Source organism: Schistocerca piceifrons, chromosome 7 (genome assembly GCF_021461385.2).
Source record: "Schistocerca piceifrons isolate TAMUIC-IGC-003096 chromosome 7, iqSchPice1.1, whole genome shotgun sequence".
Classification (NCBI taxonomy): domain Eukaryota; kingdom Metazoa; phylum Arthropoda; class Insecta; order Orthoptera; family Acrididae; genus Schistocerca; species Schistocerca piceifrons.
The window spans coordinates 61,444,774-62,533,432 of record NC_060144.1 but is presented as its reverse complement, the minus strand read 5'-3'; the positions used below and the strand labels follow the sequence as shown (position 1 = coordinate 62,533,432).

Sequence of the window (1,088,659 nt, the reverse complement as noted above, 5' to 3'; positions counted from 1 at the left end):
TGTACTCTCCGGTAGTTACTCCCAGTGTCCATTGCATGCTTATCTATATAATTTGACATGTGAGACCGATCAGTGGAATGACTCAGCAGTGTGTTCTCTACTAGGGTGTCATTCTTCCACCCACCGTAGCCAGTCTCATCTACACGCAAATTCTAGTTAATCTCGTCTTTCACCTGTTATATCGGTAACATTGTGCAGCTTCGACAAATTCAGCGACTTATCAATCGTTTTCACGGCCATCTTCTTTTATAGCAGCCTTGTACTCTCGGTAGTTACTCCCAGTGTCCATTGCATGCTTATCTATATAATTTGACATGTGAGACCGATCAGTGGAATGACTCAGCAGTGTGTTCTCTACTAGGGTGTCATTCTTCCACCCACCGTAGCCAGTCTCATCTACACGCAAATTCTAGTTAATCTCGTCTTTCACCTGTTATATCGGTAACATTGTGCAGCTTCGACAAATTCAGCGACTTATCAATCGTTTTCACGGCCATCTTCTTTTTATAGCAGCCTTGTACTCTCGGTAGTTACTCCCAGTGTCCATTGCATGCTTATCTATATAATTTGACATGTGAGACCGATCAGTGGAATGACTCAGCAGTGTGTTCTCTACTAGGGTGTCATTCTTCCACCCACCGTAGCCAGTCTCATCTACACGCAAATTCTAGTTAATCTCGTCTTTCACCTGTTATATCGGTAACATTGTGCAGCTTCGACAAATTCAGCGACTTATCAATCGTTTTCACGGCCATCTCTTTTTTATAGCAGCCTTGTACTCTCGGTAGTTACTCCCAGTGTCCATTGCATGCTTATCTATAATTTGACATGTGAGACCGATCAGTGGAATGACTCAGCAGTGTGTTCTCTACTAGGGTGTCATTCTTCCACCCACCGTAGCCAGTCTCATCTACACGCAAATTCTAGTTAATCTCGTCTTTCACCTGTTATATCGGTAACATTGTGCAGCTTCGACAATTCAGCGACTTATCAATCGTTTTCACGGCCATCTTCTTTTTATAGCAGCCTTGTACTCTCGGTAGTTACTCCCAGTGTCCATTGCATGCTTATCTATATAATTTGACATGTGAGACCGATCAGTGGAATGACTCAGCAGTGTGTTCTCTACTAGGGTGTCATTCTTCCACCCACCGTAGCCAGTCTCATCTACACGCAAATTCTAGTTAATCTCGTCTTTCACCTGTTATATCGGTAACATTGTGCAGCTTCGACAAATTCAGCGACTTATCAATCGTTTTCACGGCCATCTTCTTTTTATAGCAGCCTTGTACTCTCGGTAGTTACTCCCAGTGTCCATTGCATGCTTATCTATAATTTGACACGTGAGACCGATCAGTGGAATGATTCAGCAGTGTGTTCTCTACTAGGGTGTCATTCTTCCACCCACCGTAGCCAGTCTCATCTACACGCAAATTCTAGTTAATCTCGTCTTTCACCTGTTATATCGGTAACATTGTGCAGCTTCGACAAATTCAGCGACTTATCAATCGTTTTCACGGCCATCTTCTTTTTATAGCAGCCTTGTACTCTCGGTAGTTACTCCCAGTGTCCATTGCATGCTTATCTATATAATTTGACATGTGAGACCGATCAGTGGAATGACTCAGCAGTGTGTTCTCTACTAGGGTGTCATTCTTCCACCCACCGTAGCCAGTCTCATCTACACGCAAATTCTAGTTAATCTCGTCTTTCACCTGTTATATCGGTAACATTGTGCAGCTTCGACAAATTCAGCGACTTATCAATCGTTTTCACGGCCATCTTCTTTTTATAGCAGCCTTGTACTCTCGGTAGTTACTCCCAGTGTCCATTGCATGCTTATCTATAATTTGACACGTGAGACCGATCAGTGGAATGATTCAGCAGTGTGTTCTCTACTAGGGTGTCATTCTTCCACCCACCGTAGCCAGTCTCATCTACACGCAAATTCTAGTTAATCTCGTCTTTCACCTGTTATATCGGTAACATTGTGCAGCTTCGACAAATTCAGCGACTTATCAATCGTTTTCACGGCCATCTTCTTTTTATAGCAGCCTTGTACTCTCGGTAGTTACTCCCAGTGTCCATTGCATGCTTATCTATATAATTTGACATGTGAGACCGATCAGTGGAATGACTCAGCAGTGTGTTCTCTACTAGGGTGTCATTCTTCCACCCACCGTAGCCAGTCTCATCTACACGCAAATTCTAGTTAATCTCGTCTTTCACCTGTTATATCGGTAACATTGTGCAGCTTCGACAAATTCAGCGACTTATCAATCGTTTTCACGGCCATCTTCTTTTTATAGCAGCCTTGTACTCTCGGTAGTTACTCCCAGTGTCCATTGCATGCTTATCTATATAATTTGACATGTGAGACCGATCAGTGGAATGACTCAGCAGTGTGTTCTCTACTAGGGTGTCATTCTTCACCCACCGTAGCCAGTCTCATCTACACGCAAATTCTAGTTAATCTCGTCTTTCACCTGTTATATCGGTAACATTGTGCAGCTTCGACAAATTCAGCGACTTATCAATCGTTTTCACGGCCATCTTCTTTTTATAGCAGCCTTGTACTCTCGGTAGTTACTCCCAGTGTCCATTGCATGCTTATCTATATAATTTGACATGTGAGACCGATCAGTGGAATGACTCAGCAGTGTGTTCTCTACTAGGGTGTCATTCTTCCACCCACCGTAGCCAGTCTCATCTACACGCAAATTCTAGTTAATCTCGTCTTTCACCTGTTATATCGGTAACATTGTGCAGCTTCGACAAATTCAGCGACTTATCAATCGTTTTCACGGCCATCTTCTTTTTATAGCAGCCTTGTACTCTCGGTAGTTACTCCCAGTGTCCATTGCATGCTTATCTATATAATTTGACATGTGAGACCGATCAGTGGAATGACTCAGCAGTGTGTTCTCTACTAGGGTGTCATTCTTCCACCCACCGTAGCCAGTCTCATCTACACGCAAATTCTAGTTAATCTCGTCTTTCACCTGTTATATCGGTAACATTGTGCAGCTTCGACAAATTCAGCGACTTATCAATCGTTTTTCACGGCCATCTTCTTTTTATAGCAGCCTTGTACTCTCGGTAGTTACTCCCAGTGTCCATTGCATGCTTATCTATAATTTGACACGTGAGACCGATCAGTGGAATGATTCAGCAGTGTGTTCTCTACTAGGGTGTCATTCTTCCACCCACCGTAGCCAGTCTCATCTACACGCAAATTCTAGTTAATCTCGTCTTTCACCTGTTATATCGGTAACATTGTGCAGCTTCGACAAATTCAGCGACTTATCAATCGTTTTCACGGCCATCTTCTTTTTATAGCAGCCTTGTACTCTCGGTAGTTACTCCCAGTGTCCATTGCATGCTTATCTATATAATTTGACATGTGAGACCGATCAGTGGAATGACTCAGCAGTGTGTTCTCTACTAGGGTGTCATTCTTCCACCCACCGTAGCCAGTCTCATCTACACGCAAATTCTAGTTAATCTCGTCTTTCACCTGTTATATCGGTAACATTGTGCAGCTTCGACAAATTCAGCGACTTATCAATCGTTTTCACGGCCATCTTCTTTTTATAGCAGCCTTGTACTCTCGGTAGTTACTCCCAGTGTCCATTGCATGCTTATCTATAATTTGACATGTGAGACCGATCAGTGGAATGACTCAGCAGTGTGTTCTCTACTAGGGTGTCATTCTTCCACCCACCGTAGCCAGTCTCATCTACACGCAAATTCTAGTTAATCTCGTCTTTCACCTGTTATATCGGTAACATTGTGCAGCTTCGACAAATTCAGCGACTTATCAATCGTTTTCACGGCCATCTTCTTTTTATAGCAGCCTTGTACTCTCGGTAGTTACTCCCAGTGTCCATTGCATGCTTATCTATATAATTTGACATGTGAGACCGATCAGTGGAATGACTCAGCAGTGTGTTCTCTACTAGGGTGTCATTCTTCCACCCACCGTAGCCAGTCTCATCTACACGCAAATTCTAGTTAATCTCGTCTTTCACCTGTTATATCGGTAACATTGTGCAGCTTCGACAAATTCAGCGACTTATCAATCGTTTTCACGGCCATCTTCTTTTTATAGCAGCCTTGTACTCTCGGTAGTTACTCCCAGTGTCCATTGCATGCTTATCTATATAATTTGACATGTGAGACCGATCAGTGGAATGACTCAGCAGTGTGTTCTCTACTAGGGTGTCATTCTTCCACCCACCGTAGCCAGTCTCATCTACACGCAAATTCTAGTTAATCTCGTCTTTCACCTGTTATATCGGTAACATTGTGCAGCTTCGACAAATTCAGCGACTTATCAATCGTTTTCACGGCCATCTTCTTTTTATAGCAGCCTTGTACTCTCGGTAGTTACTCCCAGTGTCCATTGCATGCTTATCTATATAATTTGACATGTGAGACCGATCAGTGGAATGACTCAGCAGTGTGTTCTCTACTAGGGTGTCATTCTTCCACCCACCGTAGCCAGTCTCATCTACACGCAAATTCTAGTTAATCTCGTCTTTCACCTGTTATATCGGTAACATTGTGCAGCTTCGACAAATTCAGCGACTTATCAATCGTTTTCACGGCCATCTTCTTTTTATAGCAGCCTTGTACTCTCGGTAGTTACTCCCAGTGTCCATTGCATGCTTATCTATATAATTTGACATGTGAGACCGATCAGTGGAATGACTCAGCAGTGTGTTCTCTACTAGGGTGTCATTCTTCCACCCACCGTAGCCAGTCTCATCTACACGCAAATTCTAGTTAATCTCGTCTTTCACCTGTTATATCGGTAACATTGTGCAGCTTCGACAAATTCAGCGACTTATCAATCGTTTTCACGGCCATCTTCTTTTTATAGCAGCCTTGTACTCTCGGTAGTTACTCCCAGTGTCCATTGCATGCTTATCTATATAATTTGACATGTGAGACCGATCAGTGGAATGACTCAGCAGTGTGTTCTCTACTAGGGTGTCATTCTTCCACCCACCGTAGCCAGTCTCATCTACACGCAAATTCTAGTTAATCTCGTCTTTCACCTGTTATATCGGTAACATTGTGCAGCTTCGACAAATTCAGCGACTTATCAATCGTTTTCACGGCCATCTTCTTTTTATAGCAGCCTTGTACTCTCGGTAGTTACTCCCAGTGTCCATTGCATGCTTATCTATATAATTTGACATGTGAGACCGATCAGTGGAATGACTCAGCAGTGTGTTCTCTACTAGGGTGTCATTCTTCCACCCACCGTAGCCAGTCTCATCTACACGCAAATTCTAGTTAATCTCGTCTTTCACCTGTTATATCGGTAACATTGTGCAGCTTCGACAAATTCAGCGACTTATCAATCGTTTTCACGGCCATCTTCTTTTTATAGCAGCCTTGTACTCTCGGTAGTTACTCCCAGTGTCCATTGCATGCTTAGCTATAATTTGACATGTGAGACCGATCAGTGGAATGATTCAGCAGTGTGTTCTCTACTAGGGTGTCATTCTTCCACCCACCGTAGCCAGTCTCATCTACACGCAAATTCTAGTTAATCTCGTCTTTCACCTGTTATATCGGTAACATTGTGCAGCTTCGACAAATTCAGCGACTTATCAATCGTTTTCACGGCCATCTTCTTTTTATAGCAGCCTTGTACTCTCGGTAGTTACTCCCAGTGTCCATTGCATGCTTATCTATAATTTGACACGTGAGACCGATCAGTGGAATGATTCAGCAGTGTGTTCTCTACTAGGGTGTCATTCTTCCACCCACCGTAGCCAGTCTCATCTACACGCAAATTCTAGTTAATCTCGTCTTTCACCTGTTATATCGGTAACATTGTGCAGCTTCGACAAATTCAGCGACTTATCAATCGTTTTCACGGCCATCTTCTTTTTATAGCAGCCTTGTACTCTCGGTAGTTACTCCCAGTGTCCATTGCATGCTTATCTATATAATTTGACATGTGAGACCGATCAGTGGAATGATTCAGCAGTGTGTTCTCTACTAGGGTGTCATTCTTCCACCCACCGTAGCCAGTCTCATCTACACGCAAATTCTAGTTAATCTCGTCTTTCACCTGTTATATCGGTAACATTGTGCAGCTTCGACAAATTCAGCGACTTATCAATCGTTTTCACGGCCATCTTCTTTTTATAGCAGCCTTGTACTCTCGGTAGTTACTCCCAGTGTCCATTGCATGCTTATCTATAATTTGACACGTGAGACCGATCAGTGGAATGATTCAGCAGTGTGTTCTCTACTAGGGTGTCATTCTTCCACCCACCGTAGCCAGTCTCATCTACACGCAAATTCTAGTTAATCTCGTCTTTCACCTGTTATATCGGTAACATTGTGCAGCTTCGACAAATTCAGCGACTTATCAATCGTTTTCACGGCCATCTTCTTCTTATAGCAGCCTTGTACTCTCGGTAGTTACTCCCAGTGTCCATTGCATGCTTATCTATATAATTTGACATGTGAGACCGATCAGTGGAATGATTCAGCAGTGTGTTCTCTACTAGGGTGTCATTCTTCCACCCACCGTAGCCAGTCTCATCTACACGCAAATTCTAGTTAATCTCGTCTTTCACCTGTTATATCGGTAACATTGTGCAGCTTCGACAAATTCAGCGACTTATCAATCGTTTTCACGGCCATCTTCTTTTTATAGCAGCCTTGTACTCTCGGTAGTTACTCCCAGTGTCCATTGCATGCTTATCTATATAATTTGACATGTGAGACCGATCAGTGGAATGATTCAGCAGTGTGTTCTCTACTAGGGTGTCATTCTTCCACCCACCGTAGCCAGTCTCATCTACACGCAAATTCTAGTTAATCTCGTCTTTCACCTGTTATATCGGTAACATTGTGCAGCTTCGACAAATTCAGCGACTTATCAATCGTTTTCACGGCCATCTTCTTTTTATAGCAGCCTTGTACTCTCGGTAGTTACTCCCAGTGTCCATTGCATGCTTATCTATATAATTTGACATGTGAGACCGATCAGTGGAATGATTCAGCAGTGTGTTCTCTACTAGGGTGTCATTCTTCCACCCACCGTAGCCAGTCTCATCTACACGCAAATTCTAGTTAATCTCGTCTTTCACCTGTTATATCGGTAACATTGTGCAGCTTCGACAAATTCAGCGACTTATCAATCGTTTTCACGGCCATCTTCTTTTTATAGCAGCCTTGTACTCTCGGTAGTTACTCCCAGTGTCCATTGCATGCTTATCTATAATTTGACACGTGAGACCGATCAGTGGAATGATTCAGCAGTGTGTTCTCTACTAGGGTGTCATTCTTCCACCCACCGTAGCCAGTCTCATCTACACGCAAATTCTAGTTAATCTCGTCTTTCACCTGTTATATCGGTAACATTGTGCAGCTTCGACAAATTCAGCGACTTATCAATCGTTTTCACGGCCATCTTCTTTTTATAGCAGCCTTGTACTCTCGGTAGTTACTCCCAGTGTCCATTGCATGCTTATCTATATAATTTGACATGTGAGACCGATCAGTGGAATGATTCAGCAGTGTGTTCTCTACTAGGGTGTCATTCTTCCACCCACCGTAGCCAGTCTCATCTACACGCAAATTCTAGTTAATCTCGTCTTTCACCTGTTATATCGGTAACATTGTGCAGCTTCGACAAATTCAGCGACTTATCAATCGTTTTCACGGCCATCTTCTTTTTATAGCAGCCTTGTACTCTCGGTAGTTACTCCCAGTGTCCATTGCATGCTTATCTATATAATTTGACACGTGAGACCGATCAGTGGAATGATTCAGCAGTGTGTTCTCTACTAGGGTGTCATTCTTCCACCCACCGTAGCCAGTCTCATCTACACGCAAATTCTAGTTAATCTCGTCTTTCACCTGTTATATCGGTAACATTGTGCAGCTTCGACAAATTCAGCGACTTATCAATCGTTTTCACGGCCATCTTCTTTTTATAGCAGCCTTGTACTCTCGGTAGTTACTCCCAGTGTCCATTGCATGCTTATCTATATAATTTGACATGTGAGACCGATCAGTGGAATGATTCAGCAGTGTGTTCTCTACTAGGGTGTCATTCTTCCACCCACCGTAGCCAGTCTCATCTACACGCAAATTCTAGTTAATCTCGTCTTTCACCTGTTATATCGGTAACATTGTGCAGCTTCGACAAATTCAGCGACTTATCAATCGTTTTCACGGCCATCTTCTTTTTATAGCAGCCTTGTACTCTCGGTAGTTACTCCCAGTGTCCATTGCATGCTTATCTATAATTTGACACGTGAGACCGATCAGTGGAATGATTCAGCAGTGTGTTCTCTACTAGGGTGTCATTCTTCCACCCACCGTAGCCAGTCTCATCTACACGCAAATTCTAGTTAATCTCGTCTTTCACCTGTTATATCGGTAACATTGTGCAGCTTCGACAAATTCAGCGACTTATCAATCGTTTTCACGGCCATCTTCTTCTTATAGCAGCCTTGTACTCTCGGTAGTTACTCCCAGTGTCCATTGCATGCTTATCTATATAATTTGACATGTGAGACCGATCAGTGGAATGATTCAGCAGTGTGTTCTCTACTAGGGTGTCATTCTTCCACCCACCGTAGCCAGTCTCATCTACACGCAAATTCTAGTTAATCTCGTCTTTCACCTGTTATATCGGTAACATTGTGCAGCTTCGACAAATTCAGCGACTTATCAATCGTTTTCACGGCCATCTTCTTTTTATAGCAGCCTTGTACTCTCGGTAGTTACTCCCAGTGTCCATTGCATGCTTATCTATATAATTTGACATGTGAGACCGATCAGTGGAATGACTCAGCAGTGTGTTCTCTACTAGGGTGTCATTCTTCCACCCACCGTAGCCAGTCTCATCTACACGCAAATTCTAGTTAATCTCGTCTTTCACCTGTTATATCGGTAACATTGTGCAGCTTCGACAAATTCAGCGACTTATCAATCGTTTTCACGGCCATCTTCTTTTTATAGCAGCCTTGTACTCTCGGTAGTTACTCCCAGTGTCCATTGCATGCTTATCTATATAATTTGACATGTGAGACCGATCAGTGGAATGATTCAGCAGTGTGTTCTCTACTAGGGTGTCATTCTTCCACCCACCGTAGCCAGTCTCATCTACACGCAAATTCTAGTTAATCTCGTCTTTCACCTGTTATATCGGTAACATTGTGCAGCTTCGACAAATTCAGCGACTTATCAATCGTTTTCACGGCCATCTTCTTTTTATAGCAGCCTTGTACTCTCGGTAGTTACTCCCAGTGTCCATTGCATGCTTAGCTATAATTTGACATGTGAGACCGATCAGTGGAATGATTCAGCAGTGTGTTCTCTACTAGGGTGTCATTCTTCCACCCACCGTAGCCAGTCTCATCTACACGCAAATTCTAGTTAATCTCGTCTTTCACCTGTTATATCGGTAACATTGTGCAGCTTCGACAAATTCAGCGACTTATCAATCGTTTTCACGGCCATCTTCTTTTTATAGCAGCCTTGTACTCTCGGTAGTTACTCCCAGTGTCCATTGCATGCTTATCTATATAATTTGACATGTGAGACCGATCAGTGGAATGACTCAGCAGTGTGTTCTCTACTAGGGTGTCATTCTTCCACCCACCGTAGCCAGTCTCATCTACACGCAAATTCTAGTTAATCTCGTCTTTCACCTGTTATATCGGTAACATTGTGCAGCTTCGACAAATTCAGCGACTTATCAATCGTTTTCACGGCCATCTTCTTTTTATAGCAGCCTTGTACTCTCGGTAGTTACTCCCAGTGTCCATTGCATGCTTATCTATATAATTTGACATGTGAGACCGATCAGTGGAATGATTCAGCAGTGTGTTCTCTACTAGGGTGTCATTCTTCCACCCACCGTAGCCAGTCTCATCTACACGCAAATTCTAGTTAATCTCGTCTTTCACCTGTTATATCGGTAACATTGTGCAGCTTCGACAAATTCAGCGACTTATCAATCGTTTTCACGGCCATCTTCTTTTTATAGCAGCCTTGTACTCTCGGTAGTTACTCCCAGTGTCCATTGCATGCTTATCTATATAATTTGACATGTGAGACCGATCAGTGGAATGATTCAGCAGTGTGTTCTCTACTAGGGTGTCATTCTTCCACCCACCGTAGCCAGTCTCATCTACACGCAAATTCTAGTTAATCTCGTCTTTCACCTGTTATATCGGTAACATTGTGCAGCTTCGACAAATTCAGCGACTTATCAATCGTTTTCACGGCCATCTTCTTTTTATAGCAGCCTTGTACTCTCGGTAGTTACTCCCAGTGTCCATTGCATGCTTATCTATATAATTTGACATGTGAGACCGATCAGTGGAATGATTCAGCAGTGTGTTCTCTACTAGGGTGTCATTCTTCCACCCACCGTAGCCAGTCTCATCTACACGCAAATTCTAGTTAATCTCGTCTTTCACCTGTTATATCGGTAACATTGTGCAGCTTCGACAAATTCAGCGACTTATCAATCGTTTTCACGGCCATCTTCTTTTTATAGCAGCCTTGTACTCTCGGTAGTTACTCCCAGTGTCCATTGCATGCTTATCTATATAATTTGACATGTGAGACCGATCAGTGGAATGATTCAGCAGTGTGTTCTCTACTAGGGTGTCATTCTTCCACCCACCGTAGCCAGTCTCATCTACACGCAAATTCTAGTTAATCTCGTCTTTCACCTGTTATATCGGTAACATTGTGCAGCTTCGACAAATTCAGCGACTTATCAATCGTTTTCACGGCCATCTTCTTTTTATAGCAGCCTTGTACTCTCGGTAGTTACTCCCAGTGTCCATTGCATGCTTATCTATATAATTTGACATGTGAGACCGATCAGTGGAATGACTCAGCAGTGTGTTCTCTACTAGGGTGTCATTCTTCCACCCACCGTAGCCAGTCTCATCTACACGCAAATTCTAGTTAATCTCGTCTTTCACCTGTTATATCGGTAACATTGTGCAGCTTCGACAAATTCAGCGACTTATCAATCGTTTTCACGGCCATCTTCTTTTTATAGCAGCCTTGTACTCTCGGTAGTTACTCCCAGTGTCCATTGCATGCTTATCTATATAATTTGACATGTGAGACCGATCAGTGGAATGATTCAGCAGTGTGTTCTCTACTAGGGTGTCATTCTTCCACCCACCGTAGCCAGTCTCATCTACACGCAAATTCTAGTTAATCTCGTCTTTCACCTGTTATATCGGTAACATTGTGCAGCTTCGACAAATTCAGCGACTTATCAATCGTTTTCACGGCCATCTTCTTTTTATAGCAGCCTTGTACTCTCGGTAGTTACTCCCAGTGTCCATTGCATGCTTATCTATATAATTTGACATGTGAGACCGATCAGTGGAATGATTCAGCAGTGTGTTCTCTACTAGGGTGTCATTCTTCCACCCACCGTAGCCAGTCTCATCTACACGCAAATTCTAGTTAATCTCGTCTTTCACCTGTTATATCGGTAACATTGTGCAGCTTCGACAAATTCAGCGACTTATCAATCGTTTTCACGGCCATCTTCTTCTTATAGCAGCCTTGTACTCTCGGTAGTTACTCCCAGTGTCCATTGCATGCTTATCTATATAATTTGACATGTGAGACCGATCAGTGGAATGATTCAGCAGTGTGTTCTCTACTAGGGTGTCATTCTTCCACCCACCGTAGCCAGTCTCATCTACACGCAAATTCTAGTTAATCTCGTCTTTCACCTGTTATATCGGTAACATTGTGCAGCTTCGACAAATTCAGCGACTTATCAATCGTTTTCACGGCCATCTTCTTCTTATAGCAGCCTTGTACTCTCGGTAGTTACTCCCAGTGTCCATTGCATGCTTATCTATATAATTTGACATGTGAGACCGATCAGTGGAATGACTCAGCAGTGTGTTCTCTACTAGGGTGTCATTCTTCCACCCACCGTAGCCAGTCTCATCTACACGCAAATTCTAGTTAATCTCGTCTTTGACCTGTTATATCGGTAACATTGTGCAGCTTCGACAAATTCAGCGACTTATCAATCGTTTTCACGGCCATCTTCTTTTTATAGCAGCCTTGTACTCTCGGTAGTTACTCCCAGTGTCCATTGCATGCTTATCTATATAATTTGACATGTGAGACCGATCAGTGGAATGACTCAGCAGTGTGTTCTCTACTAGGGTGTCATTCTTCCACCCACCGTAGCCAGTCTCATCTACACGCAAATTCTAGTTAATCTCGTCTTTCACCTGTTATATCGGTAACATTGTGCAGCTTCGACAAATTCAGCGACTTATCAATCGTTTTCACGGCCATCTTCTTTTTATAGCAGCCTTGTACTCTCGGTAGTTACTCCCAGTGTCCATTGCATGCTTATCTATATAATTTGACATGTGAGACCGATCAGTGGAATGACTCAGCAGTGTGTTCTCTACTAGGGTGTCATTCTTCCACCCACCGTAGCCAGTCTCATCTACACGCAAATTCTAGTTAATCTCGTCTTTCACCTGTTATATCGGTAACATTGTGCAGCTTCGACAAATTCAGCGACTTATCAATCGTTTTCACGGCCATCTTCTTCTTATAGCAGCCTTGTACTCTCGGTAGTTACTCCCAGTGTCCATTGCATGCTTAGCTATAATTTGACATGTGAGACCGATCAGTGGAATGACTCAGCAGTGTGTTCTCTACTAGGGTGTCATTCTTCCACCCGCCGTAGCCAGTCTCATCTACACGCAAATTCTAGTTAATCTCGTCTTTCACCTGTTATATCGGTAACATTGTGCAGCTTCGACAAATTCAGCGACTTATCAATCGTTTTCACGGCCATCTTCTTTTTATAGCAGCCTTGTACTCTCGGTAGTTACTCCCAGTGTCCATTGCATGCTTATCTATATAATTTGACATGTGAGACCGATCAGTGGAATGATTCAGCAGTGTGTTCTCTACTAGGGTGTCATTCTTCCACCCACCGTAGCCAGTCTCATCTACACGCAAATTCTAGTTAATCTCGTCTTTCACCTGTTATATCGGTAACATTGTGCAGCTTCGACAAATTCAGCGACTTATCAATCGTTTTCACGGCCATCTTCTTTTTATAGCAGCCTTGTACTCTCGGTAGTTACTCCCAGTGTCCATTGCATGCTTATCTATATAATTTGACATGTGAGACCGATCAGTGGAATGATTCAGCAGTGTGTTCTCTACTAGGGTGTCATTCTTCCACCCACCGTAGCCAGTCTCATCTACACGCAAATTCTAGTTAGGTTCCCCAAGTCTATTCCCAACCAACCTGACTTCGTGTTAATGAAATGTTATACAGTTGAAGTTTCTGTTTATGTGTTTGTCCTCTCTTGACCTTGATATTAGTTGATAAATCTCTTTGTGATGGCGTAGGTCCTTGTTATCAATTTTTCAACAGCACCCATTCTCATTCCCTATTATGTCATTTATTTTGTTGTGGGTTTGAAGGAATTAGGGGTGATCCACACTGGGGTCACTAGCAGATTTCCTTGCGTTATTGATAAACTTGGCCCCTCTTGGGTGTGGTGGTTACGACTTTTTAGTCATTTGGAAGACGGAGAACTACCGCCACCATAGTCTAGCTTGCAAAATACGAGCTATGAGTTGATGAGACGTTTGGTGCTACCTATTTCTAAGTCTTTTTTTTTTATATAGAATGATGAAGCGGTTATAAGTACATCGCGAGTGAAACCTACAAGTTCTTCTCAGAAAAGAAAGTGAGAGTAGACACTTGTTACAAAACATGCTTCCTCTACATCACTCATCTTCCGAGTGCCCCTTGCTTCGCCCACAAGGTGCACCTCCATTTAAATCAGCCAAGTAAAATGTGTGCACTATACTTAGTGTTTGTAAAGTACTTAATTGCTGGACTCGTTACTTCTGAAATGGCAGAAATTAGATGACTTCAGCCAGCCAAGCCATTGTGTCTCGCCACTGTGTGAGGTAGCAGGTTAATAATGAGGAGGCGGCGCGTGAGCTGGCGTTTGACTGACGCGGACTGTATGATAGCTGGATGCCAAGTGGTGAGATTATTTTCCAATTTTGTGGCGAGCAATTGACTTGGATTACTAGAAGTCCAGGTGAAAGACCAGTTATCAGGAACTTGCCATAGAGGTCGCCTCTGAGCTGCTCATAGTGCTGTTTATGATAGAGACTTTATTATTATTATTATTATCATAAATATTACTGTGTTGTGTTTGTGAAATTTTCTTAAATATAGTTCAATCAGTTTTTTATTTATAATTGTACTTCCTGACTCTGCTAAGTGAACAAAAGAAGGATGTAGACTTGCAGACTGGAAAGAATGTTCTCCATCGCTTTCTGGCTGACCACAAAATTAGTTTCCAGCAGATTGTAGAAGACGGTGAACAATATTTCTTACTTCTTATTACTAACCGGCCGCCCCACAACTGCTATTAATAATAGTAATAGTAATACACCGTTAGCAGTGTTGTAGCCATTACAAAGTAACTGTTGTCTTGTGCAGTAAATCATTTTGTTCGTTGTTGTGGAGTGAATAATGAAGCAATTTCTGGTCTATTGCTGGAACTACATACAACTCCCAGAAGGCATTTTCATAATCTATTTAAGCATATGTTATATATATGCATCAATTTTACTGTCATGCTGAGAAAGATGTTCATATATTCTCGTTGTAAGCTATACCATCCACCATGTTTTGTCACACCTTAATGTTAATATTTAAAAGATATAATTATTGGTAATTTATGTTGAGAGAGGACAAATTAGTCTCTCATCTATTTTTCATATACACAAAATTATTAAAGATTTATTACAACCTGACACATCTTGAGCGGGACTCTAGATAATTAACAGCCAGAGCATATTTTGAGGGAGCCTGGTAGGGCGCTAAAAGCATGAGGTATTTTTATGGTTCTTGGCTCATAGAAACGGCATGTTGGGAGTTGGAAGCAATTGGCGGCGAGCTCATCCCTCAGTAAATCTTGCCGGACAGTCCCACAGCTGTAGAGGGCAGACAGAGCAGCCCATTGTCGAGACAGGGCTCCAGCAGAACAATGCCACTATACCTGCATTGGCACCAACTGACGGCTGGGTTTGGGGCAATGGACTGAAGGGACGCATCCACACGGTGTCCAGACAGTTGCCACGCCGGACATTTGCCACGGTTTTACCTGCTCCGAAGGGTCGGTTCCCTTGTCTCCCCCCCCCCCCCCCGTCCTCCTCCTCCTCCTCCTCCTCACCCGCCCGCCCAGTTTGCTTTCGAAGTTCTTAACGTGACCATCAGTATGGAAGTTATTGCAACGAACAAGGGCAGGCATCCTGCTAATTAGAAAGGTTACGCGTAACTTAAACAGGGGGAATCTAAAGAAGGTGTTGTTTCATGGATGAGCTTACACCGAAAAGCGGATCATTGCAAGGGAAAGCTGCTTTTGAGGAACGGAGAAGTGTTGAGTGTATTAGAACATCTCTGTGGACCACCTGACGATGCAGCTCTGAAAGTGAGAAAGCAAGTGGAAAGAGTGAAGAGAAGGTCTTGAGAAGAAACTACACAGTTATCGGAGATATACGCGGATGAAATGGGAAATCTACATAATAAAGTTTATGACTTTGTTACAGTGATGCCTAATTCACTCTATGAAGAGAACCATGCGTCGCGGATGGAGTTAAGAGTGGGGGAACCAACAAGAGCCTAAGAACTCTTATGAAATTGATCTTCATGAAGATCTATTAAAAATGGGAGATGGCAGTAGTTTTCTTCTGGAAGGCGATAGATTAGAGGTGAGAATAATGATTTTTAGTGGAAGCAAAGAAAAAGAAAGTTTAAAAACATGTTCCCATTTTTTTATGGATGGAATATTTAAGAGATGCAGCAAGCAGTTTGCACAGATCTACACCATACACGTAGACTTAGGAGTCCCGATTAAAGAAACAAACATTATTCCTACTGTATTTTTACTGCTGCCTAATAAGAAGAAAGACACATATGTTCGTCTGTTTCGTCTGATAAAACAGGCAGTCTGTGAGTGGTGTCCTAAACAAGTAAAGGTGGACTTTGAGGCAGCTGCGATATCGGCCATTCGTCAAGTTTTCCCACAACTGAAATAAATGGATTCTATTTCCATATAAAGAAGAGTTTATGGAGAAGAATTCGAGTTCTCGGTCTAACTGAGGAGTACCGCTAGAACGAGGATTTAAAACTTTACGTCACAGCATGTGTGCAGCGCTGGCAGTTGTAAAACAGAAGGACGTAAGCAATGGATGGATTGAGATTCATGCAGAAGCTCCTGATAACGGAAGGTTCTCCCAATTTTTTGACTACTTTGTGGATAACTGGCTAGAGAATGAGGATATTGCAATAGAAATGTGGGACTGTTACGGAAAAAGGCACCGAACGACGAATTCTATTGAAGGGTGGCACAACAAAATAAATAGTATTATTGGAAACCCTCACCCTAAATCACCTATTTGGTGGGGTGCTTGAAAAAGGAAGCAGAGCTCACAAACTGCATGTACATGAAATTGGAAATGAATCTTGAAGGTAAGAAAAGGAAGAAGAAGTACTTGAAGCTGGACGACAGGATAGAGAGAATCGTAAAGAATTATGAAGAGACTGGTAACATTAGGCCTTGCTTGAAAGCCATTGCCCATATTCAGAAACTGGACTATAATACGTTAAAAATGATGTATTTAAAACTATGAAGACCACTGAGTCCTCGCAGGTTACTGAGATAAAATTATTAAAACATTGAAGCAGCATTATCGGAACTAATATTAAGTTGTAGTTGTAAATAGAGTGTACATTAGTTCAGCGTGTTTAGGCTGATTTTACACACGCCAGAATGGTAGATGGTCATTTATCATTTTCACGGTCCAAAGCCCGTCCAAAGTGTGATGCAAGTCAGCCTTTAATGTAAAAATTAAGAAGTGTTTCAAGCCTCGCAAAAGTATCCCTATTATTTTCACGTTAAGATAACTTTTTTCTACCTTCCAGTATTATGGCCATACTATTAAATAATTGTGAGTTCTAAAATAGTTTTCTGAAGCTTCAGAATCGCAATATCACCTAAAATATCATGGTTTGTTAAACTGATAGTATACGCTTTTGTAAAAGAAAATGGGAACTGAACCTTTGAATTGCACCTAAAATTGACATCCCAAAACTGATCTGATCCTAAGGTTGACAATTTTGGCACCTCAAATATTTTTTATTTAAGTTTAGCTGCAAACATTTGTAGTAGATGTAAATCTACTTAAGTACATTTAGATATAGTCCATTAAAAATTAAAATTTCTTACTAAATTGTTGATTATCTTTAAACAGGTCAGTAAAGGCAAGGAGCTTACGACTGAAAATTGTTACTAAAGAACATCAGAAACAAATGTATTAGACCTACTTTTCTTATACATTAGAGACTTTTTGAAAATGATCATTTCCTCTGTCACTGACAGTGTAATTTCAATTGCTTTGCAACACCACGGATATCTACTTCTAAATTATGTGTGCAGCTGTTCCCATTGCGAATTCTGGAATATTTAATTCGTCTTCTTTGGTGAAGGAATTTCGGAAAATGCATTTACTGAATGGTTCAAATGGCTCTGAGCACTATGGGACGTAACATCCATGGTCATCAGTCCGCTAGAACTTAGAACTACTTAAACCTAACTAACCTATGGACAGCACACAACACCCAGTCATCACGAGGCAGAGAAAATCCCTGGCCCCGCCGGGAATCGAACCCGGGAACTGCATTTACTAACTCCACTTTAGTGGCACTGTCATCAGTAACATTACCGTCGCTGTCGCGCGTTAAAGGTACTTATTGATCCTTTCCGCTGGTTTCCTTAACATGGGACCAGTACCTCTTTGGATTTTCCGCCACATTTCTAGAGCGAGTTTCGTTGTGGAAACTATTAAATGCATCTCGCATTGAAATCCGCACCAAATTTTGAGCCTCAGTAAAACTTCACCAATCTTGGAGATTTTGCGTTCGCCTAAATTATACATGCCTTTTGCGGTGCTCCTGCAATGTCTTTCTGTCGTGTTTTGTGTACCATGGGGAATCAGTTCCGTCTCTTATTAATTTATTTGGTATGAATATTTCGAGTGCTGTTGATACTATTTCTTTGAACTTAAGCCACATATGGTCTTCTTTTACATAGTTTGGAAGGATTGGAGACTATCTCTTAGAAAGACGTCACCCGAATTTTTAGCTGCTTTTATAAATAGATATATTTCGCATAATCAGTAAACACTTCCGGGCTAAGTTGCCGTGGTCGATCTGTAGAACTTCTTCTCCCTGAAGTTCTACAGATCGACCACGGCAACTTAGCCCGGAAGTGTTTACTGATGAAGACGCCGGCCGTGAAAGCCTGCCTACATGGGATGAGATATATTTCGCGTTTAGTTTTGGCGAATTTCTTTGTTACGGGAGTGAGCCTCGCTACGACTGCGTGTTCACTAATCCCTGTATCCGTCGTGATGCTCAGGATTATTTGTGGCTAAGAGGTCAAATGTGTTTTCGTAACCATTTACAATTTGAAAGGCCTCGTCAACTGTTAAAAATAATTTAAAAAAAGCATTTATAACAATTACGGAAGTTGTTTTCTATTTTCAATAGGGTATGAAAATGTAGAAGGTAGACTGAAGTAACTGCCAACTATAATTGTATGAGTAGGGTACCTATTTGTGATGAGGCTCAAGTTTTCATTTCTTTGAACTGTTCAGCAACTGTTTCATCTGAGACAGGGGGTCGGTAAAAGGAGCTAGTTATTAATTTATTCCGGTTGTCGAATATAACTTCTGCCCATACTAAGTCACAGGAACTATTTACTTCAAAGTCGATTGTGAGCTTACATTATTTTTCCTTAAGTTGTCCTTCTTGTTTCTGTTGTAGTGCAGATTATTACAATTACTGCTTTTCCCTCCAGAACCAAAGATGCTTTCTCTGTGAGCCTGTAAATACCAGAGCTAAACAATGTAGAACAACAACGTACGTTACAAGCGTAGCATTCTGTATTACTTCATTTCCTTATTTCTAACATTTTAAAATTGTAAGTCGACTTTAGATGACATGTCAATCATAGATGTTCTTATCCCTACTTACTGAACGTGTTTTCAGTTATGTTTTGAACATTGTCCCGCTACACTTCATTAACTAATGTTTTTAGAGAGTAAATTAATATGGAGTATGTCGTTCTTCTTTTTAAACATTCACAAACCCATTTATTCTTTCCCTATTGTCTTTTGGGTATGCAGTTGTAGTAATTAAAGTAGGCACAAATGCAGTGATCAAATAGTAATGATTAGCGTACATTCACATTCTCGTTTCATCGTTCCTTTCTTGTTGCTCCCACGCCGGCGGACTGTTTCTATCACAATCAGTAAGTGTGAAAGGAAGCTACCGTACAGACAGAGGAATCTATATTTATACTTGGCAGAACTAATTACATACTGACATAATCGTCGGTATTGCTTTCGTTTCCCAAAAGTTATAAATATTTCGATTTCGGAAAAGAAGCTCTGTATTTCGTCAAGATATCGACGAAGAAGGTCCCTTAGGTACTGGTTGTATCGAGTAAGATGTGGAGACGGCGGTTTGAAAGCGGACAGAGGTAGTACGGGGAAGGGCGTCCCTTACCTGAGGGATCGCTACTCAAGCTACCTGGCGAAGGGGCAAGTGTGGCAAATGTCCGGCGTGGCAAATGTCCGGCGTGGCAAATTTCCGGCATTCCATCTACACAGTGGAGTCATAAACCGGCCATTGTGTGCAAAGCCACGCGTAATAAAAATTCACAAGTTCTCGTGTTCACCGATACTGCAAATAGGCCTGTGTCCACATCCATCGCCCGCCTCGGTTGTACGAGGGTCGGTCAAAAAGTAATGCCTCCCATTTTTTTTCTACTTAAAGAAATTAAGTTAAGTGAAAAATTTGAATTTGGCGCCATTCCTCAAACCTTCTTCTGCAATCCACTGCAGTAGTAACTTTCTGTGTCAACAGGTGGCAGCACAGCAGAAGTTTGTAAGATGGCCGACATCGATGTTCGTTTGAGACAGCGTTGTGTGATTGAATTCTTGAATGCAGAAGGTGAAACGCCCATACGCATTCATGAAAGACTGAAGAAGGTGTATGGTGTTGTGACAGTGGATGTCAGCACTGTTAGACGATGGGTTCGTCGTTGTAAGGAAGCTGAAGGGCAAACACCGTTGACTGACGAAAAGCGGAGCGGCAGGCCGGTGAGTGCAGTGACTCCACACAACATTCAGCAAGTTGATGACATCATTCGTGGTGACCGTCGGGTGACTGCAGATGAAGTGTGTCGCATTATTTCTCTTAGTAAAGGCAGTGTGATCACGATTATTAAACAATTGGGGTACTCAAAAGTTTGTGCACGGTGGGTTCCAAGAATGTTAACCGATCAGAATAAAGAGGCAAGGAAAACAATAGCCTCCCAACACTTGCAGCGCTTCCGTTTGGAGGGAGATGAGTTTCTGAAAAAAATTGTGACCGGGGACGAAACATGGGTGCATTTTTTTGAACCCGAATCAAAGAGGCAGTCAATGGAGTGGCGTCACACAAGCTCGCCGAGGAAGAAAAAATTCAAAACTGTGCGATCGGCAGGGAAAGTTATGGCAACAGTTTTCTGGGATACAGAGGGTGTGATTCTGGTTGATTTTTTTGAGCAGGGATGCACAATAAATTCTGTTCAATACGTCACAACCCTCAACAAACTTAAAGCACGTCTTCAGCGAGTTCGCCCAACAAAATCAATGGCAGATGTTCTTCTTTTGCATGACAATGCAAGACCACACACCAGTCGTCACACCTCTGACGAGATTGTCAAAATTGGATGGGAAGTTTTGCCTCATCCCCCATACAGCCCTGACCTGGCACCATCAGACTTCCATCTGTTCGGGCCACTAAAAGAAGCTCATCGTGGGATTCATTTTGAAGATGAGGAGGCCATCAAAACATCAGTGCGTCAATGGCTTAGGAAGCAGAGCTGTGATTTTTACCGTGCTGGGATACATGCCCTTGTTCAAAGATGGACCAAAACTGTAGAGATGGGCGGAGATTACATTGAAAAATGACAAAATGATCCTCAATGTTGTGGTTTTCAACCTATGTAATTGCATTTAAATTTCCTGACAATTAAACGTAGAAAAAAAAAATAGGAGGCATTACTTTTTGACTGACCCTCGTATAACAAACTCCGGCATCTGAGAAACGTTCAGAGATACAATCATTATTACACCTCATAGGTAAGACTGACAAGCTCCAAGCCACAGGCGATTTAGATAATTATCTTTAAGATTGTATCTGTTAGCTAGTTGCCGTGGGAAGTGACGCGACTTCGGAGAAAAACATCTTCCCCCTTTGTGAAAACTTAAAAAAAGTCAGTAATTGGCGGTTTCTTCTTTTTCCAGATACGCAGGTTTCTTAACTCTTGCCCTGGTTCGACAGGAGTTTGTGCTGTCGTGTGGGAGGGGAGATTTAACGCCTCTAGAACCCTATGATTGGCTCATGACGGCGAGAAAATGGTGTCGTCCGTGCACCTTGCGGGAAAACGGATTTTTTTTTTTTTTTTTTTCTTCCGGAGGAGGTGTGAAGCACTCGGGTGCTGGACTTTGGTCTGGTATGAGGATTTCTAGTCGACGCTCTGGCATGTGTGGTTGATGCTTGGGACCTGTCCTGAGACGGACTTCGCTTGCAAGTAATTTAGACTGGGGAGCCTGTGGTGAAGTTCTTACTGTAGTAACAGTGTGACTTCAAATGTTTCGGACTACTCATTTGCCAAGGGCACACTTATTCGTTTTTGGTTTACGAGTCTTGACGTTTGGTATCCTTGCGACTGTCGTATAAATAAGCCAAATTGGTCTTTGGAATGACCAACGAATGGGTGTGCCACACACTGAAGTCTACCGTGATTTCAGGGCTCTGGTAGAGAGTAAATAGCGAGCCGTCTGCCTGGTCGCTAGACCGTGAGATTTTTGCATTTCTTTCATGGTGGCGATCGATTCACAGGTGCCGCCTCACGTCTCGCCTCCACCACACACATCTCGCCAGCTGCGAAGTCTGGTCTGGAACCGCAAGACCGCTACGGTCGCAGGTTCGAATCCTGCCTCGGGCATGAATGTTTGTGATGTCCTTAGGTTAGTTAGGTTTAACTAGTTCTCAGTTCTAGGGGACTAATGACCTGAGCAGTTGAGTCCGATAGTGCTCAGAGCTGCGAAGTTACATCGCTGCACGAAGCAAACAGGGGAACATATTGCCGCTCTGGCCTTGTCACATTGCACAGATCTCAACTGCCACTTGCTCTCAGCTGCTCCTATATAGAGAAAATTCTGTAGATTTATCAATCAAGTCTGCTCAGTGTCAGATCAATTCAGATTGCGTTGCCCACATTTTTAGGGACAGAGTACTTGACTCACTTCTGCCACCCAGGATTCTTGTCCACTGCGGTTTTAAACCAACTGTTAGTTGTTTACGGTATTCAACCAAAACTTGTTTAGTATAATTTATGTCTGTCTTTGTTTTGGGAAAATAAATGTTGTCAGTAAACTAGATTTTGCACACGTTCTCGATCATTTTGTATAGTCAGCCCCACAGTTTAACTTCCATTATGGTGTCGCCTGCCGGGATATCAAATTGATAGCACCTTCTGTGATCGTCAGATCGGGTTGCCTAGCATAGTCATTCAGTTTGACGTCCCTTGCGCAGAAATTTCAACTGATGGCACCTTCTGTGACCGTCAGATCGTGGATATTGTTGCCTAGTGAAGTTTCTGTTCCCCATGTTTAATGTGGTGCACTGGATAGAATATATTCGTGTTGCTGGCGCCTAGGCATAGTACTAATATTTCCAGAATGAGATTTTCACTCTGCAGCGGAGTGTGCACTGATGTGAAACTTCTGGAAACATCCCCCAGGCTGTGGCTAAGCCATGTCTCCGCAATATCCTTTCTTCCAGGAGTGCTAGTTCTGCAAGGTTCACAGAAGAGCTTCTGTGAAGTTTGGAAGGTAGGAGACGAGGTACTGGCAGAATTGAAGCTGTGAGGAGGGGTCGTGAGTTGTGCTTGGGTAGCTCAGTCGGTAGAGCACTTGCCTGCGAAAGGCAAAGGTCCCGAGTTCGAGTCTCGGTCTGGCACACAGTTTTAATCTGCCAGGAAGTTTCAGTACTAATATTTAATTATTGTATGTGTGTTTTGGTTGTGACTTCTGTGTCACTTGATTGTTTCTGTCCGCAGCTCGTGGTCGTGCGGTAGCGTTCTCGCTTCCCACGCCCGTGTTCCCGGGTTCGATTCCCGGCGGGGTCAGGGATTTTCTCTGCCTCGTGATGACTGGGTGTTGTGTGATGTGCTTAGGTTAGTTAGGTTTAAGTAGTTCTAAGTTCTAGGGGACTGATGCCCATAGATGTTAAGTCCCATAGTGCTCAGAGCCATTTGAACCAGCCATTTTTTTGATTGTTTCTGACGGCGAACGGCCTTGTGCTGATTTGTTAGGATGGATTGAGATTTTCATTTGTGAGCATAGACAAACGTGCTGTTATTGGAATTCGTTGTCAGGAACTAGGAATCAGTAGCTCACGGGAGCGTAATTTAGAGCAGAATCTGCATGGCATAGGAATGTGTAGTGATTACATTCGTTTGGGTCAGAATTAGAGTGCATGCTTACAAGAAGCAAGGAACGTTTGCTACAGAGTTGCGCTCTGAATGTCGAGATGACTGGATACAGTCGAGTACAGTGCTATATTACGCCTCCCGATCAGTGCATTTCGGTTAGGTGTTGGCAGTTGTGCTACATTTACAAGCAGTTTTAGAACACAGAACGAAAGGTTATGTCGTGATCGCATGGATAGATCGGACATAAAATCGATAGAATTTTGAAAAATGACGAGTGATTAGGTATAAATCGACCGAATATATACCGAAACGCGGGGAAATTGAGGAAGTATTTTTGTATCTTCTGGTTCGTGCCAAACAATTTGTACATGGGAACGAGTATGCGGCAATAAGAGGAATCCGAGAAAACGTCGACATCGAAAAGAAGGGAATCAGAGAGGCAGTCAATTTTTTTCCGACGAGGCAGCATTATACTGTACGTATATTGAGGTACTAGTGATACACGCGCATTGACTACTGTATTTGATGCTTTTCAGGAGGACGGAGAACCATTCACCTCTAAACTCACTTGCATCTGCGTTAAAGGATAACAGAGAGTGGACGGGGTGATCGATTCAGATGGAGCTGTAACGAGGTACGAAATGATTGACTGATGCATTCTAGAGAAGGAGAAGTTGCTGCAGATCAATTTTTCCAGTGTCAGTGTTCTGTCCTGATGCATCAGTCGCGTGACATAGCCTGCGTTCTACTCGCATGCAGCCACGTGTTCTGTGTGTAGTTTAAGGCACTGTCTACTTGCGATCTTTAACGGTAAACCTGTCGGTCATCAGAGGACTTCCACCTCATGTGTGGTGAAACGTGACACATTTCTCTAAACGAACTTTGATTTATGCGATGTACTCCATCCACCGCCCCCCCCCCCCCTCCCCCGCCCCTGTCACATCTTGGGTGTAAAATCGAGACTTCAGCGTCATAAATAAGTTAGCGATAGGAGCTTGTCAGGCGCTGCAATCCACGTGTACACATTTGCCCGACAGATGTGCTGTTTACAGAGTTAGTGACGGAACGACTTGTAATTTTCACATGTCGGACGCTGCTGCTATGAGTTTATCTGTTCCCTTGTAGGAGTATCCCCCGCTACTAACTATCATTTTATATAGGCCTGATGCAGGCATCGTATAATTTCTAAACTGTGATCGGATGTGAACAGTGGACACTATATGTCTCCGGAAAGCTATATTGTGCTCGTATCACGCAAAGCAAATGTTTTGCGGAAGTAGTTTTTTTCGTTTTACGGTTCGATAACATAGTTTATCGTAGAGAAACCGGGAAGAAGGATGTATGTCATGCGCTTGAAATATATTTCTCGCAATGGAATATTAACAACTCTACATTCCATACGGCCGGTAGGTCGGAAACGCAGGCGATCTAACATTATGGCCTGTTTTAAGTGCAGAACGTTGTAGCCTTAGGAGTGCGTGTGTTTATGTTCTCTCTTACCGATACCTTCCAGGTATTGATCCTAGGCTCTAGAACACTACTTTAGAGTTGATAGCGTGACTGATTTACGTAACAATGCGTCGAACTCCATCCGTCTGGAGCTCCATCGCGCATAAGAATCATTCGTTTCTTGTTCTTCGTAACTGCCTGCTATTACATCATGGCACTTTGAAACCTGTTACTATACATCGATAAGGACTGCTAAGCTCCTCGACATGGACGCACCTCGAGATGGGTGAGGACTCGGAAAGCTCCATTCATTCAGGATACGTTGAGTGTAGCGGTCTTCTTCTGGTCGATTGCAGATTAATTCGCTAACAGTGCTGCAGGGTGGGTTGGTCAATGACAGTGTGAGGAGAGTCTTTCAGTCTCTAAATTTACCCTAAGACAGCGAAAATGCTCTGTGACTCCCCTACGCAGAGAGGTAGATCGTAAATTAAACACTATGCTTGAGGTGACAGAAATATGTGAAGCGCTCTCTGGTATACTATGATGATTTATGTGTTCGAGAATTAACAATGAATTGACGTACTGTACAGTCATCTATCCATGATCGAAGTGATACTCGCAAAGTGGAGAAGGGGTGGTTCAGTTATCATACTGAAATTGGGGAAACACGCTCTCACATCATTGGCCAGCGTTGAAGTTACTGTAAAATTGCTAAAATTGTTCACGCTATCAACTGTGAGGCTTATTATTAGAGTACATCGGTGGTGTCTTTTCCATCCCATCCGTGCACTGGCACGCTGTTGGTTACCACATAATGATTGACTGATATCGCTTGTTTGAGTTGGGGAAAGAGTTTTGGTGGATGGACAGCACCTTCTGGGGTGGATAGCACCAAAACACTGATCGCATACATGAGTGCAATATGAGGAATCAGTCGAAAGGGAACGCAGAGCCATCAGCCATTTCATCAGTGTGAGAGACGACTCTAAATGTAGAGCTCGTGAATCACCTTCAGACTGTAGTTTGGAAACCTACGCCAATGCCGTAAAACTCTTCCAGTTCGCTTATGTTGTAACTGTCTTCTATTTAAAATCAACCGATGTGTGGCGTGTTATGCTATCTGCCGTAAGAACATGATTTACACTGTGCAACATCTAGTTTCCTATGAAAGACCACGGATCAGAACTTCTTAATGTCATTTTAGAACTTAGCATAGGTCTCGAAGTCGTGGCAAAAAAAAAAAAAAAAAAAAAAAAACAGAATTTATGTCATTGTACAAAATCGTGTTGGAAAACTGTGTTTCAAACAACTAAACAGGACCAGAGGGAGCGTCTCCTGCAATTTAGTATAGTCTGTGGGACACGATCATTCACCTAGAGTAAAGGTGATCAAACTTTAAAGTGGCCTCTGCAGTGCCTGTATATTTAATAGGGTCGTGCCACAAGGCAGTAGTAGCAGCAGCAGTCTGAGCTTTAAATTCAGTGAGGGGCGGGGCATACCGTTAGGAATGCTTGGAGGGCTGCAAGCTGCGCTATTCTGGGAAGCATTGTGAAATCTCCCTCTGCACACTGGAGCCCCACCGCAGCTTTGCGTGGTTGCGCCAGCATCGGTGCCTGGGTGACTTCTGTATAGAATGAAGTTAGTGAAGCTTTTATAGTTCGTAATTTTTCTCTGTTGGGGGGTAGAGAATAACGATGATAGCATATTGGACTGATTGATTTGAATGCACGCAGGTCTGCTCCGGACTGTAGGATCTGTATCTAGTTTGGAGACGTACCACCTTGCGAACATTTCCACCGAATGGTCAAAACATGGTCATGTTGCAGTAACTCAGGTCGTTCTGTTTCTACATGGGTTGCAGAAGGTGGTGGACATGTCTTTCCCCGACTTCTGCTCAGTTCCGACTTAAATTGGAACGATCACATGTGGAAGGTTGTAGAAATGGGAGCAGTTGCAAGATGCGTATGGGGTGACTAAAACCACATTGGAATTTTACTGTAGCTGCTAGGTTCGGGAAAGGTGACTCGTTTCGAGATATGAGAGTGCCAGAAATATGACTGAGCAGTGATTGTAATCATTAAAGCAATTGTCAATAGGATCCTGCTTGAATGGAACGACCTGATTCCAATCATGGACATCATTTCCAGCAGATAGCGTAACAATAGAGATTAAGAAGCTAGTGTACATTTATTCTCTTACGACATCAATCAGCATATCATCTACTACTGCTGTTTGTGTCCCTTCTTAATCAGCCATCGTCTATAGCTCAGTGAATATATCGCAGAACCTCTGATATGGTATCGAGACAGAATACGCTACAAATACTGTAGAATTATCTAGCTGGGGTGGTGTGAAGGAGTCGCAAATACCACTTACATACCATGTTCCTTAGCTGAATCACTTTTAAAATGCGGTAATTTTATCACGTCGGCTACATGTTGGTCTGAAAATATACATTCCTATGATCACCGTCACAGTATTTGTCCAGAAACAACCACCTTATTCAGAGGTAATGTCGTACCTCGATTTGTAAAGCAGGTATAGCTTTTAACATGGATACTTGTGTGCACCTGTAAAACCAAGATCGCTTGTGACAGAAACATACAGTAGTTGTTGCGATTTTTTTTTTTTTTTTTTTTTTTTACATCTGGCCGATTACGTCTCTCTTTCTAAGACACAGTGGTAGCATTCGCAATAAAAACCTAAGAGACATGCCCACCCATCGTTGATTTTCGATCAGTATTATTTTGCATTGTGTGGAATCACTTATTGGTCAAGTATTATACTTAGTAATAGTGGGAGGGGGAAGGGGTGCGTGATATGTTCGCATTTGAGTATCAGGCTTATAACGTATGTGTTTGTGTTCTGACATGAATAAGGCAAATGACTATGTCCAGTCGTAAGGAAGGTACAGGTATTTCCATTTCCAGAGCTTCAGTAGGGTGTATTTCCGATACTTCGCTCATTGTCGAATGCCGTTCAATTGAGACCACGATCGTAACGTTTAATTGTAAATCAGAGGCCTGTTCGAGTGTAGTAATGCATCTGAGTTAACTTTGCCGTTCTCTAGACGACAGAATAGCGAACTAATATTTAGTATCTGTTGGACTGCTTTCGTGATCAAGTGGAAATTTTAGAAGATTGTCTAAGGATGTGCATTTGCGCTGGACCGTTATTCCCTTCCACGTAAATTGTTTGGTTGACTGCTTCTGCACATTTCGCGCCTTTAGTTAGTTGAGAGAAGATCGATTCTGGTGTGTGCATCTAGCATGTGGAAGACACGTTTGCCTTTTCTCTAGAAATGGGAAAGACCTTAGTTGACTTGTAAATTATAGGGATGATTTGAAAACTGTTACATCACCGACATCGGTGTTCGAGAGTCGAAATATCAGTTTCCTCTATTTGTATCTAGTTACTCAGTGGTTTACAGCATGCTGCAGTTCGCTTAAGTCTGGGGTTTGTAGAGAAATAAATTCCAGTCTATATCTTGGGAATTACATTGCGCTAGCGATCGGTAGGATGTTGCCTAGTGCTTGATATCGAGAAGTACCGCGTAAATGGTATAATATTATGGCGAACCATGCGAAAAAATACATGTGTTCATGTAATCCCCAGTCTGGAGATGTGTGTAGAAAAGAAAGCAAGAAAGCAGGTTCGTAGCAGAAACATTACCGTATTTGTGCTGATGGGAAATAATCCCGAATTTGTAGAACAGTTCTGAGAGCGACTTCGGTCCGCTGAGGGTTCTCTGCTAACGCGTTGGGGGGGGGGGGGGGGGGGGGAGGAGGGTGATTTCTTCTGATCGTCAGCTGCAGGAAAATATCTAGTGCTAAGAGGAGTGTACAGGGTGGTCCATTGATCGTGACTGGGCCAAATACGAAATAAGCGTCAAACGAAAAAACTACAAACAACGAAACTTGTCTAGCTTGAAGGGGGAAATCAGATGGCGCTATGATTGGCCAGCCAGATGGCACTGCCATAGGTCAAGCGGATATCAACTGCGTTTTTTAAAATAGGAACCCCCATTTTTATTACATATTCGTGTAGTACATAAAGAAATATGAATGTTTTAGTTGGACCACTTTTTTTGCTTTGTGAAAGATGGCGCTGTAAAAGTCACAAACACATGGCTCACAATTTTAGACGAACATTTGGTAACAGGTAGGTTTCTTTAAATTAAAATACAGAATGTAGGTACGATTGAACATTTTATTTCGGTTGTTCCAATGTGATACATATACCTTTGTGAAATTTTCATTTCTGAGAACGCTTTCTGTTACAGCGTGATTACCTGTAAATACCACATTAATGCAATAAATGGTCAAAATGATGTCTCTCAATCTCAATGCATTTGGCAATACGTGTAATGACATTCCGCTCAACGGCAAGTAGTTCACCTTCCGTAATGTTCGCACATGCATTGACAATGCGCTGACGCATGTTGTCAGGCGTTATCAGTGGATCACAATAGCAAATATCCTTCATCTTTCCCCACAGAAAGAAATCCGGGGACGTCAGAACCAGTGAACGTGCTGGCCATGGTATGGTGCTTCAACGACCAATCCACCTGTCATGAAATATGCTATTCAATACCACTTCAACCGCACACGACCTATGTGCCAGATATCCATCATGCAGTGAAACACCTTGTAGTAACATCGGTAGAACATTATGTAGGAAATCAGCATACATTGCACCATTTAGATTGCCGTCGATAAAATGGAGGCCAATTATCCTTCCTCACATAATGCTGCACCATACATTAACCCGCCAAGGTCGCTGATGTTCCACATGTCACAGCCATCGTGGATTTTCTGTTGCCCAGTAGTGCATATTATGCCAGTTTACGTTCCGCTGTTGGTGAATGACACTTTGTCACTAAATAGAACACATGCAAAAAAACCTATCATCGTCCCGTAATTTCTCTTGTGCCCTGTGCAGAACTGCACGCAACGTTCAAAGTCGTCGCCATGCAATTCCTGGTGCATAGAAATATGGTACAGGTGGAATCGATTTTGATGTACCATTCTCAACACCGAAATTTTTGAGATTCCCGATTCTCGCGCAATTTGTCTGCTACTGACGTGCAGATTAGCCACGACAGCAGCTAAAACACCTATTTGGGCGTCATCATTTGTTGCAGGTCGTGGTTGATGTTTCACATGTGGCTGAACACTTCCTGTTTCCTTAAATAACGTAACTATCCAGTGAACGGTTCAGACACTTGGATGATGTCGTCCAGGATACCGAGCAGCCTACATAGCACATGCCTGTTGGGCATTTTGATCACAATAGCCATACATCAACACAATATCGACATTTTCCGCAATTGGTAAATGGTCCATTTTAACACGGGTAATGTATCATGAAGCAAATACCTTCCGCACTGGCGGAATGTTACGTGATACCACGTACTTATACATTTGTGACTATTACAGCGCCATCTATCATCACAAAGCGAAAAAAGTGGTCCAACTAAAACATTCATATTTCTTTACATACTACACGAATATATAATAAAAATGGGGGTTCCTATTTAAAAAAACGCAGTTGATATCCATTTGACCTATAGCAGCGCCATCTAGCGGGCCAACCGTAGCGCCAACTGTTTTCCCCCTTCAAACTAGATGAGTTTCATTTTTTGCATTTTTTCGTTTGATGCTTATTTCGTGTGATATTTGGTTCGGTCACTATCAATGGACCACCCTGTATATATGGTACTGTCTGTCTTCGCAGTATATGTACGAATGCTGTAAAAGGGATGATTTTGTTTGGTACTGGATACAAAATTTATGTTTACTACATCGACACGGTATGCGGTGATATATAGCTGGGTTGGAGATAAGTTTCGTGCACTAATATTCAAGCTCCTATCCTCTGTGGAAGAGCAGTGTAATTGAGTAGGAATCTTTGCATATTTGACGTTATGTAGGGTATGCGGTGATGTATTGATGGGTCACAGGTCAGTTTCATGTTCTAATATTCAAGCTCCTGTCATCAGTGGGAGAGCAGAGTAAATGAGTAAGGGTCTTTCCGTATTTGACGATATGTATGGTAGTTTGTAAGATTTAATTGCCAATGCAACATGGCGATATGTGTAAAATAACCATTGTAAGTCTCATCTGCAGAAGGAAAAAAGGCAGACGGTGCTTCAATACCGGCGGCAACGGTAGTTCGGCGGGTAAATTCGATAAGAGCCAATCATAATGCTCCATTCATTCACATCCTTTGTGCTGGGGTATAGGAGCCTCTACATAGTGGATGGAACCTTTGTGTGTGTTAAAAGCAGGAAGGGTAACACGTGATGGAGGGGGTACCATGTTAGGTCCATGAGGAAGACTACATTCGACGTTATTCTGCGCTATTTTCGTAAAAAGGTTCTCTTAGGGCAAGAATTTTCGTGCATACAAGCTGAGACATAAGAAAGCGAGTGTCAACTATTTCTGGGACACAATACAATTTCCACGAGTTCAACACGGTTCTTATTTTTACATAGTATAAGATTGAGAACCTTGCTGGATGCACTCGAAAAGGTTTGTAGTTATGCGCATGCACTTCACGGCAAGCGTCAGTCATGTTGTGTGGTTAAGTGCAGTTAGACGCATCTCTAATGTCGCACTAGGCACAATGCACCCTGTGTCATCAATGGTAAACACACATGCTGCCCAGAGGCGTGTCGCATATGAGACCAGCGTTAGCATGCCATGGAGTTCTGTGACGTCAGTATAACACTGACTGTATACTCGCAAATAGAGGCATCTTTCACCTGCATCCGGTGGTGACTTGCGGCTGTGACAGCGTGAGCGCCCCTGGAGCATCTGCACTCCTGCCCGGTCACATCAGCACCGGTGTCTAGGTGAACACGTACTTCGAGAGGAATTTCTCAGGTGTCAAGTATGAAAGGGATGCCACCACCTCATGCATGGCCGGCCACGGTGGCCGTGCTGTTCTAGGCGCATCAGTCCGGAACCGCATGACCGCTACAGCTGCAGGTTCGAATCCTGCCTCGGGCATGGATGTGTGTGATGTCCTTAGGTTAGTTAGGTTTAAGTAGTTCTAAGTTCTAGGGGACTGATTACCTCAGATGTTAAGTCCCATAGTGCTCAGAGCCATTTGAACCATTTGAACCTCATGCATGCGGGACTGTAATGGGCGTCTGTGTGTGGTTTGACAACTGACAACCGTGTCTCTTCATGGGGGCTGCTGCTAACCTCCTGTGTGGTCCAGTGGACATGGTGGGGGGGGGGGGTGTCTGTTGCATTATTTTGCGAGTGGGCCTGTAGGCTGTGCTATGCACTATTTGGACTGTTTACCAGTCGGTTTTGTGTCTGCACATCTGTGTACTGCATTATTTAGGAGCAGTTTTGCAGGTCTGTACTGAAATTATTTCAGAAAATTAGGAGTTTTTTTGGTGTCTGGAGAATGTTATTTAGAAGTAGTTTACAGGTCTGCAGACTGTGTATTGTGACCCCAAGCACATCAGGGCGAGTGTTTTGCGTCAGTGTGATAAATATATTCCATCCATAAATAAAATGTCCCAAAATAAATAGAGTACACTCCTTCCTCACTCTCCCCACCAGCCCTGCGCAGGCTGAGTAATTTTTGTGCCATTTTCCACATCTAGACCACCATCTCTGATTACATCACAGGAGGGATGAGAGCACCCTCTGGTGGCAGTACTGTGTACTAGGTCAGTTGGACTCTAGATCTTGTGGTGGAGAGACTGCCTGTAAAATAGAGTCATGTCCAGTACATGCAGAGTCCTTTTCTCGCCATTCCCCCACCCCAGACCATCATGTTGGATTACACCACAGGATGAATGACAGCACCCTCTGGTGGCAGTACTGTGTGCTAGGTCTAGACCTCGTGGTGAACACACTGTTTGCCCCCATCTTGGATAACGTTACTTGCGTCATCAGCTGACATCATCGCTGCCATCTTGGACTACGTCACAGAATGGACGACAGCACCTTCTGGTGGTAGTACTGTGTACTATGTCAGTTGGAGTGCAGACCTCGTGGTGAACACATTGGATGGTGGAGCTGCCTCGAATTGTTTAAATAATGACTGGTGCATGATTTCGACAGTTGGCGATTAGCAAGCATGTGTGCAGAGTCTTTTAGATGGATTATTATTTTGACAATCTACGAGTTGTTTGGCTCTCTGAACGTAAATGTATTGCATTATTTACGAGTGGTTTGGATGTCTGAAGGCTGTGCAATGCGTTATTTTAAAAGTTTACAAATAGCAAGTACATGTGTAGAGCATTATACATGAGTTATGTAGGAGTAGTTTGGTTCAAATGGCTCTGAGCACTATGGGACTTAACTTCTGAGGTCATCAGTCCCCTAGAACTTAGAGCTACTTAAACCGAACTAACCTAAGGACACCACACACATCCATGCCCGAGGCAGGATTCGAACCTGCAACTGTAGCAGTCGCGCGGTTCCAGAATGTAGCGCCTAGAACCGCTCGGCCACTCCGGCCGGCCTAGGAGTAGTTTGCAGGTCCGTAGACTTTGTGGCATGTCAGAGAGTGTGTTCTGTATCACAGTGATAAATATACTTCATCCCTAAATAAATTGTTCCAAAATAAATAAAGTACACTCCTTCCTCTCTCCACCAGTGCAGGCTGAGTCCTTTTGCCACCAGCCCCTAGCAAGAGGTGGCGGACGGGTGACTTAGGTTAGTGGAGGTGAGCTTTGTTTCCCGCAATTTTCTTAGGTTGGTAGAGAAACCCCAAGTGACCTTTCTTTACAGCTAAAATTCAAACTTGGCGCCAGTTCCTAGGAAGAGGTGGCAGTTGGGTGACTTAGGTTAGTGGAAGTAGCCCAAGTGACCTATCTTCCCGTGATTTTCTTAGCTTAGCAGAGGTGTGATAGTGGTGTGCATTATCATGTAGGAATTTGAACTTCCTGCCATTTTTATAGGGGTGGGGAGGGGGGTTAAGTTAGTGGAGGTAGCCCAATTGACCTATCTTCCCGCCAAAATCCGCCATCTTGGATGACGTCACAGCTGCCGTCTTGGATGCATCTGACAACAATGGAGAGTGGGGTGGCTCTCTCCTACGCCCACTACTGTCGGCAGCACCTATATAAGATGACTAGGGTCTGGTGGAGTTGTTAGATTGGTTACTGCTGCTTCAATAGCAGGTTATCAAGATTTAAGTGAGTTTGAACATGGTGCTATAGTCGTCGCACGAACGATGGGACACAGCATCTCCGAGGTAATGATGAAGAAGGGATTTTCCCATACAACCATGTCATGAGTGTACCGTGAATATCAGGAATCCAGGAAAACATCAAATCTCCGACATCGCTGCAGCCAGAAAAAGAACCTGCAAGAATGGGACCAACAGCGGCTGAAGAGAATCGTTCAACATGACAGAAGTGCAACCCACCTGCAAATTGCTGCAGATTTCAACACTGGGCCATCAACAAGCCTCAGCATGAGAACCATTCAACGAAACACCATCGTTACAGGCTTTCGGAGCCGAAAGCCCACTCGTGTACCCTTGATGACTGCATGACACAAAGCTTGCCTGGGCTCATCAACACTGACGTTGGACTGTTGATGGCTGGAAACATGTTGCCTGGTCGGGTGAATCTCGTTTCAAATTGTATGGACGCGTACGGGTATGAAGACTACCTCATAAATCCATGGACCCTGCATGTCAGCAGGGGCTGTTTAAGCTGGTGGAGGCTGTGTAATGGTGTGGGGCGTGTGCAGTTGGTGTGATATGGGATCCATGATAGTCTAGATACGACACTGACAGCTGACACGTACGTAAGTATCCTGCGTCCATTCATGTACATTGTGCATTCCGACGAACTTGGGCAATTCCGGCAGGACAATGCGACACCCTACAAGTCGAGAATTACTACAGAGTTGCTCCAGGAAAACTCTTCTGAGTTTAAACACTTCCGCTTGGCCACCATACTCCTCAGACATGAACATTATTGAGCATATCTGGGATGCCTGACAACGTGCTGCTCAGAAGAGATCTCCACCCCCTCGAAGTCTTACGGATTTATGGACAGTTCTGCAGGATTCATGGCGTCAGTTCCCTCCAGCACTACTTTTACTCGAGGCCACGCGACGTCGTGTTGCGGCACTTCTTTGTGCTGGCGGGGGCCCTGCACGATATTAGGCAGGTGTACCAGTTTCATTGACTCTTCAGTGTAGTTCTGCTTTAAGCTTCTCGCAGGAATTCGTCTCCGGGCCAGCAGTGATGACGTCTTTCATCTCAGCAGCGATGTGGTGATGCAGTTAGCTCGCTACGAGGGGGAAATTTGTTGTGTCGCCCATGATTCCGGCGTAGCAGAAACTTGCTTTCACCTGTGTAAGCCACAGGACTGTATTATTGGGCCAAAACGGACGCAAGCTGACTGCTAGTCTTGACACTGTTGGTTTTTCTGACATCCCGTAAATTCTACATAAATCAGCTGTGGTTCAGCTTCTTCCCTTTCCGGATCACGTCAGGGTCATCACTTGTCACTTGTCGATTTCGGCTCGACTTCGGCTGACCGATTTTTGCTTGGACGTGCTCGTAACCAATACTGGCAATCAGACAAATGATGGCCTTGCAAGTCGGTAGAGGAAAAATATGGTACTTAAATGCATAAAACATTAGCAGACTATTGTTTGCGATTGCTTCTTGTTCATTATTTCTGTCGCGTGCACGCCACAACTGTTTTAAATACTCAAAGTTATAGAGCTTACATGAATAATATAGCGTAAGGAAGGCAATTCTGAACGTTTCTCTGTTCTTGAATGCATATTTGTTCTAGTAATATGACACATTTAACCTCGTTAACGTAACTTGGTTTTTCCGATAGCCGGAAACAGATGGAAGTGACGTAAAAAGCGTGCTTTCGTAGTCGATTTGATTCCACTTTTACTGTATTTGTACCGATAGCAAACGATACTGGAACTCCGAAACCCGTGCTTGTTTGCTTACTGGATCGCTACTGGTTCTTGTTCGTTACTCTTTCAGCCTTCAGCTCGTATGCACAACATTTTTAGTGTTCACTTTCAAAAAAAAAAAAGATTTACCTGCGTGTTCTTCGCCGGCCCATAAACATGTGCAATAAAGAAGGAAGCAAGGCATGCTATCGTATCTTGTGCGCCAGTCGGAGTGGCTGTGAGGTTCTAGGCGCTGCAGTCTGGAGCCGGGCGACAGCTACGGTCGCAGGTTCGAATCCTGCCTTGGGCATGCATGGATGTGTGTGATGTCCTTAGGTCAGTTAGGTTTAATTAGTTCTAAGTTCTAGGCGACTGATGACTTCAGAAGTTAAGTCGCATAGTGCTCAGAGCCATTTGAACCATTTTTTCGTATCTTGTGCACGTCAACAAAATGATTAATTGATTAATTATTGACATGTCAAAGAAACAGAACTGCATAGATGTATACCTCCATGCAAAACAGAGATCTTGTTTTATTAGATTGTCAGTGCATTAGTCTCACTGGAGTTTACCCATCTTCTCACTCTGAAATCTTATGTATGATGCGTCATTCAGTATGCGGCCCGTAATAGCAAAGTACAGGGTGAAAAATGATATAATTTTTTAAACATCTTCCAGCATTGTTGAATGCCATAAATTTGATTAAAGGGATGGTCTCAAACGCTTAAGAACCCGTAAAAATGGATATTTTGCTTTAACACATATGTGAGTAACTTTTTATTAATGATAGCCTAACCTGAGTAAGATGTAGGTCTACTTTGCCAAGAGCAGCCTATTTGCTTCTTTTCCCGAAATATCTCTCGCCAGTAACTCTGCCAGTTTTTCAGGAATAACCAAATTGGGATGTACGTATATTCTGATCATCTTCTTGATTTTACTTTTGAATTTCGTTTTGAGGTTTTCAGAGTATGTAGGTCTGTACCATGCTTTGTGATATACCAATAGTTAGTTACTTAGTTTCATGTTCCATGTATTTGTACGGTACATCGTAATGATATGGAACGAGTCGTTAAGTATTGATTTCTTTTCTTTTTGTAAATATGCTTCCAATGCCGATAATTTATTAGTTTTTACGTTTCATAATTAAATACAGACAAATGTTAGTACCTGATACCCATGTAGGGAAGCAGCCTACACACACCTTATAAAATTCACATCAGTCTTTCCATTGTGTGCCAGCCTAGTCCGCTGTAACTAGCTCTGACGTCATAAATGTTGCGCAATACTTTAAAAATCAAGTAAATAACCTGAAACGTTTCTAGCATGTCAGGAGTAATACTAAATCAATATGTGTTGAATATCAGTTCAATAACTTTAACCATTTTCGAAATTTGGACATTTTTCTGTAAAAATCATTGGCGCAACAGAAAAGAGATAGAAACTTAAAAATTTATATTTAGATTCCTTTTTCATAATAATTTAATAGAAACAGTATTTTGGATCTCACAAATTAAAATTTTAGTTGAAATTTATGATTTTCTGTTTTTTGTCTTAGAAATTAAGGAGGCAAGATAGATTAAGTAGGCGAATAAATAAAGCTAGGATGTTTAATTTTAGTAGAAGGGAGATCCGATATAATCATAAAGATGTGAGAAGTTTCAACAGAACAACTATAAAACTACAGCTATAGCGTATCTCCAAAGAGCAAGTTCAGAGCTTGTCTACTGCGTGTAGTGTAATTAAATTAATTCTCTCGCCCAAAGTATTTGACTTAGCCACGCCAGACTTTTATTATGATTACTTACCTGTGTGCTGATTGCACATTTAAATTGAGAGCTTCATCGGCCATCAGCAAAGGAAGCAATGATTTATTCGATAACTTAAAGTGGTGCATTACTAGCCCAGCGGCTAGTCGGGAGAGCGGATTTGATCAGGCGTTCCCTTAGCCGTCCGCACCGCGGCTTTATATATAAGAACGCTGCGCGAGAGAGAAAAGGCCCCGCCGACGCACGCGACGCGACTCCGCTGCTCGACTCGCTGCGGCTCGCACCGTTTACACCGTCGCTCGCTCGCCACTAGCCCATCGCCATGTCCGGACGCGGAAAGGGAGGCAAACTTGCTGCTGTGGCAAAGCTTCTGCTCACGCTGGCAGGAGACGGCCGCGGCAGCAACAAGAAGAAGAAGCGCAGCCGACCGCAGCACAAGAGGCAGTGCTACCGCTGCCAGAAGATGGGACACGTCGCCAGGACGTGCAGGGACGTAGTCGCGTGTCTGAAATGTGCAAAGGCACATGATACACGCGACTGCGACAAGCCGCCACACGTCGCACCATCGTGCGTTAACTGTGGCGGCGCGCACGCTGCAAACGCACGCAGCTGCACATACCTGAAGCAGCGGACACCAACAACCGCCAAGAAAACGGTCCATGAAGAAGAGGCAGCCGTCCCGCCACCCCCGCACAAGGGGGGAAACGGGGCGGCCGCAGTCCCGCCCAGCGCCGCCACCGACGACGCCGTGGCCGCCCTCAAAGCCGCGATGGCGGCAGAGAGAGCGGCAATGCAGAAGGAGGTCTTCGGTCTCCATCGGCAGCTGCAAGAGTTGCGGGAAGAAATCCGGCTGATGCAAAAGAAGACACCCGCCCCCGTTGCCACCCCCACGGTGGTACGACGGGCTGGATGTGTCCACTCAAACGGATTTGTCCACGCAGACGGATGTACCCGCGCAAACGGACGTCGCCCTGGAACCTGTAGCAATACAGGAGACCGGGGAGACGCCCATGGACGTGGTACAGTCCGTCTGGCCGCCGCCGCTGGAAGTGGTGAAGCAGCACCTGAGGACATACAAGCAGTCGTCACTCCTGTCTCTGCGGAAACGCAGACGACACAGGAAGTGCCGATGGAGTCCGAGGGAGAAGAAGAAGACGAGCCGTTCGAGTGCCTCCCCCTCCCTAACCAGAACTGTGTGAGGGAGGTGCTCACCTTAAGATCGCCGATTCCCTGCGAGACGGAAGCTACCCCCATCATGACCATCCCTACCCTTTCACGGCGGACAACATCCCTCCCCTTCCTCACAAACCTTACGATTTCCACTGGGGGTGCGAACCCTTAAACCAGAAGCTGCGCGGGAGGGCAATCGTCAGCCGTGGAGATCTGGAGCTCATAAACAAGCATCCGATCTTCACGGACGAGGACTGGAAATACATGACTGAGGAAGCAGTCAAGTATATCCGGACACAGACGCCGCCAGTGGACTGGTCCCGCCTGAAGAGAATAGAATTCGGAGAATTCGGGCAGCCAGGAAACAGTAATAATAATAATAAGAAGAAGAACAAGAAGCCGCTGGATACAGCCGGTAGGTAAGCCGCTGCAACCAGAGAAAGCAGAGGACAGACCAACACGCGAAGAAAAACCATTCCAAACCGAGAGGACTTCAGGAGGAACAGCTCAAACAGCTTAAACTCCGCTACCTCGGGCCAAGGAAGGCCCGTCTGTAAAGCGTAAGCGTAAGAGAAAAGGCCCCAGTTCTCTCCAGACGCTGATTAGCGCACCACCTGTGCCTGGAGTCGCGTCGCGTCGGTATCATTGCTATAAACAGCCTCGGATGCCATAATAAGTTACTCGGGATCGCGTAACCATGAAATCGTTTTCGAGTGAAGTGTTAATTCTGGGATGACTTTAATGATCTATCTTCAGTTTGCGTATGTCGTATTTTCAAATGCCGCCACGGGACAGACATTCTACCATTATTTAGCGTGGCGTTTGATGAACATTGTCATCAAATTATGGCGAGCATTCACTTAAACATTTAATTTGAACAGTTATAGTTGCATCAGCGCATTAGACTCTGAACTGCTCTGGTGGTTGGATTGGGTGGATTCTTTTTGGTCTGTGACTTTCAGAATATAGTGAACATTTTAGAGAGAATGTTTTTTTTTTTTATTATGAATCCCAGACAATCTCCTAATTCCTCAGAGCTATAAGCTGTAGCTATAAATATATTTCTCAGATGAAGTGGGCACTAGGAATTCTAATTACAGGCTTCACATTTTGCTAATCACTTTCTGGTCGCCAATATTGTAGTTAGAGAGCCAGTGTTGAGAACGGCAAATAACACCAGCATTAAATAAATAAATAATAGGAACATTTAATAACAATTATTCCACCCGCTGCCCCTCACCCATCACCATTTACAAATTACAGTAATAGATAATTTTCTGCGAAAGAGGAGGAGTTACCAAAGAGAAACGTTTTCAGTTTAGTTTCAAATTTTACTTTGCTGTGTGCCAGGCATTTTATATCAATGGATAAGAGATTAAAACTTGTGGTTGCAGCATTGTGAATCTCTGTTTGTGCTACAGACAACCTTAATGTACCATAACGAATGTCATTTTTTCTTTTGGCATTGTAATTATGTACATCATTGTTCCTGTTGAAGTGCAGTGGATTATTTACAACAAACTTCATGAAGGAATAACTATACTGTGAAAGGAACAGATCACACGCCGAGCAGCAGGCAGGCACGACGAAAAGTGTGTTCACAGAAATTTTCAACCAAAGCCTTCTTCAGAAAGAAAGCACAGCACACGCACACATTCATATAAACATACAAAACTCACACACACATGGCCATAGCCAGAATCTTTTTTAAAGGGGGAGGAAATGTGAACAATGAATAATAATTATCGGCGAGAGAAATTTAGGGCATCAGATGCTGCCCCAAAAATTAGCGTGGGGACTCAGATGTAGGAGCGTTTGCGATTTGGAAAGCACTGAAAACCACAGGAAAGAAGAGAAAGAAGGGAAATTGAATAAAGTATGGCAAATCTAAAGTCAAATGACAGAAATAAAATCATTACAATAAAAGTAAACGGTGCAACAATAATTCATGTATAAAAAAGAAAATATTGCTTGAATTGCTTCACTTACGAATGACACGTGATTACTTTAAACTTTAGATTACCATCGCATTGATTAGTACACCCGTAAACAAAGCAAGCTGGCATTTGTGATGAAACAACTACGTCACCACACAATCAACGCACCCAACACGGTCGAAACTGGGCACGGACACGTCAGTAGGCCTCGGGCACGTCCCTTCCCAAACGAAATTGTTTCCAGTTTTTCCGCAAAAGCTGTGTCATATCACTTCCTTTCACTACTAATTTAATTGAGCCACTAAATGTCACACATTAGGTGACGGATATTAACATTCCGAGTCTTATGTCTCCTGAAAACCTCGCACAAGTAACCACAGTCGTCTGTAGCTTGAATATCACGTTACATCACAAACAAAACAAGAGAAAGTCTCTGAAGGGATTCGAAGCAACTGTCAGTGACACGAATTTGTATTTTGTTCATCATGTCGATGACAGACAAGATGGGATAAATCACGGAAGCAATGAACATGCTTGTTAGTATGCATTACCTATGGTAGATTTGGAGGTGAAAAAGTGTGAAAGTGGACAACTGCATATTTGCGAGTTTTGTTTCTGCTTTAGTATTCATACGTTCAATTTTTTGCTGTGAATCCACGTTTTCATTTATTATTCTGTGGCGCCTATGTATTAAGCAGGGTTCCCAAGGCCGTGAGCACGAATGAGTGCCACACTTTCGTGCTTGATTTCATGCCATGACCAGGAGCGGATCCAAGGGGAGCGCGGCAATGGGGGCGCTTGCTCCCCCCCCCCCCCCCCCCCCCCCCCCCCCCCTAGTGCTTGACCGATCTTTTTTTCCGACTGCTTTATGGGCTGATTACGTCGGCCTATCTAGTATGTTTTACTTGAAGTCGAAGATGTAAACAATGGCACGCAGTTTGATGTAACGATTCAAAAAGAGACCTTGAAGCCTCTTCCATTTAGCGAATAAACTACAGAAGAAACAACTATACTTGCGAATAAAATGATAATATTCGCTGAGGCATGAGCGATGTGTGTCCCTTTTTAGCACTTTCCCTGCAGTGCTTATGTAAGATTTTGTTTTCTGGTGGCAATTTGCAAAGAGATGGTGTTGATAATTAGGCAATGAGCACTGAAGGAATACCTGAAAAATATTCTCATTAGTTGCAAATAGTGAGAACCTTACGACAGTCCCTTTTATTCTGCAATTGCACGTTTCGATTTGGATGAACGCTTCTCCCCCATTTTGGCTTTCTTCTCACTTTTGACGTGGAATGCGAACAAACATTAATTAGCCAAATGTAATAATGTACACGAAAATAACGTCTGTGGATTCATTCACAATCCATTCTCTCATTTTATTTCTTATTTTGTCCAGTAAGAATATAAACGTTACGGTCAGCAGATTCAAACAGATACTGAAATCTAGAAAACTCCGATTCATTTCTCTTTCTCCAGAGTGCAGAGGACAACTCTGCCAAAGACTGAGGAAGATGCGTTTTCCTCTTTTTTTTTTTTTTTTGCCATCAGTCTACTGAGTGGTTTGATGCGGCCCGCCACGAATTCCTTTCCTGTGCTAACCTCTTCATCTAATTATTTGCTTGACATATTCCAATCTCTGTCTTCCTCTACAGTTTTTGCCCTCTACAGCTCCCTCTAGTACCATGGAAGTCATTCCCTCATGTCTTAGCAGATGTCCTATCATCCTGTCCCTTCTCCTTATCACTGTTTTCCACATATTCCTTTCCTCTCCGATTCTGCGTAGAACCTCCTCATTCCTTACCTTATCAGTCCACCTAATTTTCAACATTCGTCTATAGCACCACACCTCAATGCTCGATTCTCTTCTGTTCCGGTTTTCCCACAGTCCATGTTTCACTACCATACAATGCTGTACTCCAGATGTACATCCTCACAAATTTCCTCCTCAAATTAAGGCCGGTATTTGATATTAGTAGACTTCTCTTGCCAGAAATGCCTCTTTTGCCATAGCGAGTCTGCTTTTGATGTCCTCCTTGCTCCGTCCGTCATTGATTATTTTACTGCCTAGGTAGCAGAATTCCTTAACTTCATTGACTTCATGACCATCAATCCTGATGTTCTCGCTGTTCTCATTTCTACTACTTCTCATTACCTTCGTCTTTCTCCGATTTACTGTCAAACCATACTGTGTACTCATTAGACTGTTCATTCCGTTCAGCAGATCATTTAATTCTTCATCAATTTCACTCAGGATAGCAATGTCATCAGCGAATCGTATCATTGATATCTTTTCACCTTGTATTTTAATTCCACTCCTGAACCTTTCTTTTATTTCCATCAATGCTTCCTCGATGTACAGATTGAAGAGTAGGGGCGAAAGGCTACAGCCTTGTCTTACACCCTTCTTAATACGAGCACTTCGATCCTGATCGTCCACTCTTATTATTCCCTCTTGGTTGTTGTACAGTCTTAGACAAAAAAGCTGACCGCAGGCCGGCCGCCACATAGACTAAGTCCGAGTCGTTCACTTAAGGTGGCCAATAAAACTGACCGCCCCTGACAAGTCCGGCCATCTGCACAATCTGGCAACACTGTAAGATGCGGAAGTGTTAGGAGGAAGTGTTGTCTACTTCCGACATGATATGGTTGGAGTGAGCCCGTGGTCTTGCGGTAATCGTCGTGCATTCTAAAGTTAGACTCGCGTGTTCGCGTCCAACAGATTTTTTTTTTTTTTTTTTTTTTTACCACATTTCGGTCTAAACTTATGAGTCTGATTGAACATCGAAGACAATTCGCTTAACATTCTACCCACCTGCAATAACAAGTATTTCTGAAACAATTCCGCAGGACAGCTCGTGGCTGCGTCGCGATCATAACAGCTTACGCTCGGGCGTTTCCTCTCGCTACAGCGGCTACCGGCCACCGGCCGGACGCCACCCGCCGCCTGAAATCCGGCGCCGCCCAGGTGAACGCGGCGCCATGCTGCCAGTGTATGTATCAATGCCATTTTCGAATTTGAAGTTCTAGTTAGTATCTTGCAGTTAAGCATTGGATTTTGCATACCTGAACATCATGCACTACGGTTAAGCATTGTAAAACTGAGTCGCAAGTGGAAAAAGATGTAACATCTGCACCACAATATTTACTTTGGTATAACAGATGGGTGAATGTAGAGGAGGCAGCTAGAAAGATTTGAACTGTGTTTGGAGCGAGTGATTTTGGGAAAAATACGCCAGAAAAAGATATTCTTGTTTCAACAAAGATCGTTCTGGCATGAATGATTTTCCACATTAAGGAAGTCTCGACTGCTGATATATGTGACAGATTACCATTTTACCATCATGCTACATTTGCATTCAACAGGCAAAGTTCAGAAGTCTGGTGTAGGAGTACTGCATGCTCTAATTCGAAACAACATAAAATCAACGGAGTGACTATTATTGAACGTCATCAGGTCGCTCATTGAGCATTCCTTTGCAGTACTGGTACTGGTGACGTGTTGTGATGCCTTTATAGCTAACTTCCTAAGAAGAAATGAAAGCCAGAGCCCCACCAAAAGACGTAGACTAAAGCAGAGAGTAGTGTGAACATAATATTTTACATTTGATAGCTCCAAAAGTGTGTTTTGGACTACAAATTCTGCCCCAAGGGGTGTGTGCAACACAGCTGGAATTTGTTGTCAACAATTGAGACATCTTTCGGTCGCAGTGTAAGAAAGTCGAGCAACAAAACTACATCACCTTTGCTACTGCATGATAACTCACTCTGTTGATTTTGAGAAACAAAACTATCCAGGAGATTGATAGGAAAGTAGACTCTCAGACACTCGTATTGTTAGGGAAGTCCTCTCTCAAGCATTGTCCCTCTCGTCATGTATTCGTAAAATATTGCCTTTCCCGCTCTTGATCGATCAACCGTCAAGGCAATTCATTTCTAGACGAAAATACACTTAAAACTACTATGGTTTAACGAGCTCGTTAAAACAAGTAGGTTTCTACGGGCGCAGAATTTGTAAATAACTGTAGCATTGTCAGATTGTTTTAGATATCGCGAAAGAAAATTCAGCTGCTGATTAATTTCTCTTTGATGATTACTGTTGGGTTTAGAAAACTAATGGAAAATGCAAATAAAATATTCATTTTACTAATACAAATTAAATTCAGCTTACTGCAGAAATATCACGACAGCAGTCCATCTTAATAAAGCATTAAGTTCAAAAATGGTTCAAAGGGCTCTGAGCACTATGGGACTTAACTTCTGAGGTCATCAGTCCCCTAGAACTTAGAACTAGTTAAACCTAACTAACCTAAAGACATCACACATATCCATGCCCGAGGCAGGATTCGAACCTGCAACCGTAGTGGTCGCGCGGTTCCAGACTGTAGCGATGCATTAAGTGTCTGTAAGACGATTGATCCTATTTTAACATGAATTAGTAGGATATTACCGACATTTGACTTCGAAAAGATCTGTATTTACTTCATTTCCTGTATCATTCGCAAGTCTTATGAAAATGTGGCATTTCATAGATAAAATTATGTATTAACAACAACAAAAAATATGTCGGCAGAAAACAAAAGTGGCATTATGAAATTGGCAGTACCGTGAGGTTTTCGCTCTGACACTAAGGGTTACTGTAAGTAGCAAGACGAATTTTGCTCGAGCGTTATCTTACGATTCCCTTATTGAGTTTGTATCTGCCTGCTTGTAGCTCTACTACAAAAAATTAAAAATCTGGCTTTCAGCGAGTCTAGAAAGGCGAACGACAGCAGCTTGCACCTGGTAGCCAAGCATGTTACCTGAGAAATGGTATTTTCCTAAAGTGGGAAGACATTCTTTTGTGGTTGAATTGTTGGCAAATATCAGTCAGACGTTTGCCGTTGGTCTAAGCGTTTCCGTGTGTTGAATTTGTACCAATGATTTTTCTACAGGCTTTTTCTGTCCCAAATAGAGAGCTGAAGTCTCCCATTAGTATTTTCACGTCATCTTGGTGAATTTTGCTCATAGTATTTTGGAGTGTGTTCCATAATTTTTCGACATTTTTGGTGTTTTTCTTATTTTCGATGTTGGTGGGGGCATGTGCATTGATGGGTGTATATTTTTTACTGGGGCTCTGAATGAGCATAGTCCTAAGTCGATTGTTGATGGCTGTGATTTCTTTGACTGAGTTTATGATAGATCTGTGTTCGAGAAAAGCAAATGCCGAAGATTGGTACGCCTTTCGCTACCTTTTGTTGTATTTCGCTCTTGAAGATGAAATGGTTTCCGTAATGCAAGGTTTCATTGTCAGTTAGTTGTGGTTCTTGAAGAGCAATGATGAGAATTTTTTGTCGGTCGATTTATTATGTGAGATTATTTAGTTTTCGTATTTGGACCAATGTATCGACGTTTAGATATAAAAAAAAAGTTCTTATGTGTGTGAAATCTTATGGGACTTAACTGCGCAGGTCATCAGTCCCTAAGCTTACACACTACTTAACCTAAATTATCCTAAGGACAAACACACACACACCCATGCCCGAGGGAGGACTCGAACCCCCGCCGGGACCAGCGAACAGTCCATGACTGCTGCGCCCCTGACCGCTCGGCTAATCCCGCGCGGCGTGTAGTTTTCAAATGCATGTTTTCTGCTTGTAGGGAAATTTACAGGAGATCTTCATTATTCTCTGCCGTGCTAACCTGGACTCCCTAGAATCCGAAATTCCAGTTGCCGCCTGTCGACAGCCGGGTTGTGTACCACCTGGGGTAAAGTTGACTTTGCTTGCACAGTTCATGTTTGCTTGTGTTTCATTGGTTTGGCCTGGGTGATTCCAGGACCGGACAGGACCAGAGGGTGTTGAAGCCTTTGGAAGCAAATATTTTCAGCCGAGATCATTGAGCTAACAGACGGTGACCAGAGTAGCGGTGGTTTTCACTCAGACGTGTCTGGATTTTGAGTTCAACGGATTGAGTAGCCGTTCAGGATTGTGTTAGTATTTGGTTCACCCCAAGTATTTGATTTCCTCGGTACCACCCATATGGGGGAAGGTTTCCCCTATCGGCCCCACGGGATTTTTATTATTATTATTATTGTCATGTCATCAGCAAATCCGATATAGTGCATCTTCCCACCACTGAAATAGATGTGCATTGTTCGATTCAGTATTTCCGTCACATAAATATGGGTTTTAATTACGTGACATTGCTGCTAGTAGACATATTTCTCACTTTTTCTTAGGCAGTTCCTGCCTGTTACTCCATCATAGGAATTTATGTGCGCAGCATTGTTGCAATACAGACGTTCAAATTATCCGATTTCTGTAATTTCATTTCGATACCAGATCGTTCTAATCGGATGCAGCCAGTCAGGCTTAATGTGGATATCCGAATACGACTCTCATCATTTGATAGACTGGATAAACCACATTCTTAATCGGACGGTTGAATCCAGATCACTTATTTATGACAGGGCCTGAATTCTTAAACACTGTGGAAAATAATAATACAATGTGCTTATTACTAATATGTTATTTAAATATAAATATATGAACGAACGAGATAACAGTTTATTTACAGGAGCAGAGCCCCATCCATCATAGCAAAGCAGTGCGAGACTGGTTTCAGGGCCAAGAGAGGATAAAGCTGTTGCGGTTTGTTCCACGATCACCGAACATCAACCAGATAGAGAATATGTGGGCAGAGGTAACAAGGTCATTGCCATGTGGACCTACAAATGCAAGCGACCTTTGGACGAATATAGAAAACGTATGGTGGGAAGTAAACCATCACGCTACACTGTCGACGTCTTGATGAAATCAATGCCCCTCCGCCTTCGAGAAATCTGACGTAATGATCGTGGGTGGGTTGGTTACTAAAAGTATACTCGTCCACAAAACCCATGTGGACAATTATCTGATAGTCTGTCAAGCTTCGCTTTGTCGCAGTTCTTTAGATACAAGTCCATTTGCTTTCAGTCTCCTCCTTACAATTCTTGCAATGCAAGGTAATTGAAAAATATCACCCACTCGACGCCAACTGAGGAATTGACTGGTGCATGTGTTGTTCAACACACAGTAGTTGTCACCCTCACTGGAATCAATGACTGTGTGTGTGTGTGTGTGTGTGTGTGTGTGTGTGTGTGTGTGTGTGTGTGTGTGTGTGTATGTGTGTGTGAGTGTTTTCGTGTTCACGCACAAGCTGAATCAATACCATTAACGTTAGAGAGACAACCAACAATAAATATTGCATCAAAAATGACTAAAGTATTTTAATGCGATGTGATGTGACAAACTGAATTTTTACCCAACCCACGACCTGCATATTACGTTAAGTAAGATGTATTAACCCCACAGTATCGTTAGCAGAGACAGTGCGCTCGTGTTTCGAGGCTCGCGACAAGTGCAGCGATTAGCAGTGCCCAATGCCGCCGCGATTTGTTTAAGTTGGCTGAGCGTGGACGCTGCAGCAGACGCTTCGCCATAAACAGAAAGAAATCGCCTTGGCTCTGACTGCAGTGAGCGGATATCACTGCCTGCGTGTTCTTATAGTAACCAACGTGAGACTCTACTCACAGGTGCCATGGAGCAATTGCAACGGGTATCATGTCATTAGTCATCAGAATATTAACCAGTGATGAAATGTCCACTCTATCTGAATCCCAAGAAAATAGGAACCTTCTCACAAAGGAAGGTGAGGTGATACCAAAATTTATCCAACATACAAAAATTAACTGCAGGGCTTTCATGTATGCAGTAGTAGCACACAAGGAAATATTATGTCTTTGAAGCGTATATTTCATTTCCTCTTCTCATATTAACGCCCTTGTTTTAGTATGAAGTGAGAAAATAAACACGAAAAACTAAAGTTCCTGAGAAGCATATCAGTCATTTCCTCTTCTCATATCATAACTTTTATTTTAGTATGAAGTAAAAAAATAAACAGTTTAAGGTTGTGAAGCATAATATGACACCAGATTCTTATCGTAGGCGCTATCGGAAACGCAAAAAGCAGGGAGCTGTCCATTCTTTTGTCCAACAGTCTGTCTCCTTGCATGCATTACTCCCGCTAGGAGATTCTTATTTAAGGACTTGTGGGCATCAAGTTCTTCAGCAGAACAAGCCTTATGTTATTGTGATAATTACGGCATGGAAAAAATGCAACAAAGACGATTTCCCCTAAAGCAGTGGGGATATTTGCAAATGTCTGTATTCAGCAATGACTGCCAGCTGCCACAACACTTCACAGAATCCATGCGGCAGGCAACACAACTGTGCGTGCACTTCAGACTTCATTCAGTAAGACGTCAGGAGATGGATGGAAACGTCGCTTTCCGAGTCGTATTCAATCCAGAATGAGGTGTTATTAAAGTAGTTGAGCGTTCTAGCAATTACACTTTTGTAATTCGCATATGAGTATTCCGATAGCCAAAAGAACCCGTTAGTGTGAAACTATCGGGAACTGCATTAATATCAAACTGCAAGAACCTGAGACAATACGTGGACTCTTCTCTTCGCTGGGTGATCTATTACTGTTATTTAGGATTCTCTCCGTCCTAGACGTAATGCAAATGGAACTTCAGAGGCGCTTTCCGCTATTCTTGACAAACATCAGCAACTTGTAATCACTGCGAGTTACAACTGCGTGATGATATGGCTCAGGTTGTCAGTAGTTGTGGTGGTGTCATGCTGTCAAACTGCTTACAGTAACGTTAATGGTGTCCCACATAATTTCGCGCTGACTACCTACTTAAGTAAAGATAGTGTTGTGGCGTCGTCGCTTCTCTTTATTTGGCCTCAGCTTGAGTAATCCGATGTAAAGAACATAGTACTCCATTCGCGGGCTGCTAATGATACAGTATGACTACAGAGATCATCGTGCGGCTATTACATTAATTCTGCAATGAATTGCTATGCAGCTGGAATGACTCATTACACAGGTACTCTATGTTTCACTTGGTTAAGGGATCAGTTCGCTGCAATCCTGCTTCTACTGTTCGTAAATACTTGTATGGTTCAAATGGCTCTGAGCACTATGGGACTTAACTTCTGAGGTCATCAGTCCACTATAACTTAGAACTACTTACCCCTAGCTAACCTAATGACATCAGACACATCCATGCCCGAGACAGGATTCGAACCTGCGACCGTAGCGGTCGCGTGGTTCCAGACTAGCGCCTAGAACCGCTCGGCTACCCAACCCAGCCGGCATACTTGTATACTGACCATTCGTTATGTGACTAAATATGAACTACAATCTGATTCGCATATATATATATATGACACGGGTTAGCGCCGGCACAGAGCAATGACTAAGGGTTGGATGCCGTTGAAGTCCCGATACACTGATGGCAAGACAAATGTTCGCAAATCACCTCTACTGCCTCAAAAAACAATTGCATCTTAAATATCGAATGACCAACGTCCACACTATCACAGCGCGTTGAAATACAGCTAAGACGGCAGATGAATATTTGTGACCGACTGGGCTTCGAACCTGGACCTCCTGCTTACTAGACAGACATGCTGATCACTGCACTGTTATTTTTTTTTTTTAAGTTTGAGAGACTTTCAGCACCAGGTAGGCGGAGTCAAAGAGGGCAGGGGTCGAAGATCCGAGGCCTGGGGTCAATGCCTCCCCCATACCTGTCACTGAGCAGCTGCATTATTCCCATGTATTCCATGTTTGCACCTATATATATATATATATATATATATATATATATATATATATATATATATATATATATATATATATATATTGGCTACAGTTGCAGCAGCACGTCCAGTGAGATTTCAGGAATGTGAGCAATCACTCATTGCTATAGTATAGGCTAGGGCAGAGAGAAGCAGGTTTCCGACAAAGTAAATGATGAGAGACACTGTCGCTATCACTTATTAAACAGGAATTGTTCAGAAAAGTACAACTATATCTTGTGAAGTGAGGAGGTTGATGCAGCTCCAGTCCGGCACTATCACTGAGTTGCCAAACATTTTCCGAATAGCACTTAGGATAAAAATGTGTGTGTGTGTGTGTGTGTGTGTGTTCATTCGGACATTCCCGAAAGAACAGACACCACACATATAGCCATATACAGGAGGTTATATGGCATTTTTTCTGCAATTTGTCTATACCACCACCTCCTACAATATTTACTATTCCTCCTCAAACACCCTGTATAATTATTTGGGTGTAGACGGGTCATCGAAAGTTTTCAGTGCTAGACGCACAACATCGTCCGAACCGTAGCGGGAATATAGTGTGGCCGCGAGCGAGTGGAATAATGGCCCCGGTGAGGGTGTGGGGGGGGGGGGGGGGGGTTATGGGGGGGGGGAGGTACCGCGTGTGTAGATAGGTGCTGAAGAGAGGTTGGCTGCTGTATCCCGACAGTGCCCACCGTCGGAGGTTCGAGTCCTCCCTCCGGCATGGGCGTGTGTGTTGTCCATAGCGTAAGTTACACTGCTGGCCAGCGTAAATGCAACACCAAGAAAGACAAGAGGTAGCACAACAAAATTTATTTTGTAGATAACATGTTGACCAAGTATCAAATGATTACGTTTACAGACGTCTGTGACATGTGGTTCCTGCCAGAATCAGTAGCCAGAGTAGCCGCCATTGTTGGAGATCACCGCTGCCACACGTCTCGGCATTGGGTCAAAGAGACGATGGATGTGTTCCTGGGGTACAGCATCCCAAGCCGCTTCCACACGTTGCCAAAGATCATCTGGTGTGGCAGCTGGGGATGTAATCTGGGTCACTCGTTGAGCAACCATGGACACATGTTTTCTATCGGCGAAAGATCCGGAGAGCGAGCCGGCCAGGGAAGCAATTCAATCTGGTTATTGACGAAGAACCTTTGGACAATGCGTGCCACGTGTGGTCGCGCATTATCCTGTTGAAATATGGCTGTGGCCGAGCCCTGAAGGTAAGGAAGGACAACTGGCTCCAGCACCTCGGATATGAAGCGCCGGCTATTTAAAGTACCGGCAACGCGTACTAGAGGCGTGCGAGAGTAATATCCAATACCGCCCCATACCATAATACCCGGTGCAAGACCAGTGTGGCGGTGCATAATGCAGCTGTCCAGCATCCTCTCTCCACGGTGTCTCCACACTCAAATCCGACCATCGTGGTGCTGCAGACAGAAGCGTGCCTCGCCAGTAAAGACAACGTCATTCCATTCTGCCGTTCACATCCGTCTGTCATCACACCATTGGCGACGGAGACGTCTGTGGTTCTGCGTCAATGGTAGACGAAGCAATGGACGTCTTGTGGACAGACCACTCTGCTGTAAACGGCGTCGACTGGTACGCGCAGACACTGGATGATGCGTTACAGACGCAATGTGCTGTGCTATGGTTCGGGATGTCACTGAGCGATCCGTCACTGCCATGCGCACAATTTGCCTATCAGCACGTGCAGTGGTGCACCGAGGTGAATGCGATCGACCACGTCGGTCCGTCGTATCCTCCTGCATCCAACGGTTACATATCCGCATTACAGTTGTTTGGTTTCGTCCAACACGACTAGCGATTTCTCTGTATGATAATCCACAATCTCGGTAAGCCAATATCCTTCCTCTGTCGAACTCGGATACTTGATCAAACGATGTTCGCTGCTGTCTACGAGGCATAACTGATCGTCTTGTGAAACAACCACAAGGTAAACATACGTGCCGAACGTACACTCGTCGAAATCGCCAAGCCTTAAATGGCGCTATGAGGTGGCGCCACAGGCGCGCGTGATGTGCGTCTGCGCTGAAATTCTAATCAGTTGCATATCTCATCGCTGCAAACCCACGGTGTAAATTTCACTCGATTCGGATGCTTCCTTCAGGGTGTTGCATTTACGGTGGCCAGCAGTATAGTTCAAGTTAGGTTAAGTAGGCTGCGCACTGGTTAGCTGTAACTGAAGAGAGACTCCCACTCGGATTGTGGTTAATGGCATAATAACTTAAATTGTGAATATATTACTGAATAAATGTTTGTTATGTATTTTTCCGTCACCCTTTTCACTGGTATAAGTTATGTCCTACAAGGAACGCACGCCATTGGAGGTGGCAATCTGTAATTTATTTTACCTTAATTACTACCTCAATTTAGTTCCACAATTTAAAGGTATACAAGGGTGCAAACATGGAATACATGGGAATAATGCAGCTGCTCAGTGACAGGTATGAGGGATGCATTGACCCCAGGCCTCGGATCTTCGACCCCTGCCCTCTTTGCCTCCGCCTACCTGGTGCTGAAAGTCTCTCAAACTTAAAAAAAAAAATAACAGTGCAGTGATCAGCATGTCTGTCTAGTAAGCAGGAGGTCCAGGTTCGAAGCCCAGTCGGTCACAAATATTCATCTGCCGTCTTAGCTGTATTTCAACGCGCTGTGATAGTGTGGACGTTGGTCATTCGATATTTAAGATGCAATTGTTTTTTGAGGCAGTAGAGGTGATTTGCGAACATTTGTCTTGCCATCAGTGTATCGGGACTTCAACGGCATCCAACCCTTAGTCATTGCTCTGTGCCGGCGCTAACCCATGTCATATATATATATATGCGTATCAGATTGTAGTTCATATTTAGTCACATAACGAATGGTCAGTATACAAGTATGCCGGCTGGGTTGGGTAGCCGAGCGGTTCTAGGCGCTAGTCTGGAACCACGCGACCGCTACGGTCGCAGGTTCGAATCCTGTCTCGGGCATGGATGTGTCTGATGTCATTAGGTTAGCTAGGGGTAAGTAGTTCTAAGTTATAGTGGACTGATGACCTCAGAAGTTAAGTCCCATAGTGCTCAGAGCCATTTGAACCATACAAGTATTTACGAACAGTAGAAGCAGGATTGCAGCGAACTGATCCCTTAACCAAGTGAAACATAGAGTACCTGTGTAATGAGTCATTCCAGCTGCATAGCAATTCATTGCAGAATTAATGTAATAGCCGCACGATGATCTCTGTAGTCATACTGTATCATTAGCAGCCCGCGAATGGAGTACTATGTTCTTTACATCGGATTACTCAAGCTGAGGCCAAATAAAGAGAAGCGACGACGCCACAACACTATCTTTACTTAAGTAGGTAGTCAGCGCGAAATTATGTGGGACACCATTAACGTTACTGTAAGCAGTTTGACAGCATGACACCACCACAACTACTGACAACCTGAGCCATATCATCACGCAGTTGTAACTCGCAGTGATTACAAGTTGCTGATGTTTGTCAAGAATAGCGGAAAGCGCCTCTGAAGTTCCATTTGCATTACGTCTAGGACGGAGAGAATCCTAAATAACAGTAATAGATCACCCAGCGAAGAGAAGAGTCCACGTATTGTCTCAGGTTCTTGCAGTTTGATATTAATGCAGTTCCCGATAGTTTCACACTAACGGGTTCTTTTGGCTATCGGAATACTCATATGCGAATTACAAAAGTGTAATTGCTAGAACGCTCAACTACTTTAATAACACCTCATTCTGGATTGAATACGACTCGGAAAGCGACGTTTCCATCCATCTCCTGACGTCTTACTGAATGAAGTCTGAAGTGCACGCACAGTTGTGTTGCCTGCCGCATGGATTCTGTGAAGTGTTGTGGCAGCTGGCAGTCATTGCTGAATACAGACATTTGCAAATATCCCCACTGCTTTAGGGGAAATCGTCTTTGTTGCATTTTTTCCATGCCGTAATTATCACAATAACATAAGGCTTGTTCTGCTGAAGAACTTGATGCCCACAAGTCCTTAAATAAGAATCTCCTAACGGGAGTAATGCATGCAAGGAGACAGACTGTTGGACAAAAGAATGGACAGCTCCCTGCTTTTTGCGTTTCCGATAGCGCCTACGATAAGAATCTGGTGTCATATTATGCTTCACAACCTTAAACTGTTTATTTTTTTACTTCATACTAAAATAAAAGTTATGATATGAGAAGAGGAAATGACTGATATGCTTCTCAGGAACTTTAGTTTTTCGTGTTTATTTTCTCACTTCATACTAAAACAAGGGCGTTAATATGAGAAGAGGAAATGAAATATACGCTTCAAAGACATAATATTTCCTTGTGTGCTACTACTGCATACATGAAAGCCCTGCAGTTAATTTTTGTATGTTGGATAAATTTTGGTGCCGGCCGCGGTGGTCTCGCGGTTCTAGGCGCGCAGTCCGGAACCGTGCGACTGCTACGGTCGCAGGTTCGAATCCTGCCTCGGGCATGGATGTGTGTGATGTCCTTAGGTTAGTTAGGTTTAAGTAGTTCTAAGTTCTAGGGGACTGATAACCACAGCAGTTGAGTCCCATAGTGCTCAGAGCCATTTTTTTAAATTTTGGTATCACCTCACCTTCCTTTGTGAGAAGGTTCCTATTTTCTTGGGATTCAGATAGAGTGGACATTTCATCACTGGTTAATATTCTGATGACTAATGACATGATACCCGTTGCAATTGCTCCATGGCACCTGTGAGTAGAGTCTCACGTTGGTTACTATAAGAACACGCAGGCAGTGATATCCGCTCACTGCAGTCAGAGCCAAGACGATTTCTTTCTGTTTATGGCGAAGCGTCTGCTGCAGCGTCCACGCTCAGCCAACTTAAACAAATCGCGGCGGCATTGGGCACTGCTAATCGCTGCACTTGTCGCGAGCCTCGAAACACGAGCGCACTGTCTCTGCTAACGATACTGTGGGGTTAATACATCTTACTTAACGTAATATGCAGGTCGTGGGTTGGGTAAAAATTCAGTTTGTCACATCACATCGCATTAAAATACTTTAGTCATTTTTGATGCAATATTTATTGTTGGTTGTCTCTCTAACGTTAATGGTATTGATTCAGCTTGTGCGTGAACACGAAAACACTCACACACACATACACACACACACACACACACACACACACACACACACACACACACACACACACACAGTCATTGATTCCAGTGAGGGTGACAACTACTGTGTGTTGAACAACACATGCACCAGTCAATTCCTCAGTTGGCGTCGAGTGGGTGATATTTTTCAATTACCTTGCATTGCAAGAATTGTAAGGAGGAGACTGAAAGCAAATGGACTTGTATCTAAAGAACTGCGACAAAGCAAAGCTTGACAGACTATCAGATAATTGTCCACATGGGTTTTGTGGACGAGTATACTTTTAGTAACCAACCCACCCACGATCATTACGTCAGATTTCTCGAAGGCGGAGGGGCATTGATTTCATCAAGACGTCGACAGTGTAGCGTGATGGTTTACTTCCCACCATACGTTTTCTATATTCGTCCAAAGGTCGCTTGCATTTGTAGGTCCACATGGCAATGACCTTGTTACCTCTGCCCACATATTCTCTATCTGGTTGATGTTCGATGATCGTGGAACAAACCGCAACAGCTTTATCCTCTCTTGGCCCTGAAACCAGTCTCGCACTGCTTTGCTATGATGGATGGGGCTCTGCTCCTGTAAATAAACTGTTATCTCGTTCGTTCATATATTTATATTTAAATAACATATTAGTAATAAGCACATTGTATTATTATTTTCCACAGTGTTTAAGAATTCAGGCCCTGTCATAAATAAGTGATCTGGATTCAACCGTCCGATTAAGAATGTGGTTTATCCAGTCTATCAAATGATGAGAGTCGTATTCGGATATCCACATTAAGCCTGACTGGCTGCATCCGATTAGAACGATCTGGTATCGAAATGAAATTACAGAAATCGGATAATTTGAACGTCTGTATTGCAACAATGCTGCGCACATAAATTCCTATGATGGAGTAACAGGCAGGAACTGCCTAAGAAAAAGTGAGAAATATGTCTACTAGCAGCAATGTCACGTAATTAAAACCCATATTTATGTGACGGAAATACTGAATCGAACAATGCACATCTATTTCAGTGGTGGGAAGATGCACTATATCGGATTTGCTGATGACATGACAATAATAATAATAATAAAAATCCCGTGGGGCCGATAGGGGAAACCTTCCCCCATATGGGTGGTACCGAGGAAATCAAATACTTGGGGTGAACCAGATACTAACACAATCCTGAACGGCTACTCAATCCGTTGAACTCAAAATCCAGACACGTCTGAGTGAAAACCACCGCTACTCTGGTCACCGTCTGTTAGCTCAATGATCTCGGCTGAAAATATTTGCTTCCAAAGGCTTCAACACCCTCTGGTCCTGTCCGGTCCTGGAATCACCCAGGCCAAACCAATGAAACACAAGCAAACATGAACTGTGCAAGCAAAGTCAACTTTACCCCAGGTGGTACACAACCCGGCTGTCGACAGGCGGCAACTGGAATTTCGGATTCTAGGGAGTCCAGGTTAGCACGGCAGAGAATAATGAAGATCTCCTGTAAATTTCCCTACAAGCAGAAAACATGCATTTGAAAACTACACGCCGCGCGGGATTAGCCGAGCGGTCAGGGGCGCAGCAGTCATGGACTGTTCGCTGGTCCCGGCGGGGGTTCGAGTCCTCCCTCGGGCATGGGTGTGTGTGTGTTTGTCCTTAGGATAATTTAGGTTAAGTAGTGTGTAAGCTTAGGGACTGATGACCTGCGCAGTTAAGTCCCATAAGATTTCACACACATAAGAACTTTTTTTTTATAATTAAACATCGATACATTGGTCCAAATACGAAAACTAAATAATCTCACATAATAAATCGACCGACAAAAAATTCTCATCATTGCTCTTCAAGAACCACAACTAACTGACAATGAAACCTTGCATTACGGAAACCATTTCATCTTCAAGAGCGAAATACAACAAAAGGTAGCGAAAGGCGTACCAATCTTCGGCATTTGCTTTTCTCGAACACAGATCTATCATAAACTCAGTCAAAGAAATCACAGCCATCAACAATCGACTTAGGACTATGCTCATTCAGAGCCCCAGTAAAAAATATACACCCATCAATGCACATGCCCCCACCAACATCGAAAATAAGAAAAACACCAAAAATGTCGAAAAATTATGGAACACACTCCAAAATACTATGAGCAAAATTCACCAAGATGACGTGAAAATACTAATGGGAGACTTCAGCTCTCTATTTGGGACAGAAAAAGCCTGTAGAAAAATCATTGGTACAAATTCAACACACGGAAACGCTTAGACCAACGGCAAACGTCTGACTGATATTTGCCAACAATTCAACCACAAAAGAATGTCTTCCCACTTTAGGAAAATACCATTTCTCAGGTAACATGCTTGGCTACCAGGTGCAAGCTGCTGTCGTTCGCCTTTCTAGACTCGCTGAAAGCCAGATTTTTAATTTTTTGTAGTAGAGCTACAAGCAGGCAGATACAAACTCAATAAGGGAATCGTAAGATAACGCTCGAGCAAAATTCGTCTTGCTACTTACAGTAACCCTTAGTGTCAGAGCGAAAACCTCACGGTACTGCCAATTTCATAATGCCACTTTTGTTTTCTGCCGACATATTTTTTGTTGTTGTTAATACATAATTTTATCTATGAAATGCCACATTTTCATAAGACTTGCGAATGATACAGGAAATGAAGTAAATACAGATCTTTTCGAAGTCAAATGTCGGTAATATCCTACTAATTCATGTTAAAATAGGATCAATCGTCTTACAGACACTTAATGCATCGCTACAGTCTGGAACCGCGCGACCACTACGGTTGCAGGTTCGAATCCTGCCTCGGGCATGGATATGTGTGATGTCTTTAGGTTAGTTAGGTTTAACTAGTTCTAAGTTCTAGGGGACTGATGACCTCAGAAGTTAAGTCCCATAGTGCTCAGAGCCCTTTGAACCATTTTTGAACTTAATGCTTTATTAAGATGGACTGCTGTCGTGATATTTCTGCAGTAAGCTGAATTTAATTTGTATTAGTAAAATGAATATTTTATTTGCATTTTCCATTAGTTTTCTAAACCCAACAGTAATCATCAAAGAGAAATTAATCAGCAGCTGAATTTTCTTTCGCGATATCTAAAACAATCTGACAATGCTACAGTTATTTACAAATTCTGCGCCCGTAGAAACCTACTTGTTTTAACGAGCTCGTTAAACCATAGTAGTTTTAAGTGTATTTTCGTCTAGAAATGAATTGCCTTGACGGTTGATCGATCAAGAGCGGGAAAGGCAATATTTTACGAATACATGACGAGAGGGACAATGCTTGAGAGAGGACTTCCCTAACAATACGAGTGTCTGAGAGTCTACTTTCCTATCAATCTCCTGGATAGTTTTGTTTCTCAAAATCAACAGAGTGAGTTATCATGCAGTAGCAAAGGTGATGTAGTTTTGTTGCTCGACTTTCTTACACTGCGACCGAAAGGTGTCTCAATTGTTGACAACAAATTCCAGCTGTGTTGCACACACCCCTTGGGGCAGAATTTGTAGTCCAAAACACACTTTTGGAGCTATCAAATGTAAAATATTATGTTCACACTACTCTCTGCTTTAGTCTACGTCTTTTGGTGGGGCTCTGGCTTTCATTTCTTCTTAGGAAGTTAACTATAAAGGCATCACAACACGTCACCAGTACCAGTACTGCAAAGGAATGCTCAACGAGCGACCTGATGACGTTCAATAATAGTCACTCCGTTGATTTTATGTTGTTTCGAATTAGAGCATGCAGTACTCCTACACCAGACTTCTGAACTTTGCCTGTTGAATGCAAATGTAGCATGATGGTAAAATGGTAATCTGTCACATATATCAGCAGTCGAGACTTCCTTAATGTGGAAAATCATTCATGCCAGAACGATCTCTGTTGAAACAAGAATATCTTTTTCTGGCTTATTTTTCCCAAAAGCACTCGCTCCAAACACAGTTCAAATCTTTCTAGCTGCCTCCTCTACATTCACCCATCTGTTATACCAAAGTAAATATTGTGGTGCAGATGTTACACCTTTTTCCACTTGCGACTCAGTTTTACAATGCTTAACCGTAGTGCATGATGTTCAGGTATGCAAAATCCAATGCTTAACTGCAAGATACTAACTAGAACTTCAAATTCGAAAATGGCATTGATACATACACTGACAGCATGGCGCCGTTTTCACGTGGGCGGCGCCGGATTTCAGGCGGCGGGTGGCGTCCGGCCAGTGGCCGGTAGCCGCTGCAGCGAGAGGAAACGCCCGAGCGTAAGCTGTTATGATCGCGACGCAGCCACGAGCTGTCCTGCGGAATTGTTTCAGAAATACTTGTTATTGCAGGTGGGTAGAATGTTAAGCGAATTGTCTTCGATGTTCAATCAGACTCATAAGTTTAGACCGAAATGTGGTAAAAAAAAAAAAAAAAAAATCTGTTGGACGCGAACACGCGAGTCTAACTTTAGAATGCACGACGATTACCGCAAGACCACGGGCTCACTCCAACCATATCATGTCGGAAGTAGACAACACTTCCTCCTAACACTTCCGCATCTTACAGTGTTGCCAGATTGTGCAGATGGCCGGACTTGTCAGGGGCGGTCAGTTTTATTGGCCACCTTAAGTGAACGACTCGGACTTAGTCTATGTGGCGGCCGGCCTGCGGTCAGTTTTTTTGTCTAAGACTGTACATATTGTATACTACTCGTCTCTCCCTATAGCTTACCACTACTTTTTTCAGAATCTCGAACAGCTTGCACCATTTTATATTGTCGAACGCTTTTTCCAGGTCGACAAATCCTATGAAAGTGTCTTGATGTTTCTTTAGCCTTGCTTCCATTATTAGCCGTAACGTCAGAATTGCCTCTCTCGTCCCTTTACTTTTCCTAAAGCCAAACTGATCGTCACCTAGCGCATTCTCAATTTTCTTTTCCATTCTTCTGTATATTATTCTTGTAAGCAGCTTCGCTACATGAGCTGTTAAGCTGATTGTGCGATAATTCTCGCACTTGTCAGCTCTTGTCTTCGGAATTGTGTGGATGATGCTTTTCCGAAAGTCAGATGGTATATCGCCAGACTCATATATTCTACACACCAACGTGAATAGTCGTTTTGTTGCCACTTCCCCCAATGATTTTAGAAATTCTGATGGAATGTTATCTATCCCTTCTGCCTTATTTGACCGTAAGTCCTCCAAAGCTCTTTTAAATTCCGATTCTAATACTGGATCCCCTATCTCTTCTAAATCGACTCCTGTTTCTTCTTCTATCACATCAGACAAATCTTCACCCTCATAGAGGCTTTCAATGTATTCTTCCCATCTCTCCTCTGCATTTAACAGTGGAATTCCCGTTGCACTCTTAATGTTACCACCGTTGCTTTTAATGTCACCAAAGGTTGTTTTGACTTTCCTGTATGCTGAGTCTGTCCTTCCGACAATCATATCTTTTTCGAAGTCTTCACATTTTTCCTGCAGCCATTTCGTCTTAGCTTCCCTGCACTTCCTATTTATTTCATTCCTCAGCGACTTGTATTTCTGTATTCCTGATTTTCCCGGAACATGTTTGTACTTCCTCCTTTCATCAATCAACTGAAGTATTTCTTCCGTTACCCATGGTCTCTTCGCAGCTACCTTCTTTGTACCTATGTACCTTTGTACCTATGTACTTCTGTGATGGCCCTTTTTAGAGATGTCCATTCCTCTTCAACTGTACTGCCTACTGCGCTATTCCTTATTGCTGTATCTCATCAATATAATTTATTCTGAGGTACTAAGCGTATGCTTCTGCCGCAATCTGAAAAAAGCATGAATTTCATAACAGTGTTAGAACTTAGAGCTGTGGCTTTGTTCTAAACTGTTTGCTTATTTCGGAAGTCAAATCTTGAAGAAACGAACTGGTGTTTGCAAATAGCCAAGGAAACTGCCGGAGTGGAAGAAAGAATCTGCTCTCGAGCTTTCTAAACTGTCATAACTGTTTTTAAAGAAAAAATGAGCCCCTGTTGCTAGTTCATGAATTTTTATTGTTTACGTCCTGTTTCCGAATCCTATAATGCCATCATTCCCCACCTGCTTTCCTCCCACATGATTTTATTATAATATATATTTCGCCATCAGATCGTAAGTATTTCACAGTACTCTGAAAACCCAATGGTACTCGGTCGCTGTAGCGGAACAGCTTCAGGCGTTGTCATGAGCCGCGCGTACGCGAAGACTGGGTTCGTGTCCCCCCTTGGGTATCGGTGTTAGTGATGTCTGTAGATTAAGCTACAATAAGTTATCACTAAGCTGTCTCAAATGACCACATTGTCAACAGGACGTAAAACAACAACGTAAAAAAACGTAGGCTTCGCATTTTTTGCTTCTCAAATTCAGTGAAACACGATAGTGATAATCTAAGTCACCACTGTAGTAGGCCTAGAAGCGTGATTTGACAGAAAAAAATATCATATATTAGAAACTACTGCGAACCGCTGAAGTCAAGAAGGTTGTGTTGAGGTGCGGTTTGACTGTTAAGAAACTGACAGCGTGAGAACACTATGGGTGGCCACCGGCATCGAGCTCAATATCCCTCGCATACCTCGCCACGAGTCGTGTGAAGTTAGCACCCCTTTTTCGAGAAATATACATTTTTTTCACAGTTCTTGATAGATGTAGCATAGTTCTAGAGTTCTTTGTACAAAATTTCAATAGTTCTGCAGAATTTAGCGACGAAAACAACAATACTCGAAAAAATTTTCGTATCGAAAATGTTCTTTGGCAGTTTCCGCAAAATGTAAATAAGTACAAGAGTTCTGAGCACAGTTCTGAACAGAGCTCCAAGATTTCTTTCGAAAATCCAAGTAACATTTTTTTGTGCAGCTAATAGTTTACGAGATAATTGCATTTTAATGAGAAAATCTTTTCACTTACTGTGAAGTTGGCACCCTTTTTTTCAGAAATATATATTTTTTTCAGAGTTCTTGATAGATATGGCATAGTTCTAGAGTTCTTTGCACAAAATTTCAATAGTTCTGCAGAATTTAGCGAAGAAAACAACAATACTCGAAAAAATGTTTCTATCGAAAACATTTTTTGTCAATTTTCGCAAAAATTAAACTTGTACAACAGTTCTGAGGACAGTTCTGAACAGAACCCCAAGAGCTCTATCGAAAATCCCAACAACATTTTTCTATGGCGATAATGGTTTGAGAAAAATTGATTTAATATGGGACACACTTTCTTTACGGATAATATAAATATATTCGTACAACAGTTCTGATGAGAGTTCTGGACACCACGTGAAGAGTTCTATCGAAAATCCTACTGAAATTTTTTTGTGCAGGTAATAGTTTAAGAGGTAACTGCAACTTAAATAAGAATTCCATAAGAGCTCCTACTGTGAAGCTGGCACCCTTTTTTTCAGAAATATATATTTTTTTCAGAGCTCTTGATAGATAAGTCATAGTTCTAGAGTTGTTTGTACAAAATTTCAATAGTTCTGCAGAATTTAGCGACGAAAACAACAATACTCGGAAAAATTTTCGTATTGAAAATGTTCTTTGGCAATTTCCGCAAAATATAAATAAGTACAAGAGTTCTGAGCACAGTTCTGAACAGAGCTCCAAGAGTTCTTCCGAAAATCCAAGTAACACTTTTTTGTGCAGCTAATAGTTTACGAGATAATTGCAATTTAATGAGAAAATCTTTTCACCTACTGTGAAGTTGGCACCCTTTTTTTCAGAAATATATATTTTTTCAGAGTTTTTGATAGATATGGCATAGTCCTAGAGTTCTTTGTACAAAATTTCAATAGTTCTGCAGAATTTAGCGACGAAAACAATATTCGAAAAAATTTTCGAATCGAAAACATTCTTCGTCAGTTCTCGCAAATTGTAAATAAGTACAACAGTTCTGAGCACAGTTCTGAACAGAACTCCAAGAGTTCTATCGAAAACCCAAGTAACATTTTTTTGTGCAGCTAATAGTTTACGAGATAATTGCAATTTAGGGAGAAAATCTTTTCACTTACTGTGAAGTTGGCACCCTTTTTTTCACAAATGTATATTATTTTCAGAGTTCTTGATAGATATGCCATAGATCTAGAGTTCTTTGTACAAAATTTCAATAGTTCTGCAGAATTTAGCGACGAAAACAATATTCGAAAAATTTTTCGTATCGAAAACATTTTTTTGTAAATTTTCCCAAAAATTAAACTTGTAAAACAGTTCTGAGGACAGTTCTGAACAGAACCCCAAGAGCTCTATCGAAAATCCCAACATTTTTCTATGGCGATAATGGTTTGAGATAAATTGATTTAATGTGGGACACACTTTCTTTACGGAAAATATAAATATATTCGTACAACAGTTCTGATGACAGTTCTGGACAGAACCCCAATAGTTCTATCTAATATCCTAATTACAATTTTTTGTGCAGCTAACACGTTACGAGATAATTGCAATTTAAGGAGGGAATCTCTTCACTTACTGTGAAGCTGGAATCCTTTTCTTCAGAAAGATATATTTTTTCAGAGTTCTTGATAGAAATGTCATAGTTCTAGAGTTATTTGTACAAAATTGGAATAGTCCTGCAGAATTTAGCGAGAAAAACAACAATACTCGAAAAATTTTTCTTATCGAATACATTCTTTGTCAATTTTCGCAAAAAGTAAATTCGTACAACAGTTCTGAACAGAACACCAAGAGCTCTATCGAAAATCCTAATAATATCTTTTTGTTGCGTTGGTAGTTTATACGGTAACTGCTTTGATGTTAGACCCACTTTCTCCACAGAAAAAGTAAATTCGTTCAACAGTTTTGATGAACAGTTCTGGTTAACACCTGAAGACTTCTATCAATAATCATAATAACATTTTTTGTGGTTATAATAGTTTGTATGGTAATTGATTAATTGTGGGGCACTCTTACTAAAAAAAAATTATGTCTGTTCGTATGCTCTGATGCCAGCTCTGGATAGCATTGTAAGAGTTCTATCGAAAATACTAGTAACATATTCTGTGCAGGTAATTGTTTACGTAGTAACTGCCTTTATTAAGGAATGCTTATGAGCATTTCCCGTGAAGTTTGAACCCCTTTTACGATAAATATAAATTTTTTCACAGTTCTTGATTTATATGCAATAATTCTAGATTTCCCTGCTCAAAACACGAATAGTTCTACAGAATTTCGGGAAGAAAACATTAACTCGGCAAAATTTTGGTATGGTAAAAAATTATTTGTCAGTTTCGAAAAAATAAATTTGTATAACAGTTCTGTTGGCAGTTCTGGATAGCACCGGAAGAGTTGCATTGAAAATGATAAGAACATTTTTGTGGCGATAATAGTTTATACAATAATTGTTTTAATCTGATACTCACTTTATCTAATATAGCAAAATTCGTAGAATAGTTCTGATGACAGTTCTGAATATCACCCACAGAATTCTACCAAAAACTATAATAACATTATTTGTGACGATGACATTATATGAGATAATTAATGTGGGACTCACTTTTGTCATGTAAAAGTAATAAATTCGTACAAAAGATCTGATGGCATTTCTTAATACGACCCTAAGAGTTCTAGCGACAACTGTAATAACATTTTTTGTGGGGATAACAGTTAATGAGATAATGGCATTTTCGAGAGACCCACTTGGTCTACATTATAATAAATTGGCACAACCCTTTTGCTGACAGTCCTGGATAGCACCGAAAGAGTTCTTTTAAAAACCCTCATAACATTTTTATGGTGCCAGTAGATTATGAAATAGATTGTGTGTTCACTCTGCAGTGGGTGTGCGCCGATGTGAAACTTACTGGCAGATAAAAACTGTGTGCCGGACCGGGTCTCTAACACCAGACTGTGACGAAAGAATATCGTCACAATATCCTTTCGTCCAGGAGTGCTTCTTCTGCAGTTTTCGTAGGACAACTTCTACGAAATTGGGAACGCAGGAGTTAAAGTACTGCTGGAAGTACAGCTATGAGTACGATCGTAAATTCTCACTTTTATTTTGGAAAACCGAAAATCGATGTATATTCTACTAAATACAAAAAGTCTAAATGTTCAGCACTATACAAATGCCAGTACACCTTCTTAAGACTGACTGTAGTAACTGTAGGTGAAAGCGTGGGATGTGCACGCTTAGATGATTCAAGGAGAGAAGGCTCGTCAGTGCAAAACAAACTGATGGCTGAGAGAGCAGATACATTCACACGCACCACTAACCAGATGGTGTCACACCTGTCGAGAATCGCACCAGAGGTACAATGAGCTGTGGTGGAGTGCTGTTGGCGTGGTTACTATGCAACTTACTTGATGGGCATCAATACACCGTTATATTAATGTACAATACTTGAGAAACAATGTCATTCACACACTCCGAGTTCCTTATCACTCAGTACTAGACTAAATTACCGGCCTAGTGATAAGCAGCCTATGTACCTCACCGACTACACATCTTCGTGTTATAAGAAAAAAAGAGAAAAATACCAAGGGACACAAAATATGAATCCGGATAAACCGGAAATCCGGATTACTGAGGACCAAATAAGCGAGGTTCTTATTTACAAATTTCGAACTTCTTATTAACTTTAATACTGTATCCCCTCAACATTATAACACCTCTATCAGTCATGTATTGAATTATGATTTAAACATACTACTTAGTTCGTTTGTACGATATATTCAGTAAATATACTTACATTTCTATACATTGTAAAGACTTTTAACTCTCTCTGTAGTGTAACTCATCAAACTTCCACACTTCCTTTCTAACTAGAACAAATGTTTGCAACAATATTAACGACAGCAATTTCAAATTTATTCGTTACACACAGCACATATTTTTATGTATCCTAGCGGCTGGTGATGTTGCCACATAACTGTCATCCATGAGGGTCCTGGGCATATTTTTAGCTGTTAGTGGGTCCTGGATGTCATTAGAGCTCAAAACAATTACTGTTTTACGTAATAAAATTCACCTGGTTCTTCCTGATTCTAAAAGTATACACTTCATGTGTGCCTTTCATTGTTGTATGATTCAGTATCGACGCTAATGCTCTCTTGATGAGATATGAGCCGATTGCTCGTTTTTATCCACTGTGCCCTTTCATATTTCATTTCAGCGATTAATTTATTAGTTTATCACCGTAGTAAGTAGTACAAAGCTAATCCAGAATGTAAACTGCACTTAAATTCTGTTTGAACTGTTTAATAGTCAGTGTCCGCTGTCTGAACGTCAAATTTCAGATCAATACACTGCGCGTGGTTGCGTTATTTTATAGAAATTTTATTATTGTAAGTGGGAAGTACTAGATAGTGTTGAAGAAATCCAAAGCATATTGTTCGAAGAGCATAATATTATTCGAAATTTACCTGTACCAATGGGTGCAGCCAAAGCAGCATTTGTGATGCTGTAATTACCTCATAGATAACGATATTTGTCTATTGTAATTTTGTATTCCAATCAGAATTTTGAGAGCATCAAAGCCTCATTTCAACGTGAGAGAGGGGTAAAATCAATAGATGATATTGAATTGAAAGCCTTCATGAGTCTCTTGTTTTTAATTGTTGTTAACAAAAGTAACAGATAAAGCCTGGAAGATCTGTGTGGAACTGATGGTGATGGCATTGAAAAATTTCACCTCGCAAATGAACATAAAACGTTTCAAATTTATTCTGGAGAGCCTTAGATTTTACAGTCGCGCTATTCGTGATGAAAGGAGACAATTAGACAAGCTAACAGCTATTCGGGAAATATTTACTGTGTTTGTACGCAACTACCACAAATCTTACATCCTTGGAGAAAATGTTACAGTAGACAAGAAGCTGGAAGGATTCTGTGAAAGGTACAGTTTTCGCCAATATGTATCAATCAAAACAAACGAGTATGGATTCTTAAGTGTGGATTCTTAAGTATTTTACCTGTACAATTTGGAAATATACGCTGTGTTGCAACCAGAAGGATTTACCAACTGAGCAATAAACATTTTGATGTTGTTCTGTGACTGTGTAAACCTATATATCAGTCAGGTCGAAATGTGAAAGCGGACAACTGGTTTACTAGTACTGGAATGATAATAGAGCTATGAAGGGAGAATTTTTCTTTTGTTGGCATGATGAAGAAAAACAAGCGTGGAGATTTCTCTAGAGTTTGCTATCAGTAAAAGAAGGGATGCCCACATTTCCTTTTTTGGCTTCCACAAGACTGAACTCTAGTTTCCTACGTACCTAAAAAGGGGACGTGTGTGATCCAGGCATCACGTTTGCATGAAGATAATTCGATAGATGCTGACATTGTAGATAAACGGGAGCCATCCACCGTAAATTTTAAAATAGCGTTAAGCGTGGTATTTTCACAGCGGATAAGCCGAATGCTTTGTACAACGCTGCAAGAAATGTGCGCCGCTGGTCAATGGTTGTATTTTTGTAATGATCAGTACCGTTGGAATCTATGCACAAGTGATTTATTGTGGCAACAGTAAGAATTGCATCAGAAGGAAAGGGTTCCTGACTCAGCTATGTTATACAATGTTGTTTTCTTCGCTAAATTCTGCATAACTATTGAAATTTTGTACAGAGAACTCTATAACTATGACTTATCTATCAAGAAATCTGAAAAAAATATATATTTCTGAAAAAAAGGGTGCCAGCTTCACAGTAGGAGCTCTTATGGGGTTCTTAATTAAGTTGCAATTACCTCTTCAACTATTACCTGCACTAACAAATTCTACTAGGAATTTCGATAGAACTCTTCACGTGGTGTCCAGAACTGTCATCAGAACTGTTGTACGAATATATTTATATTTTCTTTAGAGAAAGTGTGTCCCACATTAAATCAATTTATCACAAACTATTATCGCCATAGAAAAATGTTATTAGGATTTTCGATAGAGCTCTTGGGGTTCTGTTCAGAACTGTCCTCAGAACTGTTGTACAAGTTTAATTTTTGCGAAAGTTGACAAAAAATGTTTTCGATAGAAACATTTTTTCGAGTATTGTTGTTTTCTTCGCTAAATTCTGCAGAACTATTGAAATTTTGTACAAAGAACTCTAGAACTATGGTATACCTGTCAAGAACTGTGAAAGAAATATACATTTCTGAAAAAAAGGGCGCCAACTTCACAGTAAGTGAAAAGATTTTCTTCTTAAATTGCAATTATCTCGTAAGCTGTTAGCTGCACAAAAAAATGTTACTTGGGTTTTCGATAGAACTCTTGGAGTTCTGTTCAGAACTGTACTCAGAACTGTTGTACTTATTTACAATTTGCGAAAATTGACGAAGAATGTTTTCGATACGAAAATTTTTTCGAATATTGTTTTCTTCGCTAAATTCTGCAGAACTATTGAAATTTTGTACAAAGAACTCTAGAACTATGGCATATCTATCAAGGAATCTGAAAAAAGTATACATTTCTGAAAAAACGGGTGCCAACTTCACAGTAAGTGAAAAGATTTTCTCTTAAATTGCAATTATCTCGTAAACTATTAGCTGCACAAAAAAATGTTACTTGGATTTTCGAAAGAACTCTTGGAGCTCTGTTCAGAACTGTGCTCAGAACTCTTGTACTTATTTACATTTTGCGGAAATTGTCAGAGAATATTTTCGATACGAAAATTTTTTCGAGTATTGTTGTTTTCTTCGTTACATTTTGCAGAACTATTGAAATTTTGTGGAAAGAACTCTAGAACTATGGCACATCTAACAAGAACTGTGAAAAAAATGTATATTTCTCGAAAAAGGGGTGCTAACTTCACACGACTCTCGCCACAGTCGACGCCAAGTTTATCGTGACAACCCTCAAACAGATTCGGCAGAAGAATATTATAGAGTAACAGTCTATGCTCCCCTACTGGACTTCATTATAACTGATTTACGAGAAAGATTCTCTGCTGAAACTTTGGATGTGTTCGACCTTTCTGTTTCCAGTCCAGAAAGTATTGTGAAGCTCTCTGCAGGTGAAACTTAAAAAATTGCAGAGTCCCTCACCAACCGCTTCGGTTGGTTGCTTGACGTAGACAAAGGCATTGCTTCTCTTATGTTACGGGATGAAATGATGTTGTGGCGAGAGAAATGGAATCAAGAAAAGAAACAACAAAAAGAGCTTCCAACCATCGCCCTTGATATATTGGCTAGATGTGATAAGGATGTATATCCTGTAATACGTAAGCTTTTATTGGTCCTGGCAACGCTTCCAGAGACAACTGCATCGTTTTCGTCGTTGCGGCGCCTGAAAACTTATTTAAGAACATCGATGAATGAAAACCGCCTACTTGGTCTTCCACTTATGCATATCTATTACCAGAATCCTGTAGATGTAGAAAAAGTAATGACAAGATTTTAAAAAGGTGGGCGTAGAAGGAGATTAGAATTTAATATTTAAGAGCAGTATTTTGAATATACATATTTAATATTAAATTTCATTTTATTTATACTTTTGCATTTTTATTTTATTTCTTTTTTTTTACAAGAAGAAAGAAAGAAATTTCTTATTATTAATATTTACATTCATGAGGAAAAACAGGTTATTATGAGCATAAAATGACGTAATGAACAATATAAGACGATTTCCTGAACACAGTCAAATATCCTATCATAACTTTTCGCAGTCGTATCGTCATTGCTGCGTATAAACAAATGCGCGAATTCTATGGCAACAGTCTGTCAAATGAAAGAAATTGGTGAACTAATTTCGAAGATTTCAGAATGGAAACAAATGAACATTAGCATTTTTATAAATTATTTTACATTAGCAGACAAACACAGAGTTTTCCAAGTGCAGGTGTCGTATTTGAAGAATATTTTTTAGGTAATGCAGTAAGTTATTTCATTAAACACACTTAACACATAGCGATACACAATTAAACTAAAAACAGAATTATATATATACATATATATATATATATATATATATATATATATATATTTGTGTGTGTGTGTGTGTGTGTGAGCGCGCGCGCGCGCGCTTATAGAGTATTAATGGTTTTATTTGGAATTAATTTTTTATAAGGCAGGTACCAAAAAATTTGCCCCCCCTCCCCCCCCCCCGACCGAGATCCTGGATTCACCCCTGGCCACGACAGGAGTGAAACCATCAGTCGTGGGGCGTGGGCAGTTCACACGGAGTGGAGTTTCAACGAAAGCGTGATTCAGTTGATCGCGCGAAGCCGGCCATGAACGAGCTCCTTATCGAGAGTTGTGCAGTGGTGAGTTCGGTTTTTCCTACTGTTTTGGCACAGAGAATGAATCGGTTGGTGGAATCTCACGAAAAACGGAAGAAAATACGATGGTGGGTTAGGAATTGGATACTTCAAAGAACATCGAGGGCACATAATTTGGTTGACATGGAACTAAGAAACCATTACCCTGAAGATTTCAAAAACTTATTACGAATGTCTCAGGCGCAGTTTGACTACCTTTTGGAACGCGTTTCACCTATGATTTCAAAATCAGATACTAATATGAATCAAGCAGTAAAAGCAAACATTAAATTTCAAGTAACTTTAAGCTATTTAGCAACAGGGGACTCTTTTAAAAGTCTGGAATATTTATTTCGTGTTCCAAAGAACACAATTAGTAAATTTATACCTGAAACCTGCGAAGCAGTCCACAAGGCACTTATCGAATACATACAGGTAATTACAATAACATATAGTATACAACTTTTTCGTTTATTATTTTATTTGAATTTTCAACATAGTAATGTACGAGTATTCTAGGTCTAAGTATTTAAGGAATAGAAAGAAACAATAATACGAAAATGGTTGATCAGTATAATAATATTGATCATTAAAAATGTTAGCAGCATAGAAAGGAAGTAATTGTTTGAGTAATAAAATAAGATCGACCTATAAATTTGTAAATAAATAATCATCTGAGAAATCAGCACTCATATTTGATCCTCTCTCACTTGGTAGTGTTGATTGGTTGGCGGGAGTGGGTGGTGGACACATCGCATTTGTTATTTGTGACGTAATTGATTCTTGAAGCCTCATGGCAATTGGAGGCCCAATACTGCGTAGCATTGACGCAGCATACTTTCCGAAATAGTTGCAGGAGTCCTCTTGGTTCATTACTGCAGCACGATTTGAAATAGCTTGTAATTTCTCAATCGCATATGACAAAAAAAAAAAAAAAGATTTGGGAGTCGTGCAGAACTTTTTCGCCGAATTTTGATGTGAAGGCTGCCATGGAGTTGAAGGCACTTTTCGTTTTAGTACTGCCCTGGGTGTCTCAGTTTCTGCTGGAATCTGATGTGCTTGGCGTGGTCTCGTTGACATCGTCAACAGCACTTAAATCTACAGATAGGGATTGTGGCTTCTCCAGTTGTGATTGTTCATTTGTGTTTATTGGTGACACCTGCAATCAAAACATTAATTCTGTTTCAGGCGCCGGCAACTTCAGATGAACGGAAAAATATAGAGTATGCATTTAGAAAACGATGGAACTTTCCAGGCTATGCAGGAGCTCTGGACGGAAAACACATTGTCATTCGTGCCCCTCCTGCTACTGGATCTGATTATTACAATTACAAAAGTGGTTTCAACATTGTATTGCTGGCTTTAGCTGATTCCGATTATTGTTTCCTGTATGTTGATGTGGGAGCTAAAGGAAGAAATTGTGATGGTGGTATATTTCAAAACAGTTCATTGTACAACGCTCTGGAGACAAATTCCCTTGCAATGCCAAGTGATTTTGTTATTGCAGGGGATGATTCGTTTCCGCTAAAGACTTATCCGATGAAACCTTACAGTCGGCGTAACATGTTTCTACAGGAAATAATCTACAACTATCGAATTTCAAGGGCTCGAAGAGTTGTGGAAAATACTTTCGGCATACTTGTGAGTAAATTTAGAGTATTTGAAAAACCAATATCTTTAAAAATACAGTTGGCGGACAAAGTAGAACTAGTCAGCTGCTCGTTGCACAACTGGCTGCGGAAAACGAATCCCGCCTACATCTCACGAGGTTTATTTGACTTCGAGGATGAAAGCCATCGTATTTTACCTGGATCGTTACGTCAAGAGGAAATTACTGGCCTACAGAACCTTCCGCAAACTGCTAACAGACATCCACATCGACAGGCACAACAAATTCGGGATAAATACCCTCATTACTTAAAATAACGAAGGTGCTGTGTCCTGGCAAAATGTACTACTCGGCGGCGATCCAAATACAGAACCATAGAGCACATCAGTGTCAATACTGTGCTCAGTTATTTTTTACCTGGTTGTCTTCAATTATTATATGTCACAATCATAAGAATGTATTGTTACAGTGCTAGATATTGTTGTATTAAAAGAAGCTGGTACAGTTCCTATGATATACCTACTATTCTGTATAATCATTATAAAAACTGTTGTAATAATGTAAATGTAAGGAACAATTTTGAAAATGTATAAAATTTCAAATATGGAAACAAACTTTTATTTCACTTACCAGATGTGATAGTGTGGGTCGTTGTTGAACGAATGGGCGAATGAAAGAATTCGTCTTGTCAAACCAGAAGATTTTTGGTTTATAAATCTCGTCAGTGCCAGCTCCAGACCGTTCGCTTTCGATTATTTTCTTCAGTTCCTGACAATACGAACTCTTCAAGTTTTTAAATTTCGCAATTACTTCTTTTGGTCCGAATCCTGGAATTTGGAGCGCATCACTAATTCTTTTGGCAGCAGCCATTCTTGCACCTCGGGCTCTGCATTCTTCCCTGCTTACATGATACAAGACCTGCTCAGTAGCGTAAAGTTCCAGAAATTCTAAAGTTTCACTGTCTTGCAGCTTGCTCACACGACCTTTAACGGCACTAAAGTGCGCGTCATTTATGTTGGCGGCTGATTTTAGGTTCGTTCTGCGCAACTGACGTCACAAAACACAGTCAGCCAATGAACAGAGAACGAAGTTGCCACATCTCGACTGCAGTGCAGAGCATGGACTAGTGTCTTCAGTTTTAGAAACGTTCAGTCATAAATAAAGTAATAGAACAAAAGCAATGTCTTGGTAGCAGTCTTTCTTTTATAGAAAGTTTGGAAAAAGCATTCTTTATACCAATTGCTTCATATTCTATTAATTAATTAAACCAAACAAGCAATAAGACTCCTAATTCAGGCGATAGCAAGGAAAGGTGTTTGTATCAATCTCACGAACTGCTTTTTCGCAATAAAGAACAGCGGTAATTGTTTATTTCCTATTGTACTTCGACGAAGCGTGAGTAATTCATAGACATACCAACAGTGTTTATCAGTATTTTGCGTAAGGTGTTAGAGTCCTCATAGAGTTATAGTGTCCGACTAGCTGCAGTAGCGTAATGGTTTTGGTGTTGGGCTGCCTAGTGAATGGTTATGAGTTCAGACCTTGTGTGTTGCTTACTATTTACTTTTTTAAAAACAATATTTAAGTGCTTTACTTCACGAATTTTATTCGTTTGAATCCAATATTTTGAAATTTCTAGTGCTTTGTCTCTTCATTAACCCTTTCGCTGCTGCAGACACGTGCTCCCCGCATTCCGCGCTGTGCGCGATTTTGTCATCCCGCACTGCTCGCCTGTGCACACACATGGTGTTCTCACTGCTTTGACACACTTATCATTCGATTTCACAAAAACTATTTGGCCCAAAAATTAGATTTTTACACGTCTTCTTGACTGATACCTTCCCCCCATAAATCACTTAATTTTGTTTCGATGTCCAACGCAGTTATTGAGCAGCATTAAATGTAGTAAACCATTGCACGAAATTTTGAAGAGTTTGCAGAGGTAAAAGTCCATAGCGTATACTTTCCGTATGGTCGATTTTAGTTGCCACAATGTTGAGAATGAAATGTGGACAAGATACCTAAATTTCATATAAAATTTACTGTATAACAATATCTCATTTAATTTAAATAGCACATAGGTGTCGTATGTAATATTGAGAAATTCCGTCTTTCGCAACTGTAATAAAAGTTTCATTTAGACCGGACGCGTTTGGCTTTATTTTAAAGCACTTCAGTCAATGAAAGGTATGGCACATACACAATGGTACTCATGTTCTCTTTCCTGTTTTTGTTCCACAGTCGCAGTTTTACCAATGGTATTAAAATATATTCCTCTTCTGCAACTGTAATAAGCGACTTATTTAGACCAGACGCGGTTGTCTCTTTTGAAGCATCATAAGTGGACTGTATTTTGTTTCCTCCATTGCCAAGTCACCTTTCGTAGTTTTGTGCTGCGGTAGCACAATATTCAACGTTTGTGTTGGCTGACCAGTGTTTTAGCAAATAAATGCTGTTTGTGTGTGCCACACACAAAAATTATATTTGACATAGCTCTGAGCACTTCACTGATAGACAGTGTATTCAAGTCCTAATGTTTTTGTAAGTCCACAGTTTTGTTTAATGTATTTTGTCTACTTCCTTTTGATTGATTGAAGTGCTTTAAAATAAAGCCAAACGTGCCCAGTGTAAGTAACACTTTTGTTACAGTGGCGAAAGATGGAATATTTCTCAATATTACATACGACACCTATGTGGTACTTAAATTAAATGAGAAATTGTTATACAGTAAATTTTATATGAAATTTAGGTATCTTGTCCACATTTCATTCTCAACATTGTGGCAACTAAAATCGACCATACGGAAAGTATACTCTATGGACTTTTACTTCTGCAAACTCTTCAAAATTTCGTGCAATGGTTTACTATATTTAATGCTGCATAATAACTGCGTTGAAGATCGAAACAAAATTAAGTCATTTATGGGGGGAAGGTATCAGTCAAGAAGATGGGTAAAAATCTAATTTTTGGGCCAAATAGTTTTTGTGGAATCGAATGATAAGAGTGTCAATGCAGTGGGAACACCATGTGTCTGCACAGGCGAGCAGTGCAGTGACAAAATCGCGTACAGCGCGGAATGCGGGGAGCACGTCTCTGTACCAGCGAAAGGGTTAATGCGGCCGTGGTGGTTTTACTTCATGAGCTGCGCGCTCCCCCCTAAACGCAAGCTTGCGAACTATGCTATACTATGGCGCTGCTTCTCTTGGAGCGTGCGTCGTGTGCAACTGGCATCGCAGCGCTCTCCCGCGTCTGGGCGGGCATGCGCGAGCCGCCAAGACAAAAGAATTGAACTATAGTTGCCATCTTGTGGTTCGTAGCACTAGATGTAATCTGACACAGCCACAGTCGAGGCAAACTGACGACTGAAAATCAAACACGTTTGATACGAAGCTTGAGCCCTCACGCCTGCCCGTGACGGCACAGTCAAACTCACGTCTCTTCGCTCACACGGGTAGTGTTCCACGACAGCATGTCTCACGCTAGCGAGTCACGCCCCGTGGGAACCCGGCTTTAGACTGCTGTCGATTAATACCTCCACGCCTTGTATGCGTCTCGCCTGTTGTGCTGCTTGCGACCGAGAGCGCGTTTGTTTACTTCCACGTAGTAGCTTGTCTTCTTGTCTATTTCAGCGACCATCATGGTTTTCCCACTCGTCAAGGCACGATCAAATTAACGTTTCCTTTGGATGATGAAATACCAAGGCGTATGAAGTAGAACGGTTTATACGGGCCGAAATGGGTCTCCCGCCACAAGATGTTTCCGGACTCCATTATTCGATCCTTAGTCCACTGTGTACATAAAGCAGGCGAATGAAAAGCTGCGCGCTGACGTTGTGCGGCGCCGTGTTAACGATCTCAAGTTCCGATATCCTGACGGCCATGTAGGGGCCGTCGTGGTTGACCATGTTGGTTTTGTCCTCCGAACGTTGTGGATTTCGAACGCCCATTTGAAGTGCCGTCGGACGCTATGGTGGCCGCCTTTAAACCTTACGGCAACGTCAGTCATTTTTCTGAAACGTGGAAGACATTCGGAACATACTGTGTCCCCAACAGTGTCTGTCAAATAAAAACCGAGCTGAAGAAACCTTCTTAGTTGGTTATTGTCGGCTGCACGGTTGCCGGCCGGAGTGGCCGAGCGGTTCTAGGCGCTACAGTCTGGAGCCGCGCGACCGCTACTTCGCAGGTTCGAATCCTGCCTCGTACATGGATGTGTGTGTGATGTCCTTAGGTTAGTTAGGTTTAAGTAGTTCTAGGGGACTGATGATCTCAGATGTTAAGTCCTATAGTGTTCAGAGCCATTTGAACCAATTTTTTTTCCGGCTGCACGGCTGTCGTCAAGTACGACTCAGTCGTTCAGTTGTGGTTCAAATGGTTCAAATGGCTCTGAGCACTATGGGACTTAACATCTGAGGTCGTTAGTCCCCTAGAACTTAGAACTACTTAAACCTAACTAACCTAAGGACATCACACACACATCCATGCCCGAGGCAAGATTCGAACCTGCGACCGTAGCGGTCGCGCGGTTCCAGACTGTAGCGCCTAGAACCGCTCGGCCACTCTGGCCGGCTCAGTTGTGGTCAGGAGGTCATGTCTGTTCGAAATGTCGGTAATTTCCAAGAATGATTGCCAATCGAAGTCGAGGGGTCCAAACGATAAATATCGAGCATGAAATCGTAAATCGATCATGCGACTCCGCTGGCGGGCGTTGTGATCAATTATTTGTGATTGTCATTTTTATCTGTTTTGCATCGTTCCCTTAGCTGCTCTAAATTACATACCACCGCCAATTATTCGCGAGTTGCTAGGTAAACCCAGACGATTTATATCGTTAGTGAGTTGGATGTCCGTTGTACTTGACGTTTCTTCGGCTGATTCGCTCACATGCAAGTATTTAATTCCATGTTCCAGTGTAGAAAATTGTTCCACTTTTTGTCGCAAATATGGAGTACTACCAGACGAGGAAAGAAGGGACTGTGTAGACTGTGGTGGTGCGAAGTGTGTAAAACTTCGTAAGAACAGTTTCGATGCTGAAATACCGTTACACTTCCATTGCGGACAGTGCGAAAAACGAACGAGTTTCAGGAAGAATACATGGTTCGACTCATCCAAATTATCCATCCAGACCACCGTAATGGACTTTCACATGACGACAACACCGACGACGAGTAGGGTAAGTCGTCTCCTCTGCAGTGACAAGTATTTTTGTAACAGATTTCTTTTGTCGTTATTGTAGTGACGAACGTCAACATACTCATAACGCCCGCCACCAGAATCGTACAATCGATTCACAATCTTACGCTCGATATGTATCGTTTGGACCCCTCGACTTCGATAGGCAATCATTCTTGGACCGGAATGTCTCTGACGTAGACCAGCTCAGATGCCGATCGGAGACGTCGCTCTCACTGCGGCATCCACTGTGTCATCTCTATCTTACGCCCGCTGCCTCCTCTGAACCAATCGGCGACGGCATTGACTCCTGTCCACGACACGATGGACGTTTTGCCTGTCTCTCCTACACTGGTGCCGGAGGCAGTACCAACGGACGATGGCCATCAACAGACATTAACCGTCAGTCTCGAACTCATGGTTGTTGATCATGTAGCTGTACCGACCTCAACTTTACTGCCGTCTGACCGCATATCGGATGACAGTCATACGCCATCAGACATGGAACAACACGTTAGGAAGCAACGGTCGCCGAGGATGAGGGAAAACAGAGCTGTGCTCCTTCTGATGACTGCCACCATCGGATGTGTGCGTAGGATGATGACCCTTCCTACTGGTGATGCACTGTCTTCCGACGCCGTGGCAGCATCCACCTACGGACACCGTCGACCTTCCCCACCTGCGTCTAATGCGGTTTCCCCCCTTTCTGTGCCTGACGCTACCTGTGGGCGCACCTCTGATAGTGTTCCACTGAACTGGACCAGTAAGACGTTTATCTCATGGGCAGACGACGTCGATGCTGAGAATGGACGTTCTGGAGTTGTACAGGGCGATGGGACCCCCATAGTAGTGCTGGCTCTCTCCCCATCACAGTGATGTGCCCTACGGCAGTGGCCTAAAAGAGATCTCCCTGTGCTTGCCCCTTATCTGCTATGCCCATCCTCCTGGTGATGGCAGCTTTTCAAACTTACTGCGTAGCCAAGGTCAATGTCAATTTCATCTGCGTGCACCATAAACTAGCATTACTCCGTGACATGCTCCTTTTCCTGACTCGTTAGTTGGACAAACTTCCCCGATGCTCCGATCGTCCAATGCCGGTGTTCCTTTGCCCACATTATTCACAGTGCCCTGTGACAAGTGGTTATCCTGCGTCCTCTCAGTCCCGTGGTGAGGGGTGGTTCTCGATGGTGTGGTCATCCAGCAATAAATTGGCGAACACTACTACGCTGCTGATCTTTTCTTAGTGTTTGCTGTTTGATGGATACAGCCTCAAATCTATGAGGGTCATTCAGTAATTAAAGAGACAAATTAGTCTCGAGAAAAAAAAGCGTTTATTTTTACAAAACAAAACTTTTTCTACACTCCTAGCCATTAAAATTGCTGCACCACGAAGATGACGTTCTACAGACGCGAAACTTAACCGACAGGAAGAAGATGCTGTGATATGCAAATGATCAGCTTTGCAGAGCATTGACACAAGGTTCGCGCCGGTGGCGACACCTACAACCTGCTGACATGACGAAAGTTTCCAACCGATTTCTCATACACAAACAGCAGTCGACCGGCGTTGCCTGTTGAAGCGTTGTTGTGATGCCTCGTGTAAGGAGGAGAAATGGGTACCACCACGTTTCCGACTTTGATAAAGATCGGATTGTAGCCTATCGCTATTGCGGTTTATCGTATCGCGACATTGCTGCTCGCGTTGGTCGAGATCCAATGACTGTTAGCAGAATATGGAATCGGTGGGTCTAGGAGAGTAATACGGAACGCCGTGCTGGATCCCAAGGGCCTCGTATCACTAGCAGTCGAGATGACAGGCTGTAACGGATCGTGCAGCCACGTCTCGATCCCTCAGTCAACAGATGGGGACGTTTGCAAGACAACAACCATCTGCTCTAACAGTTCGACGACGTTTGCAGCAGCATGGACTAGCAGCTCGAAGACCATGGCTGCGGTTACCCTTGACGCTGCATCACAGACAGGAGCTCCTGCGATGGTGTACTCAAGGACGATGAATCCAGGTTCTGTTAACAGCATCATGATGGTCGCATCCGTGTTTGGCGCCATCGCGGTGAACACTCATTAGAAGCTTGTATACGTCATCGCCATACTGGCGTATCACCCGGCTTGATGGTATGGGGTGCCATTGGTTACACGTCTCGATCACCTCTTGTTTGCATTGACGGCACTTTGAACAGTGGACATTACATTTCAGATGTGTTACGACCCGTGGCTCTACCCTTCATTCTATCCCTGTGAAACCCTACATTTCAGCAGGATAATGCATGACCGCATGCTGCAGGTCCTGTGCGGGGCTTTCTGGATACAGAAAATGTTCGACTGCTGCCCTGGCCAGCACATTCTCCAGATCTCTCACCAATTGAATACGTCTGGTCAACGGTGGCCGAGCAACTGCATCGTCACAATATGCCAGTCACTACTCATGATGAACTGTGGTATCGTGTTGAAGCTGCATGGGCAACTGTACCTGTACACGCCATCCAAACTCTGTTTGACTCAATGCCCAGGTGTATTAAGGCCGCTATTACGGCCAGAGGTGGTTGTTCTGGGTACTGATTTCTCAGGATCTATGCACCCAAATTGCGTGAAAATGTAATCACATGTCAGTTCTAGTATAATATATTTGTCCAATGAATACCCGTTTATCATCTGCATTTCTTCTTGGTGTAGCAATTCTAATGCCCTGTAGTGTACTTTTCAACATAATGCCCTTGAACATTCATGCGCTTTTTCCAACAGTCTACAACCTTTTTTATTCTGGCTGCAAACAACTCTTTAACTTGATGTTTGAACCAATTTACCACCAGCTTTTTCATGTCCTCGTTCTCCTGGACCCTCTTTGCACATAGTGCCTCCTTCAGTGCATCAAAAACAAATGGAAATCACTAAGTGCCAAATCAGGACTGTAAGGGGGATGAGGCAGTACACCCCAGCACATTTTATCTATTGGTTTCACGGGTTAGTTGAGCAATATGAGGAAGTGCATTGTCTTGCTGGAGAATCACATCTCTCCTCTGAGATCGACGACATCTCTCTCTCGCATGGCTGGCTTCACCTTGTTTAAAAGCAAACCCGAGTAGTATTGGCTGTTCATTGCATGCTGCTCTTCCAGATAATCACAAAAACTGGGACTTCAGCATTCCAAACACCGTCAACATTACTTTTCCTGTTGATGCTTGACCCTTGAATTTTTTCTTTACAGGTGGGTTGGTGTGCTTCCACCTCATGCTTTGTCCTTTTGATTCTGGCTCATAATAGTGAACCCAAGATTCATCACAAGTTAAATTTTTTTTTCAGGAAGTACTAACCCTCTCTTTCATAATACTCCTATAGCTATGTGCTCACTTTCAATCTTGTTTCCTTGTGTAGCCATTGTGTAGCCTTGTGTAGACATTGAAGAAATGTATGATGAAATAAAAGAAATTATTCAGATTGTGAAGGGAGACGAAAATTTAATAGTCATGGGTGACTGGAATTCGAGTGTAGGAAAAGGGAGAGAAGGAAACATAGTAGGTGAATATGGATTGGGGGACAGAAATGAAAGAGGAAGCCGCCTGGTAGAATTTTGCACAGAGCACAACATAATCATAACTAACACTTGGTTTAAGAATCATGAAAGAAGGTTGTATACATGGAAGAACCCTGGAGATACTAAAAGGTATCAGATAGATTATATAATGGTAAGACAGAGATTTAGGAACCAGGTTTTAAATTGTAAGACATTTCCAGGGGCAGATGTGGACTCTGACCACAATCTATTGGTTATGACCTGTAGATTAAAACTGAAGAAACTGCAAAAAGGTGGGAATTTAAGGAGATGGGACCTAGATAAACTGAAAGAACCAGAGGTGGTACAGAGATTCAGGGAGAGCATAAGGGAGCAATTGACAGGAATGGGGGAAATAAATACAGTAGAAGAAGAATGGGTAGCTTTGAGGGATGAAGTAGTGAAGGCAGCAGAGGATCAAGTAGGTAAAAAGACGAGGGCTAGTAGAAATCCTTGGGTAACAGAAGAAATATTGAATTTAATTGATGAAAGGAGAAAATATAAAAATGCAGTAAGTGAAACAGGCAAAAAGGAATACAAACGTCTCAAAAATGAGATCGACAGGAAGTGCAAAATGGCTAAGCAGGGATGGCTAGAGGACAAATGTAAGGATGTAGAGGCCTATCTCACTAGGGGTAAGATAGATACCGCCTACAGGAAAATTAAAGGGACCTTTGGAGATAAGAGAACGACTTGTATGAATATCAAGAGCTCAGATGGAAACCCAGTTCTAAGCAAAGAAGGGAAAGCAGAAAGGTGGAAGGAGTATATAGAGGGTCTATACAAGGGCGATGTACTTGAGGACAATATTATGGAAATGGAAGAGGATGTAGATGAAGATGAAATGGGAGATATGATACTGCGTGAAGAGTTTGACAGAGCACTGAAAGACCTGAGTCGAAACAAAGCCCCCGGAGTAGACAATATTCCATTGGAACTACTGACGGCCGTGGGAGAGCCAGTCCTGACAAAACTCTACCATCTGGTGAGGAAGATGTATGAGACAGGCGAAATACCCTCAGACTTCAAGAAGAATATAATAATTCCAATCCCAAAGAAAGCAGGTGTTGACAGATGTGAAAATTACCGAACTATCAGCTTAATAAGTCACAGCTGCAAAATACTAACACGAATTCTTTACAGACGAATGGAAAAACTAGTAGAAGCCAACCTCGGGGAAGATCAGTTTGGATTCCGTAGAAACACTGGAACACGTGAGGCAATACTGACCTTACGACTTATCTTAGAAGAAAGATTAAGGAAAGGCAAACCTACGTTTCTAGCATTTGCAGACTTAGAGAAAGCTTTTGACAATGTTGACTGGAATACTCTCTTTCAAATTCTAAAGGTGGCAGGGGTAAAATACAGGGAGCGAAAGGCTATTTACAATTTGTACAGAAACCAGATGGCAGTTATAAGAGTCGAGGGACATGAAAGGGAAGCAGTGGTTGGGAAGGGAGTAAGACAGGGTTGTAGCCTCTCCCCGATGTTGTTCAATCTGTATATTGAGCAAGCAGTAAAGGAAACAAAAGAAAAATTCGGAGTAGGTATTAAAATTCATGGAGAAGAAATAAAAGCTTTGAGGTTCGCCGATGACATTGTAATTCTGTCCGAGACAGCAAAGGACTTGGAAGAGCAGTCGAATGGAATGGACAGTGTCTTGAAAGGAGGATATAAGATGAACATCAACAAAAGCAAAACAAGGATAATGGAATGTAGCCTAATTAAGTCGGGTGATGCTGAGGGAATTAGATTAGGAAATGAGGCACTTAAAGTAGTAAAGGAGTTTTGCTATTTGGGGAGCAAAATAACTGATAATGGTCGAAGTAGAGAGGATATAAAATGTAGGCTGGCAATGGCAAGGAAAGCGTTTCTGAAGAAGAGAAATTTGTTAACATCCAGTATTGATTTAAGTGTCAGGAAGTCATTTCTGAAAGTATTCGTATGGAGTGTAGCCATGTATGGAAGTGAAACATGGACGATAAATAGTTTGGACAAGAAGAGAATAGAAGCTTTCGAAATGTGGTGCTACAGAAGAATGCTGAAGATTAGATGGGTAGATCACATAACTAATGAGGAAGTATTGAATAGGATTGGGGAGAAGAGAAGTTTGTGGCACAACTTGACCAGAAGAAGGGATCGGTTGGTAGGACATGTTCTGAGGCATCAAGGGATCACCAATTTAGTATTGGAGGGCAGCGTGGAGGGTAAAAATCGTAGAGGGAGACCAAGAGATGAATACACTAAGCAGATTCAGAAGGATGTAGGTTACAGTAGGTACTGGGAGATGAAAAAGCTTGCACAGGATAGAGTAGCATGGAGAGCTGCATCAAACCAGTCTCAGGACTGAAGACCACAACAACAACATGTGTAGCCACGTCAAATCCTTTGGGACTCATCTTGCACATGTTTCACGGTATTTCAGCTTGTTACAGGTAATGTTATGAATTGTACCAGTACTAACTTGAACCTTATGAACTATCATTTCCACTGTCACACAGCAGTCGCATTGAATAATGTAACCAATTCGACTTTCATGTGAGGGAACTGAAACTGCAAATAGTCGGTCAGAACGGTGTTCGGCTGTCACTGAGTCGTGACCATATTTGAACTGCTCTGTCCACTTGTAAAAATTTGCACGATTCATACAGCCTTCACCATAAACTTTAGACATTCTACAGTATGTATTCACGGGCTTCACGCCCTCAGCAAGTGAAAAACGAATAAGAGAACGCTGTTCAACTAACGTGTGGACGTTTCAAGCAGGCCCGCCATCTTGAAATGTATTTTTGAGATTGTAAAAAAATTATGTTGATACACAGGCTGATCAGGGCTCATCCCAGTAATGCCAGCTTAAAACCATCAAACTATCCCTACTAACAGTTTTTCCCCAGACCAATTTCTCTGTTTAATTATTGAATGACCCTCATATGATACTCCAAAACTGTGGCAAAAACTTGATAATGGCGCCCCCTCCCCTCGAGCGTTTGAGATAGGTCGTCAAAATTTTAAAAAAATAATAATTGTTTCAAAAATATGTTCATTTTGTATCGCACATCTTTCTAAGGATTTTGATATATAAAACATATATGTTTGAGGAAATGTAAGACATGTTATTTGCTCTTAAGTGTGCCAAAGTGCAATGTCACACGTCTGTGCATAGCCTTCTTCTATCGCACATCACAGTATTGCATTCTGTGGAATTCAAGCGAATATACTTTGTAATGGAAGCCATCAAGCCTATATTTGGGACAGTGGAAATTAAAATGTCCTTTTGTGTCTTGCTTGCTCCTAGTCGGGCAGTTTTAAACTCACAATTAATACTGGGTGGGATTATTTGTGACCGGGAGATAAGAACTCTCCAGAAAATTTGCGCTCTAGATTGCCTATCAACTAATAACTTTCTCTTTTCTGTGACATAAGATTCAGTGTAGGAAACATAAAACCTGTAGGGACAAGAGACAAGAAAGACACTACACATTTCTTCAATCCTTATACCCGGCATTATTTTCTCTCTAATCTTGCTACAGCTTTACATTGCTTGCTTTCCATTCTGTGAAAGTATCTTTTACCACATCAAAGTTCGTCAAACGTTATGCTACATGAAAAATCGAAATGTCGTTGTCTAATACTGAAAAAGCTGTTAAAACGTATAATACCCAAGACTGGTGTGTTTCCCGATTTGATTTGTCTGTTTTATCACTACAAAAAACGAAATAGGCGTTTCTCACATTGCAACAGTTGTAACACAGGCCAAATAACAGAGACTTTTTTGGCTCAAATGGTCATTTTACGTACTTCATTTACATAAATGACAGAATATAATTCACTAAGTGCAAAAATCAAATGCCTAGTAGGCCTGGTACAAGCAAAAAGTTTTGTGTTATCAACTATTTTCACATTTCATTCATACGCTCCAGTTTCTGAAGCATGAGATCTAGAAGTAGAAGTACGAAATTTGTATATAAATTTGGAATCGTCACATTCTTCCAAATAATTTCTGTGATGTTCTCGTTTCTTCTCCTTCCTCGTTCTAACAAACAACATTGTCATCATTAATTCTGTAACTATTCCCGTCGCTGTCGAAACTTATTCTCTGGTTAACTTCACTAGCCCTGCCAGAATCACCAGTACAGCTATCCTGCGTTTTTTCTTCAGTTAGGCATTATTATGTGTTCTTACAACGCGTTTTCCGCACTATTCTGAGAATAACTTACGCAGCTGCTAACCAGTGACTGTACAACTGGCCCTTTCTAGCAGTGGTTATATGGCAAAAATTTTCTCTCAAAATTTCATTTTCTTGAATACAGCGAGAAGATAATATGTGATCTTTCTTACCTGTTTTTCCTGTTAGTAGTTTATTTCCACTCTGGTGGTCTGAATCTAGGGATTTCGCTAATAATTACGACAGTGCTTATCATTCATGCACCCAGTTAACCACATAAACAAACAGCGATTGACATTCACCCGTTCGGGTTTATTCGACTTAGCTCTTATAGCCCCATCCCCTTTTGTCCGCGGGAAAATTGTTTATTTCTAGGTGCTATAACAATATGTTTACGTAATGTGTATACATAAACATACAGTTATAAATGTCCCCGTTCGTAGTCGCTAATTATAACAATATGTTTACTTTTGTGCTGTAACATACAGCTATAATCAGCGGTGGAAACGTATTTGCGAACGCCGACCGTGTGCGGCTGTTTCTTGTTTGATCGTCTGATCAGTCGGAAGTTGCATTGCAGAGGAGAATAAATGCCTATTCAAAATATAATTATTTTTGGATAGCTCAACATGAATTTCCTAAGGGACCGTAGTTTATCATGCATTTACCAGTAGAATATGGCGCGGAGAAAATATTTCGCCGCATACAACTTCCGTCCGATTTCGACGAAAGAATTCGTGACTGTGAACTCTCTATTTGGCAGAAACATAAAGAAAATTAAATAACTTCATGAAGGAGTGAGACATAGATTCTATATTAAATAAATAGTCCATACACCAGTTCCATTTAACTCTGAATTTATGGCAATTAATAGATGAACTTACCCTGCAATGAAGGATTTAACATGGATGCCGTTTTGACTGGCACTTCTCTTCTCGTAATGAAAATAATTCCTTTGACGTTTTCACATACACGTCGCACAATAAATCTACTGCTAGGCACTTTTAGTATTACACATTTACTTTACACTAAAACAATATTACTTTTAACGATAATAATACGGCGGCAAGACATGCGCGTCCGACACAAGTTACAAGAGACAAGAGAAGAATAACTGTTCATCGAGAATATCTCGTACATAAAAAAAAAATGTGTAAAAGTGTTCTTCTGTCCGTTTTTCGCGCCGCGGTTTTCAAAGTCAATAACTCACTGCATCTCTGACGGCGCTTCGACAATAAACAAGTTACGTCACAGGTCGTTCACCTTTTACATTCTCGCAACATTATTTGCTAACTGTAGCTGTTGCCGAGCGACTGCTCGATTAGTGAATGATTTAAAATGATAAGGCAATCACATAATGTTACATTGCCTTCCATGGGAATCTTGGAAATCAAGGAGATTACCAAGATTCACATGTCGCCGTTAACATTATGGGATTGAGTACTTTACAGATTTACATTGATCAAACACAGTATTCCTGTCATTTGATTATTAGGATTACACAAATATGGTGATCTCTCATTATTGACAAAGACAGTTTTTAAGGTAAATATACACAAAAAATTTAAAAACTAAGACAGTAAATCTACGAAGTTTACAATGGACATTATACATTATACTCATTTCAGTCCTTTTTTTACAGAGTTCATACCGACAATCTTTGTGGCCTCAAGTTATTGTCCAGTGCTCATAGGCTCTTTGCTCCTGAAAGAAAACACATAGGATTCATCTTTTTATACACACATAATTCTCACACATGGAATTTCTCACACGTGTCCATTTTTATACACATATAATTCTCACACATGGAATTTCTCACACGTGTCCATTTTCCATTGCTCACTAGTTGTCATGATTTTTACGCTTTCATTGTTTGTGTATTTGACAGGTAAGTTAAAATTTGATTCTTCTCCAGGTGAAGCTTATCCCTTGAGAAGTTGGAGCGCTACTTTGCGGTCTCCGAGTAGAAAACTTTTCATCAGCTCTGGCGGGCGAGTCTCACTCGCACGTTACGTACACACGTTGCATGTAACAAAAAAATATAAATACCCATTAGCCAAAAATCTAAGCTTAAATCTAATTTTAGGACTTGGGACTCATAGGAATTTGACTTTGTCACTATTCGCGTGTGGTATGGCTGTTCGCATTTCATTCACGGGATATAACATTAGCATAATATGTGATATGTTGTGAACTCATATAAGAGTCTTTTATTTTGGGAGCGGCTTTCATGGAAAGTCCGTTTCGTCGAACTGCAGCGGGAGTGCTGTGCTAGTACATTACTTTAAATTTAACGCGTTTGTTGCGTCGATGGACGTTGACACAGGCTGACTGTTAAAGCTGAATCGCAACTCGAGGCGCTCACTAGCCTCCACGCGGTACTTCAGCTTTTCCGCGCACGGTTCAGCGAACACATTGCGTCGATGGTGTTGTTGTTTGCTGAGCTGGTGCAGAGGGACGAGGATTACCAGGGACAGAGACTCCATTGAAACCATCCCTGTCTCCACATTTTCCAGCCGATTTTGAAGATTTTAAGGTAGGCTAGCGCTCGCACTTTGCAAAGCAGCTAACACACTTGGTTTCAGATGCACTGCACGTAATCATATCACCGCCTTCGGTTACACAACCGGACTATCATTGTCCGTCGGCCTATGTGCACGTTTAACACTTTTTATCTTCATCATGAATGAAATTATCACTTACTTATAACAACGATGCATTGCTTCGTGTCTGTGGCAGACTTCCACACCATTTTAAGCCTTCACTTATACACTACTATGTACACAATTTTTTTTACAGTTTATAATCAAATAGTTTGTCTCACTTTGAAGCTTGCTAATTCAGAGCTTTGATTATCATGTCCATTTCAATTTCTGTTACTTTGTTGGTAACTATCTTTAACATTTCGCTTTACATTGTTCATCAACTTTCTCTAAGACTAATTATGCTTTTAGTTCACAGTCACAATACATTAGTTTCTCCGATCTGTTAGCAATTATTATTATTATTATTTTAATTCATTTGAATCGTTCTTTTTATTTATTAGATTCATTTAAGTTATCACTGTCATTTCAACAAAAATTTCCTCTTTACTAGATGTGAGGATCAGTCAGTCACATTTGATCGCCCTCTCACATGAGAACAGAACACCATTCAAGAAAATATTCAAATTCCTTATCGCGATCTCGGTTTGCGTCTCGGATTGACTTTAAAAGGAAAAATAAAGACATTTCAAAACTAGCTTTTCCCGATTTCGTTCACGCGTTTCCTTTTCAAAATCGTATGCCAAACCAGCCTTCCACGGCAACCGCATTTCTCAATCTGTGACGTCAAGTCTACGGGACGGGTTTAGGCGGGTTAGGGTATTTAAACAAATTCAGAAGAAAGACATAGATATAATAGTACATAGAAGAAGAAATCTAGCAAACAACTCCTTGTTCCTTATGACTTAGAAATTAATTTTCCTTTGCGCAGTACGTCTGCGTACGCGCTCCAATTAAGAACTAGCTACTTCGTTTTGCCGGCTGTTTCATTGCCATTTTATTCTCGCCTTGACGCCTGCTTGCGCTACACTGCATTGACCTCTATATATGATCTTAAGTCATCATTGCTTTGTCCTTGCCACTTACGCTCTTATACTTGGTATTTATTTCACTTATGGCTTTGAATGTATCTGACCTGCGTATTGCAATTACAATTAATGCTACTTTGTTTATCTAGCTGAAGGATAGCGCTTTCGTGGCCATGTTGGTACTTACAAGTAACTCACATGCTTCGTAAACATTACGTTATTTTAATGCAGACATGAACCTGTTCCAGATTTCTATGCACATTAGAACTTAATCTAGACATAGCTGACTTAGAAACTAGTTACTTGTTTTCCTTTTTAGTGGGATCAGGAACCAATAATTGTCCATCGACCATTGTCCTTGACGAAAATAAATTTCATTTCTCGATCATTGCTCCTTGAACTAAAAAAAAAAAAAAAATTCTTACGTACTATGTTTTATTTTCACTTCTTTAGCATTTCATATCGCAGAAACCGGCTTGTTAGGCACATCCTTCGCGTTATATTTCATTTTTCTCTCTTAAATATTATCTCCTTAAAACTAAATCATGAACTAGAGTTCTTGGAGTTGATCACTTTCTTTGTTAAACATGAATTATTTTTTTTATTATTTATCAGTTTGTCTGTACTTAAATTATGGCTCAAGATAACATATTTTAAATTCTCTGCTGTATAGCAAGATAGACTCACTGTCGTAATTTATTCTAAGCATTTTTTTTTATTTTTTTTTTACGAAGTTAGATCAGTTGTCACTTAGTCACTAGCGGCTAACCTTCTCTTGCCATTATAAAGCTTTCCTTTTGACTTATTCTGTAGCATGATATTTTTTAAGATCAGAGTGATGGTATAACCCTTTTATTTTTCCATTTGCGGGTTCAGAAATCAGATAACAACCTGTATGCGGTATACGAAGGATCTCGTAAGGTCCCTCAAAAAGACTTCGCCATTTTCGATTTTTGCGTAAGAGCAACGATGGTTTAAAGTGTGTTTTTAGCAAGACCTTTTCGCCTACTTTATAAGTTAACACCTTATTAATATGTTTGTCATACGCCTTCTTGCGTAAATTGGGTTGGGTGGTCAACGTTGTTAGAGCTTGTATTATTCTGGCGTCTAAACTAGCACTTGTGTTGTTACACTTAGGAACTGAATTGACCCATTCATTTTTCTCTTGGTCAGAAGACATCAACTCACTTGGAGTGAAACCAGTAGACAGGTGTGGTAGATTATTCACAATTTCCTCGAAAGGTGACACAAAGTCAACCCAGCGAGTCTGCTGATTTGGTATATTAAGTACGAATAAAACGATTAAACTCCTTGAACACCCGCTCAGTCGGGTTCAACTGCGGTCTAAACTTGGAGATAAGGATTTGCCTAATTTGATGACTAGCAAGGAAAAGTCTCCATCTTTTGCAGACAAAGTTAGACCCATTGTCTGAGAGAATTGATTCAGGTTTTCCGAATCTAGGAAAGTAGTCACGTTCTAAACGATTGATGATTAGTTAAGTATTTGCAGATCTCATAGAGTACAATCTCAAATGTTTGGTAAATAGATCAATGACAGCTACAAGGTACCTTAGTCCTCCACGACCTCGTGGGAGGGGTCCTGCCAAATCTATGCCTAGGATTTGTCTAGGTTTCTCTGTGATAATAGGATTCAAAGGCAGTATATTCGAAAGATTAAAAGGTTTTGCCTTTTGACAAATGATAGTGTTTCAAGAGCTTGTGAATTCTGCTATGAAGGTTAGGGATGTAGCAGTACTTTGCTATTTTACGCTTACTCTTTTCAGGACCAAAGTGTCCCCATGAAATATGTGTATACCAGGGTAAGTGTTCTACATATTCCTGCGGAATGCATACTAGCCAATTTTCTGATGACAGTGATGTTCGGTGGAAAAGAACTTGATTATGCAATTTGTAGTATTTGCACATGCGATGGGTAGGATTAGTTTCGAGGATCTGTTTCACACCTCTCCATTTTGGATCAGTTTCCTGCAATTGGACAATCTGGTTACAAAGATCAAGAAAATATTTCCGATGTATTGGATCCTTCATCAAAAGAATTCTGTAATTTGACATTTGTTCCAAAAGTTCAGTACTGTCCGAAGAGCCTTCAGGCATGCGAGATAGAGCATCCGCAATAATGTTATCTTTGCCTTTTATGTAGATTATTTCGAAGTCATATTCCTGTAAGAAAAGACACCACCTCGTTAAGCGAGGGTGTAGGAGTTTACACGTCAGAAGAAAACTAAGAGCCTGATGATCAGAATAGACTTTGATTTTCTTGCCATTGTTGTAGTAGTTGAATCTCTTGAAAGCCCAAACTACTGCAAGAGCTTCCAACTCAGTAACAGAATAGGATCGTTCAGTTTCTGTAAGAAACCTACTAGCAAAACTAATTACTCTGATGTCTGGTTTTCCATTGGTTTCATGGATCTGGAAGAGACATGCGCCTAATCCCTGAAAACTTGCGTCAGATGACACACAAAATTCTTATCCATATCTGGATGATAAAGAATGTTGCTATTTAACAAAGCTTCTTTGATATCGAGGAATGCCTTTTGACAGTCGTCAGTCCAATTCCACTGAGTATTTTTCTTTAACAATTTCAATAAATCAGGGTTGTTCATTACTTGCTTTGGTAAAAATCTTCTGAAGAATGAAGCGAGTCCAAGATAACCTTTAAGTTGTCGTTTTGAAGATGGGATAGGAAAATTTTTAATTGCACTTAGCTTAGCCGGATCAGGACGGATTCCGTCAGATGAAATGACGTGTCCTAAGAATTTGATTTCGGCTCGGCCAAAGTGTGACTTTTGCAAGTTGGCAGTGACTCCGTATTCCAGGAATCGCTGAAACACTTTCTGTATTAGTTCAACGTGGCCTTCCCAGGTTTTAGTGGCAATTAAAAGATCATCAACGTAGAGAGTGACTTCATCAATAAGATCTGGACCAAGAACATGATCTAAGGCAGAGATGAATACTCCAGAACTAACATTCAATCCAAAAGGCATGACCTGAGATTGATAGGATCTGCCGGCGAAGATAAATGCCGTATATTTTCGTGAGTTAGGATTTAGTCTCCCTTGCCAAAATGACATTTTCAAATCTATGCTACTCAAATATTTAATTCCATAAAATCTCTGGAGGTGTTCTTCAATCGCTTCAGGTCTCGTTCGTACTGGCACAAGAATTTTATTTATGTTTCGTGCGTCAAGTATGAATCGTACGGTGTTATCCTGTTTCAAAATTGCCAACAAGGGGCTACTATATGGTGAATTAGAATACTCTATGACTTTCCAGTTCAACATTTTCTTAATTTCATTACGAACTGCTTCGCTTCTTGCATACGGTATGGGATATGTCGTGCGACAGAAAGTTTGGTGCAGCACCACTTCCATAGTATATTCATAGTCTTTTATAATACCGGGTCGTTTTGAAAACACGTTGATATTGTGTGACAACCAACTTAATAATACCTGTCGCTGAGGTTCGGATAACTCTGTTGATTCTGTAGTCTTATTGGTTATTTCCTGCTGAGAGGGTAAGTCACTGACTGTTATTGTATCATTAAATGTATCACAGTTGCCATAAAACAAATTGAAATGATTACGACAAGGAGGTTTTCTGCCTATCCTTTGTAATCTAATGCTATTACAAGTGCCAAAGTTTTTTACTCTTTCTTTCACTAACTCCAGTGCAACTTCTGTTTGCTGTACTAACAGTGTGCAAATGCCTATATAAAGATCTATTCGGGCTCTATATCGTCGTAGAAAATCCATTCCCAAGAGACATGGCACTGCCAAATTCTTGACAACGAGGAAAATACATTTTATGGGTATTGATTGAATCTCCAGTGGTACCCAAGCTTGTATACTGACCTTTTGTGTCTGGGAGCCGATGGCTCCTGTTATTGAACATCCTTGGACGGGTAATGTTGGAATTTTAATTAATGTACTAATTTGCTTATAGAAACATAAGGACATAGCATTAATATTTGCACCTGTATCTAGGATTACAGTCGTCAAAATTCCGGCTATAGGAAGTTTTGTGATAGCTTGCACTTGGTCATCTATCGGTTCATCACCGTCAGTCGTCTCTTTCTCTTGTAATAATTCTTGCTCATGTCAATCCCGTCATTGTATCTCAGTACAAGTACGTCATGGTTAGTCTCTCCGTCGAAGTGGTCGCCCCCATTCTGTCTCACAGCATCACTTAGGGAGCTTTCAGATGCTGAACTTAGTTTTCCTGTTTGTGTGGTTTTGATTGGCCTTCATCATTAGAAAGTTCGACCAATCTGACATTATGAGAACACTGAGGAACAAAATTACTGTTTTGTACAAACCTTGTGTCAAAATGTTGCTGCGTTTGTTCTGGTGTCCAATACGTGTTACTGTCTTCCGCGTTTGCGAAAAATACAGGGGGATTGTAATGCCTTCGCGGGGTCTGATGATTTTTATTACTATTATGATTTCCGGAATTGTTACTGTGAAATCTACCTTCACACTGTGGTTTGCCGTTAAACTGTGTGTTTCTGTGCATTCCCTGCGCTTGATTTTTACTAGGCGCGGAGTTGTGTTGGTATGATTGGGCGTTATCAGCTGTTTGTTGCTGCCCGTAATTTGAGTGTTGGCTGTGCGAGTACGGTGCATTCCATTGCGATCCGCTCTGCTGTTGCCAACCTTTTTGACTGAAACCGTTTCCAAACTTCTGCTTGTACGATTGATTGCCGTACTGGTTACCAGTCGTGTTATACACGGGATTGAATCGGTTGTGTTGATTATGTCTATTCCTTTTGTGCGGATACCCATTGCCTTTATTTCCGTTTTGCCAAACGTTACTATTTTTGTAACCGTTCCCTGGCTTTTCATAGTCGTTACTCTCGTAATGTTGTGGCCAAGAATTATGCGGAGTATTCCGCGGTTTGTTAGCTCTCATGTCCTCATAGATCAGGTCTAGGGAATCTAATATCGACAGAAAGGTATCTGGATCATCATCTGGTATGGCTATCAGCTTTTCACGAATCGAAATGGGTAATTTAGACTTAAGAATCATAATTACATCTTTACTATTGATAGGGTTATCCCAATACCTGATTTTGCCAAGATATTTTTCGAAGTACTTTCTCAGGCTACTATTCCTGGGGTCAAATTGTTCTGCATTATAGACTTCTTTACGAAGGCGCTTCTGAACACCTTCGCTCCAAAATTTGCTAAGGAAACAGTGCTCAAACTCCTCATATGTTCGACACTTATCAACCATTTCGGTTCCCCATATTGCCGATTCGCCACCTATATATCCGGTAGCAAATTGGATACGCTGTCTATCAGTCCACAAATTTGGAAAAATGCCAGAGAATCCACGAAGAAAAACAATTGGGTGGATATTTCGTTTTTCCGGGTTAAAGGTTTGAAAAACTAGATGCTTTATCATGCTTTCTTCCTTCATCATTTTTACTACTGAGTCAGATTCTTGGTTCCGGTGACTAACTGGAATATGTGGTGGTGAAGTGTGTTCATTAGATGCAACAGGTATTCGGAATTGCTGAAATAATTCATCTTCTTCCTCTGAGGCTAAAGAGTTAGGATAATTCGGTCTCTGTATTCGGGAACTACTACTCACTTGTGCCTTCAGGTTATTTAGCTGTTCCGTTACCTCTTGCTTCCAATTTGGTAATTCTTGCTGAAGGGTACGCCTAATGCTACCGAGTTCAGACATTACGGTATCTCCGGAGCTTCCAGGAGCTGACAAGATACCAAGAGTGGTTGCATTCACAGTCTCTACTAGGTCTTTGTTAATTTTATCTACGACAAATTTGTCCTTTCCAGCAATCCAGTTCTCATACTTTTCGCTAAATTCTCTCTCATGACTATCTAGCCTCTCCTTTACTTTCGTTTCCGTTTCCAGAGTCAAGTCTGACATTCCCTCGGTTAGTTTTTCTACCTGCGTAGTTACTCTGTCTAATCTGTGATTAACCGTGGTTACGGTGGAGTCAAGATTCTTGGTTGCGTTTCGGATGTCAGCTGTCTCGCTTTGCATGGTAGCTAAAGTGTCATTCAGTTCGAAAATTATTCCACTTCGCATTTGAGAAACAGCATCCTTAACTTGCTTTGCTACTTCTTTGGCTACGTTTTCTGTAACAGTTTTTATTTCTTCGCTTACTGTAGAAAGTTTATCTTCAAGCGAGGCTAACATTTGTCTATTTTTGTCTTTCACATCATTTTTAATGGAATTCACCATTTGGCGATTTTCCTCTTTCAATTGGCGATTTCCGTCCTGCATCATTTGACTTATTTGACTCAGTAGCTGTTTGAATACATCGTCTGTCACTACCCCTGGATTGCTTTCACCTGCCTCCCTTGTAACTGGTATATGGCTACGACTACTAGTGGCAGAAACTATGCTGGCATTGTCTATCTAGTTCAGTACCAGTAACATTATGGTATGAGGCACTAAAGTCCGTAAGATTTCCCACTTCACTTTCTACAATTGTTTCGATTGGTGTCTCAGCCCTACTAATTACCCTGCGGGACCGTAAGCGACGCGACACTTCACTCGTTTCATTCTGTTCATTTGAATCTAGTGATGACATTTTATGGTTTGCCATAGCTCACTTATTTACAAACAGTAAGACAATGAAGTTCGTTTGAGCTACGGCCGTCAGCTGTCGACAGAGATGTAATTTATCGGTTGCGAGTCAGTTGTCACTGCTACGTCACAAGATCGGAATGTCACGAGATGCACGTCACGAGAACAAGAGGCTATTCTGGACCGTAAAGAAAGTATGGCTGCACACTGTTCAAAACAAATGAAAACTAAGGCTGGTCAGCTCCGTGAACAGGCAGCGGACATTTAAAAACAAATGATATGCAAAACACAACAATGGAATTGAAACAATACTTGAAGAAATTACTAATCTACTAAATGGAATCTACTGAATTCAAAGCAAATTTTACTGCAACTACTAAAGATCGTCACAAATTGATTAATGTCGGCTGAAATTAAGGAAGCTTGGCTACGGCTAACGAAATTTTAACTTACGTTACTGATGACTGCCTTGGGCGTTGCAACTAGATTTTCGCACAAATTCGGTTCCAAAAAAAAATCTCTCTTCCGTAATTTACTCTGAATATCTCGTTTCTTTCGCTCAATGGAAATTTTATTGGATGGTGTTTGATGCCATGTAACAAATAAAAAGCACAAGATTAGCTACAATTCTTTATGAATATTCCCACAATGCGTATCTTATCTAAGTTTTTATTCCTTTCAGTTTTTTATTTTTTTAATTCATGTCCCTGTTCGGGCGCCAATTATAACGATATGTTTACGTAATGTGTATACATAAACATACAGTTATAAATGTCTCCGTTCGTAGTCGCTAATTATAACAATATGTTTACTTTTGTGCTGTAACATACAGCTATAATCAGCGGTGGAAACATATTTGCGAACGCCGACCGTGTGCGGCTGTTTCTTGTTTGATCGTCTGATCAGTCGGAAGTTGCATTGCAGAGGAGAGTAAATGCCTATTCAAAATATAATTATTTTTGGATAGCTCAACATGAATTTCTTAAGGGACCGTAGTTTATCATGCATTTACCAGTAGAATATGGCGCGGAGAAAATATTTCGCCGCATACAACTTCCGTCCGATTTCGACGAAAGAATTCGTGACTGTGAACTCTCTATTTGGCAGAAACATAAAGAAAATTGAATAACTTCATGAAGGAGTGAGACATAGATTCTATATTAAATAAATAGTCCATACACCAGTTCCATTTAACTCTGAATTTATGGCAATTAATAGATGAACTTACACTGCAATGAAGGATTTAACATGTATGCCGTTTTGACTGGCACTTCTCTTCTCGTAATGAAAATAATTCCTTTGACGTTTTCACATACACGTCGCACAATAAATCTACTGCTAGGCACTTTTAGTATTACACATTTACTTTACACTGAAACAATATTACTTTTAACGATAATAATACGGCGGCAAAACATGCGCGTCCGACACAAGTTACAAGAGACAAGAGAAGAATAACTGTTCATCGAGAATATCTCGTACATAAAAAAAAAATGTGTAAAAGTGTTCTTCTGTCCGTTTTTCGCGCCGCGGTTTTCAAAGTCAATAACTCACTGCATCTCTGACGGCGCTTCAACAATAAACAAGTTACGTCACAGGTCGTTCACCTTTTACATTCTCGCAACATTATTTGCTAACTGTAGCTGTTGCCGAGCGACTGCTCGATTAGTGAATGATTTAAAATGATAAGGCAATCACATAATGTTACAGTGCGATGGGGATTCCCCTAGCAGACACATCACATGCACTACACACGCATTTAAAAATCAGCTTATGATTCGTTCATAAATCAACTTCGAATGTGTTCAAAAATGTTCAAAAACCAACAGGGCTGCGTTTCAAAATCATATGAAAATCGATAGACCGACGTGAGGTGAATGCTAGGTACCTTGCGAAACAAGGCTGTTTTCTTCATGAATATGAATTTGGCGACCCTGAAATTGCCCCCGGGCCAGATATCCCGGTTTACGCTCCCCCCCAAGCCTCTACATCTGGGCCTGGTTGATTAGCCACAGTCAAAGTCTGCATTTTATATCCTCTCTAGTTCTTCTATCATCCTCTTATTTTTCTGCCCAAATAACGAAACTCATCTGCTACTTTTATTGCCTATTTCCCTAATCTCATTCCCTTAACATAACCTGATCTAACTGGACTACATTCCATCAACTGTGCATTACTTTTGTTGAAATTAGTCTTATAATCTCCTTCGAGACACTTTCCAATCGGTCATCTGCTCTTCCAAGTCTTTCTCTGACTGAACAACAGTAGCATTGTCAGACCTAAAAGTTTTTCTTTCTTCTCCTTCAACTTTAACGTCCTATCCAAATTTCTGCCTGGTTTCCTTCAAAACTTACACAGTGTACAGAAAGAAAAAACTGGGGATAAATTAGAACCCTGTCTCACACCCTTCCCAGCTAATGCTTCCCTTTTATCCCATGAAGCTCCTGTAATTGCAGTTTGCTTCTGTATGACTTGTAGATAACTTTTCGCTCCATTTGTTTTACTTACCTTGAAAATTTGAAAGTGTGTAGTCCAGCCAAAATCATCAAATCTTCAAATGCTGTAAACATATATTTGTCTTTCTTCAGACTGTCTTCTAAGTTAGTCATAGTGCCAGTATTGCTTGCATGTTATTTGATCTTCCCTGGGGCCCTAACTAATGTTCCTTGAGGTTCGTACCAGATTTTCAGTTTCTCTGTAAATAATTTGCAACCATGAGTTACTCAGTAATAATTCAATAATAATCACATATGTCTGCTCTTTCTTTTTTTGAAAACGTAACATTCTTCTTAAAATCTGAGTGTCTACGGTTCAAATACATTATCATTCATGCACCCAGTTAACCACATAAACAAACAGCGATTGACATTCACCCGTTCGGGTTTATTCGACTTAGCTCTTATAGCCCCATCCCCTTTTGTCCGTGGGAAAATTGTTTATTTCTAGGTGCGATGGGGATTCCCCTAACAGAGACATCACATAAAATACACACGCATTTAAAAATCTGCTTATGATTCGTTCATAAATCAACTTCGAATGCGTTCAAAAATGTTCAAAAACCAACAGGGCTGTGTTTCAAAATCATATGAAAATCGATAGACCGACACACCTATGTAATACGGAACTGACCACTAGATGTCAAGAGATGTGAACCCACCAGTACAGAAGCAGGGTGAGGTGTGTTATCAGTAGAGCATCACTAGCAGCTGAGTGGGTCAGTTAACAGACTCGTGACTTCTAACATCGACTAGTCCCTGGATGTCACCCGAGTAACAAATCCATCAGGGTTATTTCAGAATTTCTAAACCTGCACATGTTCACCATTGACAATGTGATTGTGCCTCTCGCCATTCATAGTTACTAGCACAAGTTGCCCACAATTCATAGTTCCTACCAAAAGTTGCTCACAAGTCCTAGTTAGTCTGAAACTGTGAAACTCTCACATGTTGGTCGCAAGTCTTTGTTACACCTGAAAGCTGCTCACATATCAAAAGTTATGCAAGGAAGTTGCTCTAATGCCATAGTTACTTCCACATATTGCCCATAAGTCACAGCTACCCCCACAAGTTGTTCACTACATCTACATCTACATGATTACTCTGCAATTCACATTTAGGTGCTTGGCAGAGGGTTCATCGAACCACAATCATACTATCTCTCTACCATTCCACTCCCGAACAGCGCGCGGGAAAAACGAACACCTAAACCTTTCTGTTCGAGCTCTGATTTCTCTTATTTTATTTTGATGATCATTCCTACCTATGTAGGTTGGGCTCAACAAAATATTTTCGCATTCGGAAGGGAAACTTGGTGACTGAAATTTCGTAAATAGATCTCGCCGCGACGAAAAACGTCTTTGCTTCAATGACTTCCATCCCAACTCGCGTATCATATCTGACACACTCTCTCCTCTATTACGTGATAATACAAAACGAGCTGCCCTTTTTTGCTCCCTTTCGATGTCCTCTGTCAATCCCACCTGGTAAGGATCCCACACCGCGCAGCAATAGAGGACGAACGAGTGTAGTGTAAGCTGTCTCTTTAGTGGACTTGTTGCATCTTCTAAGTGTCCTGCCAATGAAACGCAACCTTTGGCTCGCCTTCCCCACAATATTGTCTATGTGGCCTTTCCAACTGAAGTTGTTCGTAATTTTAACACCCAGGTACTTAGTTGAATTGACAGCCTTGAGAATTGTACTATTTATCAGGTAGTCGAATTCCAACGGATTTCTTTTGGAACTCATGTGGATCACCTCACACTTTTCGTTATTTAGCGTCAACTGCCACCTGCCACACCATACAGCAATCTTTTCTAAATCGCTTTGCAACTGATACTGGTTTTCGGATGACCTTAATAGACGGTAAATTACAGCATCATCTGCGAACAACCTAAGAGAACTGCTCAGATTGTCACCCAGGTCATTTATATAGATCAGGAACAGCAGAGGTCCCAGGACGCTTCCCTGGGGAACACCTGATATCACTTCAGTTTTACTCGATGATTTGCCGTCTATTACTACGAACTGCGACCTTCCTGACAGGAAATCACGAATCCAGTCACACAACTGAGACGATACCCCATAGGCCCGCAGCTTGATTAGAAGTCGCTTGTGAGGAACGGTGTCAAAAACTTTCCGGAAATCCAGAAATATGGAATCAACCTGAGATCCCCTGTCGACAGCGGCCGTTACTTCGTGCGAATAAAGAGCTAGCTGCATTGCACAAGAACGATGTTTTCTGAAACCATGCTGATTACGTATCAATAGATCGTTCCCTTCGAGGTGATTCGTAATGTTTGAATACAGTATATGCTCCAAAACCCTACTGCAAACCAACGTCAATGATATAGGTCTGTAGTTCGATGGATTACTCCTACTACCCTTCATAAACACTGGTGCGACCTGCGCAATTTTCCAATCTGTAGGTACAGATCTATCGGTGAGCGAGTGGTTGTATATAATTGCTAAGTAGGGAGCTATTGTATCAGCGTAATCTGAAAGGAACCTAATCGGTATACAGTCTGGACCCGTATCAAGCGATTTGAGTTGCTTCACAACCCCTAAGGTATCTACTTCTAAGAAACTCATGCTAGCAGCTGTTCGTGTTTCAAATGCTGGAATATTCCATTCGTCTTCCCTGGTGAAGGAATTTCGGAAAACTGCATTCAATAACTCCGCTTTAGCGGCACAGTCGTCGGTAACAGTACCATCGGCACTGCGCAGATGTAGCTAATCCAAGAAGCTGCTCACAAGTCATAGTTAACCCCACAAACTCCTCGCAAGTCATAGCTACTCTCACAAGTTGCACGTGATTCAGAGTTGTTCGTACGAGTTGCTTGCATGTTATTGTTACCACCAAAAGTTGCTTGCAAGTCATAGTTATTCCCCCAAGTTCCTTACAAGTCATAGTTACTAAAACAAAATGCTTGCAAGCTATAGTTAGTCTTGCTAGTTGCTCTCAACTCCTAGTTCTTCCCACAAGTTCATTGCAAATCATAGTCACTTCTGCAATTTGCACAAAAGTCATGTAGTGCAGCCAAGTCATAGTTACTCCAGGAAACTGCTCGCAAGTCATTGTTATTTCCACAAATCGCTCGCTGTTCAGAGTGACTAACACAAGTTGCTCACACATCATTGTTACTAGCAAAAGCTACTTGCAAGTCATAGTTACTCCTGCAGGTTTTTCACAAGTCATAGTTATACCAACAATATGTTCACAAGTCATAGGTATTTCCACCAGTTGCTCCTAAGTCATAGTCACTCCTGTAAGTTGTTCACAATTCATACTTACTCCTACAAGTAGCTCACAATTCATTGTTACTACAACAAGTTGCTCGCAAATCAATGTTACAGTCAAAAGCTGCTCATAACTTTCTGTTATCCTTGTGAGTTGCTCTCAAGTCATATTTACTCCCAGAAGAATAATTATTCAGAGTCACTTTGGTAAGTTTCTCGCAAGTCACTGTTACCACCAAAAGCTGCTCACAAAATAGCTACTCCACAAAGTTTTTCGCAAGTAATAGTTACTACAACAGGATTCTCACAAGTCATAGTTATTCTTGCAAGTTGCTCACAAGTCATAGTCACTACCACAAGTTTCTTATAAGTCACATTTAGTCCTTCAAGTTGGTCACAAATCATACTTACTCCCAAAAGTTGCTTGTTAGTTATAGATACTCCCACTAGATGCTTGAAAGTCATAGATACCTTCGGAAGTTGCTGGCATTTCATAGACACTACTGCCAGTTGTTTGCTGTTTAGAGTAACTCCCACAAGTTGCTCACATTTCTTTGATACTCCCGCAAGTTGCTTGCTAGTCATAATTACTCCCACGAGTTGCTTGCAAGTCATTGTTACTCCTTCAAGTGCTTGCAATTCGTAGCTATCTCTGCAAGTTCCTGTAATTTCATTGATACTCACACAAGTAGCTCACAAATCATAGTTACACTCACAAGTTGCTCTAGTCCTCTTGAATTCTGAGAGTATTTTCCCCATCTCTTGCATATTCCCTACCAAGTGGAATAGTTTTATCTTCCAAGGACCTCAACAGTTCTGAGGTAATGTTTTCTGCTCCTGAGGCCATGATTTGACTTATTAAGTACATGTTCCAGGCCTCTGTCAAATTCCTCTCACAGTATAATATACTATCCAATATTCAAAGATAGATATGGACTCGGTAGTACTTTCCTTTAGCAGGTATAACTTCCAATAAAACCCATAACATTCTAAATTTTTAAACAAAGTGAGTCATTAGTGTTGAGAAAAGAGGAAGTTGCCAGAGGAGGTGGGAGTGGTGGGGGAGTACTTCTCCCACCCTGTCCCAAAATTTACTCTCTCTCTCTCTCTCTCTCTCTCTCTCTCTCTCTCTCTCTCTCCCTCCCTCTCTGCTTTATTTTTTGGGGGGGGGGGGGTGGAAGGGGGAATGGGGGAGGGGGGGGGGGGTCTGGAAACCACCAGTGTGTCAGCCCAGTACCAAGGTAAAAAACCAACACACTTATTAGCAAAGCATTCCAAAATATGCTTCATGTCTAGGATCCGACCCCTCGTCATGAGGTCTGTCACCTCATGCTTCAGGCTCCATCTTCCTAGATGGTCTTCACTTGCACCATGCTTACTCATAACTGACTAAGAATTGTCTTAGTTGTAAGTTGGTTCATCTTCTTCAAGTGGGTACCAGCTTGTAAGTTCTGTACTAAACTGTGATACAAGACTCCTTGAATTTTGTAAATAGGTGATTTTGCACCCCATTTGCTGCACATAAATTTTCTATGGATGCACTTGCTGCATCTTTTGTAGCTAGATATTCTCCATGTTTCCTGTTAGTGAGAGACATGTTTAACGTATTGTTTAGATATATGCATGCATGTGCATAGTTTAGCACTTGGTGTACAACCAAGCTCTTGGACAAGAACGAAGAAACAGATGGCAAGAGACAGTATCCTCTCTTAACTTTACACGTTGTAGTCATAAGGGATGGAATTTACTATGAAAACTGAGAGGAGCAAACCAGATGAAATATGGAGCTATCAGTGTCTTGCCAAGCCAGATTGCTTTCACACATCAAAAATAAAAATTAGCAGTTCAGAAAAAAAGTAAATCAGAAAGCTTAAGATCTATTTAGAAAATGCTCTGAAAAAATAGAAATTGCACATGTGACTGATACTGATGACATAGATAACTGCTCTGAAACAAGTGAAAAATATAGCAGTACTTAAACCTGGAAAAACAGGAGACTATCTGAAGAACTGAAGACCTATCCCTCTACTATACCCTATCTACAAACTGTTTTAGAGGATATTGGACCACTCAGCGGAAAGGTACTGCCAGTAAAACAAGACGGTTTCCATAAACTAGCAACTTCTGTGAGAAAGTATTGACGCTGTCCACATACATAGAAAGAGGTGTCCAAGATGCAGTGAAGACAGTAGTATTGCTACTGGATTTATCATCAGCATGTGATACAGTCTGGAACTCACAGAAGTCACAAAATGCAAGCAAATACTGGAGATCATGAAGCCTATGCTAGTAGACAGAATGTAAGAATTATTTTGAGAGATAAAATAAGCAGTGTCAGAACATTTCACAGTGGCCTAGCGCAACATTGAGTGCTCATCCCCTTGCGTTTCAAGTTACCCATTACACAGTCACATGAATTTGCCTGTACCAATTATGTAGCAATTGCCACACAATAAAAGAAGCTACTTCGAATAATGATCTACATATTCTTCATGAGCATTATACCAAATGGCACCTCAAAAAGAGTCCTTACAAATCTATAAGTATCGCTAGGCATTTCAACAATAAAGAAGCTATCACAAAGATGCCCCTAAAACTCAGTAGAGAGCCAATTCAACATGAAAACACCCATAAATACTTTGGAGTTAACTTGACCGTTCACTTTCCTACAGGCACTACACAGTAAAAACTGAAATCCAGAAACTCTATACTAGCCAGACTAGCAGGCAGCCCAGCGGGAAGCAACACAAATATATTTCACACATCAGCATTGGTGCTGCTTTTTGACCTTCCAAAAAGTTTCTGGACATCAAATTGAATAAGAACTGGAATGGATCACTGTAAAAACTTAGTAACAAAGTGTGATCTTGCAAATTATGCTTTCCATGAGTATGGTGAATTTCAAATTATGGATAATATTTTAAATTGCATAATTTTTGGTTTCAAAGGAGGAGGACGAGGAGTTAAAGACATCCACAATGTCTCACGAGAAGCCCTCCAGTCGGTGAGTGACCTTTAGTGTGCTGCACTGAAGAGCCAAAGAAGCTAGTACATCTGCTTAATATCACGTAGGGCCCCCGTGAGCACATGACATGGCACGGACTTGACTAATGTCTGAAGTGGTGCTGAAGCGAATTGACATCATAAATCCTGCAGGGCTGTCCATAAATCTGTAAGAGTATGAGGGGGTGGAAATCTCTTCTTAACACCATGTTGCAAGGCATCACAGATAAGCTCAATAATGTTTATGTCTGGGGAGTTTGGTGGCCAGCGAAAGTGTTTAAACTCAGAAGAGTGTTCCTGGAGCCTCTCTGTAGCAATTCTGGACGTGTGGGGTATCACATTGTCATGCTGGAATTGTCCAAGTCCACTGGAAAGCACAACGGACATGAATGGATGCAGGTGACCAGACAAGATGCTTACGTATGTGTCACCTGTCAGAGTCATATCTATACATATCAGGCATCTCGTATCACTCCAACTGCACCTGCCCCACACTATGACAGAGCCTCCACCAGCTTGAACGGTTCCCAGCTGACACGCAGGGTCTATAGATTGATGAGGTTGTCTCCATACCCGTACACATCCACCTGCTTGATACACTTTGAAATGAGACTGATCCAACCATGCAACATGTTTCCAGTCCTCAACAGTCCAATGTCAGTGTTGACGGGCACAGGCAAGGCATAAAGCTTTGCATCATGCAATCATAAAGGGCACACCAGTGAGCCTTCGGCACCGAAAGCCGATATTGGTGATGTTTCATTGAATGGCTCACACACTGACACTTGTGGATGACCCAACATTGAAATCTACAGCAATTTGCAGACGGGTCGCACTTCTTTCACATTGAGTGATTCTCTTCAGTTACACATTGACTGATTCTCTTCGGTTATCACTGGCCATTTACCGGATTCCTGGTATTCACAGTACACGCGAAAAATGGTAGTAAGGGAAAAACACCACTTCTTCCCTATCTGAGATGCTGTGTCCCATTGCTTGTGCACCAACTATAAAACCACGTTCAAACTCACTTAAATCTCGATAACCTGCCATTGTAGCAGCAGTAACCAATGTAACAACTGTGCCAAACACTTGTTGTTTTATATAGGCATTGCCGACCACAGCATTGTATTCTGCCAGTTTACATCTCACTGTACATACAAACATACATATGTACATACATTAACCCTTGTTCCATAGATCATGAATACAACATTTCGTAACGATGTGGAATGTGTCACTTTAACATAAATTTTCTTTACACAAAATAATTAATTAATTCATCAATTAATTTTTTTTACAGTTACTACTTCATATCTAAGAATTCAGCTATTGAGTAGAAGGAGCTGTCATTTGGAAAATCTTTTAATTTGCTTTTAAATGTTGGTTGGCTATCTGTCAGACTTTTAATACTACTTGGCAAATGACCAAAGATTTTTGTGGCAGTATAATTTACCCATTTCAGTGGCAAAGTGAGATATAATCCAGGATAGTGAATATCATCCTTTCTTCTAGTGTTGTAGATATGCACTTCGCTGTTATTTTTGAATTGGGATGGGTTATTAATGACAAATTTCATTAGTGAATAAATGTATTGTGAAGGCACTGTGAATATCCTGAGTTCCTTAAATAAATGTCTGCAAAGGTCATCTTGGGTGGGCTCCAGCTATTATTCTGATTACACGCTTTTGTGCAATGAATAGTTTCTCTCTTAATGACGAACTGCCGCAAAATATGATGCCATATGAAAGCAGTGAATGAAAATAGGCATAGTAGGCTAATTTACTGATATGTTTATCACAAAAATTTGCAATAACCCTAATAGCATAAGTAGCTGAACCTAACCATTTCAGCAGATCATCAATGAGTTTCTTCAAATTCAATTTCTCATCAAATCACACACCCAGAAATTTTGTGTATTCTGCCTTAGCAACAGACTTCCTTTCATAGTCTATATTTATCAATGATCTTATGCCATATACAGAACTGTATAAACTGTGTTTTTTCAAAATTTAGTGAGAGTCCATTTGCAGAGAACCACTTAATAACTTTCTAAAAGACATTATTTGCAATATCCTCAACTGATTCTTGCTTCTTGGGTATGATTACTATACTTGTATCATCAACAAAAAGAACTAGCTTTGCATTTTCATGAATACAGAGTGGCAAGTCATTAATATATTAACAACAATAAGGGACCCAAGATTGAACCCTGTGTGACACCATTCTTGATATAAAACTTCCTGGCAGATTAAAACTGTGTGCCCGACCGAGACTCGAACTCGGGACCTTTGCCTTTCGCGGGCAAGTGCTCTACCATCTTCTTTTAGATTAATGATTTTTGTGCTTTTCAGTTCAGGTGTGCTACCTGTTTGCAGTGTGTATAGTGTATTTTACTACCTGCTTAATATTTATTTCTCATTTCTTATTTGGTTTATTATGATTCATGCTTTTTTAGTAGCTGATCACCAAATGACACTTTATTAAGTTTCTGTCATGTCACTCTCAGGTTCACATGATGTGCACATATCATATTTTGAAAAATTTAGTCTGAGCACATCATCATAAGAGCCAGAATTTTTGTGGTTTTACATTCAATCAGTTTCAATGTTTGACCTGTGACAAGGGCAAGATCATCTACATTAGAACATAGCAGACATTCCGGGGCAGTTGTATGCAAATTGACTCTTGGTACCACCTACTGTGTCATGGTAAACAGTCCTTGAGGATTCTCCTTTTGCTTTTTTGCCATCATATCAGGCATAAAATTGTCTTTTAGTAGGACTGGAATGAGTTATTCAAACAGAATGATAGTTCAAGGAAGTTCTATTTAGCTTTGGAAAGTAAACATTGTGGTTTACAGTGTCATATGTGGTCTTCATGTCCACCATCACATCAGCAGCAACAAGTACCTTCTTCTGAAATGCCTGCCTTGTGTTCTTTGAGGATAAGGATCTGATCAGAGATGACAGACTATTTAGACTGAAAAAAGAACCTGCAGGTTAAAAAGATAGCAATATTGATTTTTCTATCAACTTATCAACTACACAGAAAATTGAATCACCCGACTGGATACAATGGCCATCCCATCTGCTTCTATATTGAAGTAACATACAGAAACAAAGCAAGAAAGTATTAAGAAGCCGAGAAACAACGTACCTAAATGACTTCTTAATTATTGATGATTCACTATTTAAAAACTTTGTGGTACTGGATACTAAAACGTGTCAGCACAGGGATATGTACACATCAGTTACATAATCACTTTAGGAAATTGCAGACAGTGAAACAAAATGCATTCCCATGTATAAATCACAATGGTATTTTCATCCATGTTTGGGCAAACTCTAATTGAAACAGCAATGAAGATGAGATCGCAAATGAAGCACCAAATCTGATCCAGATGGTGAAAAACATGTACCTAGCATCAAAGTTAACTTAACATAGTATGTGCACAGATCAATGAGTGATAAATACACAGACAGAATAAATGACTGTATCAGAGAGTAATGGAACAGACATGGTGCAATTTTTGTAGACTCTAACACATTTATTAGTAATAAATGTTTAGGATGAGATGGGATACATGTCACTAGGTTAGGCTCAGTGACATTCACATTTGTGCAGTGATATTTGTAATATCATACTTGATAAGGGAAACTAGCCTTGAGAGATGGGGGTACAAAAATTAAAAACAGAGTTGAAACAAAAATACATACACAACTTTTTCCCAATTCATTTGAACATAAATGAGTTACGTTCAAACCATCCAAATGGCAGAAAAACAATAGTAATGACTTGCTAATCATTCTATCAGAAAGAGCAAATATCAGTTGTTTGTTTGAATGAACAGTGGCTTACAAAGGCCAATATCAAAATCCTAAATAACCTTGGAGATTTACGTGTTACAAGTAGCTTTGTTAGGAGTAACGTAACATTAAGAGAGTTCTGTATGTTTGTGGATGAGTCAATGGAGTATAAAACAAGATACGATTTTGATTCTTTTAATGAAGAATGTGTATTCGAAAGCTGCTGTGTGTAGGCCAAAACATTGCAATTTTACCTGTGTATAGAATTCCATATAGAGAAAAAATGAAACTATTTGTTGAAATTCCAGTGACTATTGCAAAAAAGGAAAAAAAACTATGAAAAGAATCATAACATCTGTTAATCTCAACAACGAATTAGCTAGTGAAGCCAAAAGCCTGACAGTTCATTGATGTGACTCAAAAATCAGGTTTCAGTACTAATTTTTCTGGAGTAAATAAATGCCCAGCAACATGTACAAGGTATGTTAAAAAAAAATCCGGAATATTCGTAATTTCGCACGCCAATAGTGTGTTGAAGCGAAATGCCGTTGGCATTCCTGCACACATCTGTGTTTAATGTGTAACTGGCATAAGTTTCATTGTTGTATGTCTGTTACTTATTGTTAAGTGCTGTATTGAGTAGGATTTTGTGTCACTCAGTTTGCGAGTTTCGAGGTGGCACAGTTAGAGGAGCAACACATGTGCATTAAATTTTGCTTGAAACTCACAAAAGTCTTTACAGAGACACACCAAATGATGCAGGAAGCCTATGGTAATGAGTGCTTAAGCTATACTTGCTGTTACGAATGATTCATACAGTTTAAAAGTGGCTGGACGGAAGTTAAATTATGACCGTCATTCAGGAAGCCCTTCGGTGTCCACCAACACCACTCATGTTAGGAATATCAATGAAACAGTGCACGGCAATCGAAGACTGGCTGTCGAGAGATTGCAGAAGATGGTGGACCATGTCATAAAACCCTGACACATCATCTTCGAATACATCATGATGCTGCCAAGTTTGTCTCATGGCCTATTAGTCAAGACCAGTAAGACCTTTGCCTCGCCATCTGTGAAGAGCTTTTGCTCATGCAAATGAGAATGAGATGTTCTTAAGAGAATCATAGTTGCCAATGAGACATGAGTCTACAGTTATGATGTTGTGAGCAAGATTCAATGTTCACAATGAGTCGCGAAAGGTTCTCAGAGATCAAAAAAAGCTCATCAGGTCAGATTAAATGTCAAAGCCATGCTAACAGTTTTATTTGACTCAGATAGATTAGTTCACAATTCGTGCCACAGTGACAAACTGTTAATCAATGTTACTATTGGGACATATTGCAGTGCATGTGAGGAAATGTGAGAAGAAACTGTGTGAAATGTGACGAGTCAATTTGTGGCTCTTCCATCATGATAACGCACCTGCATATTCATCCCTATTGGTGCGTGACTATTGCACAAAAAACCAAATCACTGTGCTGTCCTATCCTCTGTACTCTCAAGACCTCACCCCTTGGACTTCTTTTTCTTTATTTCAAAAGTTGAAAACCCCCATTGAAAGGACGAAGATTTGCAACAATAGATAACATAAAAGAAAATTCACAGATGGTGCTTCACACAATCCAGCAAGAGGCAGGCGCACCAAAACTGCTTCTGGAAGTGGGAAGGGCATTGGGAGCATTATCTCAATTATGGAGGAGAGTATTTCGAAGGACACCATTGCAATAAGTAAAAAATAAGCACAGAAGAATTTTGTGGAGAAAGTTCTGGAATTTTTTGATCATATCTCATATAGATAATATTTTAACCAATTATGGTTATAATGAGGCAAATAAATTTTGTTCATATTTAGCACTTAATGATCTTTTTTTTTAGTTTGTTTATGCCATTACCAAAAACATTAGATGCTTTAAACCAAATGGCAGTTCAGCACAAAAAATATGAACTTTTTCCACCATAGATTAAATAACATAGGATTTCTAGTTCTTAAAATGTTCTATATTCTTTGATAACTTGCTGCACATTTTTAATCAAACTTTCTCACTTACTGTATACAGTAAAAAAAGGTAGGAAATAAAATAATGCTGATTGCTGAAGGAATAAAAATATCTAGTGCAAGAATAAGACAGCTAAATAGGGAATTAACACGCAAAAAAGTCCTGATTTTGCTATCTATGTAAAAAAATTACAATTTTTTTAAAAGTTGTAAAGGCAGCAAAAGAATTGGCAAATAATACATTCATTTATGCATAGGGAAAAAAAGAAAAGGCACTATAATCAGCGATCGAAACTGAAACAGGCACTAGATGACATGATATTTCCGAAATCAAAAGTGAGGACAAAAGAACTGTAAATCCTGCTCAAATTTCAGAACTGTTTAATGAATTCTTTATAAATGTAAACAAATCAATCATTAATGCAGAAAATTATATACATATGCAAATTTCTTTGCCACTGTGGAATTTGAAGGTGAACCATTCAGTAAACTCAGCAAAAGAACTGCAAAAGGTATATGAAATGCTAAAAAAAGTAAAACATCAGCAGGATGGGATGGAATACCAACAAAACTATTGAAGACAGTCTCTAAAATAATTGTGCAGCCACTATGTACAATATTATCTATTCAGTTCTTTGAAAAAAGCTATTTCCCAAGTACCCTGAAGTACGCAATAGTTGAACTGCTATGGGAATGGTTGTACATTCCATAAATTAATCTGCTCCAAATAGATGCTACATAGGAATGGATTATATGGAATGGCCCAAGACACACGTCACGTGCAACAGCTACAAATTTTTTTAGGAAAAAACATTTACTGAATTACAAAATGAATCTCATTGACAAATTATAGTGGTCACTTTGTGATAATATTTTGCCCCTTACTCTGAAAAGCAGATGTATGGCACTGTATGATAGCGATACATAACTCGAAAATCCCATTAATACTGAAATCAGCAGTAATGTGGAACAGCTAAGTCTCAAGCTAAAACTAAAAATATTAATAATACTGCGGACTGCACATGTTGGATAATGGTTTCCTGCAAAGTCTATAGAAACTGATCTCTTTGTTTTCAGGTTCAGTGTAGTTAATTGACCTTAATTCACATATTACTGAAAACTGTTCACAGAATATTATTATTTAATGGATAGTGTCCATCAAATCACTCTGTTATTAATTATTCCTAGTCTGTAACTTTCCAATACCATCATTGTCCAGTGCAATTCTAATGGGGTCTACTTAGTACAATGGGCGCACACGTGTGTTACCATGTCAACTGCCAACTGACACCAGGTTTAGAATGCAATTTCCACCATCAGTTCAGTTCAGTACACACTGATAATTGTACACTCTGTGCACATAATCTTTAGTCCTCAGCGAGTGTGTTTTTGCACACATAAATCACTTATAGCCCTTTGTTTATCTACCGCCAACTCTCCATAGGCAAATGTTGTGCACCACTTATGTTGCTATGCATTACAAAACTGACTTACCCACTCATTGTCTTCTGGCTTGAACCTAATCTTATCACTCATCAAGCTGTTAAATGTCTGATATTACACAAGCAAACCTGTTTTTACAATCCCTAACAAAACTCGAGAGAACACATTCCATCATGCGCGTTCATAGGCATCTCTGAAAAAAGTGCTGCCAAGAACAATGCCTGCTGCTGTATGGATTTTTGGGAAAACCCCATACTCAGCAAAGAGGCGCGTGTGATATATACTACTACTTCATGTTACGAGTGGTCTGTGATGCTGTGTGCACCAGTTGATATGTGATCTGTTAGGTGCTAGCCCGTCTATCACAGCAGGTGGGTGGCAAGCATGAAAATGGATTTGTGCTTCACCACAGATATTCAAAAAAGGCACAAAGGACATATGGGAAACTATCACCCTCTCTCTCTTCTTTCACCACCATCAAAAATTTTTGAAAGGTTGTCAGAATACAAATTTAGAATTTCATACAAAAGTTTAATAAGATTTCAAAAAATCAATATGGGTTTCATAGACGCTTAAGCACATTACCTGCTGTCAACCAGTTTGTATACAAAATTATCTCCTCTCTAGACAACTTCTTGCAAGCCACAATAATTTTTGGGGCTATCAAAGGTTTCTGATAGTGTGAATCACTGCTTGCTATTGTCTAAACTGGAAAAATATGGAATTATGGGCAACGAGCTGAAAACAAAGAGTGATTATAACATCAGAGAGAGGAAATTGTGCTTCAGAATGGAAAACCATTTCACAAGGAGTACCCTGATGTTCAGTCTTGGGTCCCATTCTCTTTCTATTTTACATAATGGCCTACCACTTAATAGTGAGTGTCACTCAGTTTTATTTGCAGATGTCACATCATTAAAACTGAGTACTGGCCAAGTTCCTCAAACTAACAGATACCTTAGAAAAATTAGATGCTGGTTCAATTTAAATAGGTTAAAATTAAAGACAGAAAAAACTCAATAAATGCAGTTTAAAATGAAACAAGCAAAGTTAAATTACGTCCAGGTCCATCACAAAAACAAGGATTTGCAGGAAGATAGTTGTGTGAAATTCCTAGGAATGGAACTAGATAAAATTTATTATGGGGCTCACATATACAGTGCCTTGCAAATAAATTAAATAGCCTAGCATTTGCAGTGATGATATACAATGCTAACAGCATGAATATAAGCAAAGTAGTAACCACAGCTACTTCAAATCAGTAACATGGTACAGAATCATATTTTGGGAAATCTCAAACCATGTCTCTAACATAAAACTTCAAAAAACTATCGTTAGCATATGCACAATGTAATGTGAAGAGAATCATTTCACCCACTCCTAAGAAATCCAAGTATACGAAGTGTTCACTCACACTACATCTATGAACTGATTATCTTTGTATATAGTAATGGTGATTTATTTGTAGCAAATCAATTTCAGAATGATTACAAAACCAAGAATCAAAATAATTTTATGCTGCCCATCCACCATTTAAAACTTTATGCCCGAACTCCACAGTATATGGGTATGAAAATTTGCAAGAAAGTAAAATAAAATGAGGTGCTCAGTAGAAACACTGAAAAAACTTTACATAAGAAACTAGTGCAGAAAAGTTAGTATTCAACAGAAGAGTTCACGAAGAATGATTTGGAAATTTGAGCAAAAGAGAACACACAATTAGGGTGTTACAGACAATTATTAAAAAAAACTAATCATCAGTTTTGTATCAATTATGTATTTGATATAGTATAATATATTAATGATATTTTAAGAAAAACTGTAAACAAATTTTTGTGTTTTGAAGAGACTCCTGCACATTAATTTGATGACTTGAAATTGTATGTCATGAGACAAACTTCTGTTCTTTTGTATTCTTTTCTATGGATTCAACAAAATTTTCCATGAATTGTTTTCTTATACAATCATTGTGTAATTTGTATTTTTCTCCCGATCACACTGAAACATGAAATGAACAGAGCAGCTACAATACAGTATCCAAAATGGAACTTTCAGTTGAGTTTCACAGTGATACTCATGGCATTCATTTGGAATTTGTTGTCACTTGCTTTGCCCAGAAAACCTTACTGCATATGGAAATTTCTGAATGTTTTTTCAACATAATTTAAGGTTTCAAATTGCTCATATAGTGTAAGACAAACTGAGTTTGCATTCTGGTTGGATAGTGTGAGTAAACAAGAAAGAAGGGAAAAAAACACTAAAGATAAATCTTTCAACGGAACAGTACTTTATTTTGTTTTAATGTAGCACATGTAACAAATATGAAATAACAGTTTATATAAATATCTCTCCTATGCTGCACATGTAACTTTGTACATATAAATACAGGATTATGTAATTCAAGAGAAGAGTTAAAATGTAGGTGACAGATGAAAATGATTAACTGTATAACTGCCTCTATTCTTAATCATCCTCTTGTGGAAAAAATTTACAGGGGTAATAAAAGGAATTAGAAAGATGATAAAAGTTGTCTGGATATGTATAAACCCGTTCAAAGAGCTCATGTTCCAGTTGAATGGTGTATCATAACACAAGTTGCAGGATAGTGATATGAGTATTTCAATCTTATATGCATATTAAATATATGAACACTATAAATAAGCTTTACTTACAACATACTGGACATAACGATCTTCAATTACAAGTATTTTTATTTTTATTATTATTATTATTCTTACTTAACCTATAGCTGTACAGTGGCTGCCTGTACAAAAACGAGGTATGATTACACTTTACATTTCACTAAAGAATCCTATAAATTCATCTGTAAATGTTTACATGCACCTTAACTTTTTACATCACAATGATAATCTCTTTGGTTTCACTGTTGTGGAGAGCAAAAACATAGCTCTCAAGTTACATACAATTAATTTACACATTATCTATTAACATAAGATTGATTATGATGATAATGCTAGGCCCAGTCTTGCAAGAACCATCTCTTTTCGAAGTCTTGTTATCTCCCAGTATATATCATGCACTGTAACAGAGAGAATGTCAACTATTTAAATTGTGTGTGCATTTAGTAATGTGAATCCAACTATTGCAAGCCATTTATTAGGCCAGAACACACACACACACACACACACACACACACACACAAGTATATATTTATAATCACACACAAGTATATATTTATAATCTCAACATAAAAGTTGAAGCATTTTACTTGCATCTAGTCAAAAATATTCAGAAAGGTACAAAAAGTGTAACTAACAATTAGCACATCCCTTTAGTCACACAAAAGTTTTGTGCAAATACAAAGCAGACTAGTTAAAAAAATTGGGTACATAAAACTGTAATGAGCAGCAGGGAATGATAACACTTAATGTGGCAAAATGAATGTCATGCTAAAAATAACAGTTTCACTGACGCTGCACAGCAAGTGAATAAATCATATAGTGACTGACACATGGAAGATAGAAATATGCTGCCTGACAAAAAATGTGAGGTATCCAGAAGGGAGGGGCAAAATGAAATAAAACTTCACAAATTGAGAGGGTATGTGATGTTATTTCAATGCTTACGAAACTGAGTTACATTTGCATAAAACTTGGCAGTATGAGCACACCCTCTGGCCTGGGTGCTTATACTGATTTTGTTGGGAAGAGCGTCATAAAGCAATTGCATCCTCTCCTTAGACAAGCTAGTTCCCAGCTGTCTTAACTGGTCATCAATATCCTAGATATTGACACTGAGACCGAGCTGATGTCCGAACTAGTTTCACAAATGTTCTATTGGGGACAGTTCTGGGGATCTTGCTGGCCATAGGAGTATCCCAGCATCATGTGGACAGTTCATAGATGTATGGACAAGCATTGTCCTACTGAAAAATCGGACTATGATACTGTCACATGAGTGGCAACACATGAAGATATAGAATGTTTGTGAAGTATAGTTGTGCCATGAGAGTTCCCTTAGTCACTGCCAACCATGACCTGAAGTCATACCCAATGGTTCCCCACACAATGACACCATTTGTAAGGGCCCTTGTAAACAGTCACACTTGTTTGTCGAATTTACTCTTACCTAGCCACAGATTTGTCAAACAAGTTTGTATATGTACAATCAAAGTTTATCAATTTAACCTCACTTTTGAAGCAGATACTGTTCATGTATGCTGTATTTGGACAACACTGGGAATGGCTTCAAATGCAGATAAAGCATTTTTTTAACACTGACTGTGGCACTGTGTTTAACCCTCCACCGGGTGTGCCTATGTATAAAGTGCCACAATCAACACTGTATTGTGCTGTTCCATTGTTGGTTTACAATTGCAAGCCCGTACCTATTCCTTCATTATTACTTCAGCTAACACAGCACTAAGTTGTGCTTGTTGTATGTTCAAGTGACCAGCAGTAATATAAAATGAACAGTGAGCTAAGTTAAAAATATTTACAATTGATGCAAGAAAATGATCCAGATTTCGCACTAGCGGCACAATCTCGCAATGACACATTTGTGTATGGGGTAATTAGCAATCAAATAAGTGGTTTGCTGGGATCTGATGTAATTACACTGTTCAATACTTCAAGAGGGTCATTACTGTAGCGTAACATTTGTACAGAGCAACAGAGTGATGTAATGAAAGTTCATTTTATTATTGTTTGATTAGACTGTAATTTATCTCATATAATGTTTGTTTATTGTATTATTGTTTAATTAAAGTAAGCATAAAATGTAATTTTGTTCCTACATGTTTACTTTGGTACCATAAAGACAGCTATTTTATTGGCACAGTGTTACACTGTCCAGGTTATCTGGATACTTCCCACTAACACCAACCTATCAGAACTCAAGAGATGGGAACTTGCCCTTCAATATATCCTCTCTTCCCGTCACCCACCAGGCCTCAACCTCTGCTAATTTCAAGTTGCCGCCGCTCATACCTCACCTGTCATTCAACAACATCTTTGCCTCTGTACTTCTGCCTTGACTGACATCCCTGTCCAAACTCTTGCCTTTACAAATGTCTTAAAAAAAGAGAGAGAGAGAGAGAGAGAGAGAAGGTATATGTGCAGATCGATATGTGTGTGTGTGTGTGTGTGTGTGTGTGTGTGTGTGTGTGTGTGTGTGCACGCGAGTGTATACCTGTCCCTTTTTCCCCCTAAGTTACCTTTCCACTCCCAGGATTGGAATGACTCCTTACCCTCTCCCTTAAAACCCACATCCCTTCGTCTTCCCCTCTCCTTCCCTCCTTCCTGGTGAAGCAACCGTGGGGGGTTGCGAAAGCATGAATTTTGTGTGTATGTTTGTGTTGGTTAGTGTCTTTATCAACATACCAACACTTTCGTTTGGTAAGTTACATCATCTTTGTTTTTAGATATATGAACTAAACTTGATTTACAGATAAATGACAAGAAACATGCAAGTCAGATACAAATGCTGAATAAGCAGAAATGACATCTAATGACTTAAAATTAATTATATAAGAGAAAAGCAGAAACGTTTTATGAAATTAAATATTCTAAAAGTTTGAAAAACATCCAGAAAATCTGTGGTTAAGAAAGCAATCTGTATGGATTACCAGAAGGATCTTCCACTTCCTAATGTTTCAACCACTGAAGCATGCTACCATTCACAGCCATCATTAAATTCATCCAATTTGTGTCTACTTTATTCTGGGAAAGCTATATTATACATATATGACAAAACATTTTCCAACAAAGGATGAGCAAAATGACTAGTACACCCCCACATGAGGCCAGCTAGCATTATTGATCAAACAATTTTCATGACTTAAAACAATCAAAACATCTGAAGATTATGTTTTGGGGTAACTAAGGTGGCGGACATTGGCTTTGAGTTTTTGATGTCATGACAAATCCCTTATTTTGACCTCCATGAATTAAACATCTGTGAGATTAAATTTTTATGGGATTAAACTCCCAGACTGCCAAAACCTCAAATGCACACACCTACTTTTTACCAGTGGAATGAAAATTGTGGGCAACACAAAATTTTTAAAATCTCCCACACAAAATATTAGCTAGTCATTATGCATCCAGTCACTACCAATGTCATGAAATATTCTATATAGTCAAAATTAAAAGCAGACTGACTGACAAAACAGGCTAAGTGCAGAGTTCAAACAATCCATAAAGTTTAAAAATATGATTACTTTCTAGTTGATGTAACTGTGCAGAACTAAAAAATATTTTAAAATGTGGCTATAGTTTTCACTCTTATATAGCTAGAGAGGAGTTCAATTTACAATTAAACACAGAAGGTGAAAATGGGCGCGTTCACTACAAGATTAAACTATGTAACCACCAGCCTTCTCACGTAATACATTTATGAGCTGAAACCTTATGATGATCTCCTTAATAGCTTGTTTGTCTATCTTTGGAATGAAATAGATCACTGATTCTGTGTATTACATATTTGACAGTTTGTTGGTAGATTTGTGGAAGTTTGTGGCATTAGATGTCTATGGACTCATCATGTAATTCATGTAAATAACAGGCCACTGATCTGCGTATGTGGTGATGGCACCCGACAGTGACCCAGATGGGTTTCATAGGATTTACAGCAGGTGAATTTGGGTTGCCAAGACACCAACGTGAGCTCACTATAATGCTCATCAAACCACTGCAACATGGTTCCAGCTCCAAGCCATGGACAATTATACTGCTGAAAGATGACATCGCCATTGGGGAAGACGTCAAGCATGAAGGGACGCAGGTGGTTTGCAGCTGTCAGTGTGTCTTTGAATACTAGCGCAGATTCCAAGGAAGCACAGGAGAATGTCACCCATAGCTTAATACTGCTCCCATCAGCCTGTGTCCATGGTACACTGCACAATTCAAGCTGCCGTTCACCTCAGTGATGGTAGTTGTGGAGATAACCGGCCAACTAGTGTAGCAAAAATTTGATTCACCGAAAGAGCCAACATGTTTCCATTGATTGACAGTCAAATTCCAATGGCATCCTGCCCACTACAATCATAACTGATGATGCCGTTGGGTCAACATGTGAAAATGAAAAGGTGGTCTGCTGTGGAGTTCCATTTTCAACAATGTACGATGAACGGTGTGCTCTGAAACACTTGTGCGTGTGCTCTGAAACACTTGTGTGTGCACCAGAATTGTGCTCTTTCAGCAGAGATGCCCTACTTTACAAAGCAGACAAGACTCTTAAGCCCATGTTCTGTGAAGAGTCATGGACATGCAAGTGTTTAGTGCATAGTGGTTTTTTCAATGTCCTCCTATCTCTTTACATACATGCTCACAACCATAGATACTCATTCAAAGTAACTTATTTCAATGGATGTCCCCATTTGCAGCCCATATGTTTGCTAGGGTGACCCCCGTCGGTGACTGTTCCACTTACATACTTTTGCAACCACTTACTTGCTCGCAGTGCCACCAGGCAGCATCCAGTGTCGCGATGGGCAGTGGTCATAACGTTTTGGCTGATCGGTGAATACCAAGAGCCAAAAAAATGACTGGTATAGCTTTTTTTTCATTGAAAACATCTTTTTCAAAACCTTTTGCCAAAAGGGAATTATTGTATAACAGAGGCAAAATTAAACTTTTGTTCTCAGTGCAGCAGAATACACTATGTTTCCCATCATGAACAGGACAATGTAGGTGGCTGCACTGTTCACTCTGCCAACATGCCTCTAAGGATCATTCCAAGCTCGAACTGCAAGAGCATTTTCACTTTATTATAAGAAGGATCATCAGACTGGAAAGTTGTGACCAAACTAGTCTGCCTCGAAATGGTCACCCATAGTCAACCCTCTCTGCTGACAACCACTACAAATTCTTGTACCTGTCCCAAGCAGAAACCAAAAGAATTTTTGGTCGTCTTTTTTAAGGCAATTGGGAAGGACATTTTGACACAGACAGTACACAACCATCTTCACATGACCAATTTCACCTTTATACATCTGTTACAAACAGCAGTACAAACCCCAATTGGGACATAGTAGATACAGCATCAAAAAACCACCCAAAAAACTGAGAACGAAACAAATGTTATACTAGCTGGAGATCTTAAATGTCAATCTGATAAGCAGAACACCAAGGTACACATACTGATAGAAGCACTATCAAGGGAATGTATCATACTACTAAATAAATGACGAAACTTAAAGTGAGAAAAGAAGCAGCTGGACCAAATATCTACTCCTGAAAAATACAGCAAGAAAGAATAAAGCAAAACAAAGCTAACATCAAAAGAGTAAGGGCACTATTAGAGGGAGCCAAACTTGAAGAAACCCTGAAAATATCCATGGCATCAAAATCAAAAGAAGATGACTAATGCAAAAATGGTTTAAATTAGAATACTACTGAGAAAGAAAAGAAACTCAACATCCACACCTACATCAACATACATACTCCACAAGCTACCATATGGTGCATGGCAGAGGGTACATTGTACCACTGATAGTCATTTCCATTCCTGTTCCATTTGCAAACAGTGTGCATGAAAAATGACTGTCTATATGCCCCCAGTGAACCCTATTTTCTTTTATCTGCATGGTCCTTACACAACATGTCCATACAGGAACCATATGACAGTCAAACAATGGTATGTTCATACTGTCCTCCTGTGTGAATGATTTCTTAAAAGCAATCTTAACACTTTGGTTTTCCTTTTTCAGTCTTTGTTTGCCACACCACACTGGTCAATAAGTAACTGGATAGAAGCCTTCAACTTGTTTAGCAATTTTAAGTAGAACTACAATTTTCTTGGGTTCTTGGTAAGAACTTTTGTTAAGGTACGACTTTTATGAGTAGTTCTATGCTTTGCACATCAATCTTTTTACAGATACATGAATTTCTACTAACTTTTGCCTGTCATATGCACATTCATTTTCGAACTGAGAATGCGAGAGTCTCTGCTTTCTCAGCAGTTTCTGAATATGGTTATTTAACTATGGTGGGTCTTTTCTAACCTCAGTCTACTTACTCAGCACATACTTCTCCCAGTTATGATTTACAATCAGTTTAAACTTGCCAGTAATTCCATTATTCTCAAACTAAATGATGTCTATTCATTTTTTATGTGGGACCCTAACAACTGCTTATCTGCTCTTTCTAGCAAAAATATTCTCCTGGCTTTCTTCATGGATTTACTAACTTTAGTAAGCATTGTCACCATGATGGCATAATGCTCATTAATCTGTATCGCTATAGTGATACCACTGATAAGGTCAGGTGTGTCTGAAGCAACAAGGTCTAAAATATTTCCACTGTGTGTGGGCCATTGAACTGACATTTTTTTGGAAAACTAGTTCAAAATTACTTCACAAGACTGCCTGTCCGTCCACTGCAATGAATCAATAGATGTCCTGGTCTATACTTGTCACGTTAAAGTTAGCTCCAAATAATATTGCATGATCTGGGCATTTTCTCACTACTGAGCAAAATTGTCATGGCAAAATCAGGGAGCCAGTAGAACATCCAGTAACTGACTTGTGTTCTCCTAGACTTGTGAGATGTATTCAGGTGGCTTCAAGACGGGCTCAGTTTTGATCTCAATAGGCAAAGTGCTTCTTTTGACTGCAATGAACACCCTCACTCCTATGGTGTCTAAACTGTCTTTTCAATATACGTTCCAAACCTTGCTAAATATTTCAGAGCTTTTTACTTCAGGTTTCAGCCAGGTCTCAGTTTGCGAATAATTTCAGTGTGACAACTTTCCTGGAGGGCAGGAAATTTAGGAGCTTTGTTATGAATACTTCAACAATTTACTATTGAAATTTTGACAGTCTAAGCATTTACACTTTGTACATTGTCGATTTTGCTTTTTGCATACTGACTGGTGGACATCAAACCATAACCTAGCCTAAAAAGAACCTCACGTGCACCCCAGAAGCACTCTGCTACTCGAGTAATAGCTTCCTTTGTGTAGTGAACCCCTGACTTGCCATGGGGAGTCCCACAATTCTCCACCCTTTCATTGAGACCTTCCACTCGGTTCCAGACGAAAGTGCCCTCATCAATTCTGGGAACTACACTGCTAATTGTGAGTTCTGGTTGCACCCCATATATGAGAACATGAGTCATTACTTTCACCAGCTACCTGTATGAACTGAGGATGACCTTTTAACCCAAGCGACAGACATCATCTGTGCTGACATGAGCCACAACTTGCAGATGGCTGCACCCTACATGCTCGATATCTACAAGCAGGGCCGCCTCCGCATCTCAGATGAGGCTGCCTGGCAGATATACTGAATGCATATTACATTTCTTTCTGGCCCCGGGTTGGTATTTCCCTAAGGGGCTCCATGACACACCTAACGTTGGAACTATCATGAACTAGCAAACCCTGACACCCCCCCCCCCCAAAACGTCTGCTCAGACCCTGCTAAATGGGTGGCTACCTGTCCACCCACAGTGTGAATGGGTGAGGCCAGATAGGTAGCCTCACACTGGCACTCCGCCTGCCACTCACCCCTACGGTGATGGTGGATCCATTGCATCAGGTATACTGCAAGATGCCTCCACAGAGCCTGTGGACAGAACAAGCAACACCTGAGGTGTCCCATACAATGTGCCTGACACTCCACCACTACTACACCCTGAAGCAGCAGCCTAAAGACAGCTGACCATTGCCAAAAGCACCTTCTGCTGTTCACGAATCGCAGCCAGCTTGTAGCGTAACATGTCGTAGATCAAGTCCTGTTCCACTACATGAAAAACTGTTACATGTTTAAGTAAAGTAGGGGGTCAAATATCAACACACCTGTTGTGTGTACCGTGTCTGTTCCTGCAGATAGGACATATGAGAATGGAGCCGCAGTGCATGGAAGCCAGGAGAATGCTAACTACTTGCTGGGCATCTCGTATGCTCAGACCCAGAAGATGCACACAGAATAAATGGGGTTATGGAATCTCTTAGGGCAAAAATAAATGATGTTTTTGATTATAATTAATAAAGCTTTGTAATACTGTCAAATCGGTGCCACTCCTGTTTGAGTTCTCATAGAAAAGAATGTATTAGCATCATGTTAATGGACTGAACTGTAACTGCAGTTATTGCAATGTCGGAAAGCTTTAGCAGTTTCCTGCAGCAGACAAGAAGCTTCGGTAAAGACCACATGAGTATGGCACAGCATAGCTGGTCCACAAAATTCTACACAGTGAACGGGATTACATACACGCCAGATTCATAAAAAAAGAGGTAATCTTTTAACAGAATATTGTGATGCTTGGTACAAGACACAAGTCAAATAGTACCAGGCAATACCAAACTGAACTGAACCCACCAACATGACCAAAACCCAAATCCATATTTTCCCCCCTTATGGCGATAGTGTTCTTGGAAAAAATTGCGAAAGAAGCACATTAACAACTTAGAATTTGCACAAATACAGAAAGAGCATGTATATCAAGAAGACAGAGTTGCTATGGGCAACAAGAAAACAAAATACAGAGCTATGCAATTAGTTGCAAATTTAAATTGAAAATTGCTTCCAGTATCAGTGATATTACAGTATCAATTGATACAAAAAATGTACAAATCTTGTTCATATTACTGACTAAGAACAATTTTGACAGAGATCTTATCTGCACAACACTGAAATCATCGATCTGGCAGCACGCTACTGATGCATCTCAACACAACAACCCGGGTCAATCTTCAACTGCTGATGGCACATAGCCGTATAATTGCAGTCTACTAGCACCAATGGCACACTGCCATCAGCTGACACAAGCAGTCGCCATTCGGCAAGATACTACATGCAGTAAGCAGTAAATTTTGTCATACTGTGTGATTGGGTGTTTTATAGCGTGTGATATATATATATGATAATTGAATATAATAGAGGGAAACATTCCACGCGGGAAAAATATATTTAAAAACAAAGATGATGTGACTTACCATACGAAAGCGCTGGCAGGTCGATAGAAACACAAACAAACACATACATACACACAAAATTCTAGCTTTCGCAACCAATGGTTCCTTGGTCAGGAAAGAGGGAAGGAGAGGGAACGACGAAAGGGGGAAAAAAGGACAGGTACACACACACACACACACACACACACACACACACACACACACACACACACACACACACATCCATCCCCATGGTATGTGCGGATATGTGTGTGTGTGTGTGTGTGTGTGTGTGTGTGTGTGTGTGTGTGTGTGTGTGTTATACCTGTCCTTTTTTCCCCCTAAGGTAAGTGTGGTGTCACCGCCAGACACCACACTTGCTAGGTGGTAGCCTTTAAATCGGCCACGGTCCATTAGTATACGTCGGACCCGCGTGTCGCCACTGTCAGTGATTGCAGACCGAGCGCCACCACACGGCAGGTCTACAGAGACGTCCTGGCACTCGCCCCAGTTGTACAGCCGACTTAGCCAGAGATGGATCACTGACAACTACGCTCTCATTTGCCGAGACGATAGTTAGCATAGCCTTCAGCTACATCATTTGCTACGACCTAGCAAGGTGCCATAGCATTTGATATTATTTTATATTGTGGTTATAACATGTACCGTCAAGAGAGATGTTCTACAATTGTGGATTAAAGTTAAGTATTACATCAACTACGTACTTTATTTGCTACTATTAATTCCTTTAACTGTTCCAGACCAATCTGCGTGAGCTTAATGCGTGCCTTTCGGCTTCCTCTCATTGTGACTTGGCTGTCTTGCAAAGTCACAACAGTATGTCTTTCCGCTCCCGGGATTGGAATGACTCCTTACCCTCTCCCTTAAAAAAAACCACATCCTTTCGTCTTTCCCTCTCCTTCCCTCTTTCCTGACCAAGCAACCATTGGTTGCGAAAGCTAGAATTTTGTGTGTATGTATGTGTTTGTTTGTGTTTCTATCGACCTGCCAGCGCTTTCGTATGGTAAGTCACATCATCTTTGTTTTTTTATATATATATATAACTTGCCAAACGAAAGTGCTGGCAGGTCGATAGACACACAAACATACACACAAAATTCAAGCTTTCGCAACAAACGGTTGCTTCATCAGGAAAGAGGGAAGGAGAGGGAAAGGCGAAAGGATGTGGGTTTTTTTAAGGGAGAGGGTAAGGAGTCATTCCAATCCTGGGAGCGGAAAGACTTACCTTAGGGGGAAAAAAGGACAGGTATACACGCGCGCGCGCACGCGCACGCACGCACGCACGCACGCACACACACACACACACACACACACACACACACACACACACACACACACACCTTTCCATTATCTTTGACCTTACACAGCTCTGAGGAATATATTAAAACCTGAACAGACAAACTGGATACTATAAATACGGCAATAGAAGATACTGTAAATATTAATTTAATGCAAAACTGGTTATCATACAAGACAGTATTACTAGTAAGGTAAATGAAGCAATAGAAGAGGACTTCACAGTTCAAATAACAGAGCAGGCAACAAGTTAACAGATACTGACTCAAAGGTTAACAGTCTCACAGAAAAATTACCTGATGAAGTACATCAAGTAGTAAATATGGAGCTTTAGCAATATTTTCATAATGCTAGAGATAAGTTCCACAAATTACAACTCAAAATTTCCAATATGAATATATGGGTAGACTCTTTATAGCATAACAAGCTCTTAAATAATGAAGAAACACTTAACTCTTTAGAAACCAAACTTCAAAATTTTATTTACAGAATAGCTCCACCATCTTGGAGGGTAATACTACACTCTGCCAAGAATATTACTAAAGCTTTGGACTGCAATTACAGAGACTCGAAATAGCTTGCAAAACACACAAATTTGAAATGGTGCAGGGTTACCTGTGGATCTGGAAGAAGATTTATAATTGGGCAGCGGCTTAAATTTGGCAAAACAGTTCGCCAAGTCTAAGCAGGAAGTTCACCCAATCTAATTCTTAAGAGTATTTAAGTGAGGTGATCACTAGAAAATAGATTTCACATTAGGATATTTATCCAAGAGATGCAGCAGAATGGGGTAATGCTTATTATGAAGATTTTAAAACATGGGAGGATTTCCAGGAGAAGTTTAAAAGGACATATCTTCTTTACAGCAAGTAGCAAATCTGTCTTTTCCTACATTGTTGATATTCCTACCTCAAGTATTGTGAGGTTTAGATTAGTTACTGAAATATCTTTTAATACTTGACTTTTCCAACAGAACTTTAAGATGTAGTCTGGATAACTACAAGGCAGAAGTACCTTTTAAGCCAAGTTCACCTGTAATACAGAAATTTTTAATTCAAATAAAATGTGCACACTAACTAGTGCTAACATTTTAATGGAGTACTGAAGAAGTTCAGGATCAATCCAGAAAAGATATTCAGATAAAAGCATTCCAACCCAATTTATTGACTGATACACAGAAACAAGAGCTGCATGACATTTTAAGTGAATATAGTGATGTCTTCTAAGACAAACCACATGGAATTAGCAGTTGTGCTTTCAGTTTTAAAATGAAAAATATAGAACCTTTCTTTTGTAAACTATATCCAGTACCAATTTGTCTCAAGAATGCTGTCCAGGAGGAGAAAATAAAATGATAGACCACATAGAAACAAGCATAGTATTAGTGCACATAATAATCCACTGTTGTGGATCACATCAAACTACTCCTTTTACAGTTTAGGCACTTAGTACTTCACTTTTTTTCTACTTTAACACACTTTTCATTTACCTGAACTTTTGACCAAGCCTCGTTCAATGTATCTCAAGTAATTCAAGAAATCGCAGACAGCTATGATCTGAAACAGAATTGTAACAAACGTCACTTTATAAGAAAGTTAAATTTAGGAGAATATATTGCCACATGTAGAACTGTCACCTTACCCTGTTCCTGCAGATCTGGGAGATATAATGCCATTGCTCCTGGTCACCTAGTTTCATTCTGTAATGACACTGCCTCGGAGTTTCAAGTAGGGCACATTTTCTAAAACCAGAAAATACTGTATCACATTCTCTAGAAATTTTACAGTTACTGGAAGGTAAAGATTGATCACTACCACAGTTACAATCAAGGTTGCATTCCACCAGCTGAATCCAGTTACATGTTAGCACAAATCAGAACACTCAGCAAAAATTACACATGGTTTATTGTCAATATAATGTAACTGGATAGATAAAAAATCTACTCACCAAGTGGTGGCTGAACACATATATGAAAAGAGGTCATAATTAGGCGAGCTTTTTCAGCCAGTAGCTCCTTCTTTTGGCAGAAACGTTGAAGAGGAAGGAAGATAGGTGAAGGAAAAGTACTGGAGAGGTCTAACAAAAGGGGTAGATTTTGGAAAAGTCACCCGGAACTACAGGTTGGGGGAGACTTATCAGACGGGATCAGAAGGAAAGATTGATTGTTGGGGACCATGCCAGATGAGACTTGAAAACCTGAGAACCTACAGACAAGAGACAGGGTAATATGCAAGACAGGGATTATTGCTAAAACATCCTGTAGGGCTTAATAAGAGTGAGAAGCTAAGTGCACTGTACATAACAGAGGTGGGGAAGTGGATGCCAAAAAATAGATATGAAAATGAAAAGATAGAAAACAAAACTGGAGTGAAGAAAGGAGCAGTTACTGTGAAAAAGTGCTTGGATGGAAGAAATTAACATAAATTAAGGCTAGGCGGGTGGTGAGAACTAGTTCCCACCTGCGGAGTTCTGAGAAATTCGTGTCTGGGAGAAGAATCCAGATGGCATGTGTGGTAAAACAGGCACTGAGGTCAGGGCTGTCGTGTTGTAGAGCATGCTGTGCAACAGGATATTATGTGTTGCCTGGATGTACCCTCTGCTATGCCCATTCATCCTGATTGATAATTTGGTGGTAGTCATTTCGATGTAAAAGGCCAAACAGAGTCTACTTAACAGCTGCTATATGACGTGTTGTTCCACAGGCGGCTATCCCTTTGATAGTATATGTTTTTCCAGTTACAGGGCTGGTGTAGGTGGTGGTAGGAGGGTGCATAGAGTAAGTCTTGCAGCAGGTAAGGTCTCAAGGGTAGGAGCCATAGTATATGGATGTGAATGCAGGAGGAGCATAAGGTCTGACAAGAATATTGCAGAGACTGGGAGGATGATAAAAAGCTATTCTAGATGAGGTTCCAGGTGACTTTTCCAAAATTTACCCCTTTTCCTAGACTTTCCACTCCTTTTGCTTCACCCCTCCTCTTTCCCCTTCAATCCTTTTGCCAGAAGAAGGAGTCACTGGCTCCAAATGCTTGCCTAATTATAACCTCCTTTTATGTGTGTGTTCTGCCACTGCTTGGTGAGTGGATATTTTATCTATCCAATTACACTATATTGTCAACAACGGATTGCGTTTGTTGTTATATTAGCACGTGGTTTATTATGGATTTTGTGATGCAATTTGTATTGGACATCACAACAGATGTTTGTATGGATGTTGACAAGTCATTAGTAACAATCCTCGCTGGTTCCAAAATGATGTGTATATGATCTTCAACACTGCAATCATGAGTGCCTCTCCTCCTTAACCAGAATTTGGCTGTAAGGGTTAAGTGTCACACCCAGCTCTAATCTCCATGGTCAATATGGTTAAAGATCTTAAAACCTGCATCATAGTATTCGGTCATTAGTCCAATACTGCAGTCTACATTTCGCTTTCTTCGAGAGTTAACGGCACAGTAGAATTAATTACATGGTCCCTACAAACTGGTAAGTAAGTGTTGTCATCATGAAGCACACATTACATGCAATTGCAATTTAAGCTCCCGAAACATATCTTTCATAGTGTGCAATCAAAATTAAAAGTCCAAATCTGATACTTATTACCATAAATTATATATCATTTCTCTAAAACTTAGCATTCACTCATGCTTACTATGGCTTTGATCACTAAGGTTTGGCTGGACATAAAACACAAGTAACCTGAAGGCAATCTGACTTCTAGCATTTCAGAACCAAGGAGTTAAACATCAAAGAAAACGTTGCCACACTTTTGGCAATTTAATAAAGTTGCTGAAGTAGTAATCAATTGAAAGGCTTGTGCTGGGCAATGGACCACATGAAAAGTAGGTAAGTAATAAATACAAAATTATCTCTCAGATATACCATTTAGTGGCATCCTTTATAAAATCGCAGCTGTATAACAATGTTGCCAACATTCAAAAAAGGAACTAACTCTTTAAAGTAAGTACTGTAAAATACAAATAAAGAAATATAGTCGGTAAAAGAGACATGGATAATAGTTTATGCTTCTTGTCACCCACGGTTCAGTTGTGTTGATGATTCTTTCCACAGTTTGAATTCTTTTAGTCCTGTATCAATAGTTATAACATTATGATGAAAAATAATTTAAACTGCAGTAGCTTAAAAGAAAAATGCTGCACATTATGTTTTTTTTATTTAACTTGCACACCCAAAAACGTTTTGCCTTATTTACAGGAAGCAACTTCAGTGGGTGTTATGAAATATCACAGGATTTTTTCATTTGCACATATAGCTTATTGTTTGTGCTGTAGGTTATAGGTTTAGAACAGTTCATTGAAGTTTTTATAATGAAATTCATAGGTACTTAGAGATTAGCTTGTAAACCAAACATTGTTTGTAAACAAAACAATAACCTATATTTGCAAACGAAAAAATCTGTAATATTTCAGGATATCCATTGGAGGTATGTCATAAGCAAGACATAACACATCTGGATACACATGTAGCGTGCAAAAGGCATTTTTTAAACTACTGCAATTCATATATAGCTGTTGTGAAAATGGCCACCACAAGAGACTCATTAAAATATTTTAGGCTTTTTATAACCTCATTAAAGAACAGAAGAACACTGCATATCTTGATGGCAAAGTTTTATTCAATGAGTAGAACCAGTGAATGAAAATTCTACAGTTTTTGCAGTAATTCATTCGTTCTTATAGCTGGGCATGTAGCACAATATATGTGCACAGTTTTTGAGAGCTATTGAGTAATAACAGTGTTACAACTTTAGTAATCTTATGGAGTTAATGTGTTTCCTTTGTAGCAGAATATGATATCCATTCTATGACAGAATATATTAGCATTACCATTCAACAGTAGGGAGGGTTTTGCAATACTGGAGTATGATAATGTGCTTCTGCATGCATAGTAATTCCACAGCCAAAAGCTGATGTAATAAGAATAATTAAATGATATTCTTTATTATTAGTTTGTAGGGAAAGGAAGCCAAAAATGTATGAAGTGGAATGGCTGTAATAAATACCAATAAGACTGCAGCAGCAGACTTAACCATGTTAATAAAGATATGGATAAAGTATTGATGTACCTGCTGTAAACTGTTGTATAGGGGGTGCAATGACTGAAGGTGGGGACAGCAGATGAAGACAGATTTAGAGGGAAAGGAACAAAGTGTGAACAGTCTGAGACTGATCTGCAGAATGCAATGTCAACCCAAGAAATTATGATCAGAGGCGACTGCCATTGTGTAGAGTAATGCAATAGCATAATGAGGTAATGGCACACACTGATTAAAACATACATCTAACACAATTAAAAATCCAAAGCAATAATATTCTGACAGAGTGCAAAAGATACAGCCAGTATCAAAGAGGTTTCACTGATAGAATAAGAGGTTAAGAAAACAAAATTATTACTAAACACAATGTATGTGAGTTGAATGGCTGCACCATGGCAATACATAAATATCGAAAGGAGAAGGAAGACCTGAAGGTCAGAGCGAAAGACTCAAAGATTACACCAAGTACAGCATAGTGTACAGGAGTGGCAACAGATGAGCTCTAATATTTTAAAAGTGATGATAAAGACAAAAATTTCACAATTCTACAAATGGCAGTTTGTCTTAGTAGTGTGATTATAAATGATCGACAAGATACAATGAATAAACTTCATGGATATGTTAATTTTTTAAATACCTATTCATTTTCAGAAGTTGGAAAAGACTGTTGCTACATGTTTCTTCATGACCTAAGTCTGTTAGGTGTGGTCATCTATAAGCATCTCTTTTTTTTTTTGTCTATACCTGTCACTCCCATTGCACACGAACTGCTTACAATAATTAGGGTTCACAGTTAACTGCTGAGTAACATAACATTTGATTGGTCATACTTTTGAAATGTATAGATTGCTTGAGAGAATTTTCTGACAAAACAGCTTGCACTACAACATAATCTATGGATGACTATAGTTAGATATCGAGTGGTATGCAGTTTCATGCAGTACTGTGTTTACTGATTGGTTTGTTATGCAATTTATCACTGCTGTACTTACTTAGGAAATATGGTTTTGCTTTTGTCACTGACTGCTTCAATAAAAATATTTCCTTCTTCAACAGCATCCCGTACTTTGGCAGCCAGTTCTCCATTTGGAAAATCAAGACACAGATTTATGTCTTCATTATATATCCTTGCAATGAATGGATCTGATTTGTCCAGCTTGGGGTTCTGTTTCCATGCAACAAATTCTTTGTGAATATTTGGATCAACCTGCAATATTGTTAAATTAAATTATCACTTGAAGAAAACATGGAAAGGGAGATTAAATCATTCATTCTAATTTCTGGGTTGACAATAATAACAAAATTGTGTCAGTCATTAATGTACATCAACAGATATTGGTTGATTGGTTGGTTGATTTGAGGGAGGGGACCAAACAATGAGGTCATCGGTCCCATTGGATTATGGAACGATAGGGAAGGAAGTTGAAGATGCCCTTTCAAAGGAACCATCCTAGCATTTGCCAGAAGTGGTTTAGGGAAATCATGGAAGACCTAAATCAGGATGGCTGGACACGGGACGTCATCCTCCCAAATGCGTGTACAGTGTGCTAATCACTGCACCACCTCGCTTGGTCAACAAATGTTATTTATATTATATCACAGTCAATGAAAAGTTATGACAATGTATGAAAATGATATTTCAATTAAACTCTGTTAATATTCCTCTTTTTTACAGGCCTTAACCCATATCTTCATGGGGTTGGCAAGTTAATCTTTATTTGGCAATGTTAGTGGTAGAAGGTGGCTGGATTCCCTTCCTGTCATCACCAATCCCCCCTCCCCCCCTTTGATGAAGATTATGCACCCTATCTGTTTGCATCTAGTGCTACCCACATGAAAGTGTTACAGTGCATAAAATACCTGCAAATTGGGAATCTGAGGTGAGACATAAGTACCATCCCAGTATTCACTTACTCTGATACTGGAAACCACACAAAAACCACATCCAGACCGGCCAGGACACCAGCCCTCACTGTTAGTCTGCCACATGGAATCAATCTGGGGACAGCATGCCTTCCTGAGTCTCGGAAGTGGGAAAATAATGTTCCGGCTGTCTGGGCGGGTATATAAGCTCTGTTAATATTCCATGGAATAAGGGCAGACACACTTCATGTTATGAAGTGAGTACTACAAGACAACTGAATGGAAAAATTGTGACCAGGTGGCAAATGTGGGGAAGTTTGAAGCTGACGACAATATGTCAATCAATTTACTCATATCTTTCATACATTCAAAATCTGATAGATAAAAAGCAAAAGATAAAATAGAGGGTGTCCCAGAAATATTGCAGCAAACTTTGAGGGGTTGTAGGGAGTGTGTTGGTGACCAATTCAACGATAGGGACCTGTGTTGCGAAATGTCATCCTATGATGCTATAGAGTGTTAAAGTTATAGGTGCTGACGCCTGCAACTATGCCACCCCCTTGGCAGCATATGTGACTTTATACACTGGTGGACCATGTGTGGAACATCTCACAATGTTACTTGTTACTGAATGATCACAACTGACTGCCATGATCACCAGTGGAGAAGATGGAGTTAGCTGCTGTGTAGACAGGCTTTGTCTACTGTGAGTGAAATGCTCTGTTGCCTCTGTGGATAACAGTTTAACCACAGGTTTCTATCTGCAGTTTATTTTTCTCCTGTTTACCAAAAAATATTGGAGATTTTAGAAGGTTCCAGGAGAAAAATAAATTGTGTGTGGAAAATCGTGCCTGAAACCATCATCCATCGAAGTACTTATAGGAGAGGAGGCCTTTCTACCCAGTAGCTTGCTCCATCTTTTCCAGTGAGATTTGTGGCAATCATTGATGATCACTGAATAACAAACAACATTTTGAAACAATATAAATGAATAGATAAAAAATCTTCTCACAAGTGGCAGCAGGAGAACACACAGACAAAAAGGTTCAACTTCTTTTACAAGCTTTCAGAGCCAATGCTCCTCTTTCTGACAGAAGAGTTCAATGGGCAGGGAGAGAGGAGAAGGAAAAGGACTGGAGAGTTTTAGGGAAAGGGATACAGTTCAGAAAAGTCACCCAGAACCCTGGGTCAGGAAAGACTTACTAGATGGAATGAGATGGAGCGACTGATTGTCGGGGACTGCACAGGATGAGATTTGGAAACCTGAGAGCTTAAAGGTAGACAGAGATCGTGCATGAGTTAATAAGAGTGAGACATTCCACCTATGGTCTTTCAGCGTACAAAGCCACATTTACTGCCAGAAGGGTGGCCTAGTGGCAGGCACCAATGCCTATAACTTTGATGCTCTGTAACATCATTGTGTGGTGTTTCTGAACACGGGTTCCCATCCTTGATCCATTCCTCAAAACACCCTCTACAAGCCCTTGCAGTTTGTCACAACATTTCTGGGACACCTTGTTTAGCTGCCCTAAATAGGAATTTCATACTGTACTTGTGACATAAAGATATTTTTAACTACCATTTTATCTTTTGAAATGTGAATGAAAACCTGTATTAAACATCCTGCTCACAATAAGTCATAATTATTTCATCAAATTTCCTCTTTTACTTACTTCCCATCCATCTTTGTTGTCACTTGGTTCGGGGGGTATCACTTGTTGTTCTTTTACTGGAGACTCTGGTGGAGAATTTTCTCTGCCATATTTCAAATTATAATGTGATGGAGATCTCCTATGTTTTTTGTTGAACAACCCAACACCTGTTATGAAATGTGCAATAGTCCATAAATAAGATCAACAGAGTGTTTACTTTTTTTTTTCAATTATGTACTGACATATTTTTCTAAAAATTTCATAAAACTAAGAATGTTAACCCTGTGGAGCAATTGTCCACTGCAGTGGACACCTGTTAATGTTGCTTCTTTGGTGTTTTTAATCAGTCAAGAGGCTGCAAATGCATGCAGTCCATGCGGTGGATATTCCCCAATGCATTTGCAGCCTCATGACTGATTAAAAACACCTAAGAAGCGACATTAATAGCTGTCTGTTGCAGTGACAACTGCACCACAGGGTTAATTATTTAGAAGCGATCATTGATGATATATTTAGTTTCTAGTAGTTAAAGTAGTTACTTTACTTTTAACAGACATACACATATCATTAAGAATTATTCTTCCCCCATCACTTACCCGTTGGGGTAGCATCATCCTTACTCCTGCTTGCTCTATTGTCTATTTGAGGATGAAGGTGAGGGTTGGGTCTGCTAGGTGTGGAGGTGAGGACCAAAGTTTTCAAAGCTGCTACTTCAGCCATCAAAACTTCCACTTGCATTTGACTCTCTTTCAGTGATCTTTCAGCTGCTGCTTGTTTTACATTTGCTGCACGAACCATATTGTGTGCTTCCTGTAAAAGAAATTCAGTGAAAAAAAGAACACATACAAAAATAATTAAGATGCATCACTTACATAATAAATTTACTGTTAGTATACATGAAATGTTTGTATCATAAAAACAAAGTACTGCATTTCCATTTTTCTTTGTAGCTTCCACGATAATGAGTTTAGGTCAATAGTTATGTGGTGCCTGATAGAGCTGTGGAAGTACACATATTAATCTCAACAAATCCACTGAATTTAAAAAGCAGTTAACTTCACTTGCCTCTATAAAGATGATAAAAAACATATGAGAGTCTTTTTGTGTTATCATAGATCAATACCACCCTCACCCGTATCTCACAGTTGGTAACAGAAACACACGTTTCCAACAGACGCCAATAGCAGTTGTGCAGGGACCTAGTGGATCCAGTGAAGTGTGCATGCTGAACCATGTCTTCAATGGCTCTGACATTGAGCACCCTCTGCCACCACAAGATAGGATGGCCGGTGGCAGCTACACAGCCCAGGCTCAGTCGCAATCTTTGACAGTTCATTTGTGCATTAATAGTGGGAAACTCACACTGCGTGATGCTCTTTAGTAGCTGGACTTTATTGCTGTTTGTTCTTTTGTAGAGTTTCTTTGCAACACTTGGAGAAAGCATTAAGTAAAACTTCTGTTTACTGTATTTACATGTTTGCTAATCATTTCCATTTCTGTTTAGCTTTCCTACAATGACAGCTGCTGCACCACTCTGTGGTCCACCTCTCCTTACTGTTGTGTATGAAGTGGTACAAAACACTTATTACACACCAAACCACAAATATCTCGCTTTGGGTATAAGATGATCACCTCAGCAGTTTTAAGAAAGACAATATCATTGGTAATTGTTATCATGTTTTGTTTTTACTGTGACTGAGTTAGTGATGACTGACTTTGATCTTTGGAGAAGACTAGAGCAAACCAATGTTTGTCAGATTCTGAGTGTTTTCATTTGCATTAATTCTTCAGTATACACACTGAAAACATACAGCAACTAACAATTTGTGAGGTCAGACAGTCACGAGTTGCATAGGTGTGTCAAGAAATCTAGAGGTAGCTTCAATCTTTGCTATACAAAAATATAGCTTTACGAAAAGAAGTATTGTACTGATGCAGGAACCAAGTGCAATTATTACACAAAAAAGACTTTCTTACAAAAGTTGTTTGTAACACCCTACATGTCACAGCTTTTCATTTTGCCACTGTTTGCCTCTGTAGCTGAGTAGTCAATGTGGCAAAATGCCGTGCTCGTGGCCCAGGTTCAATTCCCAGCCAACTCAGAGATTTTCTCTGCTCAGGGACTTAGATGTTGTGTTGTATTCATCATCATTTCATCCTCATCGATATACAAGTCACCAAAATGGCAGAAACTAGAAAGACTTGCACAAGGTGACTGGTCTATTTGACAGGGGGGCCTAGTCACATTTAACTTAATTTAATTTAATTTTGCCACTCGTCCTCTAGTAAGCTGCTTCTAGCTTCCATTTACCTGTTCTTTAGTCTGCCTAGTATCTTTCTCTTCGTACTCTTCCTAGTTATTTGTGACAGTACTCTTGTAGTAACCTTCCTTACATGACCATTTCACAGTAACTGCTTCTTCACTATAGCTCCACAAAGATTTTTTTTCTATTTGCATTTTTCTATAATTTCAGCCAACCTATTTTTTTCTTTTAAAGTCACCCCATAGGATCATCTTCAAAAATCATTTCCTATGCAGTGCATTCTTGATTTTTTTGTGTTGAAAATCTATTCTTATAATGTACAGCTAGCAGTACTCTACGCAAGTGACTTGAACATTTGGATCCTAGTCTTTTTCTGATGTTAGTGCTCCAAAAGGTGTAGTGTAATTGTTTTCTTAATAGCTACTTTCATTACAGAAGCTACACATAGGAACTAAGCCATTAACTGGATACCTGTATGGTATCTAGTCTCTGCATGGATATCCAAAGACAGCAAAGAAACTAACATTCTCTCTATCAGAATAATCAAATATGTGAAGAGAGTTAGTAACTTAATTTCATGTTCTGTTGCACAATAATGGAAATTTGAAAATGATTAATGAGGTAACAACATGTAGAAGAGAGACAAAGGTAAGTAAAGGTGTGATGATGTGCATTTATAGTTTGCTCATTATTACAATTAGTAATGTGAATAGAAAATAGTCATGAATGTTCATTATGACAGGATGACAACATCACAAAGACAAAATTAATTAAAACTGAAGAAGTAAACACAGACATGGAAAATGGCAAGTGATAAGGGAACCTTCTGCTGCTTTTATCTGTTACATTTAGCCTGAGTAAGCACAAATAGTGTTTAGCAGTTTAACAATACTTACTTATTAATGCAGTTTATACAACCATTTCTATTTCTTTAAAATACTTTTTCTTGGTGTGCACCTGAAGGTTTTTTTCCTTCATCTTAGGATGTATAGAATGTGATTAATGACTCAATAAATAAAAAATTGGATTTGGTAACTAATTAGTTGCCAACTAGTAACTAGTTAGAACCATTCAAAGAATAAATGATTAAATAATACACAATGATTCAAGATAAAACAAAGCTTTAAGAAAATGAGCAAAAATATCAGTGCAAGTATATGAAGATCATGGGTGAAAAATCACGTAAAAAAGGAAAGAGAAGGATACTCAGATTAGATGACAAGTGCAACAGGAAGGTTAGAAATTAGTTTTGACTGAGTGAGTGGAACATAAATCACCACATCATCAATAAATTATTTAACAGGAGCAGAAAACATTATGAACAGAAAAACAATTGCCAGAGAAAGTCATTAACATGCACAAAGCTAGTATTATTCTACTCAGAACAGACACCAAATACATACTAACTATTATTACATGAACACACAATGCAAAATCTGGTGATGCACTGTGATTGTACAACTTTAATGTTGTTGAGGCTCTCAAATATATTGGTGGACAATGAGTAGAGGCTATATCACCACCTTAAGATTACAGTCAAGTGCTCTACAAAAACATTTAGAGGCTTCAGAAACACAAAAGCCTCAGAAAAAAAGATGTATAGAGTCTCATCAACAGTTCGGACTTCAGCTACCTTTAATATGGTATTCATAGTGTTTCATATGGACTTACTGATGGTACAAACTGAAATTAATGTAGACAAGCAGGTCAACATTTTGTGGGCAGACACTTTTCGACATTGCAACACCACTAGACAAACTACTGACTCAACTACAGCGCTACCTGATGATGGAAAAATTCAACCAACAACGTTTTTCATTAATAAAAGTAGTTTAAAATCCTTCAATGTATTTGGATAAAAAATCGTTTCACTACTGCTAATACGCTGGGAACAATTACTTTTGAAACACCAATTACTTGTCACAATACACGTCACCTTTATTGTTTACTCACAGAGTTGTGTTTGAGCATGACAGATATTTAAAGATCCTAGGTGACCATTTTATAAGCGTTACTTTAACACCCCTAATTAGTACAAAAATTTTGTCTTCTGTTCTGCACTCAGTTTTCATTCATCACTCCAGTCTGCAAATACACATCATGGGTGTTTGAGACTTAAAAAGTCTCTGGAACTGTATGGTTTCATTTGCTTGCTCCAGCTACATACATACCTACACATATATACATTCAGTGACCATAGGCTCTGCAGACTATGCACTGCTTCCAAAGACTGCCATCATTCCTTTCAGTTTTGTGCTCGGTTCCTCCAGGTGTCTTCAACTCCAGGGCTACCATCTAGCATTGCCCTGGTCATCCTATGAGGTGACTAGTGTTTGGTTTCCACTGAAGTGCCTTCCTTACCCGTCTTTCTGGCATATGGGCTACAAGGCCTGTCCACTGGATTCTTCTGCTCTTTAGCTCCTGTAGAATTGACAGTTGTTGCATCAAGAAGTAGATTTCCTCATTCTTCCTCTTCCTCCCCCATTCTGCACTACTGAAGATTGTTCCCCATATTTTCATTTCTCTTCTTTCAAATATTAATACGTTTTTCCTTTTCTCATTTAGCCATGCTCCAAGTTACTGAACAACGTGTTACTGCTGCCCATATCACGGCATTATAGGTTCTCATCTTAATGTTCACTGACATTGATTCTGGGCTGTGTGTTTCCCTGAGGGAATATGTGCATTTCATTCTCACTGCTATTCTTTCCTTGATGTCCATTCCTATGCTGTTGTCACTGGTCAACCAAGACTCCAAATATTTGAACCTAACTCTTTTACACTTCATACAATCCATCTCAAGAAATTATTCCTCATCATTTTCTTCCCGACTGCATGAAGTCCATTTTGTCTTTATTCATCTTTAGCCCAATCTACTGCACATAGTTATCCATTTTCTAGCACATTTCTTTCAACTCGTGGCTCAATTCATTTAGTATAATGTGTAATCAAAAACCTTCTGTTTCAGGGATTGCTGCAGCGTATAAACAATGTAATGCAACTATGATATGGGTATATAAGCACCAACATGTAGGCAAGGGATTAGCATGGCATCTATGTCTTTCTGATAAGCATGTGATAAACACAGAAACATGAACCATGGCAATGTTATTACCAAATGCATCCCAACAGGACCAACATGCTGTTATTCTTATCTCGGCTGCTGAAGGACAAACACCAGTAGACATCCACTGGAGAATGAAGAATGTGTATGGGCACAATGTACATTGGAAACCACCATCATGGAATGGTGCACCAAGGAGTGCTGTGCTTCATGTTAACACATGCCTCATAGTGCAAATGTCGTAATGCAGAAGTTATGCCCACTCAAGTTCTGATCTCTTTTCATGCAAGTATCATGCTTTTGGTCCTTAAAAAAGGCCCTGAAGGGTCAATGATTCCTGTCAGATGAGGATGTGTAGCAGGCAGGAATGGACTTATTCATACAACAAGACACTGTGTTTCACCAAACAGGTATCATGAACCTGGTGCTTCAGAGATATTATTGCCTCATTGCTGACAGCAATTTTGCCTCATTGGCATAATGATTATGGACTGTACAGCCTTTGAATGGAAACTTCTTGTCCTCACCTGGGATTTGCTGTTTCCATGTCTTTTGATTGGAATCTTCACATCTTCAGTCACTTCCCGTTCTTCTTCATCTGTCCTTTCCTCTGTGGCGTCTGCAGATAACATCTTGTCTCAGTCTAGTTGAGTCAAGAGTTCTGACAAATTTCTTTACATCTTTCTACGATATTTGGAGAAAAAAAAAGAGAAATTCTCTGATATTGCAATGACAAACATGACGTCAAACTGTTTGGAATATGTCAGTAGTGATGGCAACTTGATATAACCAAATGCACACATACATCACTGAATACTTGCCCCCACATTTCACTCTCTAAATGTTTAACAGATATTCAGTTAAAAATCTGCTTACAGTTTGCAAAGAATACAACAATAGAAAATGTCATGGTGCTACAAACATAAAATGATGAAAGTGGTAAAAAACAAAATGCTTACTTGAAACAGGCTAGCTGTGAGTTCTTCCAGTTCTCCTTCAACCTCCTGACGAATACGGCTCAACCTGCTGACTTCTTCATCCCGGAGCTTCAGTTCTTGATGGGCCTTGTGCAGTTCTTCTTGAAGTCGTGCTATTGCCTGCTCCTTCACTTCAGATACAGCACGATCCCACTGTGAAGTTGGAGATTCAGATCCAGAAAGTGTAATTTCATCATTGCCCTTGGCATAATCAGTCTCATCCTCACACCCATTACTGATTGGTTTGTCACAAATTACACCAAGGTCATTTTCAGGAAGACTTTGTCTCTTTTTTGTGTAAGACTCATTACGTATCTCACTTCCACAAATAACATCAGGCATTCTGGCACCTAAATTGTCGTTTTTCGTATCTCTTTCTACCTGGTCATGAGATTCATTTGTATCTGTCTTGTGTTTTATATCAAGGGCATCATCAGAGAGACTAGGGTCCTTTTGTCCTGTAGCTGTAAGCTCATCATTCTGCAAGTGGTCCTCTGGTGAGGCATCTCCATTGATGAAACCATTTTTCAGTTCAATATCTGCTGCATTTCCATTCACTATCTTACTTTCCGCCAGCCTGCCAAGAAGACTGTCACCATTCAAATAACCAGTTTCATGAGTATTCAGTTTATTACTTGTAAGTGAAATCATTACATAATCATCATCATTTTTGAACTCAAATATATCCTTTGGAACTTGTATCTTTCTTCGTGCCTGAATAACAGAAGAAAGGCTCTGTGCTTGCTCTGTACTTAGTTTACCATTCATTATATTCTCTCTGCCAGAAACTTTGCTTTCAGGTATATCAGGTTCACTGCAGTTAGCAAGTTTGAGATTCGAATTTTTAAGGTACTCCTTTGAGATTTCTCCTCTGTACTTTTCACTCGCAGGCCTAACCACTTCCACAGTTGGGCATGCTTCTCCGTTAACTAGGTATCCACCTGATGAAGAAGCAGCATTGTACTTTCGGATTTTGCCTTGGGAGGTATAGGCAGTTCCATTAGCAGAAGCACGGCTCTGTTCTGACCCACATGACACTGTATCAGCAATCTGAAAAACAAATAAAAATAACTGAAGTGATCCTTTTCATAGGAATTGCTTAGTGAACAATGGTAACAAAATTTAGACAATCACAGTGGGGCAGTGAAAAAGCTATGAGTTCATTGGAAAGTGGCAGATGGTAGTATTATTATTTTTGTTTACATACTATCCATCTTAAACATATAAAGCAATAAACGTCATAATTTTGTGTACAAGTATGCATAAAAATTCATATGAAGAGTATATACATAGAGGTACATCCAAACGTAAATGTAAACATAAATGTAAATGTGAACAAAGATGTTAATATTGATATACACTGTGAAAAAGAGGTAGTAAGATACAACAGGAGTTTACTATTGTTGATCACAATACAATTTGTCCAACAAATAAGACAAAACATGTTCACTATGTATACACATGTGAGAGGGAGTCAAAGTTTAAACCATCAGAATTAAAAAAAAAAAAAATTAGGTAATTAACTTTCTGTTTGATTGCAGGTACATGTCTGCATCCCTCATACTCGTGGCAATTCTCACACAACAGCACCATAGCACAACACTAGAGAAGCCAAAACAGAACGGTGCAGCCCACTGATATACTAGAGACAGACTGTCCTATTTTGTGGTATGCTATGGTGCCTCTGTGTGGGGATTTCAGTGTGTCCCAGGGTTGCACACATGTACCTGCAATAAAACAAAAAGCTATGTAGTTAACTTTATATTCCGAGGTGATAATTAAAACTTCATGAGTACCTACTGTCCATGCAAAACATAAATGGTATAACATTAGTACTTAATTCACACATCAAAAAAAGTTTTGCATCACGCTGGTTCCCAAAACTTCTGGAGATGGTTGTTGACTGTGGATACTGTATCACAGACACAGTCCAGTTCAGTCCCTTTGACTATTCGGAGATGTCACTAAATCCACCCAAAGGTGTAAACAAGGTGTTCGCAACACCTGTTAGACAGAGGGGGTCCAACAGCCGATCAGTTCCAGGCATTCCACCAGGAAGGAGGTACATGGCTCATGTTGTATGTAGTTCTACCGTGCCTAGATGGCCAATACTGCAGTTCAATCACATCCGCATTGTTACTTCAATTGCATCTGCATTGTACTTTGTGCCAGGAAGGGCTCTCAACAGGGAAGTGTCCAGACGTCTTCGAGGGAACCAAAGCAATGTTGTTCAGACATGGAGGAGATACACAGAGACAGGAATTGTCAACATCCCTCGCTCAGGCCGCCCAAGGACTACAACTGCAGTGTATGACCGCTACCTGTGGATTATGGCTCGGAGGAACCCTGACAGCAACGCCACCATGTTGAACAAGGCTTTCGTGCAGCCACAGGACGTAGTGTTATGACTAAAACTGTGCACAATAGGCTGCATGTTGCACAACTACGCTCCCAATATCTATCAATACTATGCAGTGAGGTACAGATAGGCTCAACGACATGCCGAATGGACCGTTCAGTATTGGCATCATGTTCTCTTCACCAATGAGTGTCGCACATGTCTTCAACCAGACAATTGTTGGAGACGTGTTTGGAAGCAACCCAGTCAGGCTGAACACCTTAGACACACTGCCCATCAAGTGCAGCAAGGTGGAGGTTCCCTGCTGTTTTTGGGTAGCATTATGTTGGGCAACGTACGCCATTGGTCATCATGGAAAGTGCCGTAATGGCTGTATGATACACAAATGCCATACTCCGACCGATAGTGCAACTATATTGGCAGCATATTGGCATGGCATTCATCTTCATGGATAACAATTCACGCACCCAACGTGCACATCTTGTGAATGACTTCCTTCAGGATAACAACATCGCTTGACTTGAGTGGCTAGCATATTTTCCAGACATGAACTCTATCAAACATGCCTGGGATAGATTGAAAAGGGCTGTTTATGGATGACATGACCCACCAACCACTCTGAGGGATCTCCACTGAGTTGCCGTTGAGGAGTGGGACAATCTGGATCAACAGTGGTTTGACGAACTTGTGGATAGTATGCCACAATGAATACAGGCATGCATCAATGCAAGAGGACATGCTATTGGGTATTAGAGGTACCGCTGTGTACAGCAATATGGACCACCACCTCTGAAGTTCTCGCTGTATGGTGGAACAATATGCAATGTGTGGTTTTCATGAGCAATAAAAAGGGTGGAAATGATGTTTATGTTGATCTCTGTTCCAATTTTCTGCATAGGTTCTAGAACTCTCGGAACCAAGGTGATGCAAAACTGTAGAACACATTTACCATTAAATATATTTTAATGTGTTTCTTCTTCTTCTTCTTCTTCTTGTCTTCTCCTGTCCACTTCTTTCCTGTTTTCTTCTCCTTGGACGTTTTCTGAAATTTCTGTTTGTTTTTTCCTTTTTTTTTCCTGCCTGCCATGTCTTCTGTGGAGATGTTTGATTTCTTGAGGTTTTCCATGGTTTCCTTTACCCAACTGCTTTTCACTATAATAGTTATCACTATTTGAAGATATTCTTAGTCAGTATGTCTTCATTTATCCCATGTATTTGTGTGTAGAACTTTGCCCTTCTTTTCCTGATGTTTGTAATCATCCCCCTGTTGTTATAGCTCTTTTGTTGGTCTCTTTATCCAGAGGCCCTTTTTCTGAAATGGCCAGTATAGATCTTTCTCAGCATTTTCCGATCTTGTTCTTCCATCTCCCTGATTTTCATTCTTCCCTTGATTACTGTTGTTTCTGAGGCATAACAGATCTCTGGTAGAATTACTGTACTACAGTGTCTTAATTTGGCATTGATGAAAACACTTCTTTTGTTGTAATGGTTCTATGTAAGTCTGTATGCTTTCTATAATTTTGTGATCCTCTCTTCATCGGATGTCAAATTCAGTCCTGTTTCTCTATAGTCTCTCCCAGGCACCTACTGTGTTTTTTCATATGAGATGTGTAGTCCTCTTTGATTGACATTTTGTGTAGTGGCTCTAGAGCCTCTTTGCCTTCTTTTCTGATATTTGTTATGATGTCTATATCACCATCAAAGGTCAGATATTTAGTGTTTACAGTTCTATCCTTGTGTCTCCCCATCTTTGCCCCATTGACTCCTTTGTCCCGGGTCATCATTATTTTCTCCAAAACTGGATCGAATAGAATGGGTGACACGCCATCTCTTTGTCTCAGTCATTTCTTGATTTTAAATGGTTTCAAGATCTGTCCTATGAACTTTACTTTGGATATTGTATGTGTTGATGTTTCCTGGATTAGCTTTCTGCTCTTGTTGTCCACCTACATTTCTTGCAGTGTGCTGAAGACCGTTTTTCTATCTATGGAGTTGTAGGCCTTCTTAACGTCAGTGAATGTTGTTGTGGTGTTCCTGCACTTTCTCATTGTTAATATTGTTCTTATGCACCATATCTGTTCACTGAATGACCTTCTCTTTCTGAATTTTCCTTGGTATTCTCCTCTCTGGGGATCTATCTCAGGTTCTTGCCAATTTAACAGGGCTTTGGATAGGATTTTGTATGTCACAGGCAGTAATGGAATTCCTATGTAATTATTAAGGTCTGTATTGTCTCCTTTCTTGTGGAATGGACGTACTAAGGCCCATTTTGATTTATCTGGGACCTTTTCTGCTCCTCAGATGTTTCTAATGATTCGGTGTATTTTGGGTGTAATGTTTCTGTTGTCCAATTTCCAGAATTTCAAAATCAATCAATCTTCTCCAGGTGCTTTGTTATTCTTCAATTATTTTATTATTTTCATGTTCTTCTTATGTGTTGGAGGTCTGGAATCCAAGCTAGGTTCTGGCTAATCGAACTGTAGACTCTGTCACTTTATCACAGCTTAGTAGTGTGTCAAACTATTGCACTAATATTTTACAGTTCTTTTTCAGGTTTGTCTCCAGTGGTCCATCTTATCTTTCTACATCTCCATCTACACTTATAATCTGCAAACCACTGTGAAGTGCATGGCGGAGGGTACAACTGATTGTACCAGTTATTAGGGTTTCTTCCTGTTCCATTCATGTATGGAGCATGGGAAGAATGATTGTCTGAATGCCTGTGGGTGTGCAGTAATTATTCTAATCTTATCCTCATGATCCCAGTGAGAGTGATACATAGGGAACTGAAGTAAGTTCCTAGAGTAATCATTTAAAGCTGGTTCTTGAAACTTGTTAATGACTTTACGCCTGTCTTCCAGAGTCTGCCATTTCAGTTCCTTCAGTATTTCTCCGACTCTCTCCCATGGATTAAACAAGCCTGTGACCATTTGTGCTGCCCTTCTCTGTATATGTTCAATTTCCCATGTTAGTCCTACCCAGTGGCGGATACATATAGGGGGCACACTGGGCGCGCCCCCTCCCTTGCGGGGCCACCCGCACTGCCACCCCCGCCAGTTAGCCTGAACACTATTCATTCGTTTCTTTCATCAGTTGACATGACTGAATAAAGTTATCGAGTAGTTGTACTTTTCTATGTAGCATGCGTGTCCACGTCATTGTATTATATACGTTTCTGTCTGCCATATAGATAGCTAACACATAGCTACGAGAAAAGTCGCTTCCATTCTAGCAGTCTCAATACATTATTCTGTCTGGCATCTGTATGAGAAAAGTTGTGACCATTCTACCTTTTACTTGTACAGAAAGCCTTCGATATGTAGAGTTATAAATACAGACTATTTGCCGAATAGGAGGAAATTTACATTCAGAAGCAGAAATATTAAGACTGAAGAATGAATAAGAAAGAAGTCATAGTTGTAGCAAGTGCAAATGTGAAGATTAGTCAAGACTGATCAGTTGATTGTGAATTGTTATAATAGTAATTCATAGTAATTTCTCAGTAAAAATATTGTTACAAGACTTAATAATATTTTTACTAATAATGTAACAATAGTTTAAATAAAACTTTCTTAAACTTTGCATGTGACTTGATTATTTTTTAATTACAGTGAAAGTAAAGGTAGCTCAAGATACCTTTAGCACCTCCTCCTTGAGATTTCTCTGTCTCTGCCACTGGTCCTATTTGGTATGGGTCCCACACACTTGAGCAATATTCTAGGATGGATTGCACAAGTGATTTGCAAGCAATCTCATTGCACTTCCCCAGTATTCTACCAATAAACCAAAAACTGCCACCTGCTTTACCCAAGACTGAACCTATGTTATCATTCCATTTGATATCCGTACAAAGTGTTAACCCAGGTATTTGTGCAAGTTGGCTGATTCCAACAGTGACTCACTGATATTATAGTCATGGGATACTACATTTTCTCCTTTTGTGAAGAGCACATTTCTGAATATTTAGAGCAAGTTGCCACTCTCAGCACAAGTTGAAATCTTGTTAAGATCTGACTGAATATTTCTGCAGCTTCTCTCAGATAGTATTTCATTATAGATATCTGCATCATCTGCAAAAAGCCTGATTTTACTGTTAATATTGTCTGCAGGGTCATTAATATACGACAAGAACAGCAAGGACCCCAACAGACTTCCCTGGGGCACACCCAAAGTTACTTCTACATCTGGCGATAACTCTCCATCCAAGATAATATGCTGTGTACTCCCTACAAAACGTCCTCAATCCAATTACATATTTCACTTGAGATCCCTATGATCATACTTTTGCTGATAAGTGTAGGTATAGTACTCAGCCAAAGGCTTTTCAGAAATTGAGAAACACTGCATCTACCTGGTTGCCTTGATCCAAAGTTTTCAGTATGTCATGTGAGAAAAGTGAGAGTTTGGTTTCACATGATCAATGTTTTCGAAAACCATGCTGGTTGATATTGAGGAGGTCATTCTGTTCAAGATCTCTCATTATGTTTGAGCTCGGAATATGTTCCAAGATTCTACATAAATTTATGAGAAAGGACATTGGACAGTAGTTTTGTGGATCACTTCTACAGCCCTTCTCATAGACAGGTGTGACTTGTGCCTTTTCCAAGAACTGGGCATGGTCTTTTGTTTGAGGGATCTAATCAGCCACAAATTCAGAATAGAAATTGACAAGGATTCCATCAGGACCTGGAACTTTGTTCAATTTTAATGATTTCAATTGTTTCTGAACACCACTGACACTAATACTAATTTCATTAATCTTTTCAGTGGTATGAGGATTAAATCAAGGCATTTCTCCTGAGTTTTCCTTTGTAAAGGTACATTTGAAAATGGAGTTCAGCGTATCAGCAGTTCCTGTCTCATTTGCTAGGGGCTGTATGCTAACTTTGGTGCCACTAACATCCCTTACATATGACCAGAATTTTTTTGGGATTTGTGAAATGTCATTTGACAATATTCTGCTACAGTAGTCACTGAAGGTATCACACATTGCTCTCTTGACAGTCAAATGCTTTTCATTCAGCATTTGTCTATCTATAGCCCTATGCTTTGTTTTACAATTATTACACAATAATTTCTGTTTCTTTAGAGTGTCTGTACACTATGGAGGTTCTCCTGGTCTATGCTGGATGTTTCAAGTAACTTATAGAGGTAAGACATTACCGAGTTTTTATCTAGTTTACTGAACATATATATCTTTCTGCGTGTTTTAGTTGTCCTTTTTACTTAGGTAATCATTGTTGCCACAATCTCGTCATGGTCATTGATGCTAGTTTCAATGTGAAACTCCTCAAAGAGGTCAGGTCTATTTGCTGTTATTACATCCAATACATTTCCATCATGAGTGGGGTTCCTAACAATCTGTTCTAGGTAGTTTTCAGAGAAGGCAATCAGTAAAGTTTTACAGGATGTCTTATCACATCCACCACTAACAATATTGCAATTTTTCCAATTAATTGTTGGCTCATTAAAGTCTCCACTAATGATTACTGTATAACTGGGAACTTATGTACAAGTTAATTGAGGTTTTCTCTGAAGTTTTCAGTTACACGAGGAGATTGGTCAGGTAGGCGACTGGAGGATCCATACTGAGTCTTTTCCAAACAATCTCACATGCAGCTTCCATTTCTATCTTAGTGGATTTGAGTTTTTTTTCTACTGCTACACATACAGCACCTCCATTTCCCATTTGCTTATCCTTTTGATATACACTTCAATTTCCCCAAAAATCTCATTGCTACTAATCGCTTTTGAAGCATAAACTTGGTGGTTTATCTCGCGTCATATTTTCTGGTCTGTTCTGTAAAAATTTCTTTTTGACTTTTCTGTTGAAGTCCTCTTCTATGTCTTTCAATCTGTTGTTTTCATAACCTCTTTTTTTTTTCCCCTACCAATTATTTTTGAAAGGGTTTTCTGTATCCTGTCAAATTATTCCCATTTTTTAGATGTTCTGTGCCTTAATCTTCTTTTAGGCTTGTATTCTTTCTTCTATGATTCTTTTGTGTGTCATGTTCCTCCACCCGTATTTCATTTTTCTCAGTGGATGCGCCAATTTTATTTCTTTCTTATTTACCTGTAGACACTGTAGGTCTGTTCCGAAAGTTCTGTCGTTTTCTTAATCTGCCTGTTCACTTTGAGCTGTTGTAGATGGTGATTAGATTCGAAAAATCCTTTACTTCTCTAGTGTATTTCATGGACATTGCTATGTGGTCTATCCAAAATTCTCCTATGGGAGTGTTGGGGGATTTACAATTTTGTAGTTTCTTATGTGATTTCTGGAATGTGTTGACATGATTTTAAGCTCGAAATTCCTGCAGGGGTTGGTCATGTTCTGTTCACTCTTGTTTGTCCTCTTGTGGCCCATTTCTTTCCTTTCCTAACTGTACATTAAATCCTCCTAGTAACACTTTCTTATGCTTCGAGTGGATTTTGTTGGTGGTTTCTTCCAGATACTCCAAAATTCTTCTACCATCTGTGGGTTTTTCTTGTTGCTGTTATTTGTGGGTTCAAAAATGATTCAAATGGCTCTGAGCTCTATGGGACTTAACATCTGAGGTCATCTGTCCCCTAGAACTTAGAACTGTTTAAACCTAACTGACCTAAGAACATCACACACATCCATGCCCATCACACACATCCAGGATTCGAACCTGCGACCATAGCAGTCTCGCGGTTCCGGACTGAAGCACCTAGAACCGCTCAGCCACAGTGGCCAGCTGTTATTTGTGGAGACATGTGCAATAATTAGTGTATAGGATTTGTTTCTAGATCGTATCATGAGTGTTGATATTTTTCCTGATTTTTGAAGTGAAATATATTGCAGAACGCAACAAACAAATCCTGTTCTGAATACATATAGTGCCACACCATATGCCCATGCAGGCAACAGGTCAGATAATAATAAATTCACGTGTCCTCAGAGTCTTTCATGCTGGCATGCTTCAATAAAATCTCTAGGATTACAAACCACATCAGTTCAAATAAAATACTCGAGATTGCAATAGTTGTCACCACCACCACCACCATCACCAGGAGTTAAAAATCACTGACTGCTGGGGCTGGCACAGTGTTCCTTTTATATAGATGCAACAGCAGTGCCTGGAATCTTCCAGAGAGGAATGAAGTGACGCACATGCAGAAGGCAAGTTGGGCAGCTCACAGCAGCTCCATCCCGACACGGGACAGAGTGACATGAGGTGGCAGTTTGAAACTGCAGCACCTACATCCCTACAGGCACCAAGCCTTGGTCTCTGCTTTCAATCAATGTGTTTAATTGTCTTGAGTTTCCTTTTGAGTGGCAGTGGGATATCAATGTTGTTCCTTCAGCACAGTACATGGTTCTGTTTTTATTTTTATTTTTTTATTTGAAATCAAGAGGGGCATGTGATTGGTTTCTTTTGCCAAATAAGACTTCCTCTTTCTTTTTCTGTCACCAGACAAATTGTCTCAGATCAGGTCTTTATATGTCAAGTGGGAGGGGTCAATAGGCATACACCACATTGTATTGAGCAACAGCACATTACTGACACAAGATCTAAGTTTACTTAAGAAATCTGAAACATTTGTAAATTGTGCACACAGATATTTAATATGACTTCCCCATATTAGTTTTGAATCATAAGAAGTTTAATATAAGCACAGCCATTGTTTCATCTTTAGTACATAAACTAAACAGAATATTTACATATTTTTCATGATTAACATCCAGTTCTTTGGTTCGAATTATATATTGACTGCTCTGAGATGATCCTAACTTTTATGCTTTAATACAGCAAGTCTTTTTAACTGTAGCAAATGTATAAGTCCACACAATATGCAGATGATACCACAAAATAATACTAGCAAGTCATTTACATATATAGTGAACAACAAAGGCCCAAACAAGTAACCTTATGGCACAACCAGTCTGACAGCCAAAACTCACAATCTGTCATTGTTAAACTGTGTTCTTTGTTTTTATCACCAGGTATGATGTAATTGAAGAGAACATTTGTTATCTCTTGTCTGTAACCCCCCCCCCTTACCCCTCCTTGCATCATAAAGGATCCATCCTACCATGTTTAAGGTAATTTCTGCTCTGTGGATTCTCTCTACCTATTTACACCAAGGATTTGGCAGTATTTCTACTATATTTGATGCCCAATGCTTCCAAAACATCCAGTTTCCTTGTTACACCATCACTGAAGCATAAAATTGCGTCATAAACACCAAATTTGAGGGCTGTAATCTGATCAAATACAGTTTTTTGTAACCAGGTCCAAATGACACAATTTACACATTCATTTTAATTTTTATTTTCCCATGAAGACATTTCTTCAACAAAGTATAATACAGTATTAATTTCATTCATTATTGCAGCAGGTAAAGAATGTTGGGACTTGCGCCAAGTGCCAGAATCATTCCAGCAAAGAAATTGCTGAGGATCTTCATTTGTGGAAAGCTTATGGAAAAGGGTAGCTCACGCAGCTTTCTTCAAGTTTTCTAAATTCCCAACATTTTTTCTTATGGCCAAGCCATAATAATTCTTTAATCTACCTATTTCAACATTTCTCTGGCGACCCTTACCACCTATCTTCTTACCATCTTCCAGTACTCTTTTTTACTTTTCCTTTAATAGTCTTCTCAAATGCCAGGACAGTTCCTTTGAAAGGGCACAACCACTTTCCTTCTCCATCCTTCCCTAATCCAAGATTGTGCTCTGTCTCTAATGACATCATTGCTGACAGAATGTTAACACCAATCTCCTCCTCCTCCAGTCTTCTCAACCTGGACCCCCTTCTATTCTGCACATGCTCAATGCATTCTGATTTGGAAATTGTGACACTAGGACCACAGGATTCTTTTACACATATTCAGTCATAAGCCCTGCTGTCATCGTCCCTAAACACTGTTTGCATCTAACACCTCTATTTGCCACTAATGATTAAAATCCTGAGAACTCCTGCCACTTCCATCCCATTACTAGAACCAGTATAATTTTTCTGACTGTTGTGTTCATTGTCTTTCTCAGCTTCACCACCAGAAGTTATACAGTACTTGCTTAGAATCTCTATATCAGTATGAATTGATGTATCCATCACAGCATCATTTAGTGAAGTACGCCCATGTTTCTGCCAGATGCCATTGAAACATGTACAAATATCACCACTTTCATTGTCATTACTCTCACTGAGTGCTTCTTCGGCTGCTTCCTTCATTGAGAGATTACACACTTCAGTAATGGCGGTTCCAATAATTTCATTGTAAGTCATAAATTTTGAAGGTGGATTTGGAATGTCAAGCAATGTACAGAAGAGTTTGCCTGCCCCTTTACCATTTGATATGAGACCATAAACTAGCCTTATGTTATTCTCATACAGATTATTCTTTGCCATCTGTGATGTTATTGTTAAAGCATTTGCTTCACTTTGCACATTTCAATGTCAGTTTTGAAACAGTCCATTTGCAAAGACACTGTTTCTCTCCCAAAGGCACACAGTATTTTTGGAAATAAAAGCACAGAGCATGCTGAAGTTCACTACAATATTTCCAAATAAGTGTTCATCTCCACAAGCTGACTGCAAGGAAATACCCTGTAGATAATGCAGTTTCTTTCTTGATGTACTAATTTCCTTTACATCTAACATTCTTGGTCCCTTTGACCTTACCTCATTTACTTTTACATATTTATTTCCTCTGAATTTTACTGTAAATGAAAATTCTTTATTCGTGGCAGTTTTATAAAAATGTAGGAAATCAGAGAAAATATAAAACAACATTCACTTCACTTGCAATGAACTTCACTAATTGCAAACATTAGTGCTTTGAAACAATAAAAAACATGATTGAAATGAAGAGTACCTTGTCATGATGAAACAGCAGAAGCAGCAAATGGTGAGAAAGAATATCAAAATCAGTGCAATTTTCTCTGCATGGTGCAAAAAAGAAGGCATGGCATTTACATGCCACAGCACACAGAGCATCAGGGAAACAGTTATAGCTCATGAACAAATTATGATATTCATATGAAACAAAAACTATTTCACACAGGAATAATGGGTTTTTCAAATACGTAAAAACCTATAGATCAATTTTTTGAGCACCTTTGCCTTCTGTCTCCCACTAAGCTATAGATGTGTGAGACTGGACATTATTTTTACCCCAGTCTTCACAAATGGAAGTCCAGTACTTAGATCACTATGCCAACTTTCTCAGTCTTATACTGTCAGTGCAGTACCAATTGAGCTAATTGTACACACATCACGGACTTGCGTGAAAAATTCAAATTTTCACTTCAAAAGACCAAACAAGTTTTCTTTCTTCACTGGTGGACTGAACTATGGATCTATGGTAAATTACACAATGAAGAATTCAACTTAACCACAGGCTTCAAGGGTGTCATTACTCTCTACAGTGTATAGTCTGCTGAAGAGTAGAACAATACCTTACTGTTACATTATTCTCTTAGCACAGAATGTATGAACTTACTGACAACATGAGGGAAAGTATAAAATCCAAACTGTCTTTGTCCAGGTTTTAGAAATGGAGTTGGTACTATGTTCACAATGAAAAGGAAGGTACAGTAACTGGTAAAGTCTATAAAACAATTACAGTTGGCCAGTCTGTTTAGTGTTGGAGACATTATATGCAGCAAGGAACAGAATTTTCCACAATAATAGCCCTTCACACCCATAGCTGAGGAAGTCCAAGTTTGGGATGGGGAAAAAGTGCCTTCCATGGTCTCCAATATTGCGGAAGTTGTATACCGTATTGGTAAATCAATTTAGGGTCCACTACTCTTCTTCAACATCTCTCACAGAACTATAGAAGTCTCTCTGAGGAAAAGTGCCAATCATTCACGATTCATACACAATGTTTCACAGGTGGGTTCATCATCATGCATCGGTAGGTGGTCTTATTCTGTACTTTAACAGTACACAACATGTGACATTGCCAATGGTTTTGTGCTCAATGTGCCTTGACAGCGCCATGATATGTCTGCTGTCAGAGGGGCCAGACGAGTGGGGGAAGAGTACGATAAAGTATCTTTTGCCTATGTGCAACACATTAGTGAAGTCCAATCACAGAGGATAAGCTGCCTGATCTATATTACCAAACGGCAACCACCATCCATTCCCTCTTGCGGGTTGCCTATGTAATGGCTTACATGGGCAAAAAAATTTGATTTTCAGTATTTCATATAATCACTGACCAAATTTAAAAATTTAAACTGCTGTTATAATCTACTCATTAAGTGGTACAATCTTATACAGGGTGTTACAAAAAGGTACGGCCAAACTTTCAGGAAACATTCCTCACACACAAAGAAAGAAAATATGTTATGTGGACATGTGTCCGGAAACGCTTAATTTCCATGTTAGAGCTCATTTTATTACTTCTCTTCAAATCACATTAATCATGGAATGGAAACACACAGCAACAGAACGTACCAGCGTGACTTCAAACACTTTGTTACAGGGAATGTTCAAAATGTCCTCCGTTAGCCAGGATACATGCATCCACCCTCCATCGCATGGAATCCCTGATGTGCTGATGCAGCCCTGGAGAATGGCGTATTGTATTACAGCCATCCACAATACGAGCACGAAGAGTCTCTACATTTGGTACCGGGGTTGCGTAGACAAGAGCTTTCAAATACCCCCATAAATGAAAGTCAAGAGGGTTGAGGTCAGGAGAGCGTGGAGGCCACGGAATTGATCCGCCTCTACCAATCCATCGGTAACCAAATCTGTTGTTGAGAAGCGTATGAACACTTCGACTGAAATGTGCAGGAGCTCCATCGTGCATGAACCACATGTTGTGTCATACTTGTAAAGGCATATGTTCTAGCAGCACACGTAGAGTATCCCGTAGGTGGAAGAACATGGGGCCCAATCAAGACATCACCAATAATGCCTGCTCAAATCTGTGTTTATGACGTGATTGCACAATTGCGTGCGCATTCTCATCAGCCCACACATGTTGATTGTGAAAATTTACAATTTGATCACGTTGGAATGAAGCCTCATCCGTAAAGAGAACATTTGCACTGAAATGAGGATTGACACATTGTTGGATGAACCATTCGCAGAAGTGTACCCGTGGAGGCCAATAAGCTGCTGATAGTGCCTGCACACGCTGTACATGGTACGGAAACAACTGGTTCTCCCGTAGCACTCTCCATACAGTAACGTGGTCAACGTTACCTTGTACAGCAGCAACTTCTCTGACGCTGACATTAAGGTTATCGTCAACTGCACGAAGGATTGCCTTGTCCATTGCAGGTGTCCTCGTCATTCTAGGTCTTCCTCAGTCGCGAGTCATAGGCTGGAATGTTCTCTGCCCCTAAGATGCCGATCAATTGCTTCGAATGTCTCCCTGTCGGGACACCTTCATTCTGGAAATCTGTCTCGATACAAAAGTACCGCGCCACGGCTATTGCCCCATGCTAATCCATACATCAAATGGGCATCTGCCAACTCCGCATTTGTAAACATTGCACTGACTCCAAAACCACGTTCGTGATGAACACTAACCTGTTGATGCTACATACTGATGTGCTTGATGCTGGTACTGTAGAGCAATGAGTCGCATGTCAACACAAGCACCGAAGTCAACATTACCTTCCTTCAATTGGGCCAACTGGCGGTGAATCGAGGAAGTACAGTACATACTGACAAAACTAAAATGAGCTCTAACATGGAAATTAAGCATTTCCGGACACATGTCCACATAACATCTTTTCTTTATTTGTGTGTGAGGAATGTTTCCTAAAAGTTTGGCCGTACCTTTTTGTAACACCCTGTATATTAAAGGTTTCACAATACGTATTAAATTTGGAACTGCATATACGTTTTGTGGCACAGATAACTCACAGCATGCAAATTACCCAGACTATATTCATGAATTATCTGAGAATAGGAGCATTTTCACAAACATTACACATAATTTCTCACCTTTTCAAAACTTTTTATCACTGATCTTCCCCCACAAAATAATAAAAGGAAATAAGTTTATCCCTTACATGTTTGCTGTTCAAGCAGTAAAACTTTCCCTTTCTGCTCAGCTTGGATTCAGACCCACAACTGTAGCCACAACACTGACGTGAATGTGCTTTGTTCCAGGCACTTATTGCCTTGCATATAGTCTCAGTTCACCTACTCATTATTTTGGCAAAGCTTCATAGTGTCGCTTCACCTTTTTTGATCTTGTTCAGCATCTCACAGTTCTCGTACTCTTCTTTCCAACATGGTAGAAATTATTCATGTGTCATCTGCATAGCACAGTACCAGTGTTAGTTTGGTTTAAGTAACTTTGTGTTTGGTTACATCATTGTTATTAACTTTTGGTTAATGTCTTTATCAATATACCCTGTTTGTATTCATGTCGGGTCTCCAGCTGCAACATATTGTCATCGTGTCCAGATGACGATATGTTACGGCAGGAGACCTGACAAAAATATAATCAATTATTATGCTGGAAAGTTTACGGAGCCACAATATAACCTGTGTTTCTTACAATGGTCAGTTAGAAAGTAATGCTGTTTTAAAGTATGTTTGGTCAGTTGAGAGTTCATTAACCATCAGATGTACTGGATATTACCCATCAGTGACATATGAAAATTTGTGCCAAACTGGTCCTTGAACCCGGATTTACTGCTCATTGTGAGCACTCACCTTACCATGCAAGCTATCTGAATACATCTCTTGGACTGACCCAAACTTCCATCTGTCACGTTATCTACCTTCTCATGTGACAGTCTAATCTACTCATTCTGATGTGGGAACACAAATGCTGTAACGATGTGAGCACTAACAGATGAAGAGCACACTAGAGTATGAAATAATAGTGACGTCAGATATAGAAGTTTGGACTGATCCAGGAAGCATGCTTGGATAACCTAAGTGGTAAAGTAGCACCTCGTGATAAATGGAAATCCAGGTCTGAGTCGCAGTCTGGCACCAATTTTCACGTGCCACTGATGGGTGGTATCACATACCCACTACAGCTGAAGCTAAAAGACTTTGTAGTTCACCAAATATACACTGACAGAAAAAAAATTAGTAATACTGGAAAGACAACGTCGATTTTGATATAATGATGGCGTATGCCACCTGGCGGATAGGAGATTTACTGATAATGGCTTCAGTGTCTTCCCACAACAGATAGCGTAGTAGCACAGCTACCAGAGTAACCTCTGTATGTACCCTTTAATATGGAATGCCTACAGCCAGAAGAATCAGTGTGGTGCAAGTGTGTGAAGCTAGCAGTCAACCATGCTATGGGGATGCACTCTTGCTTGCTATAGACAAATGAGCGAGACTAAAAGGGGTCAAATTGAGGTCTTCTGAGTGGCGAAGTGTGCCTTTTAGAGAACAGCCACACATGTTGGACATGCTGCATCAGTTGTGCAAAGATGTTGGTATGAGTGGTCACGTGAACATTCTCACATGCGTAGGCCAGATTCTTGACGTCCACACATTACAGACATCAGTCAGGATCATTAAACTGTAAGGGCAGCAGTGGCAAGTCATACAGCACAGATAAGAGGGCTTATGAGCTCAGATGTGTCGACACGGACTGCTGCGAACCATTTCTTAGCAGTGGGACTATGTTCGTGCAGACCACTAGCCTGTCTTCCACTCACACCACAGCATCAACAAGCACGGATTGAGTGGTGCCATCAGAGGATCACTCGGAAGATGGAATGGTGCGCTGTCGTCTCCAGAAGATTATGCAACTGATGGTCATTTGTGCACACAATGTAGACTGAGTGAGTTCTATCCCTTAGAGTGCATTTGTTCAAGACTCACTGGCCTCTCCCCAGGCCTTATAGTCTGGGGTGCGATAAGCTACAACTCTCATTCACCTTTGGAATTTCTTGTGTGGACGCTAACCAGTAATCGGTATGTGCAGCATGTTGTCAGACCCATTCTTGCAATGGGAAGGTGAGTGTTGTTGCAACAGGACAGTGCTCGCCCACACACTGTCCATGAAATTCTACATGCTCTGCAAGATGTGAACCAACTTTCCTGGCCAGCACGATCTTCGGACTTGCCTTCAACCGAACATGTGAGAGATATGGTGGGACAAGATGTGACCCGTGCAGCTCTTCAACCAACAAATCTTACAAAACTATGTGGATATGTACATTGAGCAGGCATGACATATAGTACCCCAGGAAAGTATTCAATGTTTGTACGAGCAACTCGATGCCAGAGTCAGAACCTACATTGCCACCCATGGAGGCTGTACCACGTATTAACATGGGTGTTTCAGGATGCATTGATATCTGGTGCCTCAGAACTGCCTTTCATGTACTCCATACGCAGCGTTGCAACAATAAATCTTGAGTGAACTGAGAACCTCTAAAAAGGTGCACTATTTCTTCCAACAGCATATTTCGAAAAATATTTCATGGCTGTACGATCGGCAAGTAAAATATGTAAGAAGTAATGTCTCCTTTTCTTTATTTTACAGGAAACGTAAATGCCATACATACAGGATAACTGGTACACATTCACGATTAATTTGTCACTTTTTAATATAATCAGCATTTTGTTATGTTCTTTTTTAACCTTGAAACAAGAGCATGTAGACTGAGAGGACAGAAGTCATAGGATAGTGAAATTGACGTATAAAGATGGAGTTAGTATCGCGTACAAGGTATGAAAGGGCAGTGTATTGACGGAGCTGTCATTTGTACTTGGGAGATTCATGAGAAAAGGTATCCGACTTGATTACGGCCACACAACGAGAAATCAACACGCTCTCAACGCAGAGTGGTAGTTGGAGCTAGACACATGGGACATTCCATTTCGAAAATCAATTGCGAATTTCGACCCACAGTGCTGAGAGTGTACCAAAGGATACCAAATTTCTGTGTTAACTCTCACCACGAACGACGCAGTGGCCGACGAAATTCACTGATCGACTGAGAGCAGCAGCGTTTGTGTAAAGTTGTCAGTGCTAACAGACAAGCAACAATCTCAGAAATGAATGTGGGACGCATGATGAACGTATCCGTTAGCAAAGAGCGGCGAAATTCGGAGCTAATGGGATTTGGCGGCAAACGGCCCATGCGAGTGCTTTTGCCAACAGCCTTTCCTCGGCTCGTGACCATATCGTTTCGACCCTCGACGACTGGAAAACTGTGCTCTGGTCAGCTGAGTCTCGATTTCAGTTGGTAATGCTGATGGTAGGGATCGAGTGTGGCGCAGATCCCACAAAGCCATGAACCAAGATTGTCAAAAAGGCACTGTGCAAGCTGTTGATGGCTCCTTAATGATGTGCGCTGTCTTTACGTGGAATGCACTGGATTTTCTGGTCCAACTGAACCAGACTGCGCGTACGCAAGATTTGGAGGACCAGGTTCTACAGGATGTTGAGACGAATCCTAATACACGTTCTAAATCTGGTGTACGCACAGTTCGCCACCTCCCTGCATGTTCGTCCGTCTGGAAGTACCCACGATCACACCAACGCACAAAGAGGGCTTGAAATGTTGTGTGATGTGGCTGGTGTCTCTCATGATACTTGTTTTGCTGTAGTCGTGCTGCCTCTCGACCGTTTCCATCTGCTTGGCCGTTCACAAACGCCATCTCGGCTTGTTCCCGACACGAATACCGGGCCATTCTGCTTCTTACAGTACGCCGTGTCAGTCACACAGCCCACAACACGCGGTCAGAGGAACTGTCATTCGTAAGCGCCATCTAACGTGGCAGCGATCCATTTCCGGACACGTGTTCATAGGACCTTTTTTACTCCATTTCCAGTCACGAAGCGATACCTGTGGTTTTGTCAGTTTTATTTAAGTTCACCATGAATATATTTTTAAGACAATTACTATCGTTTCCAGAATGAGATTTTCACTCTGCAGCGCAGTGTGCGCTGATATGAAACTTCCTGGCAGATTAAAACTGTGTGCCGGACCGAGACTCGAACTGGGGACCTTTGCCTTTCGCGGGCAAGTGCTCTATTATTCAGGAAGTGAACTGAGGGACACAAATTTGTGTCGTGATCAGCAGTTGCGGTTTCATTTACTGCAGAGCTAACAAGTTTTGGTGAAAGTACATAGCACTTGTTACGTTGTTTCTGAATTCACACACACAACACTTCGCCACCTGTTGAGAGCAATCGTTAGCAGAAAAGAGTAGGCACGAAGTGTCCCAAGTGCCGATGTTCCGCGATCAGTACTAGGGGAAAATTCGACATATTTCCGTAATAGAGTCCGCAGCTCGTGGTCAAGTGGCTAGCATTGCTGCCTCTGGATCACGGGGTCCCAGGTTCGATTCCCGGGGAGTGAGTGTTCGTGTTGTCCTCATCATATCATCATCATCATCATCATCATCATCATCACCAGCAGCCATGACACTGAACAGATTGGACTGCGTACAAAAAATTGGACTTTGAAAAAATTGGGGCGCTTATGACCGTGCAGTCGAGCGCCCCACAGATGAAACATCACCACCACCATTATTCGTAATCGAGCTGCAGACAGAAAGTCAACACTCAGGCGTCTTTTAAACAGAAAAGAAAAATTGAAATAATTAATCGTAAGAATAATCGTTTATGTAAAATTAACTGAATTATCGGCTAGTCCATAATCGACTAGCAGAATAATTGCAAGTAATGGGGCGCGGTGTGCGACCTACTTGGCCAGCTTCCGCCCCCACGGCCGGGGGCTCGCCGCTGCGGGCCTTGCCCGGCGCTTGTCGTGGGGCGACCGGGGGCGGCTGCGCCTCCACCTCCGCCCCCGCCTGCGCGCCGTCCACCGCCTTCATGGCGCCCACTGACGTCACCACGCTCGGAGGAGCCAGGTTGACTGCAGCATCACCACCTGCGCAGCGAAGCAATTCAAACTTTAGTCGAGCAGAACATTCTACAAACATTTAGAAACGAACAGAGCTATCTACACTCCTCGAAATGGAAAAAAGAACACATTGACACCGGTGTGTCAGACCCACCATACTTGCTCCGGACACTGCGAGAGGGCTGTACAAGCAATGATCACACGCACGGCACAGCGGACACACCAGGAACCGCGGTGTTGGCCGTCGAATGGCGCTAGCTGCGCAGCATTTGTGCACCGCCGCCGTCAGTGTCAGCCAGTTTGCCGTGGCATACGGAGCTCCATCGCAGTCTTTAACACTGGTAGCATGCCGCGACAGCGTGGACGTGAACCGTATGTGTAGTTGACGGACTTTGAGCGAGGGCGTATAGTGGGCATGCGGGAGGCCGGGTGGACGTACCGCCGAATTGCTCAACACGTGGGGCGTGAGGTCTCCACAGTACATCGATGTTGTCGCCAGTGGTCGGCGGAAGGTGCACGTGCCCGTCGACCTGGGACCGGACCGCAGCGACGCACGGATGCACGCCAAGACCGTAGGATCCTACGCAGTGCCGTAGGGGACCGCACCGCCACTTCCCAGCAAATTTGGGACACTGTTGCTCCTGGGGTATCGGCGAGGACCATTCGCAACCGTCTCCATGAAGCTGGGCTACGGGCCCGCACACCGTTAGGCCGTCTTCCGCTCACGCCCCAACATCGTGCAGCCCGCCTCCAGTGGTGTCGCGACAGGCGTGAATGGAAGGACGAATGGAGACGTGTCGTCTTCAGCGATGAGAGTCGCTTCTGCCTTGGTGCCAATGATGGTCGTATGCGTGTTTGGCGCCGTGCAGGTGAGCGCCACAATCAGGACTGCATACGACCGAGGCACACAGGGCCAACACCCGGCATCATGGTGTGGGGAGCGATCTCCTACACTGGCCGCACACCACTGGTGATCGTCGAGGGGACACTGAATAGTGCACGGTACATCCAAACCGTCATCGAACCCATCGTTCTACCATTCCTAGACCGGCAAGGGAACTTGCTGTTCCAACAGGACAATGCACGTCCGCATGTATCCCGTGCCACCCAACGTGCTCTAGAAGGTGTAAGTCAACTACCCTGGCCAGCAAGATCTCCGGATCTGTCCCCCATTGAGCATGTTTGGGACTGGATGAAGCGTCGTCTCACGCGGTCTGCACGTCCAGCACGAACGCTGGTCCAACTGAGGCGCCAGGTGGAAATGGCATGGCAAGCCGTTCCACAGGACTACATCCAGCATCTCTACGATCGTCTCCATGGGAGAATAGCAGCCTGCATTGCTGCGAAAGGTGGATATACACTGTACTAGTGCCGACATTGTGCATGCTCTGTTGCCTGTGTCTATGTGCCTGTGGTTCTGTCAGTGTGATAATGTGATGTATCTGACCCCAGGAATGTGTCAATAAAGTTTCCCCTTCCTGGGACAATGAATTCACGGTGTTCTTATTTCAATTTCCAGGAGTGTATAATCTTGTATGAGCAACTGAAATCCAAGACACTGTTTCACCTCATTAGGTTTGAGAAATCATTCATCTCCCTATGCATGTACAAACATAAGTGAACATAATATTTGTTAACTATAACCAAATTCATCAGACATTATGCTGAACTTGTCTAGGAAAACTTCAGACATTATCTTCAACTTGTTGAGTGATTGTGAGCATAGAAAATTAATTAGTTGCAATTTACTAATATTGCACTTCACACTTTGGATGGTGGATGATGATAACCGCGGCGCAAACACGGAATTTTGAATGTGAAATACACATTGCAACTGAAATGAAATGTCGTGTGGCTAGGGCCTCCCGTCGGGTAGACCGTTTGCCTGGTACAGGTCTTTCGAGTTGACGCCACTTCGGCGACCTGCGCGTCGATGGGGGTGAAATGATGATGATTAGGACAACACAACACCCAGTCCCTGAGCGGAGAAAATCTCCGACCCAGCCGGGAATCGAACCCGGGACCTTAGGATTGACATTCTGTCACGCTGACCACTCAGCTACCGGGGCCGGACACATTGCAACTGACAGTACTTTTGATTATACACCCAACATATCGAAAGCAATGGAGACCGATTATAGCAGAACTGACATAGGTAAATTGTTATTTATCTTTCGCTGAACACTCGTACTAACTTAGTACAATTTTATCTTTGTTTGTAGTTACATAGCATCTTGAAGGTAGGGTATTTAACTACATAAAAGGCCACAAATAAGCGAGTTGATTGTAATGAACAGAAATGGGAAAAAGAGACACTTTCCTGTACTTAGTGGAGTTCTTGAGTGTTCATTCGAGTCTTTTTAGTTCTGGGGATCCCTTGTAGTTCTCCGTTTTGCCCATCTGTACTTACAAGGGAACCTCCCCATCCCACCCCCCTCAGATTTAGTTATAAGTTGGCACAGTGGATAGGCCTTGAAAAACTGAACACAGATCAATCGAGAAAACAGGGAGAAGTTGTGTGGAACTATGAAAAAAATAAGCAAAATATACAAACTGAGTAGTCCATATGAAAGATAAACATCAAGGACATTGTGCGCTCAGGATCGCCGTGGTCTCGTGGTTAGAGTGAGCAGCTGCGGAACGAGAGGTCCTTGGTTCAAGTCTTCCCTCGAGTGAAAAGTTTACTTTCTTTATTTTCGCAAAGTTATGATGCGTCCTTTAGTTCATTGACGTCTCTGTTCACTGTAATAAGTTTAGTGTCTGTGTATTGCGACCGCACCACAAAACCGTGCGAGTAGTAGACTAAAGGACGTGCCTCTCCAATGGGAACCGAAAACATTTGATCGCAAGGTCATAGTGTAGTGTTGGCTCAAGAGCCAACACCGTGTCGCTACTGGAGGCCGAAATGCACGCGTCTAAATACACGCAGACCGGCGTGAGGTCTGGAACAGGACAATGTCTTGAGAATTGCAATAAAGTACGAAAATCTTGTAATACTTAACTTTAATCCATAATCGGTGTACATCGCTCTTGTACAGGTATAATCTCCATTTTACTATACACTGGTAATGGCGCCTTGCTAGGTCGTAGCCAATGACTTAGCTTAAGGCTATGCTAACTGTCGTTTCGGCAAATGAGAGCGTATTGGTCAGTGTAGCTTCGCTAGCAAAGTCGGCTGTACAACTGGGGCGAGTGCTAGTACGTCTCTCTAGACCTGCCGTGTGGTGGCGCTCGGTCTGCTATCACTGACGCTGGTCCGCCGTATACTAACGGACCGCGGACGATTTAAAGGCTACCACCTAGCAAGTGTGGTGTCTGGCGGTGAAACACATAGGTCAACCGATTCCTCCACAGGAAAACACATCTGATATATTCTATACGACACTGGTGACGGCATGTGCGTCATGACAGGAATATGTTGTCGACCCACCTAACTTGTACACTTGGCGAATGGGTAAAAAGATTCTTCTACCTTGCCCGATTTAGGTTTTCTTGTGGATGTGACAATCACTCCCAAAAATGCGATGAACACATAAGAGTTTGTCACATAACTGCAACAAATGAATGCAACAGTTTCACAGTCGCACAGCTTTCCCTGTGCTCTGTCAAAACGTATGTTGTTAACGTTTTCAAATTTTTCCGTGTGTAGACCGTCAAATCCTGCATATATCAAAGCAAATCTGAACATGTCCTGGAATTTTGGAGAGCGAAGTTGATTATGTGTGAGTGCCTGAACTTTGATAATTGACATACGATCACGTAAACAATACTGCTCTGTGTACCTATGCAGCTTCGCAAAATAATTGTCTGAAAATAAAAAATTAAACTCTTCACTCGAGAGAAGAGCTGAACCAAGGTCCTCTCGTTCAGCAGCTCTCCACACTAACCATGGGACCACGGCGTTCCTGAGCTCACATTCTCCTTGATGCTGCTTATCTTGCCCATGGACTACTAAGTTTATATATTTTGCTTATTTTTTTTCATAGTTCCACACAACTTCTTCCTGTTTTCTCGAGTGATCTGTGTTCAGTTTTTCAAAGCCAACTTATAACTAAATCTAAGGGGGATGCGATGGGGAGGTTCCCTTGTTAGGATTAGCATTATGCTGACACGCCAGGGCGTGTAAGACATCGGTAAAATATAATACTAGATGCACAGAAACCCGTGCAAAATCCCTTTGACTGCGCTGTTTTGTGTAACAAGAACCCTTTCAGCACGGCCGGATTTACACGTAGACTAGATCAGCCCGAGCCTACAGACTCATTTACGCAATCGACTTTCTTCTGTCAGGTGACGCTAGAGTCTGCTGCAGCGCCCCTGGCGTTTTGTTCCTGTACTAAATCTCGTCAGTCGTCTGTCATCTGTGGTCGTTTTCGTTTTTCCATTTACACGAAAGCGCCAAAATTGCGTGTCTTGTGCAATCTGTTGACAGTGAGGTTATGATGGGTGATCTATTATACAAAAAAAAAAAAAAAAAAAAAATCGAAATGTGGTGACACCGTAGAAACAAGCAATGATAATGCAGTTTGTTTTTTATCAAAACGTAATTCATATTTGATACTCTTCACAAAGGGCATATGGTAAATTCTCCACACTCCAGAAAAATGAAAGAATAACAAACGTGTAGTCCAAACAAGAAAAAATACTGATGGAAAAAAATTGCAACATCGACAAATAATTAATGTTGAGTAGTGAAATTTTGGGAATACATTTGTGTAGGTAACATATGTACGTGATTAACATTGTAAGATCACAGGTAAACATACGCGCGAGATAAGTCATTGCAAATGAGAAATGATGGTACAGTAATAACGGCGAGAATGTTGACTGCAGAACATGCATACATTGTGTTGTTGGGGTCTACAGGTGTCGGATGTTTGTGTGTGGGATTGAGTTTCATGCCTGTTGTACTTGGTCGTTCAATATGGGGACGTTTAATGCTGTTTGCCGATGGCGCTGAAGTTGTCGTCTGATGATATTTCGTTTGTGCTCGATTGGAGACAGATCTGGTGGTCGAGCAGGAGAGCATAATGGGTTACTTCAACGGTATCTGGGCGAGCAGTTATCCAGCCTCCTTTAATGTTATTCATGAATGGCAGCACAACCGGTCGAACCACCAGATTGCCGAATAAATTTGAAGAGTTTGTGGGCTAACCACGAGAGTGCTCCTGCTGTCATACGAAATCGCACCTCACACCATAACTCCAGGTGTAGATCCGGCGTGTCTAGCACACAGACACGTTGGTTGCAGGCGCTCAGCTGGCCTCCTCCAAACCATCACACGGCCATCACTTTCACCGGGGCAGAACCAACTTTCTTCATAAAACACAACAGTCCTCACCGTCCCTTCCAATGACTCTCGTTTGACACCACTGAAGTCGCAGATGGAGGTGGTTTGGAGTCCGCGGAATACACACTACAGGGCGCCTGGCTAGGAGCTATACTTGAAGTAACCGATTTATAACAGTTTGTTGTTTCACTGTGACGCAAACTGCTGCTCAAATTGCTGCTGCAGGTGCAGTACGATGCGTCAGAGCCATATACCGAATATGATGGTCTTCCCTCTTCGTAGTGCCACGTGGCTGTCCAGAGAGCGGTCTTCTTGCGACCGTTCATTCTCGTGACCCCCTGTGCCAGCGTTTATATACAGTGGGTTTCTGCAATCTTGCAGAAGGAACATCCAGCTTCTCGTAGCCCTATTATACCTCGTACAAACTCACTGAGGTGTTGATAAGAGCGTCTTCATCGCCTCAAAGGCATTCTCGACTAACATCAACTCACCACGTCCAGTCTCAAAGGTAACTAACGATGGCGACCGTTACAGTTTGTATTTAAAGTTACCCTGATTTGCATCCTCGTGGCGCTACTAGCGCCACTCTTACACAAGTGGCGCGAAATTTTAACAGACATCACCTTTCAGCTGTAGAAACATGCCTACCACCTTTGGTTTATGTCGCACAACTACTCCTTGGTGCTGCAATTCTTTTCAGTCAGTGCATGTATGGGAATGGACGTATGTCGTAATGTCCATCTCTCTTGTCTCTCTGACCATCTCTCCCTCACCCTTTCTCTGTCACCTTCTTCCCCTCTCTGTTATTATTCTCCTCCTCCTCCTCCTCCTCCTGCCTCTGTCCATTCCTCCCCTCCCCCCCCTTCACCTCTTCTACCAATCTCCTCTTCCCCCCCTCTCTGACTTTGAGTCTTGTCGATTGTTGTTGCAAGGAAAACCGTGATTGGGAAACTGAGTCGCTTAAAATGAATTGGTAAATTGGTTGGGATCATTGGTATATGGGGTATAAGAGAGACATATCAAGCTTCAGTGACAGTATTTCGCATGGTTTTAATCTACAAATGGGTAGGATTACAAAGGTTCGGACTTTTCAGATTCCATAGCAGTATTCTGACCATGAGCTGTTAAGCAGTACATACACCTTCTCCGTTTTTTGTTAAAACTACTCTGAGGAATAAAACGAAACAGCATATTGTTGTGTTTAAAACTGTATGACAGGAGGAAGAATATCTAGACAGGAGAAACAATTTGTCTAATGATTTCAAAAATGGCTCTGAGCACTATGGGACTTAACATCTATGGTCATCAGTCCCCTAGAACTTAGAACTACTTAAACCTAACTAACCTAAGGACATCATACAACACCCAGTCATCACGAGGCAGAGAAAATCCCTGATCCCGCCGGGAATCGAACCCGGGACCCCGTGCTCGGGAAGCGAGAACTCTAATGATTTAAACACTCTGATTTTGTAGCTAAAACTACCTGTGAGAAAGAAAACTGAACTGCACATTTTCACAGCACAGCATTTTCTTTCTCTAAGTCAGTTTTATAAGAAAACCTCTATATATTGTTTCTCCGTCTAGATATTCTTTCTCCTAACATACAATTTTAAACAAAAAACAGGAAAGGTGTATGTACGGCTTATCAGCTTGTGGTTAGAATACTACTACGGAATTTGGAAAGTCCGAAACTTTGTAATCCGCCCCTTCGCAGATTAAAAACCATGCGAAATACTGTCATTGAAGCTTCTATCCTTACAGAGCCAGCAGCTGGATATATCTCTCTTATACACCACTTACTAGTGGTCCCAGCCGATTTACCAATTCATTTTAAGGGACTCAGACTCTCAATCAAAGTTTTCTTTGCAACAACAATAAACAAGGCTCAAACTCAGAGAGAAGGGAAAGAAGAAATGAGTAGTGGTGGTAGTGGGGGGGGGGGGGGGGACAGAGATGACGCAGGAGGGGAGGAGAATAGCGGAGAGGAGGAGAAAGTGATAAGACCACCTATCTGAATGTGTGTCAGACTATTATGGTGTAATCTGAAGTAAACCGATGAACTTTTCGCGGTTTTTGCTAACAATGTTTGCCTACTATGTTTAACAGATTCGTATATTAATACGTTGTTCTTGCTGTTGTTGTGGTCTTCAGTCCTGAGACTGGTTTGATGCAGCTCTCCATGCTACTCGATCCTGTGCAAGCTTCTTCATCTCTCAGTACGTACTGCAGCCTACATCCTTCTGAATCTCCTTAGTGTATTCATCTCTTGGTCTCCCTCTACGATTTTTACCCTCCATGCTGCCCTCCAGTACTAAATTGGTGATCCCTTGATGCCTCAGAACATGTCCTACCAACCGATCCCTTCTTCTAGTCAAGTTGTGCCACAAACTCCTCTTCTCCCCAATTCTGTTCAATACCTCCTCATTAGTTACGTGATCTACCCATCTAATCTTCAGCATTCTTCTGTAGCACCACATTTCGAAAGCTTCTATTCTCTTCTTGTCTAAACTATATATCGTCCACGTTTCACTTCCATACATGGCTATACTCCATACAAACACTTTCAGAAACGACTTCCTGACACTTAAATCTATACTCAATGTTAACAAATTTTTCTTCTTCAGAAACGCTTTCCTTGCCATTGTCAGTCTACATTTTATATCCTCTCTACTTCGACCATCATCGGTTATTTTGCTTCCCAAATAGCAAAAACTCCTTTACTACTTTAAGTGTCTCATTTCCTAATCTAACTCCCACAGCATCACCCGTCTTAATTCGACTACATTCCATTATCCTCGTTTTGCTTTTTTTGATGTTCATCTTTGTTATGTCCTGGCCAGTAATGCCAACCGAGCCCGCTGCCAAAAGGTTGGCAGCATCAAAGTCCGGACGCCGTCCGTATAAGCAGCGCCAGCGAGACAGCAAATCGCCGCAAGTCTGCGCGCGCCACCGCTGGCTTCTGGCTTCTTAAGCGCTGGAGTCGCGAGCGCTAGGAGAACAGCTTAATTCCCGTCGCTCCGCCATCTTCCTCTCCCTTGACCTCGAACGCGCTTATGACCGCGTCTGGCATTCCGGTCTCCTCTTCAAGCTCCAAACCTTTGCCCTTCCCATTAACTACGTCCGTCTGATCGGTTCCTTTCTCTCCCGCCGTCCTTCCTATGTCACCATCCATAACACAGATTCCTACACTTTTTTTCCCTCCGCCGGTGTGCCCCAAGGCTCCGTCCTCTCCCCCCTTCTGTACCTTTTGTACACGGCGGACATGCCGCCGCCGTCACCCCCCGTCCACCTTCTCCAGTTTGCCGATGACACTGCCTTCCTTGCTCTTGCCCCCACCCTACAACGCTCCCAACGCCTTCTCCAATCCCATCTTGACCGCTTCACTGCTTGGTGCAACCAGTGGTTGCTTAAGGTCAATCCCTCCAAAACCCAGGCGATCATTGTCGGCAAAACCACCCCTTCCTTCCGCCTCCTTGATTTTTATCTCACCGTCTATGGCCGTCCTATCGCCCTCACTCCCACCCTTCAGTACCTTGGCGTCACCCTCGACCGTCGACTCTCCTGGACTCCCCATCTCCGGACAATCCAAGCCAAGGCACGTTCCCGACTCCGTCTCCTCAAGCTCCTTTCCGGCCGAACGTGGGGTCTGGACCCCTCCACCATCCTCCACACCTATAAGTCCCTCATCCGCCCTATCCTCTGTTACGCCCATCCAGCCTGGATCTCCGCCCCCCCTTCCTTTTATAAATCCCTCCAAATCCTTGAACGCCATGCTCTCCGCCTTGCCTATCGCATCCGTCTCCCCTCCCCCACGCGGATCCTGTATGATCTTATCCCCTTCCCTCACCTCCTCCTCTTCCTCGAAAGGATACGAATCCTCTACACCTCCCGTAAACTCGATCCTCCCCACCCGCTCGTCTCCCCGATCCTCTCCCACCCCCGCCCGCTGCCGCGCCTGTACTCTCATGTCCCACCCGGTCTCCATCTCTCCACCCTCCTTACCCTCTCCCAAGGTGGCTTCCGCCAGCTCCCCCTCCCTGATGATGCCCTCCTCCCCTCCATCTACCCCTCCTACCAACTTTGATCCTCCCGCCCTCCTCCCGTGCTTGCTCCTCCGGGCACCCTCCCTCCCTTCTCTTCCTTTTTCCTCCCTCCTCCTTTTCTCTCCCCTTCTCCCCCGGGCCTCCCCTCCCCTGTACCTCTCCCTCTTGCCCCCGTCTCCCCCGCCGTTGGCGTCCTATTCTCCCCTCTCCCCCCACCTCCCCCCTGTTCCACTCTTGGCAGGTCCCCGGACTCGCACACGCTACGTGGACTTTCGCGCGCCGGAGATCGCCGCCATCAGTGTCTTGTGTGTGCCGTCGTGTTTCGTGTTCAGTGTTTCCCGTCACGCTCCGTTGTTCACCAGTGCCATCGTCTTCTTCAGTGTCTGTGCGTCGTCTCCACAGTTTGAAGTGTGGTTTATCGTCAAGTGTGAACGGCTCCGTGTTTGTCTCTTTGTGTCTCCTATTTTATCGCCCACCGTTTTGTGACTTTTCTGTTTTTCTCCTGTTTCTTGTGATTCTGTCGCATTTGGCTGAAGAGCAGCGTAGTGTGCTGCTGCCAGCCTGCTTATTGTATAGGCATTAAAATGACAATAAAGTAAAAAAAAAAAAAAGAGCGCTAGGACAGTTCTGTATTCGCCGCTCAGTAGTATACTCGCCTCCGAATTGTGTACTTGGTAGTCAGTTGTGTGTTCATCGCAGCAGAGTTGTTGTTGTCGTCAGCCGACGCTGACCTAGCCGCTCCGACTCGAACTAGACAGATTTCTGTAGACACCGAGTTCGCTATTGTGTTTCTGTATCTTCATCAATAAAGCTAAGTACCGACTTTTATTTAATCAGAGTGTTTGGGGTTTCATCTTTCTGTTTACTGTTCCAGCGGACCGGTCGGCCCGCTATTAAAAGTGTGGCGGTGACTTCGTAAGCCATTTCTACAGCCAAGTGTTTGTCGCTACGAACACCGCCACAAAAATCTTATACCCTCCTTTCAAGACACTGCCCATTCCGTTCAACTGCTCTTACAAGTCCTTTGCTGTCTCTGACAGAATTACAATGTCATCGGCGAACCTCAAAGTTTTCATTTCTTCTCCATGGATTTTAATACCTACTCCGAACTTTCCTTTTGTTTCCTTTACTGATTGCTCAATATACAGACTGAATAGCATCAGGGAGAGGCTACAACCCTGTCTCACTCCCTTCCCAACCACTGCTTCCCTTTCATGTCCCTCGACTCTTATAACTGCCATCTGATTTCTGGACAAATTGTAAATAGCCTTTCGCTCCCTGTATTTTATCCCTGCCACCTTCTGAATTTGAAAGAGAGTATTCCAGTCAACATTGTCAAAAGCTTTCTCTAAGTCTACAAATGCTAGAAACGTAGGTTTGCCTTTCCTTAATCTTTCTTCTAAGATACGTCGTAGGGTCAGTATAGCCTCACGTGTTCCAACATTTCTACGGAATCCAAACTGATCTTCCCCGAGGTCGGCTTCTACCAGTTGCTCCATTCGTCTGTAAAGAATTCGCGTTAGTATTTTGCAGCTGTGACTTATTAAACTGATAGTTCGGTAATTTTCACATCTGTCAACACCTGCTTTCTTTGGGATTGGAATTATTATATTCTTCTTGAAGTGTGAGGGAATTTCGCCTGTCTCATACATCTTGCTCACCAGGTGGTAGAGTTTTGTCAGGACTGGCTCTCCCAAGGCCATCAGTAGTTCTAATGGAACGTTGTCTACTCCCGGAGCCTTGTTTCTACTTAGGTCTTTCAGTGCTCTGTCAAACTCTTCACGCAGTATCATATCTCCCATTTCATCTTCATCTACATCCTCTTCCATTTCCATAATATTGTCCTCAAGAACATCGCCCCTGTATAGACCCTCTATATACTCCTTCCACCTTTCTGCTTTCGCTTCTTTGCTTGGAACTGGGTTTCCATCTGAGCTCTTGATATTCATGCAAGTGGTTCTCTTTTCTCCAAAGGTCTCTTTAATTTTCCTGTAGGCAGTATCTATCTTACCCCTCGTGAGATAAGCCTCTACATCCTTACATTTGTCCTCTGGCCATCCCTGCTTAGCCATTTTGCACTTCCTGTCGATCTCATTTTTGAGACTTTTGTATTCCTTTTTGCCTGCTTCACTTACTGCATTTTTATATTTTCTCCTTTCTTCAATTAAGTTCAATATTTCTTCTGTTACCCAAGGATTGCTAGTAGCCCTCGTCTTTTTAACTACTTGATCCTCTGCTGCCTTCACTACTTCATCCCTCAGAGCTACCCATTCTTCTTCTACTGTATTTCTTTCCCCCATTCCTGTCAATTGTTCCCTTATGCTCTCCTTGAAACTCTGTACAACCTCTGGTTTAGTCAGTTTATCCAGGTCCCATCTCTATAAATTACCACCTTTTTGCAGTTTCTTCAGTTTTAACCTACAGTTCATAACCAATAGATTGTGGTCAGAGTCCGCATCTGCCCCTGGAAATGTCTTATAATTTAAAACCTTGTTCCTGAATCTCTGTCTTATCTATCTGAAACCTTCCAGTATCTCCAGGGTTCTTCCATGTATACAATCTTCTTTCATGATTCGTATATTAATATATGTTTATAAATTTAAAATGTATGGCCATCCAACTTTATTGGAGTAGGTACCGGGTAAAAATCTGAAGTAAATCGGTCAAGAACTTTTCTGGACTGTTGGTAGCAACGTTAAATTAAGACTTGTCTTCATATTGTAGAATGGACATGCTTTGATGAGCTTTTGCTTCATCCAGTACGGAACCGGAACAGTATTAACATACGGATGAACATATAGTAGGAAACGATGGTAATGTTTGGTTTGTGGGGCGCTCAACTGCTCGGTTATCAGCGAAACGATGGTAATAATGAAAACCCTTGCAGTAAATTAAATGTTAGTATTTCGTCGTCTCAACATCTCCTTTATTCATCCAGTTTTAGCTTTTAGATCTGAGGAGAAATGTATTTTTAAGAGAGATATACCGGGTGATTCTGTGAAGATGTTTGTAACACGAAGGGAGGTTGATGAAGTAGGGTAAAGTATGTCTGTCTGAGGTAAGGGACGCTTGTTCGGAACTACGGAGTCGAAAGCTGTAAGCGAAAATCGTACTGATACCTCCGACAGTGAAATACGTGTACCGGTACTTTTGGAGCTAAGATTGTAGGGTAGGCAGCTTTCAGACGTGGTAATACGAAGCAAAGCAAGAAACAAATGTCTGGTAAAGAAGGGCTCTAAAATGCAAACCGTAAGAGCTATGGGCACTTCCTCAGAAAAAGTGAGGCGTTTCACAATAGCGAAGATGAAGAAGTGCTCATAACTCTTAAAAGTATGCATTTAGGGCACACGTTTACTGGAAATTTTGTTCTTGTTTTAGTTCAAACTACCACCTCTGAAAATTGCCTACCCTTCAGTTTTAGCCGTAACAGCACGTTCATGCACATCCGAGGTATCAGAACGACGTCGCTTAATAACTTTCGACTCTATCGTTTCCGGAGCAAGGTCTTCTACCTCAAACTGATACATTTACCCTTCTCCATCATTCCTCAAAATTTGTATCATCTCCACTGGATCACAGATATGGAACAACCAATCGTGTCGCTAAATTTAAATACCTGGCGAACAGATTACGTCGAATGGAATTGCATAAGGGGACTTCGACGGTAAGAGGAGAAAAGTGGAAATAGCACTATAAACCAACCGGAATATACAGAAAATAAATGCTTTTCCGAAAGTAAAAAATAATCACTATCATAAATACACCAAGGTTACGAAAGTGATGGGTTAGCGATATGCACACATACAGATGGTGGCAGCAACACGTATACGAGGTACAAAAGGGCAGTGCATTGGTGGAGCTGTCATTTGAACTCGGGTGATTCATGTGAAAAGGCTCCCGACGTGATTATGGGCGCACGACGAGAGTTAACAGACTTAAAACGCTGAACGGTAGTTGGAGCTAGACGCATGGGACTTTCCATTTCGGAAACTGTTGGGGAATTCAGTATTTCGACATCCATTGGGTCAAGAAAATGGCAAAAATATCAAATTTCATGCATTACCTCTCACCACGGACACCACAATGGCCGACGGCCTTCATTTAACGACCGTGAGCAGCGGCATCTGCGTGGAGTTTTCAGCGTCAACAGAAAAGCACCAGTACGTGAAACACTAGCAAAAATCAATTTGAGACGTACTACAAACGTATCCTTTCGGACAGTGTGGTGAAACTTGGTGTTAATGGGGGATGGCAGCAGACGAGCGACACGAATAGCCTGACGTGGCATGCAGCGCCTCTGCCGGGGTCGAGGCCATATCCGTTGGACACTAGACGACTGGAAATGGGTCCCAATTTGAGTTCGTAAAAGCTGATGGCTGGGTTTGAGTGTGGCACACACCCTACGGAGCCATAGCAAGGCAGTGTGCAAGATGGTGGTGGCTGCATAGTGATGATGTGGGCTATGTTTACATGGCATAAACTGGATCCCCTAGTCCAAATGCACCGATCATTGACTGAAAATGGATATCTTCGGCCATTTGCAGCCATTCAAGGACCTCATGTACACAAACAAAGATGGGATTTTTATGGACGACAATACGCCATGTCACTAGGCCGCAATTGTTCGCATTTGGTTTGAAGAACATTCTGGACAATTCGGTTGGTTGATTTGGGAGAGGGGACCGAGCAGCGAGGTCATCGGTCCCATCGGACAATTCGGGTAAATGATTTGGCCACACAGATCGCCCGACATGAATCCGATCTAACATTTATGAAACGTTATCGACAGGTCAATTCGTGCACGATATCTTGCACCGGCAATACTTTCTTAATTATGGGCGGCAATAGAGGCAGCATGGTTCAATATTTCTGCAGGGGAGTTCCAAAGACTTGTTGAGTTCATGCCACTAGCTGTACTTAGGGTTGCAAAATCGCACTTAAAAATATCGATGTTGAGACATCAATGTTCACATGAAAAATTAACGATGTTAAAAACCATAATTCTTAAAAACGGCCATCGATGTTTTTAGATGTTTCTATATACCTCAGAAATATTTGAATAGCACGCCGTAATGATAACTAACGTTAACTTACACTCTGTGCAATTAATTATACCGACTGATATGATGATCAACAATCTTCATAAAAGTCTGATCATGTATCCTGTAAAGAAAATTCACTGTTTTTGTCGTTGAAACAATTTAACTTTTTGAATTTAATAATTTATATACAAAATTTAGGAGAAGAATGTTAGATAGTATAGTGCCTAGCACTCTGTTTCTTTCCTGGGTGATGCTTGCCCCTGTCTCGTGAACAATCGCTCGCTTGGAACAGATATGGTGGTGATGGGGAGATACATCTTTGCAATTTTTCCAAATTTCGGGAAAAGTAATTTCACGTGTTCTCATATGTCGACAGTCTCTCTTTTTACAAAGGTGACAGGAGACGACAAGTATATCTGAAACTCAGTTTCAGTAATGTTTCCTGCAGGTATTGACTTATGTCTCATGTTTTTGTGTGCTAACTGATGCTGGTATATTCAGATGTCGAGCTCTGAACCTTCTTTTCAAACTCATCGGATGTATCATTCATCGTCGTACGTATGTTAAATTCCCTTGTGTATTTAATTACCTCTCATTGAGCCACAGCATCTCTGAAGTGCATAACTCGAATCTTGAGTCAAAAGACGTTGAAACCGTCAAAATGGCGGAATGTTCTAAGCTGTCAGACCGTCTTGCCTGTTTGTGTTTATTTCCCTTTTGAACTGAACACTATTTCATTTCTTGGTTTCATGTTTACGACTGCGTCCTGAACATATTTGACTAACGGGGTCACTTTGCTTACTAAGTGTCCCCTGAAATTTCTTTTGTTAATTTTTGAAATGGTCGAAGCAATACCGCCCTTTCTTCGGCACAGTCTAACTCACAATTGGAAACCATTCGGGGGTAGTGCCTGCCGAGTTCAACATCCGTTCATATTACATTAGCTGGCCAAACTTTAGTATTAGTCCAGGCAGAAGGAAAATTGATCAACCTATCTCGTATTTTGCATATTTTTCTTAAAAATCATTTCCAACTTACGGTATGATAAGTAATGCGATTTCAAATACTATACAGCCTCTTCTCTACAAAATACGGGAGTATGTCTATGCACTGCAATTGCTTCCACGTTTTGTATGGAAGTGTTACCCACGAATTTCTCTTCTCCATCTTTACGACAAAATTGTTCTTGTACGATCGAGTTGCTAGTTCGTGTGTATTGGATTCTGGGATCAACAAAAATTTAATTTTCAGTAATTCATGTAGTTATTGTTCCAAATTCAAAATTTAAACTGTCGTCAAAATCATTAAGAAGTATAACCTTCTACTGAAGGTTTAACGCAGTAACTCAAGTTTTAAAGTTAGGTTCAAATGGTTCAAATGGCTCTGAGCCCTATGGGACTCAACTGCTGAGGTCGTAAGTCTCCTAGAACTTAGAACTACTTAAACCTAACTAACCTAAGGACATCACACACATCCATGCCCAAGGCAGGATTCGAACCTACGATCGTAGCGGTCGCGCGGTTCCAGACTGTAGCGCCTAGAACCGCTAGGCCGCTCCGACCGGCGTTAAAGTTAGGAACTGTATGTTTGTCTCGCGCCAGCGTATCTCACTTGCAAATTACTTAAACTAGATTCATCTACGAGGGCAGTTCAATAAGTAATGCAACACTTTTTTTTCTGAAACAGGGGTTGTTTTATTCAGCATTGAAATACACCAGGTTATTCCCCAATCTTTTAGCTACACAACACTGTTTTTCAGCGTAATCTCCATTCAATGCTACGGCCTTACGCCACCTTGAAATGAGGGCCTGTATGCCTGCACGGTACCAACGTCGTACTGCATCAATAACTACTTCATCATCCGCGTAGTGCCTCCCACGGATTGCGTCCTTCATTGGGCCAAACATATGGAAATCCGACGGTGCGAGATCGGGGCTGTAGGGTGCATGAGGAAGAACAGTCCACTGAAGTTTTGTGAGCTCCTCTCGGGTGCGAAGACTTGTGTGAGGTCTTGCGTTGTCATGAAGAAGGAGAAGTTCGTTCAGATTTTTGTGCCTACGAACACGCTGAAGTCGTTTCTTCAATTTCTGAAGAGTAGCACAATACACTTCAGAGTCGATCGTTTGACCATGGGGAAGGACATCGAACAGAATAACCCCTTCAGCGTCCCAGAAGACTGTAACCATGACTTTACCGGCTGAGGGTATGGCTTTAAACTTTTTCTTGGTAGGGGAGTGGGTGTGGCGCCACTCCATTGATTGCCGTTTTGTTTCAGGTTCGAAGTGATGAACCCATGTTTCATCGCCTGTAACAATCTTTGACAAGAAATTGTGACCCTCAGCCACATGACGAGCAAGCAATTCCGCACAGATGGTTCTCCTTTGCTCTTTATGGTGTTCGGTTAGACAACGAGGGACCCAGCGGGAACAAACCTTTGAGTATCCCAACTGGTGAACAATTGTGACAGCACTACCAACAGAGATGTCAAGTTGAGCACTGAGTTGTTTGATGGTGATCCGTCGATCATCTCGAACGAGTGTGTTCGCACGCTCCGCCATTGCAGGAGTCACAGCTGTGCACGGCCGGCCCGCACGCGGGAGATCAGACAGTCTTGCTTGACCTTGCGGCGATGATGACACACGCATTGCCCAACGACTCACCGTGCTTTTGTCCACTCCCAGATCACCGTAGACATTCTGCAAGCGCCTATGAATATCTGAGATGCCCTGGTTTTCCGCCAAAAGAAACTCGATCACTGCCCGTTGTTTGCAACGCACATCCGTTACAGACGCCATTTTAACAGCCCCATACAGCGCTGCCACCAGTCGGAAGTCAATGAAACTATACGAGACGAAGCGGGACTGTTTGAAAATGTTCCACAAGAAATTTCCGGTTTTTTCAACCAAAATTGGCCGAGAAAAAAAATGTGTTGCATTACTTATTGAACTGCCCTCGTACTATTTGAGACTGAGAGCATTAAAGGAGTATCAACAAACTTTACACGTAATATCAAACCTCGAAACTTCTGAACGTTAACACCCCAACAAAGTAAAGAAAAAAATGTTTATCGCTGACTACATTTTTACTATTCGTGCAGTAAAACTTCGGTATCAGGGATGAAGTTTTAATTTATTACTTCTTTACTGGTAACTCTATTCGCAACGCATTTTTCGGAGAGTATTTAGATATACCAACGAATGAACCCGCAAAATTATACCACTGTACGACACATAGTTCAGGAGATCCGTCAAAAACAGAGCTATGTGAAAAACTAGCTTCTGCTTAAAACGGAACTATTCGATTCGTTAAATAATGGAGAATCGGGATAGAAGTGGGTTGGAGGAGGGTTACTGGTAATAGCTAATATGCTATTGTTATATCTAAAGAATAGTTTACTATTTCTTTTTAATGTCAATGAATTTTTCGCAGTAATTATCCTTTGAAGCACGGAAGCTGCTATAACTTTTAATATTACATCGCAGATTGTATTTCGTGTATCATTTGTCTTACCGCCGATGTGGAGTTTTTAGTCTGCTGTCTTCACCTTATTCTAAGGCAACCTTTTCTCAGCGTTGATAGTAGCAGCACGTAATTAAAGACTGCTCTCATTAAGTACGATTTTGTGTATAAAAAATGGCTCTGAGCACTATGGGACTTAATATCTGTGGTCATCAGTCCCCTAGAACTTAGAACTACTTAAACCTAACTAACCTAAGGACATCACACACATCCATGCCCGAGGCAGGATTCGAACCTGCGACCGTAGCGGTCACGCGGTTCCAGAGTGAAGCGCCTAGAACCGCACGGCCACGCCGGCCGGCTGATTTTGTGTATAATATATGTATATCGAGAATGGTGTACGACACTCAGGGACATAGCAATTCATGTGGACGGATTTTTATAGACATTAAAAATTAAGGTAAGCAAACTTGTACGCATTTCTCATTTGTATACTGTTCATTGTACAAAGATATCTCTTTCTGTCGAAGTTACTATTCCGAGCATTGTGGTGTCCATGAGTTTGCACTCTGAGCAACTGCGACAGCAAATAATTGAAGGTAAACTGATGCAGCATTTTGTTCTCGCGGACGCCAGCAGTTGTTTTAAGGAGAAAAGTGGCTGCAACACGGTTTGAATGTTATTTATGTTTTAATACCACAAAATTTTCCTTCACAGTTTTTAAGATACCTCATATGCTTCATATTTCATTGAGCTATTTTTGTGAAGATCGTAGATATCATTTTTATTACACGTACGCTGCGCTGTAAACACGTATATTATTTTGCTTATAATACTACTGAGTAATAATGAAGTCAGTTTGTTCTAGAGAGAGATATCGATGTCTTAAAAGTCACTCACCAGGACTCAGAAACGGCAGGCTGGCAGACGCTTCCTGTGTAGATGGCCCCGTCGTACTGAGTCACGTACCTCTGCGCGGGCGCATCTTATCCCACTCAATGGCCCCAGGCACCACGTGGGAACTGCTGGGAGCATGTGAAGGGTCACGGATAGGTCACCTGCCGCTCGTGCTTCATTAAACGTCATCACTGTGACACACTTCCTTCCAACCGGACTAGACAGCACGTGGCCGTGAACTAACCCGAGCAGCGTAACTAAATTGAACGCTTCTAAGCGGCCGAGGTATGGTCAGGATGTCAGGCCTTCACCTGTATCGTGGCTTCGCCAGCAAGGCTATCGTGCCCAATACGGAATACATGGCAGTTGACTCAGGTCAAGAGCTATCTCGAATAATGCAAGGTCCGAATCTGCGCGTTAAGTAGATCGGCAGATGGTCCAGTCGCTAGTTGGTCGTAGACACCACGTTTCCCGATTGCTTATTCCCCTGTGTGCTGTTTCTTCCTGCAGGGTTCAACGAGTAAAAAGCTTAAATCATTCCACTTCCAACGAAGTTTTCAGAATTGGGAAGGTGCGTTGTGTAGTCCTTGAGAGCATCTCGTCAGTTCTGCCTGTGGTGGCTTGATAAGAATGACACCACTCTGCCTGCATTTTTTTTATTTTCTTAACGTAGTTCGATTTAACATAGGACCAGGGCTCTCTCCACATATGAAAAACGTGCACTATTAAAAAGTTTTACTTAAATAATTATAATACTATACATACACAATAAAACGTATCATCAGCTTGGGGAAAGTCGAACGGTCTTTAGAAAAGGAAGATCCTGTGTGAAGTTGGTGCCTCAAAAGAGTACTGGAAAGTTACGACTGCAAAGATCTTGTCACACAATTTAGAGATTTCAAAAAAGCGTACGATTCGGTGAATACGAGAGGGCTATTCGACGTACGGATAGAATTCGGAGTGTACGCCAAGAAACTGAAGTCATCAAGCAGACGTTACCGGTGACCTGTTTGGAGGAAAAATTGATGGAGTTTTCCAATATTTAACCTGCGGTCGGACAGGGTGATGGTCTGTCTCTGTTATCCTTAGCTGTGTTTTGGAGAAGACCACACGCGAAAGCGAAAAAGAACTGGACAGGAAAATGTTGCTAAACCAAGTATGAACTGGAGGGTCCAGAAGCGAAACAACATTACAGTTAAACACAGAAAAATAGCACGCAGAAAAAGCCAGTCTCCAAATTTATTTTTATAAACACAAAATATGACACACATCAAAGCATTCCTTATCATCTCTAGACACACTATGCTAATATGGAAGGCGATGAAAATATCTCTAGGAAATCTTACAACTTAAAATAGCGAAGGAGATACCAAAACACCTAACGAGACATGATGGCCAGGCCAGCCGGTGTGGCCAAGCGGTTCTGGCGCTTCAGTCTGGAACCGTGCGACCGCTACGGTCGCAGGTTCGAATCCTGCGTCGGGTATGGATGCGTGTGATCTTAGGTTAGTTAGTTTTAAGTAGTTCTAAGTTCTAGGGGTCTGATGACCTCAGATGTTAAGTCCCATAGTGCTCAGAACCATTTGAACCATTTTTTGAACATGATGGCCACTGATTATCGCAAGATACATCCTTTATACGAGGGTGAATCAAATATAAACGGAATTTTTGTTCCTGAACGTCGACAGTCGGTAGGACCGGACGTGCGTTTCTAGTACTGTTGCGCGGGATCGTTAGAAGTGGGGAGAGCCGGCCGTTACTTCGAACAACTTGGTCAGTAAAGTTCACCCACTCGCGACGTCGAAGCAACACTGCACAGTTATAATATTTCTTGCCCGCGAAGGAGTTGAAGCGACGGAAATTGTCCAGAGAGTGACTGCACACTTCGGTGATCAAATATTGTCAAGGATGGGTGTGTCTGCCTGACAAAGAGCTTTTCAAATATCGACTGTATGATCGCCGTCCTCGGACTAGCGTTATAGACCATGGGTCTCCAAACGTTTTAGTCTGCGGGCCACATTGATTCCGCCACGAAGTCAGAAGGGCCAAGATCTACCTAGTGGGATTAAAGAACCCTAGCACTCCATGATCATCGTAATGTAAGGCTAAAGGAAAGATGAAATCGCAAAAATCTAAGGTTGTGGGAATAGCTAGCACTGAAACGAACTACGATTTTTATTTATTTACATAATTTTGATTGGTGGACGTACCTGACAGAATTTCTGGCATATTTTAATCTGGCGAATTTCACCGACAAAAAAGTATGTCACTGCACATTCTTCACGAAAGCGTCCTGCAAAGTTAACGAAATCTCAAAATCATTGTTATCAACACTATTACTACAAGACGTAACAGAGGTAGTGTATGTCAACGCATTGTTATTTCAAGCAGCGCAATAATAAATTTAGTTATGTAGTCCTGTAGCGAGTAGCAGAGCCAGAGCATATATTTGATAGTTCTGTTGCGTGACTGTGTCTATGTTGCGAGTGTCTCACAAGTTTTTTAGTGTCTTATGCGCTTTACTAGTAGGTGTGGGACAATTCCAAGTTTGAATTCGAAGAGATAAGGAAAATCTGAAAATCGAAATACGTAAAGAAAGTGAAACCTTGCTTAGGAAGCATCTTCCGTAATGATTGATTACTAAGGCTAGTCGTCGAAGTAGCGTCCATTTGAAAGACTTGCATCAGACTAGTGGTTCAAATGGCTCTGAGCACTATGGGTCATCAGTCCCCTAGAACTTAGAACTACTTAAACCTAACTAACCTAAGGACATCACACACATCCATGCCCGAGGCAGGATTCGAACCTGCGACCGTAGCGGTCGCGCGGTTCCAGACTGTAGCGCCTAGAACCGCTCGGCCACCCCGGACGGCCCAGACTCGTGAGTAGAATAAATTGCAAAGAATTTTTTTTACTTCAAATGTTTTCGCCAAACTAGTCTGTTAACCTTTTTTTTTCATTATCGCACGGAGAATGGTCTGTCTGTTTATTGTGGATAGCCACAAGTTTAACCGTGACCTTCCGCTTTGTAAAGATAGAGCTCCGACAATGTCGCGGTGTATTGATCACGATAGGCCTAGAGACTCAATTGCTTGCAGTATAGGCACCACCTCAAATATTTGGCGGGCCGGATACCAGGGATGTCCGGCCAGCTAACGCGGGCCGGTTTGCCGGCCCTCGCAAGCCGATTTCGGCCCGCGTTCCGTAGTTTGGAGACCCCTGTTATAGACGAATACATTCGTACAGTTCGAGAAATCTTTGAAGGCGATTTGACGGGCGAGAGTATTAGAAATTGCAGAACAGGTCGGAATAAGTTATGGAAACTGTCAACTGACCATCACAAACTATAACACTGTTCAATCATTCATCTAGATTTATAAAAAAATTTAGCACTTAAAATATGCCATAATGTAAGTGTGATATGTAAAGACTTTTTGAAAAGTGTGATATATATGTGATGTTAAAGCGCTTTGCTAATGTATATTTGTCACTCGTTTAAAGAAATTTGTGAAATGTATAATTTACTAAATAATATTTTGTCATGGGTGAATGAAATGAAAATGTTTGTAGTTTTATATATTTGTGCAAGTTGTCATTTGTATAAAGTAATACATGCTTAGGGTCAGAGGTTCGTGATCGACTGCTTACAGCCTTCTACGATGAAGAGAAACTGCCCAGCGGATAGACAGTTACTTGCCGTTTAATGTCCGTTGTCGGACATAAAAAATAAAATAATAATAATAGAGAAACTGCGGTTTGAACGCGATTTCCATATACCTAATGCAGAAACAGTTCTAGCAATGCTACTATCAGTGTAATAATTGCAATGATCAACACAATTTGCAGTAACAGTACTAAGGATAAATGCTTCAAGGATTTCCTGTAGCGTCAAAATTATGTGTAATCTCAAGCTTTCGACGACTTCCTCTGTCTTCATCGTTAGAAGACTTCAGTAGGCCGTGTGGTACTTTATTCAGTTCGCCGAATAATGCCATGGAGACGTCACGAAGTCAGGAAACTTTCCTGTTCTATAACGGATTATGTCGGTGTCTGAGATGAAAGAATATCATTACCGATGCCGATTTTGTAAGGTTGTGGATAATACAGCTTATTTCTTTGTAGCTTTTCAGCGTTAAGTTCGCATTTCCGTTCACTGCTAACGATATAGCTGCTTCCGGATTAAAGCAGTCGTAACAGATCTTCTTTGATGAGGGAATCCCAGCAAACAAATGTACGGTAATACATTTTCGTTTCATCGAACATAATCTTACGTTTGTTTATGAGGCTTTATTCGGCAATAGCACATTTCTCGATATCGTGATGTTTAACGTGGCCTTGGTGATATATGCAGCATTCTGAAATCGCACGAATTGACGGACCAATGGAACTGCTGTCACATTCAGAAGGTGTCGTGTGAATCTCATAGGCGCACGCATGATTACGCAATGTTCTAAAACTCATTTTACTATTTTGTCTGACGAAATATAAAAATAAAAAGCTGGTAACCCTATAAACTGCCAATTTCATTATGTAGAAGAGGTAAAAGAATTAGTCAGTTTCACTGTAATTCCATGACAAACTCTCATCAAAGGCAACGGACTTAAAGACCCTCGTGTCACTTCAATGTTGTGACGACGATGGAGCACGAAGCTGCCTGGTTGGTGGAAATATTAGAACTTTGCTGCCTCGTTCTGATGTGACAAGACATAGCTCAGTCCCTTACACGTCCTGCAACTCCAGTACAAAGGGAGACAATTACGGGCTGACTGTGCTAACAGGGAGAAAGGAATAGCACACTGGTTCTATAACCATGTGCCATTTACTACCTGCAAGTTTAATCCATGTTGGGAAGTGGTGTGCTATGTACTCTAATTTTGCCGTAATGGCTTAAGAACACTTTTGTGCTATACATGGGAATTGTAAAAACTGCGTCCATGCTATGAACAACTTCATACTCCTCCTTTTGACATGGTAATCTCGTTTATTTGTAGTGTTGAGGAGGTGCGAAATCTTTTTTTCTGCTTCTTTTCTTCTACAGAATTGCAAAAACGCAACGATGAAAATTATAGTCATCAGTCTAGTAAGCATGCTTAAAAGCGTGCCTGCAAATACATTAAATGAGGTAACGAAGCCTTTTTACTAGCGAGGTAGGCACTACAAGACACTATTCGTTCCATCAAAATACCAACTGAAAAAAAGACAAACATCTCAAGAAAAGGCCTCCATCCAGAGTTGATCTTGAAAAAGATTTCGGCCGAGTGGCAACGGAGCTTACATGGCAAGCTCTTCGCGCTCATCTACACTGAAGCGCCAAAGGAACTGGTACAGCCACGTGTACTCAGATACAGAGATATGTAAAAAGGCAGAACACGGTGCTGCGGTCTGCAACGCCTACATAACAAGTGTCTGGCGCAGTTGTTAGATCGGTTACTGCTGGTACAATGGCAGGTTATCAAGATTTAAGTGAGTTTGGACGTGGTGTTTATGACAGGAACGATTCCATGCTGCGTTATGGTCGTGGATGAAAGTACTTCACACAAAATAAAATGAACGTCAAAAAGTTAACTACAGCTAACCTCCATGTGGCAGCTTAACGCAGCGGTTCCTGTTGTGCAACTTGACATCAACGGCTTACTAGATTTACTGGAATTGCTTGCCGGAGGACGAGAGACTGTGGGGGAGGTTTGTAAGACGAGCAGGTGTCGAGTTGTTCTGTCACTTATTATTTTTATTTTTCTACAAAACGCACAATTCCTCAAACGTCTTAGCAGCAATCCAAGTATATACTCTTCTTCATTTAAAAAAAATGCGAACTTGACAACTTAAGAGCGATACTCTCTGCTCTTTGGAGGCAATCCTGAGTACCGTTCGCTATTTATGTAGCGACACCACTATTTTTACTACGGGTAGTGATTACCAAGCGTTCTGGAAATGAAACATTCTACAGGGGCACCTATCAGTTTCACTTCTTTCCTTGCGATAAAAACAGTCACCAGTTTCGCTTTAATCCGCGGGCCATGGATAGTTAGTCAAAATTCTTAGGAAGATTCACACGTTCAGTAAAGCAGATAAAGACTCAGTTGTGTCGTATCTCAAGGAGGAGCTAGAAATCCTTAACTCTTGGCTTCAGCATGTACAAGGACCGTGGCTCAGGTGTAGAAAAACAGTTGGTCAAGGATTGGATAGGCGGGTAACTGTCGGAACGGTTCATAATAGAAGTGACCATCCATGGTATACAGCCTCTGTAAAGAAACGTCCAAAGAAATGACATTACTACACAATAGCAGTAAAAAAGCGTAGGGCAACATAAAGACGGAGTTGTATGGCGTAAACGAGAGTTGGTAGGCGTCTTTCTACATCTTAAACATGCTATAGCGCCTGTATGAGGATGCAAATCACGTTTGCTTTAAATACATGTGGTTATCCCACGCACCCTGACTGCAAATTTGTACGTCAGTCTGGTGATTCGATCTGTTACGTTGCCATTCATGAACAGCATTCCAAGAGTGTGTTTCCCAGCAGAATAACACTCGCCCACATACCGCTGTTGTATCCCAACGTGCTCTGCAGAGTACTGACATGTTGCTTTGGCTTGCTCGATCACCAGATCTGTCTCCAATCGAGAACATACGAGACATCATGGGACGACAACTCCAGCGTCATCCACGAACAGCATTAACCATCCCTGTATTGACCGACAAAGTGCAACAGGAATGGAACTCCATCCCATAAACTGACATCCAGCACGAGTACAACACAATTCTTATAGCCTTGCATTCTTGTATTCAACATTCTGGCGGTTACACCAATTATTAATGCAATAGTATTTCACAGTCGCAACGGCTTGCCTCGCGCTTACATTAACCTGTGATCTTGCAGTGTTAATCATCTAAATGCACTACTGGCCATTAAAATTGCTACACCACGAACATGACGTGCTACAGACGCGAAATTTAACCAACAGGAGGAAGATGCTGTGATATGCAAATGATTAGCTTTTCAGAGCATTCACACAAGGTTGGCGCCGGTGGCGACACCTACAACGTGCTGACATGAGGAAAGTTTCCAACCGACTTCTCATACAAAAACAGCAGTTGACCGGCGTTGCCTGGTGAAACGTTGTTGTGATGCCTCGTGTAAGGAAGAGAAATGCGTACCATCACGTTTCCGACTTTGATAAAGGTCGGATTGTAGCCCATCGCGATTGCGGTTTATCGCATCGCGACATTGCTGCTCGCGTTGGTCGAGATCCAACGACTGTTAGCAGAACATGGAATCGGTGGGTTCAGGAGGGTAATAAGGAACGCGGCGCTCGATCCCAACGGCCTCGTATCACTAACAGTCGAGATGACAGGCATCTTATCCGCATGGCTGTAACGGATCGTGCAGCCACGTCTCGATCTCTGAGTCAACAGATGGGGACGTTTGCAAGACAACAACAATCTGCACGAACAGTTCGACGACGTTTGCAGCAGCATGGGCTATCAGCTCGGAGACCATGGCTACGGTTAGCAAGGTTCTGTTTACAGCATCATGATGGTCGCATCCGTGTTTGGCGACATCGCGGTGAACGCACATTGGAAGCGTGTATTCGTCATCGCTATACTGGCGTATCACCCGGCGTGATGGTATGAGGTGCCATTCGTTACATGTCTCGGTCACCTCTTGTTCGCATTGACGGCACTTTTAACAGTCGACGTTACATTTCAGATGTGTTCCGACCCTTGGCTCTACCCTCCATTCGATACTTGCGAAACCCTACATTTCAGCAGGATAATGCACGACCGCATGTTGCAGGTCCTATACGGGCCTTTCTGGATACAGAAAATGTTCGACTGCTGCCCTGGCCAATACTGATCTCTCACCAATTGAAAACGTCTGGTCAATGGTGGCCGAGCAACTGGCTCGTCACAATACGTCAGTCACTACTCTTGATGAACCGTAGTATCGTGTTGAAGCTGCATGGGCAGCTGTACCTGTACACGCCATTCAAGCTCTGTTTGACTCAATGCCCAGGCGTATCATGGCTCTTATTACGGCCAGGGGTGGTTATTCTGGGTACTGATTTCTCAGGATCTATGCACCCAAATTGCGTGAAAATGTAATCACATGTCAGTTCTAGTATAATATATTTGACCAATGAATACCCGTTTATCATCTGCATTTCTTCTCGGTGTAACAATTTTAATTGCCAGTAGTGTATGTTACCTAGGCAAATGTACTCCCTAAATTCCATTACTCTATATTAATCATTTTTCGGCGGTGATTTTTCCCTTCCGTTAGCAGTGTGTATTACACGATTCGAATGCGACGCGCTTTGTTGGAGGACGCTTTAGAACCATATTAGTTCTCGAATATTGGAATGGTTCCCTGTCCTGCTGCACTGCGATGTCCTTCGTTGGTATCTCACTGTGGTTAGCTCAGCGAAGCGTTCACACCACCAAAATACACCATTCGCAAATCGCGCAGCTCATCTGTGAACATCCTGAAAGTCTTCGCCCTATTTGCCCTAATACAGAATCGAGACACGCGAACACAGTTTGGGGATACGTCGCATGAAGGCCTGATAATCGACTTACTTTGCAAAGTTTGCACTCATCAAGTTGGAGGCTGCCATCCGGCAAACTTGTATCTCACAGCCAGAATCCACCGGTAACGGGAGCAAAACGATAACTACACCAGCCCGTCTCCACGCTATTTTCGACGCCCAGGAAGCACGTCGTCAGAGGCGTTGATTAAATCCGACGCTACGAAAAGCGCCCCCAAGTTAAACGGTCGGCAAGCCGGTGGGAAGGGGGATCAGCGCTCGCGCCCCAGTTTCCCCACGGCGGCACGAGTTAAGCCAGAAAGGGATTAGGGTGCGCTCCCTTCTAGCCACCTCTGAAACCGCCGGCACACTCGTCTCTTAGCCCTCTTAGTGCCAACGTCCGGGCAAAGGAGCCGCCGTAAAACTTGATCCAAGTATCAGAGTACAGGCGCAGTAGCGAGAGTATTTAGTTTCCTGCTGCAGACAAGGTAACGTGAGCTGCAGTTCTTAATTTCTAGTATATCGTGAAAGGATAGACAATAACTTCAACAGCATTTATCGAGGAAGAATCGCTCGTATCAACAGCACAGTCGAGCTGGTCCCGGAAGGATGAAGGTTCGTATGTGCGCTCTAGACTGTTTGCTAGATCTGATGTGTCTTGCAGCATTTCATCGTCACCGTAACATATTCTCCTGTCTTTGGCTATCTGACTACGCAACATTACTCTCTCGAAGCAACTTTATTTCTGAAACTTCCTGGCAGATTAAAACTGTGTGCCGGACCGAGACTCGAACTCGGGACCTTTGCCTTTCGCAGGCAAATGCTCTACCAACCGAGCTACCCAAGTACGACTCACGCCCCGTCCTCACAGCTTTACTTCTGCCAGTAGAGCACTTGCCCGGGAAAGACAAAGGTCCCGAGTTCGAGTCCCGGTCCGGCACACAGTTTTAATCTGCCAGAAAGTTTCATATCAGCGCACACTCCGCTGCCGAGTGAAAATCTCATTCTGGAAACTTTATTTCTATTTATAAGCATTAATAAAGACAAATTCTCAAAAAAAAAGTCACCATGAAGTGCATTTCAGCGGCTCACTACAGAGAAGCCAGTAATGACGTGTGTACCGTGATACCTTTGTCAAATGGTAACAGAGGTAAGTAGAAATAGCAGCAGACCGTTCCAACAATTACCCGTCTATCCAATCCTTGTAGCAACACGAGCCAAATGATCGTTAAGTCATTAAGTTGACACAGGACACCTACGATATTGGCACAACCGTTGCAACCATTATCAATGTGACCGTGTTCATTCACCCACAAGTCTCGCCGAAATTGCACTATTCTTCACTATCGTATGTATTTTAGCAATAAACCTTTTTTTAGAAGTAAAGAAAGAATGCCATGGCACAGAAGAAGGGATTTCTGCATAGCATTGTGACCGAGGACGAAAAATGGGTTCATTACGACAACCCTAAAGGCAAAACGTCATGGTCCCGGCCATGCTTCCACGTCGACGGCCAAACCGAATATTTGCGGCTCCAAGATCATGCTCTGCTTTTGGTGTGACCAGCTCGTCGTCGTATACTACGAGGTGTTGACATCAAGTGAAACAATGACAGGTGCTCGTTATCGAACGCAATTAATGCGTTTGAGCAGAGCGTTAAAAGACAAACGGCCGCAATACAGCGAGAGGCACGATAAAGTGATTTTGCAGCACGACAATGCTCGATCTCACGTTGCAAAAAAAGAGGTCAAAACGTACTTGGAAACAAAATGGGAAGTTCTACCCGCTGTAGTCTCCAGCCATCGCCGCCTCCGACTATCACATGTTTAGATCAATGGCGCATGGCCTGGCTGACCAACACTTCCGATCTCATGAAGAAGTCACAAACTGAATCGATTCGTGGATCGCTTCAAAAGATGAACAATTTTTTCGACGAGGGATTCGTACACTCCCCGAAAGATGGGAGAAAGTAGTGGCCAGCATTGGAAAATACTTTGAATGATACATGTGTACCAATTTGCTTCATTAAAGCCTCAAATGTTGGGGGGGGGGGGGGGGGGGGAAGGCGGGCGAAAAGTTGTACACCTTGTACAATTCTTAGCGTGTACAGATTAATACGATTTTTAAATAGAGCACACAACAAGGATATCAAAATGAAACAAAAAACTGAGTTACAGCGGAGTATGGTACTGTTAGCAAAGATAATGTAATCGGAAACGGGGAGGTGCAAACACCAAATTCCTAGCGCACTGCGCTGAAGTCATAGGACAGCGATATGCACATATATAGATGGCAGTAGATTCGCGTACACGAGGTATAAAAGGCAGGCGCATTGGTGCATCTTTCATTCGTACTCAGATAAGTTGAAAGGTTCCCGACGTGATTAATGTTGCATGAGGGAATTAAACAGACTGTGAACGCGGAATGGTGTTGGAGCTAGACGTACGGGACAGTCAACTTAGGAAATCGTTAAGGGAGTTGAATATCCTGAGATCCTCAGTGTCCAGAGTGTGCCGACAACACCAGACCTCAGGCGTTACCTCTCACTTTCCACGGACAATGAAGTGGCCGACGGCCTTCACTTAATAACCGAGAGCATTGGCGTTTGTATACAGTTGTCAGTGCTAACAGACAAGCAACACTGATATAACCGCAGAAATCAATATGGGACGTACGACGAACGTATCTCTTAGGGAAGTGTGGCGAAATTTGGTGTTAATGGGTTATGGTAGCGGGGTAGCAGGCTACCGACGCAAATGTCTTTGCTAATAGCACGGCATCGTCTGCAGCGCCTCTTCTGGGCTTGTAACCAAATCGGTTGGACCCTAGACTACTGGAAAACCGTGGCCTGGTCAGATGAATCCTCATTTCAGTTGATACGAGCCGATGGCAGAGTTCGAGTGTAGCGCAGACCTCACGACGCCATGGACCCAAGTTGTCAAAAAGGCACTGTGCAAGCTGGTCATCATTTTGCTGCCGTCATTTTAAGAGGTGTTAATATATTACTGAAGATGGGCGGCAACAGATAAAAATTACTCGAGTTTTAAACAGACGTTTTATTGCTCTTAGAAGGAATAACGATAGTGGGAGAACCGCCATTCCGACGGTTGGGAATGCGTCGGTTTGGGAAAGCCCTGTGAGAAAAGGAACGTGGTCAGTGACTACGTATCAGCACGCAGGCTTTGGCTCTCCGACCCCCCCCCCACCCCCCCCCCCCCCCTCACAGTTGGTAACGGCACTGTTACTAGTAGTCTCAAGATGCAGGTACAAAAGGTCTGGCCGATGCCCTGTCTGATACATTCAATTTGAACTTCGAGACGGACTAGAAACTGCAACCATCGCCACTATTTGCGAGCGCGTCTTGCTATACGCATTTACCACCATGTCGTAGCACCAGTTTAGCCGTCCGTAATTTTTTAAGAGACGACAGAAACGGCGTTTAAACACGCACGCCAGTTTCTACAGGTGGTGAGTGCGACGAGCTGCGACTGCAACCGAGCGGCGCCAGTCGTGCAGAAAGAGTCATCGAAATCTCCCCCATATGTCATCATCATCATCATCATCTGCTGCTCTGTGATTCAGCACTCTCTCTCTGATTTGGTCTTAGTTGTATGTGTCTGATTCAACAGTTTTTAACGAAATATTTGGAAGAAACAGCGATCTAAATCCAACTGTAAAAAAAAAAATCAGTCTTCATCGCAAAAAAGAGATGATCTTTCATTAATGGTGACCACTTTCAATCTATGCAGACCATTTAAGTGAACCGCTCTGCTTCTCCGAGGATGGTCTGAAGACTATACGTATACAATGAAACCGGAGACTATTAAAAAAAAAAATTTCATTCGTGCGATCAAGACTGACTATTTTACTACAGAGTTATTCAGCACATGTTATCTATGTCCTTTGTCACTGTGTAACGTCTGTGAAGGCTGCCCTCCGCTTAAATCCTTCCGTTACATTCTAATTTCAGACTCTTGTTATTCGTGCTGTGATATCGTATCCCGTTTTGCCAGTATCCAAACAAGTAAGGGACCGGTTGCAAGAAGGAATGTCAACGCTATAAACATTTACTCAATTTCAAATCCAGGTGACCCATTAATATTTACCGCTTTCGCAAATTGGTGCGAATTCTTTTCATTCAAGTCGCCTGGGATTGCGAGAGCTGTGGAATACGCCGGGCGAGGTAGGTCAGGTTGTAATTTTGAGCCGTCTTCCACGGGTCATCGCTAACGAAATATGGCCGGGTTTGAAAACAGTCACCCAGTTCTCAACTGTCGAAAATGAAGGGCAGATTCCTTTTCAATCGTCACCAGACTGTAAAGAAATATACGTTAGCTATGAACTGCGCAAAAAAAATATTAATAATAATAATTACTACACAGCAATCGAGTTTCTCCATTTGAACGACACTCACCAAACACATACTTTATACATGTGGCGTCTGTTCTTTCGAACCAGCCTTTACGAATCAAGACACAAATGAACTAATGACATTTAGGTGGCAGTGGGCACTGATTTACATCAATGGAGAAAGTTGAAAGTTTGTACCAGACTCTTTAGTGTAGATGAACTTCACGTTCGAAGTCGAGGATATCGCCGAAAAGCGGCGAGGAATGAGGATAATGGGCAGCGGCACTACGTCAGTAGTGTGTGGATGAAGTTGAGAATTTGTGTCTATTGATGTTAATCAATCCCCACTAGCAGCTGAACGTCATTATTCCTTTGTGTCTTGACATATCTTTTAATTGGATACTTCAATACATTTCGCTACATATGAAATAGCTACAGCAAATTCAACTTAAATATTTGCTAACGCAGCTCCCTTACATACACTCAAGAGCCAAAGAAACTGGTACACCTACCTCATATCGTGTAGGGCCCCCGCGACATCTCAGAAGTGCCACAGCAGGGACGTGGCATGGACTCGACTAATGTCTGAAGTAGTGCTGAAGGGAACTGACACCATGAATCCTGCAACGATATTCATAAATCTGTAAGAGTGCGAGGGGGTGGAGATCTCTTCTGAACAGCACGTTGCAAGGCATCCCAGATAAGCTCAATAATGTCAATTTCTGGGGAGTTTGGTGGACAGCGGAAGAGATTAAACTCAGAAGAGTGTTTCTGCAGCCACTCCGTAGCAATTCTGGACGGCTGGGGTGTCGCATTGTACTGTTGGCATTGCCCAAATCCATCGTAATGCACAGTCAATGGACATGAATGGATGCAGGTGATCAGACAGGATGCTTAGGTACGAGTCACCTGTCAGAGTGGTATCTAGAAGTATCAGGGGTCCCGTATCACTCCAAGTGCACATGCCGTACACCATTACAGAGCCTCCACCAGCTTCAGCAGTCCCCTGCTCACATGCTGGGTCCATGGATTCATGAGGTTGTCTCCATACCCGTACAGGTCCATCGCTCGATACAATTTGAAACGAGACTCGTCCGACCAGGCAAAACTTTTCCAATCCAATGTCCGTGTCGACGGGCCCAGGCGATGCGTAAGGCTTTGTGTCGTGCACTCATCAAGGGCACAGGTGTGGGCCTTTGGCTCCGAAAGCCCATATCGATGTTGTTTCGTTGAATGACTCGCACGCTGACACTTGTTGATGGCCTAGCATTGAAATCTGCAGGAAATTGCGGAAGGGTTGCATTTCTGTCACCTTGAACGATTCTATTCAGTCGTCATCGGTCTTTTACTGGATTCCTGATGTTCACGCTACACTCGTGAAATAGTCGTACGGAAAAATCCCCTCTTCATCGCTACCTCTGAGATTCTGTGTCCCATCGCTCATGCGCCAACTATAACACCACGGCGAAACTCACTTAAATCTTGATAACCTGCCATAACCGATCTATCTACTGCGCCAGACACTTGTCTTGTATACACACTTCAGTGTATGAACGTTGTGACACTTGGAACATTATTATAAATTAGTAAGATTACCATAATCAGCCAGCACCGGTAATATTCTTGTACCAGTGCCTATCAGATTGTGTTTTCGTGACTGACTCAAAACTTTGTCAGTTTTAGTGTTCTGATATACTGTCATATATAGTACAACAACTGTCAGTGTTTTGTGCTGAGCGTGATTGGCTCGTGTGCCTTTAGATTTCCCCACGTCCTGTGTCAGATTGCATGATGCCAGGCAAGTTATTTTGCGAAAGCGAACACACTTTGCCGAAAGGGAGTAGCCTCAATATCCGACAGAAAACAAGAGGTTATCTCTCTTGTTTCGCGCGCTCAAATGCCCCCGCCACCCCCCCCCCCCCCCTCCCCCCGCGTTACGGGAGCACCATGATGTGTTGGCAGAAGAGCCAACACCGTGTAGCTAGAGGAGGCCGAAATGCACGCGTTTAAGCTCACGCAAACTGGCGTGAGGTCTGGAACAGGACAATGTAATTAATATAGCCAATAAGGAACGTTGCTGCTGGAATACTTAACTTTAATCCATAATTGGTGTACATCGCTCTTGACGGTACATGTTTTACAATCTCAATATTAACTGGTAATGGCGCCTTGCTAGGTCGTAGCAAATGACGTAGCTGAAGGCTATGCTAACTATCGTCTCGGCAAATGAGAGCGTATTTGTCAGTGTAGCATCGCTAGCAAAGTCGTCTGTACAACTGGGGCGAGTGCTAGGAAGTCTCTCTAGACCTGCCGTGTGGCGGCGCTCGGTCTGCAATCACTGACAGTGGCGACACGCGGGTCCGACGTATACTAACGGACCGCGGCCGATTTAAAGGCTACCATCTAGCAAGTGTGGTGTCTGGCGGTGACACCACACACCAGGATTATTTTCTCTAGCTTAAAGGACTGCCTACAAGCCTAACGGCTACGCAGAGCTCATTAAGATCATGCGCATCAACGCTGGGGCACGCCGCGTCCAGATACGACTCCCATCTACACTGAAGCGCCAAAGTAACTGGTATAGGCATGCGTATTCAAATACAGGGATATGTATACGGCGCTGCGGTCGGCAACGCCTACATAAGACAAGAAGTGTCTGGCGCAGTTGTTGGATGGGTTACTGCTGCTACAATGGCAGGTTATCAAGATTTAAATGAGTTTCAGCGTGCTGTTATAGTTGGCGCTCGAGCGACGGGACACAGCATCTCCGAGATTGCGATGAGTGGGGATTTTCCCGTACGACCATTTCACGAGTGTACCATGACTATCACGGGGCCATCAACAAGTGTCAGCGTGCGAATCATTCAACGAAACATCATCGATATGGGCTTTCGGAACCGAAGGCCCACTCGTGTATCCCTGATGGCTGCACGACATAAAGCTTTACGCCTCGCCTGGGCCCGTCAACGTCGATATCGGACTGGAAACATTTTGTCTGGTCGGACGAGTCTCGTTTCAAATTGTGTCGAGCGGATGGACCTGTACGGGTATGGAGACAACCTCGTGAATCCATGGACCCTGCATGTGAGCAGTGGACTGTTCAAGCTGGTGGGTAATGGCGTGCGGCGTATGCACTTGGAGTGATATCATACCCCTGATACGTCTAGATACGACTCTGACAGGTGAGCCATACGTAAACATCCCGTCTGATCACCTGCATCCCTTCATGCCCATTGTGCATTCCGATGGACTTGGGCAATTCCAGCACGACAATGTGACATTCCACACGTCCAGAATTGCTGCAGAGTGGCTCCTGGAACACTCATCTATGTTTAAACACATCCGCTGTCTACCAAACTCGCCAGACATGAACATTATTGAGCATATTTGGGATACTTGCAATGTGCTGTTCAGAAGAGATAACAACCATCTCGTACTCTGTCGGATTTGTGGACAGCCCTGCAGGATTAAAAATGGTTCAAATGGCTCTGAACACTATGGGACTTAACATCTGAGGTCATCATTCCCCTAGAACTTAGAACTACTTAAACCTAACTAACCTAAGGACATCACACACAGCCATGCCCGAGGCAGGATTCGAACCTGCGACCGCAGCGGCTGCGCGGTTCCAGACTGAAGCGCCTAGAACCGCTCGGCCACAGCGACCCTGCAGGATTCAAGGTGTCAGTTGCCTCCAGCACTACTTCAGACATTATTCGAGTCCATGCCACGTCGTGTTGTGGCACTTCTGCGTGCTCCCGGGTGCCCTACACGTTATTAGGCAGGTGAAACAGTTTGTTTGGCTCTTCAGTGTATACAGCATTGCACACTTTTTGGCGACGTCCCAGGCTGATATGTAGAGGTATTTACCGTCGCCATATCGATCTCAGTGATGATGATGATGATGATGATGTCCCATACTCCGAGGAGCGTAGGGAACGATGCGGATGCGTCACAATACAGGCGCCTTATAGCTCCTGCGCCCTCGCCGGTTCTCAGAATAGCGCCGCGTGCCCGTTGCGACGCTGTGCGTATATTGCTCATCCTTTAATACCGCAGCACAAACACCAGTCTGCATGCTTACAGTGTGCTAGTCTAACACAGGCAGGCGCAGTAGCGGCCATCTTTGTAATGTGCCGGCGACCTACGGGATACAGTGCACCGATTTGCTCGTCGGTCCTAGTATCAGTGCACGGGGGTAGATTAAGGATTTAGTAAAATTTGTGGAGAACACCATTTTTGGAAACAAGAAAAAAAGATAAGAGTGGTGTTCGGTAAAGGAACGGCGTATCTTCACTGTTTAACTGTCTTCTAGGACAGTTGTGGGAAACTGTAATACGGAACACAAAATGAAGCACAAATTCTGCGAAGAAAAGCAAATGCGGTCAACGTAACATGCCTGGTTTCTGTAGACGATTTTGCAATACTTTCACAAAATCTGGTAGAAGCAGTTACTCAGATCTTCTGAAAAAATGCGCGGATACAATAGTCTCAAAATTTCAGGTGACAACCAAAATTCATAACAAATATGAAACGCACAAAATACATAGAAACACACACAGGTAAAATTGAGTGAGTAAGTAAGTAATTTTTAATTACTTAGAGACACCACACAGCACAATGGACTGAATAAATTTGCAATAGATGTAAGAGTTAATTAATGCGGATCGGCGTATGGTTCAAATGGCTCTGAGCACTATGGGACTTAACAGCTGAGGTCATTAGTCCCCTAGAACTATTTAAACCTAACTAACCTAAGGACATCACACACATCCATGCTCGAGGCAGGATTCGAACCTGCGACCGTAGCGACCGTAACGGTCGCGCGGTTACAGACTGAAGCGCCTAGAACCGCTCGGCCACAACGCCCGGCCGGATCGGCGTATGACATGACAAAAAATCTACAGCAATAAATGCAAATGTCTAGACGAACAAAATTAAATACCATAGTGGTAAGCCCAGAATGTTTATATCCATTTGAAGGCTTAACGATGATCTTTAAGCTGGTCAGAATGGAGCTACTTGAAAATCGGATTATTAGAAAAATAACGGGTGGAATGTAAACTACAGATGGTTGGAAAATGAGAAATAACCAGGAAATCACCGAAAACGTAGACAAAGTATCAGAAGTAATGGCAAGGTGAGCATTAATCTGCTATTGATACCTCTATCGAGTGAATGAGAACTGACTAACGAAACAAATATTCTGTATTTCTGTAAAAAGAAATCGACAGTTCCATAGGTTATAGACATAAGGAAAGAACTAGAAAGAAACGACGTCAAAGAATCGGAAATAACAAAAAAACAACTTTCGGAATAAACTACTAAGATTAGAAGGCTTTCAAGGCAGAAGAAATAAGGAACTGGGAACGACAAGGACAAAAGAAAAGAAAATATAATATGGGGATAATATGAAGGAATACTGGACAGCTAGGAACAAAGATAAAAGAGGGACGGAGCTGTTACGTGGTCCTAGTCGGTCAATACGAATATAAAAACACTACGTTGATGTCGATTCATTTCATCCTTCGATATTCCATTCTGTTTTGTGTGGTTCCTTACGGATTCGATTGTGAATAAATTAGCGATAATTTCATTATCATGTCGTCGGCACAGAAAAGCCAGATCACTAAATGATCTACCTCCTCTACCTCGCAAATTCTCCATTATTCATGGTATCGAATATGTATCTAACCCATAAGAGCGTTTTATGCCAGTCTGCAGGTTTTCGTAGCCGTTGTCATTGAAGGGGTAACATTATAGGTTGTTAGGTCGCATCATGCTACTCTTCGAACTTTCTCCACAATCGATGTTTCGATTCCTCAGGATCGCCTGGCGACCCTCGACAGCTAAACGCTGTCGAAGCCCCGTGTAGCAATCCATTCTGGATAACCTGTTCTACACGTGTTACAAATTAAAGTCCCCCGTCCGCAGTTTCTGTCTGTATGTGAAGGCTATCTCAGGAAATACTCAAGGCATTTTGATACGTTTTTCGCGTAACAGACCGGTTCACGAGGAATGTTTATGCATACAATTTGTTACCGATAACTAGTGATGATCCTATAATATATGCATTGTTATCTGTTCCACATTTAATTGGTGTCTGGAGTGACATCTTGTGGCAATGATGGGAGTTACATGCGGAGGACGTGCGATCTGGCGGGAAAAGCTGTGAAGCCAACAGCCGCCACACTCCACAGACGGAACACACATTGGCCAGATATACGAGACAACTGAAGCGCTGCCGGTTCAAGAGGCCATCACTACAGTACTGCATAACTCATTGACGTCATCCGTGCCCATTGCACATCCACCTCACCCAAACGCAGCTTGGAGGTACATTTCAACGAGCTTGAACTCGACCACAGCTCGGGATGTGGAGAAATCCCATTATTTGCGACGCCGAAAGGGCAGCGGAAGCTTGAGCAGAATCTATGTAGGGTCTGTTGGTCTAGCGATGAAGAGCGTGTCACAAATCGAAGGTTGCGGGATGAATTTTTCAGTCCGTCTTTTAACACAGCATTCCTCTCTCTGTGCTGTGGAGATTGGGCGGAAACGACAAGTGCTTCGGATTCAGCTTTCAAATGAGGATAACAGGGGTAGGTGGCGTCCAACTGAAAAACTTGCACCAGGTCACTGTGCCACACAAAATTATCAGAATATTCTTCTCCACAAATTTCAAATTGAAGTATGTGAAGGCTAATGTTAGGATCTACAGTAGGGATTTTGACACGTTTTTCATTCAAAGCTAGACTGATACACGAGCAAGGTTTGTGTATGTAAAGTATTACCACCACGCCAGAGAAGTCGACCGACCCTACATACTTCGTGTTCTACGTGAGAAGCCGGAGCGGATCGGTAGTGGGGAGGTTCCCCTTGGGGATACAGAATGAAATTTTTCCGTCTGCTGTTGGTGGATCACCGGCATTTGATTGGTAGTGTAAGAAGCAGAGAAAGTGGGGGGGGGGGGGGGGGAATCGTCATTTTATGTTTTCCGTCGTTCCTCAGTTGCTTCTACGAGATCGTGCTGAAAACTAAGGCCTCCGAATATTTTATATGAAACCTCTTAGGGATTTTTAAATAAAACAAACTTCACTAGCATTCTACACTTTTATTCTTCATGTCTACATACATGCAGCCCTCTTCCGCTAGAGGGCTCCGAACTGTAGCGTATTGCACGGCGGAGTGTAACGTACGTACGTCGCTGCATGCGAAACACGACGCTGTAACCGGACTTCGAATGAAGAGTTCGTCCACGCATGGAGCACTCTCTTCTTCTACAAGACCACACACGAGCGCTGCCACATCTGCGACAATCCGACGCCTTTGGGTTCACTGTCAGCGATCGTCCTCCATACAATCCCGACTTGTGATTACGTAAGCTTTCCCGGCGTAGTAAGTCTTGAAAGTCTCTTCGGGTTTGCTGCCTGATCCTAATATCAACTTGACTCGATATTTCGGCGATCCAGCTGGTCGCCATCTTCAGGAAAATGCTGCTTCTGCTGATGAGTCCCGCTGAGAACTGACGCCAGACTGCAAATCGACGTCCTATATGGGCCACCGTTCAGTACACGGCGCATGCGCCGCCCATCACAGTTGGTGCCCTCCAAGACAGGGAGGTGGCGCCTCCCTTAGTGGAACACTGCTGGCAACGATACATGGCACTCAGGGCCGCACCGAAGAACGTTCAGTATTGATGCCAGACAATACAGGATTCCAAGTCTTGCTAAGAGGAAGCCCATTGTCTCTAGTTGATTAAATTATCCGCCAACCTAATTTCAATCGCCTCTTTGTAGACACTGTTCCAAAAAACGGAAATGTTGGCAACTACCACAGTTTCATCAAATTTCATACCGTGTCCCTCATTTAAACAGTGTTCTGCTACTGCCGATTTTTCCGGCTGTAGCCTCGTATGTCGGCGATGTTCCACACACCTGTCATGCACTGTGCGAATCGAACGGCCAACGTAAGCTTTCCCAAACTGACACGGAATTTTGTACACACCGGTTTTCCTAAGCCCCAAATCATCTTTCACAGAGCCGAGTAGTGCCCTAATCTTACAAGGTGGACGGAACACACTCTTAATGTTAAAATTCCTTAAAATTCGTCCAATCTTAAACGATATACCTCCAGCATAAGGAAGAAACGCCACCGACTTATGTTCCTCTTCATGCACTTCCGGAGATGTTCCAAATTCCATAACCCCACGAATCTGCTTCTCGGAGTATCCATTTTCCTTAAAAACAGCCATCAAATGCACAAGTTCTTGGGTTAAGCTATCCGGGTCGGAAATGGCATATGTTCTCCGTACCAAAGTCCAAAGGACGACTTGGCCCCACACGATTTTCGTCTGTTCCCGAAACTTAATGAACATCTTTGATCACTTTGATAGTAATGAAGCGGCGCAAGCAGAGGCGAGGTTTTGGATCCGTCAACAAAGTCAACGAAATGGACGCTGCTTTGGAGGAATGTGTTCGTCGCCAGTTTTACTATGGAAATAAATAAATAGGAAGACATGAAGAATAAATATGTAGAATATTGATAACTTTTGTTTAAAAATCGTGAAGAGTTTTCACATAATAAATTCGGAGGCATTACTTTTTACTACGCCCTCGTATATTTTTGGAGATGCGGTCCGTCTACGCAACTAAATAAAAGGCTGCACGTTTTGTGACGTAAGCGTTTCGACTCTTTATTTGTGAAGCAACTTCAGTGGCCTGTAATATATGTTTGTTTTATGTAAATAGTAACTGCGTTGTACAACAGATCTGTTACTATATTATGATTTTTTGTTGTTCTTAGTGATTAACAGTTTTTTGCCGCACAGGTTCCGTGAAGTTAAATTACGGTTTAGTTCTTAGGATATGTGAACTACATAATCCGTATCTACCGGCCTGGGGTTGCACTTAATCGGTCTGCGTGCAGCGCGATGGCCGATTATCGGCATTTTTTGAACACATTTCAATTAAACACTCCACTTGCACTGTTCACTTTGTGTTTCGTGTATCTAGTGTTGTGTTGCCAACTGTCGCGTGTTTTTGTTCGTCTTTTGTGTTGTGGTATCTGTACGTACTTTGATACTGATGTGTTTGTTATGTGTGTGCGTATGTTAATTGTGTGTGTGTGCGCGTGTTTTCTACATCTTTGTTATTGTTTTAGTGGCTCACCTGGTCAATATGTTGTTACTTATGCTGATTTGGTCATGTATTTGTCTTGTTCATTGAAAGGGCTCTTTGTTTGTGAAAATTTTCCTGTAATGTTACGAGTTTTCTGTTGTGATTGTTCATTCTAACAAAATGGAACATTATTAGACTGAACAATCACAACACAGAACACTTAAGATTAGAGAAAACTTTCACAAACAAAGAGCTCTTGCAATGAAGAAGAAAGTAATACATGACCAAATGAATGTAAGTTACAAATCACTGACCACATTAGGCACCAATATAACAACAGGGGCTATTAACATATTATAAAAAACGCGCAACAACATATGCATACATGTAGTCATCTATGAAACTACATGCAGATACTACAACATAAACAAAAAAAAAGAAAGAAAAAAAGGATACACACACACACACACACACACACACACACACACACACACACACACACACACACACACAGAGAGAGAGAGAGAGAGAGAGAGAGAGAGAGAGAGAGAGAGTTCGCAACAATAGACGAAGTATGCACTCACAACCAATACACGATGAACAGTATGAGATGTTCAGCAGTAATGTCATCAAAAACGCAGAAAACAGGACACCCTGGAATACGCAGCCAACTAAGTACAATACGAGGACGGCACATATGAATCAATAGGATCACAAATGGAAAGCAGAAGTAAATACACTGACGGAGAAAAATGTTAATACCAAGACATAATTGACGTAGAATAATGAAATTTCATGAATAGATTTGTTCAGGTAAAATCAAACAATGAAAATCCAGGATGGAATAATGACAATATTATGAAAAGGATAGTTGCTACTCACTAAATAGCGGAGATGCTGAGTCGCAGATAGGCACAACGAGAAGACTGTCAAGCAAAGCTTTCGGCAACAGAGGCCTTCATCAGAATTAGACACACACACACACACACACACACACACACACACACACAGTCTCTGGCTGCCAACGCCGGACTGCGAGCAGCAAGGTAAAATATTTAAGGGATTAACACTGCTAGATCACAGGCTAATGAGAGCGAGCACGCACACACACACACACACACACACACACACACACACACACACAGTTAATGTGAGCGCAAGATAAGCCGTTGCAGATGCGAATGCTGATACGTGTACATTAATAACAGGTGTAACCGCCAGAATGTTGAATACAAGCACGCTAATGTGCACGTACTGTGCTGCACAGCCGCTGTATGTCAGTTTGTGGGATGGAGTTTCATGCTTGTTGCACTTGGTCGCCCATTATAGGGACGGTTAATGATCTTAGTGGATGACGCTGACGTTGTCGTCCGATTATGTGCGATATGTCCTCGGTTGGGGAAAGATCTGATGGTCGAGTAGGAGAACATGATTGGTTACAACAGAGGTATGTGGGCGAGCATTACCTTGTGGGAAAACATCCGACACATGGAACGCTGTTCATAAATGACAGCAAAAGAATCGAATCACAAGACTAACGTATAATTTTGCAGTTCAGGTTGTGTTAAGTAACCTCGAGACCGCTCCTGCTGTCATTCGAAGTCGCACCACAGTCCACAAGTCCACGTGTAGGTTCCAGTGTATTTGGCACGCAGACGGGTTGGTTGCAAGCCCTAAACTGGCCTCTTCCCAACTAAAACATGGCCATCACTGGCACCGAGGCAGAACCAGCTTCCATCAGAAAACACAACAGACCTCCACCCTGCCCTCCAGTGAACTCTCGCTTGACATCACTGACGTCACAAATGGCGGTAGTCTGGGGGTCAGTCGAGTGCGCGCTACAGGGCGTCTGGTTCGGACCTGTCCTTGAAGTATGCGATTTGTAACAGTTCGTTGAGTCACTGTGGTGCCAGTTGCTGCTCAAATCGCCGCAGCAGATGCAGTACAATGCGCGGGAGACATACGACGAAAACAATGGTCTTCCCTCTTGGTAGTGTGGCGTGACCGTTCGGAGCCCAGTCTTCTTGCGACTGTACATTGTTGTGACCATCGCTGCCAGAAATTATGTGCAGTTGCTACATTCCTGCCCAGTCTTTCGACAATATCGCAGAAGAGACATCCAACTTCTCGTAGCCCTGTTACACGATCTCGTTTGAGGTGTTGATAAGGGCGTCATTGTCGCCTAAAAGGAATTCTCGATCAACATCAGCTCACCACGTCCAGTCTCAAAGGATACTAACGCTCACAGCCGTTACAGCTTGTTCTTAAAGCAAACCTGATTTGCATCCTCATAACGGCGCTCTAGTGTCACCATTACGCGAAATTTGAATAGCAGTCATCTTTCAGATGTAGAAACACACCTACCAACATTCATTTATGTCGCATATCTTCTTCGTTTGTGTTGCGACTGGCTTTCCGTCAGTGTAGTAATTTAATTTTACCGATGTAGTAATATACCTAAATATTATAAAACATGCATTACTGAAGATGCTTCATAATTTTTAAATAAGTAAAGGCTGGGTATTCACTCCCTTGACGTCGAGAGGCAACGAAACAAAGTCTACAGCTGTTATTTCTCTTGAAATTGCTATCGTTCTTAGATATATCAACTGCCTCTCCGATTGTACTTTGATAAAAGCTACTTTCTTCGGTCAGGATTAACACGCTGTCGAAATCTACAGGGTGAACCTGAACTCCGCCAACCAACTTATTATTATTATATTCCTTTCTCAGACGTTATGTCTGGTTGAAAATGGAAAGTGACGCGGATCTTGATCAAGAGTGACTTCCTCTTAACTGTACAGTATATGTTACATTGCATTTAGGAACTTTCGGGTAATTGAACATGTATCAATAATTACGGATTTCTGTAGTTGTATATATAAGTTTGGATGCAGCTGTATTGCATTGATGTACTGGTGGATATTGTGTGGTATGACTCCTATAGTTGATAGTATAATTGGTACGATGTCAACTTTATCCTGATGCCACATGTCCTTGACTTCCTCAGCCAGTTGGATGTATTTTTCAATTTTTTCTCCTGTTTTCTTTTGTATATTTGTTGTATTGGGTATGGATATTTCGATTAGTTGTGTTAATTTCTTCTTTTTATTGGTGAGTATGATGTCAGGTTTGTCATGTGGTGTTGTTTTATCTGTTATAATGGTTCTGTTTCAGTATACTTTGTATTCATCGTTCTCCAGTACATTTTGTGGTGTATACTTGCTTGTGGGAACGTGTTGTTTTATTAGTTTATGTTGTAAGGCAAGTTGTTGATGTATTATTTTTGCTATATTGTCATGTCTTCTGGGGTATTCTGTATTTGCTAGTATTGTACATCCACTTGTGATGTGATCTACTGTTTCTATTTGTTGTTTGCAAAGTCTGCATTTATCTGTTGTGGTACTGGGATCTTTAATAATATGCTTGCTGTAATACCTGGTGTTTATTGTTTGATCCTGTATTGCAATCATGAATCCTTCCGTCTCACTGTATATATTGCCTTTTCTTAGCCATGTGTTGGATGCGTCTTGATCGATGTGTGGCCGTGTTAGATGATACGGGTGCTTGCCATGTAGTGTTTTCTTTTTCCAATTTACTTTCTTCGTATCTGTTGATGTTATGTGATCTAAAGGGTTGTAGAAGTGGTTATGGAATTGCAGTGGTGAAGCCGATGTATTATATGAGTGATTGCTTTGTGTATTTTGCTAGTTTCTGCTCGTTCTAGAAAGAATTTTCTTAAATTGTCTACCTGTCCATAATGTAGGTTTTTTATGTCGATAAATCCCCTTCCTCCTTCCTTTCTGCTTAATGTGAATCTTTCAGTTGCTGAATGTATGTGATGTATTCTATATTTGTGGAATTGTGATCGTGTAAGTGTATTGAGTGCTTCTAGGTCTGTGTTACTCCATTTCACTACTCCAAATGAGTAGGTCAATATTGGTATAGCATAAGTATTTATAGCTTTTGTCTTGTTTCTTGCTGTCAATTCTGTTTTCAGTATTTTTGTTAGTCTTTGTCTATATTTTTCTTTTTGTTCTTCTTTAATATTTGTATTATCTATTCCTATTTTTTGTCTGTATCCTAGATATTTATAGGCATCTGTTTTTTCCATCGCTTCTATGCAGTCGCTGTGGTTATCCAATATGTAATCTTCTTGTTTAGTGTGTTTTCCCTTGACTATGCTATTTTTCTTACATTTGTCTGTTCCAAAAGCCATATTTATATCATTGCTGAATACTTCTGTTATCTTTAGTAATTGGTTGAGTTGTTGATTTGTTGCTGCCAGTAGTTTTAGATCATCCATGTATAATAGATGTGTGATTTTGTGTGGGTATGTTCCAGTAATATTGTATCCATAATTTGTATTATTTAGCATGTTGGATAGTGGGTTCAGAGCAAGGCAGAACCAGAAAGGACTTAATGAGTCTCCTTGATATATTCCATGCCTAATCTGTATTGGCTGTGATGTGATATTATTTGAATTTGTTTGGATATTAAGTGTGGTTTTCCAATTTTTCATTACTATGTTTAGGAACTGTATCAATTTAGGATCTACTTTGTATATTTCCAATATTTATAGTAACCATGAGTGGGGTGCACTATCAAAAGCCTTTTGGTAACCCATGTATGCATAGTGTAGTGACTTTTGTTTAGTTTTAGCTTGATAGGTCACCTCTGCATCTATTATCAGTTGCTCTTTACATCCTCGTGCTCCTTTGCTTGTATGTGTCATTAATTTCTGTGTAATGACTGAAGTTAATATTTTGTATATTGTTGGTAGGCATGTTATAGGGCGATATTTAGCTGGGTTTGCTGTGTCTGCTTGATCTTTAGGTTTCAGATAAGTTATTCCATGTGTAAGTGTATCAGGGAATGTGTATGGGTCTGCAATGTAACTGTTAAATAATTTAGTTAGATGTGAATGTGTTGAGATGAATTTATTTAGCCAGAAATTTGCTATTTTATCTTTTCCCGGGGCTTTCCAATTGTGAGTAGAATTAATTGCTTGGGTGACTTCATGTTGCAAAATTATCACTTCAGGCATTTGTGGTATCATCTTGTACGTATCTGTTTCTGCTTGTAGTTGTAACTCTTCCATAGTTGTGTTTTCATTTATTTTGTTGTGTATGATTGTGCTGATAGTTTTTATTGTTGTTTCGACTTGTGGGTTATTTGGCGATCTATGCAAGAATGGTCTAATGTCTGTATTTGTGTCTTTGTGTTCTATATATGTCAGCTGAAATTTTTCTTCTATATCTAACATGTGTGTCACTTCGTGTTCTATTTGTGCTTGTTCTGGTGGCTGTCTTAAGATTTGGTTTTCCTCTGACTGTTTAATTGATGCGTGTTGTTCTTTGTTTGTTTGCTCTGGGATGTTTGAGTCCATTACTGTATTTTATTCTTCTTCTGATTGCACATTATTTTGTTCCAGTATTTGTTGTACTTGTTGTTTGATGTTTTCTAATTCTGACTGGGATATCCTGTTATTTTTGATTATTACACGGATCTGATCAGCTAGTCGTTGTTCTGTTAAAAATTTTAATTCTGGGTATCTGGTAATAAATGTTGTGTATACTTGTGATCTGTATCCAGTTGTGTTGGTTCCTAGGTTTGTTGCTTGGTAATAACAGAACATGAGGTGTTGATTAACTTCATCTGACCATCTCATCCTCTGTCTTTGTTTTCCTTCTAGGGTGGTTGCAGGAAGCATATCCCGCAATACACCTCTATTTGGATTTGAATCATTTTCCAGTTGGCTAGCAGTGTCGTTACAATTGTGGGCGGGCATAGGGTTCAAGCGTCGTCCCCGACCATGACGGCGCATGTCCGGGGCTTCTTTAGTTCTGTCCTGAACCAACTAATCACACTAAAAGGGGGGTTAGCCCTATTAGTGGTTTGTTCTTTTCGTCGCCTTTTACGACTGGCAGAACATACCGGAGGCATATTCTTTTCCCGGGCCTCCACGAGATTTATTATTATATTATTATTATTATTATTATTATTATTATTATTCGGAATCCTCATGTCTTTAATTGTTTTGACTAGAACAACAGAATTGCTATTGGTATAACTAGCTTCAAAAGTATGAAATTTGTTAAGTAAAGAATTAACCTCTTGACCAAAAAGCAATGTGAACTGTCAACACCGTTATTAATCGGACGGATGGGATTCAGTTTCAGTATGTTGCTCATATGAAAAAAAAATTCACCTATCTTCTTTTCATAATCTGCTTTACCAGATTTTACGGCAAGGCACTATGTGCTTTAAGCTTATCGTTAATACCACGTACAATGTTATTCGGTCTCAGTACCGCTTTATTTATTCGGAGATAAAACGAGATACTTTACTCGTGATCTTGTTTTGTTCTACTACTGGTAGCTGGACGATATCCAATGGTATCTTTGTGTATGCTATGAAATTTTTAATGACACTACCATGTAATTTAGATTCTAACTTAAATTTCAACCCATGTTAAGAACGTCTACCTCAGCGGCTGTTAACTCTATGCCCGCTAGATTAGGCACAATCTGAAAAAAATTGGAATTACTGTTTTTGAGCATTCAGATAAGCACAATCAGGAATATACAACATTAACTGCAGTAACTGTAATAAGTTCTACGTAATTCTGCGTAGGACAAATGGGGCGGAACTTCTTCAGGGTACGAATATAAGGTATACACTTTGCCAAGTGAAAACAACACATTTGCCTTCAGCGCTCATTTACGCACTGAAAATCGTACTTCTCGGGACACTGACAGCACACTTACGTTCTACGAACGGTCGATAAGGGGAGAATAATGAATATACTCGAAGAAATAGAGGTATGCAGTCATTTACATAAACATCCTGACAGGATCTTTAGTGAACAAACTGAACTGATGAACAGATTTCGAATAGTGATCAGAGCTCGATCTATTGATCATGGCCGGTCCGGGTGGCCGAGCGGTTCTAGGTGCTACAGTCTGGAACCGCGCGACCGCTACGGTCGCAGGTTCGAATCCTGCCTCCGGCATGGATGTGTGTGATGTCCTTAGGTTAGTTAGGTTTAAGTAGTTCTAAGTTCTGGGGGACTGATGACCTCAAAAGTTAAACCCCATAGTGCTCAGAGCCATATTGGTCATGGACTGTATTTTGTACTTGCGCTATGACGCCGCATTTGATGAGGCCATAATGTTTTATTTTTACCCTCTGTGCCCTGTACTAGTAATATGTTCAGAGCCAACATATGTAATCTGCGTTACTTTATGTCTCTTAAACTTTATCCTATCACCGTGTTTCACTGTATCCATTCATTTTGTACTAGTACTATGTTATTACTCTGGCACAGTATGTTCTTTTATACTTTCATTTTTATTATACCACTCAGAGATACAAGTTTAATTTGTTTCGTATTAAATGTATTCGCCAGGTGGCCGGATTTCTTAGAAATAACATAGCGTACGAGACGATTGTGCTGTGTGATCAACAACCATGAATAATTACACACAAGCCCACAGACACATGCTGCGCAGTAAAAGATATATTTCATTAACATCATCGTATACAGAATAACGTCGTAATGTTGTATGTTTTCATCTTATATATACTGTTACTAATTTGTCTTAATTTTTGTGTGTTCGGGTACGGACATTTGTGACACGCCACAAGCTTGTTTTGCCCATAACTGAATGCTAACGTGGTTTCTCCATGTTTGTCACATGCTGTAATTGTGAGCACCCTGTTTTACACTAAAGATGTGGTCATATTTTCACATATTTTTCTACTTTACGTACTAACACACCGCATTGGAGATTCGGGATTATGTTACATCGATCCCGATACTGCATATATACGATGTAAACTGTTTTTGTTCAGTCCACGAAATATTTCTCGACATATCTACTAAAGATTCTGCAACGGTGCTTATATACGAAATCGATTTATTTGTATAACCGTTTTTCATATAACTGTTCCTAAAAGACAGAGAGATTTTTGAAATCTTATCTACAGTTGTAAGATGCCTGTTCTGTTATTCTCTAACTGACCGTTCAAAATGTCCCTCGAAAATTGCACACGTGACAGTTCGTTGAGTGAGTATATACAGTGTGTTTCGTAGGAAATATTGCAAAATTTGTTTTCTTGGTGTTTCTGGCTGGATGTGACGTTTCAATAACGTGATAATGTTTTTGTTCCCATAAGTACTTTCATGTCAAGCACTTTTATACCGGGTGATCAAAAAGTCAGTGTAAATTTGAAAACTGAATAAATCACGGAATAATGTAGATAGAGAGGTACAAATTGACACACATGCTTTGAATGACATGGGGCTTTATTAGAACCAAAAAAATACAAAAGTTCAGAAATGTCCGACAGATGGCGCTTCATCTGATCAGAATAGCAATAATTAGCGTAAGAAAAAGCAAAGATAATGCTCTTTACAGGAAATGCTCAATATGTCCACCATCATTCCTCAACAATGGCTGTAGTCGTGGAATAATGTTGCGAACACCACTGTAAAGCATGTCCGGAGTTATGGTGAGGCATTGGCGTCGGATGTTGTCTTTCAGCATCGCTAGAGATGTCGGTCGATCACGATACACTTGCGACTTCAGGTAACCCCACAGCCAATAATCGCACGGACTGAGGTCTGGGGGCTGGCCGCTGTGGCCGAGCGGTTCTACGCGCTTCAGTCTGAAACCGCGCTGCTGCTACGGTCGCAGGTTCGAATCCTGCTTCGGGTATGGATGTGTGTGACGTTCTTAGGTCAGTTAGGTTTGAGTAGTTCTAAGTCTAGGGGACTGATGACCTCAGATGTTAAGTCCCATAGTGCTCAGAGCCATTTGAGGTCTGGGGACCTGGGAGGCCAAGCATGACGAAAGTGGCGGCTGAGCACACGATCATCACCAAATGACGCGCGCAAGAGATCTTTCACGCGGCTAGCAATACTTTTTTTTTTTTGTTCTAATAAAACCCCATGTCATTCCAAGCGTGTGTGTCGATTTTTACCTCTCTATCTACATTATTCCGCGGTTTATTAAGTTTTCAAATGTATACTGAGTTTTTGATCACCCGGTATATTAGACGAGGACGTGTGACGTCAGTTCTTTGCACAATTACGCAGGGCGTGCGACTTTAAAAATAATGACGACGATGTAACTACATATGTTCTAGAGGTAAATATTATCGTTCTGTGGTTGGTACGTCCAATTAGTTACGTGTTTTGTGTTTACCTGTATTTTTGGTACATAGAATTAGAGACACGATTTCCGTGTATTTGGTTTTTGGTATGCCGCATTGCTATGTTTTCAGACACATTTGAGAATGGGCAAAAGCGGCTGTACGAAAAGTAAAAAATTATTACACGCAGGCTGAAGGAAAATTGTCGTTCTTCCATTTAATGAGGCTGTGGGCCCACACAGAAGAATATGGTCCCGCAGCCTCTTGAGAAGAAAGTACAGGAAAGAGGGAATACTGATGTGTATATGAGTCTCCAAGAGTAGCCAGTTGGTGGCACAGGTGCAAACCGCTGCCCCTGAATGCTGCTCAGAGGCGCCCCGCCCTGTACTACGACGTCGGCAGCAGGGGGGGGGGGGGGGGGGGTGGAGGCGGCGCCTGCGATCCGGGTGCACACGGCTGGACCGCACCATCGATCCGGCGCTGCAGACGGCGGCGGCGGAGGCGGCTTAAAGCCGCGCTGCCGCTGCCGCTGCCGCCCCCAGCGGCCACTGGCCGGGACCGCCCCCGGCAGGTGCCGACGCGGGGGCCACGCCCTGTGCAGTGCCGGGCGGCCGAAATGCAGAGGCCGTCTCGTCAGAAAGAGCTGAGGCGAGGCAGAGTGCCCCAATGACGCGAAAGGATTTTCTTAAGAAGTGTTATAGGCCCTCTATTGTTCCTGATCTATATTAACGACGTAGGAGACAATCTGAGTAGCCGTCTTAGATTGTTTTCCAGATGATGCTGTCTTTTATCGTCTTGTAAAGTCATGAGATGACCAAAACGACTTGCAAAATGGTTATGAACTGTAAACTGAAGAAACTGCAAAAAGGTGGGAATTTAAGGAGATGGGACCTGGATAAACTGAAAGAACCAGAGGTTGTTCAGAGTTTCAGGGAGTGAATAAGGGAACAATTCGCAGGAATGACGGAAAGAAATACAGTAGAAGAAGAGTGGGTAGCTTTGAGGGATGAAATAGTAAGGCAGCAGAGGATCAAGTAGGTAAAAAGACGAGGGCTAGTAGAAATCCTTGGGTAACAGAAGAGATCCTGAATTTAACTGATGGAAGGAAAAAATACAAAAATGTAGTAACTGAAGCAGGCAAAAAGGAATATAAACGTCTCAAAAATGAGATCGACAGGAAGTGCAAAATGGCTAAGCAGGGATGGATAGAGAACAAATGTAAGGATGTAGAGGCTTATCTCGCTAGGGGTAAGATAGATACTGCCGACAGGAAAATTAAATAGACCTTTGGAGAAAGGATAACCACTTGCATGAATATCAAGAGCTTTAATGGAAACCCAGTTCTAAGCAAAGAAGGGAAAACAGAAAGGTGGAAGGAGTATATAGAGGGTCTATACAAGGGCGATGTACTTGACGACAATATTATGGAAATGGAAGAGAATGTAGATGAAGATGAAATGGGAGATATGATACTGCGTGAAGAGTTTGACAGAGCACTGAAAGACCTAAGTCGAAACAAGGCCCCCGGGGTAGACAACATTCCATTAGAACTACTGACAGCCTTGGAAGAGCCAGTCCTGACAGAACTCTACCATCTGGTGAGCAAGATGTATGAGACAGGCGAAATACCCTCAGACTTCAATAAGAATATAATAATTCCAATCCCAAAGAAAGCAGGTGTTTACAGCTGTGAAAATTAGCGAACTATCAGTTTAATAAGTCACAGCTGCAAAAACACTAACGGGAATTCTTTACAGACGAATGGAAAAATTGATAGAAGCCGACCTCGGGGAAGATCAGTTTGGATTCCGTAGAAGTGTTGGAACACGTGAGGCAATACTGACCCTACGACTTACCTTAAAAGAAATATTAAGGAAAGGCAAACCTACGTTTCTAGCATTTGTAGACTTAGAGCAAGCTTTTGACAATGTTGATTGGAATTTGTACAGAAACCAGATGGCAGTTATAAGAGTCGGGGGACATGAAAGGGAAGCAGCGGTTGGGAAGGGAGTGAGACAGGGTTGTAGCCTCTCCCAGATGTTATTCAATCTCTATATTGAGCAAGCAGTGAAGGAAACAAAACGAAAATTCGGAGTATGTATTAAAATCCATGGAGAAGAAATGTCGAATGAAGTCGGGTGATGTTGAGGGAATTAGATTAGGAAATGAGACACTTAAAGTAGTAAAGGAGTTTTGCTATTTGGGAAGCAAAATAACTGATGATGGTCGAAGTAGAGAGGATATAAAATGTAGACTGGCAATGGCAAGGAAAGCGTTTCTGAAGAAGAGAAATTTGTTAACATCGAGTGTAGATTTAAGTGTCAGCAAGTCGTTTCTGAAAGTATTTGTATGGAGTGTAGCCACGTATGGAAGTGAAACGTGGACGGTAAATAGTTTGGACAAGAAGAGAATAGAAGCTTTCGAAATGTCGTGCTACAGAAAAATGCTGAAGATTAGATGTGTAGATCACATAACTAATGAGGAAGTATTGAATAGAATTGGGGAGAAGAGGAGTTTGTGGCACAACTTGACTAGAAGAAGGGATCGGTTGGTAGGACATGTTCTGAGGCATCAAAGGATCACCAATTTAGTATTGGAGGGCATCGTGGAGGGAAAAAATCGTAGAGGGAGACCAAGAGATGAATACAGTAAGCAGATTCAGAAGGATATAGGTTGCAGTAGGTACTGCGAGATGAAGCTTGCACAGGATAGAGTAGCATGGAGAGCTGCATCAAACCAGTCTCAGGACTCAAGACCACAACAACGCCAAAAACAACAACAACAACAACAACAACAACAACAACATTGTGCCTGATCTATATTAACGACGTAGGAGACAATCTGAGTAGCCGTCTAAGATCGTTTGCAGATGAGGCTGTCATTTACCGTCTTGTAAAGTCGACTTGCAATATGATTTAGATATGATATCTGTATGGTGCGAAAAGTGGCAATTGACCCTGAATAAAGAAAAGTGCGAAGTAATTCACATGAGTACTAAAAGAAATCAGCTAAATTTCGACTACACGATAAGACACACAAATGTGAGGGCTGGAAATTCAACTAAATACTTAGGGATTACAATCACATAGATCGTATTGTGGATAGAGCAAACCAAAGCCTGCGATTCATTGGCAGAACACTTAGAAGGTGCAACAGGTCTACCAAAGAGACTGCTTACACTATACTTGTCCGCCCTGTTCTGGAGTATTGCTGTGCGGCGTGGGATCTGCATCAGGTGGGACCGACGGATGACATCGAAAAAGTACAAATAAAGGCAGCTCGTTTAGTATTATGGCGAAACAGGGGAGATAGTGTCACACACATGATACGTGAATTGTAGTGGCAATCATTAAAACAAAGGCGTTTTTCGTTGCGACGGGATCTTCTCATGAAATTTCAATCACCAGCTTCCTCCTCCCAATGCGAAAAAATTCTGTTGGCACCGACCTACATAGGGAGAAATGATCATCACGATAAAATAAGATAAATCAAGGCTCGCACGGAAAAATTTAAGTGCTCGTTTTTCCCTAGTGCCGTTCGAGAGTGGAACGGTAGAGAGACAGCATGGAGGAGGTTCATTGAACCCTCTGCCACGCACTTTATTGTGAATAGCAGAGTAATCACGTAGATGTAGATGGATTCAAGAAGACAATCTCGACCGTGTGTGGCATGAAACACGAGAGCACCAACAGATATTGCACATAAAAATGAGACAGTAAACGAGGTAGAATGCTCCAACTTTTCGCTTGTACATACTGATGAAAACTCTGACTGTGTAATTGTCCACTTACAATCTCTTTCTGTAATTCCCAGGTGAAATACAAGGGTTGCACAAAAGTATGAAAACAAGCGATAAATGCACACTTCGCAGTAAATGGAGATGCTACTCAACGGCGGCAGTTTGCGCTGTTCTTTTTGACAACAAACGGCACCCGTGCTATGTCCTCAACATGTCGCACCTGTCAGTCGCGGACAGAACAGTGTCCTGTGCAGTTGTGAGTGTACTATGTTGCAGCCAACTGAATTCGAACATAGGCATATTGTTCGAATGGTTGATGCTTCACGAACCAAGGTACCCAAAGTGTTCGCCGTTTCAAGAGTCATCGTATCTGAAATTTATACCGCATACAGAGAAAACGGAAATACCGGATAAACAAAAAGTCAGTATAAATTTGAAAACTGAATAAATCACGGAATAATGTAGATAGAGAGGTACAAATTGACACACATGCTTGGAATGACATGGGGTTTTATTAGAACCAAAAAAATACAAAAGTTCAAAAAATGTCCGACAGATGGCGCTTCAACTGATCAGAATAGCAATAATTAGCATAACAAAGTAAGAAAAAGCAAAGATAATGTTCTTTACAGGAAATGCTCAATATGTCCACCATCATTCCTCAACAATAGCTGTAGTCGAGGAATAATGTTGCGAACAGCACTGTAAAGCAAGTCCGGAGTTATGGTGAGGCACTGGCGTCGGATGTAGTCTTTCAGCATCGCTAGAGATGTCGGTCGATCACGATACACTTGCGACTTCAGGTAACCCCATAGCCAATAATCGCACGGACTGAGGTCTGGGGACCTGGGAGGCCAAGCATGACGAAAGTGGCGGCTGAACACACGATCATCACCAAACGACGCGCGCAAGAGATCTTTCACGCGTCTAGCAATATGGGGTGGAGCGCCATTCTGCATAAACATCGTACGTTCCGGCAGGTGTTTATCAGCCAGGATAGGGATGATGCGATTCTGTAACATATCGACGTACCTCTCACCCGTCACGGTAGCAGTTACAAAACCAGTAACACGCATTTCCTCGAAGAAAAAAGGACCGATAACGGTAGATGTGGTAAATACAACCCATACCGTGACTTTCTCGTCGTTCAATGGAGTTTCCACGACAGTTCTAGGATTTTCGGTAGCCCAAATTCTGCAGTTGTGGGCGTTGACAGAACCTCGGAGCGTGACATGAGCTTCGTCGGTCCACAACACGTTACTCAGCCAGTCGTCATCTTCCGCCATCTTTTGAAACGCCCACACCCCAAATGCCCTCCGCTTCACTAAATCGCCAGGTAACAGTTCATGATGCCGATGGATTTTGTACGGATAGCATCGGAGGGTACGCCTCAGTGCCAACCAAACTGTAGTGTATGGAATGCCGGTGCGACGTGCGATTGCACGAGCGCTGATTTCCCCGTGCATAGACGAACCCGCTACAGTCTCCATTTCTTCCTGAACTGCCTCAGCAGCATTACGCCTTGTGCTCGGTCGGCCACTACGGGGTCTATCGTCTAAACAACCCGTGGCCTCGAACTTCGAAATCATTCTCGCCTCAGCTGCATTTGTCAACGGACCTTTACCCGTTCGAATCCCCTTCCTATGGCGATAGGATCGTAACGCTGAACTAGCACATTCCCCATTCTGATAATACAGCTTCACCAAAAGCGCCTTTTCAGGTAACGTCAACATGCTGCGACTGCTGGCGCATCTGATTCTCTCTCTCATTACAGCTCCTTTTATACACGATTGTCATGCGCAGTCAATGGCGTTTTGATGTCCAGCGACATCTGTCGGAAATTTTGTGAACTTTGTTTTTTTCCTAATAAAACCCCATGTCATTCCAAGCATGTGTGTCAATTTTTAACTCTATCTACATTACTCCGTTGTTAAGTTTTCAAATTTATACTGACTTTTTGATCACCCGGTACATCATTCGCTAAGTCACAAAACGGACGAAAGTGTGTGTTGAATGATCCTGATGGACGCACACTGAGGACTGTGACGAAAAATAAGAGGCGACAGCTGCTAAAGCCACTGCAGAAATGAATTTCGCACTCGCGAAGCCCGTCAGCACAAAAATATCAGTAAGGGAGCTCCATAAACCGGAAATTGCAGGACTAGTTGGAATTCCAACAGAACTCACGACTGATACAAATAGCCGTAAGAGAAAGCCATAAAACCTGGACCCTGGAGCAGTGGAAGAAAATCATTTGGTCGGGTGAGACTTTGGTTCACAGTTTCTCCAACTTACGGCCGAGTTTACGCCCCAGTAGTGAAACATGGCGAGGGTTCGGCGACGATTTGGGCATCCATGTTGTACTATTGCACGGGCCACATGGTTAATCTGCAAGGTCGCATTACTACCAAGTACACTACTGCCCATTAAAATTTCTACACCACGAAGATGACGTGCTAGAGACGCGAAATTTAACCGACAGGAAGAAGATGCTGTGATATGCAAATGATTAGCTTTTCAGAGCATTCACACAAGGTTGGCGCCGGTGGCGACACCTATAACGTGCTAACATGAGGAAAGTTTCCAACCGATTTCTCATACACAAACAGCAGTTGACCGGCGTTGCCTGGTGATGCGTACCATCACGTTTCCGACTTGGATAAAGGTCGGATTGTAGCCTATCGCTATTGCCGTTTATCGTATCGCGACATTGCTGCTCGCGTTGGTCGAGATCCAATGACTGTTAGCAGAATATGGAATCGGTGGGTTCAGGAGGGTAATACGGAACGCCGTGCTGGATCCCAACGGCCTCGTATCACTAGCAGTCGAGATGACAGGCATCTTATCCGCACGGCTGTAACGGATCGTGCAGCCGCGTCTCGATTCCTGAGTCAACAGATGGGGACGTTTACAAGACAACAACCATCTGCACGAACAGTTGGACGACGTTTGCAGCAGCATGGACTATCAGCTGGGGGACCGTGGCTGCTGTTACCTTTGACGCTGCATCACAGACAGGAGCGCCTGCGATGGTGTACTCAACGACGAACCTGGATGCACGAATGGCAGAACGTAATTTTTTCGGATTAATCCAGGTTCTGTTTACAGCATGATGATGGTCGCATCACTGTTTGGCGACATCGCGTTGAACGCACATTGGAAGCGTGTATTCGTCATCGGCATACTGGCGTATCACCCGGCGTGATGGTATGGGGTGCCATTGGTTGCACGTTTCGGTCACCTCTTGTTCGCATTGACAGCACTTTGAACAGTGGACATTACATTTCAGATGTGTTACGACCCGTGGCTCTACCCTTCATTCGATCCCTACGAAACCCTACATTTCTGCAGGATAATGCATGACCGCATGTTCCAGGTCCTGTATGGGCCTTTCTGGATACAGAAAATGTTAGACTGCTGCCCTGGTCAGCACATTCTCCAGATCTCTCACCAACTGAAAACGTCTGGTCAATGATGGCCGAGCAACTGGCTCGTCAAAATACGCCAGTCACTACAGTTGATGAACTGTGGTATCGTGTTGAAGCTGTATGGGCAGCTGTACCTGTACACGCCATCCAAGCTCTGTTTCACTCAATGCCCAGGGGTATCAAGGACGTTATTACGGCCCGAGGTGGTTGTTCTGGGTACTGATTTCTCAAGATCTATGCAACCAAATTGCGTGAAAATGTAATCACATGTCAGTTCTAGTATAATATATTTGTCCAATGAATACCCGTTTATCATCTGCATTTCTTCTTGGTGTAGCAATTTTAATGGCCAGTACTGTACTACCTGACCATTCTAGCCTGATCAGGTCCATCCCGTGGCCCAATGTTTGCACCTCAATTGCAATGGTGCATTCCAAGGCGACAGGGGCCCCACACACAGAGCTCCCATCGTCCAGGACGGGTTTTGTGAGCCCGGGGAAGAATCCTCGCGTCTCCCACTGACCACCACAGTTAACCAGACCTCAAAATTATTGAGCCTTTGTGATCTACTTTGGGGAGAATGGTGCGTTATTCCTATCCACCTCCATCATCGTTAGCTGTACCTCTCACTATTTTGCAAGAAGAATGGTGCAAGATTCCCCTCCATACAGGACCAGTATTTCTCCATTCCGAGACGACTGGAAACTGTTATGAATATCAACGGGTTTCTTAGTCACAGTAATGTGTCTGTCTTTTTTTTATGTTTCCAGATTCTTAGCCACCCCCCTGTAAGTTCTGCTACTTTTGCTTTTCGTAGAATTTCCAGTCTTGAAAACAAACAGTCAACCTGTTAACATATTTTCCACATTTTCACTGAATAACGTCCCATGGAGTAATTTTCGGTGATAAATGGAAATGCCGTGTGGCTAGGGCCTTCCGTCGGGTAGACCGTTCGCCTGGTACAAGTCTTTCCAGTTGGCGCCACTTCGGCGACTTGCGTGTCGATTGGGATGAAATGGAAGAGAGTTGGGGTTGGGTTCTTGGGGAAGAAGACCAGACATCGACGTCATCGGTCTCATCGGATGAGGGAAGGAGGGGGAAGGAAATCGGCCGTGCCCTTTCAAATGAACCATCTCGGCATTTGCCTAGAGCGATTTAGGGAAATCACGGAAAACTTAAATCAGGATGGCCGGACGCGATATTGAACCGTCGTCCTGCCGAATGCGAGTCCAGTGTCTAACCACTTGAAATGGAAGATAAGGGCAACACAACACGCAGTCCCTGAGCGCAGAAAATCTCCGACCCAGCCGGGAATCGAACCCGGGACATTAGGAAGCGATAGTTCATCTCTTGGTGAGAAAGTATTGATTGCACAAAACGAGCTGTAAGGATATTATATGGCGTTCACCCTCAGTGATCTTGTACGTACCTTTGTGAGGAGCTAGGTATTTTAACTCCACCTTCAAAATCTACGTATTCGCTGGTGAAATTCTTTATAAATAACGAGTCATAATTTGGGAAGAATGGTGGTGTCTATACCAACAACGCTAGAAGAAAAACTGACTTATTATTATTATTATTATTATTATTATTATTATTATTATTATTATTTTATTTATCAGTGGCTCAGCAAGGCATTTAGCGGTGAATTGATGTTCTGCGCTACACCGGATAATCATCGACGCCATTCGTCAACAGTTCATGCTTCCCGTTAATGGCACCGCTCCAAAAACAGCCATTTGTTTGTGGTATTAACAACAGTGTAAGCAAGAGACATTAATTCTCTAGTCCGGTTCTTGTCAGTACCTGACCAATGGTGCGGGATGACACGGAATATCACAGGGATTCCATTACTTATTCTGGATGACAGGCGAAGACGTGAAGTGTTTAAATTCTGCTTGGTGCACAATACGACGATTCTAGCTGATCGTGGACAGACGTGGTCACAGCAACCTTCGGAAGGGTATGTCTGCCCTCACGTACCCATAAGCCCAATATCGGTCCACTGTCACATCCAAATCCACAACAAATCTGGATGTAGCACCATTCTTCCAGCTGGCCAAATGGATACCCGCAATGAGGTTCCTTTGTAACTTTCAGGTGCTGAAAACGCTGTCTCACACGGGTGTGCGACATCTCCCTGTCCTTCAGAGACAGCACTCCGACGCTCCTTACATTCCCTACCACGCATGGTAACACTAGCCACAAAAAGCTTTAACGGATTCTGGCAGTCGCTCTACCTGTTACGGAGGAGTGCACATCTACTGTATATCCATTTACATATACGCCGATGGTATGTTCCTGTACGACGTTACCATGTCTTCTGGGTGCTTCAGTTTTTTTGTCAGGCAATATTTCTTTCCGGAATGGACTCTCTACAAAGAGCAGAAACCTGCTTGTAGTCTAAGGAGAAACACTGCGCTGTTTTCGACTGCAGTAGCGGTGAAATCATGTGACAACTTCACAGTATCTATTGCGGATGTTCAACTGCAACTGTAATTTAAATTTGCGACTTACAAAATTAAGCCAGAACATAATGACCACTGACCACGACGACGCTGGATGCCGCTTGGGGGCGTTGCGGGCACATGACACAGTAACAAAAGAATGTAAGCTGAGCAGAAACGGACGGTGAAACATCCTAGCGAAGATATGGGCCACAAATGTAAAATACATTGAGATAAGCAACTTTCACAAAGGGCAAATTATTATTATTATTATTATTATTATTACTGTTATTATTATCTTTCTTTTCTCAGACGTTATGTCTGGTCAAAAATGGAAAGTGACGCGGATCTTGATTAAGCGTGACTTCCTTTCAACTGTACGGTATATGTTATATTGCATTTAGGAACTTTCGGGTAATTGAACATGTATCAATAATTACGGATTTCTGTAGTTGTATATATAAGTTTGGATGTAGCTGTATTGCATTGATGTACTGGTGGATATTGTGTGATATGACTCCTGTAGTTGATAGTATAATTGGTACAATGTCAACTTTATCCTGATGCCACATGTCCTTGACTTCCTCGGCCAGTTGGATGTATTTTTCAATTTTTTCTCCGGTTTTCTTTTGTATATTTGTTGTATTGGGTATGGATATTTCAAATAGTTGTGTTAATTTCTTCTTTTTATTGGTGAGTATGATTTCAGGTTTGTTATGTGGTGGTGTTTTATCTGTTATAATGGTTCTGTTCCAGTATAATTTGTATTCATCATTCTCCAGTACATTTTGTGGTGCATACTTATATGTGGGAACGTGTTGTTTCGTAAGTTTATGTTGTAAGGCAAGCGGTTGATGTATTATTTTTGCTACATTGTCATGTCTTCTGGGATATTCTGTATTTGATAGTATTGTACATCCGCTTGTGATGTGATCTACTGTTTCTATTTGTTGTTTGCAAAGTCTGCATTTATCTGTTGTGGTAGTGGGATCTTTAATAATATGCTTGCTGTAATACCTGGTGTTTATTGTTTGATCCTGTATTGCAATCATGAATCCTTCCGTCTCACTGTATATATTGCCTTTTCTTAGCCATGTGTTGGATACGTCTTGATCGATGTGTGGCTGTGTTAGATGATACGGGTGCTTGCCATGTAGTGTTTTCTTTTTCCAATTTACTTTCTTCGTATCTGTTGATGTTATGTGATCTAAAGGGTTGTACAGGTGGTTATGAAACTGTAGTGGTGTAGCCGATGTATTTATATGAGTGATTGTTTGTGTATTTTGCTAGTTTCTGTTCGTTCTAGAAAGAATTTTCTTAAATTGTCTACCTGTCCATAGTGTATATTTTTTATGTCGATAAATCCCCTTCCTCCTTCCTTTCTGCTTAATGTGAATCTTCCTGTTGCTGAATGTATGTCATGTATTCTATATTTGTGGCATTGTGATCGTGTAAGTGTATTGAGTGCTTCTAGGTCTGTGTTACTCCATTTCACTACTCCAAATGAGTAGGTCAATATTGGTATAGCATAAGTATTTATAGCTTTTGTCTTGTTTCTTGCTGTCAATTCTGTTTTCAGTATTTTTGTTAGTCTTTGTCTATATTTTTCTTTTAGTTCTTCTTTAATATTTGTATTATCTATTCCTATTTTTTGTCTGTATCCTAGATATTTATAGGCATCTGTTTTTTCCATCGCTTCTATGCAGTCGCTGTGGTTATCCAATATGTAATCTTCTTGCTTAGTGTGTTTTCCCTTGACTATGCTATTTTTCTTACATTTGTCTGTTCCAAAAGCCATATTTATATCATTACTGAATACTTCTGTTATCTTTAGTAATTGGTTGAGTTGTTGATTTGTTGCTGCCATTAGTTTTAGATCATCCATGTATAGCAAATGTGTGATTTTGTGTGGGTATGTTCCAGTAATATTGTATCCAAATTTGTATTATTTAGCATGTTGGATAGTGGGTTCAGAGCAAGGCAGAACCAGAAAGGACTTAATGAGTCTCCTTGATATATTCCATGCTTAATCTGTATTGGCTGTGATGTGATATTATTTGAATTTGTTTGGATATTAAGTGTGGTTTTCCAATCTTTCATTACTATGTTTAGGAACTGTATCAATTTAGGATCTACTTTGTATATTTCCAATATTTATAGTAACCATGAGTGAGGTGCACTATCAAAAGCTTTTTGGTAATCAATGTATGCGTAGTGTAGCGACCTTTGTTTAGTTTTAGCTTGATATGTCACCTCTGCATCTGTTATCAGATGCTCCTTACATCCTCGTGCTCCTTTGCAACAGACTTTTTGTTCTTCATTTACAATTTTGTTCTGTGTTGTATGTGTCATTAATTTCTGTGTAATGACTGAAGTTAATATTTTGTATATTGTTGGTAGGCATGTTATGGGGCGATATTTAGCTGAGTTTGCTGTGTCTGCTTGATCTTTAGGTTTCAGATAAGTTATTCCTTGTGTAAGTGTATCAGGGAATGTGTATGGGACTGCAATGTAGCTGTTAAATAATTTAGTTAAGATGTGAATGTGTTGAGGTGAACTTCATTATTCTTATTATTATTATTATTATTATTATTATTATTATTATGCAGTGCCTGTGAACGAGTATCCGGAAATGGCGAAATTGGTCGAATGTTGACGTGCTACTATCGTGAGCATCTACGGAATGAGGTAGGACGACAGTGACACTACCACTAGGCGCTAAATGGTTGGACGTCCACGACTTTTCACAGAACGTGGGGCTCGGAGGCTTGTCTGCTCTGTAAAGTAGGACAGACGGTGATCTGTGTTATTACTGCCGAAAGAGCACAATGCTGGTGCACTCACAGGTGTTTCGGAACAAACCGTTCATCATCCGTTGTTAAACATGGAACTCCGCAGCAAGCCACCCCCATCTCCTCACACGTTGATCCAACGACATCGTCAGTTAGGATTGCAGTGGACACGGGACCACCGGGATTCGACCGTCGATCAATGGAAACGTGTCAGCTCTTCGGATGAATCACAGTTTTGCTACTCTAGTTCGCTGGCCGTCTCCACAAACACGGTCATCGAAGTGAACGGCGGCTGGAAACGTGCAGCGTGCTACGGACGGAGGCTGTTTGGAACACTTCTATACTAAGAGAGCCATTCCACTGCGCTTACATGGGATCTGTGCTAACAATCAAAAACGCGCAGACAGCTGCGAACCTTCACGCTAGATGTCTTGCCCGACGGCGATGTCATCTATCAGCAGTGTAATTGTCCGTGTCTCGGAGCCAGAACCGCGCTACTGTGGTTTGACGAGCATTATAATGAACTTGCGATTATGTCTTTGCGATGAATTTCGCCTGATATAAATCCTACGGAACTCATCTGTGTTGTTATCGGGAACCATTAGCGCGTACGCAAATCAGCGGCCCGTTATTTACTCGAATTACATGATCTGTACGTAGACTTATAATGCCACATACATCCACAAACCTACCAACTTACTGTCTGATCCCTGATGCGGGGGACCAGTAATGTATTTCAGTCTAAAGCTTGACAAACAAGCTATTAAGCAGGTGATCATAATGTTTTGACTCATCAGTGCATGCAATAAATGCAACCAGTAGGCCGGCCGCTGTGGCCGAGCGGTTCTAGGCGCTTCAGTCCGGAACCGCACTGCTGCTACGGTCGCAGGTTCGAATCGTACCTCGGGCATGGATGCGTGTGAAGTCCTTAGGTTAGTTAGGTTTGAGTAGTTCTAAGTCTAGGGGACTGATGACGTCAGATGTTAAGTCCCATAGTGCTCAGAGCCATTGGATTTTACAACCAGTGGGGTTTCTTTAATTTTAATACGATTTGTTTTCTGTACCATTAACTACTTTTCGAGCCACTGCAGGTTCATCATCAGGTACAGGTATCACATTAACATTGCCTGGACTATGTGTAGCTGGGTTACACTGTACTGCCTCGTGATATGAGAGACACTGCATTACAGAATAATGCAAAATAAAGACAATGGATGTAAATGAGAAATTGAGCATTGCAAGGTGCAGGTGTGCTAGTACTGGGTGATCAAAAAGTCAGCATAAATTTGAAAACTGAATAAATCACGGAATAATGTAGATAGAGAGGTACAAACTGACACACATGGTTTGAATGACATGGGGTTTTATTAGAGCCAAAAAAATACAAAAGTTAAAAAAATGTACCGACAGATGGCGCTTCATCTGATCAGAATAGCAATAATTAGCATAACAAAGTAAGAAAAAGCAAAGATAATGTTCTTTACAGGAAATGCTCAATATGTCCACCATCATTCCTCAACAATAGCTGTAGTCGAGGAATAATGTTGTGAACAGCACTGTAAAGCATGTCCGGAGTTATGGTGAGGCATTGGCGTCGGATGTTGTCTTTCAGCATCCCTAGAGATGTCGGTCGATCACGACACACTTGCGACTTCAGGTAAACCCAAAGGCAATAATCGCACGGACTGAGGTCTGGGGACCTGGGAGGCCAAGCATGACGAAAGTGGCGGCTGAGCACACGATCATCACCAAACGATGCGCACAAGAGATCTTTCACGCTTCCAGCAATATGGGGTGGAACATTGCATTTTTTTGGTTCTAATAAAACCCCATGTCATTCCAAGCATGTGTGTTAATTTTTACCTCCCTATCTACATTATTCCGTGGTTTATTAAGTTTTCAAATTTAAACTGACTTTTTGATCACCCGGTATATTTTCAATGTATATCTTAATATGGATCAAAAGCTACAAAAGAAGTAAATATAGTGGAATATTTAATACATGACTGAACAGTGACTGAGTTACTACCATATGTGACACAGGTGTTCTTCGTGGAACCAGGGCAATATAAATAATAAATAGCAATACAGTCATGAGTATACAGAGCGCCACAGTTGTTACGCTAACAAGAAAGTAGTGATTTATGCAGGCGTGAATACGTCAAAAAAATCAAAAAAGTAACTCGTTGTACATTAGACCCAAATAAATCGCCAGTATCTGACACCTCTCATTTGGCGACAAGGAAAGTATAATCCGTTCTTGTTGCTGCTACAGACTTTATTTTAAATTCGAATATACAGTCTCGTAACTTGCTGCCTAGGAGCTAGGTAGATCGCTTTTCGCTTTTACCGACTCAGAACTATGTTTTCTGAGGTCAGCCATTAAGAATAATTCTATAATTAGTTCGTCTGTCATGTCGCCTTTGAAAGAGCGTAAAAAACTGCGATCGAACGGAAGCGGTGCCGGGTTGGACCACAAGCTTCAACTACTACAACGTCATATTTGTGCCACTGATAAGCAAGAGTGTTATCTTGCGTAACCTACGTCACACGGTATAGCTGTGTTATCACAGTCTTTACACAAGTGCAAATTCCAGAGCACCTAAAATCAGGCACATCTCTCTCTTTATCAATGGAACAGTTGATCTCGAGTTTTCCTACATGACTAGCAGCAGCACGTGAAGCGCAGCAAGCCGGGGCTAGAAGACCGCTAATGGCATGCTTTACCCGACATCAAACTTATCAATGCACATTGTCTTTCGTTAGTGAAACATACCAGTAGAACGTTATGAAAGTGTTCGAACACTGCCCGAATAAGCGAGGTAATTTTATTTCTTTTTTTTAACTACGTTAGGGTCCGCCCACGGAATCTGAGTGGTCAGCGCGACAGAACGTCAATCTTAAGGGCCCGGGTTCGATTCCCGACTGGGTCGGAGATTTTCTCCGCTCAGGGACTGGATGTTGTTTTGTCCTAATCATCAGAATTTCATCCCCATCGACGCGCAAGTCGCCGAAGTGGCATCAAATCGTAAGACTTGCACCCGGCGAACGGTCTACGGCTACCCCCTAGTCACACGACATTTATTAACTATGTGAGGGTAATTGGTTTAGACTGAATCGATGGTTTAAGGAAATTTCCAAACTTCCAAAAATTTGGCAAGATAGAGAGGCAAACAAGACGAGAGTCTGACATGTGAATCATCGATTTTGATCAAGTTTTGCAAGGACACACTGTATTGAAAATAATGAGACACGTGTTTCGGCATTTTGCTAGACACACTGTACTTTTTGAAATAAATCTAGGTCAAAAATGATGACGGAGAATCACATTTTCAATGCTACACATCGAAAGAGCGTCTAAAAACAAACATTTTCTATTAACATAATATGGTGTCAAAATTAATAATGTTCGTATTATTGATGTTTTTGTGTTTTCATGGTGTAGATGGGGTACCCACTGTTCTACGCGTTTAGCTGAGCAAGGTCTGTGATCGAGCGGCCAAGGCGTTAGACTACCAAATCGTTGGTCCGTATTCGATTCTTGATCGTGTCGTTCCTTTCGCTCGATATCTTTTTCGGTGTATTTGATAAATGCCAGTCCATTCTTTGACTTTTTTATGTAAAAGGTCGGGGGGTGTGATTATTAAATCAAATGAGTGTGTATAATATACTGAAAGATATCGTACTACGATAGGAGCTTCGTAGATGATGACGCTCAACCGAGCTGGACTTGAAAGTGACACGACCGAAATGTACCTCTCTTCGTCAACGACGTTTACTTTATCAGACAAGTAATGAATTTCGTCGCACGATTTCAAAATCATGCGACATCACAGAAGAACAGATAATTACAAGACAGGGCAGATGCCATCAAAACTTACTCCTTGATTCATAACCAGCTGTTCACGTCTGTCTTTCTAGATATGCATGGTTTGTTTTTGGTTCAAATGGCTCTGAGCGCTATGGGACTTAACATCTGAGGTCATCAGTCCCCTATAACTTAGAACTACTTAAACCTAACTAAGCTAAGGACATCACACACATCCATGCCCGAGGCAGGATTCGAACCTGCGACCGCAGCGGTCGCGCGGTGCCAGACTGTAGCGCCTAGAACCGCTCGGCCACCCCGGCCGGCTACGTGTCCAAGCCAAAACTATAGAACACGAACACAAAGAGGAGTTAAACGACTATACGTCAGTCCCAATGGACAGAATAGGGGAGAGCTGAAAACAAGCACGTGGAAAAAGGTCTAAAAAAAAGAAAAAAGACACCATACAGAAATGGAGGTCCAAAACTAAAAATTAAATGGCCTTCGCCATATTGCTTCGGCGGCTAGAAAGCAAAACACTGTCGACAGCCCGCATTTGCTAAAACGGCTGACAAATCAGACGGCAAACACAAGCTGGAACGTAAATTGTTAAAAATAGGGCATTCCAGCATGAAGGGGCAGACAGTTACAATTTGGGCGCAATGTGTACAAAGTGGCGGGGTAGCGCCACTTAGCAAATGACGATGGCTAAAAAGACAGTGCCAATACGCCGCCGAGTTATAATCATCTCCTCCCGGCGGGCGGGCCGAGAGGAGGTCGTCCAAGGCACTGGGGGAGGCTTAATAAGCCGAAGCTTATTCCCGTGAAGGGGGGGACTATTGGCGATGCCAAAGGGACACCACCTCCTGACAGACGGCAACGCAGCGATCATCGCTGGGAATATAGGTACTCGCGGGCTGAGGTACGAGGACTGCAGCCTTGGCAGCAGCGTCAGCAGCCTCGTTTCCTAGCAGACCGACATGACCAGGAACCCACAGAAACACGACACTGGCTCCACAAAGAGTGAGCAAGTGACAGCTTTCGTAGACTCGCTGCACTAAGGGATGAGCAGTGTATAGCGCACATAGACTTTGGAGAGCACTGAGTGAGTCTGAGCAGAGGACACAATTGGAAAGACTGTGTCGCCGGATGTACTGCGTGGCCTGGTACAAGGCAAAGAACTCGGCTGTAAATACTGAGGAGTGTGTCGGACGCCGATATCGAAAGACACGGGTGGCAATGACGAAGGCACACCCGTCACCATGGTCAGTCCGAGAGCCATCAGTGTAGACAAAGGTACTATCACCAAGTTCCATGTGAAGGTCGTGAAACTGGAGGCGATAGACCGAGGCTGGAGTAGTGTCCTTAGGAAGCGAATGAAGGCCAAGGTTAACATGGGCCGCTTCACGAAGCCAAGGTGGTGACGGGTTCACACCCACCGGGTAAGTTGCAGGTAGCCGCCGTAGCAAGTGGTGAAAGCGGACTCCAGGAGGTAACAGAAGAGGGTCGAGCCCCTTACTGACGATCAAAGGGATCATCAAAGAAGTAGGCATAGGAGGGATGGCCACGCATGCGAGACAAACGGCATGCATAGCTGATGAGGAGAAAGTCATGGCGGTAGGAGTTCAGCAGCTTCAGCATACAGACTCTCAACCGGGCTGGTGTAAAAGGCAGCCGGACGCCATGATGGTAGACAGTGAGACGGCGTAAGAGGGATGGACGTGCAGACGCATAAACAAAGCACCCATAGTCGAGTTTCGAACGGACAAGGGGCCGGTACAAACGGAGGAGGAGGGTGGTCGGCAGCACCCCAGGAAGTACCATTGAGGACACGTAGGAGATTGAGAGGCCGTGTACAGACACATGGAAGAACCAAGAGTGTTTCCTGAGCCCCAGAAATTTCGTAGTTTCAACGAACGGAAGGGAAACAGGCCCAAGATGTAGAGATGGTGAGAGAAACCATTGCGCCGCCAGAAATTTATACAGACGGTTTTGACAGGGGAAAAGCGAAACCCATTGTCGATGCTCCAGGGGCAAAGACGATCAAGACAGTGCTGAAGACGCCGCTCAGTGAGACAGGTCCGTGGAGGTTTCCATGCTGTGCAAAATTCATCGAAGAATTTTCCTTACTTACGAAGAAAAATGTACCTATAGCAACAAATGCAGCCAATAGTAAGTGAAAAAAATGATGTTATTTCACATGTGAAAAATTATTTTTTTATGTTTTTGAACTTCCACTGCTATGAGTGTGAATCCCTCCTCGTCATGCTGACAAAGTTTTATGAATTATTTGTAAAAGAAATTAAAATGTCGTGTGGTGCCTCTCCTGCTCCAAGTCGGCCCGTTTGACGTCCTACTGCCTTTAATTTATGTAACGAACTTATCTTTGTACTTCACACTTTTGACATTGTTGTGATGTGAAAATTGTACTGGTGTTAACTTTGCGCTGTTGCAACGACTGCTAGCTGTATGGTGTTCGTCATTTAGTGTGTGTATTTTCGATTAAGAACTCACGTTTGCACATCGAACTCTTTATTCATCTACTGTGGAAACTGCAGTTATGTTAACACCGCACTTCGGCAATTTTTAACTACTGTTGGCTATATGGTCTTTGCTGCCCAAAACTGAAAATAAAATTAAAAAAAGAAACAAAAAAGCGAGGTGACGAGACTTGTTTGTAGGCTGTTTAGGTTTTTATGTTGGCAACGCCACGTAGCGCCCTGTATGAAAATCACTGGCTGTGCTGTGTGCAGTCTGTGGCTGGTTGGCATTGTTGGAATATTAACTATCGCAGTGTTGGGCAGCTGGATGTTAACAGCGCGTAGCGTTGTGCAGTTGGAGGTGAGCCGCCAGCAGTGGTGGATGTGGGGAGAGAGATTGCAGAGTTTTGAGAGCGGACGATCTGGACGTGTGTCCGTCGGAAAAAGGAAATCTGTAAGACTGGGCCGCGCGGGATTAGCCGAGCGGTCTAAGGTTGCTGCAGTCATGGACTGTGCAGCTGGTCCCGGCAGAGTTTCGAGTCCTCCCTCGGGCATGGGTGTGTGTGTTTATCCTTACGATAATTTAGGTTAAGTAGTATATAAGCTTAGAGACTGATGACCTTAGCAGTCAAGTCCCGTATGATTTCACACACACATTTGTAAGACTGGACGTCATGAACTGATATGTATATTATGACTTTTGAACACTATTAAGACAAATACATTGTTTGTTCTCCATCAAAATCTTTCATTTACTATACCTATCAGTAGTTAGTGCCTTCAGTAGTTTGAATCTTTTATTTAGCTGGGAGTATTGGTGCTCGCTGTATTGGCAGTAGTTTGAGTAAGGAAGATTTTTGGGAGGTAAGTCAGGGCCATTCTTTTGTAGGGATTATTGAAAGTCAGATTGCGTTGCGCTAAAAAATATTGTGAGTCAGTTTAGTGTTGATCAGAATGAGTAAAGAGAGAAATGTCTGAGTACGTTCAGTTTTGCTCAGCTGTTTGAAAATGAAATAACGCAGAGGTTTTCCAGCACTGTCATTTATAAATTTTTCTAAGGAGACGTTTCAAACTTTGCACGTGATTTTCTCGGGAACTATGGAGTGTTTACGCCTGAGGCAAAAGTTTGGAATGTGTCAGGCAGCGACCTGGGGAGGGTCAACGTGTCACGCAGGTGGCTGTGCGCGCTCTAGCGGCAGTCGGGAAGCGAACAGTGCGGCGGGACCCAGAGGAGTCTGGACGGCTGCCAGGGCAGCGTGCCGGGCCCCGGCTGGGCTTGCGCAACGAGCCGGCGCAGCCTGGTACAGCTACAGCCGTGACCTGCCGCCAGCTGCCGGCGCGCTTTCCGGGAACTTGCGAGCTCGCCAGGGGGCGGGGCGCCTCGCCACAGTGCACAGTGGTTGCCCCCCCCCCCCACGTAAATCAGTCGGCAGCCTCATTCCGCGAACTCCTCGGCGTGAGCCAAGACACATTTCTCGTTACTGACCCTCACGTTACTCTAGGCTGCATCTACACATGTTTTTGGGCGTTGTGTTGATAAACAAGGCTGAACAGTAATACTCGTTTTGTAAATAAAACTGCCTTTTCTTGCTGCAGTGTCCTAAGAAATAGCTATATCGACTGGCAAAAGAATAAAACACTACTGACCATTAAAATTGTTACACGAAGAACAAATGCAGACGATAAACGGGCATTCATTGGACAAGTATATTACACTAGAACTGACATGTGGTTACGTTTTCCCGCAATTTGGGTGCATTGATCCTGAGAAATCAGTACCCAGATCAAACCACCTCTGGCCGTAATAACGGCCTTGATACGCCTGGGAATTGAGTCAAACAGAGCTTGGATGGCGTGTACAGGTACAGCTGCCCATGCAGCTTCAACACGATACCACAGTTCATCAAGAGTAGTGACTGGCGTATTGTGACGAGCCAGTTGCTCGGCCACCATCGACCAGACGTTTTCAGTTGGTGAGAGATCTGGAGAATGTGCTGGCCAAGGCAGCAGTCCAACATTTTCTGTATCCAGAAAAGCCTGTACAGGACCTGCAACATGCGGTCGTGCATTATCCGCTGAAATGAAAGGGTTTCGCAGGAATCGAATGAAGGGTAGAGCCACGGGTCGTAACACATCTAAAATGTAACGTCCACTGTTCAAAGTGCCGTCAATACGAACGAGAAGTCACCGAGACGTGTAACCAGTGGCACCCCACACCATCACGCCGGGTGACACGCCAGTATGGTGATGACGAATACACGCTTCCAATGTGCGTGTCGCCAAACACGGATGCGACCATCATGATACTGTAAACAGAACTTGGATTCATCCGAAAAAATGACGTTTTGCCATTCGTACTCCCAGGTTCGTCGTTGAGTACACCATCGCAGGCGCTCCTGTCTGTGATGCAGCGTCAAGGAAAACCGCAGCCATGCTCTCCGAGCTGATAGTCCATGCTGCTGCAAACGTCATCGAACTGTTCGTGCAGACGGTTATTGTATTGCAAACGACCTTATCTGTTGACTCAGGGATCGAGACGTGGCTGCACGATCCTTTACAGCCATGCGGATAAGATGCCTGTCATCTCGACCGCTAGTGATACGAGGCCGTTGGGATCCAGCACGGCGTTACCCACCGATTCCATATTCTGCTAACAGTCATTGGATCTCGACCAACGCGAGCAGCAATGTCGCGATACGATAAACCGCAATCGCGGTAGGCTACAATCCGACCTTTATCAAAGTCGGAAACGTCATGGTACACATTTCTCCTCCTTACACGAGGCATCACAACAACGTTTCACCAGGCAACGCCGGTCAACTGCTGTTTGTGTATGAGATGTCGGTTGGAAACTTTCCTCATGTCAGCACGTTGTAGGTGTCGCCACCGGCGCCGACCTTGTGTGAATGCTCTGAAAAGCTTATCATTTGCATATCACAGCATCTTTTTCCTGTAGGTTAAATTTCGCGTCTGTAGCACGTCATCTTTGTGGTGTAGCAATTTTAATGGCCTGTAGAGTAGTACACCAGAAGAAAGAGGAAACATGGCGAACAGTGTCAAAAAATTCGGAACACAAAATTGTGCTTATGTGTCGGTAATAAAGTGCTAGTGCGACCTCCAGACCAGACGAGAGTAAACGCAGATCACAGCAAACCATCCCACTGATGATGCCTTAGGGCTCAGAGCAACAAAAAAGTGCCGGCCGGAGTGGCCGTGCGGTTCTAGGCGCTACAGTCTGGAACCGCGCGACTGCTACGGTCGCAGTTTCAAATCCTGCCTCGGGCATGGATGTGTGTGTTAGTTAGTTAGTTAGTTAGGTTAGTTAGGTTTAAGTAGTTCTAAGTTCTAGGGGACTGATGACCACAGCAGTTAAGTTCTATAGCGCTCAGAGCCATTTGAACCATTTGAAGAAAAAAGTGAAACGCGTCTGCGAAAAATAAGTTGCAGCAAGAAAAGGCGGTTTTTCTTGCAAAACAAGTATTTCTGTGCTAGCTGCGGAGGATGGCCAAGCAAACAAATTTGTTATTAGTGAACAGTACCGGCACAGTGTTAAGCTGGGTACACACTAGGCCGACGAAGACCAGCGAACGACAGCCAACCCTTTCGTTGAACTATATTTGCGTAGGCCGGTATTACACTATCGTATATCTTTGACAAAGAAGTATGAGCAAATATTCGTCAAATTTCCTTGACAATGATCTTTCACATGGTGCTAGAAAGGGGTATTACTCTGTCGTCATATTTTTCGTCAAATTTCTAGATGGCGGACGACAACTTGCTATTATGCGCTGCAGTTGCTAGTACCACAACTGCATTGGGTGTGTATTTGGATGAAAAGCGAGTGGCGGAAAAAAAAAGGAAACGTACGAAGGCCTAGGTATTACGTTGAGAGCCGGCTGGTGTGGCCGAGCGGTTCTAGGCGCTTCAGTCTGGAACCGCGCGACCGCTACGGTTGCAGGTTCGAATCCTGCCTCGGGCATGGATTAGTTAGGTTTAAGTCGTTCTAAGTTGTAGGGGACTGATGACCTCAGATGTTAAGTCCAATAGAGCTCAGAGCCATATTACGTGGAGATAATAAAAGCATTCAATAAAATTTGTTACGAGATCTGCGAGTGGAGGAAGTCAAGTCTTTATACACAAATTACTTACGAATGGATGAGAGTGTATTTCAGTATTTCCTCAGTCAAGTGGCTTCTTATATTACGAAACAGTGTACTCTTTTGAGAAATGCTATATGTTTAGTACACGATATGAGCAATAATAATTATTTTTAGTTCTGAATAATTAAATTATTAGTGTTCCAACAACTACAAAATTAATTTAAAAAATACGAAACAGATGAAGCACTTCTTAACTTGTGGCATCCAGAGTTCAAAAATAGACAAAATAGGACGGAAAGCTAAGAAAGAATTTTTTATTTTAAAGTGCGACCACATCTTCCATTCCGTCTTGCTCAAAAGCTCCCTGGATATTCCCAGATGTAGAGGTGGATGGTTACAGCTGTGATTGTGGACATGAAGTCGCCTGGAAGACGTTTCACCTGCCCATTAATACACAATTAATAGCATGCACTGTGGCCCTTGCTCGCTTCCCCCCCCCCCCCCCCCCCCCCCCCCGTACCCCCGCCTATCTTGGTCGAAGCAAGTTTATAAAAGGAAAAGAGACGAAGCAACAAACCAACTTTGGAGTCAACACACTAGAGAGACGTCATATAGCTGTAGGGAGGCTAGCGCTCGAAGCGGTTACATTTCATACTGCAGTGAACAAAAGACGAACGACTTTTATGATGAAATCCACGGCGAGGGTCCTAGATTTGATCATATTTAGTTATTTGACGACAGGCGAGATTTGACGAAGTTTCCTATTACACCATCAAATTTGTTTGACATGAATATTTGACATATCAACTTTGACAAAGAAATGTGGTAGTGTAATACCGGCCTTAGTGTGTACGGTTGACCTTCGTTGCGGTCCGGTCTTCTGGCTGTAACATCAAAGTGTTGCCTGTTGGTTGACCTTCGGAACCCTCACCTAGTGTGGACGCCGAGACGAATGTTGGTTGGTTCACTAGCGATTTGCTGTGTCTCTAGAATGGGTGTGTACTGAATTTTTTCAGGACAATCAGAAGTCCCACTTAGTTTGTTTTATTGGCCGGTTTCGCCCTTTAATTTAACAAGGGCATGAACACGAACACGAATTTACAGTTTAAAGTGCTGGCTCTTAAATGAAATAGCGAAACCGGTCAACAGAACATACCGAATGTGACTTCTGGCTGTCCCGAAAAACGTTAATTTCAACAGTCGTTGTTTCCCCTGCAGGCAGTGCCTGCTCTCGCTACGGGTGTGCATTTACTGTGTTTAAAAATAATGGCGTATGGGGTGGAATACGTAGAGGGCGTTAATCTGAAAGCGTTTTATCGGGAACGCAAATGGTTATGGACACCTACCTACTGCGACTATCAAAACAAACTGAAAGATTAGATGCTTAGAGGGAAATAAGTGAGCCGTTAGCAAGAAATGTGCAACATGTGAAAAAGAAAATGGAGTCTTTATTGAATTTTTTTCGCCGCGAACGACAAACAGAAAAACAAAACTGGGTGTGGCCATTAATCTTTCTTGCTGCAGATACAGCTCTCCTAAAAGAGATGTCATCTTTCGCAATTTTTATGGCCCACACAATTCAATAACAATTCGAAATCTGTAGCTTGTATCCGGAAAAAATTATTAAATAACCTATATTCCATTTCAGACAATTTTGTCCAACAACACTGCTCCCTACTTTTTAAAAGGAAGTCGTCCACCAGCGTCTTTTCTTCTCCTTCTCTTTCTGATGATCAGATTCTTGCGGTAAAATAAATGCTGCACATGCGACGACTGCTAAACCTCTTCTTTCCTCATAATAGTGGCCGGTGAAGTTGGTATTAAAGTGCTACTTTTTAACAACAACAAAACGGGAACAATGTTGGCAAGTTATACGAGTCAACTGCGATTCCACATGGCCGAGTCCCTGGGACCCAAGCCCGCCCTAAGATAAGGATGAGAATCCGAATGCCAATGCATCGGCGATCAACGTTCGGCGGAATCCAGTGTCTGTCATTCGTTAGCCTTGTGTGTACGCGCCTTTAGAAGCAAGCAAGCGAAACATAGCAAAGCAAACCTAACCTAACAAAACCAAATCTCCACTTTCCGGCCCTGATGGGCCAATCGAGAGCGACCGACCGCCGCGTCTTCCTCAGCCAAAGGCGTCATTGGTACGGAGGCACGCGAGGTGAGCACACCTCATCCCTGTCCATTGTCGGCTTTCCCGATCCTGCGAGTTCTCACTCAAGTAGTTCCTCGACTGGCCTCAACGAGGCTGACTGCACGCCGTACCAGTCCTCCCACCAGGGTGTAGTTGCTGGCAGTATCTGCAATCGAACCCGCGTCCTCCGCATAGAGGAGAGAGACGCTGACCACTGAGCAGCAGAGGCGGGCTATAGTGTGTTAGCCACGTCGGATATTCAGTCCGTTGACAGGTGTCAAAGATGTTACCTGTGCAGTGGTAGTAGCGACGATCATTTATCTTATATAAAAGTGGATCAAAGAATTCGTTTTAAATTTTGCCATAAGAATGGAATAAATGGCACAAGAGCTTTAGAAACGTTAAATACTGCTTTTCGTGAGTCTGCTATGATTAAAATAAAGGTTCACGAGTGTATAAGCACTTCAAAAAAGGCCGTGAAGCTTTTCAAACTGTCAAGTGCTCTGGAAAAAGTCATGGAAAAAGTGTAAGAAATTATTATGAACCATCGACGAATCGCAAGCAGAGAAGTCACTAATGATGTTGGCATATCAGTTCGGTCTTCCCATGAAATTTTCTTCGGATACTTCGTGTACGAATCGTGTTACAGCAAAATTTGTTCTAAAATTGTATACGTAATAACTACCGACGTTTCGGCTGTTATTGTAGAGCGTCTTGATCCATTGTTTCAGAGTGACTGGGACTTTTGCAAGACTATATTTTTATTCGGTGACAGGATCATGGGGGAGAGAGATCACACGATTTTCTGTTTACTTGTGTCCACAGGCTAGTAATGTTTTAGGGACGATAAAGTTCTCCACATTGACTATTATTAAATTAACAAATTCCCATAGCGAATTTGGCTCTTGTGCCATTGTGAAGTGAGAGCTCTTTACGGAGTGCGTCACTGCATAATCGCTCCTTTTATCAGGACACTTTCCTCGTGTCAACCATGCTTACCTATTTCGCCGTGAGCATAATAAGACAGGAGCGTTCGTCATCTATATAAATGGACGAATCACTTTGTGTAATAATTCCTAGCGAAATCATGCCATGTTACACTCATTAAATTTTCACTATGCCTGCGTCAGGTGTGCTGGTGCAGGCATCACTGAAGTTGAGTACTCAATTGATTCCTGTAATAAAGTGTATTTTAACCACGTGTGTATTTTGTGTTGTAGTGAGAGAAAACGGATCATCCACCCATCATATCACCCTCTCCTCATCCACCCAGGAACATCAGAACACTACAGGGGGGCAAAGCCACAACATCTACAATTAGAGAAAGCTGCCATTCATCACACCAAGTAGAAATGTTATCTAAGTCACCTTGAATTTTCCTGCAGTTACTCAGTGGTGACACCTTCCCGTACACGACAGCATCACCAGGAAATATCGGCAGAATTGCTGCTCAGCCTGTGCACTTTCACCTGGGCGCGCTATTGTCGTCGACTCCGAGCTGGTGGCAGCCTGCGTTTTGAAGCAAAGCACACCGCGCATTTCGTGTCGCAGCGCGACTGCTTCAAAACGCTCGTTGTGAAACGCTAACTGCGACCTGAGCGGTGGGAAGAATGAAATTACCCGGCTGCGGAGATGAAGCACGGATAAGCAGGTATGTCACGCCTCCAGCATAGAACTCTGCGGTGCTTCTTGGGCACATCAGAGTACGCTTTACCTCGTACATAAACAGCGTAGATATTCAAACATGGAGCTACCGATTGATGTCGCTTATTAGACTGAAAATGTCACATTAATTACAAAAGTTTAGAGCCTAGACTGCAGCCTGTCACTCACTGGCCGTGTCGATATGCTGGACTTGTGGCTACTGTGCATCCGAGAATCGCTTTCCAGTGATCAGGTGAAGGGGGCTTTCTCCAGGCTGGAGATGACGGGTCTCTCTCTCCCTGGTCCCCCTAAGTGAGTTGTGGAGGCCTACCAAGTGGACTCAAGGGCGAGTTACTCCTCGCGTTGGCGGGTGATTCCCAGCACTTCCTGCTGCGTTTTTCAGTGTAATGTTATCAGCGCGAGCGGGAATTCATCAATGGGACTGCTCAGTCAGATTTGTCGAAATCACTGAATATTCAGCCTACTTCGTGGTGCCGCTTGGGACACACGAAATCTATGGAGGGTTGGGCGAGAGCTCTCGCGAAGTTTAGGTGGCAAGTTGTGGATCTCGTAGTGCGGAACTGGTGTTCTTACGTGTTTAACCGGGGCTGGGAGCCAGCGAGTAATCCTCCATGATCAACAGAGCTATTTTTCAAATATTGGAATGCCCCAAGAATCGGACTTACGTTCGCGTGATCGGGCGTGGTTTTCTGTTTAGTTCTATTCCAGTTTTTCTACGCGAGTGTTACTTTTTAGTGACCGAACAAGGACCTGACTGGAAGAGGCATTTTACACCACAGCGTGGACCCATTAGTTAGTTGGAGGTAGTGTTCACTGAACAAAGCAAACTTAGCGAAGTCGCAACAGATATTGACAGTGACCTTGGAATTGCAGGTGGTAGGGTCAAGCAGGACACACATTATCATACTTTGGCTTACACCTTATTGGCGGGCCACTTGACTGGGTATTGTACTAGGCTTCGTATCAATATCCTGCAGACGCCGGTCCTCCATATTTGGTATACGCTCAGTCCGCCACCTCCTCGTATGTTTGTCAGTCTGAAATGACCCATGGCCACACAAACGCCCAAAAAGGGCTTGAAATGTTATGTGATGTGGCCGGTGTCCGTGAAGGTAATTGTTTTGGTACAGCCGTTCTGCTTCTCGACTGTTTCTACCTGCTAGGCCGTACGCAAACACCATCTCTGCTTGTTCCCGAAAAAATACCGGACCCACCCAACCATGCATGAGCAACATCTATCAGACAGAGGGGGTCCGACAGCCGATGAGTTCCAGTCATTCCACCAGGAAGGAGGTAGACGGCTCGTGTTGTGTGCAGTTTAACCATACCGCGGTTGATCGCGTCCGCGTTGTTACTTTGTGCCAGGAAGGGTCCTCAACAAGGGAAGTGTCCAGGCGTCTCGGAGTGAACCAAAGCGATGTTGTTCGGACATGGAGGAGATACAGAGAGAGACAGGATATGTCGATGACATGCTTTGCTCAGGCCGCCCAAGGATTACTACTGCAGTGGTTGACCGCTACATATCGATTATGGCTCGCAGGAACCCTGACAGCAACGACCATCATGTTGAATAATGCTTTTTGTGCAGCCACAGGACGTCGTGTTACGACTCAAACTGTGCGCAATAGGTTGCATGATGCGCACCTTCACTCCCGATATCCATGGCAATGTCCATTTTTGCAACCACGACACCATGCAGCGCGATACAGATAAGCCCAACAACGTGCCGAATGGACCACTCAGGATTGCCATGTCCTCTTCACTGATGAGTGTCGCTTATGCCTTCAACCAGGGCCTATGCCAGATGATGCAGTTATCTATAATGAAGTACTGTCTGAGAGAAGTTTCCTAAATATACAGTCAGATCTTGATAAGATTTCGAAGTCGTACAAAGACTGGCAACTTGCTTGACACGTTCAAAAATGTAAAACTGTGCACTTAACAAAACGAAAAAAACGTAGTACCCTACGACTATAATATCAGTGGGTCACTGTTGGGGTCGGCCAACTCACACACATACCTGGGTGCAACACTTTAAGGAATATGAAGGGGAGTGATTACACAGGCTCAGTCGTGGATAAAGCATGTGGCAGACTACTGGGGAAGTGCAGTCAGTATACAAAGACTGCTTACAAATCGCTCGTGCGACCGGTTCTAGAGTAACAGGGGATGTTGAACGTTTACAGAGAAGGGCAGGCACACAAACACTGAAGGAACTGAACTGGAAGACTGTCAAATATATACGTAAACTATCCCGAGAAAGTCTATTAACAAAATTTCAAGAACCGGCTTTAAATAATGACCTATGAATATTCGCGTACTACAACCCCCAACTTATCCCCCACATAGGGATCCTGAAGGTAAGATTAGAATAATTGCGGCCACATAGGCATTCCCGCGAAAAGGGAAGAAACCCTAATAACTGGTACAATCGGACGTATCCTCCGCCATACAGTTCACGGTGGCCTGCCGAGTACAGATGTAGGTGAGCGACAGTACGCGAATTCTGCCGCGGTCGCAAGTACGAAGCAAGCCAGCGGAGCTCTGAGGCACGGACGCCAGGAGCGTTCCCCAAAAGGAGAAAACAGCCCGTCTCCCGATTACTCTTACAATTTCCTTTCTTTGAACGTAAATAAACAGTACGCACATGGCCAAAAAACTGAACTTCGTGTAACTCACAAACTTTACAGTCTCATCCTGTAAAACAACTGTAACAGGCACAATCACAAATCATTTGCTACAGAAGATGTCTTAGCCGTATAGACTGCGTGGCTGAGAGACCTCGATGGGTATATTTAGCCACCTACCTGGAAACAGCTTATTTCCCTCGCAGTCTCCCCCCCCCCCCCCCGCTCCCTTTTTCTGCGCGACATGTGAGCTTTTAACCTCGGTCCTATGTGTGTAATAAAGGTGACTGTCGTGAGAGTGAGTGTGTTTGTAGTTTAGTGTCATATTCTTGTTTTGCTTACGTCCGCAGCGCGTCGCCTCGCGGTAGCGTTCTCGCTTCCCGAGCATGGGGTCCCGCGTTCGATTCCCGTCGGGGTCAGGGATTTTCAGCTGCCTCTAGATGACTGGGTGTTGTTGTGTCGTCTTCATCATCATCCTCATTACGGTTGGAGGAAGGCAATGGCAAAACATCTCCGCTAGGACCTTGCCTAGTACGGCAGTGCGGGTCTCCCGCATCGTCCCCTACACTGTGTCAAGGAATATGGGACATCGTCATCAACCCATCATCATCATCTTGTTTTGCTTACGTGTGACGCGAAAATCTGTGAAGGCGCTGCCGTGCCGACAGAGGGGGCGTGTCTTTTTCAGCCGCCGGCCAGTGTGGCCACGCGGTTAAAGGCTCTTCAGTCTGGAACCGCGCGACCGCTACGGCCGCAGGTTCGAATCCTGCCTCGGGCATGGATGTGTGTGATGTCCTTAGGTTAGTTAGGTTTAAATAGTTCTAGGGGACTGATGACCTCAGCAGTTGAGTCCCATAGTGCTCAGAGCCATTTGAACCATTTGAATCTTTTTCAGCCTCTCCCTTCCGTCGTTGTGGATTGCAGCAAGGTATCGCCAGTGTCTATGTTATCGTTGCACGTTGTCGTCTGTGGTGTGGCACTGCCATATTTGGACGATACTACACTATTTACGGAGAACTAGGAGAGTCATACGTTTGTCGGCATAATTACTTTCAATCTTAATGGCAATATCATAGAGTGCCACGAGACAGCAAAATTTTTTTAGATTTCGTTGTATCAGGTATATAACGTCAAGTGCCACACCTCAGACTGTTACCAAAGTCAAGTAAAGTTTTGCATCATAACTATAATCTAAGTTATTGATTATTTCTTATTGCATTGCCACAATTCTTTACCGGGGACCTGTGAAGCAAGTGTTAGTTACCAATAACTAGTGTGCAAACTGCCTCCCGTTTTACTGAACCGTAATAGAAATAACTTTTCTGCTACCGTGGAGGTTAGGGCTCAATTGATGGTAACATTCAGTTACAACATCCCGACAACGGTCATCTCCTTTTCCTCCTGTTCTGATCTGGCTCTGTAGATTTTTATATCTTCTGATATTCGCTTAGCACCAGTTGTACCGTATGAAATCTACAAAAAAAATTGGATGATTACCAATTACCAAAATACCTTCCCCCCCTCCCCCCCGTCTCTCTCTCTCTCTCTCTCTCTCTCTCTCTCTCTCTCTCTCTTCCTCCGCGTGCGCAATAGCTCCCTAATAGGAGCCAGCAGCGAGCAGTGCCGACGCAGCCTCACTGCGGCGAATGTATAACGGGAACCGATAGCGGCAGAAAAGTAAACACAGCACAGCGGGCGAACGTTCAGCCCTGTTAGCAATTCCTCCGTAATGAGTGTACGGTGGCGCAACCGTAGCAGCGCAATGGGCGACTCCCGCACGCCTAATCCGACCGTTATTGCGCGCGGTAGCGGCCCCGGCAATGCGTACGTTAGTTCTCTGCTCTGCAAATCCGACATCCTTTGCTTCCCTCTGTTCGCCGCGACGCAGAGTCCAACATTTCCATATTTTCTAATGAAACACCCGATTAGCCTACAAAATTTCTTTCCCCAGGAAAGTTCTTTGTTACCATTTCACCTTAATTATATTTATGTGCATCACGGTAGCGGCTTGTATGGGTCTGACTGAATTATTTCGACTATTTACGAAGCTCACTGGCCGGCTTGGACGAATGACTCCATTCTGTTTGAGTGCTCCTATTTCTTAAACCACAAATACTTTACGTACAGCGTCTACCTTCTAGAGACAAATAGAGATGTGGAAGATGTAATATAGTCAAGTTTCCAGAATAATATTTTCACTCTGCAGCGGAGTGTGCGCTGATACGAAACTTCCTGGCATGTTAAAACTGTGTGCCGGACCGATACTCGAACTCGGGACCTTTGCCATTCGCGGGCAAGTGCTCTACTGAGCTACTCAAGCACGACTCACGCCGCGTCCTCACAGCTTTACTTCTGCCAGTACCTCGTCTACTACTTTCCAAACTTCACAGAAGCTCTCCTGCGAACCTTGCAGAACTAGCACTCCTCGAAGAAACGATATTACGCAGTCATGGCTTAGCCACAGCCTGGGGGATGTTTCCAGAATAAGATTTTCACTCTGCAGCGGAGTGTGCGCTGATATGAAACTTCCTGGCAGATTAAGAGACAAGGTACTGGCAGAAGTATAGCTGTGAGGACGGGGCGTGAGTCATGCTTGGGTAGCTCAGATGGTAGAGCACTTGCCCGCAAATGGCAAAGGTCCCGAGTTAGAGACTCTGTCCGGTACACAGTTTTAATCTGCCAGGAAGTTTCATAGTCAAGTTTATTAAAACAGCGACCAAAGGCGGAAAATTATAACAGAAGTGCAAGCGGAGTTAAGATAGTGTCGGAGAATACTCCCAACTGATGAAACAATACGCTGCCTCTCAGATTTCTTACGTCTTTTATTGGTCTTTCATTCTTGTTCCGGCATTTATTTTCCTTTCATCACTGCTCGAATTAAGTTTGTAACTTCCAGTAGGTGACAAGAAGATTTCTGATAACCGACTGTATGCGCTATGAGTGACGTCACACTAAATTTACCCTATTCAGATACAACTCTTAAACACCGTTCAAGTGATTTCAATCAGAATGACTCATTTCGTCAGGGAGAATTTAGGGGACCTACAAACTTCCAAGAGCGCTCCTGGTCATCTTATTGTGACTAAAAATACCAACGAAGCGATGAAGCCAAACATTGCACTGCTGGTACTAAGGTAGGGACGACACATCCTAAGCCGTACTGATTAAAATCTCCATCAGCCATTCTTATAAACTTTTGAGACAGACTTATTTGGTAGCTCCTACAGACCAAGCAAAAAAACCTGTCATAAAGTAACAGGATCCAATTTTGCGAACAAGTTACGTTATTTGAAATGCAAGTTGTAATATTTCTGCCCGGTCACCGGGAATGAACAAGTTGACTTCGTGTTGTGCAGCACATTAATGTCACATAAATTTTGTATTTCTCGTCCAAGCTCGGCTTTTTCTTGTGACTTGTTGTGTCACAAGAGTGATCGCCTTTGGCAATTTTTTCTTCTGGCGTGGCTAGATGTGAGAAATAGTTTCACTTTATTGTGTATTCGCTTGCAAAGGAGACTTGGGCTCTCTGTGGGTCCTTGAGTCCTTTGAGGGTGTTGGTTATGTAGTCGTACGAGTGATTGACAGGAACTATTTGCATGTAAGACACCGAATAACTGAAAATTGCATGATCTTTCATGGTCCTGTGGGGGTGCTATAATAGCTCTAAGCACATTGTATTTGCGCCAATGTCATGGTAGGGTCTACATTCGCAAGTTAGCGAACATTTCCCCGATATCCGTCTAATTTGGCAAAAAGACGAGATGCCTAGTCTTATCTTCTCAGCGACGTATTTTTCCTCAAGTCAGCTCGTGTATTTTCTCGTCCTAGTCCACCTTGGGGTGCCTAGGCTCCACTTCAAACAACTGTTTTGTAGTGGTTGCAAACTGCGTGTATTAGAGTCACATTTTGTTCCCAAAGACGTCGAGCCGTACACCAGGGAGGGTTGTACCGTTTTAATTTCGTTGATGGGCTTAGATTCCTGCTCGTGAACAACGGCGTGAGTGACCGGATCGTCTTCATAGTATTCAATTTTTTGTCTTCTATGTGTGGGGTCCCCTTTATCTAATATCACTCCCAGATATTTCGTCGCCGTAGTCAAGGGTATTGGCTGTCCATTGGTGGCAACAAGCTCGGCTCGCTTTGTAAGCATGGTACCTTACTTAGACGTCAGTTGCTAGATACACGTCACTGAAAGCACGGAGCGTGCAACCGTACGCGCCCTGCGCTGCACCGTCTTTGTGACGTCACGCGGGCCACCTTCCACTCGTCTCCCACTGTGTACACCCCGTCGGCTGCAGCACAATTCGTAAGTGGGGTGGCCCTGGCGGACGGTTCGGCGTGGGTGAGGAGAGGAGGAGGAGGAGGAGGAGGAGGAGGAGGACGAGGAGGAGGAGAGGGAAGAGCGTGAGCTGATTAAGGTCGACGCTCCGTCCCGCGATTGCCCGAACATCTACATCTACATTTATACTCCGCAAGCCACCCAACGGTGTGTGGCGGAGGGCACTTTACGTGCCACTGTCATTACCTCCTTTTCCTGTTCCAGTCGCGTATGGTTCGCGGGAAGAATGACTGTCTGAAAGCCTCCGTGCGCGCTCGAATCTCTCTAAATTTACATTTGTGATCTCCTCGGGAGGTATAAGTAGGGGGAAGCAATATATTCGATACCTCATCCAGAAACGCACCCTCTCGAAACCTGGCGAGCAAGCTACACCGCGATGCAGAGCGCCTCTTTTGCAGAGTCTGCCACTTGAGTTTGCTAAACATCTCCGTAACGCTATCACGGTTACCAAATAACCCTGTGACGAAACGCGCCGCTCTTCTTTGGATCTTCTCTATCTCCTCCGTCAACCCGATCTGGTACGGATCCCACACTGATGAGCAATACTCAAGTATAGGTCGAACGAGTGTTTTGTAAGCCACCTCCTTTGTTGATGGACTACATTTTCTAAGGACTCTCCCAATGAATCTCAACCTGGTACCCGCTTTACCAACAATTAATTTTATATGATCGTTCCGCTTCAAATCGTTCCGCACGCATACTCCCAGATATTTTACAGAAGTAACTGCTACCAGTGTTTGTTCCGAACCTGACGTCATTTCGTCTACCGTGCACCCCTGTCCGGCGTACTTTTCCACGCAACCGTGCGGGTCTCTTCGCAAACCGGAGCTCCTTCTGAATTCGCAGTATCGCAGTTTTCCTGTGCAAATGTGACGGCGAATTACTTCCGTATGTGGTAAAGTGAAATGACGCAGGAACTTTTTCGTCATTAGTGGGGTCCAAGCCTGAACCTTTTACACTAGAGGAAAGTGGAAAACGTTAAAGACTGAGCCCCACTAGTGACGTTCTCTCCCGGGAATTAGATTAGGAAATGAGACACTTAAAATAGTACATCAGTTTCGCTGTTTGGAGAACGAAATAACTGATGATGGCCGAAGAATGCAGTTCCAGTGTATGGAGTCCTTAGCAAGAACGCTTGATGAAAGAGGAAGGATGCACATGAAACCAGGGAACACAGAGGAAATTCTAGAGTTCGGCTCCGTTTCTCGATAAAAATCCTCTTGTTCGCACACCATAAATACTTTACCTCTATTTTCGAATTACAGTATTGCTGAATCAATGGCACACCTTCCTCGTGACGGGACATCCACACCCTGTTATTCATCATCAATTGTCAGACCTTCTATAGTTATAAAAATTATTTATTTGTAAAACAGAAAGTACAACCCATTTTCAGGACATGGACCCCATCCTCAGGTGGATTTATAGACGTTGTGTGAAGTGTATGGCGATGCTGCAGTTGATAGTACAGTTGGACGATGGGTAGAGTAATATAAAGCCTCAGGAAATGCAGAAACAGAGCTCCATGATCAGCCACGCTCGGGACGTCCTGCCACAGCCACTGCTCCAGACATGCTGAATCGTGCGGATGCCATTATTCGTGTCGACCGGCGCATCACAACTCGACAACTGGCTCTGGTTGTCACCACTGGAAGTGCGTCTGCAATGATCGAGACTCTGGGGTATTTAAAGAAGTGCTCACGAAGTGTTCCACAAATGCTCATAACGGACCACAAGGTTCAAAGAAAGGCCATTTCATCTGAATTGTTAGAGCGTTTTGAGACCGACGGAGAGGCTTTTCTGTCTCGTATTCTCTACGGGGCACACACTTTGAAGATAACGAGAGTGTCAGTCATGCAGTGAAAACATGGCTACGCCTACTGGACAAGAGCTTTTACCAGCAGGGAATACATGCTCTTCCACAATGTTGGCGTACGGCCATAGAACGTGATGAAGACTACGTAGAAAAATAGGACATCGACAAGACATGTTGATGTATATTGTCGCCAAATTGTGACTTAACAATAAATATGTTCTGCGAAAAAAAAGTGGGGCATTACTTACTGAACGACCCTCGTATTACTATTGCTTTATATATCTGCAGATGCTCCTGAAGGTGAGATACATGTCCTGAAACTGGACTGAGCTTACCTTTTTAAGGAATTTTTACAACTGCAGCGGATTTCATCAGTGATGATTGCTGAATCAGGCGAAGCAAATGTTCTTTACAAGCTTTAACGGCGCTGCGAACTGCAGCATCACAATGAGGTCACTTCAGGTATAAGACGAAAATTAGCTATGATTCAACAGTCGACTGTTATTGAACTTCAGGTAGTCTCAGCCATCTTTCTCCTCATTTCCTGAACCAGGTGTTACAGAGGTGCATCGCGTGGCTGAAATACGGAGAGAATGAATGAAAGTTGGGGTATGCTGGAGTCCAGAGCTATTACTGTTTGCGCCCGCCCGGGACGTGCTCCAATCGCAGCGCTCGCAGTGTGGCAGTAATCGACAAGCCGCCGCAGGCTATTACCAGCCCAGCTGGCGTTACTTCGCTGTAGCATGGGTAGGAAGCTTAGCGCCTGAGCAACTTCTAGCTATACTTACATTACTGGCCATTAAAATTGCTACACCACGAGATGACGTGCTACAGACGCGAAATTTAACCGAACGGAAGAAACTGCTGTGATATGCAAATGATTAGTTTTCAGAGCATTCACACAAGATTGGCGCCGGTGGCGTCACCTACAACGTGCTGATGTGACGAAAGTTTCCACCGATTTCTCACACAAACAGCAGTTGACCGGCGTTGCCTGGTGAAACGTTGTTGTGATGCCTCGTGTAAGGAGGAGAAATGCGTACCATCACGTTTCCGACTTTCATAAAGGTGGGATTGTAGCCTATCGCGATTGCGGTTTATCGTATCGCGACATTGCTGCTCGCGTTGGTCGAGATCCAATGACTGTTAGCAGAATATGGAATCGGGGGGTTCAGGAGGGTAATACGGAACGCCGTGCTGGATCCCAACGGCCTCGTATCACTAGCAGTCGATATGACAGGCATCTTATCCGCATGGCTGTAGCGGATCGTGCAGCCACGTCTCGAACCCCGATTCAACAGATGGGGACGTTAACAACCATCTGCACGAACAGTTCGACGACGTTTGCAGCTGCGGTTACCCATGACGCTGCATCACAGACAGAAGTGCTTGCAATGGTGTACTCGACGACGAACCTGGGAACACGAATGGCAAAACGTCATTTTTTTGGATGAATCCAGGTTCTGTTTACAGCATCATGATGGTCGCATCCGTGTTTGGGGACATCGCGGTGAACGCACATTGGAAGCGTGTATTCGTCATCGGCATACTGGCGTATCGCCCGGCGTGATGGTACGGGGTGCCATTGGTTACACGTCTCGGTCAACTCTTGTTCGCATTGACGGCACTTTGAACAGTGGACGTTACATTTCAGATGTGTTACGACACGTGGCTCTACCCTTCATTCGATCCCTGCGAAACCCTACATTTCAGCAGGATAATGCACGACCGCATGTTGCAGGTCCTGTACGGGATTTCCTGGATACAGAAAATGTTCGACTGCTGCCCTGGCCAGCATATTCTCCAGAACTCTCACCAACTGAAAACGTCTGGTCAATGGTGGTCGAGCAACTGCCTCGTCACAATGCGCCAGTCACTATTCTTGATGAACTGTGGTATCGTGTTGAAGCTGCATGGGCAGTTGTACCTGTACACGCCATCCGAGCTCTGACTCAATGCCCAGGCGTATCAAGGGCATTATTATGGCCAGAGGTGGTTGTTCTGGGTACTGATTTCTCGCCAACTATGTACCAAAACTGCGTGAAAATGTAATCACATGTCAGTTCTAGTATAATATTTTTGTCCAATGAATACCCGTTTATCGTCTGCATTTCTTCTTGGTGTAGCAATTTTAATGGCAGGTAGTGTATTATACAAATTTTACTGTTAGGTTTTCCGATTCGTTTTCGAAATCATTCCGTGATTATTGTCATTGGAAGAATTCGACCAAAAAGCCACTGAAGCTCGCCCACATGTGGACGACATACGGCGGACCAGGTTTACAGGGGGGCCAGAGGCCCACTTGTCGATGCCTACCTGCCAGTTGACGGCACTAAAATCGATAGCCCATTTCACTTAGGACCGGCGTCGTCAGTTGAGCCCGGCTCTACGAAGCTAATGGGAGCACAAAGGCTTTCCGGCCGGGAATTAGCATCGAGTGGAGGGCGCGGTGCAGCTACGGCGCAAGCAGTCTAGTTGGGGCGGGGCTGTGTCTGCGATATGAATATTCATCCAGTGGCGGCCCCGGCGCAGACGAGAGCCGCAGCACGGCGCAGCTGCCGCCAAGCGCTAGGCGGCTGCCTGCCTGCCTGCAAGTCAATATTTGGCGCTGGAGGCGGAGAGTAGCAGCGAGTCCTCTGGCCGAGCGCTCCATTGTCCGGCGTAAGCAGCGCTCAGAGAGCCTCCTCAACAAGGCAGGTCTGCTCTCCAAGAGTCTAGACTCTAGAGGGTCACCGCGGCAGGCACCAACTGTTGCTGTCGTCCCGATGAGCGAATCAGCTTCATTATTTCTACACTGAGCAGCCAGAACACTATTACCACCTACCTAACAGCCGTTATGTCCACTTTTGGCACGGATACCAACGGCGAGGCGTCGTGGCATGGAAGCAGTGAGACCTTGGTAGATGGCTGGAGAGAGTTGGCTCCACATCTGCATACAAAAGTCACCTGTTGCCCGTAAATTCCGGTGAGAAGACGATGAGCCCTGACGCCAAGCTCAATCACATTCCAGGTGTGGTCGATCAGGTTTAGAGCTGGCAAGTTAGGGTGCCAGCACATCAATTGGAACTCGCCACTGTATTCCTCAAACCACTCCCGGCCTTATGACATGGCGCATTACCTTGTTGAAAAATGCCACTGCCGTCGGGAAACATGTTCGTCATGAAAGGGTGTTGTGGTCTGCAACCAGTGTACGATACTCCTTGGTCGTTGTGGTGCCTTCCAAGAGCTCCAATGGCCTCATGTATGCCTACTAGAATGTTCCAAATGGTTTAAATGGCTCTAAGCACTGTCGGACTTAACATCTGAGGTCGTCAGTCCCCTAGACTTAGAACTACTTAAACCTAACCAACCTAAGGACATCACACACATTAATGCCCGAGGCAGGATTCGAGTCTGCGACCGTAGCAGCAGAGCGGTTCCGGACTGAAGCGCCTAGAACCTCTCGGCCAGAGCGTACAATGTTTCCCAGAGCATACTGGAGCCGCCGCCAGCTTGTCTCCGTCCCGCAGTACAGGTGTCAAGGAGCTGTTGCCCTGGAAGGCAACGGATTCACGCCCTCTCATTGGCGTGATGAAGAAGGTATCGGGATTCATCAGACCATGTGCCGATGGTCACATGCTCATTTCAGTCGTAGTTTCCGAGGTTGTGGTGTTAATGTTGGCACATGCATGGATCGTGGACTGAGGAGATCCATCGTCAGGAGTGTTCGGTGCACAGTGTGTTCACACACATTGTACTGGTGTTAGGCCCGCCACAGTTCGCCTCCTGTCCTGTTTTACAAGTCTGCCCAGCCTACGACGTCCGACATCTGTAACGTGGGGTGGCCGCCCAAACCCACGACATTTGGACGTGATTTCACCATGGTTTCGCCACGTGTTGAACTCACCACAGCACTCCTCGAACAGCCGATAAGTCATACAGTGTCCAAAACGCTCGTGCCGAGCCTCCGGGTCGTCACAATCTGCCCTCGGTCAAACTCACACATATCGGGCGCAGTCCCAATTTCACACACGGACAGCACGCTTGCTATACTACATGCACCGTGCTTGTGTCTGACCAGCAGTCATTCCTCGCCAGGTGACGCTGCTGTCGCCTGGCCGGGTTAATATCGAAAGTAGGCAGGTAATCATAATGTCCTGGCTGATCATTGAATATTATCCCGCACGAGAAGCAGTCTACATCCACATGATTACTCTGCAATTCACATTTAAGTGCTTGGCAGAGGGTTCATCGAAGCACAATCATACTATCTGTGGTGTCACCGCCAGACACCACACTTGCTAGGTGGTAGCATTTAAATCGGCCGCGGTCCGGTAGTATACGTCGGACCCGCGTGTCGCCACTGTCAGTAATTGCAGACCGAGCGCCACCACACGGCAGGTCTAGAGAGACGTACTGGCACTCGCCCCAGTTGTACAGCCGACTTTGGAAGGAAAGGTTCACTGACAACTACGCTCTCATTTGCCGAGACGATAGTTAGCATAGCCTTCAGCTACATTTGCTACGACCTAGCAAGGCGCCGTATTCAATTGATATTGAGATTCTATTAATGTATCATCAAGAGCGATGTTCTACAAATGTGGAATAAAGTTAAGTATTCCAGAAGCTACGTACTTTCCTTTATAGCATTCATTACGTATCCTGTTTCAGACCTCACGCCAACCTGCGTGAGTTTAAGCGCGTGCCTTTCGGCTTCCTCTCATTGTGTCTAGGCTGTCTTGTCTAGACACAACACTATCTCTCTACCATTCCACTCCCGAACAGCGCGCGGGAGGAACGAACACCTAAACCTTTCTGTTCGAGCCCTGATTTCTCTTATTTTATTTTGATGATCATTCCTACCTATGTAGGTTGGGCTCAACAAAATATTTTCGCATTCGGAAGAGAAAGTTGGTGACTGAAATTTCGTAAATAGATCTCGCCGCGACGAAAAAGTACTTTGCTTTAATGACTTCCATCGCAGCTCGCGTATCTTATCTGCCACACTCTCTCCCCTATTACGTGATAATACAAAACGAGCTGCCCTTTTTTGCACCCTTTCGATGTCCAGTGTTTGTTTCCTTTTGAGTGCGAGCGTTCACAGTATCTTTTCGAGAGAATTAGCTGCCCACATAGCGTTCCATCGTCGCTTATGTATTTCACTTTTACGAGGGTGAGAGGAAAGTCCTTCCCACACTACAAAAAATTATTTCTAAGAAACAATGCTAGACTAGCGATCTGACTTCGCATAGGTAGTAGCCAGGCCACCTGTGTGCAGTAGCGTATTTTATTTTCGGGCCACTGCGTAAACCTCATAGAACTACGTTAACTAACTGATTATTATAACTTTGAAATAACTCACGCGATTTAAGCAGCGCACGGCAGCAAATTTGACTGGAGGCCCGAGTGTTTCTGTGTTTCATACTGAACTGGCGTCAGGAGTGACCTCTCATGGAAATGATGGGAGCATCGTAATGTAAGTAACACAGGGGAACGCAAATAAATGGGCACGGGGAACAGAGTTCCAGGGTACAAAGGAATACAGTAGAGGAAAGGAAATACAGTACTAACCTGACTACAACAGATATTGGAAGTGACTGCCATTCATCTCTTGGCACTTTTGGGCCCTTGTCAGCAAGTTGCTGAAGATGGATCGACGCTGGACTGCTGGAATTGCTGCAAACTCATTCGAAATGTTCCGCTCAAGTTTTTGAGACTGTGAGGGGTGTTGCGATACGCCTTAGACTTGAGGGCTCTGCACACAAAGTAATCGCACGCTGGCAGATCAGCTAGAGCCGCGACCGGACTGACCTCTGCTAACAGCTCTGTCAGGTGTGAAGATGTGCTCCAAGGTTTCGCCTGCTGTATCTACAGTTGCTCCATCCTGTTGGAACTGTAGGTCTTTTCTTGTTCCGTTAATGCTGCGACGAATTCACGTCCAATCTTATCCACCCTCCTGGGCCACTTCTATCTGCCTCACCCTGTATGTTTACAACCAATGTAATTATTGTATGCACGCGCGTGCGTGCGTGTGTGTGTGTGTGTGGGGGGGGGGGGGGGCTGATGCATTGTTGAGACTCATTGCCGCAGTTCTCTGTCGTGGGCTCTTTGTGGCAAACTTTTTTGTCGTATCACGAATAGAATTGTGTCCGCGCATAGGTGATTCAAGAAAAGCAGAAAGTTTGAAGTTGAGTCACCTGCTGTGATGCTAAAAGAACGTACTGTATGTTGACGAAGCGAAATTGGTGAAGTTAATGAAGCAATTTTTTGAAAAACGTTTTACTTGTTGCACGAAAATAGAAACAAACACAGGTATTGCAGTTGCAAGTTTTTTAACAATGCATTTGCTCTCAAAAGATTACAGGGAAACTACTGGTTAAAATATTTGATTCTCTTTCATTTGACGAATCACATCACAACTTGATAACGAAGTGATTATCTTTTCGTTACTAACTGTCCATTGCTCGAAGAATTTGCAGTGAATTAAGAGTGCGAGTTACTATTACTAATCTGAGGGAAGCACAAATCGGCAGTCTGAAATTGTCATATTTCGAAATGCATACCTCCATTTCACCGAGAGGTGAATAATAAGTTAAATGGCAAATTGAAAGGATGTGAACCAGCCGGGAACCGATGCCACAATCTTTCGCATTTTAGCCACTCGCTGTATCGCTTGCCCACCACGTCAGATGCAAATTCGATCCCCCTCAGTGTGTTTTCGAGCCATTGCTGCTCTCTCGACTTATGGTGACTTTTAGATAGGTGGCAATGGGTCATTTTCACAATATTAATTCATAATAATTAAGATAATTTGTACGAAATATTTACAAACTATACACACAAATCCTCCTCGTTAATTAGCGGATCTGTTAGTCAAAACCGGATCAAAATAAGTACAGCGGCACCTGACATTAGCCTGCGTATATAGACAAATGCAATAAACCGATTTCGAGAGAGAGAGAGAGAGAGAGAGAGAGAGAGAGAGAGATGTTTCTGGCAGCATCAATTAAAGGAATTTCAACTACGGGTAGCGTTTCGTGCAGATGATTGCACAGCCAAATTGGGAGTTATTTTCTTCTTCAGTTCGAGGATTAAACCTCTCCGGACAGACGGAACAGTACAGACTGTTCAACATCACGACCACTGCGTACAGCACACACAATTCTGATTGATTTTTTGTGAGGTTACGTTATGGATAAAGTATTTAATTCACCAGTTACTGATGTGCGAACTCTTACGGCACGAATGCGAGATGATGTACAAACGCTACCGGAATGGATGTTGGTGGAGGCATGGGGAGAAACTAAGTTTTGCCTAGACTGTCTATGTGCGGTGAACTAAGTACATGTAGAAGTGTATCCACAAAAAAATATCATGAACTAAGCCATAATTTGCAACAAACCGCGTAACTGTATCTAGCATAGGACCTTAGAAATGAACTGTTTTTTAATTTTATAAATGTTTGCGGTTGTGAACGGCACTGGCACTGTATGCATGATACAGGATTTATGAACAACAACGCTCTCAGTCACGAATTTTTCGTGTTTTATTGAATCACACAATGCATCTCCGACACTTTCGGTCCCTCGTCAGGTGCAAATCGTTTTAATGCATTGTTTCCGTCAGCTGTTTGGAGTGGTGAGGCGAAACGTGTGTTCCTGTTATGAGATTTCATGTTAGGTTCTATATTTCTCGAACCAAATGACGAAAAATATGATAAAAAACAGCGAAAAACTTACTGAAAAATGTAAAGAAGAATATTTATATTGTTTTAATGCCAGCAGATATTGGTTTAGCCAGTCTCTACAACACATCATGCCAATCACGGCGCACACTTTTTTATTCGTTTTAAAACACAGATGCAGTTTAACTTGAGTGACCGAAGATAAAGTTTATAATGTATTTCACATATCAGATCTATTAAAATAATTTGGCATACGCAAGAATATGAATTTAAAATAAGTCTTTGAATTTACTGAAATAATTATTTTGTCCGCTATAGCACAACACTGCCCCGACGAGGCTGCGGCGGCGGCGCGGCGCATGTCTCCAGCAGCCTCGGCTGGGCCGACCGAAGTGGCCGTGCGGTTAAAGGCGCTGCAGTCTGGAACCGCAAGACTGCTACGGTCGCAGGTTCGAATCCTGCCTCGGGCATGGATGTTTGTGATGTCCTTAGGTTAGTTAGGTTTAACTAGTTCTAAGTTCTAGGGGACTAATGGCCTCAGAAGTTGAGTCCCATAGTGCTCAGAGCCATTTGAACCATTTGAACCTCGGTTGGACAGTAGACAACTCGAAAAAAATGTTCAAATGTGTGTGAAATCTTATGGGACTTAACTGCTAAGGTCATCAGTCCCTAAGCTTACACACTACTTAACCTAAATTATCCTAAGGACAAACACACACACCCATGCCCGAGGGAGGAGGCGAACCTCCGCCGGGACCAGCCGCACAGTCCAAGACTGCAGCGCCTCAGACCGTTCGGCTAATCCCGCGCGGCCTAGACAACTCGAATAACGTGGCGTGGTCACACGAGTCCCGATTTCACTTGGTAAGAGCCGATAGTGGAGTTCAGGTCTGACGCAGACCCAACGACGCCATGGACCCAAGTTGTCAACAAGGCACTGTACGAGCTGGTGGTGGATCCATAAGGGTGTGGACTCTGTTTACATGGAACAGACTACGTCCTCTGCTCCAAACGAACCGATCACTGATTGTCAATGGTTATGACCGGCTACTTGAAGACCATTTGCAGCCATTCATGGACTTTATGTTGCCAAACAATGATGAAATTCTTATGAATAATCAGCCATGTCACCTGTTCGAAGAGCATTTTAGACAATTCGAGTGAACGATTTGGTCACACAGGTCGCCCCTCGAACATTTCTGGGACGTGATCGAGAGGTCAGTTCGTCCACAAAATCCTGCACCGGCGACACTTTCGCAATTACGGATGGCTGAAGTAGCAACCTGGCCCAAGATTTCTGCTGGGGATCTCCAACGACTTGTTGAGTCCCTGCGACGTCGTGCTGCTCCTCTGCGCCGGGAAAAAGGAGGACCGACACGATATTAGAAGCTACCCCATGATCTTTGTCACTTCACTGTATACTAACATAGAATGCAGAGCAAATACACGTGCTGGCAAGTATATCCGACGTATCGCGACACTGCCGGCATGTATCTATGTTCGTATGTAAAGCGGTTGGACAAAAAACTAAAATTTGGATACAGCTCGAGAAAAGCATGCTTGAACACACAGAGTACGCGAAGGAACTTGCCCCCCTTTTTGCAGCGGTGTACCGTAGGTCTCTAGAAGAGCGTAGCGTTCCAAAAGATTGGAAAAGGGCACAGGTCATCCCCGTCTTCAAGAAGGGACGTCGAACAGATGTGCAGAACTGTAGACCTATGCCTCTAATGTCGATCAGTTTTACAATTTTGGAACACGTATTATGTTCGAGTATAATGACTTTTCTGGAAACTAGAAATCTACTCTGTAGGAATCAGCATGGATTTCGAAAAAGACGATCGTGTGAAACCCAGCTCGCGCTATTCGTCCACGAGACTCAGAGGGCCATAGACACGGGTTCACAGGTAATGCCGTGTTTCTCGACTTCCGCAAGGCGTTTGATACAGTTCCCCACAGTTGTTTAATGAACGAAGTAAGAGCATATGGACTGTCAGATCAATTGTGTGATTGGACTGAAGAGTTCCTAAATAACAGAACGCAGCATGTCATTCTCAATGGTGAGAAGTCTTCCGAAGTAAGAGTGATTTCAGTTGTGCCGCAGGGGAGTGTTGTAGGGCCATTGCTATTCACAATATATATAAATAGCCTTGTGGATAACATCGGAAGTTCACTGAGGATTTTTGCGGATGATGCGGTAGTATATAGAGAGGTTGTAACAATGGAAAATTGTACTGAAATGCAGGAGGATCTGCAACGAATTGATGCATGGTGCAGGGAATGTCAATTGAATCTAAATGTAGACTAGTGTAATGTGCTGCGAATACATGGAAAGATCCTTTATCATTTAGCTACGATATAGCAGGTCAGCAACTGGAAGCACCTAATTCCATAAATCATCTGGGAGTAGCCATTAGGAGTAATTTAAAATGGAATGACCATATAAAATCAATCGTTGGTAAAGCTGATACCAGACAGATTCATTGGAAGAATCCTAAGGAAATGCAGTCCGAAAACAAAGTAAGTAGGTTACAGTACACTTGTTCGCCCACTGCTTGAATACTGCTCACCGGTGTGAGATCCGTGCCAGATAGGGTTGATAGAAGAGAGAGAGAAGATCCAACGGAGGGCAGGGTCATTCAGTAATCGCGAAAGCGTTACGGAGATGACAGATAAAGTCCAGTGGAAGACTCTCAAGAGAGACGCTCAGTAGCTCTGTACGGGCTTTTGTTGATGTTTTGAGAACATACTTTCACCGAGGAATCAAGCAGTATATTGCTCCCTCCTACATATATCTCGCGAAGAGAGCATGAGGATAAAATCAGAGAAATTAGAGCCTACACAGAGGCATACCGACAATATTTCTTTCCACGAACAATACGAAACTGGGATAGAAGGGAGAACCGATAGAGGTACTCAAGGTACCCTCCGCCACACACCATCAGGTGGCTTGCGGAGTATGAATGTAGATGTAGAACACAGATGCAGATGCTTGCCACGCCTGCAAGTTGCACTGTTCTACTTGGCCACGAGCAAGAGATGTGCCATTTTGTCAACACGCTGCAAGTATCAAGTCATGACAGAACAGCTTTCTGTGTACTTCCCGCATTACATCGGAGCTAAGTGTCTTCGAACGTGGGCAAATTGTTGGTGTTCGCATAGTGCGTGCTTCAATAACCAAGCGTTTGTTGTTCCGAGACACCGTATCGAAGGTTTATCCCGTACACGGAGAAAGCGGAAAACATCATCCGCTAAGTCACGACGCAGAGCAAAGCGTGTTTGACCGATCGTGACAGACGGACACTGAAGAGGATTGCGACGAAAAATCATAGGGCGATAGCTGCAAAAGTCAATGCAGAACTGAATGTCGCTCTGGGGAACCCCGTCAGCGCCAAAACAACGAGAAGGGAGCTGCGTAAGCAAGTAAATCCAGTAAAAGACCGCCGACAACTGTAGAGAATTGTTCAAGGTAACAGAAGTGCAACCCTTCGCAATTTCCGGCAGATTTCAATGCTGGGCCATCAACAAGTGTCAGCATGCGAGTCTATCAAAGAAACATCATCGATATTGGTTTAGGAAGCCGAAGGCCCAATCGTGTACCCTTGATGACTGCACGACACAAAACTTTACGCCTCACCTTTGCCTGTCAGCACCGACATTCGATTGTCGATGACTGGAAACATCTCGCCCGGTCGGACGAGTCTCGTTTCAAACTGCATCGAGCGGATGGACGTGTACGGGTATGGAGACTGCCTTATGAATCCATGGATCCTGCATGTCAGCAGGGGACTAAGCTAGTGAAGGCTCTGTAATGGTGTGGGGCATGTGCAGTTTGAGTGATACGGGACCCCTGATGCGTCTAGATTCGGCTCTGACAGGTGACCCCGACGTAAGCATCCTGTCTGATTACCTGCAAACATTCATGTCCATTGTGTATTCCGATGGACTTGGGCAAATCCAGCAGGACAATGCGACAGCCCACACGTCCGGAATTTCTACAGAGTGGCTCCAGGAATACTCCTCTGAGTTTACTCTTCCGCTGGCCACCAAACTCCCCAGAAATGAACATTATTGAGCTTAGCTGGGATGCCTTGTAACGTGCTGTTCAGAAGAGATCTCCACCCCCTCATACTGTTACGTATTTATGGACTGCGCTGCACGATTCATGGTGTCAGTTTCCTCCAGTACTACTTCTGACATTAGTGGAGTCCAAGCCACGTCGTGTTGCGGCTCTTCCGTGTGCTCGCGGGTGCCCTACACGATATTAGGCAGTGTACCAGTTTTTTGGTTCTCTAGTGTATATTCAGAGAATGTCGAACAATTATCCGACCGCGGTGGCCGAGTGGTTCTAGGCACTTCAGTCCGGAACCGCGCTGCTGCTACGGTCGCAGGTTCGAATCCTCCCTCGGGCGTGGATGTGTGTGATGTCCTTACGTTAGTTAGGTTTAAGTAGTTCTAAGTCTATGGGAATGATGACTTCAGCTGTTAAGTCCCCTAGTGCTTAGAGCCATTTTTTTTCGAACAATGACCTTGACGTATACGAGCTCTCGACACGTTAACTGGTCTGTGACGACAGCGGAAGAAAACCGGACACGAGGACGACGTGTATTCACTAAATGGTGGTTCATTACCATAAAAAAAATTTTACAGCAGACGTCGGAAAAATTACAGAAATAAGTGATGAGTTACAAAACCTGCTATTAGCCGATACACGCAAGTTGCAATGCCCAAAAGAATACACGAATTGCGCGCTTTCTTGGTCGTTGGGACATAGCTGTGACACTGGTCTTCATCATTTTGTTCGCACTGGACGTGCTTTTTATGTTTCTCGTCTGAAGCAGGTACTGCACACCGAACCTTTTCCAAGCATCACTGTTCTTCTACTGGAGCAGTTGTGTTGTTGCATATAATTCATCACTTAATTTTCGTGTTACACCTTCGACAATGTATTAACATATAGCTTTGTTAGAAGCCACATGAACCCGAGAATCACTCTTTTCTTTTTTTACCTTATCAGTGCTTCTTTTCAACGCTAGGATCGTGCACTCAGTTTCCATACTAAGCTACGACTAGCCTCACACTCCTGTTCTCAGACTCGTCATACTCGCCGAAATGCAGCGGAAAGGAGCGAACAGCGGCGCCTTGATTTCCAATGTATGCAACCCTCAGCATCATACTCGTACTCGCCACGCTTGTGGTCTCCACAGTATCCAGTGTGTACTCACCCGCGCCGTGATCCAGGCCCCGCGGCCGCTGTGGCACGAGGATGGGACTGAGGCGGCGTTCCTGGAAGGCGGCCTTCACATTGGCGGCGGTTGCTGCGTGGGCGGTGGCGGCAGGGACAGGGGCAGGAGATAGCAGCGGCAGGAAGCCGGGGCGATACCACAAGCCTGCAACACCAGGCGCCGTGTCTGCTGGGGAGACACACACACACACACACACACACACACACACACACACACACACACACACACACACCTTTCACGCACTGATTGCCACTTATTAACTGCGTGGTCCACAGATACTAAACCAGAATGAAAAATGCTCCTATCCTAGCATAAAAAAAGGCGAATACGTCCTGAGGAGAGTTACGGAAATACCAGAAGGGAACTAGCTTTTCGCCTTATCTGGCACCTTCAAAGACATTTAAATCAAAACATCTTGACATTTCCGCTTTTCTACACTACTGCACATTAAAATTGCTACACCAAGAAGAAATGCAGATGATAAACGGGTATTCATTGGACAAATATACTATACTAGAACTCACATGTGATTACATTTTCACGCAATTCGGGTGCATAGATCCTGTGAAATGAGTACCCAGAACAACCACCTCTGGCCGCAATAGCAGCCTTGATACGCCTGGGCATTGAGTCAAACAGAGCTTGGATGGCGTGTACACGTACAGCTGCCCATGAAGCTCCAACACGACACCACAGTTCATCAAGAGTAGTGACTGGCGTATTGGGAAGAGCCAGTTGCTCGGCCACCATTGACCACCCTTTTTCAATTGGTGAGACTTCTGGAGAATGTGCTGGCCAGGGCAGCAGTCTAACATTTTTTGTATCCAGAAAGGCCGGTACAGGACCTGCAACATGCGGTCGTACATTATCCTGCTGAAATGTAGGGTTTCGCAGGGATCGAATGAAGGGTACAGCCACGGGTCGCAACGCATCTGAAATGTAGCGTTCACTGTTCAAAGTACCGTCAATGCGAACAAGAGGTGACCGAGACGTGTAACCAATGGCACCCCATACCATCACGGCGGATGATACGACAGTATGGCGATGACGAATACACGCTTCCAATGTGCGTTCACCGCGATGTCGCCAAACACGGATGCGACCATCATGATGCTGTAACCAGAACCTGGATTCATCCGAAAAAATGACGTTTTGCCATTCGTGCACCCAGGTTCGTCGTTGAGTACAGCCATGGTCTCCGAGCTGATAGTCCATGCTGCTGCGAACGTCGTCGAACTGTTCGTGCAGATGGTTGCTGTCTTGCAAACGTCTCCATCTGTTGACTCAGGGATCGAGACGTGGCTGCACGATCCGTTACAGCCATGCGAATAAGATGCCTGTCATCTCGACTGCTAGTGATACGAGGCCGCTGGGATCCAGCACGGCGTTCCGTATTACCCTCCTGAACCCACCGATTCCATATTCTGCTAACACTCATTGGATCTCGACCAACGCGAGAAGCAATGTCGCGATACGATAAACCGCAATCGTGATAGGCTACAATCCGACCTTTATCAAAGCCGGAAATGTGATGGTACGCATTTCCCCACCTTACACGAGGCATCACAACAACGTTTCACCAGGCAACGCCGGTCAACTGCTGTTTTTGTTGTAAGTAGGCTGTTTAGGTTTTTATATTGGTAACGCCACGTAGCGCTCTGTATGAAAATCACTGGCCGTGCTGTGTGCAGTCTGTGGCTGGTTTGCATTGTTGTTGGCCATTGTAGTGTTGGGCAGTTGGCTGTTAACAGCGCGTAGCGTTGCACAGTTGGAGGTGAGCCGCCGGCAGTGGTGGATGTGGGGGAGAGAGATGAAGTTTCGAAATTTGTAAGACTGGATGTCATGAACTGCTAGATAAATTATGACTTTTGAACACTATTAAGGTAAATACATTGTTTGTTCTCTATCAAAATCTTTCATTTGCTAACTATGCCTATCAGTAGTTAGTGCCTTCAGTAGTTTGAATCTTTTATTTAGCTGGCAGTAGTGGCGCTCGCTGTATTGCAGATTTTTGTGAGGTAAGCGATTTGTGAAACGCATAGGTTAATGTTAGTCAGGGCCATTCTTTTGTAGGGATTTTTGAAAGTCAGATTGCGTTGCGCTAAAAATATTGTGTGTCAGTTTAAGCACAGTCATGTATAATTGTTCAAAGGGGACGTTTCATATTGTATGAGATCGGTTGGAAACTTTCCTCATGTTAGCACGTTGTAGGTGTCGCCACTGGCGCCAACCTTGTGTGAATGCTCTGAAAAGCTAATCATTTGCATATCACAGTATCTTCTTCCTGTCGGTTAAATTTCGCTTCTGTAGCACGCCATCTTCGTGGTGTAGCAATTTTAATGGCCAGTAGTGTATTTCTTAGTATTAGTACCCATATCGTATAATATAAAGCATCGTCGCAAGTAATGTTACATGATGCCATCATGTCATCCAACACTGAATTTCTCATTTCGTGCAATATGGAACCACCTGTCATTACAGTATAGGATGCATGGATCCCCAGTCTGAGATACTTCGTATTATTGATCCACACCCACTCTTAGACATTTCCTATTGCAAATCCATGCTGATTCTCGGATACTTTCTACTGTAGATGCATCCCTCTCTCTAAAAGCACATAAGGTTGTTTATTTGTTCCTACAACCCTCACCATGCATGTAACAGGGGTTGGGTCAAAGAGCGCTCACTGCGCTGGGGGAGTAGGTTTAACTCACACAAAAGCGAGATGTTCTGATTTGAATGTCCCAGACGTTGCCAGATAAGTCCAAAAACTAGTTCTCTTTTTCCACATCCCAAACTCTGCCCAGGACATATTCACCTTTTTTGTGCTACGACAGTAGCATTTTTTATTCTGGCTCCCAACTTCTACTCTACCATAATCTTCACATCAGACCGTCATACCTTGGCAACCGACGTCGTTTTTCTTGACTCAGGCGACGATTGATCCGATGTGCGTTTTTTTTATTGTTTTTCTAACCACGTAGCTTATCTCGTGGCAACGGATAAAACTTTCACAAAACAAAGACCATTAATTACATATATTTGTCTAACTTACTACAAAATTTGAACTGACTCGCACAAGTCAACATAGAAGTAGTGCGCGCAAAAAATAAACCTCACAAAAAACTCTTATTTATTTGATTCATTTTACGTCATTTGCGTGCATTCAACTCACAAGAACGAATTTTACGTCTTACATTTAGCTCTGCTTTATATCATCGTATATCGACAACGGATAAGGATTACTGGATTTGAAAAAATTCGTTTTGAATTTATCCATTTGTCTACGTGATCTATTCGAGATTCGGTTTTGCGCTCTTTAAGGATGACTGTTTTTGCATGTAAAATCCGAACGGTGCACACTCAAATGGTGCCATCACTTAAGCATTAATTTTAGTCCAGTTAAAATCTCTTGCAAAAGTAACTAGTCGATTCGCACAATTTTCCTGGGCGCCAGCTAAGTTTGTCGTTCAAACCTTGCTTAATATACCGAAACATAGCTGCAGTAAGACAAGACGATCGAATGGCTATACAAATGACTGCTGATCCGGGCTAAACCAAAAACATAGCCATTATGGCCGAGAATAACAGAAGCTTTTCACCCAATGTTCCTAGCTGAAATAGGAACCGAGCACCAAGACTCTCCCAGACCGCGATTCTGCGCTCGTCCTTCTTCAGTATGTAACGATAAGGGCCAGTCGCATGAAAACGAGACAGATGGAGAAAAAGAACTAAACGGTTCATTATTTCAAAAGTGGTCTCCAAAACTTTTAATACATTTGTCCGACTGTGAGACAAAACGATCAACGCCTTCATGGAAAAATGTCTGCACTTGTTTACGGAACCATGATTGTATCCAAGTGTGCAGCTCTTCAAGCGAATCAAATCAATGGCTACGAATATCTTTCTTTGGGACTCCAAAAATTCGGAAATTGCACGTTAAGAGATCGGTGTTCCACGGAGGATGTGTACAGCGTTTTCCAGCGAAAGTTCTGCATGGCCGTGCGGTTCTAGGCGCTTCAGTCCGGGACCGCGGGACTGCTACGGTCGCAGGTTCGAATCCTGCCTCGGGCATGGATGTGTGTGATGTCCTTAGGTTAGTTAGGTTTCAGTAGTTCTAAGTTATAGGGGACTGATGACCTAAGATGTTAAGTCCCATAGTGCTCAGAGCCATTTTTTTTTTTTTTTTTTTGAAAGTTCTGCAGCGTAATCTAAACAACCTTGCCAACATATCGGCCCTCCCACTTCGGCCGAAGAGCTGCACTCGTGGGTACGACCACGGTGTTCCGTAGACAGCCGCAAACATTTTCCAGGAAGCCATTTTCCGTCGTGTATGAAAGTGTGACAGATGTATTAACAGTTATGGCGCTTACTTTTGAAATAATAAACAGTATGCTTACTTTTTTTCTGTCTGTCTCGTTTCCATTTGACTGCACCTCACACTTGCAGAACTCCTCGTGATATGAGAAGTGCTATAGATTTACAAATACTATACGGTGTCTGACAGTGGATGCGTACACCGCAGATGCATCAATTATGCTCGTTTTTCGCGCGACTGCAGTACATATGTTGCTTTCTTCGAGAAACCGAGGTCCAAAGTTTCACGAACGGAGTGTTGAATGTCGTACGAGAGCGACATCTGTCGAATAGTGGCGTTACCGCAATCGGCTAACGTACTTTTAGTCTCATCCTATTTTATCCGAGTCACTTTTTTTTCTGATCTACCAAACACAGGTACCGCTACAATGAATCAAGTCTCTTCTCAGACTAATAATAATAATAGCAATAATAATAACAATGACAATTATTAATGCAGTACATTCGTAGTGAGGGATAATCGAGATGTAATAAGGAATTATACTGAAATGACCATGTATTTACGGACACACTGATGCTCATATCGAAAATACAGTGTATGTTATGCTAAGTAGGTGTATCCCTGTATGTCTTCCCGCGATACACACACTTTTCTTCTATTTTAGCCATCTATGTCCCATGTAAATTAATTTACTCGTGATTTCGGCTTATTTTCTGATTTTCAGTCCTTCCGCTATTTCTTCATAATTTCGCGCTGCTACTTTCTTCTTTCATTTGTCCATACAATAATGCGCTTTATGAACTTTTCCTGAAAACTCCAAACTTCCCAACACTGTTTCGAAAAATTGGTCCGCCTGAAGTTCATTTCCGCTTAGTCCTTTTTCGCTTTAACTGATTTGTGCCTTGGGATTTTTGTCGAAATGGTCAATTTTATTTTTTAAGATTGTCTTTCCGGGTCCATTCGAACCAAATAACCATAAAACGAAATTCTCCTTTTCTTGAAAGGTTCAGATAGTTTTTCAGTTTGGGTGTGGATTTCTTCAATTATTACTTCTCGTGCAGCACTCCCAACTTTTCTTGCGTATTCCTTTCTTTCTCGGTCATTCAGGTAGCAGAAGTAGATTTAGTTCTTAGACGCATTATGTGAATGAACTGATCACACAGTGGAAGCGATTTCGCTACGGAGATAAAAAATTTAAGCGTGAGAAGCATTTTGCGCGTTATTCGTTAGCGTCGCATTTCTGGTGCGTTCCACTGACGACAGAGGTCGCGAAAGTTCAGCGGAGGCCTCCATGGGCCGTGACTCGAATCAAGAAACAGCAGAAAAGCGTCGCGTGAATGCTGAACAGTCAAATACAACGAGTTCCATTACGACGGCGTTGTTCGTCTTGCAAGGAGAAAAACCGATTAAGAGATTCCGACAGCGACTGGAGTGGTTCGCCGGAGTCACCCCTTAATTCCAAATGGTATGCGCAGTCGTGCTTCTGCAAATACGCATTAAGCCCCCTTTTACCCGGAATCGAATGCACGCGGACGTGCAACGCCGAAAAAGAATTCTATCTGGTGTAAACGCCAGGCGCGCGCGTTCAGCAAACGACATTCGGCCGTGCCCAGTTTGCCTTCACTTGTGTGCCCCAGTGTTACGCTGGTTACCGACCTTTTAGCGTACCATCAAAGACAGTTCGCGTACTCTCCCCCAGCCGCACGGAAATCTTTCGTATGCTTTCTTGCCAGCTTCTGTTGTTGTTGTTGTCGTCATTTTCGTCGTCGTTGTTGTTGTTGTTGTTATGTGTTGCATGAGGGACGTTGTGGTCACCGAACAAAATGTATTGTTGCTGGTAGAAGAATATAGACACCTTACGTGCTTCTGGAATCCGAGAGATTCATAGCACGAATGCGGCAGGAAAAGCAATACAATTGGCAGAAAATTGCCAAAGCACTGAAGGGGATTACTGGAGACGTCAGACTATGAATGCATTAGACGCTTGCAATAGCGGGAAGGGGGTGAACAAGCACAAGCTTTGTAATTCTTTTTACAGAATATGTACAGCACAATTAATTTCCTTGAACGTAAACCAGCACGAATATGCTATTATGCTGATTAAAATCTGAACTACACGAAAGAACTGATCATTATGGTTGCTTACATCCGCGGTACATCGTTGATGTTTCGCTGTTATGTTTAAGGCTTTTGATGATACATAAAAATGGTTTACCTGGGATCACGCAATCTGTCTTTTAACAACCGAAACAGCAAATTTTATCAAGAAGTCTATGTGACAGGTCGTATTTCCGGTAATCCCTACCAGACAAAACAGAACGGATTGCCAGACAATTCGCCCATTACAGATAATCTGGTCAGACATGTTTGTGACAACGTACTGATGATAGTCCATCAAGTTATCCCGCCGCTACAGCTTACGACCTCTACATTTGGAACAAGTATCAAAGAAATCTTTCTTTCAACGCTCACTTCATCCTCTGTCCTTATTGGCTAACGGTTGTTAAACGTCTATTACAGTGGAATGCGCGCTCGCTGAGATCAAATAAAGACAGTTTGCTTGGCTTCCCCAAAACACGCGACATATTAGTTCAAATGATTCAATGGCTCTGAGTACTATGGGATTTAACATCTGAGGTCATCAGTCCCCTAGACTTAGAACTACTTAAACCTAACTAACCTAAGGACATCACACACATCCATGCCCGAGGCAGGATTCGAACCTGCGACCATAGCAGTAAAGCGGTTCCGGACTGAAGCGCCTAGAACCGCTCGGCCGGCACGACATATCAGTCTGCGTTGGTGCTACATCCGACTCAGCATATTTCAATTCCGGGCTATCATTTCCCGCGAAGAGATCGCGATGATGGATATGGCGATACTGCTATCTTGATTAAACATGGAACTGACTACACGCCCCTGCATGTAGATCTGTGCGAAACTGGTGATGCAGTAGGAGTGACTTGAAAGGCTACTGGACATAACACACTGAAGTGCCACAATAAACTGATATAGGCATGCGTATTCAAATACAGAGGTACGAAACAGCCAGAATACGGCGCTGCGGTCGGCAACGCCTACGTAAGACAAAAAGTGTCTGGCGCAGTTGTTAGATCGGTTAGTGCTGCTGCAATGGCAGGTTATCAAGATTTAAGTGAGTTTGAACGTGGTGTTATAGTCGGCGCACGAGCGATGGGACACATTATCTCCGAGGTGGCGAGGAAATAGGGACTTTCCCGAACGACCATTTCACGAGTGTGTCGTGAATATCAGTAATCCGGTAAAACATCAAATCTCCGACATCGCTGCAGCCGAAAAAATATCCCGCAAGAACGGGGCCAATGACGACTGAAGAGAATCGTTCAACATGACAGAAGTGCAACCCTTCCGCAAATTGCTCGAGATTCCAATGGTGGCCCATCAACAAGTGTCAGCATGCGAGCCATTCAACGAAACATCAGCGATATGGGCTTTCGGAGCCGACGGCCCACTCGTGTAGCCTTGATGACGCACGACATTAAGCTTTACGCCCTGCCTGGGCCCATCAAAACCGACATTTGACTGTTGATGGCTTGAAACATGTTTCCTGGGTGGGTGAGTATCGTTTAAAGTATATCGAACGGTTGGACGTGTGCGGCTGTGAAGACAACCTTATGAATCCATGGACCCTGCATGTCAGCAGGTGACTGTTCAAGGTGGTGGAGGCTCTGTAATGGTGTGCAGTTGGAGTGATATGGGTCCCTGATACGTCTAGGTACGACTCTGATAGGTGACACGTACTTAAGCATCCTGTCTGTTTACCTGCGTCCATTCATGCCCATTGTGCATTCCGACGGACTTGGGCAATTCCAGCAGAACAATGCGACACCACACACGTCCAGAATTGCTACAGAGTGGCTCCAAGGACACTCTTCTGAGTTTAAATACTTCCGCTGGCCCCAAAACCTTCCAGAAATGAACATTATTGAGCATATCTAGGATGACTTGGAACGTGATGTTCCAAAGAGATCTCCACCCCCTTCGTATTCTTATGGATTTATGGACAGCACTGCAGGATTCATGGTGTCAGTTCCCCCCAGCACTACCTCAGACATCAGTCGAGTCCATGACACATCGTGTTGCGGCGCTTCTGCGTGCTCGCGTGGGCCCTATAAGATATTAGGAAGGTGTACCAGTCTCTTTAGCTCTTCGGTATATAAATCTCTTATCAGTACACCGAGCACCAGATGCGAATATAAATTGTGAAAGATTGTGTGATTTGATCGGCGCTAATGAGCAACCAAAGATAATAATAGGTGATGTCATTGTGGATTATTCAGCTTGGGATCCGTCACGTAGAGACAGAATAGGAACACTGATAGCGGAGGTAACAGAACAGGACAACCTTACAATACTAAATGATTGTACACCTATTCGGCTCACCAGGTCAATGCAACAACCCAGTTCTGTGAACATTTGTTTCTCATCGCCTACCACTGCGATAGCCGCCATGTGGGGGGTACCGGTACTGCATGAAACTGCATGGACCACCAACCAATTTTGATAATACTACCATATTGCGCGCATGCCGGTACTCTTCCACTGTAGAAATGGAATACTAGCAAGGTCAACTGGCGATCATGTCAAGTGAAGATTGCGGAGGAACTGACCAACTATGCTGAACGCAACAACGCCTGCGAAAACTATGATAATTTACTACAAATGATGGATCACGATGTCGATACCGCGCTACCACGCTGTAGTTCGTTCCGCGCGGACAGTACATAGTGCACTTTCACCAGTTTGGTAGGATGAAGATTGTACTACTGCTATTGCAGAAATGCGGGTAGCTTTGGAAGCTTATAGGCGACGCCCAACGTCTGAACATTATGTGCAATTCAATCGTGTACAGGCGAAAGCCAAGTACCTATTGAAAAGAAAGGAAAGGACCAGCTGGTAAATCCTTTGTGACAGTCTGAACCAATCCACAATAATTTACAATAATATAAATCGTATTCTCAGAACGTCCGCTAGGTGTGATACATTCGTCATGCGCTCGCCACCCGTTCTGACTGCAATTTCACACTCCGTCGCGCCGAACGGGCAGTGATACACGGTATGGAAAACGTCCAACTGGAGGATGACCAGCTTCATCATCTCAGTGAACCATTCTGCGACAAGAATCTTCACAGGACACTGGCACAAGATACGAATACCGCTCCCAGACCGGACAACATATATTATGATGCGGCTGGTTCCAGAGGTGGGAAAACGGTAACTGTTCAGATTTAGTCATGCAGCATCGTACACTCACATTGATATTCCGGAGCTGAAAACTGGTCGTATTGTCCCCATTTACAAGACAAGAGTGGGAGGCAGCCACATCATATACGCTACTAACATTATCGTCATGTTTTTACAAATCTTTAGAGCGTATAATTGTAATAGTGAGTAGAAATCAGTATCTTCCTCCAAACGGGCAATAGAGTTTTAGAAAAGGTCGAGGCACTTCTGCTGACATCGCTTTAGTAACTGACATGCAGATTTCACTTAGTGACAAGTAGTATCTGCTAGCAGTTTATAGGACCTTTCCAAAGCCTATGACTGTGTTCTGCTCCCACTGTCAGCGTTGAAAAACCTTGACGTGCCTAGTATGTCTATTCGCAGTCTATACCATTTACTGAGCAATAGAGCATTGAATATACAACAAGATGAGGGATACATAGAGCCCCGGCACACGAGCAGAGGTTCGGTCCTATCGACGCTATTATTTAATCTATACGCTGCGGAACTTTCAAAGGAACTATCCCGGCATTTGCCTGGAGCGATTCAGGGGAATCACGGGAAACCTAAATCAGGATGGCCGGACGCGGGATTGAACCGTCTTCCTCCCGAAAGCGAGTCCAGTGCGCTAATCACTGCGCCACCTCGCTTGGTACACCGGAGAGAGTGGAGGCGAACACAAGGGAATGCGCATTCGCCAGTGTTCACTGTCAGTCGCAGTCGCTTTTATCTGCCGACAAGCGTTTACACTAGAGGGAGCGAAAGAACAGCAGATAACGAATATAGCCTATGAACGCTGCATTTTTATGTCCTGTTCATAATAATCAGCACACACGCCACGCTACAACACTACTTACAAGGAACCCTTTGACTGCGAGGTCACAAGTTCACATTTGAAAGTGTTGTATTGACAGTTGACAAGAAAAATAGTAGATGCTAATGACTCACCATGTCCATCAAGTGGACGACAGAAAATGAGCAATCCGGAACCGCGCGACGGTCGCAGGTTCGAATTCTGCCTCGGGCATGGATGTGTTTGATGTCCTTAGCTTTGTTAAGTTTAAGTAGTTCTTAAGTTCTAGGGGACTGATGACATCAGATGTAAAGTGCCATATTGCTCGGAGCCATTTGAACAGAAATGAGTGTCCAGGAGGTGCAGTGATCAACCTTATACGGGATGTTTGTATTACACTTCACAAAATGGACATCGTCGACTTTCAAGAAATGTTCAAAACAAACCATTAACTTGCACGAACACCGAATCAAAAATGGCGCGCTACAGTGATGACAAAGGTTCGCACCATCAGGGTCGAAGGTGAAGTCCTTGGAAGTTACAAACCGTACACGACGCTGAAGTATGTATTCACTCTCAAATAATGCATATAGAATCATACTGGTCCAACGGAGCGATGAGAACTTAAGGAATGTGATGGCATGCAACCGAATGCGAAACAGTCTGTGATGGAGCTTATCAAGAAAGCAGGCGTAGCTGCAGACAGTACGATAAAATGTTTTACAGGTACCGAAAAAACAAGCATCCAGAGGCTGAATTTATCCAGTGGTTCCACACGTGGCATAAGTTGAAATGTCACTCTTTTAAGGACGGATAGTTTGCTCTACCGAATATGATTTTTATGCGCAGACTAGGAATCAACCAACAGCCAGTTACTTTGACCAAAAGCAGTATTCATACCATAGCTGCAGTTCTCTTACGCCCGTTTTCCAGCTCTTGCTTGCTGTGACGTAAATATTCACTACTGCCCTTGAAAAGATCAGGAACACGACAAAGAGTCGTAACGGGGCAGGGCACCTCCAACTTCTCGCAGCCCAACAAACAACTTTCCAGCCAATTTACCATCCAATCGCCGTAACTGTACACTAATGCGTTAAGGCACTGATGTTAGTTGATCTTGATAAACTCTCTCGGCTTCTCTAGTTTCCACGGTTTCTTTCATATTCACTTCCTCTTCAAATTCTGATTGGTCGGAGTAGAAAACAGATAAAACAGATTCCTTACTTAACAAAGGGATAAGTTTGCTGTTTCCGTAATTTGCTGTGCATCGTCAATTGAAGTTTTGTTTGAAACTTCCGTATCTTCTTATCTTAGGTCTTCTGCAGCCCTGTTTGAAGTTACGCAGCCGTCCACTGTCTCCCTTGGAATCACTGTGATCCATGTCCCGCGCAGTTTGCTGTGCGTAATGTAGTAGGTCACAATCATGCGCATCCTGTAAACTGTATCGAGCGTCCTCGAAAAGTACAAACGTCAGTTTTTGTAAAACGTGCGCCATGCCCTCCCTTGAATATACGTACTTTTTCTTATGCACTACACGGTCATATTGCTGCGGACTTAATTCGAAATCTGTCCGTAATTTCTTTTTTACAAAGCTGTGAATGATCTTGCATGTACGTAATCATGTTTAGCACGCGCCCCTTGGACAACGGTTGCCCTTCACTACGTTTCACTCGAGACGAGATTTGTGGCTCCCTGTCTGACAAGGCTGATGAACTTCGTGGTTCGACACCTATTTCAGTATCAAATGGCTTTGAGCACTATGGGACTCAACTGCTGTGGTCATTAGTCCCCCAGAACTTAGAACTACTTAAACCTAACTAACCTAAGGACATCACACACACCCATGCCCGAGGCAGGATTCGAACCTGTGACTGTAGCAGCAGCGCGGCTCCGGATTCGAGCGCCTACAACCGCACGGCCACCGCGGCCGGCTATTTCAGTATCACCTTCACTTGTTAAGCACGTATCGTAATCATTGTACTTCTCATATACATTGTCCGCGCAGTCGAGCGTATACGATACCACACATTTCACTGGCTCATCTTGCAGAAACGCTAATATTACCTCTGCCTCTCCCTTATCACTCTGCGGAATCCCTTGGGTTCTTTTCCGACGACATGCCAACTTCGGCAACTATTGTTGTACGAGGCGTGTTTTTTTTAAGTAAGTACCGTTTTGAAATTAAAAAAAGACGTGCTAAGATATCTCAATAATTTTATTTTTACTTGAAAGCCTGTACCTTAATCTACGCACTGACGCCATTACAGTCTGATTCTTCATTCTTTACGTTGTGTACTGAATGTTTAAGATGCCTCCGATAATCTTGAGTCCCGCCGACTGTGAAGTACGGGCTGTTATAAGATTTCTTAGTGCTAAAGGCCTAAAAACGATCTACACTGCTGGCCACCGTAAATGCAACACCAAGAAAGACAAGAGGTAGCACAACAAAATTTATTTTGTAGATAACATGTTGACCAAGTATCAAATGATTACGTTTACAGACGTCTGCGACATGTGGTTCCTGCCAGAATCAGTAGCCAGAGTAGCCGCCATTGTTGGAGATCACCGCTGCCACACGTCTCGGCATTGAGTCAAAGAGACGTTGGATGTGTTGCTGGGGTACAGCAGCCCAAGCAGCTTCCACACGTTGCCAAAGATCATCTGGTGTGGCAGCTGGGGATGTAATCTGGGTCACTCGTTGAGCAACCATGGACTACATGTTTTCTATCGGCGAAAGATCCGGAGAGCGAGCCGGCCAGGGCAGAAATTCAATCTGGTTGTTGACGAAGAACCTTTGGACAATGCGTGCGTGCCACGTGAGGTCGCGCATTATCCTGTTGAAATACGGCTGTGGCCGAGCCCTGAAGGTAAGGAAGGACAACTGGCTCCAGCACCTCGGATATGAAGCGCCGACTATTTAAAGTACCGGCAACGCGTACTAGAGGCGTGCGAGAGTAATATCCAATACCGCCCCATACCATAATACCCGGTGCAAGACCAGTGTGGCGGTGCATAATGCAGCTGTCCAGCACGCTCTCTCCACGGTGTCTCCACACTCGAATCCGACCATCGTGGTGCTGCAGACAGAAGCGTGCCTCGTCAGTAAAGACAACGTCATTCCATTCTGCCGTCCACATCCGTCTGTCATCACACCATTGGCGACGGAGACGTCTGTGGTTCTGCGTCAGTGATAGACGAAGCAATGGACGTCCTGCGGACAGACCACTCTGCTGTAAACGGCGTCGAATGGTACGCGCAGACACTGGATGATGCGTTACAGACGCAATGTGCTGTGCTATGGTTCGGGATGTCACTGAGCGATCCGTCACTGCCATGCGCACAATTTGCCTATCAGCACGTGCAGTGGAGCACCGAGGTGAATGCGATCGACCACGTCGGTCCGTCGTACCCTCCTGCATCCAACGGTCACATATCCGCATTACAGTTGTTTGGTTTCGTCCAACACGACTAGCGATTTCTCTGTATGACAATCCACAATCTCGGTAAGCCACTATCCTTCCTCTGTCGAACTCGGATACTTGATCAAAAGATGTTCGCTGCTGTCTACGAGGCATAACTGATCGTCTTGTGAAACAACCACAAGGTAAACACACGTGCCGAACGTACACTCGTCGAAATCGCCAAGCCTTAAATGGCGCTATGAGGTGGCGCCACAGGCGCGCGTGATGTGCGTCTGCGCTGAAATTCTAATCAGTTGCATATCTCATCGCTGCAAACTCATGGTGTAAATTTCACTTTATTAGGATGCTTCCTTCAGGGTGTTGCATTTACGGTGGCCAGCAGTGTATATTCATTGTGAGATCTTGCAGTTTACGGAGAAAACATTATGAGTGATTGAATGGTAAGAAACTGAGTGAGAGCATTTAAGGATGGCAGCACAAATGCGCATGATGAACAACGGAGTGGGCGTCCTTCGGTCCTTAATGAAAGTTTGGTGCAGGAAGTGGACAATAACGTGAGAGAAAACAGACGCTTTACGATTTCCTCCTTGCGGGATGACTTTCCTAATGTTTCTCGTAGTGTTTTGTATGGCATTGTGACCGAGCACTTGAATTACCGAAAATTGTGCGCACGTTGGGTACCGAAAGTGTTGACGGATGAGCACAAAACCAAACGTTTAGACAGTGCATATAGACTTTCCTTGAGCGGTACCACAACAACGGTGATGATTTCTTAACCCAAAATGTTACGGGCGATGAAACATGGGTGCCCTACGTCACACCAGAATCAAAGCAACAGTCCATGGAAGTTGAGCAAGGGCATCGTTTTGCTGCAAGACAATGCCCGTCCGCATGTGGCGAATCAGACAAAACATCTCATCACATCTTTTCGATGGGAAACACTAGATCGTACAGCCCCGATCTTGCGCCCAGTGACTACCATCTGTTCCTGCACTTGAAGAAACACCTGGGCGGTCAGCGTCTTCAAGACGATGACGAAGTCAAAACAGTGGTGATGCAGTGGTTAACAAGTCAGGCGGCAGGCTTCTGTGAGGAGGGTATTCAAAAACTGGTACAACGTTATGACAAGTGCCTCAATATTGACGGAAATTATGTAGAAAAGTAGATTAAGGTACAGGCTTTCATGTAACAATAAAATTATTGAGATATCTTAGCACGTCTTTTTTTAATTTCAAAACGGTACTTTCTTGAAAAATACGTCTCGTAGATACAATGCAGTGTTTGCTTTGTTTATCGTTGCCATTGCTGTGCTTTCTATCAACGCCACTAACACGGTAGCACTATCGCGAGTTACTCGACTAAGCAGTTCAATACGCTCCGTAGCATCATGGCTTTAGCAGGCAATGTTGTGGTTGCATGTATGAAACGTCCCCTTACAAAAATTTATGAATGACTGTGCTGATAAACCTCCTACATTATTTGCTTTTCAAACAGCTGAGCAAAACTGAACGTACTCAGACATTTCTCTCTTTGCCTATTCGGATCAACACTAAACTGACACCCAATATTTTTAGCGCAACGCAATCTGACTTCCAAAAATCCCTACAAAAGAATGGCCCTGACTAACAATAACCTATACCTTTCGTGAATAACTTACCTCACAAGAATCTTCATTACTCGAACTACTGCAATACAGCGAGCGCCACTACTGCCAGCTAAATAAAAGATTCTAACTACTGAAGGCACTAACTACCGATAGGCATAGTTAGCAAACGAAAGGTTTTGATATATATATATATATATATATATATATATATATATATATATATATATATATATATTTCATGACATCCAGTCTTACAAATTTACTGTGTCTGATGGACATGTCCAGATCATCCGCCCTCAAAACTCCGCCATCTCTCTCCCCTCATACACCACTGCTGGCGGCTCACCTCCAATTGCGCAACGCTACGCGCTGGTAACAGCCAACTGCCCAACACTACAATAGCAAACAACAATGCAAACCAGCCACATACTGCACACAGCACAGCCAGTGATTTTCATACAGAGCGCTACGTGGCGTTACCAATAAAAAAAACCTAAACAGCCTACTTACACATTGTATACACTATGTGGGGCTTCGTCGAGTGCCGTACACATCATCCGCCTTTTGCGACCTCGCACACACATGTTGCTTGCCAGACACTTACAGAAAGTACTCGCAGGGAACTATCAGACAGCAACTATGAGCGAATATTCGCCCAAAGTGTAAACAATTCTGCGAGTACTGTCTAGGAGTACCTAACTGTCTGGGAGCAAAAAAACGCTCACATGTACCCCAACTATACCGTCTTTCTTTCTGTTTTTTCTTTTTTTCGATCAGTTTTTGAGCCCGTCTGTGCCTGCTCCCCTGGTACGGCCCTGGAGAAGGGCTGACAAGGGTCCAGAGGGCGCAGCCGCCAGGCCAGATTTCCGCGGCCCCTAGGGCAGCGCAAGCAGAGCACAGGGCCGGCTGCTGCGGCAGACACGTGCTGGGAAACCTGACCCGCGCAGCTCGGCGCACTTGCGGGGATTCCGGCGACCGCCTAATTATTCACGTGGCGTCACAGCGCTTTGACGCACGAACCGTGTACGGCCGAGCCGAGGGGGGTCGGGGAGCGACTCCAGCGCAGCTAACCGAGCACCGCGTCCTCTGTCAGGCAACGCGGGGGCTGAAGGGAGCAGGACCGAAGCCACTGACAGTGCCACCACGTACACAGCCTGCAAGCTACCGAGTAATACACGCTGGAGGTGACTCCTTATTATCTGTATTCCTATCCCGTCAACAGAGATGAAGTATCATAGCGGCAGTCACCAGTGAGCCAAAGGCCCCAAATGCACTGTTTACTGTGTACGACATAAAAGAAGACTGGCACACGAAAAGATAGATATACAGGATGGTCCATTGATCGGGACTGGGCGAAATATCTTACGAAATAAGCGTCAAACGAAAAAACTACAAAGAACGAAACTTGTCTAGCTTGAAGGGGGAAACCAGATGGCGCTATGGTTGGTCCGCTAGATGGCGCTGCCATAGGTCAAACGGATATCAACTGCGATTTTTAAAATAGGAACCCCCATTTTTATTACATATTCGTGTAGTACGTAAAGAAATATGAATTTTTTAGTTGGACCACTCCTTTCGTTTTGTGATAGATGGCGCTGTAATAGTCACAAACGTATAAGTACGTGGTATCACGTAACATTCCGCCAGAGCGGACGATATTTGCTTCGTGATACATTACCCGTGTTAAAATGGGCCGTTTACCAATTGCGGAAAAGGTAGATATCGTGTTGATGTATGGCTATTGTCATCAAAATGCCCAACGGGTGTGTGCTATGTGTGCTGCTCGGTATCCTGGACGGCATCATCCAAGTGTCCGGAGCGTTCGCCGGATAGTTACGTCATTTAAGGAAACAGGAAGTGTTCAGCCACATGTGAAACGTCAACCACGACCTGCAACAAATTATGATGCCCAAGTAGGTGTTTCAGCTGCTGCCGCGGCTAATCCGCACATCAGTAGCTGACAAATTGAGCGAGAAACAGGAATCTCAAAAAGTCGGTGTTGAGAATGCTACATCAACATCGATTGCACCCGTACCAAATTTTTATGCACCAGGAATTGCATGGCGACGACTTTGAATGTCGTGTACACTTCTGGCACTGGGCACATGAGAAATTACGGGCGATGACAGATTTTTTGCACGCGTTCTATTTAGCGACGAAGAGTCACTCACCAACAGCGGTAACGTAAACCAGCCAGCTTTGGGAAAATCCTGCTTGCTGTGTTACCATAGTGCCATGTGCACGATTGGGCAACGGAAAATCCACGATGGTTACGACAAGTAGAACATCAGCGACCTTGGCGGGTTAATGTATGGTGCGCCATTATGGGAGGAAGGATAACTGGCCCCCATTTTATCGATGCAAAGAAAGCATGCCAAATTTAAAAGAACGCCAATCCCCGAACATTTTCGAAGTTTTACAGACAGTTAGCATGAACTTCAGTGTGAAATGCTTTCAGTAGTTTCCACAACGAAACTCTGTCCCCATATGTGGCAGAAAACCCAAAGCAATTCTGGTCGTATGTAAAGTACAACAATGGCAAGACGCAATAGTATCTTACACGATAGCAATGGTGGTGATGAAGTTCCTCACAAGCGACTATGACGTGTCGCCTCAGTTGTGTTGCCTAAGATGGCATACTGTCGTGTTGAAATACATAATTTATAACACTTAAAACACTTAATAATCGTACTTTAAAGCCGAATTCATGATTGGGTAAGTGTAAATGTAACACTGTAAATAAACACCAGTCTAATGGCGGTACCGACTTTAAAGAAATATATTATGACTGTGGCCCCGTATTATGAAAAAGTTACTACATTAATGGTTGGTTGGTTGGTGTGGGGAAGGAGACCAGACAGCGTGGTCATCGGTCTCATCGGATTAGGGAAGGATTGGGAAGGAAGTCGGCCGTGCCCTTTCAGAGGAACCATCCCGGCATTTGCCTGGAGCGATTTAGGGAAATCACGGAAAACCTAAATCAGGATGGCCGGACGCGGGATTGAACCGTCGTCCTCCCGAATGCGAGTCCAGTGTCTAACCACTGCGCCACCCCGCTCGGTACTACATTAATGTCTTCCACTCAAAAAGAAAAGGTAATCAAAGGGATAATATAGCTGCAACTGGGATTGCCAGGTGTCTAGATCGAGGCAGCAGGTCCGGCATTTTACGATCGTGTCAGGCTACATGCATGCAGGTCCAGGCCTGGCCGGCTTTTGTTAAGTCTTCCAGCGATGAGGTAGAGTAAGCACAAACGCGGCCTGTTCAAAGATGATGAAGTAAGCACGAGGAATAAGTATAAGGATGAATATGGAGACTCATCATAAGGACGTACAGATATACCACCCACTACTATTCGTTTTTCTGTGTCCTATGTTTTTTTCACTAGGCTGAATGAGTCTGACACACAATTAATTAACGACTGAAAATACCCAACTGACTATTTCTTTTTAGGGGAAGAAAACAGTCTTAGTTGCTATGTTGAAATTACTGCTTACTTGTTCATCAATGCCGCGCGTTTCGCGTAATTCAAGGTGCCTTCAATTGGCTTACATTAAAAAGCAATCTAATTCGAAAGGCTTGACGCTATCTTGGGATTTGACGAAATTAGCGAAATCAAAAATTTGACTTACAGATAAATTCGATAAGGGCAGAAGCTGAAGTAACGAATTGAAATTTGTGCCAAGGTCGGGACTCGAACGCCGGTCTCCTGCCTACTAGGCAGATGTATTATCCACTACATCGCCCTGGCATTGTGGCTAACGCAGCTGCACGAATTACCCTAGTGCAGTGCCCTCCCCTAACACAAACTTCAGTTCACACCTGAGCCCATCTTGATTTTGCCTCCTTAAATCGTCAGTATTGCCGAGGTTCTCCCTTAATGGAATAGCACGCCAGCTTTGGGAAAATCCTGCTTGTTGTGTTACCCACAGTGCCACGGTGGTGTAGTGGCTAAAACATCTGCCTAGTAAGCAGAAGACGTAGATCCAAGTCCCAGCCGTGGCACAAATGTCGACTCATTGCTTCAGCTTCTGTCCTTATCGAAGATAAAACTGACGCGAAGTATGTCTCCTTCCCCCCATGAACCATGGACCTTGCCGCTGGTGGGGCGGCTTGCGTGCCTCAGCGACACAGATAGCCGTACCGTAGCTGCAACCACAACGGAGGGGTATCTGTTGAGAGGCCAGACAAACGTGTCGTTCCTGAAGGGGGGCAGCAGCCTTTTCAGTAGTTGCAGGGGCAACAGTTCGGATGATTGACTGATCTGGCCTTGTAACACTAACCAAAACGGCCTTGCTGTGCTGGTACTGCGAACGGCAGAAAGCAAGGGGAAACTACGGCCGTAATTTTTCCCGAGGGCATGCAGCTTTACTGTATGGTTAAATGATGATGGCGTCCTCTTGGGTAAAATGTTCCGGAGATAAAATAGTCCCCCATTCGGATCTCCGGGCGGGGACTATTCAAGAGGATTTCGTTATTAGGAGAAAGAAAACTGGCGTTCTACGGATCGGAGCGTGGAATGTCAGATCCCTTAATCGGGCAGGTAGGTTAGAAAATTTAAAAATGGAAATGGATAGCTTAAAGTTAAATATAGTGGGAACTAGTGAAGTTCGGTGGAAGGAGGAACAAGACTTCTGGTCAGGTGACTACAGTATTATAAGCACAAAATCAAATAGGGGTAATGCAGGAGTAGGTTTAATAATGAATAGGAAAATAGGAATGCGGGTAAGCTACTACAAACAGCATAGTGAACGCATTATTGTGGCCAAGATAGACACGAAGCCCACGCCTACCACAGTAGTACAAGAGGATTTCGTTATCAGGAGAAAGAAAACTGGCGTTCTACGGATCGGAGCGTGGAATGTCAGATCCCTTAATCGGGCAGGTAGTTTAGAAAATTTTAAAATGGAAATGGATAGCTTAAAGTTAAATATAGTGGGAACTAGTGAAGTTCGGTGGAAGGAGGAACAAGACTTCTGGTCAGGTGACTACAGTGTTATAAGCACAAAATCAAATAGGGGTAATGCAGGAGTAGGTTTAATAATGAATAGGAAAATAGGAATGCGGATAAGCTACTACAAACAGCATAGTGAACGCATTATTGTGGCCAAGATAGACACGAAGCCCACGCCTACTACAGTAGTACAAGTTTATATGCCAACTAGCTCTGCAGATGACGAAGAAATTGAAGAATGTATGATGAAATAAAAGAAATTATTCAGATAGTGAAAGGAGACGAAAATTTAATAGTCATGGGTGACTGGAATTCGGTAGTAGGAAAAGGGAAGAAGGAAACGTAGTAGGTGAATATGGACTGGGGGGAAGAAATGAAACAGGAAGCCGCCTGGTAGAATTTTGCACAGAGCACAACTTAATCATACCTAACACTTGGTTCAAGAATCATAAAAGAAGGTCGTATACATGGAAGAACCCTGGAGATACTAAAAGGTATCAGATAGATTATATAAGGGCAAGACAGAGATTTAGGAACCAGGTTTTGAATTGTAAGACATTTCCAGGGGCAGATGTGGACTCTGACCACAATCTATTGGTTATGAACTGTAGATTAAAACTGAAGAAATTCCAAAAAGGTGCGAATTTAAGGAGATGGGACCTGGATAAACTGAAAGAACCAGAGGTTGTACAGAGTTTCAAGGAGAGCATAAGGGAACAATTGACAGGAATGGGGGAAAGAAGTACAGTAGAAGAAGAATGGGTAGCTTTGAGGAATGAAGTAGTGAAGGCAGCAGAGGATAAAGTAGGTAAAAAGACGAGGGCTGCTAGAAATCCTTGGGTAACAGAAGAAATATTGAACTTAATTGATGAAAGGAGAAAATATAAAAATGCAGTAAATGAAACAGGCAAAATGGAATACAAACTTCTCAAAAATGAGATCGACAGGAAGTGCAAAATGGCTAAGCAGGGATGGCTAGAGGATAAATGTAAGCATGTAGAAGCTTGTCTCACCAGGGGTAAGATAGATACTGCCTACAGGAAAATTAAAGAGACCTTTGGAGAAAAGAGAACCACTTGTATGAATATCAAGAGCTCAGATGGAAACCCAGTTCTAAGCAAAGAAGGGAAAGCACAAAGCTGGAAGGAATATATAGAGGGTCTATACAAGGGCGATGTACTTGAGGACAATATTATGGAAATGGAAGAGAATGTAGATGAAGATGAAATGGGAGATACGATACTGCGTGAAGAGTTTGATAGAGCACTGAAACATCTGAGTCGAAATAAGGCCCCGGGAGTAGACAACATTCCATTAGAACTACTGACAGCCTCGGGAGAGCCAGTCCTGACAAAACTCTACCATCTGGTGAGCAAGATGTATGAGACAGGCGAAATACCCTCAGACTTCAAGAAGAATATAATAATTCCAATCCCAAAGAAAGCAGGTGTTGACAGATGTGAAAATTACCGAACTATCAGTTTAATAAGTCACCGCTGCAAAATACTAACGCGAATTCTTTACAGACGAATGGAAAAACTGGTAGAAGCGGACCTCGGGGAAGATCAGTTTGGATTCCGTAGAAATATTGGAACACGTGAGGCAATACTGACCCTACGAAACCTACGTTTCTAGCATTTGTAGACTTAGAGAAAGCTTTTGACAATGTTGACTGGAATACTCTCTTTCAAATTCTGAAGGTGGCAGGGGTAAAATACAGGGAGCGAAAAGCTATTTACAATTTGTACAGAAACCAGATGGCAGTTATAAGAGTCTAGGGACATGAAAGGGAAGCAGTGGTTGGGAAGGAAGTGAGACAGGGTTGTAGCCTCTCCCCGATGTTATTCAATCTGTATATTGAGCAAGCAGTAAAGGAAACAAAAGAAAAATTCGGAGTAGGTATTAAAATCCATGGAGAAGAAATAAAAACTTTGAGGTTTGCCGAGGACATCGTAATTCTGTCAGAGACAGCAAAGGACTTGGAAGAGCAGTTGAATGGAATGGATAGTGTCTTGAAAGGAGGATATAAGATGAACATCAACAAAAGCAAAACGAGGATAATGGAATTTAGTCGAATTAAGTCGGGTGATGCTGAGGGATTTAGATTAGGAAATGAGACACATAAAGTAGTAAAGGAGTTTTGCTATTTGGGGAGCAAAATAACTGATGATGGTCGAAGTAGAGAGGATATAAAATGTAGACTGGCAATGGCAAGGAAAGCGTTTCTGAAGAAGAGAAATTTGTTAACATCAAGTATAGATTTAAGTGTCAGGAAGTCGTTTCTGAAAGTATTTGTATGGAGTGTAGCCATGTATGGAAGTGAAACATGGACGATAAATAGTTTGGACAAGAAGAGAATAGAAGCTTTTGAAATGTGGTGCTACAGAAGAATGCTGAAGATTAGATGGGTAGATCACATAACTAATGGGGAGGTATTGAATAGAATTGGGGAGAAGAGGAGCTCGTGGCACAACTTGACTAGAAGAAGGGATCGGTTGGTAGGACATGTTCTGAGATATCGAGGGATCACCAATTTAGTATTGGAGGGCAGCGTGGAGGGTGAAAACCGTAGAGCAGATTCAGAAGGATGTAGGCTGCAGTAGTTACTGGGAGATAAAGAAGCTTGCACAGGACAGAGTAGTATGGAAAGCTGCATCAAACCAGTCTCAGGACTGAAGACCACAACAAGTATGTCTCCATGAAAATGTAATTCCACCACATCAACAAAGTACCCAGAAATGTTGATACGCAAATAAGGATATCGATGATGAAACATACCCAAAAATAAATTGCCCTCGTCCCGTGCAAGAAAAATGGTCGAGACAGATATATATGCTCCCGTCATTATTAAGAGGACAATGGGGAACACATATTTGCCGCTATTATTTTTCTTGCACATGACGAGAGCAATTTATTTTTATGGATGTTTCTTTAATGATGTCCATAACTTGCTTCCGATAAGTAAGTCTTATTTCTAATTTCCCTAATTTCGTCCAGTCCCACGGTTAGGTCAAGCCTATTAAATTCAACTGTAGACTGAAGCGCCAAAGAAACTGGTATAGGCACGCGTATGCTAATACATAGATACGTAAACAGGCAGAATACGGCGCTGCGGTCGGCAACCCCTATATAATACAAAAAGTGTCCGGTGCAGTTGTTAGATCGGTTACCGCTGCTACAATGGCAGATTATCAAGATTTGAGTTTGGACGTGGTGTTATAGTCGGCGGCCGAGCGATGGGACACAGCATCTCCGAGGAAGCGATGAAGTGGGGATTTTCTAGTAAGGCCACTTCACGAGTGTACCGCGAATATCAGGAATCCGGTAAAACGTCAAATCTCCGACATCCCTGCGGCCGGAAAAAGAGCCTGCGAGATCAGTATCAACGACGACTGAAGAGAATCGTTCAACGTGACGGAAGTTCAACCCTTTCGCAAACTGCTGCAGATTTCAATGCTGGGGCCATCATCAACAATCAGCTTGCGAAACATTCAACGAAACATCATCGATGTGGGCTTACGGAGCCCAAGGTCCACTCGCGAACCGTTGGTGACTGCACGATACAAAGCTTAGCGCCTCGTCTGGGCCCGTCGACAACGATTTTGGACTGCTGATGACTGGAAACATGTTGCCTGGTCAGGCGAACCCGTTTCAAATTGTATCGAGCGGACGGAAGTGTACGGGTATGGAGACAAGCTCACAAATCCATGGACCCTGCATGTCAGCACGGGACTGTTCAAGCTGGAAGCTCTGTAATGGTGTGGGGCGTGTGCAGTTGGAGTGATAATGGCACCCCTGACACGTCTAGCTACAGCTCTGACAGGTGACACGTACATAAGCATCCTGTCTGATCACCTGCATCCATTCATGTCCATTGTGTATTCCGAAAGGGTTGGGCAATTCTAGCAGGACAACGACACGCCACAGGTCCAGAATTGCTACAGACTGGCTCCAGGAACACTTTTCTGAGTTTAAACACTTCCGCTGGCCACCAAACTCCCCACACATGAATATTATTGAGCTTTTCTGGGATGCCTTGCAACGTGCTCTTCAGAAGAGATCTCCACCCCCTCGTACTCTTATGGATTCATGGAGAGCCCTGCAAGATTCAAGATGTCAATTCCCTCCAGCTCTACTCCAGCTTACCTGTTAGTCGAGTCTATGCCGCGTCGTGTTGGGACACTTCTGCGTTCACGCGGGGGCGCTACACAATATTTGGCAGGTGTAGCAGTTTCTTTGGCTTTTCAGTGTATTTTAGTGTAGGCCAATCCGAAGGTGCCTTGAATTAGTTGAAGTGCACTTAACTGACGAATAAATACACAGTAATTTCAATATCGCAACCAAGACCACCTTTCTCCTCCTCTTTCTACATATTGGGTGTTTTACCACCACGCCAATGAGTGGAAGACCTTTCATTTCCATTAATAATAAGTAGTCTGGCTTTTAGTGCAAAACATAACGCCGAGCCCTTGTTTTCTATTGTTGGATCTGTGCCAACCCTTGTCGGAACAGAGATGTGATGGTGAAGTGGGAGAGAGAAAAGCAGCTACCTAGGACTGAGCTCCTGCACACAGGCAGAAGCAGTAGCAGTGTGTTGGGCGCCGTGTGGTCCCAGGGCTTCTAGCTCCTCTGTGGGCCAGCCACCGTTTACGATCCTCTAGGGGAGCAGGCGCGGCCTGGTGGGAGCAGTTCTGTGGAGAGCAGGGAGGCAGGCATTAATGTTTCAGGAAGCCTGGGACGCGCTGCAAGTGGCGCGCGCCAAAACTCACATTATTTATCGAGCATGCGCCACGTCGGGCTTCTAGAGCATTCTCAAGGGTGACGTCTGGCAGGACCAGAGAACAGTCATATGTCGCGCATACTTCGTCGTACTGCGTGAGCACAGTGTCTTTGACACTTGTGCTCTCTGGCTTAGCGTGCAGTAGCCGGTGAGTCTTACCTCGTGTATGGTACAGGGTGTTTCAGAAAGGAATTTACAACTTTCAAAATTCATATACATTATAGTTCAATTCTTTTATCCTGGCGGCTCGCGCACGCTCGCCCAGACGCGGGAAACTGCTGCGTTGCCAGTTTCAAACGACGCACGCTCCATGAGAAGCAGTGCCATAGTATAGTATAGTTCGCAAACTTAACGCGCAGTTTATGAAGTAAAGCCACCACGGCCGCATTAACCCTTTCGCTGCTACAGAAACGTGCTCCCCGCATTCCACGCTGTGCGCGATTTTGTCATCACTGCACTGCTCGCCTGTGCAGACACATGGTGTTCCGACTGCTTTGACACACTTATCATTCGATTTCACAGAAACTATTTTGCCAAAAAATTTGATTTTTACACATGTTCTTGGTTGATACCTTCCCCCCATAAATGACTTAATTTTGTTTCGATGTTCAGCGCAGTTATTGTGCAACATTAAATGTAGTAAACCACTGCACGAAATTTTGAAGAGCTTGCAGAGGTAAAAGTCCATAGCGTATACTTTCCGTATGGTCGATTTTAGTTGCCACAATGTTCAGAATGAAATGTGGAGAAGATACCTAAGTTTCATATAAAATTTACTGCAAAACAATATCTCATTTAATTTAAGTACCAGATAGGTGTCGTATGTAATATTGAGAAATATTCCGTCTTTCGCGACTGTAATAAAACTTTTATTTAGACCAGAGTCATTTCGCTTTTTTCTAAAACGTTCTGATTAAAACAGAGTTGGCGAAGTACACAAAAGTGAATTGTGGACGTAATAAAACATAGAAACTAAAATATATTGTCAGTGAGGCGCAGTGCGCAAACAATTTGTGTTTGTCACAACGGACAGCAAATACTGGCCAAAACATAGGTAGACGAAAACATTGAAATGATGCTGCCAAAGCAGCGAAGCAAAGAATTGCGTCAGACAATCAAGTCGCTCTGCAACATACGAGCCGAAATTCTGCTCTAAATAATACTTTTAATACTGTCGCAAAAGAATATATCTCAATATGAATAGTAAAACAGCGACTGCGTAGATAACATGAATGTTGTATGTGTGCCTTTTCATTGTTTTCAATTGCTGTGAAAAGAAATCTTGGAGGAGAAAATTAGAAAAACCGAAAACTTATTATGTTTATAATGAAGAGACAAAGCACTAGAAATTTCAAAAAATTACATTCAAACGAATAGACACTTCGATATTGTCTTTAAATGAAGAAAATATGAAGCACCGAACAAGCTTTGAATTCTGAACCTTGCACTTGGCAGCCAAACACCTTACCATTACGCTAACGCAGATCGTCGTTCAACCGAACTCCTGGAGCACTATAAACCATCACGCAAAATACCGACAAACACTGTTGGTAGGACTATGAATTACTGAAGTTTCGTCGAAGTACAATAGGAAATAAACAATTATCGCTGTTCTTTATTGCAAAAAAAGCGGTTCGTGAGAATGATGCAAACACCTTTCCTTGCTATCGCCTGAATTAGGAGGCTTATTGCTTGTTTGGTTTAATTAATTAATGGAATATGAAGCAACTGGTATAAAGAATGCTTTTTCCAAACTTTCTATGAAAGAAAGTCTGCTATCAAGACATTGCTTTTGTTCAATTACTTTATTTATGACTGAACGTTTCTAAAACGGAAGACACTCGTCCGTGCTCTGCACTGCAATCGAGCTCTGGCAACGTCGTTCTCTGTCCATTGGCTGACTGTTTTGCGACGTCAGATGCGCGGAACGAACCTAAACTCGGCCGCCGTCGTAAATGACGCGCACTATAATTCATAATACCTACGGAGGTGAATGCAGTGTCAATTTGTAGGGAAATGCACCAAGTTTTGTCTCGCGTAGTTCGCTAGTGCCGAATCGCACGGTAAGGAGCGCTAGCGTCACTTGCGTTAAAGATGGCTGCCTTCAATGGACCCAAACGTGTTTTGGTTTGAAGAATCGAAGTCAGCATCTAGTAATGGGGATTCATCAAGGATATCGTGTTTGTACCTCTTGTGCCGGCTTCTCTACCTGAAATTAGAGCAAGAACTTAGCCGTTACTGTTCAAGTTGCACCTGTAATGCTACAGCGAGTTTGGGAAGAAACTGACTTTCGATGGGACGTGTGCAGGATAACCAACGGAAAACACATCATTTTTAGTTAAAGGTAAAAAAACTTGATGTGTTTCCCTACAAAATAACACTAAACTCAGCTTTATATCTTTTTTCAATAAGTTTATGTGAATTTTTACGGATGTAAAGTCCTTTGTGAAAAACATCGTATTTTATGTTCTGTTGTTACACGTCACTGCTAGTGGCTGGAACATTTCTCGTGTCGCGCCGACAATGCTTGCAGTAGCCAGCACAAGGAGTCAGTAGTGGTTCTGGAGTTAGACATTGGGGTCGAGTTAGTTAATAGCTGGAGGCAAGAGTCACGAGGAAATGGACACGTGCAGATAAGCTGGGAAGTATTCAAGCAGTTGATACATCAAGTTTAACTAGAAGATATTAATTGGAGAAACTTTCGCGTCGCAATGAGTAAATTAACCAGCGTAGATGTCAGCTTAGGCGAAACGTGTGAATACCTGTGGTTAGTGTGAACATTGGCATGTGGAATAATTTATTGACGACCTTATTTCATTTGTAACCTCAGTAGCTGGCAACAAACCCGGCATTGCCCAAACACTGTTTTTACCATTTCTCTATTAAAAAATAAAAGAAAAAATGAACTGTCTCTGTAGTGTAGTACAAAAAAAAAATCATTTGCATGTATTCGTGAAAACATCTTTGAAATTATAAAAGAATCGTACACAGAAATGTGCATAATGTAAAAATGCGTGATACAGTATCCAAATTTGATTGTAAACGTCTCTATGGCAACGCCTTGCCATACCTTTACCGACGGCTGTTGTTTTCGCCTACAGCTACTTGCGCTTCGCGCTTGAAAGCTGTCAGAAACGCTGCCAGCTCTCAAGGATTTCATTAAGTTGAATCGACTGTAGGAGTAGGAAAGAACAAATCAATTAAAACTTTATGCATGATGCAGCATTTTTTCACACATCTCAGTTTATGACGTTAATTCTCTTGAACCGTGGGCCTCGTCTTGAACTGTGTGTCTTACAACGATATATTTGAGTAGGTACATTCAGCAGCATACGTGGGTACTGTCTGCGAAATACGTTGCAAATAGAGTTAGTAGCAGAGAAGTAACACATTTAAAAATCATGCTTGATTTCTTAGGAATCTCACTGTTCACGACGTCATCACTCCTGAATTATGATAAGTAGATTGGTTTTTACCACCATAGCGATTTTTGCCTGACAGTAAGGTACCTAGTACAGCGAGCCGCATCCTGGTTGCTATGGTATGAGCTGGACTATAATTCTCGCAGCATTGTTTGTGATGTGTCGCTATACATTTGGAGAAGTACGAGTACATGTACACACGGTTACCACTGTGCACCCACCGCTTGTTCACACAAGGGTGCCCCTTGCTGCCGACCCATGACAAGGGCGACTTTCCACGAATGTTACAGAGGCAAGCTGGGGTGTGGCTTTAGCTGGGATAACTTCAAACTACTAGTTGTCCAATTTAATTAGGAATTTGCATCATATTGTTGTGCCCTGGCGAATCCATAGTCGTCCGGCCATAACTGTAGGACCCAGCGACCGGCGAGCTCCATGTGCGCGCTGGCCGCCTATATTTGCGTTACTTCAATAATTACTCTAACATTAGGAATGGAGGCCCTATGCTTCGTTGTGACTACCAATTCTTCCCCCTTTCTCAAAAAATGAAAACAATTTTTAGGAAGACTTCATACGCCTAACACTGATCAGAAAGTACTGACAGACACATGCATTCAACAAGTTTCCAGAACAAAATACATGTCTTCTAGGCTAATATGTTGGCGTTCACCAATGAATTACATATTTGGAATCCTCGTACTCAAATTAAGTGTGCCTTCAGAGAAACAAATTTAATGCATTAGGTTATAATCTAATTAATTATCCCTGAGGACGCGATCCACCCCTAGCTTTTTTATTAGCATAATACGAGAAACTGCACAATTGTAGTCCACTTTCAGTGTCAGAAATAATTTCCATTCTTCGCACTTTCACAGACAATAATCAAAATAATGATTTGCGGAATTACTATCAGACTATTGACAATTACATGTCCAAATAACCAGAGATTGCTAATTAAGTTCTTAACCGATACTGGCCACAGACAACATATCTGTTCTCAGAGATTGCTGAGCCAGCTCTGATCTTATAGCCGAATCACTTTTCCCGCCATCCAATTTAGGTGCGACCGGAAAATCTACGAAGTGCTTCGTCTGCCTTTTTGTTTAGCAGCTGTATTATTTTACTAGTGCTTTACACTTTTGAAATAACGAAATGATAGCCGCTATTGAGTTTTTGTTTTAAATATGAAATGCAGTTAATTCAATGTTTAGTTTTTTTAATACTAATAACAGAAGTCTATCATTTAGTCGCGCTGCTTCCGAACACAGCAGCCAGTCGCGGGGAAGGGTCACATATTAGGCGGTCATACAGGTGCCGAGTAAACCATCTGTCACCGGTACTGCACACCACATTACTCCATCTTCCCTGTGCTGACTTCTCAACTGTCCTAAGAAGAGCTTCTCGTAGCTGGATATGATATTACACTTTTCTCCCTTAATATAGATCTTATTTCTTGCGAGATAACGTCCATCCAGTCACAGAATTAAAATAAAATAAACTGGAAGAAGCCGACTGTGGGCAACAGCAGTTGAGGTTCCCGAGAAATGTTTGAATACTCCAGACAATACTGACCCAACGAATTGTGCTAGGAGAAAAGCAAACCTACGTACTTAGCTTTTGTACATGTAGGATAAGGTTTTGACGATGTTTACAGAAATTACCTCTTTCGAATTCTGAAAGTACGAGGGGTGAAACAGAATGAGCGAAAAGTTGTCTACAGTTTGTAAAGTTATAAGACCTGAAGGACATGAAAGGGAAGTAGTTGTTGGGGGAGAGACGTTGTGGCTATTCCCGACGATATTTAAGCTGTATATTGAGAAAGCAATAAACCAAACGAAGGGAATTATAGTTCACGAAGTAGAAACAAAAACTTTGGGATTTGCCGATGACACTGTAATTTTGTCAGAAACAATAAAGGACTTGGAACAGCGGTTGAACGGAATAGACAACGTCTTGTAAAGACGATGTAAAATGAACATCAACAAAAGCGAAACAAGAGTAATGGTTCAAACGGCTCTGAGCACTATGGGACTTAACTTAAACTTAGAACTACTTAAACCTAACTAACCTAAGGGCATCACACACATCCATGCCCGAGGCAGGATTCGAACCTGCGACCGTTGCGGTCGAGCGGTTCCAGACTGTAGCGCCTAGAACCGCCCGGCCACTCCGGCCGGCATGAGAGTGATCCAGTGTCGTCTAAGTGAATCGGGGAACTCGAAGTGAGACATTAAAAACAATATAGTTGAGTCAACGATGGAAAATTAGCGGGAAAAGTTTGTGTACTCGCAAATTTTTGTACAGTGGTAGAAGAACAACACTAAAACACCTGACCGATGGGCGGTGAGCGGATGTGGTGGGGTACCCGAAGGTCATATTTTAAAGTTTTCTTTGAATAACTCTAAAATCGCCGTTTCTAGTGAAAATGTTTCTCAGTAAAATATTAAACTACATTAAATATCCCAGAAAAAAGGTTTCATTCTTTTTCGTCTAGGACTATTAGTTCCTGCGTTGCAGAGGATGGAATTATCGCAGTTTGTTAAAAATATTGCTTTAATGATATAAAATTGTTTATCTTTAACTGAGAGAGGCTAAAAAGAAATATTGCATGAGTGTACCACGTTAATGTGCTGCAGTGCGATGTTAAAGGACGAATTACGTTCCAGTGCTGTAATAGGGCGGTGAAGGGAGGGGAAGGGGGGAGGATGTGTGACGTAGAAGCGCAAGGGACGGTAGGTCCTCCGATTATACTCATCCACTTCTCCTTCACAGGACTACCAACTGCCAAGATCGACCAGGTCATTCCCCATTACGTCACAAGACGCAACTAAATGCATACTTTTCTACACTGCTAGAGGAGAAATTGATTCTTAATCATTCTGCGCGACAGCTGTACGCTGCAGCCAAACGAACGGGTTGTCAACGTGCTACACAATCAGGCAAGAAGCGCGGCGCGGCATGGCATGGCACGGCACAGTCAGTGAAAAGCTGGCCAAACGGGCGCTCCATTCCCGCAGCGTGAAGTCCCAGGAAATTCCATCAGTAGTGTGTCGGTGCATGCTGCGACGAATTTACTGCGCCCAGTTAGTGTCAACTATGAGAGTACTTTCATTAAATAAGATAGCTGTCCTTGCATTAAATCGCTGCGATAGTTGTTCACAAAGGTCGGAAAGAATGGCGTGGGAAGAAATGCTGGATTCATCTGATATAAAGCGAGAGATCTACGAAGGGAAAGTTATTAATTAAAATAGTTTCTGACAATGTTAAAACACTCTGAACAAAATAGTTTACAAAATTTATAATCACAAGTAAAAAAGCGTGACCAATAGTTCTTCACTTTATTCGGTGCACTGTGGTGCACTGCTTTGATAGTATCGGTACAGAAGGCTGAGTAATTGTGCTGCCACTTGGTGAAGACGATGAAAGTGTGAGAACTGTACTTCGTACTAGGACTGTTGATGCTTTTAATAATATCGGGAATCAGATATATCGATACTTAAAAAATGTATCATTATCGTGCCTCGCTACATCGCAATAAGTAACGAAATATCGATAGTGAGAGTACCGCCGTCCCGGCCTATAAAAACATTGGCTGCACATTGTAAATATACCGCCGATTTTAGAGCTGTATATTTAAGTACTGATTTATTATTAGACACACTGTACATCAACAAGCTGGCAGCCTGCTTATCCCCCTCAGAGCAAGAATGGAAAGAGAAACGATGCACGTTCACGCTTGGCAATAACCACTTTGCTAAGAACGAGAATTGCATGCAAGTGCCACAATAAAAGGTGTCCGATGGGTCTGTCGTTCGCTTTCGTCACACATCGGATTTGTCCGGAACACTTCATGTCGACGTCCCTTTTTTTTCCATTTCAGCCCCAACGCCACCGACCGACCGAGCAGCTGTAGTGTCAAAATTGCGTGGTGAAGCTAAACGTTGCAGTTTCTTATGGCAGCGTGGTACGTCAGCATTTCCCATCACTCGTCTCTGCCCACCGCAAAGACCAGTTTACTGATTTAGATTTTTGTTCATCATTTTCAGCAACTGTTTCTGAAGAATGCCGATGTGAACAAATAACACACTAGTTGCGTTAAAAACTTTATTTTTTCCTTTAGCACAACTGGTGTGCTATTTCTTTTACAACGCAAATCTGGTTATTCCATTCCATGAATTATTGATAGTAAATTAAAAAAAGTATCAGGATATTTACCTTTCTTGAGGGACAAACTCATTTGGCAATTTCCAAAATTCTATCGCATATGACCAAAGAAAGCTGTTGCGTAATATTCACGTTCAGTTAAATGACTTTTGAAAAGTAACATTCACTCACCAGATGGAGGCAAAAGATCACGATATTACACATACAATTTTAATCGAAACGCAACAGTTGAATTAATATTAATAAAATATAAGTCGGAATGTTAAATTCACCATAACACTGAAAATACTTCAGATTCACGAAATCTGAGGTTTTTGAATCGCTACGTAATTTCTTTTAAGGTCATACAATTTGTATATAAATTCTCTGCTCTTTCAAATTCGTAAAAATTAACTTAATTTGTTAGATAGCACTCAGGTTTTATTATGGGTACTACAACATTATTTTACATTCAAATAAATTTCATATGTAGTATAATAATTCTTTTAACTTAATACTGACATAATAAAGCTACCCTTCAGACAGCGTAACTCTATCATTGTTATATACGGTGTTACATTTCGTTCTGAGGCATTAAACTGGTCGGGACGGTGAGGTCTTTAAATACATTTTGTATGGACGCCGAACGTCATTTTAGACCGAGTTAATGTTGATATGGTCACGTAGATCTACAATGCCCTTATTCTGCGAAATCCAACCAAATGTAAGTCGTCAACGACGTATAAACTTTATGGATGACAGTCTTACGCGACTTCCATCAGTTGTTGCGGAATCTTTTATTTACCGACATTCACTTGGCGCATACCTAAAAAACACGATATTACAAAGACCCGGAATCAACTGCAGCCTTCAAAGTCGTCATATTTCACTCACGAAATCCGTAACTTGGATTTGTGGAGTACTGTCGCTATACTGAACGGCGGCTCGACCTCATCAATCGACTCCAAGCACACATGATGCCACTGTTTCCAAAGAAGCACGCTGGAATTCAGTTGCGATAGTCTGGTGTAACCGCAAAGTAAAATATCTACGTAGTTATTATCCGAATGCGCAGAACTAGAATTCTGTATGCAACATCTCCTGCAGCCCAAGTCACGTGGTTCTGGGTTCAAATGGCTCTGAGCACTATGGGACTTAACATCAGACGTCATCAGTCCCCTAGAACTTAGAACTACGTAAACCCAACTATCCTAAGAACATCACACGCATCCATGCCCGAGGCAGGATTCGAACTTACGACCGCAGCGGCCGCGCGGGTCTCACACTGAAGCGCCTAAAACCGCTCGGCCACACGGCCGGCCGTGATTTTGGGACGGCACATTTTAACCCATATAGCGCTTAGCGTATTTTGAGTGTTTACTTCGCTGCTACAGACAGATCACCCTCAGAATTACTGTGAAACTTTTTATATGCGTTTTACAGACATCTTAACAATTTAATACCAGAAACTGAAGTTGGCTTAAAGATACGAAGAGCCATTGCGGTTCTTCGCCCAAGTATCATAGCTCAGATTCCACTTTATTTACGTTTCTTCGCTAAAGGATAAATAGTAACAGCCAACAATTTTTTTACGTTTTCTGTTGCACTTATTCAAATTGTCGAATCTGTCTTCTCACTAATTACGTTACAATGACACCGTCGACGGCGCCGAAGCGTCACGAAAAAACAACGCATTTGGAACTATGAAATTGTCACAGCAAACACGGTAAGCTATGATAAGCGATTTTCATCACCACCTTGTCCATTACTGTTTCCAAGTTTTCTTTATTTATCCTTCGGCTTTTCAAAGGAAACATTTCTTTTGCCATATCATCAGGATAGTAAAACCAAGCACTATGCTCAAAAAAATACATCATCAAAGCACGAATTTCGGAATAATAAATAACTGACAGCCAACAACATGTTTTTAACTTTTTCTGTTACACTGATTCATATTCTAGAATCTGTTCTTATTAATTACGCTACGATGACAATCTACAGGAAACTGTCTCGTACAGAAATACTTACAAGGGAACCTCCCCATCGCACCCCCCTCAGATTTAGTTATAATTTGGCACAGTGGATAGGCCTTGAAAAACTAAACACAGATCAATCGAGAAAACAGGAAGAAGTTGTGTGGAACTATGAAAAAATAAGCAAAATATACAAACTGAGTAGTCCATGAGCAAGATAAGCAACATCAAAGGAGAGTCTGACGTCAGGAGCGCCGTGTCCCGTGGTTAGCGTGAGCAACTGCAGAGTGAGAGGTCCTTGGATCAAGCCTTCCCTCGGGTGAAAAGTTTACTTTCTTTATTTTTGCAAAGTTATGATCTGTCCGTTCGTTCATTGACGTCTCTGTTCACTGCAATAAGTTTAGTGTCTGTGTTTTGCAACCGCACCGCAAAACTGTGCGATTAGTAGACGAAAGGACGTGCCTCTCCAATGGGAACCGAAAACATTTGATCGCAAGGTCATAGGTCAACCGATTCCTCCACAGGAAAACACGTCTGATATATTCTATACGACACTGGTGACGGCATGTGCGTCACATGACAGGAATATGTTGTCGACCCACCTAACTTGTACACTTGGCGAATGGGTAAAAAAATTCTTCTACCTTGCCCGATTTAGGTTTTCTTGTGGATGTGATAATCACTCCCAAAAAAGTGATGAAAACATAAGCGTTTGTCACATAAACTGAAATAAAAGTTAAACTTTTCACCCGAGGGAAGGCTTGAATCAAGGACCTCTCGTTCCGCAGCTGCTCACGCTAACCACAGGGCCACGGCACTCCTGAGCTGTTGTTGCCTATCTTGCGCATGGACTACTCAGTTTGTATATTTTGCTTATTTTTTCATAGTTCCACACAACTTCTTCCTGTTTTCTCGATTGATCTGTGTTCAGTTTTATAAGGCCTATCCACTGTGCCCACTTATAACTAAATCTGAGGGGGGTGCGATGGGGAGGTTCCCTTGTTAGATACGAAGAAGGGTTTGAGGACCTACATAAAATGGAGGAAATTAATCGGGCTGTCATGTATAAATTTTATTTACAAATGAACATAACACCTGTATATACACAATAACAGGCAGTTTACTCTAACAAACTTGCGAATTTATCTAGTATTTGTCTCGTACACACATGGCCGTAAAATCTCAGAAATCATCTCTACAATACTTTATAATACCGTATACAGATATGTTGACATATATGTGCCTCATATGAATATAATATTTACAATTACACATTTGTTGAACCTGCCTATGAAAAGTAATTGGTCCTTCTTTCACATACTTCTCTTCACATCCGTAGCACCGTCAGTACTGTACCATAGCTGCTGCCAAAACTGAAACGCTCAGAATGGTGTATTAAAAAAGTCAAATACAGGTAATATTCAAGTTCCGCTATTACCGCAAGTGGTAGGCAAGCAACGTCGCCCGAAAATCACGTGACTATCCCCGATTGACGTTAAGAACATGTACAGTAGGCCACAGCGAAGGACCGCTGATTTATCGTTGTAACGTAGCGATAACATTACGTTCCGAACCATTAACTACGTGTAGACAGTGTTCAATCAAACGGCAGATCGTAGCCTCGCGCGGGGGGCCACAGCCTGGTATTGATTACGAGAGAGACTGCCGATGGCCGAAAGAGACCTGCAGATGCGACCCACATCCACCCACTCACTCACTCACCATCTGGCTTTGCGTGACACTTCCAAGCCGCTAACAGGTGTTTTCTACAACAGATTCTCGCGAACAGATACACACCTCATCTCTTTTGTCTATCTCCTTTTCACTTTAACCCGTACTCGAGGATCATCGTGAAATACACTGCATATCAGTGTTAATATTCTCCATACAGTATATTCCGATGCACCGACGACAACTCAGTGCAGCACTATTTCTAATGTGACGATGCAGTCGGATAATATGATACCAACGAATTCTAATTTTTATTTTGGCGGACGGAAATAACAAGTTTTGTTCCACATCTGTTTGAAACTTATCTACAATGTTGCAGCATACCAAGCGTTCGAACACTAGCACACACTGTAGGTGACGTTAAAACTGATCGCTGTATTAAGTAAAGTCTGCGACTGTCGTGCAGTTACATAAAAGAAATAAGGAAAGAAGGGTGATTACCCGCCGAACATGACATCACTAGAGAGGGAGCGCAAGCTCCAACTACGGAAGAATGAAAGAAATGGGCCGTGCCCTTTTCAAAGGAAACATCCTGGCATTCACCTTGAGGGATTTATGGAAATCACGGAAAATATACACACTGTGCATTAAAATTGCTACACCAAGAAGAAATGCAAATGATAAACGGGTATTAATTGGACAAATATATTATACTAGAACTGACATATGATTACATTTCCACGCAATTTGGGTGCATAGATCCTGAGAAATCAGTACCCAGAACAACCACACCTCTGGCCGTAATAACGACCTTGATACGCCTGGGCATTGAGTCAAACAGAACTCCGTACCACAGATCATCAAGAGTAGTGACTGGCATATTGTGACGAGCCAGTTGTAATATCGTGTTTTTTAGGTATGCGCCAAATGAATGTCGGTAAATAAAAGATTCCGCAACAACTGATGGAAGTCGCGTAAGACCATTGACCAGACGTTTTCAGTTGGTGAGAGATCTGGACAATGTGCTGGGCAGGGAAGCAGTCGAACATTTTCTGTATCCAGAAAGGCCCGTACAGGACCTGCAACATGCGGTCGTGCATTATGCTCGTGAAATGTTAGGGTTTCGCAGAGATCGAATGAAGGGTAGAGCCACGCGTCGTAACGCATCTGAAATGTAACGTCCACTGTTCAAAGTGCCGTCAATGCGAACCGAGACGTGTAACCAATGGCACCCCATACCATCACGCCGGGTGATACGCCAGTATAGCGATGACGAATACACGCTTCCAATGTGCGTTCACCGCGATGTCGCCAGACACGGATGCGACCATCATGATGCTGTAAACAGAACCTGGATTCATTCGAAAAAATGACGTTTTGCCATTGGTGCACCCAGGTTCGTCGTTGAGTACACCATCGCAGGCGCTCCTGTCTGTGATGCAGCGTCAAGGGTAACCGCAGACATGGTCCCCGAGTTGACAGTCCGTGTTACTGCAAACATCGTCGAACTGTTCGTGTAGATGGTTGTTGTCTTGCAAACGTCCCCATCTGTTGACTCAGGGATCGAGACCTGGCTGCACGATCCGTTACAGCCATTCGGATAAGATGCCTGTCATCTCGACTGCTAGTGATACGAGGCCGTTGGGATCCAGCACAGCGTTCCGAATTATCCTCCTGAACCCACCGATTCCACATCCTGCTAACAGTCATTGGATCTCGACCATACGATAAACCGCAATCGCGATAGGCTAATAATCCGACCTTTATCAAAGTGGGAAACATGATGGTACGCATTTCTCCTCCTTACACGAGGCATCACAACAACGTTTTACCAGGCAACGCCGGTCAACTGCTGTTTGTGCATGAGAAATCGGTTGGAAACTTTCCTCATATCAGCACGTTGTAGGTGTCGCCACCGGTGCCAACCTTGTGTGAATGCTCTGAAAAGCTAATCATTTTCATATCACAGCATCTTCTTCCTGCCGGTTAAATTTCGCGCCTGTAGCACATCATCTTCGTGGTGCAGCAGTTTTAATGGCCAGTAGTGTATATCTGTCAACCGCTGTACTACGCATGTTAACTATAAAAGAAAACCTACCTCAGGAAGGCCGGACGCGCGTTTGTACGGTCGTCCTCCCAAATACGAGTCCAGTGTGCTAACCATTGTGCTACGCCGCTCGGTACATAGCGCTTCAAAGCACGGCTGAGCTCATTAAGCATAGACAGGTGTAGCACAGAAAGTATACGATATAAAGCTCTGTAGGGTGAAGAAGCTCTTTGGAGCTAGCGGAGTACGAAATTATAGTGGGACTGTGATTTAACTGGAGAAGAAGAAAATGAAAGCACTAGGAATATATTGCTATACACATTTTTTTTAAAAAGTGTACTGCTAAACTATGAAGTAAAGACATAGGGGAAACAACAGGCGCGCATGAAAGTTCCGAAAGTACAGTGCTAGAGGAGGGAGTAAGATGATGGGATGGGGACTTAGGAACTAGAAACCACAAAAATGTACGGAAAATAAAACTAGAAAACATGAAACAGATTACAGATCATGACAAACGTAAATATGTTGATACAGAGTAAAGGATTTAATGTAGAACAGGAAGAGAAAGCCGAGTGCGTCAATTTACTCCTATGACTGGCGACATACAAAGGATCAACATTGACTCTTTCCGCTTTAACAGTCTCTATGAAAAGCACAACGTTCTGAAGTAAATTTTCAAACCGTAGAAACCGCCATGCAGGGGGGTGCCCTCTATATTCTTGAGCTATTAACCAGGAAAAAAAGATACAGGTGGTTAAGAAACGAGATCTTGTAGAGGTGCATTCATATACTCGTTACGTCAATCCAGTTGGCCAATACGAAGCTAAGCTAAGACAGAACAAAAATGGGAGTGGTTTCCTAATTATCATTTAATACTTGCTACGCTTCCAATTTCAAACAAACATTGTCTGCATATTAAGACATTCTTTTACAGTTTTTCCTCTCAGAAATTTGCAACTTAAAAACATGGCTTTGGAAGAACTCAGTTGTTTCTAGATGCTTCCACTATATTTTAACATTGCGTGTTTTCGTTATGTACTGTGTTTGATAATACGTACCTTATAAATTGATTTTAATACTATAGTTTAACGTATTTGATGCATAGCATGACTGATGAGCGCGCGATTTGACGTTTCTCTCCTAACGTCACAACAAGTGTGTGTTGTGGCGCTTGTCAGTCCTTTGCTGACGATTCCCTAACGGCCGCCATGCACGAGCGACGGATCGCAGCGATTCGTCACCACGTCGCGACGTGAGGCGATTTGTCCGTGGCTCCTACGAAAATAAGTACTTTGCGATAGAATTTATAGTTACTCAGGCGCCACCAACCAGTGTGAGAATTAAGCTGAGGCCCAAGTTGTCATTTATATTCAAAAGTAATACGAACACAAACAAAGGACTTGCAAGAGCAGCTGAACGGAGTGGACGGTATCTTGAAAGCAGGATATAAGTTGAACATGAACGAAAGCAAACGAGTATAATGGGATGTAGTCGAATTAAATCAGGTGACGTTGAGGGAATTAGATTAGGAAATGACACACTTAAAGTAGTAAATGAGTTTTGCTATTTGGGAAGTAAAATAAATTAAGAAAAACGAGAATTGTAATTTATTAAACTTGTTTTGAAACCCCTTTCTTGAGAACTGTAGATAACTTTACAGAATATATTACACTTTTTACTGGGGCCAAGCGGGTTACGTACAGGTGTATTATAGATCCACCCTGAACGTTCTTTTAAATTAAAATGTCCACTTAATATTACAGTACGTCTAGAAGTTAAAACTATTAATAATGTGTGTGTAGTTTCATTTTATAAATACTAAAAATCATCAGACTATTACTGCGAACTTGTCCATCAAATCTGCTTTCACGGCCCAAGCTTAAAAATGTAGGGAGGATATTAAGTGTAGACTGGCAATGGCAAGAAAAGCGTTTCTGAAAAAGAGAGTATAGATTTACGTGCCAGGAAGTCCTCTCTGGAAGTATTTGTATGGAGAGTAGCGATTATGGACGTGGAACACTTTAGACAAGAAGAGTTAGAAGCTTTAGAAATGTAGGGGTACAGAAGACTGCTGAAGATTAGGTGGGTAGATCACGTATCTAATGAGGTACTAAATAAAATTGGGGGAAAAAAGAAATTTGTGGAGCAACCTAACTAAAAGAGGGGATCGATTAGTAGGACACATTCGGAGGGTAAAAAGTGTCGAGGGAGACCAGGAGATGAATATAATAAGCAGATTCAGAAGGATGTAGGATGCAGCAGTTTCTTGGAGATGAAGAGGCCTGCACAGGACAAAGTAGCGTGGAGAGCTGCATCAAGCCAGTCTTTGGACTGAAAACAACAACAACAAGAAGACAAATATAAAACGCCGACACGGTGCGATCTGGCAGTTGTTAGCAATTTGAAGCTTATGCCGTGGAAGTAGATTTGATGGGAGGTTCGTAGTAATAGTCACGATATATTGGGCTCAATCTGATGATTTTGGATTATTAATAAAAAAAAGGCTACACACACATATTATTAAAACTTTTACCTTCTGGGCGTACTGTGGTACTAAGTGGACATTTTAATTTAAATGAAGGTTCAAGGGTAATCTATTATACAGCTATACTGAAGTGCCGTGTCATTTCATATAACCTATCTCTGCCTCATGTGACATGCTATTGACAACATTTTTATGGACACATCGAGACTGAAAAAGCAAATTGTATTGGCACACTGGATAGATATACACAACCCACTTGGCTTCAGTAAAAACTGTAATATATTCTGTAAAGTTATCTATAGTTCTCAAGAAAGGTGTTCAAAAAAAGTTTAATAAATCACAATTCTCGTTTTTCTAAATTTATTTTTTGCAAATATTTGTGGAGCTACGGAGATCAAGTGCAACTGCAGCTGAACATAGCTGTTTATTTACCATACTAGAATTTTTCAGCACAGTGGCGTTCGTAATACTTATTGAAATTGCTTCGTAAATCGCTCGTGTTCAAATCAAATGGCACTAAGCACTATGGGACTTAACATCTGAGGTCATCAGTCCCCTAGACTTGGAACTACTTAAACCTAACTAACCTAAGGACATCACACACATCCATGCTCGAGGCAGGATTCGAACCTGCGACCGTAGCAGCAGCGCGGTTCCCCGTCTGAAGCGCCTAGAACCGCTCGGCCACAGCGGCCGATCGCTCGTGTGCGGCAGGGCCTGACGAGCGGCCGATGGCAGCGATATTGCGAGCCACACGTAGCCCGTGTCTGGTGCCTTTAAGAAACCGAAAACTGATTCGAAATAAACAGATATCTGTTGAACAGAAACGCAGTTTGGTTTCCAATCTCGAATAAAACAATTTCTTTCTTTGTTTTGGTAAACACTCTTAGAGACGGCCTTCGTACCTTTTCCCCTTTGTGGAGGGACAGTGAATACGTACCTTTCAAAAAGGTATGCGACGGCTGAGAGCGCGGTGCAGTCTTGGCGCTGGGGCCAGCTAGCCTCCAGACGCAGCAGGCGGACTCTAACCGAGTTGGCGCTGCTCGGCGAAGGTCGAATCACTCTGGGGGCACAGCCGGCCGCCCGTGCGACGTGAATAGGGCAGAGCGGGCCGACCAGCGGGATGTGGCATGAGGGCCGAGCGACGTGGGGCGGCGGCTGACTCACTACTCTACTGCGGTATGACGCAACGCTGGCCCTGCGGATGGGGTACAGGGCGGCGCGACGGCACAAACGGGGGATTTCCACTCTGCTCTAGGGCGGCGCTGCCTCAGGCAGATGCGGTGTCTTCCAAACATTGTCCGGTAATAACTTGACTTAAATTATTAATACGAGAACTGAATTTCTGTTGGCCAATGTTTTCTTGACTTTTCAATCTCGACTACATTAACAAACAACAAAGCAGTAAGTAACAAGAGATGTACCCAAGGTGGAACGACTGAAACCGATTAAAAATGACTTTAAAATGCGGAGATATCTCTGTTCTACCATTCATTGTCGTTGTTGTGGTCTTCAGTCCAGAGACTGGTTTGATGTAGCTCTCGATGATACTCTATCCTGTGCAAGCTTCTCCATCTCCCAGTATGTACTGCAGCCTACATCTTTCCGAATCTCCTTGGTGTATTCATCTCTTGGTCTCCCTCTACGATTTGTACCCTCCACACTGCCCTCCAATACTAAATTGGTGATCCCTTGATGCCTCATAACATGTCCTACCAACCGATCCCTTCTTCTAGTCAAGTTGTGCCACAAACTTCTCCACAATTCTACTCAATACCTCCTCATTAGTTATGTGATCTACCCATCTAATCTTCTGCAGTCTTCTGTAGCACCACATTTCGAAAGCTTCTATTCTCTTCTTGTCTAAACTACACTCCTGGAAATGGAAAAAAGAACACATTGACACCGGTGTGTCAGACCCACCATACTTGCTCCGGACACTGCGAGAGGGCTGTACAAGCAATGATCACACGCACAGCGGACACACCAGGAACCGCGGTGTTGGCCGTCGAATAGCGCTAGCTGCGCAGCATTTGTGCACCGCCGCTGTCAGTGTTAGCCAGTTTTCCGTGGCATACGGAGCTCCATCGCAGTCTTTAACACTGGTAGCATGCCGCGACAGCGTGGACGTGAACCGTATGTGCAGTTGACGGACTTTGAGCGAGGGCGTATAGTGGACATGCGGGAGGCCGGGTGGACGTACCGCCGAATTGCTCAACACGTGGGATGTGAGGTCTCCACAGTACACCGATGTTGTCGCCAGTGGTCGGCGGAAGGTGCACGTGCCCGTCGACCTGGGACCGGACCGCAGCGACGCACGGATGCACGCCAAGACCGTAGGATCCTACGCAGTGCCGTAGGGGACCGCACCGCCACTTCCCAGCAAATTAAGGACACTGTTGCTCCTGGGGTATCGGCGAGGACCATACGCAACCGTCTCCATGAAGCTGGGCTACGGTCCCGCACACCATTAGGCTGTCTTCCACTCACGCCCCAACATCGTGCAGCCCGCCTCCAGTGGTGTCGCGACAGGCGTGAATGGAGGGACGAATGGAGACGTGTCGTCTTCAGCGATGAGAGTCGCTTCTGCCTTGGTGTCAATGATGGTCGTATGCGTGTTTGGCGCCGTGCAGGTGAGCGCCACAATCAGGACTGCATACGACCGAGGCACACAGGGCCAACACCCGGCATCATGGTGTGGGGAGCGATCTCCTACACTGGCCGTACACCACTGGTGATCGTCGAGGGGACACTGAATAGTGCACGTTACATCCAAACCGTCATCGAACCCATCGTTCTACCATTCCTAGACCGGCAAGGGAACTTGCTGTTCCAACAGGACAATGCACGTCCGCATGTATCTCGTGCCACCCAACGTGCTCTAGAAGGTGTAAGTCAACTACCCTGGCCAGCAAGATCTCCGGATCTGTCCCCCACTGAGCATGTTTGGGACTGGATGAAGCGTCGTCTCACGCAGTCTGCACGTCCAGCATGAACGCTGGTCCAGCTGAGGCGCCAGGTGGAAATGGCATGACAAGCCGTTCCACAGGACTACATCCAGCATCTCTACGATCGTCTCCATGGGAGAATAGCAGCCTGCATTGCTGCGAAAGGTGGATATACACTGTACTAGTGCCGACATTGTGCATGCTCTGTTGCCTGTGTCTATGTGCCTGTGGTTCTGTCATTGTGATCATGTGATGTATCTGACCCCAGGAATGTGTCAATAAAGTTTCCCCTTCCTGGGACAATGAATTCACGGTGTTCTTATTTCAATTTCCAGGAGTGTATTTATCGTCCATGTTACACCTCCATACATGGGTACACTCCATACAAATACTTTCAGAAACGACTTCCTGACACTTAAATCTATACTCGATGTTAACAAATTTCTCTTCTTCAGAAACGCTTTCGACCAGCTGGTGTGGCCGTGCGGTTCTACGCGCTTCAGTCTGGAACCGCGTGACCGCTCCGGTTGCAGGTTCGAATCCTGCCTCGGGCAGTGATGTGTGTGCTGTCCTTAGTTTAGTTAGGTTTAAGTAGTTCTAAGTTCTAGGGGACTGATAACCACAGATGTTAAGTCCCATTGTGCTCAGAGCCATTTGAACCATTTGAAACGCTTTTCTTGCCTTTGCCAGTCTACATTTTTCTACTTCGACCATCATCAGTTATTTTGCTCCCCACATAGCAACATTACTTTACTGTTTTAGCCTCTCATTTCCTAATCTAATCCCCTCAGCATCGCCCGACTTAATTCGACTACATTCCATTATCCTCATTTTGCTTTTCTTGGTGTTCATCTTATATCTTCCTTTCAAGACACTGTCCTTTCCGTTCAACCGCTCTTCCAAGTCCTTTGCTGTCTCTGACAGAATTACAATGTCATCGGCAAACCTCAAAGTTTTTATTTCTTCTCCGTGGATTTTAATACCTACTCCGAATTTTTCTTTTGTTCCCTTTACTGCTTGGTCAATATACAGATTGAATAACATCGGGGATAGGCTACAACCCTGTCTCACTCCTTTCCCAACCACTGCTTCCCTTTCATGTCCCTCGACTCTTATAACTGACATCTGGTTTCTGTACAAATTGTAAATAGCCTTTCGCTCCCTGTATTTTACCCCTGCCACCTTCAGAATTTGAAAGAGAGTATTCCAGTCCACATTGTCAAAAGCTTTTTCTAAGTCTACAAATGCTAGAAACGTAGGTTTTGACTTAAATTATTAATACGGGAACTGAATTTCAGTTGGCCTACGTTTCCTGAACTTTTCACCCTCGACTACACTAACAAATAACAAAGCAGTAATTAAAAAGAGAAGTACCCTAGGTGGAACTGCTGAAACCGATTAAAAATTACTTTAAAATGCGGAGGTCTTTCTGTTCTACCACCCATAAATGTTGTTTGATCTGTTTATAATCTTCATTCAGGTGAATAAAGTCAGGGGAGAGAGATATGCACACATACAAATGGCAGTAGTTTCGCGTACACAAGGTATTGGTGGACCTGTTATTTGAACTCGGGTGATTCATGTTAAAAGGTTTCCGACGTGATTTGGCCGCGCGACAAGAATTAATAGATTCTGAACGCGAACATTAGTTGGAGCTAGACGCATGGGACTTTCCATTTCAATAAACGTTAGAGAACTCAATATTCCGACATCTACAGCGTCAAGAGTATGCGGAGAATACCAAATTTGGTCCTTTTCATACAAATTTTCGTCCCTCGTTTCACCCCCTTGGGGGCTGAACGTTGAAAAACAGTGAAACACACATTTTCTTTTACTTCTAACTGAGAAGTCACATTTAAATTTTCACAGATTTAGTTTCAAAAATGTTTTCAAAACAAAATATTTTCATGAAAAATCTTATCACCTGTCTCAGCCCCTTAGGGGTTCAATTTCTAAAAATACTGAGACACGTATTTTTGTATTTGTAAGCGAGAAGTCGAATATCAGTGTTTATAGATGTCACTTTAAAAATACTGTAGTATTTCTTTAATAATGATACATTTAAAAAAAGCTTTCACTCACTATTTTACCCCCAAAGCGTTAGTTTCCAAAAAATGCTGATACACGGTTTTTTATTTCTGTCCAAGGACCCAAAAACCAATTTTCGTAGATCTAGATTCAAAATTGCCTTTTGCTTTTTTTTTTCAAAAAAGTGTTCATCCCCTATTTCACCCTCTCAGGGTTGGAATTTCGAAAAATCCGTTCTTAAACGACGCCTACACTGTAAGAGATCCATTACTTCTCCAAATTTCAAATTTCTGTCCTTAGCGGTTATGGCTGGGCAATGAAGAGTCAGTCAGTCAGGACATTGTCGTTCCACCTAGGGTACTTCTCTTGTTAATTACTGCTTTGCTGTTTGTTAATGTAGTTAAGAGATTAACTGCCGCGAGGGGTTAGCCGATCGGTCTAAGGCGCTGCAGTCATGGACTGTGCGGCGGGTCCCGGCGGAGGGTCGAGTCCTCCCTCGGGCATGGGTGTGTGTGTGTTTGTCCTTAGGATAATTTAGGTTAAGTAGTGTGTAAGCTTAGGGACTGATGACCTTAGCAGTTAAGTCCCATAAGATTTCACACACATTTTTTTAAGAGATTAACTCAAGTAAAGATTCCAGGCGGACAAGTGACTGACGAAAAAAAAAATACCGTGTAGCAGACAATTATGAACAAGAGATTCGGAAGAGCAGCAATTAAGGCACTATGCAACAAAAAAACTGAACATTTATTTGAGTCAGTGTACCCTGATGAGCATTGCGCAACGCGAGACTGACTGCCGCTTGGATGCCGTTGCGGGCGCGAGGCGCGATAAGGAAAGTGTATTTGCGGAGCAGAGACGAATGCGGAATCGTTCTAGCGACGACGAGATGCGCAAATGGGGAAACCCGCTGACATAACAGAGCAAAGAGCAGGTTGTTGCGGCCAGGCGCCTGGGAACGGGGATCTCGGAAACTGCCAAGCAGTCGGCTGGTCACGTGCTACTGTCGTCAGCATCTATGGAAAGTCGTTGGAGGGTGGTAAAACCGCGAGTAGGCGATAAGGTATTGATCGTTAATGCCTCGTCACACAACGTCGACATTAGAAGCTTACCTGCTCTGTAAAGCAGAATAAGCGGCGATACATACATATATATATATATATATATATATATATATATATATATATATATATATATATATATATGTGTGTGTGTGTGTGTGTGTGTGTGTGTGTGTAGCGTGCGCGCCAGACCTGAGACATAAGTGTTCCGAAGCAGACCGTTCGGCGCACATTGTTGAAGTCAGGGCTGCCATCAACAACTACTATTAATGTGGACATGGGATCACCAAGTTCGGACCGCGGATCAATGTAAACGCATCGCCTGGTCGGATAAATCACGTTTCTTGTTACACCAAGTGGGCGGATGGTGTCAGAATACGCTATAATACAGGAGACCATTTCTTCGAAATGTCCACCACTCCAAGGACGGCACTACGATGCTTTAGGGGCATCCACTTGGAGTTAAATGGGACCTGTGGCAGCAGTCGCAAGCGCCGTGGACTATGCATATTTATTTTATCTTTAAACTATTCCAATTATCCGTTAAAATGGCTCTGAGCACTATGGGACTTAACATCTGAGGTCACCAGTCCCCTAGAACTCGGAGCTACTTAAACCTAACTAACCTAAGGACATCACACACATCCATGCCCGAGGCAGGATTCGAACCTGCGACCGTAGTGCTCGCGCGGTTCCAGACTGAAGCGCCTAGAACCGCTCGGCGACTCCGGCCGGCCCAATTGTCCGTGTTTGCATAAAAACAACAATATGGGACTGTAGCCGGCCGGAGTGGCCGAGCGGTTCTAGGCGCTACAGTCTGGAACCGCGCGACCGCTACGGTCGCAGGTTCGAATCCTGCCTCGGGCATGGAAGTGTGTGATGTCCTTAGGTTAGTTAGGTTGTAGTGCTTCTAAGTTCTAGGGGACTGATGACCTCAGATATTAAGTCCCATAGTGCTCAGAGCCATTTGAACCATTTTTTGGGATTGTGGGTCCGTCTTTATGCAAAACTAGCAACAGAAGAAAATTACGAAAGGCTACAGAGGAAGAGAAGAGCGTAATAAACAAAAACAAAACACTTCGCGATAACAAGAGAACTGACACAGGTCGCAGGACAGGGACACACACACACACACACACACACACACACACACACACACACACACACACACACACACACACACCTCCATTGCGCAGAGAAACATAAAGAGCAGAAGTCGTCAGAACTCCCGCTATAGTTTATAAAACCTTCTCACAATATGCGACACACGCGTAACGGCAAGATAGCGTAAAGTCTTGGATTATGATCAAGGTACATCAGTTATGTTTATTCTGTGTTTAAAAACTGCTGCAAGCCGACCAACGAACGTGACAACATAGTCTGCGTAACAGCCCAGTGCACACCAAAACTTTATCGACACTACCGCAATCCCAATAGTATAAAGCTGATGTATATAAGTTTTTCATACTTTTTTTACTAACAGCCATTCATACGGTTGCAGATGAGATGCTGTATACTAAATAAACGGCAAGAAAACACGGAAAATATGATGGAAACAGCGGCAACAAGCGTAAAAACATGCTGTGACTTTAACAGTAAGTATTACGAAACTATTCACATAACACAATATTTTGAACCAAACAGTTCACATGTAATAATGTTTTATAATGTTTATACTACTTTTTGCATGTTTTAGAATTAAAGAACCCACTACTGATAGCGACAGAGTCGCTGAAACTAGTGTTTTGAATCAAGGTGGGCTCACAATCCAATATTGTTGTACGTGTATATTATGTCAGACCCCCTGCATCCCTTCACTCTTAAAGTCCTCTCACACACAGATGACATGTTCCAGCACGATAACTGTCCGTGTCGTACGGTCAGAACCGTGCTACTGTGATTTCAGGAGCACGATGGTGAAATCGCGCTAATGTCTTGGTCAAGAAATTCGCCTCATCTGAACCCGGATGGAACACATGTGGGACGCTATCGGCAGTAGCTCATCGGCCCCGTAGTATCTGCCGGTAGTTCAAGGCAACTGCACGGAACGGTGCCATATACCTCGTTACATTGTAGAAGCAACACTGAATGTACGGCAAAACATGAGAGGCATTGCTAAAAATCTGCCAAAGGTGCAGTCAGATCGGAAGACAGTCGCAGAGGGGAAGTCGACCACACGACGTGAACTGCAGTATAGGGAGACACTTTGTGTGTGTGTGTGTGTCTGTGTGTGTGTGTGTGTGTGTGTGTGTGCGTGCGCATCCGGCGCGCGTCCCCCCCCCCACCCACACACACACACACACACACACACACACACACACACACACACACTTCACAAGGGCCGCCGCTATTTTAAGGTCGAGTTTCCGCCCGGCCGCTTGTCGGTAACCAGAGATGCTAATCTTCCAGATGGAGGGCGCGGGAAACACAGAGAGAGAGAGATAGAACGATTTAGGACTGGCCAGAGAAGGATTGCTGTGCGTTATGAGGTCAAGCTGCAGCCTTCCGTGCTTTCTGCAGAGTGATGAAACATAAAAAGAGTGCCTTAAACGAAACTCTGGTGGCCGGCCGCGGTGGTCTAGCGGTTCTAGGCGCTCCGTCCGGAACCGCGCGACTGCTACGGTCGCAGGTTCGAATCCTGCCTCGGGCATGGATGTGTGTGATGTCCTTAGGTTAGGTAGGTTTAAGTAGTTCTAAGTTCTAGGGGACTTATGACCTAAGATGTTAAGTCCCATAGTGCCATTTGAAACTCTGGTAACATGTAGCATTACTCTTCTTCTTCTTCTTCTTCTTCTTCTTCTTCCTCAGCGTCTCTCTGGCACGCCGACGGGGTCCACTGTTTGCTCTCTGTCGCTATTTTATCCGCCGTTGTGCTGAAGAGGGCGGAGGCCTGCGATGTGAATGGATATCTTCGTGCAGGGTTTTAAGCCACCGCTGTCTATGTCGTCCTACTGAACGTTTGGAATTTATTCACGAAAGTAAAACCAGTCTCTGTCAGTGCTGCTTCGTCTGCCCTACGAACCTGTCAGTGCAGCTTCGTCTGCCCTAAGAACACGGCCGTACCATCGTCTTTGTCTATTGTTGGTGCTACCCCGTACAAGTTAAGGACTTCATCATTTGTTACACGATTGTGCACAGTTAACGCAAATGCCCATACGGGCATCTTTGATTCCATGACAGTATGTCGTCGCCCACTTCTTTCGCTGAACGTACACTACTGGCCATTAAATTGCTACACCACTAAGATGACGTGCTACAGACGCGAAATTTAACAGACAGGAAGAAGATGCTGTGATATGCAAATGATTAGCTTTTCAGAGCATTCACACAAGGTTGGCGCCGATGGCGACACCTACAACGTGCTGACATGAGGAAAGTTTCCAACCGATTTCTCATACACAAGCAGCAGTTGACCGGCGTTGCCTGGTGAAACGTTGTTGTGATGCCTCGTGTAAGGAGGAGAAATGCGTACCATCACGTTTCCGACTTTGATAAAGGTCGGATTGTAGCCTATCGCGATTGCGGTTTATCGTATCGCGACATTGCTGCTCGCGTTGGTCGAGATCTAATGCCTGTTAGCAGAATATGGAATCGGTGGGTTCAGGAGGGTAATACGGAACGCCGTGCTGGATCCCAACGGGCTCGTATCACTAGCAATCGAGATGACAGGCATCTTATCCGCTTCGCTGTAACGGATCGCGCAGCCACGTCTCGATCCTTGAGTCAACAGATGGGGAGTATTCGGCGGTCGGTCGGGCGCGATTGGCGCGTTTCGGGCCAGAATGCGGAAGTTTGCCGTACATACTTTATACCATCTACTGATCAATGTATCAAGTAAACTGAATTCTGTACTTTTTTATAACATCCGGAAACTTTGAAACAATTTTGATACCAAGACACTTTTTTGAGTTCAAAATGAATCAACGTTGGTACGATTTAAGAACAGTCTCATGAAATACAACGTCTCTCTGAGGTAGTACAAGTGAGCTATGAATGAAGTACGATCACGATTTACCCTTGTGATCGAAAATTTGAAGGAGATTCTTGATTTCACACGTCGCTCGCGTCAATAGCGACACTGTCGATTCGGTGTTTAGGCCTCGCTGCGAGGGGGGGGGGGGCGAGAGTTTAGAAAAATTCAGGAAGAATATCGCCGCCTAAAGTAATTTCAACACTTTGCACTCGCTGTGATGAACGGGCGCGGTACGCAACAGTTAGAAGTGTTACAAATTGTCTGTCTGGGCACAGAGGTCGTAAGGATAAGGGGGAAGTTCAACATTTACAGACGCAGGACACAGACTTCTCAGTGAGAAGTCAATACGAGCTGGGGGGGGGGGGGGGGGGTGGACTGGAGCGTTGATTAAGAGAGTGCTGAGGCGTGAGGCGTCAGCCGGGGTGTGGCCGAGCCACAGGTAGGCGGCAGGTGGTGGGTGGATGGGAGCCACACGCGACCTGGCGTGTCCTGCCGCACGCTATTATAATCACTAATGGCGGCACGGGTGTGCTGGGGCGCTAGAACTGCGCCGGCCAGCCCGCCCCGCTGATGGAAGATAAGCTGCGAGCGTAAACTGACGCGATGACAGACTGTCGGATTCACGATCAACTGGCTGAGCCCAACCGGCCAGTACGTACACGAGCGCCTCACTGGTAACCAATCACGTGCGGCACTGTGCTCTGTAGATGTCTCGACTGCTCTGGCACGTCGAGGTTATTAGACTTTGTGCAGTCTCCAATTTTGGAGAGAGATGCAAGACGGAAACTGATGCGATTTGGCGTGCCAGGGCAAAACTAGATGTAATTCCCCACCGATAAAGGTCCTAAGTGCGATCTGGTGAAGCTGGAATGGCTAGACGAGAAGTGCAAGGATACATAGGAAAGAGAGATGGCATCTGCGGGAAAATTAAAAAGCGACATTTGGAGTGTCATTCTCAAAGGAGAGAAGTCTTCCGAAGTAAGAGTGATTTCAGGTGTGCCGCACGGGAGTGTTGTAAGACCGTTGCTATTCGCAATATATATAAATGACCTTGTGGATAACATCGGAAGTTCACTGAGGCTTTTTTCGGATGGTTGTGTAGTTTATAGAGAGGGTATAACAATGGACAATTGTACTGAAATGCAGGAGGATCTGAAATGAATTGACGCATGGTGCAGGGAATGGGAATTGAATCTCAATGTAGACAAGTGTAATGTGCTGCGAATACATAGAAAGAGAGATCCTTTATCATTGAGCTACAATATATCAGGTCAGCAACTGGAAGCAGTTAATTCCATAAATTATCTGGGACTAGGCATTAGGAGTGATTTAAAATGGAATGACCATATAAAATTAATCCTCGGTAAAGCAGATGCCAGACAGTTTCATTGGAAGAGACCTAAGGAAATGCAATCCGAAAACAAAGGAAGTAAAATATGGCGTTTCGGTCTTCGATCGCTATTCTTTATTTTCAATTACCGGTTTCGGGTTAGCTGCCCATCTTCAGATCTGTTAGACAAAGTTAAAAATGTAATTAATAAGAGAGATACAGTTAGTGATAGAAATATCTTAGTTTACAAAAAGAAATTTAGGAACGTAAACTAAGATATTTCTATCACTAACTGTATCTCTCTTATTAATTACATTTTTAACTTTGTCTAACAGATCTGAAGATGGGCAGATAACCCGAAACCGGTAATTGAAAATAAAGAATAGCGATCGAAGACCGAAACGCCATATTTAACTTAACTAACGATCGCGGAATTCCCATTGAGACAATCATATCTAGTTTTGATAAACAAAGGAAGTAGGTTACAGTACACTTGTTCGCCCACTGCTTGAATACGGCTCACCAGTGTGGGATCCGTACCAGATAGGGTTGACAGAAGAGATAGAGAAGATCCAACGGAGAGCAGCGCGCTTCGCTACAGGATCATTTAGTAATCGCGAAAACGTTACGGAGACGATAGATTAACTCCAGTGGAAGACTCTGCAAGAGACACGCTCAGTAGCTCGGTAGCGGCTTTTGTTGCAGTTTCGAGAACATACCTTAACCAAGGAGTCAAGCAGTATATTGCTCCCTCCTACGTGTATCTCGCGAAGAGACCATGAGGATAAAATCAGAGAGATTACAGCCCACACAGAGCCATACCACGAACAATACGAGACTGGAATAGAAGGGAGAACTGATAGAGATACTCAAAGTACCCTCCACCACACACCGTCAGATGGCTTGCGGAGTATGGATGTAGATGTAGATGGAGTAAAGAGAAGCAGCTGTGTCAAGAGCTCGGATGACTAGCAAATACTGGTCTAAGCAAAGAAGGAAAAGGGAATAAACTCGAGAATAACGTTGTAAGAAGAGACGAGCAAGTAAGTGAAAATAAGGTGGGAGACATGATAATGCGAAAAGGATTTGACAGGGTTCCAAAAAACTGAAACAATGCAATAAACTAAATCACATACCCTCAGAATTACCGGGATTCTCACAAGTGTCACGATGACAAAACTATTCCATCCGTTGGGCTAGGATGTATGAGACACGCGAAATATCCTGAGACTTCAAAATGAATGCATAAATTATAATTCCAAAAAAGGCAGATGCTGACAGGTGTGAACAGTACCAGACCATCAGTTTAATAAGTCATGGTTGCAGAAAATTAACAGTAATTATATATAGAACAACGGGAAAATTGGTAGAAGCCGACCTCAGGGGAGATCAGTTTGGGTTCCGGAGAAATGCAGGAACACGCCAGGTAATACTATTCGTTAGAAGAAAGTCAAACCTACAGTTTAGAGTGCGTAGATTTTGATGATGTCGAATGTAGAAAGGATAAAATATAGGAAGTGACACGTTATTTAAAATTTGTACAGAAGCCAGATTTCAGTTAGAAGTGTTGAACGACACGAATCGAAGACAGTGGTTAGGAAGCGTGTGTGAGAGGGTTGTAGTCTATACCAGACGTTACTCAAACTCTATACTGAGCAAGGAGTAAAGAAAGGAAACGAACGAGAAATTTGGAAAGGGAGTCAAATCTGAGGCAGAAGAAATAAAAATTTTAAGGTTTGCCTATGGCATTGTAATTCTGTCAGAGATAGAAAAGCACTTGGGAGAATAGTTGAACGTAATGGATAGTGTCTTGAAAAAAGATTATAGAATTAAAATTAACAGAAGTGTGAAGGGGTAATACGTTATAGTCGCGTTAAATTATGTGACGCTGAGGAAATTAAATTTGCAAATAAAGAATTAAAAGTAGTAGATCAGTTTTACTATTTGGACAGCAAAGTAACATGATCTAAAATTCTGACTGCAATAGAAAAAAGCATTTCTCAAAAAGAGCGCTTTACATTAAGAGTTAGGAAGTGTTTTTGTAAAGGTATTTGTATGGAGTGTAGCTTTCAATCTAAGTGGAACGTGCACGATCAACAGTTTAGATAAAAAGGGAACAGAAGCTTCCGAAATGTGGTGCTGGAGAATAACGGGTTGCTGAATGGCATGAGTAAAAAAAATTGTGTCAAAACTTGACTAGAAGAAGGGATCGGTTAATAGCATACATCCTGAGGCACCGAGCAGTAGTCATTTTGGTAGTGAAATGAAATGGTGAAGAGGGCGGAGGGGTGGGGGTGGGGGAGGGGGGAAGGGAAGAGTAGAAGGACACTTGGGCATGGATACAGTTAGGAAGTTCAAACAGATGTAGGCTGTACCAGTTATTCAGAGAGATGAAGAGGCTTGCATAGTATACACTGCCACGGAGTGTTGTATTAAAAAATGGTTCAAATGGCTCTGAGCACTATGGGACTTAACTGCTGAGGTCATCAGTCCCCTAGAACTTAGAACTACTTAAACTTATCTAACCTACGGACATCACACACATCCATGCCCGAGGCAGGATTCGAACCTGCGACCGTAGCGGTCACGCGGTTCCAGACTGAAGCGCCTAGAACCGCTCGGCCACACCGGGCCGGCCTCCGAGGTCACTCAAGGCATTACCGGAAATAAATTTTCCTCTTTCCCTTCTTACACATATTCACATTTTGTTTATGTCCGTTTAAGCATCTCATCGCTCTGTAGCAAATAGCCAGTGTGCCTTATAAGAATCGTCTTTCGGTTACTTGTCATGCACTTTTCCTCCAGAACCACAGACAAGCCTAGGAAATCTGTAATGAGGGGGGCTGAAGACTTATTAACAGGCTGCTTTCCGAAATTTAATAACCTACTGATTTTGTAAAGGAGATATTGTTCATCGTTAGGTCAGTGCTGTCTCTAGCGAACGTAAGAACGCAGAAAAAACAAATGCCATAAATGCAAAATGCCACTCCAAAACTCTAAATAAATACGAATGAAGATAGAAATGTGATGATACACTGCTGCGAAGTCGTTGCAGAAGGAGAGCTAAATGGGTGGAAGTGGCAGCGTGTGTGGAAAACTATTATTAATATTTGTGTTCGTTCTGTTTTGAACCTAATCAAGAGTGCTACATTATCTTTTCTTTGACTTTAATTGATCAATATTTTAAGAGATTGAATACAGTTAAACTAGTTTCATTTATACTAATATGTACTTTCATAACTATGCCAGACATCCTCAATATGTGTTATACATTTTAATCTTTGACCAACTAAAATTATTGGCATCTGCTGCTCCCACCGGTACCGGTTTAAGTGCTCTGAGTGATGTACTAATCTCGCAATTACTATATTCTTTTTCTGGTGAAGATTGTCCACGCACTTCTTTCCTGGATTATTTTTTCTAGTATCTCCTCATTTTGTATCTTTTCTGTCCACAATATTTTAAGATCGTTCTGTAGCATAACACTTCAAATCCTAACAGTTTCATCCTCTCTGTAATTCCCACTAACTTTTTACTTATAATATTGTTATCTAGTCGTACTAATTCAGGAATAATCTCCTCGCTTCCATGGCAATATTTGGCATAAGTAGAGGTAGTTCGCTGAAGAAAGCTTTCTTCACGTGTGCCATGCACATCTGCTGGCGTTCTTATTTCAAAGACAGAAGAATAATTTCAGCTTTTCGACAGATTTTAATCAAGTTGCTATTTTGCTCTGTAATTGTGTCACTCAGTTGCGTCTCTTCGCTTTGTTTATCTTTCCTCCAAATCCTGTGCAAACTAAACTACACTGCCCCCTTCTATACTCCTATTTCATCCTTGATCTTTTATCCTTATTCCCTAATTTTCTACTACCTCTTTCGTTTTCTGTTCGACACGAAACTTAAAGAACGAAGACGATAAGTTTTTACTCTGGTTACACCCTCATAAATACGAAACAGTCGGTCTCGAGTTGAAACTTTGTGAATCCCACTTGATTACGATTACTTCATCCTCAAGATTGGTGCCAAAGAAACTGGTACACCTGCCTAATATTGTGTAGGGCTCCCGCGACCACACAGAAGTGCTTCAACATGACGTGACATGGACTCGACTGATGTCTGAAGTAGTCCTGGAGGGAAATGACACCATGAACCCTGCTAGGCTGTCCATAAATCCGTTAAGGGTAGGAGGGTGTGGAGATCTTTTCTGAGCAGCACTTTGCAAGGCATCCCAGATATGCTCAATAATGTTCATGTCTGGGGAGTTTGGTGGACAGCGGAAGTGTTTAAACTCAGAAGAGTGTTCCTGGAGCCACTCTGTACCAATTCTGGACGTGAGGGGTGTCGCATCGTGCTGCTGGAATTACTCAAGTCCGTCGGAATGCACAATGGACATGAACGGATGCAGGTGATCCGACAGTTTGCTTGCGTATATGTCACCTGTCAGAGTCGTATCTAGACGTATCAGAGGTCCCATATCACTCCGATCACTCCAATGGCACACGCTCTGCACCATTACAGAGCCTCCACCTGCTTGAACAGTCCCCTGCTGACATGCAGGGTCCATGGGTTCATGAGGTTGTCTCCTTAGCCGTGCACGTTCATCCGCTCGATGCAATTTGAGACGACACTCGTCCGACCAGACAACATATTTCTAGTCATCAACAGTCCAGTGTCGGTGTTGACGGGTCCAGGCGAGGTGTAAAACTTCGTGTCGTGCAGTCATCAAGGGTACACGAGCCCATATCGATGATTTTTCGTTGAATGGTTCGCACTCTGACACTTGTTGATGGCCCAGCATTGAAATCTGCAGGAATTTTCGGAAGGGTTGCACTTATGTCACGTTGAACGGTTCTCTTCAGTCGTCTTTGGTTCCGTTATAGCATGATCTTTTTCTGGGCACAAAGATGTCAGAGATTTGATGTTTTTACCGGATTCCTGATATTCGCGGTACACTCGTGAAATGGCCGTACGGGAAAATCCCCACTTCATCGCTTCCTTAGAGATGCTGTGTCCCATCGCTCGGACGCCGACTATAACACCACGTTCAAAATTCACTTAAATCTTGATAATCTGCCATTATAGCAGCAGTAACCGATCTAACAACTGCGCCAGAGGCTTGTTGCCGACCGCAGCGCCGAATTCTGCATGTTTACAAATCTCTTTATTTGAATACGCATGCGTATGCCAGTTTCTTTGGCGGTTCAGTGTATGATAGGCAGTCAAATAAAAACTGAAACACCCGGCACAGTAGCACCGTGGAATGGTTCCACTCAAAAGCAATCACCACACGCGCTAACACATTTATCACACTGTTTCGCAGAAAGCGGTCGGCGGCTGTCGGATCCACAACCGCATCCACTCTTGCGTTTTCTCGTCCGATTGAAACGATGTTCACGCAGGTGTTTCTTCAGGTCGCCGAAGGGGTGAAAAATGCCAACGGTGATAGACCTGGTCTGTACGGAGGCTGCTGCGGTGTTTGCTAACCAAATTTCGGAAGCGTAGTCTTCGTGCGATTGGCAGTGTGGGGGTGGGCGTTATTCTGCAACAGGGTGCATCCGTTAGCATTCCGACAACCCGACGACAAACGGCAAAGCCAACAGTGGAAACATCCCGTATCTATCTTGAAGCCCTTGCTTTCTAATGTACAATAACTTCATCATAAGTTGCAATTCTGACAACTGTAGCAGATGAAAATGTGTTTTTAGGGCATCGTTTGCACATGAGTGAATTTAGAGACTCATTTGGATTTTGGGTTTTGCCATGAACACACTTTTTGAGAAATGCAGGATCGGCCAAAGATGATCTATAAAACCAAATAGTATGTATCACGGCCTTCTAGATGCATCCCCCACATATTTGGTTGAAAGTAATACACAGAATCGTTGTTCACTGAGCCGGTATTGAAGTGCTGCTTCGAAACGTGGGCATGGCATGGAGGCCGCGTCACACTTTTAATTTATTTTCAGACACTTCGGATGCGATTTCAACATTGAAACTTTGGGAACTTAATGTCCATGAGTTGCACTAACAAATAAAAAATAAATCGGAAAGTGACATTTTCATCAATGTCCCCCCCCCCCCCCCCCTAACGCGTGTGGTGATTAATTTTGATTGGAACCGTTCCATTGTCCCTTTCTGGCGGATGTTCGGTTTTCATTTGACCGTCCCAAATACCATGATGTCATACTGGTTTTCTACAACTTGAAATACCATATTCTATGTACCACGTGCAGTTTCGTTTGAAATGAGCGAAGTAACAAAACACGGAACGTTAACCCACGCAGCGTCAGGAAGAATGCATTGAACTACGTCGTCCTTTGTCCCTAATGTCTCGCGCCTGTGTAGAGTCAGCTGAGATGACAACGTGCTTGTTCCACAGAAAGACATCTGAATCATCCGAGGATCACAAAGCGGAGCTGACGCTGCTAAATGAACTCGCGGAAGCCTTTGTCAACAATAGGCGCACACCTGTGACGACGACCCACGCCGGTGGATGTGCTCTGCAACTTATCTGTCGCAGCGTCAGCAAGGCTCTGTGAATCATTTTAGTACCTGCTCAACTGCAATGGCAAATGCCGTACAGACGTTCTGTACATGCGTCAGACAAGAGGAGATTAATTAAACCAGCAGCAGAGTGACAGCTATCGAGTGTCTCTTATCGACTTGCCCCTAGGAGCGTATGTGACGGGTACTGGAACGGAAGGCTTTACTTGTCGCGATAACGGATGGAGTTCTGTACGTTGCTACATTTCTCCTAAGCAAACAGGTACACGTAAAAAACCCTGTTTCACTGGCAGATGGTAAGTGGACCTAGTCTTGATGTGGATATAAACAGAGTTACCCAGAGTGATTTTACAGTGGCACCGTATCGAAGAGTTATACCGTATTTTAGTACCCTCCAGGGAGACATTTAAAAACTTAGCATGTCTTTCCTACAGTTGATAGAACGACAAGTGACAGAAACGAGCGGAAGAACATCATCCACTAAGTCACAACGTGGACGAATGTGTGTAATGAGTGATCGTGACAGACGATAATTGAAGAGGACTCTCTCTTAAGATAAAGAGGACGACAGCTGAAAAACTCAGTGAAAGCCTGAACGTCGCACTTGCGAGCCCTGTTAGCAACAAAACAACACACAGGAAGCTGCACAAGCAGAGAATTACACGAAGAGCTGGAATCCCCAAAGCACTCATCAGTGACGTAAATATTTGTAACAGGAGAACGTGGTCCCGAAGCCATAACATTTGCGCTATGGACCAATGGAAGAAAGTCATTTGCTCGGCTGATCCTTGTTTTAGACTGTTTACAACTCTCCGGACAGGTTCCCCCCCCCCCCCCCCCCCCCCCCCCCCCCAAGAGTGAAACATGGCGAGAGCGATGATGATTTGGGTTGCCATATTCTGATATTCAATGGGCCCTATGGTTACTCTGCAAGGTCGAATTATGGGCCCTATGGTTACTCTGCGTAGCATGGAGAGCTGCATCAAATCAGTCTCAGGGCTGAAGACCACAACAACAACAACGGTTACTCTGCAAGGTCGACTTACTGCCAAGGATTTCGTGACCATTTTGGCTGATCAGGTCCATCCCATGGTAGAACTGTTTCCCAACGTTCATGATGTGTTAAAGACGACAGAGCCCCTGGTCACACAGCTCACATAGTCCAAAATTGCTTTTGTGAGCTCGAGGGTGAACTGTCGCATCTTCCCAGGGCACTACAGTCACCAGCTGTCAGTATTAAAGAAGTTTTGTGGCCTATCTTGCAAACAATGAAAGTTCTCTTTAAATACTAAAAATATAGTCTGGAGTATTCTTTATCTCATTGTAGGCCTGAGCTGTAATAACGAATGAACTGTCGTAATGAAACTACTGTTGTGGTCTTCAGTCCAGAGACTGGTTCGATGCAGCTCTCCATTCTACTCTATCCTGTGCAAGCTTCTTCATCTCCCAGTATCCACTGCAACCTACATCCTTCTGAATCTGTTAAGTGTATTCATCTCTTGGTCTCCCGCTTCGATTTTTACCCTCCACGCTGCCCTCCAATACTAAATTGGTGATCACTTGATGCCTCAGAATATGCTCTACCAACTGATCCCTTCTTCTAATCAAGTTGTGCCACCAATTTCTCTTCCCTCCAATTCTAATCAATACCTCCTCATTAGTTATGTGGTCTACCCATCTAATCTTCAGCATTCTTCTGTAGCACCACATTTCGAAAGCTTCTATTCTCTTCTTGCCCAAACTATTTATCGTCCACGTTTCACTTCCATATATGGCTACACTCCATACAAATACTTTCAGAAACGACTTCCTGACACTTAAATCTATACTCGATGTTAACAAATTTCTCTTCTTCAGAAACGCTTTTCTTACCATTGCCAGTCTACATTTTATATCCTCTCTACTTCGACCATCATCAATTATTTTGCTCCCCAAATAGCGAAACTCCTTTACTACTTTAAGTGTCTCATTTCCTACTCTAATTCCCTCAGCATCACCCGACTTAATTCGACTACATTCCATTATCCTCGTTTTGCTTTTGTTGATGTTCATCTTATATCCTCCTTTCAAGACACTGTCCATTCCGTTCAGCTGCTCTTCCAGGTCCTTTGCTGTCTCTGAGGTTCGCCGATGACATTGTAATTCTGTCAAAGTTTTTATTTCTTCTACATGGATTTGAATACCTACTCTGAATTTTTCTTTTGTTTCCTTTACTGCTTGCTCAGTCTACAGATTGAATAACATCGGGGATAGGCTACAACCCTGTCTCACTCCCTTCCCAACCACTGCTTCCCTTTCACGCCCCTCGACTCTTATAATTGCCATCTGGTTTCTGTACAAACTGTAAATAGCCTTTTGCTCCCTGTATTTTACCCCTGCCACCTTCAGAATTTGAAAGAGAGTATTCCAGTCAACATTGTCGAAAGCTTTCTCTAAGTCTTCAAATGCTACAAACATAGGTTTTCCTTTCATTAATCTATTATCTAAGATAAGTCGTAGTGTCAGTAATGAAACTAATATTGTCGTAATGTGCAAGCAAAGCTGCGCTGTAACAATCAATTATTTGTCATAGTGAAAAGGGAAGTATTTCATTTTGCAAAGTTAGCAATCTGACTGCAAGAATTTTGAGTAATTAACCTGTACATGAAACCTAGAGTAATTGGCTTTGCAACATTTGATCACAAAACTGCCTCTGAATAACGCAGCTCAAAGATACTCGCTGAACTTCTGCGATACAACTTATAACATCGCTGCTCGCTCATAGAAATCTATAAAAAGGGTCGAAAAACGGATGCACATAATTACCGGCCAATTTCACTGACATCGATTTGTTGTAGAATCATGGAACATATTTCAGACATAATGACCTATTTAGACTCTGAGAAGCTCATCTCCAGAAACCAGCACGGTTTTAGGAAACAGCCGACATGCGAGACACAGCAAGCCCTCTTTGTACTTGATATACAACAGGCTCTAGATACCGGCTCCCATGTTGATGCCATATTCCTCGACTTTCGAGAGGCGTTCGACTCAGTTTCGCACTGTCGCTTGATCCAAAAAGTGCGCGCTTACGGTATATCCGATGACATATGCGGTTGGATAGGAAGTTTTCTAACAGACAGAGAGCAGTATGTCGTCCTGAATGGGGAGACTTCAACAGAAACAAGCGTAACATCAGGTGTGCCCCAAGGGCAGCGTAATAGGTCCGCTGCTTTTTACGATTTACATAAACGATCTGGTTGATGTTATCGACCGCGGCATTACACTGTTTGCCGATGATGCTGTAGTCTACAGGAAAGTAGTATCACACGAAAGTTGTGAACAAATCAATGAGGATTTGTAGAAAATAAATGCGTGGTGTAATGACAGGCAAATCCCCATTAATGTATGAATACAAAATAAATGCCCAGTCTTCGGAAGCGGTAACATCCGTCAAGCATCTGGGTATGACTATTCGAAATGATCTCAAATGGAATGATCAGATTACACAAGAAACGGGTTTATTGGTAGAATCCTGAAGCGATGCAGTCCTTCAACAAAGGAAATTGCTTACAATACGTTAGTTCGTCCAGTCTTAGCGTACTGTTCGTCTGTATGGGGCCCTGACCAGTTGAGCCTGATTCAAGAGATTGTGAAGGTCCAAAGAACAGCGGAAAGATTCGTGACTAGTACATTTAGCCATCGCGAGAGCGTTACAAATATCATAGGAAGTTTGAAGTGGATACACTTGCAGATACAGACATACAGACGACGCGTTAAACGGAAGGGGCTGCTCACCAAATTCCAAAATCCGATCTTCGCCGAGGATGTACAGCATATATTATTACCACCAACTTCCAAATCGCGCAATGATCACCATTCAAAAATAAGGGAAATTAGAGATCGTTCTTAGGTGTTCAGACAGTCGTTTTTGTCTCGCGCAATCCGCGAGTGGAACAGAGGGGGTGGGGTTTCGGGGGGGGGGGGCGGGAATTATGACTTTGGCGCGAATAGTGGCTCTGGCTCTGAGCACTATGGGACTCAACTTCTGAGGTCATTAGTTCCCTAGAACTTAGAACTACTTAAACCTAACTAACCTAAGGACATCACACACATCCATGCCCGAGGCAGGATTCGAACCTGCGACCGTAGCGGTCTCGCGGTTCCAGACTGCAGCGCCTAGAAGCGCACGGCCACTTCGGCCGGCGGCGCGAATAGTGCCTTCCGCCACACACCATATAGTTGCTAGCGGAGTATATATATAGATGTAGATACCAAAATTGTACATGACACCTATCACTGCCATCATTGTTACCTGAACGTATCTATTTTGCAGGATGAATGGTGTAAGATTTATCCATCCAGAGACGACTGGAAGCTGTTTTGGATATCAACGAGTGTCCTGTATCATATTAGACAAGGCAAAGTGTTGTGTTTCTGTGTTTCCTTATAAATGTCCAGCCCCTGTACTTCACAAAACAGCGTAAGGAACCTTTTACTACTACTAGTGTCGTATCTTTGTGAAATATCTTTTGGTGGCAGTAGGATCCAAGCACTGAGTCACAAATGCGTATTCCGTAAATTTTCTCAATAGTGTTTCGCGAAAAAGAAGTCTTCTTCCATCCAGTAAGTTCACGTGCCATTTCTGTTATACTCGCGTGTTGATAGAACCTCCCGGTAACAAATCTAGTAGGTGTCATTGTCCTCACAGATTCAGTGACAAAGTGTCAAACACTGATTTACACACTTCGGCCAGCAGTAAGATGACGTTCCTTCTTTGACGACATTTTTGCCAGTCTCACACTTTCCATCTCTACTTGGAACAACAGTTAATGACCTAATTTGTTCTAATACTCTCTTACTAAGACCACAAAGCGTTCCAGAAGTATTTAAAAGTAGGATGCTCAATAATCTCGAACACTATTATTTTGCAGACGCGTTCGACTTTCTCCCAGTTCTCCCAATAAGTCAGAATCGTGCATTAGTGTCCCTACAAGATATTTATTCTCTCCATTTCCTTGTACTGTTTCGCTGGGAAACTGCTAGTATTCACAAGAAACCGGTTATATCCCAAAATGTGAATTTGCCCATAATTGTTCGAAGGCACTTCGCTGTACAGAGATGTATGGTCAACAAACAGTGAGTTTGCTGCTCACATCTTTTATGTACACTAATGCGCAACAGAAGAGATAACTCCGTTCTCCAGCTGCCACAGCTGATGAAGTAATTTGGCGCGTCATGTGACTGGGAAACCGTCGGATTTTACTGGCGATCCGCGATATAGTCCTCCACCGCCGGACGGGCCAGACGCATTGTATTACTTCAATTGATTGGGACCATATGAGCGGAGCCTACGGAGCGAAGGACGCAGTGGTCAGCACACTGGACTCGCATTCGGGAGGTCGACGTTTCAAATCCGCGTCCAGCCATCCTGAGTTAGGTTTTCCGTGATTTCCCTAAAATCGTTTCAGGCAGGTATGGTTCCTTTGAAAGGGCACGGTCGACTTCCTTCTGCATCCTTCCCTTATTCGATGGGACCGATGAACTCGCTGTTTTGTCCACTCCCCCAAATCAACCAACTAACCAACCAATCAACCAGGCGGAACCACTTCAAGATACACATTCAAATACGTTTCTCAATCATGTATTACAGAACTTATCAGGGCGCATTTCCCACAGCTGATACTGAATGTTGTTTTTTGAACAGGTGGTATCTACTCGTAAGGCTGCCAGCTCTAAGCAGTAAAGGTTTAGCGGCTAGGCTTCTACGGAGCACGGCTCTTAAGGGCGTCCCAAAGGCGTCGTTCGTTCAACCTAAGAGTGTCCTATCAACATCTACATGATCTTTACGTTCCATTGTTTGCAACGAAAGTGGATCAAGTGAGTGACTGCACCTTCGCTGCCGAATCTATTATGCTTTACCGCGTCGTTAATCGACCATTAATATCAATATTTTGATAGTATAAAGTTAGTTTTTTGTTTCTGGCTTTGGTAACTCTACCCGCTGTAGGAAAAGCATGGTAAGTTTATAAATGTCTCCCTGAGTGCAGAAATACGGTAACGCAAGTGTCACACCTAGCAGGACTTCCACGAAGACTGATGAAGGAATAAGGGCGCAAAACATTTGCTGATACCTTCAGGTGCTAAGAATTTACTTGCTATCTTTGTGAGAGAATGTGAGTTATCAGCAACTTTCTTTCCATTAATTTATTGTGGCAACTTCTTGTGAATTTTATTTTCTTGTGAATAACTACAGCATACCGCGGGCCTGAAAACAGCACAATATGAGGTAACATGTTTAGATAATGACATATTTTCCGACAATTTAGTATAAAAAACCTTACTAAAAATGACACCTCTTGGGGCGATCTTTAATGCGGAACGTCACTTAGACTGCATACTTTTGTTCTACGTAAATATAAATACGAAAACCAAGAAATAAGGCACGTTAGCTTCGCTAACGCTTAAATCAACATGGCGGCTGCTCAGTCGGCCTCTGTCAGCCTATCACAGTACAGGATCCGGGACGCCAAGGTAACATCGCTATTTCGTCGATGGAAATTAAACGCTGTGCACTGAATATACACGATTAACAATAAACGTCTCAGGTTCGGAACTGGAAACATGAAAAACATTATGCACGCAACAAAGCATTACATATCTCTCCAAAACGCATCGTTTTTGGTATAGTCTGCTCCGATTAGCTGTAGGCAAATATGACTATCTTGGAGTTAGCTTTTGGTGTCGTTTAGCAGTTAATTATGGGAAGGAAAGGAGTTACAGCATGGAAACTTAAAGTCTTGGCATCACAGTTCCAGTCGATGAATGGATCAGTCTTGTACAGTGTGGAAAACATGAACCGCGCCAGGATCAAACTTCCGGTGACCGGCGCATGGGGCAATCCATCTCCAAGGTTGTGCGGGCACCCCCTTTGTCACATGCCATCATGTCAACGGTGTATCCTGACAGTCACGGTTCTGGGAAGAACACCACCACCAGAGTCAACTGTTGTGGAAAACAACTTGTTGGTAACAGGCGTCGCTGTTGACTATCGCGTATTGTAACAGCAGGTAGACGGTCCACAGTCCAACAAAAATCTCTTCTGTTCTTTGCAGACGTCATAAGACAATTTTCTGCAGAATCAAATTTTTGTTTACCGTCAGATCCGGAGCAGTCAGGGAATCAGTTTTGATGGGACTCGGACGAACACAGCGTCTAGAGCTTGTTGGCTTGTTCTGGCAGACATATTGAACGGTTATTTCAATTACTATTGAAATCAAGAGGTTTGGACCGGATTGGCCAAGTCTCCAACAGAAAACATCTTTAACTGCTTGCCCTCCTTGCCTATGAATTTTAAGAGCCGCAGGAGACACACAACATTGTTTCATCTACAGCCAAACCATCAAGCACAAATTATATGAACGCAGTGTTATTCAATGGCTACTGGTTAACGTGTCTGTAAACCTCAGACTATGTTTCCTGCACCAGTACGAAATGTTCAGTGTATCCCGTCACAAAACGCGTATTTTTAGTTACAGTGTTCTCGCCAACTCGTAGTGCGCTTGCCAACGTCTTTTTCATGCCATCACACTGACTTCCCATCCCGATGCTACGCTGATATTCACTTACAGTAATTTACTTTGTACATTTAAAAAAATTTTCTGACTGTGCCATTTAATCGCTGACAGAAATTCGCTTCACGGTAAGCGTTGTCCGCCCGCAGCTATGTTCCGTGCCAATCAGACCCACCACTGCAGAAGTGGTGGCTTTGTTCGGTTTAATCAACAGTCTGAAACGAAGGTGGTATTTTTAGCCAACGTCATCAACGATGCTTCGCCGAGAGCACATTTTTATTTTCCAGTGGAATGACTAGGGAGCCTGTGTCATTTCGCCGAATTCGAAAAGCAATTTCCCGTGTCAGACGAGTCAATTATAGACCTCCTCACCACCAAAAACGCCATACTGTTTTTTTCACAGCCTCTCCATTATGTTCACTTTTATTGTTATTTCGAAGTTTTTTATCAACAGCAGCACCCACGTACGAGAAAACGACTTGCGAAAGTTGAAAAAACCGTCGGGTAAGTAACTGCTACCGGCTTTTCCCTGAATTAATTCGATTATATACTTATATGGATTAAGCAGACGGTATTAATATAATTCTAATTTAGTTCTACACGGCTGCAGGTCATCAATGGTGTCTGTTCTTTCGGACATGTCCGAAAGAACAGACACCATATCCATTGTTTTTGTTGTGGTCTTCAGTCCTGAGACTGGTTTGATGCAGCTCTCCATGCTACTCTATCCTGTGCAAGTTTCTTCATCTCCCAGTACCTACCGCAGCCTACATCCTTCTGAATCAGCTTAATGTATTCATCTCTTGGTCTTCCTCTACGATTTTTACCCTCCAAGCTGCCCTCCAGTACTGAATTGGTGATCCCTTGACGCCTCAGAGCCCGCCGAAGTGGCCGTGCGGTTAAAGGCGCTGCAGTCTGGAACCGCAAGACAGCTACGGTCGCAGGTTCGAATCCTGCCTCGGGCATGGATGTTTGTGTTGTCCTTAGGTTAGTTAGGTTTAACTAGTTCTAAGTTCTAGGGGACTAATGACCTCAGCAGTTGAGTCCCATAGTGCTCAGAGCCATTTGAACCATTTGACGCTTCAGAACATGTCCTACCAACCGATCCCTTCTTCCAGTCAAGTTGTGCCACAAACTCCTCTTCTCCCCAATTCTATTCAATACCTCCTCATTAGTTATGTGATCTACCCATCTAATCTTCAGCATTCTTCTGTAGCACCACATTTCGAAAGCTTCTATTCTCTTCTTGTCTACACTATTTATCGTCCATGTTTCACTTCCATACATGGCTATAATCCATACAAATACTTTCAGAAACGACTTCCTGACACTTAAGAATGAATACTCAATGTTAACAAATTTCTCTTCTGCAGAAGCGCTTTCCATATAAGTATACAGGGTGTTACAAAAAGGTACGGCCAAACTTTCAGGAAACATTCCTCACACACAAATAAAGAAATGATGTTATGCGGACATGTGTCCGGAAACGTTTAATTTCCATGTTAGAGCTCATTTTAGTTTCGTCAGTATGTACTGTACTTCCTCGGTTCACCGCCAGTTGGCCCAGTTGAAGGAAGGTAATGTTGACTTCGGTGCTAGTGTTGACATGCGACTCATTGCTCTACACTGCTAGCATCAAGCACATCAGAACGCAGCATCAACAGGTTAGTGTTCATCACGACCGTGGTTTTGCAGTCAGTGTAATGTTTACAAATGCGGAGTTGGCAGATGCCCATTAATTGATCGGCGTCTTAGGGAGCACGGAACATTCCAGCCTATGACTCGCGACTGGGGAAGACCTAGAATGACGAGGACACCTCTTTGTGCAGTTGACGATAAACCTAATGTCAGCGTCAGAGAAGTTGCTGCTGTACAAGGTAACGTTGACCACGTCACTGTATGGAGAGTGCTACGGGAGAACCAGTTGTTTCCGTACCATGTACAGCGTGTGCAGGCACTATCAGCAGCTGATTGGCCTCGACGGGTACTCTTCTGCGAATGGTTCATCCAACAATGTGTCAATCCTCATTTCAGTACAAACGCTCTCTTTACGGATGAGGCTTCATTCCAACGTGATCAAATTGTAAATTTTCACAATCAACACGTATGGGCTGACGAGAATCCGCACGCAATTGTGCAATCACGTCATCAACACAGATTTTCTGTGAACGTTTGGGCAGGCATTGTTGGTGATGTCTTGATTGGTCCCCATGTTCTTCTACCTACGCTCAATGGAGCACGTTATCATGATTTCATACGGAATGCTCTACGTATGCTGCTAGAACATGTGCCTTTACAAGTACGACACATGTGGTTCATGCACGATGGAGCTCCTGCACATTTCAGTCGAAGTGTTCGTACGCTTCTCAACAACAGATTCGGTGGCCGATGGATTGGTGGAGGCGGACCAATTCCATGGCCTCCACCCTCTCCTGACCTTAACCCTCTTGACTTTTATTTATGGGGGCATTTGAAAGCTCTTGTCTACGCAACCCCGGTACCAAATGTAGAGACTCTTCGTGCTCGTATTGTGGATGGCTGTGATACAATACGCCATTCTCCAGGGCTGCATCAGCGCACCAGGGATTCCATGCGAAGGAGCGTGGATGCATGTATCCTCGCTAACGGAGGACATTTTGAACATTTCCTGTAACAAAGTGTTTGGAGTCACGCTGGTACGTTCTGTTGCTGTGTGTTTCCATTCCATGATTAATGTGATTTGAAGAGAAGTAATAAAATGAGCTCTAACATGGTAAGAGTTTCCGGACACATGTCCACATAACATATTTTCTTTATTTGTGTGTAAGGAATGTTTCCTGAAAGTTTGGCCGTACCTTTTTGTAACACCCTGTATATTTGTAACACCCTGTATATATCTGGCAATACCAGCCATGACTTTCTTCTTCTGTGCGGATGCACACACATTCCGCGAACTCCTACGGGACTTGGTAAGAATGTCTTCCACGAGTAATGAATGTGTTAGGGTGGGACACTACGAATGTAGTGTGTGGACATACAAGGTGAGAATGTGGGTCTCGCGAGAGGTGTGCGCGAGATAGTCCCTGCAGTCGCGCTATCCTCTGTGCCCTCGGTGGCTCAGATGGGTCCTCTGTAATAAAAAAAACTGAGTGGAAGGATCAACAAACGAACTTTAGCGGATGTCATGTGACGTCCGCAACGACCAAACCCAACGGGAAAAAAAGATGGATAGAGCGTCTGCCATGTAAGTAGGAGATCCCGGGTTCGAGTCCCGGTCGGGGCACGCATTTTCACCTGTCCCCGTTGATATATATCAACGCCCGTGAGCAGCTGACGGTATTAATATAATTCTAATTTAATTCGATTATAGTAGTTTACAGAAAAACTGAAAAATTTTAAGCACGGTAGCACTTGTGTATTAGGTCACCAATTAACCGAACACACACAACTAAATGCGTCGATATTGTGATGAGCCACCTCGATGACAGAGACACCTACAACGTCCATACAGGGCATGCATGTGAAAATCCTTTCAAATCGTCCTTGGATAGGAGCACTTATACTGACGCGGCGCGGCGGTAACGCACTGGACTCCCGTTGCTATTTAAATCCGCATCCGGGCGTCCAAATTTACGTTTCCCGTTGTTCCTCTACATTTCTTAAGGCAAATGGTGTGCTGGCTCTTTTCAAAAGGATATGGCTGATTATCTCCTTACAAAAGGGCACGGCTGATTTCCTCCCCCATCTTCCTCCAATCCTTAATAACTTTGTCATCCACGGGATCCTAATACCCTTTTTTTGTCTGTAAATACTATGAAAAGTAACTTTATGTAATACTGGTGACAATGATTTCTGGTTTCTGCAGAAGAACGACGAAGGACAAACCTAAGTTTGCTGTGTGTGTGTGTGTGTGTGCTTCTTCAGTGGTCTGTAATGTGCAATATGCTGTCTTGTTATTAAACTGTAAGCATTTTGATAATAGGTATGTAGTGGTTCTTGGAACCTCATATAAATTACCTATTTACGTATATAACGTTGTGTTTTATTAGACTTAAATTCATTGTTATGTCTTGATGTATCTACGTGTTGTGACGTATGTGTTAGATGTAGATACTTACTTTTAACATTTCACTAGGCATAACCTGTAGTGTAGGATACCGGTGTTTCCCAAGTGCTTTAGGGCTGATTGATGGATCATGGGAGTTGTAGAGTGAGAGAGCAAAACGGCTACTGGTGAGGGGTATGGGTGAGGGTAGATGGTCCGGCACTGTGTGTGTGTGTGTGTGTGTGTGTGTGTGTGTGTGTGTGTGTGTGTGTGTGTGTGTGTGTGAGAGAGAGAGAGAGAGAGAGATTGTGTATATACAGGGTGATTCAAAAAGAATACCACAACTTTAAAAATGTGTATTTAATGAAAGAAACATAATATAACCTTCTGTTATACATCATTACAAAGAGTATTTAAAAAGGTTTTTTTTTCACTCAAAAACAAGTTCAGAGATGTTCAATATGGCCCCCTCCAGACACACGAGCAATATCAACCCGATACTCCAACTCGTTCCACACTCTCTGTAGCATATCAGGCGTAACAGTTTGGATAGCTGCTGTTATTTCTCGTTTCAAATCATCAATGGTGGCTGGGAGAGGTGGCCGAAACACCATATCCTTAACATACCCCCATAAGAAAAAATCGCAGGGGGTAAGATCAGGGCTTCTTGGAGGCCAGTGATGAAGTGCTCTGTCACAGGCTGCCTGGCGGCCGATCCATCGCCTCGGGTAGTTGACTTATCCGCTGCAGACAGTGCTTGAACCAATTTCAGACGATAAGGTTTCATAACTAACCTTTTTCGTAGGACTCTCCGTACAGTTGATTGTGGAATTTGCAGCTCTCTGCTAGCTCTGCGAGTCGATTTTCCTGGGCTGCGATCAAATGCTTGCTGGATGCGTGCTACATTTTCATCACTCGTTCTCGGCCGTCCAGAACTTTTCCCTTTGCACAAACACCCATTCTCTGTAAACTGTTTATACCAACCTTTAATACCGAGCGAGGTGGCGCAGTGGTTAGACACTGGACTCGCATTCGGGAGGACGACGGTTCAATCCCGCGTCCGGCCATCCTGATTTAGGTTTTCCGTGATTTCCCTAAATCGCTCCAGGCAAATGCCGGGATGGTTCCTCTGAAAGGGCACGGCCGACTTCCTTCCCCATCCTTCCCTAATTCGATGAGACCGATGACCACGCTGTCTGGTCTCCTTCCCCAAACAACCAACCAACCTTTAATACACCACCTATCAGAAGGTTTAACACCATACTTCGTTCGAAATGCACGCTGAACAACTGTCGTCGATTCACTTCTGCCGTACTCAATAACACAAAAAGCTTTCTGTTGAGCGGTCGCCATCTTAGCATCAACTGACGCTGACGCCTAGTCAACAGCGCCTCAAGCGAACAAATGTACAACTAAATGAAACTTTATAGCTCCCTTAATTCGCCGACAGATAGTGCTTAGCTCTGCCTTTTGTCGTTGCAGAGTTTTAAATTCCTAAAGTTGTGGTATTCTTTTTGAATCACCGTGTAGACTTCAGAAATGTTGAATTTCGCTTACTATTCGACGAAATATAAATTACGTATGAAGCAATCAACAGTACTATAGAAAGGCGCTGGATATTTGATGTAAGTAACACAACACGAACTCTGCTCGTATTACTCTTATTTACTCCAAATCTTGAGAAAATGTTGTAGGTATTATGCAAATCAGCAAGTGCTAAGTATGATTAGATCGCTGTAGAATTCTAGAGGGCAAGTTTTTGGAGATCCTAGTGGCACAAATGGTTCAAATGGCTCTGAGCACTATGGGACTTAACTTCTGAGGTCATCAGTCCCCTAGAACTTAGAACTACTTAAACCTAACTAACCTAAGGACATCACACACATTCATGCCCGAGGCAGGATTCGAACCTGCGACCGTAGGGGTCGCGCGATTCCAGACTGTGGCGCCTAGAACCGCTCGGCCACAACGGCCGGCTCCTAGTGGCACACAAAATGAGGAAATGTATTACGCTTAAAGTACAGATTGATTGTTGTACTTCTTTTTTTTATAGAGTTTTCGTACGCTGCGATGTACCATTGTCGAACGCTACATCCGTAGAAGTACCGAGTACTGTCATCTGATGAACACGTTGTCACATCTCTGCACAAAACGTGACGAGTTTGTAAGAGCTGTAGCTGTTATAAAGTGAGCCCGACCATCATGGCTAGGGAGAATCTATTAAAATAACTTGGCGACCCTCATACAAAATTGAACTTTGCGCTCTCCCAGTTAGGCGTGAATACCACAACTGTTCCATTCGCATAGGTGATTTATGACATCACTTGCTGCACTCGAATTTGCTTAAAACTTTTGATTGCGAGGGTGCAGTCAGCCAACTTGTACCACGTCAAGGAGACGTCGTATTTAATGGAAACATCTACACACATACTCCGGAAGCCACCGTACGGTGCGTGGCGGAGGGTACCCTTTACCACAGCTAGTCGTCCCCTTTCCTGTTGTACTCGCAGATAGCGAGGAAAAAACGTCTTAACGTCTCCGCATGAGCCATCATTGTTCTGCGTCAAATCGAAAATTCGGTTTCCACGTTTAATTTTCTTTTGTTTCATAGCTATTCTCCTGGCAGTTATTAGTAACTTTCACCTGCGCGATTTCATCAACTTGTACAGAGTTCACACGATTACTCATCGGAATGGAAGTGCCTTGATGAACCAGACGTAATAAAAAAAAAAAAATGCGTAAAATGTTAGTTTACTTCATAAGTTAATTACTAGACGGACCTAGATTGAAACAAAAATCAACGTACATCTTTTAGAAATTATTATTAATTAGAAAATATAGCTTTTTTTACATTTTTCGCATGTAAATAAATAAAACCTGCGATACAATTTTCACGCCTTAGATCAATACCCAGATTTCAGTCTTTCCTACCGCCATTTAGATTTCTAAAAGCCCACACATCATCATTCCTTCACAAATATTCCTTAATCCCACCGTTGTTCTGCATAAAATTGAAAATTCAGCATCCAAGTTCAATTTTCTTTTGTTCCATAGCTGCTCCGCTGGCAGTTATTAGTAACTCCTGCCTGTGGTGTTTCATCAACTGTAAGACGTGTATATTTCTATTGTCAAACCACAATTTATGAAAGATGTTTATATTTTATTAATAGGATTAAGTAGGAATAATTAATATTTGTCATGTTGGAAATAACTGTGGTAGCCGGGAAAGTCTGCACCAAAGTACTGTTGGCGGGAGAGACCGCACATTGATATAATTTTCAAGAGGGCGGGAGAGACCGCGTATGGATACATTTTAAGAAAAGTGCGGGAAAGACCGCGCATTGATACATTTTGTAATGGTAGCAGGTATTGTCTGCACCAGAAAGCACTGTTGGCGGGAGAGGCCGCACTTTAGCGTTCGTAGGAAGTCAGTAGTAAGCGAGAAGTGAAGCGAGTCGGTAGCAGGTCTGAAGCGAGAGGTTGAGAGGAGCGGTGTGCCTGCCAGCCACCAGCTATGATTTGCAAGAGATTATAAACGGATGTACAGAGACATCAGCTAACTATTATCATAAGAAGAACTAATATTATTGAATTATTTTTTTGAGAAACTCGAGACTACTTAAGGTATGTTTGCGCAATGCTAGTTGTAAGTGTATTGTAAAAAGTAAGTCGCATTTGAACGTTTATGACAGCCCACCAGCAGCTAATAGAGTATAGTAAAACAGAGTAAGTATATTGATGTAGCAGTCAGATGGTGATCCAATAACAGTAAAAGAGGTAAGGAACAGTTTTGGGTTATTGCAGGTAACGACTGAGGGCCACGACGACGACACATTCTATGTTTCGTCGAAATAATCAGAAAATCACTTTTAATAAGCAGAATTTAAATTTGTATGCGAAGATTGAGAAAGAGAATTAATTTCAAAGGGAAGATTTCATTTTTTATTATTAAGCAAGAGATAGAAATCCGAAGGGAAGGTTTCATAGGTTATTGTAGAAGGAAAGGTTGCGTAACTAAAGAGATATAGAGGAGACGGGAAGGTTTCACAACTTGTTCACGGAGCGCGGCTGCATCATCTAATCAAAGCACCTTTCGACAATCCATGCTTTCAAAGGAAAAAATAATTTTTGAATGTTATATCTTTGGATAATCACTCTTAACTCATTCCCGTTACGCTACAAATTACTGTGAACAAAAGAAAAATGAAAGGAAAAAATTACCTTTTGTCTAGTTATGTTTAGCGCAAAGTTGCTACTTCATCGTTTCACGTATGGCACCACGTAACATGTGACAGCCTCGAGGTACAACGTGGTGGGTCTGTAACTACGGCTCTGCGCAGACGTCAGCCACGAAGTCTGTTCGTAGCACAAGTCGCGAGGCATGTTGTGTCTGCTCGGCGTTGCGTCACTGCTGCTGAAGCGGCGCGAGTGTGGGAAGGCGTAAGTCGGAAAACTGCGTTGCTTAAACGGCTTAGCACACCCTTCTGTGGGAGGAGTACATGTCTGTTGCATCACCAGCAGTGATATTCGCGCTGTTCAACCACACTTGCTTACTTCGGGTTACCTTCACTTTTATTTTCACATTTTGACAAATGGCATTCTTGGCCAGAAGATTCTTTTGTTCGTCTTATTACTAGAAGGTATCAGATACATTATATAATGGTAAGACAGAGATTTAGGAACCAGGTTTTAAATTGTAAGACATTTCCAGGGGCAGATGTGGACTCGGACCACAATCTACTGGCAAAAAGCTGGGAATTTAAGGAGATGGGACCTGGATAAACTGACTAAACCAGAGGTTGTACAGAGTTTCAGGTAGAGCATAAGGGAACAATTGACAGAAATGGGGGAAAGAAATACAGTAGAAGAAGAATGGGTAGCTTTGAGGGATGAAGTAGTGAAGGCAGCAGCGGATCAAGTAGGTAAAAAGACGAGGGTTAGTAGAAATCCTTGGGTAACAGAAGAAATATTGAATTTAATTAATGAAAGGAGAAAATATAAAAATGCAGTAAATGAAGCAGGCAAAATGATTACAAACGTCTCAAAAATGAGATCGACAGGAAGTGCAAAATGGCTAAGCAGGCATGGCTAGAGGACAAATGTAAGGATGTAGAGGCTTATCTCACTAGGGGCAAGATAGATACTGCCTACAGGAAAATTAAAGAAACCTTTGGAGAAAAGAGAGCCACTTGTATCAATGTATCAAGAGCTCAGTTGGAAACCCAGTTCTAAGCAAAGAAGGGAAAGCAGAAAGGTGGAAGGAGCATATAGAGGGTCTATACAAGGGCAATGTACTTGAGGACAATATTATGGAAACGGAAGAGGATGAAGATGAAATGGGAAATACGATACTGCATGAAGAGTTTGACAGAGCACTGAAAGACCTGAGTCGAAACAAGGCCCCCGGATTAGACAACATTCCATTAGAACTACTGACGGCCTTGGGAGAGCCAGTCCTGACAAAATTCTACCATCTGGTGTGCAAGATGTATGAGACAGGTGAAATACCCTCAGACCTCAAGAAGAATATAATAATTCCAATCCCAAAGAAAGCGGGTGTTGATAGATGTGAAAATTACCGAACTATCAGTTTAATAAGTCACAGCTGCAAAATACTAACGCGAATTCTTTACATACGAATGGAAAAACTGGTAGAAGCCGACCTCGGGGAAGATCAGAAATGTTGGAACACATGAGGCAATACTGACCTTACAACTTATCTTAGAAAATAGATTAAGGAAAGGAAAACCTACGTTTCTAGCATATGTAGACTTAGAGAAAGCTTTTGACAATGCTGACTGGAATACTCTCCTTCAAATTCTAAAGGTGGCAGGGGTAAAATACAAGAAGTGAAAGGCTATTTACAATTTTGTACAGAAACCAGATGTCAGTTATAAGAGTCGAGGGGCACGAAAGGGAAGCAGTGGTTGGGAAGGGAGTGAGACAGGGTTGTAGCCTCTCGCCGATGTTATTCAGCAAGCAGTAAAGGAAACAAAAGAAAAATTCGGAGTAGGTATTAAAATCCATGGAGAAGAAAACCAAATTTGAGGTTCGTCGAAGACATTGTAATTCTGTCAGAGACAGCAAAGGACTTGGAAGAGCAGTTGAACGGAATGGACAGTGTCTTGAGAGGAGGATATAAGATGAACATCAACAAAAGCAAAACGAGGATAATGGAATGTAGTCGAATTAAGCCGGGTGATGCTGAGGGAATTTGATTAGGAAATGAGACACTTAAAGTAGTAAAGGAGTTTTGCTATTTGGGGAGCAAAATAACTGATGATGGTCGAAGTACAGGGGATATAAAATATCGACTGGCAATGGCAAGGAAAGCGTTTCTGAAGAAGAGAAATTTGTTAACATCGAGTATAGATTTAAGTGTCAGGAAGTCGTTTCTGAAAGTATTTGTATGGAGTGTAGCGATGTATGGAAGTGACACATGGACGATAAATAGTTTGGACAAGAAGAGAATAGAAGTTTTCGAAATGTGGTGCTACAGAAGAATGCTGAAGATTAGATGTGTAGATCACAAAACTAATGAGGAGGTATTGAATAGAATTGGGGAGAAGAGGAGTTTGTGGCACAACTTGACAAGAAGAAGGGACCGGTTGGTAGGACATGTTCTGATGCATCAGGGGATCACAAATTTAGCATTGGAGGGCAGCTTGGAGGGTAAAAGTCGCAGAGGGAGACCAAGAGATGAATACACTAAGCAGATTCAGAAGGATGTAGGTTGCAGTAAGTACTGGGAGATGAAGAAGCTTGCACAGGATAGAGTAGCATGGAGAGCTGCATCAAACCAGTCTCAGGACTGAAGATCACAACAACAATTGCTATTCACCATCCACTCCATCGTCGCCTTATATGGCGACAGTAAATACAACAAAAGATAGTGTGTGCATAGGTAGTACAGCTGGTAATAATTCATATTAAATTTACGTGAAAAATAAGTGAAAAGAACAGAAAAAAGTTCCAACGGACACATTTTAACATATTACAGACTTTTTTCGTACGATAACGATTGTCACAAGTGGTCCGCAATATAAAAACAATGTGTTTACGCGGTATCTTCTTCATAACCGAATTTAAATCAGAACCATCTGAATCAAATAGAAGCCCAATGATTTTTGACTTCACAGCTCTGGGAGGTGAATCAAAACGACTTTTTCCTTTATGTTGTAATATTTATTAAGACTGCTTCTTTCTTACACATCTAGTTGCACGGTTTATACAGTCGTTTCCGAGTTTTTCCACCAAAGCAAGGTGTTACATGCAAACATGAAAATGGCAGCGAACTCACACGATGTATGATGTTCGTGATGAACTAGCAACAGGCACTGCCTCTGCGAGGAAGATAAACATCACAGCAGCAGCAGCAGCAGCAGCGATGGAGTTCGACGTGGCGCAGGAGTCGAAAAATTATGCGCTCATCACTTGCAAGAGCATGCGGCGAAAGTACGTATACCGAGGGGGGAGTGGAGGTAGGAGTCAGCAGCACGTATGACGCACAATACGTTATCGTTTCCGATATTTTCACCGCAAATCAATTAAGTGCAATATCTTGTACTATTTTACTGGATTGTCGGAGTTATTATAAATATTGCAAATGCATTAATTTGTGGATAGTCTGTGTTACGTCTATGACCTTTCTTCCCGAGACATTCGTCGCAACACTAATTACAAAATACAAACTCAGTTACTACTTGAGAACTATTGTTAATATGTGATTCTTCAGTTTCTCCCGGCGTATTTGTTGCTCGAACAGTCCACGGGTATACTGCTGGTTCATAGTGTCCTATGAACCGACAGTATACCTCATAGTGTCCTATGAACCGACAGTATACCCGTGGACTGTATTGTTAATATGTTAGACATGTTGCTGAACTTTCAGACGGAGTTCATTCACCTACATCGTCGAAATGGACGAAAAATGCTGAAAACATAATGTCTCCGACAGTGAGGGGAAATCACTTGTTAGTAATCAAGTCTTGGGCAGATGAAGGAGTATTTTCTCTCGTTGTTGTTGTTGTTGTTGGTGTTGGTGGTGGTGGAGGTGGTGGTCATCGTCTAGCCTTGGTTGGAAGTGAGGTCGTTTTCTGTTCCCCCGCCGTTCGTATTTGGGTGCAGAAATTTGCTGAGAAGCTCCACGTATTTTAAATCACCAACGTTGCAACGCAGATAGCAGCTCAGTCTATCTACTTAGAACCACAGAGGAAGCAAAATAGCCTCTCTTCATTTGTACTTACAGCATCCTTCATTTCTCTACGAACGCCATGCTGAGGACTGTTTCAGTCTGCCATGTGAAACGTGTCATCGTGACTCAACTGATTATTTGTCAAACATTCATCGTTAATCCTCAGTTTTTACCCAACCACGTCAACTTCCTAGTCTCATAAACATTCATACCTAAGCTACCGCTTCTACCATTGGCATAATCGCAATATGAATTAGCGCTCTAACTGGCGCCTAGTTCGACGCATAACTGACCGAAAAGGCAGTCTGCGTAATCTGTGTCTCTCCTAAAGCGTGCAATTATTTGAGGATCAGAAGTATCGTTTACCCTATCATTCAACGCTCCAAATCTGCACGAGGCTTCGTAATTAGAGCTGAAGGACAAATGTTTCAGACATTTGAAGACAGATGTGTTCTCACCTTCGATAAGACGAACATTTATAGTCGAACAAGTTACACCTGCCGCTGTGATACTAACGGTACCTTATCTGTGGCATGGAAACAGGCAGTACACCTCTACATCGATGTCACAACTGCTAGCGAACTCATCGAAGAAATGATAAAATAACTGGAAAGCGGTGAGCTACTTTGTAGCGTCATGCGAGCCGAAAATCAAAGTAAGGAAGCAGGTTCGTCTGTACACTAATGAAACGTATTTCTCAAAACATGCAGATCGTGACAGATGAGCGTGAGTATTCTGTAATTTACTCATTGATGATAGTGCTAAGAAACCACTTACTACGCAAAAAATTCGTTGTGCCAGATATCATGACCGTGACAAAAAAGTTTATGCAAGACCTACTGAATCGTCGGAAAAGGTGTCTTCGTATTGCCTTACATTTTTTCAGCTGAATATTACTGAATGCGCACGTAAATGTATAAGAACAATCGCACAGTTACTTTCATGGCACTCTGCACAAGCTGTAAAACATGTGCTGTAGAAGAGTAGAGACACCCCGTGATGAGAGAAATTATTACCTGAACATCGGTTACTGTCTCAACCTTAAAAATCCATCCGAATACGCCCTCCCCCTCCCCACCCCGTGACCCCCCCCCCCCCAAGCAGGTGGATCAGCCTCAGCGAAGGCACTGCATGTTAGGTAGGCAGGGTTCTAATCCGGAGTTGCGGCGTCTCCCCCCTGTGCGACCGGTCGCGGCCGCGCAGCACAGCTTCGCGCAGATCCTCGCGGTACCAGCAGCGTAGCATCAGAGGCTAGAAGCACGGAGGCTGCCGCGTGGAATGCGGGCTTGTTTACGCGTGGGCGGTGGGCGCGCCATTACCCACCCCCTTGCCCCTGCCCCCTCCCTCTCCTCTATCTGTGCCCCCTCCCACATTCGCATACCACGGACGCCGCAGCTAACGGCCCCTGGTACGCCGGGTTACGGGCTCTCGCCTCGCGCTCCGCAACAACAACCGGGCACAGCAAGTGTCTGTACTAGCAACGCCCTAACGGCGCCTCCTGCTCTCTTCCCAATCACACTGCAGTACTCCCGGGTCGCAGTTCTCAATCTGTAAGCAAGTCTGTCAATGTATTTCGGTAAAAGTGAGGCTTGATTCTAAACGGTATTACGAGGCGTGTTTTTTAAGTAAGTACCGTTTCGAAATTAAAAATAATGTGCAGAGATATCTCCATAATTTTATTTTTACATGCAAGCCTGTACCTTAATCTACTTTTCTACAAATATCCGTCAAAATTGTGGCACTTGTCATAACGTTGTACCAGTTTTTGAATACCCTCCTCATAGAAGTCTGCCGCCTGACTTGTTAACCACTGCATCACCACTGTTTTGACTTCGTCATCGTCTTGAAGACGCTGACCGCCCAGGTGTCTCTTCAAGTGCAGGAACAGATGGTAATCACTGGGCGCAAGATCGGGGCTGTACGGAGGATGATCTAGAGTTTCCCATCGAAAAGATGTGATGAGATCTTTGATCTGATTCGCCACATACGGACGGGTATTGTCTTGTTCAAATTCCATGGACTGTTGCTTTGATTCTGGTGTGACGTAGGCCACCCATGTTCCATCGCCGGTAACAATTTGGCTTATGAAATCATCACCGTTGTTGTGGTACCGCTCGAGGAAAGTCTATGCACTGTCTAAACGTTTGGTTTTGTGCTCATCCGTCAACATTTTCGGTACCCAACGTGCGCACAATTTTCGGTAATTCAAGTGCTCGGTCACAATGCCATACAAAACACTACAAGAAACATTAGGAAAGTCATCCCGCAAGGAGGAAATCGTAAAGCATCTGTTTTCTCTCACGTTATTGTCCACTTACTGCACCAAACTTTCGTTAAGGACCGAACGACGCCCACTCCGTTGTTCATCATGCACATTTGTGCGGTCATCTTTAAATGCTCTCACCCACTTTCTTACCATTCCATGACTCATAATGTTTTCTCCGTAAACTGCACAGATCTCGAGACGAATATCGATCGTTTTTAGGCCTTTAGCACTAAGAAATCTTATAACAGCCCGTACTTCACAGTCGGCGGGACTCACGATTATCGGAGGCATCTTAAACACTCAGTACTCAACGTAAATAAGGAAGAATCAGACTGTAATGGCGTCAGTGCGTAGATTAAGGTACAGGCTTTCATGTAAAAATAAAATTATTGAGATATCTTAGCACGTCTTTTTTTAATTTCAAAACGGTACTTACTTAAAAAAACACGCCTCGTACAATCCTTGATGACTCTCCGTCCAACGTAACGTACTGTGTCTCCCCTATAAAGACGTCTTCAAACACAAATTTTGCTTGATATCCGTTACGATCGTACTTTAGATAGTACAAGTAATCGTAGGGTTAGTCCAGAGTGAAATGCTTTTCAGAAGTCAAGAAATGTTACGTGTCTGCCGTCATCGATGGCTTTCATAAAGTCACGTGAGAAATGGGCGAGATTGGTTCGCATGACCAATGTTTACGGAATCTATACAGGTAGAATGAAGAAAGGTAAACCTACATTTATACCGTTTGCAGATTTCGTGGAAGCTTTTGACAGAGTGAACTGGACCACATATTATTGAAATGTCGACTGTAGCAGGGACAATACCGAGACGCGCAATGTTATTTAAAACTTGTACAGAAACCAAACTGCAGTTATAAAGAGTCGACGGACATGAAAGGGATGTCTTGGTTGAGGAAGGAATGAGACCGATCTGTAGCCTGTCGCCAATGACAGTCTTTCAGTCTATACAATACATTGAGGAAGCTGTGAAGGAAAGCAAGGAGAAATTTGGAAAAGGGATTAGAGTTCATGGAGAAGAAATAGTAAGTTTAAGGTTTGCCGATGACATTGTAATTCGGCCAGAGACAGTAAAGGACTTGGATAAGCAGTTGAACGGAATGAGTAGTGTCTTCAGAAGTGATTACATGATAAGCATGAACAAAAGTAACGAAGTACGAATCGCATGATTCTGAGGCAATTAAATTAGGAAATGAGGCACTATGTAAAGTAGATGACTTTTGCTATTTTGACAGCAAAATTGCTGGTGATCCCCAAAGTAAAGAGAATATAAAATGCAAGTTGGCAATAGCAAGATAAGCGCTGCTAAAATAAGACGAACTTGCTAACATCTAATATCAATCTGAGTGTTACAAAATCTGCTATGAATTTATTTGTCTGGAGTGCGGACGAGGTGGACGATAAACAGTTCCATCAACAAGCGAGTAGAATCTTTCGAAATTTGTTGCTACAAAAGAAATCTAAAGCTTACACGGGTAGATTGAGTAATTAATGATGAGAGACTAAATCGAATTAGGGGAAAAATAAATTACTGAAACAATGGATCGACTGATGGAACACAAGCTGAGACACGAAGGACTCGTCAGTTTGGTGATGAAGGAAAGCGTGTGTGTGTGTGTGTGTGTGTGTGTGTGTGTGTGTGTGTGTGTGTGTTGTCAGGGGAGGGGGTGTTAAAGTTGTAGATGAACTTCAAGCAATGGCTACAGTAAGTGTTTTCAGATTGATATGGCTGCAGTAGTTATTCGGAGACTAAGTGGGTGGCAGGGGATAGAGCAACGTGGGGACCGGCATATCAAACCAGTCTTTGGACTGCAGACGAGAACAAGAACAATAACAACAATACAACAATAACAACAACAATTGGTTGGCACAGAAGAGATCATTTTGTTCGAGAGTTACTTCCAAGAAGCGCTTCCCTCTCCCTCCCCCTCTCCACTTATTCTAAACCCCCAGAAATGTCTGTTTAGCCAGTGAGTGTGTAGAGGATGATTTAAGAAACGTACACTATAATTATATGAATGAAGATAGTAACTGTTCTCGAAAGAACAGATCCCATTCATGAGCGTGCAGCTTCTCTAGAATAAATGATAATTAATTGAAACCCTCGGCTGCCGACAGGTATTGTTGATATACCTCGATGGGGACAGCTGAAATGTGTGCCCCCGACTGGGACTCGAACCCGGGATCTCCTGCTTACATGGCAGACGCTCTATCCATCTGAGCCACCGAGGACACAGATGAACAGCGCGACTGCAGCACACCTCCCGTGAGACCCATATTCCCAACTATCCACAATCTACATACTTCATGTACCTAATATACTTTGCTCATCCACTCATTACTTGCGCACACACAAAGGTGACGATTCTCGTACGAGTTCGGGCATCCTGTGCGCATTCGCACAGACAAGGTCAATTGCTGGGTAGCCTTTAACTACATACAGGATGTTACAAAAAGGTACGGCCAAACTTTCAGGAAACATTCCTCACACAGAAATAAAGAAAAGATGTTATGTGGACATGTGTCCGGAAACGCTCAATTTTCGTGTTAGACCTCATTTTAGTTTCGTCAGTATGTACTGTACTTCCTCGATTCACCACCAGTTGGCCCGATTGAAGGAAGGTAATGTTGACTTCGGTGCTTGTGTTGACATGCGACGCATTGCTCTACAGTACTAGCATCAAGCACATCAGTACGTAGCATCAACAGGTTAGTGTTCATCACGACCGTGGTTTTGCAATGTTCACAGATGCGGAGTTGGCAGTTGCCCATTGGATGTATGGATTAGCACTGGGCAATACCCGTGGCGCGGTACGTTTGTATCGGGACAGTTTCCAGAACGAAGGTGTCCCGACAGGAAGACGTTCGAAGCAATTGATAGGCGTCTTAGGGAGCACGGAACATTCCAGCCTATGACTCGCGACTGGGGAAGACCTAGAACGACGAGGACACCTGCAATGGACGAGGCAATTCTTCGTGCAGTTGACGATAACCCTAATGTCAGCGTCAGAGATGTTCCTGCTTTACAAGGTAACGTAGACCACGTCACTGTATGGAGAGTGCTACGGCAGAACCAGTTGTTTCCGTACCATGTACAGTGTGTGCAGGCACTATCAGCAGCTGATTGGCCTCCACGGGTACACTTCTGCGAATGGTTCATCCAACAATGTGTCAATCCTCATTTCAGTGCAAATGTTCTCTTTACGGATGAGGCTTCATTCCAACGTAATCAAATTGTAAATTTTCACAATCAACATGTGTGGGCTGACGAGAATCCGCACGCAATTGTGCAATCACGTCATCAACACAGATTTTCTGTGAACGTTTGGGCAGGCATTGTTGGTGATGTCTTGATTGTGCCCCATGTTCTTCCACCCACGCTCAATGGAGCACGTTATCTTGATATCATACGGGATATTCTACCTGTGCTGCTGGAACATGTGCCTTTACAAGTACGACACAACATGTGGTTCATGCACGATGGAGCTCCTGCACATTTCAGTCGAAGTGTTCGTACGCTTCTCAGCAACAGATTCATGACCGATGGATTGGTAGAGGCGGACCAATTCAATGGCCTCCACGCTCTCCTGACCTCAACCCTCTTGACTTTCATTTATGGGGGCATTTGAAAGCTCTTGTCTACGCAACCCCGGTACCAAATGTAGAGACTCTCTTCGTGCTCGTATTGTGGACGGCTGTGATACAATAGGCCATTCTCCAGGGCTGCATCAGCGCACCAGGGATTCCATGTGACGGAGGGTGGATGCATGTATCCTCGCTAACGGAGGACATTTTGAACATTTCCTGTAACAAAGTGTTTGGAGTCACGCTGGTAAGTTCTGTTGCTGTGTGTTTCCATTCCATGATTAATGTGATTTGAAGAGAAGTAATAAAATGAGCTCTAACATGGAAAGTAAGCGTTTCCGGACACATATCCACATAAGATATTTTATTTCGTTGTGTGTGAGGAATGTTTCCTGAAATTTTCGCCGTACCTTTTTGTAACACCCTGTATATGAAGATAGCAACTGTTCTCGTGCAGCTGCCATGTAAGCAGGAGATTCCGGGTTCGAGTCCCGGTCGGGGCACACATTTTCAGCTGTCCCCACCATCGAGGTATATGCCGAGAATTTCTCTAAGTTTACATTCCGCCTAGAAGCAGAATCAGCACCGTCGGGTACTCTGTTGTTGTTGTTGTTGTTGTTGTCGTCGTCGTCGTTTGATGTAGCTCTCTATGCTACGCTGCTCCGTGCAAGCCTCTTCATCTCCGAATAACTATTGCAACTTACATCCTTCTGAATCTGCTTACCGTATCCGTATTCAATTATTCCTCCTCCCCCCTCCTCCCCCGACACTTCTCTCCAATACCAAGTTGGTGATCCCTTGATGTCTCAAAATGCGTCATCAACTCATCCCTTCTTCTTGTCTAGCGACGGTATAGTAAGACGAGTGTCAGACTTCAATTGAGGGATATTGGTTTATCGGACTTAGCCTTCGTGCTCATGAACATTTGGGAATGTGGGTCTCACGGGAGGCGTGCAAGGGATAAGTCCCTGCAGTCGCGCTAAAGATTAACTATCATCAGTCGCGGTAAAGATTAACTTCCATCAGTCGAATGACTGAGCAATACTTCAGTCTCTACCTCACGAAGTATCAAACTTCGAAAACTGAAACAATCTAATAGCGTTTGCGTCCAGGCAACAATGGCAAAAGTACTCTAGAGCGACTCAAGAGCAACTAACTAACTGAACATTTCGGTATCAGAGTTGCATCGTAGTCGCATTGAATTTCCTTTTCGATGCGGCTACAACTCTCTTCCATGGTAAATGTTATCTCTGACTGAATTGCTTTCTTGGATTTAACCTTGGTTCATATGATTTTGAATTTATTCTGTAGATGTTTGATAAAGAATCTATGACAATCCTTTCCTTTTATCTCCCCTTTTTGTATGGTATTCTCAGTATTTGAATAATATAGGTGTTAATCAAAATATTACCGGTGTAGATTTTATCGTCAATTGTTGCCGTGACTGTCAGGATGGCTCACTTCCCTACTTTAAATTTCCACAAAGATTGTTAATTGGGGTTTTCTGTTCTTGGGGCGTTACAAAGTGTATCCGTAAGAAACGTTGTGAGTTTAGCAACCATTTGTAATAGACTGCACAAATGTATCTACCATAGTTCCCTGGAAATAATTTTTCGAAATGCGGGGAGGATTTTATGCTCACCCTGTACTTTAGAGCTAACAGATAATAACCACACTGGGCACGTACAGCTGGCGAAGACCGACCGCGGCGGCGGCCGCCACAGGCGGGAACTACGGCCCTTTTCCGGAGAGAATCCTCGTGGAGCCGAGGGAGAAAGGACCGGCTGCTGCGTGCGCGCCAGAGTCGTTGACCTGCTTCTCTGCTCTTCCCTTCCCCGTAATGTGCGCTTCCCAGAAGAGGCGCACGCTCTCTTCGCAAACCGCGGTGGAGGAGTCCGCCGCGTTGCGTCAATCATGGCTGCTCAGTCTTTCTTCAAACTACTTCTGGTTCCTGTGACATCAGCGCAGTACTTAAGTTGCCGCTTTTTTTGTACTGCGGGGGAAACTTCGATGGGGTATCTTTGATGAAAAAGAAAGAAAGAAAGAAAGAAAATTGGCGAGTACGACCCGCGCTCTAATCGTTCCGCAGAAACCTAACTATGTTAACAGAGACAGTTCATCTATCCCAGGAATCCAGAATTTCGACGATTTTTGCCTGTTTTTCACATTGGTATTGGCAAAATATCGGTCCCGGAAATTCCGAGTCTTTCGAGAATGCTTTAATTTTACATCACAGTTTAGTTACCATCTTTTTTAGACCAGACCCGTTTCGCTTTTTTGTAAAGCATCTTCAGTGATCATTATGACAATATGGTTTTTTTTCCTCTTACAATTTTGTTCGATAGGATCACGAACTGATCGCATGCTTCACTTGCTTGAATATATATAAAAAAAGCACTCCGTCTTCAGCCCACGAGTGGCCTACCGGGACCATCCGACCGCCATGTCATCCTCAGTGGAGGATGCGGATAGGAGGGGCGTGGGTTCAGCACACCGCTTTCCCGGTCGTTATGATGGTATTCTTGACCGAAGCCTCTACTATTCGATCGAGTAGCTCCTCAATTGGCATCGGGTGGCTGAGTGCACCCCGAAAAATGGCAACAGTTCATGGCGCCCTGGATTGTCACCCATCCAAGTGCCGACCACGCCCGACAGCGCTTATCTTCGGTGATCTCACGGGAATCGGTGTATCCACTGCGACAAGGCCGTTGCCTCCACTTGCTTGTATAAACAATTTTAATTCTTATAGCTACTCGCCGCTTTTTCACTGTGTAATTCACTCTTGCTGTTTTTCCATGTGTGTGTTTTGGCTATTCAACAGACATCACTTTCACGGCACTAAATATTCGCGTCTTGTGTTGAGAAGAACTACTGTCATGTCGCCATTTCGTGAGTTTTGTTTTCGTATCGCAGGACTCGTTCATATTTTGTTTGTTTTGGCAGTGGTGGAACCGTCCTCTGTCACTCTGTGTATATATTTTCCAACTAGAAAGACTGTGTGTGTGTGTGTGTGTGTGTGTGTATGTGTGTGTGTGTGTGTGTGTGTGTGTGTGTGTGTGTGTGTGTAGGAGTAAACATGTCTTTACTACTGTGTGCGTGAGTTATGACTTGTCTTGACTACTGTGTGCATGAATTATTACAGTGGTGGATAATCTGCCGTGGGGATACACGAAATGGCGAGATAATAGTTCTTCTCAACACAGAAACGTCAATATTTACTGCAGTGAAAGTACTGTGTCCTGAATACCCTAAATATACGCATGGAAGAACAACAAGAATGAAGCAAACAATAAAAAAACCGCGAGGAACGATAAGAATTAAAACTGTTTTTGGTAGTAAGTAAAGCATACGAACTGATCACGATCCTATCGAACAAAGTTCTTCGAGAGAGAAAAAACCATATTGTTACAATGGCCACTGAAGATGCTCCAGAATAAAGCGAAACTCGTTTGGTTTTAAAAAGATTTCATAACATTTTCAAGAGGCGGTAATTAAACTACACAACTTGTGTATTTGCAACTGTGGAAAAAAAAGAGACCGAAAAACAAGGAAGACAACTTGTTTTAATTTTACGTTTGAATTCGGATAACAAACGATAAAAGAAATATTTTTGTGTCATATAGTTACGAATTACAGTTTACTGACATTTTTCATTACCTGTACGGAGAAAACTTGCTTCTTGCCAAATTTCACGATTCCGGATCAACGGGAACTACCCTATACATTTTGATGAGGGAGCTTGCGGGTATCATAATATAGGGCCTAAATTGCGGTATCTTTTGGTCGGTTGGTTGTTTTGGGGAAGGAGACCAGACAGCGTGGTCATCGGTCTCATCGGATTAGGGAAGGATGGGGAAGGAAGTCGGCCGTGTCCTTTCAGAGGAACCATCCCGGCATTTGCCTGGAGTGATTTAGGGAAATCACGGAAAACCTAAATCAGGATGGCCGGACGCGGAATTGAACCGTCGTCCTCCCGAATGCGAGTCGAGTGTCTAACCACTGCGCCACCTCGCTCGGTGGTATCTTTTGGTTGTATTGTTTTAGAATCTTCAGTTTTTTACAGCGCCAAGGGACCGTAGATCTTAGTATGTGGTATAAATTGCAACTTTATACGTCCACCCGTTCCTGAGAAAAGGAAATTTAAACAGTCGGACAGACACACGGATAAGAAAGTGATCCTATTGGCCTTCCATCGTCGTGATTTGATACGCGACTGATCACCACCAAGTTCGTTCAATTTTCGTTCTTTCTTACGTATGCATGACTGAAAAGCTAAAATGATCCAGTTCCGGTTGCGAGTTGCCCTCTAACTGTTTACACGGGCAACACAAATTCGAGTTTTCAGCATTTCATATAATTACTGACCGAATAAAAAATTTTAAATGCTATCATAATCTAGTCATCAAGACGTACAGTCTTAACACTAAAGGTTTAACACAGCAAGTAAAGCATTGTACTAGGAGTTAGAACTATGTGTATTGAGGCAGTCTAAGTTACGGCGTGCAAATTACCCAGACTATATTCATGCAGTATTTAAGAACACCTTTTCACAACTGTTTATAGCTGACACTCCCCGGAAACAATGAAAGGAAAATATCTTTAACTTTAGTAGTCCTATTGTCCTCAGTTGCGTGTAATATTACTATATGTTAATAATTTTTACTTTTGGAAGTCTAATTACAACTGAATGAAACACAGTTTTCGTGCCATACCCATTTCGCCTTCTTTTTTTTGTGCGGCATTTTCATTGGCCTGGAATAAGTACATATTTATACTATTTATTTTGCATTCTAGGACAATGTAGATATAGGTTATAAACAGTTCTGGTGATTGGCTTTGCTGACGTAATAATTTAAAATTCTGCTTAGGCCTACAAGGTTTCGTAGATGTTGTTCTACATATTGCTTTTTTTCCCAGTTTTGACGCTGTCCTTTTTATAATTGCAATTTGAAATTTTTGTTTTCCAGACTTTACAACACAAGGAACCGTTAGACACACACACACACACACACACACACACACACACACACACACACACACACACACACAAATAGCTGGCAATAACATTCGTGAAGTCTGCAGAACAAAAGTTTTGAAATGGCAATTATGAAGAGAACAGTGTCAAAAGTAGAACAAAAACACAATATGTGGAACAACATCCCCGGAAACTGTAAGCAGAATTTTAAATTATTACTGCATCATAGAAAAGCCAGCCAGCAGAAGTGTTTATAACCTATATGCACATTGCTCCAAAATGTAAACTAAATAGGATAAACAAAAATATGTACATATTCCAGGCCACTGAAGATGCCTTACAAAAAACAAAGCGAAACGCATATGGCACGAAAACTGTGTTTCATTCAGTTGTAATTAGACGGCCCAAATGTAAAAAATATCAGCGTACCGGAAAGGAAAATAGTTAATGTCTGACTACATTTCCGCTGATCATGCAGTAAAACTGCAGAATCGGGGATGAGGTTTTAATTTATTACTTCTTTGCTACTCTATTCGCAACACATGCTGCCGGCACTATCCACGTATACCACTGATTGTAGCTGGCACATTACGCCAGTGTACGACATGCACTTATGACGAAATAAACACGGAGATGGGCGAAAAACCAGCTTTTCTTAAAACGGAGCGCAAATTAGCACAGGCTATGGTTATCCAGCGTAATTAGCGACTTCCAACAAACTGTGAACATATTTTCATGCTTTTCTGAACTTTTTCTCGATTACAACGCCACAAACTAATGTCAGGAAAACTTTTATCGATTACTAAATGTTCGTTGTTGACGCTCAACGTCAAATATTTAACTCATTCGTAACGTAATGAGATGTTTAAAGCTACTTTATAAGCGGGAGTTCAGTTCTTTAAAGGATCAAGGGGTGGGGTTTCTAGTCTACGTTTACAGCTGTAGGTCTGTCTACACGTGGATATCCGCGGCAGATACACTATGTGATCAAAAGTATCCGAACACCCCAAAAAACATACGTTTTTCATATTAGGGGCATTGTGCTGCCACCTACTGCCAGATACTCCATATGAGCGACCTCAGTATTCATTAGACATCATAAGAGAGCAGAATGGGCACTCCGCGGAACTCACGGACTTCGAACGTGGTCACATGATTGGGTGTCACTTGTGTCATACGTCTGTGCGCGAGATTTCCACACTCCTAAACATCCCTAGGTCCATTGTTTCCGATGTGATAGTGAAGGGACACGTACAGCACAAAACTGCACACGGCGACCTCGTCTGTTGACTGACAGAGACCGCCAGCAGTTGAAGAGGGTCGTCATGTGTAATAAGCAGACATCAGTCCTGACCATGACACAGGAATACTGGATCAGAATCCACTCCAAGTACCAAGACAGTTAGGCGTGAGGTGAGAAAACTTGGATTTCATGGTCGAGCGGCTGCTCATAAGCCACACATCACGCCGGTAAATGCCAAGCGACGCCTCGCTTGGTGTAAAGAGCGTAACCATTGGACGATTGAGCAGTGGAAAAACGTGTGGAGTGACGAATCACGGTACACAATGTGACGATACGATGGCAGGGTGTGGGTATGGCGAATGCCCGGTGAACGTCATCTGCCAGCGTGATAGCGCCAACAGTAACATTCGGAGGCAGTGGTGTTATGGTACGGTCGTGTTTTTCATGGAGGGGCTTGCACCCTTTGTTGTTTTGCGTGTCAATATCACAGCACAGGCCTACATTGATGTTTGAAGCACCTTCTTGCTTCCGACTGTTGAAGAGCAATTCAACACGATTGAGTACCTGTTCATAATGCACGGCCTGTGACGGAGTGGTTACACGACAATAACTTCCCTGTAATTGATGGCCTGTACAGAGTCCTGACCTGAATCCTATAGAACGCTTTTGGGATGTTTTGGAACGCCGACTTCCTGCCAGGCCTCACCGACCGACATCGATACCTCTCCTCAGTGCAGCACTCCGTGAAGAACGTGCTGCCATTCCCCAAGAAACCTTCCAGCACCTGATGGAACGTATGCCTGCGAGAGTGGAAGCCATCTTCAAGACTAAGGGTGAGCCCACACCATATTGAATTCCAGCATTACCGATTGAGGGCGCCACGAGCTTGTAAGTCATTTTCAGCCAGGCGTACGGATACTTTAAAATCACGTAGTGTATGTCCGCAGTAACAGCTTGTCTGCGAGCAAAAGCCTGCGACAATGCTGATATATCTACCGATACTCGCAGTAATAATTACTTTGCGATAAAAAATTACCGGACAGTGTAATTATTAAGATTTTCGACTATGTGCATTACAGTCGATCAATGATGATGATTATTATTATTATTGCTGTAAGCCACTGTTGTTACTCAGTGGTGCCAGAGTGCCACTATTTTGAGTTGGACGTAACGTCTCTGAGAAAAAGGATGTCGTAAGGGTTAATGATGGTGAGATGGCCTCCTCCCTAGTTTACTGCGCTCCACACATCCATCCTGTTCCCTTCATACTAACCTTACACGTACCCTCGTTCGTTCGCAATAACAGAGGTTGCTTACGAGATTATCGAAAACTACCACAAAAGGGAGATTTAGGAAACGTCAGAGACTAATTTCGATAGCAGACGCTGCAAATCACATCACATGTGTCGAGAGACGGCCACGATGAAACACAGGCAGTGACTGCTGTATCTCTGAAGTCACGGCACCTCCATGAACTGCCCGCTTTACTGTCGCTAATATAAAGGCTGCGCGCTTTCACCTCTTCTAGCGGTCGCTTTACGCCATCGTTACTTCCGTCGCTGGAGTCACAGTTAACGGAAGACACTATAATAAGGTACATAAAACACAGGGATAAGATACTGCAAGATTGTGCGCACTACAGAAAGATAGGGCGTAACGCTTCCTGCTTTGGAGTGCAAAGATTACAAATGAGAGTCAAAGAAGATCGAAATACCTTGTGTAATGTTTGTTTACGGTATACGTGAAGGCAGATAACCAGAAATTGTCTTTTCCGAAACACTGTTACAAAAAAAAAGAGCAGTTTTTCCGTTCTTTACTTTCTGAGTGTCTACTATATCTGAGACGTAATAATTACTAGTGTCTCATAACCACGTGCCTTGAGATTTAGTATTAAAATGTGCACCACACGCCATTAAAAAAAAAAGGACAAAAAGAAAATTGTGGACCAACTAAGTGCCGAATGGAAAAAATGACATTAGAATGACAAGAAGGTACACAGAATTGTTCTATCCCAATCGTAACTTCCAAGTAGAAAGTTATAATGCATCATCATGAGTTAGCAAGAGACATTGAAATACTGAGATATAATGAATCTGCTGTTGAATCCATTGCGGAAGGAACGATTACGACATAGGCAGTGAACGCCTCCTTCGACATTAAATAATTGTCGACGTACTGTCTTTTGCTCTAATAATAAGGCTGTAGCAACCTGCGATTAACAAAAACAGAATCCTCTTATTTAGAGCTGAATTTTTTATCACTTCATCGTCTACATGTGGTGGTTGCAAAATGTCATCAGATATGCGACTACATGTAGACTAACTGCCGTTTTGTTTCTCCAACTTATCTTGCTAACTCGTCAAGATAAAACGCGAAATAATTATCTGTTCGCACTTAGTAGTCCCTTAACTGATTGCTTTCAGAGTTAATCTCTGCGTTGTGCTGCTGGTCTCTTTATCACTAATTTGTCTTAATGGTCGCCAATAGCGATGTGCACGAGCACAGCAAACCACGCACGCTGCGTACTGTGACGCTGTCCGGCCGTTTTCTTTGGAAACCCCATCAGAAAGTTCAGTCATAAAATTCATCCAAATTCCCGTTTGAGTAAGGATGAGTTGCCTACAATTCGTACACAGAGTTCTTAGTGCAAACCATATCTAACTGATGTTTAGTCTTGCTTCTTAAGATCTCTGAATAATGCGATGACACACTTTACGAAACTGGCACATTATACACTACTGGCCATAAAAATTGCTACACCACGAAGATGACGTGCTACAGACGCGAAATTTAACCGACAGGAAGAAGATGCTGTCATATGCAAATGATTAGCTTTTCAGAGCATTCCCACAAGGTTGGCGCCGGGGGCGACACCTACAACCTGCTGACATGAGGGAAGTTTCCAACCGATTTCTCATACACAAGCAGTAGTTGACCGGCGTTGCCTGGTAAAACGTTGTTGTGACGCCTCGTGTAAGGAGGCGAAATGCGTACCATCACGTTCCCGACTTTGAAAATGGTCGGATTGTATCCTGTCGCTATTGCGGTTTATCATACCGCGGCATTGCTGCTCGAGTTGGTCGAGATCCAATGACTGTTAGCAGAATATGGAATCGATGGGTTCAGGAGGGTAATACGGAACGGCGTGCTGGATCCCAACGGCCTCGTATCACTAGCAGTCGAAATGACGGGCATCTTATCCGCATGGCTGTAACGGATCGTGCAGCCACATCTCGATCCCTGAGTCAACAGATGGGGCCGTTTGCAAGACAACAACCATCTGCACGAACAGTTCGACGACGTTTGCAGCAGCATGGACTATCAGCTCGGAGACCATGGCTGCGGTTACCCTTTACGCTGCATCACAGACAGGAGAGCCTGCGATGGTGTACACACTGACGAACCTGGGAGCACGAATGGCAAAACGTCATATTTTCGGATGAATCCAGGTTCTGTTTACAACATCATGATGGTCGCATCCACGTTTGGCGACATCGCGGTGAACGCACATTGAAATCGTGTATTCGTCATCGCCATACTGGCTTATCAGCCGGCGTGGTGGTATGGGGTGCCATTGGTTACACGTCTCGGTCACCTCTTGTTCGCATGGACGGCACTTAGAACAGTGGATGTTACATTTCAGAGGTGTTAAGACCCGTAGCTCTACCCTTCATTCGATCCCTGCGAAACGCTACATTTCAGCAGGTAATGCACGACCGCATGATGCAGGTCCTGTACGGGCCTTGCTGGATACAGAAAATGTTAGACTGCTGCCCTGTCCAGCACATTCTCCGGTACTCTCACCAATTGAAAACGTCTGGTCAATGATGGCCGAGCAACTGGCTCGTCACAATACGCCAGTCACTACTCTTGATGAACTGTGGTATTGAGTTGAAGCTGCATGGGCAGCTGTACCTGTACACGCCATCCAAGCTCTGTTTGACTCAATGCCCAGGCGTATCAAGGCCGTTATTATGGCCAGATGTGGTTGTTCTGGGTACTGATTTCTCAGGATCTATGCACCCCAACTGCGTGAAAATGTAATCACATGTCAGTTCCAATAAAATGTATTTGTCCAATGAATACCCGTTTATCATCTGCATTTCTTCTTGGTGTAGTAATTTTAATGGCCAGTAATGTGTTATATCGGTAGAGATATTAGTTGATCAGGTTGTACAGGGAAATGATGCGGCAAATTTTGAGTTGTAGAGGGTATCTTGAGCCACAAATCGAGCACTGGAGCCACCTTTCTGGAAAGGTCATGCAATGACGCCACAGAGCGTCTATGTTTAGGCGCGAGCGCCTGCCACTAGGCCACCGCTTCGGCAGCAAACTTGACACTGTACGTTGACAGACAGCAGGCTGGACCCCTCGCAGTGTTGTTTGTTATACAGTCATCGCGATTGACTACCACAGACGCCAGTGAAGAAGGTGGAGCTAGCTACTGCGTAGAAAGGCCATGTCGCCTATGATGTAATGCTCTGTTGCCTCGGCGGATAACTATAGTTGTGTGTGGGGAGATGGTGTTTCATCGTATGCGATAAGATTCATCAATAAACGCCCGTCAGCTGCTGTAAATACTTTGTGCCCAGCAGTGTGATAACGTTTCACAAGCACTCTTTGTAGGACAACGACTGCGGCATAAACCCTACCGACTGCACTCGCCACGGTCTGCGACACACGAAGACAAAGGCAGTCGCGTCGAATTTTCAACACGAATGCTACAGCACGTGGCGGGCGGCGGTTCTCGTGGCAAAATTCTTCAATGTGGAAGCAGCATTCCTCTTCCTTTGTGAATAGCTTAGTGGCAGGTAATATCTCCGCATTATGGTGGAGTACGTTCGTGACTTACTGAAAACTAATGTTCCCTGTGTCGCAGCACAGTTAAAAAGCTCCCGGCAGGACGGATTTGTCATTTAGAACAGGGCGCTAGAGAACAGCTGGTAGTGGTACACGCTGCAGCTGTAGACAGAACGTGTGGATTTCATCTGTTATCACAACTATTCATGAAATTTCAAACACGGTGCTGTGGGACTTAGCCGTGATTGGCACCATCTGCTGTCTCCGCGTACACGGTGGTTATGGGAAAGATTCAGTACTTACTTCTAACCTGGGAGAAATCGCCTGTGGAATTCCCCAAGGCTCAACCTTTGGTCCGCCATTGTTCCTCATGCATGTAAACGGTCTTCCGTCTAACGTGCAACAAGCAGATTTAGTTCTCTTTGCGGAAGACAGTAGTATTTTAATCAGTCAAAGCATATATACGGCAACAGAAGAAATGGTAAGCAACGTTCTTTAAAGTGCCATTGACTACTTATCTATGAATGGTCTCAACATCAATTTTTAAAAGACACAGCGTATAGATACTACAGCGATGACAAGTTGAACACATCATAAGGACAAATAACTAGGCTGTAAGCTTTAAAAATTTTTGGCGTCCATACAGATGAGAATTTAATATGGGAAAAGCAAGTTTTGGAGCTCCTGAAACAACTTAGTTCAGCCACATTTGCACTTAGAATCACTGTAAATCTTGGGGAGACAGAAATAAGTAAGCTGACAGTTTGTATATTTTCATTCGGTAATGTCATATAAAATAATGTTCTGGAGTAACTCATTCTTCAGAAAGCTTCATTGCTCAAAAACGTGCTATAAAAATAATATCCGGTTCTCACCCACGATCGTCTAGCATACATCTGCTTATCGAATTGCGGATTTTGACTATTGCTTCACAGTATATTTATACCCTCATGAAATTTGTTGTAAAGAATCACTGCAGTTCATAAGGAACAATAATGTATATAATTACAATACAAGAAGAAAAACATTACATTCACTACTACAGATAAACGGCTTAAATTAGCACAAAAACGGATTAACAATGCTGCAACCATAATTTTTGTTCACTTTTCCAGTGACATAAAATGTCTGACAGACAGCAATATAAAATATGAAACGACCCTGACAAAGTTCCTCCATGACAGCTGCTTCTATTCCTTAGAAGAATTCCTATTATTGTAATGTACAAAACATGCTGGGCAGGAATTACTAACACATATCAAAAAACACAGTTTACATGTTTAACATGTAGCCATATTTAAAAATTAATTTGTGACGTGAATGTAAAATGGATTGTTCCACATCATTATGATTTGTCGTGCACATCATCTGTGGAAAATGGAACTAACTATCTGGCTAACTAACTAAGCAAGTCTAACTAACTAACTGCAACGAACTTACATCAAGACTACCTTTGATTAGATTGATGTGAAACTCTCATAATTATCGTCGTGGGATGAACTTGAATACAGGCTTGACACCTGCGGAATCGAGAAATGGAAACACTTTAAGTAGTCTTCTTGTAACTTCACGAGTTTCCTAGCAAGACTATAAAGTTGCGCAAAATTACTTCACGGAGCTCACCCACGGAGCATTACTGGAAACGCTTCGATCACTTGTAATAATCTTGTACACGTACATGCTTTTTGAGACTCGTGCCAGATAGCTGACATGCCTCTTAAAAGTTTAATATTGGTTTACTGACACAGATACTTCAATAAATACGTATTTGTATTCCATCTCAAGCTTCTGACGACTACCGCCAACGCTATCGCCAGTAGATTTCAGTGGACCAATAGGTACTTTATTTAGTTGGCCAAATTATGCCACGGAGACGCCGCGAAGCCGGGCAATTTCTGTATGCTATGAGAGATTGTGTCAATGTCTAAGACTGAAGGACATTAATAGCGATATTGGTTTCGTTAGACGGTATATGACCGTTGCCTTTCGACCTCAAAGTCAGAGGAATCAGCTGTCATCCACCATCTAACGAAAACAGCATTACTACTAATGTTCTTCAGTCACAGTCATAGACGTAATCTCTGGTAACACATCCAAGTTACCTGACTTCGTGATGCCTCCATGGCAGAATCTGGTCAGCTAAATGAAGTATCTAACTACGCACTGAAATCTCCAGAAGAAGGCGACGACGAAAGCTCGAAACTGAATACAAATCTGAAGCGGCAAGAACGCCACGAATCGATTACTCAACAACGGCGACGCGGGGAAACTACGTTGCCACATGAGACAGATACTGCCTTCTAAAGGTAAGGAGCAGGCGAACGTACCTACTACTTCTGGCTGTAATCTCTGCCCGTCACAGATGTGTATCCGTGTTGGATTCTGAAACAGACAGAAAGAAGATTCATTAACATTTATGTTAAGATGAGAAATGTACTCATCCTGTATCTACAGCGAAACTACTAATGCTACCGTAGACAAAGACATTCTACAGTCCAAGTTGCAAGCAGTAACTTCAAATAGTTCAAATGGCTCTGAGCACTGTGGGACTTAACATCTGAGGTCACCAGTCCCGTAGAACTTAGAACTACTTAAACCTAACTAATCTAAGGACATCACACACATCCATGCCCGAAGCAGGATTCGTAGCTGCGACCGTATCGGTCGCGCGGTTCCAGACTGTAGCGCCTAGAACCGCTTAGTCACACCAGCCGGCCAAGCAGTAACTGCTCACTCATATGAGACAATTCGTCACACGATGAGCATTATCAAAAAATTCAGTATTGAGATATGCTGGCGTGATCTCCCCAATACTACATGATATGACAGTCATATGAGTTCTAGAAAAGTACAATGGAAGCTTTTATTTACACCTACATTCATGCTCCGGAAGCCAGTATACGATGCGGGCAGAGGGTGCCCTGTAGCACTGTTAGCCATTGTCCTTCCCGTTGCAATCGCTAATTGAATGAGGTGAAAATGGCTGTCTGTACCACTCACTACGAGCCCTGATTTATCTTGCCCTCGCGGTCCTTACACGAAGTGTACGTTGGTGGCAGTAGGATCGTTCTGCAGTAAGCTGCAAATGTTGATTCTCTAAACTTTGTGAAGAGTGTTTCAAGAGAAGAACCTCGTCTTTAATCCGACCTAGTGAGGATAATAAAAACTCGCAAGCAGTACTCTTCAGGAAGGGGTCGCGTAATTTTTCTACACCCGGTTTTCTGTATAGGTGAGCTACTCTTTCCTATAATTCTCCCAATAAACTCAAGTCGATCACTCGCCTTCCCTACAACCGACCTTGCGCGCTCGATGTATTTCTTGTCGCTTTGCAATAGTAAGGCTACATATTTAGTCGACGTGACTATCCCAAGCAACACACTACTAACGCTGTATTCGAACGTTACGGGATTGTTCCTCCTACTCATCCGCATTAACAGACATTTTTCTACTGGGTCTACAAATTTGCTTCCGCCGTTTTTTCTCGAAGTTCGGGGGCTTTATCATGAGAAACGTACAAAGAAAATTATGATTCATAGTATTGCCCATCGCTGGCCACTATATTCTCCCATCTTTCGGATAGCATACGAATCGAGTGGTGGAAGAACTGGGAGTCTTTTGTGGGGATCCATGAATCAATTCAATTTTGCACTTGTTAGTATGATCGGAAGTGCTGGTCAGCCAGAGTGTACGCCACTGATCGAAAAAGGTGGTAGTCAGAGAGAGCAACGTATGGAGAATACGGCGGGAGGGACAGGACTTTTAATTTCAACGTTTCCATGTATATTTTGACGGGTTTTGCGACAGGGAGTCGAGCAGAGACCTGCTGCAAAATTACCTTTACGTGTCTATCGCTGTATTGTGGCCGTTTGTGTTCCAGTGCTGGGCTCGAACGCATCAACTGCTTTCGATAATTATGTCCTGCGACTATCTTCGTCTGTTTCAGTAGCTACGAATGCGTTCTGTCTTCCACCGCCCTGGCGATCTTCGACAGCAAAATCACCGTTCTTAAGGCGTTGAAAACATTTTCTGCACGTTATTCCACTAATACTTCAAAAATGGTTCAAATGACTCTGAGCACTATGGGACTTAACATCTGAGGTCATCAGTCCCTTAGAACTTAGAACTACTTAAACGCAACTAACCTAAGGACATCACACACATCCATGCCCGAGGCAGGATTCAAACCTGCGACCGCAGCGGTCACGCGGTTCCAGTCTGAAGCGCCTAGAACCGCTCGGCCACAACGGCCGGCCACTAATACTTTCCTCGCGATTGGTCTTACCCAGCATTGTAAGAGCCACAGCCGCAGATTTCTTAATGTTAAAGCAGAAAATTAAAACTTCACGCAAATGGCGAGATGCAATCACAAATCGACTAATATTTTTATGGTATTATGTTTACAGATGCCTAAGCTTATTGTATTACACCTATTACCAACCACCCGAAATCCACTTGCCGCTACTGCCGTCTATTGCAAAACGGCGGAAGCAAAGTTGTAGACCTAATACATTTAGATAAAGCTGCCACTCCTATTTACAAGTAAAAGTTCCAGCCAAGTGGTCTTGACTCCTCCCGCAGTAACTCAACCACGACACCTCCCCGTACGCCACAGCGTCAACAGGCAACAGTCGCAGATCGCTGCTCACGCTATCTTTCACATCGTTTATTCACGTAGACAATGAGAGCGGTCCTGTTACCCCAGAGCACATACGAACCGTGTTCTGGGCTATCCCACTTCCCTGCGGCACCCCTGACGAACCCCTATCTCCGATGAATCCCCGCCGTACAGGACAACGTACTGAGTTCTATTACTCTAAAACTCCTCGAACCACTAACACACCTGAGAACTTATTTCGTACGCGCGGACCTCTGGTAACAGCCTGCAGTGGAGCACCGTGTCAAACGCTTTCCGGGAATCTATCAGTATGTAATCTATCTGTTGCCCTTCACCCGTGGTCGCAGGCTGACAAAAGGTCACGTTGAGTATCGCACCAGCGATCCTTCCAAAATCCTGACCTAATTTGTGTTCGAAACGTTTCATTCTAGTTTCATTATGTTTTGAATTATGTGTGTGTGTGTATCTTGCGTAACCACAAAAAACTGTGCTTTTCTTCGCGTAAGAAGACGCCAGTGCAGTTGCTGCCGTGCCGCGTGCGTAATGTAGATGCGTTGAAGGCCACCATTCCTCGGAGAAACTCTAGTGTATTGTCCCTGCAATCACCGATCAGTGATTAGTACCAAAACTTAAACTGTAGAATTTCCTTTTTCTGGTGGATAAATTTGTTCAGTTATTACTGAGATGTGCACGTACAACCCGATTTTTCGAGCCCTCCCTCGGGCAGGTGTGTGTGTGTGTGTGTGTGTGTGTGTGTGTGTGTGTGTGTTTTGTTCTCATCATAAGTTAGTTTAAGCAGTGTTTAAGTCCAGGGAACGATGACGTCAGCAGATTGGTCTCCCCCCCCCCCCCCCCCCTCTCTCTCTCTCTCTCTCTCTCTCTCTCTCTCTCTCTCACACACACACACACACACACACACACACACACACACACACACAAATGTCTGAGAGCAGTCGAATGTTGAATGACTTCTTAACATGATGAAGATTATTTTTATCAATTGATGTAATTTATTTTAGCGAGTGAGATGACAGAGGAAGTGGTTACAGGATATTTAAAACGGGAAGTTTTTGGAAGAATTAGATGCATTTTACGTGAGGGAGGGACTTTATTTGCGGTGATTTTTTTAGAATTTTATACTCTCTTCGACGCTCTGTGGAAAACTTTTATTTGACGTTAGTTCAAATTAAAGAAGTTAATCGCTGTCTTCATCCTTGCTATTTCCTACCAGTTATGTTTTTCTCCTGTGTTGGTCAAAACTTCTTTATGGACGGAGATGATTTTTTTTCTATGTTGGTTAGAAAACACCATCTAACATCCGAATTCACATTCAATAATTAAATAAGCTCAGCGCCACAGTGCGTCACGTTATGCTCACACATTGCGTCGATTCGCCCGCGTGAGTGGCAGTCACCTGTAACTTCCCATCAAGCTCCATACACATGAAGTAGACTGTACGTCAGCAAGTGTTACCATTCAGCTGTCAGTCCAGTTACAGAACTTTTTGACGGTGTTCGCTCTGATGCACAGTACATGTGGCACCCATGACGTGAACAGGGGAGTGGAGTGTTATAAGGCGTCCTTAACGCGGGGCGGTTGATGCGGAAGCGGACTGTACATCCTACCTCAGAAGAGACAGTGCCGGAATCAAACGAGGTGTTCTAGTTGCCGGAATCAAACGAGGTGTTCTAGTTACCCCGATTTGCGACTGTAGCCCTCTCCACCGGCACCTGCCTTCCAATTTGTTTACGAAAATGCCTGTGTCAGCTCTATTAAAATGCACATTTCCTCCCTTACCCGTCTGCTAGTCATGTTGTTCTGTTTGTAATAAACATAATAAAAACCTTCAATACCCATGAACATGTTACAAGACGAAATGGAAAGTTGTCTAGTCAGTAAGCACATTTTGGAAATTTGTGGGAAGGTCTTATGGGACCAAATTATTTAGGTCATCGGTCCCAAAGCCTACACACTTCTTAATCTAACTTAAACTAACTTACGCTATGGACAACACACACACCCATGCCCGAGGGAGGACTCGCACGGACCGTGACAAGACGCCTTAGACGGCGCGGCTGTCCCGCGCGGCAGTAAGCACATTAGCTTACAGAATTTCAAAAAATCGGACAACTCACTCCTAAGAGAGAGAGAGAGAGAGAGAGAGAGAGAGAGAGAGCACTTATATTTACACGACATCGAATATCATAGTAACTATTCCTATTAATATAATAAGGAAGTCCCTTAACCTTTTGGAATACGCGAATTTCCGGAAAAAAAGAGAAAGAAAACGGATACGGCCTGACACGAACACCCTACACTTTGCTTCGTAGCTCGGCTCCTCTACCAACTACGCTACATTTAAAGTCTACATAGATCTTTTGACGGATTTCATCGCTGATATTTTATTAACTTACATTTAATGATAATGAACCCTACCAAGAACAATGCGTTTTTGATGAGTGTTCAAAGTGTAATTGCCTTAAAACGGCTTACTTTCATTCAATATATGGTGTTGCGCACTGAAGCGCCAAAGAAACTTGTATAGCCATGTGTATTCAAATACACAGAGATGTAAACAGGCAGAAGATGGCGTTGCGGTCGGCAACGCCTATACAAGACAAGTGTCTGGCGCAGTTTTCAGATAGGTTACTGCTGCTAAAAAGGCAGGTTATCAAGATTTAAGTGAATTTGAACGTGGTGTTACAGTCGGCACACGAGTGATGGGACACAACATTTCCGAGGTAGCGACGAAGTGAGGATTTTCGTGTACGACCATTGCACGAGTGTACCGTAAATGTCCGGATCCGGTAAAACATCAAATCTCTGACATCGCTGCGGTCGGGAAAAGATCCTGCAAGAATGGGACCAACAACGACTAAAGGGAATCGCTCAACGTGACAGAAGTGCAACTCTTCCGCAAATTGCTGCACATTTCAATGCTGGTCCATCAACAAGTCTCAGTGTGCGAACCATTCCACGAAACATCATCGATATGGGCTTTCGGAGCCGAATTCCTTGACGACTGCACAATACAAAGCTTTACACCTCGCCTGGGCCTGTCAACACCGACACTGGACTGGAAACTTGTTGCCTGATTGAACGAGTGTCGTTTCAAATTCTATAGAGGAATATACGGGTACGGAGACAACCTCATGAATCGATGGACCCTGGATGTCAGCAAGGGATGTTCAAACTGGCGAAGGTTCCGTAATGGTGTGGGGCGTGTGCAGCCGTTTCAATGCTTCCATGCAATAATAATTTATGAAAAGTCTGTCTTTTTTGGCACAATTTGCGTATTGAATATCAAATAGCTTTTTTTTTTTTTAAAAAAAATAAAACCACCTTTTCTTGCTGCACTGCAGTTTATTTCTCCCAGACGTGTTTCGCCTTTTATGCTCTAAGGCATCTTTAGTGCGATCTAGGACGATACAGTTTTGTTTTGATACGTGTTACTTCTATAATGTCAAACAATTCACGTCGCGTTTTTATATGTAAATAAGTGATATTACTTACAGTTTATTGGCATCTGTGTTTCCTCTCATCTGGTCTGAAGATCGTACTACCACTTCATTTCCGTAATATTGGCACATTTTTATATTCTGAAAAAGTTCGGAATATAAAAAATATGCTCATGTTTCGGACATAAAGTGGTAGGGCGACCTCCAGACCAGATGAGAGGAAACGCAAATGCCAACGAACTGTAAGTAATATCACTTGTAAAAACGCGACGTGAATTGTTTGACAGTATAAAAGTAAGACATATCGAAACAAAATTGTATCGTTCTAGATCGCACTGAAGATGCCTTAGAGCATAAAAGGCGAAACACGTCTGGGAGAAATAAACTGCAGTGCAGCAAGAAAAAGTGGTTTTATTTTAAAGAAAAGCTATTTGATATTCAATACGCAAATTGTGCCAAAAAAAAGACAGACTTTTCATAAATTATTATTGCGTGGAAGCATTGAAACGGCTACTTTCGTCGCACAAGTTATAACAGAAAAACATCAACTACAGGGAACCTTTTACACGTCCTTTCCTGTGATTTTATTACAATAAATCGCAGAAATTCTTCCAATCCATATGTGGCATACAGCAAACCAGTGCTTAACAGTATTCGTTAAAAACAGTCTTGAATGCAATTTTAGTTTTTTTATTTTTCAACGACGCGTTTCGCCTTATTTAGGCATCTTCAGGTTATCTTTTCTAGATGGACGCGAGAGGCACCAAGATCTGCATAACGCGTTCCCGTTCACAGGAGCGAGTAACAGTAAGATGGGGGCTCAGGTAGTAAGCATAATGCGCCACAGCGCAGTGTGCCAGTACTGTTATGCAGATCTTGGTGCCTCTTGCGTCCATCTAGAAAAGTAAACCTGAAGATGTCTAAATAAGGCGAAACGCGTCGTTGAAAAATAAAAAAACTAAAATTGCAACCAAGACTGTTTTTAACGAATACTAATAAATCGCAGCTAAAATGAAGCGTTTTAGACAGATCCTCAATTTTTCTGATGCTCTGAAATAGCTTATTTTTAAGAGAGAAAACCCACCAAATACGACGTTTAACGCCATACATTATGGCGGTATCTAGGTTCTGCTTGTAAAGTAAAAAGGTGCTGCATCTCACTTGCCACGTTACTCTCCAGGTGGCAAAAAATCTGGCCAAGCCAGATTTTTTCTTTCACGCTCCGCAGCATGGTGGAAAGTGGATTTACACGCTGCGCCGTCGCCAGCTCCTGTGAGATGACGGCTTTACAAACAGCATACATTCGTAGCGTGTAGGCTGCAATAGTCAAGCCGCCGAATGCGGGCTTCAACTGAAAACGATAAACAAAATATGGCGTTCTTGCCTCTTATTGGTCGAACCTTTCGTAGCACGTTGCGGAAGTTATATTGTGTCTGACGGAAGGCAATATGTCCTCAACGTGAGGTAACAGAAAGCGACGTCACGAAACTGTTACAGCTCCACGTCAAGGTCGGCTGACACGCCCCTGTACTGGACGTACTGCGCTGCGTCCACCCACGGCACAGTGGAGTGGACCAGCAGCTGGGTGCCGCCCCTGCTGCCCCTCCACCCCACCCCAAGCTCCGCCAGGCCTCCGTGCCGAGTCGATGACCGCAGGAGCGGCCGCGTCCGACCCCGGCACTCTGCCGGCTGACTCCCCATATCTGCGTGCCGCCGGCCCACGCCTGTAGTCTGGGAGACGAGTCTTCGGTACTGACAGTTGAGTGGCGCCTTTTAGTCGCCCAGCTATCACATCAAACTGGCCGATCACAGACAGTACTCGAGCGGGTACCACTATCCACGTTGCCGAGATGCAAAACGAAGACGCAGGCGTGTTTAAAGTAACTCTCGAGTTTCTCGGGTGTAACTAGTGTACATTGAGATCTCGTTCGTATCTTTTCAGGATTTTTAATATATCTAGTGCCTATTCGCTGCCAGTACGACGACTGGTGGCGGGCCATCGTGATCATAGATTAAGGGTCGACCTGCGACAGCAAACGCACAACTTGCGTACGGGCCGATAGACGCCGCCGCGAGCTTGAAGAGTGCATTGTGATCGCAGGCGCGCGTGTTGCGTGCGGGCCGCGAGGTGCCGCCACGAGCGCAACCGTACACAAGTGCCGACGGAGTTCGGGCAGGCTCATTTTTGCCTATTCTCTTATTTGCTTAGCTATTATTCGTTTATGGCTCATGTTACTGTGCTCTCTTTCAGCCATTCTGATTGTTTTGATTTACTCCAAATTGAGAAGTGCTCATTTTGGCATTTCACTTTTGCTAATACACTCCTGGAAATTGAAATAAGAACACCGTGAATTCATTGTCCCAGGAAGGGGAAACTTTATTGACACATTCCTGGGGTCAGATACATCACATGATCACACTGACAGAACCACAGGCACATAGACACAGGCAACAGAGCATGCACAATGTCGGCACTAGTACAGTGTATATCCACATTTCGCAGCAATGCAGGCTGCTATTCTCCCATGGAGACGATCGTAGAGATGCTGGATGTAGTCCTGTGGAACGGCTTGCCATGCCATTTCCACCTGGCGCCTCAGTTGGACCAGCGTTCGTGCTGGACGTGCAGACCGCGTGAGACGACGCTTCATCCAGTCCCAAACATGCTCAATGGGGGACAGATCCGGAGATCTTGCTGGCCAGGGTAGTTGACTTACACCTTCTAGTGCACGTAGGGTGGCACGGGATACATGCGGACGTGCATTGTCCTGTTGGAACAGCAAGTTCCCTTGCCGGTCTAGGAATGGTAGAACGATGGGTTCGATGACGGTTTGGATGTACCGTGCATTATTCAGTGTCCCCTCGACGATCACCAGTGGTGTACGGCCAGTGTAGGAGATCGCTCCCCACACCATGATGCCGGGTGTTGGCCCTGTGTGCCTCGGTCGTATGCAGTCCTGATTGTGGCGCTCACCTGCACGGCGCCAAACACGCATACGACCATCATTGGCACCAAGGCAGAAGCGACTCTCATCGCTGAAGACGACACGTCTCCATTCGTCCCTCCATTCGCGCCTGTCGCGACACCACTGGAGGCGGGCTGCACGATGTTGGGGCGTGAGCGGAAGACGGCCTAACGGTGTGCGGGACCGTAGCCCAGCTTCATGGAGACGGTTGCGAATGGTCCTCGCCGATACCCCAGGAGCAACAGTGTCCCTAATTTGCTGGGAAGTGGCGGTGCGGTCCCCTACGGCACTGCGTAGGATCCTACGGTCTTGGCGTGCATCCGTGCGTCGCTGCAGTCCGGTCCCAGGTCGACGGGCACGTGCACCTTCCGCCGACCACTGGCGACAACATCGATGTACTGTGGAGACCTCACGCCCCACGTGTTGAGCAATTCGGCGGTACGTCCACCCGGCCTCCCGCATGCCCACTATACGCCCTCGCTCAAAGTCCGTCAACTGCACATACGGTTCACGTCCACGCTGTCGCGGCATGCTACCAGTGTTAAAGACTGCGATGGAGCTCCGTATGCCACGGCAAATTGGCTGACACTGGCGGCGGCGGTGAACAAATGCTGCGCAGGTAGCGCCATTCGACGGCCAACACCGCGGTTCCTGGTGTGTCCGCTGTGCCGTGCGTGTGATCATTGCTTGTACAGCCCTCTCGCAGTGTCCGGAGCAAGTATGGTGGGTCTGACACACCGGTGTCAATGTGTTCTTTTTTCCATTTCCAGGAGTGTAATATGCTCCTTAGCTTTTTACAGTTGAATTGATTAACACAGTCTCATGTACTGTTTGTTCATTTCAGCCTGTTCATATTTCGATGTTCTTTAAATACTGTAATAATTATCGGAAGCATTTCTTCCCTTAAACTCGTGTAAAGTATTCTCGATGTAGGATTTGTTCTGTGACACAGGTGTAAGGTTTTGAATATAAATTATATACGATAGAGTGCTTTAAAAGGAATTTATTTTTTCAGTTTGTACTGCATCAGACGACAATTTTGTGATATGAGGGAGAAATTTGAGGGGCGAAACCATGGAAATAGTCTGTGATCCGCTTTAAAAATAAAAATTTGTGTGACACTAAAAGACGTGACACTGTAGGCACCGAAAATTTATATATATATATATATATATATATATATATATATATATATATATATATATATATATAATTATGCGTCACACCCTCCCTTCTTTGTTGTTGTTAATGTCCATTACGGTAAAGTCTTTTCAGAAGATTCGAGAGGGGTAAGATTTACAGTAAACTTTTTACTTATCTTTTCTCCCGCAGTTGGCTCCAGTTCTTTATGTCTAGGGGTCTGATTGTTGAAGCTGAAATTCTCACATTTTAGGCTCTCATAGTTCAATTGATTTTATAATTCTGAAGAATTATTGCATTATTTTTGTTTGTACGATAATTTATTGTCTTACATTATACTATATCACACAGTCTTTTGAATTTTCACATTAACGAAGTCATAATTACATTGTTCGCCCAAAGTACAAAAAAATACGTCCGGTCATATCAGAGGCACGTTTACTACTACTTACCTCAGCGGTAATAACAATATTCCAAAGGGTTTAAAATTTTTCTTGACAAATGAATTTCTGTTAGGTTCAATTATTATTTCATAAATGCATCCAGAAGTAAACGTAATAAGCAGTACTACATGGCGCAATTAATAATAGAAATTTTAAGTGTGCCAAATATTTCGTAATTTCAAATGTTTCTAAAAGAAAGTTTAACTGTACATTCCGAGCTAGTACACGATTGTAGCGAGGAAAATAAAGTAAATCTTTTTCATAAATTTTAGCTTGAAAAGGAAGATCTTGTGTATAAAATTGTATGAAAGTTCCAGAAAAACAGCGCAGATAATACTGACCCCTCCAAAATACGAAAAATGTTTGTGGTATCGACTACTACTGTTGAGGAAAAGTAGTGCTAGAGGAGGATGTCCCGTACACCGTCACGTGAAGGAAAAGCAGCCAGGCCTAAGAATGTGTGTGATCGGCAAGGGAGAAAGAAAAAGGGAAATGATAGTGAGCTCTTGTTTCTTTTTCTTCAGCCTGCAAAGGCGACCGTCACAGCTTTGGAAGTAAATAAAAACACAGGGAGAGAAATAACAGTAGAACTATAATTCCAAGTACGCTGCCAAGTTCGATTGATTTTATTTTTCAGTAGACTTATTTCGGCTGCATTGTCACTATCAGGTTACCTGTAAGTAAATGTTGCATAATTTTGTTCCAATATTTCTAATTTGACGTGTAATTATTAAATGGATTTCATTATAGTACATTTTTACATAGACTGATGGTTCTGACATGCACGCGATGTCGGCGGTTCTGTCACTGTCGATATGCTTGTTGATTACGTTCCTTTGGTGTTACTGTGGTAATAATGATTGGTTTTTTGGGTTGTTTTTGGGAGAGACCCAACAGCGAGGTCATCGCTCTCATCGGATTAGGGAATGACGGGGAAGGAAGTCGGCCGTGCCCTTTCAAAGGAACCATTCCGGCATTAGCCTGGAACGATTTAGGGAAATCACGGAAAACCTAAATCAGGGTGGCCGGACGCGTGATTGAACCGTCGTCCTCCCGAATGCGAGTCCAGTGTGCTAACCGCTGCGCCACCTCGCTCGGTAATAATGATTGGTTATCGCTTTATCTGCTTTAGTACTTTATCTAGTTGTCAGACTGCATTCTTTATACCAGTATTTTCGTGGCAGTATGACAGATAACCCAGCGATATTCTAAGGGTTACAGCAGTTCTGTTTATCATGGTTGTTATTTAGATATTGATGTTTGCCACTGTTACACTTTTTCTTTTACAGTGTGCTGTATCTACATCTGTAGATTTTCTTTTTTATAATCCCAGGTATTATTTACAAGATTGGGTAGTCTTATTTGTTTAGTTATTACTTACTATTTTCATGTCCATTTGAGATCGCTGGAGACTGCCACTGTAATCTATTTCCGTAGACGAATTTCGGTATAGGTTGTCTTTGGTCCACTGTACTCGTTTGTATTCAATTATAAATGGAATTTAAACATTTCTTTGCTGTTATTTCTCTTCTAAAAGTAAGATAAGTAATAACTAAGACTACCAAATTTTGTAAATAATACTAAAGGCTAAAAAATACCTACAATTATAAAAAAACCAAATGTACATATACAGACATAACACACCGTAAAACAAAAAGCAATACCTCAATAATAGCATGATAAACAGGACTGCCTTTAACTATGCAATATCGATGGATTAGCTGTCAAAGTGTCATGAAAATACTGGTATAAATACCGTAATCTGACAATTATTTGAAGTAATAAGTCAAAGGAACGTAACTAACAACCAAGTAGACAGTGACAGAAACATAGATATAGCATTGATGTCGATACCGTCACAAGTATATACAAATATAAAATAATTAAATCCATTTAATAATTACCAATGTACAAAAACTATGCACCATTTAGTTACAGATAACCTGATGATGACAATTCAGCCGAAACAGACCTATTGTAAAAAGAAAGACAATCTAACTTAGCAGCGTACTTGGAATTATAATTACAGAATGTCCTTAAAAGACATATACTGCGCAGCGGGCCCAGAATATAAAAATGACACCAAGAAGAAACAAGTGGCTAAGGATCTTCGCTTCTCCAAGGCTTTCAGATACAGTCGTTTACCCGTTCTTGCAACAGTCCCAGAAAATATCGCGGCTGTCACACGACTTTTATGAAAAGCATGCGTTACAAAATCCACACATCTTTAATGTATTGATACAGTCAACCTTCCTAGACTTCGATCCTCGTTTTTGTTCACACGACCGCCGAGCAAACGATTATACTCTTGGGGTACGCTACTGTGCTCCACTATTAACACACCGAAAACCTCATTTAAAGCACCGTGGATTTTTCGCTTTTCTTCAAATGTTCAAATGTGTTTGAAGTCTTATGGGACTTAACTGCTAAGGTCGTCAGTCCCTAAGCTTACACTCTACTTGACCTAAATTATCGTAAGGACAAACACACACACACACACACACACACACACACACACACACACACACACACACACACGGTGACAATTATTGAACTATATGAAATAAAATCGTTCAAACTGCACGGTTGGCCGCGGGGCATGATTGGAATTTGTATGGTTTGGTTTAGCGACGAAGCCCACTTTCATTCTGATGGGTTCGTCAATAGGCAAAATTGGCGCATTTTGGGGACTGGGAATCCGCATTTCGCCATCCAGAAGTCTCTTCACCCCCAGCGCGTGACTGTGTGGTGTGCAGTGTCCAGTCAGGGAATAATCGGAGCGATATTCCTTGATGGCACGGTGGATAATGAACGTTCGAACTGTTCAAATGTGTGTGAATTCTTAAGGGACCAAACAGCTGAGGTCATCGGTCCTTAAGCTTACACACTACTTAACCTAAATTATCTTAAGGACAAACACACACACTCATGTCCGAGGGAGGACTCGAACGTCCGACAGGGGGAGCCGCCCGGACCGTGACAAGACGACTGCGACTGCGCGGCGATAATGAACGGTACGTGAAGGTTTTGGACGATGATTTCATCCCCATTATTCAAATTGAGCCTGACTTCGACAAGATGGTGGTTCATGCAAGACGGAGCTCGACCTCATCGAAGCAGGAGAATGTTTGATGTCCTGGAGAAGCACTTTGGGGACCACATTCTTGCTCTGGGGTACCCAGAGGCCACTAGCATGGGCCTCGACTGGCTGTCACATTCTCCGGATCTGGGTCTGTAATAAAGACAATGTGTACAGTAATAACCCCGAAACCGTTTCTGAGCCCAAAACAGCCATTCAGGAGGTCATCGACAGCATCGATGTTCCGACATTTCGGCGGGTCATGCAGAATTTTGCTATTCGTCTGCGCCACATCAACGCCAATGATGGCAGTCATATCGAACATGTCATAACCTAAATCCGAATATCTGTAGTGAAGTTTACATGTTCAATCAAAGTGTGTGTACGTCGTAGTTTTCACCAATTTACTTGATTTTTCATATACTTCAATAGCTGTCACCCCGTACATATTATAAAAATGTCTGTATATTTGTACTTATGTAAGTCCGTGTGTATGATCCACATCTCCTCCTAAACCACAGGACAGATTTCAAACACATTTTGCACACATGTCTCTTACTGTCAGACAACAATCGCTGTGGGGGTAAGAGCAGTTTACCTACCATGGTTCACGAGATACGACGTCATTAACACTGACATGCGTTAAAAATGCCGCGTCATGCATGAATTTAAATCCATTTATTCTTTACTACCAAAACACTCCCACAGTCGAGTCAGCTTAAGGAAATCCCTGAAACCTGGCAGCGTTTTCGACAGCGTTCAACTGCGAAGCGCAAACGGCTGTACACGTATACAATAGCCTTTCATAGCCATAGAGACGTTTATAAAATCGCATTGTATACATGCGTAGCAGCTTTGCCCACTATACGGAAAGTGTGTCCGAGATCTTTGTGCAATTGTTGGTATTACGCTACAAAAACAGTTCATTTTCTGTTTTTCTTTTTAATAGAAAATAGGGAAACGAACACTCTGACAATGCCGGGTTTGTCCGCTAGTTAATAATGAGATGATCCACCCACAGCCTCTAGTATGCGTTTATAGGCAAATGTCACAGCTTATGAGTACCTCAGCTTTTGAGTACCTCAGCTTTTGGGTACCTCAGCTTTTGGGTACCTCAGCTTTTGGGTACCTCAGCTTTTGGGTACCTCAGCTTTTGGGTACCTCAGCTTTTGGGTACCTCAGCTTTTGGGTACCTCAGCTTTTGGGTACCTCAGCTTTTGGGTACCTCAGCTTTTGGGTACCTCAGCTTTTGAGTACCTCAGCTTTTGAGTACCTCAGCTTTTGAGTACCTCAGCTTTTGAGTACCTCAGCTTTTGAGTACCTCAGCTTTTGAGTACCTAAGTGAAATAATAAACAAGAGGCAAATATCGGTGAAGGCTTGTGGAAGAAACAGCGAACATGCAAGAAACAGAATGTATTTTTCACGCCAACTTCTGTTAATTTTCGTAATACTACACCTGTCCCGCTCCACCAAGTGCAACTAGCTTTCGACCATGATGAAGACTCAGAACGTAGTGCCTCTCGTCTGTGTGGGAAAGCAGTGCGGTACAGTGCTTGCAGTTGTGCAGGTGAAACATCATCTTCTAAGCATTCACCAGACAAGAAGTTGCTGCCACAGGCAAAGGAACGTCCTGGCCGGACGCCCACTTTTACGGTGGTGCTTAAAGTAAGGGGACGCAAAACGGCATTCTAACGGCGCCTGCAAGTAGCGATAAACTGAGCGCGGCGCTTACGGGCACCAACTTAACAATGTTATCGGCAGCTACACCGTGAGGCCGATAGTGGAAATGTTACTCGAAAACGTAAAACGGAACTCTTGTACACTATTAATCATCGTTGCTGACTGATGTAGACGATTACGAAGGAAGTGAAAACAACGATAATGCAAACTCTAATTACGAAAAAGAAAATATGCTTGTTTCACGCGGCGCTTATGGGAACTTTTTGCTCCTCGAATTCCGCCCATGGCGGTAGAGGGCGGGTGCGTGCAGAGTCTGATATACTGGTTGACGCCTTATATTAGCTTATGTTTTGATATCCTGGCTCCATTTATTTGCGATTTTTATTGTTCTTGTTTTTGCTATATTTCTCCATTTTTATATATGCATATCTCTCTTCACTAATTTCAATTATAATGGAATTCATTCTTTGTTTCGTCGTCCACATATTCTGTCAATACGCTTCGTATTACCCTTCTCTCCTCCTCGTGCTCCGTGTACTCTTTTCTGCCTACCTTTCTTCTCCTTTTTCCTTTTTTCTTCTCCTTTGTTCATGTGTGTATGAGTTTAGATTGCTATGGTTATTTGTACGGTTACTTGAATGCTGGGTAGTTATGTACATGTTATGTAAATTGAAAGGGATCACTGCTGTCAGCTGCAGCAGGACATTACGAGGAATCAGCACCGACGAGTGAAAATGTGTATTGGACCGCGATTCGAACCAAGGATCTCCTACTTACTACGTGGCTGCGTTAACCACTGCGCCATCGGGACATGGCTTTATCGCACTTGCGCGGACTGTCTCGGCAAGCCTCACGGCCGATCCACGTTCCCACCGGGCTCCAGCTACCCACAGTCCCTGTCCATTTTAATGGCGTTCGCTACTCTGAGATTCCCACAGTAGTTCTGACGTATTTTTGCAGTCGCACTGAAGAAGGTTGATCCATTGCTGAGCTAGGCGTATCAATTATATGAATGCGTGGTGTCTGTTCTTTAGAACATTCATATAACCGGTGTACATTTTCGGTGACACGATCTGACTAACAGCAACAAAAAATTTACACTGTTGGCCATTAGAATTGGTACACCACGAAGATGACGTGCTATAGACGCGAAATTTAACCGACAGGAAGAAGATGCTGTGATATGCAAATGATTATCTTTTCAGAGCATTCAGACAAGGTTGGCACCGGTGACACCTACAACGTGCTGACATGAGGAACGTTTTCAACCGATTTCTCATACACAAACAGCAGTTGACCGGCGTTGCCTGATGAAACGTTGTTGTGATGGTACGGGGTGCCATTGGTTACACGTCTCGGTCAGCTCTTGTTCGCACTGACGGCACTTTGAACAGTGGACGTTACATTTCAGATGTATTACGACCCGTGGCTCTACCCTTCATTCGATCACTGCGAAAACCTACATTCCAGCAGGATAATGCACGACCGCATGTTGCAGGTCCTGTACGGGTCTTTCTGGACACAGAAAATGTTTGACTGCTTCCCTGGCCTGCACATTGTCCAGATCTCTCACCAAGTGAAAACGTCTGGTCAATGGTGGCCGAGCAACTGGCTCGTCACAATACGCCAGTCGTTACTCTTGATGAACTGTGGTATGGTGTTGAAGCTGCATGGGCAGCAGGTAACTGTGGACGCCATCCAAGCTCTGTTTGACTCAATGCCCAGGCGTATCAAGGCCGTTATTTCGGCCAGAGGTGGTTGTTCTGGGTACTGATTTCTCATGATCTATGCACTCAATTTGCGTGAAAATGTAATCACATGTCAGTTCTAGTATAATACATTTGTCCAATGAATACCCGATTATCATTTGCATTTCTTCTTGGTGTAGCAATTTTAATGGCCAGTAGTGTAAATATGGTATGCCCAAGAGGGTCCACAGGGCCTGTCTGCTTACGCAGTGCTACGGGAGAGAGGGAATGTGCCGTACGTGGTCAGTATTGAGCGCGGCTGAATCCCAAGCACGTGTGACGGGCCGCGCCCGTTTGCAGGAGAGTGCAGTCCGGCGGCCTATACGGGCCGGAGGGGAATCTGCGAGGCAGCCTTGGGCCTGTTACATTGTTTGCCGCCCCACCGAGCGCCTTGTACACACCTGTGCTCCCACGCGCCGCGCTGCGCAGGGAAGGAACTCAGTTTAGGCGCCGGACCATCCACAGCACTACGTTCTTGAATCGATCAGCATCTGCAATTTCTTAAGCCTGTTTCTAAACCTCCCTCTGATACGTGGAATACTTACCCCCACTCGGCGATATTTTACTGAGTATGTGAGTGGCGGGAAAATTGCGCCTGGAGTAAAGAAAGTGGATTTTAATGTGATATTGGAAACAGTTTTGAACATGGCTGTTTCTCAGCAACCGTATTCAATTTTTAAACATAGGAATTTAACAGCCAACCGGTTGCAAATAACTGTTTGGTGCAATTTACGTAGGTTTCGATACCTACTAAGGGTGTCTTATTCAGAATGCTTCCGGTATGCCTCTTGAGAAACCAGACACTTTCGCTATCTTGGTTACGAAATCACTCACCATTCGAGTACCAACAATCTGCCCACGTCTCAAAAGCTCCGACATAACGCACTCACGACTACACGGAACACTTTTGTGATTACGACTGACACTTGCAATATGTGGACGGCATTGTGCAGGAGCCGTTCGTGGTCAAATACAGCAGCAGAATCCGCAGACTTGTATTTAGTTTGGAAGTAAGTAGTACTGGTAAGTCTTCCGCGTGTATTGGTAGCTCCCATCATCAGACAAAATTACGTTATTCTGTTCCTGATGACTCCTTCCAGTAAGGGTGTAAGTGGTCCTTGACTAAGGGATTTATTGCTAGCGCACTCGAGCAGATGTAATTTCGATGGATTGCTCACGCGCTGCCTGCGATATGTAAGCAATAAGAGAATCTCAGACCAGAGAGCAGTGTTGTATGCAGTAGGAACTGTGTAGCAGTAGGAGTTTGTAGTTGCTAGCAGTCTTGTGTATGAAGTAGGCTGGGCCGGTCGTGGGTAGCGATGGCGGAGCCTGAGCGATATAATATAAGGTAAAAGCAGCCTAGCGCATATGTAGTATTGTTATATCAAGTCCCACGTACATATTTAAAAAATCTCTTAATAACAATCTTTTTTATAAAAATTAGCTTTTGACAATCATTCATCTCACAGAATGTACTAATTTCTCCAATCCATGGTCATCCCGATTATTGTAAAGAAAAATCAGTTGTTTCTTTTTATGCATGACAAATCTATCGGCCAGCATTGCACTGACAAGGGGGCGGCCTCAGACACGGCCAACCGATTCGGCTCAAATTTCGCAGGTGGCTTGTGTACAACCTAAAACTAAGGACCCTAAGATATTTTGGGTCAACACACCCGCAATTTTGAGAAAATCACCCCTGAAAGTTATGACGAGCAATCGACTCAAAATTGGTGGGATCGATAGGTAATTGTAAATAGAGCATTTTTCATCATCAGATATGGGGTCCGAAAACGCATACTTTTCGAGAAATCGAGGTAAGAAACTTATATAACTGCCGTTCTGTAACCACATGGTAAACGCTATTCGCCGACAGCACCGATATCACCGGCATGGTAGCTCAGCGTGTTCGGTCAGAAGGTTAGCTGCCCTCTGTAATAAAAAAAAAAAAAAAAAAAAAACTGAGTTAATCGATCAACAACGAACTTAAACGGATGTCTTATGACGTCCGCCCCGAGCAGATGCAACGAACGAAAGCGAACAAAATGAGATTAAAGAAAAAGAAAAAAAAAAAAAGATAGCGCAACGGCCAAGGTAAGTGGCTGGGAATCGAAGAACGCGCGCTCGAATCTCCAAGAAACCTAGCGCATGTTCTTCTTTTCGTTTGTATTTTTCATATCTCAATTGTTAGGGATAGGAGGGTTAATAAGGTAAGTAAATCAATAAGGAATGTTAACAATAAGGTAGACAAATAAATTTCTCAATCCTCTTGGGATAGTCATCAACTAAAATGTTACTCCAGGTCACTTTACAATGGTTCTTCCAGTCACTGTTACGTGTCCTCACTTTTCTTCGAACAACTAGATGGATGGTACTTAAAAATGGAAACGAAGTCCCATGCTTCTTTACAGAGCGTAGGGGAACGATGCGGGAGACCAGCACCGCCTTACTAGGCAAGGTCCTAATGGAGGTGGTTTGCCGTTGCCTTCCTCCGACCGTAATGGGGATGAATGACGATGATGAAGACGACACAACACCCAGTCATCTCGAGGCAGGAAAAATCCCTGACCCCGCCGGGAATCGAACCCGGGGCGCCGTGCTCGAGAAGCGAGAACGCTACCGCGAAACCACGAGAGCCGGACGGATGGTACTTGTCATATAAATATTCGAAACAAATATACTCACGGCACCAAGAACATGTAATGAATGCAATCTTTCGACAGCTACACTGTTCCTTCCGAAGACTCGGCGAAAAGCGTTTACCATGTGGTTACAGAAGCGGCAGTTGTAAAAGTTTCTTTCCTAGATTTCTGGAAAAGTTTGCCTTTGCGGACCCCATACCTGACGATGAAAAATGCTCTATTTACAATTATCTAGATCCCTCCAATTTTGATTCGATTGCTCATCATAACCTTTAGGGGTGATTTTCTCAAAAACGCGGGGGTGTTGACCCAAAATATCTTACAAGGGAACATCCCCATCGCACCCCCCTCAGATTTAGTTATAAGTTGGCACAGTGGATAGGCCTTGAAAAACTGAACACAGATCAATCGAGAAAACAGGAAGAAGTTGTGTGGAACTATGAAAAAATAAGCAAAATATACAAAGTGGGTCGTCCATGCGTAAGATATGCAATATTAAGGGCAACGTCATGCGAGGAGCGCCGTGGTCCCGTGGTTAGCGTGAACAGCTGCGGAACGAGAGGGCCTTGGTTCAAATCTGCCCTCGACTGAAAATTTTGCTTTCTTTATTTTCGCAAAGTTATGATCTGTCCGTTCGTTCATTGACGTCTCTGTTCACTGTAATAAGTTTAGTGTCTGTGTTTTGCGACCGCACCGCAAAACCGTGTGATTAGTTGACGAAAGGACGTGCCTCTCCAATGGGAACCGAAAACATTTGATCGCAAGGTCATAGGTCAACCGATTCCTCCACAGGAAAACACGTCTGATATATTCTATACGACACTGGTGGCAGCATGTGCGTCGCATGACAGGAATATGTTGTCGACCCACCTAACTTGTACACTTGGCGAATGGGTGAAAAGATTCTTCTACCTTGCCCGATTTAGGTTTTCTTGTGGATGTAATAATCACTCCATAAAAGTGATGAAAACATAACAGTTTTTCACATAAACTGAAAATAAAAAGTTAAAATTTTCGGTCGAGGTAAGATTTGAACTGAAGACCTCTCGTCCTGCAGCTGTTCACACTAACCACGGGACCACGGCGCTGCTCGTCTCATACTGCCCTTAATATTGCCTATATTACACATGGACGACCCAGTTTGCATATTTTGCTTATTTTTTCATAGTTCCACACAACTTCTTCCTGTTTTCTCGATCGATCTGTGTTCAGTTTTTCAAGGCCTATCCACTGTGCCAACTTATAAATAAATCTGAGGGGGGGGGGGGGGGGTGCGATGAGGATGTTCCCTTGTTAGAGTCCTTGGTTTTAGGTTGTACACAAGCCACCTGCCAAATTTGAGCCGAATCGGTTGGCCGTGTCTGAGGCCTTCCCCTTGTCAGCTGTGCCAGAAAAATTTCTTATAGGAGCAGATATATACCTTATAGGAGCAGATATATATCTTATTGAGGTAAGAATTTTCTATTTATTCAGGGCCGGCCGGAGTGGCCGTGCGGTTGTAGGCGCTACAGTCTGGAACCGAGCGACCGCTACGGTCGCAGGTTCGGATCCTGCCTCGGGCGCGGATGTGTGTGATGTCCTTAGGTTAGTTAGGTTTAATTAGTTCTAAGTTCTAGGCGACTGATGACCTCAGAAGTTAAGTCGCATAGTGCACAGAGCCATTTGAAGCCATTTATTCAGAATGATCTTTCAGGACCATGACGCAGTACTGCTGACGTCCAAAATTTACCAGTTTAAATCCACAGTCAATTATTGAAAGGTTATAAGTGAGCCACAATTCTGTTGAGAGATTAGTCACATTTTATTGTTCCAAGGTTACGGAATTTATCTGTGGGAGGTTACGCTGAATGTGAATTATAGAATTATACTTTTTACTGTTCGGAGGTTATTATATAATTATCTTTGGGAGGTTACAAGGGCTTTTCCCTTCTTTCTTTCATGGTACCAAAACTTAGCCTGGACGAGCAGACCGTACCGACAAGCCTGTATCCGCGGGTCGGCTGCTCAGCGGCTGCTTGGTGTGAGAGGGGGAGGGGGAGGGGGAGGGGGAAGGCCGAGGACGGCACGGCGGCAGAGTGCCAACTGCCCGGCCGCCTCTGCCCCACTGGCCTCATCCGAGACGCGAGGGCCGTAGGTTCCGGCAGCCGCACTCCCTGGGCCTTTGCCCTAAGTCCTGTATCACACACCTTTCCATAACTGCCAACACGGCGCGAGCCTATTCCTCTCTGCACACTTACCGCACTCTACATCCATTTCAATCTGCTTACTTAACTGCAGCCCGCCCACACTTCCTTGCAGTAGCACTAACTTCAGTACCTCTTGATGCCTCAGGGTGCGTCGCATCTGGCTATGAGTTCTCTTAGTCAAATTTCACAAATAAGATCTTTTCATTCCGACTCGGTACAGTTCTTATATACACGGTGTTTCAAAAGGAATATACAGTTTTCAAGGCTTTTATGAGAGGTGGCATGAGCCCCCTCTCATATTTCTATCTTACTCTGAGTAATTCGATTTTCCTCTCTAATTGCATGCGGTGAAAAGTTGCTATTCCTTCACACGCGGACTTCCCAGGCGGGGTCTGCTGATCTTGAAAGGGTTATTCCCACGGTGTGAGGGAGTCGAGTGGATGCTTTCCAGACGCTGATATTGTCGTAAGAGCGGGGGTGACACGCCCACAGGGGCCTGACGGAGTGGCTGGGCTAGAAATTCCGTTACTTCGCAGAAACTTAGTGAAAACACTTTCTGACGGGCTACCAGTGAGGCGTGGGAATGTGTTCCCAGGCAGTCTTGGCGGGCAAATTCCCGCGTTTTCTGCAAAATCATAACTGTGATTGGCATGTCCAGGGGATAGCTCCGTGACGTAGCAAAATCGGCGCAGAAATTGGCGCCAAGTATCTCCATTGGTGGAATAGTAGTGCGTCGGCTATAGAGTGGAATTTTCCGACGGTTGTCGAGTTGCTGATTGGAATGTTTAACCACGACCACTGTCGTGGGGGCGGGAATGTTCTGTGTTCGGCTTGTACGGGTGCTCTTGAGAGTCGGCTCTCGCCTTTCGGTCGGAGTACGTTTCAAGACTGAGCTCTCGCTGCTCTGGCCAGCATGCCTTCCGTCGGCTGTCTAATATACTTTCATTTAATTGTAACTGCTTGACGAAGTTGCTGAAGTTCCGACTTCAACGTAACTTTCCGGGTACAGTTGGGAATTGAGCGGTCTGCATACAAGCGGCCTATGTTGTCCGTCCTGAGCAGTTTTGGCTAAAGTTGACTGTATCGGAGTTACTGTGTGACTTCTCTTGTCAAAATCAATCACTGTAGCGTCAGTGATTGTGTGGCGGGCCTTCGTCTCCCTCAGAGGTGCATTTGTATTGCTAGGAAGTCTTTAGTCTGGAACAACCAGACCAGGATAATTTGTTTCGGGCTATACTCGCGACATTATCATCACCACGACGGGACGTCGAAGCAATCAGCCATCGCCTCCAGTACGCCAGATCGTGTCCTTGCAGTTAAGAAGACAGCTTGGTAATGTATGTCCGCAGCACCGGCAGATTAGGGAATTTTGCTATGTGACAATCAGAGCTCAGCAGAGCGCACCTGTTCCCGTCTTTTCTTATGTGGTTCTGTCTTGGGTCTTCATTGTCTGAGTTCTCACTACTCTAACAGCAATTAATGATGGGTTGGCTGGGTGTTTCTCTTAAGATTTGAATTGCAAGGAATTGGCTCCATATACCACTTGGTCATAAACGTCACAAGCTAGTTTAAGGACAACTTCACCTTCACAGCATTTATTTGAGTATCCAATTTGACGTATTGTAAATGTTTCATGTGTTGTGTTTATTATTTTGAGTTTAGTCATACTAAATCAAATTGTTATTTTGGACAGTACTGTCATTCTGTAGATCGGTAGAGCAACCATTTCATTTCTCACCACGTTAATGAAACTTATTTATCAAATTAATTTTTATCAAACTAAATTATTGCAGGTGCCAAACTCTTTTCTACTCCACTTGCAGGGTCGATTTCAGTCAGTTCGCGTTTCTTCTTAATCCATGTGCAACAAAAGTCGGAGTTAAAAAAGGAGGGGCTGAGACCATCATTTCCATATGAAGATTCTAGAAGAATTTAGTGTTAAATACACCGCTAGCCCCGGCACCTCGCACCTATAGACACGGTGTTTCAAAAGGAATATACAGTTTTCAAGGCTTTGTAGCATTTATTACAGTCACCTTACACTTAAACGTTGAAGAGCCAAAAGAAACTTTCTAACATCGAGAACGCAGAAGTGCCGCAACAAGACGTGCATGAAGTCTAATAATGTCTGAAGTAATGCTGCAAGGAACTGACACCACGAATCCTGCAGACTCTCCATAAATCTGTAAGAGTACGAGGGGGTGGAGATCAATTCTGAACAGCACGTTGCAAGGCATCCCACATATGTTCAATAATGTTCATGTCTGGGGAGTTTGGTGGCCAGTGGAGGTGTTTAAACTCAGAAGAGTCTTCCTAGAGCTACGTTGTAGCAATACTCGACGTGTGGGTTGTTGCATTGTCCTTTTGGCATTGCCCAAGCCCGTCGGAATCCACAATGGACATGAACGTTTGCAGGTGCTCAGACAGGATGCTTACCTACGTATCACCTGTCAGAGTCGTATCTAGACGATTCAGTGATCCCATATCACTCCAATTGCACACGCCCCACACCATCACAGAGCCTCCACGAGTTTGAACAGTCCCCTGCTGACATGCGGGACCCATGGAGTCATGAGGTTGTCTCCATATCCGTACACGTCCACGCGTTCGATACAATCTGAAACGAGACTCGACCGACCAGGCAACACGTTTCCAGTCGAATATCGGCGTTGACGGGCCCAGGCGAGGCGTAAATCTTTGTGTCGTGCAGTCATCAAGAGTACACAAGTAGGCCTTCGCCTCCGAAAGCCCGTATCGATGATGTTTCGTTGAATGGTACGCACTTTGACACTTGTTAATGACCCAGCAAGGAAGTCTGCAGCAATTTGCGGAAGGGTTGCACTTCTGTGGCGTTGAACGATTCTCTTAAGTCGTCGTTGGTCCTGTTCTTGCAGGACCTTTTTCCGGCCGCAACGATGTCGGAAATTTGATGTTTTACCGGATTTCTGTTATTGACGGTACACTCATGAAATGGTAGTACGGGAAAATCACCACTTCATCGCTACCTCGGAGATGCTGTGTCCCTTCGCTCGTGCGCCGACCGTAACACACGTTCAGACTCACTTAAATGTTGATAAACAGCCATTGTAGCACGAGCAACCGATCTAACAACTGTGCCAAACACTTGTTCTCTTATATAGACGTTACCGACCGCAGCGCCGAGTTTTGTCTGTTTATAAAACTTTGTGTTTGGATACGCATTCCTATACCAGTTACTCTTGCGCTTCAGAGGAAATAACATGAGGATCATCCGGGAAGTACAGAACATTTTGACGCGTGAGACCGTTCCCATCCGCATATGTTTGGCGGCAACTACGATTCAACACGGTTGCTTACTGCTTAGCTGTGCGAATTTAAATTGTGTGGCAAAATTGACAATCACACCTAGTGCGAGATGCCCAGTGTTTTTGTTTTTTTGTTTTTTGTTTTTTTTTTTTTGTCATCAGTCTACTGACTGGTTTGATGCGGCCCGCCACGAATTCCTTTCCTGTGCTAACCTCTCCACCTCAGAGTAGCACTTGCAACCTACGTCCTCAATTATTTGCTTGACGTATTCCAATCTCTGTCTTCCTCTACGGTTTTTGCCCTCTACAGCTCCCTCTAGTACCATGGAAGTCATTCCCTCAGGTCTTAGCAGATGTCCTATCATCCTGTCCTTTCTCCTTATCAGTGTTTTCCACATATTCCTTTCCTCTCCGATTCTGCGTAGAACCACCTCATTCCTTACCTTATCAGTCCACCTAATTTTCAACATTCGTCTATAGCACCACATCTCAAATGCTTCGATTCTCTTCTGTTCCGGTTTTCCCACAGTCCATGTTTCACTACCATACAATGCTGTACTCCAGACGTACATCCTCAGAAATTTCTTCCTCAAATTAAGGCCGATATTTGATATTAGTAGACGTCTCTCGGCCAGAAATGCCTTTTTTGCCATAGCGAGTCTGCTTTTGATGTCCTCCTTGCTCCGTCCGTCATTGGTTATTTTACTGCCTAGGTAGCAGAATTCCTTAACTTCATTGACTTCGTGACCATCAATTCTGATGTTAAGTTTCTCGCTGTTCTCATTTCTACTACTTCTCATTACCTTTGTCTTTCTCCGATTTACTCCCAAACCATACTGTGTACTCATTAGACTGTTCATTCCGTTCAGCAGATCATTTAATTCTTCTTCACTTTCACTCAGGATAGTAATGTCATCAGCGAATCGTATCATTGATATCCTTTCACCTTGTATTTTAATTCCACTCCTGAACCTTTCTTTTATTTCCATCATTGCTTCCTCGATGTACAGATTGAAGAGTAGGGGCGAAAGGCTACAGCCTTGTCTTACACCCTTCTTAATACGAGCACTTCGTTCTTGATCGTCCACTCTTATTATTCCCTCTTGGATGTTGTACATATTGTATATGACCCGTCTCTCCCTATAGCTTACCCCTACTTTTTTCAAAATCTCGAACAGCTTGCACCATTTTATTTGTCGAACGCTTTTCCCAGGTCGACAAATCCTATGAAAGTGTCTTGATTTTTCTTTAGCCTTGCTTCCATTATTAGCCGTAACGTCAGAATTGGCTCTCTCGTCCCTTTAGTTTTCCTAAAGCCAAACTGATCGTCACCTAGCGCATTCTCAATTTTCTTTTCCATTCTTCTGTATATTATTCTTGTAAGCAGCTTCGATGCATGAGTTGTTAAGCTGATTGTGCGATAATTCTCGCACTTGTCAGCTCTTGCCGTCTTCGGAATTGTGTGGATGATGCTTTTCCGAAAGTCAGATGGTATGTCGCCAGACTCATATTCTACACACCAACGTAAATAGTCGTTTTGTTGCCACTTCCCCCAATGATTTTAGAAATTCCGATGGAATGTTATATATCCCTTCTGCCTTATTTGACCGTAAGTTCTCCAAAGCTCTTTTAAATTCCGATTCTAATACTGGATCCCCTATCTCTTCTAAATCGACTCCTGTTTCTTCTTCTATCACATCAGACAAATCTTCACCCTCATAGAGGCTTTCAATGTATTCTTTCCACCTATCTGCTCTCTCCTCTGCATTTAACAGTGGAATTCCCGTTGCATTCTTAATGTTACCACCGTTGCTTTTAATGTCACCAAAGGTTGTTTTGACATTCCTGTATGCTGAGTCTGTCCTTCCGACAATCATATTTCTGTATTCCTGATTTTCCCGGAACATGTTTGTACTTCCTCCTTTCATCAATCAACTGAAGTATTTCTTCTGTTACCCATGGTTTCTTCGCAGCTACCTTCTTTGTACCTATGTTTTCCTTCCCAACTTCTCTGATGGCCCTTTTTAGAGATGTCCATTCCTCTTCAACTGTACAGCCTACTGCGCTATTCCTTATTGCTGTATCTATAGCGTTAGTGAACTTCAAACGTATCTCGTCATTCCTTAGTACTTCCGTATCCCACTTCTTTGCGTATTGATTCTTCCTGACTAATGTCTTGAACTTCAGCCTACTCTTCATCACTACTATATTGTGATCTGAGCCTATATCTGCTCCTGGGTACGCCTTACAATCCAGTATCTGATTTCGGAATCTCTGTCTGACCATGATGTAATCTAATTGAAATCTTCCCGTATCTCCCGGCCTTTTCCAAGTATACCTCCTCCTCTTGTGATTCTTGAACAGGGTATTCGCTATTACTAGCTGAAACTTGTTACACAACTCAATTAGTCTTTCTCCTCTTTCATTCCTTGTCCCAAGGCCATATTCTCCTGTAACCTTTTCTTCTTCTACTCCTTCCCCAACAACTGCACTCCAGTCGCCCATGACTATTAGATTTTCGTCCCCCTTTACATACTGCATTACCCTTTCAATATCCTCATGCACTTTCTCCGTCTGTTCATCTTCAGCTTGCGACGTCGGCATGTATACCTGAACTATCGTTGTCGGTGTTGGTCTGCTGTCGATTCTGATTAGAACGACCCGGTCACTGAACTGATCACAGTAACACACCCTCTGCCCTACCTTCCTATTCATAACGAATCCTACACCTATTATACCATTTTCTGCTGCTGTTGATATTACCCGATACTCATCTGACCAGAAATCCTTGTCTTCCTTCCACTTCACTTCACTGACCCCTACTATATCTAGATTGAGCCTTTGCATTTCCCTTTTCAGATTTTCTAGTTTCCCTACCACGTTCAAGCTTCTGACATTCCACGCCCCGACTCGTAGAACGTTATCCTTTCGTAGATTATTCAATATTTTTCTCATGGTAACCTTCCCCCTTGGCAGTCCCCTCCCGGAGATCCGAATGGGGGATTATTCCGGAATCTTTTGCCAATGGAGAGATCATCATGACACTTCTTCAATTACAGGCCACATGTCCTGTGGATACCCGTTACGTGTCTTTAATGCAGTGGTTTCCATTGCCTCCTGCATCCTCATGTCGTTGATCATTGCTGATTCTTCCGCCTTTAGGGGCAATTTCCCACCCCTAGGACAAGAGAGTGCCCTGAACCTCTATCCTCTCTTCCGCCCTCTTTGACAAGGCCGTTGGCAGAATGAGGCTGACTTCTTATGCCGGAAGTCTTCGGCCGCCAATGCTGATTATTTATCAAAATTTAGGCAGTGGCGGGGATCGAACCCGGGACAGAAAGACGTTTTGATTATGAATCAAAGACGATACCCCTAGACCACGGTTATCCGCTTTTTAAACATGTAAAATTCCCACCCATCGAAACTTAGACAGATGGGTGAGGTTTACAGTAATATGATGAACGAAGCGTCAGTTCGGAAGTGGTGTATCATGTTTAACGGCTTGGTTGGTTGATTCGGGGGAGGCGACCAAATAGCTAGGTCATCGGTCCCATCGGATTAGGCAAGGATGGGAGAGAAAGTCGGCAGTGCCCTATCACAGGAACCACTCCAGCATTTGCCCGAAACGATTTGGTTCGTGCATTTGCCCGAAACGATTTAGGGTAATCACGGAAAACCTGAATCAGAAGAACCGGACGCGGGATTGAACGTCGTCCTGCCGAATGCGAGCCCAGTGTATCAACCACTGCGCCACGTCACTCGGTTGTTTAATGGCGGGCGGAAGAAAAGATCATTCGGGCCGGCCTTCAGAGCTGACTGACGGACTCAAAGCAAGGATTGAAACAAAAATCCAAGAAGATAACCGTTTGGACTGCACTCATTCTTTTCAGACATTTCAGGAACTATGTTTTAAGTGACTGTTAGTGTAGATTTGAGCTATAAACAGACAAACACACAACCAAATGAACGGCAGCTGCATTGACATTTCTCAGCCGCTAGGAGCAGAATTTTCACAGATGCAGAGCAATTCGATGGGCGCCAACCTCAACACTATGGTGTGCCGAAACGCGGAATCGAACTACGGACCTTTAGATCTTCAGTCTAAAGCTCTCCCAAACGGGCTATTTAGGCTGACATGGATGTTTGCTCTTTTGCATGTCGTCGTTTCTACCTGCTTCGTTCGTAATTTGACAGTCATCTTCGTCCGATCAGACACAAGACGCTGAAAATCGTGCAGATAGTGGTGAGTTTGTGAATCAGATTGTCACTGGTGATGAGATTTGGATATCAAGTTTCACAACAGATACAAAGCGCTGATGAATGGAATGGCATCATTAGCAATCCCCGACGAAACCGAAAAAAGCAAAACAAATCTGGAGCATCAGAGAGATTGTCTCTATTGTGTTTTGAGATCGTAAGGGGTGTCCTGGTCGCCAACTCCATGCCTAGAAGTGAGACCATAAACGGAGCGGGCTACTGTCACACGCTTCACCGACTCCGCCCAACACCGACTCAAAGGAAGGCCTCGGCGCTTGTTGGTGACGTCACGTCAGCTAGGCACGGCGAACGCCAGGTCTGTTGCAGGCAGAAATGCCTGGGCGTGCTTATCACTATAAATCTCTTATTTTTGGACAAACTGTTTGGTATTGTTTTGGATTCTGCAGTTTTAATTAGATGAAAGATTTTCTTACTATCGTAAAGCTACAAATGAAGATCGTAGTTCTGTGTTACTGAATCCTGTCGAAACAAACGTAGATCAATATGAGAAGACGCTTTACCCCATTGCAAGCTTCGGATATTTTACATTCAAGTAACTATATTTACTTGATCCATTTTTTTTTATCGAAACTTACCCCAACCCCCTTAGAATGGACTCGTTTCTTTTATTTATTTATTTATTCATTTATTTATTTTCGTTTGACATCGTCACTGGAAATGTGAACTAATTTACATGTGTCAATGTCCAACTGTTTCCAGTCATTAGATTACAGTCGTTTTCAACGAAAGGAATTCTAAACAGGAAACAAAATAGTTTAATACATCGAAAATACTGCTGAGCTAAAACTTTTTTAAACATGCACATTAGAAAAGATAAATATTCCCCTCTTGCAACTTTATAAGATAAAAAAATTTTATTTGATAAAACAAGTATCTCTCTTTTGCCTCTTCTTCTGTCCCCCACCCCCTCCCCCAACGTGTACAATCCCAAGATATTTCATTAACATTTGGTACTCCTCACCCCATAGTCAACCAAGATACCTAAAGAAGAGGACCAATATGTTCACAGTTTCTTGTAAAAGCAACCCAGTACAAACGTAACTTCCTCAGATTTACAAATAAGGTAAAGAAGCACGAATTCTGTTGCTGCTGGACCATTGTTTTTGTATGTCAATCCTTAAAACAGGTGGAAATTTAAGTTCAGGAGTACACTACTTGTTAAGAAGTGCAAAATGGTTCAAATGGCTCTGAGCACTATGGGACTTAACGTCTGAGGTCATCAGTCCCCTAGAACTTAGAACTGCTTAAACCTAACTAACCTAAGGACATCACACACATCCATGCCCGAGGCAGGATTCGAACCTGCGACGTAGCGGACGCGCGGTTCCAGACTGTAGCCCCTAGAACCGCTCGGCCAACCCGGCCGGGGTTAAGAAGTGTAATGAATTGCACAATTAATTGATTCTAGAAATCTCTCAGAACAATGTGTGTTGGTCAACTACCGCCAAGTTTCACATTTTCCTGTGTCAGGGAGGGAGACACCACCATTACGAGTATGCCTGCAACGGACCTGGCGTTCGCCGTGCCTAGTTGACGTGACGTCACGAACAAGCGCCGAGGCCTTCCTTTGAGTCGGTGTTGCTCCGCCGGGGCTGCTCGTCCGCATACATCGGGAGTGACACAGGATTGCTCCAGCGGTTTCAGTGGGAAATATTACAAAAACCGCCATACAGTCCAGACTTAGCCCCAAGTGACTATCACTTATTGCTCAAATTATAAGTGATATTTAAGTGGACAACGCTACGGAAACGGTCATGAACTTAAAGACGTCATTAATCAGTGGCTCAACAACTTGGCGGCAACTGATAACATGGAAGGCATAGAAAAGCTGGTGAAATGGTGCCTAAATTCGAACTGTGACTGCGCAGAAAAGTAGCTTAGGTATCAAATTGTATGTAAAATACAAATCGTTCAAATGGGACTTAACATCTGAGGCCATCAGTCCCCTAGAACTTAGAACTACTCAAACCTAACTAACCCAAGGACATCACTCACATCCATGCCCGAGGCAGGATTTGTACCACAGATCCTGTCTAGCTTGCTTATCAGGTTCAGTAGCTTTGACACGGAATTTTCTCACTAGGATATCAATAGTTCTGATGGAATGTCGTTTACTCCAAGCGCGTGTATCGACTTAAGTCTTTCAGGCCTCTGTTAGATTCTTCTACCAATGTCACCTTTCCCACCTCATCTTTATCTACTTCCTCTTTATCTCCACGATTTTGTCCCCAATTTTTTCCACCCATTTAATTTTTGTATTGCTGTCCCACATCCATCAGTGTCACTGAGAATCGATGTTGTGCAGTTCTACAGTTACGAAACGTTTCCTAATCTCTGTCACGACGGTGGGTTGCATAAGCTGGATAAATTCTGTAGTGGATGAACTATCAGTCAGATCGTGCTACATTTTTCTCCTCATTTTTTTCGGCTGGTTTGATGCCATCTGCTAACTCTTCTTATATTGTGCTTATCATTTCAACTTTACATTCCCGATAACTTACGACGCTTGTTCGAATTTTAGTTTGCCTCGGCAATGTGTATTTCTTACCCGTGGCTACCCAACTTTTCTGGAATGATGTACGAGATCGCTCTAATCCACGCCTTTATTCGATATCAGATGGGGTCTTACGTTGAGGGAAAGGTTAGTTGTAACTATATACTTCTCAAGCCAGTCTTGCTACCGTTATTTTGTCTAAACTTGTTCCCATGTAGCAGTAGTGCCATTTCTTAAACTGTGTCTTTTATAATCAGGAAGTTTAATAAACCTCCATTCAACTTTATACTGGTCTTTTGAGTGGGGACTCAATCAGGAGTTGCGTCCACCACGAACACCACAACAGTGTTACTAACAAAAGGAAGGTCAGCATCGGTCGTTGAAGTAGAAATCTTTATTTCTGCTGCAGATCGATTTCAATCACTGCGTGATTACCATCTGTGATAGTAATAAAGTCCTGTGCACTGATAAATACAAGCAGTACATCTGCAGTATCAATTAAGAGTACTTGTCAGACCGAAGAAACAAATGCAACTGGCCAGACCTCCCCACTGTCGAGCCCGGGATCCTTCAGGCTCACCAGTTTTAACCAGCTACAACCGACTTGCGTTTCTAGCTTCGGTCTGACAAGTAATCTTCAGTTATACGTGAAGATATTGCAGATTTACTGCTTATTTTTATGAGTCCACAGGACTTTAATGCCAGCACTGATGATGAACATACAGTGATTGAAGTCAGTTTGCAGCAGAAATAAAGATTTCTACTTCAGCGACCAATGCTGACCCTCCTTGTGTTATTTCTACTATTCATTACTTCATCTCTGGTTTCTTTACTCTTATCCTGCAATAAGTGTTAAGTAAGTTCTCCGTTACATTCTACTTATATTTTACGTTTCATTTACTTCCTGACCGAAAATCTATGTTGTCAGCTGATGTTATCAGTGATGTCCGTTACCCCTTATATTTTTATTCAGATTCTGAAATCTGCTTCAGGAAGCTTCGGTATACAAATTCAAGAACTTTTACAATAAGCTGCTACGTTGCTTTACTGAAAACCTACTTGTTTTACTTTCCACTTTCATTGCTTCGTTTTGGCCTCTTTGAGATATTATGAATTACTTTTCTGTCTCTCTACTTGCATCCAGCTGTTGTCGGGATTCACAGATTCACACTTCATTTTATATTACCACGAGATTCTCTAGGCCACGAATGACGTCAAGATACTCTTCATCGCAGACGTAGTGATTAAAAAAAAAGAAGCTATTTACTTCTCCAGCCACTTTTCACCACCATCTTCGGCTAAGTAGCAGTAACGAAACTCCCTAGATCAGCCTGCAGATTACATTACAACGTTTTCCTCACACCGTTTTTTCGAACATCGAAACCATGTAACACACGTTAGGTGCCAATCGTTAAGTGTTTAATCACAAGGATACAGTTTGCAAGTCTCTGACAGAAACAGCCATTTATTTTTGTTGAGTTGTCAAGTTAGCACATTTATTTTTAAAATTAGCGAGTTCAAAATGGTTCAAATGGCTCTGAGCACTATGGGACTTCTCAGGTCATCAGTCCCCTAGAACTTATAACTACTTAAACCTAACTAACCGAAGGACATCACACACACCCATACCCGAGGCAGGATTCGAACCTGCGACCGTAGCGGTCACGCGGTTCCAGACTGTAGCGCCTAGAACCACTCGGCCATCCCGACCGGCAATTAGCGAGTGTATGGATTCTGAATCTTTTTTTTTCTGACGGATCCTTCAAGCAACATTAACAATGTAGGAGCAAGAGAAAATAAATACCGCTAGTAATTTTTGTTGCAGATTTAGTGCATTACTTATTAATGCTGTTGTCGGCCCCAAAGCAGTAAGCGTGCCAAGGAAGGTGTGTCTAGCTTTTACCGGCGCGAGAGGACAAGCACTAAACCTTACAGCCACATTCTGCGAGACGTGTACGATTGCAGGTTCCCGCTGGTAACTGGTTCCACGAGGAAGGTCGGCGTCTCGTGCCGTTCCTGCACAGACTGCACTGCGTGGCTCTGCTGCTTAGGAACTTGGCTGGTTAATCCTACTCTTTGTGCTAATATCTGACAGGACAAGGGAAACTGAAGTAAAAGAATTCTTTCTATCCAATGGCTTAGCACAAGCTTCACACCGCGGAGGAATCCAAGTTCTGATCTTTAGAGTGCGTGCAATACTCGGAGGTGGGGATACAGGTATGCAGAAACTACACTACTGGCCATTAAAATTGCTACACCACGAAGATGACGTGCTACAGACGCGAAATTTAACCGACAGGAAGAAGATGCTGTGATACGCAAAAGATTAGCTTTTCAGAGCATTCACACTAGGTTAGCGCCGGTGGCGACACCTACAACGTGCTGACATGAGGAACGTTTCCAACCGATTTCCCATAGACAAACAGCAGTTGACCGGCGTTGCCTGGTGAAACGTTGTTGTGATGCCTCGAGTAAGGAGGAGAAATGCGTACCATCACGTTTCCGACTTTGATAAAGGTCGGATTGAAGCCTATCGCGATTGCGGTTTATCGTTCCGCGACATTGCTGCTCGCGGTGGTAGAGATTCAATGACTGTTAGCAGAATATGGAATCCGTGGGTTCAGGAGGGTAATACGTAACGCCGTGCTGGATCCCAACGGCCTCGTATCACTAGCAGTCGAGATGACAGCCATCTTACCCGCATGGCTGTAACGGATCATCCCTGAGTCAACAGATGGGGATGTTTGCAAGACAACAACGATCTGCACGGATAGTTCGACGACGTTTGCAGCAGCACGGACTATCAGCTCGGAGACCAAGGCTGCGGTTACCCTTGACGCTGCATCTCAGACAGAAGCGCCTGCGATGGTGTACTCAACGACGAACCTGGGTACACGAATGGCAAAACGTCATTTTTTCGGACGAATCCAGGTTCTGTGTACAGCATCATGATGGTCGCATCCGTGTTTGGCGACATCGCGGTGAAAGCATATTGGAAGCGTGTATTCGTCAGCGCCATACTGGCGTATCGCCCTGGGTGATGGTATGGGGTGCCATTTGTTACACGTCTTGGTCACCTCTTGTTCGCACTTTGAACAGTGGACGTTACATTTCAGATGTGTTACGACCCGTGGTTCTACCCTTCATTCGGTCCCTGAGAAACTCTTCATTTCAGCAGGATAATGCACGACCGCATGTTTCAGGTCCTGTACGGGCCTTTCTGGATACGGAAAATGTTCGACTGCTGCCCTGGCCAGCACATTAACCAGATATCTCACCAATTGAAAACGTTTGGTCTTACTCAATGCCCAGACGTATCAAGGCCGTCATTACGGCCAGGGGTGGTTGTTCTGGGTACTGATTTCTCAGGCTCTATGCACCCAAATTGCGTGAAAATGAAATCACATGTCAGTTCTAGTATAACATATTTGTCCAATGGATACCCGTTTATCATCTGCTTTTCCTCTTTGTGTAGCAATTTTAATGGCCAGTAGTGTATATCTCGCGTGCGCAAACCTGTCACGTATCCATTGTCCATCTTGGGAGGAAGACAAAGTTTGCAAAGTTCCAGCGAACGACAGGTGGGGGTCCGAGCGCATACATGAATATATCAGACAAAGGAAAGAAGATTAGGGTTCAACAGCCCGTCGACGGACGGGGTGATTGGAAACGGAACACGCGCTCGGTTACGGAAGGAACAAAAAGTAAATAAGGCGTGTGCTTTCCAAAGGAACCATCACGACCTTCGCCTAAAGCGATATAGAGAAATCACGCCAAGTGATGATAACAGTTGAACATTGCGACTGGGCATCGTTCATATAGTGAGAATTGAAGGCAGCTGGGAACAAGATTTCAGCACTTTTCAGAGTCAAGGAGGAGGATCATCGGGGCTGAAAGACTGTACTCTGCTAAGTGGGATGTCTTTCCAGAGGCAGCAACTGCCAGCCGCTACAAGTGTTTGGCCAGCACCCTGTCACAATCTGTACTGCACATAGCAAACTTTGAAACTTCTTTGTGTAAGTGAAACTGAACCTACTGTCTCGTTACTTGTTTTTATCATTTCAACACTAACCACGGAATTTTCCCTGACAATGTCAACTGAAACTTAAGCTATTCATTTATTACCCACATTATACAGGGTGTTATAAAAAGGTACGGCCAAACTTTCAGGAAACATTCCTCACACACAAATAAAGAAAAGATGTTATGTGGACATGTGTCCGAAAACGCTTAATTTCCATGTTAGAGCTCATTTTAGTTTCGTCCACCTACGCTCAATGGGGCACGTTATCATGATTTCATACGGGATACTCTACCTGTGCTGCTAGAACATGTGCCTTTACAAGTACGACACAACATGTGGTTCATGCACGATGGAGCTCCTGCACATTTCAGTCGAAGTGTTCGTACGCTTCTCAACAACAGATTCGGTGACCGATGGATTGGTAGAGGCGGACCAATTCCATGGCGTCCGCAGCTCGTGGTCGTGCGGTAGCGTTCTCGCTTCCCACGCCCGGGTTCCCGGGTTCGATTCCCGGCGGGGTCAGGGATTTTCTATGCCTCGTGATGACTGGGTGTTGTGTGATGTCCTTAGGTTAGTTAGGTTTAAGTAGTTCTACGTTCTAGGGGACTGATGACCATAGATGTTAAGTCCCATAGTGCTCAGAGCCAGCCAATTCCATGGCCTCCACGCTCTCCTGACCTCAACCCTCTTGACTTTCATTCATGGGGGCATTTGAAAGCTCTTGTCTACGCAACCCCGGTACCAAATGTAGAGACTCTTCGTGCTCGTATTGCGGACGGCTGTGATACAATACGCCATTCTCCAGGGCTGCATCAGCGCATCAGGGATTCCATGCGACGGAGGGTGGATGCATGTATCCCCGCTAACGGAGAACATTTTGAACACTTACTGTAACAAAGTGTTTGAAGTCACGCTGGTACGTTGTGTTGCTGTGTGTTTCCATTCCATGATTAATGTGATTTGAAGAGAAGTAATAAAATGAGCTCTAACATGGAAAGTAACCGTTTCCGGACACATGTCCACACAACATATTTTCTTTCTTTGTGTGTGAGGAATGTTTCCTGAAAGTTTGGCCGTACCTTTTTGTAACACCCTGTATAAGCCCAACGCAATCTCACTGCAATAGAATGACAACATGGCGTCAAATAATTAACACAAAAGAATGGCCCTGAATTGCAAGAAATCCTAACAATAACCCATGCTTTTTCATAAGTCATTTGCCTCACAGAAAATCTTCATACCACGTACTACAGCAATTACAGCAAGCAGCAACTACAGCCAGCTAAATAATAGGATTCTAACTACTACAGGCTCTAACTACTAGGAGGCATATGGTTAGCAAAAGACAGGTTTTGTTGAAGAGCAAACAATGCATTTAACATATTTTACCTTATTCATGTGACATCCAGTTCCTGCTGTCAGCGATATTAATTACAATGTGTAGCGCTGCCAACATACAAACATATAAACAAGCTACTTGCAAGTACTGTCTGTTGTGAAATTCAGCCACGTGTGTCACCCATTGCACAGTGGAAAGCTTTAAATGTATAGGACTGATAAGATCTATACTGCACTGTGAAACTGAAGCAAAGGTCCTTCAAAAGAGACGTTTTATAAAGCGACAGTTTATTCGGTTACTTTTATGATTGATTTTATGAAAATTTGGTCCGACCTAAGCAACCGCTCTGCTTAAGTCCCAGCTTCCTTCGGGTAATTTTTATCCATTTACGAGTAGTAAATTAATGAATACACTAATCAGTCATAAACAAATTATTTAATAATGTCCGTTTGGGACTGTAGTTGACGTTTTATGGCCTACGAAACAATTATTATTACGAAACATTTTGAAACGCACAAGCAAGCTAGCAGGAACTGAATCTGATGCCTGGCTCAAATGGCTCTGAGCACTATGGGACTTAACTTCTGAGGTCATCAGTCCCCTAGAACTGAGAACTACTTAAACCTAACTAACCTAAGGACATCAAACACATCCATGTCCGAGGCAGGATTCGAAACTGCGACCGTAGCAGTTGCGCGGTTCCGGACTGTAGCGCCTAGAACCGCTCGTCCACCCCGGCCGGCGCAGCTTCTGGGTCTGTGGGGATAATGTGTCAGGATCTTAACTCATAAGTTTTACCTGCAAACGGGTGGAATTGGAGAGTTTCGAACGATTCAGATTACGTAGTAGCTTTGTAATCATTACATAATAATCTATAAATACAACTTCAAAAAATGTTCAAATGTGTATGAAATCTTATGGGACTTAAGTGCTAAGGTCATCAGTCCCTAAGCTTACACACTATTTAACTTAAATTATCCTAAGGATAAACACACACACATGCTCGAGGGAGGACTCGAACCTCCGCCGGGACCAGCCGCACAGTCCATGACTGCAGCGCCTCAGACCGCTCGGCTAGTACCGCGCGGCAAATACAACTTCCCAGTTTTCTTTTAGAACCAACTGCGAGGAGGCAACATATAGTCCTCTATACAATTTTTATTTGAAATTGTATATAAAGGGAAAGTATATCTGTGAGAGAGAATTTGTCTCATGGTTTAAATGCTCTACTGTCGTAGTTAAAAATGACTGCAAGAAGGAAAACAAAACTGCACAGCAGAGCATATATATCTGCCCAAATGATTATTACGCGGGTCACTCCAAAAGAAATGCACACAATTTTGTAAAAATACAGTTTTCATTCTGTATGTGTGAAAGTTTTACAGTGTGTAGATACATCCTTCCCGCTTGTTTTCAAAGTTAGTTCAAGCTGTTACCGTGAGTAGCGCCGTCACAGCATGTCTTCAAGATGGCTGCTACACTTGACGTTCGTCAGAAGCAACGTGCTGTCATAGAATTCCTGTGCTGCGAAAACGACACAGTGCGAAACATCCACCAGAGGTTGAAAAAGGAGTATGGACATGCTGCTGTCGATCGCAGTACAGTTAGTCGGTGGGCAAGCAGGTTACGTCATGAAAGCGGGCACGGCAATATTGAGGACTGTCCTCGCAGCGGCAGGCCTCCTACTGCACACAGTCCAGACAATGTGCAGAGAGTTAACGAATTGGTGACTGCAGACAGACGCATCACAGTGAACGAATTGTCATGCTACGTTGGGATAGAGGAAGGAAGTGTTTGCAGAATATTGAAAGTGTTGGTATTAAAAAAGGTTTGTGCCAGGTGGGTTCCCAGGATGTTGACAGTGGCTCACAAAGAAACAAGAAAAACGGTATGCAGTGAACTTTTGGAACAGTACGAGAATGGTGGAAATGAATTTCTTGGAAGAACTGTGAAAGGTGATGAAACGTGGCTCCATCATTTTTCACCAGAGACGAAGAGGCAATCAATGGAGTGGCATCATGCAAATTCGCCCAAGACAAAAAAAATTCAAAACCACACCTTCTGCTGGAAAAGTTATGGCTACGGTGTTTTTCGATTCCGAAGGACTCTTGCTTGTGGACATCATGCCAAGTGGAACCACCATAAATTCTGATGCATACGTGACGACACTGAAGAAACTTCAAGCTCCACTGAGTCGTGTTCGACCACATCGGCAAAAACAGGATGTTTTGCTGCTGCACGACAATGCACGGCGCAGTCAAAAAACCATGGAAGAGATCACAAAACTCGGATGGACAACACTGAAACACTCGCCTTACAGTCCTGACCTGGCTCCATGTGACTATCATCTCTTTGGGAAGCTGAAAGACACTCTTCGTGGAACAAGGTTGTGCACGCTGCCAAACAGTGGCTCCAACAGGTTGGTCCAGAATTTTACCGTGCGGGTATACAGGCGCTGGTTCCAAGATGGCGTAAGGCAGTTGAGAGGGATAGAAATTATGTGGAGAAATGAAAATATTGTTCCTAAAGGATGTATCTACACACAGTAAGACTTTCAAACATGTAGGATAAAAGATGGATTTAAAAAAAAAATAGTGTACATTTCTTTTGGAGTGACCCTCGTAGAATATCGTGTAAAACTTTGAAGCAAATCGGTCAGTAACGTTTCGGTAACAACGTTTCCCAAATAGTGTGCAGTTTTGTTTTCCTTCTCTCTGCGATAGCAGGGCATTGAAACCATGAGACAAATATTGTCTCTCTCCACGAATGTTTATCAGAATCATGTAAGAATTTCGAGTTAATCAGTGAAGAACTTAGAGATTCTTGGTTGTTGTTGTTGTCTTCAATCCAGTGACTGGTTTGATGCAGCTCTCCATGCTACTCTATCCTGTGCAAGCTTCTTCATCTCCCAACACTTACTGCATCCTACATCCTTCTGAATGTGCTTAGTGTATTCATCTCTTGGTCTCCCTCTACAATTTTTACCCTCCACGCTGTCCTCCAATACTAAATTGGTGATCCCTCCAATACTAAATTGGTGATCCCTTGATGCCTCAGAACATGTCCTAACAAACCGGTCCCTTCTTGTTGTCAAGTTGTGCCACGAACTCCTCTTCTCCCCAATTCTATTCAATACCTTCTCATTAGTTATGTGATCTACACATCTAATCTTCAGCATTCTTCTGTAGCACCACATTTCGAAAGCTTCTATCTCTTCTTGTGCAAACTATTTATCGCCCATGTTTCATACAAATACTTTCAGAAACGACTTCCTAACACTTAAATCTATACTCGATGTTAACAAATTTCTCTTCTTCAGAAACGCTTTCCTTGCAATTGATAGTCTACATTTTATATCCTCTGTACTTCGACCATCATCAGTTATTTTGCTCAGCAAATACGAAAACTCTTTTACTACTTTAAGTGTCCCATTTCCTAATCTAATTTCCTCAGCATCGCCCGACTTAATTTGACTACATTCCATTATCCTCGTTTTGCTTTTTTTGATGTTCATCTTATATCCTCCTTTCAAGACACTGTCCATTCCGTTCAACTGCTCTTCCAAGTCCTTTGCTGTCTCTGACAGAATTGCAATGTCATCGGCGAACCTCAAAGTTTTTATTTCTTCTCCATGGATTTTAATACCTACTCCGAATTTTTCTTTTGTTCCCTTTACTGCTTGGTCAATATACGGATTGAATAACATCGGGGATAGGCTACAACCCTGTCTCACCCCCTTCTCAACCACTGCTTCCCTTTCATGTCCCTCGACTCTTATAACTGCCATCTGGTTTCTGTACAAATTGTAAATAGCCTTTCGCTCCCTGTATTTTACCCCTGCCACCTTCAGAATTTGAAAGAGAGTATTCCAGTCAACACTGTCAAAAGATTTCTCTAAGTCTACCAATGCTAGAAACGTAGGTCTGCCTTTCCTTAATCTTTCTTCTAAGATAAGTCGTAGGGTCAGTATTGCCTCACGTGTTCCAACATTTTTGCGGAATCCAAACTGATCTACCGGGGCCTTGTTTTTGGTAACTAGTTGTTTTGTACAGATTACTGATTTCAGCTCACAATGGCCATCGTCAGATGCTACAATTGTCGCAAAGGAGAAAAAGCATATATTAAGGCCCTGTGCCAAGGAAAAATTTTTTTGCTTGGTCTACTTGTGAATGGTGCACGCACGTGAAGTGTGCAGTGGGTTGGTGCCTTCTGCGGGCAGCGGCGGATGTAAATAAAACATCACGCCTCCCCCCCCCCCCCCCCCACTGTGCTGTGGGCAGGCAGCTGAGTATGCGCATGCGCAGCGCGGCAGGTCCTTGGGGGAGCTAACCGGTTGCAGGACACAGAGGCGGCAGGTGAGCGGCGCGCTGCGCCTGTATCTGTGTGTTGTGCTGAGCCGCGTTGCGCTGCGCTCCCTGGCTGGCTGGCTGACTGGCTGTCCTTGACCCCAGCCGGGCGCCACGCTCCGCCGCTGTTTACATTCTCCAACAGCTGCGGCTGCCACACCGGAGTCGCTCTGACCCCACTCTTCGTTTACTTCTTTGCATCAACTACGTCATTACCGGGCGCTGCAAGCCTAGCAATTTTCGCCAATCTTGTTCCACAAATAATACAATTTAAACTCCTTCACGTGGTCCATTGTTATGCTTCCATGTCGCCACTTCTCACAGTACCCTCGCCCCAAATGATGTCAATGTGACGTCTCCAAACAGCCTAGCAAACGCGAAAACGAGCTGCTCTCGTAAGCGCCAAAACAGCAGTTTCATTCAAGTTTGGAACCGATCCATAAATGTGAAGTTTCATTCTAACATCCACTTTATTCTGGAAGGCTTTTAACATCTACGTATATTCTCTTTCATACAGACATAAAAATAAGACGAAATAGACAATAAAACATGAATAACAGAAAAATAAAAACATTAGTGTGGTAGAGGTCCCATCATGTTACCCAAATCATATACGCTAACAATAAAACATAATGATATGAGAACATTTACACAGAGTTACTAGAAGACGCAGTGGCCGAGCGGTTCTAGGCGCTTCAGTCTGGAACCGCGCGACCGCTAAGGTCGCAGGTTCGAATCCTGCCTACGGCATGGATGTGTGTGATGTCCTTAGGTTAGGTAGGTGTAAGTAGTTCCAAGTTCTAGAGGACTGATGACCTTAGATGTTAAGTCCCATAGTGCTTAGAGCCATTTGAACCATTTTGTACTGTGGTGGGAGGGACAGCCGTGAAAACATAGTAAATACCAATATCAGTGTTCCGTGGTGTTAGCGGAAGGGTGCATTTGAAGCTCACTTTTTCTCTTGAAAATTTCGGAAACCGCGGCCTCTACTTAAAACGTCTCCCAGTACAAAATTATACTGCAGCAAATTTCCTAAAAAAAGTCCTATGCATCGTTTTCCCTAGACATAATTGTTTGCGATGTGGTACTGGGACCAAAATCTACTGGCAGTGGTTGATTCCAACAATTCATTTTAGAAGAAAGAACCAACTTTTTTTTCTTTGGAGTACAACAACACTTGCTGAATTTACTATAGTACATTAATTTACATTTTACTGTCCCAGATTCACTGAACTAAGTTTAACAAGGAACTCTACTGAAACCTAACCTGATACGGTAACCAAGAACACTTTTCTAATGAGCATGTGAGATTTTCTTTCTTTTCTTATTTTTTTTTTTTTTAAAGAAGTTAAATCATTTACAATTTACCATTAAGTTATTTATGCTGACTGGCCCCTTTTAAATTAAACCTTTTAATTAAAACTCAACCATCGAGAAGAAATTTAAAACCCCAGTATTTAAAACATAATACACGAAGAATTAAACCGCATCAGTATCCAATCCGTAGTTGCTGCTTGTTACTGACACTGCTACGAATTTTTCTTTGGAAGCTGAACAGTTAAGAATATATCACCTTCAGTTATCTACAGCGACAAGAAATTGGGTCCGTGGACATGTTCCCTACACACACAAACATGACAATTTTATTACTTAAGCGCAGTGTGTCCTCTGAAACACAAGTACTTTTAGGAACAATTCAAATGGTTGGTTTACACACAGTCACAACACACGTCTCACAATCGATACCTTCAGCAAATATCACAGGCCACTGACTCCTCGCCATTGCGTGAGCGAAGTCAGAAAGGTAATGAAACTATCGCATTATATTTAAAAAAATCGTAATTCAAATCTGACATTTGTAATCTTTCCTCCTTTGATCTTCCATCTATTGGCCACATTAAACAATGCCCAGTCCAAGCAATTAATAAGCATAGTCTTTTATGAAGATTTGAAAGGAGCGAAGATTACAATAAACTTTCAAGTTTACTTAGCGTATCATGCTGAGATGGCTCCAGTTCTTCGTGTCTAGGAGCCTGATTAAGATTGTTGTTGCAGAATTTTTTACGTAAATAAATGTTCTCACATTTTAGTATATCATACTGATTTTTCACAATAACGAAGCCGAATTAACATTGTTCGTACCTATTATACAAAAATACGTCGGATCACATCAAAGGCAAGCTTAGTACTCTCACACACTGCGGAAATCACAATATTCCAAAGAGTTTACAATTTTTCTTAACAAATGTAATCCTACTAGTTTTAGTTACGCAATAATTTCGATTATTCTTTCATAAATGAATCCAACAATAAGCATAGTAAACAGTACAGGATTGCGTAATTAGTAGTAGAAATTTTAAGTATGCACATAATTCGTAATTTTAAATATTGCTAAAAAAATAACTTTAACTGTACATTCAGAACTTGTACTTGTCGAAACTAAAATATTTTATAAAGCATACTGTGTATAAAATTATACGAAAGTTTTCAGAAAAGCAACTGAGATAATACTGAACTGTCAAAAATTCGAAAAATAATACTGGTATCGAGAACTACTGTTGAGGAAAAGTAATGCTAGAGGAGGATGTCCCGTTACACAGTGTAATGTCCATGTAGAAAGAAATCACAACCACTCCCCTACATACACCCATTAGCCGCCAATGTTCAACATACATAATGTACCACGAAAAAATACAGAGTCACGTGGATTCCACTTACAAGATGCATACGTATGGAGCGAGCCACACCAGTCACACGGCGCTGAATACGGCCTTTACGTGTCCCTCCACCCAGAAGAACTGGTACTCCGTATCACAGTCGCTTCTAAAACATAGGCGACTCACGTAAACAACTGCATAGCCATCGCAGGCGAGCGCGTCATCCGTACCGCCCAACTGCCCGTCAGTAACTCCTTTGAGCACGAGGAATTATCACTTTTTTCCACCCAGACACCTCCGAACATAGATGACTCAACTCTTACACTACTTTTAAAATAATTGAAAAGCGACTATCGCTTCAATATCGTTTACTAGATGACCGGTTTCAGCACTCTGAAGGTGCCATCATCGGATCTGTGAAGGTATAACATAATAGGTTTGAGGGAGGGCTTACATGAGTTAACTATATACATTACAATTATTACAGAACCACATACCTGAAACATGGATTAACATTTATAGAACCATATGGACAGCATGGCACATGAGGCAGACCATCTGATAAAAATCATTGTCACAAACAATAAAAAATAACAAAGAACTGCTCTCATGGTCGTTCTTTCCATAAAATATAAAACTGAAGCCACCAGATGATGCTCCAACTGCTGGCCTAGCACCGGTCGGCATCATCACTGCCGCCGGCCGGAGTGGCCGAGCGGTTCTAGGCGCTTCAGTCTGGAACCGCGTGACCGCTACCGTCGCAGGTTCGAATCCTGCCTCGGGCATGGATGGGTGTGATGTCCCTAGGTTAGTTAGGTTTCAGTAGTTCTAAGTTCTAGGGGACTGATGACCACAGATGTTAAGTACCATAGTGCTCAGAGCTATTTGACCCTAGACAGGTAAAGCCCAGCATACAGATTTTAATCTCTAGTCACAATGTACGTAAGTCGTGTTATGAACAGCTTTCTGTGTGCATATTCCTCACGTCCTTATATGAATAAAGGTAAATTGTAATATGTAGTTTTGTAAAGCGCTAATGGATAATGTCTGTGCCTGAGATGCTTTTACTTTGTAATTGACGTACTTTATAGTGATTATCGTATGTACAGGAAATGTATGCGCAAATGTGGGCTTTGCATGGGTATGTGACAAGCAGTTATAGTAAATTTGTGTTTTAGTAGTAATGAGTGGTTACACCGTGGGACTGTGCGCGCGCTGCTTGGACAGCGCTGTGAACCGCTGTGCGGAGTAGGGCAGTGATGATGCCCACCGGTGTTAGGCGAGCAGTGGTAGCATCATCTGGTGACTTCAGTTTTATGTTTTTTGGAAAGAACGACCATGAGAGCAGTTTTTTGTTATTTTTTATTGGTTGTGACAATGACTTGTATCAGATGGTCTGCCTCATGTGCCATATGGTCCATATGGTTTTATAAATGTTAATCCACATTTCTGCTATGAGGCTTCTGCAGTAATTGTAATGTATATAGTTAACTCATGTAAGCCCTCTCTCAAACCTTTTCTGTTATACCTTCACAGATCCGATGATGGCACCTTCAGAGTGCTGAAACCGGTCATCTAGTAAACGATATTGAAGCGATCGTCGCTTTTCAATTATTTTAAAAACAGAGTGATCACCGCACGACACACCACGTGTTCACAGTGAAATCTTACACTACTACTCAGCCGCGGCAGTAGAGGGAGACATTCGTGCCATGCAACTTCCCTTCACTCCACACGCGGGCGCACGCACGAACGCACGCGCACACACACACACACACACACACACACACACACACACACACAGTGGCCCATTCCGCACCCCTGATTGAGTGATCCTGCCGCACGATAGTTCCAAACTTTGACACTCTAACTTAGGTGGTTTCTGTAGACCAATCTCGATAACACCACAGGTGTCCTATATAAAATTGTTCGTCTCACTTTCTGTACACCTCTGTAGGTCGTTGTAAACAACTATCTAGACGTAGGAACACCTCGAATACACTTCAGCGGTACATCCCGCTGCGGCCACTCATCCGAGTTCCAGATGCAACAGCCTGAGATCGTGTGTTGCAGGACACTTAAGTAGAGGTTGCGGGCCAGTCTCTTCCGCAGCGGCACTTGTTCAGTATCAGGTGGCACGGCCGGGCCAGGGAACTGCACCGCCGCGTGTCTCAGGCCTCCAGCAAGGGATGGACCGGGTGTGTCATGTTTCAGCGGGCCGTGGGAGCGAAGCCCCAGCCGATCGCTCACTGCCTGTTGCTCCCCTCTGGCTGTGGAACAAACACTGGCCGCTGGTGTGGGTGGCAGCGCTGTCTGGGGTACGCAGCGAGCCTAGGCCTCACCGTATGCTGCACTTTGACGGCGCGGTCAACAGCCCAGCAGGCCTCTACTGCACTACAAAGGCAACGAGGTTATCTAGACAGGATGTTCCAATCCAGTAGGGTCAAAATCATACATACGGTAAAGGAGTCTACCTGGAATTGACGGGATTCCCTCAGAATTACTGAGGTTCTTGGGAGACGATACCATAACAAAAATACACTACTGGCCATTAAAATCGCTACACGACGAAGATGACGTGCTACAGACGCGAAATTTAACCGACAGGAAGAAGAAGCTGTGATATGCAAATGATTAGCTTTCAAGAGCATTCACACAAGGTTTGGCGCCGGTGGTGACACCTACAACGTGCTGACATGAGGAAAGTTTCCAACCGATTTCTCATACACAAACAGCAGTTGACCGGCGTAGCCTAGTGAAACGTTGTTGTGATTCCCTCGTGTAAATGCGTACCACCACGTTTCCGACTTAGGTAAAGGTCGGATTGTAGCCTATCGCGATTGCGGTTTATCGTATCGCGACGTTGCTGCTCGCGTTGGTCGAGATCCAATGACTGTTAGCAGAATATGGAATCCGTGGGTTCTGGATGGGAATACGGAACGCCGTGCTGGATCCCAACGGCCTCGTATCTCTAGCAGTCGAGATGACATGCAGCTTATCCGCATGGCTGTGCAGGCACGTCTAGATCCCTGAGTCAACAGATGGGGACGTTTGCAAGACAACAACCATCTGCACGAACAGTTCGACGACGTTTGCAGCAGCATGGACTATCAGCTCGGAGACCATGGCTGTGGTTACCCTTGACGCTGCATCACAGACAGGAGTGCCGGCAAGCCTGTGGATGGTTTTTAAGTCGGCTTACCATCTGCCTCGGCGAATGCGGGCTGGTTCCCCTTATTCCGCCTCAGTTACGCTATTTCGCCGATTGCTGCGCAAACACTGTCTCCACGCAGGCATAATAATTCTTCTAGGACGCAAAAATTTGGGGTTACACTCGTCTGGTATGAGACGTTCCCCGAGGGGAGGGGTGTCCACTGGGGTCCGAACCGCACAGTAACCCTGGGTTCGATGTGGGGCGGCGGTGGGGCGGGTGGACTGCTGTGGCCTGTTGTGGGGTTGTGAACCACTGAGGGCTACGCCGGGGACGAAGCCTCTCCGTCGTTTCTAGGTCCCCGGCTCAATAAACACACACACACACACACAATACACAACGATCACGTAACTGGCAGGTATCGTGCAGCCTTCGATTACCGCCACAGGTCCCACGCAAACGCCTATGAATGTCCTCCTTCCACAGCTTGAAAGTGCTCCCACCGGTCTGTGTCCGCGATGTGGTGCTTGTTCCCGTCACTACCGTCTGCTTGCTGTAAAAACAAATGTGATTCGTACGGCCTAGATCAACAGTCCAATCTTAATGATACCGTGCCCACTGCAATCGTTAACTGGCGGCATCATTGCGTCCACGAAGGAATATATTCAGATCCTCTGCTGCAAAGCCCCAAGTTCAGCACTGTGCGCTCAACGGTGAGTTCCGAATCACTTGTCGGTGCATGCCAGGGGCGTTTATACAGGGTTTATCCTGCCACAGTAAAAAAAAAACTATCGTATGTTGGTTTTTACTACAATTGTATTTCCCTATTTTTTTACTGTGCTGTACAGTCTTGTAGCAGCAAGCGTGTGTTTCTGACCTTGCGATCTGATGTACCCTTCCTTTCTCGCAGCTCAACCTCATGAGCGGAACCACAAGTCCAGCATATGTGTATGGTTTCTGTAACAACCGTGACGTAACCTGCTTTAGTTTCTCTGTCGAGGGGGCATGTTATGAGGTAGATCGAAATTTTATTCCCAGCTACTTCGAGTTACAGACTGTAAAGCATGGAACGCGCTTAGTGCGTTTAGCGCTCTCTCTTTAATATGAATCTGCTTGTGATATAGCTTTTATTTTACTGGAAACACCATTTTCGCGTTGGAATATTAAGATGGAAGTTTTAAACTGTCTGTGCACTACTGAATCTCTACAAAAGTAGCTGGTTTCCAATACCTACTATTTTACTTTACACAAATTTTAAAGGCAACATTTTATTTTAGACCAGTAAAAACAGTAGGTTTTGAAAAAAATAGTTCGAATTTTAGAGAGTAGTTTTAACATCATATTTTAAGGATTGCCGACAATTTGCTCGCTACTGAATTCACATGTCGCAAATGCATAAAGTAATAACAAAAAATCGACCCTTTTCGAAAATTGAAGGTTTTGGAAATAAGCGACTCCAAGATTCACATAAATGCTCCCAGATATGCGACTGGCTCGAAGACTTCTTAAGTAATAAAACCCAGTATGCTGTCCTCGACGGCGAGTGTTCATCGAAGACAGGGGTAACATCAGGAGTGGCCCAGGTAAGTGTGATAGGACCGTTGCTATTTTCTATATATATAAATGATCTGGCTGACAGGATGGGCAGCAACGTGCGGTTGTTCGTTGATGACCCTGTGATGTGCAGGAAGGTGTCGAAGATGAGTGACTGCAGGTCGATAGAAGACGACCTAGGTAAAATTTCTAGTTGGTGTGATGAATGGCAGCTAGCTCCTAGTGTAGAAAAATGTAAGTTAATGCGGATGAGCAGGAAAAACAAACCTGTAATGTTCGGATACAAGATTAGAAATGTCCTGCTTGACACAGTCATGTCTTTCAAACATCTGGGTGTAACGATGCGAAGCGAGATGAAATGGAAAGAGCATGTGAGGATCGTGGTAGGGAAGACGACTGGTCGACTTAGATTTATTGGGATAATTTTACGAAAGTGTGATTCATCTGTAAAGGAGACCGCATGTATAGGATACTAGTGTGACCTATTCTTGAGTACTGTTCGAGTGTTTGGGATCCGTACCAGGTCGGACTGAAAGAAGACATCGAAGCAATTCAGAGGCGAGCTGCTAGATCTGTTACCGGCAGATTCTATCAGCATGGAAGTGTTGCCGATGTGCTTCGGGAACTCAAGTGGGATTGCCCGGAGGGAAGAAGACATTCATTTCGAATAACAGTACTGAGAAAGTTTAGAGAACCGGCATTTGAAGCTGACTGCAGAACGATCCTATTGCCGCCAACGTACATTCGCGTAGTGACGACGAAGATAAGACACAAGAAATTGGGGCTCATACCGAGGCGTATAGGCCGTCGTTTTTCCCTTGCTCTATCTGCGAGTCAAACAGGAAAGGAAACGGCCAGTCCTGATACAGAGTACCCTCCGCCACTCACCGTACGGTGGCTGGAGAAGTATAAATGTAGATGTAGATGCAGACGAATGAACACTCTTAGTTTCAAACGATTGTGGTTTACAGAATTCCCCTGGTTGTGCTCCTCTCCAACTCTGCAGAAATTGTTTTATTAGCCGTGCTTCCTTTTTAGAAATAAAAGCAACATCTGAATTACAGGATCCTTATGCAAATTCTCAGATTCGGCAGAGCATTTAAAGTGCCAGTTTAATTTTAGAAGTTTAGAAACATATTGGAACACAATTTCAGATGCTCTAAACGAAAATGCTAGACTGCATACCGTGCTGTTCAATCAAAACTTACGATTGAATAGGCTTTTCCCACAAATTACTGACTGATACAGTACTCCATTTAAGTAACGAAGAATTATCACTTTGCAGTCTCGATGAATCGATAGATTCAAAAATTAGTGGGAATTTTAAGAAATGTTTACGTTGTTAATATCAAGGAGTCCTGCAGAAGTGTCGAATCAATATTCGAAGATTAAAAAAAAAGTGTTCAGTATACAAAATGAACTAATCGACTGCATTTCAGATTACATCAGTGGTTCTGTAAAAAGTGAATTGGAAATTGCTGGATTTTTTTCTGTCTACGTAGATGACACAACAGATATTCCACAGGAGTCTCAGTGTTCTGTAACAGTGAGGTTCGGTATAGTTAAAGTATCTACAGTGAAGTTTTTCTTAGCTTTCTATGATGTAAGTATCGACAGAGCTTTGGAACTCCCTGGTAGGTAAAAACTTTGTGTCGGATAGAAACTCGAATTTGGGACCTTAATGCAGAAGAGCTTCTGTGAAGTTTGGAAGGTAGGAGACGAAGTACTGGCAGAAGTACAGCTGTGAGGACGGGTGGTGAGTCGTGCTTGGGTAGCTCAGTCCTCGAGTGAAAAGTTTACTTTCTTTCCCGGTTAGTACTTGGATGGGTGACCGCCTGGGAACACCGGGTGCTGTTGGTTCTATTTCATTTTGCCGGCACGGTAGCTCAGTTGTTTTGTTACAGAGGGCAGCTAACCCTCTGACCGAACAGGCTGAGTCAACGGCTCAACACTGAACTTAAACGGGTGTCATGGGACATCCGCACCGAACAAATGCAACAAACAATATCGAACAAAATGAGAACAATTTAAAAAAAGTCAGTAGAGCATTAGCCCGCAAAAGAGAAAGGTCCCGAGTTCGAGTCTCGATCCGACACATAGTTTAAATCGTCAGGAAGTTTCGTATCAGCACATATTCCGCTGCAGAGTGGAAATTTCACTATCAGAAACTTTTTTGTCTTGTTGAACAACATCTGGGGACCACTGAGCTACAAGCACAAACTAGTGCGGCAATGTTATGATGGTGTAAACGTTATGTCTTGCTATTTAAACGGACTCCAGAAAAAGATAATGGAAAAAGCTTCTTTCGCAGTATTTGTAAACTGTTTAAGATACCGAATAGATCTAGTCTTGCTACAGAGTTTTAGAAAAAAATACGGAAGTATATATTTTTTGTTTATTACTGGCATTCCTAACTTTTTCCATTACTCAGCACACAGAGCCAACGCAACTACTTTTGCATCGGGACCACGCATTCCATCTTAACAAATGTCCGTTGGAGTTCACACTGGATATCTTTGCGTGTAATTGTGGATGACTGGAAAGAGTTGAAACATGCTTTCGAAACCACAGTTTGCTGTTAACAACCTGATGATAATCCTGGTCAACTTGCCAGAGGTTTTCTGAACTTCACGGAAATAATGATTTTATATTTCTGGCAGCAGCAGTTCATGACAAATTTTGTTTGACAGATATACTGTTCGATGTTTTTCGGAAGAGGTCATTGGCCGTTAACTACTGCATAGCTAAAGTAAGGAATACTTTTGATATGCTAAGAAACAAGAGCAATGAACAGAATGTTTCATTTATCTTTCAAAATGACAATGTGTTTCCCAAGGGAGTTCAGTTGCCTTTCTTAGAATTAATGAATTCAAATGTATTGAGCCCTGTATTACGAAATTTTGGATCATGGGAATGGATGAGAGAGGAAAAAATTCAGTTTGTTTGCATTGCTGAGACCACCAAATTTATAGAATATCATACATGTGTTCCCTCTGGTGCACTTGAAAACTTGCAAAATTTCTTTGGGCCAATATTCTGCAAGTCACAACGCTTAAAAAACGAACCAATATTGTGTATGCCGATGAGAAGTACAGAAAAATGTTCACTGGAAAGATGTTAGAAATGATTAATCAGGATAAGGACGTTTTTACGGATACTTATAAACTGTTCTCCTTATTTTGTGCATTTCTTCTCCTACAGCATCTGTGGAACGAAGCTTTTCTTCCTAAAACGTAAACGTAAACGTATCTGAAGAATGCAATTTGAGAAGGAGACTTTCTTCTTTAGCGGTAATATCTATTCCTAAAGAACTTCTAGCGCAGTTAATGAAAACACACTCATTCTATGAAGACATCACGGACGAGTTAGTAGCTTTAAAGGAACGAAGAGTGGATTCGGTGTACAAGAAATAGGTAAGTTCAGTTATTAAGATAAACTTGTGTAAAGAAAGGTATATTTTTCCTTCTCGCTAGCGCATCAGCTAACTTGGCGAGAGCGTTACGGAGATGCTCAGTGGACTACAGTGGCTACAAGAGAGGCGTTGTGCTGCAGGGAAAAGTTTGTTATTGCAGTTTCGAGAGATAAAGTTCCGCAGAAAGTCGAACAAAATAGTACGCCCTGAAAGGCAACGTCCAATTTGATTCGATGACGGTAAAAGCCACCTGAGGGATATCAGATGTACTGATAATGGTTTCGACGTCATCCGCCAGCAGACAGCGTACTAGCATAGCTGCCAGAGCGCCATCTCTGTTTATCCTTTAAGTGGAATTTTACTATCTTTGGCCCCAAAAAAAGCATGTCCTTTGAGAATTTTTTCTCGGGATGTGCTATAGATAACTATGTCAAATTTGGTCAAAATGTTTATTGATATTTCCTCTACAAACTAGAATTTTTTCGACCGGAAATGTCGAAGAGCAAAGGCGGACGTGCCGTCGGAACGAAACAAAATTTCGATGTAGACCTCTACGCGCGGTATGTCAGATGTCAGCCGGCTCGTCTGAAATCAAAATTGAGTTGACGTTAGCGAAGTATGAGATTCTTTAGGAGTTGCACCTCGCTTAAGTTATTTGGACCATAGGAAACAAAATGGCGGCGATTTGAAAAAAAATAGTGTTTTTTCATAGATTTTTCGAATTCGTCGGCCAAGTAAAAATATTTATAATTGACGGATAGGAATAAAAGTGGTACACCTCCTAGGCAATTGAATTAGCTTCGTCGGAAACAAAGAATCATGCCAATCGGTTCAGTAGATTTGATGCTACCATACCGTGCGATTAAAAAAAAAAAAAAGTCATTTCGAGAAAAACGCGTTTGATGCTTTGATTACATATACAGGGTGTTTCAAAAATGACCGGTATATTTGAAACGGCAATAAAAACTAAACGAGCAGCGATAGAAATACACCGTTTGTTGCAATATGCTTGGGACAACAGTACATTTTCAGGCAGACAAACTTTCGAAATTACAGTAGTTACAATTTTCAACAACAGATGGCGCTGCGGTCTGGGAAACTCTATAGTACGATATTTTCCACATATCCACCATGCGTAGCAATAATATGGCGTAGTCTCTGGATGAAATTACCCGAAACCTTTGACAACGTGTCTGGCGGAATGGCTTCACATGCAGATGAGATGTACTGCTTCAGCTGTTCAATTGTTTCTGGATTCTGGCGGTACACCTGGTCTTTCAAGTGTCCCCACAGAAAGAAGTCACAGGGGTTCATGTCTGGCGAATAGGGAGGCCAATCCACGCCGCCTCCCGTATGTTTCGGATAGCCCAAAGCAATCACACGATCATCGAAATATTCATTCAGGAAATTAAAGACGTCGGCCGTGCGATGTGGCCGGGCACCATCTTGCATAAACCACGAGGTGTTCGCAGTGTCGTCTAAGGCAGTTTGTACCGCCACAAATTCACGAAGAATGTCCAGATAGCGTGATGCAGTAATCGTTTCGGATCTGAAAAATGGGCCAATGATTCCTTTGGAAGAAATGGCGGCCCAGACCAGTACTTTTTGAGGATGCAGGGACGATGGGACTGCAACATGGGGCTTTTCGGTTCCCCATATGCGCCAGTTCTGTTTATTGACGAAGCCGTCCAGGTAAAAATAAGCTTCGTCAGTAAACCAAATGCTGCCCACATGCATATCGCCGTCATCAATCCTGTGCACTATATCGTTAGCGAATGTCTCTCGTGCAGCAATGGTAGCGGCGCTGAGGGGTTGCCGCGTTTGAATTTTGTATGGATAGAGGTGTAAACTCTGGCGCATGAGACGATACGTGGACGTTGGCGTCGTTTGGACCGCAGCTGCAACACGGCGAACGGAAACCCGAGGCCGCTGTTGGATCACCTGCTACACTAGCTGCGCGTTGCCCTCTGTGATTGCCGTACGCGGTTGCCCTACCTTTCCAGCACGTTCATCCGTCACGTTCCCAGTCCGTTGAAATTTTTCAAACAGATCCTTTATTGTATCGCTTTTCGGTCCTTTGGTTACATTAAACCTCCGTTGAAAACTTCGTCTTGTTGCAACAACACTGTGTTCTAGGCGGTGGAATTCCAACACCAGAAAAATCCTCTGTTCTAAGGAATAAACCATGTTGTCTACAGCACACCTGCACGTTGTGAACAGCACACGCTTACAGCAGAAAGACGACGTACAGAATGGCGCACCCACAGACTGCGTTGTCTTCTATATCTTTCACATCACTTGCAGCGCCATCTGTTGTTGAAAATTGTAACTACTGTAATTTCGAAAGTTTGTCCGCCTGAAAATGTACTGTTGTCCCAAGCATATTGCAACAAACGGTGTATTTCTATCGCTGCTCGTTTAGTTTTTATTGCCGTTTCAAATATATCGGTCATTTTTGAAACACCCTGTAGATGCAATATTATGCAACGTACGTTGAATCTGCTATAGTGGGTCCTTAAACTAGTCCTTCCTTTTCCTGACAGAGGGGGTTCTACTCGATCTGGGCCATCCTGCGCTGCACCAGAGCCGCTCGTACGGCCGGTGACAAGCGGTTTTCCGGCCGCTTGAATCCGGTGGTCGTCCGAATGCTTGGCGAACTGTGTCGATTAGAGTCCCATCGTTGTCATGGTCTTCAGAATTGAATAAACTTCGTTGAAGCTGCTCACTGCCAGGAAAGTCGCAGTCTCCACAGTCTTCGCACCAGAATTCAAATGCTTGGGAGCTAACTTCCAAACGTACGCGTTCAAACTTTCATTTGAATTTTGTGTGTTTGCTCCCAAGCACCAGTACAATAGCTCGTCCTCCGAAAGAAAAAAAAAACTGGTGCGTGAAAAAGCCCGATTTCAGGCAGGTGTATTTTTTGTTCAACCGCGAATAACAAACATTTCCGTTCCGTATTCGGAAAAACCGTTTCAGGGGTGGATTCTAAATGCAATTTAAAAAAAATCGATTTTTTGAACCAAAAGATGGTAAACCTCGCCTTCATACGGCGTGCTCGCTGCTAGAAGGCGCAGTGTGGTGCAAACGTGCGGAGTAAGCAGGCAAACGTGCCATGGAGATGCACTCCTGCTTCCTACAGCCAGTTGAGCGGGTTTGCAAAGGGTGAAATTACGGCCTTCCGAGTGGCGGGATGGCCCTTTCGCAGAACTGCCGCGCACGTTGGAAGCGCTGCGTCAGTTGTGCAACGACGCTGGTACCAGTGGTCACGTGAACACTCATACCCATAAGACGAGGTTCTGGACGTCCATGCTGTACAGACGTCCGTCGGGCATCAGTGGTCACGTGAACACTCATACCCATAAGACAAGGTTCTGGACGTCCACACTGTACAGACGGCCGTCGGGCATCAGTGGTCAAGTGAACACTCATACTCATAAGCAAAGGTTCTGGACGTCCACACTGTACAGACGGCCGTCCGGCATCGGTGGTCACGTGAACACTCATACCCATAAGACGAGGTTCTGGACGTCCATGCTGTACAGAGGTCCGTCGGGCGTCAGTGGTCACGTGAACACTCATACCCATAAGACGAGGTTCTGGACGTCCACGCTGTACAGACGTCCGTCGGGCATCAGTGGTCACATGAACACTCATACCCATAAGACGAAGTTCTGGACGCCCATGCTGTACAGACGTCCGTCGGGCATCAGTGGTCACGTGAACACTCATACCCATAAGACGAGGTTCTGGACGTCCACACTGTACAGACGTCCGTCGGGCATCAGTGGTCAAGTGAACACTCATACTCATAAGCAAAGTTTCTGGACGTCCACACTGTACAGACGGCCGTCGGGCATCAGTGGTCACGTGAACACTCATACCCATAAGACGAGGTTCTGGACGTCCATGCTGTACAGAGGTCCGTCGGGCATCAGTGGTCACATGAACACTCATACCCATAAGACGAGCTTCTGGACGTCCACGCTGTACAGACGTCCGTCGGGCATCAGTGGACACGTGAACACTCATACCCGTAAGACGAGGTTCTGGACGTCCATGCTGTACAGACGTCCATCGGGCATCAGTGGTCACGTGAACACTCATACCCATAACACGAGGTTCTGGACGTCCACACTGTACAGACGTCCGTCGGGCATCAGTGGTCAAGTGAACACTCATACTCATAAGCAAAGGTTCTGGACGTCCACACTGTACAGACAGCCGTCGGGCATCAGTGGTCACGTGAACACTCATACCCATAAGACGAGGTTCTGGACGTCCATGCTGTACAGAGGTCCGTCGGGCGTCAGTGGTCACGTGAACACCCATACCCATAAGACGAGGTTCTGGACGTCCACACTGTACAGACGTCCGTCGGGCATCAGTTGTCAAGTGAACACTCATACTCATAAGCAAAGGTTCTGGACGTCCACACTGTAAAGACGGCCGTCGGGCATCAGTGGTCACGTGAACACTCATACCCATAAGACGAGGTTCTGGACGTCCATGCTGTACAGAGGTCCGTCGGGCGGCAGTGGTCACGTGAACACTCATGCCCATAAGACGAGGTTCTGGACGTCCACACTGTACAGACGTCCGTCGGGCATCAGTGGTCACGTGAACACTCATACTCATAAGCAAAGGTTCTGGACGTCCACACTGTACAGACGGCCGTCGGGCATCAGTGGTCACGTGAACACTCATACCCATAAGACGAGGTTCTGGACGTCCACGCTGTACAGAGGTCCGTCGGGCGTCAGTGGTCACGTGAACACTCATACTCATAAGCAAAGGTTCTGGACGTCCACACTGTACAGACGGCCGTCGGGCATCAGTGGTCACGTGAACACTCATACCCATAAGCAAAGGTTCTGCACGTCCACACTGTACAGACGGCCATCGGGCATCAGTGGTCACATGAACACTCATACCCATAAGACGAGGTTCTGGATGTCCATGCTGTACAGAGGTCCGTCGGGCATCAGTGGTCACGTGAACACTCATACCCATAAGACGAGGTTCTGGACGTCCACACTGCACAGACGTCCGTCGGGCATCAGTGGTCAAGTGAACACTCATACTCATAAGCAAAGGTTCTGGACGTCCACACTGTACAGACGGCCGTCGGGCATCAGTGGTCACGTGAACACTCATACCCATAAGACGTGGTTCTGGACGTCCATGCTGTACAGAGGTCCGTCGGGCGTCAGTGGTCACGTGAACACTCATACCCATAAGACGAGGTTCTGGACGTCCACACTGTACAGACGTCCGTCGGGCATCAGTGGTCAAGTGAACACTCATACTCATAAGCAAAGGTTCTGGACGTCCACACTGTACAGACGGCCGTCGGCCATCAGTGGTCACGTGAACACTCATACCCATAAGACGAGGTTCTGGACGTCCATGCTGTACAGAGGTCCGTCGGGCGTCAGTGGTCACGTGAACAATCATACCCATAAGACGAGGTTCTGGACGTCCACGCTGTACAGACGTCCGTCGGGCATCAGTGGTCACGTGAACACTCACACCCATAAGACGAGGTTCTGGACGTCCATGCTGTACAGACGTCCGTCGGGCATCAGTGGTCACGTGAACAGTCATACCCATAAGACGAGGTTCTGGACGTCCATGCTGTACAGATGTCCGTCGGGCGTCAGTGGTCACGTGAACACTCATACCCATAAGACGAGGTTCTGGACATCCACGCTGTACAGAAGTCCATCGGGCATCAGTGGTCACGTGAACACTCATACTCATAAGCAAAGGTTCTGGATGTCCACACTGTACAGACGGCCGTCGGGCATCAGTGGTCACGTGAACACTCATACCCATAAGCAAAGGTTCTGGACGTCCACACTGTACAGACGGCCGTCGGGCATCAGTGGTCACGTGAACACTCATACCCATAAGACGAGGTTCTGGACGTCCACGCTGTACAGACGTTCGCCGGAACCGTCGTATTGTAAGGACAGCAGTGGCAGTTCGTACAGTTACCACAGAACAGGTAAGACGGCTTGTGGAGCCCGGATATGTTAACACGGGTTGTTGCAGTGTTCCGGTAATTATCAGTGGGACTATCGGCACGCACACCTCTAACCCGTCTTCCACTCATGCCGTAGTGTCGACCTGCACGGCTCGACTGTTGCCATCAGAGAATTACTTGGATGATGGAGTGGCGTGCCGTGGTCTTCAGCGATGAAAGCAGATACTGTCTGCACGCAAGCAATGCTCCTTTGTGAGTACAACGTACACCGGGTGAGTGCTGTCTCGTAGAGCGCATTCGTCCAAGACTCGCTGACCCCTATCCCACGCCTTAAGCCGTCGGCACACGGACCATGCATCCGAACGTTGAGCGTGCAGAGTTTCTGACGTCATAGCGTGGAATAGCACGTTCGGGAGACTTTCCGAATGTGCAGAGCAATATCTGGCATGTCAGATATTCTGAGCGTGCGTCTGAGCGTTGACCAATGAGATGGCACAACGCCACCTACGTCACACGCACGCCGTCTCCCTTCAGTGCAGAGTTGTGAGGCGCCATATTGGCATTCATTTCAAGCCTATATGTATACTTGCCGTTTCGAGCACCAAAAATTGAGAATTACTGGAAAACCCGTTGTTAACTGTGTGATTCGTTCCAATAAAATAATGAGAAAAATCATATTCGTGGGCAAAAGAATTATTGTAATCTGTGTATTATGAGATGAGGCTATTTGAAGGCAGCAACACACTGAAGATCCACCCAAAACGCATTGTTCTCGGTACAATTTGTTATAGCTAAATTTCAATTAGTAACATATCTACTATTAAGGTTTTCAGGAAGGGGTAACATAATATGATTAGATGCAATACGTCTTATGTTGGTTTAGCGTAATGAATAGCGTCGCTGTCGTATAAAAAGTATTTTGTTGGGGTGGTGGTTCGCGTTTTGACACTCCCATTTTTTCCTAACATTCGCGTTTTTATTAGGTTCTGATACTTTATTATTAGTATAATATAAGTATATACTATAATATCTGATGTTATGTAAATATAAGTTCACCTTTTCCTTTGAGAGGGACTTTGTTCGATTGACTTAATCTACTGGACAGCTTGCACTACTTGTATAAAGATATTTTGCTCCTTTTTCTTTTACGCTTCGTAATTCACATGTAAAGATTCTGCTGCTGGGCAGGAATAGCGATCAAGTAAGACTGACCTTGGGGTTTTACTAAAATGTAGGAATGACGAAATAATGTTTATCTTATGCGGAGAAGCATTCCAAATTTGTACCGAACTATTTGTAATGGCACTTTTACAAGCCTGTGTCCTTATTGATTGGACATGGTATTTTCCTTTTCGTGGACGATGGAAGAAATGTGCGTTTTAATGGAGCTAACGTGGGAATTTTACGCGCGCCCGTTGAATAAACGGTCTGATTTACGAACTAGAAACTTCCCTCAACTGCCGCTGGAGTGCGTTGCGATCGCGTATACCACGTTGGGGCCCACGTACCGCTTGCACGAGTCGCATCGTTCCTAAGCGTTCAGCAGCAAGTTGAACTTGGCACGCTCAACGTTAACGTTCGACAGCACGGTCCGTGTGCCGACGGCTTTACGGTCTGCGATGAGATAAGCCACAACGCTCGTTCACCTTTGGTGTTTATGGAGGAAACGCTAACCAGCGCTAGGTACGTGCATAATGTTGTTAGACCCGTTCTTTTGCCGGTCTGGCAGCAGGAAGGTGATGTTTGTTCCAACAGGATAATGCCGCCCATACATTACCGGTGTAACTCAATGTGTTCTGCTATAGTGCAGTGACTTTCCTGGTGATTACCAAATCCGGACTTGTCTCCAATCGCGCACGTGTGGGAGATGATGAAACGAGGAGTGACTCGCGCGACCCGTCAACCAACAATTCTCTCAGAACTATGTGAAAAGGTCGAGCAGGCGTGGCGTAACGTATCACAGGACAGTAGACTGGATGCCATAGTCAGCGCTTGCATTGGCGCCCTTGAAGGCTACACCACGAAATAATAGGGATGTTACAGGATGAGTGGCAATCAGGTAACTCAGAACCGATTGTCCTACTGATCTGTTAATGTATGCCGTATGCACTGCTGCAACACTAAATCTTGCCTGAACTGGAAACCTCTAAAAAGGTGTACTAATTTTTTTCTGGCACTGTATTATTTCCTCTCTTGAATAGTCCAGTCAAATGACGTATGCGCCTGAAGATGGAGTAACACTGAGCCGTGTTTGTGCTTCGGATAGAAGCACATCACGTTGTTCCTTTATTTACGAAAAATGAAAAGACTAGCTTTATAGCAACCTATATAGTATGTATTATTCTCGTCTCCGGAGAAGAAAAACAGAGTAATAATGAACATACAGTACTTCGATATCCCATGATTTGACGACCAGTCTGTACAAAATACGATGCTGTGGAAAGTGTATAAATGTGTATCACATTCTCATGCAGCGAGATCAGTGTTGTTTAAAACTAGATGGCCCTGTTGACATTTCATCGTAAGAGATCAATCGCAAATATTGTACTACATATTTAGCTTTAAATGGCTCTGAGCACTATTGGACTTAACATCTGAGGTCATCAGTCCCCTAGAACTTAGAACTACTTAAACCTAACTAACCTAAGGACATCACACACATCCATGCCCGAGGCAGGATTCGAACCTGCGACCGTAGCGGTCTCGCGGTTCCAGACTGTAGCGCCTAGAACCGCTCGGCCATGTACTACATATGATCAATAGAACTGATGATATGAATATCAGATTCGTTTGAATGGACGCCTATTACACTATGCACGAAGTTCCTAAAGGTATATTTCTCTTCGTGAGTGACAGTAGCCTGTACTAAAATCTTTACTGAAAAAGGCTTTCATTTTGGAGTGTCATTTGACATAGTGTCACAGGTTAACGGTGGATAGTTTTTAGACTCACTCCTATGTTTACTGAGAAAGTTTATTCTTTCACAACAGACACTGACAATCGTGAATTGACTTTCATTACACTAAAATATTGTGAATGGCTTAGTTTAAAGCTTGAAAATTTCTTGAAATTGGAGCTAATACGGAGGTTTGCCGACAGTAATGTTTTTCCCATGTGGCATTCGCGAAAGGAACAGAGAAGGGGTGGAGGATCAGATAGCGGTACCAGAAGTATTCTCCGCCATACACCGTGAGGTGGCTTGCGGAGCGTTATAATTGATGTGCAGCTACTGAGGGAGGTCTTTCAAAAGGCAAGTGACATAAGGTGTTGCCCCATCTTGCATAAAAAACAGTGGTTTCCACACGGTTGTGCTCTTGCGAAGCAGGAATCACATGCTGTACAAGGTGGTCTCGATAACACGTAGACGTTAGGGTACATGTGACAGGCCCTCTGGGTGCATTCTCTTCAGAGGAGGAGGACAGAGAATAAAGGTGCTAGTGATTCCTGATCGCACTGTCCATACGACGAGTCCAATGACTCAACACGCAGTTTAAGGGGAGCCGGAACGATGAAAATGACAAAATTAACGTTTTTTGTGTTTTTTCGTTATAAAATTATTTGGAGTTTTCTGAATAAAACAAATCAAGTTTCTCCTTTCTAAGTGAATTCTAAGTGTGTTTTTTATCGCTGCAAAGTTGACGCGCCGCGTAAACGGTTGTAGACTTGGTGAGTCGCCTCTGACGCCGCCGCTCGCTGGCTGCAAGCAGGGCATCTTTGAGGTATTGGACAGTGTTTTGTTTTCCACCGTTGTATGGCTTTATCTCTGCAATAAGTGGCTGTTCATATCGGTAAACATAAACGCTATACCGTGTGTCTTGACTTGTGGAGTTTGCTTTGTGTTGCTTAGCTGTTCAATTTTGCGTATTTGACGAATTTTGCTCGTAGCTGTTTTCCGTATTTGGTTTTTGGATGTCAATATGCCCCGTTTCAGCAATCGAGTGTTTAAGAAAAGGCACAATGAATGGAAGAAGAAATCTTTTCTTGATTCGAAGCGAGATGCTGCTCAGACTGCTCCACCGACTACTCCAAATGAATGTGATAAGAGCTTCTTCCAGCAAGAAACTTTGTGACAGCAAAGAAAAATTTGAAAACTATGAAAGTGACAGTAATGATGTGAATGAAAGAATTAACATTTCCTTGCTCTCTAATATTTTGAAACATAAACGTATTGTGCCAAGTTTGTAAACAAAGAGGACTGGAATTGAAAATAACCTCACACATTGGTTTCGCATGTAAAATGTTATTGAAGTGTAACAAATGTCCTGCAGAAGTTTCGTTTTCTAATTCTAACAGTATTCCTCGTAGTGGTAATAGTGGAAAGAAGGCGTATGATATAAATGTTAGGCTAGTGTATGGCTTGCATTGCATTGGCAAGGGCAGTGCTGCAGGGATAATGTTATGTGGAATTATGAACTTGCCAAAACCACAAACCAAGTCTGGATTTTATACTGAATTGGTGGGATCTTCTGCTGAAGATATTGCTCAAGCAACAATGAAGAAAGCAGATGAAGAAGCTGTAACAGATAATGGGAATTGTAGAGATTTAACTGTTGCTTTAGATGGATCAGCCAACGTAGAGTTCATAAATCTCTAAATGAAGTTGTGACATCTATCAGTGGAGACACTTGCAAAGTAATTGATGTTGCTATTCTCTCAAAACATTGTAGATGTAAGTGCAATACCAAGGACGAACATAGTGAAAGTTGTGAAGCAAATTTTCACAGCGCGAGTTGACCGATGGAAGTTGAGGGAGTGAAAGCAATTTCTTCCAGATCACAGGGGTGGTATAATGTACGAAACGCTGACTATCTAGGAGATGATGATTCTAAGGAATATAAAGCTATAGAGGAACTCAGACCTTATGGCAATGAAATTCAAATTAAAAAACAGGAGTGCATTGGACATGTGCACAAACGCATGGGGCCTCGCTTGCGGAAACTAAAGCAGACATTAGGATCCCAGAAGCTTAGTGATGGTAAGACCCTTGGAGGAAGAGGATGATTGACAGATGAAGCAATTGGCAGGTTGCAGAGGTATTTTGGGTGTGCAATTAGTCAAAATACAAAAAGCATTGAGCATATGAGGAGAGCAGTATGGGCATTATTTTTTCATACTGCATCAACAAGTGAGCAACCACTACATGCACTGTGCTCCACAGGTGATGACTCGTGGCGTGAGTACCAATCATGACAGGAATATGCCCATAAAAACAGTTTGCCAAATGCTGTCATTGATCTAATTACGCCCATATTCAGAGATTTATCACAGCCAAGTTTATTGGGCCCCGCGGGATTAGCTGAGCGGTCTCAGGCGCTGCAGTCATGGACTGTGCGGCTGGTCCCGGCGGAGGTTCGAGTCCTCCCTCGGGCATGGGTGTGTGTGTTTGTCCTTAGGATAATTTAGGTTAAGTAGTGTGTAAGCTTAGGGACTGATGACCATAGCAGTTAAGTCCCATAAGATTTCACACCCGTTTCCAAGTTTATTGGAAAAGTGTTTACATGGGAAACACAAAATCCAAATGAAAGTATAAATAATTTAATTTGGATTAGGATTCCCAGAAGAGTGTTTGTACAGATAAAAACATTACATTTTGGAGTGTATGATGCAGTGGCGACATACAATGAAGGAAACATTATCAAATGTGATATGCTGAAACGTTCAGGTTTGCAACCAGGACACACCATTTCCACAATGCTCTTAATTAATGAAGAAAGACTAAGATGTGTAGGAAGAAAAGACAAAAGCCTACAACATGCAGCAAAAGGGAAGAAAAGACCAGTGAAAAGGAAACTAACACTGGAAAAAGAAGAGGATGCTGATGATCCATCATATGGGGCAGGAATGTATTAAAAAACTTTGGAAGCCATTTACCGTAACTTTTAAAATTTTCATCTTTGAGGAACATTTTTTTAAACACTGCTAACAGGGTATCAATGAAATTTATACAGAATATTGTTTACTTCTTTTCCTTCATTTTTATAAGAAACTGTAATAAAATATTGTATAATTCAAGAGTTACAGAAGAAAAAGTGCAAAATTTTTGAGAAAAAAATAAGCATCTGTTTAAAAAAATTATAAAACAAAAACCAATAAATATTTCTTAACATGACATTATAACTTTGTAGAGAAATATTCACTGAACATATAATCCAAATTTCAGAGCAATATGTTGCATGGTTTTAGAAAAAATGTTCCTTCTATTTGCTGAAATTAACATGGTGGAGGTGGATCGCTCCGGCTCCCCTTAACGTGCTCAAAATTCGGCAGTTCTGTGTATTCACTGCACCGCGTAGCGTAAAATGGTGCTCGTCACTCGACAGAATATTGGCCGGACACACATTAGCGTCGATCCGTGCCAGGAAGCGAAAAGCAAATTCAGAGCGTCGCTGTAGATTATGAGGTTTCAGTCGCTGCGCTCACTGGATCTTGTACGGGGCCAGTATAAAACAGACCGCAAAAAATTTCCCTTCTGTTGACTATTGGATAGACAATTCTCGTGACACTGCCCGGGCCAAGCGCTGCATAGTCAGTTTCAGCAACAGCAGCCTCGTCAATAAGAATGCCTTCCTCTTCCAGGTGCCACGCCAAGCTCACCTGTGTTTCCGAATTCCATTATCAGCTTTTTTAAACCGTTTAATGATATCGGACTTCCGCTCAGACCTTTCAGTCGGCGATACTCTCTCAATGCTGTTGCTGCCGTTCACATAAAACAGTTTCACTAATCATGCACGGTCTCTCTTCTCGGTAGCCACACTATCCACTCACGTTATGGCTTGACAAATGTCAGCGTGGATGTCATACCGTCAAGCAAAGTGTACAGTGCCCGGTTTGCACCTGGTGACCAGTCCACTAACTTTTCCGGCGTAAATCTGTTCTGGCTTATCGCGTTAGCACTCCTTCCAAGTTGCCATACTGTAATTACAGCCCACACTTTAACTATAACCACCCAGTGGATCAGGTCTAACACCGTAGATTGCACAGGCTGACAGGCCAAGATTTATTTTTTTCCTGTTCCCGTCTTGGTAGCCTGCCAACTCTAGGCGAGCGTGCAGCGGCGAGAACGTCCCACACAAGCAGTGGTAGCCAGCCGAGCCGGCGTGAAATGCAGCGACCTTGGCGCGTTGCGAGAGCTGCAGCTACTGCCGGCTGTGCTGCATAACGGGTCTGCCTTTCGAAACGCCGCGGCGCACTAGGAGGTCCATTCAGCGTGCGTGTACATCTCCCAGAGCTGGCGATCGCTCTCGTGGTTCAAAGAAGTCCTCCGTTGTCAGGGTCGGTATGCGTTTTACTCAACCCGATTGCGTTACGAGCTGCAGGAAATGGAATCTCGAAGATGTCGACACCAGGCATATTTCAAGCTGCGTGACGGGATCCAGGTGTTCTAACACGTGATACCTGGCTCGCACATTTTTTTTTTTTTTTTAGCGAGTTACTGAGAGTCGCTTCAGTGGGGCTGTCCTACAGTTTTCCACGCGATAACGGAGGTCGAGAAATCAGCATGCAAGATAGTCATAGAATCGTCTGGGTCTCCGGTTTACACATTCCATTCGGTTCTAAACCACAGGTCCGTGATTGGTTCTGGGAACCATGCTCCAAAATGCTGCTTCCATCCCCCGGGCGAGGCTAGCTGTCTTCGCAAAACCAGCAAGCTGCCTGGACGAACCGAGGATGGCCTCTAACCCAGGTGGCAGGCGTTATTCGTGGCGGCATGAGCCACGATTTGCAGCAGGGTGCACCCACTACGGTCAATCGCCGCCCGCAGAGCCTCCTCCACATCCCAGACGAGACCCTCAAACAGAGTGGACACCGGCTTTCCTTATCGACCTCCCGCAATTTCCCTGAGGGGTTCCATCGCCCACCTAAGGTTCGAGCTCCCAACGACAAACAGTCCCAACCTCTGCGCTCGTTGGGACCTTCCAGAAAGATAGGATCCAGTGCCAACAGACGAGACGCTCCGTGGTGCCTCAGTGGATAATGCATCACCTCTGTTTTTGACGCGTAAGTGCGAACCACGAGGCCATTACCCACTGTGATCTTCTGTCCAGGAATCCGCGACCCCACCGCTGGCATTCAACGTCAGGTGAGCGTCGACACGCCAGGACAGACAGATCAGAAGGCACTGCGACATCAGCGGTTCCAGCTCACACTACGGGCGCCACAGGTACCAAAACAACCTCACAGCAGCTCAGGGGAGTAGACTGAAGCCCATCTACCATGGCCAATGCAGCGTTCAGTTATTTTCGGACAGCGACCAATTTCCCCTGCGTCTGTACAGAACAGCTGTAGAGCCTATCCTGCTTTATTCGATGTTGATCTGTACCACAAGGAATGTGAAACTACCCCAAGGTGTCACTGGTTGCTATCTACATACTGCTGTTACGCTACTTTTGGTTTTCTTTACACTCCAAAGCCAGCTCACACAATGACAACGGCACTACCTCGTTGAATATAACAGTTCTCGTCAGATCGCCCCAAGTTAAGCAACGTCGGACGCGACCAGTACTTGGATTGGTAATCGCCTGTGTACGTCACATACTGCTTTCCCTTTACCTTTACGGCAAAGAGGAGTGTGTGTGTGTGTGTGTGTGTGTGTGTGTGTGTGTGTGTGTGTGTATGTGGGTGTGGGTGTGGGTGTGGGTGTGTGTGTGTGTGTGTGTGTGTGTGTGTGTGTGTGTGTGTGTGTGTGTGTGGGTGGGGGGGGTGGGGGGGGGGGAGTAGGGGAGTTGGGAGGGTGAGGATCTAGAGTCTCTTATCAACGGTTTCTACGCTAGTGTCCACAATTAAATTCCAAGCCCCTCTGCAACGTGTCAAGTAGCGTTGGCATGTGTCACTGTTAATGGTGATCCATTCATCGGATGGGGACGTTACACTCGGCGGCCTTCACGGTGCTACTGGCTGACTACATCACGTATCCTACGCTAGAAGATCCGCTGTCATCGGCTGGAAAGATCACGTGACGAGCTATGACTGGCTACCGAAGCGCAATGCAATCTTGATTTCAATGCTTCGGAAAGTAACATGTGGCGTTTGGAGGAATTTAAATTTCTACTTTCATAATAGGAAAATATGCAGCGTACATGTTGCTGCACATCAAAGATCTTTACAAAACGTGTTTTACTGAGTTTGGTTTTCTAAAGATCCGGGAAGTTTTACGCCGGTGTATAAAACCATAACCATTCAAAGGATTGATAAGTTGTACAGTTCCGAGGAAAAGTATACTGTGCCAACACCGGATTTGACCCTCTCCACCTCCACCATCCACCATCCTCCAACACACACACACACACACACACACACACACACACACACACACACACACAGCCATTACCGTCACCTACAGTTGACAGATACACCTAAAACATAACAGTCAAACTTTGCAGAGGAAAGGTGGCATTGTGCGCAGAGGATAGGAAAAACCTTTCCAATCAGGCGTCTAAAGCTGCCCTTCAGGGTCTACCAGCCAACAACGCCATACAACTTTACTTTTTATTTTGGCTCACAAAATACGAATGCATTAAAACTTACGCAAACACTTGGAATGAGTTACTCGAACACTCGTCAACACAGTTAAATACACTTCTTCCCAGACGCATGTGAGAAGGCTATAGTAAATCTTGCGTGTAAAGAGAAACAGCTGCTGTTGCAACTCAGCCCTTGAGATTGTCCCACCCGGTATAACTGCACAATGATGTGTCAGAATATGTGCACGATAGTTGTAACACATTTATCCTGTAGTTTAAGCATACCACACGCTCTTGTGCTCACTGATGTGCACAATTGTTAAGTAAACAGACGAGGGGAACATTCCTGCCGAATGAAAGTTGCGCGAAAGACAGGAAACGAAACGTAGGAAGCAGTCCAGTGTTGGCGTACGTACCGTATTGGCCCCAGTACAAGCTGGACACTTTCCCCTAAGTTCGTCGCCGTCCAGAGGCGCGCACTCCAAACGAGACAGCCGCAGTCTCACTCTCTACACTCGAACGGCAGGTCGCCCCTGTTTTGGGACATTGGCCTACAGGGGGCCAGAAGTATTTCACTAGTAACAAACGTAAACGGAAAACAAAGATTCGCCGCGACATTAGTAGCTACTGCAAGAGGGGGAAAACTAGCCGTCTCTGTTAATCTGAAACGGAAGTCTTTGTCTAAGGAAAACTTCACAGACGGGCTAGTGATTCGTTGCCAAGAAAAAAGCTGAATGATAATGGAGTCGAAGATGAGTTGTCTGGCTACTGTTTGAAATCGCAGACCTGGTGCCCTATGCAAGTGCTGAGTGCCTTCGAAGGTGTGCTCACACCGAAAGTAGAGGATAAAATTTCTGCACTGAAGGCAGCCTTAGCCATCGTACCTGCAAATATAACTTCAAAACTGCTTGATATCGTCGTAAAGAAGCCCTTTAGAGAAAGACTCCGAAAACTCTATTCTAGTAGAATTTCAGGCACTCACATCATCTTGCGAGATTAAGAAGCCTTATGCTCGAGTGGGTTCTCTCTTCCTGGAGCGCAATATCAGTACACTGATCAAAAAAATGTTCAAATGTGTGTGAAATCTTATGGGACTTAACTGCTAAACTATCCCAAGGACAAACACACACACCCATGCCCGAGGGAGGACTCGAACCTCCGTCAGGATCAGCAGCACAGTCCATGACTGCAGCGCCTGAGACCGCTCGGCTAATCCCGCGCGGCTACACTGATCAGCCAGAACATTATGACCATCTACCATCTATCTATATAAACGCGTCCAGGCGTCACCTGGCGATAAATGACTACTAGTCAGACACGATGCATGTAGCATCCGTGAGCGTGCTGTCCGTGTGTAGAATGGGGAAGGCGCGCGATCTGAGTTGGGCCGACGGCAGATGGAGGTGGACCAGAGGCTCGGCACCAGCATTTAGAAAACCCCACGGCTTGTCGGGTGTTCGAGGACTGCTGCGATATCTTCACCACGTTGCGAAACTATGGCGAAACCACGTCCAGATGTCGTGGTGTTGGGAGGCCAACCCTCATTACAGATGTCGGACGTCGTCGGCTGGGCAGACAGGTAAAACAGGGCAGGCGGCGCAACTAACATCAGACTTTAATACTGGGCGGAGTGCAAATGTGTCCGAAGGCTCGACGGACCTTTAAAGCTCTCCTAGGACGTCCCCCAGTGCACAACCTGGAAATACGGATGCGAAGTATGGGCTAATATTAACAACCCATTTCTGCCGTCGGACATCAGTTCCTTGTGGTACCGAGTCGTAGGTGACACCTTTCCAACTAAGCAGCGTCTAGCAGACATTCACCTCAGCCAGACGAACGAGTGCAGCCAGTGCGGAGATGCCAACACTGGATTCTCCTTCTTGACTTTAAAATCCACCCAAAAACAAAGTGCAACGCCGTGGCCTGGCTACTGGGACATATTATCTACGCCATTCTTGAGTTACAACTCAGTGACGCCGTGCAGTACATGGCCTACCTGTAGGAATGTCATCAACGACTGCACCGTTCACCGCAGTACCGCGATCATTTTGTCAACACTTTATCAGTTTCGTCATTGTACGGATATCATAGGATGCTTCACTTGCAGTGAATAGTTTCGCTAGAAGTATCCCCTTTGTTTCTCTTTCCTCATTTGTTCAAATAGCTCTGAGCAATATGGGACTTAACTTCTGAAGTCATCAGTCCCCTAGAACTTAGAACTACTTAAACCTAACTAACCTAACGACATCACACACATCCATGCCCCAGGCAGGATTCGAACCTGCGACCGTAGCGATCGCGTGGTTCCAGACTGTAGCGCCTAGAACCGCTCGGCCACCCCGGCCGCCCCCTCATTTGTGTTTTCCATTTTCTACTAGTTTCTTACCTGATGAACTTATTTACCTTTATGTTTACATTTCGCAACACGTAATGAGTTTTTTTAATTGTTACAAAAGCTCTCTGGAAATAACTTGTCACACATGTCAGTTGTACTTCTTTCTGCTCTTAAAGGATTTCGATTATGTGAAATACTGACCAGCTATTCACAATGACATTTTTCTGTACATGTATTGTTGTACTGATTTTATGTTCATAAATCAATAAATGCAAAAAAAAAAAAAAAAAAAAAAAAACAGTGTCCGGCACTCCTGGCGACGGAGCACATGTTACTGCTGTATTACACTATGTTGCATTACTGGATCACAAGTTTTATATTTTATATTCTGGACCTCGCTACTATACACCACTACTGCACATTGTACCAGAACCAAGCTAGATTCCTCATTTGTGTGGATACTTAGACCCAGGCGCGCTGAGGTAAACTCAGAATTCACAGCAGCTGTGATACTGTACCACCCAAGGTGTACAGATTGGGAGAGGGCACTCAGGGTCTGTGGAAATCCTTCCTGGTCCTACCCGAGGCTCATCTCCTCACTGCTTCCGGAAGGTGGTTGTAGGGTGATGTTCTACCTGGTGCGTCTCATTGTCATGATGTATGGCCTCTTCATGGTTGCCTCTCAGCCATGTAGGCCTGCAGTTCATAAGCTGATACACTACCTATTGGCGAGTTCAGCTTATTCCACAGTTCCTCATTCCTTATCATCTTACAGACTGTTGTATTACCATAGGCGTTCCTGTGCTGGTCTGTAACATCTTGTCTAATGGCACATTCCCAGATCATGCCGTCCAGAGTGCCGATTGCTCCACATTCACAAGTGTCTGTGGTGCGCTGTCGTATTTTCAGCAAGTAGCTAGGACATGTTGTCCCGATAGGTAGTGTACATTGAGTTGCACAGGTCATGGAATGGCGAGATACACATATACAAATGGCGATGTTATCACGTACAAAAGGTATTAAAGGGCAGTGCATTAGTGGAGCTGTCATTTGTACTCATGTGATTCATGTGAAAAGGTGTCCGACGAGAATATGGACGCACGACTGAAATTAAGACTTTGAACGCGACATGGTCACTGGAGCTGGACGTATGGGGCATTCCGTTTCAGAAATCGTTACGGTATTCAGTATTCTGGGATCCACAGTGACATCTCATGAGAATACCACATTCCAGGGGTTATCTTTCACCGCGGACAACGCAGCGCCCGACGGCCTTCACTTAACGACCGACATCAGCGGCGTTTGTGTAGTGTGGTCACTGCTGACAGACAAATAACATTGCGTGAAATAACCGCACAAATCGATGAGAGATGTACGACGAACGTCTGTTTTAGGACAGTGAGGCGAAATTTGGCGTTAATGGGCTATAGCAGCAGACGACCGATGCGAGTGCTTTTGCTGACAGAACAACATCGCTTGCAGCACCTCTGATGGGCTCGTGACGTTATCGCTTGGACCCTAGACGACTGAAAAACCGTGGCCTGGTCAGATGAATCCCGATTTCACTTGGTAAGAGCTGACGGTAGGGTCTGAGTGGCGCAGACCCCACGAAGTCCTGGACAAGATTTGTCAGCAAGGCACTGTGCAAGTTGGTGGTGCCTCCATAGTGGTGCGGACTGTGTGTACATGGAATAGACTGAGTCCTCTGATCCAGCTGAACCGATAATTGACTGGAAACGGTAATGTTCGGCTACCTGGAGACCATTTACAGCCAGCAATTCGTGGAGTTCATGTTCCCAAACGACAGGATTTTTATCGATGACAAAGCGCCATGCCACCGGTCCACAACCGCCCTTGACTGGTTTCTACAAAACACTGGACGATTCGAGCGAATGATTTGGCCTGCCGTCGAATATTTATCGGACATAACAGAGAGGTCAGTTCGTAGCACGAAATGCTGCACCGGCAACACTTTCGCGATTATGGATGGCTGTATAGGCAGTATGGTTAAATATTTATGCAAGAGGCTTGCAACGACTTGCTGAGACCATGCCACGTCGAGTTACTGCGCAACGCCGGGAAAAAAAGGTGGTCCTGGCACCTAGTGTAGAGCTTCATTGGTCGGCATCTTTTTGATCTTTCTTCAATTTTAGGAAGAAACTGGTAAATTCTTCCCCGTGATTCTGTTCTGTGCCGGATTACTTGTCATTCTCTACCAATGCACGCCTTTATTTCGTTATTCGATGTGTGCCCAATATCGCCTTTATCTTAATATTCGTCCTTTTTCAGCCAGTATTGTGCACCTCTCTTGATGATACCAGGGAAGAAAAAATATCATAGTGCACTGATAGAATGATGAACCGAGGCAAGAGAATAAACTTGCAAACTGAATTAACAAATTCGCTAAATGTTCCTGGTGTGCCTCCGCAATAAAAAAAAAGGTTTAAAATCAAAGAGGCGGAAATACTTCCTGTAAAAGGAAAAGGTAATTGAGTATTAATGCTAGAATGAAATTTTCCGCCTGCAGCGGAGTGTGCGCTCATATGAAACTTCCTGGCAGAGTAAAAGTGTGTGCCGGATTGAGGCTCGAACTCGGGACCTTTGCCTTTCGCGGGAAAGTGCTATACCGTCTGAGCTAGCCAAGCACGGCTCACGACCCGTCGTCACAGCTTTAATTTCACCAGTACCTCGTCTCATACGTTCCAAACTTCACAGAAGCTCTTCCTTTGTTCCGGATTGAAAGGTCTGGAGGAGAGCTTCTGTGAAGTTTGGAAGGTAGGAGACGAGGTACTGGAGGAATTAAAGCTGCGAGGATGGCTCACGAGTCGTGCGTGGGTAACTAAGATGGTAGAGCACTCGCCCGCGAAAGGCAAAGGTCCCCAGTTCGAGTCTCGGTCCGGCACACAGTTTTAATCTGCCAGGAAGTTTCATATGAGCGCACACTCCGCTGCAGAGTGAAAATCTGATTCTGGAAACATCCGTCAGGCTGTGGCTAAGCCATGTCTCCGCAATATCCTTTCTTTCAAGAGTGCTAGTTCTGCAAGGTCCGCAGGAGAACTACTTTGAAATTTGGAAGGTAGGGGACGAGGAACTGGCGGAATTAAAGCTGTGAGGACGGGTCGTGAGCCGTGCTTGCGTAGCTCATACGGTAGAGCACTTGCCCGCGAAAGGCAAACGTCCGAGTTCGAGTCTCGGTCCAGCACACAGTTTTAATCTTTAAATGGCTCTGATCACTATGGGACTTAACTGCTGTGGTCATCAGTCCCCTAGAACTTAGAACTATTTAAACCTAACTAACCTGAGAAGATCACACACATCCATGCCCGAGGCAGGATTCGAACCTGCGACCGTAGCGGTAGCGCGGCTCCGGACTGTAGCGCCTAGAACCGCTCGGCCACTCCGGCCGGCTGTTTTAATCTCCCAGGAAGTTTAGTATTAATGCCACTCATTTCAAGTAACTTACCATTCATCTTTCGGGGATTCCAATTTCCCATAAGGTTAGCGTGCAATGCGAATATCAATGAAACACAAGGGGGGAAAATCCATAGTTTCGAGGATAGTTTAAGAAGACTGTTAGTTCCACTTTTACAATTAAGAAAACAAACGAAATAATGACCAAGTGAAGTGGATCCTCTTTAAAGTTGGTTTATTGCAGTAGAATGTAAAAAGATGATTAAACGTGTCGATACTGTGAACAGTTTCTGCATGTAAATACGTAATGTGATCCTGTGTTTCTCTCTTTCCTCACCCCGCCCCACCCCATCAAAATTAGAGGAACAGCTTACACTCGCGTCAATACAGTAGCTGCAATGGCGACGTCGTCGTTGGCGCCTGCCCTATATGTGCACCTGCGCAACAGAGGAGCTCCGAACAACAGGTGTGCGTCTAAAAATAGCGCTAGGGGGGCGGCGCAGTGGTGCTGGACCCCACCTAGCGGAGTGACGATGGGAGGGGTGCGGGGGGGGGAAGACCCTGAGAGACAGAAAATCGGCGAGGAGGGGGTGCAGCGCAGCACCTTTAGGCGGGCAAAGGTCAGCGACGGCGGCGCGCTTACACAAGCCGAAGCGGCGGGTGAAACTCCTGTGTCGCTCCGTACCTGGCGAGCCGGCCGGATGTCGCCGCGGTCAGAAAGCACGGGCACGACCACCGCCTGTCACGCGGCGCTGGTTTCACTCGCCAGAGACGCGCGCTCCTCAGCCCAAAGCGGACGGCCACCACTGTGCACGGTTAGAGCGTAGCGTGTCCGAGGCGTCGAAATCGTTACAGACGAAGCGCTTTTTTCAATTGGACCAATATGCAGAGCGGCCAGAATGTCTCTTTACACGGATGAGCCAAAAAATTGTGACCGCCTGCTTAATAGCTTGTTTGTCCACCTTTGGAACGAAATACGTGATGATTCTTCGTATCAGGGATCCTACAGTTTGTTGGTAGGTTTGTGGAGGTATGTGGCATTAGCTGTGTACGAACAGCTCATGTATTTACGAGGGGCGTTTGAAAAGTCCGTGCAAAATAAAAACTACTTATGTGTTTAGGGTAAACATTTTTTATTTTTCGACATAGTCTCCTTTTACACTTCGTCCACCACTGTTCTAATTTGTTGATCCCTTCCGAATAATAGGAGTTGTCCAAGTTTGCAACCGCGCGACCGGTACGGTCGCATGTTCGAATCCTGCCTCGGGCATGGATGTGTGTGTTGTCCTTAAGTTAGTTAGGTTTAAGTAGTTCTCAGTTCTAGGCGACTGATGACCTCAGATGTTAAGTCTCATAATGCTCAGAGCCATTTGAACCAAGTCTGCAATACAGCTATTAGTTGCTGCAATATACCTCCTCGTTTGAACGAAATCTTTGTCCCGCCAGCCATTTCTTCAAATTGGGGAACAAATAGTAGTCCAAGGGAGCCAAGTCTGGAGAATAGGGGGGGGGGGGGGGGTTGTGAAACGGGTTGGAATCCTATTTCCAGTAATTTTCCTACCACAACTGCTGAGGGGTGTGCTGCTGCATTGTCGTGATGGAAAAGGACTTTTTTGCGGTCCAATCCCCGGCGTTTTTCTTCTTGCAGCTCGGTTTGAAACGGTCCAATAACGATGAAGATTATTCACCTGTAATAGTTTTACCCTTTTCCAGATAGTCAATAAGGATTATCCCTTGCGAATCCCAAAAGACAAAAAAAAATGGCTCTGAGTACTATGCGACTTAACTTCTGAGGTCATCAGTCGCCTAGAACGTAGAACTAATTAAACCTAACTAACCTGAGGACATCACACACATCCATGCCCGAGGCAGGATTCGAACCTGCGACCGTAGCGGTCTCTCTGCTCCAGACAGTAGCGCCTAGAACCGCACGGCCACTCTGGCTAGCCCCAAAAGACAGTCGCCATAACCTTCCCTGCCGAAGGAATGGTCTTCGCCTTTTTTGGTGCAGATTCTCCCTTGGTAACCCATTGTTTAGATTGTTGTTTGGTCTGAAGAGTATAGTAATGTGTCCATGTTTCATCCACAGTGAAGAAACGACGCTTAAAGTCCGGCAGAGTCTTCCTGAACAGCTGCAAACCATCCTTGCAACACTTCACACGACTCCGTTTTAGGTCAAGCGTGAGCAACCGCGGAACCCATCTTGCGGATAGCTTTCCCATGTCCACATATTTATGCAAAATGTTATGTACCCGTTCATTCGATACGCTCACACCACTAGCAGTGTCACGCACCTTAACTCTTCTGTCATCCATCACCATATCACGGATTTTATCAATCATTTTTGGAGTTGTAACCTCCACAGGGCGATCACAACGTTCAGCATCACTTGTGCCCATATGGCCACACCGAAAATTTTGAAACCACTTATAAACTGTTCTAATCGAAAGTGCAGAGTCATCGTAATGTTTATCAAGCTTCTCTTTAGTCTCCTGAGGCGTCTTGCCTTTCATAAAGTAATGTTTAATCACCACACGAAATTCTTTTTCGTTCATTTTTTGAGAATCACTAGGCTTCCTTGATTCACACGAATGCCAAACACAAAGAAATAGACCAATATGGCTGAAATTTGGTGTATGTTCTTTCCAAAGATGCTACTAACTAAACATGACCTCGATACGCGCCGGTGGTGCCATCTCCCGGACTTTGCACGGACTTTTCAAACGCCCCTCGTAGTGGAAATAACGGGCCGAGCAATGGGTTCCATAGGATTTTCATCGGGCGAATCCGGTTCGCCAAGACATCAACGCGAGTTCACTGGAGTGCTCCTCAAACCACTGTAGCACGGTTCTGGCTCCGAAACACGGTCGGTTATACTGCTGAAACATCACATTGCTGTCGTGGAAGGCATGAAGCACGAACGGATGCAGGTTGTTCGCAGCTGTGAGAACGTCTTCGATTACTGCCGCATGTCCAGGCAAGCGCAGTAGAATGTCTCCCGTAGCATAATGCTGCTCCTATCAGCCGTGGCGCGCTGCACTTTTCGAGCCGCCGTTCATATCTATGACTGCGTTTATCGAGACGACCGTCGATCTAGTGAAGCAGAAATATGATTCGCCCGAAGAGCCGATACTTTCCCACTGATTGACGGTCGAATCCCGATGGTCCCGGGCCCACTGCACTCCTAATTGACGACGGTGTTGGGTCCAAAAGTGAACACGTAGGGGTGGTCTGCTGCGTAGCTACATGTTCAACAATGTTCAATGAACGGTGTGCTACGAAACACCTGTGCCTGCGTGAACAACGTGCTCTTGCGGCAGAGATGCCACAGATCACCATCTATCCTATTTTACAGAACAGACAAGCCTCCGAACCCCACATTCTGTGAACTGTCGTGGACGTCCAACCACTTAGCGCCTAGTGTACATCTTTCCGTGGATGTTCACGACGACAGTAGAACGTGGTCATTCGACCAACTTCTCCGTTTTCGAGGTACTCGTTCACAGTCTCCGTGTAATAATAATCTGTCCTTTGACAAAGTCGTTTATTTCAGTAGATTTCTCCATTTGCGGCATATCTTCGCTAAGGTGACCCCCATCCGTCACCTCTAAATTTAAAAAAAAATCAAATATTTATTAATGTACAGGTGACAGTTATCGAACTCCATGAAAAACGATGTAAATTATTTACAAACTGCGTCGTGCACACACTTTATGCAATTTGTAAACGTCGCTACAGGTATTTGGATTTATCTTATTACTTGTTCGGTAAGCCTGCTATCACTGGCTATGCTGCGGCGTAGACAAATAGCGAAATTTTCCATGAGCCGCTGAAGTGTCGAAACATCGTTGCTGAATGGCTGTTTTCAGCTCAGCACTGGTTTTGAGGTTATTGCCGTACACCTTGACTTTAATGTAGCCCCACAAAAAGGAATCGCATGTGTTCAGCATATGGAGAATATGGCACCAGTAGACTCTGGGTACCCCAGAGGCGGAATGCGTCCCCCCAAAGTGCTCCTCCAGGACATTAAACACTCTCCTGCTTCGATGGGGTCGAGTTCCGTCTTGCATGAACCACATCTTGTCGAAAATCAGAGTCACTGTGGATAATGGGGATGAAATCATCGTCCAAAACCTTCACCTACCGTTCGTGATCCACCGTGCCATCAAGGAATATCGCGTTGATCATTCCGTGACTGGATATTTGCACACCACACAGTCACCTGTTGAGGGTGAACACACTTCTCGATCGCGAAATGCGGATTCCCAGTCCCCCAAATGCGCCAATTTTGTTTATTGACGAACCTATGCAAATGAAAATCGGCGTCGTCGCTAAACCAAACTATATTCACACCAATGTTCTGCTCGTCAGTTCTGTGGACAATAATGTTAGCGGAACACAACCGCTGTTCCATGACCCTAGGGCTTAATGGCTGATGATTTTGAATTTTGCATGGGAAGAGATACATTTCTTCAACAACGATTTGTCGCAGTGTCTCCAGGTTGATTCCCACCTGTTGTGCAGCTCGTCTGCTCGATTTCCTGGGGCTGGTTTTAAACGCAGCGCGTGCCTTATCTATGTTTTCAGGCGGTTTCACCGTTTTTGGACGACCGACATTGCCAACACTGTCATCACGAACTGTGCCCGTTCTCTCAAACTTGCGAATCATATTCTTTGTTGTTAGCACACTTGGATCGGTTGTCTTCACTTTGAACTCGGTCGCAAACTTCCTTTCAGCCGTAGTTGCGTAATTATTGCTCGCATAGTGACCTTCACAAGCGCTATACGCTCAGGCACGCTCTACCGTGACATTTTCACACGCAAACATCCAACAACATGGCGCGAGCGCATGCGCATATTAATTCCCATCATGCTCTGCGGCCAGCCGTGCAGTTTGAACGGAAACCGTTCAGAGATTATGAGGATTTTATTTCATATAGCTCAATAATTGTCATCAATTTGTGAACTCACAATACGTATCTTCTGCTAATAGATGCTGGAAATGTCATCCAACTGCTGCAACACACACCTCAACACTTTTCTTGATATTAGTTACTAGTTTTTGAATGGTCGCTACACTTATCCGGCTATTCCGTTTTCGAAGTTGTACTTCAATAGGTCAGTTGTAAGAGGATTGTTCTTATACAAGTTATCCTTCGGATGTCCCCAAAGAAAAAAGTCGGGGGGAGACAAATATGGGGAGTTAGGCGGCCACAGGTCATGGTACTGTGTGTCCCCCAAAGAACACATGCAAACATTACCATTGTGCCATGTGCGCTCTTGCACCATCTTGCTGCAGCCAGCAGTGTCGTTCATCAGACTAACTGTGGTATCGATAGCTACGATGCCACGGCGTAGGTGCAAGTTCTTAAGTTGGCACTACGGCACACACACCGACGACAGCGCCCTCTAGCCGGCGCTGTGCAGCTGCACGAGCTCCGCTCCAGATCTTCGACCATGGATACTAGTAGACTGGCCTTGCTGTGCAGAAGCTATAGGGCTGGTGTGGCTCCAACATAAACCACGTGACTGTTGGCAAAACGTGGTGGGATTTCAAATGAGCGATATGCCATCCTGTGTTTGTATCGTATTTTACTCACATTTCTCAATTGACTGCCAAACGCTTCCAACAAAAATTACTTTTTTATTTGCGAAAAATTATGTCAGAACTACATTTGACCTTGATTTGTTCACAGTACCATTTATAAAATCTAAAAAATATATCGAACGCCCCTCTGGTGGGCAGCGGGACTAAATTACTATAAACTATCAGTTAAAGTAAAATGTCGTTAAAATTCTTTTAAACAGTAAGAGTGGCCTCGTGTCAAAACTTTAAAGATTGGATTCGCCGCGTTTTGAGCTCTAGTCACTTATAAAAGAAAATGGGATATGGGAATTATGTCAACTATAGGTCCCAAAATTGTCGACTTTAGGAGCAGGTCCATTTTAGAGTATCAATTTTAGGTGCACTTCAAAGGTTCAGTTCCTACTATTTTTACAAAAGTTTAAACTATCAGTTTTAAAAAAATGATATTTTAGATGAAAGGTGAGACTCTGAAGTTTCAGAAAATAATTTTGGAACCTACATTTATTTAATAGTATTACAAGGCAGAAAAAAATGCTCTTCATGTGTCGACTATAGGTGCTCTTACCTTATTATAATCTCGTATATACAAAAAGGCGCGTATGTGCAGATGGCTTAAAGTTTTTCCGTTTCAGGGCCTGTATCCAAAGCTGTCTTCGGTTTTCATCCTTAGGGAACCTATGAGTAGGAACGAGAAACACTTATACTTACTTCTGTAACCGAATTATCACAGATACTTTCCAAAATGTAATATGAGTCTGACTTTACAGGCATCACTTTCAACACTTTAATTTACGTGATACTATATTTCAAGTGTAAAATTCATATAAAAGTCACTTCAGCAGATTTCAATAAACGCATCTGCATTATCATAGAAACACACGTGAAATGTAATGCCATTTCCCCCGACAAAACGCTGAGTACAGCCATAAGCGCAACACGAAACAACCATGTTTTGCCAACATTCACGTGACTTTAGCCCAGAGATGTTGGAGCCACGAAAATGACGTCAGGGCCAGTCTATTATATTTATGGTCGAGGCTCCAGATTCACCCCATTTGATCAAGAGCAGACGGTCGGGACACTTCGTTTCAGCTTCGCTTCATATAGAGACTTTGCACTACGTACGACGGGTCTAAGGCTTCGCACCTACGTACGAAGTTATGTATGCCTCTGTATATATTTATGCACCAGTAAACCACTTTTACTTACATGCAGTACCGACGTGTTTTACCTCACGTGCTCCTACTCGCTTCCTTCGTTCGGCCAACCTTTCAGTTTTCAGGAGCAGACCCACGCGCCGCTTTCCAGGCGGGACACAAAACAAACAGTACTGCGAACTGCTTGATGGTATTCTGGTAACGTTTAGTTCTTTTAGATTCCGGTAAAAAAAATTGGGGCTACAATTCTTTTACGCGAAACTGTAGAACGAACTCCAACCTTTTGCGAATGTAATAGGCTCCCTTTGCAGATGTGATGGTTTTCTGAACTCCAGACACTCTTGTTCTGGCTGTTTACATAGCCACTTCCATGAAATCATGCCTCATCAGAGTATAAAACATAATCCAACACCGGAACACTGTTGTGAATAAAAAGCAAAAACCGTTGACAGTAATGTACGTTTCCATCTGTCAGCGTCTTGGAGCTCATGCACAACGTCAATGCGATACGGATAGAGTTTCAGTTATTTTGTGGCTCTGCGAACACTCCCGTAAGACATTCCGATTTACTGACACAGTTTTCGTATAGACTTTTTTGGCGAACCTAGCGGATATTTTCCAATGTGGCATTACTTAACGTCGAAGGTCGGAAAGCTCAATACTGACATCAAAAGGACGGGCAATAGCTCGTATATCACGTGCTATGCGTCTCCCACAATATCAGCCCTTGCCAACACAAACATTTCCGTCGGGAAGAAACTCATTTCCCACCACACAATTTTTTTTTAAATTTAGGATTGCGTAGCTTCTGGTTCACCCCGTACATCATTTTATTAACACGGTTATTTATCCAAAATGTCCGTATGTGCACCGCCGTTATTCCCCGCTGCGCTCCTATTAATTGCAAATTCTTTATCACGCTAGATAGCGACTTGTAGCGTGAATGTATCACTGACGCACTACCTTCACCACGTTTCCCTTCAGGCTGACGGACGACCAGGGCGGGGGGACATCCAAAATGCTTCCCACCGCAAAAGCTTTCTGCTCCCACATGATCAAACGCTGACAAATCGGTGGGCCCTTGCCTAACCATTCACGTAATCTGCCCATAACCTGCATCACATTTTCGTTGTTGTGCTTCCGTTAATGGAACTTCGCACTTGTCACTAACCTGTCCTAGAATGTGTAGCCTCAGATATCTGACATTGTCCTTCACCAAACACGGAAAGGCGAGAAACTGGTCAACGCACAGACTTTGTTCTCCTTTCCTGGCAATAATGTGTCAGTTATGCCGTAATCACGTTGCAATTCACGTCATGATCATTGCTGCTATATCAGTGGTCAGGATGGGAGGTTAAAATCTAAGTATCATTGTACACTGTTACACACATTTATTTCCCATGTAAAGGCACTATCTAGCTATCTGCAGAAGCGGTCGTAGTCTGCGCGAGAAATACGAGAAGGAGGAGGTGGAGGATTAGGGTTTAAAGTTCCGTCGACGATGGTGTGGCTACTGACGACGTACGAGCTCGGATTCGCAAATGAGGCGGAGGAAACAACGACTCGTCTTACAAAATAGGTTGAAAAAATGTAAACCTACATTTTCAACGTTTGTAAATTTAGAGAAACCATTTGACAATGCTGATTCGAATACTGCTTGAATACAAGGAGCGAAGGGTTATTTATGACTTGTTCCGTAAGTTTCGGGTGTGCAGTCCCAAGAAATCTCCTTCTTCTAATATTGTACAGACTGCAGTTCCAAGAGTCGAGGGCATGTAAGGGAGCCAGTGGTTGAGAAGAAAGTGCGGCAGTGTTGTAGCCTCTCCGCTGTGTTATTCAATCTGTACAATGAGAAAACAGTGAAAGAAACCGAAGAGCAATTTGGAAAGGGAATTTAAGTTCAGGGAGAAGAAACAAAAATTTTGAGGTTTGCTGATGATATCGTAGTTCTGTCACTTGGAAGAGCAGTAGGACAGAATGGATTGTGTCTTGAAAAGCGGTTATAATATGAACGCCAACAAAAATGAAATAAGGATAATTAAATTAGTTTTTCCCGAGGGAATTAGATCAAGGAATCATTTTAAGTAGTAGACGGGTTTTGCTATTTTGGGAGCAAAGTAACTGATGATGGCTGAAATAGGAAAGATATAAAATGCAAATTGGCAACAGCAAGAAAAGCATTTTTGGAAAAGAGGAATTTGTTAACAGAGAATTTAAATTAAAGCGTTACTTTTTTCTGAAGTATTTGTCTGGAGTATCTGTATGGAAGTGAAAAATGGGTGATAGGAAATTCAGACAAAAAGAGAATAGAAACTTTTGAATTGCACTGTTACAGAATAACGTTGAAGATTAGATGGCTATTTCGAATAACAAATGAGGAGCTACTGAATCGAATTGGAGAGAAAAATTTATGGCACAACTTGACCAAAAAAAGAAATGGTTGATGGGACACGTCCTGCGGCATCAAGGAATCGTAAGTTTGGTAATAGGGGTAAGTGTGGGGGGGGGGGGGGTTTATAAATTACAGAGGGAGGCAAAGTCTTGAACACACTTAGCAAGTTCAAGTGGACGCATGTTGCAGCAATTATGCAGAGATAAAGAGGCCAGCACAAGCCAGACGAGTGTAGGGAGTTGGATTAAACCAGTTCTTTGTCCTTTGGACGACAACAACATTGGATGAATTTATAATGAGAGTTACAAAGAAGTGCAAGCACTCATCACATGGTTTTGAGCTCTAGAAACAGCCGTGTTTGCATAGTAAAATATGAGAATTCAGATCCGCCTATTACGAAAACAACTGTTAATTAAGAATCTGTGAAATCCAAAACAGTCTTTGATTGGAATTTGCAGCTAGTTTTCTGATGATGTAATCATACACTGTTGCCAGATCTCTCCCACCCTTCTCCCTCTGACATAGGCCAACAGCTCTATGTATAAAATGACAGCACAACAGCTGTATTGCTCTGGGGCTGCCCAGTGTTTCAAATGGCTCTAAGCACCATAGGACTTAACATCTGAGGTCATCAGTACCCTAGACTTAGACCTAATTAAACCTAACTAACCTAAGGACATCACACACATCCATGCCCGAGGCAGGATTCGAACCTGCGACCGTAGCAGTAGCGCGGTTCCGGACTAAAGCGCCTAGAACCGCTCGGCCACAGAGGCCAGCCCCAGTGTTTCCCCCCCCCCCCCCCCAACTGTATGTCACTGACTCACTGTGTAAGTAGGGTACTAGTCGTAAGTGTAAACTGATGGGAAATTCAACAAATCCAAGGCATACAACTATCCTAAAATCCAAGATACTGGGTACATGGTTGTCAGTTTTCGTGTGTTCTGAGCTCAAAATTTTGTACTTAGCATGGAATTCTACACTTAAAACACATCAAATCTGACAACCATGCAGGCTGCACCAGTACCCAGGGTTCGCCGTCTCTAAATTCAACTAATAGGAAAATTGAGGATCTAGGATTTTTTTAAACTGTCCAACATTTAACACTTCGGAGAACTGCCCTTTCTCCATAGCAGCATCAGAGGGATGAGTGAAAGCCCTATATTCTTTTAATTTTCCAAAAACTTTTGATTATCATTCCATTTTGTACATAGGGCAATAGGTCTGTCTCAGAGTGGTGGGGGAGGGGGAGACATCTGGCAACAGCACATGATTATGTCACCAGAAATCTGGCAACAGTGCATATTGTGTACCAAAACCCCCATATGCACACTACTGTTCTGCTTGTTGTCAGCTTCATCACACAGGTGCTGTGACATTCTGAGCCCACCATTTCGCTCATTAGAGGGCAGTGCAGAACAGTAACACCTAACTGAAGTCAACGAACACAGTATTAACCTAGACGCAAGTATCTACTACCTACTACTCCTCGTGGGCGAACAGAAAGAGCTGCAATTTAGACGATCATTGTTTTCGGAGCCCATGTCGATTCCTACAGCCCAGTGACTGGCCTGATGCAGCTCTCCAAGCTAGTCTATTCTGTGCCAACCTATTTATCTTCGCACAGCTACAGAAACATACATGCATCTGAATGAGCTCGCCAACTGTAGTCAAAGTTTTGGTATCCTCTACAATTTTTACCTGCATACGTCACTCCATAACCAAATTGGCGATTCCACTATGTCTCTCACGATGTGTCTTATTGCTTTTTGTATAACTGCTTTGCCTTGCACATTTCAGTTCCACACAACACTCCCTACAAATACCTTCAGGAAAGGCTTGCAACATTTAATTTACGTTCGATTCTAATACATTTCTCTTTTTCAGAAACGATTTTCTTGCTATAGACAGTCTGTTGTTTGTGCCCACTCTACCTCGCCGATTGTCAATTTTGCTCCCCAAATACCAAAACTCGTCTACTACTTCAAGTGTCCCATTTCCTAATCTTAATTCCTCGAGCAATGCCTGATTAAATGGAACATTCATAGCGGTTTATACTTCTGATAAGAATTCCTGAGATCAATAGCAGAGTCGCTACCGGAGGGATGCGGAAACAGGGGGAGGGGGAGGGGGTAAATGACGACTGAGGCTTGCTGAGGATGCGGTGAGGAAGTCACTTGGCGGGTAGTGTTTCAGGGTGGGGGTACGCTCCTGGAGATGGATGTACGCTGGATGTCCACTGCATTCCGCCACATTACGGCGCCGTACTCCACGACCGCTCGGGGCAGTGACTTTGTGATGAATCACCTAGGACGACCTTCACTACGTTATTTGAAACCTCGAGCACATCAAGAAAACAGGCGATTTTATCGATAAATACTGCTGAGCGGCCACACGAACTACAAGTAGGGGGATGTATTTGTGATAATGTTGGTGAAAAAACTGTTTCAGAAAGCAGTATCCCTAGAGACAGGAGGAGACGAAATTAGCCGGCACGCAGCTGGGTGAGCAACAACAGGGCGACAATACTGCCTGCTGAAGGATGTCTAAGCGCCATTGCTGCTGAAAGAAAAATAGCAAAAAAAAAAAAAAATCCAGTTTTGTACGTTTGTCCCTTGCATCGCATTCTGGGTCTATCATTCATTTTGCAGCAGACCAGTTCTAATTGGATGTATACTGAACTTGAATGATTCGAATTACTTAATGGCAATTACGGACATACGAGGCGTATGCTTTGTGGAAGCATTGTACCAGCCTGAGATACAGTAGTTTAACTTTTTTGTGGTAATTGGAAGTGACTGTGTATTGAATCAGAACTGTGACTTTAATTTCTTGTTGAACTTTCTCGTATGCAATTGATTTTGCTGAGAAGTAATCGCGAACAGCGCAAGACGTTTATTCCTTGAATTCAATAATTATTCACAGAAATCTGAAAATTTTACGGGTCGAGTGCAACGACGAATATTTTAACTTTTATGCAGTCAGATGAACACTTTAGTCCAGGTTAATGACATCTAGTGACCGCACCTGAGTCGGATTTAACGGTGTTTGCGCGTCCAGGTTCGAGAAGGTGTGAAATTAGGCAAATTCCATACCACCACTCAATAAATCACCTCCCGATAGCCAGACCGCCTCAGCATGTACATCATGACGTTGAGATGCGACTGTAGGCATAAGATTTCAAGTTTGTACCTTTCTTTATTTAACACTCTAACCAAGGCCAGATGATCCGACGAACTCAGATCGTGAGTATACAGCACTAAAAGCAGAAGAACAGTCCGTTGAACAGAAAAATTAATGAAAGATTAATTGAAAATACGAGCTGAAACCTATGATCTTGATGGCATAGTCGAACCAAAAGGAACAAGGAAAAAGCCACGTGAATACCGCGGCGAACAGACGCGGTCGGCGGCGGGCGAGGTGTTGTGACGTCACAGCCAGTGGGCAGACAGCGTGGCCGCTCCGGATGCGGCCGTCACACCTCGCTTGGTAGCGGTCGCACGCCAGACGCTGCCCTGCAATCCCGCCGCTGAGCCACCTGCCACCTGCGTGCGTTAGCACACGGCGCGGCGGCCTTGGACCGTGGGAACACTTGCTGCAGGTGTTCGCGCTGCGCCTCGCGTTGTTTCAGCAATATCACGGCTGGTTACTTGCTACAATGAGCCCGTGTTGCAGAATTACACTACTGGACATTAAAATTGCTACACCACGAAGATGACGTGCTACAGACGCGAAATTTAACCGACAGGAAGAAGATGCTGTTACATGCAAATGATTAGCTTTTCAGAGCATTCACACAAGGTTGGCGCCGGTGGCGACACCTACAACGTGCTGACATGAGGAAAGTTTCCAACCGATTTCTCATACACAAACAGCAGTTGACCGGCGTTGCCTGGTGAAACGGTGTTGTGATGCCTCCTGTAAATGCTTACCTTCACGTTTCCGACTTTGATAAAGCTCGGATTGTATCCTGTCGCGATTGCGGTTTATCGTATCGCGACATTGCTGCTCGCGTTGGTCGAGATCCAATGAGTGTTGGCAGAATATGGAATCGGTGGGTTCGGGAGGGTAATACGGAACGCCGTGCTGGATCCCAACGGCCTCGTCTCACTAGCAGTCGAGATGACATGCAGCTCATCCGCATGGCTGTAACAGATCGTGTAGCCACGTCTCGATCCCTGAGTCAACAGATGGGAAGCTTTGCAAGACAACAACCATCTGCACGAACAGTTCGACGACGTTCGCAGCAGCATGGACCATCAGCTCGGAGACCGTGGCTCCGGTTACCCTTGACGCTGCATCACAGACAGGAGCGTCTGCGTTGCTGTACTCGACGACGAACCTGGCAAAACCTCATTTTTTCGGATGAATCCAGGTTCTGTTTACAGAATCGTGATGGTCGCACCCGTGTTTGGCGACATCGCGGTGAACGCACATTGGAAGCGTGTATTCGTCATCGCCATACTGGCGTATCACCCGGTGTGATGGTATGGGGTGCCATTGGTTACACGTCTCGGTCACCTCTTGTTCGCATTGACGGCACTTTGAACGGTGGACGTTACATTTCAGATGTGTTACAACCCGTGGCTCTACCCTTCATTCGATCCCTGCGAAACCCTACATTTCAGCAGGATAATGCACGACCGCATGTTGCAGGTCATGTACGGGCCTTTCTGGACACAGAAAATGTTCGACTGCTGACTTGGCCAGTACATTCTCCAGATCTCTCACTAACTGAAAACGTCTGGTCAATGGTGGCCGAACAACTGGCTCGTCACAATATGCCAGTCACTACTCTTGATGAACTGTGGTATGTTGTAGAAGCTGCAAGGGCAACTGTACCTGTACACGCCATCCAAACTCTGTTTGACTCAGTGCCCAGACGTATCATGGCCGTTATTACGGCCAGAGGTGGTCGTTCTGGGTACTGATTTCTCAGGATCTATGCACCCAAATGGCGTGAAAATGTAATCACATGTCAGTTCTAGTATAATATATTTGTCCAATGAAAGGGGAGGGGCAGGTGGTAAATCATGACTACCAACCACAAAATGCACTGCGGTGTTGCAGTGGCGATAGTTGATAATTTCTATCGGACCTGGACACCAACCCAGGCGCTCTGTTCCTCTAGAACGGTCGCCTTAACGGCCCTGTCCGCGCAGACACGCTTCCCAGCTAATCCAAATTCTCAACTTCCCGCACGCTGCATTTCAGCGTACCTCGTCCATTGCACTCCTACAAGCAAATTCTTCATTCCCGTAGAGTTACGAACTAGGGCTGTTGACAATATATCGATATATCGTTATTCCTTCCAGAAGTATCGATATATATCGGCGGTTCTCTTTCAAAAAAATATAAATGTAACGATATCGAAATGGCACTATCGAGCACCGACATTTTTATTTTATATTACATTTTTTCGCTATTTGCGGTATTTATTTGTTATAATGAATGTACCCTCAGACTTCAAGAAGAATGTAATAATTCTAATCCCAAAGAAAGCAGGTGTTGACAGGTGTGAAAATTACCGAACTATCAGTTTTATAAGTCACGGCTGCAAAATACTAACGCGAATTCCTTACAGGCGAATGGAAAAACTGGTAGAGGCCGACCTCGGGGAAGATCAGTTTGGATTCCGTAGAAATATTGGAACACGTGAGGCAATACTGACCCTGCGACTTATCTTGGAAGCTAGATTGAGGAAAGGCAAACCTACGTTTCTAGCATTTGTGGACTTAGAGAAAGCTTTTGACATGAAGATGGATTTTGTACGGATAGCATCAGAGGGTACGCCGAAGTGCCAACCAAACTGTAGTGTATGGAATGCCGGTGCGACGTGCGACTGCACGAGCGCTGACTTCCCCGTGCATAGCCGAACCCGCTACGGTCTCCATTTCTTCCTGAATTGTCTCAGCAGCATTACGGCTTGTGCTCGGTCGGCCACTATGGCGTCTATCGTCCAAACAACCCGTGGATTCGAACTTCGAAATCATTCTCGCCACAGCTGCATTTGTCAACGGACCTTTACCCGTTCGAATCCCCTTCCTATGGCGATAGGATCGTAACGCTGAACTAGCACGTTCCCCATTCTGATAATACAGCTTCACTAAAAGCGCCTTTTCAGGTAACTTCAACATGCTGCGACTTCTGACGCATCTGATTCTCTATCTCATTACAGCTCCTTTTATACACAATTGTCTTGCGCAGTCACTGACGTTTCGCTGTCCAGCGCCATCTGTCGGACATTTTGTGAACTTTTTTTTTCTAATAAAACCCCATGTCATTCCAAGCATGTGTGTCAATTTTTACCCCTCTATGTACATTATTCCGTGTTTTATTAAGTTTTCAAATTTATACTGACTTTTTTTACCACCCGGTAGATTCAACCGATTTCACGAGACTACATGTATAAAAACGAGAACTTGCGGTGAATTTGAACCAACGCTCCGAACCTAGAAATTTTTTTTGGCGTAAGCTGTAAGTTGGCGGGTAGTGTGGTTTCTAGTAGATGTCTCCCCTGAGCAGGGAGGGACGGGAAAAACCCACCGTGGTTCAACAACAAAGTCAGGAAACTACTGCGAAAGCAAAGAGAGCTTCACTGCAAATTTAAACGCGACCAAAACCTCTCAGACAAACGGAAGCTAAACGATGTCAAAGTTAGCGTAAGGAGGGCTATGTTTGAAGCGTTCAGTGAATTCGAAAGTAAAATTCTAGGAAGTTCTGGTCTTACGTTAAATCAGTTAAGTGGCTCGAAACAGCATATCCAGACAGTCCGGGATGATGATGGCATTGAAACAGAGGATGACACGCGTAAAGCTGAAATACTAAACACCTTTTTCCAAAGCTGTTTCACAGAGGAAGGCCGCACTGCAGTTCCTTCTTTAAATCCTCGCACGAACGAAAAAATGGCTGACATCGAAATAAGTGTCCAAGGAATAGAGAAGCAACTGAAATCACTCAACAGAGGAAAGTCCACTGGACCTTACGGGATACCAGTTCGATTCTACATACAGTACGCGAAAGAACTTTCTTCCCTTCTAACAGCCGTGTACCGCAAGTATGTAGAGGAACGGAAGGTTCCAAATGATTGGAAAAGAGCACAGGTAGTTCCAGTTTTCAAAAAGGGTCGTCGAGCAGATGCGTAAAACTATAGGCCTGTATCTCTGACATTGATCTGTTGTAGAATTTTAGAACATATTTTTTGCTCGCGTATCATGTCATTTCTGGAAACCCAGAATCTGCTCTGTAGGAATCAACATGGATTCCGGAAACAGCGATCATGTGAGACCCAACTCGCTTCAGCGGATAGGCACTTGGTGCAGAGAGTGGCAACTGACCCTTAACATAGACAAGTGTAATGTATTGCGAATACATAGGAAGAAGGATGCTTTATTGTATGATTATATGATAGCGGAACAAACACTGGTAGCAGTTACTTCTGTAAAATATCTGCGAGTATGCGTACGGAACGATTTGAAGTGGAACGATCATATAAAATTAATTGTTGGTAAGGCGGGTGCCAGGTTGAGATTCGTTGGGAGAATCCTTAGAGAATGTAGTCCATCAACAAAGGAGGTGGCTTACAAAACACTCGTTTGATCTATACTTGAGTATTGCTCATCAGTGTGGGATCCGTACCAGGTCGGGTTGACAGAGGAGATAGATAAGATCCAAAGAAGAGCGGCGCGTTTCGTCACTGGGTTATTTGGTAAGCGTGATAGCGTTACGGAGATGTTTAGCAAACTCAAGTGGCAGACTGCAAGAGAGGCGCTCTGCATCGCGGTGTAGCTTGCTGTCCAGGTCTCGAGAGGGTGCGTTTCTGGATGAGGTACCGAATATATTGCTTCCCCCTACTTATACCTCCCCAGGAGATCACGAATGTAAAATTAGAGAGATTCGAGCGCGCACGGAGGCTTTCCGGCAGTCGTTCCTCCTGCGAACCTTACGCGACTGGAACAGGAAAGGGACGTAATGCAGTGGCACGTAAAGTTCCCTCCGCCACACACCACTGGGTGGCTTCCGGAGTATAAATGTAGATGTAGATGTAGCAGGTAGCTACGTCTGTCTCTTTATGTGTACTGCGTAAGCACCATATGGTGTATCGCGGGTCCACTGTCTTTTTCCTCACCAAATAGGAAAGATTCCATTCAAGAATGGCGTGCGGACAGGATGATTGTCAGTTAAGTTGCATATGATGTCTGATTTCTCTGATTTTCTCGTCGTGCTCAATTTCCGAGACATTTGAGAAAGTAATATGTTTTCCGGTCTTTTCTTGGAACATATGGTCTCGGAATTTCCACATTAAACTTCTCCATGATGCACAACACGTCTCTTGTATTAATTGAACACATTTCAGTCTTCTTATCGTGAGTTTTTATCGTAACATTTCACGAGGACATGCTGAAATATTCCATAGAGTATATATAACGGTCTTGAAATGATTCACAGTGTAATGCGTTTCTGTTTGTTGTCACGACGTACTGAATTTTCATGCAGTAATAATCCCTTGAATATGTATGTATTATGAAACAAAAAAATCTGAGCTATGTACACAAATTATGCACTTAAACTGTCTGTGTAACATTACATAAAAAGTAAATTGGCATCGATTCAGTACAAAAAGCATTTACGTAAATGCCTGTGAATCATTCACAAAGAAACTTAATAACACATGCAAGAAAAGTTGTAATTTATACAAGGTGTACAGCTTTGCTTCCCCCGTTTTTTCCCCAACATTTGAGGCTTTAATGAAAAAAATAGGTTACACATGTATCATTCAAAGTATTTTCCATCGCTGGCCACTACTTTCTCCCATCTTTCGGGCAGTGTACGAATCCCGCGTCGAAAAAATTGTTCGGCTTTTGAAGCGATCCACGAATCGATCCAATTTGTGACTTCTTCATGAGATCGGAAGTGTTGGTCAGCCAGGCCGTGCGCCATTGATCTAAACAGGTGATAGTCAGAGGGAGCAATGTCTGAAGAATACGGCGGGTGGGGTAGGACTTCCCATTTTAACGTTTCCAAGTACGTTTTGACTTCTTTTGCAACGTGGGGTCAAGCGTTGTCGTGCTGCAAAATCACTTTATCGTGCATCTCGCTGTATTGCGGCCGTTTGTCTTTTAATGATCTGCTCAAACGCATTAATTGCGTTAGATAACTATCACCTGTGATTGTTCCACTTGGTTTTAACACCTCATGGTACACGACGCCGAGCTGGTCCCACCAAATGCAGAACATGATCTTGGAGCCGTGAATATTCGGTTTGACCGTCGACGTGGAAGCATGGCCGGGATATCCTCATCATTTCTTGCGTTTAGGATTATCGTAATGAACCCATTTCTCGTCCCCGGTCACAATGAGATGCAGAAATCCCTTCCGGTTTTGCCTCTGAAGCAACTGTTCACAACACACGAACGTCGCTCAACGTCTCTTGGTTTCTGCTCTCACGGGACCAAAGTTCCTTCTTTCTGAATCATGTCCATAGCCTTGGGACATTTGGAAATGGCTTGCTGTGTCACTCCCACTAATCGTGCCAATTCTTCTTGAGTTTGACGCGAGTCTTCACTTAGCAATGTCCACAATTCTGCATCTTCGAAAACATTCTCTCTTCCACCACTATGCCAGTCTACAACGTTAAAATCACCATACTTGAAGCGTTGAAACCACTCACGACACATTCTTTCCCTAAAAGCGTCCTTACCATACGTACTTCAGAGCATCCGATGAGACTCAGCCGCTGTTTTCATCATATTGAAACAAAACAGTAACACCTCCGGCAAATGACGAGAATTAGAGTCGTAAACTGACATTTTCAATCAAGAACATCTATATGATGCAGACGCAAATCGACTAATGTTTGAATGAGGTTATGTTCACCGAGGTCCAAGCTAACTGCCTGACGTCTGCGGTCTGTTTCTTTCGACCGCTACTTAGGCCGGTATTACACTATCAAATTTCTTTGTCAAATATCTTTGTCCAATGTCTTTGTCAAAGATATTTGACGGTGTAATAGGGACTTTGTCAAATGTCGTCCAATATTTGATCAAATCTAGGGCCTCGCTGTAGATTTGATCAGAGAAGTCGCTTGTCTTCTGTTCACTACAATGTGACACGTTACCACATGGAGCGCTAGCATCCCTGCAGCGTTCTGTCGTCTGTAGTGTTTTTATAAACATTGCCGGTAAATGCAATTGGTGTGTGCCGACAACTACAAAATTAATAGAGATGTATGAAGCTGATGAGGCGCTTTACAACGTGAGGCACCCTGAATACAAAAATAGATTAAGAAGATTAGAGACCTGACCTGACCTGACCTAACCTAACCTAACCTAACCCTCTCCTGTAGCAAGGAATCGGAGTGTTACAGTGAGCCTGTCCTTTGAAGATGTAGCAGTTCTTAAGTGAATATTGTGCTTTGTGATATGAGGATACACTTCACTGAGCACAGACAGAAATGTATGCTCATCCATTCTTAAGTAATTGATGTACGACTTGACGTCTTCCACTGTAAGCTCACGTAACAAGTTTTGTTGAATGCTTTTATCGTGTCGTCGTAAAACCCACGGCTTCACCCAGATTAGATTAGTTTTTCGTTCCATAGATCCGTGCTGAGGAGATCCTCGTGGATATGGAACATGTCAATTTTTTAAAGCTGAAATAACAATACTAATAGCATGAATAAATCCAATACATCATTTGTTTCTATTAAAAATTTCGTTAATGGAGTAGAAGGAGTTGGCCACTAGTAAGTCTTTCAGGCTCCTTCTAAACTGATCTTTATTTGTAACGAAATTTTTTATGTTTGCTGGCAAATTATTGAAGATGAGTGTTCCTGAGTAGTGGACCCCTTTTTGCACTAAAGTGCTTTTAAGTCCTTGTGCAGATCATTTTTGTTCCTGGTATTGTATGTATGAACTGAGTTGTTTGTTGGAAAAAGAGATATATTATTTAGGACAAATTTAATTAAGGAGTAAATATACTGAGAGGCAGTAGTTAGTATACTCAGTTCTTTGAAGAGGTTTCTGCAGGACGTCCGTGAATTTACTCCACAAATAATACGTATTACACGCTTTTGGACTCTGAAAACTTTTGGTTGACGAAAATTTACCCCAAAATATTATCCCATACGACATGAAAGAAAACTGGCGTTCTACGGATCGGAGCGTGGAATGTCAGATCCCTTAATCGGGCAGGTACGTTAGAAAGTTTAAAAAGCGAAATAGATAGGTTAAAGTTAGATATAGTGGGAATTAGTGAAGTTCGGTGGCAGGAGGAACAAGACTTTTGGTCAGGTGATTACAGAGTTATAAATACAAAATCAAATAGGGGTAATGCAGGAGTAGGTTTAATAACGAATAAAAAAATAGGAGTGCGGGTTAGCTACTACAAACAGCATAGTGAACGCATAATTGTGGCCAAGATAGACACAAAGCCCATGCCTACTACAGTAGTACAAGTTTATATGCCAACTAGCTCTGCAGATGATGAAGAAATTGATGAAATGTATGACGAGATAAAAGAAATTATTCAGGTAGTGAAGGGAGACGAAAATTTAATAGTCATGGGTGACTGGAATTCGTCAGTAGGAAAAGGGAGAGAAGGAAACATAGTAGGTGAATATGGATTGGGGGGAAGAAATGAAAGAGGAAGCTGCCTTGTAGAATTTTGCACAGAGCATAACTTAATCATAGCTAACACTTGGTTCAAGAATCATGATAGAAGGTTGTATACATGGAAGAATCCTGGAGATAGTAAAAGGTATCAGATAGATTATATAATGGTAAGACAGAGATTTAGGAACCAGGTTTTAAACTGTAAGACATTTCCAGGGGCAGATGTGGATTCTGACCACAATCTATTGGTTATGAACTGCAGATTGAAACTGAAGAAACTGCAAAAACGTGGGAATTTAAGGAGATGGGACCTGGATAAACTGAAAGAACCAGAGGTTGTACAGAGTTTCAGGGAGAGCATAAGGGAACAATTGACAGGAATGGGGGAAAGAAACACAGTAGAAGAGGAATGGGTATGTCTGAGGGATGAAGTAGTGAAGGCAGCAGAGGATCAAGTAGGTAAAAAGACGAGGGCTAATAGAAATCCTTGGGTAACAGAAGAAATATTGAATTTAATTGATGAAAGGAGAAAATGTAAAAATGCAGTAAATGAAACAGGCAAAAAGGAATACAAACGTCTCAAAAATGAGATCGACAGGAAGTGCAAAATGGCTAAGCAGGGATGGCTAGAGGACAAATGTAAGGATGTAGAGGCTTGTCTCACTAGAGGTAAGATAGATACTGCCTACAGGAAAATTAGAGAGACCTTTGGAGAGAAGAGAACCACTTGTATGAATATCAAGAGCTCAGATGGCAAGCCAGTTCTAAGCAAAGAAGGGAAGGCAGAAAGGTGGAAGGAGTATATCGAGGGTCTATACAGGGGCGATGTACTTGAGGACAATATTATGGAAATGGAAGAGGATGTAGATGAAGATGTAATGGGAGATAAGATACTGCGTGTAGAGTTTGACAGAGCACTGAAAGACCTGAGTCGAAACAAGGCCCCGGGAGTAGACAACATTCCATTAGAACTACTGATGGCCTTGGGAGAGCCAGTCATGACAAAACTCTACCATCTGGTGAGCAAGATCTATGAGACAGGCGAAATACCCACAGACTTCAAGAAGAATATAATAATTCCAATCCCAAAGAAAGCAGGTGTTGACAGATGTGAAAATTACCGAACTATCAGTTTAATAAGTCACAGCTGCAAAATACTAACGCGAATTCTTTACAGACGAATGGAAAAACTAGTAGAAGCGGACCTCGGGGAAGATCAGTTTGGATTCCGTAGAAATGTTGGAACACGTGAGGCAATACTAACCTTACGACTTATCTTAGAAGAAAGATTAAGAAAAGGCAAACCTACGTTTGTAGCATTTGTAGACTTAGAGAAAGCTTTTGGCGACGTTAACTGGAATACTCTCTTTCAAATTCTGAAGGTGGCAGGGGTAAAATACAGGGAGCGAAAGGCTATTTACAATTTGTACAGAAACCAGATGGCAGTTATAAGAGTCGAGGGACATGAAAGGGAAGCAGTGGTTGGGAAAGGAGTGAGACAGGGTTGTAGCCTCTCCCCGATGTTATTCAATCTGTATATTGAGCAAGCAGTAAAGGAAACAAAAGAAAAATTCGGAGTAGGTATTATAATTCATGGAGAAGAAGTAAAAACTTTGAGGTTCGCCGATGACATTGTAATTCTGTCAGAGACAGCAAAGGACTTGGAAGAGCAGTTGAACGGAATGGACAGTGTCTTGAAAGGAGGATATAAGATGAACATCAACAAAAGCAAAACGAGGATAATGGAATGTAGTCATATTAAATCGGGTGATGCTGAGGGGATTAGATTAGGTAATGAGACACTTAAAGTAGTAAAGGAGTTTTGCTATTTAGGGAGTAAAATAACTGATGATGGTCGATGTAGAGAGGATATAAAATGTAGACTAGCAATGGCAAGGAAATCGTTTCTGAAGAAGAGAAATTTGTTAACATCGAGTATAGATTTAATTGTCAGGAAGTCGTTTCTGAAAGTATTTGTATGGAGTGTAGCCATGTATGGAAGTGAAACATGGACGATAACCAGTTTGGACAAGAAGAGAATAGAAGCTTTCGAAATGTGGTGCTACAGAAGAATGCTGAAGATAAGGTGGGTAGATCACGTAACTAATGAGGTATTGAACAGGATTGGGGAGAAGAGAAGTTTGTGGCACAACTTGACTAGAAGAAGGGATCGGTTGGTAGGACATGTTTTGAGGCATCAAGGGATCACAAATTTAGCATTGGAGGGCAGCGTGGAGGGTAAAAATCGTAGAGGGAGACCAAGAGATCAATACACTAAGCAGATTCAGAAGGATGTAGGTTTCAGTAGGTACTGGGAGATGAAGAAGCTTGCACAGGATAGAGTAGCATGGAGAGCTGCATCAAACCAGTCTCAGGACTGAAGATCACAACAACAAATACGACATTATGGAATGAAAGTAGGCAAAGTATGCAATCTTTTTCATTTTTATGTTGCCTATGTCTGCTGACACTCGAACTGCAAATACAGATTTGTTAAGGCGTTTATGCAGTTCTGTGGTGTGCTCCTCCCAACTGAATTTATTATCAAGTTGTAACCACAGGAATTTAAGACTGTCAACCTCGTATGTATGGTTCCTTTTTTTCCCCACTTCTTTTCCGCATGTGCACACAATGCAATTGCGGTACGTGCAACTGCTGCGGTTAATAGCAAGTTGTTGTCAGCCATCTTGAACTTTGACGAAAAATTTGATGACAGTGTAATACCCCTTCTAGCGCTACGTCAAAGATCTTTGTCAAATATATTTGACGGAATATTTGATTACATCTTTGATCAAATCTTTGACAAAGAAATTTGATAGTGTAATACCGGCCTTACCGTTGTCGCCTCCTATCGGCAAACGGCGGAAGAAAAGTTGTACACCGTGTATTGATTTACGGAAAGCTGTTGTACTCACAGTTAGTTTTCCACTTCCCTTCTGTTACAGTTTACAGTCACTATATGTTTCAGGTGTTCGAAAATACGCCAGCTCTTGTTATCTCCCAGAATGTGCTTATAGCGGGAGAAACTTGATCTTCACAGAAACTTAGGGTTTCATATACAAAAGCGACTACTTACCCCCCCCCCCCCCCCCTCTGTTAACGACGTGTAACAAACTCGTTCGTATCCCGGATTTTAATAGCATGCTCTGAACTTTTTCCTTCACTGTTTCACCAGCTCTTCCAGGAACAGAATTAAGTTCAGGTTTTGGGCATACTTAATGAAGCACATAGAACAGAACTGCATGTCTTCGCAGAATCAACTACCGCCGAAAGATGCGAAAAATGAGCAGGTATATACGCAAGATTAGCTCCTGTTTGTAGGGTGCTCAGAACGTCTTAGGCAGTGTGAATTGAGGCTGCACTTTTACGATCAAATGAAGAAACGACGCTCCGAACAGTTTCCAGATGGTCGGGGTAATAAATCACTGTAGATGCGGTGTGCCCCCAGCGCGCTGTGTTTTGTTCCGGTGGCAACGGAATGTCAGTTGCTTCTGCTTTGAAAGCTTGTTTTCTGTAAGGTGCTTTGACAAACTCCTTCACAGTAGACACCAACTTGTCAACAGGGTGAAAATTTGCAAGCGATGTAACTCATAAGCAAGACAACTCAAATGTATCACTTGTAAATAATAGATTTCAGCTATCAGTCGTCCTTTTTAAATGTTATTGGCAGATCTAGATTTCAGCTAGAAACTAGCCATTCTCAATGCACTATCATTTCTGATCAATGCACGTAATGCCAGTTGGTTGGGCTTCATCCACTGTTCATTCAGTATTCAATGAACTGTGGATGAAGCCCGACCAACAGGCATTACATGCATTGGTCAAAAATGATATAGTGCATTGAGAATGGCTAGTTTCTAGCTGAAATCCAGATCAGCCAATAAAATTTAGAAAGGACGACTGATAGCTGAAATCTATTATTTACAAGTCAATATGACAGTCGATGCGTGCAGCCTTCGGAATGTATCACATTGGGAAATATAACTTTGAGAGCAGTACAAGCTTTGACCGTGTAACTTGCTGCATCAGTCGCAAATAGCGATAGACGTTCGTACTGAATGCCATTTGCCCATAATAAAATCATGAAATCGATAAAAAAATGAGAAAACTGCGAATATTGGCAAAGTTTTGCAGAAGTTCGAAATATGGCGCGTGCTTCAATGCGAGATGCTTTTAATAATTCACACAACGTAACTCTGTCTCGGAATCTGGCAGAAAACCCAAAGAGATTCTGGTTATATATAAAGGACACAATTGGCGAGACGCAATCAGTACCTTCACTGCGCGGTAACAACGGTGAAGTCACGGATGACAGAGCCACCAAAGCAGAGTTATTAAACACGGTTTTCCGAAACTCCTTCACCAAAGAAGACGTAGTAAACCTTCCCCGAATTCCAATGAAGAACAATTTCGAAGATGAGAAACATAGAAGTAGATATCCTCAGTGTTGCAAAGCAGCTTACATCACTTAATAGAGGCAAGGCTTCCGATCCAGAAGGTATACCAGTCAGGTTCCTTTCAGAGTATGCAGATGCAATAGCTCCATATTTAGCAGTTATATATAACCGTTCGCTCACAGAAAGTTCCGTACCTAAAGACTGGAAAGTTGCTCAAGTCGCACCAATACCCAAAAAGGGAAGTAGGAGTAATCCGTTGAATTACAGGCCCATATCACTAACGTCAATTTGCAGTAGGGTTTTGGAACATATACTGTATTCGAACATTATGAAGTACCTGTACCTTGGATAAAACGATTTGCTGACACGTAGCACGGATTCAGAAAATACCATTCTTGCGAAACACAACTAGTTCTTTATACTCATGAAGTAATGAGTGCTATCCATAGGGGATGTCAAATTGGCTCCATATTTTTAGATTTTCAGAAGGCTTTCGCGACCGTACCTCACCAGCGTCTTCTAACCAGACTGGAATATCGCTTCAGCTGTGCGACTGGATTCGTGATTTCCTGTCAGAAAGGTCACAGTTGGTAGTAATAGACGGAAAGCCATCGAGTAAAAAAGAAGTAATATCCGGCGTTCCCCAAGGAAGTGTTATAGGCCCTCTATTGTTTCTGATCTATATTAACGACATAGGAGACAATCTGAGTAGCCCTCTTAGATTATCTGTAGGTGATGCTGTCATTTACCGTCTTGTAAAGTCATCATATGACCAAAGTTAAATTGCAAAATGATTTACATAAGATATCTGTGTGGTGCGAAAAGTGGCAATTGACCCTTAATAAAGAAAAGTGTGAAGTTATTCATATGAGTACTAAAAGAAATAGCCCGCATCTCGTGGTCGTGCGGTAGCGTTCTCGCTTCCCACGCCCGGGTTCCCGGGTTCGATTCCCGGCGGGGTCAGGGATTTTCTCTGCCTCGTGATGGCTGGGTGTTGTGTAATGTCCGTAGGTTAGTTAGGTTTAAGTAGTTCTAAGTTCTAGGGGACTGATGACCTTAGATGTTAAGTCCCATAGTGCTCAGAGCCATTTGAACCATTTTTGAACTAAAAGAAATCTGCTAAATTTCGATTACGCGATAAGTCAAACAAATCTGAAGGTTGTCAATTCAACTAAGTACTTAGGGATTACAGTTACAAATAACCTAAGTTGGAACGATAACATAGATAATGTTGTGGGTAGAGCAAACCAAAGACTGCGATTGATTGACAGAACACTTAGAAGGTGCAACAGATCTACTAAAGAGACTGCTTACACTACACTCATCCGCCCTGTTCTGAAGTATTGCTGTGCGGTGTGGGATCCGTATCAGATGGGACTGACGGATGATACTGAAAAAGTTCAAAGAAGGGCGGCACACTTTGTATTATCGCGAAATAGGAGGGAAAGTGCCATAGACATCATACGTGAATTGGAGTGGCAATCATTAAAACAAAGGCGTTTTTCGTTGCTACGGGATCTTCTCATGAAATTTCAATTACCAGTTTTCTTCTCTGATTGTGTAAACATTCTGCTGGCACCCACCTACATAGGGAGAAATAATCATCACGATAAAATAAGAGAAATCAGGGCTCGCACAGAAAAATTTAAGTGCTCGTTTTTCCCGCTTGCTGTTCGAGAGCGGAACGGTAGAGAGGTAGCTTGAAGGTGGTTCATTGAACCATCTGCGAGGCACTTTATTGTGAATAGCAGAGTAATCACTCACATGTAGATGTAGAAGCTATTTGTCATTTGAAGATGCCCTATTGCAAGCAGATACGGCGTAGACCGTACATTTCTTTAAGAGAGCCAACTACAATATTTGGATTAAACAGACGCTCACAGTCTTGCTTCGTCGATTGACACCTATATAAAATTATTTTGAATTTGATCCCTTATTAATCTGATCCCTTACTTTTTAAATGATTTGGTCGCAGCACTGCTGTACGTAATTTTTACTTATAGTGGATTCGTCTTGCTCTTTACACTCTGTATACTTCTCAATAAAATTCCTCATAACACGATTAGCTAATTTCCACAGCGGAATATCTGCCGATAAAAAGGCTTCGCACGTATCAAAAGAAAACTGCGAATAAGTAGTGTTAGAACATTCACCTAACAATATCTGAAAGGGAGCTCTTTTCGTCGATTTACGTCTTACGTCCTCCTAGTGTTTATTGGTGTCCACACACCGAAGGACTTGGAAACGTTTTTCACTACCAACTGTTTTTTCACACGCATAAAACAAATATTTTGCCATGGGTCGACATCATATTTCCTTCGAACTCTCGTTCATACTGTTGCAATCGAGACCGGCTACTTAATTTGCACCCATAATTAATAGTGAAGAACTTAAAACAACACTTAGCCACTAGGCAGTAGACATCACTCACCACAAATATGAACTGATTTTCTGTAGAGACTGAGTCATCTGAAGATAGATAACTGAGGGAGGCTTCGAAAATGAGCCATCCGTCACTTAGGTGTTGCGTTAATTTAAACGAGTCTTAAAAAATGAAGAATCTTTTAAAAATTGTACACAAATTAAATAACAATGTTAAAACTGTTGCTTGGTGTTACATTGTAAACAACTCCAAAAGACACTTTTTCGGCTAATCCCTTAGTACCCATGTTGGTGCAACTCTGCAGGCACACGGAGGAAGTCCCGCAACCAAGTCCAGGTACTGCGTGAGCAAGCACGAAAGGTAACTCCTCGCAGCGAATCGGAAAAAAAGGAAAATCATAAATAAAAATAAGCTTTCATAACAACCGAACGAGTGAACGCAATATGTGTATTTATATGCACTATAAAAACTATACGTTAAATGTGATAAAAGAAGCAATTAGAACACATTACCCAAAGACCGTATGTTTCGAATAATAGAAAAAATATGTATTTGAATGGAAATCCGGTGTCTAGGAATCACTGTACTTGTTTATTGTAATGTCAGCGCTTGTTTCGCACAACGGTAGCGGCGTACTGACGCTAAAGTCTGTGGATCATCTCCGGTATGCTATCGCGACGTGTAAACGATCCAGTGACAAAACGCGCGGCTCTTCGTGGGATCTTGTCTCTCTCCTATGAATCCTACTCGGTAACGCTCACACAGACTGACGAATAGTGTGTGTATATATATATATATATATATGGTTAAGGCTCATCGGCCATTTGACCATCTTCTTCTGTGCGGATGCACAAACAGTGCCCGAACTCTTACGGGAATCGGCGGTAAAGCCACGAATAATGAGTATAATGGACAGGGGCACTATGAATATAGTGCGGGACAATAAGTTGCGAATGTGGGTCTCACGGGAGGCGTGCCAGAGATAAGTCCCTGCAGTCGCACTACCCTGTGTATCCTCGGTTTCTCATAGGGATGCCGACACGGTAGCTCAGCGTGTTCGGCCAGCGAGCTTAGCTGCTCTCTGTAATAAAAAAACTGAGTGAAGGAATCAACAACGAACTTCAACGGATTTCATGTGACGTCCGCCACGACCAAACTCAACGAACAAAATGAAAAAAAAGGATGGATAGAGCGCCTGCCATGTAAGCAGGAGATCCCGGGTTCGAGTCTTTATCGGGGCACACATTTTCAACGGTCCCCGTTGACTTATATCAACGCCTATATGCAGCTAAGGGTATTCATTCGGTTCCAGACTGTAGCGCCTAGAACCGTTCGGCCACCCCGGCCGACCACTACAGGTCGCACGGGATGATTTCTTCGAGGTTCTTCATGGTATTTGCTGTTTCCAGTGATGTTTAGCCAGTAGTGAAGTCCAACAGTAGTGGATCGCGTCGCCTTTTCATACAGTACGTTAATTTTACGCACGTACAGGGTCAATTGCCAGTGCCTGCGTCATTTTAGATCCTCTGTTAGTCTTCTGGCGTTGTAAATTTTATATAAATCAGCGTTTCTTGAACTGGGGTTCTCTTGAGATTACATACAGGTTCCGCTAAACTTAGGTACCCTTTCTAATACCATTCGAGAAAATAAATTTAAAAAAATTATATCCCCTACGAAATAAAAATGTGATACAACTGACTTCGCTTCCACTCATTAATTGTAATAGTATGAATGAGATACAGTGAGTGATGGTGATGCTCTATTTATCATCAGATCACAAAAGGCCGTGTTGATACTTCCACCTTACATAACATGTACAAAATATGGTTTAAAAAAAAAAAAAAAGGTTCAAATGGCTCTGAGCACTATGCGACTTAACTTCTGAGGTCATCAGTCCCCTAGAACTACTTAAACCTAACTGACCTAAGGACATCACACACATCCACGCCCGAGGCAGGATTCCAACCTGCGACCGCAGCGGTAGCGCGGCTCCAGACGGTAGCGCCTAGAACCGCTCGGCCACTCCGCAGGAGGCTCTAACACAAACGCTTCTCCCACTCCTTCTACCGCTGGCTTTGGCGAACCCTGTGTAGCGCGGTGAGTGGCATTTCCTCCCGAGGAGCGTTCCGACTATCCAAGCCACAACAAAAAGTACGCGGCTGACATTAACTCGTCTGAGATTCTCTCACCTTGGCTTGGGGAAAACCGCATTAACGTTATCTGAATGCAGAATTATACCTCGGGATCCGGTTTAACTGGAAGCCGCAGTTGCCTTAATTTTTCTGGGAATAGGCTACAATGCTATCTTCCATCAGCATTGTTTAGAAAAACTGGAAGATAATCAGGAGCTTAGTTGAATATAATGCGAAACAGTGAGTGCATCCGTGACTTTGACAGCTCGCCTGGTATACCTTAAAATCGACCTTATTTGTTGGAAAGACATCGATTGCGAAAATAATAGAACGAAACGATGTTGAAAAATGTACAACTATACATTGACAAGTGGATACATTGCCCTAATAACAACTGGCAGCAATTATATGTAATTACAAAGATTAGTGGAATTTGTCATTAATGAAAAAGTCGCAATTAATCAAATTTTAATTATATAATAAAATAACACGGCCGACAATCATAAAGTGGACAATTTATTCCAGAAACCAACTGGTTATGGTACAGTTTAAGCATTACAACAATCAGTAATACATGTATGGTCAACGTCGGTCGTTACTTACGCGGCAACTAATTTGCATATACAGGTGATCCCCCCCTCCCCCCCCCCCCCAGTACTTCGGACTATTTCTTTGAAAAAAGACTGGACGTGATTCAAACTCAAAAAGTGGTTAGACTACTTCACACAGTGAAAGTAAAATTATATTCTACTACAATTTCAAAATGTTGTTGTTGTGGTCTTCACTCCTGAGACTGGTTTGATGCAGCTCTCCATGCTACTCTATCTCGTGCAAGCTTCTTCATCTTCCCAGTACCTACTGCAACCTACATCCTTCTGAATCTGCTTGGTGTATTCATCTCTTGGTCTCCCTCTACGATTTTTACCCTCCACGCTGCTCTCCAATGCTAAATTGGTGATCCCTTGGTGCCTCAAAACATGTCCTACATTTCGATCCCTTCTTCTAGTCAAGTTGTGCCACAAACTTCTCTTCTCCCCAATCCTATTCAATACCTCCTCATTAGTTATCTGATCTACCCATCTAATCTTCAGCATTCTTCTGTAGCACCACATTTCGAAAGCTTCTATTCTCTTCTTGTCCAAACTATTTATTGTCCATATTTCACTTCCATACATGGCTACACTCCATACAAATACATTCAGAAACGACTTCCTGACACTTAAATCTATACTCGATGTTAACAAATTTCTCTTCTTCAGAAACGCTTTCCTTGCCATCGCCAGTCTACATTTTATATCCTCTCTACTTCGACCATTATCAGTTATTTTGCTCTCCAAATAGCAAAACTCCTTTAGTACTTTAAGTGTCTCATTTCCTAATCCAATACCCTCAGCATCACCCGACTTAATTCGACTACATTCCATTATCCTCGTTTTGCTTTTGTTGATGTTCATCTTATATCCTCCTTTCAAGACACTGTCCATTCCGTTCAACGGCTCTTCCAAGTCCTTTGCTGTCTCTGACAGAATTACAATGTCATCGGTGAACCTCAAAGTTTTTATTTCTTCTCCATGTATTTTAATTCATACTCCAAATTTTTCTTTTGTTCCCTTCACTGCTTGCTCAATATACAGATTGAATAACATCGGGGAGAGGCTACAACCCTGTCTCACTCCTTTCCCAACCACTGCTTCCCTTTCATGCCCCTCAACTCTTATAACTGCCATTTGGTTTCTGTACAAATTGTAAATAGCCTTTAGTTTCCTGTATTTTACCCCTGCCACCTTCACAATCTGAAAGAGAGCAAGAACTGTTACCTGGCGATTTAGTGAAGCGGAGGGCATTTGCTGTGTGGGCGTTTCAAAAGATGGCGGAAGATAACGATTGGTTGGGTACGTGTTGTGGACCGACGAAGTTTATTTCACGCTCCGAGGGTCTGTCAACGCCCACAACTGCAGAATTTGGGCTACCTAAAATCTTAAAACTGTCGTAACTCCATTCCACGACGAGAAAGTCACGGTATGGGTTGTATTTACCACATCTACCGTTATCGGGCCTTTTTTCTTCGAGGAAATGCGTGATTCTGGTTTTGTAACTGCTACCGTGACGGGTGAGAGGTACGCCGATATGTTACAGAATCGCATCATCCCCAGCCTGGCTGATAAACACCTGCTGGTACGTACGATGTTTATGCAGGATGGCGCTCCATCCCATATTGCTAGACGCGTGAAAGATCTCTTGCGCGCGTCGTTTGGTGGTGATCGTGTGCTCAGCCGCCACTTTCGTCGTGCTCGGCCTCCCAGGTCCCCAGACCTCAGTCCGTGCTATTATTGGCTATAGGGTTACCGCAAGTGTATCGTGATCGACCGACATCTCTAGCGATGCTGAAAGACTACATTCGACGCCAATGCCTCACCATAACTCCGGACTTGCTTTACAGTGCTGTTCGCAACATTATTACACGACTACAGCTACTGTTGAGGAATGATGGTGGACATATTGAGCATTTCCTGTAAAGAACATCATCTTTCGAGAATGAGATTTTCACTCTGCAGCGGAGTGTACGCTGATATGAAACGTCCTGGCAGATTAAAACTGTGTGCCGGACCGAGACTCAAAATCGGGACCTTTGCCTTCCGCGGGCAAGTGCTCTACCAACTGAGCTACCCAAGCACGACTCACGCCCCGTCCTCACAGCTTTACTTCCGCCAGTACCTCGTCTCCTATCTCTCCCGAGTTCGAGTCTCGGTCCAGCACACAGTTTTAATCTGCCAGGAAGTTTCTTTATCATCATCTTTGCTTTGTCTTACTTTGTTATGCTAATTATTGCTATGCTGATCAGATGAAGTGCCATCTGACGGACATTTTTTGAACTTTTGTATTTTTTTTGGTTATAATAAAACCCCATGTCATTCCAAGCGTGTGTGTCAATTTGTACTTCTCTATCTACATTATTCGGTGATTTATTCAGTTTTCAAATTTATACTGACTTTTTGATCACCCGGTACTTGATACCTCCTGTAGTCTTGCGCAGTGGTTTCCATGTCAAAACAGGAACGAAGAGCTCCATTCTGGAGACTGCGTTGCGAAAGCACATCTCCAGCAGGGCCACCTGCGCTGCGCACTTCGCCGGTTTGCGCGCCAGAGGTCGTCGACGCCATTTGTGGAAAGTGGCGCGCGGGCCGGCGCGCCGCCCAAACCGCCCCCGGCGGCAACTTGGCACGAAGCCGGTGACACGACGTCGCAGCGCGCCCGTACAGACATACATAATTCATGTCTGGATGCCACGCGGGCCTCATTACTGCTGCCAGATCCGTGATGGCGCATCTCTCAACACTGCCCTGTCCTGCGTCTGTGCACCCGGAGTGTTGGGCTGCGACTCCACATCCATAAATGCACACAGCTTCTAGGTGTGTTCCGTAACCTTTCTATACGGCATAAGAATATTCGGTTGTTCACCCTCCACCTTAACACGGAATCTCATATTACTCGCCCGCTTTGCGCAATGGGCCAGTATTGTCGAATGTGGTTGGTGGCAATTTGTTTCACTACCGACGCTAGATCTGCATTTCAAGTCACACAAACACCGTAGTAACACCACATATTATGAACCTTCCCAGGACCGTCATTTGGCGAGACGCGAACGTCGGTGACAAAGGACCTTTTCTTAACGAACTTGTAATATTTCTGGCTTATTCAGCCATCATATTAGGCTCCACGAAGCTATTTCCAGGACAGTGGAGATGCGAGAAGCATAGAGATGACGCAATGTGGGATGAGGTACCGGTGACAGATCTTAGATTCGGTACCATTCCCGTGAGAAAGACCGCCTGCATGATGCTGCTGCTCTGTGATTGGCTGCTATGTTCGGCGGAAGGGCGCCAAAACGTTAAACTTTAGTTGATATTATTAATTAAACCTGTCATCCAAATCACTTCATTCTTTTTTAAAAAATATCTCTCAACAGCCAGCTATCAATCAGTCATTTCAAAATTATTAAAATCAAAGTATTACTGAAACAAAAGACTGACGATATTACTGCCGATGTACTTCGGTGGCGTTCGGGTCACGCCTTGCTGGGTTGGCTCGCGAAGTGTCTCGGGCAGTCCGGCTCTCCAGTTCTGACCGTTCCAGTAGGCAGACATGTTGTCTATTATAGCAGTATTTGTTTCATGCAATTTTATTTGCTACAGTTCCGACCGTCGCTAGGTACAGACATGTTGTCTGTAACAGTAGTATTTGATTCATTTAATTTTATTCTCCAGTTCCAGTAGACACACGTGTTGTCTGTGGCAGGATGTATTTCATGTTATTTTAGCCAGATATGACTATGGAAAGATATGTTCAATACGTTGTGATCAAGAATAGTTTCTCGTGTCTATATCAATAAAAACGCGAGTGGCATCCCAAATGAGTTATAGTTTATTCGTAGCAGCAGTTCCTTGCGAAGTTAATTTCAGCCTCAATAAAAGAATCCACGACCCGCGTGCTGTTTTCTGCGCTGGGGACATCATCATGATGAAGACAGCAGGTTAGTGAAGTGTACAAGAACTTAAGTATTCCACACAGGGCAGTGGAAACAACTAGGCACCTCACGTGTATTGCATGCACAGTACAAATGTGCTCAGTGAAACGTCATCTGCAGTAATGAAGAGGAGGTAAAGAAGGATGAAAGTATTAACACTATCCCACTTTTATTCCTTTTTCTTGCCGTACCCACTGATCTGTACGTAATTTCTCTGTTGATTTATTTCGAGTAACTTCAAAATTCGATCGCGATTCATGCTGCTAAATTTCCGAGAGAAAAGAAACTTACTTCATGATAATGATTATTAGAATTGTTACTAGAAATATATACCAGAACAGCTGCCTATAATAACCCATATTAACGACTGACTGTTTCGGCATTTATCGCCATTGTCAAGTACCTGCAAATGCAATTCTGGCGAGACCGTGCATAGATGTGTATATCATTTATATTAAAGTGACTACCACATAACTAATGAAGAGGTATTGAATACAACTGAGGAGAAATTTGTGTCTCAACTTGACTAGACGAAGGGATCAGTTGGTAGAACATGTTCTGAGGCGTGAAGGGATCACCAATTTAGTATTGGAGGGTAGCGTGGAGGGTAAAAATCGTGGAGGGAGAAAATGGTTCAAATGGCTCTCAGCACTACGGGACTTAACATCGGAGATCGTCAGTTCCCTAGAACTTAGAAATACTTAAACCTAACTAACATAAGGACATCACACACATCCATGTCCGAGGCAGGATTCGAACCTGTGACCGTTGCAGTCGCGCGGTTCCGGACTGAAGCGCCTAGAACCGCTCGGCCACCGCGACCGGCGTACAGGTAGACCAAGAGATGAATACACTAAGCAGATGCAGAAGGATGTAGGTTCCAGTATGTACTGGGGGAAGGGGGGGGGGGGAGATGAAGATTGCACACGATAGAGTAGCATGGAGAGCTGCATCAAAGCAGTCTCTGGACTGAACAACACACAACAACAACACATACAGCACTAACGTCTAGAATGATGTGACGTCCGTATTACGTCATTAGTGAACTGTCCTATCACTGTCAATGTTCTGATTAGATGGCAAATGCCGTAAACATACTTAAAACAATGTATATTTACTAAGATTGTACAGATGAAGGGCGATATTACTTCACTAACTGAGTTTTGTCACGATTTTCTTTGCTTGTTGTATATATTATTTTCGATTCATACTTTTACGTCTTGTACAATTTCAATAAACTATTTGTAGTAGTATTTCTGTCTAAATTCTGTATGTTCGTTTAATATTTCTTGTGGACATTTCCTCGTGTGTGTGTGTGTGTGTGTGTGTGTGTGTGTGTGTGTGTATTTCCAGTTCTTCAAGAATGTTCATTGCAAGACCTTTTGGTATTCTGTGCAGGCTTTGGAGAGTATTTTCGACTATCAGAAACGTGGTTTTGATTTTTCAAGTTCAGAAAGAAGGTCAAATGATTATTCTCGCTGTTTCTAATGTTTCCTTTATATCTGACGTTAAAATTTCTTCCTCTTCGGCCAACGTAAAAGTTATTGGATTTGCTACATGTTATTTTATATATGCCTGAGTTTTCATATTCGGATGTTCTAGTGGTGTCAATCTTGCAACGAACATCTTGAAGAATTCGAAATTCACGTAAGAACGAATTTTACGAGCTACATTCAGTTCGATTTTAAACCACCATATCACTACGATGGATAAAGATTAGTGGATAAAAAATTTCGTTTTGGCGTTATGCATTTATGTAACTTCTTGCAAAGTTTGAACTGATTCGTACAAGTTGTAAGTATAGAAGTTGTGCGCTACAAAAGTCTTCCAGAAAAACGTTATCTTTGCACGTAATATCCGAACCGTTCACATTAGATGCGCATTAATTTCAGCAAAAATTAAAGTTTTTTTACAGATAGAATTAATGGATCCGTGCAATTCGCATGGGCTCCAGCTCCGGTTCGTCGTTGAAATTTTGCTTAATATACTGTAATATAGCGGCAATAAGACCGACGTTCGAGTAGCTATACAAACGGCCGCTGATCCGCGGTAAGCCAAAACCTTATTACCACATGTTCCAAACTCAAATACGAGGGGCGTTTGCGAAGTCTGTGCAAAGTCCAAGAGGTGACACCACCGGCCCGTATAGAGGTCATGTTTAGTTAGTAGCATCTTTGGAAAGAGCGCACACCAAGTTTCAGCCATATTGGTATATTTATTTGTTTTTGGCATTCGTGTGAATCAAGGAAGTCGAGTGATTGTCAAACAATGGAGGAAAAAGAATTTCGTGTGGTGATTAAACATTACTTTATGAAAGGCAGAACGCCTCAGGAGACTAAAGAGAAGCTTGATAAACATTACCGTGACTCTGCACCTTCGATTACAACATTTTATAAGTGGTTTCAAAATTTTCGGTGTGGCCATATGGGCACAAGTTCTGGACGACCTGTGGAGGTTACGACTCCAGAAATCATTGATAAAATCCATGATACGGTGATGGATGACAGAAGAGTTAAGGTGCGTGAGATTTCTAATGCCGTGGGCATCTTGAATGAATGGGTACATAATATTTTCATAAACAATTGAACATGAGAAAGCTATCCGCAAGATGGGTTCCGCAATTGCTCACGCTTGACCAAAAACGGAATCGTGTGAAGTGTTGCAGGGATGGTTTGCAGCTGTTCAGGAAGAATCCGCATGACTTTAAGCGTCGTTTCGTCACTGTGGATGAATCATGGATTACTATACTCCTGAGACCAAACAACAATCTAAACAATGGGTTACCAAGGCAGAATCTGCACCAAAAAAGGCGAAGACCATTCCTTCGGTCGGAAAGGTTATGGCGGTTGTCTTTTGGGAATCGCAAGAGATAATCCTCATCGACTATCTGGAAAAGGGCAAAACTATTACAGGTGCATATTATTCATCGTTATTTGACAGTTTGAAAACCGAGCTGCAAGAAAAACGCCGGCGATTGGATCGCAAAAGAAGTCCTTTTCCATCATGACAATGCACCAGCACGCACTTCAGCAGTTGTGGTCGCAAAATTAATGGAAACAGGATTCCAACTCGTTTCACATCCTCGCTATTCTCCAGACTTTTCTCCCTCGGACTACTATTTGTTCCCCAATTTGAAGAAGTGGCTGGTGGGACAAAGACTTTATTCAAGCGAGGAGGTGATTGCAGCAACTAATAGCTATTTTGCAGACTTGAACAATTCCTATTATTCGGACAGCGTCGGACGAAGTGTGTAAGTCTGAAAGGAGACTATGTCGGAAAATAAAAAAGGTTTACCCCAAACACGTAAGTAGTTTTTATTTTTGCACGGACTTTTCAAACGCCGCTCGTAGGAACCGAGCACTCTAACTGCGATTTTGCACGCGTCCCTTTCGGACACGTTTGTTACTGCGCCTGTCTGTCTGCGTCTATCGTTTTTAAGATATCGTGTATGGAATGCATTTATAGATCGTTCGGCACTTTACTGAAGCTTGCCAATGTTACTGTCAGAAGAGATCGTGTATTGACCCTTCGGCGTTGGTCAGAATACAGCCGCACGAAGTCGGGGAGTACAGAGCCACCGCCGTGTGGCGTGGTGAGAGGTTTCCTTCGGCAGCAGCTCTGCCGATGCCTGCGTCTCTCCACTTCACTGCAGACAGCGCAGCCCTTCCCTGTCCCGCCATGGTGCGGCGGCTGGAGAAGTTCTCGGCGGGACGTGCGGGCAGCCTTGCAAGACTCCAGGCGTGTCTTCGCCCCACGCCGCTCCCCCGTCCGCATTCCGCTGCAGTCGCGGCGCTCGCGACCTTGCACAGCCGAGCCGATCCATGCTGCTGCGTGCGCCGCGTATGAGCAATACGCCTCCACTGCTTCCCCCGTCTCCAATACAGCGCGCACTGCGCATCAGAGTGTCGAAACTAAATATACCACCGGTAAAAAGACCTCGATCGCCGCCAGGCAATTGGAGCGCTACAGGTTCATCATTTCTTTTTATTATTCCATGATTCCAAATCTCCCATATACATTGCCGGAAAGAAAGTCGTAGACCCTTCCAGAGGCTCCCAGTTAGCTCAAGATTTATTGTTGCAACAGAGTACATGAAATGATCACACTGACTGATTGTAATATTTCTGGCTTATTCAGCCATCATATTAGGCTCCAGGAAGCTATTCCCAGGGCAGTGGAGATGCAAGAAGCATAGAGATGACGCAATGTGGGATGAGGTAGCGGTGACAGATGTTAGATTCGGTACCATTCCCGCCTGCATGATGCTGCTGCTCTGTGATTGGCTGCTGTGTTCGGCGGTATGCGCCAAACCGTTAAACTTTAGTTGCTATTATTAATTAAACCTGTCATCCGAATTACTTCATTTTTTTTAAATAAACATCTCTCAACAGCCAGCTATCAGTCAGTCATTTCAAAATTATTAAAATCAAAGTATTACTAAAACAAAAGATTGACAATATTACTACCGATGCACTTCGGTAGCGTTCGGGCGCGCGAAGTCTCTCTCCAGTTCTGACCGTTCCAGTACGCAGACATGTTGTCTGTTATAGCAGTATTTGTTTCATGCAATTTTATTTACCACAGTTCCGGCCGTCGCTAGGTACAGACATGTTGTCTGTGGCAGGATGTATTTCATGTTATTTTAGCCAGATATAATGACTGTGGAAATATATATGTTCAATACGTTGTGATCAAGAATAGTTTCTCGTGTCTATATCAATAAAAAACGCGAGCGGCATCCCAAATGAGTTATAGTTTATTCGTAGCAGCAGTTCCTTGCGAAGTTAATTTCAGCCTCAAGAAAAAGAATCCACGACCCGCGTGCTGTTTTCTGCGCTGTGGACATCATCATCATGAAGACAGCAGGTTAGTGAAGTGTACAAGAACTTATGTATACCACACAGGGTAGTGGAAACAACTAGGCACCTCACGTGTACTGCATGCACAGTACAAATGAGCTCAGTGACACGTCATCTGCAGTAATGCAGAGGAGGTAAAGAAGGATGAAAGTATTAACACTGTAACCTCCCCAGAGAAAATTTGAAAGACAATATTTAAATGTTAACGAGAATAGAACCTAGTGTAACCTCCCAGCAAATAAAATACACTCCTGGAAATTGAAATAAGAACACCGTGAATTCATTGTCCCAGGAAGGGGAAATTTTATTGACACATTCCTGGGGTCAGATGCATCACATGATCACACTGACAGATCCACAGGCACATAGACACAGGCAACAGAGCATGGACAATGTCGGCACTAGTACAGTATATATCCACCTTTCTCCCATGGAGACGATCGTAGAGATGCTGGATGTAGTCCTGTGGAACGGCTTGCCATGCCATTTCCACTTGGCGCCTCAGTTGGACCAGCGTTCGTGCTGGACGTGCAGACCGCGTGAGACGACGCTTCATCCAGTCCCAAACATGCTCAATGGGGGACAGATCCGGAGATCTTGCTGGCCAGGGTAGTTGACTTACACCTTCTAGAGCACGTTGGGTGGCACGGGATACATGCGGACGTGCATTGTCCTGTTGGAACAGCAAGTTCCCTTGCCGGTCTAGGAATGGTAGAACGATGGGTTCGATGACGGTTTGGATGTACCGTGCACTATTCAGTGTCCCCTCGACGATCACCAGTGGTGTACGGCCAGTGTAGGAGATCGCTCCCCACACCATGATGCCGGGTGTTGGCCCTGTGTGCCTCGGTCGTATGCAGTCCTGATTGTGGCGCTCACCTGCACGGCGCCAAACACGCATACGACCATCATTGGCACCAAGGCAGAAGCGACTCTCATCGCTGAAGACGACACGTCTCCATTCGTCCCTCCATTCACGCCTGTCGCGACACCACTGGAGGCGGGCTGCACGATGTTGGGGCGTGAGCGGAAGACGGCCTAACGGTGTGCGGGACCGTAGCCCAGCTTCATGGAGACGGTTGCGAATGGTCCTCGCCGATACCCCAGGAGCAACAGTGTCCCTAATTTGCTGGGAAATGGCGGTGCGGTCCCCTACGGCACTGCGTAGGCGGTCTTGGCGTGCATCCGTGCGTCGCTGCGGTCCGGTCCCAGGTCGACGGGCACGTGCACCTTCCGCCGACCACTGGCGACAACATCGATGTACTGTGGAGACCTCACGCCCCACGTGTGCAGCAATTCGGCGGTACGTCCACCCGGCCTCCCGCATGCCCACTATACGCCCTCACTCAAAGTCCGTCAACTGCACATACGGTTCACGTCCACGCTGTCGCGGCATGCTACCAGTGTTAAAGACTGCGATGGAGCTCCGTATGCCACGGCAAACTGGCTGAAACTGACGGCGGCGGTGCACAAATGCTGCGCAGCTAGCGCCATTCGACGGCCAACACCGCGGTTCCTGGTGTGTCCGCTGTGCCGTGCGTGTGATCATTGCTTGTACAGCCCTCTCGCAGTGTCCGGAGCAAGTATGGTGGGTCTGACACACCGGTGTCAATGTGTTCTTTTTTCCATTTCCAGGAGTGTAATTTATTGACAATGACAATGAAATGAGAAATAGCAATCTGAGCCATGTGTAAGCTCCCAACAAAAAATGAAAGTCAATTCAATGATAATGAAATCTCAGTGACAATGAAAATGCAAATAGACCGAAATATCGATCTTAGGCCGTATTCTTACCTCAGTTAAATTGCATCTGCTCTTATTTTTCGCCATAGCTTGGAGGAAATGCATCGCAAAAATTCTTTGAACTTAAGTAAATTTTTTCTTTAAGGAAATGCTTGGGAAATTTTCTTTCAATAAAATGTTTGTTTTGTTAAAATGCTTGGTTTGAAAACAAAATTATTATTGGGGCGATTCTTGAATAAATTAATTACACTTAAGATGCATTACATTATCAGATGAGCGCAATGCTGCTTCATTACCTTATTTAAAAAATATACCTCGTCCTGAATCTTGACCAGAGTCCCATGTCGACGCCCGCCGGCTCCTTACACACAACTCCGACTGTCTCTCGCGCGCTACTACATGCTCTCGCGACTCGCTACGTACAACTGAACTCTCTCGCAACTCTACCGCAACTGCAACTGCCGACTCCCTACATGCAACTGAACTCTCGCGCGGTCAAGCGCAGACTAGCAACGATAAATAACTCTCTGGTCAGAGATTCTGTCATGCCTCGCCATCGCTGTACTAAATACATACGCGTTTCAACACTATCTCACTTTTATTCCTTTTTCTTGCCGTAAGATCAACAGCGCAAGCGGTTCTGAGGTACTAGGTATCGAACCATGCCGGAACACCCTTATTAGTGCTAGGTATAGCCTTCACAGGCAGCAATGCAGTCGCTGACTCGGGCATCCAGTCGATCGTACAAATGGCAAATTCTGTCCTGGGATACGTTATGCCACGCCTGTTCGATCTCTTGGCACATAGTTTTGCAAGAGTCGCACAAGTCACTTATCGTCCCATCATATGCCACACGTGCTCGACTGGAGACATGTCCAGAGATTGTGATGGCCAGGGAAGTTGCTGTACGTCTTGCAAGCACGTTGTGTTTCACGGGCAGTGTGTGGGCGAGCATTACCCTGTTGGAACACCAGATTCCTTTGGCAAGAACGGGGAAAGAACGACTTTCTGCATGTATATAGCGCTGGTTAGCGTCCCCTCCAGTAACAGCAAAGCTGAATGAGAGCTGTAGCTTATGGCACCCCACACAATAAGGCGTGGGATGGGGCCATTGTGTCTTGGACGAATGCACTTTACGAGACAGCACTCACCAGGTCTACATTGTACATGCAAATAACCATCAGTTGCACGAAGGCAGAATCTCCTTCGATCGCTGAAGACCACAACACTCCATTCAATCTCCCAAGTGATCCTCTGATGGCAACAGTCGAGCTATGCACGTCGACTCTAGGGCGTGAGTCGAAGACCAGCTAGAGGTGTACGTGAAATGAACAGTTTGCAAGAGTTTGTGTTGACACACCGGCGCTCACAAGCCCTCTTAACTGGGCTGTGATGGTTGTATATGATCTGTCACTGCTGCCCTTACAACACGACGATCCTGCTGGGCATTCGTGCTGTGTGGACGTCCAGGACCCCATCTACTGGTGTGAGAATGTTCACGTGACCGCTGATACCAGCATCGTTACGCATCTGACGCCATGTGTTGAAGACATTCACCACAGCACTCCTCAAACACCCGACAAGTTGTACACTGCCGAAGCTCTGGGCCATCACAATCTGCCCTACTTTAAACTCTGAGAGATTGCGCGCCTCCCCCATTCTACACACGACCAGCACTCTCATTGATACTAAATGCACCGTACGTGTGTCTGACTAGCAGTCATTCCTTGTGAAGTGACGCTGCTATCGTCTGAACGGCTTTACATCGACAGTAAGTCGGTGGTGATACTGATCGGGCCTATCAGTGTATGATGATATGTACGGAAACACTAACTAAAGAAGTTTTTTTTTTTTGTTACAGTGGTCTCCAGCCGCAGGGCTGCTATGCTAACAGAGAAGGCACTTTGCGTGATCAAGTTGTGCAACATTGAGTCTGCAAAAGCGTATGAATGCAAAACCATTTTCGCATATGTTTCTCGTCGTGCGTATCGACTTGGAGCAGCTGAATACGACACAGTTTCATTTGCACGCGTTGTCTCAGCTCTCTCCAGGGCTTTGGAATCCCTAGTTCGTGACTGGCAGGAGATGCTGACTTTTGTGGGTTTCTGAGGAATGATTCCTTGATCAATCCAAAAAGTTCCTTAGCTGTCGATTGCCGTCCTCTGCTGCTGTCTTTACAAAAATTTTGTTTTCTTAAACTTCCAGTCCCACTCGTAAATGGACTTTTTGGGAAGTACAGCGTTGTAAAATGAGGTCCAGAATTTATGACGCACTGCGGTGGCTGACTCGGTCTTGCATAATTCCATCACGCAAAATGATTTTACCATTGGTCTAGCAGCCACTTCGATGGCAGTCATAGTAACAAAAACAATTTCTCGAGTTGATGTCTCCATACATATAATCTTATAATACCGCAATATATTTTTTTGCAGTCACTTGAATGTGTCTAGGTGGTTTTGAATACCCTTGCGGAGTAGTGAAGATGATTTGGTACGTAGCAAGACTTCATTTCTTTAAATATCTTGTTGTGACAGGTTAATTGTAATTACACGTCTTTTATGCTGCCTGGAAGCTCTGGCTGACCAAAAATAATGTTGACCACGCATGAGTCCTCGTGTTAAAAGTAAGATGTTTCCGAGAGGAAACGGAGTTTATTACGAGGGCGCGTGCTAAAAAGTAGTGCCTCCGAACTTTTTTGTCGAAACTGTAAAAGCTATTCAAATAAAACAAACGTTATTAACATTCTTGTTGTTGTTGTGGTCTTCAGTCCTGAGACTGGTTTGATGCAGCTCTCCATGCTACTCTATCCTGTGCAAGCTGCTTCATCTCCCAGTACTTACTGCAACCTACAGCCTTCTGAATCTGCTTAGTGCATTCATCTCTTGGTCTCCCTCTACGATTTTTACCCTCCACGCTGCCCTCCAATGCTAAATTTGTGATCCCTTGATGCCTCAGAACTTGTCCTACCAAACGGTCCCTTCTTCTTGTCATGTTGTGCCACAAACTCCTCCTCTCCCCAATTCTATTCCATACCTCCTCATTAGTTATGTGATCTACCCATCTAATCTTCGGCATTCTTCTGTAGCACCACATTTCCAAAGCTTCTATTCTCTTCTTATCTAAACTATTTATCGTCCACGTTTCACTTCCATACATCGCTCACTCCATACAAATACTTTCAAAAACGACTTCCTGACACTTAAATCTATACTCGACGTTAACAAATTTCTCTTCTTCAGAAACGCTTTCCTTGCCATTGCCAGTCTACATTTTATATCCTCTCTACTTCGACCATCATCAGTTATTTTACTCCCTAAATAGCAAAACTCCTTTACTACTTTAAGTGTCTCATTTCCTAATCTAATTCCCTCAGCATCACCCTATTTAATTTGACTACATTCCATTATCTTCGTTTTGCTTTTGTTGATGTTCATCTTATATCCTCCTTTCAAGACACTGTCCATTCCGTTCAACTGCTCTTCCAAGTCCTTTGCTGTCTCTGACAGAATTACAATGTCATCGGCGAACCTCAAAGTTTTTACTTCTTCTCCATGAATTTTAATATCTACTCCGAACCTTTCTTTTGTTTCCTTTATTGCTTGCTCAATATACAGATTGAATAACATCGGGGATAGGCTACAGCCCTGTCTCACTCCCTTCCCAACCACTGCTTCCCTTTCATACCCCACGACACTTATAACTGCCATCTACTTTCTGTACGAATTGTAAATAGCCTTTCGCTCCCTGTGTTTTACCCCTGCCACCTTCAGAATTTGAAAGAGAGTATTCCAATCAACATTGTCAACAGCTTTCTCTAAGTCTACAAATGCTAGAAACGTAGGTTTGCCTTTTCTTAATCTAGCTTCTAAGATAAGTCGTAGGGTCAGTAATGCCTCACGTGTTCCAATATGTCTACGGAATCCAAACTGATCCTCCTCGAGGTCGGCTTCTACCAGTTTTTCCATTCGTCTGTAAAGAATTCGCGTTACTATTTTGCAGCCGTGGCTTATTAAACTGATAGTTCGGTAATTTCCACACCTGACAACAACTACTTTCTTTGGGATTGGATTTATTATCTGATTTGATCCATTATAAATGGTTTTTGAAAGCCTGCGTCTGTAGATACAATAGGTTTGTTTATAAACAAATAAATCTTCTGCTACCAGTCACGATTTTCTTTATTTTATATTCGCACGACGCATTTCGAGAAATAATTCCCATTTTTAAGTGCGTTTTTTTATGTGTGTTAAGGCATTTCTTTTGATGTTGTCAGTGTGTGTGAGTCTGCTTCATTTTGTTGACGTTTACTGTAATACATAAGAAACGCGATTTTTAGTTGGGTATCAGTTCTTTCTGTGAGGTTAGTGGCTAGAGTTTGAGAACAATTTGTACTTTCAGTTTTCTAATGGTCCATTTGTGTAGAGAGTCACACACACACTTAACATCACACACAACTTGTACATTTTACACATCGAAAATATCTTATATAAACAAAACAGTTACAAAAATCTTCTTATAGGTAGTTCACAGAGATAACATTATAGGTCTTCCACAGATTATGATATGCTTTTGTATAGAGGTTAATTTATCTTTACAATTTGGCTCATGAATTACTTATACTGATTTTACAATTGTGCTTATTTCTATGTTTTATTATTTTTATTTAAGTATATTAAGTATATCATATTATGTTTCGATAATATACTTAAATAAAAATAATAAAAATGAAGATTTGGCCTTTTCTGACTACCACCTGAAGCAGACCTTAGGATGTCTTAATTCTATAATTTACAATCTAAACATAAAATAATGATTAAGGCAACTAATCCTACTAAATGATAAACGTTGTTCCTGCTTATATATTTACTGTATATTGAAAAAACCTACATATTACAACGTTTATATTTCCTAAGTAAAATTACTAATCAATTGTCCAACTCTGCCCCTTATTATGACTGTGTGGTCTAATATCAATATCGCGAAATGACTGACATCATCTACGTACCAAACACTAGAAGACACTACTTTCGAAGATGATCTACGGTGGTGTGGAACCTCAGTGGAAATAAACTAACGTGATCACACAGCAGTTTAGCTTTTATAGCCCTAATAATTCGAAGCAATTTGCGATATCACTGTATGTACTGTGTCCGGTGCATCGAAGTGATTGTTCTCATTCTCTTCTCCGACGATGGAAGAACTCCAGCCACAAATAAAGGCTTTCAAACACTAGGACGGCAGAAGGCGGTCCTCTGACTAATCTACTCTGATACTGTCTTCTCCTCTCTGTGTTCTACAGACGAGAAACGCGAACTCCCAGCCACAAGGATGCCGTTCAGACGTCTCAACGTGAGTATAGGTAGAGGAAGTGCTCTCAATTACTGAACGCTGCGTACTCAACGACGACTTCCAACCCAGAGGTGAAGTCCAGAATCGTATAGGTTCGCAACAGTACAGTGCCTAACTGTTTTAACTATAAACTCTCCTGAGAGCAAAGACAGCAAGTCCATCCGTACCAACAAAGCTGATATCGAGCGACCGTCACACACGGGCGCTCACAACGGAAGACCCCGTCTCTGCACCGCTGGCCTCCCAACTCCCCACCATCGTAACTCCGAAAACTAATCATATTCCCGAAACCACGGAATATTCTCCCTCTGTACAGATTCTTCCGAACGCCGACCAACCATATTTTAGTCTTTTGTCGTCCAGCGCGGAAATTTTGCTAGGAAATGCCTAAAATCATACAATGGTACGCTTCTGAGTGAAAATCCTTGGAAATAACCCAGCCTGTGTGATTTCCGATGTGACGTTTCCTCGTTCCTCTCAGCTGCGTCCATGATCTTCGTAGTTTCCTAAGTATAACCCTTCCCGTCCGGCTACAACACCGGCCGGTGGGGACTCTATTGTGCTCCAGAGCCCAGGTGCCACGACGCCCATCTAGCTACTTCCTGTGTTAAAGCAGGACCAACTCCTGTGCGGGCCTTCCACCCAGAGCTTGAGTTTTTTCTGCCGTTTCATCTCCACTGGCGTTCCAAACTCTACTACTATAGGCAATCATTCATTACGCCGTTTTTATAATAAAGACACTCCGTCACCTTTCATGTAATAAGCGTACAATTATTTGCAAGGCGTACGTGACAATGTGACATATATACGATGTTATACCTATAAAATAATACCTAATGTGGTTGTAGATGACGGCAAAGTATGTGGAGCCGGCCGGAGTGGCCGAGCGGTTCTAGAAGCTACAGTCTGGAACCGCGCGACCGCTACGGTCGCAGGTTCGAATCCTGGTTTAAGTAGTTCTAAGTTCTAGGGGGCTGATGACCTCAGAAGTCAAGTCCCATAGTGCTCAGAGCCATTTAACCCAAAGTATGTGGATGAGTGTTTGTAAGGTGCGAAATTATAGCCACGTTACAAACTGTCATATAACAAATTCTCAATTTTCTTTTCCATTTTTCTGTATATTACTCTTGTAGCAACTTCGATACATGAGCTTTTAAGCTGGTTGTGTGATAATTCTCGCACTTGTTGGCTCTTGGAGTCTCAAACTGTTAGCAGCGCTGATCTGCAAAAGCCGTCCACAGATTTCCCCTGGCGAAAGCGTAGGTGCCAGCATGGGTTAAAGCCGCAGCGTAGCACTCGTCTGCAAGCCCGGAGATGTCGTGGCATCCATCCCGCCAAGGAGGTTCAAATCCATTCTACCCTCACTGACAGGAAAGATTCTAACCTGACCTCCTCGATGTCGCCAAAAACTGACGGAGGAGATCTGACGCAGCGTGACCAAACTGTCGGATGTTGCTGCGTCCGGCGACCATTGTCATTCCACCGGCTGTCGAGTGTCAACAACAGCGCAGCCCCAGTGGTCTGCCCAGTGCCTCACTGGTCAGCCACCTGTTGCGCGCGTGCGGGGCGTCGTGTACGCGACGCTGGTTGCACGAGCAGAACCTGCGTGACGCAGCGTGTCTTGCAGAGGCTTTGCTGCCGTCGCAGCGTGAGGGAATGCGGCCCGGCGCTGTGGCGTGTCGCGGTGGCTACGGCTGCGTGGGGGGCGCTATGTGGGTCGCGCAGACGAGCAGTTCCGCTCGGCGGGCCGGCTGCCCCCGAGCTCTGCTGTAGGCTGGTCGCCTGCGCCGGCACGCGCACACGCAGCCGCCAGAACGCACTTTCCATTCCGGAGTACCGGGCTTCAATACCGGTTCGGTCATCTTCCACCCTACATCTGTCTCAGGACAGGTACGGCTACCGACTTTCCCCTTGCCCCGTACCTCTACTTTAACCTGCTGCCAATTTCGTCCCTTGTTTTATGATTACGATGTTGGATTCAGAACGCTCAACATCGTCGTCATCAGTGCCATTAGTTGATATCAACATACACATCTCTTAGCTTGAACGATGTCTGTTCCCACAAGAGACTCTCCCCCCTACAATTACACAGGAAGATGTTGTTAAGGTCGTCTTCAGTCCAAAAACTGGTTTGATGCAGCTGTCCATGCTACTCTATCCGTGCAAGCCTCTTCATCTTCGAGTGACTCTTGGAATCTACATCCTTCTGAATCTGCTCATTGTATTCATCTCTTGGTCTCTCTCCACGATTTTTAGCCGCCCCCCCCCCCCATGCTTCCCTTCAGTACTAAACTGGTAATCCCTTGATTCCTCAGGATGTGTCCTACCAACCAAGTCAAGTTGGGCCACAAATTCCTCTTCTCCCCAATTCTATTCAGTACCTCCTCATTAGTCACATGATTTACCCACCTAATTCTTCTGTGACACAGTATTTCGAAAGCTTCTATTCTCTTCTTGTCTAAACTGTTTATCGTCCACGTTTCACTTCCATACAATGTTAGGAGATTTCTTCATAATGTCTGCCTATGAGGACATACAAATGTGGTTCGTATGAATCAAACTCGACCAACCGTTTGCAAAAAGAAGTCTTAACACAATGATTGGCTACGGCAGCAGTTCTGGGTTGTGATACTCGGGCTGCAATTCGTGTAAATATAATTGCATCACTTTTGAATATTTACTCTGTGGTGTACACTGACGCCGGCCGGTGTGGCCGTGCGGCTCTAGGCGCTTCAGTCTGGAGCCGCGTGACCGCTACGGTCGCAGGTTCGAATCCTGCCTCGGGCATGGATGTGTGTGGTGTCCTTAGGTTAGTTCGGTTTAGGTAGTTCTAAGTTCTAGGGGACTGATGACCACAGATGTTAAGTCCCATAGTGCCCAGAGCCATTTGTACCATTTTTTTGTACACTGAAGCGCAGAGAAACTGGTATAGGCATGCGCACTCAAATACAGAGATGTGTAAAGAATGCTGAATATGGCGCTGCGGTCGGCAACGCCTATATAAGACAACAAGTGTCTGGCGCAGTTGTCAGATCGGTTACTGCTGCTACAATTGCAGGTTATCAAGATTTGAGTGAGTTCGAACGTCGTGTTATAGTCGGCGCACGAGCGATGAAACACGGCACCTCCGAGATAGCGACGAAGTAGGAATTTTCTCGTGAGACCATTTCAGTAGTGTACCGTGAATATCAGGAACCCGGTAAAATTATCAAGTCTCCAACATTGCTGCGGCCGGAAAAAGATTCTGCAAGAACGGGACCAACGACGACTGAAAAGAATCGTTCAACGTGACAGAATCGCAATCCCCAAATTGCTGTAGATTTCAATGCTGGGCTATCAGCACTTGTCAGCGTGCGAACCATTCAACGAAACGTCATCGATATGGGCTTTCGGAACCGAAGACGGACTCCTGTACCCTTGATGACTGCACGACACAAAGTTTCACTCCTCGCCTGGGCCCGTCAACACCGACACTGGACTGTTGGTGATTGGAAACATGTTGCCTGGCCGGACGAGTCTCGTTTCAAACTGCATCGAGGGAGTGGACACGTACGGGTATGGAGATAACCTCATGAATCCATGGACCCTGCACATCACCAGGGGCCTATTCAAGCTAGTGGAGGCTGTCTAATAGAGTGGTTCAAGTGCAGTTAGAGTGATATGGGATCCCTGATACGTCTAGATACGACTCTGACAGGTGAAACGTACGTATGCATCCTATCTGATCATACGCAACCATACATGTCCATTCTGCATTCTGACGGACTTTGGTATTTCCAGCAGGACGATGGGAAACCCCACACGGCCAGAATTGCTCCAGTGATACTCTTCTGAGTTTAAACACTTCCGTTGGCCACTAAACTCTCCAACATGATCATCATCGAGCATATCTGAGACGCCTTGCAACGCGCTGTTCATAAGAGATCTCCACCCCCTCGGATTCTTGCGGATTTATGGACAGCTCTGCGGGATTCATGGTGTCAATTCCCTTCAGCACTACTTGGACGTTAGTTGAGTCCATGCCACGTCGTGGTGGGGCACGCTTTCGTGTTCGTGGCGGCCCTACACGGTATCAGGCAGATGTACCAGTCTCTTTGGCTCTTCAGAGTAACAACCACTTTATGCCTTGTGAATGTCAATTTTATTATTATTTTTACTTGCGCAAAATTGTTTGTATGATCCTACATGACTGCAAAAGAAAATGTTTGTAGAGAATCTACGACATGCAACCTTCATTCTTGAGCACCGAATTACGCTTCGTAGTTTCAACATGTGCATACCAGCAGTTCAAAGGGTGACTGCCATCTCAGCGCATGCATTTACAACTGCCGATACACTCTTTCCGCACTTCCTCAAATGTTGGTTTTGTCTGTTGTAGAAGCACAACAGCCAGTGCGAATCGTGCCCATCAGTTTGTCTTCAGTTTCTTTATCATACGCCAACAAAATCATGTAAAAAAGAGACCACTGTAGATATATATAAGCGATTTTTTATTGGGTGACGATGTAGCGTAATCGACGTTGATGAGGCATACAGTTGTATGTTATGAAACATAAGCAGCTTACTAACAGGTGCTTCTCACACACTGCTCACTGAAGACATTGTAAAGCCGAACACGGGCTCTTATCTTAGCAAACCAATCAGTTTAATTATGTAATTTCACGTCAGAAGCTAGCAAATTCTCTGAACAACGGCCTCTCTGGTCGACAGCTCCAAGTTTTTCTGAATAACGACATGCCGCAAGAATTAGTTCTGGGTGCCATTCTATTTAAATTATATGTCCCTGACACGCCAGTTACTTGCTCTAAGAAAATTCAGTACGGTATGCATATGACCTAGCATTAATATATCAGAACAAAAATATCTAGTATTGCGAAAGCACAGTGTCGAGTGAAATCACGATACTGATCGATTACTTTTGCAAATGGAGACTCCAACTATACCCAAGTAGAACAGAGGTCACAGGGTTCCATCTCCAAAATAAAGAGGCTCACTGAACTCTACACGTGTTATTTGATGTTTCCCACAACTGCATCCCTTAATATTCAGGAGACATCTTTGATCGTACACTTCCATTTAAGCAGCACTGCACGAACCTCTCAAAGACGCTTGGCTCAAAAGTAACAGCCGGAAACACCTCGTGAGCACATACGCTGCGCATTGTTTCAATTTCACAAGTGTATTCAGCTGCAGAGCACACACAACTAAGTCCTCTTGAAAGCCATTACTGGCACTGCCAGATCTACTCACATTCAGTTGTTGCCTGTCCTATCCAATACTGCCCCTGCGGATCTCAGAGGAAAAGCTATGAAGGTGGTAATTCTTAAGACGATACTGACACATAAGAACTGATCTCACAGTAGTGTTTTCAGAATGCACCAGCTGCTATACGCCTTAAGTTACGCAAGCTACACTGGGTCAATCTACACACCACAGACATTTCTGAAGTCATCGAAAAGCGGAAAGAAAGCTCGAGTTAACATCCAACCCAGAATGCTCACGTAACTCAAAATCCGACGAAGAAGACTGCTGGGTTCTGTCTTCCCCGTTGCGAATGGTCGAGACTCGACCGCATGTGGAAGGGACGAGGGAGAGATGGCCACTTCTTGAAGAAGTGGAGCTATCGTGTGAGTGCAGCGAGTGATTATGGTGCAGAGGAGCAGTTTATTAAGACACTGTGTCGAGAGCTGCCCGGTCCATGCCTTTAAAGGAGGTCTGATAGACTTGCATGGTATCGTGAGCTGCGATATGGTTGCCAAATTTACAAAATAAATATAGTACTTCAAGTAGTCTGATGTCTTATTTTTATTTGTATATTAACGTATAATACAGTAAATTTATAAGCAAATATTTTAATCAAGATTGGCATTAACATGAATGTCTAAGAATAAAATAATACAGAGTTATAGTATTTGCAATGATATGCAGCTGTTTGCATGACCATGGCCTTTATATTTAAATTTAATCAATAACAAACCTTCAAATGAACCGATGTCTTATTTCTGTTCCTACAGTAACTAGATCTGGAATGTTAGAGTAGATTCTGTTTATTTTAGCTACGGGTAACATGTATAAAAAGTTAGAGAGTTTGTAATGAACTAACGTTGTTTGTAAGACCGTACACTTTATATTTAAAACCAAGATCGAAAGTTCAAATGAACTGTTGACTTATTTCTGTTCTTATATTAACGTGATCTGGAATATTAGTAAACGGGTAAGTTTAATCTTAAACGCTAATTATTTGTCCGTTATACACGTTCCGTCTCTTCTATTTTAGAAGTGTCCACACCGGTTACTTTGTGTTGTTCTTCACATCCGTGACGCTTTGAAACTGTATTTAGTCACCCCGTCCAGTCTAGGATATCCTGTTATGGACATTTGCGAGCACGTTTCATCAACTTTATTTCCATTGGTACTTTTTTGTGTCTGTTTACCGTGTGAACGCAAATTCCCACAATAAGACATCCTGGACTGCACATACTATATACAGTTCCCTTGTCGCACAGATGCGATGGAGACGCCGCACAAAATCGCCACTGAAGATGCTTCAAGCATGTACCTGAAACGCTTAGCCTATGAGACATAAACAGAGTTTTGTTCAGTAGCGGAGACGGATCTCATGTGCTTAGAAGATAGCAGTAATTTCTTCCTTGCTCATTCTATCAGAAAATCCGCTTTGCATTTTCTTCCAAAGACACATTTGAAATTTATCCCAGTATTTTTATTGCCTCTTTTTCATTGTGCGCCATTCTGAGCGAAAGAGCACTACACTCCAAATCAAATAAGCACTGTCCTTACAATTCTACTTTGCGGAAGTCCATGTTTGCTCAGTCTCATCACTTTGTTTTCTCCCGACATGTACCTTTATTCCACACTTTCCCCATCTTCATAACGTTTCCCACTATAGATCTTACTGCTTCGATTCAGCCAAACAGATGCGCTTTTCTGCGGTTTCCTTCCTCAGTCAAAGTGAATATCAAGAGATTCCTTTGACTAGATCGCATACTGCTTCCTGCACAGCCCTTGTCCAACTGAGCTGTGCGTTATTAATCATACGACGCACGTGCTCTGGATGATTTTGGTGATGGCTGAGTAGAAACCAAACACAACAGCCGCCAGAGCGCAGGCCAGTCGATAACAATGGAATCTCTGCGCACGAATCCCCGTTGATTTGATATGCGTGCAAGGAATGAACAAAGCGATACAAACACTCCGGCGTAACCACATTTAACTTCTAAAGCAAATTTGCTGATTTACCCGTATCGCACTAAAATTGTTCTTTGTTTTTCCGCCGTCCAGATCTATAAACTGTCCTGAGCGGGCTGGTACGACTGTGATGACCGTTTTGGTGTTGCAATGATTTGGCATCATTTTGGACAACGACGGCACTTTATTCCTGCCCGCTTACGTGGTGAATCCATTGCAGCGGAGAATCAGGAGCTATCGTATCTGGTATCGTGATTGCGTGTAGACATCATCTGGAATCGTTTGAACAACTTGTTGACGGAGACAGGCGGGCAGTGGAAAGCATTATTAACTCCAGGACCCAACAAGAACGATGAAAATCGATGTAAGATAAGCATGCGTCTTCTCTCCTACTGCCGTAAACAGGGAATACTTTAACCGCCGAGTTACTTTCACCACTCATACACCAAATTCCATAATGCTACACATCGAAAAAAGTTTTGCATCACCCCGGTTCCCAGAACTCCTGAAGGCAGATATTGCATCACAGACACAGTCCCTTTGACTGTTCAGAGATGTTACCAAACCCGCCCAAAGATGTAAACAAGCATGCATGAACAATGAGCAGCGCCTTTTACACGGAGGAGGTCCGACAGCCGATCAGTTCCAGTCATTCCACCAGGAAGGAGGTACATGGCTCGTGTTGTCTGTAGTTCAACCATGTCTAGACGGTCAATACCGCGGTTCGATCGCGTCCGCATTGTTACTTTGTGCCAGGAAGGGCTCTCAACAAGGGAAGTGTCCAGGCGACTCAGAGTGAATCAAAGCGATGTTGTTCGGACATGGAGGAGATACAGAGAGACAGGAACTGTCGAACACATGCCTCGCTCAGGCCTCCCAAGGGCTACTACTGCAGTGGATGACCGCTACCTATTGATTATGGCTCGGAGGAACCCTGACAGCAACGCCACCATGTTGAATAATGCTTTTTGTGCAGCCACGGACGTCGTGTTACGACTCAAACTGTGCGCAATAGGCTGCATGATGCGCAACATCACTCCCGACGTCCATGGCGAGGTCCATCTTTGCAACCACGACACCATGCAGCGCAGTACACATGGGCCCAACAACATGCCGAATCGACCGTTCAGGACTGGCATCACGTTCTGTTCTCCGACGAGTGTCGCATATGCCTCCAACCAGACAATCGTCGGAGACATGTTTAGAGGCAACCCCGTCAGGCTGAACACCTTAGACACAATATCCAGCGAGTGCAGCAAGGTAGAGGATCCCTGCTGTTTTGGCGTGGCATTATGTGAGGTCGGCGTACGCCGCTGGTGGTCGTGGAAGGCGACATAACGGCTGTGCGATACGTGAATGCCATCCTCCGACCGATAGTGCAACCATATCGGCAGCATATTGGCGAGGCATTCGCCTTCATGGCCGACAATTCGCACCCCCATCGTGCACATCTTGCGAATGAGTTCCTTCAGGATAACGACAGCGCTCGACCAGAGTGGCCAGCATGTTCTCCAGACATGGACCCAATCAAACATGCCTGGGATTGATTGAAAAGGGCTGTGTGTACAGCAATCTGGACCACCATCTCTCAACGCCTCGCTGAATGGTGGTACAACATGCAATGTGTGGTTTTCATGAGCAATAAAAAAAAAGACGAAATGATGTTTATGTTGAACTCTATTCCAATTTTCTGTACAGGTTCCGGAACTCACGGAACCGAGGTGATGCCAAATTTTTTTGATGTGTGTATATACTGCTTGGCGATAAAGTTTCTTCAGTATATGCTAAACGGCACCATTTAGTGCCTATTTCCTTGCGCAACAGTACGCGAACGTGTTGCGACTTTTAACTGTATACAAGAAGTGTGTTAAGGGGCTCCCGGAACGCCCTATACTTGCAATGTTAAAATAACGCTTATAAATTACATCTTTCCTCACAAAGTATTTGAGGTAGGAAGTTGAACTTTTTACAGATTATTTATTGGAATATGGGCTACAACTTAACACAGGGATTTTACAACATTTTAGTTCAGTTATTAAAGATGATTTTTTTCAATTGTAATGAAAATTCACAACATTTTTTTGCAATTTTTTATTTATATATTCAAAAATATACAGTTTTTTGGAAAAAGGCTGTGTTAAATTATGCAGAAGGTACTGTGTAACATTTACTGAAAGTTTGAAACAAATATGTTTGGAAGATCCTTAGAAAACATGTAATTAGTATGAGAAAATAAAAGTTTTGGGAATCGAGCGACAAAGATTGGATTAACTTTTTAGTGCATTCCAGGTCCATAGGATGGATTATCTTCATCCTCTGCAAACTACTCCTCCAGCTTCCTCTTGTTCCTCCTCCTGTTTACTCTTGCTTGTATTTCTAGACTCTTTACAGCCCCGTCTGCAGCCCGAAGGCGTTCCTTGTCTAAAGCAAGCATCGCTCGTACCATGTTAGAACCTATCTTCATTCCCATATTTCTAAATACCTTGCACCTTACAATGTTGCCATCATTGAAAGTCGCAACAGCATCATACACACCAAAGTGAAGTGTTTCTATTCCAACAAATACAGTCTTGGGGATTCTCGACCATATAACACTATTTACACTTTCATTGGGGTTTTGAGTTTTTCCGTGAATACACTTTTTCAACAGTTCAGGTGCTGCTAAGTCTCTGAAAATAGGTTTTATCACCTCCATTATTGCATGAGGCAGACTATGCTTATGAGTGTACACTTCACCAGTTAGCAATCCTTTGTTATATTTACACCAACTGTCTTCTTCTTTGGGACACAAGCTATGTTGGGGATTTTCATCGGTTGAAGAAGTATGAAAAAAAAAGAGCCCAAACAGCCTTCTTCATTTCGTCGACACTTTGTGTATTTTGCCTAATAGCCATTCCATAATAGTTCTGTATTTTGTCAATTACACTGTCAGTTAACCTTCCCTTCCCATCCAACCCTTTACCATCACTGAGTTTTTGTTTTTTGTACGAAGTTTTCAGTCGCCGAAGTCTTGTTCCCATTCGCTTCTGTACGTGTCCAATACACTCAAATTTCTGCACTACAACATCATCACCATAGGGCTTCAGTCCTTGAACATGTATGAAACTTTTAGAATCACCGTCACCAAGGTAATTAACATATCGCACTTTATCACACGCCTCAGAACGCTGGAATATACTGGCAACACCAGCCACTTCCATTCCTCCACTACTGCCACTATAGTTAGCTTTGCAATTATTTTCATGTGTATCTTTATATTTTTGTGGACATCTACAATACTTTGATATTACTGCTACATCTAAAACTTTCCCTGTATACATACTGGTGGCAGATACTACACCATGAAGAGATGTGTGTCCCCGTTTATGCCAGGTACCATCGAACGCTGCAGTCAAATCTCTGTTACCATTATTTTCCATTACTGCCTCTTCCACAGCGTTCTTCATAGATTCTATACAGACATCTTCTACTTTAGACCCTATTAATTTATTATAGGTCGTAAACTTGGTTGGGGGATTTGGAAGATTCATGATGCCACAGAAAATTGCACCTGCAGTAGCACCCTTACCAACTGAACGCAAGGAATAAACAAATCTAATGTTGTGTTCGTAAATTTTGCTACCATTTTCTTCAGTTGCAGTTACTGCAACACTGTTCCAAAAGGTGGTCATGTATGAACACTTATCACATTTCAGTTGTATTTCACTAGCAAGTCCTACGTGCTTTATTATGGAGAGTTCCAGACGAACTTCACTACAATGAATACATCTTACACAGTTTGAAAAAATTCCTTTGAGAACCGACATATCAAATATTTCATTCACATTCGATTCGCCCATAAAACATTCATAGTTTTCACTCATTGAACCAAGCTTCTTCTGTGAAGTATTTTCTTTCTCACTTTGACTGCTATGGGCAGATGTACTTGAGAGGTTAGGTTCACTCACTTGGTTATCGTCTTTATTGTTTACAGTAATAACACATACCTTTGGCTTTCCAACATTTCTCCTTTTCTTAAAAGCCTTCAGAGGATTTCTAATAACTTTACTTTTACTCATTATTATACTTCAACAAAACAGAGACTCAAGAAACAGAATTAATTACGAATATTTTCGAGATAACGACAGAGTAAATAAACATGAAACAATCGACAATCACACCAGCGATATATATTGAACCATCACAGGTTAGCCACAACACATACTTTATCTCACATCACTAAAATGTACCTGATGAACACGGACGTTAATAGCAACACCATTTGACAGCAGTTTAACAGCGCCACAGTGGGTCACGCCCATGTAGAACACATTTAAAAAAAAAATTTAAAAATAGTTGTAGTCTTCGGAATTGAATAAATTATATATCTATTAAAAGGTAATAGTCTGCAGATTCAGAAAACGCAAAAAAGTAAAAATTGAACTTTTCATGATTTTGAGCCTTTCCGGAGCCCCTTAAAATCAGATTGTGTAAAATCCACAGTCGGCCGCTGTGGCCGATCGCTTCTAGGCGTTTCAGCCCTGAACCACGCGGCTGCTACGGTCGCAGGTTCGAATCCTGCCTCGGACATGGATGTGTGTGATGTACATAGGTTAGTTAGGTTTAAGTATTTCTAAGTCTAGGGGACTGATGACCTCAGATGTTAAGCCCCGTAGTGCTTAGAGCCATTTGAACAATTTTTGTATAAAATCCACAGATATCGTTTAACTGTATGTTACTCTATTAATTCTCAAAACAGGCCACTGATTAGTTTTTTGTTCGTATGTATATATCTGCCACTATATTACGATTCCCGAGGTCATGTGCATGATTTATCTGTTTCGAGGTTACTTTGACCACTGGTTATTGTTACTCCAGAACTACAATACACAATTTATTACACAATATTGATGCCAATGACAACGTGGAACTAAGGAATACATACATTAACTATCGACAGACAGATGAAGGCCCATTTGTGATTGCTAATATGCCAACAACTAAGAAAAAGAGATGTCAGTCATACGTTGCTCCAAGTACGAGCTGATGCCGTTCAGGCAGTGATTCAGATGCAACATGTAATGTCAAATATGTCCAGAAACAAGGAATAAAATTTTTTTTGTCGCAAGTGTCCGATATTGTCTCGATAAAAGAAGGACAGATAGCCTTTAACTGCAATGGATATTTTGAAGCTATGGTCTAGGTCTAAGATGGATGAAACTGAAGGTATTATGCTCGGCTTAATTTGGAGGTACGCTATGTGATCAAAAGTACCTGGACACCCCCAAAAACATACGTTTTTCATATTAGGTGCATTGTGCTGCCACCTACTGCCAGGTACTCCATATCAGCGACCTCAGCATTCATTAGACACCGTGAGAGAGCAGAATGGGGCACTCCGCGGAACTCACGGAGTTCGAATGAGGTCAGCTGATTGGGTGTCACTTGTGTCATACGTCTGTACGCGAGATTTCCACACTCCTAAGCATCTCTAGGTTCACTCTTTCCGATGTGATAGTGAAGTGGAAACGTGAAGGGACACGTACAGCACAGAAGAGTACAGGCCGACCTCGTCTGTTGACTGACAGAGACCGCCGACAGTTGAAGAGGGTCGTAATGTGTAATAGGCAGACATCTGTCCAGACTATCACACAGGACTTCCAAACTGCATCAGGATCACACTGCACAGGCAATGACAGTTAGGCGGGAGGTGAAGAAACTTGGATTTGATGGTCGAGCAGCTGTTCATAAGCCACACACATCACGCCGGTAAATGCCAAACGACGCCTCGCTTGGTGTAAGGAGCGTAAACATTGGACTATTGAACATTGGATAAACATTGCGTGGGGTGACGAATCACGGTACAGAATGTCCCGATCCGATGGCAGGGTGTGGATACGGCGTATGCCCCGTGAACATCATGTGCCAGAGTCTGTAGTGCCAACACTAAAATTCGGGGGCGGTGGTGTCATGGCGTGGTCGTGTTTTTCATGGAGGGGGCTTTCACCCCTTATTGTTTTGTGTGGCACTATCACAGCACAGTCCTACATTGATGTTTTAAACAGCTTCTTGCTTCCCACTGTTGGAGAGCAATTCGGGGATGGCGATTGCATCTTTCAACACGATCGGGTATCTGCTCATGATGCACGGCCTATGGCGGAGTGGTTACACGACAATAATATCTCTGTAATGGAGTGGCCTGCACAGAGTCCTGACCTAAATCGTACGGAACACCTTTGGGGTGTTTTGGAAAGCCGACTTCGTGCCAGGCCTCACCGACAGACATCGATACCTCTCCTCAGTGCAGCACTCCGTGAAGAATGGACTGCCATTCCCCAAGAAACCTTCCAGCACCTGAGTGAATGTACGCCTGCGAGGGTGGAAGCCGTCATCAACGCTAAGGGTGGGCCAACACCATGTTGAATTCCAGCATTACCGATGGGAGCACCACGAACTTGTGCTCACACTGATGTGTGTACCGTACTAGGTACCTTTTGCGAGGCTTTATAAAACACTTCAGGAAACGTTACTTCAGTGCATTTGTTTGTCAGTGGTCAAAGTTTCATTGTCTTTTTGAAATACTGACCGCAAATGGAACAGTAGCTGAGAGTTGTGATGGAAACAATGGCTGTTCAATTTATTCCCAAATCTCCGCTAACTTTCACCACCTACTTTTTTTCCATTACCACCTCTGCATTTTAGAAAATTTGTTCTAATTAGTATGTAGCACTTTCAGACAAGCCTGCACTTCACTACCATAAATATTGCAGAAGTTAAAAACCAGTCATGATAATCAAATCTGAAGCTGAAAATCGGTCACAATATACAAGGTATTCAATCTGCACATTGAAGAAACAATGTCATTTAATTTCGACTGCTGTTTAGCTTCGAGATTATTCTTACAAAAAGGTGTTTGTTCTGTAGCATGAAATTAAAAAAAAATGGTTCAAATGGCTCTGAGCACTATGGGACTTAACATCTGTCGCCATCAGTCCCCTACAACTTAGAATTACTTAAACCTAACTAACCTAAGGACATCACACACATCCATGCCCGAGGCAGGATTCGAACCTGCGATCGTAGCAGTCGCGCAGCATGAAATTAACCCTAGATTACTAAACCGCAGTAAAATATACGATAACAGAAGTTTATAAAACAGGACATTCTGCACTTAATTTGGTATTTAACATACCACTGGAGATCTAATAATCGTAATTAACTAACGCATAACCTGTAAATTACAACTTCCTTTGAATACAACGTGGAGCACTACGCTTTACGATGGTTTAGTAGCAATGTAACATTTTCCCGATTTTAGTGTCGTAGGGTGAAGGAGAGTGGTGAATCCAAAAACAGAAGTCTTACGTTATTTTGTGTCTGCAGCAAAGCATTCTAGCAGCCGCGGTACGTAATCACCGTTTTCTGCCTGCACGTAATGGGAGGGTTTCGCAATCTGAGATTGGCGTCTCAGCGCTTAGCCAAGAAGATCTTCCCGCGAAATGGAATGCAATTTCTCAAGCGCTTCTCCCAGGGATACACAAACAGCTGACAATCCACGGCAGTCCTGCGCCGAGCTTCGAGTTCTGTTCATGACGTTTTACCCTTCAACCTGATATTTTTCGAGGTACAAACGATATAGGAGAAACACGTAAAGATATCTTTTCTTATCTGTTTGTCTCTATCTTTCTCACTGCGAAAGCCGAAAGAAAAAAGGAGACTGCCGGCCGCTGGTGGCCAGGCGGTTCTAGGCGCTTCAGTCTCGAACCGTGCGATCGCTACGGTCGCAGGTTCGAATCCTGCCAGGGGCATGGATGTTTGTGATGTCCTTAGGTTAGTTAGGTTTAAGTAGTTCTAAGTTATAGGGGACTGATGACCTCAGATGTTAAGTCCCATAGTGCTCAGCCATTTTTTTGCAGGAGGATCTGCAGCGAATTGACGCATGGTGCAGGGAATGGCAATTGAATCTCAATGTAGACAAGTGTAATGTGCTGCGAATACATAGAAAGAAAGATCCCTTATCATTTAGCTACAATATAGCAGGTCAGCAACTGGAAGCCGTTATCTCGGAGTAAGCATTAGGAGTGAATGATCATATAAAGTTGATCGTCGGTGAATCAGATGCCAGACAGATTCATTGGAAGAATCCTAAGGAAATGCAATCCGAAAACAAAGGAAGTAGGTTACAGTACGCTTGTTCGCCCACTGCTTGAATACTGCTCAGCAGTGTGGGATCCGTACCAGATATGGTTGATAGAAGAGATAAAGAAGATCCAACGGAGAGCAGCGCGCTTCGTTACAGGATCATGTAGTAATCGCGAAAGCGTTACGGAGATGATAGATAAAGTCCAGTGGAATACTCTGCAGGAGAGACGCTCCAGTGGCTCGGTACGGGCTTTTGTTGAAGTTTCGAGAACATACCTTCACCGAAGGGTCAAGCAGTATATTGCTCCCTCCTACGTATATCTCGCGAAGAGACCATGAGGATAAAATCAGAGAGATTAGAGCCCACAGAGAGGCATACCGACAATCCTCCTTTCCACGAACAATACAAGACTGGAATAGAATGGAGAACCGATAGAGGTACTCAAGGTACCCTCCGCCACACGCCGTCAGGTGGCTTGCGGAGTATGGATGTAGATGTAGAAGATATCCACTTTTCTATTCTATACGGGACAGCAATGTGTGTTTATAAAATTTGTTGTACTACCGGGGGTTACGTTAACATTTAATCTCCTGGTGTATCTTCCCCAATCTCTTGTTAAATTCTCTTTTCATGTTCTCCTCCAGGTAAAGTTAGCGCCAACTCGAGATTTTTTTAGCTATAAAGAAACGATCCGTCTACTCCAGTACAGACAAACAGTAGATGGACACTTGATCGCCGCAAATCTGTTGCCGAAAGATGTTTGAGTCAAGCTGTTCGGGTAGTGTTTCGCGTCTTTGCGTACACACTGAATCATCAAGTGATTGATGTGCGTCAGTGCCTTAGAGTGTTAATGGCTGAATTTATCTAGATATTTACCAGTGAGACATGCAACCGGGATAATTTAATTCTTTAGTGGCGAAACTGAGAACAGCTGATCATGAGGCAAACAGAGAGGACTGTTTGGGTTGGGTTGTTTGGGGAAAGGGACCAAACCTGCGAGGTCATCGGTCTGATCTGATTAGGGAAGGATGGGGAAGGAAATCGGCCGTGCCCTTTCAAAGAAATCATCCCAGCATTTGCCAGGAGCGATTTAGGGAAATCACGGAAAACCTAAATCAGGATGGCCGGACGCGGGATTGAACCGTCGTCCTCCCGAATGAGAGTCCAGTGTGCTAGCACTGCGCCACCTCGCTCGGTAGGACTGTCTGCCGCGAGATGTTGAGCAAAGAAGCGAAATCTATTCGATGTGTCATTGGGGACGACCAAAGATACAAGCCAACTTTGCAGTAGTTGAGTTGAGCTCCTGTGCTTTCTGGTCGATCAGGACATGTAGAGACGCAGCAGGAGCGCGACTCGACGAAATTTGAGAGGCAACGTCAGAGAAAACGGAGCGTGAGTAACGAGCGTCAATAGGTACCGGCACATCTCCGTGCCTTGCGCAAATAATTTCGCCATTCATCGGGCTCGCCCTGTAGTTCGCTAAGTTGCTGAAGAAGCCAATGTCTTGAGCATTTAGAACAATCGTATCGCCTCTGACACTTTTTTTTTGCGAGAGAAGTTGTGAAGACAGACCACATAAGAATTTCCTCCACTAACAGTGTTCTGACAAATATCCTTTGCGAGAGCACAGCAGTTTGCCGAAGAAATTCGTTTAGTAGGCAGACAGATGGAGTAGCAACAGCAGAGGAATGTTTCTGTACCGCGTGGACGCCCATTTGCCACGATGTATTGCATGAACAAACATCTGGGCATGAACAAACATCGTTACGTGCGGACAGGGCTTACGCTATGTGTCTATGCGGGTACTGCAAAATAGTCTTAAATTATTCCAGTTGAAGACTTTTATATTCGCACCAGGTTGATGGCAGAATGGTTGAACAGATCAATGCATGAATTTGTGTTGCACGAGCTCATGGTTCAGCACGATGGGTGACGCTCTCGTGCTGTTTTTAAACAGTCTCTAAAAATTTTGAATCTCGAATAATCGAAAACGCGTCTAAAGCGCATCGTAATACGTCAGCATTTGTTACATCTAAGTATGCACTTCAACCATGCGAAAGCTGGGCGTAATCGGGGAACCGCTGGGTGTTTGCTTCCCTTGCGAGTGATTTATTTTGAGTTTCATACTGAGAGATGACGTATGGGTACCCCTGAGACCCCACAGAGTGAAGGCAGCAGAGGGTCAAATAGACAAAGACACAGCCCAGCTGAAATCATTGGATAAGGCACCAGATACTGAACCCAACTGACGAAAGGGAAAAATACAGATAAGCAGAAAAGTCGTAGGGAAAAACATAGAAAAGCAGAAAATGTCCCAGGCAAAAATGAGTACAGACGCCTAAAAATGAGACTGACAGAATGTGCAATGTAGCACACCAGAAATAGCTAGACTAGAAAGCTAAGTTGAAAGATAGTGTGGATAGTAAAATTGAGCCGGCCGAAGTGGCCGTGCGGTTAAAGGCGCTGCAGTCTGGAACCGCAAGACCGCTACGGTCGCAGGTTCGAATCCTGCCTCGGGCATGGATGTTTGTGATGTCCTTAGGTTAGTTAGGTTTAACTAGTTCTAAGTTCTAGGGGACTAATGATCTCAGCAGTTGAGTCCCATAGTGCTCAGAGCCATTTGAACCATTTTTTCATAGTAAAATTGAAGAACACTTTGGAGAACAGACAAGCAGTTGCATGAATATCGAGAGTCAGTAACAAGGAAGGAAGGAAGGAAGGAAGGGAAGCCTCAGAGGTGGAAAGAATATATAGGATGGCTATAGAACGGAAACTAACTTCTAGGTATTAGTATATAAAGTAAAGATAAGGTAGCTGCAGATGAGTCGGGAGATACTATACTGCGAGAAGAATCCGACAGAGCACTGAAACAAGGCCTCTATCGTAGAGGACATTCCAGCAGAATTTTTGAGATCCTTGGGATACCCAGCCGTGAAAAAACTATTCCACCTAGTGTGCAAGATACATGAGACAGACTAAATCCCTATGAAAAATGTAGTAATTCCAATTAGAAAGAAGGTAGAGGCTGAGAGGTGTACCTTCACATGTGAAAGACATGTGAACCATGCTTACTGTCCATTATGTTAGTACGAGTGCGTGATTAGTAGTTCTCCGACTTTTTATGTGAAGACTCGAAGCTTTCAAATAAAACAAACATTATTAAAATTCTAAATCTTTATTCGTCACGTCTACATATTTCCAGTCCTCTGCCGCTAAAGAGCTTTGAATTTTCTTTCTCCGATGTGTGATACTTCGTATTTATACAGCGGATATTTTTGAAACAAAGTTTCAGTAGTCGATATTTTACGTCACAGACGTTTTGAGTGCGACTATTTGTGATCTTTGGTTGTCTGTGACACTGAGGTTGCCGATGGTATTCAATGAGAAGAACGTGAAGGAGTTGCGTGTTGGTCACCTAGCAGTACTGTCTGAAAATCTAGCAGAACACAGATATAAATGTAGAGGATGTTGCTTTTTGGAAATATGATTTCGTGAAGAGTGATTTGAGAAGTGTGGAGATTCTGACGTAACGTTGTCGCTGCATTGTTTCGGCGCTCGTAATTTATGATAAGTTTGTGAAAGGTAAATGTTCGGTACCATTCGTTTACCATTCTATTAACTAATTTCAAGGCAGTGCCATATTTTTTATAAGAAGTGATTTTTGTGAAGATGGCTGTAATTATTAGGGAAGCAGACTTTCGAAATATATTTTTTGAATGATAGTCTCTTTTTCATTTATTTATGAAGACGAGTTTCTACCACCATCCCCTAACGAAAGTTTTGTTTTCTAATTGTGTGTCGCCGCATTGCACTGGGCGGAAGATAGTCGCTCATTTTTCTTGCATTACTTCGGGCGAGGCTTTTTCTTGTCTTTAGTCGGTTTGCTGCTGCACTGTATTTCAATATTCATCACTTTCGAGCAGTACGGAGTTTCCGTTGTCACAACGTAAGTCATCAAAAGTTGTTAGGGCCAAATTAACATCAGTTAGGACATAGTAAGATCATTAACAGTTAAGCAATGCATTTAGAAATTGTTATCACGTTCAGATCAGGTGAAGTTAAGGTCAGATTACATGTTTTTGTCAGATAGTCTTGTTCTTACAATACGAAATTACATTCGCATGTGAGTCGTTTCATGTTTGGAATTTTATTTCGTCAGTTCGCGTGAATTAATTTTACAGTGCATTTCAATCTAAGCATTTTGGTCATTTATTCTTTCAAAATTCGATTTGTAACTTTCTGTAAAATGTTTAGTCTCTTGTGTGTTGGGACAGCATGTTATTGTGATATTTCTGGCAGTGGCCGCCAGTATTTTATCTTGCTAGAAGCTCGCCTTGATGCAGCTTGATACATGCGAAGTAGCATATGGTAGAAAAGTGGAGTGAGGTACAAGCGACAGAGTCCGTGGGAGAGTCCGCCACTTGTACTGAACTAGCTTCTGATTGGTCGACACATTCGGGTGTTGGGCGCCAAAACGCCTAACTTCTCATATTAATTATTTATATACTGTCCATTGTATTTAATCCAGTTTTCAGTATGACAATCTCTCATGGTTACCCTACGAGTTTATAGTCTTTGTTTATTAAATTTCACTAGTTTTGAGAAACATAAGAGTGACGATATTACAAGCGAGGTGCTTCGGACACTTTCGGGTCCCTTCGGCGCGCCTGGGAGACGAAGTACTTCGGCTACGCTAGTCAGAATGTTTCGGGCGTTCTAGAGGGACAGACGCTTTAACTCTCTTTCGGGTGGTCATGTCGTACTCTAATGTCGGAAGTAGGCAGAAAAGTTACCGTGCTATTAAGAAAGCTATGTCGAGTGTTAGAAAAAACAGTGTGAAATGTGTGAACATTTAAATAATAATGTGAAACCTCCCCTTAGAAAAAGTTATGAATGGTTGTGCTGATAAACCCCTTTCGTTATTTGATTTTCAAACAGCTGAGCAAAACTGAACGTAGTTAGACATTTATCTCGTAACTTATTCTGATCATCACTAAACTGACACACAATATCTTTAGCGCAACGCAATCTGACTTTCAATAATCCCTACAAAAGAATGCCCTGACTAACAATAACCTATACCTTTCATGAATCACTTACCTCACAAAAATCTTCGTTACTCTAACTACTGCAATACAGCGAGCGCCAATACTGCCAGCTAAATAAAAGATTCTAACTACTGAAGGCACTAACTACTGATAGGCATAGTTAGCAAATGAAAGATTTCGATAGAGAACAAACAATGTATTTACCTTAATAGTGTTCAAAAGTCATAATATATATACACAGGGTGTTAGAAAAAGGTACGGCCAAACTTTCAGGAAACATTCCTCACACACAAAGAAAGAAAATATGTTATGTGGACATGTGTCCGGAAACGCTTACTTTCCATGTTAGAGCTCATTTTATTACTTCTCTTCAAATCACATTAATCATGGAATGGAAACACACAGCAACAGAACGTACCAGCGTGACTTCAATCACTTTGTTACAGGAAATGTTCAAAATGTCCTCCGTTAGCGAGGATACATGCATCCACCCTCCGTCGCATGGAATCCCTGATGCGCTGATGCAGCCCTGGAGAATGGCGTATTGTATCACAGCCGTCCACAATACGAGCACGAAGAGTCTCTACATTTGGTACCGGGGCTGCGTAGACAAGAGCTTTCAAATGCCCCCATAAATGAAAGTCAAGAGGGTTGAGGTCAGGAGAGCGTGGAGGCCATGGAATTGGTCCGCCTCTACCAATCCATCGGTCACCGAATCTGTTGTTGAGAAGCATACGAACACTTCGACTGAAATGTGCAGGAGCTCCATCGTGCATGAACCACATGTTGTGTCCTACTTGTTAAGGCACATGTTCTAGCAGCACTGGTAGAGTATCCCGTATGAAATCATGATAACGTGCTCCATTGAGCGTAGGTGGAAGAACATGGGGACCAATCAAGACATCACCAACAATGCCTGCCCAAATGTTCACAGAAAATCTGTGTTGATGACGTATTTGCACAATTGCGTGCGGATTCTCGACAGCCCACACATGTTGATTGTGAAAATTTACAATTTGATCACGTTGGAATGAAGCCTCATCCGTAAAGAGAACATTTGCACTGAAATGAGGATTGGCACACTGTTGGATTAACCATTCGCAGAAGTGTACCCGTGAAGGCCAATCAGCTGCTGATAGTGCCTGCACACGCTGTACGTGGTAAGGAAACAACTGGTTCTCCCGTAGCACTCTCCATATAGTGACGTGGTCAACGTTACCTTGCACAGCAACAACTTCTCTGACGCTGACATTAGGGTTATCGTCAACTGCACGAAGAATTGCCTCGTCCATTGCAGGTGTCCTCGTCGTTCTAGGTCTTCCCCAGTCGCGAGTCACAGGCTGGAATGTTCCGTACTCCCTAAGACGCCGATCAATTGCTTCGAACGTCTTCCTGTCGGGACACCTTCGTTCTGAAAATCTGTCTCGATACAAACGTACCGCGCCGCGTCTATTGCCCCGCGCTAATCCATACATCAAATTGCATCTGCCAACTCCGCATTTGTAAACATTGCACTGACTGCAAAACCACGTTCGTGATGAACACTAACCTGTTGATGCTACGTACTGATGTGCTTGATGCTAGTACTGTAGAGCAATGAGTCGCATGTCAACACAAGCACCGAAGTCAACATTACCTTCCTTCAATTGGGCCAACTGGCGGTGAATCGAGGAAGTACAGTACATACTGACGAAACTAAAATGAGCTCTAACATGGAAATTGAGCGTTTCCGGACACATGTTCACATAACATGTTTTCTTTATTTGTGTGTGAGGAATGTTTCCTGAAAGTTTGGCCGTACCTTTTTGTAACACCCTGTATATCAGTTCATGACATACAGTCTTACAAATTTACTCTCTCTGATGGACACACGTCCACATCATCCGCTCTCAAAACTCTGCCATCTCTCTCCCCACATCCACCACTGCTGGCGGCTCACCTCCAACTGCGCAACGCTACCAGTGTTGTCAACTCTAAAAAACCCGAGTCACTAGATTCAATATCAAAAGTCGCTAGAAAGTCGCTAAAACTGATTTTACTAGGGGTTTACTGAAAATTTCGTGCTGTGAATGGTGCAATAAGCCAGTGGGGGAGGGGGGGGGGTAATAAAATATTAATTAAAATTGTCTCATACGTAATTGCTATGTCTTAATTAAATGACGCATCGCTTGCAACATACATACATATAAAATGCGCTAACGTTTAATTAAACATGTTATCATAATTGACGCAACACATAAATTGTTCTTTCAATCACAGTAGTCAAATATATTAGAAGTATACAACTATATGTGTAACAAAAGAAAGCAAGAACTCAAATTAGGTTACAAAACAGATACACACCGGTATGTGAGCTATTCATCGTCGTCACTCAGAAGATCCAATAACTCTTCTGTTTCATGCTCTGACAGAACTGTAGTTGATGTAGAGGGTTGAACGTCGCTCAAAAGGTGATGTTGCAGTTCGACTGGTTTTGTCGCAAAAGAGTAACTTTTGTTCGTTTCAATAAGCTCCAATACGTCTGACGGTATGTCAGAAGATGCACAATCTTTATTTTGTTTCTTCAGCTGGTCTCTCAATATGATCAAAGCATTAATTGTCTTTAACGATAATCTGTTACGTTGTTTAGTTTCTATAATGTTCATATAACTGAATATTCTTTCCACTTCTGCATTTGAATGCGGTAGGTATAGAACAGTCATTGCTAGCTGTGAAATCAAAGAAAATTGTTTTTCCCCTGCGGCATTTTTATACTGCAAAACCTCACTCCAAAATCGAACAGTGCTAGTAGTGTTATTCCACCTAATGAAGTTGAAATTATGCCATTCTTGCAGCATACCGTCTATGAAATCACCACTAAAACCCAATTTGTTGGCTACAGCATTATTTTTATTCACTTTGAGTGTTTTTTCAACATTCAGCACTGACATTTTTTTCAGGATCGTGATGTTACTTGGCAGTCTTTGTTGAATTTCCTTTAAGATTTTCAGACTAAACTGAATGCATCTCTTCTTCAAATAAACTTTATTTTCTTCAAACTTGACTCAGACAATTTCTGTTCAAACATAAAGCCAAGGTTCGGATTTGCGTACATACATTCGCTTGGAACTGGTGTTGTCAACAAATCAACAGTTGGAAAAACTGTTTGTCCGAGTGACTGCATGAGAGGGTCATTGTCTTCTTCTTCAAAAGCTTTTATTGCTGTTTGTGCGTCTTTTAAAGCATGTTTAAGGCAAAACACGTAAAGATGATTTGAGTCGTCACAATATATCTTTTACAAAAGATCGGTACTGTAACAATTGTCTTGAACCATGGCAAGTGAAAAATGTAGCTTTAGTTCTTCCCACTGCTCCAGAATTCTTCGTATTGCTGGTTCAATTGAAAGCCAACGTGTTGCACAGACCTTCCACATTTTAGTGGCTGTTTTCCACAATTTACCGTCTGATAATCCTTTTATATTCCTCTTGTCTTTTGGGTGAAATGGAGAACCAATTGTAGGTTTCACGTACAAGAAACTCTATGTTTCTAGGTATGGTATTCACTGAGGCGTGCGAAACCGCAAGCTGAATAGAGTGACAAATGCAACGGATCAAAAAAAGAAAAAAAAAATGCTTCAGACCATATTCTCTCTTGAGTTGTTCGAAAAGCCCATTGTTTATTCCAACCATTGCAGAAGCATTATCTGTGCCAATTCCCACCATATTAGCGATTGGAAGTTTGAGATCTTTCAAAGAATTCACAAGAACAGCAGCCAGATTTCTTGCATCTGCAGTTTCTACTACAGCGAGTTTGAGAAATGCTGATCTAATGGTTTGGCTGTTTACACTATAGTGCCGTATAACGATACCTAGCATTTTAGATATTGATACATCTGTGGATTCATCTATTAGTACACTGTATTTTTGGTTACCTATATCTTCAACCCTCCCCCCATGAACCATGGACCTTGCCGTTGGTGGGGAGGCTTGCGTGCCTCAGCGATACAGATGGCCGTACCGTAGGTGCAACCACAACGGAGGGGTATCTGTTGAGAGGCCAGACAAACGTGTGGTTCCTGAAGAGGGGCAGCAGCCTTTTCAGTAGTTGCAAGTCTGGATGATTGACTGATCTGGCCTTGTAACATTAACCAAAACGGCCTTGCTGTGCTGGTACTGCGAACGGCTGAAAGCAAGGGGAAACTACAGCCGTAATTTTTCCCGAGGACATGCAGCTTTACTGTATGTAGTAGCATGGAGAGCTGCATCAAACCAGTCTCAGGACTGAAGACCACAACAACAACAACATATCTTCAACCAATGATTGTGTAAAACTTCAGTTATAATGTTAGTGCACTTTTTACGATGTAATTGCATGTTTTTAGCGCCATCATCATTTCAGTTATAGTGTTAGTGCACTTTTTACGATGTAATAGCATGTTTTTAGCGCCCTCATCACCGGAAAACACCTTCTCGCACAGTATTGCTAAATGATCTGCAGCTAAAATAGAACAATCTTCAGCAATAAATAAAGAAAGGGTGTCTTCCGCTCTGCTTGCTATTCTAACTGTAGTTTTCGGAACAATTTTCAGGTGGTTTGTGTTTTTTTTAATCAATTTTTTGTTTATACTTAATAGTTTTCGAATGCTTTCTAATATCACACAATTTAGCATAAAACTCTGTTGCACATACTTGACATCTTGCCTTGGATAAGTATCCAACGACTGGTTTCAGCCACCCATTGAATTCAGGTTCTGTTTCCCACGCATCCCGATATTTTAGAGCGTTCTGCTTCTTCTTCTGCGGTAAATCCATTATGTAAGCCACCACAACGTAAGTTCCACCAATTTATAATCAATGAAAATGCATTAAAACTGAGGCGAACTAGAGGTCATGAAACAATCTACTCACTCGGTAACTCGATATCAGTCCTATTGTTCATTGTTTAAAACGTAATAATGTCTGAGATACCCCCACCGAATTGTTCTTGCGTTACCATTGCGCATGTGGTAATAATTTGACTGAAATTCGAAAAATAAAGGGAGTTCAAAAGTTGAAGAATTATAGATCGATACGCTATCGACGATAACAGGCTAGTGGGTAATGAATAATGAATTGTTCTATAGTCAAGGTTCTCTTACTCTGTAGGCAATTCCCACATTCAGGTTTACTAAATGCTAAACAATGCTACATGATCTGCTAAGAATTTAATTTAACTTAGTAAATCTAGAACAATGTCAGTGTAGTGCCCATTCTATAATTAAAATCTTAGTTTTGTTAATGAAAATACTGGCCCAAAATAGTTTTGATTTGTACTCCAAAAGTCGACAGTACTCCAAAAGTCGCCAGATAAGTCGCTAAATAATTTTTGTCGCTAAAAAGTTTTTTTTGTCGCTAAGACGAAGGCAAAAGTCGCCATTTCTAGCGACAAAGTCGCTAAATTGGCAACACTGAACGCTACGCGCTGTCCACATCCGACTGCTCAACACTACAATAGCGAATATTACAACAATGCCAACCAGCCACAGACTGCACACAGCACAGTCAGTGATTTTCAAACAGAGCGCTACGTGGCGTTACCAATATAAAAACCTAAACAGCCTACTTACAAATGAATCAGGATACAGTAATGAGAAGCGTCGCCTACCATCATTGTCAGTACTACAGATCTTGCTCTCTATAGGTAAGAAGACTAATTTGGGCAAGTGGCATTCCACAAAAAGCACAATCACAGGTCCCAGATGAGGGCATAGTAGCCTCCGCCGACGGGCTGACTTCTGCGCTGCGGACACAACTTTAGAAGACGACAGGTTGTGGAAAGAACTGTTAGGGACTCTTATTCATACTCACCAAATCTCATAGGGCACGCATTGCAAGCACTGTTCGTTGCACTGCACAACACAGAATTGCAAAGGACAGTTTCTTTAGTGCACAGTTATGTTTTCTAATAATTTTGGTAAAAGTTAATTGTAATACTGTTAGTTTCAGACTGATTTGGCGATTCTTTTATCAGATAGTGCTTAAATATGCACACGGCTTGCACCATTAGGTAGACGTTAAAACATGAAAAGGGTAGCCGGCCGATGTGACCGAGCGGTTCTAGACGCTTCAGTCCGGAGCCGCGCTGCTGCTACGCTCGTAGGTTCGAATCTTGCCTCGGGCATGGATGTGTGTGATGTCCTTAGGTTAGTTAGGTTCAAGTAGATCTAAGTCTCAGATCTCAAGATTTTAAACATGGCTGCAGCAGCAACTGTTAAAATTCTTCACAATAAAGGATGGCAGCCAAAAACAGTTGCAGGATAGAATTTTTTTTATTAAAATTCTTGACCAAGGTTTCGGTACGTATAAATATACCTTCATCAGAAATAAAACTTCCTGAATAGAAAGACACATTCATTAGAAAAGCCATATCAACGAAAGTGAGAAACAGAAGCTTAAATAACGGTGAAATTGCTAAAGTAATACAGGCACACAATCTTTAGTACTTACTAAAATTACATCATGCACTGGAGAATAATAAAACAATTATGCCAAAAGGCGTCGTCAGTAATTAATATATCATCTCCATTTGTACAACATGTGTAATGGGCACAGGATCAAAGCGAACAGTTACTTCGCCTATGAACTGTTGAGACACGAGTGTGAAGGCACTAAGGCAGATTGTTTCGCCGAGAGAGGGCACTTGCATGTGCCAGACTCGCGCATATTACAATCCATAAATACATACATAAGCGCATCAAAATTTATTAAAGGTTGTGTTAATTCAAACTTTGTCTTAATAAATAAAGCGTATCACGCCAATTAAAGACATTTATGTAAACTAGAAATATAGAACAAAATTTACCTGTGTCCTAGTGTCAAACGGATAAAGCTTGCGCTTGGAACATCTAACGAGAGAGGGCACTACTGTAATGCGCGAGAGTCTCGCGTAACGTAGGCAGTGAAATACATACTAGCGAAACAACCAAAATGTTATAATAAAACGAAACCATCTGTCTGTATGAATAAAACATAGTAGTCATTTAACCACATATACACATTGAAATTCATAATTAACAAACATCACAATATGTAGATCCCAACAAGACAGGAAAAGCGCATTTCACCGGCATCAACAAGCAAGAAAATAACTCCTAGTCAGCCAGACTATATTACATTAAGGCAATGAGGGGTTTGAAACTGTCTAAAAAATTTTTTTGTTTCGAAGCTGCACCTGTTCATTAAGAACAAAACCATCTTTTAGAGACAGATGCTTGAAAATCTCTAATTCTTCGAGCAAGTCTAGTTTGTCACCTTTATCAGCTTCATGAAGCAGCTCTACGTCGTCCAGTTCTCTTGGCGTGTGCTGTAAGAGCCATAGATGTTCAGCAAAGGTGGAATTATATACGTTTTCCCCATTTTTACCTAACCTGTGTTCTTTATACCTAACTTTAATGGGTCTACCTGTCTGCCCTATGTAATAGTTTGGGCAGTCGTTACAAGTAATTTTGTATACACCGGACTTAGTGCTGAGTTCTTCTCGTGCTCCAATCTTATGAATTACTCTACGTTTGAGGCTATTATTTTAAACTTCATAAACTGGAAAATGTTACCCCAAAATCTAATGTTGTTCATGCAAAAAGAACTGTCAATTGCGAACACCAATTTTTCGACAGAGTACTAAACAAAACTTCTATAAGCTTTACCCCTCAAGAAAGCGCCATGCTAGCGAGAGGTTTTAAATACAATTTCATGCCTGATATTAACGATCCTAAAGTGATAGATAATTTTATTGTTGACCTTAAAGTTGGTCTTGACTCCGTAAAAACTGAAAAATCCCAACAAAATAGGATAGCTCATGAATGTAGCGCAATTATAGAAAGAGAGGTCAAGTCGGTAAAAAACAGTGATTTAAAACAGAGAGGTGGTAACATTATTACTAGTATTAACCGTAAATTAAAAAATAATGAGGCTCTCATCACTAAATCAGACAAAGGAAATTCGCTTGTTGTAGCCTATAAAAGTGAATACATTGCGAAAACTTTGGCTTTTTTCGAAGAAAATGGTATATTTGAAATTGAGCAGGATCATACCCCTACGTTACAAAAGCAAATTAGAGATACTTTAAGAAGAAGTAAACATCTTATGAAAGAGTTTCAAAAGAAAACCTTAATTAACATGAACCCTAGAGCACCTACGCTTAGAAGTCAGTTTAAGGTACACAAAAGTCAACACCCAGTTCGTCCCATTGTTAATGGAATAAAGAGCCCACATCACAAATTAGCGAGATTTTTACACACTAAAATTAAAGAAGCCTTTGTTTTTGAAAACAATTACTCTGTTAAAAATAGTGCTGAGGTAATAAACAAGCTAAAATCAATAGAGATCACTTCTTCCTCTCGTTTGGTTTCTTTTGACGTCGTAAGTTTATACACTAATGTTCCAGTGGATATCACTCTTAAGATTATTGAAGGTAACATTCGACAACATAAAACTTTAAGTGAGCTACAGTTGTCGGAACTTATGTCACTACTGCAGGTTGTACTAGATTACAATTACTTTCAGTTTAATGGTAAAATGTATGAGCAACCATTCGGCTTAGCCATGGGTTGCCCGTTAGCTGGCATCTTTGCTGACATCTTTATGAATGCGCTAGAAGAAAATTTCTTCAAAAACAACCCTACGTTAGGCAATAAGATTTCTTTTTATGCTCGTTATGTTGATGATATACTCATACTATTTCAAGGTTGTGACCAAGATCTACAACAACTGTTTCATGTTTTCAACAGTTTCCACGAGAAAATGAAATTTACAAAAGAGATACAAAATAACGAGAGAGAACTCAATTTTCTTGATTTGAAACTTAAGTTATCGGGTAACACTATTAGCTTCGACATTTTCCGTAAAGAAACTTTTTCTGATAATATTATTCCAGCACATTCCTGTCATCCTCAAACTCACAAGATCGCCTTTTTTCATTCTGCAGTTCATCGCGCTGTGAGCACACCTTTAGCACAGAATTGTTTTGAAAATGAAATATTTTTATTAAAATCAATAGCTACTAACAATGGATACGACCCTAAATTAATTGACCGAATTGCTAAGAAAAAAACAGCTGTAAAATTTTCTACTTTAGGAGATAACAGGGCAAAAAACTATGAGAGTAATAACTTTATTTCTATTCCATTTTTAGGGAACGTTTCATATAAGATTAAAAGACTTTTACAGAAACAATACGGTTATAGAGTTGCTTTTTCCGTAAATAATAGCCTCAAACGTAGAGTAATTCATAAGATTGGAGCACGAGAAGAACTCAGCACTAAGTCCGGTGTATACAAAATTACTTGTAACGACTGCCCAAACTATTACATAGGGCAGACAGGTAGACCCATTAAAGTTAGGTATAAAGAACACAGGTTAGGTAAAAATGGGGAAAACGTATATAATTCCACCTTTGCTGAACATCTATGGCTCTTACAGCACACGCCAAGAGAACTGGACGACGTAGAGCTGCTTCATGAAGCTGATAAAGGTGACAAACTAGACTTGCTCGAAGAATTAGAGATTTTCAAGCATCTGTCTCTAAAAGATGGTTTTGTTCTTAATGAACAGGTGCAGCTTCGAAACAAAAAAATTTTTTAGACAGTTTCAAACCCCTCATTGCCTTAATGTAATATAGTCTGGCTGACTAGGAGTTATTTTCTTGCTTGTTGATGCCGGTGAAATGCGCTTTTCCTGTCTTGTTGGGATCTACATATTGTGATGTTTGTTAATTATGAATTTCAATGTGTATATGTGGTTAAATGACTACTATGTTTTATTCATACAGACAGATGGTTTCGTTTTATTATAACATTTTGGTTGTTTCGCTAGTATGTATTTCACTGCCTACGTTACGCGAGACTCTCGCGCATTACAGTAGTGCCCTCTCTCGTTAGATGTTCCAAGCGCAAGCTTTATCCGTTTGACACTAGGACACAGGTAAATTTGGTTCTATATTTCTAGTTTACATAAATGTCTTTAATTGGCGTGATACGCTTTATTTATTAAGACAAAGTTTGAATTAACACAACCTTTAATAAATTTTGATGCGCTTATGTATGTATTTATGGATTGTAATATGCGCGAGTCTGGCACATGCAAGTGCCCTCTCTCGGCGAAACAATCTGCCTTAGTGCCTTCACACTCGTGTCTCAACAGTTCATAGGCGAAGTAACATTGTTAAACTGTTCGCTTTGATCCTGTGCCCATTACACATGTTGTACAAATGGAGATGATATATTAATTACTGACGACGCCTTTTGGCATAATTGTTTTATTATTCTCCAGTGCATGATGTAATTTTAGTAAGTACTAAAGATTGTGTGCCTGTATTACTTTAGCAATTTCACCGTTATTTAAACTTCTGTTTCTCACTTTCGTTGATATGGCTTTTCTAATGAATGTGTCTTTCTATTCAGGAAGTTTTACTTCTGAGGAAGGTATATTTATTTGTACCGAAACCTTGGTCAAGAATTTTAATAAAAAAATTCTATCCTGCAACTGTTTTTGGCTGCCATCCTTTATTGTGAATAAGTCTCAGATGTTAAGTTCTATAATGCTTAGAGCCATTTGAACCATTAAAAGGTTAAGAATAGGAAAAGAATTTAGTTTTCAACAATAACACGGAACAACATGAAACATAACAGTTATAACGAAAGTGGGTAACAGGCAGTGTTCGCTATAGTGGTTGCCGCGCCTCCCTCGCTGCCTGCGGGGGTCACGCACTGGATACAGCAGCCAGCGGACAGCACAACTTGCTCTAGGCTTGCTGCCAGAGGCTGGAAAGTAGGGGCTTTGCAAATGAAGCGTTGAACACGCGGCAGGCGGTGGTCGGTACCTCTGGCACAAAGCGACGCTCTCTCTCTCTCTCTCTCTCTCTCTCTCTCTCTCGCTTTCTACAGTACGCAGCCAGCTTCCGGACAACTCGGCGCCGCTCTGTATTGTACTGTATTGTCCCCACAGCCTCACAACTGGCAGCATCGCTGGAGCCCTTATCTGACTTCACAATGCAGGCGAATAGAAGCTTGCTAAAGCAAACTGTGCGTTTTGTTTCACAGTTCGCAACTAAAGAACAAGTATCGCCTAAAAGACTCTAAAGGCAGATACTTTCCCCTCCTCCAGTTATATTTAGGTGGTAGGTACTGCAGGGCGATGAACCTGGCTTCCTTTGCTAATATTCAATTTATACAAAAGTACATATTTTTATGTCGTACGGAAAACCGTGACGATTGTGTCGACAGCACGTTGGCATTTAAAAGAGGCAATGTCTATTTAAAAGTCCTCTGTCATGTGCAGACTGCTTAGCTCCTGCAATTAGAAAGTTACTTTTCCACAAGGACAGATGTCAAGATGGAATGTTTGTAATCCGAAACCGGTATTACTTGAAGAGATTTTGCACACATAAGACTTCGCATTAATGTCTTAGGAAGAGTAATTTATGTTCAATAATCATCTGAATCATTAACTATCGAAGTAAATGCAATAGTTTAACAATTTTGAAGGAGCACTCGCGTTTAAACATATCACTACCCGGATTTTCGTGTTCCATCGAGTTCACATCGGTCGAATGTAGTGGCCAAGACATCAACGAGAATTCACTATCGTGCTGCTGAAAGCATTGTAGCAGGATTCTGACCTTCCAACACAGATATGTCTTCTGGAGGTTGCCATTGCCCTCGACATCAAGCACGAAAGAATGAAGGGGGCCCGCAAGTTCCATGGGCCAGGTGAACATCTGCCGTAACATGATACTGGCCCCACAGACCTGCGGACGTGACGTGTTGGATGTTTCGAGCAATCGTCCATCTTGATGACAGCGAATCCGGACGCGACCATCAGCCACGTGTAACAAGAAACGTCTTCCAACCTGTAAGGTTTTTATATGTTTTGTGGTATTGTACATAATTCGCCTTTATTGTACTGGGACAAAGATGAACGAGCGCACTGCACGGGTAGTGAATAAGATCCTCGGATCTGTTTTAATTTCATCTGTGGCTGACTTGTCAGTCAGTCAGTTGTGCAGCAGCCGGCCATTCTTATTTGAGGTATAGCAGCGAGCAGCTGAGTTTTTCAGAGAATGAGATCTGTTTTCTGTGAACCTTGAATGAAACTATCTGGAGTACTTTACTCTGGAGATAAAAACTCATTTATAATACTTTCTTGTTCTCTATAACGATGGACAACATTTTAGAGGAACTTTCTTTCTTTGTAGTGAGAGAACTTTGTAATAGCTAGAGTCTTCTTATTTTGTGCAGTCTTTTTGTCAATAATTGTAGTCTGATTTCTCAAAAACGATTTTCTTTAAAGTAAACCCCACCTCCGTGATTCATAGTAAAGTTGTGAAGAATTTGCCGTGTGTACATTGCTCCTTACGCCACACAAAGACACAGACTGTTTCTGACAAAAAATAAATAAATAAAAAAGTAGATAATTTATCTTTAGCTGCTGCATCTGCTGATTTGTATTTGCTTTCGGGAATGTCAATACTCCAGACGTAAAAGCAGCATGCTGAGCAAGAGAGAAATCAATTTTATTTCAGGGCAGACCTCACTTTGCATTCTTGAGGGAACAATGTGTAGTCAGGATTGTCAGGTGTCGTGGCAACAAGCACACTAATTTTCAGTTAGCAGCACTAATAATATCAAAAATGGTTGAAATGGCTCTGAGCACTATGGGATTTAACTGCTGAGGTCATCCGTCCCCTAGAACTTTAAACTTAAACCTAACTAACCTAAGGACGTGACATACATCCATGCCCGAAGCAGGATTCGTACCTGCGACCGCACGCTTCCAGACTGTAGCGCCTAGGACCGATCGGCCACTACGGCCGGCTGATAATTTCAAACAGTTATTTTCTTCCGATGAGAGCAGTAATTTTTCGTGCATATCCCAAGTAAAACGTTGCACTTCTTACCACGCAACGTCCATAATGTACTTCGGTACTGATTTTCAGTTATATAGTTTTCATTGAGCACAGAATTAGTTTCTTTTACCATTTCGTTACGTTCAAATATTGTATTATTTCACGACACTGTTTGCATGCGCAACATAGGGCGAACCCCACAATTAGTTTTGCTCAGCTATTGAATACTATGCTTACAGTACACGTTACACGACGAAACATGTTTTTGAAATACACTACTGGTCATTAAAATTGCTACTCCAAGAAGAAATGCAGATGATAAACGGATATTCATTGGACAAATATATTATAGTAGAACTGACATGTGATTACATTTTCACGCAATTTGGGTGCATATATCCTGAGAAATCAGTACCTAGAACAACCACCTCTGGCCGAAATAACAGCCTTGATACGCCTGGGCTTTGAGTCAAACAGAGTTTGGATGGCGTGTACAGGTACAACTGCCCATGCAGCTTCAACACGATAGCAAGGTTCGTCAAGAGTAGTGACTGGCGTATTGTGACGCGCCAGTTGCTCGGCCACTATTGAGCAGACGTTTTCAACTGGTGAGAGATCTGGAGAATGTGCTTGCCAGGGCAGCAGTCGAACATTTTCTGTATCCAGAAAGGCCTGTACAGGACCTGAACCTGATGTCGTGCATTATCCTGCTGAAATGTAGGGTTTCGCAGGAATCGAATGAAGGGTAGAGTCACGGGTCGTAACACATCTGAAATGTAACGCCCACTGTTCAAAGTGCCGTCAATGCGAACAAGAAGTGACCGAGACGTGTAACCAATGGCACCCCATACCATCACGCCGGGTGATACGCCAGACACGCCAAACACGGATGCGACCACCATGATGCTGTAAACAGAATCTGGATTCATCCGAAAAAATGACGTTTTGCCACTCGTGCACCCAGGTTCGTCGTTGAGTGCACCATCGCAGGCGCTCCTGTCTGTGATGCAGCGTCAAGGGTAACCGCAGCCACGGTCTCCGAGCTGATAGTCCATGCTGCTGCAAACATCGTCGAACTGTTCGTGAAGGTGATTATTGTCCTGCAAACGTCCCCATCTGTTGACTCAGGGATCGAGACGTGGCTGCACGATCCGTTACAGCCATGAGGATAAGATGCCTGTCATTTCGACTGATAGTGATACGAGGCCGTTGGGATACAGCACGGCGTTCCGTATTACCCTCCTGAACCCACCGATTCCATACTCTGCTAACAGTCATTGGATCTCGACCAAAGCGAGCAGCAATGTCGCGATACGATAAACCGCAATCGCGATAGGCTACAATCCGACCTTTATCAAAGTCGGAAACGTGATGGTACGCATTTCTCCTCCTTACACGACGCATCACAACAACGTTTCACCGGGCAACGCCGGCCAACTGCTGTTTTGTGTATGAGAAATCGGTTGGAAACTTTCCTCATGTCAGCACGTTGTAGGTGTCGCCACCGGCGCCAACCTTGTGTGAATGCTCTGAAAAGCTAATGATTTGCGTAACACAGCATCTTCTTCCTGTCGGTTAAATTCCGCGTTTGTAGCACGTCATCTTCGGGGTGTAGAAATTTTAATGGCCAGTAGTGTAAATATATTCAGTTTTTCTCATATACAGACAAATTTTTTGTAGAGAGCTTACAATCCAATAAGGCGAAGCGTTTCATCGACCCACCGTACAATCTCGATGATCTAGTGTCCGCTGTTACCATAACTTGCAATAGCGTTGTGTCATCATAGGGACACTTAGATGTCACCTGCTGCGCAACCGCATGTCCAGCAGGGGGCGCCCAACGGTGTGGTACTCACAAACACCTTCGTCTACAATGGTACTGTACTCTGTTCTCACTTCAGCTACCGATCGCCGCGCAACCTACGCTACAGGGCGAGCATAAGCCTGCGGACTCAACTTTCTGCGATTATGCGTGGACGCCCAGCACTCCGTCCCCTGCTCGTGACTTCGCTTTCCTTCACCTACTTCCCGCAGATCCTCGCGACAAAAGCACGCGAACATTCGACCAGCTTCCATGATGCTCGTTCCTAGGCACAGCGCCGTAACATTCTGCCCTTTTTCAGAGTCGCACACGTCTCGCCATTTCCCCATTTGCGGCCCGTCTCATCGCTATACTGATCCTCCATTCGCCTCTGCTCCGCATATACACGGGGTGACCCGGAAGTACGTAAACGTTCGGAAACACACTAACTAACGGAATAACGTAGGCAGAGAGATAAAAATTGACACACATGCCTGAAATGACACAGGGTTTTGTTGACATCAAAAACGAGTGCAAAAACTGGCCAACAGATGGCGCTGGACAGCAATACGTCAGCGTCGCCGCATGACAGTCGTGTGTAAAATGAGCTGTAATGAGAGAGGGAACAAGATCATCCGTAGCCCGGCTGATCAAAACCTGCTGGAAAATACGACTTTTATGCAAGATGGCACTCGACCCCACATTGCTACACATGTGGAAGATCTCGTGCGCACATCGTTTGGTGAGAATCGCGTGCTGTACTTCCGTCATGCGTAGCACTACACGTCCCCTGACCTCAATGCGCGTGATTACTGGTTATAGGGTTACCTGGAGTCTCAAATCTACTGCGAATGTCCGACCCCATTATGGATGCTAAAAGACGACATGCGATGGCAACTTCTCACCATACCTACTGATATACTGTGCTGCTGTTCATAACATTGTCCCGCGACTACAGGTATTGCTGATGAACGACGGCCGACATTCTGAGCATTTGTTATAAAGAACATCGTCTTTATTAAAAATCAACTGTTCTGCTAATTATTGCTTTTATATAACATGAAGCGCCATCTTTGGTCTTTTCTGCGCTTTCTTGATTTTAATAAAACCCCATCTTATTTGAAGTGCGTGCGTCAATTTTTACCTCTCTACCAACATTATTCCGAGAAGTATTGAATTTTCCAATGCTAACGGACTTTTGGGTCATCCTGTACTTTCCTTGCTACGTCACGAGCCCTCAGTGCTACCAGCCATCACTTCATCTCGCGGTGGGCGGTGGCCAACATAAGCCAGGACGGTTAGGGAGGCTGACTAAATTTGACTCGTCACTGGTTCTTATAATGGCGTGCAGTTACCGATGTGGCAACGGAAATCTTAGTGTATGTAGTAACGGCTCAGTTACTTGGAACAGAGTTGTTGTTGTGGTCTTCAGTCCTAAGACTGGTTTGATGCAGCTCTCCATGCTATTCTATCCTCCGCAAGCTTCTTCATCTCCCAGTACCTACTGCAACCTACATCCTTCTGAAACTGCTTGGTGTATTCATCTCTTGGTCTCCCTCTACGATTTTTACCCTCCACGCTGCCCTCCAATGCTAAATTTGTGATCCCTTGATGCTTCAAAACATGTCCTACCAACCGATCCCTTCTTCTAGTCAAGTTGTGCCACAAACTTCTCTTCTCCCCAATCCTATTCAATACCTCCTCATTAGTTACGTGATCTACCCACCTTATCTTCAGCATTCTTCTGTAGCACCACATTTCGAAAGCTTCTATTCTCTTCTTGTCCAAACTAGTTATCGTCCATGTTTCACTTCCATACATGGCTACACTCCATACAAATACTTTCAGAAACGACTTCCTGACACTTAAATCTATACTCGACGTTAACAAATTTCTCTTCTTCAGAAACGATTTCCTTGCCATTGCCAGTCTACATTTTATATCCTCTCTACTTCGACCATCATCAGTTATTTTACTCCCTAAATAGCAAAACTCCTTTAGTACTTTAAGTGTCTCATTTACTAATCTAATTCCCTCAGCATCACCCGATTTAATTTGACTACATTCCATTATCTTCGTTTTGCTTTTGTTGATGTTCATCTTATATCCTCCTTTGAAGACACTGTCCATTCCGTTCAACTGCTCTTCCAAGTCCTTTGCTGTCTCTGACAATTACAATGTCATCGGCGAACCTCCAAGTTTTTACTTCTTCTCCATGAATTTTAATACCTACTCCGAATTTTTCCTTTGTTTCCTTTACTGCTTGCTCAATATACAGATTGAATAACATCGGGGAGAGGCTACAACCCTGTCTCACTTCTTTCCCAACCACTGCTTCCCTTTCATGCCCCTCGACTCTTATAACTGCCATCTGGTTTCTGTACAAATTGTAAATAGCCTTTCGCTCCCTGTATTTTACCCCTGCCACCTTCAGAATTTGAAAGAGAGTATTCCAGTTAACATTGTCAAAACCTTTCTCTAAGTCTACAAATGCTACAAACGTAGGTTTGCCTTTTCTTAATCTTTCTTCTAAGATAAGTCGTAAGGTTAGTATTGCCTCACGTGTTCCAACCTTTCTACGGAATCCAAACTGATCTTCCCCGAGGTCCGCTTCTACCAGTTTTTCCATTCGTCTGTAAAGAATTCGCGTTAGTATTTTGCAGCTGTGACTTATTAAACTGATAGTTCGGTAATTTTCACATCTGTCAACACCTGCTTTCTTTGGGATTGGAATTTTTATATTCTTCTTGAAGTCTGAGGGTATTTCGCCTGTCTCATACATCTTGCTCACCAGATGGTAGAGTTTTGTCATGACCGGCTCTCCCAAGGCCATCAGTAGATCTAATGGAATGTTGTCTACTCCCGGGGCCTTGTTTCGACTCAGGTCTTTCAGTGCTCTGTCAAACTCTTCACGCAGTATCTTATCTCCCATTTCGTCTTCATCTACATCCTCTTCCATTTCCATAATATTGTCCTCAAGCACATCGCCCTTGTATAAACCCTCTATATACTCCTTCCACCTTTCTGCCTTCCCTTCTTTGCTTAGAACTGGGTTGCCATCTGAGTTCTTGATATTCATACAAGTGGTTCTCTTCTCTCCAAAGGTCTCTTTAATTTTCCTGTAGGCAGTATCTATCTTACCCCTAGTGAGACAAGCCTCTATATCCTTACATTTGTCCTCTAGCCACCCCTGCTTAGCCATTTTGCACTTCCTGTCGATCTCATTTTTGAGACGTTTGTATTCCTTTTTGCCTGCTTCATTTACTGCATTTTTATATTTTCTCCTTTCATCAATTAAATTCAATATTTCTTCTGTTACCCAAGGATTTCTATTAGCCCTCGTCTTTTTACCTACTTGATCGTCTGCTGCCTTCACTACTTCATCCCTCAGAGCTACCCATTCTTCTTCTACTGCATTTCTTTCGCCCATTCCTGTCAATTGTTCCCTTATGCTCTCCCTGAAACTCTCTACAACCTCTGGTTCTTTCAGTTTATCCAGTTCCCATCTCCTTAAATTCCCACCTTTTTGCAGTTTCTTCAGTTTCAATCTGCAGTTCATAACCAATAGATTGTGGTCAGAATCCACATCTGCCCCTGGAAATGTCTTACAATTTAAAACCTGGCTCCTAAATCTCTGTCTTACCATTATATAATCTATCTGATACCTCTTAGTATCTCCAGGATTCTTCCAGGTATACAGCCTTCTTTTATGATTCTTGAACCAAGTGTTAGTTATGATTAAGTTATGCTCTGTGCAAAATTCTACAAGGCGGCTTCCTCTTTCATTTCTTCCCCCCAATCCATATTCACCTACTACGTTTCCTTCTCTCCCTTTTCCTACTGACGAATTCCAGTCACCCGTGACTATTAAATTTTCGTCTCCCTTCACAATCTGAATAATTTCTTTTATCTCGTCATACATTTCATCTATTTCTTCATCATCTGCAGAGCTAGTTGGCATATAAACTTGTACTACTGTAGTAGGCATGGGCTTTGTGTCTATCTTGGCCACAATAATGCGTTCACTATGCTGTTTGTAGTAGCTAACGCGCACTCCTATTTTCTTATTCATTATTAAACCTACTCCTGCATTACCCCTATTTGATTTTGTATTTATAACCCTGTAATCACCTGACCAAAAGTCTTGTTCCTCCTGCCACCGAACTTCACTAATTCCCACTATATCTAACTTTAACCTATCCATTTCCTTTTTTAAATTTTCTAACCTACCTGCCCGATTAAGGGATCTGACATTCCACGCTCCGATCCGTAGAACACCAGTTTTCTTTCTCCTGATAACGACGTCCTCTTGAGTAGTCCCCGCCCGGAGATCCGAATGGGGGACTATTTTACCTCCGGAATATTTTACCCAAGAGGACGCCATCATCATTTAATCATACAGTAAATCTGCATTTCCTCGGGAAAAATTACGGCTGTAGTTTCCCCTTGCTTTCAGCCGTTCGCAGTACCAGCACAGCAAGGCCGTTTTGGTTAATGTTACAAGGCCAGATCAGTCAATCATCCAGACTGTTGCCCCTGCAACTACTGAAAAGGCTGCTGCCCCTCTTCAGGAACCACATGTTTGTCTGGCCCTCCGTTGTGGTTGCACCTACGGTACGGCCATCTGTATCGCTGAGGCACGCAAGCCTCCCCACCAACGGCAAGGTCCATGGTTCAAGGGGGGGGGGGGCACAGAGTTACATCACTTTAATTATGTTCAAGAACGTTCTACCTCTCTCACCTTCATGGTTGTCTACATTCCCGGAAAGCACTTACCTCTAGTGACAGCAACGATGGAATATACGAAAAGCTCAGGAGCATAATTTATACATTTGCACGATGAAGGTAAATGAGAACCGCGGCTGGGCACCTGGTTAACTGAGGAAGTAAATTAATCCTGTGTTTTCTATTTTGCTTAGCAATAAGACATTTTGTGCTTTCAGACGAGTTCAGGCATCTTTGCAGAGTTACATTGCTACCATTCTCGTTTTGGGTGCTGTGTCTGTTATCCGTGAAATAATAACTTCTTACTTTATCATGTTATTCGAGAAATGAAATAATGTATCACTCACTATCCGCTTCAAACACTTTTTATTATTACATATACTGTGTAAACAGCAATGTGGTTGACATATATGTCTACATTACCACAATAATTGAGCAATACAATATTTCATACGTATAGTTCGCCGTGGTAATATATACGATCATTAATGGAATGTTGTTATATTCGAACAAAATCGCATTTCTTCTTAGCTTTGCTTGATTAGTTAGGTCATTTTTCACTAACAATGCATTATTTTAGGAGCAATATGTGATGAGTATAATTATTACTGAATCAAAGTAACACCAGAAGGTTATCAGGTCCAGATCGATTAGTTACGAATTCTCAGGAATGGGTTTACGGGCATGTCTACACCAGAAAACTCATACAAATGAGAGTCTCTTCCTTAAGGTCGATAAAATATTGATAGTTATGTTGGCAGTACTATTTTGAATATATTTACCTACAGTCGATGTTGCAGAAGCTCACTTCCTGTAGATCCTCTCTCCCAGGGCCCCTGAAACAAGTAATAGGTGTATGAAACATCAGGAGATGAACATCATGGAATAACAGAGACTTCAGAGAGAAGGAGATTACGACGTATATCCGATTCCCATGCATATTAGGAACGAGTGCTTTCTCTGTTCTTTCCTTTCCATCTAAGCAGACACAGAGCCACAGCAGAGCTTGGCCGGGTACAGCTAGTATTCTGACACAGTGCTTGTAAAATGAGAAGGTCGATCTTAAACATGCTATGAAATGCAATACAGGAACTACGTTAACAGAGAACTAGTTGTTTTATTAATGAAATAGTGCATAAAAGCTTGTACCAGTCGCAAAATAAATAAAACGATACGTAATATGCTACATCTGAAAACATCTGAAGCACTTTCAGTCAAAAAAGAAAGCAAATTAAACTAAAATACGAGGGCAGTTCAATAAGTAATGCAACACATTTTTTTTCTCGGCCAATTTTGGTTGAAAAAACTGGAAATATCTTGTGGAATATTTTCAAACATTCCCGCTTCGTCTCGTATAGTTTCATTGACTTCCGACAGGTGGCAGCGCTGTACGGAGCTGTTAAAATTGCGTCTGTAACGGATGTGCGTTGCAAACAACGGGCAGTGATCGAGTTTCTTTTGGCGGAAAACCAGGGCATCTCAGATATTCATAGGCGCTTGCAGAATGTCTACGGTGATCTGGCAGTGGACAAAAGCACGGTGAGTCGTTGGGCAACGCGTGTGTCATCATCGCCGCAAGGTCAAGCAAGACTGTCTGATCTCCCGCGTGCAGGCCGGCCGTGCACAGCTTTGACTCCTGCAATGGCGGAGCGTGCGAACACACTCGTTCGAGATGATCGACGGATCACCATCAAACAACTCAATGCTCAACTTGACATCTCTGTTGGTAGTGCTGTCACAATTGTTCACCAGTTGGGATATTCAAAGGTTTGTTCCCGTTGGGTCCCTCGTTGTCTAACCGAACACCATAAAGAGCAAAGGAGAACCATCTGTGCGGAATTGCTTGCTCGTCATGTGGCTGAGGGTGACAATTTCTTGTCAAAGATTGTTACAGGCGATGAAACATGGGTTCATCACTTCGAACCTGAAACAAAACGGCAATCAATGGAGTGGCGCCACACCCACTCCCCTACCAAAAAAAAGTTTAAAGCCATACCCTCAGCCGGTAAAGTCATGGTTACAGTCTTCTGGGACGCTGAAGGGGTTATTCTGTTCGATGTCCTTCCCCATGGTCAAACGATCAACTCTGAAGTGTATTGCGCTACTCTTCAGAAATTGAAGAAACGACTTCAGCGTGTTCGTAGGCACAAAAATCTGAACGAACTTCTCCTTCTTCATGACAACGCAAGACCTCACACAAGTCTTCGCACCCGAGAGCTGCTCACAAAACTTCAGTGGACTGTTCTTTCTCATGCACCCTACAGCCCCGATCTCGCGCCGTCGGATTTCCATATGTTTGGCCCAATGAAGGACGCAATCCGTGGGAGGCACTACGCGGATGATGAAGTTATTGATGCAGTACGACGTTGGCTCCGACATCGACCAGTGGAATGGTACCGTGCAGGCATACAGGCCCTCATTTCAAGGTGGCGTAAGGCCGTAGCATTGAATGGAGATTACGTTGAAAAATAGTGTTGTGTAGCTAAAAGACTGGGGAATAACTTGGTGTATTTCAATGCTGAATAAAACAACCCCTGTTTCAGAAAAAAAATGTGTTGCATTACTTATTGAACTGCCATCGTATTTGTGCATTACCTAACTAAAACAAATACTCACTTCAATTATTAACCAAAAAAGTAGCCTAAAACATATTCTAAAACCACACTGATTTCAAATGTCACCAACAGAACGTTGAGATATTTTCTTCCAAAAAATAGCACGCTTTTGCAAAACTTACGAACTATCTCTCAGCGGGTCAACAGATCTGTCTTGGATCTGCTCGGCGGCAGTAGATACACTCCGTTAACGACACACTCTTAACGGCCGTCTGCGCTCTGGCCTGTATTTATCGTTGGCCACGCACTGCCTCGAGGCCTGTGAGTAATAAGACAGACCGAGGCGCGTACGTCACGGAGGTAGGCCGAGCTCAACTCAGCAGACGAACTGTGTTTCTGCACCTGTTAACTCGTAACTGGGTGTGTACGTACAAACGAGAATTGCATCTACTGGAATCCACTATTGTGGATTATTACTGTTATTAGTCCTACAATGCTAGGAAGTCCACAGACCTACAAATAATTTGTTACGACTGTACTGGGGTATAACAAAATTAAAATCATGCCAAAATGATTATCAGTTGCATAAGGCACCACGTCTTGTATGAAATGAGGACTTTTACGCAGAAAAGACTAAATGCTATAAACAAGATGTTATATCATTTATGTCGAGAATAGTTCTCAAATTTTGTTCAAATTGGTTCAAATGGCTCTGAGCACTATAGGACTTAACTTCTGTGGTCATCAGTCCCCTAGAACTTAGAACTACTTAAACCTAACTAACCTAAGGACATCACACACATCCATGCCCGAGGCAGGATTCGAACCTGCGACGGTAGCGGTCTCGCGGGTCCAGACTGAAGCGCCGAGAACCGCTCGACCACACCGGCCGGCCTGGAGGCAGGATTCGAACCTGCGACCGTAGCGGTCGCGCGGTTCCAGACTGAAACGCCTAGAACCGCTCGGTCACAGCGGCCGACTAAAATTTTGTTGTCCTACTAATAATCAGTAAGACTTTATAATAGCAGATTACAGTTGAAGATGCAATTCTCATTAGTGTGTACACGCCCCGTTGCAAGATAACAGGTTTAGAAACGCATTCTGTCTGCCGAATTAAGCGAGCAAGCTAGCTACCTACTAGCTCAGGCTTACCTTCGTGACGTACGCGCCGCGGCCTGTCTTTCTCGTGGGCCTCGCACTGCCTCTAGTGACGTCACAATCTAGGTGCTGTACACACGCGGAAGGTGCAGGCACAGTTCGCGCTGCGATTGGTTCCAGGGCGGTGCACACGTATAATCCGCCGTGCACCTAGACACTTCCCTCCTTCATGCCGCAGGATGTATCTTAGCAAGAGACTGCTGCTTCTAGTCAAGATGTGCCGCAAATAGCTTTTCGTCCACTTCGATTCAGTACAACTTAATCAGTTACTCGATCTAAAACGAATAAACCACGTTAGTAAATTTCTTTTCTTCAGGAAAGCTTTTCTTGCTACTATCAGTCTGCATTTTCTGTCTTCCTCACTTCGTCCATTGTCGGTTGCTGCCCGAATAACAGACTTCATCTACTGCTTCTAGAGTCTCATATGCCAAGAGGTTCTAGGCGCTTCAGTCAGGAACCGCGCGACCGCTACGGACGCAGGTTCGAATCCTGCCTCGGGCATGGATGTGTGTGATGTCCTTAGGTTAGTTAGGCTTAAGTAGTTCTAAGTTCTAGGGGACTGATGACCTCAGATGTTAACTCCAATAGTGCTTAGAGCCATAATTCCCCATATTATTCATTTTTCAATCTTAAGATTACTTCAATTAATTAAAGAGTATTTTACATCAGACACTTATTTGTTTTTATTTACAAAGCATCTTTTGTGGTCACTCTAGAAATGCGGATACATAATGTTTGCACATTTTAGTTTTTATAGATTGAAAACCGTATATCTTTGTAACATTGATACCCTTTCCGAATTTTCCGTGGTTTTCTTTATTGATTGCTGAGTGTACAGATTAAATAACTTCAGGGAGAGGACACAACCTATTTCATTTCCTTCTCAGCTGCGACTTCCTTTCATGTTCACCGACTGTTATCGCTGCAGTCTGGTTTGTTGCACAAGTTGCAAATCGTTCGCTCCCAGTCTTTTTTGTCTTAAAAGAGGTAGCAAAATAAAGAAATAGTTCAGGTAAAAAAATGGTTCACATGGCTCTGAGCACTATGCGACTTAACTTCTGAGGTCATCAGTCGCCTAGAACTTAGAACTACTTAAACCTAGCTAACCTAAAGACATCACACACATCCATGCCCGAGGGAGGAACCGAACCTGCGACCGTAGCGGTCGCTCGGTTCCAGATTGTAGCGCCTAGAACCGCATGGCCACTCCGGCCGGCGATCAGGGATGAGTGTGGATTGGAAGCCTTAATTAGGGCCGAGCTGACACTGAGACTGAACATGCAGCCAAGGGAATAGATAAGAGCTGTACGAAGTAAATTTCTTCGCCCGATTCCAGTAAATAAAAAGACAGAGGCGAAAACCTTACAGAAGGGGGTACATATAAAACATGGTGGAACAATATTGGTGCCTGTAGCTAAATTTAGTTATGTACAGAAGAATCTAGAGGCAGCCTTGATCCAGCAGAGTGTATCATGTGACTGGGGAGGAAAATGACAAATACAGGGTGTCCGAAAAGACTTTCCCTGATTGCATAAATTGATAACTCAGACTAGAAGTAAGATACAAATATGAAACTTCTGTCGAATTGTTTACAACTATCAAAGTTTTTTTTTCTGTTTTAGGTTCGCAGTACGTAAGTAGTGGATGAGGTGCAGTGCCCAAGAAGCCATGTTAACCAATCAGGAGAAGGCACAGTGTGTCCTGTGGTAGCATGAGACACGATCACCAACCACAGTGCAGAGACACTTCCAGACAACATTTGGAAGGAATCCACCTGATGTCAAGAGCATTAAAGCCTGGTACGAGAAGTTCAAGAACACGGGATCGGTTGCTGACCTTATGAGGTCTGGTCGACCGAGAACCTCAGCAGACAGGGTGGAAGCTGTAAGGCAGTCCTTTCTGTGAAGTCCGAAGAAATCTGTGCGCAGGACCTCACGTGAATTACAGATGCCAAAAAGCTCTTTCCATGACATTTTACACAAACGTTTATTGCTTCGTGCATACAAACTGCAAATCGTTCAGGCCTTGTTGCCCAGTGACTACACGTCGATATGAATTTCGCGGTCGAAATGCTATCACGTATTGAGGACGATGATGGTTATCTCAGACGAATTGCCTTTTCCGACGAAGCGACCTTTTTTGTCAGTGGAGTAGCGAATCGCCATAATGTGCGCATTTGGGATTCACAACTCCCTGGCGAGATAATGGAGTGCACCAGAGACAGTCCAAAGGTGAATGTTTGGTGCGCGCTATTGCACGATCGAATTATCGGGCCATTCTTCTTCGCTGAGGCTACCATCACACCTGCAGTGCATCTGGACATGTTGCAACTGTATGCTGTTCCTCAGCTGCTTCAGTATCACCCCGATGTCTTGTTTCAGCAAGACGGTGCACCGCCTCATTGGGGTTTGGACGTCCGTGCCTATCTCGATATGAACTTTCCTGGGCGATGGATTGGTCGTGATGGGCCAACGGTTTGGCCTCCACGTTCTCCTAACATAACCCCATTAGACTTCTTTTTACGGGGTTATGTCAAGGACGAGGTCTACCGAAAACGTGTACCAGATCTTGAAACCCTGTGGCAACGGATAACCACAGTCGTTGAATCGATCCCTCCAGTGATGTTGGCTCATGTGTGCACGGAAATTGAATATCGCCTAGATGTGCTACGTGCTACCAAGGGTCTCATGTGGAAGTTTACTGATGTGTGAAAAAAACTTTGATGGTTTGTAAACAATTAGACACCAGTTTCATATTTGTATCTTACTTCTAGCATAAGTTACCAATTTATGTAATCAGGGAAAGACTTTTCGGACACCCTGTATTTTCCACTATAATCAGATTTTGTTCTGTACGTGCTACAACAAACTTTTCAGACAATGCTCCATTTCAAGTAGTTCCCGTGATACGGCGTACCATACTTTCCGCGCTCGCTCGCTGTTTGTTTGGCTTTTTCCGCATGACATTTCACGCACGAGCGGCCGCCTCGGACACAGGTGCGAAAGTCGTCCGCGTGGAGCGGCTGGCCAACATTCCGTGCCCAGCGGAGCGTGGAGTTCGGCACCTCCGGCAACGCGTCACGTTTGTCGCTCTCGAAGCCTTCGGATTGACAGGCGCGCAACTCGTGTACAGGAGCGCCCGCGTCCGCCCCAAGTTGCTACGCCTCGCGCAGATCTCGCGCAGAGATCGCTCCTGGACCATCATTTTGCGCTCGGCCGAGCGTGCGCTAGCGGAATGCGCTCTGCGGCCGGTAGAGCGTGGCCGCATTTCTCGCGCAGTCCGTAGTTCAGTCGCGAAGAGCAGTCTCACGTCTTGCGCTATGGCTCCTACAATGAGGTGTCAAAAGTCACGGGATACCTCCTAATATTTAATCGGACCTCCTTTCACCCGGCGCACTGCAGCAACTCGACGTGGCATGGTTTCAACAAGTTGTTGGAAGCCCCCTACTGAAATGCTGATCCCTGTTGCCTCTACAGCCGTCCATAAATGCGAAACTGTTGCCGGCGCAGGCTTTTGTGCACGACTTCACCTCTTGCTTATGTCCCACGTCGGACCATCCGGGTGGCCAAATCGTTCGTTCACATTTTCCAGACTGTTCTTCAAGGTGTCCTGAAATTCGGACCCAGTGAAATCCGCATCCAGAAAAGGTCGAGGAAAGGTCCTGTAATCTCTCGGTCCGATCTCCGCCCGGCAGGTAGGAGAGACGAAGGCCTTATTTTGCGACAGTGTGTGGCAGCAAGAGTGTTGCCAGTAACACTGCTACAACGCGTCGCTGCCCAGGTCATATACGTCTCAGTTCTTGCCAATGATTTGCCCCGGTGCATGTACACTACTGGCCATTAAAATTGCTACACCACGAAGATGACGTACAACAGACGCGAAATTTAACCGACATGAAGAAGATCTGTCATATGCAAATGATAAGCTTTCCAGAGCATTCACGCAAGGTTGGCGCCGGTGGCGACACCTACAACGTGCTCACATGAGGAAAGTTTCCAACCGATTTCTCATACACAAACAGCACTTGGCCGGCGTTACCTGGTGAAACGTTGTTGTGATGCCTCGTGCAAGGACGATAAATGCGTACCATCACGTTTCCTACTTTGATAATGGTCGGATTGTAGCCTATCGCGATTGCGGTTTATCGTATCGCGACATTGCTGCTCGCGTTGGTCGAGATCCAATGACTGTTAGCAGAATATGGAATCTGTGGTTTCAGGAGGGTAATACGGAACGCCGTGCTGCATCCCAACGGCCTCGTATCACTAGCAGTCGAGACGACAGGCATCTTGTCCGCATGGCTGTAACGGATCGTGTAGCCGCGTCTCGATCCCTGAGTCAACAGATGGGGACGTTTGCAAGACAACAACCATCTGCACGAACAGTTCGACGACGTTTGCAGCAGCATGGACTATCAGCTCGGAGACCACGGCTGCGGTTACCCTTGACACTGCATCACAGACAGGAGCGCCTGCGATGGTGTACTCAACGACGAACCTGGGTGCACGAATGGCAAAATGTCATTTTTTCGGATGAATCCAGGTTCTGCTCACAGTATCATGATGGTCGCATCCGTGTTTGGCGACATCGCGGTGAACGCACATTGGAAGCGTGTATTCGTCATCGCCATACTGACGTATCACCCGGCGTGATGGTATGGGGTGCCATTGGTTACACGTCTCTGTCACCTCTTGTTCGCATTGACGGCACTTTGAACAGTGAACGTTACATTTCAGATGTTTTGCGACCCGTGGCTCTACCCTTCATTCGATCCCTGCGAAACCCTACATTTCAGCAAGATAATGCACGACCGCATGTTGCAAGTCCTGTACGGGCCTTTCTGAATACAGAAAATATTCGAGTGCTACCCTGGCCAGCGCATTCTCCAGATCTCTCACCAATTGAAAAGGTCTGCTCAATGGTGGCCGAGCAACTGGCTCGTCACAATACGCCAGTCACTACTCTTGATGAACTGTGGTATAGTGTTGAAGCTGCATGGGCAGCTGTACCTGTGCACGCCATGCAATCTCTGTTTGACTCAATGCCCAGGCGTATCAAGGCCAGAGGTGGTTGTTCTGGGTACTGATTTCTCAGGATCTATGCACCCAAATTGCGTGAAAATGTAATCACATGTCAGTTTTACTATAATATATTTGTTCAATGAATACCCGTTTATCATCTGCATTTCTTCTTGGTGTAGTAATTTTAATGGCCAGTAGTGTTTAATATCCTGTTCACTGTTTGATGTTCTGGCATTTCGATAACAAAATCATACCCTCGATTCATCAAGGAAACCACGAGACAGTGCAGTATAACTATTTTAAAACAAACGATGTTTTCATTCCGTTAACTTTTCATTACTGGCTACTAAAGGCCTGTTACTTCCGCCAGCAGCACGACCATAGCGTCTAACTCCACATGGTCCAGATAATAATGTCACTGTGATACCTCCGTATGACGAGCCTGTAGTGGCCCGAGAGCTAGTTAATGGTCAAGAAAGCAAATCGTATCCAAATTGAACAAAGCCACTGCTTGGATATTACGTGCAGATAAATCCCCATTTTAAAGCACAGTTGTAGTTCTCCATTCACAGTGAATTAAGTGACTCCGGGTCCTTTTTAAGATGCACTGGACAGCGAAGGTGGGTTTCCTTCACACTGTACGGCGCTGCTGGGTCATTGCCCCCATCTGTGCACCACTTGGCAATGGCTGGCCTAGCGTAGGGCACCAACTAAGTACACCAGACAGCCCACGGCCTCCCACGCTCCTCTGAGCACACAGTCATTCAGTAGGTGCTGCCAAGATCCATTCAGTGTTCAATAGCTCGCCTTTCTCAAAAGATCCTTCTCTGTACGCAACGTCAATGGAAGTACAAGTTATTCCATCATCTTTCGTCCGTGCATGCGGGACACCAATAGTTGCATCTTCCGGTATTTCGGCTGTCAACCGCACACCAATCTTGCGCCAACTGCCCCCCGCCGCTCTCACATCGGACCGTTCCGTGACGTATTTTTGACGAAATTCTTCCAATCCATATGTGGCGTACAGCAAACCAGTGCTTAACAGTATTGGTTAAAAACAGTCTTGGTTGCAATTTTAGTGCAGCCAAAGGGCATCGTCGAATACATCAGGCCAGCATCATCTTCGTAAAACTCAGTAAAAACTTTTCTGGGTGGACGCTTACTACCTGAGCCCCATCTTATTCTGTTACTCGCTCCTGTGAACGGGAACGCGTTATGCAGGCCTTGGAGTCACTCGCGTCCATCCAGAAAAGTTTTTACTGACTTTAACGAAGGCGATGTTGGCCTAGTGTATTCGACGATGCCCTTTGGCTACACTGTCTAAAGGATCGTTCTAAGAAATACCAAATTAAGATCAACCTGAAGATGCCTAAATAAGGCGAAACGCGTAGTTGAAAAACAAAAAACTAAAATTGCATCCAAGACTGTTTTTAACCAATACTATTTCTGATGACACCACAACGCACGCCTGAGGAACGCTCTGATGTGGGTGCTGGCGGAACAGACTGGCAGCACCAGGGCTAGACGCCCGGACCCCCCTACACCTCGCCATGGGGCTCTCCGTCACTTGCAGCGACATTCCTTCCCGAGGCACGGCCTTTGCCCACCAGTCGGGCTCTCGGCACGGAGTTTGCAGTCCAGCAGCTGTAAAAGAACCAATTGGACATGAAACCGACACTTCACCTGAAGAATAGCAAACTCGCCGACACTTTGCGGCAAAAAAAAGTCGCCGAGAACGCCTGCAACTTTTAGAACGTATCTGACACTGAGCTTCTGAAACGCAAAAGTTAACTCTGCCCAAAGACGGACCATGTGGACGCCAACTTGCTTTTACTTTCCTAAAATATTTTCACTTTAGTGGATGGGCGTCATTTTAAATTATACTGTAAAAAAAAATTTCAAGCTAAAATGTGAGGACTTTTTCCCTCTAGTCTTCGATAAATACCACGGCTAAATTATACACAGCGCGGCCAGGCGTGCAGTGAGCACTAAAGGGGTGTTATTAATAGCCAGATTCTGGCAGGGGAAAACTTGGCCGGCGTTTCGATAAGCCGCTTTGTCGAGTCCGCTGAAGGCACCAACAGCGTAGCTAGTAGCTGCGTAGCCACAGCAGGTAGAGTACACCTCTTGGGTGCAATTCATGAGGCCGCCGCTACCATCACACTCTTACATTCTATCTGTAGAGCTTTAATGAGCAATGCTTCAGACTTTGATCGTCAAAATTTTTCCCATTAAAAATAAGTTGACATCAACACACACTATCACTAAAGCTAACGTTACTTTCAATAAAAAATTTTCTGGGCTTACTACCGCATTGTCAATATGTATAACTACCGACGTTTCGGTCCCTGTTGCAAGTGGCCGAAACGTCGGTAGTTATACATATTGACAATGCGGTAGCAAGCCCAGAAAAATTTTGTTGAATGTCACAATGGCCGTGGAAGCCTGCGTCTATATCTAACGTCACTTGTTTTGCACGGAAAGTGTTCGCATCCCACGATATCTACCAGCAGGAAACACACATTTTACAATATGGAGCACTTACCCAACAGAGAAGAAACAAAAACTTTGAGGTTCCCGATGACATTGTAATTCTGTCACAGACAGCAAAGGACTTGGAAGAGCAGTTGAACAGAATGGAAAGTGTATTGAAAGAAGGATATAAGATGAACATCAACAAAAGCAAAACGAGGATAATGGAATGTAGTCTAATTAAGTCGGGTGATGCTGAGGGAATTAGATTAGGAAATGAGACACTTAAAGTAGTAAAGAAGTTTTGCTGCTTGGGGAGCAAAATAACTGATGATGGACAAAGTAGAGAGGATATAAAATCTAGACTGGCAATGGCAAGGAAAGCGTTTCTGAAGAAGAGAAATTTGTTAACATCGAGTATAAATTTGTCAGGAAGTCGTTTCTGAAAGTATTTGTATGGAGTGTAGCGATGTATGGAAGTGACACATGGACGGTAAATAGTTTGGACAAGAAGAGAATAGAAGCTTTCGAAATGTGGTGCTGCAGAAAAATGCTGAAGATTAGATGGGTAGATATAATTAATGAGGAGGTATTGAATAGAATTGGGGAGGAGTTTGTGGCACAACTTGACAAAAAGAAGGGACCGGTTGGTAGGACATGTTCTGAAGCGTCAAGGGATCACAAATTTAGCATTGGAGGGCAGCGTGGAGGGTAAAAATCGTACAGGGAGATCAAGAGATGAATTCACTAAGCAGATTCAGAAGGATGTAGGTTGTAGTAAGTACTGGGAGATGAAGAAGCTTGCACAAGATAGAGTAGCATGGAGAGCTGCATCAAACCAGTCTCAGTACTGAAGACAACAACAACAACAACCACAACAACCACAACCACAACGGCAGTTTTACGAAAGACATTAATTTTGCATAACAGCGAACAGTAATTCAGAATGCCGCACGACTTAATATGATTATAGAGTTAACATTCATACTGATCACATCTTATAAAGTGTGTTTCAAAAAGAATATACTTACTTCGAACGTCTATATTTATTAGCTATAGGACGTACAGCTATGAAACTTGGGACGCACGCGCTGACGAATCTCTCAAGTTCAGATTACGTATGTTCCGCATTTGCTCCACCAGCGACACGAACAGATCACATCGCTAGTCGGATTCCTTCCATTCACGAGCAAGCATGTCCATCGTCATTAGTGTCATGGGATTACGGAGCCGGTTCTTCATCTGTTCCGAGTTATGTGATGTGGTAATGGTGGTGGATAAACGTTGTCGTTAATGAAACCCCACAGGAAGGAGTCACAAGGCGTCAAATCGGGGTACCGTTTACACTAACTCCGCCTTCTTTTTTTCCGTCTTTTTCTTGTGCCTTTGTCCCGCATTGGCGCAGGGTGGCCATGGTTATTAGCGTCCACAAGGGCGGAATGTGAGTACTCCAACTGTCTGCGTGTTCTGTTATTCATGGTAAAGTGAGCGGAAGTATTCTAAATGTTTGCGAATCGTATCCGGTATCCACCTAGTTGCATGCGGGAAACCGCCTCAAAACCACATCCAGGCTGACCGGCACGCCCCCCTCGCCGTTAATCCGCTGGGCGGATCCAATTTGGATCCGGCGCACCTCCCTGTGCCGGAAGCGGTGCTGTAACTCGCACGGCTATCCGACAGGGTGAGTACACAAACTCTGTTAAGAGGTGACGACAGGAAGGGCATCCTGCCATCCCCACATTAATGATGCTAAGCGTCTTCTAACCAAACTGCGTGTCTACGGAGTATCGTCTCAGTTGTTCGACTGGATTCCTGATTTCCTGTCAGGCAGGTCACATTTCGTAGTAACTGACGGGAGGCCATCGAGTAATGCAGAAGTACTATCTGGCGTTCCCCAAGGAAGTGTTATAGGCCCTCTGCTGTTCCTGATCTACAAACCGACATCTGAGACAATCTGAGCAGCCCTCTTCGATTGCTTGCAGATAATGCTGTCATTTACCGTCTTGTTAAGTCATCAGATGACTAAAATGATTTAGACAAGATTATGTGGTGCAAAAAGTGCCAGTTAACTCTAAATAATGAAAAGTGTCAGCTCATCCGCATGAGTACTAAAAGAAATGCGCAAAATTTCGGTTACACGAAACATCACACCAACCTAAAGGCTGTAAATCCAACCAAATACTTAGGGACAACAATTACGAATAACTTCAATTGAAGATCACATAGTGTTGTGGGTAAAGCAAACCAAAGACTGAAATTTATTGGTAGAACACTTAGAAAAGGCAACAGGTCGACTAAAGAGGCTGCGTACACCACGTTTGCCCACCCTATCCTCGAGTATTGCTGTGCGGCGTGGGATCTGCACCAGATGGGACTGACGGACATCGAAAAAGTTCAAAGAAGAGCAGCACGTTTTGTACTATCGCAAAATAGGGGAGAGTGTGTAATGGATATGATTCGTGAATTGGGAAGGCAGTCATTAAAACAAAGGCGTTTTTCGTTGCAGCTGTAGCTTCTAGTGAAATTTTAATCACCAGCTTTCTCCTCCGAATGCGAAAATATTCTGGTGGCTCCCACCTACATAGCGAGAAATAATCATCATGATAAAATAAGAGAAATCAGAGCCCGCACGGAAAGATTTCAGTGCTCGTTTTTCCCGCGCGCTGTTAAGAGACTGGAACCGTAGAAAAACAGCTTGATGGTGGTCCGATGAATCCTCTGCCACGCACTTAGTAATGGTGAATTGCAGAATAATCATGTAGATGTAGAAGCACGCCCACCCCGTGAAGGTACCGGAAAAAGGCAGAAGGAGAAGGACCAGGTGTGGCTGAAGAAAAACCCAAAACACTTGCTAAATTACAAATTCAACAGTTTCTTCCGAAATTGGAAAATTAGAGTGATTTATTGTTAAATTTATTTTGATTGACACACACCAGAAGTGAAAAATTAGAAAATAGTACAGCAGTACGAAGCTTCGATTCTGCTACATGTCGACGTCAACGTGAATTTGAAACCAGGTGTTGCCTGGTAGGGGTAATATCTCGTTTTGATATCCTTTGCTTTATAATCGACAAATTTTTTAACAGAAGAAACGCGTCATTTCTAACTTATCACCTTGAGGCACTGTGTAGCCAGGAGATGAATAATTAAATACGGCGGGGCACTTCGGAACGGTGTGATGTGACGTCCAAGCTGTAGCACAACTGTTGCTAGGAAACTGCGTTGCACTGTTGTTATTGTCGCTGGAGGAGTCTGCGCAGTGACGTCATGACGGGATTTTCCTATCTGTACCTCAGTCTTGTGTAAAGCTAAACTATTCTTATATTTTGGATTTTTACTTCCTCTGTTTCGTGTAACAACAGAAGGCTCCAATTTGTTTCCCTTATTTACTTAGCTTATCATTACACTTTTCCTCGAAGATCAAATTTATGACTTTACACAAAATGTTTAATCGTGACGAAGAATAATTATTTCAGTCGTTGAGTTAGAATAGAAATAGCTACCGAGTGCGTTTCTCTTTGTTTATGTCAACAATGTTTATCCCATTCACAACTCTGCCTCCCGTAGCACCTACGCAATTGGCGTCTACGTAAGTCTACAAGTTCCTCGCTAAATACTTATGGATTACGTCACCTGCGATGCGTATTTGCCTTTCTTTTTCACACATAGAACTTTTCGCGAAAGAAAATATGAGCTTTGTTTGCTGTTTTACGTGCAAAGCGACACTGCACACACCAGCATTATGCCTGAGAATGAACAGCCACAAATGCGGCAGCCTTTGATCGTGCGCACTTTGTACTAGTGTTAACTCCCTCCCCCACCTCTTCCATTAGATTGTATCATTACAACACGGAAGCAGAATTCTCAGCTAATAGCACCATTTGTATGTGCACCGTTCGGATTTTACGTGCAAAAACCTACAAAAAACCACTTTTCTGGAAGGTATTTGAAACGCGTCACTTCTATGTTTTAAACTTGCACGAATCGGTTCAAACTTTGCACCAAGGTAGGTAAAGGGATGAAGTCAAAACTAAATTTATTTATCCAATAACCTTTATCCGTTGTTGACATACGATGGTTTGAAGTCGACCTAAATGTGGCACGTAAAATTCATTCTTACGTGAACTGAATGGGCGAGAACTGCAGTCTTACCATAAAATTGAAAACTCGTTATCAAAAATATAGTTTCATTCGGATTTTACGTTAAGAGAAAACACCTTTTTTTTACGTACGCCAGTTGGGAACTAGGATATGGTCCTGTAATAGTAGGAAAAAATGCGAATATGTCCTGAGCGGCCGGCCGGTGTGGCCGAGCGGTTCTAGGCGCTTCAGTCTGGAACCGCGCGACCGCTACGGTTGCAGGTTCGAATCCTGCCCCCGGCATGGATCTGTGTGATGTCCTTAGGTTAGTTAGGTTTAAGTAGTTCTAAGTTCTAGAGGACTGACGACCTCAACTGTTAAGTCCCATAGTGCTCAGAGCCGTTTGAACCATTTTTTCTTGAGCGGAGTTAGGGATGTAAAAGAAAGGAATTTGCTTTTAGGCTTATCTGGCAACACCAAAGACATTAAAATCAAAATATCTTGACATATTCGCGCTTTTTTATAACCCCATCTCCTTAGCACAATTAGGTTTCCTAGGTGCAAGATGTTGGCACACCTGGATCTTGCAACTATAGGCTTACACTCCTGATCCTGTGCCTAAAACCTAGCCGTAGTAAACAATACATAATAACAAGTGGCTGAAGAGCATACATGTAACAGCTTTAAAAAAAAATCTCGGGAAGGGGAGAGAATTTCTGGGGATGGATTTGTTCCTGGTGGGACGCTGATACTTTTTCCCGAGGATTCCTTTTCTCCGCCAAACCCACCACCGCGGTCGCGCGGTTCCAGACTGAAGCGCCTAGAACTGCTCGGCCACACCGGCCGGCAGCTAATCTTTAATTATACATTGTGTCGTATTGCACGACATGACATCATGTATGATGTTGGTTTACTTGACATGATGCATTATATTACATAACACAGGTACTAATATTAACAAGTAAAAAAGGCGAATATGTGAAGGTGTTTTGATTTAAATGTCTTTTACATACTTTCTCTGCCCATGAAACATTCGCCTTTCTGTGCTACGGTAGGGGTATTTTTCGTTCTGTTCATCTTACATTTACGAAACGCAGATGCCCATTTTCTTTGCAAATCGGATGAGTACTGATCGCACAGTTTATCTTGACCCCTCTGTGATCGGTGGAGATGGGCTGAATTCGTGCGGCACGGGAATTTTTATGCTCTATGCCAATCTTAGCTACGTAACAGTACTGTGCGCCGTAGCCGTTTTGATTCATATGCGGTGTTGTCCGTCATGATCAAAATGGTTCAAATGGCTCTGAGGACTACGGGACTTAACATATGAGGTCATCAGTCCCCTAGAACTTAGAACTACTTAAACCTAACTAACCTAAGGACATCACACACATCCATGCCGGGGGCAGGATTCGAACCTGCAACCGTAGCGGTCGCGCGGTTCCAGACTGAAGCGCCTAGAACCGCTCGGCCACACCGTCGTCATGATCGACAACATTAATCACAAAAATGAGTGAAGAGTCAGTGCCTGGTCCTTCTACACTCTCGTCATCAACTCCACTAGGACTCGTTTGATATAAACGAGGACTGTTTATTCAGAGTGTGCTTAAATTGCATTCTGGCTAGCCCGGGAAAGGGAGGCGGGGCGTCTTCCAACAGCCAATGCATTACAAGCGTAAAGCAAGCCTCCGCTCCCAGCATCCTACCCCAGGGGCAAAGCAAACGTACGCAATCGGTAGTTTCTCTCTGGAAGTGGACCTGCTGCATATATATTGTCAGTTTCCTTGTACGAGGGCAGACCGCACCATCGACTTGACGAGATAGGTCCCAGTCAAAGGCGCAAATTGTGAGCGAGAAAAAAAACAAGCGGTACATACTGTTTAATAATTAATGGAGATAGGTACGCGAGCTGACCTACCCCTCGTGTTCCCGTCTTCTGCCCCAAAAAGCAGCCTTTCCGTTGGTGCGAAACTGAACGTACGCTGTTGTCGCAGTGTCATTTCCGTAGCTTCATTACGTACCAGGTGTACCGGTATGAAACGAGCGTTTTTTTGTGAAAGTGAAACACTAATTTTGAATTGAAAAGTAAAAACATTTTATTCAAAGTACTGACCACTGCTTTCTATACATTTTGACCACCTTTCTGGCAATTTGTGGACACCACGCCAATAGAAATGTTCGTCTTTTGAAGCAAACCAGACACCTAATTTTCGACTTCTTCGTAGGAATCGAAGTGTTCCTCAGCCAATGCGTGTCCCAGTGATGAAAACAAATGGTAGTCGAAAGGGGCCAAGTCTGGTGAATACGGCGGGTGGGGTAGCAGCTCCCAGCCAAGTGTTTTGATTGTATCCTGAACCAGTTTTGCTTTGTGTGCAGGCGCATTGTAGTGTAAAAAAACATTACTTTGCCATGTCTTCTGGCCCATTCTGGTCTTTTTTCGATCAATGCATAGTTCAAATTGATCATTTGTTGTCTGTAACGATTAGTGTTCACAGTTTCAGCGGGTTTTAGAAGCTCATGATACACCACACCTTTCTGATCCCACCAAACACAGAGCATTGTCCTCTTGCCGAATCTATCTGGTTTTGCAGTCGATGTTGATGGTTGTCCAGGATTAACCCACGATTTTTCCCGTTTAGGATTCTTAAAATAAATCCATTTTTCATCGCCAGTAACAATTCGATGCAAAACTGATTTTCTTTCATGTCTTTGAAGCAAAATTTGACAAATGGTTTTTCAGTTTTACATCTGTCTTTCATTCAATTCATGTGGCACCCATTTTCCACAGTTTTGGATCTTTCCCATAGCTTTCAAACGGCCAGAAATTGTTTGCTGCGCAACATTTACGATTGCTGCCATTTGTTTTTGACTCAAAGTATCATCTTCATCCAATATTGCCTGCAATTCGGCGTCTTCGAACTTTTTTGGTGGTCTTCCACGTTCTTCATTTCTTACATGAAAATCACTATTTATGAACCGTTGATACCATCTTTTGCATGTTGCTTCTGATAGACCATGATCACCATATGCCTCGACGAGCATTCGATGCGACTCTGCGGCACTTTTTTTCAAATGAAATCAAAAAATTAATGCTTCCCGCAAATCATCACTTTCTGGTACAAAATTCGACACTGTTAACACGATGAAAACATATGATGATGTTTGTTCCATGACTTGATGTATACTAAATATCTTTGACAGATGTCATACCAACCAAACAAAAATAAAAATTAAAGCTCGTTCACAACAAATGTTCCCTATCGACACATTTGTATCTTAACGCTCATTTCATACCGGTATACATGATAAGCTGAAAAACTCAGTCCGATTTAGAGAGAATTATCTACGTTCGTGCACGTAAAACGGTGTAATACACGGAATGCTCTAGTGCCCTTGTGGAGAAACGTTTATTGAAAGACCGTCGAGGAAATCGCACAGCTGAACGTGCAACTGGATGCGACAGTGGAAGATCTATGGCGGTGCGTGAGGGCCGGCCGACGCGATACAGCGGAACAGCTCACCGGCCACATAAATCAGCGGGAAGGCAATCCCGCACCTACCGCAACAGTGTGCTTGTGCTGTGTACTCGTGCGTGGAAGCGACGCAAACCAACGCTCTCGGCAACCGTAACAACTGTAGAGCACCGACGGTAGGAAAAGACTGGAACTGTTAGACGGTACAGCGACCTGGCTGGTGACCATTCACCTTCGCTGCTGTCAGTTAGGTTCCTCCATAGGATATATATATATATATATATATATATATATATATATATATATATATATATATGTGTGTGTGTGTGTGTGTGTGTGTGTGTGTGGCAGGAATCAGAAGTGACTGCTGCGAGAGTGCAACGCTGTAGGGGCAGTGCAAGGCATTATAAACAAAGCTGGTTATGAATCGATTATGAATTGGTGTTGGAACAAAATATCCCCCAATGCACGATATTTTTTTAGCCTGTGGAAAACGGGTCTGCCAGCAACCTAATTCACACGCCTTGTTTCCCTGCTAGCCGCGTCTGCCAGCGACAAAGTACTTGGTCAAGACTTCAAAGTACATCCAAAGCGATATTTGTACTCCGAAATCCACCGTAGGCTACGTCTGTATCACTATTCTGCAATTGGCACTTACGTCTCTGGAAGAGGGTTCATCGAACCGCCTTCAGACTCTTTGTCAACGGTCCCATTCTCGGACAGCCCATGGGCATAATGTACACTTAAATCTTTCCACACGAGCTCTGCTTTTTATTATAGTATTACGTGATCATTTCTCCTTATGTAGGTTGGCGTCAATAAAATACACTGATGTTTGGACAGCATGTTTCTGGATTAACAGCGATTCATATAAATTAACTTAATATTAAGAAAATAGTCTTAATCCCGTTTTTTATTTATTTAGTGCCGACCGCTATCAACCCATCGCAGGGGCCATCTTCAGGGCGAACATATGGTCGACTGCTCGTGGCGTTAGGTCTACCAAGGCTGTCACACCTTGGTAGACGTGGCGCTAGGTTGCTAAACCTGTGTCGCAAGAAGTAGTGTGTTTCCTGATTCTTACTGGACCATAATTGATCAGCAGTCTTCATAGGGGGCGTGCAACCTGTTGTCGATATGGAGCTGGACGAGCTCCGTGACTTCATAGCGTGGAAGTTCACGTTGTGGACCCCCGGTTTCCATTAACGTTTAGTGGTCTCATGTGATTTATGTAAAACACGATGTGTCGTTAATATTCAGCTTTTATTTTGGCGTCTCGTAGTGATGTCAAATTACAATCGATTCCAGTGTGCGATTATTTCAACCGCAAATGTTATCGAACAGGGGAAATCGCCTATTGTGGCATTAGTCTAAACGAACAGAGTGTCTGGAAACGCCCTACAACGGCGGAACAGGTGACAGTTTCTCCTGTCATTAGTCCTGTTGCCGCCCCACCTCTTAGGCGCACTTCCCTACGGCCGTTCACCTGCCATCCGTTTAGGTGGACTCGTTAAAACACAGACAGTATGCAAATGAACGCCACGGGCACAATTCCGGCGTGTATGAGCAGCGTGCCTACACTCCAGAGTTTGAGTGCTTTCGCTGGTAACTCCCCCCACTTCCTGCCATTTCCGTAAGCTGAGGTCGTGAACTCGCGGCGGGCAATTCACCCCGTCCACTTTCTCGAACACTCAAAAGTGACTCAGGCTCGATATCACTCTGCATTCTTCCGCTGCTTCTTACTAAGAGGCTTTGTTAGTTTGAAACAGCAGCTCCCAGTCATCTCTTTACGGTTCGCATCAGCCAAGGGCCTGAAATCGAGAGGACCGTGCTTCAAAATTCCCGTCCGGCAATCAGATGTAGTTTCTCTGTGGTGTTGCTACATCGATTAAGGCAAATGCCAGGTTGGTTCCTTCGAAATGCGTGCGGCCGGTTTCCTTTGCCGGCATTCCTGAAACCCAGTCCGAGCTGGTGCTCAGTGGTTAATAGCCCGGTCGTCGACGGGACGTAAAACCTTAGTCTCCCTTCTTTTGTTCCGGAGATCACAACAGGCAACGCGCAGTTGAAAGCCAGACGACTTCGGTTGCTACGGCAGGTGTAGCAACTATAAAAATAAAACCGGCAACATTTCGCGAATAATAACTATTTCAACACTCAGCCACAGAACTGTAAAATAACATGTATCAGCTGACTAACATAGCCCTCAGAATTACATGCTCCGTGGCTTAATATTTATTGCGAACGAAATAGTCTAGAAAGAGAGAGAGAGAATTAGACTATCACGCTATGTAACATTTGACTTCTGCATGTCTTAAGTGTAGTAATATCCTCCATATAAGCAGATGCTGTAAATTCGGACGATTCTTCACTACAATACCCCAACAATTATGTTATAAACTGGAGTACGTGTCGATGGAACGAAAAAGGGATATAAAGTAAACTATGACGTCGTGATGAAAAGTACTGCCTCGGAGATTATGTGAAAACCCCAAAAACATTTTAAATAAAACAAATTATAGTAACATTCAACATTTTCATTCTTCATGTCACCTTAGCGAGGAACGATAGACCAGTTTGTTGATGCCGTCACTGCAGAATCTTTGTTGACAAAGCCACACCATCACCTCCACTTGCACCGCTTCTTCGCTATCAAAGTGAAGTCTTCGAAGCTGTTCTTCAAGCTTTGGAAACATGAAAATCGGATAGGGCCAAGTCTGAGCTGTATGGAGTACGATCGATGACGGTGAACTGAAGACGTCGGATTGTTGGAGTTGACGCAGCCCTCGTGTGTGGCGTGGCTTTGTCACGCTGAAGTAGAGGCTATTCCGTGTATGAACAAACTATTCGAATCCATGCTTTCAGTTCTGCGAGGGTCTCGCAGTACCTTGCAGAGTTTATGGTGGTGCGTTTACGCATAAATTCCAGATTCACAATACCTTGAACGGCCTTAAACACTGAGCATAACTTTGCCTGCTGATGGCATGGGCTTGAATTTTTTTTGACGTCGATCATCCTTTGTTGCGTAACTCCATTGATGTTCTCTTGTTTGCGGAGTAAAAATTGCAAACTCGGCCTTCAACACCCGTCACAATGTTCATAAGCAACCCACCAACCTTACACTCCAAGCGCAAAAGAAATTGTTGACGGATGTATATATTCTGTATTTCATGTCACACAATTCCCGCAAATGAGCATTCGAGGTATCCGCCGCGCACACAGTTTTTTTTTTAATATCGCTGTTCTGCGACGGTGGCCCGTGTACACTCTCGAGATGCCCCACACTTAAACAGCTGTGTCTGTGTTACTCGACAACTTTCGCCGATCAACTCCATCAACCCGATTCCGATGAGATTTGCCGTAGGAAGTCGTCCACACCGAGCTCTCTCTCTCTCTCTCTCTCTCTCTCTCACACACACACACACACACACACACACACACACACACATTGAGGTTAGCACCACCGTTCCGTTCACCAATCCGTGTCGCACATTACTGCTGTCAATACAATCATCAGCGTACACAGCTTTCATTGTCCGGAGGATTTCAACTAGAGACACGTTTTTCGCGGTTAGAAACTCGATTATAGCATGATGTTTCTCATACGCCGACATAGTTACTTTACACACCGCCATCTTATATGCTACAATCCGGAGCCCTCTAGCGCCATAAGGTTGCAACTTCAATCAACAAAGCGGGAAAATCGACTCAGTAATATGCACATGTAACACCCAACCGATATTGAGAACAGAATAAAAATTCAGAGGCATTACTTTTCAGCACGTCCTTCTAATACGAGGGTGGTTTGAAAAGTTCCCGGAATCACCACGAGAGGTCAGCGCTAGCGCAACGAGTTGTTCACGTGATATTCATTGGACTGCTGTCTGTAAACACGTGCCACGTTAGTGCTCTTGGAAGAGAGCTGTGGCAGTGACGTAGCTCTGTTGTTGCTCCCGCGTAGAGATTTGCGAAGACGGAAAAAAACCGAGATTCGAGCAGTGATTAAGTACTTCGTAAACAAAGGGATGAAAGCGAAAGACATTCATTCATGCCCATTTACAGAATACACTGGGGGGCCGGGGGGGGGGGGGGGGGGGCGCTCTGCTCCTTCATATTCAACTGTTTCAAAATGGATAAATGAATTTCAATTTGGTCGGGAGAGCTTAGATGATGATCCACGCAGTGGTCGGCCAAGATGTGTCACTACTCCAGAAATCGTTGCTATCGTGCACAAAATGGTCATGGAGGATAGCCGATTGAAAGTGCTTGAAATTGCTCACGATTGCCAGATGTCATCCGAAAGGGTACATCCCTTTTTAACTGAAGAATTAGAAATGAAAAAATTATCAGCAAAGATTACCAATATAGATGTGTTTCTGGCAACATAATGACGCTGGATCAAAGACGCATGAGAACAGACATATCGGAACAATGTTTGGCCCGTTTTAGGAGAAACGGACAAGATTTTTTGCCCCGATTTGCGACCACTGATGAAACTTGGGTGCACTACTATACCCTAGAGACAAAACAACAGTCAAAGCAGTGGAAACATGCCGATTGTCCCCCACCAAATAAATCAAAGACAATTCCTTCGGCGGGAAAGGTCATGGCATCTGTTGTGGATTGGCAAGACAGCCAACCCACTATGAGGGGAAGCCGAAAGGCGCGCGTTTTAGCTCACGCAGGCTGGCGTGAGGTCTGGAACAGGTCAAGGAAATGAGACTAGCAAAAAAAAGGACGTAGCTGTGGAATACTTAACTTTAATCCATAAATGGTGAACATCACTCTTGACGGTACATGTTTTACAGCATCAATAGTAACTGGTAATGGCGCCTTGCTAGGTCGTAGCAAATGACGTAGCTGAAGGCTATGCTAACTATCGTCTCGGCAAATGAGAGCGTAATTTGTCAGTGAACCATCGCTAGCAAAGTCGGCTGTATAACTGGGGCGAGTGCTAGGAAGTCTCTCTAGACCTGCCGTGTGGCGGCGCTCGGTCTGCAACCACTGATAGTGGCGACACGCGGGTCCGACGTATACTAACGGACCGCGGCCGGTTTAAAGGCTACCACCTAGCAAGTGTGGTGTCTGGCGGTGACGCCACAGCATCAGTGTTCTGGGATGTGAAGGGGATTATATTTGTAGATTATCTCCCCACTGGACAAACAGCTACTGGAGAATACCATGGGAACCTCTTGGAAAAACTGCAACAAAAGATACGCGAAAATGGAAAGGTTTAAGGAAAAATGTCATCTTCCACCAGGGCAATGCGCGCTCGCACACGTGCCGTCGTCATGGCAAAATTACACGAAGTAAGGTATGAATTTTTGCCACACCCGCCTTATTCACGTGATATGGCACCCCCTCAGACTTCCATCTCTTCCCAAAACTGAAAATTTTTCTTGGTGGACGAAGATTCACTTCAAACGAAGAATTGATAGCCGGAGTTTGCAACTATTTTGGAGGCCTGGAGGAAACTCATTTACGAGATGGGATCAGGGCACTGGAACATCGTTGGACCAAGTGTATTAATCTACAAGGAGACTACATTGAAAAATAAAAAAAAGTTTCAGCGATGTAAATACTTTTTTTCTATTCCGTTCCGAGTACTTTTCAAACCGCCCTCGGATAATCACCTTTTCTCTAGCTTGTGGGGCGCCTTTGATTCTATGTCACTAAAGAATCCGTGGACGTCAAAGGCACTAGAGATGCCACAGAAGATACAGAGACGAACAAAAGCATTATCATCACTCCCCATCGAGAGAACTCCCATCGAGAGAACGAATGTCACCTGGCGTTGTTACTGGCACCTTCACAAGGTAAGGAAGGTACGCAAGTGAAGCAGAGAAGAATGAGTAATCGTTCTAGGGATGATATCGGTCGGACGAATCCCGTTTCCTGTTCAACAGGTCGATAGTCCAGATACACTTTCAGTCTAACGGCTGCCAAATGCACATGCACTGCACAACGGACACAAGCTGGCGCGGCGCAGCAGTGTGCTATGGGTCTTCCATGGCACCTGTGGTGGCAATCGATAGCACCGTGACAGCTGTGGACTCCGTGAACATGGTTTGCAGAGAACATGCATCATTTCACCCTTGCTGCATTCGCCTATGACGATGCAACATCCAAGAGAACAACTAACTGTCCACGTCACAAGGGCAGGATCGTGCTAGAGGAGAAGGACAGTGAACTCACGTGACTTCCCGAAAAACCAAAGCCGCCTGGTCTAAACTTGGGAACACGTCTAGGACGCTACCGGACGCCAGCTAGTGTTACCAACTTCGTGGATTTTCCACTAAAACTGGTGGTTTCTACCCTCCTTTTAGTGGCGAAATATTACTTCTAGTGTCTGGTGGATTTTATAGTGGTTAAGCAGAATTCCGTTTCAGTTGCTAAAATGCGATCTCTCAACCACTATTTACACTACTGGCCATTAAAATTGCTACACCACGAAGATGATGTGCTACAGACGCGAAATTTAACAGACAGGAAGAAGATGCTGTGATATGCAAATGATTAGCTTTTCAGAGCATTCACACAAGGTTGGCGCTGGTGGCGACACCTACGACATGTTGACATGAGAAAAGTTTCCAACCGATTTCTCATACACAAACAGCAGTTGACCGGCGTTGCCTGGTGAAACGTTGTGATGCTTCATGTAAGGAGGAGAAATGCGTACCATCATGTTTCCGACTTTGATAAGGTCGGATTGTAGCCAATCGCAATTGTTGTTTATCGTATCGCGACATTGCTGCTCGCGTTGGTCGAGATCCAATGAGTGTTAGCAGAATATGGAATCGGTGGGTTCAGGAGGGTAATACGGAACACCGTGCTGCATCCCAACGGCCTTGTATCACTAGCAGTCGAGATGACGGGCATCTTATCCGCATGGCTGTAACGGATCGTGCAGCCACGTCTCGATCCCTGAATCAACAAATGTGGACGTCAGCAAGACAACAACCATCTGCACAAACAGAAGACGTTTGCGGCAGCATGGACTATCAGCTCGGAGACCAAGGCTGGGATTACCCTTGACGCTGCATCACAGACAGGAGCGCCTGTGATGGTGTACTCAACGACGAACCTGGGTGCACGAATGGCAAAATGTCATTTTTTCGGATGAATCCAGGTTCTGTCTACAGCTTCATGATGGTCGCATCCGTGTTTGGTGACATCGCGGTGAACGCACATTGGAAGCGTGTATTCGTCATCGCCATACTGGCGTATCTACCGGCGTGATGGTATGGGGTGTCATTGGTTACACGTCTCTGTCACCTCTTGTTCGCATTGACGGCACTTTGAACAGTGGACGTTACATTTCAGATATGTTACGACACGTGGCTCTACCCCTCATTCGATCCCTGCGAAACCCTACATTTCAGCAGGATAATGCACGACCGCATGTTGCAGGTCCTTTGCGGGTCTTTCTGGATACAGAAGATGTTCGACTGCTGCGCTGGCCAGCACATTCTCCATATCTCTCACCAATTGAAAACGTCTGGTCAATGGTGGCCGAGCAGCTGGCTCGTCACAATACGCCAGTCACTACTCTTGATGAACTGTGGTATCGTGTTGAAGCTGCATGGGCAGCTGTACCTGTACACGCCATCCAAGCTCTGTTTGACTCAATGCCCAGGCGTATCAAGGCCGTTATTACGGCCAGAGGTGGTTGTTCTGGGTACTGATTTCTCAGGATCTATGCACCCAAATTGCGTGAAAATGAAATCACATGTCAGTTCTAGTATAATATATTTGTCCAATGAATACCCGTTTATCATCTGCATTTCTTCTTGGTGTAGCAATTTTAATGGCCAGTAGCGCATATGTTTCGAAACATGTTATTTCTATTTTCTTTGTTTGAAGAGTATTTAACTATTACTGCGAAAACAACTGAGGCATTACAATGTGACATCAAACGAACCATCACACTCGATAGACTACATGCGGGGATTCGCTGATGAATGAGCAGTGTTTAGTAGCACCTAGTTATAGTTCATTTCACGAGCGAAGGCGGCTTGCGCAGTTACACATAGTACAGCAACCGGTGCTCACTTATTTTATTGTCGCTTCGAATAATCACTGAGCGCTTGTTGGCTCACGCAGGATGCCTCACGTCAGATCCTCAGAAAAGGTAACTCTATGGTCGTCTTTCGACGTGGCACTACACAACTGTGATTCTCAGTGTATGGCATTATTTCACTACTTCATAACTATGCCGAAACCGCAATACACGCAAGATTCTTGGCTTCAAGACCCAAATTTAAAAGATTGGCTTCAAGTTACTGAAAGTACTTCGGATCAGGTAACGAAGTGCAAATTTTGGGGTACAGTTTTAAAGGAGTCACTATGGATATTTGAAGTCTCATGGGATGTTAAAGAACCATATAAAATTGAAAAGGTAAGCAATCTTTTTTAATTGATAATTCATTCATTGATGGGTTTTATATCTTTGACCACTCGTTGATTAAGTAAACTGATGCAGGTTGTAACTATGCAGCCTAAAATTGCTTTTAAGTCAGAGCCCATTGGGAAAAAAAAAAAAGGAAGCAGCAAAACTTGCATTATTCACAGCTATGCATACTATTATACGTATAGTCGACCATCTGGGAGAGGTAATTGATCACAGTCACGAAAAAAGATATCGAAAAAGTTCAGCTGCACCCAACTAAGTGCACCTCAATTATAAAAAATGTGTAAGCACCGCATTTCACTGACATTCTAAAACAAGATCGGAAAGATCAACCATTTAGCTTACTAACTGATGAATCTACTGATATCGCTGTACATAAATATGTGGGATTGATTATAGTTAATTACAGTAAATTACACCAAAAATAGTATCTACATACATTGACCTTGCTGAACTGTCGAGAGTAATGCTGAAACTATTGTCTCTGCTATAAAGAAGACACTTCAACGATCCGATTTGTGACTTGAAAATTTAGTGGGCATTGGTACAGATAATGCCTCTGTCATGGTTAGAGTACATAATAGAGTATTTACGAAATTGAAAGTTGAGGTACCACACCTGATTTTAGTACACTGCTTGTGCCCTTTCTTGCAACTGGCTGTTTCAGCTGCTGCAAAAGAATTTTTACCGAGAAATTTGGAGTTTTTAATTGAAGCAACACATTATTGGTTAGTCGTTCCTCTTCCAGACAATCTCTTTATAAGGAGGTATACAAAACGATCAACGATAGACTGAATCACACATTTTTCCGTAGTTCAAGTAAGCGTAAGGTGTCACATGGCAGAGTTGTTGGACGTTACGTATAAAAACGAGATTAATTACGCATATATTTCATTTTTATATCCAATATTAATTGAAATAAACAGAGTCAGTAAAATGTTCGAGGTTACGGTACCTGCAAATAAAGCTAATATTTTTCCTCAAAATATTGGCGATTTCTTCGATCGAAGCTATTATCTGGGATTCCGCTTTGAAAAGCAGTTGCTTGGAATGAGAGAAAGAGGATTATGACGGGAAGACGACAAAATGTTGCGTAATTGGTGCATAACATTTATAGTACGTCTGATCGAAGAAATAAAAAACAGGTTACCAGAAAATTTTACGTTGATGAAAAAAATTTCCGGAGTAACTGTTGAACAGGCACTTAATCACAACAAAGAAAATCTAACTGATGCAATGACTCAGTTCAATAAAAGTGTTGAATTTATAGCAAGAATGGATGATCAGTGACGACAATTCATTTGTTTAACTGGAATGAGACCAAAGATACAAACAAATTTTGCAATGAAGTATTTCATTTCAAAGATACTCAAGGGAAATCCAGATCTGAGGAATTAGCGGCCTCATTCCAATGCAGATCTTGAGAGCGTATTTAGTAGTATGAATACAAAAAAAAAAAAAAAAGCAGAGAACTAGAGTGAAGTTAAATCTTTCAATTGCTACACTGTATCAAGAATACGCTGTGGTTTGAGGTTGGAAGGCAAATGCTGCAACGAATATGAAATTCCAATAAACGATGTACAAATCGGTACCCAAGAATTGTATCAATCTAAAACCGGCGACGATGACGATGATGATGATGCAGACAAAAATGACTCATCTGAAGAAGACGAATTCATTTAAACAATTAGTAGATGTTATAGAACTTCTTGTATATTGGTGACCTTGACCTGCTAATTTACTTATTGTATGTTCATTTAATGATTGTGAATATTTTATTACTTAATGATAAAGGAAACTGAAATTTTAGCGATTATGGGAGTAGGAACATTTTTTTAGTAGTTTTCTGGTGGTTTTTGGACTGGGAACTGGTGGGGAGCTCACTTTAACTGTTGGCAATACTGACGCCAGCTCCGCGCCTCCAAACCACCGCTTTGTAATTTGCGGGCATTGTGCATTCTGTGCGTAGACATCTGATGCCACACATTTCCTAAAAGCTACCAAGGACTCGTGTAGTGGTCCAACAACGCAATTAAGAACGATGGCATAATTATTTGGCTAATCAGTGCATTATTATTTATGCGTTATTGCATCGGTGTATTATTGTGTGTGGGACACAGAAAGAAATGTGGCGCGCAACGCACTGCACAACGAGGTAAACGATCAGAACTGTTTGCGATAGGGCTTCCTGTTGAACCGTTTAATAACTTTCACAGAAATCGCTAGGCACCGTTCTTCAGAATATGGTTTCTGCTAATTACTTTACATATGCCGCGACAAGGAAGCCGTCTTGTGAGAGCGTCGTGTTGGGAACCCGGCATTGGTTCTGATTTATCTGTGCCAACGATCCGCGAACATGGACATCGGTGTAAAATGTAGCATCGTCTATTTTTAGTCACTAGATACAGAAACAATGACTATTTTATACATGCACAAGATAATTTACTGTTATGTACAACAAATGTATCTCCAAGCAAAAAATATGTTGCGCTGACTGAATGCTCGAGTTGCTGTTTGCAAACGAAAAGTGTGAAAAGTATCAATGAACAGGTACTTTGGAAGACTATCTAAACTGATAACAGATTTTATACAACAGCATTTTATAGCTCTCAACATTAAAATCCATGACACAGCAATATTGCTCTCCTTTGATGTAAAAAGTATGTTGAGTTGAATCCCTGTTAATGAAACCATAAAAATAATTGAAGAAAACCTGAAAACACACAGCCAGCTAGCTCATGAACACACAAATGAAACCATAAAATTATTACAGTTAATAACACAACAAAATTATTTTGAATTCAATCAAGATTACTGCATACAAGAAGAAGATTTACCCATGGGTTCACCTATCTCAGGAACATTAGCTAACACACTCATGAATCATATAGAAAAACTAATACAGGGTAGCGCAGGGAACGGGAAATTTTGAACGTTACAGTTGGCAGCACTGTAGCGCCGGCAGATGTTCGAAACTTTGCACAATTGATGTGAACGCATTGTCATTTAGTAATCATGGAGAACTGGACTGGTGCGGAACGTGCAGTAGCTGTGAGAGCGTTTTACAAAAATGGTGATAGTGCGACTGCCGCGCAGAGAACATTTCGACAGCATTACCAGCTTGGACGTCCTGGACGTGTCCCATCTGCGCATGCGATTACAACGTGGGTGCGTAATTTTGAAGAAACAGGATCTGCCTTGAAAAAGAACTCTCCAGGTGGCATTCCAACGGTACGTACTCCAGAGAACATTGTAGCTGCTAGAGCTGCAATCGAGAGATGTCCTGGCCGCTCCGTTCGACAGAATGCATCTTCGCTAGGGATTAAGCGACGAAGCTTACAAAGAATACTGGACGAATTAGACTTCCATCCCTATAAGTTGCAGATTATGCAACACTTACATGAACGAGACCCTGCGTCACGTATGGAGTTTAGTAGCCAGATATTGGCTAAAATCAACGGGGACGCGAATTTCCTTGGTAACTTATGGATATCAGACGAAGCCCATTTCCACCCGAACGGACTCGTGAACAAACAGAATTTTCGTTATTGTGCACAGAGGACAATCCTTGTGAGTTTCACCAGCGACCACTACATAGCGCCAAGGTCACAATATGGTGTGATTTATCATGTCATGGTGTAATCGGCCCTTATTTTTTTGAACGTGAGGATGGTAGTGCAGTGACAGTAACATCCGCTCGATATGTTGAAATGCTTCAAACATTCTTTACACCGAGACTGTACGAGCTTAATCTTAACGACGAAAACATGTGGTTTCAGCAGGATGGAGCCACGTCACACACTGCTCGACAATCGATGGCAGCAGTTCGTCAATTGTTTGGAAGACGCATTATTTCACGTAACGGTGACATTGCATGGCCTGCGAGATCCCCTGATCTTAGTGTGTGCGACTTCTTCCTGTGGGGATATCTTAAAGGCAAGGTGTACCGTACACGACCTGCAACAATCCATGAACTGAAGGAGAACATTGAAAGCGAAATCATTGCAATTCCCGAAGATTTGCTACACCGCACATTCCAGAGTTTTCATAACAGGCTGTTAGAGAGTGAACGCCGAATGGGAGCACATCTTTCCGATGTCATCTTTAAAAAGTAAAGAGACACTGTTGGACATTTTGATTGTAAAGACATACTGAATAATGGCATACTGAATACATTCACTTTCGTTAATAAATTACTAGTTTTATAAATTTATTCATGGAAATGACGTTATTTCGAAATTTCCTGTTTCCCTGCGCCGCCCTGTGTTTGAAGACATAATAACAAAGAGAAGCTACAACGTCATCTGCTGGTACAGATACATGGATGACATAATATGCATGGTAGGATGAACCGAAAAACAGAATACAGCAACTACACAAAGACATAAATACTGTACACAAAAACAACGTTCACAATAGAAGAAGAACAAGAAAACACTCAACTTTTTAGACATAACCATAAGAAAAGAATAATAAACACACATTCGACACATACAGAAAACTCACAACAAGTGACATTATCTTAAATGAAATTTCAAACCACCCACAGAACCACAAACAAGGAGCAGTCAGATACATGTTAAACAGGATCCCCCTAAACACTTCCAATTACCAAAAAGAGTTAGCCATTATAAAACAAATAGACGAACTAAAAAAAAAATAAAGGGACAAATAAGGAAGAAAACTAACCAAAGCACACTAACTTGTACAACTTGCACTACAACCAAAAAATGGCATACAATGACCTACCACAACAAGTTCCCTCATGAAATAGGAAACATATTCAAAAAATAAGACAAACATTGCTTACAAAACAAATATTCGCATACAAAAGCACATCCCAAAGCTAAAATAAAAACTAGACAGATACCAACAATGTGGTATCTATCAGCTCAGTTGTAGAGATTGCGAGAAGATATACATTGGAATGACTGGCAGGACATTTGACAAGACATGAAGAACACATCAGAGCATTCAAGTATGGTACTTCAAAATTCGCAGATCATCTGAAAGTAGAGCACCGAAGACCAAGCAATATTGAAAACGATATGATCATCATAAAAATCAGTAAAGACAGACCCTCCTTCCTTTCCAAGAAAATTTCCACACACGAAAAGCATTAACACAAAATAAACTGTGGCTCAATGACCTGATTAATATTGGAAAGCACACTCTATATAGAATAATTGATGAAATCACATGAAAAAGAAAAGAGCCTTTTCCACCCTTCACCCCCCCACCCCCAACTCACAGTTCCATTTCACCTCTTGCTCCTCACCTTCTCCTATAACCCACACTCCATCATACTGCTGTATACTCCTGTCCACTCTTCATGGTTTATCTCCCAAAAACTCTCCATCGCTATTCGTTTTCTACTCTTACACAGTATATAAATACACAGGAACATACTTAAATAGAATTACACACATACAATAATCTAATTTAAAAAAGAATATTTGTAGGTCAAAGACAAAGTAGTGGAAAGGATATGTTGGCAACACTACAAAACACAAACATCAACACATACTTGAAGTACGACAACAACTAGAAGAGTGTGGTGTGCATAAAAGTGTGTTGTGAGAAATGCATAGTGCTGCAGGACATCTAAAAAGTAGACGAAAATTATCAGCGTCCAACACAGAGAAACAACGATGTGTTAGCAGACGGCATTTCCTGATGTAAGCATGAAAGCAGCCGAAAAATCTTCGTAAGTACGAACCAACCTATTCCTAACGAACTGTTTTTCGATCTAAAATGCAAATCAAAATGTAAATAAACTTAATTACAGACCTCTGATGATGCTTTACCTCAATAAAGCGAAACGCGTCGGCTGAAAAAAAAATCACGCATTTTTGTAGTTGCAACGACGGATCAAAAATACCCTCGTGAATTATAAAGCAACTGCGGACACTATGGCCATACAAATGAAGAATTTAAGTTCTGAACGATCATAAGAAGGTGTCCCGTAACTTAGGCCTGTCTCAGGAGGGAGGTGAGATGTGGGGCTGATTCTTCAGAAGGGGAACACTGACTGCAAAGGTCACCTAGGGCGGTCAACACACTCGTCACAGGAGTATTTTTAAATTTACAGACATGGGCCGGGCCGCCAGCCGGTAAGGGTTTATTTATTTAGGGACGACCAGGCCAGGCCACAAGGCGGTGTGTGATATGGTGAGGTGTGGAGGATGGCGCAGACCATAACGGCACAGGCGAGTCCCTCCCATTAGTCAGTCTCTTGCGGTCTGCTCATTATCCAGACTTCCGGCCTGGGTTGTGTTGGCTAGCCTGGGCGCAGTTGCACGGGTTGCGGCTGCGGCTGAGGGGGGGCTTACCCGCCAAAAGTCTGCCGCCACCAGCTTCATAACGAGGTCAGCCAGGGGGTGGACGCGCCAACCATTGTGGTCACCCATTGAGCCCACGATAATTTCCCTCTGCAAGACGCGCTAATGACCGTGTGGGGGCGACAAAGGCCCTACTTCCGAAGCCACGATAAGGTTTCTCCTTTTACCGAAAAATGAAAACATCGTGCGAGAAGAATTATTGTTACTACAACTACTACCACAACACTATAGCACTACCGTCTGGGAGCCTTGTAATTGGAACTTTGCATCTCCTCTACAACCACGCCGTTTCACTACGTTTTTTTTATTTCCCGTGAAAACTTGACACATTCTTGATGATCTTTATTTTAATGCTCTTCGGTCAATAAGCTTAGGAAAATGGGTTGAATATCTCGCGTGCAGTCTCTCTAAATCTCCGTACGATAGTCATCTTCGCCATTTATAATGTGGTTTTGGTATATTCTTTATTCGTTATTCGGCTATTTACAGCAAAAGTTTTGTTACTATAGACATAGAAGTTTATGAAAAAATATCACACCCATGAAGTACGAATGCTTCATCAACACGAGTTTCAGTACCCACAAAAGGTAACGATTAAACCACGAACACAAACAAATGTTAGCAGAAGATATTAGTAACATGAACAATAGCAGAAACATGTTTGATCAAAAGACTACTCGAAAGAAACAAATATGTAGAAAAATTAGTGAATCGTAAAAGAGTTGTTACTTTAACGGCACATTTGCCGGACAAAACGTAACAGACAGGCAAAAATCATACACCACTTTAAAGAACTGGCAAGCAAACAAAATCGGCGTGTGAAAGTAAATAAAAACCCGCAGGAGACTAACATATACCGCCTGACAAAAGCAGTGAAGCACCCTACAGATACAGTCAGATGTCACTCTAACGTTGTAAGCCGCGTATGCATAGTTGTGGGGTACGTAAATAATTGGAGTCGAGTTCTCTGTTACAGGTAAAGAGGCCATCACCGTGCGGGTGCGTTACTGTTGTTCGTGCTTAGTGTTGTTAGCAGGCCTGATAGGATGCGTGAACGGGAGATGTTCTTGAGTAATCACTGAAGGACATGAAGACGCCGCCTACTCGTTTGAAACTGCGCTATCAGCATCTGGCAAAGTTTGAAAGTGGACCCATTTGAATGGCTAGTCAAATCGTGCAACACCCAGATTTTTGGGGCAGTCGGATGCGACAGTGGTCCACTGTTGGACTGTATGGGAACGTGAGGCCAGGCACACTCCTCGACATGTATTCGGTGGACCACGTCTGGCCATCATATGGGAGGATCGCCGCATTGTGCTCCAAGCATATCGTACGAGATCTGTTCGAAAATTTCCCGAACATTCGTCATTTCGCGTCAATGGTGTGTTGGAGCGAAATGCGGTTGGCATCCATGCACACGCCTGTACTTGAAGTATAACTACTCGAAGTTTCATTGTTGTATGTCTGTTAGTTATTGTTCAGTGTTGTATTGAGTATAACGTTGTGTCAGTTTGCGAATTTCGAGATGGCAGAGTTGGTGGTTGGGTTGGGTTGTTTGGGGAAGGAGACCAGACAGCAAGGTCATCGGTCGCATCAGCCCTAAGGGAAGGGCGGGGAAGGAAGTCGGCCCTGCCCTTTCACAGGAACCATCCCGCCATTTGCCTGGAGCGATTTAGGGAAATCACGGAAAACCTGAATCAGAATGGCCGGACGCGGGACTGAACCGTCGTCCTCCCGAATGCGAGTCTAGTGTGAGAGTTAGAGGAGCAGCACGTCTACATTAAATTTTGCGTGTAACTCTAGAAAACCTCTACAGAGACACACAGACACCAAGTGCTTAAGTCTTATTCGGGTGCTACGGATGGTTCACACGGTTTAAAAATAGGCGGACGGAAGTTAAAGATGAACCTTGTTCAAGACACCCTTCGACATCTGCCAAGTACGTCCGTGTTAGGAATGTCAACGAAATTGTGCGTGCCAAACGAAGACAGACTGTCCGAGGAATTGCTCAAGAATGTAACATTTCAGTTGGGTCATGTCATGAAATCCGGACACAGCATCTCGGAATGCACCGTGTTGCCGCTAAGTTCGTGTCACGGTTCACGAGTCAACACCAGGAAGACCTTCGCCTCGCAATCTGTGCAGAGCTTTTGGATCGCGCAGATGAAAACGAGGTGTTCCTTAAGAGAATCATAATTGGTGATCAGACTTTAGTGTACGGTTATTATGTTGAGACCAAGGTTCAGCCTTCACAATGGGTCAGGAAAGATTTTCCTACACCAATAACAGCTCGTCAGGTCAGGTTAAACGTCAAAACCATGCTGATAATTTTCTGCCGCGCGGTCATAGGCGCCTTGCCTCGGGTCGCGCGGTTTCCCCCGTCGGAGGTTCGAGTCCTCCCTCGGGCATGGCTGTGTGTGTGTGTTGTCCTTAGCGTAAGTTAGTTGAAGTTAAATTAAGTAGTGTGTAAGCCTAGAGACTGGTTCGGTCCCATAGGAACTTAACACCACCCGAGATAATGTTCCTCGACTTTGAATTAGTTCATCATTAATTCGTGTCACAGGGACAAACTGTTCGATGGTACTACCGGGATGTGTCGCGACGCGAGAAAATGTGGGAAGAGAACGGCCTGAAATGTGGCGAGACGATTCATCGCTCTTGCACCACGACAACGGATCCGTACATTCGTCACTATCTGTTGTTGCAAGACTGTTGCACAAAAAACGAAATCACTGTGCGGTGCCTCGTCCTCCGTACCCTCCAGACCAGGCCGCTGCGGACTTCTTTTATTTCAAAGCTGAAGATCCCGTTGAACAGAGGAAGATTTGGTTTGTGGGGCGCTCAACTACGCCATCATCAGCGCCCGTACAGAGTCCCAATTTTTACACACTCCAATCTAGCCACTATCATGGATGATGATGATGGTGACAACACAAACGCCCAGTCCCCGGGCAGAGAAAATCCCCAACCCGGCCGGGAATCGAACCCGGGACCCCGCGATCCAGAGACAGCAACGGTAGCCACTAGACCACGAGCTGCAGACATTTACAACGATAGATTAGAGAAAAGAAAATTCGCAGACGGCGCTTCGCGCGATGCAGTATGAGGCGTTCCGAGACTGCTTCCGGAAGTGGAAACGGCGTCGAGAGCGGTGATTTGTGGAGGAGAGTATTTCCAAGGAGAGTATCTCCAAGGAGAGGAAGCACAATAAATAAAAGGTAGGAGTAAAAAGTTTTGAGGGCAAAGTCCGGAAGTTTTCTGAACAGACCTCGTTACTCCTTCACGTCTTCGCCGGCCAAGGGAGAACGATTAACGGATTCCCAGAAACATTCTGTGTCTCTCCTGCACCATTGGTTGCAGACTGGCGGCAGCCCGACTTGGGAATTACCGTCGCACGCGTAGGCTCCGGTTAACATCAGATCGCAAACGGCTACGTTTGGAGAAGTGTCGTCACCGGGAAGCATGGACAGCTGACGAATGGCGTCGCACTGTGTTAGCGATGAGTTGCTGTTCTGCACTGCCACTGATGACCACCGTCGGCGAGTATGGTGGAGACATGGGAGGAAGGGGGTTGTTCATCCTTCCACTGGTTTGGAGAGGCAAAGCAGTGTTCCTGCTGGTGTCACAGCGTGGGAAGCCATCTCGTACGGCCTCGGGGCTCACCGACGGTAGTGATTGAGGGAACCGAACACACAACGGTAGGTCACAGACAACCTGTGTCGCATGTGTAACCTCTCATGCGCCAGTATCCCAGTTTCTTGGTGCTATTTGGTATGTGTCGCTACGATCTGTCTCCATGATGCTGAGGCATTCCCGTGACCAGTAAGATCCCCAGATCTGTCTCCTATAGGACTTGGGTAGCACCGGCTACGTCGTCCAGAACATCAAGGACCAGCCACAAAGTTGAGGGCCAGCTGACAGGGGACGATCAAATGAAAGTATCTGGTTCCAGAAAGCTTTCAAAGTCTCTGATGTATACAGGGTGACTCACGAAGCTACGTAAATATTTTAATATGTTATTCTACAAGTAAAACTAAAGAAAAAAAGTTCATATAAACATAGGTCCGCAAACGTTTACTTACGGAGTTACAGTTAATAAAAGACTGGCTGAAATGTAGAAACTCCTACATCTACATCCATACTCCGCAAGTCACCTGACGGTGTTTGGCGGAGGGTACCTTGAGTGCCTCTATCGGTTCTCCCTTCTATTCCAGTCTCGTATTGTTCGTGGAAAGAAGGATTGTCGGTATGCTTCTGTGTGGGCTCTAATCTCTCTGATTTTATCCTCATGGTCTCTTCGCGAGATATACGTAGGAGGGAGCAATATACTGCTTGACTCTACGGTGAAGGTATGTTCTCGAAACTTCAACAAAAGCCCGTACCGAGCCACTGGAGCGTCTCTCCTGCAGACTCTTCCACTGGAGTTTATCTATCATCTGCGTAACGCTTTCGCGATTACTAAATGATCCTGTAACGAAGCGCGCTGCTCTCCGTTGGATCTTCTCTATCTCTTCTATCAACCCTGTCTGGTACGGATCCCACACTGCTGAGCAGTATTCAAGCAGTGGGCGAACAAGCGTACTGTAACCTACTTCCTTTGTTTTCGGATAGTATTTCCTTAGGATTCTTCCAATGAATCTGTCTGGCATCTGCTTTACCGACGATCAACTTTATACGATCATTCCATTTTAAATCACTCCTAATGCCTACTCCCACATAATTTATGGAATTAACTGCTTCCAGTTGCTGACCTGCTATTTTGTAGCTAAATGATAGGGGATCTATCTTTCTATATATTCGCAGCACATTACACTTGTCTACATTGAGATTCAATTGCCATTCCCTGCACCATGCGTCAATTCGCTGCAGATCCTCCTGCATTTCAGTACAATTTTCCATTGTTGCAACCTCTCGATACACCACAGCATCATCCACAAAAAGCCTCAGTGAACTTCCGATGTCATCCACAGGGTCATTTATATTGTGAATAGCAACGGTCCTATGACACTCCCCTGCGGCACACCTGAAATCACTGACTTCGGAAGACTTCTCTCCATTGAGAATGTCATGCTGCGTTCTGTTATCTAGGAACTCTTCAATCCAATCACACAAATGGTCTGATAGTCCATATGCTCTTACTTTGTTCATTAAAGACTGTGGGGAACTGTATCGAACTCCTTGCGGAAGTCAAGAGACACGGCATCTACCTGTGAATCCGTGTCTATGGCCCTCTGAGTCTCGTGGACGAATAGCGCGAACTGGGTTTCACACAACCGTCTTTTTCGAAACCCACGCTGATTCCTACAGTGTAGATTTCTAGTCTCCAGAAAAGTCATTATACTCGAACATAATACGTGTTCCAAAATTCTACAACTGATCGACGTTAGAGATACAGGTCTATAGTTCTGCACATCTGTTCGACGTCCCTTCTTGAAAACGGGGATGACCTGTGCCCTTTTCCAATCCTTTGGAACGCTACGCTCTTCTAGAGACCTACGGTACACCGCTGCAAGAAGAGGGGCAAGTTCCTTCGCGTACTCTGTGTAAAATCGAACTGGTATCCCATCAGGTCCTGCGGCCTTTCCTCTTTTGAGCCATTTTAATTGTTTCTCTATCGCTCTGTCGTCTATTTCGATATTTACCATTTTGTCATCTGTGCGACAATCTAGAGAAGGAACTACAGTGTAGTCTGTGAAACAGCTTTGGAAAAATACATTTAGTAGTTCGGCCTTTAGTCTGTTATCCTTTGTTTCAGTATCATTTTGGTCACAGAGTGTCCGGACATTTTGTTTTGATCCACCTACCGGTTTGACATAAGACCAAAATTTCTTAGGATTTTCTGCCAAGTCAGTACATAGAACTTCATTTTCGAGTTCACTGAACGCCTCTCGCATAGCCCTCTTGACACTACATTTCGCTTCGCGTAATTTTTGTTTGTCTGAAAGGCTTCGGCTATGTTTATGTTTGCTGTGAAGTTCTCTTTGCTTCCGCAGCAGTTTTCTATTTCGGTTGTTGTACCACGGTGGCTCTTTGCCATCTCTTACGATCTTGCTTGGCACATACTCATCTAACGCATATTGTACGATGGTTTTGAACTTTGTCCACTGATCCTCAACACTATCTGTACTTGAGACAAAACTTTTGTGTTGAGCCGTCAGGTACTCTAATCTGCTTTTTGTCACTTTTGCTAAACAGAAAAATCTTCCTACCTTTTTTAATATTTCTATTTACGGCTGAAATCATCGATGCAGTAACCGCTTCATGATCGCTGATTCCCTGTTCTGCGTTAACTATTTCAAATAGTTCAGGTCTGTTTGTCACCAGAAGGTCTAATATGTTATCGTCACGAGTCGGTTCTCTGTTTAACTGCTCAAGGTAGTTTTCAGATAAAGCACTTAAAAAAATTTCACTGGATTCTTTGTCCCTGCCACCCGTTATGATCATTTGAGTCTCCCAGTCTATATCCGGCAAATTAAAATGTCCACCCAGAACTATAACATGGCGGGGAAATCTACTCGAAATATTTTCCAAATTATCCTTCAGGTGCTCAGCCACAACAGCCACAACAGCTTCGCTAATATGAAGCCATCGCAAAACTGTACGAGGTTAAAGCATGAATTCCATTTATTCTGTTGTTATTGGTCTAGTGAATCTAATAAAACATGTCCCAGACGTGTATCTGCAGTAGTTTTCCAGAACATCCAGAGAAGGAAAGATAATTACACCATTAAGAATTAACAAGAATCTTGTGAAACCAAAAGAAAAACAAAATCTGTTCATATACGTGCAGCTAAATGCACTGAACTCGGCGGAGACATTTTTCAACATTTATTGTGAATGTATTGTGAAATTGTATGTATACAACTTCCTGAACACTGGGCTTTGTTTTTCCCGGTTTACCATGAATTCACGTGTGCTATGGTATTAATAGAAACAGATTATCTGACACATTCATACAGTTTCAGTTAACGTTATCATTTTTCCAAAATTAAATTCTCTACAACTTCTGTTGAAAATTTTGTGCAATTCTCTGCAATTTAAAAAACATATTAGGGCAAGTAGTTAATAAATTAAAATTTTACGAAATTGCGTTTTTGCTTCTCTAGATGTTCTGGAAAACTACTGCAGATACACGTCTGGGACATGGTTTATTAGATTCACCAGACCAATAACAACAAAATAATAGGAAATCGTGCTTTACTTTAACCTCGTATAGTTTTGCGATGACTTCTTATTAGCGAAGTTGCTAAATTTCAAGAAAAATCTTTTACTAGCCGTAAGTCCGTAACTAAACATTTGTGGACCTATGTTTATATGAACTTTTTTCTTTAGTTTTACTTGTAGAATAACATATTAAAATATTTGCATGAATCACTCTGTATACAGTACGCAGACTCATGCGGCGAATGAAAATGTGTACCAAGGCCGGTATTCGACCCCTGCTCACGCCTTATCCCACTTGGTGTTCCGACGACACTCAAACAGCACTTGAGACTATATATATGATCGTAAATGTTTGGGACTAGAAGAGGTCTCTGGAAGCAGATAGTTTCATATGACTAGAGCATCTATGTCTGAGTCTCAGGCAGGACCCCGTTGGTTGGTTGGTTGTTTGGGGAAGGAGACCAGACAGTGTGGTCATCGGTCTCATCGGATTAGGGAAGGATGGGGAAGGAAGTCGGCCGTGCCCTTTCAGAGGAACCATCCCGGCATTTGCCTGGAGTGATTTAGGGAAATCACGGAAAACCTAAATCAGGATGGCCGGACGCGGGATTGAACCGTCGTCCTCCCGAATGCGAGTCCAGTGTTTAACCACTGCGCCACCTCGCTCGGTCAGGACCCCGTGCTCCACTAGATGCAGAGGTGCTATTCCAGTACAGTTGGAGTACCTGTGGACCGCTGTTTGAGCTTAGCTGGAATATCATGTGGGCTGAGGCGTAAATGGGAAGTTTGACTGAATAGGGAGTATAGACTTAAGTGTCAGGAAGTCTTATGAATGATGGAATGTAGCCATGTATGGAAGTGAAACATGGACAATGAACAGTCTAGACAAGAAGAGAATAGAAGCTTTCTAAATGTGGTGCTACAGAAGAATGCTGAAGATTAGATGGGTAGATAACGTAACTAATAAAGTACTGAACAGGATTGGGGAGAAGAGGGATATGTGGAACAACTTGACTAAAAGAAGGCATCGGTTGGCAGAATACGTTCCGAGACATCAAGGGATCACCAGATTAGTACTGGAGGGCAGCGTGGAGGGTAAAAATCGTAGAGGGAGACCAAGACATGAATACACTAAGCAAATTCAGAAGGATGTAGGTTGCAGTAGGTACTTGCAGATGAAGTTTGCACAGGATAGGGCAGCATGGAGAACTGCATCAAACCAGTCTCTGGACTGAAGACCACCACCACCACCACCACCACCACCACCACCACCACCACAACAACAACAACAACAACAGTTGTGTAAAGCCATTGTGCTAGTGTGGCGTACTACTTGGCGCATACGCCTAGCCAGCCGGAGACCTGTCTTCGAATACTGGCCTTCGAACAATTTTTCATTCGTCGCTTTCACCTGCATACATACATCAGGAGACGATACAACGGCTTTATGACGCCCTTCTCAACCGAATCAGTGCATGCAACCTGGTCAAAAGATGTGCAACGTCAATTTGATGAAAGGGCCCACACCTCCAAGTTCTTTGTGACTTTTACTCGACTTCGTAATCTCTCAACTAACATCGCATAACCTTTCAATTAATTTTATTTCGTCCTCCGTTTTTGGGTACTTCAGTTTTTTTTGTTAGGCGGTGTACTTGTAAGACGAACAATAGTCAAAACTTTTTTCATCAAAGGTAACGTGGAGGAAACAAATATGTAGAAATATTGATGCAAAAAGTTGTTAATATCTAACAGACTCAGCTGAAGAGCGAATCCTAAGAGGCTGTCAAAAACTGACGCACTTTGAAGAATTACCAAGCAAACATTATTCCCTTAGGAAGCACATAAAAATATAGACAGGTATGACATTTCAGAGAATATTAATCAGAGGGAAATCGGAAGTGTGAATAAATCAGCTAAAAGAATGGAAGAAAGAGAACGGACAGCAGGAGAAGACAGAAAAAAGGTGAACAGATAAGAGTATAGATAAATGTGTAAAGCTGACAAAACAAGTCAACAACGATCATTAGGTGAGATGGGATTGGGAGAAAACGAAGACATAGTGACGACCGTCATTATTTTAATGATTTTATTTTACCGGTGCCCGAAACGAACGTCCGACTTATTTTGCGCGACAAAATATGTGGTCGCTACGACACACATCTGAAATTTCCGCAGCTTTTTCTTTTCCCCACGGGTTGTATTCAGATACTGCGGCTGGAATTCCGGCCGATTCGATTTGCCGCCTGAGCAGGAAGTCCGCGTATTGGAAGCGAAGCCTGTTGGCAAATCCAGTTACCGCCTTGACCGCTTACTGCTCCGCGACTTGTCGCCGCCGTCCCTGACTCGTTTATACGCCGCAGTAAACACGGGCCTTTCTTAAACTCATCGGGCCGTGCTTCCAGGATCTGTGCCACTGCAATGACGGCTGCCGCTGCGTGCTTTCGATAGCGCCACAGCAGTGTATATTCAAGAGTGCGTCAGTCTGTCTCCGCTGACAAAGAACGCTTTTGCAACGTACGGTACGAACGGGGCCGCAACGAACTTGTGACGTCACACTACTTACCTTGTCCGCCATACTTCGCGAACGCTCCGCTCTGTGCAGGGCTCATGAGAAATCAATATGAGAATGAAAAGGTACACACTAAAGGTCTTAAATTTTTCCTCTGCTATCGAGGGCTTGCATCCATTTAAACGCGCAGTTTAAGATTTATTAAACTCGTTAGAAACAGTTACTCGCTCCCTGCTGGAGACCGCTGCTGGCATTTGTACGACCTGCAGTCTCCTGTGCTCTGACGTACGCACTGCGAAGTGTCTTTCTCGTGGGCCTCTGATAGGAAGTAATTCGGTATAAAAGCAACAAATTGCGTCTCTCCGCAGCACTGCCATCTGGCGTCAATATTTTTTGCTACCACATGCTATTTTGTACCAAAGACACTTTAAATTCTTTTCCTGTCTACAGTGATTACAATTCGTTGTGACATTTCTGTCGAAATTTCACATGGTGACGACTTCTTTTTGAAAATGTAAAATTATTTTTAGCAAAAAGGCAAAACAGAAGCTAGTCACTATTAATAATGCTATTTACTCAGAACAAGTAGAAATGTTACTGGTTTCGAACGGACAGGTTCACCATCAGATGGCTGTTCATGTTTAAAATTACATTTAACTTATAGTACAAGGGTGAGTCAAATGAAACCTTAAATTTTTTAAAAAAATTAATTTATTGTGCAGAAGTGGTACAAAGCTGTATCACTTTTCAATATAATCTCCCCCACGCTCAATGCAAGTCCTCTAGCGCTTACAAAGTGCATAAATTCCTTCAGAAAAAAAATATTTTGGTAGTCCGCGCAACCACTCATGCACCGCGTGGCGTACCTCCTCAACAGAACGGAATTTCTTTCCTCCCCAGTAACGATTCTTGCAAGGAAGCCATCACTTTCTCGTTCAAAGCGCCGAAGAAGCTCTTCACAAGCATCAACACGTCGTTTTCTCATTTCAGGAGCTGCCTTTTTTTGGTTTTGTTTTGGTTTTAGGGCGCAAAACTGCTATGGTCATTAGCGCCCGGTCCGTGACTTAGGAAACAATAAAAACCGAAAATGGAAACCAGCAGAAATGGGAACGAAACTCAAAAAATTGGAGAAACTAAAAGCAGAAGGAAGGCTTAAAAATCCACTACAGAAAGGGGTTGGTGGTCCCCAAAAAAAGCTTCAAATGACTGACGTCATTTCACTGGCACTAATAAACTCGAGAACGCGATCGGCCGAGCGCGTGTCATCTGCTAAAATTGACGATATATCAGGCGACAGCTGTAGACGGGCGCGTAACGGAGTAAAATATGGGCACTCAATTAAAAGGTGTCTTACCGTCCACAGCTGAGAGCAGTGGGGACAGAGTGGGAGAGGATCGCCGCTTAAAATATGTCGATGGCTACAGAGACAGTGCCCTATCCGGAGTCTAGTTAAAATTACCTCCTCCCGACGACGCGTTCGGGAGGAAGAGGTCCAAGCACAAGGAAGAGCTTTCACGTACCGCAATTTATTATGGGGAAGTGTCGACCAATGTGCGTGCCATAAAAGAACAACTCGACGACATAAAACGCTTCGTAGATCGGTGAAGGGAATCGATTGAATAGCTGGCCGAAGAAGAGAGACTGCAGCCTTGGCCGCTATATCGGCCACCTGATTCCCACAGATACCAACGTGTCCCGGGAGCCAGAGGAACGCCGGAACGCCACCAAGACGTCCCCCCCCCCCCCCCCCCCACCAGGTGGAGCAAGCGCAGACAGTCCTGAATCCGGTGGACCAGAGGGCTGGTGTAAAAAGCTCCAGACAGGGTAAAGAGCTTGGAGACTGAGGAGAGAGCTGAGAGAATCTGAGCAGATAACATACTGTATCCGCTGATGGCGGCGGATGTAGTGGACAGCATAAAGCTCCGCAGTATAAACCGAACACTGGTCGGGAAGCCGAAATTGATTTGGGGTGTCGCCAACAATATAGGCACTCCCTACACCTAACGATGTTTTCGAGCCGTCGGTGTAAATAAATGTGGCTTCCGCCATTTGTGCACATAGAGCAGCAAATTCCCGACGATAAACAGGTGAAGGGGTACCATCCTTGGGAAATCGACAAAGGTCACGGAGCAGGCAGATCCGGGGACGGAGCCAAGGCGGTGCTGTACCCCAAGTTGTCAAGAAGGTTTTAGGAAAGCGAAAGGAAAGAGAATGGAGCAGTTGACGGAAGCGGACTCCCGGTGGTAGTACGGAGGAGGGGCGGCCTGCATACCCTACATCAAAGGAGGCGTCGAAAAAAAATGTCATGGGCTGGATTAGCAGGCATGGAAGACAGATGGCTAGCATAACGACTCAGAAGGACTGCTCGCCGATTGGACAGCGGAGGTTCAGCAGTCTCAGCATAAAGGCTTTCCACGGGGCTGGTGTAAAAAGCTCCAGACACTAAACGTAATCCACGGTGGTGGATAGAGTCGAGACGACGAAGAATAGACGACCGAGCAGAGGAGTAAACTATGCTTCCATAGTCCAATTTCGAGCGCACTAAGGCGCGATAGAGGCGGAGGAGGACCACTCGGTCCGCTCCCCAGGAGGTACCATTCAGGACACGGAGGGTGTTGAGGGATCGCAGACAGCGAGCCGAAAGATAGGAAACGTGAGAGGACCAGCACAGTTTTCTGTCAAACATAAGACCCAAGAATTTAGCGACGTCCGAAAATGGAAGGTTGACAGGTCTTAGATGTAAGGAGGGTGGAAGAAACTCCGTACGACGCCCAAAATTAACACAAACGGCCTTACTGGGAGAAAAGCGGAAGCCTGTTTCGATGCTCCAAGAGTGGAGGCGATCGAAACAGCCTTGAAGACGTCGTTCAACAAGGCTGGTACGTTGAGAGCTGTAGTAGATCGCAAAATCGTCCACAAAGAGGGAGCTTGAGACATCAGGAAGGAGACAATCCATAACTGGATTTATGGCAATGGCAAACAGTACAACACTTAGCACGGAGCCCTGGGGTACCCCGTTTTCTTGGGAGAAAGTACGGGAGAGAGTAGTGTTCACCCGCACTCTAAATGTGCGCTCTGCCATAAATTCGCGAAGAAATAGTGGCAGCCGACCTCGAAAGCCCCAAGAGAACAGTGTGCGGAGGATGCCTGTCCTCCAACAGGTATCGTATGCTCTCTCCAGATCAAAAAATATTGCTACTGTTTGGCGTTTCCGGAGAAAATTGTTCATGATATAAGTGGAGAGAGAAACAAGATGGTCAACTGCAGAGCGATGCTTTCGGAAACCGCATTGGGCAGGTGTTAAAAGACTGCGGGACTCCAACCACAAAGCTAAACGGCAATTCACCATACGCTCCAAAACCTTACACACACTATTCGTGAGAGAAATGGGGCGATAGCTAGAGGGGAGATGTTTGTCCTTTCCAGGTTCCGGAACAGGAACGACGATAGCTTCCCGCCATCGTCTGGGAAAAGTACTGTCGGTCCAAATTCGATTATAAATGCGAAGGAGGTAACGCAGACCATGGGTTGATAAATGCAGCAACATTTGGATGTGGATACCATCCGGTCCTGGGGCGGAGGAGCGAGAAGAAGAGAGTGCATGTTGGAGTTCCCGCATGGAGAAAACAGTATTATAGCTTTCGCGATTTTGAGAGAAGAAAGCAAGAGGTTGCACTTCCGCTGCACGTTTCTTCGGGAGAAACGCTGGCGGGTAATTTGAAGAGCTCGAAATCTCAGCAAGGTGTTGACCCAAGGAGTTAGAAATTGCAACGGGGTCCACTAACGTATCACGCGCGACAGTGAGCCCAGAGACCGGGGAGAAACTAGGCGCGCCAGATAACCGTTGAATTCGACTCCAAACTTCCGAGGAGGGAGTGAAGTTGTTAAATGAACTAGTAAAGAATTTCCAGCTCGCCTTCTTGCTATCGCGGATGACGCGACGGCATCGCGCACGGAACTGCTTATAGCGGATACAGTTGGCCAAAGTAGGATGGTGGCGGAAAACACGAAGAGCACGTCGCCGCTCACGTATTGCATCACGGCATGCCTCGTTCCACCAAGGAACTGGGGGGCGCCGGGGCAATTCGAAGGTGCGTGGTATTGAGCGTTCCGCAGCTGTAAGAATAACGTCGGTAAGATGTGTGACCTCATCGTCGACGCTAGGAAAGTGACGGTCATAGAATGTCGCTAGAGACGAAAAAAGCTTGGGCAAACTTCCAGCGTCGCGGGTGCACTCGAGTGTGTATCATCAAGGGCGAACCATTCGAAGCACCGAGCTAGCGGAACAGTACCGACCGCAAGGTCCAAATGAGAGAAATTTGTCGTGGAGGCAGACAAAAATGTAGGGACCCCAGTGTTGAGGCAAACTAGATCCGCTTGGCGGGAGACGTCTAGCAATAGTGAGCCACGTGGACAAGGATGTGGAGATCCCCAAAGCGGGTGGTGGGCATTGAAGTCCCTAACCAGCAAATAGGGGGGTGGAAGCAGACCAAGAAGATGAAGAAGATCAGCTCGTGCCATTGGTGTGGACGATGGAATGTATACAGTACAAAGAGAAAAGGTATATCCAGAAAGGGGAAGACGGACAGCGACAGCTTGGAAGGAGGTGGTTAAGGGGATTGGGTGATAATGGGGAGTATCATGGAGAAGAATCATGAGTCCACCATGAGCTGGAGAGGGGAGATCAAATCGGACAGACTGAAAATGGGGGAGAACAAAGTGGTCATGGGGACGCAGCTTTGTTTCCTGAAGACAGTAGATGACCGGCGAGTAGGATCGTAAGAGGATCGACAATTCATCCCGATTGGCTCGAATGCCGCGCATATTCCAGTGGATAATGGACATAGGGTAAACAGAAAGTGGAGGAATGTGACCAAGGTTGCCGTCAACTCAACGACTGCTCAGAGCTTGCGACCGACAGCATGGAATGGCATTCAGCCGAAGGCAGAAGATCATGATACATAGGTTGTTCAGGAATAGCTCCTCCCACCAGCGATCGGCCGGTTGATCGGCCGCCAGCAGTGCGCCTCGGCGACACAGAAGACGGCCGAGGGCGATTTCCGCCAGGTGGTGCTGTAGATGGGACACGCCTTGGCGGAGAAGGAGATGAACTGGGCTTCTTATTAGCCTTCTTGGAAATATGGTGTTTAGATGAAGGAGGAACCGATGGTTGTGAAGTTGGGGTACGTGAAAAATCTTCACGAGTATGCTCCTTTTTCGAAGTCTTGGTGTCTGACTTTTGGGCTCGAGATTTCGCAGAACCCGATGAAGGCTGAGCCATAGAGTGGGAAGGCGAAAGTAGTGAGGTTGAACAGGCGATCTTTGCGCTGGCCGATCTGACGACCGTGGCACTAAAGGTGAGATCGCAAGTCTGCGTGGCCGCCTCCTTTGTTGGCCGAGGAGAAGCAAGGACAGTGCTGTATTTTCCTGTCTGAGGCACAGTGGGCTGTCGACTGGCGAATCATTTTCGAGCAGCAAAGGTCGACACCTTTTCCTTCACTCTGATTTCCTGGATGAGCTTTTCGTCTTTAAAAATGGGGCAATCTCGAGAGGAAGCAGCGTGATCACCCATACAGTTGATGCAGTGAGTGGATGGAGGTGGACAAGCACCCTCATGGGCATCCTTGCCACACGTAACACATCTGGCCGGATTGGAACAGGAGTGGTGTGACTGAACCGCTGACACCGATAGCAACGCGTAGGGTTTGGGACGTAAGGGCGAACGGAAATTCTCATAGCCCGCTTTGAGTTTCGATGGGAGTTGAACTTTGTCAAATGTCAAGAAGACAGTGTGGGTTGGAATGATGTTCGTGTCAACCCTTTTAATAACTATGTACAGCCGTTACGCCATGGTCAGACAGGTAGTGCTGAATTTCTTCGTCAGACAATCCATCGAGGGAGCGTGTATAAACGACTCCACGCGAGGAATTTAAAGTGCGGTGCGCTTCAACCCGGACAGGGAAGCCGTGGAGCAGTGAAGTACGCAGCAATTTTTGTGCCTGGAGGGCACTGACTGTTTCTAACAACAAGGTGCCATTCCGTAATCTGGAACAAGACTTTACACGACCTGCAATTGCGTGACACCTTTCTGAATAATGAAAGGGTTGACCGTGGAGAAGTCGTGACCTTCGTCAGACCGAGAAACAACAAGGAACTGTGGCAACGATGGAAGAACCGTCTGTGGCTGAGACTCAGTGAACTTACGCTCGTGAGCGGACATAGTGGAAGGTTAGGAAACCATTGCGGAAGAATCCCCCATGATCACCGGCGTCTCCGATGGCGCGCTCCTCCCTTGTGGGGGCCCTCTCTGAGGGCACTCCCGCCTTAGGTGATTGTTCACACCTCAGGTCACACCTCCCGACAAACGGACGGAGGGACCAATCGGCACTTTCGGAAGGTATCAGCTCGGGCAATCACCCCTCCCTGGGCCTCGCCGTTACCAGGGGGTACGTACGTGTCCTACCTGTCTACCCGGGGCGGGGAATTACGCGTTACCCCGTCACCGGCTACGCATAGAAATGCGTGGGTCGGCCCTCAGACACGCACACAGGGAGGAAAAAAGAGAAAGGGAAAGGAAAGAAGAGGGGTCTCAAATGCCACAGCGGAGAAAAGGGCAAAGAGAAGAGGTAAGGAAAAGAGAAGGACAGAGGGAGGACGAAGACTTGCAAGCGGAGAAAGCAAAGAATTTGTTACTGTTTCGAGCGTCCGTCTCCGGATGTAGGCACAAACCATACTCCCAGAGGGGGAGAAAGGGAAGGAAAGAGCCAGAGTTGAGAGGGGGGGGGGGGGGCGAAGATGAGGGATGGGGAAGGATGCGGAAAGGGAAAGTATGCAGCCCGGAAAGGAAGGAAGGCCACATTAGCTCGGGGTCCCGTGCTCGCTACGCACGTATCCACAAAAGAGTAGGGACCCCCTGGGGGGGGGGGGGGGGGGGGTCAGCTGCCGTGGCACCCATCTTGCAGACAGTTTGTGAAACTGGAGCACATCATGCACAATGTGGTGTGCCGACCCATGACTCATTTGTAAACATGCTGCATTGTCATTCAGTGTCACTCGGTGGCCTTCCTTCGCTGTGGTTTCAACTGTTACAATGTTCTGTGGAGTCACAACTCGTTGTGTCTGACCTGGACGAGGAGCATCTTCCACTGAAGTCACACCAGTTGCGAACTTCCTACTCCATTCGTACACTTGCTGCTGTGACAAACATGCATCACCATATTGAACCTTCATTCGTCGATGAATTTCAATAGGTTTCACACCTTCACTACGCAGAAACCGGATAACAGAACGCTGTTCTTCCCTGGTGCAAGTAGCAATTGGGGCGGCCATCTTTATACTGATACTGCGACGGTGTGTGTGCATCTGCACTATGCTGCCACCTACAGGCCATTCTGCACGCTGTTCGTAGCACGCTTACCAACTTACAGGATAACGGCGCGAAATTTCGATTTCTTATCACACATTTAAGGTTTTCATTTGACGTACCCTCGTATCAAGCGCTGTCGAGGTGGACTACCACTTGGATTGATGACCATCCGGCCTGCCGAGCGCTGTTGGCAAATGGGGTGCACTTAGCCCTTGTGAGGCAAACTGAGGAGCTTCTTGACTGAGAAGTACCGGCTCTGGTCTCGTAAACTGACATTCGGCCGGGAGAGCAGTGTGCTGATCACATAACCCTCCACATCCACGTCCAATGACGCCGGTAGGTGAGGACGACACGGCGGCCGGTCGGTTCGTTGGGCCTTCGTGGCCTGTTCGACAGGATTTTAGTTTTATTGTGTCACTCAACACAATGTTCATTGGTTTTGGTGTGGCAAAAGTTATTTGGTGTTGTGGTGCCCCACAGAAAAAAATGTAATAGAAAAAACTACTTTAATAGGACCTAACAATGAATTACAACCACGTAAATAAATTTCTACGATAAGAACTGACTGAGTTTTGTGACAGATCGAAAATTCTGGGTCTTTTTACAGCATCTGACTGCTTTAAAAAAGTTTATGTCAGTATCGTGCAGAGATTGCGGTAACACAGCAAGACTGCAACGCACATCGATACAACACACATTAGCGGTGATTCGCTGCAATCAGCAACTACGAATGAATAGGCTGAACAAGACACGCCCTGTCTCTCAACGCAGCAGCACCCTCACACGTCAATATGGAGCTGAGTCTGGAAGTGCTCTGCCCCAGTTAAAGACCTCATCTGAAGCAGTCAACATCATCGAGTAGGGGTAAATAGTTATTCAAATCTGAGTTGGAAGTTTACTTTTGTAAATGTTGAAAATTCTACTTGAACAGAAGTTTGTTTAATTAGTGAATAAAGCCACGATTTAATAGTGACAGTTGTAAATCATCGTGAACTGTTGTGGCCAAGGACTGTAGCTAATGAAGTAAACCTTTTTTATCATTTTTTGGTAATAAATTCTTATGCTGTAGTTTCTACGAACCGTCTCCCGCAGCAATCAAAGAAGTCACAGCTAGGGCAAAGTGACTGTAAATTCGTGTGATCATAACTGCTTATATTACGCCGAAAGGTAAGCAAGATACTATACTTCGCATCTACAGAGTATGTCTATCACCACAAGTAAACCTAAATATTTAGGCTAAACAGCAAAATACACGTGGCACCTATGATAACATTTTGAGCAACGAAAACAACTTTCGTCACTGTTATCATAACGCAGTGAAAAGTCTTTTTCGAAAGCTACGAACTTAAATACTAGCAAAATGAAGTCATATACGCCGTTAAGGCAAGTGGAGATTTCGAAGCCTTGTCCATTCGGTGCTCCTGCCATGTATGGAGTATTAAGGGTATCGGAGCATGAGAATCATCTGGAAGTCCTGGCATATGCTTTTCCTTCTCCCTACTGAGTATTACGCAGTAAGGAACTCTGCAAGGAGCTTCCTCGGCAGTTTCGAAGCACGGACAGATTAGCCAGAATTCCAGTGTTGACTACAGAGCGACACGCTCCGTGCCCCTGACCCCTGCTTATCGCGTCGCCCCCACGCTGCTCACTGCGGAAAATATGAGGCCCTGCGCGAGCATCGCAACATCGCCGTACATTTTCCGAGAAATATTATTGCTCCGCTGTTATCACTTGCTCATCCTGCGGAGCAGTTTATGCGCGTTCACATATCTGTCCCATCCCTTGGTGATAATAACGACATACGAGGCCCAAAGAATGACGTACGCAACTCACAAGGGGAGGCCACGGCGTTTGGAACGCGGATTTCCTGCAAACTTCGTGCACTCGTAGTACTCCATTAGGACAACAAAATGTGTAAGCAGTAGCGCGTACTTCTCAAGCATTATTGAGGAAAAGATAATTTCGATCGTCAAATATACAGGATGTTACAAAAAGGTACGGCCAAACTTTCAGGAAACATTCCTCACACACAAATAAAGAAAAGATGTTATGTGGACATGTGTCCGGAAACGCTTAATTTCCATATTAGAGCTCATTTTAGTTACGGATGAGGCTTCATTCCAACGTGACCAAATTGTAAATTTTCACAATCAACATGTGTGAGCTGACGAGAATCCGCACGCAATTGTGCAATCACGTCATCAACACAGATTTTCTGTGAACGTTTGGGCAGGCATTGTTGGTGATGTTTTGATTGGGCCCCATGTTCTTCCACCTACGCTCAATGGAGCACGTTATCATGATTTCATACGGGATACTCTACCTGTACTGCTAGAACATGTGCCTTTACTAGTACGACACAACATGTGGTTCATGCACGATGGAGCTCCTGCACATTTCAGTCGAAGTGTTCGTACGCTTCTCAACAACAGATTCGGTGACCAATAGATTGGTAGAGGCAGACCAATTCCATGGCCTCCACGCTCTCCTGACCTCAACCCTCTTGACTTTCATTTATGGGGGCATTTGAAAGCTCTTGTCTACGCAACCCCGGCACCAAATGCAGAGACTCTTCGTGCTCGTATTGTGGACGGCTGTGATACAATACGCCATTCTCCAGGGCTGCATCAGCGCATCAGGGATTCCATGCGACGGAGGGTGGATGCATGTATCCTTGCTAACGGAGGACATTTTGAACATTTCCTGTAACAAAGTGTTTGAAGTCACGCTGGTACGTTCTGTTGCTGTGTGTTTCCATTCCATGATTAATGTGATTTGAAGAGAAGTAATAAAATGAGCTCTAACATGGAAAGTAAGCGTTTCCGGACACATGTCCACATAACATATTTTCTTTCTTTGTGTGTGAGGAATGTTTCCTGAAAGTTTGGCCGTACCTTTTTGTAACACCCTGTATACACCTGTGCGTGGCCGTTTTTACCATGAAGCGCCGGCAGCCGAGTGGTTAGCGTTCAAGCCCCGTAATCGCTGGATCGAGTCCCACTAGTCAGTTTTTTTTTTTAAATTTCTAACACTATTTATGTTACAGTCGATGTAATGGGAAAAATACGTGTAATCGGATGAACTTTTATCAAATTTACAATGTTATTTGGCAGTCTACAAATTTTTATTATCACAAATAATGTAATATTCATAACTACCGACTAGTAAACGACCAAACGCATAAAGTGCTACTGGAAATGTATGCTTGTCCGTGTCTTCAAATCGAAAGAGAACGAGAAATTGCTTCTCGTGAAAACGCTATCAAAATACATCCGATACTGCATGCCCAATTATCAGCGCCGATATTTAAGGAAATGCTGCGCTATGCATGGTTTGCTTCCAAATTATCGGCTGAAAGAGAGGTTTTTGAAAATGTTAACGAGGTTTGTTTTTGCACGGAAAACCTGAAAACACCTTGCGTGTGCGGAAACATAGCATTTATTCAATGCAGCTGGTGCCGGTTTACTTTGTTTTTCATGTTTTTACGAAAAATACCATCCCGCAACTTGTAATCGTAATGTCGAAAGCGACGATTAATTGTACATCTTTCGAAAGCCGCCTGTGCCGGTAAAAACAAGTCGTCTCGGGCTCCTTCCAGTGCACCCGTGGTCTAGGGGACGCCGGCACGGTAGCTCAGCGTGTTCGGTCAGAGGGTTAGCTACCCTCTGTAATAAAAAAAACTGAGTTAATGGATCAACGAACTGAAACGGGTGTCTACCGACGTCCGCCCTGAGCAGATACAAGGAACTAATACGAACAAAATGAGATTAAAAAAAAAAAAAAAAAAAAAAAAAAAGGGGGTAGCGTCTTTGATTCATAATCAAAGCGTCTTCGGTCCGGGGTTCGATCCCCTGCACTGCCTTAATTTTGATAAATAATCAGCATTGGCGGCCGAAGACTTCCGGCATAAGAAGTCAGCCTCATTCTGCCAACGGCCTTATCAAAGAAGGCGGAGGAGCGGATAGAGGTTCAGGGCACTCTCTTGTCCTAGGGGTGGGAAATTGCCCCTAAAGGCGGAAGAATCAGCAATGATCAACGACATGAGGATGCAGGAGGCAATGGAAACCACTGCATTAAAGACACGTAACGGGTATCCACAGGACATGTGGCCTGTAATTGAAGAAGTGTCATAATGATCTCTCCATTGGCAAAAGATTCCAAAATAGTCCCCCATTCGGATCTCCGGGAGGGGACTGCCAAGGGGGAGGTTACCATGACAAAAAGATTGAATAATCAACGAAAGCATAACGTTCTACGAGTCGGGGCGTGGAATGTCAGAAGCTTGAACGTGGTAGGGAAACTAGAAAATCTGAAAAGGGAAATGCAAAGGCTCAATCTAGATATAGTAGGGGTCAGTGAAGTTAAGTGGAAGGAAGACAAGGATTTCTGGTCAGATGAGTATCGGGTAATATCAACAGCAGCAGAAAATGGTATAACAGGTGTAGGATTCGTTATGAATAGGAAGGTAGGGCAGAGGGTGTGTTACTATGAACAGTTCAGTGACCGGGTTGTTCTAATCAGAATCGACAGCAGACCAACACCGACAACGATAGTTCAGGTATACATGCCGACGTCGCAAGCTGAAGATGAACAGATAGAGAAAGTGTATGAGGATATTGAAAGGGTAATGCAGTATGTAAAGGGGGACGAAAATCTAATAGTCATGGGCGACTGGAATGCAGTTGTAGGGGAAGGAGTAGAAGAAAAGGTTACAAGAGAATATGGCCTTGGGACAAGGAATGAAAGAGGAGAAAGACTAATTGAGTTGTGTAACAAGTTTCAGCTAGTAATAGCGAATACCCTGTTCAAGAATCACAAGAGGAGGAGGTATACTTGGAAAAGGCCGGGAGATACGGGAAGATTTCAATTAGATTACATCATGGTCAGACAGAGATTTCGAAATCAGATACTGGATTGTAAGGCGTACCCAGGAGCAGATATAGACTCAGATCACAATATAGTAGTGATGAAGAGTAGGCTGAAGTTCAAGACATTAGTCAGGAAGAATCAATACGCAAAGAAGTGTGATACGGAAGTACTAAGGAATGACGAGATACGTTTGAAGTTCACTAACGCTATAGATACAGCAATAAGGAATAGCGCAGTAGGCAGTACAGTTGAAGAGGAATGGACATCTCTAAAAAGGGCCATCACAGAAGTTGGGAAGGAAAGCATAGGTACAAAGAAGGTAGCTGCGAAGAAACCATGGGTAACAGAAGAAATACTTCAGTTGATTGATGAAAGGAGGAAGTACAAACATGTTCCGGGAAAATCAGGAATACAGAAATACAAGTCACTGAGGAATGAAATAAGTAGGAAGTGCAGGGAAGCTAAGACGAAATGGCTGCAGGAAAAATGTGAAGACATCGAAAAAGACATGATTGTCCGAAGGACAGACTCAGCATACAGGAGAGTCAAAACAACCTTTGGAGACATTAAAAGCAACGGTGGTAACATTAAGAGTGCAACGGGAATTCCACTGTTAAACGCAGAGGAGAGAGCAGATAGGTGGAAAGAATACATTGAAAGCCTCTATGAGGGTGAAGATTTGTCTGATGTGATAGAACAAGAAACAGGAGTCGATTTAGAAGAGATAGGGGATCCAGTATTAGAATCGGAATTTAAAAGAGCTTTGGAGGACTTACGGTCAAATACGGCAGAAGGGATAGATAACATTCCATCAGAATTTCTAAAATCATTGGGAGAAGTGGCAACAAAACTACTATTCACGTTGGTGTGTAGAATATATGAGTCTGGCGATATACCATCTGACTTTAGGAAAAGCATCATCCACACAATTCCGAAGACGGCACGAGCTGACAAGTGCGAGAATTACCGCACAATCAGCTTAACAGCTCATGCATCGAAGCTGCTTACAAGAATAATATACAGAAGAATGGAAAAGAAAATTGAGAATGCGCTAGGTGACGATCCGTTTGGCTTTAGGAAAAGTAAAGGGACGAGAGAGGCAATTCTGACGTTACGGCTAATAATGGAAGCAAGGCTAAAGAAAAATCAAGACTCTTTCATAGGATTTGTCGACCTGGAAAAAGCGTTCGCAATATAAAATGGTGCAAGCTGTTCGAGATTCTGAAAAAAGTAGGGGTAAGCTATAGGGAGAGACGGGTCATATACAATATGTACAACAACCAAGAGGGAATAATAAGAGTGGACGATCAAGAACGAAGTGCTCGCATTAAGAAGGGTGTAAGACAAGGCTGTAGCCTTTCGCCCCTACTCTTCAATCTGTACATCGAGGAAGCAATGATGGAAATAAAAGAAAGGTTCAGGAGTGGAATTAAAATACAAGGTGAAAGGATATCAATGATACGATTCCCTGATGACATTGCTATCCTGAGTGAAAGTGAAGAAGAATTAAATGATCTTCTGAATGGAATGAACAGTCTAATGAGTACACAGTATGGTTTGACAGTAAATCGGAGAAAGACGAAGGTAATGAGAAGTAGTATAAATGAGAACAGCGAGAAACTTAACATCAGGATTGATGGTCACGAAGTTAATGAAGTTAAGGAATTCTGCTACCTAGGCAGTAAAATAACCAATGATGGACGGAGCAAGGAGGACATCAAAAGCAGACTCGCTATGGCAAGAAAGGCATTTCTGGCCAAGAGAAGTCGACTAATATCAAATACCGGCCTTAATTTGAGGAAGAAATTTCTGAGGATGTACGTCTGGAGAACAGCATTGTATGGTAGTGAAACATGGACTGTGGGAAAACCGGAACAGAAGAGAATCGAAGCATTTGAGATGTGGTGCTATAGACGAATGTTGAAAATTAGGTGGACTGATAAGGTAAGGAATGAGAAGGTTCTACGCAGAATCGGAGTGGAAAGCAATATGTGTAAAACAGTGATAAGGAGAAGGGACAGGATAGCCGGCCGGAGTGGCCGAGCGGTTAAAGGCGCTACAGTCTGGAACCGTACGACTGCTACGGTCGCAGGTTCGAATCCTGCCTCGGGCATGGATGTGTGTGATGTCCTTAGGTTAGTTAGGTTTAAGTAGTTCTAAGTTCTAGGGGACTTATGACCACAGCAGTTAAGTCGCATAGTGCTCAGAGCCATTTGAACCAAGGGACAGGATGATAGGACATCTGCTAAGACATGAGGAAATGACTTCCATGATATTAGAGGGAGCTGTAGAGGGCAAAAACTGTAGAGGAAGACAGAGATTGGATTACGTCAAACAAGTAATTGAGGATGTAGGTTGCAAGTGCTACTCTGAGATGAAGAGGTTAGCGCAGGAAAGGAATTCGTGGCGGCCCGCATCAAACCAGTCAGCAGACTGATGACCCAAAAAAAAAAATAAAATAAAATAAATCTTTGCAGGATCTTTTTCCGGCCGCAGCGATGTCGGAGATTTGATGTTTTACCGGATTCCTGAAATTCACGGTACACTCGTGAAATGGTCGTACAGGAAAATCCCAACTTCATCGGTACCTCGGAGATGCTCAAGCGGCGACTATAACACCACGTTCAAACTCAATTAAAGCTTGATAACATGCCATTGTAGCAGCAGTAACCGATCTAACAACTGCACCGGACACTTGTCTTATATAGGCGTTACCGACCGGAGCGCCGTATTTTGTCTGTTTACGTATCTCTGTATTTGAATACGCATGCCTATACCAGTTTCTTTGGTGCCTTAGTGTATATTACGTGTGGCCCAAAAATAGCCATCTTGCTCCAATGTGGCGGAAGTAAGCTAAACGTTTGAATACCCCTAGCCTACACCACATCATCAGTCGTAATTGGGATCGAATATTTATTTAAACTGTGTTAAACGAAAACGAGACAGAAGCACTACACTGCAATGAACTTTTGAAAAAAGAAGAAGCAATCAAGATTAGGTTTAATTTCCCGTCGACATCGAGGTTGTTAGAGATGAGCACCTCCTTGGATTGTGTCAAGGATGGGGAAGGAAATTGCCCATGGCCTTGGAAAGGAACCATCCCGGAAGTTGCCTGTAGTTAATTAGGGGAATCACTACAAACCTAAACCTGGATGGCCGGACGCGGGTCTGAACAGTCTTCTTCCCGAATGCTAGTCCAGTGTGTTAACCACTGCGCCACCTCGCTCTGTAAATCAATTGAGAGCAGCACAGACTTTGAAACGCTTGTAGACAATGTGACACTATGCGAGCAATTGCTTGTCCGATACCTGAGTTCTGTAGCTCCGTAGTCTCGATGACGATGTTTAGTTTGTGTGGCGCTGAACTGCACGGTCATCAGCGCCCGTCAAAGTCCAAATTTTTCCACGGCCTAATTCTTTGATAGTCCAATCTAGCCACTGTCACGAATGATGATGAAATGATGAGGACAACATAAACACCCAGTCCCTGGGCAGATAAAAATCCCCAACCCGGCCAGGAATCGAACCCGGGACTCCGTAATCCAGAGGCAGCGACGCTAGCCACTAGACCACGAGCTGCGGACAGCTCCGTAGTCTCCATGACTGCCATAAACACGTGCAGTGTATTCTGTCTTGCTGATTATCATAATGACAGAGGGGAGTGGTGAATGTAGTTGCTAATAAAGCCAAGGTGGCCACAGAGCTTACCGTCTCGACTTAATGGCCGAACGTCACGTACCCATATTACAATCGACACTGAGGAGAGACCTGGGATTAAACCTAGGACACTGACCAAAAAATCTGGTTGTCTGGTAGTTAACGTCATCTTTCCGGCCAAATACGCGCGATTTTATGCTCCACCAAGACTCGAACTGGTTACCTTCGAGTCGAATGCCCCAAGAGTACGCTGCTAACGTCGAAAACGAAGAGGAGAGGAGCTAATTGTAAAAGACAACCTGATAATCTTTCAGATGTGGTGGGAAGCAGTAAATAGATGTCAAGTGGTGACCGGAATCGGCACCAGTGTTCCTGATAACTAACATCGGAGAAAGATTATCTGCGCGAGATTTAATCTGGTCAAGAAGTGTGTCGGCAGCATAATGCGTACTGTGGTCAAGCGTGAGAGACTCTTCACAGGCCAGGTGACGAGGCGAGTGGCTGACAGAAAGAGAAAGCACTGCTTGTTCTACAGGGCATCGGCCTGGCGTCGCGCGTGCTGCGTCTGAGTGTCTCTGGGATGAAACGCCGGGCTCTCGCACAGGCCGTGGTGGATAGCGATCAGCGCAGGCTCTGTTCAGGGAGAGCGTGGAGACCCTCTGCTGGGAAGCAGGACAGGAGAGGCTGCGCTCTCCCCCCCCCCCCCCTCCACAACACACACACACATACACACAAACACACACACAAACTCGACTTCCAAGCCGAAAATATGATTTCTTGTTGAAAGAAATTGCTACGATGTTAACTAATCAGCAGATACGTCCATTCCACCATGCGTGCAGAATCTAAGGCTGAATCAGATGCTTCGAATATAGAAGGAATCATTATATATATATGTTCAAATGTGTGTGAAATCTTATGGGACTTAACTGCTAAGGTCATCAGTCCCTAAGCTTACACATTACTTAACCTAAATTATCCTAAGGACAAACACACACACACCCATGCCCGAGGGAGGACTCGAACCTCCGCTGGGACCAGGCGCACAGTCCATGACTGCAGCGCCCTAGACCACTCGGCTAATCCCGCGCGGAGATATATATATATATATGTGTGTGTGTGTGTGTGTGTGTGTGTGTGTGTGTGTGTGTGTGTGTGTGTGTGTGTGTGTGTGTGTGTTTCAAAATAACCTACTTGATCGATTTCAACCGAACTTTAACATGCACTTCCCTTACCGTCCGGCAACAATCGCTATCGGCGTCAGAACCACCTACCTAACATAGCTGTGATATGACGTCATAAACAATGAGATGCATGAAAAATGAGATGCATGACGCTTACATTTATTGCCTCTTTGGTATTAACTACATTGCCGGGCGGAGTGGCCGAGCGGTTCTGGGCGCTAGTCTGGAACCGAGCGACTGCTACAGTCGCAGGTTCGAATCCTGCCTCGGGCATGGATTTGTGTGACGTCCTTAGGTTAGTTAGGTTTAAGTAGTTCTTAGTTCTACGGGACTGATGACCTCAGAAGTCCCATAGTGCTCAGAACCATTTGAACCATTTTGAACTAACTACATTCTAACATATTTCACTGACAGTATCCCCAGAGGTCGCTGAATGTACACCCCTACATAAGCAAACAGTCTTGCCTCATGGTACGACACATTGTTCAAGACATATGACGTAATATGCATGGAAAAAATGCCACACCATGCCTGAAGTTTTAATACATGTATTCCTTACTACTAAGACGCTCCTACAGTCAAGTCAACTTAAGAGGAATTAGAACGGAAATTTTTTTTCACGTTTTCGAATTCTAGCTCATTATAAAATTTGCAATTTTCCGAATACAATGATATATCACTTATAAACTCACATGGGAAGTATTTTATTTTTTAAAATATAATTTACACTGGTTGAAAATGTCAAAATTTTTACGTGCATTACTTAAAGATCTAATAAAATCGGTAATATTTTTTATACAGATGGCTGTGGATTGCTGTGTTGTGAAGGTTAACAATGTTGGTCATGTCCAGAAGAGACTGCGCATCAGGTTGAGGAAGTTGAAACGAAGTTTGAGAGACAAGAAACTTTCTGATGGTAATGCCATAAGAGGGTGGCTGACAGACAAAATGATCGATGAACTACAGCAGTATTATGGGATGGCCATTACAAATAATACTGAGGATTTGTTGAAATTAAGCAGGCAGTGTGGGCTAGCTTCTTCCACAGACTGTCAATTGATGAAAAACCAGTACACCACCTGTGCCTTCCTGGACTTCATTCATGGCGCAATTACCGCAATGTCCAGTACTCAAACTGGTCATAGAGCCATAAACATTCCATCCCAGCAGCTGTCACGGATATCATAAAACATATTTACAGAGATTTTGCACATCCTGAATTACTGAAGAAGTGTCTGCATGGTCAGACTCAAAATCCCAATGAGTCGTTCAGTAACCTCATATGGACTCGCTTACCAAAAAATGTTTTTGTTGGAATGAAGACATGGAGGGGGGGGGGGATGTCAATGATGCTGTTATTGCTTTTAATGATGCAACATTGGTAGGCTGAAAGTTCTACAGCATATGGGTGTTGTGTTGGCAGAAGAGCCAACACCGTGTTACTAGTGGAGGCCGAAATGCACGCGTTTTAAGCTCACGCAGGCTGGCGTGAGGAGGGAAGAACTATACTGACGTGAGGTCTGGAACATGACAAGGAATGAGAATTCAGAAAGCGGACGTAATTAGTTTGATGCTTAACTTTAATCCATTAATGATGAACGTCGCTCTTGACGGTACATGATTCACAATATTATCTGTTCAGAACTCATTCTTGAAGATATGGCGCCTTGCTAGGTCGTAGCAAATGATGTATCTGAAGACTATGCTAACTATTGTCTCGGCAAATGAGAGTGTGATTTGTCAGTGAACCATCGCTAGCAAAGTCGGCTGTACAACTGGGGCGAGTGCTAGGGAGTCTCTCTAGACTAGACCTGCCGTGTGGCGGCGCTCGGTCTGCAATCACTGATAGTGGCGACACGCGGGTCCGACGTATACAAACGGACCGCGGCCGATTTAAAGGCTACCACCTAGCAAGTGTGGTGTCTGACGGTGACAACACAATGGGAATTAGGGAATTGATGCTGGAGAAAACTGCAGCGGAGAACTTGAACGGATGGATAAGGTTCGCACTGACAAAGCAGAGTATGCAGCACAATTGGCCACTAAGGAGTCCAGAAACAAGAAAAGAAGAAAAAACTTGGAAAAAGATCAAGAGGGTGATATAGAGTATGCTGCAGGGTGCTTCTGAGTAGTAAAAGTAAAAAAAAAAATTGAGCATATATTAAATGAATTACAGTCTTTTGCAACTTTAGAAGCTGTTCCTGAAAATTTACATTTTCTGTTGCATTTTTTCCGAAATCTCAGAAACCACTTCGTGTAGAGTATTCAAATATTCAGGGAGTAATAGCATACATATCCCGAGTCTACTGAATTAAAAGAAGATCATAATATTATGTATAATTAAAATTATTTAGGATAACTCACAAAAAGTACACAAAATTTTAACCGTGTAAGTACAAAATTGCATTTCCGAAGCGGTGGCTGAAATGCTGTTATTGTCGCTCAGTAGTGTCAGAACATACAGTTTAATGACCTGTAAAAGTTTCATGTCAATGGCTACAGAGGTTCCTGACATACAGGGGAGCCACGTCACCAAATTTAGCATTGTCGGGCTAGGGCATTCCAACTCCCATTAAGGGGGGTAGGACGTCAAACGGTCCGACTTGGAGCAGGAGAGGCACCACAGGACATTTAATTTTCTACTGTCTATACTTTTACAAATAAATTCGTAAAACTTTGTCAGTATGACCAGGAAGGATTCAGGATTCACACTCATAGCAGTGGAAGTGCAAAAACATAACAATATAAATTTTTTTTATATATGAAATTTCATCATTTTTTCACTTACTGTTGGCCGCATTTGTTGCTATAGGTACACTTTTCTTCACAAGTAAGAGATTCTTTGATGAATTTTGCACAGCACACAAACCATACTTACAGATGTATGAAACTATAATTTTCGAAATCTATTAAAAACTGTTGGAAAAATTGAGATAATTAACTACAAAATTTGATTTTTTTCTAAACATGACGTTTAAAACGTAACAGCTCATTCATTTTTTCATAAATTAAATAGAGTCTATAGTTTCCGACACCTTAAGTATGGTTTGTATGCTGTGCAAAATTCATCGAACAGTCTCTCTTACTTATGAAGAAAAGTGTACCTATAGCAACAAATGCAGCCACTAGTAAGTGGAAAAATGATGAAATTTCACATGTAAAAAAAATTATTTTATTATGTTTTTGAACTTCCGCTGCTACGAGTGAATCTTTCCTGGTCATGCTGACAAAGTTTTATGAATTTACTTGTAAAAGTATAGACAGTGGAAATTAAGATGTCCTGTGGTGCCTCTCCTGCTCCAAGTCGGCCCGTTTGACGTCCTACCCCCCCCTGAAGGAGATTACTGACACCTGCCAGTGCTATTGACAGCTTTCAACTGCGAAGCGCAAACGGGTGTAGACGAAGCCTGAGGCACGGTGGAAAGCCATCTTGCCACCTGGCGGCTTGCCCAGCGTCTGCCTTCCGGGCGCTCCTGAGAACAGAACAGCGAGGCCCGGCATCCGCCGCGAAGCGGGTCGAGTAACGGGAGTGTCTGTAGAAAGTGAGTACAGGCGGGCGGCGGCCATAGCCATAGCCGCCGTCTGTACTGCCAGCCGGTTTCCCACGCCCGCGCTGGCAGCCGAGACCGGAGGTCGCAGTCAATTCCTCGCATACCTGTCTCTGGTCGGCAGGCAGCAGGAAAGCGTTCCTAGCGGAGAGAGAGGTAAGACAAATGCAAAATCAGGAAACACTGGCGCACGTTAGGTGCAGGCTGATGTTTGGTTTCAGTTTACTGCAACAAACGTTTCAATTGTTAGTCGAAGAGATGACAAAGAATGTGAAGTAAAACTGCGAGAGAAAACAATGTTGAGTTTCGCAGATGATATAGGCCTTCAGGAAACTAAGCAAGAGTTAGAAAACCTGGACGGCTTACATCGAGCTACCAAAAGTCATGGGCCAGCGATAGACAGATGGCGGCAGTAACGCGTATACAAGGTAGAAGCGGCCAGTGCATTGGCGGAGCAGTCATTTGTACTCCACGTCATATATAGCAACGACAGGAATTAACACACTCTGAAAGCGGAAGAGTAGTTGGAGCTAGATGCATGGGACAAATGGATCTGACCACTTTGGGACTTAAAATCTGAGGTCATCAGTCCCCTAGAACTTAGAACTACTTAACGGTATATTAATAATTTTTACTTATGGACCGTCTAACAGCAACTGAATAAAACACAATTTTAGTGCCATACGCGTTTCGCCTTTATTTTCTGCAAGGCATCATCAGAGGCCTGGAATATGTACATATGTTAGCTATTTTATTTACATTTTTGTCATTGTGCCTATAGGTTATAAACAGTTCTGGTGGTTGGTATTTCCTATTAAGTAGTAATGTTTTGAACTGTACTTACAGCCGGCCGAAATGGCCGCGCGGTTCTGGCGCTGCAGTCTGGAACCGCGAGACCGCTACGGTCGCAGGTTCGAATCCTGCCTCGGGCATGGATGTGTGTGATGTCCTTAGGTTAGTTAGGTTTAACTAGTTCTAAGTTCTAGGTGACTAATGACCTCAGCAGTTGAGTCCCATAGTGCTCAGAGCCATTTTTTTTTGTACTTACAGGTTGCGTGGACAAGTAAATACAGTTCAAAACATTAGTACTTGATAGGAAATACCAACCACCAGAACTGTATATAACCTATAGGCACAATGACAAAAATGTAAATAAAATAGCTAACATATGTACATATTCCAGGCCACTGATGATGCCTTGCAGAAAATAAAGGCGAAACGCGTATGGCACTAAAATTGTGTTTTATTCAGTTGCTGTCAGACGGTCCACAAGTAAAAATTATTAATATACCTTAATATTACATGCAACTGAGGAACACAGGACTATAAAAGTTGATGTTAGAACTACTTAAACCTAACTAACCTAAGGACATCACACACATCCATGCCCGAGGCAGGATACGAACCTGCGACCGCAGCAGTCGCGCGCTTCCGGACTGAAGCGCCTGGAACCGCTCGGCCACCGCGGCCGACTCACGCAAGGGACATTCCATTTCGGAAATCGTTAGGGAATTCAACACTCCGAGATCCACAGCATCACGATTGTGCTCAGAATATCGAATTTCCGACATTATCTCTCACGACGGGCAACGCAGAGACCTACGGCGTTTGCGTAGTCAGTGCTAACAGACAAGCAACACACCGTGGAATAACCGCAGAAATCAAAGTGGGGCGTACGGCGAACGCATCCGTTAGGACAGCGATGTCAAATGTGGCGTTAATGGGCTGTGGCAGCAGTCGAGCCACGCGAGTGCCTTTACTAACAGAACGACATTGCCTGCAGCGGTTCTACTGGGTTCCTCACGATATCACTTGGATACACGACGAATGAAAAGCCGTAGCCTGATCAGAATCCCCTACTTCAGGTGGTAAGAGCTGATGCTAGTGTCTGAATGTGGCGCACTCCCAACGCCTTGGACCCGAGTTGCCAACAAGGCACTGTGCAAGCTATTGGTGGCTCCATAATGGCGTGGCCTGTGTTTACATGGAATGGATTGAGCCCTCAACGGATCAGTGACTGGAAATGGTTATGTTCCACTACTTTGAGGCCATTTGCAGCCGTTCATTGACTTCATGTTACCAAACAACGATCGAATTCTAATGGATGACAATGCGCCAAGTCAGCGAAAGAACTATTTGACGACCAAGATAGCCCGACGTGGGACACAGTCGAGATGTCAGTTCAGCACCTGCAACACTTTTGCAGTTATGGACGGCTGTGCAGGTAGCAGGGCTCAATACCACTGAAGGGGACTTCCAACGACTTGTTGAATGCATGCCACGTCGAGTTGCTGCATTGCGCTGGACAGAAGTACGTCCGACACGACTTTAGGAGGTATTCCACGACTTTTGTGTCCTCAGTGTACTTAGGGCCTGACTCAAGGAGAAACAGAACAGGGACGATGCATATGGTGGGAATTAGCAACGAGAACATTGACTACTTCAACATAAAAACTGTGCAGGACGCTTTTGAACAGAGAATAGAATTTAACGTATGATCGACGGAAGAAGAACTCAGACGCGGGTTGACACACTGGAAGTAATACACTACTGGCTATTAAAATTGCTACACCACGAAGATGACGTGCTACAGACGCGAAATTTAACCAACAGGAAGAAGATGCTGTGATATGCAAATGATTAGCTTTTCACAGCATTCACACAAGGTTGGCGCCGGTGGCGACACATACAACATGCTGACATGAGGAAAGTTTCCAACCGATTTCTCATACACAAACAGCAGTTGACCGGCGTTGCCTGGTGAAACGTTGTTGTGATGCCTCGTGTAAGGAGGAGAAATGCGTACCATCACGTTTCCGACTTTGATAATGGTCGGATTGTATCCTGTCGCTATTGCGGTTTATCATACCGCGACATTGCTGCTCGTGTTGGTCGAGATCCAATGACTGTTAGCAGAATATGGAATCGATGGGTTCAGGAGGGTAATACGGAACGCCGTGCTGGATCCCAACGGCCTCGTACCACTACCAGTCGAGATGACGGGCATCTTATCCGCATGGCTGTAACGAATCGTGCAGCCACGTCTCGACAGATGGGGACGTTTGCAAGACAACAACAATCTGCACGAACAGTTCGACGATGTTTGCAGCAGCATGGACTATCATCTCGAAGACAATGGCTGCGGTTACCCCTGACGTTGCATCACAGACAGGAGCGCCTGCGATGGTGTACTCAACAACGAAGCTGGGTGCACGAATGGCAAAACGTCATTTTTTTCGGATGAATCCAGGTTCTGTTTACAGCATCATGATGGTCGCATCCGTATTTGGCGACATCGAGGTGAACGCACATCGGAATCGTGTATTCGTCATCGCCATACAGGCGGCACCCGCCGTGATGGTATGGGGTGCCATTGGTTACACGTCTCGGTCGCCTCTTGTTCGCATTGCCGGCACTTTGAACAGTGGACGTTACATTTCAGATGCGTTACGACCCGTGACTCTACACTTCATTCGATCCCTCGGAAACCCTACATTTCAGCAGGATAATGCACGACCGCATGTTGCACGTTCTGTACGGGCCTTTCTGGATACAGAAAATGTTCGGCTGCTGCCCTGGCCAGCACATTCTCCAGATCTCTCACCAATTGAAAACGTCTGGCCAATGGTGGCCGAGCAACTGGCTCGTCACCATACGCCAGTCACTACTCTTGATGAACTGTGGTATCGTGTTGAAGCTGCATGGGCAGCTGTACCTGTACACGCCATCCAAGCTCTGTTTCACTCAATGCCCAGGCGTATCATGGCCGTTATTACGTCCAGAGGTGGTTGTTCTGGGTACTGATTTCTCAGGATCTGTGCACCTAAATGGCGTGAAAAAGTAATCACATGTCAGTTCTAGTTAATACATTTGTCCAATGAATACCCGTTTATCATCTGCATTTCTTCTTGGTGTAGCAATTTTAATGGCCAGTAGTGTAATTTCTGCGGCATTGGTGCTGTACCGGTATTAAATATTTACAAGGGATTCTACACCGAGTTCCTGAAACTGTACGTCTGAAATGAAGTATTGCACTGATTTATAAAGTGAACTGCTTTAAGACCAGAAAACGAGGAACTGGAAGCCTATGAAATTTGTTTTTAACAAACCAGTTGCATGTAAAAATTTTTACTGCAATTATCTTCAGTCACTGATTACAGATTTCGGCGTTAGCCATTTTCAGGTCAGTTACAGCTAGGGCTAACCTTATGTCCGGGTTTCCCTGGATTTGTCCAAGTTAAGGCTTAGGAAGTCCTGGAGGGCAAGGTGGGGGGGGGGGGGCGGCGTGTTTATACAACTGTCCCTGATACACACGTACTTTTTTGTATCTGGAGAAATCAGAGTCATTGAAAAAAAATTAATAAATCTTTACTAAAATTTATGGAATGACCACAGCGGCGTAGGTAGTTTCCCTCGTTTTGTTTTAAAAAACGATTTCACCCGCATGTCCGGCGTTTTCAATGTCTTTGTCCAGGATCGGCAGCTTAAGTGACGACGGGCCTAGTAACAGCACATGTAAAATAAAAAACTACAGTTAACAATTATATTACAACATACGTAAATATATTTTGCATAGCGTCCATAATGTAGGTAAGATATGCAAACATTACAAATTTTTCGCGCTGCTCGATTAAAAAAAATGTCCCGCGTTACGCTCGTTCCGTACATCACGTACACGTCACAGTTCATAAGTGCAGCAGATGGATGGTACTCGCGTCTTTGCGTTAGTCGTAAAAGAAATGTCGGGTCAGCAATTTTTGTGACAGTCGAGAAAAGGCGATTGTAATGTTTGGATAGCGATTACATGAACACGTAAGAACACTGAATACTTTTTTATTTCATAAATTGAACATCTTGGGTGTATCGAATGTGGAATAGCGCTACTGGTATCCGGAGTGTTTCCAGAATGAGGCAACTTCCAAAAATATAGTTAGACGTCACTCTGTAAACGGAATGAAACAGACGCAATAATTCTGTAACACTCATGAGTTGAGACAACACAGCAACAGTATTCATATGACTTATATTTAGCTATAGGTCGGCTGACTGAAAAACATCACAGCACTAGAACGGAAAACTCTAATAACGCTTTACAATTCTTTATGTATTAGTCTGGGAATTGCTAGGAGAACTAGAATACTGAACGGAATTTTTCGACACAGATTTCAGCGAACAGAAGATAACTGCATAGCTACAGTGTACTAGGCAAGTAAGGAACCCTGCAGTTAAACATACCATTCTAAGCAGGTATGGGCAGTTCAAACAACTTATCCATTTATCTCTATTGCAATGGTGTCCTTCTGATGCCAACTTGTATTTCTCAGTGATAAGTTGTTTAATGGTTCAGTACACGGCAGCGGCTGGACTCAGATGATGTTATCTTAATACACAGGGTTTTGAATGAGTATTTTGCAGCGACTTTGAGCCAACAGTATTTCCATTTGCTGATTAACCCCGACCACAGTCAAAGGAGATGGATTACATCTGGATGCTTCAATCATTTCCATGAAATCTTCAAGAGTTTCCATTAGTGCCTTTGCACTTCATATTCCAACATTTTTATTTACGACCACGCACTGGGAATGTAATTTTTATCTTCTTCAAGCCACCAGCAGAATCACAAGATTTACAGAGTATCCAAGCAGGAACGGTCAGTATTCATGGATGTGACAGGAACGATCATTCGAAGCAAAGACGTCCAGTAAACATGGGATCTAAAAGTTGTCTTAAGAGCTATGAACACTAACATCTTCCTCACTGTGAAACAAATCTCTTATACTGCACGCTTTTTACTTTTCATGGGCTCTTCTACATCTACATCTTAAGTGCATATCCTAAGACCAACGAATACTTGTTCATCTTCGCTATGTGAAACATCTCTTCCATTGAACAAGTGCTCATAGGTCTTAAGACATGCATTCCATAGCCCATGTTTACCAGATTTTTTTGCTTCGAGCGAACGTTCCTGTCTGTCATATCCCTAAATATTGGCCATTCCTCTTGGGACACATCGTGAAGGGAGATCTTCAGCGTCCACATGAGTGACGAAGTGAAAAAGGAATGACCTCACTTTATTTGCTCACTTTCTCGCAACGCATTCAGGATAAACGTAAATAAAAGATTCGCCTGTTGAAAGAACACGGGTATTGAACGAATACGTCGAAAACTGCTGCTTAATGTACGCTAAACGTCATTGGTTGCTATATTTGGTAGGGATATGCTTTTGCAAAGTCTATGCAGATAGCTACCTTCTTTTTACTTTTCCTTGCAACCAATTTACTGCATCAAAATTCTGTTTGCTCTGCCCTCTCAAGGCGTGATGAGTCACCACTGAATTGCCTGCTTCTCTCCCCTAAATAACTTAAGTGGTTCTTTCCCTTTACAGCAACACTTTGAATGCTAATATCTCTGGACTCTATCTTTTTTTCAGCTTCAGCCTCTCAACAGATGCGTATGATCAGTCTGAACCGAGCTGCAGCAATAACTCAGTTTCGCAAAGAAAGACTAACGTATTTCTTCATCCTGAACCTTCTTATACAGATACATTTAGATCATCCTCAGAACGTGTTTCTTGACTCCATTTTGAATGCTGCAGCTACCTTCCGTTCTACAATTTATGGCGCAACTTGTCTAAATGATGAGAGTCAGTTTGATAATGAGAGGAACTGTGGGACGCAAAAATTGTACAGGCAGACCAAGACTTGTATACGGTATAACGAACTGTACGTAGCAAAAGTATCCTCTGCCAGGCGTCTTACAGTGATTTAAACAGTATAAATGTACATTACGTTGAGCTGCAGTTGCGAGGAAAACACACATAAGAACACTCCAAATACCTTAGCGGCGATTGTGTAAAGTTTGGATGCGTGCCCGTCGCCTGCAAACATGTATTCCACTCTGTAAAACTGTTGGTGCTATGCCGAACGCCTGTGAACGGCAAATATTGGCTACGGCCACCAACAAACTACGTTGGGGATATTTAGCTCTGCAAATACCTGACATACACGCGAACGACCACTTCGCACTCTACGCTGCAAGAACGTGGCCTTCGGTTGCCTTCTCCAATCCCTTCCTCTACTATACTTGGTTTCGTTCCCAAGCTCTGCCTAGTCTCTTTTGACCACTTGCAGCATTATCACTAATTACATAACCATAACGCCGCAACTTCATTCCCTGCGGCTAATATTAGTTTCATAAATTCGCAGATGAACAGAATGGACAGTATCTTGAAAGGACGATATAAGGTGAACATAAACAAAATCAAAACGAGGATAATGGAATGTAGTCGAATTAAGTCGGGTGATGCTGAGGGAATTAGATCAGGAAATGTGACACTTAAAGTAGTAAAGGAGTTTTGCTATTTGGGGAGCAAAATAACTGATGATGGTCGAAGTAGAGAGGATATAAAATGAAGACTGGCTATGGCAAGGAAAGCGTTTCTGAAGAAGAGGAATTTGTTAACGTCGAGTATAGATTTGACAGGAAGTCGTTTCTGAAAGTATTTGGAGTATAGCCATGTACGGAAGTGAAAGATGGACGATAAATAGTTTAGACAAGAAGAAAATAGAAGCTTTCGAAATGTGGTGGTATACAGAAGAATGGCGAAGATTAGATAGCTAGATCACATAACTAATGAGGAGGTATTTAATAGAATTGGGGAGAAGAGGAATTTGTGGCACAACCTGGTTAAAAGGAGGGGTCGCTTGGTAGGACACATTCTGAGGCATCAAGGGACCACCAATTTAGCATTGGAGGAAGCGTGGGAGGTAAAAATCGTAGAGTGAAACCAAGAAATGAATACACTGAACAGATTCAGAAGGATGTAGGTTGCAGTAATTGCTCGGATATGACGAAGCTTGCACAGGATACAGTGACATGGAGAGCAAACCAGTCTCTGGAATGAACACCACAACAGCAACAAAAAATTCGCTTTCAGATATGCTGCTGTCGACAAATTGAAAAGGGCAAGTGAGGAAGAAATGATAGGAAACAGAAAGTGGCTCACAGTCCAATTAACATTAGTGGGCATTTCAGAACGAGCTTTCCTGTCTACAATACAGCAACGGCAGACTGAGTTTTCGAAACTCCCCCATAGCAAACATAAAATGCCCAAAAATGATACCATTTTGGCAACTTTTCCCCAAATGTCTTAAACCTATTTATTCTTTTAAACTATTGTTTGTTAGCAGTGTTGGCAGCTTGAAGAGATGGAGTTGTGTATTTAGGGCCGTGAAATTATCGCACATATCAGAAAATTATATCTAAACTAAAATTTTTAATTTGTAAATCGGAAAAATACCTTGACCAGAAAAACAAAAAAACCTGCTCTAGGGGTGCCACATTTGCTTTCGTCGTTGTTCTACTGATTTACCATAAGAGCACCAGTTACGCCTCAGTTCGCAACTGGACACCTCTATCAACTATACTACTTTGAACACACAAAATCCGTGCCCGTGATATTTATTCACATCTCCTGAAGGCTCTTAACCGCCACTCTCTCATTACCTCAACTTTAATTGTAACATTCTCAATCATCGAAACGGCGTATATTCATAGAACATACGTATAATATGGAAAGCCATCAAATAAAAGGTTCAACTAAAACGACGAAATCCAACATAGCACCTCATCAGAACTCGATACCACCACGAGAGTCGATAGATAATCCAAATAATCGAAACTGCGTATGTACACGCTATTGTTATGTCATTGAGAGGTGACATCGTGGTGAGCCAAATGTCTCCCACAAAAGCAAAGGCGCATCTGTTAATTTGAAGAAAGAAAGAAAGAAAGAAAAAGAGAGAGAGAGAGAGAGAGAGAGAGAGAGAGAGAGAGAGAGAGAATATCTAGAAACCTAAGAATGAGTTATTTGAACTCAAATATCAGAGACGGCATTAGTGTAAGGCTAGGAAGATAAATGCTTCCTCAATTTCCCCACTATGAAATTTTATTCCCCAAAAAATTCCAGAAGGTTTCCGTTTTCTCAAAGAAATTTTTTCCACGAATTTGCGGAAAGAAACCAGTCTGGAGTCGCTGACAAACGCTAGTTATACTAGTATTGTTGGCATCGACTATGTTGCCACGCTGATAAGGGCCCCAGATTTTTATTTAAAAATTAGGAGTATGAAAATTAAACGATCCCTTATAATCAATTTAATATTATTAGTTATTTATATTTTAAGGTGAACATACATATAATGAACTGCAAACATTTTCTTGTTAAATATTATCAAGTAAAAAATTATATGTACAACGAATTTGTGTGTTTTACCTCAAAAAACTGTTGAAATTCAGATATTATTAATGGATTATAAGAACTGGAACTTTAGCAATGAAATAACGTAAATTTTAAACTACTTTAACAACGAAGCAACCAACCACACACGAGTTTTATACACAGTCCTGAAAAACACTTCTTGCGCAGTTACTGCGTATTAGTGTCACAGAACTAATATAGCAAAGTTTTATTTTCCTGTCTTTTGCTCTAGTTGCTCCTAATACCGCTTCCTTTTCCACCTCTTATTCATTTATCTCTTCCACGCCTTATTCTGAATAACTGTCTTGTTCGCTTCGGTAATCTAGACCAAGATCCAAGTCATGGGCGCAGCTGAACTCACACACAACTTCACCGAGCATATGACCGTACCCATTCACACAGATTAGGGTCATTTACTTTCACTTGATTACAAGAACGTCGTTCAATCTAGGATACCAGAAAATACTTCGTTAGAAAAATCTCTTACACAGTATCATGGGGTCAATCTTGTTTCACGGGCACAAACTTACCTGCTGTTAGTACAGCCATCTGGGTTGCCAGGTGTTGGGTTTGTTACCCAACTGCTCGGCATTTCAGCCCTGTATTTGACGATCGGTACGGAAGCATGAAGCAAGAATTGCTGTGTGTTTTTAAGAACTCCATTCACATCACTAATTTTGGCAGTCTGTGTGAAGACCCGTATACTAAATAAAACTTTGGAACAATTAAAAAGTCAAGCTTCTAAGTTCATAAACTTGCTTTTGTGGAAAACGTTTTTAAACTGATAAACGCCTTATCAAAACGATAATGGCGGTTCTATGCCCATGTAGAGAGAGTCTTATGTACATGAATCATTGATGGCTTGACGATGGAGAAACAAATTGTATGTTGACAGGATGAAAGTTGAATTATGCAGTCGTAATTTGAAGTTTGAAACTTCCAACGACTGTTATCAAGAAGTTAAAGGTAACAAAGATTCATTGAATGCGCTCTAACTAGCAATGATAAACGTAATTTTTTGATATTTTCTAAATTTTTATTGTGTTCACTGTAAGGTCAGTAAATCCTTGCGCCAGCCAATGTTCCGTAACTTTGTCGATTTAATCTGCCGTAAGTTCGGGCTTCCTCGGATCTGTCCTAGTTTTATGGGCTTCCGGAGGAGTCCTTGAGGGAGGGTTATTTCTTCTTGTATCCGGAGAAATTCGACTGCCTGGAATAGATTTTAATAAATCAGTTAAAATTCACTAATTTATAACTACCGCGTACAGTTACCTTCGTATTATATTAAAAACCAGCGGCAAACACGCTTGGTCGCTTTCCTATACACATATTTCCATACTTTGTTGCTGAGAACTCTGAGAAGCCACTGACAGTCGACAATCGCATGCACCGTGCCCGCCACACAGTGTGCTCAGTCAAGTCGGATGCGCAAGTGTACACGTTGCACACCACATATCCATGCTGCAAACGTATCTGGGCACTGCAGTATAGCGACTTCTGTTAAGACAGTATCCGTGTGGGACAATAATTCGATTTGACACGTATGCGCGGGCTTTTCGAAGTCTTTGTCCGGGAGCGGCAACTCAGATGAGGCTACCTGCTGTTGAAGCACAGTCATTGTGTTCCACAGCTCAGTGGAAACTGGAAGGTACTGGCAAGGGAAACTCCCCGTCACATTCCCCTTAGATTTAGTGGTAGCATCAGATAAAAAAAGCCCATCAAAAACTGAATACAGATCAAGCATGAAAACAGAAAAAAAGCAGTACTAAACTGTAAAAAAATAAAATAAAAAAAATAAAAACAGAAACAATGAATGGTCGAAGCTTACCAAGAGCAATATTGATGGAAGGTGAACAGCAGTGGCATCGTGGTTAAGATTTGAATTCCACCTTTGTTGTTGTAACACTCAGTTACTAGAATTCTCATTTGTACACGTTTCCTAAATGTAATCATGTAAAAAATAAATACATAAATAAAAAAAATAAACTGAGGGAATAGTTAGGGGCAACGCCTGAAAAGGATTATTTCATTTCTTTTTTTATGGCAGAGTTAAAGTGGCGGAGCCGGCCGGGGTGGCCACGCGGTTCTAGGCGCTAAAGTCTGGAACCGCGCGGCCCTACGGTCGCAGGTTCAAATCTTGCCTCGGGCATGGATGTGTGTGATGTCCTTAGGTTACTTAGGTTAAAGTAGTTCTAAGTTTTAGGGGACTGATGATCTCAGAAGTTGAGTCCTATAGTGCTCAGAGCCTTTTTAACCTAAAGTGGCCGTGCCAAGTAAGAGGTGATTTGATTTAGTTTCTTTTATTTTTGGAGATTAAACTTGTCTAAATGAGAAGATAGGTCCACAAAAAAAAGAAAAAAAGTGGTAACTGTGCTGAACTGTAAAGCAGTTCAAAACTACCTCGTGCCACATATTTGTTTATTTTTTCGCAACTTTATGAAACTTTTTTTCACAACTGAGAACTGTCCGTCCTGTCATTGAAATGTGTGTTTTTCTGTAGTCTTGGCAGTTACACTGGTTATAGAGTATGGGTAATGTGGGAGGAATAGTTATCGTTGCACGTAAACGTGATGAATAGTGAGAGCAGGCGAGGTACCACATAGACGCCTCACGGAAATGAAAACAACAAATGAACGGGTGTGAACTACGTAACAACAAAGGAATTCAAGATTCAAAACTTTCAAAACGGAAGGAAACTTCAAAAACGTCAGAAACGTATGTTTTGACAGAGCATAGAGAAACCGTGTGGTTGTGAAACTATTGCGCTGATTTGTTGCAGCTTATGTTACAAACTATTACGTTTTCATCATTTCCTTGGGAGTGATCACATTCACATTCTTACGATCATCTAAATCGGGCAAGGAGGCGTATCTCACTCACCAGGCTTACAAATAAAGTGCGCCGGCAAGAGATTCCTACCATACGACACACACTGTCATGTATGCCGTGTATGACGCGGCTAACTTGTTTTCCGGAGGAGAATTTGGTTGACTTGTCGCCTTGTCACGAAACGTCTGCGGTTCCCATTCGAAAGCCACTTCCTTTCGGCTGCTGATTGAGTAGTTGTGCACAATCAACTATCATTATAGGTCCCTTCTTTACACCTCGCTGTTGCAAACTGACGTTACACCACAACACAGACACAAATTTGAATAAAGCGAACAACGAGAAAATTGGTAAGAGGAAGGCGTGACAGTCCAACAGCGTGACCACTTAACCACGACGCCACTCCTGTTACAGCTTGGTATACTGTATATTGGACTTCCTGTCCTTGGATCGTTCACTGTTTCTATTTCGCTCTTTTTCGCAGTTCTGTGCACCTTCTGCCCATTTTCAAGCTTGATCTGTGTTCTGTTTATGACGGGCTGTCCACTGGGACCTCTTACCACTAAATCTGAGGGGGGGTGGGGGGAAGGCGGGGGGGGGGGGGGTGCGATTGAGAGTTTCCCTTGTGAGAACATCCAAACTAAAAACACACACACAAAACTCCCTGCAGTTCGCTTGAAACCGCACGCTGGTTTGCGGGTTGAGTATGAAATTTCTACGGGCGCCAAAATTTCACCCATTTCAAACGAAAACGTACCTCCAGCTCCAATAAAAGTTAAGGACAGACATAAATTTCTGAAGTTTTATGTGGTTTTTGTAGATCGCAAAAAAACGCCGTATCTTGAAGCAAACGCAATTTTATACGAAGCTTTTGAAAGGCGAGTTGCTGAGTGAGATAATTTCGTAATCAACGGAAACAAATTTATTTTGAAGATTTCAATAGCTTGGGATACATGACTCGATTAATCTGAAAGTGTTTCACAGACAAGAATACACCCTCCTTTAAGAAAGAAAAGTGAGGGAACCCATGGCTCTACTTAACTATAAGAACCACCGAATTTTTACGTGCTTAGAGCCACGACAGGTACCTATACCGTATGTGAATTTAAGATTTTTTGCGTGACTTTTGTAAGTGAAAGATTTTAAAGCAATTTTCTTTCGCCCCGAGTCTGTGTCTCATAGCATAAGCAAAACCGTTTCTGCTCTGCGGAAGGCGCTAAACGCGAGGGGTATTTTGCAGCAAGCCCTGAAGTTGTGTCTTCCGCAGCCGTTATCTTCGCGCTCGACTAGCGCCCTTGAGCGCCGAGAAGTGCAGGCGGTCCAGTCCCGCCCGTGTGTTGCGTTGCGCGCAGTTTCCAAACACCGGGGCCAAGGTCAACCGACCAGCATCTGGCCAGCACACCAAAACACAGGCAGCACCAGCGCCAACGACGACGGCGCTCCGAACTATCGCTGCATTCCGTGAGGACGAGTGTGGGTGGGGATAGGTGGGGGGCGGCGAGCAAGGGAGGGGAATCACGATGCTTCGCCTTATCCGCGTAAACACAAGAAAGGCGTCTCAGCTGATGTCACGCGACATATTAACACATCGGTAAGGAATCTCGTGCTTACATCTGAACCTCTGAGGCCTAACGGGAATTACCGACAGGACATCGTGGACAATTTCTTTGGTGTATCTAGATTCCGGAGGCCCTGTTACTCAAACGTTCAGTGCGGTATGTTCTCTCACGTACAACGTGAGCTCTTTCCCCAGTATAGACACGCTAGGCAGGCTGCGATCACGTCATGTGGTGCACTATAAAAATCACTCCAAAGGTCGCCAGCCTCACTTTGACCCGCGAGATACAGTTGAACACCACGACTCTGAAGTCAATAATTGAAATCCCTTTAGCTATGTAACTACGTTGACGAAGGATACCGAGATCCGACCACTGGGCTGGAATGTGTCCAGCGCCAACAGCTCATACACCGCCTCCACCGGGACCTATTTACTGCCGTCGATAGTTTCCACTGAGCAATCAGTAATACAGCTCAAATTCAATAGGGAAAAAGTCGCACCAAAATCTCTCTCTCAAATTAGCAACAAATAAACTGAAATTTACTTGGTATCAATTAACCCCATCACTTTTATCCATCACCACCTCCAGCTACTGATGCATCCACACGCTGCTCTGACGACTCTTTCTACCGCACAAGTCGATGCTCATTAATTCGAAAAAAATCGCGGAGAAAAATGGGAAAATGCTTGCGCAGAATCCAATGCCCGCGCACTTTCGAATTTTTGCACCCTTTGCGAACCGAAAAAATAGCCTCGTTGATCACTGACTCCAGACTTCCAGAAGGATAAGCGCTTTAAAAAACACATCCGCCGGAGAGCGACCACCACTTGCCATCTCAACCCCATTGAGAGCTGGCAGCCGACTTCTCAACTTCACGAACTCCACATCGCTCCGCGACATTGCTTACCCTTTACGCATTCCAGCCAATCAGGTACAATGCGGCCTCCTGCCAGGACACTGAGAAGCTTTTCTGCAATGGACTGTGGAACTTACAGCCGTCGTGGGGAAATAACTCTTCCTGTTAAGTGCGATATGCAGTCCCCGGCCACAGCCCATTTACGAGGATTAGGGAAAGATCGACCCATCAGCTGCAGGCTGAGAGAAAAGCGTCTCGTCCCTTCAGCCGGATTCAGGCCCGGGCGGCAACAATAGAGAGCAGGGGTAGTATACATGGCTGGTTGGGAAACATGTTCTAGTCTTCACACGGCTGTTTGCACTTTGAAAAACAAGTTGCAGTACATTCTCCTGTCAGAGATTAGAGTTTGGAGGGAAAATATCTGTCCAATAATCAGTGTTGTTCTAACTGTACAGCATACACTTTTTTTTACACCACGCACAGGCCTTTGACGTAATTGATGAGTAGGAATTTCAGACCTCCAGAGAAGGCTGTTTTGTGAGATCCGTACACCCATAATGCTGTGTGTTTCCATCATAAAAAAGGAAGCGTTTTGTGATCAACCCCTCCATCGTTCACAGACTGCAACAGCCACTCTCGTTATATCTATGTTGGGCAGCAGTGTAAGAACGGTTACGGGAGAATAGTTCGAGCACAGCTCCGCTAGCAAGCGCTACTGGCTACAGGATGCAACGATTTTCTCACGCTGCTGTACAAGGCATTCTCAGCTCGTCTAGAATATTAACCTGTGGGCGAAAACAGATACGCCACATGCCAAGTTGAAGCAAAGGATCACAAATAAGGAAATTGTTCATCCACGAGACCTTCGTAAACAAGTTTACACTTGCTCAGGAATGTTGAAACAGTATGTTGAAAAGTGTGAAAGGCGCGGAAACATTGACGAATATAGCGAACATTTATCGTTCAGAAGTCTTCGCTGACGTGTTACAAATCGCGTAAGTGGTCTAAGGAAAACTCAAAACATGTCAGATCTGTTTATTTCTGTAATGTTACTGGTGTTACAATCACATCTATACTAAGCTCGACTGTACCAAAATGTGTTCGAGATGAGTCCAAGACATTACAAAAATAGAGTCCGCCTCCAATGCACAGTGAACTTCAGCCGGTGTCACGGGATGTCCGCCCCGAACAAATGCAACTAACAAAATATTTAAAAAAGAAAAAAATTAACAAAAGGTGATCAGCGTGACAGAACGTCAATCCCAAGAGCCCGGGTTCGATTCCGGCTAGGTCGGAGATTTTCTCCTCTCAGGTACTGTGTGTTGTGTTGTCCTAATAGTCATCATTTTATCCCCATCGATGCAAAAATACATCCGAGCTGTTCGAAAGAACACACACCATTTTGATCTACCAGCCAATATGAATTAAGACACAAAGCAATTACAGACACTGACTGCGACTGGGCATTGATTTAAATCAATCAGGAAAGTTGACAAATTGTGCCGGACTGGGATTCGAACCCGGGTCTCCAGCTTACTAAGCAGGTGCGCTGACCACTGCGTTATCAGGACACAGAGGTCATCGCAACTGCACGGAATATCATAGCCCGCCTCCTGTCTCACCCAAATTCTCGACTTATCCACATGCTACTGATGTAGTGCCTCTCGCACATTATCCTCGTTTCTCGGGGGCATCGTCGATTCCAGAGTTCGAGCCTGGTGTCCATCCGCTCCGAAGACATCGCTGGCCGACCTTGTCTTAATTACATATATGTAGTGTCTGTTCTTTCGGACAGCGGCCTCTACGCATTAATACACACAGACATCACAGCCACTGTCGGAGAGTGGGCATTGATTTAAATCAATAGGGAAAGTTACAGACCTCATTATATCATGCGATAAGTTAGTGATTCCCACTAGAGCTTCAGCCTCTAACTTGTGCACCTAAAAATATAATACATAAAGTCTGGGTCGTCAGGACCTACTTAGTTTTGGTATATTTTGGCAAAAAAGAAAACAGTTTGGTGGCATTTAAATATGGAACATTTAAAAACGTCTTTGGAACCAAGTGAATGTTTTTAGCTGTTGAGTTTCGCTTCTTTTATATACCAAGCATCTTCAGTGGCCTGTAATACACGTTTATTTTTATATACATAATAACTGCAACACGTAGTATTTACAAGTATGTTACTATGTTACATTTTCTTATGCATTTCTCTTGTTTTTCAGGTTAGAAGCAATTTTTGTACCAGGAGTTTCGCTAGGTTAAATTATCATTTGGTGTTACTTACAATTTCCAATGTTGTTAGTCTGTGTGTGTGGTCTTGGATATGTGTTTACTTGGTCCCTGTACCCGAGATGGTCTATTTCTGGCGTTTTTTACACACATTTATTAAAACACTTCACTTTCGCTCATCAATGTGTGTTGAACGTGTGTATATTTACCAGTGTAATGTTGCCAACTGACTGTGTGTTCATCTTTTGTCTTCTGTTTTTGTTATGTTTGGTTTTATATTTGTTCATTTGTTTTGTGTGTGAGGGAGAGAGAGAGAGAGAGAGAGAGAGAGAGAGAGAGAGAGAGAGAGAGAGAGAGAGAGAGATATATATATATATATATATATATATATATATTTCATTAATTATTTATTATGGTTTCGTTTCCATTTCTTTTTGTTATTTTTGTGATTTATTGCTCATATTGATTTGGTCATTCATTACTTTCTTTTTCATTACAAGGGCTCTTTGTATATGAAAAACTTCCTTTAATGTCTGGAGTTTTTTGTTGTACCTGTTCACTCTAATAATTTTCACGCGCTGTTCCATGCTGGGTGGTTCATTTCCATGTTGTATCAAGTGTTCAGCAAATGACTATTTTCATACTTACATATTCTTATACGTTCTTTGTACCTGGTTTTGAAATTTCTGTCTATCTTCACAGATGTACTAATTGACGTTCTTGACATTCGAACGGCTACATACCTGCTTCTTCGTATTTCGCTGGTTTGTCTATTGTCGTTTTTAAATGTGACTTGAGTGTGTCTTGTTCTGTAAGCAATGGTTAAACCTTGTTTCTTTGGTATATTTGCTATTCTGTGTGTTGATTTGTGTTTGTATGTTAAAATGTACCATTTCTTTCTGTTAGTTATATTATGAGTGTTGCTGTTTTGTGCTGCTTTGTGACCTGTAGTGTGTGTATTCGGCGGTTTGTCTTCTCTGCTTGTTTTCATTTTTCTTTGGTTGTGTTCTGATTTTGTGGTTCAGTCTTTGTATTATATGGGTGTTATATCCATTGTTTGTAGCTATGAGTGGTTTTGTTTGTAATTCTTTTCCATAATTTTCTTTGCTAATTCGAAGGCAGTCTTTTTGTAAGTAAAATTCCTTTTCAAATTGGAGGTAGTTTTGTGATGTGATTGCTTTGAGGGTTTCGGTTATTTCTCTAACATTATCTGCAGGTAGTTTCCTGTATGTCAGTAGGTTTTTTTCAATTAGTTTTATCGTGTCTGCGTTGGGTATCAACGTGTACATTTTCTCTATATCGAAAGAGATGAGTGATACTATTAATGGAATGTGTTAGTCTCATTTGTGTTACGAGTTTATTTTATTTTTCACCGTTCTGTGCGTGAAAAAACGCCAGAAATCGGCCATCGAGAGTACGGGGACCCAGTAGACATCTCCAGAATCACACACATGAACTAACAACACTGAGAATCGTAATTAACATCAAATGATGATTTAACATTCCGAAACATATCCCGTAAAATTTGTTTCTAACCTGAAAAACAAGAAAAAGATGACATTTGTAACATTAGTACCAATGCAACTGAAACCAGTCACTTTTCTGAAACGGTTATTTATTCCCTGAATTGGTTTTCGAACCTTTTTAGTCTCCTCTTCAATCGGTGTACAGGAGGTTACAGAAGGTTACAGAACTATTTCAAAACGTAATGCTGGGTGCTGTCCTGCGACAGTACGGGCGGCTGTTGTCAATTTCCATCTGCCCGCTTCCTTTGTGATGGACAGTTGGTTAGCACATCACTGACTCCTACAGTGTATGTACGCCTGTGCGCTTTAATATGGAAACTTTGCCAGCATCCAGCATGTGCTGTACAACTTACTTGTGCATTTGTAAGATTTACATTAGCAACATACTTGCAACTACTACATAAAGAATTTATTACATATGTGAAACCGAACACGTATTATAGGCCACTGAATATGCTGTGTAAATAAAAGTAGCGAAACGCGTATGGCAAAAATCTAACAGTCTTTCATTTATTTACAAAGGTGGAACTTATCTCCCTGAATTTTGAAGCAACTAAGGAACGACGGAGAGCGGAAAAATGACGGTTTAATAACGATTTTTTACTACCGTTTCATAAGCGTATTCATCATTTCTGATCATATCTTATAGACGTCATAAAAACAGACACTGAAGAGCATAAAATAAAGAACGTGAAAAATATAATTTTCCAAAGTCCTACAAATCACCTACAATTACTAACCTAAACAATTGAAACTTCACATTTAAACACAGAATAGAGGGTGCTTCAGAACTGTAAACCAAAAGAAAAGTTCAAATTCAGAATAAAAATTTCTACAGGCATAACTTATGGGGGGGGGGGGGGAGGGGGGATTTTATTGTTAGTAATGTTAGTGTCTTTACCAGTCAATTTCTGTATTTTTATTCATTCGAACTACCGAAACAGTTTGGACACAAAATAATGAGACATTTCAAACACGACGGTGAGGTACAATCTTGTGAATCATTTCTGTCTTTCCAGTCTGTTTTATTAAGTATGTTGGCGGAAATACAGAACACTGAAAATGATGCCGAGAAAAAACTATTTTCACTAAAGCTACACCTGTGTCCCTGGAACCCGATCACCTTCATAGAAGAAAAGACACGCCTGTAACGATGTTGTGGGCTGGTAGCCACCAGGGAGAAGCTGGTGAGTGTTATTACAGATATTGCGGCGCTGGATAAATTGAAGTCCCCTTGGGTTCCTAGGAACAAGGTGTACCAGTAACGGATCAGTTCCAATAGCAAATTTTTGAATGGAAATATCTGGATCCGCCACTGCGAAACAATTCAAGTCTCACGCGTCTGCCAGGAAATTACGTTAACGGACTTCTGAAACTTCGACCTGAAACAATATTCTGACAATGCGCTGTGAACAGTAACTTTCCAACATGCTTCAATAAAATGAAACCTGCGGTGAGAATATAGCGCCGAGTTGCTTCACGACAACTTATGGCCACAAACAGCTCCGAGAACGGGAGACAAGCGAAAATATGGGCTCGGTGGATATTGCCGGCTGCATGTTACACTCCAGATCTCGGGCTGTTCAGTTATCATTTGTTCGTGTCCAGGGAAGTTTCTCATGCAGCACCAAGCACGGAGAGAACAACGAACGTCGTCGAACATGCCATACAAGAGTGGGTCCGGCATTACGGTCAAGAATTCTTCGCCTGCGGAATTGGAAAGGAAAGCTCACAGAGCGACGGGGTTAAAGCCAAAATGCTGGCAGAGACAGCAGTGAAAAGTAACGTAAGCTCCATTAGCGTTGGTCTTTCTTTTTTTATCTTTCTTAATTATTGAAATGAAATGTGAGTGTACCTTCGACCTGCCGACGGGCAGACCGGTCGCTTAGCGTAAGTTCTTTTTAGCTGATGCCGCTTCGGCGACTGACGTGTCGATGATGAAATAATGACGAAGACAACACAGCACCCAGCCCACGAGGAGCGGAGAAAATCTCCGACACGACCGGGAATACAACCCGGGCCCCTCGCATGGAATTCTGCTACACTGATCACCAAGCTACGGAGCCGAATCGTTCATTACTGACAGCGGTCAAATAACATTATGTTACGAAACTGAAACGGGAGGTGCAAGTTCATATATAAAATTACAGATGCAGACACATTTTTTAAACACCGTGAGAATATGTTTCTACCATTCATTTACAGCAGTGCATAGCCAGAAAATAAACAGTTACACGTGTACTTCTGGCTTTTCACAAAATTACTGTGTCATTTTGTGCAAAAACACCGGTAACCGCACATAAAATACATGTATTTATGATAGTACAACAAATACCTAGTCATTTTATGTAAACTAAGTCAACGTTTCCGTACTTCATCGGGCACAAGTATTTCAAATGAGGATATGTACAGTGTCAGAACAAAACTGAGTTTAGTTTAACGAGAGAAATTAAGAAATTTTAATAGAAAACTTCTTGTTTTCTCTTTAGGCTAAAGAATAATTCAAAGTCTCACGGCCAGTCTGAGCACTTGTGATGTAAATAGAGATTACATTTCTCCAACGATCTTACCATTACTGATGTTTTCTATTTAAGTCGATATTAAGGCTGGGACTTATTTTCTTTGATACATCAGGAAGCAAGATGCTAAAGCGGAGTTTTACATGGTTCCCGATAGGTGGCAGCAGTGTGCGCCCACTTCACTCCTAGTAAAAATGGTGTCTGGACAACAAGAAGAGTTTTGTGTTCTACGTTTTGCGCAGTGCGGGTCAGTAATAACTGTTCAGCGTGACTTTCGTACTGGGTATTGTGTGGATCCTCCTACAGTACAGAACATTACACGATGGCATGATCAATTCCGAGAAACTGGTTGTTTGTGTCATGATGTGAGAATATGGGGTACGGAACAACCACATGAAATTTTACAACATGAGAGGGACTCTCCAAAATTCACGGGAAAACGTGTATGATTTTCCTCTGCCGAGAACACTTACAGGAGGCACATATCTTGATATGCTTGAGAACTTTCTTTTCCCACAGTTGGAGGCTGATTCGAACGACATCGTTTACCAACAGGATGTGGCACCGCCACAGTAGCATCTGGAAGTGCGGGAATTTTTAAATCAAAAGAGTACTGAACGACTGATCTGTCGCACTGGACTGGATGATTCAGCCTTACATTACTGACCTCCAAGGTCACTGGACCTGACTGTATGCGATTATTTGTTGTGGGGGGGTATATAAAGGACTGTTTATGTGCCTCCGTTACCACAACAATGAATGAACTGAGACGTCGCGTAACAGCAGCTGTGGAAGCTGCAGCTCAAGACATGCTCGCTGCAGTGTGGGAACATCTCATAAGGGGGGGGGGGCATATTGAACACCTATGAAAAGGTGTGAAAAAGAACTGAAAAAACTGAGTTTCCCGTTCATCAAAAAACAAAATTCATTGTATATGTATATTAGTTTTAGATATATAGACGTGCCAAATCGGATGATTCTTTTTGATATACCCTGTAGCACCCGGTGGTCTGGATAAACACGTCTTTCATCAAACGTTTTGTCATTTCCTCAAGTATTTGCTGAAAGCAAAAATTTGCAAAGCGACAGAATCTTTGTTTCTTATGCGACCTCACAGAGTGGTGTAAGACTTGATGTCAGAGGTGAATCGAAGGTAGGCTAACAGCATGTACCTCACACCTCAGCATTACCTGACCTTGATCGCTTGACACTGATCTCTAGATACGGTACACATCCCGCGAGCAACAATGTCGACTGACACCCGTTGTTTTTTGGCCGAAAGCACTGTGAATCATTACCAGTAATCGGACGCAGGGCAGTGAAGTATATTGTATGAGGGGCCTTTCTGGCCTAATAAATAAAAAGTGACGAATTTCACAATACCAATTTATTTTTCAATTTAACACCGGTGTACGCTAATACACTTGCGGGCACGCTCAGATAACTTCTACAAACCATTCATTCAAATATAAGCTCTTCGATTTCGAGTCCAACCAAGCGTTCACACCATCAAACACTGTATCATCATTGTCAGATCGTCGTCCTTTGAGATCTTTTTTTAGGTTTGGAAGAAGAAAAGTCTGATGGAGCCAAATCAGGAAAATACTGCGGATGACGTAACAATTCTAACCCGCAGTCACACAGAGTTTCGAGTGTTGGAGGGTTCTGTACGCTGGTGCGTTGTCCCGACGCAAAAGAACTCCGCGCGCCAAATTTCCGCGCCGTTTTTTCTTTATCTCTTCCCTTAAGAGGCGCAGGAGGGTGCAGTAGTGCGATGCATTGACAGTTACGCCCTTTTGCAAGCAATCCACCATAATTACCCCTTCTGCATCCCAGAAGACCGATGCCATCACCTTATCGGCTGATGTTTGCACCCGGAACTTTTTTTGGGGTAGGATGTTTCCATTGTTGTGACTTGTTTTGTCTCAGGAACAAAGTCGTGAACCCACGTTTCGTCCATTGTCACATACCCTGCCAGAAAGCCATCTTCATCCGCTTCAAACTGGCGGATGATTTCTTTACAACACTACACACGCTCCCACCCCCGATCCGCATTCAAGTCTTTCGGCATCCACTGAGACAAAACTTTACGCATTCCCAAAATATCCACAACAGTGTCATGACCACGCCCATGGGAGATTACAAATGTGGTTTCGATGTGCTGCAACACTGTTCGACGAACCTGCAAAAGCATATAGTAAATTGCAGTCTGTTTCATCAGTGGCAACGGTGACACGCCTTCCGCTCCTAGGCGCACCTTCCACATTCGTTCTTCCACGTTTGACGCGGACACACATTTTCACTGTTGCATAAGACGAAGCACTGTCTTTAAATGTATCCCGCATGTCCTCCGCAATTTCATTGGGCGTCACTCCCTACAAATGAGGATATTCAGTTACAGCGCGGCTCTTGATTCTCTCGATATTCGCCATTTTGCTTTCACTACGGTATACAAAGCTTCCTAGCGACAAAATAACGACGATGGAGCCGCGAAATTTGACTTGCTTATGCACAGAGGGTCACTACACAAGTCGGCGGTGGTGTCTGTGCGAGACATTACGGTCAACTATTTCCGGCTAGCAACTTTTCGACCACCCCTCATGATTATCCAATAAAGGAGTGTAACGTTGTTCCAGAAATTCATATGTCCTGTCTAGTATAAATTTCCAATGAGACAATAGATCGCCACATTTCCGTAAAGAAAATCATAGAAATGGAAACAACATATTACCTCCTCCCATATCCGTCTCGCATAATGACTACGGCGTGGAAATCAGAACTTACGGAGTCTTAAGGTGTGCTTAAATGAGCCATATTTTACTTCAATATATGGCCGCAATAGCTTTACCATCAACAGTGCTGCTATGTGGTTATAATAGAAGGCACTTTTGAAAAACGGGGGGGGGCAATATTGCTGTTGCGGGTAGTCAACGACGTATTGCCGAGAGGTTACCTGGGTTCTCCACAAAGGGGGAGAATATTTCGTATTGCAGGGCAATATCTCTCTTTGTCCTTGTTTGTATATTTCGTATTGTAGGGCAATAGCTATCTTTGTCCTTGTTTGTACATGCTTCATTCTCGCTCTTGACTTCGTTTCCTACTTCTCTCACCGGCAGCGCTACAGTCACTTCTCTGAGAGACAGCAATACTGTATAGATTCGCGTTTGTTCGGAAGTTTGCTCGCGTGCACATAGTCGCATAGCAGTTGTCTGTTGCGGTATGTTTGTTGTACGCAGCAATGGAAAAGCGGCCAAACGAGAGAACTATAAATATTATAAATGTTATTCATCTACAGTCAGAGCTACGGAACGTGTACATAGAGCTCATCACCATTTGTTGAAAACCGAAATGTGATTGCTAATGCATTGAAGTATACAATGTTACAGATCGATTTTAGCAATTGTCGGACCAACTGCTTTTACAACATATGCGCAATCACGTTTCGATATTCTGGAACAGGTATACATGCAACATTAGTTAACTATTTAAATTTTCAGAAGCTTTCTGCCAGCTTAAAAAAGAACACGCATCAACAAAGCCCGATTTCTGTTGTTCTTACTTGACATCTTGTTCCATGCAAAAGCAGTAGAGGCGTACTCCCTGTCACCACATGGCGTTCGCCCATTTTGTAGCAACAGTGTGTCCCCTTATAAATATCGGCCCGGAATTGTATTACCCCGACAATGCCGGGTAATAGAGGCTGGAATGTTGTATTACATGTGGTCGCAGTTCATGTGCCCGCAATGTTGCCGGACAACATTGTCGCCAATAGGCAATGAAAAGCTGAGATTCTCCACTCTCCGTATCTATTCCTTTCTTCGGCGACAGTATTAATACAACCTAAAAATAAAATTAAGGCAATTGAAATTATTTGTCATAGCACCAGGCTCGTCGACTGTTGCCTTTAGATTCAATACAGCGTTCTACTATCACATACGTACAACTTGCCAAATTTCACTGTCAGCAAGTCGTCATTCTGACGATTGTAGACGCAGAAATGACATGACCGACTTTTCTCTTCCTTGGGCAAATGGATCGTCATGAACAATGTTGGAAACGCCGTGTGGCTAGGACCTCCCGTCGGGTAGACCGTTCGCCTGGTGCAAGTCTTTCGAGTTGACGCCATTTCGGCGACTTGCGTGTCGATGGGGATGAAATGATGATGAAAGACACGCAACACCCAGTCATCACGAGGCAGAGAAAATCCTTGGCCCCGTCGGGAATCGAATCCAGGACACCGTGCGCAGGAAGCGAGAACGCTACCACAAGACCACGAGCTGCGGACATGAACAACGTTAATATACAGAGACTGCAATAGTACTATACAATTTTATCAACTCGATACTGGATTATCCATCTAAGGTTCTTTCAATTGAAAATTGCAGTAATTCAAAACAAAACCGCCTTTTGCATGCAGCACATGAAGATTTCTTAATGTAATTTGTGCACCCAGACGCGTTTCGCCTTAGCTACAAAACGTCTCCAGTGAGTGTCCTGAAATATTACACGATATTTTCGCCTGCATATATGGGTCATAGTTTGCGCTGCTTCCTGGACTCGGGAAGGCGCCCGGCCCCGGATCGAATCCGCCTGGCGGATTAATGACGAGGGCGGGTGTGCCGGCCAGCCTGGATGTGGTTTTTAGGCGGTTTTCCACATCCCCCTAGGTGAATACCGGGCTGGTCCCCATGTCCCGCCGCAGTTCCACGTCTCGTAGACATCTGAACAATTTCGCACTATTCCATGGATTACACTAGTCGCAGACAGTTGGGGTACACTAATTCCTGCCCAGGGGGTATGGGGTGGCGGCAGGAAGGGGATCTGGCCACCCCTTCAACTAATATTGCCACATCCGATTAACCGTGCCGACCCTGAGTATCCGCGGGAAAAACGGCACAAGCAAAAGGCAAAAGATATTGGTCATCAGTTGCATGTTTAAGTCAGATTTAAAACAATCCACTGAAGTTTTTATAATAAAATGGAAAGCTACTTACAGATCAGCATCTAATTCATTATTTGGAAGCAAAACAGCTTTCTCTCATACGGCAATCTGGTTGAGAGTTCGCTGTTTTCCTTATGGTCACTATTTCCGAAGTATAGCTCCGTAAGTGCATTTTTCTGTGCCTCGAGTGTCGTTCGTTTCTGCAAATGTTATCGATTCTCTCTCTCTCTCTCTGTGTGTGTGTGTGTGTGTGTGTGTGTGTGTGTGTGTGTGTGTGTGCGTGTGTGTGCGCGCCTTTTTATAATTTATTTTTTCACATTTTTTCCGTTTTATTATTAGTTCATTTTTCATTTATAAGCGAGGGAGAGAAATGGGATTTGTGATTATCATTGCATGATTAATCAATGTAAGTTGCGAGTGGTTAGTCACATAATCTAGACAACGATTTAAGTTCGGAGTCACGGCCACTAGAATCGCCTAAACCACTTTTGCGTCTATGTTTTTCTAACTGCCCACCGGTTCTACAGTAATGACGATTTATAAAGTACTTACAGCAAGTTAAAATAATGAGTACTTAGCAAATTTTTTATGTAAAATTTTATGAAAACCTAATGAAAAAGCTTTTAGTATCTCTACTGCCCACTATGAAAGCTGGAAAGTCCTCTAATGGGCTGTAGGGACCAGGGTGACTACCATTGGCCTAGCTTTAACGATGAGCAACGCAATTAAATACACTGACCTGATTGCGTGTTCATACCGGGGAAAACGAAGAACCGTGGACGGCGTATTCTGGTTTGAATTAACGAGGCAAGTTTGGAAATTGCATCTTTATTGTCTTTGATCGTGCAGTGTCTCCGTCCGCTTCTTATATAGAAAATTCTGCTGCACAGAAGGCAACAGCACCGCAGCTGAGAATTGTGGAGCAGTCGAGTTACTAGCAGTGGAGCGCCCATTATCCAATTCGAACGGATCATTGGACCAACGAGATACAAGTTAAGATGGGCCTGCCAACAATGGCGGGAGGAGAAGGGGGTGCCAACAGGCGCGAACGCAAGCGGCATCACCAAAGGAAGGTCACCGTTGTCTCCGCACCGTTTATTTTGACAGTCATCGGCACTTCAAATCGCAAATTTCTAGTAATGAGTACCGACGACTAAGCAAAACTCTTCGAAGAAATACCTGTATCTGTATACGAAAATTTGAAATTTCGGTCATACTACTTCTGAGGATGTCTAAATACAGACGGATCCAAAGCAATGAATCGCTCGAGGAATTTGACAAACCTGCTAGATACTACAATGGGATCACAAATTCTGGAATGCAGACGCATTGAAAATGTAGTTGATAAAGTTTCCGTTACAGACGACAGAACTACACGGCTGCAGAGGTCACGAAAACAAAAACTTTTTGACGAACACACGACTTCTAGAAAACCGTAGAGGAGGAAAAGGCAGCGAAATAATCAGCCATCTCATGTTCCAACTAAAGGCTTGATGAATAAGCAGGAAATCCTTGCGAACTTGCTCCTGTACAAAAACTGTCATTGATGGAGAAATACCTTATAAAGCGGAAGAAACAAGTCTGCAAATCTGAAAGGCGGGTGAACTAAAATTTTAAAATGAAACAGTCGCTGGTGGTACTGGCAAAAGTCCCGAGTTAGAGTCTCGGTCCGGCACACAGTTTTAATCTGCCACGAAGTTTCATATCAGCGCACACTCCGCTGCGGAGTTAAGATTTCATTCTGGATACTGTGCTATTGTCTAGCAGTGCGAAATATTAAAATTAATATGGCAGAAATTTTCTACAAGTCCGTATTAGGGGTATGACATAACATGTCATTCGACTCCATTCAGTCAATAAGAGCACGTTTAAATAACACATTTCTTATTGCAGCGCGTTTATAAGTGGTAATATTTTAAAACTCCAAAATCGTCACTTTCCATTACATTCATGTGGTATCACTCGTCTTATCACGCCAACTTTCTGACAACACCAAACAACCATACATGTAATGAATCACAAAGAAGTATACTTCGAACACGGGTCGGAGGTTTATGATTACTATCGGAAATACTTTCTGTAGTAAATAATATTTTAGGTTCAGCACTTCCGAACAGATTTCACAATTTCATTTCAGCTACGTTCATTTCATCCACATAACGTCTATTCATTTAATCTCAATGAAATAATTGTGGTTAGTGGCTGTAACTGAAACAAAGATCACATGTATTCCTCCTCCGATATAACGCAACACAGCACACAGCTGTCAACATCCCTCTACCCTGTGTAATTTCTTTGTAGAAAGCAACTTTCTTGCTCGAGAACGCTACATTCATCTTTAAGTGGGCAGCATTGTATCAGTTCTCTATTATTCTTAGTATATTTGCTGTCAAGAAAAATTGCAAGTGCTGTATACGAATACCGTTATTTTCTAGTTTGCTGCAGATCTCCACACAAGTATATCCTGTACAAGCTTCTTCATTTCAGTATAACTACCGCAATCTACGTCTATTTCGACCTGTTTACTGTATTCAATCCTTTGTTTCCCTCTACCATTCTTATTCCCATACCTACTTCCACTACCGACTGAAAATGCCTCGATCCCCCAGGATGAACCGATTCCCCGTTTCAGTAACATTGTGCCACAAATTTCTTTTATCCTAAATTCGACTCAGTCCCTCATTTGTTAGTCTATCTACCCATTCAAAAGCTTCTTATCCGAACTCCATATCGTCCACATTTCACTTCCGTACAAGGCTACACGCTTGTGAAAACACTGCCTAATACCGAAATTGATATGAGATGGTTGCCTTTCTTGCTATTGCCAGTCTGCATTTTTATCCCCTCTGCTTATCCCGTTGTCACCTGTGTATTCAGAATCTTGCCATTGTACTATGTATGCATTGTATCTTCAGTTTCTGCAAACACAATCAATCGCAGTTACTTATTAGCGTCTCACGTCGTTAAATATCGACATCTATAAACTACAAACATGAGAGAGAACGATTTCACTTATTTCTACTACGTCTGTATATCAAAAAATTAGCGTATCGTAAATTTGGCACTCTGCTGTGTGTGTGTGTGTGTGTGTGTGTGTGTGTGTGTGTGTGTGAGAGAGAGAGAGAGAGAGAGAGAGAGAGAGACGCATATGTGAAATGCATGGGCATATCCTATGACTACTATCTTACATGCTAAAGTTGGCAACTGAACAGTGTAAACAAATATTGTAGCTCCTTTATCTACATCCTGTTTTGCTGGTATTGACAGTTTTCTTGTTTGGTATTTAAAATTATGAGCTAAGAATAGGCACAAAAGCTGCCAAAACACTTAAGGCATTTTCTTCCAAATGTGATCACTGCCTCGGTTTGCAATACTTCCGTGCTAAACTCAAATACTGGCTACATAACAGAGAACTATCCGTCAGCGCCGGAAATGTGCATCCCAAACACAAACATAAACATTGCGAAATGTCAGATCACACATGTAAACAAAAATAGATTTCAGTTTTTTTTTAATATCGACAGTGATGCGACGGTATGAAATCATTGATAGAACCAGCTGCGTACTTACTAGCAGAGGAGAATCACTGCGTTCAGGCACAAGACGCCTGAAGGGAAATTCCGCGCACAGACACTGCAAACCAAACGCACGACCGTCCTCCAACGAGGCTGGTCAAACTCTGCGCCCGCGCGACCACGCTGAGCCCGGGCCGCATCTCCCCTCCACGCGGTCCCGTCGGCGGCCCCGAATCGAGCGTGGCAATTGAAACAGCGGGGACTGCGCAGGCGCACAGGCGACGAGTCCCGAGGGCATTTAAACGGTGCCGGCGAAAGATGGTGCCCTTCTGCACTTAAAAGGTCAACTCGGCCGGATGAAAGGAGCACGTGCACAGAATATGTACTACTTTCTTTGTTTTCTTCCTTCTTTGTTTTTCTTGGAGGCAATACCTGATTATTCTGTTTAACTGGCGGCTTGTGTGTTTGTCTGAAACACTTTCTTTTGTTCGCGTAGGTAATGGTGACGCACTTTACCATTAGAAATTTCATGTCGTTGTGTAGTGAAAATAGCTGTTGTTAACGTATTATAAGACAATTGTGTAAGCGCAGTAGCAGTTTTTAAAACTCAACACTTATTTCTGGACACATAGAGAATGGTTCTACATCCTAATTTGATTTCTGACAAAAAGGCTTCCTCTGATCCATTCCTTATTCTTATTTCATGTTAATCGAATTTTGCTATCCGGATAAAACAATAACATGAACTATAGGTAGATACAGAGGTAAGCAATCATCACCTTATATTTCACTGTTGGAAATGTTATCCGTAACAACCAAAGGATACATAATCCCGGATATAAAATCTTCACAAAAATCAGCACAACTGACATACGAAGATAAAAAAGATTGTAAGCAGCAAGAGGAATCCCATTATTAGTTCCTAGCCGTCTGATTGACACACAGCGCAAGTAATACTGGAAAATCTCAACTGGCAGGCACTTTAATCTTGAAACATATCGCTCGAAAGTTCCAAAAATCGATTTTCGGGATGGGATATGTTCGTGGTATATAGTCACTGTAAAGAAACACAAAAGACTACAGCCGGTCGGGGTGGCCGAGCGGTTCTATACGCAACAGTCTGGAACCGCGCGACCGCTACGGCGCAGGTTCGAATCCTGCCTCGGGCATTGATGTGTGTGATGTCCTTAGGTTAATTAGGTTTAAGTAGTTCTAAGTTCTAGGGGACTGATGACCTCAGCAGTTAAGTCCCATAGTGCTCAGAGCCATTTTAACAATTTTTTTTTGAACAAACGACTACATAATAGATGTAAAACAAAGGTTAGGGCTATAGATAGAGAGATGCCGAATGAAAAATGTTTGGCTGCCGAAGGGGCAGTGCGTGAAGTATTAATCGACTACTGTAGCAGAAGACTGTCGGAAAAATTTCTCACAAAACTAAAAGACATTCTCATCGTATGTCAAGGCTGATAGCGGCACCTAAGTTAGTGTACAGATGCTCACAGACGAGACGGGAACTGAAATAGTGGATAGCAAATCAAAATCAGAAACGCTGAACTCCGCTTTGAAAGGTTCTTTTACAAAAGGAAATCTTTTAAGCAGCAGCAAGTAAATGCTGCCATTGTGTCAGTCCACTCCACATAACTTCCTTAGCCAACAAACCACCGTGGGCGAGTGTTGGACGTGTCACTAAGACGACGAGACAAAAGAGCTGAGCAAAGATTGGAAACTTATTGACTCACTACCGCCGAAAAAAGGCGAAGATGAAACCATCATCGGGAAAGGTGATGCCAAGTGTTCTTTTGGACTACCGTGGTGTGGAGGAAACAAGATTATGCTAGTAAGGGGCATACCGTCACAGGAGAGTAACACCGAAATCTCGTGACGAGTTGCGGGAGGCCGTGAAGGCGAAGCGTCACTGGAAAATGTCCAAGGAGATGTACGTGTTCCTCCACAGCCTCATCTTACTCTGCTCGGTACACAGTCACACAACCTGCTTCTTTGAGCTATCAAAGTTTGCCTCGTCCTTCTTTGTTCTCCTGACATGGCATTCAGCGACTTCTTACTCTTCTCTCGGATGAAGAAACTATGGCGTGTCAAGTATTCCCACAATGGGGACGTGGTGATTTTCGAGTTGAGATGTTTCCCGAACAAAATGCAGAGTTCTGCAACCGAGGTCTCCTCCATAGTTGTGAGAAATACACACATTGAACGGTGAACATGTAAAGAAGGGCTAACAGCATCATCAACTTTCAAGGTCGCAATTTGATATTTTCTGGGTGATAATTAAAACTATGTGATTACAACTCGTAAACAAACAGCGTTATAAAAATTCACGTAATAATCCCAGCTTGATCTTTGCGAGATGCACAGTGCACTTTGCTCACTCTATAGATACCGTGTTTTACGGACTATAAGACACTACGGACTATAGACGCACCTTAATTTTAAAGCAATTTTTAAGTGATATTTTTACCATTCTTATTACTAAATTGCAAAGCCAAATTTAAAAAATTCCTAGTTTATAAAACCAAACTACCTCTAAAACCACTGAAAATTGTCATCTAAACTTTATTTTTCTTCTTCTTCCTCCAGGTCGTCGCTATTTGAACCATTCTGAACAGACGTATGACGCAAGTGACACCCAGTCACTTGACCGCGTTCGAAGTCCGTGAGTTCCGCGGAGCGCCCCATTCTGCTCTCTAATGACTGCTGAGGTCGCTGATACGAAGTGCCTGGCAGTAGGTGGCAGCACAATGCACCTAATATGAAAGACGTGTGTTTTTGGGGCTGTCCGGGTACTTTTGATCACATACTGTAGCTCCAAATTAAGTCGAGCATAATCAATTTCATCCGTTTTAGACCTAGACATAGTTTCAAAACATCCACTGCAGATAGAATTAAGCTATTGTTCTTTTCTACCGAGACAATGTCTGACACCTGCTCCCAAACAAATTTCATCCCTTGTTTCCGGAGATATTTGACTTTACATGTTGCATCTGAATCACTGCCTGAACGGCATCAGCTCGTACTTGGAGAAACGTATGACTGACATCTCTTTTTCTTAGTTGTTGGCATATTAGCAATCACAAATGGGCCTTCATCTGTTTGTCGATGGTTAATGTATGTATTCCTTAGTTCCACGCTGTAATTGACATCATATTGTTTAATAAATTGTGTATCTGTCGTTATGGAGTAACAGTAACCAGTGGTCAAAGTAACCTCGAAACAGACAAATCATGCACATGACCTCAGGAATCGTAATATAGTGGCAGATATCTACATACGAACAAAAAACTAATCAGTGGCCTGTTATGAGAATTAATAGTTACATACAGTTAAACGATATCTGTGGATTTTACACAACCTGATTTTAACACACTTTTTGTATCGTTAGTTATAAGACGCAACACGTTCGCCAACTGTCAAGCAGTATATACACACATCAAAAAAAGTTTTGCATTACCGCGGTTCCGAGAGTTCTGGAACCTACACAGAAAATTGGAATAGAGATAAATATAAACATCATTTCCGCTCTTTTTATTGCTCATGAAAACCACACATTGCATGTTGTACTACCATACAGCGAGACCTTGAGAGGTGGTGGTCCAGATTGCTGTACACACAGCCCTTTTCAATCAATACCAGGTACGTTTGATAGGGTTAATGTCTGGAGAACATGCTGGCCCCTCTGGTCGAGCGATGTCGTTATCCTGAAGGAAGTTATTCGCAAGGTATGCACGATGGGGACGCGAATTGTCGTCCATGAAGACGAATGCCTCGCCAATATGCTGCCGATATGGTTGCACTATCGGTCGAAGGATGGCATTCACGTATCGTATAGCCGCTACGGCGCCTTCCATGACCACCAGCGGCGGCCCCACATAATGCCACCCCAAAACAGCACCTTGCTGCACTCGCTGGTCGGTGTGTCTAAGGCGTTCAGCCTGACCAGGTTGCCTCCAAACACGTCTCCGACGATTGTCTGGTTGAAGGAATATGCGACACTCGTTGATGAAGAGAACGTGATGCCAATCCTGAGCGGTCCATTCGGCATGTTGTTGGGCCAATCTGTATCGCGCTGCATGGTGTTGTGGTTGCAAAGTTGGACCTCGCCACGGACGTCGGAAGTGAAGTTGCGCGTCATGCTTCCTATTGCGCACAGGTTGAGTCGTAACACGACGTCCTGTGGCTGCACGAAAAGCGTTATTCAACATGGTGGCGTTGCTGTCAGGGTTCCTCCGAGCCATAATTCATAGGTAGCGGTGATCCACTGCAGTAGTAGCCCTTGAGCGGCCTGAGCGAGGCATGTCATCGACAGTTTCTGTCTCTCTGTATCTCCTCCATGTCCGAACAACATTGCTTTGCATCACCCTGAGACGCCTGGACACTTCCCTTGTTGAGAGCCCTTCCTGGCACAAAGTAACAATGCGGACGCCATCGATCCGCGGTATTGACCGTCTAGGCATGGTTGGACTACAGACAACTCGAGCCGTGTACTTCCTTCCTAGTCGAACGACTGGATCTGATCGGCTGTAGGACCCCCTCCGTCTAATAGGCGCTGCTCAGGCGTGGTTGTTTACATCTTTGGGCGGGTTTAGTGACGTTTCTGAACAGTCAAAGGGACCGCGTCTGTGATACAATATCCACAGTCAACGCCTTGCTTCAGGAGTTGTGGGAACCGAGGTGATGTAAAACTTTTTTTGATGTGTGTGGTCTCAGCTTTAGTACCTTTCATGGCAACAGTTCTGTTACTCAGCACATCAAATGCCATTTGGCTTAGTTCCACCTTGGTTTCCTTTGGATATTGAACAATAAACCGATGGAAAGGTAATATTTTCTCTTAGTGCTCTTGTGGCATTTTCTTAGATATTATAATTTTGGTTCGCATACTAAGTCCATGACGCTTCGTAAACCTATAGCACCAACCAACTGCACTCTTATTAAAGTCTGTTAAGTTCCACTCTAGCGCTAGCTTATGAGCGTGTATTTGAATCATTTTTGTATTAATTTCAGAGCCATTTTGACGGTGTCATTGAATCTACACTATGTGATCAAAAGTGTCAGAACACCCCCCGAAAAGAAACGTTTTTCATATTAGGTGCATTGTGCTGCCACCTGCTGCCAGGTAATCAGCGACCTCAGTAGTCGGTAGACATCGTGAGAGAGCAGAATGGAGCGTTCTGAGGAACTCACGGACTTCGAACATGCTCACGTGATTGGGTGTCACTTGTGTCATACGTTTGTACGCGCGTATTTACACTCCTAAACATACCTAGGTGTACAGTCTCCTTTCATGAAAGTGACGAAACTGGACTGAACAAAGGTTGGGAATTTGAACAGGCGCTGCTAACTGCGCAGTTTAGCGCCCCATAATCCAAACATCATCATCATCACCATCATCTACTGTTTTCGATGTGATAGTGAAGTGGAAACGTGAAAGGACAAGTACAGCACAAAAGCGTACAGGGCGACCTCGTCTGTTGACTGACAGAGACCGCCGACAGTTGAAGAGAGTCCTCTGTGTAATAGGCAGACATCTATTCAGTCCATCACACAGGAATTCCAAACTGCACCAGGACCCACTGCAAATACTATGACAGTTAGGCGGGAGGTGAGAAAACTTGTATTTGATGGTCGAGCAGCTGACCATAAGTCACACATCACGCCGGTAAATGTCAAACGACGCCTGCTTGGCGTAAGGGGCGTAAGCATTGGACGAGTGAACAGTGGATAAACGTTGTGTGGAGTGATGAATCACGGTACACAATGTGCCGATCCCATGGGATGGTGTCGGTATGGCGAATGGCCGTTGAACGTCATCTGTCAGCGTATGTAGTGCCAACAGTAAAATTCGGAGGCTGTGGTGTTATGGTGTGGTCGTGTTTTTCATGGAGGTGGCTTTCACCCCTTGTTTTGCGTGGCACTATCACAGCACACGCCTCCGCTGATGTTTTAAGCACCTTCTTTCTTCCCATTGTTGAAGAGCAATTCGGGGATGCTGACTGCATCTTTCAACATGATCGAGCGAGCACCTGTTCGTAATGCACGCCCTGTGGAGGAGTTGTTACACGACAATAACATCCCTGTAATGGTCTGGTCTGCACAGAGTCCTGACTTGAAACCTATAGAACACCTTTGGGATGTTTTTGAACGCCGACTTGGTGCTAGTCCTCACCGACCGACATCGATACCTCTCCTCAGTGCAGCACTCCATGGAGAAGGGGCTGCCATTTCCCAAGAAACCTTCCAGCACCTGATTAAACGTATGCCTGCGGGAGTGGAAGCCATCTTCAAGGCTAAGGCTGGGTCAACACCATACTGAATTCCAGCATTACCGACGGAGGCCGCCACGAACTTGTAAGTCATTTTCAGCCAGGTGTCCGGATACTTTTGATGGCATAGTGTATGTCCGCAGTAACAGCTTGTCTGTGAGGAAAAGCCTGCGACAGTGCTGATATATCTACTGATACTCGCAGTAATAATTACTTTGTCATAAAAAATTACCGGACATCGTCATCATTAAGATTTTCGACTATCTGCATTAAAGTCGATCAATGATGTTATTATTGTTGTAAGCCACTGTTGTTACCCAGTGGTGCTAGAGTGCCACTATTTTAGGTTGGACGAAATGTCTCTGAGAAAAAGGATGTTGTAACGGAGCTCCTTCCTAATTTACTGCGCTCCAAACATCAGTCCTGTTCCCTTCATACTAACATTACACGTACCCTGTTTCGTTCGCAGTAATAGATGTTGCTTATGGCATTATTGAAACCTACCACAAAAAGATATATACTCAGATCACAATATAGAAGTGATGAAGAGTAGGCTGAAGTTCAAGACATTAGTCAGGAAGAATCAATACGCAAAGAAGTGGGATACGGAAGTTCTAAGAAATGACGAGATACGTTTGAAGTCCTCTAACGCTATAGATACAGCAATAAGGAATAGCGCAGTAGGCAGTACAGTTGAAGAGGAATGGACATCTCTAAAAAGGGCCATCACAGAAGTTGGGTAACAGAAGAAATACTTCAGTTGATTGATGAAAGGAGGGAGTACAAACATGTTCCGTGAAAATCAGGAATACAGAAATAGAAGTCGCTGAGGAATGAAATAAATAGGAAGTGCAGGGAAGCTAAGACGAAATGGCTGCAGGAAAAATGTGAAGACATCGAAAAAGATATGATTGTCGGAAGGACAGACTCAGCATACAGGAAAGTCAAAACAACCTTAGGTGACATTATAAGCAACGGTGGTAACATTAAGAGTGCAACGGGAATTCCACTGTTAAATGTAGAGGAGAGAGCGGATAGGTGGAATGAATACATTGAAAGCCTCTATGAGGGTGAAGATTTGTCTGATGTGATAGAAGAAGAAACAGGAGTCGATTTAGAAGAGATAGGGGATCCAGTATTAGAATCGGAATTTGAAAGAGCTTTGGAGGACTTACGGTCAAATAAGGCAGAAGGGAGAGATAACATTGCATCAGAATTTCTAAAATCATTGGGGGAAGTGGCAACAAAACGACTATTCACGTTGGTGTGTAGAATATATGAGTCTGGCGACATACCATCTGACTTTCGGAAAAGCATCATCCACACAATTCCAAAGACGGCAAGAGCTGACAAGTGCGAGAATTATCGCACAATCAGCTTAACAGCTCATGCATTGAAGCTGCTTACAAGAATAATATACAGAAGAATGGAAAAGAAAATTGAGAATGCGCTAGGTGACGATCAGTTTGGCTTTAGGAAAAGTAAAGGGACGAGAGAGGCAATTCTGACGTTACGGCTAATAATGGAAGCAAGGCTAAAGACAAATCAAGACATGTTCATAGGATCTGTCGATCTGGAAAAAGCGTTCGACGATATAAAATGGTGCAAGCTGTTCGAGATTCTGAAAAAAGTAGGGGTAAGCTATAGGGAGAGACGGGTCATATACAATATGTACAACAACCAAGAGGGAATAATAAGAGTGAACGATCAAGAACGAAGTGCTCGTATTAAGAAGGGTGTAAGACAAGGCTGTAGCCTTTCGCCCCTACTCTTCAATCTGTACATCGAGGAAGCAATGATGGAAATAAAAGAAAGGTTCAGGAGTGGAATTAAAATACAAGGTGAAAGGATATCAATGATACGATTCGCTGATGACATTGCTATCCTGAGTGAAAGTGAAGAAGAATTAAATGATCTGCTGAACGGAATGAACAGTCTAATGAGTACACAGTATGGTTTGAGAGTAAATCGGAAAAAGACGAAGGTAATGAGAAGTAGTATAAATGAGAACAGCGAGAAACTTAACATTAGGATTGATGGTCACGAAGTCAATGAAGTTAAGGAATTCTGCTACCTAGGCAGTAAAATAACCAATGACGGACGGAGCAAGGAGGACATCAAAAGCAGACTCGCTATGGCAAAAAAGGCATTTCTGGCCAAGAGAAGTCTACTAATATCAAATACCGGTCTTAATTTGAGGAAGAAATTGCTGAGGATGTACGTCTGGAGTACAGCATTGTATGGTAGTGAAACATGGACTGTGGGAAAACCGGAACAGAAGAGAATCGAAGCATTTGAGATGTGGTGCTATAGACGAATGTTGAAAATTAGGTGGACTGATAAGGTAAGGAATGAGGAGATTCTACGCAGAATCGGAGAGGAAAGGAATATGTGGAAAACAGTGATAAGGAGAAGGGACAGGATGATAGGACATCTGCTAAGACAAGAGGGAATGACTTCCATGGTACTAGAGGGAGCTGTAGAGGGCAAACACTGTAGAGTAAGACAGAGATTGGAATACGTCAAGCAAATAATTGAGGACGTAGGTTGCAAGTGCTACTCTGAGATGAAGAGGTTAGCACAGGAAAGGAATTCGTGGCCGGCCGCAACAAACCAGTCAGTAGACTGATGTTGTTGTGGTCTTCAGTCCTGAGACTGGTTTGATGCAGCCCTCCATGCTACTCTATCCTGTGCGAGCTTCTTCATCTCCCAGTACTTACTGCAACCTACATCCTTCTGAATCTGCTTAGTGTATTCATCTCTTGGTCTCCCTCTACGATTTTTAACCTCCACGCTGCCCTCCAATGCTAAATTTGTGATTCCTTGATGCCTCAAAACATGTCCTACCAACCGATCCCTTCTTCTAGTCAAGTTGTGCCACAAACTTCTCCCCAATCCTATTCAACATCTCCTCATTAGTTATGTGATCTACCCACCTTATCTTCAGCATTCTTCTGTAGCACCACATTTCGAAAGCTTCTATTCTCTTCTTGTCCAAACTAGTTATCGTCCATGTTTCACTTCCATACATGGCTACACTCCATACAAATACTTTCAGAAACGACTTCCTGACACTTAAATCTATACTCGATGTTAACAAATTTCTCTTCTTCAGAAACGCTTTCCTTGCCATTGCCAGTCTACATTTTATATCCTCTCTACTTCGACCATCATCAGTTATTTTACTCCCTAAATAGCAAAACTCCTTTACTACTTTAAGTGTCTCATTTCCTAATCTAATTCCCTCAGCATCACCCGATTTAATTTGACTACATTCCATTATCCTCGTTTTGCTTTTGTTGATGTTCATCTTATATCCTCCTTTCAAGACACTGTCCATTCCGTTCAACAGCTCTTCCAAGTCCTTTGCTGTCTCTGACAGAATTACAATGTCATCGGCGAACCTCAAGGTTTTTACTTCTTCTCCACGAATTTTAATACCTACTCCGAATTTTTCTTTTGTTTCCTTTACTGCTTGCTCAATATACAGATTGAATAACATCGGGGAGAGGCTAGAACCCTGTCTCACTCCTTTCCCAACCACCGCTTCCCTTTCATGCCCCTCGACTCTTATAACTGCCATCTGGTTTCTGTACAAATTGAAAATAGCCTGTCGCTCCCTGTATTTTACCCCTGCCACCTTCAGAATTTGAAAGAGAGTATTCCAGTTAACATTGTCAAAAGCTTTCTCTAAGTCTACGAATGCTAGAAACGTAGGTTTGCCTTTTCTTAATCTTTCTTCTAAGATAAGTCGTAAGATTAGTATTGCCTCACGTGTTCCAACATTTCTACGGAATCCAAACTGATCTTCCCGAGGTCCGCTTCTACCAGTTTTTCCATTCGTCTGTAAAGAATTCGCGTTAGTATTTTGCAGGTGTGACTTATTAAACTGATAGTTCGGTAATTTTCACATCTGTCAACACCTGCTTTCTTTGGGATTGGAATTATTATATTCTTCTTCTGTCTCATTCATGTTGCTCACCAGATGGTAGAGTTTTGTCAGGACTGGCTCTCCCAAGGCCGTCAGTAGTTCCAATGGAATGTTGTCTACTCCCGGGGCCTTGTTTCGACTCAGGTCTTTCAGTGCTCTGTCAAACTCTTCACGCAGTATCTTGTCTCCCATTTCGTCTTCATCTACATCCTCTTCCATTTCCATAATATTGTCCTCAAGCACATCGCCCTTGTATAAACCTTCTATATACTCCTTCCGCCTTTCTGCCTTCCCTTCTTTGCTTAGAACTGGGTTGCCATCTGAGCTCTTGATATTCATGCAAGTGGTTCTCTTCTCTCCAAAGGTCTCTTTAATTTTCCTGTAGGCAGTATCTATCTTACCCCTAGTGAGACAAGCCTCTACATCCTTACATTTGTCCTCTAGCCACCCCTGCTTAGCCATTTTGCACTTCCTGTCAATCTCATTTTTGAGACGTTTGTATTCCTTTTTGCCTGTTTCATTTACTGCATTTTTATATTTTCTCCTTTCATCAATTAAATTCAATATTTCTTCTGTTACCCAAGGATTTCTATTAGCCCTCGTCTTTTTACCTACTTGATCGTCTGCTGCCTTCACTACTTCATCCCTCAGAGCTACCCATTCTTCTTCTACTGTATTTCTTTCCCCCATTCCTGTCAATTGTTCCCTTATGCTCTCCCTGAAACCCTCTACAACCTCTGGTTTAGTCAGTTTATCCATATCCCATCTCCTTATATTCCCACCTTTGTGCAGTTTCTTCAGTTTCAATCTGCAGTTCATAACCAATAGATTGTGGTCAGAATCCACATCTGCCCCTGGAAATGTCTTACAATTTAAAACCTGGTTCCTAAATCTCCGTCTTACCATTATATAATCTATCTGATACCTTTTAGTATCTCCAGGATTCTTCCAGGTATACAACCTTCTTTTATGAATCTTGAACCAAGTGTTAGTTATGAGTAAGTTATGCTCTGTGCCAAAACCAAAAAAAAACACAAAAAGGAGATATGCTGCTCTATGACGCTCCATTCATTGGAAATTCAGTTGAAGGTCTGACTAATGTTTGTGTGACAGAGCCAACACAAATAATCTTCGGTAAAAAATCAATGTCTGTCATCAAGGTCTGTCATCAAGCCTAAGGCTGCACCAACACCATACTGAATTCCAGCTCGCCACGAACTTGTAAGTCATTTTCAGCAAGGTGTCTGGATACTTTTGACCACATAGTGTATTGGAATACGACATCTTATAGCTTTGGTCATTTTGCGTTGAATCCTATCCGTTACGAAATTGGTTGCTAATAACAATATTGTACTGTTAGCGGTAACACAAATCACTTTCAGGTCAAGTTTACTGGCACCGTAGACTGCAATGATGCATCGTAGGCTAGACGGTGTTCCGGGTTTGTGATGGCGGGGCGGGAGGGAGACAGCGTTAGCCAGCTTGTGAATTCCCGCAACTCATGTTCGTCGCACCGGTGCAGTGCTGCTGCCAGTTGAGTCCAATGTCGCCAGACAGAGATAGCTTTCCCGCGACATACACTACTGGCCATTAAAATTGCTACACCAAGAAGAAATGCAGATGACAAACGGGTATACATTGGATAAATATAGAACTGATATGTGATTACATTTTCACGCAATTTGGGTGCATAGATCCTGAGAAATCAGTACACAGAACAACCACCTCTGGACGTAATAACGGCCATGATACGCCTGGACATTGAGTCAAACAGAACTTGAATGGCGCGTACAGGTACAGCTGCCAATGCAGCTTCAACACGATACCACAGTTCAAGATTAGTGACTGGCGTATTGTGAGGACCCTGTTGTTCGGCCCCCATTGACCAGACGTTTTCAATTGGTGAGAGATCTGGAGATTGTGCTGGGCAGGGCAGCAGTCGAACATTTTCTGTATCCAGAAAGGCCCGTACAGGACCTGCAACATGCGGTCGTGCATTATCCTGCTGAAATGTAGGGTTTCGCAGGGATCGAATGAAGTGTAGAGCCACGGGTCGTAACGCATCTGAAATGTAACGTCCACTGTTCAAAGTGCCGTCAATGCGAACAAGAGGCGACCGAGACGTGTAACCAATGGCACCCCATACCATCAAGGCCGGTGCCGCCTGTATGGCGATGACGAATACACGCTTCCGATGTGCGTTCACCTCGATGTCGCCAAACACGGATGCGACCATCATGATGCTGTAAACAGAACCTGGATTCATCCGAAAAATGACGCGCAGGCGCTCCTGTCTGTGATGCAGTGTCAATGGTAACCGCAGCCATGGTCTCCGAGCTGATAGTCCATGCTGCTGCAAACGTTGTCGAACTGTTAGTGCAGATGGTTGTTGTCTTGCAAACGTCCCCAACTGTTGACTCAGGGATCGAGGCGTGGCTGCACGATCCGTTACAGCTATTGTAGTGGGACGAAATTAAGCGTCACCCATCCACCAAAGTCAGCCCAGTTTGCAGGTGACTATAAGTTTAATTTAGTTTTGTTTATGTGTTTTCTTATTATTTGTAATAGATGTGAATTATCTAAAAGTTTTGTATTTTTTTTATGTGTTTCATGTACGGAGAGGTCGGCGCAACGAACGGGGACAGCATCTTCGTTGCCGCGACCAGAGAGGAAATTGCTGGCCGCTATACGTCGCGGGTCGACAGCCAAGGAGCAACAGAAGATCCTGGAACCGAGTTGTTGCGTCGTGTTTCTAAAAAATTAAAAATGAATTTTTATACTCTTTTGGTACAACAATGACGTCATATAGAGCTTAGTCTTATCGAAATGTCAGTCACTAACTCTCAACGCTCAAGTTCACATCTGTATGTGTAGGAAGCTAATAAAATAGTGTATGCTACTAAAGTTGGACCACGTGTCTTGAAGATTTATTTATGAAGAATTACGTCAACGGATTAATAATATATTTGACAAGATTCGTGATTCTTACGGCGTTCGCCGAAACTTTGAATCTAAAAGTTTATTTAATGTGTGATTCTGATATCGATTAGATCAAGATAACGTGTGTCAATATAATTTCTGAGGAGAAACAAACGAAATTTAAATTCGGAAAAGTTACAAAAACCAATTGGCCCAAGTGATGTAATTCTTTGCACACGACTCAACGGATGTTTTACAGTTTCGTTCAAGAACCATCCTATGACAATTTAAAAGAATATGAATCATTTTTGAAGTGGGTTGTAACTGACGTAGGTGACGAAGTCTGCACATGGTCATACATATATCAAACGAAAACTAATACGTCGTTACACTACACCGTGGCGACCTTAGAAACAAGACTTGTGTGCAACTAAGGCACACAGGTACGAAACAAAACATCAAGAGTCCTTCGGAAGTCAACGCGAGTTTTCGTGGAGCCTTCACCAGCCAGCGGCGACTTCGTGGGTGTGGGCATCTGACGGAGCCGCAGCCAAGCAGTACGGTCACGCAGTTGTTCCACGAGAAGGCGCATCTGTTGGGCAGCAGCTGAACGCTGCAAACCCCGACAACCTTTTTTCTCCCTAAACTAATAGGCCCAGTACGTCAGCTGCGGGGCGTTCCTCCGGCTGGTATTAGAGGTGTTGCTGAGGGCTTCGCCTGTCTACGGCGGTGCCGGGCGTGGTTGCAGCCAGCGACGTTTCCGGTGTTCGACTCAGCGTCCTGCCGGTTGCGGAAACGGGGTCGCAGCATCTCAGCGGCTGCATCGACGGCTGTTACATCTGCAGGCCATAGCAGCACACTGATCATCGAGAACTACAAATTACAATATTAAGTGTCCGGTGAGTTTGTTTCAAGTTGGAAGTGGAGTGTTGTATATAGCGAGTGTGCTTTTATAGGATTGTTGATTCCAAGTCTGCGTGTGTAAATAGTTAATATCTTACAATAATGTCGGGAAGTGAAATGTCAGATGAAGAGCAATCTATGTCCGATAGGAGCATGAGATCCCTTTTTAGGGCGATCGCTAAATTAAAACAATCTAACGGGGATTTCCTAGCTGAATTAAAACAGTCTAACGAGGAATCTACTGCTAGATTAAAAGAGGAACTAAAACAGGAATTAAAACAGTCTAACGAGGAATCTACTGCTAGATTGAAAGAGGAACTAAAACAGGAGTTAAAACAGTCTAACGAGGAATCTACTGCTAGACTTAAAGGGGAGCTAACAAAATCTACAGACAGGTTACAGGAATATCTTAATGAAACCAGTCGAGAATTAAGTGATAAAATAGAGTCTTCTAAAGTTGAAATGCAGGAAAAATTAGTAGGACTTAGTAATAAGATTGCTGATAATTGTAAAAGGTTAGAAGAACATATCCAGGAATCGCGCGAGGAAAAAGCTCGCATGCGAAACGATATCACTGACTTAACCGAGAGACTAGATAGTGTCAATATCTTAGTTGTAAATGAAATACAGAAAAATAACGATATGTTACGAGATGAATTTTCTATGCAAACAGAAACTGTTCGCAGAGAATTATTGAAATCTATTAAAGAGGTCTCTACCAAACCTGTAGAGATTTCTTCAATAGATAATGTAGAACTAGAGACATTAACTCATCAAGTAGAAAAGGACCATACCGAAATCGAAAACATGAAATTTTTAATTACTGAAATATGCAGTAACCTTGAGACTGCCAAAGATAATAACATTGATGAAGGTACAAAGCGTTCACATCGTGAGCACAGTGAAGAATCGATATTAGCTAATCGCGTATCCAATACAGAAATGCGGATACAGGAAATTACTAAACGGTTATCGGAATTAGATAATAACGAGAACATTTCAGGTAGCAGAGGTAATAACATAATCAGAGACAACAGTCGCATCGAATTTGCTAGCTCGGACGACAACAATATGAATAAAGCAATCACGGCAAGCCAATCCGATGAAACTCCGTCTCTGCAATCTAAACAAAATCCGACTATTTCTCTCGCAGAATGTCTGGATGACATAACGACAAATTCAAATGTAGCAAGTCGATTTCCTGTATTCAAACCAGGAGGCGAACTTCACCCTATAATCTTTATAAAAGCTTTTGAAACATCATTATCTCCTAAATGGAGTAATGAAAAACGCATTCAATTTGTAATAGGACATTTAGAAGCAGAAGCTGCGGAATGGGCAGTACTGCATAGAACTGAATTCAGGGATTGGGATGATTTTGTTAAGCAGTTTAAACAAAATTATTGGTCAAGAGGAAAACTACAACACTTAACTTTAGAGTTGTTAGACCCTCCTCCATATTCTAAACGGTGGGGAGGTTATGGGAATTATTTTGAATGGCATTTAAACCGTGCTAAATTAATTGAAGAACCAATTATTGAAAGTCATTTAATACGAGTCCTAATTAGTAGGTTACCGTATTATATAAAGGAAAGAAAAATGTTATTCTACGAATTATACAAAACCTTAATAATGGGGACGAAACAGTTAACACCCGGGGTGTGTGGTTATATTTTAACGACTTGTTGTATTGGAAAGCACAGAGGGAACACCAGAGATGGAAAATCTGCATTCCGAAAACTGTTGTGGACGAGTTAATTACTTATATTCATGAAGGTTACGGGCATTTTGGAATTCATAAATGTATTAAACATCTATTGAAGTATTATTATTTCAAAAATATGTCCCGTATTGTGAGAAGTATTATTAGGGCTTGTGAAACCTGTCAAAAGGTTAAAGTTAATAACAAATCTAAGCCTTATAAATTATATGCTGTAATTCCTCGAGGTTTGTGGGATCTACTGTCATTAGATTTTTTCGGCCCTCTGCCTCGTAGTTCAGGAGGATTAACTTATGTGTTTGTTGTAATGGAATGTTGGTCCAAACATGTGAAGCTATATACTTTGAAACGAGCGAATACAGCAAGCGTTATACGCTGCCTCACCCGAAATTACTTTGTTAACTGGGGCATTCCTAAACGACTTATGTCTGATAACGGTAGTGCCTTTATTAGTCAAAGATTTCAAGATATAATAAAACAATATGGAATCAAACATATCTTAATTTCGAAATATCACCCTCAAAGTAATTTAGTAGAAAGAGTCATGAAAGAATTAGGACGATTATGTAGAACTTATTGTGCACATAAACATACTCGGTGGGCCAAACTAATGCCTGAATTCGAAAAGATATTAAATGAATTGCCTCACCTAACGACGGGATTATCACCTATAGAAATTTTAGGCAAACGAATTATAGGTGAGCCTTTACTAGCTGCTCTACCTTGGCCACCGGTAAATGAGATCCAACAATGCATTCCAGACGAAAAAGTTTGCGAACAGATTGTAAAAAATGCCGAACGGAGAATTAAAAGTTATAATCAACAGGCTATAGAACCCTCATTTCAGGTAGGAGATCTTGTGTTAGTACGATCTCATCCTAAAAGTTCTAAGATCGGTAAGGAATGTAGAAAATTTTTTTTTATCTTTGAAGGTCCATATGTTGTACATAAGATTGTACATCCCAAAGCATTACTTCTTATGAAACCTTCATCAGGTGTAATTAAAGGATTATATAGTGTTGATCAGATGAAACCCTTCATTCCTAAATAAGTTAATATTTAGTAGATGTTACACACGGAAGAGCGTTCATAGTTTATTCATGTGAAGTTTTCGTGATAGTTACGTATTATTTTAAAGAATGGAACAGAAAGCTTAAACAAGTGTTCTACAATAATCTACTGGTACTTCAAAAAGAGAAAGATAACCAAAAGGGGGATTTATATGGAAGAAATTTTGCTCTTAGGTCAAAAGGAACTTTGCATATTTTAAATTTACTCGGATAGTAGGAACCAAAGGGGATGGTTAATACACTCCTGGAAATGGAAAAAAGAACACATTGACACCGGTGTGTCAGACCCACCATACTTGCTCCGGACACTGCGAGAGGGCTGTACAAGCAATGATCACACGCACGGCACAGCGGACACACCAGGAACCGCGGTGTTGGCCGTCGAATGGCGCTAGCTGCGCAGCATTTGTGCACCGCCGCCGTCAGTGTCAGCCAGTTTGCCGTGGCATACGGAGCTCCATCGCAGTCTTTAACACTGGTAGCATGCCGCGACAGCGTGGACGTGAACCGTATGTGCAGTTGACGGACTTTGAGCGAGGACGTATAGTGGGCATGCGGGAGGCCGGGTGGACGTACCGCCGAATTGCTCAACACGTGGGGCGTGAGGTCTCCACAGTACACCGATGTCGTCGCCAGTGATCGGCGGAAGGTGCACGTGCCCGTCGACCTGGGACCGGACCGCAGCGACGCACGGATGCACGCCAAGACCGTAGGATCCTACGCAGTGCCGTAGGGGACCGCACCGCCACTTCCCAGCAAATTAGGGACACTGTTGCTCCTGGGGTATCGGCGAGGACCATTCGCAACCGTCTCCATGAAGCTGGGCTACGGTCCCGCACACCGTTAGGCCGTCTTCCGCTCACGCCCCAACATCGTGCAGCCCGCCTCCAGTGGTGTCGCGACAGGCGTGAATGGAGGGACGAATGGAGACGTGTCGTCTTCAGCGATGAGAGTCGCTTCTGCCTTGGTGCCAATGATGGTCGTATGCGTGTTTGGCGCCGTGCAGGTGAGCGCCACAATCAGGACTGCATACGACCGAGGCATACAGGGCCAACACCCGGCATCATGGTGTGGGGAGCGATCTCCTACACTGGCCGTACACCACTGGTGATCGTCGAGGGGACACTGAATAGTGCACGGCACATCCAAACCGTCATCGAACCCATCGTTCTACCATTCCTAGACCGGCAAGGGAACTTGCTGTTCCAACAGGACAATGCACGTCCGCATGTATCCCATGCCACCCAACGTGCTCTAGAAGGTGTAAGTCAACTACCCTGGCCAGCAAGATCTCCGGATCTGTCCCCCATTGAGCATGTTTGGAACTGGATGAAGCGTCGTCTCACGCGGTCTGCACGTCCAGCACGAACGCTGATCCAACTGAGGCGCCAGGTGGAAATGGCATGGCAAGCCGTTCCACAGGACTACATCCAGCATCTCTACGATCGTCTCCATGGGAGAATAGCAGCCTGCATTGCTGCGAAAGGTGGATATACACTGTACTAGTGCCGACATTGTGCATGCTCTGTTGCCTGTGTCTATGTGCCTGTGGTTCTGTCAGTGTGCTCATGTGATGTATCTGACCCCAGGAATGTGTCAATAAAGTTTCCCCTTCCTGGGACAATGAATTCACGGTGTTCTTATTTCAATTTCCAGGAGTGTAGTTTAGGGACCATGGGCGTCCAGAGCTATATGGCTCACGAGAACATAGCAGAGTGCCTTTAATAAAGGTTTGTAATAGTGTTAATATAGAACACACCAAACGGGGCTCTCTCGCTTGTTTCTCCTAAATAAATGGCCATTACCCAACAAGGTGTACGAAGGTAAAGAGAGCCGTGCCGAGATTCTAAAGAAAGTTTTGCTTGATTTCTTCTTGACCTCAGGCATAAATAAGGCATTAGGGAAGAGAATGACGTAAAGTAAATAGTACTATTAGTTATTGTGAGAAACTTATTAGTAATATACATTCTTGGAAAGAATAACTCTAGTAAATAAATGAAACTGAAACTAATCTATCACAATTTGAACGCTCTGTCCTAATGTACAACGTTAAAGAACGTACTAAATTAGTATTTATTAGCAACTATTAACTGAAGAGGAGCAATCTCCCTATATTCGGTTACGAATTACCATAATAGCACAATTAAGAGTAAGTGACAAATAGTCACAACAATATCGTATTAAAAGGATTAAATCTATCTAATAGCAAGGACTCTAGGTTACGTAAAATGTGAGGAAAATGTATTAACAGTTAAGTATTGTATATTGAAAAGTTTTAATTTCGGTTAAAACCTGACAAACTGAGCTTGTGGGTGGGGTATGTAGTGGGACGAAATTAAGCGTTACCCATCCACCAAAGTCAGCCCAGTTTGCAGGTGACTATAAGTTTAATTTAGTTTTGTTTATGTGTTTTCTTATTATTTGTAATAGATGTGAATTATCTAAAAGTTTTGTATTTTTTTTATGTGTTTCATGTACGGAGAGGTCGGCGCAACGAACGGGGACAGCATCTTCGTTGCCGCGACCAGAGAGGAAATTGCTGGCCGCTATACGTCGCGGGTCGACAGCCAAGGAGCAACAGAAGATCCTGGAACCGAGTTGTTGCGTCGTGTTTCTAAAAAATTAAAAATGAATTTTTATACTCTTTTGGTACAACAATGACGTCATATAGAGCTTAGTCTTATTGAAATGTCAGTCACTAACTCTCAACGCTCAAGTTCACATATGTATGTGTAGGAAGCTAATAAAATAGTGTATGCTACTAAAGTTGGACCACGTGTCTTGAAGATTTATTTATGAAGAATTACGTCAACGGATTAATAATATATTTGACAAGATTCGTGATTCTTACGGCGTTCGCCGAAACTTTGAATCTAAAAGTTTATTTAATGTGTGATTCTGATATCGATTAGATCAAGATAACGTGTGTCAATATAATTTCTGAGGAGAAACAAACGAAATTTAAATTCAGAAAAGTTACAAAAACCAATTGGCCCAAGTGATGTAATTCTTTGCACACGACTCAACGGATGTTTTACAGTTTCGTTCAAGAACCATCCTATGACAATTTAAAAGAATATGAATCATTTTTGAAGTGGGTTGTAACTGACGTAGGTGACGAAGTCTGCACATGGTCATACATATATCAAACGAAAACTAATACGTCGTTACACTACACTATGCGGATAAGATGCCTGTCATCTCGACTGCTAGTGATACGAGGCTGTTGGGATCCAGCACGGCGTTCCGTATTACCCTCCTGAACCCACCGATTCCATATTCTGTTAACAGTCATTGGATCTCGACCAACGCGAGCAGCAACGTCGCGATACGATAAACCGGAATCGCGATAGGCTACAATCCGACCTTTATCGAAGTGCGAAACGTGATGGTACGCATTTCTCCTCCTTACACGAGGCATCACAACAACGTTTCACCAGGCAACGCCGGTCAACTGCTGTTTGTGTATGAGAAATCGGATGGAAACTTTCCTCATGTCAGTACGTTGTAGGTGTCGCCACCGGCGTCAACCTTGTGTGAATGCTCTGAAAAGCTAATCATTTGCATATCACAGAATCTTCTTCGTGTCGGATAAATTTCGCATCTGTAGCACGTCATCTTAGTGGTGTAGCAATTTTAATGGCCAGTAGTGTATATGTCCACTTTTAGACTGGCGGGAATTTTAAAACAAACACTGCACATTTTTGTACTAATTTCGAGTATAAGACGCACATGTATTTGGGGGCAAATTTTTAGAAGAAAAAAGTGCGTCTTGTAGTCCGTAAAATACAGTACGTCTCCTAGACGCGCCGTCTAATTATGCTACATGCAATGGAAGAGGAAGGATCCCTTACTGTAGCTCCCAGTGTCCCCCGTGTGGAGTGTCGACTTCGACTGCGCATATAGTATTGCTCGGCCATAATATTATTGGACCTGGGAGTGAGTGAGCTTCAGTCGACTTGTCGTGAGGTACCGCGTAATCGGGGTTGACAGCACAGGGTGTCACACGGAAGTCGCCCGAGAGGGGTCAGCAGGTCGCGCGCCGTTGCCACCGGTCGGCACCGCGCCTGATTCTCGGACACCAATCTGCGTGCGCTTCCCCTGAGTTAAGCATAAACAACGTTGCCATTTGATTAACTTAAGTCTACCTTTTTTTTTGCAGTAGGTGCTCAAAATGTCCCTCTGTGGTAAGAGCAGCCTGACATCTCCTGAACACATTAGCAAACAATCGACGAATTTCCGCTGCCGAAATCTGGGAAATGACTAGCCGAACCCTGTCTTCCAACTCTTTGAGCGTGTGGGGATTAGTTGCATACGCCTTGTCTTTTAACATTTCCCAAAGATAAAAATCACATGGATTTAGATCTGGAGGACGAGGAGGGCAGCTAGCTATCTTATCATCGAAAACTCTTTGTATTGCTGTCGTAAGAAGAATTGGCAATGTGCGACCTTGCTTTTTCCTGCATGAAATACCGTACATCTTTCTGTTAGGTGTTAGTTCTCGAAAAAAAGCTTACACACTATTTAACCTAACTTAAACTGACTAAGAACGACACACATACCCATGCCCGAGGGAGGACTCGAACCTCCGACGGGAGGAGCCACGCGAACCGTGACAAGACGCCCTAGACCACGCGGCTACCCCGCGCGGCAATTGCTACTATGTTCACTATTGCTCTTGTATGATACAGAGCGCTACCATTTGGTCATTTTTTGCTCCCTCTCGGTTTCAATAAAACCCCATGTCATTACATGAGTGTGAATTTTTGCCTATATTATGTACTGAAATTTCAAACGAGAACGGACTTTTGAGTCATCCTATATATACCGGGTGATGAAGAAGTCAGTATAGATTTGAAAACTTAATAAACCACGGAATAATGTAGATAGAGAGGTAAAAATTGACACTCATGCTTGGAATGACATGCAGTTTTATTAGAACCAAAAAAAGTTCACAAAATGTCCGACAGATGGCGCTGGACAGCAGAACGTCAGTGACTGCGCATAACAATCGTGTATAAAAGGAGTTGTAATGAGAGAGAGAATCAGATGCGCCAGCAAAAAAAAAAAAAAAAAAAAAAAAATGGTTCAAATGGCTCTGAGCACTATGGGACTCAACTGCTGAGGTCATTAGTCCCCTAGAACTTAGAACTAGTTAAACCTAACTAACCTAAGGACATCACAAACATCCATGCCCGAGGCAGGATTCGAACCTGCGACCGTAGCGGTCTTGCGGTTCCAGACTACAGCGGCTTTAACCGCACGGCCACTTCGGCCGGCATGCGCCAGCAGTCGCAGCATGTTGATATTACCTGAAAAGGCGATTTTAGTGGAGCTGTATTATCAGAATGGGGAATGTGCTAGTTCAGCGTTACGATCCTATCGCCATAGGAAGGGGATTCGAACGGGTAAAAGTCCGTTGACAAATGCAGCTGTGGCGAGAATGATTTCGAAGTTCGAAGCCACGGGTTGTTTAGACGATAGACGCCGTAGTGGCCGACCGAGCACAAGGTGTAATGCTGCTGAGACAGTTCAGGAAGAAATGGAGACTGTAGCGGTTTCGTCTATGAACTGGGAAGTCAGCGCTCGTGTAGTCCCACGTCGCACCGGCATTCCATACACTACTGTTTGGTTGGCACTTAGGCGTACCCTCCTATGCTATCCGTACAAAATCCATCGGCATCATGAACTGTTACATGGCGATTTAGTGAAGCGGAGGGCATTTGCGGTGTGGGCGTTTCAAAAGTTGGCGGAAGATGACGATTAGCTGTGTAACGTGTTGTGGACCAACGAAGCTCATTTCACGCTTCGAGGGTCTGTCAACGCCCACAACTGCAGAATTTGGGCTACTGAAAATCCTAGAACTGTCGTGGAAACTCCATTGCACGACGAGAAAGTCACGCTATGGGTTGGGTTTACCACATCTACCGTGACGGGTGAGAGGTACGCCGATATGTTACAGAATCGCATCATCCCCAGCCTGGCTGATGAACACCTGCAGGAACGTACGATGTTTGTGCAAGATGGCGCTCCACCCCATATTGCTAGACGCGTGAAAGATCTCTTGCGCGCGTCGTTTGGTGATGATCGTGTGCTCAGCCGCCACTGTCGTCATTCTTGGCCTGCCAGGTCCCCAGACCTCAGTCTGTGCGATTATTGGCTTTGGAGTTACCTGAAGTCGCAAGTGTATCGTGATCGACCGACATCTCTAGGGATCCTGAAAGACAACATCCGACGCCTATGCCTCACCATAACTCCGGACATGCTTTACAGTGCTGTTCAGAACATTATTCCTCGACTACAGCTATTGTTGAGGAATGATGGTGGACATATTGAGCATTTCCTGTAATGAGCGTCATATTTGCTTTGTCTTACTTTGTTACGCTAATTATTGCTATTCTGATCAGATGAAGAGCCATCTGTCGGACATTTTTTGAACTTTCGTATTTTTTTGGTTCTAATAAAACCCCATGTCATTCCAAGCATATGTGTCAATTTGTACCTCTCTATCTACATTATTCCGTGATTTATTTAGTTTTCAAATTTATACTGACTTTTTGATCACACGGTATTTAGGAGACTATCTGAGCAGCACTCCCAGACTGTTTGCAGATGATGCTGTCATTTACTGTCTCGTGAAGTCATCAGAAGATCTAAACTAATTGCAAAATGATTTAGACACGATGTCTGCATGACGCGAAAAGTGGCAGTTGTCTATGAATACGGAAAAGTGTGAGGTCGTCCATAGAAGTAATAAATGAAATCCGTTAATATTCGGTTACACCATAAATAACACAAATGAAAAGACTGTTCAACTAAGTACTTAGGAGTTGCAGATACGAACAATTGAAGTTAGTACGATCACATAGATAATATTGTGGGGAAGGCATACCGAAGACTGTGTTTTATTGAGAGAATGCTTAGAAGATGCAACAGGCTTGTAAAGGGACTGCATACACCATACTTGTTTGTCCTCTGCTAGAGTACTGTTGTGCGGTATGGAATTCTTACTAAGTAGGAGCGACGGGAGACATAGAAAAGTTCAAAGAATGGCAGCTCGTTATGCGCTATCGCGCAACGTGAAAGTGTCACGGATACGGTATCCGAGTTGGGGTAGCAGTCATTAAAACAAAGACAGTTTTTTTTGCGACAGGATCTTTTGGCAAAATTTCAATCACTTTCTCCTCCGAATGCGAAAACATTTTCTTGGCTCGCGTCTACACTGAAGAGCCAAAGAAACTGGCACACCTGCCTAATGTCGTGTAGGGCCCCAGCGAGCACGCAGAAGTGCCGCAACGCGACGTGGCATGGACTTGACTAATGCCTGAAGTAGTGCTGGAGGGAACTGACACCATGAATCCTGCAGACCTGTCCATGAATCCGTAAGAGTATGATGGGGTGGAGATCTCTTCTGAACAGCACATTGCAAGGCCTCCCAGATATGCTCAGTAATGTTCATGTCTGAGGAGTTTGGTGGCCAGCGGGTATTTAAACTCAGAAGAGTGTTCCTGGAGCCTCTCTGTAGCAATTCTGGACGTGTGTGGTGTCGCTTTGTCCTGCTGGAATTGTCCACGTCCGTCGGAATGCACAATGGACATGAATGGATGCAGGTAAACAGACAGGATGCTTACGTCTGCGTCATCTGTCAGAGTCGTATCTAGATGTATCAGGGGTCCCATATCATACCAATTTCACACGTCCAACACAATTACAGAGCCTTCACTAGCTTGAATAATACCCTGCTGACATGCAGGGCCCATGGACTCACGAGTTTGTCTTTGTGGTGTCACCGCCAGACACCACACTTGCTAGGTGGTAGCTTTAAATCGGCCGCGGTCCATTAGTACATGTCGGACCCGCGTGTCGCCACTGTGTGATCGCAGACCGAGCGCCACCACAAGGCAGGTCTCGAGATACGGACTAGCACTCGCCCCAGTTGTACGGACGACTTTGCTAGCGACTACACTGACGAAGCATTGCTCATTAGCCGAGCCAATAGTTAGAATAGCCTTCAGCTAAGTCAATGGCTACGACCTAGCAAGGCGCCATTAGTAACATTGCATGTATCTAAGGAGTCTCACTTATATCGTCAATAGCGATGTACCAAGGATGGATTAACGTTAAGTATTACAGAAGCTACGTACTTTTCTTTATAGCATTCATTACGTATCCTGTTACAGACCTATCTCTTGCCTGCTAAACGCGTGCCTTTCGGCTTCCTCTCATTGTGTCTAGGCTGTCTTGTCCAGACACAACAGTCTTCACACTCGTACACGTCCATCCGCTCGATAAAATCTGAAACGAGGCTCGTCCGACCAGGCAGCATCTTTCCAGTCATAAACAGTCGAATGTTGGTGTTGACGGACGCAGGCGAAACGTAAAGCTTTGTGTCGTGCGGTCATCAAAGGTACACGAGTGGGTTCTCGGCTCCGAAAGCCCATATCGATGGTTCGCACGCTGATACTTGTTGACGGCGCAGCAGTGAAATCTACAGCAATTTGCGGAAGGATTGCATTTTTGCTACGTTGAACGATTCTCTTCAGTCGTCGTTGGTCCCATTATTGCAGGATCTTTTTCCGGTCACAGCGATGTCGGAGATATGATGTTTTACCGAATTCCTGATATTCACGGTACACTCGTGAAATGATCGTGCGGGAAAACCCACTTCATCGCTATCTCGGTGATGCTGTGTCTCATCGCTCGTGCGCCGACGATAACACCACGTTCAAACTCACTTAAATGTTGATACCGTGCCACTGTAGCAGAAGTAACCGATTTAACAACTGCGCCAGACACTTGTCTTATATAAGCGTTGCCGACCGCAGCGCTATATTCTGCCTGTTTACATACGTCTGTATTTGAACACATGCCCATATCAGTTTCTTTGGCGCTTCAGTGTGTATAGGAATAAATGATCACTGTAATATAATGAGAGAAATCAGAGCTCGCACAGGAGAATTTAAGTGTTTATTTTTCCCGCACGCTGTTCGAGAGTGGAGCGTTAGAACAATAGTTTGCAGCCGGTGAGGTGTACCGTCTTCCAGGCACTTAATTGTGAACCTCAGAGTAATTATGTACCTACGTGGATGTAGATGATTGTTGTGTTGGCAGAAGAGCCAAAACCGTGTTACTAGTGGAGGCAGAAATGCACGCGTTTTAGCTCAGGCAGGCTGGCGTGAGGAGGGAAGAATATACTGACGTGAGGTCTGGAACATGACAAGGAATTAGAATTCAGAAAGCGGACGTAATTAGTTTGATACTTAACTTTAATCCATTAATGATGAACGTCGCTCTTGACGGTACATGATTCACAATATTATCTGTTCAGAATATATTCTTGAAGATAGTTCTTATAGTAACTGAATATGGCGCCTTGCTAGGTCGTAGCAAATGACGTAGCTGAAGGCTGTGCTAAACTGTCGTCTCTGCAAATGAGAGCGTATGTAGACAGTGAACCATCGCTAACAAAGTCGGCTGTACAACTGGGGCGAGTGCTTGGGAGTCTCTCTAGACTAGACCTGCCGTGTGGCGGCTCTCGGTCTGCAATCACTGATAGTGGCGACACGCGGGTCCGACGTATACTAACGGACCGCGGCCGATTTAAAGGCAACCACCTATCAAGTGCGGTGTCTGGCGGTGACACCACAATGATAATTAAAACTTTATGTATACCTCTCGTAAACAAACAGTGTTACAGCGTTATACGAAAGTCTCATAACTATACCAGTTTGGTGTTTGCCGAGATGCGCAGTGTACTTTGCTCACTCCACAAATACTGTATTTTCGCTACTCGCAGGAGCGATGTAATACGCAGAATGCGTTATGGTCGCTCGATCCCTCGCGGACCGTCAATTTAGCCTGCGCATATAGTACTTAATGCATAGTATTGGTGTGGCGTAAATACTGAGTGAACGCGAACACGCCACCCATCAGCTAACAATAGCGGGGCCGGAAGAGATGACGGAGATGGTCACGGGTGGCCGACAATGCCCGCGGGCGCCGTTACTACTCCAGCAGCCGCCGTCCGCTGCACGATCGTTACTGGAGCAGCGAACCGAGGACTGCGATTCCAGCCGGAAGGTAGGCTGCTCCGGCGCAGTGTTGTAGTTATCAGAGCGCTGCCGGCTGTTACTGGACGGCCGAGGAGATGAGGGCTGGCGTTTGTAGGTCGGTGCTCCGTTTGGTGAAAAAGAAACGGTTCCGCTTCTTTCGGTGTGTCTTCAGTCACGGTTGTCGACTGTGATCACTTGCGACAGGTCACATTAATAGGTTCCCATTGCAGCAGTTGTGATTGTTGCTGCTGTTATAACGGTCTTCAGTTTGAAGAGTGGTTCGCTGCAGGTTCTAACGGGACATCATCCTCTAGCATTACTTTTCCTCAACTGTAGTTGTCGATACCCGTATTATTTTTTTTTTTTTCGACTTTTGGACGGGACAGTATTATCTCAGTTGCTTTTCTGAAAACTTTCATATAATTTTATACACTGTATGTTACATTTCTAGGCCCTTCAGTCTGGAACCGCGCGACCGCTACGGTCGCAGGTTCGAATCCTGTCTCGGGCATGGATGTGTGTGCTGTCCTTAGGTTAGTTAGCTTTAAGTAGTTCTAAGTTCTAGGCGACTGATGACCTCAGATGTTAAGTCCCATAGTGCTCAGACCCATTTGAACCATTTTGTTACGTTTCAAGCTAAAATTTATGAAAATAAATTACTTTCTAAAATGTTTTAGTTTCGATGTTATAATCGAGAAGTACTCGTTCTGAATGTAGAGTTAATTCTTTTGTTTTAAATTACGGATTTTTTACGCACTTATAGTTACTACTATTAATTACGCAATCCTGTACTGTTTGCTATATTTATTTCTGAAATCATTTATGAAATCATAATCGAAATTAATAATGTAACCAAAACTATAAGAAATTCATCTGTTAAGAAAAACTGTAAACCCTTTGAATATTATTATTTCCGCAGAGTGTGATAGTCGTAAGCTTGTCTCTGATGTGATCGGGTGTATTTTTGTATACTAGGTGCGGACAAAGTAATTTCGGCTTTGTTAATGTGAAAAATCAAAATACTGTATGATATACTAAAATGTGAGAAAATCAGTGGAAAGTGTATTTACGTAAAAAATTCTGCAACAACAAGCTTCAAATTTGTTTAGTTCAGACCAACCGCGAGGACTTGATGTTAGATTTTCAGCTTCAAGACCGCTAAAAGATTTTGCTTATTAATTACTTGGACTGCGCATTATTTAATGTGGACAATGGATGGAAGAAGGAAGGAGGGGGGAGACTACAAGCTCTCCACACTATTCTCTCCCGTACAAGCATCTTCGTCTTTGCATAACTTCAGTACCCTGTATCAGCTTGAAATTCGTGTCGGGTACGTCCTGAACTCACTCGAGGAAAGTAAGTGCAATATTCGTTATAAAACGAATCTTTGATAATACTAGACGAGCGAGTGTATTGCTCATTATTTTCTCTGAACGCTTAACTGATCGTTGAGCTTGGTCACTGTACATAACGAAAGCATTGGTCACTGTACATAACGAAAACACCACCACAGTGTACACTAGGTTTTATTTCTTATTTGCGGGAAGCATAACAAAGGAAAAGTCGTAAGACAGTGAAGGATTTTGAAAGCTAAGTCTTGACTGAGATAACAGTTATTTATTTGCTCTAATGATTGACATACGTTAACAGAGACACAAAGTTAACAGATAGCGACGTACTCTAAAATCAAATTACGGAACGGGTGTAGCAATGTGGAGAAGTAAATTAACAGAGACATATGCCTCGTGATGACTGGGTGTTGTGTGTTGTCCTTAGGTGAGTTAGGTTTAAGTAGTTCTAAGTTCTAGGGGACTGATGACCATAGATGTTAAGTCCCATAGTGCTCAGAGCCATTTGAACCATTTTTTAACAGAGACATAAAGTGGACAGAGAGCAAAGTTCTCTCAAATCAAATTACGGAACGTCTACAGCAATGTGGAGAAGTACCAAGAAATGTGGAAGACTGTATGGAGGAAGCACAACACGCTCCGCTCAGGAAATCAAAAAATCAAAGTTAACGTTAGAACAAGTTTGCTGCAAATTATAACCAAATTAAGCAAGACAAGTTGCGTGGCAGAGTAAGCAAGCAAGGAGCCGCTCAGAATGTAGACCGCGCTACCATAGTTGACGACATTCACATTTCTCCAAATCAGCTAGCGTGCGCCAATGACCACCACACGGCGGCCGGGATGGCTCAACGACGGCCCGGAGACGAATGCCCAGAATCTTAAGTTCACAGCCCTCCACTCTCTACTTTCAAAAGTATCTGCATGGAGGGACGTCTCAAGGCTGTGACGGGCGAAAGTATCTCTTCTTTCACGAATAAAGGCAGCAAAAACTCTCCACCCGTGGCGTAAAAAATGCACATTAAGAAACATAATGTTGATACTGACCTGGAGCAGTGTTTCTTCGATTGCTCGTGGCCCTTTGTGTCAAGTGCAGTGTTGGGATGACTCAATTCGTTTGGACAACCCAGAATTTCGGAGGAATGCTGGCCAGGCAATGCCATGGTTCAAATGGTTCAAATGGCTCTAAGCACTATAGGACTTTTGAGGCCATCAGTTCCCTAGACTTAGAACTACTTAAACCTAACTAACCCAAGGACATTACACACATCCATGCCCGAGGCAGGATTCGAACCTGTCACCGCAGCAGCAGCGCCTGGAACCACTCGTCCACAGCGGCCGGCCAATGCTATGGCATCTCGGTCTTTACCGAGCGAGGTGGTGCAGTGGTTAGCACACTGGACTCGCGTTCGGGAGGACGACGGTTCAAACTGGCGTCCGACCATCCTGATTTAGGTTTCCCGTATTTTTCTCAAAATCGCTTCAGGCAGATGACGGGGTGGTTCCTTTGAAAGGGCACGGCCGACTTCCTTCCCCATCCTTCTCTGATCCAATGAGATCGATGGCCTCGCTGTTTGGCCCGCTCCCACGAATCAACCAACCATCTCGGTCTTTGAAGGGGAAAAATGTAAAACTCGGCAGCACTGCACCCTCCCCCCCCCCCCCTCCTCCCCTTCACAACTACGCCAGGAGGCCGGCTCGCCCACAACAGCACGAAGCAAAAGCAGCCTCACTTCTGTGAAAATTTTCCGTCTCCCTGGGCAGGCGCGCCTCTCCTAATGAAACTCACTCATTGCCTCCCGCCTACAACAGGACCCTCAGACCACACTGGGAGCGCATCATCCCAGTGCGAAGAATGCAAAGTTTCTCAAGCACACGAGTCCAGCACTCACTACATAATAACCGTGAAATAGTAGAAGAGAACGGAACAATATCACATAGAAACTTGGCAGTAATGTTACAGACCTGAATATGCTTAATATACAGGGTGAGTAACCTAAATCTTGCACTGCAAATACAGCCTAAATGGAAAGTGTTTTCACAGAATGGATTGGTAGTTAGGGGTTCATATTGTTAGCCAATAAACAGATTGTAATGATACTTAAATAGTAATTTTTGTGCAAACATGCAGTTGTTTAACTGGAACAATGCCTTTTGACAGTACAGATCTACAAGTATGGTAAATCAGAATGTCAGTGGTGTTTTTTGCAGGATTATAGTGCGAGTCGTTTACGAGGTATCATATTTTGGAAAGTTCCCACATCGGCACTTGTACAATACTTGTGGTGGCGCACACTAAAGAACAGCACAAGCGCACGCGCTAGTTACGTGGATTCTGACCAGTAACAAGACAGCCGACCATGACAGGTTCAAAATGACCATTGGCAGCGACAATACGGGCTTGCAGTCTGGCGTGAAACGACTGCAGCACACGTGCTAGCGTTTCGGAGGAGACGTCCGAGCAGGCTGCAGTAATACGTCATTGCATATCATTAGTGAACCGTCAATTAGGGTGATTCACAAACAACAACTTAAGTACACATGTTATTCCAAAAACGTTATTTTTATTTTAAAAGACTTTGTCAATAATAAATTTTCAAGTCTGGCATTTAAAAAAAAAATTTAAAAACTATTTCCAATAGCTGACAAATTTTCTTTATGAAAAGGGGATTGCAAGGTATGACGTTAACAACTTCCCAGTAATAAGATTTTAAACTTGACATATATAAGACAACAATTTAAAAAAAAACTCTTTTAAATAGCCTTAGGGCGGTGAGGGAGTGACACGTCTAAGGGGGCCCAGATCACAATAGTCGGAATAGTTACTGGTGGTCTACAGGGCCACAACAGATTAGCTCCAAAACTTGCATTACAAGCCACCACCTCCCCGAGTTACCCAAAACCAGAAGATGCAGCAAGGGCGGTGCCTGTACAGACTCTGAACCACAGAGACACACGACACCGACCCTAAATCACCCAATCAAGGTGTGAATGAAACGACCCGACCAAGAAGTAACTACCACATTTCCGCGGACAGGCAAACGAAAACTGTGGTGGGAAGACCCCAACAAAACCATTGGTGAAGAAACTCATACACTTCACCAGAACTTGAAAAACCCCTTCCGCTGCCAGTGGTTTCAACGGCTGATAAGAAGACATGCGGTCCCACGCGCTGATCTCCTTCACCACGGCTTCTGAGTTTCATAAGCCACGTACATGCGGGTGAGGCAGACTTAGCCCCTGACAGCCAAGAGGTCGGCCAAAGCACGTGGCGAGCAGTTGACGACTCCCAATAGCAGGGCCCCGCTCGCGCCACCACCTCTCTCGGTCACCGCCCAGTACGTACTCCTCGATAGTCACGCGACCGTACACTTGCTCCACCTCCCGCCAGAGGGCGGTTGCGATCCAAACAGCGCGTCAAACCGAAAGCGCCACCGTAAACAGTAAAAGCGAAGCGAAAGCACCTGCCGGACATAACTACGGCTCAATTAGGTTGGTATGTCCTTGCAGACAGCGTCTGTCACAGAAAACAATCTACAGGCGATAAATACGGGAAACGGGCTGGCCAAGGTACAGGACCTCTGCCTCCAATCCAACGACGTGGAAACAATTCTTGAAGACATGATGTAGTATTTCGTGCACTATGGACTAGACAGCCATTGTTGGTACCAGCGGTTCCTCCTAGTCTGCAGAGGAACGTTGAAGATGGTCTGCTAGTAGACTGCAGTACTTGTGCACGTGTAGTATTCCATCTATGAAACATGAGCTGATGGTTTACTGTCTCACAGAACACATTTACACTCCACGGACACAGACGTTCCACCTGACGAAGCCAACAAGGATTGTCAACAGACCAGTAGTGCGTGTTTCGGCGGTTTACCTGGCCATGGTTGGTAAATGTGGCTTCATCACTTAACAAGATACATGATACATCTGGAGTATCCTGTCTTAATGCTCATGTAGAGAAGTTAAAACGATCCTCATAATCGTTTCCGTGCAGCTCTTGATCGAGGGAGATGTGGCAGGAATGGAACCTATGTCAATGGAGAATACGTCGGACACTTGCCTGACTCATACAAATTCCTCGTAAGATTGCATGGGAGCTGACGTGTGGACCAACTGCCACAGCAGTAAGAACATTAGTTTGCCCCCTCTTCTGTCGTCACTTGTGTCCTTCCGTTGCATTGTGTAGGTGTTACAGTACCACTTTGACGTAACTGTTTGAACAAGTTGATAAATAATTGCTGAAATGGTTGTCTATTGGGACATCGTGTCCCATATACCGTACAACTACGAACTGCATTCTTCCTGTACTCTCCGTATACACCATGAGCATGTCGGCTTTTTTTGCATTGGTAAATCCAATCGTCCACTCACGACGTACTGCTTGGGCTGTTACACACAACTTGTAGTGCACTCAACCAACACACAAACACACTGAAAGCAAACTGTGGTGTCACCGCCAGACACTACACTTGCTAGGTGGTAGCCTTTAAATCGGCCGCGGTCCGGTAGTATACGTCGGACCCGTGTGTCGCCACTATCAGTGATTGCAGACCGAGCGCCGCCACACGGCAGGTCTAGAGAGACTTTCTAGCACTCGCCCCAGTTGTACAGCCGACTTTGCTAGCGATGGTTCACTGACAAATTACGCTCTCATTTGCCGAGACGATGGTTAGCATAGCCTTCAGCTACGTCATTTGCTACGACCTAGCAAGGCGCCATTATCATTTGCTATTTATCTTGTGATGCATGTACCGTCAGACCGATGTTCACCAATTATGGATTAAAGTTAAGTATTCCAGAAGCTACGTACCTTTTTTGCTAGTCTCTATTCCTTTAACTGTTCCAGACCTCACGCCAGCCTGCGTGAGCTTAAACGCGTGCCTTCGGCTTCCTCTCATAGTGGCTTGGCTGTCTTGCCAAGTCACAACACAAACATAGTAATATCGTACCTAGTAACTAAACAGATTCTATGAAACAAACAAACGTCGACGTGGAAAATTTTCAAAACACTTTATCTCGTAAACGACTCACCCACTAGAATCCTGCAACAAACGCCACTAACACTCTAATTAAAAAAAATGGTTCCAATGGCTCTGAGCACTATGGGAGTTAACTTCTGAGGTCATCAGTACCTTAGAACTTAGAACTACTTAAAACTAACTAACCTAAGGACATCACACACATCCATGCCCGAGGCAGGATTCGAACCTGCGGCCGTAGCGGTCGCGCGGTTCCAGACTGTAGCGCCTAGAACCGCACGGCCACCCCGGTCGGCACTCCAATTTACCCTACTTTTAGTTTGTTAATGTCAGTAGACATTGTCGCAATTAAAAAATGTTTGTCTGCACAAAAACGCTTTCTAAGTATTATTATAATCTGTTTATTGGCTAGCAATACGAGCCCCTGACTACCAATCCATTCTGTTAAAACCGCACATCAACAGTACTTCTCAGTTTGGAAATATGGGGGATGCAAGTCTTAGGCGATTCAGTCTGTATTGAAACCTTTGTCAGACTCTACAATTTATACGCCTCACACTTCCCACCATTAAAAAAAATGGCTCTGAGCACTATGGGACTTAACATCCATGATCATCAGTCCCCTAGAGCTTAGAACTACTTAAACCTAACGACATCACACAACACCCAGTCATCACGAGGCATAGAAAATCCCTGACCCCGCCGGGAATCGAACCCGGAAACCCGGATGGGGGAAGCGAGAACGCTTCCGCACGACCACGAGCTGCGGACTCCCACCATTATGAAATTGGCAATTGCTTGACACCTAAGGATGTACAGTCATGCTCAAAAGTATCCGAACGACCTGAATTGCATTTCGCCTGATTCACATGCAACCCACATAACGCAGCTGTCTAGCAGGTCCTCTAATCGCTCCTTGGTACAGTCGTTTGACTATTGAAAATGGTTCCAACAAGTCACCACTAGAAAACACTGCTCTGTACCGCAATAACTCAAGATGTAAAGTAATACCACGATACTACAAATATCAGGGAACACCTTATCACAGATAAGACTGTCCTTAAGGCTTGTAAACTCACATTTATTACAATAAATGACATACCTGAAATGTTACCACTCTCATTATTACGTCAGATAGGTAATGCACGTAGTAAGTTCGTCGTATTCATGATTTCCTCTTCAAAGTAACATACCGTACTTATTATTTAACACAAAATGACATTAAAAATTTAAGTTATTCACGAGCAGCTAGTTGAGAATAAGTATGAACTTCAAATGACACGACGAACCGTCTCGTTCTGCATATGGATTCAAACCCAGGTCATGCAGACTAAGCAAAGATTTCGTGACTGACGGAAACTAACAGTCATTTCTGACTAGGCATACAGAGAGTGATATACCCCGATTTTAGACAGTATCAATTAGCAAATACCAACTTTAAATTACATAACGCAAACATTTTTAACGGACCCGAATTCCTACCCAGCTCCTATTGTTCCTGTTAACGAACTACGAGAGATGTTAAATATTGCTTTTTAACAAGTAACTTAGTTGAAATGCCGTGAGGCAAAGCTTTGTGTTGGACAGGGATTCGAACCCAGAACCTAATCGGATAGATATCGAAGCACAATCAACTGTGACATATCGCATTTTCTCGGCAATAGCTAGATGTTTTAACTGAAATGACGAGACGAAACATTAATTATTTCCTTCGCAGGACTCCAACCCGGCACCTATCGCTGTTATATTCTAGAGAAAACGAACGTTAAATATGGGTTTGTTGCACCAGCAGCGACATGTGAGCATGTTTGAACTAGAAATAATATGACGAAGAGTTCAGTGCTGACTGGGAATACAGCCCCACACGTATCGTTGTTGACTACACGCAAAGAGACGTCATCTACCGAATTTTTCTCCACCGGCAGCTCGGAATAACATCTTGTTGAACTTACAGTGATCTCGTAAATAGTTCCGTGTCTCACTGGGAGTCAAAAACGTCAAATATCGTTAGTGTTGACAACGGATGAAAATACATTAAAAATCGAAATTATTATCCACCAGCAGATAGGTGTTCTCATGCTAGATCTTGATAATACATAATGAAATCTTTAGTGCCGGGCCAGGATTCGAACCCATTCACGCGCAATATGAGGAGATGCTGAGGAATCTGCAGTTCTGAACAAACAACAAATTGTAGCCGAGATGTATTGTCACGAAGGGAACAGATTCCGCGTTAAGGGCGGTCTGAGTTGCATTCCCAGTTCAGAACCAATTTGATCGACATACAGAAGCGCAGATAAAAGATGGAATAAGTGTCCTGTGAGCCTACGTAGAGTTTGTTTCGTCACTAGAAATAAATAACTAGTATAAGAGAGGTTACTGGTGATAGAGTTTCTACATGTCGCCACTCCAGACTTTATTGTGGCTCAACCTAACGTGTACTTGGTAGAGAAGGAATATCATTTTTAATGTGAATTTCAGACCACAATACCATTATATCTTCTTCACTTGGTGTAGCCAGAAGAGAATGGAATCTGTCTCTCCCTATCTAAAATCACTGACCAAATTTGGAATCGAACCCAGACCATAGATATATAAACCTCTCATCAGCCCAACAGACCACCAGACCCTCTGTGGAGTGGCTCATTCTTCTATCATAACGCCGTTGCGCCACACTGGCTGAGAATTCTGACACGCAGGCTCCCTGTATCAATTTGCAGCATGTTCAGTAAATTCATTTACTTGGTTGACCGAATCACCATGAACTAGCTGCCTCGGCTACCCAGTGCACACATTCAACTTTATTTTGTAATCACCAAAATAAAATCACGTAACTGCCACCAACACAGAACTGCCAACAGTGTAGGATGCAGAAATTTAAATAGGAAGTGTTCCCTTCCACTTGAGCTACTCTATTGCGCTATCTGTTTGTTGAAAACGTCGTGCAGTACAAAAGAAAAGGTATAACTGTTTGTCTGTCATAAGTATTGACCTGGCCATATGCATTATCCCACAGCGCTGTGGAATGCAAAAGTTCTGGAGGAATTGTTTTTGATTTCTGGAGGTGTTGTAACTATGTGTCGGCTAGTAGCGTAAAGGTAAGTATCGCGCACGGTAGATAAGCTGTCGCGAGTTCGAGTATATTCACTGCTATATTTTTTGAAACGCAATTCTGCTGTCTGCTAAAGTTATCAATCTAATGGAACTTGTAACACAATTCCCTTCACTTCCTAACCCAAAATAGTCGTATGTGGAAAAAGGGCTAATTTCTGCGATATCTTGTTCATTTCAGGTTTAATAGATGGCCAGGCTGCAGATGCATCTCGAAACTTTTGTATTATGTATGGGGAGAGCGCATCGTGCCAAAATACGTCAGAAAAGTATTTTCTATATTAGCTGCCGTGTGGCAGTGGCATTTTATTCTTTATCAAACCTTGTTTGACAGCTTTAACTCAGAACAAGTTTTCTACATGCATGTAATCAATAAACCGCATGTGCATTTTGAGACTGTTATAGATAACATCAGAGAATTCGCATATATCCTTGATGGTTAATTTATCTCTCATGTTTACTATTGTTTTAACAACATTAAAGGAAACCTTACGAAAATTGTGAGCTGTATTATAAGAAATGTAATAAAACTACCCACAATAACCTTACGACGGAAGCCTGTTTTAATAAAACTGAGTATCTGTACACAAGCGTGCCTCTATCGACAGGAATTGGTAAAATACTAGTCACTTAGATTTTGATTGGGTTTGTGTTTAATTGGTATGCTGTGTCATACACTCCTGGAAATTGAAATAAGAACACCGTGAATTCATTGTCCCAGGAAGGGGAAACTTTATTGACACATTCCTGGGGTCAGATACATCACATGATCACACTGACAGAACCACAGGCACATAGACACAGGCAACAGAGCATGCACAATGTCGGCACTAGTACAGTGTATATCCACCTTTCGCAGCAATGCAGGCTGCTATTCTCCCATGGAGACGATCGTAGAGATGCTGGATGTAGTCCTGTGGAACGGCTTGCCATGCCATTTCCACCTGGCGCCTCAGTTGGACCAGCGTTCGTGCTGGACGTGCAGACCGCGTGAGACGACGTTTCATCCAGTCCCAAACATGCTCAATGGGGGACAGATCCGGAGATCTTGCTGGCCAGGGTAGTTGACTTACACCTTCTAGAGCACGTTGGGTGGCACGGGATACATGCGGACGTGCATTGTCCTGTTGGAGCAGCAAGTTCCCTTGCCAGTCTAGGAATGGTAGAACGATGGGTTCGATGACGGTTTGGATGTACCGTGCACTATTCAGTGTCCCCTCGACGATCACCAGTGGTGTACGGCCAGTGTAGGAGATCGCTCCCCACACCATGATGCCGGGTGTTGGCCCTGTGTGCCTCGGTTGTATGCAGTCCTCATTGTGGCGCTCACCTGCACGGCGCCAAACACGCATACGACCATCATTGGCACCAAGGCAGAAGCGACTCTCATCGCTGAAGACGACACGTCTCCATTCGTCGCGACACCACTGGAGGCGGGCTGCACGATGTTGGGGCGTGAGCGGAAGACGGCCTAACGGTGTGCGGGACCGTAGCCCAGCTTCATGGAGACGGTTGCGAATGGTCCACGCCGATACCCCGGGAGCAACAGTGTCCCTAATTTGCTGGGAAGTGGCGGTGCAGTCCCCTACGGCACTGGTAGGATCCTACGGTCTTGGCGTGCATCCGTGCGTCGCTGCGGTCCGGTCCCAGGTCGACGGGCACGTGCACCTTCCGCCGACCACTGGCGACAACATCGATGTACTGTGGAGACCTCACGCTCCACGTGTTGAGCAATTCGGCGGTACGTCCACCCGGCCTCCCGCATGCCCACTATACGCCCTCGCTCAAAGTCCATCAACTGCACATACGGTTCACGTCCACGCTGTCGCGGCATGCTACCAGTGTTAAAGACTGCGATGGAGCTCCGTATGCCACGGCAAACTGGCTGACACTGACGGCGGCGGTGCACAAATGCTGCGCAGCTAGCGCCATTCGACGGCCAACACCGCGGTTCCTGGTGTGTCCGCTGTGCCGTGCGTGTGATCATTGCTTGTACAGCCCTCTCGCAGTGTCCGGAGCAAGTATGGTGGGTCTGACACACCGGTGTCAATGTGTTCTTTTTTCCATTTCCAGGAGTGTATTAAAGATGTATGCAAATGTGGCATTTCATAAATAAAGTTATGTATTCCTAGAAACCGAAAACTTGCTTGTCAGCATCGGAAAGAGGCGTCACCTGTTGTGCAGCATTGTTAGTTTTTCATCACTGCACTATGAGCCGAAAGTATTTTCTTGCGATTTCCTTATCGATGTTTCATCTGACTGTTTGTAGCTCTTTCATAGAAGGGATAAAAACGTTACACTCAGTGAGCCTAGAACTGCGAACCACAGCAGACGCTGTTTTACAGGTAAGTACGTTACCACAAAACTGGCGAAGAATTATGTCTTAGCTTCCTCTTACGGACCAATAGTGCCTAGAACTCGTAAACCGCTATTTGAAGGACGATATTAGTTGCGATTTCCCCGTGCAATGACTTTCCTGGGCTGAAAACCGTAAATTTACAATCTTTTGTTACACCTCAAGCGATAATAACTCAGATTATTCAATGGAAATGACAGGTAAAATCAAGTGAACTTTGAGGCTTAATTCCGTGCACACGAGGAACTAACTCGTCGATCACAGAGTTGCCAAACATACATTGCCATGTTTCCAAATCTCAGTTACAATACCAGCAGAAAGAAGACGAACCAATGTGATCTTCCAGCGGGCTGGGAAGTGACCATAGCTGGTGTCTCCAAGTCGCGGCTGCTATGGCCTGGAATACGTAATGCGTCTGATTCGCATCTCTGTAACTGGGTTTAGGGACTGGAGCGTGGTTGCTAATAATACTCAGAACTGACTGACAACTAAGCATCATAAATAAGTAACTCTCATAGTTGTTTTTATATTTCTTTCGTAAGTGTACTCAAAACTAAGAAACTCATTCACAGACGTTTTCGTGCCTCGCCGATAGTGGAGCACAACAAACAAATAAAAATAAAAAAAGAAAGTGTGTGTGTGTGTGTGTGTGTGTGTGTGTGTGTGTGTGTGTGACAGAGAGAGAGAGATAAAAATACACTCCTGGAAATTGAAATAAGAACACCGTGAATTCATTGTCCCAGGAAGGGGAAACTTTATTGACACATTCCTGGGGTCAGATACATCACATGATCACACTGACAGAACCACAGGCACATAGACACAGGCAACAGAGCATGCACAATGTCGGCACTAGTACAGTGTATATCCACCTTTCGCAGCAATGCAGGCTGCTATTCTCCCATGGAGACGATCGTAGAGATGCTGGATGTAGTCCTGTGGAACGGCTTGCCATGCCATTTCCACCTGGCGCCTCAGTTGGACCAGCGTTCGTGCTGGACGTGCAGACCGCGTGAGACGACGCTTCATCCAGTCCCAAACATGCTCAATGGGGGACAGATCCGGAGATCTTGCTGGCCAGGGTAGTTGACTTACACCTTGTAGAGCACGTTGGGTGGCACGGGATACATGCGGACGTGCATTGTCCTGTTGGAACAGCAAGTTCCCTTGCCGGTCTAGGAATGGTAGAACGATGGGTTCGATGACGGTTTGGATGTACCGTGCACTATTCAGTGTCCCCTCGACGATCACCAGTGGTGTACGGCCAGTGTAGGAGATCGCTCCCCACACCATGATGCCGGGTGTTGGCCCTGTGTGCCTCGGTCGTATGCAGTCCTGATTGTGGCGCTCACCTGCACGGCGCCAAACACGCATACGACCATCATTGGCACCAAGGCAGAAGCGACTCTCATCGCTGAAGACGACACGTCTCCATTCGTCCCTCCATTCACGCCTGTCGCGACACCACTGGAGGCGGGCTGCACGATGTTGGGGCGTGAGCGGAAGACGGCCTAACGGTGTGCGGGACCGTAGCCCAGCTTCATGGAGACGGTTGCGAATGGTCCTCGCCGATACCCCAGGAGCAACAGTGTCCCTAATTTGCTGGGAAGTAGCGGTGCGGTCCCCTACGGCACTGCGTAGGATCCTACGGTCTTAGCGTGCATCCGTGCGTCGCTGCGGTCCGGTCCCAGGTCGACGGGCACGTGCACCTTCCGCCGACCACTGGCGACAACATCGATGTACTGTGGAGACCTCACGCCCCACGTGTTGAGCAATTCGGCGGTACGTCCACCCGGCCTCCCGCATGCCCACTATACGCCCTCGCTCAAAGTCCGTCAACTGCACATATGGTTCACGTCCACGCTGTCGCGGCATGCTACCAGTGTTAAAGACTGCGATGGAGCTCCGTATGCCACGGCAAACTGGCTGACACTGACGGCGGCGGTGCACAAATGCTGCGCAGCTAGCGCCATTCGACGGCCAACACCGCGGTTCCTGGTGTGTCCGCTGTGCCGTGCGTGTGATCATTGCTTGTACAGCCCTCTCGCAGTGTCCGGAGCAAGTATGGTGGGTCTGACACACCGGTGTCAATGTGTTCTTTTTTCCATTTCCAGGAGTGTAAAAAAGAATGAGAGAGAGTAAAAAATTGTAAAGAAATTGAATCATGGTATGTAAAGAGCTCTTTCATTAAAATGACACTTTCCACATCATTACGATAATCATGTTTCTGGTCTATGAAACAAGAATTAATGAAATGTAATCTAATCTAATCATATCATATTGATGATAGTCACGAACAGTCATGAATTACCGAAATTTCTGCTAATACCAGTAACCAAATCTAAACTTGAAAATAAAAGACGACAGGCCTCCTGTTCTCCCTTGCAGGTGTCCAGCTGCCTTCTGCGATTCCTGCTGGAGCAGCCCTCCCCTTCCAGTGTATGGTCCATGACGCTTCTGCTCGCTTACAGCCATGGACAATTTGCTATCATAGAGGCTTCTTATTTATGTGAACATGCAATTCGGTATAGGAAATTGTAAGCTACATTTGTTAAGTATGGGCAATCGCTGGTACTAACATATTTCATTTCCTGCTGGTGATTAATTATTCCGATTTGTGTTATGAGTTCCCATTTGGCGTTAAAGTAATCCTTCTGATATTTTGAGTCAAGTGAATGCTCACTCGTTTGATTTTTGAGGAATATCGATTTGTGATGTTTGATGTCAAATTCTCTTCAAATTTCCAGTACTTATGTGCAGTTACATACTTTTGTTGTTTCAGTTTGAAACACATTTACGCAAAGCGGACGCATGACATGGTAGATTTACTGCATGAAGTTGTTGCTCAACAACCATTTGTTTGGCGCCTATTTTGCCCTAACTATCACTGTGCCACATCAAAGATCTGGATTCTGCACACACATCGTTAAAATTACTCATGGTAATAAACACACAACCCAATATTTGCTTTAAATACCCATCAACACTACTCTTATAATTGCTATTTGTTGGAATTTGGTGTACTCAACATGCAGTCAACACTTGATTACACAAGTGGTATATCTGATAATAAAAAAAAAAGTGTGTAAGGAGCTACAGAGTAACTAATAGATGATAGTTAACATGTAATGATGATTGGCAACAAATAAGATTGAAGACCTCCATCAAAAAAGGTTGTACATCATATTTTTTGCAAAGTTGAATTTTTGCTGGAACAAAGTTGTACATCGCATCAGACATGCTGTCATAGCAACATATGTGTTTTCCCAGTTTACAGGTTGAGATATTTGTAACTCTAAAGTAGACCCTCTTGAAAGAAAGCAGTATATAAATGAAAATGGCAGACGTGGGTGTTGTATGTTTAAACACAAAGGATACCTTATCGTTAAATAAAAGCATAAAAAGACAACAAATACATCAAATTGGAAGGATAATATAAAGAAAAGTAGGAGGAATAGTGGAAAATCTTGTGTTTCTACAACTGTTAAAGAGGTGCCTCAAAAATCTACGTCAAAAGTGGTACGTATAAGTACGTTGTGTATCACTATGATGTAAAAATTGTATGGTCTGGCCGTTGGTTTAGCGAAAACCAAATAACTGCACGATGATACTTTTGCACAAATATCTTACTTTGACAGTATAATTTAGAAGAGCAGAGAATAAGTTTATTGTTTCACGTCATAGCTTTCTGCCTTGGGACCATTTTGGATTAACTGGAGAGAAAGAAGAGTAATGGATGTCATGATTACTTGTGAATGGAAGTATGTAATACCTTAAGCTTGTTTAAGTACACATTTCATTACAAAGGAAATGAGACAAATGGTTTTGTTGCTGTCACTGTTCTTCAAGTAATTATAAAATATGACCCAAACTTTAAAACTATTAGTTGCATGGTTGAATATAGATGCAGATATTCATATGCATTTTTTTCTTCGTCTTAGTCATAATATACAACCTTGAATGTGTCATTCTCTGCTAAAAACAAAGAGAAAATCAACCTCAAGTTAACATCCCTAAATCTGTGCAATGCCTGTATAATCTCCTCAGCCTGTTGCAAGTGTCATTTGTAGTCAGAACAGGCTTTTTTTTGTAGTTCTGAGTGCATTCTGTAGGAGCTAAGTAAATTCGCTGGTAGGAAAATTGTTGGTACTCGTATGGTGGTCTCTGTTGTATAAAAAACTTCTTCCTCAATCGGCCAAGTTAGTGAGGGTCTTGTTGGATACGTGTAGATACCTTGATGTTCAATACCGAGAATTTTGTGTGAACTTACTTTCTGACTGTTCAGTTCAGTTTATTTTTCTTTCCGTTGTTGTTTCTTGTCCTGTATAGATCCAGTTTTTTTAGTTTGGAAGTTAATTAAATAAAGACATTGTATTATTTCAGTGTGTCTGATAATATATTCTATTAATACTTTCCTTTATTTTTGCCACTGTAACACAACATTAATGTTTTTTCAAATAGAGAGTTATTCCACTATGTACTTTTACAGGCTACGTAACGTTTTACACGGAAAGCTACGTAAAAATTAAGGTAAGTTCCTGAACATTGCAAAATACGGCAAATACACGTTGCTGTTCTGTAATCACTTGATCATACATATAAAGTGTATAAGTAAGCAGTACCAAAGGAAAACGACAATTATTGAAAATATTGTGAAATTGTGATGTATAGCCTTCTTTGGCGGAGGTGTTCAATTGAGCGAGGAAAATAATGACAAGGAATGGTATAAATACATTAATATGTTCTGAACTGACACTGTTACGTAATTTTACGGTTATACGATGATTTCCATACTTTCCATCATCTTATAAACAAAATGTAAATAACGGATTTCCATGAAATAATATGCTTCAGATGTACATACTCAGAAATTGCTTTCACAAATTAAGGCCTGTGTTTGTTACTAGGAGACTTTTGCAAAGAACACTTTCTTTCCCTCTGCTAGAGCGTTTCTTATGTCCTCCTGAATAGTGTGTTACCTTACTTCTACGATGGAGGAATTCTTTCATATTGCAACAGAACAGTGTTACTTCATAGTGCCCTTAGTGTGTTATTAAAATATGAATTGATTGAGTTATTAATATTTAATAATACACATGTAGAGAAAGATGTAATCGACACTTTCTGAAACTATAAGATGATTTGATATTGAGTATTTGTATATTGTTCTAGCCTTAAGCATGTAAATGAACATGAAATGTATAAGGTCTGAGCTCATCCTAAGGATATTATAAAGTATTGTTACGCATTTCATAGTATTTTGTGAAAAATGAAAAGAAATGAGTGTTTGGCATCGTTGGCTGGGAGCTCCCATCCAGGAAGTTCGGACACCAAGTGCAAGTCTTACTTCAGTCGACGCCATATTGGACGACTTGCGAGCCGGTGATGGCGATGAAATGATGATGAGGACAACACAACGAGTGGAGAAAATCTCCAACCCGACCGGGAATGGAACCTGGGCCCGCTTGCATGGGAGATGAGCACATTACCACTCAGCTGAGAAGGCGGACAGTATTTTGCAAAAGAATTGAGGCATCCATTATACCTGATGATGGGTACTGCATTTAGTGTCAAATAACATATTTTGAGGGACACCACTGTTGCGTTTGCCTGTAACTTTGCTCAATATTTTTTTCCGGAGTGTTATTTCGTATTCCTCCATGCTTATGGGGGGGGGGGGGGGGAGGGGCTGTCAGGTGATAAAATTTACTGCCCTTCTGCCAAATGATTTTAAATTTTCTAAAACATATAATAAGATTTTATATGACAACAGAAAAATAAATTGTTGACACAACAAAAAGACAGTAGGAAATTTGCATAAATTAGAAGATAAATGGCAGAGTTATTGATCAATTAAAATGCATCTACAGATGAATGGAAAATGAATGTTTCACACACAGACAGACAGATCACCAGTTAAATACAGGTTATTACAAATGATTGAAGCGATTTCATAAATTCACCGTAGCTCCATTCATTGCCATATGGTCACGACACACTACAGATACGTAGAAAAACTCAAAGTTTTGTTCGGCTGAAGCCGCACTTCAGGTTTCTGCCGCCAGAGCGCTCGAGAGCGCAGTGAGACAAAATGGCGACAGGAGCCGAGAAAGCGTATGTCGTGCTTGAAATGCACTCACATCAGTCAGTCATAACAGTGCAACAACACTTCAGGACGAAGTTCAACAAAGATCCACCAACTGCTAACTCCATTCGGCGATGGTATGCGCAGTTTAAAGCTTCTGGATGCCTCTGTAAGGGGAAATCAACGGATCGGCCTGCAGTGAGCAAAGAAACAGTTGAACGCGTGCGGGCAAGTTTCACGCGTAGCCCACGGAAGTCGACGAACAAAGCAAGCAGGAAGCTAAACGTATCACAGCCGACGGTTTGGAAAATCTTACGGAAAAGGCTAAAGCAGAAGCATTTCTTAAACAGGAGATTGGAAAACCGATGGATCGGTCGTGGTGGGGATCATGATCAACAATTCATGTCATGGCCTCCACGCTCTCCCGACTTAACCCCATGCGATTTCTTTCTGTGGGGTTATATGAAAGATTCAGTGTTTAAACCTCCTCTACCAAGAAACGTGCCAGAACTGCGAGCTCGCATCAACGATGCTTTCGAACTCATTGACGGGGACATGCTGCGCCGAGTGTGGGAGGAGCTTGATTATCGGCTTGATGTCTGCCGAATCACTAAAGGGGCACATATCGAGCATTTGTGAATGCCTAAAAAAACTTTTTGAGTTTTTGTATGTGTGTGCAAAGCATTGTGAAAATATCTCAAATAATAAAGTTATTGTAGAGCTGTGAAATCGCTTCAATCATTTGTAATAACCCTGTATAATAGCCCGATTTGTTGCTTGATTAAAATCGATACACAGTGGAGTTAAAGTTATGAGTGGATGTAGACTACCAGGGAGAGGGCTATCAGGGGATTATAGCATTTGGGGTAGTATGTTGGCGGGGATTTGTGTGGCGGATGATCAGAGGAGTGATTTGGGAGAGTGAAGAGGGATGTGATTCTGAAACAAACTGTAGGATGTCAATGGAGGGGAATGGTGAGGGAGCCCTGACATGTGGAGGAGTGGTGTGTTCTCCTAGATCGGGTGGGAATGGTATGTACCAGAGTGAATTTCATGATTGGGTAAAGGGAGACGACTAAAGTTTCGTTTGGAGAGAACATAGAGAGTGTGGAGGTGTAGTGTGGGGCAATGTGGTGGCAGAAGCACAGCGAATCAGAAAGCGGGGGGAGAACCACTGGGTGGTCAGGGTCATTCTTGCAGGTAAATACTCGGAGCGGGTCATGATGGAAGAGTAGAGTAGGGAATTTTACACGAGTTGGTAGAGGATTCGGTTAGGTGGGGGTAAGTGGATCTAAAAGGCTAGGTGGACTGCATGGCGTTCGAGGATCTTAGGGTGTGATAAAGGAAGAGCAGTAATCTATGCCACATTTGCATAGCAGAGGATGGGTCGGATCAGAGATTTATTGATGTAGAGGATCGTGGAAGGGTGCAATCCCCATTTTCAGCAGGTTAGTGGTGGTAGTCTATTGTGGGCTTTCTGTTGAATGGTTAGTAGGTTACGCTTCCGTATTCGTCAGTGATAAAGCGTTAGTATGAGGTATTTTAGTGTGTCAGTTGAGTGGATATATTGTTTGTAAATGGTAAGATAAAAGTTGTGAGACAGAAGCTGCAGATGCATTGGGCTATAATTATTGCCTGCATTTTGGCAGGGTTGATTTTGAGGAGCCAGTGGTTGCACAAGGAGATGGAAAGACCATTGGGATTTCTGATGGTAGATTAGAGGGCAAGGAAGATGGTGTCATTGGCATATTGGAGGAGATGAATAGGAGAGGTGGTTTCGACATATGGACAGTGTAGAGGGAATAAAGGAGAGGAGAGAGAATGTGCCCTCGGCGCACATTTGTAGTGGAGTGGAAGACACGGGAGTTGGTGTTGATGATGGTGACATAACATGGGTAATGAAAGAGAAAGGATGTGATAAGGTAGTCATAAGTTGTGGGAAGTGCACCGGTCTAGAGCGTAAAGAGAAGGCCAGAATGCCATCATGGTCATAGACCTTTTTGAGATCAAGGAAGACAAAAATGGTGGGTTTGCGCTTGTTGATTTTGTGGCGTAGGGGATGAATAAAGACACGTACATACTCTGCCAATGGAGGCAAACGAGTGACAGCCAACCACTTCGTTGTCCAAGATTTGCTTAGTGTGTGTGGGTGGCAAATTGGAGCCAACAAAGCGACTGGCTTCGGTTGGGGCCAGGTCTGATATCGGTAACATTAAAGCAGTTGGTTGGCGTTGGGACCCCTCTCCTAGTGGGGACACTGAGTCGAATGTTCATTGGACCAGAGGCGATTTGCTCTTTCTCCAGAACGGGTGTGTATTTGAGTTTTTCAGACAACCACAAGATGCACTTAGTATACTTTATTGACTGGTTTCCCTCTTTAATTTAGCACAAGCATCATCAGAAACGCAGGAATTTACAGTTTAAAATACAGTAGTTGGCTGTTAAATTAAAGAGCAAAACCTGTCAATAAAACGTACTGAGTGTGACTTGTGTTTGTCCTGAAAAACGTAATTTAAATAGTCACTGTATCACCTGCAGGTAATGCCTGGCCTCTCGAAGTGTGTTCATATATTGTTTTCAGAAATACTGGAGAGAGCATTAAAGTTGACAGTGTTTTATTGTGACAGAGAATGTTTATGGACAGCTATGAACTGCGATTATGAAAACAAACTGAAAGGATTAGACGCTTGGAGGGAAATAAATGAGCCATTACAAGGATATGTGCACGATGGAAAAAGGAAAGGCAGTCTTTATTGATATGTTTTCGCCGTGAACGACAAAGAGAAACAAACAACACTGGGAGTGACCATTAATCTTTCTGCCGCAAGTACTGCTCTACGAAAAGTGGTGTCATCTTTTTTTGTAAATTTTAGGGCCTATACAATTCAATAACAACTCTAAATCTGTGGCTTTGATGCGGAAAAATATGAAATATGTTCCAATTTAGCTTTATGGTGAACGTTAATTTTGTCTCACCACACTGGTCCTACTTTCCAAAAGAGTGGTCTTCCAGTGGCGTTTTTTCTTCTGCCGCTTTTTCTGGTGGTCAGTTCCTTCCAGTAAAATAAATGCTGCATATGCGATGACTGCTAAATCCTCTTCTTCTCTCATAATATCTGTCAGTGAAATTGTAATTAAAACGCTACTTTATAATAATAACTAGCCGGGAGCAACGTCTACAAGTTATCAGAGTCAATTACGATTTCACATGACCGAATCCCTCGGCCACAATCCCTCCATTTGGTGATCATGACAAGCTGAATGGTAATGCACTGGTGATCAGCGTTCGGCGGAATCCAGTGTCTGTCGCTGGATATGTGAAAATCGCACCCAGTGAAAATCGCACCCAGCCAGAAATCTGTGATATTCCCACCCAGTTTTGCTGGAAGCTACCTGCTCAAGGGCAGAGCATACCTGCGCCTCTGGGGTTTTTCATCCACCGGAAACGATCCCCGTGCGGCAAGTACCTGCACTCGGGAAGTCCTCGTCTACTCAAGTGACTGACCGCTTGGCTGGTCACTGTCAGTGTGATCCATCTTTCGGAGTGTTCAGCTCGTTCGCCTTGTGTCTCTGTGTGCTTATACGTTAGATGTGGAACTGTCAACAACCACCCACGGTAAACCATGTGCCCACTATGATGGTTATTATTCATCTTAAAGAGAACCAAAGCAGATGGGATTGTGATACGGCGCTGTTCGAAATATAGAACAACATATTGCCGAGGAATGCTTAAGACCAAACTCTACATCGTGCTTAGTTCAAACGAGCATCAATGTGGGGCACCGGATGACGCTCCCTTAGAAGTAAAAAGGACGTTGAACCAGGGGAAGAAGAGATCACGAGAGGGAGAGACTTCGATTTCTAAATTATATACCGAAGAGTTAGGCGACTTGCACAATCGAGGGTCCGTTGTTGTTACCGAAATGCCAGAACTGCAAGCAACGAAGAGGACATTATACTTGCACTGGGCCAAATCACACGGCAATCAGAAACAGCCAGAAAAACGACAAGAAGTTGATCTTCAAGCAGAGTTACTAATCATGAATGACGGCAGCAGTTTTCTCCTAAGTGATGACAGATTTGGAGATAGGATCATAGTTATTAGCGGAAAAGTAGGAAGAGAGGCTCTAAAGACAAAACAAGACTTTTTATGAATGGCACCTTCAAATGCTGTAGCAAGCTATTTTCACAAATACGTACTATTCATGCAGACTTCGGGAGTTCAAAGTACGAAACAAACATCTATCCGGTGGCTTTTGCATTCTTACCAAACAAAAGAAAAGAAACGTATATCCGTCTTTTCCGCAATGTTGTGCATAATGTATCAGAATGGAAACCTCATAATGTCTTTGTTGATTTGGAATCAGCTGAGATTTCTGCGCTAAAAGTTGTGATCCCCGTCGGTTGAAGTACATGGCTGCCATTTACATAGTAAGAAATCTCTCTGTAGGAAAGACCTGGGAATTACTTGAGAATACAAAGATAACAAAGAAGTAAGGCTGCAAAATCGCATGTGTGCTGCTCTGGCGTTCCTTCGACCTGAAGATATCTACGATGGCTGCGGCTCGTGATACATTCACAAGCACCGGATGTCGCCAAACTTTCTCAATTTCTCCATTATTTTGTACATAGATGGTTGGAAAATGACGAAAACCCGATCAGTCTTTGGAACTGCTACAGATGATGACATCGTACCAACAACGCTGTAAAAGGTTGGCACAACAAAATTAATAATCTTCTCGGAAAACAGAATCCTAAAATGAAAGACGTGATCGAGTGTATGAAGACAGAAGCAGGGAACTCGGTATGTGCATTAATGAGGTCCGAATTAAGTGTGGAAGGCAAACGAAAGAAAACAACTTATTCGAAACGATGAAATGCTGGAAAAATAGTAGAAAAGTATGAAGAGGATGGTGACATCAGGGCTTGTTTGAAAGCGATCTGTTATGTCCAAAAATTTGAATGAAGCCATATGTTTGTGTTGGACGATATGTATGAAAAGAATGTACAAAATGTAAATACTCATAGTAACTTACAAATTTAAGTATAAAATATAAAATTTAAAAAATTAAACACAAAAATAAAAAATGTAAAAAATACAAAAAAACTGATTGTAAACCGGTCTAAATGACAGTTTGCTCTTGCCATTTAGCCAGTCCAAAGCGTGGATAAAGTGTGATGGTAGTCTGTTTATTACGAAAAATCCATAGACACAACATTATCATTTCCTATAAGAAATGAAGTTTCATGTATGGAGTACCATGATTGACTGTTTGACTTTTTTTTTCTCTCTGACGCAATCACAAAATTCTCACATATGGCCTGTATTGGTCAACGTTGTCCATCTTCAGAAACACTGTAAAACGTGTATAAAATTACAAACATATAATTTAAAAATCGTATCTCTTCTACTTGTAAAGAGCATACTCTAAAATAAACGTAAAATAAAGTATGGCTTACAACTATGGATGGTATATCATGTATATGTAACGCAAAATACATAAAATGTGTGGTGTCACCGCCAGACACCACACTTATTAGGTGGTAGCCTTTAAATCGGCCGCGGTCCGTTTGTATACGTCGGACCCGCGTGTCGCCACTATCAGTGATTGCAGACCGAGCGCCGCCAAACGGCAGGTCTAGTATAGAGAGACTCCCTAGTACTCGCCCAGTTGTACAGCCGACTTCGCTAGCGATGGTTCACTGTCTACATACGCTTTCATTTGCAGAGACGACAGTTTAGTATAGCCTTCAGCTACGTCATTTGCTACGACCTAGCAAGGCGCCATATTCAGTTACTATAATTACTTCAAGAATGTATTCTGAAGAGATAATATTGCGAATCATGTACCGCCAAGACCTCACGTCAGTATAGTTCTTCCCTCCTCACGCCAGCCTGCGTGAGCTAAAACGCGTGCATTTCGGCATCCACTCGTAACACGGTGTTGGCTCTTCTGTTAACACAAAAAATGCATTGTCCCGTAATGTGCGAAGATGAAGGCACCCTGTACAAGGTCTGCGCGGATGTAGCACTAAGTGTGACGTGAGAAGCCGTGTACAGCTAATTTCACCCATATTCGTGCCTAATCCTGGACTTCCAGTTAGTATGATAATGCGTCTTAGATGCATTACTTGTACCATATGCCGTGGACCATATTTTACTTTACGTTTATTTTAAAGTATTATTTGTGAAGGAGAACTGGTTACATCTTTAAATTCTGTGTTTGCAAATTGGTTTTTCTGTTTTCGATTATAGTCTCTGAAGATATAATACTAAGTAAAAATCATCTAACAGAAAAATGATCGCTTCTATAATAAGTAATATGGCATTACGAATCTTATTCGATCGTCAGTAGCCCCCTTGACTTGTACACCACGTAAAAGTACGTTTACACGGTCTGTAAAAATTGTCTAATGCTGACAACATAGGCCAGCAGTGTTGTCTTGCAATATCGCGGCCACACAAATTACAGCCAAATGTACGGTAACATTGTCAGCCACTGTTGCCCGGCAATGTTTGCGGCAAAACACTTCCGGGCCAAATTGGTTTACATGAGCCACGCTATGGCCGCGTAATGAACAAAAGCAAGATAGTGGTTTTGAGTGAAGCTCTCCTACATTTGCATTCTACAACTAAAAAAAAATTAGCAAGAACAAAAGAAATAGGGCATCATGGATGCGTTCTTATTTAAAGCAGGTGAACTGCTTCCGAAACTTTAGCTTGTTAACTGATACTGGGAACATACCTTTTCCAGAATGCTGAAATCCGTTTTCCAATATGTCTTTTAAAAGTAATTCGTCCGAGACTTGGTAAAACCAGTATAAGTATTATCTGCTGTATATGAGTTGCAACCAGTCAGTTTTCGTTTAGTGTGGGGTTGACTGAGAGATCTGATATTCCTCTTTCAAGAGCTGCAAAAAATACATTTTTAAAAGTTTACACCAGAGCTGTTACTTATTTAGTGTTGGCTGACAAGTTTCGGGCTTTTTCTATTTTCATATGACACCTGTTGCAGAGAATAAAATTTGTAATGAGTCGAGTGTGGATAAGAAATGTAGCCTATCAGTAATAGTATAGTTCACATGGTAACTACTTACGTATTTTGTATTCAGGATGTGTTTGGTGTAGACAATTCTATTTATGTTTTAACACGCAGATGTAACTCAGATCCGCATTAAAATATGTCACAATTGTAGTTACAACTTACTGTATTATTTTAACATATCTGCATAATATACATTTTCCTTAATTGTTGTGCCTTCATTACCCAGCATGATGTGATTCACGTGACATAGATATTTTATATACAATTGAACGAAAACAGCCCTCGGTCACTGTTTTTAACGAATTAACCGGGTTTCAACACTGCTAGGAGTGTCTTCCTCAGAATTTAAATCACAAAATTATGACTAAAAACGTATGATACAGTATAAGTATGGAAAAGACGTGAAAGACTGGCAGTACTTATATGTCATTTATAAAATAATAAATATGCCAAAAGGGCATTAGTCACAAAGATATTTAAGATAAAGGAAACTGTGATGGCGAACCACTAAGGGAAGCTCGTTACTTGCGTGGTGCAGGTTGCAAAACCTGCAGATGATGAAGAAATTGATGACATGTATGATGAGATAAAAGAAATTATTCAGGTAGTGAAGGGAGACGAAAATTTAATAGTCATGGGTGACTGGGATTCGAGAGTAGGAAAAGGGAGAGAAGGAAACATAGTGGGTGAATATGGATTGGGGGAGAGAAATGAAAGAGGAAGCCGTCTGGTAGAATTTTACACAGAGCATAACTTAATCGTAGCTAACACTTGGTTCAAGAATCATAAAAGAAGGTTGTATATGTGAAAGAATCCTGGAGATACTAGAAGGTATCAGAGAGATTATATAATGGTGAGACAGAGATTTAGGAACCAGATTTTAAATTGTAAGACATTTCCAGGGGTAGATGTGGACTCTGACCACAATCTATTGGTTATGAACTGTAGATTAAAGCTGAAGAAACTGCAAAAAGGTGGGAATTTAAGGAGATGGGACCTGGATAAACTGACTAAACCAGAGGTTGTACAGAGTTTCAGGGAGAGCATAAGGGAACAATTGACAGGAATGGGGGAAAGAAATACAGTAGAAAAAGAATGGGTAGCTCTGAGGGATGAAGTAGTGAAGGCAGCAGAGGATCAAGTAGGTAAAAAGACGAGGGCTAGTAGAAATCCTTGGGTAACAGAAGAAATATTGAATTAATTGATGAAAGGAGAAAATATAAAAATGCAGTAAATGAAGCAGGCAAAAAGAAATACAAACGTATCAAAAACGAGATCGACAGGAGGTGCAAAATGGCTAAGCAGGGATGGCTAGATGACAAATGTAAGGATGTAGAGGCTTATCTCACTAGGGGTAAGATAGATACTGCCTACAGGAAAATTAAAGAGACCTTTGGAGAAAAGAGAGCCACTTGTATGAATATCAAGAGCTCAGATGGAAACCCAGTTCTAAGCAAAGAAGGGAAAGCAGAAAGGTGGAAGGAGTAGACAGAGGGTCTATACAAGGACGATGTACTTGAGGACAATATTATGGAAATGAAAGAGGATGTAGATGAAGATGAAATGGGAGATACTATACTGCGTGAAGAGTTTGACAGAGCACTGAAAGACCCACGTGTCTTGATAGTAGCTGAAAGTTTGTGAGCTTCCTTCTTAATTACTACTCGCGTTTCAGTTATTGGTTTTACTTATGACTATTGATGATCGGATGAGTGCAGTCTGCTAAGGACACTATATTGAGATATCACTATTACTTTATTACAGAATTCGTTGAAACCCGTTATTGAATTATAGTGAAAAAGCGTGCCACGGTATCTGAACAAAACTTATAGTGTCATGAATACTTCAATCTTAAACGGCATTCACTACGTGCAAATTACTTCTCACTCTCTACACTGCATTATAAAAAGAATTAAGTACCCAGAGTCCATGGTCAGACGTCAATGCAGCATCGTACATGTACACACCATCAGCGCATCCGTAAATGATTATTAGAGATATCTTATTATGGATTCTTCCATTACTTCCATACTTATACTTGAATAACAAGCACTTTGTTATTGTTCTTCTGGTGTTAGTTTATTTCAAACTAGTTTTTGGCTTATTAGGTCATCTTCAGGAAACAACTGACTTGGCCGGTCGCTGGTGGCCGAGCGGTTCTGGCGCTACAGTCTGGAACCGCGCGACCGCTACGGTCGCAGTTTTGAATCCTGCCTCGGGCATGGATGTGTGTGATGTCCTTAGGTTAGTTAGGTTTAAGTAGTTCTAAATTCTAGGGGACTGATGACCTCAGCAGTTGAGTCCCATAGTGGTCAGAGCCATTTGAACCATTTAGCCAACTGACTTGCGTCTGGAAGGAACACTGGTTCTTAGGTAACCAAACATTATAGACAAAGATATAATCACCTGCATGGAGTGTTGTGTATCAAACTTGTTACTTAACTTTGAAATTAGACTTTAAACAATGTACAGTGTTAAGCACATATTTATATGCCGGGTGGTTATAATTAAACGTTTCCTATTTAACACGTTATAATACGGAAACCAATTACCGTGCGAGTACCAAACTTGGTAGCATTATTATCAGGGACGTGGGCAAGAGAAATAATGCAGAACCAGTGCAACTGAAACACTTTTAGTGTCCTACTACGTTCATCATACCATTACATACCGGTAGCATTACTGCAACAAAACGTTCTTAATATGGCGCCCATCAGTGTCCAGAAGAATCTGAAAGCGCAGGATTGAATTCTGCACAGCAGAACGAAGCATGTCCGTAGGTATGCTGGCTACCTCTCTTGATACGCTGCGCTTCACATCAGCTCATGTGTGAATGTTCCTCTGGTAAATCCTGTCCTTCAGGAAGTTCCACAAGCAGAAATCACAGGGAGTGAGATCAGCTGATCGTGCTGGCCAAACATATGGAAACGATCGGATGAAAATCGATCGTTTCCAAACGTGTTTCGGAGACGCAGCTGAACTTCACGAGAGATGTTCGGTGGAGCCCCATGTTGCATGAAAACTGTTGTTCAGTGCGTCTCTCTCCTGCGGGTTGGTATGACATGCTGGCGAAGGGTATCACAGTAACGCTGGCCAGTCACACTGCACGTCTTTGGTCCTTGAGCGCTTACCTGTTCAAAAAATGCACTGCTCCTTTTGTCGAAGCTCTTGTTGACATGTCAATAAGTGCACTGCGACTGGTCAGTTCTGTGAGACTATGAATCACAATGACTGATCACGGCACCTGGTGGCCATAGTTGGAACTGAATGGTGGCGCTGTGACGCATGGAAATCATGCACCCCATACTCTGCACATTAATGGTACCAAGTTTGGTACTCGTACAGTAATTAGTTTCCATGTTATAACGTGTTAAGTAGGGAAAGTTTACATAATTTTTGCATCACCCCGATTCCCAGAACTCCTGCAGATAGACGTTGACTGTGGATATTGTATCACAGACACAGTCCCTTTGACTGTTCAGACATATTACTAAGCCTGCCCAAAGATGCAAACAACCATGCATCAGCAGCGCCTATTAGACGGAGGGGGTCCGACAGCCGGTCAGTTCCAGACATTCCACTAGGAAGGAGGCACATGGCTCGTGTTGTCAGCAGTTCAACAATGTCTAAACGGTGAATACCGTCATTCGATCGCGTCCGCATTGTCACTTCGTGCCAGGAAGGGCTCTAAACAAGAGAAGTGTCCAGGCGGCTGGGAGCGAACCAAAGCGATGTTGTTCGAACATGGAGGAGGTACAGAGAGGAACTATTGATGGAATGCCTCCCTCACCCCTCCCAAGGGCTTTTACTGCAGTGGATGACCGCTACCTAAGAATTATGGCTCGGAGGGACCCCCACAGCAACGCCACCATGCTTTTTGCGCAGCCACAGGACGGCGTGTTACGATTCAAACTGTGCGCAATAGGCTGCACGATGCGCACCTTCACTCCCGACGTCCATGGCGAGGTCCATCTTTGCAACCACAGCACCGCGCAGCGCGGTACAGATGGGTCCAGCAACATACCGAATGGACTGCCCAAGATTGGCATCACGTTCTCTTCACAGATGAGTGTCGCATACGCCTTCAACCAGTCGTCAACGTGTTTGTAGGCAATCCGGTCAGGCTGAACGCCTTAGGCACACTGTCCAGTGAGTGCGGCAAGGTGGACGTTCCCTGCTGTTTTGGCGTGGCATTATGTGGGGTCGACGTATGCCGCTGGTGGTCGTGGAAGGCGCCATAACGGCTGTGCGATACGTGAATGCCATCCTCCGACCGATAGTGCAACCATATCGGCAGCATATTGGCGAGGCATTCGTCCTCATGGACGACAATTCGCGGCCCCATCGTGCACATCCTGTAAATGACTTGCTTCCGGATAACGACATCGCTCGACTAGAGTGGCCATCATGTTCTCCCGACATGAACCCTATCGAACATGCCTGGAATATGAAAAGGGCTGTTTATGGACGACGTGTCCCACCAACCACTATGAGGGATGTCTGCCGAATCGCCGTTGAGTTGTGAAACAATCTGGAACAACAGTGTCTTGACGATCTTGTGGATAGTATGCCACGACGTATATAGGCATGCATCAATGGAAGAGGACGTGCTGCTGGGTATTACAGGTACTGGTATGTACAGTAATGTGGAGCACCACCTATGAAGGTCTCGCTGTGTGGTGGTACAACATGCAATGTGTGGTTTTCATGAAGAATAAAATGGGCGGAAAAGATGTTTATGTCGATCTGTATTCCAATTTTCTGTACTGGTTTCGGAACTTTCGGAACCGAGGTGATGCAAAGCCTTTTTGATGTGTGTGTAATTATTTATTACGCTTAACATTGTCCATTGTGTTAAGTGTATTTATTTTTGTTTGGTGTGGTATCAAGGATGCATTATTTAGATTGAACAGCATTGGTCTTAATGGTAATACAATATTCATAAAGACAAATAAAAGAAATTACATTCATTCTTTATTAGGAAACTATTAGATTAAGTCGAGCCGGCCGCTGTGGTCGAGCGGTTCTAGGCGCTTCAGTCCGGAACCACATGGCTGCTACGGTCACAGGTTCGAATCCTGCCTTGGGCATGGATGCATGTGATGTCCTTAGGTTTGTTAGGTTTAAGTAGTTCTAAGTCTAGGGGACTGATGTTAAGTCCCATAGTGCTTAGAGCCATTTGGACCATTTTCTAGATTAAGTCGATAAGACAATAATATCTATGTGAATAGAATAAATCTGGACAAAACTTGGATGAATTACACATAAACAGAGTTATGATTCTCTTTGTCGGAACGGGCACTAGTGTGTGCTAATGTTGTTCGTTTTAAGTGTTTGTTGTGTACTCATATGAGACAACATCATCAGCACATAACAGTTAGCAATGGGCCTCGTTGTGGGTCTCCTCATGGGCAGCTGGCCAGGTCGTGCAAAATCCAAATTTATGGGGCATTCAGATACGACGGTGATTCGATGTTGGACTACATGGGAATGTCAGGGCAAGCACACTCGTCATCTAGTTTCTGGCCGACCACATGTGACCATCAGAATGGAGGATCGTCGTATTGTGCACCAAGAACATTGTAACTCTTCCACATCTGCACCTGCCATGAGAGAATAATTAATGGGATCCCTGCAACATGCTGTCATCCACACTCCATTGGCCACAGACAGGTAGCAACTGGGCTGGGGAATTACTGCCCCATGCATGGGCTGGCTTTAACACCACAACACAGACGACTGCATTCGGTGTGGTGCCGTGACCGAGAAGCATGGGACACTGGTGAATGGCATCGCAATGTGTTCAGCGACGAGTCGCGATTCTTCTGTAGCGCAGACGACCACCGTCGGCGTCTATGGCGGTGGCCTGGGAAGAGGTCTCAGTCTTCTAATGTCTGGACAGGTGCAGCAGTCTTACTGTGAGAAGCCAACGAGTATGGCTTCAGGTCGCAACTGGTATTGATAGAGGGAATTCTGACGACATAATGATACATCACCGACATGGTGCGCCCTTTCATGTTACCTCTCGTATGACGATATCATCGTGGTATTTTCCAGTGACACAATATCTTGCACACATGGTATGTTTTGTCTGCATGATGTCGATCTACTCCTGTGGACGACAATATCCTGAGTTCTGTCCCGTATAGAACATGACCAGCTTGGACGCCAACTCAGTGCTAGTGCCCGTTTCCAGGATATCAAGGACCAGATACAGCAGCTGTGAGCAACTGTGTCTCTGGAGAAGCTACAACGGCTTTACGGTACCCTTACCGAACGAATCAGCGCATGCACCCTCATCAGAGAAGGTGCAACGTCACACTGGTAAGGAAGCTCATATTGCTAAGTTCTTCGTTAATTTGACTCAGTTTGGTAATCACTGAAGTAACATCACGTACCCTCTTAACACGTGAAGTTTTGCTCCTACCATTCTTTTTTATCCAGACAGTGCGTGTTACTAAATGGCTACCCAGGTTCATAGCTTATGGTCCACAGTCCAACTTGCAGGTACCTATCTGACGGCTCAAGAGGCAACAAAAATTTTCAGGATGTCATATAATTATATTAAAAATAATTTCAAAATTTAAAATGCTGTCACAATCAACTTATTAAGAGATAAAAACTTACGTTATAAGTTTAATACATGAAGACAAGTATTGTCGACAGAAACTGTGTGTACGTCTTAAGGCAGCATAACTCGCGGCGCGCAAATTACCCAGACCACATTCATCCAGTATTTAAGAATGAGACCCGTTAGCAACTTACATCAAATTTTACACGTAATTTTAAAACTTTGCGAAACTTCTTCTCCCTAACACGCATAACGTCAAATATTCAACACACTGACTCGTTCTGTATCAGACCTTTGAAGCTGTTTTGCGCATGAAATTTCGAGTTTTTAAAGAATCGGTAGGTTTACTGGTTGTTACTACATTTGACCCGACGTGCGACCTTAAAAATCTGGACCAACTCGGTTACCATAGTAGGCCGGAGTGGCCGAGCGGTTCTAGGCGCTACAGTCTGGAGACGCGCGACCGCTATGGTCGCAGGTTCGAATCCTGTCTCGGGCATGGATGTGGGGTGATGTCCTTAGGTTAGTTAGGTTTAAGTAGTTCTAAGTTCTAGGGGACTGATGACCTCAGAAGTTAAGTCCCATAGTGCTCAGAGCCATTTTTATCGGTTACCATATGCCTGTATCCTCCGACCGACTTTTTGCGATCACACGCAAAATGGGCAGATGCATCGGGTGCAATACTTTTAGAAGCACAAAAAACTATAAGATACAGTTTTTATCGTAAAATAAAATATGAGATTTTACGGTCAGAAGGTAATGGGCGTCATAATTCACGCCCTACACAAATGTTTTCCAAGAGTTACTATTTTATAGATTTGGTCGTGAGAGTGGAGATCGGCGTCACTCTCGAAAATGCGAGTCGTGAGGCCTCAGATTGCTTGTAGTGGCCTGCTCTCTCCTGCTTCACGACTACCTTTTGTGTTTCTGATCGCAAATGAAAGTTCTCCCTCGTAGCCTACATCAGGACTGAAAACACATCAGAAAAAGTAGCCTTTAGGTGCAGCGCGCGGGTAAATAATACTTTTAGAGTGATGCATGGGAAAGTTAGTTTATTGACAAACTTGTCTTTGAATTTTGGGAACAGGACCTTTTTAACGCCAGCGCTAGGCAATGCCTCAAGTAATTCGTTATGTACGTGTTAAAGGTTCGGAAGTCACAGTGGAGGTATCCTTTATGGACGTCACTGTTATATGGAAATATTAGCTAATGAGATTACAGAACAAATTTGTGACAATTTAATTGGAAGTGGTCTAAAGCAAGACTACTGTTATGACAAGGGCATGATAATGCTGCCACCACGGCTACCCAAATTAGTGGTTTTCAGAGAAATATTTTCAATACACTGAAGCGCGAAAGAAACTGGTAGAGGCATGCGTATTCAAATACAGAGATATGTAAACAGGTAGAATACGGCGCTGCGGTCGGCAGCGCGTATGTAAGACAACAAGTGTCAGGCGCAGTTGTTAGATCGGTTACTGCTGCTAGAATGGCAGGTTATCAAGAGTTAAGTGAGTTTGAACGTGGTGTTACCGTCGGCGCACGAGCGATGGGACACAGCATCTCCGAGGTAGCGATGAAGTGGGGATTTTCCCGTACGACCATTGCACGGGAGTACCGTGAATATCAGGAATCTAATAAAACGTCAAATCTCCGACATTACGGCGACCGGAAAAAGATCCTGCAAGAACGGGACCAACGACGACTTAAGAGATACGTTTAACGAGACAGAAGTGCAACCCGTCCGCAAATTTCTGCAGATTTCAATGCTACGTCATCACAAAGTGTCAGCGTGCGAACCATTCAACGAAACATCATCGTATGGGCTTTCGGAGCTGAAGACCCACTGGTGTACCTTTCATAACTGCACGACACAAAGCTTTACGCGTCGTCTGGGCCAGTCATCATCGACATTGGACTGTTGATGAATGCAAACATGTTGCTTGTTCAGTCGAGTCTCGTTTCAAATTGTATCGAGCGGATGAACGTCTACGGGTATGGAGACAACCTCATGAATCTAGACTGTTCAAGCTGGTGGAGGCTCTGTAATTATGTAGGGCGTGTGCAGTTGGAGTGATATGGGACCCTGATACGTCTAGATGCGACTCTGACAGGTGACACGTGCGTAACCATCCTGTGTGATGACCTGCATCCATTCAAGTCCATTGTGCCTTTCGACGGACTTGGGCAATTCCAGCAATACAACACGACATCTCACATATCAATAATTGCTACAGAGTGTCTCCAGGAACACTCTTGTGAGTTTAAACACTTCCACTGGCCACCAAACTCTCCAGACATGAACATTATTGAGCATATCTGGGATACCTTGCGACGAGCTGTCCAGAAGAGATCTACATCTCCTCGTACTATTACGGATTTATGGACAGCCCTGCAGGATTCATGGTTTCAGTTCTCTCCAGTACTATTACAGACATCAGTCGAGCCCATGCTACGTCGTGTTGCGGACTTCTGCTTGCTCGGGTGGCCCTATACCAGTTTATTTGGATCTTCAGTGTAGTACCATCTGTAAGCACACTCATGGACATCTCATCCCTCCAATATAACTATTTAGATGATTCATCAAAGAAGCACCCAGAATTACACCTACCAGCAACGGGATTCAACTTGCGAACAGCTCAAGCAAAATGACTACTATAAGAAACGGAGTATACATACAGTGCATGATAAACCATTTCTTCTCTATTGCTGTAATAACCCTGACTGAACGCTGTTTCCGCTGCCCTCAATATCTTACGTACAGTTCGCATCTATCTTTCTGAGAAATGAAGTCTGTACTTTGTACATGCAAGTGCTGTTTAGCCAGGAAAGTACCACCAGGCGTGCAACACCACACTCATTGGCTCCAAGTGACCATGGGTAATCTTCCTACGTATCAAGGTATTCCCCGCCGAGTCTTACTATCGGAAACGGGCGAATTTCTTTTCCACTGCTTGCGGATCACCGATAGCAACGCATAGAGCAGAGAGGCTGCCCTGCGACCAGTGAAAGAAACAGGTTCTGAGAAGTGCCCACGCATTGCCACCGTCGCCTGATGATAGAGTATAGTGTGTCACCTGAGGAAGGCACTCTGCAGCAAGCTAAAATTTTTATCTTATTATACCTCTCTCTAAGTACAGCGAATAACACTTGTAATGACGTACTGCTACCGGTAGCAGAGTTTCCCCGTGCATCAGGAATTTATTACGTCGGTTGTACTTAATTAAATGGTCTGAGAAAAAGATGCATTAAGTCATGCATGTCATGTTGACAGCCTGACCAGTGTGATGAGATCATTTTTAATATGCGTATTGTTCAGACGTACAGTGGTGAACTATAACGGATGTATCAAAAGACAGGTCCACACACTGCTTCCTACAAAGAAGGAAAACAAAGATTAAAATAAAAAAGCTATGGTCAACCAGTGTGGTTTACAAGGTTGTTCTCGGCACTTCGTAATACTGAATGGCCATTAAAACTTCTACGCCAAGAAGAAATGCAGATGACAAACGGGTATTCATTGGACAAATATATTATACTAGAACTGACATGTGATTACATTTTCACGCAATTTGGGTGCATAGGTCCTGAGAAATCAGTACCCAGAACAACCACGTCTGGCCGTAAAAACGGTCTTGATACGCCTGGGCATTGAGTCAAACAGAGCTTGGATGGCGTGTACAGGTACAGCTGCCCATGCAGCTTCAACACGATACCACAGTTCATCAAGAGTAGGGACTGGCGTATTGTGACGAGCCAGTTTCTCGGCCACCATTGACCAGACGTTTTCAATTGGTGAGAGATTTGGAGAATGCGCTGGCCAGGGCAGCAGTCGAATATTCCATACCATCACGCCGGGTGATACACCAGTATGGCGATGACGAATACACGCTTCCAATGTGCGTTCACCGCGATGTCTCCAAACACGGATGCGACCATCATGATGCTGTAAACAGAACCTGGATTCTTCCGAAAAAATGACGTTTTGCCATTCGTGCACCCAGGTTCGTCGTTGAGTACACCATCGCAGGCGCTGCTGTCTGTGATACAGCGTCAAGGGTAACCGCAGCCATGGACTCCGAGCTGATAGTCCATGCTGCTGCAAACGTCGTCGAGCTGTTCGTGCAGATGGTTGTTGTCTTACAAACGTCCCCATCTGTTGACTCAGGGATCGAGACGTGGCTGCACTATCCGTTACAGCCATGCGGATAAGATGCCTGTCATCTCGAATGCTAATGATACGAGGCCGTTGGGATCGAGCACGGCGTTCCGTATTACCCTCCCGAACCCACCGATTCCATATTCTGCTATCAGTCATTGGATCTAGGCCAACGAGGGCAGCAATATCGCGATACGATAAACCGCAGTCGCGATAGGCTACAATCCGACCTTTATCAAAATCGAAAACGTGATGGTACGCATTTCTCCTCCTTACACGAGGCAGCACAACAACGTTTCACCAGTCAACGCCGGTCAACTGCTATTTGTGTATGAGAAATCGGTTGGAAACTTTCCTCATGTCAGCACGTTGTAGGTGTCGCCACCGGCGCCAACCTTGTGTGAATGTTCTGAAAAGCTAATCATTTGCATATCACAGCATCTTCTTCCTGTTGGTTAAAATTCGCGTCTATAGCACGTCATCTTCGTGGTGTAGTAATTTTAATGCCCAGTAGTGTATTTTACATGCAGAAATGTAACGTACTCATTACTAGCTTGATAGAAGAATGTTTCCGAAATCTATATCGTAATGCTCGATCTGTTGCTGGTAGGTTCGATCAACACGTTAGTATTACGTGTGCTCAAATTGGAACGTGCTCTTTACGCGAAAACACTATTGAGGATATTTGTATCCAACACACATTTTGTGTTAGATAAAAGTTAGGGATCGTACAGGGGCGTGTAGGTAGTCCTTTTCATCCATCTATCTGTTTTTGTGTAACTGGCACAAGCTGTCCTCTGTTTTTGATTTGTGGAGTATGTATGTATTCTAAAAAAAATTAGGGAGAGACTTCATGATCTTGTGACCAACGCATAAGCATACAGCGACCTAAGTTTTAGACCAACATTAAATAATTGAAATCGGCTAATATAAGAGTTAAATTGAGTGCCAGATGCTACCAAAAGAGGGAGCCTATATAGCATCTCTATTAATGCAACCTGGTAAGAGCCTCAGGATGACGTACGAATCACGCAACATGACGTATTTTTATGTAACACACATCGAAAACGAGCTCGAAAATTCGAATGATTTCCCGTAACGTCATACTTAAGTGACAAATAATTACAGTTTAGACTGTTCTTGACGGGCAATCTTGGGTATTTTTTGTGACAGTATACTGACATAGCGTAGTGTGGTGGCACTGTTACACACTGCCAGATATACTAACCCACATACACAAATCGAAAACATCACGGACCAAACAATCGCCTTAAGTTCTGAGACTTCTTGAATTTTGCTCTCCCATTGGGTTTTTCTTCCACCATACCATGAGAATCATGAAATCCTCCACATCCTCTCCTGAGAATAAGTACGCTTATGACTGGTAAATAGCTGTTTCTTGCACATCCTTGATCAAAGCAACTTAAAATCTGCAAAAGTCCATGAAATATGATATGCAAGTGATAAATAGTTATAGATTAGATCGACTCAGATGGGTAAACATCGGTCGACACATCACTCCAGTTTTGAATTGTATGCTTTTACGTGTATCAGATACATAACTTGTAACAACGCATACTCAAACTGGCTCGTCTTCACGGTCCTTGTGCTTTAACCCTATTACAACAAAATCATCTTACGTCGTAAGACAGCATGTATCAACCATACTCTCTTGGAAGGAATGCTCGTATTACTGCAGGAAAGTCTGAAAATCCGAACCGTGGAATGTAAGTAATAAATAATTATGGGTATTTTTATGATGCAGAACATTGCAGGTTCGAGTCGCCAATGTAAATTATATATATATATATATATATATATATATATATATATATATATATGATTATTTATATTATTTTATTGTTGAACTGAATTGAGATGGATGGAAATATTTAAAAATCAGTGAATATATTTAAACCATGATAAGGTGGCATTGGACATATACTCTGAGAATTTCGTCGCCGTAAGAAGGTGGTTCGTGGGCCACGTTATTTCTGAGCTAAAATGAGATAAATACTGAAAATACAGTTTACATATAATGTTGAAATTTTAGGATCATGGATTAAACAAATAATGAAATCACAATAGCGTTAATCGCAACTATAATTACTGAAGTGCACTATGCTACTTACACTGGGAGTACACTGATTATAGCGGTTCTAGGCGCTCAGTCCGGAACTGCGCGGCTGCTACGGTCGCAGGTCCGAATCCTGCCTCGGGCATGGATGTGTGTGATGTCCTTAGGTTAGTTAGGTTTAAGTAGTTCTAAGTTCTAGGGGACTGATGACCACAGATGTTAAGTCCCATAGTGCTCAGAGCCATTTGAACCATTTTTACACTGATTATCTGCACGTCGGTATCTCGTCCGTGCGCAGTGGAAATTTCCTTATATACTAGTATGCGCGAGTATGCGCCCTGCAGTACGCAGTGACTTTTTATTAAATTAAAGAGTTTAAATTAGAGCGGCCAGTCTAACGCGCGAGGCTCTCCCTCGACTCCATCCCAGAACAGGTAACAGAAGAAGTCACTAACAAAAGACTAGACATCCTTCCTGTGTCTCACCAGCGATCACATGCGACCGCGCACACGATAACTTGCATTGGCTTTCATGCTTTATTAAACAGGGTTCTATGATTTAAAAAAATAGATTTACATGATATGGCTAAAAATGTGCCTTTAAAAGCCCTATATCCCAGCGGAAGGGGGGGGGGCGATACCGACACAACAGAAAGTACCTTAACTGAGTTTTGTGTCTGTTTAGAAAAGAATAATGTCAGCAGCACTCCACTTCTACAGCAGTCCATGTGAGTTGACATGAGAGAAGTAAAGTTCTTAGATACCACGGCTGAGCATCACAGTTGGATCATAAAAATAGCAACCAAAAGTTGGTCATGTAAGCAATAGGAGTGTATACACACTTGTTCATTTACATATAGAATGTGAAAAAAATATGGAAGAAATCGGAAAATATGGAATGAATGTTTAAAAAATGGAGGATATGAAAAAATGAAAAACGGTAAAAAGTAAAAAAAAATATGGATACGACATCAGCATAGAAGATATCTTTATTTATACATAGAAGTAGTCGAAATTTTGTGACATTAGCATTAGATCAGAGTTTCTGGAGATCTCCTGGATAATTTCTTAGAAGGCTACAAGTTTGTATCAAGGAATAGAACTGTTGGGATCAAAGTACCATCTGCTCCTAAAATGACTGAGACCTCTGTGCTGTAGTTGAGAGAGCTCACAGCCCCTTGAAAAAATGTATGTGGAGCTTCTTATTTTACAGAGGGACGAAGAGACATGACGTCACACATACACTTGGAAATAAAAACCAGTTATACAGATGGAGCAATCAAAATACGTGGCAGAGGGGCGCTGTAGGTGCTTAATGTAACAACCGGATGTAAGAGAGGACCAGACACCTCGTATGCTTTGATTGTGGAAAGCTGGTGCATTCTAGAGAGACATGGTGACGGATGGATTGTCATAGTCCTACTACTTCAGTGTCGATGAGGAAAGGGTAGCGTTATTTGTGTGGATTCCAAATGCTGTGTATTCTCTCCAAATACACGTGAGTTGCAAGTCATATGTACCTGGAATCGTAAAAACTTGGATGTAATATTAAGTAGCATGATTCCACAAATGCAAAGCGATACACACGTATCATGTATTGATGCTACCACAGATAAAATCACGACAAGTTTGCTGATGTCAGGTAGCATAATTTTATTTATTTGGCGTAGACTTTCACTTAATACTATGGCACGGCGTTTGTCTAATTTTTTAAACAGCTTATCTTACTTTTAACCATTTTTTCGATTGTTCTCTCTCGCAGTATCAGTTGTGGGAAATACACAGTTAACTGTTTTAGAGAATAGTTAACGAGCACTGGAGAGAGAAGTCTGGATATACTGTCAGTTCTATTGATGTCCATATCTGATAGCTAAGTGTGCGTTAGATTATGCCCGTCACTGCTGAATTTACGACGTCTTTAGATAGCTCTATCTCAGAACCATACTATATTTTTATCCGTCAGCCAACGAGCGCCTGTCATTGCCCTATGGTTTTAATGTTTAACATTATTACTATTATTATTATTATTACTATTATTATTATCATCATCATTATTATTCTTTTTGAAAAAATGTGTGTAATGTGAAATTGGGCGATGTAAAAAATATTGAACAGAAGCACGCGTGTTGGGGGATTGAACAACACTTTGCATACAAAAACGAATCACATCCACCCTACCCCTGACTCTGGGTACCCTCATCATAGCACAGACATCAACTAGTGTAACTACTTCCACACATTGACTATATGACTGAGGGTACTGTCATCTTGGGTCTTTTCTCACAAATTTTAACTACCGATACGAGTATTCTAAACTGTGTTTGGTAGGTTGGGGTCTAATGCAAAATGTTGTCTAATTGTAATTTTAATTATTTAATCTGGAAATTGATTACGGAAACTCATACAAAATAAAGTATTCTAGGTCATTTCCTACTTCAGAGAGTATATAAAAGCAAGATTGAGGTTTAATTCTGGATTGTGCGTATTATTTTTTTTTCAAAATTACTTGTCTTAGTCTTACTGAAAACGACATCAGAGTCATTCATACATTGTTACGAGTTTCCATGTTAGGGTAAAATTATCACAGTCTTGTACACGGTTGTCACGTTGAGATGTGCTGTTCACTTGGAAGTGGCATCTTGCATTTTTACTATAGACATCGGGACTAATACCTTCCTAAACATACATCGGTAAGTATGTGTGTCTGGCGTGATGAGTAACGCTATGCATACAAACCAATCATATGCTAGTTGCTTGTCGTTGTTGGACCCACAATCTACCCCGTGGCCCCAGGGTATCCGTGTCGCAGCAAGCACAAAATAGCGTAACTGGATTGCAATCCCAGTCACATTTGGGTGGTGTGACCAGAAGATCATATGACTGGAATTGTTGTCCATGACATTTTATCAAAGGTTTTGGCTACTGGTACGAATAACCATCATCAGTAAAAAGCATCTGCTGTTGACAGGCGCTATGATATCATATTGCTATGCTAAACTGCATTCCAGTGTTTGTCCTTCACATTTACAAATAGTAACACCTACTGATGTGGGATATAAACCAGCAACTCAGAATTAAAGCAAGTACTGTTGACCTGTGTGGAAGTGTAGAGATTCCAGGTGATGAGAAGTGATAGTGGGTTACATGAAATACCAAATGGGGATACAAACATTAGTATTATGGAATACTATGTCGCTCTACTGGATGATTGTCTATTCGCCATCAGAAAATTACATTTCTGAATTAGTATGGGATGTATATGTATTACAAGAATTCAGAACATTTGGCAATGGCACCAGGGAATGGCTGACTATTTGTCTAATCAGTTCGTCAACCACCCTACTGGGGGATGGTACTTCATATACAGTGAAGACAGAAAGAAACTGGTACACCTGCCTAATCTCGTGTACGGCTCCCGCGCGCACGCAGAAGTGCCGCAACACGACGTATCATGGACTCGACTGATGTCTGAAGTAGTGCTGGAGGGAACTGACACCATGAATCCCGCAGGACTGTCCGTAAATCCGTTAAGAGTACGAGGGAGTGGAGATCTCTTCTGAAAAGCACGTTGCAAGGCAACACAGATACGCTCAATAATGTTCATGTCTGGGGAGTTTAGTGGCTATCGGAAGTGTTCAAACTCACAAGAGTTCCTGGAGACGCTCTGTAGTAATACTGGACGTGAGGGGTGTCGCATTGTCCGTCTGGAATTGACCAAGTACTTCGGAATGCACAATGGACACGAACGGATGCAGGTGATTAGACAGGATGTTTACCTACGTGTCACCTGTCAGAGACCCTCCCACAGCTTGAACAGCCCTCTGCTGACATGCAGGGTCAAAGGATTCATGAGATTGTCTCCATACCCGTGTTCGTCCATCCGCTCGATACAATTTGAAACGAGACCTGTCCGACTAGGCAACATGTTTACAGTCCTGAAGAGTCCAATGTCGGTGTCGACGGGACCAAGCGAGGTGTAAAGTTTTGTGTCTTGCAGTCAGCAACTGTAAACGAGTGGGCCTTCGGCTCCGAAAGCCCATGTCGGTGATGTTCCGTTGAATGTTTCGTACCCTGACACTTGTTGATGTCCCAGCAACGAAATATTCACCAATTTGCGGAAGGGTTGCACTTCTGTCACGTTGAACGATTCCCTTCAGTTGTCGTTGGTCCAGTTCTTGCAGGATCCTTTTCCGGCTCCAGCGATGTATGAGATTTGATGTTTTACCGTATTCCGTATATTCACGGTAAACTCGTTGAGCTGGTGCGCTCCTGGCGCCAGTCTCCAGCGATCGTTGTGAGTCATTTTCGATGCCTGCTTGCCTTCTTCGCATCTTTGGCGGATGGCATTTTAACTGCGGTGCGCGCGGTCTGCAAGGTTTTGCGTTCGGGTATAAGCTGTGTGAGCGACAGCGACGTGTTGCGCTGGCGAGTGGTTGAGTCGGCACGACGCAGGAGCGTGGGCAGCTACTGCGGTGTGTTGAGCCGTTTGAGTGCAGATCCGCTGCCGAAGGTGATTGGGATTTCCTTGAGATCTGGAGGACAGAATTCCTTCGCCTCTGTTACATGCTACTCAAAGTGAATGATCTGGAGTCGTCGAATTGTTCCTTGGTGGGTTCTGTTCATGTTGATTGAATATCCGAATACACTGAAAACTCTAGAAAGAGATTTTCACTCTGCAGCGGAGTGTGCGCTGATATGAAACTTCCTGGCAGATTAAAACTGTGTGCCGGACCGAGACTCGAACTCGGGAGCTTTACCTTTCGCGGGCAAGTGCTCTACCAACTGAGCTACCGAAGCACGACTCACGCCCCGTCCTCACAGCTTTACTTCTACCAGAACCTCGTCTCCTACCTTCCAAACTTTACAGAAGCTCTCCTGCGAACCTTGCAGAACTAGCACTCCCGAAAGAAAGGATATTGCGGAGACATGGCTTAGCCACAGCCTGGGGGATGTTTCCAGAATGAGATTTTCACTCTGCAGCTGAGTGTGCGCTGATATGAAACTTCCTGACAGATTAAAACTGTGTGCCGGACCGAGACTCGAACTCGGGACCTTTGCCTTTCGCCGGCAAGTGCTCTACCAACTGAGCTACCCAAGCACGACTCACGCCCTGTCCTCACAGCTTTACTTGTACCAGTACCTCGTCTCCTACCTTCCAAACGAGGTACTGGTAGAAGTAAAGCTGTGAGGACGGGGCGTGAGTCGTGCTTGGGTAGCTCAGTTGGTAGAGCACTTGCCGGCGAAAGGCAAAGGTCCCGAGTTCGAGTCTCGGTCCGGCACACAGTTTTAATCTGCCAGGAACACTGAAAACTATCTTGATTGTTTCAGTTACTTGTCACTGTATTTGATCTGGCCGCCTGAAATGTTGACGGTATTTAAGGGAGCGCTAGCTACGCACAACAAATAGACATGAATCCGTTCTTAATGCGTAGCTAGAGGTCATGCCAACTGGTACGTAAGTCTGTGCCTGACGTTCAAGAGCAGGCCGAAATAATTTTCCCTATTTCCTTTTTCTGTGTTATTATTTTGTCTGTTTGTTCTGGAGAATTGACTAATCAAATTTTAAGAGCCGTTACTGGGCAAGTGGTCACGTAGGTTAGTTCTGCCTGAGTTCATTTGTGCTGTGTATAATTAAAGGCTTACTTGTAAGCAGTTGGGCAGATATGTTTTGTGTATCAGATGCGCCAGAATGTCGTCCCCCGCTGATGTGTTTGTATTTCAGATAATTGGCAGCGGTCGACGCGAGCAAACTCCGATCGGGGTATCACTGTCGAAGAGGAGAATGTAAGGACCTGGATCGGTGTCTATGGTTACGTTGTTAGTGTCCTGCAATTCCATCTTTCCGGCGGAATGTTGTGGTTTTCTGGAAGCTTAATTGTAGCTCAAAGTTGAGTATAGTTCTACTTTACCTTTTGGTCCGTGAATCTCCTGTATCTGGTAGAACCTATCGGTCTGCTCGCGTCCATCACTAATTTTCAACGTAAAATTGAAACGGCTTCATTTTAAACCTGTTTAATATGTTATTATTATGTTCTGGGGATGAAGTGTATGTGAACATCGTACCTGTAAGTAATACTAAAGAGAAGCTTAGTTGAGTGTATTAATCTGATAATACCTTTAATTTGTCACAATTGCTTAAGATCAGTCCATGGAAAACGTCTTAGTTGTTGGAAGCAGTTTTAGAATTCGATATGAATTGTGTGAAAGCCAATTTCTATGTAAGTCATGAAACATTCAGTTATGTCAGTTAAATTTGATTAATGGTGGTTTTATGAACATTGTTTAATTAGTGAAAATTGGTTGAGTAAATTTTGAAAGATCTGTGTCTATCGGACTTAAATGCATTAGTATTTTGATCTGAGTCCAGCTGCTGGTTCTGTAGGGCAGGTGCCTTTTATTATAATTGTTGTTGCTGTTGATTTCATTAATTTCATTTGAAATAAAGAAGTGTATGACAACTACAAACTGGTTACGTGTTTAATTTCGAAGTGTCGAAAGGAATAACACATCACTCGTGAAATGGTTGTACAGGAAAATCCCCACTTCACCGCTACTTCGGAGATGTTGTGTCCCATCGCTTGTGCGGCGACTATACACCATGTTCAGACTCAATCAAATCTTGATAACCTGCCATTGTTGCAGCACTAACCGATCTAACAACTGTGACTCGTTGTCTTATATAGGCGTAGCCGACCACAGCGCAGTATTCTGCCTGTTTATACATCTCTGTATTTGAATATGCGTGCCTATACCAGTTTCTTTGGCGCTTCAGTGTAGGTATGGTTCGTGCACACACGGAAAAGGTCGGAGGATGGCGGCATCATAATTGGGCAGATGAACATTTATGCCTGACGTCGGAAGAAATAAAGAACCGGAAGATTTCCATCAGGGAAGCTGCTGAAAAGTGAATACAGACGACGTTTTAATATCATTTTTTCACTGGAGCCATTGTAATTATCTTTGAAACGTACGTCTGGTATCTAGATACCTATGTTAGGCGGTACCCACTTTCTAAGATGATAGGCAATATAAGGTAAGTTCCACTTCCATCAAGATTTGATAGCAAAATGGTTCAAATGGCTCTGAGCACTATGGGACTTAACATCTATGGTCATCAGTCCCCTAGAACTTAGAACTACTTAAACCTAACTAACCTAAGGACATCACACACATCCATGCCCGAGGCAGGATTCGAATCTGCGACCGTAGCAGTCGCGCGGTTCCGGACTGCGCTCCTAGAACCGCTAGACCACCGCGGCCGGCGATTTGATAGCAGGTACCTATTGCCACTAACAGAAGTGAGTGTTACGCGTATTGCAGGAATGGGGGGAAAATTGTATTTTCTGCCAGTGAAGAGAGGGTAATCGTTTCTCATTTCATATGCTTATCAACAAATGGTTTTCCCCACATCGTTCTTTGAATTACACTTTTTGAAATAAAGAATACTTGGTTATCTTACATGGTTCGTAAAGAATTTTTTCCGCTACTTGTGATTAACAATTAGACGCCTTTGTTACCTACAGGATTTGAAAAATTTGAAAATTTACAGATGTGGGTTTTTTGTATATTGTAACTGATGCAACGTAGTCGTTCAGTGCTGTGTGTTCTATTAATGGTTCAATTGTTTTCTGGTGATTCAGTAAGAGCTGAGTTTGTGCCACAGATTTTTTCCATTCATTTCAGGCTCAAGTGAGTAGTGGCACAGCCTCACCCAACATGTGAGGTGAGCCTGTCCCACCAAAAACAGATAAAAGCCTCGTGGACCCACGTTTTACAAGAGGATATGGTGGAGCAACGTTGTAACAAAATGTGAAAGCGGTACAATCATTCGTTGGGAGTCTGTGTAGGGAAAACCATAAAAATCAGGAACATTCTCATGCCATTTGACGGTATATTTGGAAATGTGTTGCAGTTCCACCACACTACGCTAATATAGATATAATGCCAGAAAAATACCGATGACTGCCCATCATGATCAATCTAATCTATATATGTCACTTACATACAACGTTGTTGGAAATTGCTGGAATTTTCAAGTGCGTTTTCCGATGTGTGTTACGAAAAAAACGTGTCGCCTTACGTGCTTTGATCGCCAGTCTGAGTCTTTTACGGAGTTGCATTAACAAATGTGGTATACAGACTGCGTCTGGCACTGAACTTGACTTCTATATTAGCCGATTTGTGATATTTAATTTTGGTTTGAAATCTAGGTCAATGTGTGCTTGTAAGTTGGTCACTTGATGACGTCTCTCCCTAAAATTTAGGGCACACATAGTCAGTAAGCCCATGGCAGAGAGCACTGTGTATCATTTGGGAAAAAAAAACAGATGAAGATTTTTTTGTGGAGGTGGGAAACTAGTCTAGTGTTTAAATATGCAGATGGCTGAACGAGTGTCAGACAGACGCTCGCGCACACAAGTCGCAGATTATTGGGTTATTTAAAGTTGGTCCAAACTTTAAGTCACTCTATGCTTATAAGTTGGTCACATAATCATGATGTCTCTCCATAAATTGTTTTAGAATGGATACATATTCTACAAATCCGAGGAAGACGTTACCTTGGGCCATCCGCACAAAAATAGATGAACGAGCTGCTAAATTTTCTCTTTTGTTGCACAAAATGTGTGTTGTCTGGAAATGTTAGTTCCCAATAGTGCTTTCAGTAAAAGAGCACCGTCCAAGTTCAGCTCACGTAATACTAACATGTTAATGGAATCCATCGGCGAGAAGTCCAGCCTTATCCCTTTGGTTGTGGAAATAATCTCCTGCTAAGCTTGTAACGATTCTGTTACAGCATTCCTGCAAGCAACAAAAGAATGACTGCCACGAAGTGTGGCCATCAGCCTCATAAACCACGCAGGCGGACCAAAACCTGTTTATTTCAGTCTTTCTTTTTGTTCTTCACGGGAAACCGTGTGTGGACCTGTCTTGCAGTACATCATCATAGTTTACCACTGCATGTGTGAACAAAACGCATATTTAATAATTCCATCACAGTGATCATTCTGTGAACACGACAAATTTTGGAAATTGAGAAGAAATGGTGTGTCATATATGTTCAGGCTGCGTTTTTACGGCAGGTATTGTTCCTGTGTTGTTAGCAAGTTGAATCCCATTGGTGGTAGGTTAATTGTAATTGCGGGTGCGTCTTTGGAGAATCATCTACACTACTGGCCATTAAAATTGCTACACCACGAAGATGACGTGCTACAGACGCGAAATTTAACCGACAGGAAGAAGATGCTGTGATATGCAAATGATTAGCTTTTCATTCACACAAGGTTGGCGCCGGTGGCGACACCTACGACGTGCTGACGCGAGGAAAGTTTCCAACCGATTTCTCACACACAAACAGCAGTTGACCGGCGTTGCCTGGTGAAACGTTGTTGTGATGCCTCGTGTAAGGAGGAGAAATGCGTACCATCACGTTTCAGACCATGATAAAGGTCGGATTGTAGCCTATCGCGATTGCGGTTTATCGCTTCGCAACATTGCTGCTCGCGTTGGTCGAGATCCAATGACTGTTAGCAGAATATAGAATCGGTGGGTTCAGGAGGGTAATACGGAACGCCGTGCTGGATCCCAACGGCCTCGTATCACTAGCAGTCGAGATGACAGGCCTCTTATCCGCATGGCTGTAACGGATCGTGCAGCCACGTCTCGATCCCTGAGTCAACAGGTAGGGACGTCTGCAAGACAACAACCATCTGCATGAACAGTTCGACGACGTTTGCAGCAGCATGGACTATCAGCTCGGAGACCATGGCTACGGTTACCCTTGATGCTGCATCACAGACAGGAGCGCATGCGATGGTGTACTCAACGACGAACCTGGGTGCACGAATGGCAAAACGTCGTTTTTTCGGATGAATCTAGGTTCTGTTTACAGCATCATGATGGTCGCATCCGTGTTTGGCGACATTGCGGTGAATGCACATTGGAAGCGTGTATTCGTCATCGCCATACTGGCGTATCAGCCGGCGTGCTGGTATGGGGTGCCATTTGTTACACGTCTCGGTCACCTCTTGTTCGCGTTGACGGCACTTTAAACAGTGGACGTTATATTTCAGATGTGTTACAACCCGTGGCTGTACCCTTCATTCGATCCCTGCGAAACCCTACATTTCAGCAGGATAATGCACGACCGAAAGTTGCAAGTCCTGTACGGGTCTTTCTGGATACAGAAAATATTCGACTGCTGCCCTGGCCAGCACATTCTCCAGACCTCTCACTAATTGAAAACCTCTGGTCACTGGCGGCCGAGCAACTGGCTCCTCACAATACGCCAGTCACTACTCTTGATGAACTGTGGTATCGTGTTGAAGCTGCATGGGCAGCTGTACCTGTACACGCTATCCAAGCTCTGTTTGACTGAATGCCCAGGCGTATCAAGGCCGTTATTACGGACAGAGGTGTTTGTTCTGGGTACTGATTTCTCATGATCTATGCACCCAAACTGCGTAAAAATGTAATCACATGTCAGTTCTAGTATAATATATTTGTCCAATGAATACCCGTTTATCATCTGCATTTCTTCTTGGTGTAGAAATTTTAATGGCCATTAGCGTAAATAGTTATTAATATTGGTCGGAAGCGATCTTCATCCTGTCCTTGCTGAAGGTACTTTACCAAATGTATTTTCTTGTTAAATAATGCGTTGCAGGAAATCCCCGTATTTTGTTATAGTATTAAGTCACTGTGATTGTGTATAGCGATTTGTTGTGGAAGGATATGCACGGATATTTTCCTAGTTATTTACGAGTGTGATAGTACCGTCGCAAACTAATAATATTGCAGAATTTATTTTTATAGAAGTATCGTGCTGTCGCAGGAAGTAATCACCAGCTTCCCACCATGAAAGCACACACATGTATGTGAAGTCACTCATTATTGCTGTACAGATAAGCATTGGAGCATCAATTTCGTTAAATGCTGCAGCGTGCTATCTCTCTCACATGTGTGTTTAGAATTCTATGCATCTATGCATTAATACCGAAGGACATACTTGGATTGTATTGTAGTTTCTGCAGTAAATGTATGGATATTATACGAGTAATGTCACATACAGTGGCAATACTGCAGGGTTTGTTTTTTAGGCATCGTAATTCTAATTGTCTTTATTCTGAGACATCTGTCTGGATGGTCCATGCATAGGCGTTAGTTTTGAAAGCAGGGCGATTGGGGAGCTTGATTATGATTGGTCTAGGGGAAAAGTGCGAAGAGTAGGGAGTGGTAGGCATTTATCCTCAATGCAGCCCACATGTTTTCTCTGTCGCTTCGGGGCCTGTTGGCAGGGTACGATGGCTCAGTCGCGTCCGAGACAATGACGTGTAAAGTATTGTAAATTGCTGGGCTTCGCCAGAGCAGTGTTTGCAGACGTATCTATACTCCACACGTCAACATTGGAGGTGTGGTCTACTCTTACATGCACCAGGCTGTCCTTCCGTTGCTTACCTTGAATGACCCGCAGTCGATGGAGATACTGGTCAGCTCTCTAAGTTCGTATTTTGTAGCGTTTTGCTAATTTTAATACACATATAACGTAGCTTTGGTCGAGTCTTGGAAATGCACATGCTATCGCACACATGTCATGTACGGTGGAGGCGACTTAACAAGAATTTATCTATCGTTCTGTGATATTTATTATACGTACTGTATCTTTGGTTGAAAATCAGTAGCTACTGAAGTGCGCGCGCGCACACACACACACACACACACACACACACACACACACACACACACAAGAAAAGTTGAGATGGCTTAGTAATGACAAAGATTTCAGGTAATTTTAGGCACATGCTGCATTGTGATTGGCTGAGAGTATCATGACGTCGACATTACGTGAAGGGACATGATGCGACGTCGAGGTGACGTTGAGAGCAGTGGGCGGAAACTCGTGTAACTGAAAAATTGGGTAAAATTATGGGAAATATGGATAAATACGTAAAACTGCAAAAAAATATGTAAAAATATGGAAAATTGAGGAAAATATGGAAAAACGAGAGTACTTACTTATTTGCCAAAGTGTGGTCTCTGTCGGTGCTTCGAATGACGAAAATCGTGTAATATTAAACTTAGTTTGTTATTAATATAGGCCTATACGCAAGGTCTCATGTGATGTGACTTTACGTAATTACAGTAACATTAATTTTTTACTAACAAATAGAGACGCATTGACCTTCTTCATACGCTGCACAACTTCAGAATGAAGCTACTCACTCAAATGATCCAGTTATAAAAATGGGGATGGGTAGGGGCCTGAATATTATTGGTCGACATGTGAGTGGTTAGCGAGGGGCTGGAGGTACACGTTCCTGTGGATGACTTTAATGAACTGCCGGTATTCCCTCTGGGGGAGAGCAGTGGAGGGTGATGTCAAATATAACCAACACAAAGGCAAAGCGGAAGTCCTTATCAGTGACATTGAGATAAGATCATTATCTGTCCATATATGCCCAATGATAACCGCGCGGATTGCCTATCCCCCTTGTGGTCTTGAACCCGACCTGCTATCTAGCTCCTGGACACACGCATGTAATGCGGAACTGATTACTGCTTGCCACAAGAGCCTGTCCCACCAGTATAAAAGGAGGTGTGACATTTCTGTTGCCAGCAGAGAAGCAGTAACTACAGAATGCATCAGCGAGGTCGGTGATTCCGAACGCGGACAAGTAACTGGGTTTCACCTGAATAACAAATCCATCCACATTTCAACCCTTTCCTAGGTCGACCGTTGGTAATGTGATTGTGAAGTCGAAATGCACAGCTGAACCAAGACCAGAGAGACTTCATGTATAGACGATCTGGCACTGTCGAACATTGCGGAGGCTGGTTCTAAAAAAAAATCGCATGAAGTCATCGGAAAGAACCACTCGTGAGTTCAGAGCGGCCGCCAGAAATGTTCCAGGCACAATGAGTGTGTTTAGGAGTTGAAAAGAATGTGGTACAGTGGTTGAGCAGCTTCTCATAAACCACACAGTGCTGTAGTAAATGCTAAGAGCGACACCATTGGGCGGTAGATGACCTGAAATGAGCGATGAATCACACTGTTCCCTGTTGCCATCCGATGGAAGGGTTTAGGTTTAGCGAATGCCTGTAGAATGTTACCTACAGTCACGTGCAGTTCAAAATGGCTCTGAGCACTATGGGACTTAACTGCTGTGGTCATCAGTCCCTAGAACTTAGAACTACTTAAACCTAACTAACCTAAGGACATCACAAACACCCATGCCCGAGGCAGGATTCGAACCTGCGAACGCAGCGGTCACGCGGTTCCAGGCTGTAGCGCCTAGAACCGCTCGGCCACTCCGGCCGGCAATCACGTGCAGTGCCAACAGTGAAATACGAGGAAGTGATGTTTGCGGTATGAGGGTTCCGCTTAAGAAAATGCGGAATTGTATCAGCATGAAATTCACCGTGTCATAAAGCAGCATCTGTGAGGCAATTTTTGTGGGTAATAATTCCTGAAGTGGAATGGCCTGCCAACAGTCTCGCCCTAAGCCCATGGAACAAATTTGGGACGAGTTGGAACGTAGACTCCATCACAAAGATCACTACCTTCTCTGGTTTAGGTTCTTGAGGAAGAGTGGGCTACATTCCTGCACGCACATTCAGTCACCTCATCGAAAGTGTCCCCAGCAGAATTAAAGACTTCATAAAGGGGAACGGTGGACAGACCCTATATTGATGTCCACTAACAGGTGACCATATACTGAGTGATCAAAAAGTCAGTATAAATTTGAAAACTGAATAAATCACGGAATAATGTAGATAGAGAGGTACAAATTGACACACATGCGTGGAATGACATGGGGTTTTATTAGAAGCAAAAAAATACAAAAGTTCAAAAAAATGTCCGACAGATGGCGCTTCATCTGATCAGAATAGCAATAATTACCATAACAAAGTAAGACAAAGCAAAGATGATGTTCTTTACAGGAAATGCTCAATATGTCCACCATCATTCCTCAACAATAGCTGTAGTCAAGGAATAATGTTGTGAACAGTACTGTAAGTCATGGCCGGAGTTATGGTGAGACATTGGCGTCGGATGTTGTCTTTCAGCATCCATAGAGATGTCGTTCGATCACGATACACTTGCGACTTCAGGTAACCCCATAGCCAATAATCGCACGGACTGAGGTCTGGGGACCTGGGAGGCCAAGCATGACGAAAGTGGCGGCTGAGCACACGATCATCACCAAACGACGCGCGCAAGAGATCTTTCACGCGTCTAGTAATATGGGGTGGAGAGCCATCCTGCATAAACATCGTACATTCTAGCAGGTGTTTATAAGCCAGGGTGGGGATGATGCGATTCTGTAACTTATCGGCGTACCTCTCACCCGTCACGGTAGCAGTTACAAAACCAGAATCACGCATTTCCTCGAAGAAAAAAAGGCCGATAACGGTAGACGGGGTAAATCCAACCCATACCGTGACTTTCTCGTCGTGCAATGGAGTTTCCACGACAGTTCTAGGATTTTCGGTAGCCCAAATTCTGCAGTTCAAAAAAAAAAAAAGAAAAAAAAACAAAGGTTCAAATGGCTCTGAGCACTATGGGACTTAACTTCTGAGGTCATCAGTCCCCGAGAACTTAGAAGTACTTAAATCTAATTAACCTAAGTACATCACACACATCCATGCCCGAGGCAGGATTCGAACCTGCGACCGTAGCGGTCTCGCGGTTCCAGACTGTAGCGCCTAGAACCGCTCGGCCACTCTGGCCGGCAAATTCTGCAGTTGACAGACCCTCGGAGCGTGAAATGAGCTTCGTCGGTCCACAAGAAGTTACTCAACCAATCGTCGTCTTCCGCCATCTTTTGAAACGCCCACACCGCAAATGACCTCCGCTTTACTAAATCACTTTTATACACGATTGTCATGCGCAGTCACTGACGTTTTGCTGTCCAGCGCCATCTGTCGGACATTTTGTGAACTTTTTTTTTTGGTTCTAATAAAACGCCATGTCATTCCAAGCATGTGTATCAATTTTTACCTCCCTATCTACATTATTCCGTGGTTTATTAAGTTTTCAAATTTATACTGACTTTTTGATCATCTGGTATTTTTTATCAGATAGAGCATTACTTGGTTTTGAAAAGTCAGTATAAACAGCAGCTCCTCTGCACCACTGCGATACGTCAGTGTTTGCAGTAACCGGAGCCTACCTCCCCGCTACTGTGCCCTGCCCAACGCTGGATGGAGCACATGAATTGTTCCTGAAAGACCCTGAATTTTGCTACAGAACTGCTTGAATCATCTGGTATTTTTTATCAGATAGAGCATTACTTGGTTTTGAAAAGTCAGTATAAACAGCAGCTCCTCTGCACCACTGCGATACGTCAGTGTTTGCAGTAACCGGAGCCTACCTCCCCGCTACTGTGCCCTGCCCAACGCTGGATGGAGCACATGAATTGTTCCTGAAAGACCCTGAATTTTGCTACAGAACTGCTTGAACAGCAGTCGCAACACTGCAAAGAGCATCCTCGTGTGTTTGACACTGGTGAACCGTTAGCAGCAATAGAGAAACTTATGTACTTCGTAAGAGAATATGAGCTATGAGAAAAATATGAGCAGTGGTACTTGTACTCTCTGTTACGGCGTAAAGCCAAGAGGCGGCACGCCATTCGGGAACGACAGGGATGAGAAGGCTGTGCGAAGCAGTCAGCCAGTCGCATGCCGACCGGACATCCCTCCAGGACGACAACGCGACAGCAGTGGTCTCTATGTGAAGACGACATAAGCGCCGCGACCAACTAATGACGGCCCAGTTCAATAGCAGCTTCAAGATTAGCGGCTTCGATAGCAGCGTCAACGCTAGACACTTCGCTGGTACTCTCTACGCAGCACAGACTTGGGGTCGTCTATACTGAAGAAGATTGATTATTTCGTTTGTCGCCCTTTGCTTGCTACACATCTGTGCAACAGCCACAGTATTGTATCTTTTCTTATTATAATGATACTCATTAATACGACTTGTTCGATTATTTGTCCAGCGAACCGAGTATGAAGGGTTGCTAGACACTACACTATACACAAAATCCGTGAGCTGTGGTGGATTTAAGCTCATGCACAGTGAAACTGTTTGAATTGTTAGTTTGTGGGAAGGGAATGTTACAAGCTGGAGCAATACACATCAAACATTTATTTCACACATTTTGAGTACATCAAACATCAAATATCAAGAATTTCCGAAAGGAATTTCGTTGAATCTATACACAGAGAGGAAACAGGACAATTTTCATTATGATTAAATAAGAAATCATTTTGAAACTTAAAGTATGTAACACCGACGAGATTCTGATCTTATCAAGAAATTATTTTCTTTGCCAATTATACAACACTGTTTCTGCATTAAACTGATAGAAGATATTCTCACGTCGTCCAGTTTTATTGAGCAACAATCAACGTTCCCGAGAAGAAAGATAGTACCTTTAACTTACGATAGAATATGGATGCAAATGTAACGAACTATGAAAATACTAAATAAATATTAGGACGAGTAGGGAAAATGTAACACATTGCGTTCTCTTATATAGTGAGTTACAGATGGTTACATTTGCAACATATATTTACTGAAACACCAACTTTATGACACATTGTTTTACATGCAGGTGAATAACATTTTGTTTTTCGATACATACTACAACACAGATTGGGTCTGCTACTGGATTTGTAACTATGAAAGTGAAACAACTCCTGCTTCTCGTCACATATTTATTCAATAAAAGACTCACGGAATAGGCTTCGGTAGGGAGCTGTACGAACAGTGATCTTTCTATTTGCACTGTTTGACGCAGGGAATGACGGTAGGAGGGCAACTTCTCTTGAATTTCGCTTGTATTCCGATATAATGATATTGGGCAAAAGGAAGATGAATGTCTGTCCTCATCACAACTTCAAAAAATTACTTTTTTCTGTTTAAAACATGTGCGTTAAATGTGAGCAAAATACTAATGTCGAGTGGTCGAATAATTTATGTATTTATCGTGATAAAAAGGAAGATAAAAGTTTCAAGTAATAACAGAGAGCCATAAGGCATCATATTATTTAAGAATGAAAAGCAAAGTGACCATTTTGTATTAAATCCAAGAAGCGGACAGCTCAGATTTCTGAACAGCGTCATAACAACAAAAAAGGTCCGTCTGCGTTTGATAAACTGATAACCTCCGTTACACACGAAACTGTTTGAACGTTCACAACAGTATGGGCCAAACAGAGCTTTGTCAGCGCCACTGCGTTTTAAAACTGAAGAAAGGCAACGCGTAGGCAGAACAAGTAATGAGCGGATTTCGAATGATAGCAGGCGTCTATCTTAATGAGTAGCTTTCACTAAATTATGCTGTAATCTTGAGGAAAAAAGTAACTGACTTTTGGAAAGCATAAGACAGGTTTACGCATTTAACACAATGCCCAAGCTAACTAAGTTTAACCCTTTTTAATTTCTTTAGCGGAATATGTACTTGATTTGAAATTCCACGTTCACATATGGGAAATTGAAATGATGGCAGAGTTTAGCTGCTAGTCACGATTAGTTTGTGGCGCTACTCCAGACAATTTGATGTCTTTAAGTAGTTCTGACGGAGAAATGCGTGGGTAATGTTGTTAATTGGGTACTACTTTTCTTGAAAAATGTATGGGAACTGAACACGAACTGTCTTTTCACAGGCAGTTTAATAATTGCTCATAATCAACAGCAGTAAACGAGTTGGCCGTTTCACGGCCGCGCAGCCTCACTGGAACGGAGGTAGTTTGAGGTCACAACGATACTTCTGGCGTATAACACTTTGCCGCTTTAAATAAACATAAAAATCTTCTGAGCTATTAGACCGCGTCATTTTCCACGCTTACTTTTTCTGCGAGTCGATGAAACGATCCCACTGACGCGATATTCTTCAGGAATCTTCATCCTTATGAGGGGCTCCTGAAGAGGAACCCAACAATGTGACTGAAACGTTGAGTTGCTGACGGATGTTTCTTATCGGGATTTATAGAAATCATCGCAGATTTAAATGTTGTCGATTCAACTAAATGCGTAAACTGGAACCGTCACGTAGAAAAAGGCGAAAGCGAATTAAAAGCAATGTTTGCTTGGCAGAACCCTTGGAAGGTGCCAAAAATCTCTTGATGAGACAACCCACACTTCACTTGTCCGTCTTCTTCTGGAACACTGCCACGTGGTATGGGTTTCTGTATGGTAAGACTGACGAAGGATGCTCAAAAAGTTCATCAAAGACTGGCATCTCGTTTTGCATTATCATGAAATGGGGGAGAGAGTGTCACGTATTCCATAAGCGAGTTCGGGTAGCAATAGCTAAAACAAAGGCGACATCTTTTCGCGGATTTCGACCACCAACTCCCTCCTGCGATGCAAAAATGACTATTGTATAAAATGATAGGTTGAGATGTTCATTTTTCTCAGGTGCTGTTCAAGAGTGGAATGTTATCATCACGTATATGTTAACGTAGATCCTTCTTTAACTCGGATGTAGTGCACAACCAATGGCTGCAGATTTTTGGTAGATTAGTTACACTCTAGGACAGAAAAAATGACGCGCCTCCAAAGAATTATCCGAATGGGATGAAAATCGATAGATGTGTGTACATGTACAGACAAATAAATGGTTACAATTTCAAAAATATTGGATGATTTATTCAAGAAAAAGAGCTTCATAAATTGTGTAAGTAGGTAAGGCATTGGTCCACCTCTGGCACTTACACAAACAGTTATTCAGCAGAGTTATCCAGCTCTGTCAATAAGACTTGTTGGATGTCCTCCGGAGGTATACTGTGCGACATTCTGTCAAACTGGCATGTTGGATCGTCAAAATCCCGAGTTGGTTGGAAGGTCCTGCCGTAATGCACCAAACGTTCTGAACTGAGGAAAGATCCGGCGATCGTGCTGGCCAGGGTAGGGTCTGTCAAGTACGAAGAAAGGCAGTATAAACACTCGCCGTGCTTGACCAAGGATCATCTTGCTCAGAAGTAAGCCTGGGATGGCTTACCATGAAGGGCAACAAAACGGGACGTAGAATACCGTCGACGTACGGCTGTGCTGTAAGAATACCGCGGATGACAACCCACGGGGTCCTGATATGTAGAGGCATGGCACCCCTGATCATCACTTCTGGTTGTCAGGCATTATGGCGGGCAACAGTCAGGTTGGTATTCCACTGCTCTTCGGCGTACCCCCAGACACGTCGTCGGCGTGAAACATCGTTAACTGGAGTAGAATTGTCTTCAGTTCTGCTTCGAAGTGAGGCCCGATGGTCAGCGAAGACGTTTCTGGAGACGCACTGGGCAGGAGTGGGATACCAACATGACTGTTGGCCACCATACGGTTCGACCAGGAATGATGGTCTGGGGTGCGATTTCTTTTCATAGCAGGTCCACTTTGGTTGTCATCCGTTGCACCCTAACAGCACAGTGGTACGTCGACGATATTCTACGCTACGTTCTCCCTCATGGCAAGCCATCCTGGACTTACATTTCAGCAAGATAATACCCGCCCGAACGCGGCGATAGTTTCTTTGTGCTTGACCCTGCCTTGGCCAGCAAGGTCGCCGGAAGTGTCCCCAATTGAGAACTCCTGGAGCGTTATAGGCAGCACTCTCCAACCAGCTCGGGATTTTGACGATCCAAAGCGCCGATTGGACAGAACTTGGCACGATGTCGCTCAGGGGGACGTCCAACATTCCTGTCAATCAATGCCAATAACTGTTTGATTTAGAAACTTCCTGGCAGATTAAAACTGTGTGCCGGACCGAAACTCGAACTCGGGACCTTTGCCTTTCGCGGGCAAGTGCTCTACCAACTGAGCTACCCAAGCACGACTCACGCCCCGTCCTCACAGCTTTACTTCTGCCAGTACCTCGTCTCCTACCTGCCAAACTGTGAGGACGGGGCGTGAGTCGTGCTTGGGTAGCTCAGTTGGTAGAGCACTTGCCCGCGGAAGGCAAAGGTCCCGAATTCGAGTCTCGGTCCGACACACAGTTTTAATCTGCCAGGAAGTTCCATATCAGCGCACACTCCGCTGCAGAGTGAAAATCTCATACTGCTTGAGTAAAGGCCAGGACTGACTTGCTCAATTTGTGAAACCCTCTCTCTTCAATAAATCATCCAATTTTTTCCTGAAATAGTAATCTTTTGTTTGTCTGTTCGGGTACTTCACATCTACCGATTTCCGTCCCATTTGGATAATTCCTTCGTGGTGGGTCTTATGTTTTTTTAGAGTGTCTAACAATGTCCAGTCGGCGCAATGAAGAATCTAATGTACACTTATTCAGTCCTCAAGCTGTTGCTTAGAGAGGAACAGTAATAATACAGAGAAAAAGTGCTCTTACGGTAAGTACTTTTTTTACGTATCAATTTGTGGTGTGATAAATACATGATTCGAAGCAGTCGTTTGCTCCATCTCATACAGAATTTTGGGAGTGCAGTGTTCCTGGCTGCCGCTTGTCTTGACTTCAGCGGAAGATCAGCCGAGGCGTCTACAGGCGCCTGCTGTATTCCGCAGTCACTGCGCGCAGATAACAGGCGGCAGCACGTCCCCAGAAAGGTGCAGGCTGCTCGACAATTAGATGTCGTCCAGATCCCACTCGTCCTGCTGCAGCTTGTCCATCAGCTGCTCAACCCTGTCGTAGACGAGGTACGGAACGTCCTTGGCCAGCAGAAAGTCCAGGTGGTTGAAAGACAGCAGCGGCACCAGCTCGCTGAATACCACATTGGGCAGCTTCAGTGAGAATTCTTCAACGTCCTGCAACGGTAAACAGTATCGTGGTGAGACGGAATATTTTTTGCGTGTTTATTTATTTATTTATCTATTTCTGTAATATTTTTGTCTTGTCTTAATTTTGTCAATTTTATTTATGTAAATGTTGTACATACACTATTAGCCATTAAAATAGCTACACCACGAAGATGACGTGCTACAGACGCGAAATTAAACCGACAGGAAGAAGATGCTGTGATATGCAAATGATTAGCTTTCAGAGCATTCACACAAGGTTGGCACCGGTGGCGACACCTACAACGTGCTGACATCAGGAAAGTTTCCAACCGATTTCTCATACACAAACAGCAGTTGCCCAGCGTTGCCTGGTGAAACGTTGTTGTGATGCCTCGTGTAAGGAGGAGAAATGCGTACCATCACGTTTCCGACTTTGATAAAGGTCGGATTGTAGCCTATCGAGATTGCGGTTTATCGTATTGCGACATTGCTGCTCGTGTTGGTCGAGATCCAATGACTGTTAGCAGAATATGGGATCGGTGGGTTCAGGAGGATAATACGGAACGCCGTGCTGGATCCCAACGGCCTCGTATCACTAGCAGTCGAGATGACAGGCATCTTATCCGCATGACTGTAACGGAACCTGCAGCCACGTCTCGATCCCTGAGTCAACAGATGGGGACGTTTGCAAGACTATAACCCTCTGCACGAACAGCATGGACTATCAGCTCGTAGACCATGGCTGCGGTTACCCTTGACGCTGCATCACAGACAGGAGCGCCTGTGATGGTGTACTCAACGACGAACCTGCGTGCACGAATGACGAAACGTCATTTTTTCGGATGAATCCAGGTTCTGTTTACAGCATCATGATGGTGGTATCCGTGTTTGGCGACATCGCGGTAAACGCACATTGGAAGCGTGTATTCGTCATCGCCATACTGACTTATCACCCGACGTGATGGTATGGGGTGCCATTGGTTACACGTCTCGGTCACATCTTGTTCGCATTGACGGCACTTTGAACAGTGGACGTTACATTTCAGATGTGTTATGACCCGTGACTCTACCCTTCATTCGTTCCCTGCGAAACCTTATATTTCCGCAGGATGTTGCACGACCGCATGTTGCAGGTCCCGTACGGGCTTTTCTGGATACGCAAAATGTTCGACTGCTGCCCTGGCCAGCACATTCTCCAGATCTCTCACCAATTGAAAACATCTGGTCAACGGTGGCCGAGCAGCTGGCTCGTCACAATACGCCAGTCACAACTCTTGATGAACTATGGTATCGTGTTGAAGCTTCATGGGCAGCTGTACCTGTACACGCCATCCAAGCTCTGTTTGACTCAATGCCCGGGCGTATCAAGGCCGTTATTATGGTTCAAATGGCTCTGAGCACTATGCGACTTAACTGCTGAGGTCATCAGTCGCCCAGAATTTAGAACTAATTAAACCTAACTAACCTAAGGACATCACACACATCCATGCCCGAGGCAGGATTCGAACCTGCGACCGTAGCGGTCACGCGGTTCCAGACTGAAGCGCCTTTAACCGCACGGCCACACCGGCCGGCCGTTATTATGGCCAGAGGTGGTTGTTCTGGGTACTGATTTCTCAGGATCTATGCGCCCAAATTGCGTGAAAATGTAATTACATGTCAGTTCTAGTATAATATATTTGTCCAATGAATACCCATTTATCATCTTCATTTCTTCTTGGTGTAGCAATTTTAATGGCCAGTAGTGTACATGTGTTCCGTAATTTAAGAACTGTGCCAAGAGAAATTAATATCAGTGTAAATTCAGAGGAACAGGAAGATGTATAAAGTTCTGTGCTTGTGCAGAACTTGAACACCTCGAATAGCTGAAGTCACAACTCGAGAAATACCCGGTTCCGCTCGATATTTCGATCGCCCCGCGATCTAGCGACTTCCGTTAGTATTCGCTTGGTGCACAACTTCGTAGAAGGTTTAATAAACACAACAAATACACATAATAGAGACTTTAGCCGCCAATAATACATTCTCCTTTAGTGTTACAACAATCAACAATCTGCCAACACAGGGGTAACTTTTCGATTCCGCGACTATAGGAATCACGTGCTTTTGAGGCGAAGAACTCTTCAAGTGATGTCCGAAGCGCATTTGCTTCCGGTAAGGAAGTTCCTTGAAGATTGTTAGATAAAGAGCAAAATAGATGAAAATCTAAGGGCGCAAGATCGTGAATAATGTTGAAAGGGTAGAGTACTGCCCGACATAGAAAAGATTTGCCTCATTGGGTACACTAATGTCCGTTGTATAACAACATATTTCGTTGTTCTTGTCAGAACAGAAGTTTTATGGTAACACTATTTCATTCAATACACTTCTATTTAATTATTCATACGTGGACTTACTTCAAAAATAGATCACTATATCGAGTTTTGTGATGTTTCAGAAATGAGTGAATGGTTTCTTGTGCCCTGACGACAGATAGTGGATGTAGAATCTGTAATTATCTTTGAGACACTCCTCTGGTCGCCTTTGGCAGAACCAAAGAAAGAAAGTATTCCAGAGCACTGGAGTGCCTGGAGTGTGGCTGACGGTAACAGGACCCCCTCCACCCCCCCTCCCACTTCTGAGGAAGCGTGGGATGGCCTGGTGAACGGCCATGATCCGACATTCTGTCGCTAGTTCCTGAAGCTGAAACACCTATTTTGTGTGTGATCCATAAAACAAAGGGATATGGGAAATGTATGTATGTGAAATATTTAAGAGTAGCTAGCAATAATGATTTCCCTTTTCAGAATATCGACGAGAACAAAACTTTTTGGTGGGAGATTCATGTAAAGGTAGGCAGGTAAAACTCATGGGTAACTTAGGATTCTTTGGTAGTGACCAACGGTCACAATGAAACCACGTGTGGTAATTTTAAGCTGAAATACTTGCGAGTGGTAATTTTAAGCTGAGATACTTGTGTGTTAAATTTGAGCTGAGAATGTTTAAGAATTGCGTGAGCAGAATTTGAATTGGGAACAAGCACTTCCATATACTGACTTCGTCTCAATCTGACCAAGAAACAATGGAAAACAGAAGTGCTCATGCAAACTTTCAGTTGAGGATTCGTGTGTGAGGTAATTACGTAATCATGATACCAAAGTTACCGTTATTAATTACATTCGTGTGAAGCAAGTTAGACATTTTGATACTCTGAGAAAAGGGTGAGTTAGCCATTTGCCCAGCAACACAATGAGGGTTACATTGCAGTGGGAGATGAGCGTAAATCCTCCAGAGTATGTGGTAGGCCTGTAGGAATGGTTATGTGTGAACTTTAATCCGAAAGACTGTGACTTGTTAATCTGGGCTGAAATTTTGTTTTGGGGAAGATTTCATAAGTACTGGCAAAGGTCGGTTGTTCTGTTTTATTTTACATGTTTGATATGTATAATTTGAATGTGTCGACTTAATTACAAGTACTGAACCATAATGCAAGAATTTTCTTTGAATAGCCTGACCGCTAGTAAAGTCTCAAGGTTACTAGTAAATGACGTTATGAGAGTTAGAGACAGGAGTATTGGTTATCCGTACCAGTCCAGAAAGTGCACTATAGTAATAAGGAAAAACCATAGGATTTTCAAGGCCTATCCCTGTGCCAACTTATAACTAAATCTGAGGGGGTGCGATGGGGAGGTTCCCTTGTGAGTACTATGGGACTTAACATCTGAGGTCATCAGTCCCGTAACTAACCTAAGGACATCACACACATCCATGCCCGAGGTAGGATTCGAACCTGCGACCGTAGCAGTCGCGCGGTTCCGGACTGAAGCGCCTAGAACCGTTGGCCATGATTCACCCATTCATTCGTCGAATTGTGGCATCGCTCCTATTCAAATGTCGAGCAATTCTCCTATTACTCGAACCGGCTTCTTAAAGAACATCAACACGTCCTCACTCAAATGCTGACATCTGCTTATATTGTTCACGCACCTGTCTGCGAGGGATAGTTGGTGCCAACTGGGTACACGGAATGAAATTCGCAAAGATGTTATGCCCTGATACCGACATGTCCCTTAATTACTACCTTTGTCAGCTGCGCGGTGAAATTGCGCTGCAGCGTCACGCATTCATGCATCGGCCGCCAAGGTTTACAATTTTGCATTTCCTGTCGATACCTGAACGAATATCAATTTGTGACCGATTTGAATAACTCCTTCATGGTGCGATGGTTTGTTTTTGTCTTTTCGATTAAGTACCCATCTATTGGCCTCTAATTTTTTTACCAAAATAAGTTGCCGTTGCGCGTTACAGTTTGCCAATACATGACCACCGTCGCAAATGAGGAGCTCCGTAAACCTTCAGTCGTGCCAGCAACGTAAGTAATTCTCGACGTTAGCTTCAACCTTATTCGCTCGTAATAAATGAATACCATTCTCAAAATCCTCCATATGGTTTCTAGTTTGTCCTGTTATAGCTGAGCCACGAATTATTCGTTCTCTGTCTTGTATATTACAGGTAACTTTCCCACCATTTTCTCGAGCAAGCTATAGCTTTTACCCGGGATCCATACTCTCTGTGGTTGGCATTAGCTGACATTATTTAAATAAACACCCCGGCATTTGGCTCTTTTAGTGTTTATTTAAGTACAACCCAAGAATTTGATTTTATGTCTTTAACATACATTGCAGGACACTTAACATGTTGTCAAGCTCAGAGTTGGTCGTAAATTAAGAAAAATATTGGCTCCCCACGAAATTCCAGATGTAAAATCACCATACTGTAACAGATTAGATAAATAAAAGTGGGAGCACGTCATATTTTAAAAACAGGCTTACGTTGATAAATAAAAGATCAACATATCTCCTTAAAACGTAATAATAGTGCAAGCAAAGGTTTTGATTTCACTCTCATTACTTTTTAAGGGCACGCGCTCATCTTTCATTTAAGACTGTTTTTATTAAATATGACGTGCTCTCACGATTATTCAGTGATCTGTTACAAGATGGCCATTTTACATCTGCAGTTTCGTGCGGAGCCAATATTTTTCTTAATTTATTGTCAACTTTGAGCTTGATAACATAAGGGGGCAGGACGTCAAACGGGCCGACATGAAGCATGAGAGGCACCACAGGACATTTTAATTTACACTGTCTATACTTTTACAAATAAAGTCATAAAAATTTGTCAGCATGACCAGGAAGGATTCAGGGTTCACACTCACAGCAGCGGAAGTTCAAAAACATAACTATTGTTTTTCCACTTACTAATGGCTGCATTTGCTGCTATAGCTACACTTTTTTTCATATGTAAGAGAGATCCTTCGATGAATTTTGCACAGCATACAAACCATACTTACAGGTATATAAAACTCTTGAATTTATTTAATTTATGAAAAATAAATGAGCTCTTACATTTAAAACTTCATGTTTAGAAGAAACTCAAATTTTATTGTTAATTATCTCAATTTTTACCATCATTTTTAATAAATTTGGAAAACTCTGGAGTTTCATACACCTGTAAGTATGGTTTGTATGCTGTGCAAAATTCATCGAAGAATCTCCCTTACTTACGAAGAAGAGTGTATCTATAGCAACAAATGCAGCCAATAGTAAGTGAAAAAATGTTGAAATTTAACATTTAAAAAAATTATTTTTCTATGTTTTTGAACTTCCACCTCTATGAGTGTGAACCCTGAATCCTTCCTGGTCATGTTGACAAAGTTTTATGAATTTATTTGTAAAAGTATGTAGACAGTGGAAACTAAAACATCCTGTGGTGTCTCTCTTGCTCCAAGTCGGCCCGTTGGACGTGCTACGGCCCTTAAGTGTCTTGCAATGTATGTTAAAGACATAAAATCATATACTTGAAAAGGCATAAAAGGTCGAAACCTGGATTGTACTTTGTGGTATACACCACTTCTAACAAACACCGAGCAACGCGCTCCAGTACGCGGCCGCCAAATACACTCCTGGAAATGGAAAAAAGAACACATTGACACCGGTGTGTCAGACCCACCATACTTGCTCCGGACACTGCGAGAGGGCTGTACAAGCAATGATCACACGCACGGCACAGCGGACACACCAGGAACCGCGGTGTTGGCCGTCGAATGGCGCTAGCTGCGCAGCATTTGTGCACCGCCGCCGTCAGTGTCAGCCAGTTTGCCGTGGCATACGGAGCTCCATCGCAGTCTTTAACACTGGTAGCATGCCGCGACAGCGTGGACGTGAACCGTATGTGCAGTTGACGGACTTTGAGCGAGGGCGTATAGTGGGCATGCGGGAGGCTGGGTGGAAGTACCGCCGAATTGCTCAACACGTGGGGCGTGAGGTCTCCACAGTACATCGATGTTGTCGCCAGTGGTCGGCGGAAGGTGCACGTGCCCGTCGACCTGGGACCGGACCGCAGCGACGCACAGATGCACGCCAAGACCGTAGGATCCTACGCAGTGCCGTAGGGGACCGCACCGCCACTTCCCAGCAAATTAGGGACACTGTTGCTCCTGGGGTATCGGCGAGGACCATTCGCAACCGTCTCCATGAAGCTGGGCTACGGTCCCGCACACCGTTAGGCCGTCTTCCGCTCACGCCCCAACATCGTGCAGCCCGCCTCCAGTGGTGTCGCGACAGGCATGAATGGAGGGACGAATGGAGGCGTGTCATCTTCAGCGATGAGAGTCGCTTCTACCTTGGTGCCAATGATGGTCATATGCGTGTTTGGCGCCGTGCAGGTGAGCGCCACAATCAGGACTGCATACGACCGAGGCACACAGGGCCAACACCCGGCATCATGGTGTGGGGAGCGATCTCCTACACTGGCCGTACACCACTGGTGATCGTCGAGGGGACACTGAATAGTGCACGGTACATCCAAACCGTCATCGAACCCATCGTTCTACCATTCCTAGACCGGCAAGGGAACTTGCTGTTCCAACAGGACAATGCACGTCCGCATGTATCCCGTGCTACCCAACGTGCTCTAGAAGGTGTAAGTCAACTACCCTGGCCAGCAAGATCTCCGGATCTGTCCCCCATTGAGCATGTTTGGGACTGGATGAAGCGTCGTCTCACGCGGTCTGCACGTCCAGCACGAACGCTGGTCCAACTGAGGCGCCAGGTGGAAATGGCATGGCAAGCCGTTCCACAGGACTACATCCAGCATCTCTACGATCGTCTCCATGGGAGAATAGCAGCCTGCATTGCTGCGAAAGGTGGATATACACTGTACTAGTGCCGACATTGTGCATGCTCTGTTGCCTGTGTCTATGTGCCTGTGGTTCTGTCAGTGTGATCATGTGATGTATCTGACCCCAGGAATGTGTCAATAAAGTTTCCCCTTCCTGGGACAATGAATTCACGGTGTTCTTATTTCAGTTTCCAGGAGTGTACATCGCTGGCCGCACTTCTCTGGGCGGCCCGCTGCTTTCATCGCTGGCCGTCTTCACACGCACGTTCCCTTACGTGGCCGAGAAATACATCGCTGGCCGCACTTCTCCGGGCGGCTCGCGGCTGCCATCGCTGGCCGCCTTCGCGCGCGCGTTTGTCAGCACACGGCAATTGGCTACGTCAGGAAACATTGCGATTGGTTTTCCCTGGGAAACAGCGACCCCAGCCGACGGCTCCATTAACTAGCAAGCCTTATATAAACCCGGCCGCCGCCGCAAACGACAGTTCTCATCGGGAAGTGCAGTACGCCGTGTTCCAGCTGCCTGTGGAGGACTCGCCACACCACTCGAGGTTACCTGGCTGCTCGGCGGAAATCTAGCGACTTCACTTGGAGAGACTGAACTTCACTGGACTTGGGAATAATTACGGGACGTGCACCCCACTATGCACATCTGGACATTGGTATAACCAAACTTTAATTATGCATTACTTCTGAGTGTGAGCCTGGGTAGACGCTTGGCTAACATAATTGTTAAAAAGTGATTTGTGATTTAATAAACCAGACTGACGAGGTTATTGTGTTATTCCTGGTTATAACACACTTAGATAAGCAGTAAAAGTCAATTGGCAGTGCGTTCCTTTAAAAATTATTGTACGACTGTTTCTCAGCAACTAGCAGAATTTGTTGTTACATGCCCATCCCAATTACTGAAGAAGCTGTTGAGCATTTTGTGATTTGCCGCGCGGGTTAGCAGCACGGTCAGGGGCGCCTTGCTCCCCCGTCGGAGGTTCGAGTCCTCCCTCGGGCATATGTGTGTGTGTGTGTGTGTGTGTGTGTGTGTGTGTGTGTCTGTGTGTGTGTGTGTTGTCCTCAGCGTAAGATAGTTTAAGTTAGATTAAGTAGTGTGTAAACTTAGGGACCGATGAACTCAGCAGGTGGGTCCCATAGGAATCTACAACCACCATGTTGCGATTTAGATTTGTTACTTGCGCTGCCCAAAACTTGACAAAAAAGTACGAGTAGAAAAGATTTGTTATAAATGGTCGTTTCTTTCTAGTATTTCCCGCTCTGTTACGTACTTATGTGTACATTTCCTGTACAAATCAGTTTCTGCGTTTTCTTCAACGTATTTACTTACTGTGGTAAAACAAGCAGTGGCCCACAGCCCACAAAACAAACTTGTATACAGGCGTGTGCTTTCCGATAGCTTCATTCTGTTGATAAGGCGCGTTTTCTGTCACACTCCGAACTTTGCTGAACCGTATCTGATCGTCCCAGATAGCGTTATCTGGCAGAAACTGGAGCACATGGCAGTTGTCCACCCCATGGAGCTGCACAAATGTCACCGGACGTAACGAGCGGACTGGCCATCCCTCTGCCGGACACTGATCCCTGTGTGTTTCCTCAAATGCTGAACTACAGCTGTTAAATGAACATATTAATCTACGCATCCAAATTCATGAGCAACACTATCTTCTGGTTGCAGCCAGGCTACTTATTAATGGCACACTGGTCAAAATAATCAGGGGATCAAGCAGGATATTGTGTTAAATCTCGAGGAGAATATTGTGTAGGGCACGGTTTAGAGTAAAACTTATCTGTATTACCACAGAAAGAGAAAATAAGTCGTTCTACTCATATTTCATACGACTAGGATATACATGCAGGGTTACAATTATTGAACTATATGAAATAAAATCGTCACAGCTTTTAAATTGTTTGCGTTAGAACGTTCAAACTGCACGGTTGCCCGCGGGGCATGCTGGGAATTATTATGAATGGTTTAGCGACGAAGCCCACCCTAAAAAAAAAAAAAAAAAAAAAAAAAGGTTCAAATGGCTCCGAGCGCTACGGCACTTAACATCTGAGGTCATCAGTCCCCTAGAACTTAGAACTACTTAAACCTAACTAACCTAAGGACATCACACACATCCATGCCCGAGGCAGGATTCGAACCTCCGACCGTAGCGGTCACGCGGTTCCAGACTGAAGCGCCTAGAAAAGCACGGCCACACCGGCCGAAGCCCACCTTCATTTGGATTGGTTCGTCAATAAGCAAAACCCGCGCATTTGGGGGACTGAGAATCTGCATTTCGCGATCGCGAAGTCTCTTCACCCTCAACGGGTGACTGCATGGTGTCCGTCTCTGTGACTGCTGAAAATATACTGCACAAGTCAGCACAGCTGCAGTGAGACACAGACATACCTGCCAAATAGAGCTCTCCATTGACTTGTGAATACACATTTTATTAACAGTGTAAACGAATATCTTACGATAATGGCAACAAGTATTGCCGCACAGGGTAGCCGCGCGGTCAGGGCGTCTTGTCACGGTCCGCGAGCCTCCCCCCCTCCCCCCCCCCCTCATGTCGAGGTTCGAGTCCTCCCTCGGGCATGGGTGTGTGTGTGTGTGTCGTCCTTAGCGTAAGCTAGTTTAAGTTAGATTAAGTAGTGTGTAAGCTTAGGGACCGATGACCTCAGCAGTTTGGTCCCATAAGACCTTACCACAAACTTCTGAAAATTTTTGCAACAAGTATTCTTCCTCAAGAAGTGAAAATTCAGAGGGGGAGCAGCACTGCTTAAACGTGGATTGAATGAACATCGAGCAAGTAATAGAAACGGAAGAATTATTCTTGACAGGGAAGTCCATTGTGTGCGTCTTTATCACTCTCTCGACATCGTGTTACTGAAGACAAATCTTCGTGAAACTGCGGAAGTTTCGATGTCATGAAAATGGCGAAGAAGGAAATTATTAGAGCCTGAATAAATTAACACAGAACAGATGCAACAGGTTACTTAGCCTATAGCGCCAGTGGTGTTGTCAACTTTTCATGGTACAAGGGCTATCGGGAGACTATTGATTCTAGCTGAAAATCAAAATACAGCAAATGCCCAACATATCGCAGATTCGGACATAAAGGATTTAAAATAGAAACTTTGTTCTAGCCTTAAAAACCAACAGTAGTAATTCAGCTGCTGGATTAGGATGTTATTTGAGAATTCAAAGCTCTTTATTGCCGTGAATTGTTCACTTATAGATCGGCTTGAAACATAAACATTACCTAGAAAATTTCATTGAAATTATACTCCCAAACACGAGGTGAGTGGAAAAACAAAACCTACAAACATATCAGAGATCATGGTACCGTGAAATTAAAAATAACCACTGGAAAGCTTAAGTTTGAGAACATCGGGAACTTCTCATAAACCTCGTGCACTACAACACAATCTGGCATAACCAATTCCAACAGAGCAGTAGTGTTAAATTAAATATGCGCGTAGAACTACATAAACACGAATCACATAAGCAATAGAATATAACTGGTAAGAAGAAAGTTATGACCTACAGAATACCATAGAAACAGACAGTTTGTAACGTGGAACATCGCTGATTCAACTGCCAATACAGCTGTCAAATGACGCCATTATGAAACAAACTTTCAGAATTAGTGGGGATATACGACGAACACCAACAAAAGCAAAATGAGGATAATGGAATGTAGTCGAATCAAATCTGGTGATGCTGAGGGAATTAGATTAGGAAATGAGACACTTAAAGTAATAGATGAGATTTGGATAGCAAAATAACTGAGGATGGTCGAAGTAGACAAGATATAAAATAAAGACTAGCGGTGGCAAGGAAAGCGTTTCTCAAGAAGAGCAATTTGTTAACATCGAATATAGACTTCAGTATCAGGAAATATTTTATGAAAGTACTTGTATGGAGTGTAGCCATGTATGGATGTGAAACATGGACGATAAATAGTTTAGACAAGAAGAGAATAGAAGCTTTTGAAATGTGGTGCTACAGAAAAATGTTGAAGATTAGCATATAACTAATGACGAGGTACTTAATAGAATTGGGGAGAAGAGGAATTTGTGGCACAACTGACTAGAAGAAGGGATCGGTTGGTAGGACACGTTCTCAGGCATCAAGGGATCACCAATTTAGCCCTGGAGGGAAGCATGTAAGGTAAAAATAGTAGAGGGAGACCAAGAGATGAATACACTAAGCAGACTCAGAAGGATGTAGGTTGCAGTAGTTACATGGAGATGAACAAACGTGCAGAGGATAGAGCAGCATGGAGAGCTGCATAAAACCAGTCTTTGGACTGAAGACCACAATACAATTAGACAGCTTCAGAAATAACTGCTCCAGCTAAGGTTTAAGATCTACTACAACTCCACTAACATCAAAAGAGCAAACTTACACAGTAGGGACAGCGATATCAAGACAAACTGATGTACATAGCGAAGCATAATACTGTTTCATAACATTTTAAATTATCTAATTAAAAATCTGAAATGTACCAAACTATGTATTTCCGCAGATGACCTAAAATGGCAATCACGCCGAAAAAAGGCTATTATAATAAAAATACACACATCAAAAAAAGTTTTGCATCACCCCAGTTCCCAGAACTCTTGACGATAGACGTTGACTATGGATATTGTATCACAGACACAGTCCCTTTGACTGTTCAGAGATGTCACTAAACCCGCCGAGAGATGTAAACAACCATGCATGAGCAGCGCCTATTAGACGGAGGGGGTCCGACAGCCGATCAGTTCCAGTCACTCCATTAGGAAGGAGGAACTCGGCTCGTGTTGTCTATAGTTCAACCATGCCCAGACGGTCAATACCGCGGTTCGATCGCATCCGCATTGTTACTTTGTGCCAGGAGGGGCTCTCAACAAGGTCCATGCGTCTCGGAGTGAACCAAAGTGATGTTGTTCGGACATGGAGGAGATACAGAGAGACAGGAACTGTCGATGACCTGCCTCGCTCAGGCCGCCCAAGGGCTGCTACTGCAGTGGATGACCGCTGCCTCCGGATTATGGCTCGGAGGAACCCTGACAGCAACGCCACCATGTCGAATAATGCTTTCCGTGCAGCCACAGGACGTCGTGCTACGACTCAAACTGTGCGCAATAGGCTACATGATGCGCAACTTCACTCCCGACGTCCAAGGCGAGGTCCATCTTTGCAACCACGACACCACGCAGCTCAGTACAGATGAGCACAACAATATGCCGAATGGACCGCTCAGGATTGGCATCACGTTCTTTTCACCGACAAGTGTCGCGTATGCCTTCAACCAGACAATCATCGGATACGTGTTTGGAAGCAACCCGGTCAGGATGAACGCCTTAGGCACACTGTCCAGCGAGTGCAGCAAGGTGGAGGTTCCGTGCTGGTTTGGGATGGCATTATGTGGGGCCCACGCATGCCGCTGGTGGTCATGGAAGGCGCCGCAATGGCTGTACGATACGTGAATGACTTCCTCCGACCGATAGCGCAACCATATCGGCAGCATATTGGCGAGGCATTCGTTTTCATGGACGACAATTCGCGCCCCCAACTTGCACATCTTGTGAATGATTTCCTTCAGGATAACGCCATCGCTTGACTATGGCAAGCATGTTCTCCAGACATGAACCCTATCGAACATTCCTGGGTTAGATTGCAAAGGCTGTTTATGGACGTCGTGACCCACCAACCACTCTGAGGGATATCCACCGAATCACCGTTGAGGAGTGTGACAATCTGGACCAACAGTGCCTTGATGAACTTGTGGATAGTATGCCACGACGAATACAGGTATGTATTAATGCAAGAGGATGTGCTACTGGGTATTAGAGGTACCGGTGTGTACAGCAATCTGGACCACCATCTCTGGAGGTCTCGCTGTATGGCTGTACAACATGCAAAGTGTGGTTTTCATGAGCAATAAAAAGGGTGGGAATGATGTTTATGTTGATCTCTATTAGCATTTTCTGTGCAGTTTCCGGAACTCTCGGAACCGAGATGATGCAAAACGTTTTTTGATGTGTGTGTAATCGGATACAGCAACAACTTGATCTCATAACATAATATATAATAATCTTCTTTTGGTCCATAGTACTGAGCTCACTGGTCCATACTACCTCCTCGTAAAACCTGGAAAGCAAAGAGCTTGCAGTAGAAGAGATCTGCTTCACCATATCGAGGATAAAGCATTGCTCGTATCTCTTGAGGTATGCATTTTCGAGCCCACGTTTACTGAGACCTTTTTGCTTCTAGTATCATGTATTTTCAACTGTATACGTTTACCATGTTAATTATGGTACATCCTGTATACCGCAGTGCAGTACGGCATTATATTTGAAAGTACTGCAGTGTTATTATTTACTCGCCGTTTGAATGCAGTCCATCTAACCGCTGCATTCGGTAAATTTTTTAACTGTTTTATTTTTTTCTTTATATTTAAGTACTGAGCTGTATGTAAATCAGTATAGCTTTGCATTATGCGCTTTCCCAAACTTTCTCTGCGTTATTTATCAGTCCACTGCACTCTGTCGATACAGTGTGTGTCGCTGCAATGCAAACGCTTCCCCTGACACTCGCATTGTATAGCCTAGAACTTGTACTGTGTGGGGGGGTGGAAACGTGTTGTCTCGCTAGAAGTACAGCATTGGATGAATGCCGTTAAGGGACAAAATTTTCCTGGCACTTCGCAGAAATTCTGTGCGCACACTTCCTTGTTTATACTACAATGCAGGAAATACCGCGAAATGTAAGTGCTATACATGTACATCCTCTACATCTAAATGTGTATGCAGTAGCGTGCTGGAAGAGCGTTCTTCTGAGAAAAACTCACACTGAAAAGTGAGCCCCATTGGATTCTCTGCAGACGCCAACTCTCGCCGAGAACGAGAAACTCTTTCGCCAGCCATTGTCTATAGGATGCGTGCGAACAGGAGCCTGGGTACGTATTATACAGTCTCTCGCTTTGTTTACTGTGGGAATACGTTCCCAACTGCGAGCCGTAGACAAGAGAACAGCAGACGCCCGCGTCGCGTGATGGCAGATTTAGATTCATTTAGTTCACGTTAAGTCAGAACAGAACGCATTCTTCAGGTTCAGTTTTGTGCGGTAATGTATAGCGCATCCTCTCAAACTGTTTAGCGTGAGATGCCATTAATGAAGGGAAAAAATTATTCCAATTGGCATTAACGGGTGCTCCTCAATCTTTGGCCTAAAAAACAAAAACAACAGTGGCGCGTTTTTAGAGAAAAATTGTTTGTACTCCTTCAATATGCAGAAACAACAAAGACGCGTTTATTGAAAACTTTTATTTGTGTTCCTTCAGCTCGAGATTTAGACTAATACTTGCAATAGTACTTTTGTAGATGACACTAATCCGTATAATAATAAAAAAATGTACACCTGGAAAAAGAGGTGAGACAGTAGTTAACGCATTGGACTTATATCCAGGAGAGGTTACAAATGTCTTCATGCCCTTCTACGATTTCCGGAAATCGAGGCAAAGTGAGTGGCATCGTTGGCTTTCGAGAGGACACAGCCACTTTCGTCTCCATTCTCGTCCAATCCGAGTATGTGTCCTGATACATTTTTCGTTCTTTCCCGACGTTTATTGCTAACACAGCGAAAATCAAATTTGAGAAAAGACTGAGAGGTTGCGCACTCCATTGCATTCTGCTCTATAAAGATAGAATTGTAAGGAAAATAGGGTCCTCAATATCTTTATATCTTCCAGATGTCTGCCGTGCAACTGGCGACTTATTTTGAAGCGAAGTATAACATATTTTTTTAGCTTTTGTGTCGTAATTGGAATTCATTTTTGCAGAAATTGGAATAGTATGAAGGAATCATAACAAACTAACAAAAAGTACTCTGCATAATATAGGTCGCTAATTCAGCGAGGTGGTTGTGCTGAATGATCATGGTGGAAGGAAATTCCAGCAATGTATTTGGACACCAAAAGGCTGTATGCAGAGCATTTCACAGTAGCGAAGATGAACAAGTGCTAGTGGCTCTTACTCTAGAAAGCTCATGTTTACTCGACATATTTCATTGTTTTGGTCCATACTACTACCTCCTTTGTTACCAATTCATTTTCGGCCATATCCCTAGACGACATGTAAAAAGTCCCTATGTTCACCTTGAACGTCCCTAAGCACGCAAAAAATTCTAGACTGAAAAAAAAGGTGAATCACCTTTTGGGTAGTAATATTCCCCCTTTATTAACAATTTTGTACACTGAACGGTAACTGTTTTCAAACAAAATGTTCACAGTGTTATTTGGGAAGCTTGCGTGAGTGCCCCTGGTTTTGGTCGTCGCATGGAGGCCCATTCGGAGCACTTCGCGTTGATTGCCATCTATACACGATTGTTGCTACCGTCAGCGTTTCCTCAACTTCGGCCATGTTTCTTCTAGTATTGCAACAACTTTAGTTTAATTTACGTTCTTGTCTACAAATAAGTACCTCTTTTGAAAATTATTTCCTCATAATGCACATTCCCGAATCTATTGACTTCCGTGCTAAATTTGGAGGCAACAGCACATCGGTACGATGAGCGTTAAGCAATAAACACGCCAGTATTTCCCCCGTCACTTACCCTCTCCAGACAGTGACTAAAATACTTTCCTTCTGCGCCTAGTTTCGTCTCTGAGACAGGCCCTTATTGGCCAACTTTCGGTATACAATGGTGACAAATGTATACAATATTAAAAATTATACGGTCTGGCAATTCTTTCTTTTTATATTTCTTATTTTTTTTATTTTTCTTTCTTGGATAAAAAGTCGCTGCGTCTTACAGAGGGATTGGAAATCCATCCCTTCGTCCCTACATTTTGGAAAAAAGAGCCGAAAGCTCCTATGCACAGGGACATGTCCCAAAGTTTGGCAGCTGTGACCAACCTCTCAAAATATGGAAGGCAAAGAACTTGCAGTAGAAGAGATCTGTTTCACAGTATTGAAGATGAAGAAGTGCCCATAGCTGTTAAGATATGCATTTTAGAGCTCATGTTTACTAGATTTCCTTGCTCAAAGTGATTGTTCCTGTCATATCCCTGAATACTGACCATTACTCCTGGTACATCCTGTATATACTGATGAGGGAAAACAATACAACTGCTCGCTTGGCGGCCTTGGGGGCTCGTGACGCGATAAGAAAAGTATATAAGCGGTGAAGAGACGAATGGGGAAGCATTCTAACGGCAATACAAGTCGCAAATTGGGTAACCATCTGCAAACTGGAAAAGCAGCTGACATAAGTTACTTTGATAAAAATAAAATTGTTTTGGCCCGTCGCCAGGGAGCGAATAGCTCGGAAACGGCGAAGTAGGTCCTATGGAAAGTGCTTGAAGGATGATGAAACAGTGAGTAGGAGATAAGATGGCCGACATGCACACCTAATCACAGAGCAGGCTTATCCTCTCGGTGGCAGATTGGATGTCAGAGAGAGTACAGTACTGGTGCAGCTGCAAGTGTTTCAGAGCCCACCGTTTTGTGTGTATCGTGGAACATGGGGCCCCACAGCAGATGACACCTACTTATTGTCAACTTGAGCAATGACATTGTCAATTTGGACTGCAGTGGGCACACACTCTTGAAATTGCATGCTAAAATTTTATTGTTATACTCATATTTACTAGTTCATATGTAACTTTGGTCTGTACTTGTATCTAGATGACAGACGAAAATAAATTAACAAGTAAATAAATAAATAACAATTAGAGGGCCTGGGATCATATACACTGGACTGTGGATCAATGGAAATGTGTCACAAGGGCAGAATTGTGTTACAGAGGTTTGAGGAGCATGATAGTGAACTCATCATGATGTCTCGGACATTAAAGTCACTAGATTTCTATCCAATGGAACATAGCTGGGACACAATTGGCGGTAGAGGTGCACCCACAAACCACCATCATATAATTTATGGGATTTGCATTACCCATGCACAGACATCTGCTGCCACATGCCTTCGGAAAGCTACTAAGGTCTTGTGTTGACTCCATGCCACACACACAATTTCTGCTGTGTTGCATTTCAAAGGTGGGTCAACCCTCTATTAAGCAATTGGTCATAATATTTAGCTTCATAAGTATCTGTATATATAAGAAGTCATTTGCTCAATCTGCTATGTCTAACCTAGTGAGGGAATATGACACTAGTTCAACATAATTTCTCGAATGAATAGAGGCATTAAGCTCAAAACCCTGTTGGAGGAAACTAGGTACCAGTCCCCTCCCTTCCCTTGATTTTTACACTCTTAATGACAAAATAAACAATGCTCCACTGCCCAGTCACTCATCTAAATCTTCCACATGATAGAAATATGTGCTTAAGAGAAGACCAGAGGAAGGCAACTCAAATTACCTCCATGCTGCACTAATTCAGGGAGCAAATTGAGATTGTTGCATTTTTCCCTGTGCTCGTTATCAAGCTACAAGACACTGCATCACATACTTGCTTTCATAAAACATACGAATTCATAACCTTAATACAGTATGAAAATAAAACTGGTGTAAGACATAAATTGCTCTGAAGTAATGACAGTACATTACAACTACATATAATTATTCTATTTACTAATAAAAATTTCTCATTCTGTCTCTCCTTGTTTTCCACAACATACTGCTTAGGACTGTCATTCCACTGGGTTGGATTCTACTGTCCTCTCTTCTTGTCACTATCCAGGTCTCCACCAGTGCTAGTCCCAAGACCAGGATGTCATTTTGGCAGTGGTGAGCAAGGAAGAGGGGGAGGAGTGACAACCAAATTAAGAAATCTGGGTGTATTTCACTCTCAGTGGTAGCTCCTGTAAGAGCCCCTTGCCAGAGATGCAGGTCTTAGGTCAATGATTTTGAAATAAGAAGAGGATACAAAAGTCTCAGTTATTGAAAAAGGGAAACTATTTACATCCCTATTACCAGTAATATTTGTACTCCAGAGGGGTAGGTAGTAACCTACATACAGGATAGTACACCAAAACCAGCTTCAGGCATACCATGCAGGCAACACACAGTTCTTTGGATGCCACGGGAACTATGAGATGTGGGTAACTAGTCACCAACTCATTAAAGGTGGGCATTGTTAATATGATGACCTTGACAGGGAAGGCAGAAGAGTTGATAGACATCATGAAGAAGGAGACTGTAGAAATGTTGGGGCTTTGCTAAGTCAGGTGGAAGAGAAACGAGAAAAATGAGAAAGTTGGAGTGGTAGATAAAAGGCCAAAATGGAGTGGACAAAATAGTAAAACCAACCCTAGAAGAATATGTGGAAGCAGTAGAATACACAGGTGACTGGATGATGAAGATAAGGCTGAGGACAACTAACGGTATGAAGGACTTCATCCAAGTATGTGCACCACAGACAGAAAATAAAGAGGAGAACATCAAAGACATCCTAGAAAAAACGGAGAATGAAATTACGGATATGGAAGTGATGGTGAAAGGTAACTTAAATGCGCAGGTGCAAAATGAAAGACTGGGATCGCAAAAGATACTTTATCCATACAGAGACGGGGAAAAAATGAGGAAGGGGAGAAACATTTGATTCGTATGAAAAGATATGGTTTTATTGTGGGTGACACGAGGTTGGAGACAGTTAATAGATGTAACTATGCTCGCAGGAAGAGCTTTTGGTGGAGACTATTGAGTAGTAGTAGTAGTAGTAGTAGTAGTAGTGAAGATGAATATGGGTAAAATGAAAGGAATGAAGCCAGAAATGGAGAAGGAAATAAAAGTGTGGAAGCCAAAAGATACGAAGGTACAAGAAAAGTTTAGTGTGTTACTTAAGCTTAAAATTCCAAGCTTGTATGTGGAAGTGTGCAAGAGGAATGGGGTAATTCAAAGAGGTATTTATAAGCTCAGCAGAAAATGCCTGTGAAAGGGCAAATGATAAGAAGACACTATGGTGGAATGAGCAAGTGAAGGAAGCAGTGAAAGAAAAGAAGAGAGCATGGAAAGAATGGAACAGAGACAAAAAGGAAGAAAGTAAAAGGCTATACCAGGACAGCAAAAAAAAAAAAAAAAAAAAAAAAAAAATTGTGAGAAAGTGGTATTGGATGGAAAGAGGAAAAGTTGGAAGGAATTCACCCAAGACTTGGAAAAGGATGTTAATGGATATAAGTGGATGCAGTAGGGAATTACAAGGAGTAGGAGGAAGCAGTAACATAAGCTGGTGAAAGGGGAAAGTGGAGAGCAGTTAGAAGAGATAAGGAAGATGTGGGAAAAGTATTGAATGAAACAACAATTTTACTGTTACCAGTAACTGTTTATATAATAAATAGTTTATGTATTATGTTTATATAATAAAGATGACTGGTAACAGTAAACTTGTTGTTTCTTTTGACATCAGTGACTGTCATGGTAAAGGTTAACCCAAAATGTTCACATTTAATGGAAAGTGTACTTTGACAAAGTACTAAATGTGAATGAAAAGGGAACAAAAGTACTGCAGGGGTAGCCAGATGTGGAAGAAGTTAAAGATATTACTATGTCAGATGTGGAATTAGCAGTTAGAAGAATGAAAACAGGAAGGCAGCTGGGATAGATGGAACAGGTGTGGAGATGATAATGGCAGCTGAACGTATTCTATAGTTTTCTAAGTTGCATATGGACTCAGAAATCTTTGCACAAAGAATGGCAAAAGGGAATAATAGCTCCAGTATTGAAAAAGGGAAACAGAAAATGTATAGCTATCGAGGTGTCACAGTCATTCTCAAGTAGCAAAAATTGTAAAGAAGAGACTGGAAAAAAGTTTGATGGAAAAAGCACAAAGTCAGCTAGAAGAGTATGGATTTCAACATGGCACATCAACAGTGTACCCAATCTTTAATATGAGGCTGTTGAGAGAAGGGCACTGGGAGCACGGGAAAGATCTGGTGATGACGAATATTGACTTAGTGAAGAAGTGTATGGGGGGAAATTTGGAGAGAAAAGGAGCTGGAAGATAAACAATTAAAATTCTTCAAAGAATGCATGACGAAAACTTCAGCTATGTTCAGAGCCAAGCAAGAAGGACAAATTAGCTTATGTGTGTTATGGGGCTGAGACAATGAAGTGTAGTGTCACAACTGTTATCTGAACGGGTGATAGATGAAATGAAGAAAGACACATAAGAAGCACAGTAATGCATTTTGCCAGTGCATGAGGCGCTTAGTGTGGGAAAGGGAGGTGCCAATCAAATGTAAAGCTGTTGAATTTGCTTCATAATTTGTTAGTTTTAAAATCAAAAGGCTTGAACTGACTGCAGCGAATGCTTGCAATTTTTGATCACAGAAATTTCTGACACTCACAGTCAGTTTACATCTGATTAATGATGGAAATAGGAGTTGATTACTTATGGAAATATTTGCTGGGTTTGAGCAAAGAACTATGAATCTTTCAAAATTCAAAAACTTCCTAATCATAAATCCAGGTTAATTTTCTAATTTTAGAAAACCATAGCTGCCTCATCTGAAAAAGCACAAATCAAAATGCCAGCAGTCATCAGTGTGGTTATTAAATCATTCAGTAGAAGATTGTGAGAAATATAGTTTGGTTCTGTTATAAAATGGAGTCAAAATGGAAATTTGAAACAGTTAGTATCTTACACATAAAAACCTCTAGTTCACCTCTGAAATATAATATAGAAAATATGGAACAGTCATCCAGCTGTCACAGAAGGAATATTCTATCAACCAGCTTTCTTTTAATATACTGAGCTATATTTTATATTTACTGAAAGAAATGGCAAATTTTTGTGTATAAACTATAAATTGATCAGATGTGGTTCTAGTGCCAGTAGCATGTGACACTTCAGTGTCGATTAGACTGCATATGAGCCTGAATTTCTCTAATTTGCTGTCATGGTCATTAAACTGTGAAATGTATGTGGGGGAACCAACATGTTGCCTCACTCTTTGTGGAATGCACACTCTCAAAATATTAACTAAATCTTTTTGATGTACAACACTTGTACAACATCTGTTGCTGGAATTTGATGAGGATTCCCCTGATGCTCTAACACTTACTAAATGAACTTATGACAAATTGTGTTACTCATTTTTGGAACTGACTTACACCTGATAAGATTCTGGAATTGACAACCTATACTCAGTTGTCAATTGAAATGGGGCTTGTAAGCTACTTCTTTTATGGGTGAATTATATTTCCCTTGAAGTCTACAAATGAATTTCAGCCTGGAAATTGTTTCTCCCACAACTAGTGTCCTTCCACTTTAGGTTGCTCCATTGGTCTTTATGGATACTTCTAGATATCATAGAATTGTCACTGTTTCCAGAGAATTATTACCAACAGTGTAGAAAAAAGATGGCTATTTCCATCTGTTTATGGAGAATGGTAGCTTTATTTAGGTTTAGTGTCGATTGGCAGTTTGTGTACCAAGTGTTGATCCTCTAAAAGTCATCTGGTATTCTGCTACAGTTTTGTGGCACTGCTACTTTGCATGTGATGTACAGCACAAGTATCTGCAAACAACCTCACAGAACTGCTAAAGTTATCTACCAGACCATTTGTATATATTATATACAGTAATTGATCAACAACACTACCTTGTGATACCATCAAAATTTATTTCTATCCAGTGATTTCGGCACCTCATAAATAAAATCTTGATTTTTTTGTACTAGTAAGTCCTACTTCCAATCTCAAAGCTAGCCTGTAATTCTATAAACTTATTGTTCATTAGGTGACAGTTCAGAACTATATTGCATGCCTTCCAGAAGCAAAAGAATACAGCGTCAATCTGAGTCCTGTTATCTACTGGGTCCTATCAGAGCAACCCGAATTTAAAAAGATGACTTTTTCTGGAAGCCATTTATATTTCACAGATGACAATTTTGTTGTCAAAAAAGTCACTAATATCTTACAAAGTTGCTGGTTTTTAATTTTAACATCTGTAGTCATTGACACTACACAAGCCTTGTCATCACTAATTCTCTCACCTATGATAGCTGATTTGAAAAATTCTCATCCGTCAGCTAGAAATTTTCAATAGCTCTCTGAAGAGTTAATTCTCTAATTGCTTAAGATAAATTTTAGAAAACACATTTAGAACAGTTCCACACAAATCTGTGTCCCTAGTTACTATTTTAATCTTGCATTCTACAATTGTATTAAATTGCAGCAGGAGAATATTTATTCTTTTATGGGCTTGGGACAATTTGTCAGTGTGAACTGCATGCAATTATTTAAAAACTATTATAATGGAGAAAAGTAGAAGAGCCAATTACAACTCTATACAATGCTAATCAGTAGACACCAGTTAAAATATTGAGACAAAAAGTTCACAAGTATAGCTCATATTAGGAAATAGACAATGGCAACTAAATAATGTTTGGCAAACACAATGCACCACACTCAAATACAGCCAACTCTCAATAATTTGACACTCAATAGATTGAAATTCTTTTCCAGTCCTTTGAAAAATACTCAACCAATTGAAAGCACATCATCACACTAAAAAATAAATAAATAAAAAGCACACTGTTATAGTAAAAAATCTATGGATAGCATGCAAGCATGGACAATTCCCTTTGTATTGAATAGATTTATGAATTGAAACAACTTTTGAACCTGTCCAATGTGTTCAGCACAGACGAAACTGAGCTTTTCTATAAATGTTTTCCTGAGCACACCCTAGCATTCAAAGATTAATAGCATCATGGAGAAAAACTGAGCAAGGGCATAATAACTGTCCTTCTAGCCAGCAATATGGGTGGCTCTGAGAAGTTGAAACCACTTCTAGTAGTGAAATATGTAAAATAATGGTATTTATAGGAAATTAAATTGCTTCCCACAACTTACTGCTCAAACATAACTGTTTAATGAAGAAGGGAAAATGAAGAATTTTACTGGTTTTGGGGAACTGACTGTACATGAGCCACCATTAGATCATGTAAAATTAATTTTTTTGCCAACCATCATGATATCAAGATTGCACAATTTGAGCAGGGTATAATACACAGTTTTAAAACTATCTAGTACACAGAAACTGTTTCACTTGTGTTGGATGTGAAAAAGGAACATAGGAGTTTTTGACCACTATATCCATTATTGATAACATCTGGAAAATTGTCAGCTGTCACTCTCCATAATTGCTTCAGGACGAGTGGGTTTGTAATACAAAGAGAAAACCTGGAAGAGTCATCAGAGTCATGAGAATTAATGAATTCAGTCCTATAAGACTTAAGGTGGAAACTTCTACACAGGTGTGGTGAATTAATCTGTGAGGATTTTGTTCATGTTGATAATGACATTGGTGTCCATGGTGTTCGAACCAGATCTGAAGGGTTGACCTGTCAGCATAAGAATGAGGAGATAATGAAGAACAATTACCAACTCCAGTCACATTGAGTGAGGTAAGGCCATCTGTCCATTCCCTCAGAACAGAAATGAGTGACGCGTTCATTTCGGTTCTTATCATTATCAAAAATTCACTGGACCACACTAGCTGGAAGTCACTCTCTCAAAAGAAAATCCCCAACTATTTTTCAAAATGACATATAATATTTTCATTGGTATGTTTTTCATGTCCACAGCTCATGGTCTTGCGGTAGCGTTCTCGCTTCCCGCGTACGGGGTCCCAGGTTTGATTCCCGGGTCAGGGATTTTTCCTGCCTCATGATGGCTGGGTGTCATTGTGTCACCTCCACTAGGACCTTGCTTAGTACAGTGGTGCAAGTCTCCCGCATCGTCCCCTATGCTACTTGGAGTATGGGACCTCATCATCATCATCATCATCATCGTGTTTTTCATATACAGGGTGTTACAAAAAGATACGGCCAAACTTTCAGGAAACATTCCTCACACACAAATAAAGAAAAGATGTTACATGGACATGTGTCCGGAAACACTTAATTTCCATGTTAGAGCTCATTTTAGTTTTGTTCTTCCACCTACGCTCAATGGAGCACGTTATCATGATTTCATATGGGATACTCTACTTGTGCTGCTAGAACATGTGCCTTTACAAGTACGACACAACATGTGGTTCATGCACGATGGAGCTCCTGCACATTTCAGTCAAAGTGTTCGTATGCTTCTCAACAACAGATTCGGTGACCGATGGATTGGTAGAGGCGGACCAATTCCATGGCCTCCACGCTCTCCTGACCTCAACCCTCTTGACTTTCATTTATGGGGGCATTTGAAAGCTCTTGTCTACGCAACCCCGGTACCAAATATAGAGACTCTTCATGCTTGTACTGTGGATGGCTGTGATACAATACGCCATTCTCCAGGGCTGCATCAGCGCATCAGGGATTCCATGCGACGGAGGGTGGATGCATGTATCCTCGCTAATGGAGGACATTTTGAACATTTCCTGTAACAAAGTGTTTGAAGTCACACTGGTACATTCTGTTGCTGTGTGTTTCCATTCCATGATTAATGTGATTTGAAGAGAAGTAATAAAATGAGCTCTAACATGAAAGGTAAGCGTTTCTGGACACATGTCCACATAACATATTTTCTTTCTTTGTGTGTGAGGAATGTTTCCTGAAAGTTTGGCTGTACCTTTTTGTAACACCCTGTATACTGCCTGTATGTACCACATGTATATGTGTCTGTATAATTTTGCACATTATTAAATTGAAGATGAATGTACAAATGTATGTTTTTATGTATGTACTACAATTTACTTTCAATCAGACTCTCATTTATTTGATTTTTTCCTCTGTCCCCCTCAGTTATTTGAACTCTTATTACTTTGAACTATCTGTAATCTGAACTTTTTCCCTCTCCCTTTGAGTTTCATATTATCAAGAGCTGACAGTATAATCACTAGTGTTAAAAAAAGAAATGCTTGGTAACATGAATGAAAGCCTCTGACAATTTCAAATAAAAGTTTAGTTCATGCAGAAATGTTGTGATATATTTGTTACTATTACTAATGGGATATACAACTATACATTAGCATGGGAAAAATAACATAATTAGCTTTTAATGCTGGAATTACAGCTAGAATATCTATACCAATAAACAAAGACCTGAAGTATTCCATTCAGGGAAATGATTAAATTCAGGGATGAAGTGTTCTGTTGAACTGAAAAAAAAAAAATAGGTTTTAAAGCTAAATAGAGAGAAGAATGTTTGATAGTAGGCTGAAATATAAAGGCAGCATAATTTGAATAAAAGTTTTAGAAACTGTAAAAAAAATGACTTGTTTGCTTGAATCAGTTCTGTGATGAAATGTCACTGAAATAAAGCAGCAACAGGCATATATGCAGTACAAACCTGTATGTTGGCAAGCCAATCATTGCTAGCAAAGTGAAGTGAAATGGGTGCACGGATGTTGGAAATGTTGTAAGCTGGTGGCTCAGGAGTTCCATAACGTTCCATATTACCTGTTTTTCCATAATCGTACTTCCGAAACTTGCCTGTAACAACATGGTGCAGTGAACAACTTTTCATTACTGTAAATGAGAGAAATGAAAATGATTTAAACCTACTGCATTTTTACATAAGAATATGACATATTGTAAACTCAGTCATACTTTTTTAGTGACAGAAATAATTATTATTTCTATTTCTTCGTGATACCTGAGTTACCCTCACATCTTCTGCTGCAATAGCTGATTATTTATGTAAAAATATTATGATGTCTGTAGAATGACATAAGCAATGTTCACTTTGAATATCTGGATATGAAGAGTGGGAGGAGGGTGGTGGCTCTGAAAATGCACGAGAGATTAAAACTGTCTTGAGAACTGTCACCTGAAGTCATAGTTTGCCTTTCAAGGCTAATGCTCCCACCAAGTAAACCACTGCAAAATAATTCTGAACAGGACATAAGCTACTATTACCACTCACATACCTTCCAGACTCATTTGAACTGTTGGTTGTACTACAAGACATCATGTAAATTCTAATAACAGAAGAACTTTCAGGCCATGGAGATGCTATCTTCTGCAATATTGTTTCTCCCACAGAGGCTTGTTGGGCATGGTATGTGTGAGAATTTTCAAGTAGATTCAGAAAAGAGTAGATGTATCCATAGTTGAAATTTGAGGGATGCCATTAGACATATTCTAATGGCTCATGTGGTAAGAGTGTTGTTAAGGAAAAGGTTCACACTAGCTGACAATTTTGTACTAATATTTTGATCTGATCACTGCCAAATATGATGAAACTGCATTTCCACCATTAGAATCATTCATTGTCATTCAGAAACATAGAAATTATTATTCATATATAGTAAAGGACCTGCTTTAAAGTTTTTTTATAATGATCATTGTCAGACAAATGTGTCATTAATCTATTTATGCCTTGTGACTTGAGCCTTCCATTCTGGGGCATTGAAAATTTGATGCTTACCTTTTTGAGATTTTAAGAACTTCTTTGAAACCACTGATGTTGACTGATTCATGTAAATTTACCGCAAGTAGTTTTTCAATATCTCATATACAATGATCAGCCAGAACATTATGACCACCTACATAATAGCCAGTATGCCCACCTTTGGCACAGATAACAGCCACAACGCATCCTGCAATAGAAGCAGTGAGGCCATGGTAGGTCGCTGGAGGGTGTTGGTACCACATCTACACACACAAGTCACCTAATACCCATAAATTCCAGAGAGGGGGATATGAGCTCTGACACCAAGTTCAATCACATTGCAGATCTATTTGATCAGGTCCAGATCTAGCCATCTAGATGGCCAGGAAATCAATTGAACTTGCCTCTGTGTTTGTCAAAGCACTTTCATGGTCTTGTGACATGGTGCATTATCCTGTTGAAAAACGCCACTGCGGGAAACATGATCGTCATGAAAGAGTGTCTGTGGTCTGCAACCAGTGTGGGATACTCCTTGGCCATCATGGTGCCTTGCACGAGCTCCACTGGACCCATAGATGTCCATGTGAGTGTTCTCCAGAGTATAATGGAGCCACTCGTATCTGTCTGGTAGTACAGGTGTCAAGGAACTGATCCCCTGAAGATGACAGATTTGTGCCTCACATCAGCACGATGAAGAAGGCATTGACATTCATCAGACCATGCAATGCTCTGCCACTGTGCCAATGTCCAGTGCCAATGGTCATGTGCCAATTTATCCCACAGTTGCCAATGTTGTGGTGTTAAAATTGATGCATGCATGGGTTGTTGGCTGCGGAGACCATCGTTGGGAGTGTTTGGTGCACTGTGTGTTCACACACACATGTACTCTGCCCAGCATTAAAGCGTGATGTCGGTTCCACCACAGTTCACTGCCTGTCCTGTTTTACCAGTCTGACCAACCTACCCTGTCCAACATTTGTAATGAGGGGTGGCCACCCAATTCCGTGACATCTGAATGTGTTTCACATTGGTTTCACCACATTCTGAAGTCACACACCACAGCACTCCTTGAGCATCCGACAAGTCATGCAGTTTCCAAAATGCTTGTGTTGAGCTTCTGGGCCATCACAAATTGCCCTTGATGAAACTTGGATAGATTGTTCCCCTTCCCCATTCTATACACGGACAGCATGCTCACTGATACTACATGCACCATGTGTATGTGTCTGAATATTAATCATTCCTCACCAGGTGACACTGGATGGGTTTATAGTGACAGCAGGTTGGTGATCATAATGTTCTAACTGATCAGTAGGTTTCAAGAACATTGAGAGTGTTTCTGATAGTACACCCCATTGTCTTTTTGTGGTATGCTAAACAGAAGTGTTATGTTTAACTTAAGAATGAAAAATACTTGGTGAAATATTTTAAGGAGTATAGGTAACAACTCACTGAATACTTGAAGCACTGAGTCATTGACAGGGACAGAAAGAATGCTGACAAAGTTAATAACTTTTTGATGGATTTTTATTCAGAACAATAGGGTACAGATACACCTGTGCAGCTACATTTTACCTGCTTACTACCTTTTGCCAGCACTGAAGCTTGACTGGGGTGAGGGACTGTGTCGGATGGAGTGGGCGAGGGGACAAAGGTGGTCGGGAGCAGAAGAGAGGTTTTGGGAAGGGTGACTGATGACAGAGAGGGAGGGGCACCATGTTCACAGGGTAGGGAAATCATACCAATGAGCTCACTGCAGCAGTTGTTGACATCACACAATAACATGGAAGAGCAGATTGAGTGATGGAGATAGAACAGAGAAAAGAGGTGACTGCCGAGGAAAGTCTAAGGGTAGGATGAGTGGAGATAGCATCATGCAGCTGAGGTGCAGGGGGTGTAAAGCCGGGCCTAGTAGAGATTATTGAATCAAAGGTGTATTGTAAGTCTTATTTCAATACCCATCAACAACTCAGCAGCTTAGCTGTACATCAACTTATTTCTTTTATGCTGCACTTTGTTTATGGAGTCTTCTGTTACTTCTTGATAGAAAAATTTCATATTTAAGGTTGAGTAACAAGAACACTGTTTTTGTTCTATGTATAATACTTAAATTTGTGTTTTTCAACCATGTACTGTGTTTCATATCGCCCATTGCATAAATATGTGATTTACAATTTGCACAACATAAGTTACTAGTGCTCAGTTAAACAGTTGGCAACCATTCTCACAACCTCACTAACTGTGGCACCATAACTATACAACCTGCAATTTTAATTATTGTGCATAATATTGTCCATTGCCTAAAGTTTAGTTTACAGTGTGAAAAAACATTTTTGTTGCATGACACAAATGAAAGTTGCTCAGATTAATGGTTTCTCAGCCAATGTCAAGACACCACAAACTTTATTATGAAAAGGATAGGTTACTCCTCATCACATAGTGAAAATGCTGAGTCACAGACAAGAACAACAATAAGACTGTCAAACAAGTAAACTTTTGGCCAAATAGATCTTCATCAGAATTAGAGTGGTCTGGCCTTAATTTTCATTTTTTTCATTTATTTATTGGTCCATTTGATTCATTACATACTTCAACAGTACATTGAATATAGGACAAGTCAAAATTGCAAAAGGAGCAGACACACACACACACACACACACACACACACACACACACACACACACACACACACAGAGAGAGAGAGAGAGAGAGAGAGAGAGAGAGAGAGAGAGAGAGAGAGAGAGAGCATGACAAAATTAATTACAGATAACAATCATAAATTACAAGTGACAAATATAGCAATTTGAATTTGACCATTATTACATAATCATTGTTTACAAGGCTATTTTTGTAATTTAAAAATTCTTTTACAGAGTAAAAACATTTTTCCACTAGAAATGACTGAAGATTATGTTTAAAAAAAATGTTATGTTGCTGTGATTTTAAATCACTGGATAGGCTGTTATATAGCTGAACTGTTATATGTGATACACTTTTTTGGTACAGTGCTGTTCTACACTGTGACATGTGGATATTATTTGTGTTTCTTGTGTTGTGACTGTGTATATGCATATTTTGTTGAAGATGTCTTTGGTTTAAAAGATACTCATTTTCGAACAGGATACACCCACATATGTAAAGGCTCGGTAGGCTCATTATTTTCATCTGGATGAAATGTGGTCGACATGTTTCCAGTTTTCTTAGGTTGCAGATAGCCCTGATTGCTCTTTTCTGCATCCTAAGGATCTTTATGCTGGTGGCTGTATTTCCCCAGAGGATTAGCCCATATCGAAGTAGTGCATCGAAGTATGCATAATATGCCTGAATAACTGTTGACTTGCTTGCACTTTTATTTAACACACGCAGAGCATAACAAGCTTTTGAAAGTTTTTTCTCAGGTTCTTTTATATGACAGTCCCATTTTAAATTATCTTGTACCCATAGACCTTAGTGTCAGTAACCGAGTTCAGTAACGTATTTTCAAGGTATGGTACTGTAACAAAGTTTTGCACATGTGGAGAAGAGTGGAGATTCATAAAGACAGTTTTTTCTTTATTTAGTATTATTTTATTTTTTTGAAACCAGCTAGTAATTTGGGACATTACAGTATCTATTGCTACTTCCAATGAGATTTTGTCAGCAGCTGTTATTAATATGCTGATGTCATCAGCAAATAAGATAAGTTTTCCCAGTTTAATAAAGTAATTTATATCATCAATATAAAGGAGGAACAGTAGAGGTCCTAGGACAGAACCTTGTGGCACTCCATACTCTGGCAGCCAGAGACTGCTGGCATGTGTGTATGCGTTTGGATGTTTGTGTGTGTGTTGCGTGTGTGTGTGTGTGTGTGTGTGTAGGTGTATGTTGTCTCTTTCTGGTGAAAGCCTTTTTGGCTGAAAGCTTACTTATTTGACAGTCTTTTTGTTGTGCCTATCTGTGACTCAGCATCTCTGCTATTTGTGACTAGTAATCTGTCTGTTTCATAATATTGTCATTACTCCATCCTGGACTTTCCATTATTTGATTTTGCCTCACAAACGTTAGTATTTTAACCATTTAACCTGTAATATTGTGTGGTTTAATTACTTATTATGATTAACATTGTCCATTGTATTTCAATGCCAAGAAATAAGATTGATGCACAACAGTCTATGACGGTGGATTTTATCTATGCTTGTAATGTTTGTTTACCTAAGAACTAGTGTCCCTTTCAGATGCTAGTCACTGAAGATGGTCCAATAAGCCAAAAACTAATTTGAAGTAAATAAAAATCAGTAGAACAAAATCAATGTACTTGTTATTCAAGCTTAAATATTTACGATTAGCTTAGAACTGATATGTTCTTCACCTGAAACAAAACTTCCTCCACCTCATTCTATTCAGTTTTCAGTCTCCGCAACGTTTTTTTTTTTTTTTTTTTTTTTTTTTTTAAATAGAGAGCTAATTGTTGATTTTGGTCAGTTTTAAAGTAAAGATCATAACATCACAGAAATAATTAAATACAGACAAAAGTTAATTTTAGAATATTAAGCAAAGGACAGGGCAGGAAAAGATATTACTGTTCTTTACTGAGAGTGGTATGATTTCACTGGAAAGACCAGTAAAGTTGATTATACACTATTAATATTTAAAGGTAATATCAAAGAAAAAACTGTGAAGTTGTGTGATTTGTCTAGTAGAAATACAAATAAGCTAAGTGGAAATTATACAGAATACTGAAAAGAAATAAGCATTAATAAATAAAGGAAAAATACATTTCTGTTAATAACACAAAGCAAAAGATGTGAGAGAGGATTGTACTGCTGACACTGATATAGGTATAGCTTTGCTTAGTGAGCCAACAGCCTTGCCAAAGTGATAACGCTGGTTCCCATCAGATCTCCAAAGTTAAGCACATTGGGCATCACTAGCACTTGGGTGGCTCACTGTCCGGGTCTGCCAAACGCTGTTGGCAAGTGTGGTGCACTCAGCCCTCGTGAGGCCAATTAAGGAGCTACTTGTCTGAGAAGTAGTGGTACTGGTCACTAAAACTGACAATGGCCAGGAGAGCAGTGTGCTAACCACATGCCCCTCTGTATTCGCATCTGGTGATGCCTGAGGGCTGACGATTACACAGTGGTCGGACAGAGCCATTGTGCCTTTATTGTCTGTTTGGAAGTCTTTTCTTTCTTTCTTTCTTTCTTTTTTTCTTTTTTTCTTTTCTTTTTTTTTTTTTGCTTTATGAACAGAAGCTTAAAATAAAAGAAAATAGTCGATCACTTTTAATTTTCAGCAACTGCATAAAGGTAAAAAAAATCCTGATACCTTTAATGTTTATTAAGAACTGTTTAAGAGAGAATTTTGTGGCTTAATGTTTTAGATTCCCTTGTGTTTATGTGTAGTTTTATCTGAATAAGAAATTGATATTTGTACTCAATAATATTCACAGATTGTTTATTACATAGCTAGATGCAATTACTTATTTTTCATCTGTAGTACTGTAGTACAGAACATTAAGCACTCAAGAAATGTTTGCAAATTGACAGTTCTGTTAACATCATACTGCTTGGTCAGGAGTAGCGATAAACATAGACAGATACCAAGCAATTGTTGTTTGGAATACAGAGATTATTGAATCAGAATGGTCACGGGTGTACAGTAGATTATGATATTTTCTGGCTAACTACCATTACTGTGAAATTGATTATAACTACTGGAGTTTGTATATAAGCAGCAACATTGTTATTGGTACTTATAGTAAGCAATATGAAGAGGCATTATTGGTAGAGTCCTGAATCTGAACTATTTTTAAGTGATGAAATTATGATTATATTAATCTTAGTATGAGTTATAAAAGCTTTACACAGAACTGTTGGTATACTATTTTATCATTAAACTAGCATACATGACTATCTTGATGAGTCAGTCTTCACATGTATCAGCAATCTTGAAATAAAACCAACAGAATCTGGAATATTTGTTGTAAAATGTATGTAAGCCAGATGTATTTTCACATGAGTTTACTGAATGAGCAATGAAGCTGAACAAAAAAGTAATTTTTGTGGTGGTAGGAAGTCAAATTATTTTGGGAGTAAAGACTGGAACCTTCACATGCTATCACAGTATCTACAAAACTTGTAACTGGATTGACAGTTATTTGGTAAGGAGGCTGCAGCATCTTATTTTGGATGCAGAGTCATCATCAGATATAGAAGTTACATCAAGTATTCCAAATAATGTACTGAGACTCTTACTGTTCATGTTGTACAAGGAATAGTCAGATAAAAACAAGACACATGGAAAAAAAGTAAGTAAATTGTTTTCAGGTTTTGTATATATGTCTACTGTAGGGATGTGAGCAATGAGGCAAGAGTTTGGGAGCAGAGATGGGGTGGGGATGGACAAGGATATTTTGCAGGTGCTGTTTGTGGTGGAATACTACTGTGGGATGTGTGTAGATGATAGTGGGTAGGATATTCTTCTTCAGGCCATGATGAGAGGTAGTTGAAGCTCTGGTAGAGAATGTGTTTCAGTTGCTCCAATCCTGGGTGGTGCTGCTTCACAAGACAAATGCTCCTCTGTGGCCTGTTAGTTGGCATGTGGGAGGTAGTAAGTGACTGGAGAGACAAGGCATGGTAGATTTGTTTCTGGTCAAGGTTGGGAGGGTAATTTCGGTCTGTGAAGGTCACAGTGAGACCTGTGGCATATTTGAAGAGGACTGATTGTCATCACAGATGTGATGACCACAGGTGGTTAGGTTGTGTGGAAGGGACTTCTTGCAATGGAGTGGGTGCCAGCTGTCAAAGAGAAGATATTGTTGATGGTTGGTAGGTTTGATGCAGTTGGAGGTACTGATGTATTGATGTGGTCAACATCAAGGAAGGTGGCTTGTTGGGTCGAGGAGGATCAGGCGAAGAGAATGACGAAGAAGATGTTGAGTTTCTGGGGAAGTGCAGATAAGGTGTCCTCACCCTCAGTCCAGATCACAAAGATGTCATCAATGAATATGAACCAGCGTGATTATGAATAATTATTCTAGATGGCCTATGAAAAGGCTTGCATAGGGTGCTGCCATGTTGGTCCCCTTTGCTGTACCATGGATTTGTTCATAGGTGATGCCTTCATAGACAAAGTGATTTTAGGTGAGGATATAGTTGGCCATGATGACCAGAAGGAGATAGTAGGTTTTGAGTCAGTCAGGCTTTGGGGAACGTATTGTTCAATAGTGACAAGGCCATGGGTAAGCAGTCCCTCTCCAAATGCACCAAAGGTCTCACTGATGCAATTGCAGATTGAAATTACCCTCCTAATCGTGCCGAGAAACAAATCTCCTGAGTTTACAATAACCATTATGAGAACTGACTTAAATCACACTTAAATCATCATTTATTGGTAACCAGTTTATTATCAACTCAGCCATAAAAGTATGTCTTGTGTTACACCAATCATGGCTAATTTTCCACATGCATAACGCAAGACATACATTTAAGACAGGTTTCATAATGGTTATCATAATCACAAAAAAAGTTGTGTATCCATTCCAGCCCCAGAATGCTGTAGATATGGAAGATCTCCTGTGCCTTGTCTCTTCAGTCAACTCCCACCTCCCACCCCCATCTGTCCACAAGGAGGACTCTCATTATTCTCCATATACTTCCCACAGTGTTATTCTGCTACCCAACAAATCTGGCCAACATCCTTGTGCATCCCTACTCCCCCTTCTCCAAAGTGTTTGCCTTGTGGCTCATATGCCTGCAATAGACCTAGGTGCAAGACAAGATCTGTCTCACACAACCTCCCACTACCACCTAGTCCAGCTCCGTTAAGGCATCCCCATACCCTTTAGAGGCAGTTGTATCTGTGAAAGCAGCCATGTGCTCTACAAACTAAGCTGTAACCCCTGAGTTACTTTCTACATGGGCATGAGAACCAACAAGCTGCCTGTACATATATACACTACTGGCCATTAAAATTGCTACACCAAGAAGAAATGCAGATGATAAACGGGGTTCCAATGGACAAATATATTATACTAGAACTGACATGTGATTACATTTTCACGCAATTTGGGTGCAAAGATCCTGAGAAATCAGTATCCAGAACAACCACCTCTCGCCGTAATAACAGCCTTGATATGCCCAGGCATTGAGTCAACAGAGCTTGGATGGTGTGTACAGGTACAGCTGCCCATGCAGATTCAACATAATACCACAGTTCATCAAGAGTAGCGACTGGCGTATTGTGATGTTCAGCCACCATTGACCAGACGTTTTCAGTGTGCTGTCCAGGGCAGCAGTCAATCATTTTCTGTATCCAGAAAGGCCCGTACATGACCTGCAACATGTGGTTGTGCATTATCCTGCTGAAATGAAGGGTTTTGCAGGGATTGAATGAAGGGTAGAGCCACAGGTCATAACGGAACTGAAATGTAACGTCCACTGTTCAAAGTGCCGTCAATCCGAACAAAAGGTGACCGAGACTTGTAACCAATGGCACTCCATACCATCACGCCGGGTGGTATGCCAGTATGGCGATGATGAATACACGCTTCAAATGTGTGTTCATCGCGATGTCACCAAAAATGGATGCACCCATCATGATGCGGTAAACAGAACCTGCATTCATCCGAAAAAATGAGGTTTTGCCATTCGTGCACCCAGCTTTGTCGCTGAGTACACCACCGCAAGCGCTCCTGTCTGTGATGCAGCGTCAAGGGTAACCGCAGCCATGGTCTCCGAGCTGATAGTCCATGCTGCTCCAAACATCATTGAACTGTTCATGCAGATGGTTGTTGTCTTGCAAATGTCCCCATCTGTTGACTGTGGGATCAAGACGTGGCTGCACGATCCGTTACAGCCATGTGGATAAGATGCCTGTCATCTCAACTGCTAATGATACGAGGCCATTGGGATCCAGCACGACATTCCATATTATCCTCTTGAGCTCACCAATTCCATATTCTACTAACAGTCATTGGATCTCGACCAACGCAAACAGCAATGTCGCAATACGATAAACCGCAATCGCGATAGGCTACACTCTGACCTTTATCAAAGTGAGAAACGTGACAGTACGCATTACTCCTCCTTACACGAGGCATCACAACAACGTTTCACCAGGCAACACCGGTCAACTGCTGTTTGTGTATGAGAAATCGGTTGGAAACTTTCCTCATGTCAGCACATTGTAGATGTTGCCACTGGCGCCAACCTTGTGTGAAAGCTCTGAAAAGCTAATCATTTGCATATCACAGCATCTTCTTTGTGTCAGTTAAATTTCACGTCTGTAGCACGTCATCTTTGTGGTGTAGCAATTTTAATGGCCAGTAGTGTACAACCACTGCTAAACCGTTGCCAGGAGACAGCTGGACCACCCAACTGCTGAACATACTGGCCAATATGATATGTTCCACTTCAATGACTACTCCACAGTCTGTGCCACCTGAGTCATTCCTATCAATATAAATGTTTCTGCACAGTCGGGAACTCTCCCTACGAGTTATCCTTCTTTCTCATAACCCCCCTGGCCTCAATCGTCACTAATCCCTATCTCCATCTCTGTCCCTGCTCCCACTCCAGCACTATGTGTGCCTTATATTCTACCAACACCCCTACTAGCCTTTTCCCTTTCTCTATATCTCTCCTCTCCATTCCTCTCCCCCATCTCAGCCTCCTGACACTGCACCTAGCAGCCTTATCCTGTCCCCAAGGAGCACACTTGTGTGTGTGTTTTCTGCACATTTGTGTGTGTGTTTTCTGCTTCTGGAGGAGGACTGTTTTGTCTGAAAGCTAAAAATTTAGCAGTATTTGTATTGTGTCTGTCTGTGACTTAATGCCTCCTCATGCAGTGAGTCACAATTCATCCTTTACATATTGTAGTTATTCCAGCCTGGATTTTCTATTGTTTGATTAAGTAAACTGTTATTTTTATTTATTTCAAGAGTAATACCATAAAATTTAGTGCACTTACTCTGCCATAAGACAAGATGGTCAATTTATTCACAGAAACATGTTTGCAGTTGACTATGGAACTGTGATTGCACACAGATGTGAACCTCTTCATCCGAAGCAAATTGACAGCCATGAATGCTTTTCCTTAGGTACTCCAAAAGTATTAAAATTGCATTGGGAGAGATTTGGACTGCATGAAGGATGTGCTTCACTGTAAAACTTCTACAGCTTATTAAAACTAGCTTGGCAATGTGTGGACAGGCCTACCTGTTTCAGATACACTGCAGAACTTTTGCTGGGAAGCCTTTGCACATCCTGGATACAGTCCTCATATCACCCCATGTGATTTCTACATTTTGGACACCTAAAGAGATCCACATATGGGTACAATCATGGTTCTGTAGGCAAATGCAAACATTTTTTCGTCTCACAATGGGAGAAATGTATTACCAGTTATGACAATAACTTTTGAAATAATAAACAGTTTATTTACTTTTTTTCCATGTGTATCGTATTCATTTGAGTGCTGCTTATATATTAATGTACTGAGAATCAGTATTAATAATAATCTCAGATTTTTTGCAGAAATAGTTATTTCTAATCAAATATTGTCTGGGAAAAGCTGCATGGATCTTCAGTCAGACCTTAATAAGATTTCAAAGTGGTACAAAGACTGGAAACTTACTTTAGATGTTCAGAAATGAAAAACTGTGTACAGTATCATTGAATTACAATAGTAATCTATCAACTCATACAAATACATGGTGTAACTATTTATAAGGATATGATATATAATGATCACATAGGCTCAGAAGAAATAAGCGGATGGCAGACTTCGCTTCATTGATGGGATACTGAGAAAATGCAATCAGTCTGCAATGAAGACTGCATACAAAATATTTGTGCAACTCATCTGAGAAGTGTGGGGGAATCATACAAACAGTACTAACAGGTTATATTGAAGATATAAAATGAAGGACAGCACACATGGGCACAGGTTTGTTTGACCGATGGGATAGTGTTTTGGAGACACTTAAAAACATGAACTGACAGATACCTGAAGTCAGACACCTTCTACCCTGTGGAAGCTTACTCAAAAGGTTTCAAGAATGAGGAATGTAGGAATATACTATAATATCCTATGTTTTGCCAGCACATTACAGTGCACACAAAGGCTTTTGAGGAGTAATTGTTACCAAGCAGTCAAATGGAACAGTAATAAACCTTAATAGATTGTAGAGTGGGTAATACTCTCTTCCAATCATTTCTCAGTGGTTTGCAGAATATAGATGTAGCTGTAGATGAGAAGGAATGTAAATCTTCCAATGGAAGAATATGGGTGTATATTGCTGAAGACATGGAAAGGCCTGGATGAGACCTTTATCCAGTCCCTGTTTCATCCTTGAAGAAGATGATGAATTGAGCGAAATTTTGTAGACAACCATAAGTTGGAAACGAACCATTGGATACCTGTGGTCATAAATTGGCAGCCATCCAGAGAAGATAGTATGGTAATTTGTCTGGTACATACGCATGTTTGGGTGTGTTCAGCAGTGTGGTTTTGACTAACTAAACTGCTGCTGCGCTTGCTAGAATAAAAGTTTAGTCATGCTCTTTGTACAGGGAAAGTGCATGCAAGTTCTAAAACAAAATTGCAGTTAGTTCTTTCCAGCATTGTAAAACAAAATTTGATCTTGATAAATTTATGAGTGTTAAGTTAAGTGAGTTTCATTATTTTAAAAATAGGGTCTCTAAAATCTACTGCAAACCATATGTGTAAGATGTGCTGAAGGAGAAGCTAAATTACTATTCCACATAACATATACAAATGCTCTAACTTTTTTATGCCAGTAAAAATTGTGACAAAATTGAAAAATTAGAAGCAGGCTAACAGTTTAAGGAACAAAAAGAAGGCAGTGCAGAATCATTATTATAGAGACATGTTACTCATAATTAATAATTAGCATCTGAACAAATGCAGGCAGACTTCTCTCACTGACTATTAGAACCTCACCTGAATTGATCTCCTGTGCATAGTGAGCTAGAGTCTTTGTGGAGGAACCTGATGGGCTGTGGCTCAGCAGCACAGGTAGCATGGTCTAAAACAGAAAAAAGTATGCTTTGAATTTGAATGTGAAAAAGACTAGAGGAAGAAATCAAAGGCAGCACATAGCTTGGAAATCAAAGGTAGCATATACTACTCTATACAAATGCTGAAAGAGATATTCGTATGAATTATGTATTGTATGATTTTCACATAGATGCATGATCACGTGAAATAAAAATGTGAATGCAGTGAAAAGTTTGGTGTTGAGTGACAATTAGCTTGCTCACTGATTATGTATTATTCCTATTTCAATTTACACTGCCTTCATGATGAAATTACAGTCTATACCCTTGAAGTTCTTCTTCTTTTTCTTGTACTTTTGTCCAGCATTTGTACAAGTTTGGCATGATTATCAATGGTTTTCACAAGGTTAATTTAAGGGGTGGCTGCCCTACCCTGCTGCCACACTTTTACCCCCCACCTTCAGGACAGGATGTGTGTATAGTGACACACGTAAGACTCCACGTGGCTCACAGTTGTATGACATCCCACAAAAGCCACAAGATGCTAGCACCGCCAGAGGCCTCCACTTTCAGATGCGTGTGCAGCCTCCCCATAATGCACCCTAGTGGTTGGCCGGCAGCTTAAAGAATCAGGCCTGACCACCCTTGCTCTCAGTGTATGTTGACATTCTGCGTATGTGTCTTGGGCTAGTAGTGCAGCCACTCCGTGGCAGCTGTTTTTGTGCACCAGTATTCTTGAAGTAATAAAGTGTTTTTTTTTTAATTATATGCCTGTTCATGTAGTGAGAACACATTGACCATGAGTAGGGTCGCTTTCACATGTTTTGTTGTGTTGTTGTTTTTTGCATTGGTTGTGACATTTCTCTTGTCATGACATGGAGACTGCTTCAAACATTGGTGCAACAACAGAGGGAACTTCTTCCAGTCATGCGACAGGCTGTGCAGGTATTTCTCTCTTCTCCTTTGTATCTGGCTATGTTCCTTCCTCCATTCTTGCTGTTTGATGAGGCACCAGAAAATTGGGAAGTGTACAGATTCTGGCTACAGCAACATTTCACTGCCTTTCACTTTACAGAAGTGGAGGTACGTCATGCACTGTTTTTGTCATGTATTCCTCCTGCCGTGTATCGGGTATCAAGTGTATCAGCAATTGGCCCTGTTACAGGAAACTTCTTGTTTGCTTTTTGACAATTTTTGCTCGTCATTGTCTTCCTATTATCACCGTCACCTGCACGTTGTGGCCACCTGAGTTGAATTCTACCAATGCAAGAATTAGCTCCATCAGTTTTATCGTGCTTTGGCTGTGACTCTTCATAGCGTAAATTGCAAGTGCCAATCTGGCAGCTTCCATGCAGCATGTTAACAACATACCAGCTGCTGCTCCCGTTGCCGTCATGTGCATCTTGTTATTCCCAACACGATAGATCAGAATGTCCCCAGCATTGGGCCATCTGTCATTAGTGCCAGAAAAATGGCCACACTACAGCAGTCTGCCACTCAATGGCACAGAATGCAGTATCAGAGAACATGGGTATGGATATCCAGGAAGTGGCATTGTCAAGGCTAATTCCCAGTCAGGAATCCAACAAATTCTTTGTTGAGTTCTTGGTTGTCTCATGGCATCTGCACCTGCAGGTGGACAAGGGTGCGGCAGTTTCCCTGCCTAATGCCCAAATGCCCAAACATATTCAGATCTTACCTCCCCTGTGCTGTTGCTGGTAATAAGGTACCTATGGGGATCTGGTAAACACCAAATCCCCTTGCTTGGTCAACCCAGAAATGATATTACCTATAGATGAGTAATGCGGCCTAATACTTTTATTGTTGTTCAAGATGCTAGCTCAGTAAACCTTTCTGGGGTTGATGCCTTTCAGGTCTTTAGCTTATCAGTCACTTCATACAGTTGGTCTCTGCTGGTGTCTGCTATCAGTCTTTCAAATCTCCATGCTCTGAATTCCAGGATATTTTTGTGGAAGGCCTAGGGTGCACCACAGACTTTAAAGTCCACAAAACCTTTAAACAGTCCTAGATTTTTTCTTGCTTGCTAGATCCTGATAGCTCTTCACTCCCAGGCCAAGATGGAGCTGGATTGGTTCAGGTCTCTTAGGGTTGTGGTTTCCATTTCCTGTAATGAAAGGGCCATGCCTTTTGTTATGATGATGAAATCATCTGGTAGACTGAGAGTTTGCAATTATTTTCAGGGCACCATGCATTCACAGTCCATGGTCGACACAAAGTCATTGCTATATCTCAAAGAGCTGTTCATATGCTTAACATGGTGTCAGTTCTTCTCCAAACTTGATCTTCCTGAAGCAATGTTCATATGCTTAACACGGAGTCAGTTCTTCTCCAAACTTGATATTCCCGAAGCATATAACCAGTTACCCATAGATGAGGAGTCAAAATGTATCATGTTCCTTAATATACCTTTAGGCCTGTATCAATAGTAATAGTTAATGATTGGTAAGGCAAGTAGCCCTGCAATTTTTCAAAGCTATCTGGAACTGGTCATGTCTATTATTCTGCACTGTTTCAACTAGCTACATGACATTGTCGTTACTGGTACGGGCAACCATGTGCGGACTATCTGGGCCCTTTTTGAAAAACTTTGGGTATGCATTGAAATCTACAGAAATCTAAGTTTTTCCAACACTCTCTTGAGTATTTGGGCCACACCATATCATGGCAGGGTGTCAAACCCTTGGCAAGTCTGGTCAAGGGCATTATGGACCTATCCCATCCCTCATCATTGCATGAACTGTAGGCATTTTTCCTGGGGTATTCATCGTTGCACATCCTCTCTAACTTCTTCTCTGCAGTGGTGCTTCCTTTGTCTGGTCTCCCACGTGTGACCAGGCCTTTTCCAAGCTACTTTTGATCCTAACAAACCATTGGTTTCGGCTACGAGTGTCTCGCAGTATGGTGTTAAGATGGTCTTCACGCATCAGAACGCAGATAGCTCGGAGTAGCCACTGTCATTTGTATCCAAAACTCTCAGTCCAGCAAAGGTCCACTACTCTCAGGCCGATAAGGACGCTCTGGCCATTGGGTATATGGTCACCAAATTTGTGTGATGAGTTCTTACATGGCACCAAATTTCAACCCACTATGGACAACATGCCATTAGCTTCATTATTGAGTCCATCTGCTGGGCACACAATAAGGTGGTCCACAGGTTCCGGCAGTGGGCCTTGTTCCTCTTTAGATACTACTATGACTTCAATTTTCGCCCTACTTGGCACTATTTCGATTCAAATGACTTATGCAGGCTGCCCTTGTGTCCAGAACCTGAGTTTGATCAAGAGGAGCTCTTATGTTTTCGTTTGGATGTCGACTCCTGCCAAGTGGTAGACTGCTTTCCAATCACTAGTACCTGGGTCGCCAAGGCCACCACGTCTGACTCCATTCTGAAGCAGGCTATCCACCTGGTCCAGCAATGTTGGCCATCTTGTCCTCTGTGCCACACTTCTGACATGCTTTGTACCTACTTTGTCTGGCGCCATTGTCTCTTGATATTAGACAGGGTTCTCCTCCTCTCCATGGATGATGCAGCTCCCAGGGTGGTCATTCCCAGGAGTCTGTGGTGGGTGTCTTACAGCTGTTGCATAAGGGTTAGTGGAGTGTTTTCTGAACCACAGCATTGGCTCGCAGACTTGTACTGGCCGAGCATTGACCAAGAACTGGAGCATTTGGTTGCTGTGTCCTCACTCCCCTAATCAACAGGTTGCTCCCCAGGGCCTCCAGCAAACCATCCCTAACAATGCATCCATAAGGATTTTGTGGGTGTGTTTCTGAATGTGTTTTGGCTGATCGTCATTGACATGTTTTCACGTTTTCCACATGTGGGTTGATGCTCCTTGGCCACTAATGAAGTTACTATTCAGGCTCTTTCAAAAAAGTTTTCTGTGGAAGGTCTCCCAGTTACTCTCGTTTCTGACAATGGACCTCAGTTCCTGTCTCAGGTATTTCATGATTTCTGTGTGTGGTTGGGCATTCGCCATGTTCAGTCCCCTCTCTTTCACGTCCAATCTAACAGGGAGGTTGAGCACATGGTTTGCACCTTTTAAGACCCAAAGGAAAAAGTATCTGCAGGACATTCCCCCTGAGGAGGTATTACTGTTTATTCTGACAGCCTACCAGACAACTGCTGTTGTTTTCCATAGCCCTGTCAAGAATCTCCAAAGGTGCCAGCTGTGGATGCTGCTCCACCTTTTCCATTGTGTTCCACTGTACAGCACTTTCTGCCAGGTATGCCAGTCTGGGTGAGCGGTTTGGTTGGCATCTGTGATGGTTACTGGCAATGACTGTGTGTCCAAATGGCTGCCATGTCTGCACTCTCTGGCTGAAGACCAGGAGGTCTGGTGCCATCAAAATCAGCTCCAAGTCTGGGTGGGCACCCACGCACTCATCATGGCTATACTACCACCTTTGTCGGTGCCCCAGTCACTGGATGCAGCCCAACTGATAGTGCTACAGCCCCAATTCTCACATGTATCAGTGCCACACAATAAGGCTACTATGCCACAGCCTGAAGCAGCACCTCGAGTGCCCCTCTAGCCAGGGGATAGGTCCCTCGCTGATTCAGTGTCTCCTATGTGGTCTCAGCCTGTGGTGGATTCGCCTCCACCTCCCCCACTGCCGCTGGACATCGCCATGGATCCCTGATTGGATTGCACATTGCTGCTACTGTCACCTCATGCTCCCACAGGGGTGTCAGTGTGCTCCTCAAGCTGGCCACTTTAGCCCAAATTCTAATGTCTCTGCTGACTGGGAGCTGCCCTCCTCCCTTGCCTCCAAGGCCTCCTTTGACACAGGGGCAATTTCCACATTGCATTCATCCACTCTTGCCTGGGAACCACGACGCTCCACCCCCAAGGGAGGAGGGGTCTAGTGACCTACATAAGATTCCACATCCACAGTCTGGGCACCTCAGATGCCACAATATGTTAGAATAAGCAGAGCCCTCCACTCTTAGATGCAAGTGCAGCCTCTCTGTAGTCCACTCTACTGGCTGGCCAATGGCTGACAGAGTTGTGCCCAGCCCACCTCACTCTCAGTCATGTGTTGACATTCAGACTAGCAGTGCAGCCGCTCCATTGCAAGTGTTTTCCTGTAACAGTATTTTTGAAGTAATGAAGTTTTGCATTTGTTATTATAGTCAGAACAATGGGTATCCCAACTCTCTAAGTGCAGTGCTATTCATGTGAATATTTTGAAAGTATTCTAAATATTTGTGAATCATGTAACTGAAGTGGGAGTTGAGAAGCAGCTGAGTGTTCGCCTAGTCTGACATGGGAAACCTCCAAAAAACCACATCAGGTCTGACCGACAGCCCAACCATCATCAATCCACTAGGAACATTGGATCCAGGACCAGTGAACCTCCCTGTCCTGGACTGATGCTTGAAGGGGTGCCACACCCTGCCTATCTAACTCATGTTAATTTAGGCAAGTACTTGACCCATTTCTGAAAAAAAACCTATTTGATGCAGGACCTTAATATTTTTACTGTATGTAACACGATGCTAATAGAGTCAACTGTACTAAAATTTACTATATCAATTTTGTAGTTGTTAAGAAATACTTTTTTTGATTTATTAACAAAAAATAATAAGTTTTTCTGCAGAAAATATTTGTTGCGAAATTCCTAATGGGGGAATATTAATGAATGTAGTGCCAGAGGTGGCTTTTTATATTATGCAGAGTCTCTGAAAATTTCATTCATTTATCTATGATAGTTTCTGATATAATGGGGCGATATACTGAAAATTTGGGTTGGCGGGAAATTGAATTTAAAGAAAAAACTTTTGATATTTGTTACTTGCAGTTAATTAAAACTGTCCTGCTGTGTATGATGGCCCTTCTTTGGCCTCTAGCAGGTCTTCCAGCTTCTTTTTCACCTTCCTGGATGTTTGTATTGCTTGCTTGACCATATTAGATGCAGACCTTCATCGGCTATCTTCATTTTCTCGCAATGTTGCAGCCCAGTGATCATATTTTCACCAGGATTAATTCCCAGCTTTTTCAGTACCCAACACTTTCCAATATTACCACAACTGAATGTAATAACAGCATCATGAACTCCTAGTTTCATTGAATGCATGCCTACAAATACAGTTTTGGGAAGGCTGTTCCAAATTATGCTGTTGAAATATTCATTTGGGTTCTGTGTCTGCCCATGCAGACATTTCCTTAGAAGGTCAGGATGAGTCAAGTCTCTGAAAATAGGTTTAATTGTTGTAATAACAGTAGCAGGAAGAGAATGCTGTTGAGAATAAGATTCTCCAGTTGCCTGAGCCCTATTGTATTTGAACTACGAATTTTCTTCTGATGGACATAATCCATGACGTGGCTTATCATCAGTAGAGGACTTATGGAAGAATATGGCCCAAACATCTCTCTTCATTGCCTCCAGACTGTCTTTATTTCTCCTAATTGCCTGCCCATAGTATACCTGCAAGTTTTCTATTACAGTTTTAGTTAATGGACCCTGTCCGGTCAACAATTTTCGATCTTCTAATTTTGTTCCTCTCATATCAACAGTTAGTTTTCTCAGCCTTGTTCCCAAACGTTTTTGAACATGGCCTACACATTATATTTTGCCAATAATGCCATCTCCATATGGCTTAGAGTTCACCACATGCCTTACTGTCACCATCACCCAAATATTTGGTGTACCGTATGCCTCTTGTTTCTATGGAGCGATGAAATATTTGTTGTACTCCATGAACTTCCATACCACCACTTGTTCCTCTAAAATTAGCCACACAGTTGTGTTATTTATGTTCACTGATTTTACAACATTTGCAATATTTAGACATTATCTCCGCACCTAACACATTACCAGTGTCTACACTCGTGGTAGTCACTGCTCCATTCAGAGAAGTATGTCCTCTTCTCTGCCAACTTCCATCAAGTGCAACTGCAATATCCAAACATCCATTATTTTCTTCCACTGCTTCCCCAGCAGCCAGTTTCATGCTTTCCTCAATGATCTCACATACAGCTTTCTCTAATATTGCAGTCAGTTTTTCAAATTTATTTGGTGATTGATTTTAGTTCATCACTGAACAAAATGTTCTCCCCACGGCCATGCCGTTGCCAATGGATCGTAAGGTATAAACTAATCTGGTATTGATTTCATAAGGGCCACTTGCATCTGGTTTTGAAGAACTCACAGCTGAGCATTTAGTGTAAATTAAATCCAAAGCAATTGCTAGGCCTTTTCTTCCACTGGTACTCTCACAAAGTTTCACACTCTGTGACTCATCACACTGTCTACATTGTACAAATTTAGAAATTACATCTGATAATATTTTCAAATTTATAATAATGTTACTGCACCCTTCGTCACTTACAGTAAATTCGTTGTAACTCTCTTGAAATGGTGAGAGCTTCTTTGACGATGCACTTGTTGAAGAATGACAGTTAGGAACATCGTCACCAGCCGACATAACCTCTCATACAGAAAGCTTTCTAAACTTGTTTTCTCTAAATTGCCATTTCTTGAAAATACCTTTATGTTTTGTCATCTTCAATAAACACAACAAAACACACGTAAACAAGCACTGCAAACATAACAACTACTCGCAATCACACTTGAACAAAACTAACCCCATGTTTGAAAGTGTGTTGTTTACAAACAGCAGAAACAAAAGAATACCGACTACTGCATTCCAAGGGTAGCCATCACACTCTGGAGTAAAAAAAAATCCCTAATGTGCAATATAGGGGATATAAAGATCTAGAATATATCCAGAAAAGTGGGTGACAGAAAAGTGGGCGTGGCACATAAAGACATGTGGTAGGAAAATGCTCTTTTAAATGCTCGAAAAAAAAAATTTTTTCGGCAAAATCCTTTTCAGATTACCGAAATAAAACCTTAGTCCATCGAAATATGATGAAAACCGAAAATCGATTTTTTTTCGACTTGAACCACAGTGTGGTCCCCTTAACATACATGACTACCCAGCTGGATATGATCTTGATGTTCTATGGCACAGATATTCGATATATTTGAAATGTTTTTTAATTTTTTTTGTGGTGATGACAAATCAGTTATGCACTTCGACAGTAAAGTAAAAAGCTTATATAAGTTCTCATGCTGCGTAAATTGTTGTGGAAGGAATTACAGAAAACGATTTTAAGTGAGGCAGTGCACCATAGGAATGAAACAGCGACTCATAGTTCGACTATAATGCATATTAAATAATTATTTTCAAAAAATAACTAGTAACTGCTAAATTAATAAACCAACAAAATTGAAAAAATTACAGAAAACTTTTATCTATATTTAGAATAAGGTGAAAATTTGATACTGCCCACAGAAGAGTGTCGTTTACTGATGGCATTGCATGAGCAGTTAACAGGAAATGAAATTGTTTCTACAGAAAACAAATAACAGATAATGAAGTCAAGACAGTGGAATGGTTGATATTTATCACAGTGTTTAGTACCACAATGTTTTTATATTCTCCTGGAATTGCATGAAGTAAGTTGTTTGCAGTATGCACAAAGGTCAGACTGTTCTGTATAACTTACAGTGCCAAACAGAAAAAAAGTGTGTATGAAACAGTGAGCATACAAGACAGCACATGCATTCAAGCAAGAAAATCAAATAATTATGAGATAAAGATATTATGTAAATGGTACTACAAAATAACCGTGTGATAAATATACGTTATTAACAAATAACAACAACCACAGGCTATTCTAAGATAAACTTGGTGATTGTAAGTGTCTTATATAAATTTTCTTGCTAAGAATTTTACATTATTATAGAAAGCTGTAAAAAGTGACCGATGATAAATGAGACTCATTCAACATGGACACTCTAAATGTTTTGCAAGCAATTCAAGTATCAAACTGAGATCTCAACAAGTACTTGGCACTCTGTCCATGTAATAATGATGCAAAATTTGCGTTGTTTTAGCGTTTGTCATGTGAAAGTACAGTATTTACAGCATGACAAACATTAGGCCATGTTACTGTACCTCTCCTTTGTGTAGCTATCAATTCCTGTTAAGAAAGAACGTTATCCTATGTAAGAGACCCATGCTTAGCTTAATAACTCGCTGCATTAAGAAAGCTACAGTCATTAAGCATGTAGCAAAATAATTACCCATTGGTGTATTGACAGATACCAGATTTCAATATCTAGAATCATTTAAAAAATGTTAAGGGCGTACACAATTATTGAACCCCCACTACAGGTGATTATGAACAGTAGGGAATAACTGTGGAATGATCCGTATGATGGTAAGTAAAAACATAAGCTTTACTAAGGATATGTCCATAAATCTATAGTTTCCATACTAGAAGCTACTTTATTCATAGTACACAGCAAACTGCAAGTATATTTTGATGAACAATATTTCCATTCCTGAGCCAGAAAATGGTACTATTTCTCATGATGGCAATGGTACTCTCCATTAGGAAGAGGTTAGTTGAGACTTCGTTTGGACTTACTATCTAGATCTGAAGCAGACTATCTGATATGTCCTGTGCTGATTGAAGTGCAATGAGAACACAGCCCAGATAAACAATATACAGCAGCTTTATTAATAAATGCATCAACCGTAAAGTCCTCTTTGGAGAAAAGTTAATCACTTACAATAGTTTGTGAAGGTCCGCAATCAGCACTGAAATGCAGAAGTCTGAAATTAGACTAAAGGCCTTAATGATGAAATAGTCAAGGTCTCATATTCACGTGGTTGCAGGACAAGATAGTGTTCAAGGTCCATTTGATGTATGAAGATAAGCTTGATGACTGATACCCAAATCCTGGTCGTTTGCAATGTAGAGGCCAAGTCCTGGTCATGGTGGTGTTCTGTTCATGTGGTGGCTCTCCCAGTCGGTAGTGGCTAGCAAATGGCATGGCATAGTATGTAACGAAAATTCCGAATGGGACATTGATTGGAGAACGGTGGGTGCAGTCAGCTCTTGACCCATAGCTCGGCGGAAGACTGGCTTGGAGTATTTTTTTTCTTTATTGTGATTTCATTCCCCTGCTCCGTATGGACAGGAGAGGGCTGGCAGTGGCACAATATGCCGCTCTTCAGCCAAGTGGGACAGTCAATAAAAAGATGAAGATGGTACATATAGAGGGTAGAATAGAGGGGCAGGAAGACAGTGTCATCAGCATATACGAGGTGAACAAGGAGGGGGGGGGGGGTGGAGGTTTGGGCATATCTTCAGTATACAGGAGATAGAGGAGAGGGGAAAGGACAGAGCATTGGGGCACGCCGGCGGTGGGATAAAACGTATGGGAGTTGGTATTGTCTGGATTGTAGTAGTGTTGCACTGCCCTAAATACCTAGGCTGCATAGAGGAGCCATTGCAGTCACTTGGCCCCGGGAAGCAAACAGGTCTGTTGGGTCAGTGACTTCTAGTAGCACTCGCACTGCTGCCTGGCGTGCGCCTGATTGAAGTTGTGTACTTTGCTCGTGTAAGCCCTTCATCCTTGGGCCGCACCCGCAATGTAGTTGCAGGTCGGCCAGGAGAACACTCGTACACCACTCTGTCCTAGAGAGATGCCGAAGTACTTGGCATGAGAGTATTAAGACGGCTGATGTACAGTGATTCACGCTTAACCTTCAAACAGGAATTCTGTCGAATATTTTCAGTTCACTTGTCTCTCCTTTATAAAATGTTTCCTGTGAAGAGTACCACTGGAGTTGTTGGACATGATAAAATTGTGTTTCTACTCGCACATCTACAGTACTGAAAAACTACACAAAAGTTGCTATATTACTATCAGAGTTGGCCAAGCTCTACCAGCTATTACCTAGAAACTGTAAGCCGCCTTTTTTATTGTTTGTTATACGAATCAATGGCTTACGTATACGGCATACGCACCTAATGCCACAAGATAGGGGCAGGTGGAAAACGACAGAGGACCTCCGTAATATATGACACGGTATGCACGAACTTACCATGTTGAATTGTTTTTCGTCGAATCCGACCAGAGTGAACATGGCATTTTCACACACATGTTCTTCGATGGTCGTCAGCTCACAGGCGACCTTTGCGAGGAATCGAAGGGCCTTGCTTTGCGGTAGAAACTCGTCATGCCCGAAGAGATGCATAAAGAACTGAAACAATCATACAAAAACGATAAGTATCCAAAGCAACTGTAACGGAGCTGTTTTAAAGTTTCATGCATTTGAAAAAGAACCAAAACGATTTTGAGGTTATGGAAAAATACACTGTAAACAACAGCAACAAAACTTTTCAGTTAGTATTTAAAATCATAATAATACTAGTGATTATTTATTCGAATGTGATCAATAACTCAACTCAGCAAAGAACTTTAACAATTAATACCTGTTGTGTTGGCAATTGTGGAACTTCCCCTCCTCCCTCCATCCCCCCCCCCCCCCCACCGGCCCTCCACACCGCTCCTTTCCCAGGACAAATTTCTGTGTACACTCACACCCATCACCAAAAAGGAACACAGTCAGTTCTTTTTACATAAAGCCACTTATTGAACGTTAAAGAAGGCAAACTGAGAACATGTTTTTAATTCGCAGACCAAGAGAAACAAAATTTATTAAACTGTCTTAATTTGTTGTGGCCCATTCAAAACAAAATAGACTGTAAGGCAGATTATCCAAGCCCTTTTATAAAAATACGACCCTGATGGGCCATAAACTTAGTCAAAAACAGGCACAGCTGGTGCGATATGTGTTTACAGAAAAATTCATTGTTTAAATTTTGTAGGGAGGGTGTAGCTTACACGACTGTAGTGATTTACTTTTTACTGAGTGATTTACTTCTTTGACAGACCAGACCTGTGACTTTTATCTGTCACCTGTTACTTCTTTCACCTCTGGAAATGTTTGATAATGTGAAAAATGCGAAGTTACATCGCCGTTCAGAGTCCACGCTGAACTGCGTGTTTCCCGATAGCTCACTAACTAGTCAATTTAAAGGTCGGAGGAAGGCAACGGAAAACCACATTTAATTGGGCGATGCCTAGTAAAGTAATGTTCTGTTCAAAGGATGTGTTTTCAATTGGTGAGGACATATACGCTGCGACATCATGAATCTGTGGACCTGAAACATTAGCATCTGTACCTGCTGCTACACATGTACTACGTCAGCCACAGTACGTTGAGCGGCAGAAAGTAAATACACTCCTGGAAATGGAAAAAAGAACACATTGACACCGGTGTGTCAGACCCACCATACTTGCTCCGGACACTGCGAGAGGGCTGTACAAGCAATGATCACACGCACGGCACAGCGGACACACTAGGAACCGCGGTGTTGGCCGTCGAATGGCGCTAGCTGCGCAGCATTTGTGCACCGCCGCCGTCAGTGTCAGCCAGTTTGCCGTGGCATACGGAGCTCCATCGCAGTCTTTAACACTGGTAGCATGCCGCGACAGCGTGGACGTGAACCGTATGTGCAGTTGACGGACTTTGAGCGAGGGCGTATAGTGGGCATGCGGGAGGCCGGGTGGACGTACCGCCGAATTGCTCAACACGTGGGGCGTGAGGTCTCCACAGTACATCGATGTTGTCGCCAGTGGTCGGCGGAAGGTGCACGTGCCCGTCGACCTGGGACCGGACCGCAGCGACGCACGGATGCACGCCAAGACCGTAGGATCCTACGCAGTGCCGTAGGGGACCGCACCGCCACTTCCCAGCAAATTAGGGACACTGTTGCTCCTGGGGTATCGGCGAGGACCATTCGCAACCGTCTCCATGAAGCTGGGCTACGGTCCCGCACACCGTTAGGCCGTCTTCCGCTCACGCCCCAACATCGTGCAGCCCGCCTCCAGTGGTGTCGCGACAGGCGTGAATGGAGGGACGAATGGAGACGTGTCGTCTTCAGCGATGAGAGTCGCTTCTGCCTTGGTGCCAATGATGGTCGTATGCGTGTTTGGCGCCGTGCAGGTGAGCGCCACAATCAGGACTGCATACGACCGAGGCACACAGGGCCAACACCCGGCATCATGGTGTGGGGAGCGATCTCCTACACTGGCCGTACACCACTGGTGATCGTCGAGGGGACACTGAATAGTGCACGGTACATCCAAACCGTCATCGAACCCATCGTTCTACCATTCCTAGACCGGCAAGGGAACTTGCTGTTCCAACAGGACAATGCACGTCCGCATGTATCCCGTGCCACCCAACGTGCTCTAGAAGGTGTAAGTCAACTACCCTGGCCAGCAAGATCTCCGGATCTGTCCCCCATTGAGCATGTTTGGGACTGGATGAAGCGTCGTCTCACGCGGTCTGCACGTCCAGCACGAACGCTGGTCCAACTGAGGCGCCAGGTGGAAATGGCATGGCAAGCCGTTCCACAGGACTACATCCAGCATCTCTACGATCGTCTCCATGGGAGAATAGCAGCCTGCATTGCTGCGAAAGGTGGATATACACTGTACTAGTGCCGACATTGTGCATGCTGTGTTGCCTGTGTCTATGTGCCTGTGGTTCTGTCAGTGTGATCATGTGATGTATCTGACCCCAGGAATGTGTCAATAAAGTTTCCCCTTCCTGGGACAATGAATTCACGGTGTTCTTATTTCAATTTCCAGGAGTGTAGTTGCGTTACCAGATCAAGTTAAGGGAACATAGGACACGAAATTGCAAAATATTGACATGATGTAGAATACAATGATAAGATAAGTGATCAAACATTGAGAGCTATAGTTTGACTGCACATTATATTATTACTTTAGAACGTAAGTAACTTACGTAGTATACATACTGATATTAATAAAGTGTTTGAAATTTTTACTTATATTCCTCTGAGAAACTCACTTTATTCAATATCTCTGCTTACTTTCCGATTTAGTAACGCATGTCACGGATTGCACGACCCCTCCCGCTGGAAGTTCGAGTCCTGCCTCGGGTATGGGTGTGTGTGTTGTTCTTACCATAAGTTAGTTTAAGCAGTATGTAAGTCTAGGGACCAATGATCTCAGTAGTTTGGTCCCTTAGGAATTCACAAATATTTATTCACAAATATCCAGGCAAGTTACATTCTTATAATTGTATTTAAGTTTTCAGTTTCTTTCACATGTCCACTGGCCCAAAATTATTTGAGAATCACATTCAACAGATCAACGGGTAAAGTTCCCTACTATTTTCATGAGGTCTGAATGACAAACTGTGCACTTTCTGGCACTGAAACATCTAACCTCGTTAGCGACACAAGCTAAATTTTGAGAGGAAGGTGTGTTTTGTTCCAAATGCAGATTACATAAGTGTGTACTTTCATTGTTAGTAAAAACCGGAATGCAGCTCAGAATATCATTTTTTCAAGCTTCAGAATTTAAATTAATCCTTCAGAACAACCAAAATTTAAAAACAATAAACTGCAGGACTGTAAATGTCGCAAATTGACATAGCGCCTTGAATAAATTTAAGCGATGTGGTTTTATGCGATCCTCAGTAAGGTTATAATCGCGCAACGAGCACAAACATCAAAGGCAGTGCAGCAAGACGAGGCGGCGGTTCCCCACTCAGCGAGATAAATTAGCTGACGGAACGTATACTGATAGCAATCGGAGAAACGTCTTGCTAACATACACAGTCTGGAGGCACAACGCTGTATTAAATCAGAATGGTAACTGGGAAAGTAAGTGCTAGTTAAAGATTGCTATTGCAGCTCGTATAACTCAGTCTCACGTGTCTTAGGCAGTCTTTAGAATTTAAGAGGAGCGGTCAATAAGTAATGCAACACATTTATTTCTGAAAGCAGGATGGTTTTATTCAGGATTCCAATACTTCATACTATTGACTACTCTTTTCGCTACAAAATCATATTTTGCAGCGAAATATCGGTTCAGTGCAACGGCCTTGCGGCACCTTACTGAGAGGCTCTGTATGCCCGCGTGGTAAGCTCTACTGCTTGACGTCGGAGCCAATGCTTTGCTGCATCAATAAACGGCTTATCATACACGTACTGCTTCCCGCGGAGTACATCCTTCATTGACGAAACAAAGTTGGATGGTGCGAGATCCGAGCTGTTGGGCGGACGAGGAAGAACAGTCCAATGAAGTTTTGTGAACTCCTCTCTGGTGCGCAGTCCTGTATGGGGCCTTTCATTGTCATGGAGAAGGTGAGATTCGTTTGCGTTTTTGTGAAAACGAACACACTGAAGTCGTTTCTTCAGATTCCTGAGCGTAGCACTGCAGGAATCTCAGCTGTGTGCTCCCGGCCGGCACGGATGACAATGGACAGGTTTGCGAGACTTTGACAGCGCCTCGCCCAACGACTCACCGTGCTTTTGTTCACTGCTAGGTCTCCGTAGGCATTCTGCAAGGCCCTGCGGGTGTGTGCAGTGCTCTGGTTTCCCGCCAAAAGAAACCAATGACAGCTCTGTGCTTGCAACGCACTTCCCTTATGGACGCCATTTTGGAGGCTTCGTATAGCACTGCCACCTATCGGAACATCGTGAAACCATACAGGCTGAAGGGAGAATATTCCGTGACAACAAATTTCGCATTTTTCAAGCAAAACTGGCCGACAATAAAGGTGTTGGGTTACTCATTGAACGCCCCTTGTAGGTCAATCAAGATTTTTTTTAAATTTTTGCTAGACGCCAAATATAAGGTTCAAATCAAGGGCATGTCCAGGATTTTCCGGACGTTGTGCGCCAGTATATTTTCCTTCCTCCCATTACACAACTCTCTTCTTAATAATTCCTATAGGCACCGGCTAAAAATGGCTCTGAGCCGTGGAAAAAATTGCTGTATTGCAGAGCGCGCCGCAGCGCGTTGTGTAAAGCAGTCGCCCTCCGTTTCTGGCGGTGGCGCCGCTGTGGTAATCGCAGCTTTGGTGTCTCCCTCTGGTGGAAAAGGGGAAAGGCTGCCTGTTCACGTGCGTTTGAGGGGCGCTATAAGCTCACCAGTCGGTCAGTTGGTCAGTCACTCGTCACCAGTTGCTGGTCTGTCTCTCGTTCGCATTTGTGCGGCAGTTAAGTATCTGTCTGTCGTTCGGAGTGCTAGTATGTCGGTCGTTTGGATCAAACTTTAAAGCCGGCAAAATGAGAGTCTTGCCACTCCGCCAGTAACAGAACTCAGCTAGTGGTCGCCCGGTCGGGGCTGAGTTCCTGCATCTGAGTCTGCGCGTTAGGCCGCCAGTCTGCTCGAGTTGCTCAGGCAACGGTCATTGGCGGTTGGATCGATCGGTTGGTCGGTCGCGCACTGAGGCACAAGATTACTGGTCCGCCCTGAGCGTCAGCGCATGTGAGGTCGCCACGTGAGTCCAGTGGGCCGCGGCGTATTGTGAGGGGTAGTGGCTTCGCGGCCGACACGAGAGCAACAGGAGTCAACCCATGACATTCCTCTGGCCGGTGCGAGCTGCGAAGCCGTGAGACGGGAGATCGACGCGCCTTCCTGCGTCCGTTGAAGCGGCTGGCAGCGGACGATTCGGGAGAGCGTTTTGGGGGTGCTGCGCCAGGTCTTGTCCAGATATCGCAGTTTATTAGAACTTAAGTGATTGGAGATATGTTGTTTCATTTACTTGTTAAATTCTACTTGTTTTCTTGGTGAGGTCACCAGCCGCTTTGTTTTGGGGTCGTCCCACAATTCTTCTCCGTTCGCCACCCGCGGGAAGGTGGTTATTTATGAATTGGGTGGTCTGTTTTCCCTTGTGGAGTAGGGGTGCGTTAGAGCAACCTGCGGTTCGGGTTGTTCGGTAATCTCCCTGTCAATCTGCCATACGTTAATAGCTGCCTCTGTCATGTTTGTAGGATTCGGTGTGTTGATGAATTTATTGCTTGAAGTGTAACGGCCGAATGCCTGAAATACGTTTTTATCTTGCCTATCATCTTGAGAGGCGGTATATGTGTAATGTAGAGCATGTTTGGGCGAACCTTGTATATTTTATGTAAGACTGCATTTCATGGGTTTTTATTTAAATGCCCATTTTAGTATATAAAGTTGCCACCCTTCCACCGTAAGACTTTTCTTAAGTTAAAATCAAGTTGCACCTTCAGTGGCAAGTTAATCTTTTAATTTTAGTTCAAATGGTTCAAATGGCTCTGAGCACTATGGGACGTCATTCTAAGGTCATCAGTCCCCTAGAACTTAGAACTACTTAAACCTAACTAACCTAAGGACATCACACACATCCATGCCCGAGGCAGGATTCGAACCTGCGACCGTAGCGGTCGCGCGGTTCCAGACTGTAGCGCCTAGAACCACTCGGCCACCCCGGCCGGCTTAATTTTAGTGTTTTGTACCATTTCTATCCCTCCTACGGGGTGCGTAGTTTGTTTGCTTGTGTGAATTGTTGAAACTTTTACTTTAAGGTAATCTGATGTGCTGCAGATTTGCACCTGTGTAGTCTTTCAGAGGTTGTTGTGAGCGGTCGTGACTACGGCCGTGTCGAAAGGGAGCGGCAAGGTTCTCAGCCCGAAAGCTCATACACTCAATTTATTTCTTTCTGCCTCTGAATAAATTGTAACTTGATATTTAAAGGGTGCTTTCTGCTTATAATTTTAAATCTGTTTCTTAAAAAAAAGCTTTTAGGAATAAAATTCCCATTTGTTAAAAGCAATTTTATTTTGATTTTCTCAGTTACTCACTGGTAACTACTTTCACGCTCACATAGTGTGATTAAATGTGTTAATGTTCTTGATGAATCGATAGTAAATATAGTAAATTCTTAAGAAAAGGTTTTGAAAGTAAATTCACGGTTCAATAAGGTTCAAATGAAGGGCATGTACAGGATTTTCCGGACGTTGTGCGTCAGTATAATTCCGTTCCTCCCCTTACACACGTCTCTTCTTAATAATTCCTATAGGCACCGGCTAAAAATGGCTCCTCCACGTGTTTTAACTCCATCGATAGGCTAAAATTGTCACATACAGTCCTCGTCCTGCACTGCAGTATAGTAAGAACCGAATTTAGTATCTGACGACGATCCCAGATTTCCCGCCCGGCCGGAGTATTGATCTCGACGCGCTCCACGGGTACACGGCCGTCTGCCCAGGCAGCACGCCCTCTGGCGGCGACGTGAAGGGCACAAACACTGTGCGCGGTGGGCGGGAACGCTGGCGCGATCCCGCCAATAAATTTCGCGGCCGACAATGCTGTATACTTTCAGTATTAATAAAAAACGAGGATAATGGAATGTAGTCGAATTAAATCGGGTGATGCTGAGGGAATTAGATTAGGAAATGAGACACTTAAAGTAGTAAAGGAGTTTTGCTATTTAGGGAGTAAAATAACTGATGATGGTCGAAGTAGAGAGGATATAAAATGTAGACTGGCAATGGCAAGGAAATCGTTTCTGAAGAAGAGAAATTTGTTAACATCGAGTATAGATTTAAGTGTCAGGAAGTCGTTTCTGAAAGTATTTGTATGGAGTGTAGTCATGTATGGAAGTGAAACATTGACTATAACTAGTTTGGACAAGAAGAGAATAGAAGCTTTCGAAATGTGGTGCTACAGAAGAATGCTAAAGATAAGGTGGGTAGATCACGTAACTAATGAGGAGGTATTGAATAGGATTGGGGAGAAGTTTGTGGCACAACTTGACTAGAAGAAGAGATCGGTTGGTAGGACACGTTTTGAGGCATCAAGGGATCACAAATTTAGCATTGGAGGGCAGCGTGGAGGGTAAAAATCGTAGAGGGAGACCAAGAGATGAATACACTAAGCAGATTCAGAAGGATGTAGGTTGCAGTAGGTACTGGGAGATGAAGAAGCTTGCACAGGATAGAGTAGCATGGAGAGCTGCATCAAACCAGTCTCAGGACTGAAGACCACAACAACAACAACAACAACAACAACATTAATAAAAATGGAAATTGTTACACCAGGAATCAGTAGTCATTTTTATCAAAGCTTGTGGAGATGTTCAACACATGAAACATGTTAAACGATTAAGCTTTCATTCCATTCGAAGGTGATGTTCCATCATCAACAACTCGAGATATGACTAGTGAGGTCAGATACAGTTTGCAGAAAATCGAGAGTAAAGAATTGTCATACGAAGTAGTCTTTTACGGCCGGTATTTACGATACTGCCGATGTCTGATTTATGGGTATGAGGCCTTTGTCCAAGCCATGACGTCACGAACAGCCCATTGCGTGGATACATTTGCCCCTGCCCATGTAGTTTTATGCAGCTGGCGATTCTATAACTGCCCTTCAAAAACCATGCACGAGATTTTTTTTATTATCTCGGTAGCTGCACGAAAACCGTTAATCCTATAGAAAATATGAGCAGATTTTTTTTAAAGACATTTAATGTAGTTAAATTTGGTATTTGGATACGATTTCACTAGAGGCAGTAGTTCTCGAGTTATTAAAGAAAAACGTAAGAAAGTAACCTCCAAACGTAGCTCCACTCCCACACTCAGTCCCTACCGGTAAGGATTTCTAGTATCTATTTCTGGATGTTGTGATCAAACGTGGCATTGCATTCGCCAAAGAATTCCCGTACAGAACATGAGTGGTGGCTAGTTACGTTTCTAACGGTATAATTCTGCGGAAGCAATGTAAATAGTTTTTATTTCTCTTTTATTCTACTTAATGATGTTTGATTGTTAGTACCATGGAGAATGATGAATCATCTAAAACTTGCACCGCAGATATTGCGGAAATGGAAAGTACTAATTATGTGCGGTTTTCACAGAATGGATTGGCAGTTAGGATTGGTATTGTTAGACAATAAATAGATTCTAATAATACTTAGAAAGTGCTAAAAGTAGGGTAAATTATAATGTCAGTGTTGTTTGTTGCAAGATTCTATGGGCTCTGAGCACTATGGGACTTAACTTCTGAGGTCATCAGTTCCCTAGAACTTAGCCGGCTGGAGTGGCCGTGCGGTTCTAGGCGCTACAGTCTGGAGCCGAGCGACCGCTCCGGTCGCAGGTTCGAATCCTGCCACGGGCATGGATGTGTGTGATGTCCTTAGGTTAGTTAGGTTTAATAAGTTCTAAGTTCTAGGCGACTGATGACCTCAGAAGTTAAGTCGCATAGTGCTCAGAACCATTTGAACCCTAGAACTTAGAACTACTTAAACCTAACTAACCTAAGGACATCACACACATACATGCCCGAGGCAGGATTCGAACCTGCGACCGTAGCGATCGCGCGGTTCCAGGCTGTAGCGCCTAGAACCGCTCGGCCACTCCGGCTGGCTGCAAGATTCTAGTGCGAGTCGTTTACGAGGTACCGTATTTTGAAAAGTTCTCACACTGACACTTGTACAAAACGTGTGGTAGCACAAAAAAAGTGTATACACTACTTACGTGGATATCTGACCAGTATGGAGGCAATTGAGCATTGTAAGTTGTGTCCAAAACGACCACCGACAGCGGCAATACTCGCTTCCAGTCTGGCATGGAACTATTGCTAGCATTTCAGCATAGATGTCCGAGCAGGCTGCAATAACACGTCTTTGCATATCATCGGATGCAGTTGGCATGTCCTTGTAGGCAATGTCTTTCAACTTTCCCAACAGAAAAAATTCTACAAGCGTTAAATTCGGGGAACGGTCGGCCAAGGAACAGGTCCCTTGCGTGCAATCCAACGATTTGGAAACAATTCGTCAAGACATGCTGTAGTAGTACTTCGTGTACTATGGACTGGACAGCCGTCATGTTGGTACCACAGGTTCCTCCTAGTCTGCAGAGGAACGTCCTCCAGCATCCGTGGAAGATGGTCCCTTAGGAGGGTGCGATACGTGTGCACGTTCAGAATCCGTCTATGAAACACTGGCCTATGAGCTTCACCTGACAAAGCCAACAGTGATAGTCAACAAAGAGGGAGATGTGATAGGGGAGGAACCTCTGTAGGTGGAGAATGCATAGGGATTTACCTGACTCATGTCACTTCCTCGTGCGATTGCGTGGGAGCTAACGTGCGGATCATCTGCAAGAGCAGCAAGAACTTTAATTTCCCCCTCTTCTGTCACCACTTGTTTCCTTCTGTTACGTTGTCTTGGTGTTACACTGTCACTTTCACGTAACTGGTTGAAGAAGTTGATAAATAATTACCGAGATGGTTGTCGTCTATTGGGACATCTTGTCGCATATACAGTACGAGAACCAGCTGCATTCTTCCTACACTCTCCATACACCATCAGCATGTCGGCTTTTTCTGCATTGGCAAATCATATTGTCGACTCACGACGTACTAGTTGGACTGTCCCACACTGTGTGACTGGCAAGTCGCAATGCTCTCAACTAACACGCGAGCACGCTTTAAGGAAACATAACAGCTTCTTACATAGCAACTACAGGGGCTGAATAGCTCAAATAGGTGTCGGTGTGGAAACTTTTCAAATTACGATATGTCGTAAACGTCTCTCACTAGAATAATGCAACAAACACCACTGAGGCATTGATCCATTTAAAAAAGTATACGCTCGCACAAAAATACACTCTCTAAGTATTATTGCAATCCGCTTATTGGCTAACAATATGAGCCCTTAACTACCAAAACCACACGTCGATAGCACTTTTCATTTCCACAGTATCTGAGGCGCAAGTCTTAGGTGATTCACCCTGCATGTGGACTGAACATGGGGTATTGCACATTTAACAAACATCAAACAGAAATGTTCACGGGAAGACATGACTTATGTATGTCACTGTTGTTTAGATTTTGCGCTGACATTAACTTTAATATTACACCTATTTATTCTGATTTCAAACATTTATTTGTTAGCGAAAGGAATGGTGTTGAATCGTTGCTGCCAAACATACACTTCGAAATTTGTTTATTAATATGCAGACACAATGTTGGGCTACTTTCTATGACTGTATATGCAAACATTTGTGATAAAAAAAAGTTCAAATATGTGTGAATTCCTAAGGGACCAAATTGCTGAGGTCATCAGTCCCTAGACTTACACACTTCTTGAATTACCTCATCCTAAGAACAACACATACACCCATGCCCGAAGGAGGAGTCGAACCTCCAGCGGGAGGGACCGCACAATCCGTGATATGGGGTTTCAAACCGCGCGGCCACTCCACGCAGCATTTATGGGACAAATGCTTAAAAGGTTCTGTAGTGTAGGAGTGTGTTAGAAATCAGTCTGTTGAATGTATAGACATTTCGAGCAATTTTCATCTGCAAATTAAATTGGCTCATTATCTTCGGATTATGTATTGTGTTTATTTTATAGCAGTTTCCTATGGTATGAGAAATGAGTAGATGTGATTAATATTTTATATGTGTTCTTTCTGGCATATACGAAGGTCACTCCAAAAGAAATGCACACTATTTTTGTAAAAATACAGTTTTCATTCTGCATCTGTGAAAGTTTTACAGTGTGTAGATACATCCTTCCCGCTTGTTTTCAAACTTAGTTCAACCTGTTCCCATGAGTGGCGCCGTCACGTCATGTCTTCAAGATGGGTGCTAAACTTGACGTTCGTGAGAAGCAACGTGCTGGCATAGAATTCCTGTGCTGTGAAAACGAGACAGTGGGAAACATCCACAAGAGGTTGAAAAAGGTGTACGGAGATGCTGCTGTCGATCGCAGTACAGTTAGTCCGTGGGCAAGCAGGTTACGTGATGAAAGCGGACACGGCAATATTGAGAATTTTCCTCGCAGTGGCGGACCTCGTACTGCACACACTCCAGACAATGTGCAGAGAGTTAACGAATTAGTGACTGCTGACAGACGCATCACAGTGAACGAATTGTCACGCTACGTTGGGATAGAGGAAGGAAGTGTTTGCAGAACACTGAAAGCGTTGGCGTTAAAAAAGGTTTGTGCCAGGTGGGTTCCCAGGATGTTGACAGTGGCTCACAAAGAAACAAGAAAAACGGTATGCAGCGAACTTTTGGAACAGTACGCGAATGGTGGAGATGAATTTCTTGGAAGAATTGTGACAGGTGATGAAACATGGCTCCATCTTTTTTCACCAGAGGCGAAGAGGCAAACAGTGGAGTGGCATCATGCAAATTCACCCAAGAAAAAAAAATTCATAACCACACCTTCTGCTGGAAAAGTTATGGCTACGTGTTTTTCGATTCCGAAGGACTCTTGCTTGTGGACATCATGCCAAGTGGAACCACCATAAAATCTGATGCATATGTGACGACACTGAAGAAACTTCCAGCTCGACTGAGTCGTGTTCGACCACATCGGCAAAAGAAGGATGTTTTGCTGTTGCACGACAATGCACGGCCACATGTCAGTCAAAAAACCATGGAAGCGATCACGAAACTCGGATGGAGAACACATCTCTTTCGGAAACTGAAAGATTCTCTTCGTGGAACAAGGTTTGAAGATGATGACTCCCTTGCGCACGCTGCCAAACAGTGCCTCCAATAGGTTGGTCCAGAATTTTACCATGTGGGTATACAGGCGCTGGTTCCAAATGGGGTAACGCAGTTGAGATGGATGGAAATTATGCGGATAAATGAAAATATTGTTCCTAAAGGTTGTATCTACACACTGTAAAACTTTCAAACTTGTAGAATAAAAGATGGATTTAAAAAAAATAGTGTGCATTTCTTTTGGTGTGACCCTCGTATAATTAAGGCGAGGCTGGCCAGTGATGCCTTGAGTATAGACGCACACCACTCTCGAGCTCTTACGGGAATTGACGAAATGCCGCGAGCAATGAGGATAATGAGCAGGGAGACTGCGTTAATAGTGTGTGGATAAGTTGAGACTTTGCGCAATAAAATTAAAGGACCACTTATTCGAAACTCCGTAATTGTCACCCATTCCGACGCATAAGTTTGAAACTTGGCTCAAAGGCGCCTACAACTTTCTTCTGTAATAGTGCAGGAGGTCGGCACCCTGCGACGTCACCCTAGGGCTCGGCTGCGCATGAAGCAGCAAAATGTCGACACATCCAAATTAAAAAGGGCCACAATTCGGAAGTTCATGTGAGATGTAGAGTTGATTAATGATATCACATTGGCACCTAATTTTATCACAACTCGGCCCAACTCCACCGTGGTCAGGCGCCGTGTTACCCACATTTCACCCCTTCTTCTGAGGCAATGCGATGGAGGTCAGAACCGCGACATCCAGCGTTGAGGTGACGCGGTGTTCATGCGGGTGGCCGCGGAAAACAGTTCATACGCACCGCTGCTCGGAAGCGACTCGAAAAGCCTCAGGGATGGCACAAAAAGTGTCATTGAGACTACCGCTTCCCTTGGAGTGTTGATTCTCACACATTTCGTGGTCAAAAATGCCATTTCGCAAAACGGGGAGTAGCAGGACAACGTTCCCCACAGCTGCCACCCCCTGGGCGTTTCAGCCCTATGCTAAGGACCTGGTGGCGCTGAGAACCCACCGAACGTGGTCTGACCTCTTTTGAGTGTAGTGCGCCCACGATTTTTTTCTCCGATATACAGGGTGGAGCCACTAGAGGGTGTTCAAAACCATTTGACAAAATTTGAACGTGATCAGTAGTAGCAATGGGCGTTTATGCTTTTCAGCGCTCCTGTGTAGCATCCTCCTGTAGCGTGATCATGGCGGCTGCTGCAGTAAGATGTGCCTGACAAACGAAACTCTCCATTGCAACCCCGTCGAGTCTAGTGGTCAGATGGCCCTGTGGATGGCTTGTCAAAACTGAACACAGATCAAGCATGAAGACAGGAAGAAGCTCTACTCAATAGGGAAAAAAATGAAATAGAAACAGTGAACGGCCCAAGCTTAACAAGTGCAGTATTGAGCGAGTGTCCCCAGCCGCGGCGTCATGGCAAAGTGGTCACGGTGTTGGACTGTGAAGCGGACGAGTCGTGTTCTAAACTCTCTCGCGCCATTTATTTATTTTTCACAACATTATGAACTGTCCGCCCGGTCATTGATGTGTTTGTTCTCCTTCTGTAGTCTTGACAGTTGTCATATTATATGCTGCTTACAGAATATAAGTGATTACCGTCGTAAGTAAAAGTGATAAATAGTGAGAGCAGGCGAGATACCACATAGACGTCTCACAGAAATGAAAACATCAATCACATGGATGTGAACTATGTTACAAAGAAGGAATTCAAGAGTCAAAACTTCCAAAACGGAACGCACCATCAGAAACGTTAGAAACACATGTTTTGACAGATCACAGAGAAACTGTGCTATTGTGAAACTGTTGCGTTCATTTGTTACAGCTTATGTGAGAAACTGATTCGTTTTCATCATTTCCTTGGGACTGATCACATTCACATCTGGGCAATGAGGCATATGTCACTCACTTACCAGGCATACAAATTAGGTGGTCAGTAAGATTCCTTTTGTATGACACAAGCACTGTCACTAATGCCGTATATGACGCGCCAGACGTGTTTTCCGGTGGAGGGTTCGGTTGACTTGTCGCCTTGTCATCAAACATTTTGCGGTTGCCATTCGAAAGCCACTTCCATTTGGCTGCTAAAAGAGCAGTCGTGCAGAATCAGTGTCATTATAGGTCCCTTCTTTACACCTCGCTGTTGCAAATGGACGTTACGCCACAACATAGACATAAATTTGAATGCAACGAACAGCGGGGGAAAAAGGCTTATTGATACGAGGGTGGTTTGAACACGGTTCGCCTGCTTGGTCGTTCAACAGCGTGACCTCTTAATCACGACGCCGTTGCTCATTGAGGACGCTGTGTATTGCACTTCTTGTCCTTGGACCGTTCAGTGTTTCTATTCTGCTTTCTTTTTTTCACAGTTCAGTACGCTTTCTTCCTGTTTTCATGCCTGATCTGTGTTCGGGTTTTGACTGGCTGTCAATATGGTGTGATGGGAAGTTTCCCTAGTGGGTAAAACGGCAAAGCGTCCGTCTAAAACTCCTCCAGTTCGGCCACGCGCCTTTGTTGAGCACATTACAAATGTACCTGTAAGAAACTACGACAGAAATTCAGGGTATTGGCTGCTCTAGCACCTGAGCATTAGGCAACCCCTTCGACACTCATTACGTGGGGTTTCCATAACTTGAGGTGGAAGAGCAGCCTCGAGACTGAATTGGCGTCGAAGTTTCTGACATTTACATTTTCAAACAGCTAAACAAAAGTGCATGGGTGACACTGAGGTTGTTGCCAAATTGGAGGAGCCTTAGAGGAAACTTATGCCATTTTGTTCACGCACACATTAATGGAGCAGCCTGTCATGATCACGCCACAGGAAGATGCAAAACAGGAGCACTGAAAAAGCATAAACCCTCTTTGCTACTCAGGATCACGTCAAAATTTCGCTGAACGGTTTTGGACGGTGTTTAGTGGTTCCACCCTGCATACTGGAACAAAAATTGCTGGCGCATTACGCTCCAAAAAGGTCAGATCACGTTCAATATGGCTGCATCCTGACGATGTTTCTAGCGTAGAGCTGAAACGCCCAGGAGGTGGCAGCACTGTCGAACGTTGTCGAGAACGTCGTATTTTTGGCCACCGCACTACGAACTGTAGTTTTCGGTCGCGACATGTGTGGGAATCAACGTCCCAGGGAAAGCCTTTATGGCGTACTCTGAGGCTTTTTCGTGTCGATTGCGAGCGGTTGTGCACATGAAATGTTTTTCTCGGCCACTCATAAGGGAAACTTGATTTCAATGCCGGGTGTCGCGGTTCTGTTCTCCATCGAAAAGGCGTCAAAAAAAGGGGAGAACTGTGGGTAATAGGAGATATGACGAGCTTGCTATCGTGTGACAAGTGCACAGTGGCTTTGGCAGAATTGTAGTAAAAATTTGGTGCCAATGTCATGTCATTAACCCGCCTTATAGCTCATATGAACCTCTGTGCTGTGGCCTTTTCGTAGCAGCATCTTGCTGTTTGAAGCGTCGCAGAGCCCATGAGCAATGTACTAGGGCGCCAGCCTTTTGCATCTTTACAGGGGAATGTTGTAGACATCTTTGAGCCAAATTTCAAACTTACGTTTCGGACTGAAAGACAATTATAGGGTTTCGGAAAAGTGTGCCTTTAATTTTGTTGCACAGATTAGGTAACGAATCCTAATTCGTAAGATAGCTATGAAAGATGTGTGTACAAGGCACGTTACTTTTACTCGGATCTGTCTATACGGCTACGTAATGACGTTAGCAATCTGCAAGGAGCTTGCGTTGCCCGAAAGCCGAGCGACTTTGGAGGTAACGTACGTTGTTGACGAAAATTATGCCCAGTGCATCTGATACTACTGACCACTGAAACTGCTACACCATGAAGATGACGTGCCACAGACGGGAAATTTAGCCGACAGGAAGAAGATGCTGTGATATGCAAATATTTAGCTTTTCAGAGCATTCACACAAGGTTGGCGCCGGTGGCGGAACCTACAACGTGGTGACATGAGGAAAGTTTCCAACCGATTGCTCATACTCAAACAGCAGTTGACCGGCATTGGCTGGTGAAACATTGTTGTGATGCCTCGTGTAAGGAGGACAAATGCGTACCTTCACGTTTCCGACATTGATAAAGATCGGATTGTAGCCTATCGCGATTGCGGTTTATCGTATCCCGACATTGCTACTCGCGTTGGACGAGATCCAATGACTGTTAGCAGAATACGGAATCGGTGGGTTCAGGAGGGTAATACGGAACGCCGTGCTGGATCCCAACGGCCTCGTATCACTAACAGTCGATATGACAGGCATCTTATCCGCATGGCTGTAACGGATCGTGCAGCCACGTCTCGATCCCTGAGTCAACAGATGGGGACGTTTGCAAGACAACAACCATATGCACGAACAGTTCGACGAAGTTTGCAGCAGCATGGACCATCGGCTCGGAGACCATGGCTGCGGTTACCCTTGACGCTGCATCACAGACAGGAGCGTCTGCGATGGTGTACTCAACGACGAACCTGGGTGCACGAATGGCGAAACGTCATTTTTTCGGATGAATCCAGGTTCTGTTTACAACATCATGATGGTCGCATCCGTGTTTGGCGACATCGCGGTGAACCTACATTGGAAGCGTGTATTCGTCATCGCCATACTGGGGTATCACCCGGCGTGATGGAATTGGGTGCCATTGGTTAGACGTCTCGATCGCCTCTTGTTCACATTGACGGCACTTTGAACAGTGGACGTTACATTTCAGATGTGTTACGACCCGTGGCTCCACCCTTCTTCATTCGATACCTGCGAAACCCTACATTTCAGCAGGATAATGCACGACCGGAGGTCCTGTACGGGCCTTTCTGGATACAGAAAATGTTCGACTGCTGCCCTGGCCAGCACATTCTCCAGATCTCTCACCAATTGAAATGTCTGGTCAATGTTGGCCGAGCAACTGGCTCGTCCAGTCACTACTCTTGACGAACTGTGGTATCGTGTTGAAGCTGCATTGGTTACACGTCTCGGTCACGTCTTGTTCCCACTGTCGGCACTTTGAACAGTGGACGTTACATTTCACATGTGTTACGAACCGTGGCTCTACCCTTCATTCGATCCCTGCGATGGTGTACTCAACGACGAACGTGGGTGCACGAATGCCAAAACGTCATTTTTTCGGATGAATCCAGGTTTATGTTTTACAGCATCATGATGGTCGCATCCGTGTTTGGCGACATGGCAGTGAACACAGCATCTATGCACCCAAATAGTGTGAAAATGTAATCACCTGTCAGTTCTAGTATAATATATTTGTCCAATGAATACCAGTTCATCATCTGCATTTCTTCTTGGAGTAGCAATTTCAATGGCCAGTAGTGTACTACGTTCTGAAGGCAGTGGCTGTGGCGCTGCTTGTGGCCAGGCACGTGTGGACTCACCGTGAGGTCGCTGGCGGCCGGCGCGAAGTAGCGGATGGGGCTCTTGACGCGGCTCATGTAGGCGACGGGCGCCAGACTGAACATGGCGCGCACCTTGTCGTTCATGTCGGGCCGCTCCGAGCCCATCACGTAGAACATGGTGGTGCCCATGGAGTGGCCCACGTAGAACAGCTGCGGGCAGCCCGTCTCGCGCAGCACGTGCCCGATCACCGCCGGCACGTCGTACACGCCCATCTCGTGCCAGCTGCGACAACACAACGCCAGCTCACAGCGCCGCCAAAAGTAGCCGCTCTGGCAGACTACCTCTTCCAGGGGCAGCGGTCTCCACGACATGTTGTCGACAGCGAAAGCTCCCGCCCAACTCTACCATCTTATATGTTTCCGAAACGAAACAAAATGTGAGAAATGCAATTACTCGAGGATGCACCTGTCTGAAGGGGACCCGCCAGGTTAGCCGAGAGCGCAGAAAAGATGCATTGCTCAGGGAGGTAGCATGAAAAGAAAGTTCATAGTTTCTTATTGAACTGGTCAAAGGAGAGTGGAGAGCCATTGCCAAAACAGTTTAAAGATGGCCAACGACAGAAAAGCGTTCCAGATGTTCCATTCTGTGAAGTATGTAATGTTGCCCTTACGTCAACTGCACATGCGGAGCAGCACTACATGGCACGCAATCACTGAATAGCACTTGCAGGCCATGCTGCAGCGAAAACAAAGGTAGAACAGTGTGCAGTTCCTGCTAATGATCAGACGGGAACATTTGGGATTGGTACACAGTTTCAGCCATGGTCAAATGCAGATCCACTAGCGCTTAAAGCACCTGAACCAGATTCACCAATTCAGAAAACCAAGAAGTTTTTCTGTGAACTTTGTAAAGTGGCCGCCACTTCACAAGACCAGTTGGATATGCACTTACGGGGTGCGAAACACAGAAAAGTCGAACTTGCAAATAAACAGAGATCAACTGTGACAAGTACAACTCCACAGGCTACTCAGTCAGATTCAATTCTTGCAAGTGTGATACAGAATGAAGATGGCACACAGAGTTTGGTGGGAAAAACTATTCTATTTATAGAACACCATCTGGTTATTATTATTGCCAGCTATGTAATTTAACATTAAACTCTGAAGCACAGTTCATTCAGCATTGTGAAAGTAAGAAACACATGGTTAAAACAGCAACAGCGAAAAAGCCTGTTGGCAGCCCTTTGAAAGCTGGCAATTTTGTTGCCTAATTTAGTGTTACATATGGTTATACATGTTATTTTTTGTTTATCTTCACCCGTTATTCAGAAGTAGGTTCAGATTTTGCACTTTTAAAAGTCTGAGTTTTTGACAAAGTACAAAACAAAATGAGTTAAACAGGTTTTTCTACCAAACAAGATAGTAAGAAAAACATAAGGTAACAGTATTATTACTACAGTGTGTTATATCACTTGCATCCAGTTGAAACAGGAGTGGAAAACATTTCTGTATACAGTAGTACTCATTTTATATTTATTACAGGGTATGAAACGTAACAGTTTCTTGATACATGAAAATGCTGAGCTTTACCTTGAAGTGCGCAGACTGCGTCAGAAACTTGAGGGGGGGGGGGGGGGGGAGGAAGAGCGCTAATGCGCTGCTTCCTGTACTCGGGTAGCCGCACCGGCCCCAGATCGAATCCGCCCGGCGGCTTAACGACGGAGGCCGGTGTGCCGGCCAGCTTGGATGTGGTTTTTAGGCGGTTTTCCACATCCCACTAGGTGAATACCAGGCTGGTCCTCACATGCCGCCTCAGTTACACGGCTCGCAGACATCTGAACACATTCACACTATTCCATGAATCACACTAGACACAGACAGTTGGGGTACACTAATTCCATCCCCCGGCAGGAAGGGCATCCGGCCACCCCTTAAATTAACCTAGCCAAATCCGATTAACCATGCCGACCCTGCATCATTGTGGGAAACAGGCACAAGCAAAAGAAAGAAAGAAAGAAAGAAAGCACCTGTCTGAAGGGCTCACACAATGTCAAGGTATATACAATCCATAAATGTAAACAAACATCACTTTCAACACGAAGTTACGTTTTTTTAAACGGTACATGTAAGTTTTTTACGGACCTGGAAACTAGAGGTACTATCAGCAACGGCACACTTGTTTTCACTTTTCCAAGCCACATACCTTCTGAAATGCGTAGACTTTAAAGGATAGCAACGGCACCACACTTTCTGGTGTAATGCGCAGAGCGAATGTCGTCTACAGTAGTGGTTCCCAACAGGTGGTCCGTGGACCCCCAAGGGTCCGCAAGCTATGCCATAGGAGTCCGCAAGATGCTATTAGAATAAAAAATATATTAAATATATTTCGTATGATAACAGATTTTTTGTTTTGGCCATATCCTGCATGAGCAGTTTTAAGCTCAATGTATTTTCAATAATGAATACGTCAATGTTTTTTCTAAGTACCAAAAATAGAAAACGTATAAAAAGACTCTTAATTTGGCTTTTTTAGGTGCTTGATACTGTAATATGACAAGGTACCAATCATGCTTGATGAGGGTGTCCTCGAGAAAATTTTGTTGGGAACCCCTGGTCTACAGCATGCTTCAGGACAGTACAGGCAACCCGCATTACGGCATCACACGATTATGGCGAAAACTGTGGCACCACTTACATTATTTAAAATCTACATATTCCAGACGGTATAAGTTTTTGAGCGGTGAAACCAATTCGGCTATCACTAACTGTACCTCTAGTTTTCACTTCACTGGAAAAAAAACATACAATGTGCTATTTAAAAATAAAACGTAACTTTGTGTTGAAAGTGGTTTGTTTACGTGTACTATTCATGCCCATTGTGTGAGTCCTGACGTAGGTGCATCACTGGCCAATTACAATTTTCACATTTTGTCTCCTTTCGGAAATATATATGGTGGCGAAGCTATGTGGGACATACTGCGTATTCATTAATGCAAGACCGCTTCAGTTGCTGATACCTACTATTTTCAAGTCCACGATTGACCTCAGCCTTCACATTCAGCCTGTCTTCAAGGGGATCTGAAACTCCCAGTCTTAAGATATAATGGATCTAAAAATACTGTAAGTAATAGCTTGTAACAAAGGACGCTTACATACGTACACCATAAGTTAAAATATATATATTACACTGTGCTATTGTGAATCAACGTCTCGCTTTTCTCAGACGACGTCTGAAAGCCACAGATCAAGGCAGTACAATAGAAGCGGTATTTCTTGACTCCAGAAAAGCATTTGAATAAAAAGTACCACGCTTACACTTGTTATCGAATGTAAGCTCTAATGGGGCATCAAACGACATTTGTGACTGGACTGAGGATTTCTTGGTTGAGAGGACGCAGCATCCTTCTCGTCTTTTGGATGAAAAGACATCGACAGATGTAGTAGTAACTTCAGGTGAGCCCTAGAAAAGTGTTTTAGGGCCTTTGCTATTCACGTTGCATACACTCTAAGAAAAAAGAAGAAAAAAAGCGAAGAAATTATCGTAACGGTATGGAAATCGGTAGATGTGATGTGCAGACAAACCAATGATTGCAATTTCAGAAAAATTGGATGATATATTCTAGTGAAGAAGCTACACCAATTGAGCAAGTGAGTAACGCGTTACTCCATCTCCAGCCCTTATGCAAGCAGTTATCGTGCCGAATTCTGTCCAAGCGGCGTGTTAAATAGCCAAAATCTCGAGATGACTGGTGGGCCCTGTCCATAATGCTTCAAACGTTCTCGGCTGGGGAGGTATCCGGCGTTCTTGTTGGCCAAGGCAGGGTTTGGGAAGCACAAGGACAACCAGCAGAAACTCTCGCGGTGTACGGGTGGGCATTATCTTGTTGAAACGTATGGCCAGGAGGGCTTACCATGAAGGGTAACAAAACGAAACGTAGAATATCGTCGATGTACAGCCGCGCTGTAAGAATGCCGCGGTTGACAACCAAAGGCGTCCTGCTATGAAAAGAAATGGCAGCCCAGACCATCACTCCTGGTTGGTGGGCTGTATTGCAGGCGACAGTCAGGCTGGTATCCCACGTCCCCAAACACGTCTTGGCAGGTCGTCGGGGCTCAGTTCGGAGCGGGACTCATCACTGGAGACAATTCTACTCCAGTCAATGAGATTCTAGGCCGAAGAGACATCTCAGCACTGGGGTACCAGCCCAACAGCACAGGAGTCATGGTCGTGGCTGCCATTTCTTTCCATAGCACGAGCCCTTACGTTATCATCCAATGCAGCCTTCAGCACAGCGACACGTCAACGATGTTCTACGCCCCGTTCTTTTTGCCCTTCAAGACAAGCCAGCCTGGGCTTACATTTCACCAAGATAATGCCCACCCGCAGACGGCGAAAGTTTTTTTCTTTTGCTTTTGTTTGTACTTGACAAACTCTAATTTGTACAGCCAGGTCGCCGGATCTCTCCCAATTTGGGAACGTTTGGAGCACTATGGACAGTGTCCTCCAACAATCTCGTCAATTTGAGGATATAACGTGCCAATTGGACAGAATTTGGCATGATACCCCACAGGAGAATGGCCAGCAACTATATCAATGAATGCTAAGCCGATTAACTGCTTACTTAATGGCCAGAGGTGGATCAACGTGTTATTGACTTGCTTTATTTGTGAAACTCTTTCTCTTGAATAAATCATACAATTTTTCTGTAATTGTAATCATTTGTTTGTCTGTTCATGTACATGTACATCATATTTACAGATTTCCGTCTGGTTCGGATAATTCTGTCATGGTATGTTGATTTTTTTTTGTCTTAGAGTGTAAATACGGGCTATTTTGTGTGTTTCGTTAACGTGTTTCTTCGATGTAGTTAGTCCGTTTTATTTTTCGCTCCTTACATAAACATGGGTCGGGAAAAACTTTGTTTCCATGTTACAGCTCATTTTCTACTACACTTCATGATGACGTCAATGATGGGAAACACTCGGAAACGGAACTTACCAGTATTACGTGAAACGTTTCCTTACATGATATTTTCGAAATGTCTTCTTCGTTACAGTATGAAACACTTTCGTAAGTGATGTGTTTTGAACGCCTTCCGTTAGCAGTGGTACCTGCAGTGAATCCCTGATGTGCTGATGTATCTCTGGAGAATGGGGTTATCAACAAATATTTTCTTTCAAAATTTTGGCCGGCACTGTTTGTGGCTGTTTGTTATAGTCTTACGTTCTTCCACCCAGGTTAAACAGAGAAACTTACCATACCTTCTTAGAGTAAACTGCACCTGTTCTGCTAGAACAAGTGCGTTTACGAGTGCGACAAAGGTCGTACCTCATGCACGGTGGAGCTGCTCCTCAGTTCATTGTTAATATTCGTAGGCTTCCAAATAACAGATTCTCTGATACGTAGAGCTGGAAGAATGCGATAGCCTCAACGCTCTTCGGACCTAAATCCACCAGACTTTTATTTGTGACGGTATTTGAAAGTTTTTGTGTACAGAACCACCGTACGAGAGGTACAGAATCTTCTTGTTCGCATTGTGAAAGGCTGTGAAACAATACACAATTCTCCAGTGATTCATCAGTGCATCAGGGATTCAATGCGACAGCGGGTTGATGCAAGTATCCCTTCTAACGGAGGGCATTCAAAACATTTCACTTAGGAAGGTGTCACGGAGAGGGTTTGTTGAACATTTTACGTCAGAAAGCGTTTCATGTAAAGCTGGTACGTTCGATTTCTGTATGTTCCCCATCATTTATGTCATCATGAAGGGAAGTAGAAAATGAGCTTTAACATAGAAATAAAGCGTGTCCGGATCCATGTCCGCATAATATATCTCCTTCCTCTACGTGGGGAGAATGTTTCCTGAAAGTTCGGTCATTGCTTTTTGATACACCCTGTATGTTTTGTTGTGGCTAAGCAAGTCAGACTAATAATCTTCTGAAACTTCAGCCACACTTCTTTGTTATATCATGTACATTTTGTTGTGGCTAAGCTTGCAAAGTTGGTAATCTCCCTGCATTTCTACAATCGAATGCGCAAATCACACATGTTGTTGGCCGTAGGTCACAGGGCACAAGAAAGTGTAATGGGTTGATAGCCCTTGACTCCCGTGTTTTTGATGGTAAAGCAAAGCTGCCGACATCAATATAGAATTTGTGGAATACAGAGAGAGCCAAACAGACTTATAGAGTGATATTCTTGCTTAGTTCGGCCTGTTTGTGGTGTCTCAAGTGAAAATGGCATTGTTTAGAAGCTAATAAAGGCGGGACTATCAGGCACATTAAAGCCAGTTGGAATGATAGTGTGCAACGGTCCAGTTACGTACGTTTCCTTATTCCCCACTAAAATTTTTATTTCAGATGTCGTGAGAGGGTGATGGATTTTTAAACTGTTGCTGAATAATGGGAGAAGGATGTCATGTGGGAAACCATTTCTTTAATCATTTTCGAAACAAATTCTTTCACGTAATCTACAAGGACATTCGAGCCATCAGCCAGCTTCGCGTTCCGGGCGGGTGAATGCGGCGGAGTCGTTTAACAGTGATCTAAGAGGCAACGGCGTCCACAACTGGACTCTGTCACGGAAAACAGTCTTTGCATTGCACTCGTTCTAGACAGACGTGTTTACAGTTACGCCAGGATAGGGGTACTGCAGTTATCTTTAATATTTTTAAAGAGTTAGGCAGCTTAATACTTATAGGTGCATTGCCTGTCATGTGATTCAAAGAATATATTAGTAATTATAAATAAAATAGCCTTTGCCTCCAGGATGGTTTCATAACTTTTTCTATTACGTGATAGATTTCGGAACTTCCATTCTCATCTTCAGATGCATCTGTGCATTTAATAAAAATTTTGCCAAAAGTACGTTACATCAGTGCTTTTACAAGATGACAGTATTTTTCACTGAGTATATGTTACTAGTTGTCAAGTCTCCGGGACACAAAATTAGGGTAAATTTCGTACGTGTAAGTTGTAAGTCAGAATACACGTGGAACAACAATTACTCATAGTCCAGACGAAATAATAAGGGAATAATATTTTCGGCTATGGGACGTTGAGGCCATTACAAATTATTGGTAATCAGTTTACAGTTGGATTGCAACTTATTGTGGAAGTGTCTAACTAATCCCCACACATGTATGTCGTCGACAAGGAACAATTATACTGATCATAACTGAACATTAATCTGAAACGATACTGAGGTAATTGTAATGAAAAACTGTTTTATACTCCGTGGGATACATAGTCAAAGCATGAAATTAGGCGAATAATCGCCCGTATGATCGTCCTACTATAAAACAGAAGTTGCTAAAATCGCTACAGTTATCTTCTTTGACCCATGGTATAGTAATGAAAATTTACAGAATGAAGTATTAATACGATCAGTAATTTCTACTTGACATGTTAACCATCGCAATGTAATGCTGGCAGCTAACATTTCGTTTACTAGGAAGGAATAGTCACAGCGGAAATATCATCTTTAAAAAATTGAAACTTTTTTAAATTGAAAATCAGTACGATAAAACTGAGTGAACGTTATTCTGGAAGAGTAACTAGACAAAAATTCTATTCTGTGCCCCCTGGGCCACGTAGTCATATGCCTAAAACTAGTTTTTCATTATATCTTAGTATATTTTTGGATTAATATTCATTCTTGTTCAGTACAGAGGTTTTTGTCTACGCCATAAATGCCTATTGCTTGTGGAGAGTAGTTAGACACTCCTGGTATAACTGCTTTTAATTCAAAATTATTCGTTTAACATTTGGTTTGGGTATGTTTACTGTAAGTTCATCACTAAGAAAAGGACAATGTATATAAATAAACACTTTATCGATAAAATAAAACACGTAATAGTGCCCTAAGCTAAAATCAGTGACTTTCCGTGTTATTTTAAGATAAAATATGCAGTACCTTGAAAGTTAATTCATCACTACAATTATCTCATTACTGTCTTTTTCACTTTGACACGAATATCTGGAGGATGAAGGAATCTCTCTTAACAGCTTTCTGTTTCCTGAGTATTTATAAAATCTTATGCAGTTCAAGTATTTGGGACCAGGGTGCTTTTACAAAGAAAGATACGTTCTGTGTTAGCATTATGACTACTGGTAAATTTTCAACAGTTCGGAATACCAAAGAACACTAGATGCCTTATTGAATATACACACCACAAATCAGTTGTTGACTGATTTTGTTTCCTTTGATAGTCCTTCAAAAATTTTATAAAATTACAAAACTGATCGAAGCACGATGCACCAGTAACAGTTACATTTGTCTGTTCATTGACATACGTGATACAGGTTTCAACATCCTCCCAAATAGGAATTCGTGAGATCGGCATCCACTTGAATGGCCTGAGCTCCTGAACTATACATAACTGTCATCTCTTTGCCAAAACTGTCACATTCCTTAAGTGATCTTCTTCCCTTTTATTTGTAAGAATTGCCTTTATTTTTATAAAACAGAAATAGATTCAGATAGAGAATTAGATTCTTTCTCCAAGTTCGGAATATTATTGTTGAAAACTGACATCACTGTGTGAACAAACAACAACCTAGCTTCCCTTAGTTTAAAAAAAGTGGAAGCTTGAGTAAGAAAAGTAAGATTTAAATGCTGGAAACATATCAATCAACCTTTCATTGCAGGGAAATTGACAAAACCATCTAGTTTTTGTATGGTATAACAAATGATAGTACCTAACGTCCACAAAATCACTGTATGTACAGTATAAATGGAAAAGTAGGTGAATAATTTCAAAACATTTTAATCAATATCAGTGTTCAACCTGGAATCAAAAAACCATGTTGCCCACACGTACTTTCCTACCTATTCTGAATTCGATAACTTTTTATGTGGCTGAATACATTGTTCCCAGCAGCCCTTCCGATTCCACTGTAATTAGTGCTAGTATTATCACGAGCAAGATGGACAATTTTCTTTACTGTACCAAGTGTTTGTAATGTATCCTTTATATATGCGGCTGTTGTGTCTCATTATTCATTAAGCCTGAATTTCATTTCATTCAGTTTCATGTTGAACCCATGTACTTTGCTTTTAAAGTGTTGTATTAGAATATGGAACACTTTCGTAGTGCCATGGTTGCTCCTATGACTCTATTGAATGTGGTGGTAAAATAAATTTAACGGTATTTTCAGCTTTGGTGTGAGTACACGAAACTGCTTAGCAGTGATACAGTTTCTGTACAGAACTGTGTGTAATTTACTCGTGCAGCCCATTGACTTAAAGCTATAATAGTGACGAACTTGATGAAAAGCCAGATAATTTTCAGCTGGATATACTAAACCATTCTCTTTGCTTTGATATGGAAGTTTGAAAGTTGAGCTTGCACTCTGCAAATGTATCTTGTGTTTAGAATTGCTTTCAAGTGCGTCTGTAGCCAATGAACTTCAAAATAACGCGAGGTTATTAAACTTTATAATTATAAATACCTATTTGGATTAATATGGTCCAATTTCATCCCTTATGATACTTACATGACTTACCTTTATTAGCAATTGATCTGCTTCTTCCAGCAGGATAAATCGAAGTCACCTCGTGTTCATTTCTTCCTCTTTTGAATGATTTGTGTTTCCCCATAAGCACATCATTAAACAGTGACTCTTTTTGGCATTCTGTATTTAAGTTTTTAATTTAATACAAAAGACACATCACTATATCAAATAAACAACAAAACCTCAACCTCTATCTTCAAGGTTAGCAGAAGCTATACCAAAGAACATAATGTGGAAAACAGAACATACCGGTTGAATACAGGATAAACAACTTCCTAATAATGTCGCCTATGACACAAAAATAAACTTACAAAATCAAATATACATTATTTTCAAAATTAATACACTTGCATTTATTTACGATTAATTACAGCGATTAATTACAGAGTATGTATAGTAACCATAGGTTTGGGCTATGAGTAGTTGTAACTCCATGTACATTCTGAGTCAACATTACTGTAAAGTGACCTTGTGTCCCAGAGGCTTGACGATTTTTCTGTTATGTTGTATTTGGGTTCATGTAAGGTAGTCTTTGGAAAATTTTTTCTACGTGCACAGGTGGATTTGAAGATGGAAGTCCCTCCCCTCTCCCAACCTCCCCCCCCCCAACACCCCAAAAAAATTTGTGAAAATTTCCTGCAGCCAGAGACTACTTAATTTTTAATTATTTATCATATACGGCTGCGTCCCCAATATGCACTCCGATGGATAGTTAAAAAAAGTATATTATGTTCTAACTTAGTGAACAATAGTTCAAATTGCAGTAGTTTAAAAGATAAACGACTTTTGCACGCTGCACACTAACTTTTATATGTAATATTTCAGGACACCTACCCTGTAAACGAGGCGAGGTGTGCCTGAGAGCACAGATAAAAAAAAAGAGTAAATTGCAGCGTCCAATAGGCATTTTTGTTTTAAACTACTGGAATTTATACACAGCTGTCGCGAAAATGGCCGCGACAAGAAATAATTGTTTAACCTTACGCAGTAAACCGTAATGAGAGAATTACCATCTCATTTTGACTAATTTAGCAGTGTGCAGTTTCTTAATTACTGAGTGGAGCTGAGACAAGTATTATTCTTTGACTTGTCGTAGACGTAGCTGCGGAACATTTCACAGCAGTGAGATGGTTATTACACTGGTAAATTAATTTTACCACGAGATTTGTCATTATCGCCTTATTGCAGTGGTTCACTCGAGTGAAGTTATATGAACTTCAGCGCTCGAGATCTCAGGTCATTAACTAATTTTAAAATAAATTCAAGCGTTATTTCGAAGAAAGAGTGCCGCAACAAGTGAAGAAACGAATTTTCTCCGTCTGCATTTGAGCGGCAAGGGAAGAAGAAGATCACCGACGCCCTATGTTGAATTCGACACCTTTCTGCAGAGTCTCAGGAAGTGCGGGCATATGACGTTAAAGGTGGACCGTATGTCAGAAGTTACGCTCGCCGGCTGCTTTGGTCCTATTGATGAGGAACAGGCCATGTGCCAGCACTGGGGTTTTGTCCCCTGCATTCCGCCTCTCATCGTTACTAGCAACGCAAACATTTTAATAAACACTGCCGCATATCCATAAGACACAACAAACACACACTTCACGAAGGGAAATAGTCACTCTGTGTGTTTGTGTGTGTGTGTGTGTGTGTGTGTGTGTGTGTGTGTGTGTGTGTGTGTTGAGGAGGGGTCGGGGGGGGGGGGGGGGAAGGAGGGGAGGAACATTGGGTTGGACATTAACTTGGTAAAATTTGGGAAAATCCTGCTCTTAAACTGGCAGTACTGCTATGTTAGTAATGCTTAGTTATTGCGAAATAATGCAGTGCTACCGGATTCCCTGACTTTTAAAGACTCCTCACATCGGACTGAATACATCTGGTACGTACCTGAAGTCCCAGAAGCGAGAGTCGTGGATGGACATGTTGGAGTGGGCGCGAGAGTAAGTGTTGCCTCGGGAGTTCCCAATCCAGACGTCGTATCCCGCCTCATACAGCCGGTAAGCTGCGGAAGACACAACGCACGCATTAATCTACTCTTCCTTGTACTCTGGCATTCATAAAGGTCCGCCATAGACGTTCCAGAGACCTGGAACGAAAGGCAATTCTCTCTACGATGCCACCTTATTTCCTTACTGAAATCTCTGTTGATAATGACCTTTACATAAAAATGTGCGTACTATTGACTACGGTCATGCAGAAAATAATGTGTGTGTGTGTGTGTGTGTGTGTGTGTGTGTGTGTGTGTGAGGGAGAGAGAGAAAGAGATAGAGAAATTTGGATGGGTCATTCTGCCAACAGCACTATAGCACTTCTACCATATCAGTACTTGCGATATGCATACTGTTCGTTTTAAGACGTTACAGGAAGGAAAAAAAGTTCCAACACATGGAACATCAGCGACAAAAGTGAAACAATACTTAAGGCATCTAAAAGCGAAAAGCGCCTTCTTTAGCCGCAGCTGTCAATTAGGTACCGTATCCAGAAAACACACTGCATTTTACGAGTCACAAACGGTAACTCTCTCAAGTCTAGTGGTCCGTAATAATTTCTAAAAATTGTGCAGAAACGTCTTATGGGTCAATATTTTCCCGATTTTGCTAAACAATACGAGACGTGTTTAAAAAATAATGGGAATATTCTAATTTCACGAATCGTGTTAGTTCGATTAGCGCGAATTATTCGTTGTTGCGTTGGCAAGCATGTCTGAAAAATATCTGCAGAGTGTTAGCCATGTCGTATGTTTAGTCTCTTGTCAGCTGTCAAGAAAGTTATATTTGTTTGGTATTATCGCCGATTATTTATTTTGTATGAAAATGGATTACAGGTTTTGCAGTACATTTTGATAGCATAAAATGGTATAAGGGGAACAGAATTATGAGAAATTTAAAAAATCGCTCTTAGCAAGCCTGCTATGAGTACAACTCGGATTTAGAACTGTTGTGAGCAGTCCGAAGAAGATTGTGAAGGAGTTGAAGATGAGAAATTATCATGAAAGGTAGCCAAATCATATTCAAAGAAGTCACTGCTTCTGATGTAATATCCATTAGCTGATGCCATGAAATTGTTTCGGATTTATGGGTATGAAATGTGTGACAGCAAAATGTGTTCTAAAATTGTAGAATTTCTAGAAAAAGGAATGAAAGATGCTCAGAAGTATGTAGATGAAGTCAAGAACGGCGCAGAAGTGCTGAAACATGTCGTAGCTGCCGGCCGCGGTGGTCTAGCGGTTCTAGGCGCTCAGTCAGGAACAGTGCGACTGCTACGGTCGCAGGTTCGGATCCTGCCTCGGGCATGGATGTGTGTGCTGTCCTTAGGTTAGTTAGGTTTAAGTAGTTCTAAGTTCTAGGGGACTTGTGACCACAGATGTTGAGTCCCATAGTGCTCAGAGCCATTTGAACCATTTTTTTCGTGTCGTCACTGATTATGAAACATGGGTTTACGGATACGACATTGAAATTTAGGGTCAGTCATCTCAATGGATGCGTTCTGGATCGCCAAGGCCGAAAAAAAATTGACAAATGAGGTCAAATGTGAGGGCTATGCATTCTTCGATTTTTTAAGGGCATAGTGCGCCATGAGTTCTTGTTACAATGTTAGACAATCGATAAGGAGAAGTAATTACAAGTTACGCTACAGGGTGACACATGGGAGACGGGCGGTTTTGAACTGCGTAGTACTGAGGGCGCAGTGGTGGGAGGTGGTCGTGGTGGGGATAGTTCTGAGCCACACAAGACGCCATTTCATTTACTCAGTCACTGTGGAGCAGTGGGACTTGCAACGGCGAGCGTTTGTCTATGACAGTTTCGTGAGTCTATTATTGCTACGCAGCGATTTTTTCGTGCGCGGTTTAATGTCGGTCGACATGGAGCTTTTCCGAGCCGTAACACAATTCTCAGATGGCTGAAAAACTTCGGATCAACTGGAAACATACTGGATAAGAAGCATCCTGGCCCGAGACGCAGAGTAACGACACCAGAAAATTTTGAAAGGGTAAGGCAAGCGGCAGTCAGAAGCCCAGGACGGTCAGCTAGACGTCATGCTAGTGAGTTATGAATCAATCGAGAATCGGTTAGACGAATTTTGCATAAGGAATTAAAATTCCATCCCTACAAAATGGTCATTGTCCAACAACTTAAGGAAACTGATTTTGCTGTACGAGAAGACTTCGCTTACAGAATGCAAGTGATTTTGGGATCGAATGAAAATGAAATTTTATTGATGAGCGATGAAGCTCATTTTCATTTAAACGGGACCATGAAGAAGCAAAACCTATGTTACTAGCCTCCAGAGCATCCACACTTTATCCACCAGCGTCCTCTACACTCAGAAAAAGTAACAGTCTGGTTTGCTCTTGGCTCTGTTGGCATTATTGGACCTTATTTTTTTGAAGAGAACGGGGCCACAGTTACTGTTAAATCGATTCGTTACATTAGTATGCTTGAAACATTCTTGAAACCAGAACTAAGAAGACGACGAATCACTATAAAACGCATTTGGTTACAGCAGGATGGGGCAACATCGCACACTGCAAACACTTCAATGACAGTTCTTAGGCGCATGTTTCCTGGCCGGATTATCTCACGTTTTGGCAATGTTCCCTGGCCTCCCACGTCTCCCGACTTGTCAGTATGTGACTTTTTTTACTTGGGAGTACCTTAACAACTGTGTCTATAACCACAAACCACGAAATTTGGACGAGTTAAAGAATGCAATCATTCAAGAAATTGCTGCCATCCCTGCAGAGATTTTAGTCCGTGTGATGGAGGATTTTGAGAAGAGGCTTGAGTCCTGCATTCGAAATGATGGACATCACCTTGACAACATTATTTTTCACAAATAACTTTGTTATCTAAAATGGCAAATAATGAACTTTGATTTTGTATAAATAAACATGCATTAATTTTAAAGTTGGCTGAGTATTATTTCATTAAAAACCGCCCATCTCCCGTTGTCACCCTGTATATGAATGAGGAATGTCTGGTCCCTCAGATACTACGCCTACTTATAACTGATTCACTAGACGGGCAGTGGATCCACGTTCTTCAGTGCTGATGCAAAAGTACATCCGACCTCCTGCGGAAATCTCAGAGTAGTTAGCATGGAGGAAATGGTCTGAGGATAGATGGTGATCGCTGGGAGTGTAGGTCGGTCTTGAGGCGTGCCGGGATAGTCCTCGCAGTTGCGCTAGCTACCACTGTGTCCCAAATTGCACAGTGGTTAACGCACCTGCCTAGAGATCGTGGGTTCCAATACCGTTTCAGTGCACATTTCTCATTCGTCGCCTCTGATTCCGCGTAGTGTCCCGATGCAGCTGACATGAGAAACCGTTTCCTGTCTCCCCTCCAACTTCAGTTTACATAGATAAGTTCAACGCCGTTTTCACGAAGCAGTCCGAATAAAATCCCCGGATTTTTGGCAAAACAATTCACGGCTTTTTCAGAAGAAAGTGAATCTGCTCATATTACATCGCTTATTCGTAAACGTTTGGCCAGAAAGAAAATAGTAATGGCATCCCAGCCTCCATATTCTTGAAACGCGACCCCGTGTCAAAAAAATGGTTCAAATGGCTCTGAGCACTATGGGACTTAACATCGGAGGTCATCAGTCCCCTAGAACTTAGAACTACTTAAACCTAACTAACCTAAGGACATCACACACATCCATGCCCAAGACAGGATTCGAACCTGCGACCGTAGCGGTCACTCGGTTCCAAACTGAAGCGCTTAGAACCGCACGGCCACACCGGCCGGCGACCCCGTGTCACTTCTGTTCGTTCCTAGAAATAAAGAAAATCTTGAAAGGTCGTCGTTGTACAAACGTAGATGAGATTAAAGTCAAACGCTGAGAGTTAAAAATTGTCCGTAGAATCGAGTTACAGAAGTGTTTCGGAGATTGGTAAAAGTGCTGAAATGAATGTATAATATGTAGTGGGGATTATTTTGAAGGGGTTATTGTTAATGTGGACGTACAAATGAAATTATTTCCAAAAGACTATAATTTACCATTATTTTTGAACGTATTTCCTACATACCAAACGCACAGGCTGCGGGTGTAGACACGATCAAGAATTAAATGCGTGTCTCTCGGAGGGCAGTCTACTTATCATCTGACTAAGTGCAGCGAGCTATGAACAGTAAGGGTTATTACTGCATGCATTAAAATTGTTTACAAATAAACTCTACGACAGGAAAATTAACGGCTTGTGTCACGAAATAATCGAAGATACTACTACCCTTTGAGGTAATATTATCGAGTAAAGAAGCTAGAGTTCAATGGAGCACTGAATGATTGGTATCAAACAAGTCACCAGGAAAGAAGAGGGACTGAAAATAGAACAATGTTTTTAAGGAGATTAGTTCTGAGAAGAACTCAATAGACGAGATGAACGAAATAAGATAATGCTGAATGGACGCTGCAGGAGAAGAATGATGTGACTATTGAAATATTTCGTCAGCAAAAGTGATCACCTAGTACGACATACTGATTTAGAATGGGAAAGACGTTTCTGAAAATGAAGATCGGTATTACAGCCTTGTGTTGCAGAGAAACGTCAACTGTAGCGAACCAGTGTAAATGGAAACTGCAACATTCGAATTGTGATACTGAAGAAGAACAAGGAGGAGTAGAATGGTTCAAATGGCTCTGAGCACTATGGGACTTAACATCTATGGTCATCAGTCCCGTAGAACTTAGAACTACTGAAACCTAACTACATTACACAACACCCAGTCATCACGAGGCAGAAAAAAATCCCTGACCCCGCCGGGAATCGAACCCGGGAACCCGGGCGCGGGAAGCGAGAACGCTACCGCACGACCACGAGCTGCGGACGGAGAAGTAGATATAGCAAATGAGAGGAAAGGAAGAAGTTATCTAAAAAAACGTACCCAGTAAAAAGGCTAAGTTATTGAGTGAAGTGCAAATACCTCCAGGGTCTTTGTCTGTAGGGACAGATAAAGATTAGAATGAGCAAAACAGTTTAATGAAGACTTTAAGTGCTGTCTGTGTGCAGGCATCAAAATATTATCAAAAAACAGAAATGAATGGAATGTGGCTTCACGAAAATCGAAGAAACGACAGCTGCAGACGACAGTAGATAATATAGGGTGAGTGAAAAAGGACTTAACAACTTTGGAATCGTATAGAAATTTATTGAGATAACTTACGGAATAGGTAGATGTGTCATTTTGTAGCGAAGAACCTCAAGTTTCACATAAAAGAGTCAAGTGTCATTTCGGTTCGATATGAGTGCAATTTATGATGCGGCAAACACCCCACCGGTAATCAATTTCTTTCCACACTCATCGCAGCAAATCGGGCATTACTTGTGCTACGGCAGTGTAGCTTCGATTTTTCATGTCAGCTAAATTGTTTGGTAGGCGAGGAACATACATATGATCTGTAGTGAAACGCCAGAGAAAGAAATCCAGTCGTGTCCGGTCTGAGCGAGGTGGCCATGCGACTTCACGGCCAATCCGTCGACCTGGGAAGCGGTTATCGAAGAAACCTCGAACTTCTGTTCATGACGTGTCTGTCTACGATAGCGTCAACTGCTTCGTATTTTGTTAAACGTATACCATAGGCAATATTCCACTTACCGTGATAGGCGTCCGATGTAATGGTCCTGAAGCAAGGCTAGTTTTCGTAACTAGAATAACCTTGTCCAGCAGCTTACAGTTGATTTGCTTCACATTGCTCGACATAGGGCCAGTGCGGGTACAAAGGTTGCCCCACAACTGACAGCTTGTTTTTGTACGTTTACACAAGTTTTCGTAATTGGGAATCGATCAAGCCTCAAGCAGCCAGGCGCGACCCCAGAGAGTGGGTTACGAGGATCGAAACACCGCCTAGCCCCTCCCCCCCCCCCCCCCCCCCAAAAAAAAAAAAAAAAAAAACTTTTAGAAAGCGTTTATATTTTTTACATATGTCAGTTCATATATTTCGCAGATAACGTTTGGAGAATAAAGTAGCGTGAAAACTAAGACTCTCGACACTGGCAAGGAATTCTATAAATTAAAAGCTATGTTTTACAGAAGATCTTACTTGTGCCAGAATGAGATTTTCACTCTGCAGCGGAGTGTACGCTGATATGAAACTTCCTGGTAGATTAAAACTGTGTGCCCGACCGAGACTCGAACTCGAGACCAATGCCTTTCGCGGGCAAGGGCTCTACCAGCGGAGCTACCGAAGCACGACTCACGGCCCGTACTCACAGCTTTACTTCTGCCAGTATCTCGTCTCCTACCTTCCAAACTTTACAGAAGCTCTCCTGCGAACCTTGCAGAACTAGCACTCCTGAAGGAAAGGATATTTCGGAGACATGGCTTAGCCACAGCCTGGGGGATGTTTCCAGAATGAGATTTTCACTCTGCAGCGGAGAGCTTCTGTAAAGTTTGGAAGGTAGGAGACGAGATACCGGCAGAAGTAAAGCTGTGAGTACCGGACGTGAGTCGTGCTTCGGTGGCTCAGTTGGTAGAGTACTTGCCCGCGAAAGGCATTGGTCCCGAGTTCGAGTCTCGGTCGGGCACACAGGTTTAATCTGCCAGGAAGTTTCATCTTGCTTGTGGCTTTTGTGAGCTTCTGTTCAGGTGGATTGTCTTTGGCAAAGGCGCACATTCATAAGGTGACCGGACCTGCTGTCAACAGTAGATTCTGCACGTTTCCTGAGTCCACAGATGGAAGAGGCAAACCACAGAAGCCTGAGTGTGGAAGACAGAAGGGAAATACACTCAACAAGTTAGACATGGTCGCGTATACAAACAGTGATCCAATATGTCAAATGTTTTTTTTATTCCAGTCTTTGATCACAATATGAATTCTTTAGACGATGACCGGTTTCAGTCCTCAATGACTGAGGATGGTCATTACGCACTGAAACCGGTCATCGTCTAAACAATTCATATTGTGACCAAAGTCTGGAATAAAAAAAAAATTTGGAAATACATTCCACTAAGGAAAAAAATCCCAAAAGACTGGCTTCCCAAATGTCCGTGCAAACTACTGAAGAACAGCATCCCCGCAGACCTGTATTCACAGTCGTAGTCTTAAGTGAAATACTGATAATGGTAAGAGCGCACTTCCGTTAATGTAGAAATTGTGATATTGTGACAGTTATTTTCTATTTCATTTCTTAAATAAACTTTTGAATGACGCATGTGCTTCTCAAATTTTCGGTCGAATATTTCTCCGAGGCTACATTTCTCTGAATTTCTTGAACATTGTGCTACAGCAGTGTCTTAATCACCGATGTAAAGAAACGATTATTATAGCAACACATTTTTATAATTTATTGTAATGCAACTATTATAGTACACTATGAATGTTATCATGTGTCTCCAAAATAGTAAATAATATAGTTAAGAACAGGATGAAAGTAAAGGTGGAAAAGTATGTTGCAGAAGAGGAATTTGAATTTAGAGAAGGTAGAGGAACAAGGGGGTTGAAATTTTAGCCTTGCGCATGCTTTGAGAGAGAAGGATGGGTATGAATACATGGACTTACCTTACTTCAATTGGCCTAGAAAGGACTTTTGACAATCTGAACTGGGAGCTACTCTTTAGAACTACGAAGAAAATAGCACTGGATTGGAAGGATAGAAGAATGAGTAATGAGCTGCATTAGAACCAAGCCACAAAAATAGATATCAGTGACGTAGGAGAAGCCAGGAGTAGAAAAGAAGTTCGATGAGGAACCAAAGCACAAAAATAAAGATAACTGAGGTAGAGGAAGAGGCCAGGATTAAAAAAGAAGTTAGACGAGGACATACTGATTTAATGTGATCATTGAGGAAACTACTCAGATTATGAAGGAGAAGACAAAGGGAGTAAAAATCCGTGATAACGTGTCATATTTGCTGATAACAATGAAGTAGTTGCAGACTGCAGAAAAGAAATGAACAGAATGTTGCAAGTCCTGTGAGACTCTATTAAACTATGGAAATAAGACTGAACAAACGGAAAACAAACGTAAATTGTAGCGAGGAAAAATACGGGAGGAATTAAAACCAATGTAAAAACTAATGATGACAGAATTGTTTAGTTGAAACAACTTGATAGTATCAGGGAGACCGAAAAGTTATGTCATTTCTGGACACGGCGGTAGTCATTTGTCGTTTATCTGTTAATTGTGTATTTCAAAGTCGTGCTAAAGACATTTTAATGTCGCAGTGACTTGTTCCCTCGTAAATAATTAAATTTTGATTTTTTTTGACATTTATGGCGAAATGTCTACTCTAATACCAGGAGAGGTACATATCCGGCATTGTATGCTTCTTGAGTTTCACAAGGATAGTACAGCAACAGTTGCTACCAAAAACGTTGGGATGCTTATTTAAGTGCATTAGACGTTCGTGAATGCAAAAAAGTCATTTTCAAAGTTGAAATCCGGTAATTTTGGTCTTTCCGACTCGTATCGACGAGGAAGAGCAACGACTTTAGAGGACGCCATGTTAAGGTTGGAAGTGGAAGCAAATCCGTGTCGTAGAATACGTTTTGTTAAAAGCCACGACCGGTTCCTTGCCACTAGAAGACGTATCCTCAAGTGATAAAGAAAGACCCTTTTTAATACGTCACCTCCGAAAGGAGGCACTCCTGTGTGTTTGGTGGGGCATTCGCAGGGTCGTTTATTTTGAACTGCGTAATCCTCGACAAACTATAAATGCAGACCTTTTCTGTGAACAGCTGGATGGAGGAAATCCATCTTTAACTCAAAATCGCCCAGCGATTCTCAACGGGGAAGGCGTTATTCCGCAACACAATAATGGAAGACCGCACTGCGCAAGACGAACCCCGGGATAAATTAATGAATTGTAATGGGAGGTATTGCCGCACACACCATATTCTCTCTATATTGCGCCATCGGATTTCCCTTTATTCCGATCGCTACAACAGTTCATAAGTGGCAAAAAATCTGAAAACGTGGATGATGTCCAAAATGCCATCTCCAGATAATTTGCTGGGAAACCGATTGATTTTTATCGATCCGTTATCCAAAATTTGCTCCTAGATAGGAAAAAGAGTGTTGATAACTAGGGTGATTACATCTCTGATTAATGTGTGCAATGTAATGTAAAAAACGGCACTACTTTTCGAGTCCCCAAGAGTAGCGAAAAACATTTTAACCAGCAAATATACGAATATAGATGTCAGAAAATCTTTTTCTAGAATCATTTGTATTCAATACACGGCTGTATGCAAGTAGCAGTTGGACTCTGGATAAATTGGATAGGAATCGAATGAAAGCTAATGAAGTGTTGGTGTTGTGTCTAGACAAGACAGCCTAGACACAATGAGAGGAAGCCGAAAGGCACGCGCTTAAACTCACGCAGGCTGGCTTGAGGTCTGAAACAGGATACGTAATGAATGCTATAAAGAAAAGTACGCAGCTTCTGGAATACTTAACTTTAATCCATAATTGTAGAACATCGGTCTGTCGGTACAGGCTTTATAAGATAACCAGAAAAAGATAAATGGCGCCTTGCTAGGTCGTAGCAATTGACGTAGCTGAAGGCTATGCTAATTATCGTCTAGGCCATTGAGATCGTTATTGTCAGTGAACCATTCCTATGAACGTCGGCTGTACAACTGGGGCGAGTGCCAGGACGTTTCTCTAGACCTGCCCTGTGGTGGCGCTCGGTCTGCAATTGCTGATAGTGGCGACACGCGGGTCCGACGTATACTACCAGACCGCGGCCGATTTAAAAGCTACCACCTAGCAAGTGTGGTGTCTGGCGGTGACACCACAGTTGGGTATGACGAAAAATGAACGAGCTCCACAAAAAGAAAAAAGGGAAACAAGCTGGATGTCAAGGGAAGTCAACGTAAAGAGAAACTTCTCAAAAGAAATGGAAAACAGAAGGATGTGAATACATTTTGCAGCACTGTGTAGGTTCAGTAGAGGAACCATTCACAGATGGTGACTGTCAGCATGAGAATTCGCCCGTTTATGAGACAGCATCTGTGAGCCAGTGGTTTGTTGAAATGGACTGGCCTGCTAGAGTCCCAACCTGAACCCAGCGGAGTGCCTTTGGGATGAGTCAGAAAGTAAATTTCGCTGCAGACCCCAGTGTGCAGCATCACTGCCTTCCAGAACGAACTTTTCACTCTGCAACGGAGTGTGCGCTGATATGAAACTTCCTGGCAGATTAAAACTGTGTGCCAGAACGAGAATCGAACTCAGGACCTATGTCGCAGGTAAGTGCTCTACCAACTTTTTATGTTAATTTTTTTATACTGAGTACGGAAGGAAGGAACAAACACAAAGAAACGCTTTTGGAACTCGCCACATGCGTCGTCGATACTCCACGAGCACCGCAGCCTACCAACTTTCTTTTTAGTGAAGCAGAACAGTCAGTGTCAGGCTTGAAGAGGCAATAAGGGAAAGGGTCGAACCCCGAGGACTGGCCACGGTGTCTCCCCCTTCCCACCATGAAAGTGCTCCGTCACAATGTTTTATTTTATTTTTTATATGAATTAAATGGAGCCATACCACAAAAATTGTGACACCATGTGAACTGAAAAAGATCCATCTTACCCGCTGGGAACAACTTACCGAAACGGGCGGCCGGTAAGAGGCGGTCGTCATTTCGACGGTCATCGCCAGTCGTCAGCCATCGGGTTGTCATGGGTCGCTGCATACAGTCACAGAGTATTTTTGTTACCGTACGGGGATCGTCGAAACATCTTGCTTGCAGTTCAACGTTTTCTCACACCCGGCGCACCACAGCTGGGCGGTGGGTCCATGAACGACGACTCCAAATACCGGATGATCAAAAAGTCAGTATAAATTCGAAAACTGAATAAATCACGGAATAATGTAGATAGAGAGGTACAAATTGACACACATGCTTGGAAAGACATGGGGTTTTATTAGAACCAACAAAATACAAAAGTTCAAACAATGTCCGACACATGGCGCTTCATCTGATCAGAATAGCAATAATTAGCATAACAAAGTAAGACAAAGCAAAGATGATGTTCTTTACAGGAAATGCTCAATATGTCCACCATCATTCCTCAACAATAGCTGTAGCCGAGGAATAATGTTGCGAACAGCACTGTACAGCATGTCCAGAGTTATGGTGAGGCATTGGCGTCGGATGTTGTCCTTCAGCATCCCTAGAGACGTCGGTCGATCACGACACACTTGCGACTTCAGGTAACTCCAAAGCCAATAATCGCACGGACTGAGGTCTGGGGACCTGGGAGGCCAAGCATGACGAAAGTGGCGGCTGAACACACGATCATCACCAAACAACGCGCGCAAGAGACCTTTCACGCGTCTAGCAATATCGGGTGGAGCGCCATCCTGCATAAACATCGTAAGTTCCAGCAGGTATTTATCGGCCAGGCTGGGGATGATGCGATTCTGTAACATATCGGCGTACCTCTCACCCGTCACGGTAGCAGTGACTGACGTTTTGCTGTCCAGCGCCATCTGTTGGACATTTTGTGAACTTTCTTTTTTTTTGTTCTAATAAAACCCCATGTCATTCCAAGCATGAGTGTCAATTTTTACCTCTCTATCTAAATTATTCCGTGGTTTATTAAGTTTTCAAATTTATACTGACTTTTTGATCACCCGGTAGTTAGCAAATAGGTTCTTGTGCTGCATTCTCTTTGTTAAGACCTCGAACCAACTGAACTACCCACGCACGACTCACGACGCACCATTAGTATTGTGTATGAGGCGTAACTATGGATTCAGGAGGACGACGGTTCAATCCCGCGTCCGGCCATCCTGATTTAGGTTTTCCGTGATTTCCCTAAAGCGCTCCAGGCAAATGCCGGGATGGTTCCTTTGAAAGGGCACGGCCGACTTCCTTCCCCGTCCTTCCCAAATCCGATGAGACTGATGACCTCGCTGTCTATTCTCCTCCCCCAAAACAACCCAACCTAACCCGGAACTATGGGCGTCATGGAAAAAGGATGACCCGGCTGAGTCACGCAATTTGACTCTTAGTCTGATCACGAGGTGTGGCCAATTAATTTAACGCGCTAATCACGTACGCTGACGTGAGGATCAATGAACTATACTTGACGGGACGTATGTGGAACATCTTAGGTGATTAGAACGTTAACAGACAGGAATAGAATTAAATACTTAGCTTTAATTCAGCATCAGCGGTGAACGTCAATATTGACTTTGGACAACAATATTTACAAGTGCAGTTATAGACTGAACTGCGAATACTTCTTTACAATTCTGATTGCTTCACACATATAGATCAATTGTCAATGCATAAACTGTATGTGGCGCCTGGCTAGGTCGTAGCTACTGACTTAGCTGAAGGCTATGATAATTAGCGTCTCTGCAAATGAGATCTCTGGAGCTATAACAAGTGAACCATTCCTATTAAAGTCGGCTGTCGAACTGCGCTAGCTTGTCTCGTAACACCAGCCGAGTGGCGGCGCTCGGTCTGCTAGCGTCGACAGTTGCGACTCGCGATTCCGATCTGTACTGACGGACCGCGGCCGATTTGAAGGCTAAAACGTAGCAAGTGTGGTGCCTTGCGGTGATAACTCACTCACAGATCACTTCCGGCAGTCTGTCGTAATATTTCTGGCTTTTCAGCCATCATATTCGGCTATAAGAAGTTCTTTTTAGAGCAGTTGAGAAGGCAGTAGTGGCAAGATGACGTAGTGTGGCGTGAGGTACAGATGATCCATGGTGTGTTCGGTACGGGTATCGTGAGAAGGACCGCCTAAATTGTGGTTCTTCTCCCGGATTAGCTGCCGTGTTCGGAAGCTGCGCGTCACAATGGTAATATTCTATTATTAATATTTGAAAAATTAAACAGCGTGCCAGCCGGAGTGGCCGAGCGGTTTAGGCGCTCCAGTCTGCAACCGCGCGACCGCTACGGTCGCAGGTTCGAATCCTGCCTCGGGCATGGATGTGCGTGATGTCCTTAGGTTAGATAGGTTTAAGTAGTTCTAAGTTCTAGGGGACTGATGACCTCAGAAGTTGAGTCCGATAGTGCTCAGAGCCATTTTTTTATACAGCGTATTTACTTGAATTTCAAATTAAAGCATTCTCAATAGCATGCTATAATTACTTGGCAAGTATTAATGAAGCACTCCGTCTTCAGGCCACAAGTGGCCCATCGGGACCATCCGACCGCCGTGTCATCCTCACTTGAGGATGCGAATAGGAGGGGTGTGTAGTCACCACACCACTCGCCTAGTCGTTATGATGGTTTTCTGTGACCGGAGCCATTACTATTCGGTCGAGTAGCACCTCAATTGGCATCACGAGTGCACCCCGAACAAAGGCAACAGCGCATGGCGACCCGGATGGTCACTCATCCAAGTGCCGGCCACGCCCGACAGCGGTTAACTTCGGTGATGTGAGGGGAACCGGTGTATCCACTGCGGCAAGGCCGTTGCCTCAAGTGTTAATAACCAGCAGAATAATAAACAACTGCAAAACGAAAAGGTCGACGAAGCACTTCAGTGATCCTCGGATCGCTCCTAACTTGGATGGCGGGCGAAGTGGTTCGGCTGTAAGATCAGAGCCTGTTCGGCAATCCTGGAAGACAGAGATGTTGCCCGCTGCGGTATCAGTTAAGACTTAGTTAGCAATGTCTAGTGTGTAAGTCAGAGCTGGTACGGCAGTGTCGGAAGACAGAGATTATTAAGACTGGATGGTAATTTGGACATATAGTTGAGAACTGTGTGATACTAATTACGGAAATATGCAGTACAGTAATTTCCTGAAGAATAAAAATCACTCGTGAGTCTAAAAAGGAATGCAATTGCCAGTTTCTCGTGTTCTCCCAATAAAAAGCGAGTGGCATCCCGTTTAACAAATTGATTGGAAATTTAATTATTTCTAAGATAATACTTCTTCGCTAAGAGTTTCTTACAGCCTCAAGATTACGTATTCACGACCTACGTGCTGTTTTCTATGCAGGAGACAACTATACAAGACTGCAGGTTGGTGGACGTCTCTTGTTGTTGTTGTTGTTGTTGTGGTCTTCAATCCTGAGACTGGTTTGATGCAGCTCTCCATGCTACTCTATCCTGTGCAAGCTTCTTCATCTCCCAGTACTTACTGCAAGCTACATCCTTCTGAATCTGCTTAGTGTATTCATCTCTTGGTCTCGCTCTCTGATTTTTACCCTCCACGCTGCCCTCCAATGCTGAATTTGTGATCCCCTGATGCCTCAGAACGTGTCCTTCCAACCGGTCCCTTCTTCTTGTCACGTTGTGCCACAAACTCCTCTTCTCCCCAATTCTATTCAATACCTCCTCATTAGTTATGTGATTTACCCATCTAATCTTCAACATTCTTCTGTAGCACCACATTTCGAAAGCTTCTATTCTCTTCTTGTCCAAACTATTTATCGTCCATGTCTCACTTCCATACATGGCTACACTCCATACAAATACTTTCAGAAACGATTTCCTGACACTTAAATCTATAGTCGACGTTAACAAATTTCTCTTCTTCAGAAACGCTTTCCTTGCCATTGCCAGTCTACATTTTATATCCTCTCTACTTCGACCATCATCAGTTATTTTACTCCCCAAATGGCAAAACTCCTTTACTACTTTAAGTGTCTCATTTCCTAATCTAATTCCCTCAACATCACCCGACTTAATTCGACTACATTCCATTATCCTCATTTTGCTTTTGTTGATGTTCATCTTATATCCTCCTTTCAAGACACTGTCCATTCCGTTCAACTGCTCTTCCAGGTCCTTTGCTGTCTCTGACAGAATTACAATGTCATCGGCGAACCTCAAAGTTTTTATTTCTTCTCCCTGGATTTTAATACCTACTCCAAATTTTTCTTTTGTTTCCTTTACTGCTTGCTCAATATACAGATTGAATAGCATCGGGGAGAGGCTACAACCCTGTCTCACCCCCTTCCCAACCACTGCTTCCCTTTCATGCCCCTCGGCTCATAACTGCCATCTGGTTTCTGTACAAATTGTAAATAGCCTTTCACTCCCTGTATTTTACCCTTGCCACCTTTAGAATTTGAAAGAGAGTATTCCAGTTAACATTGTCAAAAGCTTTCTCTAAGTCTACAAATGCTAGAAACGTAGGTTTGCCTTTCCTTAATGTTTCTTCTAAGATAAGTCGTAAGGTCAGTATTGCCTCACGTGTTCCAACATTTCTACGGAATCCAAACTGATCTTCCCCGAGGTCGGCTTCTACCAGTTTTTCGATTCGTCTGTAAAGAATTCGCGTTAGTATTTTGCAGCTGTGACTTATTATACTGATAGTTCGGTGATTTTCACATCTGTCAACACCTCTTAGAACTTACGAATTCCACTGAGGGCGATGGAAGCAAACAGGCGCCGCGCGTGTACTGCCATCTTAGTACAAATGAGATCAGTGACACGTCACCTGTGTTAACACAGAGGAGGTATGAAGAAGATAAATATTTTTGAGGGAAGAGGTTTATCATACATCTACATCTACATCTACATGATTACTCTGCAATTCACATTTAAGTGCTTGGCAGAGGGTTCATCGAACCACAATCATACTACCTCTCTACAATTCCAGTCCCGAACAGCGCGCGGGAAAAACAAACACCTAAACCTTTCTGTTCGAGCTCTGATTTTTCTTATTTTATTTTGATGATCATTCCTACCTTTGTAGGTTGGGCTCAACAAAATATCTTCGCATTCGGAAGAGAAAGTTGGTGACTGAAATTTCGTAAATAGATCTCGCCGCGACGAAAAACGTCTTTGCTTTAATGACTTCCATCCCAACTCGCGTATCTTATCTGCCACACTCTCTCCCCTATTACGTGATAATACAAAGCGAGCTGCCCTTTTCTGCACGCTTTCGACGTCCTCCGTCAATCCCACCTGGTAAGGATCCCACACCGCGCAGCAATATTCCAACAGAGGACGAACGGGTGTAGTGTAAGCTGTCTCTTTAGTGGACTTGTTGCATCTTCTAAGTGTCCTGCCAATGAAACGCAACCTTAGGCTCGCCTTCCCCACAATATTATCTTTGTGGTCTTTCCAACTGAAGTTGTTCGTAATTTTAACACCCAGGTACTTAGTTGAATTGACAGCCTTGAGAATTGTACTATTTATCGAGTAATCGAATTCCAACGGATTTCTTTTGGAACTCATGTGGATCACCTCACACTTTTCGTTATTTAGCGTCAACTGCCACCTGCCACACCATACAGCAATCTTTTCTAAATCGCTTTGCAACTGATACTGGTCTTCTGATGACCTTACTAGACGGTAAATTACAGCATCATCTGCGAACAACCTAAGAGAACTGCTCAGATTGTCACCCAGGTCATTTATATAGATCAGGAACAGCAGAGGTCCCAGGACGCTCCCCTGGGGAACACCTGATGTCACTTCAGTTTTACTCGATGATTTGCCGTCTATTACTACGAACAGCGACGTTCCTGACAGGAAATCACGAATCCTGTCGCACAACTGAGACGATACCCCATAGGCCCACAGCTTGGTTAGAAGTCGTTTGTGAGGAACGGTGTCAAAAGCTTTCCGGAAATCTAGAAATACGGAATCGACCTGTGATACCCTGTCGATAGCGGCCATTACTTCGTGCGAATAAAGAGCTAGCTGCGTTGCACAAGAAATATGTTTTCTGAAACCGTGGTGATTACGTATCAATAGATCGTTTCCTTCGAGGTGATTCATAATGTTTGAATACAGTATATGCTCCAAAACCCTACTGCAAACCGACGTCAATGATATAGGTCTGTAGTTCGATGGATTACTCCTACTACCCTTCTTAAACACTGGCGCGACCTGCGCAATTTTCCAATCTGTAGGTACAGATCTATCGGTGAGCGAGCGGTTGTATATGATTGCTAAGTAGGGAGCTATTGTATCAGCGTAATATGAAAGGAACCTAATCGGTATACAATCTGGACCTGAAAACTTGTCCGTATCAAGGGATTTGAGTTGCTTCGCAACCCCTAAGGTATCTACTTCTAAGAAACTCATACTAGCACGTATAAATATCGCTTCTCTCTAATTCTTCTCGTTTTCAACTTGCCGTAATGTCCTACCTTCGAAACTTCACAGAGGAAAGCCAAGGGGCTCAATTTTGAGTCCCAGTATGGCACGCAGTTTTAATCTACCTTCGGCTCTCGAGGAAGAGTGGACTCCCGTTCCCCCACAGACGTTCAGATACACCACTGATGGTATCCCGGATGGAGTTCAGTGGCCACACCCCACGTTAACGTCCAGTGGCAGGTGAGCAGACAGTGCGCAGGGTACGCACCTAGACCGTTGCGGGGCCCGAGAAAGACCCAGTCCGTGGAGCTGCCGAGCAGGCCGTGCTGCAGCACCACGGGCAGGATGCGGCAGGCGGCCTGCGGCTGCGGCCGCGGGATGCGGTGCATGGTCAGCAGGTAGCCGTCGCCCGTCAGCACGGTGTGCGCCTCGGCCGGGTAGCCGTGGCGGCGGATGATGCCCGGCTGCGACACACACAAGCGCGGCGTCAGCAGGCGCAGCGAAAGGCGGCCGGTTTGTACAGTGTGTTAACTGTGTGACGGCCGAGTTGTGAGGGGAGTGCGGGGAGAGGAGGAAGCAAGCATTGGCTGGCGAGGTGTGAGGAGCCGTTGGGGGGGGGGGGGGGGGGGGCAAGGCACGCCTATCAGTTGCAGTGCTGGCACTACAAATTGCGCGTCATGCTTACACGAAAGCAGACGATAGGCTTGGAAGTAAATCTCGCTTTAAATGTTGTTCGTAAACGAAACTGAAATCGTCATGTACATTAAAATCTTTGTATATAAAGATGAATGTATGTATGTTTGTCTACTATGCGCTCACAAACCATTCATCCGGTTCATCCGATTGCAATGAAACTTTGGTGAGTTGTTCTACGAACGCCCAAAAAGAGTAATAGACAATGATTCAACACTTAGGTCACTGTAGCATGAGTAGCGCAATTGGTTAGATAGAAACTTGTAATGCAGCGGACCTGCGTTCGATTCCCACTGCTCGCAATTTTTTTCATTTTATTTCATTCTCCGCAATGTTAAACTATTAATTATAACATTTAAATATACTTAAACAGGTCATAAAGTATAACGTAACTGTCAATCTCTATGTATAAAAATGAATGTATATATGTTTGTCTACTAAGCGTTCACAAACCATTCATTCGATTGCAATGAAATTTTGGTGATTTGTTCTCCGTACGCCCACGAAGGTTCCTAGCAAAAAAAACACATTCTTGAGGATATATGACGACATACACAATGAGATGCCACCGTACGTCATGTACATTAATATATATATATATATATATATATATATATATATATATATATATATATATATAAATGAATGTATGTATGTATGTTTGTTTGTATTTTGCGAACATCGCTACGTAATACTGGTTTCCTTCTAACCGTAGGCCTACCGGTAGTGGTTGTTGGCGAGTCCCGAGGTGGGCCAGCAACTGCCACTTCACTCAATTTGATAATGTTTAGCACAACTGCACAATAAAAACACGCAGAACAGTACAGCGCAAAACAATAACGAAGCAGACGACAATGGCTACCTTGTACAACGGAGTCAGCTGCGTAATGTTGGCAGCAGTCGAAACTGCGTGCCTACCGAAGCCTCCCGACGTTTACCGACTTCTACCGATTCAGGACTAGGAAGAGGTCCGCCATCTATAAGTTTACATACTGTACAGTAGCTGCGACCAGGAGCTACAGAATGGCTAGCTTTCGAACCATCCTGGTTCATCGTCCAATGGTGGGTATTTACAGGCACTTTGTAAAGGGCAAGCCAGGCCTCCACCGACAGCACATCGGGACTTGTTCAACAATGTTTTATCAGTAATCGACACACAGCGTATAAACCGTCACTGTTTATAACGTACCACACAGGTGTAGTGGAAGTCGAGACGAAATATTTCATATGTTATGCAACACTTGTGGTCTATCACGCCGGAAAACAACCTCAACTAGGCCGCGTCGCGCTGGATTCTCCTATCGTATTTCTACGCTACTGGTCATTAAAATTGCTACACCATGAAGAAATGCAGATGATAAACGGGTATTCATTGGACAAATTTATTATACTTAAACGGACATGTGATTACTATTTTCGCGGTGGCCGAGCGGTTCTAGGCGCTTCAGTCCGGAACCGCGCGACTGCTACGGTCGCAGGTTCGAATCCTGTCTCGGGCATGGATGTGTGTGATGTCCTTAGGTTAGTTAGGTTTAAGTAGTTCTAACTTCTAGATGGCTGATGACCTCAGATGTTAAGTCCCATAGTGCTCAGAGCCATTTGAACCATTTGATTACATTTTCACGCAATTTGGATACACAGATCTTGAGAAATCAGTACCCAGAACAAACACCTCAGGCCGTAATAACGGCCATGATACGCCTGGGGATTGCGTCAAACAGAGCTTGGATGGCGTGTACAGGTACAGCTGCCCATACAGCTTCAACACGATACCACAGTTCATCAAGAGTAGTGACTGGCGTATTGTGACGAGCCAGTTGCTCGGCCACCACTGACCAGACGTTTTCAATTGGTGAGAGATCTGGAGAATGTGCTGGCCAAGGCAGCAATCGAACATTTTCTGTATCCAGAAAGGTCCGTACAGGACCAGCAACATGCGGTTGTGCATTATCCTGCTGAAATGTGGGGTTTCGCAGGGATCGAATGTAGAGCCACGGGTCGTAACACATCTGAAATGTAACTTCCACTGTTCAAAGTGCCGTCAATGCGAACAAGAGGTGACCGAGAAGTGTAACCAATGGCACACCATACCATCACACCGGGTGATACGACAGTATGGCGATGTCGAATACACGCTTCCAATGTGCGTTCACCGCGATGTCGCCAAACACGGATGCGACCATCATGACGCTGTAAACAGAACCTAGATTCATCCGAAAAAAATGACGTTTTGCCATTCGTGCACCCAGGTTCGTCGTTGAGTACACCATCGCAGGCGCTCCTGTCTGTGATGCAGCGTCAAGGGTAACCGCTGCTATGGTCTCCGAGCTGATAGTCCATGCTGCTGCAAACGTCGTCGAACTGTTCGTGCAGATGGTTGTTGTCCTGCAAACGTCTCCATCTGTTGACTCAGGGATCGAGACGTGGCTGCACGATCCGCTACAGCCATGCGGATAAGATGCCTGCCATCTCGACTGCTAGTGGTACGAGGCCGTTGGGATCCAACACGGCGTTGCGTATTACCCTCCTGAACGCACTGAATCCATATTCTGCTAACAGTCATTGGATCTCGACCAACGCGAGCAGCAATGTCGGAAACGTCATGGTACGCATTTCTCCTCTTTACATGAAGCATCACAACAACGTTTCACCAGACAACGCCGGTCAACCGCTGTTTGTGTGTGAGAAATCGGTTGGAAACTTTCTTCTTCTCAGTACGTTGTAGGTGTCGACAGCGGCGCCAACCTTGTGTGAATGCTTTGAAAAGCTAATCATTTGCATATCACAGCATCTTCTTCCTGTCGGTTGAATTTCGTATCTGTAGCACGTCATCTTCGTGGTGTAGCAATTTTGATGACCAGTAGTGTACTTCACCGGCTGCGTCAGTCGTAACGTTTCAATTTCATTGCTTTCCTCCGATAACATGGTACACGGATATTAAACGCGCTCTTTTCTTGCACTTATAAATTGTAGAACTGATGTCTATGTAAGTTTTACATAAAAATACTGTGAATTTTAATGTTGTTGTGGTCTCCAGTTCAGAGTTTGGTTTGATGCAGCTAGCCATGCTACTCTATCCTCTGCAAGCTACTTGATCTCAGAGTAACTACTGCAACCTGCAGTCTTCTGAAGCTGCTTAATGTATTCATCTCTTGGTCTCCCTCTACTATTTTTACCCACCACGCTTCCCTCCAATACTTAACTGGTGATCCCTTGATGCCTCGGTACGTGTCCTACCAACCGATCTCTTCTTCTAGCCAACTTCTGCCACAAATTCTTCTTCTCCCCACTTCTGTCCAGCATCTCCGCATTAGTTACGTGATCTACCCATCTAATCTTCAGCCTTCTTCTGTAGCACTACATTTCGAAAGCTTCTTTTCTCTTCTTGTCTAAACTGTTTATCGTCCTTGTCTAAACTGTTTATCGTCCATGTTTCACTTCCATACATGCCTACACTCCGTACAAATACTTTTAGGAAAGACTTCCTGACACTTAAATCAATACTCGATGTTATAAATTTCTCTTCTTGAGAAACACATTCCTTCCCATAGCCAATCTACATTTTATATCCTCTCTAGTTCGACCATCATCACTGATTTTGCTTCCCAGACATCAAAACTCATCTACTACTTTAAGAGCCTCATTTCCTAATCTAAATCCCTCAGTATACCCTGATTTAATTCGGCTACATTCCATTACCCTCGTTTCGATTTTTTCTGATGTTCATGTTATACCCTCCTTTCAACACACTGTCCATTCTCTTTAACTGCTCTTCCAGGTCCTTTGCTGTCTCTGACAGAATTACAATGTCACCGGCAAACCTCAAAGACAGGCGCTTTGCATCGCGGTGCAGCTTGCTATCCAGGTTTCGAGAGGGTGCCTTTCTGGATGAGGTATAGAATATTATGCTTCCCCCTACTTATACCTCCCGAGGAGATCACGAATGTAAAATTAGAGAGATTCGAGCACGCACGGAGGCTTTCCGGCATTCGTTCTTCCCGCGAACCATACGCGACTGGACAGGAAAGGGAGGTAATGTCAGTGGCACGTAAAGTGCCCTCCGCCACACAGCGTCGGGTGGCTTGCGGAGTATAAATGTAGATATAGATGTACATCACATTTACCGTTTTTTGTGCGATTCAAAACAGTTCTTTCGTGGTGGGTATTTTCTTTCTTTTGTCTTAGTACATTAGAAATCCCGAGCGATGCTGCTCAGGTGGCTATTTGAGGTTGGCTCAAATGGTTCAAATGGCTCTGAGCACTATGGGACTTAACATCTATGGTCATTAGTCCCCTAGAACTTAGAACTACTTAAGCCTAACTAACCTATGGACACCACACACATCCATGTCCGAGGCAGGAGGCCGGCCGAAGTGGCCGTGCGGTTAAAGGCGCTGCAGTCTGGGACGGCAAGACCGCTACGGTCGCAGGTTCGAATCCTGCCTCGGGCATGGATGTTTGTGATGTCCTTAGGTTAGTTAGGTTTAACTAGTTCTAAGTTCTAGGGGACGAATGACCTCTGCAGTTGAGTCCCATAGTGCTCAGAGCCATTTGAACCGAGGCAGGATTCGAACCTGCGACCGTAGCAGTCGCGCAGTTCCGGACTGAGCGCCTAGAACCGCGAGACCACCGCGGCCGGCAATTTGAGGTTGTTTACCGGCTTTAGAGACCAAAATGTCTTATACCAAATTGTTCGTCTGGAGCTCCTGTACGCCACTGCGCTACATTGTTCGCACCCTGTATATATACAGGCTGTTTCACAATTCCTATTACAAGTTTCTCCCGCTTCACGGTACGCACACAAACTGAGTTTAATGCGCCATACCATCTCCGTCCGACCACGACAACGGGAGTAAGAAACATGCGTTCGCCATTAGGAGGGTGGAATGAACTGCTCCACTGACGCTTCGCACTCTCGACTTTGAAAAGAAGAGAACTGGACGACGAGCAGGCCTACCCGGAACAGTGCCCTCGCCACGGTCTGCTGTAGAGCGTATTGGTCAGAAGTCATAGTCTCTCCTGTGTGCATACCACGAAGCGGGAGGTCTCAAAGTGATCCGACGATCAAAGTTTTTTCACAACCAAACGGTACATTTCCGTATGGGGGTTGCTCATAGAAACTTTATGTGCTAAGGTCACTACACGAACCCTAGATACACTGATGAGCCAAAAAATTAAGACCTCCAGCATAATAGCTTATTTGTTCGTCTTTGGAACGAAATACATCACTGATTCTGCATATCAGGGGCAGACTCTTATTAGGTTTGTGGAGATATGTGGCATTAGACGTCTGTGCACACGTCATTTAATTCACGTCAGTAACGAGCCGCTGTCCGCCCTGGTAGCTGGGTGGTCGGCACGGTATCTCAGCGTGTTCGGTCAGAGGGTTAGCTGCCCTCTGTAAAAAAAAACTGAGTTAATCGATCAACGACGAATTGAAACGGGTGTCTTACGACGTCCGCCCCGAGCAGATGCAACGAACGAAAGCGAACAAAATGAGAGCCGGCATGGTAGCTCATCTTGTTCGGTCAGAGGGTTATCTGCCCTCTGTAACAAAAAAAACTGAGTTAACCGATCAACGACGAATTGAAACGAGTGTCTTACGACGTCCGACCCGAGCAGGTGCAACAAACGAAAGCGAACAAAATGAGATTAAAAAAAAAAGTGGTCAACGCGACAGAATGTCAATCCTAGGGGCCCGGGATCGATTCCCGGCTGGGTCGGAAATTTTCTCCGCGTAGAGACTGGTGTTGTCCTAATCATCATCATTTCATCCCCATCAGCGCGCAAGTCGCCGAAGTGGCGTCAAATTGAAAGACTTGCACCTGGCGAAGTGTCTACCCGTAAGTAGGCCCTAGTCACACGACATTTATTTATTGCGAGCCTTTGATTTTTGTACGTAATGATGTCACCCGACAGCGACCCAGATGACTTCCATAGGATTTACAGCAGACGAATTTGACTGGCGAGACATTAACGTATGATGAATACTCAGTATTGTAGAACACTCAGTATAATGTCGTTACTGAAACTAAACTACACTTCTCGAACAATCACTATATACACACAAAAACAAATAACTTGTAGGCGACCATTCATCAAGAGCGTCGGTGAGGTCCGTCGGAGCTGGTCCTAGCTCGGCGAGGAACTGGCTGTACTGCTGCTGCACTGGCCTTATAAGGCCGGCGGAGTACTCCAACTTTCCCTGTGTCTGTGAGGCGACCTCTGCAGAAAAAGGTTCGCATTAGTCTCTAGCAAGTTCTGTTTGTTTTGAAGAATTGTTTTCCTCTTGGTTGCGCCTACAAGTGCTTGTGTAGGTTATATGGTACACAGGGGTGTCTTGAGTGTAGTCTGCCTGACAGGGGCCGTCTGTGGCAGACGTAACAACGTGAGTTCACTATAATGCTGCTCAAGCCACTGTAGGACGGTTCTGGGTACGGGATAAGGCCAGTTAAACTGCTGAAAGATGACATTGTCGTCGAGGCAGACATAACACATGAGGGGTGTAGATGGTTCGCAGCTGTCAGTGTGTTTTCGAGTACTACCGCAGGTCCCATGCAAGCGCAGGAGAATGTCCCCACAGCGTAATACTGCTCCCAGGAGCCTGCGTCCGTGCCGTGCTGCACGTTTCGAGCCGCTGTTCACCTCGATGACGGTGTTTGTGGAGACGACTATGGACCTAATGCAGCAAAACGGACACATTTCCGTTGATCGACGATCGAATCCCGATGGTCCCGTACCCACTGCAATCGTAACTGACGAAGTCGTTGGGTAGACAAGCGAAAACGAATGAGTGGTCTGCCGCGGAGCTCCGTGTTCAACAATGTACGATGAACGGTGAGGTCCGAAACACTTGTGCGTACACCAGTGTTGTGCTCTTTCGACAGAGATGCCACAGATCCTATCCTACTTTGCGGAGCAGACAAGCATCCGAACCGCACAATATCTGAAGAATTGTGGACGTGCAACCATTTAGTGCATAGTGGTAGTTGCACTGTCCTGCCTGTTTCCATAGATGCTGACGACAGCCGGCCGAAGTGGCCGTGCGGTTAAAGGCGCTGCAGTCTGGAACCGCAAGACCGCTACGGTCGCAGGTTCGAATCCTGCCTCGGGCATGGATGTTTGTGATGTCCTTAGGTTAGTTAGGTTTAACTAGTTCTAAGTTCTAGGGGACTAATGACCTCAGCAGTTGAGTCCCATAGTGCTCAGAGCCAGCCAGCTGACGACAGTAAAACGCGAAGCTTCGCCCAGCTTCGCTGTTTTCGAGATACTCGCTCAAGGTCTCTGCGTAATAATAATCTGTCCTTTGTCAAAGTGGCTTATCTCAATGGCTTTCCTCATTTGCAGCCCATATCTTCGCTAGGGTGGTCCCCATCCCTGTCTGCTCCACTACGTCACGTGCCAGGCGGCATCCAGCATGGCGGTAGGCAGTCGTCATAATGTTTTGGCTCATCAGTCTACATGTAATACAAAATATGAACCACCCTGTATATAAAAGTTGAAGTTTTTCTGGGTGAAGTTGACGATACCTCCAGAGCCACCCACCGCCAATGACTAGTTTTTGCCGGCCGGGGTGGCCGAGCGGTTCTAGGCGCTACAGTTTGGAACCGCGCGACCGCTACGGTCGCAGGTTTGAATCCTGCCTCGGGCATGGATGTGTGTGATGTCCTTAGGTTAGTTAGGTTTAAGTAGTTCTAAGTTCTAGGGGTCTAATGACCTCAGAAGTTAAGTCCCATAGTGCTCAGAGCCATTTTTGACTAGTTTTTGTGTCTAGCGCTAACCTTCGCTTCCTCGTTGTGCACTACAGTGGTTCCGCAGTGGTAGCTGTTGGTGGCTGAGGAGATATGAGTGTTTGAAGCGGTCGGCATCACATCGTGGTTGTCACCAAGACATCTTCTGTCTCAATCTCATCAACGTACATTTTCCAGGGAAAAAATTCGAGATTGTTCTACAGTGTTCCCAAGGTTTTATGAACATTCTCGGATGTTAAACAGTGTTTTCGAGTCTTCTACAGTATTCTAAGATATACTAGAATACAATTTAGGAACGGCACATATCGCAGTGATCTGTACACTGGCAAGATTATCTTAACCGATAATTCGTGCAACACAGAAAAAGTGTATCCGTTTATAAAGATAAAATACGTAAGCAAGGAATGGTTGTGTGAGCAAAAAATTTTAGCTACAAAAAAATCAGGTAGCTCAACAAACAAATCAGCGATTACAAGTACGTTACCAAGGGAAGCAAAAATATTTAAATCCTTTGATAGAATGACGAACTAGGACAAAAGGTGTAGACTTCCCTATAGAATTCTTAAATTCGTTCAATAATTTCGGTATGCTCTCCCAAAGAAAGTTTCTAATAAACACGATAGTGGGGGAAATATTTTCTGGAAAACAAAAAGGCAACTCCGAATTCATACAACGAATTTCACTCATTTCAACGAAATTAGGATTCATCTTTAAAAGTCTTCAGTTACTTGTAAGAATGGCGTTTAGTGTTACTATTAATAAAGCACAAGGGCAAACATTCCATTATTACACTGTAATTTGAAAAGAACCGTGTTTCTCACACAGACAATTATATGTAGCGTCTTTGTGTGTTGGACAACCACAGAACTTACTCGTCTTTGCACCAGAAAGTAAAACACCTAATCTGGTTTACAAAAGAATATGCTTTGAATAAGTTAGTTGCTACACAAATGAGATGATTAATTGCACATTTTATGCATTTCAGAAAACACATGGTAAAAGATCAAGCGAAGCGGGCAATATCAGTTACTAAGATGTCCGTTGACCCCGGTGGCGCTTTACAGAGAAAACGCATTTCCTGTCTCATTCCCACTTATCTTTTTATCTTTATTGCACCGATAATATATGCACTACAGTGGAAATAGTCCGGTACGTACTGTGTGTCTTGTCAGAAAACAAACTTGTTCTATTTACTCGTGCTACTTGCTGTTGAGAGCAATATTGTTCACTTTATTTTTTGCCCTAAAGCAGGTATTCAGCACTGCTCAGTTATCTCTCAGATTTGTTATGGTAGTGTTTGTTATACGTTAACACTGACACAGGGCAGTACGGATAGGTTTACTGTTGAAGGAATGACTGATATGCACCTCATGTAGTAACAAGCAGACAGAATTAGTAGCTGACAGTTACAACTAGATAAAATTAGCTAAAGACGTGCAGTAGTTATGGCTATGTAGGTCTGATCGAGTCAACAGAGGAGATAAAAAGATGCGAATTTGACACAAAAGTTTTCTGAGTATCGTACCGCGTCTTAATGTAAAAACCTTTTCTCGAGAAACTAACCTTTCGGCCACGGTCACAGTTGCCTTCTTCCGGCTCTACTAAATGCTTCAAAGGGCTCTGAGCACTATGGGACTTAACTTCTGAGGTCATTAGTCCCCTAGAACTTAGAAGTACTTAAACCTAACTAACCTAACGACATCACACACATCCATGCCCGAAGCAGGATTCGAACCTGCGACCGTAGCGGTCGCGCAGTTCCAGACTGTAGCACCTAGAACCTCTCGGCCACTCCGGCGAATGGGGCGGCCGTGCGTAGTCTGCGCGGCGGCAGTTTCCCCCCCCCCCCCCCCTCCCCCTCACTCACCGTCTTCCGGTAGCACTTGTGTCACTTGTTGGTGCGTCCTGTTGGACTTGGAGGGCTGGCTGCCAGCATGGGGCAAGCCTGTACCCATCCTCTCGTTTATGTTGTTATGGTGTTTCATTCTGTCTATGGCTTCTGTGATCTTGTGTTTCACCAAAGCCGGCTGCTTAGTCAGTACGTGGGTTTTGTTAAATTTGATTTCCTTGTCGCACTCTTGCCCGTGTTCCGCCACTACAGATTCGCTGTGCTGCCCCAGACGAATGTAGTGCTCATATGCATCATTCGTATTTGCAGCTCCTTGTATTGGCCGTGTTTGCAGTTAAAATTGTTGGATGAGAGGTCCGCCAGTTACGCAAAACACTGTGCCATCATCAGTGGGTTTTTATTTATTCTTTACATTTGGTGTGCATGAATTGTCTGGATCACTGAACGAACCACAATCACACTGTGTTCTGGTGAAGAGAACAGTGTTTTACTACGTTATTTGTGAAAATACTTGTTATAGTTACGTGTGCATCACAACACCTCAGCATGATGCGGAGAATGGAAGTGCATGCCACACGAAAACATGACAAGCTACCTGCAGTAATTAACACACAAGTGATCCAGAAAATTCATGCACACCAAATGTAAAGAATAAATAAAAACAGAAACCCACTGATGATGGCACAGTGGTGCCGAAACATGTTTGGGTACTGAGAAAAACGGTGTTTTGCATAACTGGCGGACCTCACATCCAACACTTTCTAGCGCTCATGTTCTCGTATGCGCGTTTCCAACGACCAGCCGGTCCACACTGACATTCCGCCTCGCACACACCTGCAGTGTGTAAAGCATCTATCTTGTCCTTCTTGGAGCCCAGCACACCTTGGATCTTGTGGTTGCTGTGGTAGACAGGCTGGACACAACCCGTCGGAGGAGTTTTACCAATCCCGCTAGTGACACTTTTCACGTAAGGTAAGCGCGCCGCTGGCTCCAGTGTCTCGATTTCTTGCCTACCTAGCTTCCTCGTGTTTGTTGCCATAGCTGCTTGGATCGATTTATGGTTGTACCCATTGGTCACGAAGTACTCAGCCTTTCGAGCTCGTGTGTTGTGTTCTGAGCACCGCTTAGGCGCTGCGTACAGATTGACAAAGAACGGTTGACTGAGTTCTTACGCACTGGGTGGTGGTTGTGATGAGCGTTCAAATAGCTGCCCGTACGTGTAGGCTCAAAATGGTTCAAATGGCTCTGAGCACTATGGGACTTAACATCTGAGGTCATCAGTCCCCTAGACTGGAACTTCGCTGCTGCTACGGTCGCAGGTTCGAATCCTGCCTCGGGCATGGCTGTGTGTGATGTCCTTAGGTTACTTTGTCTTAAGTAGCTGTAAGTCTAGGGGACTGATGACCTCAGATGTTAAGTCTCATAGTGCTTAGACCCATTTGAACCATTTTGACTGATACTGAAAAAACTTAGCAAAAGTGGTAGGCTGTCGATGTCGATGAAATAATAAAATTAATAAAATAGGGAGACTGCATGTATCAATCATTATGGACTTGAAGCTGAAAATGGTACTTAATTTATGTTACACAGAATATATGGCGTTGTTACGCAAAATTTAGTGGCGTCGAAAGGGTTACTTGATTTATGTTACACAAAATATATAGGATTGTTACAAACAATTTAATGACGTTAATGAATTAACAAAATAATAAGGTTGAGGTTACAGCTTTTGTTTCAAGGTGACTGATCTATGTCTTTTTTTGTAAATCTGTGGCGTTCCATTTGTTTTGAGTGTGTTTCTTTGTGGTGGTGCTCTCTTAAGCTATTACTTAAACAACTTCTTAATGATGTTATCCTATTTTTGGGAGCGTAATTCTTGTACAATATACAACTGAGTTTAGAAAACAACTGACAATTTGCTGCTTGTTTCAGATACCCTCATTTCTACACCAAGTCCTCCTATCACCATAAGGGGACAGCAGTATTGAGCAGCTACAAAGTTTCAATCTGTGGTAGGTTCTGTGGCTAACATAACTCTAGTGCACTTCTGTGAATACTTGTGTGTGTGGTTTTGTGTGGCTTGAGTCTATTGTATGTTTCCTCGTGATGTGTTCTCGGGCTAAGGTTCCATAGTGGGGCCAAGGTCCAGGAATTCTTTGCTGGTGTTGTGGGCTACTGCACGCGCTGGTTGAATATATTTCAATCTGGGTTGTCTGTTTGATTGTGTTCTTGTTCTCAGGTTGTCTTCCATGTCTGGATGTTTCGTTAGTACGTGTCCTCCGTAGTTTGCTCTAAGTTTGGTCAATCTCGTCTCCAGCGGCAGCACACCAATGACGGCATGCATATACGTCGTCGCCACTGGGTGTTAGACTCGGCAGTCTGGACATGCTGCGTAAGAATCGTCTTGTGGTCGAGTAAAGTCGTTTACCTCACAACGATGACGACGGCGACGACTGCAATCGGATGGAAGCTGGATCCCTGCAGATTCAAAGCCCGGGACAGTATACACCCTTTCCTGGTGTCGGAACCTGGGGTTTATGGTTGAGGGGACGAGCTGTAGGACAGTGGTGCCTTGTTGTCTGAGGTAAGAAATTTCTTTGGAGCATCATTCTAGGAAATTTTGCTCTGGGATGTGGGGGAATAGTGTCTAGGCACTGGATGAGAGAATAAGGGGAGGATTGTGTTCATGTTGTAACCGTTGTTCCGCTTCATTTGTTGCTTCTCTCTTTAATTAAATTTGGTATCGCTAATTAAGGCATCAGTAATTTTTCTCATAGTTTTTACCGTCGCACTTCGCCTGACGACTAGGAAGGTTGGACTCTTTAGTGTTTTAATTACGTCACGCTCCTTTTTTCCATCTTACAATTTTCCATTCTGTTGTGTGTGAGTGCTGTGAAAACGTGAATGAAGTAAGTATATGTATATATCGAAATCTTGATTATCTAAGGATAGTAGGGTAGCGCTAACTTAGCCTGGTTAGCAAATTTAAACAAAGGAAAACAGGAACCAAAGATAGCCTAACTTAACGGAATAGTGGCTGTCAGGTTGTTGATTGCAGAATGAACACCCCCTCCACTTGGTTTGAATAGGCGGGCGGTTGAACAGGAAATGCGGCCGTGTTAGCCCGACGGTGGCTGATATGAAGAGGGAACGGAGTCGAGGTGAGCTGATCGCGGATTGATAAGAAAGATGTAAGAATGTAACATTTTGTTGTAAGAAATGCACGCATCTGTGGCGTTAGAATCAATTTAGATGGGAAATCTTTCAGTAAAGTTCTAATTAATATTTTTTTTGATGAATTCAACTGCAAAAGTTGTGGACTTAAACATGAGGGCATGCGTAATGTGAAACATGAGTTCACGGTCATATTCATATTGCAAGGCTATTTCGGAATGTTTCAGTTTGAGGCGATATCATTCAAGTGATGCTCGATTTATACGGAAATTTAATTTAACTTAGAGCGTAATGTTTGGGAGTGGTACTTTGCCACGTGGCTACGCCAGTGGGTATCAGAGACAAAACCTGTGTAATTTACTATCCTCCTCACAATATTTAAAGCACTGCGGGATATCAGAAAGTAATATGAGTCACTTTAGGAATCTTTTATGTGGGAATTTAATTCAATATCGTAGCGTTTCTTTGTGAGATTGAACACATGGGCATGCTTTCTGTAACGTAGACGTCCTACCCCCTTTTTTTGGTATTATGTTACGATTTGGTTAACTTGTAAGTTCATTGAGAAAGATATTAGGCGAACGATATAAATTTTGTGGAGAAATTTTCGGATTTGTAGAGATTTTTCATTGTGTTTTGTGTTCACACAAGCGTGAGTGATGCATGTAATACAGCAAGATTAAGAGAGTACTAGTGACGCAATTTAATACCCCAGTTGAGCTCATTAGGTCAATCCGACGTTAATTATGCCTGGTGGGTTGTTTGATGTATGAAATTCTAAAAATTTAGACTGAGCAAGCATACCGGACATAAGCGACTACATTGCATTAAATAATGATGTGAACAAGACTGAGAGTGTGCATTTGTATTGCCAATTGATTTGAGATAATACGTAGTCATTGAGGAAAGATGAACAACATGAGATGAAAAGAACTTTGCTTAATTTGCTGACCGCCATTTTCGCATGTGTTTGCGGTATACGGGATAGCTTGGATTAATTGCATTCGCACGTATGTGAAGTGTGACGTTTGATGATGATATGTTCAAATTCAGATACTGATAGTGAGTGAATTCGTCTTTTTTGCTGTGAAATAATCAAAATAAATACAAATCTTGAACAAATCCCTTGTTCATTGGTATTCCAGTTCATCTAGTCTAAAGAAAAATAATTTTAACCAGTTATTGCCATAAATTGATACTATTTAAATGACATAGGAGAGAATGCTATTAAAGGCTCGCTATGGCAAGTATATGGCGTCTATTTTGTGCCATGGTCACTCGACCTTTCTCTTGCATTATCCGTTGCTACGTCTTGCTATATGAGTCACTATCTAAATGTTTACTGAGGGTTCATATTGACCAAGGTAGTAAATAAATTATCGAGCTTGTTAACTGAACCACATCAAATGAATTCGCAATTGCGAATAAGGACTATCATCAGCTGTAGAACGGAATGACAACAGTGAAAATTTGTGCCGAAGCGGAACTCGAACCCAGACTCCCCGCTTGTCGCGAGCGGTCACCTTACCATATTTTTTTTAAATTTGATTGCGAGGATTGTCGACGCTCATGTGTATCTATACGTCAGCTATACACGTTTTACAATAGAACTGGACCGATGCTGAGTCAATACGCACACACACACTCACACACAAAAAGAAAACGAACAGGGAAACCAGGAGAGGAAAAACCGAAGCAATTCAGACGGGAGCATACATAACAAAGAAAAACACTTATCAAAAAAGTTAAATTCACCGACACCTTGCCGACGTAAAACTAGATTCAACATGTTGGCGAAGAGGTCTCGATATCGAGGCATTCGCAAGCATGTCCAATAGGCAGTGATCATGTACTAAATGAAGTTCAGGTGATCTTCCCCCTCGTCTTCTACAACATAATAAACGAAGTGTCCCAGCAACAACATAACGGTATGGGTTTTCGACTGTGGAAAGAAGAATCAGGTCGCAATATAATGTCCGTAGTGTATGCAGCCTCAGAAGATCGAGTAAGGAAGACTAGTTGTGTCCTGATCCAAGACCAGTTTGCCTTATGACCTCCACAAGTAAAGCGATGTCGTAACGTATCTGGAGACCTACAACGACCACATAAATCCGTGTCACTAAGCCCAATACGGAAAAGCCGCTCGTTCGTTGGAATCAAGGTATTCACTACCTTATAGCACGAGGACGCTACACGCATCGGCAAAATCGGAAGACTGAGATTGAACCAAACTGTCGTCCAGGTTGTATGCGGCGATTCTCTTTCAACGATGTTCGGGCAAGGGTCTGCTTCTTATCGAGTCTTTAGGAATTTCATGGTGAGATCACATCTCCATAAGACGTCAGCCCCTAAATAACTCACCGGAAGATAGAAGTGACGAATGTGTTTTAACTTATAATTTATTGGACCAACATCAATAGGGGGTTGAAGATTAGCAGGACGGACGCAGAGAAATAAATGAGACGTGAATGTGTGATTTTTTAGTCAGCGTCAAAACAGTACCTTGCACATTTACACTATGTGATCAAAAGTATCCGGACACCTGGCTGGAAACGACTTACAAGTTCGTGGCGCCTCCCATCGGTAATGCTGGAATTCAGTATGGTGATGGCCCGCCCCTAGATTTGATGACAGCTTCCACTCTCGCACGCAAACGTTCAATCAAGTGCTCGTAGGTTTCTTGGGGAATGGCACCCCATTCTTCACGGATTGCTGCACTGAGGAGAGGTATCGATGTCAGTCGGTGAGGCCTGGCACGAAGTCGGCGTTCAAAAACATCCCAAAGGTGTTCTATAGGATTCAGGTCAGGGCTCTGCGTAGGCTAGTATTACACGGGCGTTATTGTCGTCTAACCACTCCGCCACAGGCCGTGCTCGATCGCGTTGAAAGATGCAATCGCCATCCCAGAATTGCTCTTCAGCAGTGGGAAGCAAGAAGGTGCTTGAAACATCAATGTAGGCCTGTGTTGTGACAGTGCCAAGCAAAACAACAAGGGGTGCAAGCCCCCTCCATGAGAAACACGACCACACCATAACACCGCCGCCTCCGAATTTTACTGTTGGCACTATACACGCTGGCAGATGATGTTCACTGGGCATTCGCCATACCTACACCCTGCCATCGGATCGCCACATTGCGTACCGTGATTCGTCACTACACACAAAGTTTTTCCACTGCTCAATCGTTCAATGTTTACGCTCATTACACCAAGCGAGGCGTCGTTTGGCATTTACCGGCGTGATGTGTGGCTTATGAGCAGCCGCTTGGCCATGAAATACCAAGTTTTCTCACCTCCCGCCTAACTGTCATAGTACTTGCAGTGGATCCTGATGCAGTTTGGAATTCCTGTGTGATAGTCTGGATAGATGTCTGCCTATTACACATTACGAACCTGTTCAACTTTCGGCCGTCTGTGTCAGTCATGGACGAGGTCGCGCTCTACGCTTTTGTGCTGTACGTGTCCCATCACGTTCCTATTTCACTACCACAGCGGAAACAATGGACCTAGGGATGTTTAGGAGTGTGGAAATACTCGCGTACAGACGTATGACTCAAGTGACACCCGATCACCTGACCACGTTCGAAGTGCGTGAGTTCCGCGGAGTGCCCCATTCTGCTCTCTCACTATGTCTAATGACTACTGAGGTCGCTGATATGGAGTACTTGGCAGTACGTAGCGGCACAATGCATCTAATATGAAAAACGTATGTTTTTGGGGGTGTCCGGATACTTTTTATCACATACCGTAGCATCTGCGTCTTCCTCCGTATATCTGTCAGGCCCAACCCCCAAAAGGAACAAGGCTTCGTGATCACCTCATACTGTAAGCGAAATATATGTCCCTTCCATAAGAAACGACCAGACAATTGTTGTACTTTCTTCGCCATCATCGAGGGAAGCGGATAACCTTGGGCCACGTAATATGCTTTTCATAATACATGTATCCAGTATTCGGACTTTCTGGAGCAGAGTAAGAGAACGTCTTTCATGCTCTAGTATCGCCCCCTGAATGTTTTCCGTAACGGGCTTTCCGTTGAGCGTCGCCATTTTGAGTGGACAACGATCAATGACGATACCGAGAGACGTATGCCGATGCACCGCAGTAGCCCAAGGAACAAAACCTTGTAAGGGAAGAAGCTTGCTTTTACCTTCATTCAGTTTTGCACCTGAACTCCGACAAAAATCATCGATTGCAGCCTTCAGTCGAGGGATCTCAGTAGGACTGCGAAGTAGAACCATCACGTCATCCGTGTACGCACGAACAGCTGTAGTCCCGCCGGAAAGCGTCCAACCTGTCAACTGGGATTCTAGCATCCGAAGTAGGGGCTCCAGAGACAACACAAACAAAGTAATTGACAGCAGGCTTTCTTGAGTCACTCCCCTACGGATATCTATTGGGGGCGTCAGTTGGCCATTAACAACCACCGAAGCCGAAATACCCGTAAACAGATCTGAAAGAATCAACAGTGAAACCAGCTGCCTCCAGAATCCGAAGCAGAAAGTCGTAATTAACACGATCAAATGCCTCATCGAAGTCTAGAAAATCAAGGGGACAAGGAACGGACGTTACATGAGCAACCGAAATCACGCCACGACACTCGACTGTAGGGGTAAGAATGGAATCATCAGGTACGCAGTTTTGATGTTTTACAACAACCGTCTCCATCAGAACCGACATCCTACTGTTAACTGCCCTCGCCACAGTCTTATAATCAAAGTTTAACAAAGTAAGTGGGCGACAGCCATCAGGGGCAGCCGGTCCAGTGCGTTTCGGGATTAAAACAATTTTTCCCATCTTGAACGAGGTCGGCACTACTCTACCCTGTAACATTTCATTCAAAAGGGTGGTAAAGGTGGCATCCAACAACGGCCAAAAGAGCACGTAAAATTCCTTGGGAAGTCCATCGTCCGGGGGCTTTTGAGAAGGCGATCCCACAATAAGTTAACTTCCTCAGGCTGAAAGGCAGCTAAGAGCGTTGCATTATGTTCAGGTGTCGTATCCAAGATGCTGAAAAGTGGTCGTAAAAGGTTTCATTGGACTCATCAATGTCGTAGATGTCTACATGGTACTTGTGTAAGATACGCACAATATCAGCTTGCGCCGTTACGATACGTCCATCATTTGTCGTGAGAGAATGAATACAAGAGCGTAGGCGACAGGTCTGATGCCGAAGCAAATGACATAAGGCAGTCAGTTCTTCCGTCATCAATGAACGCGGCTTCGATCGGATTTTCAAACTTTCCATTTGTATTCTCTTCAAGGTCAACACACCTAACATCCGCAGTTCGCAGAGGGGCGTGATCCGCACTAGCATGAAGTTCACGCAGGATGGAATAGTAATATTCGTAAGTTCTGCGAAAGTCTCGCACTTTGGCACCACAGGAAGTATCAAAGTTTGCCTGAGCCTCGGTTTTGCTAGCTTTGTTCACCAGCCAAGGGTGGAAGAGTATGTCTCAGTGGACCGTAGAGTACGCTCCCACACGACTCGCATCACCTCATCGACAGAGGGGTCAGCTAGGTGAGCGACGTTTAACATCCACAGAGGGCGAAACAGTCTGACTGGTTGCCGTTCAAGATTGAGAGTTGTGGCCACAGCACAGTGATCCGCAAAGGAAGCTGGGATGACTTCAACATTAAGAATACTATCGCTCAGGCAGTCTGATAAGTAAAATCTATCTAACCTGCTACTAGAAGTCGCAGTATAGTGGGTAAATTTAAGTAACGTCGGGTATTTACGTATCCAGACGTCTTTTAGGCGTAAGGGGCGGACCAGTTCATGTAATTCACGAGAGAAATTAAAATTAGGAGACTGATCTGCAGGACGCAATACACAGTTAAAATCGCCGCCCAACAGAATGCCTGGAGGACTCTTACCAGATAAACAATATCCTCTTTATAAAAACTCGAACGATCCACTGCGTGACCGGTGCCAGAAGGGCATATAAAGGAACCAAGGTAAGATTATAAAGCTGACAACCTGTGCCCCTGCCAGAAGCCAACATTTCCACCTCATCACTAGAAATGCCTTCGCGAAAGAATAAGGCGGTCCCCGTAGAATATTCGGGTGCTATATTAAAGAACATACGAAAACAAGATAAGGAGAAATTACTAAATAACACTTCCTGTGAGAAAACTAGTTCCGCACATGAATCATAAATGAACTGACGCAGCGAAGAGAAATCGCAATTCTGATTCCACACGATTAACGTTTAAGGAAAGGAACGTGAAGGCTTGGGTCATTGATCACAGCTGAACAGGGATGTACGGAACCTCCGAGTTGAATTAGATAGACAGCTGAGGGTCAAGGTCCATTGCGGAATCCACAGAGAAATCAGACATCGGGGTCCAGAACACTGGTCATCACAACCATTTTTTCTTAGAATTCTTACGTGCCACCGCACCGTCAGGTTGTATACGCAATTTCTGTTGGCTACGTGGGATGACGGCCTCTGCAGACGGAGGTGTATGGCAGAGGTCATAGGTACAGCTTCCTCCCCCTCCCCCCACCCAATAAGTAGTGTCGTATAATGCAGTTCCAGTCACTAAGACGGAATCGTTCTGTGGAACTACCAATACAACAGGTGACACTTAGTCGCTAATTTGATTCTCCTCGGGAGTTGCTGTAGTCGGCAAATGCAGGAAACCGTCGGTGGCTGAAGACGAAGGAACAGGAGGACATTGCACCGTCTCGAGCAGGAGGGATGCTGGAGATAACTTCTTCGCCAGTCACCGTAACACGGATGCATCGTAGCATCGAGAGGACCAGGGGACACAATCGATGTGGAGGAGGTTGGGGCAGAAGGCAAAGCCAAATCCTCACCATCACCATCCTGAGTGCGACGTCGCTTGTTTGTCCCGTTATAGGTTCTATCCCGGGGCCACTGGCTCAAATGGTTCAAATGGCTCTGAGCACTATGGGACTTAACATCTGTGGTCATCAGTCCCCTAGAACTTAGAACTACTTAAACCTAACTAACCTAAGGACATCACACACATCCATGCCCGAGGCAGGATTCGAACCTGCGACCGTAGCGGTCACACGGTTCCAGACTGAACCGCCTAGAACCGCACGGCCACACCAGCCGGCGGGGCCACTGGGATTCTGAACCTGTCGCGGAAATAAAGGCGGAAATTCATTGACACGACTATCGGAACTGACTGTTTGTTCATTATAATCCGAAGCAGAAGTAGGGCTGAAGGCAGGAGTCGAAGGAACAAGGTCAGCAACCATCAACTTGGGACGCTACACCAATGACGGCTTTAATACAAAAACCCCTCCGCGGACAATTATACCGAACGTGTCGACTTTCATTACATAGGAAGCAGGTTCCCTTCTGACCGGTATACATGACACGGACGCGGTAACCACACACACTTGTAAATGTGACGGAATATTGCGTTTGACATGCATTTCCACAGAACAAATTCCACTATAACACTGTAATCTGTGTTGAGTAGACCAGCGTTCGCGACGGACGTTTTTCACGTTACCATAAGGAGTCAATATGTCCTTTAGAAAGTTGTCATCAACTTCCGGCGGAATGCACCATCTGGTTATCCGTGCACAACTCAGAGGCAGCTGAAACTTTCCATATGTCGTCAACCATGCGTCTACGACCTGTACTCGCACATCCATTACGTATATTCCCGTACAGGTAAGATGTTATATTTGAAAATCGCTTGCCAGGTATCGGCAGATAAATACGGTATTGCAGTGTCTCTGCCGGCCGCTGTGGCCGAGCGGTTCTAGGCGCTTCAGTCCGGAACCGCGCTGCTGCTACGGTCTCAGGTTCGAATTATACCTCGGGCATGGATGTGTGTGATGTCCTTAGGTTAGTTAGGTTTAAGTAGTTCTAAGTCTATGGGACTGATGACCTCAGATGTTAAGTCCCATAGTGCTCAGAGCCATTTGAACCATTTTTTGCAGTGTCTGTGTTAGTCTGATGTGAATAACACAGGCACTGCAACATCACATTAACTGAACTATTGAAAGACGAGTTGATAACCATGGGGCACAACGCGCCTAAATATTAAGAGCAAACCTGTCAATGTGTAAAGATCCGGTGATGTGTGAATAGATAAAGGAAAGTTAAGACACAAGGGTAACCTTACAATGTGTCGAAGGAATTGGCGTTTTCAATTTTCTTAACATTGAGCTGGTTGTGTATGCGCGCGTTAGGTTAAAAAATGGTTCAAATGGCTCTGAGCACTACGGGACTTAACATCTGAGGTCATCAGTCCCCTAGAACCTAGCACTACTTAACCCTAACTAACCGAAGGACAACACACATCCATGTCCGAGGCAGGATTCGAACCTGCGACCGTCGCGGTCGCGCGGTTACAGACTGAAGCGCCTAGAACCGCTCGGCCACACCGGCCGGCGTGTGTTAAGAAGAGAATCTGTTCTACAAAATCTGAGTCTTCTTGTGGCGTGTGTCAGCTGTCGTAGCCCAGATTTCACAAGCATATGTAATTACCGGAAAGATACTCGTATTGAAAAGTTTCTCTCTTGGTTTGGACTGATCGTCCGTCGCCTTCGATAAGACGATACGTCTGCTGTATAAGGCCTTGGCTATTGTTGCAGATGTCCTCCATGTGTTTCTTAAAGATTAACTTATTGTCTGATATTACGCCTAAGTACTTAATGCTAGTTTTCCACGGTATAATAGTTCCGTTTCGGTCAACTGCTGCGTCAGGAAGTATGGCTTCATATGTGAACAGATTTGCCTATGTTTTTGGTGAATTCATTGTAATTTTTCACTGGAGGGATCACTGGTGGATTGCTCTTCAAGTTTCGAAGCTGTGTAACCTAGGTTTCAGCTGCTACGGAATATAGCTTGAGAGGTGGCATGAGCCCCCTCTCATATTTCTATCTTACGATTCTCCTCTCTAATTGCATGCGGTGGAAAGTTGCTATTCCTTCACACGCGGACTTCCCACGCAGCGTCTCTCGTCACCCGGGTGGTCCGGTGACAGGCGGGCTCTGCTGATCTGGAAAGCTTTAAGCCGACGGGTGTGAGGAAGTCGAGTGAATGCTTTGCAGACACCGACATTGTCAAGTGGCTCGCCCGCAGAGCCTGAAGTAGCGGCTGGGCTAGAGGTTCCGTTACTTCGAAGAAACTTAGCGAAAACACTTTCTGGCGGGCTACCAGCGGGGCGTGGGAATGACTTGTGTACCCAGGCAGCTGTGGCGGAAAAATTCCCGCACTTTCTGCAAAATAGTAACTGTGATTGGCTTGCTCAGGGCATAGCTCCGTGACGTAGCAAGATCGGCGAAGAAATTGGCGCCAAGAATCTCCATTGGTGGAATGGTAGCGTTCCGGCAATGGAGTGGAATTTTCCGCCGGTTTTCGAGTTGCTGATTGGAACGTTTAACCACGGCCACTGTCGTGGGGGCGGGAATGTTCTATGTTCGGTTTTTGTACGGGTGCTCTTGTGAGTAGTTGGCTCTCGCCTTTCGGTCGAGGGCGTCGAAGCAACCAGCCAACGGCTCCGGTACGGATCGTGTCCTGGGAGTCAAGAAGTCGGTTTGGTAATGTGTGTCCGCAGCACCGGCAGATAGGGATTTTCCTAGGTGACAATCAGAGCTCAGCAGAGCGCGCCTGTTCGTCTTTTTTCTAACTTTGTTCTGTCTTGGGTAGCAGCAATTAATGTTGGGTTGGCTATGTGTTTTCTCTAAGAATTGAGTTGCTAGGAATTGGCTGCACATACCACTTCGTCATAATCCTCACAATCTAGTTTAGGGACAACTTCACATTCACAGCGTTTGTTTAAGTATCCAATTAGAGCCAATTTGATGTATTGTTAATGTTTCATGTGTTGTTGTTTATTATTTTGTGTTTAGTCTTAATAAATCATATTGTTATTTTGGACAGAACTTTCATTCTGTTAATAGGTAGAGCAACCCCATCATTCCTCACTATGTTAATGAAACCTTCGTTTAATTAACTTATTTATCAAATTAAATTATTGCAGGTGCCAAACTCTCTTCTACTCCACTGGCAGGATTGATTAGAGTCAGTTCGCGTATTTTTTTATCCTTGTGCAACAGGAAAAGTTGGAGTTAGAATAGGGGGGGCTTAGAGCATCATGTACATACGTAATTTCTCTAAGAATTGAGTGTTAAAAAAAAAAAAAAAACACTGCTAGCCCCAGCACCTCGCATAAAATGGCGACCCTTAGCCTCGGATCTTCCCTGTGAATCTTCTGATAAGCAAGTATTATTAGTAGTAGGGACTCTCAGAATTTTTTTGCTTAATTTTTTTATTGATTAATACCCAAGTTTTTTCTGGTAGTTCCGCGTTTAGTTTTAAGTAGCGGCGCAGGATTACTGTTTTTGTTTTCAGTGTATATATTTTTTTTTGGTCATTGTTTTTGTGTTCCTTTGATGGTGTGTCCGTATCACATCACACTTTGTTGGGTTTGTGTGCGGTTTCTGTACCACAACAAATCGTGCGTATAATTACAGCGTTGGAGCGGCGTTGTTGAAACTTTATGTCTATGTGTAAAAATATATGGAGTAGATTAATTTTATTGTGCATTTTAGATAAATTTGTTTTTCATGAATGATAACGAGAAGTAAGGCACGACTATTATCGAGCGACGCTAAAACAAAAGAGGATAGCATAATGGATAAGGGGCAGTTTACCGACGGGAATAGGTTCGGAGATGAGATGGGCACATTTTTAGCAGGACAGGACGCCAGGGTCATTGATGAGGAAGGTGATTTGGACGCGATCTTAGAGCAGCGTTGCGGCCGTGATTATGATAGTGAGGTAGAGGATGAAAGAGAGACAGACACACAGGTCGAGACGGTAGCAGAAGTTTATAATCAAACGAACGAGAGCAGACAGGGGCCAGCTCGGCCACGTCAGAGCTCTAGCGCCCAGGTGTCCAGAGTTACATCACCCATGGGTGACGAGGATCAAAATGATGACATTAACCCAATACTGAGCTTTCTACGATCAATGAAAGAAGAAGCTGACGAACAACGTAAGAGGGAGAAGGAAGAAGCTGACGAACAGCGTAAGAGGGAGAAGGAAGAAGCTGACGAACAGCGTAAGAAGGAGAAGGAAGAAGAGGAGAAACAACGTAAGAAGGAGAAGGAAGAAGCTGACGAACAGCGTAAGAAGGACACTGAAGCAATAATTTCGCATATAGGGGAAATTCGTGGGGAATTACTAACAATAAAGAAAGAATGTGGAGAAGTAAAACAAATGTCAATGGCTGCACAAAAAGTAGCCGGCCTAGCCAAAACGGCAGCAACAGGGGCAATGAAAATCGCAAAAGTAACTTCTCAACTCGTACGGCGCTGGCGACGTGCGACACAAGCTCACTCAAAATCCCTAGCGTTCTTAAATACCCAAGGTAGTATCGCGGTTACGAACATCACGAAACGAATGAAAGAAGTAGAGAGTCGAATAGCAAAACTAGAGCGAAACGGGCACACAAGAACTGCGCGTTCGGATACCAATGATGGAGTACACAGAATTGTGTCTCCGAGGAAAAGCCCGCCGTGCTCTAGCCCAGTGACAGAGTGCGGAACTAACAATGCACACGCAGAAACACCTAGTAATAGCTCCAATAATTGTAGCCCACTTAGGAGAGTGAATTCTGAGTGCCACTGCCACTGTGATACAGAGATAGCACATCACAGTTATCAGCAAGATAGACCAGGACACTCAGCAGACGTGCAAGTATCGGAAACGAGTGACAACACCAGTGCGAGGATCGGACAGGATTTTGATCACAATCACTTCCTGTCGATACTAAAATTCCAAAAGTTCAGAGATAATGGAGGGTCGATGCATCCGAAGAGCTGGGTGATGCAGTTTACAAATTCATTACCGTCATCATGGCCAACCCTGGCAAAATTAGAATTCATGTGTGGACACATCGAAGGCCAAGCCGCGGAAAAGATGCGGGGTGTGGCAGCGACGTGTCAGACTTATCAGGAATTTGTTGATGCGTTCCTGGGGATTTACTGGTCAAAGGAAACGCAAGACAGGATTAAAGAGGAAATAATATTTTGTCCTGAACTGGAAGTGTCCGGGCAAAGGAGCGCAACCAAATTTTTTGATGATTTACTCAAGAAGAATCAATTTTTAGATAGTCCATATAGCAAGGGAGAAATCATCAAATTTTGTTTTTCCAAATTGCCTGTTAGGTATCAACAGACACTTGTCGGCAAGTGCGGATCTGACGTAGAAGCATTCAAGAGTCTATTGCGCGAACTCGAAGTAGTCTTCGATAAACAAGACGCAAAGGACAGGAAGAAGGCGCAAAATAACAAATACCACGGGCCAGCAAGGGCAGACGACAACAGATCGCATAATCGCGCTCGTCAGTTAGGAAACCAGGGTTACGGAAATCAAGGTTACGCAATTCAAGATTATGGAAACCAGAGACACGGAAACCAGAACGTTAGGGAACAGGGTCAATCTAGACAAGGAATCTGGGACAGGAGGAATAACGAACGGCAAAGCGACCGTAACTGGAGAGAGCGAAATCAAGGACCACAGGAGAACCAGGAAATTGAAATTAGACCTGAAAATCCTAATGCACGTCAGAGGAGGGGGAGTCTGACAAGGGGTTGGCGCTAGTCCATAGGACTCCACCACATCTCTCACACATAGAAGTTCGTGGAATAATAGTAGATTAAATGGTGTACATAATAGAATAGGCAAATATATGAACCTTTTTTTTTCGGGGAACAATAATCGTTGGATTAATAGATTAAGATTGTTAAAGTATTAACACGCTGCGTTTTCTCGCATAAGAATTTACTGCTGCTAATTTTTTTTCTGTTTATGTTCGCAAGCTCCACTGTGAATGCGATAAGAGGCACTACCTTTCCATGAGCAATGTTTTTGTCCTTTCCAATCTGGTGTCCATGTTAAGGGATAGTGATGAGTGACGAGATGTCGCACAAACGGGCGCATACAAGAACGTGCTCTTAGAAGCGTTCTGAGAAGTCGTGATACGCTCCATAGCGGCCACAACCAGTTCGTGAAACATTCATACCAATGCTTGCAGGCACGCATCATTGCACTGCAAGATTGTGGTATATTGCGTGATTTCGAGGATGAATATGGGCAGCATAGTTTTTTCTGCAGAGCTGCGCCAGCATCGTTGTCTTACAAGTCGGGGTTAACCTGTGAGCGTTTGACTCCAATGGTGCCCTAGGGCCCAGACGGTAGAAATGCGGGCATAAAGCCTACCATGCCAATGTGCTGGTTGGGGATTTAGCGTGCTGCTTGTGACTGTCAGAGATGATTAACCAAGGAATTATACTTGGATATTCGTGACATACTGTGTAGCTGATGTGTGGTGGGCGACGGAATCCTCAACAGGAACCAGTCCTGGCTTGGTCATATTACATTGCCTCTGGAAAGGTGTGCTTTGATCGCGAAAACCGCATAACATAGAAAAAGAAGTTGCAACTATAAATTTATTGTCTTGTATAGCCATGGCTAACCCAGTCTCTGGAGTTTCAGTGAGGCGTAGTGAGAACTCGGAGGCCATGTCGTACGGCGCGCACATCACTGTCGTCAATAGCGGCGAGCAGCGAGATATCTCAGCGTAACAGTAATTATGTAAGAGTGTTGTATAAGGTAAAAAATAATAATAATAATAATAATAATAATAATAATAATAATAATAATAAGAGAGTACCATATACTAGGATAAATTAAACTTTAGGATTTTACAATAACTAGATCCTTAATATTGTGGCGGTTTTCTACCACAAGTGTTTGGCGCGCTTGTTAAGATGCTATTTTCCAGGTCACCAAACCACAGACCCGAGATGGAGGGACGACGGGCGAGCGAAAGTAGCATAGTTGCATGTTCTTTATAGCTCAGTAAAACTTAGACCTGCGTAACAACATAATTTAATTAAAAGACATTGAATGTAGATCGTTGGCAAATGGTAGTTAATTCTTGAGCATGTCTACTGTCGATCTATATAATTAATAGTAATATTAGTGCGGGCCCGCACATTTAGTTGTTCATCCATTACATAGCATCAGTTATCACACACCATGTACAATACTGAGATCGGTCTCTACACAAATATCAAGATAAATTATTTCCATTTTTTGTTATGATAGCTACAGATAAATAACTATAAAATTAGAATTACAGTGTCTGAAATGACAGACCATCAATGTATCGTTATGTAAATTTATTATAAAATAGAAGGTCATGGGGAAAAGTTAGGCATAGGATTTTTGTAAGAATTGTGCAGATCACGGGGATCGTGGCAATCAAGACGCCAGCCGTAGGTCATCGGCTACCTGCAGGAGGAGGGCGTCGGCGCGCTACCTGACGTGAGGGGCGCGAGGGCGTCCGGTCCTACAAGCTGACAGTCACCGGGCCGTGTACCTGAGGGATTAGGCGGGATCCTCGCCGGGCCACAAGCGAAAGTGAGGCTGGCCGTTGACACTGACACGTGACCCACGCGCGACAGCCCGCTAGCTCTCCGGACGCGGCGGCCGTTTGGAGGGATTCCCTGCGGCAGGCCACGTTGTCGTGAGTACACGAAGAAGACCACATATCGTGTCAGAACCTGCGCCTCATGTGCCTCAGGACAGAAAGGGATGATGTATTGTTAATGTTTCATGTGTTGTTGTTTATTATTTTGTGTTTAGTCTTAATAAATCATATTGTTATTTTGGACAGAACTTTCATTCTGTTAATAGGTAGAGCAACCCCATCATTCCTCACTATGTTAATGAAACCTTCGTTTAATTAACTTATTTATCAAATTAAATTATTGCAGGTGCCAAACTCTCTTCTACTCCACTGGCAGGATTGATTAGAGTCAGTTCGCGTATTTTTTTTATCCTTGTGCAACAGGACAAGTTGGAGTTAGAATAGGGGGGGCTTAGAGCATCATGTACATATGTAATTTCTCTAAGAATTGAGTGTTAAAAAAAAAAAAAAAAAAACACTGCTAGCCCCGGCACCTCGCAAGCTATATCGTCAACGAAAAGTGCTAACTGGCCTATTGCGGGATGTCATTTGCACCTCCCGAGGAAGCGCTGCCGAGTTATACCACCTCGCACCTCGAGAGTTCCCGATCCGCTAGCCTTTGGGCCTCCGTTAGCGTTGATATAGGGCGCTCTGTCCACCCTGGTCGCGAGATCGGCTTGTTTGCTGTGGGTCGCCTCAGTTAAACTTTAAACTCAATGTTGGTTCCCAAGCCTCGCTAAGATTATAGCCTCAATCTGGGTTGGTGAGGTCGTGGTTCGAATTCCCGTGGCCTCTCCAAAGACGATTCTCCCCCCCCCCCCCCCCCCCCCAGCCCCATATTAGAAAATTTGAGGCAAGATTCTCGTACGTTCGCACTCTGTCGCGTAATTTTCGGACAAACAGTCCTCTGCAACCGCTAACATGTTGGGATACATCAGCCGAGTATGTCTCTGGTATTCTCAGCAACGATCTTCGACGGTCTGTCCAATACATGTCTTTCCACACTGACTCGGAATCTGGTATACTCCGGACTTCCGCAGACCGAGATCATCTTTGACGCTTCCCAACAGTGCTCGTGTTTTAGTGGGCGAGCAGAACACAATTTTTAGTCCTTGCTTCTTCGATTTGTGTCCGATTTTTCCCGACATTGCGGCAGGGTACGGTATAAAGGCAGTGGCTCCGTGACTTCTTCTGTTTCCACAGGCTGTACTGTTGTGGTGGGGAGGAGTGCACGCCTGATCTGCCACTCTGGGTACCTGTTCTTTCTTTCGGAATACAGTTCTGAGGTGTTCCAGGTCCTTGGGCAGACTGTGTGCGTCTCAGACCGTACGCGGCTGTCTGCTAGTGATTCATTCCTCTGCAAAGGGTGGTGACAGCTGTCCGCATGCAAGTACGGGTCAGCGAGAGTTTTCTTGCGATACACATCGTGGCCAGGGAGCCACCAGCTCTTCTCTTGACTACGAGGTCCAGGAACAGTACTCTCCAATCTGCTTCAGTCTCCAAAGTGAATTTGATGTTGGGAAGTAAGGACTTCAAATGTGGAAGGATGAAGTTTGCCCCTTTCGTGAGGCCAGATGACGAACGTGTCATCTACATAATGAAAAAACAAAACAAAACAAGTGGATTTCAATTTGGATGATGCCGGAGCTTCCTCCTCGAAGTACTCCGCATACAAATTCGCGACCACACACGAGAGTGTGCTGCACGTTGCGACTCCTTCCGTTGGGTCGTAGTGTTCTTCATTAAACAGAAAATACGTGGAGGTCAGGACATACATAAAAAGGTCGCAGGTCTTCTCGGCAAATTTCTGGCCAGTAAACTCTAGTGACTCTCGCAGAGGTACCCTGATGAATAACGAAACAACGTCAAAACTCACCAGGATATCTGAAGTTTTCCACTCGTTTTCAGAAGCCACTGAATCGCGGATATTATGACGGCGTTTATCCACATGAGGGCTTACTATTTCCGCAAGATATTTTGCCAGCAAATATGTACGTGCCCTAATGGCGCTGTCAATGGGGCGCAATGGCATCCCGTCTATATGGACTTTAGGGAGTCCATAAAGTCTTGGTGGTACAGGTCCTTCAGTTAACAGTTCCTTGGCGACCCTCCTCTGGTAAACCTGCCTCCTTGAGAAGAGTTCTAGTCTTTTTCTCCATCTTCTTGTAGGAGTCGTCATCTAGAAGGCTGTGCATCTTCTCAATGTAGTCCTTGTGGGAAAGAACAACGATACTGTTGCCCTTGTCAGCAGGTAAAAACAATCATCTCAGGGCGCTCTCTCGGGTCCCCAACGGCCGCAAACTCTCTGCTGGTAGTGTTCGACTACGCACGCTTAGTTCTCGTCAGAGCACGCCAGGTTTCACGACCTTCAGCTGCTTCAGGCGGTAGTCGCGCCGCAGCCTGTTCACCTACATTGACGGAGTCCGCGACATGAGTGAACTTAACGGGTGGGAGAAAAGTTAAGTCCCTTCTCCACAACTGAAACCACATCCTCACTCAGTCAAAGACCGTTCCGCACGATGACTCCAATGATGGTTTGTCAGAGAGACATGATAATTTTGATATTTGATATCCTGTGGCCTTCCTGTCGACGGAATCGGCTGCCACCCAGGTAACATCATCAATACAGTCCCAGGAAATAAAATGATTGGCCAGTTAACTAGTGTAAATAGTTCCTGAGAGCTTTACTCAAGGCTCCTTCTCAAGTATCAAATGGAGGCTGACCAGCTCCTTAATTTTCCTGGCCACGGGCAGTGGGGACAGGGGATATAACTCGGCCGCGCGCTCTCGGGAGCTGAATGGTTTTACTGGACCGAAAGACGAGTCTTACACAGCATCTTCAGACTGCCGAGGCAATACCCAATCACGACGTATATGATATCACTGGTGTGGAGCCGCTGCAGCCCAGACTGACTGAACTTACAGCAAAATATGGAGGAAACACGCTAACAAAACGTGTATATATGAAAGGCATTCTGACAACAAGAACGCGAACAAACAGACGAGCAAAATTCAAATATATTCAGCCATAGCGTACAGTAGCCCACAACACCAGCAAAGAAAATCGGGACCTTGCCCATACTGTGGAACCTTAACCCAAGAGATCCCACTACCTCCTCGCTTGGACAAAGGCACAACAGCTAACCACACAAAACACACACACACACACACACACACACACACACACACACCACAAGGAAACCGACAATAGAGTAACGCCATGCTCACACACACACACACACACACACACACACACACACAACCTAGCATAGATTAAAAACCCACTAAAAATTGCCCACAATTGGTATCTACCTGCATTGACAGGCTGACTTGACATAGAAACGAGGATAGCTTAAACAAGCAACAAATTGTCAGTTGTACTCCAAACTCAATTCTATATTGTCCTAAAATTACCCATACCTTCCACCAATAGCTGAACACTGTAAATTAACATAACATTGTTAAGAAATAATTTAAGTAATAGCTTAAGAGAATACCATCAACACAAACACACTCAAAGGAATGTAACACCACAGATTTACAACAGAACATAAACATCAGTCATCTCAAAACAAAGCCTGTAACCTTAAATTTATTGATTTGTTAGTTCATTAACGTCACTAAATTGTTTCCAAAAGTGACATATATTTTGTGTAACATAAATTAAGTACCCCCTTCTACGTCAAGTCTACAGGGTGTTACAAAGAGGTACGGCCAAACTTTCAGGAAACATTCCTCACACGCAAATAAAGAAAAGATGTTATGTGGACATGTGTCCGGAAACGCTTAATTTCCATGTTAGAGCTCATTTTAATTTCGTCAGTATGTACTGTACTTCCTCGATTCACCGGCAGTTGGCCCAATTGAAGGAAGGTAATGTTGACTTCGGTGCTTGTGTTGACATGCGACTCATTGCTCTACAGTACTAGCATCAAGCACATCAGTACGTAGCATCAACAGGTTAATGTTCATCACGAACGTGGTTTTGCAGTCAGTGCAATGTTTACAAATGCGGAGTTGGCAGATGCCCATTTGATGTATGGATTAGCACGGGGCAATAGCCGTGGCGCGGTACGTTTGTATCGAGACAGATTTCCAGAACGAAGGTGTCCCGACAGGAAGACGTACGAAGCAATTCATCGGCGTCTTAGGGAGCACGGAACATTCCAGCCTATGACTCGCGACTGGGGAAGACCTAGAACGAGGAGGACACCTGCAATGGACGAGGCAGTTCTTCGTGCCGTTGACGATAACCCTAATGTCAGCGTCAGAGAAGTTGCTGCTGTACAAGATAACGTTGACCACGTCACTGTATGGAGAGTGCTACGGGAGAACCAATTGTTTCCGTACCATGTACAGCGTCTGCAGTCACTATCAGCAGCTGATTGGCCTCTACGGGTACACTTCTGCGAATGGTTCATCCAACAATGTGTCAATCCTCATTTCAGTGCAAATGTTCTCTTTATGGATGAGGCTTCATTCCAACGTGATCAAATTGTAAATTTTCACAATCAACATGTGTGGGCTGACGAGAATCCTCACGCAATTGCGCAATCACGTCATCAACACAGATTTTCTGTGAACGTTTGGGCAGGCATTGTTGGTGATGTCTTGATTGGGCCCCATGTTCTTCCACCTACGCTCAATGGAGCACGTTATCATGATTTCATACTGGATACTCTACCTGTGCTGCTAGAACATGTACCTTTACAAGTACGACACATGTGGTTCATGCACGATGGAGCTCGTGCACATTTCAGTCGAAGTGTTCGTACGCTTCTCAACAACAGATTCGGTGACCGATGGATTGGTAGAGGCGGACCAATTCCATGGCCTCCACGCTCTCCTGACCTCAACCCTCTTGACTTTCATTTATGGGGGTATTTGAAAGCTCTTGTCTACGCAACCCCGGTACCAAATATAGAGACTCTTCGTGCTCGTATTGTGGACGGCTGTGATACAATACGCCGTTCTCCAGGGCTGCATCAGCGCATCAGGGATTCCATACGACGGAGGGTGGATGCATGTATCCTCGCTAACGGAGGACATTTTGAACATTTCCTGTAACAAAGTGTTTGAAGTCACGCTGGTATGTTCTGTTGCTGTGTGTTTCCATTCCATGATTAATGTAATTTGAAGAGAAGTAATAAAATGAGCTCTAACATGGAAAGTAAGCGTTTCCGGACACATATCCACATAACATATTTTCTTTCTTTGTGTGTGAGGAATGTTTCCTGAAAGTTTGGCCGTACTGTTTTGTAACACCCTGTATAATGACTGAAACATGAAGTCTCCCTATTTTATTAATTTTTTTACTTTATCAACATTGAGAGCCTATCATTTTTAGTAAATTTATTCAATATTAGTAATTTTAATCCCAAATGTGTAATGTGTTGTATTATATATGTATTGTAATGTATTATATATTATTGCATTTCAATATGATGTTCAAAAGTACTTATCCTCAATTAATTGCAGTTAATACACGAAATGTGAATAATTAAAGAAATGAATAGCAAAAGGCTGAAAAGGGTAATGCAAGTCCTCAAACAGCCCCTCCACCCCCCTCAGGGGAGGAAATAAAAAGTTCCAAAACAAGAACACCTTAAGAGTTCAGTTCGTCAGCTCACCTGACGATTGTGATATCTTTGATCGCTGAAATATTGGACGCTATGAACCGGAAATACATCCGTGGACTTTTCGATCAACAAATACGCTGAGAGAAAGTGAAGAATCACACTTCATTTCCTCTTCATAACAATCTCCACCTCTGTTCCTCTTCGCACCATACTCATTAGCGTATTTCACCATCATGCTTGTAACATTGCTGTCAAAAAACAGCTCAAAATATTCTAATGCTTACCTCAATTACTTTTTTCCACTAATCATTTGTGGCCAAATTGTGGTTGTTGTTGGAAATGGCTGCTTTACCCAGTTATACTTGTGAGATGGTTTACTTGATTTTCTTCGTTTTGTTGCGCAGACTTTCTTGGTGTTATTTAAGATACTGGAGCAGTGGATGTGGAAGGCAGGGAATCTGTGCTTATTGAACAGTTAGTAACTGCGTCATTTGCAAGACTCATCGATCTGGAAATTTTATTGTTAGACAAATCTTTATTGCAGATTATGGCCGCATCTTTCAACTGATCTGCTGGAACATTATCAGTGTTTGGAAAGTCTTCATCAGCAGAGTCTTCATCTATCAGATCGTCTGTAGCACTGATGGGTGGCAACGTCCAAACCATTTTCAGGCATGCCATAATTTCTAGTATTTCAAGACGTTCATCTGATGTTGCCCATTCCCTGCGAATAATTGTGCAGGAAGTGTTTCCACAGCTTGTCATAATTTTTGATCTTGTGGTGTTGTTTGCCTTGCTCTGTATGTACACGCTCCTTTTTTTATGACCTGTCAGCCAAACACGTGATTTTTACCGCCATTTCACCTATTGGTAGAAACTCTGTTGGCAAATTATACAAAATGCTCGTTGAACGACAACAGCAAAAGAAATAAGAAAGGAACACAACACCACAATATCAAAAACCGTGACAAGTTATAGAATTTATAGTACATTTAAAGCTACTAGCCAATACAACTAATAGCATCATTGAGAAAGAAAAATAAGCAAATGATCCCATTCAGAGGGCTGAAATATGCTTGGGTGAAAACAAAACTATAAAACAGGTCTTGCATAATGCGGAATTCAGCTCCAATTTTGTTAGCAGGCACGGAAATAAGAAGCGGTACAAAATTCACAAGAAATAACTATATTATTGATGAACATCTCGAACTCGTCACATAGTACAAAATACAGCATGGCCTATCTGCTGTTTTTCGGAGATTCACCAACAACTTTCGCCAGGCGCTTGGGTTTAAAAAAGAAGAAACAAGTGAGCTGTCTTCTGTGCCAGATTCGGTGATTTGAAGACGGGCAGTGATGGCCGAAAACAGTAATTTTCGTTTAAAGTTACATGTGATTGTACCGGACAATAAGCGATTTAAAGTAATTTTATAATCACAGACGTCTGAATCGCGACCGAAATCTCATCCTTTCCGTAATTCTTCCACTTGTTCCTTTAACAATTTCTGAAAAAATCTTTACTGGTATTTATATCTGACTTAGGAAAGTCACATGTTGCAAGTTACTCTAGGCGATGTGTAAAATTTAGGGTGGTACGTTGTCTAGTATAGGAAAGTCAGGAAAAAATTAGTTAAACTTTGGGCACAGACTCTAGCAATTCGAGAGGGCTTAGTAGTCACGTTGCATTTAAGCTCGTCCTGCCTTATTTTTCATCTGGATTTATCTCACTGAGGTCTGAAGAAAGGAACTATTGAGTATGACACTCATACTGTGGCAGTGGAAGTTTTGTATTCATAAGATGTTCGCCAACCTTCTTGTACCGTATTTTATCATCTTCGGGTAAACCTACGTAGTCCTGTCATTGTTCTGAATGAACCATTCTTTGCATAGTTCTAATGTTCTTTTATACTCTCTGCTAGTGAATTTTGTTTACGTATTCTGAATCTTACTGCAGTTATATTTACAATTTTCGCTGGAAGGGTAAGGAAACATCACTTGCGGTGGCAGTTCGGTGACTGCAGATTTCTAGATACCAAAATATGTGAAGGTGTTAATCGATGAGATTATCGATACACGCACTTATATCAAGGCGACCCAAAAGCGCAAACAAAATAAGAGCAAGGAAATTATCTACTGATAGTTGTCTCTGATAACCTAGATACACAAAGTTTCCGGGTCATTCCATTGGGAATGAAACAGTTTATTTGTTCTTATGTCTATCAATTATTCTTTTAACAAAGAGAATAATTTTCCTTAATGTGCAAAGAAAATAGCTACAGAAAACTCATGGTACATCCATATTCAGTAGGTAAGTTGTGGCATTATAAGAAAATGACTGACAAGGGGAGGCCGCCAATTGTGAAATTCAGAGTCGACTCATACTGCGCATAATAAAAGCTCATGGCCAGAGGTGTAATGTGGCAAAGCACCAAGATGCACTTCTCAGCCGTTGTCGAGAAAATCGACAGTTAAAAGAAACCGTTGCGGTGAAATACTCTCTACGATTAATAGTATTCTACAGCGTCGTGGCGCAGCGGTAAGCGCTCGGGTTCGTAATTCGAAGGTCGCCGGATCGAATCACGCGCCATGCAACTTTTTTTTAATTATTAGTTTTTTGTAATTCAAATATATATATATATATATATATATATATATATATATATATATATATATAAGGCGGATCGCTCTCCAATTGTACCGCCTCCATTTTTCCCTTTTTTTTTAACAGGGTGTACCAAAGCTCTCCCGTCCGCACTGATTTTCGACGATGTTATAAGTTGCGCTAGGGACCGCATCTACCTTCTTTCGAAGTCAGCACGCAACTACACTGTTATGCGGCGGCTCGTTTCGGCCCATTCAACATCTGTCCTTCAAGTGTAACGAGCGAGTAACGGAGTTTATATTTCATACCTGCCACAGCAAATTTGTGTTCGTGGTGTCTCTATTCTAATTCGAACGTTTGACTTACGCTACACGTATTCGTTTCGGAATATCGTTTCTACGTCTTCCGTTAACTATACGTGGATAACATTATGAAGATAATTAATAACATTTGTGAAATACAACTTTGTTTGCGGAAAACATAATGATGTTCGAAGTCGCCAGTTTTTCCACGACAAACGACTTTCAACAACTTATTATATGCATAATTGTTGCAACTGATTGCCGGGAATTATATATATATTTGAATTACAAAAAACAAATACTAAAAAAAAAAAAGGTTGCATGGCGCGAGATTCGATCCGGCGACCTTCGGATTACGAACCCGAGCGCTTACCGCTGCGCCACGACGCTGTGGAATATTATTAATCGTAGAGAGTATTTCACGGCAACGGTTTCTTTTAACTGTCGATTTTCTCGACAACGGCTGAGAAGTGCATCTTGGTGCTTTGCCACATTACACCTCTGGCCATCAGCTTTTATTATGCGCAGTATGAATCGAATCTGAATTTCATAATTGGCGGCCTCCCCTTGTGAGTGTAAGTTTGAGAAACTGTAGGTTTCTACATTTCAAGAAGCATTTACCAGGAGTTCCGCTGTGGAGACACGGTCTCAGGGCTCGTACAATACTTGTTATAGTCTTACATGATGACTGATTGCATTAATTTTTGTTGAAGATTGGAAGGCCCTAGTTATTAATTATAGTCTCCCAAATTTTAATTCTGAGCTAAATAGAACGCTAGACATTGTGCCACTAACGGGATTGTAAGTGATCTCTTTTCCTGAGAAGAGCAACTAGGCAAAAATCCACTTAGTGAGCGGTACACTAATGATGCCTTTATCACTACGTGCGCCGGGGTATGGGAAGTACCTTGAATATCCACGGTGTTGATGTTGCAAAAATTAATGGCTCTGTAATATGCATACAACCCATTGCGTGTTTATGGCTCATTGGTCCCATTCAAAACATATTATCACTCACAAATGAGTGTCTTAACAATAACCACCATTCGTGCTACATCTGCATCATACATCACGTGCCATTTATAATGCCCGTTTTTATTCATAGATCACGTTACAAAACTGGTTTTATTGTGTCTTTAGCCGGCCGCAGTGACCGAGCGGTTCTAGGCGCTTCAGTCCGGAAGCGCGCAGATGCTACGGTCACAGGTTCGAATCCTGCCTCGGGCAAGGGTGTGTGTGATGTCCTTAGGTTAGGTTTAAGTAGTTCTAAGTCTAGGGGACTGATGACCTCAGATGTTAAGTCCCATTGTGCTTAGAGCCATTTGAACCATTTTTGTTTTATTTTGTGCCTTTTGGAGTCGACGAGGCACAGTGAGTACTAGTGCAACATTCCTTACCTGCAGAGCGTAACATAATATTCCAACGATACTGAAACGCGCGTAACAATACGGTTCAGACAACACTGTCGAACCAATGTGCCACGGATCTGTAATTCTAATTGCTTGCAGCTTTGAACGTCTTTCGTCTGATGTCACTAATTACCTTGTACTTTTCACTGCAAGTTGCTCTGTGGGGAATCTATAAGGTGTCCCAAAATAATGAATACACTCTTTGAAACAGAACATCTCTTCATTTGATGCAGATAGATATATGGGAAGTGCTTAATGTCGCTTGTATTAAGGTGTAAATCAAGGTGTTATATGCACAGCAGTCAATTGGCGACAGCGATTTACTATTAAACAGTGACAAACGAATTGTATCGTTTCATGTGGAATAGCATACAGGTTTGCTCAATTTTCTCTCTCACCATCCACTGCTTTTAGAGACACGTTTCCTTGTCTCATTCCCTCGCCACCGCTTGATATAATTCGATTGTTTACCTTTGGCTGGTATTCATCTTATTAGGCGTTTTCAAGACGATATCCGTTTCTCTGAATTGATTTTCCAAGTTCTTCGCCCCCCTCTGACAGAAATACAGTGTCACTGGCAAACTTTAAAAATAATCAGTTGACTTCCCTCAACGTTAATTGCCTTTCCAAATTTCTTAACTTACTCTGAAACTTGTTCTGTATCCAGACTGAATAACGTCGGGATTAGGTTACAACACTATCACACATCCTTTCGTGTCTTTTGAGTCCTGCAATCTCTGTTCCACATTGTTGTTGTTGTGGTCTTCAGTCCTAAGACTGGTTTGATGCAGCTCTCCATGCTAGTCTATCCTGTGCAAGCTTTTTCATCTCCCAGTACCTACTGCAACCTACATCCTTCTGAATCTGCTTAGTGTATTCATCTCTTGGTCTCCCTCTACGATTTTTACCCTCCACGCTGCCCTCCAATACTAAATTGGTGATCCCTTGATGCCTCAGAACATGTCCTACCAACCGATCCCTTCTTCTGGTCAAGTTGTGCCACAAACTTCTCTTCTCCCCAATCCTATTCAATACTTCCTCATTAGTTATGTGATCTACCCATCTAATCTTCAGCATTCTTCTGTAGCACCACATTTCGAAAGCTTCTATTCTCTTCTTGTCCAAACTATTTATCGTCCATGTTTCACTTCCATACATGGCTGCACTCCATACGAATACTTTCAGAAATGACTTCCTGACACTTAAATCAATACTCGATGTTAACAAATTTCTCTTCTTCAGAAACGCTTTCCTTCCCATTGCCAGCCTACATTTTATATCCTCTCTACTTCGACCATCATCAGTTATTTTGCTCCCCAAATAGCAAAACTCCTTTACTACTTTAAGTGCCTCATTTCCTAATCTAATTCCCTCAGCATCACCCAACTTAATTAGACTACATTCCATTATCCTTGTTTTGCTTTTGTTGATGTTCATCTTATATCCTCCTTTCAAGACACTGTCCATTCCATTCAACTGCTCTTCCAAGTCCTTTGCTGTCTCTGACAGAATTACAATGTCATCGGCGAACCTCAAAGTTTTTATTTCTTCTCCATGAATTTTAATACCTACTCCGAATTTTTCTTTTGTTTCCTTTACTGCTTGCTCAATATACAGATTGAACAACATCGGGGAGAGGCTACAACCCTGTCTTACTCCCTTCCCAACCACTGCTTCCCTTTCATGTCCCTCGACTCTTATAACTGCCATCTGGTTTCTGTGCAAATTGTAAATAGCCTTTCGCTCCCTGTATTTTACCCCTGCCACCTTTAGAATTTGAAAGAGAGTATTCCAGTCAACACTGTCAAAAGCTTTCTCTAAGTCTACAAATGCTAGAAACGTAGGTTTGCCTTTCCTTAATCTTTCTTCTAAGATAAGTCGTAAGGTCAGTATTGCCTCACGTGTTCCAGTGTTTCTACGGAATCCAAACTGATCTTCCCCGAGGTTGGCTTCTACTAGTTTTTCCATTCGTCTGTAAAGAATTCGTGTTAGTATTTTGCAGCTGTGACTTATTAAGCTGATAGTTCGGTAATTTTCACATCTGTCAACACCACATTCCACATTAGAAGACCTATTAGAATGTGATCAGAGTGGCATAAGATAATGTAAAAGTATGAGAAATCTGATTCTAACTTTTCACAAAATGCTTTGTCTTGGTCGACTTTGTGGGGCCCTGTAACGCAAGTCGTAATGTAAATTGCAACAAATTACTTGTGGTTTGGAGAGTGAATAATTCTGGTAGCACGAGTAAAATGTATGGTATCTACAAGAACTAAATGGCTGTAGTTACAACTGGAAAAACAAGACTGACCAGGTCTGACTGAGTGGAAGCTAGGGTTGCGGTTTGTTATCGCTATTATTCAGCTGTAGTGTCGCAAGGACGAAGAAACAATTGTAAGAGAAGTTCAGAAGTGAAGGTACCCAGCCAGCTAAGCCTCTCAGATAAGATTGTCCTACTGGCTGAAGAGTCTTAGAGAAATCGATAGCCCACTTAGCGCAGATTTCAGTTTTAAGACAGAGAAAACGAAGAACAACATATCACACAGGCACGCATCCTCCAATGAGAGATACTGGGCCTCTATTGTGTAGCTCACATGATAGTGATTTTCTGACGAGGAAGAACAAGGCGGCTTTCATTTATGCTGAAGCTTTCAGGCAAACATACGCCTACGGACAACTATCAGGATAGTTGATCATTATGTGTAGAAGTAGGGTCAAGTACAATGCACGATTGGGAATAAAAGCTTGATGAGCTGAATATTATGGAAAGTGAAAGAGTGAAGGAGTTTTTACACTCTCTAAGAATTAAAATGACGTGAAATGGCCGAAGAAAATAAAACGGCGAGGGTAGGCTGGTACACGCATTCATCAATAAAACAGAACTGTTAGTCTCAATGTTCGTCTCTAAATCAGAATAGAGATTCTGAAGTTGCATTTTGTATGTAGCAATCTGTGGAAATGAAACGTGGACAACAACCAACACTAACACCACGACCGCTACCATCATGCTGATCATCTGGTCTGCTGGCAAACTACAGCGGACATCACGCGGTCCCCATCCTTTGCTCTCATAACCTTCGGCTTAATCTCATTTACACCTACATCTACGTGATTACTCTGCTATTCACAATAAAGTGCCTGTCTCTCTACCGTTCCACTCTCGAAAGGCAAGCGAGAAAAACGAGCACTTAAATTTTTCAGTGCGAGCCCTGATTTCTCTTATTTTATCGTGATGATCATTTCTCCCTATGTGGGTAGGTGCCAACAAAATGTTTTCGCAATAGGAGGAGAAAACTAGTGATTGAAATTTCATGAGAATATCCCGTCGCAACGAAAAACGCCTTTGTTTTAATGATTGCCACTCCAATTCGCGTATGATGTCTGTGACACTATCTCCACTATTTCGTGATAGTACAAAACGGAATGCCATTCTTTTTACTTTCTCGATGTCGTCCGTTGGTCCTATCTGATGCGGATCCCTAACCACACAGTAATACTCCAGGAGCCGGCCAGTGTGGCCGTGCGGTTAAAGGCGCTTCAGTCTGGAACCGCGTGACCGCTACGGTCGCAGGTTCGAATCCTGCCTCGGGCATGGATGTGTGTGATGTCTTTAGGTTAGTTAGGTTTAATTAGTTATACGTTCTAGGCGACTGATGACCTCAGAAGTTAAGTCCCATAGTGCTCAGAGCCATTTGAACCATTTTTTGGATACTCCAGGATAGGGCGGACAAGCGTGGTGTAAGCAGTCTCTTTAGTAGACCTGTTGTACCTTCTGAGAGTTCTTCCAGTGAATCGCAGTCTTTGGTTTTCTCTTCCCACAACATTATCTATGTGATCTTTCCAGTTTAGGGTATTTGTAATCCCTAAGTATTTATTTGAATTTAGAGCCTTCATATTTGTGTGACTTATCGTGTAATCGAAATTTAGCGGATTTATTTTAGTACTCATGTGAATAACTTCATACTTTTCTTTATTCAAGGTCAACTGCCACTTTTCGCACCATACAGATATCTTATCTAAATCATTTTGCAATTCGTTTTGGTCATCTGATGTCTTTACAAGACTGTAAACGACATCATAATCTTCAATCAATCTAAGACGGCTACTCAGATTGTCGTTAATATACATCAGGAAAACAGAGGGCCTATACCACTTCCTTTGGGAAAGGGGGATATTATTTCTGTTATACTAGATGACTTTCCGTCTATTACTACGACCTATGGCCTTCCTGACGGGAAATCACGAATCCAGTTGCACAAATGGTTCAAATGGCTCTGAGCACTATGGGACTCAACTGCTGTGGTCATAAGTCCCCTAGAACTTAGAACTACTTAAACCTAACTAACCTAAGGACAGCACACAACACCGAGCCATCACGAGGCAGAGAAAATCCCTGACCCCGCCGGGAATCGAACCCGGGAACCCGGGCGTGGGAAGCGAGAACGCTACCGCACGACCACGAGATGCGGGCTCCAGTTGCACAACTGAGGTGATATTCCATACGCACGCAGTTTGGTCAAAAGACGCTTGTGAGGAACGGTGTCGAAAGCTTTCTGGAAGTCTAAAAATATGGAACCAATTTGACATCCCCTGTCAATAGCGCTCACTACTTCATGAGTATAAAGAGCTAGTTGTGTTTCGCAAGAACGATATTTTCTGAATGCGTGTTGACTATATGTCAATAAATCGTTTTCTTCGAGGTACTTCATAATGTCCGAATACAGTATATGATGCAAAACCGTACTGCCAGTCGACGTTAGTGATATGCGCCTTAATTAAACAGATTACTTCTACTTCCCTTTTTGGGTATTGGTGGACTTGAGCAATTTCCGGTCTTTAGGTGCGGATCTTTCTGTGAGCGAACGGTTATATATTATTGCTAAATATGGAGCTATTGTATCAGCATACTCTGAGAGAAACCTCACTGGTATACAATCCGGCCCATAAGCCTTGCCTTTATTAAGTGATTTAAGCTGCTTTGTTACATCGAGGATATCTACTTCTATGTTTCTCGTCTTGGCAGTTGTTCTTGATTGGAATTCAGGAATACTTACTTCGTCTTCTTTGGTGAAGAAGTTTCGAAAAACCGTGTTTAATAACTCTGCTTTAGTGGCACTGTCATCAGTGACTTCAGCGTTGTTGTCGCGCAGTGGAAGTATTGATTGCGTCTTGCCACTGGTGTGCTTTACGTATGATCAGAATCTCTTTGGGCTTTCTGCCAGATTTCGAGACAGAGTTTCGTTGTGGAAATTATTAAAAGCATCTCGCTTTGAAGTACGCGCTATATATCGACTTCAGCAAAACTTGGCCAGTCTTGGGGATTTTGCGTTCTTTTAGATTTGGCATGCCTTTTCCTCGCTTCTTCTGCAACAGCCATTTGACTCGTTTTGTGTACCATGGCGGACCAGTACCATCAATTATTAATTTATGTGGTATATATCTCAAAAATAATTGCTGTCGATACTATCTCTTTGAAATCACTCCACAACTTTTCTGCACTCACATGATCAGATCGGAAGGCGTGAAGACTGTCTCTTAAAACGGCGTCAAGAGCATTTTTATCAGCTTTTTTAAATAGATATACTTTGCGTTTCTTTTTGATGGTTGTAGGTGTTACGGTATTCAGCCTAGCAGCAACTGCCTTATGGTTGTTAATCCCTGTATTCGTCACGATACTCACTATTTGTCCAGACTATTTGTTGCTAAGAGGCCAAGTAGGCTTTCGCAACCATTTACGATTCGAGTGGGTTCATGAGCTAATTGTTTAAAATAATTTTCTGAGAAAGCATTCAGTACAATTTCGGATGACGTTTTATGCCTGCCGCCGGCTTTAAACGTATAATTTTTCCAGCATATCGAGGGTAAATTGCAGTCACCACCGACTATAATTGTATGAGTGGGTTACCTATGAAATGAGACTCAAGTTTTCTTTGAACTGTTCAGCAACTACATCTTCTGAGTCGGCGGGGTCGGTAAAACAATCCAATTAATAGTTTATCCGATTGTCAAGTATAACCTCTACCCATACTACACTCCTGGAAATGGAAAAAAGAACACATTGACACCGGTGTGTCAGACCCACCATACTTGCTCCGGACACTGCGAGAGGGCTGTACAAGCAATGATCACACGCACGGCACAGCGGACACACCAGGAACCGCGGTGTTGGCCGTCGAATGGCGCTAGCTGCGCAGCATTTGTGCACCGCCGCCGTCAGTGTCAGCCAGTTTGCCGTGGCATACGGAGCTCCATCGTAGTCTTTAACACTGGTAGCATGCCGCGACAGCGTGGACGTGAACCGTATGTGCAGTTGACGGACTTTGAGCGAGGGCGTATAGTGGGCATGCGGGAGGCCGGGTGGACGTACCGCCGAATTGCTCAACACGTGGGGCGTGAGGTCTCCACAGTACATCGATGTTGTCGCCAGTGGTCGGCGGAAGGTGCACGTGCCCGTCGACCTGGGACCGGACCGCAGCGACGCACGGATGCACGCCAAGACCGTAGGATCCTACGCAGTGCCGTAGGGGACCGCACCGCCACTTCCCAGCAAATTAGGGACACTGTTGCTCCTGGGGTATCGGCGAGGACCATTCGCAACCGTCTCCATGAAGCTGGGCTACGGTCCCGCACACCGTTAGGCCGTCTTCCGCTCACGCCCCAACATCGTGCAGCCCGCCTCCAGTGGTGTCGCGACAGGCGTGAATGGAGGGACGAATGGAGACGTGTCGTCTTCAGCGATGAGAGTCGCTTCTGCCTTGGTGCCAATGATGGTCGTATGCGTGTTTGGCGCCGTGCAGGTGAGCGCCACAATCAGGACTGCATACGACCGAGGCACACAGGGCCAACACCCGGCATCATGGTGTGGGGAGCGATCTCCTACACTGGCCGTACACCACTGGTGATCGTCGAGGGGACACTGAATAGTGCACGGTACATCCAAACCGTCATCGAACCCATCGTTCTACCATTCCTAGACCGGCAAGGGAACTTGCTGTTCCAACAGGACAATGCACGTCCACATGTATCCCGTGCCACCCAACGTGCTCTAGAAGGTGTAAGTCAACTACCCTGGCCAGCAAGATCTCCGGATCTGTCCCCCATTGAGCATGTTTGGTACTGGATGAAGCGTCGTCTCACGCGGTCTGCACGTCCAGCACGAACGCTGGTCCAACTGAGGCGCCAGGTGGAAATGGCATGGCAAGCCGTTCCACAGGACTACATCCAGCATCTCTACGATCGTCTCCATGGGAGAATAGCAGCCTGCATTGCTGCGAAAGGTGGATATACACTGTACTAGTGCCGACATTGTGCATGCTCTGTTGCCTGTGTCTATGTGCCTGTGGTTCTGTCAGTGTGATCATGTGATGTATCTGACCCCAGGAATGTGTCAATAAAGTTTCCCCTTCCTGGGACAATGAATTCACGGTGTTCTTATTTCAATTTCCAGGAGTGTATTTCGCAGGAACTATCTACTTCAATTTCACTACAAGGCAACTTCTGAAAGCAGTAAATACTTCACCACCAATTGTATTTAATCTATCCTTTCTGAACACTGTTAGATCGTTTGAAAAAACTTCGTCTGAAGCTATTTCCGGCTATTTGAGCTTCAGTGTTTTCTATTAGGGATTGGAGCTCTGGTTTTTCCCCAACACAGCTACGACAATTTACAACTACAATACCGATCGTTTCTACAGCTAACTTACTGTGTTTTCCCTGCCCCTTTTAGACGGACGCCCTTTCTGTGGGTTCCTGAGACCCTAAATCTCATCAAATTTTTACGTTTCTCACGTGTGATTCGACCTTTCTGTTCCTTTCAGATGCAGAAAACTTAACTGGTAGGAAAACATTAAAGAAAGAAGCGAGGAAAATGAACGGCAAAACTCACCAGGAGAAATAAAGTACTAATAGAGTAGGTATTGGAACAGAAGTGGAAAGAAGTCGGTGGGAATCCTATGCCTGCTGAAAGAAGAAGTGGGTGGAAGACTTACTAAGTCGACGAAGAGTGCTGTGCAGGTATTGCAGGAAAGGACATGCCGTAGCCTTCAGGTGTGGTTTTAGATTATATTAGAAGCAGAATGTATGCGTAGATGAAGAAGTTGATATAAAATTAAACAAACATTGGAACAAATCTTCGGATATTCTGCAATCTTTGGAAAGGTATAGGAACTCTAAGTTATAGACCGTTTCTGGTGTGTCGGTGTGGGACTGAGGGTACAGGAACCTAAATATTGCGTCCATATGAGACGATTAATCATTTAGACACACTGACTCATGTCCGTCTCTCGCATGCTAACCATCTACAGTGCTTTCTCTAAACTAATTAAGCTGCTATGAACTGAGGTGCCGTTGCAGTTGCTGAAAAAGCCTGTTTAAGAGCGCTGGTCTTGGAGGGGAACTGTGCAGTAACATTTCTTTTTCGATCTTAAGCAGAGGTCACGAGAATAAAATGAGGAAGACAGGGCAGGTACGGAAGAAGACATCCGTTTCTCACCCGTCCAATTACGGACGTGCATCCACGTAAGCCCTATTTTGAAGGATGATCTCCTCCCCGAAAAGGTGCATGATGTGCATCTTTACGTTGTCGCCGCGCAATGGCTGATCTGTTAAATTTCGGGAGTGGAACAGCACAAACTCCACATCTCAAACTTAATGGATAAGTCACTGCTCCGCGAGGACATGAAGATGCGCAGCTATTTCTTCCTCGCACAATATAGTAATGCGACAGGGATTTTACGCCAAATCTCCCATGCGGCGCACTGCAAAGTTCCTTACGTAGTATATATGAACATCTAGAGTCATTATCTCAGTGCTCTCTCAGTTGCCATTGGAGTGACTAGCCTGTGCTTAAACATTAGTTCGCGAATCAAGTACGCCAAACAGAAGATGCAAGCTGAGGTGGTCTTCTACATCTTCGCATTACGGAACAATATCGGTTCCCGTAACGTATTGTAGGATGAAATCGTGTGTGTTTCTTTGTCATCCATCACATAAACTTGTTGAGAAAAATGAGGCGCTTACATGTAGCTACGCTAGTCAAGGAAGTAGCGAGATGCGCCGATGCGTCATAAGCGTATCGCAGGACACAGGGGCCGTATCAGCGCTGACTCAGTGAGACACACTCCTTTTGGGGCAGCCGTTGTATCAGCGCCCTTACTGCATCAACATTTCGCATTGATAACATTAACTAAATCCGGAAATTAATATCTGAGTCACTCAATGACACAACCACGTAACCCAAACATGACCGTTTGACGGGTTAAGACCGACAGACACTAGACGTCAGGGAACGAAACGTGAAGTCGAAACATCCCGCAGTGCATTTCAAATGGCGGCATTCACTCAGCCTGTCAGCTGAACGGACCGGGACGGGACGACACGGAACATTTACGCCATGGATGCTCGCAAAGAAAGTTTCGACGTCGACTTTGATTGGGGGGGGGGGGGGTCGTCGTGTGCTAACATCTGAAGTTAACTTTGTGGAAAGTCGCCATCCTATTCGCATATCGTGCGAGGGAGAGGTGGCTGTCTGTATGCTCCTATACGCATTCTAACCTGACTTATCTTATTGTCACGATCACTACTTCAATAATACAGGGTGTTATAAAAAGGTACGGCCAAACTTTCTGGAAACCTTCCTCACACACAACGAAATAAAATATGTTATGTGGATATGTGTCCGGAACGCTTACTTCCATATTAGAGCTCATTTTATTACTTCTCTTCAAATCACATTAATCATGGAATGGAAACACACAGTAACAGAACGTACCAGCGTGACTTCAAACACTTTGTTGCAGGAAATGTTCAAAATTGTCCTCCGTTAGGGAGGATACATGCATCCACCCTCCGCCGCATGGAATCCCTGATGCGCTGATGCAGCTCTGGAGAATGGCGTATTGTATCACAGCCGTCCACAATACGAGCACGAAGAGTCTCTACATTTGGTACCGGGGCTGCATAGACAAGAGCTTTCAAATGCCCCCATAAATGAAAGTCAAGAGGGTTGAGGTCAGGAGAGCGTGGAGGCCATGGAATTGGTCCGCCTCTACCAATCCATCGGTAACCGAATCTGTTGTTGAGAAGCGTACGAACACTTCGACTGAAATGTGCAGCAGCTCCATCGTGCATGAACCACATGTTGTGTCGTACTTGTAAAGGCACATGTTCTAGCAGCACAGGTAGAGCATCCCGTATGAAATCATGATAACGTGCTCCATTGAGCGTAGGTGGAAGAACATGGGGCCCAATCAAGACATCACCAACAATGCCTGCCCAAACGTTCACGGAAAATCTGTGCTGATGACTTGATTGCACAATTGCGTGCGGATTTTCGTCAGCCCGCACATGTTGATTGTGAAAATTTACAATTTGATCATATTGGAATGAAGCCTCATCCGTAAAGAGAACATTTGCACTGAAATGAGGATTGACACATTGTTGGATGAACCATTCGCAGAAGTGTACCCGTCGAGGCCAATCAGCTGCTGATAGTGCCTGCAGACGCTGTACATGGTACGGAAACAACTGGTTCTCCCGTAGCACTCTCCATACAGTGACGTGGTCAACGTTATCTTGTACAGCAGCAACTTCTCTGACGCTGACATTAGGGTTATCGTCAACTGCACGAAGAGTTGCCTCGTCCATTGCAGGTGTCCTCGTCGTTCTAGGTCTTCCCTAGTCGCGAGTCATAGACTGGAATGTTCCGTGCTCCCTAAGACGCCGACCAATTGATTCGAACGTCTTCCTGTCGGGACACCTTCGTTCTGGAAATCTGTCTCGATACAAACGTATCGCGCCACGGCTATTGCCCCGTGCTAATCCATACATCAAATGGGCATCTTCCAACTCCGCTTTTGTAAACATTGCACTGACTGCAAAACCACGTTCGTGATGAACACTAACCTGTTGATGCTACGTACTGATGTGCTTGATGCTAGTACTGTAGAGCTATGAGTCGCATGTCAACACAAGCACCGAAGTCAACATTACCTTCCTTCAATTGGGACAACTGGCGATGAATCGAGGGAGTGCAGTACATACTGACGAAACTAAAATGAGCTCTAACATGGAAATTAAGCGTTTCCGGACACAAGTCCACATAACATCTTTTCTTTATTTGTGTGTGAGGAATGTTTCCTGAAAGTTTGGCCGTATCTTTTTGTAACACCCAGTATAGGTTATACACCGGCTTTTGCGACAGTAGTAATTCGGATTTCGCATTTCGTTTTATTTCAAGGCAACTTCAGTGATCACTGTAAGAATGTTGTTTTTTCACTAATCCGTTTTTCCAAGAACGTAAACAGTTTTCATGTTAAATTAGTACAAGTAAACGGTATTAAATTACAATTACTATTAAGAATTTTTTGTTCACTATATCATTCTTGATGCACTTCTGCGCATTGGTATTCAGCTGTTAGCACGCTGTACCTCTCTTACCACGGAATATGTTTTTGTTTTCATGTTGTGTAGGTCCACTTAACGCCTCATGTAGGCCTACTTCGTTTTGACGTTGCGAGACACGATCGTCTTTTCCTTTGTTTTTGTGGTTGTGAATAAATGGCTGCAGGGCGGAACTCAGTGGTCATTGTGAAATGCAATGTGATTGTATTGTAAAACATAGAAGAATAAATCACTTAATCTCCAAGACGGCACGTCATTTTTTCAAAGGAGAAAAAGCGTGCTTTACTAAAAGAGAAAGACGTTTTGGTAAAAATTCCTGCTCAGCGTATAAACCACAGGACGATATAATGCTTTAGATTTTCTCCAAGATAATAATTTTATCCTAGAGCTTCACATTTCATTTTCCTGAATTTACGGCACTACGACGGAATATAGGAGCTACCATCTCTTTGCATAAAATTCTTTCTATATTCAACCAGCGTCGTATTTGAGAAGAAACTCGAGTTTTCACCGCATATCTCCTTGATAATCCTAGCACATATTGTACTCTTTCAAGATTTGATTATGGATTTGATTCACCAGATACCACTCGTTTCATAATTTCTCACTGTGGTTGATTTGATATACGATGCGTTTAATATTATAGATGCTAACGAAAGGACTGATAGTATGGCCAGGTCGTCTGCGAAAGCTAGGTTTGATATTTCTATTTTGTCCTTGGCATCTTCCTAATCGTGCTGGTTTCCATTGTCCTTGAGTTTTCAGTTCGTTTTACCATTCCCTCATTACTGTGCTCAAATGGCTCTGAGCACTATGGGACTCAACGTCTGAGGTCATCAGTCCCCTAGAACTTAGAACTACTTAAACCCAACTAACCTAAGGACATCATACACATCTATGACCGAGGCAGGATTCGAACCTGTGGCCGTAGCAGTCGCGCGGTTCCGGACTGAGGCGCCTAGAACCGCTCGACCACCGCGGCCGGTCCTTCCCCATCCTCGACACAGTCCGAGCTTGTTTCGTCGATATAACGTATTTATGTGAACACCTTATAACAGAGCCCACGTGGATACAAGCTGCAGATATGCACTTGAGGGCAAACGCATTGTAACAGTTGTTCCACAACACCACCATTCGTGTGAAGACAGGCTTAAGCGCGTCGTTCGTCGATGCCCGTACGCGTTCAAAAATTTCAGGTATATTCCGAATGCATTGACAACCAACCACATTGTGTTCCCAGACTTCATCGATTCTATCAACACACATGCTGTTATATATTCGCAGATATAAAAATGTAGTTAGTATAATTTGGAGGACCTCGGAGACTACACACTTGCTGTGGGAGATTCACGCTGCGTATTCTCGAAAAGCAACCTGAATGTGTCACGTTGCACCGTCATGCAGGTATTACAAACGCATCCCTTCACCATATGGAATATCATCCAAATAATTGATCAAATGTGTTATAGGAGTTGAAGGTACATACGGTCGCTAACTGGGGCACGTAGAAAGTATGGTCGTTTCAACCGATCACAAATGACACTTGCTCCGCTCCGCTAATGTGCTGTCTCAGTCGTAGTACAGTATATGGGTTCTCGTAAGCCCAAACGAGTGTGTTGTACATGTTAATGATATTGTTTCGGGTAAGGTATGCTTCGTCTGTAAATATCCAAACACCTGCACGAAAAACTGTGGATCATTTCCACATTGTGTAAGGATTCATTGGCAGAAGGCAACTCGAAATGGAGAGTCAGGTGCTTGCACACTTTCTACAAGATGAGTACAATTGTTGGTCATTTAGTATGCGCCAAATGGTGGAGAGCGAAACGCGTTCTTCAAGCACTTGGGCCCCACAATGCGCCCACTTGTTGCAATACACGCTCCTCCATTTGTGGTGTCGCCACTGTTCTTTGTCTACCTCCATGTAGCACGTAAGGTTTAATTGAAACGGTCTCGTGCAGGCGCTGGCGGAGCTTAATCGACATCCTGCTGTTATGCTGTTTTCTCTGTCGATACGCTACTTGGTACAATCGTGCTGCCCGCGTGTGACATTAGCACGCCCGCGCTTGATGTAGATGGCCACCATTCACGTGAAGACAGGCTTCGGCACGACAAATGCTAACTTGCAGATTGCGTTTGATGTACACTGTCGGAACAGGTAACCGGAACATTAGACCGTGTTTATACTTATACGCCGTTACTGCCAGAAACTAAGCTGTGATAGGGTGCTTTCACGCCGCACCAGTGAAGGAAATAATCAACCGTCAGCCATGTGCCAGCAGCAGGACTGTAGAATAAACATGTGTTGTTGTTGTGGTCTTCAGTCCAGAGACTGGTTTGATGCAGCACTCCATACTACCCTATCCTGTGCAAGCTTCTTCATCTCGAAGTACCTACACCAACCTACATCCTACGAATCTGCTTAGTGTATTCATCTCTTGGTCTCCCTGTAAGAGGTCCGAGCAGATGTAATTTTATATAAGAGGCCCGAGAAGATGTAATGCAGATGTTATTTTATGTAAGAGGTCCGAGCAAATGTAATTTCGATGTATTGCTCATGCGCTGCCTGCGATATGCAAGGTATAAGAGAATCGTTGACCAGAGAGCAGTGTTGACTGTAGGAACTGTGTAGCTGTAGCAGTAAGTTGTTGCTAGTCTGCGCTTGTCTGGTCTGGAGTCTGCTCTGCTCTGGTCTGGTGTATCGTGTTAGCTGGCCGGTCGCGGTGCAGCGATGCCGGAGCCTGAGTATTATTGTATAAGGTAAAAAGCAGCCTTGCGCATATCTAGTAATGTATCTGAACTCCCATGTAAATCTTTTAAAAATGTCTTAATAATAATCTTTGTCATATAAAGTCATTTCTAACAAGCATTCATTTCAATTCAAAGAATTTACTAATTTCTCCAATCAATGATCATTCCGATTGTTGCAAAAGAAAAATCAGTTGCTTCCTTTCATAAATAACAAATCTATCGGCCAGCATTACACAGAGCTGTGCCGGAAAAAGGTTATTCTAAGAGCAGATAGTTGGCGACTTTATTGAGGTAAGAATTTTTGCTTTTTTATTCAGAATGATCTTACAGGGCCATGACGCAGTACTGCTGTCGTCCAAAATTTACCAGGTTACTGAATTTATTTTTTATTACGAGGTTTAGGAACTTTTCTGTTTCGAGCTTACATTAAATGGGAAACAAATTTTGTGTGGAGGTTAAATGTGAATGAATTTCTGTAGGGAGGTTATAAATGGGAACCAATTTTGTTCTGAGGTTACACAAAAATTAGAATCATATTCATATTATTTATTTAATTTTCTGTGGGGAGGTTACATCCCTCTACAATTTTTACCCCACACGCTGCCCTCCAATACTACATTGGTGATCCCTTGATGCCTCAGAACATGTCCTACCAATCGATTCCTTCTTCTAGTCAAGTTGTGCCACAAATTCCTCTTCCCCCCGATTCTATTCAGTACCTCTTCAGTACCTCTTCATTAGTTACGTGATCTATCCATCTAATATTCAGCATTCTGCCATAGCACCACAGTTCGAAAGACTCCATTATCTTGTCTAAACTATGTATCGTCTATGTTTCACTTCTATAAATGGCTACACTCCATACAAATACTTACAGAAAAAGACTTCCTGACACTTAAATCTATATTCGATGTTAACAAATATCTCTTCTTCAGAAACGCTTTCCTTGCCATTACCAGTCTACATTTTATATCCTCTCTACTTCGATCATCATCAGTTAGTTTGCTCCCCAAACAGCAAAACTCATCTACTACGTCGTCTTATTTCCTAATCTAATTCCTTCAGCATCACATCATTTAATTCGACTACATTTCATTATCCTCGTTGTGCTTTTGTTGATGTTCATCTTATATCCTCCTTTCAAGATGCTGTCCATTCCGTTCAACTGCTCTTCCAGGTCTTTTCCTGTCTCTGACAGAATTACAATGTCATCGTCAAACATCAAAGTTTGAATTCCTTCTCCATTGATTTTAATTCCTAATCTAAATTTTTCTTTTGTTTCCTTTACTGCTTGCTCAATATACAGATTGAATAACATCGGGGATAGGCTACAACCCTGTCTCACTTCCTTACCAACCATTGCTTCTTTTTCATACCCCTCCACTCTTATGTCATCTGGCTTCTGTACAAATTGCAAATAGCCTTTCGTTCCCTGCATTTTACCCCTGCCACCTTCAGAATTTGAAAGCATTGTCTCAAAAGCTTTCTCTAAGTCTACGAATGCTAGAAGCGTAGGTTTCCCTTTCCTTAATCTATCTTCTAAGGTAAGTCGTAGAGTCAGTATTGCCTCATTTGTTACAACATTTCTACGGAATCCAAACTGATCCTCCCCGAGGTTGGCGTCTACCAGTTTTTCCATTCGTCTGTAAGGAATCCGTATTTGTATTTTGCAGCCAAGACTTATTAAACTGACAGTTTGGTGATATTCACACATGTCAACACCCACTTTGTTTGGGATTGGAATTATTATATTCTTCTTGAAGTCTGAGAGTATTTTGCCTCTCTCGTACATCTTGCTCACCAGACGGTAGAGTTTTGTCACGGCTGGCTGTCACAAGGGTATCAGTACTATTGGAAAGTTGTCTACTCCCGGAGCCTTGTTTCGACTTAGGTCTTTCAGAGCTCTGTAAAAATCTCTTCACGCAGTATCACATCTCCCATGTCATCTTCACCTACGTCCCCTTTCATTTCCATAATACTGTCCTCCAGGACATTGCTCTTGTATAGACCCTGTATGTACTCTTTCCACCTTTCCGCTTTCCTTTATTTTCTTCGAACTGATTGTGGTGTCACCGCCAGACACCACACTTGCTGGGTGGTAGCCTTTAAATCGGCCGCGGTCCGTTAGTATACGTCGGACCCGCGTGTCGCCACAATAAGTGATTGCAGACCGAGCGCCGCCACACGGCAGGTCTAGTCTAGAGAGACTCCCAAGCACTCGCCCCAGTTGTACAGCCGACTTTGCTAGCGATGGTTCACTGTCTACATACGCTCTCATTTGCAGAGACGACAGTTTAGCATAGCCTTCAGCTACGTCATTTGCTACGACCTAGCAAGGCGCCCTATTCAAGAATGTACTATGAACAGATAGTATTGTGAATCATGTACCGTCAAGAGCGACGTTCATCAATAATGGATTAAAGTTAAGTATCAAACTAATTACGTCCGCTTTCTGAATCCTAATTCCTTGTCATGTTCCAGACCTCACGTCGGTATAGTCCTTCCCTCCTCACACCAGCCTGCGTGAGCTAAAACGCGTGCATTTCGGCCTCCCCTAGTAACACGGTGTTGGCTCTTCTGCCAACACAATAATGGTTTTCCATCTGAGCTCTTGATATTCATATGAGTTTTTCTCTTATCTCCAAAGGTCTGTTTAATTTTCCTGTAGACAGTATCTATCTTAACCCTAATGATATATGCCTCTATATCCTTACATTGTCCTCTAGCCATCGCTGCTTAGCCATTATGCACTTCCTGTCGATTTCACTTTTGAGACATTTGTATTCCTTTTCGCCTGCTTCATTTACTGCATTTTTATATTTTCTCCTTTCATCAGTTGCACTCAATATCTCTTCTGTTACCCAAGGATTTCCACTAGCCCTCGGCTTTTTACCTACTTGATCCTGTGCTGCCTTCACCTATTTCATCTCTCAAAGCTACCCACTCTTCTTCTACTGTATTTCTTTCCCCCGGTCTTTTCAATCGTTCCCTAATGCTCTCTCTGACACTCTCTACAACCTCTGGTTCTTTCAGTTTATCCATCCTTATCTATCCTTAAATTCCTACCTTTTTGCAGTTACTTCAGTTCTAGTGAACAGTTCATAACCATTAGATTGCGGCCAGAGTCCACGTCTACCCCTGGAAATGTCTTACAGTTTAAATCCTGGTTCCTAAATCTCTGTCTTACCATTATATGAAGGGCTTATTTCAATAGTGGTACAAGTCCATTTTTGTTCATTCTGAGATACAGAGTCCTAAAGTTAAAACAGCGCTGAAAAATCTGCAGTTGAGATACCAGAAATATTCAAGTGCTGACAGCAGGGTCCATGGATTCTTGAGCTTGTCTCCATACCCGTACACGCCCAGCCGCTGGATACAATTTGAAACGTGAAGAGTCCGACCAGGCAACATGTTTCCAGTCATCAACAGTGCACGGTCGGTGTTGTCGGGCCCAGGCGAGGCGTAAAGCTTTGTGTCGTGCAGGGTACACGAGTGGCCTTCGGCTCCCAAAGCCCATATCGATGATTTTTGGTTGAATGGTTCGCACGCTGACACTTGTTGATGGTCCAGCATTGAGATCTGCAGCAATCTGCGGAGGGGTTGCACTTCTGTCACGTTGAACGGTTCTCTTCAGTCGTCCTTTGACCCGTTCTTGCAGGATGTTTTTCCGGCCGCAGTGATGTCGGAGATTTGATATCTTACCGTATTCCTGATAGTCACGGTACACTCGTGAAACAGTCATACGGGAAAATTCCCACTTCATCGCTACCTCGGAGATACTGTGTGGCATCGCTCGTGCGCCGACTATAACACCACGTTCAAACTCACTTAAATCTTGATAACCTGCAATTGCAGCAGCAGTAACCGATCTAACAACTGCGCCAGACACTTATATAGGCGTTGCCGACAGTAGCGCCGTATTCTGCTTGTTTACATATCTCTGTATTTCAATAAGTATGCCTACACCATTTTCTTTGGCGCTTCAGTGTAGTTACGAATTAACAGTTTTCGGATTTTTTCCTTCACTTGTACTGCGTAACCGTGATCCTTGTCAAATTTCATGATTCTATGTCAACAGGAAGTACCATGTAGATTTTGAACAGTGACTGAGTGTAAGAAGAGGTTGTTGCTTCATATTCCTGAGAGATAGAAGCTTAAATTATTTACACCAGCAAGGAATCGTAGACTTTAGTATATGGCATAAGTTTCAATCTGATATCTCTACCGTTCCTGAGAAAAAAGGGTCTTAATAGTGGGATAGACAGACAATAAGGCAAACAGACAGACACACAGACCGACAGACAGACGGACAGTGAAGTGATCGCACAGTGGGTCCGTCTTTACAGGAAAGAGTGGGCTGTTATTCGTGTGGGAATTAAGTTCAAGTTCCCGCCAAGCCATTCAGATGCAGGTTTTCCATGATTTCACTAAACAGCTTAAGATGAATATAGCCGATTTCCTACCCCAAGTCGAACTCGTGCTTCGCCCCTAATGGCGTCGTCGTCGACGACACACTTAACGCCAATCTTCCTATCTTCCTTTCTAGGAAATTCTGGTCCTTTATTTTCGAGCTAGAACTGTAACTGAACTCTTCAGCCTTAAAACAACGTCAGTTTGCAAGTCCTCTGTCAAACTGGGCAATGTTACGTTTGAAAAACTCGAATAATATGAGATGCTTATACACTGCTGTTTTCTTTGCTCAGTTCTGTTTAAAATATGCACCTCCCGTACCCATGTTTACTGGCCAAAAAACTTGTACATAACCTTTGTCGTTATTTGGCTGTTTGATCTAGATGCGTAAGTCTGGCTGCCTTTTGTTGCTTGCCACAATTGCTCACACCCAAGCACAAGTGTAATTACTTTCCTTTCTTTCTGTTTGATACTTTTCCGCAGAGCCTAACCTTGGAGTTCGTCCTTGGCTGCCATTTCCTTTCCTGCCGCTAGTTGGTATGTGGCCTAAAAAAGACGAAGGCAGATTCCACAAACGCTGTCGGCTAGTTCCTGAAGAAGAAAAAGTGCAGTACTCGCCGGTTGCAGAATACGAACACCTGCTGCAAGGCTACGCGGACATTTTGCTTGTACCGCATTCAACTATACCACCTGTAGGAGTCTCTTTCCCGCAATGCACGTTACATGGGGCCAAGGAGCTGCAGATCTCTAATTATAAACCACGAATATATATGACTACGCATTTCATTGTGCCAAGAGTGGTGACTCAGTGGAAATATGGAGTAAATTTCAAAACATACTAGTACAAAAATAGCATCAATTGGCTAGAAAATATCATGAATGGCGAACAAAAAAAATCTGTGTTGATTCCTACCTATCTACTTAGTAATTTTTCTGTATAAAGCCGTTTCTAATGATGTCATCATCGAAGAGACATTTTCCTTAATTCCGTTTATGTAATCACCGTGGTACTACTTACTTACTTATTTTGAATTCTCCTTAATTAAGGGTGCCGCTTGCAATTTTAGTTGTTTCCAGAACTGTGGAGTTGAACACTGCAGTATCTAGTATATGTTGCGGAAAAAACATTTCATGACTTGTAGAAAGAAGGGCTAGTCACTTTTGTTGATCTCTGATTACTAGCAAATGCGAATATGAGTTTCGTAGTAACGGTTGGGCCATTTAAAGAAGAAACCAACTAATTTTGCGCTTTTATTTGCTATTGTACACGAGACTTAGGTCTACCACCTCATGCAGGAAACAAAAGATCAGTTAAGGCGGTTGGTGGAAGCTGACGTGTAAGGGGGTTCCATCTATCCGAAAATATTGTCTGGAACGCAAGGGACCCTTCTCGTTGTTTACCTTCCAGAGAGTAAAACAATAACTGGAAAATATTACGCAGGTCTTCTGCACTAACGGAAAGAACAAAACGTTATAAGCTGCGTAGACCCGTGATCGGGACAATGTTCCTGCTCAGGGACAAAGAAAAATCCAAAGGGCTTGAAGTAAGGATTGTGGGAACATCCACCCTATTTCCAAAAATTTAGTAGCCTGGTATGTGCTCCTATTGCCACATCTGAAGAAATCAGAGAACGTTTTGGATCGAATCGAACAATTGTGCAAGCCGTGGACGGAAATTTTAAAGATTCTTCAGAACTTCATTACAGTGGTGCAATTTATGCACTGTATAAGGTCATTCTCCTGCACAAATATCGTTGACCTAGTAGGGAGATACAGACATGACCCTGCATTGTCAGAGATGCGTCCGTTCGGTCCACTCAAAGAAGTTCATAGGGGGCATCAATTTGAAGATGCAGAGACGTTGAAAAATTCTGTGCGTCAGTGGATGAGGAATCAGGTCCATGATTTTTATTGTACAGCTTTTTCCTTTCAAGAGAATCGTCCTGGAATTTGCCTTAAGCTGTTTAAAGAAACCAAGGGAAATCTCAATCTATATGTCAGGTGAATTTGAACTTTGAAATTCAAGTTCCGGGCCCTTCTACTCCCTGCCCCTCCCATTGTGTGGAACTATGCCAGTATTCGCCGTAAGTGTTTTAAGGACACCACGGTCATCCCGAATCCGCATAAGAACATGAAAACCTCTTCCGTGGAACACGAAGCTTCAAGATTTAATGTGATTATAGTTACCTGATTTAAGAGTAGGAAACACTTTTCGCATTGGAAAATGTGTAATACTGAGCTCTCTTTACTTTCAGGGCTCGATGTTCTTATAAAACGAGTGCGGAGGAGACCATTAAGTACACACGAAGTATCTGGAATGTCGAAAATCGCTATAATCTCTAGACATATTTACTGGCTTAGTTTTTAAAAATATAATCGTTATTTATAAGGAAAGTAAGAAATAAATATTGTTTCTTATTTTCCTTATAAATAACGATTATATTTTCTAGCTATATGAAGCACTCTACAGTACAAAAAAAATCACCTTTTGTCGAATATGTAAGTTGAATGTTGCCCGGACTGTTTTCAAGAAATTCGATACGTAGCTGACTACATAATGGTAGTAAATTGTTCTTTAACTGCTCTGACGTCACTCAAGGTCGCCATCTTCTCACTGGCTAAAGGAAACAATAACTTGCAACCGCAAGACAGGCAGACAGAAACAATGTAGCTGTTACTGGCTGACGGTTTATAATGGAACGTGTCAGATGCAGTTTCCGTTTAAGGCTGCTCATGCAGTAGCAGGTATTAGTGTAGCTACTGAAATGGAAAGCCGAATTGTAGAACACGAGTCAAAATAGTTGTGTCTGTGTGGTTCCATACCTCTCTCTCTCTCTCTCTGCCTCTTTCTCTCTCTCTCTGTGTGGGTATTTCTGAAACTATGAACTATTAAAACTAACTGACAATTACCTCTAAAACACCTTGTTAGCGAACTTATATTCACAAGAACGTTTTTGTTTCTATTACCGTACTTTTTCACCCGTGACAGCTTTCACTGTTAATCATAACACACCAAGTATTGTACACATAAGCTTACCCAACGAATATATTAGTGACCGCTGTAAAAGAACACACTGGCCACCTCGTGCAGCTTTAGTTGTTACACTGGAACCAGACGGTCACGCGGTTCTCCAGCGCTTATGTCAGGTCATGGCAGTGAAGTGGTTTGGATTGTTATGTGCTTATGCCTGTCAGGTTGGTGGGATTAGCCATAGTAAGACCGATTCACCTGGAAAGTTGGCAGAATGGCTGAAAGAAGCTATCGTGTTTGAATGTGCCCATGGCCACATTGAGGAAGAATTTGCTGAATTTATTGGTGTATCAACGCGAACTGTCCAACCTTTCTACAAGGAATGGTACACCACTTGCAACCATATTACACAGAATAAAAACAGAGGTTGTAAAAACACCTAACCGACAGAGACCAGAGAACGGTGTCACGCCTTTTCGGTGGCAATCGGATTGAATTCAGTCTGATTAAATGGATCACGTTGTATTCTTTTTATCAATTTGAGGACGCTCTGAAGGCCAACAGCTTTGTCGGCGTTTTCATAAGAAGGCCTTAAAATGAAATTGTACTTTCTAATGCAAGTAAGAAGAAGGCTACTGTCTGTTACTAGAGCAACCGAACACGACAGTAAAAATCTTCCAATAAAAATCCTCTGGAAAAAGGTGTAGAGACTCCACTTTTGTATTAGTGCTAAATGTGAGGCTTTTTAGGATCCATAATGGATTTACTCGGTGGCCTGCACATTGAACGGCTATATGAAGGTGATGTGTGGCTTCGATAAAACGTACAGTGGTAAAATTGCGACAGCAAAGAAGACACCCTAAAGAGCATGAACAAAGTAAGATGTGAAATATGTGACAGGTAAGAAAATTATTGTTATTGAACTTATGTTTTCGATTTCATAAGGGAAATTATACTGTAATAGCCGACAAAACCGGCATACCCCAGGTATTTATTTTGCCAGTTTTCTATTAGAAACGAAAACAAAAAATGGACTGTGTTTATTGTGTACAGTTTCTGTACTCTGACTGCATATGTTTTGTAGACGTCTCTATGGTAACGCCTCTTCATAGCTCTATAGTCGGCTATTGATTTCGCCTACAGTCGTTTGCACTTCGTAGCTCAAATCTGTCAAAACCACTGCCCCGTGTCAGAGATTTCCCTAATTTTGTAAGTAGGCTGTTTAGGTTTTTATGTTGGTAACGCCATGTAGCGTTCCGTATGAAAATCACTGACTGTGCTGTGTGCTGTGTTGGAATATTTGCTATTGTAGTGTTGGGCATATATATATATGACCTCTGAACATTATTAAGGTAAATACATTGTCTGTTATCTATCAAAATCTTTCATTTGCTGACTATGCCTATCAGTAGTTAGTGCCTTCAGTAGTTAGAATCTTTTATTTGGCTGGCAATATTGGCGCTGGCTGTATTGCATTGGTTCGAGTAACGAAGGTTTTTGTGAGGTAAGTGATTTATGAAAGGTATAGGCCATTGTTAGCCAGGGCTATTCTTTTTTAGGGATTATTGAAAGTCAGATTGCGCTGCGCTAAAAATATTGTGTGTCAGTTTATTGATGATCAGAATAAGTAAAGAGAAATGTCTGAGCACGTTCAGTTTTGCTCAGCTGTTTGAAAATCAAATAACATAAGAGGTTTTTTTTTCTTTTTTGGTCATCAGTCTACTGACTGGTTTGATGCGGCCCGCCACGAATTCCTTTCCTGTGCTAACCTCTTCATCTCAGAGTAGCACTTGCAACCTACGTCCTCAATTATTTGCTTGACGTATTCCAATCTCTGTCTTCCTCTACAGTTTTTGCCCTCTACAGCTCCTTCTAGTACCATGGAAGTCATTCCCTCATCTTAGCAGATGTCCTATCATCCTGTCCCTTCTCCTTATCAGTGTTTTCCACATATTCCTTTCCTCTCCGATTCTGCGTAGAACCTCCTCATTCCTTACCTTATCAGTCCACCTAATTTTCAACATTCGTCTATAGCACCACATCTCAAATGCTTCGATTCTCTTCTGTTCCGGTTATCCCAAGTTCCATGTTTCACTACCATACAATGCTGTACTCCAGACGTACATCCTCAGAAATTTCTTCCTCAAATTAAGGCCGGTATTTGATATTAGTAGACTTCTTTTGGCCAGAAATGCCTTTTTTGCCATAGCGAGTCTGCTTTTGATGTCCTCCTTGCTCCGTCCGTCATTGGTTATTTTACTGCCTAGGTAGCAGAATTCCTTAACTTCATTGACTTCGTGACCATCAATCCTGATGTTAAGTTTCTCGCTGTTCTCATTTCTACTACTCCTCATTACCTTCGTCTATCTCCGATTTACTCCCAAACCATACTGTGTACTCATTAGACTGTTCATTCCGTTCAGCAGATCATTTAATTCTTCTTCACTTTCACTCAGGATAGTAATGTCATCAGCGAATCGTATCATTGATATCCTTTCACCTTGTATTTTAATTCCACTCCTGAACCTTTCTTTTATTTCCATCATTGCTTCCTCGATGTACAGATTGAAGAGTAGGGGCGAAAGGCTACAGCCTTGTCTTACACCCTTCTTAATACGAGCACTTCGTTCTTGATCGTCCACTCTTATTATTCCCTCTTGGTTGTTGTACATATTGTATATGACCCGTGTCTCCCTATAGCTTACCCCTACTTTTTTCAGAATCTCGAACAGCTTGCACCATTTTATATTGTCGAACTCTTTTTCCAGATCGACAAATCCTATGGAAGTGTCTTGATTTTTCTTTAGCCTTGCTTCCATAACTAGCCGTAACGTCAGAATTGCCTCCCTCGTCCCTTTACTTTTCCTAAAGCCAAACTGATCGTCACCTAGCGCATTCTCAATTTTCTTTTCCATTCTTCTGTATATTATTCTTGTAAGCAGCTTCGATGCATGAGCTGTTAAGCTGATTGTGCGATAATTCTCGCACTTGTCAGCTCTTGCCGTCTTCGGAATTGTGTGGATGATGCTTTTCCGAAAGTCAGATGGTATATCGCCAGACTCATATATTCTACACACCAACGTGAATAGTCGTTTTGTTGCCACTTCCCCCAATGATTTTAGAAATTCTGATGGAATGTTATCTATCCCTTCTGCCTTATTTGACCGCAAGTCCTCCAAAGCTCTTTTAAATTCCGATTCTAATACTGGATCCCCTATCTCTTCTAAATCGACTCCTGTTTCTTCTTCTATCACATCAGACAAATTTTCACCCTCATAGAGGCATTCAATGTATTCTTTCCACCTATCTGTTCTCTCCTCTGCATTTAACAGTGGAATTCCCGTTGCACTCTTAATGTTACCACCGTTGCTTTTAATGTCACCAAAGGTTGTTTTGACTTTCCTGTATGCTGAGTCTGTCCTTCCGACAATCATATCTTTTGCGATGTCTTCACATTTTTCCTGCAGCCATTTCGTCTTAGCTTCCCTGCACTTCCTATTTATTTCATTCCTCAGCGACTTGTATTTCTGTATTCCTGATTTTCCCGGAACATGTTTGTACTTCCTCCTTTCATCAATCAACTGAAGTATTTCTTCTGTTACCCATGGTTTCTTCGCAGCTACCTTCTTTGTACCTATGTTTTCCTTCCCAGTTTCTGTGATGGCCCTTTTTAGAGATGTCCATTCCTCTTCAACTGTACTGCCTACTGCGCTATTCCTTATTGCTGTATCTATAGCGTTAGAGAACATCAAACGTATCTCGTCATTCCTTAGTACCTCAGTATCCCACTTCTTTGCGTATTGATTCTTCCTGACTAATGTCTTGAACTTCAGCCTACTCTTCATCACTACTATATTGTGATCTGAGTCTATATCTGCTCCTGGGTACGTCTTACAATCCAGTATCTGATTTCGGAATCTCTGTCTGACCATGGTGTAATCTAATTGAAATCTTCACGTACCTCCTGGCCTTTTCCAAATATACCTCCTCCTCTTGTGATTCTTGAACAGGGTATTCGCTATTACTAGCTGAAACTTGTTGCAGAACTCAATTAGTCTTTCTCCTCTTTCATTCCTAGTCCCAAGCCCATATTCTCCTGTAACCTTTTCTTCTACTCCTTCCCCTACAACTGCATTCCAGTCGCCCATGACTATTAGATTTTCGTGCCCCTTTACATACTGCATTACCCTTTCAATATCCTCATACACTTTCTCTATCTGTTCATCTTCAGAGGTTTACCAGCACAGTAATTTATAATTTTCGAAAGGGGACGTTTCAAGTTGAATGGCCCGGAGGAGTGTCTTAGTACTAAAGGACAAATTTATTAAAACTTCATGCATGATGCGACATTTTTTCATGCATCCCAGTGTTTGTGACGTCGTATGTCTTGAACTATGAGTCGTACAATGACATATTTGTGTAGGTACATTCAGTGGCATGTGCGGATACTGTCTTCAAAATATATTGCGAATAAAGTTAGTAGCAAAGAAGTAACACATTGAAACGTCATACACAAGGCGGCAGAGTTTCATGTATGTCAGTGTTAATGACGTCATACCTCCTGAACTACATGTAGTGGCATGATACAATTTTGTAGATGCGTTTAGTGTCATATGTTGATGCTATCTCTGAAATTTATCGCGAATAGAGTTAATAGCACGGAAGAAATAAATTGAAACGTCATGCATGACGGGACGGTATTTTACGCATATCAGTGTTTGTGACGTCATATCTCCTGAGCTCTGATAGGTATGTGGTTCGTACCCATTCTTGGATTCGTGGTGGCCATTTCTGCGCGGCTGTGGATGTTGTTGAATAACACCCAATCCAGTGGCCTCCAAATCGTTCATCAAAGAACTTACGCACCTGAATAACAAAGTGTACTGCAATTCCTTCCAGCAGTAACCAGACTTCATCCGCGATTCCCTTGTCATCGAGCTAATGTTCGTGTTCAAATAAAATTTTCCATTCACGTAGTCTCAAAAATTATTATGTGGTTCGAGCTGGTATCGTGCTGACATACCAGAGGTGGGTTCCTTTGCAACTCTTGCTCGTAACAATTCTTCCTCCTCTGTGAACTGCAGTGTATCGAACATTCATCGGAAAATAACACTCTTGAGTGAGACACGGCATTTGGAAGTCGTGCCAGCAATGTACAACAGCCAGGAACTCGCGGCACCTTGTCGATTTTCCATAATTCATTCACAAACACCAGTCTAAATCATTTCAAAATGGTTCAAATGGCTCTAAGCATTATGGGACTTATTTTCTAAGGTCATCAGTGCCCTATAACTTAGAACTACTTAAACCTAAATAACCTAAGGACATCACACACATCCATGCTCGAGGCAGGATTCGAACCTACGACCGTAGCGGTCGCGTGGTTCCAGACTGTAGCGGCTAGAACTGCTCGGCCACCCGGCCGGGAAAATCATTTCATTTTAATTATCGTTAGCTGTGCTTTATTCATCGCCATACATATAACTGAGGTGCTCTTTTGGGAATGGATACCAATAACTCAAATATGTATTTGCCATATTGCAAAAAATGAAGAGGTATACATTCACTGCTGGAACACCCTGTAAATTGTGTGAGGCAATATGTCATTCTCACTTTTGCTGCCTTGGTAGTAACATTACATAGCGACCATGCACTCGGTACTAATACAATTCGATTGTTGTTTGAGGAATTGGATGAAGTCAGTTGCGGGCAGATGGAAGGCAGACACCGCATGTCCTCAAACACTCAAACGACAAGGATGAATCGGACAAGCAAGGTAACATATTTAAAGAGTGCAAAAGTGCATTGAACTCAGTGTTGGATTTGTTACCCGTCTGAAACAAGTACGTAAACGTATTGTGCGTTTTGGAAAAGGTATGGTCTTCTTGTTCTTCTTCTTCTTCTTCTCCTCCTCCTCCTCCTTTTGTCTTTTCCTGTTTGGTGTACAGGGTCAGCTTTGTTATACGCTTAGTGATCTCTTTCTCATTCTTTTTCTCATCCTCTTCTCTCCACTCCTCCAAAATTAAATGGTAGGGATGATTACGTCCAGCACCTCAGAACTGGAGTCGCTACCTCCAGGTCGAGCGCTACTGGACTAGCATGCCTAGGCGACCTCGGCTTGTGGAGACGCGCACCAAGTTACGTAAGAACGTAAAAACGGAACTCCAGAGGACGGATGGTAAGTTAAAAGAAACTTTTACGTGAGATGGCGATGGCGACGGAAATCTATTAGCATATAATGGTGTGATCCCTCGCCTTTGTTCAATGCTGAACATCAAAACGGGTCTCGAATCAGAAACCGAACGCCGCTTCACCGTAGTCCGGGCAGTCGATTCACACTCAGGACAAATGATGTTCAAATTGCCAAATTTAGTGTCTCCGTGCTTTCCCTAATTCGGTTGAACCCAGTTCCGGGATGATTCCTCAAAAAGGACGTGGATGGTTTGTGTCCTCTTTCTTGTCCTCACAATAAACATTTAATTTGTATGCCGTGTGGCAGTGAGGGATGACTCACTGTGACAGCTGTTTGTCACGGACAGAAAAACGGCATGATGCCTAATAAAATGGAACGTGGTTTAGCTGATGGCCATAACATGCACGTAGACAACAAGTAAAACTGAGGTAACAGTGTGTGCAGCGGGTCGGTATGATGGAAGGTTAAATGTTAAGCTTGTACAACACACAAGTAGAAGTAAGACAGAGTTCTTTTGCCATTCACTTGTTTATGGTGGAGGAGAGTGTTGTACCTAGAGGATACGTTTTTTTCTGGCCGTTACTTTACCGAGTCACTGATTTTAGAATCACGCCAAGAGATCCGCACCACAAACCGCGATAATCAATCATATTCTACAGTTTTTGTTGTTTTTAGGCATGAAATTATGTTTTATGCTGCATTTATAAATATTTCGCGTTGTACACAGTTAACTTCTGTGTAATATACTAAAGCTATTAAGAATATACCGTTGACTGTTGAGTTACAGAATTTTATGGTGTGTAAAATGCTACATATTTTTGGAACTGTTTATATAACATCTAGACAGTTAAGCCATATTTCGTCAGTGGTGCTCATCTTGTGCTTTGAAACATATGTTTTAGCATGGAACATGTAATACATGCAAATCAACTGAGTTTCCTTAGCGTCTCAACAGTCTTACGTGGCTATAAAATATAAATTTGTGTTGCCTTCCAATAGTTAACTTGTACGGCCCAGATTTTAATGATTAAAAAATGAACGAAATGTTCAAGGATATGTGAACTAGAAACTATATAAATATGACATTAAAATGAAATATGAGTTCATACAGATTTATTTAAAGACATTTCTGTTGAGTTTTAATATACCATGTAATACAATATTCACTTCTCAACTAACTGTGAGTATAGCACTTATTTTTTGTAGTGTTTCAAACTAACTAGCACTTATTCGTGAAATGTCAGTATTCGTCTGGAAAAAAGAAAACACGAAATAGAGTAAAAATAATAGCCGCTATCCAAACAATAACATGATGTTTTTGCTATTGCGCACCACTTGTTTAAAAGATTCCAAATTAGTTAACACATTCTGTCAATCCTCAGTTCTGGAGAGTTCAACTCGATCACAAGATGCATTTTGAGGATTTCCATTTTCAAAGATCTGCGGTTGTCGCTGATGATAGTTTTTTACCCGGAAAAGTTCCTCTCCACATCAAAGGACGCCACGGGAGCGTGTTTGAAAGCAGGATGTCAATGCAGGCCAGCTTCGCTCCATTGTTGAGACATTCCCAGAAACACTATCATTACTTCTGCACATCATACAATATCCATAATGCCACTGGAGAACATTTTGCAGTCTGTTGCTGCTCATTTTGTCAGGCACATGACCGCGAACTCGATCCAACTAACTCTGCACTTGTTGCACAGTATCCAGGGCGTCACACAGTTAAGTAGCAGCAGCTTTCAGTCGCGTGATGGCTTTTGATACCACTGAAAAGTTGATGTATTCCAATTTTCCAGCAAGGTATCGGCAGAAACTTCTTTCATAGTTGTGATAGCATTGATTCATCACTATCAAGCTCACAAAAGATTGTCTTTAGTTTGGTGTAGCTATCGCAGTAACCCCCAGCGCAATTAACCCAAGAAACACATCGTGTAAGAACTTGCTGAGTGGGGAGAGGTACGAAATTTCTAGCGTGAAAATTCATTTACAAGTCGGACTGTCTGTGCGTTGAAACAAAGCAATGGCGAAATAAATAATTTCTACAGTCAACGGCGAATACGACGTTCTTTAAAATGTTCTACATGACTGTCAACCCAGACCATGAGGAGTAATTATTTCTTTCTGTTTTTCGTCACATTTCAGACTGAAAATCGCTACATACAGCGCTATTAAATGTGTTACTTGCGTATTTTTTATGTTGTGGTTTCGATTCCCTAGTTTATGACCTGTTGAAGCACTAATTTCTTTTACTGTTGCCATTCCTTCCTGTTACAAACGCATGTAGTCCAGTTTATCAGCAGAGCACAAGGTCTCTGCCGCTCTTTCACATGATGGCGGCATTTGCTTGATGGCGTGGAATGCAGCGGTTATGAGGATAGGTGGTGAGCTACAGCGCTGGAAAACTACGTCAAACCTACTATTAACTTGATCGCTCATCACCATAACTCTCCAGCATACCCATCCTACTCTTGCCAGTTTCACAGAGCCTCACCCACTAATCGGTACAGACTGACATATGCGAAAGTACATCTCCTCAGGTTTTACAGTGGTCAGCGTATTTGAGGCTACATCAATGGCCATCGTTCCCTACTTTCGAAATGTTGTGTTCTGTTTGTAGAAATGCCAGCCAGCTGGTGATTAGGGACTGCCAAGGCGCCATTAGCTGAAGACATCATTAAGTGGAAAGCATATTAGTAACTAAATTTAAACAGTGGGACAGTACTGAAATAGTAGTTGTCAGCGTCTACGAACCAATGGAACATTTTTTCAGTAGTTCAGAAAAAGTTTAAGGATGGAAATTTCTGCCCTGTGTGATCTATAAAGTAGTGTTTTTTAAACCTTTGTAACCTGCGAGCAGTCGGAGTACTAAAATAACGAATCTGTCGCATTCTTTGAGCCAGAATTCAAATAATAAATAATTAATTCATTTATAGCTTATTCTTACAATTTCAGAAAACTGCTTGTTCCGAGTACAAAATGAAATTTCGCTGCACTGTGCTGAAGTAAATACTCTGCCCAGTTTTCAGCAAGTTAGGGAAGTCAGTTGGTAATTGTAAATGTCTGTAATCTGTTTATGACGTTATTGATTTTATTAAACTACTAGGTTACAAATTTGATCAGTCAAAATTTGTTTAATGCGTATTTTCTGCCTTCACAGATGATATGAGGTCTCTAAATTGATGTGTCATGGAGCCGAGTCAGTTAGAGTAGTGAGTGCGCTGGCTGATGATTTTGATTTGGGATATCTCATTCCAGCAACAGACAATTATTGCCATGTAGAAGACTGCGAGACAGAGTTTGTTGAGACTTATTTGAAATGCAGAATTTAGTGGGCGTACGGGGCAGTGTTTACAAAAAATCGTAACTATGACTACCGGGCGAGTGACAATCCGTATCTTTATGTTGGAAAGGCTCGGGGAGGATCCAAGGCAAGCTGCCTTATGTCATCTTCAACAGCTAAGTCTTTGCTTGAAAAGGGTTTTCCGAGATGGTTGTCATGTTGACTTACTTAACGTGTTTCGAGGTAGAAAGATCATCTTCAAGCTGCAATGGCAATACAAAAACCTTTAAAAACGTTACATGTAATTATAAAGGTTGCTCTTTACAATCCTAGCATGTGTTGCATCAACGTGTTTCGAGGTAGAAAGATCATCTTCAAGCTGCAATGGCAATACAAAAACCTTTAAAAACGTTACATGTAATTATAAAGGTTGCTCTTTACAATCCTAGCATGTGTTGCATCAATCTTTCAGAGTAAAAGAATGATAATGCAATATTCGCTTTTTGAAAATATATCCACCATTTTACTTAAAAACAGGTTTTATTCCACTCTCTAGATTTCGCCTTTACGGCATTTTATTATTATTTTTTTCCTTTATTGTATTTCAATTCCCCATCAGGGCGGACTGGCAGCAGAATATGCGCTGCTCTTCAGCCGAAAGACATAGAACAAACAATAGAAGACATTTAAAAATAACAAAGGAGAAAATATGGTGAACATAGATATAAAAAAGGGGAACATCATGGAAGACAATAGACAAAAAAGGGACAACTGTAAATGGAGATAAAAACCGTAAAAAAGTAGCGCACACAAAAAACCACACACTGGGACAGTTAAAAGAACACAAGGCGCAGTGTGATAGGGGCATAAAAGTATCGACGGATGGCGTAGCACATAACAAACACTGACAGTAACACTAAGTACAAGGCCAGCACACAATTAAAATCACACCTCTCGACGCACAGGAGAAACAGCACTAAACACAACTCTGACGTGGCACACTGACGATGATCAAAACAGAGGATCTGCCAGGTGCAAGGAGATGAGGGAGACCGGAAGAAGGGAGGGAGGGGAAGAGAAGGGAGGAGATGGGCGGGGGACACGCTGAAGAGGGCCAGGTATGGAGGGATGAGGGAGGGAAAGAGGCAATAATGGTGTGCAGGGTCTCAGGGGGGGGGGGAAGGAGGAAAATCCACTCTGGGAGAAGGCCGGGAGAGGAAAACAGTGGCCCTGGGGAGGGGGGGAACAAGGCCAGATTATAGTTGGAAGGAACGGTATATTTCACGGCGAAGTTTATCATCTGGGAGGGGGAGGCGTTGGAAATTGCCCTGATGAAAGAGATGGAGGGTGTGGAGGTGGAGAGAGGGAGGGATACAGCGATAGAGGCGCGGCAACTGGCGTGGGGTGGAGAGGTAGGAGGAAAACAGGGGATGCGGACAATATAAAGGAAGTGGAGATGTTGGAGGAACAGGAGGAGGTGGGAGAAGGGGATGAGTTCATACAGGAGCCGTGTGGGGGAAGGAAGGCGGATATGGAAGGCAAGGCGGAGTGCATGGCGTTTGAGGATTTGGCGGACCTTGTGAAAGCGGGTGAGCGTGGAGATCCAGGCAACATTGGCATAACAGAGGACAGGACGGATGAGGGATTTGTGGGTGTGCAGGATGGTGGAAGGATGCAATCCCCATGTCTGGCCAGACAGGAGGTGGAGGCAGCTTTCTGCTGGATGGTCTGGAGGTGAGGGATCCAGGTGAGGCCAAGGTACCTCAGGATGGGGGTGAGCTGGATGGGACGACCATAAAAGGTGAGGTAGAAATCATGGAGACAGAAGGAAAAGGTGGTGTGGCCTATGATGATTGCCTGGGTCTTGGAGGGGTTGAGACGAACCATTGGTTACACCAAGTGGTGAACTGGTTAAGGTGGGTTTGGAGGGTGCATTGGGACCATTGAAGGGTAGGATAGAGAGCCAGGAAAGCGGTGTCATCAGCATACTGGAGAAGGTGGACAGGTGGGGTTGGCTTGCGCATATTAGCCGAATACAAGAGATAAAGCAGAGGGGAGAGGACAGAGTCCTGGGGGACGCCAGCAATGGGATAAAAGATATGGGAGTTGGTGTTGTGGAGGGTGACATAGGAAGGACGGCACGAGAGGAAGGAAGCGACCAGTCGGACAAACTTGATAGGCAGGGCGTAGGTTTGGAGCTTAAAGAGGAGACCGAGATGACATACATAGTCATAGGCATTTTGGAGGTTGCGGGAAGCAATAATGGTGGAGCGATGGGAATTGAGCTGGAGGGAGAGAAGGTGAACGAGGTTAAGGAATTGGTCTTCAGTGGAGAAGGAGCGGCATTTTATATATCTTCGGTTGTATAAACCAATTTTGTCAAAACGAAATGAGAGAACATTTGTGTAATAAGCTAATTTACTGACAATTAGCTTGATTTCTTATTTGATGTGGTTGTGGAATAAAACAAGGACCAAATCACAGCCGGCTGGTGTGGCTGAGCGGTTCTAGGAGCTTCAGTCTGGAACCGCGCGACCGTTACGGTCGCAGGTTCGAATCCTGCCTCGAGCATGGATGTGTGTGATGTCCTTAGGTTATTTAGGTTTGAGTAGTTCTAGGTTCTAGGGGACTGATGACCTCAGATGTTAAGTCCCATAGTGCTTAGAGCCATTTGAACCATTTTGACCAGATCACAAGTTTTAAACTTCGTTACACTGTGTCTAAGCAGCGACTGACGTAAACGTGAGTGAAACGGTCGTTAAAGACCACCATAAAGGCAGCCCAGTTCGCACCATGTGTCCGTGGTACCACAGATCACATCGTGCAAACTGGGTTGACTTTATGATATAGCTTCCTAGAGACAGTGTAGCGAAGTTTTCAACCTTGTGATTTGGTCCTCAGTTTCATTCTACAGCTATATCAACTGAAGAAGTCAAGCTAATTGCCAGTAAATTAGACTATTACACAAATGTTTTCGCATTTCCTTTTGACAAAATTAGTTGTTATAAGCGAAGATACAAATGTTTGTCAACTGATATGTGTTCTATTCAAGTCAAATAATTTGTGATGTTCGTAACAATAATGGCGTAAGGCCGCAATCTAGATTGTGGAATAAGATCTGTTGTTCATGGAAATGGCGGTTATATCTTTCAAAAAGTTTTAAGTGGCTGTGACACAACGCCAAAGTAAAACCATTAATATTCGCTTTGTTTGCTGGTCTGCTGTTAACATACTTTGTTCAAAAAATAATCACTTACTTCGTTCATATGAAATGGCTGTTTTCTTATGGTGTGCTCATTGCTAAAGTTCCTTGGATCTTGTTAACTGGTATTCATAAACTTGAATATGACACATAAAAAGTGTTATCGCAAACACTTGTGCAGCGCAAACAAGACGGCTGTCAAAACGAAGCTTGCTTCGATTTAACCGCTGATGTGACGATCCTGGCCGCTCGGAGTTAGTTAAACCAATCTAACGCCTGCTGCTCCTATTAATATTCGGACACTGGCTCTCTCCCCTGCTCGGCTGTCTTCTGATCAACTTGCTCTCAATAAGACTCCCAACTACATTGAAACACACCTCCAGAAGAAGAATTTAATATGGAAATTGTTAACCACTGACATTAACTTCCATAACACCACTGATCCCAATTCTAGCTTGCGGTTAGTTTAGGTTGGCTCGATTTACCAGTTTATTGGAGTTTCATTATGGTTCGTGGCAATTTTGACAAGAATGGTCGTCTAATACAGGATCGTCAAAATAAATTTTCAAATGTTAGTTAGTTTAAGTAGTGTGTAAGTTAGTTTAGTTAGTTTAAGTAGTTAATTTAGTTTAAGTAGTGTGTAAGTCTCGGGACCGATGACCTCAGCAGTTTGGTTCCATAGGAATTCACACACATTTGAACATTTGATTTTGACGCTCCTGTATTAGACGACCATTCTTGTCAAAATTGCCACGAACCATAATGAAACTCCAATAAACTGGTAAATCGAGCCAACCTAAATTAACCGCAAGCTAGAATTGGGGTCAGACGTGTTATTGAAGTTAATGTCAGTGGTTAACAATTTCCATATTAAATTCTTCTTCTGGAGGTGTGTTTAAATGTAGTTGGGAATCTTATTGAGAGCAAGTTGAGCAGAAGACAGCTGAGCAGGGGAGAGAGACAGGGTCCGACTATTAGGAGGGACAGCAGGCGTTTTCAAACGGCAAACACCGCCACTACGGAAGGGGATGAGAAGCCAGGTAGGAAGTTAGGACCAGCATGTCGTCTCGTGTCAGCCAAAGAGGCGCTGTCTGTTTTGTGCTAAATGACGGAAAGCCATTGTATCGTATCTTTAACGTGGGCAATCCGATAGCACCCTGGAGATTCTCTGGGAGCATACAGTGAGAGAGCGTAGTACTGGATTCTCTGTGAGCATACAGTGAGGGAGCGTAGTATTGTGGTGCCCTGCCCTCCACAGGAAGCCAGTGTTCTTGGAAATGCTAGATCTGAAGCAGTGTCAAGATACGATCTTTGAAGTGGTGTGAGATGGAGGCCATACGGCGATTTTGGGTTTAAAACTAGCCGACCAAAACGAAACTGATTCGGTCTGAATAGTTCAGACAATAGTCGGATGGCGCTGCCGAAACACTTGTGTGAATAAATATTTGTTCAATAAATATAACTCCATCCTGTATCTGGAGTGCGGGAATTCGGCGGGTCGATTTCCAATACCAACAATACCAATAGCCGTTACTTTGGTTTTATTTATTAGGCAATCGTTTCGACATTACATTAGGTCATCTTCAGGCCTGCGTGTCTCTCGAATAACCTTCGTGTTACAAACAAACGCAGCACTGTCAACTGGTCTCGTGAAGACCTTTTTCCCTCGGATATATGCGCTCCTTGGACAGCTGTCAGCAACTGTCAAACCAGATACCAATGTTTAGGTGTTTGGTTTGACAGTTAGTGACAGCTGTCCAAGGAGCGCACATGCCCGTGGCAAAAGAAGTCTTCTCGAGACCAGTTGACAGTGCTGCGTTTGTTTGTAACACGAAGAAGACACGCAGGCCTGAAGATAACCTAATGTAATGTCAAAATGGTTGCCTAATAAATCAAACAAAAATAGCGGCAGTTGGTATTGGTATAGGTATTGTATTGTATACAGGGTGTTACAAAAAGGTACGGCCAAACTTCCAGGAAACATTCCTCACACACAAAGAAAGAAAATATGTTACGTGGACATGTGTCCGGAAACGCTTACTTTCCATGTAGGAGCTCATTTTATTACTTCTCTTCAAATCACATTAATCATGGAATGGAAACACACAGCAACAGAACGTACCAGCGTGACTTCAAACACTTTGTTACAGGAAATGTTCAAAATTTCCTCCGTTAGCGAGGATACATGCATCCACCCTCCGTCGCATGGAATCCCTGATGCGCTGATGCAGCCCTGGAGAATGGCGTATTGTATCACAGCCGTCCACAATATGAGCACGAAGAGTCTCTACATTTGGTACCAGGGTTGCGTAGACAAGAGCTTTCAAATGCCCCCATAAATGAAAGTCAAGAGGGTTGAGGTCAGGAGAGCGTGGAGGCCATGGAATTGGTCCGCCTCTACCAGTTCATCGATCACCGAATCTGTTGTTGAGAAGCGTACGAACACTTCGACTGAAATGTGCAGGAGCTCCATCGTGCATGAACCACATGTTGTGTCGTACTTGTAAAGGCACATGTTCTAGCAGCACAGGTAGAGTATCCAGTATGAAATCATGATAACGTGCTCCATTGAGCGTAGGTGGAAGAACATGGGGCCCAATCAAGACATCACCAACAATGCCTGCCCAAACGTTCACAGAAAATCTGTGTTGATGACGTGATTGCACAATTGCGTGCGGATTCTCGTCAGCACACACATGTTGATTGTGAAAATTTACACTTTGATCACGTTGGAATGAAGCCTCATCCGTAAAGAGAACATTTGCACTGAAATGAGGATTGACACATTGTTGGATGAACCATTCGCAGAAGTGTACCCGTGGAGGCCAATCAGCTGCTGATAGTGCCTGCACATGCTGTACATGGTACGTAAACAACTGGTTCTCCCGTAGCACTCTCCATACAGTGACGTGGTCAAAGTTACCTTGTACAGCAGCAACTTCTCTGACGCCGACATTAGGGTTATCGTCAACTGCACGAAGAACTGAATCGACCATTGCAGGTGTCCTCGTCGTTCCAGGTCTTCCCCAGTTGCGAGTCATAGGCTGGAATGTTCCGTGCTCCCTAAGACGCCGATCAATTGCTTCGAACGTCTTCCTGTCGGGACACCTTCGTTCTGGAAATCTGTCTCGATACAAACTTACCGCCCACGGCTATTGCCCCGTGCTAATCAAAAATGGTTCAAATGGCTCTGAGCATTATGGGACTTAACATCTATGGTCATCAGTCCCCTAGAACTTAGAACTACTTAAACCTAACTAACCTAAGGACAGCACACAACACCCAGACATCACGAGGCAGAGAAAAATGCCTGACCCCGCCGGGAATCGAACCCGGGAACCCGGGCGTGGGAAGCGAGAACGCTACCGCACGACCACGAGATGCGGGCCCGTGCTAATCTATACATCAAATGGGCATTAGCCAACTCCGCATTTGTAAACATTGCACTGACTGCAAAACCACGTTCGTGGTGAACACTAACCTGTTGATGGTACGTACTGATGTGCTTGATGCTAGTACTGTAGAGCAATGAGTCGCATGTCAACACAAGCACCGAAGTCAACATTACCTTCCTTCAGTTGGGCCAACTGGCGGTGAATCGAGGAAGTACAGTACATACTGACGAAACTAAAATGAGCTCTAACATGGAAATTAAGCGTTTCCGGACACATGTCCACATAACATCTTTTCTTTATTTGTGTGTGAGGAATGTTTCCTGAAAGTTTGGCCGTACCTTTTTGTAACACCCTGTATATTTGTGGTGGTATGACGGATCTGTGAAGAGACGTGTAGAGCAGGGCTAAAGATTTGTGAAACGTCGGCTACTTGAGTGCCTACGGAGTAGTCAGTCAACCCTTAGTGGGTCTGCAGTGTTAAATTAGTTATGCATTTCTGGACACCTAGAGGGTATCCAGTGTCTTGCTAGTGTTAAAGGTAGGTGCAACTATCAGCTACTCCCTCCTGTCAGCTCATAAAGTCGCTTGCCACCCATTCGCTTTTTTAAATCATAACTGCTGAATCTCGAATCTTCAGTGATTTGCCTTTTGTGTTCATATCTAGGCCTGCCCCTGTGTTTTTTGGCGCCCATCACCCCAAAGTTTCCATAAATGATCATATCGTAATATTTGTAGCCAATAATTTTATCTCTTCAAGTCATTATGTTCTCTACTACGCATTTTTTCTTGCCTGTTAGTTGCAGGACGTCTTCGTGTTTAGTCGTCCAACACACCTGGTTATGAACAGTCTTCCATAACACCAAGTTTCAATATCCTGTAATTCTTTCATTTCAGAGTTCCCCATTGTCCACGTTTTGCCCATATATAGAGCTAAAAAGATTTTTACATGAATCTTTTTCCGATCTCACCGTTTACATTTCCGCATTAAGGAAGCTGTGTATATTATTACGTGAAGGCTCTTTCGCCTTTTTGAAATCTGTTTCCAAGGTATCAACAAAAACGCGTTCACCGCTTCAAGAGTCTCCTGTCCGAGTTTAGCCATGCAGAAAATCAACCTGGTGTACACAGCGGCTCCTTAAGTTTCTTTTTCTTTGACTGTCTGAAACTATGTTTCCAACGGAAGCAGTACAATAAGAAAGAAACAGGATTTCTTACTTTCATTCCAGTCAATGACCACAAACAAATTATCGTCAGACTATCAATTACGGCCCGTAATGACCATCCTCAGGTCGGTCAGGAAAAGGGGAATGAAATACAATAAGATATCTTATAAAGAATAAATTATAAAATATAGAAAACTAATAATTTCACACCCAGCCACATACACCTAACCACGCCCCCCCTTCTCCCCCCCCCCCCCCCCCCCACACCTCACACACACGCGCGACCTCAAACATATCATGAATAAAATGCAAGTTTTATTTTATCCTAATATGATTAGGCCAGAGCTGCATCCTCATAATACACTAGAGAGCAGTACTCAAGAACGAAAGAAACTTTCGGATGATGTGTCACTGCCAAGAAACAAAGCTTGATGAAGCTCGGACCATTCATAGCAAGAACTGCTTCATCAATTGTAGCTGAAAGAAACAGGCAATGAGACGAAAAGAAATGACACTCTTATTCAAAGACAATAGCCACTTAGAAGTCACACCAATTTATGATGGTTCTCTGGACATTACAAAGGTTGGGCATTGTTCTTAATAGTATGTGTTATTACCATGGAGAACAGTGCATGCTCTGCAATGTGCTCCAATGCTGTCTACATTGTAGACAAGGAGATTTCATGGTAGGGAGCTCCATTGCTCCAGCGGCGCAGTTCACAGCTGCTGGATATTCATTGGTGTGTGTGGGCGTACTGTAGTACTTTTCCTTAAGGCATCTTACATGTGCTCGATGGGACTTAAGTAGCGGGAATGGGGAGGCCAGTTCATTTGCTGAATATCCTCTCATTCTAAGAACTTCTCCTGTGCTGTTCGATGCGGTCGTGCATTGTCATCCACAAAAATGGAGTCAGGGTCGAATGCATCCCTGACGCACTTAGAGGAGTGCAGTGTCACGTTTATGGGCGAGCGCACCGTTTTCATAGATTTAGAGGTCAGTACACCCATGAAACATTATGTCTCCCCATACCATAACACCTGATCCACTGGAGCGATCAAGTTGGACTGTGTTCCTGTGTGCATTACGTGTCCCCATCTCTGGCCATATGAGGTACGCCCAGAACTACTACTCACACTGAAGCTGCTCTTATGTGAGAAAAGCATGCGACCCCACTCTTCGTTGGTCCACTCCCTGTGCTCTTTACATCATCACAAACGGTGCGCCAATGTGCGGATGCCAACAGGACCCAACGAACTGGTCGCCGGACAACGAGTAAACCCCTGTGCAGTCTCTGTGCCGATGTGGTTCATGAGGTTGCGTGCCCTGTAGTCCTGTTACATGTGGTTGTAATTGTACCCGCTACCTGATATGGGTCCCTTCTCGCTTGCTGCGCAATGCAGCGGTCCTCTGCTGCTGTAGATGACCTTGGTCGACCAGCTTCTCTCCTCTGGGCAGGAGTGCCTGTGACTCGGATCGCTCCCCGCGCACGTGAAACAATGCTATGAGCAATACCAAAGTCCCTGGCAACGCACGTCACTCTTCGTCCTTCTTCCAGTTTTCCGCTTATTCTTTACCGTGTGAAGTCAAAATTTTGTCTCCAGCCCGTGTTGTAATGGGGACCAGCGCCACAGTGCACTGTTAACTGCGCAATGTCTTTTTCCATTCCTTCATCAGCCCCATTTGGCGATGTAGTAACACTGACCTATCAACATGTAACGTCCAACTTTCTGTGCATGACTGGGAGATCTCTGCTCAGATGCTCCCTCTCTTTCAATCATTTCCACAATATGTTATGTTACTTTATGTATTCCGTCCTTAAGTTCTGCAGAGCAATGTATAGAGAGTTACCTCTGCATAGTCGAACAGTTATAACAGTTCAGTGCTCTGTAAACTGTGTGCAAATTCTTACAGTAATACTATAAAACACATCGAAAACTGATAATTAATTGAAACCCTTAGTTGCCGACAGGTGCTGTTGATATACCTCGATGGGGACAGTTGAAAATGTGTGCCCCGCCTCGGACTCGAACCCGGGATCTCCTGCTTAAATGGCAGACGCTCTATCCATTTTTATTTATTTATTTTTTTGCATTGTGTTCGTTGTTGATCGTTGTGTTTGGTCGTTGCGGACGTCACGTGACACCCGTACAAGTTCGTATGTTGATCGTTCCACTCAGTTTTTTTTATTACAGAGGCCAATCAGCTCTCTGACCGAACATGCTGAGCTACCGTGCCGGCTACCATCTGAGCCACCGAAGACCCAGATGAAGAGATCGACAGCAGGGACTCATCCCTTGCACGCTTCCCGTGAGACTCATTCCCATCTGTCCACAATCTGCATACCTAATGTGCCTAATAGATATTTGACCGTCCACGCAGTGTGCGCGGGTAATGAGTGGATGGGTAAATATCTATTAGGTACATTAGGTATGTAGATTGTGGACGGATGGGAATGAGTCTCACGGGAAGCGTGCAAGGGATAAGTCCCTGCTGTCGCGCTATTCAGCTGTCCTCGGTGGTTCAAATGGTTCAAATGGCTCTTAGCACTATGGGACTTAACATCTATGGTCATCAGTCCCCTAGAACTTAGAACTACTTAGACCTAACTAACCTAAGGACGACACACAACACCCAGTCATCACGAGGCAGAGAAAATCCCTGACCCCGCCGGGAATCGAACCCGGGAACCCGGGCGCGGGAAGCGAGAACGCTACAGAACAACCACGAGCTGCTGTCCTCGGTGGCTCAGAGGGATATCAACAACACCTGTCGGCAGCTGCGGGTTTGAATTAATTATCATTTATTCTAGAAAAGCTGCACGGTAATCGATGGTATCTGTTCTTTCGAGAACGGTTACTTACATCGAAAACTATTATTTTTTTAATTTACTGAAAAAATAATACATTCAATAAAGAAAGAAAAAAACGACGCATCACGAAGGAATTACTTGAATGGGATGGAAGTCGGTAGATGAGTTGTACATGTACACACAAACGTTCAGCAAAAGTGGATGATTTATGCAAGAGAAAGAACTTCACAAATTGAGCAAGTCAATAACTTGGTGGACCACATATGGCCCTTAATGCAAGCAGTTATTTGGCTTGGCATTGATTGATGTCCTCCTGAGGCGTATCGTGCCAAATTCTGTACAGGTGGCGCATCAGATCTCCAATATCGCAAGCTGGTTGGAGGACCATGCCCTTAATGCTCCAAACGCTCTCAATTGAGCAGACGTTCAGCGACTTTACTGGCCAAGTACGAAGACAACCAGCAGAAACTCTCACTCTGTGCGGGCAGGCATGATCTTGCCGAAATGAAAGCCCAAGATGGTTTGCCATGAAGGGCAAAGGAAAGGAGAGTAGCATATCGTCTGTGCTGAAGGGTGCCACGGATGACAACCAAAGGGGTCCTGCTATGAGAATAAATGGCGCCAAAGACCATCACTCCTGGTCAGTGGGCTATACGATCGGGCTACATTCAGGATGGTGTCCCATAGGTGTCTGGCGCATCCCCAGACACATCTTGGCTGGTCGTCGGGGCTCATTTCTAAGCAGGGCTCATCACTGAAGACAATTCTACCCTCTTCATTGAGATTCTAGGCCGAAGGGGCGTCTGCAGACACTTCAGACGGAACTGGGGAAACAACCTGACTATCGCCTGACATGCCGAATAACTGACTGCATAAGGACCAGAGGTGGACCAACGCGTTATTGACTTCCTCAGTTTGCGAAGCTCTTTGTCTTGAATAACCCGTATAATTTTTCTGACTGTGTACTTGTACAGCACATCTACCGATTTCCGTCCCATTCGGGTAATTGCTTCTTCGTGGTGCTTTGCTTTTTTTGTCTTAGAGTGTATGTGAATGACAATATACTATCGATCAAAATTAGGGAGAAGCTTGCCAAACACTCTGCAGAACTGTGCTCCGCATTGGGCCTTTGCCTTTGGTGCCAGTTCGCGCTAAATTTGGTATATACACTACTGGTCATTAAAATTGCTACACCAAGAGGAAATGCAGATGATAAATGGGTATTCATTGGACAAATATATTATACTAGAACTGACATGTGATTACATTTTCACGCAATTTGGGTGCATACATCCTGAGAAATCAGTACGTAGAACAACCACTTCTGGCCGCAGTAACGGCCTTGATACGCCTGGGCATTGAATCAAACAGAGCTTGGATGGCGTGCACAGGTACAGCTGCCCATGCAGCTTCAACACGATACCACAGATCGTCAAGAGGTAGCGACCAGCGTATTGTGATCAGCCAGTTGCTCGGCCACCAGTGACCAGACGTTTTCAATTGGTGAGAGATCTGGAGAATGTGCTGGCCATGGCAGCACTCGAACATTTTCTGTATCCAGAAAGACCCGGACAGGACCTGAAACATGCAGTTGTGCATTATCCTGCTGAAATGTAGGGTTTCGTAGGGATCGAAAGAAGGGTAGAGCCACGGGTCGTAACACATCTAAAATGTAACGTCCACTATTCAAAGTGCCGTCAATGCGAACAAGAGGTGACCGAGAGGTGTAACCAGTGGCACACCATACCATCACACCGGGTGATACGACAGTATGGCGATGTCGAATACACGCTTCCAATGTGCGTTCACCGCGATGTCGCCAAACACGGATGCGACCATCATGATGCTGTAAACAGAACCTAGATTCATCCGAAAAAATGACGTTTTGCCATTCGTGCATCCAGGTTCGTCGTTGAGTACACCATCGCAGGCGCTCCTGTCTGTGATGCAGCGTCACAGGCAGGCGCTCCTGTCTGTGATGCTGCGTCAAGGGTAACCGCAGCCACGGTCTCCGAGCTGATAGTCCATGCTGCTGCAAACGTCGTCGAACTGTTCGTGCAGATGTTTGTTGTCTTGCAAACGTCCCCATCTGTTGAGTCAGGGATCGAGACGTGGCTGCACGATCCGTTACAGCCATGCGGATAAGATGCCTGTCATCTCGACTGCTAGTGATACGAGGCCGTTGGGATCCAGCACGGCGTTCCGTATTACCCTCCTGAGCCCACCGATTTCATATTCTGCTACCAACGCGAGCAGCAATGTCGCGATACGATAAACCGCAATCGCGATAGGCTACAATCCGACGTTTATCGATGTCGGAAACGTGATGGTACGCATTTCTCCTCCTTACACGAGGCATCACAACAACGTTTCACCAGGCAACGCCGGTCAACCGCTGTTTGTGTATGAGAAATCGGTTGGAAACTTTCCTCATGTCAGCACGTTGTAGGTGTCGCCACCGGGGCCAACCTTGTATGAATGCTCTGAAAAGCTAATCATTTGCGTATCACAGTATCTTCTTGCTGTCGGTTAAATTTCGCGTCTGTAGCACGTCATCTTGGTGGTGTAGCAATTTTAATGGCCAGTAGTGTAGTTGCTCAGAAAAGGCAAAACTCCAGTTAGGAGCCTCGGACTTGCACGCTGTTTAAGGTTTCAGAGAGTTCCACTTGTTGCCACTGACAGAGTACTTCTGCAGTGTGCAACATTACTTCCTAATCTTCTTGCTGAGACATTTATTCTTTATCTCGCTTCCATCGCTCTTCACGGGTTTCCAAAGTTACCGTTGGCTGACAACCGAAATGTGTGATGGTAGCTGTGAAAGAGAGACTCGACAAGAGCGTGGGCGGGGTCGCGACCCGTTCGATTTCGCCGGCTCGGAAGCGATCGGACACCTTCGTGCTGCGAGGCGCACTAGGCGAGTATTGATCTCGCCCGGGAGACCGCCGCCCCCGCCCACACAAACAGTGGACCGGTCCGGGACTAACACATCATATGCATATATAAAAATATTATCAGCATCGCTGTCCGCTGCACGAATTGCTGAATTGCTGAAATGTTTTATTTCTCAGCTGGCGTTGCCTCTGGTGTATGTGCTACGAGGGTGGGGGGGGGGGGGGGCGGAGGGGGGGGGGGGGTGGAGGGGCGTTAGGGCTAACAAAGAGATTTTGTTTTTGGACAGCAGTAGGCACGAAGATACGCGCGAATGCGTGGTAATGTCGCCGGGCAAGTCAGAGGTAAAGTGTGAAGCGTTGGCGGCTCGGGGATGATGCAGCATCGCTGCCAGTATTATCAGCACACGTCGTAAATAACGTATTAGCGATGGGCGCGCCGGCGGAAAACATTCGTACTGCTTTTCGTTTTGTGTACTCACGGTGGACAAGTCGACGTCCGGGTTGTAGTCGTCGGTGGCAACGGCGGCGCAGAGGGCGAGGTGCGAGGCGGTCAGCAGCAGCAGGAAGAGGGCGGTGGCGGCCATTGCAGCGGTGGGACCAACGAGACTGTAAGCGTGCTCACCGGGTCGCCGTCGCAGCCCGACTGAGCGCCCGGGAGCGCAGCTTTATCGGCCGAGCGCGCACGTGGCTGCAGGGCTGGAGGGGGTGGATGGAGGGGAGGGGGAGCTCAGCTCAGCGCGGCCCGGCTACCGGCTCCTGAGTCACGCCCGGTGGACTTTGCTCAGCTGCGGCGTAGGGACGACGCAGTGGCTGGCTTGCGCAAGTGCTCTGCGGACGTCCGCTGCCATATTAACGAGGTCGGGCGTCGAAAAAAAGCCACACGTCAAACATCGTCATGTGTCAGTGACACTGTCAGTACAGCGCTTAAGCGTTGCAGCATGCACATCTACACTGACGTGAGAAAAGTCATGCGTTACCTCTTAATATCGTGTCGTACCTCCTTTTCCTCAGAGTAGTGCAGAGTAGTGCATGAACCATGGACCTTGCCGTTGGTGGGGAGGCTTGCGTGCAACCACAACGGAGAGGTATCTGTTGAGAGGCCAGACAAACGTGTGGTTCCTGAAGAGGGGCAGCAGCTTTTTCAGTAGTTGCAGGGGCAACAGTCTGGATGATTGACTGACCTGACCTTGCAACATTAACAAAAACAGCCTTGCTGTGCTGGTACTGCGAACGGCTGAAAGCAAGGGGAAACTACGGCCGTAATTTTTCCCGAGGGCATGCAGCTTTACTGTATGGTTAAATGATAATGGCGTCCTCTTGGGTGAAATATTCCGGAGGTAAAATAGTCCCCTATTCGGATCTCCGGGTGGGGACTACTCAACAGGACGTCGTTATCAGGAAACAGAAAACTGGCGTTCTACGGATCGGAGTGTGGAATGTCAGATACCTTAATCGGGCAGGTAGGTTAGAAAATTTAAAAAGGGAAATGGATAGGTTAAAGTTAGATATAGTGGGAATTAGTGAAGTTCGGTGGCAGGAGGAACAAGACTTTTGGTCAGATGAATACAGGGTTATAAATACAAAATCAATGCAGGAGTAGGTTTAATAATGAATAAAAAAATAGGAGTGCGGGTAAGCTACTACAAACAGCACAGTGAACGCATTATTGTGGCCAAGATAGACACGAAACCCACGCCTACAACAACGGTACAAGTTTATATGGCAACTAGCTCTGCAGATGATGAAGAAATTGATGAAATGTATGATGAGATAAAAGAAATTATTCAGGTCGTGAAGGGAGACGAAAATTTAATAGTCACGGGTGACTGGAATTCGATAGTCGCAAAAGGGAGAGAAGGAAACATAGTAGGTGAATATCGACTGGGGCTAAGAAATGAAAGAGGAAGCCGACTGGTAGAGTTTTGCACAGAGCATAACTTAATCATAGCTAACACTTGGTTCAAGAATCATGAAAGAAGGTTGTATACATGGAAGAATCCTGGAGATACTAGAAGGTATCAGATAGATTATATAATGGTAAGACAGAGATTTAGGAACCAGGTTTTAAATTGTAAGACATTTCCAGGGGCAGATGTGGACTCTGACCACAATCTATTGGTTATTAACTGTAGATTAAAACTGAAGAAACTGCAAAAAGGTGGGAATTTAAGGAGATGGGACCTCGATAAACTGACTAAACCAGAGGTTGTAGAGTGTTTCAGGGAGAGCATAAGGGAACAATTCACAGGAATGGGGGAAAGAAATACAGTAGAAGAAGAATGGGTAGCTATGAGGGATGAAGTAGTGAAGGCAGAAGAGGATCAACTAGGTAAAAAGACGAGGGCTAGTAGAAATCCTTGGGTAACAGAAGAAATATTTAATTTAATTGATCAAAGGAGAAAATATAAATATGCAGTAAATGAAGCAGGCAAAAAGGAATACAGACGTCTCAAAAATGAGATGGACAGGAAGTGCAAAACTGCTAAGCAGGGATGGCTAGAGGACAAATGTAAGGATTTAGAGGCTTATCTCACTAGGGGTAAGATAGATACCGCCTACAGGAAAATTAAAGAGACCTTTGGAGATAAGAGAACCACTTGTATGAATATCAAGAGCTCAGATGGAAACCCAGTTCTAAGCAAAGAAGGGAAGGCAGAAAGGTGGAAGGAGTATATAGAGGGTCTATACAAGAGCGACGTACTTGAGGACAATATTATGGAAATGGAGGAGGATGTAGATGAAGATGAAATGGGAGATACGATACTGCGTGAAGAATTTGACAGAGCACTGAAAGACCTGAGTCGAAATAAGGCCCCGGGAGTAGACAACATTTCTTTAGGAATACTAACGGCCTTGGGAGAGCCAGTTCTGACAAAACTCTACCATCTAGTGAACAAGATGTATGAGACAGGCGAAATACCCTCAGACTTCAAGGAGAATATAATAATTCCATCCCACAGAAAGCAGATGTTGACAGATGGGAAAATTACCGAACTATCAGTTTAATAAGTCACAGCTGCAAAATACTAACGCGAATTTTTTACAGACGAATGGAAAAACTGGTAGAAGCCGACCTCGGGGAAGATCAGTTTGGATTTCGTAGAAATGTTGGAATACGTGAGGCAATACTGACCTTACGCCTTTTCTTAGAGGAAAGGTTAAGGAAACGCAAACCTACGTTTCTAGCATTTGTGGACTTAGAGAAAGCTTTTGACAATGTTGACTGGAATATCCTCTTTCAAATTCTAAAGGTGACAGGGGTAAAATACCGGGAGCGAAAGGCTATTTACAATTTGTAGGGAAACAAGATGGCAGTTATAAGAGTCGAGGTACATGGGAAGCAGTGATTGGGAAGGGAGTGAGACAGGGTTGTAGCCTCTCCCCGATGCTATTCAATCTGTATATTGAGCAAGCAGTGAAGGAAAGAAAAGAAGAATTCGGAGTAGGTATGGAGAAGAAATAAAAACTTTGAGGTTCGCCGATGACATTGTAATTCTGTCAGAGACAGCAAAGGACTTGGAAGAGCAGTTGAACGGAATGGACAGTGTCTTGAAAGGAGGATATAAGATGAACATCAATAAAAGCAAAACGAGGATAATGGAATGTAGTCGAGTAAAATCGGGTGATGCTGAGGGAATTAGACCAGGAAATGAGAGACTTAAAGTAGTAAAGGAGTTTTGCGATTTGGGGAGCAAAATAACTGATGATGGTCGAAGTAGAGAGGATATAAAATGTAGATTGGCTATGGCAAGGAAAGCGTTTCTGAAGAAGAGAAATTTGTTAACATCGAGTATTGATTTAAGTGTTAGGAAGTCGTTTCTGAAAGTATTTGTATGGAGTGTAGCCATGTATGGAAGTGCAACGTGGACGATATATAGTTTAGACAAGAAGAGAATAGAAGCTTTCGGAACGTGGTGCTACAGAAGAATGCTGAAGATCAGATGGGTAGATAACATAACTAATGAGGAGGTATTGAATAGAATGGGAGAGAAGAGGAGTTTGTGGCACAACTTGACTAGAAGAAGGGATCGATTGGTAGGACATGTTCTGAGGCATTAAGGGATCACCAATTTAGTACTGGAGGGCAGCGTGGGGGGTAAAAATCGTAGAGGCAGACCAAGATATGAGTACACTAAGCAGATTCAGAAGGATGTAGGCTGCAGTAGGTACTGGGAGATGAAGAAGCTTGCACAGGATACAGTAGCATCAAACCAGTCTCAGGACTGAAGACCACAACAACAACAACAACAACAATCTCCTTTTCCTCGGAGTAGTGCAGCAAATGCTGCCTCTTCAGCCGTGTATAATAATGGAACTGTTGCCGGTGAAACAGTTTGTCAAGGAACTGGCCTCTCGACCGTGTCCCATAAATGGGGACTTAACATCTGAGGTCATCAGTCTCCTAGAACTTAGAACTACGTAAACCTAACTAACCTAAGGACATCACACACACCCATGCCCGAAGCAGGATTCGAACCTGCGACCGTAGCGGTCGCGCGGTTCCAGACTGAAGCGCCTCGAACCGCTCGGCCACACCGGCCGGCCGATGGGATTCATGTCGGCCGTACTGGGTACCAAAGTCATTCACTCGAGTTGTCCAGAATGCCTTAAAACCAATCGTGAACAATTGTGGCTCAGCGATATATCACATTCTCGTCCATAAAACATCGTTGTTTGGGAACATGAAGTCCATTAATGGCTGCAAATAGCGCCCAAGTAGCCGAACATAACCATTTCCAGGTCATTGGTTCAGTTGCTCTAGAGGACCCAATCGATCCCATGTAAATACAGCCCACACCACTATGGAGAAACCACTAGCTCGCACAGTGCCTTGTTGACAACTTGCGTCCATGGCTTCTTGGGATCTGCGCCACACTCAAACCCTACTGATACCTACCAACAAGGACTCGGATAATTTTAGGGAAAAACACATGGAAGGTGCACCGACATATTTTGTCATTTCTTGTTTCATTGAATACACTGTATTGCTTAACAAGAATTGTTACAACTACAAATTAGAAACCTTGTTAAACAGAATAACAACGTTCACAATAATTTAAGAAGTTGAACAGGATCAGTTCATTAATAACAGACTTTAACTATTTATACCATTAAGAAGAGGGTTTGATACCAGGAATATACAGTCCCCATATTCAAGTACGAAGTCACCTCAACTAGGTATGGCTGGAAGCGGTTGCAAAAAACTGACTTTTACGAGTAAAATGAATTACAAATCACTGTCACTAAATGTACAAACAATTCCCAAGCATGGATAACATAAACAAATAGACAACGCCCACCAAAAATGCAGAAGGATAACAAGTCATACCTATGATTGTGGCTGTTGGAAAGCCCTTAACAAACTACAAGCCTTCATAAAATCCCTTAAGCAATAAAATACATAATCCTCCAAAATACAAACAAAGCTGGGGAGGTATACAATTTAAATGTGACTCTCAGCTGGTACACTCCAGGAGAAGTATTGAGACTGACCCTTAAATAAATATACAGATATACAGTCCCGCAAAATAGAAGCTTGGAAGACATGCAACTTAAATTTGCCTCCGAACTGGTACACACCAGCAGAAACATTGACAATGACCTTTAAATAAATATACAATCCAGCGAAAAAAAAATACTGACAAATGCAGCAGGCAGCTACCATAGACAACAGGCAACAAGCAAACAAGTTTTACAGTGGGAGGAGTAAGCTGATGATTGTGGATAAAAGAAAAATTCAACAGCTAATACTCGTAAGTAAAAGGCTTTAAAACTTATCACGCTCCAGAAGTAGCAAAAAGAGTGCAAGGTTTAAACAAGTAATTAAAGAACAGGATTTTTGAAACATTCCCTTAGAAAAATTTTATAAATGACAGTGCTGGAAAATCTCTACGTTATTTGATTTTCAAACAGCTGAGCAAAACTGAACGTACTCAGATATTTCTCTCTTTACTTATTCTGATCATCACTAAACTAACACACAATATTTTTTTAGCGCAACGCAATCTGACTATCAATAATCCCTACTAAAGAATGGCCCCGACTGACAATAACCTATACCTTTCATGAATCACTTACCCCACAAAAATCTTCGTTACTCAAACTGCTGCAATACAGCGTGCCCCAATACTGCCAGCTGAATAAAAGATTCTAACTACTGAAGGCACTAACTACTGATAGGCATAGTTAGCAAATGACATATTCTGATAGAGAACAAACAATGTATTTACCTTAATAATGTCAAAAGTCATCATATACATATATCAGTTCATGATATCCAATATTACAAATTTACTCTTTCTGATGGACACACGTCCAGATCGCCCGCTCTCAAAATTCTCTCTCCCCACATCCACCACTGCTGGCAGCTCACCTCCAACTGCGCAACGCTACGCACTGTTCACATCCAACTGCCAGTCAGCCACAGACTGCGCACAGCACAGTCAGTGATTTTCATACAGAGCGCTACGTGGCGTTACCAACATAAAAACCTAAACAGCCTACTTACATTTTTTACGAGGAACTTCGGGCTTGCAGAACACGCTTCAAAGCTTACGTGCTTGCAGGCTTCACGATCTTAGATCAAGAGTTCCGAATAAAATGGCGACACTCCGCCACGTCACGTGTCAAGCCATCAGATTTACCTGAGCCAATACGGTGCGGCTGGTAGAGGCGGCTGGCTGCAGGTCAACCTAGACGTCGTGCGACGACGGACTTGTCGCTACAGAAGAAACAAAACATGTCTCTGCTCCAGGCCCAGGAAACAGGAACGCATCGTCCGCTGCCAAAACTACTCTGCCAACACACTTCGGAAGGGAACAGTAATCTGCCCAAATAAGCCTACAGATGAGAATGCCCAGGACGTAGGCAATACTAACTTATCGCGGAAGCGACTAAACACACAAGTTGCAAGCTTAACAATTCTTCAAATTACTTGAAAATTAAAAGGTGTAAGATCAGCGCCTGCTAATCCAATAACTAGGGCATGCTCATCTACAAAGGGTGCCTTGCCTTCGACACAGACTATGTTACAATCTCAGTTTCATCAACTCATTCTCTATGAATGTTCGTACACTTGCATGGAGTATGGCCTGGAACAACAGATTACCATTCGTTACACTGATAACTGACCATGCACACAATCACTCGTAGGCGCGTTAATATGAGAGGTCTAATTCCACATTAACACAGAAGTGGCCTTACGATAACAAGTATCAATAAAAAAAAAAAAAACTCTTAACTGCATGCAGGTGTGAAGGAGCCGTGACTTCCAGGATTCCAAGCCAGGGTGTTATTGCCTTCAATCCTTACAGGCGGTCTCTTCGATGTTCCGTAAAATTTAAGGTTCCAGAGTTCGCCGTGAGCTGGCCGAACAGGTTGCACGCGGCGTCCACCGCTCTTGCCGCAACTCGTCGCTATCTGTCCTTAACCCAGCAGCCAGAGCTGGCCTCAGACCGATCTAACCGCTCGGCGCTTCTCTAGGCCTGTACCGGACAGCAGGAGTCCCCCAACTTGCCAGCCACGTGCTCTCCAGATAACTGTCAGTACCAGGAACCGGCAAAAACCAACAACACACGCCTAGGCGAATGACTCTCGCTCCCGTCATAGGATCAGGATCGATATCGGCAACCTAAGTACTTAGTGGCACCAGCGGAGTGCCATGCCCGCCAAAACTGAAACCGCCAGGACTCACCTAGCATCAGCTCTTACCACGTGAAATCGGGACTGGTCCACAGTCTTCCAGTTGTCTAGTGTCCAAACGAAGTGGTCACGTGCCCAGAAGAGGCGTTGCAGGCGATGTCGTGCTGTTAACGAAGGCACTCGCGTCGGTCGTCTGCTACCATAGCCCATTAATGCCAAATTTCGCCACACTGTACTAACAGATACGTACGCCGTACGTCCCACATTGATTTCCTGCCGTTATTTCACTCAGTTTTGCTTGTCGGTACCACTGACAACACTACGTAAACACTGCTGCTCTAGGTCGTTAAGAGAAGACTGTCGGTAACTGCGTTGTCCGTAGTGAGAGGTAATGCCTTGAATTTGGGACACTCTTGACGCGGTGAATCTCGGAATAATGGATTCCCTAACAATTTCCGAAACCCAATGATCCATGCGTCTAGTTCCAACTACTATTCCGCGTTCAAAGGCTGTTAATTGCCGTCGAGCGGCTAAAATCACGTCGGAAATCTTATTGCATGAATCACTTGAGTACAAATGTCAGCTCCGCCAATGCACTGCCCTTGTGTGCTCTATACTATCACCATCTGTATATGTGATATCTCTATGTAGCCCATGTCTTTTGTCACCTCAGTGTACATATGCCGAGTGTCTTCACCCCTCTCTCCCCTGCTCGCCAACCTACATCTACATGACAACCCATTTAAAGTGTCTGGCGGAGGGTTCATCGAACCACCTTCATACTGTTTCCTTATTGGTCGAGATCGGAACAGCGCGCAGGAGACAAGAACACTTAAATATTTCCGCACAAGCTCTGATTTCCGGCATTTTATTACGATGGTCATTTCCCTCTATGTAGATGGACTTCGACAAAACATTTTCGCACCCGCAGGAGAAAGTTGGTGATCCGAATTTCGTGAAAAGATCTTGCGGCAACGAAAATTACCCTTCTTTCATTGATTGCCACCTGAATTCGCTTATCATGTCCGTGACCCTCTCTCCGCTACTTTGCGACAATTCGAGGTGCCCCTTGAAACACGTATGTAACGCATCAGCGATGGCGAGGCATTGCAGCGTCTCTGACCAGAGAGTATGCGCTTGACCGCGCGAGTGTTGCGAGCAGTTCGCTAGTTGTCGCTATGCAGAGTAGTACTCTGTCGGTAGTCGTGGAAGTCTGTAGCTCGATTTAGTTACGAGCAGTCGGTCAGTAGTAGCAGCCCAGTGCGGTTGTGTGATGTAGGCGGTCGGCAACACTGGTCAAGATGCTGAATGAGGTATACTGTTAATTAATATAATCATTAGATAATGTAAAAATTTATTTATTGTAATTATTCTCCAACAAGTGCCCCAATAATAATTTTTATTTCAAAAGCATTTTTTCAAAAATTTAATTTTTATTGAACTAAAAATTTTGTTGCACTTCCCCTTTCATTCCACTTCCGTTAAAGAAAAATTTCAGTAACATCACAAAAAAAAGGAATATTATTATTTGCAATGCAGTTCCTCCAAGCCGTGCGCACGAAAAAGAGCAGAAATTTGACATCCAGTTATTCTGAGGTAAGACTTTAATTCTGATTGTTTTACACAGGGCCAAAGACCGATATTTCGGTTTAATTGAATTTTCTTATCATTGAATTGACCTTAATTTTTTTGAAGAACTTATATTTGAGTCAGATTGCGAATTTCACATTTTTGTTGCCATTGTCAGTACATTTCATTGTGGGCAGGTTACGCTTAGCGCAATGTCCATTAGCATTCATAATTAAATATTGTCATATTTCTTTCTTTCAAATTTTTGTGGGGAGGTTACACTCGGCTCCCATTTGTATTAAGTATTGTCTTTATTTCCTTTTAAATTACGGTGGGGAGGTTACACTTGGCGACACCCAGTCCAGGATCGTATTTCGTTGAGAGTCTTTTGAGGAACAGTCAGATATCTGCTCTTATTTGTTTAGATATAATTAGGATTTGGCGCAACGCTTTTACTAATCTTGTGACTTTCTCTCTACAGGTCAACGGCAATTCGTTGCTCTGTTGTATTTGTGTGTTGTTTTGCATTGTGCTTATTTGTTTTGTGAATAATTGTGACTATTGTAAAAATGCCGCGAAAGACTGTGAATAGTGTATCGCGAAGTATTGTGAATGAAATTACCGACTTAAACAACGTGACCGATAGGACTTGTGACACGCAGCGTAATGATGACAATCCTGCGTTCACTAACAATCAGTGTATTCCAACCACTAATGATGACTTTTGTCTTAATGATGAACAATTGTCGAGTTTACAACATGAAGTAACAGAGATGAAAAACATTTCAGTTAATAATAACATACCACAACAGACGCCACTTTACGAACATTTGTGTGACTCACGCAGCGTGGATAATGTGAGCAATTTACAGAGACTACGCGAATTAAAATCCGAAAAGCCACGCGACTTAAAATCTGAAAAGCTATGCAACTTGAAATCCAAAATGACACAGACGAACAGATTCACACACAAACCCGAACGTGTTCTCAAATTCAGTGACGAGAACGTTGATAATAAGCAGTTTGCATTTGTAAGAAAATGTAAAGGAGTTTAATAATGACAGCGTACAGGTACACGCTTTACACTGTATACGACAATTTGTTTTTATGCTTTCACCGCTATTACCTGTAATGCAGAAACTAGCTTTGAACCAGAGGCGACAATTTATTTTTGTATTTACAACAGCATTGCCTATAATGAAGAAACTAGAATTAACTTGGATACAACTATTTGCTTTTGAATTTATACCGCAATTGCCTGTAACGCAAAAGCCAAAATTTATTTGCAGTGCGTAATTGACCTCAGGGGATTCATTACGCTTTAATGAATATGTGCCGTAGCGAGCATAGGGCCCCGAGCTGTAGTAGTGCTGTTTCATCTTTAGTTTTCTGCACTGCTGCCTTCTCTTCCACTATCCTTTATATCTGTCAAAACTGCTCTTTAACTATTGCTCTACCTAGGATTAAGAATATGTAATGAAAACCCGATAAGACAAATTTTTACCGAATGTGACAATTTTCATTAGGCACTCCAGAATCACGAGAACTTTAATAACGGATAAAATCGTAATCATCAGTATGTGTAAAATTAACAGCAAACGCATTTTTTTGGTAACAATAGACTTTTTCACCGCAACAGCATGAAAGTCAGCCGCTTAGCATACGTAACCAACAATGCAGTCTACAAGGTCAACCAAACTTTAATGTTTCGCCGCGTGCACGTATAGTCCCAGCTCCAACAAATAGTAACGCATGGCAGCAAAGAAATAACTACGTACAGACAACACACCATTTCAATTCCTATCGCAATGCGCCGTATAGAAATTACTATCTTGACAGACGTAAAAATAACGAGCACAATTTTCAGCGTACATTTAATAACAGTCGATCTTATGAGCAGCAACAACATCAGCAACAACAAATAATCATGAATGGAACAGACAATAGGTGTCATCCATAGCGTAACACGTCAGTAAGAAATAACAGAACAGTTCATGTAGTGGATATGCCACAACATTCTCCCGTAAATAATAGTACGTACGACAGAATTTCACCAGACACAGTACAGGTTTTATATTACAGTAACACAAACATTACTTTTGACACGCAGAATTTTGCTCACGAGAATGTTATTTGAAAAATGCTCTGTTGAATGCTCCACTTTTATCGCATCCAGATCTTAGTAGAAATTTTTCCATTGCCACTGACAGTTCCAACACCGCTTTAAGCGTACATATTTTCCAGGAAATTGAAGAAGATGGTTCAATAGTAATTAAAAACATCGCATTTGCAAGCCGCATTTTGTCACCTGCTGAACGAAATTACTCTGTTACAGAATTGGAAACATTATGTGTTGTATGGGCTTTTACGAGATTTAGGCATTTTCTTTATGGCAGACATACCACCGTCTACACAGACCACAGAGCGATACAATTTTTACTTTCGGCCAAATTCACTCACGATAGATTAAGTAGATGGAAACTGTATTTACAGGAATTTAATTTTACAATAGTTCACATTCCCGGCACGCAAAATGTTACAGCAGATGCACTATCGCGTTCTCTCGGCAACAATCAGCAAGACGTAGCAACCAACTTTTGCAAAACAAATTTCAGTGTCATGTACATTCAACAAGTTGCGTTTGAAAACTTTACTTCATCGTCATTACAGGACATAGCAAAGGAGCAAAATAAAGACAATGTGTGGAAAGAAATTAAACACCTTTGGCAAGATAGGAATAATGTTACGATTAGAAACCACTACACTGTACGCAATGACATTCTGTTTCGCCGCTCTCATCCTGACAGCAACAATTGGTTATTATGCATTCCTGACGAACTGGTTAACAAATTAATTTGGTACACTCATTTAAGTTACGCACATTACGGAGCACGAAAATGTTTTCTTATACTGAGACAGAACTGTTACTTTACCAACATGGAGAAACGTATACGACGAGTTTTAGCGTCTTGTAAAATTTGCCAGAAAGCTAAATCAGACACCACTTCACATATTCCTCCATTATATCCCATTATACCTGTTAAATTAAGACACATGGCCGCAGTAGATATTTTTGGTCCGATTCCGAGAACTAACAGAGGTTTTTGCTACATCTTTGTCGCTGTTGAGCTCACTTCAAAATTTGTTACTTTCACTCCGTTACGCAAAGCTACTGCTAAAACTGTTTCGAAAGCATTTGTAAAACATTTTCTATTTCATGTAGGGCATGTGATGAAAGTAATTTCTGACAATGGATCACAATTTCGTAGTAGCGTATGGACACGCATGTTACGAGCCAGAAACATTTCTCCGATTTATATATCCAAGTACCACGCTTCTTCGAACCCCTGTGAAAGATTAATGAAAGAAATTGGTAAGCTGTGCCGAATATACTGCCACAAAAGACATATTGATTGGGATACACACATACTCTCATTCCAAGATGTAATTAATTCCATTCCAAATGAATCCACTATGCTATCTCCGTCTGTTATACTGAAAAACGTTGAACCACCAAACAAAATTAAAGAATTAGTAAAATTCCCCAAAAGTCGTCGCCTACGACACCACGAAATAATTGACATTGCGCTGAACAACATCAAACGTGCCGCAGAGCGCCGGAGAAGACAGCAAAAACAGGTTTGTACACGCCGCGACTTCCACGTTGGACAGAAGATATTAATACATACACACTATTTATCCAGCAAATTAAAAGGTAATTGCAGTAAATTTGAACTTCTATACGCAGGTCCATATCGGATTCGCAGCATCCCTCACCCCAATGTTGTACACGTCGAAACTTTGAGAACCAGAAAATCGAAAGGCAATCACCATATCTCAAACATTAAACCGTTTATTGAGTGAAACCACTGTATGATTCTACACACTATGATGCCATTTACTAATGCAATTATTTCACCTGACTAATTACTGATGATTATCGTATTTTTCTTGGCAAGTGCCCGGCAAGGTAAGGTTAGCAGGTCGCTTTTCTTGTCGTTACACATCAGACCGTGCACATTTTTCCACTTTTTTGTGTATATGATTGTATTCCAGTTTTGTTTGTATGCACTGTGAAATAGTTAAGATATAACACAACAGTGACTTTGACATTTTTTTTTGCCTTATGGCATCTCAACATCGTGACTGTTTTACATTTTTTGCTGCTGCATTGTATTATTCTGTGTACATTTTTGCATCTGAACACTGTCAATGTCTTTGACATATTACGTTTTCTGTCATGTTATGCTGTATGGCTAATTTTGTCACCATAAACCAGTCATTATTTAGTGGGTATATGATTTAAATGCAAGACATTAATCTTTGTTCATGAATTTCAGAAAGAAATGATGCATGTAAGAAATAAATTCAACAGAAATGGGAATTTCACCTACGGAATAAACGAAAGGAGATGCAATAACTTTATGAGGAAGAGTAAATGGATCAGGATTAACAAACATTAACAAGAATATACTATACTCATCGTAGAATAGCAGTCTTAACTAATTTTTTCTTTCAGAATACAAGGTGATTGATGCAGGCTGTCAGACTGAACTACACATCTTAGTTTTAGTGATGAAATATGCTAGAGATAAGGAATAGTTATGTAATGAGTAATGAAGTGATTTTTGCAGATGATAATTAATACTGATGAATAATGATGAAGGATATGGTATTATGAATAATGAAGTTTTTCTTTACAGGTGATGATGATAATGAAGTTATGATGGTATTGATAATGAAGTTTTTTCTTTACAGATGAGGATAATGCTGAAGTTAGGTATTTATGCTACGTAGTTATTTAAGTATTTGTTGCAGTTTGTTTTGACAGCAGGTGTTATATTGCATAGTAGGATGACGGAAAGTTTTGGAAAGGACAGCTATGGAACACATTTTATACACATTTCACTACCTGTTAATTCGAAGTTCACTACTTTTCAGCATAGTGTGCGTTTCTTCTTTCAGGTCAATAATCCATTTTGTATTTTTTTCAGGAGAAATTTTTCATGATACTTGCTAAACCTGTTACTTATTATACCTGTTCTAGTACTTGCATTTTAATTTTTACCCATTTGTGTTTATCATTTATAAATGTGATCACATATACTGCCTTGTTACATAACCTTGCTACAGCTGACTTATGACGAATGACGTTACCTATCCTCATTTGCAGCAATAGGTCAAAAGCAAATAGTGTTATGCCTCAGCAATTAATTATCGATCACAACGCAATGCATTGCTAAAAAAAAAAATGTATTACCAGTCCCACATAATGTCACTAGTTTATGATAATTCTGAATAATACTGATCAACTCTGAATAGTATGTCACTTGAGTAATGACTTCCTAATGAGACAAAAAAAAAATATATATATAAAATAATGCTTTGTCACTAGCTAATAACTGCCACTGTTTATTGTAATGAGACTACTTATAATGCCCACGATTATTAATGCTATGATTGTAATTAACTGATTTTAATAATGACTTTGTAATGATTTGAATACTACTGAAGGAGAAACACTGTTTATTGGAATGAGACTACTTATAATGCCCATGATTATTAATGCTATGACTGTAATTAACTGATTTTTAATAATGACTTCGTAATGATCTGAATAATACTGAATGATGAACTATGTTTTATTCTATTCAATACTTGCTGGCCACTGAGTGCCAATAATTAATGTCACTCGATGAATTGTTATTAATTATGCCATTAATTAGCTCTTGTTTTCAATGTTCATACTTTGTAATTAGAAAGCTAATGAACCTTAATTACTGTTTAATAATGCTACGTAATTAGGAGAAGGCTAATGATTCTTACTATATTAGAATGACAAATGATTAATTAACTGTAATTAAGAAAAGGCTAATGATTACTATTGGAATGACAAATGATTAATTAACGACAAATGATTAATTAACTGTAATTAGGAGAAGGTTAATGATTCTTAATTATACTTTGCAACTGGAAAGGAATGTGACTGTTTAATAATGCTTTATAATTAGGAAAAGGCTAATGATTAATACTATTGGAATGACAAATGATTAATTAACCATGCTATACTTTGTAACTAGGAAAAGAAGACTACTGATTCTATGTAAAACAATTAATGAACATTTTCCTGTAATACTACATACTTGGTACAGAAATGTTCAATAACTGGGCTATGAATGCCACAAACTGCTAATTAAGTCTGTAATTGTCAATATTATGTGACTTGATGTCCTTCACCTCATGAGCTAACTACCCTGAATTACTGCAATCCTAGTGATCATGGAGCACTATCTTTGGTTTTGCACTAATTCTACGTTGGTGTGCCTTGTAAGAGCGTGGTGTTGACACGACATGCTGTCCACCACCGTGAGCGATGAAGACGTTATTATGGTCGCACTGTTTGGCGTACCTAATGCACTGCCAAAATGAAAACACGAAATATTACTACGACAATTCAGTGTCTTGGCTACGCTGATAAATTCTGATGGGAAAAGAACTTAAAGTTGTGTCACTTGGTGTTGTACTACTGTGGAAAGATATGGACTTTCAGAACAGCTGTGTGCAATCTAAAGTGCTACAACCACGATGCAATCCTTCCCTTTCCTATCCTAATTCTTGTCACATAATGAAAATCATTTTTTTTGGTAACATCATTTCTGTTCGTGGGTTATACATTTTTTCGATTCGCTGAACTCCAGTGCGAGTACACTTATGTCACTGGTCGACATGATGTTTGCCATTATGTTTATTTGTTGTGAAAATGCTAAAGACATTTTTCAGTGCGTGTGCACTTTGGACATGATTTTTTTTTTTGCCATTATGTTTATTTATTGCGAAAAATACTAAAGACATTTTTTTGATTTGTTCTGAAGTACAGTATATGTACACTCTTGTCTTTTATATTGTATATACATTTTTATTTTAATGATATGTTCTGAACTACAGTGCATGTGCACTTATGTTAGGCATTAATATGTTTTCTATTGAACTTAAGTGCCTGTACACTTTTCTCAATTTTCAATATGATTTGTACTATTCTGTATATTCAATACTTCAATGCGTATGCACTTATGTCATTTGTTACTAATTGTATATACATTTCATCATTTGTTGATATGTTCTCAACTGCAGTGCATGTGCACTCATGTCACTTGTCAACATAATATTTTTTGCCAGTCTGTTTATTTGTTCTGAATATGCCAATGAATTTTTTCAGTGCCTCTGCACTTTGTTTTCTGTCAAATAATTTGTATATACATTTTTCTGATTTGCTATTATGTTTTGTACTCACATCTTGTCTTTGTCTTATATATTTTGTACTTAGTGCGTGTGCACAACATTTAATTCATGTACTACATCTAAATATTCTGTAAATTGTAGAAGTTTATTAATTAATTAAAAATTTTGCCGCGATTGGCAAGTCCAAATGACTCACTATCGCTGCCAAATTTTTGCCCCCCCAGTGGAGGGTTATGAAACACGTATGTAACGCAGCAGCGATGGCGAGGCATTGCAGCGTCTCTGACCAGATAGTATGCGCTTGACCGCGCGAGTGTTGCGAGCAGTTCGCTAGTTGTCGCTATGCAGAGTAGTACTCTGTCTGTAGTCGTGGAAGTCTGTAGCTCGATTTAGTTACGAGCAGTCGGTCAGTAGTAGCAGCCCAGTGCGGTTGTGTGATGTAGGCGGTCGGCAACACTGGTCAAGATGCTGAATGAGGTATACTGTTAATTAATATAATCATTAGATAATGTAAAAATTTATTTATTGTAATTATTCTCCAACAAGTGCCCCAATAATAATTTTTATTTCAAAAGCATTTTTTCAAAAATTTAATTTTTATTGAACTAAAAATTTTGTTGCACTTCCCCTTTCATTCCACTTCCGTTAAAGAAAAATTTCAGTAAAATCACAAAAAAAAGGAATATTATTATTTGCAATGCAGTTCCTCCAAGCCGTGCGCACGAAAAAGAGCAGAAATTTGACATCCAGTTATTCTGAGGTAAGACTTTAATTCTGATTGTTTTACACAGGGCCAAAGACCGATATTTCGGTTTAATTGAATTTTCTTATCATTGAATTGACCTTAATTTTTTTGAAGAACTTATATTTGAGTCAGATTGCGAATTTCACATTTTTGTTGCCATTGTCAGTACATTTCATCGTGGGCAGGTTACGCTTAGCGCAATGTCCATTAGCATTCATAATTAAATATTGTCATATTTCTTTCTTTCAAATTTTTGTGGGGAGGTTACACTCGGCTCCCATTTGTATTAAGTATTGTCTTTTTTCTTTTAAATTACGGTGGGGAGGTTACACCCTCTTTGAAATTTTTCAGTTTCGTCCCTCACTCGTGTCCGGTAAGGAAGCCATAACGCGCAGCAATACTCTAGCAGAGGATGGACAAGCGTTATGCAGGCACTCTCTTCAAGTAGACCAGTTTCATCTTCTAAATGTTCTGCCTGTAAAGCGTAGTCTTTGGGTCGCTTTTGGAACAACTTTATGTAACCGTTCCAATTAAGTTGTTCGTAACTGTAATCCCTAGGTACGAGGGTTCGAACTTAAATAGTGGCAACTATTTATCCACAACCGATACAAAAGAGTTACATGTCTGCACTTGTTACTGTCCTTCAAAGTAGTCACCAGCGTTGTGTAGAACCCGTTGTCAGCGATGTGGGGAAGTCGTAGTCTACCGTTAGCAGTGCCTGTCCTGTCGACGGTGCGAATGGAGCGGTCTAAAGTTATTGTGATTCTCGTGTACGACTGCGATGGTGTTATCCTAACCCATTACGTTCCTCCACGGCAGGCCGTCAATGCACAGTATTACTGTTCGTTTTTGGACCATCACCTGCGACCAGCTTTTCGAAAGAAGCGGCGACACTTTCTGCGCAACCCACTCATCATTTTACACGACAATGCGCGGGCGCATACAGCGCAAGCTGTGGCTGCCCTGTTCGGTCGATGGCACTGGAAGTACTGTACCATCCACCATACTCCCTGGACTTAAGTCCTTGTGACTCTGATTTGATTCTGAAGATGGAGGAACCACTTCGTGACATTCGCTTCAGAACTGTTCCAGAGATTCGACAGGCAGTAGACTGCTCCATTCGCACCAACAAGAGAACAGGCCCTGCTAACGGTATTCTACGCCCTCCACATTCCTGGCAACGGGTTCTACACAACGCTGTTGATTACTCTGAAGGACAGTAACAGGTGCAAACATCTAACACTTTTGCATCGATCGTGAATAAGTAGTTGCCACTATTTAAGTTCCAACCCTCGTATTTAGTTTCATTGCCAGGTGTTTAGATTTGTGTGATTTCTGGTGTAACCGAAATCTGACGGATTCGTTTTAGTAGTCAAGTGGAAGAATTCACACTTTTAATTATTTAGAGTCAACTGTCACTCTTGGCACCATACAGATATCTTGTCTATATTATTGTGCCATTGTTTTCGAACTTCTCATGACAGTACTAGACGGTAAACGAAAGCTTCATCTGCAGACAATTGAAGAGCAGTGTTAAGATTGTCTGCCGAATCATTTAAGCAGATTAATAGTAGCAGAGGACCAATGACACTTCCTTGGCGATCGCCAGATATCACTTCTGTTTTACTCGATAACTTCCCGTCAATTAGTACGAATTCTAACTTCTCTGACAGAAAGTAACGGATCTAGTCACACAATTGAGATCGTACTCCATAGGCACGCAATTTGGTTAGAAATCGCTTTTGAGGAATGGTGTCGAAAGCCTTCTGGAAATCTGGAAATATGGAATCAATTTTTGGTCACCTGTCGACGTCACACATTACTTCTTGTGAATAAAGAGCTAGTTGTGTTTTCATAAGAATGATATTTTCTTTATCTGTGCTGAGTATGTGTTAATAGATAGTTTTCTTCGAGGTAGTTCATAATGTTCGAACACAGTATATGCCCCAAAATCCTACGGCAAATCGATGTCAGCGATATGGGCCTGTAACTTAGAGGATTCATACTTCTTTCCCTCAGTATTGGTGTGAGCTCCGCATCCTTTCGTCGAGCGAGCTGTTGTATTTGAGTGCCAATAGTGGAGCTACTGTGTCAGCATACTCTGAAAGTAGACTGATTGCTACGCGATATGCGCTAGAAGACTTGCCTTTATTAAATGATTTAAGTTGCTTCGCCGCTCCGAAGATATTGTCTTATAAGGTTCTTTTGTTTGCAGCTGCTCTGGATGCGAAAGCTGGAATATTTACTTCGTCTTCTTTGGTGAAGGAATTTCATAAAAAACGTGTTTAGTGACTCTGGTTTAGTGGCTCTGACGTCGGTAGCATTACCATCGTGATTGCGCAGTGAATGTATTGATTGTGTCTTGCTGCTGATGTACTTTACACACGACCACAATCTCTTTGGATTTTCTGCCAGATTTCGAGACTAAGTTTCGGTGTGAGAACTATTAAAAGCTATCGGATTGAAGTCGGCGCCAAATTTCTGACTTCAGTAATCCACTGTCAATCTTGGAGATTTTTCTTTCTTTTAGAATTGGTATGCTTTTTTCGTTGTTTCTGAAACAGTGTTGTGCCCTGTTTCGGGTACCGTGGGGGATCAGTTCCGTCTGTCCTTAATTTATCACCTATCTCTAAACTGACATCGATTCTTCTGCCTTTAATGTAATCCACACCTTGTCTACACTTACCTAGTTAATTTGGAAAGAGTGGAGACTGTCTCTTAGGGAGACATCAAGTGAATTTTTACCCACTTTTATAAATAAATTTTGTGTTTATGTTTGGTGGATTTGCAGGTTACAGCCTTCAGTCTCGCCACAACAACCTTGTGGACACTAACGCTTGTATCCATTATGAAGCTCCCTATTTGCTCAGGTCTGTTCTTTCTTAAAAGATCATAATATGTTTCCGGAACCATTTACGCTTTGAGTGGGGTCCTGAATTAATTGTTCAAAACAATTTTCAGAAAAACGTATTGTTTATGAAACAATTGTTTGACAGCTTCAATCCACACTCATTACACAGATGCAAAGGGATGGGACCCAATTTGACCTATTTAAAAATTAGTAGCAGACTGGTTGGGCACATCGCATGGCGTAAATATTCAGGGGTAGTACTAAGAAGAAATCTGAAATAGGGCGAACACTTAAAATTAGTATTACGGACGTAGACTGCAGTACACATATTCCCTGGAAAATGCGGTTTATCTGTGAAGGATGCGAGACTTTCCTGCAATCATTTCTATAGTATTGCTCCAATGTTCGGTTTTCCTTGCAACTAGATATGAGAGCAGACATCGATCGGATTCGGAGAGTAGATGCCAGGACCGTTACTGTTCGGTGTAGCTCATACAGAAGTGTAACAGAGTGTTCGGGATACTTAAATGGGGTCCGCAGCTCGTGGTCGTGCGGTAGCGTTCTCGCTTCCCACGCCCGGGTTCCCGGGTTCGATTCCCGGCGGGGTCAGGGATTTTCTCTGCCTCGTGATGACTGGGTGTTGTGTGACGTCCTTAGGTTAGTTAGGTTTAAGTAGTTCTAAGTTCTAGGGGACTGATGACCATAGATGTTAAGTGCCATAGTGCTCAGAGCCATTTGAAGCCATTTTGAACTTAAATGGGAATCTTTGGAAGGATGTGGGATTGATCTCGTGAATTCCCAATGGGTACAGGTAGAGAACCATTATTCGGGTAAGACGGTATAACAGTTCTAATGCCACCGACGGGCATATCATGCAGACAACACGAAGATAAAATAAGAGAGATTAGTGTGCGTACAGAGAAATATGACAGAAATTTTCCCTCGTTATATGCGCGAGTGAAGTACGACTGAAAGCTAATATTAGTACATAGTACCCTAGCACTTGTCTTTGTATTGCTGTAACGTCAGCGATTTACATCGTCGTTGGATGACGTTTCTAGTCATCGGTTCCTATCCTCAGGTCACCATCTAGAACCCCTGTAAGTTCATCGGCGTCGTTTTGTTCCACCACCTACTCGTTGATAGAGAATATTCAACGTTACCGTCTCCTTGTTGTTCCTCGTCAGCACTCATAGGCTGTTTCCAGCCGGTGGCAAAAAGTACTCCTTGGTGGAGAGTGCGATATTTACTGAGGTAGTTTGTCGAGCATCGGACATGACCGTCGACGTATCGATCGAGCGCAGACCGAGATAAGACTACCTGCTGTTTGAATTCTAGGTACACAAGGCCCTGCAACTATCTCTTGTTGACAAAAGCAGATTACTGTGCGACATTCTTTGTCGTCAAACAACTTGATCAAAGTGAACCCATCTTAGACGAGGAACAGCAAGTGATCACTAAGAAAGTACTGATGGTCGTCAGTGCGTTTCACAAATATAAAAATGGTCCTCAAATGAAAGCAAGACAGATGGAAAAAGTAAGTAAACTTTTTATTGTTTAAAAAGTAATCGACCTAACTGTTAATACGTTCATACCACTGTGACACAAGACGGTCAGTGCATTCATGTTTGCAGTTGCCTACGGAACCACGTGTTTGCACGCAGACGTACACTTCTTCATCCGAGGTAAATGAGCGGTTCTAGGCGCTTCAGTCCGGAACCGCGCTGCTGCTACGGTCGCAGGTTCGAATCCTGTCTCGGGCATGGATGTGTGTGATGTCCTTAGGTTAGTTAGGTTTAAGTAGTTCTAAGTGTAGGGGAATGATGACCTCAGATGTTTAATTCCCGTAGTGCTTAGAGCCATTTTGAACCGAAGTAAATCGACTGCCACGAATGTCTTTCTTCAGGGCTCCAAAAATATGGAAACGTCTCCGGGAGAGATCGGGACTGTATGGAGGGCTTTCCAGCGGAACTCCTGCAGCGTACTCGAAACAAACGTGCCGACATGTGGGCTGGCATTATCCTGAGTATGAACTGTAAATTACGCAATTTTTTTTCGTATAGTTTTTATGTTTTTAACACATTCGTTTTTTTAAAAAATTCTGTACTGAAATTAATGGGCAAATTATGCAGAAGCAGACATTGTGGCGCCGAGAAAAGTAATCTCAGTGTCAAACAGGACTTATCAAATAAAATGTTTTTGTTACAGCGGAGTTTGCATAAAATAAAAATATGTTATGAATTCTCATACAAACTGATATACGGCTATCCATATGTATGTGTTTTGTAAAGTCAAGTGAAGTGGATAAGTTTCAGGATTGTGGTAAAGCTCAATGTGCCGAATTAGAGCTTAACGATTACGGCGTGTAATGAAGTGGCAACATAAAAAACCGGGAAAGAATAAAAAAGTTACTGCAGATAATTATTAGTGGTACAACTAAAGTCGTAATGCATCAGTCCAAAACGTAAAAAGTATTGTATCGCTATTTACACTGTACAAGGAGGCATTCATTTTGCAAGCCTGCAACTTGTGGTCAGTGCGTTTCACAAATATAAAAATGGTCCTCAAATGAAAGCAAGACAGATGGAAAAAGTAAGTAAACTTTTTATTGTTTAAATTCTTCGAGATTTTAAAATTTCTGAAAATAGTGTTGCTTTTCAAAAAAAACTCTTACAGGTACCAACTGTCGAGTGGCTGTCGAAGGAAAGATTTAATAACAGTCGAGTTTTTTACAACAATAGTTTATTTTATGATTCAAAGTCACATTCGTCAGATTTGAATTTTTACTTGTTTGAGGTACGTCGGAATTTCACTCCGCAAGATTAACATACAGCGATGACCTTGTGACCGCATTGACATACGTCAAGTGTGAGTAACAGTATGACTTGTCCAATGAGGCGCTGGTCAGTCTGCGGCAGTATTACTATATGTGACATCAGAACGCTTACTCATAACAAGATTGAGTCTTCGGCCATGAACAAATGCTTTCGTTGCTATATCGCACTCTAAACTTCCTACTGGGGGCAATGGATACAGGATGAGCAAGGGCGCTCGGAGGGTTAGGGGTTATCGTCTCGCCGAGGTCGCGTTTGTCGCAGAATAGTCTTCACATTACTCAGGCAATCGCTGGTGGCCCTGGCGTATTAATCATCACTAATACCAGCAGCAGGTCCCACTGACCCGGAATCTAGCTTCACTGTGTTTGCCATCCATCCTGCCTCGATTGATGACGTATACAAAGGTGTTTTAAAGTTGTGCTTGGTTTGAAATGTGACATAGAACTGAACGTCAAACCGTCTGGTTTCTCTCCATAACAAGTTTCTGGCAGAGTAATATGAAAGCAGATGTAATAAAATCAAACAATGGAAAATCCAGGATAGAATGTAACAATATGATGAGAAGGAAAGTTGCTACTCACCATACAGCGGAGATGCTGAGTCGGAGATAGGCACAACAAAAGAGATTCTCACAATTAAAGCTTTCGGCCATTGGCCTTCGTCAACAACAGACACACACACACACACACGAGTCGTGTGTGTGAGAGTTGTGTTTGCGCGAGTGCGTGTGTGTGCGCATGTGTGCCTACTGCTGACGAAGGCCAATGGCCGAAAGCTTTCATTGTGAGAGTCTTTTTTGTTGTGCCTATCTGCGACTCAGCATCTCCGCTAAAATGTAATAAAATTATCGTTTTATTAGTGGACCTGTCGAACAAAACATTGACTTTACTGTGCATACACACGAACAAATATACTTACACATACACTACAGTTTAACAAAAATTGACTTGTATATATCCTATCCCCCATTTCCGACCAAGGATTTCGGGACAGTTGACTCGGTTATAAGGCTAGTGTTGTAATTGGAAATCCCCTCACAATTATTCCGAATTGGGGTTCACTACGATCTTTCCCTAGCCTATTGCAATATTCGGCAGAAAAGTTTGATGTTCTGCAGGCTGGACGAAGTAAAGCTGGTCCAGAAAATATTTCGTGCACTTTCAGACAGGCAACCCAACTTACATTATCCGCTCTGGATGCAGATGTTTTAGGTTGGGTTGCCTACCAGAAAGTTCACGAAAATTTTTCTGTTCGGTTTTATTTTGCTGACCTTATAAAGCGACGTACCACTCTCTTATGAGAAGAAAATAACAAAAAAGGTAAGGAGTGGAACATACATTGTTATGTTCACAATTCATAAGGACTATTCTAGGTTGTCAGAACACAATATAAAAATAAATATTTGAACCTCGTGCTCTATAATGTTTTCAACATTTATGTTCTTATCGTAGAAACCTTTTCCTTCGAGTACGTCCGCTGAAGAGGCTGCGTGAATATTCACTCGTCGCATTGCCATATTTATGCGAGGAAAATATTTTCGCATTTCAGGAAAAAAGCATGTTATTTTAAAGCGTGTTCGAGCAGAACTAATTTGTTTTTTATTTTTGCAGGCGGTGAAACAAAAGGATTCTGAGAATTTTAATCAAGCTTTATATCTGAAAATGCTGCTGTGATTTGATGCGTAATTATTCAGCCGTGAATAAGTTAAACTCTGATGCAGATACAATAAAAGTATACCGAAAGTTCCGTAAATCGATTTAGCCTCATTACTTAATTGTTGTCACTACGAGACAGATGGAGCCAGAAAACAATGCAGTCACACGTCGACGTCTTTAGAAAGCCAATCAGTAAAAGTGCATGAAGGTGAGTAATTTTCCTGAACATCCACCCATCTTTCCCGGAGAATCTTTCGCTTCAGTGTTTTGTTGTTGTTGTATACCGCAAATATACGGAATCCGTCTTTTCTAATTATTGTAACTACTTTAGTCATTATTGCTTCCATCGACTTCTACTGTTATTTATAGCACAATATACTCAACATGCTTTGCCAATGAACTCTTATTTATATAAATCTGACTGAACGCTTAAGTAAGTGAAATAACATAACACCGTCTGATCCTTCTGAATACCATATAGCAACTGTAACACCAACACTTTGTCATTTAAAATTTTCATTCGTTTGTGTGTAATATTTTACCAGTGTTTTACATACCCCCATATTTCTGGTTTTTTAGTAAATATGAATTTTATGTGTAATACAATCTGTGAAAATATAATATGGTTAGTGGACTATGTATGGGGCCGGCAGAATCGTAATGATTCGATACAGAAGATTTGTGGGAAGCCAACCCTGTTGAGGAGACAAAACCGCGCTGATGAGAAAGGTGGAAGGCGTGTGGAGAGAGCGCCAACTAGGAACACGGCATCGGTCTGTAGTCAGCGATGGTAGAACCTCTTGGATCGAATGTTGTTGTTGTGGTCTTCAGTCCAGAGACTGGTTTGATGCAGCCCTCCATGCTACTCTATCCTGCGTAAGCTTCTTCATCTAAATCCTTCTGAATCTGCTTAGTGTATTCATCTCCGTCTCCCTCTACGATTTTTACCCTCCACGCTGCTCTCCAATACTAAACTGATGATCCCTTGATGCCTCAGAACATGTCCTACCAACCGATCCCTTCTTCTAATCAAGCTGTGCCACAAATTCCTCTTCTCCCCAATTCTATTCAGTTCATCTTCATCAGTTACGCGATCTACCCGTCTTATCTTCAGCATTCTTCTGTAGCACCACATTTCGAAAGCTTCTGTTCACTTCTTCTGTAGACAAGTTATCCATGTTTCAGTTCCATACATGGCTACACTCCATACAAACACATTCAGAAACGACTTCCTGACACTTAAATCTGTACTCGATGTTAACAAATGTGTCTTCTTCAGAAATGCTTTCCTTGCCATTGCCAGTCTGCATTTTATATCCTCTCTACTTCGATCAGTTGTTTTGCTTACCAAATAGCAAGACTCATCTACTACTTTAAGTGTGTCATTTCCTAATCTAATTCCCTCAGCATCACCTGATTTAATTCGACTACATTCCATGATCCTCGTTTCGCTTTTGTTGATGTTCATCTTTTATACTCCTTTCAAGACACTCTCCATTCCGTTCAACTGCTCTTCCAGGTCCTCTGCTGTCTCTGACAGAATTACAATGTCATCGGCGAACCTTAAAGTTTTAATTTCTTCTCCATGGATTTTAATTGCTACTCCAAATTTTTCTTTTGTTTCCTTTAATACTTGCTCGATAAACAGACTGAATAGCATCGGGGATAGGCTACAATCTTGACTCACTCCCTTCCCAAGCACTGCTTCCCTTTCATGCCCCTCGACTCTTAAAGCTGTTATCTGGTTTCTGTTCAAATTGTAAATAGCCTTTCGCTCCCTGTATTTTACCTCTGCCACCTTCAGTATTTGAAAGAGAGTACTCCAATCAAGTCTACAAAGGACACATTGCCTCGGAAGCTCGTTGGCTCCAATAGCAAAGACGTGGAATTTGCAAACAGTGCTCCAAGGTAACTGTTAATTGGAAGAAGTTCCATGAGTAAGGCATGTATTCGGTGAGGATGACGCTGCACAACACTCGACGTAATGCTTTCATCCTCGCCTCCAGGGAATGTATCCTATTCTTTCGAAATGTATATCACATGGGTCAGTTCTTATGTGTGTTCTACATCAATATACACTGTAAAATACAATTAAAAGATTGCTTTTCCGGAAATCAGTTATTTTCCCATATTGTGACTTACAAGTTTTAAATTTCACGTGAAGTTGCCTACAACCTTCCTCCGTAATCGTGTGCAGTAGCATGGCGCTCTGCGACGTCATCCCAAGGCTCGATGACGCTTCGAAGAGCAAGGTGGCCACACACGCGAAAAGAAAAAGAAAGCCAGGACTCAGAAGTTCATATGACGTGTAAGGTAGGTTCATGATGTCACAGTAGTAACAAATTTCACCACAATTCTGCCCAACGCCACCGTGGATGCGTCATACGATGGGAAGGCTGTCACACCCACATTTCACCCCTTCTCTTGACGCCTCTGCGGTGGAGGTTAGAACGGAGTGGCTGCTTGAATTTTTGGTTTCAGCTAATAATTTTGTGAAGTTTTGTTGGTATTGGTATTAGCTGTGGTGTAGCAGTATCAATACACGTAGTTGCTTTCTTAGTAGACAGTGAAAGGTGGCTACACTGAGTCACAGCGCCAGAGATTGCGCCAAAGAGTATTATTCAGCCGCTTCCACTGAGCAGTTGTAGTTTAGAGGCTGCTGTGGGCAGTGCTTGTTGAGAGGATGTCGATAGCAGTACTATTTGAGGGTATGTGCTACGGTCGCAGGTTAGAATCCTGCCTCGGGCATGGGTGTGTGTGATGTCCTTAGGTTGCTTAGGTTTAAGTAGTTTTAAGTTCTAGGGGACTGATGACCACAGCAGTTGAGTCCCATAGTGCTCCGAGCCATTTGAACCATTTGAGGGCATGTCGTGTGCAGCTCTTCTGTTGAGCCAGACAGCAGATGTTGTTCGATTGGGAATGTTGTAATGATCTCAGTGTAATTTTCGTCAACATATATGAAGGTAACCAAAAATTTTTTGATTTCAAATTTCCTAACTAACAATGCCTCTTGGTCACAGGTTCAGTCAACAAAGCATCTGGCTTGTGTTCATGTATTAGACTGTAATTCGGGTTTCTATGTGCAATTATAGTATTTCTGAATTTTTAATTACTTCATTGTAAATGCTGTTTAAAATATCTTGTCATATTGAGGAAGAACCCTGCCAGATGTGTACGTTGAATCACAATTACACACACAGAGCAGTTACACTTGTGCTTTGTTGTTTCGTAGCTTTTATAGTTGCTGGGGACTTAATTGATCAACTGTGTTAACGGAAATTTCCTTTCATTCTTTATTGTTATTCTATGCAGTCAGATTGCGTACTAATACTACTCGGGGCCAACCGGTTACGAGACTTCGTAACCGGACATACAGCTACAAAAATTATTTGCATTTTTATTTAATTAAGCCCCCATGCACGTGGCGACCGCTGCTTCGGTGCGTCCCTTGGAATTCTTTTGACAGTAAAAATAGCAGACAGTAGTATTGTTGTAGTATTTTGTAGTTTAGTAACTGTAGTCTATATTGCATGTGTAGATTTGGTAACTGAACATTTGTAGTTGTCTTGTCATTCTTCTAATGGTATTTTTGCAGAATTTAATTTTTGATGTCTCGTATACGGGTTTGACAATTTTGTGCAATTATGAAGATTACAATAGTTCGTTAATCGTGTTTGTCGGGAAGCATTTCATGTGAATGGTATTGTTGGTGATAAAGTGTTATATTGTGTGTAATTTGCGTATAGTGACGAGTTTTGTATGTTTTGTAAATGATTACGCGATCGATGAAAAAGGCAAAAATGATGGATAGTCAGAATGACGAAATTGTTAACAATGGCGAACTCGCCAACACAGGAGAACAGTAGGATGAGTAATGAAGTAGAAAACAATTTAATAAGCCGGGAAAATAGTCCGGAACCAGTTCAAAATTTTTCACAATCGTAAAATTTTCAGAATATGAGATTAACGATAGAAGATTCTGAAATAGTATCGAATTCAAATAGCTTTCCAGCTTTTTCACAATCGGAAAATTTTCAGAATATGAGATTAACGATAGAAGATTCTGAAATAGTATCGAATTCAGATAGCTTTCCAGCTATGACGAAGGAAGCTAGTTTTACGGGAAATGTTAGGGGCGAAAAGAATTTTGAACCAGTTAATATGGAGCAGTTGGTGGGTGCTATATTAAATTTGGGATCACAGATGGGAACAATGGCAACACGGTTAGACTCACTGGGATCACAGTTAGGATCTGAATTAAAAACAGTGGCAACACGGTTAGAAACTGATATGGAAACAATGGAAACATGGTTAGACTCACGAATAGGGACATGTTTTAAAAACATGAAAGATAAATTAAAGAAAGAAATTAGAGAAGAAGTACAACCAATTTTGAATGCTCACAATAATAGATTAATTTCAATAGAAATTAGACAAAAGGAATAGGATAGAGAACAGGAAGAAAGAGATCGCGCGATAGTACAAAAGTTTTCAGAGTTAAATTTACAACGTGCACACGATAAGGAAGAAATATTTGAAAGAATCGAGGAATCCGTACCAAATGAAAGAATAAATAACCTAACACAACAATACTGAAACCCGAGTCGCGACACTTACGGAAGACGTAAATAAACAGAAAGAACAAATAGGTGACTTATCAGAAAGAGTTGAGGAGATTTCAGATAAATTGACAAATCTTAGTTTAAATGGGGACAGAGATTCAGATGATACAACTCCATTGCCATTTGCAGAAATGGAAGAGTACCAGAACATAAATAAACATGTTGAAAATCAAGGAAAATTTAATGAACACGTTAAAAGGGAATTTGAGGCGTTATGAAAGCAAGTCAAATAAACTGAAAGCGAAATCGTAGGAAAAGACAGTAGAAGAAATTTAGAATCACAGATAGCAGCGGGTTTTGAAGAAAATAATTTATTTCATTTACGAGATGCAACAAGAGAGCGCCAGGCGCGCGAACTTGACAATAATCGACATTCGGACTGGGGCAGACGCGGCAGGTCTTTGTCGCCTCAAGGCGAAAACTTTGACTATAAACACTTTTTAACTGTTCGCAAATTTAAGATCTTTCGCAATTCTAAGAATGACATACAGCCATGTTCATGGTTAGATCAATTTATGTACGCACTTCCATCAAATTGGCCACTAAGTCACAAACTGGAGTTTATGTGTGGATATTTAGAAAACGATGCGGATGCGCGCACTTATTAGAGATTGTAATAATTTAAATGATTTTTATCATGCGTTTCTATCGGCATATTGGTTCGAAAACACGCAAGACAAACATAGTCTGATTATGCAGCGTAATTTTAAACAGTCTGAGTTCCGCACGCTGGCAGTATACTTTGAAGACATGATTCGAAAGAATCAATTCCTTTCCAACCCTTATAGCCCGACTGAATTAATTCGCATTTGTTTAATTAAGCTGCCACAATCGATAAGACAAATTGCTTTAGCCGGAAGATGTAAATACGACATTGAGACTTTTAAGACTTTGCTACAAGAACTTGAGTATGACAACGACGACGGGACTTCTTGTAATTTTTTCAGTAACGGTAATCACAATAGATTTTCAGACAGAAAGGATAATGATCGGAACGGACGTTATATGGGTAATTTTGAGAATGACAGACGAAACAGACAGGACAATAGATACCAGCCTTATGACAATAACAGACGTTCTAACAGAAATTACACAGACAATTATAATAACGGAAATTCCTACCGGAATGTTCAATCATACGGAAACAGTAATCGGTATCATCAAGTCAGAAATTATTCATACAATAATAGAAATTCTTACTACAGAAATAACCAGGGTAGTAGATCTAACAGTAATTTCAGAAGTGACAGTCGAAATTACAGAAGAAGTAGTCATGCAGATACCCAGGAAAATAGAAATTTTAATAACAGACACAACCAAGAATTTACATGTAACAGACAGGAAGGACCTCCACGTGACAGAAATTCAGAGAGGCAAGTGCAAATCGTAGAAATTGATCCGCGAAATGACGCGCAAATCAAAGACGTGACGCAAACAATTGACAATGACTTGTAGCTTCGGCTTCTGGCAGCAACATAGACGGTTCAGAAAGTAATGACACTATGACTTTACACTATGTACGCCTGGAAGACATGAGAGACATTTTGCTAGACGAAAAGGAAAATAATGTAGACGCATTTTTACATCCTGTTATTGAAGTATGTGTGGGTAAGAATAAGTTCACTGCGGTTTTAGAATCTGGGAGCCCATTGAATGTTATTAGTGAATCAGTTTTTCGTATATGTGTAAGAACTATTGCTTGTCCTGTGTTACCTGTTTCTAAAACTACAATACGAGGAGCTATTTCTGGAAAAAGTGTGGAAGTCAAACAACAGACCAACTTATATTTCATTTGTCAAGGATATGAATTTTCTGCTAATTTTATTATTGTTCCATTACTCAGTACACAAATTATATTAGGTATGTAGTTTGTTAACACACATAATGGAATTTTAAACTTTAAGGAAGGAAATGTGAACTTGACTGTTGCCAGAATGCCGAGATGTTTGAAATTTTTTTGAGTGCGTAACGAAATCTGAATCAGACACAAAATGTTTAAGGTTTCTTACTTCTGATGTTTTCGCTGAGCATTATGACGAAAATGTGTTCATTCATGACAGCGACAATAGGTACAGAGACAGGATGGATGATATAATTAATAGCGAAGAATTAATTAATGAAAAGGTTAACAAAGCTGAAGTGCTACATGACGTTGCAAGAGAAGAACTGCACCAAATTTTGACTTCACATGCTACAGTATTTAGTCATCTCACAGGAACTATACAAGGCTTACAATATTTATTTAAAGTAAAAGAACACACACCATTTCAGGGGAAAACGTACGCTATTCCTTTGGCTTATAGAGACAAGGTTAAGAGTGAACTTCAATGCATGTTAGACCAAGGCATTATTGAGCCAGCAGTCAGTCCTTATACCAGCCCATTACACGTCGTTCTTAAAAAGGATGGGTCAATTCGTTTGGTTCTGGATTCCAGACGGATAAATAATATCATCATTCCTGAAACTGACCGTCCACAAAATCTAGATGAACTTCTTCAACATTTCCATGGAATTAAAGTTTTATCCACGATTGATATGCGCGCAAGTTTTTGGCAAATAGAACTCCACCCTGATTGTAGAAAATACACTGCCTTTTTAGCCTTAGGTAACTGTTATCAATTTCGGAAATTACCGTTTGGACTTACTATATCTTCTGCAGCATTCATTCGTCGATTAAACGAAATTTTACCTGTTTATCTTCGTGACAATATTACTTCATATGTTGACGATATTATTATTGCTAAACGTTCTTGGAGTGAGCATAACAAAATTTTGGATTCATTATTACATATTTTTGCAAGAGTTGGCATTACAGTGAACTTAGAAAAATCTGAATTTGGTCGTTCTCAGGTGAAATTTCTTGGTCATATTATTTCTACAGAAGGTATTCTTCCTGATCCAGAGAAACTAGACGCTATTTGTAATTATGCTGTTCCTACCACAAAACGCGATGTTCGTAGTTTCCTTGGTATCTGTAATTTTCTTAGACGCTTTGTTAGATTGGACAATTTGGCCACACCTCGTTTATGTGAACTATCTGGAAAGAATTCTAATTGGTGTTGGGATGAGGAAGCTCAGTCAGAATTTGAACAACTTCGTGATGCTTTAGTTGCTGCTCTACTTCTTTCACATCCGGATTTACCTAAAGATTTTTGTTTGGCGACGGACTCATCGTACGAAGGCCTAGGTGAACATTTATTTCAAGAGATAGAAGAAAACGGCGTTGTAGTACAGAAAACTATTGCATTTGGAAGTCGTGTTCTCTCTAAATCAGAAAAGAATTATTCGATTACGGAACTTGAAGCCTTGTCTGTTGTTTGGGCTTTCACAAAATTTCGCATATTTTTGTATGGCAGATATACTAAAGTTTACACCGATCATCGAGCACTGGAATTTCTTATGTCAACAAAATTAACACATGGAAGATTGTCACGATGGGGGCTGTATCTACAGGAATTTGATTTTAGTATTGTTTACATACAGGGCTCTTCAAATATTATTGCTGATGTTTTATCACGTGCACCTATGGGTTTGAAACAAAGTGCTGAGGAGTACTGCAAAGAAAATAATTATTGTTTGATGTATATTCAAGGTGTTGCGTTTGAAAATTTTATTTCGTCTTCGCTCCAGGACATCGCTAAGGAGCAAAACAAGGATCCAATCTGGAAGGACATTAAGGAGAAGTGGAGGAGAAAGGAAAGCGTAGCGATTAGACAGTATTATTTAGTTCACAATGATATTCTTTTTATACGAAAATCGGTTGACAACTCTGTTTGGTTAGTTTGCATTCCTGATGAGTGGGTTAATGAACTGATTTGGTATACACATTTCAGTTATGCACACTTTGGTCCCAGTCCCAGAAAATGCTTTCATAAATTACGAGAGAATTGCTACTTCAGTAATATGGAAAAACGTATTCGATCTGTTCTTGCCAATGCAAATTATGTCAAAAGGCTAAGCCGCCAACTATTTCTCACAGAGTACCGTTGTTTCCTATCATTCCAGCGAAATTAAAGGAGATGGCTGCAGTCGATTTGTTCGGTCCAGTGGTTCGTTCTACTAATGGTTTTGTGTACATTTTGGTAGCAGTGGAATTGACATCAAAATATGTGTGTATTACACCTTTACGCCAAAGCAACAGCTCGTTCAGTATCTAATGCTTACATCAAACATTTTCTTAAAGAAGTGGGTCATGTTGATAAAGTTATATCAGATAATGGATCACAGTTTCGCTCTAAAATTTGGTTTCATACCCTACGGCGTCGTAAGATTAAACCAATTTTCATTTCACTTTTTCACTCTCAATCTAACGCTTCAGAGAGATGGATGAAGGAAATCAATAAATTATGTCGACTTTATTGTCATCAGAATCACAGAGCGTGGGATCAGTATCTTCATATTTTTCAAAACATTCTGATTGAACTCCCTAATGATTCAACTTCTTTACCGCCTATATTGATATTAAAAAATAAAGCACCGACAAATCGCATTTCTGAAATCGTTCCTTTTCCGCCTTCACGGAAACTGCGGCATTCTGAAGTTGTTAACCTGGCTCTACAAAATATTGCATCTGCGGCTGCTAGAAGAGAGAAATCAGCTAAACGTCCTGGTCGTTTAAAAACCTTGTCAGTTGGTCTCATCGTTTGTCTCACAAAGGAAAAGGCTTGTGTCGCAAATTTTTTCTGCTTTATAACGGTCCATATAGAGTTCGCAAAATTATTCATGATAACACTGTCGAAGTAGAAACTCTTAAATTTCTGCGCTCTAAGGAAATACATCATATATCGAACGTTAAAATTTTTGTGGAATGACATACTTTTGAGAAACTAACAGTTATACGTAAACACGCAGAGAATACAAGGATACCGCGTCATGTTCTGGCGGCGGCACATACTCAAAGCAACAGTCAAGTCTGCGCGTCGCTCAAGGCAGTCGTTAACCGTAAACAATTACTTCCTACGTCACGCGTAGCTACAGCTGATCGAGCGCTCAATGCGAATGCACTGACAGCCGTAAACAAATACACAGTCTAATTTCTCTGATTAAATTCAGTATAAAGCTATAATGACTTGATAAATTATGTTATGAACGTTCAGTATTTTTCAGGATACGGTTGTATAAAATATTTAAGAACTTCAGGTAAATTCTGTGTATGTCCGACGTTAAGAGGACTTGCTATCGAGAAAATTTCAGGAATAATGTAATTTCGAAGAAGAAAGTAATAAACTAAAAAGGTAACTATTAATTGAGCTCATTTTCCAGGTAACATATTTCCACTTAGGTACGTACTTTAGACGTAATTTGCTGCTCGTGATTACGTGATTTATACTTATGTTAATTGATTTTGACAATGATTGATTAATGAACAGGGTTGTTACTTATGTATATTATATATCGCTTGGCTGCACTGCTTTTTCACTGATGTCACATTCTTTTTTTTATTATGTGCCTGCTGTGCTTATTTATTTAAATTATAATTGTTACCTGATTAGTTGTGCTGATATGGTTATGTATGTAAGTTATACTTTGTGATTTATCTGCTTGCGCCTTCATGTTTACTTCTTAAGATTACATATGAACATTTATTTGCTTATGCTGATATGATGCTAATGATCTGTTTATTATGTAAGATATATATTTGCTGCTTTGCGTATCGATTGCATATTTACACATTTCTGTTTTGTTGTCATAACTACTCTTTAATTTGGTATATAGAAATGCTGATATACGGTGTATGAACATGGAGTCTAGGTCACACTATGGTATTAATTATAGATTGTTCGCTTGGCAGACCCTCGTTATAGGGATTGTGCTACATCCACTTGTTAACATTCTGTTCTCTACTGGTATATTTACTCGCTATTGCATGTTTTGCTTACGCTCAGTGCCTTATATTTTAAGATAAGAAAATGAACTGCTATAATTCTACGAACGACATTGGTACAAGAAACTTCACTGAAGTCACATGAGCTGGAGGTTTTATGGAAGCTGTATAAATTTATTCTAATAGGAAGGGAGCTAACGACATGACATACCAACACTAGGTTTAGACCATTGACAGTTATTACACTGCATTCTTCGTGAGCAATTGAAGTGGCAAGTGACACTTGACACGAGAAATACTCCACATGTTTGCTTCTGTTTTGCCATGATTCTTGAAGTGGTGTACACACTGTTAAATATTACGATCATTCACACTCCATACTCGTACTTACTTACTGAAAGTTATTGAAACTAAAGGCTGTTAGAGGTCATGTATGCATTTCTTTTATTTAATGATGGACAAGGTAACCAAAATGTATTTTATAATTCATAATGAGTACAAGATTTGGGTCAGATGGATTACACAGAGGTTTTGTGTGGACATTGTGTCTTCGGATTGTATGGGATGATGAATTGAAGTTTGCACTAGGATTTCATCTGTACTTGCTCGAGGAGACTGACTAGAGGAAAGAGTTGTTATGGAAGTGATATGATATTGGCGATAAGGTTTATATGTATCGACGTATTGAAGAGGTATTATTGAGGTATTGAGATTGTGTGAAGTTGATTATTGGAGTTTTGGTGGACAAGAGGTAAGGTAAATGATGTTGATGATGAGGTTTATATGTATTGATGTAAGAGGTATTATTGAAGTATTAAGATTATGTGATGTTGATGATTATTGTAGTTTTGGTGGATAAGAGGTAAAGTAAGTGAGGAGCATATTTTTTTGTTGTTGGTTCATATGGAACAAGGATGATGAAAATGGCAGACTAGAACGCTTAAGTGGAAGGAAGATTGTCTACACACACACTTTGCAAACCAATAAGCAGTATATACTTTTTTTTGGAGAGAGGAAGTATTTGCATATCTTGGCACACTGACAGTTGTTCAGCAACCGTACACTTGATTTGGCTTGGCAAACATTGGTCTTGACATGATGACTATGACGTTGACTAACTATTATTGACTGTTATACACTGTTGCCACTACTACTTGATACACATGTTGAACATCAAATTTTTGAAAGAATTGCATTTACACAGTTAACATTATTCAATTAGAAAGAGGAGTGAGTGTGTTTTGTGTGTTTTCCTTTCCTAATCCCAAATAATTGGTACCGACCTACCTCCTAAATATTACTTTACTTGTTTGTTGTGGCTTACACTGACACCCATAAATATTATAGGTTAACTGATATTTGTGTATTTGTAATAGTTAATATGACAATTATCTGATATCATTTGTGTGCTTATTATAATTTGTATGTTTAGTGTAAGAGCAGTGATAATAATTTTGTAAAAGCAATTGTGTGTGCATTCAAACTGTTGTTCGAGCTTACACGTATTAACATTGATGGTTGCCACTTGGAAATGTTTAATTTCTGCTGATAAACTCTGATGAACTGTCTGATTAGTGATAGTGAATATTATGGACTGTTACCTGCACTTGTTCAACATTACTGGGTGCCACTGATGGAACTGCTTCTATTGAAATGATGTCACTTGTTGGTGTCTCCACCTGTTCAACATTGCTGGGTGCCACTGATTGAACTGCTTCTACTGAAATGATGTCACTTGTTGGTGTCTGCACCTGTTCAACATTGCTGGGTGCCACTGATGGAACTGCTTCTACTGAAATGATGTCACTTGTTGGGGTCTGCACCTATTCAACATTGCTGGGTGCCACTGATGGAACTGCTTCTACTGAAATGATGTCACTTGTTGGCGTCCACCTGTTCAACATTGCTGGGTGCCATGGATGGAACTGCTTCTACTAAAATAATGTCACTTGTTACTGTCTGCACGCGTTCAACATTGCTGGGTGCCACTGATGGAACTGCTTCTACTGAAATGATGTCACTTGTTGGTGTCTGCATCTGTTCAACATTGCTGGGTGCCACTGATGGAACTGCTTCTACTGAAATAATGTCACTTGTTGCTGTCTGCACGTGTTCAACATTGCTGGGTCCCACTGATGGAACTGCTTCTACTGAAATGATGTCACTTGTTGGTGTCTGCATCTGTTCAACATTGCTGGGTGCCACTGATGGAACTGCTTCTACTGAAATAATGTCACTTGTTGGTGTCTGCACCTGTTCAACATTGCTGGGTGCCACTGATGGAACTGCTTCTACTGAAATAATGTCACTTGTTGCTGTCTGCACCCATTCAACATTGCTGGGTACCACTGATGGAACTGCTTCTACTGAAATAATGTCACTTGTTAGTGTCTGCACCTATTCAACATTGCTTGGTGCCACTGATGGAACTGCTTCTACTGAGATAATGTCACTTGTTGGTGTCGGCGCCTGCTCGCCATTTCTGGGTGCCACTGTTGAAGCTGTTTAAATACTGCTGATGAAAGGTTATGAGACTGCTATTTGCACCTGTTGACCATTGCTGGGTGCTACTGTTGGAACTGTCAACTACTCTGAGGAGCGCTACAGGTTTATTGAACTATTGAAAAGATTTTATGTGAATATTTGTATAAACTTTTTTTTGTGTATTGACTGTTTATGAAATGTTGTTAGACTCTTACCTACACCTATTCGTCATTGCTGGTGCCATTGATTGAATGATACTTGTGTAAACTATTATGTAAAATCACATGTATGCTAGCATTTGTATTCCTTACTGTATTTTGTATTAGGTTATTGGAGGGTCAGTGCAAAGCCAAAATTTATTTAGTTATGTGATATTTATTTATTAATATTATCTTTTATTTTTGTCTGTATTTTTTTGGACGAATTTGGTGGTATTTTCACCACCAATGCTGGCAAAAATACCATCAAGTTCTAGCCCATGGAGGAGGGGCATATGAAAGGTGGCTACACTGAGCCACAGCGCCAGAGATTGCGCCAAAGAGTATTATTCAGGCGCCTCCACTGAGCAGTTGTAGTTCTGGGGTTGCCGTGGACAGTGCTTCTTGAGAGGATGTCGATAGCAGTACTATTTGAGGGCATGTCGTGTGCAGTTGTTCTGTTGAGCCAGACAGCAGATGCTGTTCGATTGGGGATGTTGTAATGATCTCAGTGTAATTTTCGTCAATATATATGAAGGTAACCAAAAATTTTTTTATTTCAAATTTCCTAACTAACAATACCTCTTGGTCTCAGGTTCAGTCAACAAAGCATCTGGCTTGTGTTCATGTATTAGACTGTAATTCTAGTTTCTATGTGCAATTATAGTATTTCTGATTTTTTAATTACTTCATTGTAAATGCTGTTTAAAATATCTTGTCATATTGAGGAAGAACCCTGCCAGATGTGTACGTTGAATCACACTTCCACACACAGAACAGTTACACTTGTGCTTTGTTGTTTCGTAGCTTTTATAGTTGCTGGGGACTTAATTGATCAACTGTGTTAACGGAAATTTCCTTTCATTCTTTATTGTTATTCTATGCAGTCAGATTGCGTACTAATACTACTCGGGGCCAACCGGTTACGAGACTTCGTAACCGGACATACAGCTACAAAAATTATTTGCATTTTTATTTAATTAAGCCCCCAAGCAACAGAGAATTTCGAGACCGCTATTGTTAGTTCTATAATTAGTTCTACAGGTGTAACGTAGGCATATAGTTTTTTTGAGACATACAGTTTTTTTCATAGTTTTTTTCAGTAACTGTAAAATTTTATCAAGGGTGAGAAGTGTGGGCTCTGTCGTAGGTTTGTGAGTAGTGGATTTCGGTGTGGTATTTTTTCAAAATATTTTCATTGGGAGGAATGCAGTGGGGAAGCCAGTGGGCATTCTAGCGAGATCCTCTCCTAGGAATGCAAAATCTGTAGCAGAAATAAGTTGATAGAGGAGTCGGAGCGTAAGATCTGTGCCCTTCAAGTGCAGTTACAACGCGCGAAGGAGGAACTAGATAGGTTGATGAGGGTAAATGGTGGTGGGGAATGGAACTGGCAGCTGGCAAGAAGGCAGCTAGGAGGAGGAGGTATTCAGACAGTTATACTTTGCGTATATGCAATAGATTTGACCAACTGTCAGAGTTGAGAGGAGCCTCTTGTAGCTGTAGACGTAGGGAACATGCAGCAGTTAGGAGGCCTAGGTTAGTTGCAAAGTCAAACAGAAAGAAGAAGGTTCTGCTTCTAGGTAGTTCGCACGGTTGAGGTGTGGACCAGCAGTTGCAGTAAGTGTTGGGGAGTGAGTACCAGAACACCAGCAATGTGAAGCCTAGTGCAGGGTTGCCTCGGGTGACTGACAGTGTAGGGGAGTTATGTAGGAATTTTACAAAGGAGGGTCAGGTAGTGATAGTGGGTGGAGCAGGGAACAGTCTTGATAGGGATGAGGAATACGCTGTAGGTCGTGACCTGGTACAGATAGCTACTCAAACTGGTGGCACTAAAGTGCATATCGTCCAACTGTTTCAGCCTCATCTTAATGCGGCTGTTAGGTGCCTTAACATGGGGCTGGAGAGGGCGCTGATGGCAGATGGCATGGGTCACATTTCAGTGGTGCCAGTTGGGTCTATCAGCAGATAGGGTTTCACTAGGCGTGGACTGCACCTCCACAGGTATGGGAAAGGGAGGCTGGCAAAGCTTATAGATGGCAGCGTAATGAGTGGTGGTGGGATCACTCATGGAAAAATTCCTGTACTAGTTGGTGCTGCAGGCGTACCTTTTTTTGATTGAAGTCAGCTGATGAGTATACCTGCTTAAAGGAAGCCCCTCTGACTAAGGGCTCACCTTCAGAGGATGTCATGTTTCCAAGTAGAGAAGGAATTAGCATATTTCATCAAAATATAACAGATATTAGAGATAAAGTTAGTGAATTGCTTACAGATGTTGACTCTGAAATTATTGGTATGTCAAAGCTCCACTTAAACAATTTGACAATTCAGAGGCTTCCTTTACCAGGATACAGATTAGCTGGCTGTTTCTCAAGGAGTTCCTTGAAGGGTGGGGGAGAGGCTATATAAATAAGAAATGGTATTCCATTTGAGTCCACAGAGCTATCATGGCACTGCACTGAACAGATATTTGAATGTTGTGCAGGGGCAGTTGAATTTATTTGAAACTAAACTTCAAATTGTTGTTGTTTGTAGGTCTCATAACTCTAACTTCAGAGCATTTCTGCTCAAGCTAGAGAGGGCTCTTGATTCACTTTGCAGGAAGTACCAGAAATTAGTTATAAGTGGTGACTTCAATATAAATTTTGTGTATGATGATGCAAGAAAAAGGATGTTGATAGATTCCATAAATTCATATGATGTGATGTAGAGTGTGTGTTTCCCAACTAGGGTTCAGGGGAACAGTAGCACAGCCATAGACAACATTTTTATTCATTCTTCATTCCTAGATGCAACATTCTGTTAGTAAAAGTGTGAATGGCCTTTCGGACCATTATGTACAAATTTAAACACTAAAAGACTTTTCTACTCTTCCAAATGTCATAATTACAAACTATGTAGGAAAGTTCATCTAATAGCAGTAAAGAGTTTTTTGAAGCTTGCCAAGGAAAAAGAGTGGCAGGATGTTTATAGTGCTCATAACGTAGATGACAAATATAATGCTTTCCTTAACACGTTTCACATGCCCTTTGAGACTTGCTTCCATTAGAACGTTCTAAATGGGGTACTAGTAGTAATAGGGAGCCCAGTTGGCTGACTAGTGGGATAAGCATATCATGTAGACCAAAATGGGAATTATATCAAAATGTTATACATAGTCACAGTCAAGCTGCAGTAGCCCATTACAGACAGTACTGTAAGGTGCTTAAAATGTCATTAGGAAGGCAAAGAGTATGTGGTATGTAAATAGAATGGCTAGTTCACAGGATAAAATTAAAAAGATATGGTCAGTTGGGAAGGAAGTGTCTGGTCAGCAGCACAAGGTCGACAATATAAAGTCAGTTCGCAGTAAAAGTATTTCTGTTGCTGATAAATCAGATATATGTACAGTATTTAACAATGATTTTCTGAGCATTGCTGGTGAATTAAATAAAAATTTAGTTTCTACAGGGAACCATATAACTCTCTTGGCAAATGCCTTCCGAGAGTGATGTCTGAAATACTTCTCTGTGATACAGATAAGGGGGAGATTGAGTCAATAATTAAATCAGCGAAGACTAAGGACTTTCATGGTTATGATGGGGTGCCTAGCAGAATATTAAAGTACTGTGTTGCACATGTTAGCCCCGTAATTTTTCCTTTAGTAATGGTCAGTTTCCTGAACGATTAAAGTACTCAGTGGTAAAGCCGCTTTATAAAAAGGGAGAAAGGGATAATATAGACAATTTTAGACCTATTTTTATACTATCAGTGTTTGCTAAAGTTATTGAAAAGGCTGTGTATGTAAGGATAATTGATCATTTTATATCACAAGATTTCTTATCAAATGTACAGTTCGGCTTTAGAAGTCGTTTAACAACTAAAATGTTATATTCTCTTTTCTCTGTGAGGTACTGGATGGAGTAAACAAAAGGTATCGAACGCTAGGTGTGGTGTGCGTACTGTAAGACGTTCGGTACACACACCATCAGATTATTTGACTTGTCGCTCTAACGAAGTAGGCGAGTGTCAGTAATATGTCTCGTGGTCTTATCGTGGCGTGTTTATCTTCTGCCGTTAGGTCAGACGATAGAAATGCCACTTGCACGCTTAGAGTAGCAGATTGACGGTGACCAACTTTAAACAGAACTTGATTAATTTTCACACACATGTATTAAAATTTATGTAACTTGATTCTGGATGCTTTTACAATTGACAATCTGAGGTTCCTTTGGTCTTGGTACGTTAATCTTATTCTCACATATCTCTGATATTTCACAAAGTGTCTATACATTTCTCTTCATGGCTATGTACAGGAATATGATGATCTTATTAGGCGCACATTGAAACTTGACTACAGACTAATGCAGTCGGAGGTCTATACACTCGTTATAATACCTCGCGCGTTCAGGTATCACTGCGCGAGTGTGATCCGCGAGGAGGAAAGGTTCTACGTTAGCAGCAATCTCATTGGCTGCGTTACGTATTAATACGCTGATCGGCGGAAGCAGAATTTGGTCCGTCTTTATGGCAGCGCCATCTCGTAGAGCGGAGACGGACGAGCGCTGCGCCTGCGCTGTTGTGCTTAGCGGGGCGCGCTCTAGTGGGAAAGTTGTGTACGCGCTGACTATACGCGGAACTATGTACACAACACTAGGCATATTTTTTGATTTAACTAAGGCGTTTGATTGTGTTGATCACAAAATATTGCTCCACAAGTTGGACCATTATGGAAATCGGGAAGTAGCTCACAATTGGTTCACCTCTTACTGTAGCAACAGACAGCAAAAGGTCATTATTCACAATGTTGAGAATGGCTGTGATGTGGGGTCTGAGTGAGGTACAGTCAAGTGGGGAGTGCCCCAGGGATCAGTGTTGGGGCCACTCCTGTTCCTTATTTGTATAAATGATACGCCCTCTAGTATTATGGGTAACTCTAAAAAATTTCTGTTTGCTGATGACACTAGCTTGGTAGGAAAGGATGTTGTGTGAAACATTGGCTTGGTTTCAAATAGTGCAGTCCGTGTCCTAAGTTCATGGATTGCACAAAATAAACTAATGCTAAATCACAATAAGACTCAGTTTTTACAGCTTCTAACACACAGTTCAACAAAACCTGACGTTTTAATTTCAGAGAATGGGCATATGATTAGTGAAACTGAACAGTTAAAATTATTAGGTGTTCAGATGAATAGTAAATTGTCGTGGAAAGCCCAGTTCAGGATCTTGGTCAAAGACTTAATACTGCCATTTTTACTATTCGAACGGTATCTGAAGTGAGTGATCGTTCTACACGAAAATTAGTCCATCGTAATCGTTCTACACGATAATTAGTCTACTTTGCTTATTTTCACTCGCTTATGTCGTATGGTGTTATATTCTGGGGTAACCCTTCCCATTCGAAAAGGATATTTTTTACTCAGAAACGGGCAGTTCGGGCAAGAAGAGGTGTAAGTTCACGAACCTCTTGTCGACCCCTGTTCACGGGTCTGGGTATTTTGACATTGGCCTATATATATATATATTCCTTACTGTCATTTCTTTTTAACAATATTACCTTATTCCCAAGAATAAGCAGCTGTCACTCTGTTAATACTCGGCATTTGGATCGGACTTTCTTAACTCTTGTGCAGAAGGGTGTGCAGTATACTGCTGCATAGATTTTCAATAAGCTACCACTCGAATTCAAAAATCTTAGCAGTAATCCACGTGCTTTCGAATCGAAACTGAAGAGATTCCTAATGAGTCACTCCCTCTCTTCTGTCGAGGAGTTCCTTGGAAACGTAAGCTGATTCTTGTTGTTGATTGAGTTTACTTAAACTTATGGACTGACTTTTTTCGGGTTCATAAACTTTTTATTTTATCTGTTATTACTTTTATCTTGTAATTTCATGTACTGCCATGTTCCATGATCTTGGAGGTTTGCTCCTCAATTTGATGCTACGGAACTTGACGTGTAAATGAAAATAAAATAAAATCAACGTTGAAACCATGTATATTTCATATACACCGCTGCTGACAATAGACACGAAAATTCCTCACAGGAGTGGCATAAAGGGCGTCAATGAAACCATCCTTTCCTTTGGGGTTGGTTTTCGTATATTTTGCCGTCCAATACGACAGTTTTCAGTGCAGTCGGCAACAGGACGACATCCCTGATAACCTTCGATACTGATAACACCCCCGGACGTTTCAACCCCTCTCTAAGGACATTGTATGGCAGCATCCCCATTGCCCTCCTGCAGTGTCTGGGGCTAGAATAATCTGTGGTCATCAATTGCCTGTTGCAAGAGGCGATTAATAGGAGTCTTTTTATTTGGTCACTTATTGCCTTGGTATTTTAACTATTCTTTGTACTTCTGAGGGTTTTCGCTTTTTTAACGCTTTTTTCCCTCACCTTTTTTGGGTTATAATTCTAGTCCCCGTTTTGGGTTTCACCTCTACTTTCCAAATTTTACAGAAGTGTGGGCCATTGGGTGCAGGGCGCCTTACTGTGATGCATCAACTCTCCACTGTGCACTATCTTCTGCATCTGCCAATCAAGTGGATCCGCCCGTGGGGTCCACAACTCTTTTGTGGATACACGCGTTGCGAGCACAGGACCCCAAGCTAGTGCAGCTCTCATTCCCTTCCGGGCTGCACACCTTCCCTTTCCATGTCCGTCCCTGTCCCCAATCCTTCCTTCTCCTCCCCCCTTTCCCTTCTCTTTCTCACTTTGGGAGTATTTTTTGCGCCTACGTTCGGAGATGAACGTTTGTGAATGTATGACGTGGTTTCTCTTCTTTTATCTCTATCATGGAAAGTCTCTGTCCTTACTTTGTCCTCTTTTCCTTGATGCTTCTCTTTACCTTCTTCTCTGCTGAGCCATTTGAGAATTCTTCTCTTCTTTCCTTTTCTTTGTTCCTCCCTTTCTCTTCCTTTCCTCCCTGTGCGTGTCTGAAGGCTGATCCACGCATTCCCACGCATAGCTGGTGACAGGGTAACGCGTACTTCCCCACCCCAGGTAGACAAGTAAGACACGCACGAACCCCCTGGTAAAGGCCCGGCTCAGGGAGGGGTGATTACCGGAGCTGGTACCTTCCGAATGTGCCGATTGGTCCCTCCATACGTTTCTCGGGAGGTGTGACGTGAGGTGTGGACAATCACCTAAGGCGGGAGTGCCCTCAGAGGGCCCCCTCCCCACACTAGGAAGGAGCGAGCCATCGGAGACGCCGGTAATCATGGCGCATACTCCCGCCATGGTTTCTTCTACTCCTACAGCTTCTGCCCACAAAAGAATGCTAGATGAGTAAGCCACAGAAAATTTTCCCATCAGTGCCAAAGTTTCTTGGTCTGACGAAGGTCAAGACTTCTCAACAGTAAACCCTTTCATTATTCAGACAGGTGTCGATGCAACTGCACGCACTGTGAAGTCTTGTTCCTGGCTACGAAACGGAATCTTGTTGTTAGAAACATACAGCGCCCTCCAGGCACAAATATTGCTTCGAACTACACTGCTACACGCCTCCGCTGTCTGGGTGGAGGCGTACCATACATTAAACTCATTGCACGGGGTGGTTTATACCCAAACACTCGACAGATTATCAAATGAGGACATTCAAATTACCTGTCTGATCAGGGAGTAACGGCAGTACATCGAGCAATGGAAAAGGTGGAAAAGGAATTGGTACCCACCTGCACTCTCGTCTTGACATTTGACAGAGTTCAACTTCCATCGATCGTTAAAGTGGGATATGAGACAATTTCAGTTCACCCTTACGTCCCCAACTCTACGCATTGCTATCGGTGTCAGAGGTTTAATCATACCAGGCAGTAGTGTTCCAATACAGCCTGTGGCGGGGATGCCCATGAGGACGACTGTCCACGTCCTTCCCCTTGCTGCATCAACTGTATGGGTGACCACGCTGCTTTCTCTAGAGAATGTCCTATTTTTAAAGATGAAAAAATTATTTAGGAAATCTGAGTGAAGGAAAAGGTATCTACCTTTGCTGCTCGTAAGTTATTCACCAGTAGAAAGCCCACTGTGCTCCCAGTGGGTAAATACAGCACTATCTTCGCCTCTCCTCGACCTAATAAGGAGGTAGCCACGCAGACTTGCGACCTCGCCTTTAGCGCCACAGTCGTAAGATTGTCCAGCCCGAAGATCGGCCGTTCCACCTCCCCACTATCACCCACTCACTCTACAGCTCAACCTTCATTGGCTCCTGCTAAATTATGGGCCCCAAAATCGGACGCCCAGACTTCCAAAAAAGAACCTGTTCGTGATGATTTTTTATGTACCCAGACCTCACAACCCTCCACTCCTTCTTCATCTCAACGTCCAGCTTCCAAGAAGGCTCATAACAAACACAGTGCCTATCCTTCTCTGCCACACTGTCTCTCTTCTACAGCGCCACCCAGAGGTAGCCGCCCTCGGCCGTCTTCCATGTCTCCGAGACGCACTGCTCGCAGCCCATCAACCAGCCGATCACTGGCGGCAGGAGCTGCCCCTGAACACCCTATGGATCAGGATCTTTTGCCTCTGGCTGAATGCCATTCCACGCCGTCGGCCACTGGCTCTCAGTGTCGCTGAGTTGACGGCAACTGTGGCGAGTTTTTTCCTTTTTTCGTCCACCCTATGTCAATTATCCATTGAAATATCCGCGGAATTCGCTCCAATCGGGATGAACTGTCGATCTTCTTACGATACTACTCCCGAGTCATCTTCTGTCTTCAGGAAACAAATCTACTTCCCAAGATTGCTTTGTCTTCCCTCATTTCCTATCAGTTCAATTTGTCTCCCCTCTGTTGCTGGCGTTCTGGCACATGGGGACATGATTCTTCTCATGATACTATCCGTTTTCACCCAATCCCCTTACACAGTTCCTTCCAAGCTGTCGCTGTATGCCTCCCCCTTTCTGGATTCACCTTCTCTCTTTGAACCATGTATATTTCATCGTCCACACCATCGGCAAGAGCCGATCTTCATCTCCTTGGTCAGCTCCCACCTCTCTATTTGCTGGTTGGGGACTTGAACGCCTTGGGAACCTCCGTGTCCTTGACCGAAAGGCTCCCTATTGACTGACCGCTCCCACCAAACAGATCTTGTTTGCATCAGTACTAGAGAACCGTCTGCCTCCATGGCAACCTACTCTCATTTGAACCTTTCAGTCGGTACTGTTCGGTTCGACCGGCGCTTTGAATGTTTCGCTCTTGCTGATACACACACGAGTGTGTCTACGCGCCCAAGACGATGGAAATTTTCCCAAGCTCATTGGACACTTTTCTCCTCTCTAGAAACATTTGATGTCCGTCACTTTCCTAGCATCGACGATCAGGTCAGTCATGTTACAGAATTTATTCTTTCAACTGCGAAGTTCAATACCTCATACCTCCCCTTTGGCCGCCCCCCCCCCCCAGGTCCTTGGTGGAATGAGGCGTGCCGTGGCGCAATACGTGAGAGGAGACCTTCTCCTTGCGTTTTCCGCCATCATCCTACGTTGGCCAACTGTATCTGCTATAAGCAGTTACGTGCGCGATGCCGTCGCATCATACGCGATAGCAAGAAAGCAGGCTGGGGCTTCTTTACCAACTCCTTTAACACCTTCACTCTCTCATCAGGTGTTTGGAGTCGAAACCGACGGCTATCCAGCACGTTCACGATCTCTGTCGCTTAGGATACCTTAGTGTACCCAGATGCGATCTCTAACTCATTGGGTCGACACTTCGCTGAGATTTCGAGCTCTTCTAATTACCCACCAGCCATTCTCCCAAAGAAACGTGTAGTGGAAGAGCGACCTCTTGCTTTTTCCTCTCAAAATCGCGAAAGCAACAAGGCCACTTTTTTCTGCACGAGAACTCAGACATGCACTTCCTCCTCTCGCTCTTCTGCTCCGGGACCAGATGGCATCCACGTCCAAATGTTGGTGCATCTATCATACCCTAGTCTGTGCTACCTCCTTCGCCTTTATAACCGACTTTGGGTTGACAGTACCTATCCCAGAAGATGGCGAGAAGCTATTGTCATTCCTTTTCCGAAACCTGGAAAGGACAAACGTCTGCCCTCCAGATATCGTCAAATCTCTCTTACGAGTATTGTTTGTAAGGTATTGGAGCGTACGGTAAATTGCCGTTTAGGCTGGTGGCTGGAGTCCCGAAACCTTTTAACCACTGTCCAACGCGCTTTACGAAAGCATCGTTCCACTCTTCACCATCTTGCTCTCTCCACTTATTAGCATGAACAACTTTCTCCGGAAACGCCAAACGGCAGCAATATTTTTTGATCTTGAGAGGGCATATGATATCTGTTTGAGTAGAAGCATCCTCCGCACGCTGTTCTCTTGGGGCTTTCGAGGTCGGCAACCTCCATTTCATCCGCGAATTTATGATAGAGCGCACATTCAAGGTGCCTTCTCCCAAGAAAACAGGGTGCCCCAGGGCTCCGTGCTTTCTACTGTTTGCCATCGTCATAAATCCAATTATGGATTGTCTCCTTCCTGATGTTTTGGGCTCCCTGTTTGTCGAAGATTTTGCGATCCACTACGGCTCTCATCTGACCAGCCTTCTTGAATGAAGTCGTCACGGATGTCTCGATTCTCTCCACTCATGGAGCATCGAAACCGGCTTTCCGATTTTCTCCCAGTAAGACCGTCTGTGTAAATTTCTGGCGTCGTAGGGACTTTTATCCGCCTTCCCTTCATCTGGGCCCTGTTGCCCTTCCGTTAGCGGACGTCACCAAATTATTGGGACTTACGTTTGACAGAAAACTCTGCTGGTCTCTCCACGTTTCATATCTTTCTGCTCGCTGTCTGCGATCCCTCAACACCCTCCGTGTTCTGAGTGGTACCTCCTGGAGAGCGGACAGAGTGGTCCTCCTCCGCCTATATCGCGCCTTGGTGCGCTCGAAATTGGTCTATGGAAGCATAATTTACTCCTCTGCTTGGCTCTCTATTCATCGACGTCTCGACTCTGTCCACCACCGCGGATTGCCTTTAACGTCTGGAGATTTTTATACCAGCCCCGTGGGGAGGCTTTACGCTGACGCTGCTGAACCTCCGCTGTCCAGTTGGCGAGCTGTCCTTCTGAGTCGTTACGCTAGTCACCTTCCATGCCTGCTCGACTGACCCATGCCCTTTTTTTCACGCCTCCTTGGTTTTAGGGTACGCAGGCCGACCTTCCTCTCTACTACCACCAGGAGTCCGCTTGTGTCACCTGCTACATTCCCTTTCCTTCCAGTTTCGTAAGACTATCTTGACTTATGTGGGTACGAAATCACCTTGGCTTCTTCTCCGACCTGCCTTCTCCTTGACGTTTGTCAGCTTCCCAAGGCTAGTAGCCCCCCCCCCCCCCTCCCCATAGTTTATCGTCGGGCATTTACTGCTCAATGCACACAAATGAAGGGTGCGACGTTTATTTACACTGATGGCTCCAAGACCAGCTTTGGTGTCGGGAGCGCCTATATTGTTGGCGACACCCTTATTAGATTTCGGCTTCCCGACCAGTATTCGGTTTTTACGGCGGAGCTTTACGCTGTTCTCCAGGCTGTCCAATACATACGTCGCCATCAGAGTATACAGTATCCAGAGTGTACATAAAGTCCGGGAACACTTTCAATTATTTATTGCATAAGAACCAAACATTGTGCATATATCATACACTACTGGTCATTAAAATTGTTACAAGAAGAAGAAATGCAGATGGTAAACGGGTATTCATTGGACAAATATATTATACTAGAACTGACATGTGATTAAATTTTCACGCAATTTGGGTGCATAGATCCTGATAAATCAGTACCCAGAAAAACCACCTCTGGCCGTAATAACGGCCTTGATACGCCTGGGCATTAAGTCAAACAGAGCTCGGATGGCGTGTACAGGTACAGCTGCCCATGCAGCTTCAACACGATACCACAGTTCATCAAGAGTAGTGACTGGCGTATTGTGACGAGCCAGTTGCTTGGCCACTATTGACCAGACGTTTTCAATTGGTGAGAGATCTGCAGAATGTCCTGGCCAGGGCAGCAGTCGATCATTTTCTGTATCCAGAAAGCCCCGTACAGGACCTGAAACATGCGATCGTGCATTATCCTGCTGAAATGTAGGGTTTCGCAGGGATCGAATGAAGGGTGGAGCCACGGGTCGTAACACATCTGAAATGTAACGTCCACTGTTCAAAGTGCCGTCAATGCGAACAAAAGGTGACGGAGACGTGTAACCAACGGCATCCCATTCCATCACGCCGGGTGATGCGCTAGTGTGGCGATGACGAATACGCGCTTCCAATGTGCGTTCACCGCGATGTCGCCAAACCCGTATGCGACCATCATGATGATGTAAACAGAACCTGGATTCATCCGAAAAAATGACGTTTTGCCATTCGTGTACTCAGGTTCGTCGTTGAGTACGCCATCGCAGACGCTCCTGTCTATGATGCAGCGTCAAGGGTACCCGCAGCCATGGTCTCCGAGCTGATATTCGATGCTGCTGCAAACGTCGTCGAACTGTTCGTGTAGATGGTTGTTGTCTTGCAAACGTCCCCATCTGTTGACTCAGGGATCGAGACGTGGCTGCACGATCCGTTGCAGCCATGCGGATAAGATGCCTGTCGTCTCGACTGCTAGTGATACGAGGCCGTTGGCATCCGGTACGGTGTTCCGTATTACCCTCCTGAACCCACCGATTCCATATTCTGCTAACAGTCATTGGATCTTGAGGAATGCGAGCAACAATGTAGCGATACGGTAAACCGCAATGGCGATAGGCTACAATCGGACTTTTATCAAAGTCGGAAACGTGATGGTATGCATTTCTCCTCCTTACACGAGGCATCACAACAACGTTTCACCAGGCAACGCCGGTCAACTGTGTATGAGAAATCGGTTGGAAACTTTCCTCATGTCAGCACGTTGTAGGTGTCGCCACCGGCGCCAACCTTGTGTGAATGCTCTGAAAAGCTAATCATTTGCATATCACAGCATCTTCTTTCTGTCGGTTAAAATTCGCGTCTGTAGCACGTCATCTTCGTGGTGTAGCAATTTTAATGACCAGTAGTGTACATATGTCATTTTGAAGAGAAAAAAGACAAAAACACCAGATCTCACTCCGTGTGACTATTTTCTGTGGGGGCACATTAAAGATCTGGTGTATCTACCGCCACTACCACGTGATGTAGCAGAGTGGCGGGAGAGAATACGGGAAGCGACTGACACAATTGACGATGCCATACTGGGACGGGTATGGCAAGAATTCGATTATCGTATCGACGTTTGCCGCGTCACTCATAGTTCGCATATCTAATGTTTGAAAAAAAAAAAAAATTTCAGAGGTTCTCTTAAAAATGCAATATGTATGACATCCGTACATAATTTAGTTCTTGTGCAATAAATAATTGAAAGTGTTCCTGGATTTTATGTACACCCTGTATTATATGCTCGGATTCGCTCAGTTCTCTTCTCAACCTCCAAGTTCTTTACGCCGTCCACCCTCTGGTCCACCGGATTCAGGACTGCCTCCACATGCTCCACTTGGGGGGCATCTATGTGACATTCCTCTTGATCCCAGGGAATGTTGGTATTCGCAGAAACGAGGCAGCTGATATAGCGGCGAAGGCTGCTGTCTCTCTTCCTCGGTCCGCTCTTCGCATGGTGCCCTTTGCCGATCTACGGAGCAGAGTGTATTATGTCGTCGTGTTGCTCTTTTATGGCACACACATTGGTCTGCACTTCTCAATAATAAATTACGGGATATAAAACCTCTTCCTTATGCTTGGACCTCTTCCTCCTGGCCTCGTCTTCGTGAGGAGGTATTTTAACTAGCCTCTGGATTGGACACTGTCTTTTTAGCCATCGACATCTTTTAAGTGGCGGTCTTCCACCGCTTTATCCCCACTGCTCTCAATCATGGACGGTGGGACACCTATTACTTCAGTGCCCCTATTTTCAACCGCTACGCGCCCATTTACAGCTGTCGCCTGATACATCTTCCTTTTTAGCAGAAGACATGCACTTAGTCGCTTGTGTCCTTGAGATTATCAATGTTAGTGAGATGACGTCGGTTATTTGAAGCTCATTTTGGGGGAAAACAACGCCCCTTCAAGAGCAATTTTCTAAGATTTCTTTCCGTTTTTTAGTTTCCCTCCTTCTTGGGTTTCGCACCCATTGCTGCTGATTTAAATCTCGGCTTTTTAGCCTTCACTACGCCACAGAATGGGCGCATATGACCACAATAAAAAAAATCAAACTGGTATATCTTTGCAACCGAAATTTAAAGCAGTAACCAGTCCGTCGTGGTGGAGTTGTCATGTACCCTCTCGGTGGTAACCCCCTGGTAATGCAGGGATCGCACTGCCGATGCCTGAGCTGTAACCTCCCCACTTCTAGGGTATACTGCTGCTGCTGTTGCATGAATAACAACATCAGTAGCATCCTGTACCACTGTGTCGATACAGCCGTTGCTATAACTTCAGACCACTGTGGCACTAGGGTCGCCAGAATGAGCCAGAGGAGTAGGGTATCGTTGTTGCTGCAATATGAATAATAATATCAGTATTGTCCTGTACTACTCTGTCACTATTCGTTACATGACTAGCTGGAAAAGTGCTTATAGAGCTTTTCGAAGCGGACAATGTGGAGCATGTTCTTGATGTCTGTGAGTGGAAAGGGGAGAACGATAGGAAAATTGTCGCTGCCACAAAGATCGCCATGGAAGCGACACTGAAACAGGGGAAAGGCACTTGGGCTGCAAACTATGAGATCAATAGTTGTATATGTTCCATGGGCCGCACTGAAACATGCCGCACCTCCAGTGGTGAGTAGGCAGATGTCCAATTCTGAAATGAGGTGTTCTAGTACTCGGCCTCTGTAAGATATCTTGTCGCGGCACCACAGAGGATTTTGAGCATTTAAGTCCCCCAATAAAAGAAAGGTGGAGGTAGCTGTTTCACTAATTCTAACAGCTTGTAATATCGGAAAGGTCCTCCTATGGGTAGATAAACATTAAGTATTGTCATCGTAACTGAATGGTAGACCTAACAGCTATGGCCTCTGCTTACTGGAAGTATCGGAGATTATGGGGGTATGGACCCCACTTGAGGCTCTCTAGACGTTAACGCGATTGGTACAGTTGGGTGTAGTTTTTCAGGGCGGGGAGGTGTGTTGTCATAAACTGTGTTTCCTAAAGTGTTATGCCAATCGTGGAGTAAGTAGCAATTAAATAATGGAGTTCGGTTAGATCGTGATAGTAGGCAGTGCAGTTACATTTAAGGAACGTTGGAGTCTGGACTGAGAAAGTGCCAAATGGAAAAGATGGGTATGAACACCTCGCTACCAAGTCATAGTTCACCTGACTGTATGATTCGTCGTCAGTGTGCATAGGTTTGACCTCTGCAGGGATGGGAAGCAGAACACCCGAAGCTCCAGCTGCTTATCCTTCTTACCCTTGAAGATTTTCTCACTTTATCTTCTGGGAGCAAAGAGGACTGTATTGTTCTTTTGGGCCCCCAGACTGTAGCAGATGCTCCTTGTCTTGAAAGGGGGCACCTTGACATGTGTCCTCATCCCTGACGACACCAGAGGATGAGTAGGCATCTATGCCCACAGCGATGGTGTGGGAACTACTGATGATGTAGGTGTATGGGGCAGGAGAGTTGACATTCCCTCCTCCAACTGTCAGGCAGGTCCTGGAATACGACCAGGACCAGGAGGTGTCGAGTGAGACCTGGTCATCACATGAGGTATTAACTGTGACACAACAGCCGCAAAATTTGAGACCGTTTCAGTCAGATGAAGTGTTTCAAACTTTTTCTTTGGATCTTGATAAGATAGGTGGTCAAGTATTGTATATTGTTTTCTTCTCCCTCTTGAACACTGAGCATTGCAGTGAATGAGGTCGGTGTAGTTCCAGACCATTGACATTGAGGGGCTTAGTGACAAAGGCTGCCCTCATGGGATGCCCATCCACATACTCTACAGATAGCCTCATTCGAACAATATGAGGGTATGTGTCCGAACCTTTGGCACATAAAACATTCCATCAGAGGACGTAAACAAGGCCTGAAGTCATGCCTATAACTGTGACCTTCACTTTCTCAGGTAAAATGTTACCTTCGAAGGCTAAGTTAAGAGCTTCAGTGTCCACTCCATTAACCTTGGGTCTCTACTGGATGTGGCGCACAAAATGGACTCCATGCTGCGCTAGATTAGTATGCAGTTCTTCATCAGTTTTTAGTGTTAGGTCCTGTTTGAAGATAACACCTTGAATTCTTCTGAACTTTTTAAGGGAAGAAGTGGTGAGTGGTATATCTCCTATCTTGACACAGGTCTCAAGTGCCTGCGATTGATTGGCATACGATGCTTTGATCAGAAAAGATCCATTTCTCAACTTCTTTGTTGTGGCAACCTCCCCCAAACGGATCTTCAATGTTTTCAACGAGAAACAGTGCTTTGTCGTAGCGAAAGATCCGCTGTCATTTCAGGAACGATCCTCATTATCTGGATTTCGTATTGAGGCATGATCAACCACGGAAATGTCATAGGATTGTAAACCTCTGCAATAAAATTGCTGTTCCTGACTGTTGAGACAACTGTGTTGGCACAGCCGCCATTAAGTTTGATTCATTTCATTGTGGATCATCTGCCCCAGTGCCACTCACTCTGACTGGAGGCTCTCATCAAGGCCTGACAAGACAAGGGCCATCTAGCAAATCAGCCATTGTCTGGGATCCTGGTACCCTGAAGTGGGTACTCCTTGCAGCAACAGCAGCAGCAGCAGCAATATACCCTAGTCCTCTGGCTCATCCCGCTGAACGCTGGTGTCATGGTGGTCTGAAAATATAGCTGCATCTATGACGGAACGTCACAGGGTGCTTCTACAGCACAGGCGCCATCCCTCTATAGGTAATTTAATAGTATTCGATAGACTCCAGGCGAAAGTGCGGTTTTTAATAAAGAAAAAGAAAGGGGAGTATTGGGAGCAATATGTATCATCTATGCGATCCCACGCCCAATCGTCCCAAGTACGGGCTGAACTCTGCCACATTTGCAGCCACCATCCACCACAGTCAACCACTGTCTTTGTTGATGCCTTGGAGTCAGAGAGCATATATTAGGATTCCAGTTTTGTTCAAGCTTTCCAGTCCACCATGGATGACCTGGTACGTCTGGAACCTGCTGTGTGCAATACTTCGATGCATCGCCAACATCTGATTGCTGTGTTCTTTGATCTACAGAAGTCCTGCGATACCTCCTGGCGACATCGCATACTGTCTACACTGCCTGTGTGGCGTTTATGGGGTAGTTTACCCGTTTTTATCCATAATTTTCTTTGCCTTCGATTTTTTCGAATCTGGATAGATTCGACTCTCAGCATCCAATACGTACAAGAAACTGGAGGTGCTCAGGGATCAGTTCTGAGGGTAATGCTGTTTGCTATCGCCATAAACAGCATTGTAAATGTAGTATCACCGCCAGACACCACACTTGCTATGTGGTAGCCTTTAAATCGGCCGCGGTCCGTTAGTATACGTCGGACCCGCGTGTCGTCACTATCAGTGATTGCAGACCGAGCGCCGCCACGCGGCAGGTCTAGTCTACACAGACTCCCTAGCACTCGCCCCAGTTGTACAGCCGACTTTGCTAGCGGTGATCACTGACTACATACGCTCTCATTTGCAGAGACGACAATTCAGCATAGCCTTCAGCTACGTCATTTGCTACGACCTAGCAAGGCGCCATATTCAGTTACTATTGATATTGATATTGTGAATCACGTACCTTCAAGAGCGACGTTCCTCATTAATGGATTAAAGTTAAGTATCAAACTAGATACGTCCACTTTCTGAATTCTAATTCCTTGTCATGTTCCAGACCTCACGTCACTATAGTCCTTCCCTCTTCACGTCAGCCTGCGTGAGCTACAACGCGTGCATTTCGGTCTCCTCTAGTAACACGGTGTTGGCTCTTCTGCCAACACAACAGTAAATGGAGTGGGCCCCATCATCTCTCTGTCGCCGATTGCCAATGGTCTTTACCTGTACTGTGCTACTGCATCACTGAGCACCGCTGAGTGCCAAATTCATGGGTCTGTCTGGAGAGTACATGACTGGAACCTGAATCACGGCTATCAGTTTTCTCCAGCAAACATTTTTGCTAACTCTGGACTGTGCTCCCATACCCAGAAATTTATATTGGTGACCAGTTACATGAAGTCATTGAAACACTTCAATTCTTAGGTATTTTATTTGACAACAAGCTAACTTGGGTGCCACATGTACGCTGGCTCAAGGGAACTTGCATGAAGAAGCTAAATGATCTCTGTCTTCTTAGTAACTCCTCATGGGGCGCATACTGCGTAGTTCTTCTGAGATTTTACAAAGCGCTGATTTATATGGATGTGTTGCCTATGGGTCAGGAGCACCGTCCATACTGAGCTTTCTGGAGCCTTTCCACCACTGTGCCGTACAGTTGGGGATGGGAGCCTTCTGTATGAGCCCTGTTGAGAACCTCATGACGGAAGGCAGCGTCCCACCACTGCAGGTTTGGCGACAGCAACTTCTGGCAAATTATGCAGTCACAATCTTTCAGATGGATACTGACACATGTCACTGAACTCTGTTCCACAACTAACAGTTCAGACTGTTTGCACATTGTCCAGAACTGGGTAGACCAGCTGGGATCCAAATCAATACTGTACTGAAGGATCTCCAACAGGTCCTTTAGTCTGCATTCCTAGATTTCCCTCTCGACACATCCCGTGGCCTGTATCCTGTCATATGGTTTGGATGGACCTCTTTTGTGGCCCCAAGAAGGATGCTGATCGTACCCTTTTCTGACAGCTGTTTCGTTTGATCCTGCACAATTATTATAACTCAATATCCCGCAGTATATACATTCCAAAGTTGGTTGCCATATCTTAGGCTTTGCGGTACACCAAATCCCTGGTCATGACGAACTTTGCGATCTGTAGCGATTCCGTGAGTAGCTTAAAAGGTATAGCGATGTGCTATCCTAAAAATCGATTGGTTACTGAGCCTTGGTAAAAACTGCTGTTTTGAAGAGCGCACCGCAGCGTGTAGCGTGAAGCAGTCGCCCCCCATTTCTGGCAGTGGCGTCGCTGTGGCAGTCGCAGCTTTGGTGTCTCCCTCTGGTGGGAAAGGGGAAAGGTTGCCTCTTCACGTGCATTTAAGGGGCGCTATGAGCTCACCAAGGGGGTCAGTGTGGGTCAGTCTCTCGTCCCCAGCTTGCTAGTCTGTCTCTCGTTCGCATTTGTTAGGCAGTTAGTGTCTGTCTGTCTTTCGGAGTGCTAGATGTCTGTCGTTCGGATCAACCTTTAAAGCCGGTAAAATGAGAGGCTTTCCACTCCGCCAGTAAGAGAACTCAGCGAGTGGTCGCCCGGTCGGGGCTTAGTTCCTGCATCTGAGTCTGCGCGTTAGGCCGCCAGTCTGCTCGAGTTTGCTCAGGCAATGCTCATTGGCGGTTGGATCGATCGGTTGGTCGGTCGCTCACTGGGACACAAGATGACTCGTCTTGAGCGTCGGCGCATGTGAGGCCGCGACGTGAGTCCAGTGGGCCGCGGCGTATAGCGAGGGGTAGTGACTTCGCGGTCGACACGAGAGCAACAGGAGTCAACCCACGACATCAGTCTGGCCGGTGCGAGTTGCGACGCCGTGGGAGAACGTCGCGCCAGCCTGCGTCCGTTGAAGCGACTGGCAGCGGAAGGTTCGGGAGAGCGATCTGGGGGTGCTGCGCCAGGTCTTCTCGAGAAATCGCAGTTTATTGAAAGTTAAGTGATTATTGATATGTTGATTTACTCTTGTTAAATTCTACTTGTTTTCTTGGTGAGGTCACGAGCTGTTTTGCTTTGGGGTCGTCCCACCATTCTTCTCCGTTTGCCTACCCGCGGGAAGGTGGTTGTTTATAAATTGGGTCGTCCGTTTTTTTTTCTTGTGGAGTAAAAAATGGCTCTGAGCACTATGGGACTTAACAGCTGTGGTCATCAGTCCCCTAGAACTTAGAACTACTTAAACCTAACTAACCTAAGGACATCACACACATCCATGCCCGAGGCAGGATTCGAACCTGCGACCGTAGCAGTCGCACGGTTCCGGACTGCGCGCCTAGAACTTGTGGAGTAGGGGCGGGTTAGAGCAACGTGTGGTTCGGGTTGTTCGGTAATTTCCCTACCGTAAGTTTGTAGCTGGCTCTGTCATGTTTGTCGGATTTGGTGTGTTAACGAATTTATTGCTTGGAGTGTAACGGCCTAATACCAGAAATTAGTTTTGAACTTTGGAAACTTTGATATTATTGCCTATGATCTTGAGAGGCGGTATCTGTGTATTGTAGAGCATCTTAACTACTGTTTAGCCAACCTTGTAGATTTTTATATAAGATTGCATTTCATGGGCTTTTATTTAAATAATCATTTTAGTATATAAAGTTGCCACCCTTTCACCGTAAGACTTTTCTTAGAAGTTAAAATCAAGTTGCACCTTCAGTGGCAAGGTTAACATTTTAATTGTTAGAGTTTTGTACCATTTACAGCCCTCCTACAGGGGGTGCATAGGTTGTGTGCTTGTGTAAATTGTCAAAACTCTTAGTTTAAAGTTATCTGGCGTGTTGCAGATTTGCACCAGTGTAGTGTTTCAGAGGCTGTTGTGAGCGGTCGTAACTACGGCCGTGTCAAAAGGGAGCGGCAAGGTTCTCTGCCCAAAAGCTCGTACAGCCAAAACTTGTTTCTTTCTGCCTCTGAATAAATTGTAACTTTTGATATTTAGAGGGTGCTTTCTGATTATAATTTTAAATCTGTTTCTTTTAAAAAATGCTTTTAGGCCCAATTAAAGTGAATTAAATTCCCATTTGTTAAAAGGAATTTGGTTATGATTTCGCCAGTTACTCCCTGGCAACCACTTCCATGCTTACATAGTGTGATTAAATGTGTTAATGTTCTTGATGAATCGCTAGTAAATAAAATAAATTCTTAAGAATATTCTTTGAAAATAAATCACGGTTCAGTTACCAACATTCAGAACCTACTGGTTGACTTCCACTTTCAGTTTGAGGGGGGTCGTGAGGGAGAGGGGGGGGGGGGGAGGGACGACGACTAGCCCTGTTGCGGGTACCCCCATTCGACTGCAGGTTTCTTTCTTCCCCGTCACATTGTTGTGCGTTTAGACCGTCTTGCTCAAGATGCCGCCTCTCTGGTTCAGGGCCGCGCGGATGTTGAAGCCCGCCAGAACAAATTGATCTCAATGGCCGATAGAGGGCAGTGTCGCCGCAGCGCTGCACTCTCCTAGTGAATGCGCCACCGTCTCGCCGCGTGAATACACCGACCAATAGCGCCCCCGCGGTAAACATAAATACCGCCGCATCTCGACTGCTCAGTCAATCATGTACTTCGTTGGATAGTATTCATTTTCTGTCTCCATCATACTACTGACTACTCGCCGACAACTTCGTTGTGATATCGATTTTTCTCTCTCTTCTCGATTTGCATCGTGGTTGTACTTGATCTGTTGACAGCGTCGTGTCGAAAGTTCGTTGTACTTCGTTATGGCCTACATTGCCTTGCTCTTGTTGTGTGGGATCTGCCGTTCGTCTGTGCTCTTGATCGAGTCCAGCGTGGGTTTAAGTCCCGACCATAGGCGGTCTTCCCGCTTTGCGTAGTCGTTTCTTACCTGTTCGCTGAGGTGTGCACCAGTATCCAGTGACCAGCGTATATAGCAATTGGCGACGAGAAAAAAGGAAGCCGTTTCGCAGCATGCTCGAGCAACAGGATCAGCTGATGCATCAGCAGCAGATACAGACGGACTTGTTACAAAAGTCGCTTCAGCTGTTAGTGGACAAGCTTCGTGTGCAGGAGGCCGCTGTGCCCCAGGGACTGGCGCCTCCTGTACTAGACATCACATTCCGTCCTCCGTCGTTTCCTCCTTTCAATTATGCTACAGAGGATTGGGACGCAAGTTTATGTAGACTGAGCACCATTTGACAGTGTTTCAAGTCACGGACGATTCATTGGTACGGTCGCTCTTTCTCTCTTTGACGTCGCCGCACACGTCTCTGTTTGACATTGTCGCTTACTACTTATATAAGAATAAACCTGATGTAAACTGATGTCAAGGTCGATGGCAGCATGTGATGACCTCACACAAATAAAGGATGCTGTTCGATCGGTACCCCTGGGATTTGCAGTGGGATGATAGACGCTAGCACGAGTGGTGTGGTTGTAGGAATCTGGAACATTCTATAATAATTAGTACTGGAATACTTCAGTAAATAACTTTTACACTACCGGCCATTAAAAGTGCTACACCATGAAGATGACCTGCTACAGACGGGAACTTTAACCGACAGGAAGAAGATGCTGTGATATGCAAATGATTAGCTTTTCAGAGCATTCACACAAGGTTGGCGCCGGTGGCGACACCTACAACGTGCTCACATGAGGAAAGTTTCCAACCGATTTCTCATACACAAACAGCGGTTGACCGGCGTTGCCTGGTGAAACGTTGTTGTGATACCTCGTGTAAGGGGGAGAAACGCGTACCATCACGTTTCCGACTTTGATAAAGGTCGGATTGCAGCCTATAGCGATTGCAGTTTATCGTATGGCGACATTGCTGCTCGCGTTGGTCGAGATCCAATGACTGTTAGCAGAATATGGAATCGGTGGGTTCAGGAGGGTAATACGGAATGCCGTGCTGGATCCCAACGGCCTCGTATCACTAACAGTCGAGATGACAGCCATCTTATCCGCATGGCTGTAACGGATCGTGCAGCCACGTCTCGATCCCTGAGTCAACAGATGGGGACGTTTGCAAGACAACAACCATCAGTACGAACAGTTCGACGACGTTTGCAGCAGCATGGACTAGCAGCTCGGACACCATGGCTGCGGTTACCCTTGACGCTGCATCACAGACAGGAGCGCCTGCGATGGTGTACTCAACGCGAACCTGCGTCCACGAATGGCGAAACGTCATTTTTTCGGATGAATCCAGGTTCTGTTTTACATCATCATGATCGTCGCATCCGTGTTTGGCGACATCGCGGTGAACCCACATTAGAAGCGTGTATTCGTCAGCGCCATACTGGCGTATCACCCGGCATGATGGTATGGGGTGCCATTGGTTACACGTCTCGGTCACTTCTTGTTCGCATTGAACAGTGGACGTTACATTTCAGAGGTGTTACGACCCGTGGCTCCACCCTTCATTCGATCCCTGCGGAACCCTACATTTCAGCAGGATAATGCACGATCGCATGTTGCAGGTCCTGTACGGGGCTTTCTGGATACAGAAAATGATCGACTGCTGCCCTGGCCAGGACATTCTGCAGATCTCTCACCAATTGAAAACGTCTGGTCAATAGAGGCCAAGCAACTGGCTCGTCACAATACGCCAGTCACTACTCTTGATGAACTGTGGTATGGTGTAGAAGCTGCAAGGGCAACTGTACCTGTACACGCCATCCAAGCTCTGTTTGACTCAATGCCCAGGCGTGTCAAGGCCGTTATTACGGCCAGAGGTGGTTGTTCTGGGTACTGATTTCTTAGGATCTATGCACCCAAATTTTGTTCAATGAATACCCGTTTATTATCTGCATTTCTTCTTGGTGTAGCAGTTTTAATGGCCAGTAGTGTCCTGCTACTGCTCCCAGGAACATAACTAATAACAACTATCTTTCTTGAATACATAACAACTCATTAACAAACATTAACTGGATTATACAAAAAGGAAGATAACACAATTCTGGTATTACGTGCGTAATATATGCGAGAACTAGAGCCTCCGAACCTAGCGAGCTGATGGCTATTCTAATCTGACTTCGTTCACGACCTGTAGCTGACTCGGCCGGTGCGATCTGCCAGTCTCTGTCCGTGCCATACGGCTGCGCTGCAAGCGCCAGCGAGTCCAGAGAGGTTGCAAGTGCTGGAGCGCTGTCGATAATCGCAACCTCTAGCGCGGTGACACCATATTCCTCCCCGGCAAATATACGAACAGACGTGGAATAGGGCTTACGCCTGCTGGGGGGAGGACCCCATGCTGACGTGGATGATGGGGTGGGGATCCGAACTTCAGGCGAGGCTCGCCCACCCCCGTACCCCACCATTCCGACCGAGGGGATCACGGAAACGCCAGAAAACCACCTCCAGGATGCACGTCAGCATGTGGTGTGTGCGTGTCTACTGCAGTAGGAGGGTCCTCCGAGTCTACCTCTATCGGGCCAGGGCACCCGACGGGCAAAAATTGACCACAGTCCACGGGGCCAGGTCGTACAGTGGGGGTGGAGGCCACTATGGCGTCACTATCTGGAGGCACACCCACCGTCATCCGCGATGGGCCCAAGGAATCACCCGGCCGCCGTAGCGATGTCTCAACTACGGGCGGTTCCGGCGCGGCACTGGGAATCCGCGCAGGCGCACTCGCGGTTTGGGCCTGAAATCATACGACGAGAGGCAGAGACTTCTCGGCGTGCAAGGTGCATCTGGTTCTGATGCCGGCGCACCTCTCCAGATGGGCGAGAAATGACGTACAAGGCGTTGCCAAAGCGGTGAAGAACCCGGCGTTGTAACCAGCGGCTAGTGCCGCGATGGTTTCCAAAAGATACATAATCGATACCAAACCAGGTACAATGACGGCGAGCCAACTGCTTCGTCCGTACAAGACCCCAATGGCCTCGATGTAGCAGCGCAACACAGCGGATTGCAAAGAATGTGGAATGACAACACGGGACTGATCGTTCTAAGTGCGGAGTAAAAGAACACCACGTTGTCCAAATAACCTCTGGCGGTATGCAAAGAAACGGCGAACAACAGGATCTGAAATCCGTGAACTAGAAGAAGGCCATTGCGTAGCAATATATTGCAAAACACGGCTAAGAGACGCAAAATTTTGTACATGGCTGCACGTTCAGAGACCGTGAATAGTTACAATTGAGAGAAAACAGCCCTCGGTCACTATTTTTAACAAATTAACCGGGTTTCAACACTGCTACGAGTGTCTTCCTCAGAATTTAAATCAAAGAATGGTCTATAACATGGTCACCGAAGTATGACTAAAAACGTACGATACAAACTACAAAAATGTTCAAATGTGTGTGAAATCTTATGGGACTTAACTGCTAAGGTCATCAGTCTCTAAGCTTACACACTACTTAACCTAAATTATCCTAAGGCAAACACACGCACCCATGCTCAAGGGAGGACTCGAACCTCAGCCGGCATCAGCCGCACAGTCCATGACCGCTCGCCGAATCCCGCGCGGCTAAAGTACAGAATCATCGTGAAAGACTGGCAGTACTTATATGTCATTTATAAAATAATAAATATTTTGAAAGGGCATTAGTCACAAACATATTTAAGATAAAAAATTTCTGATGGCGAGCCAGTAAGGGCTGCTCGTTACTTACGCGGTTACAGGTCGCAAACGGACTGAGGTGCCCGCGTTAACAAATGCGGCCAGGTAAACATGGCACTGCACTGAGCGCGCCATCTAGTAGCCGTAGATACAATTACGCTACTTCACATTGAAATATAGGCATAAATGATTATAAATGAACAGTATTTGGTACAGAATGGAAAGCAATATTTGTTTGATAGTAGCACACAACATAACATTTTGTCTACATCGAAGCTTATAACAGTAAAATAAAACATGAACACATCACTATGAAAATGTAGATAGGACTGAATGACAACTTGTAGAAAGCAATATTGACGTGAAGTACAGCCAAGAAACATTTGATAATCAGAAAACATAGGACTACCTTAGAAGGAAAAGAACATCCATCTCCTTTCCCAAGGTGGCTTCCATAAACTCCCCCTCCCGGATGATGCCCTCCCTCCCTCCATTTATCCCTCCTATCAACTCTGATCCTCACCCTCCCTCCTTTCCTCCGTCCTTTCCCTGGGCCCCCTCTTCACCCCTTCCATCCTGGTGTTTTCTCCCCACCGAACCTCTCCCTGCCGCCCTCCCCCCCCCCCCCCCCCGCGAGTCCTTTTGTATTCCCCTCCTCTGCCTTCCCCCGTCGCGTCTGCTCAGCACCCTCCACCCCTCTTATGGGTCCTCATCCTCCATTGGCTCCTTTCCCCCCTCCCCCCCTTCACTTTTCATCTCCTTCCCCCCTTTTTTATTTTCCCATCATCTGTCCAGTTTCCCCCCACCTACTCTCGGCTGTGGTATGTCATATTTGCCAACCTTTTAGTGCAGTGTTCCAGTGAATGTTCAGTGTTGTTTCGTCTTTCCAAGTGTTGCGAACAGAAACCATGCTGTCGCTGGGTGTGAATTTTGTCTTTTGCGAACAGAAACGAGACTGTCGCCGTGTATTTTAATTGTCTGTCTATTATTTTACCTGTCTGCTTCATACGTATTTTATTAGCATCATCATCCCTTTGTTCTATGTTTTAAGTTCCACGATTTTTTCGCCATGTTCCAATTTAAGTCTCCGATTGTATCGTCTTTTTTATTCTATATTATCTTCACCTTTTTCAAACAAAGTCTGTAGGCTGAAGAGCGGCATACTACTCTACTGCCAGCCCGTCCCCTTCGAGGGGAATCGAAATTCAATAAAGAAAAAAAAAAGAACATTTCGGCAACCTGCACAAGGAGACCCGAAGTCAGATACCGAGTAACGTCTTTATACCGTTGAAAATTTTTTTATTACGTAGCTGTAGCTGTTCGTTAAGGATGAGGCTATCCTTTCGAGCAAGATGTTTGAAAATCTCTAACTCTTCTAGGATATCTAGTCTACGCCCTTTCTTTTCGGTGTGCAAAAATGTTGCTATCGCTGATGGCTTTAGGTGAATGACCTGTAATTAGAAGATTTTCGGCAAACGACGAATTTTGGGGGCTAGTGCCATTTTTTCTTAGCAAGTGTTCTTTATATCTGGTAGTGAAGGCACCTCCAGTTTGTCTTATATAGTAAGAGGAGCAAGTATCGCAGACAATTTTGTAGAAACCAGAATTTCCTAAGGAGAACGAATAGAATGTAAATTATGAATGAAGTTTTTTTTTTCAAATTGTTATTAGTAGAAAAAGCAACGTTGCAATCGTATTTCTTTCGAAGAATGCGTTAGATCTGATAAGAGACAGGCCCCACGAAAGGAACAGAGAAATATTTTTTTGAGTTAGACTCGATAACAGAAATGCCTAGCGTAGTAATTCTTTTAGCAGTTTTCTTTTCAAGGACGTCATCTACTATGTTAGGTTTATACTCGTTGTTAACTGCTATTGTTTTCAGTAATTTGATTTCGTCGTTGAAGTTTTCTTTAGAAAGTGGGATGGAAATGGCTCGGTGAACAGCAGAATGAAAGAAGACTTTTTTAGGCGATTGTCAATGAGTAGAAGATGCAGATCGTTCTCTCAATTGTACGTTTAAGAGAAGAATCGGCAGCAGTAGCGGCCGCTACGCGACGATAGTCGAGCGGAAAACCTTCAACCACATCATCGTTTTGTAAATCAATAAACATACAAACCTGTTCAGATTCATCAAAAGTTGTGTCTTCAGAATTGGGAAGACGAGAGCGTTACCGTGCTGATCAGTAGACCGATAGAGTATGTCGTAACGGTACTGCGAAAGAAACGAAGACCAGCGAATCAATTTTTGCGCCGTACGTGGAGGTACGGGCTTCGACGGTTGAAGCAACGAAGTCAATGGTTTACGGTCGGTTATGAGAATAAACTAGCGACCATTCAAGAAATCATGGAATTTTGTCACACCTATAATGACAGGTAAAGCTTCCTTCTCGATCTGCGAATAATTTTTCTGAGCAGATGAGAGCAATTTAGATGCAAAAGCAACTGGATGATCGAGAGAACCGGTTTTATGGACAAGAACCGCCCCGATCCCAAAATGAGAAGCATCAACCATGAGAACTAATGGTTTCTGAGGATCAAAGGGTGCTCAACAAGTACTGGATAACAACTCTGCCTTCAGTTTCTGGAAAGCCTTGTCACCTTCTGGTGTCCAAACAAACTAAACTTTTTTCCGCCGAAGACGATGAAGAGGAGATGCAAGGGAAGAGGCATGGGGTGTAAAGCAGTGGTAGTAATTGATCTTGTCTAACATCGCTTGCAGTTCCCTTATCGTCGTTGGAGCTGGGAAATCGGCGATGGCTTGCAAATCTTCCGGCGATGGGTGTATGCCCTGAGAATTAATTACATGTCCAAGGTAAGTCAGTTCACTCACGAAGAAGGTGCACTTGTCTCTGTTTATTTTAATTCCATTGTTTCGAAGCACTTGACAATGATCGGTGTCACCCCAGACACGACAATGTCATCTAAATATTAAGGCAAGAGGGTACCGATGCACAAAAGGTTTGCAGATAACTTTGAAATGTGGATGGGGAAGAAGCACATCCAATAGAAAGGCGTTAGTATTTGTACAACCCGAGGTGAGTATTCACTACCAAGAACTTTTGGGTTTCTTCATCAAGTGGTTGTTGAAGATAGGCATCCTGCAAATCTATCTTGGAGAAAAAAATCCTGGCCCCAACCGATCAAACAAGTCTTCCGGGCGAGGCAATGGAAATGTTGCTATAACACATTGTGGGTTGACTGTGGCCTTGTAATCCACACACAGTCTCAACTTTCCGGAAGGTTTTGTTGAGATAACAAGTGGTGAATCCCACTGTGATGCTGAAATATGTTCTATTACATCTTGTTTTTCCAGATCACGCAAAGTTTGTGCAACACTCACGCAGCGCGTGTGGGACTGGGCGCGCTCGCTAAAATTTCGGCCACGCATCTGCTTTTAACTCGACATGAGCTTGAAAATTCTTCGCGCAGCCCAAAACTGGCGAGAACAAGTCTGAAAATTCGTTACACAAGGCTTCGACGCTGGTCTTTGGAACACTTGCGGTGATGGACAGTACTTTATCACGCACTGTTAACGAAAACGGGTCGAAGGCGTCCGTACCTAAGATATTGACAGAAGTGCGGGAATGAAGCACATGCACAGTTAACACTTGTGTTTGTCCACAGTATGTCGCTGGCAAGTTACACAGTCGTAATACCAGGATGCCATGACCACTGCATTCGCTTCACGCATGGGAGCGCTTCCAAGCAAATGATACGTTTCCTTGTTAAAAAGAGAAACGGCAGCTCCAGTATCTAATTGGAAAGTAATTCGGTGTCCGTGTATAAGCAAATCCACAAAACGTTTGTTCTGACGTCGTGAAAAAATGTCAGAGGTCGTGGCTACATGCACGTGAGTATCCTGATGAGCAAAACGAGCACGTCGCGACCGAGGCTTTGAAACGTCCCCTTAGAAAAATTTATGAATTACTGTACTGATAGACCTCTTACGTTATTTGATTTTCAAACAGCTGAGTACAACTGAAGGTACTCAGACATTTCTTTCTTTACGTATTCTGATCAACACTAAACTGACATACAATATTTTTAGCGCAACGAAATCTGACTTTCAATAATCCTTCCAAAAGAATGGCCCTGACTAACATTATCCTGTACCTTTCACGAATCACTTAGCTTACAAAAATGTTCGTTAGACGAACTACTGCAATACAGCGAGGGCCAATACTGCCAGCTAAATAAAAGATTCTAAGTACTGAAGGCACTAAGTACTGATAGGCATAGTCAGCAAATGAAAGATTTTGATAGAGAACAAACAATGTATTTACCTTAATAGTGTTCAAAAGTTATCATATAAATACAGCAGTTCATGATATGCAGTATTACAAATTTGCTCTTTCTGATGGACAAACGTCCAGACCGTCCACTCTCAAAATTCTGCCATCTCTCTCCCCACATCCACCATTCTTGGCGCCTCACCTGCAACTGCGCAACACTACGCGCTGCTCACATCCAGCTGCCCAACACTACAATAGCGTATATTCCAACAATGCAAACCAGCCACAGACTGCACACAGCACAGCCAGTGATTTTCATATAGAGCGCTACGTGGCGTTACCAGCATGAAAACCTAAACAGCCTACTTACAGCTTGAGTCGCGTGCGTTGCGTGCGCCACTGACAAAGTTCAGTGTTGAACCCGGGCGAGTCACAATTCGGTACCGCAAAGTTCACTTGTGGAGCAGAAACGACATTAACGTCGATAGGTACAGCCACTTTAAATTTGGTTTTGACCTCCCGTTCCAGGAGTTACTGTTGCTGGAAGGGAAGGTTGATTTGAACGTTCGCGTTTCAAACATACAGACTGGACGTGTCCTTTTTGATTACAAAAATAGCAGGTAGCGTTCCTGGAGGGACAGGATTGACGCGAATGCTTGCGGTGGCGGTTACGCCACGACCGCACAGCGGATGGAAGTTGTTTACGCTGGCGGCCTGGGGCCGATGCGCGAGCAGCATGCGCAGAAACTTTGCCACGTGTCGGGGTACACGTTGAGCAGCCGGCGAACTAATGTCACAGACTCCGGGCGGCGATCCAAAGCATTTTGGCGCAAAATCTTGTGTGTGTCCTGTCTTTCAAGAATGTCTATCGCTTTTTTTTATGGAGGAATTTGACAGTTTCAAAATTTGTTCCCTGATTCTGGAATCCGCAATGTTCTGAGCTATGGCATCTCTAACCATGCTATCTGCATAGGAAATTCCACACGAGCAAGAATAACTGTATTCACGCGACAGTCCATGCAGTTCCGCTGCCCTGTTCGATTGAAACTGATTACTGGAGGTTCAGAGAAATTCAAATCTCTGTGCGACCACATTGATAGTGTCAGCGAAGTATTTGTCCAGTGTTGCTATAACTTCTTGGAACGTTGGGTCGTCTAGATAGGTTCGTGTATATAAGTTACACAACACTCTGTAGGTGGCTGCACCCACTCCAGATAAGAAACAGTGGAGACGACGTTTACCTCTAACGCTGAATGCGTGGAGGTGGTGCTGCAGTTGAGCCTTGTATTCCCTACACGAATCAGCGGTGGCGTCGAACGGGCGAAATTGCGGCACTGGCTGCCGTGGCGGCATCTACATCTACATGATTACTCTGCAATTCACATTTAAGTGCTTGGCAGAGGGTTCATCGAACCACAATCATATTATCTCTCTACCATTCCATTCCCGAACAGCGCGCGGGAAAAACGAACACCAAAATCTTTCTGTTCGAGCTCGGATTTCTCTTATTTTATTTTGATGATAATTCCTACCTATGCAGATTGGGTTCAACAAAATATTTTCGCATTCGGAAGAGAAAGTTGGTGACTGAAATTTCGTAAATAGATCTCGCCGCGACGAAAAACGTCTTTGCTCTAATGACTTCCATCCCAACTCGCGTATCATATCTGCCACACTCTCTCCCCTATTACGTGATAGTACAGAACGAGCTGCCCTTTTTTGCACCCTTTCGATGTCCTCCGTCAATCCCACCTGGTAAGGATCCCACACCGCGCAGCAATATTCTAACAGAGGACGAACGAGTGTAGTGTAAGCTGTCTCTTTAGTGGACTTGCTGCATCTTCTAAGTGTCCTGCCAATGAAACGCAACCTTAGGCTCGCCTTCCCCACAATATTATCTATGTGGTCTTTCCAACTGAAGTTGTTCGTAATTTTAACACCCAGGTACTAAGTTGAATTGACAGCCTTGAGAATTGTACTATTTGTCGAGTAATCGAATTCCAACGGATTTCTTTTGGAACTCATGTGGATCACCTCACACTTTTCGTTATTTAGCGTCAACAGCCACCTGCCACACCATACAGCAATCTTTTCTAAATCGCTTTGCAACTGATACTGGTCTTTGGATGACCTTACTAGACGGTAAATCACAGCATCATCTGTGAACAACCAAACAGAACTGCTCAGATTGTCACCCAGGTCATTTATATAGATCAGGAACAGCAGAGGTCCCAGGACGCTTCCCTGGGGAACACCTGATATCACTTCAGTTTTACTCGGCGGTTGTTGTGGCGGAGCGAGAACTTGTTGTTATAGCATGGACCCCAGTGCCTGCAGTAAGGCATTTGTCTGCTGCGTCTGTACATGAACAAGATCACCTAGCGTAGTCTGCTCATCGTTTGGCGAAGCCATTTTCACAATAAATGAGGAAGGAAAGGAAAATGAACATGCAGTCAGTCATTCACACCACGCAAGGGAAAGGAGGCGCCGCGATGGGGGAACATACACGAACGTAGAAATACACTGCAGCCCCCAAAAAGTTTTCCAAAAACTTTTGATTTGAAAGAATTGAAGAAAGGCTACTTCCCACATTTATTCAATACGCCAGAAAATGAAAACTACGTAGGACCGAGTCGTGATACTAAATATTACTGTCTTGACACTATGAAGCCAAAAGATAGAGAAGCATTTCTCAAGTGGCATAACTCAAGAGTTAAAGAAAAGAATGTGTTTCATATGAAGAAAGAAATTAACGAGTACTGTAATTCTGATGTAGATATATTGAGAAGAGGCTGTTTGGAACTGAGAAAACAATTTCTAGAGATAGGTAACATTGATCCATTTTGTTATTTAATTATCGCTTGCATTTGCATTGCTATTTACAGATCCAAATATTTACCGAAATATGCAGTCGCTATATTGGATACAGGAGAGAAAGAGAATTACAGTAAAGAATCCATAGCTTGGTTAAACAGTAACAACATTCAACATGCTCTTAATGGCGGCGAATTAAGAATAGCTGGTGCAAAAGTAGATGGATTTGATAAAGAAACTAATACTGTTTATCAATACCATTGCTGTTATTGGCATGGATGTAAAAAATGTTTAAAAAATGAGACGATTAACAATGTTGTTGTTGTTGTGGTCTTCAATCCTGAGACTGGTTTGATGCAGCTCTCCATGCTACTCTATCCTGTGTAAGTTTCTTCATCTCCCAGTACCTACTGCAACCTACATCCTTCTGAATCTGCTTAGTGTATTCATCTCTTGGTCTCCCTCTACGATTTTTACCCTCTACGCTGCCCTCCAATACTAAATTGGTGATCCCTTGATGCCTCAGAACATGTCCTACCAACCGATCCCTTCTTCTGGTCAAGTTGTGCCACAAACTTCTCTTCTCCCCAATTCAATACTTCCTCATTAGTTATGTGATCTACCCATCTAATCTTCAGCATTCTTCTGTAGCACCACATTTCAAAAGCTTCTATTCTCTTCTTGTCCAAAGTACACTCCTGGAAATGGAAAAAAGAACACATTGACACCGGTGTGTCAGACCCACCATACTTGCTCCGGACACTGCGAGAGGGCTGTACAAGCAATGATCACACGCACGGCACAGCGGACACACCAGGAACCGCGGTGTTGGCCGTCGAATGGCGCTAGCTGCGCAGCATTTGTGCACCGCCGCCGTCAGTGTCAGCCAGTTTGCCGTGGCATACGGAGCTCCATCGCAGTCTTTAACACTGGTAGCATGCCGCGACAGCGTGGACGTGAACCGTATGTGCAGTTGACGGACTTTGAGCGAGGGCGTATAGTGGGCATGCGGGAGGCCGGGTGGACGTACCGCCGAATTGCTCAACACGTGGGGCGTGAGGTCTCCACAGTACATCGATGTTGTCGCCAGTGGTCGGCGGAAGGTGCACGTGCCCGTCGACCTGGGACCGGACCGCAGCGACGCACGGATGCACGCCAAGACCGTAGGATCCTACGCAGTGCCGTAGGGGACCGCACCGCCACTTCCCAGCAAATTAGGGACACTGTTGCTCCTGGGGTATCGGCGAGGACCATTCGCAACCGTCTCCATGAAGCTGGGCTACGGTCCCGCACACCGTTAGGCCGTCTTCCGCTCACGCCCCAACATCGTGCAGCCCGCCTCCAGTGGTGTCGCGACGGGCGTGAATGGAGGGACGAATGGAGACGTGTCGTCTTCAGCGATGAGAGTCGCTTCTGCCTTGGTGCCAATGATGGTCGTATGCGTGTTTGGCGCCGTGCAGATGAGCGCCACAATCAGGACTGCATACGACCGAGGCACACAGGGCCAACACCCGGCATCATGGTGCGGGGAGCGATCTCCTACACTGGCCGTACACCACTGGTGATCGTCGAGGGGACACTGAATAGTGCACGGTACATCCAAACCGTCATCGAACCCATCGTTCTACCATTCCTAGACCGGCAAGGGAACTTGCTGTTCCAACAGGACAATGCACGTCCGCATGTATCCCGTGCCACCCAACGTGCTCTAGAAGGTGTAAGTCAACTACCCTGGCCAGCAAGATCTCCGGATCTGTCCCCCATTGAGCATGTTTGGGACTGGATGAAGCGTCGTCTCACGCGGTCTGCACGTCCAGCACGAACGCTGGTCCAACTGAGGTGCCAGGTGGAAATGGCATGGCAAGCCGTTCCACAGGACTACATCCAGCATCTCTACGATCGTCTCCATGGGAGAATAGCAGCCTGCATTGCTGCGAAAGGTGGATATACACTGTACTAGTGCTGACATTGTGCATGTTCTGTTGCCTGTGTCTATGTGCCTGTGGTTCTGTCAGTGTGATCATGTGATGTATCTGACCTCAGGAATGTGTCAATAAAGTTTCCCCTTCCTGGGACAATGAATTCACGGTGTTCTTATTTCAATTTCCAGGAGTGTATTTATCGTCCATGTTTCACTTCCATACATGGCTACACTCCATACAAGTACTTTCAGAAATTACTTCCTGACACTTAAATCTATACTCGATGTAAACAAATTTCTCTTCTTCAGAAACGCTTTCCTTGCCATTGCCGGTCTACATTTTACATCGTCTCTACTTCGACCATCATCAGTTACTTTGCTCCCCAAATAGCAAAACTCCTTTACTACTTTAAGTGTCTTATTTCCTAATCTAATTCCCTCAGCATCACCCGACTTAATTTGACTACATTCCATTATCCTCGTGTTGCTTTTGTTGATGTTCATCTTATATCCTCCTTTCACGACACTGTCCATTCCATTCAACTGTTCCTCCAAGTCCTTTGCTGTCTCTGACAGAATTACAATGTCATCGGGAAACCTCAAAGTTTTTATTTCTTCTCCATGGATTTTAATACTACTCCGAATTTTTCTTTTGTTTCTTTTACTGCTTGCTCAATATACAGATTGAATAACATCGGGGAGAGGCTACAACCCTGTCTTACTCCCTTCCCAACCACTGCTTCCCTTTCATGTCCCTCGACTCTTATAACTGCCATCTGGTTTTTGTACAAATTGGAAATAGCCTTTCGCTCCCTGTATTTTATCCCTGCCACCTTTAGAATTTGAAAGAGAGTATTCCAGTCAACATTGTCAAAAGCTTTCTATAAGCCTACAAATGCTAGAAACGTAGGTTTGCCTTTCCTTAATCTTTCTTCTAAGATAAGTCGTAAGGTCAGTATTGCCTCACGTGTTCCAGTATTTCTACGGAATCCAAACTGATCTTCCCCGAGGTCAGTTTTTCCATTCGTCTGTAAAGAATTCATGTTAGTATTTTGCAGCTGTGGCTTATTAAACTGATTGTTCGGTAATTTTCACGTCTGGCAACACCTGCTTTCTTTGGGATTGGAATTATTATATTCTTCTTGAAGTCTGAGGGTATTTCGCCTGTTTCATACATCATGCTCACCAGATGGTATAGTTTTGTCAGGACTGGCTCTCCCAAGGCCGTCAGTAGTTCCAATGGAATGTTGTCTACTCCGGGGGCCTTGTTCCGACTCAGGTCTTTCAGTGCTCTGTCAAACTCTACACGCAGTAACGTATCTTCCATTTCATCTTCATCTACATCCTCTTCCATTTCCATAATATTGTCCTCAAGTACATCGCCCTTGTATAGACCCTCTATATACGCCTTCCACCTTTCTGCTTTCCCTTGTTTGCTTAGAACTGGGTTTCCATCTGAGCTATTGATGTTCATGCAAGTGGTTTTCTTATCTCCAAAGGTCTCTTTAATTTTCCTGTAGGCAGTATCTATCTTACCCTTAGTGAGATGAGCCTCTACATCCTTACATTTGTCCTCTAGCCATCCCTGGTTAGCCATTTTGCACTTCCTGTCGATCTCATTTTTGAGACGTTTGTATTCTTTTTTCCCTGCTTCATTTACTGCATTTTTATATTTTCTCCTTTCATCAATTAAATTCGATATCTCTTCTGTTACCCAAGGATTTCTACTAGCCCTCGTCTTTTTACCTACTTGATCCTCTGGTACCTTCACTAATTCATCCCTCAAAGCTACCCATTCTTCTTCTACTGTATTTGTTTCCCCCATTCCTGTGGATTGTTCCCTTATGCTCTCCCTGAAACTCTGTACAACCTCTGGTTCTTTCAGTTTATCCAGGTCCCATCTCCTTAAATTCCCACCTTTTTGCAGTTTCTTCAGTTTTAATCTACAGTTCATAACCAACAGATTGTGGTCAGAGTCCACATCTGCCCCTGGAAATGTCCTACAATTTAAAACCTGGTTCCTAAATCTCTGTCTTACCATTATATAATCTATCTGATACCTTTTAGTATCTCCAGGGTTCTTCCATGTATACAACCTTCTATCATGATTCTTAAACCAAGTGTTAGCTATGATTAAGTTGTGCTCTGTGCAAAATTCTACCAGGAGGCTTCCTCTTTCATTTCTTAGCCCCAATCCATATTCACCTGCTACGTTTCCTTCTCTCCCTTTTCCTACTATCGAATTCCAGTCACCCATGAGTATTAAATTTTCATCACCCTTCACTATCTGAATAATTTCTTTTATTTCATCATACATTTCTTCAATTTTTTCGTCATCTGCAGAGCTAGTTGGCATATAAACTTTGCACTACTGTAGTTCACTATGCTGTTTGTAGTAGCTTACCCGCATTCCTATTTTCCTATTCATTATTAAACCTACTCCTGCATGACCCCTATTTGATTTTGTATTTATAACCCTGTATTCACCTGACCGGAAGTCTGATTCCTCCTGCCACCGAACTTCACTAATTCCCACTATATCTAACTTTAACCTATCCATTTCCCTTTTTAAATTTTCTAACCTACCTGCCCGATTAAGGTATCTGACATTCCACGCTCCGATCCGTAGAACGCCAGTTTTCTTTCTCCTGATAACGACATCCTCTTGAGTAGTCCCCGCCTGGAGATCCGAATGGGGGACTATTTTACCTCTGGAATATTTTACCCAAGAGGACGCCATCATCATTTAACCATACAGTAAAGCTGCATGCCCTCGGGAAAAATTACGGCTGTAGTTGCCCTTGCTTTCAGCCGTTCGCAGTACCAGCACAGCAAGGCCGTTTTGGTTAGTGTTACGAGGCCAGATCAGTCAATCATCCAGACTGTTGCCCCTGCAACTACTGAAAAGGCTGCTGCCCCTCTTCAGGAACCACACGTTTGTCTGGCCTCTCAACAGATACCCCTCCGTTGTGGTTGCACCTACGGTACGGCTGTCTGTATCGCTGAGGCACGCAAGCCTCCCCACCAACGGCAAGGTCCATGGTTCATGGGGGGGGGGACGATTAACAATAGAAACAAGAAAACGATGGATAACATTTATCAAAAGACTTTCAGAAGAAGTGCAGAAATACGAAATGGTGGATACAATCTGGTAGAGATGTGGGAATGTGGTTGGCTGAACTCAGCAGAGTATAAAGCGCTTAAGAAATTAAAGCAATTGCCTGAAATTGTTTAATCGTTGAATCCAAGAGACGCTCTTTATGGTGGCCAAACAAATGCGATAAAATTAAGAGCAGAAACAGATGGTGTTAGCTCGAAAATAAAATGTATTGAGGTATGTAGTCTTTATCCTACTGTGCAATTTCATGACTTTTATCCTGGACAACATCCGAGAAAAATATATAGACCAAGATATTATTTTAAAAATTGGTATGGTTTAAATGTAAAGTATCGGCTCCTAGAGGATTATATCACCCTGTTTTGCCCGTACGTATGAAAATCGATAAAAATGAAAAACTGTTGGTTCCTTTGTGTGTCAAATGTGCAGAAGAACAAATAAGCAAATGCAGTCACACTGATAAAGAAAAAAGTTTTATTGGGACTTGGGTAACAGGGATAGCTGAATAGAGGGATTGCGGAGGAGCAGTTCGGATTTAGAAGAGGAAAAGGAACAAGAGATGCTATTGGCCTGCTAAGAACTATAGGGGAAAGATATATGGAAAAGGGTAGAGAAATCTTTGCTGTTTTTATAGATTTAGAAAAGGCTTTTGACAGAGTTCAGTGGAACAAGCTGATGGATATCTTGAAGAGGAAAGGAGTAGATTGGAAGAGAGACGACTGATACAGAATCTATATTTACACCAGAAAGTAAGGATAAGGATTGGAAATGAAATGTCAGAAGGAAGCAGCATTGGACGAGGTGTTAGACAAGGTTGTTGCCTTTCCCCACTGCTGTTTCACGTATATCTTGAAGAGATTGTTGCGAAAAGCTTAGATGGGAAAAGAGGAATATGTATTGGTGGAAAGAGAATAGAATGTATAAGATTTGCTGAGGACATGGTATTAGTGGCAGAAAGTAAGCGGACAGTGAATAACATGCTTAAAGATCTGAATGAAGCTTGTGTGGAATATGGGATGCAAATAAACAGAGCAAAAACAAAGCGTATGGTCATCAGTACAAGACGCAGACTGTCCAATATTAAAATAGGACAATCTACCATTAGCCAAGTAAGTGAATTTAAATATCTCGGAAGCACAATAACTGAAGACTTGAGATGTCAACAGGAGGTGAAAACTCGAATTGCTATAGCGAAGGAGGCATTCAACAGAAAGAGGAGACTCTTATGTGGCAAATTAGATAGAGGACTAGGGAAAAGGCTTGGCAAATGTTTTGTCTGGAGTGTGGCACCATATGGGGCAGAAACATGGACACTGAGACGAGAGGATGAAAAAAGGTTAGAAGCATTTGAGATGTGGATCTGGAGGAGAATGGAGAGAATAAGCTGGATGGAAAGAGTGAGTAATGAAAGAGTATTGGAAACGGCTGGTGAGAGAAGATGTCTGCTGAAGGTTGTAAGAGGAAAGAAAAAGAACTGGTTGGGACATTCATTGAGAAGGGAGTGCTTGCTAGTAGATGCTTTGGAAGGATTGGTTTGTGGGAGAAGAGTGAGAGGAAGATGGAGATACAAGATGATAGACGACATAAAGGGAAGAGGAAATTATGCAGGCCTGAATAGGATGGCAGAAAACCGAACAGCCTGGAGTAAAGTTGGCCATGGAAAAAGGATATAACGTTTTAGAAGTCTATTAAGTATGGGATTTCAGAAACAAAAGCATCAAGCTGTTCAAAAATTATGTAAAAGCCTTTCTGAAAATTGAACTCGAAACCAGTCCACATAATTTCGAGTCTGATGAAGAGTATATCAAAATACTTAAAGAGAAGTTGGATATTGACTTGGATCATAACAGAATAAAGGAAAATCCTTGAAAACGAGCTGTTGATAAGATATGTCTTAATTCATGATGGAGAAAATTTGGGCAAAGCAAAATATAAGTCAAACATAATATGTAACCAATTTACAGCAATTTTATGAGATACTGCTGGATGACCGATTAGGTAGCTTAGATATCAATTTTATTACAGAGCAGATTGTTCAGATGAGATATAATTTGAAGGATTATTATGTGGAAAATAATACATCCACAAATATTTTCATAGCTGCATTCACTACATCAAATGCAAGACTCAGATTATATGATATGTCAGATAAACTAGGAGAATCTGTCGTATATTTTGATACCGATTCTGCAGTATATATTGATGATGGTGAAAATACTGTGGAAATAGGCTGTATGTTAGGCGAATGGACTGATTAATTGGGAAAAACTGCATTACAGATTGGGCTTCAACAGGCCCGAAAAGTTACTATTATGAGAAAAATGATGAAAAGACAGAGATGAAGGTAAAGGGCTTCACTCTAAATTACAAGAATATTCAAAAGCTGAATGGCGAATCGATGATAAGGCTAACAGAAAGTGAAGTGAAAGAAAAGATACAGCTAGAGTACAATCAGATAACGGGAGATGTTGATACTAAAAATCTGACCAACAAACAAGTTAAGAAAGAATTTTCATTTCAGCATGATAAAAGAGTGGTTCTAGAAAATTTTAATACTGTGCCTTATGGTTCTTGAATCTCTTCTAATGAAAAAAAATAAAATTCATACCATATTCTTTATACAAATAGTATAAATGATGACTAACTGAAAACCTCAGCCGCTGACAGGTGTTGTTGATATACCTCGATGTGGACAGCTGAAAATGAGTGCCCCAACTGGGACTCGAACCCGGGATGTCCCGCTTACATGGCAGACGCTCTATCCATATGAGCCACCACGGACACAGATGAATAGCGCGACTGCAGGGACTTATCCCTTGCACGCTTCCCGTGAGACTCACATTCTCAACTGTCCACAATTCTACATATGTATTGTACCTTATAGACATTTGCCCAACCACTCATTACTCGCGCACACTTTGGCCGGCACACATTTTCAGCTGTCCACATCGAGGTATATCAACAACACCTATCAGCAGCTGAGGTTTTCAGTTAGTCATCATTTATTCCAGGGAAAAGCTGCACGATCATCAACAGTAACTGTTCTTTCGAGAACGAGTTACTTTCTTCGTGTATAGAAATAGTATAAAGTAGTTAGTTGCATTTTGTTGTATTCTGTATTTTTGGTTACAGAGTGAGAAACTTTTAAAAATAATGAATAATCTTTCAAATATTTTTGTAATTTTGTAGGGAAATTATTAACTGTAATTAATTAGAGTCTACTATTTGCTTTGCGGTCATAAAAAAGAGAGAATCGGAATTTTCTATTTCTTCGCATATTTCTATATCAGTTTCCTCATAGCTATCAAAGTTCTTTTCGTATTCTTCTCCATAAATTCTCTTTAATACACTAACACGTTCAGTACGATTCTGACTTCTCAAGTGCTCTATAATTAATGATGGTTTAAAATATCCTTTGCAAGTATTACACTCAACTTTTTTCTCTCTTGGATTATTACTTCTCTTGAGAAAGATGTCAAATTTAAATTCATATCACACATTAGTCATATTTATAAAGATTAAAAATTTAAAAGCTTATTAAAATTTTGTTCTACATAAATGGATGCTCTACTGAAGAAGCTAAATAATGTAAGCAAATCTAATTTGTTTAGAAATATTAGTGAGCTTGAAGTAAATGAGTGGTATTACGTTACTGATTGCAAACATTTAAAAACTAGATATGGAGAGAAAATTTCTATCTAGCTCGATAGTAAATATAAAATTATTTTACCAAACAGATACAAAATATTAATTAGTGGTTGCGACTTTCAAATTTTTAAAGATGGTGACATTAAGCTAAAATATAAAGGAATGAAAAAGGCTAAAAATAATGAGAATGAATTTCATGATCTGGAGTTCATTGTGTGACTTTTGGGTGTGTTGGTTTGCGCACGCAATTGAACCGTTTATAAAATATGTTAGTAAGTAAGTGGGTAGTGTGCTCAACCTATCCGTTTATAACAAAATGAAAAAAGTCATTAAATTATCTGCGAGTGCACTCAAGGTACCCACTTACTACTGGCACTTAAAGTAGTGGATGAGTTTTGCTATTTGGGCAGAAAAGTGGTCGAAGTACAGAGGATATAAAATGCAGGCTGGCGATGGCGAGAAAAGCGTTTCTGAAGAACAAAAATTTGTTAACATTGAGAGTATAGATTTAGGTGTAAGGAAGTCTTTTCTGGAAGTATTTGTATGGAGTGTAGCCATATATGGAGTGCAACATGGACGATAAACGATTTAAACAAGAAGAGAATAGAAACTTGTGAAATGTGGTGCTACAGAAGAATGCTGGAAATTAGATGAGTATATCATGAAACTAATGTGGAGTTACTGAATAGAACTAAGGAGAAGAGCAATTTGTGTCATGAGTAGAAGAAGGGATGAGTTGGTAGGACACATTCTGAGGCATCAAGGGATTACCAGTATACTACTGGAGGGTTTCGAGGAGGGTAAAGTCGTAGAGGGAGACCGAGAGATGAATACAGTAAGCAGATAAAGAAGGATGTAGGTGTAGTTACTTTGAAGTGAAGAGGCTTTCATGGGATGGAACAGCATGAGTAATTGCATCAAACCAGTTTTTGGACTGAAAACCACAACAACAACATCGCTCTGTGATGAGATGATGTAAGATGAACAGTGGTCTTGCTTTGTTGTGCTTACAGAGAAAGCATCGATACTCTGGAAGCTAAAAGTTTGTCTTCCTTCCTAGAGCACGTTATAGAGGAGGCAATGCCTTTAATAGCGATAAATGCAGTCATGCAGTTACTCAAAAGGAGAGATAAGGCAGCTAATCCAACCAATTTTTTTTTGCATGGAATTTGGTCTATTACATCCCTTTTAACAGCTTTTAACACTTGACAAGTGCGACATGAGGCCAACTTAAAATCATTTTTGGTGCATTCGGAGTGCAGTGGCACAGTACCTTCTTCCATATATGTTTAGAGTAGATACTATAGTTATAAATCGAAGCTTAACATACAAAAATAGTTCAACGATATGCTTTAGGTTGTGATACCACAGTGTATCGTTTTCCTCGTTAACCAATTAGACCTATAGGCAGGTAGATGACAGTTCGAATTTGATGCATTGGTTCTTTTTCCCTTAGGTCCTACGGAATGTCATCGCTTGGCAGTATCATGGTAAAAAGAATATGTTTCTTGGGCTGCACAGATATAAAACTTGCGTAGTCTCAATGTGAGCTGCTTAATCGGCATGTATGTCAAACAAGTACTCTAACATACATGACTGCGAACACATATTCGTAGAAAACCAAATTTTTATATGAATTGTGCTACACAGTCTTGATATTTCATGGAGTGCTTACACTAAATTGTCTGATGGTAGATACAGTAGTCATTAATTATGGTGTAATGTGGTAACAGTTTTAGGTTTAGTCACACGTAGCTACCCTACAGAACTAATATTTTTATTTTTTTTGTAGAATTCACACACATAATGTTACGTGAAGGTTTATTAATATTTACTATCACTTTGCGGAATATGCTACGACGTCGCACACACTGCAGTGTAATTGTATTTTACCTTGACAACTCTTTTCAGCAATCATTAATGCACAACAGTCAAATATTTTCTTAATGTAAATGCGTGTCTGCAAGAATGGATATAATTACACATCCACCAATACCGTTGTTGTGTCTGCATTTTTAGTGTATTCTCCCATATTACAAACTTCTAGATTCGGTATCCTATCAATTTACCAATTTTACAGCCAATTCTACTACTTTCCTATTTGGCATCCTCTCACATTGTCAGATTTATGCCCAGTTTTATCCATTTCCAGATTTGGTACCTTAACAGTTTACCAATTTATTGTCAGTTTTACCAATTTCCACCTTTGGCACCCTACCAAATAACCCATTTCACAGCCATTTCTACCAGTTTCCGAACTGACATACGAAACTTCCGATTTTATGGACAATTTCACCAATTCCAGATTTTTTGACCTTCCAAATTGCCAGTAATAACAAATTGTACATTTGGTGTCTTACTATATTGCCAATTAAGCAGCTAATTTTACCAATTACCGATTTCACTTTCTAGGCTTTGGTATATGACAGCAGAAGACAGACTGTTCGTCCTGACGAGCTGGGGTTTGCAAAAGTATTTAGTCAATCACAACTCATTAGAAAATACATGAAAAAATGTGACCTGCCTAATAGAGATGCTATGTCAAACTAATACACATGACTGTTAATGCATGTACAACGCACCCAAATTCTTAATATAAATACCTTACACAGTCTCCATTTTTTAGGTTCATTCGTGCATAGTTCGTCTAGAGAACTAATGTCTATGTAGAACACATACTGACACCACACTGTCAAAGTGTCTTATGTTAGTATTGAACATCATTTTGCAGAATATGCTATGATGTTTAATTTATACTGTCAGAGTGTCTTATCTGACCGTTTTTCAACTCTGCTTCTCATTAGTGTGAATCACAAAAACTCAAATAATTGGATTAATAATAAAAACTTAATTTCTTATAGAAAATACCCACAGCCCAATCCTCTCATAACAGAGCACAAACTTAGAATGCAGAGCAAACAGCCTAAGAGCAGTGGAATCCTACAGCTGTTGGCTGACAGCAGCAATGCATGATTGATCAATAATTCAGATCACATGAAGTGTTAATTTTTTGGTACATCTTACCTATTTCAACAATTTCCAAATTTAATGTCCTACTAATTTACCAATTTTACTTGCAATGTTTTACCTATTTCCAGACATGCATCCATCCACTTTGCCTGTTGTATAGCTAATGCTACCAATTTTTGGACTGCTACCACTCAACTAATATTTTGCTGACCATGCTATGATGCCATTACTATACTGTCCCAGTATCTTATCTCAACTTTTTTAAATTTTGTTCCTCGCTGCAGCACCTGGCTCGTCACCACAGAGCATAGGTCTTGAAACGAGAGCAACAATGCATGACTGATAAGTAATAGAGGTACTTTAGAGCACTACATTAATAATAGCTCTCAGCAGCACATGGTGATGATGCAATGGGATGCTGGTGTAAAACTATTGTTACCTTGGTGCAACACTGTTGTTAAGCTACACTGCACTGTCGTGATGCTATGCATACATCACAATTACACAGCATACACTGTGTACACACCTGGGAGGTGTTGTCAGATCGTTTAGATACTTTTGGGCAAAAGAATTAATTTGTTACAACAAATTCCCAAGCACTGAGCTAGAATAGAGAGCATTTTGTGCAAAAACAATTGGAGCCCCCTTTATCCTCGAATTATAGATAGTGAAGAAATGGTGATGCTCATATAACCAAATTACAAAAATTAAAACTGGTCCAAGTTTGGGGGAATGAACTTGCACATAATTGGCTAAGACATAATGAGATCAACCAGCACACCCTTGGGAGCAGGAGCAGCAGTGGGCACAGGATGGCTGCAGTCTTCATGGGCAGTGATGTGATGATGTTATGGCCTTGGTGCGACTCTTCAGATGTTATGATGTCATATAAATATAACAAAGTACAGCCGCCTGCAGACTGGGATGCTGCTGTCAGCGATTCTGGAAATGCTGATGCTGATGCCATTGGTTCCAGGAATGCTGATGCTGATGTCAGCAGTTTTTGAGACAGATATCCAGTGATCCTCTATACTGAATTTTGCTTCACTCACTGTAGCTCTTTATTTAACATTTGTGGTGTTGTATTCTGTGTTTGCTTGCAACCTGTATTTGTATCTCTTATGTGTTTTGAAAATGAGATTAAATATTTTTGTATTTTTGGTAAGCGTAATATGTGGTGTATAGAACATTATTTCATGTGGTATGTAAATGACCTTAAATAAAGTAAGTGCCACCAATTATAGTAAAATTCTACACCTTCTTTAAAGGTAACGTGCCTGGTAAAGACTAATACAGAAAAGTATCTGCAATCGTATTCTAGGAGGATTACTGGGGAGTTTCACGCATTATTGGGCTGCAGATTTTATTTTAAGTTGCAACACATCACTTTAAGTTCAACAGACATTAACACTCCTCTCACATGAATTCAGCATGAAATTTAATGCTAAGTAGATGTAAAGATCTCATTGCTATGACTGGCGTTATTTCGATGTGACATTTTTAACACAGAACAGCAGTTGCAGCTTTCACTACTCACCATCTCTTACAAACTGGGCCAAGTGCAACGCTGTCATCAGCGAGGTTCCATCAGTGACGTATTGTTTCTCTGCGGCTCTCCTTCTGCAACAGGTCACATCACAATACCGTCATTCAGTTTACGCGACTATCACATGGAAAGTTATTTTTAATGCACTACCTGTCAAAAACGTGAAGCACTCAGAAGTAGTGGAGGACTCGGAATGAAACCACGTGGGTTTAGAGAGTACGTGACGTTATTTCAGTGATTACAAAATCGAATCAAATTGCAAAGAACTTGGTGGTATAAGCCCATCTATCAGTTTGAGATTGCACCCCATCTGGTCTGGATGCCTGCACCGATTTAACTAAGAATGGTGTCAAACGCCTTTGTATCCTCTCGTGAGGTAAGCTGGCCCACAACTGTTGTAACATAATGCATATGCTGTCGAGCTATCTGCCAAGTAAAAGTTACCATGGAACTGTAATTACTGGTTTGGCTGGCGAGACCGGAGGCAGAGAAGGCAGCTGAGCTGTCAGAGAGCCACACGCTCGACAGCAAGTGAGCATCCAGCGACAGGTAATCTATGGTTTATCCCAGGCCCAGGACTTGGGGAGAGGCAGCTAGCCATTTGAAAGCACAGTGTGCATGTAAACAGGTCTAACAAGAGAACCTCGCCATCGCACCCCCCTCAGATTTAATTACAAGTTGGCACAGTGGATAGGCCTTGAAAAACTGAACACAGATCAATCGAGAAAACAGGAAGCAGTTGTGTGGAACTATGAAAAAAATAAGCAAAATATACAAACTGAGTAGTCCATGGGCAAGATAAGCAGCATCAAGGGCACTGTAAGCTCTGAAGCGCCGTGGTCCCGCGGGTAGCGTGAGCAGCTGCGAAGCGAAAGGTCTTTGGTTCAAGCCTCCCTCGTGTGAAAAAACTTTTATTTTCAGACTATTATCAAAGTTAAGGCACTCAAACATAATCAACTTCGCTCTCCAAAATTCCAGGACATGTTCCGATTTGCTTGGACACATGCAGGATTTGACGGTCTACACACGGAAAAATTTGAAAACGTTAGAAACGTATGTTTTGACAGAGCACAGGGAAAACTGTGCGACTGTGAAACTGTTGCAGTTCATGTGACAAACTCCTATGTTTTCATCACTTTTTTGGGAGTGATTATCACATCCACAAGAAAACCTAAATCGGCAAGGTAGAAGAATCTTTTTACCCATTCGCCAAGTGTATAAGTTAGAAATGGGTCGACAACATATTTCTGTCAGGTGACGCACATGCCGTCACCAGTGTCGTATAGAATATATCAGACGTGTTGTCCTGTGGAGGAATCGGTTGACGTATGACCTTGCGAGCAAATGTTTTCGGTGCCCACTGGAGAGGCACGTCATTTCGTCTACTAATCGCACGGTTTTGCGGTGCGGTGGCAAAACACAGACACTAAACTTATTACAGTGAACAGAGACGTCAATGAACGAACGGACGGATCATGACTTTGCGAGAATAAAGAAAGTAAAATTTTCACTCGATGGAAAACTTGAACCAAGGACCTCTCCCTCCAGAGCTGCTCCCGCTAACCACGGGACCACGGCGCTCCTGAGTTCCCAATATCCTTAATGTTGGTTATGTTGCGCATGGACTACTCAGTTCGTATATTTTGCTTATTTTTTTCGTAGTTCCACACAACTTCTTCCTGTTTTCTCGATTGATCTGTGTCCAGTTTTTCAAGGTCTATCCACTGTGCCAACTTATAACTAAATCTGAGGGGGGTGTGATGGGGAGGTTCCCTTGTAAGATGGAGTCGCTTTCAACATGGCAGAATATGAGTACTTCGCAATATTTCGAAATTTAATGATAATTCACAGTTTCATTGTAATGCAAAACTAATATGTGTATTGAGACAATATTTTGAATATTACTGAAAGCATAGAAGTTATGTAGTTGCAGTAAATGAATAATCTTACAAAAATCATTAAAAATTAATAACTGCTGAATGTTTCTGGTGATCTTACTAAACAGGTTATTGGATGACAGCTTAGATCATTACTCTATTTTTATCTCATTTAACTAAATGTTAATTCAGGATATATTAAAGACTCTAGCCAATTGAGAGTGGCAATTTACGTACAAGATTTCATATCACCACTGAACAGAGTGCAATAAGACACATCTATTGAGCAAGCCAAATTTATTCTTTTACATGTTTTAACATCTTTATCTCTGTTATTTGTCATAAGCATGCATGTGCAAAATTCATGCTTTAATTGTTTATGCTTAAACTTTTAGATAAAGAATGATGTGTATGGCCTGAGGAGGGTCTGAGCAGGAGAGGAGACCTCTAATTTAACATAGGTAGCTGTAACTTGTGCATATTTTGAATAGTAGTTGATTTTCTATATAGCGAACAGTCGCTTCTGGTCTTTCTGAGTCATGCAGTCATTCTGATTATTCTGATTTGCACAGTCAATCTGTACCAATCAATGTTGACATAACATGTTCAGAAGCTGATAGTACAGTTTCAGACAGTGATTTTGGGCAGCCACGCAAATTTTTCAATGTTCGTTTGTACTTAGAAAAATTCCCAGCCAAGTGGGACTTGAAGTCTGACAGCTGACTGGAATTTCTACATATTGCACGCATTAGATGATGTGCAGCGTTGACTTTTAACTAACTTCGATTGCATTTTGGAAATAATACTGGATAAAGTGCAGGAATATACTAATAATTTCATCAGTTTTAATATGTGGATCGCCATAGTGGGCTTTATGTTTTTCAGTTATTCAGTAGAATATACTTTTTTATCATTATTGTTATTACTCTATTTTATTTAAGAAATATTTTTATTTAAAGTTTTGTGTTACATGCCAGTTCTTGAATAATTGTATTGAAGGAACACAGGCTACAACTATTTACTGCAGCAAGTTTAGCTACTGGGCATGAAAGCAGACACATATGTCTCGACCCAGTGACTATATTGAGCTACAATTCTAAATTGAGCCATGCATCGCCCATGGTCAAAAGAGCTCACCCTCGCCTGAGTGGTGTTATTTAGTAAAAATCATTAGTAACGGTAAGCCGCAAACTAGTCCTTAATATCCTGCACAGTGTCACCAGGACAGAGTTTATGTCCGAACGGGTTCCACATATGTTCTAACAAAGACAGATCTGAGGATCTTTCTGGCCATGGGAGAAACTCAACATAGCGCAAATAATTCATGCACACAGATTCCATGTATGAATGAGCAGTGTCCTGTTGAAAAATGGCACCACAGTACTGCCATATGGGAGATAACACATTAGGACATGGGGTTCAGTTGTGCTGTCAGCATTCTTTCGGTGACTGTCAGTCAGTCATCCAGTCTTTGTCCCTGCAGCTACAGAAAGACTGATGAGCCTCCTAAGGAATCTCATGGATACCCCCCATTGTGTGTGCACCTATGGATATTTGTATCACTGAGTCACCCAGGCTTCCACACATTGGCAAGGTCAATTGCTCCACAGTGAGCATTTTATATCTTTTGTGGTTATTATTACTCAAATACTAGGAATCTGTGGCACATTGAAAGTGCAGGTAATGGCAAGTTGTTTTTGCGATGGGATGATGGTGAGGTGGTGGGCTGAAGGGAGACCAACTGTGACCCACTCAGGCACTGCCAGCGTTGAACCGTGGATCCGCAGATGGACTCGAGTGCATTTGTTGGTTTGTAACGTAGTTGCCTGCTGACCTTGGATGGTGTGTCAACTGATAAGCGCCACCTGGAAGAGTCTCCCAGACCTCTCATAAGCACATGTAGCTGTTCACACTGGGCTCTAGGCTGCATTCTACACAGCTGCATCCCAGGAGTCTGCAGCCACCGTTTCCCATCTTAACGTATGTGTTACACTGCGCATCTGATTTCAGAACGGTTTTCCTTACACATCTTCAAACTGTACATCCACATTTATATTATGCTCCCAAGATATGGCCCTCTGACCCAACTTCTCATGCTGCGGAGCATATATGGCAATTTCTAGCAATAATACTTCGAATTACTTGCGATTTTCATCTCTTTCCTTTCGTGATGTTTCCTTCCACCAACTTCCACACTAGTGCAACAAATATCCATGAGTTTTTCAGTTCTTTTCTCATTACCGTTCGCTCCTCGTTGACGTGGTGTCCAGTGTCACCTCGTCGTATCCCAGCTCTTAAATTTATTTATTTTCTGGTGATTTGTATTCTCACTGTTTTTATAAGCCCTGCTACGACTTTATCTTCTGTGGCAATGCCTCCATCTCACAGCAGCACTTACAACTCCACATTCACAATTATTTGTAACATACATTCCAATATCTGTCTTCCCCAACAGTTTCCATCCACTAGGACTCCCATTTATTTCCGCCATTGCTTCTTCCGTGTATAGATTAAGCAGTAGAGGAGAAAGAATGGATCCATCCCTTGTTGCTGTAGTGGTCTTCAGACTAAAGACTAGTTTGATGCAGCTCTCCCCGCTACTCTATCCTGTACAGGCCTCTTCATATCCGAACAACTGCTGCAACCTACATCCTGCTGAATCTTCTTCGTGTATTCATCTCTTCGGCTCCCTCTACGATTTTTACATCGCACACTTCCCTCCAATACTAAATTGATGGTCCCTTGACGTCTCAGAATGTGTCCTACCAACCGATCGCTCCTTCTAGTTAGGTAGCGCCACAAATTTATTTTCTCCCCAGTTCCATTCAGTACCTCCTCATTAGTTACGTGATCTACCCATCTAATGTTTAATATTCGTCTCTAACACCACGATTCAAAATCTACTGTTCTCTTCTTGTCTAAACTGTTTATCGACCATGTTTCACTTCCACGCATGGCTACACTCCATACAAATGCTTTCAGGAGAGACTTTCTAACACTTAAACTTTTTTAGATGTTAACAACTTTCTCTTCTTCAGAATGGATTTTCTTGCTACTGCGTCTACATTTTATATCTACACTGTTTCGGCCATCATAAGCTATTTTGTTACCCAAATAAAAAAAATCATATACGAGTACTACTTTAAATGCGTCTTTTCGTGATCGAATTCCTTCAGCATCACTTGATTTAATAAGACTGCATTTCGTTATCCTTGTTTTCTTGTTGTTGATGTTCATCTTATACCCACCATTCAAAACGCTGTTGTTGTTTATGTTCATCATATAGCCTCCATTCAAGACGCTGTTAATTCCGTTCAGCTGCTCTTCCAAGTCCTTTGCGTCTGTGACGGAATTGCAGTGTCACCGGCAAACCTCAAAGTTTTTATTTCTTCTCTCTGGACATTTTCCTACTCCAAATTTTTCTTTGGTATCCTTTACGGCTTGCCCAGTGTACAGACTGAATAACATCGGGGACAGACATATCTCACTCCCTCCTTAACCACTGCTTACCTTTCATACTCCTCAGCTCTTGCAACTACCGTCTGGTTTCTGTACAAGTTGTAAAGAGCCTTTCTCTCCCTGTACATTATCCCTGTTACACTCAGAATTTTAAAGAGAATAGTCCAGTCAACAAACAATGTCCAAAGATTTCTCTAAGTCTACAATTGCTACAAAAGTAAGTTAGCCTTTGCTTAACCCATCTTCTAAGATGCGACGTAAGGTCAGTATTGCATAGCGTGATCCTACGTTTCTCTGGAATCCAAACTCATCTTCTCCGAGATTGGCTTCTACCAGTTTTTCTATTCATATGTAAAGAATTCGTGTTAGTATTTTGCAGCACTGACTTAGTACACTGATAGTCCGGTAATTTTCACACCTGTCACTAACTGCGTTTTTGGAACTGGAGTTATTATATTCTTCTTGAAGTCTGATGGTATTTCGCCTGTTTCATACATCTCGCTTGTCAGATGGAAGAATTTTGTCATGGCTGCTACTCCCTAGGCTATCAGTAGTTCTGACGGAATGTCTACTCCGCCATTTTGTACTTCCTGTCAATCTTATATTTTAGACTTTTGTATCCCCTTTCGCCTGCTTCATTTACTGAATGTTTATATTTTTTGCTTTCATCGATTGAATTCAATATATCTTGCATTGCCCAAGGATTTGTACTAGCCCTCGTCTTTTTATCTTCTTGATCCTCTGATGCCTTTACTATTTCATCTCTCAAAGCTACCCATTCTTGTTCTACTGTAATTATTTCCTATGTTCTTGTCAATCGTTCCCTAATGTTTCCTCTGGAACTGTCAGCAAACTCTTGTTGCTTGAGTTTATCCAGATCATTCTCAACGACGTCTGGGTCTTCAGTTTATCCAGGCCCCAACTCTGTAAATTCCTACCTTTTTGCAATTTCTTCAGTTTTAATCTACAGTTTATAACCAATAAATTATACTCATTGCCCACGTGTGGCCCTGGAAATGTCTTACAATTTAAAATATGGTTCCGCGATATATACTGCGGCGACGTAGCGAAACTGTCTTGGGCGTGGCTACGTCAGTCCGTTCATGTCTATGCAGGTTGTAGTGATTACATTTTCTTGTGGTTGTTTTGCGATGTACCCACCTTGTTTTCGTACCTCGCTCTTGGGACAACACCACAACTATCTTGCTTCACAAACCACTGTTACTCCATTCTCACCTTGGGACGAGGACAGTCACCCTGCTGGGAGCTAGCATTGTCATATGACAATTTATCATGCGTAAAGGGGTGCAGGTGGTCCGCTTTAATGTGCACGAGGACCACAGCTGCCATGCTGCATTCGATTACTACAACAGGTCCCATGAAAATCCAGTTGAATGTACTTCATAGTATAATACTGCCCCTGCTTTGCTAACATCTTTTCACCCTCTTTCATAATTTAACACTCCATGGATTACTTATGTCATAAGTAGGATAGAACTGCCATAGCTACTGTAGACTATTGTAAGTAAGCATACTCTACGGCAATTTTCCTAGTAGCTTTGATCAGTTAAGATCATAACCGTGTTACCTATACGACAGATGCGTTGAACACCCATCGGGCGTTACCTCATTTTGATAGCTGTGTTTGCATATGCGATCGGTATATCACTAAATTCTCGTAGAAAAGTATGTGGTGAATCATGAAGAAACTCAGTGTGGGTATATAATGGGCCATGTAACATAAGGAACAGTTTTGTTCTGCATGGTTATCCTATTGCCTGTTACTTAAAAATAAAGACACCAAAACTTTATCAATGCGGAACGTATATAAGCCGGAAATCCGCCCAAATCGTAGAAGTATTTAAGTCCCGATACATTCAATACACTTTTACACGCAATTTTTTTATAAAGTGGAACATGTCTAAAGCGGAAACGGAATGCAAATTTTAAGACTTTATTAATAATTCATTGTGTAACACGGAAAGTTATTCATGACTCTACAAGAACGCTACTTTTAACACAAACACTGTATATACCTGACAATACTGCTAAGGGGCGCAAAACCAAGAAAAGAGGATACGTGCTGCAGGTGTGGACATCAAACTGCACTGCTCTGAGCAACAACGAACAAGCTAAACCGTATTTTTGGTAGATCAAAGGAAATGGTTCGTTCGTGGACGCACTGTGCGTCGGGGTTTCTGGTTTTCCATTATTGTTGACGGAGGGGGGCGCACACTGGAAAATTGTAGCGCAGCTGTGGACACTACTGCAATCTGCGCAGTGAAAGACATGAGTGTTGTTCCGATAAACAATGGTTTTACCCGGTAAGGTCAAGCATTCCAAAGAAATGCAGTAACTGCATTATCTTCTGTTCATTTCAGTTGACTAGTAGCGCTTTAAGTGATAAAATGATGTCGAACAAGACCTAATGAAAACATTATGGTAATCGAGGTGAGTGAGAAACACCAACTCTCTGTGCACGAAATAATGTTGCGTTTCAAATGCGTAAAAACACAAATTTACGATACTTTAAGAAACAAGAATAAGATACTGGATGAATGGATGATTAGGAACCGGTAAATGGAAAGAAAGGCAAAGAAGACGGGAAATTAAGAAATTAACGAAATAATGTGGGAATGGTTCGTAAGTGAGCGGGAAAATAACTTACCTTTGACTGGACCCACATTGGATAGTGAGCCAAAGAGCTTGGAAATATGGGGTTTAGGCATACACGGCTGGAAAGTTTTAGAGCTAGGCACAACATCGTGTGGAATCAACTGTGTAGGTAAGCTAAGGATGTGCAGGAAAGTGTAGCAACAGAACAGAAGACAATACTGTACGACCTAATTGCGGATTATTACCCAAGAGACGGGTCCGTTTCATCGCGCACTGCCTTCAGAATCTCTAGCAATTCTAGGTGAAAAATGCATCGGCGGAAAAATGTCCAAGGAAAGAATCACCGTACTGCTGAGTGGAAACATATTACGTGAAAAGGGGAAGCCAGTGGTGATTGGACAGGCGGCAAAACCGCGTCGTTTCGAAAACATAGACCTCAGTAATCTTCTAGTTACATGGCGAAGCAATAAAAAGGCATGGATGGTGTGTGGTCTTACGGAAGAATGACTGGGATCTTCAATGCCAAAATGAAAACAGGATATTGCCAAGCTTTCCTTTTCCCGGACAATGCAACCTGCCACCCGAAAGTCAAGTTATCAAACATGAAACTAGCTTGGTTCCCCCCCCCTCCCCCACCTCCCCCCCCCCCACAACCAATGGACTATTCAAGTCAAATTATGTGCGATTGTAGATGCAGTCTCGTATTCTCTGTGTTGCAGCAAGTGCATTTCCTCTTGCACGGTCAGTTTCTGTCCTGCATGCAGTAAATTGGATTGGCTTGGCAGTAAGAGAAATGAAGTCCGAAAGCGTTACCAAGTGATTCAGCAAAGCAGGGTTTGGGGCTCAAAAACAAGACACTTTTGTGGTCATCGAATCTCAAGGAAATGTAGCAGTAATCGCTTAATTAGTTAAACGCGAAACATTTCATGTACTGCAGATGACAACATTCGAAGTCATGACTTTCTGTCAGATCACTCCACTTTTACGTCAGCAACAAATATAACATGAACCCGCAACACAGAAGATGATCAAGATGAAGAAAAGGAGCAGAATTGTGTCCCTTGATATGTTGCAAGAAAGTGTAATGTAGAGTAAATAAACGTAGGAATACTGTGTATTAGATACAACAATAAACGAATTTAAAGTTGGAATACAAATACACAAATGTAGTAGTATTATTTATCAGTTAGTGTAATAGTCTAGTGTTCTGTTGTACAATATACAGTAAACGACCATCTGTTGTGCAAGGATGCACGTACTGCGTAAATACGTTCATAAATTTATACCTTTGTGCATGATACCTGGCAAGTTTTATGTAGCATAGTGAGTTTTGTGTAATCTGGAAACTTGCCCAATTTGGAAAATTATTTTAGTCCAATGGGATTCCGTTTTGAGCGAGTTTTACTGTAGTATTTATTGCAGAACTGAAACTGTCGTTGTGTAATTGAAGTTTTATTCGAAAATTGTTGATCTGTAACCTGTAAAAGAGGAACTTTACAGTAAAAACAAAAAAATAAAAATATAGAGTTATCATAGGAAACGCAATTTCCTCAAAAAATAAAAAAATAAAAACAAAAGCTATCAAACATCGCGTCAGTACTTCGACGAGCTTATATAAAATACGTTTCTGTTATTGCTAAACAACTTTCGCACTTACCAGTTATAACAGGAAACTCTTGGCTTTAATCATGATGAAGAATATGCTACTGAGTAGAAAATAACGACAATAATTATGTAGATATTTTTGCGTTTGTGCATGTAAACTGTACTTGGATCAAAAACAACTGTTTTGGTTACATAAAAGCGCAGAAGTAATCCGAGCAACTACTTTTTAAATTTTAAAATCAACTTATATTTTGTGAAGATATAAAATACAAATTGGAGTAACACTGAACAACGTGCGGTTCTACTTATGTGCAAAACAAACAAACAAAAAACAAAGAGAAATCGTCGGCAGCTAGTTCCTGTATCATATATTCTTTTATACAGGGTGTTTATAAATGAATATCGGGGTTTTAACGCTTTATAATATTTATTATATTAAACTTACAGTTATAAATGATATGTAAAATGAAAGAGCAGCTCAAACAGTTTTACCAAGAACCTTATAAATGTTCAATGTGAGCACCATTTGTCACACGGCACACATCAATTCTATAGCCGAGTTCTTCCCAAACGTTGATAAGTGTGGCTTCAGTGATTGTAGCAACAGCTGCTTCAATTCGGTTTCTTAATTCAGGGAGGTCTGCTGGTAGCGGAGGCACGTACACACGACCCTTGATGAAGCCCCAGAGGAAAAATCGCATAGCGTTAGGTCGGGTGAATATGGAGGCCATGCAAAGCAATCCCTGTCATTGGACCCCTTGCGGCCTATCCAGCGCTTGGGTACAGTGAAATTCAACCAATCTACCGGATTGCGGCGGAAACATTGCGCTCTGCGTATGCGCACTGGTGCCAAACACAACTGTTTGAGTTGCTCTTTCATTTGACATATCATTTATAACTGTAAGTTTGAATTAATAAATATTATAAAGCGTTAAAACCCCGATATTCATTTATAAACACCCTGTTTTTGTTTCCCTACCAATGCTACCAATACTATCGATAATCATGCCATTCACCACGTCATTTATATGCTGTACTAACTCTACAGGGTCATAGCTTTTGTAGAGCGCAGTTCCAGTCCTAGGTCTTACTGCATGTGCTTCAGATACTTGGAAAAGGATACAGTAGATCATATCTATTTTACTTCATTTGAGATCAGCAAGTCTTTTTCTTGTCCCAAACCATTCCTTGAATATATGTATGTAGGCTATGGATGCGTGGGTGAGTGTTTTTGAAACATAACGTTGTAGATCAGAAAAGTTTCTCTGGTTCAGAGCGTAGTAATACTAACCTAGATGTTTCCATTCCGTGTATGTTTTCTAAGAAACATGTTTCAGCTTTTTAGTTCTCACTCTATTGCCTAGCCGAATGACGCCGTCAGACTCCTTTCATGAAATAAGTCCTCGTCTTCATCGGTCAACTAGAGGCTAGTTTTCTAAGTCAATCTTGCGACCGTCACCCCGGTGTGAGTATGCTTGTCCCTCTGGAATATGATCTAGTATATGTCAGGTAGCTTTCTGTTGGCTAGGATATCTGTAGATGTACGTAGATCAACTCTTTCAGGAAGAGCTAGAAATTATTAATGCCTTCACTGAGATTCGCACTTTCAACCTAATTAAATTCGGATATAGCATGCTGTCTCGCAGATAGATTTTGCTTTTAACTCTAGTTTTATGAGTCTCAAAGCGAAAAGCATTTGTGTTTGTTCCAGCGATTTGAAAAGCAGTTAAGATAGACATATTAATGTGATCAATTTGTTTTGTTGTATGCTACAGCACAGAGTTTTTAAACAAGAAAATTCCTTACATTAAAAATATAGAACTGTATCTACTTCCTTGTACTTCAAAACCTGTACTGTTATGTTTCATTCTTGCACAGGCAATTCTGGACAACTTGTTCTTTTTTATATATACAGCTGTAGATTATATTACCTGAACTGCACCAAAAAAAGTCGCTTAGAAATGGGACAAAGTCAAATATTAACCGTTAAGTTCAATACAATACAGTTACTTAAATTTGTGAATTGTTATAATATAAAAGTGCTAATACGAATTTTACTCAAATACCTTATTCTTAAAGACCCTTGTGCAGATACTCATTTACAGAATAGTGTGAGTTGACTAACACAGAGTTCTTTAATTTAATCCTAAATTATCTGGAAGACATTTGACGACTACAGTATATTACTGAATACTTGTACTAATCTAATTCATCTACCTAAAATTCATCTACCTCACTAATCTCTCTTTTAATAAGTTCGCAAAATATTTGAAGAGTTAATTTTCATCTCTAATATTATTTTCATATTGTATAGTATTTTTTGAGAGAAGAGGAATATTGTCGAAGGAAGGATTGTATTATGAAGCAGTTATCAGAATATCAAACGTCTTGAAAAAGTCTCTTGGCTGTTCAGAAACTCATAACACATAATTATCGTATCTCCCTTTGTCTGAAACGTCATTTCTATAAGCGAATTATTATGTGAAATATTACCAAATGGAAATGAGCAGAATAATCAAACCTCTTCGTTCTTAAGTTAATTTCAGCAATAGTGATGTAAGCCAACTGCTCCAGATGTTTCTGAAATGAGGTGCTTCATTAAATACAAACTCCTGGTGTTACAATGGTGCTTGTGATCTAGTAGTAGGCCTAAAAACTGAACACTGTCTAATTTCCCCCCTAATTCCCCTAATTGTTTGTCTATGTTAGATGACCTGACATTTTATAAGATTAACTGATCTGTATACTCTGTTTCTTGCCAAATGTGAAACAATCCATTTCTCACAAATATTTTGTTGATGTTGTAGCAATCACTAAGATCACTATTGCAATAATGTTTTGTTATACTTGTCTCATGGACAAAAGAGACAAAGATTTTATCTTCTAGCGTTGCAAGTTCGTTTAAACCAACAAATTACGAAAATTGAACATTATGGTAGCCACAGTTCATTGCTTCATATTCAGAATTCCTAATGTTCGTGGGCTGATCTGTACATGATTCACATTGTCTCCTATCATACAGCAAATATGAATAACATTAACTTTCTTTGTCGAGTATACCACAATGTTTTAAGAGTTCTTGAGGGTTCATGATCCTCACAATCAAAAGATAATCAAAACATGAATTACAATATATTGTCAATGCTAATAATTTCTGACTTTAATGATTTTTCTGACAAAGTGAATACCACTTTTTCAGTTAGCTTTCAGATTCAGATTCTCTACAGTTAGTCACTGAAAATATTTATCTCTATGAAATTTTTATCAATTTTAGTGTACAAACAATTTCAAAATTTTACCATGACTGGAAGTACGGTGTTCTAGATGATTTTCATTTACACTGAAGCGCAAAAGAAACTGGTATAGGCAGGCGTATTCAAACAGAGAGATATGTAAACAGAAGAATAGGGCACTGCGGTCGGCAACGCCAACAAGTGTCTGGCGCAGTTGTTAGATCGGTTACTGCTGCTACAATGGCAGGTTACGAAGATTTAAGGGAGTTTGAGCGCGGTGTTATAGTTGGCGCACGAGCGATGGGACCCAGCATCTCCGAGGTAGATATGAAGTGGGGTTTTCCCGTTCGAACATTTCACTAGTGTAACGTGAATATAAGGAATCCGGTAAAACTTGAAATCCCAGACATCACTGAGGCCATAAAAATATCCTGCAAGGACGGAACCAACGACGTCTGTAGAGAATCGTTCAACGTGACACAAGTGCAACACTTCCACAATTTGCTGCAGGTTTCAGTACTGGGTCACCACCAAGAGCTAGCGTGTGAACCATTCAAAGAATCATCATCGACATGGGCTTTCTTTCAGATTGTTGATGTCTGGACATATGTTGCCTGGACGGACGAGTCTTGTTTCAAATTGCATCGAGCGGATGAACGTTTCGGGTATGGAAACAACCTCATGAGTCCATTGAACCTTCATGTCAGAATGGGATTGTTCAAGCTGGTGGAGTTCTGTAATGGTTTGGTCGTGTGCAGTTGGAATGATATGTGATCCCTGACACGTCTAGATATGAGTCTGATAGGTGACACGTACGTAAGTATTGTCTGATTACCTGCATCCATTCATGAACATTGTGCATTCCGACGGACTTGGATTATTCCAGCAGGACAATGCGACCCCAAATGTCCAGAATTGTTAGAGAATGGCTCCAGGAACACACCTGTGAGTTTAAACACTTCCGCCAGCCACCAATCTTCCCAGACATGAACATTATTGAGCATACCTGGAATGCTTTGCGACATGCTGTTCAGAAGAGATCTCCACCCCCTCGTTTTCTTACGGATTTATGGTGTCAGTTCCCTCCTGCACTACTTCAGACATTAGTCGACTCCATGCCACGGCACTTCTGCGTGCTCGCAGGGGCCCTACACGATATTAGGCAGGTGTACCAGTTTCTTCGGCTCTTCAGTGTAGAGTGCTTAGGACTGTCTATGTAAGTACAACACTGAACATCATAATGTCAGATAGTATTCTTACATTACAAATCTTAAGGGATATTTGATTATGTTGTAACTACTTGCTCGTCATCAATAAGAAATGTAGTTTTATAATTGATAAGGATATGCTGATTTGCATCATATCGATTGTGGGAAGCATGGGAACTATAGCATATTCATTGAAAAGGCATTAAACCGAAATTAATTTGTACTGACTGAAAAAAATGTTGAAATGAAATATGGTGTCAACCATTTCCTTTTTGATATGATTTATTCTGCTTGTGTTAAGACTTGCCATGTTTCAAATGCCTCTTATTTTACTGTCAGAGGAGCAACATTTTTGTTTCTAGAGTACTTTTGTTCACATATAATAATTTTATTCTACTTCTTATAACTGTAAAGTGGAGTACCACTTACCTGAATTACCTGAGTTAAAATTAAAAGCACCTATATTTCGGGTTTTCTGTTAGTATTTATGTATCATGAACCGATTTCTGAATTAATGCTTCAGGTATCTGTTATCTAAGTTATTTCATATGGTACTTTTCATTTTCCTAAATATATGTAGGTTTGAAACATATCGCTGTACAGCTAATCTATTCTGTATACATAAATCACAGACTTACGTAGGTTATTTGCAAATTCTTAATGATTCATCTTGAAATGATTCTGTTACAACTAATAAAACTAACTTAGACTTAACATAACGCCGGCCGGTGTGGCCGAGCAGTTCTAGGTTCTTCAGTCTGGAACCGTGCGACCGCTACGCTCGCAGGTTCGAATCCTGCCTCGGGCATGGATGTGTGTGATGCCCTTAGGTTAGTTAGGTTTAAGTAGTTCTAAGTTCTAGAGGACTGATGACCTCAGATGTTAAGTCCCATAGTGCTCAGAGCCATTTTTGAACCTTAACGTAACATTCTTCCGCGCTTATCCTCTCGAGAACGTAAACTGAAGTCTTCACTGCTTCGAAGACGACTGTCTGGTTCACATTTTTGCTTCACTGTAGCTTAGGAAGTGGGGCGACTTCGCCTTAAGTCACCATATTCCATATCCACTGCAGGGAGAAGAAAAGCTAATGATTAGGTAAAGAGAGCTTAGTGAACAGTGAAACGATACAATGCATGCGCTGTTCAAGAAAACAGCTTCTCGACTGTGTTTGCTCTCGCAACATTAAAATTCAACAGCAAACATTTTCATCTTCATTTCAAATTTTATCTTTGTTGTCCAGGAGCGGTCAGAATTCATTTTATGATCGCCTTGTCCCCAAGTCTACCCCGCCAGTCCAAACAGTTTCGAGAATGGATTAATGGAAAATATAGAAGAGTTAAGGTCACATGTTCTTCATAGTCTCATCCCATTCGGGTACAACTCACAGAACGCTGATTAAATCATGTCAGATTGTGAGAAAAGCCCTTCTTTGGGACGTTGTTGAATTGGCACGTCACAGTGTCAGCTGTGCCGTCAAAGCGTTGATCCTTCTTGTGAATTTCTGCACTCTGACGTTTTGTGGTGTATTCGTATTGATAACACCAAGTATCGTCACATGTGATAATATTTTTTCTGGAATACAATAGGCATGTGCTATTGGTCTGCTACACTATGCTGCATTGCTTAAATGACAAATTTTGTAATTTGTAATTGTGGACTAAACTACTATACAACACTACACAGAACTAAACTACACAGCACTACACTAAACTACACTAGTGTACTTGGGATCAGAACTATGCTACATTCCTTATTTCTCCGGATAGTTAGCCCGTGGGGCGCTGACTGCAATTCACGGGGCTGTGCTGCCGCGCTAACCAAGGTGTAGATATCAGGAGATGACTGTCAGGGTTTTAGGAAGTGTTTTCTGGTCCTCATCGAGGCTCATCTCCTCGCTGTTGTAGCTAGATGTCCCGCCGTGGTGAATCTCGTTGTCGAAATGTATGACTTTTTCTTGTTTGTCTGTGAGTCACGTAGGCTTGCATGTCAAAAGCTGATATTTAGCTGCCAGCGAGTTCAGCGTATGTCCCAGTTCCTCATTCCTTATTATGTTACAGATAAACGATGCTATACACTACCTGTTCGTATCCCAGCTACCTAGTGAAAGTGGCATTTCTATCGTCTGACCTAACGGCAGAAGATAAACACGCCACGATAAGACCACGAGACATATTGCTGACACTCGCCTACTTCATTAGAGCGACAAGTCAGATAATCTGATGGTGTGTGTACTGAAGGTCTTACAGTACGCACACCACAATCTGCTTCAGTATTTTGACAGGGCAGGCCACCACATATTGTCTACTGTCTCAGCTATATCAATCATCATGCCTATAGCGTACTTGTCGTTTGAGGTATTCACAACGTCCATTGCACAATTTATCACATTCTTGGTGGATTTCCCTTTCTTGAAACTACACAGCCGGGGGTTCATGCCCACTACCTGTGTGCGGTCCCTTAGGAAGTGGAACGTAAGCTTTTTGTGTAATTTGTCTAGAGCATTTACCAAACAAATCTGCCTGCAAGATATCGGTCTGTGTTAATAGAGCGGTGTATCAAACGTAGAAGTTTCAGACAATAATGGCAGAGTTCGAAAATATAAAACATAGTTAAACTGAAAGACAAACAACTGTACGTGAGACGCTGATTGTTTCTGGGACTTTCTACATCTCACAATCATTTATGATGAGTGCCCGATCTGTTCACGAAGGCCCGGAAAGACGTCCGCACGTATCTAACGAGTCGGTTATACAAGTTTTATCCGAACACTGTTTAAACTTCGATGTTGGTTCCCTCACGCCCAACAGGGAACAAGGTCAGCTCAATGGACAAATGCTGTTTATATTGCAAATATTAACACTATTGCTGGAGAAAGAGTACGTTAAACAAGTTTCAATGTGAAATGCCACAATTTAAGTCCAGTCATCATCTGTAAGAGACGAAATACCAAGTTCTCATGTTGTGCATTTGTGAAGAAATAGATAACCTCATGACACAACTCAGGCGAGACACCAGTAGCAGTTTATGATTAATATGTGGGCTGAAATTATAGGTGGCTGTACACAACGGGGAAACCAGCGGTCGTTCCATACACTAAAATCACAAAACCCCAATCAGTTTAATTTTTGAAAATATGTATTGATTGATTATGAATGCTGACCCCTACATAGGGAGCTGTGTATTCCATAATACTGGTCATGTTGCAGAGGAAGCAAGCAGGCGCCAAAGTGACAGCCAGGCTGATCTTCTTGTTGTACTCTGGAACTATGGACAGCAATATGGAAACCATGATTTCGCCCCCCCCCCCATTAAGTGTCCGACATTGAATACGTTGTCTTTCTTGGTGAGGGAACACATGTAGTCGATAGTCGCTGAGACGTCGTACATGCCCATCTCATGAAAACTGTAAATTAAACGTAGTAGATGTGATTTTGTGAAATGTAAAACAAATTACTTTGAGAATGCATGCAACGTTACGACTTTTGAACACTATCGCTACATACAATAACCTGAGTGGAGTGGAATTCTGAGAGCTAACACAGACTGATGAGCCGATACAGTATGAGCACTGCCCATCGCGATACTGAACCCACCCTAATGGAGTTTCCGGTACTTGACACAGTAAGGAAAGTTAACAAGTGGAGCGAGAGGAATGGGGAATCGATACAGGCCGGAGATGAGTAAATCCACTGACATAATCGACTCTGATAAAGGGGAGACTGTTATGGCCCAGCGCACAGGAACAAGAATCTTGGAAATGGTGAAGCTGATCGCCTGTTTGCGTGTTACTGTATCGTGAATACCTGTTGTAAACGACTGAATACTGAATGTGAGCAGGCGACAAGGTGTTGGACGCGTACCCCGGAACAGAAAACATGAAGATCGAAGGTTTTCCAACTCTGTACAGCACGATAGGTTTCGATCTGCGGCGGATCTGACGACAGAGGACAGTTTTGGAGCAGAACACAAGTACTGCAGAGCGCACCGTCAGAACACCTCGCTGAACCACTAGACGCCCCCAGTGTGTTTATATGCTCACCCAACGACATCGTCAGTTACCACATTGAGGACCGTATAGTTCTGTTCCAATTTACCGCAGTGGTCAGGTATTGTGTACTGCCTGACTTGCATGCAGCCCGCACAACATAGCCGTCCCGCAGGTCCTCTAGTTTCTCTTTGGTACCATTAGTTGTCTACACATTGTAAGTAGGCTGTTTAGGTTTTTTTATTGGTAACGCCACCTCTGTATGAAAATCACTGGCTGTGCTGTGTGCAGTCTGTGGCTGCTTTGCATTGTTGTAATACTCGCCATTGTAGTGTTGGGCAGCGGCAGCTGGATGTGAACAGCGCGTAGCGTTGCGTATGAAACGTCCCCTTTGAACAAGTATACATGACTGTGCTTAAACTGACACACAATATTTTGTTAGCGCAACGCAATCTGACTTTTAAAATTCCCTACAAAAGAATGGCCCTGACTAACATTAAACTATACCTTTCACAAATCACTTACCTCACAAAAATCTTCGCTGCTCAATCTACTGCAATACAGCGAGCGCCACTACTGCCAGCTAAATAAAAGATTCAAACTATGGAAGGCACCAACTACTGATAGGGATAGTTAGCAAATCAAAGATATTAATAGAGAACAAAGAATGTATTTACCTTGATATCATCATATATAAATATAGCAGTTCATGACAAATTTCAAAACTCCGTCATCTCTCTCCCCACATCCACCACTGCTGGCGGCTCACCTCCAACTGCGCAACGCTACGCGCTGTTCACATCCAGCTGCCGCTGCCCAACACTACAATGGCGAGTATTACAACAATGCAAAGCAGCCACAGACTGCACACAGCACAGCCAGTGATTTTCATACAGAGGTGGCGTTACCAATAAAAAAACCTAAACAGCCTACTTACATAGATATTTTCTTTACAATTACATAGTAAAATAATTTATTAGTTTATTAGTTGTCTCCTTCTGCATTTTTATCTGATTTGCTGAATCTTATTGGTTTACATTCAGGATACTTCTCTGTCAAAAAGCTGCGTACTTCCCCATACTCACTCAGCATTTCCAATCTCACCTTGTCATGGTTTCGAACTTTCTCCATTTTCTTCATAACTGTATCCCAGAAGGGTAGATTGGTGTAAAATGGAGACCATCTTACTTAGAATCTGTTAACATGTAACAATGTTTGAAGTTAAATATCCAGTCAAGAACCAAGAGAACTTATTGAAACAGAAATGACGAATGCATTGTTATAGTGAACAGACGTCACAGTGTTATTGTGTGTGTAGATTCTTGCTTGTTAGTTGCACGATTATGGAACGACTATAAGGCTTACATACTTAGAACATTTACCAGTACTGCTAATGAGATTTTAATGCAACATTTTGGTTTACTTGAAAATACGAGGGCCGTTCAGAAAGTAACCTCCGGTTCATTTAAAAAAATACACGAAGTTAAATAAAAATATTTTAATATATACGTCTTACAACTACATCTTTGCACTATTTTTCTACATAGTCTCCATAGCGATTGAGGCACTTATCGTATCTCTTCACAAGCTTTGAAATTCCTTCTGCATAAAAATCACCCGTTTGTGCCTGGAGCCAGCCTGTGACCGCATCTTTGAGCTGTTCGTCGTCATAAAACCGCTGTGACCCGAGCCATTTCTTCAAATGCATGAAGAGGTGATAATCACTTGGCGCCAGATCTGGGCTGTAAGGTGGATGGTTGATAACGTCCCACTTGAAGGACTCAAGAAGGGCCGTTTTTCTGCGAGCAGAGTGAGGACGGGCGTTATCGTGCAAAAAAACGATACCGAAAGTCAGCATACCACGGCGTTTGTTCTGTATAGCCCGTCGTAACTTTTTTATTGTTTCACAGTACACGTCTTGATTAATGGTCGTACCACGTTCCATGAATTCAACCAACAACACCCCTTTGCATCCCAAAACACTGTTGCCATCAGTTTTCTGGCAGAAAAATCTTGCGAGGCTTTTCTTGGTTTGGTAGGCGAATTTGAATGTGCCCACATCTTTGATTGTTCTTTTGTCTCAGGGTTCACGTACTTAATCCAGGTTTCGTCACCGGTCACGATTCTGTTTAACAATGGTTCTCCTTCGTCCTCATAACGTGACAGAAAGTCTAATGCAGAGGCCATTCTTTGAGTTTTGTGGTGGTCGGTAAGAATTTTGGGCACCCATTGTGCACAGAACTTACGGTAACCCAATCTTGCTGTCACTATCTCGTACAAGAGAGTCTTAGAAATCTGTGGAAAACCAGTAGACAACTCCGACATTGAGAAACATCGATTTTCACGAACTTTTGCACCAACTGTCTGAACGAGTCTACCACTCCTCTCTTCATCATAAACGTTTTCTCGTCCACTTTTAAATAAACGTACCCCTTCACGGACAACTCCTTCACTCATAACTCTTGGTCCGTACACGGCACAAAGCTCACGATCAATAGCTGCTGCAGAATATCCTTTGGCTGTAAAAAACCTTATGACAGCACGCACTTCACATTTGGCGGGGTTTTCTATTGCAGCACACATTTCAAACTGCCACAAAAACTAAACTAGCGCAGGTACGACGTTCACTCGACCACGGCTTGATGCCGACTGACCTGTTGAGTGCGTGAACGCACAGATGGCGTCGCTACTCCCCCCACAACCCGCACTGTGACCAATCGGAGGTTACTTTCTGAACCGCCCTCGTATATTCTGGATTGAAAGTACTTTCAGTGAGATACCAGATGGCACAGTGGTTAGTTTATTTGACAGCTACACGACTATATCACCACGCTACTAATGAGTGACAATTTACAATGTTGCTTTTGCAGTGTTTCTGTTTTATATCTGCACAGTTTTCTGTTTTATTCTGGAAAGTAAAACAGGTTTTAGTAGTAACTTTTGTGATATAGCTACAATGAGACTGCCTTTTCCGTAGCACAACAATACGTTATAGCACAGTACTTTCCTCATCACGGCAATAAGCGTAATAACTAAGACATTTATACGCAAAGCATTTCACTTTTGTGTATTATGAGGTAAGTACATTAACTTCTGCAGAACTTATCTTTCGGAGGACGATAACTACGACACTTCCACACAGATTATGTTGCAACAAGACGCACATTTAGCGCTACAGTACACGTATTTGAGTGATTAATTTTGTACTTAAAACATTTATTTTTAAAGATATTTGAAGTACAATAATACAAAGGTTTTCCGTAATGCATTTCATTCCATTGGTGTAATCTGTAACACCTGAGGATATAATTACATTAATCCTCAGGGGGATACACGCTTACTTTGTGTACCATGTGTGTGGCAACCACAAGGAACCCTAGCTAATATGGTATTTGCTTATACAACTTTACACATCGGTACCATATTTCTCTAACACACAAATTACACAGCTATCTGAACATTTAACAGAGAAAGAAACTTTTTTTTACTACATCAGTGTCACATGTTTACGCAATACACAGTTGGGTAACTTCACACTTATGAAACTGTATTTTGTCTGTACTTTGTAAACTGTTCATATTTTTTCGGAACCATTGTGATACTATGAGAGCTTTGAATGATATATTTGGTAAGGGAGCATGATTTTAAAGTACGTTTGAGGTAGATGACACTATTGAAATGAGCAGAGAATTTTTTTTTAGGTTTTGAAATTATTGCAGAAAGCTACGACGTTTTTGAGATTTGACTGAGGTGTTATGATGTTATTATTACGACGACGATGTGTACTATGCTGTTGAGATATGTTTATGATCAATAAGATGATGCTACCGCATATGAGGAATAAGAAGTATGTTGGAAACCAAGAATCGTACTTTAAGAGTTATGAAATGTGCGTAAATGCGTGACTGTATCACAATGCTGACGAATATTTTATTTGGACACTTATATTTATAGGATTTTCTTTCTACAGATTTGCAACGCTAATTCTTGACCTGTGAAATATTTTTATGTGAGACTGTCACTGTAGCGGAAACTGCTGTCGTAAATATTTCCGTAAGAAAGTTAAGTGACCACCTGCACGTAATGCGTCGCGGGCACCCACCTGGGTGACAGCCGCCCGAAAAAAAAAGCCATTAGCCTTTCAGCGGCACAGGTAGAAAAAAAAGGGGAGGCCATTATCCTCGCTATTGACGTACCTTTGTAGAAAGCATCGCAAAAACGACACGATAATGACAAGTGTCTTTCTACGAGAGTTGAGAGCTACTGACTTACGAAATGCCACATAGCTATTGAATGATGTTTTTATGCTTTGGTTTGCGTAATTGCTTATTTCATTTGACATCTGTTTTCCAGCTGTGTTGCAGCATTGGTTTCATAAAATAAAAATAAATGCATTTGCTAATGTGAACACTTTCTGTCAACAGATCTATTAAATAATAATTTTGTGATCCACATTCTTCAAAAAAGGAGCACTTGGAAAGGAAAGAACAATAAGAAGGGACTAGTAACAGTAACTGCATACATAATACTCTTTTCAAGTACATGGTAATATTTCTTTTACAATAAGTTGTTGTGGTGCACCACTTTAATTACTTAGACATTAAGATGTGAATATAGATTTCCCTTATCTGCATTATTGTTTTTACTGTAACATTTTTTCTGCTTCAGCTATGTCATGTTTAGATATAAGCTGCTGTTTGCCAGGCATAGTGCTACTGAACTTTTATTTGTGTTACTCTGCTAAGCCAGATTTATTTTTTTGTTTGCTGCGCATTGCCTCATATTAGTTGTAATGTTGAATTGCTTGGTAATTTAGATTTACTGTAGCTTGCTCTGCGATTTTCCATTTTTTTTCATTGCTGTTTATATTAATTGTTTTATGTGCTGCTGCATTGCCTCATAGATTTAAGTTAGCTTAAGAGGGGGTAGCCTATAAGAGAATGAGTTGCGATGAATTTGAAGAAATGCACTGAGAGGCTATACGAGAAAAGTACGGGAAGGAGGTATAGATAGGACCTTTTGGGAATAATGATGAATGAAGGGAGATCTCCAAGAAGTAAAGAAAGTTTTGTTCACAAAACACTGCAGTAAAACAAACCCTGTCCTTTCCTTGTATTATTCCGCTATATGTTTGTGTACCCTTGGGTATTTATGTTTTTCCTGTATTTATATGTTTATCTGATAAGACTTATGTTGTAGAATTTTTCTAATACTAAGCTACATTCACTATGATGAGGAATACTGTTATCCTCAAACATAATTTACATTTATAATATGTTATTTTCTTTGTAAAGATGTTTAGACATTATTTATTCTGTTTAGTTTTAATGCTCATGTTTGAGGTTGATGTTTCAAAAGTTATTCTGATCTTTTATATATTTACTTATGTCATAATTCCTGTAACATTGATGTATATGTCTATTTCTATTCTTTTGTAAAGCCTGTTTTACTACAAATGTTATCTGTATTGTTATGTTCTTTAATGATGTATTCTGTACCTTTGTTATTGTATTCTCATGTTATAAAATTGTAATTGACACCAGTTTAACAAACTAAGTAACTTGTAAGCATTCATTTCACTGCACACATTTCCGTTGGTCATAGTATATGGACAATATGTGAGAATTAGGGACTGATAGTGTTTGCATGTGTGTTAATGATTCAGCAAGGGACTGGATAACAGCATTGCTGGATCTAAGGACAATTCCAGAAACTTTGTGAGTGCACAAGGGGTGGTTTATGGACTTGCTATATTATCCGCAAGACTCTTCAATGGTGATTGTGCACCTGCACAGTCACAACAGATGGCTGCTGGCTATCTCTATAAGGACTACAGTGGGTCTACATCTTTGATGATCCATCAATATCATTATTCCTACAAGGACTGCAGTGGGTCTGCACCTCTGGTGGCCCACCAATACCGTAATCTCTACCAGGACTACAGTGGGTCTGCTCTGTGATGACCTACCTACCAATACTCTTCAAAATTTCGACTGACTCTGCTGTGGGTTTGCTCTGTTGTGGCCCATTACCTGTATGCATGTCAAGAGTCAGCACTGTCTTTCCATTGGAAGGACAACACTACGTCTTCAAGACAGCATGGAAATCCACTACTTCTGTGTGCATTTTCTTTTACTGCTCAGACTTTGAGAAAAACACTGCAATTTTACTGTGACGAATGATGAGGACTGTCTTTATGGACTGTGAGAAAATTTTAGCTTTTGACCAACATTGTATCAATAAGTGTGTGCATTTGATTTCTTTGTTATTGTAATTATGAAAATTTTTTTCAAATCTGTATTGGCCACTGCCCAATCCAATTTGTAAAATTTTTTGTGGGGAGCATGGGGGCTATGTAAGTAGGCTGTTTAGGTTTTTTTATTGGTAACGCCACCTCTGTATGAAAATCACTGGCTGTGCTATGTGCCGTCTGTGGCTGCTTTGCATTGTTGTAATACTCGCCATTGTAGTGTTGGGCAGCGGCAGCTGGATGTGAACAGCGCGTAGCGCTGCGCAGTTGGAGGTGAGCCGCCAGCAGTGGTGGATGTGGGGAGAGAGATGGCGTAGTTTTGAAATTTGTCATGAACTGCTATATTTATATATGATGATATCAAGGTAAATACATTCTTTGTTCTCTATTAATATCTTTGATTTGCTAACTATCCCTATCAGTAGTTAGTGCCTTCCATAGTTTGAATCTTTTATTTAGCTGGCAGTAGTGGCGCTCGCTGTATTGCAGTAGATTGAGCAGCGAAGATTTTTGTGAGATAAGTGATTTGTGAAAGGTATAGTTTAATGTTAGTCAGGGCCATTCTTTTGTAGGGAATTTTAAAAGTCAGATTGCGTTGCGCTAACAAAATATTGTGTGTCAGTTTAAGCACAGTCATGTATAATTGTTCAAAGGGGACGTTTCAACATAACAGTGCTTCTTCGGGTTGCTGTTGCGTTTTTGCATCTATCCATAAAGCAATTTACATCTTATTAGCTTTGTGTCTTTATATTTTAAACTGTTAGTGTTTGAACTTAAAATATTTCTCCGCATTATGTAACAATTTTTATTGCATGCTAAAAATTATCATTTTTTATAAACTATAAATGTGATGTAATTATAAACTTCGTGTTCATATAACCATCATAATACACCAGCCACATGTCTTAGTCACCCCGTCTGTGAAGAGATACCTTGCGGAACGAGCAGATGTAGCGGATTTGCTTCCTCAACTTGTGTGCGCTGCAAACGTTGCAGGGCTTGGAAGGGTATTTTTTGGTCCCTGATCCAGCAGCAACCAATGACTGTCTCCAGTTTGTGTCCTCATATCCCCTGACAATTTTTGAGGATGATCCTCTTTAGGTGTTCGAGATATGAGAGTTTTCCTGGGATCTTCGTCTTCTCCTCCAACATGTCCTTGATCATTCCCTTCTGGCTGCTGAGTTAACACCCAGTATCTGCCTGTATCCAACAGGAATGACTTCATCTTCTTTTCAGGGTTCTGTGTTCTGTACACTAGGATGGCATTGAATACGGCACCTTAGATCAACCAGAGGACTATCTTCTTGCTCCATTCGAGTCTTTCTCAGGATTGAGTAGTACGACAAATTCTTATCTACTCTGTCCACACCCTTCACGTATTCATTGCACTGAATGATACAGCCGGGATTCTTCATAACACCTCTCTTCCTTTCTACACTCTTCATCATAGTTGGAGGTACAGGGCTACAATTCAAACCACCCGCTAGTCCTTACAACCTTGTAAAAGCACATCTCTCTTTCCCCTTTCTTGAGATTGTTTACAGCAGTAGAAAACTCAGTTGGAAGTTCCCTATCAGACCTTATTGTCCCACAGACCCTTGTCTTCAGTGGAAGCGAGTTATGTGCAGTTGTCATACTGTTATAGTTGTCCTGAGGAACATGCTGCCAGATGTCCAAGTGCGGTGCCAATACAGAAAAAATGGTTTCGGCCAGTCTTTTCCCATCCCAATTATACGGAGTGAACGGTAATAAAACTGAAAAACTGCAGAGACGGATTCCTGACTGAAAATGGAGGGAGAAACGTCCTATGAACAATATGCACGCAACAACAGTAAATCATCCCAATAAACAGTACAGAGCTGCATCGCGTCCACGTCACAACAGATCTTCGAAGCGGCCTCCATGGGATGCAATGCACGCTTTCACCCGTCACATCGTGGATTGCCTTTCTCTTTCGCACGTTTCAGCCTCTCTGCGTGTAGCGTCACAGGTGTCTGAACACGCCGTCGAAAGGCCGGCACATCAGGAACAGCCTTCACAGTGCTTTTTAGCTGCCCCCACAGGTGAAAACCATGGGGGTTTAAGTCCGCTGATCTAACAGGCCATACATCAGGGTCTCTACGACCTATCCAACGTCCGTGGAAGATGCTGCTGAGATGTTGGCGAACTGCTGAAACCACGTACCCTATCGTATTACCAAAGGCACATTCTCAAGCAGCCTGGACAGAGTATTCCACAGGGAGCCCAGGTATGTCCCTCCGTCAAGCCGTTTTGGAATAACAACCGGTCCAAGTATGTGGTCGCCAAAAATCCCTGTCCACACATTGATGCTGAACCGATGTTAATGAGACACCTCAGCCATTCCCCGAGGATTGTCCGTAGCCGACAGATGACGATTACGCAGGTTTATGACGCCAGTTCTGGTAAAGGCTGCTTCGTCGGTAAAGAGGACTGATGATAGAAATCCCATAATTGTGATGGCCTGGTGCAAAAACCATCGACAAAATCGTTCTCATGGAGGGAAATCCACTGCTGATCATCCCTGGATTCGTTGCGTGTGACAGGGATAGTAGCGGTTGTCATGCACGATACATACAATCGTGCTTTGGCTTACACCATGTAGGCAGGTCACTTGCTTGGAGCTTGTATTAGGGTTCATCTCAATATTCTGTAGAACCTGGTCCTACAAATCTGGTGTACGCACATTCGTCTGTCTTAAAGGACCCCTCGTCACATAAACGCCCATAAAGGGCTTGAAATGTTGTGTGATGTGGTTGAAGCCTGCGAGCGTACTTGTTTTGGTACAGTCGTGTTGCCTCTTGATCGCTTCCATAAGCTTGGCCGCACACAAACACCATTTCGGCTTGTTCTCGACGTGAAGACTGGACCATTCTGCTGCTTACAGTACGTTGCGTCAGTCACACAGCCTGCAACACAGAATGAAAAGAGCGCAATTGCAGAGGAACTTACATTCGACAGCACCATCTACTGTGGCAACGATGCACTTCAGCATACTTATTCATAGCACTTTTTTTTATCCCCTCCATTTCCAGTCAGGAATTCGATCTTGCAGTTTGTCGGTTTCATTCATGGTCACTCTGAAAATTTCCACGTTACATATGTAACATATTGTTGCCTCTCGTACCGTTCAGACAGGTAGGCAATATACACCAGCTTTCCAGGATTATAGGCCCTAAACCGTAGGCGGCCTTTCCAAGGTAACATGGCTTCATTAAGTTACAACTCCTGGGTGGTTCATATGCGGTCTGAAAACAACGCACAAAATGCTGGAGAAACGGCCGGCCCTTCTAGACAAAACCATACCTTCCTTCCGTCTCCTCAACTTTTGTATCACCATTTATGGCCGTCCTATCACCCTCACCCCTACCCTGAAGTACCTTGGAGTCACCCTTGACCGTCGCCTCTCCTGGACCCCAATCTCCGGACTATCCAAGCCAAGGCACGCTCCTCAAGTTCCTTTCTGGCCGCACATGGGGTCTGGACCCCTCCACCATCCTCCACGCCTATAAATCCCTCATCCGCCCTATTCTCTGCTACGCCCATCCAACCTGGATCTCTGCCCCTCCTACCTTTTACATATCCCTTCAAATCCTGGAACGCCATGCGCTCCGCCTCGCCTATCGCATCTGTCTCCCCTCCCCCATGCAGATCCTCTATGACCTTATTCCATTCCTGCACCTCCTCCTTTTCCTCGAACGGATAAGGATCCTCTACATCTCCCACAAACTTGATCCCCCTCACCCACTCGTCTCTCCCATTCTTTCCCATACCCGTCCGCTGCCGCACCTGTATTACCACGAACCACCTGCTCTCCATCTCTCCACTCTCCATACCCTCGCCCAAGGCGGCTTCTGACAACTCCCCATCCCTGATGATGCCCTCACCCCTCCATATATCCCTACTACCAACTTTGATCCTGCCCCTCCACCCCCCCCCCCCCGTTTCTCCCCAAGGGCAACCCTCCTCCCTTCCTCCCTCCCTACTCTCCCCTCGGGCTTCCCCCACCCCCTACCTTTTTTCCCCCCTCCTCTCTCCTCTGCCACTGGCATCTACACCCCCCCACTCTTCCTCCTCCCCCACCTTTTCCCCTCAGGTGGTCCCTGGACTCGTACACGACCAGTGAACATTCGCGCGCCGTAGATCGTCTTTGTGGGAGCCAACATTCTGTGTGTCGTTGTATTAAAACCTTGTCGTCGTTTTGCTCGTTGCGTGGAGTTGAACCGATTTTGTTGATTGGTCGGTCGGCTGTCTGCCAGTTGGGTTGCCTTCAGATTAAGAAGATGGCGTTAGTTTTACAATCCCAGACCGTTCCTTGTGTGCTACATAGTAATTTTCCTGTCTGAATCTTAGTTATTCGGATGATATGTGGCCTTCAGCCGAGTATCAATATCTCTTAAATTAATGTTCTGGTTTTTGCGCTTAAAGCATGAGATTGTCATTCTTTATAGGGGTCTTCAGCCGAATTTTATATGAAGTGTTTTAAGACACGGTCTTCTGCCTTTTAAAACTGAAACTCCTCTTTCTAGGTCTTAAGCCGTTAAATTATTTGCTAATGTGAAGCCTTCAGCCAAGTTTTAATATCTCTTAAATTAATGTTCTTGTATTGCCCTTAAGGCATAAGATTGTTATGTTTTTTGTATGGGGCCTTCAGCCGAATTTTGCATGAAATGTTTTAAGATAACGCCTTCTGCCTTTAGACTGAAACTCTTCTTAATGCCTAATATGCGGCCTCCAGCCAAGTTCAATGAAAATTAAATTGCTTAGGCTTTAGAAAATATTCTCGAATGAAACCTCCAGAAGAAACTTGTCTTTCGATTTCTTGCTTAGGTCTTGTGTCTTGGATTTTGAGTGTGGCCTGCAGCCGATCTAAAGTTAATCGAGTGTTTTGCATCCACGTTGTAATATTGTTGCCTGGCCTAGCAGGACAGAGCAGATTAGGTTGTGGAATGGGGACAAAATAAGTTGCTGTCAGTTGCACTCAACCAGGCCCCCACAACCGCACGAGTGGTCGACTATGAAGAGCAGACAAATTGAATAGCTGGGCGGCGGCCATTAGAGTGGTAAACTGACGCGCGGAGTTCGAATGTTTATACATCGCTTTTGGTTATAAAATGCTTACCCTTGAGTTAGGTCACAAACATAATGCCTCATTTAAATACGTTACTACAATATACTTTTTAATTTATGAACAAACAGCAACTAGTCACTGTTTATGAATTTATCTTACGTAATACATGGAATCTGCCGTAGCTAAAAGTTATGTACTGGACCCCTAGCATTTTTCGTAGTTCATTTACGATAGATGTACGCAAAATGCATGAAAATACTCTAAGATTTGCTCACTATATTAATAGATATTTTCTGACTCTACCTTGCTTTAGATTTTATGACAAGAAATGCGTTATATATGGCGTAGTGCTTTGGCAACTCACGACCGTATTATCAAGTTTCAACCTAATCTAGACCATGAAAACACTACCGATCAGCCAACTTTCTTCAAAATGATCAGAACATATAAAATGGTATTCTGTCGGTCGGAAATCTTCCCTCCTGACTGCGTGCAACCATTTTTGTAACAGCTGTGGTTTTGAGAAAGGAAACCTGCAAATAGTTGCACAGACATTATGCTAATACCGTGTTACAAAAACATTTATTAAGCAAGTGCACTGACATACAAAACAACTTAAAATATTCACATATCTATGAAATGTAATATTCGTTCCTTTCTCGAATTTATTTGTACAATTAATCGCTGCACAAGTCTTCACCATTGTACTTCTTTTGATTGGAACGTACAGACAGTAGAATTACGAGTAACAAATACTGTATGTACGCCCCAACCAATATACAACGTTGAATCAGGGTCTTCATAAACAACAATACTACACAACACATCAGACTACAACCACTATAATGGCGTCCAGCCGAAGGTTCAAATTATCCCGCGACTGCAGCGCCATCAGTGGGTCTAGTTATTTTTTACAAAGTCTTTGCACTCAACACACAAACTTTATCATCACAAGGACCAAATATACGTCGGCCGATGAGACGACCAACCGAACAACCAACCAACAGTCGTTCCCGCTCCAATCTCCCTCCGTCGGACAGTTCATGTGTGTCGCCAGCGGTCGGCGAGCACTGGCTGTCGGCGCCTCACCGGCGCTCCGTCGCCCGACTTCACTACTGCTGCGCCCCGACTGCACTGCCGGTCCGTTCCGAACTGACTGCCAGACACACGACGACCCGGAAATACTATCGGTCGCTCCAGAGATGATACGACAGAGCTCACGGGTAAGTAAGGCAGGAAGCTAATGACGCCAGTAAATGTAAAAGGAAAACGTGGCGGCACTACCGTAAGAGAAGATGACAAACAGTAAATGGGAAAAACGCTAGCCGTGCACGGCTCAACCCCCCCCCCCCCCCCCCCATCAAACATCAAGCCGGGGGTGACATAGCACGAAATTGACCGGCAGCTGCATAGTGACAGCAAAAGACAACGGGCATGAGAAATCCGCAAGTGAGATGCTCGTTCGGATCTGTCTATTCAGAGGGAACACGCCTACTGGCTAACGACATCCCTGCAACAGGATCGGACCGACCTATGTCCCGCAAGATGACTTCCAGTGTAGTGCATGCCCTACAGAAGCTTCATGTTTACTAGAGGCTGAAAAAAACCTGCTTAGCTGTTAGAAATAACCAGTTATTGAGATGTCACTATTATCGTAACCACTAGTTACCTCAGCTGGGCAGTTATTTTGACTGCCAACACCTTGCCCAATCTGTTTACTCATGTACGCAGTATCACGCGATACATTCAGTCAAGTAACCAGCTACTACCATACATTAATAGTCAATGGGACTAACGCTCGTTGACAAAGAGGTAGTAAACATATGAACGTATGGTATGTACCTATTCGTTGACATCTGATTAATAGGTCTATGCCAATAACAGACGCCTTTATGAGAGCTGCAAAATTGCTGTATTCACTGCTAAATAAAATGCCACTAGTTATACAACCAATGACTTCATTTGACGCGTTTCGGGAGATACCCATCATCAGTCCGTCATGATCATCTAGGTATTCAGATGCATAAAGAGACATTGCAATTGATTAGCTGCCAAAATTACAATGACAGAGGTGTCAATACTTTGCATTTCTCCAAGCTCTTACTACCGCATGAAGAAAGTGGCCGATGCATAGCTGTTGGTTTATTTTACTGTCATAGATGCGAAGTCCGCCAAGAGTGGGATCTCTGTTTCTTTTATGAATACTGGCAGGTAAGTAATGATTAGAGTCACAACCAAGAGCCTCATTTGGTTTCCTCAATTAGTCTCAGAATCATCTTGTGTAGAAATTCTGAATTTCACTATCTTTATCCTGTAAAATTTTTATTGTTGATCGTTTAATATGGATGTTACATAACAACCTCTTTCCGTAAATTCTGTACAGTGTTGCAGTGTTGGGCAGTGAACGCTGAGCGATAATTTTACTTGCAGTGTGCTTTCGAATGCTTTTTGTTAATGTTGAGAGGGGCATGCATTTCCTGGATACATCAAAAAGCAAGGTACTAACATGAGGTGCAAGCCCATTATAGGCATTGTGACGAGCAAATACTGGGGATCGGTATGGCCACAAGCCCTTTAGAAATCGAAAACGGTGACTGGAAGAGAGGTGTCGGCATGCCACGTTAAATGACGGAAGTCACGATGTTCAACTAAGATGTTCTCTATTGATCGTTGGGCCGCAGCGCTGGTTCAGAATTTGCCTGACAAGTGTAAGACAGTTTTTATTCAGACGTCGCGTTAAGAGCTTAAGATCAGCATTAAGTACAGTCGATGTGCCTAGTAGAGTGCTGCAACGTTCAGTGTTTGACCGGTCACTGCTCGCCTGTGGCGTGGGGACCGAGCCGCTCGTGTCCGGCCCCACACGACTCGGCTCGGTCACGTACTCGCCCCATGTCTGTTGTCCGGATTCCGGACACGCGGATAACCGAGCATGACCGGTCACCGCTGACGGCTCACCTCGCTTCGCCCCGGCTCGCTGCACTGTACTTTACTGTACAAATCCAACGCCTCTCTTTCTCTCTCTTTTAATACAAAAGTAACATTTCCAAGAACGGGTACGTGACACAGCTAAATTCATAAAGCACCTGGAAAGTAAAATACAATCGCGGATAGAAGACGAGACTCATTTCCAAACAAAAAAGATATTTTTCCTTTCATTTATAGGAAACATTAAATAAGTGCTTTCCCTGTAATCTAGAAGACAACCATCTTCATAAAGAAAGCATACAAAGAACATTAAACATTTACAGACGTAACTTGTCATACGTTCAATTGTTTGCAACATAAACAAAATTATATTTATTGTTGATCAGCAGGAAATCACTAACGCGTTCCGGATTTAATTGGCTGCGGCAATTTGTTAGTAACATGCCGGCTTTACTAAAGCACCTTTCACTAGGTGCGCTTGTTGCTGGGATACATAAAATACGTCTTGCAACTGCAGCCAAACCTGGCAGATCTGTTTCATGTCTGCTCCATCACTTTAAGATGTCATCATCATCTCCGGGGTGCATTAAAATGTACAGATCTACTTCATCTGCTGCGGATGATCTGTTGTTCCTCCATTCATTGAAACGAGCTCTCTTTCTGGGTGGTGATGACACAGTACTTGAAGGATCTATGATAATAAACAAAAGAGACAAGTAATACAGAACTGATATGGAAATCATCGAAACATTCCCGTAAGAGACCGATGACCTCGCTGTTTGGTCTCTCCCTCCAAACAACCCGACCCCCGTTCCCATAAAAACGAGATGTTTTACGTTAATGAAATATTATACGAGTCACAATATTTCCGTTTCTCTATAATACACATTCCACTAACTATGCAAAAACGATTATGTTAATGATTGAATGTTGTACCTGCGTACGTAGCACACATTTATCCCACATTGTTAAGAATTTCCTGCTTTTCACTTATTTCAAGCATATTAAGATAACGGAAGGACGGCCAAAGAAACGATCTTTGTGAGGTTTCTTGCAACTGTGTTTCTTTAAATGAGTGGTTCCCGACTGGAAAAACAATAAAGTGGAGCAGTTTATGCACGATACGTACCCAGTAGACGCAATGTTTTCATCTACAACAAACAGAAATGTACTCCATACTTGGCTTCTTAGACCTTCCCGTTTCTTTAATGTGTAAACATTGGTTTCAATCTTACGTCTTACTACACTGGCTTCCTCGCGCTGCATGATTACAGAGAGAGACACACACCACAAATAAGAAGCCCGTACTGGCTGCAGTGTCACACGGATAATAACACGTGTAATGTGTCTGAAGTTACGTGCTACGTATTCGGCCACGGCTTCTATGCTCGGTCACAAGAACTAGTGCGGGCAGCCTATCCAGTTAGGGTGTGCTCTCCCAACCTCGTATTTTGTGCTCGCTTACTCGGTCATGCAGGACTCTAGTGCCTAGATCTTCGACTGTCGTACTTTGCGATCGTTTGGGAATGAGCACTGTTATCACGTAAGTGAAGTCCCCTGGAAGCATCGCTCTGGAATAATTCGATGAGCATGACTGCAGACCAGTCTGAAAAGGGGCACCAGAACCGTACGTGAAATTCCACGGGTAATCTGTTTGTGTCGGGAAACTTGAGACACCAACGCCATTACGAGCGCGTTGTGCTGTACCCCAGACGTGAGAACTGTGGTTAGGTCGACGTTCTATGCTGTGTTAGTTGCAGCAGTGTATTTATCTGGAGTAAAATTCCTCGTAACAGCTGGCGACCTTAGATTCACCCACTTGTGTAAAACTGCTCGATCGTATTGTGCGGATTCCACCAGGCAGCACCGAGTCCGGTGCAGCTCTTTCATAACGTCATGAAAGGAGAGGGCAGGGGGTGTGGTGCCGAGCGGCAAGGTCTCTGCTTGACCTCTTTTAGATCATTGTGATCTTACCGTAAGGCGACAAAAGTGTGCGGTTTCTTAGGAAGGATGTTAAACAGGTAATACGCTCCATTTTTGACGAAATGTATTCACAATGGTGGAAGTGGCTGAAACTCGGATACGATATGCAGAACTGTATGCCAAGCACACACACTGCCGTACGAAAAAGGTGAAGAACCCTGAAGACATGGTCGAGTGTCAGTGTCATCTGGTACACGTTCACACCAGCGGCGGATATGTAAATGTTTACAGTGTCAGCTCTCTGTGACAGGTGGAATGATCATTAGAGCGCATCAGCGTTGCTTAGTGTCCAACCAGGCCTGGAAGAGCATATAATGGACTTTAACAGCGTCTGAATCAGCTACATCTACATGATTACTCTGCTATTCACAATAAAGTGCCTGGAAGAGGGTTCAATGAACTACCTTCATGCTGTCTCTCTACCGTTCCACTCTCGAACGGCACACGGGAGAAACGAGCACTTAAATTGTTCGGTGCGAGCTCTGATTTCTCTTATTTGATCGTGATGATGTTGAATGATCACTGCGATGGACACGGAATTGTCGAGTACTCGTGTGAGACTGCGTCAACAACACCTTTCGGAGATTGAAAGGGGCCTCATTCTGGGCCTCTATTTGGCCAGATTGTCGAATCGTCCAATATACAGATTTGTGAGACATTCCCATGTGACAGTGACCAGGGGTACCACTGCATTGAAGACAGGCATACTCTCGTCACGTTTCTGGTGGACCACCTCTGACTGTCATACATTGAGCGTCATATCTGCAACTACCATCCGAGAATGAGTAATTGATTCCCTGAAACATTCTATATCATCCCGTACCATTGCTCGCAGACTAGCAGCAGTAGGACTGGGTAATTACCGGCTCAAGCCTAGGTTGTTGTTAACACTATAACACAAACGGCTGCATTTGGACTGGAGCCGAGACTGGGACGCATGAACTGCTGATGAATGGCATCGCATCGTGTTTGTCAGTGGGTCTCCGTTCTGCACTACCCCAGATGAACATCGCTGGGGAGTATAGGGGCGACCTTGGGGGAGGCACAGTGGTGTTACTCCTGTGGGGAGCCACCTGGTGTGACTTCGAGACACGACTGGTAGTGACTGAAGGAACTCCGATGTCACAACAGTACGTCAACGCCACGGAAATCTTGCGTGCTGATGCGACAGTATAATGGTCCCATTTTTCAACTGGAATAGGCTTGTCCAAAAATACACGTGTCCCTATGAACTGTTTCCGTGATGCTGAGGTACATTGTAGCTAGGAAGATCCCAAGCTCTGCCCTTGATAGAACATTTGTGAAACTAGCTCGGATATCAAATCTGTCCCAGTGCCAGTATTCATGATATCAAGGACTAGTCACAAAAGGTGTGTGTCAATTTCCCTCACGAGCGGATACACGGTTTTTTGACACTCTTCCCAACCATTCAGTGTACACATCAACACTAGACGGGGCCAACGTCATACTGATAAGTAGGTTCACATTTCTAAATTCTTTTTAAATTTCATTCGATTTTCCAATCCCTAAAATAACATCACAATCACTTCTAATCTCCCCCATCCTTCCTTCTTACATCTGTTGTCCACATCAAACAATGCCGAGTCCAGGTAATTTATAAGCAAAGTTCTTTTTGAAGATTTTAGAGGAGCGAAGATTACAATAAACTTTCAAGTTTACTTAGCTCGTGATGTTGAGATGGATCCACTTGTTCTTCTCTGTTGAAGCTGAAAATCTAACATCTGGTCCTCACAGTTGGTTTGAACTAAGTAATTTGGAAGAGTGTTGTTAAATTTTTTACGTAAATATATTTTCCACTGGTTTCCTCACATTATAGTATATCATAAAGTATTTTGATTTTTCGCATTAACAAAGCCGAAACTATATCGTTCGCACCTATAATACAAAAATGTTACTAGCTACCTTGCACAACAACGTCGCAAAGAAGCAGGAAAGAAAGGGAAATTTGGAACAATAATAAAACCACGTGACAAGTAACCATGAGCGCTAAATAAAACCCTTACCTACTGTTACCTCATTTTAATGTGACACTCATTGTTGTTTTTCATAGTAAACGAATGAACAATAATCAAAAAGGCAATGGAGGCATTTATCTCGGCAATTAGGCATCCATATTAAAAAAAGGCAAGAAAAGGCACAATAAAACTGCAGCGTTTCAGTCATAAAGATATAAATCGTAGAGATTCACGTTCAAATTGAAAATAGAGTTAACACATTTAAAAACGAGTTCTTCCGAAGTTCTGGTCTCTGGTTGGGATAATATAGACAATACGTGGTCTGCATCTTTTGTGAATACTACGTCTTCTAATAATTATTGTTGATTTAGTGAATTTAATCATTAGTGTGGATGATGGTGTGAATGACAAGTAGTACAATAAATCAGTATTGCTGTGTCTATTAACTAATTGAGTATACCTTAGTGTGTAAACTTTGCCTGTTCAGAGAGTGAATCATACTCTCAGGGGAAATTTCTAAAGTGAAAATAGCCGGTATTGGGAATCAAGAAACATTTTACGATTGTTCAGTTATTTATAGAGGGAGTTATATCAATATTCGTGGATTTTCTAAATTTGTTCATTTAGGAAACTTTTCATGAAGGCTATTATGTTGTGACTGGTTTGTAATAAATAAGCGGGATTGCGCGTTTTACTACTGATATCGGACTGGCTATGATGTATATAGGCCAATCAGAGGTCAGAACGTCCGTGCGTATTTTGTGGGCTAGAGAACTGTTTTGTGAAGTCTAGATTAAGGTCGGAGCTCAGCCATCGTAACGTTCGGATCCGTACATTAGGAGCTCGGAACAGTTGCAATACTTTTGTAGACTAATAAGTAAAATTTGACCGTGAACTGCCGCAAAGTGAACGTGGATGTGTGAAAAAGACGAACAAGCGATATTACAATTTTTATGTGTAAACTGTGACTTTTGGAGTAACTAAAACCGTGTGAGTATTTGGACCGCGAACTGAACTTTCAAATGGATCGAATTGTGCAATATTTGAGCGAGCATTCCGTCCCAGACAATCCGTTTACCATAAGCTGGCTATTGCGAGTGAATGTGATCGCATATGAGTGTGATTGGCGCGGGCATCGCAATGTTTTTGTGTCAAACAGTTACATGATGGAGACCGTGGCTGTTATTTGAAGACAAATGTTGATGGTGATAGGACAGCAACCAGCCACAAATTTACTTTCAGTTCCTTTATTCAAAGGGTACCGTTACCGGTTTCGAATCGTTGTGATTCATCTTCAGACGGTTTACACGCTTTCATTATGACATGTGGTGTGTTTTTTACAAATTAATTGTCCTAAAATATAAATAATACATAATTATAAGCACGCCATACACTGATGGTTGCGTTACAGATTTTCGTTGCATGTGACTTACTTGAAATGTCGGTTTGGAGTGTTTGTTTTCATAACATTCGTCCAGCAGATGTGAATACATTCCCACTGCATTCTAATTGTTGCACACGTAAATTTTTCTCACTGAACACGTTAGATTTGTCACCGAGAAGATTTCTACCACGCACCGCATGTTTTGATACTAAATGTAATTAAGTAATGTACTATTTTACCTATACAGCACTAAAAAACTTCATAATTAATCTAACAGTATCAACTCAAAAAATCAATGTCTCTCTACTAGTGTATAACGTGTTTCAGTTGCATAAGTGAATATATGATCCTTTCCAAACATAGGACATCTTCAAATGTTACGATATATCATAGCATCTTTGATACTCATATGTTTGTAAGCTCTTTGTATGTATCAAAACATGTGGTGCGTGGTAGAAATCTTCTCGGTGACAAATCTAAAAGGTTCAGTGAGAAAAATTTACGTGTGCAACAATAAGAATGCAGTGGGAATGTATTCACATCTGTTGGACGAATGTTATGAAAACAAACACTCCAAACCGACATTTCAAGTAAGTCACATGCAACGAAAATCTGTAACGCAGCCATCATTGTATGGCGTGCTTATAATTATGTATTATTTATATTTTAGGACAATTAATTTGTAAAAAACACACCACATGTCATAATGAAAGCGTGTAAACCGTCTGAAGATGAATCACAACGATTCGAAACCGGTAACGGTACCCTTTGAATAAAGGAACTGAAAGTAAATTTGTGGCTGGTTGCTGTCCTAACACCATCAACAGTTAACAAAATATTGAAGTTTTAACTAACATACTATCTATCATTTAAATGCTTAGACATTTGCGCTTCTTGAGATTATTTTTATGTGGTCGATCCACTTTAAATCGCTTTGTATACACACTCCTAAATATTTTACGGATGTGACTGCGTTCAGTGATTCTTCTGCAGTCGAGTAATCGTAGAACATTTTTTATGCTCAATACGTTAGATTTGTTTATGTTGTGAGTCAATCGCCAATACCTGCAACATGCGTCGATCCTGTATAGGTCTTACTGCATTTAGCTGCAATTTTCTAGCGTTGTGACTCCACTATGTACTACAGCATCATACGATATTACCCCCTACGACATTTATATATAAATTGTGAAATGTGGTCCTATACCACTTCCTCGTGTTTCCATACTAGTTTTTGTACTTCCTTATTTCGTCAATCAACTAAAGTATTTCTTCTGTTGCCCAAGGCATCTTTGCAGTTAACTTACTTGTACCTACATTTGCCTGTCCAACAACTGTGACTCCCCTTTCTAGTGATGTCTCCTCTTGAACTAAAATGTCTACGGTTATCTTCATCAGTGCGCACATTCTTAGCTAATTTCAAACATGTCTCACCATTCCTCACTACTTCAGTATCGTTTCTCGTTTCACATTTATTCTTTTGCATGACTCTCTTGGACTTCAGTTTAGGCTTCATCATCACTAAATTGTGATCTGAGTCTACATCTGCTCCCAGGTATGCTTTACAATAAAATACCTAGTTTGAGAATCACTGTCTGAATATGATGTAATCCAGCTGGGCTCAATCCATACCTCTCACCATGATCCAGGTATACTTCCTCCTCTTGTGATTCCTGAACAGACTATTCGCTATTACTAGTTGAAATTTGTTGCAGAACTCTGTTAGTCTTTCTCCTCTCTAATTTCTGCTAATAAACTTATATTCTCCCGTAACCCTTTCTTCTATTTGTAGGGAATTGGTCACAATGGAGTGTTGCAGTGATTGTGGCTGCGTCATGTTAGTGGCTATTGAGACAAAAAGAATGAAGTATGGCCTAATGCCTTTCCCATATTAAATAGCGAGAGAGTCACTCACGTGATGTTCTGCCGTCCCATGACCACACAGGCAACTTTCTTAGTCACTTACTTGTAAGGAATAGTCGTCTAGTCGAAATGAAAGTTTATTGTAAACTGAAAAGAAACACAAATTGAGGCAGCCCCATCACATAGTTCTACTTGTCCATCAGCAATTACCAACGATTTGGCGAAATGACTTCCTGCTGTAACACAGGTAGTGCGTTTCACAAACACATCAAAAAATCAGTGAAACAGTGAAATCGACGACCGATACTGAGAAAGAGAGAGAGAGAGAGAGAGAGAGAGAGAGAGAGAGAGAGAGAGAGAGAACACAGGAATAATAGCGAGAGTTGAACCTCGAATATGAGAAATGGAAGTGACAGGAATCGAGATACGTTAGCAGTAACAGGGCCGACACCTTAAAGCTTACAACAGTACAGCTAACGAACTCGTGGTATTAAATGCGAGCGGCTAATCTTGTATGACTGCACGAAAGTAGCTACTGTTGTTGCTACAAGCTCCCGACTACCTGTCATGATTTGGGTAATTGATGACTGCTGCATGCACGTTGCTGCTTATAACGTGATGGTGAGACAGTCGTGTCAAAGATGGCGGTAACTTCCATGTTGCTGCTACTCATGGAGAGATACGTCCTACATCTGCAAACAGCTTCATACAACTGAGGCCCAGAGATTGGGTCTCTGAACTTTTGTTACATTGGGCACCATGCCACATTATGCTTCCATGGGAGGTGAACAGGTGCCAGTCCGAACATAGCTTGGGGAGGAAGCGCTAATGGGTTCTGTGGTCACAGACCGACGGGGCAGCTGGGCCTATGAAGCTTAGGTTACCAGTCCTCCTTGGGTGCCAGTTCTTGATATCGTGGATAACTCGTGCCTCTACGCACTGGGATGCCCTCTGGTCAACTTGAAAGTAACGACTCCAGCTGTAAGAAAATTCGCCTTCTTGAGTGCTTGTAACACTATTTGAACGATGAATGGGAAAAAGGTTTAGACCGCTCCATCCGATAATCCACCATGCAGGTATCAGTGGTGTTTGTTGAGTGGAGAAAATTAATTTTGATGCTCAAATTGACTGATTTAAGTATCAAGCTTTTTGATTACAGGATTGTCAGCTAGTGCTTGGTAACGATAAGTCTATGTGTTTAACTGCCCATCTCTACCCCCCCTCACCCCCCCCCCCCCCCCACACCACCACCACCTAAGGTAACAACTGTCTCCTTAAGAAATCAGAATCCCTTGCTGACTGACATATAAATCAATATTTACCAAACATTAAATCTGCACCCGCACAAATAGAAAATAACGAAGACAAGAATTTTTGCACGATTGAAAACCATGGTTACCCAGGGATTATCTCTTTACATTTACACTTCATGTATAGAAAAGGCTTATTTCTACGACAAAGGTGAACTCACGTTCTACTGGTGTCTATTGCCACTTTTATAGCATGCCATTTGCAACTGAGATTTGATTTTAATAAAAGAAGTCTTTTACGAAATATTGCAGGGTTTGTGTGATTTTAATGAACTCAGTATATATTTTTGACTCATTCATTTCGGCCAGTTTGTACCAAGACGGATCCTCACCACAACTATGGATGTTAGAATGAGTTCATCATGCAATGAACACTAAAGTTATCAAAACCAGGAGATTTTTCGTGAACTGGAGTCTGACTCTGCCATGGCAGGTTGGTCGCCAGTCTTCCTCCTGTCTGACTGTGTGTGGACACACGGTGACTGTGTTCTGGGCCGTACCTGCACCCAGTCATGTGGCAGCATTCACCACACCAAAACTGAAGCGAAAATAGTGGGGTGTGGAGTGTGGAGTGGTCTGTAGTGGTCGGGGCTAGCAGGTAGCGGTGCGTTGGTTGGAGCTGACGCACCTGGACGAGGTTCCTAACCGCTATAAAATCGTCCTCACAAAGGCGAACTTGTTGGGGGCAGACCCAGTCGGCAGAGGGGAGGGGGGAGAGGGGTTTGCAGACTGATCAGACGGCTTAAGGGACACAGTTTACTGTTTAATCACAATATTTTCCGTAGGTAGATGGCGGGGCTGGAAGGAGCCAGTTTACTCGGAGACGCAGAAGGGTGCCAGCAGGTATTCGACGCAGCCTGGCACATTCGCTAAGCAGGCTGCGCCCACAGGCCTTCCCCTTCCAACAGCTGGCAGGGTCTGCCTGTGTGGCATCATGGCGTCAGTTGGTTCTGGCAGATGACTTTAACTGTTCAGACTTCTCAATTATGAGCCGATTTTCTTCAGGTTTTGAGTTACGAAGCAAAACATCTTATATTAACATGCACTTGATACAATAATAATAATATACATACTTGGGAATTACATTTTTCCTTTCTGCCATGGCCACCTACTTCCAAAAGTAAGTGCTGACACAGTTACTGATTGTTTTTCAGACTGGTGCCCATCCATGGAACAGTACGTTCTCGCATTTGCTATTAGATAATACACTTTTTCTACTAACTTCAATTTATCAGCTATTACCTAATTAATTTCTATACATAAGTTCTTCTCATTGGTGACGACTGCAGCAATGATATTTAGACTTCCCTTCCTGGTGGCAAGATCTCTACTACAAGACGGGAGCACTGCAGACAAACTGTCTGACAGTCCACAAGGGTGCTTTCCTTTATCGTACCACCTGCTTTTCCGATAGAATCCCTGAGAGTCGCTGGCTGATCAAGATCTTGAAACTGATACCGACGTTTTGTGCCTCTGGTATACTCATTTGTTTTTATTATGTTGTGGATCACGTTTTCAATCTTTCCGCTACTGTTCAGACGAAGCAATGTCTCAAGATCTCCACTGATTAAATCTATTTTTCTTCCTAGACATTTCCTTCTCTCTGTCCCACTTAACGCCTTACTAGAGTGCTTTTTCACCTGTCCATCAGGATGTTATGAATTCCATCTCTAACCAATGATATCTTTTTGTTTCTTAATATTGACAATGGTAAATTTGCTGTTAGTTTTCACCTCTCCCCCCCCCCCCTCCCCCATTCTCGTTTCTAAGTACCCTGAGGTGGTCCATTAAAAGTACAGTTTGACGTACTTCACAGGCTAGTCCCGATGAGTGTTCGTGTCTGGAAGTGTAAGTTAGTGGTTGAGCCAACAGTCTGCTGCAGGGGTGTCCAACTTGTGGCTCACGGGCTGCATACGCCCCAATGCAAGTATCAGTGTGCCCCATGGCTTGAGTATCTATCACACGATTGGTAAAAAAATCATAAAATTCTTTTTTTCTAAGGTTATGATAAACTGAATATTTTCAATATGAAGCTCCTGCCACACAACGATATACTGTTCTGTCATTGGCCCATCTTCTTTTCTTTTTGCTCAGTAGTTATGGTTAGTTCTGTTAAGTACATTATGGCTTCTTGCAATGTGGTCCAGGTAACCTAAAATGTTTGGCACCCTTGGACTACTGGTTTTGGTGTCAGGTGGGTTCCCTCGTAAGTTGCGAGGTCGTCAGGTTTGCAGATCGATTCACCAGTCCAATCTGTCTATGGGAAGTACTAGAGTGATGGAGAGGTGTTATCTGTGATCTGGTCATACAGGATACACAAGGCAGGCACTTCTCAGGATACTCCTGCCTCATAGTGAACAGACCTACACCATTACCATCTCTTCGATATCCCACACCACTGCAGCACATGTGGCCCATAGTTCTTTTCCCTAGTCTTCCTGAACTGAAAAGCTTCTCATGTATTTCATAAATCTGTTCTCGACAGCGGCTGCACTTCCTTGTCCTCTACATTCCCAGACATTTCTTTACCTGACTACAAGATTCTACATAAATGATAATCAGAAAAATAAAAACTGTACCCTACGTATACACATAACCCCCTGCAATATTGGAGACTAGAATAGAACCACAGCCCTTCCTTGCCTTTCGCAAGAGGCGACTAATTTTTTATTTGGTCAAGCTTTTTACCTTGGTTTCCTGACTGTTCTTTGGGCTTTTGAAGGTTTTTTCTATTTTCACTTTTGTGAATGCTTTTTCACTCACAGTGCTAGCTTTTTAAATTGTTGCCCCTTTTTGGGTTTCACCTCCACTTTTCAAATTTTACCAAAGTGTGGGCTACCTGGGCAAGGACGCCTTGCAGTCATACATTACTTCCCCATTTTGCACTGTTATCTTTTGCGCCTACCAATAAAGTGGATCTATGTCCACACCTGAAATCCAGCACAGTAGCCAGTCTGTCATGGTGAACTTGTCATGTACCTTCTCGGTGGTAGCCTCGTGACAGTTCAGAGAACACTGCCAATGCCTGAGCTGTGACCTCCGCATGTCAGCCAAGGAGTAGGTGCCTGTCCAATTTGGGGCGCTGGGACTCCAGGCAACGACTTTTGCCTTGGTGGGCTGACACCCATCGGCAATGCCTCTGATCAGTGTGACACATGATTCACAATGAAACGGATCAAACTTAATGGTGGCCATGCCAACACAACTGTCTCATAAGTCAGGAACAGTGATTTTAATGTGGAGGTTTACAATCCTACAGCATTTCCGTCATTCACCGTGCCTCACGAGGAGAGCCAGGCAAGGAGAAGTGGAAGTGGACAGTTTTCCGAGTTCTTGGTTTATTTCCAAACAGACAGCGTCTCTTTCATTTCAATGAAGCCAATGTGTTTTGTTGAAAATATTGAAGATCGCTTTGGGATGTTGCAGCAATAGAGAAGATGAGAAATGGATCTTTGCTGATCAAAACATCGCACGCCAACCAATCATGGGCACTGCACGCTTGTGTCAAGTTAGGAGATCTACCAATCACCATTTCTCCTCATAATAAGCTCAATAGAATTCAAGTTGTTATCTTCCATCAGGACATAACGCTCCAAACTGATGACGACCTGCATAATAATCTGGCACAGTGTTGAATCCATTTTGTTCACTGCATCCGGAAGGGTCCCAAGGATAACAGAGTGGACACTCGAGCTTTTATCCTAGCCTTCTATGGCAATGTTGTACCTGAGAAAATTAAGTTCATGGTTTATAGGTGTGATGCCACACCTTACTTTCCTCCTCCTATGAGATGTTTTAAGTGCCAAAGTTTCGGACACATGTCCTCCCAGTGTTCTAATGAGGCTGTTTGTAGAGCATGTTGGTGCAGCCCTTGTGACGAACCCTCTCAGTGTGTCAACTGTCCAGAACCGCACACTCCTCATTCACTGCAATTCTCTAAGATAATTTTACTAATGAATAAATCCCTACAATTAGGACACTCTTTAACAAAAATTATTAACAATTCATTAGTTGATTTACCTGCACCAACAAATCTTTCATTTTGATGAAATTTTGGGTCCCTATTAGCATTGAAGAGGGAGAAGAAAATGCATGAGTAGAAAACACTTGACTGCCTGTCTTACCAAGATGCAAGGAAAACGTTTGAAAGGCCTCATATGACTAATATGGTCTCCAATTTTGCGACTGTTGTGTCACAGTCCACACAAAGTCTCGCACGACACCTCCTGGCCCTGGTCATATTCCAAGGCCTGCCCCACGTTGGGAGAGGGAATGTCATCTCTCTCATCCCCTACTCCTATAGCACCGATGTTTTCCACACCACTGGTGCAACCAGAGACGCCTAGTCATCCTCTGGCGTCACGGATTCAGGGCTCCTGTCAAGGTGGCCCCCTCTCAAGACAAGGACCAGCAGGCACAGGCTGCCAGCCGAAGAAAAATGCTATCGTTTTCTCCCCCAGAAAATAAAATGGGAAAATATCCACAGAAATCAAAGTTTCACAAGAACAAGAAGGATAAGCAGAAAGACAAACTACTTTCTGAGGCTTAGGGTGTTCCTCCTCCCCACCCCTGCCGAGGTTGAACCCATGCCCACTGACGATGGATCACAAATCAGGTAGACTAGGACCTGGTAGCGAAGTGAACACACCTGTCTTTTCCATTCACCACTTTCTCAGACCAGACTCTAACGCTCCTTCAACCGAACTGTACTGACTACTATCGCCATCTAACCGAACTCCATCATTTAATGGTTACTTGGTAATTTTCTTAGTGCTTCGAGAAACATGGTTTACGACAACAGACCTCCTGGTTTGAAAAATTACCGACTATACTGGTGGGGCTTGTACCCTCATATGCTCCGATATTTTCAATGCGTAGATGGCCGTTAGTGTCTCCCTGTCCGTTAAGACGACAATATGTAATATTTATCTACCCTAGATGGATCTTTCCATTATCATGAGCTGTCCGAGTTAGTGGCACAACTCCCTGCCCCCCTCCTCTTATTGGAAGACTTTAATGCCGGTAATCCTCTGTGGGGCGGTGACACTATGTCTCACAGAGGGCGAGTACTAGAACACCTCCTTTCAGAATTGGACATCTGCCTACTCAACATTGGAGCTGCAACGCATTTCAGTGTGGCTCATGGAACGTTTTCGCCTATTGTCCTCACAGATTTCAGCCCACGTATCTTACCCCTGATTCAGTTCAAAATGTTCAAATGTGTGTGAAATCTTATGGGACTTAACTGCTAAGGTCATAAGTCCCTAAGCTTACACACTACTTAACCTAAATTATCCTAAGGACAAACACACACACACCCATGCCCGAGGGAGGACTCGAAACTCCGCTGGGACCAGCAGCACAGTCCGTGACTGCACCTGATTCACTGACACATCCATGGTGACCTTTGTGACAGCGACCATTTTCCTATCGTTTTCTTCCTCTCCACTCACTGGCATCTAGAACATGCTCCAAGTTGGTCGCTTTGTCCTCAGTAGCCACTTTTGCAGCCAGTCTTGTGACGAATATCCACAAATTGGTATTGGATACTATTGGTACTATTAATCATGGTACAGTAGCAACGATACCTACTCCTCCGTCTCATTCCGACAACCTCAAGTACCATGATGGTCTGAAGATATAGCCACAGCTATCGGGAAACACCACAGGGCTCTTCAGCGGCACAAGTGCATCCCTATATACGGACAATTTAATAGCATTCAAGAGACTTCGGTCGAAAGTGTCGCTTTTAATAAAGAAAAGGAAGCAGATATGCTGGGAGCAATATGTTTCAACTATGCGATCCCACACTTAATCATCCCAAGTATGGGCTAAACTCCTTCACATTTGCACCCATTCAGCGCCAACGGTGGTTTCTGGCACTCTTGTCAATGGTAACATCTGGACTTATTCTGTGGTACTTACTGAATGTTTTGCAGCTCACATCGCTGAAGTGTTTGCTTGCGGTAATTACCATCCTCATTTCCTGACCTGGAAACACGTTATTGAGTGCCACCCATTATATTTCCATGCACACACTCTTGATCATATAATATCCAGTTTAGTGAATGGGAGTTTGCAGCAATTTGGCAGAGTGTAAAGATACGGCCCCTGGGCCTGACAAAATCCACAATGAAATGCTCAACAATCTTTGTGCTGACAGCATGAAGCATATCTTCAGGCTCTTTAATTGTATTTGGCGGGAAAGAGGATTTCCCTCTCTATGAGAGGAAGGTATTATTATTCCTCTCCTGAAACTGGGAAAAAAACCATGTATTTTAACTAACTACTGGCCGATCTATCTCACGAATGGGCTTTGTAAGCAATTTGAACGAATGGTCAACTGCCATCTTTGTTGGTGACTTGAAGCTGGAAGGCATGTATCACGATTTCAAAACAGCTTTCAGGCTTTCTGGTCCACCACGGATCACCTGGTTCGCTTGTAATCTGCAGTGCACAACGCTTTTGCGCATCGTCACCTCCCGACTGCTGTGTTCTTTGACTTACAGAAGGCATACGATACCACCTGGCGACACCACATCCTATCTACACTGCATGAGTGGGGTCTCCAGGACAGTTTACCTATTTTTATACAGAATTTACTATCTCTCGGACTTTTTTGGGGGCGGATAGGTTTGACTCGCAGCAACCAGTATATACAGGAAACTGGAGTCCCTTAGGGATCAGTTCTGGGCGTAACGCTGTTTGCTATCGCCATCAATAGTATCGTAAATGTAGTGGGCTCCACAGTCTCTCCGTCACTGTATGCGGATGATCTGCGCCTGATACGTGCCTATGCACCACTGTGCACTGCTGAGTGCCAACTTCAACCGGTTGTCTGGAGAGCCTACGCTGGACCATGAATCATGGCTATGAATTTTCTCCTGCAGAATCACAATTTGGGCATTTTTGTTGACTCTGAACTATGCACCCTGTGAGCATACAAGCTGTGGCGGAAGATTAGAGCGGCTGGCAGTTTCCCGCCACAGAGCAAGAGGCTGGCAGTTGCTACGGGGCCGTCGCGAGCGGTTAGCGTTTACGCGGCCTCGGAAAAACCTGAGCGGACGCTCGGCAGGAGCGCGTATGGAGAAATTTATATGCCAGAGAAAAATTGATAAAAACTAGACTAAGAGTGACACGTAGGTGCAAGTTCGCACTCATGTATAGAAAAATATTTAAAGCTAAATTATCCAGACGCGCCACAAAAATTAGTAATAGTTTAAAAGTTGTTGTTGTCTTAGAAATTGTAAATTTATGAAAGTTCAAGTGCTTGGTAATAAATAAATGAAAAGAGACGAAACTAGCGGCAGAATTCTAAAGTTTAAAGAGGTAGATGAGTAATTAAGTATCTATTTTTATTTGTTTATTTATGTTTAGTATCAAAAAGAGAGTGCCCTGAACCTCTGTCCATCCCTCTGTCCTCTTCGACAACGCCACTGGCAGAACGAGTGTGACTTCTTATGCCGGAAGTCGTCGATCACCATTGCTGATGATTGTGAAATTAGAGATTTAAGCAGTGGCTGGGCTCGAACCCACAGGGGAGGACGTTTTGATCACTAGTCAAAGACAGACCATAGGAACGAAGTACAGAAAGTTCAAGGAAAGACAGGAAAACATAAATACAAAAAACGGGGAATGAAATAAAAAGGAAATACAAGGTAGTTAAGGCGAAACGTCAGCATGAAAAATGTGTTAAAATTGAAAAAGAAATGATAGTTGGAAGGGCTGATTCACCAGACAGAAAAGTCAAAATAACCTTCGGTGAAATGAAAGAAAGGGTGGCTACATTAAGAGTGCAGTAGGAATTCATAGTTAAACGAAGAGGAGAGAGCGGATACATGGAGAAAGTTCATCGAAGGCCTCTGTGAGGGTAGGCCTTGTCTGATGACGTCACAAGACAAGAACAGGGGGTCGATATCGAAGATGTAGGGCATCTAGAATTTGAATTAAACATGAGATCAAATAAGGCACAAGGGACAGATAACATTATAATGGAATTGCTACAATCATTGGGCGAAATGGCAACCAGTCGACTGTTGCATAAGCATCACACAAAAATTGATCTTCTGCAGTATACAGTCGAATTCAGTGGTATATTATTCCAGCTGAGATCGTCCATTTCGATTGTGACATCATTTCAAGGTTCAACTATCATAAACGTGGTACCGAAAAAACTGCAGACGTGTGCTCCAAAATTCAGTTCGCAAGATAGGATATCAAGAGGTATAGGAAAGATAGACTGGGTGAATATGGGTACTGACATGGCTGACAGCACTGTTAATCAAAGAGATAGCTTATGGACGGAGGTACTGTAACTGTCGTCGGATGGTAAAAGAGTATACAGATTTTGCTGCAAGTATAACGACATAAATTCAAGAACTATCAGCGATGCATATCCAATGCCGAATATTATGGAGACAGAGGACAACTTGGGTCAGTGCACTTACTTTTCGTCGTTGTATTTAGAAAGTGGTTATTGCCAGTTGGAATTAGTTCCTGAAGACCAAAAAAAGACCAAATTCGTACTATTGATGTCATAGGGTGCTATTCTGAGATGAAGAAGTTGGGACAGGAGGATAATTCGTGGCAGACCACTTCAAACCTGTCAGGAGACTGACGACCAAATGTATGCTTGAAGCTACTTTTCCACCTGTTGCCTTTTCCCATTGAGAATAACACGCAGTATTCTAGTATTCGGTTTGCTAGAAACTTTCCAATCCACCCATACAGTTGATACTATACCAGTAGCAGGATAAACTGCGTTCTGACGCAGTGTCAGTATCAAATTGATATGCAAGTTAATTAAATTGTGACAGTTGACTGTTTTATAACCATAACCTATCGTTCTGCTATGTGGTTTATGACACCCTGGTGATAATCCATCCTTCTGAGAAACACCCCTCCCCAACCCTTCTGGGAAACCCTCACGAACATAAGCACACTATTGATATAAAGTTAATTGACTAATTTAAATCGGTCAATTAATTAACCCCTTCCCCTCTCCTCCATCTAGAAATTGGCAGGAAAAGGACTCAGTCTGTGCTGGAGAGGAAGGATGCTATGTTATGAAATTGGAAATCAGTATCAATTACATAGCATAGAAAATGCCATTTACTTATAAATTTCAATTTTCAGGGGCTGAGTCTCTTTATTTCGCGGGAAAATCTCACATCCAGAAACTATGCAATGTAATTATGTAATAACACTGTCGCACATTGGAGGTGTGTTATTGTTGGAAAATTTTCATGTGTGTGCTTGCCTTGAAATCCAGGGATCGACTGAGCTAGTGTACAATCCCACCACCAAAGGATGTTCCACCCCCCCCCCCTCCTACCCCTCTCCACCCCTCCCAGACGAATGTGGTGGGAAAAAGACTCACTCTGTGTTGGAGAGGAAGGATCTCATGATACGAAATTCAGATCAGTATCAACAATATTGACACATATTCTTTATTTAATCAATTTATGGGGGACAGGACACTCATACTTGGGTCACACTCATGCCTGCAACCCCCACTTCCACTTCCTATGATGTAAGTCTTGTTTGGGGTTTCCTGCACATGTGTCTGTAGTCCAGGAGTTGCCAAGGAGGTGAAAAATCACCCAATGTCCTAATTACCAATCACGATACTAACTGCTACATATCACAGACCGGTTGTCAGCCTACTTTGATCTCGTGATCCTGAACAAAGAATTAGGTGGTGGCAACTCTTTGACATTGATACCTGAGATATTCCTGCCGAAACCCATGCTGTGTCTCTCTCTCTCAAGTGGCTGATTGCTTCACAGTGAGCATCTCTTGTGTGCCACACTAACCTCTCTTTTACCCTGAACAAAGCAGTGGATAGCTGGTAAACCACCAGCTGTGGATGCCTTTGAAATATTCCCTCACTCTGACTGATTGATTGACTTTGCATTCTATTGGTGGATGCTATGACTGGTGTATTTGATGGGATTCGATTCCACAACTGCTCAGTTTCCAAATCCTTCGGGACTTTTTTTACCCTGCCTCCTAATGTTGGATACTAGCACAGTTACATCGTTTTGCAGGAAGGCTGTTACGTTAGAGGTAGCAGAGAATTTCAAATTTCAGCTCAACTGCATGCCATGTTCTTAAAAAATCATTGGAAGATTTATGTGTTTGCTCGCAGTTCTACTGTTGAAAATAATAAATTGACGAATCGTGAATTTAACATCTCGATTGGAAGTAGTGCTGTATAAAACGATAGTTGGAATCTCAAATTTCGGCGTGTATTTATACCATCAGGGTTGTGATATTCTCGACCACTACAGGTCTGCTAACACTGTGCAACAATGAAAATGTAAATCGAATGAGAATAGCCAATTTCTATCAGTTCTAATGTGCTGATCGCGATTTTCACAAACACAATTGAAAATCAGCTCTAGTTTCCATTTAACTCTTTCATTACAGTGAGATAGTTATAGACAGATTGAGTTAAAAATCAAATATTATAATGGTTTGTCAAAGTCATAACTACTAACAATGAATTAGATTATTGTCCCTGGTCTTAGTTGTGTGCTATTTTGGATATAAACATTTTGATACCAATTCTAGCGATCGTTTTGTCTCCCTCCTCTTCAATTTCAATGACTTTGTTAATGCACGGAATAATTTTTGCACATTTGTTTCCAGACTAACTACCAGTTGTTCAAGTTGACTGCTATTGAAGTGAATAAAAAAGCCACGGGTTTGTGTTAAGAGTGCTGCTATGTGAGTGGAGAAGTTACATTTGCTTCATAAAAACAGCAAATAACTACATTGATTAAAAAGCTTGCAGTTGTTATTTTGGGATAACAACCTCAGGAATTGGATGCATGGGAAAGGACTTTCAATGCCCTTTGCAGTGCCCATGATCTGGCGTGAGCCAACTAACCATGTCAGTGACTGCTACTTTTGTGTGGTTCCTCCTCTCAAGAAGGGAATATCTGAGAAGAAGAAGCGGACGGTGATCTGTCCTAACATTCCATCTGCCATACCTCCAGTTCTACATGGGGAAGGATTGCCAATACCTGAACTACCGACAGAGTACGAGATTACCTCTGATGGGGATTCTGAATATCCTGAACCATGTATATCACAAGATCCAGAGTTTTTCCCAAATATATAATAAAATGATGGTACACAAAAATTGTCTCAAAATGACTTAAGTGATCTCATTAGAGATTTGGAGCTCTCTAAAGCTAAGGCTGACATTTTAGCTTCAAGATTGCAACAGCCCAATTTTCTGGAAAGCAATGTAAATGTTTCATTCTACTGCGGAAGATAGCAACAGTTCACTCCTTTTTTTAACATGAAAGATAGTCTTGTGGCATGTGTAGACATTAAAGGGTCTAATGAAAGCTCTCAGCCCGCATCTCGTGGTCGTGCGCTAGCGTTCTCGCTTCCCACGCCCGGGTTCCCGGGTTCGATTCCCGGCAGGGTCAGGGATTTTCTCTGCCTCGTGATGGCTGTGTGTTGTGTGCTATCCTTAGGTTAGTTAGGTTTAAGTAGTTCTAAGTTCTAGGGGACTCATGACCGTAGATGTTAAGTCCCATAGTGCTCAGAGCCATTTGAACCATTTGAAAGCTCTCAGAATTAATTACAACCCTGATGAGTCGAGACTCTTTATTGATTTGTCGAAGTTGAGCTTAAAAACAGTGCTTTTACATATTGGTAATGAGCGTCCTTTTGTTCCAGTTGGGCATAGTGTGCATATGAAAGAGTCATACCAAAACATGAAAATTTGACTAGAAGCCATCAAGTATAATGACTCTCAATGGCAGATTTGTGGTAACTCGAAAGTAGTTGCACTGCTATTACGTATGCAGTTAGGGTATACTAAATATTGCTGCTTTCTCTGTGAGTGGGATAGCTGAACTCGTGTCTCTCATTACAGTAAATATGAATGGCCCACCAGAAAATATATTCAACCAGGTATAAAGAACATTAAGAGTGAATCCTTAGTAGACCCTAAAAAGATTCTGCTCCCACCCTTGCACATCAAGTTGGGTCTCATGAAAAACTTTGTTAAGGGAATGAACAAAGATGTTGATGCGCTTAAGTACCTAAGGCAAAAATACCCACCTTTAAGTGATACCAAAGTGCAGGAGGGTATCTTTGTAGGTCCACAGATTCGAGAGCTTTTTGGAGACCATATTTTTGATGGAATCATACAAGGCGATGAGAAGTACTCATTGGAATGATTTAAGACAGTCTGTTTACAGTTATTAGGGAACAAACGAGCAATAGATTACTAGGAGATTGTAGATAACATGTTGTCATCTTATGAAAAACTTGGTTGCAACATGTCACTGAAATTGCATTTCTTAGATAGTCATCTTCACTTCTTCCCCAAAGATTGTGGTGCAGTAAGTGATGAACATGGGGAGCGAATTCATCAAGATATTGCCACATTTGAGAAGAGGTATATCGGAAAGTGGAGCCGTACTATTTTACCAGATTACTGCTGGACTGTCATAAGAGATGTTCCCGAGTATGTGTATAAACGTCAAGCCAAACGAAAACAGTAATCTTCTGAATTTATTTCTGAACAAAATATGTAATTCTATATACTGTACATTTGGACACTTAACATTTGTAATCCTTTATATGCATTTGTGACCAGTTAATTTATATACTTTCTTTTGTACTTTACATACACTATGTCATCAAAAGCATCCGGATACCTAGCAGAAAATGATTTACAAGTTCGAGGAGTCCTCCATCGGAAACTCTGTAATTCAATGTGGTTTTGGCCCACCCTTAGCCTCGAAGACAGCTTCCACTCTGGCAGGCGTATGTTCAATCAGGTGCTGGAAGGTTTATAGGGGAATGGCAGCCCAATTCTTATGGAGTGCTGCACTGAGAACAGGTATCGATGTCGGTCGGCGTTCCAAAACATCCCAAAGTGTTCTATAGGACTCAGGTCAGGACTCTGTGCAGGCCAGTCCATTACAGGGAAATTATTGTCATGTAACCACTCAGCCACAGGCCGTGAATTAGGAACAGGTGCTCGATCGTGTTGAAAGATGCAGTCGCGTTCCCCTATTCGCTCTTCAACAGTGGGAAGCAAAGGAGGTGCTTAAAACATCAGTGTAGGCCTGTGCTGTGATAGCGCCACACAAAACAACAAGGGGTGCGAATCCCCTCCATGAAAAACATGACCACACGATACCACCACCGCCTGCGAATTTTACTGTTGGCACTATACACGCTGGCAGATTATGTTCACTGGGCATTCGCCATACCCACAATCTGCCATCGGATCGCCACATCGTGTACCGTGATTCGTCACTCCACACAACGTTTTTCCACTATTCAGTCGTCAAATGTTTACGCTCCTTACACCAAGCGAGGTGGCGTTTGGCATTTACCACCGTGATGTATGGCTTATGAGCAGCCGCTCGACCATGAAATCCAAGTTTCTCACCTCCCACCTAGTTGTTATAATACTTGCAGTGGATCCTGATGCAGTTTGTAATTCCTGTGTGATGGCCTGGGTAGATGTCTGTCTAATTCACATTACGACCCTCTTCAAATACATAATTATATTAAATATATTTATTATATTATTTAATCTTTCTTTATTATTAGTGAAAAGAAAGATTAAATAAGAAAGGATATAATACATTTATCTCTGTCAGTCAACAGACAAGGTCGGCCTGTATGCTTTTGTGCTGTACGTGTCCCTTCACGTTTCCACTTCACTATCACATCGGAAAAAGTTTAGGAGTGTGGAAATCTCGCGTACAAACGTATGACACAAGTGACGCTGAATCATCTGATCATGTTCAAAGTCCGTGAGTTCCACATAGCACCCCATTCTGCTCTCTCACGATGTCTAATGACTACTGAGGTCGCTGATATGGAGTACCTGGCAGTAAGTGGCAGCACAACGCACCCAGTATGAAAAAAAAAGGTTCAAATGGCTCTGAGCACTATGGTACTTAACATCTATGGTCATCAGTCGCCTAGAACTTGGAACTACTTAAACCTAACTAACCTAAGGACAGCACACAACACCCAGTCATCACGAGGCAGAGAAAATCCCTGACCCCGCCGGGAACTGAACCCGGGAACCCGGGCGCGGGAAGCGAGAACGCTACCGCACGACCACGAGCTGCGGACCCCAGTATGAAAAGCGTATGTTCTTGGGGGTGTCCAGATACTTTTGATCACATAATGTATGTGAAGAAACACTTAAAAAATGCAATGCTAGATTGAAATCATAAGAAATGTACGAAATGCTATGACTAATACACTGGATTTTTAGACCTATAGAGTCATTCTTTCTGGTGAAAATTCTGTGTGCGATTTGGAATAAAATCTCGCCATTGAACCATACACTCGTGTTGGATCTTATGGAGATGTCTTTTAATAATTATAGCCAGTGTGAATCATATTCATGGCACTCTCATATATGTAAATGAGTCACGTTCTTTGAACCCATCTTCTATAATTCAAGTTTAAGTCGGAACTGAGCGGAAGTAGGAGAGTGCTGTTTCTGCCATTTTCTGCATCCCATAGAGAAGCCAGGTGAACTGAGTTAATGTGACAGGGCCGTGTTTTGACCACTGAGTGGAAATGGGAACATGTTGTCATAGCTCTGAAAACAGTGTACAATGCCAACAGAAGCTTTCTCCTGCAACACAAATAGTTTAAAAGACCGTATGAGTAGTTACAGTGGTATTTCTAATTGGAAAAATAAGGATGAATTCACATCATATGAGAACTGGAAGAAGGACAAAGATTTTGCTACAGTATTGTGGTTTGTTTCCAAACTACATGGTGGTACTGCCGTCCAAAGGAGATCTGCGTCTCTTAGGGTGCACTCATGTCTGTCATCTAAACGATCTCTCCTTAGTTATTATTTTGTACCATCCATCAGAGAAATACTGCGAAGTATGGAAACTTTGTTAATGTCATCCAGCTGAGTAGTCGATAAGTTATTAAAGCTACCATATCTTCCAGCATATTGTAAGAAATACTCTCTGTATGCTGACATCGAGCATATGTAGCGATCCTATTAAATACACAGGAATTCTTCCGTTGAAGCTGGCAGCCAGTGATCGAAGTCACTTGCACAGACAAGTGTAAAGTTTCGTCACCCTTCCTGTAGGAGGACCATATCCCACAGACTATCAATGACAAGACAGTGTGCATGGGGGCTTAATTAAAAATATTAATGAATAAATGCAATAGTTTTAGTAGCTGTGTGACCGGTTACGAAGTCTCGTAACCAGTTGGCCCTGACTAGTATTAGAACGCAATCTGACTGCATAAAATAAAAATAAAGAAAGACAAGGTATTTCCATTAAGACAATTGATTAAATTAAGTCCCCTGCAACTATAAAAGCTACGAAACAACAAAGCACAAGTGTAACTGTTCTGTGTGTGGTAGTGTGACTCAACGTACATGTAACATGTATCTGGCTCGGTTCTTTCTCAATACGACAAATATTTTAAACACCATTTACAATGAACTAATTGAAAAACCAGAAATACTATAACTGCACATAGAAACCAGAACTACAGGTCTAATAAATGAACGCGAGCCAGATGATTTGTTGAATGTACCTGTGAACAAGAGGCATTGTCATTAAAGAAAACTGTAATACCTTTTTACCTCATTATATATTGACAAAAATTTTCCATTACACCAGCATCATAAATCAAAAGCCCATCTCCTTTCTCAAGTACACTCTGATAATTGCAACTTCTTCCATCTATACATTACACCAACCGAACAGCATCTGCTCTCTCGCCCAACAGAACAATAACTGCCCTCGACATCCTCTGAACTACTACTGCACCAGTGGAGGCGGCGGAATAATAATCTTTGGCGCAATCTCTGGCGCTGTGACTCAGTGTAGCCACCTTTCAAGTGTCCCTGTGTTGTTCTTTCACAAGCAGCTTGGTACATCATTTTTCTTCTGTAACGCATCCCAGCAGTGTCTGACTGCAGCTTTGTGCTCCACCACACATCTTGTTTTTGTTCCAAGACTTCGAGGTCTGTATTAGGTTCTACCCTGAAATTAAAACATTTCTATCCATTGGTTCTCACAGTAAGATGACTGTTGTAGATTGTGATACTCCTGGCTGTGGCTACCAGTATTTTATTTTGCTACAAGCTCGCCTTGATGCAGTTTGATACACACGAAGTAGCATATGGTACAAAAGGGGAGTGAGGTACAAGTGACAGAGGGTACAATATGTACCAGTCCCGTGGGAGAGTCCGCCAATTGTACCGAACTTGCTTCTAATTGGTTGCCACATTTGGGTGTTGGGCAACAAATCGCCTAATTTCTCTTATTACTTATTTACATACTTCTCATTGTATTTAACCCAGATTTTAGTATGACAATCTCTGATGGCTACCCTATCAGTATATCGATTTTGTTTATTAAATTTCACTAGTTTTGAGAAACATAAGAGTAACGATATTGCAACTGAAGTGCATCTTACGCCTTCGGTTCACTTTGGCATGCCTAGGAGATGAAGTGCTTCGGCTGCACTAGTCACTCTGTTTCGGGTGTTCCAAAGGGCTGGATGCGTAACTCCATTTCGGTCATTCTGGAGGGACGGACACAGCTCTCGGATTCGGGCGTTCTACAGAGGCGGACGTGTATCTCTGTTTCAGGTGGACATGTTGTACCCTATATTGGAAGTGGACAGAAAAGTTACCATACTATTAAAAAACTATGTCGAGTGTTGTAAAAGACAGTGAAAAATGTGTGATTATTTAAAATATAACCAAACTAGAAAGATTAACGGGAAGTGTTGTTTACCTCCATTGTCAGTACTACAGATCTTGTCCTCTATAGATGCGGAGACTAACCTGGGCAAGCACAATCACAGGTTCTAGTTGACAGCATAGCAACCTCCGCCGAAGATGATTGCAGAACCGACGAGCTGTCTTCTGCGCTTGGGCAAAACTTTAGAAGACGACAGGTTGGTGGAAAGAATGTTTAGGGACTCTTACTAAATCTCTCCAGATTTCTCCAGCTTCCAGATCTGACTTTCAAAGGACGCATAATTTATATATAGCATCCCTTGTGGAGAATCATGTATTTAAAGAAGAGCCTACAATCCGTTAACGAGAACTGTGAAATGGGTGAGACATGAAAATCCTAGTGAGAATAATGAACTGTAATGATTATCATAAAACGCCCGAATCAATAGGGTATGAACAGTGAAAAAGATAAAAAGCGACACTGTGTGAAGTGAAATTATATCCTCTTTGTACTTTTATAAGTTTCTTTGAACTGTTAGGCAACAAAATCTGTAAATGCTGCTAATTAATCCGTGTCGCGTAGCTGAAAGTGAAAACGCCAAAACGTAAATCGAAGTATAAAGTTATAACTGTGTTTGGGGTCCAAAGGGATTACGTTTTATTTCACTGCTACGAGAAACAACGCTTCAGTTAGCATTTAGCATAGCAGCGTACAACAGGCGAGGCGTATGACTTGGAAGCAATAACTGTGGCCTCTACTAGCTGCAGTCCAGCGTCAGAGAGCGGCTAACGGCAGGGATAGGCGTCTGTGGTCGACTATGGAAGCCGAAGACACCCAACATGACCAAAACAATGCGTGGAGCAGCAGCATAGAGCCGGAGAAGAAGGTGGCGTGAACGCTAATCACTTTACAGCTAGCGAGAGGAAGCTAGTATTGACAACCATAGGGATACTTAAGAATATTGTTAAATTGTTTTGTAATAATTTCTTTAATAACAAAATGTTGTGGGAAAGTGAAACGCGGTACAATCTAGAAGTAGAGAGGCAGTGCAGCAGTGCAGCCTCAGGGTAATGAAACTGAAGAGGCAAACCAATTACAGGGCATGCCAGACGAAATTAGTTATATCAGAGGAAAGTGTCCAAAATCAAATGGATGATAGCTATTTGCCAGAATAATCTGTTGTAGAAACTGAAGTTTTCCAAGAAAACTTAATTTCCAATAGTAGCAATAGTGAATTTGGAGAGGTGGATTCTGATGTAGATGACATGAACGTTAATAATAAGTTAAATAAGGTGAATCGTGATGTCAGAGGTGATGGCTCTGACACCGCCATTGCTTATGAATTAATAAGTAAAATGAGTAGATTAAGGCATGGAACAGCATCAGCTGATACAGTGCCTACACAAGATGATAATAAAAGTATGGTTGAAATATTAATGGAGTTAGTGTCTAGGCAAAACGAATGAAAAATAAGGCTAAAAGAAAAGATATAACGGGGGCAAAAAGAATTAAAAACAGGGTTAGAAGAAAAGATAGAACAGGGGCAAAAAGAATTAAAAAAGTATTCAAATGAATTAAAGAAAGGGCAAAAATTACATGCTGATAAAATAGAAGCAACAAACAAGGAGGTACCAAAAATTAATCATAAGTGTAAATATTTAGATACCAGGGTTGATTCTCATAAAACTAGAATAGGGGTTTGTGAGAAAAGAATTGAACATGAGAGTAAAGGATGGTGTCAAAAATTAGATGAGTGTAAGCAAGTGGTCAATCATGAGATTGATGATGAAGTAGTGAAAAAAAGTGATCTCATACAAGCTCAAGATACTTTTGTATTGTCAGTTACAGATCAGAGTAAAATAAACAAAACTTGCAAAGACACGCATGGAAGGCAAAACAAACAAGTCATAGACTTAGAGAGCGAAAACTCAGTCCTTAGCAGTAAAGTATGATGTATATAATCTGTTTGTAATGGTAATACAAATACGATTCAGAACAGACGGTAGAAAACATACCTCAACTAAGTGAGGTGAGTAAAAATAAAGATAATATGGAAGTTGTGTTAAAACAGTAACTCGAAGCGTGGGTTGAACAGGAAAAACGTACGGGTATTGTTCATATTAATGAAGTAGTCAGTAATGCCAATGCTTACAAATTTCATAGCTTCTCTAGCAAAGGTAGAATACATCCTGTTGCTTTCATTCATCACTTTGAGGGCATCATACTTGACAACATGACAGAAAAGCAAAAAATGAAATTTGTAACCAGTCGTTTTGAAGGGGACGCGATATCATGGGAAACAGGAGCCAGCAACACATGTAAAACATACCAAGAGTTTGTTAGAGCATTCTTAAACAAATACTAGTCCACAAGTACACAAAACCGAATAAGAACAGAAATATTTGAAGCTAGGAGCTTTGAAAACAGTGGCTGCAATAGTTATAAGGAGTTCTTTCAGCACTACTGGGAAAAGAACCAGTATTGAGCTGATCCTGTCGTGAATCTGACCTAGTAGAAGTAATAGTCTGTACAGGAGAGACTAATTCATGTCAACAATGGTGAGTTTAACAATCTCTTGATGCGCAAAAGCGTTGTGCACTGCAGATTACAAGCAAACCAGGTGATCCGTGGTGGACCAGAAAGCCTGAAAGTTGTTTTGAAATCGTGATACATGCCTTCCAGCTTCAAGTCACCAACAAAGATGGCAGTTGATCATTCGTTCAAATAGCTTACAAAGCCCATTCGTGAGATAGATCGGCCAGTAGTTAGTTAAAATACATGTTTTTTTCCCAGTTTCAGGAGAGGAATAATAATACCTTCCTCTCATAGAGAGGGAAATCCTCTTTCCCGCCAAATACAATTAAAGAGCCTGAAGATATTCTTCATGCTGTCAGCACAAAGATTGTTGAGCATTTCATTGTGGATTTTGTCAGGCCCAGGGGCCGTATCTCTACACTCTGCCAAATTGCTGCAAACTCCCATTCACTAAACTGGATATTATATGATCAAGAGTGTGTGCATGGAAAGACAATGGGCGGCACTCAATAACGTGTTTCCAGGTCAGGAAATGAGGATGGTAATTACCGCAAGCAAACACTTCAGCGATGTGAGCTACAAAACATTCAGTAAGTACCACAGAATAAGTGCAGATGTTACCATTGACAAGAGTGCCAGAAACCACCGTTGGCGCTGAATGGGTGCAAATGTGACGGAGTTTAGCCCATACTTGGGATGATTAAGTGTGGGATCGCATAGTTGAAACATATTGCTCCCAGCATATCTGCTTCCTTTTCTTTATTAAAAGCGACAATTTCGACCGAAGTCTCTTGAATGCTATTAAATTGTCCGTATATAGGGATGCAACCTATTTTTTCGCGTCATGAAAATGCATTACAGAATCACGAAGCAGCCATAAAGGAACTGCAAACTATTGTTCATGAAAATCACGACACCTTTCAAGCTAAAATTGACTCAATTGCATCTACCGATTCGGTTACGCAACTTGCAAAAACTCAGGAAAACTTGGACACAGTAGATATGATTCCAACAGAAATGGACACTCTGAAACTTGGTTCAGAAAAGCATACTGAGGAAATAAGTTCACTATGGGATAAAGTAGCCGAACTTTCGGATCAGTTCGCTCACTTATCTACAAAGGTAGATGATGATCTGAATGACACAAGACCCGTAGCCTTCACTGACACAGAAGAGTATGAACAAATTAGAAAATTCAAACAAAATCAAAATCAAATCAATACACAGTACGAAAGAGAAATCCGGGAAGTACAAGATCAGCTGACACAGGTAATACAAGAATTACGTATTTCAGAGGACACTCGCGCTCTAATGCGGGAAGAGGGACATAGAAATACGGAAAAGCCACAAAATAATAACACAGGGCACTTCGGAAATTATGAAATTGGCAAGGTACACCGAATTTTGAGATGGAACCGCCGAAACGAAGTAACAATGGCCGATATGCGACTCGCCGACATGATGATTTTGACTATAAGCTATTCATTACTACACGTAAATTCAAAACATTTGAGAATTCTGGCAACAACATTCATCCACAAGCATGGCTCCATCAATTCTCTCATTTTTCTCCCCGCAACTGGTCATTGGAGCACAGGTTAGAATTTATGTGTGGCTACTTAGAGAATGAACCAGCTGTAAGACTGCAACCGGTCATTCACGATTGTCACAGTGAAGGAGAATTTTATTATGCCTTCCTCTCAGCATATTGGTCTCAAGCTACACAAGACCGAGTAAAACGTAGCATCATAATGATGAAACATTTCGAACAATCTGAATTTTCCAGTCTTGTCAAATATTTCGAAGACATGTTACATAAGAATTTGTATCTTTCAAACCCATACAGCCCCTCAGAACTCATCCGCATTTGCTTAATCAAATTGCCTGAACATTTACGACATATTATTTTGGTAGGACGTTGCAAAGACGACATTGAAGCTTTTCAGGGACTGTTATAAGAATTGGAAATTGACGCTGACAATCGCGAAAGGCGAAAACAGGAACACAACAATTACAGGTCACATCCGTCGCAATTCCGCGATGACAGAAATAATAACTGCACACGACAAGGCTATTCTTACAACGTAAATCGTGACCAAAACAGACACCACCCGTATGACAATCGTTGGCAGAGTAGTAATGATTACAGGGAAAGATCACCTCTCCACGGTAATGACTATCACAGAGACAATCAGAGATACAGACAATATGGGAACCAAAATAATTATTATCAAGGGAGACAGAATAACTTTAGATGCAACGGTCCGCCGTGCAGTTACGACTCCTGGAGAAATGCTCTACCACATGACCGACAAAAAAGAAACTATGTAAACTACCGACAAAACGACAGACCTGAATTTCATCAGAACTGGCGGGATTCCAACAGGGCAGGGCCTTCTTGACAAGGTGAATTTGTAGACGTTGGATCTCCAAATCCCAATAACGACGCGCACCAACAAGGGAACAATAGGCAATGACTCACACTGCTGGCAGCCGCAAAACGTACTTATGAAGCTGATGACGTAGCTGCCGTGGCTAATAATTACGTAAAAATGGAAGACATTAGGGATATCTTACTCCAGGAACATGACATAAAACATAACAACATTGCATATCCTGTAATTCACATTACAGTAAATGACGTAAAATTTATGGCAGTACTTGACTCAGGCAGTCCCATTTCAGGAATTAGTGAAACAGCATTTAGCAAATGGAACAAATCGAACGATTGACCCACACTTCCGTTACGTAAGATTAAATTACAAAGTGCAATCGTTGGAAAAAGTGTAGATGTACGCCAACAAACCGACTTAGAATTCTTTCGTCAAAGCCACAGGTTCTCTATGTACTTTTTAATTGTTCCATAATTGTCAACGGAAATTATATTGGGAGTAGACTTTTTGAATGAATAAAAAGCAATCTTAAACTTTCACGATGCTGAAATAAGTTTAGAGAAAGAAGGTAAGTCAATAGCTTTGAAATTTGAAGATTGGCTCTCAAACCATGACGAGGAAATTAATCGGCTTTACCTTCTGTTAGACAACAGTTCGAAATTTTCGACGGAACTAGACACTAACAATCACTCTGCAAGTACTGACAGGGATGATGTCGACGGCGTATTTGATACTAACGAGTTAATTCAGAATAAAATTCAAACAATTGAGAATTGTAATGACACTGACAGGCAGGACCTTTTTGAGATTTTACAAGCACATTCCACAGTTTTTACTCACAAAACAGGAACAATCAAGGGATTTCAATACCAATTTCGTGTTCGTGAGCATACTAAATTTTGTGTTAGACCATACGTAATTCCGGCACATTATGGGGACTGTGTTAGAACAGAAATACAATCTATGCTTGACGAGGGAATTACTGAGCCTGCAGTAAGCTCATACAACGATCTATTACATGTTGTTGAGAAGAAAAATGGATCGATCAGGTTTGTCTTAGATTCAAGACAAATCAATACTATCATCATTCCTGAAACAGACAGGCCGCAAACGTTGGAAGAACATCTTCAAAATTTTAATGGTGTAAAAGTGTTGTCTTCTATTGATCTCAGATCCAGCTTTTATCAGATCTAACTTCATCCAGAATTTAGAAAATACACACCTTTCCTTTGTTTCGGCGTTTGTTATTAGTTTCGGAAACTTCCTTTTGGTTTGAACATTTCTTCAGTAGCATTCATTCGCGGACTAAATTCCATATTACCTGAGTTCTTAAAACGTCACATCACCTTATATGTGGACGATATTCTAATAGCAGAAGCTTCATGGGAACAACATAATCGCATCCTCAACAGTTTGTTACGTATTTTTGCAGAATCTGGAATTACAGTTAACTTGGAAAAGTCTGAATTCGGTAGGTCAAAGGTGAGGTTTTTGGGACATTATTTCTTCTGAAGGCATACAACCGGATCCTGAAAAGTTAGAAGCAATCAGAGCCATTCCAGTTCCATCCACAAAAAAATAAGTCCGCAGTTTTCTAGGTCTCGTAAATTTTTACCGTCGTTTTCTGAATATGCAAGTTCTAGTTACACCAAAAGTTTGTTCTCTCACTGGAAAAAATACTGTTTGGAACTGGGACGAACAGGAACAGCTGGAACTCAATTCTTTGAAAGAAGCGCTACTTAACGCGCCAATACTAGCTCATCCAGATCTGTCACAAGAATTCTGCCTTAGCACAGATTCTTCTAAAGTTGGTCTTTGTGCCCATTTATTTCAAGAAGCCGTAGAAAATGACACTACTGTTCAGAAAACCATTGCTTTTGCTAGGCGAGTGCTAACAAAATCTGAAAAAAAATAATTCCGTTACTGAATTAGAAGCTTTAGCTATCGTTTGGGCATTTAACAAATTCTACATCTACATCTACATCTTCATCCATATTCCGCAAGCCACCTGACGGTGTGTGGCGGAGGGTACCTTGAGTACCTCTATCGGTTCTCCCTTCTATTCCATTCTCGTATTGTTCGTGGAAAGAAGGATTGTCGGTATGCCTCTGTGTGGGCTCTAATCTCTGTGATTTTATCCTCATGGTCTCTTCGCGAGATATACGTAGGAGGGAGCAATATACTGCTTGACTCTTGGATGAAGGTATGTTCTCGAAACTTTGACAAAAGCCCGTACCGAGCTACTGAGCGTCTCTCCTGCAGAGTCTTCCACTGGAGTTTATCTATCATCTCCGCAACGCTTTCGCGATTACTAAATGATCCTGTAACGAAGCGCGCTGCTCTCCGTTGGATCTTCTCTATATCTTCTATCAACCCTATCTGGTACGGATCCCACACTGCTGAGCAGTATTCAAGCAGTGGGCGAACAAGCGTACTGTAACCTACTTCCTTTGTTTTCGGATTGGATTTCCTTAGGATTCTTTCAATGAATCTCAGTCTGGCATCTGCTTTACCGACGATCAACTTTATATGATCATTCCATTTTAAATCACTCCTAATGCGTACTCCCAGATAATTTATGGTATTAACTGCTTCCAGTTGCTGACCTGCTATTTTGTAGCTAAATGATAAAGGATCTATCTTTCTGTGTATTCGCAGCACATTACACTTGTCTACATTGAGATTCAATTGCCATTCCCTGCACCATGCGTCAATTCGCTGCAGATCCTCCTGCATTTCAGTACAATTTTCCATTGTTACAACCTCTCGATACACCACAGCATCATCCGCAAAAAAGCCTCAGTGAACGTCCGATGTCATCCACAAGGTCATTTATGTATATTGTGAATAGCAACGGTCCTATGACACTCCCCTGCGGCACACCTGAAATCACTCTTACTTCGGAAGACTTCTCTCCATTGAGAATGACATGCTGCATCCTGTTATCTAGGAACTCCTCAATCCAATCACACAATTGGTCTGATAGTCCATATGCTCTTACTTTGTTCATTAAACGACTGTGGGGAACTGTATGGAACGCCTTACGGAAGTCAAGAAACACGGCATCTACCTGTGAACCCGTATCTATGGCCCTCTGAGTCTCGTGGACGAATAGCGTGAGCTGGGTTTCACATGACCGTCTTTTTCGAAACCCATGCTGATTCCTACAGAGTAGATTTCTAGTCTCCAGAAAAGTCATTATACTCGAACACAATACGTGTTCCAAAATTCTACAACTGATCGACGTTAGAGATATAGGTCTATAGTTCTGCACATCTGCTCGACGTCCCTTCTTGAAAACGGGGATGACCTGTGCCCTTTTCCAATCCTTTGGAACGCTACGCTCTTCTAGAGACCTACGGTACACCGCTGCAAGAAGGGGGGCAAGTTCCTTCGCGTACTCTGTGTAAAATTGAACTGGTATCCCATCAGGTCCAGAGGCCTTTCCTCTTTTGAGCGATTTTAATTGTTTCTCTCTCCCTCTGTCGTCTATTTCGATATCTACCATTTTGTCATCTGTGCGACAATCTAGAGAAGGAACTACAGTGCAATCTTCCTCTGTGAAACAACTTTGGAAAAAGACATTTAGTATTTCGACCTTTGTTTCAGTACCATTTTGGTCACAGAGTGTCTGGACATTTTGTTTTGATCAACCTACCGCTTTGACATAAGACAAAAATTTCTTAGGATTTTCTGCCAAGTCAGTACATAGAACTTTACTTTCGAATTCATTGAACGCCTCTCGCATAGCCCTCCTCACACTACATTTCGCTTCGCGTAATTTTTGTTTGTCTGCAAGGCTTTGGCTATGTTTATGTTTGCTGTGAAGTTCCCTTTGCTTCCGCAGCAGTTTTCTAACTCGGTTGTTGTACCACGGTAGCTCTTTTCCATCTCTTACGATCTTGCTTGGCACATACTCATCTAACGCATTATTTACGACTGTTTTGAACTTTGTCCACTGATCCTCAACACTATCTGTACTTGAGACAAAACTTTTGTGTTGAGCCAACAGGTACTCTGAAATCTCGTTTTTGTCACTTTTTCTAAACAGAAAAATCTTCCTACCCTTTTTAATATTCCTATTTACGGCTGAAATCATCGATGCCGTAACCGCTTTATGATCGCTGATTCCCTGTTCTGCGTTAACTTTTTCAAATAGTTCGGGTCTGTTTGTCACCAGAAGGTCTAATATGTTATCGCCACGAGTCGGTTCTCTGTTTAACTGCTCAAGGTAGTTTTCAGATAAAGCACTTAAAAAAATTTCACTGGATTCTTTGTCCCTGCCACCCGTTATGAACGTCTGAGTCTCCCAGTCTATATCCGGCAAATTAAAATCTCCACCCAGAACTATAACATGGTGGGGAAATCTACTCGAAATATTTTCCAAATTATCCTTCAGGTGCTCAGCCACAACAGCTGCTGAGCCAGGGGGCCTATAGAGACATCCAATTACCATGTCTGAGCCTGCTTTAACCGTGACCTTCACCCAAATCATTTCACATTTCGGATCTCCGTCAATTTCCTTCGATACTATTGCACTTCTTATCGCTATAAACACGCCTCCCCCTTCACTGTCCAGCCTGTCTCTGCGGTATACATTCCAATCTGAGTTTAGGATTTCGTTACTATTTACATCTGGTTTCAGCCAACTTTCTGTCCCTAGTACTATATGGGCGTTGTGACCGTTTATTAATGAGAGCAGTTCTGGGACCTTTCTGTAGACGCTCCTGCAGTTTACTATTAGCACATTAATATTGTTATTCCCTGTTGCATTTTGCCTACTCCTACTTTGCTGCGTCTCAGGAGGCGTCTTGTCGGGCCTAGGGAGGGGATTCTCTAACCTAAAAAACCCCCATGTGCACTCCACACGTACTCCGCTACCCTTGTAGCCGCTTCCGGCGTGTAGTGCACGCCTGACCTATTCAGGGGGACCCTACATTTCTCCACCCGATAGCGGAGGTCGAGAAATTTGCACCCCAGATCTCCGCAGAATCGTCTGAGCCTCTGGTTTAAGCCTTCCACTCGGCTCTTTCTTTCTGGTAAGCACGTAAAAGTCTACAGTGATCATCGTGCATTACAATTTCTTATGTCTTCAAAATTAAATCATGACAGGTTAAAACGTTGGGCATTGTTTCTGCAAGAACTCCACTTCACAATAGTCTACATTCCCGGCAAGGAGAACATTGTTGCGGACGCACTGTCACGCGCACCGGCTGGGCTTGAGAAAAGTAACACAGAAGGCAACCTCGAGAAAAATTTCAGTATTCTTTACATTCAGAAAGTGGACTTCGAAAACTTCATCACCACATCTTTAAAGGACATTACTCATGAACAAGATAAGGATCCGATTTGGAAAGACATCAAAAGTAAATGGCATGAAAAGACACACAAACACAGATTCGGCATTATTATCTTGTTAGAAACAACATACTATTCAAACGCTGCACTGTTGATGACAAGCTATGGGTACTTTGCATTCTTGACGATTTTGTTAATAAGCTCATTTGGTGCATTCATTTCAGCTACGCACATTTTGGTCCAAGAAAATGTTATCATATTCTTCGGACGACTTGTTATTTTAAGAATATGGAAAAGAAAATTCGAAGAGTCTTGTCTATTTGTAAACTTTGTCAGAAAGCTAAACCATCTACCATCTCACATCGTGCTCCGTTGTTTCCTATCATTCCTTCTAAATCAAAAGAATTTGCTGCTGTTGATCTCTTCGGACCTCTTGTCAGAACATCGAATGGATTTTGGTACCTTCTACTCGCTGTTGAACTTACTTCAAAATTTGTTTCTTTCACACCGTTACGTAAAGCCACTGGACGGTCTGTATCCAATGCCTTTGTTAAAAATTTCATACGTAAAGTTGGACACGTTAGTAAAGCCATTTCAGATAACGGAACGCAGTTCACGTCTGCTGCTTGCTCACGAATGCTTCGGCATCATAAAATCAAAGCTGTCTTTATTTCATTGTACTCACCACACTGTAACCCGTCCGAACGGATTATGAAAGAAATCAATAAGCTTTGCAGACTCTATTGCCTCATGACTCCACTGCTTTACCACTTATTCTTGTACTGAAGAATGAAGAACCACCGAACAGAATCAGAGAGATTGTACCTTTTCCGAATACACGTAAATTTCGACACAAAGACATAATTGATTTGGCTATTAAAAATATAAAATCTGCAGCAGACAAAAGGAGAAAACTACACTGTAAAGCAAATGCAAAGAAATTATATATTGGTCAGAAAGTTCTGATTAAAGCTCATTCATTGTCACACAAGAAGAAACACTTGAGTCACAAATTCTTTCTGATTTACAATGGCCCTTACAGAATCCGACATATACCACATGATAATTGTGTTGAAGTTGAGACTCTGCGTACTAGGAAGAGTAAAGGACTACACCACATTTCATATGTAAAACCGTTTATTGAGAGATAATCTGCTTTTTAACTTAGTCTTTGCTATAAAATTTTTCACTTCACGTTACTAGTACTCTTTGTCACACTTAGAAACTGTTAACATGCAACTATGTTTTAAAGTTAGCTATCCAGTCAAGAACCAAGAGAACTTATTTAAACAGAAATTACCAATGCATTGTTATCGTGAGCAGAGGACACAGTGTTATTGTGTGTGTACATTCTTGCTTGTTAGTTGCACGACACTTCCACAGAAGTATCTTACAGCAAGACGCACATTTAGCGCTAAAGGAAGACGCACATTAAGCGCTAAAGGACACGTATTTGAGTGATTAATTTTGTACTTAAAACATTTATTTTTAAGGATTTTTGAATTACAATGATACAAAGGTTTTCTGTGATACATTTCATTCCATTGCTGTAATCTGTAAAACCTGAGGGTATAATTACATTAATCCTCAGGGGGTACATGCCTACTTTGTGTACCATGTGTCTGGTAAGCACAAGGAGCCCTAGCTAATATGGTATTTGCTTATACAACTTTACACATCGGTACCATATTTCTCTAACACATAAAATTCACAGCTATCTGATCATTTAACTGAGAGAGACAAACATTTTTTTTACTACATCAGTGACACATGTTTACGCAATTACACAGTTGGATAACTTCACACTTATGAAATTGTATTTTGTCTGTACTTTTTTTTTCGGGAGCATGGTGATACTATGAGAGCTTTGAATGTCGCATTTGGTATGGGATCATGATTTTTAAAGTACGTTTGAGGTATATGACACTATTGAAATGAGCAGAGAATTTTCTTTAGGTTTTGAAATTATTGGAGAAAGCTACGACGATTTTGAGATTTGACTGAGGTGTTATGAGGTTATTATTACGATGACGATGTGTATTATGGTGTTGAGGTATGTTTATGATCAATAAGCTGATGCTATATGAGGAATCTGATTATGCTACATATTTATTATGATGAAATATTGAAGTGTCGACGGAAGATTGACGTGTCGACGAATATGTACACTCCTGGAAATTGAAATAAGAACACCGTGAATTCATTGTCCCAGGAAGGGGAAACTTTATTGACACATTCCTGGGGTCAGATACATCACATGATCACACTGACAGAACCACAGGCACATAGACACAGGCAACAGAGCATGCACAATGTCGGCACTAGTACAGTGTATATCCACCTTTCGCAGCAATGCAGGCTGCTATTCTCCCATGGAGACGATCGTAGAGATGCTGGATGTAGTCCTGTGGAACGGCTTGCCATGCCATTTCCACCTGGCGCCTCAGTTGGACCAGCGTTCGTGCTGGACGTGCAGACCGCGTGAGACGACGTTTCATCCAGTCCCAAACATGCTCAATGGGGGACAGATCCGGAGATCTTGCTGGCCAGGGTAGTTGACTTACACCTTCTAGAGCACGTTGGGTGGCACGGGATACATGCGGACGTGCATTGTCCTGTTGGAGCAGCAAGTTCCCTTGCCAGTCTAGGAATGGTAGAACGATGGGTTCGATGACGGTTTGGATGTACCGTGCACTATTCAGTGTCCCCTCGACGATCACCAGTGGTGTACGGCCAGTGTAGGAGATCGCTCCCTACACCATGATGCCGGGTGTTGGCCCTGTGTGCCTCGGTTGTATGCAGTCCTGATTGTGGCGCTCACCTGCACGGCGCCAAACACGCATACGACCATCATTGGCACCAAGGCAGAAGCGACTCTCATCGCTGAAGACGACACGTCTCCATTCGTCGCGACACCAATGGAGGCGGGCTGCACGATGTTGGGGCGTGAGCGGAAGACGGCCTAACGGTGTGCGGGACCGTAGCCCAGCTTCATGGAGACGGTTGCGAATGGTCCACGCCGATACCCCGGGAGCAACAGTGTCCCTAATTTGCTGGGAAGTGGCGGTGCGGTCCCCTACGGCACTGGTAGGATCCTACGGTCTTGGCGTGCATCCGTGCGTCGCTGCGGTCCGGTCCCAGGTCGACGGGCACTTGCACCTTCCGCCGACCACTGGCGACAACATCGATGTACTGTGGAGACCTCACGCTCCACGTGTTGAGCAATTCGGCGGTACGTCCACCCGGCCTCCCGCATGCCCACTATACGCCCTCGCTCAAAGTCCGTCAACTGCACATACGGTTCACGTCCACGCTGTCGCGGCATGCTACCAGTGTTAAAGACTGCGATGGAGCTCCGTATGCCACGGCAAACTGGCTGACACTGACGGCGGCGGTGCACAAATGCTGCGCAGCTAGTGCCATTCGACGGCCAACACCGCGGTTCCTGGTGTGTCCGCTGTGCCGTGCGTGTGATCATTGCTTGTACAGCCCTCTCGCAGTGTCCGGAGCAAGTATGGTGGGTCTGACACACCGGTGTCAATGTGTTCTTTTTTCCATTTCCAGGAGTGTATATGTGTAATAAGGTAATGACTAATGAGTAGTGGTTAGGGACTCTGATTTGTGAAAAAGGATGTTGGAAACCAAGAATCGTACCTTAAGAGTTATGAAATGTGTGTATGCACGTGAATGTATCACAATGCCGACGAAAATTTTTTGGACACTATTATATTTGTAACGCAAATTCTCGACCTGTGAAATTTTTATATGAGACTGCCACTGTACCAGAAACTGCTGTCGTAAATTTTTGGGTAAGAAAGCTAAGTGACCTTGATGTAATGCGTTGTGGCGCCCAGCTGCCTGGAGAAAAAGCCATTAGGTGAAAAAAAGGCCATTATCCTCGCTATTGACATTTCTTTGTAGAAAGCATCGCAAATACAACACGCTTGAACTTGAAAACATATGATTACACTGTGGAGCTCTTAATGCCTAATGAAATGATGAGAAACATTTTACATCTATTGTCTTTCTAGTTGAGAGGTTTCTCATTTTGTTTAATATCTAGTTTTTAGCTGCACTGCAGCATTGGTTAAAATAAAATTTAATAGATGTACTAATGTAAATATTTTCTGTCTACAGATCCATTAAACAGTAATTTTGTGATCTACTTTCTTAAAAAAAAGGGGGAACGCAAATAGACATTTTCCTTCACAGGAATTGCATAAACATTTTTTTTTACGGTTTGGTAACTTGTCTGCTGGAGTAAGTTATCGTGATGCATCACTCTAGTGTTAAGATCTGACATAGGTATTAGACATTTCCTATCTTTACTGTAATATTTTTTCTGCTTGAGGTTTGTCATGTTTAGGTATAAGTTACTGCATTTGCTGCTACTGTTTGTCAGGCATTGTCCTACTGAATTTTACCTTGTGTTAAGCCAGTTTTAATACTGATTAATTTTTCTTCTTTGCTGCACATTGCCTTATATTAGTTGTAATATTGCATTTGCTAATTTAGATATACCGCTGCTTGCTTTGCCGATTTGCATTTTTTTGTCATTGCTGTTTGTGTTAATTGTTTTGTGCTGTTGCATTGCCTCATCCCTTATTATATATATCTGAGCTCAGTAGATTTAAGTTAGCTTAAGAGGGGTGGACTATATAAAAAACTATGAAGCATAGGGAAAGAATGCATTGAGAAGTTATATAAAAAATAGTTGGGTAACAATGAGTATTGTACAATGAGAAAAATTTATTTAGAAAGAGGATACGAACAAAACAGTAGGGTTTAGGGACAACAGGGTTAGTTAGGAATTTTTTTGGCAGGAGAAAATGTTCAAATAAGAGGGTAGATCTATGGAATGAAGTTTTCGGTTGGACTGCAGTACCAGACGTCTCACTGAAAACAAACCCTGTCCTTTCCTTTTGTGTTATTCCGCTACGTGTTTGTGTACCTTTGTGTATTTGTGTTCCTCCTGTCTTTATGTGCTTAGCTGATACGAGTTATGTTGTAGAATTTTTCTAATAATATGTTATTTTCTTTGTAAAGACGTTTAGACATTATTTATTCTGTTCTGTTTTAATGCTCTTGTGTGAAATTAATGTTTCGAAAACTATTCTCATTATTTCATATATTTACTTAAGTCATAATTCCTGTAACATTGATGTATCTGTTTATTTCTATTCTTTTGTGAAACCTGTACTATTACAAATGTTATCTGCATTGTTATGTTCTTTAATGATGTATTTTGTACCTTTGTAATTGTATTCTTATGTTGTAAATTTATAATTGTATAAACACCAGTTCTTCACATTAAGTTTCTATTCACTGCACACGTTTTTGTTGGTCATAGTATACGCAGAATATGCGAGAAAAAAAGGGGACTGTTAGCACTTGCATGTGTGTTAGTAATTCAGCAAGGGACTGGTTAACAGCATTGCTGGTTCTAAGGACATTTCAAAAAAAATTTTGTGAGTTCACAAGTGGTGGTTCATGGACTTGCTATATTGTCCCCAAGACTCTTCGGCGGTGATTGCGCACCTGCACAGACGCAACAGATGGCTGCTGGCTGTCTCTACAGGCACTGCAGTGGGTCTGCACCTCTGGTGGCCCACCAATACCGTAATCTCTACCAGGACTAAAGTGGGTCTGCTCTATCTACCAATATTCTACAAAACTTCGACTGACTCTGCGGTGGGTTTGCTCAGTTGTAGCCCATTACCTGTCTGCATGTCAAGAGTCAGCACTGTCTTTCCGTTGGAAGGACAACACTACTTCTTCAAGACTGCATGGAAATCAACTACTTCCGTGTGCATTTTCTTTTACTGCTCAGACTTTGAGAAAAAAAATCACTGCAATTTTACTGTGATGAATGATCAGGAGTGTCTTTATGGACTGTGAGAAATTTTAGCTTTTGACCAACATTGTATCAATAAGTGTGTGCATTTGATATCTTTGTTATTGGAACTATGAAAGATTTTTTTCAAATCTGTATTGGCCATGGCCCAAAACAATTAGTAAAATTTTTTGTGGGGGGCATGGGGGCTATGTAAGTAGGCTGTTTAGGTTTTATGCTGGTAACGTCACGTAGCGCTCTGTATGAAAATCGCTGGCTGTGCTGTGTGCAGTCTGTGGCTGGTTTGCATTGTTGGAATTTGCTATTGTAGTGTTGGGCAGTAGGCTGTTAACAGCGCGTAGCATTGCGCAGTTGGAGGTGAGCCGCCAGCAGAGGTGGATGTGGGGAGAGAGATGGCGGAGTTTTGAGAGCGGATGATCTGGACGTGTGTCCATCAGAGACAGTAAATTTGTAAGACTGGATGTTATGAACTGAGATATATATATATGTATTATGACTTTTGAACACTATTAAGGTAAATACATTGCTTGTTCTCTATCAAAATCTTTAATTTGCTAACTATGTCTATCAGTAGTTAGTGACTTCAGTAGTTAGAATCTTTTATTTAGCTGGCAGTATTGGCGCTAGCTGTATTGCAGTAGCTCGAGTAACGAAAATTTTTGTGAGGTACATGATTCATGAAAGGTATGGGTTATTGTTAGTCAGGGCCACTCTTTTGTAGGGATTATTGAAAGTCAGATTGCGTTGTGCTAAAAATATTGTGTGTCAGTTTAGTGTTGATCAGAATAGGTAAAGAGCGAAATGCCTGAGTACGTTCAGTTCTGCTCAGCTGTTTGAAAATCAAATAATGTAAGAGGTTTATCAGCACAGTAATTCATAAATTTTTCTAAGGGGATATTTCAACAGTTTACTTCCTTTTTTTTCATGCTGTTAGTTCTTCCCTCTTCATCATTCTAAACTGCAAATTGCCATGTATCCTTCTTCTCTATTCAAGGTAAAAAGGTAAAAAAGAGACAAAAATGAGATCAATTCAATCAAAAGACATAGTAATTGAATAGTTAAGCAACCGATCATAGACTATACTTATGTAGAGCAGGAGATAAAATGCATCATGAAGTTTGCAAAACAAGTACAGAGCATAGGCTATAAGACCTAAGATCATCGTCTACACAGGCAGGAGAACACTCTATATACTACATACAGAAACGTATTATGTATGTTATGAAACGCAAAGAAATTACATATGCATATATACAGAGAAAACAATATTCTATATTTCTATTTAGGTAGCTTGCAGCTGACGCAGAGGAAGAAGGCGATGCCAAATCAAGTAAGTGGACACTATTAGAACAAATAATACACAGTGGTTCAAATGTGTGTGACTACGCAGTGGTTCTGAGACTATTAGATTAATCTTTATCAGCAACAATTGGTAGATGGTCTGCGAGTGATTACAAACAGTGATGAGGTTTCCGCTGCAATACATATATATTTACGCTAAGACGAGTCCAGCCACAGTTAAAATGATGTTTAGGATCGACCAAAGAAGTCGACTACTCGTATATAAATGATTAGGAAGGTAATAGGCGACGTGAGAGTCGGCCACACGTTTAGGGATCAGTAGGCGAGGTATTTCCGCCGAAGCATTATTATTAATTGTATCACGACGCAAAAATGTTACCCACACAGCTAATGAACACGAGACATGAATCTCACATAGGACACACACAATAATAAGTACTGAGGTACAAATACATAAAGCACATGAGAAATGTATGTTATATTCATAGTGTCTACATGTTTGAGCTGCAAAGTTCATAATAAGCTACGAGCGAATTTAAACAACAGGATTTGTTTCGCTATCTATGGTATCTTCAGTTCTCTCAAAAGACGTGTGAATCTTGTTTGAATGCCTAGTTAAGTTAATGAAATGAAAATGAAACCTGAAGTACAAAATGAGAGCTATTCTCATATCATTTCGATTCTCAAGACGTAGACGTAAGATAGCGATGCGCCGAGCGCCGTTATAAACTTGAATGGAAGTGAGCGTTGACTGGAATAAGTCACGCTTGATGCGTAACGGCAAAATATTAACTGGTGGTCCGATAGTGCACTGACCGATGGATCAAGGTTAAGAAAACAAAACCTTAGGAGACAATTCAAATGAAATCTCTGCAGCTACCACAGCAGTGACAAAGACTTTGTAAATATTATTTTATTGTGTTCAATGCAACATTGTGTACGTTGTAAAACTATGTAACATTTATGTATGAATTTTATATAAGGACGCTTATATGCTGACACAATTTAGAGTATTTCTGAGCTATGTGATAGTAAACAACATATATGGACGGCAATGCGCCGATGTTAGATAAAAAAATGTGTGTTGTTTGGTAAAAGTGGACAGCACTGCCCTGATATTAGATGAAAAACGTGTGTCGTGTAAAGGTGGACGGCATTGCCCCGACAACATATTTTGTTTAGTTCCTATCATATACAAACGTCAGTTTTGAGTGTTTATGAGGAGATTTAATGGCCCAAGTACCGATTTTATTGTTGAATAACAAGACTACAGAAAAACTGAAGGACAGCTATGTGCTGGAAATCATAAATAATATTTTGTAGTAAGAAGACGTTCCTGATTTAATGAGTGCTAGTTAAGGTTTTTTGATAGAATTAAGATGAGAAAGTATATGTTTAGCATTAGTAAGTCAATGGTTTTGGCTGACTAGGGTGATATTTTAGGAACAACAATTTCCAATTTTTTTTGAACAATTTCCATGAATAAGAGAGTAGGGGAGCTACTAAGAGATTGGAAACTTGATTTTTTTTTCAAATTTGTGGCAACATTTTCTCATTTCCAAATTTGTTAGTTGTCTTCGAGAACAGGCCAATTTTGGGAATCAGAGAAGGAGGGGGATGTGTGATATTCCTGGCTGTGGCCACCAGTATTTTATTTTGCTAGAAGCTCGCCTTGATGCAGCATGATACAAACGAAGTAGCATATGGTACAAATGGGGAGTGAGGTACAAGCGACAGATGGTACATTATGTACCAGTCCCGTGACAGAGCCCGCCAATCGTAATGAACTTGCTTCTGATTGGTCGGCACATGGGGGAGCTAGGCGCCAAACCTTCCAACTTCTCTTATTAATTATTTAGATACTTTTCACTGTATTCAACCCAGATTTTAGTATGAGAATCTCTAATGGCTACCCTACGAGTATATCGTTTTCGTTTATTAAATTTCACTGGTTTTGAGAAACATAAGAGTAACTATATTGCAACCGAAGTGCTTTGGAGAGCTTCGGCTCACTCTGGCGCGCCAGGGAGACGAAGTACTTCGGCTGCGCTAGTCACTGTTTCGGGTGATCCAGAGGGCCGGACGCGTAACTCTATTTCGGGCATTCTGGAACGACGGACACGTCTCTCTGATTCGGGCGTTCTTCAGTGCCGGACATGAATCCTTGTTTCGGGCGGACATGTTGTATTCTATATCGGAAGTGGACAGAAAAGTTAACGTACTATTAAGAAAGCTATGTCGAGTGTTGTCATCCCAAAGCCACAGCTGTCAGCAGGAGGTATTTTCGATACTTCGCTCATTATCGAACGTCACCGGATTGGTGCTGCTATTGTAATATTTCATTGTAATTACAGTGATAAATATGTGGCCGCTTTGACCGCACCCACAGCCGCCGGGGTGAGTGGCGGAGGTAGCCAGTGACTAAAACGAATTGATATTTCTGGCTTAAGGCTGTCTTGAGCAGCAGGTACTAGGAAGAGCTCCGGCCGGCCGATTAGTGTTCTCGCCTGCAGCTGCAGGGACAAATCCCGACGACGACACTCGTGGCGCATTCTGGATAGCTGAATAGTGAACTATTGCTGAATATCCGTTGGGCTGTCTCTGCAGCTGGGTTTGCTACATTTGTTCTTCGCGAAAAATTGAGCAATTCAGTATCGACCACTGTGCAAAGTGTTGGTGTTGGACATATTAATAACATCTGATTTGCTGCACTCTAATCATTCCCAGATGCCATCCATGGCCACGATGATGCGCGCTTTCAGATACGCACGTTCACGGCTTACACGATGCAAACGCACTAAGTAAGCCAGTATGCACTAGTTAACACAGTTACACAAACAGACACACTTCTTTGCAGTAGCACAGGCAAACAAAAATTAAACTGAACGATGTCCATAAACAGAAACTGCTGCTACTCCTAATGTATACGATCGAGTCAGTGGCTGCTCCTTACATCTACACGCGCTGCCGATGGAGAAATCCATTGACAGAAGCGATTTTGACAAAGGTCAGATTGCTTCGGCCCAGCGCCAGGGAACGAGCATATCAGTGAAAGTGAGGAGGAAGAGGAGATTAGTGTTTAACGTCCTGTCGACAACGAGGACACTAGAGACAGAGCACAAGTTCGGATTTGGGAAGGACGGAGAAGGAAAGCGGCCGTGCCCTGTCGAAGGATCTGAGGCGTGGCGCCTTATATCGCTCCTGTCTAGCCTGTGTATGGGGAGAATGACTCATGCATGCACAGTTCTAATTTTCATCTGCTAGAAGACATTAGGGGACAGGACTAAACAGAAAGAACTATAATGTAGTTATGAATTTTGAGCACCCGAGTCCAGTAGTGCTCAGAGACATTCAAGAAACAGGTCAAGAGAACGTTTTTGTGAATTGTTCTCTTTATTTCTTGAAGGTTTTTTGTTTATTTATGTTTGTACAGTTTTGTAGATGCTTTTAGCAGTGTAATGATGCATGAATGTGAACTAAGGTAAATATGTAGATCGTTGTTCTACCTACGAACGCTGTACGAACTAGCGTGAGAAAGTTATAAGACAGTGTGAATGCAGACGACGGGGAATTTTGTATCATAATATGTGAAGTAAGTTTCTGGTAAAAGGAAAGCTTATTCGAGTCCAAATGAAAATAGTTAATAACGTAAAGTATAAACAAAATATCAGTACGTTAAATATTTATTTCGGGAAAAAGTGCAAGTCGAAAGTGTGTTATTTGTTGATCGGTTAGTAATGTAAAGCGCGGACTAACGCGAGAGAATAGTGTTTTTCTATTGGCCTTAAAGGAAACTGACCAATGAGAACGGAGTATTCTTCCCGCGTCTTTTCTCTTGGAGGTATAGAATGCTTACAGCAATCTAAGGGAGTCGGAGCCCAGCCTTTTAATGGTGCGGTCGTGTGTAGTATGAGCTCAGAAGGAAGTTATAATTTGCCGGTTTTAGTTGTGCTACATGTTTCAAAAGTGTTTTAAAGTGAAGGCATATTTATTCCTCTTTTTTTTTTTTTTTTTTTTTTTTTTAGAATATGCGGATTTTTAAGTGATTTTGTGTATGAGAAAAGGCAGTAATTGTGCGTGGCATATTGAGTGACTAAAAACTTGAGTGCATTACACATCGATAAACTTAATAGTATGGCGAGCATTTTCATTTAAGAACAATCCGTGCTTAGTAGCTGTTCAGATTTCGGGAAATATGTTACCATAAACTTGCTAACGTGAATGAAAGGGCTTGTGTATGAATTTGTTAAGATTAGCACGGGATTGGCAGTCATCATGTACATCTCAAGGTTCAGAATATTCCGCAGTTTTGCCAGTATTTCTACCTTTCATTCAGAATTAAGACCTTTTCCCGATTCTTAGAATTGTTACGTTGCATGCAGTGCGGTAGGTTTCTGCTCGGCTTTCCTTCCGGCGATCTGCTGCAACGAGTTCACAGGTAGGTGCAGGTAATGGACGAACGTAACCTCGTCGCCGCAGAAACACCCCGGAATTTTCCTTAAGCGGTTTAGAGAAATCACCGAAAACCGGACGCGGGTTTGAACCGTCATCCTCCCGAATTCGATTCTAGTGTGCTAACCCCAGCGCCACCTTTCTCGGTCGGAAAAGGCGACTCTATTCGGCTGGTCGCATGCTATTGTCGTGAGCAACTATGGAAAGAGGTAGAAGGACAGTGAAGCAATGAACAGTAGATATGGTATTGGCTTGGGTGCCCACATCTCGTCAAGGAATGTAGAGGTTGGAAACTCGCTCTGTAAAGCAGGATAGGTGGCGATCTGCTACATATCAGAAATGTATTATGGTGAGATGTAAAATTTTCTCAAATTCCCCTCCAGCCAGCATCAAGCCAAAGAAAGGAATGCCAACGCCCCTTATGGCCGCCAAAACGACAAATAGGCGGATCGAAATGCGGAATGGAGGTTTACAAACAGACTTTTTCGCGTATCCTCTAATGTAAGAAATGCATTTGAACTTACCATTTTTCCACAAGCACGCCAACGTATGACTAATTTATGCAGATATCATGTATCTCCACTTTCGTATCCAGATTTTTTCCATATATTGGGCTTAAAGTATTTGTAAGCCTTGTTTGCACATAGGCAATCACCTGTTTGTGTTCAAGTAGCAGTTTCTAGTTTACCTTCATGACAAATGTTTTCCCAAAATCCAACAGTTTCCGTGTTTCTCCAGTTTTCCACATTAACTCCGCTTAAAGGAGTAATTTCTTCAATAGGGACTGGTCTTACTCTATCGACTCATTACTTTTTGTTTCTTAATATCTGTGGAGTAACATTATTTGTGCAAGAGTAATAGTTCATAGTTCTTTTTTCTTAGGACCTGCATAACAAGATGCACCATGCCCAGTCCACCACACATTAAAACAATATAATATTCCTTTTTTTAAAACCAGGTCCAAGTAGGAAATGAGATTTATAAGCAGGTTTCTTCCCAGCATGCCCCAACGTAGTAAGTACCCTCAAATCCAACATCTTACTGAAAGTACACCCACACGTAACGCTTTTCCGTTATTATTTACAGTAAATGCAGATATCACGTATTCCCCATTGGTATAAGGATTTTTTTCCATATTCTGTGTGTTAGTGTAAATGCAATGATTCAAAAAGATTTTGTTCTAGAATATTTGTGCTCTCGTCTGTTATTCTACCAGCCGTGGCGTGGTTTCTTTAGCATCTGGGGGTGATCCAGATTTCTCACCCATCCAGAGTGTATACAGAGTGTCTCCAAGATCGCTTCTTTTTCTTTTTTCAACACATAACTACCCAGGAAAACGTCTGCAAACATGCATTGCTAACTGCCAAAGTCAGCCCTTATACACTTTAAAAGACATGGATTGTGGTGGAGGTGCAGTGTGTTACAATGTTAGCGCATTGTAGGTGAGTGTGGTGACTTAAACTGTCTTAAATACAGGTTTATGCACACTGGTTTCTTACAAAATCTCGGTCCATGACCATATAAGAAACGTATAAAAATTTTTCTTACTTTCTTGTATGTTGATAACACATAATACTGTCCAAATGCTGCTTCGTATATACTCCAAAGATCCAATATGTGTGTAAGAGATGGAAATAAAATTCGAGGAATTGACTTACCCAATTGTAAACTCCTATGACATTGCGAATTATCTGTTTGTTGCTCTAGATAACTTAAAAAACAGCTGCTGTGTTGTATTTGAAAGTGTTCTACAGTTTGTCTACTGTGGTAGTAAGAACACATGAAAGTTGGCTGGTGTTCAAGCAAAACTTCAAGAAAATGAAGAAACGTAAAAGGTTATAAACTATGTTCTATCAGCAGACAGTTTTTGTTGCATCCCAACATACCACATGGAGATTGTTAACACAGAATCTAACAAACATAATATAGGCCTAAGTATCATACGGAAGTGTTAATGTTGAAGGCGGAGAAGAATAACTTTTGTCAATACAGGAAATTGTTCTCCAGAATACCATCAAATATAGACTTACCAAATTTGGACTAGTTCCCACAAGCAATGTTATTCCTCAGGTCATAACAAACAATCAATGTGTCAAATGGAATTAAGCTGTCCCCTATTAAAGAAATTACTCATTGAAGTGCAGCTAACATGTTGTGTTGATTGAAGACTCCATAGACTGCTGTGTGCACAACGACCACATGATAAATAAAATTAGAAGGAAGGTCAGCGTTGGCCGTAATTTTGATGATTTATTAACAGAAAAACCGATTTTCGATCACATAATGATCATCTTCAGTGCTGGAAGTTATAAATTTTCGCATAATGATCAGTAAACAAGAGACAACAGACCACAAATACACTTGAGTATAAACCGAACATATCTTTAGCGTACAAATTAAAGTTGGTAGGCACTGGTGTCTAGTTATTAGCGGTACCGTAAGCTACGAAACGATCACAATAACTGAAGCCGCTGTTTACATTCGCCTTTACAGCAGACCTCGGTGTGACAGGGACTTGGAACGCCCTCTATGTGTCATGTGTCACGTGAAGACTTAACATTACTTTCTTTGGCAAGAGATTACCACAAAATGCCAAATGTGCATTTGCAAATTAATTGAATGTTTCAAATTTAAAATTGTACATTAAAAACGCATAGCAAAAGCGAAGGAGGGAATGCACATCTTGCTAACATACATTGGCGTGTAGTATCAACTGTAAATGTATGTATGATGGGTTCTGACCCAGTGCTTGTGCGGAAGTGTATAACTAGAGTGCCATCTATTTTTTTGGGACAAAGCTTTTATACTTTAAAGACAACACTGTTTCCTTATACCCAAGTTCTGTTCGTATCATATAAGAAAATTTTTTCTATAAATAATAGGTGTGGTAGTGGAGATTTCTACTAGGCTAGTTTATTTCGTACACTTGTGTCTCTAGCCAACGTCTCACTAATTCTTTGCAATTTGTAACAGTAGTTCTTACTGATGAGTGTGCAAACGATCTCTGCATTCACAAAGTGCTTTTATATCATTCTGCTTTTCATAATGATGATGATTTTTATAATTACACCTCAGTAATAGTTATAATGTGTTAACACGTTCCAACGGCACGAACGACATGTGAGTATCATAGTGTCGTTAAATACTATAAAAAACTGTTAGTCTGCATCCTAAAAAATTTTTTATAAAGCATAATGTGTTTCATGACATTTTGACCTATTAAATCGTGAAATATATTGTATAATCACCACTATTTATGTATTTCACTTCTTGGTTTCAACGTAATATTTTACGTAAATTAAGAACTTTGTACCTCTGACTTGCCACGCCAGATGGCGGTTACTGTGCTGTAACAAATTCTGTTATATTTGATGTCATGTTATTGTATATTTTTCTTTTTTACAGGTCCTGTAATTTGACATCTTATAATTTTACCTGTTGATTTTTATTCTTGCATGTTTTTTTAAGTTGTTTTGAACATAACACGCCAATGTATGTTGGCAAGACGTGCATTTCCTCATTCCTTTTTGCTAAGCGTTTTTAATATACAATTTTAAATTTGAAATATTCAATTGATCTGCAAATGCACATTTGGTATTTGGTAAACTCTTGCCCAAGGAAGTAATGTTAAGTCTTCACGTGACACATGTCGCAGAGAGGGCGTTCCAAGCCCCTGTGACACCGAGGTCTGCTGTAAAGGCGAATGTAAACAGCGGCTTCAGTTATTGTGATCGTTTCATAGCTTCCGGTACTGCTAATAACTAGACACCAGTGCCTACGAGCTTTAATTTGTACGCTAAAGGTATGTTCTTACCAACAGTCGGTTTATACTCAAGTGTATTTGTGGTCTGTTGTCTCTTATTTACTGATCGCTATGTGAAAATTTTTAACTTCCAGCACTGAAGATGATCATTATGTGATCGAAAATCGATTTTGCTGTTAATAAATCATCAAAATTACGGCCAACACTGACTTTCCTTCTAATTTTATTAACATGTTGTGGATATGCAAAAGAACACAGAAAATGGAAGAGATCGACTCCGAAACGAAAACCGGAGCAATAACTGTGGTACTGGAACAATATAAACTGTTATTGGGGAAATAAGAAGCCACTGAAAATGTGGAAGTAAGGCTTACGTATTACTTTACACACAGTATATGGAAAAATACTTCGGAAGCCACCGTATGGTGCATTTCGGAGGTACCTTGTATCATTAGTAGTCATTATCTTTTCTGCTGCGCCCACAAACTGAGCGAGGGGAAAACAATTGCCTTTATGCCTCGAAACGAGCCCTGATTTCTCTTATCTTGTTTCGGCTGTCCCTATGCGAGATGTACGTGGCGGCAGTAGAACTGTTCTTTAGTCAGCTCCAAATTAATTAATGAAATAACGTTCCAGTTCTTGACATGTGCCTTACCTGTGGCCACGACCCATTCCAGCCTTCACATTCAGGCCATTTTCAAATCGATCTGAAACTAGAATTGTTAACATATAAAACGGATATATAAATATTTCATGTAACAGGACAGCAAAAACTAAGCTATGTACAGTATATGTACAGAAAAGTATACAACTTACACGTTGCTGTCGTGAGACAACGTCGAATGATAAAAAGAAGGAAAATTTTGTGGATTTAAAAGTTATATGCTCAATGATATCGTGAGAAAAACGGTCGTGTCGTGATTTAAAAACAGCACAATTCGATACATTAAAGGTGTTGGCATGTTTTAGCATACAATGAGTAACATTCTGACATGTTCGAAATATTAAATTGCATACTTCCAAGTAAGGTAATAAAAGCTCAAAACATTTGCAGTGGACGGTGTGTCCAGGTTAAGCGTAAAGTTACGTCCTCTGGCGTGAACAGGTGAAAGTTAAAACATAAAGAACAACAGAAGGCGTAGCATCTTTTTTGTGGAGTGATTACAAGAAAATGATTACTAACATGTGGATGCAGTTACGAACTTGCGGAGTACCTCTGAAAGAAGTTGTAAATAACGAGGCGGCATCTGTCCAAGAAACTGGTGGGAGAAGTTCGTTTCACCTGACTCTTGCTGTGGAGTGACGTCAAAATGACGTTGCACATTTGTTGAATGCTGTCGACTTTAGTCAAATTGTATCGAGATTCGGGTGAAACTAGCTTCTCCCTTTGATATTCATTTCACTCGCAGCAATTTAAGCTATGCTCTGAGGTTCCTGCCTAGCCACATCCTCAGGAATAACGACATATTTGGAACGAAGCAGGCAAATATTTGTGACAATCAAGAATAGAAACGCCAATGCTGCTAGTTTCACTCGCTGCAAATTAATATTTCGTTTTTAATCAATATGAAGTCACGAAATCGAATAAATTCATTAATGACATGGAGCGGTGTTATGTATGAACAACATTGAATACTGCGAAACATAGTTTCCCAGAATCTTATAAAACCGGGAAGGTGCAAAAAAAAAAAAAAAAAAAAAAAAAATGCAGACTCTAACAGGACAAAAAACTATTTCTTCTGCTTCTGAACTCCAAGTCTCTGTGCCCTTCACTACATTGTACTCACGCATTATGTGAGATTATCTTTTATCCTGTGATGTCCTGAAGACTGTTAGCACTAAAGTATCATTAATTGAAATGCAATTATAGCAAACTGTACCACAACAGACGTATTTGTGATAAACCTTCGGTGTCCGTCGTTGCCTTGTAATGAAAAAATTATAATACGAAAATATGAAAATCCAATAAAGCGTTTTCAAAGTTCTTAATTTGTCGACAGCTATTGAGTTTCGTACTCGCAACGAGTTTTATGTAAGACACGTCGTTTTGACTTCACTTCCGAGCAAGAGTCTGCGAAGCGAAATTGCCCCTTTCTGGAGGCTGTGCGCTGCTCATTGAGTGCCTATTCCCTGGATTTTTTCAGGTGGGCGTAAATTTCTGTTTCTTCATATACACCCATAATGAATCCAGACATCGCTGTGTGAAGAACTACGAGTTTCTTTTCGATACTGCGCTCTCTGTGACTCCCTTGTATGAGGTGAACTGCGAAGGGGACTTACTTCGTTGCCTATGTGTTTTCTTTTAAGTTCCTTGCGTTCCTTGTATCACGTTGTGGAATTCCTTCCCGTTCGTCCTATGTAGCTCTCCTTAGACTAGAAAATGTTGTATATACCACCATTCTGGTGCAAGTCATATGTTGCGTTATTGTCCTACGTTAAGAGACGTAATAGTGAACGTTGATCTTCACACGTGACGTGCACATCACGTATTTTAAGAAGGTGAAACCTGGTCATAGAAAGTAATCAATACAAATTGTTTTTACGTAGTTCCTCACTTTGTGGTAACTGATTTCCTTTGGACTTCGTGTAATTATAAATTTCATCAACTACCTTGCTGTAATAGCCGTTAGGCTGGGTTGTATTTAGCAACCAATTAAATTATTTTCTACGTCATCAGCATGTAGTGGGTGTTTAAGAAGTCTGTTTATTGCAGAAAGAAAGAAGTCTGTTTTGTATTGAGCAGGATAACGTGATTCGGCATAGTCAGAACAAGGAGAAACTCGTAATCCTCAACGTTTGCCTGTTGCCACGTAGTGAATCTATGATGCTAAGTTCACTTCAGGCTCATGCATCCTCCTCGTTGTTGTGAATTGCACAAAAGCCATCACAAGCTAAATAAGAAGTACCGTAAGAACAGACCTCTCAGACACAGGCTAATGGATAACAAAACACGTAACTAGGCACTTGTAGAAGATTTCGAGGCATATAAATGGGATAATTTTGATGCAGAAAATCTTTTCCTGTCTTCGCTTTGCTTCTAATAATAGACTTCAAGGGCAGTTATTGTGGCATGACAAATAAAAGTTAACTGACGGTTAACACGTCAGTTTGCGTAGAAAAGGTATGCTGGAAGTTCACATTGTGTTAGAAAAGACGCTGTCCCTTTACTAAAGAAAAACGGACTCAGCGGAACAGGCTGTAGCTCCTACCTGCATCACAGAAATGTTCCACTCGAACCGTTTACATCACATCCATCCCGGTGGAAAGTGAAGATAATTAATATGGCAGAAAAGCCCACAGCTTCACTTGAGAAATGAGAACAATATTCGAACGTTTCTCACCGTAATCCCGTAGGTACAAAGACATGAGTTTTCTATTCTCCTGCGAGTCACTTGCGTTCTTAACTATGAGCGTAGCTGTGCCCAACCATACAGCCATCTGTACTTTGTCGCTGACTGCATTCTCGGGACGTTCTGAACTAGAAACTTCTTGTTGCTGCTTTACCGTATTCGCTGAGACAACTTCGGGGAAAGATTCACTATGTTTACCAAACGCTGACAAGTATGTAGTTAAAAACGCAGTAACAGTAAGGATGGAGCAGTTGCTTTAAAGTTAAGAAATTCGCCTCATTTACGTTCAGACACTTCCATTTTCCTTGACACTTTGACATAACATTTTTACTATCGTTAACTGCTGTTAGTTTCTTTGCGGTCTTTTCCTCACGTCATAATTTTGGTACTTAAGTAAATTACAACTTTTCTCAGAAGGACCCTTCAGTTTTATTTCACATTCAGGCGAAAATTAAACGAAATACACAGTTCGTAATGCCCGTGGTTTGTAATTTTCGCTGAGGCAGCTGTTGTCCAAAACAGCTCATGCGTAACGCCTAAAAGTTTTCACTCCTTCCTAAAAAGTATGTCACTATCCCACGTATGCATACAAGTTGCAGGAAATTGTTTATTTTATTCTAGTAGCTAATTAAAAATTGAAAATAATGGATCCTTCTATTTATGGCTTTTTAAAATTTACTCTCTTTCTATTCCCGCTATAATACAATGAATATCACTCTAAATTACAACTACATGATTGGATTCATCCAGTTCAGTATTAATATGTTGTACACTTATGAGTAATGGAAACTTGTTGATTAAAGGAGAAAAAAGTTTCATCATAGCACTGCAACTGCAACAGTCGTTAGCATACGTATTACACAGGAAAAACGTGTATAGTAGAATCATCAAAAATGGTGCATATTACAGCAAATTGTTTGTGGGTGTAAAGTGAGCTCGCACTTTACAATTGCCACTCTGACGAAGCATGAAAACTGAGGGCATATAATACAACCATCCAAAGGATTTGCATAACGCACAGAATCACATTTTTTGAAGAATTACCGGAAGATGCTATCGTTATTGTACTTCTATCTCAATGTAGTAAGCTAGATCTTCACTTGGTCCAAGAGTGTAGTAGCATGTATATTCTCTTTCCCTTCCTCCATCTGCTTCTTGGTGTCACTCTTCTTTCTCTCCTTTCACACATCTATACACCCCATTTTCTTTACCTTAGAACTACGAGCTTTCCTCAGGCGAATTCACCTACATTATAATGTTGAATCTTTTGACATTGTCAATTAACTTTGTGTGAAATCTGCTCATTGTGACCCACTTGCAGAATGTCTTGAAATACATTAACAGTTGTCAAAATTACAACGTATAGAAATAATGACCCAAATTGATACAGGCTCAGAAGATGTGCTGAAGCAATATGTTATCATTGTCATCCGTACTGCTGAGAGATAGCAAGCGTGTGGCAGCGCCTCCTCTTACGAAAGCAGAAATGAATTGAAAACGTGAAATCAAAATTCAGGAGACCTTGTCGATGTCAGTAGGTGCAACACCAGCATGTGAGAATTCGATCAGGATAATAATGACAGTTATGGATTTGTGATACTGTGAAAACATGGATGCTGTATTCCATGCAAGTACGACAGTATTGTGTGTCTGCAATTAAACGAAAGAAGACGACATGCAGCGACGAATCGGTATTGGACCACACAATGTTACAACAGCACGCGATAGGTGCAACCTCGTCCACATAGAAGTAATATGAGACCTTAACTTCTTCATACTGATGGAAATCTGAACAGCAGGTACTAGAGCTCATGATACTACCTGAAATTCAAGAAAATCTACATGTCGTATTTTAGCAGCATAACGTCCAGCAACACATGGAGAGATTATAGAAGACCACATTACAGAATGCGTTTAGCTGAAACATTGTCCGGGCGGCCCTTCGTCATTAACTTGTTCAACACGAGTCCCCAGTAACTGCAGCTGATATTTTATGGATTTGCACGGAAACCGTGTGTAAAGAGATGCCACAGAAACATATTCATATTATCCGTAATGGATAAGCATAATATTCAGTCTCTCTTTAACTTGATGATTCATCTTCAGATGGTCTAACTACGGCATTCTGTTTGCTTTACACCGTTGTGGTTTCTCAGTCACCAATCAAAGCGGTGTACATACCGGTCATTTATTCGGACGAAACGGGGTCCAGATTGTGTCTGGATCATCCATGTTTTTGTGTTTCAAGGTTGCTCTAAATTTCTTAATGGAAATGCCTACGTGCCTTCCCTGGAAAGGCTACTATTCTTCTTGCGTTATCCGAGGTTGTGCTCAGTTCCGAGGAATCTGTTTCCGACAAGACCTTAAAATATAATGTTCCGTCATTGTAGCCGATCTTCTGAAAATGAAAGGTCATACGTAGGTTTGTAATTACAGTGATTCCGGATGTAACGTTAGCTATAAACCTTTTTCAAACATGTTTACTGTGGTGTCACCGCCAGACACCACACTTGCTAGGTGGTAGCCTTTAAATCGGCCGCGGTCCATTAGTATACGCCGGACCCACGTGGCGCCACTGTCAGTGATAGCAGACCGAGCGCCACCACACGGCAGGTCTAGAGAGACGTACTAGCACTCGCCCCAGTTGTACAGCCGACTTTGCAAGGAACGGTTCACTGACAAATACGCTCTCATTTGCCGAGACCTAGCAAGGCGCCGTAGTCAATTGATAATTAATATTGTGAAGCATGTATCATCAAGAGCGATGTTCTACAATTATGGATTAAAGTTAAGTATTCCAGAAGCTACGTACTTTTCTTTATAGCATTCATTACGTATCCTGTTTCAGACCTCACGCCAGCCTGCGTGAGTTTAAGCGCGTGCCTTTCGGCTTCCTCTCATTGTGTCTAGGCTGTCTTGTCTAGACACAACATTTACAATACTCGAGGCGCGTTGGCCAGTAACCTGTCGACGGATTTCACGCCCTGAGCTACATTAAACTCCCCAAAATTCCAAAAAGTGAAAAAGGTTCCTGTAGTTGCAGAAATGATATTTCCTAAACATTCTGCTAAACTTGAAGCCATGTTGCCTTTCCTTTTCTAACATCAGGCTGATAATAGTAGTTGAGTTCATAATTGAAATACCTGAATAATGTCGCCAACTTAAAGCAGAACCGTGCAGGGTACGTGTGGTTGTGAGGTTGCATACACAACTCGTTGACTAGAAAGAGTTGCGAAGCTGTGGAAGTCTATTAGTTCCGAAGATGGCAGTAACAACGTAATGGCAAAATCACACGAGGTGGAAACCGCTAGGGCGGACAAAGTGCGGTCGCCAATTCTCAACGGACACTTCCGCTTTGGTGGCGCTCGTGGGCGGACGTAGCTGCTGCTGGTCTCCCCAATTAATTACATTTTTGTCCCACGTGTGGCGCTGGCGTCTCTCCTCTGTATAGATTTCTGCGTGTTGTTTAACTGCTTAAAGCATCACGGAAGTGCTTTGCTTATTGATTGCATATAGATTCCGACTTAATTACGCTAATTGAAATAGTTTTCGTTTGTGGCCGTCATTCACTTTGTAATATCAGTAAATGAATTTCTAAACTGCTTTCATTCATTGCTAAAAACATCGTGGTAGTGTTTTGTTACTGATTTCGTGTAAATGACGATATCAGTAAGTGGATTTATGCCACTTTGTATACTGAACCATGTGCCCGTAGTTCAATTTGGGCTATGTTAGGATACGAGTACAGGTTTTGTCATTTAGTGTGTGTTTGTGTGTGTGTCTGTGTGTGTATATGCGTGAGTGCGGGGCCAGTACATTCTTTTTGGAATGTTTTCCTATCATTTAGCAGCAAAGAGATAGTCGTTTCTCCAAGCTATTCCACTTTATTAAGACGTGTAACTGATTCTTACATACTATTATTCCTAGCCACTTTCGAAACATATGTTCCGTTGTTGTGGATCGCAAGATCTGCTCTCTATCTATATTTTTTTCCACTAATAGTGTGTCTTATTTCGTCTTCGTGTATAATTTGTCACTGAATTTCTGTTTCTGGTATACTGTGAGTTAAGTCCAAGGTATGGGACATGAGTTATTACTATAATAAATCTCAGAAAACTCATTATTTTTTAATCAACAACCAGTATATAATGCACCTTCCTGGTGATGATTTATTAATTGAACTGCTAAATTCCTCGCTTCCCACTTCTGTGTATTACGACAACTCTCACATTTTTAAAGCAGGGCTTCTTGCATTATGAGCGCTGAAATTGGACAAACATAAACGTAATTTATAAGCAGCTATGATGTTTAGGCCAACGACCTTGCCGCTGTCGTAACACCAAACCCCATCGTATCTTGGAATTTAAGCGCTCTAGAACTAGGCTCCACCTGGATGGGTTACCATTCGGGTCTGTCCACCGCCACCACCTAATGTCTCTAGGTGCTGGTGGTCTGTCGAGTGCTCTTGGCAAGCGGGGTGTACTCAATCCTGTCTGGCCAGTTGAGGAGCTACTTGGTTGAGAACTAGTGGCTCCGGTCACGAAAACTGACAACGGATGGGAAAGCGGTGCCCTGACCACATTTCCCTCCACATTCGCGTCTGGTGACACCTAAGGGTTGAGGATGACACGACGTTAGGTCGGACGGGGTATCGTGATTAGTTTATTACTGATGTCAATAGATATCGCCACAGTCCATTCAGGCTCATGGTGCCCACCAACATACACAAGATTTTCAAATTCTGCTGCTTACCACGAAAGGAAATCAACAGAGTGCCTCGGGTAAGTCTGCTGGCTTTCCCGCCGATCTGTCAATATCTTGAAGTGTTAGGTGTTCTGCCGATATCAGCTACTACAATGCACAATATTTCGTCAACGTGACTCGTTGTCCTCACAGGTGCTACCTGCGACTTCTAGTCGAGATTTTTTTTTTTTTCTATAGCGTGGCCACTCCATGCCCACATCGGCACGATGGCCAACACAAAAGATCTACTGCCATCTCTGGATATTGGCTAGTTTTCACTAAATGAGGTCTCGCAGGACGTCGGTACTGCTATTTTTGCGTATGTCTGGTTATCGTTAACCATTAATATGGGCCCATGTGGAGATAGATTGGGTTGAAAATTGAACGAAGGGCAGAAGAAAAAGAAGGTCCAAGGCAAGAGCAAAGGGATAGTTGGGTGGGGTTGTAAGAGCAGTAGCGGTTTTCTTGCTGCCTGCGACAGGTCATGCAAGGGTAGACTTTGTTAGAAGTGGGTACCATGCAGGCAGATACCTTTGCCGTTGTGAAGCGATGTTACTCGGCGGTTACAGCTGGGTACATGCGTTATCTGCCCAGTCAGCATCAGCACACCTCTAACAGTTGGCTTCATCATCGGTTAGGGTCAGATAGGTCTTTGTCAGATAGGTCATATATCGGATACACAGTGTAAGGTAGTGTTGGCGGTTTGTTTGCGCGTTAGTGTGTGTGCTTGTCGGCTTCCCTGCTGTAGGCTGTTAGTCGGCTGTGATAGCAGGTGGCATATCCAGCCAGTATTGCTGATTTGCAGGAGCTTACCGATGTTGTCGCTTGCGAGTGTACATTAGCTAGCCATAGGTGGTTACGCCATAGCTAGCAGTATCTTTGGCCGTTTATGCATCCACCTATGGTTGTGATCACGGTTTGGCAGAGTAATGATGAAAGGGTTACTCGAGTGTCTCGAATTCATGTGTAGTAGTGTGGCGAGTTTTTTTTTTAACACTTCGTTGAGGATTTCAATGCGATATTCATGATGAGCATAACTTAATCATAGCTAACACTTGGTTCAAGAAGCATAACAGAAGGTTCTATACATGGAAGAAGCCTGGAGATACTGACACGTTTCAGATAGATTATATAATGGTAAGACAGAGATTTAGCAACCAGGTTTTAAATTGTAAGACATTTCCAGGGGCAGATGTGGACTCTGACCACAGTCTATTGGTTATGAACTGTAGATTAAAACTGTAGAAACTGCAAAAAGGTGAGAATTTAAGGAATGGGACCTGGATAAACTGACTAAACCAGAGGTTGTACAGAGTTTCAGGGAGAGCATAAGGGAAAAATTGACAGGAATGGGGGACAGAAATACTGTAGAAGAATAATGGGTAGCTCTGAGGGATGAAGTAGTGAAGGCAGCAGAGGATCGAATAGGTAAAAAGACGAGGGCTAGTAGAAATCCTTGGGTAACAGAAGAAATATTGAATTTAATTTAAGTGATGAAAGGAGAAATGCAGTAAATAAAACAGGCAAAAAGAAATACAAACGTCTCAAAAATGAGATAGACAGGAAGTGCAAAATGCCTAAGCAGGGATGGCTAGAGGACAAATGTAAGGATGTAGAGGCTTATCTCACTAGGGGTAAGATAGATACTGCCTACGGGAAAATTAAAGAGACCGTTGGAGAAAAGAGAACCACTTGTATGAATATCAAGAGCTAAGACGGAAACCCAGTTCTAAGCAAAGAAGGGAAAGCAGAAAGGTGGAAGGAGTATATAGAGGGTCTATACAAGGGCGATGTACTTGATGACAATATCATGGAAATGGAAGAGGATGTAGATGACGATGAAATGAGAGATACGATACTGCGTGAAGAGTTTGACAGAGCACTGAAAGACCTGAGTCGAAACAAGGCCCCGGGAGTAGAAAACATTCCAATAGAACTACTGACAGCCTTGGGAGAGCCAGTCCTGACAAAACTTTACCATCTGGTGAGCAAGATGTATAAGACCGGCGAAATACCGTCAGACTTCAAGAAGAATATAATAATTCCAATCCCAGATGTGAAAATTACCGAACTATCAGTCTAATAAGTCACAGCTGCAAAATACTAACGCGAATCTTTACAGACGAATGGAAAAGCTGGTAGAAGCCGACCTCACGGAAGATCAGTTTGGATTCCATAGAAATATTGGAACACGTGAGGTAATACTGACCCTACGACTTATCTTAGAAAATAGATTAAGGAAAGGCAAACCAACGTTCCTAGCATTTGCAGACTTAGAGAAAGCTTTTGACAATATTGACTGGAATACTCTCTTTCAAACTCTATAGGTGGCAGGGGTAAAATACAGAGAGCGAAAGGCTATTTACAATTTGTACAGAAACCAGATGGCAGTTATAAGAGTTAAAGGTCATGAAAGGGAAGCAGTGGTTGGGAAGGGAGTGAGACAGGGTTGTAGCCTCTCCTCGATGTTATTCAATCTGTATATTGAGCAAGCAGTAAAGGAAACAAAAGAAAAATTCGGAGTAGGTATTAAAATCCATGGAGAAGAAATAAAAACTTTGAGGTTCGCCGATGACATTGTAATTCTGTCAGAGACAGAAAAGGACTTCGAAGAGCAGTTGGACGGAATGGACAGTGTCTTGAAAGGAGGATGTAAGATGAACATCAACAAAAGCAAAACGAGGGTAATGGAATGTAGTGAATTAAGTCGGGTGATGCCGAGGGAATTAGATTAGGAAATGAGACACTTAAAGTAGTAAAGTAGTTTTGCTATTTGAGGAGCAAAATAGCTGATGATGGTCGAAGTAGAGAGGATATGAAATGTGGACTGGCAATGGCAAGGAAAGCGTTTCTGAAGAAGAGGAATTTGTTAACATCGAGTATAGATCTAAGTGTCAGGAAGTCGTTTCTGAAAGTATTTGTATGGAGTGTAGCCATGTATGGAAGTGAAACGTGGACGATAAATAGTTTGGACAAGAAGAGAATCGAAGCTTTCGAAATGTGGTGCTACAGAAGAATGCTGAAGATTAGATGGGTAGATCACATAACTAATTAGGAGATATTGAATAGGATTGGGGAGAAGAGGAGTTTGTAGTACAACTTGACAAGAAGAAGGGATCGGTTGGCAGAACATGTTCTGAGGCATCAAGAGATCACCAATTTAGTACTGGACGGCAGCGTGGAGGGTAAAAATCGTAGAGGGAGACCAAGAGATGAATAAACTAAGCAGATTCAGAAGGATGTAGGTTGCAGTATGTACTGGGAGATGAAGAAGCTTGCACAGGATAGAGTAGCATGGAGAGCTGCATCAAACCAGTCTCAGGCCTGAAGACCACAACAACAACAACATTCATGTTGAACATGCACGGTGCGAACGTAGCATGAAGCGATGTTAATGATGGGTATCACTTTCTTCTGTATGATCTGCAGGCGACGCAGGCGTGTAGGAGCTGCATATCCCCAGACGGGAGGTGCGTTCATCAGAGGTCTAATCAGTGTCATGTATATGGACCTCGACACCTTCCTTCTTACTGTCCTTTCCCTGCTAAGCACTGGGTAGAGCTGATTGAGCCTTACGTGCGCTCTATTGGCAACGTTTTCTGTGTGGTCCCCCCATGTAAGTTGACGGTCCAGCCAAACACCGAGGTATCTGACTTTCTATCAGAAGCGTATTGGACGTGCATGTAGTGTTACCTGTCTACAGTGTTAATGTTTGCTCAGTAGCTTCGGTCTGCATGTGAACAGAACTGATTCGCACTTGTGGAACGGGTCCAGTATTTATACCTACCGGCTTGATTCTCCATAGTCGGTCCTGAGACTACCCACCTTCGGTCCAGCGTATCTGGCCAGGAGTTGCCGTTCCCGGTCCGGTGCTCCTGACTGCGATCTGGCGATCTCTTCTCGGAACGGTTGTCTCTCTGGGATTCGTTCCTTATGTCAAATTCTCATATCCACCTTTGTCGAGTTCTCTTACCAGCACCGCTGTGTTTTAGCAAATCCATTGCACTGTAACGACCCGGTGAATTTCGGGTCGCTGCGCCTCAGAGTGGGCGAGAAAAATCGTGGGGGAGCAGACAGATTCACCCCGGGGTGTGCGGTGAAACGGTGGTATCATTGAAGGATGTTTATTGGAGCAGCCTTATGCAGCACTCCGTTTCGCCTCGGGGCCGAGCAGTCTCCTTGTAAGCCGGCCGGTGTGGCCGAGCGGTTCTCGGCGCCTCAGTCTGGAACCGCACGACCGCTACGGCGCAGGTTGGAATCCTGCCTCGGGCATGGACGTGTCTGATGTCCTTAGGTTAGTTAGGTTTAAGTAGTTCTAAGTTCTAGGGGACTGATGACCTCGATGTTAAGTCCCATAATGCTCAGAGCCATTTGAACCATTTGTCTGCTTGTAAACAAAGCCAATTGCGGAGTGCAGTGATGTGCTATCACACACAATCACGCCTGAGTCGCGGCAGCTGCCGCCTCGGCGCGAGTGGGCCCCCAGGCGCTAAAACGAGCGCGGTCCGCCAGCTAAGCAGCCCCGTACGCGCTCGTACCCCTGGCATATGACTTTCTGCATTAGCCGACGTTTCATAGCCTGGCGACGAACATCAATTCCCCACCCATCTACCAGGGGTTATACACAACTGGCCATTAAAATTGCTACACCAAGAAGAAATGCAGGTGATAAACGGGTATTCTATGGACAAATATATTATACTAGAACTGACATGTGATGACATTTTCACGCAATTTTGGTGCATAGATCCTGAGAAACCAGTACCCGGAACAACCACCTCTGGCCGTAATAACGGCCTTGATACGCCTGGGCATTGAGTCAAACAGAGCTTGGATGGCGCGTACAGGTACAGCTGCCCATGCAGCTTCAACACGATACCACAGTTCATCAAGAGTAGTGACTGGCGTATTGTGACGAGCCAGTTGTCTCGGCCACCATTGACCAGACGTTTTCAATTGGTGAGAGATCTGGAAAATGTGCTGGCCAGAGCAGCAGTCGAACATTTTCTGTATCCAGAAAGGTCCGTACAGGACCTGCAACATGCGGTCGTGCATTATCCTGCTGAAATGTAGGGTTCCGCAGGGATCGAATGAAGGGTAGAGCCACGGGTCGTAACAAATCTGAAATTTAACGTCCACTGTTCAACGTGCCGTCAATGTGAACAAGAGGTTACCGAGACGTGTAACCAGTGGCACCCCATACCATCACGCCGGGTGATACGCCAGTATGGCGATGACGAATACACGCTTCGAATGTGCGTTCACCGCGATGTCGTCAAACACGGATGCGACCATCATGATGCTGTAAACAGAACCTAGATTCATCCGACAAAATGACGGTTTGCCGTTCGTGCACCCAGGTTCGTCGTTGAGTGCACCATCGCAAGCGCTCCTGTCTGTGATGCAGCGTCAAGGGTAACCGCAGCCATGGTGTCCGAGCTGATAGTCAATGCTGCTGCAAACGTCGTCGAACTGTTCGTGCAGACGGTTGTTGTCTTGCAAACGTCCCCATCTGTTGACTCAGGGATCGAGACGTGGCTGCACGATCCGTTAGAGCCCTGCGGATAAGATGCCTGTCATCTCGACTGCTAGTGATATGAGGCCGTTGGGATCCAGCTCGGCGTTCCGTATTACCCTCCTGAACCCACCGATTCCATATTCTGCTAACAGTCATTGGATCTCGACTAACGCGAGCAGCAATGTCGCGATACGATAAACCGCAATCGCGATAGGCTACAATCAGACCTTTATCAAAGTCGGAAACGTGATGGTACGCATTTCTCCTCCTTACACGAGGCATCACAACAACGTTTCACCAGGCAACGCCGGTCAACTGCTGTTTGTGTATGAGAAATCGGTTGGAAACTTTCCTCATGTCAGCACGTTGTAGGTGTCGCCACCGGCGCCAACCTTGTGTGAATGCTCTGAAAAGCTAATCACTTGCATATGACAGCATCTTGTTGCTGTCGGTTAAATTTCGCGTCTGTAGCACGTCATCTCCGTGGTGTAGCAATTCTAATGGCCAGTAGTGTAGTACCACTTCATAACCTGAATTATCGCCTCCCTTCGCAAGAGCGCAGAGATGTAAATAACATCGTTGGCTTCTTAGCGTTCCGTGATTTTTAACAAAACTTGTGTATTGCGTGACTTTACTGATGATTCTTTTTCCCTAATAGTAGACTTGCTTACGAAAGGACGTATTTTGAAAGGAGGTGTACTTATATTGTTAAAAAAATAAACGACAGCCGCCTTTGCTGCGAGATATAAGAAATTATTAATTTTTGTTAATATACAATCTAGTAAGAAGCTGAATATATACTGTAATAGCTGAGCATTGAGAAGAACGTTTTTATGAAATAATATTTGTTATCTTAAAAGGTAAAATTTTTCTCATTTCTGAAGTGAATATTATGCTCATCTTTCCTCTCCTAGTAATTACAATACGAAGTGAAAGCAAGCAGAAGACTTAGGATTTTGAATGCTAGATGGTACTGTGCGATCCTTGTTTGATATCCCGGTCTTTTGGAATGAACAGATTCTCTTTTGTGAAAATTTGTAGAACTTGCCGTACCGACACAGACTACACAATTGTTCAGAAACGTATCCGTCTGACTTGCTGTTCAATGACAGCGTCAAGAATTTTTCAGAGCTACATTAGGACGCAGATCTTGAGAAGCTGTTTCTTACGCTGGCTGTTAAGAAGAACTTTAACCTTGGGTGCACTCGATTGCACTCCGGAGACGCCACCCATTACTAAAAAATTAATAATTTCCTCTTTTTCGTTTCACCTGCCTCGAGATGACTGGGTGTTTGTGCTGTCCTCGTCATTTCTTCATCATTCATCAAAAGTGGCGAGATTTGACTAAGTGATGGTTGGGAATTTGTACGGGCGCTGGTAACCGCGCAGTTGAGCGCCCCGGAAGCCAAACATCATCATCATCCTCTTTTTCAGCCAAGAAGACAGTAATTAACATTCACAGCACTAAATATTTTATTCTTGCAGAAAAGATAAATTTCAGTTTTCATATTCAAAAGTAACACCAAAGAAAAGATTTATTTAAATCATTTAATATTAGGAAGGAAAGAGGACATGTTAAGAGTAGGGAACAAAGTTACAATTAAATTTTGCAGCGGAAAGTTTAGAGGGTGCCTGTCTCTTGATTCTTTTTGCTCTTATCAAGAATACTTAATAATATTTCTAGTGCCAAGGGGGGGGGGGGGGCATTAGAGGGTGGACCAGGACGTGAACAATGAGGTGGCTAGCAGGCCGCGAGGATGTGCACCCTCTCCCTTCCCTCCCCCTCCCCCCCCCCACCACTCCCACCCAGCTGGATTGTAGACAGCTTGCAGTCCGTCAGCTGTCACTCAGAGGGTAGTGGGTGACCGGACTCCAGCTCCTCGCATCGGCGAAACTACCCGCAAGTCCCGCAACGGCCACGCTACAGGTGTGGCATGTCAGGTGCCGCAACTCGATGAGTTAATCAGCGGCTGGTTACCGACCAATTTCCGTCACCAAGGGAGGATCGTGGTTTCTCTCAAACTCAAAAGCCCGTCGTTATCTCCGGTTCAACATGCAGACAGAATGGTGATATGACCGAATACTTTGAACCCGTAATCTCGATTATTTATACCGTCACAGCTATACTTCTGATGTAGTCATACTGGAGGGAGACAGGTAATTTTAGGTAATTTTGCATCATAGTACTTGTCCTGTCAGCATTCCCCACATCGCTCTGCCAAGAGTACGAGTTGCTAGGCCGTTAGATTTGCAGCGTGTGAGTTTCTCAGTAGCACGGTCTTGGTCATACTGTGTTAGATGTTTGAGGGACTCGACCATTGACTGCCGCCACAAACTCCCTCCTGGATGGAGTGTTTTGTCATGATGTTAAGAATACCGTCCAGTGACTTACTCAGTTAGCGCATCGACTGCGCCGGCCTCTGCTGCCTAGGTGCACTTAGGAATAAATCTTCAAGAAATTCACCGAACTTTTTTGGGGCGCAACAGCAGGATCGTCTCTGGCTTTTGGTACCCTGAGTCACGATTCATGAGGTTTTCCGACAGCTTTATCTCTATTGACGTTCTTATAACACTGTCCCAGTGACCGTCGGTCTTTGCCAGTCATGTCATAGTTTATGTCATGATTAAGTTCCAGACAGTGTTCGGCAGTGGCTGATTTGGAACAACTGAGGCACACCGCTGGGTGTGCCTCAGTTGTTCTTAGCATCTAATGTCCACTGTCCTAGTTGTCTGACCAATGTACGACATGCCATATTGACATGGTATAATACAATGACGGAAAAACTTGCAACGCCAAGAAGGAGTTGTGCGTATTACTAAACGAAAGCGGTTAGGATACATCTGAAAGAGGATCTCTATTCAAATTTCGTACCAGTCGCTTAAGAGTGGCGTTAGTAGTACCACTATGAGGATGCAAATCAGGTTTGCCTTAGCTACACGCTATAAAGGTCGTGAGAGATAGTTACCTTTGTGACTGGATATGGAGAGTTGATGTTGGTCAAGAATGCCTTTAATGCTACAATTACCCCATTATCGACACTTCACTGAGATTGAACGACGTCGTGTAATCGGGCTACGAGAACCTAGGCGTTCCATCCGCGATACTGCAGAGAGACTTGGCAGGAGTGTAGCCACTGTATACAATTGTTGGCAGCGGTGGTCACGAGAATGTACAGTTACAACATGACCGGGCTACGGGCGGTCACGTGGTATTACCGAGTGAGAAGGCCTATGGCTCTGGCGCATCTTACTACATCAACATCTACATCTACATCTACGTGATTACTCTGCTATTCACAATAAAGTGCCTAGCAGAGGGTTCAATGAACCACCTTCATGCTGTCTCTCTACCGTTCCACTCTCGAACGGCACGCGGGAAAAACGAGCACTTAAATTTTTTCGTGCGAGCCCAGATTTCCCGGGTGCCAACAGAATGTTTTCGCAATCGGAGGAGAAAACTGGTGATTGAAATTTCATGGGAAGATCCCGTCGCAACGAAAAACGCCTTTGTTTTAATGATTGCCACTCCAATTCAAGTATCATGTCTGTGACACTATATCCCGTATTTCGCGATGATACAAAAGGAGCTGCCCTTCTTTGTACTTTTTCGATGTCATCCGTCAGTCCCACCTGATGCGGATCCCACAGCAATACTCCAGAATAGGGCAGACAAGTTTAGTGTAAGCAGTCTCTTTAGTAGATCTGTTGCACCTTCTAAGTGTTCTACCAATGAATCGCAGTCTTTGGTTTGCTCTACCCACAATGTTATCTATGTGGTCGTTCCATTTTAGGTTATTTGTAATTGTAATGCCTAAGTATTTAGTTGAATTTACAGCCTTCAGATTTGTGTGACTTATCGCGTAATCGAAATTTAGCTGATTTCTTTTAGTACTCATGTGAATAAGTTCGTCCTTTTCTTTATTCAGGGTCAATTGCCACTTTTCGCACCATACAGATATCTTATCTAAATCATTTTGCAAGTCGTTTTGATCTTCTGATGACTTTACAAGACGTTAAATGACAGCATCATTTGCAAACAATCTAAGACTGCTACTCGGATTGTCTCCTATATCGTTAATATATAGCAGGAACAACAGAGGGCCTATAACACTTCCTTTGGGAACGCCGGATATTACTTCTGTTTTACTCGGTGACTTTCCGTCTATTATTACGAACTGTGACTTTTCTGACAGGAAATCACGAACCCACTCGCACAACTGAGGCGATACTCCGTAGGCACGCAGTTTGATTATATGACACTTGTAAGGAACGGTGTCGAAAGCCTTCTAGAAATCTAAAAATATGGAATCAATTTGACATCCCCTGTCGATATCACTTGTTACTTCATGAGTATAAAAAGCTAGTTGTGTTTCACAAGAACGATATTTTCTGAATCCTTGCTGACTATATGTCAATAAATCGTTTTCTTCGAGGTACTTCATAATGTTCGAATACAGTATATGTTCCAAAACCCTAATGCAAATCGACGTTAGTGATATGGGCCTGTAATTCAGCGGAGTAGTCCTCCTCCCCTTTTTGGGTATTGGTGTAACTTGAGCAATATTCCAATCTTTAGGTACGTATCTTTCTGTGAGCGAGTGGTTGTACGTAATTGCTAAATACGGATTTATTTTATCAGCATACTCTGAGAGGAACCTGACTGGTATACAATCTGGACCGGAGGCCTTGCCTTTATTAAGTGATTTAAGCTGCTTGTTACACCGACGATATCTACTTCTATGTTTCTCATCTTGGCAGTTGTTCTTGATTGGAATTCTGGAATATTTACTTCGTCTTCTTTGGTGAAGGAGTTTCGGAACACCGTGTTTAATAACCCTGCTTTAGTGGCACTGTCATCAGTGACTTCACCGTTGTTATCGCGCAGTGAAGGTATTGATTGTGTCTTGCCACTGGTGTGCTTTATGTATGACCAGAATCTCTTTGAGTTTTCTGCCAGATTTCGAGACAGATTTCGAGACATCTGCAGCAGTAATTTGAGCAGTAGTTGGCACCGCAGTGACACAACGAACTGTAACAAGTCGGTTACATCAAGGACAGCTCTGTACCAGACCCCCTGTAGCTTCCATTCCATTGACCATCACCACTTGCGGTGTCAAGCGGAGCTCAATAGAGAGCAGGATGGAGGTCTGCTGTGTTTCCTGATGAAAGTTGTTTTTGTCTCCACGCCAGGGACGGCACGTCCTCAGGTAGCATGGCGGTTCGACCCCAAACCGGTTAGTCATCTGCGCAGCATTACATAGTGTTTTGTTGCCTAATTTAAGTTAGCCATTTAAAGCAGAATTGTGGTGGACGTAGATTATGCAGCGTTTTTAACAATCGTGGTGACGTATATCTAGGCTGCAATGCGAAACGTTCTCCAATCTGAAACTCTATGGAACTGCTTTAGTAAGAATTCGAGGTGGTCTTTTAATTTATTTACTGGAGACAGCTGACTCTTATTTTCAAGTTTGGGAGACAACCATGTCCATACTGTTATTGTGCATGCATAGAAACACGTGGTCAGCAGAATTTGAGAAGTACTACATACTCTAAACACACTTTTCGGGACTGTGAAGAATAGCGTGCCTGTATCGGCTACTATCTGCTTCGGGTTCGTGGCGTTATGCACGCAGTTCGCATGCCCAGATCTGTGGCAGCTTGCTCTTGATTGGTTGGTGTGAGGAGAACGAACAACAGCTAAATGGTTCAAATGGCTCTGAGCACTATGGGAATCAACTGCTGAGGTCATTAGTCCCCTAGAACCTAGAACTAGTTAAACCTAACTAACCTAAGGACATCACAAACATCCATGCCCGAGGCAGGATTCGAACCTGCGACCGTAGCGGTCTTGCGGTTCCAGACTGCAGCGCCTTTAACCGCACGGCCACTTCGGCCGGCGAACAACAGCAACCCCGTTCGCTAGACCTTAGGGCATCGCTTCCGAAGTTCTTGCAGAATAATATGAGGGTTCTACTTCGAAAACAAGGCCGCCTAGTGCTCTGGCCCAACGACCCCGTCGGCAGAACGGCCAAAAGGTACAGTATAGGGTCCCTGGCATGGGAGTGTAGAGTAACACAATGCATATTAGCACTGTAATAATATAACTTTGCAACTCAGTATCTGCCAGGGCAAAATAATATGGTAATCGACGCACTATCAAAACTGCCAACAGGCAAGGATAATATTGAAGTCAATGCAACAGATCAGAAAGAAGCGTCTATACTACGATGGTAATCCCAAAAGTAAGGTCTCCTATTTTTTTATAAGTACAGAACAGCGTTTGTGTGGCAGTTGGTCACACTGTTATGAAGAGTGCTTCACGCGCTGTGTGTAAACATGCGCACGCAGCGCCGAGGCGCTCAGTCTTGCCTTGGCAGCCGTTGAGAATGGAGCTCCCGCTGGATGTTACCGCCAAGTGCGAACTGCGCGCATTTATTCGGTTTTTGAACGCAAAGGGCACTCGGAGCACAATTAACGCTGACAGGTACTGTGAGACTCTGAAAAAATTCAAACGGGCAATACAGAGGCGGAGAATGTTGAGCAAGGCCGTACACATTCTCCATGACAACGCTCGTCCACACATCGCTCGGCAAACCGTTGCTCTCCTGCAACAGTTTCAGTGGAACATAATCACCCAGCCACCCTATAGTCCTGACTTGGCGCTCAGTGACTATCACCCGTTCCCTAAGTTAAAAGAACATTTGGCCGGAAAGCGATTCAGCTCCGACGACGAGGTGAAAGAAGAGGTTCATAACTTTCTGAACAGCTTGGCGGCGAGCTGGTATGACATGGGCATACAAAAACTGCCACAGCGTCTACAAAAATGCATCGACAGAAGTGGTGATTATGTCGAAAAATAGGTAAATGTTCAAGCTGTAAAATGATGTAAACCATTGTAGAAATAAACAGGGGTATGTACGTATAAAAAAGGTCTATGTACTTATAAAAAAAATAGGAGATCTTACTTTTGGGATTACCCTCGTATATCTGACAAAGGTAAAATACGAAGAAGGGATGAAACACAGGTCGAGAAACATGAGAAGAGAGAAGAATGTATATTAATCACAAAATAATTAAGTTATAACAGATTTGGGAAATGGAAATAAAATCGGGAACAAACTTTTTAATACATGAAGGAACACTGAACCACAGAGCATATCCTAAGAAGGAATGGAAAGTATATTGGATGGAACATGCAGGTGATACACAATGGGGTGACAAGAGTCATGGGATACCTCACAACGTCGTGTCGGACCTCCTACTGCCCAGTGTAGTCCAACAACTCGATGTGCCATGGACTCCACCGGTCACTGGAAGTCCATTGCAGAAACACTGACCCATGCTGTCCTCTTATAACTTTTATAACTGCTCATGTGTCGCCGGTGCACGAGCTGAACTCTCGATTATGTCCCATATCGGGAGACCTCGTTCGAATTGTGCAGAATATTCTTCAAACCAATCGCGAACGACTGTGGCCTGGTAACATGGCACATTGTCATCCACAAAAATTCCATCATTGTTTGGGAGTATGAAGTCTATGGACGGTTGTAAATGGTCCTCAAGTAACTGAATATAACCATTTACATTCAATGATCGGTTCAGTTGGACCAGAGGACCCAGTCCATTTCATTCAAACACCGCCCACACCATTATAGATCCACCACTAGCTTTCACAGTGCCTGTAGACGGGTCCATGGGCACGCTCGAACCCTACCGTCTGCTCTTATAAACTGAAATCGGGACTAGGCTACGGCTTTCCAGTCGTCTAGTGTCCAACCAATATCACCACGAGACCAGGAGAGCTGCTGCAGACGTTGTAGTGCTGTTAGCAAAGGCACTCGCATCGGTCGTCTGCTATCACAGCTCATTAATTCCAAATTTCGTCGCTCTGCCATAACGGATACGTTCGTCGTACGTTCCAAATTGATTTCTGCGGTTATTTCACGCAGAGTTGCTTGTCTGTTAGCCCTGACCATTCTACGAAAAGCACCTGTTCTCTGTGGTTTAGTGAAGACCGTCGAGCACTGCGTTGTCCGTGGTCAGAAGTAATGCCTGGAATTTGGTATTCTCGGCAAGCTGTTGATACTGTGGATCTCGTACTATCGAATTCCCCACCGATTTCCAATATGGAATGTCCCATGTGTCTAGCTCCAACTATTATTCCGCGTTCAAAGTCTGTTAGTTCCTATCGTGCGGCCATAATCACGCCGGATACCTTTTCACACGAATCACCTGAGTACAAACGACAGCGCCGCCAAAGTATTTCCGTCTTATAACTTGTGTACGCGGTACTACCGTCATCTGCAAATGGGTTCAAATGGCTCTGAGCGCTATGGGACTCAACACCTGAGGTCATCAGTACCCTAGAACTTAGAACTACTTAAACCTAACTAACATAAGGACATCACACACATCCATGCCCGAGGCAGGATTCGAACCTGCGGCCTTAGCGGTCGCGTGGTTGCAGACTGAAGCGCCCAGAACCGCTCGGCCAAAGTGGCCGGCCGCCATCTGCAGATTCAAAATGGTTCAAATGGCTCTGAGCACTATGGGACTCAACTGCGGAGGTCATTAGTCCCCTAGAACTTAGAACTACATAAACCTAACTAACCTAAGGACATCACACACATCCATGCCCGAGGCAGGATTCGAACCTGCGACCGTAGCGGTCTCGCGGTTCCAGACTGCAGCACCAGAATCGCGCGGCCACTTCGGCCGGCTCATCTGCAGATGTGCCCATCACTATCCTATGACTTTTATCACCTCAGTGTCCGTCCATGCTACACACATTTCACCTATGCACACTAACGACTAGCTTACGTCATATTCAGTTGCGACAGATTTTGTTTGCGAGGATCTCAGTAAAAGATGTGGTCGCGCGGCCGCTGGTGGTGCTCCCAAACACTCGAGTAGTACTCGAGAACTCAAGAATGGGTGTCACAAGTGTTCTACATGTGGTGTCCTTTATAGATGAGCTACACTTTCGTAGAATTCTCCCAATAAACCGAAGGCGACCATTCGCCTTACTTACAGCCGTCTTTACACGCACGTTAGTTTTCATGCCACTTTAGAATGTTGCGCCTAGATATTTAACCGACGTGACTGTGTCAACAGCAGTCCACTCATGCTGTATTCGACGATCTCCTACCCACATGGATTAACTTCATTTTTTCACATGCAAGATGCCACTCATCATAACAAACAAAAACTGTCCAAGTCATCATGTCTCCCCGCACCGTCACGTAACGACACTTTATCATACTCTACAGAGTCAACAATAAACAAATTCAAATTAACGCTCACCTTATTAGGGAAATCGCTTATGTATGTAGAGAACAAGAGTAGTCCCATCACACTTGCCTGATGCACACTTGCCGCCCTGCTCAAGGTATTGCGTTCTGTTACTCAAAAAGTTTTCACTCATTCACATATCTGAGAGTCTATTCCGTATGCTCTGACTTTCGTTGACGGTCTGCAGTGTGTCACTGAGTCAAACGGTTTCGGAAAATCTAGGAATATGAGGTCCGTCAATATCCTACGAGAAAGAACAAGCTCGGTTTCGCACGAGTGATTTCCTTCTAAATCCCGAAACATCTGCAAACAAACCTCGTAATTTGCAAAAACTGTATTTCCCATTATAAAGTGCCCGCCCCTCGCGTCTGAACAATTAGCGTTACAACCACTAAGTAATACCTGTACACGTTTCTGTTTTAGTCATAGTTATACATACCATCAATAAACTAAACTGTATATTTGTAGTAGAGGATGCAGGAACCCCTTCATACGCATAAGGTCGAGGAAATGAGGTTTAACACGTGAAGAGCTTTAGGATTCGAATGGCTTTGAGAATTTTAATAAAAATCATGATTTGTGCTCGAAGTCATATATTTTTCCTTCAATATCGCAACGTTCTTTATAAAAGTGTTACGTTCTTTGCAATTGTCGAAATACTTAAATGAATGTCTGAATTGTGAATGCATACAAAACTGGAGATAACGTGTAGCGTCTTTTAACTGCTAGTGGCGTCCTTACTCTGTGTTATTGTCCCCAAAAACCTTATACGAACTGTTTAAGCAATGCAACTCCCAGTACCTATAAAGAAATAGTCACTGCATAATACATTCAGCCCCTTAGGTACTGAATCTTCTGGCCCTGTTCAAAGCTGATAACTTTGGTCCTTGTGCACATAACAAATAAAATCGTCTTACTTCTAAAACAGCAATGGCGGATCGCATTATATTCTGCTCTCTCATGAAGAAAAAATGAAATATACTAGCTAAAAGCTCAGCGGTGTGCAATGCTGTCCGTAATACTTTTAAATATACATTAAATTCTTTTGGCTGATAAATGTAAACATTTAAGAAACATTCAGTGTCTTTAAAAAACATATGTCCTGGACAGGGAGGCGGTAGTGATTTGGGTGAATTACTAGCACTGACTTTTTCAATAGTGAAGTTGTATTCGAAGTTAAGTTTGACCTTTCAAAATGTCTGACAACGGAAATTACATTACTCAGAACAATTACTTCCTTTTCACTAAATGAAAGCATTTCTTTGTTGACATAGTCATAAACAATGAGATTTGTACAGCAAGTATTATCTAACATCACTAAAAAAGCATAAAGACTAATCATCAAATTATGTCTAGCTGTGTTAACAAATCTTAGAAGCATCGCAGAAGGGAAATATCTAACTAGCCTATACATCAAATCTGTTTACTTACATTCTGGGGTTATTCAACATAGAACTCACTGTTACCAATTATCAGCCAACTCATTTACACTAACGCGCTGGCAAAAGGGAAGTAGTAAAAAATTAACGTCTTTACCTTAACTGCAAGAAGACTTCTGCTTCCTTATTTATATTTCCAATAATACATGTACTCGTAAGGCTTCTGTGTAATGTCAATCCAGTGATCCATTCTTGTCACAATTAGATTTACATATAATCATTTCACTACTTTAGATTTCATTGTAAAATCACTCATCATTTTAACTACTATTTTACGTGCGGTGTAACACATAATATTGGAATGAGAAAATTTCTGCATTATAATCTAGCACTTGGTGGCTTGAAAAGTCCCCTTAGAAGAATTTATGAATTACAGTGCTGATAAACCTCTTACGTCATTTGATTTTCAAACAGCTGAGCAGAACTGAACGTACTCAGACGTTTCTCTCTTTACTTTTTCTAATCAACACTAAACTGACACACAATATTTTTAGCGCAACGCAATCTGACTTTCAATAATCCCTACAAAAGAATGGCCCTGACTAACAATAACCTATACCTTTCATGAATCACTTACCTCACAAAAATCTTCGTTACTCGAGCTACTGCAATACAGCGAGCGCCAATACTGCCAGCTAAATAAAAGATTCTAACTACTGAAGGCACTAACTACTGATAGGCATAGTTAGCAAATGAAAGATTTTGATAGAGAACAAACAATGTATTTACCTTCATAATATTCAAGAGTCATCGTTCATGATATACAGTATTACAAATTTACTCTTTCTGATGGAAACACGTCCAGATCGTCCGCTCTCAAAATGCTGCCATCTCTCTCCCCACATCCACCACTGCTGGCGGCTCTCCTCCAGCTGCGCAACGCTACGCGCATCCAACTGCCCAACACTACAATAGCAAATATTCCAACAATGCAAACCAGCCACAGACTTCACACAGCACAGTCGGTGATTTTCATACAGAGCGCTACGTGGCGTTACCAACATAAAAAGCTAAACAGCCTACTTACAGGCTTTACAGAGCACACCAGAAGAACTTCCTACTGCATACCCTTGCATTCACAGACTGATGCACACTCACTGCTGTGCGCCAAGTGCTCTCTTACTCCAGCACTACAACCTCAGAGCGGAAGAAGAATTTTTGGCTCTGCGGTCGTGCAAAGTAAGCGATCCACTTTATAGAGCCCATCAGAGACATACATCGTTTACACTATAGTAATTTCATTTTAGTTTACATTGTGTCATTACAATATTCGGGTGTCACATATAGGTGTACCGCGTAGGCTCCTTTCGATATTATACTAACGCAGCGTAGCTCATCTACGGCTCCAAGGAGAACCACACTGGATGAAAGTAATTGCTATGGTGGTCTCTGATATTCTCTCGCTCTCACTTTACGAGTCGTCTACTCTGAAAGATTTAAAGCGATATCATACTGTGAAAAATAACGTCCAGATTGTTTCACTGTTTTGGGTAAAGTCTGCATCTCTCAACGGAAGCTGTCAAGTCTTTACGGAGTTTATTATTCTCTGTACTATTGAGAATACGGGGAGACACCTACGTCATAGCACATTTATGAAGAACATCGATAGGAAACTCAGAAATAGTAGCTTGCATCTGAATGTTCCTTCTCTAAAAGAGGTTTTTTTTAATAATGCTCAGTACTGTGCGGTACACTCTGCCCTGCGTTTTAGAAACTGTCGTGTCGTCCTTTTCATTCCCGCTCGTTTCCATTGTTCCTGACGTCAGTCAACGACGTCGGACCAGTCCGAGAGCAAGTGGTTTTTTAGAGCTTGCTGTATTCAACTGCAAAGTGACAGCGCCCGCCGCTTTACGCTCCAACAGTTTCGTGGCTTATCAGCTGTACAGGACTGTTTACACCTATTCTCAGCTTCCTCAAACAATAACAGCTTCGACGCGCTACACCTGCGGAGACTTCATTGCCTTGAAGATGTGAACTGTGCGATGTGAGTGTCTGTATTTACTAGAGCTTATCCCGTCTTTCGAACATCCGCTGTTTCTTATGAAAAGATGTTCAAATGTGTGTGAATTCCTAAGGGAGCAAACTACTGAGGTCATCGGTCCGTAGACTTACGCTAAGGACTGGGTTGTTTGGGAAATCAGCCTTATGAAAACAGAACTTTTTTTCCTGTTATGTTCTTTTTTTTTTTTTAAAAAAATACCTTCTTCTGTTTTCTTGGTTCTGTCCCCATCTCTCTTTCCCTCTCTCACCTCGCCCCCCCCCCCCTTCTCTCTCTCTCTCTCTCTCACACACACACACATTCAAAATTAGCGCCATAACACACACTAGAACAAAGATGAGCAAGTGAGTAACGATAATAACATGACACATCTCACTGAGGTGTATTGCCAGAAGTGTCTGCTCAGATCACTTTTGGCCACATTTTGTGTAAGTGCATTTGAGGTGAAGTACTGAGCGGAAATTTATGAAGTACCGAATGAAAGCAATGTACTAAATAGTAGCTGATTGAGAAACCAACCATGGACACGAAACAGGACGGAAAATGTAAATACAGAAACGTACGTAACCTCTAACCTCGAAACAACTCTCCACAAATACACAATAAGTTTCTTCATGGCTAGTTTGCAGGTGACATGCTGTCAAAAAGAAAAAAATAAATAAATAAAAATAAATAAATAAAAATAAAAAATAAATAAATAAATAAAATAAAACGACGAAAACGAGCACTAAAATCGATGTATAATAATACAGTTCAATTAACTATATAATTTTAAGGTGAGTGTCCAAACAAAACGAAGAAAATTACAAATATTGTATTTGTTAGGCCTACAGTAGTTAAATTATTGCAAATGTGATATTGTATTTTACAGAAAATAAAAGAATTAACCCACAGAAGATGACACATTGGTGTCGAAACATGTATGGGGAAATATAAAAATAAACTAATTGTGTTTGCGTTATGCTGATTTCCAAAACGAACCAGTTTTTAAATCGCAAACACGGAAGAACGAAAAGAGGAGCTTCAAACCTTAGTAAAATGAATTACACACCCATGCCCGATGGAGGACTCGAACCTCCGGCGGGAGCGACCGTCTTATGAACTGTTAAATTAATTTTATTATTTAACTTTGTGATTGTTGACACATTAGTCAGTTGTTCCGCGTGCTATCATATGTTACTGTTTATGTGACGTATTTTATGGAGATTGGAGACCAGCCCAACATCTGTCCAAAATGAAACCACACTCAGGTAGACCGGTGTAGTACACCAACAGCCCGTTAATCCACCGCGTATTCGACTCGGATCTGGGTGACCTCACTGTGTCGCAAGCTAGTGCACAATGCGTCTAGCTATAGGAACATCCCATGTACAGCGTGTCTCAATAATTTTGGTGAAACTGGAACAGGCAATAGTGGGTCCACAATTGATTATACTGAGATAGGGACCAATGGTAGGAAATACATATTTATTACGTCATGGACATAGAGTACACCTCGGAACAACATAGTAGGTCATAGTAATTGTTCCAAGTGCTGACGACCAGTTTCAGTGCATGCATGGTACGGCGTATGAGGTTCTGCCGCACTCTTTACAAGATCCTAGTGTCTGTTGTACCAGGAGACAGGTAGCTTGGACCCTAGCAAGCAGGTCTTCATCAGTTTCTACAGGGGTTTCATGTACCAATGTCTTGACGTAATCCCATATGAAAAAGCCCAGAATGTGAGATCCGGCGATCGCTCTACCCGTGGGACATGACCTCCCCTTCCAATCCAACGATGAGTATACGTGTTGTTCAGGTGCTCGCGGACATTGAAGTCGAAGTGGGCTGGTGCGTTGGCTGCCTGTCGCAGTGTACAAAAGACACACGGGATCTTTGCGAGAGTGGGACAGAACTGCATGCGCCGTTGCAGTACATACATTGACACTAGCGGTCGTCGCTTTGGACAAGTACTATAACCCAGTAAAATTAGTACGAAAAAAGGCCACGCTCGCTAAAAAAAAGCACAAGCTGGAAATAATTTTAATCGATGTTTGGCATTTCAAGGTAGAATTGTGTGAGTCGGAGACTGTTTATGGCTTGAGTTAAACTTTTGAGAGCAGAAACACAATGAAATTTTTTAACTTTTTTCAATTTTTCGCCTATAACTCGGAAACGATTCATCCTACAGAAAATTTTGGTGAATGAAAGGGCATAATACTTCGCGTAGAATTACCTACTTACAAGTTAAAATCGGTTCAGCCGTTTAGCCACAATCGATTTTTCAGGAACTTCGTGGAGAAGTGAGTTATGCTCATGTTTCAATGCCTGTAATTCAAAACTGACAACTCCAAATGAAAAATACCGTGAATGAGAGTTATAGAGCATTAAATTCTGCGTAAACAGAGTTCCTAAATTTTAAAATTTGCTAACCCCTGTGCATAGATACCAATAAAATCGTGAAATCATTTGTAGCGCTAAAATATTTCTAAGACATTTTTGACAAGTCCACATACTTTTGAATCCCATATCATCCATATTCGCCTAAAAATTCAAATATAAGGGCAATTTAGTTAAGTACCTTCGTACCTGGGTAGTTAACTCTAATTATTAATTTAATAAATTAATAATTCAAGTTGATAATTTATAGTTTTTGTATTAATTACTTGTGTTTTCGGTCATAGGCGACCGCAAGGGGCGGGGGGAGAGGAGAAAACATGATGGGGCACTCGCGTATTCGTGGACTTTAGTGGGCTAAACCCGAAAATAACAATAATTTATTTTTTTTTATAGAAAACAACTCTTCACAAGTCATCGGCGGTGAGAAATAATGTATACATTGTGGCATTTCTCGGTAATCGCCGCTCTATAGACCACCCTAGCGCCACTTCGGCGGTAGGATCATCTCCGCACCCCCTCCACGCCGCCGCGCCCCTACGCTCACTGTTGGCTGGCGCCCAGCTCTCCTTTGTGTGGACACGTCGTCTTCCGATGCGGACCAGCCAGCTCCTCTGGCTTTGCAGACGTTCAGATTCATTTTCAAAAGTTTCTTAAGGCATTGATGAGTCTGTGCTACAAGACAGGACATCAAATCGTGGCGTCTGCCTCAACATCATTTGAGGTAAGTCGGCTTTGTGCTGCCCATAGCAGTCACCATGACAAGGCACTCCAGTTTCTGTAATACCAGTAGTTTTCCCTTGGTTTTAATGTCAATCGCGATACTGATCAGGTTCACTCGCCAATTTTTTACACGCGTCTGTTATAAATGGATGCGCACAGAATGTTTATTGTATTTGTACCAGAAGTACGAGGGTTGTGCCCAGAAAGTAATGCACCGCATTAGGTAGGTAAAACACCATTCTTTCGTGTGTGTAATTCTCATTATGTTCAATAAAGAAATGTTGAAGAAAAAAATGCGATTCATTACTTTCTGGGCAACACTCGTACCAACCAGTACTTACACTACTGGCCATTAAAACTGCTACACCAAGAAGAAATGCAGATGATAAACGGGTATTCATTGGACAAATATATTATACTAGAACTGACATGTGATTACATTTTCACGCAATTTTGGTGCATAGATCCTGATGAATCAGTACCCAGAACAACCACCTCTGGCCGTAATAACGGCCTTGATACGGCTGGACATTGTCAAACAGAGCTCGGATGGCGTGTACAGGTACAGCTGCCCATGCAGCTTCAACACGATACCACAGGTCATCAAGAGTAGCGACTGGCGTATTGTGACGAGCGTGTTGCTCGACCACCATTGACCAGACGTTTTCTATTGGTGACAGACCTGGAGAATGTGCTGGACAGGGCAGCAGTCGAACATTTTTTGTATCCAGAAAGGTTCATACAGGACCTGCAACAAGCAGTCGTGCATTATCATGCTGAAATGTAGGATTTCGCAGGGATCGAATGAAGGGTAGAGCCACGGTCGTAACACATCTGCAATGTAACGTCCACAGTTCAAAGTGCCGTCAATACGAACAAGAGGTGACCGAGACGTGTAACCAATGGCACCCCATACCATCACGCTGGGTGATACGCCAGTATGGCGATGACGAACACACGCTTCCAATGTGCGTTCTCCGCGATGTCAACAAACACGGATGCGACCATCGTGATGCTGTAAACAGAACCTGGATTCATCCGAGAAAATGACGTTTTGCCATTCGTGCACCCAGGTTCGTCGTTGAGTACACCATCGCAGGCGCTCCTATCTGTGATGCAGCGTCAAGGGTAACCGCAGCCATGGTCTCCGAGCTGATAGTCCCTGTGCTGCAAACGTCGTCGAACTGTTCGTGCAGATGGTTGTTGTCTTGCAAACGTCCCCATCTGTTGACTCAGGGATCGAGACGTGGCTGCACGATCCGCTACAGCCATGCATATAAGATGCCTGTCATCTCGACTGCTAGTGATATGAGGCCGTTGGGATCCAGCACGGCGTTCCGCATTACCCTCCTGAACCCACCGATTCCATATTCTGTTAACAGTCATTGCATCCCGACCAACGCGAGCAGCAATGTCACTATACGATAAAATGCAATCGCGATAGGCTACAGCCCGACCTTTATCAAAGTTGGAAACGTGATGGTACGCATTTCTCCTCCTTACACGAGGCATCACAACAACGTTTCACCAGGAAACGCCGGTCAACTGGTGTTTGTGTATGAGAAATCGGTTGGAAACTTTCCTCATGTCAGCACGTTGTAGGTGTCACCACCGGTGCCAACCTTGTGTGAATGCTCTGAAAAGCTAATTATTTGCTTATCGCAGCATCTTCTTCCTGTCGGTTAAATTTCGCGTCTGTTGCACGTCATCTTCGTGGTGTAGCAGTTTTAATGGCCAGTAGTGTATCAATTCGAGTCCCCCTTTGTTGCTTTGAGAAATCCCATTCTGGAGGAGCGGAGCCTAACGACTGGCCATTTCGTGTGCCCCAGTTAGCGACGCTGTTGTTATTAACTTAATATAGTTTCCCATTTGCAAGATTTTACAACGACATGTATGAGTTGTGCAACACGTGACATGTAGGCAAATTGACTTGATATGGCGGGCGCATTTGTTTCATATGTGCTGATGTCGAAAATAATGAAGAAGGGGTACAATAAAGGAAAAGGCACGGAAAACTTTTATAGATGCCAGTAAGAGGAGAGAAGATGGCCATCATACTGGGTGGGAGCGTCAACCATCTGTTTTTGTGCGTGAGAAGTGTCGAAAAGGTGTCTACGCGAGGGAGTCAAGTGTTCTCAAAGCTGAAATACAAGTAAAAAATCCCACAACGTATGACAAGAGGTAAAGTGAACAAGTTCAACTTCAAGGAACTGTGTATTTATTGTGAGAAGGGTGATTCTGTATCCTTTAAGGTCCCACAAAGTAAGTTAAACAAACACAGGCAAGATAGTATGCACCTCGTTATGAACTTGGAGACCATAGAAAGTATAAGGATGGCTGCTGCTGGTACAGAAATTGAATGGGGTGAAGATGTTTTAAGGAAGCTCGGCACTGAAACAGATTTAGTAGCAACCGAAGGAAGCTTCCTGCCGCACGCATTTCTTTCTCTGTGCATCTTCTTCAAGACATTCAAAACGTCAGGACCAGCTAGCAAGTGCTGAAATAACTGAGAAGACTGAGTGTACTGACCTCATCGTCGATTGGATGGAAGATAATGAGAACTTGTGTCAATTCACACTAGAAGACATTTAGCAAACATATAAAGTAGCTGTCGCCAGAAAGAAATATATACTTGCAAAGTTTTATGAAATATTTAGAGATGACATAATTGTGGTTCCCAGAAGCAATCAACTCCAGCCGTCAACAATATGCTTTCGAAACACATTCTGACCAAAAATCGGTAAGAATCTAGGGAAGCTGATACGAACGACGAACATACGCAGGTAGTGAAAATAGCTGCAGAGATCATATGTGAAGACATCACGTCAAAAGTGTACACATTGGATAAGAATCTCTTTCCTGACATGTTTTAAGTAGTGTGAAAAACGACATCCCAGATTCTTTGAAGTTGATGTTAGACACTAAAACCAGCACTGTTAAAATAAGAAAAGAAGATGAAGAGAGGAAGGACAAAGCTAAGAAAGAATTCCAAGCTATTGCCCACTCACTGATATCAGCGACCCTACCAAGGTCATTCACGTTCTAGTAATTGGAACCATGTTGTATAGGAAATATGGATCACGACGCCTAATCGGTCTGCTTCCAGCCATGGATTTCAGCAGTTCACATGGTGAAGTGAGGAAATTTGAAATTCAGCTCTTCAGCAGCCTTTTGAAATCGTAACCAAAAACTGATTCACAAATTATGGCTTTCTGTGGACTACAGAGTGAGCCGAGCAGTGTTATCATACGAATTCGTGCTTTCCAGGTCCTTCATTGGTACCACTGGATTCATAATGGATGGCAGTGGTTTGCAAGATTTATTCACTGATTGCTTCACACTAGCATCGACGAAAACCATGACACGAACTTCCAGTGGGTTTGAGTAGCTTGGGTCAGCAACTTCGGTTAATCGGTAGAACGAAAAACCAGTCCAAGTTGCAAACTTTTACTTTTTATTCATTCGATGGCTAGCTTCGTGCCGAGACCCATTTTCAAATCATCGTAATAAAGTCTAAAATGGCGTTTCCGAAGATTTCAAAAACGTGCAATGAACATTTACAGTGCGTAATAACTGTATGCACTGTAAATGTTCATTGAACGTTTTTGACAACACACCAGGGTTGTCATCACCGACCAGTGGTTGCGAGCCATGGTCATCAGTAAATGAACACACTTTGTCGGTACCTACCTGGCTTCTCCTCTCGCTCACCTGGTCCAGATCTCACCCATGCAAGCCACAGTTGGCGATGTTTGTTAGCAGCCTTCGGATTTTTCGTCACCACTCGCATGATATTCAAGGTCAATTACGGATCCGTCACCCTCCCCTCAAATCGAGGGCACTCGGTATCGTTCATGTCGTCTTCACGAAAACTCAACTTATGCTGTGGAGGACTGATGAGCCTCCTCCTTAAATCGTTTTAGCCATCGTCTCTCGCACCCCCAGTGACGACACGAATCATTCGCACCCCTTTATGCCATCTAAGCCGTCCTTACGTCGAATTTAGCTATGTTCACCTCACTGTATCAGCAACACACCATATAATGATGCAGGACATTTATCGTGTCCCCCCTAATGTCATAATGGAAACACCCACATGTACGATGGAAGATCGAATGGAAAACGGACCTGATGGATGTTTAGTCCACATGGTGCATAACAGTCAACTGCAAGCAGGTGACACAATCAAGAATCCACTGGATCAACAAGGCAGACCTGCGGAATGCTGGACACGGCTGCACATAGTCTGCGAGATAGCGATGGAAATGTTATCGATGATGATGCCACTAAAGCGGAGTTACTAAATACGCTTTTCCGTAATTTCTTTTCGAAAGAAGACGAAGTAAATATTCCAGAATTCGAAACCAGAACAGCTGTTAGCATGAGTGTCATAAAAGTAGATATTATAGGTGTTGCGAAACAACTCAAATCACTTAAGAAAGGCAAGTCTTCCGAAAAGATGATATACCAATCAAGTTCCTTTCAGAGTATGTAGACACAATAGCGCCTTTCTTAGCAATCATATACAACCGCTCACTTGACGAAAGATCTGTTCCTGAAGACTGGAAAGTAGCACAGGTCACACCAATATTCAAGAAATCATTGAATTACATTACCCATTGAATTACAGACCCATATCACTGACCTCAATTTTCAGTAGGATTTTGGAGCGTATACTATGCTCGAACATTATAAATCACCTTGAAGAAAATGATTTATTGATGCATAACCAACATGGATTCAGAAAATATTGTTCTTGTGCAACACAGCTAGCTCTTTATTTCCATGAAGTAATGAGTGCTGTCGACAAGGAATCTCAGATCGATTCCTAGATTTCCAGAAGACTTTTGATACCGTTTCTCACAAGCGACTATTAATCAAATTGTGTGCATATGGAGTATCGTCTCAGTTGTGTGACTGGATTCGTGATTTCTCCTCAGAGAGGACACAGTTTGTAGTGACAGACTGTAAATCATCGAGTGGAACAGAAGTGATATCTAGCGTTTCGCGAGGTAGAGTCATAGGCCCTCTGATTTACATAAATGATCTAAGTGATAATCTGAGCAACCCTCTTAGGTTGTTTGCAGATGACGCTGCAATTTACCGTCTAGTAAAATCATCAGGCGATCAATTCCAGTTACAAAATGATCTAGAGAGAATTTCTGTATGGTGCGAAAAGTGGCAATTGGCACTAAACAAAGAAAAGTGCAAGGTCATTCACATCGGTACTAAAAGAAATCCGATAAATTTTGGGTATACGGTAAATAGCACAAATCTAAGGGCTGTCAATTCGACTAAATACCTAGGAATTACAATTACGAGCAACTAAAATTGGAAAAACCACATAGATAATATTTTGGAGAAGGCGAAACAAAGAATGGGCTTTGTTGGCAGAACACTTAGAAGATGCGACAAACCCACTAAGGAGACAGAATACATTACACTTGTTCGTCCTCTGCTGGAATATTGCTGCGCGGTGTGGGATCCTTATCAGGTAGGATTGACGGAGGACAATGAAAAAGTGCAAAGAAGGGCAGCTCGTTTCGTGTTATCGCGCAGTAGGGGTGAGAGTGTCACTGGTATGATATGCGAGTTGGGGTGGCACTCACTGAAACAAAGGCGGTTTTCTTTGCGGCGAGATCTATTTACGAAATTTCAATGACCAACTTTCTCTTCCGAATGCGAAAATACTTTGTTGACACCCACCTACGTAGGGAGAAATGATCATCATAATAAAATAAGAGAAATCAGAGCTCTAACGGAATGGTTTAGGTGTTCCTTTCTCCCACGCACCGTTCGGAGCGGAATGATAGAGAAGTAGTATCAAAATGCTTCGATGAACCCTCTGCCAGGCACTTAAGTGTGAATTACAGAGTAACCATGTAGATGTAGATGTAGATGCAGATGTCTTTGCTGTGGAGAGGCGAGTAGCATCTAGCACGTGGTTCGAGAAATTCTGGTCTACATTCTCTGATTGACTCCAGCGCATATAGCTACACAGGCCCTCCTTTTCCCGGACGATACCTACTGCCCTCGTTCAAAAATCAACACAGTCACATGGATCAAAGGACACGCGATTCATCACATATTTCAGAATGACACCACATGTTGGACTTCCAGAATTACTTGCAAGAAAGCCATGCTAAAATTGTACTCAACCCGAAGTATCAATAGTTTCAATAGTTCTTTTCAAATTACCTAGATAGTGCCTTCAGCGTCCCTCTATGCAGTAGGAGGATGGCACACATACAAGAACTGAAGACTCCGAATATGCAGAACCAGACTAGTACACCTTTCTGTGAAGACGTACCAAACTGAATGCGTGACACGAAAGGGATCGCTAAACGCCACAGTCTTTCTAATCCCCTGGAGACGCTTCCCTTGTTTCTTATTCTGTCCTTTTCTTGGTAGACTTACATTGCTTTTGCCATTAAACAAAAATAAAAATAAAAGCAAGTAAAAGGTGTACAAATAAATACATTCACACATAATACGCTGGCCGCGGTGACCGAGCGGTTCTAGGCGCTCAAGTCCGGAGCCGCACTGCGGATACAGTCGCAGGTTCGAATACTGCTTCCGGAATGGATTTGTGTGATGTCCTTAGGTTTAAGTAGTTCTAAGTCGACGGGACTGATGACCTCAGATGTTGAGTCCCATAGTGCTCAGAGCCATTTTTGAACCACACATAACAACAAAATAAAAAATATGACTTCTCGGTACTTACCCTTCCTTCGTAGTTTGGGAGTGCAGGGGACACCATGGGGAAATCTCGAGATCCTACCCCTGCCCCCCAAACCCACAGCGACCGTTATTATTATTAAAAAAAGTAAGCAAACAAAAAAATTAAGATAAGTACCAATGGTCAACGCATCAACTAAAAAGAAAGTAAACCTCTAACTTGAAGGGGGAAACCAGATGGCGCAATGGTTGGCCCGCTAGATGGCGCTGCCATAGCTCAAACGGATATCAACTGCGTGTTTTTAAATAGGAACCCCCATTTTTATTACATATTCGTGTAGTACGTAAACAAATAAGAATGTTTTAAAAACTTTCTGGCAGATTAAAACTGTGTGCCGAACCGCGACTCGAACTCGGGACCGTTGGCTTTTGCGGGCAAGTGCTCTACCACCGAGCTACCTAAGCAGGACTCGCGATCTGTCCTTTACTTCTAACAATACCTCGTCTCCTACCTTCCAAACTTTACAGAAACTCTCCTGCGAACCTTGCAGAACTGTTGTTGTTGTTGTTGTGGTCCTCAGTCCTGAGACTGGTTTGATGCAGCTCTCCATGCTACTCTATCCTGTGCAAGCTTCTTCATCTCCCAGTACCTACTGCAGCCTACATCCTTCTGAATCTGCTTAGTGTATTCATCTCTTGGTCTCCGTCTACGATTTTTACCCTCCACGCTGCCCTCCAATACTAAATTGGTGATCCCTTGATGCCTCAGAACATGTTCTACCAACCGATCCCTTCTTCTGGTCAAGTTGTGCCACAAACTTCTCTTCTCCCCAATCCTATTCAATACTTCCTCATTATTTATGTGATCTACCCATCTAATGTTCAGCATTCTTCTGTAGCACCACATTTCGAAAGCTTCTATTCTCTTCTTGTCTAAACTATTTATCGTCCATGTTTCACTTCCATACATGGCTACACTCCATACAAATACTTTCAGAAGCGACTTCCTGACACTTAGATCTATACTCGATGTTAACAAATTTCTCTTTTTCAGAAACGCTTTCCTTGCCATTGCCAGTCTACACTTTATATCCTCTCTACTTCGACCATCATCAGTCATTTTGCTCCCCAAATAGCAAAACTCCTTTACTACTTTAAGTGTCTCATTTCCTAATCTAATTCCCTCAGCATCACCCGACTTAATTCGGCTACATTCCATTATCCTCGTTTTGCTTCTGTTGATGTTCATCTTATATACTCCTCTCAAGACACTGTCCATTCCATTCAACTGCTCTTCCAAGTCCTTTGCTGTCTCTGACAGAATTACAATGTCATCCGCGAACCTCAAAGTTTTTATTTCTTCTCCATGGATTTTAATACCTACTCCGAACTTTTCTTTTGTTTCCTTTACTGCTTGCTCAATATACAGATCAATAACATCGGGGAGAGGCTACAACCCTGTCTTACTCCCTTCCCAACCACTGCTTCCCTTTCATTTCCCTCGACTCTTATAACTGCCATCTGGTTTCTGTACAAATTGTAAATAGCCTTTTGCTCCCTGTATTTTACCCCTGCCACCTTTAGAATTTGAAATAGAGTATTCCAGTCAACATTGTCAAAAGCTTTCTCTAAGTCTATAAATGCTAGAAACGTAGGTTTGCCTTTCCTTAATCTTTCTTCTAAGATAAATCGTACGGTCAGTATTGCCTCACGTGTTCCAGTATTTCTACGGAATCCAAACTGATCTTCCCCGAGGTCGGCTTCTACTAGTTTTTCCATTCATCTATAAAGAATTCGTGTTAGTATTTTGCAGCTGTGGCTTATTAAACTGATTGTTCGGTAATTTTCACATCTGTCAACACCTGCTTTCTTTGGGATTGGAATTATTATATTCTTCTTGACGTGTGAGGGTATTTCGCCTGTCTCATACATCATGCCCACCAGATGGTAGAGTTTTGTCAGGACTGGCTCTCCCAAGGCCGTCAGTAGTTCCAGTGGAATGTTGTCTACTCCGGGGGCCTTGCTTCGACTCAGGTCTTTCAGTGCTCTGTCAAACTCTTCACGCAGTATCGTATCTCCCATTTCATCTTCATCTACATCCTCTTCCATTTCCATAATATTGTCCTCAAGTACATCGCCCTTGTATAGACCCTCTATATACTCCTTCCATCTTTCTGCTTTCCCTTCTTTGCTTAGAACTGGGTTTCCATCTGAGCTCTTGATGTTCATACAAGTGGTTCTCCTATCTCCAAAGGTCTCTTTAAGTTTCCTGTAGGCAGTATCTATCTGACCCCTAGTGAGATAGGCCTCTACATCCTTACATTTGTCCTCTAGCCATCCTTGCTTAGCCATTTTGCACTTCCTATCGATTTCATTTTTGAGACGTTTGTATTCCTTTTTGCCCGCTTCATTTATTGCATTTTTATATTTTCTCCTTTCATCAATTAAATTCAATATTTCTTCTGTTACCCAAGGATTTCTACTAGCCCTCGTCTTTTTACCTACTTGATCGTCTGCTGCCTTCACTACTTCATCCCTCAAAGCTACCCATTCTTCTTCTACTGTATTTCTTTCCCCCATTCCTGTCAATTGTTCCCTGAAACTCTGTACAACCTCTGGTTCTTTCAGTTTATCCAGATCCCATCTCCTTAAATTCCCACCTTTTTGCAGTTTCTTCAGTTTTAATCTACAGGTCATAACCAATAGATTGTGTCCGCAGCTCGTGGTCGTGCGGTAGCGTTCTCGCTTCCCGCACCCGGGTTCCCGGGTTCGATTCCCGGCGGGGTCAGGGATTTTCTCTGCCTCGTGATGACTGGGTGTTGTGTCATGTCCTTAGGTTAGTTAGGTTTAAGTAGTTCTAAGTTCTAGTGGACTGATGACCATAGATGTTAAGTCCCATAGTGCTCAGAGCCATTTGAACCAATAGATTGTGGTCAGAGTCCACATCTGCCCCTGGAAATGTCTTACAATTTAAAACCTGGTTCCTAAATCTCTCTGATACCTTTTAGTATCTCCTGGATTCTTCCATGTATACAACCTTCTTTCATGATTCTTAAACCAAGTGTTAGCTATGATTAAGTTGTGCTCTGTGCAAAATTCTACCAGGCGGCTTCCTCTTTCATTTCTTAGCCCCAATCCATTTCCACCTACTACGTTTCCTTCTCTCCCTTTTCCTACACTCGAATTCCAGTCACCCATGACTATTAAATTTTCGTCTCCCTTCACTATCTGAATAATTTCTTTTATTTCATCATACATTTCTTCAATTTCTTCGTCATCTGCAGAGCTAGTTGGCATATAAACTTGCACTACTGTAGTAGGTGTGGGCTTCGTATCTATCTTGGCCACAATAATGCGTTCACTATGCTGTTTGTAGTAGCTTACCCGCATTCCTATTTTCCTGTTCATTTTAAACCTACTCCTGCATTAGCCGTATTTGATTTCGTGTTTATAACCCTGTAGTCACCTGACCAGAAGTCTTGTTCCTCCTGCCACCTAACTTCACTAATTCCCACTATATCTAACTTTAACCTATCCATTTCCCTTTTTAAATTTTCTAACCTACCTGCACGATTAAGGGATCTGACATTCCACGCTCCGATCCGTAGAACGCCAGTTTTCTTTTTCCTGATAACGACATCCTCTTGAGTAGTCCCCGCCCGGAGATCCGAATGGGGGACTATTTTATCTCCGGAACATTTTACCCAAGAGGACGCCATCATCATTTAATCATACAGTAAAGCTGCATGCCCTCGGGAAAAATTACGGCCGTAGTTTCCCCTTGCCTTCAGCCGTTCGCAGTACCAGCACAGCAAGGCTGTTTTGGTTATTGTTACAAGGCCAGATCAGTCAATCATCCAGACTGTTGCCCTTGCAACTACTGAAAAGGCTGCTGCCCCTCTTCAGGAACCACACGTTTGTCTGGCCTCTCAACAGATACCCCTCCGTTGTGGTTGTACCTCTGTTGTGCTCTGTATCGCTGAGGCACGCAAGCCTCCCCACCAACGGCAAAGTCCATGGTTCATGGGGGGGGGCTTGCAGAACTAGCACTCCTGAAAGAAAGGATATTGCGGAGACGTGGCTTAGCCACAGCCTGGGGGATGATTCCAGAATGCGATTTTCACTCTGCAGCGGAGTGACCTATGAAGTGTATTGTGACCAAACTATCAGCTTTTTCCATTGTCGTGAAAGGACATATACGTATGATACATTTGTTTCCATGGCAATCTTTGCACTAGCTGTTCTATAACAAGTATCTCTCTAGTTTTGAGCACCATATATTTATCAAAACAACTATGTTGTTATACGCATCTGCATTGATTGAAGAAAGTTTGCTGTTAAACATGTTATCTGATTAACTGATTACATACACGCTATTTGTACAAAATACGTTTCAAATAAGTTATTATGTTAGTAGCTGAGTACGAGGCATTGCCCAGTACATATTTATTTAAATTCCATTTGACGATGTCCTACTTCCGTTTCTATTTGCCTACCTCCTCCTCCACCCTCTCTGTCCATCTCCTTCTCCCGCTCTGTCTGCACTCCTCCTCAACCCCCACTAATTCTCTGTCAATCTTCTCCCCAGTTCCTCTCTCTCTAACCATCCGCTCCTATCCCCTATCCATCTGTTGCTTCTCTCTCTATCCGTTTCCTCCTCCTCTCTCTATCTCTGCCCACCCTCTATACCTCCTTCTCTCCCCTCTAAGTCCATCTGTTCATATCCTCTTACCCCCTCTCTCCTGCCCCCTCTCTCTCTGTCCATTTCGTCCTCACCATCTCTCTTTCCATCTCCTCTCTCTCTCTCTCTGTCCATCTCTTTCTCCCCCCTCTCTCTGCCCACCTCGTACTCTTTCCTTTCTCTGTCCATCTCTTCCTCTCCTTTCTCTGTCCATTTCTTCCTCTTCCTTTCCACTGTCCATTTCCACTTCCTCTTGTTTCTGGCTATCTCCTCCTCTCCATATTTGTGTCCATCTACTCTCTCCGTCTCTATGACTGTCCATCTCTTCCTCCCGCCCTTCTCTCGGCACGCTATCACCATCACCCACAAGGAGGTCGCTGGTTCTTACCCTCTAAAAGCGTGTGTCCTTAGCCCTTGTAAATGTTTCACAGTCGAGCTGCAGTCTGGACGCTCATGTTATTTGTAGGCTTCACGAACTTTGTCGATTTTTCGTGTGCGTTTCTTAGAACTTGTAATATTTCCAGAAGCGAATTCTGATCTAGTGTTTCCGTATTTCACGTGACAGCCCCGTCTGGAACTCCGTATTTATTAATGGCTTGACGATCTCTCGCATCTTCTGATAATTTGGAGATAGTGGCTCAGCCAGGACTTGTAATTATTTTTGTCATCGACAGTTGAGATTTATATTTCTTACTTGCTGCCCCGGATAGTTCGGATTTGAATTCATTTTCCGCTTGGCGAACAGTGCGAATAAAGCATTTACTTGGAAATTTTACACATTTATATACTAGGTCGGTCTGAGTCATTAAACATTCTTTAAGATTATTGGTTTCACGGTAGTTGTTGCGGGACTTTGTTATTAACACCATTCTAAGACCACAGTAGGCGTTAGTGAAGAGTGTTTATAAAATTCGTTCAAATAAACTTTCAGTTTTGTTATGAGCAATCCATCTCGTCCACAAAAATTTATAGCAGCCTGCCACTATGCTATTGATTTATTGCGGTCTATAAGGAAACTGGAGTTTGTGAAGATTGAAACGTCCCCTTAGAAAAATTAGTGAATTACTGTGCTGGTAAACGCCTTACGTTATTTGATTTCCAAACAGCTGAGCAAAACTGAACGTACTCAGACATTTCTCTCTTTACTTATTCTGATCATCACTAAACTGACACCCAATATTTTTAGCGCAGCGCAATCTGACTTTCAATAATCCCTACAAAAGAATGGCCCTGGCTAACAATAACCGATACCTTTCATGAATCACTTACCTCACAAAAATCTTCGTTACTCGAACTACTGCAATACAGCGAGCGCCAATACTGCCAGCTAAATAAAAGATTCTAACTACTGAAGGCACTAACTACTGATAGGCATAGTTAGCCAATGAAAGATTTTGATAGAGAACAAACAATGTATTTACCTCAATAGTGTTCAAAAGTGATAATATACATATCAGTCCATGATATCCAATATTACAAATTTACTCTTTCTGACGGACACACGTCCAGATCGTCCGCTCTCAAAACTCAGGCATCTCACTCCCCACATCCACCACTGCTGGCGGCTCACCTTCAACTACCCAACACTACAATAGCAAATTCCAACAGTGCAAACCAGCCACAGACTGCACACAGCACAGTCAGTGATTTTCATATAGAGTGCTACTTACAAGATGTAGTTCTAGGGAAGCTATATTAATATTTTTTTGTTCTGTTCCCGTCGCTTTCGCAATAAATTTCATGACATTGAAATATTACAAGAATATAAATGTTTCAATGAATAAGGATGTGTCTTTGGTACAAGAGAACCTGTTTTAGATTGTCGTAACTGAATAATGAAACGGCAGGGCAGAGACGAGAGGAACGTCTATTGTTGGCGTGTGATGGTCATCGTGCGGGTAGTCACGAACAGAACATTTATTTAAATCAATGTCTGCACCGTATAGTTCAGGCTACAGAGAGACAGTTTTTAATACTGAGTAAACTGTCGACTGTGTGCCCTTCTTTTTGCGTGGATGAACTCAGTGTTCGTGTGCGCAATGGACGCAAAAAGGTGAATCGCTGGTGAAGCAATATCTGTACACATTTCAGGTTTGCGCATTTCGAGGGCTGTGCTTTGATGTGGATACCCCTTCAACTGTGTCTTACCAATAATTGGACTGAAACTGTTTCGCAGCTGCTATGGGGTGGGACGCGGTGTAGACGGATACACTCCGTAAATATGGCGCTGCCGCGTGCCTGAATTTGTGCAACCTCTGGGCCTGCAGTCCTGCGACATCAAGGTCACGACGACAGTTCGAGCAGCAGAGGAGTCTCATTCTGACCTGCAGCACACGTGTGCCGTGTCTTGAGACGTTATTTTCAAAGCAGAGTCGCCAATAGCAGCATCGCGCGTCTTCGTCACCATAGCTCGGAAGCCGGCCGGAGTGGCCGAGCGGTTCTAGGCGCTGCAGTCTGGAATCGCGCGACCGCTACGGTCGCAGGTTCGAATCCTGCCTCAAGTATCGATGTGTGTGATGTCCTTAGGTTAGTTAGGTATAACTAGTTCTAAGTTCTAGGGGACTGATGACCTCAGAAGTTAAGTCCCATAGTGCTCAGAGCCATTTGAACCATTTGAACAGCTCGGAATACTGCCACGGTCGCAGGTTCGAATCCTGCCTCGAGGATGGGTGTGTTGGATGTCCTTAGGTTAGTTAGGTTTAAGTAGTTGTAAGTTCTAGGGACTGATGACCTCAGAAGTTAAGTCCCATAGTGCTCAGAGCCATTTGAACAAAAACACTGCTTCTCTCAGCCGCGCTGGATTAGCCGAGCGGTCTGAGACGCTGCAGTCATGGACTGTGCGGCTGATCCCGGCGGAGGTTATAGTCCTCCCTCGGGCATGGATATGTGTGTTTGTCCTTAGGATAATTTAGGTTAAGTAGTGTGTAAGCTTAGGGACTGATGACCTTAGCAGTTAAGTTCCATATGATTTCACACACATTTGAACATTTTTGAACTGCTTCTCTATTTAAATTAAGTTCTTATTGGTTCCAATAACTCTGTATATTGTCAAAAACTTTCACAAAAGGTTGCAAGTTACATAGGAACCAACTAATATCACTCTATCAAAGATCTTTCGTTAACATTCTGTCTGCGAATAGTATATAACAACAATCGCTTATATACAGCATATTCGTCTTTCTTGGTACCGGAAATCTTCCATGGTACCAGAACTACTTCGTTCCTCCTTGCTCCACGGACATTACAAATACTCTTAAGCAGGTTCAAAAATGGTTCAAATGGCTCTGAGCACTATGGGACTTAACTTCTGAGGTCATCAGTCCCCTAGAATTTAGAACTACTTAAACCTAAGTAACCTAAGGACATTATACACATCCATGCCCGATGCAGGATTCGAACCTGCGACCGTAGCGGTCGCGCGGTTCCAGACTGAATGAAACCCTAGATGACTTTTCCTTACTTTAGTAAATTCCTCGCTGAGATGACAGGGCCGCGTTCCCTTTATGCAATTTTTGTGAATGAAATGTTAGTCTAGAGTAGGGCCTGATTCTTCGTTTTCCGTTGCACGTGCAACACAACGAATAAAATTTACCCCACATGCGGAGTGCGGGCGTCTCTATCACACGTCCCGCGTACCCAATTCCGTTTCATACGGTGTTTGTTAGGGCACTTCTTCAGTATGCTGTTGTCTCTCCGTCCCGAAGTATTTAGGTAGAAGATAGCAGCTATGACAGGTGTTCATTCTTGTACCCGCAATTAGTTTTCAGACGCAAGTTCACCTCTCACAACCATTCGTTCGCCTAGCTACATAGCTCGTGGTCCCCCATCCAATGTTAATTAGAATACTAATTACCTCCTCCAGTACAGTCTGCTCCTTGACCCATTAATCTGCCTTTCTCTCTGTCTGTCACAGTAATTCCCATCATGCATCTCTCCATGGCTCGCTGGGCAACCACCTGTTTGAGAATGCCTTTCACAGTTAAAAACTACAAACGTATTGTGGCAATGTTATGTGAAAACGTTGCCATAATGAGACTTTCTGTCCATTCATTATCCTGCATCCATATTGAGACCTAGATACTTTTTTCTTTAAGGTAATCACACGATTGGCTTGTTAGATGCAGCCCTGCAGCAGTTTCTATTAAATGTTTATCTTTCAGTGACTATAGATTATTTATAGGCAACATCTTCGATAATAGTGCGATATGTGCCCAACACTACAATTTTTCTCTACCAATCCTCCCTTCACTATGAAGTTAATTATTTCTGAATGTTTTCTCATTTTTTTCTGATACCGGTTTCCCCGCAAACCGTTGTCCTCTGATATTCTTTTTAATACTTTGTGATGTCCTCACATGGCAATGCATTTGCCATATGTTAATAATTTAGATATATATAGATGTCGATGGAGTTCTCCACTGGCTACCAGTATAAGTTTATCTTTGCTTGTTGACAACACGCTGGAGACCAGTAGTTATTGTGGTGCGAATTAGTTGCAGTTGGGCTCTCGGCCATCTTGGATGTGCATTCGTCGGCACTGCTCACAAGGGAACCTCCCCATCGCACCCCCGTCAGATTTAGTTATAAGTTGGCACAGTGGATAGGCCTTGAAAAACTGAACACAGATCAATCGAGAAAACACGAAGAAGTTGTGTGGAACTATGAAAAAAAGAAGCAAAATATACAAACTGAGTAGTCCATGTGCAAGATAGGCAATATCAAGGATAGTATGAGCTCAGGAGCGCCGTGGTCCCGTGGCTAGCGTGAGCAGCTGCGCAACGAGAGGTCCTTGCTTCAAGTCTTGCCTCGAGTGAAAAGTTTAATTTGTTTATTTTCGCAAACTTATGATCTGTCCGTTCATTCATTGACGTCTATGTTCACTGTAATAAGTTTAGTGTCTGTGTTTTGCGACCGCACCGCAAAACCGTGCGATTAGTAGACGAAAGGACGTGCCTCTTCAATGAGAACCGAAAACATTTGATCGCAAGGTCATAGATCAACCGATTCCTCCACGGGAAAACACGTCTGATATATTCTATACGACACTGGTGACGGCATGTGCATCACATGACAGGAATATGTTGTCGACCCACCTTACTTGTACACTTGGCGAATGGGTAAAAAGATTCTTCTGCCTTGCCCGATTTAGGCTTTCTTGTGGATGTGATAATCACTCCCAAAAAAGTGATGAAAAAATAAGAGTTTGTCACATAAACTTGCAACAAATGAATCCAACAGTTTCACAGTCGCAGTTTTCCCTGTGCTCTGTCAAAACATATGTTTTTAACGTTTTCAAATTTTTCCGTTTAGGTGCAGCGTCCCCATACAACGGCGCAGTTACCTTGCATCGAACGGACAGATAATAATTGTCTGAAAATAAAAAATTAAAGTTTTCACTGGAGGAAAGACTTGAACCACAGTTGCTCACGCTAACCACGGGACCACGGCGCTCCTGAGCTCAGACTAGCCTTGATTTTGCCTATCTTACGCATGGACTACTCAGTCTGTACATTTTGCTTATTTTTTTCATAGTTCCACACAACTTCTTCTTGTTTTCTCGATTGATCTGTGTTCAGTTTTTCAAGGCCTATCCACTGTGCCAACTTATATCTAAATCTTAGGGGGGTGCGATGGGGAGGTTCCCTTGTCAGTAGCCGTCTTAATGATTTTATAGCGTGTCCGTGCCGCAATTGGTCGTTGCTTAAGTTTCAGTGTGGAAGCGATCGGTAGCAAGTTGTGGCATGTAGACTGAAATGCTGAATGTTGTCAAAAGTTTACTGAGTGTTTGAGTAAGTCATAATTCGTGACCCCTTAACAATCTATGTTCTCGCTTGAAACAGTCATCATAGTATCCTGGAGGAATCATTTAATGAGATTAGCTGAACGGAAATTTGTTGGAAAAGTAAGGAGAGACTGTAACCTAATATAGAGACCCTGGAGGAATACCGAGATGGTCGTTATAACTTGTAAGTTTCATACTTTATTTTATAATAGTACATTTTAAATGCATCCATTTTCATATGAGATTTTCCAATGTTTCATGTTTAACTTATATACAGTTTTGTGCTCAGGAATTCTCTCAGTTTGAAACTCTTCTGAATTTTCCCCATATGTTTTTGAGTCTCATTGCGTCCTAAGTCAATTATCATATTCCACATTTACAACTGGATTCTATCACATCTTCAACCTTTACTTTCTGAACTGATGTGTGCAATAATTTCTTAATCTCTTTTCTACTATTTTTCACCCTTCTTTTATTTATCTTCAACCTAAAATGTGCGATGAGCTGCGCTGTCCATTGACTCAATGATTCTAAATCTAATTTGGTTTATGTAAGAAGATCTAATTTCATGTGTGAGCCCCAGTATTGCTGTGTACTGAACTGCACTTTCAGTCTCTTTGTGAAACATTCTGTAAATTTCTTTAACTTTTTATGCTGCTACGTTCACGTAAAATGTAAATAACTGACAATGTATGCATATTCCCAAGAAGTTCTAATACGCTTTATTTTATAATTATCATTAGCATTCACAATAATGACACAGTAAGAGCTGTATTAATTTTGCTATGTGACCAACTAAAACATTTTATATGTATTCCTCGTAGCATATCCTTTGTAACCACCCAGCTGTTGGATAGTATCGACACACTTTGACTGGTGAGAGTAGGTCCAATTCTTCCTCTGAGGTTGCAGCTATTACTTGCATTCGTGAGCTTGCAGCCCTTTCTCGTGCTCGCGTGTTCGGATCAGTAACTTCCTTTGGTGAAGCTGCAACTAGTTCTTGCTCTGGCGAGGCTGCAGCCCTTCCTCGCACTCGTGAAATTGCAGCCCTTCCTCGCGCCAGTGCCATTGCAGCCCTTTCCCGGGCTGATAGGGTTGAAGCCCTTCCTCGTGCCAATGAAGCCGCTGCCCTTCCTCGTTCTTGTGAGCTTCCAAACGTTTCTTCCCCTGGTGAAGATGTAGCCATTCCTCGCTCTGGTGATATTGCAACCATTTCTTCCACTGGTGGTCTAGGAGCCCATTCTTGCTCTGGTGACGTTGTAGGTGTTCCTCGCAGCGGTGATACTTTAGCCGATTGTTGGTCTGGTGAGGCTGGAGCCTTAAATCGCACTGCTGTCTTTGCAGGCCTTCCTCGCACTGGTGAAATTGTCGCCCTTCCTACTGCTAGTGAACTTGCAGCTCCTTGCTCTGACGATGTTGCAACCCTTTCTTCCTCACTTGGAGTTTCAGCTATTCCCCGCTCTGGTGACATTGCAACCATTTCTTCCTCTGCTGACGCTGTGGCTTTTCCTCGCACTGGTGAGACTACGGACGAGTGTTGCTTTGTTGCAGTCTTGCAACGCATAGTCCTTCCACGCCCTGGTGAAATTATCGTTCTTCCTCGCGCAAGCGAAGTTGTAGTTCCTTGCTCTGATGAGATCACAACCATTTCCTCCTGTGGTGAAGTTTCACCCATTTCCCGCTCTGGTGACACGACAGCCATTTCTTCCCCGGGTGAGCTAGCAGCCTCTTCATGCTCTGGTGACGTCACAGCTATTCCTCGTACTGGTGAGACTACAGACAAATGTCGTTCTGGTGATTTTGGAGCACGAAATCGCATTGCTGTGTTTGCAGTCCTACCTCGCACTGGTGAAACTCTCGCCCTTCCCCGTACTAGTGAAGTTGCAGCTCCTCGCTTTGATAAGCTCGTAACCATTTCGCCCTCTGGTGCAGTTTCAGGTCCGTCTGCCTCGGCTGAGGCTCGTGGTTGACTTTGTTCACGGTCAAGGGCTCCAAGCAAAACGTTGTACACGTATTTCCGGGCGTCGTCACTGCTCAAGAAATCGGCGTGGCTAAATCCTGTCTTATTAACTTTGTGACACACTCCCACTCTGTCACGCAGCTCTGAGCAGAGGCGTTTTACATCCTGCAAATGATGTGGAAATGACATGTGATTAATGGAATTCTGTCTAAGAATCAAACGTAGCACTTTACATCATAGGAAATTATATTCTACAATCATTACAATAAATTTTATAGATAAACGTTTTAAAAAATATAATACAGGAGACTGTTGTTGTTGTGGTCTTCAGTCCTGAGACTGGTTGGATGCAGCTCTCCATACTACTCTATCCTGTGCAAGCTTCTTCATCTCCTAGTACTCTGCAACCTACATCCTTCTGAATCTGCTTAGGGTGTTCATCTCTTGGTCTCCCTCTACGACTTTTACCCTCCGCGCTGCCCTCCAAAGCTAAATTAGTGACCCCTTGTTGCCTCAGAACATGTCCTACCAACCGGTCCCTTCTTCTTGTCAAGTTGTGCCACAAACTCCTCTTCTCCCCAATTCTATTCAATACCTCCTCTTTAGTTATGTGATCTACCCATCTAATCTTCAGCATTCTTCTGTAGCACCACATTTCGAAAGCTTCTATTCTCTTCTTGTCCAAACGATTTATCGTCCATGTTTCCCTTCAATACATGGCTACACTCCATACAAATACTTTCAGAACAGGAGACTATCACAAAACATTCAAGAACTGTGTGTCTGGGTACATACCGCAATCGCTATGTTTCACAAAAGAAAATGCAAAAATCTCACTTAGCAATGAAAGAAACTATAAGCTACTGCCAATGCATTTAGAAAAGCTATTGATTAGTGAAAAACCAACCAAACAACTAGAATTCCATGACAAAATTCCAAATGAAATTTAAAAACAGCCTTGCACTGACATGATTAAAAGTTACATCAAACAGTTAAATCAGAACAAAGCTCAGCCAAAGATGGCCTCGCAACAGAAATTCTAAAATCCAGTGGAAATCTGGGTGTCACAATTATAAAACGAAAGCTACATAGGCTCTGGGACACCGAAAGAATTGCGGAAAACTGGAAGGTTGCGTTATATCATCCACTTGAAAAAAAGGGGAACAAAACAGATATAAGTAATCATAGGGGAATTTCATTTCTGCACGCAGAATACAAAATCTTATCGAAAGCTTTTCTGAACATATTAAATTCTTAAGTAGATAAACAAATAGCAGAGTCTCAAGTTGGATTTAGGAGTAGCAGATCCCTTCCCAAGCAAATTATAAACGTTAAACAAATAAGTAGATTTATGAAAAATGAAATAGAAAGATGTCGCCGGCCCATGATTCGACCAATAGATACTACATCTTCAAAACAATGAAGGAATTTGCAGTAGATGGGAAAACTCCACAAATAACTAACTAGATTCTTACAAACATAGGATCTAAAGTTAGATTTCTTGGAACAAACCCCAGTCCAGACTTCTATCAGGAGTAGGACAAGGAGACTGTTTGTCACCACTGTTGTTCAATTTTGCACTGGAAGACTCTTCAAGAGGACGGTAAATAGAGGAAGAAAAACAGAGAAATTAATAACTGCATAAAGCTGGATTGATCTAAAGAAACAACAAACTGTTTAGCCTTGGCAGACGATATCGTATTAACAGACAACCTCAGAAAACGCGAAGAAAACACTGGAACTTCTGAAGGACAGAGTTGAAAACGCAAACCTACAAATATCTTTTGAAAATACAGAATAGGAGACCAGTTGAAAGCAATTCATCTGGCTGAAAATAAATCATACAAAGTTAAAAAGAAACATTTAAGAACAGAACAGAAAAAACGAAAAGAGCATACGTAAAATTAAAAAATCTGTACAAAAATGTTTTCCTAGATGTTAAATAAATTCGTGAGGTACAGTTGCTGTGCTGTTGGGCGACCAGTATCATTGGAAGTGAAGAACACACTTCGTACCCCGCGATAGCAGTGTACACACTATTATTGTTACAAGCATGGATTGCAGACATCCTCTATGTGCTGCATGAAGTATTCATGTATATGCACTATTACGACACATTTACACCTTTCATTTTATTGTAGTCGTCTAAACAAATTTTTAAAGTATCTATCATTTCGACTAACTCTGTGATAGACACCTCACACCCGATAAGGCTAGGATCTGGATTAGACGACTTTTGAAGTAAGTTCAACGCCCCGTGGTTTTTCGGTACTCCCCCTCCGCCTCTCCTTTTCCATGGATGATACTTCGCAGGTGCCCACCAGGTCTGGCTGGTTTAGCATTCACGCTCGCACTAGTGCGGGTTTCTTCCCACGCCACGTTGCTTACTTAAAGATATAGGTTATTTCTTAATTTTTTACTATTACTGTTGTTTTCTAACTGTCGATAAGCACACGGTATTTAATTACTACAGATTTTATATGGAGCATAAGCCCATGGTAATTTTATATGTGTGGTCAGGTGTCATCCCTAATTGTTATTTAGGGCACTTTGAAAAATCCGCCTTTATACCTGGTTGCTTGCATCCACAGCATGTGATATTCAGCCTGTTCTACACACGCTATCCAGAGGAAAAGTAGGATCCGTGTAGCGAGTCTGCCGCCTCTACATTAACATTGTGCTGGTAGTGTAGTGCTATGCAGCAAGCTTCAGAGAGTTAGTTGCTCCTGACGAAGACAATGGAGTTAATCGTCGAAAGCTC

The 1,088,659-nt window shown here is 43.0% G+C and overlaps 2 protein-coding genes across 6 annotated transcripts; both read right to left on the bottom strand.

Annotated features, from left to right (window-relative positions):
* Nucleotides 1-113,785: 113,785 nt before the first annotated feature.
* Nucleotides 113,786-608,065, bottom strand: LOC124805094 (guanine nucleotide exchange factor for Rab-3A-like). 5 transcript variants are annotated; one of them, XM_047265532.1, is made up of 12 exons: nucleotides 607,949-608,065; nucleotides 515,639-515,692; nucleotides 355,598-355,652; nucleotides 257,868-258,032; nucleotides 159,561-159,745; nucleotides 139,551-140,618; nucleotides 133,860-134,073; nucleotides 133,285-133,430; nucleotides 130,741-130,955; nucleotides 126,337-126,436; nucleotides 126,185-126,251; nucleotides 113,786-114,559 (listed from the first exon to the last, which is right to left on the bottom strand). In XM_047265532.1, the coding sequence occupies exons 5-12, from the start codon at nucleotides 159,687-159,689 to the stop codon at nucleotides 114,480-114,482; spliced, it is 2,019 nt and encodes a 672-aa protein (XP_047121488.1). In that variant the 5' UTR covers nucleotides 159,690-159,745; nucleotides 257,868-258,032; nucleotides 355,598-355,652; nucleotides 515,639-515,692; nucleotides 607,949-608,065; the 3' UTR covers nucleotides 113,786-114,479. The 5 variants fall into 5 exon arrangements, with proteins under 5 accessions (XP_047121488.1, XP_047121490.1, XP_047121492.1 ...); XM_047265534.1 differs by having other exon boundaries at nucleotides 515,643-515,692; XM_047265536.1 differs by having other exon boundaries at nucleotides 515,665-515,692; nucleotides 607,949-607,976.
* An 84,774-nt stretch (nucleotides 608,066-692,839) lies between these two features.
* Nucleotides 692,840-871,677, bottom strand: LOC124805066 (lipase 3-like). Its single transcript, XM_047265490.1, has 8 exons — nucleotides 871,527-871,677; nucleotides 789,012-789,207; nucleotides 771,666-771,780; nucleotides 760,308-760,551; nucleotides 742,606-742,764; nucleotides 731,617-731,701; nucleotides 718,630-718,772; nucleotides 692,840-693,256 (listed from the first exon to the last, which is right to left on the bottom strand). Exons 1-8 carry the CDS (start codon nucleotides 871,629-871,631, stop codon nucleotides 693,077-693,079), a joined length of 1,227 nt encoding a protein of 408 aa, XP_047121446.1. The 5' UTR covers nucleotides 871,632-871,677; the 3' UTR covers nucleotides 692,840-693,076.
* Between the last annotated feature and the right edge of the window lie 216,982 nt (nucleotides 871,678-1,088,659).

Coding starts and splice junctions, on each gene's coding strand:
- LOC124805094 (XM_047265532.1), bottom strand. CDS start 159,689: ATGAAGGCGGTGGACGGCGCGCAGGCGGGGGCGGAGGTGGAGGCGCAG. Junction 126,252..126,336: donor CCCAGATCTGCAGGAACAGG/GTAAGGTGACAG, acceptor ATTCTGTTTCAG/ATCATAGCTGTCTGCGATTT. Junction 114,560..126,184: donor AGGCTTGGTCAAAAGTTCAG/GTAAATGAAAAG, acceptor TCTCTGTTACAG/TGCATGATATATACTGGGAG.
- LOC124805066 (XM_047265490.1), bottom strand. CDS start 871,631: ATGGCCGCCACCGCCCTCTTCCTGCTGCTGCTGACCGCCTCGCACCTC. Junction 760,552..771,665: donor TCTCGCTTCTGGGACTTCAG/GTACGTACCAGA, acceptor GTGTTGTCGCAG/CTGGCACGAGATGGGCGTGT. Junction 731,702..742,605: donor ACGAAAAACAATTCAACATG/GTAAGTTCGTGC, acceptor TTTCTGTTTTAG/ACCATGCTACCTGTGCTGCT.